This window comes from Mobula birostris, chromosome 6 (genome assembly GCF_030028105.1).
Source record: "Mobula birostris isolate sMobBir1 chromosome 6, sMobBir1.hap1, whole genome shotgun sequence".
Classification (NCBI taxonomy): Eukaryota; Metazoa; Chordata; class Chondrichthyes; order Myliobatiformes; family Myliobatidae; genus Mobula; species Mobula birostris.
In genome coordinates, this window is record NC_092375.1 from 167,357,280 (window position 1) to 168,431,567 (window position 1,074,288).

At 41.1% G+C, this 1,074,288-nt stretch overlaps 6 protein-coding genes, 1 long non-coding RNA gene and 1 other non-coding gene across 20 annotated transcripts; 6 read left to right on the forward strand and 2 right to left on the reverse strand.

Moving 5' to 3' along the window:
* Nucleotides 1-80,162: 80,162 nt before the first annotated feature.
* On the reverse strand, nt 80,163-430,601 carry LOC140199556 (juxtaposed with another zinc finger protein 1-like). Of its 3 annotated transcripts, none has more exons than XR_011886446.1 (6): nt 430,368-430,601; nt 308,832-308,904; nt 272,942-273,138; nt 269,220-269,389; nt 265,911-266,147; nt 80,163-80,455 (listed from the first exon to the last, which is right to left on the reverse strand). XR_011886446.1 is itself a non-coding variant. In XM_072261822.1 (5 exons), exons 1-5 carry the CDS (start codon nt 430,480-430,482, stop codon nt 265,971-265,973), a joined length of 732 nt encoding a protein of 243 aa, XP_072117923.1. In that variant the 5' UTR covers nt 430,483-430,601; the 3' UTR covers nt 265,781-265,970. The 3 variants fall into 3 exon arrangements, 1 of the variants encoding a protein (XP_072117923.1); XR_011886445.1 differs by lacking the exon at nt 80,163-80,455 and adding an exon at nt 89,833-89,914; XM_072261822.1 differs by lacking the exon at nt 80,163-80,455 and having other exon boundaries at nt 265,781-266,147.
* Nucleotides 430,602-438,193: 7,592 nt separating this feature from the next.
* LOC140199557 (ATP synthase F(0) complex subunit C3, mitochondrial-like) lies at nt 438,194-451,629 on the forward strand. The gene is made up of 4 exons (XM_072261823.1): nt 438,194-438,387; nt 440,194-440,271; nt 442,426-442,625; nt 451,384-451,629. Exons 1-4 carry the CDS (start codon nt 438,346-438,348, stop codon nt 451,496-451,498), a joined length of 435 nt encoding a protein of 144 aa, XP_072117924.1. The 5' UTR covers nt 438,194-438,345; the 3' UTR covers nt 451,499-451,629.
* LOC140199558 (uncharacterized) lies at nt 438,200-459,486 on the reverse strand. The gene is made up of 3 exons (XR_011886447.1): nt 459,441-459,486; nt 449,784-449,870; nt 438,200-438,528 (listed from the first exon to the last, which is right to left on the reverse strand). It is a non-coding gene; the product is annotated as an uncharacterized lncRNA (long non-coding RNA).
* A 101-nt stretch (nt 459,487-459,587) lies between these two features.
* On the forward strand, nt 459,588-607,152 carry atf2 (activating transcription factor 2). 7 transcript variants are annotated; one of them, XM_072261826.1, is made up of 15 exons: nt 459,599-459,657; nt 466,114-466,250; nt 467,735-467,774; nt 469,298-469,387; nt 514,193-514,262; nt 514,947-515,043; nt 524,617-524,735; nt 526,456-526,584; nt 555,000-555,175; nt 565,472-565,583; nt 566,672-566,779; nt 582,089-582,238; nt 592,615-592,815; nt 594,743-594,848; nt 604,775-607,151. In XM_072261826.1, the coding sequence occupies exons 5-15, from the start codon at nt 514,215-514,217 to the stop codon at nt 605,008-605,010; spliced, it is 1,482 nt and encodes a 493-aa protein (XP_072117927.1). In that variant the 5' UTR covers nt 459,599-459,657; nt 466,114-466,250; nt 467,735-467,774; nt 469,298-469,387; nt 514,193-514,214; the 3' UTR covers nt 605,011-607,151. The 7 variants fall into 7 exon arrangements, with proteins under 7 accessions (XP_072117929.1, XP_072117931.1, XP_072117925.1 ...); XM_072261830.1 differs by lacking the exons at nt 466,114-466,250; nt 469,298-469,387 and adding an exon at nt 603,707-603,796 and having other exon boundaries at nt 459,593-459,657; nt 604,775-604,863; XM_072261825.1 differs by lacking the exon at nt 469,298-469,387 and having other exon boundaries at nt 604,775-607,150.
* A 121,845-nt stretch (nt 607,153-728,997) lies between these two features.
* Nucleotides 728,998-841,357, forward strand: chn1 (chimerin 1). The gene is made up of 14 exons (XM_072259642.1): nt 728,998-729,236; nt 729,495-729,631; nt 745,839-745,877; nt 753,350-753,405; nt 758,500-758,531; nt 767,247-767,360; nt 784,898-785,186; nt 822,775-822,852; nt 824,587-824,671; nt 827,610-827,783; nt 830,981-831,058; nt 832,919-833,056; nt 838,063-838,168; nt 840,214-841,357. The coding sequence occupies exons 2-14, from the start codon at nt 729,610-729,612 to the stop codon at nt 840,383-840,385; spliced, it is 1,383 nt and encodes a 460-aa protein (XP_072115743.1). The 5' UTR covers nt 728,998-729,236; nt 729,495-729,609; the 3' UTR covers nt 840,386-841,357.
* Nucleotides 841,358-881,833: 40,476 nt separating this feature from the next.
* Nucleotides 881,834-922,048, forward strand: chrna1 (cholinergic receptor, nicotinic, alpha 1 (muscle)). Of its 2 annotated transcripts, none has more exons than XM_072259645.1 (9): nt 881,834-881,906; nt 891,364-891,506; nt 895,842-895,886; nt 896,054-896,163; nt 900,263-900,458; nt 913,850-914,087; nt 916,345-916,568; nt 917,671-917,910; nt 921,571-922,048. In XM_072259645.1, exons 1-9 carry the CDS (start codon nt 881,855-881,857, stop codon nt 921,700-921,702), a joined length of 1,380 nt encoding a protein of 459 aa, XP_072115746.1. In that variant the 5' UTR covers nt 881,834-881,854; the 3' UTR covers nt 921,703-922,048. The 2 variants fall into 2 exon arrangements, with proteins under 2 accessions (XP_072115746.1, XP_072115744.1); XM_072259643.1 differs by lacking the exon at nt 881,834-881,906 and adding an exon at nt 885,647-885,797.
* trnam-cau (transfer RNA methionine (anticodon CAU)) lies at nt 882,470-882,542 on the forward strand. The gene has a single exon. It is a non-coding gene; the product is annotated as a tRNA-Met (tRNA).
* Nucleotides 922,049-924,133: 2,085 nt separating the features above from the next.
* On the forward strand, nt 924,134-1,047,770 carry LOC140199561 (WAS/WASL-interacting protein family member 1-like). 4 transcript variants are annotated; one of them, XM_072261832.1, is made up of 8 exons: nt 924,134-924,412; nt 1,012,051-1,012,143; nt 1,038,400-1,038,529; nt 1,040,000-1,040,176; nt 1,042,030-1,042,848; nt 1,044,844-1,045,047; nt 1,046,230-1,046,343; nt 1,047,453-1,047,770. In XM_072261832.1, exons 2-8 carry the CDS (start codon nt 1,012,093-1,012,095, stop codon nt 1,047,503-1,047,505), a joined length of 1,548 nt encoding a protein of 515 aa, XP_072117933.1. In that variant the 5' UTR covers nt 924,134-924,412; nt 1,012,051-1,012,092; the 3' UTR covers nt 1,047,506-1,047,770. The 4 variants fall into 4 exon arrangements, with proteins under 4 accessions (XP_072117933.1, XP_072117936.1, XP_072117934.1 ...); XM_072261833.1 differs by lacking the exon at nt 924,134-924,412 and adding an exon at nt 947,206-947,290; XM_072261834.1 differs by lacking the exon at nt 924,134-924,412 and adding an exon at nt 947,381-947,587.
* Nucleotides 1,047,771-1,074,288: the final 26,518 nt, after the last annotated feature.

A 1,074,288-nucleotide genomic window follows, 5' to 3' on the forward strand; every position in this document is an offset into this window, starting at 1 on the left:
GGAAGTGGCCGAGGAGATTGCTGAAGGATGTGGTCGAGGACATTGCAGAGGGATGTTTTGGAGTACATGCTGAAGGATGTGGTGGATGAAATTGCAGAAGGATGTGGTGGTGGAGATTGGAGAAGGATGTGGTGGTGGAGATTGCTGAAGGATGTGGTGGTGGAGATTGGAGAAGGATGTGGTGGATGAGATTGCTGAACAACGTGGTGGTGGAGATTGCTGAACGATGTGGTGGTGTAGACTGCAGAAGGATATGGTTGAGTCTGCTGAAGGATGGGGTCAAGGATATTGCAGAGGGATGTTTTGGAGTATATACAGAGGGATGTTTTGGAGTATATGCAGAGGGATGTTTTGGAGTATATGCAGAGGGATGTTTTGTAGTATGTGCAGAAGGATGTGGTGGAGAAGATTACAAAGAGATGTGGTGGAGTTTGCAGAAGGATGTGGTAAAGAAGAGTGCTGTAGGAAGTGGTCGAGGATATTGCTGAAGGATGTGGTTGAGAAGATTGCTGAAGGATGTGGTTGAGGAGATTGCAGAAGGATGTGGTTGAGGACATTGTAGAAAGATGTAATGGATGAGATGGCAGAGGGATGTGGTGGTGGAGATTGCAGAAGGATATGGTGGAGGAGATTGCTGAAGGATGTGGAGGATGAGATTGCTGAAGGATGTGGAGGATGAGATTGCTGAAGGATGTGGTGGATGAGATTGCTGAAGGATGTGGTGGAGGAGATTGCTGAAGGATGTGGTGGAGGAGATTGCTGAAGGATGTGGAGGATGAGATTGCTGAAGGATGTGGAGGATGAGATTGCTGAAGGATGTGGAAGATGAGATTGCTGAAGGATGTGGTGGATGAGATTGCTGAAGGATGTGGTTGAGTGGATTGCAGAGGGTGAGAAACATTGCAGAAGGATGTCATTGAGGCGATTGTAGAAGGATGTAATGGAGGAGATTGCAGAGAGATTTGGTGGAGGAGATTGCAGAGGGACATGGTGAGAAACATTGCAGAAGAATGATGTTGAGGATATTGTAGAAGGATGTAGTGGAAGAGATTGCAGAAGGATGTGTTGGCGGAGAATGGAGAAGGATGTGGTGGATGAGATTGCTGACTGATGTGTTGGTGGAGAATGGAGAAGGATGTGGTGGATGAGATTGCTGACGGATGTGGTGGTGGAGATTACAAATGGATGTGGTGGAGTTTCCGGAGGATGTGGTGGAGGAGATTGCTGAATGTTGTGGTGGAGGAGATTGCTGAATGTTGTGGTCGAGGAGATTGCTAAAGGATGTGGTCAAGGAGATTGCAGAAGGGCGTGGTTGAGGACATTGCTGAAGGATGTTGTCGAGGACATTGCAGAGGGATGTTCTGGAGTATATGCAGAAAGATGTGGTGGAGGAGATTACAAATGGATGTGGTCAAGACTGCAGAGGTACGTGGTGGATGAGATTACTGATGGATGTGGTCGAGGAGATTGCAGAAGGATGTTTTGGAGTATATGCAGAAGGATGTGGTGGAGGAGCTTACAAAGGGATGTGGTGGAGCTTGCATAAGGATGTGGTCATGAAGATTGCAGAGGTACCTGGTGGATGAGATCACTGAAGGATGTTGTGCTGGAGATTGTAGATGGATGTGGTGGTGGAAATTGCAGGAAGATGTGGTGGAGTTTGCAGAAGGACGTGTTCAAAGAGATTGGAGAAGGATGTGGTGGATGAGATTGCTGAAGGATGTGGAGGATGAGATTCCTGAAGGATGCGGTGGATGAGATTGCTGAAGGATGTGGTGGAAGGGATTACAAAGGGATGTGGTGGAGTTTGCAGAAGGATGTGACTGAGGAGATTGCTGAATGATCTGGTCGAGGACATTGCAGAGGGATGTTTTGGAGGATATGCTGAAGGATGTGATGGATGAGGTTGCAGAAGGATTTGGTGGAGATTGCTGAATGATGTGGTAGTGGAGACTGCAGTAGGATATGGTTGAGTCTGCTGAAGGATGGGGTCAAGGACATTGCAGAGGGATTTTCTGGAGTATATGCAGAGAGATGTTTTGGAGTATATGCAGAAGGATGTGGTGGAGAAGATTACAAAGTGATATGGTGGAGTTTGCAGAAGGATGTGGTCAAGAAGAGTGCTGTAGGAAGTGGTCGAGGAGATTGCTGATGTGGTGGAGGAGATTGCTGAAGGATGTGGTGGAGGAGATTGCTGAAAGATGTGGTGAATTGGATTGCTGAAGGATGTGGTGGAGGAGATTGGAGAAGGATGTGGAGGATGAGATTGCTGAAGGATGTGGTGGAGGAGATTGGAGAAGGATGTGGTGGAGGAGATTGCTGAAGGATGTGTGCAAAGGGAGTGCTGAAGGATGTGATCGAGGGGATTGCAGAGGGATGTTCTGGAGTATTTGCAGAAGGATGTGGTGGAGTTTGCAGAAGGATGTGGTGGATGAGATTGCTGAAGGATGTGGATGAGGAGATTGCAGAGGGACATGGTGAGAGAGATTGCAGAAGGATGTGGTGGTGGAGATTGTAGAAGGATGTAGTGGAAGAGACTGCAGAAGGATGTGTTGGTGGAGATTGGAGAAGGATGTGTTGGTTGAGATTGCTGATGGATGTGGTAGTGGAGATTACAAATCGGTGTGGTGGAGTTTCCAGAGGATGTAGTGGAGGGGATTGCTGAAAGATGTGGTGGAGGAGATCGCTGAAGGTTGTGGTCAAGGAGATTGCTAAAGGATGTGGTCAAGGAGATTACAGAAGGATGTGGTTGAGGACATTGCAGAGGGATGTTCTGAAGTATATGCAGAAGGATGTCGTGGAGGAGATTACAAAGGATGAGGTCGAGACTGCAGAGGAATGTGGTGGATGAGATTGCTGAAGGATGTGGTGGAGGAGATTGCAGAGGGATGTTTTGGAGTATTTGCAGAAGGACGTGATGGAGTTTGCAGAAGGACGTGGTCAAAGAGATTGGAGAAGGATGTGGTGGATGAGATTGCTGAAGGATGTAGTGGATGAGATTGCTGAAGGTTGTGGATGAGGAGATTGCAGAGGGACATGGTAAGAGACATTGCAGAAGGATGTTGTTGAGGACATTGTAGAAAGATGTAGTGGAGGAGATTACAGAAGGATGTGTTGGTGGAGATTGGAGAAGGATGTGGTGGATGAGATTGCTGAAGGATGTGGATGAGGAGATTGCTGAAGGATGTGGATGAGGAGATTGCTAAAGGATGTGGTCAAGGAGATTGCAGAAGGATGTGGTTGAGGACATTGCAGAAGGATGTTCTGGAGTATATGCAGAAGGATGTGGAGGATGAGATTGCAGAAGGATGTGGTCAAGATTGCAGAGATACGTGGTGGTTGAGATTGTTGAAGGGTGTGGTGGTGGAGATTGTTGAAGGATGGGGTGGATGAGATTGCTGATGGATGTGGTCGAGGAGATTGCAGAAGGATGTTTTGGAGTATATGCAGAAGGATGTGGTGGAGAAGATTACAAAGGGATATGGTAGAGTTTGCATAAGGATGTGGTCATGAAGATTGCAGAGGTACTTGGTGGATGAGATCACTGAAGGATGTTGTGCTGGAGATTGCAGAAGGACGTGGTGGTGAAAATTGCAGGAAGATGTGGTGGAGATTGCAGAAGGATGTGGTGGATGCGATTGCAGAAGAATGTGGTGGAGGAGATTGCTGAAGGATGTGGTCGAGTGGATTGCTGAAGGATGTGGTCAAGGAAATTGCTGAACGTTGTGGTCGAGGACATTGCAGAGGGATGTTTTGGAGTATTTGCAGAAGGATGTGGTCGAGCAGATTGCTGAAGGATGTGGAGGATGAGATTGCAGAAGGATGTGGTCGAGATTGCAGAGGTACGTGGTGGATGGGATTGCTGAAGGATGTGGTGGAGGAGATTGTAGAAGGATGTGGTGGAGGAGATTGCTGAACAATGGGATGGATGAGATTGCAGAAGGATTTGGTGGAGGAAATTGCTGAACAATGGGGTGGATGAGATTGCAGAAGGACGTGGATGAGATTGCAGAGGATGTGGTGGTGGACATTGCTGAACAATGGGGTGGATGAGATTGCAGAGGATGTGGTGGAAGAGATTGGAGAAGGATGTGGTGGTGGACATTGCTGAAAGATATAGTGGAGGATATTGCTGAAGGACGTGGTGGAGGAGATTGCAGAAGGATGTAGTGGAGGAGATTGCTGAACAATGGGTTGGATGAGATTGCAGAGGGATTTGGTGGAGGAGATTGCAGAAGGACGTGGTGGATGAGATTGCAGAGGATGTGGTGGTGGAAGAGATTGCAGAAGGATGTGGTGGAGGACATTGCAGAAGGATGTGGTGGTGGAGATTGCAGAAGGATATCATCGAGGATGATTGTTGTGCAGGTCTGATGTACTGCTTCAGTTAGCTGATGTGCTGATCCACTACCTAACTGACTGATATTTCGTGACATTCTGGTGGTGCAGATTGTTTCATTGAATGGATGAAGTTTCTAGAAAGCTGAAGGGGTTGTGCCAAGAATATTGATAGCAGCAGAGGAAAACTATTCTCAGCTGGAAGGAGAGCCCTCTGTCATTATATCTGGAGAGCAGAATTTCCACAATTACATTTATGACCATTATTTCACTATTTCTACAGATCACAAACTCCTCAACTCCTTGTTTCATGAAGTGAAGCCAGTGTTTCAAGTGCTTTCCCCACAAGTTCAAAGATGGGTCCTGACAGTGTGTGAATGTACAATTGTTATTGCAGTTAAAACAGTGTAATTCCCTGTGAACACTGGCCTCGGTCATCTTCCAGTACCAGAGGCTGGTGAAGGGGAAGGAATACTACACCAAGTGCTACCAATGGATGAAAGAACGCTCTGCCTGTGAGTACTGTATTACTCAACCATTGGAAAGGAAAATATAGAACATGGAGAAGTATAGCTCAGCATGCAACTTGTACTGACCTATTCTTTGATCAATCTAAACCTTCCCTCTATACAGCCCATAAGCCTGAATTTTTCTTTCATCTATGTGCCAATCTCAGAGTCTCTTAAATGGTCATTTTGTATCAGCCTCTACCATCATCCCCGGAAGTGTGCTCTAGACAGCCACCACTCTCTTGTGTAAAAAATACATATCCCTGACATCTCATAGAAACATAGAAAACCTACAGCACAATACAGGCCCTTCAGCCCACAAAGCTGTGCCAAACACGCCTTCACCTTAGAAATTACCTAGGCTTACACATAGCCCTCTATTTTTCTGAGCTTCATGTACCTGTCTAGGAGTCCCTTAAAAGACCATATCATATCCACCTCCACCACTGTCGCTGGCAGCCCATTCCACGCACTCACCACTCTCTGTGTAAGAAAACTTACCCCTTACACCTCCTCTGTACCTACTTGCAAGTGCCTTAAAACTGTTCCCCTCATGCTAGCCATTTCAGCCCTGGGAAAAAGCCTCTGACTATCCACACGATCAATGCCTCTCATAATCTTATACACCTCTATCAGGTCACCTCTCATCCTCCGTCGCTCCAAGGAAAAAAGTCCGAGTTCACTCAACCTATTCTCATAAGGCATGCTCCCCAATCCAGGCAACATCCTTGTGAATTTCCTCTTGTAAACCTTTCTATGGTTTCCACATCGTTCCTATCCTGAGGCAACCTGAACTGAGCACAGTACTCCATGTGGGGTCTGACCAGGGTCCTATATAGCTGCAACATTACCTCTCGGCTCCTAAACTCAATCCCACGATTGATGAAGACCAATGCACTGTATGCTTTCTTAACCACAGAGTCAACCTGTATGGTAGCTTTGAGTGTCCTATGGACTCGGACCCCAAGATCCCTCTGATCCCCTACACAGCCAAGAGTCTTACCATTAATACAATATTCTGTTATCATATCTGACCTACCAAAATGAACCACCTCACACTTATCTGGGTTGAAATCCTTCTGCCACTTCTCAGCCCGGTTTTGCATCCTATCAATGTCCCGTTGTAACCTCTGACAGCCCGCCACACTATCCACAATACCCCCAACCTTTGTGTCATCAGCAGATTTACTAACCCATCCCTCCACTTCCTCATCCAGGTCATTTATAAAAATTATGAAGAGTAGGGGTCCCAGGACAGATCCCTGAGGCACACCACTGGTCACCGACCTTCATGAAGAATATGACCCGTCTACAACCACTCTTTGCCTTCTGTGGGCAAGCCAGTTCTGGATCCACAAAGCAATGTCCCCTTGGATCCCATGCCTCCTTACTTTCTCAATAAGCCTTGCATGGGGTACCTTGTCAAATGCCTTGCTGAAATCCATATACACTACATCTACTGCTCTACCTTCATCAATGTGTTCAGTCACATCCTCAAAAAATACAATCAGGCTTGTAAGGCATGACCTGCCCTTGACAAAGCCATGCTGGCTATTCCTAATCATATGATGCCTCTCCAAATGTTCATAAATCCTGACTCTCAGGATCTTCTCCATCAACTTACCAACCATTGAAGTAAGACTCACTATTCTATAATTTCCTGGGCTATCTCTACTCCCTTTCTTGAGTAATGGAACAACATCTGCAACCCTCCAATCCTCTAGAACCTCTCCCCTCCCCATTGATGATGCAAAGATCATCACCAGAGGCTCAGTAATCTCCTCACTTGCCTCCCACAGTACATCTGGGGTACATCTTGTCCGGTCCCGGTGACTTATCCAATTTGATGCTTTCCAAAAGCTCCAGCACATCCTCTTTCTTAATATCTACATGCTCAAGCTTTTCAGCCCACTGTAAGTCATCTTTACAATCTTCAAGATCCTTTTCCATAGTGAATACTGAAGCAAAGTACTCATTAAGTACCTCTGCTATCTCCTCCAATTCCATACACACTTTTCCACTGCCACACTTGATTGATCCTATTCTGTCACGTCTTATCCTCTTGCTCTTCACATTCTTGTAGAATGCCTTGGGTTTTTCCTTAATCCTGTCCACCAAGGCCTTCTCATGGCCCCTTCTGGCTCTCCTAATTTCTTTCTTAAGCTCCTTCTTGTTAGCCTTATAATCTTCTAGGTCTCTATCATTACCTAGTTTCTTAAACCTTTCATAAGCTCTTCTTTTCTTCTTGACTAGATTTACAGCAAAGCCTTTGTACACCATGGTTCCTGTACCCTACCATCCTTTCCCTGTCTCATTGGAATGTACCTATGCAGAACTCCACACAAATATCCCCTGAACATTTGCCACATTTCTTCCTTACGTTTCCCTGAGAACATCTGTTCGCAATTTATGCTTCCAAGTTCTTGCCTGATAGCCTCATATTTCCCCTTACTCCAGTTAAATGCTTTCCTAACTTATCTGTTCCTATCCCTCTCCAATGCTATGGTAAAGGAGATAGAATTGAGATCACTATCTCCAAAATGCTCTCCCAGTGAGAGATCTGACACCTGACCAGGTTCATTTCCAATTCCAAATCAAGTACAGCCTCTCCTCTTGTAGGCTTATCTACCTACTGTGTCAAGAAACCTTCTTGAATATACCTAACGAACTCCACCCCATCTAAACCCTTCACTCTAGGGACATGCCAATCGATATTTGGGAAATTAAAATCTCCCACCACAACAACCCTTTCATTATTACACCTTTCCAGAATCTGTCTCCCTATCTGCTCCTCGATGTCCCTGTTACTATTGGGTGGTCTATGAAAAAACACCCAGTAGAGTTACTGACCCCTTCCTATTCCTAACTTCCACCCACAGAGACTCCGTAGACAATCCCTCCATGTCTTCCTCCTTTTCTGCAGTTGTGACACTATCTCTGATCAACAGTGCCACACCTCCACCTCTTTTGCCTCCCTCCCTGTCCTTTCTGAAGCATCTAAAGCCTGGCACTCGAGGTAACCATTCCTATCCCTGAGCCATCCAAGTCTCTGTAATGGCCACAACATCATAGCTCCAAGTATTGATCCATGCTTTAAGCTCATCCACTTTGCTCATAACACTCCTTGCATTAAAATAGACACATCTCAAACCATCGGTCTGAGCACGTCCCTTCTCTATCACCTGCCTATCCTCCCTCTCGCACTGTCTCCAAGCATTCTCTATTTGTGAGACAACTGCCTCTTCCTCCATCTCGTCAGTTTGGTTCCCACCCCCCAGCAATCCTAGTTTAACCTCTCCCCAATTTTTTTTTAAGGCACCTGTTAGTCTTGCGAGACCATGGATCTGCACCTGGAAAGTCTTCACTCTCCAGGGCGCAGGCCTGGGCAAGAATGTATGGAAGACCGGCAGTTGCCCATGCTGCAAGTCTCCCTTCTCCATGACACTGATGTTGTCCAAGGGAAGGGCAAGGGCCGATACAGCTTGGCACCAGTGTCGTCGCAGAGCACTGTGTGGTTAAGTGCCTTGCTCAAGGACACAACACGCTGCCTCGGCTGGGGATCAAACTCACGACCTTCAGATCGCTAGTCCAATGCCTTAACCACTTGGCCACGTGCCCACATAACTCTCCCCGATAGCCTTAGCAAACGTCCCCACCAGGATATTGCTCCCGCTGGGTTTCAAATGCAACCCGTCCTTTTTGTACAGGTCACTCCTGCCCCAAAAGAGGTACCAATGATCCAGAAATCTGTATCCCTGCCCCCTGCTCCAATCCCTCAGCCATGCATTTATCCTCCACCTCACTCTATTCCTATACTCACTGTTGCTTGGCACAAGCAGTAATCCCGAGATGACTACCTTTGTGGTCCTGCTTCTCAACTTCATTCTTAACTCCCTGTAGTCTGCTTTCAGGACCTCCTCCCTTTTCCTGCCTATGTTGTTGGTACCAATATGTACCACAACCTCAGGCTGTTCTCCCTCCCACTTCAGGATATCGTGGATGTGATCAGAAACATCCTGGACCTTGGCACCTGGGAGGCAAACTACCATCCGTGCTTCTTTCCTGCGTCCATAGAATCGCCTGTCTGACCCCCTAACTATAGAATCTCCTATCACTACTGCTTTCCTCTTCCTTTCCCTACCCTTCTGTGCCACAGGGTCAGACTCTGTGCCAGAGGCGCGGCCACTGTTGCTTCCCCCAGGGAGGCCATCCCCCACAACAGTACTCAAGCAGAAGTACTTATTGTCAAGGGGAACAGCCACAGGGGTGCTCTCTAGAGTCTGACTCCTGCCCTTCCCTCCCCTGACTGTTACCCACTTATCTGTCTCCCCAGGCCCAGGTGTGACCACCTGCCTATAGCTCCTCTCTATCATCTCCTCACTTTAAATGACCAGACAAAGGTCATCGAGCTGCATCCCCAGTTTCCCAACACAGTCCCTAAGGAAATGCAGCTTGACACACCTGGTGCAGATGTCGCCGTCCGGGAGGCTGGGAGTCTCCAGGACTTCCCACATCTGACACCAAGCACGGAACACCGGCCTCACACACATTCTTCCTGTCTGTATTCTACACAGGCAACATACCTCGCCTCGACCCATTAGCACCGAAGCTCCATTGAGCCAAAGCCTTTCTACTCTGTCTCCCTCTACTCCAACACCTACTCTCACCTAAACTATCCTCCACTCATCTTAAAAAGATGTCCTCTGGTACTGGCCATTGCAACTGTAGGAGAAAGGCGTTGGCTGCCCACTCTGTCAAACCTCTCATAATCTTAAAGACCCCTATCAAGTCACCTCTCATTCTCCTTCATTTCGCAGGGAACAGATTATGTTCAAAGATTCAAAGAGTAAATACTGTGTTACACTTCAAATGGAGATCAGACACACAAACAGATTTTGCTCAGTAACATTGAATGAATTGGTTGGGAGTGTGGAGGAAGGAAATGTAGTAAGGTAAAATTTATGAGGTAATTAAATGTCTGTCATTGAAACTTATTCTCCTGCAAGCCACAGTGGGCTGTACTTTTTGGGGATAGAAACATAGAAAACCTACAGCACACTACAAGCCCTTCGGCCCTCAATGCTGTGCCAAACATGCACTTACTTAAGAAATTACCTAGGGTTACCCATAGCCCTCTATTTTTCTAAGCTTCATGTACCATCTTGTGACGAACTTTAGCAGAAATCACTTTAGTTATACCCACAAGGAATTTTTTAGCCCATGAATGCAATCAACAGGCTTGTAGATAACTAACCTCCTAAAAGACAGGGCTCAGCCTCCACCATTTCTGCATGTTGAAATGAATACTTGAGACAAGTAACACACACAAGATGCTGGAGGAACTCAGCAGGTCGGGCAGTATCTATGGAAATGAATAAACAGTCAACATTTCAGGCCAAGACCCTTCTTCAGGACAGGTCTTGAGACAGGCAGATTTGTCCCTGGTGGAACATTGTTTCCTCCAGAAGTTCCAGTATTGATGTTCTGTTCCTTAAGACCACAATGTTGTAAAGCCACCTGTGCTCTTCCACCCCTACACATCATTGCAGCACATACAGGTCTCTGTTTCTTGCTCACTGCTCAGTGGAGCCTTAGTTGTAAACTCAGCAGTGTTCTCATGCTTGGTAATTCTGAAGGAGAATTCCGGACATCTGAAAATTCACATTCTACAACCAGTCCCTATCCAAAACAATAAAAAAGGGCCACACAGAACGCTGGGCATAAAAAAAAAGAGATTTATCTTAAACTAGCCGAGAAACCTTTAACGAGTCTACAGGCATGTTCCCAACATTATTCACTGGGTGTGTTCATGTCTCAGGCATGTCTATGCACCAGCTTCTCAAAAGGCTTGACTTCAGACGGGCTTGCTTCTGTTTTATGTGGTGACCAGGATGTCGAATAAGCCACCAGGCAATATTGTTGTGCATGCATTTCCATCTTTTTCGGTTCAAAATAATGACTGAATTTGTGGCACATTTTAAACTCATGAGAAAGGAAAGCTGCATAAAAGCTGCTAATTTGTCTTTATACTCTCTGAAGGCCTATGGACAGAAATGCCCATTGTAATCATTGGATTTTCAACTTGCCATCGCTATTTGGAAAGTCATCAGTTGTTAAAAGGAGCCTGGGTTTAATCCTCACTCATCATCTTAACGCATTTCTAGCCTAAAAAGATGCCAGAGAAGTAAAGTCCTCGGATAAAATATGATATTGCACACAAAACATTGTTTTGTTCTATACATTTATAGCTGTGAGGCTGAAGTGGATTTTGCATAAGTTTAGTGAAGCAGAGAAATAATGGTATCTTGCTCGGGTTGTGCAAAAAGCAGGAGAAACAGAGGGTTTCATATTAGAGGTGCCTTCGATGTAGTTGACATGACGCGTCTAGTCAGACGTAAATAATGACAGACGGAAACTATCATGAGGTCTGTGAAGCATCAATATGCTGCCATCATTTTACTTCTAACCTTGCATTGCAAGCATCTCTCAGCCCTACAGGCTGATAGATAATTTGAAAGCAAAGCCTAATGATGCTGCCCACTGTAACAGCAATCATCCGGATTGGCATCAATTTAGCTGGGTTTAGACGCTGAGCTTTTGAGCCATCATTGACTTTTGACATGCCAGCCTTGCATTATTTTCAAATATATAGTAAGCTTCCAGGAAACTTAACAGATTTGATCTCTGTGAATTTTCTTAGTTTCACTTCACAAGGCAGCATTGTGAGTCTTTTATAATGCATAATAGGACCATTAAGATGATACCACTGAAATATATTATTGAGTGACTTTGCATAAGTGCAGATAGAGAGCATATGCAAAATAGATGAATGATGTATTTCCTTTGGAAAAGGTTTGGACAGTGCGGTGCAGAATGCAGTCCAAATAATTTATTCTACAATTGGAAAAGGTGGGGGGAATTAATTGCATTGTATAAACTGGATATGTTGCCATTTAAATACACAAAACAGTTAGTGAATGATGCAACCTTATCACATGAGTGCTATTTTTTAAAGTCTGTGCAATTACTACATGGTTCAGATTTGAAAGGACTTGCATTTAAGCTTTTACTTATAATGACTAGTATGGAAATTCTGAACAATTTGTATTTTCACAGTGCCTGGCTTTAGAGTATGGTTATTAATAAATATCAAATGGATGCTTAATACAAGCAATTAAGAATGTAATCACACAAAATAATGTAATGAAAGTTAATTGCTACTGCATGAGTAAATAGACAGCAAATTAAAGCAACACGTACCAGAATTATTACATTTATCAACAGAAGCAATTTGACCTGTGCGTCAGACATCACTAGAATTTTTAATTAAATATAACTCAGTCTAATGATGGAGATATATTTTGTGCCTAATGGTTGGAATATACAGGGTCAGGAACAAGTCTGGGTGAGAAAGGAAGCCATGGACAGAATAGCCACCCATCCCCTAGTTTCCTCCCCATATATTAAAAATAGTGGATAAATTCGAATATATATTATAATTGCCATTTAAGGGAATGCATTGGTGCTGCTGCTAATATAATATATTTCGGCTACCATTAATCAATAAACGAATGCTTCATTGTTCTGTACATTTTCGTGGCCTCACTCTCAGTGCAGATATCCGACTCACTGGCAAGATGCATATGAAGTCTCAGTTTATTCATTTTCTTGCTCAAATTAGCCAAACCACTGAATTCCTGCCATTCCTCAATGTAAGTCCATTGTTTTGAGCCTGTGCATATAAGACTGACAGCGAGGTTTTACTACAGCTCTGCCAATAATTTAAAGATATCATGATTAGATCAAAAATAGTATGAAATAACCCTCTTATATATTTCCAATTGACAGCTTACTATTAGCAATGTGACCACAGATGCACACACATCAATTCCAGTGAGGATGAACAGCTCTAATTGGTGCAAGAGAATGCGGAGAAGCTTTTTATTTGTTGGTATTGCAGTCTCTGAGAGACATCACAGACAGCAAATTCATGGATGTGTGAAGGCAACTTTTCTATCTATGATTTTTCGATACTGCTCTTTTCTCCATAACTCTTCATACAAGATGGAGTGTTGCTGATTGTCAGTACAGAAATGGTGTCTGCTTACTGAAGTGGCACAATCTTTAACAGCTGGCTTTGACATTCCTACATAGTGTAGCTTGCCTGGCGCCATTTTTATTGTTATGTCTGTAAGCATTCATCCAGATCTAGGCAGCTCTACTGTGATTTCATTGCTGGGATTAAACTAAGGAAGAATTCATTATCACATGACATATTCATTGCACCTTCCTCCATTTTGTGGCTTTTTTTTCCTGTAGTATTATGAATGCATTAACTCCCGACCCTCTATTTACAGGACACCTGCTAATTTGTTTTGTGTACTGCATCTTCAGCTGCTTTGAATTAGAATACTTTATACAAATAGGGCAGAACTAGTTCGCTTTTTACTGCAGAGAGAAAATGCCTATGTCTTAATTGGTGGTTTCAATTCTAAAAGAGATTGGAATCAAAATTCATACTAGCAGAAGCAGAAAAACTGCACCCCCCCTCCGATTTTCTGTCACCTTCTACAACATTATACGTATATCAGGTTACCTTTCAGTGATGGTTTGTTTGGGAGGCAGATGCCAGGTGATCAAATTGAGTTTGGGCTAATAGATGTGAGGAGAATTCAATCTTCCATGTGAACAGGGCATTAGTTTCTGTGTAAAGAAATGTCACCAGCTCAATAGTATTCTAATAGGATCACTTTTGCATGATAAATGGTGCCATGCACTAGACTGCTTATAATTAAAGTATAAACTTTCACCCCTGTGTCAAGTGTATACATAACCAGAGGACAAGTCACCGAAAAATTTCAATTCCACTTGCTGTGTGTTTAGAAAGCATCCTAGCTTGTGTGCTGCAGGGAGATAATCACGTTTATTCGTTCAAGTCTTAAGTGCAAAGTCACAATGGCTGTTGACTGACCTGTGTCTGATAAACAGGTTGATAAGGCTGGAATGTCACACAGACGGGCAGCACACACTTTGGTTGTAGTAGATGAAATGGGACTTTACACCCAACGCAGAAACTGAATGATTACACAGCGTACCGTTGTACATTTATGGAAACAAACATCTTTGCCTGAAAGTACATAGCCTGCTGCCGTCTATTTATCTTACAATTTGTGCTAAGTAGATACCTCCACTTCTGCACTGGCTTTTCATCCGAAAGCAGCAGGATTGATCTGACACCATAAAAGTTGTCATAAAAGTTCAAGCTCTTTTACAGCTGCCTGAAAGGAACTCCTCTGTTCTTGTTTACATTTTAGGAGAGTAAATCCAAGATGAATCACTTATCAGCAGCTCTCTCTACTCAGCAGAACAGCAATGTTTTAACTTGTGTTTCTGAGGAATCGAACCAGACTGTTCCTCCCCATCAAGAGGAAGTCAAAAACACAGAGGCATCGTAAAGATTCATAAACTTTTGAAAATTACTATAATTCTGTCTTTTTTGACTAGTGCTGAGCTATTTAGTTTTAATCTATTTTCCGGGAGTTTTTTTTTCCAATAGCGTTCTTGAGCACAAGGCTATCATTTGATATATTCAAGGAACCTATTTATTGCTACTACTGCAGTCTCACGTTTCCCTCCTGACTGATTCTCTTCTGAATGAAGTAATTTTGCTTTGGAATTGAATGTACAAAGACAAAAATGTAACGAATGAAAATGCCAGCTTTGCAGCTAAAAGGCATGTGTTCACAGTTTAATTACTGCAGGTCACTAAAGATCACCGCAACATCGCATTAACAGGATGGTAATACCGTTTAAACAAAGGCACTTAAACTGAAAAACCTTTCATCTGGTACCTTAACTTTCAGTTAATAGCTGTATCCAAGGCCACACACGGTGGACAGGAACAATCTGGGTAGTTATACCTAAAGGATACAATAAAGATACATCATAGGCTTCCATTTATGATATTGGCAACTCATTTTAAGCAAAAAAAACAGATTTTCTATACAGATCTGTAGGACATTGTTGGTAGGTCTGAGTTTCTAACACTTAACTCTACTAGAGAAGTAAAATGTGTATTTGAGGATGCATCATGAAGTATGAGATTGCCAAGGTAAGGGCAAGTCTTCCTTTCACTGTACAGGTACGCGTTCAGGATCTGTGACCCTGCGTGACCCCGATTTTGGAAAATTTCCAATGTAATGTCCCTTTAAAATTGAAACTAATCCGAAGAGCTTGTATAGAATAAGCAAGACCTGCTGATGATGCCCAGAAAGTCTATTGACAAGCAAAAAAGAAGTTATGATAATACACTTGACTTTTCATCAGAACCAAAACAAAAAATCAAACAGTCCTTTGATGCAGGTTCTTGACACAAAGTGCTGACAGTCCCTCTGCCTCCACAGATGCTGCCAGATCTGCTGAGTTCCTCCAGCACTTTGTTTTTTGCTCATTTTTTTTTCAGATACTGATTGACAAGTTAAGCAGCTCCTTTGTATTCTAAATTTTCCAACTGTCGATTTTACCCTTTACAACATGTAAATGGATTGTTATAAAATCCTTTGTAAGGGCCATTTTAAAAAAAAGAACAGCTCAAGGTTGTGATTTATATTGTACTCCATTTCAGACTTTTACATAGTGAGGAACAGCAGGAGACATTTTAAAATGAGATCAATCTACATATTCATTTATGACGATTGGGTGAGAAATTGCCATTTAGAATACATTATAAAGAATACATAACACATAAATAAGTGGCAGTTTTGACAAAGGAACTGTTCTATTTAAGACACTTAGAGTTTGAAAAATAAAGAATAATGCAGAGAAGGTCTGGATGTTTATGAAACCACATGCAGTGTGAGCTGAAAGGAACACTAGGCTTAGATACGATAAAGCCAGTGCCAGACATACTAGAATATGACTCTGGCAAGGCGCCAAATGGGAAGGGGATAAATAAATCGAGATGAGGCATATTATATAGCCCTGTCAATTGAGTACAATGAGGAAAAACTTTTGTGTCGGTCTGGGACTGCAATCGGTGTACATAACTGCTTTCTGTAACAATTTAAATCACTCTGATGAAACCATTGTAGGGTAAATAAATGGTAAAATGTAACACTGTGTGAAAGTAGATGTTGATGGAAAATACATTTCACTTTACCATTATTATGATTTGTGTGCTTGGGCCAGTACCAGCTGCACAGGTACATGGGGAACCCTACATGCACTAAGCTAAGGGGCACACCATTGGTTTTTAACTGCATGATTCTTCCTAGGTTTTCAATAAATTACATGCGTTCAATCCTATGACATCCCTCAGGATTCATATTTTATAAGGATGCTCCCAATATAGGTTAGAGAACATTCATTCATAAAACCATTCAAGTAGGATGGAGATTAGGAAAAAGAATTGTGGAGTTGGTTGATAGCTGGAATTAAAGATTATTGAGTGGCCTTGCCTTAAGTGGGTTTATTTTAAACAATACAAGAAGTGGGAGCAAAATGAGGTTGTTTGATCCTATGAGTTATCTCTCTCATTCAGTAAAATTATAGCTGAAAGAATTTTGACCTCAACCACACTTGATCTCTCCCCATATCCCTTTGTCCTTTTATCATTTTTCTGTCTTGAATACCTCTTGAGGAGTCTACCTCCAAAGTTCTTTGAGGTAAAGAATTCCAAAGACTCATGACCCTCTGAAAGAAGAAATTCCTCCTCATCTTTCCCTTAAGTAGGTGACCCCTTGTCTTAGATAGTCCCACAGGAGGAAACTTCCTCTTGTACCACCCTGTTGGCATCCTTCAGAAATGTCACTGTTTAAATAAGATAGTTCGGATATACTCTAACTTTTGTTCAAAGTTCAAATCTCTCACTCCAAGAATGAACTTTGTGAAGCTTCTCTGCACAGTCTCTAATGCAAGCAAATCTTTGCTTAAATATGGAGACCAATTGTGTACACAATTCCTCCTGTTGCAGTTTTGGCTCTGCCTTCTAATGTTACATCAACTTCTTCTACTTTCATGCTTAGTACCCCTTGAAGTAATGGCTTTCCAGATTAATTGGATGAAGGGACTAAATTGATTTTTCTGATTATTTGCTGTACACTATTACAAACATTTTGTTTTCATGTAGAACAATCACATCCATTTTATTCCATTTATAGCCTCACTCTGGTTAAATAATGATTTTCGTTCTCATTCATTCTTCCAAAGTGAATAACCTCACATTTTCCCATATTATACTCCACATGGCCACTCACTTAATTTCTCTAATTCTTTTTCTTACAAATGCTTTGTGTCCATGGCACTGCTTTTGCAGCTTTGTATCATCGCGAAGGTACTCTACATTTGATCCCTCCATCCAAATGGTCAATAGAGTATAAGCAGGTAAGTCCTAGCATCCCACTAGTTACAGACTGCAACTCCAAAATGACCACTTATCCTGACTCTCAGTTTTCTACTAAAATATATTATCCTTGTGCACTCTTAATGCAATTGCTTTGGTGTTAAATGCCTTATGGAAATGCAGACATTACACCTACTGGTTGCCCTTTGTGCACCCTGCTTGTTACATCCTCAAAGAGCTCTAGCAAATTTATCAAACACAATTTCAATTTCATAAACCACGTTTAATTGTCTTAAGGTTTTCCCAATGTCCTGCTATTACCTACCTAATAATATATACCACAGTTTTTGTAATAACAAACAGTATACTAAATGATCTATACATTCCTGCCTTCCAGCTTCCCCTTTACTTGAATAGTGACAATACGTTTGTGATTTTTTCAAACCTCAGATATTCAGAATTTTACATGAAATGTATCCACTATCACTGCCTCCTACTTTTATACAAAATTCTTCCCCAGCAGAATTTCTAATTGTGCAGGAGTAGGTGGAGGAATGTAAAAAATTAGATGATGTGCTTAAATTTTTTTTATGTAAGTATTTAATAGTTGTATGTTTTTCTAAATACAAAAAACACAAAGATACTTCTTACGTATTCCAGTAAAATGCTGATCATGTTGAGTCAATCTTTTATTTCAATAAAGCAGTGTTTCATAGATTACATTGTAATTAGATCCACAGTGCTAATTTGTGATGTGCAGTATTTTTAGAAGTCAGATTATGGCTCGGGTTTTCCTCGTTGGATGTTTCAGAAACTGCCAGCAGACCTTTATCTTGGGAAATGCTTCAGGATGTGGTCCATTGTCTTTCTGATGGTTGAGGTCACATATGGAGGTGGTTTCAGATATCCAGCATTACCACTGATGACCTTTTCTTCCATGGATAATGTGGTATCAGGTGATGCTTGTCTATATTCTGCATGGGATGCCCCTGAACATGATTGTACTTTTATATAATAGGTGATAAACTGTTTCAAGCTTCAAAGTAAAGTAAATTGATTTATTATCAAAGTACACATATGTCAGAATATACAACCCAGAGATTTGTTTTCTACTCAGTAAATCCAAGAAAGATGATAGAATCAATGAAGTACCACACCTAACAGGACAGGCAAACAACCAATGTGCAAAAGACAAAAAACTGTGTGTAATGTTGAATTAGGTTCACGTTTTAACATGCTTAATTAAAAGCTCATATAGAGCATATTTTCTCAATTGTCTTGTGCATCCTTGCCTTAAACATAGGAAGAAGGGAACAAGCTCCTTCCACATGCTACTTTATATATTCCCAAGATATTTGAAACTGGACACCAGGCAGTTATTCAATGGGAAAAGCAGCAGCAGTTTCTAAACTAACCAATCACAATGGAAGCGGCTTTTGACTACCAGAAAAAGGCACACCCCCACAGGAATCTGTGCAATACAAAAGAGAAAAAAACAGAGATAATAATAATAAATAAATAAGCAATAAATATCAAGAACATGAGATGAAAATGAGTCCATAGGTTGCGGGAACCACTTGGTGATGGGGCAAGTGAAGTTATCCCCATTTGGTTCAAGATCCTAATGGTTGAGGAGTAATAATTTGTTTGGCATGTTGTTCCTATCACATTACTCCCTCCATTAGGCCGAAATGGCATGGATTGATGGCTTTGAGTTAACGTGAATTAGCCACAGAGCTAATGCTGTTCAGAGGTCCAGGTTGTTCAGTCTGTTTGCTGATATCTCTGCACCAAGGTCAATGCAACACTATACACAGTCAGTCATCACAGAGTTGAATCACTTTCTGCACTTTAGACCGTTGTCATGGCTGTGTTTATTAGGGTTTTCCCAGTCTGATGTGTAAATTTCCCAGCCATACTAGGACCCAGTAGTTAAATGCTCTACTAGAGCTGTGAGAATACAGGAGTCTTGCACATCTTGATGTGTGCTCTAGGAAAGGGAATACAAGTTTTTATGACCTATTTTCTTATGCTCTTTGTTCCAACAGGTCTATGTAATGTGTCCTAAATTCAGGGAGAGTCAAGGGTTCCTCCAAGGTATATTAGTCCTCCAGAGATGACCTTCAGTTCATGATCAGCAGTGTGACAGTTGATGATCAGGGCACTTGCCTGCTGAGGTTCACAAAGAACTTCCATTGCCTGAAGTGGTCTGAGAGTGTCCTAATATTGCTTAGCTGTTCTCAGTCAAATATCTTGAGGAGGCGGAACAGTAGCATCAGTATTTTCTGGCAGTTTAAACGTTTGTCATTTTATCATGAAAGTCTTCATCTCCCACAGCTTCCTGTGGTGAAGAATTCCAAAGAGCCTTCTGAGAGAAGAAATTCCTCCTTATTTGTATCTTAAATGCATGACCCTGTTTTTTTCTGGGACTGTACCCCTAGTTCTAGACTCCCATCACTTGGAAAAAACATTTTCTCAGCATTCACCATGTCTATCTGTTTCAGAATTGAAAACTCCAATAGTATATAAAGTTACAGCTAATAAACCTACCTTACACATTTAAATACCTTTATTTTACACAGTTTCCCATTGCAAAGAACACAAAGGTGATCATGCAAAAAGAGTCAATAGAATCATATAGCATGGGAACAGACCCACTGGCTCCAAACTCTGGGGGCAAGGAAGGGTGACTGAAGAGAAGGGAGAAAGGCCAAGTTGGGGTAAAGAACATAATGGCAAGCATGGTCGGCATTCATTGATTGAAATGAAGTTCAACAGCCAGGTGTCAATGGAGGCAACGCACACAAAATGCTGGAGGAACTCTGCAGGACAGGCAGCATCTATGGAAAAGAGTAAACAGTCAACTTTTCGGGCCGAGACCCTTAATCAGGGCTGGAAAAACAGACGAGAAGTCAGAGCAAGAAGGTGGGGGGAGGGGAGGAAGAAGTAATCATTGTAATTCTACTTCCATTCCTATTCCACATGTCAGTCCATGACCTTCTCTACTGCCACCATGAGGCCACACTCAGATTGGAGGAGCAACACCTTATATTCCATCCGCGAAGCCTCCAACCTGGAGGCATGAACATCGATTTCTCAAACTTCAGTTAACTGCCCCTCCTCATCAATCCCCCATTCCCATTTCCATCTCTTACCTGCCCACCACCGCCCTATGGTACTCCTCCCCCTTCCTGTCTTCTGTGGTCTTCTACCCTCTCCTATCAGACTGCCCCTTCTTCAACCCTTTATCTCTTTCACCAATCAACTTCCCAGCTCTTTACTTCACCCACTCTCAGTTTCACCCCTCACCTACCACCTTGTACTTCTTCCTCCCCTCCTCTCTCCTTTTCGTTCTGATTTCTCATCTTTTTTCCAGCCTTGATGAAGAGTCTCGACTTGAAATGTCAACTGCTTGCTATTTTCCATAGATGCTGCCCGGCCTGTTGAGTTCCTCCAACATTTTGTGATTGTTGCTTGGATTTCCAGCATCTGCAGATTTTTTTTTTGTATCCATGGAGTTGAGTGGCCAGAATATGGCATCAGGAGGGCCTGTTGGCAGTCACAAATCAATTAATCATAGAGTTGTGCAGCATAAACAGGCCCTTCAGCCCAATACATCCATGCAAACCTTTTGCCCATTGGAGAGTATTAATACTTCAGTAATATTTGAGTCTTATTGTAGATATGTTGTTTGATTAAACATTCTTTGTTGTTTACATCATTTATTACAGGTTATATGTGAAAGTACGTGAATGGCGTAAGTTATTAAGCTACCACATCACATGAACATACCTTGCTAAAGAATAAAAAAGAAGTTTACATGAATCTCCCAGTCCCCTTGTTTTTCCTTCAATTAGTTTTCTATATTGGAGTTGCAAAACATAACAGGGATGATGAAGAATTTTTAAAATGAACTCGAGAAGACTACCTACCTATTGAAGTGCAGCGAGACAATTGAGTTAAAATAAAAAATGCAGCATGTGGTTTCATAACAGTGAGTATCAGTGATAATAATCATAAATAGAAAAACAGCAGAAATGGCTGTCTCTATCAGAAAGATAGATGCATTTGATTGCACAAGAGATAACTGGCGGTTATATACTAAGTGAATTGAGCAGTATTTTGAAGCAAATGTAATAGCCAATGAGAAGCGAGTGCCATTTTGGCTGAGTGCATACTGAATGGAAGAGCATACAATTTGCTTAGAAGTTTGACCGATCCAACCAAAGCAGCAAAATGAACTTTGCCAATATTGTGAAAGTAATGCAGGAATATTTAGAACCTAGACCACTGTTGATTGCAGAACATTTCATAAGCAGAATGAAGAGGAAGGGGAGTCCATTTCAGCATACATGGCTGAATTCAAGAGATTGTCTGAGCAGTGTCAGATGGGCTTAATGATGCAATAAGAAATGGATTTGTTTGTGGAGTCGCAAAAGAAAGCTTTCAAAAACAGCTACTTACTGAAGCACAACTTATATTTAAAAGAGCTGTTGAAATGCCTTGTCCATTCATCCTTCCCCACTGAACTCCCTCCTGGCACTTATCCTTGCAAGTGGAACAAGTGCTAAACCTGCCCCTACACTTCCTCCCTCACTATCACTCAAGGGCCCTAAACAGTCCTTCCAGGTGAGGCAACATTTCACCTGTGAGTCTGTTGGAGTCATCTATTGTATCCAGTGCTCCCAGTGTGGCCTCTTGTATATTGGTGAGACCTGACACACCTACAGTCTCTCCGCCAGAAAAAGTGGGATCTCCCAGTGTCCACTTATTTTAATTCCACTTCCCATTCCCATTCCAACATGTCAGACCATGGCCTCCTCTACTGTCATGATGAGACCACACTCAGGTTGGAGGAGCAACACAATATATTCTGTCTGGATAGCTTCCAACCTGATGGCATAAACATCAATTTCTCAAACTTCCGGTAATGCCCCCCTCCTTCCATCTCTCACCTTGTCTCCTTGCCTGCCCATTGCCTCCCTCTGGTGCTCCTCCCCCTTTTTTTTCTTCCATAGCCTTCTGTCCTCTCCTATTAGTTTCCCCCTTCTCCAGCCCTGTATTTCTTTCACCAATCATCTTCCTAGCTCTTTACTTCACCCTGTCCCCCCCCCCGAGTTTCACTTATCACCTTGTGTTTCTCCATCCCCTCCCCCCACCCTCTAACCCTGACTCCTCATCTCTTTTTCTCCAGTCCTGCCGAAGGGTCTCGGCCCAAAATGCCAACTGTACTTTTTTCCCATCGATGCTGCCTGGCCTGTTGAGTTCCTCCAGCATTTTGTGTGTGTTACTTGGATTTCCAGCATCTACAGATTTTCTGTTGTTTGTGAGCGGTTCAAATCGTTGTATCAATGGAAAAAAAAACACAGAGAGACGCAATTAAGTTACAGTCAGGAATGAAAATGAGCATCAACAAAACTACAACATCTAACAGAAACTGGCCTGGTAACAAATTGTGTTACTGTTGTGGCAGGGGCTCACATACACCAGACCAATGCAGGATTAAAGAAAGCTATGGACCAGGTGGTGCAAGCTTGCCCAGGCACTCACTGTTACCTGGATGACAACATTGTTACTGGTAAGGATGACAAGGTACATCTCCAAAATCTCAAAACAATGCTAAAAACGATTATGAGTTCAGAGCATGATGCAACTAGTGTGAATTCTTTAAACCAAGTATCACTTACTATGGTCACACCATTGACACACAAGATTTGCACAAGTGTGCTGAGAAAATTCAAGCAGTGGTGGATGCCCTAAGGGCAAATGACATGTCACAGTTACATAGAAACGCAGAAAACCTACAGCACAATACTGGCCCTTTGGCCTGCAAAGCTGTGCCGAACATGTCCCTACCTTAAAACTACCTGGGCTTTACCCATAGCCCTCTATTTTTCAATGCTCCATGTAGCCATCCAGGAGTCTCTTAAAAGACCCTATCATTTCCACCTCCACCACCGCCGCCAGCAGCCCATTCCAGCACTCACCACTCTCTGCATAAAAAACTTACCCCTGACACCTCCTCTCTACCTGCTTCCAAGCACCTTAAAACTATGCCCTCTCGTGCTAGCCATTTCAACCCTGGGAAAAAGCTTCTGACTATCCACACCATTAATGGTTCTCGTTACCTTGAACACTTCTATCAGGTCACCTCTCCATCCTCCATTGCTCCAAGGAGAAAAGGCCAAGTTCACTCAACCTATTCTCATAAGGCATGCTCCCCAATCCAGGCAACATCCTTGTAAATCTCCTCTGCACCCTTTCTGTGGCTTCCACATCCTTCCTGTAGTGAGGTGACCAGAATTGAGCACAGTACTGCAAGTGGGGTCTGAGCAGGGTCCTATATAGCTGCAACATTACCTCTCAGGTCCTTTTTGGAATTTGTCAATTACTATAACAGGTTCCTATGAAATCTGGCTAATAAGCTCATTCCCTTTAAGTTATTAATACAGATTGGGAAGAAATGGCAATGGGCAGAGCAGTGTGAGGTTGCTTTCCAAAAGGCAAAGGAAATGGTGACACTGTACATACACATTATGACCACATCATCCAGTGAAGCTTGCCCGAGATGCCTCTCCGAATGGTGAAGGTGTGGTTATGTCGCATGTTATAAGTGATGGAAGTGAACACCTCATAGCCTTTGCATCATGTAATGTTGCCACTGCAGGGAAAAATTATGCACAGACGGACAGAGAGGCCATGAGTCTGGTTTGGGATGTAAAATGTTTCAACCAGTCGTTGTACAGGAGAGAGTTTTTACACTCATTACTGATCATCAACCATTAATGTCCATTTTCAGTACAGAGGAGGGTGGCTCACTAACAGCAACAGAAAGAATGCCAGAGATGGAGGACACATTTACAAGATTAAATTCAAGAGGACATTTAATCATGGAAATGCTGATGAATTGTCCTGTTTTCCCTCAGAAAAGGAAATTCCTGAAAAATTTACAGAAGTGGACGCTCTTCTTGACATATTCTCCCTAACAAAAATTGAAAATCTCCTGTTACGGCACAGATGATCCAAAGGGAAACCAGAAATGACGGCACACTGTCTCAGGTCTGCATGGCCACTCAAAATGGCTGGAATGTGCAGCAGAATCTCCAGTTCCCACATTTTTACCACCACCTTGATGAACCTGCCCTTGATGAAGGTTGTCTTGTGTGGATTCTTAGAGTTGTAACATCCAAGCCACGAGCTAAAGTGTTGAAGGAGCTATATGCCAGTATTCCAAGTGTGGTCAAAATGAGAAATTTGGCAGGAAGCTTTGTCTAGTCTGGTGGCCTTAGGTAGATCAGTAGATTGAGCAGCTTTCCATGCACTGTGTGGGATGCCAGCGTATCCAGAAGATGCCAAGAGCAGTGCCTCTCCATCGCTGGGAGTGGCCTGCATTTCCCTGTGAGAGGATTCATGTGGATTTTGCCAGAGCATTCATAAATACAAATTTATCGTAAGTAGCAGATGCAGCTACAAAGTGACCAAAAGAGTTCCCAAAAGCTCCACTGCAGTCTCACACACTGTTAATGCATTGAGAAGCATCTTCTCAAGGACTGGGTGTTCTAGAACACTTCGTGAGTAACAATGGACCACAATTTGTTGCTGAACAGTTTCAGTTGTTCCTGAAGACGAACCTCTGCACCATACCACCCAGTTACAAATGGCTTGGGGGAAAGGTTTGTCCAGAGTCTATAAATGCAACGTCAGCAGAACACACTACACTAGTACTGAATCAGAAGCTCACCAATTTCCTTCTTCCATATCGCAATGAGGCACAGACCACCAGTAATGCCGTTCTTGGGTTGTCCCTTGCACTCACACTTGGATCTGACAAACACATTATCAGAAGGCGTGTGCAGGGTAAACAACTAAGACAGATCAAGGGATCTTCAAACAAGGAGGTTCAGTGTTTCAGTCCTGGACAACCAGTTGTGGTGAGGGACTACAGAAGTGATCAAAAATGAGTACTTGAAAAGATTAAGGTCTTAATATTTCAGTAATATTGTAGATATATTGTTTGATTAAGCATTCTTTGTTGTTTACATAACTTATTACAGGTTACTAGTCAGGCCGCACTTGGAGTATTGTCAACAGTTTTGGGACCCATATCTCAGAAAGGACATGTTGTCATTGGAGAGAGTCCAGAGGAGGTTCACAAGGATGTTTCCAGGAATGAAGGGGTTAACATAATGGAGTGTTCGGCAGCTTAGTGCCTGTACTCACTGGAATTTAGAAGAATGTGGGGGATCTCATTGAAACCTACCGAATGAAGGGACTAGATAGGGTGGATGGAGAGATGATGTTTTCTGTGGTGGGGGTATCTAGAACTAGAGTGCACAGTCTCAAAATTAAGGGGCAACCCTTTAGAGCAGAGGTAAGGAGGAAATTTTTTAGCCAGAGAATAGGTAATCTGTGGAATGCTCTGTCACAGACTGTGGTGGAGACCAAGTCTGTGGGTATACTTAAGGTGTAAGTTGATAGTTTCCTGATCGGTCAGGGCATCAAAGGATATGGCAAGAAGGCAGGTGTATGGGGTTGAGTGGGATCTGGGATTAGCCATGACAGAGTGGCGGAGCAGACTCGATGGGCTGAATGGCCTAATTCTGCTCCTATGTCTTATGGTCTTTTGGTCTTACAGTATGTAAAACTATGTGAACGGCATGCGTCATTATGCTACTGTGTCATAAGTGCGCACTTCGCTAAAAAGCAAAGACGAAGTTTACAAGCATCTCCTGGTGTTCCCGCCATTTTCTTTCAATGAATTTTGTGTATTTGAGTTACAAAACATAATACCCATCTATGCTTATTTTCATTTGCCTGTATCAGCACTGCATCTGTCTTTGCCATGACTATTTAGTCTGTCTGACTAAATGCTGCATAAATGTAATTAATTCACAGTCACAGGGCATACAGGAGTGAGATACGCCAACTAGTGGAATGGTGCCACAGCAACAGCCTGGCACTCAACATCAGTAAGACGAAAGAGCTGATTGTGGACTTCAGGAAGGGTAAGATGAAGGAACACATATCAAACCTCATAGAGGAATCAGAAGTGGAGAGAGTGAGCAGCTTCAAGTTCCTGGGTGTCAAGACCTCTGCGGATCTAACCTGGTCCCAACATATCGATGTAGTCATAAAGAAGGTAAGACAGCAGCTATACTTCATTAGGAGTTTGAAGTGATTTAGCATGTCAACAAATACACTCAAAAACTTCTATAGTTGTACTGTGGAGAGCATTCTGACAGGCTGCATCACTGTCTGGTTTGGAGGGGCTACTGCACAGGACCGGAAGAAGCTGCAGAAGGTTGTAAATCTAGTCAGCTCCATCTTGGGTACTAGCCTACAAAGTACCCAGGACATCTTTAGGGAGTGGTGTCTCAGAAAGGTAGCGTCCATTATTAAGGACCTCCAGCACCCAGGACATGCCCTTTTCTCACTGTTACCATCAGGTAGGAGATACAGAAGCCTGAAGGCACACACTCAGCGATTCAGGAACAGCTTCTTCCCCTCTGCCATCCGATTCCTAAATGGACATTGAAGATTTTGGACACTACCTCACTTTTTTTAATATGCAGTATTTCTGCTTTTCAACATTTTAAAAAATCTGTTCAATATACATACTGTAATTGATTTACTTGTTTATTTATTATTATGTTTTATTTGTTTTTCTCTCTCTGCTAGATTATGTATTGCATTGAACTGCTGCTGCTAAGCTAACAAATTTCACGTCACATGCTGGTGATAATAAACCTGATCCTGATTCTGATTTCACAATCACCTCTGGAACTGAAAGGGTGGGGGTTGATAGTCATGTTCAACAGCCATAAATGGTTGGGGGACCAGGTGATGTGTGAGAGGCATTAGGCAGTAGGGATCAGTGTAGAGGTGGGAGTTAACAGCCAAGGATCAGCAAGGGAGTGGGGAATAGTGTTGGGGTCGGCTGCAAGGGTTGAGTAAGGAGGTTCCCGGAGAGCAGATGTTGGTCCAACAGTCAGCCCTTAGGCTCTACTCAGGGTGAGGTGTTGTGCAACACAAGGGGAAGGTGAGCTTGGTATAGTACCTCTGCAGTGTTGTTTTCCACAGACTTTATACAACGTTACTGGGATTATCCTGCACATTTCTGTGTCTGCAGCAGACATGGGCCTCACCAGCCACCAGCTTCATTATGAATGGTTTACATTTTCCTGCAGACACATGAATGAGGATGAAAATCCCAGAAACATTGCAACATTTGTGAGGGGGATGGAGGGCTATGGTCCCTGTGCAGGTCAGTGGGACTAGGCTGTTTAAATGGTTCAGCATGGACTGAATGGGCTGACGTTTTCTATGACTCTATGTCTCATTATGCCTAACAAATGATTGGGTGCCACTATACATGCCTGAATTGGCACAACAGGTGCATGGCCATGAGATCTTGGACCTCATGCATCTAAGAATGATGTGATTGATATGCAACTGCTTTTTTGTTCATTGGAATCAAACGACAATGTACACTAAAGTGTAGCAATGCACATTTCAGCTTTCAGATACAAATATTATGATGCACCTTGGGTTATTGTTTTGGTGATATGAGATATGAAAAGTAACCCATATTTCAAAGGAAGGCTGTTCATTTGTTCTTGGGTGTGATAAGCTTTGAGACCTTGACCTCAATAGCTCCTTGTGCAATTGGATCCTTGATTTCCCCACATGTAGACCCCAGTCAGTTTGGATTGGCACAGCATCTCCTCCATAATCTTCATCAGCACAGATGCACCACAGGGCTGTGTGCCTAGCCCCCTGATCTACTCACCTTACACTTAATGACTGTGCGGCTAATACAGTTCCAATGCCATATTCAAGTTTGCTGATGACACCATTGTCATGGGCCAAATCAAAAGTGGTGATGAATCAGCATATAGGAGGGAGACTGAAAATCTGGTCGAGTGGTGCCATAATAACCTTGCGCTCATTGTCAGCAAGACCAAAGAGCTGATTATTGACTTTAGCAGAAGGAAAGCAGAGGTCCATGAGCCAGTCCTCATCAGAAGATGAGGTGGAGAGGGTCAGCAACTTTAAATTCCTTGGTGTTACTATTTCGGAGGACCTATCCTGTACCTAGCACATAAGTGTAACGACGCAGAAAGCACGGCAGTGCTTCTGCTTCCTTACAAGCTTGCAAAGATTCAGCATGACATCTAAACTTCTCTCGATGTGTGGTGGAGAGTATATTGATTGGCTGCATCACAATTTGGTATGGAAACACCAATGCCCTTGAACAGAAAATCCTGCAGAAAGTAGTGGATACGGCCCAGTCCATCACATGTAAAGCACCCCCCCCCCCCACCCACCATTGAGCACATCTACACGAAATGTTGTCGTTGGAAAGCAGCATCCATCATCACAGACCACCACCACACTGGACATGCTCTCTTCACGCCACTGCCATTAGGAAGAAGGAACAGGGGCCTTAGGACCCACACCACCAGCTTCAGGATCAGTTATTATTCCTCAACCATCATCCTCTTGAACCTGTTATGGTTCTTATTCTATGGAATTGTTGAGTATGCCTGCAAGAAATGAATCTCAGGGTTGTATATGGTGACATATATGTACCTTGATAATAAATTCACTTTGAACTTCTGCTTTGTATTTGTTTGGCTCAGTAAGTTTGAAAAATTCTGCCTATATTAATCTATGTTTTGAATAGCACAATTCAATTTATCCAGGCAGATGAGAGGGAAAGACATAAATATATACTGTATGTTGAACAGGTAAGATGATGTTAGTTTGATAGGAGGCTTGCATACAGTATAAGCCTGTAAGTAGTCCAGCTGGGCTGATTGGCCTGTTTCTGTACTGTAAATTCCTGGGTAATTCTATGTACTTTCTTGTAGACATTATAAACTCTGCAATTCCTTTTCACAGACTTGCAACTGAATTCCTCCCCCTTCAGGTTTCATCTATCACCTTGTGTTTCTCCCTCCACTCCCCCCGCATTTTAAAAGAACTCCTCAGCTTCTTTTCTCCAGTCATGCCGAAAGGTCTTGTCCTGCAACTTCGACTATTTAGTCTTTTCCATTGACGCTGCCTGGCCTGCTGAGTTCCTGCAGTATTTTGTGTGTGTTGCTTGGATTTCCAGCATCTGCAGATTTTCTCTTGCTTGTGATTGGATTGCAGCTGAATTAATTACTTTTTACCGGTACAATAATAAGTCGTCATGAGTCACGAACCACAATCACTGTACAAATGACCCTTGCGAAAGTTGTCCAAGCAAGCAGATTAGTTTATTGGTCGCTTGCATATTGAAACACTGAAACATTCAGAGAAATGTGATGTTTTGAGTCAACGACCAACACAGTCTGAGGTTTGTGCTCTGGCAGCCCACGATTCATGCATCCAAGGCCAACATAGCATGGGCACAACTCATTAACCATAACTGTGTGCTTTGGAATGTGGGAGGAAACCGCAGCACCCAAAGGAAGCCCACGAGGCCACAGGCAGAGCACATCAACTCTTTACAGACAGAGGCAAGAGTCAAGCCTCAATGGGTAACCACAGGCGATGTAAAGGAATTATGCTAACCACCACACCATCGTGCCACCCCCACACATTATCATTCTAAGAAAATTATAATATTTATTCTGCCAACAAGCTGGCAACTGCAGTAGGTAAATACAAAGTCTGCATTATTCACTAATTGGGGTTGTACAGGCTCCATTACAGGTCACGGCCAAGAGGATGGAAGCAATTCCAAGGGCCTTAGCAGCACCCACCAGTTTAGAGATTGGTCTAACTTCCAGGTGAGAAGTGCATTTACAAATGAGCTTGTAATTAACAATAAATAAGAGATAGCGTCACTGTTTTTAGATTACTGGAAACTCAGATTCAGTCTTGCTGAGCCTTTGTGGACGTACAATAATTAGAAATGATACACAGTATGAGGTACATTTTGCTGTAATTTGCTTGAACAAGAAACACTGCTTCTGCATGGTATCAGTCATGTGATGCCATATACTGGCAGCTCCTAGATCACCACCATCTTTATTACTTTTCCATCTACCTCACGCTGCCTCTACCCCGCTCAGTCTGTCGCATAATATTAAATCTATATATTACCTCAAATAATAAATGTCTGGCATGGACTTTGAGGTAGTAATTCAATCTTGGGGTTCATCTGACATTCATAAACTGCTCAAGCACAGCATCCTGTCAGCCATTAATTGTCACGGATGTATTAGAGCCCTCCTTTCACTTCGTAGGCAACTTACACCTTCTACAATTTACAAACAAATGAAGAAAATTGCAATATTTAACAACATTTCAAGCATTGCTATTCATTTATTATTTTGAAACTTTACTGACGTCAAGCCTTTTGAATCTGATTCGTAAGAATTTCTTGCACTATCACAATCGATAAAGGTCAGTTCACGCAAAACTTCACATTTTCATTTTTACCTTAATTTATCCAGCAGCCTGCTGACCCTCTGCACATCCTTCCATGGCAAGGAGAATATTCCAGTGTGCTGGCATAGAGACTGTTGGTGTTGCTCCATAGAGAACAGACAGGCTATCTGTTAAAGAGATATAGAAATTCTCTAGTCCCTGGATGGCTTCATTCCTCCTTCCCACAGATGAACCTTACAAAAACTTGTAAAACTCATACTTCAGTGAACCACAAAGAGAACAGTCAGCTAACACAGGTTGTCTCGCTGAAAGTCCAGCAAATGTACTTTAATACCTTTATTAATTATGTTCACACCTATAAACTCTCTGCTATATAAGAATATGTAAAAATATTAATATTTAATTCCCTGAATTGCATTTATTAAGTTGATTGGTCATGGCACAGGATCAAAACTTGCTGTGTGGAGTGATGGGGTGGAGGTGGGGGGTAAACTCTGTGGTGTAGTTCAGACCCAGTCCCATAAATCTTTGTTGTCCTGACGCTGTTCACATTGGATATGAACACGCAAGAGTAACTGGCCACAAAAACATCATCATTGAAAATGAAATGGATATAAAAGGCAACCCGTTCCACTGCCAAAGAAATTGTAAATGCTTTTATAACAAAAGCAGGAGGAAAAGGTAAGAACATTTCTGGGTAAAATTTTAGTATCTTTTAGCTTTGGTTATTTCTTTCACAAACACAACAGGAACTAAAAACTACACCACTTTGGCTTTCCCAGGTACGTTCTAAGATTAGGAACAAGAAAATATCATTTTGTTGCTACACTAGGAGTGGTGATTTTAAAAAAGTTTTAGAAAAGCATAGGGACTGGAATAACAGCTACAGATAGTGTATTACCAGATTTTAAAAAATTATAAAGGAGAACATGCTGATAGAAGCTCCAGGTCAAGTCAGCAGCAATGCATGACGATAATTATCTGTGTTAATAGACTAACCTATCACTGTTATTTCAAATCATTGCACAGCTAAATGTCATTATTAAACACTTCAACACTTCATAAAATGGATCAAGTCTATTAAATTAGCAAATGAGAAAAATCTAGTCCCATGGTTGTATATGATAAACTATTTATTCTGATAGTCTTTGTGGTTAAAACTTGCAACTATTTGTCAATAAAGCAGTAACTGCCTTCAATATCCTCAAATTGCTTCAATGCTGCTATATTTATAGTGACAGCAGAAATACCATTTCTTTTTTAAATAATAGATGCTTTTATGTAAAAAAAAACTGAAAGCCCTAAACATTAAATAGCAATGGTGAAATTGTGTGTTGCTGTTTCATTTAGTAGCCTCCTTTGGCCTGACTAACGCTGTCAGAATCATTTATCACATTAATTTATTTTTGCTCTCAGTGGTAGTCAACAACTGTATCAAAGTGAAAGTATTTCTTGTCAGCATTTAAAATCGTTTCATCCTAGTCATTGAAGTATAGAGATTATAGAAGTTCTACATTTTAGCTGGTGTTTCTGCTACTTACTTGTTCATTAATTAGTAGATTCTGAATTTAGAAAGCAGCCATGTGCCATTGTTTTCAATACTGCTTTGAATCAAGCTGCAGATATTATCTTCAATAAGAGTATCTTTAACATTGTATCTTTTTTTACCTATTGAGGAGCTATTAGGATGCCTGATGCTGGTTGCGAAAGCTGTGGTCTCCATTTCATAAAGGTAGCTTTGTCTGTATCTGAGAGTCTGGCCAGATGATTGTAAAATGGGTAAAACAGCTCCAATACTAGACTGGTACCAATGAGCCCCCTGCTGCCTGCCTTCTAACAGTACAGTATTACAGAGCCATGTTTTCATTGATGCTGGAACAGCTTTCTGTTCTCCATTAGTCATGATCTCTTTGAAATGTGGCTATTGACTTTTATCTTTTACAGTCTTACATTCTATCCACCGAGCTTGATGTACCCCACCTTTTTCTGATTAATGTAAAATGTTTATATTGTGGGCAGGAATTTCTGTGAACTTGCTCTCCTGCAGGTTACAGTAGTTCTATTGTTTAGGTGCATAATGATAATGTTGAAATGAGACTTCAGGCAACTAATGTAGGAGCAACTTTTCTTATTTAATATCAACAAAAGCATCAAGTAATGGGCCAAACTTCTTCATCAGATAAAGCTGTGTACAACTTTGTCTTTGAATCTGTGTGGTCATATATTAACATACTTCAGTGTCAGGTAGAGATTAATAATGCCAGATTGTAAAATTCAGGTAATAAATAGTGCTTTTAAACTGCTTGAGTTATGACTCTTTGAGATAGTAAGATGCACTTCTTTTGACCCAGGCCTAATGGAAAGTTTTCTTGTCGTCCAAACATAAAATTATGTTAAACAGATTATTGTTATCAGGAATGTATTTCGAAGATAAAGTCAAACTGCTGATTAATGAAATGTGATCTTTCATTTTGACTTTCATTGTTCTAGAATTACATCATCATTTCCGGTTGTTTACTTATTAAAAATAATGGCCTGAATGCATTAGTTACTTTACAACTGCGGCAGGAAATTCAAGCGATTTTTCCATTTGAACTTGAAAATAAGAAAGATAATCTGGGTGCATTCATTGCTGAGTTGAAAAATTAGTCAACAAAATATATTCCAGACAGCCATTGGATGCTTCTTACTGTTTGCACATGCTTGAACCAGGTCATCCTTATAAGAAAAATATCTGAACGTGGATTACAGAATACTCTGGAATTTTTCTGCCACCAGTGTAAAATGTTCAATTATGCAACACAATTTACACCATTAAAAGATGATTGGCTGCTAGTTAGGCCGTTCTGAAAATGTTGTGATTTTTTGGCATATTGGAAAAATAAGGTGAAAATAAGAAAAAGAGAAACCTCCCTATTCTTCCATTATATTTACTTACATGTAAAAAAATACGTACAGCTGTTTGTTGTGTCACTTTCTGCACTTAAGAAGAAATTATAAAGCAGTATAATTAATGCAGACTCACACTGAAATGATGCAAAATTCCTACAGGAACACTAAACATTGAGACCAGGTTGTGAAAACAGCAAGAACATCTCTTAATATGTAGTACAGCCTATCATCAACATTTAAAGGTAGCTAGCTACAATATTGATAGGAATAAAATAATAAAGTGATTATCAGGACTGCAATAACATGGGGCAGCTTTGCAATCTAATGGTTAGCGGAACAGTGTAACAGTGCTCGTGACCAGGGCTCAGATTTGCCACTGTCCCTCAGGAGTTTGTATGTTCTCCCTGTGACCATGTGGGTCTCCTTGGGCTGCTCGGGTTTCCTCCCACAGTTCAAAGACATACAGCTCAGTAGGATTATTGATCACCTGTGTGTAATTGAGGCAACATGGACTCGTTGGGCCGGAAGGGTCTGTTACCGCCGTGTGTCTCCAGATAAATAAATACTGTAAATACATTAAAAAAATGTCTTGAGAATTGGCAAATTCTTCAATATCTGTTTGCAGTTTAAGCATATGCATTGCAAAATATATTATTATAACACTTCCAATTTTTCCTGGAGCAGATGCAATCAGCCAATCTCACTAGCCTTCCTTATTCTTGTAGGTGATTTGTCATGTACATAATAGTACAAATGTTATTTAGTTGTGTTCTGAATAGGGGTTATGTGTAGTCTATTTAATATTTCAATAACATTGGAATAACATTGTAAATAATTTGTTTGAATAAGTATTATTTGTTTACATATTCATTATGAGTTATCTGTAAGAAATTTGAGAATGACATGTGTCCTTACATTACTACGTCATGTGTAAGCACCTCACTAAATCAAAACTAAGTAAACAAGACATGTTCCGGTTCCTGTGTTTTTCTTTTGATTCATTTCAGGAGATACAAAACATAGCAATGGTTATGAATTAATTTAAAAATGAACCTGATACGACTACCTACCTGTAGAAGCACAGTGAGACATTTGAGTTCAAAAAAAGTGCATCGTGTTTTTCTTCAGAAAGGGGAGAGAGAGGGGCATTTGAGTTTAAAAAGCGCAATGCATATTTTTTTCTTTGGAAAGAAAGAGAGGTGTAAAACTGTAGAAACTATAAAAACTTGAAACTGTAGAATAGAGTTTGGACTAGTGGCCAATCTGGACATTGGAAGTTTGGAGAGGAGGGTAGGGCTACGGTAGGAAACTTTGTCACATGGTGTGAGCAGAATTATCTGCAGCTTAATGTGAAAAAGACTAAGGAGCTGGTGGTAGACCTGAGGAGAGCTAAGGTACCGGTGACCCCTGTTTCCATCCAAGGGGTCAGTGTGGACATGGTGGAGGATTACAAATACCTGGGGACACGAATTGACAATAAACTGGACTGGTCAAAAAACACTGAGGCTGTCTACAAGAAGGGACAGAGCCGTCCCTATTTCCTGAGGAGACTGAGGTCCTTTAACATCTGCCGGACGATGCTGAGGATGTTCTACAAGTCTGTGGTGACCAGTGCTATCATGTTTGCTGTTGTGTGCTGGGGCAGCAGGCTGAGGGTAGCAGACACCAACAGAATCAACAAACTCATTTGTAAGGCTAGTGATGTTGTGGGGATGGAACTGGACTCTCTGACGGTGGTGTCTGAAAAGAGGATGCTGTCTAAGTTGCATGCCATCTTGGTCAATGTCTCCCATCCACTACATAATGTACTGGGTGAGCACAGGAGTACATTCAGCCAGAGACTCATTCCACCGAGATGCAACACAGAGCGTCATAGGAAGTCATTCCTGCCTGTAGCCATCAAACTTTACAACTCCTCCCTTGGAGGGTCAGACACCCTGAGCCAATAGGCTGGTCCTGGACTTATTTCATAATTCACTGGCATAATTTACATATTACTATTTAACTATTTATGGTTCTATTACTATTTATTATTTATGGTGCAACTGTAACGAAAACCAATTTCCCCCAGGATCAATAAAGTATGACTGTGACTATGACTACTATAGGGACTTCAAGCAGGTCTACTACCTGAGGGTAAAAGGCAGGAGCGTGTTGTCCAACATAATAGAGCTTTAACCAGCAACCAATCAGCATCTGGGATTGGGATTGATAAAGGATGGCAGTGGCAAGTGCAGCAGTCATCACTGCCACGGCCGTCGTCTGAGTGGCCTTAGTCAGAGTGGTGATCTTAAGGCTTTAGCTCTTCAAGACTTCAGTGGAGAGGCTTCACTCAGAGGAAGCAAAGGAAAGAAATGCTCAAGCTTTTTCCTTCTCTTCTTTACATCTGCTGAGCTGGGGATAGTAGGGATGACAGGCAGGAGAGCCGAATGCTCCTCTTGCAGGATGTGGGAGGTCAGGGAGACCTCCGGTGTCCCTGGCCACTACAACTGTAAGAAGTGCATCCAGCTGCAGCTTCTAGCAATGCACTTTAAGGAGCTGGAGCTGGAACTGGATGAACTCCGAGTCATTCGGGAGGCTGAAGGGGTTCAGGATAGAACACTTAGAGAGGTAGTTACACCCAAGGTGCAGGACACAGGAAATTGGTTGACAATCAGGAAGAAGAAAAGGGTTAAGGGGCCAGTGCAGAGTACCCCTGTGGTCATCCGCCCTCAACAACAAGCATACCACTTTGGATACTGTCAGGGGGATGACGTAACAGAGGAAGGTCACAGTGGTTGGGTCTCTGGCACTGAGCCTGCCTCTGTGACTCAGAAGGGAAGGAGGGAGAAGAGGCACGCTGTGGTGATAGGGGATTCATTAGTTAGGGGAATGAACAGGAAGTTCTGTGGGTGAGAACGAGATTCCCAGATGGTTTGTTGCCTCCTGGGTGCCATAGTCTAGGCTATCTCGGATCAAATCCTCAACACTCTTAAGTGGGAGGGTGAACAGCCAGAAGTCGTGGGCCACGTAGGTACCAACGACATTGTTAGGATGAGTGAAGAGGTTTTGCACAGGGAGTTCAGGGAGATAGGTGCTAAGTTAAAGGGCAGGATCTCCAGGGTTGTGATTTCAGGATTGCTACCTGTGCCATGTACTAGTGAGGCCAGAACTAGGATGATTATACAGTTCAATACGAGGCTATGGAGTTGGCGTAGGAGCGAGGGCATAAGACTTTTGGATCATTGGACTCTCTTCCAGGGAAGGTGGGACCTGTACAGAGGAAGCAGTTTGCTCCTGAACTGGAGGGGACTAATATCCTAGTTGGAAGGTTTGTTAATGCTGCACGGTGGGGTGTAAACTAGAGTTGCAGGGGGATGGGAACCAGAGTGCCAGGACAGTTAGTAGAGAGGTTGTGGAGGCAGATGTTGGTCAGACCTCAGTCAAAGTTAGGAATCAAAAGGTTGAGCATGGTGTGACTAGTGTCCTGAGCTGAATGTAACTCAATGCAAGAAGTATCGTAGGAAAGATGGAAAATAGTGCTGAAGATGAGGTAGCTGGTTTACAAACAGAGACAATGGGTAGTGAAGAGAGGCTGTACAGGGCAAAATTGAAGTCAACAGAATGTTGCAACGTAAAAGTCAGGCAAAATTGAAAAGGGTGAATACAGGACTGAAGGTGTGTATTTGAACACATGCAGGATATGGAATAAGGTAGATGAACTTGCAGCACAGTTGCAAGTTGGTATGTATGATGTTGTAGGCATCACTGAATCATAACTGAAAGAAGATTATAACTGGGAGTTTAATGTCTAAGGATACACATTGTATCGAAAGGGTGGGCAGGAAGGCAGAGGGGCAGCATTGCTCTGGTGGTAAAAAAATGAAATCAAATCATTAGAAAGAGGTGACATAAGGTCAGAAAGTGTTGAATCATTGTGGATAGAGCCAAGGAACTGAAAGGGTAAAAAGACCCTGATGGGAGTTATACACAGTACCCCCAAACAGTAGTAAGGATGTGGCCTACAATTTACAATGGGAGATAGAAAATGCATGCCAAAAGGGCAATGTTGCAGTAGTCATGGGGGACTTCAAAATGCAGATAGATTGGGAAAATCAGGTTGGCGCTGGATTCCAGAAGGGGAAATTTCTAGGGTGCCCTTGAGATGGCTTTCTAGGGCAGCTCATGGTGAAGCCCACTAGAGGATCAGCTCTCTGCACTGGGTGTTGTGCAATGAACCAGAATTGATTAGAGAGCTTAAGGCAAAAGAACCCTTAGGGGCATGATCATAATGTGATTGAATTCACCCTGAAACTTCAGAAGGAGAAGCTAAAGTCAGATGTATCAGTACTACAGTGGAGTAAAGGGAATTACAGAGGCACGAGAGAGGAGTTGGCCAGAACTGATTGGAAAAAAACACTGGCAGGGATGACGGCAGAGCAGCAATGGGTTGAACTTCTGGAGACAATTTGGAGGGGAGAGGATATATACATCCCAAAGTGGAAGAAGTATTCTAAAGGAAAGTTCAACTAACTGTGGCTAACAAGAGAAGTCAAAGCCAACATAAAAGCCAAAGAGAGGGCATATAATAGAGCAAAATTTAGTGGGAAGTTAGAGAATTGAGAAGCTTTTAAAAAACAACAGAAGGCAACTAAAAAAGTCACTAAGAAGGTAAAGATGGAATAATAAAGTAAGCTATCGAGTAAAATTAAAGAAGAAACCAAAAGTTTCTTCAGGTCCATAAAGCGTAAAAGAGAGGCAAGAGTGGATATCGGACTGCTGGAAAATGATGCTGGAGAGGTAGTAATGGAGGCAAGGAAATGGCAGGGGATCTGAATAAGTATTTTGCGTTACTCTTCACAGTGGAAGACACTAACAGGATGGTGGAAGTTCCTGGTGTCAGGGGTCATGAAGTGCCTGAAGTTACCATAACTAGAGAGAAGGTTCCTGGGAACCTGGAAGTCTGAAACATAGAAACATAGAAAGCCTACAGCACAATACAGGCCCTTCGGCCTACAAAGTTGTGCCGAACATGTCTCTACCTTAGAAATTGCTAGGCTTACCTATAGCCCTCTATTGTTCTAAGCTCCATATACCTATCCAAAAGTCTCTTAAAAGACCCTATCGTATCCTCCTCCACCACCATTGCCGGCAGCCCATTCCATGCACTCACCACTCTCTGAGTAAAAAACTTACCCCTGACATCTCCTCTGTACCTACTCCCCAGCACCTTAAACCTGTGTCCTCTTGTGGCAACCATTTCAGCCCTGGGAAAAAGCCTCTGACTATCCACAAGATCAATGCCTCTCATCGTCTTATACACCTCTATCAGGTCACCTCTCATCCTCCGTCGCTCCAAGGAGAAAAGGCCGAGTTCACTCAACCTATTCTCATAAGGCATGCTCCCCAATCCAGGCAACATCCTTGTAAATCTCCTCTGCACCCTTTCTATGGCTTCCACATCCTTCCTGTAGTGAGGCGACCAGAACTGAGCACAGTACTCCAAGTGGGGTCTGACCAGGGTCCTATACAGCTGCAACATTACTTCTCCGCTCCTACATTCAATTCCACAATTGATGAAGGCCAATGCACCGTATGCCTTCTAGGTAAATGAAGGTAGATAAGTCACCTGGACCAGATGGTGTACACCCCAGAAGAGGCATTAAGAATAATCTTTCAAGAATCCCTAGATTCTGGAATGGTTCCAGAAGACTGGAAAATTGCAAATGTCATTCCACTCTTCAAGAAGGGAGAGGGACAGAAGGAAGGAAACTATAGGTTAGTTAGTCTGACCTCAGTAGTTGGGAAGATGTTGGAGTCAATTATTAAGGATGAGGTATCAGAGTATTTGGAGGCACATGATAAATAGGCCATAGTCAGCATAGATTCCTCAGGGAAAATCTTGTCTGACAAATCTGTTGGAATTCTTTGAAGAAGTAACAAGCAAGATAGACAACGGAGAATCAGTTGATGTTGTGTGCTTGGATTTTCAGAAGGTGTTTGAAAAGATGCCACACATAAGGCTGTTCGAGAAGCTATGAGCTCGTGGTAGTACAGGAAAGATTCTAGCATGGATAAAACAGTAGTTGATTGGCAGGAGGCAAAGAGTAGGAATAAAGGGAGCCTTTTCTGGCTGGCTGCTGGTGTCCCACAGGGGTCTGTGTTGGGACTGATTCTTTTTACATTATACGTCAACGATTTGGATGAGGCTTTGTTGCAAAGTTTGTATATGATATGAAGATAGGTGGAGGGGAAGGTAGTTTTGAGGAAGTAGAGAGGCTACAGAAGGACTTAGACAGATTATGAGAATGGGCAAAGAAATGGCAGATGGAATATAGTGTTGGGAAGTGCATGGTCATGCACTTTGCTAGAAGAAATGATGGGGTTGACTATTTTCTAAATGGAGAGAAAATACAAAAAGCTGAGGTGCAAAAAGTCTTGGGACCCCTTGCGAAGGATTCTGTAAAGGTTAATTTACAGTTTGAGTCTGTGGTGAGGAAGGGAAACGCAATGTTAGTATTCGTTTCAAGAGGACTAGAATATAAAAGCAAGGATATAACATTGAGACTTTATAAAGCACTGGAGAGGCCTCACTTGGAGCAGCATGAGCAGTTTTGGGCCCAAAACTGGGGCTGAATGATATGTTGAAACTGGAGAGGGTTCAAAGGAATCTCATGAAAATGATTCCAGGATTGAATGGCTTGTAATATGAAGAGCATTCGATGGCTCTGGTCTTGTATTCGCTGGAATTCAGAAGAACGAGGAGTGACCTCATTGAAATCTATCAAATGGCGAAAGGTCTTGATGGAGTGGATGTGGAGAGGATGTTTCGTGTGGTGGGAGAGTCTAAGACCAGTGGACACAACCTCAGAATAGAGGGCCGTCCTTTTAGAGGAGGAATTCCTTTAGCCAGACAGTAGTGAATCTGTGGAATTCTTTGCCACAGGCAGCAGTGGAGGCCAAGCCTTTATGTATGCTTAAAGCAGAGGTTGTTAGATTCTTAATTGGTCAGGGCAGGAAGGGATATGGGGAGAAGGGAGGAGTTTGGGGCTGAAAGGAAAATTGGATAAGCCATGATGAAATGTTGGAGCAGACTCAATGGGTCAAATGGCCTAATTCTGCTCCTATATCTCAAGGTCTTATAGTTTAAAAAAGGCAGAAAACCAATGGGTTGATAAACAATGAGTACCAGGTGATAACAAAAAAATTAAAAAAGCACAGGTGGCTGGCTACATCGAAAAGATAGAAGCAACAGATAACTGGATGATGTATATTGAATGAATTGAGTAGTATTTTGAAGCAAATGAAATAGCCAATGAAAAGCGAGCACCATTCTTACGAAGGGCATTAAGGGGAAAAGCATACAGTTTGCTTGGAAGTTTAACTGCTCCAACAAAACCAGCTGAAATGACCTTTACTGATACTGTGAAAGTACTGCAGGAACACTTAGAGCAGAAACCACTGTTGATTGCAGAAAGCATTGGGTTTCATAAGGTGAATCAAAAGGAACGGGAATGCATTTCAACCTACGTGGCAGACTTGAAGAATTTGTTTGAGCATTGTCAGTTCAGTGATGGACTTAACGATGCACAGAGAGGTCATTTAGTTTGTGGAATCTTATAAGAAAGCATTAAAAATGGTTCCTAAAAGAAGCACAAAACACATTTAAAGGAACATTTGAAATTGTTGTATCAATGGAAACAGCAGACAGATGCAACTGAGTTGCAGTCAAGAATGAAAGTGAACGTGAACGTAATTGCAGTGTCTCAACCCAATTTCCTTCGGGATCAATAAAGTATATCTATCTATCTAAATAGAAGCCTGCCTGTCTGAACAAATGGTGTTACCATTGTGCCAGGGGCTCATATGTACCAGACCAATTGCAGGGATAAAGGTGAAATTCCCCAAAATACAATAAAGTAGGACACATACAAAGAGCATTCAGGCAGCCAAAAATAAATGAACTCCATAGAGAAGAGAAAATGATAGAAAGTCAAATTACAGTTTCAAAAAGAGCACTAATCTGTGTGCCATTGATGAAAACTCTGGTAATGATGAGAGTGACACAGGACTGAGTAGCCTTGAGATTTATAATGTGAAAACTAATAAGAGACAAGCAATATGGCTAACACCAGAAGTGAATGGCATATTAATTAAAATAGAATTGGACACTGGCTTGGCTGTTTCAGTCATTCCATGAAATGAATTTCAATGGCATTTCAAGGACGTTCAGCTGAAACCTACAGATATCCAAGAACTTATACTGGAGAAAAGATAACTCCTGAGGGACTGCCAATTGTAACAGAGAAATACAACAACCAACAAGCCACATTGGGCTTTTATGTGCCAAAACAGGACAGCCAGCATTGTGGGACCATAATTGGCTAAGACAACCGCAACTTGATTGGAGAGATCCACAATTTGCATGCCACATCCCCCGCAATTGAGTCAACTGAAAGTGAATTAAGAAAGGTACTGAAGGATACCACAGCAGTGTTCAAGAATGGCATTGGAAAAATCAAACATATCATAGGTAAAATAGTGTTAAATGAAAATGTCACACCCGAGTTTTACAAAACTGTCCAGTTCCTTATACCACCTGTGATAAAGTAGCCAGTGAGCTAGATCACATGGAGGTTGAAGGAGGTTTTTCCAAGTTTGACTGGAGCCCACAGGCAACACCAGTGGTCCCAGTATCCAAGAAGAATGGGTCTGTCAAGATCTGTGGTGATTTTCAGGTCACCATCAACGCAGTACTGAAAGTAATTCAATACCCTCTGCCCAGGTTAGAGGATATATTTGCAAATATTCCTAGAGGGAAACACTTCAGCAAAGTGGTCTTAGCTGAGGCCTATCTACAGACAGAGATGGAAGAAGAGTACAAAGTGTTTCTCAAAAAGGGTTTTATCACCATAATAGGTTTCTCACAAAGGGTTTTATCACCATAATAGGTTTCTCACAAAGGGTTTTATCACTTGCAGGCGTTGCTCCCCCAGAGATCCGAAGACACACTACAACAAAAATTGAAAAAGGTGAACAGAACTCGGATCCACGGCACCCAATACATCATCATGTGCCAGTTTCCAACCACCTAAAATCGAGGAAAAGCTTTGCTACAGTGCAGGAACTACCGCACGAAACATCCCCCCAAACATACAGGATTGACCTCTGGCAACAAACAGAAGCCAGAACCCCACCAACCAATACAGTGCAAGACCCCCCAGAAATGTTACCAGACGGGGCACTGCTTGACAGACGAAAGTGGTGCACTCTCAACAGAGCGAGAGCGGGAGTTTGTAGGACGGGAGACAATATAGTGAAGTGGGGTTTAAAGACCAGTGAATCCTGTGAGTGTGGCAAAAGGGTGCAGAACATTGAACATGTTCTGTGCAACTGCCCACTCTCACCTGATTTAGCTGACACTGATCTGCTCAACATCAACCAAACAACACTAGAGTGGCTGGCTGTCTGGTGTGACAAGCTATGATGATGGCTATAATAGGTTTTTAGGAGTAGCGTCAACAGCTGCACTCTGGCAGAAAGCTATGGACCGAGTGCCACAAGGCTTCTCAGGCACTCAGTGTTACCTGGATGACATCATTTTTACCAGTGAGGATGACAAGGAACATCTTCAAAATCTCAAGACAGTGTTAAAGAGATTAGAAGATTATGGACAAGGAAAACAATGCAACAAACGTGAGTTCTTTAAACCAAGCATCACTTACTGTGGTTACACCTTTGATGTACAAGAATTGTGCAACTGTGCTGAGAAATTTCAAGCAATGGTGGATGCCCAGCCCAAAGGACATGTCACAGCTGCAGGCCTTTTTAGGGTTTGTCAATTACTGTAACATGTTCCTGCCAAACCTCACTACTATGCTCAATCCTTGAACTCATTACTACAGATCAGAAGAAATGGCAATGAACAATGCGGTGTAAGGTGGCTTTCCAAAAGTCAAAGGAAGTGATGATGTCAGACACTGTACTCACACATTATGATCTACTTTGTCCAGTAAGCTTACCTGTGATACTTTGCCTTGTGGTATAGATGCAGTCATGTCACATATAATGAGTGATGAGAGTATATGCTCCATTGCCTTTGCATTACATTCCATAATTCTATAAGATATAGGAGCAGAAGTAGGTCATTCAGCCCATCAAGTCTGCTCCCCCATTCAATCATGGGCTGATCCAATTCTTCCAGTCATCCCCACTCCCCTGCTTTCAACCCATACCCTTTGATGCCCTGGCTAATCAAGAACCTATCTATCTCTGCCTTAAATACACCAATGTTTGGCCTCCACAGCCACTCGTGGCAACAAATTCCACAGATTTACCACCCTCTGACTAAAGTAACTTCTCTGCATCTCTGTTCTAAATGGACATCCTTTAATCCTGAAGTCGTACCCTCTTGTGCTAGACTCCTCTACTATGGGAAATAACTTTGCCATATCTAATCTGTTCAGGCCTTCTAACATTCGGAATGTTTTTATAAGATTCTCCCTCATTCTCCTGAACTCCAGGGAATACAGCCCAACAGCTGCCAGACATTCCTCATACAGTAACCCTTTCATTCCTGGAATCATTCTTGTGAATCTTCTCTGAACCCTCTCCAATGTCAGTATATCCTTTTTAAAATAAGGAGCCCAAAACTGCACACAATACTCCAAGTGTAGTCTCACGAGTACCTTCTAGAGCCTCAACATCACATCCTCCTCTTATATTCTATACCTCTAGAAATGAAGGCCAACATTGCATTTTCTTTCTTCACCACCAACTCAACCAGGAGGTTAACCTTTGGGGTATCCTGCACAAGAACCCCAAGTTCCACTGCATCTCTGCATTTTGAATTCTCTCCCCATCTAAATAATAGTCTGTCCATTTATTTTTTCCACCAAAGTGCATGACCATACACTTTCCAACATTGTATTTCATTTGCCACTTCTTTGCCCATTCCCCTAAACTATCTAAGTCTCTGCAGGCTCTCTGTTTCCTCAACACTACCCACTCCTCCACCTATCTTTGTATCATCAGCAAATTTAGCCACAAATCCATTAATCCCATAGGCCAAATCATTGACATACATCATAAAAAGCAGCGGTCCCAACACCGACCCCTGTGGAACTCCACTGGTAACCGACAGCCAGCCGGAATAGGATCCTTTTACTCACTCTCTCTGTTTTCTGCCGATTAGCCAATGCTCCACCCATTCTAGTAACCCCCTGTAATTCCATGTGCTTTTATCTTGCTAAGCAGCCTCATGTGCGGCACTTTGTCAAAGGCCTTCTGAAAATCCAGGTATACCACATCTACTACATTTGCTTACTGCTACAGAGAAAAATTACATACAAATTTGAGAGGTATTGAGTCTGTTTTGGGGAGTAAAATGTTTCAATCAGTACCTGTATTGGAGAGAGTCTGCCCTCATTACTGATCATCAACCACTGGTATCAAATCTCAACAGCAGCAGCATGGATACAGAGATGGGCTCTGCTTCTTGGAGGACACAATTACAAAGTTGAATTCAAGAGGACAACTAATCAAGGAAATGCTGATGGACTGTCTCATTTACCCTTGGAAAAGAAATGCCTGAAAATATTACATATGAGGACACTCCTCTTGACTTATTCTCCCTAAATGCAACTCAAAAGTTTCCCTACTACAGCAGAGATGATCTAACAGAATGCCAGAAAAGACCCCACACTGTCTCAGGTCTACATGGCAACCCAAAATGGCTGAAATATACAGCAGAAATCCCAATTGCCCCATTTTTACCAGAGCTGGGATGAACTTGCCCTTGACAGAGATTACCTTAATGGGGATTGAGAGTTGTTGTACCATCCGAGCTGAGAGCTAAAGTGTTGGAGGAGCTACATGCCAGTCATCTAGGCACGGTTAAAATGAAAGCATTGACTCAAAGCTTTGTCTAGTGGCCTGCGATAGATCAGCAGATCGAGCAGCTTGCCATGCACTGTTTGGGATGCCGACATATCCAGAAGATGCCTGAGCAGTGCCTCTCCATTACTGCGAATGGCCTGCATTGTTCTGTGAGAGGATTCTTGTGGATTTTTCTGGACCATTCATAGGCACAAATTTCTTGGTGGTAGTAGATGCAGCTACTAAGTGGCCAGAGGTGTTCCCAATGATTCCCACTACAGCCTCACACACTGTTGTTGTGTTAAGAAGCATCTTCTCAGGGACTGCTGTTCCAGAACACTTAGTCAGTGAGAATGGACCACAGCTTATTGCAGAACAGTTTCAGTCATTCCTGAAAATGAATGGAATAAGACATATTACATCTGCACTGTACCACCCAGCTATAAATGGCTGTGGAAAGGTTTGTTCATATTCTAAAGAACACTCTGCGAGAAATATCAGCAGAACACACTGCACTGACACCGAATCAGAAGCTCACCAATTTCTTTCTTGCATGTTGCAATGCAGCACACTCCAAACTCCACAACTCACCAGCAATATTGTTCCTGGGTCACCCCTTACGCTCGCGCTTGTATCTCCTCAAACCCAATCTCAGAAGGGGTGTGTGGGACAAACAGCTGAGACAAATTGAGGGCTCCTCAAACAAAGAGGTTTGATGTTTCACGGCTGGACAAGTAGTCCTGGCGAGGGACTACAGAGGTGATCAAAAATAGGCACTTGGCAAGACTAAGGACAGAACTGGACCACTCTCCTTCATGGAGGAGATTCCATCTGTTGTCATTTGGAGATGACACATCAATCAGTTAAGGAGAACAGGTCACATACTAGAGAAGAAGGGTGTCCAGAGCTGTCCAACCACTTCCTGCAGTCCAAGGGTCAACTCTGACAACCACCACAGAGGACGCCCCAGAACCTGAGCTTGTTTCACGGTCGCACGTCTCATCTGCTAAGAAGAGTGACCCCTCCTTGTCAGCAAAGCTGTTATCCCACAAGAGTAAGAAATCTCCACAGCAATTAAACCTTTTGACTTGAGGGACAATTTAAAATTTACTATGCTGTAGATGTCCATATAGTAGTAGTCCATATAGTAAATGAGTTGAGATGCATTCTATATTGAGTTGGAGTTTATAGTTAAGCAGGAGGAGTGTTGTGTATTTAATATATCGGTAGTATTTGAGTAATATTATAAATAGATTGTTTTATTAAGCATTCTTTATTTACATAATTTATTATGGGTTATTTGTAAGAAGTATGTGAAAGGCATATATCATTATGTCACCATGTCATATGTGAGTACCTCACTAAAGAAAAACCATAGACAAAACATGATTTCATAACATTACATTTTTTTTACGAAGATCTCTGTCAGAGGAGCTGGCTTATTTGGATTTTGTTTGGATATGTTGATACAAAGCTGATCTTTCAGTTTTCGAAGAAATCTTGCACTAAACATATTGAGAAAAAAAAACTACAGCCCAAGTTCCATTTATGCTGTCAATGAAACTTTGGAAAACATTTGCTAAAAGCCATAGGCTCCTCAGTACACTCTTTCTAAGTAGCCTCCTTGGGGACAGTCAACTTGTTTCCCCTCCAGTTCTGTTGGTTGAGAAGACCAAATTCAACATTGGAGCTGCAGAATTTGCCAGAGGTGGGCCAAGAAGTATTTGCTGGAGTGACCAGCTGGGAAGTTTGTGAGGGGTGCTATTTATGCTGGACTTCTGGCACATGGACAGGAGATTCTCCACACCATTTTAAATGTTGACCCCTGTCACATACGAATGATTGTAGGTTGGGGATTCCCAGGACTGGATAGGGAAATGAGACGTTCTCCACCATCCTGGTGTCTTGGCATTGAGCCCATTATCAGACAGGGGTTATAGAGTGAGGAAGACGGGTAGGGGATCTTTGTTTTGAGTGTGAGGCTCATCCTTTCATCTATTTCAGTGATGAGTTGACAACGTTTTGGAGCTCAGCCTCTAAATGCATGTTTATACATTTATCATCTGCCCGCTGTGGTTCTTATGTGGAGGCGATGTAGGCTGAACATTTGCTCATTAGGCCCGTATGTTAGTTCCAGTGCTTGTAGGGAAGCTTGTTTGACCTGTGATGAATCACTGTGCTTCATGACCATCTGGTTTCTCTAACTAAAATCAACTCACACCAGTCATCAGTGCAAAGGGGCCAATTCTGGAAGCTGTGGGTAAAGCTCTCAACTTGGAAAAAACCCTGGTTCATGTCCCAGAGGGAGACCTCAATGCCAAGATGATAGAAGACGCAATCTTCTGGCAGGAAATTTTTTAGGAGAAGCTAATCTTCTTGAGAAAGTACTTGGAGAACAGTTTTGCCTTACAAATACCCAGATTCTCCAGAGAGGCAAGTGCAGGACCTCTAGCCAACACATCAGTCTTGGCTCTGGTACTCGACAGACTGTATCACCCTCTAAACTGAGTCTGTGCTGGCTCTAATAACAATCCCATTCCGACACATTTCCCTGTAACCTATTCATTACCCACCCACCAGCTCCACCTTGATTCACTGATAAGGAGCCATTTAAAATAACCCATTAACCTACCAACTGCCCATGTTATTTCATCAGCCTGGCTCCGAAACAACACCAACAGCAGAAATGTTGCTGCAAACAAAAAGATCAATGCCAAGACTCAAAGACCCCTGTAAAAATGCTCTTCTTGGACAGCATCCCACAGAAAACCTGATCAGTCAACAGGAACTGTAGAATCTATACAGCCCCGTAGTCCATCTGAGTTAGCATGGGTGATGAGATTCTTGGCTTCTCTACTAGAAACCCTTGAGCACATCTACATGAAATGCTGTTGTAAGAAAGCAGCATCTATTATTATCAGAGATCCCCGCCAGCTAGCTCATGCTGTCTCCTCGCTGCTGCCATCAGGTAGAAGGTACAAGAGCCTCAGGACTCACACCATCAGGTTCAAGAACAGTTTCTACCCTTTAACCATCAGGATCTTGAATATGAGGGGATAACGACACTCAACTTCACTTGTCCCACCACTGAAATGCTCCCACAACCAATGACCTCAATTTCATGGACTCTATCTCATTATTTATTGCTATTTATTTATATGTGAATTTGCACAATTTGTTGTCTTCTGCCCTCTGGCTGATCCTTCACTGATCATGTTATAGTTACTATTCTACAGATTTGCTAAGTACGCCCGCAGGAAAATGAATCGCAAGGTCATATATGATGACATATATGTACTTGGATAATAAAATTTACTTTGAACTTTGAAATCTGAAAACAGCTGAACTGGTTTAGTAGGAATAACCAAGAGATTCAGGATCCTACTAACTGCACACAAAGGCTTTCTTGAATTGAAAGCTCCATCATGCCTCAGAGAAAAAAAATGTCTCTAGAGCTTCTCAAAGATCCAAAGTTCATTTATTATCAAAGAATGTATAAATTATACAACCTTGAGATTTGTTTGCTTACAGGCAGTCACAAAGCAAGGAACCTGAAAGAACCCAATTTAAAAAAATGAAAATGAGACCAACCTCCTGTGCCCACAGAGAAAGAGGAAACAAAACAAAACAAATCATGCAAACAATAGAAGCAAGCAGCAGCAACAGCATTCCAAACTAAACTGAGTGCTTAGATTTAATACCTGGAGCAGCCCAGAGTAGGCCCAAAGCCTTGCTATTCAGTTCATCATATTAGCAGGGCAAATCACTGCAAAGTTCACAGACATGAAGCACAGCAGCTGGGGGCAGTCTCACAGCCTCAACACTGTGGAGAGAAGAGCCCTCAGACTATCTGGGGCTAACATTTAAATTGGTTGAACCTTACACTAGGACCCGGGCCCCAGAGTGGTGAATCACTCCAGACCTAGAACACGCCAGCCAGTGATTCGCTTCAGACCAGACTTTACTGCTGAAGAAGCTGTCCCTGACCTCTCCAAATTGGCTCGGCGCTCAGAGTGATCCAGCCTCTCCCGACTCTCGACACCCAGCATCTCCAGTCTATCGGGGCTGGCATTTAGATTGTCCAAACAGCATATTGTACCTCTCATTATGACCCAGGCCTCGCCACAGTTAATCACTCTGGGCCTTGAACTAGCACCTCCAATTCACTTCGGACCTGGATTTCACTGCCAAAGAAGCTGTTCTCGACCTCTCCAAATTGGCTTGGCGCTTAGAGTGATCTGTCCTCACACCCAGGACAGCTGGACGGGCATCAGAACTCCTCTGTCCCATCCTCTCCCTCTGAATCATCCACTCCGACCAGCACTCCAACTCTACGTGCGTCAATTTTGCAGGGTACCAGCTGGGAACATCCTACGAATTCACTTTGCCTTCACTCGCTTCTTCTTTGTTTGTGGTGATAGTTTACCACAATAAAGTTTTCAATCAAATTCCTTTGCTTTCAAACCACCTGTAAACTGTTGCACATCTTCAGCAGTGCCATCTTAAATTTGTTATTCATTCCTGAAGGTGGAGATCCAACAAAAAGAGTCTATGATCTAAGGACTGGGAAGAATGGAAGAGGTCCAACCACTTACTGATAACCATGACATGTGCAGATTCTTCAATGTTATCAAGCCACAACAAAAAGAGTCAAGAGTCATACCGTAAAAGGGCTGGATGGTTTGGAGTTTGTAAAATGTGTGCAGGATAGTTTTGTCAGCGAAACGTAGAAATACCAACGAGAGAAGGGGCAGTATTGAATCTCCTGTTAGGGAATGAGATAGGTCAGGAGACGGAGGTTTGTGTTGGGGAGCACTTTAGGTCCAGTGATCACAATGCGATTAGTTTCAATATAATTATGGAAAAGGATAGGTCTGGACCCAGGGTTGAGATTTTTGATTGGAGAAAGGCTAACTTTGAGGAGATGCGAAAGGATTTAGAAGGAGTGGATTGGGACAATTTGTTTTATGGGAAGAATGTAATAGAGAAATGGAGGTCATTTAAAGGTGAAATTTTGAGAGTACAGAATCTTTATGTTCCTGTTAGGTTGAAAGGAAAGGTTAAAAGTTTGAGAGAGCCATGGTTTTCAAGGGATTTTGGAAACTTGGTTTGGAAAAAGAGAGAGATCTACAATAAATATAGGCAGCATGGAGTAAATGAGGTGCTCAAGGAATATAAAAAAATGTAAAAAGAATCTTAAGAAAAATTAGAAAAGCTAAAAGAAGATACAAGGTTGCTTTGGCAAGTAAGGTGAAAATAAATCCCAAGGGTTTCTACAGTTATATTAATAGCAAAAGGATAGTGAGGGATAAAACTGGTCCCTTAGAGAATCAGAGTGGACAGCTATGTGTGGAGCCAAAAGAGATGGGGGAGATTCTGAACAATTTCTTTTCTTCGGTGTTCACTAAGGAGAAGGATATTGAATTGTGTAAGATAGGGGAAACAGGTAGGGATGTTATGGAAACTATGATGATTAAAGAAGAGGAAGTACTGGAGCTTTTAAGGAATATAAAAGTGGATAAGTCTCTGGGTCCTGACAGAATATTCCCTAGGACCTTGAAGGAAGTTAGTGTAGAAATAGCAGGGGCTCAGACAGAAATATTTCAAATGTCATTAGAGACAGGGATGGTGCCGGAGGATTGGCGTCTTGCTCATGTTGTTCCATTGTTTAAAAAGGGTTCTAAGAGTAAACCTAGCAATTATTGGCCTGTGAGTTTGACGTCAGTGGTGGGTAAATTGATGGAAAGTATTCTTGGAGATGGTATATATAATTATCTGGATAGACAGAGACTGATTAGGAACAGTCAACATGGATTTGTGCGTGGAAAGTCATGTTTGACAAATCTTATTGAATTTTTTGAAGAGGTTACTAGGAGAGTTGATGTGGGTAAAGTGGTGGATGTTGTCTATATGGACTTCAGTAAGGCCTTTGACAAGGTCCCACATGGAAGGTTGGTTAGGAAGGTTCAGTCGTTAGGTATTAATATTGAAGTAGTAAAATGGATTCAGCAGTGGCTGGATGGGAGACGCCAGAGAGTGGTGGTGGATAACTGTTTGTCAGATTGGAGGTCGGTGACTAGTGGTGTGCCTCAGGGATCTGTATTGAGTCCAATGTTATTTGTCGCATACATTAATGATCTGGATGATGGGGTGGTAAATTGGATGAGTAAGTATGCAGATGATACCAAGATACTAAGGAGTTGTGGATAATGAAGTAGGTTTTCAAAGGTTGCAGAGAGATTTAGGCCAGTTAGAAGAGTGGGCTGAAAGATGGCAGATGGAGTTTAATGCTGATAAGTGTGAGGTGCTACATTTTGGTAGGACTAATCAAAATAGAACATACATGGTAAATGGTAGGGCATTGAAGAATGCAGTAGAACAGAGGGATCTAGGAATAATAGAAAATAGGTGCAGGAGTAGGCCATTCGGCCCTTCGAGCCTGCACCGCCATTTATTATGATCATGGCTGATCATCCAACTCAGAACACCGCCCCAGCCTTCCCTCCATACCCCCTGACCCCCGTAGCCACAAGGGCCATATCTAACTCCCTCTTAAATATAGCCAATGAACTTGTTTCAACTGTTTCCTGTGGCAGAGAATTCCACAGATTCACCACTCTCTGTGTGAAGAAGTTTTTCCTAATCTCAGTCCTAAAAGGCTTCCCCTCTATCCTCAAACTGTGACCCCTCGTTCTGGACTTCCCCAACATCGGGAACAATCTTCCTGCATCTAGCCTGTCCAATCCCTTTAGGATCTTATATGTTTCAATCAGATCCCCCCTCAATCTTCTAAATTCCAACGAGTACAAACCCAGTTCATCCATTCTTTCTTCATATGAAAGTCCTGCCATCCCAGGAATCAATCTGGTGAACCTTCTCTGTACTCCCTCTATGGCAAGGATGTCTTTCCTCAGATTAGGGGACCAAAACTGCACACAATACTCCAGGTGCGGTCTCACCAAGGCCTTGTACAACTGCAGTAGTACCTCCCTGCTCCTGTACTCGAATCCTCTCGCTATAAATGCCAGCATACCATTCGCCTTTTTCACCGCCTGCTGTACCTGCATGCCCACTTTCAATGACTGGTGTATAATGACACCCAGGTCACGTTGCACCTCCCCTTTTCCTAATCGGCCACCATTCAGATAATAATCTGTTTTCCTATTTTTGCCACCAAAGTGGATAACTTCACATTTATCCACATTAAATTGCATCTGCCATGAATTTGCCCACTCACCCAACCTATCCAAGTCACCCTGCATCCTCTTAGCATCCTCCTCACAGCTAACACTGCCACCCAGCTTCGTGTCATCCGCAAACTTGGAGATGCTGCATTTAATTCCCTCATCCAAGTCATTAATATATATTGTAAACAACTGGGGTCCCAGCACTGAGCCTTGCGGTACCCCACTAGTCACCGCCTGCCATTCTGAAAAGGTCCCGTTTATTCCCACTCTTTGCTTCCTGTCTGCTAACCAACTCTCCACCCACACCAATACCTTACCCCCAATACCGTGTGCTTTAAGTTTGCACACTAATCTCCTGTGTGGTACCTTGTCAAAAGCCTTCTGAAAATCCAAATATACCACATCCACTGGTTCTCCCCTATCCACTTTACTAGTTACATCCTCAAAAAATTCTATGAGATTCGTCAGACATGATTTTCCTTTCACAAAACCATGCTGACTTTGTCCGATCATTTCACCACTTTCCAAATGTGCTGTTATCACATCCTTGATAACTGACTCCAGCAGTTTCCCCACCACCAATGTTAGGCTAACCGGTCTATAATTCCCCGGTTTCTCTCTCCCTCCTTTTTTAAAAAGTGGAGTTACATTAGCCACCCTCCAATCCTCAGGAACTAGTCCAGAATCTAACGAGTTTTGAAAAATTATCACTAATGCATCCACTATTTCTTGGGCTACTTCCTTAAGCACCCTGGGATGCAGACCATCTGGCCCTGGGGATTTATCTGCCTTCAATCCCTTCAATTTACCTAACACCACTTCCCTACTAACATGTATTTCGTTCAGTTCCTCCATCTCACTGGACCCTCTGTCCCCTACTATTTCTGGAAGATTATTTATGTCCTCCTTAGTGAAGACAGAACCAAAGTAATTATTCAATTGGTCTGCCATGTCCTTGCTCCCCATAATCAATTCACCTGTTTCTGTCTGCAGGGGACCTACATTTGTCTTTACCAGTCTTTTCCTTTTTACATATCTATAAAAGCTTTTACAGTCCGTTTTTATGTTGCTGCCAGTTTTCTCTCATAATCTTTTTTCCCCTTCCTAATTAAGCCCTTTGTCTTCCTCTGCTGAACTCTGAATTTCTCCCAGTCCTCAGGTGAGCCACTTTCTCTGGCTAATTTGTATGCTGCTTCTTTGGAATTGATACTATCCCTAATTTCTCTTGTCAGCCACGGGTGCACTACCTTCCTTGATTTATTCTTTTGCCAAACAGGGATGAATATTTGTTGCAGTTCATCCATGCAACCTTTAAATGCTTGCCATTGCATATCCACCGTCAATCCTTTAAGTGTCATTTGCCAGTCTATCTTAGCTAATTCACGTCTCATACCTTCAAAGTTACCCCTCTTTAAGTTCAGAACCTTTGTTTCTGAATTAACTATGTCACTCTCCATCTTAATGAAGAATTCCACCATATTATGGTCACTCTTACCCAAGGGGCCTCTCACGACAAGATTGCTAATTAACCCTTCCTCATTGCTCAAAACCCAGTCCAGAATAGCCTGCTCTCTAGTTGGTTCCTCGACATGTTGGTTCAAAAAACCATCCCGCATACATTCCAAGAAATCCTCTTCCTCAGCACCTTTACCAATTTGGTTCACCCAATCTACATGTAGATTGAAGTCACCCATTATAACTGCTGTTCCTTTATTGCACACATTTCTAATGTCCTGTTTAATACCATCTCCCACCTCACTACTACTGTTAGGAGGCCTGTACTCAACTCCCACCAGCGTCTTCTGCCCCTTAGTATTACGCAGCTCTACCCATATCGATTCCACATCTTCCCGGCTTATGTCCTTCCTTTCTATTGCGTTAATCTCTTCTTTAACCAGCAATGCCACCCCACCTCCCCTTCCTTCATGTCTATCCCTCCTGAATATTGAATATCCCTGAACGTTGAGCTCCCATCCCTGGTCACCCTGGAGCCATGTCCCTGTGATCCCAACTATATCATAATCATTAATAACAATCTGCACTTTCAATTCATCCACCTTATTACGAATGCTCCTCGCATTGACACACAAAGCCTTCAGGCGCTCTTTTACAACTCTCTTAGCTCTTATACAATTATGCTGAAAAGTGGCCCTTTTTAATGCTTGCCCTGGATTTGTTGGCCTGCCACTTTTACTTTTCTCCATAGTACTTTTTGTTTCTACCCTCACTTTACACCCCTCTGCCTCTGTGCACTGGTTCCCATCCCCCTGTAGTGAACTAACCTCCTCACGCCTAGCCTCTTTAATTTGATTCCCACCCCCCAACCATTCTAGTTTAAAGTCACCTCAGTAGCCCCCGCTAATCTCCCTGCCAGGATATTGGTCCCCCTAGGATTCAAGTGCAACCCGTCCTTTTTGTACAGGTCACGCCTGCGCCAAAAGAGGTCCCAATGATCCAAAAACTTGAATCCCTGCCCCCTGCTCCAATCCCTCAGCCACGCATTTATCCTCCACCTCATCGCATTCCTACTCTCACTGTCGCGTGGCACAGGCAGTAATCCCGAGATTACTACCTTTGTGGTCCTTTTTCTCAACTCCCTTCCTAGCTCCCTATATTCTCCTTTCAGGACCTCATCCCTTTTCCTACCTATGTCATTGGAACCTATATGTACCACGACCTCTGGCTCCTCACCCTCCCACTTCAGGATATCTTGGACACGATCAGAAATATCCCGGACCCTGGCACCAGGGAGGCAAACTACCATCCGGGTCTCTGGACTGCGTCCACAGAATCGCCTATCTGACCCCCTTACTTTCGAGTCCCCTATCACAACTGCCCTCCTCTTCCTTGCCCTACCCTTCTGAGCTACAGGGCCGGACTCTGTGCCGGAGGCACGGCCACTGTCGCTTCTCCCGGGTAAGCTGTCCCCCCCAACAGTACTCAAACAGGAGTACCTGTTGTTAAGGGGCACAGCCACCGGGGTACTCCCTATTACCTGACCTTTCCCCTTCCTCCTCCTAACCGTGACCCACTTGTCTGCCTCCCGTGGCCCCGGCGTGACCACCTGCCTGCAGCTCCTCTCTATCACCTCCTCACTCTCCCTGACCAGACAAAGGTCATCGAGCTGCAGCTCCAGTTCCGTAATGCGGTCCCTAAGGAGCTGCATCTCGATGCACTTGGCGCAGATGTAGACGTCCGGGAGGCTTGTAGACTCCAGGGCCTCCCACATCCGGCACCGAGAACAGCAAACTGCCCTCACACTCATACTGCCCCTCTCCTCAAATAACAACAGAAAATGAATGCCAAACCTCCCTCGCCTCGCCTGTTTCCGCCTAAGCCCGTTGAGCCGAAGCCCTTAAGTCTTCACTCTGCTCCCGGCTCACTCCGCAGCCCGCAAACTCCGCTGCCCGCTCTATGAGGCTCTGTTCCTTTTAAATCTGCCGCGCTGCACAGCCCGACGTCACACGCCTGCGCAGTCCCGCCTCTCAGAACGCCGTTGGAGAAAAAAAATAACGAAAATTTCAAAAATGTCTTTCTCGGCACTCCCACTCAGACTCTCAGACTCCTTCTTCGAATCATGGTGCATAGTTCCCTGAAGGTGGAATCTCATGTGGATAGGGTGGTGAAGAAAGCTTTTGGTATGCTGGCCTTTATTAATCAGAGCATTGAGTATAGGAGTTGGGATGTAATGTTGAAATTGTATAAGGCATTGGAGAGGTCAAATTTGGAGTATTGTGTACAGTTTTGGTCACCAAATTATAGGAAAGATGTCAACAAAATAGAGAGAGTACAGAGGAGATTTACTAGAATGTTACTTGTGTTTCAGCACCTAAGTTACAGAGAAAGGTTGAACAAGTTGGGTCTTTATTCTTTGGAGCGTAGAAGGTTGAGGGGGGACTTGATAGAGGTATTTAAAATTATGAGGGGGATTGATAGAGTTGACGTGGATAGGCTTTTTCCATTGAGAGTGGGGGAGATTCAAACAAGAGGACATGAGTTGAGAGTTAAAGGGCAAAAGTTTAGGGGTAACATGAGGGGGAACTTCTTTACTCAGAGAGTGGTAGCTGTGTGGAACGAGCTTCCAGCAGAAATGGTTGAGGCAGGTTCGATGTTGTCGTTTAAAGTTAAATTGGACAGCTATATGGACAGGAAAGGAATGGAGGGTTATGTGCTGAGTGCAGGTTGGTCGGACTAGGTGAGAGTAAGCGTTCAGCATGGACTAGTAGGGCCGAGATGGCCTGTTTCCGTGCTGTAATAGTTATATGGTTATAAGAAAGGAGGTGGATTAATCAAGGACAGACTGGCAGTCAGCAGCTGCTGGAGATCTCCACTTACTGCATACTTGAGCAATAGCAGTGCATTTTTCTGGGCCCTCTGTCGCTCCAACAAAGTGCAGTGCATGCTTAGCAGCCACCTGGATAGAGCCTTTGCTTGTGTGCACAATACCATGGTACAGTGGCAAAACAGCAGATTAAACATGCACTCTGTGTATCAGCTAGCTAACATCCTGTTTCTGGCATAGAAGAACTGCTGGCTAATTTTTTCACTAGTTGTAAATTTTTATGTCATCCCTCCCATTGCCTTTCATTAACTAGAAAGTATGTGTAATTCCATTACAATTACTGTTACTCAGTAGCTCTCAATTCAGTTCACTAATAGAATATTGTCAGCATATAATTTTGTCACATATGTATATTTGTTCTGCACCAGTCTGTTCATAATCAGCGTGCACATGCAAGTGTGTATCTCATAAGCTCCATATATTATTTTGGAGTAGCATCGTGTAACTCTGGGGAGCACTAAAATATCTTTCATGCTTTCAGTCAATTAAGAAAATATTATGTTGTAAGAATAAAAACCTATATCATTCTCTAATTCTAGTAAGCATTTCCAAAGGTACAAAAGGAACATGCGGTGATTATGTTGCCTGGATAGTTACACTTTTGTCTTGTACCTTTTGAACGTGATTCCTAAAGCTTTGGACTAGGTCAGGTCATCGTAGAAAGTTAGTGTTTTGAAGTCGGTTACCGCCAGCGAGAAGGAAGAGCTCACTGAGACAGACTTTCAGCGGCCGCTTACTGTTAGATCATTTCAGGAAAGCAGGAGCCTGTGAACTCACATAGTCTTCTTTGAGGCCGATGTTCAGCCCAAGCACATGCATAAAAAACCATGGGAGCACAGTTTTTAAGAGGTCATGGTTTCAGGAAAGGATACATAATATCAAAGATTTTTCCATCTATCAATCTAAGCCGTCAGCATCAGTCATGTAATAACCTAAGAACTCCATTGTTATTTATCATGTGTCAATTTTAATAGAAATGCAAACTTAATTGCCTTTTATTAAACTCTCTAGAAAACTGGAAGATGTTTCAAAATCTTGTATGGCTGTGGTATAATTTTGCATAACTTTGATAATAAATGCACTTTAAATATTTGAATCTGTGCATCTTAAATCATATGCCCATAATCTGTCATTAAACAACAATCCTGCAAACTCAATGGGGCAAATGGCCTAATTCTGCTCTTGTATCTTATGGTCTTTTATTAGTCATGGGCAGTGTAATTTTCAAAGATTATCATTTTCATATAACCATTTTTTGAAGTCATTAACTAAACAAGTTATTTTACTTTAAACAAAGAAACTTGATTTTATGATCTATTTTGCAATCTCATGATATCCCAACATGCTTGACATTATGTTGCCCTTCCTGTTGTAAAGTAGCAGGCAGTGTGGATACTGGATACAGCTAAGCCCCATAAACAGCATGAAATAAGATTGCATAACTTCTTGTACTAATGTTGTTTGAGAAATTTGTTTTTGCCAAATGTAATTTTCCAGCTTTGATGTCCCTGGAGACCAACCAAGAAAGATGCAACTTTGTCTGAAAGATGGCAGCTGTATTGGAGATTGGAGCAGCACACCCTCAATACCGCAACATCAGCCCATGTGGTGCTTTTCCATCTTTGGTTCTTGAGCCCAAAACTCAGTGTCTTGAGGAGAGGGATGCGCCATTCAAATCAGGGTCTTTGGACCATAGAGCTGTACAGCACAGTAAAAGGCCCTGCCTAAATGTCTCTTAAACATATTCCTCGTATCTGACTCCATCACTTCTGGTAACACTTTCTAGATATCAACCACTCTCTGTATAAGTAAAATACATACTCTTAAAATCTTCTTTAATCTCCTCACCTTAAAATAATGCCCTCTTGATTTTGATTCCCCTACCATGGAAAAATATTTTGAATATCTACCCCAAAAATGCTTCTCATAATCTTGTAAATATCCATTAGGTCACCTTCACTCCTTCGCTCCAGGGAATATGAGCCCAGCCTCTCCAATCTCCCCCCAGAACTAAAGTTCTCCATTCCAAGCAACATCCTCTGCGCTCTCTGGTGAAATTGCTGTGTCATAATAGTTGTGCACTTTGGCTTTCCAGCTTCTTCCTTTCATTTCTTGTTATTTGATTAGTGTACTACGGTATTTTGAAGCAATTATCTACTGGTCTCAAGTGGTTAACATTAATGTCTCTAATTCTTTACTGATTGATTTCCTATACTGTATCATCAAACTCAGCAGAAGTTGTTGCTATGACTGTGACTATGTCACTGGAGAAGTTGTAGATATGAAAGTCTTCATTCATCACAACAAACAGACATTCTCTTCGAGGCACTCCCTGTGGAGTCCCACAAACACAAAAGTACATCACAATTTTATACCATTAAGATCAAAGGTAGCTGTAGCAGATTTAATATGATTTCAGTAGTTACAATGATATTGTTTATTTCAATACTTTGGATTGGCAAATGGTCCCTTTGAGGTAGATATTTACACTGGAAGCACATTGTAATTAATAAGACAACTCTTAAGGTTCAAACACCTTTGTTGGAAGAAACTAATTAACATGGATATTCTGAAAACTTTTGATGAAACCAGATGAAATCCATTGTTTCCTGAATTAATTTAGGTCAATTAACACAACCACAATGTTTTAATATTTGGCTGAGGCATATGCAAACAGCTCATGGTCACCATTTTGTAAACCACATCTCTGACAGATAGTATTGTTTATTTGCAAGGGTTTGCTTTTAAATTCAATTTACTGCCTGCAATTTACAATCTGCATTAAGAACTGAAGACTGGTTCTTGTTTGAACTAATATCTGCTATATTCACACAACTCCAGAATACTCCCTAACGTGTGCCATACTTCGATTATCTACTCTCCTCATGATACTATTCTTAATTTACTCCCAATTTTTTTTGTTGGAAAACACAAAACCTGGATGTCACTAGCTAGGCCAGAATTACATAGAAACATAGAAAATAGGTGCAGGAGTAGGTCATTTGGCCCTTCGAGCCTGCACCGCCATTCAGTATGATCATGGCTGATCATCCAACTCAGAACCTTGTACCAGCCTTCCCTCCATACCCCCTGATCCCTTTAGCCACAAGGGCCATATCTAACTCCCTCTTAAGTATAGCCAATGAACTGGCCTCAACTGTTTCCTGTGGCAGAGAATTCCACAGATTCACCACTCTCTGTGTGAAGAATTTTTTCCTCATCTCGGTCCTAAAAGGCTTCCCCTTTATCCTCAAACTGTGACCCCTCGTTCTGGACTTCCCCAACATCGGGAACAATCTTCCCGCATCTAGCCTGTCCAATCCCTTTAGGATTTTATACGTTTCAATAAGATCCCCCCTCAATCTTCTAAATTCCAACGAGTATAAGCCTAGTTGATCCAAGTCTTTCATCATATGAAAGTCCTGCCATCCCAGAAATCAATCTGGTGAACCTTCTTTGTACTCCCTCTATGGCAAGGATGTCTTTCCTCAGATTAGGGGACCAAAACTGCACACAATACTCCAGGTGTGGTCTCACCAAGGCCTTGTACAACTGCAGTAGTAACTCCCTGCTCCTGTACTTGAATCCTCTTGCTATGAATGCCAGCATACCATTCGCCTTTTTCACCGCCTGCTGTACCTGCATGCCCACTTTCAATGACTGGTGTATAATGACACCCAGGTCTCGTTGCACCACCCCTTTTCCTAATCGGCCACCATTCAGATAATAATCTGTTTTCTGTTCTTGCCACCAAAGTGGATAACTTCACATTTATCCACATTAAATTGCATCTGCCATGAATTTGCCCACTCACCTAACCTATCCAAGTAACCCTGCATCCTCTTAGCATCCTCTTCACAGCTGACATTGCCACCCAGTTTCGTGTCATCCACAAACTTGGAGATGCTGCATTTAATTCCTTCTATGAGATTCGTCAGACATGATTTTCCTTTCACAAATCCATGCTGACGTTGTCCAATGATTTCACCGTTTTCCAAATGTGCTGTTATCACATCTTTGATAACTGACTCTAGCATTTTCCCCACCACCGATGTTAGGCTAACCGGTCTATAATTCCTCGGTTTCTCTCTCCCTCCTTTTTTAAAAGCGGGGTTACATTAGCCACCATTGTCTACCCTTAATTGCCTGAACTGAGGAGGTAGCTGAGACTCAAAATACAAGAGATTCTGCAGATGCTTGTGATCTGCAGCGACACACACAAAATGCTAGAGGAACTCAGCAGGTCAGACAGAATCTATGGAGAGAAATGAACAATCAACATTTCAGGCCGAGACTCTTCAATCAACTAGGCCCAAACCATTGTCTGTTTATTCCCTTCCCAGACACTGCCTCACCTGCTGAGTTCCTCCAGCATTTTATATGTGTAGCTGTAACTGAACTTGCTTTCAGGCCAGACCAGTGACAATAACAAATTCTCTTCCCTGTTGGACTCTGGGGAACCAGGTAAATTTTCATGACAGCCCAGTAGTTTCAGCATAACTTCAGGGTTTATTTAGTTACTTGAATTTTGCTACCATAGTAGGATACAAAACCCATTGCTGGATCAATTGTCTAAGCCTCTGGTTGGTAATCCAGCAAATTAATTCACTTAAGACTTAATAGTTAGTCAAAATGTGGCTTTGCTGATTAGAAGAGAACAATAAACTTGTCTTCATTCACAGGGAAAGCATTGAAAGTTTTCACAGAACTTTAAAAGTTGCCCACACCTGGAAATCCAAGTTTCTCTCAACTGTAATTGTGAGTCTTTCCCCTGCATCAATGAGAAAATTAAGCTAACCAGTTCAGAGTCCTTACACTGTGAGACATGGGGATATTCTGCTCAACCTTGGTGAGCCAAGAAGTGAATTTTCCTACTGTAGTTTCATGGAAGTTCAAATTTAATTTTCTCTTTATTTTTAACTCTTTGCTCTTGATATACATGCATCATCATTAGAAGTCTCTGTGGAATTAAGAGTACTGGGCCAGATCTAGGTTATCAGATGACAACACCAGCTTTGGGGAATCACCCATATTCATTGCTTTAAATAGAAGCACGTCGATGACAAACATGCCATGTGGAAATTCCAAATGTACTGATGGGTTTGCTGTATCAAATTTGTCAGAAATTCTCATCTATGAAGTCTAATCAGCGTTCTTCTTTGGCATGAACTTCATAATTCTTTTGTACATAATTATTTGGAACATAATTCTGCAAGAAAAGGTGAATTAAAATATTTTTTAAAAGTTAACTCATTCTAGAACCTAAACTTAGAAATCAGAAATCAGGGACTGAGCTTTTTCAATTGATTTAACTTGGTATGAATCAGTCATTTCTACATGATTGCTATCATCTTCAACAGATTCTCTTTCTAGACTTTGAAATCTATTTCTCACTTCAATTGTAAATTTTTGTCTTAAGTTTTCTTCTTTAATTAATTACAAGTAGTCAAGGGATTGTTCAGGTTTTTGCTTCTTTAGTTTTTTAAGTTTTAATTTTACATGACATACTACTGGGTTATGGTCACTATTACAGTCAGCACCTGGATATGTTTTGCATTGAGTCACTGAGTTTCTAAACCTTTGGTTTATAGTAATAAAGTCAATTTGATTTCTATGGTTATCACCTGGACTTTTCCAGGTCCACAAGTGAATTGGATGGTTTTTAAAGTAGGTATTCATAATGACCTGATTATTCATCTTGCACCATTCTACCCATTTCTCACCTCTTTCATTTCTTTCCCCTAGTCCAAATTTTCCTATGGTATTACCAGCAGCACCCTGTCCTACTTTCGTGTTTAGATCTCCCATGACAATAACAATATCTTGAGATCTGCATCCATTCTTTGCTTGTTCAAGCTCTTCATAGAATTTATCTATATCCTCATTTGTTCCATCTGTTGTTGGTGCATATACCTGTATAATTGCTAAATCAAATGGTTGTCCTCTGAATCTAACAAGGAGCACTCTTTCTGATATTGCCCAATGTCCTAAAACACTTTTTGCCATGTTTTTATCCATAAGAATTCCTACTCCATTAGTATGGGATTTTCCACAAGAATAAATTAGCATTTTATTTCTAATCTGACATGTTCCAGCACCTATCCAACAAACTTTGCTAATTCCCATGATGTTAATCTTTAGTCTTTCCATTTCATTTATCACATTGCTCAATCTTCCTTCTTGATATAGGGTTCTTACATTCCAAGTGGCAATAATTTTCTTTTGCATTATTTGAATTTTATGAGCAGTAGCTTGATGACGTTCGGGGATCCCCTGCTGACCAGAACCAACCCTACTGAGTGAAGCATCTTCAGAATTGGCTTGAAGATCCTCTTGATGCTGTTGTTGTGTAATGCATTTTGTGAGTTTGACCGTGGTTTTCTTAGCAAATAGATTCTAGGAAACCTAGTATCTAACAACGGTGGTTTGCTATTGCCTACCGTTGGGCGAACTAAAGAATGTTGAAGATGATAGGAATCATGTAGAAATGAAATTTAACTCTCTAAAGGATGCCTTGGTAGAATCAGCAAAGTCAGTGATTCCTAAAAAAGAAAAAAGCACTAAGAATAAATGGATGACAGATGAAATCAAAAATCTAATGGAAGAAAGAAGACGGAAGAAAGCAAATCCTATAGAATGTAAGTCTTTAGGTAAAAAAAAGTTAAAAGCTTCTGTCAAAAAGCCAAAGAAGAATGGTTAAACCAGGAATATGAGCAAATAGAAAGAATCCCTATTACTGATCCAAAAAGGTTACATCATCAAATCGAGAATATCACTGGTAAAAAGCTCCTCTGTTCTTCAGGATTTTGTTTGCAAGCAAAGGACAGTACCATTATCATGGAAAAAGATGAGATTATGAACACATGGTCTGAGTATATTCAGGAATTGTTTGAAGACAATCAAGGCAAAAAAACAGAAATTAAGAAAAACATTGAAAGTCCAAGTATTTTAAAATCTGAAGTTCGTAATGCAATATATAAGATGAAGAAAGGAAGGGCAGCAGATCCTGATGAATTAGTAATAGAATAAATTATCGCCCTTGAAGATTATGGAATTGAAGAACTTACTGATTTAATCAGTGACATTTATGAGACTGGAATAATACCAGAAGAGATGAAAAAAATCAGTATTTATCACTCTTCCTAAGAAACCTGGAGCAATAGAATGTGAATTACATAGGACCATAAGTTTAATGAGTCATATCACCAAGATACTTCTAAGAATTTTCATGACAAGAGCTAAAAGTAAGATACAAGCTGAAGCAAGTAAAGAACAATGTGGTTTTGTTTAAGACAGAGGTACAAGAAATGCAATATTGCTGTTAAGGATACTATCAGAACGAGCTATTCAAGAGCAAAAAGATTTGTTTGTTTGTTTTATCGACTACACAAAAGCATTTGATAAAGTGAAGCACAATAAGTTATTTGAAATACTACAGAAAACTCTAGATCTAGATTTGAAAGACCTCCGCCTAATGAGAAATCTGTACTGGGAACAAACTGCCACTGTAAGAATAGATGGAGAAGTAAGTCAGTTTATGAAAATCAGGAGAGGTGTTAGACAAGGGTGTGTTTTCTCCCCTGATTTATTTAATGTGTACAGTGAAACAATATTACAAAAAATAAGAGACATCTTGGGAATCAAGGTTGGTGGTGAAAACATCAATAATTTCAGATATGCAGATGATACTGTGTTAATTGCAAGTATGGAGGAAGAACTACAAAACTTCATTGATATAATTGTTGAAGAAAATGCAAAAATGGGTCTATCTATCAATTGCAAAAAGACAAAACGTATGGTGATATCCAAAAAGAAGGAGAATCCTATCTGCAGGCTGAGAATAAATGGGGAAGACATAAAACAAGTACAGAACTTTTGCTACTTAGGAAGCTGGGTGACATTAGATGGCAGGTGCGACATGGACATCAAAAGAAGAATAGGGATGGCAAAAGACACCTTTACAAGAATGAAGAGTATACTGACCAACACTAAACTAGGCATGACAACCCGCCTCAGAGTACTGAAATGTTACATTTATCCAGTGTATTATGTTATATGGCTCAGAATGTTGGACAATATCTAGTAACATGAGGAAACGAATTGTAGCAGCAGAGATGTGGTTTTTGAGGAGGATACCAAAAATATCATGGATGAAGTGAATATCTAATGAGGATGTCATGAACAGAGCAAACACAAAAAGAGAAGTAATGTATGAGATCATGAAAAGGAAAACGTAACTTCATTGGACATGTGATTAGGAAAGAGGAGTTAGAATGCACAGTAATTATGGGAAAGATTGAAGGGAAGAAAGCAAAAGGAAGACAAAGAAAAATGATGATGGAGACAGCAGCCAGAGAACTGGAAATGAATACCAATGAATTGATCCACTTGACCCGAAACAGGAGTGTGTGGGCCATGGCAGTCAAAGCTCAAACTGGGCATGGCACCTGATGATGATGATGATGATGATGAATCAGTCATGCAGGAAATTGTGAAATTGTGCCAACAGCAGTCTAGGCATTTTGGTTACAGTCTATTTTAGCACCAATGACAATAACCCAATGGGAGACTGACTCCTAATTATCACAATTGGTGTGTAGTGCACATTTCAACTCCTCCCATCATAAATGGAGCTTTAAGTCCCAGACAATGGCTTTGATCGGATTTTCAGAGACACAAGATGGAACTCTCTGTTCAGCAGGGTGCCATAAGGCCAGGTTTTCACCAGTAATCATTGGCAATGGTTGAATCTAGTTGTTCAGTCTGAGGGACTGTCTGTTTGGTAAAATTGCAGCAGGTACCAGTGATGAGATCCAGAAACCACATTGCTTCAGGGTGAAATGATCTCACCCAAACAGATTACTGATCAGTTGGGTTTGCAAGATCTGATCCACCTGATCTAGATCTAACAGTTGTTATGACGAATGAGAGAACAACGGCTGCAGTTTCACTCTTAAAGATCTACACATGAGTCAAAATCAAAGCTCAAAGTAAACTTATTATCAAAGTATGGATATATCACCATATACTACTTGAGATTCATTTTCTTTCGGGCATTTATGGGAAAATAAAGAAATATAATAGAATTTAGGAAAAACTATAAATGTCAAAGATTGACAAACAATGAATGTGCGAAAGAGAAGACAAATCATGGAAATAATAAGAAAGTAGATAAGTAATACTGAGAACATGAGTTGTAGAGTCCTTAGAAGTGAGTCTATATATAGGTTGTGAGTCAGTTTGGTGTTGAGCTGTGTGAAGTTATCCATGCTCATTCAGGAGCCTGATGGTTGTAAGGTCATAACTATTCCTGAACCTGGTGGTATGGAACTTAAGACCTAATTGTAACAGAAAACATGGCCTGAATGTTGGGGATAGGACGGATATTGTGGAAAGAGAGGAGATTGACAGTAAGAAAGTGAGAAGTTCTCGAGCAAGATCATTTCCAAATAACTCATCTAATGTTGTTTTCGGCGAGAACGCATGGTTCTAAGGGAAGAGTCTCATGTCTATTGGATTTCTGTTGTAAATAAATTTACTGAACAGACTAACGAAGCTTAGATTGAGCCGAATGCATTACAGAAGGAATATATTGCACTATTGGGATTTAGTCAAGAATTCTAAAAACTCCAATATGATGTTACCCTAGAACAGGACTTACTGCTGTAGCTGTACCAAAGGTTCAGTGTTGATTACCTTTAATGATGATTGCTTTCTTATTATTTCTGTCTTTGTTACATGTAGGATCAAATGGCAACACAAAAGAGCCTACAGCAGCGACAGACAATGACGTGATAGCCCAGGTTCCATTTGGAAGAGCATGCTAATTCTGGCATGTGCGCACCTTTAAAATGGTCACTACGTTTTTGAGGTAGTGGTGGGGGAACAAGAACAATTGGACTCCAGCAGCACCAAACCTGGGACATTTTCATCCTTGAATTTGTCAAAAAATACAGCTAGTTTCTGGGTGTAAGTTAAATATGAACAAGAAAAGAGATGGGCGAGGTGACATCTCACAATGAAGGAATAGACTACTGAAATATATTCACAACAGTTTCAACCCAGTCAAAATTAATGTTTAGGTTACTCCATCTGTGATATTTTATTAACTGTAGTCATGTTAAAATGATCCTTATATGAGTATTCCAAAATTAGAGAATGGAATCACCTATCCAATTCTTGCTCTGCAATGTTGTAATTCATTAATGGATGAAGATTTGTTGCCCATTCCCAATTGTCCTTGATATACTGATTAATCATCTTCATGGACTGCTGTAGCCCTTGAAATCAATTCAAGTTTAATTGTCATTCAACTATGCACGAATACTCATGGATACAGCCAAACGAAACAGCTTTACTCTGGAGTCAAGGTGTAAAACATAGTCCCAACAGTGACACACAGCACAAACCACACAAATGGTATCACAATCATGCAATAAGGAAGTCTAAAGCTCGCACCAACCATCTATAGTCGACCACAATACAGCTTGCTTTCTGCCAAATGAACACTAGGGGCAGCACCAACTCCAGGCCAACGCCACACCACACCACACCCAGCGATGCCTCTCCCAGGCAACACTGTGACTTGATGCCCAGTCCCCACACACATAGAATATCAGTAAAAAACAACCACATAAAATATGTATCAGGAGACAGGTAGCTGGGTGACTGTCAGGAGAGGGAAGGGGAATAGACAGAATGAGTAGAGCACCCCTGTGGCCTTTCCTACCAATAATAAGTACATCATTTTGGATACTGTTGATGGGAACGACCTACCAGGGACAAGTTGCAGTTGTTGCGTCTCTGGCACCGAGATGGGACCCTCAACTTAGAAGGGAAGGAGGGAAAAGAGGAGAGCAGTAGTGATAGGGGATTCGATAGTTAGGACGACAGATAAGAGGTTCTGTGGAAGGGATTGAGAAGCCCGGTTGGTTTGTTGCCTCCCTGGTGCCAAGGTCCACGATATTTCGGATCGAGTTCTCGGTATTCTCAAGAGGGAGGGTGAGCAGCCAGATGTCGTGGTCCATGTAGGCACCAATGACGTGGGTAGGAAGAGTGAGGAGGTCCTGAAAGGTGAGTTTAGGGAGTTACGCACCAAGTTAAAGGACAGGACCTCCAGGATAGCAATCTCAGGATTGCTACCAGTGCCACGTGCAGGCGGGTTTAGAAATAGTAAGATAGCACAGATCAACATGTGGCTGAAGACATGGTGCAGGAGGGAGGGCTTCAGATTTATAGATATTGGGCAGTTTTCCAGGAAAGGTGGGACATGTTCCGGCAGGATGGTTTACATCTGAACTGGAGGGGGACAAATGTTCTTGCAGGTAGGTTTGCTAGAGAGGCTCCAGTGGATTTAAACTAGATACAAGGGGGGAGGGGAAACCAGAGTATAGGAACAGATGTAGGGGAGAAGGAAGAAAAAGAAAATAGTAAAGTTGTTTGCACCATTGGTGATAAACAGAGAGTAAGAGGTGGAAAATTTCTTAAGTGCATTTATTTTAATGCTAGGAGCATTATGAGAAAGGTGGATGAGCTTAAAGCATGGATTGATACCTGGAAGTATGATGTCGTAGCTATTAGTGAAACATGGTTACAGGAGGGGTGTGATTGGCAACTAAATATTCCTGGATTTAATTGCTTCAGGTGTGATAGAATTGGAGGGACAAGTGGTGTTGTATTGCTTGTCAGAGAAAACATTACAGCGGTGCTCTGGCAGGATAGATTAGAGGGCTCGTCTAGGGAGGCTATTTGGGTGGAATTAAGGAATGGGAAAGGTGTAGTAACGCTTATAGGTGTGTATTATAGACCACCAAATGGGGAGCGAGAATTGGAGAAGCAAATTTATAAGGATATTTGTAGTAAGCACAAGGTTGTGATTGTGGGAGATTTTTAATTTTCCACACATAGACTGCGAAGCCCGTACTGTAAAAGGGCTGGATGGTTTGGAGCTTGTAAAATGTGTGCAGGATAGTTTTTTGCAGCGATACATAGAGGTACCAACTAGAGAAGAGGCAATGTTGGATCTCCTGTTGGGGAATGAGATAGGTCAGGAGACGGAGGTTTGTGTTGGGGAGCACTTTGGGTCCAGTGATCACAATGCTATTAGTTTCAATATAATTATGGATAAGGATAGGTCTGGACCCAGGATTGAGATTTTTGATTGGAGAAAGGCTAACTTTAAGGTGATGCAAAAGGATTTAGGAGTGGATTGGGACAATTTGTTTTATGGGAAGAATGTAATAGAGAAATGGAGGTCATTTAAAGGTGAAATTTTGAGGGTACAGAATCTTTATATTCCTGTTAGGTTGAAAGGAAAGGTTAAAAGTTTGAGAGAGCCATGGTTTTCAAGGGATATTGGAAACTTGGTTTGGAAAAGGAGAGCGATCTATAATAAATATAGGCAGCATGGAGTAAATGAGGTTCTCGAGGAATATAAAGAATCTTAAGAAAGAAATTAGAAAAGCTAAAAGAAGATATGAGGAAGGTAGGTAAGGTGAAAATAAATCCCAAGGGTTTCTACAGTTACATTAATAGCAAAAGGATAGTGAGGGATAAAATTGGTCCCTTAGAGAATCAGAGTGGACAGCTATGTGTGGAGCCAAAAGAGATGGGGGGAAATTCTGAATCATTTCTTTTCTTCGGTATTCACGAAGGAGAAGGATATTGAATTGTGTAAGACAAGGGGAACAGGTAGGGAAGTTATGGAAACTATGATGATTAATGAAGATGAAGTACTGGCGCTTTTAAGGAATATAAAAGTGGATACATCTCCCCGGGTCCTGACAGGATATTCCCTAGGACCTTGAGGGAAGTTAGTGTGGAAATAGCGGGGGCTCTGACAGAAATATTTGAAACGTCATCAGAAACGGGGATGGTGCCGGAGGATTGGCGTATTGCTCATGTTGTTCCATTGTTTAAAAAGGGTTCTAAGAGTAAACCTAGCAATTATCGGCCTGTAAGTTTGATGTCAGTGGTGGGTAAGTTGATGGAAAATATTCTTAGAGATGGTATATATAATTATCTGGATAGACAGGGTCTGATTAGGAACAGTCAACATGGATTTGTGCATGGAAGGTCATGTTTGACAAATCTTATTGAATTTTTTTGAAGAGATTACTAGGAAAGTTGACGAGGGTAAAGCAGTAGATGTTGTCTATATGGACTTCAGTAAGGCCTTTGACAAGGTTCCACATGGAAGGTTAGTTAGGAAGGTTCAATCATTAGGTATTAATATTGAAGTAGTAAAATGGATTCAGCAGTGGCTGGATGGGAGACGCCAGAGAGTAGTGGTGGATAACTGTTTGTCAGATTGGAGGCCGGTGACTAGTGGTGTACCTCAGGGATCCGTACTGGGTTCAATGTTGTTTGTCATATACATTAATGATCTGGATGATGGGGTGGTAAATTGGATGAGTAAGTATGCAGATGATACTAAGATAGGTGGAGTTGTGGATAATGAAGTAGGTTTTCAAAGGTTGCGGAGAGATTTAGGCCAGTTAGAAGAGTGGGCTGAAAGATGGCAGATGGAGCTTAATGCTGACAAATGTGAGGTGCTACATTTTGGTCGGACTAATCAAAATAGAACATACATGGTAAATGGTAGGGCATTGAAGAATGCAGTAGAACAGAGGGATCTAGGAATAATGGTGCATAGTTCCCTGAAGGTGGAATCTCATGTGGATAGGGTGGTGAAGAAAGCTTTTGGTATGCTGGCCTTTATAAATCAGAGCATAGATTATAGGAGTTGGGATGTAATGTTGAAATTGTACAAGGCTTTGGTGAGGCCAGATTTGGAGTATTATGTACAGTTTTGGTCACCGAATTATAGGAAAGATGTCAACAAAATAGAGAGAGTACAGAGGAGATTTACTAGAATGTTACTTGGGTTTCAGCACCTAAGTTACAGAGAAAGGTTGAACAAGTTGGGTCTTTATTCTTTGGAGCGTAGAAAGTTGAGGGGGGACTTGACAGAGGTATTTAAAATTATGAGGGGGATAGATAGAATTGACGTGGATAGGCTTTTTCCATTGAGGGTGGGGGAGATTCAAACAAGAGGACATGAGTTGAGAGTTAAAGGGCAAAAGTTTAGGGGTAACATGAGGGGGAACTTTACTCAGAGAGTGGTAGCTATGTGGAATGAGCTTCCAGCATAAGTGGTTGAAGCAGGTTCGATGTTGTCGTTTAAAGTTAAATTGGACAGCTATATGGACAGGAAAGGAATGGAGGGTTATGTGCTGAGTGCAGGTCGGTGGAACTAGGTGAGGGTAAGAGTTTGGCACGGACTAGAAGGGTCGAGATGGCCTGTTTCTGTGCTGTAATTGTTATATAGTCCAATGAAATCTTCAATCGACCCCAATACAGCTTGTCTTTGCTACAAACGAGGGCATACAGCTTCTCCACCATCAGCCCATGTTCTAATGAAACATTCCAAAAATACTATTGCACAGAATTACCCAGCATTTAGACTCAGAAACGTCATTCATTAGTGTTCCCTTCTGCCTCTATCCTTGCAGGGTGCTGATGAAGGAAACTAAAAAGATTGTTGCAGCAAATTTCACGGAAGATGCACACAACCTTTGGGCTTGTGAATAGGATTACAATCAAACAACGTTATGGTGTGGAGCTCACTGGATCCTGTTGAAGCTGAGCTCACCCTGGGAAATTTTAAATATTTTATCAAGTTCCTGGATTGTGGCAAGTAATGTTGCATAAACCATTTCCAGCCAGTGATAATTGAACAAACATTTAATAGATGTGTCTTCACGAAATTCCCCAGGATAATTCTGAAGATTTTAGCAGAAACGTAAAAGGGAGGGACTGGACATCTATGTACCATGGCTACAAAATCTGTTGCAATGAACGAGGCGAACGCAAACGCAGGACACAGGCACAGAGGTTGAGTTAGGACACAGACACGGGCATGAGCACTGAACGGCAAACAGGAGGGAGTGCAGGAAAGCAGGAGGCAGGCAGAACTTGCCTTGACACGGAGCATAGAAAGGAAAGCGGCAGACGAAACTTTTCTTAGCACGGAGAGACGGAGTTACACAGGTAAACCTCGGTGCTGAAGTAAAACTTAGAAAACTTATCTTGACAAGGAGAGACGGAGTTTCACAGGTAAATCTCGGTACTGCAGCAAAACTTAGAACACACAATCCTAAGCAGCCGGGAAACGTTAATTACCACACTGGCAAAACCACCGATCTGGCAACTAGTGGGTGCAGATCCAGGGTTCTTATGCTGCAGGTCTTGACGAAAATCAGGTGTGCCACCATCAAAGGAAATTAGGGGGAAATGGGGAATTAACAGTCGGAACCGTGGCACAATCAAAGGGAATTAGGAGAAACTGGGGAATTAATGGTCGGGCGCACGTGAGGAAATTTGCAGATGCTGGAAGTTCAAGCAACACACACAAAATGCTGGTGGAATGCAGCAGGCCAGACAGCATCCATAGGAAGGAGCACAGTTGACGTTTCAGGCCGAGATCCTTCATCAGGACTAACTGAGAGAAGAGATGGTAAGAGATTTGAAAGTGGGAAGGGGAGGGGGAGATCCAAAATGATAGGAAAAGACAGGAGGGAGAGGGATAGAGCTAAGAGCTGGAAAGTTGATTGGCAAAAGGGATACAAGGCTGGAGAAGGGAGAGGATCAGTGGGAGGAGAAAGTGCAGTGCACCCCACGTGCGCAGCCCTCCAATGAAAAATGATATCGTACCCGTTTAATAGGGGCCGTGGACAATTCTGATTTGATGGAGAATGGACGTGAAAGCACAGAGGAACATCTGGAGAAATTTCTGAAACGCCCGTTCGCTGCTATCGTTACTGTGCGCTCATCAATCTTCCGGAGGGAAGGCCTCAAAATCCCCAGCTTTGCCTGCTGTTGGCGACCGAGATTGAGGTCAAATCACTCGGATAGAGATGGTGCTCAGTACTCGGTGTCGGAGAGCTGATCAGAGGCTCTAAGTTTTCGGACGACTCAGAGTCGGACTGTGGTCGGGCATGGCAGGGAGAGTTTTTCTTCCTTCTCCCGTCTGTGTGAGATGTGGGATATTTGAGAGACTTTGAACTTTTTACTGTGCTCATGGACTGTTCTTCATCAAGTTATGGTATTGTTGCACTGTTGTAACTATATGTTATAATTATGTGGTTTTGTTAGTTTTTTCAGTGTTGGTCTGTCCTGTGTTTTGTGATATCACACCGGAGGAAATATTGTATCATTTCTTAATGCATGCATTACTAAATGACAGTAAAAAAGGACTGCGTGTCTTCATAATCTAATCATGGGACGGGAGGCCGAGGGAGAAAGAAAAGGGGAGGGGAGCGCCAGAGGAAGAGGGAGAGCAGGCAAGGAGTGATTGTGAGAGGGACAGAGAGAGAAAAAAAGAGAGAAAAACAAGAAAAAAATAATTAATTACTTGATTAATTGATAGATAAATAAGGGATGGGGTAAGAATGGGAGGAGGGGCATTAATGAAAGTTAGCGAAGTCAATGTACATCCCATCAGGTTGGAGGCTACGCAGACGGAATATAAGGTGTTGTTCCTCCAACCTGAGTGTGGCTTCATCTTTACAGTAGAGGAGGCCGTGGATAGACATGTCAGAATGGGAATGGGACGTGGAATTAAAATGTGTGGCCACTGGGAGATCCTGCTTTCTCTGGTGGACATAGCGTAGGTGTTCAGCGAAACGGTCTTCCAGTCTGCGTCGGGTCTCACCAATATATAGAAGGCCACATCGAGAGCACCGGACGCAGTATATCACACCAAATTAACGGTCAGGACTGTGACAAAATCAGGACTGGGTGGTTTATCACCGTTCACAGTGCATACTTGAGGATGGTTTTAAGTATTTTTCATTTGCCATGATTAATGTAGCTTAGACTATGCTAAAAGAAACTCAACACCAGCCACGAGGAATTTTGCAGATGCTGGAAAATTCAAGCAACACGCATCAAAGTTGCTGGTGAACACAGCAGGCCAGGCAGCATCTCTAGGAAGAGGTGCAGTCGACGTTTCGGGCCGAGACCCTTCGTCAGGACTAACTGAAGGAAGAGCTAGTAAGAGATTTGAAAGTGGGAGGGGGAGGGGGAGATCCAAAATGATAGGAGAAGACAGGAGGGGGAGGGATGGAGCCAAGAGCTGGACAGTTGATTGGCAAAAGGGATACAAGAGGATCATGGGACAGGAGGCCCAGGGAGAAGGAAAAGGGGGAGGGGGGGAAAAAACGCAGAGGATGGGCAAGGGGTATAGTGAGAGGGACAGAGGGAGAAAAAGGAGAGAGAGAGAAAGAATGTGTGTATATAAATGAATAACGGATGGGGTACGAGGGGGAGGTGGGGCATTAGCAGAAGTTAGAGAAGTCAATGTTCATGCCATCAGGTTGGAGGCTACCCAAATTCTCCCAATGTGGCCTTCTATATCTTGGCGAGACCCGACACAGACTGGGAGATCGTTTTGCTGAATACCTATGCTCTGTCCGCCAGAGAAAGCAGGATCTCCCAGTGGCCACACATTTTAATTCCACATCCCATTCCCATTCTGACATGTCTATCCACGGCCTCCTCTACTGTAAAGATGAAGCCACACTCGGGGTGGAGGAACAACACCTTATATTCTGTTTGGGTAGCCTCCAACCTGATGGCATGAACATTGACTTCTCTAACTTCTGCTAATGCCCCTCGTACCTTTCTGTTATTTATTTATATACACACATTCTTTCTCTCTCTCTCCTTTTTCTCCTCTGTCCCTCTGACTATACCCCTTGCCCATCCTCTGCATTTTTCCCCCCCTCCCCCTTTTCCTTCTCCCTGGGCCTCCTGTCCCATGATCCTCTCGTATCCCTTTTGCCAATCAATTGTCCAGCTCTTGGCTCCATCCCTCCCCCTCCTGTGTTCTCCTATCATTTTGGATCTCCCCCTCCCCCTCCCACTTTCAAATCTCTTGCTATCTCTTCTTTCAGTTAGTCCTGACGAAGGGTCTCGGCCCGAAACATCGACTGTACCTCTTCCTAGAGATGTTGCCTGGCCTGCTGCGTTCACCAGCAACTTTGGTGTGTGTTACCAACCATAGTAACACACTATAAGCAACTATTCCCTCCATTTGGGAGCAGTATGTACAATCTAATAAATTCACTGCAGGGCCTTCCCTAGCCTTGTTTCAGAGCATTCTGTAATACCTCCTAAACCCATCATCTCTACCGCTTCAAGAAATGCATAGTGGTTCTGTTGAGGAACCATTTCCAAGCTCCCCTTCAGATTACAGATCACCCTGAGAGGTAAATGGATCTCTATTCTTTCACTATCACTGACACAAAATCCTTGGACTCTCTACCGAAGCAGGGTGGGACTGCCTTCTCCACAGGCTGCCAAAGTTCAACAGCAAAGTGGGGCAACATCTCTAACGAAGCAAGCAGCACCAACATCTTATAAATAAGTATGTATTTTGAGGTTAAAATATTTCCTTAAGTAGAGATGATTATGAAACAACAACCTTCATAGTCAAAATAGATTTTTAACATCCATTAATTTATTGGTATGGTGGTAGAGACAAATGTATTGGAGGCTTTTAAGAGATGTTTGGACAGGCACATGGATATAAAGAGGATGGTGGGACGTGGACACGGTGTAGGTGGGAGAGATTAGTGTTTGGCTGTTTTTGATTTGCTTTTTAGCTGGTTTGGCACAACATTGAGGGCCGAATGGCCTGTTCCTGAGCTGGACTTTTCTATGTTCTGTGTTTATTAATACTCAGCCACAAGGGCAAATCTATAGAAATTATTACTTTAAATGAGCTCATAGCAGCTGTGTTCCTCTGGTGTTACACTGACAGTACTAGCCTCATAGCCTGAGAACAGGGAACAGTTATCTTGTCGGTGTGCTCTGGGAAATCTGCCCTATCACTGGCTCTCAGTCCTACCTGGAGGGATGCCAAAGGAAATGCTGGGTGTCTAATTGCTTGCATTATCTCAGGCTAAACGAATCTAAACCTACAAACAGCAAACTGGGAAAAGCTTTCAAACCAGATGTAAGTTCGTTTCTTCAACAGACAGCTGTTATTTCAGCAATTAAGTCAAATGTTCATATCTATGCTGAGTTCTGAATATTTGAATGCAGTCCATTAATCTTCATTGCAGATTTATCTCAGGTTTAATGAATAGTGGAAGTCGGGGTTCTGCTTTAAGAAGAGTGGCCTCTGTAGTTAAAAACTGGGGGTTCAGCCAGATGAATGGGTCAAGATATAAATAAAACTGTGAATGTTATCTTGATTTTCATTTTATATCCTGCTCACTCCCTGTCAGGTAGGAAATTTGGTGTCAGCTATTTAAGAGACACATATTCATTGGTGAAGGAGTTTTTTTTTCTACATAACCCATTTAGAGACATAATGGGGATGACACAAGCTTTGATCTTCTATTTATAGCTGTAAAACATCATTTGGAGAATTCAAACTAGAAAAACAAGTAACTTGGATGTCTTGCCAAGAGGGATTTGTCCTTTTTATCTAGTCAGCGGAGCGTTTTTGATATTTGCATTTCTAAATTACTTAGCTGCCCAAGCATGCTTTATATGTACTGGTTGAAATGTGTCACTGCAACATATGACTGCTGTTCGCTAGCTGCTGCTGGACTTCCTCCAACAAATATGGATTATGCTAAAGTCAGTATTGAATTGAGGAGGATATGTTAATAACTCCCAGATGGGCATCTTTTTTTTGTGCCTGGCAGGAGGGAAATGCAGGCAGTTCATGGCAGATCTAGTGTTTGGCAGGTCCATCATTTCATCATTAAAGGGCAGATTATTACTCACTCAAACATCATTTGCATGACAATTACTTTGCTACCCAAGGCCCCACTGAAAGGATATTGTGGAGAATGTGAAATATGAGTTCTATTCATTCTGCACATTGACAATAAATTAGTCACAACAAGTCACGCATCTTTAATAGTTAAGTATGTGGCAATATCTCATTCAGGGTTTTGATCGGTTGCGGACATTTAAATGTAACCAGCCGGCATTGTCTGCCAAAGCCAACTCAGCAGGGGACAGATCCTAAGACTTTGTTGTTACCATATAAAACTAAATTAGCTTTGTTACATTTGGCTTAGGCTACTAAAATGTTACATCTGGTCAATCTTGCTGTACACTTCCAAAACATGGACTATAACACCAGAACTCCAAAGAAACTTAGAAGCAACAGAAATGTGGTTTCTTAGAAGAATGCTGAAAATATCATATAGAGACAAGGTAACTAATGAGACTGTACTCCAACGTGCCCATACAAAAAGATCTTTAATGAGAACATTAAATGAGAGGAAACTTAAATTCCTGCGCCATGTCATCAGAAAGGGAGAAATAGAATGCCTTACATTACAAGGCCGTATGCCTGGGAAACACGGAAGAGGAAAACAGAGAAGAAAATATATGGACACTGTGAAAGAACTAACAGATCTAAGTGTGCGAGATATCATTGACACTGCGAGGGATTGTTCGATGTGGAGAGCCATGATCGCCCAAGCGTGTAATGCGCAAGGCACATGAAGAAGAAGACGACATTTGTGAACCACACACTGACCTTATTAAGTTCAGGAAAGTATCCAGAATTTTGGAAGAACTGAGTTCTGGAAATCACAGACAGCAAAGGTTCACGACAGTGGAAGTAAACAAGCACTGAATTACATATGTCCAAGGGACTAAACGGGATGGACCAGAATATGGGTCCATAGATCCTAATGTACAGGTAAGCTATGCCCATTGACTGCTATGCAGCCAGCATGCCTGCTTCCTCAGTGCCTTCTCATTAATCATTACCATGGACGGCACTAACACCAGATGTCTCAGCCAAGGGCCAATGGTTTGAATGGTTAGTTGCCATTAGGGGTCATAATGTGAAAAAGTGGACAGGCCTTCTTCCACAGAGAGACTCTCCAGCCATGTACTGGGAGTAGTTACCATGAAGCTCAATGCCAAGAGTCAAGTCCCACCAGACTGTACATAGTGCCACAAGAAATTCAGATCAATTATCTCACCCATGTGTAGTGAGAACATCTTCTATTATTATGTTCTAGGAAATACATCACTTGTCTTAAACAACTGTTCAATATTCTACACCCTGACCAGTCATCGACCAATAATGTCTACCAATCAGCTCCTAAATGAATATGGCGTCCAGCTGAGAGTTTTTCTTCTCTAAATCCTGTGAGATTCTGTGTGTATGTGGCAAACTGCAGTCCCAGAAGAACCAGTATCTGGAGCAACTGTATAGAAGCCTTGAGCAAATCATTCTGTTCCCACAGTATTACTTCTAGTCTACCTTTGCAACTCCAAATGACAGGGAGCAGAATCATAACACCAGCCACAAGTCACCTTTGAGGAACTTACCTGTTGGCAGTGGTTATTTTAAGTCTGGTCCGCCATGCAGTTATAATATACATTTAACCATAATGAGCCCATTATGTTCAAAAATGGAACTCTTAGTATCAATTCAACATTCCTCATCGACTAATGCTACAGTCTACCTAACCTGCATATCTCTGGCCGAACGTCACTACACACCATGAGAACTTAAGCAATATGATGCCATGACACACAGCCTTTCAGAAAGTATTAGATTCTGAACTCTAAATCCAGCAATTGTTATAAGGTTTGACATTGTCCAAAAGTCTTGTCAATGGCTCAGATAATCATATGGATTCTAACAGTCCTGTGACAACTAAATTATATTTAATACCCCATTTTTGCCCTTAGATTTATTTTTTACTGCCTTCCCTCGTGGATAGGGCTTTTCCAAGGAGAATGAAGGGCAACTTTAAGGAGGAGCTATAGTCTTATTAAATAGCAGAGTGTGTTGAAAGGGGCTGAATGGTTCCCTATATTATTAAAAAAATAAACCCACTTGATATCCTAGGAATCTGTAACAATTTATGAGAGCTTTTCAAAGTGCAACATGAATCCTAGGGACAATGCACACTGCAGTACTCTATGGGAGAAGAATGGCTGGGATCCTGCCAAGATACTCACGCCGTAGGAAGCCAGTGACTTTGCCCAGCATTCCAGAGATGGGGACTGGGGGGGGGGAATTATTGGCATAACTTCCCAGTCTAAAACAGGCACTAGGCTGCATCGGTGGCCAGTGCAGGACATCCACGGTGCTGAAAACCATTAAAAGGCAAGTAAGGCTGAAAACATGGTCAGAAATATTTTCTGCCCCTCCCCTCCCTCCAGGACACAGTGATTTCATTCCTTGTCAATATGGTGTCATAAGGGGCATTTCCACCCACATTAACTCCAACCAAATATTTTACATCATGAAGTACAATTGGAAGAGAGTGGGATCTATTAATCAATAATGCTTAATATTATGTGCTGCTGAGCGATCAGTGTACAGCTGCTATGACTAGCCTCAATGATGCCCGTGTGTTGTACAAAACCATAATCCATGCTTACCAGCTCCAAAAACTCCAGTCACTGCCGGGCTTTATGGAGCCTCAACCTCACCAGTATGAGGACAGGGTCCTAAGATGCAGTCATGGTTATAGAGTCATATTGCCAGGCAATAGGTCCTTCAGCCCATCTGCTCCATGCCAACTAAGGTTCCCATTAAAACTAGTGGCATTTGTTCACAATTAGTCCTACCTCTCCAAAACTTTCCTCTCCACGCACCTGCCTCAACTACTTCCTCTGGGAACTCATTCTATATAGGGACAGAGATTGCTCCTCAGGTTCGTCTCCAATCTTTTCCCCCTCACCCTAAACCGGTATCCTCTAGTTCTTGGTTCTCCAGCCCTGAGGGGAAATGAGAAAAATCCTGGTCTTGGAAAGTCCCAGAGCAGATGCTGGAGTTTCCTTGTCCTCAGTTAGCAGAAATCGGGGCAGGTACATCGAAAGTGAGGGGACGTGTTAGCCTGCTGGCCAGCACGAAGGCAAGGTTCACTGGCTCACAAAGATTAGCCACGACACTTATCTCTGAAGGTTGCCTGTTACAGGTGGGGGCCGATGAGCTTTATTTCCAGAGGAGTCCCAGCAACATTGTTAAAATTGCTTCCTGGGCAGAATATATCCGGACCTGTGTAATCCGGTGATTGTGGCAGTCTCCAGCCTGAAATCAAGGATGTTACAGGGTTTGAACCGGTTTAGACCAATCGTGGTAATGTAGCTGTGAGACCTCAGTATAAGTGCATGCAGTGTTTCAGATCCAGTATTTGTAATAGCCTATCAGTGCTAAAGACGGTTAAAATAAATAGCATACTAAAGCAAAAAAGCATGAAGGAGAGACTTTACTTCAGGGACTATTCCGAAATCATTTCTTCAGTGGTGTGGTGATAAAGCAATAGGGCACTCATCTGACATCACTGTGACAGGAGGTTTGAGTTTTGACAGAGGCTGTCGCTTTAACAATGTGTGTGATGAGTTCCATCAGTCCTTCTGTGGCTTCTGGTGGGATTGTATGGTCCTCCTGGGGAAAAACTGACAGGAGCCTGGTTCACCTATATCCATCTTCCGGCAGAGACAAACCTCGGAATGGCCAAATCACTGTGGAACATTGGTGCTGAGGTGGAATCCACAGTTCTGCTCCATGCTTTGCAGCTGTAGGCATCGTGACAGAGGTGAACCACTGGAAAATAATAGAAGCAGATGAAAAAGCAACGCTGTTATCATATGTGATGTTCCACACAGTATAATACGGGTAATACAACCTCATCACAATCCTGCTACTTGATATATAGAAATGTAATGCATGAGGTCTTACGTCATATTATTACCCCAGCTCAGCAAAGCGGCTGACAGCCGTTTCTGACAAGAATATAATATAAAGGGCACACATAAAAACTTTATGTAATTTAACTGGAGAAATTTTAAAAAGCATTTTAAAATGAGGCAAAATCATTAATTCCATTTATCAAAAATGACAACATCTTCACAAATCATTTGAACACTACCATCCTATTTAGTAACATAAATTATGCGATCATGTTTAATTATATCCCTGTAATATATTCATACATATTGAATCTTATATTCTTAGTAAGAAATGTCTTGCTGCAATTATTTGAAAATCGTCTTGTTTATAATGTCTGTATAATTCAATGGGATAAAAGACCTCTAAATAGGTAATTTATTCATGTAGTAACATAAGGTTTCTTTACCATCCCTTGATCAGAATCAGCTTGTCAACCCAATAGGTGACGTGAGATGGGCTGTAGCATTTAGCAGGCTTATAGAAAATTACTGAAGCCAAGCAGAAACAGAAAGCAGTGGTGAGAAGAGGCAGATGCGAGAGAAAAAATAAGTAGGGAAAGCTAATGGCTTCAAAAATATGATCCTTATTTGCAGTGCTGGGAAGAGAGAAGCTCTGCAGGATTTCTTGGATTGAAGGATCACGCCTTTGCCAAGAATCCTGATCGCTGGCTGGCCACTTCAGCAGGATGAATGGTTGGCATCAATTACTAATTGCAGATCCAACCCTCTCCCTTTACAGTGCAAGGGCTCTCTGATCACAGCTTGCTGGAAACTAACACCTGAAAATGATCTGGGAAGCTTTAGAGAAGGCAAAACGCTGTGGGTGGAGAATGAGAGGTGGATGTGGGAAAGAGGGGGAGAGCAGATATCAAGGTTCACAGACTGATGCCAGAATTGGAATAGAGTGGTAGTCTCCATTGCAAGAGATCAGGACACTTTCTAACATGTGCAGGAGGAGACTCCTTGTAGATCACTGCTTAGAGTTAAGCTTAAGGACTCAGATGAGTTGCTAGAAAGCGTTCACTCCATGGTCTCACATTAGTGGACAAAGTTGGCAAACATAACTCCAAATTCCAGATTCAGCCAAAAGCATGACAAGTCTGAGATGTAACTCAATGTGTCTCTGCCACTCACCTTAAAATAATTTCTGTCAACCAGGATTCACATTTGGTTTGTTTAACTCCAGCCTCACATTTACTGCACTGCACGGTCTAAACCCAGTATCTCAGCTTGAGAGCACCTACAGCTCTTTGATCATGCTGACCACACCATCCAAGCACATTCCATGACACTCATTGAAATGCCTCCCTCTCCTACAGGAAAAAGTAGTGCTGAAATGGAGGGAGCTGCAAATAATAACAGGGTCGAGGGTTGGCTGGATGTCCTAAATATTGAGGAAACTGTGCCAGTCACATGGGCCATCAGTTGCTGGGGCTATGCTCAGCAGCAGGGCTGAACGTAAAATAAGAAATCCCCATTCTTCACCTTCCTTCTTCCATTGGCGGAAATGGCCAACACCAGGGGGCATAATTTTAAGTCCTGAAGGAGCCCGAAGCATCGACTGTTTATTCATTTCCATGGATGTTGCCTGACCTGCTGAGTTCCTCCAGCATTTTGTGTGTGTTGCTTTGGATTTCCAGCATCTGTAGACTTTCTCATGTTTATAATCTTAAGGTGATTGGAGGAAAGTATTCAGGGGATGTCAAAGGAGGTAATGTTTATTTACACAGAGTGGTGGGTGCATGCAATGCTCTGTCAGGGGTAGTGGTACGGGCAGGTACACTAGAAGCACTTAAGAACCTCATGGATAATAGAAAAATGTAAAGCTATGTAGGAGGGAAGAGTTAGATTGATCTTAGAGTAGGTTCACAGCATGAGTACATTGTGAGCCAGAGGAGCTGTATTGTACCATAAGACCATAAGACAAAGGAGCAGAAGTCGGCCATTCGGCCCATGGAGTCTGCTCCGCCATTTTATCATGAGCTGATCCATTCTCCCATTTAGTCTCACTCCCCTGCCTTCTCACCATAACCCTTGATGCCCTGGCTACTCAGATACCTATCCATCTCTGCCTTAAATACACCCAATGACTTGGCCTCCACTGCTGCCCATGGCAACAAATTCCATAGATTCACCACCCTCTGGCTAAAAAAATTTCTTCGCATCTCTGTTCTGAATGGACGCCCTTCAATCCTTAAGTCACGCCCTCTCGTACTAGACTCCCCCATCATGGGAAACAATGTACTGTAGTGTTCTAAGTTCTATGAACAGCCCACAGTCTCTCCACACTTACAAGTTGCAACCAGTATAAGCCTGGAGTTCCTACTCTCCACACCATAGACTTACTGTTGCCTCCTCTTCCCTTAACGCAGGAACCATAGCCAGGTGAGGTGAGGCAAGGGCAGCTAAAAACACAGTGCTGATCAAGACTTGTCATCACGAGATTTCACTCTCACAGTCGTCAGCTCACATGTGGATATTGTAGATGGTTTAAAGGTGCAGCCTCCATCAGGCCAGCTGTCAGGACAGGAAAAAGAACAGCACAAGTGCTAGTTGACCGCAAGGAAAGATTGCACATAAGTTCTGACAGAGGGGATAAACACGTCCATTTAGAGTGGGCATACACTATAAAATGCTCCATGCACTGATAAGTCTGCCGGATAGTTTTTGCTCAATGTCAGATGTACATAGGATCCTGATAACAGCCCAGCAAGACATTTTTGTTCAGAGTTTGGAAGCCAGTGTTTTTCATTGTGGAAGAAGTGATCAGTTCCTTTTGTACTCTGAACCAAGGTGGTTTGAAATGGATGGTAAAGCAGAGAAAAACTCACATCGGGAAGTACTGCGATGTCAGACCCACCAATCTTGCTAACTTGCTCACCGTGTAGCTGGTGGCAACATTTATAGCCTCATGATAGTGATGTGTAGCCTCAAATAAGGCATCAAAAATTCTGACATCTGCTCAGATGATTTTTGCTGGACTTGTCCAGACCAGTTCAGGTCGCAGATATTTAGCTTCAACCAGCCAGTGGTTAATTCTATCACATGGTTCTCATTATCTGCATACTGGGTTCATCAGCCACATCCTTGTTTTTATTGTTCAGGGCCCAACACGTGGTTTGTCAAGTGTTCAGCTGTATAGCAAGTAAATGGCACAGCAGAACAGCACAGATTCAAGGCATCATGACTGCTGCAAGGACACCAAACACTGATCTGTTATTTTATTATCCATTACTACACACCAGCTGGACACTGAAGGAGTGGAATTCCTTTTTATCCCACTACAGAGAAGCATTGACATGTGATAGTTGCAAAGTGACTTGCACTCAGGCAATGTCAACCTGGACCATGAAAAAGGGTGTAAACTTTGCCATGCCTTGTGCTCACTTCTCTGCTGGTTTCTAATAATAGAGAATGAAATATACTCACTTCAGAAGATGCATCTTCTTTTTTAATGGAAAATGGCAAATTGCAAGCCAACTACATATCTCCTGTCTCAGCTCAGAAGGAGCTACATATCTATATATATATATAAAAGATCATGGCTTCTGTAACCTTGATGGCCACTGGCATTGCAACCTTAGTCCTGCTCTGAAATGGTGGCAGCAGTAGAGGAAGATTTTAGTGAAATTGAATTTATCAAAGTGTGCACACTTCACAAAGTTTCAGAGATTCAAGAAGGAGAATTAATATCTACATGCTCAAGCTTTTCAGTCCAAATGAAAAGCTTGAGCATGTAGATATTAAGAACGAGGATGTCCTGGAGCCTTTAGAAAGCATCAAGTTGGATAAGTCACCAGGACCGGACGGGATGTACCCCAGGCTACTGCGGGGAGGAGATTGCTGAGCCTCTGGCGATGATCTTTGCATCATCAATGGGGACGGGAGAGGTTCCGGAGGATTGGAGGGTTGCGGATGTTGTTCCATTATACAAGAAAGGGAGTAGAGATAGCCCAGGAAATTATAGACCAGTGAGTCTTACTTCAGTGGTTGATAAGTTGATGGAGAAGATCCCGAGAGGCAGGACTTATGAACATTTGGAGAGCCACAATATAATTAGGAATAGTCAGCATGGCTTTGTCAAAGGCAGGTTGTGCCTTATGAGCTTGATTGAATTTTTTGAGGATGTGACTAAACACATTGATGATGGCAGAGCAGTAGATGTAGTGTATATGGATTTCAGCAAGGCATTTGACAAGGTACCCCATGCGAGGCTTATTGAGAAAGCAAGGAGGCATTGGATCCAGGGGACATTGCTTTGTGAATCCAGAACTAGCTTGCCCACAGAGGGCAAAGAGTGGTTGTAGACGGGTCATATTCTGCATGGAGGTCGGTGACCAATGGTGTGCCTCAGGGATCTGTTCTGAGACCCCTACTGTTTGTGATTTTTATAAATTACCTGGATGAAGAAGTGGAGGGATGGGTTAGTAAATTTTCTGATGACACAAAGGTTGGGGCTGTTGTGGATAGTGTGGAGGGCTGTCAGAGGTTACAGCAGGACATTGACAGGATGCAAAACTGGACTGAGAAGTGGCAGATGTTCAACCTAGATAAGTGTGAGGTGGTTCATTTTGGTAGGTCAATTATGATGGCAGAATATAATATTAATGGTAAGACTCTTGGCAGTGTGGAGGATCAGAGGGATCTTGGGGTCCGAGTCCATAGGACATTCAATGCTGTTGTGCAGGTTGACTCTGTGGTTAAGAAGGCATACAGTGCATTGGCTTTCATCAATCATGGGACTGAGTTTAGGAGCCAAGCAGTAATGTTGCAGCTATATAGAACCCTGGTCAGACCCCACTTGGAGTACTGTGCTCATTTCTGGTCGCCTCACTATAGGAAGGATGTGGAAACCATAGAAACAGTGCAGAGGAGATTTACAAGGATGTTGCCTGGATTGGGGAGCATGCCTTATGAGAATAGGTTGAGTGAACTTGGCCTTTTCTCCTTGGAGTGATGGAGGATGAGAGGTGACCTGATAGAGGTGTATAAGATGATGAGAGGCATTGATCATGTGGATAGTCAGAGGCTTTTTCCCAGGGCTGAAATGGCTAGCACGAGGGGGCACAGTTTTAAGGTGCTTGGAAGTAGGTACAAAAGAGATGTCAGGGGTAAGTTTTTTTTTTTTACGCAGAGAGTGGTGAGTGTGTGGAATGGGCTGCCGGCAACAGTGGTGGAGGCGGATATGATAGGGTCCTTTAAGAGTCTCCAGGACAGGTACATGGAGCTCAGAAAAATAGAGGGCTATGGGTAACCCTGGTAATTTCTAAGGACATGTTCGGCACCGCTTTGTGGGCCGAAGGGCCTGTATTGTGCTGTAGGTTTTCTATGTTTCTATGTTAATATGAGAATTGTCCTTGACAGTCCTGGCAAAGTAGCCTGCTCCTCTCCCTTCCCTGCCCTACAACCATCAGCAGCTGGTCTAAAGTGGCATGTTCTCTGCTCATTTTTGCTGCCATACTGTATCAGAACGGGATACCTTATTAATGAACCATAATGGGAGCAACTTGTTTGTTTTGAAGTTAAGTATTGGAAATGCTAAAAATTCAGAAAAAAAAACAAGAATTCCTTGAATACTCAACAGGCAGCCAGGCAGCGTCAGTAATGAGAAAAGGAACTAATGTTTCAGACTGATGACCTTTCTTTTAATTCCAATGAAAGGTCATTGACTTTAAAGGTAAGCTCTGTTTAAAGGTTCAAGGGTTTATTTATTATCAAATTATGAAAGCAGTGTACAACTCTGAGATTCATCTTCTCCAGATAGCCACGAAACCAAGAAAAAACCATGGAAGTCAGTTCAGTGAGAAACAGCAAACCTACCCCAACTCCTCCCCCGCACAAAAAAGAACAGCAACACGGTCATCAACCCTCCCTCCCCCACATGAAACACAGCAAGAACATTGGCCCCCAAATGCCCCTCTCCCTACACAAAAAAAAACACAAAAAGAACATCGACCACAAACTCCCTTCCCACCCGCACAAAATGCAACAAGTATATTGGCCTCCAAATCTCCCTCTCCCTGCAGAAAGAAACTAACAAAAATATGCTGCAAGAACATCGACCCCCCCCAAATCCCCCTCCCACACACAAAAAAGAGAAAATAATGGGATAAAAATACAGAATATAAAAAACTATAAGTCTGAAAAAAAGTCCACAGTCTACAAACTAAGTCCATATCCAAAAACACAGTAAATTCTGTAACATTAGTAAGAGTTTATTGCGTAAGCTCGGTTTTTAGGTCTGAACATCACCTGTAGGTGCCACATCCAAGAAAGCTCACCAATGCCTCGACTTCGTTAGAAGGCAAAAGAAATGTGGCATGTCTCCGCCAATCCTTACCAATTTTAACCAATGCACCATAGAAAGGATCCTATCTGCTCTGCACATGACCATAAGAAACTGCAGAGGGTCACGGACACCGCTTAGCACAGCTCCGAAATCAGCCTCCCCTCCATGGACTCTATTTCTACCTCTCACTCCCTCAGTAAAGCAACCAGCATAAGCAAAGCCTCCACCCACCCCAGACCTTCTCTCTTCTCCCCTCTCCCATCGGGTAGCACAAAAGCACATAATACTAGGCTCAAGGACAGGTTCTACCTCACTGTTATAAGCAACACTCACAACACGCTGGAGGAACTCAGCAGGTCGGGCAGCATCCGTGGGAACAATGAGTCGACGTTTCGGGCCGGAACCCTTCGTCAGGACTGAAGAGGGAAGGGGCAGAGGCCCTATAAAGAAGGTGGGGGAGGGTGGAAAGGAGAAGGCTGGTAGGTCCAGTTGAAAACCCAGTACTTTGAAAGACAAAGGGGTGGGGGAGGGGAAGCAGGGAGGTGATAGGCAGCAAAACAATGGGTAGTAGAAGGAGGGGGAACCATGAGGGAGGTGCTAGGCAGCTGGGGGAGGGGCAGAGTGAAATAGGGATAGAGGAAGGGAGGGGGAGGGAATTACCGGAAGTTGGAGAATTCTATGTTCATACCAAGGGGCTTGAGACTACCTAACCTAGACGGTATATGAGGTGTTGCTCCTCCAACCTGAGTTTAGCCTCCTCCTCTACTGCCATGATGAAGCTAAACTCAGGTTGGAAGAGCAAAACCTCATATACCATCTAGTTAGTCTCCAGCCCCTTGGTATGAACGTAGAATTCTCCAACTTCCGGTAATTCCCTCCCCCTCCCTTCCCCTATCCCTATTTCACTCTGCCCCCTCCCTCAGCTGCCTATCACCTCCCTCATGGTTCCACCTCCTTCTACTACCCATTGTTTTCCTGCCTATCACCTCCCTGCTTCCCCTCCCCCACCCCTTTGTCTTTCAAATTACTGGTTTTTCAACTGGGCCTACCAGCTTTCTCCTTCCCACCCTCCCCCCAACCTTCTTTATAGGGTCTCTGCCCCTTCCCTCTTCAGTCTGGATGAAGGGTTCATAGAACATAGAAAAGTACAGCACTGTACAGGCCCTTCAGCCCACAATGTTGTGCCGACCCTCAAACCCTGCCTCCCATATAAACCCCACCTTAAATTCCTCCATATACCTGTCTAGTAGTCTCTTAAACTTCACTAGTGTATCTGCCTCTACCACTGACTCAGGCAGTGCATTCCACACACCAACCACTCTCCGAGTAAAAAACCTTCCTCTAATATCCCCCTTGAACTTCCCACCCCTTACCTTAAAGCCACGTTCTCTTGTATTGAGCAGTGGTGCCCTGGGGAAGACGTGCTGGCTATCCACTCTATCTATTCCTCTTATTATCTTGTACACTATCATGTCTCCTCTCATTCTCCTTCTCTCCAAAGAGTAAAGCCCTAGCTCCCTTAATCTCTGATCATAATGCATACTCTCTAAACCAGGCAGCATCCTGGTAAATCTCCTCTGTACCCTTTCCAATGCTTCTACATCCTTCCTATAGTGAGGCAACCAGAACTGGACACAGTACTCCAAGTGTGGCCTAACCAGAGTTTTATAGAGCTGCATCATTTCATCATGACTCTTAAACTTTATCCCTCGACTTATGAAAGCTAACACCCCATAAGCTTTCCTAACTACCCTATCTGGCCCGAAACATTGACTCATCGTTTCCACGGATGCTGCCCGACCTGCTGAGTTCCTCCAGCGTGTTGTGAGTGTTGCTTTGATCCCAGCATCTGCAGATTATTTTGTGTTCACTGTTATAAGACTATTAAATAGGTCCCCAGTATGATAAATTGAACTCTTGACCTCATAATCTAACCCTGTTATGAGCTCTACCTTATTGGTTATCTACACTGCACTTTCTCACTCTCTCTGTAGCAGTAACACTTCATTCTGTATTATTATTGTTTTATCTTGTTCTGCCTCAATGCACTGTGTAATGATTTGATCTGTATGAATAGTATGTAAGAGTGTTGCATGAAGGGTGCAGCTTACATTTGGTATTTTGCACTTCCAAGAGCTCTTGTAGCATCCAAAAAAGATATATGTTGGTGAACAAAAATGTTTCACCCATATCTCAAAAGAAAAGTGTTTCAGGGAGTCAAAGCATCACCAGAAAGGTTAAATGACAGAGTATTCATTCAGTTATTAAAGATATAATTACATTAAAAAGCATAATTATTACATCATGGCTTGATGTGAATAATTTAGTTCTTAAATGTGTAGTGCTTCAACAGAGTACAATTATCACTTTAAAATTATAGAGAAATTAATGGGAATGATTTAGGATTTGTAATAAGATAACAGTTCTTCACTTGGGAATTGCAGGGAAAATATTGCAAGCAAATCCTATTATATATACAATGAAAAACAATAGTATGGAAAATTTTGGCAAACTCGTATCAATCATCCTTTCAATAACTGCAAGTGACTGATAATTTTGTTCTGCTTTTAAATCCATTAAATAATGCAGGCTTCATATTTTAAATATTTAATGAGATTTCTTTTTGAAGAGAAAAAGTTGGAAATTTCAAGATTTTCACCACACCACAGATAGCAATAGTTAATGAGTTTTTACAGTGCCTCAGCATGCCCTGCAACCAACATGCAAAAGAATGTTGTGCCCCACTAAACCAATCTTTTATATTTACCCATTGCTTAATTAACCTTATGATTTTTTTGCCAAATTAATACATGCAGTATGAGTTAAACAGCATACGTTATGAAGCCCCATGGGATATAATTTAATTCTTGCTTTGTTCCACCGTCCCATAACTCACAAACAAAAAAAATTGTTTTGTGAATTATCAGGTCAACCCACTTGTGAGATCTAAATCTTATCCCATGGGTGTTTGTAATATATCCTCTACCATCGCAATGGCCTTCTGTAATTGCTGTGAACTCGCTGTCTGCCATTTGCTGCCAGAGTCTGTAAAATAACAAACAGCAATGAGTAGGTTCAAGGTAGTTACACAAATCTCAAAGTTCAAATAACATAAACTACTTGAGCTCCACTCTCCTGGTTTATGATGTCAACTGGCTCTCTTGATTGTGTAAGTGCTTTTTGACACACAACTAGCCGCCTATTATTGGATATATTGTCGCTCAAGGAGCAGTTTTGTTTCTGCTGTAAGCTGCACAGGTTGTTTTAATGGAATGATTATGTCTGCCCTGGCCAAATTCTCCTGTCCAGACAAAAGCAAACAAACCTAATAAGACAAGCCAAGTTTCATTAGGGCTGCATGGTTCACTGTTACCAGCTTAATGATGCCATAAAGATTTTCTTTTCAAATTTCCGATGGACATTTGTCTCAGTTGTTAGAATAACTAAAACACAAGGTTGTCATTTTAAATACTTAAAGTTAAAGAAAAGTTTATCAAAGTCAGAAATTTGTGAATTTCGGAGATAACCTTTTACTTTTATTGATCAGTTTACCAAATGTCATCTGATAGGTGAGATATAATGGCTGCTCCTAATGTTATTTACAGACAGATGCACAAGCAAAGACAGAGTCATTGTAGCATTGAATCCCACTGAGCTTCAGTTAAAATGACAAGGATCTATATGGAGGTGGCAGATTTTCATGGTTGTTTGATTAACCAAGGGCAGATTAACAAATCACTATTCACATTTGAATGTTTAATATACTTGGACTGTGTCTATAGGGGAAGAAAATCACATCCTTTGAAGGAAATATTGAGCCAGAATTTCTGCTGTACAAATGCAAAGATTATGGAGGCTTATGCCTAAGTATACATTTGGGGAAAGTCTTTTTTCTGTTCTGTATTCACACTGAATTAAGCATTCAGATATTAAGTTCCATGCTTTAAGAAAGAAATTCTCATATTCATTCATAGGTTGATTCCGAATAATTTATTTGCATTCCCAGTAATGAAACGTTTCTATCATTCTGACACTTATCCATATGGGAATAAGAAATACCACAAGTATTTGTACTGCGCGAAGATGATGGCTGATAAACGAACGAAGAGCAAAATATTGCAGATGTAGGAAATCTGGGGAAAAAAAGGAGACGCCAGAAACATTCTGTAGGATGGGATGTATCAGTGGAGAGAAGGGTGGACTCATGTTCCAGTTCAGTGGCCTGGACCTAACATTTCTGGGTGCAGGTTCTTGTGATAATTGAGTGGACAAGGGAGCCTGCAGCTGTATATTGTCCTGGGTTTTAAGGGTAGTGAGATAGAAAAAGTACAGTGCTAGGCATGGAGGGGGATCATAAATTAAAGTCCAGGGGAGGCCGGGGTTCCCAACCTTTTTTATGCCAGGGACCAATACCATTAAGCAAGGGGCCCATGGACCCCTGAGGGGAGGGTTTATTGATTAGGCGTGCTTTGGAGGCAAGCTTGCTGGGTGAGAAGGTAACACTTTTGCACCTCCTGGGATGAATTAAATTCCTCTGATGACTTTCAGCACCTTTTACCTGCTGATAGTTCCTTTTCAATACCATTAGTTAAATAAAATGTAGTTGTAAACATAGAGTCACGCATCCTCTGCCAAAACTACCTGTCTCCTTTTAGCGGGTTTGTCACCACCCCTTCCCAGCTCTCGCAGTTTGTGGGTTAAAGCCAGACGATCTGAATCAGGAAATATGTCCAATAAGTTTCAAAAAATTTCTTTGTGAAAATGCCGGTGAGTAACTATTTACTGAAATACTTGACAGATCCTTATCGGATTGATGTGTTAGGAAAACAGATTTCATCAGCAACCCACATCAGAATGAGAAACTTGAGGTAACAGTAGACAAGGGAAGTTGTAAGCATCCTTGTAACAGCAGGAGGGGATTTTAACTAGCTCACTTGGGGATGACGGATGCTGTATGTCACATAGCACAAAAACAGGCCCTTTGGCCCATCATTTCTACACTAACCTTTTTGCCCATCTACATTTTTCCTCATATTCCTTTTTAAGGATCTGTTTAAATGCCTCTTAAATATAGTAATGTAGTTATCTGATTGCACCTTTTGGCAGTGGGATCCAGCTATCATCTATAGTTAATCTGAAGCAGGGATTATTCCGAATGGCCTATTTTTCATTCTGGTGATCAGTTTTGAATTTTTCTTTCCTATCAGGTTCCCCTGTGTCTCTTCCACTTTCCAAATTGCTGATCACAACCAAATCACATTTACCCCCGCTACTTCATATTAGCTAAGAACCCTGACATCTTGGTGTAGACTTCAGCCACTAGCTTGCTGCATCTGCACTTACTAATCTCAGATAGCTCTGCTTTTTTTTTTTTAGGTGGTTTGTTTCATCCAGGAATTAATATTCATTTCTTTCCCCCACCTTCTTCTTTGCTCAAGATCCATATTCCATGAGCTGAAGAATTTATGTCAGAATTTATTAATTTACCGATACCACACATTTGGCAAAAACAGAGATTTTATTTCAAGGCTTTTTTTCTTGATGAACCTACACACAAAAATCAATGAGCATCACTGGTAAGATAAAGCTCAAAGCCAACCTTTCTTGAGAATGCAATAAGTGCTTAACTCTTCTCGTAACGTGCTTTCCATTGAATAATACTGCATTTTTAATATTGCACGTAGCATACAACATTTATAAGGCATGGATGTTGGGGAGCAACTTTAATACCCACATTATCAGCTACTCACGTTATAAGTGAAACTAACATTTATCTAATTTTGGAAACCTTCCTTTTTAAGATAATGCATCATGATTTTCACCCCACTCAGCCCCTATTCTATGCTCTTTCTGTGTACCACAGGAACAAATTTGCAGCATTGAAATGCCAGTCTTCTCTCAAAACTTAACTGCTCTCTCCACAGTACATCCATTGTTAGAAGGGACTTTCAGAAACAAAGGTGCTGGGAATATTGCTCCCTTGCTGGGATCCTAGATGCATTATTTTTTTACTGAATATGTTATATCAAGGTTGTGCTATATATTATTCAACAAGAATATTATCATGAAGTATGTTGTAGTAAAAGTAATGGAAAGTTACATTAGTTATGTAGCTCATTTCAAACAGATTAGGAAATACAGTATCTACCATTGTGCAAACCTTCAGCACACTGGCTGATCTAACACAATAAAGCTGAGTTTACTTACTCACTTTTTCAGATATACAGTATGTACTCCAGACCACTTACTTAAAATATACATTTTGCGAGTCACGTCTACCTGATTTTCATTCTTTTGCTGTACTTACAGCTTTTGCTGCCATTTAGTTTTACACAGGGATTTAATGTGCTTTTCACTAACGATGTGCCAGGAGAGGAAAATTGGAGGAATGTGGAGCAACATGAAGTGCTAAAGATCCTTAATATGTCAATCGACAAAAAATACACATATAACCATATTGACTGAGCTCACTAAGCACTTACAGAAAAGGAAGGCCATTCTCTGTGTCTGAAACTATCCCTATGCTTGGGTTATTTCTACATCTTAATGCTTTTTACTGATCCTTGGCTTTCTGTCTGTGTCCCTCTACTCAGGGCTCAATACACTGACGATTGTATCATACATCACAAATTAATGCTGAAGATCTTCAGTTGAATATACACATTCACACTGCTTTATAATATATCAAATTGCTGTGTGGTAAGTAACAGAATCTCTATGCCCTTTATTTTCAAGCTGACAAATTCATATAACTGGTAAATGTATAGACATCCATGGACCAAATATTTTCTTAATTAGCCCCCATAATTTTAGTAGACGGCTTGTATAAATCTTGTTTGCGCCTTGCAGACATGACTTCTGAAATAACAACTTCAAATTGTAGAATTCCCTCTAGGATATTCCCAGTGAGAAATCCCAACAATAATTTCTTTTTGGATCACAAGTTCTTATCAACTGTTCATAAATTGGAAAAGCCTGACTGTAATACCTTCAATAGATTTTGGCCAGGTACTGAAACTGGTTCCAAATTATTAAACACATTATTTTACAAAACATGATCTTTCATCGAAAGTGTGAGGAAATTGACTGACATATGCTAGACTGACAATATTCAGTATGCTGAGCAATGAAAACATGAATAATTGGGGAACATATTATGCTTGGATCAGGATAATACATTAAAATGTTATGCCTGCATCAGGAATTTTACATGATGGAATAGCTCGGGTGAATCAGAATTCTGTTCTTCAATCAAAGTTTTGCTGGAAACCAGCTATGCATGTAGCTACACAAAGACTTTAAACTCCACTGTTTTAAGATAAATATGAATTTATTAAAAGAAAAAAAAAGAATCTTTAGACACGATTTGAACTTAGATGCATGAGAAAGCTTTTCTTCGTTCAAGACCAAACCACAGAAATGCTTCCTTTAAATTAAATCTGTATAGAAGCTTGTGCTATTCAAGGCTGATGTAAGTGACCCGCTCTTTAAATAAGTATGTAGCTGTATGTCAGTTGTGCTCCAGTCCCTCTCACAGTGGTCACAGCAGGCATATTATTACTGCCTCTGATTCCAGAAACGAAATGAGCCATGGCAAGAATGCAAGTAGAACATAACCCAAAAACAAGCACATTGTTGTCATGGGACTCAGCCTATAGATTTTAGTCCTTAATCTGTAGTCCTTAAGAAACCACTGTAAAATAAGGACAAAATAATATTGTAGGGTTCTGTATCTAAACCAGAACCTAAATAATTAGAAAGCCAGATTTTCTAATGAGTTAAAGTTTATTTCCATGGTAATAAACAGAATAGAACTACATGATATGGTTACTTACTTAATTAGACTATGCTGGCAGAATTCATCTCAGCAGTAGCAGTTCCCTATTACTTGCCACAGTGCAGTTAAATGGAGACCAAAGGATTGTACTAACCTTCCTTCAACACTTTCCTGTGATGCCACCCAAATCAAACTCAACTTACTGCTGTTTAGACCAGAAGACCATAGGAGCAGAATTAGACCATTCAGCTCATTGAGTCCAGTGCACCATGTGATAATGATTGACTTATTTTCCCTCTCAACCTCTTATAATGGTGCATGGCAAGTAAAACTTGTGCTGCCATGACAAAAAGTTAGACTTTGCCTGTGTATTTGTTTAGTTGTATGTAGCCTAATGGTCTGTAATGACTTTTATTGCTATGTGTTTTGCTTTGTTCTCTCCACCCCTCCCCTTTCTCTGCAACTTAAATTTGTTTGGTAATATTTCTTCAGTTGTTATGAAAGTTCATCAAAATAAACTATTACCTCCATTTTCTCTCTCTCTCCACAGATGGAGCTTGACTTGCTGAGCATTTCTAGTATCTTCTACTTTTATTTTAAGACTAAATGCAATGCTAAATCAGCTGTGCAGAATGCAACACTTTGCACTGGTGTACGAGTTTCTGATTGGTAATCCCTATAAATGTTCATGAGCAATATAGAACAAGGGGCATGAGATAGAATTTGGAGATTAGAAAAGATACGTCGGAAGGTAGGAGCTCAGAAGTTTGCTATTCCTTATAAACAGATACCTCAAGGTCATAGAATGAGAAAATCTTAGTCAGATTCCTCAACTACCTTTTTAGTAAGTGTGTTGATTAGTAGCTGGTGCTCTGTTATTCATTTTGGGAGGCCGAACATCTTTGTCTACATTGCAATCTAGTTACTGCTACCTTGAATTTCTTGACCACCAGGTATTATCGGGCAGCTTTTGGCAACCTTTGCCATATAGACACCACTGGATAATGATCAGTTATCCCAGGTATGTTATCTGCTTCAGATCTATCCTAAAGATACCCAAGCAACAAATGCAGTACAGTTACTAGGGTTGCCAAAGTTGAAAAAAGCAATTCATTCAGCTTTGTGGTAGTCAAAGCAATCCAAATGATTGTGCAGGAAAATCCATAATTCCATTATCTCAGCTTTAAGTTCGAGTATTTCATTGATAATGCAGATAACAATTTTGGAAATGGTAAGGGTGCACCTTGTTAACTGGCTTTAATATAGTTATATACAATTAAGTAACCAATGCCATGGTGCAATCTCAGATGAAAGATGATATGTGGGAGTGAATTACAGAAATAGAGATAGAATGGGAGAAGAACAAGCCTGAGAGCTACATGATAATTAAAGCTGCTGTGACTGAATATTAAACTGTCAGTAAAAGTGAAGAGTGTGACTTTGCTGAACAGATATTAGATTACATACAATTATTTCATTTAAACTGAATGAAAATCAATCTGAGGCTCTGCAATGTATCCAAATGTTACTAAAATGTTATTTACGGGGAAATGCCAATTGTGAAAATCACTGATGTAGTACATTCATTGTTCATACTGTGGAACAGAGACGTTACTGGGCACAGTAATTCTGCTGCCCTTTATCAGTTATTTATGCAGAGTCTGGTTGGAATTTGGAACACACTGCCTGCAGATGTGGTGAACGCAGAATCTATTGTGGCCTTCCAGAGGGAATTGAATGAATATACGGGGATGAAAACTGTGCCAGGCTACGCAGTAAGGATTGGTGTGGGAATTCGATAGATGTACTGGTAGGCTGTTGCTAAAGACATAATGGACCAAATAGTCCTCTGTAAAACAGTCTGCGTTTCTGTGATTCTTCCTGTAATTCCCCCTTCCCCAGCCAAACAATGGTCCATTCCTGATCAGGGAAGCAAGTCAATAATCATTACCCAACCCCAAAGATCGTTACACATTGGCTTTTTCTTGCTTTGTGCAGGTACTTTGAATGTAAAGAGAAACTTTCTGATTCAGTTGATATTTAAGTCACTTCATGTGGGGACCTCTGAATGTGAACTCTTGTTCTACTGCTCCATCATTTCCCATGGACCACTGCTTTCCTCTGTACATTACATTCTAGGCTATTCATTTCAAGTAATACAAATATTATTTGACCATAAGACCATAAGATATAGGAGCAGAAGTAGGCCATTTAGCCCATCAAGTCTGCTCCACTGTTTCATCATGGCTGATCCATTTTCCCTCTCAGCCCCAGTCCCCACATCCCTTCATGTCCTGACTAATCAAGAATCTATCATCTTCTGCCTTAAATATGTGTAAAGACCTGACCTCCATAGCCACCTGTGGCAATGAAATCCACAGATTCACCATTCTCTGGTTAAAGAAATTCCTCCATCTCCATTCTAAAAGGACGCCCCTCTATTCTCAGGCTGTGAGCTCTGGTCTTTGACTCCTCCACCACAGGAAACAGCCTATCCACCTCCACTCTATCAAGGCCTTAATGGGTTATTCAGAATTAATAGAGTAAAGTTTTTAATAAAGTACATAGGGAAGACTTATTCCGTGTACTTCATGCTCTTGGGATGTCTCAATGTATTTCATAGTCAATGAATATTTTTAAAGTGTACTCACTGTTGCTTTATAGGCAATTTGTGCACATCAAGATTTATATAAGTAACAAATGAGATAAATGACTATAGTATTGCTACTAACATTTAGTGTTCAGCATCTGTTGCAGAGCTACTGTAAGTTTTATCACCTTTTGAGACCACAGAGCTCAAAATTCATTGTGTTACTCAGTATAGCTGATGAAATTTAATGCTATTTTTTTCAAATGTTGTTCATGCCATTCCGTTTTGTTTACTAAGAAAGTGAGTATTTCAAATACATTTTCCAACTGTGATATGAATACATTGACATATGGCTAAAATATTTTACCACGTGTTTTCACTGCAGAGTTCCTCTACCACATGTGTTTTCAAGCGTAAGTATAGAGGAAAAAAAATACTCCTGCTGCTGGAACTGATGCCAAACCCCATTCAGTCTGGAAAAGATAATACATGACAAGCCACTAAGAGATACCCGCAGTAGATATGTGGAGTTGAAAATGATACAAATGTTTGTGTGTGTAAGTATTCGCAGCCATGCCCCAGGCAATGTTCGACTGCAACTACTGTCAGTGGTGTGGCCATTGCCAGGAAATCAACAACGCATCATTACTTGCTGTCCTAATCATGATGTCAGAGCATTTTCCTGCCTGTGCATTATTAGTGAATGCTTTTACCCAAAAAAAAGAATCATTCAGCTATTGGGCCTATTTTACTAAAACCTATTGAAGACTGTCTGTCTGCTTTGTGGCTTAATGAACTATACTGAGGCATCACTGGTAGAAAGCTGGTCTATCTTGCATCTCAGATCTGAGCTTGTAGTCTGTATTATCAAAGCAATGCTGTTTTCACCTAGGATGAATAAATCAGCAATTTCTTTTAGTTTATCTTCACAGGATGCTGTTCTGGAATAAGTGAACTTTTGTTGAGATTATGTGGTGTCTTACTTCTTTGCCTTCTTACTTATAAATTATTAATTATCTGTTATGACTGTTTATGTGCTATTTGTAACTACATGTTTAAAGCAGTACATTAAGTAACATGCAGTTTATTAGTTTGAATACTAGCAATCTCATTGAGAAAATATGTATAATACTACAGAAACTTAACTAATAAAGTGGTCACTGAGTGTATATTATGAATGGTAAGGCACTAGGGGACCTAATGGACTAGGAAGACCGAGGAGAACAAGTACATAGTTCATTGTAAGCAGTGTCATAGGTAGACAAGTGTAGTGAAAAAAGCATTCAGCATGCTAGTCCTCATCAGTTAGGACAATGAGTATAGGAGTTCGGACATCACATTGCAGTTGTAGAAGTCATTGGTGAGGCTGTACTTGGAGTACTGTGTACAGGTTTGGTCGCCCTGTTATAGAAAAGATGTGCTTAAACTGAAAAGAGTACAGGAAAGATTTACAAGTTGGCAGAACTAGAGAGCCTGCGTTATAGGGGGTGGTTGACAAATCTAGGTCTTTATCCCTTGGAATATAGGACAATGAGAGGCAATCTCATAGAAACGTTTAAAATTAGGAGAGGCATAGATAAGGTGGATGCTAACAGTGTTTTCCTCAGAGTAGGGGAATCCAAACTATGGGGCGTAGATTTAGAGTGAGAGGGGAAGGAGTTAAGAGTAACCTGAGGGGCAACTTTCTCATACAGAAGGTTATGAGTATATGAATCAGTTGCCAACTGAAGTGGTTAAGACGGGTACAATACTGTAATATCATTTAAGAAACACTTAGATTGATATATGGCTCAGATTTCCAGTTCCAGTTCCAGCCTGGATCAGCTGAAGAACTTGTATTCATGCTGCATTGCTCTATAAGACTCTGTAACTATTGCACTTTCTGAAACCTCCATGATTCCTGTGCACTTTTTATTCTGAATACCCAGTGAAACCAAGAGGACACAAAATAAATGTTGTTCACTGACCAGGCCTGGGGATAAAATTCTGTGTGGCCCCGCCGCTGACTGAACTAACATAGCCTATAAGGAGTTTGTAAGTTCTCCCTGTAAACGAGTGGATTTCCTCCAGGAGCTCCAATTTCCTCCCACACTCCAATAATGTATGGGTTAGTAGGTTAACTCATCATTGTAAATTATCTTGTGATTAGGCTAGTGTTAAACAGGTAGGTTGCCTGAAACTCTAAATCAATAAATAAATATTAAGATTAGTTTAATAAGAAAAATCATAAACATTTGGAACATTTTGAAAAGAATATTGCTCCTATATTTGTTCAGGGCTACAGAGAGTGCTGCAGTGGAGAGAGGTGTAGGTATACTGAGGATGTTACAGTAAGAATCTTAGATATCCTGCTGTTTTTCAAAGGCAAAACATAATTAACCATCTCATATGCTGATACTTCATTGCAGGTTAGCAACATGAAACTTGAAAGATTAGCAACCCGAAACAATGGGACAAGATCTATCCTTCAGATCTATGATGGTATTTGCCGACCAATATGTCCGTACTAGAACGAGGCTGGAGCGTGCTAGTCAAGGGACTTCTGCACCACCTGGCTGTATTCCTCACTGAATCCAATGCTAATTTACTCAGATCTTCTTGCTGTCAGATTGGAAACCTGCCCACAGATCATTTACCAGGTTTCCAGATATTTCCCAGTCACAGAGTAAGACAGGCCGTGCTGACAATCAACAAGCCAGTTACGCTAACCCAGCACTATTTCTCCTCACATTTCTATCACCCCTCACCCTTCACCTGCCCCCAGATTCTAACCGCTCACCTACTGTCCAGGGACGATTTACAATGGCTACCTAATCTACCTTCCCACATGCCTTTGGAATGCAGGAAAAACCAGATCACCTGGAGCAAATTCCTTTGCTGCCAGGGAGAATGTGCAAATTCCACAAAGACAAGATTGAATGCAGGTTTCTGGAGCTGAGTGGCAAGTAATCAATGGGTGAAATAAGCTGCTTGAAGAAAAGTTTCTATACAATTTAGTTATTTTAATTATTTTACTATTTCCATGTTATCTTTTTAAAAAGCAATCTTAATTGATCAAGTTAATTTTTCACAGGTCTTGTAGAATTATGAATGTCAGGGTGAGCCAGGGTGTGGAAGAGGCTTCACCACTGTCGACACTGTTCTTGTCTCTTCAGCCAGTCAGTGACATTGGAAAAGGTCCTACATTGCCCTGCTCCTCATTGGTGTGCTGGAAGTGCCATCGTGGTCTAGAATGCAGATGATCCACACACTCATGGTAATGGAAGGCTTGCCCCATCGCATATGCTGCCTGACTTGCTGCATAAATCTTTAGTGTTCTCACCCGCTCTATTTCAAGACCCTTTCTTATGCTTTACTCTCTCAGATTTCTGCCTCCTTCACCAGGAACTTCAAATCTTAATCTCGCCATATCTCTTACCACAGTAGAGAAAATGCTTTCATTACAGTCACTAATTTATCCCTCTTCGTCGATTTTGGCTGGTCGGCAGTCTTTGGCTAGTTGACCATTCTCTGCACCACCAATAATGATGGTGCAAGTTCAGCCACTTGTTTCCACCCCACTAGCTTTCATTCTCATGCCCACACTAGTATCAATAGCTGATCTTTCTTCTCATTCATTTGCACCAAACAAAAACACTGTATCAGTTTTCACCAGTTCAGTCCTTGTCAGGGCAATGGAGGTCAGTTGCTTTGAATTCTTTGGCATTACCATATCAGAACATCTGTCCTGGTACCAGAATTTAAGCATCATCACCAAGAAGGCACAACAGCACCTCTACTTTCTTAAAAGCTTGGATAGATTTGGCATGTCACCAAACACTTTAACAAGTTTTTATAGATGCACAGTGGAGAATATCATAAATGGTTGCACCACAGTCTGGTATGGAAACACCAATGCCCAGAATGGAGAAGGCTACAGAAAGTGGTGGGCACAGTCCAAATCCATCACAGGCAAAGCCCTCCCTACCATGGAACACACTTACATGGAGCATCCAACATCAAAGACCCTGACTACTCAGGCCGTGCCCCCTTCTCACTACTACCATTGGGCAGGAGGAATGGAAGCCTTAGGTCCCACAACATCAAGTTCAGGAACAGTTATTACCCTACAACCATCAGGCTCCTGAATCGACACAGATAACTCCAACCATCACTACTTTAAACTGATTCTACAACCTGCAGACACACTTTCAAGACTCTTGCTGTCAATATTGTTTTTTATTTGCACAGTGTGTCAACATTTACACATTGGTTGTTTGTCAGTCTTTGTCTATATAGCTTTTCATAACTTCTATTGTCTATTTTTCTTTTTTTCTGTAAATGCCCGCAGGAAAATGAATCTCAAGGGTAAGATTTACATCGTTTGATAATAAACTTATTTGGAACTTTGGACTTTAGTGGCTATACCCGGCTGTACTTCACAGTCACCTATCTTTCATTGCCTTTAAATTTTCACAATATTTCACCAATATCCCCCACTGTATAAGCAGGAATTTCCTCCACTGAAGTACTGAGACTACCAAAGCCATCAAGAATTCTGTTCCCCGGATAATAATTCCATCCCTTTCCCTGGCAACTTTCTGAAACTGAACTGAACTGCTCACTATCTTGATGCACTGAGTACTCAGCTTCATCTCTTGTGCATGTTCAAGATTACCTCTTGCCTCATCCATAACACTGTCAGTCCTTAACTCAGTTCACCTGCAGCTGAAACCCTCATCTGTGACGTTGTTTTACTTTCAAATTTGACCATTCTAAAGTCTCTAACCTTCCACATTTCACTCTCTGTTAGCACAAGATCACTCAAAATTCTACTGGCCATGATATTTGCATCATCCCATTCAACCAACAACATCATGTTTGCTGACATTTACTGGCGCTTGGTTAAACAAATTCTCGCGATTAAAATGTTCCTGGCTTCCTAAATTCTCCATGATCTCATTCCACCTTTTCTCTGTAATTTAACCCTACAACTCTCAGAGATAAACTGTGATTTTTCCACTTAAAAATTCTTGTGCGTTCTGGAATTCATTACTCCACCATTGATTCTTATATTTTTACCATATGTCCCTAAATTCTGGAATTCCTTCCCAAAATATCTCCTCCAATATGATCTATAAAACCTAATCCTGCGAATCAGCCTTCAGTCGCCTGTTGTAATTCGTCATTCTAGATTCTCTTATTATTGGATAACAGTTTTGATGAAGCACTTTTGACAATTTTTACTAGAGCTATGAATTTAAATGCAGATTCAAAAACTATCAAATATATCCAACATTTTCTGGCTTTGTTTTACACTACTTGATAATGCTTCCCAGTGGATCAATGGTATAATTGATGGGTGGACTCCTTGTGAGACAAGAATAAGTAGATGCAAGCTAAAGACTTGATTGATCACTCGGCTGGGAGAGAGGAGATAGGAAGATGGGCAGAGTTGGGAATCAGATTGCAGGTGTTGACGAAGACAAAAGCAGTGGTCTTGTTGGACCTAGAGGAAATATGCCTATTGTTCCTGACCTAATTGTACTATTACTAATTACAGGAACAGAGTGGGATTCTCCCTCCTTGGTTCCTTTAACCTACTGAACTTCCCGATCTCCAGAAAACAATTTTCCACATTTTCTGAAAAAGGAGCCATGTATTTAAATGCTTTTACAATTTAACCAGTCTCCTGGGAGCAGACTGGCTTCCTGCACTCACCCCCTAGTTCCCCCCACTCCCATTTCTGCGAATGCTGGAAGCACAAAGGCAGATTGCTTTTTAGTTAAAATTGCTCCAAAATGTTCAGGTATAAAATAATCCTAAAACCGACCTTCACGGTTTATCAAGTGCATCTGCACACAACGACCCACCACTGGGCCTTTGCACAGAGGACACTGTGCAGTTTATCCCAGCATTAGATTTTTAAGCACAGAATAATTGAATTGTTTGTAAGTGTTGCTAGCAAACAGAAGAAATTTAGCCCCAATGTTTTCTTCAGTTAAAATTCATAGGAGTATTGGCTCCAGTACAAATGCAAGGTTAAATACACAACATACAAATTGAAATACTATTAAAAGGAAATGATGGAATATTGTTTTATGTAGCTAATTAATTTGGAATCAAATATGTTTTTAAGAATTTAGGAAAGCTTTATAGGACTCTTGCTCTATTTTGAACATTTCTGCGGTGACGGTTCCTACTAATGACAATTTCAGTCTACCATGGTGCCCTAGAGCCCTCAAGCAACTGAATTTACCTCTTTTGCTACTGGATAAAAAGCTATACAAAAGCCAACCAATCAGTTATTGATGAAAGAAAACTCAATAATCTTTAGCATGAATTATCTAGCCTCACCGAGAACCCAGTACATTCACAGAAGCTTGCTGAAGGACTGTGAGCACATGGTCAACCTACATATGGTTTAAATGAATATGATTGCAATCATGGTGTGTGGAAATTTCTTAGCTTCTTTATGTAGTAATGTTTGGAAGTATAAATAAAAGTGCAGAAACAGTCACCAAAGTGAGTGATAATGTTAAATGGAATTTGACATAATGGTTTACTCTTACTCACAACCTTCTCTATATGGCACAGAAGTAAACGCTGAGCAGCATCTATGCAAGAAAAAGCAACATAAATGATTATTTGCATAATTGTTCATTTTAAATTCACTGCAAGCAAATTTAAAATATATTCCTAGTGTTGCCAGAGCCTCTCAGTCAAAACTCTTGCTACTAGCTTTAGTGAGATAATTAGTTCTACTTTGCTCATTCAAATCACTTACAATAATTGTTTGAGGTTACAGATCTGTTCCTTTCTCTTTGCTGGTACACCCCATTCAACCCGAATCCAAGCATCATGTTGACATTGCCTCAGTCTACAGTACCACACCACCACAGGGGATCCATATTCAGGCGTCACCGATCGTTGACCTGGCTATTGTTGTTTGTGATACTTACTGGTAAACTTCACAATCAATACAACATCAGCCAGGGAAGCTCTTGGGACTGAAAATCTGATACAGCACACTTAATCTTAGAGCCAGACTGTGCTCCCTGCTCTGCTGCTAAACTGAGTAGTTGGCCTACTTGATGCTGCATTATTGTAGCAGAGGTCAGATGTGAGCTGGTTTGGCAAGCTCTGATGAATGGCTGTTTGCAAAGAGCCACCTCTTTCATCCAACAAGAGACAGTTAATAATGATAGACTATAACAACACACATGAAATTCCTTGTAGCTTGTTTGCAAGAGATTGTTTCATCTGGGACTGATAGAGTACCTCTGGTTAGAGTGTAATGCTCTAACAATTAAATGGCATTTTGCTAAAATAGGCAGACGCTGCAGTGACAGTTTTTGAAGCATAAAATACGTGTAGTGACAGGAATAACAAATTAATTGGGCCTACAAAAGGAGCTTTATAAAGGTGAAGTAAACACACTTGACTGTGTAATTTTTTTCATAAGCAGTTAAAAGTTGATTGCTTCTAAAAATAAGCAGAAGACACAAAACAGTTATAATGGATTTTGACACTCAGGCATTTTGTTGACACGCCTGCATTAGAGAATCATAGATTAGAGAAACTCATGGAAGCATATCAGAGAATCATTTTATATATCTATATCCTTTATGTTGCATAAGCAATTGTGATTTGCTGCCTTGTATTAATATTACATATTAAGGTTTCTAATTTCAAAAGGAGAAATACTAAAGTGAAGAATGTCTAAAATGATTTTGCTTGAAGGGGAATGTCAGAGAGATTTTATTATCCTTAGTACAATATATTCTTAGCCTCAAATATAACAGTTCCTGTAGAATCAAAGAATCTCATTTGTATAAAGGTTATAATTTGGGGTGAAAATAATTATCTTATGTATTGACTGAATCATATAATCATCCTATATTAAATAGATGTATTCATTTGTTAATTGATTATGAAACAGCAAAGGAATTAACTACCATACTCTAAAAATGGAATTTACAGTTTAAAAAATTCACTAAAGAACAAGCATTACTAACATCATTCTTTATCCAGCTGAAGCCTTCTTGCAAAGCACAAGTAATAGCTTATAATAAATAATTTCAGGGACTAGGTGGTGCAGTATGCGAACATTGTCCTTTGTCCTCGGAGAGCTGAGTTCCCAGCTGGAACGAGGATCTCCTCTCTCCGGCAGTTATTAAAGCTGCTATTTAAAATGAATCTGCACATTCCCTGTTCCCTCGCTGCGGTCACAAGCACACAGAACAAAACTGTTTCCACACTTGAAAGTAAGTGACACAAACCCCAGAAATCCCTGCTTTCAGAATAGAAGCTGTGAAAAGTGAAACGCTATTGATGTGGTTCTGATGAAAGGACCCTATCCCAAACATTAACCTGAATTCTCCATTTTCAGAGGCTGACACTGTTACGAGTTTCCTTTATTTTCAACTGTAACTTCAAAATTTCAGCACTTTGATAATTTCTCCCTTTGCCCTCTTGGAGCTAATGGGATATTATCTTTAAACTGGCATACTACTTAATGAAAATTCCCTTTTCTTTGTCAGGAGAAATAGGTCCCCTCACCCCAGTTTCATTGTAATCTGTTGAATCACTTTCACTTTCATCACTGGAACGTCTCTGTCAGCCCCCTTTCTAGTAGTAGACTAACAAAGGAGATACACATTTCACTTCCTACAAGATTTGAAGAACCCAATGTCTGCTTGAGTGGAACAATGGTTATTCAAGTTGACTAAATAGATTTATGTGCCTGATTAGAATAAAGCTTGACTGTGGTTTGCAGATGTCATTCACCACAGTTTTACTGAGTAACAATTGCCTCGAGCATATGATTAACTTGCATTAAATCAGTCATGTGAAAATGTGTAGCATTTTCAGGACATTCTAGATAAACCAGAGTTAAAGTGAATGGAAGCCTTTCTGCATTGCTAGATTGTTGGTGTCCCTGGCAGCAATCAGGCAACAGGAAACACTTCCAGGCCTGGGACTTGTTAACGTTTTGTTGGTGAATGGGAGGTACAAAGTCTGTCACCTGGTCTCAGCCACAAGGATGGAGGAAACTTTTGTGTGGAGATCATCTACAGCTTCATAAAGAGTTAGGAATTACATCAACCTGTTATTAAGTATCATGGGTGGACACCATAAACTAAAGCTAGTAAAGGGGGTATTTCATGCCTCTGACCGAAGTGGCATCTTTTGTCATGAAATTAAAAGCATTTGCACAAGGAGGTATTGAAGTCAAGATCTTGTAGCTTTTTTGTTAGTTTTGAGAGGATGTTAGTCTTAAATGCTGAGCTGTAGTTGATAAAGAGCATCTTGATGTGTGCATCTTTGCTGTCCAGATGTTCCATGGTTGAGTGAAGAGCCAATGAAGTGGCATCTGCTGTGAACCTGTTGTACTGGAGGCCAATTGGAGTGGATCCAAGTCTCTCCTCAGACAGGAGTTGATATTTTTCATCACCAAACTCTTAAATCACTTTATCACAGTGGATGTAGGTGCTACTGGACAATAGTCATTAAAGCAAATTTGCATTTTTTTCTTAGGCACTGGTATAATTGAAGACTGCTTGAAGAAGGTAGGTACCTCAGACGGCCAAAGCAAGGGGTTAAAGATACCAGTGAACACTCCAGCCACACGACCAGCACACTGTTTAGTACTCGGCCAGGTATCCCATCTAGACCAGATGCTTTCCACGGGTTCACCCTCCTGAAGGATGCCCTCACATCAGCCTCTGAGACTGAAGTCACAGGGTCACCGGGGGCTGTGGGAGTTTGTGATGATTCCTTCATGTTCTGATGGTGAAAGTGAGCACAGAGTGCACTGAGCTCATCTGGAAGCAAAGCTTTGTTGTCACCTACTGTATGTCACTTGGTTTCACTTTGTAAGTAAGAGCATGGTGGAATACTCTCCACTTCCCTGTATGAATGCAGGTCCAACACACAATCTTAGCATTGTCAAGTTCAACATTTGCTTGACTGGCATCCCATCTTCACTCAAAACACTCAGTCCCTCCTCCGTCATCAGAACATGGCTCTTATATTTGCCATAGGCAGTTGTGCAGCCAGGCTATCCCAAGAGCACCTCACAAACTGGTGATCTTTATCATCTAAAATAGAAAGGGCTGTTGTTGACTGGGTGGACTTGACCCATTCAAGGATTCCCTCCAAGCTGCATATTGTCCTGACCAGAAGATGACGTAACGGTGCTTCGTGGACACTGGATAGAGATTGTGGAACACTCCACACCACAGCTTTATGGGAGTGACTTCAAAAGAAGGACTGCAGCCTTGAAAAGGATGGTTTACCCTCATTCAGTGTAGTTACAGATGGGTATGAAGTGTCGGCTTTGCCAGTAACACCCACATCTCAAAACCGAATAAAATAATTTATCTTCAGCCAGGTGCTGCCTGTCAGCCTTCAATTTTGTCATCACCACAGAAGCTGTTCGTCTATCAATTCGCTTACTCTGCATAATATCAAGAAACAGTTGTATACTCAGGATATAGAAAAGATTTTCAGCTTTGTTGAAATATTGAAACACATAGCCTTAGAAAATAGTAGTCAGGTAGGCCTTTCAGCCAGCACTTTAGTACCTTGTTTTTGTTCTTGCCTTCTCCCTATATCTCTTTATGCCATAAGTATTAAAAAGTATATTTCATGCTTTCATAATTCCTTACAATGCAACAGGAGACCACTTAACCCATCTGCTCTCTAAGTAGTTGCATCTCCTCAATTATTTTCCAGTAACCTACTCTCACACTTGTCAATAAATATAGAAATCATTTTCCCACCAGCCACCTACACTAGGAGTGTTTTACACCAGCCAATGGACACACCAGCCAGATGTCTTTGTGATGTGGAAGGAAATAGGTTTGCCCAGGGAAAAACCACAAGGTTATAGCAGAACATGTGAACTCCACAGATAAGGAAGAGATACTTCATCTATAGTAGCAGTTCCCAACCTGGAGTTCATGGACCCTTTGCTTAATTTGTCCATGGCATAAAAAAGGTTGGGAACCCCTGACCTAGAGGCTGGAGAACTTGTAGATACCATTTGATTGACTGTTCATGTAAAGTCTCGAAGGCGAAGATGCATAGAACAGGATCTTCGTCATTGACGACAGCTCGGCATTCAATACTATCATCGTCTAAGAAACAAGACCTAGGTCTCAATACTTCCTTGTGCCACGAGATCCTTGATATCCTCAGTCAGTTCAACAAGATCTCCTCTACAACCACCATCAACGCAGGTGCACCACAAGGCTGTGTGCTTAGCCTCCGCTCTACTCGCTTTCCTCTTATGACTGCGAGGCTAAGCACAGCTCCAACACCATATTGAAGTTTGCTGATGTACATCACTGTTGTTGGCCAAATCAACAGTGGTGACGAATCAGCATATAAAAGGGAGATTGAAAATGTAGCCGAGTGGTGCCACAACAACAACCTCTCACTCGTTGTCAGCAGAACCAAAGAGATAACTATTGACTACAGGAGGAAGAAACCGGAGGTCCATGAGCCAGTCCTCATCAGGGAGTCAGAGGGTCAGTAACTTTAAGTTACTTGGTATTATCATTTCAGAGGATTTGTCTTGGATCCAGCAGTTAACTACCATTACAAGGAAGGTATAGCAGCACCCCTCCCATCTTAGAAGTTTGCAAAGATTTATCATGTCATCCAAAACTTTGACAAACTTCAGTAGATGCACGGTAGAGAGTATACTGACTGGCTGCATCACGGCCAGGTACAGAAACACCAATACCATTGAATGGAAAAGCCTACAAAAGCAGTGGCACAGCCCAGTCCATCATGGATAAAGCCCTCCCCACCATTGAGCATATTTAACAGGAATGTTGTCGCAAGAAAGCAGCATCTATCATCAAGGACCCCACAATTCAAGCCATGGTCTCTTCTTGCTGCTGCCGTCACAAAGGAGGTACAGAAGTATCGGGACCCACATCACCAGGTTCAGGAACAGTTATTAATGGCTGATTTATACTTGTGCATACGGGCTACACCAAAGGCCTAATTTATACTTTTGCACAGCCCTACGCCATAGCGAGCATGAGTAGTTGTGTCTGCGTCGCTCTGCAATTCCCCACCAAAACGCTAGTTGGCGGTGGGGTTTCTATGCCAATTCTTCATGGGAGACATGGACGAGGAAATGAACTTCAAATATTTTTGGATGTCAGCAGGTAGATTTGACGATTTGGTTCATCGTCTCCAACCACTTATTTTGCATCAGTGTACAGGCATGGTGAGAAAAGCAACCGGAAATGCATATGAGGAAATGCGATGCTACCAAGCGGACCAATCACAGTTGTTGGGGTCTGTGTCGCTGCGACATGTGAGTTACATTTTTGGGGAGGTGCACGTCACCCTACAGTGTAGGGTACGGCGTACATTTGACGCACAAGTATAAATCAGCCTTAACATTTAACCATCAGGCTGCTGAACCAGAGGGGATAATTTCACCTGGCTTCACTCACCCCAATACTGTACTGTACCCGCAAACTATGGACTCACTTTCGAGGGCTCTTCATCTCGCGTTTTCAATATTTATTGCTTACTTATTTCTTATTATTATTTTATTTGTTTTATTAATTTTTGTATTGCACAGTTTGTTGTCTTTTGCACATTGGTTGTTTGTCCATCTTTGTATTCATTATGAATAGTGCAAGATAATGAATCTCAGGTTAGTATATGGTGACATACAGTATATGTACCTTGATAATAAATTTATATTGAACTTTGAACTTTAACCCGAAAGCAAAGGCAGTGAAGTGTGGACGAATTAGAACTGAGGTAAGTGTACATTTTTTTTTACACTCAGACAATAGCGATTCCATGAAATTTTTACTATAGGAAGCAGTGGTGTCCAGATCCTTTAATTTAGACAGAAGTGGTTCTGCAGGTGGTGCAGTTGTGTTGCAATTTCTCCAAACTGGGATTGATTCGGACCCCAGGATGGGAACCCCTGCTCTAGGTGAAGTAACCTTTCATTATCTTGCTTCTAAATGTCAAATCTCATAATCTGAGTTTGCAACATCCCATTCTGGACTCCCTAGAATTCAGGAATGTGCTTTCTGCATCTGGTCTGTCCAGACCAATTGGAATGCTGTAGATATGCTATCAGATACTTCCACTTTCCTAAATTTCAATGAATTTAGGCCTAATCAGCCCAATCCTGTTATCTTGGTCTGATAAACCACAATTGCATTCCTTTCATTACAAGAATATCCTCACAGAAGGAGACCAAAACTGCACACTAAACTCCAGATGGGATTTCACCAAGGCCCTGAACAGCTGCAGTTAGACATCCTTACTCCTGTATTCAAAAAAATCAATCTGTATTCACCTTGAAGAAATCTCTGCCCAGTTATCATCAGCATATAACCTGCAGCACCAGGGGTCCCAACACACTCAACCACCACTATACAACAATGAGGAATGCCTACCATTCCATGTCTGGACTGCATTTCGGGAAACCTGATCACTTGGCTGTCCTTCTCCTACCTGCATACAGGCAGAGGCTAAAGAGCAAGGCTCCAGTGATTAGGACAACAAAGAGGTGGTCATAGGAGGCAGAAGAGTGGCTACAGGATTGCTTCAAGTTGACGGACCGGGTCTTGTTCAAAAACTCCTCAGAGGATCTGAATGAAAACATCACAGTTGTCACAGAATTCATAAAAAAACAATTATGGACAAGTGTGTCCCCACAAAATCATTCAGAGTCTTCTCCCAACCAAAAGGCCTGGATGAACTATGAGATCTGCAGTCTGCTGAGGGCCAGATCAGTGGCATTCAGGTCTGGTGACCAAGTGAAATACAAGAGCTCCAAGTACAATCTACTGAAAGCCACGTCACATGCGAAGCAGCAATTCCAGACCAAAGCTGAATCTCTGAAGAATGCTCAACAGCTGTGGCAGCGCTTGAATGCTATTACATACATCTTACAAAGTGAAACCAAGTGACATAAGTGGCAAGCTGGTTCGCTCCCAGATGAGCTCAGTGCCTTCTATGCTCACTTTGACCGTCAGAACATGGAGGAACCTTCACAAACTCACACAGCCCCCGTTGACCCTGTGATTTCAGTCTCTGAGGCCAACGTGAGAGCATCCTTCAGGAGGATGAACCCACGAAAAGCATCCAGCCCAAGTGGGGTGCCTGGCCGAGTACTAAAGACCTGTGCTGATCAACTGGCTGGAGTGTTCACCAATATCTTTAACCTGTCACTTCGGCAGTCTGAGTTCCCTGCCTGCTTTGAGCAAGCTTCAATTAGAATGTAGCAACCTGCCTCAGTGACTATTACCCAGTAGCACTTACATCCACTGTGATGAAGTGCTTTAAGAGGTTGGTGATGAAACATATCAACTCCTGCCTGAGGAGAGACTTGGATCCACTCCAATTTGCCTACCAGCACAACAGGTCCACAGCAGATGCCATTTTATTGCTCTTCACTCCAATCTGGAACATCTGGACAGCAAAGATGCATCAGGATGGTCTTTATTGACTACAGCTTGATATTCACTATTATCCACTCAAAACTAATAAATAAGCTTCAAGACCTTATCTTTCATACCTCCTTGGCAATTTGATCCTCGATCACCTCGCTTGCAAACCCCAGTCAGTTTGGATTAGCAACAACATCTCCTCCACAATCTCCATCAGCAAAGGTGCACCACAACGCTGTGTGCTTAGCCTCCTGCTCTACTCGCTTTGCACTTTTTTCGGTGAGGCTAAGCACAGCTCCAATACCGTATAAAATTTTGCTGACAACACCACTGTCGCTGGCTGAATCAAAGGTGGTGATGAAGGGACATAGGAGGGAGATTGAAAATCTGGTTGAGTGGTGCCACAGCAACAACCTCTCACTCAATGTCAGCAAAACCGACGAGCTGATGATTGACTTCAGTATCAGAGGTGGAGAAGATCAGCAACTTTAAATTCCTCAGTATTAACATTTCAGAAGATCTGTCCTGGGCCCAGCATATAAGTGCAAATATGAAGAAAGCACTTCCTTGGAAGTTAGCGAAGATTCTGCACGACATAGAACATAGAACATACAGCATAGAAATCTACAGCACATTACAGGCCCTTCGGCCCACAATGTTGTGCCGACCATGTAACCTACTCTAGAAACTGCCTAGAATTTTCATACCGCCTCGCCCTCTATTTTTGGTAAAGCTTTCAGGAAACAACTATAAGGACTAATGGTTTTGGGGTCAGTCTGTTGTCTGAAAAAGATGCTGCCAGCCTTGAGTACACTTGAACACACAGGCTAGCTAGTGTGGCAATAAGGGCATTGGTTAGAAAGTGAAAAATCTCAATTCCAGACCCTGATTACAGTGCATTGTGTCATGATGGAGATCAGGAGATATCAGGGCATGAGGGTTCTGCGGTTAAAGATCTAGCTATGCACAACAATATTGCATAATGGAGATGTCAAAGGGTCTTTGGGGTGTAAATCGGATGGAACAAGCATGTTGCAAATGGTACCCCTATGGGGATCAAAATGCAAGCAACTGTACCACAGTGAGAGTCAATATACGTGCAAATATACCCCAGTAGACAGCTATACTTGAATAGGTGTCAGAACCTAAGTACATCTAAAGCTTTGGCAAACTTCTGTAGATGTATGGTGGAGAATGGTTGCCTCACACCCTGGTATGGAAACATCAATGGCCTTGGATGGAAACCCTACAAAAAGTAGTGGATATAGCCTCGTCCATCATGGACAAGGCCCTCCCAACCATTGAGTGTATCTACTTGGAGGGCTGTCGCAGGAAAGTAGCATCACTTGATCAAGGACCCCCACCACCCGAGCCATGGTCTCTTCTTGCTGCTCCATCAGGAAGAAGGTACAGGAGCCCCAGAACCCACACCAGCTGCTTCAGGAACCGTTACTACCCCTCAACTATAAGGCCCTTAGGGGATAATTTCACTCAATTTCTCTCACCCCATCACTGAACTGTTCCCACAACCTATGGACTCCCATTCAAGGACTCCTCGTCCCAAATTCTCGATATTTGTTGCTTATTTATATATTTCTGTGTTTATTTGGTACCTGCACAGTTTGTTGTCTTTAGCGCATCAGTGGTTTCTCTGTCCTGTTTGGTGCAGTCTTCATGATTCTATTATGTTCCTTGGATTCACTATAAATGCCCACAAGAAAACAAAGCTCGGGGCTGTATATGGTGACATATACGGTATGTACTTTGATAATAAATTTACTTTGAACTTGAAGTTTGAAAACTTTAACTACTGAAACCTATTGCACTGTTTGCCTTTTTTAACCTGTTTTCTATCCCTGGGTGCTTGCTTCCACCAAGTGGTCCAGAAAGGCTCCTATGTCTCTGTGCACCTCCTTTTTCAATGTTACATTATTAAGATAATTGTCCTTCCAATTTTAGAACAGTAGTAGATAACCTTCGATTTATTCGCATTATACTGCACCTACTATGCATTGTCCTACTAAGCTAACTTAATTAAGTCACACTGGAACCCCTTTACTTCATCTTCACAGCACACATTCCTCTACAGCTTTGTACTGTCTGCAAAATTGGAAACGTTCGATTTAGTTCCCTCATCCAAATCAAAGATTTATACTTTGAATAGCCTGGTATGCGCACTGTTCCATACAACACCCCACTTGTCACTGTCTGCCACCTGGAAAAAGACCCAATTATTCCTGCACTCTGCTGACTATTGCATGGAAGTCTGTGATCTAAAATTAGCTGCTACCCTTGAGATGTTCCAGTGCAGATACAATACTGGCATGGATCCAACAAGGTGGAGAATTTGTTTAATTTTTGCTGCGGTTCAAATCACCCACCCCCCTTTCACAGCCATTAGCACCCTGGCGATCACCAAGTGACCAGAATCCTAACTGGGCCACCTTGTAAATGCGGCAGCCACAAGGACAGATCTGAGGCTGATGTATGGCACCAGGTGAATCAGCTCATCTCCACTAAATCCATGTAATGGAATCCTCTCGACTTGCCTAGATGCATGTTGCTCCGGTGGAATTCAAGATGCTCAATGCCTTCCAGGACAAAGCAGCCCAAGACTGGTACCCAGTTGATGAAGCAGCTGCAGTGTGGATCTGGCAGGGGTAATGAACTGAGTGCACGAGGGGTGATTGACAAGCTCGTGGCCTAAGGTAGAAGGAGATGAGTTATACAGCTCTTGTTACATGCATGTGCAGTTCAACTCTTTGAGTGATTTTGCAGAAAGTTTGAAGGTAATAACTCATCTCCTTCTACCTTAGGCCACGAACTTATCAATCACCCCTGCTGTGGACCGCTTTTGGAGGTCCAAGACACTGACTTCTACAAAGAGGGGATCCATATGCTCCACGACCACTGGACTAAGTGTGTAAATGTAGGTAAAATAAATGTGCTAGGTTTTATAAAATTGACTCCTTCTACCTTAGGCCTCAAACTTATCAATCACCCCTCATAATGCAGCCAAATTTACTGATAAAAGTTGTGTCGCGGTGTGAATTGTGAGGAAGATGAAGGGAGGCTTCAGGAAAATGTAAGCAGATTAAGTGAATGGGTAAAGACATGATAGATGAAATAACATACAGAAAAATATGGAGGTAATCAACATTGGTAATAAAAACGGAAGAACGGAATATTGACTAGGTGGAGAGAGATTAGAAGATGTTGATGCTCAAAGAAATCAGTGTCCTTGTATATAATCTCTGGAAGTTAATGTGCAGGTGAAGTGAACAATTAAGAAGGTAAGCTACTGTATGTTAGTCTTATTGTAAGAATACTGGAGATGTCTTATTGAAATTATACAGGGCTCTGGTGAGACGATTCCTGGAATGTTATATCCAGGTCTGATTTTCCTACCTAAGAATGGATTTGCTTGCAAAAGAGGGCATGCAGTAAAAGTTCATCAGATTGATTCCCGGGATGAGGGATTGCCCTGTGAGGAGAGATGAAGCAATTCTCCAGTGGTTAGAAGAATGAGAAGCAATCTCACCGAAACATATAAGGTTCTTAGGAGCTTGGCAGGATGCATCCAGAATTGCTGTTTTTCTGGGTGGGGTTATTAGAACGAGCAATTATAGTCTTAAACTAAGGAATCAGCCGTCAGTACTGATGAGAGATTACTTTGGTTTGAGGGCAGTGAATATTTGGAGTTCTCTACCCGGGAAGGTTGTGCTAGGTCAGTCACTGAGTATAATCAAAATGGACATCAATAGACATTTAGTTTTTAAGCAAACAAAGGATGTGGGTAAGAATAGGAATATGGCACCAATCAGCCATGGCCTTATTGACTGGTAGAGCAGGAACATGGGATTACTGCCTCTGTTGCACCACTGCAGCTCCAGTCAACCTTCTTGAGCAGCACTTTCCAAGCCTGAGACTACAATCTCGAAGGACAAGGACAGATGGCCAAAGCTACAGATAGCTAATTTCCTTCCAAATCACACATAATCCTGACTTGGAAATACACCAAATTTCTGGAAATCTCCCGAATGGAAGGGTAGAAGTGGCTTCTCTGCACAAACTGCAGTGGGTGAGGTAGCCAACTCATGATTTCCATTTCAAAAGCAGTTTGGAATGGGGAATAAATGCTCTTGGCAGCAAGGTCCACAATACATGATAGATTGATAAAGAAGATATTATACCCTTCATGTCTTTTCCTCAGATACACTAAGCCCAGTTACAAATTTCCAATAGTTCACAAGTTTCCTAAATTATTGCATCCTTTAAACTAAAGCACCAGATGACATTTTCTGTTCCGCGTGAGGAGGGAATTGGTTATAATGAGTATTTCACTTAGCAGCTGTTAAAGTCACTTCATTCACACAAGATGCAGGAAACAAGAAAGTTTAATCTTCAATGTCTTTTAACCCACGAGCCTTTGAAGTAACATTGACAAGCTGATGTACTTGCAACAGGAATAGAGCCATATCAGGTGCTTAAAGTCTTTGGTGTAACAGATTTGGGCTCAGATTTTGTTGAATGGGGCCTCACTCTCACAGCTTTCTTTGTCCAACGTTCACCTGGACTGAATCTATATGGCTTGCATTGTTGGCCCAGCCTGTCCTGGAGCAGAGCCCTGAGGCTCCGTGTGATGCATGGGCCTTAACTGACATTGGCCAGTCTCCATTTGACTCTGCTTTGCTATTTGCAGATCTGTGCACTTGTGTGATTGGTCCTAGGCCCCACTTGAAATTGTTTTGATCAAGTAAATCTAAATACATAAATACAATAATCTGTTTCCAGACCACTTATGCCAAATAGTTCTTTGCTGTCAGCTTTTCTAATAAAGAGCTTAATGCTTTAAGGACATTGTAGGGCATACTTATGTTTTCTTGGGGGACGTCCAGGATACAAAAGAAAGGTACTTGTGTTTTTCATTACCTGCAGGATATCTGCAACCTTGTGGATTATGAGGATTTAGTATAATTGGGTCATGTGGGTGGGCCAGAAGAGCACTTCCCACAACTCCTCTGGCAACTGTTAATGCTGTCTGTCAAAGCTATTGGGTTTTCTTCAGTGTCTGAATTTCTCTCACACACTTAAAAGTTCAAATGAATGACAACTAAAACTGCCAAACATATAGGAATTGAACACATTAAAGCAAATGTATTTTTAATGTATGACTTGCCTTATTGTTTCCTCCCTTCCTTCTAGTGCTATAATCCCCGTGAAAAGAACAGTCTCGCAAAGTCTTCCTGCAGAGTTCAGCAAAGAAATCTCTACAGCAGTTGGCCTATAAGATCAGGTCATCCACATTCGCACGGATGCCCAAAATTTCAGTATAAAACTGCTGGCAAAAAGCATCAAAACCTGGCCCATTGTTTCAAGCATTTATCAGGTTACCTCACAATAGTAAGTTACCAATGTAAAATAAGAACAAGAGAATCCAAAACCTCCATTTGTGAGACCATCACAGAAATGAAGTGTGAATATCAAGTTATAAACCAAACTCTAACCTTCAATAAACATTTTAAATCACCATTTCTGTCTTCCACTTCTTTGCAAAACCAGGGTTGCTCACTCTAAAACACCCACAGACTCACGTTCTTTTTTATCCAAAGTCATTCTTCAGGTAGCAGCCATTGGATAAACCAAGGCTTAGTCTGTTCATCTGGATGAACATTAGAGTTACCAAATACAACTCCAAAAGGTACAAGGATTTTCCAAATGCCCAATTTAGATTCCTCTTGCAACTGAAAGACATTTACTGCTTCTGAGCAACAATGAATACAGCACAAAGTGGATTACGTACCTGTGTGGCTGTGTGGTGAGAAAGGCACAACAGCGCCTCTTTCACCTCAGACGGTTGAAGAAATTATGTGTGGGCCCCCAAATCTTAAAAACTTTCTATAGGGCACAATTGAGAGCATCTTGACTGGCTGCATCACTGCCTGGTATGGGAACTGTACTTCCCTCAATCGCAGGACTCTGTAGAGAGTGATGCGGACAGCCCAGTGCATCTGTAGATGTGAACTCCCCACTACTCAGGACATTTACAAAGACAGGTGTGTAAAAAGGGCCCAAAGGATCACTGGGGACCCAAGTCACCCCAATCACAAACTGTTCCAGCTGCTACCATCTGGGAAACGGTACCGCAGCGTAAAATCCAGGACCAACAGGTTCCGAGGCAGCTTCTTCCACCAGGACATCAGTCTGATTAATTCAAGATGGCACAACTGTATTTCTATATTATATTGACTATCCTGTTGTACATACTGTTTATTTTAAATTACTATAAATTGCACATTGCACATTTAGGTGGAGACGTAACGTAAAGATTTTTACTCCTCATGTAAATGAAGGATGTAAGTAATAAAGCAAATTCAATTCAATTCAATTTTAGGCAATTCACAGACATGAATGGTACCATGGAAATAGTTTTTTTGAATGTAAGCCATCCTGCTGTTTCTCTGGCAACTGTTTCTTGTTGTATTGTAGTCATTCCTGATCGCTAGGTCCAGAAATTGCATTTTGCTTTACAATTTATTATACCTGTTCAATGTAATGTGAGACAAGCTTATAGAAGGAAAGGACACCAACTAATTTATAGGTGTTCCAATTATTCTTGAGTCCATAAGTGTTTTGTTTTGCAGCAGTCTGCTGACCCTGCTGCATGCTCTGTAAACATAAAGTTGTTCTAATTGATATGAGAATATGTATGCACAATTCCATACTTGCTCCAGTGGCATTAAAAATGTAGCTCTATGCAAAGATAGAATGGACAGAGTTTCTTAAATTATGTTCTGCAAGCTCCATTTCAGTAAGCTATGCTTTCTATTGTGCAGTCTATCCTAATTGGAATTAGTTGCATACCCATAAAACTCCTTATACGTATAACCCTTTTCTGTGCAGGGATTGTCTGGTACAGTACTCCAGTGAATTACAAGCATGCATCAAATTCAAAAAGAGAATGTAAACATATTTGTTCTCTTAATTTGATTTTTTAAAGAGGTGTCCCAATGTTGTATTCTGTAACATTTCGAAACTAGTGTAATACGCGGGTTCTGACCTGTTCCCTGGGTTACCACCACCTCACCTCGACCATCAGTCTGCTTTCCCTGCTAAATAACTGAGAAGCTGCGAAACAGCGTAAAGAGGAATGGTTTATGCCAAGAAAATCAAAAATTATAAAACCAAAATTGCAACAAATCAATTATTTTGCCAATAAAATAGCTTTCCATCCCCTGTAATTGATTGCAGGACATACAAAGCTTCAGTAGTGAGATTAGCTATGAGCAGTGTTTAAAGCAGCCTTACTTGAGAGGTGGCATAGGGTTTGAGCAATTCGTAGATGATGCATTTGTTGTTCTTTTCCAGATCAAAGGTCTAAAGCATCATGTCAAAATAAGATACATTGTGAGATCTGTTACTAATTTTTGCTGCTTCAGTACTCTTTGTAAATGAGAACTGAAAATTGTCCCAAAACATCATTTTTTCAACAACGTCTGTCATGACAGCTGCATGATGTGCACTGAGTGCGGCAGATTGGAAGCTGAGAGTTTCATCAATAAATATCATCCTGACCCCCTGCATGTCCTCATGTCAACAGTCAGAGTACTCACACTCCATCATTTCTCTCTCTTTTTTCGTGCCATGCAGAAAATATGGTAAACTCATTATTTCAATATAATTTTAGAGTATCTTAACAAATATCTTCAAATATTATTCAGCACCAATAAAGGGCAGTGAAGACAAATTCACAATCACAGCAATCAACCATTTTACTGTGTAACAAAGTCCTAATAAATCAATCTGGTTTGGAAAGTCGAAACAGTTCATGTGGAACAGATGTGATCTTCTATATGAATTTCAGTGCCTTTCTATTATTTATTGTGAGGTTACAATTACGTTAGCATAATCGTATCTTTAATTTTGTCAATTGTTTCACAAATAATTAGTGGTCAATTAAGCAATTAACTAAAAGTACAGATGATTGTAGTATTTCTGACTTGGATTTCAAGTAAGATACAAATTCATCCTTTTGTCCTTTTGATGGAAAACTCAGGATTGCTATTGTTTCTTGATTTTTGACCAGAATATTACTTCCAAAGTCACACATCTACAAAATCTACATCAAATCAACATGAATATGCAAATCTATGCTAGTTTCTTATTTCTGAGATTTCAGTGGGCCAAACCATCGTCTTCTTCCTCATTTATAGACAATTAAGAATCGATACAAAAACAAATTTCATTAATTTATAAAGGAGAACTTTTATGCCTTCATTTTCATAAAGGCTAAGATGAACAAGTGTCCCTTTCTCCAGATGCTGCCTGGCCTGCTGCGTTCACCAGCAATTTTTGTGTGTGTTGGTTGAAAAAAAAGATAAAACTACTTTGCAAAAGGAACTACTATCTTCCACTGTATGGCAGTTAATATAAGTTGGACATTGCATGACGGTTCTTTTGAGCAGGCTAGCAACAACTGGAGAAATCTCTGAGTTCTCTCTCAGACTGAAAGAATGGTGCAGCAGCAAGTTATCTCTCTAGACTTGCCATTATTATTTCAACACAAAAGGATGAAATTAGCTTTCACAGCAACATAAAATAAGTGATGGTAAATAGTCAGCACTTTTTATAAACTGCCCAATTTTCATTCCAAGTGAAAGTCAATGGAAAATAATATGAAATGTAAATTGAGCTATACATTTCCTATTGCTCATTGTATAAGGCTAATAAATCTCTTGGTGCAGTTAGTGAACAAATACCCTTACAGTTTTTCTGTTAAATTTGTAACGTGGGTGTGATTGACAGAATCACATTCATTGACCTTCAAAAGGTCGCAGTGGATGCACTCTAAAACTGATGCTTTTTTGTGTATAACTGTGTGACCTGCTATTGCACCTTAAAATGCATTAGATTTCAAGACGGTGTGAACTACTTTCATGAACAGGCTGTTAATAAGGAGGTGGGGAGGGCGTGGAGCAGACTAGTTGTGGCTGAAGAGCTTGACAAGGAGGCCCTGTTGCTTTGTAAAGGCTTTGTGAATGAGCCTGGACAAGCTACTGTTTTACAGCCTGCAGGATTACTTGCAATGGTGGGCTGCTGAGGGTGGGATCCTGCAGAAGGAAGTGATGCCTCAGGTCAATCCCTGGCAATTAGGGGAACAAGTGCTTGTTGCTGTGTTTGGGAGGAGGGGGTAGCTGAAAGATTTGGGTCACCAACAGAGCTAGAGGTAGGAGGAGGACTCACAAAGATCTGATAAACATCGAAACATGTGCTCTGCCAGTAGGGTGTTCATATAGTCTTCAATGTTATCGAGTGTTAAGTTGAGTCACAGCAGTAATGGTGGCACAAAGCTGTGAATTTAGAAAGTTGGGGCTTCCCCAGTCAGTTCAATAATTCAACTTGGGATAACAAAAGTTTAAAAATCAGAAGCAGGAAGCAGAGTGTTTACATTTTAACCATTCCCAAGCACAATTCCTTCTGAGCTACAGAGTTAGTACAGGCTTGGAACAGTTTGATTTGGGACTGACAGTTTTATGGCCAGTTGACTTTTTAAACCAAAACTAAGTCATCATTCCTGAACTAGGTAACTGGCAAGACCCAAATCACAATAGCACTATGTGCCACTTTGATCACCTGCACTAAAATGGACTTTGCTTTCTCTTTGTTCTAGTTGTGCTCTTTCTTGTAAAAATAGTGTGTAATTTATATTTGATTGATTTACGTTTTTATTGTGAGTGCTGATTTATGATACCATGTACCTCTGACGCTGCTGCAAGTTAACTTTTTCAATGCACTTGTGCAGGCATGTAACTTAGCATATGACAATAAATTTGGCTTTGATCACCACAATGAGAATTCATGATGTTTTACAAGATGATTTTATATTTCAGTGATCAAAATTAAATTGTTCTTTGGTTTAGTTTTCAGAATTACAAAAGCCACTCTAACTACGGAACTTCTCCCCCTGGAACCATACAGTGGATCATAAATTTGGAGAACATTTAATATAAGAAAGGAAGCCATTAGGCCCATCGTACCCATGCTGGGTTGAAAAGGGAGCAGCCCGACTCAACCCCATCTTCTAGCACAAGTCTTCAATTGATAAGTTCACGGAGCCCCTTCAACATCAGGGCCCCAAGCAGGTACCCCTGGACACCTGCTTGTTAATGCAAATATCTATTCAGCCAATCATGTGGCAGCAACTCAATGCATAAAAGCATACAGACATGGACAAATGTTCAGTGGTTGTTCAGACCAAACATCAGCGTGCTGATGAAATGTGATCTAAGTGACTTTGACCACAGAATAATTGTTGGTGCCAGGTGGGTAATCTAAGTACCACAGAAGCTGCTGATCTCCTGGGATTTTCAAACTCTAGTCTCCAGTGTTTACAGAGAATGGTGCAAAAAAAATCCAAAAAACATCAGGTGACCAACAGTTCTGTGCACAAAATTGCATGGAGAGATCAGAGGAGAATCGGTTTGTACCAGGCCAGACCGGTACAAACTGACAGGGAGGCAACACGTTAGAACAGTGGTGTGCAGAACAGCATCTCTGAATGCACAATATGTTAAATCTTGAAGTGAATGGGCTACAAATGAAGACCACACAGGGTTCCACTCCTGTATCTAATAAAGTGGCCACAGAGTGTATACTTTAAATAACAAAGTGCATGTTATAGAGCAGGAGAAGTGTTTCTTAATATTTCCTGAAGGTGACTGGTAAGGCTAGCCATACTTACAGAACCAATTTGCTCTGCGGACTCCAGCATAAAGTCTTCAGTCACACTACCATGCACAGATCCTTGGCACCTGCACACCCAGAACTCTGTTCATGCCTTTGAAATCTATGCAAAGATTATCCAATTTGAAACAATCAGTAGGCCCCCCTGTAAAACTGTTGAACAACGTATGGTAATTTGGCTCAATTAATCCCATAATAAATCCAATAATTTCATTTCTTGCTTCTATATAACACAGTTGTTGCCCAAGTACTTCAGATTTATATGAAAAGTCCCTATGGCTGTGATGTTGCCGGTTTTTGCCAGGATGTGAATGTTAACAATTTACTTGTCCCAACAAATCCTAAATGAAGGACCTTTGCTCAGTTCAGTTGGAAGCAATAAGTTGGGAGAAGATGTTTATGGCACAGGAAAGCAATTTACTTATGCATATTCAGGGAGGGGAACATGAGTTCTTAATCCTTTGGACTTTATTTCAATGATCCCACTATATTGCCGGGGGATAATACTAAAAATCTTTCTCTCACAATTTATTTACAACCGCATGAAATCAACACTACCCTGTAACAAGAAATTGAAAGAGAACAGAACTCCTTTCTGTTGGCTGCCTACATTATTATCACTTAATGTCAATTCCTTACACTCTACAAGAAGCTTCAAGGACATTTCCTTTCAAAGATTAATTTTATGCATGCTCTATTTAAATTCCCCATTGCTGGTTTTCCAGACCATATATTTTTATTTCCAAGTGGAGTATCTGCCTTACTGCCTCCTCAGTGTCCATGCTCTAGGCCACAAAGGGTTGTGCTCTAATAAGATGCAGATGATCTTCATTTATACTTAGAAAATTCATTTTTATGTATAAAAATGATGCTATAGTATCCCAAGGATATACTTCATTCCATGGACCTCTTTCATGCCTGTTACCTCCACCCGATGCTCATTAAAATCTTAGATCTCACACTTTCCTAAACCTATAATTTTGATACTCTTTCCAGTAAAATGCCATTCTAAATTTAGGTTACACTACTCTGCTTTCAGTATTTTACTTAAGTGATTCAACAGTCTCATGTAATGCTACCTGCACTGACTTCAGATCAAAGGATTTTAACCACCTATTGTAAAATCTAATATACTGACTGAAAATTAAATAGAGCTCTGAAGGACAAAACAATGTTGAATTACTAAAGCAAATTTCATCAGTTTTCATTCTGTCATATCACTTTTGACATCACTGTATTGATTTATGGATTTCCATAACATAAACTGTAACATAACATGAAAGGAAACTTGTGCAACTCACATTAATGGAAGAATTCAGATAAATCAGTGAATCATCTAGGATCAACGGCAGCATCCATTTCTTTGATTAAAAAATGCAAAGCAATTTAAAATTTGTGAGATAGATTGCGTTGTGAGATTTAAGCAGCTTGTTAGACAAAAGAGAAGCAAATAAGAAATGTCAAAACACCTGAAAGCTTTGAATTACATTATTAGAGTACCATAAAGGACCCAGCAACAATTTTGACACATAGAAACAATGGCTCAATATGTCTTTTTTTAGCATCTGAACAACATTAATTCCCACATGAACCTATCTCATTAGAAAGTGACTACATTTGCTCAAACAAGCCAGATGAAAGTGGTCAAGACTGTGATTGAGATGCCCCAAGAGAACAGGTCTGGGACTGAGATCTCCTTGGATCAGACAAATGAAGAGCATCAGTCAGAAAAGTGGAGAAGAGATGAAGATTTCATTTCCTTGTTTTTCTCGAAGGGGCACTGATTCATCAAATCTTGGGACCTTGTAATGCTGTTCTCTGAAGTGATATTAGGCCACAAAGTTAACAGATATGCCTATAATTGCATCTTATTTTCATCCAGACCCCACCCTGCCGCTATCCCACACAGTCCACCAGAGTTGCTATTAATCTGGTCACCAACTTCAATAGCATTGCAGCCTGGGCAGAGTTGCTGGGATTAGAACATGGTTGGAGGGAAGAGGCGGTGATTTTCCCATGAAAATTTCCAGATAAGGGCTAGACAATATATTGCTAGTCTTAGACCATAAGACATAGAAGCAGAATTAGGTCATTTGGCCATTCAAGTCTGCTCCACCATTTGATCATGGCAGATTTACCAGTCTCCACCTTAAATACACCCAATGACCTGGCCTCCGTAGCTTCCACAGATTCCACAGATTCACCACAGTCTAGCTAAAGAAATTCCTTCTCATCTTCACTCTAAATGGACATTCCTCTACTCTGTGGTTGTGCTCTCTAGTCCTAGATTCCCCCATTATAGGAAACATCCTCTCCATATCCACTCTATCGAGGCTTTTCAACATTTGATAGGCTTCAATTCCAGTGAGTACAGCACCTCATGCGATAAGCCTTTCGTTCTTGGAATCATTTTTGTGAACCTCCTTTGAACCCTCTCCAACGTCAGCACATCCTATCTTAGATAAGGGACCCAAAACTGCTTCACAGTACCTCAAGTGAGGCCTCACCAGTGCCTTATAGAGCCCCAGCATTACATCTTTGTTTTTATATTCCAGTCTTCTTGAAATGAATGCTAACATTGCACTTGCCTTCCTCACCATCGACTCAACCTAGAAGATAACCTTTAGGGAATTGTGCATGAGGTCTCCCGAGTCCCCTTACCTCTCTCTTTTGTTTTTATGTTGGCTTTGACTTCCCTCGTAAGCCACAGTTGTGTCATTCTCCCTTTAGAATATTTCTTCTTCGGGATGATTCTAACTTGCACTTTCTGAATTGCTCCCAGAAAGTCCAGGCATTGCTACTCTGCTGTTATCCCTGCTAATCCTTCCAATCAACTTTGGCCAGCTCCTCTCTCATGCCGTTGCAATTCCCTTTACTCCACTGTAATACTGATACATTTGACTTTAGCTTCTCGCTCTCACATTGCAGAATGAATTATATCATATTATGATCATTGTCTCATCAGGGTTCCTTTACCTTAAGCTCCCTAATCAAATCCAGTTCATTACACAACACCTAATCCAGAATAGGCTTCTGTTCATTTTCAAATTTTGATTTTTTTTTAGCCTAAAACAAAAAATAATAACATTCTATTGGGAAAACAAGAACATAGAAATCAAATAAACCTTAATCCTTCATATATTAGAGTAGGGACAGCCTACATCATTGTGGTCTTGTGGTCTTATATCTCTTTATACCCTAGAACAAAGACAGATTTCCATTTTTCCATTTGCTTTTGTGTTGAAAAATCGATGATTAGCAGCTACATCCCATAGAAATACTATGGAAAGCCAGAAGGGGCCATGAGAAGGCCTTGGCAGACAGGATTAAGGAAACCCCTAGGGCATTCTACAAGTATGTGAAAAGCAAGAGGATAAGATGTGAGAGAATAGGATCAATCAAGTGTGACAGTGGAAAAGTGTGATTGGAGCCGGAGGAGATGGCAGAGGTGTGTTTGCGTAATGAATATTTTGTTTCAGTTTTCACTATGGAAAAAGATCTTGGTGATTGTAGGGATGACTTACGGCAGACTGGAAAGCTTGAGCATATAGATATTAAGAAAGGGGATGTGCTGGAGCTTTTGGAAAGCATCAAGTTGGATAAGTACCGGGACCAAACGAGATGTACCCCAGGCTACTGTGGGAGGCGAGGGAGGAGATTGCTGAGCCTCTGGCAATGATCTTTGCATCATCAATAGGGACAGGAAAGGTTCCGGAGGATTGGAGGGTTGTGGATGTTGTTCCCTTATTCAAGAAAGGGAGTAGAGTTAGCCCAGGAAATTATAGACCGGAGAGTCTTACCTCAGTGGTTGATAAGTTGATGGAGAAGATCCTGAGAGGCAAGATTTATGAACATTTGGAGAGGTATAATATTATTAGGAATAGTCAGCATGGCTTTGTCAAAGGTAGGTCGTGCCTTACGAGCCTGACTGAATTTTTTGAGGATGTGACTGAACACATTGATGAAGGTAGAGCAGTAGATGTTGTTTATATGGATTTCAGCAAGGCATTTGACAAGGTACCCCATGCAAGGCTTATTGAGAAAGTAAGGAGGCATGGGATCCAAGGGGACATTGCTTTGTGGATCCAGAATTGGCTTGCCCACAGAAGGCAAAGAGTGGGTGTAGATGGGTCATATTCTGCATGGAGATCGGTGACCAGTGGTGTGCCTCAGGGATCTGTTCTGGGACCCCTTCTCTTTGTGATTTTTATAAATGACCTGGATGAGGAAGTGGAGGGATGGGTTAGTAAATTTGCTGATGACACAAAGGTTGGGGCGTTGTGGATAGTGTGGAGGGCAGTCAGGACATTGATAGGATGCAAAACTGGGCTGAGAAGTGGCAGATGGAGTTCAACACAGATTAGTGTGAGGTGGTTCATTTTGGTAGGTCAAATATGATGACAGAATATAGTATTAATTGTAAGACTCTTGGCAGTGTGGAGGATCAGAGGGATCTTGGGGTCTGAGTCCATAGGACACTCAAAGCTGCTGCGTAGGTTGACTCTGTAGATAAGAAGGCATATGGTTCATTGGCCTTCATCAATCGTGGGGTTGAGTTTAGGAGCCAAGAGGTAATATTGTAGCTATATAGGACCCTGGTCAGACCCCACTTGGAGTACTGTGCTCAGTTCTGGTCACCTCACCATATGAAGGATGTGGAAACCATAGAAAGGGTGCAGAGTAGATTTACAAGGATGTTGCCTGGATTGGGGAGCATGTCTTATGAGAATAGGTTGAGCGAATTTGGCCTTTTCTCCTTTGAGCGACGGAGGATGAGAGGTGACCTGATAGAGATGAATAAGATGATGAGAGGCATTGATCATGTGGATAGTCAGAGGCTTTTTCCCAGGACCGAAATGGCTAGCATGAGAAAGGCACAGTTTTAAGGTGCTTGGAAATAGATACAGAAGAGACGTCAGGGATAAGTTTTTTACACAGATAATGGTAACTGCGTGGAATGGGCTGCCAGTGACAGTGGTGGAGGTGGATACAATAGGGTATTTTAAGAGACTCCAGGACAGGTACATGGAGCTCAGAAAAATAGAGGGCTATGGGTAACCCTAGGTAATTCCTAAGGTACGGACGTGTTTGGCACAGCTTTGTGGGCCGAAGGGCCTGTATTGTGCTGTAGGTTTTCTGTTTCTAAATACTGCTTGGGGCAATTATAGTGAATGTAAAAGGTACAAATCATCAAGAAACTGCAACCCTCTCAACAGTACATAATTAAGAGTTCTTGAAGATAACCCGTGTGAGTAAATCATTCAAATTTATTACGATTTCTTCTTGGGTACAGGTCACATTTTCAAAGATTTGCTTTATGTACATGAAAGACGGTGCTTGTGTTCAGGGCCAAGCCTATAGTAAATGATTAACAACTGTTTCAAATCTCTTCAGACCAAACATATGGTAATAGCACGCAAGTTATCAGGTCAACCCACTTGTAGAATTATGCAGATTTGGAAGGGGAAGACGAGGTGCCAGGTAAAACAGGAATATGAGTCTGAGGTGGACTTGGAAAATAAACTGAAAAACAGGTCAATAGATGAGTAGTGGCAGATTTTCAGTCTGGTCCGTAACACTCAGCAGGAATTTATCCTAATTAGAAAGAAGGATTCAATGAGAAAGAGGCACAATTTGTCGTTAACAAAGAAGGTCACGGACAATGTTAAATTGAAAAGCTGAGCATACAAAATGGCTAGAGCTGATCTTAAGAAAAGTGACTGGGAACTTTTTAAGATACAACAGCAAAAGACTAAAAATCTCATAAGGCAAACAGATTGATTTTGAGAGGAAATTCATGTTAATATTAAAAACAAGCATTAAGAGATTCTAAATAGGAAGAAGGTAACTCGCAGACATGTGGGACCTTGGGAGAACAAGCTCCTATCTAAGCAAGGATCTGGAATTGCCACAATAGGTCTACAGTGGATCAATCTGTATCAGCAATTGACAATCTCATTGACTCTCCATTCGGTCTTGGATCACCTGCACAATAGCAATAGCTACATCAGGCTGTTGCTTATTGATTACAGCTCAGCGTTAAACGCCATTACTCCCTCAGTTCTAATCAGAAAGCTCCAAAACCTGGGCCTCTGTAATTCTCTCTGCAACTGGATCCTTGACTTTCTCATTGGGAGACCAGAGTCAGTGCGGGTTGGAGATGACATCTCCTCCACTGACAATCAACACTGGTGCAACTCGAAGATGCGTGCTTAGCCCACTGCTCTACTCTCTCTACATACATGGTTTTGTGGCTCAGCACAGCCCAAACACCACCTATAGATTTGTTGATGTTACAACTATTGCTGGCGAAATTTCAGATGGTGACAAGGAGGCATATAGGACTGAAGTAGACCAGCTGTCTGAGTGGTGTTGGAACAATAACCTTGCACTCAACATCAGTAAGAACAAGGAATTGATTGCAGACTTCAAGAAGGGAAAGTCAAAGGAATTCACACCAGCAGTGGAAAGGATGAGCAGTTTCAAGTTCCTGGATGTCAACATCTCTGAAGATCTCTCCTGGGCCCAACATATAGATGCAATTACAAAGAAAGCATCGCAGTGGTTATATTTCATTGGGAGTTTGAGGAGACATGGTATGACCAAATACTCTCGCAAATTTCTACAGATGAACAGTGGAGAACATTCCAAGTGGTTGCATCACAATCTAGAATGGAGGGACCACTGCACAGGATCGGAAAAAGTCTGTGGAAAGTTGCAAACTCAGCCAGTTTCATCATGGGCACAAGCCTAGGGCTTCCCTCTTAGCCTCGTGGGCATCTTTAGAAGGCATTTAGAGGTGAAATGGGGACACCTCTTTTTCCTTTATAAGGGAGAGAGAGAGCCTGTGGTATGTCAAATTACCAGGTGAACAAGTAGTCTCTGGGGTACTGCAAGTCTGTGTCTTTATTGATGCTTTGCTGCACACTTGAGTGCTCGGTGGAGGGTGCAGATGCTTTTTTCACTGGTGGGGGAGGGTCATTCCTTGCTGCTGCTTATGTATGGGAGGGGGAAAGCTTGGGGGGCCTTTGGGGTTCTAACATTTAACTGTCATTCATTCTTTGGGGCACTCTTCTGTTTTCGTGGATGTTTGTGAAGAAAAAGAATTTCAGGATGTATATTGTATACATTTCTCTGACATTAAATGTACTTATTGAAAAAGACAACATCTATCATCAAGGACATGCCCTATTCTCATTGCTACCATCAATGATGAGGTACAGGATCCTGAAGACATACACTCAATTTTTAAGGAACATCTTCTTCCCCTCTGCCATCAGCTTTCTGAATGGACAATGAACCAGCTAATGAAAACTACCTCAATATTTTCTTCCCTTTTTTGCCCTCATTTTTGCACTACTTATTTAATTTAATATTTTCAAATATATTTCTTATTTTAATTTCTACTTTATTTATTACTATGTATTGCAATGTACTGCTGCAGCAAAACAACAAATTTTATGATATATGCCAGTGATATTAATCCTGAATCCGACTCTGATTCTCATTCTACAGTAACAACAGGAAACAAAGATAGATTAAATAATTGTTTGCATCAGTCTTCACCATAGAGAGCACAGAAAATATTCCTAAAATGACAGATGGACTAATTTCAAATAACAGAGAGGAACTTGTGAAAATCTCAATTACAAGGGATAAAGTATTAGAGAAACTATAATGTTGTTTTATTTTAGTATTAAAGGTAGCAGTTTAACAATTGGGAAGTTTTGTTGCAGTTGTCCCTGTTCCTAGGAGCCGTCCAAAAGAGGATCACCAGACTAATTCTTGGAATGAACGGGTTGACCTATCAAGAGAGGATGTATATTTTGGGTCTATATTCCTTGGGGTTTAGAAGAATAGAAAGTGACCTTTTGCAAATATGTAAGATTGTAAGGGGACAGAGAGTATAGAATAGATGCTGAGATATTTTCACAAGTAGAAAAGTCACAAATAAGGGAGTAGTAGATACAAGTAGCCAGGGCATGGTCATCTTAATACAGGTGTGCCCAAATTTTTTCTTTCAGAGGATAGTGAATCTCTGGAATATTCTACCACCTGCATGGTGGGGGCCAAGTTACTACATTTATTTAAGGTGGAGGTAGATACACTTTTGAAAGATTTGAAGAATTCACAGCTATGGGGAACTGGCACAGAAGAACAGTTGAAACTAGCATACAGCAATGTCAATCGTATTGACTGATAGGGAGACTTATAAGACCATAAGACATAGGAGAAGAATTAGACCATTTGGCCCATTGAATCTGCTCTGCCATTCCATCATGATTGATTTATTATCCCTCTCAACCCTCTCAATCAACCTCTCATTTAAATGTACCCAATGACGGCCTCCACAGCAATGAATTCCACAGATTCACCACCCTCTGGCTAAATAAATTCTTCCTCACTTCTGTTCGAAATGGACGTACCTTTATTCTGAGATGGTGCCCTGTGGTCCAGTAGGAAATATCTTTTTCACATCCACTCTATCTAGGCCTTTAAATATTCAATAGGTTTCAATGAGATTCCCTGACATTCTTCTAAGCTCCAGCGAATACAGTACCAGAGCTATCAAACACCCCTCGTAAATTAACCCTTTCATTCCACGAATCATTCTTGTAAACTTTCTCTGGACCCTCTCCAATGATTGCACATCTTTTCTTAGATAAGTTGTCCAAAACTGCTCACAATTCTCCAAGTGCAACCTGACCAATGCATTAGCATTATATCCTCTGTATTGGTGAGGCCTGACGTATCCTGAGTGGCTGCATGACTGCCTGGTTCGGAAATTGCACCATCTCAGATCATAAGACCCTACAGCAGATAGTGAGGTCAGCTGAAGGGATCATCAGGGTCTCTCTTCCTGTCATTACAGACATTTACACCACACGCTGCATCCACAAAGCTAAGAGCATTGTGAAGGATCCCACGCACCCCTCATACAAACTCTTCTCCCTCCTGCCATCTAGCAAAAGGTACCGAAGCATTCGGGCTCTCATGACGAGACTATGTAACAGTTTCTTCCCCTAAGCCATCAGACTCCTCAATTCCCAGAGTCTAGTCTGACACCAATCTACACACACACACACACACACACACTCAACTGAACACCACTCCACTCCCTTTGCAATTTTTGCTCATTTCTTTCTCAATTCCTGCTAAAACATTGTTTACATTTACATTTACATCATTTATTATTATATTGTAATTTGTCCTTTACTGTGCCTATTGACTTGTTTATTAATTATTGTACTGTCTTGCACTGTTTTGTGCACTTTATGTAGTCCCGTGTAGGCCTGAAGTCTAATTTAGTTTTGTGTTGTCTCACATAGTCTAGTGTAGTTTTGTGTTGTTTCATTGTAGCACCATGGTCCTGGAGGAACGTTGTTTTGTTTTTACTGTGTACTGTACCAGCAGTTATGGTTGAAATATGCAATAGAAGTGATGACTTGACTTGAAATTGGAGGACCGCTTTATCGAGCACCTCTGCTCCATCTGTAATATGCGGAATTTTCCAGTGGCCGACAATCCTATCCCCATTCCTATTCCAACATGTTGGTTCACGGCCAGCCTCCTCTTTTGCCATGATGAAGACACTCAAGTTGGAGGAGTAACACATCACATTCTCTCTGGGTAACTCCCAACCTGATGGCATGAACATTGATTTCTCCAACTTCTGATATTATTTTTCCTCTTCCTTTCCTTTTCTTCTGTTCCCCACTGTGACCTCTTACCTTATCTCCTCACCTGCCTATTACCTCCCTCTGGTACCCCTCCTCCTTCCCCTTCTCCCATGGTCCACTCTCCTCTCCTATTGAATTCCCTCTTCTCAAGTCCTTTGCCTTTTTCACCTATCACCTCTTGCTTCTCAAGTCATCCCCCCTCCTCCACCCACCTGACTTCACCAATCACCTTCTAGGTCATCCTTCTTCCCCTCCCCAACCACCTTATTCTGGCATTTTGCCCCTTCCTTTTCAGTCCCCATGAAGTGGCCCGAAACATTGACTGTTTATTCATTTCCATTAATGCTGCCTGACCATGAGTTCCTCAGAATACTTCTTCATCTTTGGAATGTACCTATCCTTCCAAATTTCTCCCAGAAATTCCAGTCATGGCTGCTCTGCTGTGATCCCTGCCAGTGTCCCCATCCAGTCAACTTCAGCCAGATCCTCTCTCATGCCTCTGTAATTCCCTTTACCCCACTGCAATACTGATACATCTGACCTTAGCTTTTCCCTCTCAAACTGCAGGGTGAATTCTATCACATTATGATCACTGTTTCCTAGGATTTCCTTTACCTTAAGCTCCTTATATAACACCCTATTCAGAATTGCCTTTCTCCTAGTGGACTCAACCACAAACTGCTATAAAAGGCCATTTCATATTCTAAAAATTCCATCTCTTGGGATCCAGCACAAATCCAGTTTTCCCAATTTACCTGAATGTTGAAGTCTCTTATGACTATCATAACATTGCCCTTTTCACATGCCTTTTGTATCTTCCATATCCTGGCTACCATTCAGAGGCTTGTATAGAACTCCCATCAAGGTCTTTTTACCCTTCCAGTTTCGTAACTCTGCCCACAGGATTCTATATCTTCCAATCCCATGTCACTTCTTTCTAAGGAATTAATTTGATTTTTTACCAACAGAGCCATCCCACCCCATCTACCTACCAGCCCGGCCTTTTGAAACAATGTGTACCCCTGCATGTTAAGCTCCCAATCATGATCTTCTTTCAGCCACAACTCAGTGCTGCTCACAATGTCATTTCTGTCAATCTCTATCTGCACTACAAGATCATCTACCTTATTCCGTACACTGTGTGCATTCAAATATAACACCTTCAGTCCTGTATTCATCACCTTTTTCCGTTTTGTCCCTATGTTATACTTCAACTCATCCCACTGATTGCAATTTTGCCCAATTATCTCCCTGTCCTTTCTGACTGTCTCAGTACAGACTGCATCTGCTTGTATGCCAACTGCCCCATCCTCAGCCCTATCACTCCAGTTCCCATTCCCCTGTTAAATTAGTTTAAACCCTCCCCAACAGCTCTAGGAAACCTGCCCACAAAGATATTGGTCCCACTTGGGTAAAGATCTTATAGACCCTAGCTATATATATATATATATATATATATATAAAAACGTGTAAGAATTTTGCACAGTACTGTATGTCCTAGCCTTATCTTACAAAAGACATAACCTCACAATTATTTGGTATATTCCAATGGCCATTGATCTGCTTGTCTTACAACTGACCAAAATGAACCTGTAGCCCAAGACTACCATTATAAATAAAACAAAAGTTTTGATGTTATCTGCAAACTTTACATCCTAAAGTATATAGGGTTCTAGCACCAATCCCCTTTCAATAACACTGGAGATAGGCATCCAATCACAAAAACAACCCACCAACATAATTCTCTGCCTCCTACTGGCATACCAATATTGGTCCAATTTGCCAAGTTCGTCTGGATCCCGTGGTCTCTTACGTGAGACCTGTCAAGGGCCTTACTGAAGTCCAAATCCTTACTGTAAATTATATTGACTGCACTACCCTCATCAATACACTTTGCTACATCCTTGAAAAAAGATCAGTTCACATTTGTCAGACCGACTCTCTCCAAACAAATCATGCTGACTATCCATGATTAGTCCTTGCCTTTCCCATTAGATTAATTTCCTCGCTCAGTTTTTATTCCAAAAGCATCCTTTGCAACGATGATAGAATAAAATGCCTATTACTACTGTCCTTCTTGAGTAAAAGATACCATATTAGCTCAGCTATGGCCAGCAAAGATATAAAAAGTCACTGTCAGAGCCCCCACCAGTTTCCATCCTTGCTCCCATAGTAGCCTGGGATACACCTTATCAGTCCTGAGGATTTACCCTTCTTTTAAGCTGACTAGGACATCTAATACTTCACTTTTAATAGTATAAGTTGCTAGAATTTCAATGACCCACCCCCCCGAATTCTCCAACTACAAGTCTTCCTCCTTAGTGAATACAAATGAGAATTATTTTAAAACCTCACGTACATCCTCTGACTCTGTGCATGGATGCCCTCACTCCTCCACCATCGCTTTTCAGTCATGTAAGCACCTGGCTTCACCACCAATTCCTTTACTTGTGAGCATGTAGATCCAGAATTAATTTAGATATTACAACCTTAGAAGGCCTGCTCTTTAAACTGTTACCTAGCTTCCTAATTCATGTTGCAAGATCTTATCCCTTTTTATACCCATATTGCTAGTACCACTGTGAATCTCAACGTCTGGCCATTTACACCTCCACCCCACCCCTTAGAATGGCTTGTAACAATTCTGTGATATCATGGACATGGCACCAATGAGGCAATCAACCTATAAATCCTAATACCTTAGTATAAAGAAATTATGACCATTTTGCACTAAAATGGACTTTGTTCTTGTTTTGTTCTAATTATGCTCTTCCTTGTAAGAACTATGTATAATTTATGTTATGTTTTTCTTGGAATTGTTGCTGCAAGTTTTTCATTGCATTTGTGCCTATGACAATAAACTCGACTTTGCCTTTGAATACAGCACCCTAGATTCATGTCTATAGCTACAGATAAGTCTGTCTATTCATGTCTCCTACCATTATGCCCTTGGATTTTTGCTAACCCCCTTGAGTAGCTGAGCCGCCCATGTGACCTGATGCCTGGCTCGACTCCACAGAAATACATTCACTTCCACTACTCTCCAACATGGAAAAGTGTATTAGAGTGAGATGAACTCTGACATTTCCCTGACCTTCCTTTATCTGCTAGGTCCTCACCCATTTCTTCTCTGACCATCTCTCACAGAGCTGTAGTGTGACCCATGTGTGACTCAGACTTGCAGATGCTCTGTTCTGCTTCCAAAGGGGAATCAAGCCTGCCTTTCTGTAAACCCAAACACCACAGGTCTAGTCAGAACCAGCTTTGATCATGAAACAGGATAAAATATCAGCCATGATCTTATTGAATGGCAGGGCAGGCTCGATGGGCCGGATGGCCTACTCCTGCTCCTATTTCTTATGTTCTTATGTTCTCAAATTAAAATGAAACAATAGAACCTTCTTCTCACTCACCAAAGCTTTCTCCAGTGCTATCATATTCTTCCTGTACTGTAGTTACCAGAAATGCATGTAGTACTCAAGCTATCGTCTAATAACTATGTTACAAACTTTGAGCTTGACCTTGGTTCTGCTATCATTTTCTATCCCTCAATCAGTAAAGGCCAGTAAGCCTTCTTAATTACCTTCAGAACACGCCCTGCTCCCTTCACCAATCTGTGAACTAGGACTCCACAATCTCCCAGTTTCTTAATATTGTTCATTACTGAATGTGCATAAAAACAATCACTATTCTCAATAAATGTGGCTTGAGAAAACCTTCAAGAGAATCTATAGCCTTCCTGCCTATATAGAAATGTGATAATATTCCAGGAAATCCAAGCGAACCAAGTTTTCATTCCAATCCCACCATCACTATGGCTGTCATATTTTCAGCAGGATCCACATAATAGGAGACCTGGTCTGCTAAATGAAACAGGTAGACAATTAGACTAGGTAGGCATTGTGTAAGTTAAGAGATAGAGATTAGCTTTATTTGTCATATGTGCATTGAAACATACAGTGAAATGTGTTGTTTGTACCAATGTCCAACACAGTCCGAGGTTTGCGCTGGGTGCAGCCTGCCATAGTTCCGGTACCAACACAACATGTACAAGAATTACTAATTGTAACCTGCAGGTCTCTGGAATGTGGGAGGAAACCTGGAAGAAACCAACACAATCATGAGGAGAACATACAAATTCCTCATAGACAGTGGCGGGAATTGAGCCCGGATTGTTGGCACTGTAACCACTACCAATACCAGCATAGAGTCATGCAAAACTGCAAAAGGTGTGATGGTGTCACCATCATGTCTTTTGAGTATTGCTAACAGCTTCCTCTTGAAAGCATGAGCTTCCCCAAACACAGTGAACTCTGTGCCCCAGGCATGTGGGTCAAAATTTGGCTTTACCACCCATCTAAGTGTTCTGCCACACCCTTCGATCTGATGCACCTGGGTGTACTGAGAGAAAAATTCTGCCAACAATTCTTGAAAATAGAATTTTGCTGATTCTGTGCAGTTTTCAATCTTCAGCGATGATGTCCATCATAATCGTTCATTCATGAACTGGCCCTGGTGAAGGTGCAACTTCAGTTGTGAATTTAGAAAATGTTACAAGACAGTAACTAGAGTATGTTGTACATCATTCAACAGAAGCTATTTTACCACACAATAACCTGCCAATAAAATTCCCTTAAAACCAGAAGATTTGGGACACACTGTGCTTTTGCAAATTATACACATACCATGCATACAACAAAACAAAAAAGATGACAAAAGGCTATTTAAAAATCATCAGAGTTGACGCAACTTAATTTGAAAGAATGTGAATGTATGAATTAGAAGCAGGAGTAGGTCATTCAGACACCTGATTGTTCCTTTTTGCCCCTTGATTCACATTTATTAAGGTGTTGGCTATCATTACTGTATGCTATTAGAGCTCGGAGTGTCGGATTTCAGAGTTTAGTTCCAGCATCCTCTGTAAGGTGTTTGTATGTTCTCCCTGTGACTGCTTGGGTTTCCTCTGGGTGCTCCGGTTTCCTCTCACAGTCCAAAGACCTACCAGTTAGTAGGCTAATTGGTCATTGAAAATTGTCCTATAATGAGGCTAGGGTTAAATTGGGGGTTGTTGGAGGGCACTGGATAGTGCGGCTTTAAGTGCTGGAAGGGCCATGTTGTATCTTAAAATAAGAAAATCAGTTCCACATTTCTGCCTTTTTCCTGTAATCTTGTATCTTTACTCCACCCTCCCCTACTTATCAACAACCTCTCTACCTCTCCTTTATAGATACCCAAAGACTCTGCTTTCAAAACCCTTTCATGAAGAAAGTTCCAAAGACTCATAACCTGACTGAACAAATTTCACTTTCGTTTATCTTAAAAGGACTGCCCCTTATTCTTTAAGTGTGACCCTTTGTTCTATGTTCTACCACTAGGGGAAACATCCCTTCCACATGCATCCTGTCAAGACCATGCAGGGCCTTATATATTTCAATCCTGACACCTTTCACACTTTCTACACTCCAGCGGATACAAGCTTAGCCTCTCCAATGTTTCCTCACGAGACATTGCACCCATTCCAGGTCTCAGTCCAGTAACCCTTCTCTGAAATAATTCCAACACATTAACATCCTTTTTTGTACAAAGAGACTGATACTGCATTGTTTTCCTGAAGTGATATCACCCTTGCCCACTATACTACTGATGAACATAACCTCTCCATCGTTTTTATTCAGTTTCCTTTGTCATATACATTAATATTCCATAGACTTCTCTAGTTACAGCCATCTGGTACGTTGCACATTGTGCACTCAGACTCTCTAATCTCTCTGCATCTCAGTCATATATGTTACAGTGGCCCACATACCATGTGAACATGGCAGTTTAAACCAGGACACAGAGCCTGGATCACAAAATACAAAAGTAACCAATGAAAAAAGCAGATAAAAATAAAACCCCTTCTGTTTTTTTTTAAATCAACTGCTTTGAAAAAGGCACCAACTAGCTGAGAAAACATTAAATATAAATTGGACACCACTAGAAGAAATGAGAAATCAGGGCAACATGTTGCCTAAAGTTCACTCATCAAAAGATTGCATATTTTGAAAAGGGTAAAAGTACCATGAAACCCATCAGGGATGAACAAAGACTATGCACTATAGATTACTTTAATCCCCTGCCAGATATAAAAGGGATAATTACATATTTGTGGTTGAAGCTGTGTGGCGGAAAAATCAATACAACTTTTTTTTTGTATGACACTTCATTAGTGTGAAAAATTTTAAAAGCTGAAAAGAACTGCAATGCAATTAAATGGTTTCATTGCTGTGCTCCCACATATTTAGTATTAGTCGCATATTATTATCTGGTTTACTCGAAAGAGTGACTACCTAATCATTTGAAAGTATTGGTTATTTACCAGTACTTCTTAATGCTTTTTTTTACAGATCATCGCTGAAAGTGATGAGCTACTAATTTTAAAATGTATCTTACATATTAGCGAAATGGTGCTAATTATGACAGTGCCACTTATAAATGAAATGGGAAAATACTTGCCTCATATTAATTTGATGACGGTGTCCTGTTGTTAAATTGACAACCTAGAGACAAAGTGCCTTTTCACTCATTTTTTTCCAAAAGGAGTCAAATTTAAAAAGCGATTTTAAGCAAAATAAAAATGAAAGTTACCATATTGATGTTTCTCTCAGACAATTAAATAAATCTCAATTTTAGGCAAAGTACCTGAGCTGTGAAAATGGGCTCAGCCGCGCCCACAGTTTGGCTGGGTTTGTTCATATTTAATCACAGTTTAAACACAGCTTACAGCATCCAACAAATTATTAAGGACAGAAGACTACTTCATTTGTGCATGGTGGAAGTAGCAGTGCAGACAGATCGTGCAGTGCAGACAGATCGTGCAGTGCAGACAGATCGTGCAGTGCTAATTTGATGCCAATACTTCTAAATTAGAAGTAGTCCAGAGAATGTCATGAGTTATGCACCCACAAGGAACTTGGCACTAGGCAGCTGGGATGACACCGGCACTAACATCATTGCTCTCTGCACTTGAACTGTTTAAAGGAACCGTCAACAATTGTAGGTTTGTTGGTGATGGCTGAAAGAAGATTTACTTGTACAGATATGGTGGTTTGTATATTAGATAACACTGAAGTTGAGAGATTGTGAGCTTCAGACTAAGATCAGTTAGGCTAGGAAGAATGACAAGGATACCTCTATGTTGGAAATGTCGCTCCTCTCTTTAAGAAGGGAAAGAAGCAGAAGAAAGGAAATTATAGGCTAGTTAGCCTGACTTCAGTGGTTGGGAAGATGTTAGAGTCCATTAGTAAGGATGAGGTTTCAGGGTACTTGATGTCAACATGGTTTTCTTATTGGGAAATCTTACCTGGCAAATATGTTGGAATTCTTTGGGGAAATAACAAGCAATATAGTCAAAGGAGAGTCACTGGATGTTGCTTACCTGGATTTTCAGAAGGTCTTTGGTAAGGTGCTTGCTTAACAAGATAGGAGTCCGTGGTATTACAGGAAAGATACTAGCATGGATAGAAGATTGGCTGACTGGCAGGAAGCAAAGAGTGGTAATAAAGAAAGCCTTTTCTGCCAGTGAGTAGAGATGTTCTGCAGGAGTCGGTATTAGGGGCTCTTCATATTATAGGACAATGATTTGACCAAGTGTGCGGATGATACAAAAATAGGTGGAGGGACAGGTTGTGTTGAGGAAGTGGTGAGTCTGTAGAAGGACTGAGACAGATTGGGAGAATGGGCAAAGAAGGGGCAGATGGAATATAGTGTAGGGAAGTGTGTGGCCATGCACTTCGGTAGAAGGAAAAAAGCAGTAGGCTATTTTGTAAACAGGCAGAAAATTCAAAAATCAAAGGTGCAAAGGGACTCAGGAATCCTTATCCAGGATTCCTAAAGATTAATTTGCAGATGGAGTTGATGGTAAGGAAGGCAAATGCAATGTTAGCTGAGAAGTTTTGGGCCCCATATCTAAAAAAAGATGGGTTGGCATTGGAGGGTGTCTAGAGGAGGTTCACAAGAATGATTTCGGGAATCAAAGGATTAACATTAGGAGCTTTTGATGGCTTTGGGCCTATACTTGCTGAAGTTTAGAAGAAGGGGGGGTAATCTCATTGAATCCCATCGAGTTTTGAAAGACCTAGCTAGAGTGGATGCAGGGAGGATGTTTCCAAAAGTGACCAGAGGGCACAGCCTCAGAATAGAGGGTCGCCCATTTAGCACAAAGATGAAGAGCAATTTCTTTAGCCAGCGGGCAGTAAATCTGGGAATTTATTACCACTGATGGCTGTGGAGGCTAAGTCATTGAGTATATTTAAAGTGGAGTCTGATATGTTCTTGATTAGTCAGGTTACAAAGTTTAAGGATAAAAGATAGGACAATGGGGTCGAAAAGGATAATAAATCGGTTTTACAGCGAATGTAAGAAAATTAATCTCAAGGTAGGATATGCTGACAAGTACATAATTTGATAGTAAATTTACTTTGAGCTTTGATAAATGGAATTAGTATAGATGAGTGTGTCACCATAGTGTGGATCATTGAGTCAATCTCTGTTTGGTTCTGTTTCCTCCGGGAGAAAACTATTTGCCTCATATCTGTCGTAAGTGGGTGCCCGCTTGCTTTTAAACAGTGATCCTTAGTTCCAGATTTCGCAGAAAAGGGAACATCCTCTCCACATCCTCCCTGTCAAACTCTTTGGGATTTTTACAGCATTTGCTTCAATTTACCTCAGGGCAATCTCGGACCCTGCTCCAGGATTAGACCATTTTGGACACCTGTCACAGGATTTGAGGATGAGGTTAGTTCTAGTCAAACCTTGATTTGCCCCTCAACCTCAAGACATTTTAGGCCAGCAAGATTACCTTCTGGAATGCATGTGAGAAAATATGCCAAAATTATGCATTACAATGATGCAGGTCCCACTACGTAGTATCAGGCCAGAGTATTAAATCAGTCTGACTAATAGGCTAAGGGATAAGGCAGAGAAAATAACAATGAACCAGAGTTATTCTGACCAGACATGAGTAAATATGTACCAGCAGCATTAAATTGGTAGAAGTAGCACTTTCCTATTCTTATATGTAAATGATATTTGGATATATATAGGGAACAACAATTTGGGAGTTTGTGAATGATGCTGAATTTGCAACGCTGTAATTAGAAAGGAGGTTAGTTGAAGGCTTCAGAAGAACATAGCAAACTGGTGAAATGCATCAACGTGTGGCAGATGCAATTTACTGTGAATAAGAATGCAAGATGCATATTAACAGAAAGAACATGAAGTGGAGTGTTAGTCAACACAGTGTTGTACTAGGACGAGAGTGTACTGTAAGAAATATTTAATAGTGACAACTTGATGAAGCAGTTTAAAAAGCAACACTCACAATACGCTGGAGGAACTCAGCAGGCCAGGCAGCATCCGTGGATACGCTCAGTCACGTTTCGGGCTGGAACCCTTCGTCAGGACTGTAGAGGGAAGGGGCAGAGGCCCTATAAAGAAGGTGGGGGGAGGGTGGGAAGGAGAAGGCTGGTAGGTTCCAGGTGAAAAACCAGAAAGGGGAAAGATAAAGGGGTGGGGGAGGAGAAGCAGGGAGATGATAGGCAGGAAAGGTGAAGAAGGAATAGGGGAAAGCACAATGGGTAGTAGAAGGAGGTGGAACTATGAGGGAGGTGATATGCAGCTGGGGGAGGGGGCAGAGTGAAATAGGGATAGGGGAAGGGAGGGGCAGGGAGAGGGAATTACCAGAAGTTGGAGAATTCTATGTTCATACCAAGGGGCTGGAGACTACCTAGACGGTATATGAGGTGTTGCTCCTCCAACCTGAGTTTAGCCTCCTCCTCTACTGCCATGATGAGGCTAAACTCAGGTTGGAGGAGCAACACCTCATATACCGTCTAGGTAGTCTCCAGCCCCTTGGTATGAACATAGAGTTCTCCAACTCCCGGTAATTCCCTCCCCCTCCCTTCCCCTATCCCTATGTCACTCTGTCCCCTCCCCCAGCTGCCTATCACCTCCCTCATGGTTCCGCCTCCTTCTACTACCCATTGTGCTTTCCTCTATTCTTTCTTCACCTTTCCTGCCTGTCACCTCCCTGCTTCCCCTCCCCCACCCCTTTATCTTTCCCCTTACTGGTTTTTCACCCGGAATCTACCAGCCTTCTCCTTCCCACCCTCCCCCCACCTTCTTTATAGGGCCTCTGCCCCTTCCCTCTACAGTCCTGACGAAGGGTTCCGGCCCGAAACGTTGACTGATCGTTTCCACGTATGCTGCCCGACCTGCTGAGTTCCTCCAGCGTATTGTGAGTGTTGCTTGACCCCAGCATCTGCAGAGTATTTTTAGTTTAAAAAGCATATGGGATACTTGGCTTTGTAAATAAGGGCAATGAATGCAAAACATGGCAGGCATGGTAAACCATTACAAATCCCGTGTTGGGCCTCACCGAGAATAGTTCAGGAGACCACAATTATGAAAGGAGGAGCAGGTACAGCACAGATTTAACAGGCTGATACCTGGATGAGGGAATTCATTTTTGCAGAGAGAATGAACAAATGGGAATATTCTCTCCAGATTAACAGGTCAAAAAGTGGCCTTTAAATGATGCGGGCTCTTGATAAACAGAGTAAAATAAATCCTTTGGGAAATTGAACAATAACCAAAGGATACAGATCTAAAATCACTGACAAATAGGGCTAGCATGGAACTGATTTCATCTCAAAGTTGCTATGCCTGGAATGTGCTACATGAAAAGATGGTGGAATCTAAATCAATAGGAGTTTTCAAAAGACAATTATTAGAACTGGATATCTTTGGCAAAGCCAGCATTTATCTTCCATCTCTAATTGCCCTTAAAAATTGGATATGTCCCTGAAGGGAACTAATTTGCAGATTTATAGAAAAAAGGCTGAGACCAAAGACTAATTGGAACAGTCTTCAAAGAACCAGCATACAGCTAACAGGCCAAATGGCCTACTTCAGTAATGTTAGATTCTGAGTCCAAGTAGAAAGCTGGTATCTGAACTCATTGTAAAAGTCAGTTTTAATAAAGTTTACAGTGCACTTGACAAATATGGCATAAATAGCATGTTACTATCCGATGACATTTAAGGGCTGAACATGCACTCTTTATAGCTGACATTGCAGTAGAGTTTCAAAGATGGATACAAAAAATATCCGTCTTCCTGCTGTGTTTCACCTTTGGTGTTTGGTAATTGAGCTGGTGGCCTGGCTCACTTTAAAGTACGACTCAGTGCTAATGAGAACCATAGTAAAAGGAAGACTTTGTTACAGTCAATCTCTGCCTTACTCTAAAGCTTCCTTTGCAGGCATTTAACTCCACTACAAACTGAAAAGAGAAAGAAAGAAGTTATATTGAAATAATGCTTTTTACATCCTTGGGCTAGCAATGCACTTTACAGTCAATTAATTCTTTCTGTAGTCTAGTCAGAGGAAGATAGGAAGATAGGAACAGGAGTAGGGTATTTAACCCTCCAGCTGTTTTGCCTTTCACAAAGATCATGGATGATCTCTTGCCTAATTCCCCGCACTTTGCTTTATATTACTTAATACTGTTGGTTAAGAAAATATATATCAACCTGGAGTTAAAACTAACAATTGAGCAAGCATTAATTATGATTTGAAGAACAGGATTCCAAACCTCTACCAACCTCCACAAGCAGAAACATTTCCTAATTCCTAGCTCTGAGGGTTAGACCATGAACCCACAATCCAAGAACACCCCTGCCCCTATCAACCCCTAATCAGTGCTAACATAATTTTTCTCTGTACTAGTTCCTTGCTTTCCTTTAACATCTTGAAAACTTTAATCAAGGTTAATGGACCTTGATCTGGGAGGAATCAGTTCTACAGAAGTTTCAAAATCAGGACAGTTTTTTTTTTGATTTCCACCATCCTATGTAAATTTAGGCAACTCTGGAAAGCATCGAACACTTGTAGAATCATGGCTGCTGTCAGTTGAAATCAATCAACGACTAATGATTCATTTAAATAGAGCTGGTAATCTTCCCTTCCTTTCCTGTGTTGTGTGATTAAAGAGAGGCCTTCAGATGGAAAGCGAAGTTGCGGGATAACAGTGGTGGCATCAAATCAGCACTGATGTCACAGTCCAGTAGATTTAACTTGAACAAGCTAATGTGTTCCTTGAGAAGGATGTATGGCAGGGCTCAAGTGACAAATAAAAGCACATGTATCTAACATTATTTTGGAACCAGAACAGCAACTTAAAACTCCAAGATACCCTGCAGATCAGTATACAATGTATTATATCTTCCAGCGGTAGAGTAACAGTGTCAGAATAAAATTTATTATCACAGACATATGTCGTGAAATTTGTTGTTTTGGGACAAAAGGACAGTGCAATCCATTTAAAAAATACTGAAAATTACATCGTCAAGTCAATTTCATGTTTATTTTCATTCTACCATACACATGCTAAATGAAACAATGTTCCTCCAGGCTAAGGTGCACAACACAGTACCTATAACTCACACATATAACACATAAAGGAATACTACCACCAGTAAATTAACAAATAATAAGGTGCATTTATAACACAAGTTAAAACGTAAACAGTATAAAACCACTGGAGCTATATACGTGATGAGATCTGGGTGTGGCAGTAAGTTCAGTAGTCTTACAGCCTGGGGGAAGAAGCTGTTCCCCATCCTAACAGTTCTTGTCCTCATGCTACAGTGCCTCCTGCCTGATGGTAGGGGTTAAAGAGATTGTTGGATGGATGGGAGGGATCATTGACAATGCTTGGGATCCTGTGTGTGCAGTGCTCCTGATAACTAACACTGATGGATGAAAAGAGACCCATCTCAGCAGTCCTTACAATCCATTGTATGGACTTGTGGTCAGATCCCTTGCAATTCTCTTACCAAAGGGTGATGCAGGTGATCAGGTACTCTTGATGGTGCTGTTGTGAAAAGGGTGGGGGCCTCACTTGCCTCAGTCTCCTCTGGAAGTGGAGGCACTGCTGTGTTGTCTTGAACAACGAGGTGGTGTTGCAAGACCAGCTGAGATTGCCCATTATGTGCACTTCCAGAAACTTGGTGCTCCCGACTCTCTCCACAGAGGAGCTGTGTATGTGCCATGAGGAGTGGTCAGTCAGCACCTTCCCAAAGTCCACAATCATCCCTTTGGTCTTGCCAATGTTGACACTCAAGTTGGTGTGCTCGGACCATTCTACCAACTGCCCTACCTCCTCTCTGTACGCCATCTCATTCTTGTTGTTGATGAGGCCAACCACTGTTGTGTCGTCGGTGAACTTGATTGAATTGAACTGTATTGACTTTTTTCTTACATCCTTCATATACATGAGGAGTAAAAATCTTTACATTATGTCTCCGTCTGTATATGCAATATACAGATTATAGTAATTTGTAATAAATATGATGTATGGTATGATATACAACAGAAGTCAATATAGCTTATGTAACACCCTGGTTCCGTTGGCTGCGTAAGTTGAGGGAAGACATCCTCCGGCCCTGCCAAACGTGGGAGATTGAAGTGCAAGCCCCCCAAATCCCCCTGTCTGTGTGGATGCTGCGTGATTTGTTACCCTGTTACAAATCAGTACCATGAAATAACAGACAGTACAATTAAAAGATTTAGCTTTATAAATCTTAATTTGACTAAAGGGTTAGTAAAGAAAAAGCAAAAAAAAAGAAAAGCAGCCATTTTAAATGAAACTGTCTAATGTGCACAAGTTGGAGCTCATGGTTTCCCCTTCGCCGATCCTCCTTCGATCTCCCTAGGCTTCATCGAACCACAGCCCCACTCCTCTGACCTCCTCTCTCCAGTGTCACCTCTCTTCTCCCCTCTCAAAAACCCCAAGCCCAACCTTGGTGCCCCTCACCGAGAAACTTCCCCCAAATTCATTCATCCCCATTGGATGGATTACATTTCTCCTATCTCTTATCTTCAACAGTAACCCAAACAAGCAGCTTACACAAAGAACAGAAAAGCATAACAGAGGGAAAATATGAACCATGTGAACATTACACTTATAAATACAATTGTGTCAGCGAGAATTAATCAGTCTGATGGCCTGGTGGAAGAACTTGTCCCAGAGCTTGTTGGTCCTGGCTTTTATGCTGTGGTACCATTTCCTGGATGGTAGCAGCTGGAACAGTTTGTGGTTGGGGTGATTTGGGTCCCCAATGATCCTTTGGGCCCTTTTATCACACCTGTCACTGTAAATGTCCTGAATAGTGGGAAGTTCACATCTACAGATGCGCTGGGCTGTCCGCACCACTCTCTGCAGAGTCCTGTGATTGAGGGAAGTACAGTTCCCATACCAGGCAGTGATACAGCCAGTTAGGATGCTCTCAAATGTTCCCCTGTAGAAAGTCCTTAAAATCTGGGGACTCATGCCAAACTTCTTCAACCGTCTGAGGTGAAAGAGGCGCTGTTGAGCTTTTTTTCACCACACGGCCAGTATGTACAAACCAAGTGAAATCCTCACTGACGTTTATACCGAGGAACTTGAAGCTGTTCACTCTCTCAACCCCAGACCCATTGATGTCAATAGGGGTTAGCCTGTCTCCATTCCTCCTGTTTAACACCACTGTGCCCCTGTAGGCTGCCTCGTTATTATTTGAGATAAGGCCAATCAATGTAGTGTCATCGGCAAATTTAGTTAGCAGACCAGCGATTTGGTTTGAACTGGATCTAGGAGTACAGGCATGCATTAACAGCAGTGGGCTGAGCATACAGTCCTGTGGAGCACCGGTGCCCAGCGTGATGGAGTTCGAGATGTTTCTGCCCACGCGGACTGACTGTGGCCTTTCTGACAAGAAGTCCAGGATGCAGTTACAGAGAGCGGTATTGAGACCCAACAAGGACATTACATTACAAGAGAAAAACATCAAGAAATATATTTTTAAGAATAGATAGGTAGTGCAATAAAAGGAGCACCATAATGAGGAAGAGGAGAGGAGAAATCTCATTTAAACTAAAATGCAAATATCAATAAGTACTATTACAAACACAAGAAACTCTGCAGATGCTGGAAATCCAGAGTAGCACTTGCAAAATGCTGGAGGAACTCAGAAAGTCAGGTAGCATCGATGGAAAACGGTAAACGGTCAACGTTTTGGGCAGAGACCCTTCTTCAGGACATAGTAAAGTACAGTACCATTGTTCCAAGAAATATCTGCCTCAGAATTCCTAGACACAGTTCCAAAGTAAAGCATCGCCATGCACTTGAAAATTGGCAGGACTCACACCCACTCTGGTTGGTATCTTGGCACCCTTTGAGAAATTTGACCCCTAACTTACAGGCATGATTTTTGTTTGTCTCAGCAAACTTTTCTCCACTGTAGAGTACTCCCAAGTGATGTCAGCAGTACGGCAACACACAAAATTCAGCCGCAGCAGCAGTTTCAAACTCATTGATCTGAACAATAACAATTCTTGATTTCTTACAGAAAAGATCTTTCTGACCTTGTGGAGACACCCTCCCACCATCTGCAGGCAGCTCCCAGGTTCTGTAAGCTTCCACTGTTTGTGGGCCAATGTTTTTGCAAGTCAAAAGTGTCCATTGTCTACAGCTACCCATATTGTATTGCTCTACACACACTGTAATTCTTTCATTTCATTGAATAATCATCCATAATTAAACTAGTGGGATATACACTCATTAACTAATACAATGTAACTTTTATTATAATTATTACTAGCTTGAAAATTGTTTCAAGAATATAAAGGTTCAAAGCTTCAGAGGTTCAAAGGTCAAAGTTAATGTCAGAGAAATGTATACAAAATACATCCTGAAATGCTTTTTCTTCACATAAAGTGGAGAACATGCATAAAGTTGGATTTGTTTAAGTCAAGTCATTTGCACTTTGGGGATATTCATAAAGCAGCAGCACTGTCCTGTGGCTAAAAATAAAGTTGCTTTTACTGAGTTGAAACCCCCGGTTTCCTTGGCTGTGTGAATCTAGGGTAGACAATCTCCAGCCCCGATAAACTCTGAGTTGGATGATCAGCCATGATCATACTGAATGGCAGTGCAGGCTCGAAGGGCCGAATGGCCTACTCCTGCACCTATTTTCTATGTTTCTCTTGAGATTGAGACAGCTCGATCCCACCCCAAACCCATGTTTATGTGGGTGCTGTGTAATTCGCTACCCTGCTGCAAGTTAATGCCATGAAACAACAGACAGGACACTGCATACGATTAAAAGAATTATATTTATGAATCTTAACTAAAGGGTTAGTAAAGAATAACATAAAGAAAAGGGCCCATTCTAATTAAACAGTTAAACGTGCACAAGCTGGAGCTCATCTTGAACTTCTCTCTCACTCACGCACTGGGCTATCGGTCAACATGAAAGCATATACCACCTTCTGAAAGTCACTCACAATCCACTTCGAACAAACAGGTCTCCCACCGGATCGTATGCTATGACCAGTTCTCCCCAGCGTCATCTTATCTTCATCTCCTCTCAAACAAAAGCCCCGGGCCCAACCTTAGCGTTCCTCACCAGAGAAACCTCCCCTTAACCCAACCATCCAAACTGGATGGCACACGTTTCTCCTCATCTCTTACCTTCAACAGCAGACATAGAAAATAGGTGCAAGAGTAGGCCATTCGGCCCTTCAAACCTACACTGCCATTCAGTATGATCATGGCTGATCATCCAACTCAGAACCCTGTACCAGCCTTCCCTCCATACCCCCTGATCCCTTTAGCCACAAGGGCCACATCTAACTCTAACTTAAATATAGCCAATGAACTGGCCTCAACTGTTTCCTGTGGCAGAGAATTCCACAGATTCACCACTCTCTGTGTGAAGAAGTTTTTCCTCATCTCGGTCCTAAAAGGCTTCCCCTTTATCCTCAAACTGTTGACCCCTTGTTCTGGACTTCTCCAACATCGGGAACAATCTTCCTGCATCTAGCCTGTCCAACCCCTTTAGGATTTTATATGTTTCAATAAGATCCCCTCTCAATCTTCTAACTTCCAACAAGTAACCCAAACAGGCATGAAAACAGAACAGACTACTCTTGTAGAACTGCCAAAATGAAATACAGACAGCATAACAGTAAAAATATGAATCAGGGCATTACAGAGGTATTTTCCTTTAAGAAATGGGTGCAGAAATTATCCATGCTGGGCTAACTGCTGGCAGTTATGAGAACTTGCAACAAATCAATACAAAATGGCATACTGAAACTAATGCAGCACAGAATTATCCAGAGAAACCTGACAACACCGCGCTATGAACCCAGCAATTGAAGATATTGATTTTTATAGGATTTTCATGAATGTTGCCCATGTGACCCATAAAGTTGTATGAGTACCAATAGAAAGTAGGGAAGCATTTTCCTGGCTCCAATGAATAGCTTGCTACTGATAGATGTGTTGTTAAAATGCTGGCAACTTGTTTCTTTATTTGGTGATCCACCTCCCTCCCACATGCCTGCATATGAGTGGGTCTTGAACTTCCTGCCCACCTCTTCTCCCATGATAGATTCCAGAATAGATTGTCTGTTTTAGGATTCTGTTGTAAGGCACAAGACTGACTTGGTCTGCCCAATGTAGACAAGGGAGTTCAAATAGGCCTCAGAACTGAGATGCTGGCCAGAAGTAGGCAGCAACAATGTTGGACCTTGGAAGACTTTTTGGAGACAGAAGTGGTGACAACTAACCAGTGCATGGGTAACCCATGGTAGGTAGGTCAGGTCACAGATGCATACTGGAGGTCAGAGACGAGAAACTGCTCATTCTCAATTGAGGGAGTGTGCACACCAGCTCACTGACGTCTTGATGGACATCTTGAACACTTCACTCATCCAGGCTGCTGTTCCCACACGCTTCAAATCAGCCACCACTGTCCTTGTACCAAAAACCCTAGACCTTCAGAACTAAATGACTACCACCCAGTAAGACTGATGCCAATCATCACAAAGTGTTTGGAACGGCTGATATTGGTCCATTTCAAAATCTCCATTCCTGCCACATTGGACACGCGGCAATATGCTTACTGATAGCATCTGGCCCTGACACACCTAGAAAACAAGGACACTATGTCAAAATGTTGTTTCTGGATTTCCGTTCAACATTCAACACTATTGTCCCACAGACCTTGGTGGAGAAGATACTACTTCTCTGTCTAAATAGACCACTGTGCAATTGTTGTTGGACTTCCTAATGACCAGACCTCATATAGTCAGGACACACGACTGCTCCTCCCTCCCCATCATCCTCAACATGGGTGTCTCCAAGGGCTGTGTGCTGAGCCCATTCCTGTCCACTCTGCTCACACATGACTGCATGCCCAAACGCCCGAGCAAGCACATTGTCAAGTTCATCGATGATTCAACAGTGGTGAAGCTCATCACCAACAATGATGAGACAGCCTACACAGAGGAGGAAAAAAATCTGGAGGCAGGGAAACTCACCAGGGAAGAGGACCTTGGCGACTGTGGGGATGACTTACAGCAGACTGAAACACTTGAGCATATAGACATTAAGAAAGAGGATGGGTTGGAACTTTTGAAAAGTATTAAGTTAGATAAGTCACCAGATCTGGACAAGATATACCCCAGGCTACTGTGGGAAGTGAGGGAGTACATCTTTACATCATCAATAGGGACGGGAGAAGTACCGGAGGATTAGACGGTTGCAAATGTTCTTCCCTTGTCCAAGAAAGGGAGTAGCGATAACCCAGAAAATTATAGACCAGTGAGTCTTACTTCAATGGTGGGCAAGTTGTTAGAGAAGATCCTAAGAGGCAGGATTTATGAGCATTTGAAGAGACATAATCTGATTAGGGATAGTCAGCTTGGCTTTGTCAAGGGCAGGTCATGCCTTACGAGCCTGATTGAATTCTTTAAGGATGTAACAAAGCACATTGATGAAGGTAGAGCAGTGGATTTAGTGTATATGGATTTCAGTAAGGCATTTGATAGGGTTGAACGTGCAAGGCTCCTTCAGAAAGTGAGGAGCATGGGATCCAAGGAGCACATTCGCTTTGTGGATCCAGGATTGACTTGCCCACAGAAGGCAAAGGCTGTTGCAGACGGTTTGTATTTTGCATGGAGGTAGGTGACTGGTGTTGTTCTGCGGGGATCTGTTCTGGACCCCACTTCTCTGTGATATTTATAAATGACCTGGATGAAGAAGTAGAAGGACGGGTTAGTAAATTTGCTGATGACACAAAGGTTGGGGCATTGTGGATAGTCTGGAGGGTTGTCAGAGATTACAGCGGGATATCGATAGGATGCAGAACTGGGCTGAGAAGTGGCAGATGGAGTTCAACCCAGATAAATGTGAAGTGGTTCATTTTGGTAAGTCAAGTTTGAAGACAGAATATAGTACCAATGGTGAAACTCTTGGGAATGTGGAGGATCAGAGAGATCTTGGGGTCTGTGTCCATTGGACACTCAAAGCTGCTGCGCAGGTTGACAATGTTGTTAAGAAGGCATATGGTATGTTGGCCTTCATCAGCTGTGGGATTGAGTTCAAGAGCTCTGAGGTAATGTAACAGCTATATAAAACCTTGGTCAGATCCCACTTGGAATTCAGTTCTGGTCACCTCACTACAGGAAGGATGTGGATACTATAGAAACATTCAGAGGAGATTTACAAGGGTGTTGCCTGGATTGGAGAGTGTGCCTTATGAGAATAGGTTGTGTGCCTTTCCTCCTTGGAGCTACAAAGGACAAGAGGTGACCTGATGAGGTGTATAAGATGATGAGAGGCATTGATAGTGTGGATAGCCAGAGGCTTTTTCCCAGGGCTGAAAAGGTTAACACTAGGGGGCATAGTTTTGAGATGCTTGGAAGCAGGTACAGAGGGGATGTCAGAGGCAAGTTTTTCACACAGAGTGGTGGCTGTATGGAACGCACTGCCGGCGACGGTGGTGGAAGTGGATGCAATAGGGTCTTTTAAGAGACTCTTAGATCAGTACATGGAGTTTAGAAAAACAGAGGGCTATGTGGTAGGGTAATTCTAGGCAGATTCTAGAGTAGGTTACATGGTCAGCACAACATTGTGGGCCGAAGGGCCTGTAATATGCTGGAGATTTCTTTGTTCTATGTTCTATGAGGCCTGGTGCTGGGCAAATAACCTCTTCCTTAATGTCAACAAGGCATAGGAAATGGTCATCGACATCAGGAGAACTCGCAGCACTCACACCCCGTTTACATTGGCGGCACAACAGTGCAAACTGCAAGCAAGTTCAAACTCCTGGGAGTACACATCACTCACAACCTCTCATGGTCTCAAAACATATCCTACGGAGTCAAAAAAAAGCTCCTACTTTCTGAGGAGAGCTGGAGTTTGCACTTCCATACTCACATCATTCTAGAGATGTGCAGCAGGGAGCATGCCAACAGGCTGCATCGCCTTTTGGAACGGAAACTGCACTGCAGCAGACAGGAAGGCTCTTCAAAGAGTACCCAAAACTGCCCATTACGTCACTGGAACCAGACTACCCGCCATCAAGGACATATATACAGAAAGGTGACAGAAATGGGCCAGTAGCATCATGAAGGATCCCACCCACTCTGCTCATGGACTGTTTGCCCCACTCGCATCAGCGAGGAGGCTACGTAGCATCCACGCCAGAATCACCAGTCTCAAAAAGAGTTACTTTTCCTAAGCAGCAAGACTGATCAACACTTCCACCCACTAACTTCACCACTACTTTATTATTTCCTGACAAAGGTTTCAATAGGTACATTCAATGTCAGAGAAATGTATACAAAATTCATTCTGAAATGCTTTTCCTTCGCAACCATCCACAAAAACAGAGGAGTGCCCAAAAGATTGAATGACAGTTAAATGTTAGAACCCCAAAGCCCCCCCCTCAGCTACCCCCTCCCACGAGTAAGCAGCAGCAAAGCAACAACCCCCTCCCCCAGTCAGTCACCTTACAGTTTAGTATCACTTTATGGACATAAAATCAATCTACGTATATAAACTATCTTATGTATTTATAATTATTGTGTGCTTAATATTATTATTATTGCATTCCTTTTATTTTATGGGGTTTTTTTGTGCTGCTTTGGATCCGGAGTAACAGTTATTTCGTTCTCCTTACACCTACGTACAGAAAGTGACATTAAATAATCTTGAAGGGATCTCTGCTGCCCAAAAGACATTTAGTTTTGTGCCAGGGTGAGATATTGATCTCCAAACATTTAATCCTCAATCAATCAAAAGGCCGTGCTGCCATACTGAAAGAGAAATAAGAAATGCCCATATTTTCCAAGGATACCCCATGAACTTATTTGCCAGACAGCACAGGGGTAGGTTGACATCCCAGTTCATATATTCAATGCCTCAGCTGATGAAGGTGTGCATGCCACCTGCCTTCTTAACCATCTTGTATACCTGTGTCCCCATTTTTATGGAGCTTTGTACTTGTATCCTCATATCTCTGTTTAACAACACTCACCAGGGATCTTCCATTCACTGTGTATGTCCTGGCCTGGTTTAACTTCCCAAAATGCATCACTTTGCATTTGCCTGAACAAACTTCCATCTGCAATTTCCCAATCTTGCCCATTTGCCCAATGATTTACATCCTGCCTGTAACTTTAAGTTACCTCCTTCACTGTCCACTATATCACCAATTTAAGAGTCACTTAAATATGACTAACCATGCCATCTACACTCTATTGTAGATAGCATGGTTAGTCATTTTTAAGTGACACTTAAACCATTACAGAGAAGCCTGCACTGATCTCTGCGGCATCCCAAGGTCAAAGGCCTCCATTCTCTAAACAACTTTCGCTACCACTCTCTCCTTCTTACCACCAAACTAACTTTGTATCCAGTTGGTTAGTTCACACTGGATCACCTTCTGGACTAGTCCACCATGTAGAATTTAACGAAGGACTTACTAAAGCCTATGTAGATAATGACTACCATGCTACCTTTATCGATTCTCTTCAAAAGATCCCAATCAAATTTGAATGTAATTTCTGATGCAAAACTCCAAGTTGAAAATCTCTAATCACTCTACATTGTATGCATTGCCAGTCCATTTGATAGTCTGAAAAAGCCTTAAAGGAGGAAAATGTCACCTAGCTTATGAAACCAGAAATTTGGCAGTATACCAAGTAGTACATGCTATTCATTCATCAATAACTTTGTCAATTTCAGAATCAGCCCTTCCAAAACTATTCTGGCCAGTAATCCCCTCCTCTCTACCACAAGCACCTCAACACTCCAAAACTTTCTGTTTTCCTCACACTTCAGATTATATCATCTCTGTTGCCTAACATCTAACCAATATGACATCCTATTCATTCAACATCTCTAGAACTATTGACCACAATGATTCCTGATCAAGCACTGCCTTGATTTCAGAATTATCATCTTTGTTCTTACATCCCTTTGTGGCTTTGCCCTCCCAATTTGAATAAAAGTGCCACACAAATAATGCAAGAAGCTGTTGTTGAAAGTTGTAACCAATAATCTACAATAACCAGACTTAAGAAACACAACTAATGATTAAACATTTACCCCCACACCAGGAACACTCTGCAGTGCTATATTCTTCTTCCCCACTGCAAATGGTTATGGTTGGTGACAAGGGTTGTGTCAATTACAGTGGTCAATTTCAACAGGAAGAAGAAAGAGTAAGAAAAGTTCTGAGATAAATGTGGATGATAACGAGGATGAGGACAGATAAAGGCCTCAGAAGTCTGAGACATGAAGGATGCTATCTAACTCTCTATAAAATACTTAGCTAACTAGTTTGCAGTTCTTTAACCAATTTCCCCCGGGATTAATAAAGTATGACTATGACTATATAATGCCTACTGTAAATTTCCAGTTCAGGGACTCAGGTAGAGATCTTGCCTTTGCATGCAGTTTCAATTGCATATCAGTGATTTTACTGAAGAAATATCAAAACAACTAAAACCCCCCTCGTAAAAGCAAAGTGAATTTGAATGAGAGATGTCCTTTACCTCTAACATGGAAAGTGCTAACCTTTTGTTTTCTAGAACTGCAAACAGTACAGGAGTCGAGATAAGCAGAAGTTAAAAGACACAACTGTCAAACAGCCTTACAGCTGAAGCCCTTAATTCGGAAATATGAGCACAAATACCTTTGAGTGCAGATCAGTGCATCAGTGACTGCTTATCACATTATTGTAAGTGCCATCTTTTTGACATGTAATGTGAGGCTCAGCTTGGTCTTGAGAATGGATGCAAATGACCCCATTGTACTATTCCAAAGAAGAGCAAGGAGTTATCCTTACATATATTCCTCAAGCACCATCACTTGTTTTTTTTGTTTTAGGATCATGGTATATACACATTAACTCACACTAACTAGGGCACGCATCTTCTGTTTACATTAAAGCAAAATCTATAATTTAAAAGTAATTCTTTGGCTGCAAACCTGCCTTGAAAGGGCAAGACTTTTCCAGGCTCAGTGCTGGTCCTGTTTAACTGATTAATATAATGGTCCTGCTTGACAACAATTGGTGTGACTTTCCTCTAGCTGGGAGCCCTGGGGGCAACTACTAACAGTCAATTAATTTGGCTTTGCCCACATCCCAAGAATGCATTAATTGATGTTTCGGAATCAGACACCATTGGCCTGCTAAAAGGTACCAGGGTCGGGAGAATCACAAACATGAGAAAATCTGCAGATGCAGGAAATCCAAACAACACACACAAAATGCTGGAGGAACTCAGCAGGCCAGGCAGCATTGATGGAAAAGAGTAAACAGACAATATTTCGGGCTGAGACCCTTCATCAGGACTGGGAGAGGTAATTTAATCAAGTTAGTCACGGCTGATCACGCTCTAGAAATCTCTAGTGAAAATAAACAAAGCTGTATGGTCTGCCTCAGATTGGATGCCTATAGTAGTCGAAGAGTCACTTAGCTTCATTCCATCAGGGAGACAAGACCTGTCATTTCCACAGTCCTATAATAATCCCCATTGAAATTAACAGTCACAGATACTGAACCAACCTGTTACAGATTCCAAGAGACAAATACCTGCTGGGTAGATGCTGGGAAACCTTCAGAGCATCTTCAAAGATACAGTGCCCCATTTCATACATTAAGTTTGGAACTTTTGCATTTGACTAAGGCATGCAAAAATCCCAGCTCTTGCTTCAGTTTAAATAGATAATTCCCAACAGTTCTGTTTGGAACCATCACCATTTCCCAGCAAATTCCAGGCTAATGCATTCAAAAAGACTCTAGTGCAAACTGTAAGCAAAATACAAAATACTGTATTTTTATTCCCCAGCACAGTCAGCCCTACCCCACTGAGCATCAAACATATGTTCTTCAATTAACAATAATTAGTAGATAGATTATTATAAACAACGATCTGATTAGCAGTGGAAACAGTGTTGAAAGGCTACATGTTTGATTATAACTACCTGGCTGGCAGGAACAGATTAGGCAGGTGGCTAAATTGAAGGTTGGACGTATCATTGAAAGAGCTCGAGACAAAGAAAGGTCTGGACCTTTGTGCACAGTACACTGAAAGTAAGTGATGTGACTAATGTAAAAAACATCTTAAGCTAAAGCCAAACAATTCCCTAGTCTGCATTAATGAATTCATTTTAGTTAAACAAAAACAATGATTCCATGCAGGGTTGCCACTACCAATTCTGGTCTGCCAACGTTACGGATAATATCTTAGCATAGAAAAAAGATGCAGAGATAAAACCATACGACCATAGGACATAGGAGCAGAATTAGGCCATTTGGCCCATCAAATCTGCTCCACCATTCAATCATAGCTGATCCTTTTTTCTCTCTCCTCAGCCCCACGTCCCAGCCTTCTCCCCGTAACCTATGATGCCATGTCCAATCAAGAACCTATTGAGCCTTGCCTTAAATACATTCAATAACCCGGCCTCCACAGCTGCCTGTGGTAAAAAATAATTCCACAAATTCACCACCCCTGGCTGAAGAAATTTCTCCGCATCTCTGTTTAAAATGGACACCCCTCTATCCTGAGGCTGTGCCCTCTTCTTCTAGACTACCCCACCATGGGAAACATCCTTTTCACATCTACTTTGTCTAGGCCTTTCAACATTCAAAAGGTTTCAAAGAGATCCCCACTCATCCTTCTGAATTCCAGCGAGTACAGACCTAGAGCCATCAAACATTCCTTGTATGATAACCCCTTCATTCCCGGAATCATCCCTGTGAACCTCCTCTGGACCCTCTCCAATGCCAATGCATCTTTTCTAAGATGAGGAGCCCAAAGCTGTTCACAATACTCAAGGTCAACAGCTATAAGGCCTCAACATCACATCCCTGCTCTTGTATTCTAGACCTCTTGAAATGAATGTTAACATTGCATTTGCCTTCCTCACCACCAACTCAACCTGCAGGTTAACCTTTAGGGTGTTCTGCACAAGAACACCCAAGTCCCTTTGCATCTCAAATTTTTGGATTTGCTCTCCGTTTAGAAAATAGACCACATATTTATTTCTACCACCAAAGTGCATGACAATTTCTAACACTACCTCTTTCAGAACCCTAGGGTGCAGTTCGACTGGTCCAGGTGACTTATGTCTTTCAGCTTTTAGAGCACCTTCTCCCTTGTAATAGTAACTGCACTCACTGCTTTTCCACCACGCCCTTCAACATCTGGCACATTGCTAGTGTCTTCCACAGTGAAGACTGAGGCAAAATACTCACATAGGCTCCAAAATACCTTACTCAAAGAACCAAAGGGCGTTGAGGATCCACAACATCAGGCAGGAGATGAAGCACTGAAGTCCCAATACAAGGAGGCAGGAGAAGAGGAGCGCATTGGCTTGGCCCAGCTGATGTGCATACTACGAAAGAAGATCAGGGTCCTCCGCCGGGCAGAGTGGCATCAGAGGCGGCGTCGTGAAAGGGCCCAAAAACGTGCTGCCTTTATCGCCAACCCCTTTAAGTTCACCAGGGAGTTGCTGGGGAGAAGCGCAGTGGGAAACTGGCCTATTTGCAGGAAGACATAGACCAACATCTGAAGAAGATATATAATGATCCTGAAAGACAGCAGGAGGTGGGAGAGTGCAACATCCTAATAGACCAACCTGAACCGGATGTGCAGTTCGACATGTTAGAGTTGCAACTAAAGGAAGTCAGAGAGGTCATCCGCAAAGCAGGGGCAAGCTCGGCTCCAGGACCAAGCAACACCTCGTACAAAGCGTACAAGAACTGCCCCAAACTCCTGCTGCATCTGTGGAAGATCCTGAGAATCTTCTGGAGAAGGGGGAAGATCCCAGAACAGTGGAGAGTGGCTGAAGGGGTGTGGAGGAAAATGCCACCCAGACAGACCAGTTTCACATCATCTCCCTGCTGTGTGTCGAGGTGAAGATCTTCTTCAGTGCAGTTTCTAACCGGCTGTGCACCTACCTAGTGAAGAACACCTATAGTGATACATCAGTCCAGAAGGGTGGCATTTCAGGGATGCCGGGCTGTCTGGAGCACACCGGTGTGGTGACACAGCTCATCAGGGAGGCCAGAGAGAATATGGGCAACTTGTCAGTGTTGTGGCTCGACCTGGCAAATGCATTTGTCTCCATTCCGCACAAGCTGGTGCAGCTCACACTGACCAATCATCACATCCCCAGCAGAATCAGAGACCTTATCGCTGATTATTACAGTAACTTCAGGATGAGGGTCTCTTCAGGAGCAATTACATCAACCTGGCACAAGGTGGAGGTCGGCATCATCACAGGGTGCACTATCTCAGTGACACTGTTCTCCCTAGCCATGAACATGCTCACTAAGTCTGCTGAACCAGAGTGCAGAGGGCCCAGAATGAGTTCTGCTCAACAGCAACCACCTATCAGGGCATTCATGGATGACCTCACAGTCACCACAGAATCAGTCCCAGGCTGCCGGAGGATTCTGCAAGGGCTCGAAAAACTGGTGGAGTGGGCCCGGATGTGTCTCAAACCTGCCAAATCAAGATCGATGGTGCTGAGGAAAGGGAAGGTGGAGAACAAGTTCCGGTTCAGCATCGCAGGCACAGCCATCCCAACCATCACAAAAAAGCCAGTCAAGAGCTTAGGCAAAGTTTCAGCTCTTTAAGGGACACGACATCGATTCAGGCAACCTGCACCGAGTTGGATGGCTGGCTGAAATCTGTGGGCAAGTCAGGCCTACCTGGGAAGTTTAAAGCCTGGGTGTATCAGCATGGCATTCTTCCCAGAATCCTGTGGCCCCTCCTTGTCTATACAGTTCCGATCTCAACAGTTGAAACCTTAGAGACGAGGGTCAGCAACCACCTCAGGAGATGGCTGGGGCTGCCAAAGAGCCTGAGCAGCATCGCACTCTATGGACACCACAACAAACTGCAACTGCTCTTCAAATCCTTGGAGGAAGAATTCAAGGCAGCAAGAGCCAGAGAAGCGATACAGTATAGGGACTCAAGTGATCCGAAAGTGGCTAGAGCAGGGGTCCAAGTGAGGACTGGCAGGAAGTGGAGGGCAGAGGAAGCTGTTCAGGAGGCAGAGGCGAGGCTGGTGGGAGTGGTCTCACGAGGCTGAGCTGGGCTAGGATCCTTTCCAACTCCCCAAATGGACACCAGAGGGAAGGAAAGGCGTCGTCTAGTTCAGGAGGAGGTGAGAGCAGTAGTGGAGGAGATGAGAGTCTGCAAGTTGGTGGGAATGAAGCAACAGGGAGCTTGGACAAGATGGGAGAATGCGGTTGAGAGGAAAGTGACCTGGGCTGATCTTTGGAAAGCCGAACCACACCGCATCCAGTTTCTCATCCAGGCAGTGCACGATATGCTTCCAAGCCCATCAAACCTGCACGCATGGGGCAAGGCAGAGTCATCTGCGTACCCACTGTACTCTAAGAGAGGAACCCTGGAGCACATCTTCAGCAGCTGCGCAAGGGCACTTGGTGAGGGACGGTATAGGTGGAGGCATGATCAAGTCCTGAAGACCATCACTGAAGTCATCAGCCCAGGAGTTGAGCGGGCGAAGCAGTCCCGACCCTCCAAGAAGACCATTGCCTTTGTCAGAGCTGGGGAGCAACCAATACCTGCCAAAAGAACATCTGCAGGCATCATGACCTCTGCAAGGGACTGGCAGCTGTTGGTGGATCTCGAACGGCAGCTGAAGTTCCCCAACCATATCGCAGCCACCACCCTGCGACCAGACATTGTCCTAGTGTCTGAGTCGACTAAGCAAGTGGTGCTGCTGGAGCTGACAGTCCCATGGGAAGATAGCTTGGAAGACGCCTTTGAAAGGAAGCTCTCCAAGCACGCAGGACTGGTCAGCAACTGTCAGCAGGCTGGATGGAGAGCGAGGTGTCTCCCAGTGGAGGTTGGTTGTAGGGGATTCGTAGCCCATTCCTTAGTTAGGGCCTTCAGCAATTTGGGCATCGAGGGAGAGAGGAAGAGGAAGAGTCACTGGTATGGCAGAGGGGGCCTCAAGATGGCTCAAAAGAGGGGAGCCATGAAGTCATAAGCAGCTAGCCATCTGGACACAAGCTGGGGTCTGATCAGCCCCGGCTGGGTCACCTGGAGGAGGTTGTATGATGTTGAAGGACCCGAAACACCCGATGATTCCAGGAACATCACTGAAGATGTGTCCAGAAGCATCACTAGATGTATGTACACAGCCATCTCCTTGGCCCCCATTATTATCTCCCTGGCCTCATTTTCTAGCAGACCTATATCCACTCTCATCTCTCTTTTATAGTTTACATACTTGAAAAAGCTTTTACTACACACTTTGATATTGTTTGCTAGCTCGGTTTCATATTTCATCTTTTCCCTCCTGATGATTCTTTTAGTTGCTCTCTGTAGGGTTTTAAAAGCTTCCCAATTCTCTTTCTTCCCACTAATTTTTGCTTTGTTGTATGCCCTCTCTCTTGCTTTTACATTTGCTTTGACTTTCCTTGTCAGCCACAGTTGCACTATTTTGTCATTTGAGTATTTCTTTGTTTTTGGAATACATCTATCCTTCACCTTCCTCATTTTTCCTCGTGAAACACCCTGGTTTCCTCAGCTGCACAAGTCTAGGGAAGACAATCTCCGGCCCCACCAAACGTGTGAGACTGAGTCGCAAGCCCACCCGGAACCCCTGTCTGTGTGAATGCTGTGCGATTCACTACCCTGTTATAAAATGAGTGCCACGGAATAACAGGCAGTACATCACATACAATTAAAAGAGTTATCTTTATAATTCATAATTTGACTAAAAGGTTAGTAAAGGAAAGAACAAAAAAAGAAAAGAGCCCATTTTACTGAAACAGTCTAATGTGCACAAGTTAGAGCTTACAGTTTCTGCAGGTCACCAATACTCAATCGACCTCATCCCGGGCTTCATCGAACCATGGTCCCACTCTGGGTCGAATTCTATGACCTCTTCTCTCTGGCGTCTTCTGTCTTCATCTCTCTCGAACCAAAAAACAACTGCTAGCCCAACCTTAGTGTTCCTCACCAGAGAAACCTCCCCCTTCAATTCGACTATCCTAATTGGATGGCACACATTTCTCCTCATCTCTTATCTTCAACAATAACCGAAACATAGGCTAAAAACAAGCAACTCACACAGAACAGCACAAAATGAAATACATACAGCATAACAGTAAAAAATATGAACCAGGGCATTACACTAGACGCTCACACAATTGTCATTCCTTCCAGCATCTTCTTCCAATTTACTTTGGCCAACTCCTCTCTCATACCACTGTAATTTCCTTTACTCCACTGAAATGCTGCTATGTCAGACTTTACTTTCTTCCTATCAAATTTCAAGGTGAACTCAGTCATATTGTGATCACTGTCTCCTAAGGGTTCTTTTACCTTAAGCTCCCTAATTGCCTCTGGTTCATTACATAACACCCAATCCAGTACAGATGATCCCCTAGTAGGCTCAATGACAAACTGCTCTAAAAAGCCATCTCAAAGGCATTCAGTAACCTCACTCTCTTGAGATCCATTTCCAAACTGATTTTCTCAATCAATCTGCATGTTGAAATCTCCCATGACTAACATAACATTGCCCTTTTGAATGCCTTTTCTATTTCCTGTTGTAATCTGTGGTCCACATCCCAGCTACTGTTGGGAGGCCTGTATATAACTGCCATCAGGATCTTTTCACCCTTGCAGTTTCTTAACTCAACCCACAAAGATCCACCATCTTTCGATCCTATATCACATCTTTCTACTGATTTGATGCCATTCTTTACCAGCAGAGCCACGCCACCCTCTCTGCCTACCTTCCTGTCCCTCTGATACAAAGTGTAACCTTGGAGATTTAGCTCTCAACTGCAACCATCCCTCAGTCACGATTCAGTGATGGCCACAACATCATACCCAACTGTAATCGTGCAACAAGATCATCCTTCTTATTTCTTATACTCCGTGCATTGAGATATAACACCTTCAGTACTGTATTTGTTACCCTTTTTGATCCTACGTCCCTAATACACTAACACTCACCCTGCTGGCTGCAATTATGCCCTATCATCTGCATGCCCTTCCTGACAGTCTGACTGCATGCCATCTTTGCTTTTTTACCATACGTCCTATTCTGAGTCATTTCACTCCATTTCCCACCTCCCCCCTGACAAATTAGTTTAAACCCTCCCCAACAGCTCAAACAGACCTGCCCACAAGAATATTGGCTCCCCTTGGGTCCAGGTGCAACCCGTCACTTTTGCACAGGTCATACCACCCCCAGAAGAGATCCCAATGATTGAAGAATCTGAACCTCTGCCCCCTGCACCAACTTCTCAGCCATGCATTAATTTGCCAGATCACCCTGTTTCTACCCTCACTGGTGTGTGGCACAGGCAGCAATCCAGAAATTATTACCCAGGAGGTCTTGCTTCTCAGTTTTCTACCTAGCTCTCTAAATTCTCTTTTCAGGACCTCTTTGCTTTTCCGTCCTATGTCATTGGTATCAATATGTACCAATACATCTGGCTGCTCCTCCTCCCTCTCCAAAATGTTGTGGACGCAATTCGAGACGTCCCTGACCCTGGCACCTGGGAGGCAACATACCATTCAGGTGTCCTGTTCACATCCACAGAATCTCCTGTCTGTTCTACTCACTATTGAGCCCCCTATCACTACCATTCCCCTCGTCTCTCTCTTTCCCTTCTGTACTATGGACCCATGATCAGTGCCAGTAACCCAGTCTTCGTGACATTCCCCTGGGAGGTCATCCCCCACAACAGTATCCAAAATGGCATTAGCTCTGTGCTAATGGCCTATTCACACTTCCATTTCTCCTGACAGTCACCCAGCTACTCGCCCCCTGCAACTTCGGGGTGACTGCCTGTAACTCTGATCAATTATCTCCTTCCTCTCCTGTACAAGCTGAAGGTCATCCAGCCGCTCCAGATCCCTAACACGGATCTAATCAAGTGGTCTGCAGCTCGCAGCAATTCAGAGATCACTAATTGATGTTTACCTGCTCCGGAATGTCAAAGGGGGAATTTTTGGAATTTGTTGTCATAAATGTTCATTCACTGAGTATCTACAGGGATATGACCAAGTTATGTTTGCACATCAAAGAAATCAAAGGATATAATCCAGCAGTAATCAGGCACACAATCAGCAACAAGCTTACTAAAAACTCCAGAAGCATATTTGTGTTTCTACTTTCTACAGTATATCATCTTGTTCTCCATTTAGAACTCACCTGACAAAGTAATCAAGAAAGCAAGCTAAATGATGTTTTTATTTTCCTTTTTGCATGGGGGGGGGCTGATTTGATGTTTTTCTTTCTACAGGTTCTATGGTTTTCTTTATTTTATGGCTGTCTGTGGAGAAGATGAATCTCAGGGTTGTATACTGCATACATACTTTTATAATAAATGCACTTTGAATCTTGGAATTTTCTCATTTAACAGATTGGGAAGGATTTAGAAAACTTAAATTCAAATCATGTAAGAGCAATAGGGTGCTTCTTCATGGAAAACTTTGAATTTCTGGGTTAGACTTTATGTTCGTCTGATGGGCATAGAATATCTGCATCCCTTCCAGAAGGGATATATGTCAGTACCTCCAGTTGAACTCTGTCTTTTTGTGTGTTTTCCCCTAGCTGTCAGTCTGTGGTTTTGTATTGCCATGTGCTCCTGTCCCTGCTCCTGCTCTACTCCAGCCCCTGTATTACTGAGTATTGTGTCTCTCATCTGCTTCTCATAATTACCTGTATTGCTGCCACCTGGGTCTCATTGTGCTCCACCTATCATCTGCCCCTCTGTTTATTGCTCAGTGTATTTCAGTCCTGTGTTTTCAGCCGTTTGTTGCCAGATTGTGCCAGTGAATTTTCCTGAGCCTTTCCAGCATTTGTATCTGTACTCTATCCATCTGAATACCAACTCTGCCTGTTTTCCGATTATGGTTTTTAGATTTCTCTGGATGTTTTGGTCTCTGCCTGAACTTTGACGCTGACTTTGTTTGCACCTCAGGATTGTACTCTGTCCGTCATTGGATCCCTGTTCCAGTGCCCTGACAATATATTGTCACCATATGCAACCCTGAGATTCATTTACTTATGGACATAATCAATAAATGTATAGAATAATAACTATAACAGAATCAGTGAAAGACCGCCCAACCAGGGTATTCAACCAGAGTGCAGAAGACAACAAAATGTGCAGCTACAAGAAGAAAACATAATAATAAATAAATAATAAATATTGAGAACATGAGATGAATATTCCTTGAAAGTGAGTCTATTGGGTGTGGGAACATTTCAGCGATGGAGCAAGTGAAGCTGTCCCCTTTGGTTGAAGAGCCTGATGGCTGAGGGGTAATAACTATTCCCGAACCTGGTGGTCTGAGTGCTGAGGCTCCTGTACCTTCTTCCCGAGGGCAGCAACAAGAAGAGAGCATGTCCTGGATTATGAGGGTCCCTGATGATGGGACAGCGTTTCATGTAGATGTGCTCAATGGTTGGAAGGGCTATAGCCACGATGAACTGGGCTGTATACACTACTTTTTGTAGGATTTTCCATTCAATGGCGTTGGTGTTGCCATACCAGGCTTTGATGCAGCCAGTCAATATACAGCCGTGCATTCTCATAACCTCACTTACGTGCTGGGCCCAGAACAGCTCCTCCGAAATAATAATACCTAGGAATTTAAATTTGTTAACCCTATCCACCTCTGATCCTCTGATGAGGACTGGCTCATGAACCTCTGCTTTCCTTCTGAAGTCTATGATCAGCTCCTCGGACTTGCTGACATTGAGTGAGAGTGTGACACTACTCAGCCAGGTTTTCAATCTCTCTCACAGGAGGGGAGGAGAAGATGGCAGCGCGACGCACTGCGCGCGGCCGCTCTGAAATGATATCGTATTTGTTAAGCAGGGGCCATGCACAATCCTGATTTGATGGAGACAGACATGAGAAGCATGGAGGAACACCTGGAGAAACTTCTGAAATGCCTGCTTCGCTGCCGCTGCTACTGCGCGATCGAGAATCTCCGGAGGGGAAGGCCCCAAATCCTCGGCCTTGCCTATTGCCTGTTGCCAGGGCCGGGGTCAAAGCGCTTGGCAGAAATGGTGCTCAGTGTCAGAGGGCTGGTTGGAGGCTCGAAGTTTTTGGACGGACTCAAGAGTCGGCTGTGGTCGGGTGCTTCCAGGGTGCTGCATCAGCAAATTTGCTACACTGGAAGCTCATAGCAGGGAGAGTTTTTCTTCCTTCTACTGTCTGCGTGAGATGATGGGACTTTTGAAAGACTTTGAGACTTTTTTTTACCGTGCCTGTGGTCTGTTCTTTATCAAATTACTGTATTGCTTTGCACTGTTGTAACTATATGTTATAATTATGTGGTTTTTGTCAGTTTTTTTTAGTCTTGGTTTGTCTTGTGTTTCTGTGATATCATTCTGGAGAAACATTGTATCATTTCTTAATGCATGCATTACTAAATGACAATAAAAGAGGACTGCGTGTCCTCATAATCTAATCTAATCTATGCTAATTCATTACTACCTTTGATTCTGCCTATGACAGTGGGGTCATCAGCAAACTTGAACATGGTTTTGGAGCTGTGCTTAGTCACACAGTCAAGTATAAAGTGACTAGAGCAGGAGCTAAGCACACAGTCTAATCTTTAGGGAATCGTGTTTTAGGACTCCTAAATCCCTTTATGCCTCAGATTTTTGAATTTTCTCACGATTTAGAAAATAGTTTATGCTTTTATTTATTCTACCAAAGTGCATGACCATGCACATCCCGACATTGTATTCCATCTGTCACTTCTTTACCCATTCTCCTAATCTGTCTAAGTCCTGCTTCCTCAACACTACCTACCCCTCCACCTATCTCCATATCATGCACAAACTTGGTCACAAAGCCATCAATTCTATCATCCAGATCATTGACACATAACATAAAAAGAAGCAGTCATTATTGCAAGTTTCCTTGCCTTGTTGCTTCTTTTTAAATGTATTACCTCATAATTCTATGGATTAAACACCATTGCCACTTTTCTATGTAACTTGCCAAACCAGCTGTATCTTCCTGAAATCTATATGTTCTCTTGCCGCCGTTAAATACACAGCCAATTTTTGTATCATCTCTAAACATATTTATTACGTCCCTTATACATAAGTCTAAATCATTTATATATAATACATATAATGTAATAAGCAAGCTGCCAATTCCTACTCAACGTTCCAGACAGAAACGGAGACACGAGAGACCGCAGATGCTGGAATCTCAACCTGCTGAGTCCTCCAGCAGACTGTTGTTGCAGTTGAAAGGAAAGCCCATCAATCATTTTTATTGTCAACGGGGTCAAAGAGGAATTTTCCAGGTATTTTTTCCCTGTATTCTCCCTTTATTTTACTGCTCCCAGGAGATCCCACAATTTGGGGGTGGGTAGGTGGTGACAGAGAGGAAATGTTTAACTATGATGATCTGGTCATGTCTAACCTCCCCTACTGGCAAGCCAAGTTGATCAGGTAATCTTTCTTTTTGAGCAAATTTCACAAGAACTGTGCAAAAAACAGGAGTACATGAACAGCAGAGGTGTCCAAAGTCAGAAAGTATGAGGGTTTGGAAAAATAATCAAAAACACAATTAGGAAGGTGAAGAGGGACTATGAAATTAAATCCCGATGAAACATAAAACAAAATAATAAAATGTTTTACAGACGTATCAGTATAAAAAGGCTCAAATAGTACACAGGACAAAACTACAGATTATGAAAGGGAGATAAAAGGAAATACCAAATTATTATTTTGCTTCAATATCTATCAGAGAGAAAGAACACTGTGTGATCACGTTAAGTGCATTTAATATGGACAAAAGGCAAACTAATAAAACCCAAGCAACACACATCAAAGTTGCTGGTGAACGCAGCAGGCCAAGCAGCATCTGTAGGAAGAGGTGCAGTCGACGTTTCAGGCCGAGACCCTTCGTCAGGACTAACTGAAGGAAGAGTGAGTAAGGGATTTGAAAGTTGGAGGGGGAGGGGGAGATCCAAAATGATAGGAGAAGACAGGAGGAGGAGGGATGGAGCCAAGAGCTGGACAGGTGATAGGCAAAAGGGGATACGAGAGGATCATGGGACAGGAGGTCCGGGAAGAAAGACAAGGAGGGGGGGGACCCAGAGGATGGGCAAGAGGTATATTCAGAGGGACAGAGGGAGAAAAAGGAGAGTGAGAGAAAGAATGTGTGCATAAAAATAAGTAACAGATGGGGTATGAGGGGGAGGTGGGGCCTAGAGAAAGTTAGAGAAGTCGATGTTCATGCCATCAGGTTGGAGGCTACCCAGACGGAATATAAGGTGTTGTTCCTCCAACCTGAGTGTGGCTTCATCTTTACAGTAGAGGAGGCCGTGGATAGACATGTGAGAATGGGAATGGGATGTGGAATTAAAATGTGTGGCCACTGGGAGATCCTGCTTTCTCTGGTGGACAGAGAGTAGATGTTCAGCAAAGCGGTCTCCCAGTCTGCGTAATTCCATCTAGCGGAATTAGTCCTTACTCTTAATAATTTCTCCTTTGGCTCTTCCCACTTCCTCCAAACTAAAGGTGTAGCTATGGGCACCCGTATGGGTCCTAGCTATGCCTGCCTTTTTGTTGGGTTTGTGGAGCAATCTATGTTCTGTGCCTATTCTGGTACCTGTCCCCCACTTTTCCTTCGCTACATCGACGACTGCATTGGCGCTGCTTCCTGCACGCATGCAGAACTCGTTGACTTTATAAACTTTGCCTCCAACTTTCACCCTGCCCTCAAGTTTACCTGGTCCATTTCCGACACCTCCCTCCCCTTTCTAGATCTTTCTGTCTCTGTCTCTGGAGACAGCTTATCCACTGATGTCTACTATAAGCCTACTGACTCTCACAGCTATCTGGACTATTCCTCTTCTCACCCTGTCTCTTGCAAAAACGCCATCCCCTTCTCGCAATTCCTCCGTCTCCGCCGCATCTGCTCTCAGGATGAGGCTTTTCATTCTAGGACGAGGGAGATGTCTTCATTTTTTAAAGAAAGGGGCTTCCCTTCCTCCACTATCAACTTTGCTCTTAAACGCATCTCCCCCATTTCACGTACATCTGCTCTCACTCCATCCTCCCACCACCCCACTAGGAATAGGGTTCCCCTGGTCCTCACCTACCACCCCACCAGCCTCCGGGTCCAACATATTATTCTCCGTAACTTCCGCCACCTCCAACGGGATCCCACCACTAAGCACATCTTTCCCTCCCCCCCCTCTCTCTGCATTCCGCAGGGATCGCTCCCTACACAACTCCCTTGTCCATTCGTCCCCCCCATCCCTCCCCACTGATCTCCCTCCTGGCACTTATCCGTGTAAGCGGAACAAGTGCTACACATGCCCTTACACTTCCTCCCTTACCACCATTCAGGGCCCCAAACAGTCCTTCCAGGTGAGGCAACACTTCACCTGTGAGTCGACTGGGGTGATATACTGCGTCCGGTGCTCCCGATGTGGCCCTTTATATAGTGGCGAGACCCGACGCAGACTGGGAGACCGCTTTGCTGAACATCTACGCTCTGTCCGCCAGAGAAAGCAGGATCTCCCAGTGGCCACACATTTTAATTCCACATTCCATTCCCATTCTGACATGTCTATCCACGGCCTCCTCTACTGTAAAGATGAAGCCACACTCAGGTTGGAGGAACAACACCTTATATTCCGTCTGGGTAGCCTCCAACCTGATGGCATGAACATCGACTTCTCTAACTTCCGCTAGGCCCCACCTCCCCCTCGTACCCCATCTGTTACTTATTTTTATACACACATTCTTTCTCTCACTCTCCTTTTTCTCCCTCTGTCCCTCTGAATATACCTCTTGCCCATCCTCTGGGTCCCCCCCCCCCTTGTCTTTCTTCCCGGACCTCCTGTCCCATGATCCTCTCGTATCCCCTTTTGCCAATCACCTGTCCAGCTCTTGGCTCCATCCCTCCTCCTCCTGTCTTCTCCTATCATTTTGGATCTCCCCCTCCCCCTCCAACTTTCAAATCCCTTACTCACTCTTCCTTCAGTTAGTCCTGACGAAGGGTCTCGGCCTGAAACGTCGACTGCACCTCTTCCTACAGATGCTGCTTGGCCTACTGTGTTCACCAGCAACTTTGATGTGTGTTGCTTGAATTTCCAGTATCTGCAGAATTCCTGTTGTTTTTGCTAATAAAACCCAAAGCAGATCAACTCCCCAGTAAAGATGGATTGCATCCAAGCATTTTTAAAGAAGAAGGGGGAGAAAAGCAGAGATCATAAACACAAGAGATTCTGCAGATGCTGGAAATCCAGAGCAACACTCTCAAAATGCTGGAGGAACTCAGCAGGTCATCTCTGGAGACAAACTGTCTACCGATATCTTTTATAAACCTAATGATTCCCACAGCTATCTTGACTATACCTCTTCCCACCCTGTCTCCTGTAAAAATGCCAGTCCTTTTTCTCAGTTTCTTCGTCTCCACCGCATCTGTTCCCAGAATGAGGCTTTCCTTTCCAGGACATCAGAGATGTTCTCCTTCTTCTAAAGACGGGGCTTCACTTCATTGACCCTCACCCGCATAACCTCCAATTCCTGCACACCCGCGCTCACCCATTTTCCCGCCACCTTAACAGGGATTGAGTTCTTTTTGTCCTCACCTACCACCCCATGAGTCTCTGCATCCAACACATCATTCTCCACAACTACAGCCATCTTCCACGGGACCCTACCACCTAACATATCTTTACCTCCCCTCCACTCTCCACTTTCTACAGGGATCGCTCCCTCTGTAATTCCCTGACCCATTTGGCCCTACCCAATAATATATCTCCTGGCATTTACCCTTATGAGTGGCAGAAGTCTATATCTACCTCCTCCCTCACCTCCATTCAGGGCCCCAAACAGTCCTTCCAGGTGAGGCAACAATTCACCTTTGAATTTTTTTAGGGTAGTCCACTGTATCCAGTGCTCCAGATACAGCTACCTCTACACTGGCGAGACCTGATGTAGATTTGTCAAGCACCTCCACTCCATCTGCAAAAAGCAGGATTTTACAGTGGCCAATCATTCTAGTTCCTATCCCCATACTTGTTCTGACATGTTGGTCTATGGCCTCCTCTTCTGCCACGATGAGGCCACTCTCAGCTTGGAGGAGCAACACCTTATATTCCATTTAGGTAGCCTTGAAATTGATGGCATAAACATCAATATCGCCAAATTCCAGGAAAATGTTTTCTCCTTCCCCCTTCCCTCTTCTTCTATTCCCCACTCTTGTCTCTTACCTCTTCTCCTCACCTGCCTGTCACCTCCCCTTGGTGCCCTTTCTCCTTCCCTTTCTCCCATGGTCCACTCTTCTCTCCTATCAGATTCCTTCTTCTCCAGCCCTTTACCCTTTCCACCTATCACCTCCCAGCTTCTTACTCCACCTATCACCTCCCAGCTTCTTACTCCACCTATCACCTCCCAGCTTCTTACTCATATCCTCTCCCCGACCCACCCGGCTTCATCTATCACCTTCTAGTTTGTCCTTTCTCCTCTCCCCCACCTTCCTATTCCGGCATCTTCCCCTTGTTTTCCAGTCCTGATGAAGGGTCTCAGACTGAAACGCTGAACTTATTCATTTCCATAGATACCACCTGACCTGCCGAGTTCCTCCAGCTTTTTGTGTGTGTTGCTGAAAGGAAGCAGAGGCCTTGGTGCACTAATTCAATAATGTGTTTTAAGAAAGTGTGTCACCAAACAACAGGCAATAGGTAAATATAAGGAAAGGAATAAATCTGAGCAAGAGCCTGCAGATGCATGGGAAAATAAATTGCACTCATCTCCTTTCAAAAGGAGAACATCACTGACTTTGTTAGTACAGCAGTGTATGGCAAACTCTGAGACATCTGTCCCAGTCTAATATTAAGTGAGGACGTCTTACTGAATTGCAGATATCTTATACAGTCTTCCTGGCTGAAGTTCATGCTGAGAATTGTGTCTTAAAAATGCTACCAGCTTGACCTGATCTTCTCGCGCCTTGGCCTGACCTAGGTACCATATACTCTCAGTTATATCCCACGGCAAGAGTAAAAGAGGAAGGAAGACATAGTAAACATTTATAAAATACTAGATTGGCCAAATTGAAAAACAGTGTCCAGCTCTGGATATCACATTTAGCAATGATATGAAGCCTTCAGAAAAAGGGGTCCATACAGAAAGACATTGATGGTCAGACCAAGAGCAAAACGATACAGAATGAAGGTACACACATAAAAGTTGCTGGTGAATGCAGCAGGCCATGCAGCATCTCTAGGAGGAGGTATGGTCGACGTTTCGGGCCAAGACCCTTCGTCAGAATGAAGGTGATTGGCAGAAAGAGTCACATACAAAAACATTTTTACACAATGAAAGATTAGATTCTGGAATGCACTGCAGGAAGATAACTGAGGCAGAACCATTGTGCCTTCCAAAGTGAACTCCAGTGCTTGTTAGGGGGAAAAAATGAACGATTTTTGGGTGTGGGCAGTGGACTGAGTCAGGCTGTATTGCTCTTGTGTATAGCCAGCACACACCTGACAGGCTGAGTGGCCTCTTTATATTTTTTGTGAGTTTGTGAACAAGAAGAGGAACAGTTAGTGGTCACTGATAGTATAGTAGAGAACAAAATTCTAAAGACCCCAAGGAAATACAGAAAAACATTTAATGACTTTTGATCTTGTTACCTCAATTCGAACAATGAGTGTTCAGTCTGTTAGCAACTGAAGTAATACCAAGCAGTAAGGGACCAACTCTTGTAGGTTCAATAAATTTTTCTCATTATAAAAATATAAGAACATAGAAGCAGGAGCAGGAGTAGGCCAATTGGACCCTTGAGTCTGCTCTGGCATTTTTAATAACATCATGGGCGATCTAATCTTGGCCTTGACACCATCTTCCTGCTTTCACTTCATACTCTTGACTCTCTTGTAATTCAAATGTTTATCAACCACTGAATATGTTCAATGACTCCACTTCTGCAGTTTCTGGGGCGAGGAGGAGGTTGGGCAAATTTTTAAAGTAAGACAACTCCTGAGAGAAAAAATTCCTCTTCATCTGTGTTAAAAAGGTGACTTCTTATCCTGAAAGTGTGACGCCCTCCCACTTAGGTGGGCATCCTCTCTGCACTCACTTTGTCAATTCCCTCAGAATCTTATGTTTCAATAGGATTACCTCGCATTCTTCTAAACACCAATCAAAGGCCCAATCTGCTCAACCTCTCTTCATGCATCAAACCCTACATGGTGAACCTTCCCTGCATTGCCTCCAATCCAAGTACATCCTTCTTTAAACATGTGGACTAAAACGTAGTGCAGTACTTCAGATACAGTCACACTATCACCCTCTAAAGCTGTGTCAAAACTCCTCTACTTTTATGGAGATGCAAAAGACAGTGGATGCTGGAATCTGGATTAACAAATAACTTGCTGAAGGAAACTCTGCATTATTCTAGTCAGCAGATCATTACTCTTCTAAAATATATCCTATATGAGCATGCCAACTCTTTATGTTTTGTTCACTGTGGCCCTCAGATCATTTTGCACACTATATAAATAATTATTTTTCCATTCTTCTTTCTAAAGTGAATAACCCTACATTTTCCCACATTATGCTCCATCTGCAAATTTCTTGCCCATTTAATTGATAATTCCATTTCTTCTTGCAGGCTCTTTAATCCTCCTCTCAACTCGCTAACCCACCTATCTTTGCACCATCAGCAAATGTGACCATGGAGCATCTGTTAAGAGGCAAGAGAGGAAGAATAATTATAATTAATCAGACTATTAGTAGGAGCAGCTACTCCCTGACAAACCTGTACTACATGATTCAAGTGCATCAGCGTGTACTCCTGGCATAGAAGCAATCTTACCTAGATGCGGCTGAGTACTCTCCCTGTCATCAGCATTTAATCAAATCATACAAAAGATTGATAAAATATACATGAAAATTCTTGGAAGTGTAATAAGTATTTGCAAGGGGGGTGAAAAGTACCAGATAATGTGGTCTCTAAGGAGATTTTACCTTGTTTTTGAAATATAAACTGTTCTGCACAACAGCAGTGAAATCAAAATAATAAGGATGTAAATATATCAATACTGTGATGTTTGCAGTTCTTTACTTCATCCCTGTGGCATCTATTCAGCCCTCAGTGCACACCCAGATTAAATATTTCATCACTTTCTTTCTCCTGTTTATTGCTGAAGTATGCTGCATTTTCAGCTATTATTTTAATGATTAATAGTGAGAACTGTTTCAGTGGTTACTGCTCCAAGTACAATCAAATTTCTAAGATGATTGATATTTGGACAGTTTACCTCAATGCAGTCATGTTGGGAAAATCTGTAATATTCAATAAACATCAATTTATTGCAAAACAAGTGTAAATGAAGAATTACAACTCAATCTGTTACTGGTATGAGGGATGTATTATACCGAAGTAGTCCACCTACCCCTGTAAAGTGCATGCAAGTTGAACATAAAATATGAACTATAAAAATTCTCACATAACAAGATCAAAATTGGAGACCAACTTTGCAGCAACTGGAACTTAGTGGCACACTGAAAACTTTTGAGCTGTTGTGTGCAATGGATTAGTGAGGGACATAATTAAAGGAACAGCGATGTTAGTGTTATTTATGCTACTTTATTCTCCTTCCACTAGCTCAAGAGGGAAGAGGCTAATTTTTAGTCTAATTTGTGGCATTTCAAATTCCACACAGAGATTTCTTATGCATCTCTTGAGCTCAGTCTTTCTCCTTGCAGCCCTGTTTTTCTTCTTAAGGGACTGCGTCTAAATCCTACCAATTTAGTCTATATGCGCCAGACCAGCAAGTGCTAAGGATTGTTTTGCATAGATTTCATTGAGATACTACTATCATTTGCTTTGCTCTAGTTCTGCTTAATTACATGTTTTGAGCACATTTTGTTTTAAATTTTGTTGTTTTTTTCTTTCATCTGAGCCCATTGAGTTAAAAAAAATTTCCCCTGTCATTTAATTTCCCTGTTTTTTGTGATCTGTAATTGGCCCTGGGTTTCTGACTTTTTGCTAATAAGCAGCTTACTCTCTCTCCCTTTAGGCATAACCCGCACTGCACTCTTTATGTTATGAATTTTACAAGGGATTTTAATAGATGCTTTAGGCTATGCAAACTGTTGTTTAAAAAAAAGAAAAGCTTAATACTCAAGCTTTGACACAGAGGACATGTGAATGTCTGCTTATTATTGAAGTCAAGTCTCAAAAACTTTCATTAAGATTTGCCAGGGCCAAGAGGGGAAACAAAATCAGAACTACATGAAAGAATATTAACCTCATCCTCCATAACAAACTATAATTAGTAAGTACTCCACATTAACTCTCTTCGGACAGAAATGCTCATTATTTTTATACATACATAATAAAACTGCTTATCTAAGGTCAAAGGCCTGGTTGTGGATGAAGAAATGAGGAAGTGTCAGAGCAGGAGAAAATGTGATTTGTATTCTTCATTTTAAGAAAGCTCTAAAATGCTACACAGGGAATGGAAGGAAGTGTTGAATGTGGGTTTCAGGCTGTCAGTAGTCTGACAGCTATGGTAACTACCCTCTAATCCAGCAGGCTCCAGCCATGCTCTCAGCTGACACTGCAAGGGCTGACTGACAGCTGAAGTGCAGGCACTTTTTACAGGCAGAAGTGACATTCAGTCTATTAAAGCTGACAGGCACAAAGGAGAGATTTGCCCTGAAAGGTTGGTAGTGAAGCTTAGTAAAAGGGTTATTGGAGAGGTCATGAAGATGGTGTCAAATTCCAGCTATGATCATAACAATTTTGTTAATCACAGTGGTGGACAATGTTTAAACTGATTGTGCAGAGAGCTGGCTACATTCAGGAAACCACACATTCACTAAGCTTCACTAAGGTTAGTTTTCTCAAGCTACCCCAAAAGACAACATATTAGCCAATATTAATGTTGTTTAACCATTTACTTTAAATGCGTCAAATTTAAGCTCCAAAGCTTCAGTCAGGTTATCCAGTAAGAAAGTTACAAAACTCTGGGATTAAAGCTTAACTTTTGCTAAAATGGTTGATCTCAACATCAGCAGCAACAATGCTGTTGCAGCCAAGGGCATAACTTTGTCAGCTGACCCAGAATTGGTATGGGCAAAGGAAAATCAACCATGAAGTTGAATCTATTGTTTTCTCAATAACTTTCTGGAAGTTCCATGTGGACATTGTACCATCCACAATTTTTGAATAGTCCACTTATATTCAGGGTCAAAGCTGAAAATATCAAAGTCATTTGGCTTCACAGCAACCATACCTGATAATGAGGAGAATATGGTCCAGTGAAGTTGCTATACACTACAGCTCACATGCTGTAAAGCAAAAATAGCAAGTTGATGATTGCACATTATTCAATTCCATTCACATTTTCTCAACAAATTAAGCCATCCATGCCAGCATGCATCAAGACCTAAACGATATTCCGGTATGGGCTGATAAACAGCAAGTGTTATCCATGGCACAAGCAAGTGTAATGACCATCTCCAACAAATGAGGGCCTAGGCATTTAGAAGGCTCCTAGACACATGAGTGTGCAGAGAAGGGACTGATATGGACATCATCTAGACAGAAGGAAGTAGTTGAGTTTGGCATTTAATTAGTTAGGCACAATTTCATGGACAGAAGGTCCTGTTCCCACCACAAACAAGAGAAAATCTGCAGATGCTGGAAATCCGAGCAACAGACCTCAAAATGCTAGAGGAACCCAGCAGGCCAGGCAGCACCTAGAGAAAGAGTACAGCCGACGTTTCAGGCCAAAACCTTGATTGTACTCTTTTCCTAGAAGCTGCCTGGCCTGATGAGATCCTCCAGCATTTGAGTGAGGTCCTGTTCTCATGCTGGACTGTTCTATATTGTATTCTCCAACACTTGATATTTAATAGCATTTTGGGGGTTAAGTGTCTGCCTTAATATGTTGGGAATAAACATTAACGAAAATCTCAACTGCAGCAGACACATGCATAGGTCTACATGAGGAGTTAGTGGTTGGATATAGTGTGGCGGTAACTGATTCACCTCCCGATACCCAAGGCCTTCCCACCATCCACAGAGCACAGTTCAGCAGTATGATGGCATATTCTTTTGCCAAGATGAGTGTAGCATCACAGTTCAAGAACTCAACACCAACCTGGAGAAAGCAGCCTTGCTAGTTGCCACCTCATCAAAGATCACAAATATTAATTTCTTCCACCACCAGAGTGTACCGTCTACAAATGCATTGCGGTTACTTGCCCAGGCTGCTCCAACAACACCCTCAAAACCCATCATCCCTCCATGCATATGAATGCACGACCAATTGCATTTTCCCTTCAACCTGATTTCAGCTGGGGTAGTTAAAGATTAGTAGGAAGTCCTGAGCACAGCAAATTTGAAGTGTACTCTATTCATCAGCATTCATTTAAAAATTTGATTCATTTTTAGCCCAAAATATTCTGTGGAATTACATGACATTTTAGAGTCATAGGGCAAAAGAGTACAGGTACAGGCCCACTGAGTCAATGCCAACCATGGTGCCCACTCAGCTCTCTAAGTTCCTGCACTCAGCCCATATCCCTCTAAGTCTCACCCTACCATGTACCTATCCAGCTGCTTCACCCTAGGCATGATAATGCTGCCCTTCAAGGCTCCTTTAAATTCCACCCCCCCCCCCCACTAAAGCTAAGCACTCTGGTTTTAGACTCCCCCAACCTGGAGAAAATTCTAAAGGGGAAGCATGAGAAGCCAGAAGCTTTGGTACATATTGGTACCAATGACATAGGTAGGAAAAGGGAGGAGGTCCTGAAGAGACAACTTAGGGAGCTAGGTAGAAAGCTGGAAAGCAGGACCACCGGGGTAGTAATCTCTGGATTGCTGCCTGTGCCACGTACCAGTGAAGGTAAGAATAGGATAACATGGCAGATGAATGCATGCCTGAGAGACTGGTGCAGGGGGCAGGGCTTCAGATTTCTGGAACATTGGTAAAAAAAGAGACGGGTTACACCGGAATCCAAGGGGGACTAATATCCTTAAGGGCAAGTTTGCTGGAGCTGTTGGAGTGGATTTAAATTAATTTGGCCGAGGATGGGAACACGAGTGACAGGGCTGACTGTGGGACAGTAGGTATACAAGCAGATGCAGTGTGTAGTGAGACTGTGAGGAAGGACAGGCAGATGATAGAGTAAAACTGGAGTCAGTGGGATGAGAAGCAGAGTAACACAGGGCCAAAATCGAAAAGGGTGGCAAATGCAGGACAGAAGGTGTTATATTTGAATGCACAGAGTATACGGAATACGGTAAATGATCTTGTATTGGAAGGTATGACGTTGTGGGCATCAGTGAGTCGTGGCCAAAAGAAGATAATAGATGGGAGCTTAACATCCAAGGATACACATTGTATTGAAAGGACAGGACAGGCAGGTAGGCAGAGGGGGTGGCAAGGCTCTGTAGGTAAAACATGAAATCAAATACTTAAGAGGTTACATAGGATCAAAAGATCTAAAATCCTTGTGGGTAGACTTAAGAAACAGCAAGGGTAAAAAGACCCTGATGGGAGTTACTTACAGGCTTCATGTGGGGTACAATATATAGCCAGGATGTAAGGTACAAATTGCAACAGAAAATAGAAAAGGCATGTCAATAGGACAATGTTATGATAGTCATGGGAGATTTCAATATGCAGGTAGATTGGGAAAATCAGATTGGTGCTGGATCCCGGAAGAGAGAATCTATAGAATGCCTACAAGATGGCTTTTTAGAGCAGCTTGTGGTTGAGCCCACTCAGGGAAAGGCTACATCCCAGGGTTTTGAAAGAGGTAGCTGAAAAGATTATGGAGGCATTAGTAATAATCTTTCAAGAATCACTAGATTCTACATGGTTCTGGAGGACCGGAAAATTGTAAATTTCACTCCACTCTTCAAGAAGGGAGAGAAGCAGAAGAAAGAAAATTATACGCCATTTAGCCTGATTTCAGTGGTTGGGAAAATGTTGGAGTCGATTGTTAAGAATGAGGTCTCAGGGTACTTGGAGGCACATGATAAAACAGGCCAAAGGGAAAATCTTGCCTGATAAATCTGTTAGAATTCTTTTAGGAAATAACAAGCAAGATAGACAAAGGAGAATCAGTGGATGTTGTGTATTTAGACTTTCAGAAGGCCTTTAACAAGGTGCCACACATTAGGCTGCTTAACAAGATTAAAGCCCATGGTATTACAGAAAGGATTCAAGCATGGATAGAGTTTTGGTTGAGAGGCAACAAGTAGGAATAAAGGGAGTTTTCTCAGGTTGGCTGCTGGTGACTAATGCGATTCTGCAAGAGTTTGTGTTGGCACACTTCTTTTTATATTATATGTCAATGATTTGAATGACAGAATTGATGGCTTTGTGGCCAAGTTTGCGGACGATATGAGAATAGGTGGAGGGGCAGGTGCTGTTGAGGAAGCAAGGAGTTTGCAGAAGGACTTAGACAGATTGGGAGGATGAGTAAAGAAGTGACTGACGGAATACAGAATTGGGAAGTGAATGGTCATGCTCTTTAGTAGAAGGAATAAAAGTGTAGAGTACTTTCTAAACAAGGAGAAATTCAAAAATCCGAGGCACAAAGGGACTTGGGAGTCCTCATGCAGGATTACCTAAACGCTAACTTCCAGGTTGAGTCAGTGGGGAGGAAGGCCAGTGCAATGTTAGCATTCGTTTCGAGAGGACTAGAATATAAAAACAAGGATGTAATGAGCTTTTGAACCACCTGTATGAATTGAAGTCTCGAAGGTGCAGGACAGTTGCAGCTGAATCAAGGCGGTGGAGTCTGGGCCCGAGATTGGGAAATGAGCCAGTGTTTGCAGTGGACTAGGCAGCAATTCCATGTGGCAGAGCTGAGGCAGAGCCCTGACCCGAGGGCAAGCAAAGTCCCAAGGTTTGATTGATTTAAGTGCTGGGCTGACTTGAGGCAGCGGGGCACCAGCCTGGGAGTGTATCGAAGTGGCAGGGCCCAGGTCCAAGAACAAGGTATGACCCAAGGTTTGAGTGATTTAATTGCTAGGCTGAATTAAGGCAGCGAGGCACCAGCCCGAGACCATATTGAAATGTCAGGGTCGGAGAGCAAGGAACAACCCAAGGTGTGGACGATTTAAGCACCGGGCTACTTTGAAAAGGTCAGGATGTTGGGACTGGAGGCAAGGGACAGGCCGGTTCAGTTCACTGCTCTGCGGGGTTTACTCGACTCTGCACTGAACTGAAGCTGTGGCCTGCTCCTGAATCAGCTGCAGTGATGCCTGGCTTTGGGTCTGTGACTCACTTCCATGAACTTCAGTTCTGAATGCTATTTGCTTACTTTAATTGTTTGCATCACTTGTTTTTTTTCAGCATATTGTGTATTTGAAGCTCTTCCTTTTTTAATGGGTTCTATTGGGTTTCTTTGTTTTCAGAATGAGAATCAGGTTTATTATCATTGACATGTGTCGTGAAATTTGTTAGCTGAGCAGCAGCAGTTCAATGCAATAAATGATATTATAGAAAGAAAATAAACAAATAAATAAGTAAATCAATTACAGTAAGCATATATATGTATATTAAATAGATTATAATAGTGCAAAAATAGAAATAATATATTTTTAAAAAGTGAAGTAGTGTTCAAAAGTTCAATGTCTATTTAGGAATCGTATGGCAGAGGGGAAGAAGCGGTTCCTGAATCGCTGAGCGTGTGCCTTCAGGCTTCTGTACCTCCTACCTGAATGTAAAAATGAGAAGTGGGCATGTCCTGGGTGGTGGGAATCCTTAATAATGGATGTCACCTTTCTGAAGCACTGCTCCTTGAAGACATCTTGGATACTACAGAGGCTCAAACCCAATGGACCTGACTAATTTTACAACTTTCTGTAGCTTCTTTCAATCTTGTGCCGTAACCACCATGCTCTTCCACCATACCTCAGAGTGATGCAGCTTGTCAGAATGCTCTCCATGGTATATTTATAGATGTTTTCAAGTGTTTTAAGTGACAAATGAAATCTCTTTAAACTCCTGATGAAATATAGCTACTGTCTTGCCTTCTTTATAGCTGCATCAATATATTGGGACCAGGTTAGATCCTCAAAGATCTTGATACCCAGAAACTTGAAATTGCTCACTCTCTCCACTTCTGATCCCTCCATAAAGATTGGTTCATATTCCCTTCCTGAAGTCCACAATCAGCTCTTTTGTCTTACTGACACTGAGTGCCAGGTTGTTGCTGTGACACCACTCCACCAGTTGGTTTTTCTCGCTCCTGTACGCCCTCTCACCTCCATGAACAATGGTTGTATCATCAGCAAATTTATAGATAGTATTTGAGCTATGGCTAGCTACACAGTCATGTTTTGTGGCTGCTTGTAAGGAAACAAATCTCAAGGTTATATAAAGTACACATACTTTGATAATAAATATACTTTGAACTTTGAACTTTAATGCTGAGGCTTTGTAAGACACTGGTGAGGCCTCAGTTGAAGTATTGTGAGTAGTTTTGGGCCCCTTATCTAAAAAGGATGTATTGTCATTGGAGAGGGTTCAAAGGAGATTCACGAAAATGATTCCAGGAATGAAAGGCTTATCATATGAGGAACATTTGATAACTCTAGGCCTGTACTCACTGGACTTTAGAAGCATGAGGGGGAAATCTCATTGAAGTCTATCGAACGTTGAAAGGCCTAGATAGTATGGATGTAGAGAGGATGTTTCCTATAGTGGGGGAGTCTAGGACCAGAGAGCACAGCCACAGAAAAGAGAGACAACCATTTAGAATGGAGATGAGGAGGATTTTTTTTTACCTAAAGCATTGTGAATCTGTAGAATTCGTTGCCACAGGTGGCTGTGGAGAACAGGTCATTGCATGTATTTAAAGCGGAGGTTGGTAAGTTTTTGGTTAGTCAGGGTGCAAAGGGTTACAGGGAGAAGGCAGGAGAATGGAGTTGAGAAAAAAAAGGGGTCAAATTTGATGAAATGGTGGAGCAGACTCAATGGGCTGAATGGCCTAATTCTGCTCCTATATCTTATGGTCTTATGGAAAAGACTATTACCATCCACCTTTTCTATATATCTCAATTTTAACCATTTCTGTAAGATCGCCCCTCATTCTCCTATATCCCAAGTATTAAAGACCCAGCCTGGCAAACCCTCCCTATAACTCAGGTCCTCGAGTCTTGGCAATATCCTCATAGCCATAGCTCAGACAAAATAAAAACAACTTCATGAGGTGTGAATGCAGAAAGGTTCATTGAATAGAAATTGGATCTTGCCAGGCTTGTTTTACAGGCAACAAATGAGCAATTTTTGGAAGCCAGTGTATATTTCCCAAGGCTATTGGATCTTGAAGCCAATCCTCCACTGAGGAGTAAAGATAAGGTTCCAGCTCCAGTATTAGGTTTATTCCTGCTCTCAATCAAGCAAAATACTCCTACAGAACGGTGTTTTCTAACAATTCCAAAGTGATAAGTAAACCTATCAGTTATGTAAAGGAGATCTTATGATTAGGCACCGGATTGGGCACTTGCTTTGTTACAAGCTCTGAGGAAATGGGCACATAATTAGAGCTGGTTTTTTGAGGAATGCTATTAAATGAATTGGTGGCTAGTCTGGAGAATGCAGCTATAATAATAAGCTTCAGGCATCGGGTTGGAAGGCCTGGAATGCAGCTGAAGGTTAGACATTGCTGATCTGTACCCTCAGGAAGCCCACTCACTAGCTACTGTATAACTTGGATTCTACCAAGACTTTCACTTAGGCAGCTACTAACATAAAACAGGACAGGCAGCACTTACACATTATAGTATTAAGTGTTCTAAGACCTCTGCCTAACATGAACTATTAAAAAGTAAATGCTGTTGTTCAGTAAAATGTAACTATTGAATTGTCACTTTTCAAAGGATGATGATTCTGTAGGTTCAGAGTTCACATTCTGCAGTATTACATTATTCCTAACCAAGTCTTTATGAAATTTACTAAACAGTTCTGATAAAATGTCTTTGGTGTGAAAAGTTAATCCTGCTTCTCTCTCTACGGGTGCTGCCTGACAAGTTGTTTACATATTTTAATATTTTTATTTTCATTATCCAGTATTTATAGTATTTTGTTTATCGACTGAGTTAAGCCAGATAAATATCACTAGAAGTATTAATTGCAACCACTTTATTTTAAGATGCTAACGACAGAGCACAGAGGCCAGATAAGAGATGCCCTTGAACAAATTACTGGCACAAAACAGAGTAATATAATCTTAAACATTCTGCAACTGTTAATGTGCAGTGAAATGGAAAAGGAAAACGTGGTAAATGTGTTATTTTATTTACAGTTGCAAATGTTGAGTGATATTGTAGTGAAGACTGTGACCACTAACAAAAGGTGAGACAATACTAAAAAGTGAATATAAATTATTGAGAGTTTGTGAAGTATTACATAAATACTAATTCAGAACTGAAAACATAGTATTGCACGAAACTGAATGTAACAATCAAGATTAACCACTTTAACCTGAAAAGAGCAGAAGCAAATTACACCTCCAGCTGTGAACAAACAGTCGCAGTTAGAAAATAATGCTGAAACTTCTTTAAAAATATCAACACTGATTGTGTTATTGGATAGTTTTACTGTCATTTGCCTTTACCCAAGTTGTGAGAGGACAACTGAAATCAGCTGAAGCAGCAAAATACTTCCATCTGCTCCTTTACTTACATTCTGATAGCAATACAGCACACAAACAGTCACCAACAATTCTGGCAAATTCCTTGGAGAGTATTCCGACTGTTTGCATCATCACCTGGTATGTAGGGACCAATACAGAGGATTGAAAAATGCTCCAGAAGGTTGTAAACTCAGCCAGGTCCATCTTGAACACTATACTGCCCACCAGTGAGGACATTTTTAAAAGACAATGCCACAAAAAGGCGGCACCCATTATGAAGGACCCTCACCATCCAGGATAATACTACCACCAGGGAGGAGGGCCGGGAGCCTGAAGACACATACTCAATGTTTTAGGAACAGCTTGTCCCCTCCACTGTCAGACTTCTAAATCGTCCATGATCCCAAACTCACTATTTTGCTCTTTCTTGCTCTCTGTCTCTCTCTTTCTCTCTCTCTATATATATATCTCTATCTTCGGCTGTCCATCGAAATCCAATAACGACATCCACTGCATTAACAGTGAGATCTTTGATGACTATACAGCCCTATCCTGGACCCACAAGCTCTATTGCAGGTGGGACATGTATATGCGGTAGTGGTGGCAACCATGGCTGCATTTCTCCTGGCTCTCTTCTGCTGTCTCCTGGTTGTTCTTTCCATCTCCAGAATATGAACCCTGTCCCTACACAGCTGTCGCCAAGCGGTACGGTCAGCAGCAACATCCTCCAGGTCCTCAGGTCTGATCTTGCACTTCCTTCAAGCATTCTTCATCTGATCCTTACAGCACTTCTTCGGCCCTCCAGCTGAGTGTCGACCATGATGTAGCTGGCCGTATAACACTCTGCAGGATAGCCGACATGGGTCATCCTTATCACGTGCCCCAGCCACTGCAGCTGACGCTGGGTGATCATGGCCTCAATACTCCTGCAGTTAGTCTTTACAAGTATTTCAGTGTGAGGCACCCGCTCACGCCAGGTAATTCCCAGGATGTGCTAGAGGCAGCTAATGTGGAAGCGCTCCAAGGACTTGATGTGACGGCTGTAGGTTACCCAAGCTTCACAGCTATAAAGGAGGGTGGTGACACAGACCGCTTGGTATACGGCAACCTTTGTGGAGGGACGTAGGCTCCCGTTCTGAAAGACTCTACGCTGAAATCTCCCAAAGGCAGCTGATGCCTGTTTGATGCAGTTCTGGATGTTGTTGTCAATGCCGCTATCCTCAGAGAGAATGCTCCCCAGATATTTGAAAGATGGCACTACTGACAGCTTTTTATCACCAATGGTGAAGGGCAGGTAGAGTGGGTGGGACACTGGTACTCCATTGGCAAACCACTTCTGTCTTGGTGGTTTTGACAATCAGCCCCATCCTGCTGTACACTCTCACCGCCACAGCAAGGACAGTCTGAAGATCCTCCGGAGTATGGGCCACAAGAGCATAGTCGTCTGCATACTTCAGCTCCAGGACCTGTTCTCTATGGAGTTTGGTGGTTGCGTGGAGCCTCCTGATGTCAAAGAGGTTGCCATCTAATCTGATGTCCACTGCCACACCGCTGCTGCCTTCAATCTCATTGTGGAGAAGCTTGGTAACACACGAGAGGAAGATGTTAAAGAGCACTGGCGCTAGCACACACCCCTGTGCGTACAAGGAAGGGCTCAGACTCTTGTCCTCCTATCATCACCCGAGCAGTCATCCCATCGTGGAACTGGTGGACGATGTCAACAAACTTATTGGGACAGCCAAACCTGAGGAGGACATCCCATAACAGTTCTCTTTGCACAGTGTTGAATGCTTTGGAGAGGTTGACAACGGCCATAAGCAGGTCCTGATGTTGCTCCCGGCACTTTTCCTGAAGCTGCCGGGCTGTGAAGATCATGTCGATCGTACTCCTGTTCTTCCTAAATCCACACTGCGATTCAGGCAGCATTGACTTGGTGATGTTGCTGATGAGTCTCTGAAGCATCACCTTAGCCAGGACCTTTCCAGCAACAGAAAGGAGTGATATGCCCATACTATTGCCGCAGATGGCCTTGTTACCCTTGTTCTTATAAAAGACAATGATGTTTGCATTTCTCCATTGCTGTGGGATGTTCTCATCAGTCCAGGCCTTGGTGATGGACTGGTAGAGGGTGTGCATACACATGTACCCTCCGTTCTTCAGTAACTCAGCAGGGATATTGTCAGTGCCAGGGGACTTGTTGTTCTTAAGGGAATGGACAGCTGATAGAACCTCCTGGAAGGTTGGTGGTAGAATGAGGTCGTGGATAGAAGGAAGTCCAGGCAGTTCGTCCAGGATGGTGGGGTCTGCGTCAGAGTCCTGATTAAGCTGGGCATTAAAATGCTCAGCCCACCTCAGGAGAATGGTATTCTGATTCTTCAGAAATGTTAGACCATCTGCTGTTTTCAGGGGAGTAATGCATCGATTTATTGGGCCATAGATGGTTTTGACAGCATTATAAAAATTATGCATGTCATTATTATCGGCAAAGGACTGGATTTCCTGTGCTTTTTCAGACCACCACTCTTTTGTATGGCCTGTATTGCCTTTTGTACTTTCCTCCGAGCTGCCTGCCAATGCTGCCTGATGCTGGTGGATGAAGGGTTGTCTAGTTGCCCGGTGTACTTTGTGCATGTCCTTAAGCAAGTTACACCTTCTTGCTTACATACATACACACACAACCACACTACTGTAATATAACTAAATATTTGATTGTAATTTGTGGTAATTTAGTATTGCACTGCATTGCTGCTGCAAAACAACAACTTTCACAACATATATCAGAGATAATAAACCTTAGTCCAAACAGGCCCTTCAGCCCAACTCATCCATACAGACCGAGTTGCCCACCTGAGCTGGTCCAATTTGCCTGCATTTGGGTCAAATCTCTCTAATCTTGTACTATCCATCTCTCTGGCTAAATGTTGTTTAAACATTGTAATTGTACCTGCCTCTGCCAGTTACTCTGGTAGCTCATTCCAAAAATTCATCACAATAATGTATTTCAATTTATGAAACTAAGAGATGTTAATTAGAAGAGATGATTTTAAATGTAGTAATCCTGCTATTAAATTTTAAACTGTGATATTATTTTCCTGCCTATAGATTTTGATCCCCACTACAATCTCCAGTCATCAACTGTATTTTTAGAAAAGCAGCTTGGAACTGAATTAGCTGAGACAATAATGAATTTCTAAGCTACAATAAAAATGACACAAGACTGCATTGACAAATAGTCAGGATTAAAACCAATCCTGAAGGAAAAAGTCCTGAAGAAGGGTCTCCGCCCGAAACATCGACTGTTTACTCATTTCCATAGATGCTGCCTGACCTGCTGAGTTCCTCCAGCATCTTGTGTGTGTCACAAAGGAAAGCAGATTAGGTCAAATGATAATGTAAGAAATCAAAAATAAAAAGATCTTGAACTCAACAACAAGAACATCAGAACAGCTCTGGGAGAGTGCAGAGGAAAGTGGCTACATAGTCCACTTGTTTGAAAATGAACATTATGAATAGGTCAGAACTGAAAAGGTGAATAGAGTGAAATTTCTTCAGGTTAGGCATTCCTGGGAGAAAAGTGGCAGCAAATCCAATATGCAAGTGAAAATTGAAAAATTTCATCCTCTGTCTTTGTTTTAGATTCCCGGCATCTCCAATTTTTATTTACTTGTGATTTTACAGCCACTTCCAGCCATCCCTAGCTTGCAGAAGTGTCGTTCTGCTTCCCCTTTCACTTCCAACAAAGCGCCTCTGAAATGTAACGTGGACTCTATTTCTCTTCCAGCAATGTGGCCAGACCTGCTGACTATTTCCAGCATTTTCTGCTTTGCCATACATTAAAGTTCAGCCTGCGCAGCAGCAGTAATCAAATATCTCCGTGTTGGGGCCTTCCAGTTTTACTCTGCACAAATCCAAGAGGCAAACCCCTAATGATTATGGTTTGGGGCCGGGGCAGAAGTGATCAAGACTGACAGTCTACTCTGCACCAGCAGCACTTTGCACTTTCAGGAAATACTCCTGCCAACTCCAGAGAATTACAAATGTGTGCATAGTTTTCTGTCTAGTTTTGAATGCTATCCAACAGCCTTTAAAGGACCACCAGTAAGGCTACACAATATTGAAAAGATCAGTGTTATTTATGCACTCCAAGTTCTGAATAGAGCAAATCTATTCAAGTCTCGAAAGATTTTAAGGATCTTGCTTCAGAAATCTGCGCAGAACACCCGTAAGAACTTCCCACCAGTTATTTTGTGGTCTGATTGCCATGCAGTTTAGTGTTAGTCCTCTGCCCTGCTTTATTTGTTATCACTAATTTAACCCCAAACTTTATCATACTCTGCTGTTCCTCTGGATTCATTAGCTGTGTGGAGAGGGGGAGCTGGCTGCAAGGGCAACAGCTTGCTCCCCATATCGTATTGCCCAGGCTGCATATCACGTAGACAGTTAAGATGCAATATCCATGATCAACCCCAACCAATGGAAGTCCTCAATTTAATCCCATAGATTGCGACAAATTTTCTCTGCAAATGCATCTAGAAAAATCGGTAGTGCTGAACTATGATTACACTGGGCAACAAAGATTTTGGTTCCTGAATACTTCCTGTACCTTATTGAATTTGGGCTGCTGATCATGAAAATCACCATGAATTTTCCCTCTCACATACCATGTTTTTGAAATTGCCTATAATATTTCTTTGAATTCATAATTCAAGTCAGAATAACTGATTCTGGAAGATTAAGGAAGGCATTTTTGTTGGTCCACAAATCTGACAGGTCATGAATGACGAACAATTCAAAGAACTTCTAATGGGACTGGAGAAAATTGCATGGAAAGTATTCAAGTATGTTGTTGAAAACTTTGTTGGCAATTACAGAGCACCAAACTACATGCAGCTGTTTGACAACATGCTTCAAGCATACAAAACCAATAAGTGCAATATATCACTAAATATTATTTTTCTGGATGCTCATTTAGACTTCTTCCCCACAAACCTTGGCACTGTCAGTGACCAGAATGGCAAAAGGTTTCACCAGGACATTCTGGTCATGGAGAAACAGTATCGGGGCAATTGGAATCCATCAATGCTGACTTGTTATTGTTGGACACTTAAGCAAGAAACCTCAGACACTGAGTACAAATGAAAATCATCAACATTTTTGCATAGTTGAACTATTGCAAAGCATCAGCAATGATATGCAATTATAGATGATGCAAGTAGTCTGGATTTATATTTGTGTTCAGCTTCAAGCAGTTTATCATAAATTTAAAAAAATCTCTCAGGAAGCCACTTTCAAAAAAATTGTCATCAAATGTTACTTTAAAAATATCCTAATGAATTTATTCCTAGGATTCAAACTTATCTTCTTACTACTATATTGTCCAAGGGTTTTTTTTTATCACATATCTAACAGGACTCCAAAGCTTCAGATCATTTTTGTGAGAAACTACACATAATAATCTTACTAGTCATATTTTATAGAGTGGCGCATTCTGATCTCAAGGAGCTGGTACATAATAATATTCTGGAAAAGTATAAGATGCTGACATATTAATTGTGCCAAGCAGCAAAAATGTGAGCATTTTTCCGTAAAGGAAAAGCTTACATTGAATCTTAATTTCTTAACATGGTCAACAAAGTTTTAATTCCAGATCTTTGACGAGGTTCCAGGATGTTATCTTTTGCTCACTGAGACTTCCAAGAGAAAGAAAGAAGCATTCTACTTACAAAAGTCAAATCAATGTTTTGGTATAAAATATAAAGCCAGTAGTTTTGTAAGCCACGAAAATACCGTATTGAACTTGATCCATCTTTGACAATTCAGAATGAAAGATTTTGTTCAAAACATCATTTATAAACTTCAACATGTCATAATGCAACGTTGCTATGTCATATATAAAATCATGTTTCACAGGAATACTATATTTTATAAAATAACAGTAAAACACAATGTTATTTTACCCAGTTACAAGATTTTGAAACTACCTTTGTAATTAAAAATATATGAAATCCAACTTTGTTTAAATTTATGGGCAGTTAAAAATTATCTTCAGGAATATTGAAAACATGGTGCCGTCAAAGAAGGGTCATTTACATGATCGCAGGCTTGCAAACTGATAACAAAGACACTGTCTCTATGTTAACACTGCCGATTAGGTCAAGTTTTTACCCTCTGAGCTCTTTTCCTGTAAGTGACGAGTTCTGATGTGAAACAAGCAACATGTCAAAGCAAGTTGAAAGATGTAGGCATTTTATGGCATGTCACAATGACAGGCCAGTGAATATTTGGGCCATTAGGGGCTTATTAGTGAATAAACGACCAGATGGTTCACTGATGCACAGAGATGGACAGAACTGGATGCTACTAATCAGCACTGTCTGTAGTTGGTGTCATATCACATGACACGGTAACCCATGGTTACTGAATAAAAGTTACCATTAGCAAGTCAATTTTTTAATGTGTTCACTGTAAACACTGGACCACAGTTCGATAGACCATTATAAAGGTAATGTATTTATTTGTAAGTATTTATAATAACTTAATTCTAACAAAAGTAATTCCTCCATTGAAGATAGAGCTGTTTTTGAAAATAGATTGTTTTTGTTCATACTTTTAGGTTATGAAAGATGCAGAGATATTAAAACTTCATATGAACCACCAAAGTGGAATTCAAATCAAGGAAATATCTTTTGGCGAGATTAGCAAGTTAAAACAGCTATATCTCAGATTCATTGGATACAAAATTACAATACACAAGGGAATGCCTACAGAAGAATAGAAATTAAGAAGTTTTCTAATATCCCAAAAATACAATTTTTCCATCAATCTGTTGATAAACTTGATAGCATTTCTAAGTTTTAAAAAATCGAGTATTTTATTTTACATACAAGCACTCAGTGATGGATACGTTAATCAGGTATTCAGTTAGTTCTGATAAATGACACAAATAAATGTACACCATTAAAACTGAGATATTATACACAGCTTGGATAATTGTTCAGTTTCTAACCATATTTTTCTGGGGTTAACATCATGAAGTAACATGGATGAAAGTGATTTCTGTTGTAAATTTTGGATTAATTTTAATGTTTACTATTGGACATCATATACAGTACTTCAAAAATAACTCTTAATAAATGTTATAATAGAAATTGATTGGTATTTAGAAATTAAAAAGCACATCCTAATATTTATTTTTGGCAACAGAAATTCTGCTTTCCAAGTAAGACTAATCACTATCAAATAAATTACAGAACACTAAGTAAATTAATGAGCAAAATGGCAAAATTAAGGAATTCCAAAACTTATAGACCTTTACTGAAAGCGATTTCCAACATGTCTCAAGAAGACGACTGATTGAAAACCCTTATACAATTCATTAAAATGAAAACATAGAAATAAACTAGTATTAACAGCAAAGGGATGAATAATATAAAAATGTGTAATGGTGGCATCTTATAATGTGTGCTTGAAATACTGTGTGATTATTACATATCATATGCTAATTGCAGTTCATTAATGTTAAACCTTAATGACACCAGACCCCAGTTAATGGGCTGTAAAGCTTCTGCAGCAATACACAGCAAATAAAAACAAGTTAATGAAGTCAGCCATTGAAACTTCATTACATAACTAAAAAACATGATTTCTTACAGCTGATTTGTGGTCACCACTACAAATACCCCAAAATAATTTCTCCCATGAAAGAATGTCAAACAATACAATTTTAAATTAACATTGACAACTTCATATTTTAAACATTATATGGATGCTTTAGATAATTATGCTTTTAGAGAGATTTGTATAATCAGCATCTCTCCTACATTTAAAATACTGTTCTAAGATGCTTCCATATTATTAGCTTAGCAAAGCTGAAGTATATGGAACTGACAAGAGACAGAAGTATTCAATTGTCTCTGTATTGTTAGCTTTTCAACCCATAACATACAAAAAAACAACTAAAATTTGTTTACCGTTTCTAGTTCTTTTATTTACTTGTGCCAAAGTGATTGGAATTTGCAGCCTGATTGTATTTCCTATTTACTTCCTACTGAGAGTCCGCAAGTCATGACTTCAATATGCTATTAAAAGCGCAGTAAGAATCGATACTTGTCCAGTTTATTATGGTACCACTAAATTTATGTGTCCTTCATCTTGTAGCAAAACAATTCACAATATAGCGGTGGTTTGCTTAGATATATAGTTTGAGTGGTAACCAGATATCAAAATGCCTCTGAATCATTCCTCCCTGTGCAGGTTCTTGACAGTGATATGCCACTATGATTGGCCTGGTGTTCTAATTCCTAAGCTAAACAGGAAGACATTATAGCTTATAAAATGTAAAATGATTGAAAGGAGCCAGTTTGTGTGAGGTGCCCAACTATGTGTTATACATAGAGGACTGCATCTAATGTATGGAAATGAGCTTACAAAGCCCCCATCACAGAAAGAGTGCTCTGACATGTAGGACAAAGCGAAGAGTCTGTATATAAATAAACTAGATATTACAAGAGTTGCAGAAGTTTTGCAAATTACAATTAAATATTTATGTTAATATCTTTTAATTTAATAGGAAAACGAGATTATGTGGCTCATTAATGCATCATAGGATTTTTATTTCATCTGTGGAACAAAAATTGCTGGAAAATCTGGAGGTAGTCTTCAAGCAATATCAGTGGTTATTTATATAACAATGAGAATAAATTTGTTTTTACAGTTCTCTTCTTAAGATAAAGTTGCTATTTTTGATGAATGATCTGTTACACAGAACACATTTGAATAGAAATCAGCTATTCTGCCACCTTGAGCCCACTCTTTCAACTTTTTTTTCTTACCTCAGCTGCATATCCCCAATATAGTTAATTAACATAAAAGTATCAGTATTTGCTATTTATCATTTACAGGTAATTGTCTGTTAATTCTTGAGATCGGGTGTGTCAGAGTATTGGGGTAGGGAAAATGGGCTGAATCTGGCAGGGATTGTTTAAAATTCCAAATTTCAACTAATTCTTCTGTGAAAGGTTCATCCGTTAAATGGCTAGTTTTATGATTTTTTTGGATTATTCCTCCTCAATCCTCAGTCATAACAATCCGGAGGCCAATTAGTAAACGACCTAAGTTTATGTTGTTCATTATAGGTAGGACAAACCTGAACTGGCTAATTACTTGTAACTACTCTCTATTCCCCCTACCTTTCTTCCCCAATCAGTCCATTCTCAATCATCAGGAAAATGATGGAAGGCGTCATTGACAATGCTACAAAGCAGCATTTTTTCACCAGTGATCTGCTTAGGAATGCCCACTTTGCATCTTGCAAAGACTTCTCAGCTTTAGCTTCAGTACAGCCTTGGTCCAAGATTAGAATTGAGAGATGAGAGGAGCGTGCCCTTCATTGAGTGTGGGATCAAGGTGCTAGTATTGCTTAAGTCAATGGAATAATGGGAAAATGCCAATGCAAAAAAGGAAGATAGTTGTGATTAATAGTTGGACGATCACATCTGGTCCCTCAACACTCTCTTTGGTCAAGAAGGCACAGCAGTATCTCTGCTTCCTGAGGTAATTGAGACAAGCAAGACTCCCCCTCCCACCACCCCCACCCACCAGCCTTCCCATTCTAATTAATTTTTTACAGGAGCACCATTGAGGGTGTCCTGGCCAGCAGCATCTCCATCTGGTACAGGAATTGCAAGGCCTCTGACCACAACTCCCTTCAAAGGTTTTGCAGGACTTCTGAGAGGGTTTCTCTTACACCCATCCACCCATCAGAGGTATTTATCCAGAGCAATGCACACGCAGGATTCTTAGCATTGTCAATGCTCCCTCCCATCCATCCAACAATCTTTTTGACCCCCTACCATCAGGCAGGAGGTACCTTAGCTTTAGGGCTAGAACAGTTAGGATGGGATACAGACTAATGAACTCCCTGTCACCGCCCGGGTCTCATCATGTATGAAGCCCCAGTAGCATTATACTGAATACTTTTTAATGTTTCATAAATGCTGCTTATTATATGTTAATTTATTTGTGTTAATATTACTTTATGTGTTGTGTGTGTGAGTTATATGTACTGTACTGTGCACCTCAGTCTGCAGGAACATTGTTTTGTTTGACAGTATACACGTGTATGGTTGAATAACAATAAACTGAATGTGAACTTGCACTTAATCATCTTAATTTGTAGATATTTGACAACAATCCAAAACTTAGGCAAATCATTGAGAAATGCTGCCTGCCTTTCACTACTCTAATTATCTCAATTCTCTAATGAATCAGTTGTAAATTAACAGGTAACCCAAACAACCAACTCCCCTTCATAAACACAAAAGATTCTGCAGATGCTGGAAATCCAGAGTAACACATACAAAATGCTGGAGGAACTCAGCAGGTCTGGCAACATCAATGGAAAGGAATAAACAGTCGATGTTTAGGGCCGAGACCCTTCATCAGGACTGGAAAGGAAAGAAGCAGCCAAATGAGAAGTTGGGAGTAGCTGGAAGGTAATAAGAGAAGCCAGGTGGTTGGGGGAGGGGGATGAAGTGAGAAGCTGGGAGGTGATAGGTGGAAAAGGTAAAGGGCTGAAGAAGAAAGAACATACAACTCCTCTTCAGTTAGGTATTGGGACCCTTCCTCATCTCTGGCATTGTACACCCTGATAGACATCTCCTTCTGCTAAGCCCGTGTTGATCATACCCAATTAAACTCACTCTTTGAAGGTATCTACATCCCAGCGTGCATGGCGTGTTTGATTTTATTTCTCCAGAGCAAATGTGTAAGGGGCACAAGTTATTGCTTTTACAGTTCTGCTTAAGTGCCACCTGTTGAAGTTTTAAGACAAGGAGAGGTGTCACAACATCCTTCTGCTTTTCCTATGATCATTTGCTTCACAGAGTCAGAATGGGAGAATGTTTGTTAGGGAGTATTCTCGAGTTATGTGAATATAGTAGTTATTAATTCAAACAACAACCAGCCTTCCGTTCTCATTGTAAATGTGAATAAGTTCAGGAAGTTTGCAATTAGCCTTCAGGTTTTTTTTTGTAAATTGCAAGCAGTAAATTAAAGTTAACAGTACAAGCTGCTCCACAGACTAAGAGATTGCATATGCAACAGCCAAACGTTAAAACAATAGGGTTTGTATTAATTGGATTACATCAAACCAGGCAACATGGCTAAATTATTTGCACCATTGTGATTTAAGTGCTCGCTGGCATATCAGACGGATGTTGTCAGGTAGCATACCAAACATGGTCACAGGAAAAGGCAATTAATAGTTTTTGTGTGCTTACCATATTTGTGTGCTCAGAGACAGCCCTGACAACATTAATTTTGGGTCTCTGTCATCAAAAGTTTTTTGAATATTTGTGTTAATTAGTTTCTCCCAAAGGCATTTGGACCTTCAGAGATGTCTTATCAATTACAGTGTGCTTCTACTATGTATCTCCAAGGAACCATTTGTCAACCCAAAATATTAAAGGAAACAATGTCATTGTAACTATTGAAATTGTATTTTATCACCTACTGTTACCCTTGATCTTAAGGGTATAAAAATGTGACATGCCTTTGGGTGTGTGAGCCTCTACTGAGAGTGTCTCCAGAATGACGCCTGCTTGTTGTGCTGAATAAAGACTTCAATATCACCAGCTTTAGTGTCTCTCCGGTGACTTTGATCAGTCTCAACACGGTTCACTGCTGGTCACACAATGTTCAACTCTATCCCTGCATGCAGAAAATTAAGATAATATCCAATCTGATAAATAGTAAATACCATTTCCACAATAAAACTGCGAAGCAATTGCAATTTCCAATTGGAGACACAACCTCCTATACATAAGATTCAACGGCATTACAATGGGTATGTCATCCACTATTAAGGATTTGGGCATCATCAGAAACTGAACCAATCACATAAATATTGTGGCTACAGGAACAGGTCTGAGACTGTGCATCCTATGGCATATCACTCTCCCTCTGATATACAGTCGTCCCTCGGTATCTGCAGGGGATTGGTTCCACGACCCCCTGTGGATACCAAAATCCGCGGATGCTCAAGTCCCTTATATAAAATGGCATAGTATTTGCATATAACCTACGCACATCCTCCCGTATACTTTAAATGATCTCTAGATTACTTATAATACCTAATACAATATAAATGCTATGTAAATATTTGTTATACTGTATTGTTTAGATTAGATTAGATTCAACTTTATTGTCATTGTGCCGAGTACAGATACAAAGCCAATGAAATGCAGTTAGCATCTGACCAGAAATGCAAAGAATAGTGTTATTTACAAAATAACTACAAATAAAAAGCAAGTGCTACAGCACACAAATATAAAAGTACTGAGACAGTACAATATGGGTGCAATACTGCTTAGCACTGTGATGTGAGGTTCAGCAGGGTCACAGCCTCAGGGAAAAAGCTCTTTCTGTGCCTGCTGGTGTGGGAGCGGAGGCTCCTGTAGCACCTGCCGGATGGGAGGAGAGTAAAAAGTCCATAGTTAGGGTGAGATGCATCCTTGATAATGCTTTTCGCCCTGCCCAGGCAGCACTTATGGTAGATATTCTCAATGGTGGGCAATTGGGTGCCAATAATCCGCTGGGCAGTTTTCACCACACGCTGAAGTGCTTTGTGGTCCAATATGGGACAATTGCCATACCACACTAAGATGCAGTTGGTGAGTATGCTCTCAATGGTACAGCAGTAAAAGTCCGTCAGTATCCTGGGACAGAGGTGAGCTTTCTTGATGCTCCGCAGGAAATAAAGGCTCTGTGGCGCCTTTTTGATCAGGATGGAGGAGTTCAGGGACCAGGTGAGATCCTTGGAAATGTGGACACCAAGGATTTTGAAGCTTGATACAAGCTCCACTACAGCTCTGTTGATGTAGATGGGGATGTGAGTGTGGCTCCTAGCATGCCTGAAGTCCTCAATGATCTCCTTGGTCTTCTGGGTGTTGAGGACGCAGCCAGGTGCTGGACCTCGTCGCTGTAGGCTGCCTCATTATCCCCTCTAATCACGCCAACTACCATGGTGTCATCTGCGAACTTGATTATGGAGTTAGAACCGTGTACAGGAAAACAGTTATAGGTGAAAAGGAAGTACAGAAGAGGGCTCAGCACACAGCCTTGAGGCACGCCGGTGTTCAGGGTGAGAGTGGAGGAGGAGAGGTTGTCTAACTTAACTGATTGGGGTCTGTTAGTCAGAATGTCCAAGGTCCAATTGCAGAGGGAAGAGCTGATACCAAGCTGGCGAAGTCTGGTGATCAGCTTGGAGGGAATCACAGTATTGAATGCCGAACTAAAGTCAATGAACAGCATTCTGACGTAGGAGTTGGGGCTGTCCAGGTGGGTCAGGGCAGAGTGAAATGCCGTGGAATTGGCATCCTCTGTTGACCAGTTAGTGCCATAGGCAAATTGATGGGGGTCCAGGATAATGGACAGACAGGATTTCAGATGTGATAGAACTATTCTCTCAAAGCACTTTGCAATGATGGGGGTGAGTGCAACTGGATGGAAGTCATTCAGGCCCCTGGCAGTGAAATACTTCGGCACTGGCACGATGGTGGTGATTTTGAAACTTGTGGGGACAACTGCTTGGGCCAGGGACAGATTAAAAATGTCCGTGAAGACCCCGGCCAACTGCCCTGCAGAGACTCTGAGCACACGGCCAGGTATTCCATCCGGACCAGCTGACTTCCGTACATTCACCCTGCTCAGGGTGGCGCAAACATCGGAGGTGGAAAGTGAGAGAGGCAGTTCACCAGGTGGGAGATCCGCTTTGAGGGTGACCTCCTTGTTCTCTCAGTCAAAGCCAGCGTAGAAGTAATTGAGCTCATCAGGGAGGGAAGCAGAGCTGGAAGGGGGCACAGTACTAGGTGGTTTGAAGTCTGTAATGACCTGTATGCCATGCCACATGCGCCGGGGGTCCGAGGAGTTGAAATGCGCCTCGATTCTCTGTTTGTATATGTGTTTAGCCTGAGAGATTCCCCTCCTCAGGTTGGCCCTGGCTAAGCTGTAAGCCCCCCAGTCTCCAGACCTGAATAATGACAAGCAAAAGAAGTCTGAACATGTTCACTACAGACGCAACCCCACAATCCGCGATAGATATTTTCGATCCGCGATTGGTTGAATCCGCAGATGCGGAACCCGTGGATACGGAGGGCCAACTATACATTAACTTTAGTCAGAGGAGCTGAAAGGTGATGTATGATTTAAATTATGCTGACGTATAGAGAGACAGGTGTACACCAGTCACTGAAAGCAAATATAATGCAGATGAAGCAAGCAGTTAAGAGGGCAATTAATATCTTGGCCATCACAATGAGTGCAGGTGCAAATTGAACTTTCTACAATTATACTGAAGCCACACAATGGGTACTTAGTGAGGGTTTGGTCTCCATATCTGAAAAGAATGAACTTGCCAAAGAGGTAGTGAAATGAAGATTCACCAGTCTAATTACAGGAGCAACAAACAGCCAGCGTGCATGGGGTGTTGGTTTTTATTTCTCCAGAGCAAATGTGTAAGGTGCACAAGTTATTGCTTTTACAGTTCTGCTTAAGGGGTTTGTATTTACCAATGTTTAAAGGAAATACAACTTGAACTTATCAAATTATGATGGAGTTAAAAAGACTTAATGAGCAGAGAGTGTTACGCTTGGCTGTGGTGTGAAGAATTAAAGAGTTTAATCTCAGGCTATAGGACAAGAGATTTAGGCCTGAGGGAAAAAAATCCTCTCAAGCAATCTTTCAGGATCAAGGATGACATGATTCCACTGTGGTTTTATGGGAGGCAAATAAGAGAACTGCAGGCTGTGCCAGAGATGGGGCAGGAGGTACACGATGCTGTGGTTGGCTGGGAATTTCCTTCTGTCACCTATGGAGGGCATCTGTGCATCCTCAACATATGTACTCACGATTCTCAATACAGTACTATTCCGAATGTTCCTTCTCCACTCTGAAAATCACGGGACAGGAGCATTCGCAGCATTTCTTCATGAAGGCTTTAAATACATCCTTGATTTTCTATCCTGTGCCTATATGCAATCTTGAGATAGAAAGACTCTTTCAGTAGTCTAATCTTGGGCTTGTGAACAATGAGTCCTACCCATATAGATAACTGAACATAACTAACACCTTAATAGCAGGTGTGTTGGTCTAAAAGAGGATGCTGACAGTGGTTTGCTTATCCTAAGAGTGAACTTGGAGTATTCTGCAGAGATATCCTTTACATATTCCATGTCTCAGAAGTATATAAATGGACATTGCTGCCCAATAGACCATGAACTTTATGCCAGGTCTCATGTCTTGATCATCAAATAGCCATTCCTTCACAACCAAAGTCTGTGTTGGTGCAATGAAGACAATAGTAAATTTGCTTTTTGATGTTTTCCTTCACTAAGAGAGGATGGAAACTTAGAGAATTGGCCACCACAGAGAGCTGTCGAAGACAAAGTACTGAATCTATTTAAGAGGGATTTCAATGCCTTAATGGAAGAGGTGTTCAAGGGCTCATTGGGAGAGAATGAGTATACAGTACTGAGATAGATGATCAGCCAAGTTCTTACTAAATGGTAGACTATGCTCTAAGGGCTGAATGGCCTATTTCTGCTCCTATTTTCTGCGTTTCTCTGAGACAGCAAAGTCTTTTTCACCATCTGCAAGGCACACTCTCCCTTGTCCGAATGGATAGCATGTTCTCCCTTCACTGAATTATGCAGTTTTAATAAAGTTCAAGAATCTTTACACCACTCAGGACAAAGGAACACGACTAGATACACCACACTATGCATTCATTTTCTCCACAGTGACTGCAGTGTGCAGCATGTACAAAATTGCCTATTATACTCCAACAAGCACATCTCAAACTTGAGAGTTCTGCTATCAAGAAGAACAAAGGCAGCAAGTGAACCGAGATGTCATTTTGTACAAGTTTCCCCTCTAGGTTGCATACCATCATCACTTCAAAATATATGTCATTCCTTTATTGTCGAGTCTAAATTCCAGAACTCTTGCTCCAACAGCAGAGTGAAAGTATCTGCAACAGAAGAACTATCAAGGTTTAAGAAAGTACTGTAGATCATCACCATTTCCTATGAGCAATAAATGTAAGTCTTATTGGCAAATCCGGCATCCGATGAAATCATTAATAAAAAAGAAATTCATTTGATGGAATGTGTATTTTTAAGCAGTACAAGACTGACTTTCATCAGTAAAATGACTGCAAAGGAGGATTTGAAATTTAATGCAAGCGTGGTGCATAAAGGAATTATAGATTGCAAACGTCTGTGTACTTGGAGTATTTTTTACACTATACACAAATGGATGGGGTCAGGCAGCATGCAGCACGTAACCATGAAATTTTATATGTGGTTATGTGGTTAACTATTCAACCATGTTTAGGTAGCAGGTCTGAATAGGAGGAAAGCCTGCACTAGGACACCACAGTAGTTAGCGCAACACTATTACAGCTCAGAGTTTGAGTTTGGAGCTCATCTTGGCGTCTTCTGTAAGATGTTTCAATGTCCTCCCTGTGGAATGCATGGGTTTTCTTTGGGTGTTCCGGTTTCCTCCCGCAGTCCAAAGAGCTACAGTTAGTAGGTTAATTGGTCATTGTAAATTGTCCCGTGATTAGGCTAGGGTTAGGCTGGGCAGCACAGCTTGAAGGGCCGGAAGGGCCTATTCCATACTCCAGGCTGTATCTCTAAATTTAAAAAAAGTGCTGTTTAATTACACAATGGTTTGTTAATTAATGATTGGACAATAGTTTATTATATTAAAGTGGGCTAAAAGCCACTTTTGGAAGTCTTAGGAACAAGTTTAAAAGAAAGATAAGCTTAAGAATGAATTTGCACTACTACAAGCTACAGTAATCTTCATGTAGGAGGAGCAGGGCGATAGATGAGACCTACAAGGGGTGATTGATAAGTTCATGACCTAAGGTAGAAGGAGTCAATTTTAGAAAACCTAGCACATTTCTTTTTCCTACATTTACACACTTAGTCCAGCCATCGTGGAGCATACAGATCCCTTCTTTGTAGAAGTTGGCGTCTTGGACCTCCAGAAGTGGTTCACAGCAGGGGTGATTGATATAAGTTTGTGGCTTAAGGTAGAAGGAGATGAGTTATTAACTTCAAACTTTCTGCATTTTCACTCAAAGAGTTGAACTGCACGTGCATGTAACCAGAGCTATATAACTCATCTCCTTCTACCTTAGGCCACGAACTTATTAATCACCCCTGCTGTGGACCACTGCTCTCGTTACATGCACGTGCAGTTCAACTTTTTGAGTGAAAATGCAGAAAGTTTGAAGTTAATAACTCATCTCCTTCTGCCGTAGGCCACAAACTTATCAATCACCCCTGCTGTGGACGACTTCTACAAAGAAGGGATCCGTATGCTCCATGACCACTGGACTAAGTGTGTACATGTAGGAGGGGACTATGTTGAAAAATAAATGTGCTAGGTTTTCTAAAATTGACTCCTTCTACCTTAGGCCACGAACTTATCAATCACACCTCATAGCAAAGGAGACAGGAGAAAGAGGGCAGGTGAATTCTAGCTAGGATGGCCTTCTGAGAAGATTTCCGCTACTTTCAATCTTTAGGCAGAGGGCGGTGAATCTGTGAAATTCATTGTCATAGACAACTGTGGAAGCCAAGTCACTGGGTATATTTAAAGTGGCGGTTGGTAGGTTCTTAATCGGTAAGGGTAGTAAGGGTGTCAAGGGTAACGGAGAGAAGGCAGGAGAATGAGGATGATCATGATCAAATGGTGGAGCAGACTCAATGGGCAGAATGGCATAATACCGGTCCATTATCTTACGGTCTATCTGTTGAAGAGCAAAAGAAATACAATAAATTTATATGTGCTGCCTATTATAGTTACAGTTCCAGCCATGCAAATACTTCACAAGTTGCCTTTCACTTTTACATGCACAATGTTAGTGATACCTTCTACTGACGGCAAAAAAATGAGTAGGCATGAGAACTTGCTGGGATTATGAGCTTCCCTGAAGTTCACTGCATGATAGACAGTGTTCGTGGGGTGTTGTACTCTTAAACAGCTTAATTTAGTCACTCCCTAAATAGGATAGTACTACAAGTAAAAAATTTCATAATTAATGCCAAGTATTCAGAAAGCGCACATGATACTTTTATTCTGATATTATTCATCGCCTTGCCATATTCAGCCACTAAATAGATAGCTCTTTCAGATAATGATTGTTCTTGGGGATCACCATTGAACATAAAATTATGAGTTAGTTGTTCTGACCACAAGACTGAATCAGAAGCTTCAAACGTCCCAGTGAGGGGATCCAGTGGGGTCATTCAACCAGTTCCAAGTCTTGTGCCATGGTTGCAAAAGAATATTATTTACAGGCTCAGTGCTACCATGCAACTTCTCTCAAATGCAAAGATGTTAAACATGTTCTAATTTTATCTCTGTGAATGCAGCCTGAAAGTTAATGAACACTCAGATCTTGATCTGTGGTCCAAAACTGTATGTTTTGTTCAAAATAGGTTTTTCATTTATTATTTAAGAAATTCACCTTCTCCCTACCACACCCACAACAGCAACATCAGAACTCTCTCACACAACTGCTCCTCACCATCATAAGGATGAACAATAATATCTCTTAGCAATAGACAACATGATTCTGAACAAAAGAAACCCAGATCCCCATTGTGGCCTAACTCCCATCTCTCTATTATTGTTCATCTAAGTGTTGTTCAACAGAAACTATGGCAGCCAATTTCAGGCAAATCAACATCCAAGTAATTGCAAGCCCATAAAATTGTTCACTAGATATCATTACTACCTGTCATCCGCATGTCTTTGCTTGGCCTACTGTTTCTAAGTGACCTCCAAATAGTTGCAAGCAGGTTGTTGGATGTTTGCTCACTTGGGGTACCGCAGCCGCAGGTTGCAGGTTGCTATGAAGGGTAATCATAAGCAGGAGCCAGGCCAGTGGCAGAACGTCAGTACGGTGGGATGATGAATGTGCCTTCCGGAGAAATGACAGCACCTTCATGCTCCATGGAGCAGCACAGCTGCCAGAGATACTGGCTCACAGCTCCAAAGACCCAGCAACTTCCATCCTGACCTCCGGTGTGTACTTACCCTCAAGTGCTACAATTTCCTCCTGCACAATGCCCAGGTTGGTAGATTAATTGGCCAGTGTAACTTCACTCTCGTGTGTAAGTGAGTGATAGAATCTTTGGGGGCGGGGGGGCAGTGGTAGGAATGTGATATTAGGTTATGGTGAAAATTAGTAGGGGAACAGGATTGCTCTGAAAGCTAACATAGGCTCATTGGGTTGAGGGGTTAAATATGGAATCGGTAATAAGTTACTCCCTGAGCTAAATACATAAGCAGCCCTAGACATTTATTGGACGTGTTGCTGGCCTAACTGGGATTATTTACAATCACTCTTGAGTTTTCATAGTCTCTGATTGAAACCATTAAAGCACTCAGATATTAGGTGACTGCTGCTTGTGGAATGAATTGTAATGGAACTGTTACATTGTCCATCAGCTCTTGCAAGATGGCTAATTACAAATGCACAAACAGAATTGGTGTCCAGTTTGCCATGGGATGAATCTACTCCAGTCCCTGTCACAGCCCCATGTCATGATGGTACTCGATTCAATCTTTTTTGATATATCACCTATTAGCTTTTTGCCAGACTGATATTGCAACAAATATTCATGCTGCATATTCATGAGCCATCGTCTGTAGGTAGCTTTATAAAACTCCTCAAAGTGAGGTTTCTGTAGAACTCTGCTGCAATTCAACATGTTAATGGGGTCACTAAACCAATTGCAGAACTATTTCCATAATCTTAGGTCATAATTTCTAGGAATGACCTGCAGGGCTACCTGCATCTTTCTGAGCCTGTACCAGAAGTGCTCTCCAATCACTACAGACAAAAAAAAATCTCTCATCTCTTTTCACCTTCTGACCAAGGCCTTCAGTTCAGTGTCAGCAATCCATACAGTCAGAGGTTTTGGGTTCAGCTTCAGATAGAGAATGTTTACTTTCATCTGCTCCAGTCACAATGCTTCTCCTCTTTGAGCGGTATAGGCCTGCTTCAAACACTGCTGGCTGGCTTTAATTGACACAAGCTATTCATGATATTAGGCCCTGCTGAAACAAGCAGCCAATGAACAGTATGGCTGTCTGGATTCGGCAATCATGGGAGTGATCAGGCAACAAGAAACTGGTGTGCTATCTACATTCCCACCGGATATACATGGATCTTCATTTCATTGTGATTCAGGTGTCAGATTTCAGGAGCCAACACAGTTGGTTCCCGTTTACTAACAAGTTAATTAAATTAACATAGAATTTTTTTTTTAACCGTTTCTTTGTGAAAAATATAAAGATTTGCCTTGTACATTCTGTTTCTTTTTAAATACATCAGCACACGTAGGTAAAACAGTGGTCCAATGAGGATTGAGTCAGGATGCTGCTATGAGATCTTGTCACTGTCAGGCTTGGTGTTAGCCCAGACCTCATTGTATTGCACAGGTCATGTTCACGGTATCAATGCTTTCCCTTCCTGTGGTAAGCTATTGTACTTGCAACACTCATCGCATGTCTTTGTCAGCAGGTTGGAGTGTCACTTCCCCAGCACTTGAGCCTGTGATCACAGAGGTATGAAGCAAGCTCCATAACTCTTCGAGAACTGTAATGATATTGACATTCAAATCAAAAAGAAACATGATCTTGATTTATTTAGCAATGTTTGGAAAACACATTTCTATGCATTTTCTTGCTGCAGATTTACAGTGACTTTTACTGCAGTATGTGAACAGAAGGATTGGAATGCTAAGGTTATTCAGAACACATTGGGTTAACTCAATACTAATTATCTGGTTAACCTTTAGAACACTGTTATTCTACCTCTTCAAATGTACCAGTGATCAATGAAAAAGTAGCTTGCTTTAAATGTTAATGCAATGCCATTATTTTGATGCAAGATTAGGAAACATTAATTTATCATATTCTCCAAAGGAAAGAATGTAATTAAGCTTTCTTTAGTACAGAAAGATGAATTCACACCTTGAAGAATTTATATATAGCTCCTATCTGTAATCATTCTTTCAACATAGAAATTGTATCATGAATTATAACAGAAATTGGACTTCAAAAGTAAGGGTTAGACCATTAGACATTTCAGTGCCACAATACCTTTTGAGACGTCTGATTTTTGTTCCTCTTAATTCTTCTAACTTCTTGGTTTATGGGATTATGTTTTTCTTAATCAAAATTTAAGATCCTTTAAATAAATCCATTCATGCAGCAACTGACATGTGAAAATGTCAATAGTTTTAATAACACCCAATGAGAATAGGCTTGGTTCCATTACTATTAGTAATTACATTTATCTTTTCTGAGCGAGTGTGCGGTAAGGGTCTTCATTGTATGACTGTTCCTGAATGTTAAAGGTCGTATGTCAGTTTTATGGGAGTAGAGTACGCTGTGTCTAATGAACTGCTGTTACAATATGTTTTGAATATGAATACATTAATTTTTTAAATGTCTTTCAAATATCCTCATGCATCAGCCTTTTTAACACTGATAATTTGACAGTGGACCCTGGTTCTATCTGAGTGAGCTCATTGGTGCTTACTGCACACCTGCGCCTATCCGTGCATTAAACTTTGATCATAAGGCTCCGCGCAAATGAACTGTCAGATCATTACTGCATTTGATGCAATATAATCTGTCTGGAAATTAGCATCACCCATCCACACAGGAATTTCACAGCACATAGGCCAATGCAGTGTTTGAATATGCATTTGTGGAGATTCATATCCATCCCTGATCTCTAGAGAGTACAAGTTGAGAGCAGATTTGTGAATTAGCATGTCGAGTAGGAAGGGTCCCTTCATTTCAGCTGCTGCATATGCCGTTCCCTCTCGTTCATTATAGTTGCATTTCATCAGCTTTATGATGTCCACATGTCAATTGAGTGCGAGGATTTTGCACACAAAAGAGCCTCAGGGAAAACGACTTCACTGGCTAATCAACTGATTATCATACCTCAAATGGGCTGCAGTATGCTGCTGGAAAATAAAGGCTAGTGAGAATAAAAACTGGAGAACATAGCAGCATCTACACATTAAGACAATACACTAGCAGAAATGAAATGCAGTGATAGCAGAGAGAGACTCTTTTCACTTCACAGACCTTCTGCCTTCTGTTTCATCAGAAATGCCTAACACACAGATGCACTATTTAACAATGCTCTCATTGAAAGTGGGTAAGGTTGCTGAGCTAAGCCCTGAAGAATAAAGGGGAGCAGGTCCCTTGTGAAAGGCAAAAGCTGAACATCGATGCCAGCTTCCATCTGTCATGATAGCCTATCTCTGAACCTTCAATCTGTCAGAAGCTTGCTGCCTTACTGAAGGCTCCAGGAGATTTGGTGCACTAAACACATTTGACAACAGCATTATCGCTGCAAGGAGCCAGGCAAAATGCCATCAATGTGTTAATTGAAGCTAGATGTGTAAACTGTCACTTCTCATCTTTTTTAACACCACCAATGCCAATATAATGCACATAATTTCTGTATGTTATGAACATAGAATTATGTCATGTGTGGTGGTGTGAATTACCCTTATTTGTTGAAAGGTATGCATTTTACTGGTGCAGCATTGCATATTTCAAAAATATTATTAGTTTTATGCTTCTGAGTATTAAAGTGGCTGATTTAGATGCAAGTATGCGCAGGTTGCAAAATCACATTTCCTTCTATAAAATGTGGTTTCAGACTTTGCACATCCTTCTAGGTTTCATATGAAGCTATAAAGTTAGGGCAAACATTCCTCCAAAGCCAGCATTTAATAGTCTCGAATCATTTCGTACATACAAAAGCACAATGCACGAATACCCTCCCCTCCCCTTATTAACCAGGGCTCTGTTATTCACACTCCCACCTAAACGTCAGGAAGGTTGGTGTTCAATACCCTCCCCAACCACTTCGGCAGAAAGATCAATAGGAAGATAATGCAGCTAAATACGTGGCTAAGGAGTTGGTGCAGGAGGGAAGGCTTCATGTTTCTGGACAATTGGGCCTTGTTCCAGGGAAGATGGGACCTGTTCTGACGGGACAGGTTGGACCTGAATTGGAGGGGGACTAACATCCTTGTGGGAAGGTTTGCTAGTGCTGCTCCAGGCGGTGGGGGGGGGGGGTTAAACTAGATTTGCAGGGGGAGGGGAACCAGAACGTTAGAGCAGATAGTGAGGTGGAGGAGGATAAAGGTCACGTGAGAACTGCTAGTGCATGGAGTAAAGCTAGATCTAACATATAGAGAGGCTTTGAGGAAAGAGAAGTAGAATAAATAGTGTAAAGGTAGTAAGGCAGAAGGGCTGAAGTGTGTGTACCTCAACGCAAGAAGCATCAGGAACAAAGGTGATGAACTGAGAGCTTGGATACATACATGGAATTATGATGTAGTGGCCATTACAGAGACTTGGCTGGCACCAGGGTAGGAATGGATTCTCAATATTCCTGGATTTCAGTGCTTTAAAAGGGATAGAGAGGAGGGAAAAGGGGAGGAGGGGTGGCATTACTGGTCAAGGATACTATTACAGCTACAGAAAGGGTGGGTAATGTAGCAGGATCCTCTTTTGAGTCAGTATGGGAGTCAGGAACAGGAAGGTAGCAGTTACTCTGCTGGGAGTATTCTATAGGCCCCCTGGTAGCAGCAGAGATACAGAGGAGCAGATTGGGAGGCAGATTTTGGAAAAGTGCAAAAATAACAGGGTTGTTATCATGGATGAATTAAACTTCCCTAATATTGATTGGCTCCTGATTAGTTCCAATGGTTCAGACGGGGCAGAGTTTGTTAAGTGTGTCCAGGACGGATTCCTGTCACATTATGTTGACAGGCCGACTAGGGGGAATGCCATACTATATCTAGTATTAGGTAATGAACCGGGTCAGGTCACAGATCTCTCAGTGGGTGAGCATCTGGGGGACAGTGACCACCGCTCTCTGGCCTTTAGCATTATCATGGAAAAGGATAGAATCAGAGAGGACAGGAAGATTTTTAATTGGGGAAGGGCAAATTATGAGGCTATAAGGCTAGAACTTGCAGGTGTGAATTTGCAGGGAAATGTACTATGGACATGTGGTCGATGTTTAGAGATCTCTTGCAGGATGTTAGGGATAAATTTGTCCCGGTGAGGAAGATAAAGAATGGTAGGGTGAAGGAACCATGGGTGACAAGTGAGGTGGAAAATCTAGTCAGTTGGAAGAAGGCAGCATACGTGAGGTTTAGGAAGCAAGGATCAGATGGGTCTATTGAGGAATATAGGGTAGCAAGAAAGAAGCTTAAGAAGGCGTTGAGGAGAGCAAGAAGGGGGCATGAGAAGTCCTTGGCGAATAGGGTAAAGGAAAACCTCAAGGCATTCTTCAATTATGTGAAGAACAAAAGGATGACAGGAGTGAAGGTAGGACCAATTAGAAGGTAGGAAGATGTGCCTGAAGGCTGTGGAAGTGAGCAAGGTCCTCAATGAATACTTCTCTTCGGTATTCACCAATGAGAGGGAACTTGATGACAGTGGGGACAATATGAGTGAGGTTGATGTTCTGGAGCATGTTGATATTAAGGCAGAGGGGGTGTTGGAGTTGTTAAAATACATTAGGATGGATAAGTCCGTCCCTGGGGCCTGACGGAATATTCCCCAGGCTGCTCCACGAGGCAAGGGAAGAGATTGCTAAGCCTCTGGATAGTATCTTTATGTCCTCGTTGTCCATGGGAATGGTACCGGAGGATTGGAGGGAGGCGAATGTTGTCCTCTTGTTCAAAAACGGTGGTAGGGATAGTCCGGGTAATTATAGACCAGTGAGCCTTACATCTGTGTTGGGAAAGCTGTTGGAAATGATTCTTAGAGATAGGATCTATGGACATTTAGAGAATCATGGTCTGATCAGGGACAGTCAGCGCGGCTTTGTGAAGGGCAGATCGTGTCTAACAAGCCTGATAGAGTTCTTTGAGGAGGTGACCAGGCATATAGATGAGGGTAGTGCAGTGGATGTGATCTATATGGATTTTAGTAAGGCATTTAACAAGATTCCACATGGTAGGCTTATTCAGAAAGTCAGAAGGCATGGGATCCAGGGAAGTTTGGCCAGGTGGATTCAGAATTGGCTTGCCTGCAGAAGGCAGAGGGTCGTGGTGGAGGGAGTACATTCGGATTGGAGGGTTGTGACTAGTGGTGTCCCACAAGGATAGGTTCTGGGACCTCTATTTTTCATGATTTTTATTAATGACCTGGATGTGGGGGTAGAAGGGTGGGTTGGCAAGTTTGCAGACGACACAAAGGTTGGTGGTGTTGTGGATAGTGTAGAGAATTGCCGAAGATTGCAGAGAGACATTGATAGGATGCAGAAGTGGGCTGAGAAGTGGCAGACGGAGTTCAACCCAGAGAAGTGTGAGGTGGTACACTTTGGAAGGACAAACTCCAAGACAGAGTACAAAGTAAATGGCAAGATACTTGGTAGTGTGGAGGAGCAGAGGGATCTGGGGGTACATGTCCACAGATCCCTGAAAGTTGCCTCACAGGTAGATAGGGTAGTTAAGAAAGCTTATGGGGTGTTAGCTTTCATAAGTCGAGGGATAGAGTTTAAGAGTCGCAGGGTAATGATGCAGCTCTATAAAACTCTGGTGAGGCCACACTTGGAGTACTGTGTCCAGTTCTGGTCACCTCACTATAGGAAGGATGAGGAAGCACTGGAAAGGGTACAGAGGAGATTTACCAGGATGCTGCCTGGTTTAGAGAGTATGCATTATGATCCAAGATTAAGGGAGCTAGGGCTTTACTCTTTGGAGAGAAGGAGGATGAGAGGAGACATGATAGAGGGAAACAAGATATTAAGAGGAATAGATAGAGTGGACAGCCACCGCCTCTTCCCCAGGGCACCACTGCTCAATACAAGAGGACATGGCTTTAAGGTAAGGGGTGGGAAGTTCAAGGGTGATATCAGAGGAAGGTTTTTTACTCAGAGAGTGGTTGGTGCGTGGAATGCACTGCCTGAGTCAGTGGTGGACGCAGATACACTCGTGAAATTTAAGAGACCAGTAGACAGGTATATGGAGGAATTTAAGGTGGGGGATTATATAGGAGGCAGGGTTTAAGGGTCAGCACAATATTGTGGGCCGAAGGGCCTGTACTGTGCTGTACTATTCTGTGTTCTATACGTTCTATGTTTACATTCCAATGCAGTGATGTTGGAGTGTGGCACTACTGAGCATGCTGTATATTAAGTAAGACAATAAAAAAGGCACCCTGCTCCGGGACTGATATACGTGACCCCCAGGCCAGTATTTCTAAAAGAAACTGGAGTGTAATTCTGTGTCCCCACCAATAATTATTCCTAAATTAACTTTTTTAACATGCTTGCTCTACAATCTCACAACTCCTCCATTATTTTGGAGACACAAAAGAATGCAGGTGCTGGAATCATGGAGCAAGAATCAAACTGCAACATTCAGGGTCCTGATGCAGGGTTTTCTCCCAAATCATCAACAATTTATGCGTGCTTTGAAAGGGAGAACAAAATTATAGCTGTGCAGCATCTGGTGACCCAGTGATATCTCAGAGGCCGATGTCAGAACACCTTTTAAGAGGGTGAACTGCAGGCCATTCTGAGGGTCACACACGGAGACAAACATCAAGTGCTGCTGGCAGATCGTCAACTCGGTGAAAGGCATTCTTTGGTCGGCCCGAAACTTGTTGGTTTGCCAGCATGTCAAGATGTCTGTGGAGGAATGCTGCTGGCTGGCACAGTCCAGGCTACAGGAGTACGAGCTGAAGGATGCCCTGAAGGTTGGTGCAGCCACCACAAGGGCTCAGTGGGGAAAGACCACAGTGTAAGGCTATTCTCCTACTGGAGAGGGAGAGGCCAGGTCAGGGGAGGAAGTTACTCAATTATTATTATAGCAGAGTGCCACATGTGTGGCAGTGGTGCTATTGATGTGTATGAGTGCAATAGAACAGTTCCTAGGAGTATGCCAGGTATTGAAGGGTGTGAGGGAAGAGAAGTGAGTGCAGTCACTATTACAAGGGAGAAGGTACTCAAAAATCTGGAAGACCTAAAGGTACATAAGTCCCCCGGACCAGATAAGCAGCATCTTGGGGTTCTGAAAGAGGTAGCGGTAGAAATTGTAGAGGCATTAGTAATGATCTTTCAAGAATCATTGGACTCTGGTATGGTTCTGGAGAAGTAGAAAATTGCAAATGTCACTCCACTCTTTATGAAAGGAGTTAGGCAGCAGATAGCGCATCATAGACCAGTTAGCCTGACCTCAGTGGTTGGGAAAATGTTGGGAGTCAATTGTTAAAGCCGAGGTTATGGAGAAGTTTGCGACACAGGACAAGATAGGACAAAGTCAGCATTGTTTCCTTAAAGGAAAATCTTGCCTGATGAATCTGTTGGAATTCTTTGATGAGATTACAAGTAGGATGGATAAAGGGGATGCAGTGGATGTTGTATATTTGGATTTACAGAAGGCCTTTGACAAGGTGCCACACATGAGGCTGCTTACCAAGTTAAGAGCCCATGGAATTACAGGAAAGTTACTAGCATGGTTGGAGCATTGCCTGATTGGTAGGAGGCAGCAAATGGGAATACAAGGATCCTTTACTGGTTGGCTGCCAGTGACTACTGGTGTTCCGCAGGTGGCAAATGAAATACAATATTGGAAAATGCATGGTCATGTACTTTGGAGGAAGAAATAAGTGTGCAGACTATTTTCTAAATGCGGAGAAAATCCAAAAATCTGAGATGCAAAGGGACTTGGGTGTTCTTGTGCAGAATACCCTAAAGGATAACTTGCAGGTTGAGTTGGTGGTGAGGAAGGTATGTTGGTATTCATTTCATGAGATCTACAAGAGCAGGGATGTGATGCTGAGGCTTTATAAGGCACTGGTGAGGCCTCACCTTGAAAGTATTGAGAACAGTTTTGGGTTACTCATCTAAGAAAAGATGTGCTGGCATTGGAGAGGGTCCAGAGGAGGTTCACAAGGATTATCCCAAGAATGAAATAGTTTTCATACGAGGAACGTTTGACGGCTCTGGATCTGTACTCATTGGAATTTAGAAGGATGACAGAGGGATCCCATTGAAACCTTTCAAATATTGAAATTCCTAGACAGAGTAGATGTGGAAAGGATGTTTCCCATAGTGGGAGAGTCTAGGACAAGAGGGTACAGCCTCAGGATAGAGAGGCGTCCATTTATAGAACACAGAAAACCTACAGCACAATACAGGCCCTTCAGCCCACAATGCTGTGCCGAACATGTACCTAATTTAGAAATTATCTTGGGTTACCCATTGCCCTCTGTTTTCTAAGCTCCATGTAATTATCCAGGAATCTTTTAAGAGACCCTATTGTATCTGCCTCCACCACTGTTGCCTGCAGCCCATTCCACGCACTCACCACTCTCTGCGTAAAAAACTTACCCCTGACATCTCCTCTGTACCTACTTCCAAGCACCTTAAAACTATGCCCTCTTGTGTTAGCCATTTATAACAGAGATGCAAAGAAATTTCTTTAGCCAAAGGGTGGTGAATTTGTGGAATTTGTTACCACAGGCAGATGTGGAGGCCAGGTCATTGGGTGTATTTAAGGTGCAGATTGATAGGTTCTTGAATGGCCAAAACATCAAAGCTTATGGGGAGAAGGCTGGGTAGTGGGGCTGAGGAGGGGAAAAAAACGAATCAACCATGATTGAATGGCGGAGCAGACTCGATGGGCCAAATGGCCTAATTCTGCTCCTATGTCTTATGCTCTTATGGAAAGCATTGACTATAAATTTTAAGAATGAAAATGCATTGAATGGTTTATTATTGTAAATATTTTTTATAATGAATAAATTAATTTGTTTAAAGATTGTTTTAAGAGGGTGAAGCCTCACAAGGCATCAGGCATTGATGGTGTACCTGGTACAGCAATGAAAACCTAATGCACACACTCAACATTTTTTAGGAACAGCTTCTTCCCCTCCACCATCTGCTTTCTAAATGGTCCATAAACCCATAAAATTGATTCAGATTCTGAATTCATTTCCTCATGTTGATGCTACTCAACCACTGAGATCCTCCGACAGATTGTTTGCTGCTTCTACTTTCCTTTGTCTACGTTTATTTGTCTATGCTTTCATTTGTCAACTGCTCTCAGATAATCTTGTTTCCAGTTTACTTCTGTTTATTTCACCCTGTCAGAGACAGTTCCTACCCCCACCCTTCTGTAGCTTAATGGGCTTCTTCTCTCTCCTCCTCAGTTTTGGATTCTTCCTTTGTTTATGAAGGTCAACAGAGACAAAACTACCTTACATTAGTGGTAGGGAAACTATAGGAGAAAGTTCTTAAAGATTCATTCAGATTTGTTAGGGAGTATTCTGGAGTTATGTGAATATAGCAGATATTAATTCAAACAAGAACTTCAATTCTTATTGCAAATTGTAAGCAGTCAATTGAAGTTAGACTGGTCCACAGACTAAGAGATTGTGTATGCTACACATGAAGACATTGGGGTTGTGTTAATTGGCTTGCATCAAACCAGGCAACATGGCTAAGTTATTTGCACTATTGTGACTTAAGTGCAAGCTGGCAAACCAGACTGATGTTGTTTCTTAGCATATCACACACGGTCACAGGGAGAGGCAATCAATAATTTTTTGTGTACTCGGGATATTTGTATTCTCAGAGTCAGCACCAGCAACATCAATTTTGGGAGTATGGCTCTCTGCAGAAGCGTTTAGACTATTTGTGTAAATTACTTTGTGACAAAGGTGTTTGAACAATCTGAGGAAGCAGTATAGTGTACCTCCCGTTGTAGATATGTAATTCAAAGGAAGCATTGCCAACCCAAAATATTGAAGTGAATGATGTCATTGTAAATGTATTGAATCGCCTGCTGTTACTTAAGGGTATAAAAATGAGATGTAAGTTTGGGTTTGTGGGACTCTATTGAGAGTATCTCCGGAATGATGCCCACTTGTTGCGATGAATAAAGAGTTCAATATCACCAGGTTCAGTGTCTCACCAGTGACTTCATTCACAGTCCCAACAGAGTTGGTTTTGCGAAAGTGACAGATGATTAATTAGTGTAGGGCAGTGGATATTATCTACATGGATATGAGCAAAGCACTTGACAAGGTCCCTCATGGTAGGCTAGTCCATGAGATCAGCCAGGGCTTCCCAATTTATGAGTAGAGACATTATGTTGCAGTTATATAAGTGGTTGATTATGTCACATGGGATCCATGGTTTGTTGGTAAACTGGAAACAAAATTGGCTTGGTTATGGAAGATGGGAGGCAGAGATGGAGAGAAATGCAAACAAAATGCTCGAGAACATCAGCAGGGCAGGCATCAGCTAAAGACAGAAATGAACAGTCAGCGTTCAGGCCGAGATCCTTCTTCAGACTAGAAAGGACAAGGGGCAGAAGCCCGAAAAAGAAGATGGGGGGAGGTGAAAGATTAGGTAAGATCACTCATCATTCTCCTGCACACCAGGGAATGAAGATGCAGTCTAGTCAACCTCTCCCTATAACTCAGACCCTCTAATCCAGGCAACATTCTCATAAATCTCTTCTGCACCCTCTGCAGCTTGACAGCGTCTTGTTAAAGGTGACCAAAAGTATACATAATATTCCAAATGCAGTCTCACCAACCACTTACATAAATGCAACATAATGTCTCTACTCATAAATTTGATGCCCCGACTGATGTTGCATTTTGGGAGTTCAAAAGCAAAAGCAAAGTATACAACAAATGACACGAACCTCAGAAGTACCTTAAACCACAGGGATTTGCTTCCAGATAAGCTTGATGCCTTCTATGCTCGTTTTGATCATCAAAACATGATGGAATTATTGCCAACTGCCACCACCCACCCCCCATAGATCCTATGGTTTCAGTCTCTGGGGCTGAAATGCGAGAAGCCTTCAGAAGGGTGAACCCACAAAAAGTGTCTCGCCCAGAACTAAACAACCTGGGCTGAAACGTTCACTGCAATCTTTAACCTCTCGCTTCAGCAGTCTGAGGTACCCACCTGCTTCAAGCAGGCTTCAATTATACCAGTGCCCAAGAAGAGTATGGTGGCCTGCCTCAATGACTATCGCCCAATAGCACTTACGTCCACAGTGATGAAGTGTTTTGAAAGACAGGTGATGAAACATATCAATCCCTGCCTGAGAGGCTCCAATTTACCTACCAGAGCAAATGCCATCTCATTGGCTCTTCACTCAACCCTGGAACATCTGGAAAGCAAAGATGCATACATTAGGATTCATTGACTACAGCTCAGAATTCAATACCATCATTCCCTCAAAACTAATCAATAAGCTCCAAGACCTCGGCCTCCATACATCCTTGTGCAATTGGATCCTCAGTTTCATCACTTGCAGACACAAGTCAGTTTGGATTGGCCATAACATCTCCTCCACGATCTCTATTAGAACAAGTGATCCACAAGGCTATGTGCTTAGCCCCCTGCTCTACTTGCTTTTCACTTATGACTGTGTGGCAATGCCATATTCAAGTTTATTGATGACACCAATGTCGTAGGCCGAATTTAAGCAGGTGAAGAAATTGTACATAGGAGGGAGATTGAAAATATGGCTGTGTGGTGCCATAACAACAACCTTTTACTTCTTAATATCAGCAAGACTAAGGACCTGATTATTGACTTCAGGAGAAGGAAACCAGTGGTCCATGAGCCAGTCCTCATTGAAGGATCAGAGGTGGAGAGGGTCAGCAACTTTAAATTCCTCATGTTATTATTTCAGAGGACCTGTCCTGGGCCCAGCACTTAAGTATGATTACAAAGAAAGTACAGCAGTGCCTCTACTTCCTTCATAGTTTGCGGAGATTTGGCACGACACCTAAAATTCCAACAAATTTCTTTTGATGTGTAGTGGAGAGTATATTGACTGGCTGCATCACTACCTGATATGGAAACACCAATGTCCTTGAATGAAAAATCCTACAAAAATTAGTGGATACAGCCCAGTCCACTAAAGGTAAAGCCCTCTCTACCATTGAGCACATCTACATGAAACGCTGTTGAAGAAAAACAGCATCCATCATCAGGAACCACCTCATGCTCACTTCTCATTGCTTCCATCAGGAAGATGGTACAGGCGCTTCTGGACTCAGACCACTAGGTTCAGGAACAGTTATTACTCTTCAACCATCAGACTCTTGAACCAAAGGGGATAACTTCGCTTGCCCCAACATTACAACCAATGTAATCACTTTCAAGAACTCTTCATCTCATGTTCTCAATATTTGTTACTTATTTATTTATTTGTTTGTTTGTTTGTTTTTGTATTTGCACAGTTTGTTGTCTTCTGCACTCTGACTGATTGCTCAAGTTGGGTGGTCTTTCATTGCCTCTATTATGGATTTATTGAGTATGTTTGCGAAAACGAATCTCAGGGTTGTATACAGTGACATATCTGAACTTCGATAATAAATTTACTCTGACCTTTGAACTTTGCCATAGTCACAAGTACATCTGATTGTACAGATACTGGAAATCCTGAGCAAGACACACAAAATTCTGGTAGAATTCAGTAAATCAGGCAGTATGTATGGAGGGAAATAAACAGTTGCCATTTCCGACCAAGGCTTTTCATCAGAAATTACAGGGCCTGGTGCAGGTAGATCCAATTAGTTCAGATAAGCATCATGGTTGGCATGTTCCTGCAGGGTATTGTTCTATGTTCTTAAGTCTGAAAAAAGGCCCTTAACCTGAAAATCTAACTGTTTCTCTTCCCACAAATGCAGCCTGACCTGCAGAGTATCTTCTGTTATTATTCTCAAACACACAGCATTTTAAGAAACTTAATTAGCTGTAAAGTATCATGAAATATTCTGAAAAGAATGAAATATGCCACATAAATGCAGACTACTTTTCTATCTCATTCTGTGGATGTGATAGCCTATGATATAAAAATAACTTAACATCTACTGCCAACTTAAAGTTTTGATTCCACTCTTTTCTCAGCACAAACTGAATATTGGGGCTGATGACTCTTTCTGGAAAGACTAATGTTGGTAGACAGAAATGATTTTGTGTGTACACTAGGGTGTCAAACATTAAAGTGGATGGATAAACTAAGATATTAAACTATATGTGATCTCAATTCTGGAATCAAAGAATCTTTCTGATAACAGTGTGTGTGTGTGTGTGTGTGTTGCAATAACTGATAAACATCCCAAGGCCATCTACCATGTCTATCCAATTAAGATGCTACATTATTTATTTTAACTATAAAACAAGTTGCTAAAAGACACAGCTAGCATATCCATTTACCTATAGTCATTGATATTAGATTTCATAGTCAATATGATTAGAGCATTTCCATGGTTTTAATTTAGTTTGCAATGCCACTAATATGTGTTGTATGTATTCCTAACAACTAGGAAGCTTCATTTGATTAAGGACAGTGATTATGGTATTGGACAAATATATATATATATATATATATATATATGTATATATATATGCTATGCCAAAGCAGGTGGCATCAAAAAGGATAATTGAAAAAGATTGACACTATTAAGAGCTGATGTAATACTTTCCAATGGTTAACAATATTTATTTTTCTTTGAATTTGCAACATTCCTGTTGTGTGTTCTGTAATGTATCCCATTAGTTGAAATTTGAGCAGATATGGTTGAACAGCGTGTTTTCAGACACTTTGGGCTAAAGTTCAGTGAGATGTATATGCAGAGTGGAGTATGTATTGTATTCACCTGTCAGGTAGACGAAGGCCTGGTGAGAGTGCAGTTGTTTTTCTCTCAGGCAACCTCCCTGCATGAAGGATTACTTTCACTCCAATTTTGGATGGTGGCTGGTTCAATATAATGGCAGAGAAATATGAAACTATAAGTACATGGGATATTAATGGCATGACCTCAAACTGAAAAAAAAATTCTGGAGGAATTCAGCAAGTCAGGCAGCATCTATGGAAATGAATAAACAGTCGACATTTTGGGCCAAGACCCTTCATCAGGACCTTGTATTTCCAGCTTCTGCAGAATTTCTTGTGCTTGAAATATTAATCTGCTTGTCTTTCCATAGCTGCTGCCGGATCCTCTGAGTACTTCCAGCATTTTATATTTTTTTATTTTTTAAAACATGATAAATTATAGGAACACACATCAAAGTTGCTGGTGAACGCAGCAGGCCAGGCAGCATCTCCAGGAAGAGGTGCAGTCGACATTTCAGGCCGAGACCCTTCGTCAGGACTAACTGAAGGAAGCATTATAAATTATAAATAAATTATAGGGTTTAACTTAAATTATGGAATGCACCTATTATCTGACAATTAAAAGTCCATTTACATACTTGTTGCCCCAGTATCAGAAGCATTCCTGTGAGCATACATCCTTCTATTTCAACAAATATAACTCTGTATGCTCCATCTGTTGTTACTTCTCTTGCCAGAAGGATCCCAATGAAGAGAAAAGAATGTTGCCAGAATCTCCTTATGAGATGCAAATATAGTACAGCTATGAAAAGCGCTTTAAAATATTTAATCATTAAAATAATGGCCAGTGGACCAATGGTTGGAAAGTCCACACTCTGATTCCTGGTGAGTTACACCCCCTCCAAAGGCACCAATTTTTTGGCTCAGTGGTAGTACTCCAACTAAGTCAGAAGGTTATGGGCTCAAACCCCACTTGAATGACTCATATACAGTATAGAAATGAACACTGCATGGTTGTAGATGCATTCATTTAAGAGAGGCATTGAATAGGCTATTAATTGGATCTAGCAGATGGATTATAAGGATCTTGGTACTATTTGAAGGAGTCAGGGAGATTCTCTTGATATAAAGGCCAGCATGCATGCCTTATTCCATAGTTATTGTCAACAGGTACCCTTGTCATTAATTGAGGTATTGTTTAGTGCTTCTTGGCTGCCATGACACAGACTTCAAAGATTTTTTTCTGCTTATACAGTGCAATACTGATTGTGCTGGCACCTTTCAAAGTGCTAATCCATTTGTTTTAGTCCAGGATAAAACAGCTGATCTATAGTGTGAAATAACTGAAAACAAACAAAACAAAGGGAGTTGGACAACTGGAAGTTACAATTTTGTCAGAAGGTGATCGACTTATGCAGTAGGACATCCGAAGAGATAGTGAAGATTGATACATTAGTGCTTGAAGAAAGTGATAGATGTCTAGAAAAAGGTACAGCAAATTATTCTGGTAACATTTGTGATGTGACGAGGAACCAGGAGGAGCAATTGGCAGCTCTAAGTCAGTTTAAGGGAAAGAATGAAGGCTTGAGGTCACTTGAAAGGAGTTAAAGTATAAGTATAGAGATAATATCCATCGAAGAATGGAGTCAACCATTACTGCTCCTGAACTACAAACAGAAAGAGAAAGAAAAAACATCTAGAGTCCTCCAGTTCATGAAAAAGCTCAGAAGTAAATATTCCAGCTTTAGAAGCTCAGTACTCTTCCTTGTACTATCTGAACAACTGGATGTTTTCATTCAGCCATTCTGAAAAATATGGAAATAAACTGCCCCAGACATGGAGTGTGTTAATGAGTTTCAAAAAGTGTGCATCTGTACACAGGATTGACTTGTGGATGTCAAATTTCCTTTGTCGTACAATACTGCTAACAGGATTACATTTTTTAAAAAATGTCCATCAGCACTCTCTGTAACAACATCGTCACCCATGCACCAGCAAAGCTCTGTAACTGAGACTCCAAAGAACCCTGAAGCAAAATTTTATCCCCATTACCTAGTTTCAAAATGATGTTATCACCATGGTAAATGGCACTGACTACTTAATGGCAAGCAAAAGCTTGTCATTAAAAGACAATTCTTCTATAATAGCAATGCCAATGGTACTCGCGATTTTTTTTAACATTCCACTTGGGACGCTAATTAGCAAAGTCTTTTGCAAAACTATGTTATAGGCTATGCTGGTGGTATTCATAAACTTTGTCAGTGGTTGGTGCCTTTGCATTTCATTGTCAGCAGCCGGCACACTATTCCTGTTCCTTTTGGCCAAATAATACAAGAAGAGTAGTAATCTTATAGGTGAGCATACTTTAAGGGAATCTACAGGAAGTGCAGGAATTATTCTGGGATAGTTACACTCACAACACGCTGGAGGAACTCAGCAGGTCGGGCAGCATCCGTGGAAAAGATCGGTCGACGTTTCGGGCTGGAACCTAACGTTTGTGCTGATCTTGATGGTTAGATTGTATAATACGTGAATATATTATTTTAGTAGTAATTGGGATTTCAACATTCTTAGGTTATCGTAATTGAGACATCAGACTTCCCCTTGGAGTATGCAAGCTAGTAAGAGATTTCTTTTTAAATAAACTTGATAAAAAGTATGTGTTCAAACATTAAATGAAAAAACTATCAATAACATAGTATATGAGGCTCAAGATCCTATAATACCAAAGACAGCTAATTAAAAAAACTACCTCCTTGCAGCTAACCAGGATATGAAAAAGAATGCTCATCAGTATTTACTGTTTTGCATCAGTATTTACTCAGGAAACTGGCATAGCGTATATGGAAGGAAGGGAAACAAGCAGCAGTGTCATGGAACATATAGGGATTAACGAGGAGGAGGTGCTTGCTGTCTTACAGCAAATAAAGGTAGATAAATCCCCTGGGCCTGACATGATATTTTCCCGGACCTTGAGAGAGACTAGTGTAGAAAATTGCAGCGGCCCTGGCAGAAATATTTAAAATGTCCTTAGCCACGGGTATGGTGCTGGAAGATTGGAGGGTAGCTCATGTTGTTCCGTTGTTTAAAAAAGGCTCCAAAAGTAAACCAGGTAATTACAGGTTAGTGAGCCTGACATCAGTAGTAGGTAAATTATTGGAAGGTGTTCTGAGAGATTGGATATACAAATATTTAGACAGCCAAGGGCTGATTAAGGATAGTCAGCATAGCTTTGTGCGTGGTAGATCATGTTTAACAAATCTTGTAGAGCTTTTCGAGGAGGTTACTAAGAAAGTTGATGAAGGAAAGGCTGTGGATGTTGTCTACATGGACTTTAGTAAGGCCTTTGACAAGGTCCCAGATGGGAGGTTAGTTCAGAAGGTTCAGACAAAGGGTATCCATGGAGAGGTTGTAAACTGGATTCGAAATTGGCTGTGTGGGAGAAGACAGAGAGTGGTAGTGGATGATTGCTTACCACACTGGAGGCCTGTGACTAGTGGATCTGTGCTGGGACCATTGTTGTTTGTTATCTATATCAATGATCTAGATAATAATGTGGTAAATTGGATTTGCTGATGACACTAAGATTGAAGGCATTGTGGACAGCGAGGAAGGCTTTCAAAGCTTGCAGAGGGATCTGGACCAACTAAAGGGGTGGGCCAGAAAGTGGCAGATGGAATTTAATGCAGACAAGTGTGAAGTGTTGCATTTTGGAAGGACAAATCAAGGTCAGACATACACAGTAAATGGTAGGGCACTGAGGAGTGCGGAGGAACAAAGAGATCTGGGAGTTCAGATACATAATTCCCTGAAAGTGGCGTCACAGATAGACAGGGTTGTAAAGAAGGCTTTTGGCATCCTGGCATTCATAAATCAAAGTATTGAGTATAGGAGTTGGGATGTTATGGAGAGGTTGTATAAGACATTGATGAGGCCAAATTTGGACTATTGTGTACAATTCTGGTCACCTAACTATGGGAAGGATATCAGTAAGATTGAAAAAGTGCAGAGAAGATTTACTAGGATGTTGCCGGGTCTTCAGGAGTTGAGATACAGAGAAAGATTGAACAGGTTAGGACTTTATTCCTTGGAGCGTAGAAGAATGAGGGGAGATTTGATAGAGGTTTACAAAATTATGAGGGGTATAGACAGAGTAAATGTGAATAGGCTCTTTCCACTTAGATTAGGAGAGATAAATATGAGAGGACATGGCTTTAGGGTGAAAGGGGAAAGGTTTAGGGGGAACATTAGGGGGAACTTCTTCACTCAGAGAGTGGTGGGAGTGTGGAACGAGCTGCCATCTGACGTGGTAAATGCGGGCTCACTCTTAAATTTTTAAGAATAAATTGGATAGGTACATGGATGGGAGAGGTCTGGAGGGTTATGGACTGGATACAGGTCAATGGGACTAGCAGAATAATGTTTCAGCACAGACTTGAAGGGCCAAATGGCCTGTTTTCTGTGCTGTAGTGTTCAACGGTTCTATGGCTCTATCTGGACAATGCTCCTACTCATATAGAGTTCTGAAAAATTTTTGCTGAGCTCCAGGTGGACCACTTGATTTTTAGGGAAGAGCTTCACGATGTACTGCATATTCTATTCAAAGCAAAACACACAAAATGCTGGAGATAGTAAAGCAAATAACTTTACTGCTTAGAGAAAAATGCCCCCAAAAAAGTACAGAAGCAGGTCAGCAAGTCCATCGCCATTTTAAATCTGCTTCCTCTATATTTCCATCCTCGAAAATCAATACATTCAGAATCAGAATCAGGTTTAATATAAAAACTATAAATTGCAAATAAGTATATATAAAATTAAATTCAATAAGTAGTGCAAAAAGAGAGGAAAAATTAGTGAAGTAGTGTTAATTGGTTCGTGTTTTTGTTGTTCCTTCTCACGCCTTGTGGAGCATTGGGTGGCATTTTTGCCATTTCAGCCATTTCTGGAGCATTTGACTGTGTTTTTAAAAGAGACTGAATTGCTAGCTCAATGCTCAATTCAGCACAGATGGGAAGTGTGCAAGGAGCTGGCCAGATTCAAACTCAGGACTATTTGCCTTGAAGTCTGGTGCCGATGCCACTACACGACCATCTGGCTAATATCCATTATCCATTCAGAAATCTGATGGCGGAGGGGAAGGAGCTGTTCCTGAAATGTTGAGTGTGTGTTTTCTGGTTCGTCTACTTCCTCCTCGATGGTAGCAATGAGGAGAGGGTATGTCCTGGGTGAAGGGGGTCCTTAATGATGGTTGCTGCCTTCTTGAGGCATCTCCTTTTGAAGTCTTCGATGCTGGATAGGCTAGTGCCTGTGATGGAACTGGCTGGGTTTACAACCTTCTGCAGCTTTTTCTGATCCTGTGCAGTGGCCCCTCCATACCAGATGGTGATGCAACCAGTTAGAACGCTCTCCACATTACATCTAAAGAAATTTACAAGTGTCTTTTGTGACATATCAAGTCTCCTTAAACTCCTAATGGAATATAGCTGCTGGTGTGTTTTCTCTGTAATTGCATCAATATGTTGGGCCTAGTATAGATCTTCAGAGATGTTAACACCCAGGAACTTCAAATCACTCACCCTATCTATGGCCTGATCTGTTGATGAGCATTGGTATGTGTTTCCTCGATTTCCCCTTCCTGAAGTCCACAATCAATTCCTTGATCTTATTGACGTTGAGTGCAAGTTTGTTGTGGCAACACCACTCAACCAGCTGACCCATCTCATTCCTGTACGACTCCTCGTTGCCACCTGAAATTCTGCCAAAAATTTCAGTGAGATTGAAATTGAGATTGCATCTGCGGTAGACTTATTGTGGTGATAGTCAAATAGCAGTAGGTCCAGGCCCTTGCTTAGACAGGAGTTGATTCTGTCCATGACCAGCCTCTCAAAGCACTTCATCACTGTAGATGTGAGTGCTGATTCCTAGCCCCAGTAAAAGGAATCATTAAACTGCACTAAATCATATTGTCTGGGAAATCACAGAGAAGTGCAATTTTTAGACAATTTAATGAATTAAAAATTGAACTAAGATTTGGAATCTATCCCAAGTTAACTTTAAAATATGAAATCTGTACACCTTCCTGTATTCCCTTGGGCTTTGGTGTTTATAAAGATGAGGGTGACCTTATTCAAACAGATAAGATGCTAAGGGGGTTTGACAGGGCCAATGCTGGGATATTTACAGTAGCAGGAGTGTCTTGATCAAGGGGGCAGCAATACAAAATAAGGGGCCAATTATTTAAAACTGAACACATAAAACTTTATTCTCACAGAGGATAATGAATCTCTGTAATTCTCTACCCTGGCTGGAGCTGGAAGTTTGATCACTAGAGTATTTGAATTGTAGGTGGATAAATATTTGGTAAATCAAGCAATAGAGGAGTATAAAGAAAAGACACACAAGAGGAGAAGAGGCCAGCATTGATCATATTAAATGCTAGGGCAGGCTTGAAGGGTCTTATGGCCTATTCTTGCTTCTATTTTACTGTGGATTTCCACCTCACCACCATTGAAAAGGCAAACTCAGAGGATAAAACTATTGTTTACAACATGAACATTAAGTGTATTCTGATCAAGTTTTCATCAAGTTGGAGCCAAGTGGAAGTAATAAAAGCTGACATAATATCAATGTTAATCTGTGCTAAAGATAGAAATTGTAAATGCCTTTGTTCTTCTTAGTTGGATTCAGCTTTATAATTTTTTTCTTCTTCAGACTAGATTAATACTTGCTTCCATTCCACTTCTTGGGTTTGAGGTGGCTGATAAATCCACTGTGGGACCTGACAGACTATGCTATTGGTGATACAGGTGTTACATTTTTCAAGAAAGCTTTGAGGACATCATTGAATCCTTTCTTCTGTCCACCTGGTAATCTCCTGTCATCACAAAGCTCAGACCAAAATATTTGACAATAAGGACCTCCCATAAGAGCTGTTGGCCTCAGTTCTGGGGGTATTGGCCCAGGAAAGGACACTGTCATTAGAAGATTTGACATAGGTCAAAATGTCTTGCCTTTTTTTTTGGTTAGCATATTGAACTTGACCTTGACAGTCTGGGATAGAAATGCCTTGGTTTGATCGACTGCTATACAATGGAGTCAAGGACACTGGGCAGTTCTTCAAGATGTTTCTTCCAGATGGCCCTATTGCCTCTCTATCCATGACTAGTTTGCTCTGTTCTTGGCTGTCATAAGGTCTCCCTGCCAAACAGGGTGCTGTTTATGATTAGATCTTGCTCCAAGCAAATTATCAAGACCAACAACCTGTTGGAGTTATTTTTCCCATCCTATTCTCTGCCCATCACAGTTTTGCAGAAGGTTGTGCCTTGTGCATTGAAGTTATCCAGTGATGCTTTCTGAGATCCAGACAATTTTTCCCCCAAGATACTTTACACTTCATTGTCGCCAAACAATTGATACTAGAACGTACGATCATCACAGCGATATTTGATTCTGCGCTTCCCGCTCCCTGGATTACAAATCAATAGTAAATATTAAAAATTTAAATTATAAATCATAAATAGAAAATAGAAAAATGGAAAGTAAGGTAGTGCAAAAAAAAACTGAGGGGCAGGTCTGGATATTTGGAGGATACGACCCAGATCCGGGTCAGGATCTGTTCAGCAGTCTTATCACGGTTGGAAAGAAGCTGTTTCCAAATCTGGCCGTACGAGTCTTCAAGCTCCTGAGCCTTCTCCCGGAGGGAAGAGGGACAAAAAGTGTGTTGGCTGGATGGGTCGTGTCCTTGATTATCCTGGCAGCACTGCTCCAACAGCGTGCGGTGTAAAGTGAGTCCAAGGGTGGAAGATTGGTTTGTGTGATGTGCTGGGCTGTGTTCACGATCTTCTGCAGCTTCTTCCGGTCTTGGACAGGACAACTTCCATACCAGGTTGTGATGCACCCCAGAAGAATGCTTTCTACGGTGCATCTATAAAAATTAGTGAGGGTTTTAGGGGACAGGCCAAATTTCCTTAGCTTCCTCAGGAATTAAAGGCGCTGGTGGGCCTTCTTGGCAGTAGACTCTGCTTGGTTGGACCAAGTCATGTCATTTGTGATATTGACCCCAAGGAACTTAAAGCTTTTGACCTGTTCCACTAGCGCACCATCGGTGTAAATGGGGTCATGCGGTCCGCTACTCCTTCTGAAGTCAACAACCAATTCCTTCATCTTGCTGACATTGAGGGACAGGTTATTGTTTTTGCACCATGCCACCAGGTTCTTAATTTCCTCTCTGTACTCAAACTCATCATTACCCGAGATACAGCCTACAATTGTGGTGTCATCAGCAAACTTATATATTGAGTTTGATGGAAACTTGGCTACACAATCATGGGTGTACAGTGAGTACAGTAGAGAGCTGAGTACACAGCCTTGTGGGGCACCGGTGCTCAGAGTAATTGTAGAGGAGTGATTGTACAATGCAATTTGTGATTTGAGTACAACTTCTTTTTGACCACATTGCAGCTTCAAGGGTTGGGGCATATGTGCTGGTACACTGGTTTTGCATTAGAGTGCATTGGAGAGTCACAAAATATTCATTTATGCCAAATGCAAGACAGTTCATTTTTAACATTAAAAATAAACATCAACAAAGACACCAATTTTGAAGGAAAAGCATTTCAGGATGTATACTGTAGACATTTCTCTGACATTAAATGTACCTTTGAAATCTTTGAAACTTTTTCTAGTTTAACCTTTCAGATGAAAGTTCCATGCTTTTGGAGCTAGCTACCTTCTGACAATCATGTCTCAATCAAAGTGATGTCATCAAAGTACTTAAGTTCCTTAAATTGCACACCAATTATTCAAGGTCAAGCTGCATGGAGTCCCAAGGTGATTGGTGACTAAGCTACTAGAACTATCAGACGGTATACTGAAACTTTCACCAAGGTTTTAATCAGTTAGAATACTGTACAAGCTTGAGAGTCAGCATGACACAATGGGGTAATAGTATGAACGAGCTGTGATGATGTTGACTATGATGGCTGGAGCATGAAAAGAAAGATTTCAGCCCAGGTTTAAGGTGGATGGGTGGGTGACACAAACAAAACGTACTCACAGACACAAATTTACTGCCAGGATATTTTAACTTCAAGTACCCACTTCTACGTTGATGCTTGTCAGCAAGAAGCTAAGTCATAGGGAGTTAAGGATGAATTCAAGAGGGCCTCAGGTGAGTATACCACCACTTTTGCTGATCCAATGGATGAAAACTTTTCACTTAGGAGAGTATTTTTTAATGCTTCTGGAAACTCCTCACTTGGCTAAAGTGCAATTTTAGGCTCATTGATGCCATAAGCCACTATTTACATTAGCTCTCTGAGGGCACTCATCTCATACTTACAGCCACTTCATCTCACTCTTTACTTCAGTAAATACAGCATCGGGGGAATGCTGCAAGAAATAGAGCGACTTAATTTTGAAGCACACCCTGCCCTTTTCCTGAGGAGATCAAGGGTAATAAGTTAAAACTTTCTCACAGGGATTACGTACAATTTTAACGCTAAAGAATCTTGAGATAGAAGGGATTAACCTCGTAAGGTATTAGGGACAGACAAGAGACTGCAAAAAGCTGGCTGAGTTCAGCAGAACAAGCCGCATCTATGGTGAGAAATGTACAGTCAATATTTCAGGGCAAGGGCCTTCATCAGCACTGCAAATAAGGTACTGCATCAGGGAGATTTGTTCAGTGAATTTGGTGGACAAGTTTAAACTTTCTTATTGCAAACATTTACTATTTGTTATCAGGACAGAATATATTGAATAAGAAATTAACATGGCCACTTCAAATAATTAGGGAAAATTAATGGGATGATTTTGTGCTTGTCACTCATTGGCAGCTTCTCAATAACACAGTGGTAGAGACCAATCTGGAAAACGTTGGAAAACAGATGCAAGGACTGCTAATCATGATAACCTTGTGCACCCAAGTAATTAACAGTGTGAAGTCAGTGCGGCACCTCAGGGCTCTATTTTGTGTATAGAAAGCAACAGTTCAATGTGGGCTTCCTTTTCTGAGCAGGTACATTATAAGCCTCAAGATATGACAATGAATTCATTTCAACTGTTTCAGATAACCATCCTTTCCAGTTTTTAACCTCAGAGCTCCACCACTGATTCTAGTTGTAATTTTCCTTTCATCTGCACAATCATCAGACACCCAGTAACACAAAACCTACACTAACTGCATTTTTCACCTCCAATTTTCCTTCACCTCCCCTCAGATTCTACTACTAGCCTATGTACTAACAGCTATGATGCAGCTCACAACTCCAAGAATGTGGATTGAACCTTGATTTGTAGTGTTGTCCATGTGGAGTTTATACCTTCTCTTGGTGACCATGAGTTCCCCTCACACCCCTAAGATGTGCAAGTTAGTAGATGATGCGACTGCTGTAAATTGCCTCCAGAGTGTAGGCATGTTGTTTGTCATTTATATTAAAGATTTGGATGAGAATGCAGAGATAACACCAAAATTGGTGGTAATGTGCACAGTGAAGAAGGTTGTCTCACAGTTTGACAGGATCAAAGAATGGCAGATAGAACTTATTTCAGACAAGTACAATGTGTTGTATCATGGAATGTAAAATCTGGGTAGAACTTGCACAGCAAATGGCAAGGCCCTGTAACATGTTGTAGAACAGAGACCCCTAGAGGTATACATCTCTGAAACTGGTGACACAGGTAGACTGGTTTGTACAGGTGGTGTTTCACATGCTTGCCTTCTACAGTCAGGGAAATGAATTAAAGAGCTGGGATGTAATGTCGCAGCAATAAAAGACATTGGTGAGACTACTTGGAGTATTGTGTGGAGTACTGGTTGCCTAGTTGTAGGAAGGATGCCATGAAAGTGTGCAGGAATGATTCACAAGGATATTACTAGAACTGGAGGATTTGAATTATAAAACTAGTTAGGCTGGGGATTTTTTTCTTTGGAGTGTAAGTGGCTACGGGATAACCTTATAGAGGGATACAAAATCATGAAGTGCATAGATAAGACTGTAATACAGAGGAACAGAATTAGGCAATTTGGCCCATCAAGTCTGCTCCACCATTCCATCATGGCTGATTTATTTTCCCTCTCAAACCCACTCTCCTGTGTTCTCCTGTAACCTTTGACGCTCTCACTAATCAAGTTCCATTGACTTGGACTCCATAGCTGTCTGGCATTGAATTCTACAGATTCACTGCCCTCTGGCTGAAGAAATCCCTCCTTATCTCTAATCTAATGGGACATCCTTCTATTTTGAGGCTGTGCCCTCTGGACCTTGACTCTACCATGATGGAAACATCTCCACATCCACGCTGTCTACCCTTCCAATACTCAGTAGGTTTCAATGAGTTCCCCCTCATTCTTCTAAACTTCACTGAGTACAACCCCAAAGCCATCAAACACTCCTAATATGTCAACCTTTTCATTTCCAGCATCATTTCCGTGACCTCTGGATCCCCTCCAATGCCAGCACATATTTTCTTAGTTAAGGGGCCCAAAACTGCTCCATGTGGTCTGTTCGATACCTTATAAGCCCTCAGAATTACATCCTTGCTTTTATAGTCTAGTTCTCTTGAAATGAATGCTCAAGATGCAGTGCAGAATAGGCATCGAGCCACGCCGCCCAGCAACTCCCAATTTAGCCCTAGCCTAATCATGGGACAATTTACGATGATCAATACATCTTTGGACTGTGGGAGGAAACCAGAGCACCAGAGGGAAACTGAAGCACCAGGAAAAAACCTGCATATTCCATAGGGAGGACGTACAGATAATGTCAGAATTGAACTCCAAACTCCGACTCCCTGGGCTGCAATAGGATCGCACTAACTGTGACACTACCATGGTATACGTTTTAAATGCAATCCAAAACATTGTATTTGCCTTCCTTAATCAATCTGAAAATTAAACTCTAGGGAATCCTGCACTAGGACTCCCAAGTTCCAATTTCTGAATTTGCTTTCTGTTAGAAAATGGTCCATTATTTCTACTGAAGCTCATGACCATACACTTCCTTGCACCTTATTCCATTGGTCACTTCTTTGCCCATTCTCCTAATCTGTCCAAGTCCTTCTACAGACTTCCTGCTTCAACTCTACCTACCCCTTCATCTATCTTTGTGTCATCCACAAATGTGGCCATAAAGCCTTCAATTCTGTTATTAAATATAACATGAAAATTAGTGGACCCAACATCGACCTCTCCGGAACACCACTAGTCACTGACAGACGACCAGAAAAGTCCTCTCTATTACCACTCTTTGCTGTCTACCAGTCAGCCAGTCTCTTGTCCAAGCTAGTATCTTTCCTGTAATATGAACTCTCACCTTGTTTAGCAGCCTCATGTGTAGCACTTGTCAAAGGCCTCCTGAAATTGCAAGTAAACAACATCCACTGACTCTCCCTTATCTGTCCTGTCAGTTTTTCCTCAAAGGACTCCCAACAGATTTGTCAGGCAACATTTCCCCTTAAGAAAACCATCACAAAATGCTGGAGGAACTCAGCAGGTCAGTCAGGCAGCATCTGTGGAAATGAATAAACAGTGAACATTTTGGACCAAGACCCTTTTTTCAGACTGGAAGGAAGGGGGAAGATGCCAGAATAAAAGGTGGGAGGAGGGGAAGGAGGACTAGCTGGAAGGTGGTAGGTGAAGCCAGGAGGTGGGAAAGGTAAAGGGCTGGAGAACAAGGAATCTAATAGGAGAGTGAACCATGGGAGAAATGGAAGGAGTGGCACTAAGGGGAGATGATTGGTAGGTGAGGAGAAGAGATACGAGGCCAGAGTGGGCAATAGGAGAAGAGGGAAGGGGGATGGAAAGGAGAAATTGATGTTCATGCCATCAGGTTGGAGACTACCTAGACGGAGTACAAGGTGTTGCTCCTCCACCCTGAGAAGTCACCATGTCAAAAGAGGAGGCCATGGACTGACATGTTGAAACGGGAACGGGGATAGGTTGTAAAGTGGTTGGCCACCTGGAAGTTATGCTTTTGGCGGATGGAGCGGAGGTGACTTATCTGCATTTTAACTTTCCAAACACCTTCAACTTAGTAACAGTGACCACACTCACTTCTGCCCCTGATATCTCTCAAAGTTCTGGCATGCTGCTAGTGCCTTTCACAGTGAAGACTGACACAAAGTAATTATTCTGGTGATCCACCATTTCCTTGTTCCTCATTACTACCTCTCCAGTGTCATTTTCCAGCTGTCTGGTACTCACTCTCATTTACTCTCTACGTATTGGAAAAAATTATTTAGGTATCTTCTTATATTATTAGCTAGGTTACCTTCATATTTCATCTTTTCTCTTATTGTTGTTTTTTCAGTTGCCTTCTATTGGTTTATAAAAGTTTCTCAATCCTCTAACTTCCCCTAAATTTTGCAATATTGTTTGCCTTCTTTTCTCTCTATGCTGTCTTTGCCTTTTCTTATCAATTGTGGTTGCCTCATTTTCCCTTTAGAATGCTGCCTCTTGTTTGGGATGAAATGATCCTGCACTTTCCAAATTACTCCCAAAAATTCCAGCCATTGCTGCTCTATTGTTCATCACTGCTAGTGTCTGCTTCCAATCTGCTTTGAGCAGCTTCTCTCTTATGCCTCTGTAGCTATCATGAGGTAACTGCAGATAGTCGCTTTCTTTTTCCCAAAATAAAGGAGGCGAGGAGGAGGTGTACAGGAGTGAGATAGATCAGCTGATTTAATGGTGTCGCAACAACAACCTTGCACTCAACGCAAGACCAAGAAATTGATTGTAGATATCACAGGGGGAAAATTGAGGGAAATCATGCCAGTCTTTATTGAGGGATTAACCATGGACAGGGTTAGCAGTTTCAAATTCCTTGGTGTCAACATCTCTGAAAATCTATCCTGGGCCCAGCATATAGATGCAATTACAAAGAAGGCCCGACAGTAGCTATAGTTCATTAGGCGACTGAGAAGCCTTGGTATGTCACCAAAGACACGTACAAATTTCGATAGATGTACCGTGGAAAGCATTCCAACTGGTTGCTTCACCATCTGGTATGGTGGAGCCACTGCATAGGATTGGAAAAAGCCACAGAAAGTTGTAAACTCAGCCAGTTCCACCATGGACACTAGCCTCCCCAGCATCAAGAACACCTACAAAAGCAATGCCTCAAAAAGGTGGCATCCATCACTAAGGACCCCCATCACCTTGGACATGCTCTCTTCTCATTGCTACCATCGTGTAGGAGGTATAGGAGCTTGAAGACACACAGTCAATGTTTCATAAACACCTTCTTCCCCTCCACCATCTGATTTCTGAATGGACAATGAATCTATGAGCACTACCTCACTAATTTTCTTCTTCTTTTTGCACTACATATTTAATATAAATATATATGTTTTTAACTATGTATTGCAATGTTCTGCTGCCACAAAACAACATATTTCACAACATATGCTCATGATATTACACCTTATTCCGATTCTGAGAAGCGTAAAAGAAGAGTGCATAGATTTAAGGTAAGAGGCGAAAAATTTAAAAGGAACCTGATGGACAATGTTTTTCCACAGAGAACAGTTGGTAGATGGAACAAGCTGCCAGATTAAGTAGTAGAGTGGGTAAAATTCCAACATTTTAAAGGCATTTAGACAGGTATCTGGATAAGAAATGTTCAGAGGGAAATGAGCCAAATAGGACTAGCTCAAGGAGCCAACTTGATGAGAAAGGATGAGTTGGGCTGGAGAGCCTGCTTCCATTCTATAGTGTAGCAGTTTACAGTGCCAAATGTAAAATCAATCAGAGTTTGATTCCTGTCTCTATCTGTAAGGAGTTTGAACATTTTCCTTATGACCACGTGGGTTTCCTCCTGATGTTCTGGTTTCCTCCCACATGCCAAAGATGTATGGTTAGAGTTGGTGAGTTGTGGGCATGCTATGCTGGCAGCAGAATTATGACAACAGTTGTGGGCTGCCCCCAGCATAATTCTCGCTGATTTGATTTAGCGCAAATGATGCATTTCACTGTATATTTAAATGTACATGTGACAAACAGCTGCAGAATACCCTCAGTTGGGAGGGTGAGCAGCCTGAGGTTGTGATGCATGTTGACACCAAAGACATAGGCAGAAAGGGGGTGGGGGGGGGGGGGGAAGCAGGTCCTGCTCAGTGAATATAGGGAGTTAGGAAAGAGGCTGAAGAGCAGGACCACCAAGTAGTACTCTCTGGATTATTCCTGGTACCTTGCACTAGTCAGAGAAGGAATAGGATGTTAATACAATAAATGAGTGGCTGAGGAACTGGCGCTGGGGACAGGCTTTCAGATTCTTGGATAATTAGAAACTTTTCTGGGTCAGGGATTACCTGTACAACAGGGACAGATTGCACCTAAACTGGAGAGGAACCGTTATCCTAGTCGGGGGTTCAGTAGTGCTACCTGGTAAGGTTTAAACTAGTTTGGCAGGAGGAAGGGAACGAGAGCACCAGGTCAGAAAGTGGAGAGATGGAGAGGAAGATAGATGTCAGGGCCAGTAAAAACAGGCAGGAGCAAAGTAATAGATACTATGGAATGGATAATTTGAAGTGCGGGTATTTTAATGATAGAAGTATTATGGGGAAAGGTGATGAACTTAGAACGTGGATCAGTACATGGAACTATGATGTTGTGGCCATTGCAGAGATATGGCTGAGAAAGGAACAGGAATCAGTGCTTAATATCTCAGGGTTTCAATGTTTTAGAAAACATAGAGGGAGGTGAAGTGGGGCGGGGTGGGGTTGCACTACTAATCAGGGCCAATATCACAGTTGCTCTCAGAGGGGACATAATGGAGGGCTCATCCACAGAGTCTATCTGGACAGAACTTAAAAATAGGAAGGATACAATCACTCTGATGGGATTGTACTACAGACCCCACCCCCACCAATAGCCACCGGGTGATTGAGGAACACATATGCAGGCAGATTTTAAAAAAAGGTGTAAAAAGCAACAGAGTTGTTGTCATGGAGGACTTCAATTTACCTAATATAAACTGGGACCTACAGTGTGCAAGAGGTTTAGATGGGGCAGGTGCATCCAGGAGTTTCTTAAATGAATGTGTAGATAGTCCAACAAAAGGAGGGGCTTACTGAACCTAATGTTGGATAATGAGCCTGGCCAGGTCACCAACCTTTCAGCAGGTAAACAGTTAGGGAAAAGTGACCACAACTCCTTAAGTTTTAAGATAGCTATGGATAAAAATAAGTATGGACCCTGCAGGAGAGTATTAAATTGGAGCAGGACAAATTTCAAAAGCATTGGGCAGGACCTAGGGAGAATTAATTGGGAACAGCTGTTTTTGGATAAGACCACATCTAGAATATAAAACATAGAAATCTACAGCACATTACAGGCCCTTCATCCCACAATGTTGTGCCAACCATGTAACCTACTCTAGAAACTGCACAGCATTTCCCTACTGCATAGCCCTCTATTTTTTCACATCTGACCTGTGAAGGGTGTTTAAAAACCAAATGCACAGAGTTCAAGCCAGGTATGTTTCTGTAAGAAGGAAGGACAAGCATGGGAAGGTAAGGGAACCTTGGATATCAAGGGAGATGGTGAATTTAATCAAGAAGAAAAATGAAAAAATACGTAAAGCTAAGGAAGCTAGAATCAAACAAAGCCCTTGAAGATTATAAAGAAGCCAGAAAAGAACTCAAGAAGGGAATCAGGAAAGCCAGGAGGGGCTATGAAAAGTCCTTGGCAAGTATGATTAAAGAGACTCCCAAGGCAATCTATGCATACATCAGAAGAAAGAGAACAACTAGGGAGAGGGTGGGAACACTTAAAGATAAAGGGGAAAACATTTGCTTGTATGCAGAGGATGTGGGTGAAGTCTTTAAAGAGTACTTTACATCAATAGGTCGGGCAGCATCCATGGAAATGATGAGTCGACGTCAGAACACGATGAGTCAACGTATTGGGCCGGAATCCTTCGTCAGGACTTCGTTGACTCATTGTTTCCATGGATACTGCCCGACCTGCTGAGTTCCTCCAGCATGTTGTGAGTGTTGCTTTGATCCCAGCATCTGCAGATTATTTTGTGTTTACATCAATATTTACCAAGGACATGGAGGATAGGACGATCAATGCTGAATGTATTCATATGCTATATCAAGGTAAAGGAGAAGGTAGTGTTGGGTCTCTTAATGAGCATTAAGATGGATGAATCCTCAGGGCCTGATGGGATATACCCCAGATTATTATGGTGGGTGTCTGGAATATGCTGCCTGGGGTGGTGATAGAGGCAGAAACATTAGATACTTTTAAGAGAAGTTTAGGTAGGCACATGAATGTGAGAAAAATGGAAGGAAATGGACATTGTGTAGGCAGAAGAGATTAGTTTAGTTAGCCAATTGATTATTAACTTAATTGGTTCGGTACAACATTGTGGGCCGAAGGACCAGTTTCTGTGCTGTACTGTTCTATCTTCTTATGTTCTACTGCCTCCGTTTTACACTATGTGTTTAGTGGTTGGCATGGACTTGGTGACTCTATGGTTCATCAGCAAATTTAACGATCATACCTCTGATGCTTTAGTTAAGTTACTTATATAAATTGCAATAAGCTGAAGACCTAGCATCAATCACTATGGCATATTATTTCTCATTTCTTGCCTTTCAGAAAAAGATTCTTTTATGTTACTGTTTTCAGTTAGCTACCCAATCTAGTTTCCATGTCAAATGTTACTTACTACACCATAAGCTTTTATTTTCTGCAATAACCTTTGTTGCCACATCTTATCTAATATCTTTTGGAAACTGAAGTACAATATAATCACTGGGATTCCTTCATTCACAGTTCTTGTTGCTTCTTCAAAGAACTCCAATAAATTGGTCAAACATTACTTTTCTTTTACAGAGCCATGTAGAATTTGCCTGATTACCTTGATTGTTTCTAAGTGCCCTGTTATAATGTCTTTAATAACAGCTTCTAACATTTTACCTATGACAGATGTTACCCGAACAGGTCTGCACTTTCCTGCTTCTGTCTCTTTCTCTTTTTGAAGGAAAGAGACACATTTACCATTTTCTGATATATTAGAACCTTTGCTAAACCTAAAGCTCTATGAAAAATTAAAACAAATATCAACTATCTCACTAACCATTTCTTTTAAGATCCAAGGATGGATCGTAAAACATTTAGAGCAGAAAGAACAACACACACAAAACACTGAGAGAACTCAGCAGGCCAGGCAGCATCTATGGAAAAAAGTGCAGTTGACGTTTCAGGCCAAAACCCTTCACCCAAAATGTCGACTGTACTTTTTTCCATAGATGCTGCCAGGCCTGCTGAGTTCCTCCAACATTTTGTGTGTGTTGCTCGGATTTCCAGCATCTGCAGACTTTCTCTTGTTTGTAAGAGCAGAAAGAGGCCATTTGGCCCATCAAGTCTGCTCCACCATTCCATCAAGGCTGATTTATTATCCCATACAACTCCATTCTCGTTTTCCCTCCATAACCTTTCACGCCCCAATTAATCAAGAACCTATCAACCTCTGCTTTAAATATACCCAATGACTTGGCCTCCACTGCCATTTGTGGCAATATATTCCACAAAGTCACCACCCTCTGGCTAAAGAAACTCCTTCTTGTCTTGGTTCTAAATGGAAATCCCTCTATTCACCTGCTATAGGGAATATCCTCTGCACATCTACTCTTTATAGGTCTTTCACTATTTGATAAGTTTCAAAGAGATTGCCCTGCATTCTTCTAAATTCCAGTGAGTACAGGCCCAGAGCTAACAAAAGCTCCTCATATATTAACCTTTTCATTACTGAATAATTCTTGTGAACCTCCTCTGGACCCTGTCCAATGCCAGAACATCTTTCCTAACAATTATCAACCAACATCTCTAACAATTTGTTTGGTATCACCTACCTCGTGTTTTTTTAATTTTCCAGAGCTCCTGGGTTCTTCACTCCCTTCCAGTTCCCAATTTACAGCCATTTCTGTGATGTTACTTTTATTTTGATAATTAAAGCAATCAATCAATTAGAGCAGCATTCACTCAAGGAAACAGACAATATTTCATTATGTTCCTGTCCTGTACCTATTTGAAGCAACAATAGGTCATGTATAAAAGGCAAGTCACTTGCTTCTGGATACCCAGCCTCTGGCCTGCTCTTAGAACCACAATCCTCATGTGGTCAGTTAAATGACTTTCTGGTCAGTGGTGAGCAAAAGGATGTTGATGGTGGGGACTCAAGAGATGGTAATGCCATCCAATGGCAAGAATAGTTAAACTCCTTTTGGAGGTGGTCATTGTGTAGCGTGCATGTTATTTGACAGTTAACAGTCCTTGTCTTATTGTTGTCCAAGATTTGCTGCATACAAACACAGACTCTTTCTTTTCCTCAGAAGTTGCAATCATGAGCAAACATTCCCACTTTTGACCTTAGAATGGAATGAAGGTCAGTGATGAATTAATTCAAGATGATTATACCTAGGATATTGCCTTTGGGAGTTCCTGCACTAATATCTGAGGTATGATTGACCTCAAACAACTGGTATCATCTTCCCATGTAACACACAAAATACTGGAGGAACTCAGCAGGCTAGGCAGCATTGATAGAAAAGAGTAAACAGTCAACATTTTGGGCCAAGACACTTCATTAGGACAGATGAAGGGTCTTGGCCCAAAATGTTGACTTGTTGACTGTTTACTCTTTTCCATAGATGCTGCCTGGCCAGCTGAGTTCCTCCAGCATCTTGTGTGTTAATTGGTTTTCCAGCATCTACACGTTTTTTCGTGTTTGTCATCTTCCCATGTGTAAGGTATGATCTGAAAAACTGAATGCTTACCTTTTGATGTCTGCAGACTCCAGTTTTGTCTGGATGCAGTCAAGTGTTGCCTTGATCATAACGAAAATCACCTCAATATCTCTGGAATTCAGTTCTTTGAATTAATACTATTATAAAGATCAGGACCTGTTGGGTCTGGACAAATACAGGCTGTGTAATGGAAAATTAGTTCTGTTTTATAGCTTTATCAGTGAAACTTTTCATCACTCTGCCTAATTGAATTTGTCTGATTTTTGTGGACAAGTTATATTTCAGGGTTGATCATCTGGCTTGATTGTAATGGTAAACTGAGTGTTGTGCTGGTCTTCGAGTTTGCCTACAAAGTACAATGAAACTAACCTGTAGGACAGTTCTCCCAATTTAATCACCAGTCCCTAAATGTTCACGAACAGGACTTAACAAATTCTAATGATTTAGGAGTATTTTTGCTTTGTCCAAATTTCACCTAGGTTAATGTAGGCTGTTTATCCAGTTTCATTCCCACATGATTTTAAAATAATGGTTAATAGATCACCAAGAGTTTTACTAGGCCAATTCAGTTGGGTGGTACTGATATTGAACCAATAGCAATCTTCACACAAATGGTTCTTCTCAATACAACAAATGGCACAAATCACACAATCAATCACATTGTGTCGAAAGTGTAGGCAAACCAAAACCCACAGCATCCAACTACCAGACATAACTGAAATGAAATTCACAGCCACTGTTTCCCATTAAACGGTTACTGGTTTTGATTGCTGCTTTTACACGTCAGTCAATTGTGTTTAATAACTCAGCTTTTAGGAATCAATGGAGACTCTTGAGACAAAATGTAAATTTGTCATATGGTATATATTAAACTCTTATAATCTAATTTATAAATATTTTTGCAGAATTTCACTTCAATGAAAATATTGGAAAATCTAAATTATACTGCATAAAATGCAGATGTCATCAACTTGGAAAGTCACAGAATTTTAATGTATACAAATATTTAAAAAAAACAAAAAGAGGAAACCAATATTTGAAATATGAAATGAATGAGGACATATTAATGATTTTTCCAGTCAGAAGAGAAAGATTAGATGAAGGGAATTTACCAGACCGTGCATCTGCCCACCATTCAAATGCTGAACATTGGATTGCTTTTTAACACTTGTGCAACATTTTCAGTTTTTATCATGTCTTGTAATTATTTTCAATAATACCCTTTAGGGAAGTACATTTTTCATAAACTCATTATCAATCCTTGTGCTCCAAAACTTGCTTGCTTTAATATAAAATATATTGAAAAAGAGGGTAACATGAGACACTTACTACAAATTTTGTTGAATGGAAACATAATGCAATTTAAGCTTCCTATAACATCCTATAGAAAGCAGTTTCTATAAATTATCTAATTATTGATCATGTCGAGCTGACAAGAAATGCAAACCAGCTTACTTGCCAAGAGAAACAACATCATGATTGGGAATAATAAACAACAAAGTTAATATTTAAACTTCACTGTACAAGTTAATAAAAACTATATCTTATCTATTTTTATTCACATGATATTCACAAGTGACTAAGAAATAAAGAAAATTCAGAATAATTGAGGAGCTTGGTAAAATCACTGAGACTCATTTTCTTCTAAATTCATTTTTATTTTTGCAAAATATTTTGTTTGGAGGAGCATTTGGAATAATCCTTGTCTGATTTTTAAATACATATTTGGAGAATTAATCTTAATCATTATAACAAAAATTCCACATACTGAGCACCCTGAGCCCCCTATTGGTAGAATGAAGTAGGTTAGGATTTGTTTACTAAGTCTACATGGAATAACACGGCTATTTTCATCCCCTGTGATATCCAGTTTTGATATTTTACATGATTATAAGTTAATATATACCACAGTTAACGTTAATATGCCTGCAAATGTCGAAATAAGTTTATCCACTAAATAATTAAGAACACAATGGAGCTTTCAGTGTTGGTCACTGCCCTTAATAAATAATTATGGAAAATAAAATTCCCAAGTGCTTCATTGGCAGAAAGGACAAAAAGAAAAAGCAACAAAATACATAGATTATGCTTAAAGCATCGCTTAAGACAGCAAGGCCAAAGGGTTAAGCCAGTAAGCTGCCCACAGCAGCAGGATAACAAATTATCGTATTCACATACAAGATCTACTAATGGTCACCTTCTGCAGCTGCCTAGTGCAACATCGTGAACAAACCTAAAATACCAATGTTGGACTGCAGGTTGTCTCCTAAGTATCATCATTTAATGGAGTCACATTACTGCAAGAAACAATACAAATGAGATAGCTAGTACTTTTTTTGTGAAAACTAGATTTCTGCCCCCACCCCACCACCCCAAAATGAAGATCCAGGAGGCCTGCTTATGCTCCATGCAATGATGATATCCACGTATTTTAATTTTCAGGCCAATAGATTTAAGATTAGCATTGACCTTTCTTAGTAAACTGATTGAAATAAAATCTGTACCACTTGCAACTCGTGAATCAGTTAAGATATAATTGAGTACAAATTAAAAGATACAGAAAGTGTACAGTTTAAACAGTTTCTATGTAAAAGATGACTGGCATGTGCTTGGCTGACAATACCCAATGTGCTGAGAAATGTAAATCTAAGTAACTGGAAAATTTTATACTTGGATAAGGATAGTGCCTTTAAATACTATATTCTGCTTTGTGTGAAAAAATGTTATACAACTAGAGGGACAGGACAATGTCCAAATTAAAAATATGGAAAAATGTATTCCTAACAAATGGAGTATTTAAACTTGGCTACTGGATGTTTTTACTTCTTGAAAGCATTGTGAAAATTTTCTTTCAATGTCCATTTTTGAGGCACTAAACAGACACCTATCTGTAGACAGAAAGCAGATGTTGATTACCATAAATTCTGGTAAAGCCAATAGAAAAAGCATACAATGTCCATGCCAAGCTCTTTACTGTTCAAAGGGTCAAAGTTCTGACTGCATAATTAGTTTGTCCTGAGGCATCTAGTTCATCTACAAATCAGGAAGCCCAGATAGCCATGTGAGAAACCAGACAGTCTTTAAAGACATCTGTGTGGGCTGCATTCAGTGGGTGATATTTTCAAATATACTTACTTGGGTCTGGTGAGATTAGCCACATAATTTTTAAAAATGCAGGCTGCTGCTGCCCATTGCTGCCCCACCCCTTTTAACTTTGCAATCTCGTCACTAGCCTAATAAGCCTCTGTTGGCACTGTACTAAACTCAACTTTCAACTCTCCTTTGCTATCAATCTGTCTATAGCCTAGTTACTCAATCATTATTAGGGCAATACCCTACTTTCATTTGTGTCAAGAGACTCACCATTCAGGGTCCCACATCACTCCATGCTTCCAAACTTGTAGCCCTGTATACCTAAAAGTGTCAACCGATACAGTATGCTATTTGGAAGAACTAGCTTCTGACACAGTTTTGTACTGAGAATGCTCTTATTTTGGCTTGGCTGAGAAGAAGCTATTCACTATTTCCACTACATTTTTTTGGTAGGACAGTACAGTGAAAGGACATGATCTAAAATCAAGTAAGATTTTAACATTTACACAAGAGATTCTGCAGATGCCGGAAATCCAGAACAACACACACAAAACACTGGAGGAACTCAGCAGATCAGGCAGCATCTAAGGAAAAGAACAAACAGTCAACATTTTGGGCCGAGATCCTTCTTCAGATCTGGAAGAGAATGGGGAAGACACCAGAATAAAAAGGTGGGGGGGCGGTGAGGAAGAACGACTAGCTAGTAGATGATAGGTAGAGCCAGGAGGATGGGAAAGGTAAAGGGTTGGAGAAGAAGGAATCTAATAGAAGAGGAAAGTATCCTATGGGAAAAAGGAAAGGGGGGGCACCAGAGGAGGTAATTGGCAGGTAAGGAGAAGAGGTAAGAGGCCAGAGTGGGCAATAGAAGAAGAGGGAAGAGGGAGGGAAAATTTTATTTCACCGGAAGAAATCAATGCTCATGTCATCAGGTTGGAGGCTATCCAGATGGAATATGAGTTGTTGCTCCTCTACCCTAAGAGTGTCCTCATTATGGGAAAAGAGGAAGCCATGGACCAACATGTCAGAACATGAATGGGGGCAGAAATTAAAATGGTTAGCCATGAGGAAATTCTGCTTTTAGCAGATGGAGCAGAAGTGCTCGACTGTGATCTTGAATGGTGAGTCCCTTGGCACAAATGAAATTAAGGTATAGCCCTAATAATGATTGAGTACATTGGGTTTCACAGTGTAGAGGAGGACACATCAGGAGCACCGGATACAGAGGATGATCCCAACAGATTCGCAGGCAAAGTGTTGCCTCACCTGGAAGGACTATTTGAAGCCCTGAATGAAGATAAGGAAGGAGGTAAATGGGCACATGTAGCATCTTGGTTGCTTGCAAAGGTATGTGCCAGGAGAGATATTGCTGAGGAGGGAAGAATGGACAAGGAAATCTAGGACGGAGTGTTCTCTGCAGTAAGTGGAGAGTGAGGGAGAGGTAAAGATATATTTAGTGGGATATCCTGTTGAAGGTGACGGAATTTGCAGAGAATAGTATGTTGAATGCAAAGGCACATGGTATGGTAGGGCAAGAAGACCTCTAATCCTTGTTAAGGTGACGGGAAGACGAGGTAAGCATGGATATCCAGCAAGTGGTGGAGACGTGAGTGAGGGCAGCATCAATAGTGCAGGAAGGAAATCCCATCCTTCAAAGAAAGTGGACACCACTGATGTCCTGGAAAGAAAAACTTCAACCTGGGAGCAGATGAAGCAGAGACAAAGGAACTGTGAAAAGGGAATAGCACTTTTTAATTGGCGACAAGATGCAAAGAGGTAGTCAAGATAGCCATGGGAATTAGTAGGTTTATAAAAGGTATCAGTGGATAGTTTGTCTCCAGAGATGAAGACAGAGGGATTAAGAAAGGGAAGGGAAATGTCATAAATGAACCAAGTGAATTTCAGGACAAGGTGGAAGTTGGAGTCAAAGTTGATGAAATTGATGAGCTCATCATGAGTGCATGAAGCAGCACAATACAGTCGTCAATGTAGCACACGAAGAATTGGGGGGCATTACCAGGGAAGGCTTGTAACATGGACTGTTCTACATTGCTAACGAAAAGGCAGGCATAGCTGGGGCCCATGTGGGTGCCCATGGCTACTCCTTGAGTCTGGAGAAAATGAGGGCGCAGACCAGTTCTGCCAGAACAAGGGCGGTAGTGAAGGGGAACTGGTGGGGTCTTTTGTTGAGGAAGAAGAGCTTAATGGGGGATAGAAGTGTATAGGGACTGGATGTCCATGGTGAAAATGAGGCAGTCAGGGCCAGGGATTTGAAAGTTGCTGAGGAGATCAACAGCATGTGAAGTGTCACGGAAGTAGGTGAGAAGGGACTGAAACAAGGGGGATAGAATGGAGTTAAGTATGCAGACACGAGTTCAGTGGGGCAGGACCAGCCAGAGATAAAGGGCCTACTTGGACATTCAGGTTTGTTGATCTTGGGTAGATGGTTGAAACAAGTAGTGCGGGGTAAGGGAACTATGAGATTGGTGGCAGTGGATGAGAGTTCTCCAGAGCTTAACATTTTCTTTCTTTTCAAATCTTTTTATTGTTATATGATTCAGGAAAAATAACATGAGTACATTGAAGTAACAACACTTACAATGTCTCAAAAAAGACATTATCTTAAAGATTGAAAAAAATTTTGTGATAACAAAAAAAACCTAAGCAGAAAAGTGAGAAAAAAAAGAACCCATTAGGTGTACAACCCCAGAGTCATGCGTCATACAGAAAGCTTCTAAAAATAAACATCAAACCGCCAGCAAGGAAAGAAAATATACTAAAACATTTACAATTAGATTGTGGAAAAATTATATCAATTAACTCAAATGATAATAACGAGCAAATGAGCCCCATCTTTTCTCAAAATCAAATAAAGGTTCAAAGGTTCGACTTCTAATTTTCTCCAAACTAAGACATAGCATCACTTGAGGGAACCATTGTGACAAATCAGTGGGAGCTGATGTATCCTTCCACTTCAACAAAATGGCCCTCCTGGATATCAATGTAACAAATGCAATAACATGTTGGTCAGACACAGAAATACCATGAATATTTTGAGGAATTATTCCAAAAAGCACAGTTAATTTATTAGGTTGTAAATTAATTTTAAGTGCTTTAAAAAATGTTGAAAAAACCGACTTCCAGAACTGTTCCAATATAGAACAAGACCAAAACATATGTGTCAGTGTAGCTATCTCAGTTTTACATCTATCACAATGACTATCAACATTGGAAAAGATTTTAGAAAGTCTCTCCTTTGTCAAATGATAACGATGTACAATTTTAAATTGAATCAATGAATGGCTAGCACAAATTGAAGAAGAGTTAACCAACTTCAAAATCTGCATCCAATCCTCCATCATAAAAGTCAAATTAAGTTCCTTTTCCCAATCCTGTCTAATCTTAGATAAAGGATGCTTATCCTATTGTAATAATAAATTGAAAATTTTTCCAATAGAACCCTTAATCAAAGGATTCATACGCATAATAGTATCTAACAGGTCAGCCTTTAATATGTAAGGAAAATAACTTAAATATTTTCATAAAAAATGTCTAACTTGAAGGTATTGCAGAAAGTGTGAGTATGAAAGAGAATATTTATCAATTAATTGTTCAAAAGACATCAATCTATCTTCTTTAAATAAATCCAAAAAAGAATTAATACCTTTATTTTTCCAAAGTAAAAAAATTGGATCTCTCAAAGAAGGCTTAAAAAAGTAATTTCGGTAAATTAAACTACAAAGGTTAAATTTTTTAAGATCAAAAAAATTGTGGAACTGGAGCCAAATTTGTAAAGAATACCTAACCACAGGATATAGGTTTAAATTAACAACTTTAACTGATTGCATAGGTAAAGGAGCTCCCAATAACGAGGTTAAATAAAACTGTTTTACAACTTTCAGTTCCAGGTCTACCCAAACTTTTCTGTTACAGATTGTTCCTTTAACAATCAAAAATCTACCATTAGAATCTGAGCTTAACATTTTTAATATTCTCTAGATTTAAACATTTAATCATTTAATTCTAAAAAGTACTAACAAGCAAATTTAAATATTTACCAGAGTTTAGATTTTTTAAAAAAATCTAGATATCTTATTAAATTTAATCTTTTTTTATTCCACCACTGGTAATAAATTTTCCATTACCTTTCCAGAAGATAAGACCTTTACAAAAGGCTAAACAATTGGTAGAACAATCTATTCCAACTGGAAAATCAAAACACTGACAATTGCAGAATTACTTAAGAATTTTATTACACATGTAAAAACATTACACAGACAATGTACAATACATTTAAACAGAAGCATCCTTTAAGGCTTTGTGTTTCTAGGTCTCATTTGGCCACACATTACATTTCATTAACAAACTGCATATTTTTGGAAATGAAGTATGTTCTTCATACAGGTAAAACACTGTAATAAGGCTTGACCAAGAAGTTCTGCAAAAAGTTTTACATTACAGTAAAGAAACTGTATCACAACAGAAGAGCAGCGTCCAAACATAAGTTTTTTTTAGCAGCAACAATACAAAGTTATTTCACTCAGTTTGGTCTATACTGAACAATTAACTGTACAAGTGAAACACACTGTTTGGTACATTACAATTACTAACACTGGTATATAAATATCTGCATGCTTCCCTGATTTTTTTTTTATGAATTATCAATGTGCAGTAATAGAAATTTAGCGGGACATTAGCCTGTATTTTTCCTTGCCTAGCATCAAAAAAAACTAAATGCTTCATTTCACAGAAGTAGCTAGTTGTATTAAAATGCCAACATTTAGATTGATTTATGGATATGATATTAAGAGAGCTAGGGCTTTACTCTTTGGAGAGGAGGAGGATGAGAGGAGACATGATGGAGGTGTACAAGATAATAAGAGGAATAGATAGAGTGGATAGCCAGCGTCTCTTCCCCAGGGCACCAATGCTCAATACAAGAGGACATGGCTTTAAGGTAAGGGGTGGGAAGTTCAAGGTGGATATTAGAGGAAGGTTTTTTTTTTACTCAGAGAGTGGTTGGTGCATGGAAAGCACTGCCTGAGTCAGTGGTGGAGGCAGATACACTCGTGAAGTTTAAGAAACTACTAGACAGGTATATGGAGGAATTTGAGGTGGGGGCATATATGGGAGGCAGGGTTTGAGGGTTGGCACAACATTGTGGGCCGAAGGGCCTGTACTGTGCTGTACTGTTCTATGTTCTATGTACTTCAAGATTTCAAAATATTATACAATCCTGTATACTGAACACCTGGAAAGAAAACTAAAGGCTGATAATCAATATCTCTATTTTCTTCCTCTAAAATGCTCAAGGGAGAGACCTAAGCCTAATAGAAATGTTCAGTCTAGTTTACTGGCTGACATGGAAGTAAAAAAATTAAAAATAAAAGACACAAAATTGCAGCTCTAGGTTTGTAAGCACAATTTTCATAAGCACTGCATTGCCCCACTTCATTTTAGATTTTAATTCAGTTAATGCACACACAAAATACTGGAGAAACTCGGCAGGTTAGTCAGGGAAATAAACAGTCAACACTCTGGGTCAAGAACCTTCATAAGGGCTAGAAAAGAAGGGGCAGAAACCAGAATAAGAAGTGGGCAGGTGATAAGTGAAACCGGCTGAAGGAAATGGTGTGTCGATGGGAGAAGAGAGGATAATGTGAGAACACCTGTGGTGATAGATGAAAGAGGTAAAGGGCTGAAGAAAGAATTTGATAGGAGAGGACAGTGGGCCATTGAATAAAGGGAAGGCGTTGAGGAACCAGAGGGAGGTGATGGGGACTTCAGGAGTGCAGAAAAGGGGAAGAGTAAGGATGAGAGGGTCACCAAAGCAGGAAAACAAAAAGGACAGGTGGTGGGGTGAATAGCCAGTAATCATGACCAGAAATTAGAGAAATCGATGTTGTATGCCATCAGGTTGGACACTATTCCAATGGAATATAAGGTGTTGCTCCTACAACCTACATTTGGCCCCGTTGTCGTAGTAGAAAAGGCCATGAACAGACATGTTAGTGTGGGAATGGGAAATCAAATTGAAATGGGTGGCCACCAAGAAATCCTGGCTGTTGCAGACACAGCAAAGGTGCTTCACAAAGCAGTCTCCACCCACACCAGAATGATTGTCCATGGCCTCTGCCACTGCCATGATGAGGCCAACATCTCATATTGGAGGACCAACCTCTCATATTCTGCCTGGATAGTCTCCAACCTGATGGCATGAACATTTGATTTTTCTAACCTCTGGTAACCACTCCCATCTGTTCCTTCCACCCACTTTATGTTTTTGCACATTCTGGTGGCCCTCTCATCCACACACATCCCATTCCCCATAAACTGCCTATCACCTCCCTGTAGTTCCCCACCTCCTTCCCTTTATTCCATGATCCATTGTCATCTCTTTTCAGATCCCCCCTTCTTTAGCCCTTAACCTCTTCCACCTATCACTTCTCAGCTTCTCACGCCATCCTCATTCATTTCCCACTCATCTTGACTCACCCATCACCCGCCGGCTTGTATTCCTTCTCCTCTCTGCTCCTCTTTATTCTGGATTTGGCTCTCTTGTTTTCCAGTCCTGATGAATGATCTCAACTCAAAATGTCAACTACTTACTGGCCTCCATAGATGCTGCCTGACTTGCTGAGTTCATCATTTTGTATGTATTGCTCAAGATTTCTTGCATCTGCAAAATTTCTTTTGTGTCTGATGTTTAGTTGATGTATTTAGATTTAAAATGCACATACCACCTTAGCACCTCTTATAGATATGGTACAAAATACGTGCAATACTGGAAGACAATTGTGCAGTAACATAATGCACGATGAACTCTGTAAAAAATATTTCAAAGGAACTGTCCAAAATGACGGCATTGTGGAACTCTAAGGTTCACATAAATGAACCTGTTAAACAATTTTAAGCAAATTAAAAACCACTTTGCTCAATATATGGTACATAAGTCCTTCCAGACAAAAACTTATGCTAAATGACATTATTACCTGGGAAATAACCATTAAAGTCATTGTAGACATTTCAACACAACATAAAAGCATCTTTTAATTATCTTTAAAGTTAATGATTAATAGAACAATTAAGAAAATAACTGCATAGAGTAGTCACAATCCTTGTCACACAATACAAATTAGAACCAACATCATCAAATTGGGTTTCCTGTTCATTTATTCCATTGAGTTATTGTTGAGTGATCATGTTACTCATGAAATGGATTCTAATTATACCAATGAAGCAAGTCAACACATTTCAAAAGAAAGATATTGGCTGTATAGTATTCGAGATGAAGTATGGAGGACACATGAACGGTGAAACATTCTTTCTTTAACCCCTACTAAGAAACTAGAACTTCTTTTCCAGCACATTCTCACTATAGCACTTCAAACAATATTCCATAGAAAAATCAGGACTGCCATATAACTTAAGTTCCAGACTAGGTTCAGTGGCACCACTACTTGAATCAGAAAATAATGAGTCCAAATCCCACCCCAGAGATTTACTGTATATGCAAAATCCAGGATGATATCTCCTTGAGGTAGTGAGGGAGTGCAATGCTATTAGGGATGCCATTGTTCCCATGTGATTTTAAGTCTAATATACTTTTTTAAACATTTCATGTGACTGTTTAAACAGTGGGGACCTCTCCCCAACATTCTGGTCAATATTTATCTCTCAGCCTATATTGCGTCAGATAAAAATTATCAGGTCAATATAATATCATTTATTCAAGGACCTTTCTATCCTATTTCCAACATAAAAGTAAATATAATTTTTGAAGAGCATGTTATATGATTTGAGGCATCTTTAAATTGTTATATACACCTGATCAATTAATTCCTTCCTTAAATACCTTTCATTATCTGCTTCTATAAATATTTAAAAGGATATCAATGTTGTCACCCAAATTAGATCCTTTCAAACAATAAACATTCATAAGGCGGCATACTGACAGAGCTAGTGGAGTAACTGTCTCTTAATGCCAGAAACAAAGTTCAATCCTAAACCCCCAATAATATATTGTGGAGTTTGCACATTTCTACATGATTTTTCTCCCATTTCCTATTACGCCAATGAAGCAAGTCAACATATTTCTAAAGAAGTGTATTGGCTGTGCACTATTTGACATGATGAGGTGTGGAGAACACATGAAAAGTGTAGCTACGTTCTTTATTTAGCTCCTACTAAGAAACTAAAACATCCTTTCCAACATATCCTCATTATAACACTTCAAAAGAGACTCCATGGGAAATTTTGGCCTGTTGTATAAATTATGTGCCAGACTAGATTCAGCGGCAGCACTCTTACTTCATTCAGAAGGTTATGAATTCAGATCTCACCCCTGGGACTTATATGCATTATCCAGGATGGCAACTCCTGCCACAACCCAAAGGCATGCAGGTTGATAGTTAAATGGCCACTGCAAATTGCCCCCAGTATGAGGGTGAATTATATATTTTGGGAAGAGCCTGATAATGCAGGAAGAATAAAAACAGGATTAATGTAGGATTAGTGTAGATGGTGATTGATGTTGGCCACAAACTTCATGGGGCAAAAGGCTCGATTCCATGTTATATGATTCTCTGACAACATGTAGGAATGTAATAACTATAAAAAGAGGGTTCAAGTGGGGGAACTGAGGTTTTGGTTCTAGAGGCCCTGGCAAACAAGGTGAAGGAGAATTCTGAGGGCTTCTAAAGATATATTATAAACAAAAGGGTAGCAAAGGATAACACTGGTCCTCTTGAAGATTAGCATAGTCATCTGTCTTTATGGTATGCAAATGTGGAAGTTAAATTTATACTCGAATATTACTGTAATTTTATTGATCAATGTAGCAGTTACGGAAATGATAATGCATTTACATTTTCACTTAACGTGTTATTATTTTTGTGGAATTGAGCATGGTAACTTAAATAGTAAAGTAGAATATAGGTGGCATGGTAATACAGCAGTTACAGCTGCTACCTCAAAGCTTCAAGGTCCCAGGTTTGATCCTGACCTTAGGTATTGTCTTTACAAAGTTTACGCATTTTCCACAAAACTATATGGGCTTCCAACAAGTGCTCTGGTTTCCTCCCACATCTCTAACATGTGTTGGAGTGTTAATTCACAAATTCCCCTTTAGTTGTAGGTCAGTCGCAGAAGAATTGAAAACAGGGAGCTTGAGAGCAAGTGTGAAAGAACAAGTAGCAGGGCCAAAGGAAGACTGTGAATGGGACTGATGGAATTGTTCTGCTGGGTCAAATGGCCTCTTTTTATGGTGTGGGTAATAAGCAAATACTTAGCACAGATGGAAATAAATTATAACTTGGAGGCTTGCTCTTTTAGTTGATTGAGTTTCTATTGATATTTTGTGTTTTAATTATTCAGCAGTATTATCATAGACATCATGAGGAAACTTGCTCATGTACTCAACTAAATACACCTGACTTGCTGATCTGTTAATGCAACTGAATAAAGCCAGTCACAGTCAATTGAAAATCTGCTACTGATTACAGATCTGTAAATCTAGTTTCAAGATTATCTGTAATGGAGTAGTTAAAGTGGAGCACACGATACAAGTATTTGAAGAAAACTTAGTTTCAAATTAAAGAAGTCTGAAATGAATAAAATAATTATAAAGCATGAACTACGTAAGTTCTGTGATTTAACAATTAGTACCTGGTATTTCAGTGTACCAGAATCCATTACTGCAATTTCCAGAGACATGATTGGCTTAGTTTACGGGTCTTCTAAAGAAAGATAGGCAAAAGGCAATGTATAAAGAACACAGGCCCCAGAATTAGCCAAAAGAGAGATCTGAGACTGAGAAAAGGCTGGCAGAGAGTTGTTTAAAAAAAAACAAAACTGCAGATGGAAACCTGAAATGAATACAGAAAATGATGGAAAAAACTCAAGAGGGTCAGGCAGCATCTGCTGAAAGAGGCACAGATAAAATGTTGGATCCACAAACCTTTGCCAGAACTGGGAATAAGAGAGAAAGGAGCAATATGTAAAACAAGGGGAGGTCTGTGATAGAGTGAGGTGGCATAATGCTGCCAGTTACTAGAGCATTAACATTAAGTTTCTTGGTATGTGTAATATGCTGCTCATTGTAAGGTTGTGGGATTAGCCAAGTGAGCCAACATGATATAAAGCAGAAAATGAAAAATGCTGGAAAAGCTAAGCAAGTCAGACAGCATCTGTGGAAAGAGAAACAATTAATGTTTCAGACATGAAGCCTTTTATCAGACATGAGAAAGACAGAAATAAAGTTAGCCTCTTTAGCAGCAAAGGTGGAGAAAATGGGTGGATCACAAAGAATTTCTCTGATAAAGTGAAGTCATATGGTACATGAAATCAGATTAAGCTACTGTGGTTGTGTAATTTGTGGTTAATGTGACATATTCTGACATATTGGGAAATGCCAAACAGATGAAAAAGGTTGGCAGACAGAAGCGGCTTTTATATAACAGGAAGAAAGTGCTAAGTGTTCAAAATTTGGAGAGTTTTTGAGTCCAGAAGGCTGCAATGTGCCCAGGTAGATTTGCCATATTGTTCCGCTATCTCTGGGTTCATTAGGTCTCACTGTAATAGTAAACAAGGAGAGAGAACAGAATGAGTGAGGAATGGTGAATTAAGGTGACAGGCAACCAGAAGCACAGGGTCATCCCTGTGAACTTGAGTGCAGGTGCTCTACAAAGTGATCATCCAATTCGTATTTGGTATCTTCAATCTCTCTTTCTCAGATTTGACAAAGGATTTCTGAAATGTTGACTGTTTCTCTTTTGACAGATGCTGCATCACCTTCTGAGTTTTTCCTGGACTACCCTAGGAAGACAGTTAAGTGCCTTTCACCAGCTAATGTATGAAATGATCTAGTCCACTGCAGTAGAAGCCTACTATTAAAGTATCTGCAATATCTGTAACTTAAATACGTAATTTACTCAATAGGATATTTTTCTATAGTTCAGTCAAAAGAAAAATGTAGGTTGGACTCTAACATGCATCCTTTAAGCTCATGCACTGCAGTAACAAAAACGTACAGAAATATCATCTTAACAATTCAATAACAAAATGTTCTTTGAATTACTTATTTTTAAAACATTACTTAACAATAGTTCGCAATTTCATTTCAGAAACCAAACTTAAAATGTATGCTAGGCTACAGAGCCAGCAAATTTAAGGTTTCCCTTTGCTTCAATTAAAATAGCTGTCTTATATCAAGGAGCTCTGAAATGCACTTATGGCATCATCAATAGACACTACTTAACTACATATTTAAAACAGTCGATTTTATGGAATTCTATCCTTTGAAGAATTGCTTCTTACTTCACCACCCCCCCCCCCATACCCACCTACCTACTTTCCACCACCTAATTTCACTTATCATCTGCCAGTTTATACTCCTTCCACTCCCCTCACATTTTTATTCTGGTTTCTTACTCCTTCCTTTCCAGTCCTGATGAAGTGTATCAACCTGAAACGTTGACTGTTTATTCCTCTCCATAGATAATACCTGACTTGCTGAGTTCCCCCAGCATTTATTTTATGTACATTTCTCTTGAAGAATTGATTTGCAATTCCCAAGCTTTGTTGAAAGGTGTAAACCAAATTAACTGTATGCATCAATTCCTAGGAAGACTCCCAAACATTATTGATGATCTTTACTAATTGCACATGGCAACTCTGTTCTTGAGGACACCTACACAACAAGATTTGTCAGGCAGATCTGTGCTTTGGCAACAGTGAAAGACATTTTTGATCAACATATTTTGAACCAGCTAGTTTTCACAAGGAAATGAAGAAAGGGTAAGGTACATCTTAAACAGAGAATCTAAAGAAAAACAAAATATTCATACATAAAATTAACCTAAGTACAAGACATAAACAACCTTTAAACAAACATGATATTCAGATGGGGAAAGAAAATACTATTTCAACTAGTATATTATCTCCACCCCATAGAACTAGATATACAGTATACTTTTTTAGTTGAAAAGATTTAGAAAGCATGAAATCTTAGGAAAAATTCAAAAAAAAACTTTTCCAATTAATTTCAAAGACACAAGAGATTCTGCAAATGCTGGAAATCTTGAGCAAAATATATACAAAATGCTGGAGAAACTCTGCAGGTCAGGCAGCTTCTCTGGAAGGAAATATACAGTCAACATTTTGGGTCAAGACCCTTCATCAGAATTAGAAAAGTAGGGAGCAAAAACCAGAATAAGAAGATAAGGGCAGGGGAGGAATAAAGTTAGCAGGTGACAGATGAGTAGATGGGGGGGGGAGGATGGTGTGAGAAGCTGGTAGGTGATAGCTGGAAGAGGTAAAGGGTTGAAGAAGGAGGATCTGATAGGAGAGGTTGGTGGATCATGGAATTAAGGAAAGAAGGTAGTGAACTAGAACAAAATGACAGGCAGATCATGAGAGCAGTGAGGAGAAAGAAGGGTGAGAGGGTAACGAGAGTAAGGGAAAATAAAAAAGGAGGGGAAAAAAGAGAGGGGAAGGGCTACTGGAGTTAGAGAAATTGCTGTTCATGCCATCAGGTTGGAGGCAACCCAGATGGAAAGGGTGGTCTTGCTTTTCTAACCTGTATTTGGCCTGATCGTAAAAACAGAATGCTGTAACTGTCCCTACACCTCCTCCCTCACCACCATTCAGAGCCCTAAGCAGTCCTTCCAAGTGAGATGACGATTCATTTGCGAGACTGCTGGGAACATTTACTTTATCCAGTGCTCATGGTGCAGCCTCCTCTCCATCAATTGAGGAACCGCCTAATCGAGCACCTTTGCTCTGTCTATCACAACAGCTAGGATCTCCCAGTGGCTACCCATTTCAATTTGACTTCTCAATCCCAAACTAGCATGTCTGTCCATGGCCTCATCCTGCCATGATGAAGTCAAATGCAGGTGGGAAGATTGTATTCCGTTTGGTAGTCTCTAACCTGATAGCATGGTACGAACATCTCCAACTTCCGGTAGCTAGTCCCCTCTGTTCTTTCCAATCCCACTCCTTTTTGTGTTTCATGCCACTTTAGTAGCCCTCTCACCCTTTATCCTCACCCACTCTCGTGAACTGCCAATCACTTCCCTCTGGCTCTCCACCTCCCACCTGTCACCCCTCAGCTTTTCACATCCCCCACCCACACACTTTCCCCCTCACCTGGTCTCACCTACCAGCTCGTACTCTTCCCCCTTCCCTGATCTTCTTATTCTGGCCTCTGCTCCATTCTTTTCCTGTCCTGAAGGGTCTTGGCCCAAAACATCAACTGTTTATTTCCCTCCATAGATGCTGCTTGGCCTGCTAGGTTCCTTTAGCCATTTTGTATGTGTTATTCTGATTAATGTATAGGTTTGTTTTTACTCTAAGTTATGGAATGAATGGTTTTAACACTTCAGGAACTCCTTGTCAACATTAATTGTCAGGTCAAGTTCATCATAATCCGGATGCCAAGTGAAAATGCAGTTCCGGCATCCCTCAAGCACGTCTTGGTTAGTTGCAAGACCAGCCTAACACAAGGCAGATACACCTGGCGACACAACCAAGTGCTGAGGTGTTTGGCAGCTGAACTTGAGTGTAAGAGAGTAACCACCAACGCCAGGCCTCTCAATGCCCAGACAACGGTCCCACAACTACCATCCTTCATCCGGGAAGGAGAGAAACCGGGGGCTAACCCCTTGCCTCATGACTCATGCCCACTGAGTGCAGCCAGGGACTGGGAAATGCGTGTTGATTTAGGCCAGAAACTTACCTTCCCATCTGAAATTGCAACGACCAACCTGCGGCCTGACCTGGTCCTTTGGTCCAACTCCTGTCGGCACATCTTTATCATTGAGCTGACAGTCCCCTGACAGGATGCTGTGGATGAGGCTTATGAACGGAAAAGGCTGCGATACGCCAACCTTGCAGTTGAAGCAGACGAGTGAGGCTGGAACGTAAAAGTGTGCCCAGTTGAGGTGGGGTGCAGGGGCTTTGTAGCCAGTTCCACAGTAAGGCTGCTGAGGGGAAGTTGGAGTCAGCAGGTAGGCCCATAGAAAGGCAATCAAAGCACTTGCTAATGCCGCCGAAATGAGCAGTCACTGGCTGTGGCTTAAAAGAAGGGATGCTGTCTGGGCTGCCCAAGTGACCATCTAGAGACTAACCATGTCACACACACCCAGGTCTGATCATCCTGTAGTGGGCCTGCCTCGGCTGAGGGTGGCTTGTGATAAAAGGTCGAAACACCCAGTGATGTCGAAGTACACAACTGAAGATGTGTCGTAATGGTAGTAACATCATCTAGTGGTCATCTTTAAGAACTACGTCCACTCAAGTTAAGTGCAGTACAGAAACTTTAGGGATTGTAACATCCAGTCCTATTAATCAAACTAAATATCTGGAATAAACCAGTGACCGCTGCGAAAGGGCAGCTGACAACCAGGGAAAGACCTGATGATGGCCTGCAGCAGGATCCATCGCTAGACAACATATTAGATCCACCCATTTATTGCTACGAAAACTTCAAGATGAAGAATACCCCTTGAGTCTGCAAGAGCGGCGGCGCAAGATGACTCACTGACAGACTACACGGTAACAGACCTAGGAATGGAAACAATGACGAAACAGACAACTGGCACGGCATTTGACAGAGCAGCAGCACCAGCAGGACACAAACTACAATGCTGCATCTGTGGCTGGACAAAGAGATCATCAGAGAAGATCCACCAGGGCAGGAAAAAGTGCCTGAGGGAGCTCGGCGAGGGGCCTCGCATTGACCATTACCTTCTAAGAGGTAGATCAAATCAGTCGAGTTAAGCCCACTGGCAGGACAAACACCACAGTCCACAGGGTATCAGCACCCCAGGCAAAGCTCAACCAAGCACAGATCCAAAACGGACATGAGTCCAGAGCCCAACCAGCCACGGCCAGCAGCAGAAAGGAAGATGAAAGGACAGAAGCCCCAAATCTTGTGGCCTAAATCCTGCCAGAAGAATGAGTGGGAGATCATTAACACAGACCTAGTTCATCTTCTAGAAGGACTGAAGGCAAGTGTGGAAAGAAAACTGGAGAAGTGGGGAGACACCATATACAACTATGGGGTAGAGAAATTTGGAGTGAAAAAACAGAGGACACAGAAGGAACCTTCAGTCCAGCCTAAGACTAGGAGACAGCAGAAAATCGAAAGAAGGGTGAAGGAAAGGAGACAGCTGAGGAAACAGTGAAGGAAGTCCACAGAAGGGGAAAGGAAAGGACTCGAGGTATTACAAGCAGAAATAAAGCAGCGCTTGACAAAGCTGTGAAGAGCAGAATGCTTGAGAAAACAACAAAAGAGGAAAGAACGGATGAGGGCAAGCTTTTACAGAGACCCTTACAAGTTCATCAAAAGCCTCTTTGGCAAGGAGAAGAACGGGGTCCCTAGAGTACCTGTGAGGGAACTGGAGGAGCACCTCAGAAAGACCCACTCTGATAACCAGAGGCATGAGCCAGTCACCGTTCCAAATGACATGCCACCAATCCACCCACCTGAGCACCAAATGAACGTAATGCCCCCTACATGGAGGGGGGTGGAAAGTAAAGTTAAACGAGCAAGTCAGCATCAGCTCCAGAGCCCAATGACATTCCATACAGGCTCTATAAGAACACCCCGGCGTTCTGAAATACCTCTGGAATCTAATGAAGGTGGCATGGGGGAAAGGAATTATACCTAAGGCATGGCGAAGAGCAGGAGGGATACTAATTGCCAAAGAGAAGAATTCCTCAATGATCAGTCAGTTCTGCCAGATCAGTCTCCTGAATGTGGAAGGAAAGATCTTCATTGGTGTTGTGACTCTAAGACTCTCAGCCTTTTTGCAGAGCAATAATTTCGTCGACACATCAGTGCAGAAAGCAGGAATACGTGGTTTCCCAGGATGTCTGGAACACGCAAATGTCATTTGGCACCCGACACAAACTGCCAAGAAAGAAAAGAAAGACCTGCATGTGGTCTTCCTCGATCTTGCCAATGCTTTTGGGTCGGTGCCTCACGAGACTCTGTGGACAGCTTTCAGCTTTTTCCAGGTTCCAGAGGGCATCACAAAGCTGGTCAAAGCGTACTTCCAGGATCTGCAGTTCTGTGTCACAACACAAGATAACACCACCACGTGGCAGCACCTTGAGATAGGCATAATGGCGGGTTGGACCATCTCTCCTCGGTATTTATCATGGCAATGGAGCTCATTATCCGAGAATCACAATGGGTGATTGGAGGGCAACGCTTGAATAAAAGGCTGCGACTTCCTCCAATCAGAGTGTACATGGACGACATGACCACAATAACAACAACAAAAGCATGCACCAAACGCCTGCTGGATAAATTCCAGGGAAACATCAAATGGGCACCAATGGAGATCAAACCCATTAAGTCTTGCAGTATCTCCATTGTCAAAGGCCAGCTCACCAACATAATGTTTTGTATCAACGCTGAGCCAATACCAACTGTCCTGGTACAACGCAGACCTTAGAGACACAGAGCAGGTGGAACAACTAAGGCAGGATACAATCAGTGGCCTCAAGTTAATCAACAACACGGCCCTCCCAGGGAGGTTGAAGCTTTGGTGCTTTCAGTTTGGACTGCTGCCCTGACTTATGTGGCCAATTACCATCTATGAGGTCACTATGTCTCATGCAAATCGGCTGGAAAGGCTGGTGAACTCATACGTGAGGAAGTGGCTTGGGCTACCAAGATGCCTTAGCAGCATAGGACTTTACAGGAACGGAGCCCTTTCTCTGCCAATTTCTTGCCTGGTGGAGGAATACAAATGTGCCAAGCAAGGCTGGAAATGACACTCAAAAAATATCGTGACCCAATTGTAAGAGACGTTGCTCCTGCTCTAGTAACAAGGAAGAAATGGACCCCAGCCACAGCAGTACTGGACGCAGAAGCCACCCTCCGACACCGGGACAAAGTGGGCTATGTCTAACCGGCAGAGGAGGCTTTGGCCTTGGAGTGATGAAACCTACCTGACAAAAAGCTACTACAACTGAACGCCAGCACCTGGTGGTGGAGGTGGTGTGCCACCAAGAAGCAGCAACCAGATGTGCCAAAGCAATATCCCAAGCCAAGCAAGGCTGCTGGATGAGGTGGGAGGGTGTTGAGAGGAGGAAAATCACATGGAGTGAGCTGTGGAGCATGGAGTCAAACAGACTGAGCTTCATCATCAGAGCAATATATGATGTCCTGCCCTCTCCTACAAACCTAAATCTTTGGCTGGGAGAGCAGCCTGTCCTCTGTGCGCAGTTCCGGCATCCCTCAAGCACATCTTGGTTAGTTGCAAGACCAGCCTAACACAAGGCAGATACACCTGGCGACACAACCAAGTGCTGAGGTGTTTGGCAGCTGAACTTGAGTGTAAGAGAGTAACCACCAACGCCAGGCCTCTCAATGCCCAGACAACAGTCCCACAACTACCATCCTTCATCCAGGAAGGAGAGAAGCCAGGGGCTAACTCCTTGCCTCATGACTCATGCCCACTGAGTGCAGCCAGGGACTGGGAAATGCGTGTTGATTTAGGCCAGAAACTTACCTTCCCATCTGAAATTGCAATGACCAACCTGCAGCCTGACCTGATCCTTTGGTCCAACTCCTGTCAGCACGTCTTTATCATTGAGCTGACGGTCCCTGGGAGGATGCTGTGGATGAGGCTTACGAATGGAAAAGGCTGCGATATGCTAACCTTGCAGTTGTAGCAGAGGAGCGAGCCTGGAACGTAAAAGTGCATCCAGTTGAGGTGGGGAGCAGGGGCTTTGTAGCCAGTTCCACAGTAAGGCTGCTGAGGGAAGTAGGAGTCAGAGGGCAGGCCCATAGGAAGGCAATCAAAGCACTTGCTAATGCCGCCGAAATGAACAGTCACTGGCTGTGGCTCAAAAGAAGGGATGCTGTCTGGGCTGCCAAGTGACCATCGAGAGACTAACCACGGCACACACACCCAGGTCTGATCAGCCTGTGGTGGGCCTGCCTCGGCTGAGGGTGTCTTGTGATAAAAGGCCAAAACACCCAGTGATGTTGAGGTATACAACTGAAGATGTGTTGTAATGGTAGTAACATCATCTAGTGGTCATCTTTAAGAACTACTTCCACTCAAGTCAAGTGCAGTGCAGAAACTTTACGGATTGTAACATCCAGACCTATTAATCAAATGTCAGTGATCCTTACAGCCACCAAGTTGGATTAATTATAATTTGGCTCAAATTGGTATTAACTGGCAGTTTTGTCCCAAGGACCCACAGCAAAATTGGAACTGCTACTTATCTAATCAAATTTTATTTAGAATGTTTATAGCTTGTATAAGTGCAAGCTTAACTAGACTTAACCCAAATTTCAGACTTGAAATCATGAACTAGACAAGCAAATTACCAAATTAAAGGTATACAAAAGCTATACACAAATGCAATTAAATGTAATTTAACAAGCAATTAAAAATGATGCTGGTATCGATAATATATGGTCATCAAGAACTAAACACATCAATATTACAGTTTTACAACTATAAGAGAGTGTTTCTGGCAGGAAGATATGGATGCATTTGAATTGGGGTTACTTATATTTGGAGTGACCCATTTAGTGCTATTAGAAAATTAAAATTTACACTATAATCACTTTTCAAATGTTTCCAATGCCCAAGTCATTAAAACAATTAATAATTGTTGGTCTAATTAATTTTGAGAAAAGTATGTAATCTTTCCTGGGGGGGGGGTCACAATACATTCTTTTTTGTATTTTAACTTGATATTTCATTGGAAGCACCTCTGTTATTGGCACAAATATCAGTTGTTAAATGAAGCAAGAGTAATCCAATAAGATACAATGGAACTTTGAGATATTAAATTACATCCATGTTCTGTATATTTGTCTCCATACCCACTTTCTTTTCCTACGTGGTTTACGAGTGTGATATGCCATTGAGGCATGCTCTAGATTTTTTAGCACATCTCGGTGATGCCTGCAGTGGGGCATGCATTTAAGCTATTCCTGCCTCAGCACGATGTCAGGATCAACTGTATCACGACAGGTGCCACAGTAGTAAAAATACTTTAGATACTATACAATTGGGTGTAAATGACTGTAGTGTTGTAATGTTTGTTTGGTGGTGATTAACACAACGAAATGAAGTTCATCACATTGGATTGAATCATGTACTTCCAAGGCAACTTTCTGTAATGTTTCCCCTAAATGTAGCTTCAGTATTTATGTTATTCTTTCGAAGTTGCAATGGCTTCTTGCAAAGTTTCAGGAGTGATTTTATCACTCATGGAAATACAATGCCACCTCCATCACACCCAAGTCATTGGTGCCAAAGACTGTTTCATCTTGCTCCTCTAAAATTATACTCAAGCTGACAGAACATGAAAAATGTAGGAATTACATATGCAACGCCCTGGGAAAGGTTTCACGGCAAATGTAATGGTTTCTGTAGCAGCAGTGTGTTTGGGTTATGACTAGGGGGCTTTGGAATGTGCGGCGTCCAATGAGGGGAGTGGTTTTTGCCCGAGTGAGGGATTCGCAGGCTTTTGTTCAGCGGAAGATGGAGAGAAGAGGCCAGAACGGAGAGGTCGTAGATTGCAGGACTGAGTAGACGTGAAGTGGGGTTGGGAGTAGACTACATCCCGGGGAAAATGATGGAGAACGAACGGACAGGAAAGCCGTGAGCTCCAACATGCACATTAGACTGTTTCATTAAAATGGGCCCTTTTCTTTTTGTTTTCGTTACTAATCCTCTAGTCAAATTAAGAATTATAAAACTAAATAATTTAATTGCAGGGGAAAACATCATGCAGCATCCACACAAACGAGATTTCACAAGTTTGGCAGGCTGGAGAATGTCTTTCCCTAGACTAAAGCAGCCCACTGAACCTGCGGGTTACATATACTATTTATATATGCAGTTAATCGTATTAAATGAAAATAAATAACTTAGTGCTGTAGATTCAAAATGATATCTAGATAGTTTATCTCAATTCATGAATGGATGTGTACATTGACATGACAATACAGGGCTGGTATAGTGACGCAACAGTTAAGGTTACTGCCATATAACTCCAGCAACCCGAGTTCAATTCTGCCTTTGTTATGAGGGTTTTCTTCCAGGCACCCCAGTTTCCGCCTACATCCCAGTGTACAGGTAGGTTAATTGATAGCAGAAATTACAGCTTAGTGCAGATGGGTGATAAGAGAGTTGGGGGAGTTGATTGAAGTGCAAGGAAGAATAGCACACAGGAAAATATATGGGGGAATGGGGACAAAGGGAATGCTCTGACAGTGGGCATACACTTTATGAGTTGAATAGTCTCCTTCCTTGTCATAAGGAAATATGAAATCAATTGTGAAATCATTCCACTAAACACTAAGTAACAACCAAGCAAGTAAAACATTTATTTCCCAGCCAAACATAATTTGGCATACTTGTAGTCGGCATTAGGCTAGAAAATTTGTATCTTTTAAATAACAGTACTTTAAATAACGTAATAGTCTAAATACACCACATTGGCAAAGATATTGCAGAAATAAAGGTACAATTTTAATCAATCTTTAAATATCTCAGTGCCATTAAAAAAAAAGTCATTCTTGCAACTAAAGCTGCCATTTATTGTCAAGTCATTTTGCCCTAGATTTGTACCGTTCTGTTTCCCTGAACTGGTGATCTTTGTGTCACAAAAATGCTTTAGCAATACTAGATGAGAAAAATTCAGTTTTAGTTTTTCCTTTATGGTGGTATAACAGTGATTCCCCATTTCAATTTTCTGTTAAAAGTCAACTATGTTGGTATGGCAACACACATCAAAGTTGCTGGTGAACGCAGCAGGCCAGGCAACATCTCTAGGAAGAGGTACAGTCGACGTTTCAGGCCTAGACCCTTCGTCAGGACTAACTGAAAGAAGAGATAGTAAGAGATTTGAAAGTGGGAGGGGGAGGGGGAGATCCAAAATGATAGGAGAAGACATGAGGGAGAGGGATGGAGCCAAGAGCTGGACAGGTGATTGGCAAAGGGGATATGAGAGGATCATGGGACAGGAGGCCCAAGGAGAAAGACGGGGGGGGGGGACCCAGAGGATGGGCAAGGGGTATACTCAGAGGGACAGAGGGAGAAAAAGGAGAGTGAGAGAAAGAATGTGTGTATATAAATGAATAACGGATGGGGTACGAGGGGGAGGTGGGGCATTAGCGGAAGTTTGATAAGTCAGTGTTCATGCCATCAGGTTGGAGGCTACCCAGACGGAATATAAGGTGTTGTTCCTCCAACCTGAGTGTGGCTTCATCTTTACAGTAGAGGAAGCCGTGGATAGACATGTCAGAATGGGAATGGAACAGGGAATTAAAGTGTGTGGCCGCTGGGAGATCCTGCTTTTTCTGGCGGACAGAGCGTAGGTGTTCAGCAAAGCAGTCTCCCAGTCTGCGTTGGGTCTCGCCAATATATAGAAGGCCACACCGGGAGCACCGGACGCAGTATATCACCCCAGCCAACTCACAGGTGAAGTGTTGCCTCACCTGGAAGGACCGTCTGGGGCCCTGAATGGTGGTAAGGGAGGAAGTGTAAGGGCATGTGTCGCACTTGTTCTGCTTACAGGGATAAGTGCCAGTTGGTCCCCCCCATCCCTCCCCACTGATCTCCCTCCTGGCACTTACCCTTGTAAGCGGAACAAGTGCTACACATGCACTTACACTTCCTCCCTTACCACCATTCAGGGCCCCAGACAGTCCTTCCAGGTGAGGCAACACTTCACCTATGAGTCGGCTGGGGTGATATACTGCGTCCGGTGCTCCTGATGTGGCCTTTTATATATTGCCGAGACCCGATGCAGACTGGGAGACCGCTTTGCTGAACACCTACGCTCTGTCCGCCAGAGAAAGCAGGATCTCCCAGTGGCCACACATTTTAATTCCACATCCCATTCCCATTCTGACATGTCTATCCACGGCCTCCTCTACTGTAAAGATGAAGCCACACTCAGGTTGGAGGAAAAACACCTTGTATTGCGTCTGGGTAGCCTCCAACCTGATGGCATGAACATTGACTTCTCAAACTTCCGCTAATGCCCCACCTCCCCCTCATACCCCATCCGTTATTTATTTATATACACACATTCTTTCTCTCACTCTCCTTTTTCTCCCTCTGTCCCTCTGAATATACCTCTTGCCCATCCTCTGGGCCCCCCCCTTTGTCTTTCTTCCCGGACCTCCTGTCCCATGATCCTCTCGTATCCCCTTTTGCCAATCACCTGTCCAGCTCTTGGCTCCATCCCTCCCCCTCCTGTCTTCTCCTATCATTTTGGATCTCCCCTTCCCCCTCCAACTTTCAAATCCCTTATTCACTCTTCCTTCAGTTAGTCCTGACGAAGGGTCTCGGCCTGAAACGTCGACTGCACCTCTTCCTAGAGATGCTGCCTGGCCTGCTGCGTTCACCAGCAACTTTGATGTGTCTGCAGAATTTCTGTTGTTTATGTTGGTATGGGACTGGTTAAAAATGATAGACCTCCTTCCCTAAATGGACATTACGATGATAGAGATTTTATAACAGTCCAACAGCTTTGTCGTATTACCAGATAGCAGTGTGTTCCAGATTTAAACCAAATTCTCAAAACTTTACAATGTCATTTTGACTTCCTTTCTATTATTAGTCCAGACCACTAATTACTCATTAAGCAACATGAAAACTATAAGACAAAACCTCTAGCTTGGAGTAATATTCCTGCCTTAATAAATATTCATTGGTTCTGTTATACTTTCTATTTGATCACAAATGCAGAAGATCAAAGTGAATAAAAACCTTTGAAAATGGCAAAGAGCATTCAAATACTGAAGGAAATAAATCTGGACTAAAACTTATTAGCACTTTTAACTAATAAAGTTTGGCAGTTTCAGCATCAAGCACAATTATTTTAGTCATTTTAAAACTGAAAATGCTCAGTTAAATAGTCCGATGAAAGGTCGTCAAGCTAAACCACTAACTATATTTCTTGACAGACATGTGCAGGCCTGCAATTTCTCCTTGAATTGCAAAAATATAAGACAGCCATCTTGCATTTCATAGATTTTGTCTACTGTTAATTACTGAGCATATATAATGTGACTTGAGAATAATACCTTTTTTCTGAAAAGTGCAATACCAACTATTCTTTCAATGAATTTATTTTGTCGTATTATCATGATTGTGGGACCTGCCATCGTAATTTCTGATGTAACCAAATATCCTGGAGATGAACAGATTTTAATTTCATTATTTTGAAAATCATACTATTTAAATTACATTATCTAAGTCTTTCCATCCCCACAAAAAAACATTTTTAATCACTGTAAAGTGGCATAAAAACTCATACCTTGTGCCATAACCATTAATTTTGTGGTGAGATGAGTACATGAGGAAAGTGAAGCAAATGAACGAGAGAGATGGTGAGAAAGATGAGTGTAGAAAAGACTCTCTAAAGTATATTTCAAAACCAAAGCACAATGCATTTGATTATGGACCTTCCAAATAAAAGGAACCTTTCTGAGAAATAAACAGTGTTTTCAATTCAGAACCTTAATAAGTCATTAAAATTATTTATCTGAATTTTATCATATTGTTCCATGTGATGTTGGTCCTCTGATTGCCTTCGATTTGACCAGTCAGTAAAATGGATAATTGCTTGGGATTAAATGCAACTGGTAAGCAGTTCAGTGGAACAAGAAAACAATACTCAAGATAACTGGTTAATTTAAACATGAATGTCATAAATCTTATTCCTTGTAAATTTTCAAATCTTTGCTATTTAGCAAGTAAACTGGGAATTTAGCTAAGTGCCAATTTGGACAACATTTTATGGTGATTTTGGCAGCTACAAATTTGGAAGTCCTGAAGTTTTCAGCCATCTGTTGCTCAATACATCATAGGCATACTTTCATATTCAGGTACTTCAGGCCACTTCTAATCATTTTATTCTTTGGAGGAGCCAGTTTATTCTGGGACAAGAATTAAAGTTGAAATTTTAATAGGACTAAATTATACAAAACGTATATGGCAAAGATATGTACATTTTTAAAGCTGACAGAATTAATAAGCTTTTTGTTCAACTATAGCGTTTCACCTGACTGCACCTTTTCCCATTTTCAGAATAGACTTTATTAAAGATCTATATTTTCTAAGATAGAAAAATTAATTTTAGCTTAGATTTGAATAATTGATCCCAAGCAAGTTCTTTGCAATAAGAACTTCTCAGTGATTGATGAGGAATCAGAAAATTCTGTCTGTATTGCTATTATATAACAAAGTCATCTCATTATTTAATATTTATGATAGGAGACCTCATTTTTTAAAATATTGTTCACATTCTGATTAAAAATAATAAATTGTTACACATCTACGTTAAAGACCAAGTACAGGTTGCACTTTAAAGAGAGTGAATCTAATACTGTTGTCTCGATCCAGATCAGGGAATTGTAACGAAGTTTGACTTTCTACTTTAGGTAAAGAAGCTGCTGAAGCCAAAATCTATTCAGAGGCTGCTTCAAAACCAGCTTTTGACTGTCTTTTGACCTCTGCTACCCCCTAGCTTTGACAAATGTCAGTAACGTTGTTGGAGCACTTTATGGCGGTTGTGAATACCTTTCCCAGTATAGGAAGAAAGCCAGAAGATAAATATAGTCGCTATTAACTAACACAGAGTCACACTCGTTGCAACCATAAAAGTACTGAATCTAAACTGTTATACTCTTCTCAGTTTGAAAACATGAAATGGGAGAAGGGGCAGCAAATAGACATCTTCTGATCTTTAGGCAGTGATTATTCCATCCAAAATTCTTACTAGTACAAACTGTACATAGTGTTTTCAAACTTGAAGCAGATTGACTCTTCTCAAATACCTCAATGAAATTTCACCATTGATCAAATTTTAGGCACTGACATGTAATATTAATACTTGTAAAATGACATTATACTGAAGAAAACTGGGTGTCCAGCTTTACCAATCTGAAACTGTTAGTCTTTCTTTCTTGAATAAGGAAAAGCAGAACAAAAAAAAGGTTGCCAGGGTCAAGATTAATTATCTAAAATAAAATATGACATTTTCATATTTTCTGAATCACAGACATAATCTTTTAAAACTTTCAAAGTGCTGATACTGCATTATAAAAGCAGAACTAGGTCAGGATTATATTTTAGGCAGGCATCCAATAAGTAACCAAATTGCCATGACTTAACTTGCTGACAACAGAATTTCTTTTAATGCAACAGTACATTATTTAGTTGTAAACAGGCAAACCTTATTTATAAGCATATGGTGCACATGCTGCTTTAACTACACACACACTGATTTAGCACACTAAAGGCCAACACATGTCTCAAGAAATTAAGTATCTTTTAACCTGGGAACAATGCATTTAGTTTTTCTCATCTTTATAAACAACCTAACTAGTGTGGTTGTGGTTAGTTTACTATTTTCATGACAAAAACATGACTTCTATTGTTAGAATTCTAGATCAAGTACTTTCAATCTTAGATTCTGACATTAAATGATTCTATTTAATTCCATTTCAAATTTAAATTTAGAAATTTTTAAATATATTTTTTCTTCAAGATAAAGATTAATTTGGTTTAGGGGAAACTTTGAAACAACTGTCAAGTTCTCATGAATTGATCCAGAGAAATTTTTATTACATGGTAAGAGGATTGCATCCCCCACATGAAAACAAATCTGGCACAGCATTACATTCAATCTAGTGGTATATGACAGAAGGATCGGTTAGGGTGATTCCCCATCAAAATACTCCATAAATGATAATGAAAAATCAAGCTTGCCTTTACTTAGATCCCAGGATTCTAACATCGAGATCTAAAGTATAGCAGCACCTTTTTGTACAACCAATGGCATCTTTAAAAACATTTTGCAATAAAAAAAATAAATTTATTGTATTAGCAATTTTAAGATGTAACCTACAATTGAATGTTGAAGCTCCATAAAGGAATAGAGAAGTGCTTTTAGAAGCAATAATCATTAATTAAAATAGTACCCCTGGAACTCAAAGTTAATATTTAAAATATTGTATCTAATTTGTAGCAGCATTTGATGCCATTATGGGAACACAACTTTGTAACTAAAAAAATGTTTATTTCAGACAGAAACAGTTCATTTAAAAATAAAGAATAAAGAGCAACTTTTTTCAAGATTTGTAACAATTAGTTTTGAGAGAAAATTCAATCTCTTCACTCACCCCTGTTAGCAGAAAACTGAGTATGCAATTAGCAGTTCAGTCAGGTACGGGGGAATTGCCTCACAACTGCATCTTTCTAAGCATATCAACTGACACTGGTGGATGAAAGGTGATGGTGTGGTGACGAAGCCCATGAGCTGTTTTGTAACTTTTCCCACAGCGGCACTTGAAAGGTTTCCGGACACGGGTTTGAGTGCGGTGGCCATTCTTGGCATGGTACTTGATTCCATTGACATTCTAACAGAAGTGAAGAATGATTAAAATTATCTAAAAACATTGTTTAGATATTGCTATAAGTGAAAATTATTTAATATAGTTTGCATAATTACATAGATTTAAGATGAATTTGATTAACATTGCCACTTTGTATTTTTTAATCCATTACCCTTTACACTGAACTAGAGATCATTTAAAAATACCAGCGAGTTAAAATTTAGTCACCTCTTCCACAGTACAAATGCTAGGGTCTCATTAACAAAAAGCATTAAATTATACTCTTGAGTACATTTTAGGCATGAGCATTTGAAACAACTCACTAATTTAATAACATTACCAACTAGAAACATCAAAAAAATCCTATTAATAATTCTACGACAATAAAAATGTCTAAGCTACCCAACTCAGTAGGTATTTTAAATTTTAAAAATACAATAAATAAACCACAAAACCAATTTAACTTAAACCTGTTGGTATAACAAAGTTAATTAGCATTAGCTTTAATACTGTTTTAATTAGCCTGAGACTATGCACCTTTCTATATCTGCACTATCAAGAATGCAAAACTGATACTTGCATTCTTTTCTTTCCATTTCAAAATATCCTCCATCAATTCCCCCATTACAAAATGGAGTAATCATTTTCCAATCTCATAATGAACAGCAAAACCAAGTTTGCAGGAAAAAATGCTAGACACCTTATTAAAGAGGAAACTTATACTGAATTTTGACCTGTTTTATAATGGTTTTCATGTTAAATCAGTTTGGTCTTTTGATTTTCATTCATTATTTTCCTCAACTAAATCTTGTTCTCATTCACCACAGTTATGTTTTGTGTTTAAAATACTTAACAAGCAGTAACCCTGTCAACTCTACCGTACAGGTTTCTGACAGATTTAACTCTAGTTGTGGGTGGGCTAAGCTGTGCCTCCAATTGCCATGGAATACTTGGAATTCTAAGCACCTTTTAACAATTATATTGTCCAGGAACCAGACGAAAGGATTAAGTTTCTCTGCTGTCAAAAAGGCATTCCAATTAACAAATTAATGAAACCTTGTGGTGGTTTTGCTTTCCACCCTCTCACCACCAACCCAGTACACACACACACACACTTTTATAAATAGACAAGAGATTAGTGATTTTGTCACTAGTAACATAAAAAAAGCCATTTCTGTCAAAAAGACAAAATGTCAGAAACCAAATGGTGCAAATTTTAAAAAAAGATCCTAAATATCCAATAATGGATTTCTGAAGTTCGAACTTCAAAAATTAGATCTTTTAATGCAACTAGAAAGTTGCAAAAGTAAATGATTCCTTCACTATGAAAGGACTGCAAAACATACAGAGGAGATACCTAGTAGGAAATATTTAGAGGTGGACTTTGTAGTGGATTCTGCAGCAATTAAGTTTTAAGCATGAGCAAAACACTTTGAGCAGAAATGATATAATTCACTATTGATATTGTTTACCTGAACAGAACATGTTCACAACAATGATACTGAAGCTGCATTCAATACTCCAGAAAACCCCAGGGCTGCTACATTCAAACACAAACCTTCTCAGTTCCAAATGGTTATATTTTCAGTCTTTATCCACATATAAAGTTAAATACGAGTTTGATATTTAATAATAGACATTCTACAATTTAATTTAAGGTAATGATAGTTGTTAGTGGAGCTGACAGAAATTTTGGGACAGAAAAGAAAAAGTGAAAGTACAAAATATGTTAATTTTGATTATAGGATCTGTATGCAAAGAACACATCCGATGTGCAATCTTTTATTAGAGTTGTGTTTTCTTTCCAAAAAGTTGTTTGTTGTCAAAGTAATTAAGAGAAAATATTGGTGTATTCTAATTTTTCAGAAGCAGCACATGACAAAATTTGCTTAATATATTAAATTACATGTTGCTGCTTTATTGAGTAATGTTTTAGAAACAAATACAAACAAATCTAGTTTTGCAGCCAATTGTGTACATTAATATTATTCCCATATTTATTGTAGGCTTTTCTTCATGCCAGAGATATTTTCAATTTGATGTTCATAAAACCAAAATGCACACTAATATTAACAGCACAGAAGTGTGCAGCCGTAGCATTTAGTAATAACTGCCACCACTTGAAAGTCAGCCACCATTACCCATTAAATAAAGAAGAAAAACAACTGAAGCTGTGATCCAAGGAACAGGTTATTAACATGGAAGATATCTAAAGTTAAATTTTAATTTTCAGGGGATCTACCTCACACATTTATATCCATAATGTGGCAACGAATTTGCTAAAATTTAATTCAGCATTCAGACGACAAAAATTTAAATTGAAACTGGGAAAGTTAGATGTTTGAAATATAGCTGTATAATTAATTTCTAACAAATTTATAAGCTTAACAACTGTAGTTTAGTTACACTAGTCTATCAAAATCAACTCTTTAGTTTAATTTAAAAACTCTGTAATTAGACTTAGCACCACTTATCAGCTCGTCATACAGCAAGTTTGCCTTGCATTTTCCCCTACTGATGATCTGGTTTCGGCTTCCATCTAAACCATTACCCTCTATTTGTTGTTCCTTCCACCGTACCAGGCTTTCCAAAGACTATTAATCTGCCAAGTCTGCAAGCTCTTTCAATAATGATGTTTGAGCAATTCGGCTGGATGGCTCTCGTGCATCAGACATGGAGCCAGAAAGATTTCAGAATAACATTGAATAGCTTTGTTATACTGGTAATTAAGACAGGACTGACATTCAAACAGGACCTGGACAGGATGTGGCAAATTACTGTATTCTTTGTGTGAAAAGCTGTTCCCACTATGGTTTGCCTGGCCTCTAGGGAACTCATCATCTTCACTAACAGTCAGAATGGGATTTTGTACCCTCTATTCCCTCTCCAAAACCTCATTCTAATACACATTTATGATTCATAGCAACACTGTGCACAAAAGCTTATTAATTTGTAAACTTTAGAGAGATGAAATCATTGATCTTGTTATCTACTTTTTGTTGTCCAGCAGTGTAAACAGAAAGGCACCACCTTCTGTTCAAGTGCATTTTTATTGACATCTTCAAGGACAGCTTGTTGGCTGGACACAATACATACCTTGTACCTCTTTTTACAGCCAGGTACAGGACAAGCAAACGGCTTCTCGTCGTCCCCATTCAAGCACATTGAGCTTAGAATAGTCTCGGAGCTAATAGCACTTTCTGTTGTCCATGATTCATCACTGTCGGAATCTTCACATTCAATTTCTTCTTCATCTAATTCACTGCCTGAAGTTTCAGTAAAACACACACACACACACGGAAAAGGTTCTTTGTTAAAATGGATCCATATTCAGATGAATTGCTTAAAACAATATTTTGTCCATTTCAACTTTCCCTTTGAAATCATAATAAATAAAAAACATTCATATCAACTTTCCAAATACCTTTAGCGAATGCACTAATGTTTTGAACTGCCAAAGGCATCCTGGGTAATTAGCCATTACAGTCCTGTCACAGAGGGTTCTACAGTCAATACAGGGATAATTTAGGCAATGGTGAATGACAGTGCCATCCAGGCTTTTGGGATGATCAAGGACACATCCAGCTGTACCAGACATCTGTCAGGACCATGAATCATTTCAACTAGCAGCACACTAACCAAGCAACTGAAGCAGGAGAAAAGATTCAACAAGCAGCACATGTGCACATACACACACCCGCATGTGCACACACAAACATATGCGAAAAATATGAGAGTAAATGAGACAAAAAGTAAAAGAACATGAATAAATAACAAATATAGAAATTTCCATTTTTGACTGAAAAAGGAATTTGTCAGAAGCAAAATGTTCAATGAACTTGGTATCTTACTTCACTCTTCACTTGGAAAATCACAAACATGAAATTTTGTAACATTGTTATTTTGTAATAACAGCAAGGTAATCTGCAAATTATGATGCAATCTACACTTTAGATTATATTATCAGATAAATCGGAAGCAAAGAAGTAACATATAAACAAAAACTATCAACATAATTGCTCTATGTAAAAGAATCAATTGAAAATAGAGAAGCAATGCAACCATACACACAAAACACTGAATGAACTCAGCAGGTCAGTCAGCAATGGACTTGCTGAGCTCCTCCAGCATTCTGTCTCTGTTGCTTAAGATTTCCAGCATCTGCAGAATCTCTTGTATAAACAATGGAACCATTCTGATTAGCATTATAATGCAATCTGTGAACCTTATTGTTAAAAACAGTAAAATAACTTAAATTTATGTAGATGGCATTATGGTCCCATTGCCAACCTAGCATACTCTTGTCCTCAACACCAACCAAATATGAACCTGAATCATCATGTTCCATCCTGTAATTGTGCAAAATGTCTGCTACATTTTCCTGCTTCAGCTTTGCATATTCTGACGATACAACATTGATACTCATTATTTTCAGACTCTAAACACTGAAGGAGTGTCAAGAATGTTTCCATCACAATAAGGCTACTGATGGTGAAATTTCAACTACATCAGCAAATTTTGCATTTACATTTTCTGTAAGTGACATGTTTTTCATTGGATGGAGATCATTTTCAAACAACAAGATCATGAGTCTGATGCTTTGTTGCACCTCTTAGCAGCCTATCTAATGACAGTAATTAACAGTTGGCAATTAGCATCCACTTCAGAAGACATTCAAATGTTAATTTGCCTTCTCTAATGTGCAGCACAGCTGTGCAACAAGATACATGCCATGAATTGTACATGAAACTGGGAGCCCAAATATTTCAGCTTGAAGTTGCTTGGCAAAATCTAGCTACTGAGAATGTAAACAAGGCTTCTTTCAACAATCAGAAATTTAAAATAACCATGTACAATCATAATTATGACCATTTTAATAAGGTTATGTTGGTGCTATATTTTCAACTAGAATATTTTATGCAATATAATTTCTAAAACAAAACTGGTTTATTAACAAACTGTTCAATTAAAGATCACATATATTAGTATCAGAAACATCATTGTTTAGAAAATTCAAAACCTACAATAACTTGTGTGAGGCTATGCGTGCAAGTAACTAAAGCTGCAGCATTTGGCATGGTGATCTGATTACAACCTTATTAAACCAGGTCACCTCCAATGCTCACATCTGTCCTGCACAATTCACCTCCCTCTATGCCAACATTATAAGCATAACCTTGTGCTGAATCGAAATGGTCGCTTTAATGATCACATTATATAAAACCAGTTTATTAAGATGTTGCTTTCATTCTTTAGCTGTTGTGATCAATCAAGGAAGGCGCACTGTGATCTATCAAGTATGCAGAGAATCTGAATGCTCTGCACTTTGCTTGGATGGTTAATATCTTGGGCTTATATTACGTTCTTCAACTAACTAGCTACACATTCACAGATGTATTTTTTATACAGGAAGAAAGCCTAAATTTGCATTGATTCTCCTTAAAGCTTATGACTTGCAAGTTTAAAACTAGAATACTGCAGATCAAATAAATGTCAAGCATTTTTCTCAACACTTAACAAAAATGCATCACAAAATAAAAGCTACTGTGACCAATATAACTTGAAGAATCCTAAAGGAATATCTGTCATACACAAGCAATGTATTAGCTGTTAAGTTGTTCTCATAACATTCAGTAAATAGTGGATGAACAAGAGGAAATTATATCTGCGCACATTCAGCAAAAACAAGAAACCTCAATGTGGTCAAACTTCATAATTCCAATTAGTTTAAGAATTATGCCAGAGCAAGTCAAGACCAGCATACTGTGTATAAACTCAATCTCATTGCATTATTGCCATTTTTAAAATATACTGCAACTGAAGTCAATAATCATTTCATTTTTGTCACAGTTTCTTTGGTACTTCCCACTTTATATCTCAATATTCTCCCACTTTCTCCTCGTTATAATTACCTCTCATGTGAAAGTCTTAATCTTAAATCTGTGATCTTTCTGATTTCCACTTCTGTTCCAGCTCCAAACTGCTTGTCCGAATTTCAGCCTGTTATTCAACTAGTTTCAAATCTTAAATTGCCATTCTTTACATTTTCTCCCTAAAGCCTCCCATCTCATCCTCCTTTAAGACCCTCCATAAAATTAATCTTTTGCAAGAGCTGTGTTCTCATCAGTGGAAGACTTAAAAGACCCTTTGTCAGAATTGGGAAGGAGAGAAAATAATCTTGTTAATCTCTCCTTCACAGTTCTTTTGAAAGGCCTTCAGTCCAAAATGTTAACTCTGCTGCTCTTCCCACAGATACAGCCTAAACTGCTGAGTATTTCTCATGTTTATTTTTGATTTCCAGCACTGCAGTTTTGTGTTTGAGTTTCAAGGTTTTGGTCTCCCTGTTCTCATCTCCCATTTAACTGACCTTACCAAAAAAAAATGCAAAAATGTTTTTTTCAAGATTGGAAGTTATAATTGTTATTTCCTCTGCTTTCAGTTCAACTAAAAAAGCCACTATATTTCTATTATTTACTTTGAATTTCCATGTCCCATAATCACTACAGTTCTACCAGTATTCCTGGCTATCACTCACGGAGGGAACGCCCACCTCAAATTATTTCGTTAAACAAATCTACCATCACTTATGGCGAACAGAATTTAGTGGAATCAAAAATATATTCTGCTCTGTATATCTGTATATTCTGGTGAATTTACAGTATTTGTGGGTTCACTATGTCCCACTTAAAAAATATCCTGCATAAACACAATTTAAAATGTATGTAGTACATGTTGTGGCAATTTGCATTCTACAAAATTCTCAAACCAGGCTGTTTGTCATCAAGCTACTGCACAATTTCTTGATTAATTGAACCTACCAGTTGGAGTTCCACTGCAGGCGGAAGATGATGGTGTAACTGGTGGTGTGCCTGGAAACGCTGAGGTCCCATTGCCAGGGTGAGGTGATACAGGCATGCCTCCTCTTCCCACAGGACTAGAAAGAGCCGGTGTTAATTTGGCCTGATGTCTTTTTCTCATTTGTTCCCGCTCACGGCGAGCAGCTTCAGTCATAAACCTGAATAAATTCAGGAATATAAATTGCAATGAGGTTACTGAGCTTGGCGAGCAGATATACATTCAAAGATACTTCCATCCCAATTGTTGCTGGTCACTTCTAATATTCAAATTGAGGTTAAACACAGAGATGTTTCATGGGAGGGAGACAATCTAGCTTTATTCACCTAATTTGTGGATCAGTACATACAAGTCACAAAAAAAAATCGTTCTAAGTACCTTCAATTATTCACAACAATCCTAATGGATAAACAACTATTCATCCTTGAGGACAAAAATTCACAAGTTTTAGCTAACACTGCAGCTTGAATAACTGGATCACAAAAGCAAACATCAAAACTCAATCCTTTTTTGAAGTTTGGCTGAGAATGTTTGCTTCTTTGACAACAGAAATTAATATGTTTTCTGATCCAGTCTGTTTTGATTGGAAGTTTAAACTGTTAGAACCTTGCAAGAGAAAAAAATACTTAAGGGTTTACGCTGAGTTGGCATTTTTGTATTGATTTTATCATACACAGGTATTATGATTTATGGAGCGACCATGTCAGTTTAACAAGCTGAAGGACACACAATATCTCCAACATCATTAAAATTCAAAAGCCTCTCGAGCTAACTTGGTACACACTATAGCTGGACAGCAAGGTCCATGGGCATTGGGAATATTACAATTTCCCTTGGTAAACTTAAAATAAATAAGGATAAAAAATTGCTCTTAGTTTAAAAAGTACAAAGCAGGATGACAATTGTTATTTGTTGAGATCCCTTACCTGTAAGAGCCTTTAAAAACAAAGGAATTTTTATTGCAAAAAGCCATCAATGAAAAAACTAAACAAAAGCCCAATCAGCGATATATTAAACTCCTAAGGGTTGTTGTGAAGAATGGAAAATTTGCAATTAATTTATTCAGCAGTAGCAGTTTAGTAAGGTTGAGTGGCTTGCACAGCGTTACAGGATAAGGATATAACTTTCGACGTAGAGTCACAAAAATGCTTTACCGAGTAAGGATTACCAAGTTCTTTTCTTAAAGTCACCATAATGTTCCACATCGGTTTTTACAATTTTGCTGTTCCACAGTTACAATGAATTGAATTGAATGATCTTTATTGTCATTCTACATAGGTACAATGAAACTCTGTTTGGCTTCCTCTCAGGCAATTAAATAAAGCGGTAGATAAAACAAGACAGTAATAGAAAAACAGTATTAAGTAGATAAGTAGCAGAAAATAAGTTGCAGCAGCACCAGAATTATACCAGAATCCAAAATTATTCATGTTGGATTTTTATTCCAGATTATTTAGTGAACTAAATTTAAATTCCCCAAATGCCATGGTGTGATTTGAATTTATGTTTCTGAATCATTTGTCCAGTCCTGTGAATTATCAGCAAAGCAATTTAATCTGTATAGTGCTTAACTGTCACTGAGTCAAAATTCTGGAATTTTTTGACAATATAGAAATGCCTTTATCAGAATTTCAGTTCATCAAGAAAGTGTCTCACAACAACCTTCTCAAGAGCTATTAAGTTTGGGCATTAAACCCTGACCATGCTAGTTATGTCCACATCCTATCCATAAATTAATAAAATGAGAACAATCTAGTAATACAAGAGGCTCTGCAGATGCTGGAAATCCAGAGCAATACACACAAAATGCTGGAGGAACTCAGCAAGTTGGGCAGTATCTATGGGAAGGAATGAGCAGTCAACATTTCAGGTTGAGGCAATTCCTCAGGACTAGAAAGGAAGGAGAAAGGAGAAAGGAGACAGAACAAGAAGGTGAGTGGTTGGGGAAGGAGTACAAGCTGGCAGGTGATTGGTTAACCAGATGAGGAGGAAGATGGGTGGGTGGGGGAGGAAAGATGAAGTGAGAAGCTGAGTGGCGATAGGTGGAAGATGTTTACAGCTGAAGGAGGAGGGATAGGATAGCCGAGGACAAAGGACCATGGGAGAAAGGGAAGAAGGAAGGGCACCAGAGCAAGGTGTTGGGCAGGTGAGGATAAGAGAAGGGGTAAGAGGGGAGCCAGAATGGGGAATAGAAAAAGAGAGGGAAAGGAGAGAGAAATTACCAGAAATTTGATGTTCAAGCCTTCAGGTTGGAAGCTACCCAGACAGAATATGAGGTGTTACTCCTCCAACCTGAGGATGGCAATATGAGACAGAAGAGGAGGTCATTGACTGACATGTCAGAATGGTAGTGGGAGGTCAAATTAAAATGAGAGGCCACTGGAAATCCCACCTTTTGTGACAGACGGAGCAAAGATGCTAGACAAAATGGTCCCCCAATCTACATCAGGTCACTCAATGTAAAGGAGGCCACACTGGGAGGACCAGATACAATAGATACCCACTGCAGACTCACAGGGTGAAGTGCCACCTCACCTGGAAGCCCTGTTTGAGGCCCTGAATGGTGGTGAGGGAGGAGGTATAGGGGCAAGTATAGCACTTGTCCCAGTTGCAGGGGTAAATGCCAGGAGGGAGACAAGTGGAAAGGGATGAGTGGATAAGGGAGTTGCATTGAGAACGATCTGAGCAAAGAGCAGGAGGAGAAGGGTAGAATGTGTTTGGTGGTAGGATCCTGTTGAATATGCGGAGAATGATGTGCTGGATGCAGAGGCTCTTGGGTTGGTAGCTAAGAACAGGGGAATCTCCATCCCTTTTATGGTGGTGGGAAGATGGGCTAAGGGTGGATATGTGGGAAATGGAGAAGATGCAGGTGAGGGCAGCAACAATGTTAGAGGGAGGGAAAACCAATTCTTTGGAGGAGGAGGACATCTCAGATGTTGTGGAATAGAAAGCCCCATCCTGATAACAGATGCAGCAGAGTCAAAGGAATTGAGAAAAAGAATAGCAGTTTTACAAGCGACAGAGTGGGAAGAGGTATAGTCAAGATAGCTGGGAGAGTTAGCACCTTTATAAAAGATAGTCATAGACAGCCTGTCTCAAAAGATGGAGACAGAGAGATTGAGAAAGGTGAGACAGGTACCAGACATGGGTCAAGTAGATTTGAGAGCAGGGTACAAGGTGGGGGCAATGTTGATAAAATTAACAAGCTCAGTACTAGTGTAGGTAAACAGCACCAATGCAGTCATTGACGTACTGTAGAAAGAAATGGGGAGCCTTAACAGTTTAGGCTTGGTACATGGACTGTGCCACATAGCTGCGAGAAGGCAGGCATAACTGGGGCCCTTCGGTTTGGAGAAAGTGGGACAAGCTGAAAGAGAAGTTGTTGAGGGTAAGAACTAGTTCGCCAGATGATGGAAAGTGATGGTGGAGAGAAACTGGTTAGATCTATTATCCAGAAAGAAGCAGAGAGCTTCAAGACCTTCCTGATGGGGGATAGAAGTGTATAGGGACAGGCCAACCATAGTGAAAAGCAGGTGATCAGAGACAGGAAATTTGAAGTGATTGGAGAGACTGAAAGCATGTGAAGTGTTACAGATGTAGGTGGGAACAAATTGAACCATGTGAGTTGATGAATGTGAACACAGGTTCAGGCAGAAACAATGGGCCGAAGTGGACATTCAAGTCTGTGGATCTTGGGTAAGAGGTAGAAAGAAACAGTGCAGGATAAGGGAACTATAAGCTTGTGGCAAAGGATGGAAGATCAAGTTATTTTTCTACCATCTTGTAAAATTATACTTAGAGGTTCATAATGCTTTTGGATGTATGTGTCAGTGAGAATTAAAAGTGGTCTACTTTGCTTCCAGATTAAACTATCAGATTTTAAAGATGAATATAACATTTGCAAACAAGAATGGCAGAATAGAAACTGTACAGATCGAAAAGGAGGAGGTCCTTGCTGTCTTGAGGAAAATTAAAGTGGATAAATCCCCGGGACCTGACAGGGTGTTCCCTTGGACCTTGAAGGAGACTAGTGTTGAAATTGCAGGGGCCCTGGCTGAAATATTTAAAATGTCGCTGTCTACAGGTGAGGTGCCAGAGGATTGGAGAGTGGCTCATGTTGTTCCGTTGTTTAAAAAAGGATCGAAAAGTAATCCGGGAAATTATAGGCCAGTAAATTTAACGTCGGTAGTAGGTAAGTTATTGGAGGGAGTACTAAGAGACAGAATCTACAAGCATTTGGATAGACTGGGACTTATTAGGGAGACTCAAAATGGCTTTGTGCGTGGTAGGTCATGTTTGACCAATCTATTGGAGTTTTTCGAGAAGGTTACCAGGAAAGTGGATGAAGGGAAGGCAGTGGATATTGTCTACATGGACTTCAGTAAGGCCTTTGACAAGGTCCCGCATGGGAGGTTAGTTAGGAAAATTCAGTCGCTAGGTATACATGGAGAGGTGGTAAATTGGATTAGACATTGGCTTGATGGAAGAAGCCAGAGAGTGGTGGTAGAGAATTGCTTCTCTGAGTGGAGGCCTGTGACTAGTGGTGTGCCACAGGGATCAGTGCTGGGTCCATTGTTATTTGTCATCTATATCAATGATCTGGATGATGATGTGGTAAATTGGATCAGCAAGTTTGCTGATGATACAAAGATTGGAGGTGTAGTAGACAGTGAGGAAGGTTTTCAGAGCCTGCAGAGGGACTTGGACCAGCTGGAAAAATGGGCTAAAAAATGGCAGATGGAGTTTAATACTGACAAGTGTGAGGTATTGCATGTTGGAAGGACAAACCAACGTAGAACATACAGAGTTAATGGTAAGGCACTGAGGAGTGCAGTGGAACAGAGGGATCTGGGAATACAGATACAAAATTCCCTAAAAGTGGCGTCACAGGTAGATAGGGCCGTAAAGAGAGCTTTTGGTACATTGGCCTTTATTAATCAAAGTATTGAGTATAAGAGTTGGAATGTTATGATGAGGTTGTATAAGGCATTGGTGAGGCCGAATCTGGAGTATTGTGTTCAGTTTTGGTCACCAAATTACAGGAAGGATATAAATAAGGTTGAAAGAGTGCAGAGAAGGTTTACAAGGATGTTGCCGGGACTTGAGAAACTTAGTTACAGAGAAAGGTTGAATAGGTTGGGACTTTATTCCCTGGAGCGTAGAAGAATGAGGGGAGATTTGATAGAGGTATATAAAATTATGATGGGTATAGATAGAGTGAATGCAAGCAGGCTTTTTCCACTGAGGCAAGGGGAGAAAAAACCAGAGGACATGGGTTTAGGGTGAGGGGGGAAAAGTTTAAAGGGAACATTGGGGGGGGGCTTCTTCACACAGAGAGTGGTGGGAGTATGGAATGAGCTGCCAGATGAGGTGGTAAATGCGAGTTCTTTTTTTTAACATTTAAGAATAAATTTGACAGATACATGGATGGGAGGTGTATGGAGGGATATGGTCCGTGTGCAGGTCAGTGGGACTAGGCAGAAAATGGTTCGGCACAGCCAAGAAGGGCCAAAAGGCCTGTTTCTGTGCTGTAGTTTCTATGGTTTCTATGGTAATTTGATAAGATTTGGAAATGATAAAAGAATTAATACTGGCAATATCCAGAGGTGATAAGAGAGCTTAAGGTTAAGGAACCCTTAGGGAACAGTGATCACAATATGACCGAGTTCACATTGAAATTTGAGAAGGAAAAATAAAATACAATGTGTCAGTATTTCAGTGGAATAAAGGAAATTATAATGGCATGAGAAGGGAACTGGCCAAAGTTGACTGGAAAGGGACACCAGCAGGAGGAACAAAAGAGCAGCAGTTGATGGGAGTTTCTGTGAAAAATGAGGGAAGTGAAAGACAGATATATTCTAAATAAGAAGAAATTTTCAAAGGGAAGAAGGACACTATCATGGCTGACAAGTGAAGTTAGAGCCAAAGTAAAAGCAAAAGAGAGGGCATACAAGGCAGCCAGAGCTGGTGTGAATACAGAGGATTGGGAAGCTTTTAAAAACTTGCAGAACGAAACTAAGAAGGTCATTAGGAAGGAAAAGATGAATTATGAAAAGAAGCTGGCCACTAATATCAAAGAAGATACTAAAAGCTTTTTTAAGTATATAAAGGGTAAAAGGGAGTCAAGGGTAGATATAGGACCAATACAAAACGAAGCTGAAGATATTGTAATGAGAGATGCAGAGATGGCAGAGGAACTGAACGTGTATTTTACATCAGTCTTCACAGTGCAAGACCTCTGCAGTATAGCAGACATTCAAGAGTGTCAGGGAGGTGAAGTCTGCGCAGTGAAAATTACGACTAAGAAGGTGTTCAGGAAGCTTAATGGTCTGAGGGTGGATAAATCTCCTGGACTTAATGGAATGCACCCTCAAGTTTTGAAGGAAGTAGCTGGAGAGATTGCAGAGGCATTAACGATAATCTTTCAAGAATCGATAGATTCTGACATTGTACCAGATGGCTGGAAAATTGCAAATGTTACTCCGCTATTTAAGAAGGGTGGGAAGCAGCAGAAAGGAAACTACAGACCTGTTAGCCTGACATCAGTGGTTGGGAAGTTGTTGGAATTGATTGCTAGGGATGAGATTACAGAGTACCTGGAGGCACATGACAACATAGGCCAAAGCCAGCATGGTTTCCTGAAAGGAAAATCCTGCCTGACAGATCTACTGCAATTCTTTGAGGAAATCATAAGCAGGATAGACAAAGGAGATACAGTAGACGTGGTGTACTTGGATTTTCAGAAGGCGTTTGACAAGGTGCCGCACATGAGGCAGCTTAGCAAGGTAACAGCCCATGGAATTACAGGGAAGTTACTCGCATGGGTGGAGTATTGGTTGGTCGGCAGAAAATAGAGAGTGGGAATAAAGGGATCCTATTCTGGTTGGCTGCCAGCTACCAGTGGTGTTCCAGAGGGTTCGGTGTTGGGACCACTGCATCTTACGATGTACTTCTATGATCTGGACTACGGTATTAATGGATTTGTGGCTAAATTTGCCGATGATACAAAGATAGGTGGAGGAGCAGGTACTGTTGAGGAAACAGAGAGCCTGCAGAGAGACTTAGATAGTTTAGGGGAATGGGCAAAGAAGTGCCAGATGAAATACAATGTTGGAAAGTATATGGTCATGCACTTTGGTGGAAGAAATAAATGGGCAGACTATTATTGAGATGGGGAGAGAATTCAAAATGCAGAGATGCAAAGGGACTTGGGAGTCCTTGTGCAAGATACCTTAAAGGTTAACCTCCAGGTTGAACAGGTTGTGAAGAAGGTGAATGCAATGTTGGCATTCATTTCCAGAGGTATAGAATATAAGAGCAGGGATGTGATGTTAAGGCTCCATAAAGCACTCGTGAGACTACACTTGGAGTATTGCGTGCAGTTTTGGGCTCCTTATTTTAGAAAGGATATACTGACATTGGAGAGGTTTCGGAGAAGATTTACAAGAATGATTCCAGGAATGAAAGGGTTACCGTATGAGGAACGTCTGGCAGCTCTTGGGCTGTATTCCCTGGAGTTCAGAAGAATGAGGAGGGGCTCTCATAGAAACATTCTGAATGTTAAAAGGCCTGAACAGATTAGAAATAGCGAAGTTATTTCCTATGGTAGGGCATTCTAGGACAAGAAGGCATGACTTCAGGATTGAAAGGGTGTCCTTTTAGAGCTGAGGTGCGGAGAAACTACCTTAGTCAGAGGATGGTAAATCTGTGAAATTTGTTGCCACGAGTGGCTGTGGAGGCCAAGTCATTGGGTGTATTTAAGGCAGAGATAGATTGGTTCTTCATTAGCCAGGGCATCAAAGGGTATGGGGTGAAAGCAGGGGAATGGGGACGACTGGAAAAATTGGTTCAGCCCATGACTGAATGGCGGAGCAGACTCGATGGGCCGAATAGCCAACTTCTGCTCCAATATCTTATGGTCTTATTATCTTCTGGTGACACTACTGGTGAAATCTGACTGGACAGAATGTGGGTGAAGGAGTTTTAGTTGGTTTGATATTGGGCATAGTTTGGAAAACCAAGAAGTCAGCAGTAATGCAGTAAAACTGAAGTTATTAATTCCACAGAAAAAGGTTACAGGAGCAAAGGAGAGGAAGTGAAGAAAGTAAGCAACGCTGTGGCAATTCCATATGCCATCCTGACCACCCTATCAACTTGCTCAGCAACTTTGAGGTATCTATGGCTATGGATCCTAAGGTCCCTCTGTTCTACCACACTGTTACGAATCCTGCAATTAACCCTGTATTCTGCCATCAAGTCCATCCTTCCAAAGTGAATCTCTTCACACTTTATCAGATTGAATTGCATCTGCCACTTATCAGCCCAGCTCTGCATCCTATCAATATCTCTTCTCCACTATCTACAGCACCATTAACCTTCAGGTTTGTTCAGGTTCAGTTTTCTCACTGACCATTCTGTTAAATAAAATGTCATAACTAATATTATCAAAAAGGATGCCAAAGATTAAGATAATTTCCATGGTCACCATTAGATAAATAAATCCAAAGCTGGTCTTGTTCTATTCAAGCTCAACTACTGACAAGCACTTCATTTAGAGAACCTTGAAAACGCTATGTTGTGCAGTGCAGTGGCGCAAGGGAGTTGGAAGCTACTAGTTCTTCCTCCTAAGCAACACGCACAAAATGCTGGAGGAACTCAGCATGCCAGGCAGCATCTGTGGAAAAGAGTAAACAGTCGATGTTTCAAGCGGAGAACCTTCATCAGGACTGGAAAAAAGAGATGGGGAGTCAGAGTAAGGAGGTGGGGGAGGGGAGGAAGAAGTACAAGGTGGTAGGCGATGGGTGAAACTGGGAGAGGAGGAGGGATGAGACTCCAAAAGAGAGTTGCAGTGTAAGTTGCCGCTATGCTTAGCTACTGGCAGAAAATATATACTGTGGTTATTCTCAGTAGCCAGTCAGTTACATTACTTGCAACAGCGTTGGATACAACATTAAAGCTAATAAGCTTCCACCTGTATTTTGCTAATCAACCCACATTTGAATACATAACTGCAAAACTGAAATGTCACAACTAAAGGCATGCTTCTTAGATCCCATTCGCACTAGCATATCCAACAAACAACTGGTAAAAGAGGGCAACATTTATTCCATTACATTCCTTTGTATTGAATTTGCAAAAAAAGGCACCCAGGTATAATTTTAGTAATATAACTTTCTCAACAGATGGAAAATGACTTTGATGCCTAAACTTTAAAGACAAATAATGCTCTAAAAATGTAAACAAATTTCTTTAGATCAAGTTAATTTTTAGAAGTAAAGCTTGAGAATGACAGAAAAATGAGAAAAAGAAGGGAAATAAATGAAAATGGACATTTCGTTTTTAAAAGAACTGTTTTCTTCTACAGCTGCTCATCTTTTAGGCACCGTATTTCCAAAAGAGCAAATTAGCACTGTAAACATTGAAATCAGATCTTTCAAATTTCAACCTATTGCCCGAATTCTCTTCGATCTTGGTTTAATCTCATTTCATCAATAATGTACACTTATTATAGGGTTCTGACAGCAAGCTACTTCTTTTGATAAATTATACATCTCAAACCAGATTTAAAATTTGAAGCCCAAGTGCTAATTATCTATACAGCCCTAGTTAATAACGAGACTTCTTGTTGAGTATCTGATCACAGCATGGGCATCATTTGTCAAGGATGCTCAAGTCTACCTTAGAGACTAGCTACAGCAATTCTCCCATGCCTACCATATGTAAAATTGGGATCTTTGTTTCTATAATAACCTTTTATTAGGGAACTGACATAATGATTAAGTTCACTGAAAACACATAGAATGAATTAGACGATTACCCTTGCTGCTTTAAGCTACTCTGAATTGCAACAAGCCAAAATAATTAATATTGAATTTTAATTTGATGTGTTCCACATTTAAACCCCAATTTGCAAAGTACACCTGGAAAGCTGCCACTGTTCAATTGCAGTTTAAGCTGATGAAAGAAAGGCTCCTGCAGTTTGAAGTGCACAAACATATAAAGCATGATGTTTCCTCTATGGAGAAAATAGTATTGAAAAAGTAATTAAAATACTGACTTTACAATTTTGTCACAACACACACACACACTTTTTAAAAAAAGTCACTGGATTTAAATAAACAGGTTACAGACCATTTTTGAGTATATTTAGCAAAATAAAACCTGTTCCCCTGTAAAACCTGGTCCTGATGAAAGGCCTCAGCCCGAAACGTTGAATGTTTACTCTTTTCCAGAGATACTACCAGGCCAGCATTTTGTGTGGGTTACTTGGATTTCCACTAACTGCAGATTTTGTCATGCTTCTGTCCCCCTATTTACTGGATATGACTGAATTGATGATTTGATTAAATCAGTGTGCCAAATTGTCACAGAGTCGATTTTTGAATGGATAATAAAAACTATCTCACTATTTGCCCCCCCCCTTTTACACTACTTATTTAATGCATATATATTGTAATTTATCATGTTTTTATAATGTATTGCACTGTACTGCTGCAGCAAACAACAAATTTCATGACACAGCCAGTGATATCAAACCTGATTCTAATTCTGCGCTGACCATGACTGAAAGTTATGAAGGCATGCAGCCATTCTCATGAATTCTCAATACACCTGATACATCTGTCACTCCATGCTGCTGCTGGACTCCAAAGTAAAAAAACAGAGAACTTGAGGCCCTCTTCATTTCCATGGGGTTTCTCAACTTGGCAGAAGAGAGACTGTTTCACTGATTTGTAAATATTTTAATATGATTTAATTAAGTTGTGTTTTAATAATGAAATGTATAGTTTTCTAAATAAATATGTAAAGGAACTGTATACAGAAAGGGTTATTTAAGGGCAAAGTTTAGGTCTTTTATGCAATGTGAAGGGATTATTGATTATCTTATTGTAAAAAATCTTTAGGAAAAAGCAAACATAGCCTAAATTTTATCATGAGTTTGAAAAGTGACGTAGTTTAATCGGAAACAAGGCTCTTAAATTTAAACAAGAAAAAACTTATTTTACATGAAAAAGTTGTCTGTTTTTTGTTATCTGCTTCCAAGACCTTGTTATTTTTTTTAGTTATGATATGGTCTTTGCAACTTTGAAGTGAAGCAGCAGCAAAGTTAACCTGAATAGGTAGCTGTGCGATAGAGTCAAAGGCATTCACGTCAAAGACAGTTCAGGAAGTCTTCAATTGTTTCTTCTAACAGGGATGGCTGTCTATTTGACCCTGAAGAGATGTCTCCCCCCACCCCCCTAACCCATTCTTTGCTTTCACTACGGTGGACCCTTTGGTCTTTAGATCATAGAAACATAGAAAACATACAGCACAATACAGGCCCTTCGGCCCACAAATCTGTGCCGAACTTGTCCCTACCTTAGAACTACCTAGGCTTAACCATAGCCCTCTATTTTTCTAAGCTCCATGTAGCCAGCCAGGAGTCTCTTAAAAGACCCTAACGTTTCTGCCTCCACTACCACAACCGCATTCCACACACTCACCACTCTTTGCGTAAAAAATTTACCCCTGACATCTCCTCTGTACCTACTTCCAAGCACCTTAAAACTATGCCCTCTCGTGCTAGCCATTTCAGCCCTGGGAAAAAGCCTCTGACTATCCACATGATCAATGCCTCTCATTATCTTGTTTACACCTCTGTCAGGCCACCTCTGATCCTCCGTCGCTCCAAGGAAAAAAGGCCAAGTTCACTCAACCTATTCTCATAAGGCATGCTCCCCAATCCAGGCAACATCCTTGTAAATCTCCTCTACACCCTTTCTATGCCTTCTACTTCCTTCCTCTAGTGAGGCGAACAGAACTGAGCACAGTACTCCAAGTGGAGTCTGACCAGGGTCCTATATAGCTACATCATTACCTCTCGGATCTTAAACTCAATCCCACGATTGATGAAGGCCAATGCACTGTATGCCTTCTTAACCACAGAGTCAATCTGCGCAGCTGCTTTGAGTGTCCTATGAACTCGGACCCCAAGATCCCTCTGATCCTCCACACTCCCAAGAGTCTTACCATTAATACTATATTCTGCCATCATATTTGACCTAACAAAATGAACCACCTCACACTTAACTGCATTGAACTCCATCTGCCACTTCTCAGCCCAATTTTGCATCCTATCAATGTCTCATTGTAACCTCTGACAGCCCTCCACACTATCCACAACACCTCCAACCTTTGTGTCATCAGCAAATTTACTAACCCATCCTTCCACTTCCTCATCCAGGTCATTTATAAAAATCACAAAGAGTAGGGGTCCCAGAACAGATCCCCGAGGCACATCACTGGTGACCGACCTCCATGCCTTCTGTGGGCAAGTCAGTTCTGGATCCACAAAGCAATGTCCCCTTGGATCCCATGCCTCCTTACTTTCTCAATAAGCTTTGCATGTGGTACCTTATCAAATGCCTTGCTAAAATCCATATACACTACATCTACAGCTCTACCTTCATCAACGTGCTTAGTCACGTATCTACGGCTCTACCTTCATCAACGTGCTTAGTCACGTATCTACTGCTCTACCTTCATCAATGTGCTTAGTCACGTATCTACAGCTCTACCTTCATCAATGAGCTTAGTCACGTATCTACGGCTCTACCTTCATCAATGTGCTTAGTCATAGTTGGCTTTCCTTGCCCTTGAGAAAAGCTATGCCTTATATTTACAATGAATTAGCTCCTGATCATTATCTTAAAATCAGCCTTGGGACTTTACGATAAAAAACATTTTGTGGGTGCAAAATATGGGGGATTTCAGTGCAGTCCATAAACTGTGGACGCCATGCAGCTTCTGCAAGCTGTACAATGACAGATTATCCACAAGCTAGTGGATGAGAACAAATACTTTATTACTTATGTGGGGCTTCTAAGAGCTTTAACTTTATTTTTTTTGCGGTACAATTTTTCTAATGTTTTGAGGGCCAGGTCACTGGATTTATTGTAACAAATTTGGAAGTATTTAATCCAGCAGTCATTGCTACTTATCACAAGTGTGTGATGCAGGCAGCTTCATAGTTTCTTGGTCGGACAATGATACATTCTATCATCTGCCAACACTTGGATCAGGAGGCCATAACACCTTGTGTTTGTCCAACTGATGAAACAGGGTGCTTATTACGACAAAATCATTCTCCAAACATAATGTCAAGAACAGATTCCCACAGGAGTTAGCCTTCCTTGCTAATCCTGCCAAGCCAGCAGAATCTGGTGAAGAAGTCACCCAGGAGGTCCTGTCGTCTGCCTTGGAATGTGCACCAGGAACTTTTCCAAGGTCAATGTACAAGTCCTTCTTGGCCTCCTCTTAGGCTTCTAGGGTTGGAGCGTCAGCACTGATGACCATAATGTATTGTTTTCATGTTAGACTGAGCTCATGGGTCAGGAAGTGTTCAAAAATTCCTCAAGGCAAGTTATTGCACATCACATTGGTAGCACTCACATCAACAGTGATGAAATACTTTGAGAGGTTGCTCATGACTAGACTGAAGTCCTGCCTCAGCAAGGACCTGGACCCATTGCAATTTGTCCATCGTCACAACAGGTCAACGGCAGACACAATCTCAATGGCTCTCCACACAGCTTTAGACCACCTGGACAACACAAACACCTGTGTCAGGATGCTGTTCATCAACTATAGCTCAGCATTTAATACCATCATTCCCACAATCCTGATTGAGAAATTGCAGAAACCAGGCCTCTGTAGCTCCCTCTACAATTGGATCCTCGACTATCATGTTTGCTGTTGTGTGCTGGGGCAGCAGGCTGAGGGTGGCAGACACCAACAGAATCAACAAACTCATTCATAAGGCCAGTGATGTTGTGGGGATGGAACTGGACTCTCTGACGGTGGTGTCTGAAAAGAGGATGCTGTCTAAGTTGCATGCCATCTTGGTCAATGTCTCCCATCCACTACATAATGTACTGGGTGGGCACAGGAGTACATTCAGCCAGAGACTCATTCCACCGAGATGCAGCACTGAGCGTCATAGGAAGTCATTCCGGCCTGTGGCCATCAAACTTTACAACTCCTCCCTTGGAGGGTCAGACACCCTGAGCCAATAGGCTGGTCCTGGACTTATTTCATAATTTACTGGCATAATTTACATATTACTATTTAACTATTTATGGTTCTATTACTATTTATTATGTATGGAGCAACTGTAACAAAAAACAATTTCCCCCGGGATTAATAAAGTATGACTGTGACTATGACTATGACTTCCTAACCGGAAGACGACAATCTGTGCGGATCGGTGATAACACATCCTCCTCACTGATGAGCAACACTGGCGCACCTTAGGGTGTGTGCTTAGCCCACTGCTCTACCCTCTATATACACATGACTGTGTGGCTAGGCATAGCTGAAATACCATCTATAAATTTGCTGATGGTACAACTATTGTTGGTGGAATCTCAGGTGGTGATGGGAGGGCGTACAGGAGTGAGATATGCCAAATAGTGGAATGGTGCCGCAGCAACAACCTGGCATTCAACGTCAGTAAGACGAAAGACCTGATTGTGGACTTCAGGAAGGATAAGACGAAGGAACACATACCAATCCTATAGAGGGATCAGAAGTGGAGAGAGTGAACAGTTTCAAGTTCTTGGGTGTCAAGATCTCTGAGGATCTAGCCTGGTCCCAACATACCAATGTAGTTATAAAGAAGGCAAGACAGCGGCTATACTTCATTAGGAGTTTGAAGAGATTTGGCATGTCAACAAATACACTCAAAAACTTCTATAGTTGTACCATGGAGAATATCCTGACAGGCTGTATCACTGTCTGGTATGGAGGGGCTACTGCACGGGACCGAAAGAAACTGCAGAGGTTTGTAAATCTAGTCAGTTCCATCTTGGGTACTAGTCTACAAAGTACCCAGGATATCTTCAGGGAGTGGTGTCTCAAAAATGCAGCACTCAGGGCATGCTCTTTTCTCACTGTTACCATCAGGTAGGAGATACAGAAGCCTGAAGGCACACACTCAGTGATTCAGGAACAGCTTCTTCCCCTCTGCCACCTGATTCCTAAATGAACATTGAATCCTTGGATACTACCTCACTTTTTTTAATATACAGTATTTCTGTTTTTTTGCATTTTTTTAAAATCTATTCAATATACATATACTGTAATTGATTTACTTGTTTATTTATTATTATTTTATTTTCTCTTCTAGATTATGTATTGCATTGAACTGCTGCTGCTAAGTTAACAAATTTCACGTCACATGCCAGTGATAATAAACCTGATTCTGATATTGAGTAACCAGATTAGCTCATTCTTTGCACTGTTCACTTTGTAAAGGTGTTCCTCTTCCAGTCCGATCCTCTTATACATGGTCTATCCACCGTCTTGTTTCTTGGACAGACATTTTCCTACTTGTTGTGAATTAGCACTATAGCAATGTCAACATTATCTACCCTCTGGCTAAAGAAATTCCTCATCTCTGTTCTAAATGGACGTTCCTCTATTCTGAGGCTGCTTCCTCTGGTCCTAAACTCCTCAGCTATAGGAAATATCCCCTCTACAACCACTCTATCAAGGCCATTCAATCTTTGATAGGCTTCAATGAGATCCCCCCCTTTATCCTTCTGAACTCCAGTGAGTACAGGCCCAGAGCCATCAAACCCTCCTCATATGTTAACCCTTCCATTCCCAGAATCATTCTTGTGAACCTCCTCTGCACCCTCACTAACATTAGAACATCTTGTCTTAGACAAGTGAACAAAAAGTACTCACAATACTCATTAGAATTAATTTAAATCCTACATCCATCCCACAACCTGTGGGAATAAAAATATTTGCGTTATGACTCCGTTGCATACATACATACATATATGTGAATTTAAAAGTCTAATAGTTTGTAGAAAGAAGCTGTCTTGTAGCTTGTTGGTCCTAGCTTTAAAGCTGTGGTACCGTTTGCCAGACGGAAGTAGCTGAAACAGTTTATGGTTGGAGTGACTGGTGCCCCTGATGATCATCCAGGACCTTCTTTCTGCACCTGCTGCTATAAATGTCCTCAATGGGGGGAAGTTCCTATCCAGTGCAGTCTGACGCCAATGCTTTATGAAGCCCCAGCATTACATCCTTGTTTTTATATTCTAGTCCTCTTGAAATTAAAGACATTTCTCTTTCTTACCACTGACTCAGCCTGCAGCTTAACCTTGAGGGAATCCTGCATGAGGAATCCAAAGACGCTTTGCACCTCTGATATTTGAATTATCCCCTCCTTTAGAAAATAGCCTACACCTTTATTCCTTCTATCAAAGTACATGACTCTGGCAGGCTGACCCTGACCTTGCTAAGGTCAGATAGCAACTCTCAGACATTTCTTACTTGTCCCTTAAACAGGGCCCACTAAGAAGCATCAAGTCACTGTCTCCAGCACCATCACTATCCTCATCAACTTTAGAGATCGCCCATCCATTGCCACAAACCTCATAGTTCCTGTACTCATTTCTACCTCTTAACCAAGATCCACAAACGTAACTGTCCTGGTAGGCTCAATGCTTCCGCCTGCTCCTGCCCCACTGAACTTTTGTCTGCATATCTCGACTCCATTTTGTCCCTGTCAGTCCCTTCCTACCTACATCTGTAACACTTCACATGCTCTCCGTCACTTCAATCACTTTCAGTTCCCTGGCTCTAATCATAAACACATGAACTTCTGCGTATGCTGGAAATCCAAAGCAACACAGACAAAATGCTGGAGGAACTTAGCATGTCAGGCAGCATCTATGGAAATGAAGATGCCAGAATGAAAAGGTGGAGGCCAGGGGAAGGAAGATATGCTAGAAGGTTAGAAAGATGGAGAAGAAGGAATCAGATCAGAGAGGAGAATGGATCATAGGATGAAGGGAAGGAGGATACCCAGGGGGAAGTGATAGGCATGTGAGAAGAGTTATAATAGCCCAGAGTGGGGAATAGAAGAGGGGAGGGGGAAGGTAAAATGTTTTTACTGGAAGGAGAAATTGATATTCTTGCCATCAGGTTGGAGGTTACCCAGACAGATTATAAGGTATTGCTCCTCCACCGAGGGTGCCCTCATCTTGGCACAAGAAGATGCCATGGACAGACATGTCAGAAGGGAAACAGGAATGAGAATTAAAATGTTTGGTCACCAGGAAGTTCCGCTTTGGCAGATGGAGCGGAGCTGCTCGACGAAATGGTCCGCCAATTTATGATGAGTCTCACTAATGTAGAGAAGGTCACATTGCGAGAACCAGACACAACAGATGACCCCAGCAGATTCACAGGTGAAATGTTGTCTCCCCTGGAAGTACTGCTTGGGACCCTGAATGGAGGTTAGGGAGGAGGTGAATGGGCAGGTGTAGTACTTAGGCCGCTTGCAGAGATAAGTGCCAGGAGGAAGGTTAGTGGGGAAGGACAAATGAATAAGGAAATCATGGAGGGAGCGATCCCTGTGGAAAGTGGAGAGAGTGGGGATGTAAAGATAAGTTGAGTGGTGGGACATTTACTGATAGTGGAATGCTGACTTTGGCCTACTTTATCATTGACCTTCAAGTACCCCAAAATATTATCCTTAATAATGGGTTCTGACATCTTCCCAACCACTGGAGTCAGATTAACTTGCCTATAATTTCCTTTCTTCTGCATCCCATCATTCTTACAGAGTGGGCACTTGCAATTTTTCAAGCCTCCAAAACCACTTTAAAGTCTGGTGATTCTTGAAAAATCATTACTAATACATCCACAATCTCTACAGCTACCTCTTTTAGATCTCTGGGGTGTAGTCTATCTGGTCCAGTTGACTTATCTACCTTCAGACCTTTCAGCTTACCTTCTCCTTAGTAGTAGCAACTACACTCAACTTCTGCCTCCTGACACACAAATTCTGGCACACTGCTGGTGTCTTCCACAGTGAAGACTGACGCAAAATACTTGTTAAGTTTGTCCGCCATTTCTTTGCTCCCATTACTACTTTTCCAGTGTCATTTTCCAACAGCCTGATATCCACACTTGTCTCTCTTTTACTCTTTATATGTCTGAAAAAAAACTGAGGTATTCTCTTTTATATTATTGGCTAGTTTATCTCCATACCTCATCTTTTTTCTCCTTATGGCTTTCTTGGCTGTCTTCTGTTGCTTTATAAAAGGTTCCCAATCCTCTAACTTCCCACTGATTTTTAATATATTATAATCCCTTTCTTTTGCTTTTATGCATCATTCAGGACTTCTGATTGGGGAACCAAAAGTCCAGGATGAAACATCAGATCCGCAATCTGCTGAGGGCCAGATCAGTGGCATTCAGGTCTAGTAATCAAGTAAAATAGAAGAGATCCAGGTACGATCTCTGGAAAGCCATCTCATGTGTGAAGTGGCAATTCTGGACCAAACTTGAAATACTGAAGAATGCTTGACAGCTGTCGAAAGGCTTGAATGCTATTACATCTTACAAAGTGAAATCAAGTGACATAGGTGACAAGGCTTCGCTCCCATGAGTTCAATATCTCCTATTCTCACTTTGACCATCAAAGCATGAAAAAAACTTTACTAACTCTCACAGCCCCGAAGAACTTGTGATTTCAGTCTGTGAGGCTGACGTGAGAGTATCCTTCAGGAGGGTGAACCCATAGAAAGTATCCCGCCCACATGTGGTACTTGGCTGAGTACAAAAAACCTATGCTGATCAACTGGCTGAAGCATTCATCAATGTCTTTAACCTTTCAGTTCAGCAGTCTGAGGTACCCACCTGTTTCAATCAAGTTTCAATTGTACTGGTGCCTAATATGAAAATAGTGACCTGCCTCAATGACTACTGTCTGGTAGCACTTACAGTACTTCACTGTGATGAAGTGCTTTGAGAGGTTAATGATGAAAATATCAACTTTGTCCTGATGTGTTCCATTAGATGTGCTCCATTTTGCCTAGTGGCACAACAGCTCCACAGTAAATGTAACTTCATTGGCTCTTCACTCAACACGGAAACATCTGGACAGTAAAGGCGCATACTTCATATTGACTAGGCCACAGAATTCAATACTACCATTCCCTCAAAACTAAACAATAAACTTCAAGTCCTTGGCCTCAATACCTCCTTGTTCAATTAGATCGTTGACTTCCTCACTTGTACAGCCCAGTCAATTTGTATTGGCAACATCTCCCTCACAATCTCCATCGACACAAATGCACCACAAAGCTGTGTGCTTAGCCTCCTGCTCTACTCATTTTCCACTGTCACTGGCCAAATCAAAGGTGGTGATGAATCCGCATATAGAAGGGAGATTGAAAATCTGGCTGAGTGGTGCCACAACAACCTTTCACTCCATGTCAGCAAAGAGCAAGGATCTGATGACTGATTTCAGGAGGAGGAAAGCAGAGGTCCATGAACCAGTTCTCATCAGGGGAATCAGAGACAGAGAAGGACAGCAACTTTAAATTCCTCCATGTTATCACTTCAGAGAATCTATCCTGGGCCCAGCATGTAAGTGCCGTTACGAAGTAAGCACAGCAGCATCTCCAACTTTCGGAAAAGTTTACAAAGATTCAGCATGTCATCTAAAAATTTTTAAAACTTCTATAGATTTGTGGTGGAGAACATATTGACTGGCTGCATCATGGCCTGGTATAGAAACACCAATACCCTTGAATGGAAAATCCTATAAAAAAGTAGTGGATACGGCCTAGTCCATTGTGAGTAAAGCCCTCCCCACCACGGAGCACATCTACATGCAGCACTGTTGCAGTAAAGCAACATCCATTATCAAAGCCTCCTACCATCTAGGCCATGCTCTCTTCTTGCTCCTGCCATCACGAAGATGGCACAGAAGCATCAGGACCCACACCACCAGGTTCAGAAACAGTTATCACTCCTGAACCATCAGGCTCTTGAACCAGTGGAATAACTTCACTCAACTTTACTCATCCCATCACTGACTTGTTCCCACATCCTACGGACTCACTTTTAAGGACTGCTTATCTCATGTTCTCAATATTTATTGTTATTTCTTTCATTTTTCTTTTGTATTCGCACAGTCTTTTGCACATTGGTTGTTTGTCCATCCTGCTGGGTGCAGTCTTATTGGTTTTATTATGTTTCTTGGATATACTGTGCATTCCCACAAGAAAATAAATCTTAGGGTTATATATGGTGATATATATTTACATTGATAATAAATTTATTTTGAACTTTATGTTGTTTTTGAGTGCCCTGTTAGCCACAGTTGCATCATTGTCCCTTTAGAATACGTTTTCATCTCCGGGATGTATCTATCCTCCACTTTCTGAATTACTCCCAGAAACTCCAGCCATTGCTATACTGCTATCAACCCTGCTAGTGTTCCTTTCTAATCATTTTTGGCCAGCTCTTCCCTCATGCCCCTTTAATTCCCTTTACTCCACTGTAATACAGTACTAATACATCTGACTTTGGGTCCTCCCTCTCAAAATGAAAGTCAAATTCTGATCATTACCTCCTAAGGGTCCCCTAAAAGAGGTGGCAATAGAGATAGCAAATGCTCTATCATATTCTAAAATTCCACGGAAACCTCAATTGTTCCTGCAGACTAGAGGATAGAAATTATAAGCCCACTATTTTTAAAAAATCAAGGGGGTTAAAAAAGCAGGAAACTACTAACCTGTACTCAAAAATCAATGGTAGAGAAAAGACTGGAATCTATAAAGAAAGATGCAACTACTGAACATCTTGACAAGAATAATAGAAGTGAGCAGAGCTAACATGGATTTGAGAAACATTATCACTAGACTGGTTCTAGGATGGCAGGCTTGTGATTTAAGAGATTGAACAGTTTAGGTCTATGTTTTCTTGTGTTTAAAAGAATGAGAGGATATCTCACTTAAACATACTAAATTCTAAAGGGCTTAACAAGCTGAGTGTAGGGAGTACATTTCCTTTGTAGAGGAGTCTCTGTCTCTCAGAATAAGGAATAGGCCATTTAGAACTGATGTGAGAAAATTCTTCACGCAGATGGCAATGAGTCTTTGTCCTGGAGGGCCATAAGGCTCAGTTATTGAATTCATTCAAAACCAATCAATAGATTCCAAGGTATTACTGAGTCCATAACCCTCCATTTCCCTTACATCTATCTGCCTAACAGTCTTTTAAATAGCCCCCTTTTATCATCTCCTACCACCCACCACTCTCTGTGTAAAAATCCTACCTCTCAGACTTCCCCTAAACTTGCATCTGCTCACTTTAAACCTAAGTCCCCTGGTATTGGCTACTGCCATCCTGGAAAAAAAAGGTGCTGGCTGTCCATTCTTCCTATGCCTCTCAATCTTACACACCATTGTTTGTTGTCCATTGTTTACAGTTACTGTCCTATAGATTTGCTGAGTACACCTGCAGAAAAAGTTGACATGTATGTGGTGACATGTCTGCACTCTGATAATAAATTTTACTTTGAACTTTGAGCCTGAACACCTCCATCAAGTCATTTCTCATTCTGATTCTCCAAAGGGAAAAATCTTAGCTAGCACAATCTATCTTCGTAGGAAAGGCCGAAGATGAAAGCCCTATCTTGATGCAAAGTAGAAAGTGGGCAAATTACAAATGTGGTTCAGGTTTAGAGATAGCAGAGATGAATTAAAGGTAAAGAGTAATGAAGGAAAAACTTTTTAGAAGGAGCATGTGTTGCCTGCTGATTAGCCAATTGCTGCTTTCTCATAGCATTAGAGAATGGTATAACAACTCATAAGGATGTCTTTCAGACCGTTGTGCTCATGCCAGCTTTCTACTTGCATTACATTACATTTACATTATCAAAACATGTATACATTATACAACCATGAGATTTATCTCCATAAAAAAAGGACCAAACACCCAATGTCCCAGAGAAAAAAATACAAATCATGCAAACAATAAATGCAAACAAATAGCATTCTGAACAGAAATCCACAGAGAGTCAGACCTTTAGTTCAACGCAGAGCGGAACAATGAGCTGAACTGGCCAGTTCCTTACTTCGGGCCCGAACACCCTGACCTTTTCAATCTGGCCCAGTGCCTAAATCGTCATCTAAATGTTGGGTTCAGTTACTTCAGTGCAGTCTGTGGCCTGAAACCCGCTGCCTTGATTTGGCCTGTACCCGACCTTTTCAATTCAACCCAGCGTTTAAATCGTCATGCTTGAGCTACTAACTAATTCTACACCCTGGTCTTTTTTCAATAGCCTTTAAAGTTTTTCCTCTCCAGTTACAGTGGCATGCAAAAGTTTGGGCACCCCGGTCATATTTCTGTTACTGTGAATAGTTAAGTGAGTAGAAGATTAGATTAGATGAGATTATGAGGACACTTAGTCCTCATTTATTGTCATTTAGAATTACATGCATTAAAAAATGATACAACGTTCCTCCAGAATGATATCACAGGAAAACACAGGACAAACCAAAACTAAAACTGACAAAACCACATAATTATAACATATAGTTACAACAGTGCAAAGCAATACTATAACGTGATAAAGAGCAGACCATGGGCACAGTAAAAAAAAGTCTCAAAGTCCTGATAGACTCATCATCTCCCTGCCATGAACCTCCAAGCGCCGCCAACTTGCCGGTGCAGCACCATTGGAAGCACCCGACCGCAGTGAACTCTGAGTCCGTCGACCAGCACCCCCCCCCCCCCCCCCGACACAGCCTCTCCAAGCACCATCCTCTACCGAGCACTTCGCCCCGGCCGCCGAGCAACAAGCAAAGCCGAGGACTCAGGGCCTTCTGCGTGGTCCGGAGATTCTGGACCACGCAGTAGCAGCAGCAGCGAAGCAGGCATTTCAGAAGTTTCACCAGATGTTCCTTGGTGCCCTCACGTCTGTTTCCATCAAATCAGGATTGTGCACGGCACCCTACTTAACAAATAACAGACATCACCACCGGAGTGGCCGCTGCGAGCTGCGTCGTGCCGCCATCTTCTCCTCAGATGAACTGATCTCCAAAAGTCATAAAGTTAAAGATGAAACATTCTTTTCAACATTTTAAGCAAGATTAGTGTATTATTTTTGTTTTATACAATTTTAGAGTGAATAAAAGGAACGGAGCACCATATAAAAGTTTGGGTACCCCAGGAGATTTGAGCTCTCAGATAACTTTTACCAAGGTCTCAGACCTTAATTAGCTTGTTAGGGCTATGGCTTGTTCACAGTCATCGTTAGGATTGGCCAGGTAATGCAAATTTCAAAGCTTTATAAATACCCTGACTCCTCAAACCTTGTCCCAACAATCAGCAGCCATGGGCTCCTCTAAGCAGCTGCCTAGCACTCTGAAAATTAAAATAAATGATGCCCACAAAGCAGGGGAAGGCTATAAGAAGATAGCAAAGCGTTTTCAGGTAGCCGTTTCCTCAGTTCGTAATGTAATTAAAAAATGGCAGTTCACAGGAACGGTGGAGGTGAAGTTGAGATCTGGAAGACCAAGAAAACTTTCCGAGAGAACTGTTCATAGGATTGCTAGAAAGGCAAATCAAAACCTCCATTTGACTGCAAAAGACCTTCAGGAAGATTTAGCAGACTCTAGAGTGGTGATGCACTGTTCTACTGTGCAGCGACATCTGCACAAATATGACCTTCATGGAAGAGACATCAGAAGAAAACCTTTCCTACGTCCTCACCACAAACTTCAGTGTCAGAAGTTTGCAAAGGAACGTCTAAACAAGCCTGATGCATTTTGGAAACAAGTCCTGTGGACTGATGAAGTTAACATCGAACTTTTTGGCCGCAATGAACAAAGGTATATTTGTTGAAAAAAGAGTGCAGAATTTCATGAAAAGAACACCTCTCCAACTGTTAAGCACGGGGGTGGATCGATCATGCTTTGGGCTTGCGTTGTAGCCAGTGGCACGGGGAACATTTCACTGGTAGAGGGAAGAATGAATTCAACTAAATACCAGCAAATTCTGGAAGCAAACATCACACCTTCTGTAAAAAAGCTGAAGACGAAAAGAAGATGGCTTTTACAACAGGATAATGATCCTAAACACACCTCAAAATCCACAATGAACCACCTCAAGAGGCGCAAGCTGAAGGTTTTGCCATGGCCCTCACAGTCCCCCGGCCTAAACATCATCAAAAGTCTGTGGATAGACCTCAAAAGAGCAACGCATGCAAGATGGCCCAAGAATCTCACAGAACTAGAAGCCGCTTGCAAGGAAGAACGGGCGAAAATCCCCCAAACAAGAATTGAAAGACTCTTAGCTGGCTACAGAAAGTGTTTACAAGCTGTGATATTTGCCAAAGGGGGTGTTACTAAGTACTGCCATGCAGGGTGCCCAAACCTTTGCTCCGGGCCCTTTTCCTTTTTTGTTATTTTGAAACTGTAAAAGATGGAAATAAAAAAAGTAATCTTGTTTAATTATTAAAGAAATGTGTCATCTTTAACTTTATGCCTTTTGGAAATCAGGTCATCTTTTACTCGCTTAGCTATTCACAGTAACAGAAATTTTCACCAGGGATGCCCAAACTTTTGCATGCCACTGTATGTTTCTCGCTCCACCACATTGCATACATTGCATTCCAGGTTCCAACTTCACGCTGTATAAAAAGTTTTTTCCCTCATGTCACTCTTAATCCTCTTGCTTTTTATTTTATTCCTGTGATCTCCAAACCTTGGATCCTTTTCCCAACAAACACCTCCTAATTTCATATATTTCCAAAAAAATTTCTATTCACTGTAACCCTCTTTTCTATTAATTATCCAAGCTATCAAAGTCCCTTTATAATGCCCCATCTTCAAGTTACTGTTATAAAGTCTTCTTGAAGTTCTTGTACATAATATTGTCTCTGTCACATTAATCAACCTCAAGAAATTCTATCAAATTGGTGAAATATGCTTTGTCCTTAGCAAGTCAGTATTGGTTTGCTTTATTAATTCTTTCCTGGATTACTGCTTTCAAGAGCTTTTTCACCAGATAAGTTAAACCAGTTGGCCTGTAGTTGCAGCGCCTATCCATAGTCTGTTTTTCCAAGTGAAGGAGTAACATTCACCATTCTCCATTTCTCAGGCACAGCCCTAATATTCAAAGTACACTACAAGCTTTTGCCCTGAAATTTCCTCCTATATTTCCCTCGGAATCTCACCTTGCATCCCAGCTGGTACTGGTAACTCCCTAAAGTTGAGCTGAATTTTTAATATCTGTGTACTTCCAGTATTTAACGAAATTGAACATCCAAACCAACTCCTCTATTACTTTATAAGCACCCTCCTTCCTGATGAAGACAGATGCAAAGTGCTCATTTAGTACTTTAACACTACCCTCAGCATCCACGTGCAAGTCCTAACAGAGCTAATCTTCATGTACTATCTTTTTATTATTTATATTCCTTTGGACACATTTGAATTCCACGTTAGAGCTAGTCTTTTCTTATACACTCTTATTTCAGTTTTCACTCATCCTTTGATCAGAATCAGAATCAGGTTTAATATCACTGGCAATTTGTGAAATTTGTTGTTATGTGGCAGTAGTACTTTGTAATACATTATAATAAAATTGAATTATAGTAAATATATATTTAATTTAACTTTTTAATATAAATATAATTAGTGCAAAATAATAGTGAGGTAGTGTTCATGGGTTCAACGTCCACTCATAAATCTGATGGCAGAGGGGAAGAAGCTGTTCCTGAATCGTTGACTGTGTGCCTTCAGTCTCCTGTACCTCCTCCTTGATGGTAATAATAGACAAGGGCATGTCAAATCTTTTATAATTAACCTGGTTCCCTCTGGTATTTACAACCGAACACTTGTTAAAAGTGGCTGTATTTCACTTTATTCTCCTTTCTGTTTTTTTTGTCATCAAAGGAGCTCTTGGTTTGTATGTTCTTCCTTTGATCTTTATGGAAATCTGCTCTACTCTATTTCAAACTATTTCTTCCTTAAAAGATAGTTTTAGTTATCAATCATTGACTTCAATTTACATAGGCCAAAAACACCCTCATACTATTGAAATTGCCTTCTCCCAATTAATTATCTTTACTTGTTCTGTTTTTTTGTAGCCAAATCTAAATCTGATTGTGTCATATCTCTCTTTTAATGGACATGTTGTGCACTTAATCACCTCATTCCCAACAACTAGATCCAGCAATGCAACATCCTTATTAGACCAGCAACCTCTATAGAAAATTACCTGGACATATCTTAGAAGTTCTTCGTCTTCTCTGTCCTGATTACTAACACAATTTATATCACAGTTCTACAGACCCATAGCGGTTTTTTTTTACATATCTCTGCATTTTCACATCTTTACTATTCATTTGTGACTGAAGGAATATACTCATATCTGTGCCACACCTCCTCCTTTATTTCCTGAATACTAAATGTCAAGAATATTTAATATTCAATCCTGCCTTTTAAGGCAAGTTTCTATTATCTCCACCACGTCATATTCCTATCTTATGTGTTTTCACTGTTTGCTCCTATAATTATTATAAAACCTCTTAAAATTCTATGAATATCTCTGGATTTTTAAGTCACTTAAAGGCTGTAAAATAACATTTTCTATTCAACTTGTATCTATAGTTGTAATAATTATTGAGACAGTGATTTCCAAAAACATTCAGTAAGTATAACAATGCTTCCTACTGGCTGCAATATGTAATAATTTATCAACAATGGAATTCTTCTTAAAACTGCAATGTCAGAATTGTTAATTGTCAGAGTCAAATGCTAAGTCACCAAATTCTTGACCACCCTGGAATTACGGTTCACATTTAATAAATACTTTAACTTATGTTTCTTGTTAGAAATTGGTCAAAGCCATTCTGTATGTACTATTAATTATAAAACACAGAACACTGGCCAAGTTACATTTGTGGAGGGAACAGGTGTATGTTTCATGTTAGGACCCTGCATCAATCCTATTCATTATTCTCAGATCCATTTGCCACAGACCTCTTGAGTTAATTTTTTTATTGAAATATTATGCCACACAGAAATTTAACCAAACTCCCAAGAGAATTTAGGTATCAAGATTTTTATATTCACTGAACGTTGTTGAATTGATTCCTTGTCATCCCTGAACAAAATGAAAAAAAGGCAATAAACGCAAAATACTGCAGGAATTCAACAGGGAAGGCATCAACATGCCATCAGGTTGGAGGCTACCCAGACAGAATACAAGGTGTTGCTCCTCCAACCTGAGTGTGGTCTCATCATGACAGTAGAAGAGGCCGTGGACTGACATGTCAGAATGGAAATGGGAAGTAGAATTGAAATGGGTGGCATCCACCAGAAAAAGCTTCTCGAAGTTACGTTAATTCCCCTCCCCTTTCACCATTCCCCATTTCCATTCCCCCCTCTCATCTTATATACCACAATTGTAGGCCGTATCTCGGGTAATGATGAGTTTGAGTACAGAGAGGAAATTAAGAACCTGGTGGCACGGTGTGAAGACAATAACCTATCCCTCAATGTCAGCAAGACGAAGGAATTGGTTGTTGACTTCAGGAGTAGCGGACCGCACGACTCCATTTACATCGGTGGTGCACAAGTGGAACAGGTCAAAACCTTTAAGTTTCTCGGGGTCAATATCACAAATGACCCGACTTGGTCCAACCAAGCAGAGTTCACTGCCAAGAAGGCCCAACAGCCCCTTTACTTCCTGAGAAAGCTAAAGAAATTTGGCCTGTCCCCTAAAACCCTCACTAATTTTTATAGATGCACCATAGAAAGCATTCTTCTAGGGTGCATCACAACCTGGTATGGAAGTTGTCCTGTCCAAGACCAGAAGAAACTGCAGAAGATCGTGAACACAGCCCAGCACATCACACAAACCAATCTTCTGTCCTTAGACTCACTTTACACCGCACACTGTCGGAGCAGTGCTGCCAGGATAATCAAGGACACGACGCACCCAGCCCACACATGTCTCATCCCTCTTCCCTCCAGGAGAAGGCTCAGGAGCTTGAAGACTCGTACGGCTTCTTTCCAACTGCGATAAGACTGCTGAACGGATCCTGACCCGGATCTGGGCTGTATCCTCCAAATATCCGGACCTGCCTCTCAGTTTTTTTGCACTACCTTACTTTCCCTTTTCTATTTTCTATTTATGATTTATAATTTAAATTTTTAATATTTACTATCGATTTGTACTCCAGGGAACGCGAAGCACAGAATCAAATATTGTTGTGATAATTGTACGTTCTAGTATCAATTGTTTGGCGACAATAAAGTATAAAGTATCTCCTTAACTGTCCATTACCTCCCCCTGGTGTTCCTCTCCCTTCCCTTTCTTCCGTGGCCTTCTGTCCTGTCCTATCAGATTCCCTTCTCCAGCCCTTTATCTCTTTCACCAATTGACTTCCAGCTCTTTATTTCACTCCTTCCCCTCTCCCAGTTTCACCTATCATCTATTACTTGTTCCTCCCCTCCCCCCACCTTCTTACTCTGACTTCTCATCTCATTTTCCCAGTAATGATGAAAGGTCTCAGCCCAAAACGTCAACTGTTTACTCTTTTCCATAGGTGCTGCCTGGCCTGCTGAGTTCCTTCAGCATTTTGTGTGTATTGCTTTGTTTTCCAGATTCTGCAGATTTTCTCTTGTCTGTGATCAGAAAAGGCAACTCATAAGGATGTAGATGCTGTTGTAGTTTCTACAGTACTTAAGGATGGACAGCCTGAACCCGTTTGCAGCTCTCAAGTCTAGTATGTGGTTTCTCCTGCAGGTAGGTACCCAATTAGATTTTTACTTGCCCTTCACTTCCAAATCATTCCTCTCATTGCTGGAACTGTCATATCCCACATCTTTCCCAACCAAACGCAAACTGGGCACACCGATTTTCCACCACAGAACCAGCAGAGGAACAATGTTTGTGCATGGTTAAGCCTCAATCCATTGCAAACTGTGCCTGAATTGCAGCATAAACAAGGATGGTCACAGAATATTGCGTGTTTAAAAAACCTTTTAACAATTTCTTGGTCCATATCTTGAACCAGCACATAAGCATTTCCCCAGAGAACTATAATAGCATAAATATTTATTTTATGTGGCAAGGTTTACTTGAGTCAATCCCATGGCAATGAAATGGGTTCATTTCTGCAGTTTCCGGGACCATAAGGCACTAAATATAATAAATGGCCCTGAAAGACTCACAGGTGCAGTGCACCTCACCTGGCACTTCGGAGTCCTGCATGGTGGCTGGAGGGCAGGTATAGGGGTAGGTATAGCACTTGACATGTTTGCAAGGATAAGTGGACAAGGACTTACAAAGAGTTATCCTTATCGAAAGTGAAGGGGGAGGGGAAGGGGAAAGATATGCCAAGTGGTATGATCACACTGGAAATGGCAGAAGTTTTGCAAAATGATATACTAGATATGGAGGCTACTGGGATGGTAGGTAAGAACAAGTGGAACTCTATCCCTGTTATGGCGGCAGGAAGATGTGCTGAAGGTGGATGTGCAGGAAATGGAGGAGATGGGTGAAATCAGCATTGATGGTGGTGGAAGGCAAAACGCCTTTTGTGGGAAAAAGTGGACATCTCAGATGTGCTGAGAACAGTTGCAACAGAGATGTTGGAACTAAGAGAAGGAAATAGCAGTTTTTTAAGAGACATGGTGGGAAGACATATAGTCTTAATAACTGTGAGAGTCAGTGGGTTTGTAAAAGATGCCAGATATGGAGAGACAGAGAGATCAAGAAATGTGAGGGAGGTGTCAGAAATGGACCAAGTAAATCTGAGGGCAGGGTGGAAGCTGCAAGCAAAGCTGCTGAAATTGACAAGCTTAGCATGGGTGCAGAGAAAGAATTAAAAGAACATTACCAGTGTGGACTTGGAACATGGACTGTTCCACATAGCCAACAAAAAGGCAGGCATAGCTAGGGCCTATGTGACTGCCCATGGCTACACCTTGGGTTTGGATAAAGTGAAAGGAGCTGAGAAAGAAATTGTTGAGGATGCAAACCAGCTCCATAAGATGGAGTAAGGTAGTGGTGGAGAGGAACTAATAAGATTTATTGTCTTGAAAGAAGCAGAGATCTTTAAGGCCTTCCTGATGGGGATTAGCAGTACATAGGGACTAGAAGTCCACAGTGAAAATTAAGGTGATTAGAGCCAGGGAACTGAAAGTGACTGAAGTGATAGAGAGCATGTGAAGTGTCATGGATGTAGATAGGAAGGAACTGACCCAAGAGGGATAAAATGGAGTCAAGGTATACAGACAAAAGTTCAGTGGGGCAGAAGCATGCAGAGGCAATGAGCCTACCAGGACAGTTAGGTTTGTGGATCTTGGGTAGGAGGTAGAAATGAGTACAGGAACTATGAGGTTGATGGCAGTGGATGGGAGATCTCTAGAGTTGATGAGATTGATGATGGTGCTGGAGGCAGTAGTCTGATACTTTTTAGTGGGGTCCTGTTTAAGGGGCGAGTAAGAGATATCTGAGAGCTGCCGGCTAGCCTCAGAAAGATTGAGGTCAGACCACCAGACTACAACAGCACCATCCCAATAGCCTATAATTTTGATGCTGAGGTTAGGGTTGCTTGATGAGAGTGGTGGGGCAGTGTATTCAGAGGGGTTGAGATTTGAACAGGAGAGTTGCGTGGTAAAGTCTTGACAGTTGATATCTGGTCAGCAATTAGATATGATAAGTGGGCAGAAGGCCACAGAGGAGTGTCCAAGAAGAAAAATACAGTTGAAGGCAGGGGAAGAGGGTTAATGATGGGGGTGGTGAGTCCCTCCCAAAGAAAAAGGTCCAGAGACTGAGGTGTTGGAAGAATAGCTTGGCGTCGTTGTGGACATGGAATTCATTGTGGTATGGACTCAGTGAGAGAAAGGTAAGGCCTTGTGAGGACATAACTTTCTACTTCAGAGAGGGGAAGATTGGAGGGGATGGTAAAAACATGCCAAGACTTGGAGCTGGGGTCAGAGTTCATAAAAGGGCATTCTCTTCAACTGTCATTGATGCTGTCTTCACCAGAACCTCCATTTATCGCACATCTGCCATTACCCCATCCTCCCACTGTCGCAATGTAAAGGGTTTCCATTCTACTTATCTACTACCCCAACTACCTCCATATCCAGCATATCATTCTCCGGAACTTCTGCCATATCCAATAAGATTCTCCCACTAAGCAAATCTTTCCTTCACCCTCCCTCCCACCCCCCCCCCCATTACTCTGCTTTCTGTAGGGATCACTCTCTATGTGACTTCCTTGTGCACCCTCTGATATCCCTCCTGGCAATTGTCCCTGCAGGTGTGACAGGTGCCACACTTCCCGCTCACTACCTTTTAAGACCACAAACAGCTCTTCCATCTGAGGCAACACCGTCCGAGATTCTGTTGGGGGTCATCTATTATACCCAGTATGGTGAGACCCAATGCAGATTGGGGGACTGCTTCATCCAGCACCTTTATTCTGCCTGCTGCAAGAGGCAGGTTCGCTTGATGGTTATCCATTTCAAATAGATTTCCCATTCTCAAACTGACATGTTCGTCCACAGCCTTTGCTACTGCCACGGTGAAAATAAAGTGATTAGGGCAATGGAACTGAAAAGTGGAGGAGCTACACTTCATACTCCATATTGGTAGCTTCCAACCTGATGGCATGAACATCATTTTCTCTAACCTCTGGTAATTACTCCCCACTCCCCCTTTTTCCATTTACTCTATCACTCCTTCTCACCTGCCCATCATCTTCCTCTGGTTCCCCCCCTCCTTCCTTTATTCCATGGCCACTGTCCTCTTCTATTAGATTCATTCTTCTTTGTCCTTTATCTCTTTTTACTTCATCCCCCTCCCCCACCCACCTTCCCTCTCACTTCATCTTTCCTATCATGTTGTAGCTTGCATTGCACCCCTTCCCTCTACCTTCTTATTCTGGCTTCTGGCCCCATTCTTTCTAGTCCTGATGAAGGGACGTGGCCTGAAACATCGACTGTTTATTCCCCTCCACAGATGCTGCCTATCTTACTGAGTTACTCAAGATTTCCAGCATCTTCAGAATCTGGTGTCTACCTTTCCAGATTTCCCAACTTAATTTTGCTTCAGCTAATCTGCTCATAAAACTCTCATCCATACCTCAGTTACCTTGGGATTTGATATTTTTCTAGCGCTCTTGCAGCTAGTCTCCCTCATCTTACGTGTTGTACCCACAAGATCATGAAAAACTATTGTGCCTGTGTCACAATTCACACTTAGGTACATTTACCCATCACTTAATGACCTAGAGGATCTTCTGTTTTAGCAGCACCTCAGTTTAAAAAATTCTCATCTTTGTTTACAATGCTTTTCAGAATCTCACCACTGAGCATCTCTGTAATCCTTTCAAATCTTTTTAAAAAAGCTCCTGCATCCTTCTAACTCTTGATAACTCCATATATTTTTGCTTCAAAATTTTCAGCACCACCTTCAGTTGCTAAGGTCCTAAGTCTCTATCTCTTTTTCCTCCTTTAACACACCCAAAAAGCTACCTCATCTTTCGTCATCCGTCCTAAGAAAGTTTGTGAACCCTGTATTTTCTCTATTTCTGCATAGATGACCTAAAAATGTGATCAGATCTTCACGCAAGTCCTAAAGCTAGATAAAGGGAATCTAATTAAATAAATAATACATGAAACATTATACTTGCAACACACATCAAAGTTGCTGGTGAACGCAGCAGGCCAGGCAGCATCTCTAGGAAGAGGTACAGTCGACGTTTCAGGCCGAGACCCTTCGTCAGGACTAACTGAAGGAAGAGTTAGTAAGAGATTTGAAAGTGGGAGGGGAAGGGGGAGATCCAAAATGATAGGAGAAGACAGGAGGGGAAGGGATGGAGCCAAGAGCTGGACAGGTTATTGGCAAAGGGGATATGAGAGGATCATGGGACAGGAGGTCCGGGGAGAAAGACAAGGGGGGGGGAACCCAGAGGATGGGCAAGGAGTAAAGTCAGAGGGACAGAGGGAGAAAAAGGAAAGTAAGAGAAAGAATGTGTGTATATAAATAAATAACGGATGGGGTATGAGGGGGAGGTGGGGCATTAGCGGAAGTTGGAGAAGTCGATGTTCATGCCATTATACTTGTTCATTTACTGAGAAAAATGATCCAATATTATATGCATTTATTGGTAAGAGTACATGAACCTTTGCTTTCAGTAACTGGTGTGACCCCCTTGTATAGAAATAACCTCAACCAAACGTTTTCAGTAACTGTTGATCAGTCCTACACATCAGCTTAGAGGAATTTTAAGCCATTCCTCCTTACAAAACTGCTTCAACTAATGGTTGGTTGGCTTCCTTGCATGAATTGCTTGCTTCAGGTCTTTCCACAACATTTCTATAGGATTAAGGTCAGGACTGACTCAGCCATTCCAAAATACAAATTTTCTTCTTTTTAAGCCATTCTGTTGTTGATTTACTCGTCTTTCGGATCATTGTCTTGTTGCATTATCCAACTTCTATTAAGCTTCAGGTGATGGACTGCTACCCTGACATTCTCCTATAAAATGTCTTGATACAATTTTGAATTCATTTCGCTCTCAATGATTGCAAGCTGCCCAGGCTGTGAGGCAGCGAAACAGCCTGAAACCATGATGCTCCTTCCACCATGCTTCACAGCTGGGATGAGGTTTTGGTTTCGGTGTTGGTGTGCAGTTCCCCTTTTCCTTCAAACATAGCAATATGCATTTCTGCCAAAAAGTTCAACTTTTGTCTCATCTATTCACAGAATATTGTCCCAGCAGTGTTGCAGAACATCCAGGTGGCCTTTTGCAAACTTGAGATGTGCAACAATGTTTTTTTTTTGGAGAGCAGTGGTTTCATCTGTGGTGCCCTTCCATGAACACCATTCTTGTTCAGTGTTTTTCTTATAGTGGACACATGACCAGAGACTTTAGCAAGTTCTAGAGATTTCTGCAGGTCTTTTGCTGTTAACCTTTGGCTCTTTTTCACCTCCTTCAGCATTGCACATTTGGCTCTTGGTGTGACCTTTACAGGATGCCTACTCCTAGGGAAAGAAGCAACAGTACCGAGTTTCCTCTATTTGTAGACAATTTTTCTCACTGTGGACTGATGATCACTCAGGTCTTCAGAAAGGCTTTTGTAGCCTTGTCCAGCTTGATGTATCTCTACAATTTTTCTTCCAAGGTCCCCTGAAAGTTTTGATTGAGGCATGGTGCACATAAACAGATCTTTCTTGAGCCGAATAGGCTGTCAGTAACCTGACTTTGTGTGTCTTTTTTTACAGGGCAGGGCAACTCGACAACCCAGACCTCCAATCTCATCTCATTAATTGGAACATCTGACTCCAAATAGCTTTTGTAGAAGGCATTCCCCCAGAGGTTCACCCACTTTTTCCAACAAATACATGTAACATTGAATCATTTTTCGCAAATAAATAAATGAGCAAGTAAAATGTTTTTTGTGTTATTTATTTAATCGGGTTCTCTTTATCTAGTTTTAGGACTTATTTTAGGTTACATTTATGCAGGAATAGAGAAAATTCTACAGGGTTCACAAACTTTCTAGCACCACTGTAGGTCATTAAGTGACTAAGTATAACTTCTTTCAATTTGTTCATGTTAAAAAACTTGTTTTATTTTGTTGTGTTATAGCAATATTTAAATAGAAACTGCTGCTGTTCTTTCTTCCAAGAGAGGTGTATTTTACATTTTCCTTCCACTACATATTTTATATCAAGGACCTGACCTCACCATCTTCTGCTCTGTTTTAGACTTCCAATTTAATTTTGGCACACAACATAAACAGGTGGTAGAGTGGAGATACATCTCTACCAAAGGAGGTGAAAGGCGCTCCTTCCCTCTACTAGCCTTCGAGTCACCCAGGCCAAGGCATAGTGACTGCTTAGCCCCCCAATCAGGATCCTGTAAAGCCATGGGAGCAGGTGGTGGATGGTCGTATGAGCAGTTGGTACATATCACAAGTCCTGGTTAATGGACTACTGATTCAGGCAAACGATCTCTAAAGACTATTGATAAAGGCTGGGGTCACCCATCTTGTAAATACACTGGCTTGAAGGTGGCAATGGCAAACCACTTCTGAAGAAAAAAAATTGCCAAGAACAATCATGGTCATGGGACCACATCATACAACATGCCATATAATGATGACAACATAAAATGGAAATAACATCAGCACTGCAAAGGTATTGCACTTTAACAGAGAAAAAAAATAAATGAAGTACAAGAAATGCTGCAAGTCAACTTTATGAAGTACAATATGAACTATCAGAATTTAAGCATCAGCACAAATCTTTTAAATAAAAGATGAAAATATGCATTATTTATCAAAAAAACTGCTGAATTGAATAGATTATAGCAATATTACACAATTATTTGCATGCCACATAAAAACACGTTTTACTGAGACATTAGATAAACAATATAATTGGCACAGAAGAGGTGATAAGGCCTAAGACAGATCAGCCACGATTATCTTGAATAGTCAGGCAGGGTTGAGGAGCCAAGTGGCCTACTGGTGCTCCTATTTTCATACGTTCTTATTATGTAATGACTAGATTCTTCCTTCCCAAAGCATTTAAAGTACTTAATAACCTGTCTTTAAACAATATGGCAAAAATTCCTGAGAACCCATCACTTACAGGAATTTGATGGTGTTGAACCAGCTGATAATCTTGACCATTGGATGTTATTTGTATTAATACTGCAATACTCTTTTAATTCACTTTTTGGCAGTACTACAATAAATTTTATGAGGGAACCAGGTACATTTCAAAGGAGCACAGGAACCAGGGCCCTGGTGGGTTCAAAAAGGAGCATGGGAAACCAGAGCCACAGAGAATGGCAAATGAGTGAGTTTATGGGAGAGTGAACTAGATGCTGAACAACTGAGATTTGCAAACAGGCAGAGAAGGGAATATTTGAATTCTACTGTACCTTGCAAATGGATTCTGCTGAATAAAAATTCAAAATTAACTTCAAATGATAAAATCCAAAATTTATACCTATTGATATAACTTAGTGCGATATACGATGGCTGCTGTTGCTCTTGCCTTTCCAATACCTTGGGGTCATTTTCTGTTAAAAGAATAAATTAAGAATAATTTATTAATAGAGTCATAGAGTTTTAGAGAACTACAGCACAAAAACAAGCCCTTTGGCCCATCTAGTCCACGTTGAATTATTATTCTGTCCAGACCCATTGACCTGCATCTGGACACTAGCCCTCCATGGCCCTCCCATCCAATCTTCTCTTAAAAGTTGAAATTGAACATGCATTCACCTCTTCCACTGGCAGCTTGTTCCACACTCTCACCACCATCTGATTGAAGAAGTTCCCCTTCATGTTCCCCTTAAACATTTCACCTTTCACCCTTAACCTCTAGTTCACTCAACCTCTGCTTGCTTTTACCCTATCTATACCTCTCAAAATTTTTATACTGCAATTAATTTTTTCTTTATTCTGCTACACTGCAGAGAATAAATCTGTAACCTATTCAACCTCTCCTTATAACTCCTCAAGACCCAGCAACATCCTTGTAAATTTTCTCTGAGCTCTTTCAATTTTATTGATACTATCCTATAGGTAGGTGACCAGAACTGCATAAAAATAATGAGAACTGACCATTTATATTATTTTAAGACTAGCTTACAAACAGTTCATTTAAATTGATGTGTCAGGCAACATTTACAGTATGTAACTGTAGAGAAGGATATCAAGGTTAAAGCACAAATGGAGAAGTGAAGAAGAGAGACAACAAAAAAATCTGTAACTCCATTTTTCTGAAAAAAATACCACAATAAAATTTCAAAGCAAACCTCAAAATACACATTTGTTACAACGAAGCAGGCAGTAGGATCCTTAAAATGTTCCAATCACAATTCTCTAACGCACTTTGGGCAGTGGGGCAGCCCAGATCTTCCACTGGATGAAGGGCACCTTCTACCTGATGAAACTGAGTACAGAGCAAAGAACCACGGGCAGGTAATCTCAGCTCACTTTACTAAGTACTTTGATATGATCAGAAAGAGTGTAGATGGCCATCTCAGGTTCAAGTATCCTCATGCCTGTCAACACCTCTTTCTATACAGGATTGCCTCAGCCTTGCCCTTAATGCTGGTGATCTCCCACAGTCATCAATCAGCACATATTAGGCACCGTTAGTTCACTGATAATATTCTAATAAAGCCTGGCACAGAACATTGTTAGAGTTTTGAGTGAGTTTTATTAGGCTGGAGGCAAGATTGCTCTCCTGCCCATCTGACAGATACTGAAAATGAAATTTTTTAAATTGAAAGAAAAATCCAAAGTGTTTATTTTAAAGAGTTATTGATTATCCATCTCAAATTTGCCCTGAACTATGTGACTTCCAAAGCTATTTCCTCTTAGGAGATCTATTTTCCCTGCAGTGGAGGAGGAAAAGAGGACACATGGTTGAGATACATAAAATTACTATGAGTAAAGATAAGGTAGACTGCAGGAAACCATTTCAGAGGTTGATAAAATTGCACAAAGAGCATAAGACAGTACAGCAGAGGAACAGGCCTTTCAGCTCACTATGCTTACACCGACCATGATCCCAAGCTAACCAATCCCATGTGCCTCAACACAGCCCATGTCCTTCTATTCACTGCCTGTTCACATGTTACTTAATTGCTATGGTATCTGCTTCTACCACTTCCTCTGGCAGTGTATTTCAGGCACTTACCACTCTTTGTTAAAGAAACTTGTCTTGCACATTTCTTTTAAACTTTCCCCTCTCATCTTAATCATATGCCCTCCTGTATTTGATATTTCCACCCTGGGAAAAAAGACGCTGATCATCTATGCCTCAGGTCACACCTCGGTCTCTGACACTCCAGGGAAAACAATCCAAGTTTATCCAACCTCCTTTTACGGCAAAATACACTCCAATCCGGGCAACATCATGACAAATCTGTTATGAACCCTATCCAAAGTCTACATATTCTTCCTACATTATGGCAGTTGGCCAAAGGTTTTATACAGAGGCAACACAATGTTCCATCTTCTTTTCTCAATGCTTTGAGTGGTGAAGGTAAGCATGCCAAATGCCTTTACCATCCTATACAGTATGCCACCTTCAGAGAACTGTGTTGAATTCCACTGTAAATACTTTATGCAAATTATACCCTTGAAAGGATATTAAGTCTTTCAATTGAATCCAAGAGCATCTTTTATTGGGTGTCAATGGCTAAAGGGTGAAGGCAGAAGAATGGGCCCAGCCAAGATTGCACTTTCTGAGGAAGCTTAAACAAGCATCACTCCCCACTAACATCTTAACTACATTCTACAGGGGCGTTGTTGAGAGTGTGCTGACCTTTTCCTTCACAACCTGGTCCTCCAGCTACAGTGCTGTCGACAAAAAAGCCTTGCAGAGGGTGGTTAGGGGAGCAGAGAAGGTTACTGGGGTCTCCCTACCTTCTGTCCAAGACCTCTTTCAGAGTCGGTGCCTCCAGAAGACACGGTACATCATTAAAGACCCCTCACACCCTCTCCATGCACTGTTTGTTCTTCTGCCATCAGGCAAACATTACAGGAGCATCAAAACTAAAACCACAAGGCTACTAAACAGCTTCCTCCCACAGGCAGTCAGACTGCTAAATAGCTGCTCCACCTGACTCTGCTTTGGACACTTTTAACGTGCACTGGACACTTATAACTGATTTTAACTGACATGTGGTTATTGTGTTTTACTATTTATTGTTATGTTTATTATTTAGTGTTGCGTTTCTTATGTTATGATTGCACTGCCCCTGAGAAACGCTGTCTCATTCTGCCCTGCAGAGCTGATGTCCGGTTAGAATGACAATAAAGTTCTTTGAATCTTGAATCTTTGAATCTTGAAATGGGGTTGAGAGGGATAACAAATTAGCTATGAAGAATGGTGGACCAAATGGCCTAATTTTGCTCCTATGTCTTATGATTTTATTTACATGGAAATTATCTAGTGTGGCGACCCACTTTCTACGCAGGTGAACCGGCTCACAAAATGGTGCACACGTCGGCAGAGAGACCAGCCCCAAAATGGCACTGGGCCTTCTTTTTCACCGGCAAGGGGAGAAGGCCCACGCGCAGGCAGAGATTTTTGTAATGCATCTCTGACGTCATTTCCACCCAGAGAGGGCAGGAACGGAACTGCATAAAAGCCAGTGCCAAAAAGTTTGAATAAACTAGTCTCGAGTGCAACTTACAGACTGCATGTCGTTATTTTCTAGCTCTGTGTGTAGCACATCGCTACAATGGTGACCCCCATGGTCCATACGGGATTTGGACCAAAGATGATCGACTCTTCATCTGTTCACACAGTTTCGCTAAAACTGCCAACCTTCTGGACACTGCGACCACGCATGTGGTTTGACCAAGGAGAAGCCCAGTTCCAGATTCGGCAGATATCTTCTGATTCCACACGTTACTATTACATGGTGAGCTCCCTTGACCAGGAGACAGCCGCCCAGGTTGAGGATTTCATACAGTCACCCCCGGAAGAAGGCAAGTATGCAGCATTCAAAGCGCTGCTCATAGGGACATTTGGCCTCTCACGGCGTGAGCGAGGTGCCCACTTGCTGCACCTGGACGGTTTGGGAGACAGGCTGTCATCAGCATTAATGAACGAGATGCTGGCCCTGGCTGAAGGACACAAGCCCTGCCTCATGTTTGAGCAGGCGTTCCTACAGCAACTGCCCGAGGACATACATCTGCTGCTGGCTGACGCAGATTTCAGTGACCCCCGGAAGGTGGTGGCCCAGGCAGAAGTGCTGTGGAAAGCCAAGAGGGAGAGCAGGGCATCTGTCGAACAGATTACCAAGCCACGCACCCAACAGCAAGCCAGACCAGGCCCGGCACTGAAGCGCACACAATCCAGAGGCAGGAGTGAGGAGGCCAATGAACAGTGGTGTTTCTACCATCAGCGGTGGGGCACAGAAGCCCGCCGGTGTCGCCCACCCTGCAAGTTCCCGAGAAACACCAGGACCAGCCGTCACTAATGGCTACGGCAGCTGGCCACCAAGACAGCCTCTTGTACGTCTAGGACAAACAGTCGGGACGCCGCTTCTTGGTCGACACCAGAGCAGAAATCATCGTCTTACCCCCGACGGGGTATGACACCCACAACAGGGAGCCGGGACCCACCCTGAGGGCCGCAAACATCAGCACAATATGGACCTATGGCATCCGCACAGTGCAGCTGCAGTTCGGCGCCAGCCGGTTCACGTGGGACTTCACACTGGCCACCATGGCCCAACCACTCCTCGGGCTGGATTTCTTGCGAGCTCACAGCCTGCTGGTCCACTTGCAAGGGAAAAGACTGGTCCATGCCAAGACTTTCTAGATGTTCTCCCTGGGTGAAGCCAAGTTGCCGGCCCCACAACTGGACTCCATCATGCTGTCTGACAACGAATTCACCAGAATCCTGGCGGACTTTCCATTGGTTCTGGCACTGCAGTTCACGGCAGCCATGCCCAGACACAGAGTACAGCACCACATTCCAATGTAGGGACCACCCCTCCAAGCCCGCACACGAAGGCTCCCCCCGGACAAGCTCCGCCTGGCGAAGGAGGAGTTCAAGAGGATGGAGGAATTGGGGATCGTACGGCAGTCTGACAACCCATGGGCCTCCCCCCTGCACATGGTGCCCAAAGCAGCTGGGGGCTGGAGACCATGCGGCGACTACCGCAGACTGAACGAGGCTACAACTCCAGACCGCTACCCTGTGCCGCACAAACAGGACTTTGCAGCAAACCTGCACGGGGCAAGCATCTTTTCCAAAGTAGACCTCGTCTGGGGATACCATCAAATCCCGGTACGCCCTGAAGACATCCCCAAAACAGCACTCATCACCCCGTTCGGCCTGTTCAAATTCCTCCGAATGCCGTTCGGCCTGAAGAATGCCGCACAGACGTTCCAGCAGCTAATGGATGCGGTGGGACGCGACCTGGACTTTGCGTTCATCTATTTGGACGATATCCTCATAGCCAGCAGTAGTCGTCAGGAGCATCTGTCCCACCTCCGCCAGCTCTACTCCCGCCTGAGTGATTTCGGCCTCACGATCAACCCGGCCAAATGCCAGTTCAGACTCGACACCATCGACTTCCTGGGCCACAAGATTACTAAAGACGGGGCTACACCTCTGCCCGCCAAGGTAGATGCAATCCGCCACTTCACCTGGCCCAACACAGTCAAAGGCCTGCAGGAGTTCCTTGGTATGTTGAACTTCTACCATCGCTTCCTCCCCTCAGCAGCCCATATCATGCGCCCTTTGTTCACCCTGATGTCGGGTAAAGGCAAGGACATTACTTGGGACGAAGAGACCGCAGCCACTTTCGTTAAAGCCAAGGAAGCCTTGGCAGATGCTGCGATGCTGGTGCACCCCAGAACGGACGTTCCAACTGCCCTCACAGTGGACGCATCCAACACAGCAGTCAGTGGGGTGCTGGAGCAACTCATTGAGGGGTGCTGGCAACCCCTGGTGTTCTTCAGCAGGCACCATTGGCCACCCAAACCCAAGTACAGTGCCTTCGACCGGGAGTTGTTGGCACTATATCTGGCAATCCGGCATTTCAGGTACTTCTTAGAAGGCAGGCCATTCACCGCGTTCATGGACCACAAACCGTTGACCTTCGCATTCACGAAGGTGTCCGATCCCTGGTCAGCCTGCCAGCAACGACATCTGTCCTACATCTCCGAGTACACGACGGACATCCAGCATGTCTCGGGAAAGGACAATGTCATGGCGGACGCACTCTCCAGACCCTGTCCCAGGGGGTGGACTATGCAGCACTGGTGGAGGCACAGCAGGCAGACGACAAGATGCCCAGCTACAGGGTTTGCAGCTGCAAGACTTCCACGTAGGCCCAGGTGGGAGGATCCTCCTGTGTGACATGGCTACCGGCCAACCTCGCCCCATCGTCCCGGCAGCGGCAAGTTTTCGACTCCATACACGGCTTGGTGCACCCATCTATCAGGACAACCATCCGGATGGTCTCCAGCAAGTTTGTTGGCATGGACTTCACAAACAAGTCAGCCAATGGGCCAAAACGTGCACGCAGTGCCAAACAGCCAAGGTGCAGTGGCACACCAAAGCTCCGCCGCAGAAGTTCGAACCCACCCGCCGGAGGTTCAACCACATTCATGTGGAAATCGTGGGGCCCTCCCAGTGTCGCGAGGAGCGCGGTACCTCCTAACTATGGTAGACTGGTTCACAAGATGGCCAGAGGCGGTCCCGCTCACCGATACCACCGCCGATTCCTGCGCTCGAGCGCTGATTGCAACCTGGGTAGCACACTTCGGGATACCGGCTCACATTACCTCCGACAGAGGCGCCCAGTTCACCTCCAGCCTGTGGTCGACTGTGGCCAGCCTGTTGGGAACACAGCCACACCACACAACTGCCTACCACCCACAGTCGAACAGACCAGTGGAACGTTTCCACCATCACTTAAAGTCGGCTCTCATGGCCCGCCTGAAAGGGCCTAACTGGGTGGACGAGCTTCCCTGGATTCTGTTTGGAATCTGCACAGCACCCAAAGAGGATCTGCATACCTCGTCGGCCGAGCTGGTGTACGGCGCACCCCTGGTCGTCCCAGGAGAGTTCATATCTTGCCCCAAGGGGGCAAGAGGAAGAACCCACAGCAGTCCTGGACAGACTACATGAAAGGCTCAGCCACCTGGCCCCTGTAGTGACTTCACAGCACAGACAGATCCCGACCTGCGTACTCAAAGACCTGCAGAACTATAAGTTTGTACTTATACGAAGGGGCGCACACCGGGCACCGCTACAGCGGCCGTACGAGGGGCCCTTCAAGGTGATCAGGAACAACGGGTTCACGTACGTTCTGGACATTGGGGGGAAAGAGGAGGTTTTCACGGTGGACCGACTCAAACCGGCCCACGTGGACTTGGCGCAGCCAGTTGAGGTTCAGGCACCGCGGCGCAGAGGCAGACCACCCAAACAGAGACTGATCCAGACTGTGGACATTGCGGGGTGTATCACCGGTTCTGGGAGGGGGGGGTTATGTGGCAACCCACTTTCTACGCAGGTGAACCGGCTCACAAAATGGTGTGCGCATCAGCAGAGAGGCCAGCCCCAAAATGGAGCTGGGCCTTCTTCTTCACCAGTAAGGGGAGAAAGCCCGCACGCAGGAAGAGACTTCTGTAATGCACCTCTGACGTCATTTCCACCCGGAGAGGGCAGGAATGGAACTGCGTAAAAGCCAGTGCCGCGAAGTTTGAATAAACTAGTCTTGAGTGCAACTTACAGACTGCGTGTCATTATTTTCTAGCTCTGTGTGTAGTACATCACTGCACTAGATTGTTTTAATCAGTTTTATCCAGGGCATCAAAGGGTATGGGGAGAAGGCAGGGGAGTGGGGATGACTGGAAGAATTGGATCAGCCCATGATTGAATGGTGGAGCAGATTCGATGGGCCGAATGGCCTACTTCTGCTCCTATATCTTATGGTCTTATCCCTCATTTTCAATACCACAACTTTATTATGTAGCAAAACACTAAACTTTTCAAAATATAGCAGGCATCTAAGTTGAACTTTAAGCACAACTTTTATTTGCTTATAATTAGTGACAGGAGGCAAGTTTAAATGTTCTAACACGCAAGACCTCATAGGAATAAAAACAGAATAAGTCGAAGAAATAGAAGACAAGAAAGCCCTTTGCGATTGACCACATTCAATAACTCTCCATGCCATAAGCACTTAACTGTCGGTCTTTGGTCTTTTACACTGCTTTAACAAAGCTCAGTGAACAATTCAGTGCAAGAAATAGCATCTCATCTTCGAATAAAGACTCTGTGGGAAGCATGCAGAAATTGTTGAGGCTGTAGCAGAGATATTTAAATCATTCTTAGCAACAGGTGAGGTACCAGAGGATTGGAGGATAACCAATGCTGTTCCACTGTGAAAGAAAGGCTCTAAAAATAAACCAGGAAATTATATGCTTGTGAGCCTGACGTCAGTATTAGGAAAGTTATTGGAAGGTATTCTAAAGGACTGGTATATGATTATTTGGATAGACACGGACTGATTAAGGATAGTCAGTATGGCTTGGGGCATGGTTGGTCTTTTCCAACCAATCCTATAGAGTTTTTCGAGGAAATTACTAGGAAACCCGATGAAGGCAAGGTCGTGGATGTTGTCTGCATGGACTTTAGCAAGGCCTTTGATAAAGTCCTGCCTTGGTCAAGAAGGTTCAGTTGCTCGGCATTCAAGACGAGTTAGTAAATTGGATTAGACATTGGTTTTGTGGGAGAAGCAAGAGAGTGGTAATACATGATTGCCTTTTTGACTGGAGGCCTATGACTAGTGGAGTGCTGCAGGGATCGGTGCTGGGTGTGATGTTGTTTATCATCTATATCAACAATCTGGATGATAATGTAGTTAACTGGATCAGTAAATTTGCGGATGATACCTAGATTGGGGGTGTAGTGTACAGCAAAGAATGCCATCATGGCTTGCAGCAGGATTTGAACCAGCTGGAAAAATGGGCTGAAAAATGGCAGATGGCATTTAATGCAGACAAATGTGAGGTGTTGCACTTCAAAGGGAGCAACCAGGGTAGATCTTACACAGTGAACAGCAAAGCACTGAGGAGTGTGGCACAACAAAGGGATCTGGGAATACAGGTCCATAATTCATTGAAAGTGGCATCACAGATAGACAGGGTCATAAAGAAAGCTTTTGGCACATTGACCTTCATTATCGAAGTATTGCGTACAGGCAATGGGATGCTATGTTGCAGTACTGTAAGACATTAGTGAGGACTAATTTGGAATACTGCGTGCAGTTTTGGTCACCTAACCTTGGGAAATATGTAAATAAGATTGAAAGAGTACAGAGAAAATTTACAAAGATGTTGCAGGATCCGGAGGGCCCGAATTATAAGGAAAGACTGAAAGGAGATTTGATAGAGGTATACAAAATTATGGGGAGTGCAGAAAGGGTAAATGCAAGCAGACTCTTTCCACTGAGGTTGGGTGGGACTACAACCAGCTCATGGGTTAAGGGTAAAAGGGGAAAAGTTTAAGGGGAACATGAGGGTGAAACTTCTTCACTCAGAGGGTTGAGAGAGCATGGAACAAACTGTCAGCACAAGTGGTCCATGCAAGCTCAAATTCAACATTTAAGAGAAGTTTGGATAGGTACATGGATGGTAGAGGTATGGAGGGCTATGGTCCCGGTGCAAGTCAATGGGAGTAGACAGTTTAAATGGATCAGTATGGACTAGATGGGCCAAAGTGGTTGTTTCTGTGTTGTACTTTTCTATGACTCCAAGACTTATTGCAGCCCTTAGCACTCATAATCAATTCAACACTTTCAGATAACAAGCAATTCCAGTTTGTGTCAAATTCTGATGAAAGGTCAACTTGCAATTCTAATTCAGTTTTCTGTCTCTTCAAATGGTGACTGACCTGCTGGATATTTCTTGCAAGTGCTATGCTTTTGTACTACAGCTCCTACAATAAAGGCCAATAATATCTCCCCTTCCAAATGCTTGCTGAGTATGTAATGGAGTGTATGGGGTGTCAGGGAGGGGTAGTACCTCTTCTGGGCGGAACATGTCGCGTCATTTTCAAGGCGGTTAGTCCACCTTCGGTCCCCATCTAGCACTCAGTTCTCACCTATGGCTCCTCGTAGCTGTTTAAATGTGACAGCGGCCACACCCCTGGCAATGGCTTCGACAAGCTGGTTAAGCCAGGAGAAGGTAGTCGACGGGTCGCAAACCCTCAGTGAGATAGGGAGATGTCTATCCCAGCATATGAAGACAGACTCCGGCGGATTGAGTGGACGAGACCAATGGAAGGTTCAACAGTCAAGAACGCAGTCTCTGCAAGCGTCGTGGAATATGTAAAGCACGACAAGACACAGAAGACATCCTGGTTATCCACTGCGCCTAGTCCCATCTCCAGCCATCTCGATTCTTGTCTTGCTACTGGATCCAGATGAGAATTAGAAAGAGAGAGTGAGGCTGATGCTGCGTAACTCTACCTCACTTAAATCCAAATCAGGAGCTAGTCTCAACACCATCATAATAGCCCGCTGGTGGCGTAGTGGCATTAGCGCTGGACTTCGGGGCGAGAGGTCCAGAGTTCGAATCCGGCCGCTCCCGTGCACGCTCTCCCATCCATGTTGGGTTGAGCATCGAGCTAGCAACTTGACCTCGTGAAAAGTACTAATGGTGTTGAGGTCTTCATTGAAGACGATGGACAAACCTTAAAAAGTATGAATGCTTTTGCCCTCATGAGCCAATTCACCAAGTTCCCTCTGAATACTAATTTCTGACTCTGTAAAAGCAAAACTGTCATACAGTATTATATTCCTATCTGCTTCTTCATATTAAAAATCAGCATCACAATTTCCTACTTTATTCCCCATCTACCAACTTCTTGCCCTCTCACTTACCCTGCCTAAACACATTTACAGATGTTTTTGCATCTACCTCAAGATTCATTGCCCAAGCTGACTTTCGATCTTTAGCAAAATTAGAAACGGTGCACTCTTTTGTATCCATAATGTTTTTATTTTAAGTAATCATTCAAATGAACAAACATTGAGAAACTAGTATTTGCCAAAAGGTAGAAAGAAACTATATAGATTCAACATCATTTTTTTTTAAATCACAGCTTTCGTAACCCTTTTGTTCTTATTTGGATTTCCATCTGGAAGGACGGTCTTCTTGACCTTATCTTCAAATGCTTTACGTTATGTGTGCAGCATTCAGCTGCATAATTTTGCAGCATTAACATCAATCATTTCCTTCTCTTTTCTATAAATATATAGTTTATGTAAAACTCTTGAAATAAGTTGCTCAATAATCATTCAGGCAGGTTTTTGCGAATGAAGCTCCTTGATATTCCTCTTGATGAAATATTTGCTGATTTCAATCACCTAAGGGACTTCTGTACAGATGAAGTCACTGATATGTGCCCCATTAGTCTCTGTGGATTTCCCCTATCCCACTTTTCACCTCGTTCTTGCCAATTAAGGAGCAGAATTATGTATAATAGTTGGAGTCACTTTTGGTTTTGAGTCCTAGTGTGCTGCAGAACCTTGACAGAAACATACTGGTGAATAATTAGAGTGATTTTTTTCAAAGCCCTGGCAATTCTATCTATCTTCTATTGCCTATTTTTGTTCGAATCTTATCAGTGGACATGCAATGGGCACTGCACTGTGTCTCAGTATACACAATTATATGATTAAAAAAAGTCATCCAATTTTAGATGAAGTAATATGAATGATTAAAACAATATATTTGAAATATCTGGCACAGACTTAATGGGCCAGTAACTTTCCTTCTATGCTATACTATTCTACAGTCCTGTATTCATTGTAAAACATGCAGCTTCCACTGAAAAGTTAATGAAAATTCATTTCAAGAGGACTAGAATATAAAAGCAATGATGTAATACTGAGGCTTTTAAAGGGATTGTTCAGACCACATTTGGAGTATTGTGAACAACACACGCAAAATGCTGGAGAAACTCAGCAAGCCAGGCTGCGTTTATGGAAAAGAGTAAACAGTCGACGTTTCGGGCTTTAGAGTATTGTGTGCAGTTTTGAGCCCATCTGTAAGAAAGGATTTGCTAGCATTGAAGAAGATCCAGAGGTTTACGAGAATGATCCCAGGAATGAAAAGGTTAACGTATAACAAGCTTTAGATGGCTACGGGCCTGTACTTGCTGGAGTTTAGAAGAATGTGGAGGGATCTCATTGAAACCTACCAGAAATTGAAAGGCCTTTCTAAAGTAAACATGGAAAAATTATCTTAAGTATTGGGACAATCAAGAACCCAAGGGCACAGTCTCAGAATAGGATCTCCTGTTAGAAGAGAGAGGTGGGGGTGGATGGGATTCAAGTCAGAGGGTGGGGAATTTGTGGAATTCATTGCCACAGATGACCAAATCACTGGGTCTACTTAAAGTGGAAGTTGATAGGTTCTCAATTAGTAAGCCTGTCAAGGGTTTCTCCCTCAAGAGAACGGGGTTGAGAAGGAAAATAAATCAGCCATGGTTGAATGGCATTGAAGACTCAATGGGCCAAATAGCCCAATTCTGCTCCTATGTCTTATGGAAAAAGGCTCAGTTGAGCACCTAACACTTCCCATTTGATCCCAGCGGCTTCACTGATCCTTTGCAACCCCATAGGCTTAATCAAGCTTGAAGCCTTGCTTTAATAGCCCTCTGATGAAGTGAACCATTCCCCAATATACTAGTAACAACCAGGCCTCGGGCTGTGAAACCCAAGTCCCCACTTCCAAATTACGTTGGTTGTCTTTTGATGAGATCTTCTCAAATGTTTCTAACTGCTTCTGACAATCAAAGATTTATAAACAACAGAAATAACTGTATATAATTAAAAATTTTTAAAGATTAAAAATTATTTACCAGATGTAAAATAATTTAAGCCTGTCCCCTAAAACCCTCACTAATTTTTATAGATGCACCATAGAAAGCATTCTTCTAGGGTGCATCACAACCTGGTATGGAAGTTGTCCTGTCCAAGACCGAAAGAAGCTGCAGAAGATCGTGAACACAGCACAGCACATCACACAAACCAATCTTCTGTCCGTGGACTCACTTTACACCGCACGCTGTCAGAGCAGTGCTGCCAGGATAATCAAGGACACGCCCACCCAGCTAACACACTTTTCGTCCCTCTTCCCTCCGGGAGAAGGTTCAGGAGCTTGAAGACTCATACGGCCAGATTTCGGAACAGCTTCTTTCCAACTGTGATAAGACTGATGAATGGATCCTGACCCAGGTCTGGGCCGTACCCTCCAAATATCCGGACCTGCCTCTCAGTTTTTTTGCACTACCTTACTTCCCATTTTTCTATTTTCTATTTATGATCTATAATTTAAAATTTTAATATTTACTAATTTGAACTATTTTTAATATTTAATATTTGTAATCCAGGGAGTGTGAATCAAATATTACTGTGATGATTGTACATTCTAGTCCCAACTGTTTGGCGACAATAAAGTATAAAGTATTAATTAAAATAAAGAAAAGTAAGTAAATAATCTTACTAAATTATTTTTAGTCAGGTCAGAAACCTCATTCAAAAGAATGGAGCTACACTGGAGAATGCCAACATAAAGCTTGGCAAGGGTATAAAAATGCAGACATTTTTAACCTCTCCCTGCTTCAGTTTGTGATTCCCTCCTACTTTAAGAAGACTACTTTCATCCCAGTATCCAAGAAAAACATGACTAAATGCCTTAACAACTACTGCCCAGTGGCTCTGACATCTACCATCATGAATTGCTATAAGAGGCTGGTTATGGCACAGATTAACTCCAGTCTTCCAGACAAGCTCAACTCACTGCAATTCACCTTGTGTCAAAATAGGTCGACAGCAAACATCTCCCTAGCCCTATACTCATCTCTGGAGCAAATGAACTTCTTTTAAAATTGACTACAGCTCCACCCACAATTCAAAGCTAACTCCTCACCAAACTCCAGACTCTGGAAGTCAATGCATCCCTCTACAACTAGATCCAACAGATCACAATCAGAAAGGAAAGGCTGCAACATCTCCACAACGATTATTCTCAGCATTGATGTAGCACAATGTTATGTCCTAAGCCCCCTACTCTACTTCCTGTAAACTCAACTCCATGGCCAGATTCTGTTCTGACTCCATCTACAAGTTTATAGATAACACCACTGTAGTAGGCTGTATCTCAAGTAATGACGAGTCATCGAGCACAGGAAAGAGATAGAGAGATTAGTGGGATGGTGTCATGATGTCAACTTTTCCCTCAATGTCAGCAAAACAAAAGAGCCAGTCATTGAATTCAGGAAAGGAGTGGTGCATATGATCCTGTCTCAATCCTGTGGAGAATTGTGGACATAGTCCAGCATATCACAGAAACTAACCTCTCCTCCATGGACTGTCCATACTTCTCACTGCCTCAGTAAAGTGAAAGCATAATCAAATGCATAATCAAAGACCCTACCCACCATGGGCATTCTCTCTTCTCCCCTCTCCCATCAGGCAGAAGATACAAAGACGGCTTCTACCCTGCTGTAATAAGACTATTAAATAGGTCTCTAGTACAGGAAGATAGACTCTTGACATTACAATCTACCTGGTAATGATCTTACATTTTATTGCTTACCTGTCCTGCACTTTTGCTAAAGCAGTTACACTTTATTCTATATTAGTATTGCTTTACTTTGTTCTATCTCAATGCACTGTGTAATGACTTGATCTGTATGAGCAGTATGCAAAGACGAGCTTTTCATTGTATCAAAGTTCAAAGTAAATTTATTATCAAAGTAAATACATTTCACCATATACTACTGAGTTTCATTTCCTTGCAAGCATTCACAGTAAATACAAAGAAACATAATAGAATCAATGAAGCCCCACACACGAGATGGACAAACAACCAATGTGCAAAAGGCAACAAACTCTGCAAATACAAAAAAAACAAACAAAATAATAATAATAAATAAATAAGCAATAAACATAGAGACCATGAGATGAGGAGTTCTTGAAAGTGAGTCCATAGGTTGTAGGAACAGTTCAATGTCAGGGTGAGTGAAGCTGAGTGAAGTTATCCCCTCTGGTTCAAGAGCCTAATGGTTGAGGGGTAATAACAGTTCTTGAACCTGGTGGCATGGGTCCAGAGGCTCATGTACCTCCTTCTTGAAGGCAACAGCAAGAAGAGAGCATGTCCTAATGATGGGAGTCCTTGATGATGGATGGCGCTTTTCTGTGACAGTACTCCTTGTATCTGTTGTCAATGGTGGGGAGGGCTTTACCAACTGCTTGTTACAGGCTTCTCCCTTCAAAGGCATTGGTGTTTTCACACCAAGCTGTGATGCAGCCCATTAGTATACTCTCAACTGCTTATCTATGGAAGTTTTTCAAAGCTTTAGATAGCGTGCTGAATCTTTGCAAACTTCTAAGAAAGTAGAGGTGCTAATGTGCCTTCTTTGTAATGGCACATACATGCTGGACACAGGACAGATCCTCTGAGATGATAACACAAGGAATTTGATGTTGCTGACCCTCTCCACATCTGATCCACTGATGAAGACTGTCTCTTGGACCTTCAGTTTCCCCCTCCTGTAATCAATAATCAGGTCTGGTTTTGCCGACATTGGGTGAAAGTTTAAAGCTCTGGCATGACTCAGCCAGATTTTCAATCTCCCTTCTACATGCTGATTTGTCACCACCTATGATTCAGCCAATGACTGTGGTGTCCTCAGCAAACCTAAACATGGCATTACAGCTGTGCTTAGCCTCACAGTCTTAAGCATAAAGTGAGTAGAGCAAGGGGATAATCACACAGGGTGGTGGTGCACCTGTGTCAATCGTGATTGTGAGCTTTACTCAATGAAGAACACCCTGATGTATGGATCTTCACTCTACAAATGTTCCAGAGTTGAGTGAAGAGCCAATGAAATGGCATCTGCTGTTGTGACAGTAGACAAACTGGAGTGGATCCAAGTCACTCAGGCAGAAGTCGGTATATACATCAACAACCTCTTAAAGCACTTCACCACAGGTACACAAGTACTACCGGACATGTGACAATAATAAACCAGTTTACCAGAGAAATAAAAGGACTCTCGAGTAAATGAAAAGGAAGATGTATGATAAGCTGGAGACTTAAGCTGTTTGACACAAAGTGATGATGATGCCAGCTGACAGAGTGTGGTAAAGATCTATCTGTGGGATATACAAATAAAAATCAACAAATTATTTCCTAGAACAGGAAGGATAAACTTAAATGCTGGAAACTTGAATCCAAAGTTGGAATAGCTGATTAACTGAAATTGATGAATTTGATCCAGAGTTCTGAAGGCTATGTGTCAAACTAGTAAATGAGTTGTGCTATTTTAGCCTACGTTGAGCTTCTCCAGGGACAGAACATTAAATAATTGAAGGTTTACAACACACATAGTCATAGTAATACTTTATTGATCCTGGGGGAAATTGGTTTTTGTTACAGTTGCACCATAAATAATAAATAGTAATAGAACCATAAATAGTTAAATAGTAATATGTAAATTATGCCAGTAAATTATGAAGTAAGTCCAGGACCAGCCTATCGGCTCAGGGTGTCTGACCCTCCAAGGGAGGAGTTGTAAAGTTTGATGGCCACAGGCAGGAATGACTTCCTATGATGCTCTGTGCTGCATCTCGGAGGAATGAGTCTCTGGCTGAATGTACTCCTGTGCCCACCCAGTACATTATGTAGTGGATGGGAGACATTGACCAAGATGGCATGCAACTTAGACAGCATCCTCTTTTCAGACACCACCGTCAGAGAGTCCAGTTCCATCCCCACAACCTCACTGGCCTTACGAATGAGTTTGTTGATTCTGTTGGTGTCTCCCACCCTCAGCCTGCTGCCCCAGCACACAACAGCAAACATGATAGCACTGGCCACCACAGACTCGTAGAACATCCTCAGCATCATCCAGCAGATGTTAAGGGACCTCAGTCTCCTCAGGAAATAGAGACGGCTCTGACCCTTCTTATAGACAGCCTCAGTGTTCTTTGACCAGTCCAGTTATTGCAATTCATATCCCCAGGTATTTGTAATCCTCCACCAGTCCACACTGACCCCCTGGATGGAAACAGGGGTCACTGGTACCTTAGCTCTCCTCAGGTCTACCACCAGCTCCTTAGTCTTTTTCACATTAAGCTGCAGATAATTCTGCTCACACCATGTGACAAAGTTTCCTACCGCAGCCCTGTACTCAACCTCATCTCCCTTGCTGATGCATCCAACTATGGCAGATTCATCCGAAAACTTCTGAAGATGACAAGACTCTGTGCAGTAGTTGAAGTTCGGGGTGTGAATGGTGAAGAGAAAGGGAGACAAGACAGTCCCCTGTGGAGCCCCAGTGCTGTTGATCACTCTGTCGGACACACAGCGTTGCAAGCACACGTACTGTGGTCTGCCGGTCAGGTGATCAAGAATCCATGATACCAGGGAAGCATCCACCTGCATCGCTGTCAGCTTCTCCCCCAGCAGAGCAGGGCGGATGGTGTTGAACGTACTGGAGAAGACAAAAAACATGACCCTCACAGTGCTCGCTGGCTTGTCCAGGTGGGCGTAGACACGGTTCAGCAGGTAGATGATGGCATCCTCAACTCCTAGTCGGGGCTGGTAGGCGAACTGGAGGGGATCTAAATGTGGCCTGACCATAGGCCGGAGCAGCTCCAGAAGAAGTCTCTCCAGGGTCTTCATGACGTGGGAGGTCAATGCCACCGGTCTGTAGTCATTGTGGCCGCTGGGGCGCGGCGTCTTCGGCACAGGGACGAGGCAGGACGTCTTCCACAGTACAGGAACCCTCTGGAGCCTCAGGCTCAGACTGAATACATGGCAAAGTACTCCACATAGCTGAGGGGCACAGGCTTTGAGCACCCTGGTACTGACACCATCCGGTCCTGCAGCCTTGCTTGGGTTGAGACGTTTCAGCTGTCTTCTCACCTGTTCAGCCGTGAAGCCCACCGTGGTGGTTTTGTGTGGGGGAGGGGTATAGTCATGAGAGCAGGGTGGGGGACTGTGAGGAGGGGTAGAAGGGGAGAGTGGAATATGTGTTGGTTGGGGGCCGACAACAGATAGCTGATGTGGGGGATGGGCAGGGTCACAATGTCAAATCTGTTAAAGAACAGGTTAAGTTCATTGGGTTATTTGGCCTATTGTGTCCCTGTTGGCTGAAATTCTAATTCCACTACTGCATTCAGCCTCCCTTCAAATACACATTCAAGTGCTTTATAAATATAATAAGAGGTCTACCTTTACCAATCTTTCAGCAGTATGTTCAAAATTTCTTCTGTTCTCTGGTTTTAAAATTAATGCCTCTCATCCTCTCTAATTCTTCTACCAATTACCTTAAACCAACTTTCCTCATTTTCAACCCGTCTGCTAATGGAACTACATCCTTCTGTGTCACTCTTGTCTAGGTTTCCTGGTACTTCATTTGAGTTCTTCCATACCACTCAACATCATCTAATTACTGCATATTCCAATATTTTTTGCACACAAACACAACCAAAGCATTACTCAACAATTCAATGGACTACATCCAATTTACCTGTATCATATTTCTGCCTAACTAACTGGTCCTTCAACATGTTCTTGTTGTTCAAAGAGTTCCTCTCATTGTCAGCCATATGGACAATCATCTTCAAACTTATTTATCATATCTCCTTTTTTAAAGTCCAAATCTTTAATATGCAATACAAAAAGCATAAGCTGAGCTTTGTAGATATCATTAGTGACAGATTTCCAATCACATTAAAAAACCAACCATTAATGTTTGTTTTTTCTTGCCAATTTTGGATCCAATTTGTCACACTCTGGCATCTCAAAGCTCTTGAGCAATTTGTTTTGTAACATATTGTCGATAGCATTGGTAAATTTCACTTAGAGCCCATCAAAAACACTGTTCCCATCGACGATTCTGACCTCCTTAAATTATTCAATTAAATTACTTAGTTAATCTCTTGGTTTTCTGGCACCATGCCTGTAATAAAATAGTCATTGGATTCTCTGCAATTTCCTCCCTGGTTATTTTTGACAACTTGGTATAGATATCAGCTGAGTCTCGTAATTTTTCACTTTCAAAGATGCAAAATCTCTAATACTACTTTTACTAGGCTTAGCCTATTGAATGCACCCTTCTTAACCACAGTAATTGGAATCATCCCCCTCTTTCATGAAAACTACTGCTGTGTACTCACTAAGAACCTTAAGATGGACTATGAAAGCACAGAGGAACATCTGGAAAAATTTCTGAAACGCTCGCTCACTGCTGTCGTTACTGCGCGGACAGGAATCTTTCGGAGGGTAGGCAAAAAATCCCCAGCTTTGCCTGCTGTGGGCGACTGAGATGGAGGTCGAATCGTTCAGACAGAGATGGCGCTCAGTATTCGGTGTCGGAGAGCTGATCAGAGCTCGAAGTTTTCGGATGACTCAGAGTCGGACCGTGGTCGGGTATGGCAGGGAGAGTTTTTCTTCCTTCTCCCGTCTGCATGAGATGTGGGACATTTGAGACTTTGAACTTTTACTGTGCTCATGGACTTCTTCATCAAGTTATGGTATTGTTGCACTGTTGTAACTATATGTTATAATTATGTGGTTTTGCTAGTTTTTTTCAGTCTTGGTCTGTCCTGCGTTTTGTGATATCACACCGGAGGAAATATTGTATCATTTCTTAATGCATGCATTACTAAATGACAATAAAAGAGGACTGTGCGTCTTCATAATCACATCCACATCCTTTGCTTCAGTGCATAGGTTATCTTTATAGTCCCTTATAAGCTCTTTAATTTCAGATTTCCTGCTTCCAGATCTTCAAATGCAATTGACTATCATTTTAGTATTTAAGGAGCACATATTTCAGATAAACAGGGCTCTATTGAAAAGAGCTGAGCTTCTTTATGGATGATGTAATGAAGAACAGGTGTTCCAGTGGAATTCTTAAGAATGGGAAAGAAATTAAGTAAACATTTACAAAATAGGGCAAATCCCTTAAACACCTCTATTTGTGCTAAGTTTTCAAGGTCCCTCCAAAATATCTTAACATCAGCAATTGGCAACTATCATTTCCCCCACTTTATAATCTTGGTGTAAATGAGTGGGATCAGATCCAAATCCTGTATTTATGCATTTCACCTTACTTTGCCACATTTCTCTTTGCCCAATACTAAATGCATTGACATCAATTTTTCCTCATTATCATCCTCAGCATTTTTCCTTTAGATTCAAAAATAATCATACTAAATTTGCTGTGGATCACTAACAGTGTATTCAAGTTTAGTTGTCCTTTCACTGTACATGAATACTAATGAATATAGCCAAACAAGATAAATGTTACTATGCGGTCAAGGTGCGAAGGCAAATTACCAAGAGTCACAAACAGGAGAAAATCTGCAGTTGCTGGAAATCCGAGGAAATGCTGAAGGAACTCAGCAAGCCAGGCTGCATCTATGGAAAAGAGTACAGTCAGTGTTTGCAAAGATGCTGCCTGGCCTGCTGAATTCGATGGGTGTACTACCAAGAGTCACACACTGTAAGCATACAAAAATCACTATCACGTAATGACTCTCCTCCCCCACCCCCCGCGACACCGTTCCTTGATGCCCAGTCCTTGCACAAACCCATATGGAATATCAGTGAAATACAACGACATGGAATATGCATGTAGAAAGTACACGCCTACCCCACCAGCCCACAGATATCATCCGTCGACCAGCCCCAACTTCCACTAGTCGACACCGTGGCTTTGAGGCCGAGTCCTTGCAATTACAAGAACATATAGAATGCTAGTAAAAACACAACCACACAAATATATGTCCAGACCCCCTCAATCATTTTGAAATCTTCAGTCGCCACTATAATGTATAGATCTACTTATTTTGGAGCAATGACACTCCCGCCACACGACGTTTGTTCTGCTGACTGCGAGCATGCTGTTATCAACGCATGCGCATTTCTCGCCATTGCTTCAATGTGAGTACACCAGTTAAAGACATCTCCCGCGTGCTTGCTTTTATTTAATCGATATGTAGTTGTACAACAAAAGACGAATATGAACCTGAATGTCAGAAAATATCCACGAACTGCACCGATAGATACGGAACGAAACAGCGAGTTAAACAACACGAGAAAGCCGACACGGGTAAAAAAAAATGAACGAGTATAGTGCATAGTATAGCGCTTAATTTAAAGTGAAAATAATGTGGCGATGGCTTCAGTCTGGAAAGCTGGAGAATTTGATAGTGCTAATGAAGGCTGGGAGTCATATAGTAAGAGGGTTGAACTGTATTGTAACGCGAACAACGTGGAGAAGCAAAAGAAAGCCCCTACGCTTCTTAGCTTAATGGGCCCAAGAACATAAGTCTCTTACGCAATCCAGCAGCAGTTCGACGAAATTGTTACAATTTTACAAAATCACGTGAACACTAAACCGCCGGCAACTGCTGAGAGATTTAGAATTTGCAAAAGAAACCTGTCAAAAAATGAAAGCCTTTCTTGAATACATTGTAGAACTGCGCAAACTTTCCCAGCACTGTGACTTCAGAGATGGATTTTCTGATGCATTTAGGACAGGCTTGTACGTGGCATGCATAGTCAAAGCACTCAAAAGAGCCTCTATCCGAAAGAGATCTAACCTTAGAGTGGACATTGACCATTGTAATATCGTTAGAGACTGCAGCAAAAGATGCAGCACAACTACAGAAAAAGAGGTTAGAATGTGAAATGCACAAAATGTCTCTGAATGGTGCAAAAAGTCAAAAATGTTATTGATATAGCAAATCCTCCCATGATGCAAATGACTGTTGGTTCAAGGAAAAAATGTTACAGACAAAATCAGAGTGTGCAAGTCAAACAAAAAACCAACCAAAGGGAAAAAACCACAATGAGTGAAGAGTTTCACACACAAGCAAATGCATTAAGTGACCAAATGTAAAACCAACAACACAGTCTGATGAAGGTGAGTTGTCATGCCAAGAATTGCATAGTATTACTGAAGCAGATCACAAAATCATACAGATCACAATAGATGTGTCTGGTGTAAAACTGAAAATGGAATGTGGCCACAGGGTCAGCTTTGTCCATAATTCCAGAGGCTGACTACAACAGACTGTTTTCTAAGATACCATTAGAGAACACCTTAGTAATGCTAAAGACTTACACAAGTGAAAGTGTCTCCCAAACCCAAAATGAAAGTAAATGTGATGTATGGAGGCTGAACACAACAATTAGAGCTTAATGTATGAAAAGTGGAGGGCCAACACTTTCCGGATGTGAACAGTTGAGAAAAATCCAACTAGACTGGCGCTCAATCAAAGCTCTCAGTGTGACTTCAACAGGCAATAGCAGCCCAAATGGTAACACTAACCAGAGACTGGCACAGCTGCCTTATGCTAATGAGGAAGGGATTGGTAAACTCAAAGGCATAAACGCCAGAATTGGACTGGATGAAACAGAAACACCAAGGTTCTATAATGTGTAAACTTGTGCCTTACGCACTAGGTCCTAAAGTGGATGCTGAAAGGCAGAGTTTGGAGGCATCTGGAATTCTCTCCCACCTTGAGAGGAGTGATTGAGCCACTTGCATTGTCCCAGTGATCAAAAAAGGGAAGGCCAGAGCCATTTGCATATGTGGGGATTTCAAAGCGAGCATCAACCCAGTGCTGCGTACTGTGCAGTATCCCCGGTCCCAAATAGAAGGCATTTTTGCATCTTTGGCAGGTGGGAAGAGGTTTTCAGAGCTAGACTTGTCACAATCCTATCTTCACATGGAGATTGAGGAGTCAAGCAGGAAGTTCTTCACAATCAACACTCACAAGGGACTGTTCCAGGAGAATCACCTTGTCCCTCGTCATCACAATAGCTCCAGCAATTTGGCAAAGAGCAATGGACCAAGTGCTCCAAGAAATGCCAGGAACTCAACGTGACCTCGATGACATCGTTGTGACTGGTAAGAATGATGAAGAGCACCTCCAGAACCTTGGTAAATTGCCTACCAGGCTGAGTGAGTATGGTCCATACAGAGAAAGAAATGAGAGTTTTTCAAGAATGAAATTTCATATTGTGGACATGTCACTGACAAGCATGACATACATAAGTCACAAGAGAAGATTGAAGCAGTGCTGCAAGCACCCAAACCAGAAAATGTGTCACAACTCAGGTCATACTTGGGCCTTGTAAACTACTACCACTGGTTTCTCCCAAACATTTCTACAGTGCTGCATCCATTGAAAGCACTGTTACAGGCAGCAGCAAACACAGAAACCCTACAGCACAATACAGGCCATTCGGCCTACAAAGCTGTGCCGAACATGTCCCTATCTTAGAACTACCTAGGCTTTATCCATAGCCCTCTATTATTCTAAGCTCCATGTAGCTATCCACGAGTCTATTAAAAGACCCTATTATTTCCGCCTCCACCACCACCGCTGGCAGCCCATTCCATGCTCTCACCACTCTCTGCATAAAAAAACTTAACCCCAACATCTCCTCTGTACCTACTTCCAAGTACCTTAAAACTATGCCCTTTCGTGCCAGCCAATTCAGCCCTGGGGAAAAGCATCTGACTATCCACACAACAGGAATTCTGCAGATGCTGGAAATTCAAGCAACACACATAAAAGTTGCTGGTGAACGCAGCAGGCCAGGCAGCATCTCTAGGAAGAGGTGCAGTCGACGTTTCAGGCCGAGACCCTTCGTCAGGACTAACTCACTACGTTAGTCCTGACGAAGGGTCTCGGCCTGAAACGTCGACTGCACCTCTTCCTAGAGATGCTGCCTGGCCTGCTGCGTTCACCAGCAACTTTTATGTGTGTTGCTTGACTATCCACACGATTAATGCCTCTCATTATCTTGTACACCTCTATTAAGTCACCTCTCATCACCCATCGCTCCAAGGAGAAAAGGCTGAGTTCACTCAACCTATTCTCATAAGGCATGCTCCCCAATCCAGACAACATCCTTGTAAATCTCCTCTGCACTCTTTCTATGGTTTCCACGTCCTTCCTGTAATGAGGCGACCAGAACTGAGCACAGTACTCCAAGTGGGGTCTGACCAGGGTCCTATATAGCGGCAACATTACCTCTCAGCTCTTAAACTCAATCCCACGATTGATGAAGGCCAATGCACCCTATAACTTCTTAACCACAGAGTCAACCTGGATAGCAGCTGTGAGTGTCCTATGGACTCGGACCCCAAGATCCCTCTGATCCTCCACACCGCCAAGAGTCTTACCATTAATACTATATTCTGTCATCATATTTGACCTACCAAAATGAACCACTTCACACTTATCTGGGTTGAACTCCATCTGCCATTTCTCAGCCCAGTTTTGCATCCTATCAATGTCCCATTGTAACCTCTGACAGCCCCTCCACACTATCCACAACACCCCCAACCTTTGTGTCATCAGCAAATTTACTAACCCATCCCTCCACTTCCTCATCCAGATTATTTATAAAAATCACAAAGAGTAGGGGTCCTAGAACAGATCCCTGAGGTACACCACTGGTCACCGGCCTCCATGCAGAATATGACCCGTCTACAACCACTCTTTGCTTTCTGTGGGCAAGCCAGTTCTGAATCCACAAAGCAATGTCCCCATGCCTCCTTACTTTCTCAATAAGCCTTCTCAAATGCCTTACTAAAATGCATATACACTACATCTACGGCTCTTCCTTCATCAATGTGTTTAGTCACATCCTCAAAAAATTCAATCAGGCTCGTAAGGCACAACCTGCCGTTGATAACGCCATGCTGACTATTCCTAATCATATTATACCTTCTCTAAATGTTCATAAATCCTGCCCCTCAGGATCTTCTCCATCAACTTGCCAACCACTGAAGTAAGACTCACTTGTCGATATTTTCCTGGGATATCCCTACTCCCTTTCTTGAATAAGGGAACAACATCCACAACCCCCAATCCTGCGGAACCTCTCCTGTCCTCATTGATGATGCAGAGATCATTGCCAGAGGCTCAGCAAACTCCTCCCTCGCTTCCCACAGTAGCCTGCGGTACATCCTGTCCGGTTCCAGTGACTTATCCAACTTGATGCTTTCCAAAAGCTCCAGCACATCCTCTTTCTTAATATCTACATTCTCAAGCTTTTCAGTCCAGTGCAAGTCAACCCTACAATTGCCAAGATCTTTTTCCGTAGTGAATACTGAAGCAAAGTATTCATTAAGTACCTCTGCTATTTCCTCCGGTTCCATACACACTTTTCCATTGTCACACTTGTCACACTTTTGCTCTTCACATACTTGTAGAATGCCTTGGGGTTTTCCTTAATCCTGTCCGCCAATGCCTTCTCATGGCTCCTTCTGGCTCTCCTAGTTACATTCTTAAGCTCCTTCCTGCTAGCCTCATAATCTTCTAGATTCATATTATTACCAAATTTTTTGAACCTTTCGTAAGTTCTTCTTCTTGACTAGATTTACAACAGCCTTTATACACCACGGATCTTGTACCGTACCGTACCATCCTTTCCGTGTCTCATTGGAACGTACCTACTCAGAACCCCACGCAAATATCCCCTGAATATTTGCCACATTTCTTCAGTACATTTCCCTGAGAACAACTGTTTCCAATTTATGCTTCCATAAAGGGGGAATGGTGAGAAAAAAGTGCAAGAGCATTCAAGGAAACAAAAGGACTATCAACATCCGATGAACTGCTCACCCATTATGACCCATCCCTGCCCATCAGACTGGTGTGCAATGCGTCCCCCTATGGCATTGGAGCTGTTCTGTCAAACATTATGAAAGATGGATCTAAACATATGATTGCATTTCCTTCAAGATCACTGACGAGTACAGAATGCAACTACGCATAGATCAACCAAGAGGCCCTTAGTCTAATATGGGAAATAAAGAAGTTTCACCACTACCACTACGGACAAAAGATTACGCCAGTGACAGAGAAGTCAACGCCTGACACAGTGGTGCCAAGTAAAGAACTTCTCTCTCAATGTCGAAAAAACGAAGGAGTTGATCGTGGATTACAGGAGGAATGGAGACAGGCTGGCCCCTATTTACGGCAATGGGACTATAATTGAGAAGGTGACCTAGTTTCAAGTTCCTTGGTGTACACATCACTGAGGATCTCACCTGGACTGTATGTACCAGTTGTGTGGTGAAAAAAGCAGTATAGCATCTTTTTCACCTCAGACAGCTAAAGAAGTTCGGCAAAGTCCCCAAATCCTGACATCTGGCAAATGGTACTGCAGCATTAAGGCCAGGACCAACAGGCTACGGGACAGCTTCTTTATCCAGGCCATCAGATTCATCAATACATATTGATCTCATTGCATATCTGACTGTACATACATGTACACAAAACAATTATGTATTCAATCTTAGTGTTTAGGCAATTCCCCCTGCATTTCCCTTCCTTATTGCTTGTACATAGTGATGGAGACACAACATAACGATTTTTATTCCTTCATGTTGTGAGATGAATGTAAGAAATAAAATCCTAATTCTAATCATTACTAGTCCCTGGTGTCCATTTTCAATCCCAGGAAGGGAATTCCAGTGATGATTGCTACCCGGTTACAACATTGGGCACTATTCCTAGGAGCCCACTCTTATGACATAGAGTTCAAGGGTACCAAGCAACATAGCAATGCTGATGGCTTGTCATGTCTTTCATTATTGGCAATTGAAGAAAAGTCTTCATACTGTGATCCTGCAGAAGTGTTCCACACTACATTGGTGGACCAGTTGCCAGAAACAAATTCCAAATTACAAAAGGGAAACAAGGAATGATCTGACATTGTTAAAAGACTATAAAATCACCATGCAAGGAAGCCAGCTCATGGTAACCCTATGTTTCCAGAGTTCTCAGTGAGACGAGACCAACTGTTGGTATGTCACAGAATGCTGATGTGTGGGTTTCGTGTTGTGGTTCCCTCTAAACTGCACACCAGAGTGTTGGAAAATCTGTATGAAGGACACCTGGGTGCAATCAAGATGAAGAGTCTCGCCCAGATTGAAGACTTGGCCAAAAGCTGTTCGGGATGCAAAATAGTTCAAAACGCACCTCTACAGACACTGTTACACCCGTGGGAGTGGCTGTCGTCACCATGGCAAAGAGTACATATTAACTTTGCTGGACCATTCATGGACTCCATGTTTCTGACTGCTGTGGATGCTCATTCAAAGTTGCGGGAGGTTATACTAACCTCCTCAAAGACTGTCTCCACTCTGAGGACTGTCTTCAGCAGAAACGGTTTACAAGAACAAATTGTAGGTGACAACAGACCACAATACACATCAGAAGAATTCCAACTATTCATGAAAAAAAATGGCTTCTGACATTTCAAGTCAGCACCTTACCACGCAGCAAAAAATGGGTTAACTGAAAGGTTTATCCAAACCTTCAAGAAGTCCATTAAAGTGATGGACAAGGAGAACATTTCTCTACAGCACAAGGCGGACAGCTTCCTTTTTGTGTATCGGAATTCTGTTCATGCGATGACAGATCAAGCACCTGCAATATTGTTCATAAACAGGAATCTGAGATCTGGCATAGACCTCCTGAAACCAGATCTACAGAGGGAAGTGCAGAATAAGCAGCTCAGCCAGTTGCCAATTTAAGCAGCAAGGAGATTTGAGATTAAATAGGATCTAGCGCGTGATTATCGAGAAGACAAATAGACACCCAGTAGGATTGCTACAAAAACTGGACCACTGATGTACATATTGGATGTTGGAGATCAGACATGGAGACGTCATGTGGACTGGATACCGGATGCTCAACTGAAGAACATAACTGCATCCAGCAAGACGGACACATTACAGTCACCAGATTTAACTCTCAGTGATGATATCACTGACAGCAATATGACGCAAAAAACAGCAAATGTTGTCTTAGACAAGACACCTGCCAAACCTAATGCCACTCCCCAGGTCCAGAGGCACAACGAGAACGTTATTATTGACAAGACACATGCCAGACCTGATGCCACTCCACAGATCTAGAGCCACTATCCTGAAAGAAACAGAGCACCACCCAAAAGACTGAACCTTTAGAACTGTGAAGTTAGTGAAAGACTGTTATTGTGAAAGCATGTTTATTTGGAATACGGGTTTATAAATGGGAAATTAACTGTTTTGTACATATACAGTTTTATGGTGCATTAATCTAAAGTGGGAGGAAGTGCCACATATGGATCTATTTCTTTTAGAGCAATGACACCCCCCACCCCTGCCCTTAGCACTACATATTGATCTGGTGTCTGCACATGCGCATTGCTCTCTCTTGCTGCAATGTGAATACACCAGTTAAAGCCATCACCCGTGTGCATGCTTTTACTTAATTGATCAGTAATTCTTCACAGACACAACTGCGCTACACCACTTCTGGTAGAGTGCACCAGCTCAGAGACCTTTTCCCCCAGTGGCTCAAAAGCAAGCGACCCCACAGTTTAAGGCCCTGAGTTCATTGAGTGAAGACAAAAAAGAAAACTGCAGTCAGCCACATCAGAATTTGTCTTCTGCCAAGCAAAACTCTAGCAGGGCAGCAACGCTGCACCACAATGCCCCCGGTGAAGTGCCAACAGCTTCGCCCACTCTCTCTGGGCAGCTGCAAACAGACAGCACTGAAACTTCCTGCCCAGTCCTCACTATAACCAAGGTCAGGGAGCTCCCCCCTCCATCCACCCTGCTCTCATCCAATAAATCAGCAAATCAAACTTGCAGTGTACCAGATTAACAGTGTCCAAAGGGATCTTGTGATCACAAGAAAAGCAACCATTACAGCCACTATTTGACTGTAAACCTCCATTGACTCAGGCAGCAGCGTGTTGTGCAACTTCTTCATTATCACTGCCAGTGAACAATTCACTAATGGTGTAGACCCGCAGTACTTTTAAGTTCTTAATATATAGCAGGATCTTGCAAACTTAGACGCATGTTTAAGTAGAACAGTAGAACCTTCTGTTGACCCTGTAGAAGCCACTGTGACCAGTGGCGCCACCAACTTTCTGGATGCACAATTTTTGCATTCTGTAAAGCAGGTGAACAGAAAAGTACACTTATTTTTTTGGGAGCGCATGTTACATACTTTGAAATACAAGCCCTACACAAATGATGAAAAGGCCTTATTAGTATTATTATATGATAATGGATCCTATAAATGCATAATAATGTTTTTCCTGTCTTTCAATTCCCTTTGACCATTTAAAATAAGCATTGTTGGCATGTGGTACACTGCTTTACAAAAGTTGAATTCTTAGAGCAATTGCATAAAGTTTAAAAAGACTTTAATGTTGATATAGTTTTCATGTAGCTCTGCATTATATCTCTTTTATAACTTTGTATCTATCTATACTTTGGCACTATCATTCAGCTCAAATGATCCACATACACTAGAAACAAAGTTGATTATAGAACACCCTTTGCAATGTATCCTGCACATTCACCAGAACAGAAAACATACTCACAAAAACCACCAGATGTTAGTATACCACCTGTGCACAGCTCGTAAGATTTCATGGAGGCAAAGAGTTTTTCCATATCAGCCTTGCATTTCTACACAATAAACTAAAACAAAAATGTTTTCATGAAACATTAGCCATTTGGTGAGGATAACTAGAGAAAAGGACCACTCAAGGATAAAGGAGGGAACTTTGCTTGGATATGGAGGATGTAGGTGAATGAGTATTTTATATCAGTATTTACCAAGGAGAAGGCCATGGAGGATAGGGAGATCAGTGCTGAATATATTCATATGCTCGGGCATTTCCAGGTAAAGGAGAAGGCCGTGTTAGGTCTCTTAAGGAGGATTAAGGTGGATGTCTCCAGGGCCTGATGGAATATACACCATCTTACTGAGAGAGGCAAGGGGAGAATATACACCATCTTACTGGGAGAGGCAAGGGGAGAATATACACCATCTTACTGGGAGAGGCAAGGGGAGTGATTGCAGGGGCTTTGACCAATATGCTTGTGTCCTCTCTAACCACAAGTGAGGTCTCAGAGGACTGGCAAGTACCTAATGTTGTTCCATCATTCAAGAAGGGAACTAGTGAAAATCCTGGGAACTACAGACTGGTGAGTCTCACATCAGTGGTAGGAAAGTTACTGAAGGGAATTCTTAGGGGTAGGATTTATGAGCATTTGGAAAACCATGGCCTAATTAGAGAAAGTCTAATTGGGTTTTGTGCAGGGCACATTGTGTCTCACTAATTTGACATCAAGGGTGACTGATGAAACCATATGGCATGCTTGCCTTTATTAGTTGAGACACTTACTTCAGAAGTCAGGAAGTTATGTTGCAGATCTATAAAAATCTAGTAAGATCGCATCTGGAGTATTGCACACAGATCTGGTTGTACCGTTATGGAAAGGATATTGATGCTTTGGAGTGGATGCAAAGGAGGTTTACCAGGATGTTGCCTGGTTTAGAGGGCACGTGCTATAATGAGAGTTTGGGCAAACTTGCTTTTTTTTTCCCTCTAGAGTGGTGGAAGCTGAGGGGAGTTCTGATAGAGGCTAATAAGATTATGAGAGGCCTAGACAAAGTAGACATAGTCTTTTCCCCAGGGTTGAAATGTCTAATACCAGAGGGCTTGCATTTAAGGTGAGAAGGGATAATTTCAAAGAGATGTGAAGAGCAAGTTTAGTTTTTACACAAAGAGTGGTAGTTGCCTGGAACGTACTGCCTGGGGTAGTGGTAGAGGAAAAATCATTCCACACCGTTCTCTGTAAACTCGCAAGACTGCGGTGCATGAAAATCCCAGGAGATCAGTAGCTTGAGATACTCATACCATCATACCACCCCATCTGGCACCAACAATTATTCCACAGTCAATCATTTAGATCACAATTCTTCTCCATTCTATCATTTGATCTGAACAATTGAACCTTTGACCATCTCTGCATGCTTTTATGCATTGAGTTACTGCCACATGATTGGCTGATTTGATATTTGCATAAATGAGCAGGTATACAGGTGTAATAAATAAAGTGGCCACTGAGTGTATAACTATGCTAGATATTAAAATAACACATAGATGTAGAATCTAGTAAAATAAACTGTCAAAGAATGAGATATAGTGCTCATTTTTAGATTCATGTTTACTTAGATGAATCAATTCCAACTGACTTATCCTCCATTCTAATCTGAATTATTTCTACCTTCTCTTTGGCATTACAATAGAAGATCTCATTAATCATACTACAGAAAAAGCCTGGATCATGATTTGAAGCTGAAATACTAGTGAAGGAAACGAAAGGGATTGCTATTAATAGATGGGATTGAAGTAGAAGGCAACATTAATTGAAGAGCAGTGAAAGGAAAACAGATCACCAGTACTTTTCATGTATAAATGAAATACGGGCATTACTGGTGAAGTCAACATTAATTGCCACACACGTTGTCCTTCAGAAGGCAATGACAACCTGTATTTTTGAGGAGGTATGGTGTACATGGTGAGGCTCACACTAGTTTTAGTCACAGAGTTCCATTGGTTTTCCAGTGATGATAAAGGAGAAAATGCAAAATAACTTAATTGATTGGTGATGGTTCCATGCATTTGCTGACCTGGTGCTTCCAAACGTTAAAGGCCAGTGACTTTGCAATCACTATTGATGAAGCCATGGCATGATGCTGCAGGGCATCATCTGAAAATACGATGGCAGCCTCTGTGCCCGTGCTAGATGGAGATTCTGTTTAACACAATAGGTGGGATTATATTTGAGTTTGTTTTCATTTGAATGGTGTCAAACTTCTTGAGTACAGATTTCACTAAAGTTAACCAAACAACTGAAGAATATTTTATTAGTCATAGTCATACTTTATTGATCCCAGGGGAAATTGGTTTTCGTTACAGTTGCACCATAAATAATAAATAGTAATAGAACCATAAATAAATAGTAATATGTAAATTATGCCAGTAAGCTATGAAATAAGTCCAGGACCAGCATATCAGCTCAGGGTGCCTGACCCTCCAAGGGAGGAGTTGTAAAGTTTGATGGCCACAGGCAGGAATGACTTCCTATGACGCTCTGTGCTGCATCTCGGAGGAATGAGTCTCTGGCTGAATGTACTCCTGTGCCCACCCAGTACATTATGTAGTGGATGGGAGACATTGACCAAGATGGCATGCAACTTGGACAGCATCCTCTTTTCAGACACCACCGTCAGAGAGTCCAGTTCCATCCCCACAACATCACTGGCCTTACGAATAAGTTTGTTGATTCTGTTGGTGTCTGCTACCCTCAGCCTGCTGCCCCAGCACACAACAGCAAACATGATAGCACTGGCCACCACAGACTCGTAGAACATCCTCACATCTGGCAGATGTTAAGGGACCTCAGTCTCCTCAGGAAATAGAGACGGCTCTGACCCTTCTTGTAGACAGCCGCAGTGTTCTTTGACCAGTCCAGTTTATTGCAATTCACATCCCCAGGTATTTGTAATCCTCCACCAGTCCACACTGACCCCCTGGATGGAAACAGGGGTCACCGGTACCTTAGCTCTCCTCAGGTCTACCACCAGCTCCTTAGTCTTTTTCACATTAAGCTGCAGATAATTCTGCTCACACCATGTGACAAAGTTTCCTACCGCAGCCCTGTACTCAACCTCATCTCCCTTGCTGATGCATCCAACTATGGCAGATTCATCTGAAAACTTCTGAAGATGACAAGACTTTGTGCAGTAGTTGAAGTTTGGGGTGTGAATGGTGAAGAGAAAGGGAGACAAGACAGTCCCGTGGAGCCCCAGTGCTGTTGATCACTCTGTCGGACACACAGCATTGCAAGCACACGTACTGTGGTCTGCCAGTCAGGTAATCAAGAATCTATGATACCAGGGAAGCATCCACCTGCATCGCTGTCAGCTTCTCCCCCAGCAGAGCAGGGTGGATGGTGTTGAACGTACTGGAGAAGACAAAAAACATGACCCTCACAGTGCTCGCTGGCTTGTCCAGGTGGGCGTAGACACGGTTCAGCAGGTAGATGATGGCATCCTCAACTCCTAGTCGGGGCTGGTAGGCAAACTGGAGGGGATCTAAGTGTGGCCTGACCATAGGCCGGAGCAGCTCCAGAAGAAGTCTCTCCAGGGTCTTCATGATGTGGGAGGTCAATGCCACCGGTCTGTAGTCATTGAGGCCGCTGGGGCACGATGTCTTCCACAGTAGAGGAACACTCCGGAGCCTCAGGCTCATGTTGAATACATGGCGAAGTACTCCACATAGCTGAGGGGCACAGGCTTTGAGCACCCTGGTACTGACACCATCCGGTCCTGCAGCCTTGCTTGGGTTGAGACGTTTCAGCTGTCTTCTCACCTGTTCAGCTGTGCAGCCCACCGTGGTGGTTTCATGTGGGGGAGGGGTATAGTCATGAGAGCAGGGTGGGGGACTGTGAGAAGGGGTAGGAGGGGAGAGTGGAATATGTGTTGGTTGGGGGGCGACAACAGATGGCTCATGTGGGGGATGGGCAGGGGTCACAATGTCAAATCTGTTAAAGAACAGGTTAAGTTCATTGGCCCTGTCCACACTGCCTTCAGCTCCTCTGTTGCTAGTTTACCGAAACCCAGTGATGGACAACTTGTGCTTATTTTATAGTGGGAAGGTTTTAGGGAATTAGGGGGCGGTCCCTCACTCGCCAAATAACACATCTGATATGATCTAGTAACCACTACATCCCATGGTTAGAAACTTGATTGGACTATTCATTTTTAATTGAAAAGGAATGCCACCAAATACAGATGGTTACTTTCTCTTGCTGGAGCTTGTTGCTGCTTAGTATTGGTGTGACACAAGTGGTGTTGGCTATTGATCATTCATGACTGAATTTCATCCAAGTTTACTTTGTATGGTTATGAAATACTTTCTCATTTGTGATGTCATAAATGGAACTGATCAGTGTGATTATCAGTAAGACATAACTGGAGCTCATTGGACCTGGAATGAATGGACCCTTAGAAAGGCCATACAACTTCCCAGAAAGGCCAACATGATTACCCTGTTTTGTTTTAGGAGTGATTGTAACCACTTCACGTTGAATTCAAGGCCCAACTAGAAAAAGTGAATGGAGAATGAATGAGGCATGAATCAGTAGGGAAATAGGATTCAAATTTTAGTGTTGATGGAGGCAAATTCCAGCTTAAACCCAGCTGAAGTAAGAGTAAAGGAGGAAAGTGGAAATTAAAATCTGGGGAAGTTAGTGTTGCGTAATTGTTCTATGTTACGTGGATAGGATGGAAAATGGAGAAGAAATGCCAGAGAATTGTGCAGCAAGAGATTGAGCACTTATCTTTAATGAAGCAACTGAATATAAATACAGCATCTCAAAATATAGGTGAGAGGAACATTAGGTTTCAATTGGATTCAGAAGAAATAGTGATTCTGTAGAACCGACCATCAAATAGAGGTTTTATTATTGTGATGGTCCAACTGATCCAGTAAAATCTCAAATTATTATATACCATTTGTGGTAGCATAATTGTGAAATTATTGAAAATGGAAATACTGCAACATTATGCCTCTACAGCTACAATATATCTTAGGCTGAACTTATGTCTTCTGTACCACTAGTTTTGTTGGCATGATCATTTACTTCTGAACAGCTGGTAAAATTATACTCAACTCTAGCTCAGTTTTTAAGCCCCAAATAGTTTGCATATCCACTGGTCTTGCATGGATTGGCACATGGAAAGAGCTTCCAGTGTGGATACCCTTATGCACTGAATTCTGAAGGAACTAATAGGAGAAAATTAGATATAACGGAGGGGTAAGTGTTCCCTTGGTGGAGTGCAGGGTCATTGAGTGGTTACAGCACAGGAGAAAATTCAGCACATCAGATCTGTGTCAGTTCTCTACCAGAGCCTAGTCCCAAACTATAACCCTCTTTCCACAGTCTTGCAAATTTTCCTTGAAGGCCACAAAGGAACCTGCCCCACCACATATCCAGGCAGTGCATTCAAGATTCCAACCACATGCTAAAAGATGTTTCATTGTGTCACTATTAATTCAGAATCCTTTTTACCTTTATTTTATACCTGCCGCCTCTAGCCCTCAATCCCTCCATCAGAGGGAACATTCTGCCATTGGTTATCTAGAGAATTCATCATTTTATATTCATCTCCTGAGCCTTCTCTTCTCCAAAGAAAACTGTCCCAGCCTCTCTAAACTTTCCTTCAAAAAAACAGTCCTGAATTCCTTCACATGCTTCTTATAATTACTGACAATACCCCACTTCAGATTGGATCAGTCTTTTACAAAGATTCAACATGCCTTCTCTGCTTTTATTAGCTATTTCTTAACTAATAAAGCCTGGAATTGTGTATGTCAACATGTGTACTATGTTAACATTAACTCTGTACATTAACAATCTACAAGAGGCAACAGAGTGTAGTGTATCTAAGTTTACTGATGATACTAAATTGAGTGGAAAAGCAAATTGTGCTGAAGATACGGAGATCTGCAGAGAGATTATAAATAGGTTAAGTGAGTGGGCAAGGGTCTGGCAGATGGAGTACAATGTTAGTAAATGTGAGGTCATCCGCTTTGGAAGGAAAAATAAGAGATTATCATTTAAATGGTTAAAAAAATGCAACATGCTGCTGTGCAGAGGAACTTGGGAGTGCTTGTGCATGAATCACAAAAGGTTGGTTTGTAGGTGCAGCAGGCTATCAAGAAGGCAAATGGAATGTTGGCCTTCATTGCTAGAGGGATTGAAATTAAAAGCAGGGAGGTTATTCTGCAATGGTGCAGAGTACTGGTGAGGCCACACCTGGAGTACTGCATGCCGTTCTGGTCTCCTTACTTGAGGAAGGATATACTGGCTTTGGAGGCGATGCAGAGGAGCTTCACCAGGTTGATTCCAGAGATCAGAGGTTTAATCTAGGAGGAGAGATTGAGTCACCTGGGACTGTACTCACTGGAATTCAGAAGAAAGAGAGGAGATCTTATAGAAACATATAAAATTATGAAAGGGATAGATAAGATAGAGGCAAGAAAGTTGTTTCCATTGGTAGGTGAGACCAGAACAAGGGGACACAGCCTCAAGATACACAGGAGTAGATTTACGACGGAGATGAGGAGGAACGGCTTTTCCCAGAGAATAGTGAATCTGTGGAATTCTCTGCCCAATGAAGCAGTGGAGGCTACTTCAGTAAATATGTTTAAGACAAAATTGGATAGATTTTTGCATAGTAAGGGAATTAAGGATTATGGAGAATAGGCAGATGGGTGGAGATGAATCCATGGCCAGATTAGCCATGATCTTACTGAATGGTGCAGCAGGCTTGATGGGTGAGATGGCCTACTCCTGCTCCTCTTTCTCATGTTCTTATGTCTTATTAACTGCATTCTTAACCTGCCTTTTCACTTTCAACACATACTTTCAAACTATTTTGCCTGTATATACTGTACTTCCTTCCTACCAAAGTACATCACCTCACTAGAACTCATCTGTTACTTGTCTGCCCATTCAAGTAGCCTATTTATATCCTGCTGTAACCTATCACTAACCCCCCTACAAACTGAAATACTGCCAAGTTCTGAATAATTGGCAAACATCAAGAATGTGGTTTTGTACACAGAAGTCCAGGTCATTAATATAGATTTTAAAATCTCCCCAACACTGGTCCTGGGAACACCACTACTTGCCTTTCTCTTGTCTGATTAATAATGATTTACAGTAATCCTCTGTTGTATTTTACTTAGCCTTCATGTTCTTTTTATACCAGGTTTTGTAACTTTATATACAAACCAGTTACTTGGCAACTTATTTGAAAGACAACTAATACTTTATTAATAATTTTCTGCTAAACAAACACTACAAATGATAGCCTGTAACTTCCCTTTGGACTTGGAGACGAATCAATGTGGCAGAACAAGAGTCAAGGCAAGCAGAGGCAAGGTGGAGTCGGGGCTCATGGAGACAGGCAGAGTCAGGGCAGAGCCCGGGCCGTCCGCAAGAGCGAGGAAACAACCGAAGTTCAGTCGATTTAAGCATTGGGTTGAATTGGAAAGGCTGAATTATGGTGGTGGGGTCCAGTCCCAGAGCATATTGAAGTAACATAACCCAAGGTTTGAACAATTTAAGCACCGAGGCCAGAGGTGAGGGACATTTACTTGGCTCTGCAGTGAACTGAGGCTGTGGCTTTGTGTTTGTGGATGGACTCTCTTTTGTGGACCTCAGTTCTGAATTCTATTTGCTCGCTTTTATTGTTTGCACAATTTGTTGTTTTGTTGTTATTTTCTCTGCATATTGGGTGTTCAACAGTATTTTTAATGGATCAGCTCCTGGGTCCTCAGAAGCTCCATCTTCCTCTCACCCCAACCCTCCCCTCTCCATTGACACCCCCAGCCTCCCCCTCCCCCCTCTGATCCCAGCTCTCATCCGTGCCGGGTCTTTACCATCCCCTCCGACCTTCAACTGTCTGAGGCAGAACGCTCTGTTCTCAGTAAGGGCCTCACCTTTGTCCCCCTTCGCCCACACCTCAGTGAGTTCCGTGTTCGCAATGATGCGGAACTTTTCTTCCACCGTCTCCGAGCCTACTTCTTCGGTAAGGACTCTTCCATCCCCACTGATGACCCCTCCTCCCGTCTTCAACCCTCCTCTTCTTCATGGACACCCCGCTCTGGTCTTCTGCCTGCTCTGGATCTCTTTATCGCTAACTGCCAACGGGACATCAACCGCCTCGACTTCACCGCACCTTGTCCCCATTCCAACATCACTCCTTCGGAACGCTCTGCTCTCCACTCCCTCCACACTAATCCGAACCTTATTATTAAACCCGCCGATAAGGGGAGAGCTGTTGTAGTCTGGCATATTGACCCCTACCTTGTCGAGGCACAGTGACAACTCGCGGATACCTCCTCTTATTTACCCCCCGATCGTGACCCCACTAAGGAGCACCAGGCCATTGTCTCCCACACCGTCACCGACTTTATCCGCTCAGGGGATCTCCCATCCACTGCTACCAACCTTATCGTTCACACACCTCACACCTCCCGTTTCTACCTCCTACCCAAGATCCACAAACCTGCCTGTCCTGGCCGACCTATTGTCTCAGCTTGCTCCTGCCCCACCGAACTCGCTTCTGCATACCTCGATATGGTTTTATCCCCCCTTGTTCAATCCCATCCTACCTATGTTCGTAACACTTCTCACGCTCTTAAACTTCTCGATGATTTTAAGTTCCCTGGCCCCCACCGCTTTATTTTCACCACGGATGTCCAGTCCCTATATACTTCCATCCCCCATCAGGAAGGTCTCAAAGCTCTACGCTTCTTTTTGGATTCCAGACCTAATCAGTTCCCCTCTACCACCACCCTGCTCCGTCTAGCGGAATTAGTCCTTACTCTTAATAATTTCTCCTTTGGCTCCTCTCACTTCCTCCAAACTAAAGGTGTAGCTATGGGCCTGCCTTTTTGTTGGCTTTGTGGAACAATCTATGTTCCGTGCCTATTCTGGTATCTGTCCCCCACTTTTCCTTCGCTACATCAATGACTGCATTGGCGCTGCTTCCTGCACGCATGCAGAGCTCGTTGACTTTATTAACTTTGCCTCCAACTTTCACCCTACCCTCAAGTTTACCTGGTCCATTTCCGACACCTCCCTCCCCTTTCTAGATCTTTCTGTCTCTGGAGACAGTTTATCCACTGATGTCTACTATAAGCCTACTGACTCTCACAGCTATCTGGACTATTCCTCTTCTCACCCTGTCTCTTGCAAAAACGCTATCCCCTTCTTGCAATTCCTCCGTCTCCGCTGCATCTGCTCTCAGGATGAGGCTTTTCATTCTAGGACGAGGGAAATGTCTTCATTTTTTAAAGAAAGGGGCTTCCCTTCCTCCACTATCAACTCTGCTCTTAAACGCATCTCCCCCATTTCACTTACATCTGCTCTCACTCCATCCTCCCGCCACCCCACTAGGAATAGGGTTCCCCTGGTCCTCACCTACCACCCCACCAGCCTCCGGGTCCAACATATTATTCTCCGTAACTTCCGCCACCTCCAATGGGATCCCACCACTAAGCACATCTTTCCCTCTCCCCCCTGCATTTCGCAGGGATCACTCCCTACGCAACTCCCTTGTCCATTCGTCCCCCCCATCCCTCCCCACTGATCTCCCTCCTGGCACTTATCCGTGTAAGCGGAACAAGTGCTACACATGCCCTTACACTTCCTCCCTTACCACCATTCAGGGCCCCAAACAGTCCTTCCAGGTGAGGCAACACTTCACCTGTGAGTCGGCTGGGGTGATATACTGCGTCCGGTGCTCCCAATGTGGCCTTTTATATATTGGCGAGACCCGACGCAGACTGGGAGACCGCTTTGCTGAACACCTACGCTCTGTCTGCCAGAGAAAGCAGGATCTCCCAGCGGCCACACATTTTAATTCCACATCCCATTCCCATTCGGACATGTCTATCCACAGCCTCCTCTACTGTAAAGATGAAGCCACACTCAGGTTGGAGGAACAACACCTTATATTCCGTCTGGGTAGCCTCCAACCTGATGACATGAACATCGACTTCTCTAACTTACGCTAATGCCCCACCTCCCCCTCGTACCCCATCTGTTACTTATTTTTATACACACATTCTTTCTCTCACTCTCCTTTTTCTCCCTCTGTCCCTCTGAATATACCCCTTGCCCATCCTCTGGGTCCCCCCCCCCCGTCTTTCTTCCCGGACCTCCTGTCTCATGATCCTCTCGTATCCCTTTTGCCTATCACCTGTCCAGCTCTTGGCTCTATTCCTCCCCCTCCTGTCTTCTCCTATCATTTTGGATCTCCCCCTCCCCCTCCTACTTTCAAATCCCTTACTCACTCTTCCTTCAGTTAGTCCTGACGAAGGGTCTCGGCCTGAAATATCGACTGTACCTCTTCCTAGAGATGCTGCCTGGCCTGCTGCGTTCACCAGCAACTTTGATGTGTGTTGCTTGAATTTCCAGCATCTGCAGAATTCCTGTTGTTAGTATTTTTAATGGATTCTTTTTGGTTTCTTTGTTTTGTGGCTGCCTGTAAGGCGACAAACCTCAAGTTTGTATAATATATACATAATAAATGGATTTTGAACTTCGAAAGACCATTCATATCACATTGAATTGCAATAGTATTTCTCATGCTCAAGACATGATAAATCAATGGTCAACTCCTTGATATTGAAAATCAATTTGAATTGCCCAAAGGAGGTCAAAATCAGACCTCCAGTTTCTGGGTTAACAAACTTTACAACTTTAATATCAATTTAATATCAAGAACATAAGATAATCTAGCATGCATTAAAAGCAGATCCAGGGTACACACCCAATAGTGAATTTTACGTTTTTTCTTTACATAACTATGTTTTTTTGCTCACTATTTTCAATGTGCTCTGTATTTTTTTCACCTTGGCCCCAGAAGAAAGCTGTTTCATTCAGCTGTATAGTTGAATGATAATTAAAGTGAACTTAATTAGATTTGAATTTAACATAGCCCAGTTAGTATAATACCAACTACAGGCGAAACAAAAATTATGACTTTTCCTTAGACCACTATCACATCATCAACTGGATGAGAAGTATCATGTATAGAAGCGTCATGCACAAATATTACAAATTTTCTCTGGAAAGGTAAATATAGGTAATAAAACCTGATATAAAAAAGTTACAATATAGAATGCACTCTACCCTTGATGTACTAATGGACTGTAAAAAATCGTAAGATGGGAAATCCGATTTTTTATTTTTCAAAGAATATTGTGTAGCACCAAAATGGACATCCAAAGACAGTGCTTAGTCTCCTGACATCTTGCTTCTCCTCATTGCTTAATCAATAACGTATTGTGAAGCTTATATGTTGATATTTAAAGAAGCCACAAATTGGCAACTTCCACTCAACAGTATAAGGTTTAAATTTTAGGACCTGGAATGTTGTACCATATGCACAATGCCAACTCAGACACTTTGCTATCAATATCAATGCACTGAGAGAAACCATGAGCAGTAAACAACCTGTTTAAAAATAAGGCTGAGAGAGCACCTGCTTCTGGAGGAGTAAATTGGAAGAGGAACGCCATTTTCACCAAGGGAGGTTTGCCATCAAGAATGAGGTAGTTCAGCATTTCTGTAACATCCCCCATGGAAATAGCCAACAATGTATAAGAGAACAAAAACAATTCAAATCACACCAAGCAGACACAGTAAAAGATTCATGTGTGTGCTCAAAACTTCCTCAAAGAAATGCAGTATCCTCAGTGACTCTTTAGAAATCCCTGACCCAAAATTGCTCAAAGTGAGAAGGAGCAGTTGGGATGCATCAAGAACCTTGAATCAATGCATCTGGAGAACACTGAGTCAATGACAGGAGCACAACATATCACACTATCAACACATTTGTCATTTTAGGCACCTCCTGCTCATCTGTGGAAGAAAATGAAATTCACATATTGGCCCCACAGCAAAACAAAGATTTGTTTGTTCCTACGAAAATACAACAATGCAGCAAGGTACTCATTTCAGAAATGTAAAAGTCATATTGGATTTGCTAAGGTACCAGATTTGCAAGTTAGCAGGTTCAAGAACAGTTATTACCCCTCAAGGCATAAGGCTCTTGAACCAGAGGCGATAACTTCACTTGCCCCGTCACTGAACTATTCCCACAACCTATGGACTCACTTTCAAGGACTCTTCATCTCAGGTTCTCAATATTTATTGCTTATTTATTTATTACTATATTTTTATTTTTTCTCAGCTCAAGCTGGTAAAACTTGAGGTACAGGCATAGCCAAGCTCACTCGTTTCTCAGTTGCTAGGAACTTTCAGACTATTCTAGTGATGTTTAGTATGTGGCTTTCTGGAGATTTACCCAAATATTGCTGTGTAGACCTAATTGTTTAATTCTACTGTGTAGTGATTTTGGGGTGATACCAGTTGTAGATATAAATTGCTCAAAGTGAGAAGGAGCACACACATGCACATATCTTTTTAATTTCCTTTTCTTCTTTCCTTTTGTATTTACAGTTTGTCATCTTTTGCCACTGGTTGCCCTGTTGGTGCGGTCTTTAATTGATTCTATTATGGTTATTGGATTTAGTGAGTACACCCACAAGAAAAAAAAGCTCAGGGTTGTATAGTATATGGTGACATATGTACTTTGATAATAAATTTACTTTGAACTTTTCTTTTTAAAAACCTTTAAAGACCAGCAGGTGAGAAGAAATTCGGTCCATTGAAGACTTCAGCCAGCTCCCCCATTTTGGAAGGCACAGACCAATCCAACTGAAATTAGGTAGTTAAAAACACTCGTCCGTAGTTACTTCTGCTGATTATTATCAGAAACTAGATGATGGAAATGTTAGAGGATGGCATCTATCTGAATTTGGGACTGTCACTTGCTGAAATTCTCTTTTTTTCCCACAAATCACTGATAACCTTGACAAAAGAACAGAACTATCTATACTTAAAAAAATTCAGTATCTTTACAAGGAAAAGGCAAAATAAACTTTTCCAATTCAAAATCTCCAAGTTAATTTATCTCATGCTGAAGCAATTGTTAAATCCTATAGAGACTCAGACATAGATGAAGATATTTGGGAATGGAGATCGTTAGGAGGTTACATTAGCATAGACGCACCACAAGGCAGTGTGTTTAGCCCCCTGCTCTACTCCGTAAGACAATAAGACAAAGGAACATAATTAAAATATTCAGCCCATCAAATCTGCTCTGCCATTACGTCATAGCTAATTTATTTTCCCTCTCAAGACCATTTTCCTACCTTCTCAGTAATCTTTGATGCTCTATCAAGAACCTATAGACCTCCACTTTAAATACAGTAGATTCTGGTTAATGGAGACCCATCGGGACCAGTACATGTTGGCCCAATTAGCCAGTTTAATGGAAACAGTTAAAAGGTATAAAATGACAAACTACTGTTTAACTGAGTAATAATTTATGTATCTAAATGAAACAGAACAAATTGGAATACTACCAACACCTCTACGGTACTATAAAACTGTCCTAATTTCTAATAGTTATCGATGGAGGAATTCATCTGCTGTGTTCTTATGATTGACTGTAAATGAACAAAATCAGTGCAGATACCTAGTGCACATAATGGACTGCCTTCATACAATGCTTTAGACAATTTGCATCCTCCAAATCTTCATTTTCGTTGTATCATTCAAATTCTTCATAATTCATACTTGAAGTAGTGTAATCATTCCATTTTCACTCCCGGCCATTTTTGGCATCTCCAAGCCTGAATCTTTGAAATTATGATGAGCAAAACAGTTCCGAGTTGTCTTGCTTCTCATTTCTCATCAACTATCAGTGACAAAAATTACTTTTTTTTTTAAAAACACAAACACACACAAATGACACTATTTACAAAAGCAGATCGCTCTAAGCACAGTGTAGTGTCTAACGGCCATGCAAGTACATGACTCACACTCGTTAGAAATTGTTCGGCAACAATCTCCTGCGCAAAATTAAGTGGCTTAGTGTCTCAAATAAATGAAGGGAATCTCAGCTGTTTTCTTTGTTTAGGAGTTGTCCCAAATAAACAGCTGCCCCAATTAACTGGTGGCCCAATTAACCAGAATCCATTACGCACTCAATAAATTGGCTCCACAGATGCCTGTGGCAATGAATTACACATATTCACTACCCTCTGACTAAAATTCTTACTCATCAGTTATAAATGGACATCCCTCTAGCCTGAAGCTGTGCAATCTGGTCCTAGACTCACCCACTATAGAAAACATCTTTCCCACATCCACTCTATCCAGATCTTTCAATACGCAATTGGTTTCAATGAGATCCCCCACCCCATTCTTCTAAACTGCAGCAATACAGGCCTAAAGCCATTAAACACTCCTCATATGTTAACCCTTTCATTCCCAGAATCATTCTCATGAACCTTTCTCCAAGGCCAGCACATCTTTTCTTAGATAAGTCTTCTTGAATACAATAGGGTCTTTTAGGATACAATAGGGTCTTTTAAGAGCCTCTTAGAAAGGTACATGGAGCTTAGAAAAACAGAGGGCCATTCGCTAGGGAAATTCTAGGCAGTTTCTGGAGCAGGTCACATGGTCGGCACAACATTGTGGACCAAAGGGACTATAATGTGTAGTAGATTTCTATGTTCTATAAGGGTCCTAAACTTCTCACAATACTCCAAATGCAGTCTGACCAATGCTTTATAAAGCATCCTTGTTCTTTTATTTTAGTCCTCTCTAAATGAATGCTAACATTGCATTTACCTTCCATACCACCAACTCAACCTACAGGTTAACCTTGAGGGAATCCTGCACTAGGACACCAAGCCCCATTTGACCTCTGATTTCTGTATTTTCTCCCTGTTTAGAAAATAATCTATGCCTTTATTTCTTCTACCAAAGTACATGACCATATGCTTCCCAACACTGCATTCGATCTGCCACTTCTTGGCCCAATTTGTCTCAGTTATTCTGCAGTCTCCCTGCTTCGTCGACACTACTTGCCCCTTCACCTATCTTCGTATAGTCCACAAATTTGGCGACAAAGCCATCAATTCATTCAAACTATTCACATAAAACTTGAAAAGAAGTGGTCCTAACACTCACTCCTGCGGAACACCAATATTAACCGGCAGCCAAACTGCAAAGGCCCCCTTTATTCCCATTCTTTGCCTCCTGCCAGTCAGCCAATATTCTATCCTGCTAGTATCTTTCCTGTAATACTATAGACTCTTATCTTGTTAAGCAGCCTCATGTGTGGCACTTTCTTAAAGACCTGAAAATCCAGGTAAACAACATCCACTGACTCTCCTTTGTCTATTTTACCTGTTATTTCCTCAAAGAATTCCGACATGTTTTTCAGGCAAGATTTTCCCTTTTTGCTTTTACGCTGTCTTTAACTTCCCTTGTTAGCCATGGTTGTGTCATCCTTCCTTTAGAATACTTCTTCGCTTTTGGGATGTATCTATCTTGCACCTTCCAAATTGCCCCCAGAAATTCTAGCCATTGTGTTCAGCCATCAACCTTGCTAGTGCCCTCTTCCAATCAACTTTTGCCAGCTCCCCTCTCATGTGTCTGTAATTCCCTTTGCTTCATTAATACTGATACATCGGAATTTATCTTATCTTCTCCCTCTCAAGCTGCAGGGTGAACTCTAATCATATTATGATCACAGCTTCCTAAGGGCTCCTTTACCTAAAGCTCCCTAATCAAATTCGGTTCATTGCACAACACCCAAACCAGAATTGCCTTTCCGCTAGGGGGATCAACCACGAGCTGCTCTAAAAAGGCATCTTGTAGACTATCTGCAAATTCCCTATCTTGGGATACAGCACAACCTGATTTTCCCAATCTACCTGCATATTGAAATCCCACATTCCTATCATAGCCTTTCCCTTTTTACATCTCTTTTCTATCTCCTGTTACGATTTGTATCCCACAGCCTGGTTGCTATTTCGAGGCCTGTAACTCACCCTTTTACCCTTGCCATTTCTTAACTGTACTCTCAAGCATTCTACATCTTCAGATCCTATGTCATCTAAGGATTTGATTTCTTTTTTTAAAAAAACCAACAGAGCCACCCACCCCACCCCCCAACTACCTGCCTGTCCTTTCGATAAAAGTGGATGTTAAACTCCCAATTATGATCTTCCTTCAGCCACGGATCAGTGATGCCCACAAAGTTGTACCTGCCAATCTGTATTTGTGCTACATCATCAGTCCTATATCCATCACCCTTTTCATTTTACCCCCATGTTACACCTGAACTCATCCCACTGACTACAATTTTTCACTAGCCTGTCCATCACAGTCCCTTTACACACTACATCTACTTGTATACTAACTGCCCCATCCTCAGCTCTATCATTCCAGTTTCAATCCCCCTGTCAAATTAGTTTAAACCCTTTCCAACAGCTCGAGCAAACCTGCCCGCAAGGATATTGGTCCCCCTCAAGTTCAGTGGCAATCTATCCTTTTGTATACATCATACTTTCCCCAGAAGAGATCCCAATCATCCAGAAATCCAAAACCCTGCACTCTTCAATTCCTCAATCACACACTCAATTGTCATATCATCCTATTCTTACCCTCACATGGTACAGACAGCAAACCAGAGATTACTACCCTGGATGTCTTGTTTTTTCAGCTTTCTACCCAACACCTTTTTTTTTTCTCTCTCTCTCACACTCTCTCTCCAGGATCTCCTCCCATTTCCTACCTATGTTGTTGGTACCAAGATGTACTATAACTTCCAGCTGCTCACCCTCCCGCTTTAGAATGTTGTGGACTCAGTTCAAGATATCCCTGACCCTGACACCTGGGAAGCAATAAATCATCCGGGTGTCTCTTTCATGTTTACAGAATCTGCCGTTGGCTCCTCTAATTATGGAATCCCCTATCACTACTACGTTCCTCTTCTCCATTCTTCCCTTCTGTGCTACAGAGCCAGAAACCTACATGCTTTACACTTGAGGCAAAGTACAGTTCCAACGCCTTATTTAAGTTTGCTGATGACAACACTGTTGTGGGCCAAAACAACAGTTTTGAGTAGCCTCTCACTCAATATCAGCAAAACCAAGGAGCTGATTATTGACTGCCAGAGGTCCATGAACCAGCCCTCTTCAGGAGATCAGAGGTGGAGAGAGTCAGCAACTTTAAATTCCTCAGTGTTATCATTTCAGATGATCTGCCCTGTCACTGACACTGGATAGGACACTCTCATTTGCCACCCACATCCAAAAACTCGGAGGGAAAGTTGGATCTCGCAATTCTTTCTTGAAAAAAATTAGCAGGCACAAAATGGGGAGCTAATGCTCACACACCTAGATCAACTGCCCTAGAACTCTACTATGCACCTGCAGAATACTGTGCACCTGTGTGGGCCAGATCAGCCCATGCGAAGAAAATAGACCCATTGTTTAACGAAGCCTGCTGAATAATCACAGGCACACTGCGCCCCACACCCACTAACATCACTTACAAACTTGCAGGCGTTGCTCCCCAGAGATCCGAAGACACACTACAACAAAAATTGAAAAAGGTAAACAGAACTCGGATCCACGGCACCCAATACATCATCATGTGCCAGTTTCCAACCACCTAAAATCGAGGAGAAGCTTTGCTACAGTAGATGAACTACCGCACGGAACATCCCCCCAAACATACAGGATTGGCCTCTGGCAACAAACAGAAGCCAGAACCCCATCAAACAATATAGTGCAAGACCCCCCAGAAATGTTACCAGACGGGGCACTGCTTGACAGACGGAAGTGGTGCACTCTCAACAGAGCGAGAGCGGGAGTTTGTAGGACGGGAGACAATATAGTGAAGTGGGGTTTAAAGACCAGCGAATCCTGTGAGTGTGGCAAAAGGGTGCAGAACATTGAACACGTTCTGCGTAACTGCCCACTCTCACCTGATTTAGCTGACACTGACCTGCTCAACATCAACCAAACAACACTAGAGTGGCTGGCTGTCTGGTGTGACAGGCTATGATGATGATCTGCCCTGGCAGGGAATATAAAAACGTACTGTAAAAGCTTTTAAAGATATGTGAAAAGAAAAAGATTGGTTAAGACAAATGTAGGTCCCTTACAGTCAGAAACAGGTGAATTGATCATGGGGAACAAGGACATGGCAGACCAATTGAATAACTACTTTGGTTCTGTCTTCACCAAGGAGGACATAAATAATCTTCCGGAAATAGTAGGGGACCAAGGGTCTAGTGAGATGGAGGAACTGAGGGAAATACATGTTAGTAGGGAAGTGGTGTTAGGTAAATTGAAGGGATTAAAGGCAGATAAATCCCCAGGGCCAGATGGTCTGCATCCCAGAGTGCTTAAGGAAGTAGCCCAAGAAATAATGGATGCATTATTGATAATTTTTCAAAACTCTTTAGATTCTGGATTAGTTCCTGAGGATTGGAGGGTGGCTAATGTAACCCTGCTTTTTAAAAAAGGAGGGAGAGAGAAACTGGGGAATTATAGACTGGAAAGCCTGACATCGGTGGTGGGGAAAATGCTAGAGTCAGTTATCAAAGATGCGATAACAGCACATTTGGAAAGCGGTGAAATCATCGGACAAAGTCAGCATGGATTTGTGAAAGGAAAATCATGTCTGACGAATCTCATAGAATTTTTTGAAGATGTAACTAGTAGAGTGGATAGGGGAGAACCAGTGGATTTGGATTTTCAAAAGGCTTTTGACAAGGTCCCACACAGGAGATTAGTGTGCAAACTTAAAGCACACGGTATTGGAAGTATGGTATTGATGTGGATAGAGAATTGGTTGGCAGACAGGAAGCAAAGAGTGGGAATAAATGGGACCTTTTCAGAATGGCAGGCAGTGACTAGTGGGGTACTGCAAGGGTCAGTGCTGGGACCCCAGTTATTTACCATAAGACCATAAGACAAAGGAGCAGAAGTCGGCCATTCGGCCCATCAAGTCTGCTCCGCCATTTTATCATGAGCTGATCCATTCTCCCATTTAGTCCCACTCCTCCGCCTTCTCACCATAACCTTTGATGCCCTGGCTACTCAGATACCAATCAATCTCTGCCTTAAATACACCCAATGACTTGGCCTCCACTGCCGTCCGTGGCAACAAATTCCATTGATTCACCACCCTCTGACTAAAAAAATTTCTTTGCATTTCTGTTCTGAATGGGCGCCCTTCAATCCGTAAGTCATGCCCTCTCATACTGGACTCCCACATCATGGGAAACAACTTTGCCACATCCACTCTGTTCATGCCTTTCAACATTCGTTTACAATATATATTAATGACTTAGACGAGGCAATTAAATGCAGCATCTCCAAGTTTGCGGATGACACGAAGCTGGGCAGCAGTGTAAGCTGTGAGGAGGATGCTAAGAGGATGCAGGGTGACTTGGATAGGTTAGGTGAGTGGGCAAATTCATGGCAGATACAATTTAATGTGGATAAATGTGAGGTCATCTATTTTAGTGGCAAGGACAGGAAAACAGATTATTATCTGAATGGTGGCCAATTAGGAAAAGGGGAGGTGCAAAGAGACCTAGGTGTCATTGTACACCAGTCATTGAAAGTGGGCATGCAGGTACAGCGGGCGGTGAAAAAGGCGAATGGTATGCTGGCATTCATAGCAAGAGGATTTGAGTACAGGAGCAGGGAGGTACTACTGCAGTTGTACAAGGCCTTGGTGAGACCACACCTGGAGTATTGTGTGCAGTTTTGGTCCTCTAATCTGAGGAAAGACATTCTTGCCATAGAGGGAGTACAAAGAAGGTTCACCAGATTGATTCCTGGGATGGCAGAAATTTCATATGATGAAAGACTGGATCGACTAGGCTTACACTCTCCGGAATTTAGAAGATTGAGGGGGGATCTGATTGAAAAGTATAAAATTCTAAAGGGATTGGACAGGCTAGATGCAGGAAGATTGTTCCCGATGTTGGGGAAGTCCAGAAAGAGGGGTCACAGTTTGAGGATAAAGGGGAAGCCTTTTAGGACCGAGATTAGGAAAAACTTCTTCACACAGAGAGTAGTGAATCTGTGGAATTCTCTGCCGCAAGAAATAGTTGAGGCCAGTTTATTTGCTATAGTTAAGAGGGAGTTAGATATGGCCCTTGTGGCTAAAGGGATCAGGGGGTATGGAGAGAGGGCAAGGTACAGGGTTCTGAGTTGGATGATCAGCCATGATCATACTGAATGGTGGTGCAAGCTCGAAGGGCTGAAAGGCCTACTCCTGCACCTATTTTCTATGTTTCTATGTCCTGTGTCCAAGCATGTAAGCACCATTACAAAGAAGGCACAGCGTCAACTCTACTTAGAAGTTTGCTCATGTTTGGCATGTCATATAAAACTCTGACACACTTCTAAAGATGTGCAGTGGAAAGCATACTGACTGGTTGCATCACATCCTGGTATAGGAACATCAGTGTCCTTGAACAGAAAAAACTGTTCCATCACAAGTAAAGCCTTGCCCACCACTGAGCACATCTGCAAGGAGTGCTGTCATAGGAAATCAACTACTATCATCAAGGACCCCCACCATCCAGGCCATGCTCTCTTCTTTCTGTTGCCATTAGGAAGGAGTTACAGAAACCCCCAAATCCCATACCACCAAATTCAGGAGCAATATTACCCCTCAACCATTAGGCTCTGGAACCAAAGGGAATTAACTTCACTCACCCCAACACTGAACTAATTCACAACCTATGGACTTATTTTTAAGGACTCTACCACCCATGTTCTTGATATTTAATGTTTATTTAATTTCTTATTATTCATTTCTTTTTGTATTTGCATAGTTTGGTTTTTGCATGTTGGTTGTCTGTTTGTTAGAATCAGAATCAGGTTATCACTGGAACACACATAAAAGTTGCTGGTGAATGCAGCAGGCCAGGCAGCATCTCTAGGAAGAGGTGCAGTCGACGTTTCAGGCCGAGACTCTTCGGACCTGACGAAGGGTCTCGGCCTGAAACGTCGACTGCACCTCTTCCTAGAGATGCTGCCTGGCCTGCTGCGTTCATCAGCAACTTTGATGTGTGTTGCTTGAATTTTCAGCACCTGCAGAATTCCTGTTGTTTGCGTTATTATCACTGGCATGTGTCCTGAAATTTGCTAACTTAGCAGCAGCAGCAGTTCAATGCAATACATAATATAGAAAAAGAATAATAAATAAATAAATTACAGTATATGTATAATGAATAGATTAAAAATCATGCAAAAACATAAGTAATATACATTTAAAAAGTGATGTAGTGTTCACAGGATCAATGTTCATTTAGGAATGAGATGGCAGAGGAAAAGAAGCTGTTCCTGAATCACTAAGTGTGTGCCTTCAGGCTTCTGTACCTCCTACCTGATGGTAACAGTGAGAAAAAGGCAGGCCCTGGGTGCTGGGGGTCATTAATAATGGACACTGCCTTTCTGAAACACCATTCCTTGAAGATGTCCTGGTTACTGTGTAAGCTAGTATCCAAGATGGAGCCGACTAAAATTACAACCCACTGCAGCCTCTTTCGGTCCTGTGCAGTAGGCACCGCATTCCCCTCCCCCCACCCTAATACCAGACAGTGATGTAGCCTGTCAGAACGCTCTCCACGGTACATCTATACAAGATTTTGAGTGTTTTTGTTGACATACCATATCTTTTCAAACACCTAATGAAGTATAGCTGCTGTCTTGCCTTCCTTGTAGCTGCATCGATATGTCAAGACCAGGTTAGGTCCTCAGAGATCTTGACACCCAGAAACTTGAAACTGCTCATTCTCTACACTTCTGATACCTCTATGAGGATTGGTAGGTCTCCGTCAGGTACAGTTTTTCATTAACTCTTTTGTGTTTCTTTCTATTTACTACAAATGCCTACAAGAAAATTAATCTCTCGGTTGTATATGGTAACGTGTGTACTTTGGTAATACATTTACTTTGAACTTTGAGGTTAGAAAATGAAGTATGAGGGGACAGAGGGGGGAGAAAAAAGACAAGATACCATTGACAGCATCTCTTAAACAGTAACTTTATCAATGTCAAATAAGATGGTCACCTTTGCCTATAGTGCCCTCTATTCACACACAGCTGCCTGGAAACATTTATAGACCTTCCTCTAACACTAACTTGTTCCAAATTCACACCAAAACATAGTCACATAGTCAACTATGGCTATTTATATCACTGAAACCAGACCATAGAATGAATTACCACATGTTGGAAAGGAGAAATTGAATTATGTAATGCATAATGCAACAAACATCTTCAAATGTACAAGAGTGCACTGGTGTCTTTCCACCATTGATTAGCTAAGCCATAAAGCAAAGATCAGATTCATACTTCTCTGTGTGAATGTCCTCCTCTAATCTTTCTGAAATTCATAACCCGTGCTTTATAAATATGGATGAACCTTATTCAAAACCTCAAAAGCTTATAAAGTTTTTTGAAATGAGTCCTGCATATTTATTAATTTAAGCAGTAGATCTACACCAATAAAAATAACTTAAACATTTCAGGAACAAGAAAAAGTAGGGAATCTCCCAACGTATAAAAATGTAAAATTCTTCATATGGCCAATTTCTGTAATTTTTAGTTTAGAGAATAGGATTGAACAAAACCCAGACTTCATCTGCTAGAAGTGATTCCATCATAAGTGTTCTAGGGGTGGGAATGAAGTTCAGTAGCACTGGATATATTATTTCCTGTGTGAAAAAGATGGCACATGATTATTATTCATTTTACCCATCATTTGCAGTTTTTGGGAGTCAGGAGAATTGAATGATATTGTTGAAATCTACAATGATAATAGGATTACAGGATGGTAATTGCAGAATCACCTTAAAGCTAATAATTCAATCTAATTAAAAGGACAGACCTGCTATTGAACTCAGTTACAAATCACAAGTAGGATTTATAGTGAAAAATACACTTAGCAATTAGACTACATAATTATAGGCTTAAGTACAGAACAGAGATCAAAGCACTTATCATGAGCAATAAAATTCATATAGTTTTAAAGATTCAAAAGCTTTAGCTTGCGCTTTATTGCACCAGCCATTTGCTGTATACTCATGACAACTGCAAACATGTTTTCCCCGAGGAAGACAAGATTTGAAAATGCAACAGCTGCTCTTTTAGATATCTGCTGCTAAGGACACAAATTGCTACAACATCTAGATCAAATATAATAATATTTGGATTCATTAAGTAATACTATCAATAAACCTTAAAACATGAATTAATGATCTCCCAAGGATGGACAAAGACCAATTAAAGTGCATCAGAGCAATATAATTATTGTTATTTTAATCATTAAAATGGATTCATACTGTACAATTAAAAATTCAGACGTTAGATGTTTTTGATAGCTTGTCTGCATCTTTGTATTTATCATTTTTAACTGCAGTGGTTAGGAAAGTAATGAACTGGCTGCAGCTGTTAATGATTTCTCTTTGGGACATTGCCTGTTTGTAATTACATTTTGTCACCTACAGAGGGTGGTAATCCTTATTAAAGGTCATAGGAGTGATACAGAGATATCTCACAGCAGCCATTATTATACTACAAATTACGGGGAGCAGCAATATAGAAGCTGTCAGACAAGCTTAGTGAGAAATTGTTTGAGGAAATGAACCATTCAGCAATTCATCACAATATAATCTACTGATTCTGAATTGAAACCACAAAACAACATTAATATTCTAACCCATTGATGTTACCTTTGTTTATAGTTTTAGCTGATAAAGGACACTTAAATAACTGCTGTAGCAGGTTGCATAAAATAAGACAAATATATTCTCTATGAAACAAGAATGATACTGAAAATGTTTAATAACTCTACAGTATGAGACATCAATAAAAATTAATTTTACTTAAGCAGAAAGTACATTTAAACAGGGCCCCGTTATTGAATGCCTCCACAGGTAGTTCAGTTCTACTCAATTTAATAAATCATCATGGAATTTAAAAATAAAACTAAAATATAAAATTTCCACTATGCTTTGTCTACAACAAAAGCTTTTGATTATAGTATTGTCAAGAGTTTATTCCACACTGTATTCTCTGTAAGAGCCACCAGCTACAAAACGCAGGTTATTGCAAGAACTCAGTAGGTCAAGCAGCATCTGTGAATGTAAAGTCATAATTGATGTTTTACCTCAAGATTCTGCATCAGTACTGAGGGTTTGAGGGAAATGGACAGTATAAAGAAGTGAGTAAGTTTTGAGACAGAGGCTAGCAGGTAGTAAATGGAATCAGGTGAAGTGGGGTTGATGGCAAATGGAGCCAGGTGGAGGAGGGAAAGGGGGGAGTTTTAAGACAGGGCCTAATAGATATTAGGTGGGAGCAGATATAGGGAAAAACTGGATAGATGGAGCCAGTTGTTAGGGGCAGGGAAAGGGAAGGTAGACACAGAGGTTAGTTGGTGATGTGGAATCAGATAAGGGAAGGATGATGGGCAGATGAAATGAGACGGGGAGTGGTGATAAGAAAGGTAGGCCAAGGAAGATTCAATCCAGATGGATAGACATGTGGCTGATATACAGTTGGAACAAGGTCTACACTTGGTCTCACCAATATACAAGTCTATACTTGGTCTCACCAATGTAGGGGAGGCCACGTTGGCCACGTTAAGAGCACCAACATCCAATAAATTGAGTTTTGAAGGTGCACGTGAATCTCTGCTTCACCTGGAAGAAGCGAATAAGTCTCTGCTAATGATGGTTGTGCAAGGACAAATGTTGCAAGACATGCAGGAAATTAAGGGAATGTGACTGAGGGCCACATCAAGAATGGTAGAGGGTGGCCATGTTTTTTGATAAAGGAGGACATTTCAGAAGTTTTGGAATTGGAAGTATCATTTTGAGAACAAATGTAGTGGAGACAAAGAAACTGGGAGAAAGGAATGGTATCCTAACAAAGACAGGGTGGGAGTATGTGTAGTTGATGTAGCTGTGGCAGTTGTGAGACTTAGAGAAAATATCAGTTGATAATAGAGATGGAGACAAGAGATCTAGGAAAGGTAGAGAAGTGATGGCTGGAAGATGGTAGGAAAAGTGATAAAATTGACGTCCTTTTGAGCCACAGCACCCAGTAATCCCAATTCAATCCTAACCTAATCACAGAAAAATTTACTACGGCCAATTAACCTACCCAGTAAGTATGTCTTCGGGATTTCTTTGGAGATGTCATCATTAGATGAAAGTATATTGATTTATAAAAAAACTGCAGTTCCTAATTCACTAAATTACTACCTTTTCAGAGCAAAACTTAAATAATAGCATAGAAACTGTAAATAATACTTATAAGACCAATAATAGCATGTGTCTAGCAAGAGGATCCTTAGGAATTATACATTATGTTTTTCAAGATGCATTTTATAAAGCTATAAACAATGATACTTCAGTGTACAACATTAATAAATTTTGTGAAAGTATTTTTTAAATATGTTAAGTGTTAGGGATTTCCAGCGAGAGGCTGCTCTCGTATTAGTTTTAGTGGAACTTACGAACATAAGAGATGAAGTCCGAGTGCATTGGATGCAACAAATGCTTTAAAGTGTTTAGTAACTTCAAATAGATCACAAAATCATTTATTCTGCAACATGAAACTGACATGCAATCAGCACCTCTCTTCAGTAACTGGTTAGTCTTTAGAAATTAACCCAGCCTATAGAAAAATCTTATGACAAGAAAATTGTATCTGAATAACAGCTTCTTTTCAACTATCTGATTATTGCTACAAGACAAGAACAAATGCAATAATTAGAAGCACCAACCCAGCACTTTAAAAATGTTTCAAATCCATCTGTAATATGGCTGGTCTTGTACCTCATCCATTTTCCAGCACCGTTTCCATTTCCCTTACCTCACTTAATATCCTGAAATCTATTAACCTCTGTTTTGAATGAACTCAATAACAGACTCTCTACAATCCTCTTAGGTAGAGATTTAGAAAGATCTACCAGTTTTTACCCGACTCAGTTCTAAATGATCCACACCTCATTCTGAAGTAGTGACCCCTGGAACTTAACATCCCCCAAAACCATACTCCCTGCATCAACATTATCAAGCTTATATGAAATTTTAAACACAGGAGACTCTGCAAATGTTGAAAATCCGGAGCAACAAATACAAATGCTGGAGGAACTCAGTAGGTCAGGCAGCATCTATGAAAATAAACAAACAGTCAACATTTCAGGCCGGTCCCCTTCACCAGGACTGGTAAGGAAGGGGGAAGGAAGACACTAGAGTAAAAAGGTGGGGTGGATGGGAAGGAGGACAAGCTAGAAGGTGATAGCTTAAATCAGGTGGGTGGGAAAGGTAAAGGGCTGGAGAAGAAGGAATATGATAAGAGAGGAGAGTGGACAAGATGAGGGGCCGGAGTGGAGAATAGGAGAGAAGAAGAGGGAGGGGGAGGGAAAAGAATAAAGAGAGAGAAAAACAGAAAAAATTACCAGAAGAAGAAATCAGTTTTCATGTCATCAGTGTTCATGACACTCCCTCCAAGGAATACACGATGTTGATCCTCCACCTGATAGTGGCTTCATTGCAGCAAAAGAGAAGGCTATGGACCAACATGTTAGAACGGGAATGGGCAATAGGAATTAAAATAATTAGCCACTGGGAAATTTTGTTCTTGGCGGTTGGAGTGGAGGTCCTCGACAAAGCGGTCCCCCAATTTATGTCAGGTGTCATCCATGTAGTGCAGGCCACATCAGGAGCGCCAGCTACAATAGACAACCCCAGCAGATTGGCAGATGAAGTGTTGCCTCACCTGGAAGGACTGTTTGGGGCCCTGAATGGAGGTGAATGAGCATGTGTAGCACTTGTGCTAATTGCAGGGATACATGCCAGGAGGGAGATTAGTGGGGAGGAATGAATAGACCAGCGATCCCCAACCACCGGGCCGCGGACCAGTACCGGGCCGCAAAGCGTGTGCTACCGGGTCGTGAGGAAACGATATGAGTCAGCTGCACCCTTCAACATTCCCTGTCACGGAATGTTGAACTTGAACATTGGGTTGCCAACTGTCCCGTATTTGCCGGGACATCCCATATTTTGGGCTAAGTTGGTTAGTCCCATACGGGACCGTCCTTGTCCCGTATTTACCCCGCTAAGGTAGAGCGTTCCTATGAAACCTTTCGTGCCAAAATGGCGTGAAGCAAAGTAATTACCATTAATTTATATGGGAAAAATTTTTGAGCATTCCCAGACCCAAAAAATAATCTAACAAATCATACCAAATAACACATAAAACCGAAAATAAATAACACTAACATATAGTAAAAGCAGGAATAATATGATAAATACACAGCCTATATAAAGTAGAAGTAATGTATGTACAGTGTAGTCCGGAAGGTGGAGGCAAAACCGATTTGTGGGGAAAAAAATCGGCACTACACAGGTGCCCGCGCATGGTAGTCTTTCCAGGGATAAAGTATCCCGGGATTTGACTGCTACTTTTGTCCCTTATTTGGGAGTGAGAAAATTGGCAACCCTAACTGTAAAAAAACATGTTAAGGTGAGTTTAACCCTACTTGAACACACCCCCCCCCCCCCGCAGTCTGCCGGTCTGCGAGAATATTGTTAATATTAACCCGGTTTGCGGTGCAAAAAAGGTTGGGGACCCCTGGAGTAGACAAGGGAATCACAGGGGGATCCATCCCTACAGAAAGCAGATATTGGGCTAAATGAAATTTGTAAGTTTCACTGAGATTACCTCTCATTCTGATAGTCTACAGAATGCATGCCTAGTCTCCTCAGTCTCTCCATGTGCAGGTAATCAGTCATCGTAGGAACCAAAACAGAAAATGCTATTAACACGTCAAGCAGCATCTATTCTGTGGAAAGAGTAAGAAAGTTAAGGCCCGAGCTCCTTCATCAGAACTAGAAAAGATTAAAAATCACATTTTTTTTTAAATGTATTTTTTCCGGTTCTGATGAAGGGTCTCCAACTCTGTTTTACTTTCTACAGATGCTAACTGGCCTACTAGGTGTTTACCACATTTTTCCTAAAAAGATTTTTTAAGGATTTTTTTTTCTTTTTGATTTTCATCCCAGGGAATAATGTGTTTAGTTTCTGCTGCACAACCTCTAAGGTAAGTAATTCTTTGTTTTTAAAGATTAGGAGACCAACACAGTATATATTACAAACATCACTCCCAGATATTGCATCCTTTAAAAGCATGAGAAATAGAAGCAGGAACAGGCCACTTTTCCCCTCCAACATTCAATCAGTTTGTAATTGATCTTTACCCCTGCATCACTTTCCTGCACTAATCCCTTATTGCATGATACTTCTGATTTCCAGAAATCCATTAGTCTCTGTGTTAAATGTACTGAGCAATGGCATTTTCACAGCGCCCTTTGACAGAATTCTAAGGATTCACTGCCTTCTGGATTAAGACATTTACTCTCATCTCACCAATCCTTTATTTGAAACTTATGATCCCTAACTTAAGGAAGGAAAACACCATCCTGTATGCCATTTGACTTACTTCTTAAAAACCTACACTGTAATAAAAATATTTGATTTACCTTCACAAATTCATTCTGATATCGGTTGTCATATCCAACATACTTCAAACAAAATTTATGCAATCAGAAATCATTTCTCAAAAGAATACAGTCCACCTCTTGATTCATTACCAAAGTGTTGCATGACAGTATTTAAAAATTATTATTACAGAGAATGGTTGAAAGGATGCTTCATTACAAGTTCACTTTGAAGTAGCAGTCAAAGATATATTTTTCTGAATGAAAAGCTAATTTACATGAATATAGTTTATATTGAAAATGACAATTTTCTCAAAATTTAAAAAGGTTAAGTACTTTCAATATTAAAAGTACAATTCAAGGTTGCACATTAAACTAAGATGTGAAAACGGTTGCATCCCTATTTATAACACCATTTACAAAACGTAACATCTCAAAAATTATGTTAATGATGCCAATCATTATCCAGATAATGACCTAAACTTTGGAATCAAACAAGAACTCTACCTTTTCAGTTGCTGATTGTCAAACCTTTACAGTTATGTAAGTGAACGGGAAAAAGTCATTAAAATCGATTAAGTACAAAATGGTAAAACTGTGTGTCATTGCTTACCAAAAAAGATAAACCAAATAATTTTCCAAGGCACCACAACTTTAAGCTAGTCACCTAATGTAAATTAATTGCACTGTGCAAATATAGGAAAGTAAAAATAAATTAGGAATAAATTTGGTTATTCTTTAATTACAACACTATCAGTCAAATACGGGCAATCTGCATAATTGTTTTTACTGTTTCAAAGCCAGAATGCACATCATTATTTGAAGTTTACAGAAAAAGTGTAGAATACATCAGGTCATACATCTGAAAAATGTGACTGCAGAAAAATATCAGAAGTTGCAAGTTCTGTTTAGTGTTTCAAAATCCAAACAGAATTATTCAGTAACAGTTCCAGTACTTTCCAGGATCTGTTAAACTTTATTTCATTAGTCGCTATTGACATTGTGCAGCTCCAGGACTTAGGAAGACCATATTTTATTAGCCATTTGAACTGAAAAGGAGGTCAAGCCATCAAGGTCAAAGCAGAAAAATTGCAGACATAGTTGGCAATGCTTTTGTGACAAATACAGAAAGAAGCCTCTTAACACAAAGGGATTCAAAGGCAATATGTATTTTAAATATTTATATAAACCAAAAAGCAAAGGCCAAATTTACAAGTCTATTACAACAATGATACATTATTGTAAAAGTCAAACTTATTTTATTAACAAATTTTAAAACATTTGAAAAAAATCTGTTCTAACACATCCTATTAAGGTACTATAATTGATTTTATTGCAAATCTGCATGACCTTGAAGACTATTAAGGAAGCACAAGGCTGTAAAGCAATCACCATGTTGCCATGCCAGTCAACCACACATTTTTGCAGGTGCTCTGCAGAACTGGTTTGAAAAAAATAGAGATTATGAGAAACTGACTAAAGAGTATTTACATAGTTCACTAGTTGTATTTTTGATGTTGTGTTTTAGTAATCTTGGATCATTATGACTGCAGTTTTTGAATTATGAAATTCATATTTTAAGAAAGAAGTCTGTCCAAGGAATTATTTACTATTACAAGTACTGTACAAGCATCTCACACATACTTGAAAGGAGGAACAAATGCTCCACAAGTTCCCTTCTTCAAAGGATGTATCAACATTTGGTCCCTTTGGATAAGTTCATGTACTTCAGACTTGTAATTTTCCAATAGGAGAGGACATTTCCTGCCAGATGAAGCTGATGAAATCTGCAGTTACACGGAGCATGGTGTGTGGTCATGTTTCACGACAGGCTCCTATACTCATGAGTCCAAAAGAATTTCAGAATGTGGGAGGAAGCATTTGAGAGTCAAGGAGCACTAACAAGTAGTTAATCCAAAGCACAGTGCATTTACTCCCCTCCATACTTGTGTAGTTAGTATATACAAAAATACAAAAATTTAGCATGATAAGCTTCTCTAAAAGCATTTCCCTAGGCTTTATTTCCTTATTTATAATTAGTTGAGTGCAATTAATTAATTAATTAACTCACTATTTCCATGCAATTCACACAACTGGTCACTGTCAAATCTGGCACTAACACTACGCAATATAAAAGGAAATCAACAAATATCAATTGCTTTCCAGAAATGTTTTGAACAGTGGTGAAATTCCAATTAGCCCTTCTGTTCTAAAAATAAATTATTCCAGATTTCCAAGAATACATTTTCAAAATCCATATTTTATTTCAGAGCCACAATACAATGCAAGGAACTGAGAAATTTTACCAATTTCCACTTTTTTTTAAACTGGAAACCAATTGGATAAATTCTTGCAGCTGGAGATAAAGTGAGAGTTGTATTTTATCACATCAAATAATACCTAATTATATGATTCCCAAAATTTATTTGATGGAATAATTAAAATCAATTCAGTCCACTCTACCTTACAGAGCTAATACTAAAGTGTTAAATAGAGTACATTATTAAAATGTTGCTTCAAAGTTATTTCAGTTTTTCTCCTTTTTTTTCATAAAACACGGTCATTTTTATTTGAGAAGTGGTAAAACTACAATATAGCAATGGTGACAAGTAGAACTGAAGTCTTTAAAAGCCCAAGAGGAGATACTCCCATAGTTTGAACTTAACAGCTTTCAAAGCTTAACATCAATGAGGTCTCGAAGAGTATAGTTTCCTTGAAATTTCAGAACACTTAATTTTTACCTTCTGTAACACAGTAGCAAGTAACAAACACAACTTTTTCTTTGGGAGGACAGAATGCAATGGGAGCTGGCAGTAATAACTGATATAGCTGAAACTACTACAGTAGCTATGAGAATCACACCATTAACTGCCGTATAAACACAGCTACCATGATGAGATCACACTACTCAGATCACATTGTAATCTTGATTATGCTAATTTCATCCATCCATTCCCTCAAATTTGGCGAGGCAATCGGCTGAATTGAAGAGAATGGGGGGGGGGGGAAATATTTGCAGAGAGTACAGGAACTCACTGCCAAGGAGGGTGGTCAAGGTGGAAACCCTCTTCATATTTACTTGGATTGGCTGGAACCCACATGTTCATATCCTTCAATGTCTATGGAGTTCCCTCCAACTTTATAAAAGCTTTTATTCCTTCTCTAACATCTTGCATAAACTTGAATTCAATTGAATTGACTTCATTACTTACATCCTTCACATACATGAGTAAAAATCTTTACTTTATTTCTCCATCTAAATGTCCAATGTGCAATTTATGGTAATTTGGAATAAATAGCAGGACAATCAATATAGCATAGAATCACAATTGTATCAGTGTGAATTAATCAGCCTGATGGTCTGGTGGAAGAAGCTGTGCCGGAGCCTACTATTGGCCCTGTCTTTAATGCTGTGATACTGTTTCCTGGATGGTAGCAGCTGAAACACTTTGTGGTTGGGGTGATTTGGGTCCCCAATGATCCCTTGGGCCCTTTTTACACACCTGTCACTGTAAATGTCCTGAATAGTGGGAAGTTCACATCTACAGACATGCTGGGCTGTCCGCACCACTCTCTGCAGAGTCCTGTGATTCAGGGAAGTACAGTTCCCATACCAGTCAGTAAAGCAGTCAGTGAGGATGCTCTCAATTATGACCCTGTAGAAAGTCCTTAGGAGTTGGGGACTCATGCCAAACTTCTTCAACCATCTGAGGTGAAAGAGGTGATGTTGTGCTTTTTTCACCACACAGCCGGTATGTACAGACCACGTGAGATTCTTAAACTTAATCCAATGTGGAACATCTTTGGCTGCCAAGGCTTTTTTCTTCATTTCCCCGTTTCAGGTCTGTGACCCTTCATCAAAACTGATTCTTAAACACATATTTATTTCACTTCATTCTATTTTTTTTTTTATAAGAAGCTTCAGATGATCCTCTTAATCATCAAAGTGATGGAAACTGAAGCAACACTGCTATTAAAGTGGTACTTGCTTACCAATAAAATGCCTATTGATGCCCAGTTTGGGTTTCACCACAACAGCTGAGCACCAGACCCTAACAAAGCCTTTGCGCCAAAAAGCCAAATTCTGAAGGCAATACACCCTGGTAAGTCTGAAGTCAGTAGGCATCAAAGGAAAAGAAAACTTTCCAATGGCTAGACTTGCACCTTATACAATATTAAATGGTGTGGTTTGTTGGGACTTCAGACACTTGCCCTGCTACTCCAACAGCACCTCCCAAACCAGTGATATCCACCATCACAAGGCACTATCAATGGCAGTACATTCATAGAAATGCTGTCTCCCTGTGGGTTCTCCTCCTGGGCGTGCTAAAAAAGTTGCACAAGTTTAGACTATGTTTCAGTAGCCTGAAAAGGTCTCTTAACACATGACAAGTTACAGAAAAATCTGGGCCAGATCTTAATGAAATTTTGTTTTGTTTTGAATAGTTGGAATAAAACAAGGAGTCTTAGCCTTCATACCATAAGTATGGTGACATAAACTTCATTTACTCTAGCCGTGTATAGAACCTGGAACACACTGCTCAATTTCAGTGGAAACATCATCTGAACTGCAGCTATTCAGAGCAGAGGCTCACCCCCCATCTTCAAGGGTAATTAGGGATGGGCAATAAATTCTGGATTTGCTGCTGACACTCATTTGTTGGGAAATAATTTAAAAATTCTAATACAGTTTGCAAGTCTTTCATCATGTGTTTAACTGTCTCCTTCTTTGACTCTGTGATAATCCAAGTCTAATTGGAATGCCAGTGAGAAGTCTTAAAACTTTTAACAAGAGGTGTTGCATAAATACACATCATTACACATGAAGCCTTGATCCAATACCATTAAACATTGAAACATGACAACATTCTTGGAGAACAAAAATTCAGCAAGTTTGGTAGCATCTGTGGAAAGAGAAAGTCAATGTTTGAGGTCTGTGACCCTTTTTCAGAACCTATTTTGCTTTCTGCTGTCACCTCAAAGCATTACATACAACTTGCATCCCTATCTGGCTTTAGCCAAGATTACTTTTGCCATGAAACAGTCTGTGGAATTTGAATGTGCCATGTAACACTGGTTTGCCTGACTTTCCCTCATGTTATGTGGGAATAAACCATAATGTGATAAAGGCAGGATAATGAAAGTCAATTAGTATGACCCAAGGTGACTTCTGAAACATTTCAGGATTTTGCCAAAAGTCACACAATGTAAACCAACAAAAACTGTGATCACAGCAAATGATTTTCTGATTGCTGTTGCTGACTGAACTAATTCAAGGTCACATTAGGGAACCATTAAACTACCATCAATCCCTTAATAGAGTGAAAAACAAGAGAGGCTGATCATAACCTGTGTACTTTGTCACTAAGAAAATAAAACATTGCTGCCACAGATGTAAATTCAATATAATATTTTTTCCATCAACTGAAAGCCTAATCAAAATACGTGGTTATTTTAGTCATAATGATCCTGATTTGCCAATAAAAATTAATCTCACAGATTTTAAAAAGTAATTTACAGGATGTTAACAATGATGACAAGGCTACCATTGCTAATTACTCAAGAGGGTCATCTCTGTTTTGAATTACTACATTCATTTTAGTGAATACACTCCACAATGTCATTGGGTAGGGAATTCCAGGATTTAAGTTCAGTGTCAATGAAGAGGGAACTCATGCCTTTCATGCAGTGCACTTTAAGGAGTTAAGAGGTGCGGTTGAGAAGACTTTAATTAATTTTCCATGGAGCATGATGTAGATGTACATTTGAGCTTCAGTGCACAGGTAGGGTGCTTATCAAGCTAGATACTTTTTTCTGTAGAGCTTCTTGCGCTTTATTGGAACAGCCAGATGTGAAGATTATTAAATTACAGTCCTGATGTGCCTTGTAGATGCTTTGAGGAGCCAAGAAGTGTTACTTGGTGAAGGATACCCCATTCATGATGTTTTCTCTTAGACACAGTAAATAGTTAAGCAGTTGGTTCAATTGTGTTTCTAATCAAAGGCAACTCTCAAAACTTTGGTGTTGAAAGTCAAGGGATTAAGGTTAGACTCCTTTTTTGCAAGAAATGGTTATTGCCTAGCACTTATAATGGTTAGGTTACACTTGCCACATAACCATGTTTGGTTGTTAAGAGATCTTGCTTTCAAACTGTGAATAAAATCAAAGTTTATTCCTACTTCTAACCCTATGAGAGAGATAAGGCCATTGATAAAGCTAGGATTCTACCCCGGGGAACTGTACAGCAGTATCTTGTGGCTGAAATGAGACCTACTTACTTTGTGATAGATGGGATTCCAGACAGCTTCCAGATTCCTCCTTAATTTCCATTGAAACAATATCATTTGGGAGGAAAGGTAAACATCTGTTACTAAAACAGTAGTACTTTAATTTTTAGTATCAATTTGTCAGATTAATATATTTTATCAAGACATAAACTAAAACATATCTGAAGGTTATCTCAGGAACCAATCCACTTGGAAACAGAATATTGTAGACAACTTTCACACAGCTCCATCTGCTGGCGACACATAGGTTTAGTCTTAAAAACCAAACAGCTTCATGAGAAAGTCCAACCATAATTCCCATTAGCAATATTGCAGAAAACTTTTAACAAAATATCACAAGAGAAATCAGATCTGTGATTCACTTAGGAGTATGCTGCTGTGCAAGACAAAGTCAATAGCAACAGGAAATAACGGGCTTTCCATTAAATAAATATTTACGTATTTAGCAGCTGCAATACAATTATCAACAAGTGGACACACTAATGCATTAGCTGAAAAGTTTTCACTAAACGAGGCTATGTAGTACAACAGCAATGCCATACAAGCTGATTTAATAACATCATAACTAGGTACATAACTATTACCAGTGCTACTTCTGTTACTGAATCAGCTAGTATGACATTGTTATAATACAGTTGGTGAAAACCTTTTAGCTAAAGAAAGAAAATTAACTGAGAGAAACACTTATGGGTGACATAGTAGTATAATAATTAGTGCAACACTTTGTAGCACCCTGACTGAGAGATCAGAATTTGATTCCTGCTGCTGTCTGTAAAGTGTTTATACACTCTCCCTGTGACCACATGGGTTTCCTCCAGGTGCTCCAGTTTCTTCCCATACACCACAAAGATGTATGGTTAGGGCTAGTGAGTTGTGGGCATGCTATGTTGGTTCTGGAGGCATGGTGACAGTTGCAGGCTACCTTGCATAACCTTCGCTGATTTGCTCTGATGCAGAAACCACATTTCACTGAAGCTTCAATGTACAAAGTTCAAAGTAAATTTATTATCAACGAACATACATGTCACCATATGCAACTCTGAAACTCATTTTCTTGCAGGCATACTTAATATGGAAGTTGTCCTGTCCAAGACCGGAAGAAGCTGCAGAAGATAGTGAACACAGTCCAGCACATCACACGAACCAATCTTCCGTCCTTGGACTCACTTTACACCGCACGCAGTCAGAGCAGTGCTGCCAGGATAATCAAAGACACGACCCACCCAGCCAACACACTTTTCGTCCCTCTTCTCACCAGGAGAAGGCGCAGGAGCTTGAAGACTCATATGGTCAGATTTGGGAACAGCTTCTTTCCAACTGTGATAAGACTGTGTGACGGGATCCTGAATTACCCTTTCATGCTCATTTACCCCTATTAACTGTGCTTTTGAAAAGAGAGAGAGAGAGTTACTTAACATCGATATCTTGTTTTGAAAGAGAGAGAGAGAGACGAAGACTAACTGTTGGACTGTCACTTTAAGGCACGAGGAAGAACTGGCTAACTTTTGGATTTCTGCTGAGTTGGAGACAGCACTGAGCAGCTCGTAAGTTGCTATGGTGACCGAAAGCAGTGTTATTTGATGGACACTTGATGTTATGATTTTTGGCGGCGTGTTGATACCTCTCAAGGACATTCGCCTGCTTGTGATTTTCTTACAGACAGAGAGGAAGGAGGAGTTATTTGAATGACAGCTAGTATCCAGCACAGTGAGATAAATAGGAGGTCAGATGATAGACCTCAGACACATGTTTTGGACACTGAATGAGCATTGTTGTGCCCACAGAAAAAGTGGGTTTTAGAGGATCGATCAGGCAGATCGATCCATCGCTCTTGCAGTGGAAAGGGAAGGGGTTGACTGGTGGGGAGTTGTCCATGTGTCCACCCTCGCCTGGGGGATAGTTCCACCACAGAAAACCGGTCCCTTTTGTTAAAGTCACTGTCAGTGACTTTCAAAGGATTTCGAAGGACAACGAGAAGATTGATGGCGTCAGCTCACCTGAAGACTCAAATTTCTCCCCCCCCCTTTCCCCATCACTACTCAATTCCATACCACGAACTGAACTGAACTTTACTCATCATCATAAGACTGTATCTTTTTAACCCTAGACTTAAAGAAACTTGGTTTTTCATACATATATTTCCACACTTACTGATATTTAGAAACATAGAAAATAGGTGCAGGAGTAGGCCATTCGGCCCTTCTAGCCTGCACTGCCATTCAGTATGATCATGGCTGATCATCCAACTCAGAACCCTGTACCAGCCTTCCCTCCATACCCCCTGATCCCTTTAGCCATAAGGGCCATACCTAACTCCCTCTTAAATATAGTCAATGAACTGGCCTCAACTTACATACTTAATTTATATTTAATTTTTTTTTATATATATATATATATATATATATATATATACACACACACACACACATATATATGAATCATTGCTAACCTGTTTGATTTATCTACATTTATATTACTGTATTGTGTAGTTACTAATAAATATTATTAGTTAATAGCAATACTGGACTCCAAAGTGTTTTCCATCTCTGCTGGTTTTTTATTCCCGTCACGGGGTACGTGACAACTGCTGAACAGATTCTGACCCGGATCTGGGCCGTACCCTCCAAATATACGGACCAGCATCTCGGTTTTTTTTGCACTACCTTACTTTCCCTTTTCTATTTATGATATATAATTTAAATTTCTAATATTTACTATTGATTTGTACTCCAGGGAGCGCGAAGCGCAGAATCAAATATCACTGAGATAATTGTATGCTCTAGTATCAATTGTTTGGCGACAATAAAGTAATAGTAATAATAGAATAATAACCATAATAGAATCAATGGAAAACTGCACCAACTTGAGCATTCAACCAATGTGCAAAAGACAACAAACTGCAAATACAAAGAAAAATAAATAAATAAACAATAAATAGCTAGAACATGAGATGAAGAGTCCTTGAAGGCGACTCCATTGGTTGTAGAAACATGTCAATGATGGGGCAAGTGAAGTTGAGTGAAGTTATCCCCGCTGGTTCAAGAGCCTGTGGCTCCTACACCTTCTTTTTGATGCAGCAGTGAGAAGGGAGCATGTCCTGGGTAGTGAGGGGTCCCTGATGATGGACGCTGCTTTCCAGAGACAATGTTACGTGCAAATGTGCTCAATAGTGGGGAGGGCTTTATCCATGATGGACTGGGCTGCACCCACTATTTTTTGTAGGATTTTCCATTCAAGGGCATTGGTGTTTCCATACTAGGCTATAATGCAGCCAGTCAAAGTTTTAGATGTCATGCCAAATCTTCACAAACCCGAAAAGAAGGAGAGGCGCTGATGGTGCTTTCTTCATAATTGCACTTAAGTGCTGGGCCCAGGGTAAGTCCTCTGAAATAATGACACCGAGTTGCTGACCCTCTGCACCTCTGATGAAGACTGGCTCATCAACCTCTAGTTTCCTCCTCCTCAAGTCAGTAATTAGTTCCATGGTCTTGCTGACATTGAGTAAGAGGTTGTTATTATGGCACCACTCAGCCAGATTTTCCACCTGGCTCCTGTATGCTGATTCCTCACCATTGATTAGACCTATGACAGTGGTGTCATCAGCAAACCTAAATATGGCATTGGAGCTGTGCTTAGCCACACAGTTACAAGTGCAAAGTGAGTAGAGCAGGGGGATAAGCACACTGCCTTGTGGTGCACCTCTGCTGCTGGAGATCGTGGAGGAGATGTTGCCAATCCGAAATGACTGGGTTTGCACATGAGGAAATCAAGGATCCAATTACACAAGGAGGTATAGAGGCCAAGGTCTTAAAGCTTACTGATTAGTTTGGAGGAGATGATAGTATTGAATGCCTGGCTGTATTCAATAAAGAGCATCCTGATATATGCATCGTTGTCATCCAGATATTCCAACGCTGCGTAACAAGCCAATGACATGGCATCTGTTGTGGACTTGTTGCACCGGTAGGCAAATCAGACTGGATCCAAATCGCTTCTCATGCAGGAGTTGATATGCTTCATCATTAACCTCTCAAAACACTTCATCACCGTGGATGTAAATCATTGGATGATAATCTTTGAGGCAGGTTACCACGCTCTTCTTAGGCACCGGTATAATTGAAACCTACTTGAAGCAGGTGGGTACCTCAGACTGCTGAAGTGAGAGGTTAAAGATATTGGTGAACACTCCAGCCAGTTGATCATGTGATAAGTAATTCTAATTTTTTTATCTTTATGCACCAACAGAATCATGAATCAAGTATAAAAATGTGGGACATACTCAAACTGATCTGCCCAAAGGTACTTTTGCATTAAGTATGAAAAAATGTTGTATTAAATTCAGCACTGTTTTTTCGTTCTTGTTGAATTCAGAATTCCTGAAATGGAACCTTCTATGTGCTTCCATATCTAAATTTAGATTTTTTGGCTTCTTAACCAATATTCATTGCAGAATAATACAATAGATAAGACAATAAATTGAAGTTTAAGCCTCTGGAATAGGCAAAGTCAAACTACCAATTAAAAATATACATGACAATATCTCCAAAATAATTTAATCTGATACTTTTATTCCTGACCAGAAGAAAATAAAAGTATCTCCAAAAAGGCTAATTGAAATGTTTTGTCTTGTAAGTATAATAATTTCAGTGTTAATTGAATGACTGAATGCAGAAGATCATTTATCTAACATATAAAGTTGTGCCTTAAATTATTCAAGTTTATACTTTCTGCCATCCTTTAAACTGGTTCAAAATGTAATTTGCCCAGAGGTCAATGGTTTCCACTCCTACAAAGACACCCACTCTCCAGAGTCAAAAACGTGGAACCCACTTTAAAAATTATTAATGCATAGTATGTAGATGTCACTGAACATCCCCATTTAATACCCTTCCTTAAGTGCTCTTGATGTGCTAGTATGCTGCTTTCTGGAACCACAACTACCCCTGTAGGTGAAGATATTCCCACCACACCATAAAATTAGATTATCCAGGATTTTAATATCACCTAAACAAATGATACATCCAAGTCAGATACTGTATGACCCTGTGGGGAACTTGCAGACAATGGCACTCCTGACCCAGTGGGGAACTTGCAGACAATGGCACTCCTATGTATCTGCTGTTCTTTTCTTATTAATTCCATTAAATAAGGTTAGGGACTTGGAAGATACTGTTAAAAAAACCTTTACGACTCTCTGCAACGTATCTTGTAAGTGGTATCTACTGTACTCACCATGCACCAAGTGCTGTTTTAAAATCCATGTATTAGGTGCTGTATATCCTATTAAATTCATGTGAAAGACTTTCATCAGCAGCAGATCAACAATTTTTCACTGAATATAAAGACTTTCTTGTAACTACAATATCTATACACTAGTCCAGTTAAATTTTATATCAATAGTGATCCCAATTGTTGATAGAACTGATGAAAGTAATGCCATTCGAGTTAAAGGGAAGTAGTTTGATAGTCATTATCTCAAATTTATTTGGTCGGGCAGCATCTGTGGAAATGATGAGTCGATGTTTTGGGCGGGAACCCTTCGTCAGGACTAACCCCAGCATCTGCAGAGTATTTTGTGTCTAAAATTTATTTGGCATGACTGTTACATGTCACTTATCAGCTCATGTATGGATGATATTTTCAGTATGGGGCCATATATTATCTGAGGAGATGTAAAAGGAACAGATCATTTCAATCACCAGGACACATCCCTTCTTCAAACACTGATCTAGCAACTAAGCATGGCTGGCAATTGAATCCACCATGAGGGACTCCTGAAGTCACACACTGGATATGAAATGATTGGCCTCCAACAATCACAAACATTTTCCTTTGCTCTAGATGACTCCAACTTCCTTCTTAATTCCCATTAACTTCTCTTTTAGATCAGACCCACATTCAGTGAAGAGCTCATTCTCACCTCACCTCTGGAGTTCATTTTTGGACCAAGGATGCAAGGAAATGTGGAGCCATATGGAACTTTGCTAACAACCTACTTGTTCATTTTAAGCCAAACTCTGCACCTTCCATCACTTCGCTGATGACAGGAATCAATTCAAACAAACTGTATTTATCCTACTCTCAAACAAAGGGCACAACAGGGCAGTCTCCACACAGGCTGTGCTGATAAAACAAAAGGGTTTAGTTCAATGAATAAGATGTTGACATAGCTCTTGGCCTTTGCAATATAAAGCCATTTCAAATACGTTATCAAGCGAATGCCTAAATTATACAACCTTAAGATTTGCTTGCTCATAGGTAGCCACAAAGCAAGAAACCCAAAAGAACTCAATTAAAGAATAAAAATAATAGACCAACACTCGACGTGCAAGAGAAATAAAATAAATACAAGTTATGCAAACAATTGAAAGTGAACAACAGCATTCCAAACAAAAAACGTAATAACAATGCATTTAATCAATTCTAAATATCTGTGTACTGTATTAGCTTCTCAATGGTGAAAATCTGCGGATGATTATTCTTTCAATTCTTCAAAGTGAGGTTGCTGCATACGCTCCAACCTGCCCTTAGGATTCACATACTAAGTTCCCACCTTAATTACAGGAATGCTCATGGATACTCCTCCTCTTGTTTGCTGTTTTAAGTGTCCATCAATTTACACACCTATTTATGTCAGGAACACAGATGGCCAATCTATTCTGCTGCTTGTGGGATTGCTTAATTAATTGTGGAGTCCTGTCTTTGCAAACAGAAAAGCAGAATAAATGCCAGTTAATAAAAAGAGGGGAGAATGTATTTTAAAATGGTCATTACAGAGAGAAACTAAACACAAATATTTTCCACCTTGGAATTATGCTCCTCTGCTGGGAAAGTAAGCTGGTCAACAAAGCTCCTCAACCCAAAATTTTAATTCTGTTTTTCATCCCATAAATATGACCTGACCTGCTAAGTACTTAAGCATTTTTTGCTTCTGGAACTGGATTGTTCCATTTCCACCAGTTCTGCCAAAATAAAGATGGTGATCATCATAACTGAGCGTGTAACACACACAGTGTCGTTAATTAACCAGATCAATTTCACCTGCTGCTATTATTAGCATGACCTCACAAGTGAGGTCCAATCTCAATATAGTAGAAGACTGTATATGATGACAGACCATAAACTTCCAGATCCTGATGGACTACTTCTCCACTGTTGGTAGCCCACAATGCCTCATGCTACATAGTTTTAATTTGCTTGACCTGTCACACAACACATCAGAATCTGTTAAGAAAGCACTGCATCTCCAAATGGTCACTCTTACCAGAGTACATTCTATGTCTTTGCTACTCTCACCACCCCATTCTAAGGCAGAATGCTGATTTAGCAAGCCAGGTTCCCTTGCATATATTTCATCTAATGCCAGAAAAGTTCAGGGGCATAGAATCAACATTGATGGATTCCTGGAACCATTACTAACAATGTATTATTATATTAGCATGTTAAAAAGATCTGTCCTATCACAGAAATATTTATTTATTGAGATACAGTGTGGAGTAGGCCCTTCCGGCCGTTCGAGCTGCACCAGCCAGCAAACCCCGATTTATTCCTAGTATAATCACGAGCCAATTTAAAATGACCAATTAACACATCAACTGGCATGTCTTTGGACTGTGGGAGGAATCAGGAGCACCCCGAGTAAACCCATGCAGTCACGGGGAGAACGTACAAACTCCTGACAGACAGCAGCAGGAATTGAACACAGGTCGCTGGTACCGTAGAGCACTGTGCTAACCAGTACACTACCGTATTATTGTGGATATGACTTCACTAGGCTATTGTTTGACTAGTGTGTGGGACGGCTGAAGTCTCTGATATTCATGAGCATAACTATACATTTTAACTGGCTTGGTTACCTTTGATGTATTTTTGTTGGTTGGGCTTCCTAGTTTATTCTAATATCCTGAAGTAGCTGTATGGTACAACTGAATGGCTTGCTAAACCATTTCATAGGACAGAAAGTTAATCACACTGAGCAGCTCTAGAAAACAGATGGACAAGATCTAATGAAGACAGTAGATTTTACTTTTGTTGTGAAATTAGCTAAGTTTTTACAACAATCTAGTAGCTTCTCGATTTTCATTTTTGATTCAACTTTATATTCCATTTTATTGAAAAGTAGCAATTCCTGTTTTAAAAAACTTTTAAAAGATCGTTCACATCATTTGCAACACAAAAAAAATACTGGAACAACTTAGCAGGTCAGGCAGCACCTATGGAAATGAATAAACAGTCAACATTTCAGGTCGAGACCCGTCTTCATGAAAAACCTCCTTCTCAACTCCTGAAGAAGGGTCTTGGCCCAAAATGTCAACAGTTTATTCATTTCATTAGATGCTGCCTGACCTACTAAGGCTACGTCCACACTACACCAGATAATTTTGAAAACGAAGCTTTTTCTCTTCGTTTTGACCCTCCGTCCACATTGAAATGGCGTTTTCATCCCCCGAAAACGGAGCTTTTCTAAAACACTCTCCAGAGTGTGTAAATTTGAAAACGATTGTTGCGCGTTGTAGTGTAGACAGGGTAAACAGAGATATTTAAAATCGCTGTCATGACAACACCACAACAACACTGCTTTTCCTGCTTCTGCTTGGTACTGAGCAAGCACTGCCAGACGGCTGTTATAACGTGCAGTCGGTGTGAACAGCATGAGAGTTAAATTGTAAAGTGAGCTTTTTTGATTATTTAAAAACGCTGTCATGACGTGCCAGAACAGATGGCGGCAGTGCAGCATTTTATTGTTTTCTTGAACACAACCCCCCCACACAACCTAACAATTTCAGAACAGATGGCAACGAGACTGAAGCCAGAAGAGTTAGAAATGTACTCACCAAATACTTTGACCCATAGCTTACTGAATAAATATACTCACTTTGCCCTGTTTTCTGTCCTTGCCTGTATGAAGGTGGTTTACATATTTATGCAAGTACTTCTCTGACAATAGATGTGTAACGGCCTAATGTTATATTGTATGGAAATACAAGGTAACACTGATACAGACGTGTTTTATACATTTAACAAGGTGCTTTATTAATGCAACAGAGTTAGTCAGTTTTTCAATGTTTGTCGTCGGCCGGGTCATACTGTCCGTGAACTCCCCGTCGGCTGCCTCCATACGCTCCAGTATTTGTTGTTTTTTAGTTTTATGTCCTTCTGCGTGAGAACCAACAGCAATTCCTTTAAATTTTTTCTAGTCTGTAACTGGACAAACACGCACCAAGTATACTGTTTCCTCTTCGCTTGTTTTCTGTGTCCTGCGCATGCCCAGTAGGAGGAGATTCGCCCAAATATCCATTCTATTGTGGACGGAGATATTTTGAAAAATGCTTGGTGTGGACACCTGTCATTTTGAGTTGAAACCAGCGTTTTTTTTTTAAATTTTATTTTTATTTGGATAAGGAATTCACAAATATCATGTACTTTTTTGACACATATAACCTTTTCCATTTTTTTATATGTATAAAACTACAATTATTTATACATTCTTAAGTACACATTGAGATGATATAAAAGGAAAATAAACACTTAAATAGAAAATTATGTACTGTGGTAAATATAACCTATTAGGCTAAGTAATGGAATTAGTTGTTAAGAAAAATGGTAATAATAGTTTCCATATAACCCTTCTGGACCATTTCCACTGGTCCAAAATGTTGTATACAAGCCTATGTATCAACCATTGTAGGTGTTTATATCCTAATTTGTTCATGCTTGCTCCTGCCCGCAGACATAATTATCCAATCCCTATGTACTTATTTACTTAATTTTTTCATTTTTTTATCCCTTTCCCAAATCTTTCCCTTTACTTGTGTTAATTCTCTATTTTCCAAAAGAAAACAAAAAAAAACAAACATTTAGACTAGGGGTGCTTACGTTAGCAATATTACTGTGTTGATGAGAAGAGCAGTATAAGTCATTAGGAGAGTCATCTAAAGTCTGCTCGCATTGGGGTTATATATTCAATCCATTTATTCCAGATTTGATAAAATTTTTCTTTTTGAGTTCTCAGGGAGTAAGTCAACTTTTCCATTTTAAATATTTCCAAGATAATTTCGTACCAATCTTCTAATGTAGGTGGTATTGGATTTAGCCATTTTCTAGTGATTGATTTCTTACTTGCCGCTAAGAGGGCCTGCAGCAACTTTATATCTTCCTTCTGTTCAAGAAACAATACATACCCCAAATAGAGCGTCTCAAAGTTCAGAGGTATCTGGGACCTAAGTACCTTAACTAATGTTCTATGAATACCTTCCCAAAATAGACTTAATTTAGGGCAATCCCAGAAAATATGAAAATGATTTGCCTCCTTGGAGCCGCACCTTCTCCAACACATCACATTTGTATCTTTATATTTTTCCTGATATGGGGTCTTGAAGTATCTTATAATGTTTTTCCAACAATGTTCTCTCCAAGTCAAAGAATTAGTCGAAGACCATTGAAAGTTGCAGATTTTCCCCCAAGCCTCCTCTGAAAGTACCAACCCCGCTTCTTTCTCCCACTTCTCTTTAATATACAGTGTATTTACATTTTTAGCATGGGAGAGTGCATTATATACTCGAGAAACTGATTTACTAGGTATTGAACTGCAAGCCGAATTCAGAATCTTGAAAAATTCTAATTCTACTGTTGATAGGTCTGTATATCTACAACTCTGGTTAACATAGTTTCGTACTTGAAGGTACCTAAAAAAGTCATTATGTTCTAGGCCATGTTTGTCCTGCAGGATTTGGAAACTTTGTAATACTCTTTTATCTATAAATGAGAGGTAGGTTGTAAGACCTTTCTTTATCCATAGCTCAAATCTTTTATCTCCTCTGTTGGGAAGGAATTCGGTATCATATGCACACCATCTAAAGAGTTTTAACATGTTATTAATTCCACATGAATTAACCACCTTCTGCCATACTATTAATGTAAGATTTATCCAACTGTTTTTAAATTTTTCCAACTGGGCCATCAATCCTTTGTCAGCTATTGAGGCCTGTAGAGGAAAACTGTCAACTAATCCAAATTCTATTTCCTTCCATCTAGCCTTATATTCCCTATTACACCAATATAACAGAGGGGTTATTTGTGAGGCATAAAAATAATTTCTCAGGCAAGGAAGAACCATACCTCCTCCTTCCTTCCCTAACTGTAAGGTGTTATATCGAATTCTAGGTTTCTTTCCTTGCCAAATGAAGCGGGAAATCCATTTGTCCCATTCCCTGAATTGATTATCATCCACCTCCACCGGTAAAGTACAGAAAAGATACAATAACCGAGGAAGAATATTCATTTTTATAGTATTTATCCTTGAATTTAAACTTAAAAAGGGGATAAGATTCCATCTATGCATATCTGCTTTTATCTCTGAGATTAATGGCCCATAATTTACCTGTGACAGTGTTGAAAGATCCTTCGGCAGGGTTATTCCTAAATATTTTAATGATTTAGCTTCCCACTTAAGATCGTATGTATCCTGCAATTTTTTGGATGGTGTATAATTTAGGGACATAACCTGCGTTTTCTTTACATTTATTTTATAACCTGATATTTTCCCAAAGTCATCCAACAGTGTAAACAATCCTATAAATGATTTTTCTGGTTCACTCAGATAGACCAAAACATCATCTGCGAATAACGCCACTTTCTGTTCAATCCCTGCCACCTTGATACCTTTTACGATTTCGCTCTGTCTTATTAGTTGGGCAAGCGGTTCAATATATAGCGCAAAAAGGAGAGGAGAAATTGGGCATCCCTGTCTAGTACCTCTCTCTAAAATGAAGGAGTCAGAGGGGTCCCCATTTATCTTAATTCGGGCTGTAGGGCTGTCATATAGAGTCTGAATTACTTTAATAAGCTTTTCTTGAAAGCCGAATCTTCCTAACACTCTGTATAGGAATGCCCAACTGACCAAATCAAAAGCTTTCTCAGTGTCCAATCCTACTACCATTGTCTCTGTCTCGTTCTTATTAACCTGTTCTAATATGTGCAGAGTTCTCCTTATGTTGTCCTGTGTTTGTCTTTGTTGAATAAATCCAGTCTGGTCTAAATGGATTAGGCCAGGTAAAAGCTTTTCCAATCTGCGCGCTAATATAGATGTAAATAGTTTATAATCTAAATTAAGAACACTAATTGGCCGATAATTGCCACATTCTAGTTTATCTTTACCCTCTTTAGGAATAACTGAAATAATTGCTTCTCTCCAGGAAGGTGGAGTTTCTCCTCTCTGCAAGATCCAATTAAAGGTGTTAAGTAGTAATGGGGCTAACTGTGTCTTCAGGGCCTTGTACCACTCTGAGGTAAACCCATCAGAACCCGGGAACTTTCCAGCCTTTAACCTAGAGATGGCCACATTCAGTTCTTTGACAGTCACTGGTTCTAATAAACTTTCATTTTGTAAATCTGTAAGTTTAGGTAGATCTAAAAAATTCAATACACTGTCTATATAGGGCTCATTGAGGGCCCGGGGTTGGGAGTACAGCTCTCGATAATATGTTTCAAAACTCCCTTGAGTTTTCCCTATTGTACTCTCCACAAGCTTTGTCTTTGGATTCTTTATTTTATGAATTGTATTGTCTGCTTGTTGTTTTCATAATTTATATGCTAATAATCTAGCTGATAATCTAGCTCCTACTTCATAATTCTTTTTTCTCAGGTAAAGAAAATTTCTTTGAGTTTCCAACGTATAAATATCGTCAATTTCACTTTGCAATTTCCTAATTTCCTGTTTTCAATTTGAATTACTTTTGTTGCTATCTACAACTTGAAGTTGTTTTAATTTTCCTTGAAGGTCTGCTAATTTTTGTGCATTGATTTTTTTCATCTGAGTGGTAATGGAAATAATTTTCCCTCTCAGTACAGCTTTCAATGTATCCCATAAGATCACTGGTGATGTTTCTCCTGTGTCATTAAGGTCTAGATATTCTTTGATTTCTCCCCTTAATCTCTCCATTACTTTCGGGTCATTGAGTATATGTGAGTTTAGCCTCCATAGTGTTTTCCTCATTTTCCTTTCCAGGATTAGAGACATAGAGACTGAGCTATGATCCGACAGATCAATTGTTGCAATATTACTGTTTTTTATCCTGAGTCTATCTGTATTAAAGATAAAGAAATAGTCTATCCTTGAATAGGCTGAATGAGGGAAAGAGTAATATGTATAATCTTTACTAGTAGGGTGTAATTCCCTCCAAACATCTATAATTCCCAGCTCCTCCATCAATGAATTCACTTTCCGAGTCAGAAGTTTATTCTGAGTAACTATTCTTGAAGAATCTAATATAGGATTTAATCCAATATTAAAATCCCCTCCACAAATTACTACCCCTTGAGAACTGACCATTAGGTCAAAAACGTGTCTATAAAATGACCATTCACAACCTGGAGGAGCATAAACATTCAGCAATGTTATTTCTGTACCTTCTATTCTTCCTGTGATTTTTACGAACCGTCCTTCTTTGTCTCTAGTCTCTGAAATATGTTCATAATTAAGAGTACTTGATATTAAAGTAGCTACCCCTCTTTTGTGACTCAATTTATATGATGAATAAAATACATGCTTAAAGCCCATTCTTTTTAATTTTCCATGTTCAGATTGGCTCATATGTGTTTCCTGGAGGAAAGCAATTTGTGCCCTCTCTTTTTTCAATTTAGACATAATCTTATTTCTTTTAATTGGATTCAAAACCCCATTAACATTATAGGAAATTATTTTTACCAATTCAGTTCGCATTTTTCTCTAGTAGAAAAAAAAACACTCTCCTTTTCTAAGCAAACAGTAAGCAATCCCTTCTCAACAGTAAACCAAGACATATAACCACACCCTAGACATTTTTGAACGTGCAACATTTGAAAATTTTTCCCGACTTCCCACAGTGAGGCCTGAGCACCGACCCGCCTCAGTTCAGAGGGATAACCTCTATCTTCACCCTGTGTTAGAGGGCCCTCAGCAGTTTGAATAATCATAGAGAATTTTCTCCTATTTATGTCTCGACCATATTGCTATCATTCAAGTTATTCCGTCTAGTTCATTTTCAGTTACCAGTTTTCATTTTACCTTTAAGTCCGATTTACTCTTTTCAGTCATTTCTCTTAATTAATCTGTGTTCTCTGTACATTCGCGTCTGAATATTTGCAGCTTTTCCTTGTAGTTTGACACTCTGGTTTGTGTGGAGCGTCCTCGCCGCACTAACTGCCACGACTTCTGCCGAATCCTCTCCAGTAGCAACTCCGGTTGGGTGATAACTTTAATAGGAAGTCCCCGGTCCGCCAGGTCCAATGTTGCCTCCTCCACCGTAGCGTAAGTTTTTGTCCCTTCGTCGTAAAAGACTCTCAGCCGAGCTGGATACAGGGTCTGGAATCTGATGTTGTTTTCCTTCAGGACTCTCCATGTTTCCGTATATTCCTTCCGTCTGGCAAGAATCCCCGGTGCGTAGTCGTGGTCTAAACTGATTTTACAGTTGTTCCACATGAAACCTTTCTTTTGCCATGCCCTTTTAAGCACCTCGTCCTTCGTTCTGTAACTGAGAAATCTGACCAGAATCGATCTGGGCTGGGCGCCTGCTGGAGGCTGTGGTGCCAACGCGCGGTGAGCCCTTTCTATCTGTAGGTCTTTTGCGGCCGGTATATCAAGGATCTCTCTAAGTAACTTCTCCACGAAGGGAATCATCAATCCGGGTTTACCTTCAGTTCCTTCGGGAACTCCGTAAATCCTCACATTTTCCCTTCTCGAGTGGCCTTCTTGATCTATTAGTTTCCACTGGAGCTGGTCTTGCAGCTTCAGCATTTCTGCTATCACCTCCTCTGCGTTTTGTAGCTTCTCTTCAATTCCAACAATCCTCGCTTCGGCTTCATCTATCCGCGAGTTAGTTTTTACTATTTCTCCTTTAATATCTTCCAGCTGTTTGCTGTTATCTTGTCGGAACTCGCGAATCTCTCCGAGAATCAAGGACAGAGTCACCGATTCCCCCTCATTATCTCCGTCCTGGCTTGCCGTGGGGGAGCTAGGCCCGTCGCCTTGCTGCGTCTCTTTATGTTTATCAGCCTTCGGAGCGGACTTTTTAATCTTGTTCTTAGACATCATCCTTGCCCCTTTTATTAATATAGTTATGCAATATTAAGTATTTATCTAAATTCGATTATGGGGCAGTTTATCTTCTTTTTTGTCAAGAGACCTTTTCCTTACGCCGCCATTCCCTTGATGACCCGGAAGTCCCCCCGAAACCAGCGTTTTCAAAATTATCCAGTCTAGTATGGACGTAGCCTGAGTTCCACCAGTATTTTGTAAGTATTGCCCTGGATTTCCAGCATCTGCAGAATCCCTTGTCTTTATTCATAACAATTTATTTTTCTAATTTAGTCTGAAGCTGATTACTGAACTGATAACTATATGGCAATTCAACAATTAAATAGTTTAATTACAACTTCTTTTGTATTGTAAATTTTAAACGATTTTTTAAAATCCTGTTGCTCACAGGTGAAGAAGTGTAAATTTGGTGATAACCACAAGCAGCATTTATAAAATATTATCATGTTACCTCTCAAATAATTCAAGAAATACTTTTTAATGAAAGTTTAACGAATGATGTTGTTTTGCACTGCCCAATTATTTTGCTTCATGGATGTCTTAATGTTTGTGATTAAATAAATAAATTGGCAAGTACAATTGCCAAACTGATCCTAAAAGCTGAGTTACCAAGGAGCAGAAACCTGCTATGAACTAGCATCAAGTATCTCTGGTGCTATAGATAAGAGTTCAATAGGTTTAAATATATAATATCTATACTACTGTACATAATTAAAATTATTGAAGAACAAAATAAACTATCTTTCAATCAAGGTCAATGACACAATTCAAATTAATTTAGTCCCTTAGCTCAGAACATCAGGGCTCTTCCATTGGACTAGGTGCAGAGCTCTGAGGCAGCACAAATGAACTCCAACTGACTGAGATTCCAGTGCTGCATGTATGCACACCAATTCAGAGATGAGATGACCCGTGAAGAGGATCAAGACAGCAGATCTTTACATTTCAGTCTAGTGATGAACTACATGGTACCAAGTTTTTCCTCTTCATCCATTTTGCATAGAGAAACAAGCATTTAGAGAAAAATGTACTTTCATTTACCACTTTTCACTACCTCAGGATACCCAAGTGGGCCTTACAAACAAACTCACTGCTACTATGCAAGAAACATAGTAACTAACCTGTGCACAGCAAAATCTCACAGGCAATACTCCAATAATTTAGCATCTGATTGTTCGGAAGTCCTGACAGTTCAGTATCTGGCTCACCTATTAATGTGGAATGTGTGCCGGGGGTCCATAGTACAAGTGAGGTGTTTCGCCGAAACCAAAATCCAGAAAGTGGGTAGATTCGAAGCTGAATCCTGCATCTGGAGTGCTTTCAGGTTTCCTGCTCTTTCAACTCACTAGGTTAACTGGGAAATTTATTATGCTACTGTGTAGCATTTAAAATGTGAAATAGCAAGTTTGGGTATTATTAGACATAATATTCAAAAGTCAACATTCACTACTGAAGTCCCTGGGGTGCCAGATTGTCAAAGTTTTATTGCCTTAGTTAGTAACTAAGTTATTACAGAGCTTTATTATGACGTTGAGTGCAGAAAAAACAAGGATAATATTCCCAGTGTCCTTCAAAATACGAGGGGTGATTGATAAATTCGTGGCCAAGGGTAAAAGGAGTCAATTTTAGAAAACCTAGCACATTTATTTTTCAACATAGTCCCCTCCTACATTTACACACTTAGTCCAGTGGTCGTGGAGGATACGGATCCCTTTTTTGTAGAAGTCAGCGTCCTGGACCTCCAGTAAGTTGTCCACAGCAGGGGTGATTGATAAGTTTGTGGCCGAAGGTAGAAGGAGATGAGTTAATAATTTCAAACTTTCTGCATAATCACTCAAAGAGTTGAACTGCATGTGCATGTAACAAGAGCTGTATAACTTATCTCCTTCTACCTTCGGCCACAAACTTATCAGTCACCCCTGCTGTGGACCACTTTCTGAAGGTCCAAGATGCCGACTTCTACAAAGAAGGGATCCGTATGCTCCACAACCGCTGGACTAAGTGTGTAAATGTAGAAGGGAACTATGTTGAAAAATAAATGTGCTAGGTTTTCTAAAACTGACTCCTTCTGCCTGAGGCCACGAACTTATCAATCACCCCTCGTAGTGCCATTGGATCGTTTTACTTTCATCTGAGAAAGAAAGCATTCAAAAGTTCTGCTTAATCTTTCATTTGAAAAGCAACACTTCTGATAAGAAAGACCTTGCTCAATAATACACTGGAGAATTGGCCAGATTTTTGCGTTAAGTCTCTGAAATAAGGTTGGAATCCACTAGCTTCCAATTCCAGTTAACAGGTCATTGAGTCATAGTGTCAACCAGCACAGAAACAGATCTTTCAGCTCACTGTTATGTACTCCTCTATACTACCAGCATCCCTTAAATGTTGTAATGTTGTGAGAATACCCACATCCATCACTTTCTCAACAGTGCACTAACATCTCCCAAAACATTCAACCTTGCATTTATCAGGGTTAAGTTTTATCTGCCATTGCCTTCATATTATCACCCTCTATCTTCTATCATCAAGCCAATTTTGGATTGAATTTGCAAATTTGTATTGGATCCCATGATCTCTGGACTTTTGATCCAGAGTTCCATGTGGGGTCTAGCCAAAGGCCTTAGTGAAGTCCATGTGGATTTCATTCATCAATCTGTCCTTATCAATACATATTGTTACTTAGTGGAAAAAAATTGCAATTGAATTAATCAGTTAGGATTTCCCACAAAAAAAAACCCAGGCCGACTCCTTTTGATCAATCCCTACCTTGGTAGATTAATCCTGTATCTCAGATTTTTCACAATAACTTCCCCTGGCATTAGACTTACCAGCCTGTAACCACCAGGCTTATCCCTGCTCCCCTTCTTGAATAAAAATATGACATTTACTGCTCTGCAGCCACATGTTACCTTACCAAGGGCCAGCAAAAAACTTACAAATCTTCTTCGGGGCTCAGTATTCTCCTTTACCTTCCATAGCAGCCTGGCATGCATCTACTACGTCCTCCTTTTTAAAGTTATCTATCCTAGAATATCACTGCCAACCCCCACACCACTGAAATCTGCAGCTACAATGTCTCATCTCTTCGGTGACTACAGATAAGATGTGTTCATTTAAGACTTAAGACTTCATCCAAGTCCTCTGGCTCCAACCACAAATTTCCATACGTTCTCTATTGTGCCCTATTCCACCTTGCTTTTAGTAAACCTTTAAAACACCTTGAGGTTTTCCTTAATCTTTGCCCCTCTGTTTTTAAATATAAAAACCTCTTCTCACCCACACTTTCACATTATATACTCCTTTACAGAAATGTGTTGGCCCAGGACTCTATTTGATATTTTTTTTTACCAGTTCCTGTCTTAGAAACATAGAAAACCTACAGCACAATACAGGCCTTTTGGCCCACAGAGTTGTGCCCAACATGTCCTTACCTTGGAAATTACCAGGCTTACCCATAGCCCTCTATTTTACTAAGCTCCATGTACCTATCTAAAAGTCTCTTAAAAGACCCTATCGTATCCACCCTCACCACCGTTGCCGGCAGTGCATTCCACGCACTTACCACTCTCTGAGTAAAAAACTTACCCCTGACATCTCCTCTGTACCTACTCCCCAGCATCTTAAACCTGTGTCCTTTCGTGGCAACTATTTCAGCCCTGAGAAAAAGCCTCTGACTATCTGTGTCATTGTACACCAGTCATTGAAAGTGGGCATGCAGGTACAGCAGGCGGTGAAAACGGCGAATGGTATGCTGGCATTCATAGCAAGAGGATTCGAGTACAGGAGCAGGGAGGTACTACTGCAGTTGTACAAGGCCTTGGTGAGACCACACCTGGAGTACTGTGTGCAGTTTTCGTCCCCTAATCTGAGGAAAGACATTCTTGCCATAGAGGGAGTACAAAGAAGGTTCACCAGATTGATTCCTGGGATGGAAGGACTTTCATATGATGAAAGACTGGATCGACTAGGCTTATACTCTCCGGAATTTAGAAGATTGAGGGGGGATCTTATTGAAATGTATAAAATTCTAAAGGGATTGGACAGGCTAGATGCAGGAAGATTGTTCCCGATGTTGGGGAAGTCCAGAATGAGGGGTTCACAGTTTGAGGATAAAGGGGAAGCCTTTTAGGACTGAGATGAGGAAAAACTTCTTCACACAGACAGTGGTGAATCTGTGGAATTCTCTGCCACAAGAAACAGTTGAGGCCAGTTCACTAGCTATATTTAAGAGGGAGTTAGATATGGCCCTTGTGGCTAAAGGGATCAGGGGTATGGAGATAAGGCAGGTACAGGGTTCTGAGTTGGACGATCAGCCATGATCATACTGAATGGCGGTGCAGGCTCGAAGGGCCGAATGGCCTACTCCTGCACCTATTTTCTATGTTTCTATCCACACGATCAATGCCTCTCATCATCTTAAACACCTCCATCAGGTCACCTCTCATCCTCCGTTGCTCCAAGGAGAAAAAGCTGAGTTCACTCAACCTATTCTCATAAGGCATGCTCCCCAATCCAGGCAACATCCTTGTAAATCTCCTCTGCACCCTCTCTATGGCTTCCACATCCTTGCTATAGTGAGGAGACCAGAACTGACCACAGTACTCCAATGTGGTCTGACCAGGGTCCTATATAGCTGCAACATTACCTCTCGGCTCCTACATTCAATTCTCATGGTATTCTCAATCTTATGGTATTTAAATTGGCCTTCTCCCCCCCCCCCCCACCCCATTCAAGACAATAATTTCTGGACCACCTCTAGCTGTTACCATAACTACATTGATGGGTTGTGGGGGTGGGGGTGGGGGAAGAATAGGTTCCTGTCAGTGGCCATAATTGAGGGGTTGTTAGTTTTATGAAAATGGTTGTAGAGTTTAAAGTACAGTAATCTCATAGCCAAGGGAGACAATGATGAGGAGAGACATCCAAGAAAGGCAGGTGCAATTTCAAGGCCAGAATGCAAAGGACAACCAAGGAAATAGCAGCTGGTTTGTTTAGGAGAGTAGGGTGGGGTGAGGTGGTGTGGTGGTTGGTGTGGGATGCAGGAGAGGAGTTGTAATGCAGCAGATACAGGATAAATAGCCTTAATGTTGCTGGCAAAGACCAGCCTTAAGCTTCTTACACTTACTGTTGGATTCAAAAAGTAAATTAAAACAAAATAAATTGATAGAGAAGAAAAACTAGAGGCTACTTTGTCCTCTAAAGATATTTCCTGATTAGTAAACTGCTTACAAAAGAATAAATACAAAACCAGCTGTGCTTAATCCGATCTAGACGGCTTTGAAAGTGGAATGCTAAGCCTCTTGTACACCAAATACAAATCAAACACTTACTGTTCAAAACACAAGGATGTGACAATGATCAAGATGGACACCAATAATGGCCTTGTTGGAAAGAGAAAAGGAAAATTTAAATATCCTGCACTTAAAGTAAATGGCGTCATCTGGTTAAGCATTACTAATGGGAATATATTTTTCAGCTAAAACCAATTTGTCATACACATTAGTATTGGAGAAGCAAAATGAAAAATGGCAGCCCAAAACTAACAACAAAAATCAGGAGTTTCAAAGCATTAGACTGAAAGGAACTGCAAATAATTTTTTTTCTTTTTTTCCTTGCGGGGTGTGAATATTTAAACAGAATATAAAAATATTTCACAGACACAGAAATAGTAGACCATATAAACAATGTTGCAAGAGATGAAAATATGAAATTACACCCCATATGACAGATTTCCCAAAATAAGTGACTAAAGCAAAAAATTTATCTAGGTAATTATCTTATTAGAAGCCACAAGCAGCTGGAAATTGTCAATGCGTAAGAGTAAAGCAAATCAAGTCTTGAACATGAACTCTCCATTTGGAAGAGCACATATTAAAAACTTCAAATCTAAACCTGGAAGCATCAACTTTAATTTAATTCATAATCCTAAAGTGCCTCATCATGGAGTATTCTTCCAGGAAAATGATTACATTTTCAATCATGATGTACTTGTATTACATGTGGTTTGGTGCCAAAGTCTATTTTAGAGAACTATTGGTTGGCATTATTAATGTGCAATAGCAAAGATTACTGACACTTGAACAATTACATTTATTAAAGAGCCTCAGGTCCTCACGAATATTAACATCAACTGCACAGAAAACCTGAATTTTAGTAATTTGTAGTATTTGTAGTAATTTAAAAGCTTTTGAAAAAAAAGCTTTAAGTTGTTTTCTCAGTTTTAGTCATAAATCAAATCTCAAACAATTATGTTGGTCTGTTTAACTCAAGAGTTCCACAATGATGCAATAATCTAGAAAATTAACTTGAATGTATATTGCACTTTACGTAACCTCAAGCATATTCCAAAATACATCAACAGCTAATTAATTATTGCTCTTAAACTGAAACACTTGGCAGCCAATTTGAGCTTGTCATCAGCAGTAACTGATTAAAAATGTATTTTATTTCGCAACAAGCATTGGTTAACTTTTTTTTAAAAAAAGCAAAAGAAATGATATAACTCTTCTGCTCCTTTTCAAATAGTATCAAAAAAGCCTTTCTATCCAAAAGGGCCTATTGGGTCTTCCTTAGTACATTTGAAGTATCAGCCACGATAATATAGGTTTATGTCCTAAACTAAGGCTTGAACTAATTGTACACAAGCTCATGGAATTGTGCTGCTCCTAACAAATGATGGCATATTATTTTGCAATCTCATCTTTATGCACATTAGCCTTCTTGGCAAAGATGTCAAACTTTAATGGTGTATTCAAAATCCTCAGTATTCCCAAATTCAGCAATTTCAAAAATACTGAAAAATGGAAATAAGTGGTCTACCCATTCCATAAATTGCAATTAAAATTTTATCCTATGATATAGCAAAATTCTTTAAGGAGTTCTGCTTTCGTAAATGCAGGTACATACCTAATTCCAGAAGAATATCAAAACCAATTTTACTTCTGTTTTATATCAATTATCAATGGCAAGGGAACCAGGTTAAATTAGGCACAACAGCCTGTAGCATGAAATGCCATTCAGCAAGAAAATGTGTATACAAAAAAAACTAAGTTCATTGTTCTATTTCACAAAAGCTATTTGTGAACTTTTTTGTCCAAAGTCAGATACAGGTAGCCTGGAAAGTACAAAGTGACCTTTGTCTTTCCAAATTTTACTTTTGCTTGGATATGTTACTTGAAGCTGGATTGAAAGAGGAATAAAGAATATTTTGATCTTAATTCCCAACAGAAGGTCAGAGTGTGACATATAATGAAATGATTAGCAGTTTACCGGTGGTAGAGAACTAGCATGCCAGAAAGGGGAAAATATGCAACAGATTCAACCATTAGTTTTGTGGAAAGAACTAACCAACTAACAGCATCCTTACTTGCTGACCCTGTGTAAAAAGTATGCGTAGATTGGTGCTCAAGTTCGTTACTTTATTTTAATGTGTTTCAATAAAAATATCTACAAATGTTAAAGATATATTTATCAACTTTTCAAATAATTTCATATTTATAAAAAACTTAAATCTATTTAAATCAATTATCAGAGAGTTGTAAGTAGATGTTCAACCTTCATTTAGAAAGGGCATAGTATTTGTCCATGGAGTGAATGTATAAACATCTCAAAGTATCATTGTAGACCCATCACACCCTGGACATTACCTGTTCCAACTCCTTCCTTCTGGTAGGCACTTTAGATCACTGTATGTGTATGCCAGGATAAATAGGTACAAGAACAGTTTCTTTCTGTATGCCATCAGTCTTATGAACACTTGAATTTTAGTCTATTATAAACCAAGTCCACCTGCACATACACAGGTATACCTCATTGTATATAGTTCATGATTATTTGCACTATTGTTTTGTTTGCTTTTTGATTCTGTACAGCGAGAGCTCAGGGAAACCGGCATCAAATTCCCTGTATGTGTCCACATACTTGGCGATAATAAAGGATTCTGATTCTGTTTCTGAAGTAACGTGCTCAATAAGTCATCCACAGTACAAGCAATCCACACAGTGAGGAAGAGAACTGGTCTAAGACTGAAGGCAAATTTACTTCAAGATCCCAAGCAATCACATAACTAAATCAGACCAATTGAATAATAGAGTCAGAACAAACCACTATATATTGTTGTACTATCATCAACTAAGCATTTGATAGATTTTGGAGGGAAAGAGCCATCCACCGGAAATGAAGAACAATGGACTTTGTAGACTATACTCTAATCAGTGAATGCCATCTTACGTTGAAGCGCTCTGCAAATGATGGGTCTTCCATCACATCCTGGGCCAAGAGTGCAGAACATAAACCAGTACCTCAGCTTTGAATAAATTTGTCCCAGATATATTCCAGTTGGTGCACTGTCCTATTGTTAACCAGTATCAAAAAGCTTACCAGTATTCTGCATGGTTAAATCTTACAATTTTTATCAATTAAAATCCAACATTAATATAGATCCCTAAACTGTAGCTAGATTCCATCAGTCTCTCATAAGCAGATGGAAGAAGATCTCCATTGAAAAAGTGATCATCCACATCACATCAGACAGATAATCTGCCATGTGCAGGCTTAATCTCAAAAGAACAACCACTCTACTGCTTAAGTGTGACATTTCTTTTAACCACATCAAGCAAACATTCAACCTTGGAATAAAAATGTCATAATCACAATTAAATGTCATCATCCATTCTTCAGATCTGAGTACTGCTTACAAAACCAGCATTTGTTGCCTGCCAATCCTAGTTGGCCTGTGAAGATGATGGGGTACCTTAAACTGTGAGAGATGGAATTGAAGAGCTAAAGGATACTTCACAGAGTAGAGAAAATTCTGTTAAGACTTTAGGAATGAAGTCACTTTTAAGAGATTGTTTGAACTGGACTACATCATTAGTGCGCTATCCTGATTTATGGGACAACTTCAACTATTTTTACATTCTCAATATCATGTGAACCTGAAATCTCTGGGTTATTATCCAACCTTTTATATTACTAACAAAAACAGAGAATGTTCGAAGCTCTCAGCAGGTCAGGCAGCATCAGTGGGGAGAGAAACAGAATTCACTTTGTTGGGCAGGCCCCTTCAGTAGAAGGGTAAAAAAGAACAGCAAGTTGCAAGCACAGGGCTTCTATGATAGAGCAGAAATCTCAAGCCAATAATTACTTTAAAACAGGAAGTTGTACAGAAAAGAAAAAATGAAATAAATTGAAACTCAAAAGAAAAACAGGGGCAGTGCTAACCACATTGTTAGATTATATTAAGTCACGACAACTGCAATGTACCCAGATGAAAGATGAGGTTCTTTTCTTGAGTTTGCAATTGGTATTAATGTCGGAGGCTAAGGACAGATCAGATTGGGAGTGGAGAGGCAATTAAAGTAATAGGAATACTTTGTTTCAGTGTTCACCAGGGAGAGGGACTTTGACAAATGTTAGGTCTAATGTGCTAGAGCATGTTGAGGTTATGAAAGATAAGAGTTTTGGAGTTTCTGAAAAACATTAGGATAGATAAGTGTCCGGGGCTGGCCAGAATTTACCCCAAGTGACTTCAGGAAGCAAGAGAAGAGATTGCTGGGGTATTCATGATTATCTTCGTACCTTCCCTGGCTGTAGAAGTAGTATTAAAGGATTGGAAGATGGTAAATGTTGTTCCATTGTTCAAGAAAAGTAATAGGGATATTGGGAATTGGGAATTACCTAGACCAATGAGTCTTATGTCAGAGACAGCAAATTCATGGGGAGGTTTCTTAGGGACAGGATTAATGAGGATTTATGAGCATTTGAAAAAGCATAATCTTATTAGGAATCATCAGCATGGCTTAGTGAGGGGTAGATCATGCCTCACAAGCCTGATTGAGTTATTCAAGGTGACAAATTAAACTGAAAGTAGAATAGTGGATGTGGTGTATATGGATTTTAGGAAGGCATTTAACTCGGTTCCCTCATCCTGAAAGTCATGAGGGATGGGAACCAGGGAAACTTAACTGCATGGATTTGGAACTGCCTTGCCCACAGAAAGCAGAAGGAGCATATTCTGTCTGGAGGTCGGTGAGGTAGTGTAGTCAATATTTCAGTAATATTTAAGCAATATTGCAAACATATTGTTTGGTTAAGCTTTGTTTACATAATTCATTATGAGTTGTATACAAGTACGTGAAAGGCATACAGTATGTCATTACACATCATATTTGTGTGCCTTACTACAGTACAGTAAAACTAAGTAGACAAAACATACCACAGACTCCCGTGTTTTTCTTTTGATTAGCTTCTGAAGTTACAAAACATAACAGTGGTGAAGAGAAAGTTTTAAAGCAAACACAAGACGACAACCTACCTCATGCAGCACAGTACAGTTTTCTCTTTTGGAAGGGGAGAGAGATATTCGAGTAAAATAAAAGCACAGCAAGTGTTTCTCCAAAAGGGGAGAGGGAATTTTTTTTTCTGAAAGGCAGAAAACAGATAAAATTCATGGATTCATAAACAAGGAGTACCAGATGATGATGACGATGATGATAATTAATAAATAAACAAACAAATAGAAGCAGAAATGGCTAGCTACATCGGAAAGATAGACGCTTTCAATTGCACAGCAGATAGCCGGATGAAGTATATTGAATGAATATGGCAGTATTTTGAAGCAAGTGAAACAGCCAATGAAAAGCAAGTGTCAGAGTTACTGAGTACAATAGGTGGAAATGCAAACAGTTTGCTTAGAAGTTTAACTGCTCGAACCAAACCAGCCAAAATGAGCTTTGCTGAAATCATGAATGCAATACAGGAACACTTAGAATCAAAACCATTATTGATTATAGAATATTCTAGGTTTAATAAGTAGAATCAAAAGGAAGGGGGCGCCATTTCAGTTTATGTGGCTGAACTGAAGTAATTGTCCAAGCATTGCAATTCAGTGAAGGGCTTTAATGATGTACTGAGATAGTTCATTTTGTGAAATCTTACAAGAAAGCATTCAAAAATATCTCCTAACAGAAGCACAACTCATTTAAAAGGGCACATAAAATCACAGCATCAATGGAAACAGCAGCTAGAAGCACAATTGAGTTGCAATCAGATATGAAAGTGAGCATGAACGAAATTACAACGTCTAAACAGAGCCCAAGCTGTCTGAACAAATTGCGTTACCATTGCGGCAGGGGCTCACATAGACCAGACCAACACAGGTTTAAAGGTGAAACTTGCAGAAATGCAACAAAGTAGGATACATACAAAGAGCATGTCAGGCAGACAAAAATAAATGGATTGAACAGGGAAGAGAAACAGAAAACTCAAGTTGCACTTTCAAAAAGAGCACTAATTTACTTTCTGTAGATGAGAAGTCTGATGAGAGTTCACAAGACTAGAGAACCTTGAGATTTTCAATGTGAAAGCAAACAGGACACAAGCAATATAACTTACTCATTACACAACAAGAGTTTAAATAGCATTTCAAAAAAAACTGAACCCTGCAAATATCGAACTAAGAAATTATACTGGAGAAAAAGTTAATTCCTGTGGGAATAACATTCACAACTGTGAAATACCACAACCAACAAGCCACATTGGACTTGTATGTGGTAAAAACAGAAGGGCCAGCATTGTGAGGCTGTGATTGGCTGAGACAACTTCAACTTGATTGGAGATTTATCCACTAGTTGCATTGAATTGAAATGAGTTGACTTTATTACTTAATCCTTCATATACATGAGTAAAAATCTTTATGTTACATCTCTGTCTAAATGTGCAATGTGCAATTTATAGTAATTTATAATAAATGGTATGTACAACAGGACAGTCAATATAACATAGAAATATATTTGTGTCAGCATGAATTAATCAGTCTGATGGCCTGGTGAAAAAAGCTGTCCCGGAGCCTGTTAGTACCAGCTTTTATGCTGCAGTACCGTTTCTCGGATGATAGCAGCTGGAGCAGTTTGTGGTTGGGGTGACTCAGGTCCCCAATGATCTTTCGGGCCACCTTTACACATCTGTGTTTGTAAATGTCCTGAATAGTGAGAAGTTCACATCCACAGATGTGCTGGGCTGTCTGTACCATTCTCTGCAGAGTCCTGCGATTGAGGGAAGTACAGTTCCCATACCAGGCAGTGATGCAGCCAGTCAAGATGCTCTCAGTTGTGCCCCTATAGAAAGTTCTTAAGATTTGAGGGCCCATACCAAACTTCTTCAACCGTCTGAGGTGAAAGAGGTGCTGTTGTGCCCTTTTCACCACCAGCCGGTATGTACAGACCACGTGAGATCCTCTGTGATGTTTATGCCGAAGAACTTAGAGCTGTTCACCCTCTCAACCCCAGATCCATTGATGTCATTAGGGGGTAGCCTGTTTCCACTCCTCCTGTAGTCCACAACCAGCTCCTTCGTTTTTGCGACATTGAGGGAGAGGTTGTTTTCTTGGCACCCCTATGTCAGGGTGACGCCTTCTTCTCTGTAGGCTGCCTCATTATTATTTGAGATTAATAAGTGTATTGTCGTCAGCAAATTTAATTAGCAGATTGGAGCTGTGGGTGGCGACACAGTCATGGGTATACAGAGAGTAAAGGAGGGGGCTTGGTTTACAGCCCTGAGAAGCATCTGTGTTGAGGTCAGAGGGGCAGAGGTGAGGGAGCCCACTCTTACCACCTGCGGGTGATCTGACAAGAAGTCCAGAATCTAGCTACACAAGGCAGGGTAAAGGCCGAGGTCTCTGAGCTTCTTGTCAAATCTGGAGGGAATTATGATGTTGAATGCGAAACTGTAGTCCAAGAACAGCATTCTCACATAAGCATCCTTCTTCTCCAGATATGTAAGGATGGTGTATAGAGCTGTGGCTATTGCATCATCTGTCACTCAGTTGTGCCAGTAGGCGAATTGTAAGGGGTCCAATGTGGCGGTAGCATGCTGCAGATGTAGTCCTCGACCAGTCACTCAAAGCTTATTATTGAGGTGAGTGCAACAGGATGCCAGTCGTTCACCACGTTACCTTGGTCTTTTTAGGTACCTGAACAATGGTGGATGTTTTGAAGCAGATGGGCGCTCTACACTGGGAGGGGAGGGGGAGAGGGGGGAGGAGGAGAGAGAAAATGTCTGCAAACACATCTGCCAGTTGTGCCACGTGCACTCTCAGTACCCACCCTGGGATGACGTTGGAGAGGGTACAGAGAAGATTCACTAGAATGATTCCGGGAATGAGAGGGTTAACATATGAGGAACGTTTGTCCGCTCTTGGACTGTATTCCTTGGAGTTTAGAAGAATGAGGGGAGAACTCATAGAAACATTTCGAATGTTAAGAGGCATGGACAGAGTGGATGTGGCAAAGTTGTTTCCCATGATGGGGGAGTCTAGTACAAGAGGGCATGACTTAAGGATTGAAGGGCACCCATTCAGAACAGAAATGCAAAGAAATTTTTTTTAGTCAGAGGGTGGTGAATCTATGGAATTTGTTGCCACGGGCAGCAGTGGAGGCCAAGTCATTGGGTGAATTTGAGGCAGAGATTGATAGGTATCTGAGTAGCCAGAGCATCAAAGGTTATGGTGAGAAGGCGGGGGAGTGGGACTAAATAGGAGAATGCATCAGCTCATGATAAAATGGCGGAGCAGACTCGATGGGCCGAATGGCCTACTTCTGCTCCTTTGTCTTGTCTAACAGGGAGAACCCAAGGGGTTTGATGGCATGATCCAGTATCTCATCTGTCAGCCAGATCTCCACGAACCACAAAACATTACATTCCTTTGTTTCCTGCTGGTAGGAAATTCTGGCTCTCAACTCACACAGCTTACTGTCCAGGGACTGAATGTTAGCCAAGAGTATGCTAGGGAGCAGAGGCCGATTAACATGGCATCTCAACTTGGCCAGGACACCGGCCCTTCTCCCTTGCCTCCGACACCACTTCCGAGGTAGCAGCGGTGTAATAGGTGAGCCTCCCATTGATCACGCAAACAGGCAGCACGTAGTGGGTAAATGCCATCTTCCCAATGTTCAGAAGAGTCAGTCTATCATATCTGAAGTGACTATCAGCGACTTGAACAAGAAATGCGAAGGAAATCGCAGAAATTAACAGTATACTATAAAGTTAGAACTGAGTTCACAACACTGCCACCGTATGCGGCGCTAACTTGAAGTTGCATGTCATATCCCCTGCAAAAGAGTCAACTGAAAGTGAATTAAGAAAGGTACTGGATGATGCCACAGCATGTTCAAGGATGGCAATGGAAAACTCAAACATCAAGGGTAAAATAACATTAAGTGAAAATGCCACACCCAAATTTTACAAAAACCATCTGTTTCCTTATTATCACCTGTGATAAAGTAGCCAGTGAGCTACAGTAGATGGCATGGATGCTGAAGAATACTTTCTATGGTTGAGTGGAGCTGATATGCAACACCAGTTGTCTTAGTAGCCAAGGATGGGTCTGTCAGGATCTGTGAGGATCTTAGGTTCACTATCAAACCAGTAAAGCAAGTAGATCAATACCCTCTGCCCTGGATAGAGGATATCTTTGCAAACCTTTCTGGAGGAAAACACTTCAGCAAATTGAACTTAACTGAGCCCAACCTGCAGATGGAGATGGAAGAAGAGCCCAAAATGTTTCTCAGAATAAACAAACACTCACAAAGGGCTTTATTGTTATAATACTTATTTTGAGTAGCATCTGCACCCGCACTCTGGCAGACAGCATTCATTGTTACATGGATGACATCATTGTTATCAGTGAGGACAACAAGGAACATCTCCAAAACCTCAACACAGTGTTACAAACATTAGAAGATTATGGGCTCAAAGCACAAAGCAACAAGTTGAATTTTTAAACCAAGCATCAGTTACTCTGGTCACACCACTGACTCACAAGAATTACACAAGTGTGCTGAGAAAATTCAAGCAGTGATGGATGCCCAAAGGCCAAAGGATGCGTCATAACTGTGGTCGTTTTTAGATTTGTCAATTACTATAAATGGTTTTCTGCCAAAAATGGCCATTGTGCTCCACCCCTTGAATTCATTACTATAGATAGGGAAGAAATGGCAATGGACAAAGCAGTGTGAGGTGGCTTTCCAAAAGGCAAAGGAGATGGTGACAGCAGACACTGTATTCACACATTATAACTACATTGTCTAGTGAAGCTCGTCTGTGACGCCTCACCTGTTGGTATAGGTGCAGTTATGTCACACGGTATGAGTGATGGCAGTGAACACCCCTTAGCCTTTGCATCATGTTGCCTTACTATTGCAGAGAAAAGTTACACACAGTTTGACAGAGCGACCTTGAGCCTGGTTTGAAGTGTAAAACATTTCAACTAGTACTTGTATTGGGGAAAGTTTACCCTTACTACTCATCATCAACCACTAGGTGTCCATCTTCGATCCAGAGAAGGGTGTTCCACTAACAGCAGCAGCAGGAATGCAGAGATGGGCCCTATTTCTTAGATGACACATTTACCAGAGCAAATTCAAAAAGACAACTAATCATAGAAATTCTGATGAATTGTCCCATTTACCCTTGGAAAAGTAAATACCTGAAATTTTAACAAACGAGGACAACTCCTCTTGACATATTTTTCCCCAAAGAAAATCAAAAGTCTCCCTAATACAGCAGAGATAATCCAAAGGAAAACCAGAAAAGACCCAACACTGTCTCAGGTCTACATGACAACCCAAAATGGCTAGAATGTACAGCAAAAATTCTAGTTTTCCCATTTTTAACCAGTGCCAGAATGAACTAGCCCTTGACTGAGATTGCAGGGATTGAGAGTTGTTGTCCCATCCAAGTTGAGAACTAAAGTGTTGAAAGAGCTACATGCCAGTCATCTAGGTGTGGTCAAAACGAGTGTTGTCTCACTGCTTTGTCTGGTGTCATGGGATGGATCAGCAAGTTGAGCAGCTTACAATGCACTTTGTGGGATGACAACATGCCCAGAAGATGCCAACAGCAGCACTCCTCCATCCCTGGGAATGGCCTGCGATGCCCTCGCAGAGGATTTATGTGGATTTTGCCAGACTATTCATTGGCACAAATCTGTTGTTAGTAGTGGATGCAGCTACAAAGTGGCCAGAAGTGTTCCCAAAAGCCTCCACTGCAGTCTCACACACTGTTGATGCATTGAGAGCCTTTTCTCAAGGACTGGTGTTCCAGAACACTTAATCAGTGACAATGGACCACAGTTTGGAATGGAACAGTTTCAGTCATTCCTAAAAATGAATGGAATAAGACATATTACATCTGTAGCATACCATCCAGTTACAAATGGCTTGGTGGAAAGGTTTGTCCACAATATAAAGAATGCACCGCGAGCAACGTCAGCAGAACACACTAACACTAAATCAGAAGCTCACCATTTCCTTCTTGCATATTGTAATGCAGCACAAGAACTCACCAGCTATGCTTTTCCTGGGTTGTACCTTGCACTCATGCTTGAATCTCCTCAAACCCAATCTCAAAAGGAGTATGCAGGACCATCAGCTGAAACAAATTGAAGATGCCTCAAACAAGGGAGTTTGATGTTTCTCTCCTGGACAAGCAATCCTGGCGAGGGACTACAGAGGTGATCAAAAGTGGGTACTTGGAAAAATTAAGGGCAGAATTGGACCATTCTCCTGTACAGTAGAGATTGCATCTGATGTCATCTGGAGACGACACATCAGTCGAGAGCGGAATCAATTGTTGGGGAAAAAAAGTTGTCCAGAGCTGTCAGGACCACTTCCTGCAATTCCAGAGTCAACTCCTACTGCCACCATGAGGAGGCTCCAGAAGCTGAGATTGTTTCACAGCCACAAGTCTCACCTGTCAGGCAGAGTGACCCCCCCTTGTCAAGAAAGGTGTTACTTCACAAGAGTAAGAAATTCTCCACTGTGATTAAATCTTTACGCTTGAATAGGACAACTTGAATATTACTATGGGTGTCTGCATAAGGTAGTTGGATTATATAGTATATATATGTAAATACAAATTGAGACGCATTGTCTATTGACTGAGAGTTTATAGCTAAGCAGGGAAGAGAGTTGTGTGTTTAATATTTCAGTGATCTTGTGCATATTATTTGATTAAGCATTCCTGTCCATTTAAATAATTCATTACAGGTTTTATGTATAAGTACATGATACGTGTGTATCTCACTTAAAATAACTTGAGGTTAGACCTGCATTTCAGACTCCCTTGTCTTCCTTTCAATTAGTTTTATGTTTTGAAGTTACAAAACATATCCATCCCATGCACCTCCGCATCCAACACATCAATCTCCGCAACTTCCTCATCTTCAACTGGATCCTACCACCAAGTATATCTTTACCACCACATCCACTCTGCTTTCCACAAAGATCACTCCCTCTGTTATTCCCTCGTCCAATTGTCCCTGAAAGCAACAAAAATGCTGCACCTGCCCATTCACCTTCTCCCTCTCCTCTATTCAGGGCCCCAAACAGTCCAGCATGTTGAGGCGAAACTTCACCAGTGAACCTGTTAGGGGTCCACACTGCATTCGGTGCTCCTGATGCAGCCTTCTCTACATTGATGAGACCTGATGTAAATTGGGGAACCGCTTCATCAAGCACCTCCACTCCATCCACAATAAGCGGAAATTCTCACTTGCCAACTATTCTAATTCCTATCCCCATTCCCGTTTCAACATATCAGTACGTGGCCTCCTCCTTCTACTATGAAGAGGCCACTCTCAGGGTGGAGAAGCAACACCAATTATTTCGTCTAGGTATTCTGTCTAACCTGATGGCATGAACATCGATTTCTCCTTCCTGTTAAATAAGTCTTCCCATTTCCTTCTTTTTCTATTCCCCACTCAGACCTCTTACCTCTTCTCCTCCCCTGCCTATCACCTCCACCTGGTTCCCTTCCTCCTCCCCTTTCTCCCATGTTCCTCTCTCCTCTCAGATTTCTCCTTCTCCATCCCTTTGCTTTTTCCACCTATTACCTTCAAGCCTCCTTCTTCATTACCCCTCCCTTTCACCTTCTAGCTTGCCCTCCTTCCCCTCTTCCCACCTTTTTATTCTGGCATCTTCCCCCTTCCTTTCCAGTCCTGAAGAAGGGTCTCAGCCCAAAATGTCAACTGTTTATTTATTTCCAAAGATGCTGCCTGACCTGCTGATATCCTCCAGCATTTTGAGTGTGTTGCTCTGGATTTCCAGCATCTGCAGAATCTCTTCTGTCTTCACATAGTGTTGAAAGCTAAGTGCAACCTGCTGGAAGTATACAGAATCAAGAAAGGCAGAGATAAGATAGATAGTCAAAGTATTTATATTTTATTTACACACACACAAAATGGTGGGAGCCTGAAATGCACTGCCAAGGGAGTTGGTAAAAGCAGAAACAATGGAGATGTTTAAGAGGCATTTAGTCAGAAACATGAACAGGCAGGAATAAAGCAACGCAGACCATGTGCAAGCAAATGGGATTAGTTTAGATTAGCATCATAGCCCCACATAGCAGGCTGAATGGCCTGCTCCAGTTCTGCATTATAGTATGTTCTGACTTCTGTTTTACTAGCTTAATAACACAGGTACATAAAGTGCTGGTCTTATACTGTATCTTCTCAAATTTTAGCCATCATGGGCCAGGGATTCTCAAGAGTCAGTACCGATATTGCATTTCCCTCCACAGAGGGTGCAAGCACTTCCTTGGATCACTTCCTGTGACAGTGCTTGCAACAGAGCAGGGGCTCCCAATCTTTTTTATGCCATGGGCCAATACCATTAAGAAAGGGATCTGTGGACCTCAGGTTGTAAACCCCTGCAATAAAGGGTCTGCTTCAGATGTCTCATGTTGTGCAAGTGACTGATATGATCTAGCCATTAGAGCAGAGCCAGTATAATTATGGTCTCAGTGCTGGTGATCCTAGGTGAATGTGAACCAGCATTGATATCTTTCTAGTGCATTTGGGTGGCTGCTGTGTACATGCTGCACCTCAGAAGCACATAAAACAACAGGGATCACTACTCTTTGGCAAACAACAGGTCTTGTACCAAAAGGAAAGATGTTGACATTCAAAGACCCTTTTGCTCACTCAGTCTATTAAAAAGCTATACTTGTACATTGATAATATTCACCATGCAGTCATCAAATGTTGAATTTTGCTGAGAGGTAGCTCCTGTGAAATAAGGAATGACCCTTGTTTTCCAGGCCTCACCTATGAGCAGTGATTGTCAGAGGATGATGTTGTATCGTGGGGGCCAGATGCTAGAGAAAATCTGTCAACTGATTTTGCCTCTATGCTTCAGTGAATAAGTTGATCAACGCTTGGAGCTTGGCTTCTGAGCATATTCAACTGCAAGCATCAGTTGTATGTTGCTTAGGTAGGCATAAGATTTGCTTTGGAGAACAATCATGTAGGTTGAACAGTTTCCCATCAGGTCTGATGATTAGCTCCAGACTTATGGGAGGCTTGGCAGAGATGAGTGCAACTCTGCAATAAGACTTTGTCTCTACTGACCCACTGGTTAGCCATCATAAAGCAAAGTATTAGATGAGGCTAACTTTTATGAGCAGTCAAATTTGGTGCTCTGCAGTCTTACTCCCTACATTTCTCTTTTGAGTTATCGCACACTCAAGATCACATCTTCTATACATCTAGAGGGATTGAATCTACCATGCAATTTTGGGAGCAGTTCTACAGCTACTGGAGAAGGCAGTTTAGAAGAGCTGTTTTGTATATTTTCTTGTAGTGGACAGCAGGGACATCCCTCAGCATTACATCAGTCAGATTTTTTTCCTTAAAGGTGGTCTCAATTTTGGCATCTCAGAAATGCCTGTCATTTCCTTTATTCCTCCACATAAGGGCAATACAATTGTGGATGAATGACAGATGTACATTGTTAAGATTTAGATATTCAGCAGGATATCTACTGTGTCAGGGCTTTGCTTTTCTTTTTTTAAGCTGGAATATAGCCATTTCAATGTCTCAACAGTCAGGAGTGGTGACAAGGCTGGACTGAGTACACTACTGTGGGATGAGCCAAGGCCACTTATGTCAATGACAGAGTCACTGTTGAGAAAACTTCCAGCAACAGCTAACTGCTTTTCCGTTGCTATTAAGTTCACCTGTTTGCTCTCAATGGACAGAGGTCTTGGATGACAGAGGTCAATGGATTTGTGAAAGGAAAATCATGTCTGACGAACCTCACAGAATTTTTTGAGGGTGTAACTAGTAGAGTGGATAAGGGAGAACCAGTGGATATGGTATATTTGGATTTTCAAAAGGTTTTTGACAAGGTCCCACACAGGAGATTAGTGTGCAAACTTAAAGCACATGGTATTGCGGGTATGGTATTGATGTGGATAGAGAATTGGTAGGCAGACAGGAAGCAAAGAGTAGGAATAAATGGGACCTTATCAGAATAGCAGGCAGTGACTAGTGGGGTACCGCAAGGCTCAGTCCTGTCCGCCTTCGCGGACAGGATTCAGGAAACACCAACGCATTCTACAGGTATGTGAAGAGCAAGAGGATAAGACACGAGAGAATAAGACCAATTAAGTGTGACGGTGGAAAAGTGCGTACGGAACCGGAGGTGATGGCAGAGGTACTTCATGAATACTTTGCTTCAGTATTCACTATGGGAGATAATCTTGGCGATTGTAGGGACAATTTGCAGCGGACTGAAAAGCTTGATCATGTAGATATTAAGGAAGAGGACGTGCTGGAGATTTTGGAAAGCATCAAGTTGCATAAGTCACTGGGACCGGACGGGATGTACCCCAGGCTACTGTGGGAAGCGAGAGAGGAGATTGCTGCATCTCTGGCAATGATCTTTGCATCATCAGTGAGAATGGGAGAAGTTCCGGGGGATTGGAGGGTTGCAGATTTTGTTCCCTTATTCAAGAAAGGGAGCAGAGATAGACCAGGAAATTATAGACCAGTGAGTCTTACTTCAGTGGTTGGTAAGTTGATGGAGAAAATCCTGAGAGGCAGGATTTATAAACATTTGGAGATGCCAATGTACCAAAAGCTCTCTTTACGACCCTATCTACCTGTGACGACACTTTTAGGGAATTTTGTATCTGTATTCCCAGATCCCTCTGTTCCACTGCACTCCTCAGTGCCTTACCATTAACCCTGTATGTTCTACCTTGGTTTGTCCTTCCAACGTGCAATACCTCACACTTGTCAGTATTAAACTCCATCTGCCATTTTTCAGCCCATTTTTCCAGCTGGTCCAAGTCCCTCTGCAGGCTCTGAAAACCTTCCTCACTGTCTACTACACCTCCAATCTTTGTATCATCAGCAAACTTGCTGATCCAATTTACCACATTATCATCCAGATCATTGATATAGATGACAAATAACAATGGACCCAGCACTGATCCCTGTGGCACACCACTAGTCACAGGCCTCCACTCAGAGAAGCAATTCTCTACCACCACTCTCTGGCTTCTTCCATCGAGCCAATGTCTAATCCAATTTACCACCTCTCCATGTATAACTAGCGACTGAATTTTCCTAACTAACCTCCCATGCGGGACCTTGTCAAAGGCCTTACTGAAGTCCATGTAGACAATATCCACTGCCTTCCCTTCATCCACTTTCCTGGTAACCTTCTCGAAAAACTCCAACAGATTGGTCAAACATGACCTACCATGCACAAAGCCATGTTGACTCTCCCTAATAAGCCCCTGTCTATCCAAATGCTTGTAAATTCTGTCTCTTAGTACTCCCTCCAATAACTTACCTACTACTGACGTTAAACTCACCGGCCTATAATTTCCCAGATTACTTTTCGATCCTTTTTTAAACAACGGAACAACATCAGCCACTCTCCAATCCTCTGGCACTTCACCCGTAGACAGCGACATTTTAAATATTTCTGCCAGGGCCCCCGCAATTTCAACACTAGTCTCCTTCAAGGTCCGAGGGAACACTCTGTCAGGTCCTGGGGATTTATCCACTTTAATTTTCCTCAAGACAGCAAGCACCTCCTCCTTTTTAATCTGTACAGTTTCCATGGTCTCACTACTTGATTCCCTCAATTCCATAGATTTCATGCCAGCATCCTTAGTAAATACAGACGCAAAAAACCTATTTAAGATCTCCCCCATTTCCTTTGGTTCCGCACAAAGCCGACCACTCTGATCTTCAAGAGGGCCAATTTTATCCCTTACAATCCTTTTGCTCTTAACATTCTTGTAAAAACTCTTTGGATTATCCTTCATTTTGACTGCCAAGGCAACCTCATGTCTTCTTTTAGCCCTCCTGATTTCTTTCTTAAGTATTTTCTTGCACTTCTTATACTCCTCAAGCATCTGATTTACCCCGTTTCCTATACATTTCATACAACTCCCTCTTCTTCTTTATCAGAGTTGCAATATCCCTTGAGAACCAAGGTTCCTTATTCCTATTCAATTTGCCTTTAATCCTGACAGGAACATACAAATTCTGCACTCTCAAAATTTCCCCTTTGAAGGCTTCCCACCTACCAATCACATCTTTGCCAGAGAACAACCTGTCCCAATCCACGCTTTTTAGATCCTTTCTCATTTCTTCAAATTTGGCCTTCTTCCAGTTCAGAACCTCAACCCGAGGACCAGATCTATCCTTGTCCATGATCAAATTGAAACTAATGGTGTTATGATCACTGGAACCAAAGTGCTCCCCTACACAGACTTCCGTCACTTGCCCTAATTCGTTACCTAACAGGAGATCCAATATTGCATCCCCTCTAGTTGGTCCCTCTATATATTGATTTAGAAAACTTTCCTGAACACATTTTACAAACTCTAAACCATCTAGACCCCTAACAGTATGGGAGTCCCAATCAATGTATGGAAAATTAAAATCCCCTACCACCACAACTTTTTGTTTCCTGCAGTTGCCTGCTATCTCTCTGCAGATTTGCTCTTCCAAGTCTTGTTGACTATTGGGTGGTCTGTAATACAATCCCACTAATGTGGCCATACCTTTCCTGTTTCTCAGCTCCACCCATAAGGACCCAGTAGACAAGCCGTCTAATCTGTCCTGCCTGAGCACTGCTGTAATATTTTCCCTCACAAGCAATGCTACTCCCCCACCTTTCATTCCTCTGCCTCGATCACATCTGAAACATCGGAACCCTGGAATATTAAGCTGCCAGTCTTGCCCCTCCTGTAGCCAAGTTTCACTAATTGCTACAACATCATAATTCCACGTGTCAATCCATGTCCTCAACTCAACTGCCTTCCCCGCAATACTCCTAGCATTGAAATATATACACCTCAGAAGATTTTTACCACCACTCACTTTGTAGCCAGGGCATCAAAGGTTATGGTGAGAAGGCGGGGGAGCGGGACTAAATGGGAGAGTGAATCAGCTCATGATAAAATGGTGGAGCAGACTCGATGGGCCGAATGGCGGGCTTCTGCTCCTTTGTCTTATGGTCTTATAATGATAGAGATCTAGAAAATTATAAGGCTGGCAGGAAGGAGTTTAAGAATGAAATTAGGAGAGACAGAAGGGGCCATGAGAAGCCCTTGGAGTTTTCCTTAATCCTACTTGCCAAGTCATTCTTCAAGTATGTGAACAGCAAGAGGATAAGACATGACAGAATAGGACCAATCAAGTGTGACAGTGGGAAAGTGAGGAGATAACAGAGGTACTTAATTAATACTTTGATTCAGTATTCATTACGGAAAAGGACCTTGGTGAATGTAGGGCTGACATATGGTGGACTGAAAAGCTTGAGCATGTTTGTATATCCGTGCACTCTTAATACTACTGTGACACTGTAATTTCCTTTGGAATCAATAAAGTATCTATCTATCCTGTCCCTCATAATTCTCTCCAGTAAGTCCCCAACTACTAATCTCAAGCTAAACTGTCCATAGTTCCCTGGCTTGTTCTTGCTACTCTTTTTAAACAGCAGATTGACATTAGCCACCTTCCAGTCTTCAGGAACTTCACCAGTGGCTACCAATAAAGCACATCTCTTTGCTAGGACAATTTTTGAACAACTCTCCCATGAAGTCCAAGGATGAAGTTAGTTAGGCAATGATGATTTATCCACCTTAATACACTGTATGGCTTCTCCACTTGTTCCCCTTATTTCTTGACATATTATTATTTTCCATTTAAACCGCTGATTATTAAGGGAACCTACCGTAGTCATCCTTGTGTTCTTAATTTTGCATATAGAGCCCCTTAGGATTTTCTTTAACCTTACCTACGAGATTGATCTCATATACTCTTTTTGCTAGCCTAGATGAGAAGGTCACTATAATCATGGACTTTGTCTGTAAGTATGTTGAGGACTGTGCATCAAATAGCACAATCTGGATAGCACAAAAACAAGAAAATCTGCAGCTGCTCTAAGTCCAAGCAACACACACAAAATGCCGGAGGAACTCAGTAGGTCAGGCAGCATCTATGGGAAGGCAGTAAACCATCATCTATTCAGACCAAGACCCTTCATCAGGAAAACTGGAAACCACAGATGAACCCAGAAATCCACTCCTTTCTAAAGTCTAGGTCTGCAGCATTAAGGGAACCTACCATAGTTATTCTTTTATTCCTAACATAGCACATAGAGCCTCTTAGCAAGTAACCCCTACCTTTACAAGAAATCAAGGTATGATCTCTAATGCTATCAGATAGGCTGAGAGAGTACCAGTACAAACTTGGGTCCCAGACAATTGTGGAAGGGTCGCATGCTATACACAGGCTACAAAACAAAGTCAGACAGCATCATTGACAACAGCAAACCCCGATAAGCTTTACACATAATATGCACATTCTGAACAGAAGGGAATGGGTATGTCACCACCCTCCCCACCAGGCTCCAGTGCAACTAAACCCACAGTCACTGTTGCAGAGGTAAGATCAGCCTTCTAGAGAGTGATTCCACAGAAAGCATCAGGTTTGAATGGTATGTTTGACTGTGTACTTAGATCCTGTGGAGATCAGCAGGCAGGAATATTTGCAGACATTTTTAACCTCCTCCTGCTTCAGCCTATGCTTCGCTCTTGCTTTAAGGCTTCTATCACGCTGCCTTAACGACTACCACCCAATGGCTCCGACATCTACCATCATGAAGAGCTATGAGAGGCTGATCATGGCAAGCATCAACTCTACCCTTTCAGATAACCTCAGCCCACTACAAGTTACCTACTCCCAAAACACATCTGTGGCAGACACCATCTCCTTGGCCTTATACCCATTTCTGGAACATCTGTACAGTAAAAATACCTACAGATATTGTTTATTGACTACAGCACTATATTCAATAGTATAATTCCAAGCAAATTCATCACCAAACTCCAGAGCCTGGGAGTCAACTCAATTGTAGACTTACTGACCAACTGACTGCAATCAGTATGGAAAGGCAGCATCATCTCCACCACAATTACTCTAAACACTATGCTCCACGAGGCTGTGTGCTCAGCCCACTGTTGAACTACCAGTAGACTATGACTGCTTGGGCAGATTCTGCTCTAAGTTTGCAGATAACACTACTGTAGTGGGCTACATCTCAAATAACAATGATCTTTCTCTTAATCTCAGCAAAGTAAAATACCTGGTTATTAATGTTAGGAAGGGGAGTGGTGTACATTCTCTTGTCTGTATCAACAGTGTTGAATTCAAGAGGGTTGAGAACTTCAAGGTTATGACTGAATATTACCAACAGTTTGTCCTGGTTCAACCACGTTGACACTAATACTTCCTCAGGAGGCCAAAGAAATTTGGCATGTCCCCATTAATGTTTACAAATCTTAATCGATGTTATAGATCCTATCTGGAAGCATAAACGCTTGGTATAGCAACTGCTCTGCATGTAACTGCAAGAAACTACAGAGATTGCGGATAGTTCAGCATGTCACATTCTGCGGGCTCTATCTCTACTGGTCGATGCCTCAATAAACAGCGGCATAATCAAAGGCCCCCATCTACCCCAGACATTCTCTCTTCTATCTCCTTTCACTGGGCAGAAGATGCAAAAGCCTGAAAGCATGTACCACCAGGCTCAAGGAAGGCTTTTACCCCAGTCTTGTAAGACCACTGAATGGCTCTTCATACAATAAACTGGACTCTTCACCTCAATCTACGTGGTTATGATCTTGTACCTTGGTTACTTGTAACAGCTACAGAGAAAGGGCAGTGCATGTTATTCGGCTTTGTTTATTTTCCCACTTTGTTCAACCTCAGTGCACAGTGTAATGATTTCATCTGTATGAATAGTATGCAAGACAAGCTTTTCACTGTATCTCAGCATGTTACAAGATATCACAGTATAGATATCAAGAGATTCACTGTTCTTGGTCTCCTAAACCCTCCTCATTTTTTCTTAACCAGAGCTTCAATATTTCACTTTAGCCAAGGCCCCCTGAACTTGCCAGGTTTACCCTGCACCTTAAAAATAATATGCTGTTCCTGGACTTTCCAGACTGCAGAAAATTTATTATGCAGAGGTCATTTATTCTTTTTTTTTTACAAGAAGAAAGCAATCTGATTGAGTTCCTCTATGCAAGCAGCAGCTTTGAAGCCAAAAATGTCTCAGACTTTATAGCAGATCTGACTGGGCTCCACCATTGAACTTCAGGAACAATCCAGTGATCAAGCAGAACTATAAATGTGACAACAAATCCTGAACTTCTCCATTGATAGGAACCATCAACTTCCACCAGTTAGATGTGGCCCTTAAGTTTTAATTGTACTGCTGTGTCTATACAAAAGCTAGACTTTAGGGAAAAGTCATAGGAAAACAAATTGATTTTTGAAATATGATGCTAAAAAAAGATCAATTTTTTGGAAGTGTATAAAAAGGACCAAATGACCTACATTCTTGCTTTTATTTTCTGTATTAACTTCACAAAACCAAACGAAAGAAGGGAGTACAAGCCAAAACAACTTAGACACAGACATCCAAGAGCTGCCTTTCAAAACAAGTTAAGTTTTGAACAGTATTAAGAACAACAGGACCCAAGCAGCTGAGGCATCACAAGAAGAGCAAGATAGAAAGACCAATCAATGGCAAACCAGAGACCAAGTAGATGAACGACAATGAACAAACTAATGAGAACAAACTAATTAAGGAAATGGAGGCAATAGAGGATACGGAATATTTTTTGAAAGAAAATTGATTCTGAAACAACTAATTAGGATTAAAGCTGGGCAAACTATTTAAACACAATGGCATGCAATTTTGGAATTAAGAAAAGGTGGTATGAATCTGATGATAATTTATCAACATTCATTAAGATAGGCCAATCATGTCAAGGAAACAAAAAAAACATCCTACAGAATATCTCTGCTCAAGAAAAAAACTGAAGGTTAAATGAGTTATTTACAATTGTACAAACGTACACGGTGTAAAATTTCTTATCCCATAAAAGTTGGACATTACATTAGAAACCTTATGAAATGTTTTGAATAGAGACAGTATAGGTTCAAGATAGATACAATTTATATCTTCAAAAATTTTATCAAAATGTTACTTCAATACATTGAATTTTCATAAAATATTGATAACATCAGAAAATTCAGTTTTATAGTACCACAAAATGTAGTAGTATGTTCATCCTATCTCAGGATAAATAAGACTCTGACAATGCAGTATCTGGTGCAAACACAAATCCAGTTCAGCAATCGAAATCGTTATTCAAAAATGCAAGCTGAGGATCCAGATTGCAAACCAAGTGTGCAGCCAACGATGGAGTCCCGAGTACGAACTGGGTTTTTATATTGATTAAGACAGATCTAACTGATGAAAACTGCAGGTCATGAGGTACTGTGGGCCATTAGCAACAGCAGCAAAAATACAATCCACCATAATTCAATGAATGGATAAATGCCTACTAGGAGCAGTAAAGGTACACAAAGTGCAAAATGCTGAAACTTCAACAGGATTTGAGACACACAGAAGAAAAAAATACGTCATGCAATAGACAATGACTATACAACCAATAAATCAAATCAAAGTTCTATAGTCCAGTCACATTCAATCATGAATGGTGACAAATGGATAATGAAATGAGGCGGCTTTCAGTTTATACTCATCTTTAATGATTGGGCCCATTATGCAAGCACTAACACAAGGTTGAAGAACTTATAATCATGTTTAGTCAAAACTGCCCAGAGAATGAGCCATTTCAGTATTGAGATCCCAGTCATCAGCCAGATTGACTCATTTCATGTGATATCAAGAAATCATTACAATATTGAAATATTGCAAGAGGTCTCATCTATGTTATTTAAAGATGTGCGCTCCAGAAATAATATCTCAAAACAAATGACCCAGTACAGTATCAAAATGGCATCCACCAACAATATGGAAACAATTATGGTTATAATTGGGTATATCATGTTCCTGAAAGCAAATCAATCCAAAAGACCAGTGTAAAAAAAAAAGTGCTCATGTTTATAATACTACTGGAGAGCAGGGGTGGGTTGTAATTGTGGTCAGGATTGAATATCTCTGCAGATCTGTAGTCTCCCATCCTCCTCTCCAAAATACTGGCCAATTCTGATGCAACTTAGTTTTTTTTCCTCCACATACTTGGCTGTGCTTACCCAGTGTTCTCCTTCATGTTCAAATTTCTAGTGACAGAATTTTTCCCCCTTTTTTTTTTATATACCCAGTAGCACACCTACTCCAGCCAAATTAGCTACCATCTGCAAGCTTTCATCATGCTTTCAGTCAACACGTTGTCATAGACATTGTCTTTGTTGCCTCCAACTCACTTTTCTACATGTTTCACAATTTTTTCTCCAGTTTTTGAGGAAACTTATCTACCCAAGATACTTACGTAATGCCCTGGTAAAGATTTTACTGCTAATGTTATAGGGTATTTCATGTAACAGTTTTTGGTCGAAGCAGTATGTTCTGCTGGTAGTGTTTGGTTTACTATTAAATATGAGTGATGCTTAGAAATGTTGTGTCATCCATTCAGCAAGGTGGAACTAGGAGAAGCTTCTACAGAATGTTAGAGGAGAGGTTTTGTGATGGACACTGAGGTGGGTTGGGGTCTTTTTCAGCGGGAGATGAAGAGAGAAGAAGCTTGAGAGAACAGGTCGTAGGATTCTATGGATGGAGTCCAAGAGGGAGAATTCTACTGGGGATCGGTGAATATGAATTAGTGCTGTGAGTAAATCAGACACATTGGATTGTGGAAGATCTGAGCTCCAGCCTGTGCACATTTGACTGTCTAATTAGAATGTGCCCTTTTTGTTTTTTCTCCCCTTCCTTTAATAACTCTGGTTAAGTTAACATTCATAGATATACTTTCTTTATAATTGTATGCAGTGTACGATCGGTTATTTCTTGCCGACAGGTGATTGCATCGGGCAGTAAATCACACAGTATTCACACAAACCTTGGTTGGGTGGGCAAGACATCCCAACCTCACAGGTTTGGTGGGACCCAAGTCATATCTACCCTCGACGTATGGAGTCTAAGTTTTCTCAATGCCGAGTCCAATGGCTGTTTGCGAGGGGCTAACAAGCCGCATTGCTAGAGATGCCCAGTATAAAGGAGTTTCACTTATTATTACTTTCTCCATATTTGCTCCCCATCTGCTAATTATTTTTATTTCAAGTTTCTAGAATCTGCATTTTTGTTGCTTTTCAACTGTAACAAGATCGATAGTACTAATGGTTACCAGTCTAGATAAGAATAAAATTAGAATGCCAGTACATATTTCTATCAGAATCATGATGGCAGAATTCTTGAAAATGTTCAAAACGCTTTGCTGCTGAATGTATTGGATAAATATTCATACATGAGTAGGTATGCTAGAAGAACTTCAATTTAATAATTCTCAATGCATCTTGGGCTCCAGTTGCAACCAAATTTCCCTGAAATTCATCATAAATTTAAGCATCTTTAAACTAAATTTGATAGTAAACAGAACTGCAAGATTTTTAATTATGAAGATTTTATCTATTTTCTAAGATCTGCATTATGAAAGTTACCACGGGATTTCTAATCCTGCTTTCAACAAATCCAAGAAACATTCTTAATTTCTTATGGAACTATTAGCAGCCAAGCGCAAGTAGACCAATAAATTGATATTTATAGACTGTTGTTTTGACCTATTAGATCACACTAAGTGGTATCATTACATGCCACTTTCAATTAACCACATTACTAGCAAGCAACATTAAATATAGAATTTAATGGAAATATAGCATTTCCAGTCCAATATTATGAGCTAACTAAATGCCAATGATATTTTATAACAATTAATTTACTTATCTTTCAATAATTGTATTTATATATAAATTGTCTCTATTTTCACTCTGATCAAACACAAAGCAAAAATAAACAGCCTCAAACTACAAATTGGATTAACAGCAATGCACTGGCACCCAGTTTAGTGATACTCCTTAATGGGGTGATTACTGTTGTACTTGATCTTCCAGTCCATTACTCACAATTGCACATTGCAATAATGCCATCTACTCAATCAGTGCACTGTGATGTTGTGAACCCAGCACAAGCCACTGTCTTCCTTGCTGCTGCTTTGTCCTACATTTAGTGGTTTTCAACCAAACACAGCAACTTTGAACAGGAGAGAATGCAGGAAGCATTCATTCAGTCAGTCCACAAAGGCACCAGCCACTGATAACCCCAGCACTGCAGCAAGCACTCATCATGCCAGCCGTGGCACAGTCCCTGAGCCATGCATCGCAGGAGTGAGTACAGTAGTTGCACAACTCTGCAAACTAGCCTAACATAAGCCCTCAGCCCCTGTACATTGCCATAGTGCAAGTTATCGTTCTTAATGGCTCCCTTCAACTGAACAGAGTAATGTCATTGCACACATATCTAAGGCCAGCACAAGGATATTCTGTAGCTGATAATAATCACTAGAGAATTCCAGACCTGGTGGATAATACATTTTCCTCAGAATGATGGAAGAGATTTGTTTAAAAAAATGTATCTGTGTTTTTCTCAGGATCTTTTCTATAGTTTTCTAAAATTAATGCACGTGACAGAAAAAATGGCAGATCTCAGTTGCAACTTGCATAATTAACCAGTGCGTGTGCAAACTGTAAATAGAAACACTCACTGAGTTGAGAAGTCCTTTATTATTTTGTCCATATTATTTTCTAATTCCAATGCTATTAGTTTAAAATTCCAGAGTTTACCTTGGTAGACAAAGCCCCACTATTACACACACAAAAAAAACGCTGAAGGAACTCAGTAGGTCAGGCAGCATCTAGGACTGGAGTCCTAATGAGGGGTCTTAGCCCAAAATGGCAACTCTTTATTCCACTCCATAGATGCTGCCTGACCTGCTAAATTCCACCAGCAGTTTGTGAGAGAGACTCTGGATTTCCAGCATCTGCAGAATCTCTTGTGACCCATTATTACAAAGATTTTCCCCTGCAATAAGCGCATCTACATTGCCAAAATCACTTGTTTCTCCATTGTTTGATTCTCTTCACTACACTTCAAGCAATTACAGATCCTACACAAAATGAATTTTTATTTACATAATTAGGCTCTCGATATATTAAGCTACATTAGGGTTTGGAAGATTTATAGCCAATATTTAGTTTGCAGTTCATTCCACAAGCCACATTTTATGAATGAACCATCATGCTTTTCCATTCTTATTAGTGCCTCTTGATTATTGATTTAATTATGTTTTGCATTAACAGCACTCTAATGCGTTTCTCTGTACTCTCTTTCTCTTCACCCCGTCATTCGACCCTTCAATATCCTTTGCTTTAATCATAAATTTACTGGTCTCAGGGCAAGACTTTCCAAGCTACCTTGTATTTTAGACAGTCTTTTTTTCCCTTTTGAAATCTCAAACTGGATTGCAAAAGAACTTTTTAAACATAAGCACACTTTTTTTAAAAATAGATAAAACAGCAACATAAATACGTAATCAATTCATTCCTATAATTGACAAAAAATGCCAATTAATGTCTAGGACAGCTTGTCAGACTCTCTTATTGGGGATGGTCCTTTACCCAGTACTCCTGCAGCAATGTTCTGGGACTTACATAATTGATCTTTAACAACTAAAACATGTTCTCTTTAATTCATGGTAGGATTCAAATATTGCGATCATTGCCCCTTGGTGCCTATTGACATCCAGGGCTCTTGACAATTCGCTGATGTCATGTAGAGTGAAATGAAATTTCAGAAGACTGGCATCTGATGCTGGAGCTCTCAGGGAGAAGCCAAGATGGATTATACCACTTGGCATGCGACTTCACACCTATCTGTATTGAAATTAATTTAGCAATTACATTAACATTTTACAAATTCATATGACCCTACACTTACAATTTTACCTATACCAACCCAAGTCGAGTGATCACTAGTTCTAAAGTTGAATTTCTCATTCTGGAGCCCAAAAATTGAATCAAATTATAACTAGATGGTCTCAGCATTGACCAACCATTTTAGATTATCCATCTGTTCAAAAACTTGACTTTGAACTTACAAAACGATACACAACACAGCACCAATATTTCCCAATCTAACTGCAGGGCTAGCCAAGACTTTGAAGGTGCTGCAGTTAGAAAGACGAAACAGTGCAATACAGTATGAAAGGCATTTAGAAACTAAAATTGCATTGTGAATGAACAATTCAAAGTCTGAACCAAAAACAATAATTAGAAACTTGAGAAAGACTACTTTTAGCAATTATGATTCACCTTATAAAAAAAGTGTCCTTTATAGAAATTTAGCACTTGTCAATTAAAATCTACTGTGCACATTTGTGATCTTCATAACATTCAAAGCTTTCGACTGGCAAGTTAGACAACAAAATGCCACTTTCACAAAGTAGTTAGCAATTACTGTCTGAGACAACAACTTCCAGATTTTAGCGTTTAATTACACAACTTCTCTCATGAACTGGCTGTACAAGTTGTGCATAAATAAAAGTGAGCACCATACACCTCAACATTATTCTGAAAGTAAATTCTTGTTCGAAACTACATACTAAAAAATAAAAATAATCAAATTTTTTTGGATAGAACTGACCCACCAACAAAATCCACCAATATTTACACATTGTTTATCACAAAGTACAGTTTCCATGCAATTAGCCAATTACCATGCAATTACCCCAATTTCAATCAGAAAAATGATGATCCACAATGACATCAAGTAGCACTTACTCTTCCATAACTTACTCACTGATGTTCAGTTTAGTTTTTGCCAGTGCAACTTGGTTCCAGACATCATCACAACCTTAGTCCAAACACAGACCAAAGAGCTGAACTCCCAAGAGTGAGAACGACTGCATTTACCAAGTAAGGCAGAGACAGTAATTGAACACTACATGATGAGCACTTAAGGTAAAATACTTCGTGCAAAGGAAGAATGTTGCTAAAAGGTGAGTCACCAGCCCTAGGACAACACCGCACGAGGAACTCACAAAGTGCTGCAGGAACTCAAGGTCAGGCATTTGGCAACACTGCACAAATTGCTCAGCACTTATTTTTATCCTTAGCTGCCTCAATGGCCTTCTATCAGAGGGTTAGAGCTGTAAATATTCACTGATGATTGAACAGTTCCATTTATACCACTAAATGTCAGGTATATTCAACAAGAGAATTATCCACCTGCACTTGACATTCAGTGTATTACCTTCACAGTCCCTCACTATGAATATTCTGGTGCTCATCACACAAATTAAACAAATAAATCACTTGCCCCCTAACACTCCAAACCCTTTCCACATCTACAAGATACAAACTATGAAAGTGATTGCATACTCTGCACATGCCTCCAACAATTCTCCAGAAACTCAGTTCTATCCAGGACAAAGCCACCTATTCAATCCATACACCACACACCACCTTAAATATTCATTCCTTCCACTAGCACACACAGGGACTATAATACATACTGACAGTTACAAATGGAAGAATATTCAGCTGTAAGGGGAACGCACAGCATTTCTGAAGACACAAATGTGACTCCAGCACGGTATACAAGAAAGGACAGGCAAAAAGGAAGAAGTAGATTGGTGATGCTAACTTGAAGAGATATTTGAAAAATTGAGGAAGGTTATCAGCCTGAAAAAGTGGAATTTGTTGGGGTATAGTAAACAAATACCACAAGAAACATTTGTGGCATTTGTCCACAAACTCTCAACAGTAGCAGTGAGGTTGACACTGTGGAAAGTTAGAGTGTTGAAAAAGTGTACAACTGCAAATATGGGCAACTTTAATTTACATATAGAATAGGCTAACCAAATTATGAGCACTACTACATATTGGAATTCTATCCTACAAAACAGAAGATGTGCAGAGTAAATCAGATGCTTTTCAGGACCAGTACCCTGAAGAACCACTTCGAGTGCAAGCCAGCCTTGATTGGTATTATGTATTGTAAAAGGATTGACAGGTAAAGACAACAAAAAAATTGAGCATAAAAGTAATAACAGTCACGAGAAAGAATTTATAATAGGGAACAAAGCTTTCTCTACTTGAGGTATTGATTACAAGAGTAGACAGTTTGGTCAGACTTCAGTTGGGATATTGCTTGAAGTTCTGGCCACCAGTTTAAGGAGAATATTAAAACTGATAGAGAGGGCATAGAGAACTTGCACAAGGATGTTGCCTGAGATGGACTGTTTCAGTTATGAGGACAGACTAGGTCTGTATTTCATGGAACAGAGGGGATTAAGAAGGAACAAGATGAGGATTATAGACAAGATAAACTACAGAAAACTTCCCAAGAGGAAGAATACGCAAATTTTAAGTAAAGGCCATGAGATTTGGAGGGGATCTGAGGGGTCTTGGAATTTACCGCCCAAGGGAGTGATAGAAACAAGAGTTGCTGGCATCACTGAAAAATCCAAACAAGTATTTGAATTACCTAGACATTGAAGGCTATGCTCCAAGTACTAGAAGATGGGGTTAATACAGATAGGTGTCCACTGGTTAGCATGGATGTTTCAGGTCAAGCAACGGGTTTCCATACTAGATGACTATAAAGAAATAGCATCCCAATTAACAAATACTGTGGGTCAACTGTATCTTCACAAAGAAGGGCACAAATAAAGTTCCAGAAATGCTGGGAACCCAGAATCTGTTTAAAAGAAAAAGCAAGTAGGGAAAAGGCATTAGGAAAATTAATAGGATTGTATGCTGATAAATCCACAAGGCCCATAGTATGTACCTGTCAGTGAATAAAATGCTGGCGTCCATTATTAAAGACAATAATGGAATAGAGAAAGAATAGGGAAATCATGCTTGACAACTTTATTGAATTGTTTTGAAGATGGATTGGAGAGATTTGATGGATATGATGTTTTTGAACTTCTTTCTAAAACAAGAGCCCAGAAAGAGCCAAGTTGTTTAAAAATAAAGTACATGAATCTGGGCCAGTGTGCTACTGTGGGTCATGCCTCGTTACAGTCTGGAAGCAGAAGAAATGTTGGCTCTGTGGAACAATCCATGTTCCAAGCCTATTCTGGTATCTGTCCCCCACTTTTCCTTCGCTACATCGATGACTGCATTGGCGCTGCTTCTTGCACCCATGCTGAGCTCGTTGACTTCATTAACTTTGCCTCCAACTTTCACCCTGCCCTCAAGTTTACCTGGTCCATTTCTGACACCTCCCTCCCCTTTCTAGATCTTTCTGTCTCCATCTCTGGAGACAGCTTATCTACTGATGTCTACTATAAGCCTACTGACTCTCACAGCTATCTGGACTATTCCTCTTCTCACCCTGTCTCTTGCAAAAATGCTACCCCCTTCTCAAAATTCCTCTGTCTCTGTCACATCTGCTCTCAGGATGAGGCTTTTCATTCCAGGACGAAGGAGATGTCTTCCTTTTTTAAAGAAAGGGGCTTCCCTTCCTCCACCATCAACTCTGCTCTCAAATGCATCTCCCCCATTTCAAGCACATCTGCTCTCACTCCATCCTCTCGCCACCCCACTAGGAATAGGGTTCCCCTCGTCCTCACCTACCACCCCACCAGCCTCCGGGTCCAACATATAATTCTCCGTCACTTCCGCCACCTCCAATGGGATCCCACCACTAAGCACATCTTTCCCTCCCGCACCCCCCCCCCCGCTTTCCGCAGGGATCGCTCCCTACGCAACTCCCTTGTTCATTCCTCCCTCCCCCCCAATCTCCCTCCTGGCACTTATCCTTGCAAGCGGAACAAGTGCTACACATGCCCTTACACTTCCTCCCTCACTACCATTCTGGGCCCCAGAGACTCCTTCCAGATGAGGCGACACTTCACCTGTGAGTCAGCTGGGGTGATATACTGCATCCGGTGATCCCGATGCAGCCTTCTATATATTGGCGAGACCCAATGCAGACTGGGAGATCATTTCGCTGAACTGCCAGAGAAAGCAAGATCTCCCAGTGGCCACACATTTTAATTCCACGTCCCATTCCCATTCTGATATGTCTATCCACAGCCTCCTCTACTGTAAAGATGAAGCCACACTCAGGTTGGAGGAACAACACCTTATATTCCGTCTGGGTAGCCTCCAACCTGATGGCGTGAACATTGACTTCTCAAACTTCCACTAATGCCCCACCTCCCCCTTGTACCCCATCCGTTATTTATTTATATACACAAATTCTTTTTCTCTCTCTCTCCCTCTGTCCTTCTCACTATACCCTTTGCCCATCCTCTAGGTTCCCCCCTCCTCCTTTCTTTCTCCCTGGGCCTCCTGTCCCATGATCCTCTCATATCCCTTTTGCCAATCAACTGTCCAGCTCTTGGCTCCATCCCTCCCCCTCCTGTTTTCTCCTATCATTTTGGATCTCCCCCTCCCCCTCCCCCTCCCACTTTCAAATCTCTTCCTAGCTCTTCTCTCAGTTCATCCTGACGAAGGATCTTGGCCCGAAACGTCGACTGTACCTCTTCCTAGAGATGCTGCCTGGCCTGCTGTGTTCACCAGCAACCTTTATGTGTGTTGTTAGAAGAAATAAATAGGTCCTTTCTCTTAATAGTAAACAATGACTAGTGCTTTTTGCAGGATTTAGTTGGACCCCAGCTGTTTCAGTTGAGAAAAGTAAATGTAACATCTTAAGCTTTACAGACAACACAATATGTGAGTGGGAATTTATCTGTGAGGAAACTGCAGGTTTTCAGAGTCATTTGGATGGATTGAGAGAGTGGATAAGTGCATGGCAGATAAAGTACAGTACAATGATGATAATTGTGGGATTATCTACTCCAGGTGGCAAAATTTTGAGGCAGATTATTATTCAAATTGTAATAGATTCGGAGAAAGTAAAGTAGGAGATCCTGGACATACTCATACACCAGTTAACAAAAGCAAACATGATGTGCAGCAGGTGCTTAAAAAGGTAGTAAAATATTGACCTTTATAGTGAGAGAGGCTGAACAAGGATGTCTTGGTGAGAATATTGTGTGCTTCTTTGATCTCCTTGTCTGAGGAAAAATGTTTTGGCAGTAGGGAAGTGCAACAAAGTATCATCAGATTCATTACTGGATTAACAGCGTTAACAGAAGAAATTTTGAAACAACTTGACTCTTGGATACTGGAATTCAGAAAAGCAGGAGGGATTTCATTGAAGCTTATAATACCCTGACAGGACAAACTAGAACTAGATATAAAGTGCCTTGAAAAAGTATTTAGCCCCACAACTATTTTTTCTCATTTTATTTTTTTTTAAAAATGTAAAATATATTGAAGTAGGATTCTTGAGCTAACCTACAAAACATGGTGCATCATGTCAAATCAAAAGAAAAAAAACTAAAACCTGTCAATAAGTTACTAAAATTAAAAAAACAAAATTGTGAGGCAGATAATGTATTCTTCCCTTTTGTAATTACTATACCAACTTTCCTCAGGTGCAATATACTAACTCGCCCAATTTGTTGATGTAGAAAATTGGAGGACCGCCCGTTTTCAATGAAATCATAAAAATAAATATTCCCTTTCTCTGTAAGGTCCAACAGTATGGCAGATTTTCACAAACCAAACCAAAAGGAAGACAAGAGAGCATTCAAGATAAGTCAAGGAAAAGACACTGAACATACTGTACCTCCAAGCACAGTGCAATCCATAGTGAAAAAGTGGAAAAATATGAAACCACATTGCCCAGATCAGGATGCCTCTCTAAACTGAGTCACAAGAGAATGTCTCTTTCAAGATAGTGAATGTTCTGGCTATCTCCAAGGTTCTGTAGTTTCTGGAACTATTTCTGGGGATTGGAGGATAAACCCTATTTAAGAGAGTTTGTGGTAGGAAAATGCTGCAATCTATAACAAATGAAAGTATTGGCAGGATTCAATATCGCAGATCAGGATTTAGGAAAAGAATATCACATTTAACTAATCTGCTGGTGCTCAGTGAAGGCATGACTAGCAGAATAAATAAGGGGAACCAGTAAGTATGGTGCTTTTGGATTTACAGTAGACTTTTAATCAATCTCAATGTTAGAGCACATGAAATTGGGGTAACATACTGAAATAGAATAAGGAAGGGTTTTGAACAGAAAGCAAGAAGTGAGAAAAATTTAAACGCAAACAACAGGAATTCTGCAGGTGCTGGAAATTCAAGCAACACACATTGTTCTCAGGTTAACAGAATGTGATTGATGGGTACAGCAAGGGCTAATGCTGGCACCTCACCTTTGAATTGCTGAAGGTCAACATGGAGGTGAAGAAAGCAATTTAACAGGGAAACAGTATGATAACCATTACTATGAGAGAATTTAAATACAGGAGTAAGAAAGTCTTATTGAAATTGTATAGCGCTTTGGCGAGAACACACCTGGAGTACTGTGTACAATTTTGATCTCCTTACCCGAAAAGAGGATATAGCTGCCACAGAGTGCGGCAAATATTAACTAGACTGCGTCCTGGGATGGAGGATTTGCTGTAAAAGGATAAATTGAACAGACTGACCTGCCTGTGAGAGGAGACCTCATCAAAACTTACAAAATTCTTAAAGGTCTTTACAGATAAGAAGAACGATCTTTCCCCTGATTGAGGATTCTACAATCAGGAAGCACCATTTAGGGCAGGAGTTCCCGAACTTTTTTATGCCATAGACCAATACCATTGAGCAAAGGGTCTGTGGATCCCAGGTTGGGAACTCCTGATTTAGGATACAGAACAGACCATTTAAAACTGAGGTAGTCTCTCAGAAACATTTGAAATTCTCTAACCACAAGTCTTTGTAGGCTTAATCATCATGTTCACTTAAAACATGGATTGATAAACTTCTGGACATGAAGGAAATCAAAGGATATGGGAATAACATTGGAAAATGGCAGTGTAGATGATCAGCCATCTTAAGACTCAAAACTCCGGTAATTTGATAAATTGGTTTATTATTGTCATATGTTCGCGGGACAGAGAAAAATTTGGTTTTGCATGCCAACCATAGAGATCATTTTATCACTTCGAGCTGCCAGCACAAGTGGCAGATGCCATTTCGATTTCAATGCTTAAGAGCAGTTTAGACTGGTACATGGATGGGAGAGATGGACGGCTATGGTCCGGGTGCAGGTTGATGGGACAAGGCAGTTTAAATAGTTCGGTATGAACTGGATGGGCCAAAAGGCCTGTTTCTGTGCTGTAGATTTCTATAACATCGGTGCATCGAGGCAGTAACAGAATGCAGAATGGTGTTACAGTTACTGTTGGGATTCTCAAGGAGGCGCTCATGGAGTGAGGTTGTTTTTGGCTTCGCTCCATTACCATTTTTTTTAAACTTATGATCTCCCTTAATTTATTTTTACCTACACTAGAAGATTTATTCTATACTACTGATTTTTCCTTGAAATGTAACTGAGAAATCTGAAGAAGTGAGCAAAGAAATAAGTACAAGATCTAAAGGGCGTGAACCTATCAGGAAATATCACAATAGTTCATCACAATATAACTGGTCAAGGGCAATTTACCCAGATATTTACAATTCATCATCATTATGTGCCACGTCATATGACGTAGGCGACCACAGTGACCATGAATATTCTTGGCAATTTTTTTTTCCATAGAAATGGTTTACAATTGTTTTCTTCTGGGCAGTGTCATTACAAGACACTTTGCCCCAGCCATTATCAATACTCTTCAGATTGTCTGTCTGGCATCAGTGGTCACATAACCAGGACTTATGAGCAGTCAGTGCATATCACATGACCATGCACCACCTGAAGATCTTTATGCTTGTTCTAGCAATGAGGTATTCTGCCAAGCAACTTGACACAGTCTGCTCAGGGAGTTACTGAACAGAGTTCATCACATTTGTCCCGAACTTCCGGTAACTTGACCATTTTTTCTGAAAAGACCATCCCATCCCACAGCATGAACATAACTCTTAATTTTGAAAGTAGCTCAATAGTGCCACAACAGTGTTCCACACACCGGGGACCTGGATTCAATTCTGTGTCTGGATCTGCGTGCTTTAGTTTCCATGCAGGTCAGTTGGCTAAATGGCCATCCTATATGGTCCTGTGCACAGAATCTGGAAGGAATTGTCAAGGATGTGAGGAGAATAAAAATGTGATTAATTTGGATTACTGTGAATAGATAATTGATGGTCAGTGCTGATTTAGTGGGGTGCATGAATCTAATTTGTTCTCAATTACACCTAAAACTCTGCTCTGGGGCCAAAAGTAGAAAGTAACTAAACATCTCACTATACACAGCAGTTTAACCACCAAGGATATCTGCCCAATGTACCACAGTCACATTCCTTCCCACCTTTAGTAGTATCTACTGGAGGCATTGCTTCATGAAGGCAACATCTATCAAAGCAACACATACAAAATGCTGGAGGATCTCAGCAGGCCAGGCAGCATCTACGGAAAAAGTACAGTCGACGTTTGGCCCAAAACATCAACTGTACTTTTTCCATACTGTACTGTTTCGCTGCCGCTGATACTGTGCGATTCAGAATCTCCTGAGGGGAAGGACCCGAATCCTCAGCTTTGCTTGTTGTTTGGCAGCCGGGGTCAAAGCGCTCGGCAGAGATGGTGCTCGGTGTCGGAGGCTCAAAGTTTTCGGATGGACTCAGAGTTGACTGTGGTCGGGTGCTTCCAGGGTGCTGCATCGGCAAGTTTGCAGCGCTGGAGGTTCATGGCAGGAAGAGTTTTTCTTCCTTCTATCATCTGCGTGAGATTATGGGGCTATCGGGACTTTGAGACTTTTTTTTTACCGTGCCCATGGTCTGTTCTTTATCAAATTACGGTATTGCTTTGCACTGTTGTAACTATATGTTATAATTATGTGGTTTTTGTCAGCTTTAGCCTTGGTCTGTCTTGCGTTTCATAACATAGAATAGTACAGCACAGTACAGGCCCTCCGGCCCACAATGTTGTGCCGACCCTCAAACCCTGCCTCCCATATAAGCCCCCACCTTCTGTGATATCATACCGGAGGAACATTGTATCATTTCTTAATGCATGCATTACTAAATGACAATAAATGAGGACTGAGTGTCCTCATAATCTAATCTATTCTAATCTAAGCTTTATATCTGATTTATGTTGTTCTTGTGAATGCTGCTTATCTGATGCTATGTACCTATGACACTGTTGCAAACAGGCTTTGCATTGGATTTGTCAAAACATGTACTTGTGTATATGACAATGACATCTTTGCTTCATCCTGATAAATGGAGGGGATTGTAGGCGATTCTATATCCATATAACTGAAGTACTCACAAGGAAATCTGCAGATGCTGGAAATTCAAGCAACATGCACAAAATGCTGGTGGAACACAGCAGGCCAGACAGCATCCATAGAAAGAAGCATGGTCGACATTTCGGGCTGAGACCCTTCATCAGGACTCAGGGTATGTGTAACTGAAGTACTTTCTGGTTTGCATAATAAATGCAATGCTATTGTTTATATAAAATAATCGCATTTTCTGGTGAATTAACAAATATCAATTTTGAAAAAAAGATTGTGAAAAATTTTATCCACAAGTAATTGCACCTTCACAAATACAGTTGTTCAGAAATGTAAGAACTTTTGACGAGGCTCTGAAATAAACACCTTCAGTTTTTTTCCTGTAAAAAAAATTATAAAAGGTCACTAAAGACTATCAACTCATTGATGAGTTTTTTTTCCCATTTCAAACTTCATTATAAACATCAAGTTCATCATTTGAAATACGACCAAGGTAAGGATGTCTAAGTATAGAATGTTTAAATAACATTCAACAAGGTGGTCTGCAAGCTCTCAACACATTAAAAACAAGAAGCCTTCTCAAAACAGATTAAAGATTGGTTTGCACCATAACAATCAAACAAAACTTTAGTTGGGATGAAAACAGATTAGGGTCGAACAATATAAATGATTGTGGTGTATTAAGCAAAATGCGTTTCTGTAGTATGAAGATACTTTTATACTATCTTCAAAAAGGACGAGAATCACAATTAACAAAGCAATCACTGCTCAAGTACAACTACATATAAAACATAGAAAAAGGCCAATCACGTGTCAATGTCATACGATGTGCAATGAGCACACTAGCACTTTAAATTAAAGGAAAATTACAACAAATTGGTCTAAACAATTCTCTACGCCCACACCCTCGCTTTTTAAAGCACCGCATCACCTCCTGTTACTGCCCTGCATCAGGTGATACGCTATCATGCTTCAAGATACAGAAAATAAGCAGTTCCCCCCTCTGCAGTTTACTCTCACTTCCCAGCCCTGAGGCCACCCTCAATACTCCCTCCCGTTGCAAGCATACGTTCACAGCTGCGGCTCTTGCCGATGCATTTAAACAGGCATGAGGTGTCGCCAATAACTGGAGTGTGGAGACCCATAACAGCTTCCCGCGAACAGACCAGGCCTCGGCAGCTCGGATCTGACAGCTCAAGTACTGGCTAGGAGTGTCAATCAGCGCCGCTGCCACCTACCTATGTGGATGTCTTCAATGTGCTCGATAAGTTCTGCCAGGGTGTTAAAGGTGAGGCCGCATCCACCGAAATTACAAGTGTTGGAGAAAAAGGAGGCGGCGGCTAACGCTGTCATGATATCCCGCCCCTGGGCGCTCCGCCCTGCACACGCCTACCGCCGCTCGGCTCCGCGGCTGGCAGGCCGACGACCCGGGCGGGCGCGCATACACACACGCCCTTTCCCCGACACCCTCTCACTCCCGCACCTGCATGCTTACAAACACACCGTCCGACCGGTGCGACGCGGCGCCGGCGTCAGGCACTGCCCACCGCCGCCTCCAGTTAACGGAGACGGAGGCGCCGGGCGCCGGTCACGTGACCCGCACAAACTCGTGGCTCCGAACTGCCGAGCGGGAGTACTGGGCGTTGAGGTGCTGTGCTGAGCAACTCGCGGCTGGAGAGTGAGCAAAAGGGGAGAAGACTACTGTGTATATCATCTGGACAACAATAATAAACTCATTCTTTTCCGTTGCATTTTAATGTGATTTTGAAATACAGAAGTGAAACTCTCCCTCCTATGTTTCTTTAAATCTGATTTATAGCTGGGCAGATGTGTGTCCAACCAGCTGAGAACTGAGAATGGTCCCATCCAGTTGGATTTTAGAGGAGAGGTGTTGAAAGAGGGCATTTAAATGCCGTTAAATTACAGCATTCTAAACCACCCAGAACGGAATAAACATAGTTTGCACGGAATTTGTTGGAGTACATCTTTTTGTATAGCTTCTTCCACTTACCTCGAGCGCAAAACGTTTGTATTGGGGGTAACAATGATACAGCACCACAAGGTGAATGGAACAGCTGAAACCCATGTATAATAAACTTGATGATTTCATTCAGTTTCATTTCTCGAGGTAAGGTCGAGTACTGCCCCATCACTGCCACAAACTGATTACAATAAACCTTAAGAAAATACCACGAATGCTAGAGATCCTGGAAATACTCAGTAAGTCAGACAACTATGATGAAAGATCACTGAACTAAAATGTTAACTCCCTTGAGAGATGCTATCTGACCTGCTGAGTATTTCCAGCATTTTATGTTCTTATTTTATACAATGGAATACAGATATCCATCTGAATGCTTTTCACAGGTGTAACACAACTTACTCAAAAATGCAGAAGTTTGTAATTAACTTTTAGTTTCTGTACTTTAACTGCTATGTTTTTTTTCAGAATTCATGGCTTCACTTAAATTAGAAAATGCTCAGATTTACCTTTCTTATGTCAAAAGTGCATGACCTCAAGAATTTCCTGCAGTAAACTCAATTAAATATATTCTTGACCACCCATTAATCCATCAGCATCTCGTTGCAAATTTCATTGCTTCATAACTTATCACTGGTAACAGTTGAAGATACATGACTCTACCCTTTCCTCCAAGTTATTCATAAATCTGGTATTATTATCAGCATTTAGTACAGAAATCCTCATAATAACAACATATCTCCTGCTAGTTTCTGTATATAGCCAAAATTATTTTATAGCATTTCACAGCTAACTAAGTTCCTAATCAAGTTAATTGGTGGTTTCTAATTCCATACATTCAGAAGTTGATAATACATGAGACCACACTTAAAAGTATTGTGCGCAGTTTTGGGGTCCTTATTTTAGAAAGGATATACTGACATTGGAGAGGGTTCAGAGAAGATTCACGAGAATTATTCCAAGAATGAAAGGGTTAACGTCTGCCAGCTCTTGAGTTGTATTCCCTGGAGTTCAGAAGAATGAGGGGGGATCTTACCGAAACATTCTGGATGTTAAGAGGCCTGAACAGATTAGATATGGCAAAGTTATTTCCCATGGTAGGGGGAGTCCAGGACAAGAAGGCATGACTTCAGGATTGAAGGGCGTCCATTTACAACTGAGATGCAGAGAAATTACTCTAGTCAGAGGGTGGTAAATCATTGGAATTTGTTGCCACAAGTGGCAGTGGAGGCCAGGTCATTGGATGTATTTAAGGCAGAGATAGATAGGTTCTTGATTAGCCAGGGCATCAAAGGGTACGGGGAGAAGGCAGGGGAGTGGGGATGACTGGAAGAATTGGATCAGCCAATGATTGAATGGCGGAGCAGACTTGATGGGCCAAATGGCCTATTTCTTATATCTTATGGTCTTATAAATTGTTGAATGTCATGAGAGTCCATGTAAAATAACATAATAATATTTATTTATCTATCACATTAGATTCAAAAAATTGAACAGATTTGGACACAAAATTTATCTTTAAAATCTATGAAAAAATATCATCCTACTACTACTTACTCCTTCCTTCAGGAGACATATATATCCATGCTGTAAAGTACTCGGAAGCAGCAGTACAAAGGCATATACGCAGTGGCCACTTTATTAGGTACACCTGTACATCTGCTCACTAATGCAAATAGCTAATTAACCAATCAAGTGGCAGAATCACAATACATAAAAGCTTGCTGACATGGTCAAGAGGTTCAGTTGTTTATCAGAGCAAATATCAGAATGGAGAAGAAATATGATCTAAGTGGCTTTGTGGAATGATGTAGTGATTTGAGTATCTCAGAAACTGATGGATCTTCTGGAATTGCCATGCACACCATTTTATAGAGTTTACAGAGAATGGTGCGGAAAACAAAAATAAAATCCAGTAAGTGGCAGTTCTGTGGACAAAAATGCCTTTTTAATGAGAGAGGTCAAAGTAGACTGGTCATCCGGGTTCAAGTTGACAGAAAGGTGACAATAACTCAAATAACCATGTGTTACAACAGTGGTGTGCAGAAGGGAATCTCTCAACACTGAGCATGTTGGATCTTGAAGTGGATGGGCTACAGCAGCAGAAGACTAGGAACATACACTCAGTGGCCAGTTTATCTGCTATAGAAGGCACCCAATAAAGTGGACACTGAGGGTATAATGCATTATAGGTGGGTCTGCTTTGGATCATCAGTGCCCAAGCTGGCTGTACTCTCATGTAGTTATGAGACCTGGTCTGTGACAGATAGTAAGGGAATCAGGACAAGTAATAAACATACTGTATTGATCTCAATCCAGGCACTGAGGCTTGCTTGTGATTTCTTATGGGGAAGTCTGTTTGCTCCCACATCACAAGAATATGCCTGTATATTAATTGGTTACAGTAGATTCCCCAATTGTTAAAAAAAATGTTGATGGGCAAGTAAGAGAGATTAGGTTCAGAGCAGTAAGACATGGGAAAATGAGACTGATGGGATTTGCTCTGCTGGGACTTAGCATCAACTATACGGACAATTAGCCTACTTCTGTGTTGCAATAAGCTAGTAAGTATTGTGTTGTTATGCAGTACCAATATGTCAAATGGAAAAAGATTCAAAATGAATCTAGCAACTATAATCTGGGCATCTCAGCAAGAAAAACATAGGAAATTTAATTAATTTATTATTGTCACATGTATCTATATACACCTACATCAGGATGCTGTTCATCATTTAATACCATCATTCCCACAATCCTGATTGAGAAGTTGCAGAACCTGCTGCTCTGTACCTCCCTCTGCAATTGGATCCTCAACTTCCTAACTGGAAGACCACAATCTGTGCGGATTGGTGATAACATATCATCCTCGCAGATGATCAACACTGACGCACCTGAGGGGTGAGTGCTTAGCCCACTGCTCTACTCTCTATATACACATGACCATGTGGCTAGGCATAGCTCAAATAACATCTATAAATTTGCTGATGATACAACCATTGTTGGTAGAATCTCAGGTGGTGGTGAGAGGGCGTACAAGAGTGAGATATGCCAACTAGGGGAACGGTGCCACAGCAACAACCTGGCACTCAATGTCAGTAATACAAAAGAGCTAATTTTGGACTTCCAGAAGGGTAAGATGAAGGAACACATAACCAATCCTCATAGAGGGATCGGAAGTGGAGAGAGTGAGCAGCTTCAAGTTCATGGGTGTCAAGATCTCTGAGGATCTAACCTGGTCTCAATGTAGTTATAAAGAAGGCTAAACGGTGGTTATACTTTATTAGGAGTTTGAAGAAATTTGGCAAGTTAACAAGTACACTCAAAAACTTCTCTAGTTGTACCATGGAGAGCATTCTGACAGGCTGCATCCCTGTCTGGTATGGGGGTGGGGGTTGCTACTGCACAGGACTGAAAGAAACTGCAGAAGGTTGTAAATCTAGTCAGCTCCATCTTGGGCACTAGCCTACAAAGTACTCAGGACATCTTTAGGGAGCAGTGTCTCAGAAAGGCAGCGTCCATTATTAAGTGGTTGAGCCCGGCAGGCTGATAGTAATGTATGCTCTTAGGAACTTAAAAAACTTAACCATCTCAACCTCATCACCATTGATACAGACTGGATAATGTGCACTACCCCCCTTCCTGAAGTCAATGACCTTTGTTTTGCTGGCATTGAAGGAAAGGTTATTATCACCATGTTACAAAGCTCTTTATCTTCTATCTTGTTCCCGTACTCTGACTTGCCATTATTTGATAAGGTGTCATCTGCAAACTTGTAAATGGAGTCAGAGTTATCTATCATTATAACTTGGGCAGTAATTCAACCTTAATTCATTGAGGAGTACATATACCAGGAGCTGCAATAGGAATATCTAAAAATGGTTTGTCAATCTGGAACTATCTTCAGTAGAGAACTTTATGCATGATAAATAGTGAAAGCAATGTACATTGGACAGCACTACGTAATCCCCCAATCAATGAAACTGACCACAGTCCTACCATATGGTCATGAATGGTCCAGTGGGTCAGTGGAATGAGGCAGCTTTAAAACCTACAAGATTATTTGCAATTATATTCATCCAAGTGGTGTTCATCCAAATACCAAGTGATCCATTGTGACTTCTTCCTGGGGACTCTACTCTCACAAATATCAATTTCCCAGGAATATATTTCATCCACGTGGTTTCAAGGAATGGCTAAGATAATTGGTTATAAAGCAAAAGCTAAGCTTCTGATAATATTTGTTTGCAATGTGAAGATGTGTTCCAGCTAATAGACGGAATTCTAGTTAAGCTGCTGAGTACAACTTAATACTGGCATCTATCCAACAATATCTAAAATTACCCAGGTACGGCTGGTGATAAAAAGCGGAACCAATTCCATCGGTTGAATGAGATACCATTGATATATTCTTCAGCACTTTCCAACATTTTCTGTTCACACGATATATGGTAAGTAACCTTTGTGATATTCAATAACAATAGCCATCCCAAATAAGAAAACATCTAATTATCAATCCTTCATATTCAGTGATATTACTATCATGAACTTCAATGTCATCCACCTCATGAGAGCCACAAATGGTCAGAAACCTAATTTGACCAGTCAGATAAATTCAGGGACTCCAAGAGCAAGTCAGAGATTGGTGGCTCACCTCTGATTCATCAAGCTTTTCCATATCTATAAAAATACTTGATGTATGTTTTGGAAATCTCCTCTTGCCTGGTTAAGTGTGGCACTGATGGCACTCAAAAATCTTAATATTACACCAAATAAAAAGGCACCAGTCTTCCATCCTTAATGTTCACCCCCTTCAGTACTATTGCACTTTTACTAAGGCCTCTTCAACTGCATCTCCCAAACCTGAAGGCATCACCCTAACCTGAGCTGCAAGGATATAAAAATACTCATTACATGGAAGAGATGTGGGACTGCTCTACTGGTAGCCATCTTGGATTTGATGAGGCGAATGGCCTCCTACTATGTTTCCATTGTTATTGCGTGAGTGAAGTCACCAGAGAAAATTCCTGGTAGATACAAAGCAGCTTCTTTATTAGACAAAACATGGTACAGCAGGCAACGTATGGAGACGCTTTCAATGGAAAGGTTTCACTGGCCCAACGTAGGGCTCGATACTTTATGTGCCAAACATCAAAGGATAACCCCATATTTACAACTTATGGAAAGTGCTTTCTTTGACCTTCACACCCCCTGATTCACACCCACACCACAGACATCCAAATGAATTTCTATCAGCATTGTTTGAACTGGGATTCACAGCTTTTAGGAACCCAGTGTTAAGAGCTGCACTCCAAATTAAATGCACAATACATTTTCAGATGTGAAGACTGGTAGCCAAAGTCAACTGCTAAATGTATATGCCCTAAACCAGGGGACCCCAACCTTTTTTGCACCGCGGACCGGTTTAATATTGACAATATTCTTGCGGACTGGCCGACAGAGGGTGGGGTGGTGTTCAAGTAGGGTTAAACTCATCTCAAAATGTCTTTTACAGTCAGGGTTGCCAACTTTCTCACTCCCAAATAGGGCACGAAAGTAGCAGTCAAATATGGGACTCTTGTGTTTACCCCGAGAAAGACAACCATGACCATGAAGCCTTGCGCGGGCACATGGGTGCGCATGTGTGTACCTGCCGATTTTTTTCTACAATTTGGTTTGGTTTAATCTTCTCAACTCTGTTAAGTGAAACTACACTGTACATACATTATTTCTACTTTATATAGGCTGTGTATTTATCATATCATTCCTGCTTTACTATATGTTAGTGTTATTTTAGGTTTTATGTGTTATTTGGTATGATTTGGTAGGTTATTTTTTGGGTCTGGGAACGCTGAAAATTTTTTCCCATATAAATTAATGGTAATTGCTTCTTCGCTTTACACAATTTCCGCTTACGAACGGTTTCATAGGGATGCTCTACCTTAGCTGGGGAAATACGGGACAAGAGCAGTCCCATATGGGACAAACCAATTTGGCCCAATATACGGGAACGGGACAGTTGGCAACCCTATGTTCAAATTCAACAGTACGTGACAGGGAATGAGGAAAGGTGCAGCTGACTGATATATTTTCCTCGCAGCCTGGTAGCACATGCTTTGCAGCCCGGTGGTTGGGGACCACTACCCTAAACCCAAAAATCACTCTTAACACCATAATAACCTTCTTCAAAGGTATTCATATCACAAAGACAGGTAAATTTAGAGTTTAAAATTCCACTGGCAGACAAACCACTACGTTGCCAGGACTCACCTCCAGAGCTGGTCAGTGCTCTGAGGCCTTATTCAATATTTATTTGTATTGGCGATGCAAAGTGTAAAGAATGATAACTAAAATCAGATACAAACTGTGATTTTTTTTGACTCACACTAACTCGTTCCTTCAATAAAATAGTTTTGTTTAGTTTCTACAAATTAAGTAAAGTCAGCCCACTGTGCTAGACAAGTCCTTTCAATTTGTTGACAGTTGCAGATGGAAAGAGCTTCACCATATCAGCTCCATTGGAGAATTGAATACGTTCCTTCCGACTTTTAAAAACCTTTCTTAGACCTTTAAGCCTGCTCAATCCTTCCTGCTGCCTGCATTGTCCTTCTAATTCTTTTGGGGGTTTTTTTGCAATCTTTTCCAGTATTTTAACAATAATTGACCTTGTTCCCAACAAGGACTTCCAAAAACGTTTCAGTGAATTTTACAGACGATAACCATTTTGGGAAATTTAACCAGATGTGATAAATCAAAAACATTTATTCACGTTTTTACAAAACTTTTTGAAACCACTTACCCATAAATTTTGATAAATAATATGAAATTCTTTCATATTTAATCTGCAAAAACATATTTTGAATATTTTTTCCACAAAACTACCCACATAGCACAGATTGAACTGAGGAAAACCTTTACATATTTTTTTCAATTCAAACAATTTCTGAATACTGAGTATTTTTTAATGTTATTAAAACTTTAGCATTTGGCCTCCGAATACGGTAGAACCAAGATATGGGACATTACGTCCCGCAGTTGACCTTCGATGGTCTTTGTCCTATCCGGGTGATCGCCGGAGTACATTAACACGCCTGCGCCGCCGTAACAGGAGGCGCACCAAGTAAAAACGAGATTGACTGCCATTTGTGCGGCTAACTTTTGAAAGAAAAACGTAACGTCGAGCGTTACCTACATATCTCGGCTAGTGATCGTCTATCTTTTCGGATTCCGCCATTATCATGTTTGCCTGCTCAAAAGTGTCGTGGTTGGCCGCAGCAGCGGTAAGTGATGATCGAATCGTTGCCCTATCCCTGACCGACTGTCAGTGCCCGTTCCGTCGGCCTTGTACAATACAGTATTTCGATTCGGGAACGCTGCCCCTCGCCTCACCTCTTCGCTCTGAATGAACAATGTTCTCGGGCCTGGGATTTGAATTAGACCTCGATTAGGAATTTGAAACACATTATTCAGTTAATATTGATTAATATTAGTAAGACAGGTTTCCGCATGACCGAGCGTTTGGGGAGGTTAACCATCTTGGCATTAACGAAGTGCCGCGGTAGCTGTAGGTCATTTGGCTTGGGTTTAGTACATTTAACTGGGACTCAACATTTGTCTGTCCTTGTAAGTAATTCGAAAAGTCATGCGAATTTTGTGTGTTTTGCGGTGTGTTAGTGGCTGTCGAACATATACTAGAACCCAAACATTTTACTTTTAATCATAATGAACTGATCGGATCTGCACCTATAAACTTGCAACACCACCTCATGTTTAGTTCCAACACTTAATTTAACAATTCATGCAGGAGTAGGCCATCTAGCTCCTTTTCAGCTCTGCCATTCAATTTGGCACCATTAGCTTGACAAAATGAGCATTTGTTGAATAAAATTTTTTGAAAATATAGAAAACCTACAGCACAATATAGGCCCTTTGGCCCACAAAATTGTGCTGAACATGTCCCTACCTTAGAAATTTCCAGGGTTACCCATTGCCCTCTATTTTTCTAAGCTCCATGTGCCTATCCAAAAGTCTCTTAAAAGACCCTATCGTATCCGTCTCCACCACCGTTGCCGGCAGCCCATTCCACGCACTCACCACTCTTTGCGTTTTAAAAAAACTTACCCCTGATATCTCCTCTGTACCTACTCCCCAGCACCTTAAACCTGTGCCCTCTTGTGGCAGCCATTTCAGCCCTGGGAAAAAGCCTCTGACTATCCACATGATCAATGCCTGTCATAATTTTATACACCTTTATCAGGTCACCTCTCCAAGGAGAAAAGGCAGAGTTCACTCACATAAGGCATGCTCCCCAATCCAGGCAACATCCTTGTAAATCTCTGCACCCTTTCTATGGTTTCCACTTCCTTCCTGTAGTGAGGCAACCAGAACTGAGCACAGTACTCCTAGTGGGGTCCTATATAGCTGCAACATTACCTCTCTGCTCCTAAATTCAATTCCATGATTGCTGAAGGCCAATACACTGTATGCCTTAACCACAGAGTCAACCTGCACAGCTGCTTTGAGCATCCTATGGACTTGGACCCCAAGAACCCTCTGATCCTACACACTGCCAAGAGTCTTACCATTAATACGATATTCTGCCATCATATTTGACCTACCAAAATGAACCACTTCACACTTATCTGGGTTGAACTCCATCTGCCACTTCTCAGCCCAGTTTTGCATCCTATCAATGTCCAGCTGTAACCTCCGACAGCCCTCCACACTATCCACAACACCCCCAACCTTTGTGTCATCCGCAAACTTACAAATCCAGCCCTCCACTTTCTCATCCAGGTCATTTATGAAAATCACAAAGCGTAAGGGTCCCAGAACATATCCCTGAGGCACACCACCGGTCACCGGCCTCCATGCAGAATATGACCTGTCTACAACCACTCTTTGCCTTCTGTGTGCAAGCCAGTTCTAGATCCACAAAGCAATGTCCCCTTGGATCCCGTGCCTCCTTACTTTCTCAAGTAATCTGCATATTAGTTCCAAGAAATGAATACATTGCCTTGCTGAGTCATTTAAAAAATGTTGACAAAGTCATTCAGAGTTTTTTTTGTCTTTTTTTTTCTAACTAGGTTCGCAATGGAGCCGCACCTCTTTCTAGACCACTTTCTGTGTCATTGATGTACAAACCAGTGGGTCAGTCTGGAAAAGTAGGTTAACAAGCTTTATTATTTGTATGATGTTTAGACCTGAATGGTTATGACCTATACTATATTTTTAAAACATCATATACAAAGTCACGAACCTCACTTTTAACCCCCTACTCCCACCCAACTTTCTAGTTTCTCATATCTCAACTAACTGTATCCATTGGTTGCATTATCTGATACTTTATTTATGTGACATTTAACCCGTGAAATGGTTTGAAACTCAAAAGTGCCCTAGTTCTAAGCTGCAGCTCTGAGGCTAAAGCAGACCATAAACAAAGTTGGCCCAAAACTAAGCTATTCATCTCATTTTTTTTCTCTATTCCTGAGCCCATTGCTTCCAATAATGATGCAATCAATGCTATCACACGCTCCTTTCCTATCAGATTCCATCAACAGCAGCTCTCTGCATCCTCCATCTTTGACTTCCCAGCCTCTCAATTTCCACTCTTCCCTTCTCAGTCTGTCTATCATTCTTCCTCACCTGAGTCTACCTACTGCTTGCCATTTCTTGCTCCACTCCACTTTATACTGGCCAACTCTGCTCTACTCTCAGTCCAGGTGAAGGGCCTTGAACCAGAACATTAACTCATCTATTTCCCTCTACAGATGCTGCCTGACCCAATGAGTTCCTCCAGCACTTGCCTGTTATTTGAACCCTCAAACACAACTTTGTTTTCTTTAGATAAAGGTATTTCTTTAGATTAAATTATTCCAGTGCTTTCCTGACTCTTCACTTTTATAAATGAGCTGCTCCAACATTCAATTATCTGCGTCCTAACTCACATGAAGTTTCATTCACCCTTCATCCCTTGTGTTTAGCAACCAATGTGAGTTCCTTGTGTGGCAGCATTGTGATTACTAAAATTTGCAGCTTGGCTTTGCTCCTCTCTATCTCCATAATTTGATTTAGTCCGTAACATCTTTGTGGGCTTCCATTTCAGGTAGATTACCTATCCCAGGGTTTGTTTGCTTTATCATTGGCCACGAACTGTGTTGCTTGGGTCCTAAACCCTTTTGCTTTTTCACAACAATTCTTAAAACCTACCTCTCATGACCAAGGTTTTGTTCATCTGTCAACGATTATTTCATGTAATTGCAGGTAATTCGGTGATGTCCCTTGAAGAGTTTAATATCATTCTGTTTGTATTTGAACAATATCCAGGATTTGATGTGGGTAAATTTGACAGTAGAACTGACATAGTTGAAAATTTCTACCTGGGCATAGGATTTGGGGATAGCAAAGTCAGTTGAACCTGCCAAATCCTACTGAAAAGTCTTATGATTTTTGTCTAAACATCCTGTCCCACTCACAAGATATATCAGAGGTAAAGACACATGTCACAGTTGCATGCCTTTGGGTGTACTCAGCCCTGTTTTCAGACCTGATGAAGTCTCATGGTTTTGTGTAGAACAAAGACAATAAAATCTGATTATTACGATTTACTGTCCTCCCTTGTGTAATAAATCAGGAGTTTTCCATGATTAGTAACACATAGAACAAGATATGAGATTAGCAACTGCATAAAGTGTACTATGGGTAGAAGAGTTTAATACCCATTGTCAAGAGTAGCCAGATAGAAACTCTACTAAGTAAGCTGGCTGACTCTGAACTGATGCAGGATAAACCTACCAGTTGCAGATTAATCTGTCCATGACAAATTTGATAGTGATTTTTGTCCTTGTAGAGACAAAGTCACATTCATACCAAGAACATATTACTTTGCGGAAAACTAAATGCGATGAATTCGGAATGGGTGTCATTTCAATACTGTTCTGATTGGATGCTTAATCTCGGTTTCTTCCTGTGGTCTCCATTACTAGAGAAGACAGTCGTTAGCCAAATTTGTGCAAGTCAAGGTAGAATTAGGCAGATTACAATATCAACGAACCTTGGTAAACTTGAAATCAATTAAGTTTGGGGTCATGTACTTTTCTTTAAGCTAGGTAGGTGTAATTCCTCTGAATAATCTCTGAGGTTCAAATGTCCTTTGTGGATGTTTCAATAACAATTCATGTATTAAAAGTACAGAAATGGTCAGTCATAAATGTGGATATGGATGTGTTACTCCCAACAATACTCAAATAATGTTTTATAACTCAAAGGAAACAATAAACTAAAATTTCTTTAAATGTTTATTTCTGAATAAATTCCAGGAAAACACTGCACTTTTGAGGAGTCAAGGCAAAGATTTATTTATGCAGAAAATTCTCCGAGATTTCCAGACCAGTGCTACAACCCAGGATATTGACACTGCTGCAAAGTTTATTGGTGCTGGAGCGGCCACAGTAGGAGTGGCTGGTTCTGGAGCTGGTATTGGAACAGTTTTTGGTAGCCTAATTATTGGCTATGCCAGGTAATATTAATCAACAAAATGCTCAGGTTCCAGATTATTGTGAAGAAAAATTGCATTATAATGTAAACTATAAGGGTACTATCAACATGCTTTTTTAAACTGATCCTTATGTGTATAACATTAAAATAATGATGTTACAAAGCAGACCACCAAAATACGAGATGTGATTGATAAGTTCGTGGCCTAGGGTAGAAGGAGTCAAATTTAGAAAACCTAGCACATTTATTTTTCAACATAGCTCCCTCCTTCATTTACACACTTAGTCCAGTGGCTGTGGAGCATACGGATCCCTTCTTTGTAGAAGTCAGCATCTTGGACCTCCAGAAAGTGGTCCAACAGCAGGGGTGATCGATAACCTCGTGGCCTAAGGTAGAAGGAGATGAGTTATACAGCTCTCGTTGCATGCACATGCAGTTCAACTATTTGAGTGATTATGCAGAAAGTTTGAAGTTAGTAACTCATCTCTTTCTACCTTAGGCCACGAACTTATCAATCACTCCTTGTACTGTCAATTATATATTCTGAGCTCCAAAATGTTGTTGAAGCTTGGTGCCCACAGGTGGTGGTATATTGCTGATTCAGAATCAAGTTCAATATTACTGGCATATGTCTTTTGTTTTACAGCAGTGGTACATTGCAATACATAACTATAAATTACAGGAAGTACTGTATATAGGAAGAGAGTAAAAAATAGTGAGGAAATTCATAAGTCTGATGGCTAAGCGAAGCTGTTCCTGAATCGTGGTTCTAATGGCTCCTATGCCGCCTCCTTGATAGCAATGAGAAGAGGGCACATCCTGGGTAATGAGGTCATTAATGACGGATGCCACCTTCTTGAGGCATTGCCTTTTGAAGGTGTCCTCGATGCTGGGGAGGCTAGTGCCCATGATGGAGTTGGCTGAGTTTACAACTTTCTGCAGTTTTTTCCAATCCTGTGCAGTGGTTTCTGCACACCTGATGGTGATGTAACTAGCTTGAACGTTCTCCATAGCGCATCTGTAGAAATTTGCAAGTATCTTTGGTGACATACCAATTCTCCTCAAACTCAAAATGAAATATAGCAGCTGTCATGACTTCTTTGTAATTGTATCAATATATTGGGCCCAGTATAGATCTTCAGAGATGTTGAGACCCAGGATCTTGAAATTGCTCACGCTTTCCACTTCTGACCCCTCGATGAGGACTGGTTTGTTTCCCTCAACTTCCCCTTCCTGAATCAATTCGCGGCAGTGGTGTTTTGAGAAGCAGCCAATCAGTGATTGGAATTGATTGGCACGAACAAATTAAAATAAGGCAGGGGCAAGCGGAGTGGCCATTGTTGGAGTGGACAGTGTTAAAGAGTGGGGATTTTGAGGCTTCAATGAGGAGAGGCTTGAGTGAAAAAAGGCAAAAAAGCTGTAGGTAGATTTTTTTCCTCCCCATTTACTAGTTAGTTTTCCTTCTTTATATTTGTACAGTTAGAACTGTAAGGGTCCCGGGAAGATAGTTCAATGCTTCTCTTGCGGGATGTGAGAAGGCAGAGAGACCTCCAGTGTCCCTGATGACTTAACCTGAAAGAAGTGCATCCACCAACAGCTTCTCACACTATATGTTAAGCAGTTGGAGCTGGAAATGGATGAATTCCAGATCGTTTGGGAGGCTGAGGGGGTAATAGATATATGACATATAGAGTGGTACTTACACCCAAGGTGCAGGGTACTGGAGACTGGGTAACAGAAAGGGGAAAGAAGTTAAACAGCCAGTGCAGAGTACCCCTGTGGCCATCCTCCTCAACAATAGGTTGGATACTGTCGGGGGTTGACCTAGCGAAGGGGAGAGAAGAGGCGAGTGTGGTGATAGGGGACTCGTTAAGGGAACAGAAAGGAGGTTCTGTGGATGAAAATGAGATTCCCACATGGTATATTGCCTCCAGGGTGCCAGGGTCTGGAATATCTCTGATCAAGTCCTCCGCATTTTTAAGTGGCAGGATGAGCAGCCAGAGGTCATAGCCCATGTAGGTACTGATGACATGGGTTGGAAGATTGACGAGGTTCTGCAAACTGAGTTCAGGGAGTTGAGTGCCAAGTTAAAAGGCTGGACTTCCAGAGTTGTGATCTCAGGTTTGCTACTGATGCCATGTGCTACTGAGGTTAGAAATAGGAAGAGCGGCCATTGTTGGAGTGGACAGTTGACAAGGCCCTGCGTGGGAGGTTGGTCAAAATGGTTCAGTTGCTCAGCATTCAAGATGAGGTTGGGTGGGACTACAACTAGAGGTCATGGGTTAAGGGTGAAAAGTTCAAGGGGAACATGAGGGGAACTTCTTCACTCAGGATCGCAAAAGTTTGGAATGAGCTACCAGTGAGGTGGTGCGTGCAAGCTCAATTTCAAGATTTAAGTTAAGTTTGGATAGGTATATGGATGGTAGGGGTATGGAGGGTTACGGTTCGTGTGCAGGTCAATTGGATTAGGCAGTTTAAGTGGTTTGGCATGGACAAGATGGGCCAAAGGGGTTGATTCTGTGCTGCACTTTTTATGGCTCTATGACTCTTCACATTTAGTTCCTTGATCTTACTGACATTGAGTGGAAAGTTGTTGCTGCAACACCATTCAAGCAGCTGATCTGTTCTGCTTCCTTGTCACCATTTGAGCTTTGCCTAGCCACACAATTGTGGGTGTAGAGAGGGTAGAGCATTGGGCTGGACATGCATTCTTGAGGAACGCCAGTGTTGACTGTCAGCAAGGAAGAGATGTTACTTCCAATCTGTACAGACTATGGTTGCCCATTATGTCAGTCAAGGATCCATTTGCAGAGGGAGGTACAGATGGCCAATTTTAGAGCTTGTTGATTAGAACTGGGTGTATGATTGTGTTTTAGTCATAGTCATACTTTATTGATCCCGGGGAAATTGGTTTTTTGTTACAGTTGCACCATAAATAATTAAATAGTAATATGTAAATGTTGAGCAGTAGTCAATAATCAGCAGCCTAACATGGGTATTACAATTGTCCAGGTGATGCAAGGCCGAGCGGAGAGCATGTGAGATCCCATCCACTGTAGACCTATTGTGGCAATAGGAAAATTGCAGCGGGTCCAGGGTTCTGCTTCAGCAGTTGATTCTGGCCATGACCAACTCTCAAAACACTTCATCACAGTAGAAGCGAGTGCACTGGGTGATGGTCATTGAGGCAGCTCACCCTGCTCTTCTTGGGTGCTGGTATGATTGTCACCCTTTTGAAGTAGGTGGGAACCTACGACTGCAGCAGTGAGAGATTGAAAATGACCTTGAACACTCTCACCAGTTGGTTGGCACAGGTTTTCAGAGCCCTACCAGGTACACCATTAGGGCCTGACACCTTGTGAGGGTTTATCCTCTTGAAAGCTGTTCTGACATTGGCTTCTGGGATCGAGATCACCAGATGCTGCAGGGACTTGCGCAGGTGTGGTTTTATTCTCCCTTTCAAAGCATGCATAAAATGCATTGAGCTCATCTGGGAGTGAAGCATCATGGCCATTCATGGTTAGGTTTTGCTTTACAGGAAGTAATGGCCTACAAACCCTGCCAGAGCTGACATGCATCTGATTCTGTCTGTAAACTCAATCAGAATTGTTTATTCACCCTTAAAATAGCCTTCCGTAGGTCGTACCTGGACCTCGTAAAGTTCTGGATCACTGGTCTTGAATACCATAGACCAGGAATCTCCTGGTTGATCCACAGATTTTGGTTTGGGTATATCCAGTGTGTTCTTGAAGACACAGACTCATCTACATAGATTTTGATGAAGTCAGTGATAACTGTGGCATATTCTTTCAGATTCCAGTGAATCCCTGAATATCATCCAGACCACTGACTCAAGCAGTCTTGTAAGTGCTTCTCTGTCTCCCTTGAACGTACCTTCTTGGTCCTCAACACTGGTGCTGCCACCTTTAGTCTCTCTCTATACACTGGGAATAGAAGTATAACCAGATGATTGGACTTGCCAAAACATGGGCATGGGATGGCACAGTAAGCATTCTTGTTGGTAGTACAACAATGGTCAGGTGTTATCTCTTCTGGTTCCACAAATGAGATGTTGGTTGTTGTTGTTGTTCAGAGACTTTTTCAAGCTGGCCTGGTTGAAGGCATCAGAGTGCACAGTTTCGTGCCTACTGATTACATTCTCAGCTCCTTCAGTGCCTGCTTGATGTTGGCCTGAGGTGGAATGTACATCGCTTCCGGGATAACGGCAGAAAACATCCTCAGCAGATAAAACGGACGACATTTGACCTCTGATGTCAGGTCACATGAGCAGAACCAAGACAGATTTATGCACCATGATGAGTTAATCATAAAAAATACTCTTCCTCCTCTGCCTTTTAAAAGAATGAGCTGTCCTGTCTTTACAGAAAATGATGAAACCATCAGGCTGCAGCATTGTGTCCAATATGGCGTGGGTAGCCCTGTGAAGAAAAGTACACAGCAATCCCTTAAGTCTGGTGCAGCAATCTTGCTCTGAGGTCTTCAATTTTATTTTCCAGAGACTGTATATTCACCAGCAAGGTAGTTGGGAGTGGAAGTCTAAAGCTTCTGCATTTCACTTGTAGGCTGGCAGGGCATCCCCACTTCCATTTTCTTAAAGGAGAAGTGCACTCGCAACCCATGTCTGCCATCTGAGGTATCGATTTTTGAGTATCATTGGATGTTTTAAACACCTTAAAACGATGCTGCTTACTGAAGTATCCATGGCTGTGACTGGATTTCAGCTGTAGAGGGTCTAAATGGGAATATTTGATGATTCCCATCAAAGCTGCACACAAGTCTCCACTTAATGGCACCATTCTACTGGAAATATTTATTTGAACCACTTTATTTGAATACAGGAGATTGTAACAAATTGCAGTGTTTTTCTTGATGATGTAGGATTTGTTTTAGTGCTATATGTGAATGTAACTTTATAACTGACCCACTTAAAGTAATTTAATATTGAAGTAATGAGAACTAGTATAGTTATGAGCTGGATGTTACCAAGGCATTGTAACTCCTACTAAGATAGTTCAAGTTTATGATTACAAACTTTTTTAAATATAACTAGTATGTCTAGCAGTGAAACGTAATTACATTACTATTGGGATATTTGCTTTGATTACGGGCCCAAGCAATTGGTAAAGCATTGAAATTTTAATCATTAAATTTAAATTTAAATGTGTTACCAGTAATGTAAAGCTGATAAGTAGTTGTGTAGGTAAAAAGTGTAAGGTAAAATTAATAAAAATATATACTGCCTTGCAAAAGTAGTCAACCTTTTGTTCACACAAGAGTATTTTAACCAGGGATTTTGATCAATTTAACTGGGAAAATGTTTTATTTGTGAATCACATACTCCTTTTTTCACAGTCAAGCCCAAAAAAAACACAGGGAAAATTATAAAGCATGAAAGACTAAAAATTTAAAAACTGAATTGTCAGCACTTCGAAAGTATTCATCCCCTTTGCTTGGTGCTTAGTTGAACCACCTCTCGAAGCTATTATAGCCATTAGCTTTGCACAATGTGATGGAACAAGATTCGCCCATTTCTCTTTGCAAAATTGTTCAAGCTTTGCCAGGTTAGTTTGGGAGTGGCAGTGAACAGCAATCTTGAGGTCTTGACAGAGACGTTCAATCAGGTTAAGGTCAGGACTCTGAACTGGGCCACTCAAGGACATCAATTTTCTTCATTTGAAGCAACTCCATGGATAATAGTATCCTTATTCATTTTCTGGTCTTGTGATAATTGTGTTTTTCAGAGCAGTACCTCAAAACATTTTTTTTTATATCAAGTTTTAAGTTCTAGAATTTGCATTGTCAACTTAATTTCACTTTGCTAATAACACTTCAATGTTTAGATTGGGAAGCTGTGCTTCAAATATTTGACATTGAATTTTAACCTATAAACTAAACATACACTCGACTGCAATATTAGTTTTATTCATTGTGAAAAATGCAAATCTTGCATCAAGCTGTTAAATCAAGGACCGAGTCATCTATCTTTTGGTCCAATTAGGCTGTCACTGCTTGAGGAGCAGAATGTTCTTTTTAGAAACTTAAATGTCTTCCTAAGCAAGCACCACTGAAAACTGGCAAATCAATAAACACCTTATGGAATTTTGTGTGAGAAATAACTATTGCAATTGACCATTTAACACTTGCTGCATTATGTTACAAGTATAATACTTTTTAAGAGCGCATTTTTTTTTATTTTGGAAGTTTTTTCTTCACTCCTGATGGTGCTGAAACCTTATTTGGTGATATTTGATTCACTGGCACACTGCAACAAATACTTCATCAACTTCTACACAAGGATATTTGGGTTATGAATCATGACTGACTGCCTTATTTTCCCCTTTCCCTAATACAAATGCCATTTATAGTACTTTTGTATCCCTCCAGCTTAAGTGACTTGTGTAGGGCAGAGTGGGAGAAATAGGAATGCTCTAAGTTCTGGCATAGACTTGATTGGTTGGTTGAATGGTCACTTTTGTTGTCACAAGGAAAATTATGAAAAATATCAAATCCATCATTTCTCTTATTGGTCAATTCATTCTTCACGCATTCTCTCAAAGCATCAACATACAATGGAGCTTACATTTCTTCCACTTTCACAATCTGTCGACTTTTTAAAATTTCAAGTAGGCATCATATAATCTTTATTAGTCTTAGTGATCTTGGATTGTGAAGATAATCACCAAATCCAAGATACAGCACTAATTTGTCAGAACAAGAAGAATAAGGTAAAATATGTAGAAATTAAAGATATGAAAATGATTCGCATATTACTGAAGACCAGTAACATGAAAATAAGGTGATCATTTTCACAGGTTGATTTTACATTGATTCATCTGATGATCTGCCACAGTGACCTCAAAATTCCATCTGACATGTTATATTAATCAATATAAATGTTATTTTAAGAATGCAAAAGCATAATAAATATTTGTAGCATAATTTATTGACCATTAATGGAAAATGTATCTCACTCCTTTAATAAATCAACTGGCGAATGGCAAACACTTTTTTATTAAAGTTTTTTTTTAAAAAGGCTTTATATTATAGGAAGGATGAAGTATTTGAAGGGCAATTGGAGACAACGAGCTGAGAAAGCTATCCTCATTCATCCAAATATATACGTTTGTACTATAAAAGAAGTTGAAATTATTGAGAATACCTTATTTCAATTAACTTTGAAGAAAACTGAATGGAGCTGAATGAAGCCGAATAGTTGCCACCTCCTGATTAACTGCATTGGCATCTTCTGCTGGCATATTAAAAGATTAATGAACTAAAAGTGAAAATCTGAACACCTTTCATCATCTCATTTTTCACACAAATGTACATTTTTCACTTTTCATTCTCTTACTCTCATTCTGACATTAATAGCCACTTTTTCAATCACCTTAAATCCAGTCCTACAGGCCTTCATTCTTGTAAAACCAGTTTCATTTCCAAAATCATTTCCCAATGTTCATGTGCTCCACTCCTCTCCATTTTTTCAGCCTTCATATTCAAATATCAACTCGTTTTCCTCACAGCCCCAAGCAAATTGTTAATTTAGAGGAAAAATCATAGTGTAACTGGGAAAATAATATGATTTGAAACTTGGAATCATCGTATAATAACAGCATGGAATCGGACCCTTCAACCCAGCTCATCCATGGTGTCCATCAAGCTAGTCTCATTTGCCTACTTTTGGCCTATAGCCCTATATATGCTATCCATGTACTTAAATAAATGACTTTCAAATATTACTGTTTCAGCCTCAACCACTTTCTCTGGCAAATCATTCCACACATGCACTGCCGTGGTCCCTTCTAAATCTTTCACCTCCAACCTTAAACCTATGCCTTCTATTTTTAGTTCCACTTCCCTGGGAAAAAGACAATATGCCATTACCTGTTATAAGCCCTTAGTTATTTTATTTTATAAGGTCACTTTTCAATCTCCTATGTACCAAGGAATGAAGTCTGAACCTGTCCAATCTCTCCCTATAACTCAGTGCCTCAAGTCCTGGCAGCATCCTCTTTAATCTTCTCTGCATTCTTTCCAATTTAATAAGGTCTTTCCTATAATAGGGTAACCAAAACTGTACACAATACTCTAAGCACCAACATTCTGTACACTGCAACATAACATCCCATCTCTGAATGCCATGGTTATCAGTGAGCTAAATGTCTTCTTCATAGCCCCGTCTACCTGTAATGTCATGCTAGCAAACCATGAATGTGTATTACATGAAGTCTCTTCTGAAATACTTTTGTAGTGTTACGTTTAACTTCCCTTAAAGAAAATCTAGACATTTTATCTCAAGGTATTTTACACAAAAGCAATTTATTCATGGGAATTTCAAGGTATACGGTCTTTCGGTCACTCCCATTATTGAAATAGCAGCACAGGTAAGACCATCATCTATTTTAATGCAGACACAAGTGAGATAGTCTTGTTTTTTGGGGACTGTTTACTGAAAAAAAAAGTTATTAAGGCTTTGATTCTCAAGCTTTTCCATATCATTTCTTGGGTCTTGGGGCTACATATTTTGTTAATATCATGGTTTTGTACAATTAAATGTATGAAAACAGACTAAGATCATAATAGGATATCTGAATTTGAGACTACTTCTGTCCAACTTTCTGAAATAATATCCTGCCATCTTTTTTATATGATCATTGGCAGCCCAAAATAAATAAACTGTAACTTTGCTATTTTCAGTGTTAAATTCAGATTATTAGATATTAGAATGTTAATAATATTTTTTTTATTTTTTTCTCTAGAAATCCTTCTCTGAAACAGCAGTTGTTCTCGTATGCTATCCTTGGATTTGCGCTATCTGAAGCTATGGGACTCTTCTGTTTAATGGTTGCTTTTCTCATTTTATTTGCTATGTAAAATTATATTGAATGGGAAGAATGGTCTAAATATGTGCAAATGTAATTATTTCATTGGCTGTCATTGATGTTGGGAGTTCATAAAGCATATGCTTCACATCTTTTATCATGTTTCAATAAATCCATATACTAGTAAAACTTTTTTTTTGCCTGAGAGTGCAAGTGCATAACATATTAGATGATTACTATGGATATGTAAAATAAATTTATTTAATGAAGCAACAAACAAGAGGAAATCAGCAGATACTGGAAATCCAAGAAACACACACAAAATGCTGGAGGAACTCAGCAGGCCAAGCAGCATCTATTGAAAAAAGTACAGTCAATGTTTCGGGCCGAGACCCTTCCTGCAGTCCTGCCGAAGGATCTCGGCCCAAAATGTCGATTGTACTTTTTTTTTCCATAGATGCTGCTTGGCCTGCTGAGTTCCTCCAGCATTCTGTGTGCATTATTTAATGAAGCAATTTGAAGGTACAATATTGTTAGTATAGATTTAAAATGAGACTCTGAATTTCTTTGTTTTGAAGAAGTGAGATGCCAGGTGGACTCTAGTGAACTAAGGTGTTAAAACATTTGGAAGGTGAGGCACTTACAAAAGCTCACAGCATGAATGAAGATTGTTAGATCTTAGAGTATAGTATTAGGACCACCATTCTTAAATTTCCACAGTTTTGCATTTAAAAACACAGTGCAAATTATTAATCAGCTTTCAACTTCCTCCTTTGTTTTATCCATAGAGATTGTTATTTTAAGATCTTATGCAAGGGTGGGGGGAGGTAAGGTTTCAACCATCAGAAACTAAATTTAATGCAAAAATCAAGAAGATGTATTTTCCATAAAGATGTTCAAAAATAGCTGTGAGAAAGGAGGAGCATCTTAATAGGGTCTGTGCTCAAGTACCCAAATGTATTGCAAAAGCATTAAGAAGAAATAAAAACTACATGCAGATTGGGTGAACCAAATTGGTAAAGGTGCTGAGGAAGAGGATTTCTTGGAATGTATGCGGGATGGTTTTTTGAACCAACATGTCGAGGAACCAACTAGAGAGCAGGCTATTCTGGACTGGGTTTTGAGCAATGAGGAAGGGTTAATTAGCGATCTTGTCGTGAGAGGCCCCTTGGGTAAGAGTGACCATAATATGGTGGAATTCTTCATTAAGATGGAGAGTGACATAGTTAATTCAGAAACAAAGGTTCTGAACTTAAAGAGGGGTAACTTTGAAGGTATGAGACGTGAATTAGCTAAGATAGACTGGCAAATGACACTTAAAGGATTGACGGTGGATATGCAATGGCAAGCATTTAAAGGTTGCATGGATGAATTACAACAATTGTTCATCCCAGTTTGGCAAAAGAATAAATCAAGGAAGGTAGTGCACCCGTGGCTGACAAGAGAAATTAGGGATAGTATCAATTCCAAAGAAGAAGCATACAAATTAGCCAGAGAAAGTGGCTCACCTGAGGACTGGGAGAAATTCAGAGTTCAGCAGAGGAGGACAAAGGGCTTAATTAGGAAGGGGAAAAAAGATTATGAGAGAAAACTGGCAGGGAACATAAAAATGGACTGTAAAAGCTCTTATAGATATGTAAAAAGGAAAAGACTGGTAAAGACAAATGTAGGTCCCCTGCAGACAGAAACAGGTGAATTGATTATGGGGAGCAAGGACATGGCAGACCAATTGAATAATTACTTTGGTTCTGTCTTCACTAGGGAGGACATAAATAATCTTCCAGAAATAGTAAGGGACAGAGGGTCCAGTGAGATGGAGGAACTGAGCGAAATACATGTTAGTAGGGAAGTGGTGTTAGGTAAATTGAAGGGATTGAAGGCAGATAAATCCCCAGGGCCAGATGGTCTGCATCCCAGGGTGCTTAAGGAAGTAGCCCAAGAAATAGTGGATGCATTAGTGATAATTTTTCAAAACTCGTTAGATTCTGGACTAGTTCCTGAGGATTGGAGGGTGGCTAATGTAACTCCAGTTTTTAAAAAAGGAGGGAGAGAGAAACCGGGGAATTATAGACCAGTTAGCCTAACGTCGGTGGTGGGGAAACTGCTGGAGTCAGTTATCAAGGATGTGATAACAGCACATTTGGAAAGTGGTGAAATGATCGGACAAAGTCAGCATGGATTTGTGAAAGGAAAATCATGTCTGACAAATCTCATAGAATTTTTTGAGGATGTAACTAGTAGAGTGGATAGGGGAGAACCAGTGGATGTGGTATATTTGGATTTTCAGAAGGCTTTTGACAAGGTCCCACACAGGAGATGAGTGTGCAAACTTAAAGCACACGGTATTGGGGGTAAGGTATTGGTGTGGGTGGAGAGTTGGTTAGCAGACAGGAAGCAAGGAGTGGGAATAAACGGGACCTTTTCAGAATGGCAGGCGGTGACTAGTGGGGTACCACAAGGCTCAGTGCTGGGACCCCAGTTGTTTACAATATATATTAATGACTTGGATGAGGGAATTAAATGCAGCATCTCCAAGTTTGCGGATGACACGAAGCTGGGTGGCAGTGTTAGCTGTGAGGAGGATGCTAAGAGGATGCAGGGTGACTTGGATAGGTTGGATGAGTGGGCAAATTCATGGCAGATGCAATTTAATGTGGATAAATGTGAAGTTATCCACTTTGGTGGCAAAAATAGGAAAACAGATTATTATCTGAATGGTGGCCGATTAGGAAAAGGGGAGGTGCAACGAGACCTGGGTGTCATTATACACCAGTCATTGAAAGTGGGCATGCAGGTACAGCAGGCGGTGAAAAAGGCGAATGGTATGCTGGCATTTATAGTGAGAGGATTCAAGTACAGGAGCAGGGAGGTACTACTGCAGTTGTACAAGGCCTTGGTGAGACCACACCTGGAGTATTGTGTGCAGTTTTGGTCCCCTAATCTGAGGAAAGACATCCTTGCCATAGAGGGAGTACAAAGAAGGTTCACCACATTGATTCCTGGGATGGCAGGACTTTCATATGATGAAAGACTGGATGAACTGGGCTTGTACTCTTTGGAATTTAGAAGATTGAGGGGGGATCTGATTGAAACGTATAAGATCCTAAAGGGATTGGAAAGGCTAGATGCAGGAAGATTGTTCCCGATGTTGGGGAAGTCCAGAACGAGGGGCCACGGTTTGAGGATAGAGGGGAAGCCTTTTAGGACCGAGATTAGGAAAAACTACTTCACACAGAGAGTGGTGAATCTGTGGAATTCTCTGCCACAGGAAACAGTTGAGGCCAGTTCATTGGCTATATTTAAGAGGGAGTTAGATATGGCCCTTGTGGCTATGGGGGTCAGGGGGTATGGAGGGAAGGCTGGGGCGGGGTTCTGAGTTGGATGATCAGCCATGATCATAATAAATGGCGGTGCAGGCTCAAAGGGCCGAATGGCCTACTCCTGCACCTATTTTCTATGTTTCTAAAACTGGCAGGGAACATAAAAACGTACTGTAAAAGCTTTTATAGATATGTAAAAAGGAAAAGACTGGTAAAGACAAATGTAGGGCCCCTGCAGACAGAAACAGGTGAATTGATTATGGGGAGCAAGGACATGGCAGACCAATTGAATAATTACTTTGGTTCTGTCTTCACTAAGGAGGACATAAATAATCTTCCAGAAATAGTAGGGGACAGAGGGTCCAGTGAGATGGAGGAACTGAGCGAAATACATGTTAGTGGGGAAGTGGTGTTAGGTAAATTGAAGGGATTGAAGGCAGATAAATCCCCAGGGCCAGATGGTCTGCATCCAAGAGTGCTTAAGGAAGTAGCCCAAGAAATAGTGGATACATTAGTGATAATTTTTCAAAACTCATTAGATTCTGGACTAGTTCCTGAGGATTGGAGGGTGGCTAATGTAACTCCACTTTTTAAAAAAGGAGGGAGAGAGAAACCGGGGAATTATAGACCGGTTAGCCTAACGTCGGTGGGGAAACTGCTGGAGTCAGTTATCAAGGATGTGATAACAGCACATTTGGAAAGCGGTGAAATGATCGGACAAAGTCAGCATGGATTTGTGAAAGGAAAATCATGTCTGACGAATCTCATAGAATTTTTTGAGGATGTAACTAGTAGAGTGGATAGGGGAGAACCAGTGGATGTGGTATATTTGGATTTTCAAAAGGCTTTTGACAAGGTCCCACACAGGAGATTGGTGTGCAAACTTAAAGCACATGGTATTGGGGGTAAGGTATTGGTGTGGGTGGAGAATTGGTTAGCAGACAGGAAGCAAAGAGTGGGAATAAACGGGACCTTTTCAGAACGGCAGGCGGTGACTAGTGGGGTACCGCAAGGCTCAGTGCTGGGACCCCAGTTGTTTACAATATATATTATTGACTTGGATGAGGGAATTAAATGCAGCATCTCCAAGTTTGCGGATGACACGAAGCTGGGTGGCAGTGTTAGCTGTGAGGAGGATGCAGGGTGACTTGGATAGGTTGGATGAGTGGGCAAATTCATGGCAGATGCAATTTAATGTGGATAAATGTGAAGTTGTCCACTTTGGTGGCAAAAATAGGAAAACAGATTATTATCTGAATGGTGGCCGATTAGGAAAAGGGGAGGTGCAACGAGACCTGGGTGTCATTATACACCAGTCATTGAAAGTGGGCATGCAGGTACAGCAGGCGGTGAAAAAGGCGAATGGTATGCTGGCATTTATAGCGAGAGGATTCGAGTACAGGAGCAGGGAGGTACTACTGCAGTTGTACAAGGCCTTGGTGAGACCACACCTGGAGTATTGTGTGCAGTTTTGGTCCCCTAATCTGAGGAAAGACATCCTTGCCATAGAGGGAGTACAAAGAAGGTTCACCAGATTGATTCCTGGGATGGCAGGACTTTTATATGAAGAAAGACTGGATGAACTGGGCTTGTACTGGTTGGAGTTTAGATGATTGAGCGGGGATCTGATTGAAACGTATAAGATCCTAAAGGGATTGGACAGGCTCGATGCAGGAAGATTGTTCCCGATGTTGGGGAAGTCCAGAACGAGGGGCCACAGTTTGAGGATAGAGGGGAAGCCTTTTAGGACTGAGATTAGGAAAAAGTTCTTCACACAGAGAGTGGTGAATCTGTGGAATTCTCTGCCACAGGAAACAGTTGAGGCCAGTTCATTGGCTATATTTAAGAGGGAGTTAGATATGGCCCTTGTGGCTACGGGGGTCAGGGGGTATGGAGGGAAGGCTGGGGCGGGGTTCTGAGTTGGATGATCAGCCATGATCATAATAAATGGCGGTGCAGGCTCGAAGGGCCGAATGGCCCACTTCTGCACCTATTTTCTATGTTTCTATGTTTCTGAACCAAAAAGATGAAGTAATCAGAAGTCACCGGAAATCGATAACATGTCAGATAGATAGAACAAGAGAGCACAGGAACAAACCCTTCAGCTCACAATGCCAATCTAAACTCACTCTATATCCCTCTATTCCTTGCCTGTTCACATATTTGTCTAAATGCTGCTTAAACAATGCTATCATATCTGTTTCTACCACATATCCTGGTAGTGTGTTCTGGACACCTACAATCCTGTTTTGTTTTCAGAAAAAAGCATCATGTCTTCATCACAATTTGCTCTTTTCATCTTAAACCTATGCCTTCTCGTATTTTACATTTTCATCCTGTTAAAAAGACTCACCATCCATCCTACCTCAATTTTACATACTGTAGTTCTATCAGTTTGCCCCTCAGCCTACCTCCAAAGAAAACAATTCAAGTATGTCCATTTTATATCTAATACCTTCTAATCTAAGCAACATCCTGGTGACCCTCTTCTCCCTCTGAAGTAGCTACATCCTTCCTGCAATGTAGCAGCCAGAATTGAACACAGTATTCCAAATAGGTTAGATAGAACTGCAAAGGAAAGCAAGTTGATATCACTTCAAACATGGAGCTGAGTTATAAGGAAAAAAGTTCAAGGAAGTTCCTTTGGCCAAGGGTCAAATTACATTTTGGCTGTCAAAACATAACAAATTTCGGCAGAGTAATGCCTACTCCAACAAATCAATCAGAACAGAGTATAGGAAAATATCTAATTGATTTTAAAAGGTTTCTTTTGGTTTAATGTAACTGGACTAAACCAGTAAACTGAAGTGTGACCGCAAAATTCAGTCTCACGAGAGTGAATATCAAGGGCATGAAGATATCATTTAACTCGGCAGAGGAAGCGAAAGAAGCTCTGAAATCATCGGTGCTGGGAGATATGGAAGGCGGCCCTTGGCAAAATCCATATGCCCCTCGGGAGGAGATGGAACTGCATTAAGAGCTCGGACCAGCCTGTATGCGCAACCTAACAGGCACGGGCAAGTTAACGTCCTAGGTGTGAAGTTTTCTGGTTATTCTTTTATTGGAAAGTCATTCGTTGCACTTTTGTATTTAGTTAATTAGGGGGCCAATTTGTTTCCGACTATTGCAGGTCAGAGTTTTAAGGTAATGGCTCAGTTAACTTGCTACTACAAGGATAACATGGTAAGGTGATAAAAGTCCACCTAGATTTACTTTTTATCTTTTGCTTTCTAAGGTGATACTCAATATACCCAAATGTCATACTTCATAAAGAATGAAGCTGAAAAACAGCAGTTTGTTCTGAATAACTTTAGAACGTTATGTCTCCAGTAGACTTGATTATGTTCCTGGGCACCAGATAAGATGTCACTGGCGCCATCGCTAAGCGACGGTCTATTAAAGCAACAGTTTCTCGCAAGAGTTCTGTTGGGGTCTCGATTGTATTATACTATATTTGTGATGGAAATGGTTTTAATTATATAGGTTAATGGGTTTGTCCAGGTTTTTTTTCTTGCCCCTTTGATATGATTGTCTATGAGAACTGCTTTGCCTTTCTAATTTGTTGGTGCTAGAGGGGGGCGGTTAATGTTAAGTGTCCGACATTGCTAAGTGACACTCACAGATGTTAAGGGGTTGAATGGGGGGGGTGGGAAGGGGGTAACTCAGGGCTCCTCCAGCAACTTACAACAACAGATCCAGGGGAAGATGAGCAATACAGATAAATTAGAAACATCTTCTAAATGATGACTCCCACCTTTCCCTTATGGGAAAAAAAACACACAAAGTCTGACTGCAGCTAAGAAGATTGTAGTCCAGCGTTGGAAACCTCCCCATGATATTTCAAATACTCACTGACTTCGGAGCTTTTTGGACATTTCTTACCTGGAACTTACATCAACTTACAAACAATCTTAATGTGGACAAATTTGATAATCTAACTTAAAAGATCTTTTGTTAAAATAGGAATGCTGTATCTGTGTATGCACTACTATTCAGTTGGTTGGTGGGGGGGGGAGAGGAGTGAAGGGGGGATGGTGATGAAGGTTGGGGGGTGGCTGGGTTAAACAGTCAAAATATAATTGGCAATTGGTTGTATTGAATGTAATTTGTTGGTGTTGCAATAAAAAATTAGTAATTAAAAAAAATTCACTCTCACCTATCAGATAGGATAATGAAGACAAGAGATTGCAGGTGCGTGAATACCGAGTGGGGGAAAACACACTTGTGGAACTCAGTATATCAAGCACCTGGACTGTGTTGCAGGGTCTCGAATCGAAACCCTTGATAGACGCTGCTTGACCAGTTGAGTTCTTCCAAGGAAGAATGTCTTTTGAAATCAGAACACTCCAAAATTCACAACTGCCATCATTTTAAACGCACTTTTCACTTTTCCCACTGAACTGACCCTGCAGACCACTCAACTTCCTGACCCATATGTAAGTTGATCGAAAATTTTATCCCCGTGAGTGCCGATCTCAACTTCCTCTCGTGTGTTATTACTTTTCCCGCATCACACACACAAAAAAAACAATTTTTAACCCCATTAACCTATCCCTCAGCAAGCTGCCTACTCCTGACTTTTGTATCCTCTCCGCCGATGCACTTTCTTGCCAGGTTTCCCACTGAAAATAAGGAGAGAGGCATTTAACGCCGGCACGAAATAGTTTCCATCACCTTCGTGTTGAATTTCCGTCCCCACCTTTGCTTGCCTTAGTTTGATATAATAGGACGGCGTGGGAGTGATACTTGAAGAACAGCAGGAGCGGAGTCTGCGCAGAGACCTCTCCGGCGGCCGCCGCCGTCACGTGATTTTCGTGACGCACGGCGCCGAGCCTCGCGATTTCTGGCCCGATCTCGCACGATTGGTAGTGAGTAGGAATTAGCCCCTGTGGTAAGTTTGTAAACAACGTTAAACGGAGATTGTGATGGCTCGTACTGCTGTCAGAAATGATCGGAGTGCCGTTTATTTTGGGAATTAATTCAGGTGGCGGTTGTGTCGGTGGTGCTCGGGTGTTTTGCGGGTGGGTGTGTTCGCAGACCTTATTCGTTAATATGGCGACGCTCCCCGGCCGTCGTGTCCTGGGGTGGGATCGAGATGCTCTCAACTGCATCGGGTTCGTGATCGAGCTCATTCCATTCCGAGAATCAAGTGTTGCACACAATTTCGAAGTACCCAGCTTTGATCAGCAGGGAGTGACCTTGGTCTGATTTTTGATCGTGGCGGACACGTTTGTATGAGTTGAATGGTCTACGATATTGACAGTCTGGCCTATACCCCATTTCACAACAGGCAGCTAGTACCCCTCTTCAGTATCACTTTACAGCAGCTTACCCAGTGATGTTGTAGCCTTTTAGGTTACATCTAAGTTTATTATCGTACTTAACTGCTCCGCTCAAAACAAAATGATTGCTGGTAACGATATAGCTAGATTGGGTACATGAGAACATAAGTAGGGCCAGTGGTATGTATTTCTTGCTTCATGAAGTGTATTTTTAACGTGGAGGTATTTCATTCTGTAAACTGAATGTTTTATTGCTGGGATTTTTTATAGACTAGATTTAAAGAAGACTAGGGAAAAGGTACATTATGATGCCTAGTGTAGTATCTAAAATTATGTAAATAATAGAAGGAAGCAAATGCAGAGGATTTGTTTTTTAAAAAACCCTTGGATAAACTGCAGAAGAATGGTTATGAAGAGGAAGCAGTGAAATAGAAGAGAAGTAAGGAGCATATGTGAAACTAAGATTAAGCAAGGAAAAGCACTTTGGCACAACAATGAGCAGGTAACATAATACAAAGTAAAGAGTATGTAGGAGAGGTCATAAAAATTCTCTGAACGTTGGAACAATATTGAAGTCTGATATATATGTATATACATGAACTTGGTTTTTGCTTTGAAGAGAAAAGCATGTATGAAAAGAAGTAAATTTGTTGGTGTAACAGTATAGAAACTGCAGTTTAAGTTCTAAGTAGGTAGTGGAATTTAATATTTATGAAAAGACAAGGATAATAGCTTAAGACATCAGGTGCAACAATCCTTTAACTCTAAATTTTAATTACTGGAGATCATGAGGGTTTTGAAGAATTAAAAATATTTTTGCTGCCTTTGAGGAGATCATAATATAACAAAGAGGACTGGTTGCAAGTACTAAATGCAGTATCTAAAGGAAAATATAACGTGTATTTTAACATCTAACTATTGGGTTGGAATAATGAATGGTAGTTTTGAAGGTTTGAAATGGGAGAAAGAACAGCCCAGGAAATCTCTTGCTTTAAAGGATAGGTTAAAGGAGAATTACTTAATAAATCACAAATGGTGATGGAAAGGAAACAGAGGGAGACATAAAATATATTTAGAAAAGAGACCATATAGTGGTGGTACATTTTGAATAGCAAAATGTTAAATTTTGTTAAAAACTCATAGTGATTTACTGATGGATAATTAACCAGAATGCTTGCTTTCATATGACTTTACAGGAGTATACGATACAGCATGTTCATTGAGATCATTGCTGACCCGTAACCCAATTCCATTGGCCTGCATTGAACCTATAACCTTTCCTACTTTTCATTAGCAAACATGAAATAGACTTAGATTTTAAATTAACAATTGACTCAAGTAACATTTGCAGAAGGAAGTTTAAACATTTGTATCACACTTAATATTTTGAAATATTTCCTAATTTCAGTTCTGAAAGGCTTGAATATTTAGATTATGTTCACTGATCCCAACAAAAATTGTTCCTCAATACTCTATCAGTTCCAAGGAATAACCTGAAAACACAAAGTGCTATTTAACCTTCTACGTTCTTCCAAATTCTAATTGTGCTTTAAATTACTGTTTCTTAAATTATTTCAAGCTATAAGCTTAAGAGCTGGCAAAAAAGTATATTAAATACAGGATGTGTGTTTACTGCTGCTATTGAAATCTATATGCTGATTGTTTTGTGCAGCTAAGTGCAGTTAAAATAACCAGTTAAATGCATTTGTTGTGCCAATGATTTTTGACACTTTTGGTATTTGCAACAGTTTGCATCACGTTACTATATTGAATTAAGAATAATCCGAAATAGGAAAAATTCTTAAACTGGGAACGGGATAGGTTAAAGAGAAGGTTGTGTATATCAGGAGACCAGAAACACTGCAGATGCTGGAAATCTGTAATGACACACAAAATGCTAGAGGAACTCAGTGCCTCAGACAGCACCAATGGAGGGAAATGGAGTTGATGTTTTGGGTTGAGGACTCTTCTTTGAACTGGAAAGAAAGTGGAGCCAGTATAAGTGGTTTGGGGGAGAAGATGGGCCAAGTGCTGGTGGTAATAGGTGAATCCAGACAGGAAGGGGAAGATAAGCAGCTGTGGGAGGTAGGAATGAGGTAAGAAGCTTGGAAATGATATGTGGAAATGACAGAGGGCTGAAGAAGATGAAATCCCACAGAAGAGGACAGTGGGTCATCAAATAAAGGGAAGAAGGTGAGGAGAGGAGCTGGCTGGAGTAATGTGTGAGTGATGAGCAGATTGAGAGGGCAGGGAAGGAGAAAGAGAAGGGGTATAAGGGCCTCATTGGAATCACTTTCCATTTCACGCCATCTTCAGTGTCCTTTGTATCCAGGCATAACAGGGATAGAGTTCCCCTTGTCCTCACCTACTGTTTCTCGGGCCTCTGTACCTACATATTATTCTTCACAACTTCTGTTATTTCAAACTCGATCCCATCACCAAGCATATCTTCCTCTTCCTTATCTCCACTTTCTGCAGGCGTACACTCTCTGTGACTCACTTGTCTGCTCATCCCTTCCACTGATTTCTCCCTCCAGGCACATAGCCCTGCAACTGTGTTAAGTGTTACTCCTGCCCCTGCACCTCCTACCTGGCCCCCAATCAGTCCCCTAAATGGTCTTTCCACATTAGACAGTCCTTCACTTGTGAATCCATCAGTAACATTTATTGCATCTGATGCTCCAGTGCAGCCTCCTCTATATCAGTGAGACCAAGCACAGATTGAGGGATGACTTCATCAAGCATCTTTGCCCTGTTTCCACTTCCCATTCCCATACTAATATGACTGATGCAATTTCTTCTACTGCCAAGTTGAGGCCAGATGCAGATTAAGGGAATATCACCTTGTACTCTACCCTGGTAGTCTTCAACCTAGTGGCATAGACATCAATTTCCACCCCCCCCCCCAACCTGTCCCTTCTGTTCCTCCCCCCACCCCAATGTTCCATTGTTTTCCCTTACATCTGCCATATTTACCCAATTTCCCTAGGGATCAATAAAGTATATCTATCTATCTATCTATTTTTAATGTGTTTTTTGCATGTATAAAACTTGTTTCTGTTTTGAGGTGGTACTTTTGAAATTTTGTGACTTTGAGTTCTGTATAGTCCACGTTTAATGGATCCTGCTGGGATTCTTAAATGCAGAAGGTAGTAGTAGATCTGGGATATTTTTCAGATATTTAACTTTTAATGAAAATGAACTTTTTTCATATGTGGTGATAAGGTCAGGGACCTGAATTGTTAACCGTTTCATTCTTCAATGCTGCCTGACTTCTTGAATATTTCTATTATTTTCTGTTTCTATTTCAGAATTCAGCATCTGTTACTTTTGCTTTTTGATTGATTGGTCTGGGCAACAGGAATGCTAGAAAATGTATCTTTTGCTAAAAAATATATGCTTAGTTCTTCTACTTACAGTTGGTGACATTGTTGACCATCGTTTTACCAGCTCCCAAAATTCCTAGTATATAAAGGCCTTGTATATGCAGATCTTGAACAAGCAAGTTTGTAAGAAAGCAAGTTCAGAATAGCCTGAATTCTTTGTGGCAATGGATTCAACAAGGTGCTGGAAGCATTTCTTGGAGATTCTAAGGGATCTAATGTGTGCTGAAAAATATTCCCCACACCATTACACCACCAGCAGTTTGGACGTTGACACAAGGAAGGATTAATCCATGAATTCGTGTTGTTTATGCCAGATTCTGACCCAACTATCTGAATGTTGCAGCAGAAATCAAGTTTCTTCAGACCAGATGATGTTTTTCCAATCTTAATCTATCCGGTTTTGGTGAGCCAGTGCCCGCTGTGTAGCCTCAGTTTCTTGTTCTTAGCTGACAGGAGTGGAACCTGTTATGTCTTCTGCTGCTGTAGTCCATCCACTTCAGAGTTTGATATGTTGTGTGTTCGGAAAAGCTCTTCTGCACACCACCATTGTAATGCATGGTTATTTGGGTTACTGTCACCTTGTCAGCTCAAACTAGTCTTGCCATTCTCCTCTGTCATTTCTTATTGACAAGGTATTTTCTCCCATAGAACTGCTGCTCACTGGATGTTTAAACTTTAGAGACTGTATAAAAATTCTCTGAAGATCGGTAGTTTCTGAGATGCTCAAACTGCCCTGTCTGTCACCAACAACCATTCTGCAGTCAAAGTCACTTAGTTCATATTTCTTCCTCAATCTGATGTTTGGACTGAACAACAACTGAACCTCTTGACCATGTCTGCATGTTTTTATGCATTGAATTAGCACATGATTGGCTGATTAGATATTTACATTAACAAGCAGGTATACAAGTGTGCTTAATAAAGTGGTCATTGAATATATATTAATGTTTTGTTGATAGTGAAATTACAGTGAATTGCAAAGAAATCTTGATCAGTTAGGGAGATAGGCTGAGAAATGGCAAATGCATTGTAGCTGTGTGTGAGGTGATGCACTTAGGATAGTCAAACTAGGAAAGGAATTGTACAGTGAATTGCAGGATACTGTCAAGTATTGTGGAACCAATGGATCAGGGAGTACAGGTGCAGTCTGCTGAAAGTGACTGTACAAGTAAGATGGACAGTCAGAGGTTCTATTCCCAGGGTTTGGAGGGGGTAGGGCAAAGTTAAGGCTCATATACAAGATAAAAGGGGAGAGGTTTAGAAGAGACATAAGAGGCAACTTTACACAGAGGGCAGTGAGTACCTGGAATGGGTTGCCAGAGGAAGCGATCAGAGCGTATACCATTGTAACATTTAAGAGGCATTTGGATAGCTATATGGAGGGGAAGAGGTTAGAGGGCTATGGACTGAACATTATTTGCATAAGTTTGTGAATGCACAGTGTAATTAAAAGCTTACTTACAGCAGCATCATAGGCACATAGCATCATTAAAGCAACATTCACAAGCAAAAACAGAATTAAACATACAGGATGCATATTTTTTTCAAGAAAGAACATAATTACAACAAAAAAAGTCAATTTTAGTACAATATGATCAAAGTGGTCATAGTATTGCTAAGCTGTAAGGTTTAGGGTTTTGCCAGTTGGCTTAAGAACCAAATTGTTGAAGGGATGTAGCTGTTCTTGAACCTGGAGGTGTGGGACTTCAGGGTTCTGTACCTCTTGTTTGATGATAGTTGTGAGAAAATGGCATGGCCCAAATGGTGGGGATATTTACTGATGGATGTTGCCTTCTTGAGGCAGCACCTTCTGTGGAGACTAACCGTTGGTGGGGAAGGATGTTCCTGTAATAGATTGGGCAAGGTTCACTACTCTCTGCAGCTGCTTGTGTTCTGAGCATTTGTATTGCTGTAACACACCATGATGAAACCTGTCAGAATACTCTCAACTGGGTATTTTGTGACAAGTTTAACCTCTGAATAAAGTAAAGATGATGCTCTGCTTTCCTTACAATTGCATCTATGTGCTGAGTCCAGGACAGGTTATTCAGTATGCTATTACTCAGGAATTTAAAGTTGTTGACTATTTCCAAAACTGACTTCCCCCAGTGTAACATGTAAAGGATGACCTGTCGTTCAATTTTACTCCAATAGAGAATATTTCCAATGAGGAATGGAGGATGGGGATTGGTGAGATCAGATACCTGAATGGAACATCCTATTGAAATAGGACTTTGAGAAGATGTTAGTAACCTTAGTGGATGGATTGGACTCTACCATGTGGTTATCTAAAAGATAATAAAGCTGTGCAAATTAAGGATGTTTCAAATCTACATCTTAAATTTTATTGTTATTTGGTATAATTTATGATAAAAAGGAGAATACAATTGGTCTCCATGTATGTTGATATTCACAGCTGAATAACAGCTGGAATGAACGAACAGCGTACTGGAGCTGTGAATCTCAACGAACCAGTGCTTTGAGAGAAATTGGAAAAGGTTAATTATGTTGTCCACTTAATAGCTGGGTCTTGTACTTTTAACATTCTTGAAATCTGCATAATATCCAGTGAGTACAAGAGAATTACAGTTAAGTATATAATTTAGTGTGCGTAAGAAGGTACATACCTTTATAAAATTGTGTACCAAAACATTTATGCATTTCTCTTTTACTCTGTAGGGGTTTTGGAGATGGGGCAAACATGTCACAAATGTTGTTCGATTCTTGGGGAAATTACCTTTCTTGAACAAAGGAATAACCTCCAAACAAAACTGTGGTAAAACAATTTAAAGGACAATCCTGGGAACTATAGACAAGTGAGTCTTACATCAGTGGTGGGCTAAGTATTGGAGAGGGTTCTTAGAGATAGGATTTATGAGTATTTGGAATAGCATAGACCAGTTAGGGATAGTACCAGTTAGGGATAGTCAGTGGAGTTTTCTGAGGGGTAGTACACGCCTCACAAATCTTGACTGACTTCAAGGAAGTGACAAAACAAATTAAAGGTAGAGTGATGGATATCATGTGTCTAGATTTTAGTCATGTGATTGACAAGGTTCCCTAGGTAGACTCATTCAAAAGGGCAAGAGGCATCGGATCCTCAGAAGTATGGTGGCTTGCCCACAGAATGCAGAGGGTGGTAGTAGATGAAGCATATTGTACAATGGCTAATATGTGAGGGAATAATTTTAAGATGATTGGGTGATTGAAGGAAACCATAAGGGCGATGTCAGACATAGGTATTTTACGCTGAGAATGGTGGGTACGTGGAACATACTGCCAAGGTCTGGTAATGGAAAAGAACTGATATACTTAAATTCATAGAATCTTTTCATTATATACCAATAGCAAATACTCAATATTGAGTAGAACAAAAAAAAGTTACAATTTAAGTAATCCTTGGCTCAGGTTGGAAAATGCTTTTGCTAATGATTCTTGCATCAGGATATACCTCCACCAAAGTCCGAATTCTTAGAACATCCAATGTAAAATGAGACAATACTACCTGTTTTGACTTGCATCATGTATCTCATTTTATATCCATTCTAGCTCTAATTTGGAAAACTACTGTGTTAAAATTTAGTTCTTGTGTTGCATTTCTTGACTGTTCAAGTTGTTGATCTGTGTCCAGCACAATCCATGCAGATGCCATTTGCTGTATACAGATAATATGACAGCAATATATATGCTCAGTGATACCCTGTAACAAACAAATCTCATGCCAAAGATCTGTTAGATGATAATATATACAGATTTGTAAATGTGGTGGAAAAGTGGTTTAAATTACTGGACAAGAAGTCTTAGTTTTGAACCATAGATCAGAATCCCACTATACCAGCTGGAGAATTTGAATTTGAATGGTTAAGTAAGTCCTGAAGTGTGGCTGGGGGGAGGCATAAAAACTGTCAACAACAACAGAAAACTACTGATGGTTGTTAAGAGCTGCCTGGTTCACTGGAAAAGAAATTTGTTATCCTTGCCTGTTCTGGTGTATTTGTGATCTAGGCCCACCATTGTGGTTGACTCTTAGTGTCTCTTCATTTCAGAGTAATTAGGGGTGGATAATAAGAACTAGTGATGACTGTATCCCATAAATAAATAAATTAAACAAATATTTAAAGTTCCACAAGTGCATAAAGTGGACTCTTAAGAGTTACGCTTTGTTAAGTTAGCCTTGGTGAATTGCTGAATAACATCAAGACAAGCAAATTACTTCAATGTTTTCAAAACCAGTTTGGAATTGACAGATGCAGCAAAGCATGTCAGTCAAATCACTGAAATATTTCCCATTTTCTTTCAGCTATCATGTTGATTCTTCAACCATCTGGTACTCTATAAAGGTAAAAATATAATATCTAGTATTCACTTAAAAAGACGGGAAGTACTCAGTGAAATCGAACAAATCTGTGAAAGTGTGCAGAACTCCTTTGAAATGTGATGTTTGTCCTGAGAGGGCCATCTTCTTACAGAATTCTAGCCTTAAGCTTTTCTCCAAACTGGAGTGATATTGTTCACCTGGGCCATTATTGTAAATTCTTGCCATTGATTTGTATGTTGTTTGTCTCATCTGGGTATTGAATTTGTGAACTAAATGTGAAATTGTCGGATCTAGAATGAATAGAAAAAAATAGAAATGTTTCTATTTGAAATACTATCATGGAGTGTTCTACGAATGGTAATTGGGTTGAATTTTGAAAATAAAGAATATGGTATGATACTAATTGGGAAATAACATCATGCACACAAAACTTTCAGTAGTAGTGTTTTCCTTTATTCTGCAGGGAAGTACTCACACCCAACCGCATCCGACTCCTACCCTTAGTGGTTAATATTTGTACTATTGCTCCTTTGAAGCCAGGACTGGGTAGAATTTTAAAATTTGTAGAAAGCACTTAATTTTTTTTCCAATAAAGGTGTTAGACTGTTTAGACAGCAGACATAAGCTGTTGGTTCTTAATACACAAAAATATGAAATGATAAATTTTGATAAGAATAACAGTCAACATAATGATCACTTTCAAAATGTTGGAGCACAAGAATTGCGGGAGTTGGGCAGTTGTGCATGGCCTAAGTAATTAATGATTGCATTTCATTGAAAAGGTTTTTTGCCCAAAAAAAGACATGGAATCTTGGACTTTAACATAGAACATAGAATAGTACAGCACAGTACAGGCCCTTCGGCCCACAATGTTGTGCCGACCCTCAAACCCTGCCTCCCATATAAGCCCCCACCTTAAATTCCTCCATATACCTGTCTAGTAGACTCTTAAACTTCACTAGTGTATCTGCCTCCACCACTGAGTCAGGCAGTGCATTCCACGCACCAACCACTCTCTGAGTAAAAAACCTTCCTCTAATATCCCCTTTGAACTTCCCAGCCCTTACCTTAAAGCCATGTCATTAGGGAATGGCAAGGAAAGAAGCAAGGAAAATAAAAATAATCATTAATAAATTATTGGTTGTGAGTTTTTAATTTTATATCATTCTTTTCCTGTCTCTCATAGTTTTTATTTCAGGTTACTCCTTGGCCTCTTGCTGCAGGAGAAAAACTCAGCCCCTCCAATCACTGCCCATGTCATGTATATCATTGGGAAATTTGCCATAAAAGGGAGTGGATTAGGTCTTTATTATTTAAGTTGGCGATTTATATTGTAGGGTGGTTTATATTGATATAAATGCTGAGGCCTCTTTGATAACAACCTGGGTATTTCTGCTTTCCAAGATTATGTTTACTTCTTTTGCCATATTTTGTGAGAAGCATTAAATATAGCCAAAACTTGAGCCTCTCATCTACGTGTGCTTAATATCCAATTCCTTTATTCACTTTGGTAAATCTAATTTAATATTTTGTTGCACACTCTAGGATTTTATAAAAGATGAATGAGATAAATTGGAACCAAAATACATTTACAAGTGGGATGGGTGAACAGAAAGAACGGATGGTTTTTTAGAAGTATGTAAGGATTTTCACTTTCTTAAAGTGCTACAAGTCATTAAAATGTACTCATTATTATAAAAAAAAAGTCAACTAATTTGGGTAAACTAAATTTCCACAAACAAAAGCTAAATGAATGATAAACAGAGTGAACTGAGACTGATAGCAAATCAAATCATGGCCAGAGAGTGACTCAAGAGGAAAAATGTCAGTGATTTGTGGCTTTTTTTGCAGTGGCATTTAGCATAACATACTTCACTGGCTGCATATTTGGATGTAAAAGTTCTTTTTCTGTAGTATCTTCATTTCTTTCGGAAATTCCCTACATTTAGCCCAAGGGAAACAGCAGAGTATGTAGTGCTGTGTCAGGACTTAAATGCATGTGGTATTTATTTTCTAAATTGTTAATATTCTTCCATTATCCCTATGTTTTTGATGCCACTGTATCTGGATTCCTAACCAATCTGAAAGTATACATTTCCATATTAAATGTATGGAAAGATATTGCAATTTAGTATCCCTTGTCTACAAAGTGCATGATAACACTGTCCCCTATCACTGTCCATACCTTGTATATCAGCAAGGAAACTACCTTCTTTAATTCTGCTGCAAAAAAATTGGTTTGCCTATACCACTGGAATTTTAGGTTGTCTCTGATGTGTTTTGTGTTCTGAGCGCAAACAAGAGAAAATCTGTAGATGCTGGAAATCCAAGTAGTGCACACAATGTTGGATGAACTCAGCAGGCTGGGCAGCATCTATGGAAAAGAGTATAGACGACGTTTTGGGCCGAGACCCTTCAAGTCCTGATGAAGGGTCTTGGCCCGAAATGTCGTCTTTACTCTTTTCCATAGATGTTGCCCAGCCTGCTGAGTTCCTCCAGCATTTTGCCTGTGTTGTTTGTGTTCTGAGATCAAGGTTGAGTAATTTCAGAAAGTTCCCAAAGATGCTCCAATCCATTGAAACGTGCTGCTAATTCCTATATCCTGAAAATTTAAAAAACACTCATTGCTGCCCAATGGCGTGCTTTTATTCTTTATATAATTTTTGTCATACCTGGATTCTGAATTTATTTTCTTTAAACTTCTTTGGTCTTCCTTTATTCCTATTGTCTGCTGAAAAAAATTCCAATTTTAGAAGTGCAGTTCCCTTTTTTAAAAAAAGTACAGTCAGCAATTGAATGGGTAACCAGGAAACCTTGCTTTACGTATGACTTACTTGAATCTGTAATTTTTTTTATTGGAAGTGGTTAACAGACTATTATGTTCCTAAAAAGTAATTGTAGATGAAGAAAGAAGGCAGTTAAGAGAGAACTATGTGTGCTAATGGTAGGGTGCCAACCTGAATCCAAAACTAATACCTAGTTTTCTCATAAGAAATAGGAATCTGTTGATCCTTGTTTCTTTACCTATTTACTGGTTATATTTTCAGAGTCTGCTTGTCAGAGGTTTCTGAGGATTCAAATTTTTTTTTTTAATTCTAAAAAATAAAAGATGGCACGAGCTGTAGTCTCCATTGAGGTTGCAGCTCAGACTGTTTTTTTAGAAATTATTTAGGTTCATGGGTTTGGTTTGGGGAACGCGGGAGTTAGGGATCAAGTTAGGGTTTCTGGATATGGGGGAATTAAATGACAGGTTTCAAAGGTCAATGACATGGATGTGGTGGGATATCAGTCCCACAGACCAGTGAGCACAATGGCTGGAATTGCGATGAACTCCAGGATTGGAGTTTCATGTGGCAGGAAGTATGAGGGCCGGTGACCTCCCAGGTATGTGAATCTCAAGTCCGAGGTTCAAGACCTAGTATTTGTGTCCTGTGATCGGCAAGACCGAGCTTGAGACCTAGATTTCGGGTCTTCATCTAGGGTCTTCATTCGTCGTCATCAGAAAGTCCTGGGTCGATACCGAAAGTAGAAGCTTGAAGGTTGATCAAAGGTCCAGTCGTCAAGGTCTGATGGCTAGAGTTCTGAGTCTGTGAATCTCTGCAAGTTCACTGGGGAAGTCGAAGGCTCAATATCTGCAATCTACCAGTTTGCTGAAGGCTGAAGAAGGTGGCCTGTCCTGGGGTTAAAGGATTCTGTATGTGCATGGGCTGGTGGGAGGGAGGAAAGGAACTGGTTTTGCTGTTGCTTTGTCGCTTGGTATGTTCTGTTTAGTTGTGTTCTATGCTGTTCTGCCAAGCATTATGAGCATGCTGTGCTGGCGTCGGAATATGTAGGGACACTTGGTGACTGCACCAGAACATCGTCTATTTCAATGTACATGTGATAAATCAGAATATGAAATGGAGTTAGTTTCCTTAACCTGTCTGTACAGTATAGTCACCTCACCCCAGAAAACAGTCTTGCAAATCCTTATTGCACTCCCTTTAAGGCAAATGCCTCTTTTATGGCAAAAATTGTAAAAATGTACATGGTGCTCCAGATGTAGTCTCACCAAGATACTTTGTGATTGCAGAATAATGACTTTATTCTAAGTTTGAAATAAAGTCAAAACATTTTTGATTTAATAATTACAGTTTATTTTGTAATTTATGTACAATGAATCTATTAGATTAGATAAACATTAGAATGTGTATGTTTTTCATCTGATTTAAAAAAAAATTTTAATAAGTTGGGTAACTTTGGATTCATTTGCATTATGTTCCATTTACCACGTTTATATTCCGTGTCAATCTTTTTGTGTCTTCCTCATTGCCTAAGTGAGATTGTTGTAGTGAAGAGCTAGAATGAGAGTGATGGCCTCGAATATTTAAAATGAAACAGAGATTCTAGATCAGGGGTTCCCAACCTGGGGTCCAGGGACCCCTTGCTTAGTGGTGTTATCCATGGCATAAAAAAGGTTGGGAATCCCTGTTCTAGAGTAAGTTTAAAAATGACAAACAAATAATTGAAACAAAGAAAATGCATAATTGATAATTATATTAATATTATTGCATAATTTCTTTGACAATGTTGTAAAGAATTTTTAAATTTCAAATTTTTATCTTAATGTAGATTTTCAAAGTTGATGATGTTGATGTCCAAATCATAACGTCTACTGCATGTCTTTGGGGAAAGGGGTTGGCAGTTTTCTGTTGATAAGTGGTATCTGATTTAAGCAGCTTGCCAGCTTGTGAAGGAGGGAGGAAAATTATTGTCTCAGTTAATTCAAGGGATGAATAATTCTAATGATAATTTCTTATTTATTCTTGGAACATGTTCATTGGCAAGGCAAGCTAGTAAAGAGTATTCATAAAAGCAGCATGGCTGTCAAAGGTCATCATACCTTCTTACTTCTGAAATTCTGCAAACCATTGTTTAGCCATGGTTGAAATTAAGTCTTGAATCAAATATTACTGGCAAAGCCCAAATTGAGCTTGACTGTCATGTTATTTTCCAGTACTTTGAAAGTAGAGTGGTAATTCTAATACCAACTAGAACACTGTAGATGCTGAAAATCTAAAATAAGAAGAGCAAATACTGAAAATATTAAGCAGGTAATCCAGATGAATGGCTGGGCAAGTAGTGTTAACATTTCACATTATTGATGTTTGATTCTGATTGCAGCAGCAAAATTGATCCAAAATTGTTATACTTGCGTGACTTGCCCAGAGCTCCAGTGATTGCTCTAAAGAGTCAAATTCCCTAATCCGATCCTTTATTAACAATTAGCAAACATACAATTAAGCATTATCTCAGCAGTCATCAAAGATATGGTCTCCGTGGTCCCAAGCTACAAACTGCCATGAAATAAGCAGGAATATGTAATTTATTCTCTTCACTTTTACCACACTCCTACTAATGTGATGACTTCTTCATGTGCCTTGCGTGTTACAGACTTGGGCAATCATGGCTTCCCACATCGAACGATCCCACACAGCGTCAATAATATCTCGCACACTTAGATCTGTTAGTTCTTCCACAGTGTCCATATATTTTCTTCTTTGCCTTCCTCTTCTGTGTTTCCCAGGCATATGGCCTTGTAATGCAAGGCATTCTATTTCTCCCTTTCTGATGACATGGCCCAGGAATTTAAATTTCCTCTCATTTAATGTTCTCATTAAAGATCTTTTTGTATGGGCACGTTGAAGTACTGTCTCATTAGTTACCCTATCTCTATATGATATTTTCTGCATTCTTCTAAGAAACCACTTTTCTGTTGCTTCTAAGTTTCTTTGGAGTTCTGGTATTATAGTCCATGTTTCGGAAGCATACGGCAAGATTGACCAGATGTAACATTTTTGTAGCCTAAGCCTTGTTGTCATAGAAATGTGTCTATTGGTAAAAATGAGTTTCATTTTTTGGAAGTTGGTTTTGGCAATGGCAGTTCCTCTTTTTATTTCTACTTCTAGCATCTTGAGATATAAAGCTACGAAGGTAATTAAAGCTGGTCTTTTGTTCAATCACTTGGTTACTGATGTACAATTGGCAGTTGTGAGTATCCTGTTGTTTTGATATCACCATACATTTGGTTTTTTTAAAGTTGATGGTTAGACCAAAATCTGCACTTGTTTGTACTACCTTGTCTAGGAGGATTTGTAGATCTTCTGTACCACTTGCTATTATGGTGGTATCATCTGCATATCTTATTGTTGATGTTAACACCTCCAATTTTTATCCCATCTAGGTCTTCTATTTCTCTGAGAATCATTTCACTATAGATATTAAATAATTCCGGTGAGGCATTGCATCCCTGTCTAACTCCTCTTTGAATTTTAGTCCAACTGCTTATATTATCATCAATTTTTACCACCACCATTTGATTCCAATATAAATTTTGAAGCAGTTTTAGTCCCTTCCGTCAATGTTTAGTTTAGCGAGAATTTGAAGTAATTTTTCATGTTGCACTTTGTCGAATATGACTCATTACCATAATAAACGCACAGCACATAATACATGGCTCGTAGTACACTGGTTGAAGCCATCAACCTGAAGTGCTAATTCTGTTTCTCTGCATAGATGCTGCCTGATCCACAAAATGCATAGTACATCTTTCAGATATTTGGGGAATTGATTAGGTTGTGTTTATTATTTTCTTTTAAGAACAGAATATTCTATGGTTTCTCATAATGGCATACATATGCTACTTGCAGATTTTGCATATTGGATCTCCAGTGTTAAACCCATGATTTTACTGGGGCCCTCTTTTAATTTCACTTGTAATGAATTGAATTGGCTGAAGCTTGGCAGCTTTGGGAATTTCAGGAGGAGGCTGAGAAGGAGTCCTGCATGGAAATCCCTAAGTACTTCTGCTTTTGTAAATTGTTAGTTGACAGGATGGGAGTTGGCAAGCTACAGAAAGCTTCCTCGGCCTTGTTTCAACTTGAAGCTATGTAACCTCATATTGAGAATCCTCAGGGTCATTTTGCCTGACTTTAGACCACTATAGGCTCCCTCGCCTCTACCCTGGTGTTAGATTAAAATATACCCAGGGCCTGTCATTGAGTATCTGGGACACATCACTGGTTGAATTGTAAACGTAACTTTGCTGGATCAAATAACGACAGCACAAAAAGATCGTTACTTTTCACCCGTTTATTTCTTCGAACTCAGCCGGCGAGTGAACTTGGACCTGACATCAGGGAGAGACCCTTTCTCATCTCCCTGGCAGTTCTGCAAGTTCACTGCCTGATGTCAGAATTGTCAGAAGTTATAAGGCCACCGATACAAAAGACCAATCAGTTTGATAACCATTCCGGTTAAGTCAATGGGTTATTGATACAGAGAACAAATCAGTTTGATAACTAGTTCGGCCAAGTCAATGGACTATTGATACAAAAGTACAATCGATTTGTTAGACACTCCAGCCACCTTAATTAAGGAAAAGAATGTCCTACCTGGTTTGCTGGAGCCACAACTTAATTACAAAGATAAGAACATCTGTCAAATTTGTGCTTTAATTAAGAAGGGAATGTTCTGTCCAATTTCCATCAGGCACTTCCTTTTGTCAAAATCAAAAGGTGTGAAAAGCCCAGAGACATTTATGTGGATCTGGGCAAACTTCAATCATCTTGCTCCAAAGAAGGCAGCTGTGAGACATTATTCAAACACACTGTAGTCACAGACACAGTCAGTACTTAATTCATTGTTTACAGAGATCTGAGAATCCCCCATTCCCTTAAACTTTATCAGAATCAAATTCTGGGAGATCATTGTGTTATATCATTAGTAGTTGAGATAGCCGTCCATGGATATCAGAAATGTGAACTTTGAGCTTAACTGTTTTGCATATTTAACATGGAAGATTTTATTCTTAAAAACAATGAGGAGAGTGCAGGCTGTAGAATGATTATGTTTTAATGTGTTCAATAATGTTATATACTTATCCAAAATGATTGTCAAAGAGACCAGGAGAATACCCTTTAAGTTGATGTGAATCTTAGGTGCTTGGGTTTGTAACTGTAGTGTAACGCTGACAGAGCCATCAAAGTTGCTGCACAACTGTTCGCTTATCTATATACTACTAAAACCCTCATGCTCTGTTTGTCTGTTTGTGACCTCCAATTAGCGCAAACAGTGCATTACAGCGGCACTTTTTTTGGCTAAATCGAATTAAAATGCGCTAACTTACAGAATGCAGGCGAAGTTCAGGGTTATATATTCGTATAAAATTGCTTATTTGCCAAAAATCAACAGACTGGCTTTCACTCGAGACCCAATTGGCCATCATGGAAATCGGGACACGACAGCCTGACGCATGCGCACGACCAGCCTCAGCAGCAACACCTACCGGAGCAAAGGGGCAGGGCAGCTCTATTTCAAGGGGTCACATTCTGCTAATCACTATCAGCATGTGCAGGATTGGGACAGATCTAACTGCCACCCATCAATAACAGATAATTAAATAATCAATAAGAGATACTCGGTCGGCAGGAGGAGAAGATGGCGGCGCAACGCAGCTGGCAGCGGCCACTCTAGTGGTGATGTCTGTTATTTGTCAAGTAGGGTGCCGTGCACAATCCTGATTTGATGGAGACGGACATGAGAGCACGGAGGAACATCTGGTGAAACTTCTGAAACGCCTGCTTCACTGCTGCTGCTACTGTGTGGTCCAGAATCTCCAGAGGAGAGGGCCCCGAGTTCTCGGCTTTGCTTGTTGCTCGGCGGCCGGGGCAGGATCGAAGTGCTCGGCGAAGGATGATGGTCGGAGGCTCGAAGTTTCGGACGGACTCAGAGTCTGCTGCAGTCGGGTGCTTCCAATGGTGCTGCATTGGCAGGTTGGCGGCGCTTGGGGGTTCATGGCGGGGAGAGTTTCTCCCTTCTGCTGCCTGCACGAGATGATGAGTTTATCGGGACTTTAAGACTTCTTTTTACCGTGCCCATGGTCTGCTCTTTATCAAGTTATGGTATTGCTTTGCACTGTTGTAACTATATTTTATAATTAATGATGGGAACTTTTCTTCCGCCGTCTCCGTCTCCGAGCCTACTTCTTCGGCAAGGACTCTTCCACCCCCACCGATGACCCCTTCTCCCGTCTTCAACCCTCCTCTTCTTCATGGACACCCTGCTCTGGTCTTCTGCCTTCTCTGGATCTCTTTATCGCTAACTGCCGACGGGACATCAACTGTCTTGACTTCACCGCACTTTGTCCCCATTCCAACCTCACTCCTTCGGAACGCTCTGCTCTCCACTCCCTCTGCACTAATCCTAACCTTATTATTAAACCCGCCGATAAGGGGGGTGCTGTTGTAGTCTGGTGTACTGACCTCTACCTTGCCGAGGCACAGCGACAACTCGCGGATGCCTCCTCTTATTTACCCCTCGATCGTGACCCCATTAAGGAGCACCAGGCCATTGTCTCCCACACCATCACCGACTTTATCTGCTCAGGGGATCTCCCATCCACTGCTACCAACCTTATAGTTCCCACACCCCGCACTTCCCGTTTCTACCTCCTACCCAAGATCCACAAACCTGCCTGTCCTGGCCGACCTATTGTCTCAGCTTGCTCCTGCCCCACCGAACTCATTTCTGCTTACCTCGACACTGTTTTATCACCCCTTGTTCAATCCCTTCCGACCTATTTTCGTGACACTTCTCACGCTCTTAAACTTTTCGATGATTTTAAGTTCCCTGACCCCCACCGCTTTATTTTCACCATGGATGTCCAGTCCTTATATACTTCCATCCCCCATCAGGAAGGTCTCAAAGCTCTACGCTTCTTTTTGGATTCCAGACCTAATCAGTTCCCCTCTACCACCACTCTGCTCCGTCTAGCGGAATTAGTCCTTACTCTTAATAATTTCTCCTTTGGCTCCTCCCACTTCCTCCAAACTAAAGGTGTAGCTATGGGCACCCGTATGGGTCCTAGCTATGCCTGCCTTTTTGTTGGGTTTGTGGAACAATCTATGTTCCGTGCCTATTCTGGTATCTGTCCCCCACTTTTCCTTCGCTACATCGACGACTGCATTGGCGCTACTTTCTGCACACATGCAGAACTCATTGACTTTATTAACTTTGCCTCCAACTTTCACCCTGCCCTCAAGTTTACCCGGTCCATTTCCGACACCTCCCTCCCCTTTCTAGATCTTTCTGTCTCTGTCTCTGGAGACAGTTTATCCACTGATGTCTACTATAAGCCTACTGACTCTCACAGCTATCTGGACTATTCCTCTTCTCACCCTGTCTCTTGCAAAAACGCCATCCCCTTCTCGCAATTCCTCTGTCTCCGCCGCATCTGCTCTCAGGATGAGGCTTTTCATTCTAGGATGAGGGAGATGTCTTCCTTTTTTAGAGAAAGGGGCTTCCCTTCCTCCACTATCAACTCTGCTCTTAAACGCATCTCCCCCATTTCACGTACATCTGCTCTCACTCCATCCTCCCGCCACCCCACTAGGAATAGGGTTCCCCTGGTTCTCACCTACCACCCCACCAGCCTCCGGGTCCAACATATTATTTTCTGTAACTTCCGCCACCTCCAACGGGATCCCACCACTAAGCACATCTTTCCCTCCCCGCCTCTCTCTGCATTCCGCAGGGATCGCTCCCTACACAACTCCCTTGTCCATTCGTCCCCCCCATCCCTCCCCACTGATCTCCCTCCTGGCACTTATCCGTGTAAGCGGAACAAGTGCTACGCATGCCCTTACACTTCCTCCCTTACCACCATTCAGGGCCCCAAACAGTCCTTCCAGGTGAGGCAACACTTCACCTGTGAGTCGACTGGGGTGATATACTGCGTCCGGTGCTCCCAATGTGGCCTTTTATATATTGGCGAGACCCGACGCGGACTGGGAGACCGCTTTGCTGAACATCTACGCTCTGTCCGCCAGAGAAAGCAGGATCTCCCAGTGGCCACACATTTTAATTCCACATCCCATTCCCATTCTGACATGTCTATCCACGGTCTCCTCTACTGTAAAAATGAAGCCACATTCAGGTTGGAGGAACAACACCTTATATTCCGTCTGGGTAGCCTCCAACCTGATGGCATGAACATCGACTTCTCTAACTTCCGCTAAAGCCCCACCTCCCCCTCATACCCCATCTGTTACTCATTTTTATGCACACATTCTTTCTCTCACTCTCCTTTTTCTCCCTCTGTCCCTCTGAATATACCTCTTGCCCATCCTCTGGGTACCCCCACCTTGTCTTTCTTCCCGGACCTCCTGTCCCATGATCCTCTCGTATCCCTTTTTGCCAATCACCTGTCCAGCTCTTGGCTCTATCCCTCCCCCTCCCCCTCCAACTTTGAAATCCCTTACTCACTCTTCCTTCAGTTAGTCCTGACGAAGGGTCTCGGCCTGAAACGTCGACTGCACCTCTTCCTACAGATGCTGCTTGGCCTGCTGCGTTCACCAGCAACTTTGATATGTGTTGTTTATAATTATCTGGTTTTGTCAGTTTTAGTCTTGGTTTGTCCTGTGTTTTTCTTGTGATATGATTCTGGACGAACGTTGTATCATTTTTTTAATGCATGCATTTCTAAATGACAATAAACAAGGACTGAGTGTCTTCATAATCTAATAATCTAATCTAATAAATCTTATTATAATGACGTACTTCGAGATGCCCATAAAACCCTTTGCTACAGTCAAAGGACAGCAGTGGCTATATCACATCCATTTAGGAGAGTGCCAACCACATCATCAAGAGTAATCAGCATCCTTTGGTGTTAGTGCTTCGTATCTTCTATCCAGCATTTGGGTAGAAAAAAAAGCTCAGCCTAATTATGCCGCGTGGAAAGGGAAGGGGGACATTATGGTCAAGAGATAACACCAAATGTTGTTGGGAAGCGGCAAGGAGAGGGAGAGAACAAGAACCGGATGAGGGGCCGCACAACTCCAGGGTCAAAGAGTCAGGACAAAAAAAGATGAGAGAAGAAGAGACAGAGGAGGAGAGGAATGCACCTCTCCAGGACCAGAGACAAACAACAAACAGCAGAAGAGAGGAAGAGACGGGGGATGAAAGGGCTGCACGTCTCCAGAATGACAAGAACAGGCACAGAAGGAGGAGAGAGGAAGAGACGAAGGAGCTGAGAAATTCACGTCTCCAGGATCAGAGACAAAGAACAAACAGCAGAAGAGTTGAAGAGACAGGGGATGAAAGGGCTGCACGTCTCCAGAATGACAACGAGAGGCACGAGGGGGGCAGATAAACCAGAAATGATGCCATCAAAAGTTTCCTTCATTAAATGAGGAGGAACTATATTTGCTTTGCTACGCATCGTTCTTCTTTAATACTGTAAACTGAGGTTTTCTGCTTCAGTTTCCAAAGCTAAGCGATACCAAAAGCATTCAGGAAAATTTAATGTTCATTCTGGTCACATCAGACTGCACTACCCTTCTCTCAAACGGTGTCCCAACGGGTCACTCCGTTGTCTAATCTATATATTAAGCCTCATTGAGAATTTTAATTTTTTACGGTCTTCAGTTCCTCCACATAACATTCATCCTTTAACATTCTATTAAATATGCTTTCTCCTTCTAAGGGTTGATGTTCTTCCTAAACAGTGGCACCCTGAATGCTTCATTAATTCCTAACCTGTGTTTTATTAAGGTTTAGCTTAATATCCTTGTTTGGGAATTCTAAATCTCTATTTGTAAAGCCAAGTATTCTGTTCACACACACTTGCAAAAATTCTGCAGATTGCCATTGTCTCTGCTATAATTCATTTAAGTATTTTGGGTATGGTTACCTCAATGGACAACCTGTAACTGTCTCCCTTACAGTGGAATTTGAATATTTCCCCCCCCCCCACCCCACCCACCAAGGATAGAAGCTACAGATAGGAATGAATAATTGAATGCCATTTAGGGTTTCTCACAGAGAAACCTGATGGGGCAAAGCACAAAAAATATAATGACTTCATTCAATTATTTCAAAAGCCCTGTACAATCATGTAACTAACCATGACTCAGAATCCAGAGGGGAAATTGAAAGAAATTAAAAACACAAGACCTGACTGAGTGAATATTTAGACTAGCCTTTCTCAAACTTTTTACCCTGGAGAAACCCTTGATTAATTTTCAGGTCTTGGGGAACGCCTGCATAAAAATAGTATTGTATCTACAGCTCACGGTACTTTAGCGTGATCAATAAGTTATAAATATAATAATCTAAAAATAATTATCAATGCTCTTTTGAGTTGAGAATGAATTTTTTAGCAACTTTTCTTGGAAAAAAGGTAGTTAAGCTTAGCTTATCCTCCTTGAAATTAATCTTTCCCTTCCATAAATTTTTAAAAATTCAAAAGGCAAACATAATAAATTTCTGTTAAATAACTAGCTCAAGCTAAAATGGGATTTATTTTTTTCCAAAGGTAGGCTCAGTAGATTTACCTTAAGTAAAGGTTGTCAATTGATTTTAATGAAAATCAACATGAAAATTTTACAACTTGAAAATTCATTGGCAATGTTGAATAGTAGCATTACTAAAAACCATAAGCTAAAGCAACACAGTTTCCCCAAGGTAGACCTTTTGTTTCCAGATAGGAAGACAAAACATTAAATGTGTCTTGGCCTTTGTTTCGGGTAGCTCTGTGCAGCAGAAATAGTTTTCTTGAATTTCACCATCATTTACAAATCTTACATCAACTATAGCACAACATTTACTGATGAAATCAGTTAACTCGTCAACCTGGATAGAGAAGCTGTTGTTTTTTAGTTTATCACACATATCTCTTCAGCATCATGTGATATGTCATCAATATGTTAACTTATCATACTGCTTAAGAGTGAAACCTTTTCAATTTCTTGTACTGCAGCTTGTCCTAGCATTTTACCCATAATAATTTAACATGCCGGCATTATTAGGTTCTCGCCAGCTGTGTGAGGTTTCATTTTCTGGGTAATATGTTCTGCTACTGAATAACTTGTTTCCTGAGTCTTTTTACTGATTGTGACTTTATTTAAAAAAAGCCTTACTCTATTTGTTTTGAGATTTCAATGGCCATTTAAAATAATCAGCGCTTTTACATGTTGTGGCTGGGTTTTGTAGTTAAGTGTCGTTTCAATTTTGCTGGTGCTGATGCTGTTGCTGCATTTGTAAGTTGCATCACCAGTCCCTGTAAAACCCATTGATAAGTAGCTTTCATTGTAAAGATGGACTTTTTTGTGTCCATTGTTGCACTAGTACAGTGAAATGACTCAAAAGATTGTGCCATCAGGCATTGGACCATCAGACACGCCTGTAAAACACTGGTTAATGAAATATAGATAAGATTGGAATAATAAATAACTAAACAAGAAAAGCGCAAGAAATTGAAAACTTCGCAACACAATCCATCTTTTGCAATGTTTACAACAACAGCAAAGCAGCTGAGTCATGGCACGTAAAAATTCCTTCTTTAGAACAAAAATTTTCCTCCAATTTTTACTACACTGGTAGAGTTCCTTTGCTCCCATACGTCATTTGGTGACACGTAAGGAAAAGTTGGAGGAGGTAATTCAGGTTAAAGAGGCTGACGTCACAGCTCAAGTGGGCCAGTCCGGTCAATGCTTGGAAAATGCACTTCTTGCTCCTCATCACCCTACAGTCCTCCCCTCCATGTGATACAGCACTCACCAGTTATCAACCGCCTCCCCTATCTCATGTGAAAAACTGAGAATGGACTCCACCAAGTAAACATGCTCCTACTGCTCACTGCCATTCTGGGCTGAGAAACCTCTAAGGAGATTGCTAACTGGGCTGCTGAATCACTACCCACCATTGCGAGCACTAGCATCACGTGCTGGGCGAAGTGTTTTGATAAAAAAGATTTCTTTTTAAATCACTATCTCTCACAGAACCCTAGTGTTCTGCCCCCTCCCGGTTGAGAAACCCTGATTTAGACCTTGGAGTATTTAGAATGTTAAGCAATTAGCACGTGGCCTAATCTTTGGATATTGACAAATCGCGCACAACCTAACAGGCTCATTAACACAAGCTAAGGATTTCTCCCTTTGCTAGTAATGGATATGTACTAAATAGTGGATATGGCCCAGCCCATCATGGGTAAAGCCCTCCTCGCCATTGAGCACATCTATACAGAATGTTGTTGCTCCATCATAAGGGACCCCACCACCCAGATCATGCTCTCTTCTCACTGCTGCCATCAGGGAGAAGGTACAGGAGTTTGAGAACAGTTATTGCACCTCAAGCATCAGTCTCTTGAGCCAGAGTGAATATAACTTCACTCAAGTTCACGTTCCCCATCACTGAACTGTTCCCACAACCTATGAACTCATTTTCATCTCACATTCTTGATGTTAATTGCTTATTTATTTATTTATTTATTTTGTTTTATTTTTGTATTTGCACAGTTTTATCCTGTTGATATAGTCTTTCATTGCTTCTGTTATGGTTTATTGGATTTATTGAGTGTGCCAGCAAGAAAATGAATCTCAGGATTGTATGTGGTAACATATATGTATGTTGATAATAAATTTACTTTGAACTTTAAACTTTGCTATTACATTGGACCATATAATATTCCTGTATAATTTAATGACTCCTATAGTTTTTAGCTCATACACACCAATCCGGACAGCACTTTCTTTGATATCACCCATAGTACTTAACCATCTAAATGTGGTAAATGATTCCCTGGATACACAAAATAAAACCAATTAAAATTTGGAAATAATGTTAAAATTAAATTTATGTTTACAATAATCAAAAGCAGATATCGTGCCTTTATTGAATAGCCTCTCAAGTTCAATGTAAGATCATTCTAATGCGCAGACCTTGTGTCCAAATTGTTCACCTTTTATCATTACTAACTTCTGTTTAGTTATGAGCATGATTTTGAAAGAGCTGTAGCACCTGTTATGTCACCAGGCTACTGTAAAATTTGTTAACTATCAGGACAATTTTTGCCTTTTTAAAAAATGAATGAATTAGCATCATTTACCATAAATTTTGTGTATTTTATTTATTATTTACTGATATAGCACGGAATAGACCCTTCCAGCCCTTCAAGCTGTGCCACTCCAACAACCCATGACAACCCCAATTTAACCCTAACCTGTTCATAGGATAATTTACAATGAACTATTAACCTACCCAGTACGTCTTTGGACTGTGGGAGGAAATCAGAGAGCCCAGGGAAAACCCATGCATTCCATGGAGATGATGGAATTAAACTCTGAACTCTGCCCTAAGCTGTACTAGCACTCTCTAACTGCTACACCACAGTGGTGTGCATGTCTTTTGATTTATTTTCTGTTTTCCTTGTAGATTAACTAATCACCTGAAGTAAACATATCAGTCAGCTAGATCCAGTTTTCTGATGAAATATTTTTCCTAAAAGGGTGAAATCTGAATTTAAATGTGTGATCTTTTTCCCAGGATTGACTTTCTTATCAACAGCCTCCATTCATTTCAGATGCTATGACATCTTTAACCTTGCTGCCTGCACGGCTAACCTGAATTGTGTTATTCGTCCAGGATTGTTTTTCTTCTGGGACCATTACTTATTAAACCCACTTGCATCTCTCAGTTGAGAGATGTCTGCATTTATTTTCTGCTCCCCTTAAATGAATCAGTTGGCAAAGTTGATTGGAAAGTTTAATTAAACTTGTTCCATTATCTCAAGTTGATGTAGTATATGCATGGATCTAGAAGACAAATATAATGGATTTAACTATATTTGGACAGAAAAATACTTTCATTTTAATATGAATGTAACAAATTCTCTTGCATCCAAATAGTTAGAAATCTTTAACCTGTTGAGTGCCTGGTGCTTTCTCAGGAAGACAATGGAATGAATATTTCAGAACGTTGAAGAATTTTGCATATTTCTATGGTCTAGAGTAGCAGAATGGAACTTCATAATGTTGAAGTCAAACTTTAGCTAATTATGCATTACATTTTAAATAACAGTGGCTTGGACTGTTCTTCAGTGGGGCCCTTCGCTATTATTCCCTGCCTGCATTCCAAGCTCCGATGCATCTGAAAGGCCAGGTCATCTTGAGCCAAGCAGTAGGGTTCTGATATCAACAGAGCTTTGAATGAGGTAACTGGTTATATGGCTGGGTCAGAAAAAGCATAGCCCATGAATTTCCTGTAGAAGCCTTTGACAGCTGACGATGTGGACACTGCTTTGCCATCTGTAAAGGCCAGTATGTTTTCAGTATATCAATGCTTCTGAGATTTAGAAACATTCAAACTACTGCAGATGTAAAAATTTTAATGATTCATCTTCAAAAATAAAATTAAATTCAATGACAAAACATTTCAGAACACATAGATGATTCAATAACATAAAACATTGCACATTTTTTGAGAAAAGGCACTTGCCTTTGATAAAATGCACTCATTAATTTCAGGACTGTTGTATTTACATGGAATCCCAAAGCTTGCTAATGTGTAGAGAAAAATACCAGTAATTCTGTGTCAAATGATCTTCAAAATCCATCAAATTCTATGCTATTGATATATCAGATTTGGAAAAAGTGCATCTCAGTCAATTTGGAAACTGCTTTCAAGTTTCAGGGCTCTGACCTACTGATATCTAGCTGCTGTGAACCATTTATAACTAGTGTTATGAAAGATGGCACATTTACCCACAATGGAATATAATAGATTGTTGTCTTGTAATTAATTACCCCAGCTAAAAATAAATCAAACAGTCAAGAAATACATAAAGGCCACTGTGGACTTATTTTTAAAGTACATATACGTCACCAAGAACAACCTTGAGATTCATTTTTTGCGGACATACCCAATAAATCCAATAACCATAATAGAGTCATTGAGAGACTGCGCCAACAGGGTAGACAACCAGTGTGTAAAAGACAAATGTGCAAATATAAAAAGAAAGAAAGAAAAGAAAGAATGTACTTCCCTCAATTGCAGGACTGCAGAGAGTGGTGCGGACAGCCCAGTGCATCTATTGAATTGAATGATTTTTATTGTCATTATACATAGGTACAATGAAACTCTGTTTGGCTTCCTCTCAGGCAATTAAATAAAGTGGTAGATAAAAACATGACAGTAATAAAAAAATGGTATTAAATAGATAAGTAGCAGAAAATAAGTTGTAGCAGTACCAGAATATCATAGTGATGCACGAAATGCTGTTAGTGCAAGTATTTGAGTCCTTGTGTGTGCATGTGTGTGCTCACAGTTTCAGTCATTGTTCTGTGGGAGTGGTGTGATAAGGCCACAGCTATAATTGTGAATTTGCCACTATTCAGGATACTTACAAAGACAGCTGTATAAAAAGGGCCCAAAGGATCATTGGGGATCCAAGTCATCTCAAGCACAAACTGTTCCAGCTACTACCATCCGGGAAACGGTACCGCAGCGTAAAAGTCAGGACCAACAGGCTTCGGGACAGCTTCTTCCACCAGACCATCAGACTGATTAATTCACGCTGATACTATTGTATGTTCTGTGCTATATTGACTGTCCTATTGTACATACTATTTATTACAAATTACTATACATTGCACATTTAGATGGGGATGTAACGTAAAGATTTACACCTCATGTATGTGAAAGATGCAAGTAATAAAGTCAATTCAATTTGATAAATAAATAAACATCGAGAGTAAGATGAAGAATCATTGAAAGTGAGTCCACAGTTATGGGAGCAGTTCAGTGATGGTGCAAGTGAAGTTGAGTGAAGCTTATGGTTTCACTTTTTTTAATATCAGAGCTGCACATTTTATATGCAAAAAAGATGCCTTCATATTTTCACTTAATGTTGAACAAACACTTGGCCTTTTTCAGAATGAAGTAATGGGTGCAATGTTGTTAAGGTTAACATAGAATGAGGTGGAGGATAAATGCGTGGCTGAGGGATTGGAGCAGGGGGCAGGGACTCAGATTTCTGGATCATTGGGACCTCTTCTGAGGCAAGTGTGACCTGTACAAAAAGGATTGGTTGCATTTGAATCTGAGGGGGACCAATATCCTCTTGGGGAGGTTTGCAAAGGCTATTAGGGAGATTTTAAACTAGAATTGCTTGGGGGTGGGAACTGAACGAAAGTGACGGAGGAAAGGGAGGTTGGTTCACAAATAGAGAAAGCTTGGAGACAGTGAGAAAGGGAGGATAGGCAGGTGATAGAGAAGGAACACATAGGACCGATAGTTTGAGATGTGTCTATATTAATGCGAGGAGTATTTTGAATAAAGTGGATGAGCTTAGAGCATGGATCAGCACTTGGAGCTGTGATGTTGTGGCTATTACAGACACTTAGATGGTGCAGGGGCAGGAATGGCTATTTCAAGTGCCAGGCTTTAGATGTTTCAGAAAGGACAGGGAAGGAGGCAAAAGAGGTGGGGGTGTGGCACTGTTGATCAGAGATAGTGTCACGACTGCAGAAAAGCAGGAAGTCATGGAAGGGTTGTCTGCGGAGTATCTGTGGGTGGAAGTTAGGAATAGGAAGGGGTCAATAACTCTACTGGGTGTTTTTTATAGACTACCCAATAGTGACAGGGACATAGAGCAGCAGGTAGGGAGACAGATTCTGGAAAGGAGTAATAATAACAGGGTTGTTGTGGAGATTTTAATTTCCCAAATATCAATTGGCATCTCCCTAGTGTGAGGGGTTTAGCAGGGGTGGAGTTTGTTAGGTGTGTTCAGGAAGGTTTCTTGACACGATATGTAGATAAGCCTACAAGAGGAGAGGCTGTACTTGATCTGGTATTGGGAAATGAACCTGGTCAGGTGTCAAGTCTCTCAGTGGGAGAGCATTTTGGAAATAGTGAACACTATTCAATCTCCTTTACCATAGCATTGGAGAGGGATAGGAACAGACAAGTTGGGGAATCATTTAATGGGTAAGGGGAAATATGAGGCTATCAGGCAGCAACTTGGAAGCAAAAATTGGGAACAGGTGTTCTCAGGGAAAAGTACGGAAGAAGTGTGGCAAATGTTCAGGGGATATTTGCATGGGGTTCTGCATAGATACGTTCCAATGAGACAGGATGCTAGGGTCCAGGAACCGCGGTGTACAAAGGCTGTTGTAAATCTAGTCCAGAAGAAAAGAAGAGCTTATGAGAGATTCAAAAAGCTAGGTAATGATAGAGATCCTAGAAGATTAAAAGGATAGCAGGAAGGAGTTTAAGAATAAGAAGGCCAGAAGGGCCTTGGCAGACAGGATTAAGGAAAACCCCAAGGCATTCTACAAGTATGTGAATAGCAAGAGGATAAGATGTGAGAGAATAGGACAAATCAAGTGTGACAGTGGGAAAGTGTGTATGGAGCTGGAGGAGATGGCAGAGGTACTTAATGAATACCTTGCTTCAGTATTCACTACGGAAAAGAATCTTGGCAATTGTAGGGATGACTTGCAGCGGACTGGAAAGCTTGAGCATGCAGATATTAAGGAAGAGGATGTGCTGGAGCTTCTGGAAAGCATCAAGTTGGATAAGTCACCGGGACCGGATGGGATGTACCCCGGGCTACTGTGGGAAGCGAGGGGAGGAGATTGCTGAGCCTCTGCGATGATCTTTGCATCATCAATGAAGATGGGAGAAGTTCCGGAGGGTTGCAGATCTTGTTCCCTTATTCAAGAAAGAGAGTAGAGATAGCCCAGTAAATTATAGACCCAGTGAGTCTTACTTTAGTGGTTGATAAGCTGACGGAAAAGATCCTGAGAGGCAGGATTTATGAACATTTGGAGAGGCATAATATGATTAGGATTAGTCAGCATAGCTTTGTCGAAGGCAGGTCATGCCTTACTAGCCTGATCGAATTTTTTTTGAGGATGTGACTAAACACGTTGATGAAAGTAGATCCGTAGATGTAGTGTATATGGATTTTAGCAAGGCATTTGATAAGGTACCGTGTGCAAGGCTTATTGAGAAAGTAAGGAGGCATGGGATCCAAGGGGACATTGCTTTGTGGATCCAGAACTGGCTTGCCTGCAGAAGGCAAAGAGTGGTTTAGACAGGTCATATTCTGCATGGAGGCCTGTGACCAGTGGTGTGCCTCAGGGATCTGTTCTGGGACCCCTACTGTTTGTGATTTTTATAAATGACCTGGATGAGGGATGGGTTAGTAAATTTGCTGATGACACAAATGTTGGGGCTGTTGTGGATAGTATGGAGGGCTGTCAGAGGTTACAGCGGGACATTGATAGGATGCAAAAGTGGGCTGAGGAGTGGCAGATGGAGTTCAACCCAGATCAGTGTGAAGTGATTCATTTTGGTAGGTCAAATATGATGGCAGAATATAGTATTAATGGTAAGACTCTTGGCGGTGTGGAAGATCAGAGGGATCTGGGGGTCCGAGTTCATAGGACGCTCAAAGCAGCTGCACAGGTTGACTCTGTGGTTAAGAAGGCATGTGGTGCATTGGCCTTCATCAATAGTGGGATTGAGTTTAAGATCCGACAGGTAATGATGCAGCTATATAGGACCCTGGTCAGACCCCACTTGGAGTACTGTGCTCAGTTCTGTTCGCCTCACTAGAGGAAGGAAGTAAAAGGCATAGAAAGGTTGCAGAGGAGATTTACAAGGATGTTGCCTGGATTGGGGAGCATGCCTTATGAGAATAGGTTAAGTGAACTCGGCTTTTTGTCCTTGGACTGACAGAGGGTGAAAGGTGACCTGATAGAGGTGTACAAGATAATGAGAGGTATTGATCATATGGATAGTCAGAGGCTTTTTCCCAGGGCTGAAATGGATAGCACGAGAATGCATATTTTTAAGGTGCTTGGAAGTAGGTACAGAGGAGTAAGTTTTTTACGCAGAGAGTGGTGAGTGCGTGGAATGGGCTGCCGGCGGCGATGGTGGAGGCGGAAATGATAGGGTCTTTTAAGAGACTCCTGAATAGATACATGGAGCTTAGAAAAACAGAGGGCTATGGGTAAGCCTAGGTAGTTCTAAGGTAAGGACATGTTCGGCACAGCTTTGTGGTCCGAAGAGCCTTTATTGTGCTGTAGGTTTTCTATGTTTCTGTGTTTTTTTTGGTTTGCTTTGAAGGAGCCTTTACTCTAGTGGTTGCACTCAGGCAAACTTGCTCTGGCAATCACCTGGCAGGCTGTATAAGGAAGCTGAGGAAGGAAGGAAATCTTCCTGTTGCTGTGCAATTATTTAGAATACTGTATTCTTTGGATACCTTGTCTTGGAGTTAGTGCTGTTTATATTCACTAAATTGGCTCCAGAGGTGAGGGCAAAGTTATGAGGTAAAATAGGTAGGATTGAAACATTTAGAAGAGTATGAAGTTTCTCAATGAAGTCATACAAGGTTCTGAGGAAAATTGATGCCGAGAGGTTAGTTCCCTTTACTGGAGAATTGTGAGGCAGGTGAGATGGTCTCAAATTAATGGGTTGACCATTATGGTTGATCATCATCTGATATAAATAATTTTCGGAAGGCCTTTGACAAGGTGCCACATATGAGGCTGCTGAACAAGCTACAAGCCCATGATATTACAGGAAAGATTCTAGCAAGGATAAAGCAGTAGCTGATTGGCAGGAGGCAAATAGTGGGAATAAGGGGAGTCTTTTCTGGTTAGCTAGTGGTGACTAGTGGTGTTCCACAGGGGTCTGTTTTGGGACCAGTTCTTTGTATATTATATGTCGATGAATTGGATGATGGAATTGATGGTTTTGTCGCAAAATCTGCGGATGATATGAAAATAGGTGGAGGGGCAGGTAGTTTTCAGGAAATAGGGAGGCTAAAGGAGGACTTGGACAGATTTGGAGAATAGGCAAAGAAGTGGCAGATGAAATACAGTGTTGGGAAGTGTATGATATGCACTTTGTTAGAAGAAATAAAAGGATTGACTTTTGTAAATGGAGAGAAGATACAAAAATCTAAGGTGCAGGGTGGAGTCCTTCTGCGGGATTCCTTAAAGGTTAAGTTGCAGGTTGAGTGCAGTGAGGAAGGCAAATGCTTTTATATTCTAGTTCTCTTGAAATGAATGCTAACTTTGCAAGAATGTAATGTGGAAACTTTATAAAGCACTAGTGAGGCCTCACTTCGAATATTGTAAACACGAGGAATTCTGCAGATGCTGGAAATTCAAGCAACACACATCAAAGTTGCTGGTGAACACAGCAGGCCAGGCAGCATCTCTAGGAAGAGGTACAGTCAATGTTTCGGGCCAAGATCCTTCGTCAGGACTAACTGAAGGAAGAGCTAGTAAGAGATTTGAAAGTGGGAGGGGGAGGAGGAGATCCAAAATGATAGGAGAAGACAGGAGGGGGAGGGATGGAGCCAAGAGTTGGACAGTTGATTGGCAAAAGGGATATGAGAGGTTCATGGGACAGGAGGCCCAGGGAGAAGGAAAAGGGGGGAGGGGAACCCAAAGGATGGGCAAGGGGTATAGTCAGAGGGACAGAGGGAGAAAAAGGAGAGAGAGAGAGAGAAAGAATGTGTGTGTATATAAATAAATAACCGATGGGGTATGAGGGGGAGGTGAGGCATTAGCAGAAGTTTGAGAAGTCAATGTTCATTCCATCCGGTTGGAGGCTAGCCAGATGGAATATAAGGTATTGTTCCTCCAACCTGAGTGTGGCTTCATCTTTACAGTAGGGGAGGCCGTGGATAGACATAGCAGAATGGGATTGGGATGTGGAATTAAAATATGCGGCCACTGGGAGATCCTGCTTTCTCTGGCGGACAGAGCGTAGGTGTTCAGCAAGATCGTTTGACTTTGGTACTGTGCATAATTAGTTGATTGCGTACACTCAAGACTGAGATTATGTGTGAGCAAATCAAGTTATCTGAGTAATGTGCAGGGAAAATGGATGAAACAAATTTTAGCATGATCATTGTGAATGTTGGAGCCAGCCAACTCCTAATTTTTACAGTAATGGTCCACCAAAATCATGATCGAAGTCAAGGTTTTGTCATATGCATATGTTTATGTATACAGAGGTGTAATGCAAAACTTGCTCTCAGCAGCATCACAAGCACACAACATTTTAGATGCAACGTTCATAAGAGAAACAAATTATCCAATAATGTAATTAGAACAAAAAAAGTCTATTGTACTGCAAAATTGTCGAAGTGGTCATAGTGTCACTATACTGAGTAGTGATTTGGGGTTGTGGGAGTTGAGTCAATTACTTGTTGAAGGGAATTAGCTGTTCTGAACCTCATAATGTGGGATTTCATGCTTTTGTCTCTCCTGCCTGATGGTAGTTGCAACAAAATGGAATGGCTCAGATGGTGAGGATATTTAACAGTTGTGGCCTTCATGAGGCAGCACCTTGCGTCGATACTTCTGAAGATGGGCAGGAATGTACCTGTGATGTATTAACTTTGTCCACTCCTCTTTGCAGCTTCTTGCATCCCTGTGCATTCAGATTACTAACTAGCCAGGACACTTTCAACAGTGCATCTTTAGAACTTTGTCAAAGTACTCAGTGATGTGCTTCCTTGTGATTGTGTCTATGTGCTGGACTTAAGACAGATTAATCAATATGTTAATACTATGGAGTTTAACGATGCTGACCCTCACCGATGTCAATCCACCAATGTAAATTGACTCATTTCTGCCCTCATCTTACTGAAATTAACAATCATTACTTTTGTTTTACTGACTTTTGTTGAATCACAAACAAGAGAACATCTGCAGATGCTGAAATCTGTGTGCGTTGCTTGAGAGGTTGTTGTGGCACCACTCAACCAGGTGTCCTACTTGCTTCTGTATGCTGACTCATCAGCACCTGCTATTCATCTGGCAGTGTCGTCGACAAATTCGTATATGGCCTTGGATCTCTGCTTAACCACACAGTTATGTGTTGTTACATACCCCATAACTGGGTTGCCAAACCAGCAGAAATGGATCACTCAGTTGGAGTCTGGATTACTAGAACTAAGAAAGTTTTATTAAAGAAACAAACAACACAGTACTCTAATCAAAAGGATAATGAATGCAACAGTTCAGCAATGATAAGCATACATGTACACAGAATTAAGATAACAGGATCAATCAAGCTCTATCGTTGTCTAGGGGTAAATGACCAGTTTCAAAGTAACGCAAAGTTCAGTTCAGTTCGCAGTGATCGCTGCCGTGGCGATGGACAGTGGGGGGGGGCAGGAGAGAGAGAGAGCAAAAAACAAATGAATATTCAAGGCTTCCACACACAGACCTCCGCAGTCAGCTTTCGGGCGAGTCCTTTGTGATATCATCTGAGGTCACTGACCGTGACCCCTCCGTTTCCAGACACGATCGTTTCCCTGCGCTGAACCTGGCACCCAGGCAAGGGTGGACACACACCAGGTTCCCGCCGATCGTACCTTTCCACCCTGTGCGTTTATGGCCCGGTACTTCCCACCGACTTGTGAGAGACGCACCGCTTCCAGGGTCTTGTTACCTCGGGTGTCATGTGTGTCCTGCCTTAGCAAACCTGTCCCTTTTTATCCCCCTGCTGGGGTATCGCCTGTCCATCACTTCAAACAGTTCAGGGTTCAAAGGGGGAGCCGCTCTTGACAGCTCTCCTTCCTTCACTAACATCTCCACATGCTGCTCCATTGTTTCCCTTATCTCTCTCTCTCCTGAAGACAGGTGGCAGACCAACTGCTGATTCCACAGGACAGCTAACATCTTAATCTATGTGTATTCTTGTCACAGTGTTTATAGGGTGTAGAGCAGGGGACTAAGTTCTTATTCTTGGGATGCAGCTGTGTGATGTTGAGTGAGGAGATTTTATTAAATTAAATGACTGAGGTCTGTCAATGAGGAGGCTGAGGAGCCAGTTGCAAAGGGAGGTGCAGAGGTTAATCCTAATGGAGGCTCTCAGCCTGAAATGTTGACTATTTATTAACTTCCGTAAATGCTGCCTGACTTGCTGTGTTCCTCCAGTGTTTTGTATATGTTACTGAGGTTCACGTCTTGAAGCTTGATGATAAGTTCGGATGGGTTGGTTATGTTGAATACTGAGCTGTAGTCAATGAATTGCAGCCTGGTGTGTGTTCCTGTTGTCCATTTTGTCTAGAGCTGAGCAAAAACCCAGAGAAATTGCATCTGCAGTTGACCCCTGCTGTAGTGGTAGGCAAAATTAAGTAGATCCATGTCATAACTGAGGTAGGAGTTGAATCACACCGGTAAAATAAATGTTGTTTTGAAGCAGCTAGGGACCTTGCACTGCAGAAGTGAGAGGTTGAATATGCCTAAATAATCCAGCAGTAAATAATCTGCAGATCTTTAGTACTCAACCCCGTATGCCACCTGGACCAGACACCTTTTGTGGGTTCACCCTCTTAAAGGATATGTGGATGTCAACCTCAGTCTGAGATTACAGAGTCATCTGGAGATGTCAGGGTTTGTGTGGATGTGTTATAGTTCTCCCCGTCAAAGATTACATGAAAAGCATTCAGCACAGCTGGAAATGATGGGTCACCTCAATCCCCACCATCACCCTACTGCTTCCAGAACCCTCATCACCAAGATCAAAATGCATGCCTGACCCTGGACCTACTCCTTGTGATTATCTCTGTGACCCTTGGTTCGGCTGGTGGCTTAATCTAGGGGATGATAGCCCCCGGCCCGGTCAAACTTAAGAAATCTTGTTTGGGTGGATGCTGTGCGAGGTGTCCCCGTTACAAATCAGTACCACAAAATAACAAACAGTACACAATACGCGATTGAATGATTGAGCTTTATAATTCTTAATTTGACTGTATGGTTAGTAAAGAAACAAAAAAAGAAAAGGACCCATTCTCATGAAACAATCTAATGCGCAAATATTGAAGCTCACGGTTCGCCCATTTGTTCCCGTCGACCTCCTCCGAGCATAGCTGACCCTTGCTCCTCAGCCCACTCCGTCCAGCGGTCTACCAATTCTCCATTCGCATCCTTTCTCTTCATTGCTCCCCAACAAAAGACTGCGAAATCCCTACTCCCAGACACACAAGAAAGAACAACATCCTGCTCATTGGCTAACATGCCCCGTTATCTCTAGTCATAACCCAAACATTGCTGCTATGGGGAGACCATTACTTTAGCAGTGAAACATTACAGGGAAGCCATTACGTTAGCCTTAGCCAAGAAACATTACAGAGAGCCATTACATTAGAAGTAAAACCTTACAGCATGTTACATCTACAAAAGTTAGATATTACTGGGAGTTCTGAGCAGGTCAAGTAGCTTTAAAAGGTCATGCTTCCAAATATAAGACTATAAGATATAGGAGCAGAATTAGGCCATTTGGCCCATCGAGTCTGCTCTGCTATTTCGTCATGGCTGATTTTCCTCTGAGCCCCAGTCTCCTGCCTTTGCCTTGTATCCCTTAATAATGGACTCCAACATCTTCCCAACCATTGAGGTCAAACTAACTGGCCTATAGTTTCCTTTTTCCTGCCTCTTCCAGAAGGGAGAGAGTGGACTGACATTTGCAATTTAACACTCTTCTAGAACCATTCCAGAATCTAGTGATTCTTGAAAGATCATTATTGATGCCTCCACAATCTCTTCAGCCATCTCTTTCAGAACCGTGGGGTATATAGCATCTAGTCCAGATGACTTAACTACCTTTAGATATTACAATTTCCCAAGAATCTCCTCTCTAGTTATAGTAACTTCACACACTTCATGTTCCCCGACACCTGGAACTTCCACCATACTGCTCGTGCCTTCCACAATGAAGACTGATGCAAATACTTATTCAGTTCATCTGCTATTTCATTGTCCCCCATTATTACCTCTCCAGCATCATTTTCCAATGGTCCAGTATTCACACTTGCCTTTCTTTTACACGTTATGTATCGGAAGAAATATCACTCTACTTCTTCCCACTTGCAAATTCTCCAGCAACTTTTGTATCATGACAATACACGCAAGTAACGCTAGTTTCTGTGTTGTACTTAAATATTTCTTGTAGCTGCATGTTCCTGACCTCGTGAGCTTTTGGTGTGGCAGTTTCTACTGTTTCATTAAGTCATTTCATTTTAAATGAACTAGCGGTTCTTTTGCACTTCATGCTCTTTTGCACTTCATGCTCTTTGCTTCTTTGGAATCTGATATAGTAAATCAGTACAGGTTTCCCCTGCCATCCGAAGGTAGAGTGTTCCTATGAAACGGTTCGTAAGCTGGAATGTCGTAAAGCAATTACCATTTATTTTTATGGGAAAAATTTATGAGCGTTCGCAGACCCAAAAAATAACCTACCAAATCATGCCAAATAACACATAAAACCTAAAATAACAGTAACATATAGTAAAAGCAGGAATGATATAAATACACAGCCTATATAAAGTAGAAGTTCTTTTCTGCAATCATTGCTGCACTGTCTACTGTAGCGAAAATCTCACGCAAGCGCTCTGGGCAGAAACACTTGGCGCAAGCTCTCTCGGCAGAAACACTCTCTCCAGTAACCTTTAAGCTATGAAGCTGCCAAATTGTACCAAATAACACATAAAAATACACAGCCTATATAAAGTAGAAATAATGTATGTACAGTGTAGTATCACGTACCGGAATCGGGAAGACAGCGAGCACACTGATGATGGTGTGTTAGGCTGAGTTGTCGGAGGTTGGGGTGGTGGGACACTGGGGTGTCATCTCATCGTCGTCTGTTTCCATCAGGGCAGGCAGGTCATCTTCTTCTATGTCTGCCTGCCTCGATGTCGAAGGTCGAGGTTCATCGTTTGCTGTGGCTAATGTGGAAGGCTTGAAAAACAACAGTGTGCTTGACTGCTTAGCCTCGCAAATTTTTCTATCATACAGTTCTTTGTAAGCACTCAAACCATCCTGCAAATATGCCCTAAACCTACATACCCTTTCAAAATTAAAGTCGTACTTTTTTGCAATCATTGTTGTCAGTTGCCACGAAAATCTCACGCAGTTGCTTCACGTTCAGTTCCTGGACGACTTCACTTTCACGTTCACTACTGCATTCGGCTTCAATTGTTATCCTTTCCTCTTCCAGTTGCCTCAGCTCTTCATCTATCAGTTCTTGGTCATGGGATACCAAAACCTCTTCAACATCATCTTCGTCAACTTCCACAAGCCAAACTCACTTTGTCCTTGCTTCATTCACCACGATCGAAACGCTTAATTATGTCTAGTTTTACGCTAAGTATAACACACCCTTACGAACTCTTTTAGGCTTTTCCGATACCTTAGAACTCATCTTGCTAATGGATGCGCAAAATGAATCAACATAAAGCACAGATGCTCACAGGCACGTGTTTTAAGCAATGCCAGCTAGAATGCAGTCCGGGGGAGGAACTTAGCTGCTCGGGGCACACGCTACCTTTTTTCGTAACAGTGAAAGCACCTTCTGTTAGCGAAAACAGGTAACTAATGTAGGTCTTTTGTAACAGCGAGGTGTTGTAAAGCGAATGTTCGAAAAGCGGGGGACATCTGTAATTAGATAGTGGTAGTCCTTCGGATTCGAAGAAGACGCGCTGTTGTGCAGTTCATCTGTGAACACGGAGGTGGCTCTGCAGTCCCAGTCTGGAAGCGCAGAGTCTAGCAGAATGGGGGCACTGGAAGTCCGTTGTAATAATTGTGACTGCTCTTCTGTGACGCCGCTCACGGTTTTCCATCAGCTTTTGGCAGTGCCTGTCTTCAAAACTGGTGCAGGCTTCATAGCACAGGGCTCGCCAGTGGGTTCTGTTAGCAGCTGCAGCTTCTAGTTCCCTTGGCTGGGTGTCACAGTGGCGTAGGGTTTCCTTCACAGCATCTTTGTAGCACTTGCGTGGACGATCTTGAGGTCTCTTTCCGATCTCCAGTTCACCATAGAGCAGCTGGCGAGGCATACGGTGGTTGTCCATTCTGATGACGTGTCCCACCCACCGCATCTGGGCTCTGATGATCAGGGAGTCAATGCTGGTGGACTCCGCGTGATCCAAGACCTCCCAAGTTGGAGACACGGTCTTGCCAACGAGTGCCAAGGATGGAGCGGAAGGCGCGCATGTGAAACTTCTCCAGTTGTTTGATGTGTCGTTGGTACAGAGTCCAGGTCTCACATCCATATAGGAGAGAAGGGATGACCACAGCTCTGTAGACTTTCAGCTTTGTGGAGATGCGGACATTGTGTTGATTGAACACTCAGTACGTAGCCTCCCCAGAGCCTGGCTGGCCTTGCTGATCCTGGAGTCAATTTCTTTGTCCAAAGACCCATCATTTGAGATGATGCTTCCCAAGTATTTGAAGCTGTTTACGTTTGTCAGCGGGGTGTCGTCAACTGTGATTTTTGGGATTGGTGTTTGACACAGGCTGGTGAAGTATTTCAGTCTTGTTCAGGCTGATAGTCAGGCCAAAGGGCGTAGCAGCATCTGAGAATTTGTTCAGCATCAACAGTAGATCACTGTCTTTGTGCACCAGGAGCACACAGTCATCAACAAAGAGGGTTTCTTGAATGACTGTACGGAGGCACTTCATCCGTGTGTTCAAGTGGCGAAGGTCAAAGAGAGAGCCGTCCAATTGGTACCTGATGTACACTCCCTCCCTTAGACCTTCGACAGCACGTGACAACATGCAAGTGAAGAATAGATTGAACAGGACTGGGGCTAGTACACAGAACCTGCTTCACCCCATTGGAAATGGCAAATGCAGCTGATGTATCACCGCTGCAAAGGACCTGTCCTGTCATTCCGTTGTGGAGCAGCGCGCGGGCATCCGTAATGTCTTGGGATGATCCAGAGAGCCTCCCTGTTTACAGTGTCAAATGCCTTTGTCAGGTCAATGAAGACAGTAAAGAGGCTTGTTCTGCTTGATGCACTTCTCCTGGACTTGCCTCACAGCAAATATCATGTCTACTGTACTCCGTTCTGGCCGAAAGCCACATTGCGCCTCCGGGAGGTTCCTTTCCGAGACAGTAACAAGTCTGTTCAGGAGAATGCGGGCAAAAATCTTGCCTGCAATGGACAATAGTGAGATACCCCTGTAGTTTCCGCAGTCTGATTTGCTTCCCTTGTTTTTTTAGAGAGCCATGATGAGGGCATCATGGAAGTCGTCAGGCATCTCCTCTGTGATCCAGATGTCTTCCAGGACGTCTTGGAACGCCTGTAAGGCGTTTGGGCCTAATGCTTTGCAGATCTCAGCAAGAATGCCATCCTGCCCTGTTGCTTTATTTGAGTTCATCTGCAAGATCGCTTTCTTGATTTCATCAGTAGAGGGCGGCAGGTCTAGGTCATCCAGGACTGGATGCTGAGGGATCTGCTGTAAGTCATCAGGATCAACTGTGGACAGCCTATTGAGTAGGTTGGAGAAGTGTTCAGCCCAGCGGTTTTTCAGTTCTTCCTGGTCTTTGATCAGGCTTGACCCATCAGATGACAGCAAGGAGGAGCATCCTGAATTCGATTAGATTAGATTATGAGGACACTCAGTCCTCGTTTATTGTCATTTAGAAATGCATGCATTAAAAAATAATATACAATGTGCCTCCAGAAAGATATCACAGAAACACAGGACAAACCAAGACTAAAACTGACAAAACCACATAATTATAACATATAGTTACAACAGTGCAAAGCAATACTGTAATTTGATAAGGAGCAGACCATGGGCACGGTTAAGAAAAAGTTTCAAGTCCCGATAGCCCCGTCATCTCACGTAGACGGTAGAAGGGAGAAACTCCCTGCTATGAACCCCCAAGTGCCACAAACTTGCCGATGCATTGGAAGCACCGGACCACAGCCGACTCTGAGTTCATCCGAAAACTTCAAGCCTCCGACTTCGAGCACCATCTCTGCTGAGCGTTTCAACCTCGCCCAGGCCGCCGAGCAACAAGCAAAGTTGAGGACTCGAGGCCTTCCCCTCCAGAGATTCTGTACCCGGGGCAGCAGAGCTGTCCGGCAGCATCCAGTAGCAGCGGCAGCGAAACAGGCATTTCAGAAGTTTCACCAGATGTTCCTCTGTGCTCTCGCATCTGTCTCCATCAAATCAGGATTGTGCACGGCACCCTACTTGACAGATATCAGATATCATTCACCGGAGTGGCCGCTGAAAGCTGCGTCGCACCGCCATCTTCTCCTCCCTAGAAGGACCATAAACTGACTTTATGGTCCTGAAGAACTCTCTGGTGGCATGCATGTCTGCATAGCGTTCCACCTGCTCGGCCTTTCCCTGCCACCACTCGTCCTGCATTTCTCGCAGTTCTGCCTGTAATTTGGACTGCAGGTGTTTAAACTTGTCTTTCTTTGAGACATGATGGGTCATTCTGCCAGTCTGCATAGGCCTTGTTCTTGGCCTGAATGGCCGCTGATATGGTCTCGTAGTTTTCATCAAACCAGTCTTGATGCACTCGGGTTTTCAGTCCGAGTACAGTTGTTGCAGTCTGCGTGATGACATCTTTGAACGATGCAAAGGGGCTATGTGCAGGTTGAGGACCGATGGAACCAGCCTGTGATCTGTCCAACACTCAGCACCTTGCATGGCCCAGGTGATGGTAACGTCTTGAAGGTCACACTGGCGTACTATGACATAGTCGAGTAGGTGCCAGTGTTTGGACCTGGGATCCATCCAGGTTGTTTTGTACCTGTTTGCAAGTCTGAACATCGTGTTAGTGATGCACAGGTTGTGCTTGGCACACTTGCTCAGAAGCAGCAGGCCGTTACTGTTTAGTTTTCCCACTCTATGTCTCCCAAGGCCTCCGTCCCAGTTGTCGCTGTCCCCATCCTAGCATTGAAATACCCCAAGATAACGAGTTTGTCGCTGGCGGGGATTGACTGAATAGTCTGGTCCAGGTCCTCGTAGAATCTTTCCTTGTCTTCGTCTGGACTCACAAGAGTTGGTGCATAGACACTGACAATGGTGATATCCCAGGACTTGCTGAGAGGAAAGCGGAACTTCATGATGCGTTCATTTATTCCGGTGGATAGAGTAGGGATGTTCTTCAGCAGAACAGTTTTGATTGCAAAACCTGCTCCATGGATCCTGTCATCAGTCTGTGATTTCCCTTTCCAAAAGAACATATATCCACTCACTGCTTCCTGTAATGAACCCTCGTCTGCAAGCCTGGTCTCACTGAGTACAGCGATGTCAACGCGATAACAGTGAAGTTTGGCCGCTATGAGTGCTGTTTGTCTTACAGGCCTTGCCACCTCGTCTCTGTCCAGCAAGGTGCGAACATACCAGGCTCCAAAGATGAGTTTTCTTTGATTTGTTTTTCTTGATACGTGTCAACCACTAAGGAGTTGATCTGCCAGCCACGGTTAGCTAGCCAGATGTTGTGGGCAGGCAATGTTTAGGGTACCTTTTCTAACCCCCTCCCTCATGTGAGGGTGGGCAGTGCTGTCCTAAAAAGGGCTGCCCAGTTTCCCTGGTTGCTGCTGGACATTTCTGCTGCCCCGGGTACAGAGATGAACGATCACTGGTCCAAAGACCGCCTACGTTCAGGTTTGTGACTACAACTGCCCGTGGTCACTCCACCTGTTGCTTTGCCACTCCCCCAGCGCTGCAGGGCTTGACAGGTCGGGTTTGGACTGAGATGGACCGTGCAACAGAAACCTGTGCGTGATGGAGTTTTAAGTGGAACAGCCGTTGCACAGGGGCAATCCCACTCTCTCGGCAGATGAGACCTTGATCCAGTGGCACGGACAACCGTTACAGCTGGAGACCTCTCCTGCTGCAGTGGATGACCAGGACGTCTAAGTGTCTTGCCATGCTCTTAGTGCTCCACGACGACTGCTGGGCTGCCTTCTTGACCATTGGACCATTAATCAGTCTCCTCCGCTCAATCTGCCAGGGCCAGACTTCACACATTGGGATAGACAGATCCCCTACCTCACCGAGGGTCAAAGACCCGTCGGCTACCCTCACCCGGTTTGGCCCATCTGCCGAGACGGTTTACTGGGGGTGTGGCCGCTGCACGTGTTACGGCTACTTGGAGCCACAGGTGAGAGCAGAGTGCCAGGTGGGGACCAAAGGTGGACGAGCTGCCCTGAAAAGGGTACGGCAGGCCCCCCCACCAGAGGTGCTACCCCTTCTTGTACACCCCATACTCCTCAAATCAATAAATACTTCAATAATTACAGGTTTCCCCCGCTATCCGAAGGTAGAGCGTTCCTATGAAACGGTTCGTAAGCTGAAATGTCGTAAAATGAAGAAGCAATTACCATATGGGAAACATTTTTGAGTGTTCCCAGACCCAAAAAATAACCTATAAAATCATGCCAAATAACACATAAAACCTAAAATAACAGTAACATATAGTAAAAGCAGGAACGATATGATAAATACACAGCCTATATAAAGTAGAAATACTTTTCTGCAGCACTGTCTAGCGCAGCGAAAATCTCACGGCAGCACTCTCTGCGGAAGCGCTCTCGGCAGAAATACGGTGCAAGCACTCTCGGCAGAAACACTCTCTCCAGTAACGTTTAAGCTATGAAGCTGCCAAATCATACCAAATAACACATAAAAATACACAGCTTATACAAAGTTGAATTAAGTATGTGCATTGTAGTTTCACTTACCGGAATTGGGAAGACTCCAATAAATTGCAGTTTCGTCACCGTTAAACACCTGCTTATACAAATAACCACCTTCTGTAATTATTTTCTTCAGTTCTGCTGAGAACTTTTCGGCAGCTTTAGTATCAGCTGAAGCACTCTCTCCGGTAAACGTTAAACTATGAAGCTGCCCTCACCTCAGAAACCGATCAAACCACCCATGACTACCTTTAAATTCCACTTTCGCAACACTTCCAGCACCATTGTCCAGTGCTTTCTGTTTCAGCTTATTAAAAAGACTGATTGATTTCTCTTAAGTATAAGAAAACTTAACGGAACACCACGCTTTGTACACCCATCAGTCCACTCAAGCAATAGACTTTCCATTTTATCCATTATTGGATGCTGACTAAGAGAGACCACTTTGCTATGAGCAGAACCAACTGTAACATCGGCAGCTTTCAAAATTCTTTCTCTCTACGTATAAATAATGCGAATGGTGGACGCAGGCAATTTCAACGCGCGGACAATGTCCTTAGTTCACCGCGGTTGAAACGCTTAATTATGTCTAGTTTTACACTAAGTGTAACACCCTTACGAGCTCTTTTAGGCTTTTCCAATACCTTAGAACTCATCTTGCTCACGGATGCACAAAATAAATCGAGATAAAGCACGTGTTTAAGCAATGGCGGCTAGAATGCAGTTCTGGAGGAGGAGCTTGGCTGTTTGGGCACGCGCTGCCTTTTTTCGTAACAGTGAAAACACCTTCTGTTAGCTAATGTAGGTCTTTCGTAACAGTGAGGTGTCGTAAAGCGAACGTTCGGAAAACAGGGGCCACCTGTATTGAACTGAAGATACTGGGGAAGAGGCGGTTGGCTCACAAATAGAGAAAGCTTGGGGACAGTGTGTGAGGGAGGTTAGGCAGGTGATTGAGAAGGGATGTGCTCAGACAGATGGTTTGAAGTGTGTCTATTTTAACGCAAGGAGTATTGTGAATAAAGCAGATGAGCTTAGAGCGTGGATCAGTACTTGGGACTATGATGTGGTGGCTATTACAGAGACTTAGATGGCTCAGGGACAGGAATGATTACTTCAAGTGCCGGTTTTAGATGTTTCAGAAAAGACAGGGAGGGAGGCAAAAGAGGTGGAGGCCTGGCAGTGTCGGTTAGAGATAGTGTCACGGCTGCAGAGAAGGTGGACGTCATGGAGGGATTGTCTTCAGAGTCTCTGTGGGTGGAGGTTAGGAACAGGAAGGGGTCAATAACTTTACTGGGTGTTTTTTATAGGCCGCCCAATAGTAACAGGGATATCGAGGAGCAGACAGGGAAACAAATCCTGGAAAGGTGTAATAATAACAGAGTTGTCGTGATGGGAGATTTTAATTTCCCAAATATCGATTGGCATCTCCCTTGAGCTAGGGGTTTAGATAGGGTGAAGTTTGTTAGGTGTGTTCAGGAAGGTTTCTTGACACAATGTGTAGATAAGCCTATAAGAGGAGAGAGTGTACTTGATTTGGTATTGGGAAATGAACCTGGTCAGGTGTTACATCTCTCAGTGGGAGATTATTTTGGAGATAGTGATCGTAATTCCATAACAGACAAGTTAGAAAAGCGTTTAATTGGAGTAAGGGGAATTATGAGGCTATCAGGCAGGAAATTGGAAGCTTAAGTTGGGAGCAGATGTTCTCAGGGAAAAGTACGGAAGAAATGTGGCAAATGTTCAGGGGATATTTGTGTGGAGTTCTGCATAGGTACGTTCCAATGAGACAGGGAAGTTATGGTAGGGTACAGGAACCGTGGTGTACAAAGGCTGTAATAAATCTAGTCAAGAAGAGAAGAAAAGCTTACAAAAGGTTCAGAGAACTATGTTATGTTAGAGATCTAGAAGATTATAAGGCTAACAGGAAGAAGCTTAAAAAGGAAATTAAGGGAGCCAGAAGCGGCCGTGAGAAGGCCTTGGCAGGGAGGATTAAGGAAAACCCCAAAGCATTCTACAAGTATGTGAAGAGCAAGAGGATAAGATGTGAAAGAATAGGACCTATCAAGTGTGACAGTGGGAAAGTGTGTATGGAACCGGAGGAGATAGCAGAGGTAGTTAATGAATACTTCAGTATTCACTATGGAAAAGGATCTTGGTGATTATAGTTCTGACTTGCAGCAGACTGAAAAGCTGAACACGTAGATATTAAGAAAGAGGATGTGCTGGAGCTTTTTTTCAATATTTTTATTAATTTCTTACATAAAAGAATAGAGTACAGTAGGATATATAATATATATCGATTACAATATATTGAAATCACAGATAAAGTAGAGTTACCCCATGTCCATATAAACTAAATTTAAACAAATTATTGAGAAGAGATAATTTTATTATACAAAAAAATCTAAACCCACTACCAGAAAAAAAAAACACAGCTGTTAGGTTAAAACAAAGAAAAGGAAAAAATCCTTAACACATAGTAAAACATATTATTAGCCAACATCTGTGCTTAATAGCAAATCAAAGATTTTGAAAATAATTCAAAAAAGGTCTCCACAATGTCAAAAAATCTTGTCTAGCTTCAGAAATTGAACAGCAAATCTCTAAATTTAAGCAAGACATAATATCATTTGGAAAGCATCAAGTTGGATAAGTCGCTGGACCGGATGAGATGTACCCCGGGCTACTGTGGGAGGCGAGGGAGGAGATTGCTGAGCCTCTGCCGATGATCTTTGAATCATCAATGGGGATGGGAGAGGTTCCGGAGGATTGGAGGGTTGCAGATGTTGTTCCTTTATTCAAGAAAGAGAGTAGAGATAGCCCAGGAAATTGTAGGCCAGTGAGTCTTACTTCAGTAGTTGGTAAGTTGATGGAGAAGATCCTGAGAGGCAAGATTTATGAACATTTGGAGAGGTATAATATGATTAGGAATAGTCAGCATGGCTTTGTCAAGGGCAGGTCGTGCCTCACGAGCCTGATTGAATTTTTTGAGGATGTGACTAAACACGTTGATGAAGGAAGAGCAGTAGATGTAGCGTATATGGATTTCAGCAAGGCATTTAATAAGGTACCCCATGCAAGGCTTATTGAGAAAGTATGGAGGCATGGGATCCAAGGGGACATTGCTTTGTGGATCCAGAACTGGCTTGCCCACAGAAGGCAAAGAGTGGTTGTAGACGGGTCATATTCTGCATGGAGTTCGGTGACCAGTGATGTGCCTCAGGGATCTGTTCTGGGATCCTTACTCTTTGTGATTTTTATAAATGACCTGGATGAGGAAGAGGAGGGATGGGTTATTAAATTTGCTAATGACACAAAGGTTGGAGGTGTTGTGGATAGTGTGGAGGGCTGTCAAAGGATACAGTGGGACATTGATAGGATGCAAAACTGGGCTGAGAAGTGGCAGATGGAGTTCAACCCAGATAAGTGTGAAGTGGTTCATTTTGGTAGGTCAAATATGATGGCAGAATATAGTATTAATGTTAAGACTCTTGGCAGTGTGGAGGATCATAGGGATCTTGGGGTCCAAGTCCATAAGACACTCAAAGCAGCTGCGCAGGTTGACTCTGTGGTTAAGATGGAATATGGTGTATTGGCCTTCAATCGTGGATTTGAATTTAGGAGCCGAGAGGTAATGTTGCAGCTATATAGGACCCTGGTCAGACTCCACTTGGAGTACTGTACTCAGTTCTGGTCGCCTCACTACAGGAAGGATGTGGAAGCCATAGAAAGGGTGCAGAGGAGATTTACAAGGATGTTGCCTGGATTGGGGAGCATGCCTTATGAAAACAGGTTAAGTGAACTCGGCCTTTTCTCCTTGGAGCGACGGAGGATGAGAGGTGACCTGATAGAGGTGTATAAGATGATGAGAGGCATTGATCGTGTGGATCATCAGAGGCTTTTTCCCAGGGCTGAAATGGTTGCTACAAGAGGACACAGGTTTAAGGTGCTGGAGAGTAGGTACAGAGGAGATGTCAGTGGTGAGTGTGTGGAATGGGCTGCCGGCAACGGTGGTGGAAGTGGATACGATAGGGTCTTTTCAGAAGCTTTTGGATAGGTACATGGAGCTTAGAAAAATAGAGGGCTACGGGTAAGCCTAGTAATTTCTGGGCATATTCAGCACAACTTTGAGGGCAGAATTGTATTGTGCTGTAGGTTTTCTATGTTTCTATGTTTTAATAAAAACAGTATAAATCAGCCAGTTCTGAAATTTGCATACATCACAAACTCCATGTTGTCAACACCATCCACAGCAGAAACTGGAAAAGGAAATGCGATTATGTACGATCATGAAATATATTTAATATACCAATGAGGAAGAGGGTGATACCTTTTGTGTGCAGTGTAGTCATAGTCATACTTTATTGATCCCGGGGGAAATTCCTTTGTGTGCTAGTAGGAAAAGATTTGTGCACATGCACACCTTAGAGGGAATGTTGCTTCCAGCCCAGGCATTCCCCCCCTCCCCCACCCCATCCCTTCTATCAGGCAGAAGATATAAAGGTTGAAAACATACATTACCAGGCTCAATAGTAGCTTCTATCTCACCGTCATAGACTTCTTGTACAATAAAGATGAACTTTTTTTTTAAATTTTATTTTTATTTGGATAAGGAATTCACAAATATCATGTACTTTTTCACACATATAACCTTTTCCATTTTTTATATGTATAAAACTATAATTATTTATACATTCTTAAGTACACATTGAGATGATATAAAAGGAAATTAGACACTTAAATAGATAATTATGTACTGTGGTAATTCTAATCTATTAGGCTAAGTAATGGTATTAGTTGTTAAGAAAAATGGTAATAATAGTTTCCCTATAACTCTTCTGGACCATTTCCACTGGTCCAAAATGTTGTATATAAGCCTATGTAACAACCATTGTAGGTGTTTATATCCTAATTTGTTCATGCTTGCTCCTGCCCGCAGACATAATTATCCAATCCCTATATACTTAATTTTTCCGTTTTTCATCCCTTTCCCAAATCTTTCCCTTTACTTGTGTTAATTCTCTATTTTCCAAAAGAAAACAAAAAAAAAGACATTTAGACTAGGGGTGCTTACGTTAGCAATATTACTGTGTTGATGAGAAGAGCAGTATAAATCATTAGGAGAGTCATCTAAAGTCTGCTCGAATTGGGGTTATATATTCAATCCATTTATTCCAGATTTGATAAAATTTTTCTTTTTGAGTTCTCAGGGAATAAGTCAACTTTTCCATTTTAAATGTTTCCAAGATAATTTCGTGCCAATCTTCTAATGTAGGTGGTATTGGATTTAGCCACTTTCTAGTGATTGATTTCTTACTTGCCGCTAAGAGGGCCTGCAGCAACTTTATATCTTCCTTCTGTTCAAGAAACAATACATGCCCCAAATAGAGCGTCTCAAAGATCAGAGGTATCTGGGACCTAAGTACCTTAACTAATGTTCTATGAATACCTTCCCAATATAGACTTAATTTAGGGCAATCTCAGAAAATATGAAAATGATTTGCCTCCTTGGAGCGGCACCTTCTCCAACACGTCACGTTTGTATCTTTATATTTTTCCTGATATGGGGTCTTGAAATATCTTATAATGTTTTTCCAACAATGTTCTCTCCAAGTCAAAGAATTAGTCGAGGAACATTGAAAGCTGCAGATTTTCCCCCAAGCCTCCTCTGAAAGTACCAACCCCGCTTCTTTCTCCCACTTCTCTTTAATATACAGTGTATTTACATTTTTAGCATGGGAGAGTGCATTATATACTGGAGAAACTGATTTACTAGGTATTGAACTGCAAGCCGAATTCAGAATCTTGAAAAATTCTAATTCTACTGTTGATAGGTCTGTATATCTACAACTCTGGTTAACATAGTTTCGTACTTGAAGGTACCTAAAAAAGTCATTATGTTCTAGGCCATGTTTGTCCTGCAGGATTTGGAAACTTTGTAATACTCTTTTATCTATAAATGAGAGGTAGGTTGTAAGACCTTTCTTTATCCATAACTCAAATCTTTTATCTCCTCTGTTGGGAAGGAATTCGGTATCATATGCACACCATCTAAAGAGTTTTAACATGTTATTAATTCCACATGAATTAACCACCTTCTGCCATACTTTTAATGTAAGATTTATCCAACTATTTTTAAATTTTTCCAGCTGGGCCATCAATAAAGATGAACTCTTTAATCTCTTAATCCAGCGGTCCCCAACCACCGGGCCGCAAAGCATGTGCTACCGGGCCGCGAGGAAACGATATGAGTCAGCTGCGTCTTTCCTCATTCCCTGTCACGCACTGTTGTACTTGAACATAGGGTTGCCAACTGTCCCGTATTGCTGGAACATCCAGTATATTGGGCTAAATTGGTTTTTCCCATACGGGACCGCCCTTGTCCTGTAGTTCCCCCACTAAGGTAGGGCGTTCCTATGAAACCTTTCATGCCGAAATGGCGTAAAGCGCAGAAGCAATTACCATTGATTTATATGGGAAAATATTTTGAGCGTTCCCAGACCCAAAAGATAACCTACCAAATCATTCCAAATAACACGAAACCTAAAATAACACTAACATATTGTAAAAGCAGGAATGATATGATAAATATACAGCCTATATAAAGTAGAAATAATGTATGTACAGTGTAGTCGGGAAGATTTGTGGAAAAAAATTGGCACGTACACGCATGCGCACACAGGTGCCTGCGCAAGGCTTCATGGTCATGGTAGTCTTTCTCGGGGTAAACACTGTCCCGTATTTGACTGCTACTTTTGTCCCTTATTTGGGAGTGAGAAAGTTGGCAACCCTAACTGTAAAAGACATGTTGAGGTGAGTTTAACCCTACTTGAACACCCCCAACCCCGGTCCGCGGTGCAAAAAAGGTTGGGGACCCCTGTCTTAATCTACCTCTTCATGACTCTTGCACCTTATTTGTCTACTGGCAGTGCACTTTCCCTGTAGCTAAAATACTATGTTCTGCATTCTGTTATTGCTTTTCCCTTTGTACTAACTCAATCTACTTATTATCACATGTATCTCAGTACATGTGACATTAAGTATACTGAGGTAGTACATGTACAACAATGAACCGATTCTTCTGATTCTCTTAACCCTTAATATCCAGAGATTTATTTATTTCCATTTTGTATGAAATCAATGATTGACTAAAGTCCTCACAGGCTCCATGATGGAGAATGCCAAATAGTTCACAATCCTCTGTGAAGAAATTTCTCCCCATCACAATCCAAAATTGTTTCCCTCATATTCTGAGAAAGTGATCATTCTAGATTCCACGGCTTAGTCAATCATCCAGTCTGTCAAGACTTGTTGAAAAAATATAAATTTTGTAAGATTCAACAAGATCTTCCCTCATTGTTTAAAGCTCTAGAAAATAGTGTGGACATATTAGCCTTTCAAGAAAAAGATATTGTGAAAAGCACATAATGTCAAAATCTACACTTTCAGAAATAACAACAGCATTTCTGAATGTAATTTTTCAATAAAGGGTTCACATTTACACTGGTGCAATGAAAAAGCCAAGTTTCCTCACTTTTGAACCCATTCCTGGGACCCATAGTCCTGTGCCAAGCTTGCTGTCAACCCCAGAGAGACATTAGAAGGGTTGATTGGTGATAGGAAGAGTGATTGGTGATCCCTGTTTACAGAACATCTGCATTTTATTCTACATTACATAGATGACCTGCCATTCTATCATGTTCATGACAGTTCCTAGGGAAACAAGCCCATTTGTTCCATTCCCACTCTTTATTTCCTGTGCCTTACAGGTTATTTCTGTCTCACATATGCCCCACTTATGGGGTAGTGGGTAGTGGCTCTATATGTCACTACTGCAGGGCGTGACGACCCTGCCTTACACAAGCCCGGGCTCAGCTCGCTCCGGCTGACAGTACCCGGTATGGGCCCCTATCCAGGGTTACGGATCCCACTGCCTTGTGGGTATCTTTGGGAGAAGAAAAGACTAACGAGTAAACCCTACACAAATCCAGAATGGAGCCCCTAAGGCGGTTAGATGACGTATCACGTCACCTTCCGGCAGCTCCTGCTGAAAGCTGATGCCAAATGTACTGCTTCGCATTCCTTTGGACCACATCCGTGAAGCCGAGAGGGGGACCTTGATGTCTGGGCAGCCCAGGATCTCCATATTCGTCGCCCAGGTCTGCACCCCGGACGGGCGCGTCCATTATCTACTTAGACAGACGGAGCCATGATAGACATATGCCCATCGATTCCCCTACACTAAGATGTGAATTGCTGTACTCGTCAAGTTATGAACTCATCTTGTGGATGTGTGTAGAAACCCGAGTACTTGGAAGAAACTCACCTAGTTATGGCGAGAACATACATATTCAATTTTGACAGTACCTGAGGGCAGCATCACACTTGGGGCCCTGGAGTAGTTCAAGTTTAATTGTCATTCAGCCATACTGCCAAATAGAACATTCCTCCAGGGCCAAGGTGTAAAACACAGTACCAACTGTCACACACAGCATGTAGAGCAGAGAAACATACTGTGCAAGTCCCCAAGAGTCCAGGCCCGTAGATTGATCGTGCATGGGATGTTGTCCTGGAGCGCGTTTCTGCAAGAACAGGCACACAGCAGTCCTCATTGTGCACTAGTGTAGCCACAGTCAAATGCATTCCTGTTTGCCTTCCACTGAGCAAACACTGGAGGGTAGCACCAGTATGAAGGGCCAGCCCGCAACCCAGTACTAACTCCAGCTCTCTCCTGCACTGCCTCCGGTGTCTCCTCCCATGGGCAGCTGTAACAGGCAACATGGTGCGCGCAGCAACCGATGCAAAGCAACTTCCCTGTTGGTTTCACTGATGAAGCAGTGAACCGGACTTGCAGTATTCTACTAGTGAGGTGGCAGTATGGCTCCACGACTGTGCTGCTCATCAGATGCACTGAAAATATTTCTTTATAGTTTGCTGCTTGTATAGCACATACTCTGTGCATTCTGATCCCCTGGTGTGTGCTGATATTTTTAGGGGTCCCAAAAGAGTGACTGTAATTTAAGATGTGCTGGGAAGGAAAAGACTTGGGAGACAATTAGGCACATTGGAATTTCAATTCCTTGGTACAGTTGCAAGAGAAAGTTTGTGAACCCTTTGTAATTAGCTGTTTTTCTGAATTAATTACTCATAAAATTTCCAATCTTCATCTGTCACAATAATAGACAAACACAATCTGCCTTAAATTAATAACACAAACAATCGTACTTCTCATCAATACTGAGTACACTGTTTAAACAATCACAGTCTAGGTTCAAAAAAAGTATGTGAACCTCTGGGATAATGCCTTCTACGAAAGCAACTTGGAGCCAGGTGTTCCAATCAATGAGATGAGATTGGAGGTGTGGCTTGTAGAGGTGCCCTGACCTGTAAAAAAAGAGGCACGCAAAGTCAGTTTACTGATAGAGCCTCCTCTGCTCGAGAAAGATCTGTTTATGTGCACCATACCTCAATCAAAACAACTTTCAGAGGACCTTGGAAGAAGAATTATAGAGATGCATGAAGTTGGAAAAGGCTAGAAAAGCATTTCTAAAGACCTGAGTGTTCATCAATCCACAGTAAGAGAAATTGTCTACAAATGGAGGAAACTCGGTACTGTTGCTTCTTTCCCTAGGAGTGGGCATCCTGTAAAGGTCACGCCAAGAGCAGGTCGTGCAATGCTGAAAGAGGTGAAAAAGAGCCAAAGGGTAACAGCAAAAGACCTGCAGAAATCCCTAGAACTTGCTAAAGTCTCTATTCATGGGCCCACTGTAAGAAAACCACTGAATAAGAATAGTGTTCATGGAAGGACACCACAGAGGAACCCACTACTCTCCAAAGAAAAAGAAATTACTACGCGTCTCAAGTTCACAGAAGACCACCTGGATGTTCCACAAAACTTCTGGGGCAATGTTCTCTAGACACGCGAGATAAAAGAGATTTTGTAGAGATGCATACTGCTATGTTTGGAGGGAAAAAGACACTGCATGCCAAAACCAAAACCTGATCCCAACTATGAAGCATGATGAAAGGAACATCATGGTTTGTGGCTATTTTGCTGCCTCAGGGCCCGGACAGCTTGCAATTGTTGAGGGAACAATGGATTCATAATTGTATCAAGACATTTTACAGGAGAATGCCAGGGTAGCAGTCCGTCACCTGAAGCTTAATAAAAGTTCGATGTTGTGACAAGACAATGATCAGAAACATAAGAGTAAATCAACAATAAAATGGTTTTAAAAGAAGGCTATTTAAATTTTGGAAGGCAAACCAGAGTCCAGTTCTTAACCCAATTGAATGATCTAAAGAGGGCTGTTTATGCAAGGTATCCCAGAAATATTGACGAACTGAAACAATTTTGTATGAAGGAATGGTCAAAATTCTTCCTTGCCATTGTGCAAGCCTGATCAGCAGCTACAGGAAACATTTGGTGGAGGCTGTACCAGTTATTAAATACGAGGGTTCACATACTTTTTCCTGGCTAGACTGTGAATGATTAAACAGTGTGTTCAATAAAGACATAAAAAGTACAATTGTTTGTGTGTTATTAGTTTAGGCAGATTGTGTTTGTCAATTATTGTGACTTGGATGAAGATCAGACCACATTTTATGAGTAACTAATGCAGTAAACCAGGTAATTGCAAAGGGTTCACAAACTTTTTCTTGCAACTGTATGTATGAGCTCTTTGAGATTGTCACGTTTGACTAGTCATATTTCATGCACAAATCCAGGGGTAGATCAGCTGTAAAAATTGACCTTGCTAACAAGGCTCACATCCTATAAATGAATATCACATGTTAGTTAGTTTGCATGACAAAGCCAGTAGCCAGTCCAGCTCCATCCTGGCCAAGGACTGGACTTAAATAATGTCTTTGGTAGATTAGATACCTAATTGGATTTGAAAATGCTTGCTCAGCTGTCAAAATCTAGTGTTCACTGTTTTTGAATGAAAGCACCACTTATTCACTCTCGTTAAAAAAACATAACTCACTCTCTTCCCAACATCACCCACCATACTTGAAGACATCACAGCTACTCCTAAGGAGTTAGTATTGTTGTCGTGACAGCTTGTGTGCAATTTTAAAAAATGGGGTGAACTTTTTCACTAAATTACCACTATCGTTAAAGTTATGCATACTCCTAGAATACTTGGTGCATCTAAGGTAAGAGAGGGAGGTGCATGTCCAAGATTGGGAGCCATTGGTTTGGAGCTCTGCTTAGAAAGCTTTAGCCTCGGGTGGTTGGTTAAGTTGAGAGAAGATTAAGAGTGTAGTGGAACTATGGGGATCATAAATGAGAGGATAGGATAAAATGAGATTGGATAGATGCTGGGGTATCAGCAGATCAGATTATTGTAATGCCTGGAGAAACACTCCTGCCCTTCAAATGGCTTAAGAATAATTTCTTTGGAGTCTTTAGTGCTTTGTGCATGGTGCATTTTTTTTTGCCCGATACACAGATAAAATGACATCTGAATCTAGTATATGTCATACAGACCCAAAGTTGCATGGATTAAATAAGAGTTCCACCAGATTCACTTGTGCAGTCAGCTAAAGGCCCGCGAGAAATAGTGATAGAGCAAGAACAGGCAGCTAGTTCATTCTTCATTTCAACGTGACTCCTCTGTTTTTCCATTGAAATCTGAGCCTCATCTCGGGTTTAAAATTCACCTTTCTGGGAGGACTGAAAATTTTTATGGGAAATTCAACTAATATCTTTAACTATTTTAATATATATTACTTTCAAATTAAAATGGGATAAAAATGTGCACTGAATGTAATGCAATGCCAGCAGAATTTTACAAGTTTTATTTAATTGCCTCTTCATAGTTTAATCATGTGCAATTTTCACTCATTGGAGGAAAAATAGATGAATCTAAGGTGCTCTTTTGGTGGGGTGGTGGTGCGGAAAAAGCAATCCTGGAGACGAGGACTTGAGGAATAGTGTATAAAGTATTAATTTTCATTCCTGAATGTTAGTTTTAAATCAGCTGTAGATTATTGAAATTAAGATTTCCTAGTTCTGATCTATTTATTCATTTGATCTGAAACAACAGTAAAGTACCCATTACTTGATGGTAACTAGATTGAGCACCTTTAATGTATTTTTTAAATTATGTGTTTGATTATTGATACAGGTGAAGCGAGGATCTACTGAACATGAGTGATGACAAACCTTTTGTTTGTACTGCTCCTGGTTGTGGTCAGGTAACAGAAACTTTACTCAATTTTGTTTAGTTGTTCAACTATTTTTTTTAAAGTGTATAAAAAGCAATGGAACTATATTTTATTCCTACATACATTGTATGATATTAAATGGAATATTTAGAGATTTTTTTTCATTCTGGTGTAGAACTTTATTAAATATAATTAACAGATTTTTGTTAGCAGAATTAGGGCTGCATCATTGTAGCCCAATCTGCTTACGTGTCGTAACTTTTTTTATACAATTGTATGCATGGTTAAACCAACAGAGCTCACAATTAAGTCAGAAATAAAATCCCGGTCTTTCATGTTTAAGGTTGTTTTGAGTAAAATCCTGAAATTTGACTGGGTTTTTAAAAATATATCTGAATATTACACAATACAGGAAGATGTAACCTTTGAGCACTGTTATCCAATTTTTAATTCACCAAATTTAATTTCATGTACTACCCACACTGTTTAATAGAAAGACCTGCTCGACAATGGCACAGCATGCCTGGAATAAACAAAAGGGAGCATTTCAGCCTCACCTCTGTGTTGTATTTTGTTTCAATGATTTTTCATGGTTTGTGAAACCTCAGTCATGAACATTTTTTTGAAGAAAAATATGAAAGAGAAAACCTGTGGTTGTAGTTATTATTGTTAACTATGAATTGCAAACTTATTTAATTTCAAATGTTATTGCAGCGCTTCACAAATGAAGATCACTTGGCTGTTCACAAGCACAAACATGAGATGACATTAAAGTTTGGTCCAGCACGTAATGACAGTGTCATAGTGGCTGGTTAGTATATATTTCTCTTCTGCTATGTAAAGTAATCCAAACTTCAGAAAGATAATGAAATAGTGATCAAATATTTATTTTAATGAGGATGTTTTCCTATTAAAGATATTACAGTGTATAAAACTTTGGTACAATAAAAGATTTAATGACCAAACAGATCGAAAATCCCATTTTATAGCTTACTGTGTTTAGTTCATTACACACAATAATAAAATGAATTGAATATAAATGCTTTTCTAAATGCTACTGTATTTTCAAAATGTATCCTTCACAAAGATAAAGGAAATTATTGTATCCATGTGAATATGCTTGCACTATCAGTGAATAGTTGATCAAGTAGTCGCCCACATTGACAATAGTGAATTTCCTTTAGTTTTTCTAGTTATCTTATTGTAGTTACTGGGACTGAGACATAGTGGCACACAGGAATATATTCAAATGAATTAATTTGTAATGATTGATTAAATTAAAATATCTGCCTTCTTTTGATACACAGCATATCTAGTTAAAATTGAATTGAATTGACTTTATTACTTACATCCTTCCTATACATGAGTAAAAATTTTTACATCATCTAAATTTGCAATGTGCAATTTATAGTAATTTATAATAAATAGTATGTACAACAGGGCAGTCAGTATAACCTAGAAATACAATTGTGTCAGCATGAGTTAAGTATTCTGATGGCCTGGTGGAAGAAGCTGTCCCGGAGCCTGTTGGTCCTGGCTTTTATGCTGTGGTACAGTTTCCCAGATGGTAGCAGCTGGAACAGTTTGTGGTTGCGGTGATTCAGGTCCCCAGTGATCCTTCGGGCCCCTTTTACACACCTGTCTTTGTAAATGTCCTGAATAGTGGGAAGTTCACAACTACAGATGTGCTGGTCTGTCTACACCACTCTCTGCAGAGTCCTGTGATTGAGGGAAGTACAGTTCCCATACCAGGCAGTGATGCCGCCAGTCAGGACGCTCTCAATTGTGCCCCTGTAGAAAGTTATTAGGATTTGGGGGCCCACACCAAACTTCTTAAACCATCAGTTTTGAAAGAGGCGCTGTAGTGCCTTTTTAACCACACAGCCGGTATGTACAGACCACATGAGATCTTCAGTGATGTGTATGCCGAGGAACTTAAAGCTGTTCACCCTCTCAACCCCAGATCCATTAATGTCAATAGGGGCTAGCTTGTCCCCATTCCTCTTCTGCTCTTAAACACATCTCCCCCATTTCACGTACATCTGCTCTCACTCCATCCTCCCGCCACCCCACTAGGAATAGGGTTCCCCTGGTCCTCACCTACCACCCCACCAGCCTCCGGGTCCAACATATTATTCTCCGTAACTTCCGCCACCTCCAATGGGATCCCACCACTAAGCACATCTTTCCCTCCCCCCTCTCTCTGCATTCCGCAGGGATCGCTCCCTACACAACTCCCTTGTCCATTCGTCCCCCCCATCCCTCCCCACTGATCTCCCTCCTGGCACTTATCCGTGTAAGCGGAACAAGTGCTACACATGCCCTTACACTTCCTCCCTTACCACCATTCAGGGCCCCAAACAGTCCTTCCAGGTGAGGCAACACTTCACCTGTGAGTCGACTGGGGTGATATACTGCGTCCGGTGCTCCCGATGTGGCCTTTTATATATTGGCGAGACCCGACGCAGACTGGGAGACCGCTTTGCTGAACATCTACGCTCTGTCCGCCAGAGAAAGCAGGATCTCCCAGTGGCCACACATTTTAATTCCACATCCCATTCCCATTCTGACATGTCTATCCACGGCCTCCTCTACTGTAAAGATGAAGCCACACTCAGGTTGGAGGAACAACACCTTATATTCCGTCTGGGTAGCCTCCAACCTGATGGCATGAACATCGACTTCTCTAACTTCCGCTAGGCCCCACCTCCCCCTCGTACCCCATCTGTTACTTATTTTTATGCACACATTCTTTCTCTCACTCTCCTTTTTCTCCCTCTGTCCCTCTGAATATACCTCTTGCCCATCCTCTGGGTCCCCCCCCCCCCGTCTTTCTTCCCGGACCTCCCGTCCCATGATCCTCTCGTATCCCCTTTTGCCAATCACCTGTCCAGCTCTTGGCTCCATCCCTCCCCCTCCTGTCTTCTCCTATCATTTTGGATCTCCTCCTCCCCCTCCAACTTTCAAATCCCTTACTCACTCTTCCTTCAGTTAGTCCTGACGAAGGGTCTCGGCCTGAGACGTCGACTGCACCTTTTCCTAGAGATGCTGCCTGGCCTGCTGTGTTCACCAGTAACTTTGATGTGTGTTGCTTGAATTTCCAGCATCTGCAGAATTCCTGTTGTTTGTGGTTTAGAGTGATTGTTTGGGACCGTTTTAAGTTGTTTTTATACTTGAAATGATTTTGATCATAGACACATGAAAGAAGCTGAAAGTTCATTGGGCTGAATCTGAATAATACTGGCAAACTAAGATATTTTTCAGAACTCTTTCGATGGTTTATCAGTATGTGCTAAATCATATGGAACTTCTAGTGCATTATCTTTAACATGCATCTTCCCTTTACCCTTCTCATTGTACAGAAGAATTGTGAGATGTACTTATACAATATTCAATTGAATTAGTACAGAAATGGTCCCTTCAACTCACCAAGTCAGTGTCTGCCATCAATTACCCATTTCCAGCATCCTGCATTAGCGCCTTTTTTTAAAATCCTCATCAACTTCTCCCCCCCACCCCCACTCCACCCTCATCAGATTATACAATCATTTACTTACTAGGAGTAATTTATAGTGTCTGCACGCCTTTGGTTTTGGGAGGAAATCAAAGCACCTGGAAAAAACTCAAGGATAACATGGAAACTGATCTAGCCTAAGCTCCTGTCTTTTTCATTTGTAAGTGTGTCAATGGTGCTTTGTATTCAGCTTTTATGTATTGAGCTTGTATGAGGGGTGGTTGAGGTAGAAGGAGTCAATTTTAGAAAACCTAGCACATTTATTTTTCAACATACTCCCCTCCTACATTTACACACTTAGTCCAGCGGTGGTGGAGCATACGGATCCCTTCTTTGTAAAAGTCAGTGTCTTAGACCTCCAGAAAGTGGTCCACAGCAGGGGTGATTGATAAGTTTGTGGCCTAAGGTAGGAGATGAGTTATACAGCTTTCGTTACATGCACATGCAGGTCAACTCTTTAAGTGATTATGCAGAAAGTTTGAAGTTAATAACATCTCCTTCTACCTTAGGCCCCTGATGAGTTATTAACCTCAAACTTTCTGCATAATCACTCAGAGTTGAACTGCATGTGCATGTAACGAGAGCTGTATAACTTATCTCCTTCTACCTTAGGCCACAAACGTATCAATCACCCATGGGGTGGACACTTTCTGGAGGTTCAAGATCCGTATGCTCCACGGCCGCTGGATTAAGTGTGTAAGTGCAGGAGGGGACTCTGCTGAAAAATAAATGTGCTAGGTTTTCTAAAATTTGACTCCTCCTACCTTAGGCCACGAACTTATCAATCACTTCTCGTATATATTGAACAGAATTTGAGAGTGTCATGAAACCCTAGAATGTGACTATTTGGTCTTTTATACTTGCATCCACTTGATGGATCACTTCCTCTCTTCGCTTTAACCATTTTTCTTTAAATCTTTTAACTATTTGTCCAATTTTCTTTAAATATGCTGTAATCATTGAACCCGCTTATAGTATGAAATGATTCCTGGTTTTAATAAAGATGTGAACTAAACTTCCAAGTTGTCCTACTACCTTTAAAGTTATTTTTTACAAACAACCACAGTATTTGTGTTCCTGCATATACTTTAAAGTGAAATAGGCTTAGTTCTTGTCCTCTTTAATCATCTCACCAGGAAAGTCATAGAGAAGTACAGCACAGAAACTGGTCCTTCAGCCCATCTAGTCCATGCCAAAACCATTTAAACTGCCTACTCCCATCAACCTGCACTGGGACCATAGCTCTTCCTACCTCTACTGTCCATGTACCTATCCAGACTTCTCTTAAATGTTGGAAATCGAGCTTGCATGTACCACTTGTGCTGGCAGCTCATTCCACACTCTCACGACCCTCTGACTGAAGAAGTTTCCCCTCATGTTCCCATTAAACTTCTCACCATTCATCTTTAACCCATGACCTTTGGTTATAGTCCCACCCAACCTCAGTGGGAAAAAGCCTGCTTGCATTTACCCTATCTATACCTCTCAATCTTCTACATTCTAAAGAACACAGTCCTAATCTATTCAATCTGTCCTTATAACTTGGGTCCTCCAGACCCAGCAATATCCTTGTAAATTTTCTCTGTTCTCTTTCAACCTTGTTTACATCTTTCCTGTAGGTAGGTGATCAACACTGCACACAACACTCCAAATTAGGCCTCACCAAATTCTTATACAACTTCAACATGACATCCCATCTCCTGCACTCATTGCATGGACTTATGAAGGCCATTGTGCCTTAATGACCTTATCAACCGGTGGTGCCACTTTCAATCAATTATGGACCTGTATTTCCAGATCTATTTGTTCTACCACACTCCTCAGTGCCCTACCGTTCACTGTGCAAGACCTACTCTGTTTGGTCTTACTGAAGTGCAAAATCTCACACTTGTCTACATTAAATTCCATTTACCATTTTTCAGCTGATGCAGATCCCTCTTCAAGCCTTGATAACCTCCCTCACTGTCCACTACACCCACTATCTTGGTGTTATCCATAAATTTACTGATCCAATTAACCACCTTATCATCCAGATCATTGATACAGATGACAAACAACAAAGGACCTATCACTAGTCACAGACCTCCAGTCAGAGAGGCAACCCTCTACTACCACTCTCTGGCTCTCTCACAAAGCCAATGTCTAATCCGGATTTCTACCTCATTCTGAATGCCAAACACCTGAACCTTCTTAACCAGCCATATATGCGGGGCATTTTCAAATGCCTTACTAAAGTCCATGTAGACAACATTCACTTCATCCACTTTCCTGGTATCTTACTCTGAAATCTCTTTAAGATTGATTAGATACAAAGCCAGGCTGACTTTCCTTAATCAGTCCATGTCCATCCAAATACTTACATCTGGTCCCTTAGAATACCTTCCAAAGAATTCCCACAACTGATGTCAGACTCACCAGCCTATTTCCTGGTTTATATTTGGAGCCTTTTTTAAACAGCAGAAGAATATTGGCTATCCTCCAATCTTGTGTTACCTCCCCCGTTGCTCAGGATAATTTCTGCTAGGACCTAGCAAAATCTGCACTTGCCTCTTGTAGGGTCTGAGGGAACACCTTGTCAGGCCCTTGCGATTTATCCAACCTGATTTGTCTCTGTGTATCAAACACCTCCTCCTCTCTAATCTGTACCGGGTCCATGAAGTTGATGCCGCTTTGACTCATTCCCTCAATTCTGTGTCCGTCTTCTGAGTAAATTCAGATGGAAAGAATTCATTTAAGATCTCCATCTCTTTTGGTTCCACACATGATTACCATTCTGGTTTCCAGAGGACCAATTTTTGTCCCTTGCAATCCTTTTGCTGTTAACATATCTGTAGAATCCCTTAGGATTCTCCTTCAACTTATTTGCCAGAGCAACTTAATGCCTTCTTTAGCCTTCCTGATTTCTTAAGTGTCCTCTTGCATTTCTTATACTCCATAAGCACCTCATTTGTTCCTACTTGCCTATATCTGCTATGCACCTCCTTTTTTCTCTTAACCAGTGCCTTAATACCTCTCGAAAACCAAGGTTTCCTTCACTTGTTATCTTTACCTTTTGAGAAGCACATACAAGCTTTGTACTCTCAAAATCTCATTTTTGGAGGCTTCACGAAGTACACATTTGCCAGAAGACAGTCTGTCCCAATCCACACTTGTCAGATCATTTCTGATGCCATCACAATTGGCCTTTCTCCAATTTAGAATCTCAACCCGTGGACCAGATCTATCTTTTTGCATATTTACTTTGAAACTAATGGCATTGTAGTCATTGGATGCAAAGTGTTCCCCTACAGAAAATTCTGTCACCTGCCCTGTCTCGTTCCCTCATAGCAGATCCAATATTGGATGCTCTCTCATTGGGACTTCCATGTACTGATGAAGGAAACTTTCCTGAGCACATTGACAAACTATATCCCATTTAGTCCTTTCACACTATGGGATCCCCACTAAAAAGGTGAAAAGTTAAAATCACCTACTATAACAACCTCATGTTTTTTGCAACGCTCTACAATCTCCTTACAAATTTGTTCTAAATTCTTCAGACTATTGGCTGATCTGTAATATAGCCCTGTTAATGTGTTCATACCTTTCTTATTTCTTAGTTCCACCCATAACACCTCACTAGCCAGCTTCTTCAGTCTGGCCTGACAAAGCACTGCCGTGGCATTTTCCCTGACTAGGAATGCCACCCCTCTTCTAATCCCTCCATCTAAAACAAGGGAACTCCAGAATATTGAGCTACCAGTTTGCATCTCCTGCAACCAAGTCTCACTAATGACTACAATGTCATAAATCCAGGTGTTGATCCATGCTCAGAGCTCATCCGCCTTTCCTAGGATCCTTCTTGCATTGAAATATACGCAGCTCAGGACACTGGTCGCACCATGCTCAACCTTTTGATTCCTGACTTTGTCTGTGGTCTTGCCAAGATCTGTCGCCACAGCCTGTCCACTATTTGTTCTGGCACTTTGGTTCCCATCCCCCTGCAACTCTAGTTTAAACCCCACCATGCAGCACAAGCAAACCTTCCCACTAGGATATTAGTTCCCCCCCGCCCCCAAAGTTCAGGTGCAAACTGTCCCTTCTGTATAGGCCCAACCTTCCCTGGAAGAGAGCCCAATAATCCAAAAATCTATGCCCTCCCTTCTACACCAACTCCTTAGCCATGTGTTAAACTGTATAACCTTTCTAGTTCTGGCCTTACTGGCACGTGGCATAGGTAGCAATCCTGAGATCACTAACCTGAAGGTCCAGCCCTTTAACTCGGCACCTAACTCCCTGAACTCCATGAGCCTACATGGACCATGACCTCCGCTGTTCACTTTCCCACTTAAGAATGCTGAGGACTCGATTTGAGATATCCCGGACCTTGGCACCTGGGATGCAACATACCATTCAGGAATCATGTCTCACCCACAGAACCTCCGGTCTGTTCCCCTAACGAATCCCCCATCACCACAGCATGCCTCTTGCATGCCAGAGACCTGACTGCTATGACTATCCTCTTTTAGGTCATTTCCATCCCCCTCTCTATCCCCCACCCCCAAACAGTATTCAAAGTAGCATGCAGTACTTTATTCACTTCAGCCTTGTGACTGTAGTTTTCCTAGCTTATTGATGTCCATGTGAAGTCTGTTTTAATACAAATCAATGCATTAGGGGAAGTAGGCCAGTCAAGCTTCATTATAATCTGATTGCACTCACAAATCCACTTTTCTGTCAATGTGAAATAACCCATCATCTCCTAATCATTGATCTTTCTGCATTTGCTTTCAAAAATGCACACTCTGTTCTACCATTCTTTAAGAATGAGTATTCAAAACACTCCTGAGCCTAAGAGATGAGTTGAAAATATGGTTCTTTAATATCACCTGTGTGTGGATTTTGTTCATAGTCTTCCTAATTTTTCTTTTATGCTTTCCTCAGTGACGTATCCAATTTATACCAGATGAATCTAAGGAGCAAAAATCTCTTAATTACCTTCCTTTCTGCAAAACTAATTCCTTTTTTTTTTAAAGAGACAGGGTAAAATCCATAAATATTCATTTAGCATCTGAGCATTCTGATCTGTTTCCACAAGAATTTTATTCCCCTTATTGGCTTCCTTTTGTCTATTCAGTTTATCATTTATGTTTTTATAAAGTGCTAGTGATATATTTTATATAGGCCTACGATCTTTGCCATTCAATTTCCTTTGCTGAATCTGTTTCTAACATTCTAATCCCAACCCCTTCACAAAAAAAATTGCTATTTGCCTATCTGGGTGTTATCTACTTATTAGACCTGCCTGCTAACTTGTGATTCATGCACAAGAACACTTGGATCCCACTGAACTTCATTCATTTGAAGATTGTGTTCATTTGACCACCTTTGTCCTGTCAGAGAAATATTTGCTTAAAAGCCACTCTACTGGATTGATAATACTCAGGAGTAGATGTTTCCTGATGGAAATATTGAACTGGTAGGTTCCTCAGCAGAGCTTCACACTGGAATGTATTTCAGTTGAAAACATTTAGACGCAGTGATCATACTAACATTTTATAATAGGCGAGGAAATAATCAAAACAGAACTAATGTGAGTTCCAAGAGGATCTAGTTCAGCTGGATTTAAATCAAAAATTGATAGACAAAATAATAATAAATGGAGACTTCCAAACAGAAGATAGTGTGAAGGTAGACCATACATATTTCCATTACAGGAAATGGTTGTCAGAAATTATCTGAAATGATTGCAGAGTTTTGAAATGCAGAGGAATCTGGGTGTTCTGGTTTCATAGAAGGCAAGTATGCAGAAAAAGCAATTCTTAGGAAGAACTAACAATGATGCTATTTATGACTTTGTAATGAAAATATAGGGAAGTTATGCTCTATTTATATAGAACACTGGTGTGACCACAGCCTGGAGCCAAGTGTACATTTAAAAAAGGACGTGTATATGTTGGAAATATTTCAGAGGAGGCTTACTACAATAATAACTGGAGTTTAGAAAACTTGAGAGGTGAATTGATAGAGACGTCGAAGACGAGGTGGATGTGCAAAGTTTTTCCTTACAGAGAAGACTCTGAAATAAGCATTTAAATCGGAGCTGAGTCACAAGGTAGATTTTTTCTGAGATTCATAACTTTGGAATTCTGGAAGGGTGGTAGCGTTGAATTTTCAATATTTTTAGCAGAGATAAATAGAAAGTTTAAATAGTGAAAATTTACTGCAGGTAGATGAGATTGCAGAGTTGAGTTTACTCTTTGTTCTTCTTTAATTATTAAATAGAGCGGGATTGAATGTCCCAGTTACCTACTGCATTTAAATCATTTGTTCATATCTCTTACAAGACGCATGGTGACTGACCATTAAGAGCATTTTTTCAACTATTCTTTCATGCAACGTATAGAGGTACTTCTATGTTTTACATTAATACTTCAGAAATAGGTGTCACAAAGCATTCATTTGTTAATATCTTTGCCCATGAAAACTGTTATCTTCTAAAACATAGTCTCTTACTTCATGAAAAGAATTTTAAACTCTAAATCTATTAAGTAATAATTGGTTTGCATTCAAGGTTAGGGGTGGTAAAGAAAATGGCCATTCAAAAGATTAACAAAGTCAAGTAACTACTAGTCTTCCAAGGAAACATTTTATCAATGGAATCTTGTGAACATTGTTATTATGAGCTGCCATATGTCTCGCATTATTTGAGTCATATTTGTTATTTTACTTGTCTTATTTTTTGCATCTAAATTATGGACTCTGAAGAATAGATTATAATGCATTATAAACTGCTACTATATTGCAATAACTAGTATGCAAGTTAATGGAGTTGATTCTAATAAAGTTGATTATAAATGGGCAATAATTTTATCATTTGAAACATTTTAGACCAAACTCCAACTCCAACTCGTTTCCTAAAGAATTGTGAAGAGGTCGGTTTATTTAATGAACTAGCAAGTCCATTTGAAAATGAATTTAAGAAGGCTTCAGAAGATGACATCAAAAAGGTGATAAATATATTTGCATTGTGAAACTTATAATATTAAAACATTTCAAATCTACAATTGATTCTTGTTCTATTAAGTGTTAATGCTCTCTTAATGGGGAGAATATTGGAGAGCAGAGGTATAGCGAGTGGAGCTGCTCCAGAGACCCAGGTTGAATCCCAACTTCCGTTGCTGGAGTTTGTACTTCCTCTCTAAGTATTCGGTGGATTCCTAAGAAACTCACAAAGATGCACAGCTTGGTAGGTTAACTAGCTACTGTAAGTTACTCCGAGAGTGTCATTGACTTGGGACAAGTGTATAGGAATGTAATGAGAATAGGTTGCATGGTAAATCTTTGGGGGGAATAGATTACTTCATGAATCAGTATAGTCCTCCATACCTCCCTTGTGTCCTAAGGAAGTGTGGAAAATGATATTTTATGATAATTTATTGAGATTAGTTTATATTTAAACTACTGGTGTATTAATATGTTAAGTATTACATCTCCTCCTTGTAGTTACCTATCAATAAGTTTTCATTGATGTAGGCTTTATAATTTTTGTAATGACTGGACAAAATTCTCATAGCTGCAATATGGTTAAATATGTACAAATTGTTTAATTAGAAGAATTAAGGAAATTCTGCAATGTATGTTTGAACTACAGGTATTAATTTCTTCATCCGATTGTATCACTTTAATGCTATTATCAAATTCAGACCTAACAATTTCTGCTCTTACTTAAATCTGCAGTATACAAACAACTGAATATTTTAAATGAACTTCATAATTTTGCCCACAAACCCAAAGTGTTTTAGCAATTATGGTCTAATAATTACATTGTGGCTGTTTTTGGCACAATCCTGTTGCAGCATGTGCCACTGCTACTTAATAGCAGAATTAGCAGTTGGCTAGTGAGCTGTGGGTATTCTTCCAGGATCCCCAATGACACTTCTGTTTGCATTGTTATCTGTTTAAAGATCATTGGTTTGGTTGCTGAGTTCCTGAAGAAACTGATTACATGGTACCTGCTATGATCAGTTGTACTCCAGTTAAGTAAAGGCACCTGAAAATGATCTCCATACAGGATATAGTGAACCTGAAGTAAGATCATGAGACATTGGAGTGGAACTAGCTTATCTGGCCCATCAAGTCTGCTCCATCATTTCATCCTGGCTGATCCATTTTTCCCTTCAGCCCCAATCCCCTGTATCCCTTTGTGCCCTGACCAATCAAGAATCTATCAACTTCTGCCTTAAATATTCATACAGATTTGGCTTCCACAACTGCCTGTGACAAAGAATTCCACAGATTTGCCACTCAAGTTGAAGAGATTCCTCCTCATCTCTGTACTAAAAGAATGCCCCTCTATTCTGTGGCTATGTTACATATGTCGTGGAAGGCAAACCTTTGAGAAATGAACGATTCTGGCCATTTAGATCCTTACGCTGAAGTTTTGCAGTTGTTGATCAGGTGCAGCACTGTCAAAAACTACATTTTTTTGCATAAGTGTGCTAATTTGTAAAGGCTTTTTCACAATTATTTTCAACAATGGTGTATACTTAGTACAGTTGACTAGACTCAACAAGTCAAGCATTCTGAGGAATTCTTACTTGTTTCAATGTTGGAGTATTACTAATATAGTTATAACTGAATATGAGATTTGTCAATTCAGTAAAGTTAAATAACTAATTATTGGTGATTTTAGTTTGACTGAAGTTTTACTCTGGTCTAATTTCACAGGTACCATTGGACATGTCACCACTTGCATTACCAGCAGTTCGGACTAAAGTAGAAGAAACACCGACTGTGGAAAGCAGCCATCAGAACAGTCCCCTGCCTCACCCAGAGTCAACTACCAGTGATGAAAAGGTACTCTGTGAGAAATTAGGATTGTTGGTGCATAAAATTTGGGTATCACACAGCCACAAATGGCTTTGCATTTTTAAAATAGCTGCTGCACATTTATGGGAAAAGTTATATAAAATGCCACAATGAAAACGAAAGCAGTATGTACAGTATACATTCAGTAAAAATATAACAATTTCAGTAGATTGTGCCTTTAATCAGCTTGTATTACTGACTTCTCACTAGCACACTAAATAAATAATGCCCACTTAAAAACCTGCTGTGGGTTATACACCATACTAGCACTATTTGATGGGGTTATCCATTAGTCAGTTTCCTTTTTTTTTGTCTGTTTGTTTGGTTTATGCAAGTATTTGGTATATTCCATAGTTGTTTCAAGTTTCTGAAGCAGATGTTCATGGAGGGCAGCCTCATTCGTCCTTGATCCGTGAAGCTTAGCTGCAGAAAACACCATTTAGATGTGTTTCCATCAGTCTGGGTAGGCTAGCTAATGGATGGTGGGCATGGTGTTGCAAGGATGGAATGACCTTAATGTTCCTTGTCAGATAGGTCAAAGAGTTCATGCTCCTTAGATCCACTACCAGTTTCTCATCAGCATTTTTGAGCGATCTTTGTCATGCTAGTGCCTTTCTCTTTCCCTGACAGTAGCATGCTCGTGCTCATCGATCTGCTTTGTGCAGATCATGCCTCCATGCAATCTTCTAAATTGAAGTCAGTAGATGATGTCTGCAATTATGAAGTTCGTTGACCATCTGATTATGTCAAATGGTTCTTGCTTTCTCTCAAATTTCTAGGCTAGTTTGGAAATCTTGGGTATCTGAAGTAAAAAGAGACAAGTATAAGTTATGGTGCAGAGAGTAGGGAAGCTAGGAGATGGAATCTTACACCACCTGTAATTTGTCACTTTGAGTGTAGGTTGAGGGCAAGGTAGTATATGTAGTGGAGGATTATGTATAGCTTGAGGATACTGTAGTCTTTGATTTCAAAACAGTTGCTGACTGTTCTCCTAATGGCATTTATTCCATGAGGATTAAGACATGCTGAAACAGGTATTCCCCTACTGGCCCTGATTATGTTCCATCTTATCCTGCAATAGAGGGAGAGTACATCCAACACACATCAAAGTTGCTGGTGAACACAGCAGGTCAGGCAGCATCTCTAGGAAGAGGTACAGTCGACGTTTCAGGCCGGGACCCTTCGTCAGGACTAACTGAAGGAAGAGCTAATAAGAGATTTGAAAGTGGGAGGGGGAGAGGGAGATCCAAAATGATAGGAGAAGACAGGAGGGGGAGAGATGGAGCCAAGAGCTGGACAGGTGATTGGCAAAAGGGATATGAGAGGATCATGGGACAGGAGGCCCAGGGAGAAGGAAAAAGGGTGGGGGGGGGGGGAACCAGAGGATGGGCAAGGGCTTTAGTCAGAGGGACAGAGGGAGAAAAAGGAAAGTGTGAGAAAGAATGTGTGTATATAAATAAATAATGGGTGGGGTACGAGGGGGAGGTGGGGCATTAGCGTAAGTTTGAGAAGTCAGTGTTCATGCCATCAGGTTGGAGGCTACCCAGACGGAATACAAGGTGTTTTTCCTCCAACCTGAGTGTGGCTTCATCTTTACAGTAGAGGAGGCCGTGGATAGACATATCAGAATGGGAATGGGATGTGGAATTAAAATGTGTGGCCACTGGGAGATCCTGCTTTCTCTGGCGGACAGAGCGTAGGTGTTCAGCAAAGCGGTCTCCCAGTCTGCGTCGGGTCTCGGTAATATATAGAAGGCTACATCGGGAGCACCGGACGCAGTATATCACCCCAGCCAACTCACAGGTGAAGTGTCGACTCACCTGGAAGGACTGTCTGGGGCCCTGAATGGTGGTAAGAGAGGAAGTGTAAGGGCATGTGTAGCACTTGTTCCACTTACAAGGATAAGGATAAGAGTACATCCAAACTATTTGACTGATGTGGCTGTCTTGGTAAATAGGGTGCAAGCTGCATAAGATAGGTTTGAAACTTGCAACATTGCTAAATGTGAAAGTTCAATAATTATCTTAACTTCAGGTGTGGGTCTTGATTGTTACCAGGTGAATGGTCCAATTATGGTGAGTTGAGCAGTGCCTTCTCCAGCAGAGCAGTTAGTAGTATATAATATGTGAAAATGTTTCTCAAAAAGCTTGACCATTTGCAGTCTTCGAACTACTTTCATCATTGGTCCTGCAGATTACTTGTGGTATTGAAGTCCAAAGTTCACTGCCTTTTGAGTGCATGTCTGGGCCTTTTAGCACCATGAAGATGCAGGGTGTCCCTTGTTTTGGACCCCCTTTGCCAAAATGTCCAAAAATCATGTACATGTGTTCTGTCATTTAATTTTCTTAGGTATGATAAATGTGCTATAATCAGATTTGTCTCTCCTTCATTCATTTCCTTTAAGCACTGGAGAGAACCATTCAAGACATTGACTTATTGAGTGTCCAGCAGTTATTATCTGGGTTCCAACTTGATGCTGCATTTAGAACAAAATATTTGTGGTAATCTTTGAACTTTCAAGGGTTATGTTGTTCCCACCAGGTTTGCAATTAACACATTTGAGTTATAATTTGAAACTTTCCAGAGCAAGTGAAGATTAAATTATAGAAAGAAAATTGAAGAGAATATGAGATGTACTACTCATTGAATAGGAAAAGAGTAAATAAAACTGATGGAAGTAAGAGCCTGTGATAGATTCTTCTACAGTTAAATTGCTTTATGAAGTGAATAAATTTATAAAGAAAATAACTGCAATATCTTCATAATTATGACACAACAGACTGCGACAACTTAATTTCCAAATGTATTCTTTTTTCATTAGAACAACCTACATAATTGAGGTCCTTAGGGATAAAATTATGTACTTTACAATGTTGTAGAAATTAGTTGCAGAATAAACAACATATTTGCCACATAGAAATGTCTCAAGAAGGGTTTTTCAGAAGACGTAATTTTGACAGAAACCAGTTCAGAAGAGGGTTTTTTTTTAAATTATTTGAATTAATATTATCTGCTTTATATTGTTGGATTTTCAGTTCAGTGCTTTGGCAGTTGATGTAGGAGGAGGACATTATTCAGAACTAAAACCCTTGAGGCTGTCACTCAGACTCTGATTTATTCTCTCCCACCATCTCCCCCGCCCCATTCTCAGAAGGCTTATTTACCTGAAGACTCCAGATGATATTTACTATTTTTGGAAAGGATGTATTGACGAAAGTTGTTATCAATTTAAACTCCTTGGAACTGATTAGAATACATTGATGACAGCCATTGAGAGTTTTTATTTAAGTATATCTAGCACTTCTTTGAAGGATGAACTTCTCCAAAGATGAGAAGCTTCAGTTGAATCTAGCCTGGTCCAGATGAATGTTTTATATTTCTGTAAAAGACAGCTTACAAAATTTAACTTTTGGTAAGATGGCGACACTGCTGACATTGTGGCCTCTCAGGGGCCAACCAAAGGAGTTCTTTTTCTTTGTAAAATGTGTTTTTTTACGATCGCAAGACAACTCTACTCCAAGAACATTGGCTACTGCAGGGCTACACCCATCAGCTGCTCATTGATCAGAGTAACTGCACTGGTGTTGGCGGAGGGGCCGGCCGAGGTAGTGGAGGAGCAGGTTTGAGTTCAGAGAAGCTGACCTGGCTGCCGACTGTGTTGTTCCCTGCTGCTTGGAAGCATCGTAGTTGATGCAGTATAACCATGGGAGATTATCTTGGACATTTCACTTGCAGTCACAAGACTGTTGGACAGTGATAATGTAAGCCACAGGCCTGTTACCCTTGTCTGGTGGTGGGACAGTGGACATGGGAGCTGTGTAGCCTCAGTTGTAGCGAGAATTAGGCCTTAAGCCTTGGGCTTGCCTGCTGTTGCAGACCAGGTGAGAGATGCTGTAGCGCTATGGCGTGGTTGAGCTTGACTGGGGCCTGGACTCTCATCAGTGCTTCCCTTCTGTGTTCAGGTGATGGAATTGTCGCTCAGGATCTTGGACTATATATGTTTTGTTTTTTTTTAAGTGAATATGCTTCTTTGCGCAATACTTTGAATTGTTACTCACTATATTTCAATGTTTGCTTGCTATTTTGTATGTTTTGCACTTTGGCATCCCAGAGGAACGCTGTCTTGTTCAACTCTATCTATGTATGGTTTGAATGATAATTAAACCTGATTTGATTGATCTGAATTATTACTTATGGATACCATAAGCATGAAATAAAATTGATTATTATAACAACAGCTGATGTTGCACAAAATCAAGATATATCATGGGAGCATTATTAAGTCAAATTTGACACCAAGTCAGTTAAGGCGATATTGCAGCAAATATTCAAAACCCTGGTTTAAGAGGTTAAAGAATCTGAAGGTATTGGGGGGGGAAGAGGAAGGGTAACAAAGTTATTTAGGAAGGGAATTGTTAAGTTTGTGCCTTAGCACCTAGAAAGCTTTGGTGGTGGAGCAATGCAATTATCATCATCATCAGGTGCCATGCCCAGTTTGAGCTTTGACTGCCATGGCCCACACACTCCTGTTTCGGGTCAAGTGGATCAATTCATTGGTATTCATTTCCAGTTCTCTGGCTGCTGTCTCCATCATCATTTGTCTTTGCCTTCGTTTTGCTTTCTTCCCTTCAATCTTTCCCATAATTACCGTGCATTCTAACTCCTTTCCTAATCACATGTCCAGTGAGGTTACGTTGCCTTTTCATGATCTCATACATTATTTCTCTCTTTGTGCTTGCTCTGTTCATGACATCCTTATTAGATATTCGTTTCATCCATGATATTCTTTGCATCTTCCTCAAAGCAATGCAATAAGAAAGTGATTTAAAAAAAACAGATTTGAAAGGGTTTGGATTTAAGGATTCCCTGAGGAGATTAGAATACATAGGAGGATGATTCAATTGAAATGAAAACAACTAAAATAAATTTCAAAACCAGGCTGTAGTTTAATAGAACCCAGTGTAAGTTGGAAGTGAGGGATTGATGGCTCAGCAGGACTTAGTGTGCTGTAAAACAGTGGTCCCCAGCGTCCGGGCTGCAGACCAATACTCGGCCGTGAAGCATACAGGGGTGCAGCGGTAGCCAGGACGTACCCAGCACATCTTTAAGTAAAAAGCCGAAATAAACAAGCTAATTAATTAGGTGCTGCCCGGCCCAGATCAGGGGCGATAAACTTTAAAGAGAGCAACCCCTGTGCAATATTATGAGCCAGAACTTGCTCCCAGCACTGAGGCAAGTGCTGAACTATGTTATGAACATTAGCTTCTCAGATTAGTTGATGTCAGCTTACTGTACAAAATGCTGAATGGCAAGGCCATGAGTAGTGGACACTTTGTGCAATTTAATGCCATCACATGGAATGGTCTGGTGAAACTTAGCCACAAAGTAAGTAGCCAGGGTTTTGTATAATTTAATACTCTTAATATAGGGAGGTATTGGTGAACTCTGCCCACAAAAATCAAAAACACTGTTTTGGCTCAGCTGCACCCCACAGGCTGTACACAGTTATCTGAGCTATCATGGAATATGAATGCATCAGCATCTGTCATTCAGAAGCAATAAAACATATAAAGAAAAAAAACAAAAATTTAAAAATCTCAATAATTAACACAGTTATAAATAACTACAAACATTTGAATTAATGTGATTCAAAATGGTTAATAAGTTAATACTTGCTTTTCTTTGTCAGAACCATTTTCCCCAATTCCAACAAGATTCCCTGGTGTCATTAAAGGAGAATGTAGTCTTTTATTGAATTCCATGAAAGCAGTCAGCAGTTTTGTAAATTATGCATTCATGTGGGGATTCCAATATTCTTGACAATTACGGCAACAATTTATTATGGGACTGTTGGCAATTTCCATCCGCATATCAGGAACTTAATAATGATATTTTAGAACATTTGCTGAATAGGACACCAAATAAAATACATTTCATCCATATCTTGACCAAAAAGAAATTACTCCAAAATGTTTGTTGATTCCTTTCTAAAACCAGTATTTGGATTTTGAAAAGGAAAAAGCAAAAGCTGATTTTTAATTTTTCATATGGAGTTCAATCCCAGTTTAGTTTTTGGAGAATTAAAGGTGTGAACCTGGGATTTTTTTTGTACTCTACTCTCACACAATGTTAAAACAACCAGTGTTTGATAGAGTTGGAAGGTGACTTCATTTACTGAATTGCTACACACCATCTGTTTACCCTATGACCAATCCACATGTAATTCTCAGCTCATATAATGGATGAGTTGGAAGCATCAACCAAAAGTTAGGAAGGCATGCAAATTTCCTTTAGGGAAGAAAATGAACTTTTTATTGTGTTTGGACGTATTTCTGAACTCATTGTTAAGTAGTAATGTGTTGGTGTTTGTGAAAATTTGGTAAATTCTACAGCTAACCTTCTTTCACAAGATGGATTAATTACATCTTAAGTCTTTGGAAAATTTTACTCATTCTGCAGTGAGTTGGATTTAGAAAGATGCCAATCATTGTTATTGAAAAACGAAATTACTAAATACCACTAATTTTAGTAAATGTGTTAGGTCCAAGAATGCAACTTCAGGTTTTGTAATAAGATAGTTTGATGCAGGTGTGTAAATAGTGAAATGTTTACAGATACTGTATTTTACAGCAGGAATACATTCACATGCATCAGTAATGCGTGTATTGTAGAGGGATACCGACCGACATGTACTCTACACATGGGAATGGAAAACATGGATGGGCCAAAGCAAATGGCAAGCATCTACCTGTGTGAAGCTCTATACATACCTCTCAGTTTAAGCTTTAGAAATCACAAACCAACTGTTCTGGCTTTGAATGCCAACTCATTCACTTCTTTACTTAGATTTGTATCACAGATCATCTCTAATGTGGTCTGGTCCAGCAGAACCATAAAGATGAAAGGGCACATGAAGGGGAGAAATCTACTTCAGCTCTACTCCCTTCCTCTCACCTTTTTTTCCCCTCATGTCCTGCCTTGTCCCCAATTTCCAAATCAGCCCCTCAGCTAGAATAGTCATTGGAGGGGTGCTTCTTCTTTTGATGTGTTCTCCAGCAGAATTAAGACAATCTATTTTTCATCTCTTACCCACCATCTCCAATCTTTGTTACTTTGTAATCACTTGCAGCTAGAAAAAAGTTGGTTTTCATACAAGCATATTCAACTAAAATCTGTCAATGAGAACTAAAGGTCCAGACATAAATAAATGAAATGGGACAACAAATGTAAAACCCCACCTGAGTTGCTTCTTGTCTGCATTTCCCTGATCACTTTTATGAGCCCTGGGAAATAAATTCTGTGCAAGAAATTAATAGAGTCAAGTTATATTCCTTCTCACAAAGATAGTAAATATATAAAGAAGTACTTATTCACAATCAAGTTTGGGATATCCCAAATTATGATGAATTGAATTCTTGTCGGCACCTGCCCATGTCTCAGCATGAAAGCACATCAGAATAGGGTTAAGATCCCTTTCAAAAAATTGATTTTTATCACCTATTTTTTTAAAATCTGTTCTCATTGGGTTAAAATTTCTTCCATAGGGATATGAAGAAAATTAAACTATAAAGAGGTGTTAATGGGTGGATAGGAAATACTCGCAAGATGAAGAAAAAATTGATTTAAAAAAAGATGTTTCTAATATACCATGAAATTGAATAGAGATTTGAGCTTTTTCTTGAAAAATACGCAGTAGAAACCAAGTAAGACCAATCCAAGTAACAGATTGAACTTCACCAAATTGCTAATGAATCATTAGGTCTTGTTCAACTTGTGTAGAAATATACATTTGTATGGAAAACATACATTAAAATGCTATAAATGCTTCAACTGCTTTCATGGCAGGTGTAGAATAATGGTCCAGAAATTGATGGAGTAGCTCATATTCTAGTGACAACGATGAATTGTGTTTTCTAATCATCCTTAACATAATTAGTTCAATGCTGCATGTTATTGAAAAGGCAAATTAATAATGTGTCACTATTGCCAGTGTGGCTTCTTGTACCATTGAACATTTGGGTGGGTCAATGGTCAATCTCATCTAATTAAAAAATATTGGTGGAAACAGCAAAGTGACAGGAAACAAGAACAAAAGCAGGCTGTGGGCCAGTCAGCATCTGTGGAGGCAAAAGGTGTAAATCACATTTTAAGTCAAGACCTTGCATCATGACTGAGAGGGAACAGGAGAGATTACCACTATAGCAGTGTGAAGAGGGATGGATTGAACTCAATTTAGATAGAGATAGAGAAAGGAAATTAGATTGGATTAATTTTCCTAGAAAGGAAATGTAAGAACAAGTATTGTACAGATCTTCAACTAATCCAGTCATTGGAGTGGAGCATTGCCAGCTCTCTACATGGGTCAAAGTGTTACAGACTTCTGTGCCTGCATTTTGCAACATGAAAGTCAGAAACAAGCTGGCAGTTAGATGCTAGGCTATCTGACCACCTCTGCCATTCATTCACTGCTGAGTTTAGTTCAGAGCATAATGTTTGTAGCAGAAGGAAGGCATGCATTTCACATCCAGCCCTTCAACTTCATGGCTGGCATATGGGAGTCACTGAGCATATTGAAAAGTTACTGTAGATAAATGTTTTTGTGTATTTACTTGATTTTTAATTTATATTTTGGTATGTTTAATTAAATTCGTTTGAACAATCTGTGTTTTGAACAGTAAATGTCTTTTATCATCACTGAGTTGTTGAAAAATCAGCCAGACCTACAGAACACTGAACTAGGCAGGGCTACACATAGTAACTGTGGCCTCAGGAACAGCACAGGGAGTGACTGAGTAACATGACAAATGGAAGATGAACTGGCTCAATTGCATTTTTAAAAATCTTGAGTATATTGTTATGTTGTGCTAAATACGGTAAATAGTGAATTTCTATATTGCTAGCTTAGTTCATAGTATTGTAATAAAAATCAAAATACTGCAAATGCCAGAAACCTGACAACACAGTGTTGGAAATATTCAACAAGGCAATCTATATCTGGAAAGAAAATCAGTAAATATTTCATTTTGACAACCTTTCATCAGAACTGTGACGATTAAGTACATATTAATTTGCTAGGAAAGTGGTGAAGAAAATGAACATAGGAAAAATCTGTGGTGATAAACTGGAAAACAGGCTGACACAGCAAGATGGTGAATAATTAATGAAAGTTGGGGAGGCCATTTGAAATCAGAATAAAAAGGCTGGAAATACTCATCCGAAATGGTTGGACTTGTATATAAAGTCTAGAAGGCTGTAATCTGCCTATTTGGCAGAAAATTCCATCACTATTGCTGCCATTTTCCACCTTATTTGCACAATTGCACCTCCATGTCTGAATCTTCTGCTTCAACCTCAACTTTTCTTTCTCTAATTCAAAGGATAGGTGAGCAACTGGAATCTGTTCCAAACTCACTGACTTGCTTGCTACTTTGAGCACTTTTCCTCCCATCCTCCTTTCTGTTACAATTCTGTTTCATTTTATGTTTCTCAATTGGATCTGCTTTTTAATCACCAATACCAGTAAATACAATGTGACTTTCCCTTTGCTTGATTGTGGATATCCCTACAACATGATTGATAGTGCCCATGAGTGTTTCTTCCATTTATCACATTTGTGTTCCCGCCCTTGCTTTCAACTCCCAAGAAGTGAGATTGTATTCCCTTTGTCCTCAGTTTAAGGTCCAGTGGTCTTCACATTGAACAGATACCCCTCTGCATTACCCATCATCTGTAAAATAAAATCACACCAGATATACTTTATACTTTATTGTCGCCAGACAATTGGTACTAGAATGTACAATCATCACAGCAATATTTGATTCTGCGCTTCGCATTCCCTGGATTACAAATATTAAAAATAGTTAAAATTAGTAAATATTAAAATTTTAAATTATAAATCATAAATAGAAAATAGAAAAATGGGAAGTAAAGTAGTGCAAAAAAACTGAGAGGCAGGTCCGGATATTTGGAGGGTACGGCCCAGATCCGGCTCAGGATCCGTTCAGCAGTCTTATCACAGTTGGAAAGAAGCTGTTCCCAAATCTGGCCGTATGAGTCTTCAAGCTCCCGAACCTTCTCCTGGAGGGAAGAGGGACGAAAAGTGTGTTGGCTGGGTGGGTCGTGTCCTTGATTATCCTGGCAGCACTGCTCCGACAGTGTGTGAGTAAAGTGAGTCCACGGACGGAAGATTGGTTTGTGTGATGTGCTGCGCTGTGTTCATGATCTTCTGCAGCTTCTTTCGGTCTTGGACAGGACAACTTCCATACCAGGTTGTGATGCACCCTAGAAGAGTGCTTTCTATGGTGCATCTATAAAAATTAGTGAGGGTTTTAGGGGACAGGCCAAACTTCTTTAGTTTTCTCAGGAAGTAAAGGCGCTGGTGGGCCTTCTTGGCAGTGGACTCTGCTTGGTTGGACCAAGTCAGGTCATTTGTGATATTGACCCCGAGGAACTTGAAGCTTTTGACCTGTTCCACTTGCGCACCACTGATGTAAATGAGGTCGTGTGGTCCGCTACTCCTTCTGAAGTCAACAACCAATTCCTTCGTCTTGCTGACGTTGAGGGATAGGTTATTGTCTTCGCACCATGCCACCAGGTTCTTAATTTCCTCTCTGTACTCAAACTCATCATTGCCTGAGATACAGCCTACAATTGTTGTGCCATCAGCAAACTTATATATTGAGTTTGATGGAAACTTGGCTACGCAATCATGGGTGTACAGTGAGTACAGCAGGGGGCTGAGTACACAGCCTTGTGGGGCACCGGTGCTCAGAGTGATTGTAGAGGAGAGCTTGTCCCCTATTTTTACAGCCTGGGTCCTTTCTGTGAGGAAGTTGAAGATCCAGCTGCAGATCTGAGTGCTAAGGCCCAGGTTCTGGAGCTTAGGAATCAGATATATATTAGATATATAATTAGACATATATTCCCTTCTCCTCTCAAGGTTCCAAAGCATCACTCCTTCACAGTTGTTCTGATTCCATCTTTAAGAATTCCCTTTTCCCACCTTTCTGTGCAACTTGTACTTTCACTTCTTTTAAATTTTATTTTTTCCTGCCTTTCATCCTTGAATGGACTTTCCACTTAATGTTTCCAATCAACTTCTCAAAATTATTCTCTGCATCTCAAAATACAAGTGAGATTAACAATGACCAGTTTTGATTTAGGACAATTAAGCTGAAATATTAACTCCAGCTCTTTCTTACTGTGCAGTTGCAGCATGTTTGATTTTGATATCAATTATAAGCCCGAAGAATCAGAATTACGCAATTGGAATCATTTTTTTTCAGGTTCTTAATGATCTGTCTGTGCCTCTGTCATTCTCAAAATTGAAATTGATTTATTTGTATTTTTTCTGTATTTTCACTAGAGCTTAATCCATGCTCTCTTCCTGTGCAATTCATTATACATGCTAATAAGTATCTATATCAGAATAGTTATTTCTATGTAGTTTCACTCTTACAAGACAATTCCATTTGCTTTTTGAGTTCATAGCAATTGGAAACATAGTTTCATTTCAAGTTTGTTATTTTAGAGTACTTCCCTGGCTGCTCAAAGGTTCAGCTGTGTATATATCAGGATAGTTACTGCTTTTTAATTCTCACTCCACTAGTTCAGTAGTTTCTACAGCAGCAAAATATTTCACATTCCACATTGGTCAGCAAGACCAAGGAATTGATTGTAGACTTCAAGAAGGGCGAGTCAGGAGAACATCCAATTGGATTAAATTTATTTATCACATAAGCATCCAAACACAGTGAAATGGACTGTTTCCCTTAACAACCAACATTACTTAAGGATGTGCTGGCAGCAGCCTGCAAGTGTTGCCACACTTTCTGGTGCTAGCGTGGCATGCCCACAATGGTCAGCAGAACAACCCACAGCCAACATGCCATAACAACATAACGAAAACAGTTAAACAAACCTCTTTCCTACTCTCGCACCCACACACACAGCTGGGCCTTCAACTCCAGAACAGGCCACCTTCAACATCCAGCCCTTGGCCCAGGCCCCAGGCACACAGATTCACAGACATCAGCCCTCCAACCTCCAGACTCGCCAACCTAGGGCTTTCCCTGGACTTGCTGACACTGGGCTTTGACGCCAGGATGCATCAGTCATAGGCCTCTGACCTCAGGCCTCCAATCCCGGGACTTCACTGACCTCTGGCCGCCAACCAGAGGACTTGCTGACTTCACGGATCATTGTTCCTTGTTCTCTACATTCTACATTCTCAGGAATAGCTGGCCTCCAGTCTGGGAGTGCTCCATTCTGAATACTGAATACTGGTTCCTTTCCCTAACTCTCCATTTACTTCCCGTGATCCCTCATGCCCCTCACCCCTCTCCCTAAAACCTAACTTGACCTCGAACTTCCTGTGCTGTCCCCAGAAATCACCCCTCTGAACCTAATATCTAAGACTGAGCCACAAATATGGTGGATGTTTGCAACCCGGCACCCTCTTGCCATCGTGTGAGGCGTCAGTGGGGTAAATGGTGAGCAGTTTCAAGTTCCTGGGCATCAGCATCTCAGAGGGATCTATTTTGGGCTCACCGTATTGATGTAATCACAATGGAGGCACACCAGCAGCGATACTTCATTAGAAGTCTAAGAAAATTTGATATATCACCAAAGACTAGTAAATTTCTACAGATTTACTATGGAGAGCATTCTGAGTGGTTGCCTCACCATCTGGTATGGAAGTGCCAATATACAAGACCCTAAGAGGGTTCAGGGTTATAGACTTAGCCAGATCCTTCTTGGGCAAAGGCTTCCCTATCGTTGATGTCATCTTCCAAAGGAGGTGCCTCAAGAAGCCGCATCTGTCATTAAAGATTGTCAGCATCTGGGACATGCTCTCCTCTCAATACTACCATCAGAGAGGAGGTACAGAAGCCTAAAGAGCAATTTTCAATGATTTAGGAACAGTTTCTTCCTCTCTGTCATCAGGTTTATGAATGGTCCTTGAACGCTCCCTTGTTATTCCTTTTTTCTTGCACTATCTTTGTAATTTATAGGTATTTGTCTGTGTCACAAACATATTTCACATCATATGGGTTTCACATGTTAGAATGTTCTTAATTTGCCTGAATGCTGCTGCAGCTCCAATGACACAAGTTTGATTCTGTCCAGGAATCAGCACCCCATCCAAACCAAGTGTGCCTTAACTACAGTGTTAACATCTGCAAAAGGCAGGGTTGTTGAACTCTGCTACTCTTCCACCTCCCAAATACAAGACTTCTACCACCAAGACGGAGCCAGAGCATGGAAGTACCAACATTTCCAAGTGACTATCATCCTGATTTGGAAATGCATTGCTGTTCCTTCACCCACATAATTTAAACTCTATAAGTTAAGATCATGCCATAGAGAAGAACTACCGTGGTTTAAGGAGGTGCTCACCAGCATCTTCCAGTAGCGATTTGGGATGGGGAATAAATGGTAGCATTGCCAGTAACCCCTATATTTAAAAAAAAGAATTAAATAAATCTGTCAAGTGCTCTACTAAGTTTTGAAAACAAACCTGGCTCAAAGCATTATACACTACTGGCATTCCCTTTTGACGTTGTAGCTCTGTTCACAGGAAGCTTTTGCCGTCAAATTATTGTGACCTGTATATCAAATATTTGGGATAATATGCCATTGAGGTTGAACAATAGAGATAAAAGTTCAAAGAAGATTGAAAAGCTTTTGGATTGGGAAGTGAAAGAGGTGGCAAGAAGCTAGTATAATGTAGTAGAAGCTGGTGCTGATTAGCTGCTAACAAGGCAATGATTCAATTTAAAGACCAAGATCAAATGTTTCAATTAAAAATTTTAGTGACTGGAAGCTGCTTTAGGTCAGCGTACGTGAAATCTCAAGTGAACAGTGTCTATGATATTTGCAATAGTGTTAGAAAAACTTGTGCTTACAACCTAAAGAGAAAGTGAGCTAACTTCTGGAATATGATTCAGAATTTTATTTTAAAGATAATTTGTTTTTAACATTGATTTTTGTAAAGGAAATAAGTTTATCATTTAATATCCAAAGTGTAATTCTTTGTTAAAAAATTACTATGAAGCCATTAGAGTAATACTAAGAACCTGTAAATTTTGCTGCTAAGTGAAGTAAGATGCATACTTATTTATTTTTGGTATGCATATATCAATAGCAAGTCCAGTATTTACTGTCCTCAAGATGGTGGTAGGAACCTGGTATCATGAACTACTGCAGTTCTTCCAGTGAAGATACTCCTATTGGGTAGGATCTTACCAGAATTGATTCCAGCACTAGTGAAGGATAAAATGATCTTAACCTACTCGTACTCAAGCTAGAAGGCAGGGGTTCCATTCAAATTCTGAAATAGTCCAGTGCATGTAAGCAGTAACTATGATTTATATTTATTGAATATCAGAAAAAGTATTTTCCAATTATACCTATGCTTTCCTGGCTGATCTATCTTTCACTGTTGTAAGCACAAGCTCATTTAATACTATTGCAAATATCATAGACACTGTTCACTTGGGATTTCACGTACGCTGACCTAAAGCAGCTTCCAGTCACTAAAATTTTTAATTGAAACATTTGATCCTGGACTTCAAATTGAATCATTGCCTTGTCACCAGCTAATCAGCATTAGCTTTCGATATGTTATACTACCTTCTTGCCACCTCTTTCACTTCCCAATCCACAATGTGATCCTGGCATGTCATTTCCTCTGAGCTTTAAAATGCACTTTTTTGCCAAACATTTGCTCCCTGTGCTTTTGCTTAACATTGTATTTACAACTCTACAAAGATGTTAGTAACCAATTTCTATGATTAAAGTTTCAATACAGTAACAGTGATTTTCAAATGTTATATGATTTGTGTTGGTTCAAATCAAGATTTTTTAAAAATTGCAGCAATAGCTGAAGTGTAAGAATATCTTGATCTACACTTCCTCTTCACGTATCACCATCAAAATAATGAACTGGGGCTTCATCTCGTTGCTATTTGAGTGACTTCACTATTTACAAAATAGCATAACAACAGACGAACTATGTTTCAATTTCATGTAAAATGATATTTGTACTGTATAGCTTACATTATAATAAGGGACTACTTTATGTTTTAGTAATACGTCATTGCATGTGCTATTAGGCGTATATTAATCTGTATGTGTGTGTGTCAAGTTCGGACTCTACCAGTAAAGATCCATGAAACTTAGTTCCCTTCTCCAGTGTTTTTATTAATAATATAGTTGTGCAAACAGGCCACATACACAACAGTGTTTATTTCCAAGATCTGATTAAGTGTTGCATTTATATATGGTGAATCATATAAACTTCCAGTGCATTTTATTTAGTTTGCAATAAATAATTTTATACTGAAATTTAAAAGAAGTACTTCAGAGATGGCTCACACAAATCAAGCTTCCAGCCTTCTGGCCACCAATTTATTCCTTAAGTACATAAAAAAGGATGGCATTTTTACTGTTGTTTCTCCAAATATAAATATTTCTGCTATTTCTGCCCTGGTACTGACAGTTCATGCATAATACCAGGTGACCTGTGATGCACATTCATAATTAGAAATGTGCTCAATTATTCAGAAGATACTGCAATATCATTACTGTTATCTTGCTTTGTGTATTTGTATAAATATATTGTACATTTTTTCTTAATCAAGGAAGTGGATTTGTTAAAAATATTTAACCATTACCGTTGAACTGTGTTGAGATTCACTATGATTTCTTCAGAACTTGCATTGTGGTGTTTGATTAATGAAGATCAAAGTCAATTTCTGAACATTGTATGTTCATGCTCGCTTTTTGTGGAAATGTACAGATCTTTCTGCATTGCAGAGCTTTGCTATCTTGTGCCTTTAAGAATTTTGTAAAATTTTCCTCTCAAAATGAACAATTTTATATTTACCCTATGCATGGCCAGATCTTCATCTACTCAGGATATCTGTATCCTTTTGCAGCTACTGTGTTGTACTCTTTTAGATTATACTCTCCTTTCTGCCTTTGTGGTATCACCAAATTTAGTAACCATTATTGCCTTCAGGTAAGGCATTATAGTTTGTATAAACAAAGTTTTTAAAGTTTCGTTGATAATGATCTGGAATTTAAAAAGAAACTAAATTTAATGATTATGACAATGAAGCTGATTGTCATAAAAAATCCATTTGGCACTGTAGCGGCAAAACCAAACCAAACCAAAATAAAACAGTCCAGTAGCCTGTGACATACCCCCAGATTGCTCCAAAAGTCAAATCCTTTATTAGCAATTAGCAAACGTACAACCTTAAGGGATGAAACTGAAGCATACCCAAGTGTAAGCTAAGCATTATTCAGTGGTCAAAAGATATGACCTCCTCCGTTCTCAAGCTACAAACTGCCACGAAATAAGCAAGAACCACGCAACTTATTCCCTTCACTTTTACCACACCTGCCCATTCATGTGACTAGTTACCATAATAAACATAATAAATGCATAGCACAGAATACAAAACAGATATAGAACAGATGCATAGCTCCTAAATTCCAGCCCCCTAATTACAACTACATGCCAACAAGACACACGAGATATGAAATCTCAACATTTACACAAATGGCCTCCTTTGGTAAGCAGACTGTTCTGGATTGTGATCTCCTGACAAGTCAGCTTGCTCCTCTTGACTGCATTCGAATTGCTGCTGCCAAAGCTCATTCAAGCGCAAAATTGAAGTCCCATTTACTGTCAGCTCTGGCTGAGCATAGTCTCTTCAACCACCCCAGTCTCCTTTCAGTGGTCCATCAACAGTCCAACCCAGCATTGTTCTGCTTGCATAGGGTCCATCATCAACACTGTGAATCACTTGTAATCGCTGTAGTGCCTTAGGTCATTCACCTCTACCAGAAGTTCAATTTCCAGCAAATAAATATGCTTCCGGTGAGCCCATCCCTTAAAATCTCTCTGATGAGAATATTCCCTTTGTAGACAGGCATACCTTCCTATGTATACATGTTAAGTAGTTCACAATAGTTTTCACTATCTAAACCAGCCACTTCCGATCCTGAATTGACATAGCTACAACGACCTCTTGACCCATTGTGCATAAGAAAATGTGTGTTCCTTTTCCTGTCAGCTTGAGCTTGTTCATAAGGTTCACTGTGTGGAACACTGCTGTACTTCCTTGATTCAGGAAAGCATAAGTAACCACTGTCTTGTTACTCTTCTTAGACTTCACCTGAACTGGAATTGTAGGAAGTTTTCAATCATGATCACCAACCCCTAGAAGACCATTAGATATCAGGATGATACTGGCTGCTGTGTTTGCTTCACTCATAGCTTGTTTTGAATTTGCACCCTTTTCATCAGCTCCGGGCTCAATTTCAGCCTCACTTTCCATAGTAGTCATTGTAATGGCAAAGCTGCTTCCTTTAGCTTGAGAATGAATTTGTGATCTAGTTTTGTTCACACCTTTACTTACTGCCTGCAAAGTAGCATTGCAATTTTTTTTTTACTAACACTAGGTGTGTAGCAATCTTTACTTGTCTTTCAATAAAATCAACAATGTCCGTGAAAGTAACCTTATGCCTTGTGCCTTTCTTGCAGTTTATAGACCAATGATCTCTATTTTTCTTCCAAGTTTATTGCGCAATTTATTCACAACAATCCTCATATTAGCAGGTGTATCCAACTCACCAACGTTGTGCACGTCTGCCATGCCATTGTAACAGCCTCTAAGAAAAGGACTGTAATCTTGAGGAGCTTTCATGTTTTTTTATATGTTTTGATATGTAGACCACAGCAATTTTGTGCTCATCACCAAAATATTCCTTCAGTAAAGCTTGGGCCATTATATATCCTTTCTCCATGCTACCCAGCTGGTGACTTTTGACAAGCTCTCTAGGGTAACCTCAGTGAACTGTTAGAGAAAATAAAGATGGCCACCACAATTATCTGTCTTACATTCAGTGCTACTCTTGAAAGCCCTCATAAATGAATGGTACTGCAATGGATTGCCTTCGAAGATTTGAAGCTCTCTTTCAGGCAGAGATGCAATGTGTTGTTGTTGCATCACTGTGCTTGTTATTTCCTTTCATGTCCTTATTGCCTCCAGCGTGGCATTTAGACTTCCATCATCTGAAACACAAGTGTCATCGTACCATAAATCGATGTCCTCAGAAGCACCTTGTGCTGTTGGAAATGCATAGGTTCAAAGTGCCTCCTTGGTACAGACTGAGAGTGAACACCTTGAATTACCCCTTGGGGTTCAAACTCATGGTTCACAGACATTTGTTTCTCAAATATGTCCACATTGATATCGAGTATGCTGGATTTTCTCTGTTCCATGTCAACATAGGAACTCTCACCAGAGAACTGCTCTGTGGGTGCACGTTTAGTACCTACAGCACTTGAAGCCCATAGCACTTTAACTCTGGCCATCTTGACTGCAATTTCTTGCTGCATTTTAAGCTGCCTGTTGTTCCTGGCTTCTTCAAAGGTGTTCTTCCCGTTCTTCCTGGTCTCTTCAAACCTGTTCCATTTTTTTCTTCCTGGTGTCTTGTGTATAACTCAGCTAGATCAGGCTCTATTCTAATGCATACCAATGTGGTATCAGACACGCAGGTTACTTTGCTAGCAATAGAACATGTTTCATACAGATTAGAAAATTAGATGCGTCATCATCAGCTTATACATCGTCCTGTAACTCATCACCTTTATACGTAGTCACAGCCTGTTCTTTGGCTTTGTAAGTATTTTTATTTTGTCCAACAAACTGTCCTTCAACTTCGCATGTTTGTTTAATTTCTCTGAGTCTCGGCTTCAAAGTCACTACTTCCAGCTGGAGTCATGTTGTTTTCCAAGTGCGCAAACCAGACAGAACAACGGCAAACTCAGTTCAGCTTTCAGTGATGGAAGCAATTCAAGGCTTCAGCTTTTCAACAGAATCAAGTGGTCTAACTCTTCAGGCAAACACCACTGTACAGCTTTTCAGGCCAACCCCACTGGACACAGCAATGCTGACTCTTCAAAACTGTTTCAAACTGAAACACACATCATGAATCAACTAGAGGTCATTACTCGCCACAAGCTGCTCCAGACTCCGATGCTCCTATATGCACAGACATGGATGAATGTTTGTTTGGTATAACTGTCAAAAACTAATGGTTGACAAAATATAGTGGCAAAACCAAAGCAAAACAATTGCTGCTAGCTTGTGATTGCTATGGAGTTGTTATACTTGCATGATGCACCCCCAGCTCCAATTATTGCAACAGTAGTTGAATCCTTTATTAGCAATTAACAAATATACAATCTTGAAGCGATGAAACTTAAGTATACCCAAGTGTAAGCTAAGCATTGCTGACAGTCAGCAAAAGATACGACTTCCACCAGTCCCAAGCTGCAAACTGCCACAAAATACAAGAATATTTAACTTAGTCCCTTTGCTTTTACTAGACCCCTTACTCATGTGACTAGTTATAATAAACATAACAGACATGCAACACAGAATACAAAGCAGATAGAGAACAGATCGATGGCTCTGTCAAGTACTCTTTTCAAACAAAAAAGCCAGTTAGTCCTTTAGTGTACTCCAGGAGAGGATATCTGTACCTTACCTGGTCTGGACTATATGTGACTCAGGGGTTCTCAAGCTGGGGTGCACAGACCCCTCAGTTATTGATAGGGGTCTTTGGCATAAAATAGGTTGGGAACCCTTGTTCTAAGCCTTTTGCAATTTGATGGCTATTAATCCCATGCAACACACACACAATGCTGGTGGATCGCAGCAGGCCAGGCAGCATCTCATGCAGCAGTTTAGCAATCCACTCAATTTTATCATAACCATTACAAAAAGAATCCAAAGAGACACACAATTCGGTGAAGAAAAATAGGCTTGCAGGAAATTTTAAAAACTGCAGATTTTGGAAATTTAAGTTTTAAATTAGTAGAGCTGTCTCAGAGACATGTCAAGCAACGTCCTCAAAGTCATACTTGAATTATACCTTGCAGGCAACATGCCAGACTCATTCACAGTTCCTGATTATGATCTGTCTCAGTGACACACAATAACATACAGGTGTGATGGCTAAATCCTTAGAGTCCTCAACATTGATTTCAGAACCCATGAAGTCTTATGGGCAAGGCAGTCTCTTCCTGATTATCACCTGATATCCTGATTCATCTGGTGAATCACTGCTCTCCCATGTTGAACATTACTTAGAAGAAACACTGAAAGTAGCAAGGGAACAGAACGGTTTAGTATCATCAACACTGATCAAGCTACCAGATTGGATCTGCAACAAATAGAGGAGCAATCATTGTGATATATGAACCTCCGTAGCTCAGCAGTCTGCCTGTTACAGATGCATTTTCCATCACACCTCTGACTGGAGTGACCAAAGGCTACTCTCCGTCAAGTAGGCTATCCTAAAATGGGTAAGCTCGGTAGCAGAACACATTCTCTCACTCAGTACTACAGTTAATCCAGTGATCAATCTTAGCACAATGAAAGTAAGTGAGCACGCAGGGAGCAGTACTAGTATTACCCAAAAATGGGATGCCAGTCTGGAGAAACTGCTACAGTACATGTGTGTACCAAACATCTTAACAAGTTGCATTAGAGAGACTTAAGTGATCCTGTAAGCATCAATTTAAAGCACAACCTTGATAGCACATCTTGTTGTGAAATAGTGGTTGACAGTTAAACAGCTGATAGGAGGAGGCGGCAAGAGTTTTTCTTTCTCAGTGACTAGGTTCCAGTGAATGTGTGCTAGACAAGTGCTGAAGCATTCAGGGTGTTCAGCTTGAAGTGCTGAATGGATAATTCATCCTAGCTTCCTCCTAATAACTCTGCCCATGCAAGTATGTGTTATAAAGAGATGAGTGAGAGAAATGAATACATTGAGGCTACAAATCTAGATAACTGTACAAGAACCAAACCCAGCTGTATTGCCAGGATGTTCCAGTAATTTTGCATCTACCTGAAAAAGTAGAAAATTGCCTGGGTTACCTGTAAAACAAACCAAGACAAAACTAATGAAACTAATCACTGCCCAAATGGTCTACCCTCAGCCAGCAGGTGTGTTTAGTGGTGCTTAAAAGACAGCACTAATTTTAATAGCCCCCTACTCATTTATTTCACCATGCTGTGGGGCTCATCACAGCCTTGGCCAAAACATTAACCGAGGGGCAGTGTTCTGGAGGTGATAATTGAGTGACTTCCCTTGATAGCAAGGCAGCACTTGACTGATGGTGGCATGAAGGAGACTGAGCATTCAGGGAAAGCATTCTAGTCATTGCTGTTATACCTTGCACAAAGGAACATGGTAATTGGAGATCAATCATCTCAACCCAGTGTATACCTGCAGAATTACCCTAAAGCAGTGTCCTAGGGCTAGCATATTCAGCTGTTTCATCAGTGACCTCTGTCATAAGGTCAGCGATGGGGGTGTTTGCTGATGACTGAACAATCTGCAACTCATCAGCAAGTGAATTGCACGGAGCAAGAAGAAAACCACATTTAGGCATTGGTTGGTAGGTGGCAACTAACATTTGCATCACAGTAGTACCAGGATATTTTGACTCCAAAAAGGAACTTAGATTGAGTGAGAAGACTTGACAACTGGAGTTAAATGTAGGAAAGTATGAGGTCATGCACGTCTGTAAGAATCAAAAGGCAGATTATTACTTAAGTTGAAAGAGACTGCAAATGAGTGAAGTACAGAGAGATTTGTATGCATGAATCACATAAAATTAGCAGACAAATGCAGCAAGTAGTTATGAATCAAATGTGAATATCTGGAATTCTATATCCCATAGAGTTGTGGAAGCTGGATCATTAGGAATACTCAGACTGTGGGGAGACAATGTATTAATAGATCAGGGAATTGAGGTCTCTAGGAATATAACAATAAATTTCATGCCATCTGAAGTATATTGGGCATGACCACATTGAATGACAGGAAAAGCTTAAGGCGCCATTTGTCCTACCCCCTGCTCCTACTTTCTCATGTTCTTGACATTGGCATTACCAACTAGAAAATATCTAATCATCTTCTCTTGATCTGCAGCAGCATTATCCTTTCTATCAATACCCTGACTTTTCAGTTGTAGAAAACTCTTAAGTTGTTTGAAGTCACAAAAATGATAGTTATGAGATTTTGTGACCAATCATCTCAACCCCACAATACCATGGTTTGAGTTTTCCCTTGCAGTATCAGAGACCCACTTCCTTTCAGTTCCTGGCCTTTGTTGTAAGAAGAGGGGATGGCCACTGATGATTGTTGTGTTCAATTTAATTTGCATTTCCTCCAATAACAAAGCACTCTATGCACAAATGCTGGAAGGCTTGAATGGTATTTAGACTTAATAATTAATAAAATTAATAGACAAATTTGTATGATACATGTGCAGGTAATGATATTTTTATGAGGGATTAAATATGCCTCTTTGGCATTTAGTGGTGTTGCTATTGCTGTATCTCCCACTGTCAATGTTCTGAAATTATACTGTCCCTGAGTGAAAATAATGGAGCTCCCACTCTGGTAATACTTTGCCACTTGACACCAGAAATTTAAAAATCCACATTCTCAAACAACAGAGGATAGGTATCAAAATATTGGCCATACAGGCAAGGCAAAAATCCTACAAATGAATAGCAAGAAATAATGAACACAGCATCGTGTATCTATTTGAGGGGAAGCTAGTTTGAGAACTTGGAGAGCAGATAAGGAGTTTGTTACTAAATTGTGTGATTTAGTGAATTAATCAGGATTGTGATATACATATTAAATGGTCACAGCAATATTCAGTCAAATTTTATATTTTGAAAAGATTTTTGGGTGTACAATACTTACTGTCCCAAAGTTATTGAAAACATGTACTATGTTCTACCTGACATGCATGCTTTCCACATGTTTTATTGTATGTTATTTAATGAACTTCCAGTAAATAAATCAATACTTCATGTAGAAAATATGCATTGTACATTTACAGTGCTATTTTCATCAGGTTTGATGAGCTTCTCGTGAAATTTATAGTAATGAGACTGGGATGTGTTTATTGTGTGGTTTTAATGGCTTTAAAATGGATGGACCACAAACCTTGGTTCAGCAAAGCGATGCTATATATCTTTAAATATATGTGAAATGTATATTAAAATTGATCATTGTATCCTATTAACAACTTGAACTCATGGTCTCCATTGACTACTTCAAAATCTGTTCAGTGTTACCATCTATATTAACAGCCTTGCATGGGATGTGCACTAGACATCATGAATTCAAATCCCATTATAAAAAGTCTGAAACTAAATTTAATAAATCTGGTAATTTATGGATCAGCACCAAGAAAAGTTACTCCCACTGAACCTTGATTACTGTAAAAACCCAACTGATTTTCAGATGTCCTTCGGGGAAAGGAATTAGCCACCTTTATCCACTCTGGCCTGCACATACCACTGCTCCCATGATAGTATGTTCTCTGAAATGCTCTTAGAAGATTCAGTCAAGAGATTTGGGGCTGGTGCATAAAAATGGTGCTGAATTGAAAAAGCAGCAATGATGTTACTGAATGGAGAGGCCATTCGCCATTCCTCATAGAGCCATAGAGGGCTAACAGCTCAGAAACAGGCCTTTTGGGCTAACTCTGCTAGAGTAATATCAACCCACACCTGAATCATACCCTCCATACTCCTGTCCATATACTTACCCAAACATCTCTTACATGTTGAAATTAAACTTCTATCCACCACTTCCCTGGCAGCCCCTGCCACACCCACGCAACCCTCTGAATGAAGAAGATCCGCTGTAGATTCCCCTTAAATACTTCACCTTTCATCCTTAACCTATGACTTTGAGTTCCAGTTTCACACAAACTCAGTGGAAAAAAAACCTTGCATTAACCCTATATATAAGCCATTATAATTTTGTATATAATAATTTTGTTTCTATTTCCTAAGTTCTTAATTCACTCAGTAAGCAGCTCAGTTTTTATAATATCCTCTGAACTGGCCTCATAAGCTACTCACTTGTAAACAATTCACATCCTGTCCAGAAAACTATCAACCACATTTCTGTTGGCAATGTTCACATTCTTTGCAACAGGATTATTGTAAATTTTTGATGAAAGATTTTCTTCAGCTGATTCAGCAGCAAAAGTGATCAATAAATAAATGCCAACCTTGATTATCAGATTGCTTCATGGGGAAAAAAATGTTGTTTCCCAATCCCTATCAAATTAAAGCATAAATAAAACTAGCTAATGTAACAGCTGATCATGCGCTTAATACTGATAACATTGCCCATTTAATACTGCTAACATAGCTATGATTCAAATCTTTCTGTATAGGGCCAGCTGCTGCACTTGTGGACTCCTTGCCCCATTCCTCCAAAGTCATTTTTGATGGATTAGGAACTATAGAGGCATGAGGTGGGAACTGACCAAAGTTTGATTGGAAGGCGCACTAGCAGGGATGACGGTAGGGCAGCAATGGCTGGAGGTTTTGGGAGTAATTTGGAAGGCATAGGGGTTGGATCATTTCAAAGAACTAGAAGCATTCTAAAGGGAGGATGAGGCGACCGTAACTGACAAGGGAAGTCAAAGACAGCTTAAAAGCAAAAGAGAGGGCATAAAATATAGCAAAACATAATCGTAAGCTAGATGATTGGAAAGCTTTTAAAAACAAGAAAAAGGCAACTAAAGAAACCATAATAGGAGGAAAGATGAAATATTCAGGTAAACTAGCCAATTATATAAAGAGGATACAAAAGTTTTTATATTTAAAAGAGTAAAACAGAGGCCAAAGTGGATATTGGATCACTGGAAAATGATGCTGAAGAGGTAGTAATACTTAACAAACAAATGGTGGACGAACTACTCAATTATCTTGTGTCAGATTTCACTGGAAGACACCAGCAGACTGTCAAAACTTTGATAGTGTCAGGGCAGAAGACAGTATAGTCATTATTACTAAATAATGAAAGGTATGAAAGAAGATAAGTCACCTGAACCAGATAGACTCCACCCCTGGATTCTGAAGGAGGTGTCTGAAGAGATTGTAGAGGTATTACTGGTGATCTTTTAAGAATAACTTGATTCTGGAATGGTTCTGGAGGACTGGAAAATCACAAATGTCAGTCAACTCTTTAAGAAGTGAGGGAGGCAAAAGACAGGAATTTATAGACCAGTTAGCCTGCCTTCGATGGTTGTCAAGCTGTTAAAGTCCATCATAAAGATGAAGTTTCAAAGCCTTAGAACATCCAAATAGACGGACCTCAGCTTGGTTTCCTTAAGGAGAAATCTTACTTGACAAATCTGTTGGAAGTCTTTGAGGAAATAACAGGGCATAGACAAAAGGACGGTCATCGGATGTTGGTTAGTTGAATTTCCAGAAGGCCTTTGACAGGTGCCGCAAATAAGACTGCTAAACAAGATGGTAGCCCATGATATTACAGGGAAGCTACTAGCATGGACAGAAGGCTGACAGGTAGAAGGCAAAAAGTGGAATAAAGGGGACCTTTTCTGGTTGGCTGTTGGTGACTTGTGGTGTTTGACAGGGGTTGGCAATGGGTCCACTACTTTCAAACTATATGTTAAAGATCTAAGTGATGGAATTCATGGCTTTGTGATGAACTTTGCAAATAATACAGAGATGGGTGGAGGGACAGTTAGTGCTGAGGAAGAAGGGAATCTGCAAGATTTGGACAGATTAGGAGAATGCAGATAAAATACCGTGTAGGGAAGTGTGTGGTCATGCACTTTGGTAGAAGGTATAAAGGCATAGACTACTTTCCAAACAGTCAACAAAGTTAGAAAACGGGAGTATAAAGGGACCTTGGAGTCTTCGTGCAGGATTCCCTAAAGATTAGCTTGCATGTTGAAGTTGCTAGTAAGGAAAGTAATACAATGTTAGCATTCATTTCCAGAGAACTAGAATATAAAAGCAAAGATGTATTGCTGAGGCTTTATAAGGCATTGTTCAGACCACATTCGGAGCATTTTGTGCCCTGTATCCAAGAAAGGATGGGCTAGCATTAGGGTACAGATGAGGTTTACGAGAAAAATCCTGGAATGAAAATTAATATATGAGGAGAGTTTGATGGCTCGGCCTATACTTGCTGGAGTTTAGAAGAATGGGAAGGGGAGGGTGGTGGTTTTTTTATTGAAAGACCTAGCTAGATTTATGTGTTGAGGGTGTTTTCAATAGTGGGAGAGTTTAAAACCAAGGACACAGCCTCAGAATAGAAAGACATCCCTTTAGAACAGAGATGAGGAGGAATTTCTTTAGCCAGGGTGGTGCATCCAAGAAATACATTGCCACAGGTGGCTGTGGAGGCCAAGCCATTGGGTATATTTAAAGGCAACACACATAAAAAATGCTGGTGAACACAGCAGGCCAGGCAGCATCTATAGGAAGAGGTACAGTTGACGTTTCAGACCGAGGCCCTTCATCAGGACCAGCATTTTTTATGTGTGTTGCTTGAATTTCCATCTTCTGCAGATTTCCTCGTGTTTGGGTATATTTAGGTTGCTAGGTCCTTGATTAGTAAAGTTACAGGGAGAAGGCAGGAGAATAGGGTTAACAGGAAAATAAATCCTCATGATCTAATGGCAGAACAGACATAATGCGCTGAATGGCCTAATTTTGATGGTCTTATGGAAAGTCGTCATCGCTTGTAACACTGACCTATGTTTATTCTTCACCTCTAGACTCTGGGGTGGCTGTCAGTAACTAGAACAACAAATTAGTTACGTAGGTAACCTAAAAGAAGTCCACCTACAAAACCCAGAGAGTCTTTAACTGACAGCAAAGCCCCTCCACCAATAAAGAAGATAAGGTTTTTAAATATTTCTGGAATATTGAATGTGTTCGCTCCTACAGACCTCAAATCCCTATTTTAAAAAAGGATCAAAAACTAGATGCTTCTGGCACAAGAATTGAGAACAATGCTGATAAATCTCAGCAAGATCCTGTTCTACCTCTGGGCCTAGACCCAATAAGGAGACCTGGGTCTTGGACAGAATTGCTTGTGAAATCTACAGCTGTAAATGCTAATTCTGTTCCTATTTTAAAGCCATTAATTATGTTTTTATTCTATTTTATAAATTTATTTGCACACATTTATGCAAATTTATGCTATTATACACTGCTGCTCATCATGCAAAAAAATTGCTATTTCAGACTATATCAGTAAAATCCACTTTTAAGTACGTCAGCTTAAGGATGCAAGATGAGATTCAACTATAGCTGATAGAAAGTTAAAGAAAGATTATATTAGTTTAGGAAAGTAAAACTAGAAATTGGCCATGTCCAGATCGGCAGCAAATCCTTTCCTATATAAAAATAAATAATGAAAATTCTGATAAACTTAAACAAAGGTGACATCTACTCTGTCGACATCTCATTGAGAATTTTCATTCCCCTTTACAGTAGCTTCACCTATTCCCATCTCATCCTGAAAACCCACTGAGATCCTGCACATCTTCACTCTTATCCGTGATATTAGTGACTCCATCATTTATGGTCATGCCTTTAGTTGCCTGGCCCTTGCCTTTGGAATCTGTTTCCTCAATTAATTTTCCTTTTTGTCAAAAATGGTCTTTAAAATTTACCTGTAGTCCTATTTGGAGCTTAATGCCTATACTGCTGAGAATGACTTGGTTTGTTATTACAATAAAAGGGCTATCTGTTGAATAAGTTCTTCATATCCGAAAACAAAATGTTAGTACAAGCTTATGTTCAGCTCAAAGGTAATTATGAAAGTTCTTTACTCACAAGTTAAAATGGGCCATGCTGAAAAATAGTGTATTTAAAAAGATCTCATGTTTTTATGAGCAGAGGACCCTCTCACCTTCTCAGAGGATCCCCCTTAAGCACTGAGTGTCTTTATTAGTTTAGAGATCATACAATAAATGGGATTGGGACTATGCAAACAGTCACCAGACCATGGATATTGGTATTGTAACTGTAATTACCCAAATGGAGTGAACAAAAGCATTGGTAAACTGAGCCATGGTCGGTGGAGATTAGAGGGAAAATTTACACTTCACACACCATCCCAACCCACCCTTACAAATCTACAAGAAAACCTTAATTCCCTATCTCCAGTCTCCTCCCCCCCTTCACCTGCCCACCTCCATTCTATGTTACTTCTTTCTCATTCTGCCATATTCCTATTTTTATTCTTAGCCCTCCTCCCCGCCCTTTATCCTGTTCCTTTGTCTCATTCGATACCCTCTTCCTACCAATCACTCCAATGCCCTGCACCCTTTTCTGATATCAATCATCAGGAATTAATGGACCTGAAAACACATTGTGTTACAGAAGATGAAACTTCCCATCCTGTATCAAGCCATTAAAAACAACGCAGAGAGTTGCTAAGATTATTAAATTCAACTCTTTCAGTACTTGTAAATATCTAGTTAATGTCATTTTGGCATTTTGGTACAGGATGTCCCATTACAACAGACAACACAAACTGTATCAACAATTCGTCCAGCATCATTGCAAGTCCCCAATGTGCTCCTTGCAAATTCAGAAACTGGTGCTGTCATACAACAAGCTTTGCCCTCTCCAACCTCTACTTCTGTCATCACACAGGCTCCACCAACAAACAGAAACATAGTGTAAGTATTGAGATGACCTATTTTATTACATTGTTTTAGATGCATAAATAATAGCTTGATAAGACACTGGTAATTGTGACTTCAACATCTGATTGTCCCAAAAATAAAGCAGTCCTAGAATGCTGCTTTTGGTGGAACAAATTTATCAAATGTGGGCCTCACAAATTAAATGAGATTTTAAAAAATGCAAATGTTGAAATTTTGATATGAAAATAGAAACTAGCCAGTTAAAATTAGTAAGTAGAGTGTTTCTTTCTTGTCAGAAAGTTTTGATTTAGTATTCATTGCAGATACATCTGGCCCTTGTAAAGGAATGCTGCATTGCCAGAGGTTTGACATTTTGGGGAATCCTTAATGCACTATTTTCCCTGTTTATTGAAATAGATACAAAACACTATTTAGCACTATTTTCCTAAAGGCAGGCATTGTTTTGGTAACCACCACCAATCTTTAATCTAACATGCCAAACATTGGTTATTCATTTCATTTGTCATTTGTGGGATCTCAATATATTAAATTTAACTACTAGGTTCGTATTGGAATGCACTTTGCAGTTTCAGTGACAGTGAAACTGGAAATATTTGCCATCATTACACCATAGAAATGTCCACCATCTTAGAGTCTCTTCTCATGCTTAGCTTAGAGAAATCACAAAGTTGGTGTCAGTGATTCAACACTCACACACAGACCCATTCCACTATAATCAAAAGGATATCAATTGAAATTAGGAAATTTTTAAGAATATGTGAATTATTTCCATTGTTTGTAATGTTTTGCTACTGAACTCTGTAAGCTTTAAGCCATAATTACTGTTTACCTTGCTGGTCCTACAAAAACTAATTATGTCCATTGCCAATCCTGAACCTACATGTATTAACACTTAATAGATCTTTTATTGTTATTTTTAAATACTTTGATTTTTCTGCACCTAGCTTAAACCTATATGCATGCTCTAATGTTTTAGTATTCTGTAAAATGTCTAAGATAAATGCTAAAAACAAATGCATTTTCCATCCTGGTTCATGGTCTATGAGATTTCTATAGTATGAATGACACCTGCAATGAAAATTATTTTAAAATTCGTTGTGATCTTTTCTCATTCAGCTCAGGATATTTGCATATGCATTTGCAAACAAAGACACCGCATGCGTGATCAAAGAAACAAGAAAACAGTTTATTAGAGCAATCACAAATGCAATACAGTAAGAAAAACAATGACTACATTAGTAGCAGCACAGAAATCAAAATAATACTTATCCACTAAACAAGCAGATCTCTGCAATGTCGTAGAGCGCTACAAATCTGACAATCTTTCACTCAGTCCTCTGTCTCTTTCTTTCTCTCTGTGTCTGTGTCTGTCTGTCTGTCTCTCTTTCTATATATATTTAAATAAATTCTCTCAACGTACTTGTCCCTATCTTCTCCAGCTCTTAGCACCAGCACCAGTCATAACCTAGTTGAAGACAAAGCTGCTCCTTTTTTATACCCTTTAAGATTCCTTCAAAGCATAACATAATTATCATCCTTGTACTTTTCCATCCGTTGGTGATACCAGCTGCACCCCTTTATCTCTTAAGACCTTCAGCCCAGACACACAATATGGGGAAAAGGATACAGCAGGTCTATAAGAAGGAAAACATTCACCACCGGTGTGTCATCATCCAGCATTTGCATTCAAAATAGAGACAAAACATTAGTCAGTTATAGGGAAAGCAGAGCATTACCACATTCCAACCTGATACCATTTTGTCTTCAAACTTTCATTTTATTTTGGCATGTAATAAGGAGGAATCACAATTAACTCTATCACCACTGTTGACCACATAGGTTGCTTTTGCAATGATACTTTAAAGCAACCACAACAATGAAGGAACCTCGTCAAAAGATCTCTATGTCTTTATGAGCAACTTTCTTTGAGATCAGAATCCCTGATCACTAAACAGGTTGCTCATAAAGATAAGGAAAACCTGGCCATGGCTACAATGTTTTAAGCATAAAACATTATTGTGAGATCTATGGTCCTAATAATATTTTAATGGTACTTTAACTGAATTTCTGGATAATGTATATTATGGATATATTATTAGAGTCATAGTGTCATAGAAAAGTACAACACAGAAACAGGCCCTTCAACCCATGTAGTCCATACTGACAACATTTAAACTGCCTACTCCCATCGACCTGCACCGGGACCATATCCCTCCATACTTCTACCATCCATGTACCTTTCCAAACTTGGCTTAAGCATTGAAATTGAGCTTGCATGGACCACTTATGCTGGCAGTTTGTTTCGCATTCCCACAACTTCTGAGTGAAGAAGTTTCCCCTCATACCCTTTTTACCCTTATTCCATGACCTCTGGTTGTAGTCCTACCCATCCTCAGTTGAAAAACCTTATCTATACCCCCTCATAATTTTGGATACCTTTATCAAATCTCCTCTCAATTTTTTACGTTCTAAGGAATAAAGTTCCAACCTATTCAACCTTCCCTTATTACTCAAGTCTCCAGACCCAGTAACATCCTTGTAAATTTTCTCTGTACTCTTTCAACCTTATTTATATCTTTCCTGTAGGTAGGTGACCAAAACTGCACAGAATACTCCAAATTAGACCTCACCAAAGTCTTCTACAACTTCAACGTGACATTCCCATCTCCAATGTGCCAAAAACTTTCTTTACAATTATATCTACCTGTGATGCCACATTCAACAAATTATGGACCTATATATTCGCAGATCCGATTTTTCCTGCTACACTGCTCAATGCCCTAACGTTCACTGTGTAAGACCTACCTTGGCTGGTCCTGTGCAACAGCTCACACTTGTTTGCATTTGTTTCCTCCTTCCATTTTTCCAGCTAGTCCAGATTCTTCTGTAAGCCATGATAGCCTTGCTCGCTGTCCCCAATCTTGGTGCCATCTGCAAATTTGCTGATCCAATTAACCACATTATCATTCAGAAAATTGATATAGATGAGAAATAACGAAGGACCCAGCATCGATCCCTGTAGCACTCCACTAGTCAGAGGCCTCCAGTCAGAGAGGCAAACATCTGCTACCACTCTCTGGCTTTTCCCACAAAGCTAATGTCTAATCCAATTTACTACCTTCATCCAGTTTCTTGGTAACTTCCTCAAAAAACTCTACAAGATTGGTTGGAGAAGACCTACCACACACAAAACCATGCTGACTATCCTTAATTAGTCCATGTCTATCCAAATGCTTATATATCTGGTCCCTTAGAATACTTTCTAATAACTTTCCCACATCTGATGTCAGGCTCACTGGCCTATAACTTCCTGATTTATGTTAAGAGCCTTTTTTTAAAAAAAAGCAGAACAACATTGGCTACCCACCAATCATCTGGTACCTCTCCTGTCGCTAAGGATGATTTAAATATCTCTGTTAGGGCCCTAGCAGATTTTGCACTTGCCTCCCGTAGGGTCTGAGGGAACACCTTGTCGGGCCTTGGGCTTTATCCATCTGCATTTGCTTCAGGATAGCAAACACCTCCTCCTCCGTAATCTGTATAGGGTGCATCATGAAGTTGATGCTACTTTGCCTCACTTCTATAAACTCTGTGTCCATTTGATGAGTGAATGCAGATACAAAAAAAAATTATTTAGGATCTCCCCTTCCCCCCCCCCAATCTCTTTTGGTTCCAGACATGGATTACCATTTTTCTCGTTCAGAGGACCAGTTTTATCCCTTGCAACTATTTTGCTCTGAACATATCTGTAGAATCCTTGGGATTCTCCTTCACCTTGCCTGCTAGGGCAACCTCATGCCTTCTTTTAGCCCTCCTGATTTCTTTCTTATGTGTTCTCTTGCATTTCTTATACTCCATAAGCACCTCATTTGTTCCTACCAACATATAACTGATATGCACCTGTTTTTCCCCTCTTAACTAGGGCCTCAATAGCTGTTGAAAACCAAGGTTCCCTATGCTTATTACTTTTCCTTTTATTCTGACAGGCACATACTAGCTTTGTACTCTCAAAATTTCATTTTTGAACACCTCCCACTTACAAAGTACACCTTTGCCAGAAAGCAGGTTGTCCCAGTCCACACTTGATAGCATCAAAATTGGCCTTTCTCCAATTTAGAATCTCAACCTCAAGACCAGACTTATTTTTTGCATATTTACTTTGAAACTAATGGCATTGTGATCACTAGATGCAAAGTGTTTCCCTACACTACCTTGTGTCACATGTACTGTCATTCCCAAACAGGGAGATCAAATATCACACACTCTACGTATTGGAACTACTACGTACTGATTAAGAAAACATTCCTGAACACATCTTGTCTTTTTACAGTATGGGAGTCCTAGTCAATATGTGGAAAGTTAAAATCCTCTACTATAACAACTTTATGTTTCTTGCAACAGTCTCTGACTTCTCAACAAATTTGTTCTGCTAAATTCCTAGGACTGTTGGGTGGTCTGTAATATAGCCCCATTAACATGATCATACCTTTCTTATTTCTCAGTTCCACCCATAATGCCTCACTAGACAAACTCTCAAGTCTGTCCTGGCTGAGCAGTGCCATGACATTTTCTCTGACTAGTAACACCACCCCTTCTCCTTTAATCCCCCCGTTCTGTCATGTCTAAAACAAATATTCAGCTGCCAGTCCTGCCCCTCCTGCAACTAAGTCTCACTAATGGCTACAATATCATTATTCCAGTTGTTGATCCATGCCCTGAGCTCACCTGCCTTTCCTACGATACTAATTGTATTTGAAATACAGGCAGCTCAGGACACTAGTTGCACTGTGCTCAGCCTTTTGATTTCTGACTTAGTCTGAGGTCTTACTAACATCTGTCTCCACAACCTCTCCACTAACTGTCCTGGCACTCTGGTTCCCATCCCTCTGCAACTCTAGTTTAAACCCTACCATGCAGCATTAACAAACCTTCCTGCTACGATATTTGTCGCCCTCCAGTTCAGGTGCAAACTGTATCTTTTGTACAGGTCACCCTCCCTGGAAGCGAACCCAATGATCCAAAAATCTAATGCCCTTCCTCCTACACTAACTCCTTAGTCACCTGTTAAACTGTATAATCTTCCTATCTCTGGCCTCACTAGCACATGGCACAGGTAACAATCCTGAAATCAGAACCCTGGAGGTTTAACATAGCGCCTAACTCCCTGAACTACCTACGCAGAACCTCGTTGCTCTTCCTACCAATGTCATTGTTACCTACATGGACCACGACCTCTGGCTGTTCACCCTCCCACTTAAGTATGCTGAGGACTCGATCCAAGACCCTGGCACCCGGGAGGCAACATCTAGGAATCTCCTTCTCGTCCACAGAACCTTAACTAACAAATCCACTCACCAGAGCTCACCTCTTCTTCCCCCTTCCCTTTTTCGAATCGCAAAGTCAGGCTCAGTGCCAGAGACCTGAAGGCTGTGACTTTCCTCTGCTAGGTCATTCTCCCCCTGCCCCCACCATATAGTATCGAATGTGCCAAACCTGTTGTTGTGAGGGATGGCTGCAGGGGTACTCTGCACTGGCTCCTTAGCCCCTTTCCTTTTCCTGACTGTCACCTAGTTTCCTCTGTCCTACTCCTTGGGTGTAACTACCTATCTATATGTCCTATCACACCCTCAGCCTCCTGAATGATCTGGAGTTCATCCAGTTCCAGCTCCAACTCCTTAATGCAGATTGTTAGAAGCTGCAGCTGGATGCAGTTGGAGGTGTGGTTGTCAGGGACACCGGAGGTTCTCTGCCTTCCCACCTCCTGCAAGAGGAGCATTCCACTATCCTGCCAAGTATCTCTGAGCAAATGTAAAGAAAGGGCGGAAAAAAAATTACCTACAGCGTTTTTTGGCCTTCTCTGACTGAAGCCTCTTCCGCGCTGAAGTTTCAAAGAGCTAGAGCCTTAAAATGTACACCTTAACTCTATCTACTCCAACGGTGGCCGCTCTGCTTGCCTCCACCTTACTTTAAATTATTCTTGCTAATCAATCCCGAACGATGATTGGCCGCTGCTCAAAGCTCCAAAACTGCCGCGGGTTGCTGCCTTTTCTACTCGATCAGCGAACCTGAGTGAACTATGTTTTCTCAGGCTTCTGATCCCTCTGATCGGCCGCTGCTCAAAGCTCCAAAACTGCCGCGAGTCGCTGCCTTTTCTACTCGATCAGCGAATCTAAGTGAACTATGTTTTCTCAGGCTTCTGATCTCTCTGATCGGCCGCTGCTCAAAGCTCCAAAATAGTCGCGAGACGCTGTTTTTTCTATTCGATCCGTGAACCTAAGTGAACTACGTTAGTAATCCAGAGACATATTTGCATCCTACCACACTAGATAGGGCCTTCATATTCATTTAATTAAATAAATAAATAAATATAGAATTAAAAAACTAATACAGGTTGAGTACCCCTTATACAAAATTTCAAAATCTGTTAATCTCCAAAATCTGGATTTTTTTGGAGCAACAAAGGGAAAATTCCAGAAGGTGCTGGAAGGGTTTCCAGGCAATGTGCAGGTCTCTACATCACAGACAGTTTGAGAAGTGACCTCACATATGGAATGAAGAGAAGTTAATGAAAAATAGAAAAGCGTTGCATAAAGCGAAAAATGAAGATCTCAGTCGTGTATTGAAAGAGTGGATTCGTCAGTGTCAGAGTGAGCGTATGCCACTTAACAGTATGTTGATCATGAAACATGCAAAAATCTATCACAACAAATTGAAAATTGAAGGTAGTTGTGAATATTCATCAGATTGGTTGGAAGAAATTTAAGGAAAGTCATGGCATTAAATTTTTCAAATTTTAAAGATGAAACATCTGCTGATAACGAAGCAGCAGAGAAATTCAATGATGAGTTTCCAAAAATCACTGCTGATGAAAATCTAACACCAGAACATCTACAAAGCTAATTGTTTTTGTATCTTGCAAAAGACCTAAAAAAAAGTAAAATATAAATACAGTGTGCTGTAACCTTTTAATCAAAACATGACATTACAGATGGAGACTGAAAGCCTGCCCTTGTTTGTTTAACAGCTGATTCAGGTATTCTCCCGATACTGCTGTGCTGCTTTTGTTACCCTGCACACATTATATTTTCATTACATTAATGGTATGGAATAATTTTTACTGTTAGGTACATATATGTGATGAACAAGTGTAAGACAAAGACTGCTTACCAGTAGCACATAAATTCAGAGTCAGAAAAGATGGCAATGACAAGCTGTCTCATTATATATTCCAAAATCCAAAACACTTCCAGCCCTAAGCGTTTCAGATTAGGGGGTACTCAATCTGTATCATTAATTGTAACCAGATTGCCCTTAATACCTATCTCATTCATTCATGTCCTTCAAGAAGGGAAACCAGACCTTTACCAAATAGTAAATTTGTCCAGGGTGTTACTGCTGACTGATAGAAATCTGATTGAGTCTCAACTGGTGTCTGAAGTGACATCTCAAGCCACCCAGTTGTACTCAACCAGTTCAATATTAATTAATAATAATTGCATAAAAGCAAATTACTGTTGAAAATTGAAATTCCAAAAAGATTGAATAAGATTTAGCGAGTAATTCTAATGTCATTTTTAACATAAAATCATATACACTGGGTATGCCAAAAACATTGCTACAACCAGCCCCATTGACTCTGAAAAATCCTTCTCATTGGCATTGGGACTGCCCCACAGCCAATCGTAGTAACAAAATGATATTTCAGATTCCTCCATCACCATTCCTGTTTCCATCCTGTCCACCTACAAGACAAAGGTAACTGCAGAACAGTATCATTGAGAGAGGATCTGGGAGTGCTCAACATAGACTATGGATAATCATTGGAATCTCCCAGCATCAGGCCAGACCTGAGAAAGTAAACCCGATGATTACTAACTTCCACCTTCCCTTAACTGATCAATTAGTACTTTTCCATTTTACAGTCACTTGGAAAATCAAAAAACAAAACTGTACTCTGGGTGAGGACATTTGTCCATTGTCAGCAGTTGCTTGGCAGCACCACCTTATATCTGAGCTGGTCAATTTTTGAAGACCATAATCCCAATGTCAAACATTAGAAATCTGATATTTTAGAAAAAAGGAAAGTCTGGAAATATTTCACAGATCAGGTGGCACCTGTGGAAAAATTGTTGTTTGCAAGTTGATGCCATGGTGATGAAACGTCATTGTCCTGAAACAACTTTCTTATTCTGAATGTATGCCCTGTAAGTAAAGACATCTCCATGAGGAAAAACAACTTCTCCTCATCTGCACTGTCAGTCCCCCTCAGAATCTTCCGTTTCAGTGAGATGATTTCTCATTTCTGTACTTCAATAAAAATCAGTGCACATGCTCAACCTTTAAATCAGCCAGTTTATTCAATGAATCAACCTAATATGCTTCTCTCACCTGTCTTCAATACATATAACCTTCCTTAAGTATGAAGGTCAAAACTATATACAGGACTCTAGACAGAAATGCATCAATACCTTGCTTTTCAGGCATGTTCTGTTAACAAAATGCAGGACTAATAAAATCTGACTACCTATGGTATCTGTAGGCTAGCAGCTCCATGATGAAAGGTGCTGTTCATAATTCTTACTCATTATTTTGCAAAAGAAGGCCCCTCAACTATTGTGTCCATGCTAGCTCAGCAGAGCAATCCCATTGGTTTCATTTTTCCTTTTTCCCTGTAGCTCTGCAAGCTATTTTGTCTGTCTTAATCTGCAACTACCCTTTGATTGTTTTACCTACAAAAGAGATAATTTGACAAAAGAGATAAATGACACATTCTCAAAGAACTTTGAGGATACAGTAGGGTCTTTTAAAAGACTCTTGGATAGGTACATGGAGCTTAGAAAAATAGAGAGCTATGGGTAACCCTAGGCAATTTCTAAAGTAAGTACATGTTCAGCACATCATTGTGGGCTGAATGACCTGTATTGTGCTGTAGGTTTTCTATGTTCTTTCTATTTCTAATTTTCTTACTCGTCCTCAGTATGGCATCTTACAAGTCACTCTTCTCTAGCCTGCATTAAAATCATAGTTCAAACATGGATGAAAAAAATCTAAATTTTGGAGGCAAGTGTGTAAATTCCCCAATGGTTGCTCAGGACAGTTTAAGCTTGAGGGGTGCATCAAGGAGGTTTTGTAAAATTGAAAGTAGTGGGAACCGGGGGATAATGTCTCAGGTCAAATTATCTTCAGTTGCTTCATTATTGACTTTCCTTTCACCTCGTGGAAGTGCTTGTCGATTGTCCTAGTGTTCAATTCTTTCCCAAATCCTTAGGTAATGAAACTGCAAATCTAGGGTTGGGCTGATAAGTGGCAATGAATGCTTCAGTAGTACACTTGCCAGACAATAGCTGTCTCCGTTAAAAAGGAGTTCTCTCATCTCCAGGAGATTTCAGTTCTCCCACCACCAAACCCTGGTCACCATTGATCAGAAACTGAAACTGAACCTGTTACAAAATACTGTGGATAGAACAGTTCAGAGACTGGGGACTCTGTAGTCGATAAATCACTTCCTAATACCCCCAAATCTTTCCATCATTTTCAGGGCAAGTCTGATGGAATCTTGTTCATTCGTATGCATGAATGCAGCTGCAACAACATTCAACGCGCTCAGTGTTATCCTAGAAAAAGAATGTATTTTATTGACACTCTATCCACAAACTTAAATATTTATTCCTTCCGCCACCAGTATGCAGTAATCAGTCACCAGTCACACTGCATTACAACATGCTTCTTGAATAGCATCTCTAGAACTTGCAACCTTAACATTTTCCCCCTAGGAGGGCAAGTTTACCTGGAACAAGACAACACCATCACCAGCTTTTACCCCTTTAAGTTCCACTTAGTCCTGCTTTGCAATTTATCCCTAAATTTTCATCATTGTTGAGTGAAAATCCTGGTACTCCCTCCCCATTAATTGCGTGTGAGTAGTTTCAACAGGTAGAATGCTGTGGGTGGTTTGAAGGTGGATATCACCAGCTTCTTGAAGAACATTAGGAACATGAAATAAATAGTTGCTTTTGTTTATTACTGTCCACGCCCCAAGAGAGAACAATAAAGATGTAAACTGTGGTTATTTTAATAATGCTTTTAATTCATTACTGGAAGTAGTACAAGAAGAAGCTAAAGATGTGAGTTGATGTATAATTCTGAATATACGTATATTCAGATACCAATTTTAGATTACGTGAGAGTATAATACTTGTCAGAATTGAAATGCTTTATCTGCAGTTTAAATACATGTATTTTTTGTAATTGTTGCAATGTTTATTAGAAATATAGTTACAGTAATTCTAAAATTTTGCTTATTTTTAGACCAGTATCTGGTTCAGTTCCTCTCTTATTACAGCTACCTAATGGACAAACGATGCCCGTCACTATTCCTGCATCAATCACAAATCCCGTCCGCATTCATACAACAGTTCCCGTAAGTGGACAAAATATATTAGAAGCCTTGTTTTAATCTTCTGTATTTCTGTAATTTATTTCAGGACTTTTAGTTAAGTTTGCTTAATTGAGAGATGTTTTCTGTGCATAATCAGAACTAGCTGTGGTAGCATGTCAGCAAAAGCTATTTAATGTATTACTAATAGTAGGATGTATCAATACTTTTGCTTTTAGATATGTGTGGGTAACAACATCGTTAACATAGAGAAGTGATTCAAGATATCTTTTGAAATACATTAGATCTGAAGAAAAAGCAGGGAAAAGGAGGTTAGAATGAAACGCTTAAGGTTTGTAATAAGGAATATTGGCACTTTAAAAGATGGAGTGAGGAGAGAAACCCAAGGAAAGTTCTAGAATCTTGCATGTAGTATCTAATGAACTACTATAAATGTTGATACGTGGAGAGATACAAAGTATTGGGATTCTGGGCAAATAGTGGGATGTTTTCCAGGCTTCCTGTTCTCCTATACCTCGCACTTAAAATTTAGTTTTTGTGTTTGGTCTCCACATGGCCTCATGATGCTTGTAATCATAACCTTCTAAAATCTTCCTTCCATTGATTTTGGCCTGCTGTTTATTTAATCCTTTCAGACGTCATCCTATCAATGATAGCCGTCTTTCACTTTTCTGAGCTATTTCTTATGAGTTCCTCCCTAAATTTCTTTGCCTCTCCATTTCCTTTTCCTCTTTCCTCATCCCTCATTTGGTTTTAAAACCCGTCTCAATCACCATACACAAACAAGAGAAAATCAGCAGATTCTGGAAATCCAAGCAACACACACAAAATGCTATAGGAACTCAGCAGGTGAGATAGCTTCTATGGAAAAGCAGGGTCTTGGCCTGAAATGTCAACTGTTTATGCTTTTCCTCAGATGCTGCTGGCCTGCTGAGTGATTGTGTGTGTCAATCACCATACTGTAGTTCTCTGCATTGAAATCTCCTACTTTGATGTGATGGCAATTTTATTTTCTGAAGAGGGGGTATTATTACAATAAAGCAATATATAAATGCAAGTTGTTGTTAATGTTTTTTGCCTCTTATTCATATTACTTCATTTTGTCTTGTTAGATTATCAGGCCTGTCACCATGGTGCCTAATATTCCTGGTATTCCAGGTCCTCCAGTCAACAACATTGAACCTCCTTCACCACAACCTCTACAGTCAGAAGCCAAACTGGTAAAGGCAAAAAAATATAACTACCAATATTTTTGATGCTATTTGTATTAATATAAAATACTTTTCCCTGTTCTCAGTATAAAGTCAACATTGCTTTAAAAAAAAAGGAAAAAACCCAGAAAGATTGTAAATTTTAATCAACAACTTTTCTCAATCCTCTCTCTGATAAAATCTCAGCATAAACAGACACTACTTTCTATGGTTGGCTCTGAAATATTTATTGGTCACTTTTAATGATTTTCTGATAGTATTCCAATTATTTTTTAATTTTACCACATTTTCCCCACATCAATTTTCAGGCTGTTAGTGTAGGCATCTGGTGCGAAATTGGTCCCAAACTTGAAAAATGTTGTATTTACTGTAAGCTGAAATTCTGTTTGACAAAAATAGTAGCAGTGAATATTTGTATTTTTTAAATATATATTTCAGTTAAATTTAGTCCAAGGAAGGTACTTTGGTGAATTAATGTCAAAACAACAGAATGCTTATTTGGCCACTTATTCTGCCTGTGTCTTTTCGCAACTTCATGCTTCCAATTTATAGCCATGTCATAGATTTGATATTAAAATTAAAGGCTGTTTGAAAAGGAAAATTGACCAAAGAATAGAAAGCAGAGTGTTGGGGAGAAATTATTTCTTAATTTAAAGTAAAATATTCTGCAGTATTATACAGAAATCTGTGTTATGACCACTGTTCTTTTTATTGTTATTTAACGTACTGTTCTGGGGTATACAGGACATCATTTTTCAGCATCAGAATTAGGTTTATTATCACTGTCTTATATGATGTGAAATATGTTCTTTTGTGACAGCAGAACAGTATAAGAAATCAAATGACTATAAATACTAATAATTAGTGCACAGGAGAAAGGAATTATAAGGTAGTGTTCATGGACTGTTGAGAAATATGAAGAAGTTGTACCTGAATCATTCAGTGTGGTTTTTAGGCGACTGTACCCCCTTGTTAAGTAGCAACGAGATGAGGACGTGTTCAGGATGGTGAGGGCCCTTAATGATGAATGCTACCTTCTTGAGGTGCTGTCTCTTGAAGATGTCCTTGATGGTTGTGTCAGGGATAGAACTGGCTAGGTCTACAACTCTCTGCAGCCTCTTGTAATCGTGTGCACTGGAGCCTCCATGTAGGCTGTGATGTAGCAGTCAGAACGCTCTCCACTATACATCTGTAAAGATTTGTAGAAGTCATTGGTGTGATACCAAATCTCTTCAGGTTTCTAATGAGTAGAGCCTCTGGTGTGACTTCATTGTGATTGCATCAGTGTGTTAGGCCTGGACAAGTTCTCAGAGATATTGACACTCAGAAATTTAAAGCCTTGCACTTTTTCTACTGCTGACACCTTAATGAGGACTGGTGCATGTTCCCTCGACTTCCCCTCCCAAAGTGGACTTGAAAAACGCTTTCAGAGGGGTGCCAAGGATTTGCAGAGGATGTAAAAATAATTATTAAAATAGTATGTCGAGGAACCAACTAGAGAGCAGGCTATTCTAGACTGGGTTTTGAGCAATGAGGAAGGGTTAATTAGCAATCTTGTCGTGAGAGGCCCCTTGGGTAAGAGTGACCATAATATGGTGGAATTCTTCATTAAGATGGAGAGTGACATAGTTAATTCAGAAACAAAGGTTCTGAACTTAAAGAGGGGTAACTTTGAAGGTATGAGACGTGAATTAGCTAAGATAGACTGGCAAATGACATTTAAAGGATTGACAGTGGATATGCAATGGCAAGCATTTAAAGATTGCATGGATGAACTACAACAATTGTTCATCCCAGTTTGGCAAAAGAATAAATCAAGGAAGGTAGTGCACCCGTGGCTGACAAGAGAAATTAGGGATAGTATCAATTCCAAAGAAGAAGCATACAAATTAGCCAGAAAAAGTGGCTCACCTGAGGACTGGGAGAAATTCAGAGTTCAGCAGAGGAGGACAAAGGGCTTAATTAGGAAGGGGAAAAAAGATTATGAGAGAAAACTGGCAGGGAACATAAAAACGGACCGTAAAAGCTTTTATAGATATGTAAAAAGGAAAAGACTGGTAAAGACAAATGTAGGTCCCCTACAGACAGAAACAGGTGAATTGATTATGGGGAGCAAGGACATGGCAGACCAATTGAATAATTACTTTGGTTCTGTCTTCACTAAGGAGGACATAAATAATCTTCCAGAAATAGTAGGGGACAGAGGGTCCAGTGAGATGGAGGAACTGAGCGAAATACATGTTAGTAGGGAAGTGGTGTTAGGTAAATTGAAGGGATTAAAGGCAGATAAATCCCCAGGGCCAGATGGTCTGCATCCCAGAGTGCTTAAGGAAGTAGCCCAAGAAATAGTGGATGCACTAGTGATAATTTTTCAAAACTCTTTAGATTCTGGACTAGTTCCTGAGGATTGGAGGGTGGCTAATGTAACCCCACTTTTTAAAAAAGGAGGGAGAGAGAAACCGGGGAATTATAGACCGGTTAGCCTAACGTCGGTGGTGGGGAAACTGCTGGAGTCAGTTATCAAGGATGTGATAACAGCACATTTGGAAAGCGGTGAAATCATCGGACAAAGACAGGAAGCAAAGAGTGGGAATAAACGGGACCTTTTCAGAATGGCAGGCAGTGACTAGTGGGGTACCGCAAGGCTCAGTGCTGGGAGCCCAGTTGTTTACAATATATAAATGACTTGGATGAGGGAATTAAAAGCAGCATCTCCAAGTTTGCGGATGATACGAAGCTGGGCGGCAGTGTTAGCTGTGAGGAGGATGCTAAGAGGATGCAGGGTGACTTGGATAGGTTGGGTGAGTGGGCAAATTCATGGCAGATGCAATTTAATGTGGATAAATGTGAAGTTATCCACTTTGGTGGCAAAAATAGGAAAACAGATTATTATCTGAATGGTGGCCGATTAGGAAAAGGGATGTGCAACGAGACCTGGGTGTCATTATACACCAGTCATTGAAAGTGGGCATGGAGGTACAGCAGGCGGTGAAAAAGGCGAATGGTATGCTGGCATTTATAGCGAGAGGATTCGAGTACAGGAGCAGGGAGGTACTACTGCAGTTGTACAAGGCCTTGGTGAGACCGCACCTGGAGTATTGTGTGCAGTTTTGGTCCCCTAATCTGAGGAAAGACATCCTTGCCATAGAGGGAGTACAAAGAAGGTTCACCAGATTGATTCCTGGGATGGCAGGACTTTTATATGAAGAAAGACTGGATGAACTAGGCTTGTACTCATTGGAATTTAGAAGATTGAGGGGGGATCTGATTGAAACGTATAAAATCCTAAAGGGATTGGACAGGCTAGATGCAGGAAGATTGTTCCCGATGTTGGGGAAGTCCAGAACGAGGGGTCACGGTTTGAGGATAAAGGTGAAGCCTTTTAGGACTGAGATTAGGAAAAACTTCTTCACACAGAGAGTGGTGAATCTGTGGAATTCTCTGCCACAGGAAACAGTTGAGGCCAGTTCATTGGCTATATTTAAGAGGGAGTTAGATATGGCCCTTGTGGCTAGGGGGATCAGAGGGTATGGAGGGAAGGCTGGTGCAGGGTTCTGAGTTGGATGATCAGCCATGATCATAATAAATGGTGGTGCAGGCTCGAAGGGCCGAATGGCCTACTCTTGCACCTATTTTCTATGTTTCTAGTACCAAAGATAATAGAGATGTTTCTTCTAGAGACTGGAGATCCTAGGATTGTTCTATGTATAGCTGAAAAGGATAAAAGATTTGAAAAAGTTGTTCAGAACCTAGAATAGTTTTAATATAAAAGGAAGGAGGCGTTTTAGTAGCAGAAGGATCAGTATCCACAGATAGGCAAACATGGGATAAGGAAACTTAAACACAAGAAAATCTGCAGATGCTGGAAGTTCAAGCAACACACACAAAATGCTGGTGGAACGCAGCAGGCCAGGCAGCATCTATGGGAAGAAGTACAGTGGACGTTTTGGGTCGAGACTCTTGGTCAGGACTAACGGAAAAAAGAGATAGTAAGGGATTTGAGAGGGGGAGGGGAAGACCCAAAATGATAGGGGAAGACAGGAGGGGGAGGGATGGAGCCAAGAGCTGGGAAGTTGATTGGCAAAAGGGGTACAAGGGTGGAGAAGGGGGAGTATCATGGGACGGACGGCCTTGGAAGAAAGAAAGGGGGAGGAGAGCACCAGAGGAAGATGGAGGACAGGCAAGGAGTATTTATGAGAGGGAAAGAAAGAGGGAAAAAAAGGAGAAAAATATAAAAAAAAATAAATAGGGGTGGGGTAAGAAAGGGAGGAGGGGCATTAACGGAAGTTAGAGAAATCAATGTTCATGCCATCAGGTTGGAGGCTACCCAGACGGAATATAAGGTGTTGTTCCTCCAACCTGAGTGTGGCTTCATCTCGACAGTAGAGGAGGCCATGGTTTGACAAATGGGAATGGGACGTGGAATTAAAATGTGTGGCCACTGGGACATCCTGCTTTCTCTGGCGGACAGAGTGTAGGTGTTCAGCAAAGTGGTCTCCCAATCTGCGTCAGGTCTCATCAATATATAGAAGGCCACACCGGGAGCACCGGACACAGTATATCACACCAGCAGACTCACAGGTGAAGTGTCGCCTCACCTGGATGGACTGTCTGGGGCCCTGAATGGTGGTGAGGGAGGAAGTGCAGGTGTAGTACTTGTTCTGCTTACAAGGATAAGTGCCGGGTGGGAAGGGATGGGGGGAATGAATGGACGAGGGAGTCGCATAGGGAGCGATCCCTGCAGAAAGCAGAAATTTGGGAGGAGGGAAAGACGTGCTTGGTGGTGGGATAAGGAAACTTACTGTTCTTGATAGCTATTTGCTCTGATCTAGAACACCTAGTTTACAGCAGAAAAGTGGCCAAATATTTATTGAGAAAATAATTAAAGGGGCATTGGGATAGAAAAGTGGAATTTTTTTAGTTCTATCAAAAAGATGTCACAGGCTCAATGGGATAAATGGCCTTATTCTGTCCTGTGCTGTTGTGAGCTGCACTTACAGCTAAATTGTCTCTCTTTGTTCAGCAATTTCTTGTTATAGTCACTCTTCCCAAACTTATCCGAAACACACCAGACTGAAGTAAAGCTATTATTTTCTCTCCCACCATTCTTGAAGATAAAATGGTAATGGCATTTCAGCATAATTCCTGAATCAAGAGCTTTGAATGATTATGACTAATCTATCTGCAATTCCTTCATCTGCTTTTGATACCCTGAGGTGAAAATGGTCAGGTCCTAGAGATTTATCTATTTTAAATCCCATTAGTTTCTCCATTATTCTTTTATTACTTATATTGAATCCAGTAAGTTCCTTCACTTGATTTATTTTTAATTTCCTTTCTGTGTCTGCTCTTTTATCCTTTTGTGTACTGTGAAAATGGAAACAAAGTATTCATTTTAAATTCTGCCATCTTGTTTATTAAAATGTCACCGGTCTGTCTTTAACCACAGTGTATATTTTGAGAAATGCTTTTATCAGTCTGGATACTACTTTCAATTTCTTATTTCTTTATGAAATGTTTAATATTTTCTTTGTCTCCTCTTGTTGTTTTCTACATTTCCATATTTCTGTTTCTGACCTCTGAATTACCATTTTTGTAGGCACTTCTTGGGTTTTGCCCAGTATCTTATTTACCATGTTGAACAGGCTCCTTATAGGAAGCTAAGTTTTGAATTTTACAATGCAATAAGCTAGCTGATGAAGCTATTCATTGATGGCAGGTCTGTGCCCAGCAGATATTCAGTTGATTGTGAAGTATTTCCTGTGTCTTGCAGTGCACCTTCACACCACTGCCTCCCAGTGCTGTTGCTTTGTGAGGCAACAAAAACTCTTCTCTTGGTTGTCCTCTGGTGTTGCATGCTGGTTAGCTTATCCTCAGCAAAAATAAATGAAAGAATAAAGATAACTACTTCTCATGATAACTCACACGAAATGCTGGAGGTACCGAACAGGCCAGGCAGCATCTGTGGAAATAAATAAACAGTCAGGCCAAGACTGAGAAGGAAGGGAGAAGCCACCAGAATAAAAAGGTAGGGGGAGTGGAAGGAGGCTAGGTAGAAGGTGATAGGTGAGGCCAGGTGGGTGGGAAAGGTCAAGGGCTGGAGAAGAAAGAATCTGATAGGAGAGGAGAGTAGACAATAGGAGAAAGGGAAGGAGGAGGGGATGGATCAGATTAAAAAGAGCTAAAATGTCAGAGTGGGAAATAGAGGAGGGGGGGTAATTTTTTTACTTGAAGGAGAAATCTGTATTCATGCCATCAGTTTGGAAGCTACCTAGACAGAATATAAGGTATTGTTCCTCCACTCTAAGGGTGGCCTCATCTTGGCACAAGAGGAAGCCATGGACTGACATTTTGGAATGGGAATGGAAATCAGAATTAAAATGTTTTCCCATCGGAAAGTTCCACTTGCGGCGGATGGAGTAGAGGTGTTCGATGAAGCAGGGTCCCAATTTACGATGGAGCTTAACAGTGTAAAGGAGGCCACATCGGGAGCACCCGGCACAATAGACAGTCCCAGCAGATTCACAGGTGAAGTGTTGCCTCACCTGGAAGGACTGTTTGGGGCTCTGAATAGATGTGAGGGAGGAGGTGTGTGGGCAGTTGTAGCACTTAGGCCTGTTGCCATGCTAAGTGCCGTGAGGGAGATTAGTGGGGAGCGACAAATGAATAAGAGAACCGCAGAGGGAGTGATCCCTGCGGAAGGTGTGGGGAGGGTAAGGTAAAGATACAGTGCTTATAAGTATTCACCACCACCCCCTCCCCCCCCCCGGCCAGCAACCCGGTCCAATTGAGATTCTGTGGCTGAACTGGAAAAGACCTGTTCAGTCACAATCCCCATACAATATGATAGAGTTTGAGCAATTTTGTTAAGAAGAATGGTGAAAAGTTGCAGTGTCCAGATGTGCAAAGCTGATAGAGGCCTATCCACACAGACTCAAGGCTATAAGTGATGCCAAAGGTACCTCAACTAAATACTGACTTGAAGGGGTATGTTCTTCTCTATGGAGATCGTGGAAGTTGCGGAAGATGATGTGTTAGATGTAGAGGTTGATGGGATGGTAGGTAAGGACAGGAGGAACTCTTATTACTGTTATGGCATCAAGAATAGAAACCATAGAAAACTACAGCACAGAAACAGGCCTTTTGGCCCTTCTTGGCCGTGCTGAACCATTTTCTGCCTAGTTCCACTGACCTGCACACAGACCATATCCCTCCATACACCTCCCATCCATGTATGTCCAACTTATTCTTAAATGTTAAAAAAGAACCCGCATTTACACCTCATCTGGCAGCTCATTCCATACTCCCACCACTCTCTGTGTGAAGAAGCCCCTGCAATGTTCCCTTTAAACTTTTCCCCCTTCACCCTTAACCCATGTCCTCTGGTTTTTTTTTCCCCTTGCCTCAGTGGAAAAAGCCTGCTTGCATTCACTCTATCTATACCCATCATAATTTTATATACCTCTATCAAATCTCCCCTCATTCTTCTACACTCCAGGGAATAAAGTCCTAACCTTTCCAACCTTTCTCTGTAACTGAGTTTCTCAAGTCCTGGCAACATCCTTGTAAACCTTCTCTGCACTCTTTCAACCTTATTTATATCCTTCCTGTAATTTGGTGACCAAAACTGAACACAATACTCCAGATTCGGCCTCACCAATGCCTTATACAACCTCATCATAACATTCCAGCTCTTATACTCAATACTTTGATTAATAAAGGTCAATGTACCAAAAGCTCTCCTTACGACCCTATCTACCTGTGACACCACTTTTAGGGAATTTTGTATCTGTATTCCCAGATCCCTCTGTTCTACTGCACTCCTCAGTGCCTTACCATTTACCCTGTATGTTCTACCTTGGTTTGTCCTTCCAAAGTGCAATACCTCACACTTGTCTGTATTAAACTCCATCTGCCATTTTTCAGCCCATTTTTCCAGCTGGTCCAAATCCCTCTGCAAGCTTTGAAAACCTTCCTTACTGTCCACTACACCTCCAGTCTTTGTATCATCACCAAGTTTGCTGATCCAGTGTGGGATCAATGCAGATGTTCAGGAAATGGAGGAGATGTGGGTGGGGAATGATATTTCACCCAGGTGTGATTCACCCAGAATGATTATCTTCATAAAGATGGGCTGAACTCAGGGTGAAAATGCACAGTGTTACCACCAGAAGTGTAATTAGGTGATTCTGTGTTGGAGGGGTGATAGCAAAGTTTAGGAAATGTGAAGATTATGGTCCAGTTTATCACAGCAACCATAGAGAGTAATTGGGTTGCTGGCCGAGGAATGGAATTTTTGTATGGCGTAATATAATGTTTCATCCCTGGTTGGCTGCAGGACAACCAATGAGAGGTCAAGGTATATTTTGAGCTGTTACGAAGAAACTGAGTGGCAGTGATTGTTTGGCCAAATTCCTTGGGGTGAACAAGCAGCTGTTTGCTTCATATGCTCACCAGTTTATTGCTCTAGGGAATAAAATATGTATGTATCTCAGTTTCATGTTGAATTTTCCAGGACCTTTGGGATGGGGGGGAGATGAAAGAATAACTCAATTTCTTAGGTGTAATAATACCTAAATATTCCGTTGATAATCTAATTTAAAATCCATCTGTTGCTAGATAGCACCAAAACATGACAAAGTTTGGACAAGGTTATAGGACAACAGATTTGGTATTGTTTGAAAAGAAGATTAATCTGAAGCAGTTTTACAAAAGCCAAAGTCTTGATATAGAATGGGGTTTACAACTGTTGATCATGATACTGTATTAAAAGTTTTTTTCACTTTGAGAGCAAAACAGGTAGCAATAATGTTTACATAGAAAAACAATATTGTATTGCTAGTTTATACAGTATATATTTAGCAATATACATTTAACATTGCATAAATACTTTGTAACAAATGTAGATTTTTAATGATCTTTATTGGGCGATTTAGCATTAGCAGATGTGAGTGACTGTTAAGCTGCCTAGGGAAAAGTTTTGTTATTGTCTTAGATATAGCCAGCTATTGCTTCCCTAGAAGTCTGTGTAAGACTCCTGTGACAAACTGAGGAATTGCTTTGCACACAGTGGGCAGCCAACAGTGTTTGCTGTAGGGTACATTCTAGTGAGAGCTGATGGAGGGCAGCTTGGCAAAGGTTCAAAAACATACATTAAGCAGACTGAGCCCAGTATGGAACCTCATGTTCAGCAGAATTCTTGTGACCTGCTTCCCTGCATGCCGAGCTCATCAGCAAACACCTAATGAGCCTGCTCCAAGGAAACAGACCCTCTCCCAACCTGCTTCATTTACACACATTCTCTGGGGGTGGAGAGCGACTGCTTCAGAAGGACTGATGATGCTGCAAAGACCACAATAATGATAATTAACTTGCTGAATTTAGAAGATTATGCTGTTAATTAGTTGAAAAATAAAGATAAGTAATATAGCAGCAGATGGTAGGCTAAAACCCTAGAGAAGGGGGGTTTATTACACTGATGAGTTTTTATGGCAGATATGAAATATGAATTTGACTTTTCATGAATTGTTTCTGAAGCTTAATATCTTGTTCTGTAAGCTGTCTGCTTAGAGAAGAACTATATACTGAGCATATTCACTTGACAGATAGGTTTGTACCACCAGAAAGAGGTTCATTTTCTAAAGAAAATAGTGGCATTGTCATTTGTGAAGCTTTTTGAGGTAAATTAAAATATGAGAACTATTTCGTTTGGAATGCTTTCTCATTAGTTATGTTTTGACAAGCAGATAAATACAGTGTGTGTTTCACTTCCTAGTAATTTAGTGACTACTATTCCTTTTAATTAGGACACTACAAGTAAAAAAACAAACATAAATGAAATAGGATAATGAGAATATATATTCATCAAAAAATATATTTTGCTTACATTGTTGTTTTGATTACAAAGATGCATAACATCAGTAATTGCAAAATAGTTATTAAGCTATTTTCCCTATACCTTTTTTAAAAAAAAATCAACCCACCTGTACTCCTAAATGAAAACATTATATAATTGCAAAACAATTTAAATATTTTATAGGTTCATTTTGACTTACAAGTAGTTTTCTTTTTAGTTATTGATATTAGTAACCAGTGGTAAATTTTAAATTATTTCCACACCCAAACCTGTTAGTTTTGGATTAATTTTCACAAAATGTTGTAGGGAACTATTCCTCCCCCCACCGACGGATGCTTGTTTTGCTTTCTAATCTCCTTGGGTGATATTTCAAGTTCAGCCTTAACTACTGGTAATGGAGATAATTATAGGATTTGCAGAAGTAATTATGTACATTACTTATGTTTTTAGTATTGTATCAAAGTTGATTTTTAAAAGTTTATTTGGTAGAGCAAGTCAAATATTAATATGAAAGTATTTAATATTTTATCTATACAATATTTAGAAATTGTATTGCACTGTAATTAATTTGACAGGAACATAAAATTTTGAACAAGTCATGGGATTTTTATGAATTTCATTTTCCATTATTCAAATTTGTAATTGTAGAATGATTTTTTTTATAATCCATTGGGAGAGGACGCATGATATTGCTGCTGTCAAAAATGTACAGTGGTATGACAGTAAAGTATTAGTGAGTGTTAGCAGGTGTTCACAGAGATATCCTTGTATTCCTTTTACAGCTTTCAGTTCCTTTAGGAATTGTGCTTCATAAATGAACAAATATGAATAAGTGTAGCCAATGAGGTTGGCAGAGGATGGCAAGAAGATTACAAATCTGACCATCCAGCATCATTGACGACAGTTTATGTGAATGAGAATTTAAACAAAATTGTGTATATTTCTGCATATAGAATTGTAAGCTAATTTGCAATTGCATTTACCCAGTGACAAAACAAGGCAGCTGTAAATTAATCACCATCAACAGGGCAAAACAGGTTCCTATATGAATCAACTGCTGGTTGTATACTACTCTTCCTTTTCCTTTGAAATCAGAAGTTTGGGTACAATGTTAAATAGGTACCACATTCGTTGTTGACATTCTATGTTCTATTGCTGCTTAAGCAGTTTTGCCACATTATTTCTGCAGTGAAAATTTATTTAGTATTAATGAATTATCGAACATGTTAAAATTTTCAGTCATTGACAGTATTACTTGCTGAACGTATTTTGCCTTGCTTTGCAGAAGAATACTTGCAATACATATTTTAAGTAGCATGAGGAAAGAATGTGAAATATATCCTTGCTTAATGAGGATTTTTCATAATAGCATTTAAAATATTATTGAAACGAACAATTCAAAACAGTTTTTATTTTTACTATCAATTTGTACTGCATGTCAGGATACATTACTTCCTTTTAGTCTAATGACAAAATTCTTGATTGGCTGTTCATATTATCAGAATGGGGAAATCCTATGTTGCTTGTGAATCTGATTTGATCCATGAAATTAAAGAATATCATGAAATTGGTAAAATATATTCAGATGAGCAGTTGACAGCTAATACAGCGATAGTGCAGTGAGGCTTACCGAAGACTGTCATCAGATGTAATGATTGCTGCTTCAGCTAGAGCTGATGCTGTACAGCAGTGAAAAACAGAACTATATTGTATATATGAATATAAGTAATTGACTGTTCAGTTGAGTTAAAGCATAAAGTGACTACTTTGATGGCTGTTTAACAATCTTGCATAACAATAATTTGCTGATGAAACTTAAATATTAAAATTAAACTAGTGGTCATATTTGCATAAGGTCAAAGACTTTACAAATCGCTTAGTGTTGCTGCAGAAAAATCAGTCCAAATTGGTGCTTACAGTCAGGATCTGTTGAAGCATGTTTCATCTACATGATAGCTATATTAACTATCAATGATTCATCGGAATAGATTTTACCAATTTCATAGTCATAGTCATACTTTATTGATCCCGGGGGAAATTGGTTTTCCTTACAGTTGCACCATAAATAATAAATAGTAATAGAACCATAAATAGTTAAATAGTAGTATGTAAATTATGCCAGTAAATTATGAACTAAGTCCAGGACCAGCCTATTGGCTCAGGGTGTCCAACCCTCCAAGGGAGTTGTAAAGTTTGATGGCCACAGGCAGGAATGACTTCCTATGACGCTCTGTGCTGCATCTCAGTGGAATGAGTCTCTGGCTGAATGTACTCCTGTGCCCACCCAGTACATTATGTAGAGGATGGGAAACATTGACCAAGATGGCATGCAACTTAGACAGCATCCTCTTTTCAGACACCACTGTAACCAATTTCATGGTTAAAATCAGTTTTTATGTGCAATGCAGAATTTTTTCAATAAGAACATTCAGAAGGCTAGACAGCATCTGCGAAGAGAGAAAAAGTTAATGTAATATGCCAATAACTTGTGTATCAGTGCTGGAAGTTCAACTCTCAATAATCTGTGTAATGGATTAAGATGAAGTTAGCAAGTTACGAGGCGATAACAAAGAGTCTGCAAAAGGTAACACACATCAAAGTTGCTGGTGAACGCAGCAGGCCAAGCAGCATCTATAGGAAGAGGTACAGTCTCGGCCTGAAACGTCGACTGCACCTCTTCCTACAGATGCTGCTTGGCCTGCTGCGTTCACCAGCGACTTTGATGTGTGTTGCTTGAATTTCCAGCATCTGCAGAATTCCTGTAGTCTGCAAAAGGTGATAGGTAGGTTATGTGTTTTGCAGGAAATTGATTCCATGGGGAAATGTGAGATCATCCACTTTGGAAAGGTAAACTAAAATTTAAGTTATGATTTAAGCAGAGACTCAAAGTGTTGCAGTACAATAAGATCTGAAGGTCCTGGTATAGAGAAAATATTTTCACAGAAGTCTTTCTTTTATTTATTTTAAAGCCTGCAAAATAATTTCAAAGAAACTGTCTTGAAGATGATGCTCCTTCAAGGAGCATGATATTGAATGTATAAAATACTCATTGTATATCAGTTATAAAATGCAAAAGATAAATACCTGAATTGGAAAAGAAAATGAATTTTATCTGAAATGATCATCAAATATTATACTTGTTAAAGGTCCTCTCTTCTACCTGAAGAATGCAGCATGATGTGCAGGTATTTGGGAAAGTTAGGGATAAATGTGGTGTTTAGTATGCTTAAAAATTAAACCACATTTGTTTTTTTTCCTGTTCCAGTTGTTGAATGCTGTGAAAATATTGTTATTGACACCCAAAACTTAAAAAACGAGTTTCAGAATAATGTTAGTGGCAAGTGAAGATAGATAAGCAATATCTCCAGATATTGACGATCTTCTTGGAAAAGTTAGATTTTCTTAAGAAAACTTTAAAATGTGCATAATGTGGAAAAGCATTCTAAAGTTAGGCAATTGCATTAAGTTTTCTACCCCATTATACCTGCCGTTTTTTTTGGACTTCAAATTGGCGAAAGAATCTTTTTGTTTAAATACTTGAACAGTCAGCCTCTTAGTTTTATAGAATTGTAAAATAAAAATGCTAATGCCCTTTAGAAAATAATCCTTATCTACTCATGGCTGCAATTAATCTGAAAAGGATTAGTTTAGATGTTTATAAAATTTACACTATTTTATATATAAAAAAGGGATATAGCATAAATAGCTGATTTAATATTTCCATCTTCCTGACAAGGTCCCTTGATTCGGGAACATTTGCTTTGGACTAGAAGTTGCATTTTTCACATTGCTATTTTAGAACTGTGAAAAAGTGATACCAGGGAATTACAGACCAATTAGCCGAATCCCCATTGTCTGAGATCGACTGGAGTTTATAATTAAGGTTAGAGTAACTGAACACCTGAAACTTGTTAGCTGGTCAGAGAAAGCCAGCCTGGATTTTTAAAAAGTATTCATGCCGGGCAACTTTGTTGAATCATTTGAAGAGGTGACTTAAGTAGTAAATAAGAAATATCTTTGAATGATGGCATTCAGTAGTCTCTCAAAAGAGAACTATTCATTAAAGATGGAAGGTGACTGAAAAATCAGAGATTGGGAATTTGAATTTTGAATAGATACTAAAATAGGCAGGTTTTCACTAGATTTTCCAGGTTTGTATTGGAACCTCAATTAATTTACATGATGACTTCTTAGGTTTGTATCTAAATATGTTAATAACATAAAGGAAGGCGATATTGTGAATGATGTAAGAGAAACCATTGATTTACAATGAAATTTTAGTAAATTAAGTAAATAGGCAAAAATGCAGCAAACAGATTTCATTGCAGGTAGTAATGAAGGCACTACATTGGAAATAAGAAGAACAGAACCATGTAGTTTCATAATCTAGAAAATGTTAGAAACATTGGAAATCTAGACACGTTAGGTTCCACAAGAATTAGATTATTAAAATGTCATGGACAGCTACATGAATAATAAAGAAGGCTAACAAATACTTTGTTCTCAGTCAAGAGGACTAGGATAAAAGGGAATAAAAGTTGTGATATATCAATGTAGTCCTTGCTTGATGGTACTTAATGTAACTCTCTGCACCAGGTTTTGAAAGGAGTGGCTTAATGCACAAGAATAATAACATAATAATAACAGATTACACAAACTAGTTTGCATTCCATGCAATTTAAACACCTAAGGGATAACTGAGCAAAATCTTGAAGACATTTGTTCGAATAAATACGATCGAGGAAAACTAGGGCAGGGGATCGTGTTCTAAAAATGCAGAGGTTTTGCAGGATGGGAAACTTGAAGCACTGATGTGAATTTCATGTGTAGAACATTTCAGCTAGTGATGTTAATTGATAAATACCTTTAATTAAAATCTATCAAATTTTAAATTTAACTCAGTTTATTGAGGGCCAAATTGGATTTGGTTATGTATCAGCCATGATTTGACTGAATGGTAGAACAAGCTGAAGGGTCCAGATTTTCTACTAGTGCTCCCATATTTGCCCCAACTTTTTCTGATGAAATTTGCTATCACAGAAGTCATTTTTATCCAAATAGAGTTGACATATTTATATTTATGTCCATTGTCAATGTTACTTTGGGCGAGAAGAAGAACAGTCCATGAAATACTTTTTCCTCCAGTTACATTTAAATTTGATGAACCAGCAGTAATGGATCAGCCTGACTGATAATGGTACTTTATCTGATGCATAAAAATGTTCAGATTCCATTGTGGGTAGATTTTTTTTTAATACCATGTTTAAGTTTCAACAGAGACACTTTTCACCAAAAAAAACTGTATTACTAATAAGGAACTTAAACAGTTTGTACTTTCAGTTTACATTTACAAGTCTGCCCCAGTGTCTGTACTGATACAGATTTCATGTACCTGTATATTCTCTTGAATATTACTTGATACTTTGGCATACCAGTGAAACTGCTGGGTTTTTTTTCTGCAGCGACTGAAGGCAGCTTTAACACAACAGCTTCCTCAGGTTACTAATGGTAACAATGCCATTGGTCAAACAAGTGGGACTGTGAGGATCCAGACAAAGGAAACTCATTCACAGTCACTTCAGCAGGCTGCAACATCCACTACTCAACCAGTGGTATGTAACTTAACAATGATGCATCAAAATGTGAAATGTGAATGTGGCTTATTTGTAACTCTGTATCAAACCAAAAAAGATGCATGTATGTCTATCAAAAAATAATGTTAAAGACATGAATCTTCATATAGGATGTACACATTTTTATCACATTTTATTAAGAAGGATAAGTGCACTGCAGTTAAGATTACTTGCACTTCCAGAAACAGATTTTTTTTAAACAAAGGACAAGTTCATCATAATTGGAGAATATTTGGCCTGCCATGATTTTTTTCCATTCAGAATACCTCTACAGGTCCTGTCATTGTAATATTCATGAGATTCTTAGTGTTTTTATTTACCATACATGCCCGTGAGGGATTGATTTTGAACATATTTATTCGTTGTGCAAAGTCCCATTCTTGATGATTCTTTCACTTACCATATAGTAATTTAAACATGTTGCCATGACTATTCTTGTAGTGATGTTAAAAGCCACTTCTCCAGTGTTTCTATAGCAGTGAGATTTTTAACACTAGCAAGGATGCTCGTGGCTCTTCTCAGGACTGCTGCCAGCTAGAATGTTTCAGTGAACAGAAAGGATGCTGTACTTAAAATGTGATCCAATAAAGTATTCTATAGTTTCACCATCATTCCCATCACTTTTTATACTACTGCTTTGTCTCAAGAATCCAATGTTATGTTCCCTTTCTGATTATTGCTCTTCATTGGAGAATTTGTTGATATACTTATTTCATTGAAACCTTTAGTTTTTTTTAAGTTTACCCTCCTTTAATTAGATTGACACAAAAATGCATTGTGTCCTAATATGTGCAATGGCTTGGCTCTTTTAACTCTTGAGATTTTAGGGATGGGATGATGTTGTGATGATGATGATGATTGTGGTATTAAGTGGATGATTGAAAAGGAGGATAAAAAATGTTGGGGGGTGTGGGGGGGAAGCATTTTTTCATCTTTTCAGGCCTGGACTGCTGTTTTCACTAATGGCAAGTCAGCACACTATTGTGTAAAGCTATGTTTTAAATCACATGAACTTTAGAAAATAACTAATTACCTTTATTATTTAGGGAAAATTGTTCTTAACATTTATATTATTTTTACCTGGTTTACCCGCGATTATTTTAAAATTATATCAGCTTTTCCTCAACCATAATGTCTGAAGATCCCAATTTCATGTTGAGTTCTTCTATGCCATGTAAAGTTTTACAGTTTACTTATTTTTATTTAGAGACCTGGCAAGGTACAATTATATCCATGTGACCAATTAACCCACAAACACATAGATCTTTGGAACGTGGGAGAAAATGGGAGCACACAGAGGAAACCCATGCAGTCACAGGAAGTATAAACTCCTTACAGATAGTGGCAAAATTGAGCCCGAGTCGCTGGTGTTAAGCTAATCACTATGCTAGCATACTGCCTTATTTACATACAACATTCATTAAAGTAGGGTTTATATGTAATATAATTTATAAAAATTTTAATATGAATTTTATATAATCTTAATATAATTTAAATTATATATATGTAATATACAAACGTTTGTAGATTACATATTTTCTTTATCTTCCTTCTGAAAACTATCAGTTCATTTTCCCATTCAATTTCAGATACGATTTTCAATAATCATGATCATAAAAATTAGAAATTTCAGATGAAACCCCCAGTGATGAATTAGGGGGCGGGGAAAATCATATCTATAACTGGTAGTCAATTTAGATCTCTAGTTTTGCTCCTCACAGGTGAAGCTCAGCAGTGAAATTTTATCTGACATTAGTCTTCTCAATCCATTGTCTACATTTTTCTGAACGTTAAGTCTTCAGTTAATCACACTTGTAATATTTGTAGTATTTGCAATGTTGTTATCCTCATACTGAAGTATGGTTATAGTAAGAGGAATTTTCATTGGCAGTTTCTATTAAAAGTGGACAGTAAATTTGTCATGATGTAATTAATTCACCATTGCCGCCTCTTTCCACAATCCAACTACCCATAACGTCACCACAGAGTATGAGATGAATTTCTTGTGCAATCAGCAAATCTGTTGTCCACATTTGTAATGGAAATACTACAGCTGGAATCTAAATTACATCAGAGGTCTACTCCATTTTGTCTAATGTTGCTTTATCTGAACAGTACTTTTCATCTTCTCTCCTGTGTGCAACACTATAGGAGATTAACTATATGGGAGGTTCATTACTGTCCATTTCAAACATTTGGTTTACAGCTGCACTAAGTGTCATTTACCCAAGATCAAATCTGCGCATTTTATTTTTTTAGGTTTTCCTTTTAGTATTGGATCTCTAATTTTAGCAAAAATCCTTCTATGCCTCGTGATATAAAACAGCCTTTGAAAAAAATCCATAGCCATAGCATCTCTTTCTTCAAACATCTCTTAATAAATTTATCAAATGGAGCATGTCTTTTACAAATTCATACTAACTTAGTTAACCCATGTCATTTTGAGAATAAATTTCCAGGTTGTGAATGGTCATTTTATAGACATATTTTTGACCTAATGGTCAGTTCTCAAGGGGTAGTAATTTGTGGAGGGGATTTTAATATTAGATTAAATCCTTTATTAGATTCTTCAAGAATAGTTACTCAGAATAAACCTCTGACTCGGAAAATGAATTCATTGATGGAGGAGTTGGGAATTATAGATGTCTGGAGGAAATTACACCCTACTAGTAAAGATTATACACATTACTCTTTCCCTCATTCAGCCTATTCAAGGATAGACTATTTCTTTATCTTTAATACAGATAGACTCAGGATAAAAAACTGTAATATTGCAACAATTGATCTGTTGGATCATAGCCTAGTCTCTATGTCTCTAATCCTGGGAAGGAAAATGAGGAAAACACTATGGAGGCTAAACTCACATATACTCAATAACCCGAAAGTAATGGAGAGATTAAGGGGAGAAATCAAAGAATATCTAGACCTTAATGACACGGGAGAAACATCACCAGTGATCTTATGGGATACATTGAAAGCTGTACTGAGAGGGAAAATTATTTCCATTACCACTCAGATGAAAAAAATCAATGCACAAAAATTAGCAGACCTTCAAGGAAAATTAAAACAACTTCAAGTTGTAGATAGCAACAAAAGTAATTCAAATCGAAAACAGGAAATTAGGAAATTGCAAAGTGAAATTGACGATATTTATACGTTGGAAACTCAAAAGAAATTTTCTTTACCTGAGACAAAAGAATTATGAAGTAGGAGGTAAATCAGCTAGATTATTAGCATATAAATTACGAAAACAACAAGCAGACAATACAATTCATAAAATAAAGAATCCAAAGACAAAGCTTGTGGAGAGTACAATAGGGAAAATTCAAGAGAGTTTTGAAACATATTATCGAGAGCTGTACTCCCAACCCCGGGCCCCCAATGAGCCCTATATAGACAGTGTATTGAATTTTTTAGACCTACCTAAACTTACAGATTTACAAAATGAAAGTTTATTAGAACCAGTAACTGTCAAAGAACTGAATGTGGCCATCTCTAGGTTAAAGGCTGGAAAGTCCCCGGGTTCAGATGGGTTTACCTCAGAGTGGTACAAGTCCCTGAAAACACAATTAGCCCCATTACTACTTAACACCTTTAATTGGATCTTGCAGAGAGGAGAAACTCCACCTTCCTGGAGAGAAGCGATTATTTCAGTTATTCCTAAAGAGGGTAAAGATAAACTAGAATGTGGCAATTATCGGCCAATTAGTGTTCTTAATTTAGATTACAAACTATTTACATCTATATAAGCGCGCAGATTGGAAAAGCTTTTACCTGGCCTAATCCACTTAGACCAGGCTGGATTTATTCAACAAAGACAAACACAGGACAACATAAGGAGAACCCTGCACATATTAGAACAGGTTAATAAGAACGAGACAGAGACAATGGTAGTAGGATTGGACGCTGAGAAAGCTTTTGATTCGGTTAGTTGGGCATTCCTATACAGAGTATTAGGAAGATTCAGCTTTCAAGAAAAGTTTATTAAAGTAATTCAGACTCTATATGACAGCCCTACAGCCCGAATTAAGATAAATGGGGACCTCTCTGACTCCTTCATCTTAGAGAGAGGCACTAGACAGGGATGCCCAATTTCTCCTCTCCTTTTTGCGCTATATATTGAACTGCTTGCCCAACTAATAAGACAGAGCGAAATCGTAAAAGGTATCAAGGTGGCAGGGATTGAACAGAAAGTGGCGTTATTCGCAGATGATGTTTTGGTCTATCTGAGTGAACCAGAAAAATCATTTATAGGATTGTTTACACTGTTGGATGACTTTGGGAAAATATCAGGTTATAAAATAAATGTAAAGAAAATGCAGGTTATGTCCCTAAATTATACACCATCCAAAAAATTGCAGGATACATACGATCTTAAGTGGGAAGCTAAATCATTAAAATATTTAGGAATAACCCTGCCGAAGGATCTTTCAACACTGTCACAGGTAAATTATGGGCCATTAATCTCAGAGATAAAAGCAGATATGCATAGATGGAATCTTATCCCCTTTTTAAGTTTAAATTCAAGGATAAATACTATAAAAATGAATATTCTTCCTCGGTTATTGTATCTTTTCTGTACTTTACCGGTGGAGGTGGATGATAATCAATTCAGGGAATGGAACAAATGGATTTCCTGCTTCATTTGGCAAGGAAAGAAACCTAGAATTCGATATAACACCTTACAGTTAGGGAAGGAAGGAGGAGGTATGGTTCTTCCTTGCCTGAGAAATTATTTTTATGCCTCACAGATAACCCCTCTGTTATATTGGTGTAATAGGGAATATAAGGCTAGATGAAAGGAAATAGAATTTGGATTAGTTGACAGTTTTCCTCTACAGGCCTCAATAGCTGACAAAGGATTGATGGCCCAGTTGGAAAAATTTAAAAACAGTTGGATAAATCTTACATTAAAAGTATGGCAGAAGGTGGTTAATTCATGTGGAATTAATAACATGTTAAAACTCTTTAGACGGTGTGCATATGATACCGAATTCCTTCCCAACAGAGGAGATAAAAGATTTGAGCTATGGATAAAGAAAGGTCTTACAACCTACCTCTCATTTATAGATAAAAGAGTATTACAAAGTTTCCAAATCCTGCAGGACAAACATGGCCTAGAACATAATGACTTTTTTAGGTACCTTCAAGTACGAAACTATGTTAACCAGAGTTGTAGATATACAGACCTATCAACAGTAGAATTAGAATTTTTCAAGATTCTGAATTCGGCTTGCAGTTCAATACCTAGTAAATCAGTTTCTCCAGTATATAATGCACTCTCCCATGCTAAAAATGTAAATACACTGTATATTAAAGAGAAGTGGGAGAAAGAAGCGGGGTTGGTACTTTCAGAGGAGGCTTGGGGGAAAATCTGCAACTTTCAATGGTCTTCGACTAATTCTTTGACTTGGAGAGAACATTGTTGGAAAAACATTATAAGATATTTCAAGACCCCATATCAGGAAAAATATAAAGATACAAACGTGACGTGTTGGAGAAGGTGCCGCTCCAAGGAGGCAAATCATTTTCATATTTTCTGGGATTGCCCTAAATTAAGTCTATATTGGGAAGGTATTCATAGAACATTAGTTAAGGTACTTAGGTCCCAGATACCTCTGAACTTTGAGACGCTCTATTTGGGGCATGTATTGTTTCTTGAACAGAAGGAAGGTATAAAGTTGCTGCAGGCCCTCTTAGCGGCAAGTAAGAAATCAATCACTAGAAAGTGGCTAAATCCAATACCACCTACATTAGAAGATTGGCACGAAATTATCTTGGAAATATTTAAAATGGAAAAGTTGACTTACTCCCTGAGAATTCAAAAAGAAAAATTTTATCAAATCTGGAATAAATGTATTGAATATATAACCCCAATGCGAGCAGACTTTAGATGACTCTCCTAATGATTTATACTGCTCTTCTCATCAACACAGTAATATTGCTAACGTAAGCACCCCTAGTCTAAATGTCTTTTTTTTTTTTGTTTTCTTTTGGAAAATAGAGAATTAACACAAGTAAAGGAAAAGATTTGGGAAAGGGATAAAAAATGAAAAAATTAAGTAAATAAGTGCATAGGGATTGGATAATTATGTCTGCGGGCAGGAGCAAGCATGAACAAATTAGGATATAAACACCTACACCTACACCTACATAGGCTTACATACAACATTTTGGACCAGTGGAAATGGTCCAGAAGAGTTATATGGAAACTACTATTACCATTTTTCTTAACAACTAATACCATTACTTAGCCTAATAGATTAGAATTACCACAGTACATAATTATCTATTTAGGTGTCTAATTTCCTTTCATATCATCTCAGTGTGTACTTAAGAATGTATAAATATAGTTTTATACATATAAAAAAATGGAAAAGGTTATATGTGTGAAAAAAGTACATGATATTTGTGAATTCCTTATCCAAATAAAAATAAAATTTTAAAAAAAAGAGAATAAATTTCACCTATATAATGGACACCGGAGGGGTAGGCAAAACAAATATTAGTCTGATTAAGGTTATTTATTCATTAACATTACTTAAAAACCCTAATATATTCATAACCTTCATAACCTAGACTTTCTCCATTATTTTTGTATTCAAATATAATTTGAAAGTTTTGGTCGGAGCAGCTGCAAGTACTCTTTCCTAACACTTTTCAACATTCTAGAGCAAATCCAACAATGTTCAGAGCCGCTTATATTTTGAGTGCCATTGACTTTTACTACTGGAATTTCATAGATTGAAGAAGACTAATATGATTTCTCTATGGATGACTTAACCAGTAGGTTTGGGTGGAGTGGGGAAAAGGAAGAAGAGAGAGAAAGGTTTTGTGTTATAATGGTATATGTGCCTTATTTACAGTTTTATAACCTACATGGTGAAAGGATTAAATCCTCTTCCCCAGGTTAATTAAGAAATCTAATTTTGTAAATCCCTAAAATGCTGGGGGGAAAACATGCAAGAAAATGAAACAATAGATTATTTTCTGAAACAAAGAATGAAGTTATTTGCTAAACCACTCTCATTATGACCAACTAAAAGCATAATGTGCTTAAAACCATTTCCTTTATTTCATTAGTACTGTTTTTTATTAACCTTTTTTCAAATTCCTTTTAAGATCTATTCTGGATTTTGCTTCTAGCATTGTATTTGATAGGATGTCTATCTCCCAAAACTATTTTCATGAAAATTCTTTTTTTTTTAAAAAATAAAATCTCTTTATTTACTATATCAGGAAATAACTTTCATTTATACACACTAGTTACATGGTTCTCTTTCCCAGTTCTCTTATAAACCCACTTTTAGTTTTGAATTGCTTCCCCTTAACCTTTTAATATAAAAGTCAGAATTTCTTTAGCCTCTCCTCGTAATATAATTTAAAAACATGCTATAGTTTATAACCCCCAACATGGATCTTTGTTATACAACAATCATTATATTTTACAATTGCCTGATTATAAAATGATACAATGTACATAGATACTATTCTGCTCATTGTCCATTTGCTGAGAAGATAAATAAAACCTGATGTGATTTGAACTCAAGAAAGGAGCTGATGTTGATAAGCTGATTACTGCTAATTATTGTTAAGTTGCCCAATAAAGATGCATGACAAGGCATCCTTTACCACTGAGACAAGAACACGTGCAAAAGATGTTATTAGCGGGATGAGCCCATCCCCTCAGTTTTGCTAACGTCAATTCATTGCATCCGTAAGTTTGAAAGACAGGTTGACTCACACTCCTATGGCTTAAAAGGGTGTTGGAATGAAGGAATTGGTAACAGAGGGACAAGTTTTATTGAAAGAAATTAGATGAAATTGGCCGGTTGGGAATGGCTTCTGGTGATGAGGATCATAAGTAATATGGTAAATCTGGTTTCATTGGTTTTTTCACATACTCAAAGTGCTATATGTCAGTTAGTTGGCCATTGTTAATTGCTTCTTGTTGGTATATGGCAAAAGAATAAAGTTGGTGGAAATATGAGAGAGAAAAGGTTGCTGGGAAATATGAGAGAGAAGTGGATGGGGGAATAAGATGCAGGATATTTAGACTGATGGGCTCGCTCCACGTGGAGCCAGTGTGAACATAGTCTGTATCAAATATGCTAAGGTACTCAAGGTTTTCAGTTGAGTAAACAACAGTATTAAGAAGGAAGGTGTGATAAAGGAATTAGCTCCTGAAGGAAAATCATCAAAGCATTGGGAGGTATTCAGGGAGGATGTAGAGAGGTTCATCTGAATTCTTTTCACGACTGAAGTCGGATCCTGAAAGCTCATAATTGTTTATACCACAAGATGATCCCCTTTGGATCGTAATCATTCCACTCCCATGCCAATCCTTTTAATATTTATAAGTCAATAACATGTAAGTTTATGCTTTTACATTTCTGCTTCTAGTTGAATGATCTTTAATTGATCTTTGCATGGCTTTATTCAGCATCTTCCCACTGTCTAAGATTAATGTACTGTATTTGAACACTAAGTTTCAGCCTCTTTAGTTCATTTAAATTTCTATTCTGTATTTTTGCATGAATCTAATTGAAACATGCTTGCATCATATTTTTAAGTATGATAGGATGAGTATTTTTACTTACATAGCAATAACTAATATTGCTAATACTTTTGGTCTTTTTGTTAACTTAAGAAATAAAATTAAGTTAAAGTCGCCATATATATGCCTTGCCTGTCATTATGCAAGAATAACTTAACCTTAGGGTATTTCGAACTCAAATCCCTTTGTGCCCAGTTACGTGTGAAGTTTAACAGGACTTTTACAGACAAAAACAGAAAATGTACAATTTTGTTTTCCTTTTTTGGCAACAATGAACTATGTTCTAATGCACAGTACAGTGCCATCTAGTGCAAATAAAAAACATTGGAAAGTAGAAGCAGATTAATTATTGTGTGGAGGTCAAAATAAAACCATTTGGATGGAATGGTGTATACTGGATTTGATTAAGTACAGTACTATACTATGAATATTATTATGTCCCCCGCGAGGTAGAAATTAGGTACTGTTAGTTTGATATAACATAGCAACTTTATGTCAAATGTTAAAATTTTCCCTTGACTCCTGTGTTAAATCGAGGTTGTCCTGTGTATTCAACTGTAAACGTAAGAATGTTGAAAAGTTGAGAATCAGAAAACTTGTTTCAGCACTGAACCAGACAACAGTTGACAGTGGCAATGAAAATTACATTGAGTACATGGAAAAACATTGTATTGAAACATGCTATTGTTAGCTGATTTTTCATCTATCATCATAGCTGCTGTGTGAACTACCAGTGATGACAAGAACTCTCTTTTTAACCCATCAAAATTTGTGGGCAGCATGGTAGCATAGCTGTTGGTGCAATTGCTTTACATAACTTGCAGTCATTGATCAGGGTTCGATTCCCATCACTGTCTATAACGTGTTCGTATGTTCTTCCCGTGACCGCATGGGTTTCCTTCCAGGTCCCAAAGACATAAGATTAGGGTTAGTGAGTTGTGGGCATGTTGTGTTGCCGTCAGATGTGTGGTAACTCGTGCAGGTAGCCCCAGCACAATCCTCGAGCTATGCTGGTCATTGACGCAATTCAACACACATGTGACAAATAAAGCTAATCTTGTTCTACCAGAAATTGTCAGTGGGCTGCTCACTTAGGTTCATGTTCCAGACTAGTACTTTCTCATCCAACATCTACATCAATGTATTTTCACTGAGGTTACTACAGTATTCTCGGACGGAAGAACTTGACTAATGTTGTCCGTCTTTATCACTTTCCTGAGGAATACTGAGGAAAAATGCACTCTACCTGAATCCATATGGAATCATAACTCAGCACCTGTGGAGAATAAAACTGATGAAAACTTGTTAAATATACTGGCTGTCTAAAATATAGATTTACAGAATTTATGCTAATCATGACCTTTGCAGTTTCAGAAATAAATGTTAATTTTATCAAGGGACGTATCTGGTCTTTATTGCTCAATTCTATATGAAGTTACCAATTAAGTCATAAACTGTTCCTTGTGTTGATATTTATGAACAGATTTTGCTTCTCAAAGGGGTCATATTTATGTTATAAGTAGCGGAATAAAATAAAATGTTACAACTAAAAAGCAGCTCCTGAAGTAAAGAAAAATTGATTTTCTGAATTCTTCAGCTTTCTAGAAGTTCTGTTTTTAATTATTATACCTGTCAATATCTTTTTCCCTGCAGGGTCCGTGTGAAAACTAATATTGAGAAGTGGATTTTCATTTAAATAAAAAAAAAATGAAAAAGTTGGAAAGTATTTGTTTAAAGAGTCTGATTTTCAAAAACAATGATTTTATAGTAAGCTGAATGAATGGTACTTTGATTATAGGGCTCCCCAGTCCAGCCTACCCATCCAAGCGGTGGTGGTAGAAGGCGGCGAGCAATGAATGAAGATCCAGACGAGAAGAGGCGGAAATTTTTAGAGCGTAACCGAGCAGCTGCTTCAAGATGCAGACAGAAGAGAAAGGTGTGGGTTCAGTCTCTTGAAAAGAAGGCAGAGGATCTCAGTTCAACAAACATACAACTACAGGTAGGCTGTAACATTTATTTCTATTACTGAAATTAACTAGCTCACTATAATATTATCACAATTATAATGTGAATTTCCATTTTCTACTCTTCCCCACTGGCATGTTGCTTTGAAAAGCCAATTTGTTGAACAGGGAATTGATACAAGCCTTAATAACAGTATGATTTCAGTTTCAAATGTTGAACAAATTGTTTGGTGCAAGCTCTCTTTATGTGGAGACTTGTAGGCTCCACTTGAACTGATATTAATGGATTTTCAAAAATGCATTAACATCTCAGTTCTCCTTTGTATCTTAGCCAGAAGCAAAGCCGTTAAGCATGCCACCCATTATGTCTTTTACTGAAAATTGAATGTCAAAAAAATAATTAAACTGTACTTTGTACGGATCCATTAATCAATCTTGAGGTTCTTTTATAATTCCTTAGCTGACATTCAAACACAGATGATTGGTGCAGTAGGTTATAATTAAGTATCATTGCTTTTACATTATTCTAAACTAGTTAAATACGTGTGGAAGGCACTCTTGGACATTGTTACAGTGCAGCATTCAATGGTTTGTGTTGCCTGGTCATTTATGTTTTATCAAGTTGTATGATAGCGATAGCAGCAAGATCTTGGGCTTTTGATTATTTCAATGTTATCATTTAATTGCAAATCCCAGATTCATATTCATTTGAAACTATAATTATCTTTGATCTTGAATAACATCTAATTGTTTAATTGAACTAAACCTAAGTGCTAAGTATCATTGATTCTTTGGTATTATTGGTATTTGAATTTATTCTTCCTTCTCTTTGTTCACATTCTACTTTTACTCCAACACATGTTCTTCGTTTTGCTTTTTTCTGAATGCACCCATATTGCATAATGCAAATGCTTCAGTCACTACCTTTTTTCTTTGGGTTATGTTTGATCCATTACTCCATCTCCTTATTAGAGAGAAAAATGTGGTTTTTTTTTACTACTTAACAAAAGATGCTATTTTTCACACGACATGCAGATGAGCAAAGAACGTAGAGCTTTCATACACATGCTCTTAGTGCCTGTTATGCTCTACTCACTGTGCTAAACACATGATCATTGTAGTAATAGAGAATAGCTGATAGGGATAAAGTAGAACCTTGTATAAAAATTTGTATGTTTCTAAAATTCTTTTTAATATTCTCAAAGGCCAAAGCATGGACCACTAAATAACATTTGGGTAGCAAAGGGCTCGTACATACCTTAGGAAGTCTACTCTTCTGCTAATCTATTTACTATTCCTTTGCATGTAGTTATTGGTCATTCAGGTGGTTAAAACTATACTTTGGCATATGGATTGTGCTACAGTTCAAATTCCCTTCAAACTAAAAAGTGAATTTAAATTTCAGTTAAATACAATGAAGCAAAACCATCAGTTATAACATGGAGCAAAAATCTATGCTGATCATCTTGCATATTTTTCCACTAAATAGTAATTTAATTCAAGCAAAATCCATACCTGTATATTGTATAATTACTATCTATGGTTACTGTTTCTGATCACAGTAGTTGGTTTGAGGCTTGCTGTAGAAGTATGGTGTAAAGATGTGTTTTCTAAATACCGCGCTGTTCAAAGGAGCTCATTAAGAAGATCGTTTCAAATCCTCCTGAATTTGAGATAAACATGGTGGGATTTTGACAGTACAGCTGACTTCATGGTATATTGTAACATTCAGAATAGATTGACTTTAGAATGGTTTGTGCAGGCAAAACCTTTAGACTCCAAATTAGAACAAGTTTCTCTGAGCTAAACTAGGAGACAAACCTGTTTACAATATAACTGCAGTTGAATAATGCCACATTCATCTACTTGGAGAAAGCTGAGAATATTCAAATCTTGCCCCCCTCTTGTGATGCCTGAGGTAGTGCTGATGCTTTTTTGTAAAAGTTTTTCTTTGTTCCTTAGAATGAAGTTACCCTGCTGAGAAATGAAGTGGCTCAGCTGAAGCAGCTACTTCTGGCTCATAAAGATTGCCCTGTAACAGCCATGCAGAAGAAATCTGGCTATCACAGTGAGTAATGTTCCATTACCTATATCCCCAGGCTATTGAAATGAAGCAGCTGAAATGAACCAAGTTGGCAGTTCCAAGGAAGTGTAGTTGGTATTTAAAGTAAAGTATAAGAAATTCCAAAAGGTTATTGTAGTGCATCTATAAATGCATGCCTCTGTAAATATTCATCTGTGTCTTGTAAAGTTTGGATGATGTTCATTTAGTCCACCAGTTATGAAAAAAGTTGCATTTAATTTTATCCTGAGAAATTGTTTTAATTTAACTATAGTTGCTATAAATTCCATTCTTTTTGTTTTCTCCTGTGCATGTTATGCACCAAGACAATCTTTTTAAATATCTGAAATGGCTCAGGATCTGGCTCTTTTTGCATTCCTGTTTTCTAAAATTAAAGTTAGATTGAATGTGTAGGACTAAACTCACTAATTGAATGAAATTGTTCAAGCTTGATCAGTCCATAAAGTTAGAATAAAACGATGCACTTCTTTCAAGATCACCATGGGGATTATACGTTTGTAGATATATTTTCAGTCATACTTCCTCCCATTTTACTTGAGAGACAGTTAAATATAGTAAAAGCTTTAGATTCAATAGTTTTTTTTAAAAAAACTGTACTAAAAGAAGTACTATTACATCTGATTCTGTATCCTGCCTCAAAACATCGACAATTTCTTTACCCATGGATGCAGCTTGATCTTTAAGTTCCTCCAGCAGTTTGTTTTAAACCCCAGAATCCAAGATCTGTAGTCTCTTCTGTCTATGGGTTCCAGGAATTTATATTGCAATGAAGTTTTTCATATTTTTGGATAATTTCAAACAAATATTATTTTGTTTCATGGTTAAGATTTGTTTAAGTTATTAAGAGCAGTATGTATTTCTTCCTTCTTCCCTTATTACTGGTTCATTACTATATTGCTTTGAGCGAGAATGAATTAATGGGGTCACAGAGCTTTTGTTTATGGCCTTTCAAATATGAGTATAGTTGTTGGCCCAGTGTTCCAGCAGACTGGAGTAAAATTTGGTGAGTCCAAACCTTTCCGTAACATTTTTATATGAATTTAGTTCATAATTAAAATTACAAACATGGGTTAAAATGATGTTATCATTAGAAACAACCATGTAGCATTTATCCATTTGATTCATTAGATTCCTTCAGGAAGGGAAGCTGGTTGTCCTTAACTAATCTGACCTTATATGCGCATCATTGCTGTTAGCTCACAGATCACCTCCGTGGGCGTGCTATGTTAGTGCCAGAAGCGTGGTGACATTTGCCCAACACAACCCTAGCTGATTTGATTTGAACCAAATTATGCATTCCATTGTATGTTTCAATATTTTGATGTTGCATGTCACAAATAAGGCTAATCTGTAGTCTTTAATATCCAATGTATCAAACTACTATATTGTTTAGTAAAACAAAACTTTGGTCTAACAATTTGGTTACACTGAAAGATCAAAATTAGACATGACAAAGGGTCCATTGGGCTGTCTTTATGTATAAAGTGCTATGTATGTCTAGAAAAGGCTTTACTCTGCCATGTAGGGATTTGTGACAGAGGTGGAGCAGCTCTCACCTAGACTTTTAACCATCAGCGTAGCATGATCATGTAGAATCATACCCAGAAGACAGGTTTTGATTCTTCTCCATCACCATCTCTGGCCACAGTCTCATCAAAGGGCAGAACAGACCCATCAGGGTATATATGAGTAGCTGGGTTAAAGAGCCCCAGAAAGCCTCAAAATTTACTTTGGCAATGTGGCAAGGAGATTTCATGCAAATGATCACCTACTTCCTATTGGACACCAAGTATAGGAAGTACAAATAGCAAGTGCACAGAACTCGGGCAGGGTAACTTCGAAGTGTGGTAAAGGTAAAATCATCACTAACAGTTTAAGCTCTGTTTCAGGCCTCCTGGTTTGCACCCACCAAGGATCCCACATACCTACCCCAGATTAAGACTGTGACTTGTACTGGACTCACAAATAAGACAAACCTTCTTAGTCTCAACCCTGAACACAATCAGCCAGTCACGGATCCATCTCTGTTTGGCTGCATTGGCTGCTGTGGCCACTGCATAATCCTGTTGAGATCAAGTTCTGTGGCCAAACTAAGGAAATTGTCCAGCCTAACATAGTCATCAGCATTTTGCTAACCTGGTAGATTAAGCACAGGACTAGCAGATCAGAATAAGTTAAGGCATTCATGCAATATTATGAACTATCAGCAGCAATAAAATTTTGTTTCATGATACTAGGGCTCAACATATCCCTCACTCTTTCTTCATCATCAAGGCAGATGGTGAACTTCGTTGCAATGAGCATCACACCAGGAACTGCACCAGAAGCTCCTGAAAATGATTGCCAACTTGATGCAGCTATGAAAAACAAATACTAAACTGAACCAAACAACTCTATGATTGTACCCAGATTGGATCAAAATGCTGGAGTTCTTCCAAGTTCAACCCTAATATAGGACGCAGATATGTAATGAACAGGCTGATCCATAAATATCCTAATCTACATTATGGTGCTGTACAGAAAATGACTGAAATGATATTGGCCATCTTCAGCCAGACAGTACATATTTGATGCTCCTTGCCTCATCCTGATACTCCCACCATCCACAATCAAATGTTTGACCAGTTTCATTCACTGCACATAATATCAGTATCAAGGGGACTGGACATTGTCAACACTGGCTGTACCTATAATTGTTCCAGTGCAGATGGCATATCTGCCTCTATTGAACAATGCGTAAACTTCATCAAACATGCACAGTCTAGAGAAAAATGTGTAAATATAACCTAGCCAATAGACTCATAGAGAAGTATAGCACCAGAACAAGCCGGTTGGCCCATCTAGTCCATGCCAAAACCACTTAAACTGCCTAATCCCACCAATAAAACACTTTTGCATAGTTTCAAATATCAGTGGGGTGATGAAAGGAACTGGCATCAGTGCTATTACATTGGCGTTGACACTAACAAATTACTCACCAGTGATTCCAATATGACTGCAGGACTCCAACCTTCATTTACAGTTTGATTTAAATATAAACAAAAGAGCTTAATTCCAAAGATGAGGTGTGCCTTTTACATTAGGGCAAAATTCAACTAAGTTTCGCACCATGGAGTTTAAGTGGAAGACATTAGGATGTGCACCCTTTAGTGGCTGCAGTTATGCATGGGGAACAGAAAAATATTTGTAGTTGTTGGAGGGCAATCATCTCAGCTTCAGATCTTCAGTCCAAGCATTCTTCCAGGTAACATTCTGGGCTTTACTGCTATAGCTGTTTCATCAATGACTTGCCCTCCATTCTGTTGTCAGTAGTGATTGGTTTGTTGATGAGTGTTCATTTCCATGCACAGTTCCTCTTGTGACAAGGTCATCTATGTTAGGATGTTTAACATAAAGGTCTTGGTTGATAAATGACAGGTAATATTCATACCACACAAAAGCCAACTAGTGGCCTTCTCCAAAAGAGTTCATCTAGCTTTGCTTGACATCGGCGTTATGTGGCATTACTGTAACTGAATCCTGTGCGTTTAGTATGCTGGGAATTTACAATTGATGTGAATCTGAGACAGACTTGCCACATAAATGCCATGGCTGTTGGAACAGGGTAGAGATTTGATATTTTGTGTCATTCTCTTCTGACTTTCCTACGCTCCTCCATCACCTGAACATCTCTGGTGATGTAATATGCTCCAATTGATTAGATGGATGCAGGGCAGTCAGAAAATTTGACACAATTAGTAATGTCCACATATTGATGCAGTTATAAAGAAGGCAAGACAGCAGCAGTATTTCTTTAGGAAATTGAGGAGATTTGGTATGACACAAAAAACACAAATTTCTACAAATGTACCATGGAGAACATTCTAACTGGCTGCGTCACCATCTGGTATGGGGAGCCCACTGCACAGGATCAAAGTTAGCTGCAGAGAGTTGTAAAATAGGCAAGCTCCATCATGGGCACTAGCATCCGTAGTATCCAGGACACCTTCAAGGGGCGATGTCTCAGAAAGGAGGCGTCCATCATTAAGGACCTCCACCACCTAGGACATGCCCTCTTCTCATTGCTACCATCAGGAAGGAGGTACGGAATCCTGAAGGCATGTAATCAATGATTCAGGAACAGCTCCTTCCATCCGATTTCATAATGGACATTGAACCCATGAACACTACCTTGCTACTTTTTTAAATTTCCTATTATTTTCTGCACTACTTATTTAATTTAACCAGATAATATAAATATAGACTTATTTTCAGTTTATTTTTTGCTTTCTGTTACCATGTATTGCATTGTACTGCTGCAGTGAAGTTAACAAATTTCACAGCATATGCCAGTGACAGTAAACCTGTACTGATTCCAATTCTTTCACCACCAGTGTACTTCAACTGCAGTGCAACTTATCTGCAGGATGCAACTGGAGAATGTTTCTTTGCAAGCACCTCCTAACCCATAACCTCCATCAAACAATAATGGACAGCAGGCACATGGAACCATTGCTATCTCTCTTTGACATAGATGCCACCAATCTACAAACCATTTCTCATTTCACGCACAGGTCACCTTCCCCTTATGGACTGCAGGAGTCCAGGTATAAAGGCTAACCATACAACACCATTTTATCAAAGCATCCAAGTGAATAGATAAAAATAATGCTTACCTGTCTGAATGAGTATATAAACTCACACAAATAGTAGCAATCAGATTAACCATTTCTGTATAAACCATATCAATCTGTTATGTAAACTTCATTTTCCACTAATACAGAATTTTGCAGCCATTTTGCACTTTGCAAAGATGAAGTTTTTCATTATCCATTATATGTAAATGTAGCCTAATTTTGTTTTTTTTTAATTAAAAAACATAATAAAATTCAAAACAAACAATTGGAGCATTGAAAGTGCCTTTATTCATTGAAGATTAATTTGAAAAGAAACAAGCTGGCAAAAAAACTATCCATCTCTCTAGATTTTATACACAAATTTTATCAGGTCCGGAGCTTAGTTCAGAGCCCTTTGATCTACAATCAGTTGAGTGGTTTCAGGATTTACAGTATAGCCTGGAGGTATGTTATACAAGAAAACTGCAGACCTTTGCTATTGACAGTGAATGCTATAGAGATTAGTCAGTCATTGCTACAACCTGACAGCTCTGCATGTGTTTTCTTATTGATGCGGATAGAGCCTTACACTGGCATGCATACTGTGCACATATTTTTCCCTAAATATAAACTGTCTTCCTGATGGGCAGCATAATGTTCAGATACCAAGTGCAACAACTGAACTGAGAAAAAATATAAATGTAAAAATATGTATTTTAAAACTTTTAACTATTCGGGTATTTGCCAAAGAACAATAGCAATGTAAAATAATAATACAATAGTCTAAGAAAATATGATGGGACTGGATTTATAGGTTAATTATAAGTGTATATTTGTGTGTTATGTTGTAATCATCTACACTGTGAATAATAACTTCTAAATTATAAAAGGCATATTAGGAAGCCTTGCATATATTTTCTTGACTATTGTAAATTCAAAACTTTCAAATTTTCAATTGGATGTTTGATATATTACTAAACATTATCCAGTAGACATTTTTATTAATCTGCTTTTTGGCTTGCATTAAGCACTTCTGGTTTTCATGAAAATATTAATTTAGTTTGCAAGAGAAGCGTGTCATTAGTTGAATTATGAGTTAGATATGGTATAGGTTTTTAGTTTTAAATCTGGATCCAATTAATTTTCTACAACTGTAGAACAGCTGGTGGCATTTAGACTCTAAACAGTGCTTATTCTCCTGTGTGTGCATCATTAGAATCAGGTACAGTAATCATCCATCGCTGCGAGTAGTTGGCAGTTGAACCTCAGATGAAGAAATCTTTGCTATAAATAAAAAGGTCTTCAGTGTTCCATTCATGTACTGATGGTCTACCATTTAAAAGGGAATTTTCTTATCAAAGCAAATTATCTTTATGAAGAATATAATTTATATATTTGATGCCACAGTCCAGCAAGCACCTATATTATACTGGTAAAATTGATATTCTGAGCAGCCTCTGGTCAATCCATGCACCTCCAGTAGAAGGCCACAAATGTAACCTGCCCATTTCATAATCCAACTGAGAACTAGCTATATGTTTCTTGATATTTTCAGGTGGATTCAAGTACTAAGTTACTGTTCTATTAAAACAGCAAGCTTTACCACTCAGTGCTACTCTGGGGAAAATTTCTGTAATCTCTAAAGAAACAACATAATGTGCCGTGTTGTTACAATTATCATGCATGGTAGTCCTACATTGCGTCGTGATGTGAGGATGCTTTTCTAAAACCACAGGCAGCTGAAAAATTTTTTTGGTAGTAACCAGTTTCACTTTTCACAAAGTACTTAGCTGGAGGGACATAGTGTACTGATCATGATCTTCCATCTTGAAGTAAAATACTATAATGTTTTGATTTTTACATTTAACATTTTGATTATTTGAATTTTTCTAAGAGTTGGTATTTATTGGCTTAGTCAACCTCCTAACCGATAAATAGTCAAGAGGGCTGAGTTTAAACCACTACTGCAGCGAAGGAATACAAAGCAGTTAACTAAATAAATATAGAATAAATAACACCTCAGCTTCCTTATCAACTTTCCACTATTACAAAATCTGATCTCCAACTACTTGGACTCACTTCACATTAATACCAAGAGAAAGCTGAAATAACACCCACAAAATGCTGGAGGAACTCAGCAGATCAGGCAACATCTGTGGAAAAGAGCATACAGTCGATGTTTCTATCTGAGGCCCTTCTTCAGAACTGAGAGGGAAGGGGTGAGATGCCTGAATTAAAAGGTGGAGGGAGGGATAAGAGGCTAGCTGGAAGGTGATAGGTGAAGCTAGGTGAGTGAAAAATGTTAAGGGCTGGAGGAAAAAAAAGAACCTGATAGAAGGAGAGATTTGACAATAGGGTCATGGGAAGGAGGAGGGAACCGAGGGGAAGAAATAGGCAGATGAGCGGTAGAAGGTCAGAGTGGGGAGTGGGGAATGGGGTGGGGGGAAGGATTTTTGTTCACTGGAAGGAGAAATCGATATTCATGCCATCAGGTTGGAGGGTACCCAGATGGAATATGAGGTGTTGCTCTTTCACCCTGAAGGTGGCCTCATCTTGGTACAAGAGGTGGCCATGGATCAACACATCAGAATGGGAGTGGGAATTAAAATGTTTGGCCACTGAGAAGTCCCACTTGTGGCAGATGGTGCAGAAGTGCTCGACACAGTGCTCCCCCAGTTTACGATGGGTCTCACCAATGTAACTGAGGTCATATCGGGGTCACCTGCCACAACAGATTCACAGGTGAAGTGCTGCCTCACCCAGAAGGACTGTTTGAGGCCCTGAATGGAGGTGAGGGTGAAGGTGTATGGGCAGGTGTAGCACTTAGGCCATCTCCGTGGATAAGTGCCTGAAGGGAGATTAATGGAGAGGGACGAATTAATGGACAAGGGAATCGCAGAGGGAGGGAGGTAAAGATATGCTTATTTGTCAGGTCTCTTTGGAGTTGGTGGAAGTTGCAGGGGATAATATGTTGGATGTGGAGGCTGATGGGATAGTAGGCAAGGACAAGAGGGACTCGTCACTGTAATGATGGCCAGAAGATGGGGTGAGTGCAGGGGTGCAGGAAATGGAGGAGATGCGAGTGAGAGCAGCATCAATAGTAGAGCGAGGGAAACCCTGTCCTTTAAAGAAGGAGGACATCTCGGATGTCCTGGATTGGATCCTGAGAACAGATGTGGCAGAGGTGGGGTGGGAAGAAGTATAGTTGAGATAAATATTGGAATCAGTAGTGAGAGCTGAGCACACTTAAAGCAATGGCCTCCAACAATAGTGGCAGCATAGTGCTGAACTCATGCTTCAGAGCAAGGCATGCTTCTAACTCTACCACACAATTACAACACAAGCACCTACCTGCAAAAAAGGAGAATTGCCTTGTATGTCCTGTTCACAACAGGCAGCACAAATTCATCCAATTAATGCCATCTGTCCACCTAATCAATAGTTGTGATGAAAGCGATTGTCTACAATAACCAAACTGCTCTTTTTGAATATGACAGGATCATAGCTCCTGACCTCAGTGCAGTTTTGGGTTAAACATGGATAGAAGGTCTAAATGCCTTAAACATACCAGCATTTGTCCAAGTGTGGCATGAAGGAGAATGCCTCTATTAGCTAGCATCGTACTCAGTACAAATTAAGTCGATCAATCCTTTGTATACCCAGACATTACTGCAAAAGATCATCAAGACTATTCCTGTTGTTTCATCAGTGACCTTCCTTCCATCATAATGTCAGCTAAGATGTTCACCACTGAATGTATAGTATTTCAGCTTTATTTACAACTCTTTAGATGATGATCACAAGCAGAAAAACATGTTTGATATTCAGGCTTGGCAAGTAAACAATATGTAACTTCATTCCAGAAATGTTATTTCTGTAACAAAAGAGTCTTATCATATCAAGAAAATCTACCAAAGCTAGTATTTTAATTACACAATTAACCAAAAATATTACTGCACCAACTGCATAAATATTCTGACTAAAAGTTCCTGTGCTGAGTGACTTTGGTTTAATCCCCAAAGCTTTCCCACATTCATAAAGTAGGAAATGTGATAGAGTATTTTCCACTTGCTTGAAAGAGTGCCACAACAAACCTCAGGAAATATATATTGAATTAAAGTGCAAAGAGGTAGCAAAAGAAAAGAAAACAAAAATACTGAGGTAGTGTTCATGGGTTCATTGGCCATTCAGAAATCTGATGGTGGAGGTGAAGAGGCTGTTCCTGAACTGTTGAATGTGTGTCTTCAGGCTCCTGTACCACCTCCTTGATGGTAGCAATGAGAAGACGGCATACCCTGAGTGATGGGGATCCTTAATGATGGATGCCGCCATTTTGAGGTATCACCTTTTGAAGATATCCTTGATGCTGGGGAGACTAGTGTCCATGATAGAGATTACTTAATTTACAACTTCCTGCAGCTTTTTCCTGAACCTGTTTAGTGCTCCCCACCCCGCACACCAAATAGTGATGCAACTACTTAGAAAGCTCTCCACGGTACATCCATCGAAATTTGTGAGTGTCATTGGTGACATCCCCATCTTCCTCAAAATCCTAATTAAATATAGCTGCTGCTGTGCCTTCCTGTATTAATATTATAATGAACCCACAATAGATCTTCAGAGGTGTTGACACCCAGGAACTTGAAATTGCTCACCCTTTCCACTGCTGATCCCTCGGTGAGGACTGGTGCGTGTTCTCTTGACTCCCCTTACTGAAGTCCGTAATCAGTTCCTTGGTCTTACAGACATTGAGTACAAGGCTATTGTTGCAACACCACTCTACTAGCTGATTTATCTCACTCCTGTACGCTTCCTCATCACCATCTGAAATTGTGCCAACAATAGCTGTGTCATTAGCAAATTTATAGATGGAGTTTGAGCTGTACCTAGCCACACTCTTGAGGGTGTAGAAGAGAGTAGAGCAGTGGGTTAAGCACACATCCTGCGGTGCAACAGTGTTGATCAAAACCTCCCAAACACCATGCGTTGGACAATGAATGCTGGCTTTGCCAACAATATCCACAACTCATGAGTGAATTAAAACATTGGATGACAGTACCTTCTATCAGTGTGAATATTTTAAAGTGTAGTTTTTGCATAACATGATAAATGTTTCATTGAAATTACTTGTTTGGGAATAAAGAGCACATTGACTTGTTGTTAGTAAATGACACAAGTAAGACATGCATTGGTATCTAAAGTTATTTTGACACAGTCTATTTGTCTGCTAAGTAATTACTGTCATACTGTAAAAGTAATTGTTTGTAGCTGTTTAACAATTCTATGTAACAAATTCTGTGGTCTATTTTTCATCAGATGCTGAAAAGGATGAGAGTTCTATAGATAGTCCACTACCCAGCAGCCCACAAACCCACGTCATCCAGCATAGTTCCATCAGCACTTCAAATGGCATAAGTTCAACAGCAATGGCAGAGGCCGTTGCTACATCAGTCCTTACCCAGATGGCAGACCAGAGTTCGGAGATGAACCTACCCGTCCAGTCCCATGTTGCAATTGCTCCTTCATCTCAGTCTCAGCCTTCAGGAAGTTGATTGGATAAGTGTACTAATGAAGTCCACGGATGCTGTCTCAACAGTGACTGTAAAATGGGAATTTGAGAACTGGGAGGACCAAATCTCCAAAGTAATGCTATACTTCAAGTTTAGTTGCTTTTATTAGTTGTATTTCAGAAATGGCTACAGCAGTATAAGCAAGCACTTAACTTCAACCATGAAAACAAACGTTTAGACATTATTCTATTGTCTACAAATGCATTTGGTGTTTTTTTTTGTTTTCTACAACTAAAAGTTCACTTGAGTGTTTTTTTCTGTCTGATTTTATGGCTATGGAATAGGCAGTGAAAGAGTTGTTGAGCAGTGAAATGACTTTTAAAAGGTCACTGTCCTGAGGATGTGGAAGAACGCTGAATTTTTATTTTATATTTTATATCACTATATAGACTCACTTGATCTATACCACTGCTTTTATAAGTCCAAGAAAAGCTGCCTCCAAACTGCAAAAGGTTCCCTTAACATTGGAGTGAGTTAAATTTCCAATATATCTTTGCAGATATTGTTACCACAAAATAAAATTCTCACTTAGTCTGACAAAGCTTATTACCATATAAAGAGTGAATATTCATTACTTATAAATTCTTACACCTGAGCAAGCCCCTGAAGGAATTTTATTTGCAGAACTAACAACACATTTATTCTCTGCCTTTTCTAATTTGCACATTGTGAGGGAATGAAAGGATGTTCATTTTTGTTCGTAGTTTTGTTTTATGTCACTCTTAAAAAGATGTAGCCAGTGCATTTAGTAAACTTTATTTTAACCTTTTGCCTGAAAAACTCAGCAACTATGTTGCATATCATGTTAATGACGATGATGCAGATATCACTGGTCTATAACTTAGACCAATAGTTCTGTGAATGTTGCCTTTAAATGTCATAATGACTTTTGGTGGAATCCTATTTAAAATGATTGTGTATACAAATAATGAATATTGATTATTAACATTCCTTGTGCAATTTGATTGTTACTGATGAGATGGATTGTATATTATCTTTCTCTCATCAAAACTTCTGTGAAATAGTTGATTTTAAATGTGCCATGAATACTGTAGTGACTTCTTGGTTATACTTGGATAAATAGTTTTAAACAGGAGAAGCAAAAACAAATGATGAGAATCTGATGCTCTGATATTGACAATGCAGAAGTAAAGGGAAAAAAGAGGCGATAGAATAATGTATTCAGACAAAGGAACATCACAAGTTCAATGGTGTCTCCATATTTGCTAATTATGGTGCAACAAGGAGTCATGGGTGGCAAAATTATCAGGACCGGGAATGTAACTCATCCAGTGCATCTTTATAATTCTTCTAGTTTATAATTGTGTAATTTACCAGGTTAGAAAGTAGGACATGAGGCAGGTTGTTCAATAGAATTGCTTGGGACCTTAAAAGGGAAACTTCTCAACATATAGTGATAGACTAATACTGTGTGATGAATAACAGTTACACTATTCTACAGAATCCATGTCATAAACTTACTTGTTTTACAGACTGTATCTGTAGACAGAATTTGTGTCTTTATCTTCCTGGTTGCAAGCTTCCATTTCTACAGAGGTAGCTTGAGGTGTACTCTTCCTCTTTGTGCAATTTGCATGAATAAGTTCTCTGAGAGAATAATTTATCTACAAGAACATGTCAATAAACTGTTTTTAAGTGCAGAAAAACAATAACATCTTTATTTCAAAATGCCATTTATATTTCTAAGTGGTTGTTGGAGATATTGGGAGTATGTCCTTTAGTGCTGCCATCTGCCAAAAGATGTTTGAGGAGCAGAATATAACCTTCCATCCTTTGAAATTCAAGCTTTATCATATTGTCACCGTTAAAGCTACAAAATATTTCGGCATTTAAAGCTACATGGATCTGTTTTAATGCTTTTCAATGTTATATAATCAATTTGATTTTAAAATAAATAAATAATTTTCCCATGTTAAAAACGTCCAATATCTATAATATTGATACTCTGCATTCAGAATCAATGTATACTAGTTGTTTAAACTGTTGATAGTAGTTTACATTGCTTGAATGCCACTCCAATACCAAGTGCAGAACTATGTAAATTAATATTTTCTAAAGCAAATTTATTAAAGTTCTTTAAAACTTAATATATTTCCTGAAACTATATTCTGTTTCATGCCATGTTCAACATAAATCACTTTTGTAATCAGTAATATCTGTTCTTAATTCTGACTGTATTTTTTAATAATGAATATAACAAGTTCACTTTGAATTTCAAGACATTAGTGACTAATTAGGTAATGAAACTCATTTTTCCTGACTACAAGATAATATTGTTATGCCATTAATTGCATTTTACTTTTTAAAAAATCCTGAATGCAGTGGTAAGACTTCCACTGTACCTCAACTATTTAAAGAATATAAATTCAATGTATTCATTGTTTTTTAAGAGTACTTTGAATTCATTAGTTAACCACATCTTTCTCCACTATGTATCCTTGCTTGGTTTCAATCTTACCCATAAAATTAGCAGCAGAGTATTTTCAGCAAATACTTCTCTCTCTATCCTCACTCTGTTATCCTTGTTATCAACGTGGATCTGTTCTTTGCCCTCCTAAATGCTGCCTCTGTATAACATTATCTACTTTGTAATAACGCCCATCTCTACCTCTTCACTATCTCCCTCAATTTTTACTGCCTTTGTTACCAGACCCATTCTCAAGGGGGCTAAACAAAGATTGAAATAAAAGTCACTGTTATCAAGTGATGGAATGCATACTCATAACTCCTAGCCTTGCCAAGGGGTTTAGTTTAATCACAATATCAGCATCCTTTATAATCCTACTCGAGGATGCAACAGAGCAATCACCTCCTCCTAATCTGAGCCTATTACCACCCTTCTGCATCACACTCCTACCTCCAGCTCCCTACACTGGTGCTTGTGTTAGCCTTCTCACATTCATGTCTTTGTTAACCACCCAATGTTGGGATCCTTTTGATCAAATTTGATTGTTTTATTACAACTCTCTGAATTTTTTTGGAAAGTATTCAATTCAAAACCTATATAAATTCTGGTAGTTGCTTTGATTACCTTTATTCTTGTCTATTCTTATGCTCTTTTAATATTGGCAGCCGTGTTTTGAAAGTTTTTCCAAAACTCTGGTAGCTGAATAAACTCTTCTTGGGCTTCAAGCCAAGTGCAGGTATCAATTCTAACCAACGTTTTGATGACAGACTCTGTCATCTTCATTGAGAATGATGCCTGGGCATGTCTAGTCTGGTGGTATTTATAACACTCATCACTCCTGATTGGTTGGACCTCATTCTGCCAGGTTTCCACTGTCCCATCTTGTTTACAGTTGAATTCCAGTTCTTACTTAGAGCGAAACCTTCATCTTTGTTAAAATTCTTTTCCTCTAGTTTTATTTCAATGGCTTTCTTCACAAGGCGGTCCCAAAAGCCATTGGCACAGCACAGTAGTTTTGTGCCGTTGAAGTCAGTCCTGTGGCTATTGCGAATGCAATGTTCTGCTACTGCTGATTTCTGTGGGCAACCCAAACAGATACATCTCTTGTTCTCCTTAATGCAGGTTTCCACTGTGCTGGTAGCTGTTGTAATATTAACAACAATCTCATTCGTCCATTATTGCTTTCTCATTTGTTTACTCAGCTCCCAGTTACTAAATATCTCCTGTTTAAATTTTCTTCTTTGTTCTTAAATTTTTTCAGGGTTATATGCAAGCTGTGATTTCCCCATATGGGCTCTTCACCACTAAATCTACTTAATTCTCACTTAGATAGCATTCATCTCTGTCTCTGCTTCACCATCAAGAGCTTTCGTGTAAATTGAGGAGTTGTGGGGGCACTTGGGAGGAAATAGTAAATTGTTCTCAGGACCTGTTTTTCCATATGTCAGAGCAGATGAGTATTATGTAGAAGAAAAATGAGCAACATTTACAGGAAGGGTTAACAGAATTCAAACCACAATTTTTCAGTACTTCATGCAAGATTTTTTCTTTAAACAAGTCCACAGTCATTATGATAACAAAGGAGAGCAAATTAGGTTGACTGACTGTAGATCAATTGTGTGTGAACCTCCATCCGAATAATACCCAGAACTTCCTCTGTAACACTATGACTGAAGATTGCCATTTATGTGTCAAATGCCTATCAAAAGTTGACAATGAGGCAGCAACCCCCACCAAAATTGCTGATATAATTACTATTTTTATATAATGAATGAGAATGCAGAAATACTGATTAACCAGTGGCATTCAGTACGATTTATTAATCATATTTGGTTTTGGATAAATCAAGCTAACACTATAGATTCAATGTTTAGTAACACAATGCCAGAGGCTCAATGGAAAACAATGCATGATTCGGCAATAAGCAGAAACATACACTACAAAAACACTAAACAGATGAAATGTAAAACTCAATGAATGGGTATTATTTAGATTAGAGGAGGGCTGGAAATGATGCATACTTGGTAATGTGTGCACATTCGCATATATTATAAACTTAATCAGGGATATATGAACTATAAATGAACATTTTATTGATACAGGTATTGTAAGAGATGAGGAAGACATAGATAGTTCAGTTGACTATCAACTGAGCATCAGGTAATATAATTTGGGGGAAACAAGAAATGTGAATATACTTGATTTAAAGATGTTGACATTACAGTACCTAAAAATCTGATTCCAAAGCCAAAGTCGAGTTTATTATCATATGCACATGTGATGTATACAGGTACAATGAAAACCTTACTTGCAGAAGCATCATTCACAAGATAAACAAATTACATTTTTTTTTACAAGAAAACACAAGAACAAAATAAGAAGTCAATTCTAGTGCAAACTGATGGAAGTGTTCATAGTGTTGCTAAACTATGTGATCAGGGTTTGGTCGTTAGTTTGAGTGGTTGGAGGATAGTAGCTGTTCTTGAACCTGGTGATGCGGGCCTTAAGGCTTCTGTACCTCCTGCTCGATGACAGCTGCATAAAGATGGCATGGTCTGAGGGGTGATGATCTTTGATAAAAGATATTGCCTTCGTAAGGCAGTGCTTCTTGTAGATATTACCAGTGGTGAGGTGGGTGTGTCTGTGATGTATTGGGCAGGGTTCACTTCTCTGTAGCTCTGTGTTCTTGTGTATTTGACTTGCTTTACCAGACCATGATGCAGTGAGTCAGGATACTTCAATAAATTTTAAAAACTATAATTTTTTATAAAACAGGTTTATAAAGTACAAGTATGAAAAACTGATGGTAATTTATTTCAAAATAATAGTAGATCCATTTTGTATATTAGTTTTGAGAAACCAGTATAAGGAGGCTGTGAAAATCATTTGTGACACATTCACCAGGATGAAGGCCGGAATGAGAACGATTTGGTTACAAGGTCTCAAATACTAACACATTTTCAGCAAGGAAAGGAAGCTTAAAAAAAGATCTGGTAAAACATTTCAAAGTAATGTAAGATTTTGATGAGCATGAAAGATATTTACATTGGTTGTTGAATCAGTAATGAGGAACTATCAATTAAAAATATTCACTAAGGGAATATGTAATTTTTTTTTTACATGGAGAGCCCTTCCAGCACAGTACACTGAGAGTAGCGGACAGAGATAGAGAGACAACTGTGTCTTTCAAAGAAGGCTGAGGGAAGAGACATGGAAGTCAGATTACTCACAAATTTCTCAGCAAAGAACCAGCAAAACTCAGGTGATTTTTTAAAATGTAATTCTTATCAGGACAAACCAATGGTAAGAATCCTGCAATTTTTCCAAAGGGAATCATGGTATTCAGTTGACTTACAGGCAACACAAATCATAGATACATTCTGTTTATCATGTCCACTTCAGTGCTCAAGTCTGCAGCTGAATCTGCTTGAACCTTGTTTTCTACAATTCTAAATTGGTTAATGATTGTCACGTACTGAGGTACAGTGAAAAACTGGTCTTGCATCCTATACAATTAATTACAACAGTGTGTTGTGGTAGTGGTAGTTGTCCATCATGTCCAATGATGCCAGGAAACCTGTGCAGGAGAGATTTTAAAGTGGAAAAGCCATTGCACTAGGGCAGTTCCACTCTTGACCTCGGAAGTTCAGGTTCAGTGGTATGAACAAGCATCACACGTTGGGGTCTTGGTTGCAGTGGATGACATAGAAACATAGAAAACCTACAGCACAATACAGGCCCTTCGGCCCACAAAGTTGTGCCCAACATGTCCCTACCTTAGAAATTAATAGGCTTACCCATAGCCCTTTATTTTTCTAAGCTCCATGTACCCATCCAAAAGTCTCTTAAAAGACCCTATCGTATCCACCTCCACCACCGTTGCCAGCAGCCCATTCCACGCACTCACCACTCTTTGAGTAAAAAAGTTACCCCTGACATCTCCTCTGTACCTACTCCCCAGGACCTTAAACCTGTGTCCTCTTGTGGCAACCATTTCAACCCTGGGAAAAAGCCTCTGACTATCCACACGATCAATGCCTCTCATCATCTTATACACCTCTATCAGGTCTCCTCTCATCCTCCATCACTCCAAGGAGAAAAGGCCGAGTTCACTCAACCTATTCTCATAAGGTATGCTCCCCAGTCCAGGCAACATGGCTCTGCAGCCTGAAGTAATTAACGACACAGTGGTAAGTTGAACTGAACTGAGCTGGATTGAACATTCCTAGACTGTTTCAATGACTCTGTGGTTTGACATCTTATATTCTGTGTTTTTTGCCATTTGCACAATTTGTTCCTTTTTTTGCAAGTTGGGTTGATATTTTCTTTGAACAGGTTCCATCGTGTTTCTTGTGTCTGCAGGGAAAACAATCTCAGGGATTGTATACTGTATATATACTTTGATAATAAATGTACTGGGAACTTTAACTTTTGCTATTCATGTAAAATTTAAAATACTACAATTTGGAAGTTGATGTTGGGAAGAATCAGTTCAAGTCCAATTCACCAGCTTCCATTAGTGTCACTTAGCAATAGTGCACCAATGCATGGATCAACTTACTTTTAAGCAGTGAGGACCACTAGTTTACAAAGTTCTACTTTCCAGAAATCAAAAGACCTCAGATGGTAAAAATACGTAGTAGAACAGAAGATGTTGGAAACACAGGCAGCATCTGTGAAAAGAGAAAGAGTTAATACTTTTGGGTGAAGATATTTGATCAGAACAGGGAAAAAGATGAAAAAAAATTAAGTTGGGGATAGGGATTTGACAGAGGGAATATTTCTGATAAGGTTTCAAAGGTACATCTAATGTCAGAGAAATGTATACAATATACATCCTGAAATGCTTTTTCTTTGCAAACATCCACAAAAACAGAGGAGTGCCCCAAAGAATGAATGTCAGTTAACTGTTAGAACCCCAAAGTCCCCCCCACCAGCTCCCATCCCTCCCGCATATGAGCGGCAGCAAGCAATGATCCCTCCCTCCCCACCTGCAAAAAAAAGCATCGGCACCCACCACCGAGCACTCAAGCACGTGAGCAAAGCAACAGCAAAGACAGACTTGCAGTGCTCCAAAGACTACTTGTTCACCTGGTATTCGACATACCACAGGCTCTCTTACCCCCTAATAAAGGAAAAAGAGATATCTCCGTTTCACAGCGAGAGGGGAGACATAACAAACAACTCGCTGGTTTACAATGTTAAAAGTCTATTGTGTTGCTTTTTCCAAGCTCTGTGCCCAAAGATCTGGGGTCTCTGGGCTCACAGCCTTAGATCTTCCATCTCCCATGACACACTGATCTCCTGCCTGGAAACCGACCTTTGATCTGCCCGTCTCCAGAGCCACGAGATCTCAGCCCTCCAAAGGCGAGCTGAGCTCTTAGGCGGGCCCATGGCGTGCTGAATAATGCCCAGTCATGAAACCCCAAGAGCGGGTACCATTCCCGCAAAGAACTGTAGTCAGCGTGTAACTCCAGTCAGGGTCTTCAAAAGAACCCTGAAAGGGAAAAATAGAGATATTAAAGTTAGAAATAGAGCTGTTTCCGAAGATGCAAGCAAGGGAGTTGCCGTTAGGCGTCATTAATCCTCCTAAGCTCCTCCTTTGTATTTAGGTGCAGTAAGGATTGTCTGTCCTCAGTCTGTCCAAAAGAGGAGGATGAGAGCAAAGATTTAAATTTAATTTTCCACCTTTTTAGTTTAGAACCACCTCAATCCTAATGTGTTTTCCTCTCGCAGAGGAAGGTAATCACTGCTGATCAGTAATACATATCCAACTGCCAACTGAGTTTGAATATGCTATCTTTCCATTCCCCATAACTATATTCCAGCAAGCCAATGTTAAGAGCCTTGGAGACATAGAGTCTTACAGCAGGGAACCAGGACTTCTGCCCAACTTATCCATGTCAATGTATTGCCCAATGAGCTAGTCGTATCTGCCCATAGCCTTCTATGCCTCTTCTATCCATTTACCCATCAAGATGGCTTTAAACATTGCTAATGTGCCTGCCTCAACTACTATTTCTGGTAGCTCAATACGCACCACCCTTTATGTGAAGAAGTTGCACCTGATTTAATAAAATCTGCAGATGCTAGAAATTCAAAGCAACACAAATAAAATGCTGGAGACCCTCGGCAGGCTAAGCAGCATCTGTGGAAAAGAGTTAACAGTCGACATTTTGGGCTGAGGCAATTCGTCAGGGCAGGTGAAAGGTCTCGGCCCGAAACATCAACCGTACTCTTTTTCTATAGATGCTGCCTGGCCTGTTGAGTTCCTCCAGCATTTTCTGTGTGTAGCTGCACCTGAAGTCCCTTTTAAATCTCTTGCCTCTGATCCAAAACCTGTTTGCTGTGATGTAACTTAGTAAGTTTATCCAGTGCTGTGGTACAGTAGGCTGAAAACTATATTATGTTAGGTACTATTAATTAAGGAACACTCCTCTGAGGCACTCTCCTCCCAAGTATTAATTCCCTTTCGGACTTGTGCCTCTGCAGTCTTCTATTTTTGCTTCGTCTTACTGGCAAGATGCACTATTCTGGCAATGGCATTTTGCAAGCTACATGTGTGATGTATTGGCATTTTACCTCAGGGCATTTTCTGATTTTCCACTCTGGTAGACTTAAGCCATCGTCCAGGAGCCTCACTTGGCCTGCCTTGAATTTCAAATCAGTGACTTTGCCTATTGGGGAAGAAAGCTACATCCAATGCTGCAGCTGTACCCATCCATGGTGGAATGGCAAGAAGGGGGAAGGAATATTCTAAGTACTGGATCGAATCCTTGCCTCATTGTTAAAGGGGTTGCCTGTGACAAGTGAAGTTGCCAGAAAACTATCAGAAATTTACACCACAAAAAGAGATGTGGACCACCTGCTCCATTTTGGTTCAAGAATACTCTACAGCCAAATCGTACCAAAGGTTAATGCACATTAAAGTGCCCATCCAAAGCACTTTCTAAATATATTTTTTAAAATTAACTGAAATACCCTTTCAAGTAGTGAGACACAGATTCCTTTCACTCACTGTATGAGAAAATTATTTCCTCACATCCCGGCTAATCCGCCTTTTAATGCAAAGGTGGCATAAAGGGTCTTCAACAAAACATCCGCTGGAGGAACTCAGAAGAGTGAGCATTATCTGTAAGGGGAAAGGAATGGTCACAGTTTCAGGTCAAAAACTCTCCTTTCTGTATATTAACAAAAGATTAAATTGTGAAGAAAGGGGCTAACATGTTGAAATTATACAGCAGGGCACTTGCCGATAAAATGAAATCACTGTTGAGCTTATGAAAGGTTCAAAAAAACTAGGTAATGATAGAGATCTAGAAGATCATAAGGCTAGCAGGAAAGAGTTTAAGAGTGAAATTAGGAGAGCCAGAAGGGGCCTTGAGAAGAACTTGGCAGACAGGATTAAGGAAAACCCCAAGCCATTCTACAAGTATGTGAAAAGCAAGAGGATAAGGCGTCAGAGAACAGGACCAATCAAGTGTGACAGTGGAAAAGTGTGTATGGAACCGGAGGAGATAGCAGAGGTATTTAATGAATACTTTGCTTCAGTATTCACTACGGAAAAGGATCTTAGTACTTTTAGGGATGATTTACAGCGGACTGAAAAGCTTGAGTACATAGATATTAAGGAAGAGGATGTGCTGGAGCTTTTGGAAAGCATCAAGTTGGATAAGACACTGGGACCAGACGTGATGTACCCCAGGCTACTGTGGGAAGTGAGGGAGGAGATTGCTGAGCCTCTGGTGATGATCTTTGCATCATCAATGAGGACAGGAGAGGTTCCGGAGGATTGCAGGGTTGCAGATGTTGTTCCCTTATTCAAAACGAGAGTAGAAATGGCCCAGGAAATTATCGACCAGTGAGTCTTACTTCAGTGGTTGGTAAGTTGATGGAGAAGATACTGAGAGGCAGGATTTATGAACATTTGGAGGCATAATATGATTAGGAATAGTCAGCATGGCTTTGTCAAAGGCAGGTCATGCCTTACCAGCCTGATTGAATTTTTTGAGGATGTGACAAAACACATTCATGAAGATAGAGCAGTAGATGTAGTGAATATGGATTTTAGCAATGCATTTGATAAGGTACCCCATGCAAGGCTTATTGAGAAAGTAAGGAGGCATGGGATCTCAGGGGGCATTGCTTTGTGGATCCAGAACTGGCTTGCCTACAGAAGACAAAGAGTGGTTGTAGACAGGTCATATTCTGCATGGAGTTCGGTGACCAGTGATGTGCCTCAGGGATCTGTTCTGGGACCCCTACTCTTCGTGATTTTTATAAATGACCTGGATGATGAAGTGGAGGGACATGTTAGTAAATTTGCTAATATAGGTTGGTAAATTTGCTGATGACACAAAGGTTGGGGGTGTTGTGGATAGTGTGGAGGGCTGTCTGAGGTTACAGTGGGACATTGATAGGATGCAAAACTAGACTGTGAAGTGGCAGATGGATTTCAACCCAGATAAGTGTGAGGTGGTTCATTTTGGTAGGTCAAATATGATGGTAGAGTATAGTATTAATGGTAAGACTCTTGGCAGTGTGGAGGATCAGAGGGATCTTGGGGTCCGAGTCCATAGGACACTCAAAGCTGCTGCACAGGTTGACTCTGTGGTTAAGAAAGCATACAGTGCATTGGCCTTCATCAATCGTGGGATTGAGTTTAGGAGCCGAGAGGTAATGTTGCAGCTATATAGGACCCTGGTCAGACCCCACTTGGAGTACTGTGCTCAGTTCTGGTCACCTCACTACAGGAAGGATGTGGAAACTATAGAAAGGGTACAGAGGAGACTTACAAGGATGTTGCCTAGATTGGGGAGCATGCCTTATGAGAATAGGTTGAGTGAACTTGGCCTTTTCTCCTTGGAGCGACGGAGGATGAGAGGTGACCTGATAGAGGTGCACAAGATAATGAGAGGCATTGATCGTGTGGATAGTCAGAGGCTTTTTCCCAGGGCTGAAATGGCTTGCACGAGAGGGCACAGTTTTAAGGTGCTTGGAAGCAGGTACAGAGGAGATGTCAGGGGTAAGATTTTTACTCAGAGAGTGGTGAGTGTGTGGAATGGGCTGCCGGCGACAGTGGTGGAGTCGGATACAATAGGATCTTTTAAGAGACTCCTGGATGGATACATGGAGCTTAGAAAAATAGAGGGCTATGGGTAACCCTAGGTTATTTCTAAGGTAAGGATATGTTCGTCACAGCTTTGTGGGCCAAAGGGCCTGTATTGTGCTGTAGGTTTTCTATGTTTCTATGTATTTCTTCATTTTCATATTGTACTAAGACGTACTTGCAACAATGAATTGTAAAACCTAAAACTGAATATTCTGGAATAAATAAGGTTTCAAAATTTGAAGTGAATATTTTTCATCATCTTTCAGAGGGAAATCTAATGTATAAAGGTACATTCCTAAAACTGAAGTCACCAAAATGGACAGAAACTGGTATGTCAATGCAGCTTATACACCTTAAACCCACACCTCGATTATTAATCACTCTGAAAGACTCAGAGCCTCTGATATTTTCTGCCTGAGCAGACCTTGCAATTGTTCTAACTTCAATGAAGCTGTACCCATGATAGGCATTGTTCATAAACAGCTTCCTCCCACAGGCAGTCAGACTGCTAAATAGCTGCTCTACCTGACTCTGCTTTGGACACTTCTAACTTGCACTGGACACTTATAACTGATTTTAACTGACATGTGGCTGTTGTGTTTTACTATTTATTGTTATGTTTATTATTTAGTGTTGCGTTTGTTATGTTATGATTGCACTGCTCCTGGGAAACGCTGTCTCATTCTGCCCTGCTTAGCTGATGTACGGTTAGAATGACAATAAAGTTTTTTGAATCTTGAATCTTTGAATAAAGGCTCCTTCCCTTGTGAATATAGACAGGGTATTCATTTTAAGAATGACTATGACTGTGTGGCAAGGCACAGCTCAAACACTATCTATAAATTTTGCCGACTACATAGCTATTGTTGCCAGAATTTCAGACGCCATCAAGGAGGTGTACAGGAGTGAGGTAGGTCAGCTGGCTGAGTGATATCAAAACATAACAATGTACTCAATGTCAGTAACACCAAGGAATTGAATGTGGACTTAAGGAAGGGGAAGTCAAAAGAACACACATCGTCCTTCACCTAGGGATCTGCAGTGGAAAGGGTGAGCGCAGATCTATCTTGAGACCAACACATTGATGCAATTACAAAGAAGGCACAACAGCAGCTATATTTCTTTGAGAGTTCGAGGAGATCCGTATGTTACCAAGGGCTCGAGCAAATTTCTAAGATGTACCATGGAGAGCATCCTAACTGGTTGTATCACCATCGGGTGTGGAGGGGCCACTGCACAGGATTGGAAAAAAACTACAGAAAATTATATATTCAGCCAGCTCCATCATGAGCACATCTTCTAAAGGTGATATCTCCATCATTAAGGGCCCCCATCACCCAGGATATGCCCTCTTCTCATTGCTATCATCAAGGAGAAGGTACAAGAGCCTAAAGACAGACACTCAATGTTTCAGGAATAGCAAAACACACAGAATGCTGGAGGAACTCAGCAGGTTAGGCAGCATCAATGGATGTAAACAAACAGTCGACGTTCGGGCCAATACCCTTCTTCTGGACTGAAAGGCATGGGGAAGACACCAGAATAAAACTAAAAGTGGTTGGAGGGGAAGGAGGATAGGTAGATGGTGATAGGTGAAGCAAGTCTGGGTGAGTACATGGTCAAAGAGTTGAAGGGCAGAGAGGGAGCGCTGAGAGAGGGTCTCACTGAAGATTTAAACTTCTTCAGGGCAGGCATCACTCAAAAAGACTTTGCAGCAGAGCAGCAAATCATGGCACAAGAAATTCTGCAGATGCTGGAAATCCAGAGCAACACACACAAAATTCTTCCCCTCTGCCATCATATTTCTGAATGGACAATCAACTCATGTACACTACCTCACTATTTTTTTCTCTCAGTGTAATTTATAGATTTTTTTTATTATGCATTGCACTGTACTGCTGCCATAAAACAAATTTCACAACATATTGCATGCTAATGATATTAAACTTGATTCTGATTCAGAACCAAGAACCACAGAGTACCATTTTCAGTCAAACGCAGTAAATGATATGTCGAAAACCACACAGACCCGGACAATGTGCGAGAGGGCAGTGTAAATTGAGTTACATCGCATCACCAGTGACTAAGAATTTTGGGATTTACCTTTGCAATTTATCTGCTGCAACATCTCCACTTGACAAGTTCAGTGATCCATCTTCCAACAGAGAAAGTCAACCCCTACAGCAGGTGTAGGTTTGAGGCTGAGTACAGAATGAGTTATTCCACACTATAACAGCTAATGTGGTTACAATAGGTTGTGCCCATAGTGTAAGGCATCCCAGTTGTGTGAACCTAATAATTTTCTCAGTGACTGTTAATATCTGCTAATTAAATGGAACAGCTTCTAATCTAGAGGTGAGCATTTGAGATTTCCTTTACACACTCTATAACATACAGTATTCTCATTTACTCTAAATTATATATGAAATTCATTTGATGCATTACTTTCTCACAAAAATGGTTGAATACAGCAACTATATCACAGCCTATTTATTTATTGAGATATAACATGGAATTGGCCCTCCTGGCCCTTTGAGCCACACCACACAACAAACCCTGATTTAACCCTGGCCCAATCACAGGACACTTTACAATACTAATTAACCTACCAACCGGTAGGTCTTTGGACTGTGGGAGAAAACCGGAGCACCAGGAGGAAACCCATGTGGACATGGGGAGAAAGTACAAACTCCTACAGACAGTGGCGGGAATTGAACCTGGATCGCTGATACTGTAAAGAGTTGTGCTAATCACTACACAATCATGCCATAGCATCTTAGATTAGATTAGATTCAACTTTATTGTCATTGTGCCAAGTACAAATACAAAGCCAATGAAATGCAGTTAGCATCTGACCAGAAATGCAAAGAATAGTGTTATTTACAAAATAACTGCGAATAAAAAGTAAGTGCTACAGCACACAAATATAAAAGTACTGAGACAGTACAATATGGGTGCAATACTGCTTAGTGCTGTAATGTGAGGTTCAGCAGGGTCACAGCCTCAGGGAAGAAGCTCTTCCTGAGCCTGCTGGTGCAGGAGCGGCGGCTCCTGTAGCACCTACTGGATGGGAGGAGAGTAGAAAGTCCTTAGTTAGGGTAAGATGCATCCTTGATAATGCTTTTCGCCCTGCCCAGGCAGCGTTTATGGTATTTGTTTTCAATGGTGGGCAATTGGGTGCCGATAATCTGCTGGGTAGTTTTCACCACCTGCTGGAGTGCTTTGTGGTCTGATACGGGACAATCGTCATACCACACTGAGATGCAGTTGGTGAGTATGCTCTCAGTGGTACAGCGGTAAAAGTCCGTCAGTACCCTGGGACAGAGGTGAGCTTTCTTGATGCTCCGCAGGAAATAAAGGCGCTGTTGCACCTTTTTGATCAGGGTGGAGGAGCTCAGGGACCAGGTGAGATCCTCAGAAATGTGGACACCAAGGAATTTGAAGCTTGATACACTCTCCACTACAGCTCCGTTGATGTAGATGGGGACATGAGTGTGGCTCCTAGCATGCCTGAAGTCTATAATGATCTCCTTGGTCTTCTGGGTGTTAAGGGCCAGGTTGTTATCGGCACACCACATGGCCAGGTGCTGGACCTCGTCCCTGTAGGCCGTCTTGTCATCCCCTCTGATCAGGCCAACAAGCGTGGTGTCGTCTGTGAACTTGATTATGGAGTTAGAACCATGTACAGGAAAACAGTCATAGGTGAAAAGGGAGTACAGAAGAGGGCTCAGCACACAGCCTTGAGGCACGCCGATGTTCAGGGTGAGAGTGGAGGAGGAGAGGTTGTCTAACTTAACTGATTGGGGTCTGTTAGTCAGAAAGTCCAAGGTCCAATTGCAGAGGGAAGAGCTGATACCAAGCTGGTGAAGTTTGGCGATCAGCTTGGAGGGGATCACAGTATTGAATGCCGAACTAAAATCCATGAACAGCATTCTGACGTCAAGGTTGGGGCTGTCCAGGTGGGTCAGAGCAGAGTGAAGTGCCGTGGAGATGGTGTCCTCTGTTCACCTGTTGGTGTGATAGGCAAATTGATGGGAGTCCAGCGTAGAGGGCAGACAGGATTTCAGATGTGATGGAACCAGTCTCTCAAAGCACTTTGCAATGACGGGGGTGAGTGCAACTGGGCGGAAGTCATTCAGGCCCGTGGCAGTGGAATGCTTCGGCACTGGCACGATGGTGGCAATCTTGAAGCTTGTGGGGACAACTGCCTGGGCCAGGGACAGATTGAAAATGTCCGTGAAGACCCCGGCCAACTGCCCTGCAGAGACTCTGAGCACAGGGCCAGGTGCGCACTTCAAAATATTGCTCTTTCATAGCTTTAAACATTCTTAAATGATTATCAATATTAGTGGTTTGTAGAATACTCTTTCTGTCATTTTTTTATGTTGCCTACCATGCAGGTTATTGACAAGGTGTCACAAAACTGACAATAATGTGTCTAACTGCATGCAAGTATTCCAGTAAAATTATAACAAAGACCAAGAACAAAATAAGATGCTAATATCAAAAAAATTATTTGGCTTTCAGAAAATTAGCAAATTTAATAATGGTGAAGTTTTTTTTTGTATGTCCATGCTAATTTCCCCTTTGTTCAGAGACTTGAATTCCTTAGCCACAGTCATCCATTCACTTTACCACTGAATATCGATGAGTTATTGATGAGGTCTGTTGAAGGAGCATGTGCCCTCCCCTAATGGGTGAGCTAGATAGTGATTACAAGTCCGTGTTCCCTCCTTTAATCCAGGAGCAGCCAGGTTAATTGGTATGACCCCAGTCCTTTACAATGAGATCAGCTAACTTGGTAGAGACTAGGATCAGATTTCAATGTTTCACCTGCTTTTCTCGTGGACCTATTTCTTTCGGGGGCTGAGTGTCTTGAATGTATTTTACTGGTAGGAGCTCTCTACTCATGATTTAAGAAGATGGCAGCTGCAACAGACAGTAGGTTCTACAGTACTAAATTGTAGAACTGAATCATAAACATGTAAGAAATTCTGAAAAATTAAGCACTATGAATAATAAAAACCGAATAGATCTTAACAAATAGAGTTAAGATAGATGTACAAGTTAGAGTAAATAAACTAAAAAGTCAGTATTTTAGAGAAAAATAATGGTAAATTATTAGCCAGGAGTAAAGGGAAACAGGACAGAGAAAGAGAGATGTTGGATCCACTAAAGATACATCTCAATATGTGGGAATAATTGTGCTTGAGAAGGTTTTGGACAATCCTTCAGTGTTCAATGTGGAAAGGAGAAAGGGATCTATTGTAATAGTACCAAATTATTTTTTTAAAAAACACAGTTTCATGGTTAAAAATAAATTATAAATGGCTTACAGAGCCCTGAACAGCAGCAACTCAACAGACTGAGAAAGCATTTCATCATTATAGATTTTACAGTATTTTAAGTTCAGTATTTATTGTTTAATTATTTAAATATACATGAACCCTATTTAGGTACTATTGACAATCAGACACACGTAAAAGTTGTTCAAAGGCCTTTGTGAGCAACAACGGTCCATAAAAAGCCCATCATTAATTTGAAGCTGGGGTGTGTGGAGTCAAAGGGGCTGAAGATACACCACGAGGACCAGGACCTGCCCCTTGACCATGATCTGCCCTTTGACCATGATCTGCTCCTTGGCCATGATCTGCCCCTTGACCATCATCTGCCCCTTGGCCACGATCTGCCCCTTGGCCGGGACCTGAGCCTTGGCTACGATCTGCCCCTTGGCCATGATCTGCCCCTTGACCACGATCTGCTCCTTGGCCACGATCTGCTCTTTGACCACGATCTGCCCTTTGATCACGATCTGCCCCTTGACCATGATCTGCTCTGCATCATGGAAGAATCGTGGAAGAATCCAGGCCATCTGGCCAACTGATTCCTACAAAGGCCACAACGTGTTTGTACAGCAAGGTGAAACTACAGAGATGAGCTTCAGCCACAATCTCGATCAAAAGGAATCCAGCAACAAATTACTGGTTTGAAAGTGAAGACTTCCAAAGTCGTACACTATTCATTACTTCACAAAATTCAGCTTTAAGTGCTATTCCTTTGAATAACTGTTTTGCTTTTATTTATAAATGTTGTGATGCTTTTAATTTTGATTTAAGACAGACAACTCCTTAAAGCTTTAATTCGCAATAAACCATGTAATTGAACCATTCATTTCAAGCAGAAATAGTCAACTTCCCAGCAGAAAAGAAAAGCCATACTTTGTATATCAAAAATGATAAAGTGCATCTGTTATTTATATGCCCCAAATACCACAATCTCTGGGAACAGATGTTCTTGTCTCTTTCACTGAGCATCAGCTCCCATCCCTTGTAAACGAGTTAGGTTGCTAACTTCAAATCATTGTTACGTGAGATTATTGGTGCAGTTGAGTTCATGCCTACAGTAAACAGGGTAACATTAAACGTGCTGAACATAAGTCACTTAAGTTCTTTTCTTCTGTCTACTTTGCTTTAGAATAGAACTAGGAAAGGCAAAACGTAAAACAATATTCTCTTAATGTTCTCTTCTTTCAGAAAGGGTAAAGTCTCCTGTAGAGGACCTCACTGCTTCCTAAATAGTTTCTGTTTTCTGTTTCAGGATTCAAATAATTTCTGTTTTCTGTTCCAGGATTCAAATAATTTTTGTTTGAGAAACTAACTTACACATTTTTAGTTTAAATATTAGTCTGACCATCCAGACATCAGAAGTTTGTGAGGAGGGGATTTCACTCAGGTCCACTGACCGAGTAGAAAAAGGCAGTGGCAGGTTGCGACATCTCATATGAGGTCTGACCAGCAACCAATCAGTGTTTGGGATTGGCTAGCAGGAACAAATCAATGGAAGGCAGGAGCAAGCACAGAGGCCATCGTCACAGCGGTCATAGTCCAAACGGTCAGAGTTAGAGTGGTGAGGCTCTAGCTCTTCGAGGCTTCAGTCAGAGAAGGCAAAAAAAGAGAGAAAATCTCTATGACTCCATATGACACCCTTTTCATTTTCCCTCCAGTTATCATCTCACACTAATTCTCTGCTATCCCTTCTGTAGGCTGGAAGGCACTGCCATAAAGTGTGTGGCACTTTCCCCATGTTCACCGTCTTACCCATTCATCTTTGAGTAAAAATGGATGCTTGCTCAACACAAAATTGAAGAACATATAATCAGAATCTAACAATCTGATTGGATCTTCTTCCCTCTTGTGTTCTATGGTCTTGAAATTTGTTGATTGCTCTTCCGTATTGGCTGGATATGTTAAGCACTCTACTGACCTTCTCCACTCCCAGCTATTTCACTACCATTCGTCCACTACAATCATGGTCCATTTTTCCATTCCACATAAACACCTACTCATATTAACTTTCACTTGGCGATGCCCTGCCCACTCATTTCATAATTTTAAGTTACCCTATTTGATTCTTTTACAAATTGACCAATTGAAAACTGGTTTGAGATGGACCATTTCACCAGTGATAATTACTCACTAGTAGCTTGTCTGCCAGTTACATCCTGCTCTTGATATGTCTCTGCTTTGGTCAAGACATGGGTGTAAAAGAATGGAGAGAAGAGAGAAAATAAACTTGATAGCAGTGCAACATTCAGCCCAGTATGATTCCTCAAGCAAACCACACCTCCACCCTCTCCCCTGGCCTCCCCCCAGGAGCACAAGTCAAATTTACCTCAATAGGGATAAATCACAGGAAGTGCAGAGAGTTGTGGACACAGCTCAGCACACCATGGAAACCAGGCTCCTCTCCAGAGACTTTGTATATACTGCTTACTGCTTCAAAGAGCAGCCAACATAATCAAATACCACACCCACCCCAGACATTCCCATTTCTCCCCTCTTCCATCAGCAAAATGTACAAATGTTTGCAAGAATGTACAACCAGGCTCAAGGACGGCCTCTAACTCTCTATTATTAGACCATTAGATGGATCCTAGCATGAGAAGATGGACTATAGTCCTCACAATCTACTTCATTACAATCGTGTACCTTCACTACACTTTCTCTGTAGCAGTTACACTTTATTCAAAGGTTCAAAGTTTCATTTATTACCAAACCTGAAATTCTTCTTCTCCAGATAGCCACAAAACCAAGAAAGAGATTGGCAGCGGGATCATCAATCCCAAATACCTCCTCCACGCAAAAAAAATGAACCAAAATGGAACAAGCACTTTGACCCCCAAATCCCCTTCACCTGCACACAAATAAAAACAAGAAAGACTAGGCAAAAAAACAGAGAATATAAAAAAACTAAAAGATTGACAAGAAGTCTATAGTCCGAGTGCATATCCAAAGCACAGGAAACCTGGGTAACAGTCTCCAAGCACAGCAGCTGGCCTTTCCCTCTCCATAGCAGAGCGATCACACCAATGATCAAAAGGCAGTCTCCCTTCTCCAGCAGCAGAGCAATCCCACCAGTAATCAAAAGGCAGTCTCCCCTCTTCATAGCAGCAGAGCGATCCCATGAGCGATCAAAAGGCAGTCTCCTCTCTCCGTAGCAGAGTGATCTCATCAGTGATCGAAAGGCAGTCTTCCCTCTCCGTAGCAGAGTGATCTCACCAGCAATCAAAAGGCAGGTTTTCTTCTCTGTAGCAAAGTGATCTCACCAGCAATCAAAAGGCAGTCTCCCCTCTCCAGCAGCAGAGCAATCCCACCAGCGATCAAAAGGCAGTCTCCCCTCTCCAGCAGCAGAGCAATCCCACCAGTGATCAAAAGGCAGTCTCCCGTCTTCATAGCAGAGCGATCCCATGAGCAATCAAAAGGCAGTCTCCTCTCTCCGTAGCAGAATGATCCCACCAGTGATCAAAAGGCAGTCTTCCCTCTCCAGCAGCAGAGCGATCCCATGAGCAATCAAAAGGCAGTCTTCCCTCTCCGTAGCAGAGTGATCTCACCAGTGATCGAAAGGCAGGTTTCCTTCTCCGTAGCAGAGCGATCACATCAGCAATCAAAAGACAGTCTCCCCTCTCCATAGCAGAGCGATCACACCAGTGATCAAAAGGCAGGTTTCCCTCTCCGTAGCAGAGCGCTCACACCAGTGATCGAAAGGCAGTCTCCCCTCTCCGTAGCAGAATGATCTCACCAGCGATCAAAAGGCAGTCTCCCCTTTCCGTAGCAGAGCGATCACACCAGCGACCAAAAGATAGGCAGGGGCACTCACCTTCCACATTCACCCCAATGTTTCAATCTTCTTTGTCACTTTAATCACAGATCAATGCTGCTCCGCGATATCACAGCCAGAATCCCAGAGGGATGACATCCTCTGATGTATCTACTGATTCACCTTTGTTTCTATGAAAGCTGAAGAGTGAAGCAATGAACTGATGATTCTAAAGCTTACAGCTCCAGTCACAAATCTTGCAAAAGGATTGGAAGAATAGAGGGGACCGAAGGAAACATTTTTGCACCTGGAAAATGGTTGGTATCTGAGTGCCTGGTGGAGGCAGCTATTCCCACAACGTTTAAAAACTAACAAGATGAATCTCCAACACATAGAAATCTATGGACTAAGTGATGGTACTGTAAATGGGATTAGGCTGGACAGATACTTGATGGACATAATGGGGCAGGGAGTCTATTTCTATAACTGAGCAGCCTTGACAAGACAATAATATTCACGTTTGGGCTGACAAAAATCAGTCCAACAGCTGGATCAAATTGAAGGGAGTACAATTGTGAAACTGAGATTGTTGCTGGAAGGAAAAGTTAAGGGTTGGTCAGTTACCAGACTCTCTGTTAAAATGCATTATGGAGTCAGAAACGGATAAGTAGAACCACATTGGTCCTTGATTCACTGCATACACTTTGTTAAATAAATGCATGAGCAGATAATTGCCTAACCTATATTTCTGCTCAATAGGGATGGGATGGTGCTTCCTGCTGGCCTCAAAGAAAGGTCTACATGGAGATTTTGGAGGCTCAGTGGCATGGTTAACCAGTTCTTACTGTCCAGAACATGATATGCTGTGTTCAACAATGCCAATTAGATGGAAGAATTAGACCCTAAGACCGTAAGACATTGGAGCTGAATTGGGCTATTCTGCCCATTGAGCGAGCTCTGTTATTCCATCATGGCTGATTTATTATCCCATTCATCCCCATTCTCCTGACTTCTTCCCATAACCTTTGATGTCCTTACCAATCAAAATAGTCATAGTCATACTTTATTGATCGTGGCGGAAATTGGTTTTCGTTACAGTTGCACCATAAATAATAAATAGTAATAAAACCATAAATAGTTAAATAGTAATATGTAAGTTATGCCAGTAAATTATGAAATAAGTCCAGGACCAGCCTATTGGTTCAGGGTGTCTGACCCTCCAAGGGAGGAGTTGTAAAGTCTGATGGCCACAGGCAGGAATGACTTCCTATGACGCTCTGTGCTGCATCTCAGTGGAATAAGTCTCTGGCTGAATGTACTCCTGTGCCCAACCAGTACATTATGTAGTGGATGGGAGACATTGATCAAGATGGCATGCAACTTGGACAGCATCCTCTTTTCAGACAATACCGTCAGAGAGTCCAGTTCCATCCCCACAACATCACTGACCTTACGAATGAGTTTGTTGATTGTGTTGGCGTCTGCTACCCTCAGCCTGCTGCCCCAGCACACAACAGCAAACATGATAGCACTGGCCACCACAGACTCGTAGAACATTCTCAGCATCGTCCAGCAGATGTTAAAGGAGCTCAGTCTCCTCTGGAAATAGAGACGGCTCTGACCCTTCTTGTAGACAGCCTCAGTGTTCTTTGACCAGTCCAGTTTATTGTCAATTCGTATCCTCAGTTATTTGTAATCCTCCACCATGTCCACACTGACCCCTTGGATGGAAACAGGGGTCACCGGTACCTTAGCTCTCCTCAGGTCTACCACCAGCTTCTTAGTCTTTTTCACATTAAGCTGCAGATAATTCTGCTCACACCATGTGACAAAGTTTCCTACCGTAGCCCTGTACTCAGCCTCATCTCCCTTGCTGATGCATCCAACTATGGCAGAGTCATCAGAAAGCTTCTGAAGATGACAAGACTCTGTGCAGTAGTTGAAGTCCGAGGTGTAAATGGTGAAGAAAAAGGGAGACAAGACAGTCCACTGTGGAGTCCCAGTGCTGCTGATCACTCTGTCGGACACACAGTGTTGCAAGCACACGTACTGTGGTCTGCCAGTCAGGTAATCAAGAATCCATGATACCAGGAAAGCATCCACCTGCATTGCTGTCAGCTTCTCCCCCAGCAGAGCAGGGCGGATGGTGTTGAATGCACTGGAGAAGTCAAAAAACATGACCCTCACAGTGCTCGCTGGCTTGTCTAGGTGGGCGTAGACATGGTTCAGCAGGTAGATGATGGCATCCTCAACTCCTAGTCGGGGCTGGTAGGTGAACTGGAGGGGATCTAAGTGTGGCTGGACCATAGGCCAGAGCAGCTCCAGAACAAGTCTCTCCATGGTCTTCATGATGTGGGAGGTCAATGCCACCGGTCTGTAGTCATTGAGGCCGCTGGGGCACAGCGTCTTTGGCGCAGGGACGAGGCAGGTCGTCTTCCACAGCACAGGAACCCTCCGGAGCCTCAGGCTATTAACCTAAAAGACCTATTAACCTCGGCAATGACTTGGTCTCCACAGCTGTCTGTGCAAAGAATTTACAGGTTCATCACCCTCTGGTCAAAGGTATTCCTCTCCATCTTCTAAAGGGACATCCGTCAATTCTGAGGCTGTGTCCTCTGGTCCTAGACTTACCCACTACCAGAAACATCCTCTCCACATCCACTCTATCCAGGCCTTTCAACATTCGATAGGTTTTGGTGAGATCCCCTCCCCCTCACTCTTCTAAACTCCAGTGAGTACAGGCCCAGAGCTATCTCCTACTTATTTCCCATTCTCACTGACAGAAAACCAACCGATCCTTAACAATCAAATGTTTTACACAATAAAGTCTAAAGGATGGAATAAAAACACAAAATTAAAAAAAGATGGTAAAACACCGATAATCCACTGCCTGAATGTTTGGAAATTTGGTAATTTGTCAGTTGGCTCATCAGATGCTGATTCCTGCACTCTCTCTAGCACAGCAAGCCCTTGGCTTCTACGCACCCTTTAAACTTGCCAAATTCACTGGAAAGTTCTACTGTGCCACTGTGTAAATTCCTAAAGTGTATTGAAGCATTAATTGAAGTAATAACCACTGGTTTGGAAAATCTGCCAGTGCAAAGTCCCGAGTACATCAGAGAGATTTCCCATATCCGAATTATGAGAAGCAAACTTAAAAAGTTATATTCTTTTAAGTATTGCACAACTTTAAACTTCTCTGAAAGAACACAAGCTCATACATAAATATAACTTTTTCATTGATAGAATCACATCAGCGCCAAATCTGCCTTGGCAGATTATAAAAATAATAAGCTGACTGTCATTCAACGAGGTTTAAGATTTTCATTTTCTTTTCACAGTGAAAAGCTCAAAGTAAATTTATTATCAAAGTGCACATTTGTCAGCATTTACAACCCTGAGATTCATTTTCCTGCAGGCATACTCAATAAATCTAATAACCGTAATAGAATCAATAAAAGAGCGCACCAACTGGACAGACAACTAGTGTGTTAAAGACAACCAACTGTGCAAGTACAAAAAGAAAGAAATAATAATAGTAATATTTCTTGAAAATGAGTCCATTGGTTGTGGGAGCATTTCAATGATGGGGAAGTGAAGTTGAGTGAAGTTTTCCCTTTTGGTTCAAGAGCTTGATGGTTGAGGGGTAATAACTGTTCCTGAACCTGGTGCTATGGGTCTTGAGGTTCCTGTACATTCTTCCTGATGGCAGGAACAAGAAAGGAGCATGACCTGTGTGGTAAACCATATATGTATGTTGTAACTGGGTTACCTGTCTGGACACGCCCCTCTGCTGACTGCCCCTGTGGCTCCTCCCACAGACCCCTGAATAAAGGCGATTGTGCCATTGCTCCTCCTCTCAGTCCAGGGCAGATACTCAGCATGGACGAGGTCCCATTTTACTGTTAATAAAAGCCTTTCAGTATTTACTCTACTTCTAGTCTTTTGGAGTAATTGATAGTGCATCAGCCTGGGAGGTGGGGTTTCTGATGATGGATGCTAATTTCCTGCAACAACGCTCCATTGAGATGTGCTCAGTGGTGGGGAGGGCTTTACCTGTGATGGACTGGACTGTATCCACTACTTCTTGTAGGATTTTCTGTTCAGGGGTATCAATGCATCAAAACATCAATGTTTGAAATTCATGTTCATGAAAGCAGCCTCTATCAGCTGCTTTCGAATGACGTTATCAAAGGAGTCTGGATGAGATTGTAGTAATCTCGCAGACAATTAAGAGGTCTTGGTGAACAACTGCTGCTGAAGGAGATGGGCATTTATGGTGGTTGATGGGTTATCTGTTAAGAGTTGCTGCTTTGTTTAGAACATGAGCCTGGTAGACAGTGGAGTGGCTCAGGGGTTGCATGTGATATCCATTCACTGACTTGCTTTTGTTACCACATTATTTATGTTCAACTTCAGGCCAATAACACATCCCAGGTTGTGAGCAGTAAGGAACTCTGCCACAGGGCATCATTATAAACTATATCCTGGTTGACGGTGGTTGTTGTCTGGCCCAGAGGTTATTTGTTCCTTATCATCCAATGTTCAGCACCTCCTGCAGGCAGGCATGGGTATTTCATTTTCCCATCGGCTGGGAATGGGATCAAATGTCAGCAAATTCTGACCATACAATGGAAGAAAAGGAAATGATGAAGCAACTGAAGAGGGTGAGTTAAGGACACTTGTTATGGTTGAGATAATCAATATCTAATAACCACCCAATCTTGTTTTGGGGTGGTAATCAATTCAAACATACTACAGCTGGACCATGTCAGGCTGGTTAAGTGCTGCCTTGCTGCTAAGAGAAATCACCTCTGTTATGCTACTACCTCACCTATTTTAGACTCAAGCTGCATGGAGGTATAGGGCCCAGTAGTCTGGGTAAATCCATTCTGAGCATCAGACAGCAACTCATAGGTGTGAAAATTCCATCAACAACACCTTAAACCACTTAACTGATCACTGAGAGCAGACTGTTGGAATGGTAATTAAATAGTTTAAATCTGGCCTACTCTTGTCAATAGCACCCCTGGGTAATTGCACAATTGTAGACATTAGTATTGGACCGGTGCCAAGAACAACTAAACAGGAGCAATGTTGGTCCTGCAGCACAAGCCTTCAACACTACAAAATATTAGGCTATATTATTATTATTTACCTGAAGTTCACAAAGTAAGTGAAGAGCATTAAGCACAATCTTGACTTGTGTGCTTTCAGTGCTGATAAGGCCCAAGCAGTCAGAAGTAGAGTCACTCATTGAAGAATACTTATGTCCCTGACTCGTCCTAGCCATTGTGACATTTATGTAGCTGTCCAATTATGTTTGTGGTGACTGAAGTCCTAGGTTGTTCATGGTGGTGAATTCAGCAAAAGTATTGAATGTCAAGGGAAAGTGCCAATCTATATGCAATTTACATTTTCAAAAAGATGTGTTCATCTGATAGCCTTAGTTTCAATTATGTTTCAGTCATTTTAAATCCATAAAAGATCATAATGCCAGTTTGTGCCCTCACAGTAATTTCATGTAGTCATGATGGTTCTTTATATATCATGGAACTTCTAAAATCTTTGCAACTAATTCTCTATAACACGCCCATCACAATTACAAGTTGTGTAACAATGTGAAAGAGGGGCTCTTGAGAACTCAAACACGAGGAATTCTGCAGATGCTGGAAATTCAAGCAACACACATCAAAGTTGCTGGTGAACGCAGCAGGCCAGGCAGCATCTCTAGGAAGAGGTACAGTCGACGTTTCAGACTGTACGAAGGGTCTTGGCCTGAAACGTCGACTGCACCTCTTCCTAGAGATGCTGCCTGGCCTGCTGCGTTCACCAGCAACTTTGATGTGTGCCTCTTAAGAACTCTATACCTACGATGTGGGAAAAACTTTTTAAGTTACAGTCAGAATGCCCAAGGCAACAATGAATAGTTCTAAGAAGCCATTGACTACAATAGTTTTGTCATCTAGAATAACTATCAGACTAAAAGGATAAAAATGGGAAACAATTTTGTTGAAGAGAAGAGGGAGGGAGGAAGAAACTCAGATTAGGAAGATATAAACTAAAAAGATAATTCCTTTTTGCATCTTGTTCATCTGTTCACCTAAAGGCATGATGATTACAATGAATGGTTTTATTCTCTTGTCTAACCTTTGTAAAACTTCATCAATGTTTATATTGTTGACCTTGAATCATGCTGAGCTGTGTGGATATTTATGGTGCGGTTTCTTCTCTGCAACCTGTGGGTAACCGGATCAAGAATCTGATATTTCACTAATAGTTTAGATCTTTGGGAAGTATTAAAATACCTTTAATTCTAATGAGTTGTCATTGACTGTGTCCTGTCTGTCTGTATCTTGTTTTACGGCGGTTGGCATCCAGCTTAATGGTGCATTACCGCCACCCTCTGCTCCAGAATGTGCACTAGACATACATTCTAAATCCCTTCACCCAATCTCTCTCTCGCACGCGCACACACACACACACCTACACTTCACCCTCCCATCTTTGACCATCCTAGTATCCTATTCCTGTTTATTCATCATATTCTATAAAAAAAACCCTGTACCCTTTAAAAACGCTAAAAATACCTGGACTTGTGCTCTCTCACCCATGCCCAGCAACCCTTTTAATGTGAATTCCTGCATCCCCAACTCCCTTAATTTATTTCTCATCATCTCTCTCTGTATCCCATACTTCCTGCAACTCAGAACTACATGTTCTACTGACTCCTCTTCCTGACATTCCTCACACAATCCTGTCTGGTGTTTCCCTATCATTTTCAATGTTTTGTTTAATGCACAATGCCCCAGCTTTAACCTAGTCCACACAATTTCCTCTCTTCTGTTTCCATTACCTACCCTAGTAACTGCAACACTCTTTTGTATTTGATATAATATTGACTGTGTCCAATTACTACCATTGATTTTGTGTTACACGTCAATTAGAAATATAACTAGTGGCTGTTTCCAATCACCTAATTAGTGTTTTTAAATTCAGAGCCGAGCAAATAACTGCAGGCAGGTTACCTGATCCTATATTAAAACATGAAAATAAATTCACTTTTATATGACAAATCAGAAATATATTAAAAAACAAAAATGTGTAGAAAATAATATTTTGTAGTCATATTAAGAATGAAAGGAAATGATATGGACTAAATATTTTGCTTCAAGGAAAATGATACAAATAGACATCAGGAAGAAGGATATCAGATATTAGGAAGAAAGGAGATCCTAGAGAAATCACTGGGCCCAGATGGATTGTGTCTATGGATTAGGAGGGGCAGGATTATCTCAATATAAAAAATAAAAAGAGAAGGAAACAATGGCAAAGGATTGCCAGAAGCAAAGGGGAGATAGATTGTTTAGCTTTTCGATTATACATGTTGCAGATTCTGTTTAAAATCAAGAAAACAACATCTGGTAGAGGAGTACATAATAAATAATGGCCAGTGTGGATTTTTAAAATATTGACACAATTGACCGCCCTTAGTAGATTCCTTCAAGAAATAAATCTTTAAAAAGTGAATGAAACTGAGGACAAGCTCAGGACAGTTGGTACAAGGGGTCAGGTAGCAAAGTGGATTGAAAGGTAGCTACAAAAGAGAACCCAAGTTCAATTTCAGTTTATTGTCATTCAGCCATACACATGTATACCAGCAAACGAAACAATGTTCCTCCTGAGCAAGGTGCACAACATAACTCACACATAAAAAACACCTGAAGTAATATTACAACAAATGAATTAACAAATAATAAGGTGAATTTAAGATACAATTACAAAGTAAACGGTGTAACACTACTGGTGCTTCATATGTGTTGAGTCCCGAGTGGTGACAGGGAGCTCAGTAGTCTTATGGCCTGGGGGAAGGAGCTGTTTCCCATTCTAACAGTTCTGGTCCTAATGCTCTGGTACCTCCTGCCTGATGGTGGGGAGGGGGTGTGGTTCAAAGAAATGTGAGATAGGTGGGCCAATAGGTAGAGCTTAAGAGAATGTTTACTGTTGTACCAAAAGAGAAAACAGGAACTACTGTTGTTTATCATACAGATCAGTCATTTATTCGGGCCAGGGCCCCTCAGTTAATGGTTAAGGGTAAAAAGGTTGGGAATCCTTGCATTGGAGGTAGGTGGTTAAACTTTGCATATGGGAAAAAGTTGAGCAAAGGTAATACTGCAGCCTTGTGGAGGGTTGTGTGAGACATCATGATCTTATTTCTGCACGTTTTATTCCATGTCCTTACTTTAACAACCAACTTTATTTTTTATATGATTTCTTGTTCTTTATAATTGTTGAAAGTTGATGTTTGTTGTTGCATGCCACACCCTGAGCAGCACACCTCAGCAAATTCCAAATACACGTCAATGTATATGGCAAAGGAAGCTGACCTTTGACTCAGAGGATGGGTGGAATAGCGGAAAATGAAATCGGATAACGCAAACTTTGAGACATTTAGAAGGAAGAATAGGAAGACAACTTACTCTTCTGAGGTGAAGAAAGTAAATGTGGTCCTGACACAAAAACACTCATAAACCAATAAAAAGCAATATCATAATTGCACACTATATACTGAAGTTAAGGAAAAGCTCAGAAGGAATGTTGGACTGATGCTGAATTCTGGTTAGACCATGTTTAAAGTACCATGTAGCATTAAAAAATGGGTGCGATCGTACTGGAGATCCACTGGCCAAACACATTGCCTGCGGTACCTAGCCACCACATCCAGATAAGGTGGATCAAGTGAGCTAACCATGCATTTCTGAGAGTTCTCGCATGAAATGCAATCTTTCAAGTGATAACTGGTTCTTTTATGGCAATATCAATTCCAATGCACTAGAGTGGGCAAAAAATGAGCTGGGCCAGGAGGAGGATATCACCTACAATTCACCACAGGATCACCAGCCTCATCTAGCTGAAAGAAATATCAGAAAAAGTAATTTAAGAATTCTGTTAGAGAGAATTCAATCCTCAAAGAAGATCAAACAATTTGGAACCGTTTCTCCAGTAAACAGACGGGTGAGACTGGTCTTCAAAGTAATAAAGAGAGTGAAGTTCAAGTTCAGTTTATTGTCATTCAACTGTACAGATGTATACTGCCATGTGCAACAATGTTCCTCTCAACCACGGTGCACAACACAGTACATATAATTCACACACGCAACACAGAAAGGAACATTAGCACAAATTATGAAGTGCATTTATGACACAAGTTAAAATGTAAACAGTACAACGCTACTGTTGCTTCAGACATGAGGAAACCTGGGAGGCAGCAGGGAGTTCAGTAATCGTATGACCTGAGGGAAGACACTGTTTCCCATCCTAACAGTTGCTGTCCTAATGCTTCGGTACCACCTGCCTGGTGGTAGGGGGTCAGAGAGATTGCTGGACGGTTGGGACATTGCTAATGGCCCTGTGTAGACAGTGCCCCTGACAAATACCTCTGTTTGATGGAAGAGAAACTGCAGCCCTCACAATCTTTTATAGGGACCTGTGGTCAGATACTTTGCAATTCCCGTACCAGGTGGTGATGCAAATAGTCGGGATGGTGCTCTGAAAAATTGGTTAGAGTGGGGGTGGGGGTAGAATGTGGCAACTCGCTCAACTCAATCACCTCAGGAAGTGGAGACACTGCTGTGCTCTCTTGACCAATGAGGTGGTGTTGAGTACTGGCCTACAAAGTACCCAGGACATCTCCAGGGAACGGTGTCTCAGAAAGGCAGTGTCCATTATTAAAAACCTCCAGCACCCAGGGCACGCCTTTTCTCACTGTTATCATCAGGTAGGAGATACAGAAGCCTGAATGCCCACACTCAGTGATTCAGGCACAGTTTCTTCCCCTCTGCCATCCGATTCCTAAATAGACATTGAACCCTTGGACACTACCTCACTTTTTTTAATATACAGTATTTCTGTTTTTGCATGTTTTTAAAAATCTATTCCATATGTGTAATTGATTTGTTTATTTTTATTATTTTTTTTCCCCTCTGTCTCTCTGCTAGATTATGTATTGCATTGAACTGCTGCTGCTAAGTTAACAAGTTTCACGTCACATGCCGGTGATAATAAACCTGATTCTGATCATCTGTTATATGTGCTCTCAGTAACATGGTACTCCTAAATCTCTCTACAGAAGACCCATTATGTGCAATAAGGAGTTGGTTAGCCTGCACCTTCCTAAAGTCCACAATCATCTCTTTGGTCTTATCCACATTGACTCAAGTTGCGTTCGCACCATTCTACCAGCCCTCTACCTCCTCTTTGTACATTGTCTTGTTGTCGTTGTTAATCAGATCATCCACTGTTGTGTCATTGGAAATCGTCCGTCCTAACTTTTGCACTTCTGAAAACAAGGTGCGTGCAATGTAAAATACCGCAAAGCTGTTCGGAGGAAAATTGGTAGCTGGAGAATGAGAAAGCCCAGTGGCGAGTACTCCACTCCCACTCTCACATGGAAGTTCTTCAGAGATACATTATCGCCCCATAATTAATATTTGTATTATTCACCATGCACCAAGTAAGTGATCTTTTCTATTCTTTTCCACAATTTCAATTTTTCCATTATTTATCTTAAAATATTTTTACCTTTGTAGACTTGTACACTTTGTTTCAGATGCAAGAGCTCACTAACTGGTTTATCTTTTTTCTATACTCTTTGGATGGTAAGAAACTTCACCCCTTTCCCTTGACAACGACGGCTTTGCAGATGCCGTGGCAGGTATCCTGCTGCCTCTAGGAGGCTCCCCCTTCAAAGAGTCCAACTGCAAGCCACTTGAGCAGGTGATCATTAGTCATAGTCTCGGCCTGACCGGCTGTAACCAGATAACGTCTGAGTCCTGCATCAAAGCAACCCCATAAACTTCCCATTTGTCCACAGTGCAAACAGACAAAACCTTTGATGACAGAAAACTCAAGCACCGTTATCAGAATTTTTTTTCGTCTAAGCAATACAAAATGCTGACAGAGCGAATGTTTTAGCTCACCTTTAGATTCCCGTTTTGGCATTACCTGTATGTGTTCTGCTTGATTGTCATGTGACACAGTTTACTGTGGTGTATTCTGACTAATGCTATTCCTCAGGGGTAGAATGTAAACTGCACTTGCGCACAATTTATTTGTAAGATCCGGAAATCACCAGGAACTGCAGCCCCAGTGAAATTAACAGTGAGTCCCAAACGCCGGCTCGAAAAGAGGAAGACACTTATGCAGAAAGACACACACACACAGTGCTGGAGGAACTCAGCAGGTCAGGTAGCATCTATGGAAATTAATTAACAGTAGACGTTTCAGGCCAAGACCCTTCATCAGGGCTGGAAAGGGAGGGGGAGGACACCAGAATAAAAGTGAGGGGAGGGGAAGGAGAACAAACTGGAAGGTGATAGGTGAGGCTAGCTGCGGGGGGGGGGGGTGGAGGGGTGGAGAAGAAGGAATCTAATAGGAGACCAGAGTGGACCATGGGAGAAAGGGAAGAAAGAGGGGCACCAGAGGGGAGGGGAGGAGAAGAGGTAAGAGGCCAGAGTGAGGAATAGAAGGAGGAAGGGGGAGGGAAATTTTTACTTGAAGGAGCAGTCGATGTTCATGTCCTCAGATTGGAGGCTGCCAGGTATTGCTCCTCCACACAGAGAGTGGCCTCATGGTGCTAGGAGTGGAGGCTACGGACTGACATGTCAGAATGGGGATGGGGATTGGAATTGGAATTTAAATGGTTGGTCACTGGGAGTTTCTGCTCCTGCCAGCTGGAACGTAGGTGCTGGACATGTGTGCAGAGATGTCTGCATGTCTTTTTAGTATGGAGTGACTAACTCTCTGAGTTTGAATGCAGATATTATTCTTATTCATTTTATCTACTTTAGATGCTTTAAATATTATTTTGTCAAAGAATCATTAGAATTAATGACATAGAAGGAGAGCATTCAGCCCATCCTGTTGGTGCTAATTTTAAAAGAGCTCACCAGCTTAATCCCATTTTCCAGCACCCAGTCTGTAGTTCTCTGTTCACTATTCTTTAAATGCAAACTCGAGAACTGTTTGACATTGTGGTGTTTGCTGAGCTTGGCATTTAACTTGCAGACATCATCACCAGCTGGCACGACATCCTCAGTATAGTTGTTGGTGTTCCTCTCTGGGAGGGCTTATATAGGCCCCCACCTGCCCATGTTGGCTTGTCTTGGTCCCGATTGGCTACCTCTTCAGTTGACTTTTGAATTCTATTGGCTTGTGTTTCTTTGGCTCTTAGGAGTTCATAGATGGCATCTATTCCGATATGTTTGTTTACAGAGTTATTAGAACCCCTAAGAGCCAAAGAAACATGAGCCAATAGAATTCAAAGGTCAACTGAAGGGGTAGCCAATCAGGACTAAGGCAAGCGAACAGGCGTCTATATAAACATGAGCACTCCCAGAGAGAAACACCAACAACTGCGCACTGAGAATGTCAGCTCAACTGGTGATGAAACGTCTGTGAGCTATTTGTCAAGCTCAGTGAACACCACAACATCAAACACCTCCACCTGTGCTACCAGTATTCACTACCACCCTAAACTTTTTAATTGTGTTTGGAGTTTATGCTTCCAATGCCCCCTCAGTGTCCCTGGGTGAAAATACAATCTTCATCTCCTTCTGCTAATTACCTTAATCTCTGCCTCCTCATTTCTTCTTCAAATGATGCTTTATCAAAATTAAAAATTGATATCAACTCACATAAAAAGATGCTAGGACAGAATTAAGGAGGTCTGCTTTAAAGAACATCCTGAAAGACCAGAGGTCAATAGGAAGTATATCACAATAAATCACTGAGTAGATTGCGTCGAAGGAGAACGTGAGAAAGCGTACAGTGAATAAGACCAGTCTTGAGTAGAAGGTATCTCCTCCAAAATAAATATCTTGTGCCTGACATGGAAATATGTATGAAACATCTGTAAATCTAATTAGCTCCATTCCCGTAGACTCTTCTGTTTATTTAACAGATTATCAGACAGCATGTTCCAGTACTTAAATGGGTTGCACATTTCCTATGTTCCAACACTGATACACTTAACAACCGACCATGAAGCAGTCTGAGATAACCAAAGGACATGGAGAACAACATATGAACCTTCTTTCACAGGAATTCAAGTGCCTTTAAGTTAAAATAGTGAAAGAGCAGCCAAGGAACAGACACATCAATTAGTGATAAGAAGAAACGTTACTGGGAGAAATGCGGGCAGAACATTTTAAGGTAATCGAGAGACAGAAACAGGGAATTAAGGATTGTTACATTTTGGTGCTAATGTTATGCAAATAATATTTGGACAAAAAGAAATCACAGGCCTCATCATGTTTTGAAATAGGTGCTATGGTAAGTGGAGTGGGTTGGTTATAATTTTAATTCTCTTTGGAGCCCTACTTGTAAATGTATTTTCTTGCTTTTATTCACTTTTAGGTTTAATAAATTCTGTAAACTAAATGGTCTCTAGATTTCTCAGAACTGATTTGGAAGTCATGCATTATATTAACTTAATGATAAGCACTTACAGTCTGTCTTTGCAATTTACACCCGCATGCTATGATCCTCCCTAATTTCATTCAAGTATTATGCACATTGGGAAACAGTTTCATCCATTCACTTTTTTTTTGGAAACCTCACTTAAAGTTCCCAAGTCTGGAGTTCAAAAAGAAACACGTTATGTATGGCTGCATTGTTATTTCACTTTTATCCACATTCCTTTCAGCCACTGAGAGTGAGGACAAAAATATCCATCAACAGAGACCAGCATAGAGCATCAGAAATAGACTGTGAGGGAGAGGGAAGGGAAAACATGCAATTTTTAAAAATTGACTCAAGACAGTCAAACTAAAGAGTCAAACTAAGGAATCAAACTGGACGAGGGAAATGTTGCAAATTTGCTTCAAGTTGGAGATAGTCTACTGAGGTAATTTTATCTTTACTCTACAATGCTATTTACAAGCTCAAAGCATCAGAGCTGAACAATTTGATTGTGTGGAATCTTATTGCTTAAAAATGCTTAAGATATCTTCACACAAGCCCAAACAGGAAAGAAACCCAGACAAGAGTACTACGCTGTGCAGTAAATGGCACAAAAAGTCAGGTGCTTTAATGTTGTAAAGTTGTCCTTTAATGATTGACAGAAAGTTAATATTTTTAGCAAAAGAAAGGACTTAATTGTGTTTTCACCATGTTCAGTGTAATCGGAACTTTTTCGTTTCTTGGATGAAGCTGCCATCTGGTGGACATTTTCAGAATTGTAATCAGAAATTTCATGACGCTAAGTACGAACCAGCATTACTGTATTGATATTTTTTTTTGAATGTTGCAGGTGTTCAGATAATTCCAGTGTTATATATGAAGCATTGAACATATTTATGGCATAAATTGTATTGAATTCCGTATGAATGATAAAATTGCTGTGTGAAGAAATATGTAGGCAGATCATTTATTTAGTAAGAATGGGACACCGCCTTGTAAGCACCTGGATCATTTTGGAGATTGTGTAGTGTTGATGCCATGGGAGCTGATGAAAGAAAACAGAAGACATACCTAATGTGGTCTCTGTTTTGCTCAGTGTTGTCAAGACCCGGTTGTCAAGGAAATACCCTGTGGTGGTTACCCCCAGGAAAATGGTGCAATTTAGCCCGCAAGGTTCCAATGTGCTCACTTTACAGGCAATTACATCATTAAGCACAACTGACAAAGGCGACTTGTGACTGCAGCAGTGCAGTTTGACCAGAAAATGTTCTGTTTTGGAAATAAATGTTTTTCTGAGCGTGTCTACATGCTAGTCCACCATGACGTTATTCTACAGTGTCCATCTGCACTTTAGGCCACCAGAACAAATGAGGTGTACTGACTAAGAGACCAGACCTACCTGTTGACCACATAACTGACAACCTATGACTGTGCGAAGGGAGAGAGCATACAATGGAAGCCTGTGGTCACATGCAACACCAAACCTGTTACACATCTTGAAATGTTTTTCCATTGCCTGGAATATTGGGAGCATGTTGTACATTGTTCCCCTTTGGCACCAGCTGGAAAATGAGCAACTGTGTCAGGACAGGAGGAAGTTAGGAGGAAAATTGTTTTCCTCCAAATTGGCTATAAACATCTCATTCAACCATGACAGCAGTAAGTTCAAACTAATTTGTCATTTATGGATGGTTACACACCCTCCTTTTACTTTACCTTACTTACTTTATACTTTATTGTCGCCAAACAGTTGATACTAGAATGTACAATCATCACAGCGATATTTGATTCTGCACTTGCTGCTCCCTGGATTACAAATATTAAATATTAAAAATAGTACAAATCAATAGTAAATATTTAAAATTTAAATTATAAATCATAAATAGAAAATAGAAAAATGGAAAGTAAGGTAGTGCAAAAAACCGAGAGGCAGGTCCGGAAATTTGGGCCCAGATCCGGGTCAGGATCCGTTCAACAGTCTTATCACAGTTGGAAAGAAGCTGTTCCCAAATCTGGCTGTACAAGTCTTCAAGCTCCTGAGCCTTCTCCCAGAGGGAAGAGGGATGAAAAGTGTGTTGGCTGGGTGGGGCGTATCCTTGATTATCCTGGCAGCACTGCTCCGACAGCGTGCGGTGTAAGGTGAGTCCAAGGATGGAAGATTGGTTTGTGTGATGTGCTGGGCTGTGTTCGTGATCTTCTGCAGTTTCTTCCGGTCTTGGACAGGACAACTTCCATTCCATTTTACCCTGTCATTGTAACACCTTACACAGGAAAACAATCCAAAAATGAAAGGCGACTCAAGGGAAATATTCCAAACTGAATTTATGTCAGAACTTGTCAAATGTCCAGCAAGTGTCAACCAACAATGCCTATGCAACCCCTTAGTCCTCCCATCTGTTTTGCTTTTCCCTGCGAGGTACTCCGATGGCAGCACCCTAACTGCTGAACTTCAGTGGAAGAAAGGGCAGCCTACATGGAAGATGGAAAAGAGCAGCCCCACCTCCAAAGTCCTTGGCTTCAGGCCACTCTTTGGATGGAGTGCTGCAAGTCTGGGCCAGCTGGTTCACAAGTGACAGGGGCTCTGACACACTGGCTGTGTGGGATCGTGACAAGTATCATCCTGCGAGAGCACTGCAGAGTCACAGCGCCCAGAGTCACTGATACCCTTGGTGGCTCATTTCTGCCCATTCGGGGGTCGTTGGAGGCGGTGAATAAAAGCTGGTCTTGTTGGTGATGCTCAGAAACTGTATATGAATAAAAAGCATACATGTAATCCATTGAAGGGCTGTTTTTTTTTAGTGCTGAGATCCCTGGCAAACTCGTTTGAATCCTGCTGGACACTAGTTTCCACAGTAACAAAGGCACGAGTCTGAGACCATTGGCAGAAGTCTGAGCATCACCACAGCATGCCAGATATTGGGTGAGTTCAGCCTGCGCTCAGAAGAAGCTGAAGCATGGGTTGTCAGATCCTGCGGTCCAGGAATTTTACATCCTTCAAATGGGAAGTTAAAAAATGAATACGGTGTGGACTTTTGTGGCATAGTTCCTAATATTAATTTCATCAGAAGCTTTGAGGCTCAAAACATCTTTAGCCTGGCTCACACAATGATGAATGGCAGAGCACCAACTGCTTGTTTGCTTTCTTGGTTTATGCCTAATAAAGAGCCTTTGATCTGAAACATGAACTCGGTTTCTCTACCCACAGATGCAGTCTGACCAGCCGAGTCTTGTCATCTTCAGAAGTTTTCTGATGATTCTGCCATAGTTGGATGCATCAGCAAGGGAGATGAGGCTGAGTACAGGGCTACGGTAGGAAACTTTGTCACATGGTGTGAGCAGAATTATCTGCAGCTTAATGTGAAAAAGACTAAGAAGCTGCTGGTAGGCCTGAGGAGAGCTAAGGTACCGGTGACCCCTGTTTTCATCCAAGGGGTCAGTGTGGACTGGTGGAGGATTACAAATACCTGGGGATACGTAATGACAATAAACTGGACTGGTCAAAGAACACTGAGGCTGTCTACAAGAAGGGTCAGAGCCGTCTCTACTTCCTGAGGAGACTGAGGTCCTTTAACATCTGCCGGACGATGCTGAGGATGTTCTACGAGTCTGTGGTGGCCAGTGCTATCATGTTTGCTGTTGTGTGCTGGGGCAGCAGGCTGAGGGTAGCAGACACCAAAAGAATCAACAAACTTATTCGTAAGGCCAGTGATGTTGTGGGGATGGAACTGGACTCTCTGACGGTGGTGTCTGAAAAGAGGATGCTGTCTAAGTTGCATGCCATCTTGGTCAATGTCTCCCATCCACTACATAATGTACTGGGTGGGCACAGGAGTACATTCAGCCAGAGACTCATTCCTCCAAGATGCAGCACAGAGCGTCATAGGAAGTCATTCCTGCCTGTGGCCATCAAACTTTACAACTCCTCCCTTGGAGGGTTAGACACCCTGTGCCGATAGGCTGGTCCTGGATTTATTTCATAATTTACTGGCATAATTTACATATTACTATTTAACTATTTATGGTTCTATTACTATTTCTATTACTATTTATTATTTATGGTGCAAATGTAACGAAAACCAATTTCCCCCTGGGATCAATAAAGTATGACTATGACTATGACTATGAGTATTTCCAGCATTTTCTGTTTCTAGATTTTTCTTTTTGCTTTCTGGATAAAGTTGTACCAGAAAGGATAAATATAACGCTAAGAAAAAAAGAGTAATCAAATGCAGGACAATTTATCCCTCCTTTTGAACTTATTTATTGAGATAGTTGAACAGGAATGTTCTCTATTGGTTTCCCAGTCCGGAATGAATCGGTTTCATGTATCAACAGGCTGCATCTGGCCTCAGCAGCATTGGGCAGGGAAGCTGAAGTCATTCCTCACTTCCATTCACAATTCCATCTTCCCTCTGTGAACATCTATACAGTTATGAGGGCAGTACAGAAAGCATTCCTGTTATACTATTTTGGATAATTCTTTTACAAATATTTTTGCATTTAACTTTCATGCTCTGATCAATTCCATTTCTACATGTATTTCTTACATGTCCAAACTTCAGTTAAGTTCATTAGAAGTACTAAGCACGTTGGCTTTCCCTTGTACCACATAAGTTTCCACCAGATGCTTTGGTTTCCTCCCACATTGAGTTAGTAGGTTAAATGGCTGCTGCGAATGACACAAGTGGGTCATCAGAAAATCAGAGAGTGGTAACGGGCGTGTGAAGGAGAACAGCGCTCTCAAATGTTCAACTGGTCAGGCAGCATCTTTGGAAATGAATAAATAACCAATGTTTTGGGCTGAATAGGTTTCCAAGGAATTGACTTGGGGACTTGGATAGATGGGATTCATGGGATTTGCTTCAGAGTGAGCAAAGACTCCATGGGCCAAAAAACATCTTTCTAAGCTGAAAGGAAGTAAGAGCTGAGATAACCAAATCTCACTTTACATACAGAATGCTGTATTTTAAATTTATACCCTTCAATTTCCATTTCATTGAATAGTGGGAACAGTTCTTCATTGTTTTTTAAATCCTTCATCTTTTACAGCACTTCTATTGAACCTACTTGTGAGAAATTAGTGACACCAATACAAGGTTTTCAGCCAGAATATTGAATAACAGCAGCCTGGTGTTCTCCGCTTTAAAGTAATCTGGCCTATAATTCACCACACATTGTGACCAGTTTTTAATAATAGATTTCCTTTATAAATGCCTTTTGAAAATGCTTATACTGTATATAATATCTATAGCATTTCCTGAATGGTTATGCAATGTTCCTTCTTAAAACTATTAAATATTATTAAATGTTTTACCCAGTACACATATGTGCAATCAGTATTACATGGTTATGTGTTGCTGGGTGTATATTAATTTAGTATTAATGCAATGACTAGGTTTCCTCAGGACTGATGTTAGGTTTGAATTTAGCAAACTGGAGAGAATTGTGAATGAGGATAAATGGACTCTTCAGGCAGTGAGTTTTCAGGTGATGATGAATGACCAGAAGAGAATTAAGAATAGAAAATGTTGAAAAAAATTCAGCAGAATACGGCAGTAACAGAATAATTCTGATGAAGGGTTGAAGGCACAAAATGATGAATGTTTCTCTTTCCACAGATGCTACCCGACCTGCTGAGTCTTCCGTTTTCATTAATTGTTTAGAGATATGTCCACAGAATACCTGAACGTTCTGGTGGCTTCTCTTCGTGTGTCAGGCTGTTTTTCCAATCTCATAAAAATATTTCCTCAAATTCAAACACAATGAAATGCAAGGGTCTGAATGTCCATGGGGAATCAGTTGATGTCCCGTACTGTGCAATGACCTTGCTTCATCTATCCAACCACAATCACAGCATTTTCATGGCATGCAGAGCAGCCTATGATTGGCACTTGTGTCTCTTCCCCAACACCAGCCTTACCGTCAACTTGAATCGGGTACCTAACAAAATCAAAAACATTCCTTATGCTGCTTGTGAACTCAAGGAGGGGAGGAGTTCCATATTTACTCGTTTACGTGTTAACGGTGAGACCTCTGCCCTAGTGCTCCCAAATATGGATGTCGCAGCCTCAGTGACAGATTTGGAACATCACCCGTCTTTATTCCCTTTACCAGGAGACTCGTCACACAGTTCATTGATGGAGCTTAGACCTATCCCGGGATCTGAGACTCCAAAAACTTCAGTGGGAATTTTAAGGCCAGGGATTAGGAGAAAAAGGAGAAGAGAGATTCCAGATCTGCAATTATGCCTGTCTATGTTTTTGGCATAAATTACCAGTTTTTCTTAACTTCATCCAGTTTGAGATGTTATTACATTGTTTCCTTGAATCCAATTTTTTAAAAGTCTCTGAAAATTTCAATGAATAAATATCTATCTCAGCTTTTAGAGTTAGTAAAGTCCAGCTATTCAGTTTAAAGTTCAGTGGTTTATAAATAACCATGGTAGAGTTGTTCATGGACAGCTGCCTGATATGGAGGCTCCAATGCAGAAGTTTGCAAGAGGCTGCAGTGGCTTGTAGATTTAGCCTGCTCCATCAGAGACACAACCCTTCCCACTATTAAGAACAACTTCAAGAGGTGCTGTCCCAAGAAAGCGGCATCCATCATTAAGGACCTTCAACATCCAGGACGTGGCCTCATCTCATCACTACCATCAGGGAGAAGGTACAGGAGCTGGAAGACCCCTTTCAGGAACAGCCTCTTCCCCTCCGTCATCAGTTTTCTGAATGGTACCTCATTATTCATTTTTGCAATATTTATCGATTTTGCAACTTATAATATGCTTATGCATTTGCAATGTACCACTACGGCAAAGCAACAGATTTCACATTATGTTAGACAGTAATAATAAATCTGATTCTGACTCCTGTGCTATTCGGAATGCTTACCTGAAGTTTGCTGATTGGTCTCGACTGTTCTTTCTGTACTTCATTGTACATCCACATCACTTCTTCTGTGAATTAAATCAATTTTGAAAAAAAATCTGAGTTATAAGTCTCAATCCTGACCCCCCTCCACCGTGAACCCAGCTCTAAAAACATCTTCAACGAAGCCCCATCATCAAACACATCTTTACCTCTCCCATTCTCCACCTTCCACACGGAACACTGCTCGTGATTCACTTGTCCGTTCGTCCCTCCCCACCAATCTCCCTCCTGACACTTATTCCTGCAAGCAGCAGAAGTGCTACACCTGCCCATTCACCTCCATTCAGAGCCCAGGCGAAGCAGCTGTAGGGGCCCTTTGTGACTGTGAACAAAGTCACCAAGAGACACTGATGCCGATTGATATAGAGCCTTTATTCAGCAAAACAAGCAGCAAGCATCATATTCGAGACACTCTTGGAAGAGGAGGCCTGCCTGCCACAATATTATCTGACATTTTTATTTGCAAAAGATCAAAGGTAACTGCAGGACAATTCTATAGTTACAATGTACTTACAATGCTTCCTTTGAATTACATATAATTTTCAAACACCTCTATCTTCACACCCACACTCCAGACACCCAAAATGAATGTTTGGGCCACATCCATGCAGATGCAAGCATCTGAGGTCACATGGAGTTTTTCGTTGTTTGCAATCAACCCCAAAATGCAGTTCCAGGAAGACCATTGTTCAGAGCTGCATTTAAAATTCAATCTACAATCCCCATTCAGATCTGAAGACTGGCGGCTGTTGAAATTAGTATTTGCTATATAACCTAACTCCAGAATACACCCTAACATATTTTATCTGGTGCTCTTGATGCAGCCTCCTCTACATTGGTGAGGAGGCAATTTTTCATTGCAATCATCCATGCCATTTGCAAAGTAAGTTCACATTAAGCTTCACACACAAAAGTTGCTGGTGAATGTGGCAGGCCAGGCAGCATCTATAGGAAGAGGTACAGTCGACGTTTTGGGCCGAGACCCTTCATCAGGACCGAAACGCTGACTGTACCTCTTCCTATAGATGCTGCCTGGCCTGCTGTGCTCACCAGCAATTTTTGTGTGTGTTGCTTGAAATTCCATCATCTGCAGATTTCCTCATGTTTACATTAAGCTTAGCTGCATTATCAGAAATATACTCTTTCAAATGAGGCATTAGATAAAGACCTAGTCCACTATGTTGTGGCTTTGGTGGCAATTTAGGATTCAGGTAAAATTAGAAGATCTACCGCATAGTCAATTATGTGTGGAAATAATTTTAAGAAGTTAGGCACTTTCCGTGATAATTACACAAATCAGATCTGCGTACAAAATCATAGGTTCACCAATAACCATGCTGAAAAATATATTACTTAGGTAGGTGAAGCCAATAAAACACCTCACTGCTTTTCATTGCATGTAAGCCTGGCAACAAATGCAGACCATTTTGGGGAACTATGTCAACAGTTCAGAAAAGTTGGCTGTGCATCAGAATGTTGTCAACAAGTACAGAGTCCTTGGAGGGTGGTGACGTCAGACTGGAAAGTGGCGAGTGTATGGTAGGACGGTTTTGGCAGCTTGGGTAGTACAGAGAGTGCGAAGAAACAGTGCTGACAAGTTGAACAGGACACTGGGCATCAGTCAAAGGTGCAGACAATTACAGAGAGTGAAGGGACAGTGCTGACAGATGGGAAGTATGAACGTGTGGTGATGATGCTGAATTGGTTCAGCACACAGCAGAGTATTTGACGAATGTGCTGATTTTTTTGGAAATGAAACTAATATCAGAAAAAGTAATGAGTTAGAGAAGGTTTGCCAGTGTTCAGCGATGGTGCTGATAGGTTAGGACATTAAAGAACTTTGACTGACTTGTGCTAATCGATTGGCAAGAGCAGAGTGGGCGCAGGGAAAATTTCAAATTGAACGTGAATGCAGGGAATAGGTGAATAAGATGACATTGGTGAAAATGTGAGGCAGAACTGTTAATAAATTTCAGCAAAGTACAAGTATAAATTTGAAATGTTGAGAACATTTAAGGACTGGAAAGATTCCAGTCAACAGATATGCAACAGAGTACTGGCAGATGAAGGGATTTCCTTTCAAACAAAATCCAAAAATTGTGAGTCGAAACAAATAGAAATTCTTTCTCAGTTGGGATTTAGCCTTGATTTGTAAATGTTGCAATGAGGGATTGGGGAATTCCAATATAAATACAGATAATTATGAGCATAATAACAAATTATGAAACAAAGATAACAAGTAATTCTATTGGAAAGAGGAAGAAAAAATCAGAACAAGAGGAAGAATATTTTATAAGAAGCATCATAATGAAAATAAAAATGTAAAAAACAAAAAGAATCAGACAAGAGAATCAGGCTACTGTGGGAGGCGAGAGAGGAGATTGTTGAGCCTCTGGCGATGAACTTTGCATCATCAATGAGGACGGGAGAGGTTCTGGAGGATTGGAAGGTTGCAGATGTTGTTCCCTTATTCAAGAAAGGGAGTAGAGATAGCCCAGGAAATTATAGACCAGTGAGTCTAACCTCAGTGGTTGGTAAACTGATGAAAAAGATCTTGAGAGGAAGGATTTGTGAACATTTGGAGAGGCATAATATGATTAGGATCAGTCAGCATGGCTTTGTCAAAGGCAGGTTATGCCTTACCAGCCTGATTGAATTTTTGAGGATGTGACTAAACACGTTAATGAAGGTAGAGCTGTAGATGTGTAGATGTAGTGTATATGGATTTCAGCAAGGCATTTGACAAGGTACCCCATGCAAGGCTTATTGAGAAAGTAAGAAGGCATTGGATCCAAGGGACATTGCTTTGTGGATTGCCTACAGAAGGCAAAGAGTGGTTGTAGACAGGTCATATTCTGCATGGAGGTTGGTGACCAGTGGTGTGCCTCAGGGATCTGTTCTGGGACCCCTACTCTTCGTGATTTTTATAAATGACCTGGATGAGGAAGTGGAGGGATGGGTTAGTAAATTTGCTGATGACACAAAGGTTAGGGGTGTTGTGGATAGTGTGGAGGACTGTCAGAGGTTATAGTGGGACATTGATAGGATGCAAAACTGTGCTGAGAAGTGGCAGGTGGATTTCAACCCAGGTAGGTGTGAGGTGGTTCATTTCGGTAGGTCAAATATGATGGCAGAATATAGTATTAATGTTAAGACTCTTGGCAATGTGGAGGATCAGAGGGATCTTGGGGTCCGAGTCCATAGGACACTCAAAGCTACTGTGCAGGTTGACTCTGTGGTTAAGAAAGCATATAGTGTTTAGGAGCCGAGAGGTAATGTTGCAGCTATATAGGACCCCGGTCAGAGTCCACTTGGAGTACTGTGCTCAGTTCTGGTCACCTCACTACAGGAAGGATGTGGAAACTATAGAAAGGGTGCAGAGGAGATTTACCAGGTTGTTGCCCGGATTGGGGAGCATGCCTTCTGAGAATAGGTTGAGTGAACTCAGTCTTTTCTCCCTGAAGCAACAGAGGATGAGAGGTGACCTGATAGAGATGTTTAAGATGATGAGAGGTATTGATCATGTGGATAGTCAGAGGCTTTTCCCCCAGGGCTGAAATGGCTAACGCGAGAGGGCACAGGTTTAAGGTGCTTAGAAACATAGAAAATAGGTGCAGGAGTAGGCCATTCGGCCCTTCAAGCCTGCACCGCCATTCAGTATGATCATGGCTGATCATCCAACTCAGAACCCTGTACCAGCCTTCCCTCCATACCCCCTGATCCCTTTAGCCACAAGGGCTATATCTAACTCCCTCTTAAATATAGCCAATGAACTGGCCTCAACTGTTTCCTGTGGCAGAGAATTCCACAGATTCACCACTCTCTGTGTGAAGAAGTTTTTCCTAATCTCGGTCCTAAAAGGCTTCCCCTTTATCCTCAATCTGTGACCCCTCGTTCTGGACTTCCCCAACATCGGGAACAATCTTCCTGCATTTAGCCTGTCCAATCCCTTTAGGATTTTATACGTTTCAATCAGATCCCCCCTCAATCTTCTAAATTCCAACGAGTATAAGCCTAGTTCATCCAGTCTTTCATCATATGAAAGTCCTGCCATCCCAGGAATCAATCTGGTGAACCTTCTTTGTACTCCCTCTATGGCAAGGATGTCTTTCCTCAGATTAGGGGACCAAAACTGCACACAATACTCCAGGTGTGGTCTCACCAAGGCCTTGTACAACTGCAGTAGCACCTCCCTGCTCCTGTACTCAAATCCTCTTGCTATAAATGCCAGCATACCATTTGCCTGTTTCACCGCCTGCTGTACCTGCATGCCCACTTTCAATGACTGGTGTATAACGACACCCAGGTCTCATTGCACCTCCCCTTTTCCTAATCGGCCACCATTCAGATAATAATCTGTTTTCCTGTTTTTGCCACCAAAGTGGATAACTTCACGTTTATCCACATTAAATTGCATCTGTCATGAATTTGCCCACTCACCTAACCTATCGAAGTCACCCTGCATCCTCTTAGCATCCTCCTCACAGCTAACACTGCCGCCCAGCTTCATGTCATCCACAAACTTGGAGATGCTACATTTAATTCCCTCATCCAAGTCATTAATATATATTGTAAACAACTGGGGTCCCAGCACTGAGCCTTGCGGTACCCCACTAGTCACTGCCTGCCATTCTGAAAAGGTCCCGTTTATTCCCACTCTTTGCTTCCTGTCTGCTAACCAATTCTCTATCCACATCAATACCTTACCCCCAATACCATGTGCTTTAAGTTTGCACACTAATCTCCTGTGTGGGACCTTGTCAAAAGCCTTTTGAAAATCCAAATATACCACATCCACTGGTTCTACTAGTTACATCCTCAAAAAATTCTATGAGATTCGTCAGACATGATTTTCCTTTCACAAATCCGTGCTGACTTTGTCCGATGATTTCACCGCTTTCCAAATGTGCTGTTATCACATCTTTGATAACTGACTCCAGCAGTTTTCCCACCACCAACGTTAGGCTAACTGGTCTATAATTCCCCGGTTTCTCTCTCCCTCCTTTTTTAAAAAGTGGGGTTACATTAGCCACCCTCCAATCCTCAGGAACTAGTCCAGAATCTAAAGAGTTTTGAAAAATTATCACTAATGCATCCACTATTTCTTGGGCTGCTTCCTTAAGCACTCTGGGATGCAGACCATATGGCCCTGGGGATTTATCTGCCTTTAATCCCTTCAATTTACCTAACACCACTTCCCTACTAACATGTATTTCCCTCAGTTCCTCCATCTCACTGGATCCTCTGTCCCCTACTATTTCCGGAAGATTATTTTTGTTCTCCTTAGTGAAGACAGAACCAAAGTAATTATTCAATTGGTCTGCCATGTCCTTGCTCCCAATAATCAATTCACCTGTTTCTGTCTGTAGGGGACCTACATTTGTCTTAACCAATCTTTTCCTTTTCACATATCTATAAAAGCTTTTACAGTCAGTTTTTATGTGCCCTGCCAGTTTTCTCTCATAATCTTTTTTCCCCTTCCTAATTAAGCCCTTTGTCCTCCTCTGCTGAACTCTGAATTTCTCCCAGTCCTCAGGTGAGCCACTTTTTCTGGCTAATTTGTATGCTTCTTCTTTGGAATTGATACTATCCCTAATTTCCCTTGTCAGCCACGGGGGCACTACCTTCCTTGATTTATTCTTTTGCCAAATTGGGATGAACAATTGTTGTAGTTCATCCATGCGATCTTTAAATGCTTGCCATTGCATATCCACCGTCAACCCTTTAAGTGTCATTTGCCAGTCTATCTTAGTTAATTCACGTCTCATACCTTCAAAGTTACCCTTCTTTAAGTTCAGAACCTTTGTTTCTGAATTAACTATATCACTCTCCATCTTAATGAAGAATTCCACCATATTATGGCCACTCTTACCCAAGGGGCCTCTCACAACAAGATTGCTAATTAACCCTTCCTCATTGCTCAATACCCAGTCTAGAATAGCCTGCTCTCTAGTTGGTTCCTCGACATGTTGGTTCAAAAAACCATCCCGCATACATTCCAAGAAATCCTCTTCCTCAGCACCCTTACCAATTTGGTTCACCCAATCTACATGTAGATTGAAGTCACCCATTATAACTGCTGTTCCTTTATTGCACACATTTCTAATTTCCTGTTTAATACCATCCCCAACCTCACTACTACTGTTAGGTAGCCTGTACACAACTCCCACCAGCGTTTTCTGCCCCTTAGTGTTATGCAGCTCTACCCATATCGATTCCACATCCTTCCGGCTTATGTCCTTCCTTTCTATTGCATTAATCTCCTCTCTAACCAGCAACGCCACCCCACCTCCTTTTCTTTCATGCCTATCCCTCCTGAATATTGAATATTCCTGAATGTTGAGCTCCCATCCTTGGTCACCCTGGAGCCATGTCTCTGTGATCCCAACTATATCATATTCATTAATAACAATCTGCACTTTTAATTCATCCACCTTGTTACGAATGCTCCTTGCATTGACACACAAAGCCTTCAGGCGCGCTTTTACAACTCTCTTAGCCCTTATACAATTATGTTGAAAAGTGGCCCTTTTTGATGCTTGCCCTGGATTTGTCGGCCTGCCACTTTTACTTTTCACCTTACTACTTTTTGCTTCTACCCTCATTTTACACCCCTCTGTCTCACTGCACTGGTTCCCATCCCCCTACTGTGAACTAACCTCCTTTCGCCTAGCCTCTTTCATTTGATTCCCACCCCCCAACCATTCTAGTTTAAAGTCACCTCAGTAGTCTTCACTAATCTCCCTGCCAGGATATTGGTCCCCCTAGGATTCAAGTGTAACCCGTCCTTTTTGTACAGGTCACGCCTGCGCCAAAAGAGGTCCCAATGATCCAAAAACTTGAATCCCTGCCCCCTGCTCCAATCCCTCGGCCATGCATTTATCCTCCACCTCATTGCATTCCTACTCTCACTGTCGCGTGGCACAGGCAGTAATCCCAAGATTACTACCTTTGCGGTCCTTTTTCTCAACTCCCTTCCTAGCTCCCTATGTTCTCCTTACAGGACCTCTTCCCTTTTCCTACCTATGTCATTGGTACCTATATGTACCACGACCTCTGGCTCCTCACCCTCCCACTTCAGGATATCTTGGACACGATCAGAAATATCCCGGACCCTGGCACCAGAGGTACGGAAGGAGGTACAGAGGAGATGTCGGGGTAAGTTTTTTACACAGAGAGTGGTGAGTGTGTGGAATGGGCTGCCAGCAATGGTGGTCGAGGCAGATACGATAGGGTCTTCTAAGAGACTCCCGGATTGGTACGTGGAGCTCAGAAAGATAGAGGGCAATGGGTAACCCTAGGTAATTTCTAAAGTAAGGTCATGTTTGGCACAGCTTTGTGGGCTGAAGGGTCTGTATTGTGCTGTAGGTTTTCTATGTTTCTACGAGAAGTGAGAGAAATAATTGAAGGTACTGAAAATTGATTGTAGCCATTACACTGAGGTATTGCCTTTATCAGGGTTCTCAAGTGGTGGGATCAGTGAAATCTCCTTACATAACTGGTTTACTTTCTAATCAGATTTCATATTTTTTTATTTTTTAAAATTTTGAAATACTCATTGAGCACATTAAAATATCTTTAGTTTTTCAAAACCTGAGAACATTAGATTCTATTGGAAATCCGGCTACAGACTGGCTTGGTAAAATAATTTGTGAATGAGAATAGAGTATAAAAGGATGAAGGTTTAATGTATCAGTTGGATAATTGTGTTGATTGTCCCAGTCAGCACTGCAATAGCTCACTCAGTGGAGAAACAGGATCCTGCACATAAATACACATCGACACTTAAACACATGTTAATGCTGAAGCTGGAGTTGAGGTGAGAGTTGACTCTGACCCTGGCCAGAGTCAACCCACGCAAAGCTGCAGGACCCGATAATATACCAGTTTGAGTTCTGAAAGACTGCGCAGCCCTGCTGACGGATATAATCAACATCACTGTGGAACAATCCATTGTCCCCTCGGTTTTCAAGGTGAAAGCCATTATTCAGGTGCCAAAGTAGGCAACAGTAACCTGCCAAAATGACTATCAACATTAACATCAACCTTTATGAAATGTTTTGAGTGGCTGGTCACGGAACACACTTAGGCCTTTCTCCCAGCTAAACTGGACCCTTTCCAGTTTGCTTGTCACTCAAATTGATCCACTGATAATGCAATAGCCCCTGCCCTGTCCCACCATTGGTCTCAGACTACTGTTTACAGAACTCAGTCCAGTGTTCAACACCAACATACCCCAGAAACTGGTGGGGAAACTGTCCTCACTAAGTCTCAACACCTCCCTCTGCAATTGGATACTGGACTTCCTAACAGTAAAGCCAGTCAGTCCGTGTGGGCAGCATCATCTCTCGACCCATTACACGGAGCACAGGCACTCCCCAAGGCTGTGTGCTCAGCCCGCTGCTGTTCACACTGCTGAAACATGTCTGTGTCACAGGATCCAGCTCAAACCGTGACATCAAGTTTGCGGATGACACAACAGTAGTTGGCCTTATCAAGAACAATGACTAGACGGAGTATAGAGAGGAAGTGGAGCAGCCGGTGGTTTGGTGTGAGAACAATCGAAGCCTGAACATGGAGAAGACAAAGGAAATCATTGTGGACTTCAGGAAGGTGCAGACAAACCATTCCCTCTGCGAATACATGGCTCCTCCATAGAACGAGTTAAATGCATCACGTTCCTGGGAGTTCACATCACAGCTGACCTCACCTGATCCCTTATTATCAACTCATTGAACAAGAAAGCACAGCAGCGCCTTCACTTCCTAAGAAGATTGAGGCAAGCAAGACTCCCACCCTCACCCGCGCCCACCCCCCATCTTAACTGTGTTTTACGGGAGTACTGCTAATAGCATATTGACAAGTTGCATCTCCATCTGGTACGGGAGCAGCCTAAAATTGGACCAGCAGAATCTACAAAGAACTGAGCGAACAGCTGAGAAGATCATAGGGGTCTTCCTACCATCCATCAGGGACATTAATCAGGAAAGTAGGGCCCTTGGTATTATTAAGGATCCTACCCATCCATCCAGCACCGTCTTTGACTATCTATCATCAGGCAGGAGACTATGATGCAGGACACTACGATGCATAAAAACAAGAACGGTCAGGATGAGAAACAGTTTCTTCCCCTGGCCATTAATCTCAACTCCCGGCCGCATCATACACGAAGAGTCACTTGTTAATTTGTTCCACACCTTACAATTGCACTTTAGTTTGTTATTTATGTGTGATTCATCTGTAGATTTTATCCTTGCCTTGATAAGTTATCGTGTGTTATGTGCTTTACACCCTGGTTTGAAGAACTCTTCGCTCATTCCTTTATACATTATATGCATTATGTACATGTATGTAGTTAAATGACAATAAACCTCACTTGTCACTTGTCACGTACAAAAGTCAGAACTTGTCAATCTCACAGGGTAATGACCAGTTATTATCATTCCAACCTGAAGTTCCACATTGCTACTTATGTTTCCATGTGCCTATTGCCAATTTTATTAAAACTTTGTTTGTTACTTTGATGTTGGTTAATATGTTAAAAACAAAACCTGGATGTAGAAAAGAAATATGGAAAAAATAATTAGTAAGTTAAAGAAATCCAATGGGATGGATTAGAGAATTAAATTATGGTTTTTATATGGTGAGGGTAAGAGTTCGGCACGGACTAGAAGGGCCGAGATGGCCTGTTTTCGTGCTGTAATTGTTATATGGTTATAAATTGTTCAAACTTCAAAAAGTTCAAAGTACTTTTATTATCAAAGTATATATATTATATACAACCTCGAGATTTAGTTCCTTACAGACAGCCACAAAAACAAAGAAACCTAATAGAACCCATTAAAACAAATGAAGACCATCAAACACCCAATGTGCAGGGAAAAAAAACAAATTGTGCAAAAAGTAAAGGTAAGTCAATAACATTCAGAACTGAAGTTCATTAAACTGAACTGCTTGGCCAGAGAAAATTAAGCTAAATTAAATGAAGAGTAAAATCAGTTGGGGTGCAGCTACTTGGCCTGGCTCACAAACTTCAACCCATCTGCTTTAATGAAGAAAGATCAAAGTGAAAATTGATGAAGAAAAAAGACGATAAGAAAAGTTTTTAGAAGTAGCTAAGAAGTACAGTCTAACTCCATATGATTCATGATCCCTGTATATTTACTTTTCCTTATGATGACAAAACCATTCAAATATTGTTTCTTCAGTTGTTAAGCAATTTGTGTTCCAATAAGCACGGCTCTGTTTCAGTTTCTGTGGAGTGGGGTTACTCGGTTTCAGAACAAACAGCTGTGTTACTGATTTCCTTCCTGTTTTGATTTTTATTTCTCCAGATAATCTGTGCGGGACTGTGAAGATGAAAGCTTGCAGTAAAGCAAAATAAAATGAAAATCCAGCCAAGCTAAATACCTGGAAATAAAATTAAAGACACCTGCAAAGGACTAAATATTAAGATTATAAACAGAACATTTCAGTTTGAAAAACTCATAGACGTGTGGAAACACGGGCAAAAAATGGCATTGTGCAGAGGATTCATGCCTCTTTGTGACGGTCACAGGGGACTGCAGATGCTGTAATCAGGAACAAAAATCAAGCCGCAGGAGGAACTCGCAAGTCATCAGGTCATGCAGCACCTATGCAGGCAGGGGGAATGTCAACATTTCAGGTGGAGACCCTGCATCGATGCTCTTTCAGTTTGTGAGGAACTGTGGGGGAGTGATGTTTCTCAATCTTGTTGTGCACAAGACATCATCTACTGAGAATCATGGATCTCAGACTTCTGCATGGCCAACTTTCTTATTTCCTTGCATCATGGAAGATCCTTTGGTGTTGATGCTGAATCTCAAAGCAATCTAATCAATTCTATTCCCCCCATTTATTTTCTTGTAACCTTTTCTGTTTCACATGCCCATTAATTCTAGCCCTTTTTTTCTACTACCTACTCATACTGGGAGTGGTTTACAATAATCAAATATCCTTCCATCTGGCACATTTTGAGATGTGGTGGGGGGAAACCTATGTGGCTTGAGGAAGAAGGTGAAAATCCTTGCAGGTAGCACCACCAGTCAAGATCAAAGCTGGATCGTTGGAACTGTGGGCAACAGGATTACCTGCTGTGTCATTGTGACCCTCTTACAAAGCACAACCGAATGTCATTGCCAACGTGGCATGAGAAGCATGAAACTGAAAGCCTAATCTTCCACGGAACTGCTGCTTCAAGAATGGCCATGGATTTCGACCACATTTTGCTGCGGATATTGGGTTGGGGATGTCAGGGGGCACAATGAGACTCTGACCATTGATGAGACATCAAGCTTTCCCGAGGTAGGCATCTGGGACAAGAATTAGAATGATGGGGATCCTCCACACCCACCCAACACTCTGAAGAAGGCAGAAGGCTGAACCTCAAACATCAGAGGCATCTGGTTCATTACAGAAGATTGTCTTTGGTAGTCAACTCCCCGTTCAAAGCTCTGAAAGGACAAACCTATTAAACAGTGTTTCCATGGCTTTCCTCTGCCTATTCTCATAGTCATTTCTCATGCAGCTCCTCAGACATGGATGCTTCTCAATTTGATTAACATTGTCACTGGCCCCTATTTGTCTCAGTGCATAAATACATCAGGTACGGGAACAGCAGAGATATAATTTCCCAGTGGAAGCCCAGGGGCTTTAATCACATTCTAGCAACTCCATGTCATTGTCAAATCCATCACAAATCATGTATAAAACATATACAAATGCAACATGACTTAAATCAATACAAACTTGATTTAAAGCCAATATGGTTTCATTAAACATAAAAAGGAAGGTATTGGAATAAAAGCAAATTCAATCCTTAAAGATCCAGGATATGAGAAAAACCAACTGCACCATTGCAGTTTCACCTTGGGTTATGCTCACTATGGTACTGACCATCCAAACCTACTAGAAAATATACAGTAGAAATAAAATATTCCCATAGTTCCAGGATTTAAGTGGAGCAACAACAAAGGAAGAACGATCTACTCCCAGTTCAGGGAACAGCACAGAACTAGTAGGAGAAGATGGTGATCTTCTTGAAGAAACTGAAACCCTTCTCCTCTCTAGTGACAATGATCATGGATTTGATTGGTGAATTCACACTCAACAGGCTCTTCCTCATCCCCCAATTTTTTTCCCCATTATCCACAAAACACTTATCACTTATCACTTATCACATGCAGTCAATTCAAGCATTCAATAGGCTCAACACTATCCAACCTACCTCAACAAAACACTATACACCGCTCTCAATTTCCCCGCACTTCATCATTACAACATCCTGAAAGCCGTCTGAACCTGCTGTAAAATATATCACAGTACCATATCAAGGCTTCTTCATATCCCACTTCCCAAACCTTTACCACATGATGGAGAGGTGACAGAAGTGCTTTGGAACACATGAAAATTTTTTCCCTAAGTCACACGCAATTATATCATGCTTCCATCTTATCAGTGGGTCAAAATTTCACACAACCTGACAGAAGTCTGGGTGTTGCTCCACTATAAGGACAGGGAAGGTTCAGGAAGGTAGCTCATAGTTCCTTTATCAAGGGAAATCAATCGATAGCCCATGAGGAATGTTACAGCCATGTATCAGCCAGGCTGAGGTGTTGATGGAAAGGGTCTATTATAGACTCACAGAGTAAGCACTGACTCTATAATAACAAATGCTGCGGATATTACCATGAAAGCATTGAAGCAGTTAAGTTTGGAAAGAACTATACCACAGATGGGGAATTCTTAAATGAATGCCAAATGGGATGGGGAATTCAGCGATATTATGAAGGTAGAAGCAGGTATTCTTAATATCAGTGTCTAGTGTTTGGGTAGCACATAAATATGACACAGAAATTTTAAATAGTCTGGATTAGATTGTGATAGGAAATGGAGGGGAAGTTGAAATTAATAGTTAAAATGCAGAGATTGTGACAAAGGTTGAATAAACTGGTATGGTCCTCCCAACGTTTAAGCCAAGAAAAATAAGAACAGATCGTGGCTGACCACAAATTATAAAAGTTTGTTTCTGTCAATCACATCATAATTCTTTTGGCGTTAAACCACAAAACTGAGAATCAGGTGATGCACTGAATACTGAGTAACCACTGACCTGCCTGCATATAATAATAGCTTTAATAATAGCTTCCTGAAAATATTATGTTCTTGTCATTTGATTTACAAATATACTTCATATTTGTTTAAGAAATCTGATCAAACACAGTAATTTTATCCAATTTTAATCCTAAAAATATTAAATTAGCAAATAAAATTTGGTTAATATTGTTAATATTGTCTTTTTTACCTGACTTTATTTTGTAAGTTCTATGTTTCTAAAGGTGCCATTATAAATACACAAAAATAGAAATGCCATGGTCACAACCCAAAATTTAAGCCAACAATAGTAGCAATGCAGCTCTTTAAACTCAACCAGAGGGAATGTAAGCATTGCTGCGGATATGTCTGCTATATTCTTGGAATCCTTCCTCTTCCTCAAGGTTAATGAGTCTATTCTGTTACACAAGTCTTCTTTTCTTTAACAGCTCAGCATTTGCAGTTTATGCCATTAGGTGAACGTGTCAATTTTTTCACCCACTTAATTGTTATTCTTGTGTAGTACACAACATTTTTAGACTAGATTATGCTCCAGCTTGAACTGCCTTCATTGTAAAATTCTGTGCTTTTTATTTGGCAGAAGATGTTTTGTATATTTTTATATAAGTGAAACGTAGGCACTCTCGAGCATTTAGCCTTGTTTGTGGTTTCAAGTAAATTTAACAGCAGCATCTGGATCCCATTTAGGTGTATTAATAACGTCTTTCAGTTCCTACAGTGTGATGCATGGTTGTAGTTCCAGGCTGAGTACATGGAAGATGGTTCCCTTAAGTATTTGCCAATAGGCCCTCTGCTCAAAAAATAAAGTCATGTTAACCTTTGCAACTATAAACGGAAAATGCCTATTGACAAGGTGTGCAAAAAGATTAGCTTTATTTGTCACATGTACATCGAAACACCAAAGCATAAAGTGAAATGAGTCCTTTGTGTCCAATTAAAACAGCGAGAATTGCCCTGGGCATCCCGCAAGTGTCACCTCGTGTCTGGCACCAACATAGCATGCCCATAAATCACTAATCCTAACCGCAGGTCTTTGGAATATGGGAGGAAACCGGAGGACCTGGAGGAAACCCACGTGGCCATGGGGAGAACGTTCAAACTTCTTACAGGCAATGGCAGGAATTGAATTCTGATTGGTGATCACTGGCACTGTAAAGTGATGCTCTAATATTCGCTACCACGCTGTCCCGTGGAAGAATGTATCCTGTGAGCAAACAGGAGGGATTGTTGCGTGTTCCATTCATGTTTCTTGAAGTGTTTTCTCCAGTAACGGGTTGGATCATGCTTCTCTGTGGTGGCTGGCAGTACTGAGGCGAATAGCCACCCATCCTCCCTCTTCTATTTTGCATGACCTTGACCTCTATATCATGGTAGGAAGTACAAATTGCACTGCAGTCACATGTGGAGCATCTGAGTCCAGGGGCACACCATAATAGTTGAGTTTACTCTTTGTTTCTGGTCCCTCACTTTATCTAAAGCAGCCTCACTAATTTGAAAGGGGTCTTTGACCTGCATAAAAAGGGTAAGTAAAGATTAGTGATTCATCTTACCAGTATTAACATCTTAAAATAGTTTGTATCAATTATATCTGTTTTTGTTTAAACTTTTTAACTATGTTAACATTTTTTAACTAAATGATGTTCACGGAAATTAAGATGTACTTGATAAGTTGTTAATCCATCAAGATGGATTGAGAATGGGTTATAAGACACAGATTCTGTTTGTGAGACCCTGCTCCTGAACAGATAACCACAGCACTGAGGACTCAAGTTCGACTTGACCTGCAAAGCTGCGGCCTCAGGAACAGTGCTGTCTACCCCAGGTCTCAACCCCGCTCTCTGCACCAGTTCTACATAGTCCTCAGATCCCTGATCATTCAAAAATTTAGCCATCTTCTATTGAAATCACTCCAGTGATCTAGCCTCCACAACCATCTCGGGTAGACAACTCCACTGAATCACCACCCTCTACAAGAGGAAATTCTTATACATTTCACTTTTAAATGATTGTCCCTTAACTGGTAACTAATTTCAGAATAGGAGCTTGAAGGAACACACTCAATATTTCAGAATGATTGTGTTTTAGCACTGAGCTGTCATCAACAAATAGCAGCCTGGTGTAGGTACTGCTATTATGCAGGTAACCCAAGGCCAGGTAGAGAGCCAATGAGATTACATCCACTGTAGACCTATTGTGGCAACAGGCAAATTGCAATAGGTCCAGGTCCTAGCTTAGGTAGGAGTTGATTCTGGCTATGATCAACCTCCCAATGCACTTCACCACTATAGATGAGAGTGTAACTGGGTTATAGTCATTGACCCAGCTCACCCTGCTCTTCGTGGCCACTGGTATGATTGGCATTGTTTTGAAGCAGGTGGGCATCTCCGACTCCAGCAGTGACAAGTTGAAGGTGTCCTCATACACTCCCACTAGTTAGTTGGCGCAGGTTTTCAGTGCCTTACCAGGTAGGCTATCAGGGCCTGACACCGTGTGAGCATTCACAAGCCCTCTTGTTCAAAACTTTCCCAGTAGTGGAGACTACTCAACCTCTACTTTCACGCCCCTCAAGGCTCTAATATACTTCAACATCTTTCTCAGAAGTCTAAAGAATGCCAGTCTGAATTTTTATGATAAGGCAACCCTCTCATCCCTGGAACTAGCTTAGTGGATCTCCTCTGTAAAATCTCCGGTGCCAGCGTATCTTGTTTTAAATAAGGGGAACAAAATTATACACAGTACTCCTGGTGCAGCTACTGTACAATTGGAACAATACTTGTCTATTCTTCAACTTCAGCATCCTAGCAATAAAGGCCGATATGCTATTTGCCTTCCAAATTACTCGTATCTGAATGTTTCATCACAATTGCGTCTGGATCCCTCTGTACTTAGCTCATCTACAATTTCTTTTTTTTTAGATAGAAGACCTGAAAAAGAGCAGGACCTCAAATGTTCCCATATTAAGTTCCATTTTCAAAGATTTTGCTTGGTCAATCAATCTGTCTTTTTTATAGAATCCATATATCTTCATTGCAACGTCTTTCCACCTACTTTCATGTCATTAGCAACCTTAAATACTTCGCACTCTTTTCCCTTCCTTCAAGTCATTGATGAAGGTAGTCAAGTACTAATCCTTGGGGCACTCCACTAGGTACATTGTTTCAACCGGAAAAAGATGCACGTATTCTGAACCTCTGTGCTCTATGTAATAACTAGTTTTCAATCAATGTAACTCATTTCCCTCAATACGATGAGCTCTTGTGCACCAGCCTTTCATGTGGCACCTAAGGACAGCCTTCTGGAAATCCAAATGCACTGCAGCAACAGGCAGGTCAGGTTTCTATCTACCAACTGTGCTTGGGATATCTTTGAAGAACACGGACAAAGTTGTCTAACATTATTTACCTTTTATGCTGACTTGCTTTGATTGCATTTGGTTTTTCAATTGATTTGCAATTTGCGGAGAAATTACTTTAGTCAGAGGGTGGTAAGTCTGTGGAATTTGTTGCCACAAGCAGCTGTGGAGGCCAAGTCACTGGGTGTATTTAAGGCAGAGATAGATAGGTTCTTGATTAGCCAGGGCACCAAAGGGTATGGGGTGAAGGCAGGGGAGTGGGGATGACTGGAAGAATTGGATCAGCCCATGATTGAATGGTGGACCAGACTCAAAGGGCCAAATGGCCTACTTCTGCTCCTATATCTTTTGGTCTTATGGTCTTATGGTTTTTTGATTATAGACTCCAATGTCTGCCCAGAAACAGATCTAAAGCTAACTTGCCTATAATTTCACGCTTTTCATCTCCCTCCTTTCTGTCACATTTACAGTTTTCCAATCCACTGGTACCCTCCAGGAATTCACTTAGTTTTGGAAAAATTTCATCCAACTGCTCTATTATCATTTAAAAGCATTAGATGCAGGTAAATGAAATGACTGCATTTGTTACCATTGCCTGTAATATCCTCCAATATGGTCACTAATGCAAAATTAGTGACATTTCCCTATTTTCTGTTAGTATTTCTCCACTCTGCTCTCCACTAGTCACACACTTAACCTTAATTACCCTCTTCCTCGTTATTTACCCACTCAAACTGATGTAATTTGTTTTGACATTTCATGCCAGTTTACTCCTATAATCGGTCTTCTTCCTCCTTACTGGCTGTTTATTCTCTGCTGGTGGTTCCTGAGAATTTTCCTCTGCTCTAGCACTAGCTTTTGCTAATTGTATGCTGTGGTTTTTAATTAATTTACTTTCTTTGACCTCCTTTATTAGGCACAGATATTTCAAAGTCCCAAGTACATTCATTAACAATGTACATATGTGTTACCACATACTACCCTGTGATTCTTTGTCTTGCAGGTATTTGCAGAAAAAAAGAAATAGGATAGAATCTATGAAAAAACATACAGAAGCAAAGGCTGACAAACAGCCAATGTGCGAATGAAGAAATAATACTGAGAACATGAGTTTTAAGAATCCTTGAAAGTGAATCTGTAGATTGTGGAATCAATTCAGAGTTAAGGTGAGTGAAGTTATTCATGCAAATTCAGAAACCCGATGATGGTTGGGAAACAACCGTCCCTGAACCTGGTGTTGTGGGTCCTAAGGCTTCTGTACCTCTGGCCCGATGGTAGTTGCGAGAAGAGGGCATGGCCTGGATGGTGGGGTGGGGTGGGGATTCTTGATGAAGGATGCTGCTTTCTGTGGCAGTGCTCTGTATAAATATATGCAAAGGTGGAGAGGGCTTTGCTTGTGATGGACTGGGCTATATACACCATTTGCTTGCCTAACAATTGGTATTTCCATACCAGGCTGTGATGTGACTGGTTGGGATACTCTCCACTGTGCACCTATAGAAATTAGTCAAAGTTTTTGGTGTCATGCCAAATTAATACAAACTTCTAAAAAAGTAGCCTCCATGCTGATGCAAGGACAGATGTTCTGGTATGTTAAAGCCAAGGAATTTAAAGCTACTGACCTTCTCCACCTCTGATTCCCTAGTGAGAACTGGCTGATGCACCTCCAGCTTCCTCCTCCTGTGGTCAATAATCAGCTCTTTGGTTTTGCTGATGTCGAGTGAAAGGTTGTTGTTTGGGCACCACTCAGTCAGATTTTCAGTCTACTTGTTTGATGCTGATTCATCACTACTTTTGATTTGGCCAACAACAGAGGTGTCATCAGCAAACTTAAAAACAGCATTGGAGCTGTACTTAACCACACAATCATAGGGATAGTGAATAAAGCAAATAGCTAAGCACCTGTGCTGATGGTGAATGTGGTGAACGTGTTGTTGCCAATCCATACTAAGTGAGGTCTGCCAGTGAAGATATCGAGCATCCAATTGCACAGTGAGATATTGAAGCCCAGATGTTGGGATCTTGGAGCTTGGTGATGGGGTTCAAGGGGATGATAGTGTTGAATACTGAGCTGTAATCAATGACGTCTGCATCTTCATTGTCCAGATGTTTTAGAGCTGAGTGAAGAGCTAAGGAAATGGCATCTGCTGTTGACCTATTGTAACAGTCGGCAAATTGGAGTGGATCCAGGTCACTCCTCAGGCAGGAGTTGATATGCTCCATGACCAATGTCCCAAAGCAGTTCTGGATGTAAGTGCAATTGACCGATGGTCATTGAGGCAGATTACCATATTCTTCTTGGGCACCAGTATATTTGAAGCCTGCTTGAAGGAGATGGGTATCTCAGACTGCTGAAGTGAGAGGCTGAAGATGTCCATAAACGCTCCAGCCAGTTGATTAGCACAGGTCTTTAGTACTCAGCCCGGTGTGCTCTCTGGTCCAGATGCCTTCTGTGGATACACCCTCCTGAAGAATGCTCTCACATCAGCCTCGGAGACTGAAATCACAGGGTCGTCGGGGGCTGTGGGGATGTGTGAAGTTGCTTCCATGTTCTGTTGGTCAAAGAGAGTATAGAAAGCATTGAGCTCACCTTGGAACCATTTATGTTGCTTGGTTTTGCTTTGTAGGAGGTGATGGCATTTAATCCCTGTCATAGCTGTTCACCATCTTTCTGTGATTGAAGTTTGGTCCGGAATTGCTATTTTGCAGGTAAGATGACCTTCTGGAGGTCAAAGCTGGACCTCTTGTACTTTCTTGGATTGGTTCATCTAGGGATTCTGAATTAGGAAGACTGAATGATTTTTTGGGGTCATCCTCATCCACGATTGTCTTCATAAAGTCACTGACAACCATGGTATATTTATTCAGGTTCTCTGATGAGCCCTTGAATATGAACACTGACTTGAATCAATCCCATAGCCGCTCCCCTGCCTCCTGTGACAACCTCTTTGTTGTCCGTACCTCTGGCCTTGCTCTTTAGTCTCTGCCTTGATGCAGGTAGGAGGAGGGCAGCTAGATGGTCAGATATTCCAAAACGTGGTCTACGGATGGAATATTTGGCATTCTTGATAGCAGTGTAGTAATGGTGGAGTGCTTTGAATCACCTGGTGTTGCTGGTGATGTGCTGATGGTAGTTGGACAGAAATTTCTTCACGCTAACCTAACAGAAATCCCCAGCAAGGATGTGAAAGGACACTTCTTGTTTGTTAATCATGGTACTCAATCTATCTAGTGCTTGTGTGACTGACATCTGTCTTTGGCAGTGTGTAAACCACAGTCAGGATCATGACCAAGAACCCTCCCAGTACGCGGAATGGTTGGCACTTGATCTTTAGATGTTCTGGGTCAGGAGAACAAGACTGAGACAAGTAAATAAGTTCATGCTTAATTATCATTTAACAGTACATGAATATAACCAAACAAATCAGTGTTCCTCCAGGGCCAAAGGGCAAAACACATTACCAACAGCACATAGCACACTGCACAAAGCACAAAGCACAAATAGCAGAAAACATTCAGTCACAAAACAAAAAAAATAATAACAACACATGTCCCTGAGTAACATGGCCTGTAGATAGATGGGAAATTGTCCTTGTCCAGCTTGTTTTTCCTACCGAGTGAACACTGGAGGACATCACGGAGTAAACACCAGAGAGCAGCACCGAATGAACACTGGAGGCCAGCACCAACAGAAGGGTCCATTCCCCGATCCAGTGTGAATTTCTGTGCACCCACAGAGGGCCTCTGCCCCCTCCTACACTACCTCGGCATCTCCTCCTCCAGGTGGCTACAACGGGCTATGTCCAAGTACCAACAGACTTCTATTGAGATTTGAAAAATAGTTACTTCAATATCTGCTCACGTGTTGACTTATTTTTCCAGTCCACATACGATAACTCTAACTTTGTATTTTTCAAATTGTCCTTATTTAAATTGACGGCACTGAATTGGATCCGATGAGTTTGCTCCCAATTCTACCATGTTATGATACTGGTCCCTAGAGGATCCTTAACTACAAGATCACCTATTGATCCTACATAATTACACATGACCAAATCTAAAACAAGGAGTATTACGGCCTCCCCCCACCCTTACAACTTGTTCCACCTGCCCATTATCAACACACACATCCACCTGGATTTCTTCTCACTTGGTTCACCTTCCCTATTTCCTCCCCTTTTCCTATCCCCTGGGGTGTATGGGGTGTCAGAGAGGGGTAGCACCTCTGGCGGGGTAACATGTCGCGTCCTTTTCAAGGCGGTTAGTCCACCTTTGGTCCCCACCTGGCACTCAGCTCTCACCTGTGTCTCCCCATAGCTGTTTGCATGCGACAGCGGCCACACCCCGGGCAACGGCTTCGACAAGCCGGCTAAACCAGGTGAGGGTAGCCGACGGGTCTCAAACCCTCGGTGAGATAGGGAGTTGTCTATCCCAGCATGTGAAGACAGACTCCGGCGGACTGAGCGGACGAGACCAATGGAAGGTCCAACTGTCAAGAAGGCGGTCTCTGCAAGCGTCATGGAATGTGTAGTGCAGGACAAGACACAGAAGATGTCCTGATCATCCACTGCGCCTAGTCCCATCTCCAGCCGTCTCAACTCTGTTTTGCCACTGGATCCAGATGGAAATTGGGAAGAGAGAGTGAGGCTGACGCTGCGCAACTCTCCCTCACTTAAATCCAAATCACGCGCTAGTCTCGACACCATCATAATGGTGTCAAGGTCCCCATCGACGTTGACGATGGACGAACACATTCTATCCCCTCCCCCTTTTCTTCCCCCATCTAGATCCATTTGTATAAATTCCCAATTTCCACTCCCCCACACCCACCTGTTTCCACCTATCAACTATTAGCCTCCTTCTCATCTCTTTATACTGGTTATCTTCCCTCTACACTCTCAGTCCTGATGCAAGGCCTTGACCTGAAATGGTGACTATCCCTTTGCCTCCATAGATGCTGCTTGACCTACTAAGTTCAACCAGAGATTTATTTTTCGCTCCAGGTTCCTGCATCAGCCATCTGTGTCTCAACTGAGTCCCAGTTAGCCTACTCCCAAGTACGGGGAACACATAAAACAAAGAAATTACAGCATAGTATAAACCTTTCGGATCACAACCTTTTAACCTACTCAAAGATCAATCTAACCTATCCCTCTTACTTGGCCCTCTATCTTAGTTTCCATAACTTTTGGTTTGAAAAAACAATTCCTGATGTACTCCAAAAGCTCATCTCCTATGGTACCCTTGTCAGTTTTATTACCAAATGCCTTCAATATTTCCTGTACATACCTTGTCCTACTATAAGGGAAAGATTTAGGGTAGGGCTCATTGTTCTTCTTTTGGAAGCTATTTCTTATTTCCACACAGATCAGTCCTGATCATGATCCACTACACTTACATCATTTCTCACAACAGTACTGATAGAATCCTTGTTCTGTCTATTCCTTGGAGCGGCGAATAACCTGGAATATTGAGTTCCTTTCCAAGTCAGCCTGCAACGCGCTAAGGCTATTAAATCAAATTAATTTGCTTCTGTTTGTACTGTGAACCCATCTATCTTGTAACAAACACTGCACAAATTCAGATAAAGAGTCTCAAGTTTTATAGACGAGAGATTCTGCAGATGCTGGGAATCCAAGCAACATGCACAAAGCAGGCCAGGCAGCATCTCTAGGAAGAGGTGCAGTCGATGTTTCAGGCCGAGACCCTTCGTCAGGACTAACTGAAGGAAGAGTCTTCCTTTCTCGGCCTGAAACGTCGACTGCACCTCTTCCTAGAGATGCTGCCTGGCCTGCTGCGTTCACCAGCAACTTTTATGTGTGTTGCTTGAATTTCCAGCATCTGCAGAATTCCTGTTGTTAACATGCACAAAGTGCTGGAAGAACTCAGCAGGACATGAGCATCTGTGGAGGGGAGTAAACAGTTGACATTTCAGGCCAAGACCCGTCATCAGGACTGGAAAGGAGGTGGGGGGAGAGTCTGGGTTTTGTCTTTTTACTATCATTCCTCTTTCTGCGGGATGCTGTTGCCTATACCTTCTGCTCCTTTCTGTTATGCTTTGCTTTACGTTTATGTCCTCACTTCCCCGCACCACTGCTTTCTCATTTCTATACGATTTATTAAACTTGAACCCCTTATCTATAGCATATTGTTATAGCATATTATAACAATTATAGCATAATTGTTACACAATTTGCTTAAGATACTGGTCATAGCAAATGGAAAAGCTCTCACTTTCTCCATTATTGGTGCTGGTGCCTCCTGAATCAGAGCCTGTTTCTCCCTCACTAATCTTTGAGCCCTGTGTTTACTTCCCTAATCTGATTTACATGTTTGCACGTAGCTCAGATAATAATGTCATTAAACATTTGCTGTTCTGATTTTCAACACTGCCCAGAGCTGCTCATAATCCAATACAGAGTAAAACTTTCTTCCTGGGCTTACCTATGTTGATGGTGATTTCAGGGTCCATGACCCTTTCCACTCCTAGTTCTCTCCAGTCCAGAGGAGAAGTCCTTAACCCTTGCTCCAGGTGAGTTACACACCTTCAGGATTCTCTGCTTTTTCTGCAAACAACAATGTCTGTTCCCATAACGATGTTAACTCCAATGACAACATAAGTTCTCGTTCCTTCCCCACAGCAGCAAGGAAGAGGCAGAGGGAATTATGGGAATAAGTCAGCTTGTTGTGATGCAGTGAGTATTGAAGGCCCCAACACTCCGTTCTCCCTCTGCTGAGCACTAGTTATGGGGTGAAGAGAGGCAATGAATAGCTGCTGAGAGGAAGAATTTGAAGTCAACATAACTATATCTGCAGTATGTCCTTAATATGAGGGTACGGACTTCACCCTACTGCAGACAACATAGTCCAGCTTGCCACCACCCCAGTAGTCAAGAAGACCATGTCCCAACCAACTAATACTCAAGCCTTGGGTGCAGGCAGCATCACCTCTGAAATCTTAAATACTCATCTGTGAAGAGGTTCAGTCACATACTGAAACTGCAGCTTCACCATCCATGTATGGGATGGAGAGGATATTCTAGGGGATATCGATCTTTCAAAAAAGGAGACAATTCCAGTTTTGGTCACTATGTAGGGGTTCTCCTTCTAATCACTTATGAATAATCTGCGTTGCAAAACTTGGGAATTCATTCAATTTCATTTTGTGGAAGTCTGGCCTTTCAAGGGAAGCCTCCAACTTTACCCTGTGCCAATGATCTGATTAAAGCTGATCTCTTCCACCTGTTACAGTTATCAAATGGAAAATGCTATTTCACACAGACTTCACCCTACTGCAAGGCTGAAAATCTCCCCAATGAATCTACTGATGATGAGAGAGCTGAGTAGGAAATTACAATGCACGCTGAAAGCTGCATCATTCACTGTGTAACTGTGAACCTTATTTTACAGAAAGTCAGTAGCCAATTCAGACTATAATTGGATTTCAGCTCTGTATCTAAACTATCCTGTGGAATCTGTTTCCTGGAGTGCAGAAATGCAAGCCAGATGTACGAGTAATCCAAAACAAATCAGATAAGTATTTTCATGAGTTGTCTTGCTCTGAGTCCTGTTACATTGCCACTGAGCTAACAGTATGTGATCTTACTGAGATGACATCTGCTCTGACAGGCTAGTTAACTCTAAGAATAATGTCTAACCCTGCCTATAGCCACCCCCTCAAATCATTGCAAAATTTCCTGCAGATTAGCGTCTCCCTCAGATTGGTGAGTGAATCACTATTCAGTAGGTTGAGGTGAGAAAGAACTAAAAAAACTCGCATTTTTATTATGGCTCTGGTTAGGATATAGCAAAGTGCTTCACAGCTAAAGAAGATTTTTCACAAATGTTGTCACTGTTAAACTGTAGGGAATAGTCATAGTCATAGTCATACTTTATTGATCCCGGGGGAAATTGGTTTTCGTTACAGTTGCACCATAAATAATAAATAGTAATAAAACCATAAATAGTTAAATAGTAATATGTAAATTATGTCAGGAAATAAGTCCAGGACCAGCCTATTGGCTCAGGGTGTCTGACCCTCCAAGGGAGGAGTTGTAAAGTTTGATGGCCACAGGCAGGAATGACTTCCTATGACATTCAGTGTTGCATCTCAGTGGAATGAGTCTCTGGCTGAATGTACTCATGTGCCCAACCAGTACATTATGTAGTGGATGGGAGACATTGTCCAAGATGGCATGCAACTTGGACAGCATCCTCTTTTCAGACACCACCATGAGAGAGTCCAGTTCCATCCCCACAACATCACTGGTCTTACGAATGAGTTTGTTGATTCTGTTGGTGTCTGCTACTCTCAGCCTGCTGCCCCAGCACACAACAGCAAACATGATAGCACTGGCCACCACAGACTCGTAGAACATCCTCACATCTGGCAGATGTTAAAGGACCTCAGTCTCCTCAGGAAATAGAGACGGCTCTGACCCTTCTTGTAGACAGCCTCAGTGTCCTTTGACCAGTCCAGTTTATTGTCAATTCGTATCCCCAGGTATTTGTAACCCTCCACCATGTCCACACTGACCCCCTGGATGGAAACAGGGGTCACCAGTACCTTAGCTCTCCTCAGGCCTACCACCAGCTCCTTAGTCTTTTTCACATTAAGCTGCAGATAATTCTGCTCACACCATGTGACAAAGTTTCCTACCGTAGCCCTGTACTCAACCTCATCTCCCTTGCTGATGCATCCAACTACGGCAGAATGTCGCAGCCAATTTGTGCATGGAAAGTTATCAAAAGACTGCAATGTATCAGGACCTGATAATGGTTTTAGGAGTTTATGGAAGACAGACTGATCAAGTGTTACTCTGCCATAGCCAAAGGAAAATGAAGCACTGAGTCCAGGTATTTCTGACCAAATACTTCCTCTGGAAAGTTGAGTATGGAGATGACAATGTGCCTGAAGTTCTTAGGATCATTTTTTCCCTTATGGTGGATTGTTCAACACCCAACAAACTTTTCAGCTGTCTGGTCAGTGGCAACTGAAAAGAACAGAGTTGATCAGTTTTCAAAGGCAGAAACTCTGGTTAGAAACCGGAGATGGTAAGAAGAAGAATGGAGATCTCAGGTAAGGACAGATGAAAGCGTCTTTGAGAGGAATAAACTCACCTCAGGCTTCCAGTCAGGTACAAGTACCGATTTTAACCGACAATTGATGACAAACTCTGCCATTTTCATGAAGATGGCAGAGTTTGTCATCAAAACGTGGTTACAGTTGTTTTTTGTACCTGGCTGGAAGCCCGAGAAGAGTTTATTTGTCATATACGCTGGGAAATCACCAGATCCTTTGTCCCTGAGAGGCTCATGGAGCTGAGGGGGCAATCGTAATACTTTATTATCTTTTAGGATTTAGAAGTTTCAACAGTCACTTATCACCTAAATGTACTGTATTTTCGCTACCTTAGAATAAATGTACACACATACAGTATATTTAAATATTCATGGAGAGGTATTAAATTGAAGGAAAACTCCAGAGGGCTGGAAAAGTGACAAATTTAATCTGATCTTATCTCTATCACAAGAACATGCTGGTAATTTCACTAATCTATTCCAATTTCAACTACCCTATATTTCCTAATAATTATCTGCCATTAGGCTGACAGAAAACAAACAGCCTCACTATTATACAAAAAAGGTTGAAAAAGTTTGATAATATCACATTACTAAAATATTATTTTGTAGTTTTTTCGCAGCATCCAACAACCCTGTGATCACTGATTTGAAGGCATCATCCTTCAAGAGGGTGAACCTTTGCAAGGCGACAGGCCCTGATGGTGTACCTTGCTGGCTGATGAAAACCAACAGGCTTGAGTGTTTAAAGACATTTTCAGCCTCTCACTGCTATGGTCTGAGGTCTCCACAAGCTTCAAAAGGGCTGCATTAATGTCAGTGAAAGTCTGTGTAGTTATGGGGAGAACGCACAAACAGCAGCGGGAACAACCGGCAGCATTCATATCTGCCATTTAAAGGTGATTTAAAAACCTGACCTGAGGGTGCAATCTCTGCTTTGATAACACGAACTGTAGAATGTTCAGGGAAGTTGCTACCTATGGCAACCATGTTAACATTGAGGAATATGTGGATTCTGTGATCAGCTACATAGAGCAGTGTACTGAGCATATCACCAACAGAAACACATCCGGGTGAGGGTAAATCAGAGGGGTTATTGCAGAGGTCTGTGCCAGGCTGAGGGATCGTGATGCTGCTTTTAGATCGGGAGATGCGACAGCTCTCAGGGAAGCAAGAACTGCGCTTTCCTGCTCCATCAGGAAGGCGAAGTGGGGGCATCCTCAGAGGATTTACAGTCACTTCTTCGATACCAGAAACACGAGGCACAGGTGGCAGGGAATTCAGAGGATTACAGACTACAAGCATGTCAGTGACCAGGATGCTTCATTCCATGACAGGCTGAATGTCTTCTACGCCCAGTTTGATGTGCAGGGCAAAGTGCTGACAAGGAAGGCACCCCACCCCCCAGGGGAACAGACACTCCATCTGGCAGATGCTGAGGTGAGGAAGGCTCTGGCAAGAGTCAACCTGCACAAAGCTGTGGGGCCGATAATATACCAGGTCAGGTTCTGAAAGACTGCACACCCAGCTGATGGAGAAGCTGACAGGTATATTCAACATCTCTCTGGAACAATTCACTGTCCCCTCGGTTTTCAAGGCGGCAACCATCATTCCAGTGACAACAAAGGTGACAGTAACCTGCCTAAATGACTATTGTCTGGTGGCATTAGCATCAACCATTATGAAATGCTTTGAGCAGCTGGTCACGGAGATCATTAAAGCCTTTCTCCTGGCTACGCTGGACCCCTTCCAGTTTGCTTATCGCTCAAATCGATCCACTGAAGATGCAATAGCCTCTGCCCTCCACTCTGTCCTGTGCCACCTGGAAAATGGGGTCTCATATGCCAGAGTGTGGATTTTAGACTTCAGTTCAGTGTTCAGCACCATTATACCCCAGAAGCTGGTGGGGAATCTGTCCTTGTTGGGTCTCAACACCTCCCTTTGTAATTGGATACTGGACTTGTTAACAATAAGGCCACAGTTAGTCCATATGGGCAGCAACATCTCTCGACCCATTACGCGGAGCACTGGTGCTCCCCAAGGCTCTGTGCTCAGCCCGCTGCTGTTCACACTGCTGAAACATGTCAGTGTCACAGGAGCCAGCTCAAACTCTGTCATCAAGTTTGCAGATGGCACAACAGTGGTTGGCCTCATCAAGAAGGATGACGAGACGGAGTATAGAGAGGAAGTGGAGTAGCGGTGGATTGGTGTGAAAAGAACAACCTAAATTTGAAGATGGAGAAGACAAAAGAAATCATTGTGGACTTCAGAAAGGTGCAGACAAACCATCCCTCTGCAAATACATGGCTCCTCTGTAGAGAGAGAGGGAGAGTTAAGTGCACCAAATTCCTGGGAGTTCACATCATAGGTGACCTCACCTGGTCCCTTGATATCACCTCCCTGAACAAGAAAGCACAGCAGTGCCTTCACTTCCTAAGAAGATTGAGGCAAGCAAGGCTCGCATCCCCCATCTTAATTGTGTTTTACAGGAGCACTGTTGAGAACGTCCTGACAAGTTGCTTCTCCATCTGGTACGGGAGCAGTCGAAAATCAGACCAGATGTCCCTACAATGGTCTGTGAGAACAGCTGAGAGGATCGTGAGGGTCTCCCTACCATTCAACAAGGACATTTATCAGGAGCGCTGCATACACAGAGCCTTTAGTATTATTAAGGATCCCACCCATCATCCAGCATCCTCTACCATCAGGCAGGAGACTACGATGCATTAAGAACAAGAACGGTCAGGATGAAAACCAGTTTCTTCCCCCAGGCCATTAGGCTTCTGAACTCCTGCCGCATCTATTCAAAGTGTCACTGGTTAGTCTGTTCCGTACCTTACAATATTTAATATTAATGCACTTTAGTTTGTTACCTATGTGTGATTCATCTGTAGCTTTTATTCTTGTCTTCATAAGTTATCATGTGTTATGTGTGTTATGTGCTTTACACCCTGATTCGAAGAAGCGTTGCCTCGTTCCTACATATATTATATGCATTATGTACATGTATGTAGTTAAATGACAATAAACCGCATTTGACTCACTTGACTTGACCATTATGAAGTGCTTTGAGAGGTGGGTTATGGTTAGGATCAACTCCCACCTGAGCAAAGATCTGGACTAATTGCAATTCACCCAACACTAGAACAGCTCTGTAGTGGATACAATCTCACTGGCTCCCTTCTCTGCTTCGGAGCAACTGGACAGCAGCAAAACATACATCAGGTTGCTGTTGGTCAATTATAGCTAGCCATTCAATACCGTTATCCCATCAGTATTAATCACCAAGCTTCCAAACCCAGGCCTCTGTACCTCCCTCTGCAATGGGATCCTTATTGGGAAACCACAATCAGTGCAGACCAGTAATAACATCTCTTCCTCGCTGACATTCGACAGCGGTGCACCTCAAGGATGTGTGCTTAACCAGCTGCTCTAGTCTCTCTACACACATGCACGTGTGGCTAAGCACAGCTCAAACGTTGTCGAGAAACTCACAGATAACATCTCAGATGGTGACGAGAGGTGTGCACGAGTGAGGGAGATCAGCTGGCTGAGTGGTGTCACAACAACAACCTCACACTCAGCATCAGCAAGTCAAAGGAATTGATTGTGGTCTTCAGGAAGGGAAGTCAGGAGAATACACAGCAGTTCTCATTGAGGGTTATTGGTTCAATTTCCTAAGTGCTTATCTTGGTGGATTAGTCCTGTGTCCAAAACTTTGTTATAATCACAAAGAAGGCACACCAGGCCTTTACTTCATCAGGAGTTTAAGGAGATTTTGTTTACCTCCAAAACTCTTGCAAACTTCTGGATGGTGGAGAGTATTCTGACTGGTTACATCACAGCCTGGTATGAAGCTCACAGAAGGCCGCAAAGGGCTGGAGATTCAGCTACCTCTTTCAGGGTCAGAACCCTTTCCACTGTCAAGGGCATCTCCAAGCAGCGATCTATCACTAAGAACCCTCATCATTCAGGACGTTCTCTTTTCTTATTACTACCATCAGGGAGCAGGGGCACGAGCCCGAGGACACACACTCAGCCGTTCAGAATCAGCTTCACCATTCCTCCACCATCAGATTTCTGAACAATCCAGGAACCTATAAACACTACCTCACTATTCCTTTTCTGCACTATTTATTCTGTAATTTACTATATTGTAAGTTTATGTGTTTGCATTGTACTGCTGCAGCGAAACAGCACAGTTCACATCATGTAAGACAAGTTGTAATAAAATGGAGAGAGAGTAGATGTCAGAGAATGGTTTAGGGCTCATTCAATGCAGGAAAAGTTGTTCATATGCCATCATTATTTGAGTTGCTCTTGCACAGTTTGCCCCCAAATATTGTCAAGTTTCTCTTCATGATCTAGCCCTGACCAGTCTTATCATCTTAACCAGTCATCGTCTTATGTAGACTGGCAAATGACACTTAAAGGGTTGATGGTGGATATGCAATGGCAAGCATTTAAAGATTGCATGGATGAACTACAATTGTTCATCCCAATTTGGCAAAAGAATAAATCAAGGAAGGTGGTGCACCTGTGGCTGACAAGGGAAATTAGGGATAGTATCAATTCCAAAGAAGAAGCATACAAATTAGCCAGAAAAAGTGGCTCACCTGAGGACTGGGAGAAATTCAGAGTCCAGCAGAGGAGGACAAAGGGCTTAATTAGGAAGGGGAAAAAAGATTATGAGAGAAAACTGGCAGGGAACATAAAAACTGACTGTAAAAGCTTTTATAGATATGTGAAAAGAAAAAGATTGGTTAAGACAAATGTAGATCCCCTACGGACAGAAACAGGTGAATTGATTATGGGGAGCAAGGACATGGCAGACCAATTGAATAACTACTTTGGTTCTGTCTTCACTGAGGAGGACATAAATAATCTTCCAGAAATAGTAGGGGTCAGAGGGTCCAGTGAGATGGAGGAACTGAGGGAAATACATGTTAGTAGGGAAGTGGTGTTAGGTAAATTGAAGGGATTAAAGGCAGATAAATCCCCAGGGCCAGATGGTCTGCATCCCAGAGTGCTTAAGGAAGTAGCCCAAGAAATAGTGGATGCATTAGTGATAATTTTTCAAAACTCTTTAGATTCTGGACTAGTTCCTGAGGATTGGAGGGTGGCTAATGTAACCCCACTTTTTAAAAAAGGAGAGAGAGAAACCGGGGAATTATAGACCGGTCAGCCTAACAGCGGTGGTGGGGAAAATGCTAGAGTCAGTTAGCAAAGATGTGATAACAGCACATTTGGAAAGCGGTGAAATCATCAGACAAAGTCAGCATGGATTTGTGAAAGGAAAATCATATCTGACGAATCTCATAGAAGTTTTTGAGGATGTAACTAGTAGAGTGGCTAGGGGAGAACCAGTGGATGTGGTATATTTGGATTTTCAAAAGGCTTTTGACAAGGTTCCACACAGGAGATTAGTGTGCAAACTTAAAGCACATGGTATTGGGGGTAAGGTATTGATGTGGATAGGGAATTGCTTGGCAGACAGGAAACAAAGAGTGGGAATAAACGGGACCTTTTCAGAATGGCAGGCAGTGACTAGTGGGGTACCGCAAGGCTCAGTGCTGGGACCCCAGTTGTTCACAATATATATTAATGACTTAGATGAGGGAATTAAATGCAGTATCTCCAAGTTTGCGGATGACACGAAGCTGGGCGGCAGTGTTAGCTGTGAGGAGGATGCTAAGAGGATGCAGGGTGACTTCGATAGGTTAGGTGAGTGAGCAAATTCATGGCAGATGCAATTTAATGTGGATAAATGTGAGGTTATCCACTTTGGTGGCAAAAACAGGAAAACAGATTATTATCTGAATGGTGGCTGATTAGGAAAAGGGGAGGTGCAACGAAACCCGGGTGTCATTATACACCACTCATTGAAAGTGGGCATGCAGGTACAGCAGGCGGTGAAAAAGGCGAATGGTATGCTGGTCTTCATAGCAAGAGGATTCGAGTACAGGAGCAGGGAGGTACTACTGCAGTTGTACAAGGCCTTGGTGAGACCACACCTGGAGTATTGTGTGCAGTTTTGGTCCCCTAATCTGAGGAAAGACATCCTTGCCATAGAGGGAGTACAAAGAAGGTTCACCAGATTGATTCCTGGGATGGCAGGACTTTCATATGATGAAAGACTGGATGAACTAGGCTTATACTCGTTGGAATTTAGAAGATTGAGGGGGGATCTTATTGAAACGTATAAAATCCTAAAGGGATTGGACAGGCTAAATGCAGGAAGATTGTTCCCGATATTGGGGAAGTCCAGAAGGAGGGGTCACAGTTTGAGGATAAAGGGGAAGACTGAGATTAGGAAAAACTTCTTCACACAGAGAGTGGTGAATCTGTGGAATTCTCTGCCACAGGAAACAGTTGAGGCCAGTTCATTGGCTATATTTAAGAGGGAGTTAGATATGGCCCTTGTGGCTGAAGGGATCAGGGGGTATGGAGGGAAGGCTGGTACAGGGTTCTGAGTTGGATAATCAGCCATGATCATACTGAATGGTGGTGCAGGCTCGAAGGGCTGAATGGCCTACTCCTGCACCTATTTTCTATGTTTCTATGTTTCTATGTAAGCTAAACTCCTCCATCACAGGAAGGGTATTGGACAAGTAGTGGCCATTCAGTATAAAATACCCTCTGTCACAGCATGTCCCTTTCTGAAACACACTGATAATATCTTTGTCTCCTTCAGTTTACATTATTTTTCCTTATATTCATCATCCACTGGTTCTTTGTTAACCAAAACATCTTTATGTGTTTTCTTAAAAAGTTACTGGTTTAATAATTATGGCCATATAAATGCAATTAACTAAAAGGGTTGAACAATCTGTCCTTGACAAAGTTAAGACCGTGTTACCTTTATTGATTTAGAAGTCTTGGATTATGCAGCCACCCATTTCAGCTGCTCTGGTATTAAAGCAAGGTAATTTTGTGTGTGCATCGTTGATAAAGTGGAGGGAGAAGTTAGGATCACAGTTCTGTTGTCCAAGTGTCATCGCTGTAAGGTCAAATAAATAAATGCATGCATTTGGTGATGGTTTCACATGTGTAACATCAGTCTAACACAAATTGTGTTGAATCTCCTGAGGTCATTTAATTAACTTACATTACACATCTTAATATTGTAAGAAATCCAACATTTTATCTCGAATGAGCTGCCTAGGAAGCACAATATCCATGAATCTCTCAGTGTGACTCATAGCTGCATAATAACTCAGATTTACTATACTGTGCTTATATATGTTTAGCAGCAGCCTTGTTCAATAGTATAGTGTATTGAAAATCAGAAAAAAATGTCAGCAACATAAAAGCACTGCAGTCTGAAAATTGCACACAAGCTATTGAATACAAAACAGTCGTGGCTTAATATCATAATGAATTGTATGCAGGTCTACTAGAATGATTCTAACAATTGAAAATAATCACAATTTTCTATCTTGGGATGGTGCCATTGAAGTTTTTCATCAGTGTTAAACTTTGCAACTTTGCACAAAGTAGAAGGGAATGATATTGCTTTTTAGGGAATAAATGGGATCATGCAGATAAAATACAGACCAGAAATGCTAATAAGGAACAATGATTTGCTTCAGTTAGGCATAGTCCAAGGAGCAATAAAACACAATTACTTTTGGAAAGAAACCAAAATGGGTTAGTTCCAAATCATGCAGGAGTTTTTGTTATTAATTTGCACCGATTACAGACCTTTCCAAGTTGCTGAGTTATAATGCTTTCCTGTATGTGATCTAATTAGCAAGCTACAAGTGAATTAATCAATTATACAAATTGTAGAAGATTTATTTTTACTACTCTACAAATTAAAATTCCTTCAAAGTAAAGCTCAAATTTTTGTTTGCTCCACAGAGATTGAATATTTTGGTTGAAGAGAAAAAAAAAGAACTGTTCTATCAAGTGTCAATAAAAATCCCAGGCACCAGTTCAATAATGGGATTTTCTGTTAACGAATTATAAGAATGTTCACACGGCTAATATTTTTCTGTCATTCATAACAGTAGATAGATGCACATTATCAAGAATTCGAGATGGGATAACACCTTATACCTATATTTTTATTTTAATACCCAAAACATTATGTATTTTTACAGCCCTGGAGCTGCTACTAATCAAATAAAAATCACACATCAGCTGCAGATTATGCCACCTCTTTATGTCCCTCACATGAGCAATAGATGCTAACAAGTATTACAGATGTTGCAGGGTACTGCTGACAACTTATTCCAGGAATTCAATTGCCGCATGAATAGACATTATGTTGCAGCTGTAACTAATCTCTGACCCGACTCTATGTGCATGGACCCATACCCACAAACACAACACTAGCTAGTATCTTGTATGCATTGCCAGATTGTCCCTTTTGCCTTTGGTGAAATAAACACTGAGCCGTAATCTAAGTCTGACAGCACTGCCTCCACATACCACCCTATTTAATCTCATAGTCAGCTGCTGAATTTACCACTGAGTCCAGAGCCATTTAGGATTGTCATGCGGACAGCCTAGATGCAGCTTGCTTCCTTTCCATCAACTTTACAACAGCCATGGCTGGTATACAAGAACCAGCTTCAATTACTTGCATGCGATCAGTTGCCTTCCTCAGAATTAATTAGTAAAATTATTTGTATTTTCGTTTATTTCACTGTACGTTTCTGTTTTTAATTAAGAGTCATGAACCATGTCTGTAATAAATTTAATCCTTATTTAATGATTTTAATTTTTCATTTATTTTAATCGATTTCAACAGTTCTTTTTAAAATTGCAAGAGGCCTTTGGCAGCAGTGAGCTATCAATAGCTGTTGAGGTAATCAGAGAGCTTTGGCTCAGCTTCTGGTACTTGAGGTCAACTTGTCGGCTGCAGCCGTCTCCACTTTTTGTGATGGCCATGCAGTGGAAGACTGCGTCAGTGTCCCACACTATGCTGGCTCAGGTACAAGATTAGTTGGAGTACAGTGCAGGCATTCAGTTGGATTCAGAATAAACTAGGGCTGTGATGCAATGAGCAAATAGCTAAATCCGTGAGAGGTTAATCTGAAAGTTTGAGAAAGCCTTTGCAAAGGCAAGACAGCAATGATTTTTTTCTCAGTGAAAGTAAAATCAGCTTTGGTCATCCTATGTATGTGTGGCTTAAAATAGGATCCAAAGGTTGCTGGCAGAAACTCTGTGCTTTTTTACAGGCAGCGCAGTTTAGAGACTCAATGAAATTACTTTACGTGAATTTAACAAGTTATATAAGTCCTACTGAAAACTATAATGCAAACCTTAAACATCATTGCATGCAGGATTGATGGGTTTTAAATAGCAAGCAATAGACTTATCCTCAACAAATTACTTGCAGCAGATACATTTGGCTATGATAGTATTGATAGAAATGATCATTGCACATTGCCTGTGGAGACAGTCTTGTTTATACTAAGGGAATGCTCCATCCTGTTGTATGACACCGTAACTGTAACAAAAAAAAAGTAAATCAATTTTTTTTTATAGGCATCTGTTAGCCTCGGGAGACCATGGATTTGTGCCTTGGAAAGTTTCCAGGGTGCAGACCTGGGCAAGGTTGTATGGAAGACTGGCAGTTGCTCATCCCCTCTCCACGCCACCGATGTTGTCCAAGGGAAGGGCACTTGGGCCAATACAGCTTGGCACCGGTATTGTCACAGAGCAATGTGTGGTTAAGTGCCTTGCTCAAGGACACATCACGCTGCCTCAGCTGAGGCTCGAACTAGCGACCTTCAGATCACTAGACTGGCGCCTTAACCACTGCCTATTACAGTATATGTATATTGAATAGATAAAAATCATGCAAAAACAGAAATAATAGATATTTAAAAAGTGAGGTAGTGTTCATGGATTCAATATCCATTTAGGAATCAGATGGCAGAGGGGAAGAAGCTGTTCCTGAATCACTGAGTGTGTGCCTTCAGGCTTCTGTATTTCCTACCTGATGGTAACAGTGAGAAAAGGGTGTGCCCTGGGTGCTGGGGGTCCTTAATAATAGACGCTGTCTTTCTGAGACACTGTTCCTTGAAGATGTTCTGGGTAATCTACAAGATGGAGTCGACTAAATTTACAACCTTCTGCAACTTTTTTCGGTCCAGTGCAGTAGCCCCCTCATACTAGATAGTGATGCAGCCCACCAGAATGCTCTCCATGTTGAGTGCCAGGTTGCTGCTGCAACGCCACTCCACTAGTTGGCATATCTCACTCCTATAGGCCCTTTCGTCTCCATCTATGATTCTACCAACAATGGTTGTATCATCAGCAAATTTATAGGTGGTATTTGAGCTATGCCTAGCCACACAGTTATTGGTATAGAGAGAGTAGAGCAGTGGGCTGAGCACACACCCCTGAGGTGCACCAGTGTTGATCGTCAGCGAGGAGGAGATATTATCACCAATCTGCACAGGTTGTGGTCTCCTGGTTAGAAAGTCGAGGATCCAATTGCTGAGGGATGTACAGAGGCCCAGGTTCTGTAACTTCTCAATTAGGATAGTGGGAATGATGGTGTCAAATACTGAGCTATAGTCAATGAACAGCATCCTGACATAGATGTTTGTATTGTCCAGGTTGTCTAAGGTCTTGTGAAGGGCCATTGAGATTGTATCTGCTGTGGACCTATTGTGGCGATAGGCAAATTGCAATGGGTCCAGGTCCTTGCTGAGGCAGGAGTTCAGTCTAGTCATGACCAACCTCTCAAAGCATTTCATCACTGTAGAGGTGAGTGCTACCGGGTGATAGTATTAAGGCAGCCCACATTACTCTTCTTAGGCACTGGTATGATTGTTGCCTTTTTTGAAGCAAGTGGGAACTTCTGCCCGTAGCAGTGAGAGGTTGAAAATGTCCTTGAATACTCCTGCCAGTTGGTTGGCACAAGTTTTCAGAGCCTTACCAGGTACTCTTGAGAGGGTTCACCCTCTTTAAAGACAGCTTAACATCAGCCTCCAAGACAGAGATCACAGGGACACTGGGTGCAGCAGAGATCTTCACAGCTGCAGTTATATTCTTCCTTTCATAGAGGGTATAGAAGGTGTTGAGTTCATCTGGTGGTGAAGCATCACTGCTGTTCATGCAATTGGGTTTTGCTTTGTAGGAAATAATGTCTTGCAGACCCTGCCAGAGTTGTACATCTGATGTCGCCTCCAACCTTGTTTGAAATTGTCTCTTCGCCCCTGAAACAGCCCTCTGCAAATCACACCTGGTTTTCTGGTACAGACCTCGGTTGCCAGCCTTGAATGCCACAGATTTAGCCTTCAGCGGATGAAGTGCCTCCTGGTTCATCCACGGTTTTTGGTTTGGGAATGTGCAGCAAGTCTTTGTAGGCACACACTCACCCACACAGGTTTTAATGAAGTTGGTAACAACTGCAGCATACTCATCCAGAGTCGAAGATCAATCCCTGAATTCGGTCCAGACCACCGATTCAAAGCAGTTCTGTAGGTGCTCCTGTGATTTCCTCGTCCATACCTTCTTGGTCCTCACTGTTGGTGCTGCAGTCTTCAGTCCCTGCCTATACTCAGGGAGTAGAAGTACAGCCAGGTGATCAGACTTCCCGAAGTGAGGGCGTGGAATAGCACAGTAGGCATTCTTGATGGTGGTGTAGCAATGGTCCAGTGTGTTGTTTCTTCTGGTACTGCAAGTGACCTGTTGATGGTAGTTGTATAGTGAGTTTTTTCAGACTGGCCTTGTTAAAATCCCCCAAAACGATGGTGAGGTGGTTAGGGTGTGCTGTTTTGTACACGTTGATCCCATTGCTCAGATCATCTAAACCCAACATCATCAGATTTCTGAATGGACAAAGTCCATGAACTCTACCTCACTACTTTTTCCTCTCATTTTGCATTATTTATTGAATTAATTTTTATACGTATGCTTATTGTAACCTAGTTTTTTATTATGTATTGCAATGTACTGCTGCCGCCTAATAACAAATTTCATGACATAAGCCAGTGATACGAAAGCCGATTCTGATTCTCACTGAACCAAGTTCTAGCTTGAATCAGAATCAGGTTTTGTATCACCGGCATACGTCATGAAATTTGTTATTAGGCATCAGCAGTACATTGCAATACATAATTAAAAAAACTGTAAGTTACAATAAGCATACATATAAGAAACAAATTCATTAAGTAGTTTAAAATGAGAGGGGGAAAATAGTGAGGTAAAGTTCGTGGGCTCATTGTCCATTCAGAAATCTGATGATTTAGGGAAAGCAGCAATTCCTGAAACATTGAGTGTGTGTCTTTAGGCTCCTGTACCTCCTCCTTAACGGTAGCAACAAGAAAAGAGCAGGTCCTGGATGATGGGGATCCTTAATGAGGCATCATCTTTTGAAGGTGTCCTCAAAGCAGCGGAGGTTAATGCCCATGAAGAGACTGAATGAGTTTACAACTTCCTGCAGCTTTTTCTGATCCTGTGCAGTGACCCCTCCACACCAGATGGTGATGCAAACAGTTCAAATGCTCTCCACAGTACATCTGTAGAAAGTTGTGAGTGTCTTTGATGCCATACCAATTCTCCTATTGATATATATAGCCACTGTCATGCCTTCGTTGTAATTGCATCAAAATGTTGGGCCCAGGATAGAATCTTCAGAGGCGTTGACACCCAGGAACTTGAAACTGCTCACCCTTTCCACTGCTGATTCCTCACTGAGGACTGGTGTATGTTCTCTCGATTTCCACGATCCACAATCAATTCCTTGGTCTTACCGATGTTAAGTGCAAGGTTGTTGTTGCGACACCACTTAGCCAGCTGATCTATCTCACTCCTGTACACTTCCTCATCATTATCTGAAATTCTGCCATCAAACATTTATAGATGGTGTTTGAGCTGTGCTTAGCCACACAGTTCTGGGTGTAGAGAGAGTAGCTCTGTGGGCTAAGCACGCATCCTTTAGGTGCACCGGTGTTGATTGTCACTGGAGAGAGATGTTATTTCCAATTGCACTGACTACTGTCTCCCGGTGAGGAAGTCAAGGATCCTGTTGCAGAGGGAAGTACAGAGGCCCAGGTTTTACAGCTTGTTGATTATAATTGAGTGCATGATTGTCTTTAACACTGAGCTGTAATCGATAAACAGCAGCCTGATGTAGTTATTGCTGTTGTCCAGGTGATCCAAGGTCGAATGGAGACCCGGTGAGATTTCATCCACTGTAGATCTATTGTGGCAAAAGGCAAATTGCAGTGGGTGTAGGTCCTTGTTCAGGCAGGAGTTGATTTTAGCCATGACCAACCTGTCAAAACTCTTCATCTCAGTAGATGTGAGTGCCACCAGGCGATAGTCATTAAGGCAGCTCGCCCTACTCTTCTTGGGCACTGGTATAATTGTTGCCCCTTTGAACCAAGGGAAACTCCCAGTGCAGTAGTGAGAGATTGAAGACATCCTTGAACACTCCCACCAGTTGATTGGTACAGTTTTTCAGAGCCCTACCAGGTTCACCATTGGGGTTTGATGCCTTATGAAATTTCACCCTTTTAAAAGATGTTCTGATGTCAGCCTCCAAGACAGGGATCACAGGGTCACCAGATGCTGCAGGGATTCACACAGGTGTAGTTTTATTCTCCTCTTCAAAGTGTGCATAAAAAGAATTGAGGTCATCTGGAAGTGAAGCATCACAACCATTCATGATGTTAGGTTTCACTTTGAAGGAAGTAATGACCAGCAAACCCTACCAGAGTTGACTTGCATCTGATTCTGTCCCTAACCTCAATTGAAATTGTTTTTTTCCCTCTTAAAATCACCTTCTGTATGCCATACCTGGGTTTTTTGTATAGTTCTTAATCATTGATTCAGTCTTAGATGCCACAGATCTAGCCCTCCGCTGACTATGAATCGCCTGGTTCATTCACAGCTTCTGGGTTGGGTATGTCCGTATGTTCTTGAAGACACTCACTCACCCATGCAGGTGTACTGTAGATGAAGTTGGTGATAACTGTAGTGTATTCATTCAGACTCAGATATGAATCCCTGAATATTGCCAAGTCCACTGACTCAAAGCAGTCCCATAAGTGCCCCTCCATCTCCTTTGACCATACCTTCTCGGTCCTCACCACTGTTGCTTATGTCTTTAGTTTCTCCCTATATGCTGGGAGTAGAAGTACAGCCAGTAGATTGACTTCCCTAACTGTGGGCGTGGAATGGCACAATATGGTACAACAGCTGTCACATGTGTTGGCTCCTCTGGTTCCACAGGTGATATGTTGATAGTAGTTGTTCAGAGACTTCCTCAATTTGACCTGGTTGCAATCCCCCGCAATGACAGGGAAGTCATCAGGGTGCATATTTCTTTCCTGCAGATTATGTTGTTCAGCTACTCTAGTGCCTGCCTGATATTGGCTTGAGGTGGAATGTACACTGCTACCAGGATGATGGCAGAAAACTCCCTAAGCAGATAAAATGGATGACATTTGACCACTGGATGTTTCAGGTCAGTTGAGGAAGACTGAAACAGAACCACTATGTTTGTGGACCACAATGAGTTAATCATAAAGCATACTCCAGCTCCTCTAACTTTAAAAGACTGAGCTGTCCTACCTTTGCTGAGAATGGTGAAGCCATCAGGCTGCAGCACTGTGGCAGAAAATGCTGGTGTTGCCACGTTTCCATAAAGCAAAGTACACGGTTAACCCTGATGTCTCTCTGGTGCAGCAATCTTACTCTAAGATCTTCACTTTCATTTTCCAGAGACAGTACATTCACCAGCAGGATGGTTGGGAGTGGAAGTCTAAAGCCTTTGCATTTCAATCGCAGATGTAGACCTGCATGACATCCTTGCTTCCATTTTCTGAAAGGGGAATCCCACTCATAACCGAACCCTATTGTCCATGGAATTGAATTGAATTAACTTTATTACTTACATCCTTCATATACATGATGAGTAAAAATCTTTATGTTACATCTGTCGAAATGTGCAACATGCAATTTATAGTAATTTATAATAAATAGTATGTACAACAGGATAGTCAATGTAATATAGAAATACAGTTGTGTCAGCATGAATTAATCAGTCTGATGGCCTGGTGGAAGAATCTGTCCTGGAGCCTGTTGGTCCTGGCTTTTATGCTGTGGTACCATTTCCCGGATAGTAGCAGCTGGAACAGTTTGTGGCTGCGGTGATTCGGGTCCCCAGTGATCCTTCGGGCCCTTTTTACACATCTGTTTTTGTAAATGTCCTGAATAGTGGGAAGTTCACATCTACAAATGTGCTGGGCTGTCCGCACCACTCTCTGCAGAGTCCTGCGATTGAGGGAAATACAGTTCCCATATCAGGCTGTGATGCAGCCAGTCAGGATGCTCTCAATTGTGCCTCTGTAGAAAGTTCTTCAGATCTGGGGGCCCATGCCAAACTTCTTCAACCATCGGAGGTGAAAGAGACGCTGTTGTGCCTTTTTTTTCCCACACAGCTGGTATGTACAGACCATGTGAGATCTTCAGTGATGTGGATGCCAAGGAACTTAAAGCTGCACATCATCTCAACCCCAGATCCATTAATGTCAATAGGGGTTAGCCTGTCTCCATTCCTCCTGTAGTCCACAACCAGCTCCTTTGTGTTTGCAACATTGAGGGAGAGGTTGTTTTCTTCATGCCACTGTGTTTATCGATTTTGAGTATTGATAGATTTTTAAATGACCTAAAATGATGCTGCTGACTGCACATACCCATGGCTGACTGTGGATTTAATCTGTAGTAGTCCTAGATGGGAATATTGGATGATTCCCATCGGAGCTACACGCGAAGAGTCACCATTTAATGGCGCCATCTTACCGTATTTCAGACCCCACTTGGAGTACTGTGCTCAGTTCTAGTCGCCTCACTACAGGAAGGATGTGGAAACCATAGAAAGGGTGCAGAGGAGACTTACAAGGATGTTGCCTGGATTGGGGAGCATGCCTTATGAAGATAGGTTGAGTGAACTCCTTGGAGCGATGAAGGATGAAAGGTGACCTGACAGAGGTGTATAAGATGATGAGAGGCATTGATCGTGTGGACAGTCAGAGGGTTTTTCCCAGGGCTGAAATGGCTGCCACAAGAGGACACAGGTTTAAGGTGCTTGGGAGTAGGTACAGAGGAGATGTCAGGGGTACGTTTTTTACTCAGGGAGTGGTGAGTGTGTGGAATGGGCTGCCGGCAACGGTGGTGGAGGCAGATATGATAGGGTCTTTTAAGAGACTTTTGGATAGGTACATGGAGCTTAGAAAAATAGAAGGCTACGGGTAACCCTAGTAATTTCTAAGGTAGGGACATGTTTGGTACAGCTTTGTGGGCCGAAGGGCCTGTATTGTGCCGTAGGTTTTCTATGTCTCTATGTATTGCAAAAGGAAGTGGCAGCAAGCGTACCTAAACATAAGCTGCCAGCCTGATAAAGCTGTGTCACAGGAATATGTTTGTGTGAAGCAACATCAAAGGTTCATTTTATTATCAAAGTATGCATGCAGAATACAGCTCTGAGATTTGTCTTCTCCAGATAGCCATAAAATACAGAAACCCATAGAAGTAGTTGAAAGAAAGACACCAATCTCTCCTGCACTAAAAGAAAAAGAAACAAAAACTCACAAATCCCAAACCGCCCCCCAACCTCTCTCTCACACAAAAACTAACAGATCACCCAAACCCCGAGCCTGCCAGTCGGCAACAAGAAAGAATGGGCGAAAACATGGAATAAACACAGAACTGAAGGAGGTCAATATGAACACAGTCCAATCCATGAATCTCCGAATTTCAGTAACATCTCTGAGAGCATCAGACCCAGCAGCCCCTCCAGGGGAAGCGACTTGAACCAGCAGCCCCTCCGAGGGAAGTGACACAAACCAGCAGCCCCTCCAAGGGAAGTGACATAAACCAGCAGCCCCTCTGAGTGAAGTGACTCGAACCAGCAGCCCCTCTGAGGGCAGCGGCTTGAACCAGTAGCCTCTTCATGGAACCTTTGAACCTCCGAAGCCCCGGGTGGAGACTCAGGAACACCGCCACACTCAGACGTAGAAGGATTCTTTGTTGCTGTTCCCGTAACAATTTTATTTTGCTAGTCAGGGTTGTTAGTCTTGAGCTGAACCCCAAACCTGGAGGACTGGTGGACCACTCTAAGTCTGTCCTCTACCCTTTGACCTGTTTGGAATGTGTGATCTTACCAAGAACCAAAGCAAAAAATAACAGGGTTGTTATCATGGGTGACTTTAACTTCCCTAATATTGATTGGCACCTGATTAGTTCCAAGAGTTTAGACGGGGCAGAGTTTGTTAACTGTGTCCAGGACGGATTCCTGTCACATTATGTTGACAGGCCGACTAGGTGGAATGCCATACTAGATCTGGTATTAGGTAACAAACCGGGTCAGGTCACAGATCTCTCAGTGGGTGAGTATCGAGGGGACAGTGACCACCGCTCCCTGGCCTTCAGCATTATCATGGAAAAGGACAGAATCAGAAAGGACAGGAAAATTTTTAATTGGGGAAGGGCAAATTATGAGGCTATAAGGCTAGAACTTGCAGGTGTGAATTGGGATGATGTTTTTGCAGGGAAATGTACTATGGACATGTGGTCGATGCTTAGGGATCTGTTGCAGGATATTAGGGATAAATTTGTCCCGGCAAGGAAGATAAAGAATGGTAGGGTGAAGGAACCATGGGTGACAGGTGAGGTGGAAAATCTAGTCAGGTGGAAGAAGGCAGCATACATGAGGTTTAGGAAGCAAGGATCAGATGGGTCTATTGAGGAATATAGGGTAGCAAGAAAGAAGCTTAAGAAGGGGCTGAGAAAAGCAAGAAGGGGGCATGAGAAGGCCTTGGCTAGTAGGGTAAAGGATGGATAAGTCCCCGGGGCCTGACGGAATATTCCCCAGGCTGCTCCACGACACAAGGGAAGAGATTGCTGAGCCTCTGGCTAGGATCTTTATGTCCTCGTTGTCCATGGGAACGGTACCAGAGGATTGGAGGGAGGCAAATGTTGTCCCCTTGTTCAAAAAAGGTAGTAGGGATACTCTGGGTAATTATAGACCAGTGAGCCTTACGTCTGTGGTGGGAAAGCTGTTGGAAAAGATTCTTAGAGATAGGATCTATGGTCATTTAGAGAATCATGGTCTGATCAGGGACAGGCAGCATGGCTTTGTGAAAGGCAGATCGTGTCTAACAAGCCTGATAGATTTTTTTGAGGAGGTGACCAGGCATATAGATGAGGGTAGTGCAGTGGATGCAATCTACATAGATTTTAGTAAGGCATTTGACAAAGTTCCACACGGTAGGCTTATTCAGAAAGTCAGAAGGCATGGGATCCAGGGAGGTTTGGCCAGGTGGATTCAGAATTGGCTTACCTGCAGAAGGCAGAGGGTCGTGTTGGAGGGAGTACATTCAGATTGGAGGGTTGTGACCAGTGGTATCCCACAAGGATCGGTTCTGGGACCTCTACTTTTTTGTGATTTTTATTAATGACCTGGATGTGGGGGAAGAAGTGTGGGTTGGTAAGTTTGCAGATGACACAAAGGTTTGCTGGTGTTGTAGATAGTGTAGAGGATTGGTGAAGATTGCAAAAAGACATTGATAGGATGCAGAAGTGGGCTGAGAAGTGGCAGATGGAGTTCAACCCGGAGAAGTGTGAGGTGGTACACTTTGGAAGGACAAACTCCAAGGCAGAGTACAAAGTAAATGGCAGGATACTTGGTAATGTGGAGGAGCAGAGGGATCTCGGGGTACATGTCCACAGATCCCTGAAAGTTGCCTCACAGGTAGATAGGGTAGTTAAGAAAGCTTATGGAGTGTTAGCTTTCATAAGTCAAGGGATAGAGTTTAAGAGCTGCGATGTAATGATGCAGCTCTATAAAACTCTGGTTAGGCCACACTTGGAGTACTGTGTCCAGTGCTGGTCGCCTCACCATATGAAGGATGTGGAAGCATTGGAAAGGGTACAGAGGAGATTTACCAGGATGCTGCCTGGTTTAGAGAGTATGTATTATGATCAGAGATTAAGGGAGCTAGGGCTTTACTCTTTGGAGAGAAGGAGGATGAGAGGAGACATGATAGAGGTATACAAGATAATAAGAGGAATAGATAGAGTGGATAGCCAGCGCCTCTTCCCCAGGGCACTACTGCTCAATACAAGAGGACATGGCTTTAAGGTAAGGGGTGGGAAGTTCAAGGGGGATATTGGAGGATGGTTTTTTACTCGGAGTGGTTGGTGCGTGGAATGCACTGCCTGAGTCAGTGGTGGAGGAAGATACACTAGTGAAATTTAAGAGACTACTAGACAGGTATATGGAGGAATTTAAGGTGGAGGGTTATATGGGAGGCAGGGTTTGAGGGTCGGCACAACATTGTGGCCGAAGGGCCTGTACTGTGCTGTACTATTCTATGTTCTATGTTCTCTATAAAGTCTTGACTCCAGGCAAGGCTGGGTCATTGAGGCACACAAGCCTCCAAACCATGACAGAGTTGTGGTCCTCTTGGAGGCTACACAGTAGCATGTAAAGGCACAGCTAAATGATCCCACAACCAACAATTTGCAGTAATGTTACATCCAGACTTGAATGGTGACAGGGGAAATTAAATTTCTCCAGGGACTTGAATGATGACAAGAACCAATATGTAAGAGGTAAGGTCTGAACTGCTGATGTGAAGACCCTTTGTCAGTTTTGATAAAATATTCAACATCTGAAACACTGCCCTTGAAACATATTTGCACTCCACCCATTTTACAGGCATGACGCTGAATTGAACCGGCCTTTAACAACTGAAGAGGACTTTCTACTGCTCGCTATTGAAGTTTTATGTCTGGGCCTTCTTTGCATCTGCTATGATGATAAAAAAAATGTGTCTGTAGAGACACAAGGATATCCAAAGGCATGCAAAGCACATTTGGACACCACTTTAAGATTTTCTGCCATTCCTGGGTGGTCTGAAGATTACTGCAATAGTAACTTAACAGTTAACGTTGCTGCAGTAACATCTTTCCAGTAGAAGATGGAAGTTAAGCTGGATGCATTATCTGGGTAAAAAAAAATAGGTTTGCTTCGGCCTTACTTACAGGTGGTCTAGTTATGCATATCCCAGCCTGAGGAAACTGCACTGGAAACCTGTCTCAGGCCAGCTCTCATATTATGTCTTTATGGGGCTTCTTCCTGAACTCGCTCACCACACTGAAAGCAGCTCCCATCCTCCCTCCCAAATAGAACCCTCTCTACCCACTGGTCTATCAACTCAACTGACCACCGTCCTAATCACTCCTACGCAGAAGTCAGAGCTGATTTCCCCTTTCTCACCCATTGACCTTCAATCTGAACCTCTCAACCCACCCACCACTTTGATGACCTGCTCCACTCCCCACCCACTGACCCATCAACACACCATTCCTGCCCCAACATGAACTGCCTATTGACTAAACAGCTGAACCAAACCGAGCACCTCCTCCAATAATTGTTTCCTTCCCCACAGCACCCCATTTCCCACTGTAGATACCCAGCAATCAACCAGCATGACGAAGTGTGCCAAGGAAAGGCCTTTGGTTGTCCATGGTCTGTCTCCAACGTCACGCAACTTGTGTTCCACTGAATTTCCCTGTTGTGATTATTCAATGCACCTAAATAGGTACCTTTCTACCTCTCTGCACATGCATAATAGCAAATGCTTCAGTTGACCTTCATATCTACAGCGCTTGACTTAATTTATGAGTCAATTTTTTAAAACAAAATCAGTGCTTCTGCATTTCAGCTGTTTTTATTGTCTCATGCCATGGAGATTGCTAACTCACTGAGCAGGGATGTGAGATCAATAGTCAGCTTTAGAGGAGCACCTCAGTCTGAAGGCTGCTGCAATTCCACACTATTAAGTTTTAAAAGCAGCATTTTTAGGTACATTCAGAAGCTCTCCATTCCCAGATTAGATCAAACAATAATGAATGTGGTTATCCTATTAACAGGAAACATTGCTGTAACAATATTTCACACATGAATCCAATTAAACAGAGTCAAAGGTTTGGAATTAAATAAAATTGCAGTAAAACAAAAGAAATATTTGAAGATATAAATTAACTTCATGTAAATCCAACCAAAGGGGTTTGTTATTTAATCAGATTGACTTTTCACAATGGAATACTGGTTCTTTTTATCACAGGAAAGCTCTGTAATTAAATCAACAATACCATCTGCTATTTAAATCACAGACGCTAGTTGGACATTACGGTCAAGAAAATCACATTCAGGCATGTCATAGCTGTTATTATTCACAGTTATTCATGCCAAAGAGAAATGCCACTCCTCTAGACAATGCCCAGTTCTATACTTCAAGAAATTATTGACATTCATTAAGAAGGATCGTACAGTATCTGGGAACGAAGGAAGCTCCTGTGGTTCCTATGGAGAATAAAATTTTAGGTGATTCTCTTTCCTGTGAAAAACCTTCATATTGGAGAAATCCAACTAATTTCCATAGTTCTTGTAGCAGAAAAGACAAAAAGCTCATTGCTTCACAGGAAAATATAGCCTGTAAAATTTGACAGCTGTGATTTTGATTATGTTTATTTTTAAACATCGGACCTACACAGGACACTAAAAGCATATATTCTTTGTAATCCGCCTCCTGCAAAGATTTGTAATATTTTCTGTTCTAGAGTTTGTAAGATATGTCTATAAGTAAATGCATCATTTTAAAACTCTCTGCTGCTTACATTTGGCGACATGGAATATTGTGTGATCACTTGAGTTGTGGGTGCTTAAGGTTGTTACAGCCGGGGGTGGTAATGGGGACAAGCTCCCACCGCCTATTAAATGCTCCCAATGATGTACGCCTCAAGTAGCTTCTGGCAACCAAGTCCAGCTCCTGGCCTTCACGTGTGGTTTAGCTACTAAGCCTGGTGAACCGTTTCTACTGACAGGAGAAGGGGCAAAGGGAGGGTTACTGGTGACTTAAAACCAGTCGCTTCAGGCAGATGGGGCTATTAGCCATGGTTGGCAGCTCATCTAGGAGAAGGAAAACTCTGATCTCAAACCTCCGCTGCCTTGCAGCTATACCCACCCATGAGGAAGGTTCACGAGTAAACCCTGAGGGGATAATCCAGAACTGGAGTCCCTAAGGCAGTCCAACGATGAGTTTAATGCTGACTGGAAGCTCCTGTGACACTTCTGGTACCAAACTATCGGTCTCTGATGTCCCTTTGGGCTTATCAGATACATGGAGAGGGGGAGCCTGCGAAATGGGCAACAGCTTGCCCTCCATATCGTACTGCCCTGGCTTGCGTTCTGGGTAGCTAGGATGCAACATCCAAGGTCGACCATGACCAACGGAGGCCTCACTCACTCACTCACTTGAATCAAATATAATGTGCTTCAGAGGGGTTGTGTACTGATGGGTCCTCTGGTGTCTCTACAGGCTGATTCAGGATCCACATATTCCGGTGCCGTGGGGGTATGAGTAAGCGGTGGCCGTGGTTAGTGGTTGGGTCATTTGGTTGAAATTTACCACGCTTCAATCATACTGTATAATTCATTCCTTATCTTGATAGTCAGAATTGGATTCTTTGTGTTTCTTTTGAATGTCCTGAACCTTGTATAAATATCAAAGATAAACTTTTAAGTTTCAAAGTTTTCAAAGGTACATTTAATATCAGAGAAACGTGTGCAATATACATCCTGAAATGCTTTTCCTTCACAAACATCCACAAGAATGAACGACAGTTAGATGTTAGAACCCCAGCGATCCTGCCTCCCATGTGTAAGCGGCAGCAGGCAACAATCCCCCCTCCCCCCACTGGCAAAAAAAAGCACCGGCACCCGCCACTAAGCACTCAAGCATGAGCAAAGCAACAGCAATGACACAGACTTGCAGTGCTCCAAAGACTTCACGTTTCCCCCGGTATTCGCCATACCACAGGCTCTCGCTCTCTCTCTCTCTCTCTCTCTCTCCCCCTAATAAAGGAGAAAGAGATGTCTCCATTTTCACAGCGAGTGGGGAGACATAACAAACAACTTGCTGGTTTATGATGTTAAAAGTCTGATTATGTCGCTTTTTTCGAGCTCTGTGCCCAAAGATCTGGGCACAGAACCGTGGATATTCTGACTCCCCTGACCACACATGGGTCTCCTGCCATGACACTGACCTTCGATCCACCCCAAAACCAGAGCCCCGGGGTCCTAGGCCTCCAAAGCTGAGCCGGATTCTTAGGACAAGCCCTTGGCGTGCCGAACAACAACGACCAGCTATGAAACCCTGAGAGCGGGTCCCATTCCCACAAAGAACCGTAGTCAGCATATAAATCCAGGTCAGGGTCTTCAAAAGAACCCTGAAAGGGAAAAATAAAGATTGTAAAGATAGAAATAGAGCTGTTTCCGAAGATGCAAGCAAAGGAGTTGCCCATTAGTGCCATCATTACTCCGCTCCGCCTCCAGATGTTGACCCCACTTAACAGCTTGTGGCTGTCTGGAACTCAGAAACCTTCAGCAATTATAATATTGTGTCTTATAAGCACCATTTCTCCATGTGACACATTTCAATTTCACCACAAGGAGTTGAAAACCTATAGTTTCACAGATTCTGTACAATAAATTTACACTAAATACCAGCTGTGCTTGTGTATGACTATAAAGCAAAGAACAGCACAGGCCAGACCTCTCAGCCCACAATACCTGTGCCAACCATGATATATATTGAACCTCTTCCCATCTGAACACACATGGCCTGTCTCCCTCCATCATGTGTGCCTCTATAAATGTTGCCATCACATCTGCTTTCACCACCTCCCCTAGCAGAGCAAGATAGGCATCTAACACTCTCTGTGTTAAAAATTTCCCTTGCACATCTCCCTTAAACTTTCCCCCTTTCTATTTAAACTTATGCCCTCTAGTATTTGGCATTTCTATCTTGGAGAAAGATTCTGATTATCTATCCCAACTATGCCTCCTATGATTATATATACATCAGTCAGCCTCTGACGCTCCAGAGAAAATAATCCACGTTTATCCAACATCTCCTAAGAGCTAATGCACTCCAGTTCATACAATATCCTAACGAACCTCCTTTCATCTCTCTCCAAAGCCTGCATGTCCTTCATATAATGTGGTGACCATTGGAATAGACCACACAATATTCAAAAATTGCCTAGCCAGAGCTTTATACAGGGGTAGTATGTCTTCACTGCCCTGACAGTTAATAGCAAGTATGACATTCACCTTCTTTACCACCCTGTCGATTTGTGTTGCCACTTTCAGACAGATATGGACTTGACTCCAAACATCTCCTGTACATCAATGCTCCAAAAGATCACAAGACCATAAAATATAGAAGCAGAACTAGGCCATTCAGCCCATCGAGTCTGTTCTGCTATTCCATCATGGCTGATCCAATATCCCACTCAACCCCATACACCTGCCATATCCTTTGATGCCCTAAACAATCAGGAAGCTATCAACTTTCGCCTTAAATATAGCCACGCACTTGGCCTCCACCACAGTCTGTGGCAGAGCATTCCACAGATTCACTACTCTCTGGTTAAAAAAATTCCTCTTTTCCTCAGTTCTAAAAGGTCACCCCTCAATTTTGAGGGTGTGCCCTCTAGTTCTGGATACTCCCATCACAGGAAACATTCTCTCCACATCCACCTTATCTAGTCATTTCAACATTCTGTAGTTTCATTAAGATCCCCCCACATTCTTCTAAATTCCAGTGAGTACAGGCCCAAAGCTGCCAAACGCTCCTCATATGTTAAACCTTCATTCCTGGAATTATCCTTGTAAAGCTCTACTGGACTCTTTCCAATGACAACGTATCCTTTCTGAGATATGGGGTCCAAAACTGTTAACAATACTCCAAGTGCGACCTGACTAGTGTCTTTTAAAGGCTTGGCATTATCTCCTTGCCTTTATATTCTACTCCCTTTGAAATAAATGCCAACATTGCATTTGCCTTCTTTACCACATATTCAACCTATAAATTAACCTTCTGGTAGTCTTGCATGAGGACTCCTAAGTCCCTCTGCATCTCTGATGATTGAACCTTCTCCCCATTTAGATAATAGTCTGCACAAATACATTTCCCAACACTGCATTTCATCTGCAAGTTTTTTGCCCATTCTTCCAATATGTCTAAGTCCTGTTGCAATCGCTCTGCTTCCTCAGCACTACCTACTTCTCCACCTATCTTCGTATCATCCACAAACTTTGTGACAAAGCCATCAATTCCATTATCAAAATCATTGACAAACAATGTGAAAAGTAGCGGTCCCAATACTGACCCCTGGGAAACACCACTAGTCACTGGCAGCCAACCCGAAAAGGCCTCCGCCATTTACATATACTTTCCCCTGACAGTTAACGTCCCAAATAACAATACCTCACCTTTTTCTGGATTAAGCTCCATTGGCCATTTCTCATTCCACGTTTCCAACTAGTCTATTTCCTGCTGCAGCTTTGACAATCTTCCTCACTGTTCACAACTTTGCAAACTTTCATGTCAACTGCAAATTTACTGATCAGCCTACCAACATTTTAGTCCAAATCATATACATACAGTATATATCTATATATACATATATTCTTGTATGCATGTATAAGTACTGTAGAGAAATGATTTGGACAAAAATGTTAAATTCAGAAAAGTATGAGTTGTTGCTCTTTAGGAGATTAATACTAAATAGCAGGACCCTTTGGAGTATTGATGTACAGGGGAATTTTGGAGTCAAGTCCATATCTCTCTGAAAGTGCAAAACAAGTCAATAGAGTGTTAAAGAAGGTAAATGTCATACTTACTTTTATCATTCAGGGCAGTGAAGTGTGCAAATCATGTCACAGGTATATAAAACTTTGGCTAGGTCACTTTTGAATATTGTGTGGTCTATTCCAACGGTTGAAACTACATGAAGGACATGCAGGCTTTGGCGAGAAATGAAAAGAGGTTCACTGGGGTATAGTATGGATTGGAGGGTGATTGGAGTACATGTCACAAACAACAGAAGTCTTAGCACTAATCCCTGCAGAACATCACTGACCACAGATTTCTGGACAGAACATCAACCTTCTATCGCCAAGCCAATGCTGAATTCAAATACATTGATCCCATTTGTGCTTTAATCTGCTGGATCAGTCTGCAACAAAGAGCTGTGTGGAATGCTTTATTAAAGTTTACGTAGATAATATTCACTGCCTTCTACACATCAGTCATTTTCATCATCTCCTCAAATGCTCAATTGTTCATGACCTCCCCACACAAAGCCCTGCTGACTCTCCCTAATAATCCATGATTTTCAAGACTATGTTAGACTATGTTTAGACTATGTTATATGTACTTACCCTCACTGTGTTAAAGTATTACAATGTGTGAGTGATACAATATTGCAGGACCATTATAGATCAGGAATAGAGTCAAATAACAGTGAGCGAAAGAAATGTTTTCGAAGTATTGCTTATATGTGAGCGTGTAGAATAGAATGATTCTGCCATTATTTACGGTAGGTATCAATTGCTAAGGCACCTGTTCTAAACTGACCACCTACCGAGTGCAATATCATTCAGGAGACATTTTAATTGCTCATATTATCTATGGTTTCTGCAGGCATTACCTGCATCTTTGAAAACTATACTTTTACTACCTCAGGCTGTTATCATTTTATAACTGATTAATGAATATTCTTAGCACTTTGAAGTTGATGATAAGTTGCTTTACTTTTTGGCAAGGATGAAGGGCAACTGTATACTTGTGCGTTTGGTGAATTTTTATATTGTAAAGTTAAACTGATTATCTTGAACAATATTTTCTAAAGTTTTGTTTTCATTTTTTTTAAATGGTCCTATAAAATACATCCGTATTCTGCAAAAGAGCTATGTTCAAAAACACAAACCAGAACTGAAGGCTACTGCAATATTAACTTAACTGTCAATGTTGGTGCAGTAACGTCTTCCTAGTAGAAGATCGAAGTTAAATTTGATGTACTAATGGGGTAGAAAACAAATGTGTAATATAATCATCAAATGGTTCTGCATATTCTTAGATCTGCTATAGAGAAATTAACTCTGGTGACCCCGGTACTTGATCTCAGCACGGGTGGGCTTCCCCAGAAGGTGCAGTTCTGTTTATGATGGACTTCCTCTCCACCACAACAGAAGATCTTGACTATAGAGTAGTGCAAATTTGATGATTGTAAGAAATCGGGCAAAAGCAGGCTTTGTATGCAAATTATTAAAGAACTGCGACAAAGTTGATGGTGCTTCCATCACCTTGCCTAGCCTTTCAGCAGTAGTTCATAAAGTGGACGACAGCCGTAAGACCAGACAAGATGCAAGAAGCATTGTCAAGGTTTTGTCATAATGGCAGGGGCATTGGGAGCAAGGGTGGACCCAAATGCAAGACACATCTTGTGAGGTTTCTTAGATTTAGTTTATTGTTCGATACCAGGAGAGCAAGGCATGAGCAGGAAATAGCGAACTGGACGAGGACTCAGGACTACGACTAGGCTGGGACCAAGGGTCTGGGCTAGGACTCGGAATCAGCTCCCAGAACTACAGGAGACATGAAGAGGTTAGGGTATGGACTCCGGGCCAGACACTGGGCAAGGACCCAGTACCTGGGTCTTGCCTCAGGCTCGGACCCCAGGTACATGGAACCATGGACACATACACAGAACACAGAGTTGGGACCCCTCCATGGGTACAGGACATAGAGCCGGGACTCACACACAGAACAGAGAGCCGGGACCCCTCCTTGAGTACAGGACACAGGGCCGGGACTCATGACGCTCCGTGGGGCAACGGCAAGACAGCCTGACTTACCCCATGGAGGCGAGGACAAGACACGACAAGACATGACGCTCCGCGGGGCAACAGCAAGACAGCCTGACTTACCCCACGGAGGCAAGGACAAGACAAGACAAGGCACGACTCCCCGTGGGGCAACGGCAAGGCGGCCAGACTTACCCCACGGAGGTGAGGACAAAACAAGACAAGACCAACACGAATGAACACCAGACAGTACTTATCTAGCTCCAGTGATGGAACTAGACCAAAGTGCGGGCGGCGGCTGCAGACGAAGGCTAGAGGCGAGAGGGGCAGGGAAGGGATTCAGACAAAGGGGTAGGACAGGAATCACAGACCGCCAGGGCCAGGACTTGACTCAGAACTGGAAGCCGCCAGGGCCAAGACTTGACATGGTACTTGAACGCCGCCAGGGCCAGGACGTGACATGGTACTTGAACGCCGCCAGGGCCAGGACTTGACGTGGTACTTGAACGCCGCCAGGGCCAGGACGTGGACGTGGTACTTGAACGTTGCTGGAGCCAGACATGGACGTGGTACTTGGATGCCGCTGGGGCCAGGACGTGGACGTGGTACTTGAACGCCGCCAGGGCCAGGACGTGGACATGGTACTTGAACGCCGCCGGAGTCAGGACATGGACATGGTACTTGAATGCCGCCGGAGCCAGGATATGGACGTGGTACTTGAATGCCGCCGGAGCCAGGACATGGACATGGTACTTGAACGCCGCCGGAGTCAGGACATGGACATGGTACTTGAATGCCGCCGGAGCCAGGACACGGACGTGGTACTTGAACGCCGCCAGAGCCAGGACGTGGACATGGTATTCGAACGCCGCCAGGGCCAGGACATGGACATGGTACTTAAACGCCGCCGGAGCCAGGACATGGACGTGGTACTTGAACGCCGCCGGAGCCAGGACGTGTACATGGTACTTGAACGCCACCGGAGCCAGGACGTGGACATGGTACTCGAACGCCGCCGGAGCCAGGACGTGGACATGGTACTTGGACGCCGTTGGAGCCAGGACTTGGATGTGGTACTTGGATGCCGCAGGCGCCAGGACGTGATGCTTGGAACCTCCGGGTAGTGCCAAGCTCTGGACTTGGCCCAGGAACAGTAGACAGCAGCTCTTGATTCTCTCCGGTGGGTTAACTGACGGACCCACCTCGATGAGGAAACTTTGCAGGCTCGCTTTGGCGAGGTAACTTGACAGGATTGCTCCGGTGAGGAAAGGCGAATTACCGGCACTCGCTTCGGGCGGAGACGAGGCTTGCTCCGGCCAGATGACATTGGCACGCCGTGACTTTGCAGACGCTCCCGCACCAAACGGCTGAAAGCCGGAGACTATAAACTACCAGTTCAGCCGAGTGTTAATTGCCTCTAATCACCAAAGTCAAGGGACACGGGAAAACAGGGAATCAACGGTCTGGATCGTAACATAAACAAGCTAAATTTTCAAACAAGGTAAATATCTTATTTAGCATCAAAGTTAATATAAATTTAAGAATAATACTGGGTTAATGTACATTATAAAGGAAACTCAAAGTATTCAGTTTATTAGGTGAACCAATTTTTTAGACTCTTCCTTTATGATGTGCATATCCTATTAATATCTAAGCTGTCAACCTTGTCTTTGTGCCAGAACTCTCTCCTCTCAGGTGAAAGGTTGAGGATTAAGCCTTACTCTGCAAACACATAATCAAAGCTAAGATCTTCAGGGCACCAACCCAAAGATATCCAACTGCAGCTGGTTATTTACTCTTCCACTCTATTTGGAAATTGTCTTATTATTTTCCTCTTCCAGAAATCACAAGGGATATTTTTACAATGTGGAGAAGCACAACATATGGGTTATTATTATGATTCTGACTGGACTGCTGATTCTCCTTTGGTCTCTTAACTTCCTCTTTGAATCTCTCTGCACCTCTACCCCACTTGAAGACACTCATTAAATTGTAGAACTTTCAATTGTTCTAATTGAACAATTGGCGGGACCAAGGTGCAAGACACAGTACGTACTATGCTGGAGTCCTGGGTTTTGTGCAATTTTGATCCGGGTAGACTGGCTCTGCGGCCTGGAGATAACATACGACACCATGCTGGGTTGGGTTGCACTCAGCTGGACTGAATATGCCTGGACTCTTTCGATGACTTTGGAACTTCGGTGTTTTGGTTGGAGGGGGAGGGGGAGCAGCCAGATGTCTTAGTACATATTGGTACCAATGACATGGGAAGGATTAACAAAGAGGTAAGATGAAGGAACACATACCAATCCTCATAGAGGGATCAGAAGTGGAGAGAGTGAGCAGTTTCAAGTTCCTGGGTGCCAACATCTCTGATGATCTAACCTGGTCCCAACATATCGATAAAGAAGGCAAGACAGCAGCTATATTTCATTGGGAGTTTGAAGAGATTTGGCATGTCAACAAGTACACTCAAAAACTTTTATAGATGTACCGCAGGGAGCATTCTGACAGGCTTCATCACTGTCTGGTTTGGAGAGGGGGGTAGTGGGGGCTACTGCACAGGACTGAAAGAAGCTGCAGAAGGTTGTAAGTCTAGTCAGTTCCATCTTGGGTACTAGCCTACAAAGTACCCAGGGCATCTTTAGGGAGCAGTGTCTCAGAAAGGCAGCGTCCATTATTAAGGATCTCCAGCACCCAGGACAAGGCCTTTTCTCACTGTTACCATCAGGTAGGAGGTACAGAAGCCTGAAGGCTCACACTCAGTGATTCAGGAACAGCTTCTTCCCCTCTGCCATCCGATTCCTAAATGGACATTGAACCCTTGGACTATCTCACTTTTTTAATAGACAGTATTTCTGTTTTTTTCACGTTTTTTAACCTGTTCAGTATATGTATACTGTAATCGATTTGTTTATTTATTTATTGTTATTTTTTCTCTTCTATATTATGTATTGCATTGAACTGCTGCTGCTAAGTTAACCAATTTCACGTCACATGCCAGTGATAATAAATCTGATTCTGATTCTGAGAGGTTATGACGAGAGAATTCAGAGAGCTTGGCAGAAAGCTGAGAAACAGGACATCCAGGGTAGTAATTTCTGGATTGCTACCTGTGCTAGACAGGGTAGAAACAAGATGATCTGGCAGATAATTGCATGGTTGAGAAGCTGAGAAGAGAGACGAGCGTGGATATAGGACCACTAGAAAATGAGGCCAGAGAAATAATAATGGGGGACCAGGAGATGGCAGATGAACTGAATGAATATTTTGTATCAGTCTTCACTTTGAAAGACATTAGCAGTAGGCCGAGTGGTGAAGGGTGTGAGGGAAGATAAATAAGTTCAGTTGCTATTACAAGGGAGAAGGTCTTCAAAAAGCTGAAAGATGTAAAGTCACCCGGACCAGATGAACTGCACCCTAGGGTTCTGAAAGATGTAGTGTAGAAATTGTGAAGGCATTAGTAATGATCTTTCAAAATCATTGGACACTGGCATGGTTCTGGAAGACTGGAAAATTGCAAATATCATTCCACTCTTTAAGAAAGGAGGGTGGCAACAGAAAGGAAATTATAGACCAGTTAGCCTGACCTCAGTGGTTGGGAAGATGTTGGAGTCAATTGTTAGGGATGAGGTTATGGAGTACTTAGTGATACAGGACAAGAAGGCATGGTTTCCTTGATGGAAAAGCTTGCCTGAAAAACTTGTTGGAATTCTTTGAGGAGATTAGAAGTTGAATAGATAAAGGGGATGTAGTGGATGTTGCATATTTGGATTTTTAGAAGGCCTTTGACAAGGTGCCACACACAAGGCTGCTTACCAAGTTAAGAGCCCATGGTATTACAGGAAAGTTACGGGCATGGTTAAAGGCAGGAAAGCTACTGGCATGATTGGTAGGAGGGAGTGCATGGGAATAAACAGATCCTTCTCTGGTTGGCTGCCAGTGACTAGTGGTGTTTCACAGGGGTCAGTGTTAGGACCACTTCTTTTTAAGCTGTATATCAATAATTTAGATGAAGGAATAGATAACTTTGTTGCCAAGTTTGCAGATGATACAAAGATTGATGGAGGTGCAGATAGAGTTAAGGAAACAAGAAAGCTGAAGAAGGGCTTAGACTGTCACGGTCCCGACCATTAATTCCTACCGTTAATTCCTCGTATTCTCCTAATTCCCTTTAATTGCGGCACACCTGATTCTCATCTAAACCTGCAGCATAAATACCCCGGCTTTGCATCTACTCATCGCCAGATTGTTGTTTCAGCCAGTGTGGTAATTCACGTTCCTGGCTACTTAGGATTGTGTATTCTAAGTTTTACTTCAGTACCGAGGTTTACCTGTGTAACTCTGTCTCTCCGTGTCAAGATAAATATTGCCTACCGCCTGTCTCCTGTTTCCCGTTCAGCTCCAGCAACACTCGGTGTCAAGATAAGTTTTGCCTGCCTCCTGCTTTTCCGTTCACCCTCCTGTATGCCATTCAGCTCCCGCCACGCTCGCACCCTCGTCTGCATCCTAACTCTATCTCTGTGCCAGTGTCCTGCGTTTGGGTTTACCCATTCCTTGCAACAGAACGACCTGGCCCAATATGGACCCAGTGGACACGAACACCATCCAACAAGCCCTCGCCAGCCAGGATTCCCTACTGGGACAGCACGACCAGCTCCTCCGGGAGGTCATGGAGAACCTCCGTTCCCTGTCTGCTCATGTCACACAGATTGGTAACCAGGTGGACTGTGTCTCCACTCATATTACTCAACCCACACCTGGAACCCAGCCGAGCTAGCCTAGTCAGCCCAGAGAGTCTCAGGTATCAGAGCCGGAGTACTATGCTGGAGACCTGAGGAAGTGTCGGGGTTTCCTCCTTCAATGCTCTCTGGTGTTTGAGCAGCAGCCGTCGACCTACTCCACAGATGTCTAAAGTTGCTTATGTCATTGGGCTGTTAAGGGGAAACACATTAGCATAGGCCACAGCAGTTTGGGACAACCAACCTGATATCTGCTCCTCTTTCGCCAGTTTCATTTCGGAGATGAGCAATGTCTTCGATCACCCAGTCCGGGGTAACGACGCCGCTAAGCGCCTACTCACTCCGACAGGGCTCCCGCAGTGTTGCTGAATATTTAGTGGAGTTCTGGACATTAGCAGCCGACTCGGGGTAGAACGATGAGTTGCTCCAGGGGGTATTTCGGGGTGGTCTTAGCGACCTGGTGAAGAACGAGTTGGCGATGAGAGACGATTCCGACAGCCCGGACTCCCTGATCTGCCTGGCCACCAGGTTGGATAATCGCCTCCAGGAGTGCCATAAAGAGAGAACTGGTCGTCCACCACCTTTGAACACCGCTCCTCGTCAGAACAAGCCTCTCTTTCCCTCTCCTGCACCCCGAGTAGCTCCCAGCCCTTCCGCTTCGACCCCCGGGAGAGGAACCCATGGAGCTGGGGCGGTACCGCCTTTCTCCCGCCGAACGTTTCCGGAGAATGAGAGCGGGCGGCTATCCATATTGCGGTCAGTTCGGCCACTTCCTTGCCACCTGTTCCCCTTCGGCCAAAAAGGGTGGACTCACCAGTAGCAGTGGGCACCCTGTTGAGCCAGACAACCTTTCCTTTCCTCCCCCGATCCCGAATGCAGCTTCAAGCCACTCTATGTCATAATCAATAGTCCTTGTCTCTGCTAGCGCTAGTGGACTCCGGCGCAGAGGGAAACTTCCTGGACGAAAAACTAGCCCTCCAAGCCGGTATTTCTTATGAGCCTCTATGTACCCCCCTGGACGTCAAGGCGCTAGACGGAAGATTCCTGGACCGTGTCACGCACTGCACGGAACCCCTGCTTCTCCATCTCTCCGGAAATCATCGAGAACATACAGTTCAACCTGATCTCCTCTCCTCAGGCCCCTTTAGTTCTCGGTCACCCGTGGCTAAGCCGTCATAACCTCCACATCCACTGGTCCACCGGGAAGACAGTCAGCCTGAGTTCCTTCTGTCATTCCTCTCGTCTGCAATCAGACCTTCTCCCCCGGAGCCTCATTACTCACTAGTCGGCTGTAGCCTGCCTGTCCCGTCCAGAAAGCATGCAAGCACAAGGTGGTGAGAAAGGAGCTGAAGAAGGTAATTTTGAAACAACTCAGTCATGTTCTTAGGATAAAGTGCCAGATCTGCGTTGTAATGAGAAATCAGAAGTAAAAGAGATCAAGTCGTCAGCTGTGTTATCCAAGCCTAAGACAGACCATGAAGACTAACAAAGCAGAGACAAGAGTAATAAGCTAAGAAATGTGGCAGTGTATGTGGAGGAGGTGAAAATGACCAGAAGTAATAAAATGCAAGAGTCATAAAACGGAGTATGATCAGTCCAGATTGAAAGTTGACCTGCATATATTGGAAAATGTAAATGCATACATTGTATTTTCTATATTTACTATATATGTATTACAGTATTTACTCAACAGTATTTCAGTATATACTTGAATGCACACATTATATTTTCTATATTTACTATGTAACCACTGCTAGCTGAATAGAGGGTATTCACTATGTAGCCATGACTTTTGACCTAATCACTATTAATTCATGAAGAGAACTAGAATGAAACCAAGTAGAAAGATAACGGTGGTGAGTAAGTTTATGAAATATGTTGTAGTATGTCACAACAAGACTAATTAAGAAATAACTGTGGGTTAGGGATGAGGGGACACCTGGTCTAAAATGTAAACTAGGACATAATTAAATTGGGGAGTAAAACAATAGTGGAAAGTCGAGTGGATATATTGATGATATGTAATCACAGGCCGACTGGATATGATAATATAGCTAAGATAGGAAATTGCTATAAAAAATGCTGTATACAAGCCTCGGGGGGGCAGTCAGCGACTACCTTTCTGATTGTCTCAGCTTTGATTTGCAAATCAAAGTTTAAAACTTCTTGAAGGATTTTCTGTGTCTCCTTGTTTGTGAGAAATGAGAAACCATGACACATACAGATATCAAAAATGAAGAAATTGTAGAAGGGAAAAAAGATGTACAGTGTGAGTTAAAGGAATGGCATTTAGAAGAAGATGAAACAAATAGTACAGAAGAAAAGTCTGAAAATACATTCCCTAGTCAGGTGAGAAATGTGAAAATGATCAGTCTAATAATGAAGGAACTGAGACAGAAAATTCCCAGTTGCATTTTAAAGAAAGCAGACTGGATACTAAGGAAATTGCACACACTTCTCCAGGAAACATGGTGCAAATTGAAAATTTGATAAAATCGGAAGACAAATTAGAGGGGAAATCGGCTGTAATGGATGAACCCGTTGAAGCACAAGAGGAGGAAAGTCCAATACAATTACAAGAAAAGACTACAAAGGTTGTAGGTAAAGCAAGAAACCTGACCAGTGATGTAAGTAGCCAGAATAAACCAACTACTCATGCAGCTAAGAAAGTAAGCAGTCCTGAGCATTTGTCTGTAACTGAGCAAGAAAAGCGTTCACTGACTCCCACAAAAGAGAAACCAACTGATTTAAAGTCGAGGAAAATCTCCAGCATCAGTATTGGTTACAAGATCAAGAAATCAACCATTTCCTGTGATTAAAATAAAAAGGTCAGAAAAGAGATGCAATTCCAGAATGCAAAAGGTGACAACGTAAAACTCCAGCTTCCCAGATCCATGCGCTTTCATTCCACATTCCCCGTCTCTCAACTGAAACCTGTGTCTGTCAGCCCTCTGTGCCCTCCTGCCGATCCACCTCCACCCGACCAGGCAAGCCTGGTGGTTCGCCTGGAGGCCCCCATTTGGGGGGGGGGGGGGGTACTGTCACGGTCCCGGCTGTTAATTCCTCATATTTTCCTAATTCCCTTTAATTGCAACACACCTGATTCTCATCTAAACCTGCAACATAAATGCCCCGGCTTTGCATCCACTCATCGCCAGATTGTTGTTTCAGCCAGTATGGAAATTCACGCTCCTGGCCGCTTTGGATTGTGTTTTCTAAGTTTTACTTCAGTACCGAGGTTTACCTGTGTAACTCTGTCTCTCCATGTCAAGATAAGTATTGCCTGCCGCTTGCCTTTCCATTTGCCGTTCAGCTCCAGCAACACTCCCTGTCAAGATGTGTTGCCTGCCACCTGCTTTTCTGTTCACCCTCCTGTTTGCCATTCAGCTCCCGCCATGCTCACGCCCTCGTCTGCATCCTAACTCTATCTCCATGCCAAGGTCCTGCGTTTGGGTCCACCCGTTCCTTGCAACATAGACAGATTGAGAGAATGGGTAAGAAAGAGGCAAATGAAATAGAATGTTGAAAAATGAATGGTCATGCACTTTGGTAGAAGAAATAAATGTGCAGACTATTTTCTAAACGGAAAAAATCCAAAAATCATAGATGCAAAGGAACTTGGGAGTCCTTGTGCAGAACACGCTAAAGATTAACTTGAAAGTTGAGTCAGTGGTGAGGAAGGCAAATGGAATGTTAGCATTCATCTCAAGAGGTATAGAATATAAGAACAGGGATGTGGTGCTGAGGCTTTATTAGGGACAAGAGAGGCCTCACCTTGAGTAATGTGAACAGTTTTAGGCTACTTATCCAAGGAAAGATGTGCTAGCATTGGAGAGGGTTCAGAGGAGGTTCACAAGGATGATTATGGGAATTGATGGCTCTGGGCCTGTACTCACTGAAGGAGGGATCTCACTGAAACCTTTTGGATGTAGAAAGTCCTAGACAGAGTAAATAAGAAAGTATATTCCTTTGGCTGGGGAGTCCAAGACAAGAGGTCACAGCCTCAGGATAAAGGGCTGTCCATTTAAAAAAGATATGCGGAGAAATTTATTCAGCCAGGAAATGTGGAATTTGGTACCATGGGGCAGCTGTGGAAGCCAGTTTGTTGGGAGTATTTCAGGCAGAGATTGATAGGCTCTTGATTGGCACGGCATCAAAGGTTACGAGGAGTAGTCCAGGGAGTGGGGCAGAGGAGGGGGGAAAAGATCAGTCATGATTGAATGGCAGAGCAGACTCAATGGCCCAAATGGCCTAATTCTGCTATGTCTTATGGTTTTACATTCTGTGTTTTTCACTCATTTCTTTTGCTATTTGCATGATTTGTTCTCTTTTTGTGCATTGGGAGCTTGATGATTTTCCTTGAATGTTTTCCATAATGTTTTTTTGTTCCATGGCTGACTGTTGAAAGACAAATCTCAGGACTGTATACTGCTTGCATATTTTGATCATAAATGTACTTTAAATCTTTTTATATCACATCATCATCATCATTAGGTGCCATGCCCAGTATGAGCTTTGACTGCCATGGCCCACACACTCTTGTTTCAAATCCAGTGGATCAATTAATTGGTATTCATTTCCAGTTCTCTGGCTGCTGTCTCCATCATCATTTGTCTTTGTCTTCCTCTTGCTTTCTTCCCTTCAATCTTTCCCATAATTACCATGCATTCTAACTCCTCTTCCCTAATCACATGTCCAATGAAGTTACGTTGCCTTTTCATGATCTCATACATTATTTCTCCTTTTGTGTTTGCTCTGCTCATGACATCCTCATTAGATATTCATTTTGTCCATGATATTCTTTGCATCCTCCTCAAAAACCATATCTCTGCTGCCACAATTCATTTCCTCACGTTACTAGATATTGTCCAACATTCTGAGCCATATAACATAACTGGGTAAACGTAACATTTCAGTACTCTGAGGTAGGATGTCATGCCTAGTTTAGTATTGCTCAGTATACTCTTCATTCTCGTAAAGGTGTCTTTTGCCATCCCTATTCTTCTTTTGATGTCCAAGTCGCACCTGCCATCTGATATCGCCCAGCTTCCTAGGTAGCAAAAGTTCTGTACTTGTTTTATGTCTTCCCCATTTATTCTCAGCCTGCAGATAGGGTTCTCCTTTTTGGATATCACCATACATTCTGTCTTTTTGCAATTGATAGATAGACCAATTTTTGCACTTTCTTCAACAATTATATCAATTAAGTTTTGTAGTTCTTCCTCTGGACTTGCAATTAACAGTGTCATCTGCATATCTGAAATTATTGATGTTTTCTCTGTCAACTTTGATTCCCAAGATGTCTCTTATTTTTTGTAATATTGTTTCACTGCACACATTAAATAAATCAGGGGAGAAAACACACCCTTGTCTAACACCTCTCTTGATTTTCGTAAACTGACTCACTTCTCTATCTATTCTTACAGTGGCAGTTTGTTCCCAGTACAGACTTCTGATTAGGCGGAGGTCTTTTGAATCTAGATCTAGAGTTTTCTGTAATATTTCAAATAACTTATTGTGCTTCACTTTATCAAATGCTTTTTTGTAGTCGATAAAACAAACATCTTTTTGCACTTGGACAGCTCGTTCTGATAGTATCCTTGGCATCAATATTGTGTTTCTTGTACCTTTGTCTTTCAGAAAATCACATTGTTCTTTGCCTATTTTTATATCACATACACCACAAAAAATATTAACAGATATTAAAAATATTCTGTAGATATGAGTTGACATAAAGTGCATATATGACATATAGTTGAATATACAACAGTCATAAATAATGTGTATTGGGTGGTAACAAGTGTTCAGAAGTCTCACAGCCTGAGGGAAGAAGCTGTTACTCAGCCTAATAGTTGTTATGCTTATACTGTAACCTGAAGTACCTTGTGCCCGACACAGGGACAAAGAGATTGTGTGATGATGGGAGGGTTCCTTGACAATGCTGAGAGATCTGCCAACACAGCAGTTCTGTATGAGGGAGAGAGAAACCTTAATGATTCTCTCAGCAGTCTTCTCATCCTTTGGAGGGTCTTGCAGTCAGATGCTTTGAAGTTCTCATACAGCTGGTCAGGACACTCTTGGTGGTACTCTGGTTAGAATGGGGGTGAGGCCTTGCTTGCCTCCTGAGGAAATGGAGGTACTGCTGTGCTTTCTTGGCCAAAGAGGTGGTGTTGAGGAACCAGATGAGATCATCCGTGATGTGCACTCTAAGAAACTTGGTGCTCCTGATGATCTCCACGGAGGAGCTGTTGATGTGCAGTAGAGAGTGATCAGCCTGCACCTTCCTGATGTCCACAATCATCTCTTTAGTCTTGCCCAAAGTGAGACTCAAGTTGTTTGCACCAGCCCTCAAGCCACTCTGCCTCCTCTCTGTATGCTGACTCATCATTGTTGCTGATGAGGCCAAACACTGTTGTGTCATCAGGGAATTTAATGTGGTTTGTGGTTTGAACTGGATCCAGTGTTACTGTCATACATCAGCAGTGTGAACAGAAGTGAATTGAGCACGCGGCTCTGGGTGGGGGGGGGGGCAGTGGCTCAGCGTTATGGAGCTAGGGATGTTGCTGCCAACACAAACTGCCTGAAGTCTGTCCATTGAAAAGTCCAAGATCAAGTTATTCTCACCTTAAATCCATAAATCGATGCACTCCTGCTTTGATCTGGGAATATGATTCTGACTATTTACCCTATCTACACCTCCTATTATTTTATATACCTCTATCAGGGCATCTCTCAGCCTCCTTAGCTCCAGGGAAACTAGCCCAGCCTATCTAGTCTCTCCCCATAATTAACATGCATCCTAGGGAAATTACTTTGCACTCTCTCCAATGCAACCACATCCTTTCTATATGTGGCAACCAGAACTGCATACAATAACCCAAATGCAACTGTGAACAATGGTCTTCCTGGAGTGGCATTTTGGGGTTGATTGCAAGCAAAGAAACACTCCAAATTGACCTAGGATGCCTGCATATGCATGAATGCAACCCAGAGTCAGTGGGAATTAAACTTCATTTTGGGTGTCTGGAGTGTGAAGAAGGAAGTGCTTGAAACTATATGTAATTCAAAGGAAGCATTGCAGATACACTGTAACTATAGGATTGTCCTGCTGTTACCTTCAATCTTGAGCATCTAAAAATGTCATGTAATATTGGGTCAGGTTAGTCTCTTCTTCCAAGAGTGTCTCGAATATGATGCCTGCTACTCATTTTCCATCTTTATCCACCAGCTTCAGTGTTTTTGTTCACAGTCACAATGATTACCATATTCTTCCTTGAGATTCATTTTCTTGTAGGCATTTACAGGATCAAAAGAAATACTATAGAATCTTATGGAAAAACAAAGGCTGACAAACACCAAAGTCCAAAAGAAGACAAACTGTGCAAAATATTACTGAAAACACGAGCTGTAAAATGTCCTTGGAAGTGAGTCTGTAGATTATAAAGTCAGTTCAGACTAGAAGTGAATTAAGTTGTCCATGCCAGTTCAAGAATCTGATGGTTGCAAGGTAATAACTGTTCCTGAACTTGGTGGTGTGAGTCCTAAGGATTCAGTATCTACCAACATTCAGGTAAGCAATGGAAGTGCTGTGTTGTATATTAACAACTCCCTTTTTTTTTGTATTTCATGGCTATCTGGAGAAGACGAATATCAGGGTTGTATTGTATATGCATACTTTGACAATAAAATGAACTTTTGAAATTATACTAATATAACTTTGAAAGACATGGGATAGACGACACATGGGAAAATGCATCAGTTATGCAGGATATAGAAACTCTGCTACAAACAGTGTATACAATGTTCAGCAGGTGACTAGTTTAAAAAAAGAAAGCTAGAAGAATTAGCTAATGTCACAGAACGTGACTTTGTATCAGTTAGACCATTAAATGAAGTAAAATGGCTGTCAAGACATTTTGCCGTTATTGCTTTAATGAGGAATTACAAAGTTTTGATCCAGTATTCCAAAGAGCAAGTTAATGAATGATCCAATTAACAACTACCGCCTGAAGGTTTTGACCAATCCACGATATTGAACAGCATTATCTGTCCTTAATGATGTTTTAGATCAGCATCTTTGTAAATTTCTTCAGAAAAGCTGTTTGAATACAACTGAAGCACCGCAAAATGCAAAAGCAAAAATTAATGATTTATGGTCACAGTAGCTTGATGATACTGTCATGTCGGCTACCCCGCAGAGTGTTATATGGCCAGCTACATCATGGTCGTCGCTCAGCTGGAAGGCTGAAGAAGCGCTATAAGGATCAGATGAAGAATGCTTGAAGGAAGTGCAAGATCAGACCCGAGGACCTGGAGGAGGTTGCTCCTGACTATACTACTTGGCGACAGTTGTGTAGGGACGGGGTTCATATTCTGGAGATGGAAAGAACAATCAGAAGACAGCAGAAGAGAGCCAGGAGAAGTACAGCCATGGTTGCCACCACTACTACGTATACATGTCCCACCTGCAATAGAGCTTGTGGGTCTAGGATAGGACTGTGTAGTCATCAAAGATTTCACCATTAGAGAGATCCTGATGATACCATTTATTGGAGTTACAAAATGAAAGGTATTCTTGCACCTGATATTCTGAAGTTGATTCATTCAACATGTGTGTAATCACTGATAATAGATTATCTGAAGTTGAGTTAAGAGAACGGCAAGCTTTTGATCCTGGTGCTACTTCAAATGCAACCAATTTTGAATTTGGAAAAGAGAATATTGTACAATTGACAAAAAATACTCAGCTACTAATACAAACTATGACTCAAGCATTGCCTCAAAAATATCACAGCTATACTGTGATTTCAAATTTGTAATTTCTGAGAAAATGAAGCCTGGTTCAACTAAGACGTTCACTAATATGTTGAACTATGCGCTTAGAGGCAAAGAATTAGAAGAACTGTCAATTCTTGTCGACATCGTTGGAACATTTCAAGCGGCTAGTGCTGATGTGAACATGGATTCAATCAAACGTTAATCTAGAAACAGACTAGAAGTGGAGCATTTGAATGATCTAATGAGTACTAGGACATGCCTTTCATCTGGATACAAAGTTAATCTGGACAGTGTTTATAGACAATGGATTTGTAATAAAGACAGATGAGAAAAAGTTTACGAAGCGTGAAATATTTTCTTTATTGTACAATTCATTACACCAATTAATAAATAAAATCAAAAGTATGTGATTTTTCAGTTTTTATTCTAAATATTCATAGTATGCATATTACAAAAAAGAACATTTAAAGTGCTGCGCAATTTTCAGGCTGTGTAAAAATTTCCTGCTCAGAGTAATGGTTGGTTTGCATAGCTGTAAATATAATTAGAGGAAACACTGGAGGCAGATATATTAGGGAGTTTTAAGAAACTCTTAGGCACATGGACGAAAGAAAATTGGAGGGCTCGGTGGGAGGGAGGGTTAGTTTGATCTTGGAGTAAGATTAAAGGTCAACACAAAGGTCATCTGTTCCCAGGATCTCTGGAGTCCTGGAAAGGAAACCAGTATCCTGGGAACAGATGTATCAGCACATTGTTAAAGGTGTATCCCTGCCACTTAAGGCACAGCTCAGGACAGATCTGTTTTGCCACTTAACCTCTGCTAGCTTGCATATTCATGAAGCGATCCCTTAGCACAGTATCAAAATGGTTTTTGGAGTTTGTACTCAGAGGCTTATGTGACACCAGTACTGAATATATTCAAATGGCTTCTACCAGTAGGTATGTGCTACCATTGAAAATATCTAATTCTGTAAATATACCGGACTATATTAAAATTAAGTAGATGTTTATAGCAATTGAAACTGGAGTTATTTATTGTTATCCGTCTGTTGAAGAAGTATAAAAATTTGCGTCAGGAGAATCAACTCCTGCCTAAGCAAGGACATGGACCTGCAGCAATTTGTCTATCGCCCAATAGGTCTACAGTGGAGACCTACATCAGGCTGCTATTTATTGATTACAGTTCAACACCATCATACCCTCAGTACTACTCAACAAGCTCCAGAACTTGGGCCTCTGTCCCTCTCTCTGCAACTGGATCCTTGACATCCTCATCAGAAGATTGGAACTAACATCTCCACCTCGCTGACAATCAACACTGGCGCACCCCAAGCACGCATGCTTAGCCCGCTGCTCTACTCGCTCTACACCCACCACTGTAGGGCTAGGACCAACTCAAATACCATATATAAATTTGACAATGACACAACTTTCATGGCAGAATTTCATATGGTGACGAGGAGGCGTACAGAAGTGAGACAGATTGACTGATCGAGTAGAGTTGCAACAACAATCTTACACCCAACGTCAGTAAGACTGAGGAATTAATTGAGGACTTCAGGATTGGGAAGTTGAGGAATCAGACACCAGTGCTCATCAAGAGAGCTTTTGCATCACTGTCTGGCATGGGGGGTTTGAAAAAGCTGCAGAAAGTTGTAAAGTTGGCCAACTCCATCATGAGCACATCGAGGGTATCTTCAAAGGGCGATATTCCATAAAGGTGGCATCCATCATTAAGGACCCCCATCATCCAGTACAAGCCTCTTTCTCATGGCTATCATCAAGGAGGAGGTACAGGGGCCTGAAGACACATAGCTAACTGTTTTGGAATAGTTTCTTCACCGCCATCAGATTTCTGAATGGATAAATGAACTCGTACACTTCCTCACTTTTTTTGTCTTTTTGCATTACTTATTTAATCTTAGATACATAATTTTCTTATTGTAATTTATATTTTTATTACGTGGTGTGATGTGCTGCTTCACGATGTATGACAGTAATATTAAAGCTGATTCTGATTCTGACTGAGACCCTTTGATTCTCCTGGATATTTGCTGTGTGAATAAAGACTTTCATATTTCCCAGTGACAGCTTCCACGAGGCCCAGTTGAAGTCATTCACAATACCCACCAATGAAGTCACACTGACCGGCCTATAATTTCCTGCATTTGCCCTCTCCCTTCTCAAAGAGTGGAGTGACTTCTGCTATTTTCCATTCCTCAGGAACCATTCCAGAATTTAGTGATTCTTGAAAGCTGATGCCTGCACAATCTCTTTGGCAACCTCTTTCCAGTTTTCTGTAATTCCCTTCCCTCCTTCACCATCCATACTTCCCCAGCTCTCACTCTCATTAAAGGCAGACACTTCATTCACTAGTCCCTTCATATCAGCCTCTAGCACCATTCTATTTGAATTTGAATTGAATTGATTTTATTTCTTACATCCTTCACATACATGAGGAGTAAAAATCTTTACATCTAAATGTGCAATGTGCAAGCAAAGTAATTTGTAATAATTTATAACAAATAGAACAGTCAATGCAACATGCACTTCTATTCTATTTGCACCTTGTTGCTTTTACTAACAAATCATCTTCCCTCAGGATTCCTTTCCTCACATCACATCCACTCCTTAATCAACACCTCCTCGTTCCATTGCTTGTTTTCCCCTGCCATTGGCACTTCTAACACAAGTTATTCTAACACAAAACTCAGTCATGTGTGGTTTTCTAATTGGTAGCTGTTACTCTCTAATCTTGTGGAATGCAGTGGTTGAAACAGGCAACTATTGAGAACAAAATCCCTTTATTTGCTGTTAATTGTAGAAAATACATTTAAAAATGAAAACTGCCTCAAATTCCAGTTTATTAATAGGGAATGTCTAATTTTTCACACATTTTTCTCTGACAATAATGTGATTGTAAGCTGCTGTTTCCAGTTTAATTTTCGTAACTATTTTATTTGTGGTATCTCTCCAAAGACTACATTTATTTGCACTATCAATACTCAAAGGTTTGTAAGGTTACAGCGCCCTCCAGTGAATTTGGGTGGTACTGAGTACTACCATCTGATAAAATTGTTATCACAAGAGATCCTGCAGATGCTGGAAATCCAAAGCAACACACACAAAATGCTGGGGGATCTTAGCAGGTCAGACAGCATCTATGGAAATGAATAAACAATCAACATTTCAGATAAATTACACAAACAACAGGAATTCTGCAGATGCTGGAAATTCAAGCAACACACATAAAAGTTGCTGGTAATTTTGTTCATTAAGCACTGGCATCAGTCTCAGGGCTAAAACAAACTACAACCAAGACCATAAAACCAAAAATGTAAAGTCAAATGAATGATTATACTCATCAAAATGCTTCAAAGTGGCAGTGAGTCAGAGAGGGAGATCTTTGCAGAGCGGAACCTATTTAAAAACAAGTCTCATTGAGAGTGTTTTTTGGAGCCAATAAAAAGAAGTTAGGTGTGAGTGGGGTGACCATTGTGAGAGTGGCCCAATGTTAGAGTGGTCAGGCTTTGGCTCAAGAAGCTTAGGCGAGAAGAGGGGAAGACTCTGGTAAGTATCTTGTAAGTTTTTGTCTTTCTTTGTCTATTAGTACATGGCCAGTGCAGTAAGAAAGGGTCCAGGGTTAGCAGTAGGTACTTCATGTGAGATGTGGGAACTCTGGGAGACCGCCAGTCTCCCTGATAACTACATCTGCCTGGGGTGCATCCAGCTGCAGTTCCTTACAAATCATGTTCGAGAACTGGAGCTGCAGACGAATAACCTTCCACTCATATGGAAGAATGTGGAGATGATAGATAGGAGCTAGAGCAAAGCAGTTGGATGATTGTCAGAAGAGAGAGAAAGGGAATAGGCAGGTAGTGTGGAATGCCTCTTAATAACAATACTTCCTTGGACACTGTTGAGGGGGACAACCTGCCTGGGGAAAGAGGCAGCGACCAGGTCTCTGGCTCTGTGGCTCAGAAGGGAAGTGGGGAGCAGAGGAGTGCAGTAGTGATAGGGATTCCTTTGTTAGAGGTGCAGACAGGAGATCCTGTGGATGTGAAAGAAACACCCAGATGATCTGTTGCCTCTCAGTTGCCAAGGCTAGGGATGTCTCAGATCAGGTCTACGACATTCTAAAGAGGGGCGGTGAGCAGCCAGAAGTCGTGCTACATATTGGTACCAATGACAGAGGTAGTAGGAAAAGGGAGGAGATCCTAAAGAGAGTCCATAGGGAATTAGGTAGAAAGCTGAAAAGTAGGGCATCAAGGGTAGTAATCCCTGGATTGCTGCCTGTGCCACAAACCATTGATGGTATGAATAGGATGAATTGGCAGATGAATGCTGGCTGTGGATTTGGTCCAAAGGGCCAAATTTCAGATTTCTGGATAACTGGGATCTCTTCTAGGGAAGGTACACCATGACCTGTACACCTGAACTTGGTGGAGAGGGGGTTGTGGCAATATCCCTGCGGGCAGGTTTTCAAGAGCTGTTGGGAGGGTTTGAACTAATTGGCAGGGGAATGGGAACCGAAGTGTTAGGGCAGAGGATTTGGCAGTTGGTATCTAAGTAGGTGCAGTGTGTAGTTTAGAAAGGGATAAGAATTTAACTTCTGGTAACATAGGAGAAAATTTGAAAAGGGTGATGAATGCAGCTATATTCAAGTATATGGAATATCACAGCTGAACAGGTGAGAAGACAGCTGAAACGTCTCAACCCAAGCAAGGCTGCAGGACCAGATAGTGTCAGTACCAGGGTGCTCAAAGCCTGTGCCCCTCAGCTATGTGGAGTACTTCACCATGTATTCAACCTGAGCCTGAGGCTCCGGAGGGTTCCTGTACTGTGGAAGACATCCTGCCTCATCCCTGTGCTGAAGACGCCACTCCCCCATGGCCTCAATGACTACAGACCGGTGGCATTGACCTCCCACATCATGAGGACCCTGGAGAGACTTGTTCTGGAGCTGCTCCGGCCTATGGTCAGGCCACACTTAGATCTCCTCCAGTTCGCCTACCAGCTCCGACTAGGAGTTGAGGATGCCATCGTCTTCCTGCTGAACCGTGTCTACGCCCACCTGGACAAGCCAACGAGCACTGTGAAGGTCTTATTTTTTGACTTCTCCAGTGCGTTCAACACCATCCGCCCTGCTCTGCTAGGGGAGAAGCTGACAGCGATGCAGGTGGATGCTTCCCTGGTATCATGGATTCTTGATTACCTGACTGGCAGACCACAGTACGTGTGCTTGCAACACTGTGTGTCCAACAGAGTGATCAGCAGCACTGGGGCTCCACAGGGGACTGTCTTGTCTCCCTTTCTCTTCACCATTTACACCTCGGATTTCAACTACTGCACAGAGTCTTGTCATCTTCAGAAGTTTTCGGATGACTCTGCCATAGTTGGATGCATCAGCAAGGGAGATGAGGCTGAGTACAGGGCTACGGTAGGAAACTTTGTCACATGGTGTGAGCAGAATTATCTGCAGCTTAATGTGAAAAAGACTAAGGAGCTGGTGGTAGACCTGAGGAGAGCTAAGGCACCGGTGACCCCTGTTTCCATCCAGGGGGTCAGTGTGGACATGGTGGATGATTACAACCTGGGGATATGAATTGACAATAAACTGGACTGGTCAAAGAACACTGAGGCTGTCTACAAGAAGGGTCAGAGCCGTCTCTATTCCCTGAGGAGACTGAGGTCCTTTAACATCTGCCGGACGATGCTGAGGATGTTCTACGAGTCTGTGGTGGCCAGTGCTATCATGTTTGCTGTTGTGTGCTGGGGCAGCAGGCTGAGGGTAGCAGACACCAACAGAATCAACAAACTCATTCGTAAGGCCAGTGATGTTATGGGGATGGAACTGGACTCTCTGACAGTGGTGTCTGAAAAGAGGACGCTGTCTAAGTTGCATGCCATCTTGGTCAATGTCTCCCATCCACTACATAATGTGCTGGGTGGGCACAGGAATACATTCAGCCAGAGACTCATTCCACCGAGATGCAACACAGAGCGTCATAGGAAGTCATTCCTGCCTGTGGCCATCAAACTTTATAATTCCTCCCTTGGAGGGTCAGACACCCTGAGCCAATGGGTCTTCCTGGACTTATTTCATAGTTTACTGGCATAATTTACATATTATTATTTAACTATTTATGGTTCTATTACTATTTATTATTTATGGTGCAACTGTAACGAAAACCAATTTCCCCCGGGATCAATAAAGTATGACTATGACTATGACTATGATCTTGTAGCGTAGTTAAAGATTGGTAGGTATGAAGTGGTGGCCATTACTGAGTCGTGACCAAAAGAAGATCGTAGTTAGAAGCTCAACATCCAAGGATACATATTGTATTGAAAGGACAGGCAGGTAGGCAGAGGGAGTGGGGTGGCTCTGTTGGTAAAAAAATGAAATCAAATCCTTAGAATGAGGTGACATAGAATCAGAAGATGTATAATCTTTGTGGGAAGATTTAAGAAACTGCAAGTGTAATACGACCCTGATGGGAGTTATATACAGACCTCAAAAACAGTATCCAGGATGTGGGGTACAGATTACAACGAGGGATAGAAAAGGTATGTAAAAAAGGCAATGTCATGATGGTGATTGCCTGTGTTTTCGATATAAGATGCATCCTCAGCTGTTTAGTAACACTCTGTGCTCAGTTTGCTTCTATTAAAAGCAAGTGGTGTAAATTCAGTACAGCAATTCCAACCATAATAAGCTAAATTTCGAGGAGACACATGAGATCTTATTTCTATTTCCACTGGAGCAGATAAAAACCGTGCAAATTGAATGAAGGCTTCTAAGATTTGATAAGAGTAAATAGGGAAACACTACTTACATTGTTCAAAAGAAAATTGATTTAAAATTGCTGTTGTGAGAGTAGAAGCAAGATTATAATAAATGTATTTAAACAGTGAGTTGAATATGATTAAGTGGGAAATAAATGAATCAGGCTAGCGTGCAAGTTTGTGATTTAGCAGGAAGCGCACAGTAAATAGGCATAACACCATACTCATAACTAGTAATTCAGAATCAGAATCAGGTTTAATATCACTGGCATATATTGTGAAATTTGTTAACTTAGTGACAGCAGTACAATGAAATACACGATAATATAGAGAAAAAAAAGTAAATCAATTACAGTAAATATATATGTGTGTGTGATTAAACAGTTAAATTAAAAATAGTACAAAAATGGGAATAATATAACTGAGGTAGAGTTCATGGGTTCAACATCCCCACGTTCCTGAAGAAACCGTCCTTGGGTGATGGAGGTCCTTAGTGATGGACGCTGCCTTTCTGAGACACCGCTCCTTGAAGATGTTTTGGATACTACAGAGGCTAGTATCCATGATGGAGCTGACTAATTTTTATAACTTTCTGCAGCTTCTTTCAATCCTGTGCAGTAGACCATCCCCTATACCAGACAGTGATGCAGCCTGTCAGAATGCTCTCCACAGCAGATCTGTAGTTTTCAAGTATCTTAGATGACAAACCAAATCTCGAACTCCGAATGAAATATAGCCGCTGACTTGCCTTCCTTATAGCTGCATCAATATGTTGGGTCCAGGTTAGATCCTCAATATCTTGACACCCAGGAACTTGAAATTGCTCACTCTCTCCACTTCTGATCCCTCTATGAGGATTAGTTTGTGTTCCCTCGTCCTACGCTTTCTGAAGTCCACAATCAGCTCTTTGGTTTTACTGATGGTGAGTGCCAGCTTGTTGCTGCAACACCACTCAACTAGCTGATATATCTCACTCTTATATGCTCTCCAGTTCCGTCTGAGATTCTACCAACAATGGTTGTATCATCAGCAAATACATAGATGACATTTGAGCTATGCCTAGCTATACAGTCATAGGCATAGAGAGAGTAGAGCAGTGGGCTAAGCACACATCCCTGAGGTGCGCCAGTGTTGGTCGTAAGCAAAGAGAAGTTATTAATATAAATCCACACAGACTGTGGTCTTCCGGTTAGGAAATTGAGGATCCAATTGCAGAGGGAGATACAGAGGTCCAGGTTCCGTAGCTTATTGATCTGGACTGTAGGAAAGATGGTGTTAAACATTGAGCTATAGTCAACGAACAGCATCCTGACATAGGTGTTTGTATTATCCAGGTAATCTAAGGCTGTGTGAACAGCCATTGAGATTGCATCTGCCATAGACCCATTGAGGCAATAGGCAAATCACAGTGGGTCCAGGTCCTTGCTGAGGCAGGAGTTGATTCTGGCCATAACCAACCTCTCAAAGCATTTCATCACACAGATTTGAGTGCTACTAGGCAATAATTATTAAGGCAGCTCACACTATTTTTCTTGGGCACTGGTATCATTGTTGCCCTTTTGAAGCAGGTGGGAACATCCAACCGTAGCAATGAGAGGTTGAAAATGTCCTTGAATATACCCACCAGTTGGTTGGCACAAGTTCTCAGAGCCTTACCAGGTACTCTATCAGAGCCTGCCGTCTTACGACGTTTCACCCTCCTGAAGACAGCCTGACATCAGCCTCCAAGACAGAAATCACAAGGTCACCTGGTGCAGCTGTAGTAATATTCTCCCTTTCAAAGCAGGCATAGAAGGCATTGAGCTCATCACTGCCATTCATAATATTGGGTTTCGCTTTGCAGGAAGTAATATCCTGCAAACCCTGCCAGAGTGATCTGATATCACTCCCAACCTCGCTTGGAATTGTTTCTTCACTCTTGAAATAACACCTGCAAGTCATGCCTGGTTTTCTTGTACAGGCCTGGATCATTAGACGTGAATGCCACAGATCTAGCCCTCAGCAGATAAAAAACCTGGTTCATCCCCGGCTTTTGGTTTGGGAATTTACAGCAAGTTTCCGTAGGTACACACTCATCTACAAAGGTTTTAATGAGGTTGGTAACAACTGTGCCATACTCATCCAGATTTGAAGATGAATCCCTGAATACTGTCCAGTCCCCCAATTCAAAGCAGTCCTGTAAGCATTTCAGTGCTTCCTTTGTCCATACCTACTGGTGCTGCTGGTCCTCACTTCAGTCTCTGCCGATACTCAGGTGATCAGACTTTTCAAAGTGAGGGCATGGTAGAGCATGGTAGGCACTCACGATCTTAGTGGTCCAGTGCGTTGTTTCCTCTGGTATCAACACACTGGACCACTGAAACCCATTGTCTCATTACCCAGAAATTGTCCCAGTTCTGGGTCACTAGACAATGTATGCATTTGATATAAAGATGAAGATGCTAAAATTCCAAAATAAAATCAGAAATATTCAGTAGGTCAGGCAGCAGAGAGAAACAGGGATAATATTTCAGGTCAAAGACTTTTGCGAACTGGAAAAATGGAAAACATGTTAGTTTTAAGTTGTAGAAAGAGTGGGATAGGGATAAAAAGGATAAAGAGAATATCCCTGATAGGCTCAAGGCAGGGATTTTGCAGTGATGAGTTATTGATATCAGTATTGTCTATTGTATCCGGTGAGGCTTCCTCTGCACTAGTGTGACCCGACATAGACTGGATGACTGCTTTGTCAAGCACCTTTGCTCCATCCGCCACACAAGGCAGGATTTTCCAGCGGCCACCGTTTTAAATCTACCTCCCATTCCCATTCCAGCATGTCGGCCCATGACCTCCTCTACAGCCACGATGAAGCCACTCTCAGGTTGGAAAAGCAATATAATTTATTCAGTGTAAATGACCTCCAACCTGACAGCAAAATTGCCCTAATTTCTGGTAATTTCTCCCTCACCTCTCTCTTCTTCCATTCCCCATTCTTGCAATCCTCTTCTTTTCCTCACCTGTCAATCACCTCTCTCTGGTGCCCCTCCTCCTTCCTTTTCTCCCCAATCCACTTCCCTCTCCTCTCCTTTCACATTCCTTCTTCAGCCCTTTACCTCTTCCATCTATCATCTCCCCACTTCTCCCTTCATGCCACCTCCCTCACTCATCCACCAAAACCCCCCTCACCTGGTTTAACCTATCACTCGCAAGCATACTCCTTCCCTTCCCCCCACTTTCTTATTCTGGCCTCATTCGCCTTCCTTTCCTGTCTTGATGAAGGATCTCGCCTGTACCATCGGCTGTTTCTCTCTCCCTGGATGCCTGGCCTGCTAAGTTCCTTCAGCACTCTGAATGTGTTGCTCTGGACTTCCAGCAGAATACCCTGGTGACAAAGCCACCTGATTGAGAGGTGAATGAGAATTAGGGAGAGAGGCAAGAGGCCACAAAGAAACCAGCAAAAGCTGTGAAATGCAGAACTGTAGGAAATGCCAAGCAAGTCAGGCAATGCTAATGAAGAAAGAAAAGCTGGTCAATATTGCAGATTGAACTACAACAGAAGTGACCGGTTCTGAGAGAGACATAGAAAGCATGGAGCCTGTGAAGCTGTTGATTTCAATGTTGAATCCATGATGCTGGACTCATTACTAAAATCATTAAAGCCCAGTGCAAATGGAAGACGGGTGCTGTTCCTCAAGCTGACATTAGGGTCTCTGTTGTGGAGGAGGCCAGAGACAGGTAAGGTGTAGAATGGGATGCAAGATTAAAGTGACAAGCAACTGGAAGCTCATGGTTGCCCCCTATGGACAGAATGATGTGCTACACAAAGTCCATCTCTGTTTAGTTTTTCCATTAAAGAGGAGAGCACGTTGTGTGCACTGAATGCGGTATGTTAGACCCGAGACTGAGTGACCATCAGGAAGGGGAAAGAGGTTAAACAGCCAGTGCAGATTACCCCTGTACCACCCCCTCAACAACTATATCACTTTGGAAACTGTTGTTGGGGGGGGGGGATGGGGGTGACCTGTCAGAGGAAAGTCACAGCAGTCAGATCTCTGGCACTAAGTCTGACTCTGTGACTCAGAAGGGAAGGGGGAGAAGAGGCAAGCTGTGGTGATAGGGGATTCGTTAGCTTGGTGAACAGAAAGGAAGTTCTCTGGATGAGAACGAGATTCCTGGATGGCATGTAACCTCCTAGGTCCCAGGATCCAGGATATCTTGGATTGAGTCCTCAGCATTCTTAAGTGGGAGGGTGAGCAGCCAGAGGTCATGGTCCATGTAGGTACTAATGAACAGGTAGGATGAATAACAAGGTTCTGCAAAGTGAGTTCAAAGAGTTAGATGCTAAGTTAAAAGACAGGACGTCCGGGGCTACCCGTGACATGTGTCAGTGAAGTTAGAAATAGGAAGATCAGATAGTTTAATGCATGGCTACGGAATTGGCATTGGAGGAAGGGCATCCGATGTTGGGATCATCGGGCTCTCTTCCAGGGAGGTGGGACCTCTACAGAAGAGGTGGTTTGCATCTGAAAAGGAGGGGGACTAAGATAGTAGCAAGAAGGTTTGTGAGTGTTGCACGGGCAGAGTGTTTTAAACTAAAGTTGCAGGGAGATGCAGAGCGCCAAAACAGATGGTAGAGAGGTTGTGGAGACAAATGTCGTTAAGAACTCAGGCAGAACCAGGAATCAAAAGGTTGAGCATGGTGTAACTGATGTTGTGAGTTGCGTATATTTCAATGCAAGAAGTATTTCAGGGAAGGTAGATGAGCTTAGGGCAAGGATCAATACATTTTATGATATTGTCGCCATTAGTGAGACTTGGTTGCAGGAGGAGCAGGATTTGGCAGCTCACTATTCTGGGGTTCTGTTGCTTTAGACGTGACAGAGCGGGAGGCTTTAAAGAGGAAAGGATGCTGTTACTAGACAGGGAAAATGTCACGGCAGTGCTCAGTCAGGACAGACTACAGAACTCCTCTAGTGAGGCGACCACTTTGCATCTAGTGATCATTATGCCATTAGTTTCAAAGTATATATGGAAAAGAATAGGTCTGGTTCACAAGTTGAGCAAAATTGGTGAAATGCAGATTTTAATATTATGAGAAAGGATCTGGCAAGTGTGGATTGGGACAGGCTGTTTTCTGGCAAATGTGTAGTTGGTAAGTGGGAGGACATCAAAAGTAAAATTTTGAGAGTACAAAGCTTGTATTTGCCTTTCAGAATAAACGGTAAAGATAACAAGTTTAGGGGACCTTTGTTTTCAAGAGAAATTTCTGGCTAAGGAAAAAAAAAATGGAGGTACATAGCAGGTATAGGTAGATGGGAACAAATGAAGTATTTATGGAGTACAAGAAATGTAAGAGAACACTTAAGAAAGAAATCGGGAGGCTAAATCAACCTGCCTCATCAAATCAAATGCAACATCAAGTACACGTTAAACAAATGCACGCACAGGCGTCTTTGCTCTGTACAGAATGAAAATCATCCTCGACCTCGAGGGATAGCCACGATGATGACAACATAACTGGAAGCAAGGCATTTGACAAGGTCACACAAGGGTTCATTAGAGAGGTTCAATCGCTTGGCTTTCAAGATGAGGTAATAAGTTGGATTAGACATTGGCTTTGTGGAAAAAGCCAGAGAATGGTAATAGATGGTTGCCTCTCTGACTGGAGGCCTGTGACTTGTGTAGTGCTGCAGGGATCGGTGCTGGGTCCTTTATTGCTTGTCATCCATATCAATGATCTGCATGAGAACGTGGTTAACTGGATCAGCAAATTTGTAGATGACACCAAGATTGGGGGTATAGTAGACAGTGAGGAAGACTATCAGAGCTTGCAGCAGGATCTGGGCCAGCTGGAAAAATGGGCTGAAGAACAGCAGATGTAATTTAATGCAGATGAGTATGAGGTGTTGCACTTTGGTAGGACTAATCAGGGTAGGTCTTACACAGTGAACTGTAGGGCACTGAGGAGTGTGGTAGAACAAATGGATCTGGGAATTTAGCTTCATAATTCATTGAAAGTTGCGGCACAGGTACATAGGGTCATAAAGAAAGCTTTTGGCACATTGGACTTCATAAATCAAAGTATTGAGTACAAGAGATAGAATGTTATGTTGAAGTTGTACAAGATATTGCTGAGGCCTAATTTGGAGTTCCATGTGCAGTTCTGGTCACCTCACTACAGGAAATATGTAAATGATGGTGAAATAGAACAGAGAAAATTTACAAGGATATTGTTGAGATTTGAGGACCTGAGTTATAAGGAAATATTGAATAGGTTAGGACTTTATTCCTTGGAACGTAGGAGATTGAGGGGAGATTTGATGGAGGTATACAAAATTATGAGGGGGATAGATAAGAGTAAATACAAGCAGGCTTTCTTGCACTGAGGTTGGGTGGGATTACAAATAGAGGTCACAGGATAAGGATGAAAGGTGAAAAGTTTAAATGGGAATATGAGGGGAAACTTCTTCAGAGGGTCATAAAGATGTGGAATGAGCTGCCAGCGCAAGTGGTACATGCGTGCTCTATTTCAACGTTTAAGGAAAGTTTGGATAGGTACGTTGATAGGTGGGATATGGAGGGCTATGGGTCCCAGTGCAGGTCAATGGGACTAGGCAGTTTAACTAGTTCAGCATGGACTAGATGGGCTGAAGGGCCTGTTTCTGTTTTGTACTTTTCTAAGACACTATGGAAGTGCAAGTGAATCACTGTTTCACCTGTGAAGATTGCTTGGGTTTGTGAAAAAGATGAGTGTTGCAACACCCATAATTACCTGTGACAATGCTGAAAGAAAGGGGAATGGTTGGTGGATCTGAAAGAGCAGACCAGGGAGTAGCAGAAGGAATGGGTACAAAACAGTATAATATTGAATGTATGTTTGTCCTCCTACCTAAGGAAGAACATTGGAGCCTCCAATGTTCAAAAACAAAAGAGGCTACTGAGGGCTGTGGACTTAGCCATCTGCATAAATGGCATAACCCTCTCCACCATCGAGGGCATCTTCAAGAGTTAGTGCAGCAAGAAGGTGGTGTCCACAACAAAGGCCCCTCACCAACTGGGACTTGCCCTCTTCTCTGCAGAGGAGGTACAGGAGCTGAAGATCCACAATCAACATTTAAGGCACAGCTTTTCTCCATCCACCATCAGATTTCTGAACGGTCCATGAACCCTACCATGTTATTCTTCTTTTGCACATTTTTTAATAACTTTTAGTAATCCTTAAGTACTACCGCAAAACAAAAAAATTATTACATATAACTGTGATAAAAATCTGATGCTGATTCTGACATACTGTAACTTGCAAAAGAGGGACTGCAGAAAAGATTCATGAGAATGATTCCTAGAGTATGGACTTTGTCCTAAAATTAATACCCAGCACTGCTGAGTTTAGAAGGACATGTAGTGATCTCATTGCAACATCTGGGGCCTGACAGAACATAATGTAAACATGACGTTTTTTCCTGACTGTGGTAGCTGGATTCAGGAGTCGCAGTCTTAAAATGAAAGTTTGGCCGTTTAAGATAAAGACACTTCATTCCCCAGAGGGGATGAATCTTTGGAAGTCTCTATCTAAGAGGGCTGTGGAGGCTTTGTTGATAAATGTATCCAAGATACCAGTTAACAGATTTCTGAATATTAAGATCGTTAAGAGAGGTCATAATAATGAGTTACACCTTTGTCATGTAAGTATTGGCCTCTCCAATACTTATGTAATAAAGGTATAATCTATTAATCCATCACTGACAATCAATGTCACCTTCTGAGCTCCACAACATACAAACTCCATACGACACCCAATAACGTTGGTATTATTTTTGTTGCACAGGACCGGATCCAGGATAGCACGTTCCCTTCTAGGTTCACTAACATGCTGTTCAAAAAAGCTATCACGTATGCATTCTATGAAGTCCTCCTCAAGACTTCCTCAACCAACTTGGTTCACCAAATCTATGTGCAATTTAAAGTCCCCACAATAACTGCTGTTCCACTCTTACATGCCTCAGATATTTCTCTGTTTATTGCCTGAGTCACTGTAATGTTATTATTCAGTCGCCCATAGACCACTCCCACCAGTGATGTTTTTTTCCCTTACTATTGCTAATTTCTACCCAGATGGATTCAATATCCTGCTCCTTCGATCTTATATCATCTTTCACTGTTGCCCTGATCTCATCCTTAATTAAGACCACTACCCCACCTCCCTTACCTTCCTGCCTATCCTTCCGTACTACCTGATATCCTTGGATATTTAATTCCCAATCCTCTCCACCCTGTAACTACATTTCTGTAAAGGCCACTAAATCATACCCCTTTGTACTAATTGGTGCCATAAGTTCACCGACCTTGTTACGAATACTACGGGCATTCAGATAAGGTGCCCTTACACTCATTGTGTCTTTAAAATCTAGTAATCTTTGTCTCTTCTGCACTCCACCCTTTTCTCTTTTTTAACTTTTGTTTTTAATTTATCTTTAGCCACTTTTCTCTTTTACTTTATCCATACTTCTCCAATCTGTTGAACCCACCTCTCTGCTATTTAGTTTAAAGCCCTATCCACAACCCGAGTTATGCGATTCACTAGGATCCAGGTCCCGTCATGGTTCAGGAGGAGCCTGTCTCAATGGAACAGCCCCCTCCTTTCCCAATACTGGTGCCTGTTTCCCATGAATTCAAACCCACTTCTCCCACGCCAATCATTGAACTGTATATTTAACTCTCTAATCTTCTTAACCCTGTGCCAATTTGCAAGTGGCTCAGGTAGTAATCCAGAGATTACACCTTTTTGGTTCTGCTTTTCAATTTAGTCCCTAGCTGCTCAAATTCCCTCAGCGGGACCTCTTTCCTCCTTCTACTTATGCAGTTGATACCCATATTGACCTCTACAGGAATAACTTTCCACTTATTTCTAACTGATCACCTGCAGCCTATTTAAACCCAGCTGTCAGCCACAGTCCTTGTTCACTCATCAAACCAGCTCCTGACCTCTAGTTACCTTGTTGCCTGTTGTGTTTAGTATCTGTTCTCTCTTGTTTTGTGGCCCCTTATGGCTTGTTATTTTGCAGTTTATTAGTAAAGTATAATTTATCGTTAAGTCATCTCTGCTGCATTGCTTTGGGTCAAACATTTCCTGGCACTTGTAGTTAATGTTTGGATTCTTTGTCAGTCTTTGAACAGAAGCAATGTTTTATTCATACACTATTTTGCAGAAACCCGTCCACAACATTAAAATTGATCAGAAAGTCGGCTGCTACCTTCAGAGTGGGGCCAGGATGCAAGAGCACCAGGACCCGAGATGGCCGTTCGCTCGGATGTTATTGTTTGCCTGCGCCTGAGAAATGCGCCCGCTGTTCCTCAAGAACGTGCATCGTGGGAGAGCGCATTCGTCCTCGCACGAGACGCGGACGCCCAGCCCTGCCCGGGCAGCGCTGCCGATACGGGCGCGCAGGAACAGTGAGGGTCGGGGACGCGAGAGCTGCGTCTCCCGCTCGGCGAGCTCCCCGGAGAAGTGCGCGCGGAGACAGGTCGCCATGGTTACCGCATTGACGGTCTGCACCAGAGGGGGAAGATGGTCATGTGCTGAGGCAAAATGGCGGCATGGAGAGCGGAGGATGTAGTTTGATCCCATCCCTGGCACTGGTAATTAATCCTTACAACACACTGTACCTTTGGGGTCCACGTTCCACGGATCCCATGTAATATCTTTTTTTTTTTTGCAATTGTATTTTAGAAAGTGATCTTCCATAAAACCGTCATGGATATTTTATTTTATTCTTGCAGACCGGCCTCTAAACTGAATAAAATGTTCTGTTTTTCTGTTTGGTTATTTAGCAAGTTAAGATGGAGTGTTACATATGTAATCCATTGCACATTTAATTCTTTGTCATGTTTTTGAAGAGACGATTAGGGTGTCCTACCCTTAAGCACATGAGGGGTTTGACGGGCATTGGCGTTTATGAGCCACTGACTGGACATTGAGGAGCTGCGAACGGAGAGATTCGGATTCCCAGCAATGATGGCTCTAAGTGTGTTTGGTAAGTTGCACTGACAAACTTGAATACAGAGTTAAATGACTTATCTATTTATCTTCTAACGGAATGAACTGTAATAGCTCCGCCAAACAATCTTACACAATTTTACAGAATTTACGAAAGGTTATTGTTTTATTGCTTAAATTCAAGGGCGTGTGCTCCCAAACATCTGGCATTACATTTTACAATGAAGAGCTCAGTTGACGTTTGCTGATAATATACGTTTGTTTTGTTTAGATTCTGTAGGCTGCGGTCAGAAAACAGCAAATATTTAAATATTCAGTGAACACCTTAGAAATGCGTTATGTAAGTAAATCCTAAACTGGATTTATCTATGGAACTGATATTACCATCCTATTATCTAGACAAGACGAGGTAAACATAGTAGTACAACTGGCACTAAACATAAATAGCACAGTAAGCTATTTTCAATTACTGATACTGATTTTGGAAATGCATTATTAAATTTCTAACACTAAAGAGCTGTATCGTTTGAAAGACTGATCAGAGTGCTACTGTAATCTATAAAGCAAAATACGTAAGAGTGGAATTTGTATTAATTTCACTATCTGTTTAAATCCATTAATTAAATGAAAACAAAGTACTCATCCAGATTAAATGTTGCTAACACAAATAGTTTCCAGCTCCAGACTAGCAGTGAAAAATGTATGTCTGACACTGTTTGTGTTGCCAGAAAATGTCAAATGTTTTCAGTGGTCAGATATTGCTTTTCAGACCAGGTAGTAACACATGATTAATTCAGAAAGCATAGTTCATTATTTTTAGAATTATAAAACATACAATAACAGATGATTTGGTTCTTCTACTTGAGCTGATGGCATATCTATAGCTAGAGCATTCTATGTAATTCTTTACTATTTCTTTTCCTGTATATTTTTGTTTTCACTCATGTTTTAGTTGATATGAATACTGAAATTGATTGTTTCAAATCTCATCTCAAAGAGGACATTTTAGTGCTGTACAAAGACAACCCTGCCCTGGCATATATGTCTTTTTTTTTGTCAGTTTGCAGATAAAGAATGTGCGAGTTACCTAAGCAACAAATTAATTTTAAAAAATCTGGTTACTGTTGCGTTGGAACTTTGGCTAGGCTTCAGATATACTCTACTGCCCATAAAAATGCTGTGGGACATCCTAACGTTGAAAGATTCACTATTGAAATACTTGAATATTTTCAAAGTGATGCTGTTTTTGCTGTATATCCGTGTATGGTAGATATTCTATATTTCTTTATTTCTTGACGGGGGAAAAAAAATCTTTAGTTTTTGGTGCGCTTCTTAGACAGTTCCTAGCCCTTCATATTTAAAAAGTTACTATATTTTATACTATGAATACATTTCAGACTTGGAATATTTTCCTTCGGATAACATCTCAAATAACCTATTATTTCCAATAGTGTTCCAAAGAATCTTATTACGATTATGCTGATTCTACTATCAGTTTATTATTAGAATGACAGATAACATTCTAATTACTATCCGATCAACATCTCATGCAAATTGTTTTGTAAACTTTACTCAAAAATAATACTAGTTTCTATATTTTTGATCACTTTATTTGTATTGTTACCCATATGTGTAGAAATATTTGTAATTGGACTTTACTATTTCTGCTCTTTTTGAAACTTAACTATTTTGGCTACACTTCTATCTTTCCCAAAATGCTTTAGATCTTTCTAACTTCTCACTGTATTTGACACTGATCTGGTGGCCACTCCATCTTCCTCGCCATTCTTGGTTCCACTTAATTGGTATTGTCTTGAAATATTGGTAGTAGTTGTCTGTGTCCCAATTATTTGTATAAATAGGAATAGGAATTATTAGTATAAAACAAAATAGAAAGGCGCAAGATTTAGTATAGTTTTTGAATCCCATAATTCAAGAACCTAAATACAGTCCTTTTGATTTAGTCACCAGTCTGTTTCTTTAGTGACCACTTCAATATTATATAACTTTATTATTGTGATGCCTTATTGAATACCTTCAATATAAAAGAAATAGCCACTACATCTGTGTCAGTTTAGTTTTATCATATTCTTTTAAATCAAGATCTAACAAGGTCTCTTCAAAAATCATAATCTTACATTTCCATGCTGATAGAGGATGACTGATTTGTCACTAATAAGGAGAGTAGCAAAGTTTATTCTAATCTCATTTGCTATCAGTTCCAGTGATTCTATGGTCATTTTTTGATAGCAGTACTTCAGATCTTTGTCTTTGACAATTAGATATTGCACCCATTTAACCATTTAAGTAGTAATGGTTTTAAGAGGGTACCTTCACATGTGAAGTATGCAGCGGACTGGCTGATACTATTTGGAAGTTGTCTACACCTTAAAATGTCATTGCAATACTCTTTGGTAGAGGGTTAGTATCTAATAAAGGTGACACAAACAAAATAATAGGAGTTGAAAATCAATCTCCAAATGCTGGAAATCTAAAATAAAAACCAATTGCTGAAAAGAGAAACAATTAACATTTCTGCTTGAAGACCCTTCATATGGAGAGTGTCCTTTCTAAAACATTAACACTCTTCTACACAGCTTGACCAGCTGGGAGTTGACTGTTTCTGAGAGGATTGCCATATTTCTTCAAGAATGAATGTCCTAAGGTACAATTTACAGCAAATTGGCAAATGCAGTGTTTAATGAAACTTAAGCCATGCAAGTCAATGTCATCATGTGGACTCTCTCACTTAATATCACTATTACCATACTGCGAGAAATTCCACAATGTACATCTTCCATGTGCAGACAAGCAGTATGTCATGCAGGCCAGTGCCTGCTTTCCTAAAATTGCACGAGCTTGAGAGAGTTCCAAAAAAAGTCAGAATGGCAGAGTGTTCCAAAAAAAGAAAATATGAAACGTACGTCACCCCAGACTACACTAAAGTGTACCCCTGCCTAGTAGGGGTCAAAAATAATGACAGTGTTGCTCACTGCACTGTTTGCAACAGTGACTTTTCTATTGCCCATGGTGGGTTAAGACTGTAAAAGACATGTTGAGGTGAGATTAACAGGTGTCATTCATTCATAAGCATAGCTAACGTTATTTAAATTAGCTGGCCAGCTGCTAAGGCACTACTCTATTGCAGACATCCCACCTCTCCTGGAAGTCTCCCGCAAATTGATGGTGCTACCTCCCTGAAATGAGTTTTTGCAGGATGGGATGTCTGTTATATAGTTCAGCACAACATCATGGGTTGAAGGGCCCATTCTGTGCTGCACTGTTCTCTGTTCAATTCACATATTTTAAATTTTTTAGTTACCTCTCCTTTGGTGTCTGATGCCCTTGTGGATCTGCACACCCATACCTTGGTGCTTTAGACTTACTCCGTTTACAACCATTCTGTATACTTATCCTTAACAACAACTCTGTTCTCACTAAGCTTTCCATTTCATTTTAGCAGATACTGCTAAACATTTCTCTGTTCTTTCTCCTTGTGTGCTGGCATTCCTCCATTCCTAACAGTAAAAAAAAGCTTTTTTACTTTTGCAAATTATTGCTGATTTCCAGCCTGCCTTTTCTTCCCATTGTTCCCTTGAACACACAGCTTTTCAAATTTGCATCTGTGTTTTTTTTTAGAACTTTTCAGGGCATCAACATCGAGGATCTATCCTGGGCCCAACATTTCGATGCAGTTACAAGGAAAGCTAAGAGCGGTTTTATTTTATGATGAGTTTCAGGAGATTTGATGTGTAAATACATTCGCAAATTCCTACAGATGTACAGTGCAAAGCATTCTAGCTGACCCTATCACAGTCTGGTGGGAGGGGGTGGTGGTGGACTACTGCAGAGGATTGAAATATGCTGCAGAAAGCTCCATGAGCACTAGCCTCCCCAGCATCCAGGACATCTTCAAGAAACGATGCCTCAAAAAAAAGGCAGCATACAGCATTGAATTGCAGTAGATTCGATTTTGCTTTTTTGACACTGGTCAACAGAAAAAGTCTTCTGTGTCAAAGTGAAAAATTTCTACAAATTGGTCTAAATTTATGACAATTATTAAACAATATTAGATTTCATAGTTACTCACCACCTTCAAATTACTATTTAGTAGATGCACCTTTGGCAGCAATTACAGCCTTGAGTCTGTGTGGATAGCCTCTATTAGCTTTGCACATCTGAACACGGCAATTTTCCCCCCATTCTTTACAAAACTACTCGAACTCTGTCACATTGTATGGGGATCATGAGTGAACAGCTCTTTTTAAGTCCAGTCATAAATTCTCAATTGGATTGCGGTCTGGACTCTGACTTAGCCACTCCAGGACATTAACTTTGTTGTTTTTAATCTTTTTCTGTGTAACTTTGGCTTTATGCTTGAGCTAATTGCCTTGCTGAAAAACAAATCTTCTCCCAAATCACAGTTCTCTTGCAGACTGCATTAGGTTTTCCTCCAGGATTTCCCTGCATTTTGCTGCTACTGTGGGGATGCTTCACTGCAGCAGGCCCTCTACTTTCACAAACCTTCCAGGGCCTGCTGCAGCGAAGCATCCCCACAGCATGATGCAGCCACCACTGTGCTTCATGGTAGGGATGGTGGGCTTTTTTTGATGTGCAGTGTTTGGCTTATGCCAGGCATCGCATTTATTCTGATGACCAAAAAGCTCAATTTTGGTTTAATCAGACCATAGAACTTTCTTCCAGCTGACTTCAGAGTCTCCGATATGCCTTCTGGTGAACTCTAGCTGAGTTTTCATGTAAGATTTTTCAACAGTGGCTTTCTCCTTGCCACTCTCCCATAAAGGTGTGACTGGTGAAGCACCTGGGTAACGGTTGTTGTATGTACAGTCTCCCCCATCTCAATCACTGAAGCTTGTAACTCCTCCAGAGTTTTCATAGGTCTTTTGGTGGCCTTCCTCACTGGAGTCCTCTTCCTACATGATCACTCAGTTTTTAAGGACAGCCTGCTCTAGGCAGATTGACAGCTGTGCCATATTCTTTTCACTTATTAATGATTGACAACTGTTCTCCAAGGGATACTCAGAGACTTGGAAATTCTCTTGTATCCAACTCCTGACTCAGTAACCTTTTCACAGAGTTGCTTGGTGTGTTCATTTGTCTTCAGGGTGTAGTTTTTGCAGGATACTAATTCACCAGCAATTGGACCTTCCAGTTACAGGTGTATCTTTACTATATTCAATTGAAACACCTTGACTGCGCACAGGTGATCTTCATTTAACTAATGAAGTGACTTCTGAAACCAATGATGATTTGGTGTGTCATATTAGGGGTGAATACTGATTATATTGTTTTATATTTGTAATTTGTAGAGACCTGTTTTCACTTTGACATGAAGAAGTCATTTTCTGGTGATCAATGTAAAAAAAAGCCAAATTAAATCCACTGTGATCCGTTGTTGTAAAACAGTGAAACATGAAAACCTCACAATACTAAATAATAAAAATTTACAGATTTTATTATTATGTAGTGCAATGTACTGCCGCATGACAAATTTCACAGCATATGCTGGTGATATTAAATTTGATTCTGTTTCTCATTGATATCCAAACCCCACACACTGACAATATTTAGCTCCACCTCAAAGCTATTTTTCTTTACTACTTCACTGCCACTAAATTGTATGGCTGTTTGTACAATACACATTGCTGAATGTGCAAAAATTTCCCCCAGTAAGATTTAACAATACAAGGAACCAATCTTTAGATCTTGTGTTCCATAATGGAAGTAGTGATCATAGCCTGATAGAACTTCAAATTCAGTTTGAGAATTTGAAACCAGTGTTCTAAACTTTAAAACGCCACTATATTGATGTGAGAACAGAATTGGCTAAAGCAGAGAGGAAAAGTTGATTAAGCAGTAAGTTAGTGGCCACAGTGGCAGTCATTTCAAGAGATAATTGAATTTATTTAAAATCTTAACATCTGTCCCACAACCTGAGGGAGTAAAAATCTTTGCGTTATGACTTGGTCACAATGTACAGATATGTGAATTTATAAGTCTAATGGGTTGTAGAACGGGGCTGTCTCATAGCCTGTTGATCCTGGCTTTACAAATGTGATAATATTGTTTTTAATTGCAAGTGTTAAATAGGTGACTTCATTGGCTGCTTGTTTTACCTGCTCTGCACATTTGCTTTCATTGACTTCCGTGATATCACGGAAATGGTTTTTAGTGCACTCTTTGACAATTAGAATAGATGGCATTTTTCTTCTGTATTGACCATGGTCTGATTTTTTTTTTTTGTAGTTTGAAAATTTAAAGTAAACTGCAGCAGATGAAAATCTGAAATAAAGGAAGTGCTAGACATGCTCAGCAGATTAAGCAGTAACTATGAAGCAGAAATACCCTTTCAAATTAGTGATCCTCCACAACCCTGGATGTGTGAAATGGAAGGACTGTAATAGAAAGTTATGATTGTGTAGTGTAGATGAAGTTATGAATACAAGCTGCAGTGTAGGATAGAGCCCTGGTAAAGCCTGAAATTACTGGGAGCTCTGATGAAGTCTCTTGATTTGAAGTATTGACTTCTCTTTTTCTGCGCACAGATTCTACCTGACCTGTTGAGTATTTCCTGCACCTTAGTTTTATCCTGTTTTTGTTGCTCACTGGCATTTGTGTATTTCTCATTGCTCTTTAACTGTTAAATGTTGCTAATTATACCAGGTTCCCTTTGGTAACTTGTAAAAGAAAATAAATGGATGTATGTACTGTGTCTCCAAAAGTACTGTATCTACAGAAACGGTGTTAACTTCTGTTGGTTTCTTTTGTGTGAATAAACCAAGTAAGGTGAAAGATTCTATCTCTAGTGTAAAATGTCAGACAATTTCTGTTTTTGTTAAAAGCTTTGTGTTTCTTAAATATCCCAAATGATTGAGGTTCCTTTTGAGTCTGAAGAACTGTGTGGCCAGGAATCCTGATGAATGTAATGAATTTGCAATCAAGGCAAGAGTTGTTAGTTTGTGAAAACATCATGAACCTGTTCCCAAAAAATTTAAATGAAAAGTTGTCACATTGAGAGCTTGAGATGAAATTAAGCTGATACAGCCAGCCGTAAAATTAAGTTGTACTCTATAGATCAATGATGTGGCACAAGTTGAAGATGTAATGGGTAAATACAGTTGGATGGTGTGTGGATGAAATTATTAGAGTACAGTGTGAAGCAAGAGGAAGATCAGGACCCAGACGAAGTTTATAAAATTTATAAAAGAAACATCAGAAGATGAACTATCAATTGCAACAGAGACACGTTTGTGAAATTGATTTGCGCAAGTTATGGGAAACCATGTAATCATTACCAGTTTAGCATTCAAGATATGGATAAAGGAGACACAAAGGATTGCAGATGCTGAAATTTCTAGCAAGAAGCAAACTGCTGGAGAACTGTCTGGAGGTAATGGAAACTTCCAAAATAAATAGAAGTTGGGCAACCTGCTATAATATGTCATCCAATTTAATAGAATTACTTATTTAGATATGGAAAAAAAGCTGAGAGTGATTTAAACCTATTCATTGTAGGTTAAAAACTGTTGTTTAAATCTTGTTTATCGCAAAAATTTCGCTCATAATTTACAAGATTTATCTATGAAGAAAATAGTTTCATTTTATTGTGTGGATTTCCTAGGTCTGTCTTTTTGTTGGAAGATTGGTATTGCTTCTCAATTGTATGCATGACTGATTGAAGAATGCAAAATTGATCCATATTACTGAAATATAGAAAACTTAACAAAATTGTTCTTTCTCAAAACTAAGTCATGGCTAGAAACCCAGCCTTTCCAAAATATTTTTCAGTTATTTTTAGCTATGCAGTGGATCTTCTAACTATCTGTACAAAATGAGTTAAAATTATTAAATGATTTTGTTTAGGTGTTTGAATTTGGGTGTTTTATTTAGGTGTTGTTCCTAATTACTGAGAATTTGAATATTTTTAAAAGTTGCCAGTTTATCAATGTAACTTGTTGTTTTAAAGATGAATTACATGGAAGATAGCCATTGGAATTATCTACAAACTTGTTCAAACTTGTAACTTAAATTAAATTTCATTTTTTGATTACTTGCAGCTGGCATTTATTGCTTGCTTTCTGTTACTGTTTGATGGGTACATTGACATTGTCATGTCAATGAATATAACACAATGTAGACAATAGCAATTTTTTTTTAAAAGGCTTTCCCTTGCGAGGCAGTTAAGTTAACTTGTTGCACTGACAGACAGAAAACATTTAGTGAAAATAAACTAAAAGGAGATGTATGATGTCTTTGATAAAAATCATTGAGCGCAGAAGGTAGGAAAGTAGAAACTCAGTTTGTCCTATCACTGCTATTTCTAAAAGACCAGTTACTTCCACCGTCATCCTTAGGTTAGATTAGATTCAACTTTATTGTCATTGTGCCGAGTACAGATACAAAGCCAATGAAATGCAGTTAGCATCTGACCAGAAATGCAAAGAATAGTGTTATTTACAAAATAACTGCAAATAAAAAGTAAGTGGTACAGCACACAAATTAGAAGTACTGAGACAGTACAATATGGGTGCAGTACTGCTTAGCACTGTGATGTAAGGTTCAGCAGGGTCACAGCCTCAGGGAAGAAGCTCTTCCTATACCTGCTGGTGCGGGAGCGGAGGCCCCTGTAGTGCCTACCGGATGGGAGGAGAGTAAAAAGTCCATGGTTAGGGTGAGATGCATCCTTGATAATGCTTTTCGCCCTGCCCAGGCAGCGTTTATGGTAGATGTTCTCAATGGTGGGCACACACGCTGGAGTGCTTTGCAGTCCGATACGGGACAATTGCCATACACACTGAGATGCAGTTGGTGAGTATGCTCTCAATGGTACAGTGGTAAAAATCCGTCAGTATCCTGGGACAGAGGTGAGCTTTCTTGATGCTCCACAGGAAATAAAGGCGCTGTTGCACCTTTTTGATCAGGATGGAGGAGTTCAGGGACCAGGTGAGATCCTCAGAAATGTGGACACCAAGGAATTTGAAGCTTGATACACGCTCCACTACAGCTGCATTGATGTAGATGGGGATGTGAGTGTGGCTCCTAGCATGCCTGAAGTCCACAATGATCTCCTTGGTCTTCTGGGTGTTAAGGGCCAGGTTGTTGTCGGCACACCACGCGGCCAGGTGTTGGACCTCATCCCTGTAGGTTGTCTCGTCATCCCCTCTGATCAGGCATGATCTGATTATTCTTAGTTCTAATGTAGTCACTCCCATTTAGATTATTTAATGGATAGAATGTTTAGGCCATTGTATGGTAGGGAAACCAAGAAGATGAATATTAGAAACACCTGTCACTTTATTTTTGCATAGTTCGTTTTGTACAAAAAACATTTTATTCACTACGCCCCACAACTACTTTGTGACATGCAAAGGTGAAGGTGATAATGCTTTTAGGGATGACAGATATAAATAATTAAATTATATTTTGCTATTTTATGAATAGTTTATAGAGTCAGCTAGCATCGCAAAGCGATGTCCGTGTGCTACACTGTCTCAACAAAATTCTGCATTATCTTGGTAAACTTTAAAGGCGGAGAATAGAGAACTATATCTTCTATGTAAACAAACAGCGTTAGAGATAGTGTTCTAGGACAGCCATGTGTCTTTATGATATGCCCATGTCTGTTTATAGTTAATAGCTTTTCATTAATAATGCTTTAGTGAAGTTTGTACTTCAGAATTATGTGAGTAGCACTAAAATTAATCATTTAAGCATCTTACTTTGTTAAAAATACCGCATATTTTAGATCTGGTTATTGGCTTGTTCAGAGCATCTGCAACCAAAGTCTAAACACTGACCATTCTTATTATTTGCTAGTCCGCACTAACAAGTTGCAATAAAACAAATGTGAACGCATCTGTTACTTAATTTCTTGAATTCAGGAAAATAAAAATGGGGAGGAAAAGGTGCAAAGAAAATTTGTTTATGAATTTTTTTTTGTTTGCTTGCTTTTTGTTGCTGTTTGCCATGATTATACAAGGAGATCTGGTATTGTGTCAAGAAATAAACACACTGTAGACAGCAGCAAATATTGAGAGTTTTCCCTTGCCAGGCAGTTGTTAACTTGTTACACTAATAGGTAGAAGATATTTAGTGAAAATAAATCCAAAGATGTATAATATATTTAATCATAAAATATATTTTCTCAAAATGCAAACCCAAAATATTAATCCATTTCTAGTTAGCAATGGAATTCTGAAGATTTGAACTTTGTAATTAATTAAAAAGCAAAATGATAATCTGTTAGTAAATGACAGAAAAGTGAAATATTAACCGAGTAATATCTCAGAATCATTGAGATTGATACTCAATTTGTTCTATCTCCGCCATTTGTGTGAAGGAGCCTGTTAATCACAATCCCCCCTATCCTTAGCTCTAAGCTAATCAATCCCATTGGAAAGTTATTGTTAGACTGGTTTTGTTAGCCTTTTAAGCCACACATTCAATGAGGACATAAAGGAAGGAATGAAAATAAAGCAGTATAAATGAAGTAAAATGGAGAAATAGGATTTTGTAATTTGATCTATTATATCTCACTTTTGGAGAAACACTTGAGGTATTCCTCAATTTATTGATGTTCAATTTGAGTTTTTGCTACGATACTTGACTTTTTGGACCATGCGTCTGATTCCTGAAGCTATTTTTTCCACAATATTATATGGTATTCCACTCCTCATGTGCAGGAAGGCACTGTATAAACTCGCATAATGCATTTTGCTCAGCCTTTTCAAATAACAAAATTCCATAAAACAAAGCATTTTCCAGGCCATAAATTGATTTTACAAATTGAGGGTGTATTTTTCAGTCACCAACTATGAATATATTGAATGGAGCCCCCCCACCCACCCCCATCTGCCACTACCTGACATTGCAAAGTTGTTTTAAACTGATCTGTTAATATTCATGATGTAGTAGACTCCTATAACGTGACCTTATCTATATTTCCTGCCTCTAGCACTGCTTGATCTCTCAGTCTTCAGACTATCAGTATGACTGCACTAGTTGAACAGTTTTATTTTGTAATTAAACTGTGGGAAAATCAAATTGTCCTCTTCAAAACACTGTTTTTCAAGCATTGCATTGCCTTTTAACATCCTCCCTGCACCTGTCTGAAATTGAGGTATATTGTTCAAAAACTTGTTATCCTTGTCTTTGACAGGAATTTTCAGCCAATGGTTGCTACAGCTTAACTGGCACTAAAATTCATTTATACCTTTGTCACCTCACTATCCCAATAGACACATGCCAGAGTCTGTTGTCTGTGGTTTTACACTCTGTAAACTTGTGATTTTCCATTGTTTGCTGCCTGTTCCCTAACCTGCATGTTCACTATCATTCTGTACCTGCTCACTTATAACACCATTTAAATAACAATTTTTATTTGAAAATCTCATCTTGTATCTTCTTATCTGCTCCTAATCTTAGTAATATCATCTGTTAACATCTTCTCTAATTCCGTTTTTTTTGTTCTCAACTTTAATTCTCCTCCAAGGTTTCCTTTGCTGTCATGGGCTCTGAATCTGTAATCTAACTTCCCTGATTCTTCATGTTTTATTTTATTACTGATATAGAACATAGTACAGCACAGTATAGGCCCTTTGGACCATGATGTTGTGCAGACCTATAGAAACTTACTCACTGATAACTCCAACCTTTCCCTCCTACACAGCCCATAACCCACCGTTATTCTTTCATCCATGTGCCTAAGAGTTTCAAATATCACTAATCTATCAGCCTCACTCACCACCTCAGCAGTGTATTTAAGGGACTTGCCACTCTGTTTTTAAAAAATCCTACTCTGACATCTCCCCTAAACTTCCCAATATTCACCTTAAAAGGATGCCTTCTACCATTGGCCACTACTGCCCTGGGGATAAAGGCACTTACTGTCCTAATATATATATATATATATCTCATAATCTTGTACACCTCTATCATGTCATCTCTCATCCTCCTTCACTCCAAAGAGAAAAGCCCTAACTTATGCAGCCTTTCTTGATAAGACATGTTCTCTAATTGAGAGAGTATCCTTGTAAAATGTACCTCATTGACTAGGCTCTTTGAATGTCTATGTGCCCTGTTTTGTTTGATAGAATTCTTTGACAGTGGAGTATTTCACAACAATAAAAATGCTATGATGAAAACATACATTAACAGAAACATATACAGGCAACTTCCAAAGCACAATGTGAAGTTTGGGATTTGAAGATCAGGAAGTCTGTGGACAGTATATTTACATTTTGTATTTGAGAGCAAAAGGAGAAATTCACAATGATAACAATCTACAACATTTAAAATTTCTGTTTGTTTCAAAATAGTAATTTCTCTTCATATGTCAGCACTTATTTGAGCTGTATATTTCTGAAGCAAGGCTTGTAACAGGTGATCAGATTTTTCCAGAGCATTTTGCTTCATTCTGTCAGTTTACAGAAGAAAAGTTAAAGGAAGGCCAATTGGACTTATTAGCTTGAAAATTGTAATGGAGCAAAGAAACATAGGTGCTGTTAAGAGTTGTGTTAATAACATTAGGTCATCCATTTGAACATTTCTAACTGTGACTTAACTGAGATAGATTGCATATACAGTTTACCATTAAACTTCCAAATGAGTTTAACCTAACTGGGCCTTCACAGAATTTCATGTCACTTGTTGAACTTTGGCATATAGAAAATAACACAGCCTGGCTGACATAATGATATGAAATGCTTGGTTGCTCAGGTGAGGTCGTTATTGTAACTTGTATCAAATTGTATTTATGTTTCACAATGTTGATGATGACTTCCACTGATTCGTGGTTTGAGCTGTGTATTAAATATATTAATAGAAACTATAGAAACTACAGCACAGAAACAGGCCTTTTGGCCCTTCTTGGCTGTGCCGAACCATTTTCTGCCTAGTCCCACTGACCTGCACACGGACCATATCCCTCCATACACCTCCCATCCATGTATCTGTCCAATTTATTCTTAAATGTTAAAAAAAGAACCCGCATTTACCACCTCGTCTGGCAGCTCATTCCATACTCCCACCACTCTCTGTGTGAAGAAGCCCCCCCCAATGTTCCCTTTAAACTTTTCCCCCCTCACCCTAAACCCATGTCCTCTGGTTTTTTTCTCCCCTTGCCTCAGTGGAAAAAGCCTGCTTGCATTCACTCTATCTATACCCATCATAATTTTATATACCTCTATCAAATCTCCCCTCATTCTTCTACGCTCCAGGGAATAAAGTCCCAACCTATTCAACCTTTCTCTGTAACTGAGTTTCTCAAGTCCCGGCAACATCCTTGTAAACCTTCTCTGCACTCTTTCAACCTTATTTATATCCTTCCTGTTCCATATCCCTCTGTTCCACTGCACTCCTCAGTGCCTTACCATTAACCCTGTATGTTCTACCTTGGTTTGTCCTTCCAACGTGCAATACCTCACACTTGTCAGTATTAAACTCCATCTGCCATTTTTTAGCCCATTTTTCTAGCTGGTCCAAGTCCCTCTGCAGGCTCTGAAAACCTTCCTCACTGTCTACTACACCTCCAATCTTTGTATCCTCAGCAAACTTGCTGATCCAATTTACCACATTATCATCCAGATCATTGATATAGATGACAAATAACAACGGACCCAGCACTGATCCCTGTGGCACACCACTAGTCACAGGCCTCCACTCAGAGAAGCAATTCTCTACCACCACTCTCTGGCTTCTTCCATCGAGCCAATGTCTAATCCTATTTACCACCTCTCCATGTATACCTAGCGACTGAATTTTCCTAACTAACCTCCTATGCGGGACCTTGTCAAAGGCCTTACTGAAGTCCATGTAGACAATATCCACTGCCTTCCCTTCATCCACTTTCCTGGTAACCTCCTCGAAAAACTCCAGTAGATTGGTCAAACATGACCTACCACGCACAAAGCCATGTTGACTCGCCCTAATAAGTCCCAGTCTATCCAAATGCTTGTAGATTCTGTCTCTTAGTACTCCCTCCAATAACTTAACTACTACCGACGTTAAACTTACTGGCCTATAATTTCCCGGATTACATTTCGATCCTTTTTTAAACAACGAAAACAACATAAGCCACTCTTCAATCCTCCGGCACCTCACCTGTAGACAGCGACATTTTAAATATTTCAGCCAGGGCCCCTGCAATTTCAACACTAGTCTCCTTCAAGGTCCGAGGGAACACCCTGTCAGGTCCCGGGGATTTATCCACTTTAATTTTCCTCAAGACAGCAATGACCTCCTCCTTTTCGATCTGTACAGTTTCCATGATCTCACTACTTGTTTCCCTTAATTCCACAGACTTCATGCCAGTTTCCTTAGTAAACACAGACGCAAAAAACCTATTTAAGATCTCCCCCATTTCCTTTGGTTCTGCACATAGCCGACCACTCTGATCTTTAAGAGGACCAATTTTATCCCTTACAATCTTTTTGCTCTTAATATACCTGTAAAAGCTCTTTGGATTATCCTTCACTTTGACTGCCAAGGCAACCTCATGTCTTCTTTTAGCCCTCCTGATTTCTTTCTTAAGTATTTTCTTGCACTTCTTATACTCCTCAAGCACCTTATTTACTCCCTGCTTCCTATACACGTCATACAACTCCCTCTTCTTCTTTATCAGAGTTGCAATATCCCTTGAGAACCAAGATTCCTTATTCCTATTCACCTTGCCTTTAATCCTGACAGGAACATACAAATTCTGCACTCTCAAAATTATTAAATAAATTAATACATGGCTCAACTGGGAGTTGGTACATTCCTATTTTGATTCATAATTTGAATTGGACATAATCTAATACTGATTCAGTAAGACGTATGGAAAAAATGGCAGGGACCTTAATGGTGTACAGAGGAAACTTGGATGCAAGTCCATAGCTTGTTGAAAGTGGTGACAGTGGTGGATAGGATAGTGAAAAAGGCACTTGTAATACTTGCCTTCCAAGGCCAAGACATTGAGTATTAAAAAAAAATTGGGACATAATGTTACAGTTGCACAAAATATTGGTTAGACCACAATTGGAGAAGTCCATGCAGCTCTGGTTGCCATGCTACAGGAATGTTGTGATAGCAACAGAGAAAGTGCTGAAGAAATTAATTAAGATGTTGCCTGGAAGGCAGATCTGCAGTTATAAGGATAGATCAGGTAGGCTGAATTAATTCTCACTAGAATATAGGAAGCTGAAGGATGACCTCAGAAGTTTAAAAAAAAATAAGAGGGGAATGGATAGGGTATAGTATTTTTTCCAAGGCAGGAGAGTCGAGAACAAAAGGCATAGGTTTACGATGAGAGGGGAGAAATTTAAAAGTGATCTGATAAATTGATTTATTATTGTCACATGTACCAAGGTACAATGCAAAACATGTCTTGTATACAGTTCATGCAGATCAGTTTATTACAACAGTGCATTGAGGTAGTATGCAGAAAGAAGTGTTACAATTACAGCAAAAGTGCAGGTAGACAATAAGGTGCAATGTAATAATGAGGTAGATTCAGGGTTCAAGTCCATTTCATCATACTAAGGAACCATTCAATATCGTTATAACAGTGGGATAGAAGCTGTCCTTAATCCTCATGTGCTTTCAGGCTTTTGTATCTTCTGCCTGATGGAAGGGGCAAACAGAAAATGTCCACAATAGTTAGTCTGATTATGCTGGCTTCACGCAGTGAAGTGTGGACAGTCCATGGAAGGGAGGCTGGTTTCCAAGATGTGCATTTAATAATACTAACTAAGTTTGATCTGGAAGATTATATTTTTGGAGTATGAAAGTGAAACTATTCAGCTTTGCCTTTGGCTAGTATTTCTATTATTTTTTAATCTACTGCATATAAAAGATCAACTAATAAAATGGGTAAGCTAGCAACCTATAGTGTATTGGTGGAGAATCTTTCAAGAGTCACTGGCTTGCTACCACTAGTCAGGATTTTGGTCCAAAAATTATTTGGTTAAGGGTTTTAAGGAGGTGTTGCTTGTTTGGCTTTGGGTCAAGTATAAACTAGTAATGTTGCCCTACTCTGTAATACGGAACAATTGAATGAACAGCTTCCTGAAACATGCAAGTTGTTTGAAAATTAAACCTACCATACAGAAATATCTCTTCTCCATCATTAATTCAGCTTCTGTATAAAATTAGGAATGATCCCATAGGATAATTTGTCAATAATACTTGTTCAATAAGTTTAATTTCCTTTCTTGTAATTTTTCTTCACCTTTTTTTGTACACAGAAAATGATGAATATAAGCCTCCAGTTTGGAAATCTTACTGTAAGTACAAACTTATTTTGATTAACATTCAAATCAGAAGATTTAAAGTGGACTTGCATATATTGCAAAAGCAAGTTCCTGAAACAACCTTTCCAGTTTTTTGATATCCCTTCCCATATCCCTAGATAAGTAGCTGAATTTTGAGATTGAGGTAGCTTCTCAACAAGTATTCTTTTGCTATCCATGCAACTATGTTTTAGGAAGAATATAGTTTTAGCTACTTTTTAATGATGTTCTTCTAAAGAGAAATTTGCTAAGTTGAAGTCTCTAACTGAAGTACTGTATTGTAGAAGAATCTATTAATTTCCTCATGAATGAAGTGTCTTACAGTACTTTCAATAATTGTATATAGATTATCTGAAGACTTCAGAAATGATAAAGTCTTGGTAGCCCAATAGCTGTAGTGGTACAACACTCGACTTCCAACCAGAAGGTCACGAGTTCAAGTCACAGAGCTGCCTCTCACTGGAACTCACTTGCCTCAGTTGGGTGAGTTCTATGATTTATCAGCTGGGTCTTAAGTGAAGTGCCACAAATTATCAAAGTGTAAAAATATTTGGAAGAAAAATGTGCCAGAATGTTACTACCCCAACTTAAATTATATCCTTTTCAAATTCTTCTCTTCATATGAATCACTGACCATGAGACTGAAAAGATCAAACTTCTTCCCTTTATATTGCTCCCCAAAGAATACTGTTTACCCACATGGTAGAAGATGTTATAGAGTTAATTAATTCATTTATATACGTAAGTCCTGATTCATAGGTGATTCTTCGGCGCAATATGTATTTTTTGGTGATTACAAATTTCTCATTCTCAATTGAGCTGCTGAGTGAAGTCAATTAGTTTGGTACATCCAAATCTGATAGTGGATTGGAAAGGGCAGTCTGATTGAAACACATTATTCTGTCATTTGTTCCAGAACAGCCTAGGTGAAAACAGTCCTCTCAGAGATGAAATGCTTTTGCATGCACAGTTTCTGAGGAGATAATGGATTGTGTAGAGGGAGAGTGTTTAAAAGAATTGAGTGGGGGCATTCAGCACATTTTGTGCACAACAATTCCATAGGAGACATTGGATTATGCATAATTAGGCATTTGGCAAGATCTAATAAAAAGTGAGATTTAAATGGAGTGGCCATTGTGTGAGTGGGCCACTGTTAGAGTGGGAAGTTGAGGCTTCGGTGAGGAGAGAAGTAGGCCGCAGGTAGATTTTTTTAGTTATTTATTCTTTTTCTTATTGCACATTTAGAGCAGTGGGAATGCCAAGCAGCGTAGTAGAATGCTCTTCTTGCGGGATGTGGGAAGGCAGGGAAACCTTTGGTGTCCCTGATGATTACTCCTACGATAAGTGTATCCATCTGCAGCTTCTAACAAACAGTGCTAAGGAGCTAGAGCTGGAACTAGATGAACTCTGGATCATTTGGGAGCCTGAGAAGTTAATATACAGGACGTGCAGGGAGGTAGTTACACCCAAGGTGCAGGACACATTTAACTGGTTGACTGTCAAGTGGGGGAAAGGGGATGGGCAGCCTGTGACGATTCGCCTGAACAATAAGTATACTGCTTTGGATACTGTTGGGTGGATTGAACTAGCAGAGGAAAGCCACGGGGGTCAGGTCTCTGACACTAAGCGTGGCTCTGTGGCTTAGAAAGGAAGGTGAAGAACAGGAGAGCTGTAGTGATAGAGTTCTAAAAGGAGAACGTGCTTCTCAGATGGTTTGTCATTTCCTGGATGCCAGGGTCAGGAACTTCTTGAATAGAATTCACAGCATTCTTAACTTGGAAGGTGAGCAGCCACAGGTTGTGGTCCATGTCGGTACCAACGACATGAGTACTAGGAGTGACGAGGTCCTGCAAAGTGAGTTCAGGCAGTTAGGTGCTAAGTTAAAGGACAGAACTTCCAGGATTGTGCTAGTGAGGTCAGAAATAGGAATACCATATGATTTATCACGTGGTTAAGGAGACTGGTGCAGGAAGGAAGGCTTCAGAGTTTTGGATATTTGGGCTGTCTTCCAGGGAAGATGCCTGTACATAAGGGGTGGTTTTCACCTGAACCAGAACCGGAGTGGGGACTAATTTTCCAATGGGAAGGTTTCTTAGTGCTGCATGGGTGGGGGGGGGGGGGAAGGTGGAGGGTGTGGTGGAGGTGGTGTTAAATTGGAGTTGCAGAGGGATGGGAACCAAAGTGCCAGAACTGATAGTGAAGTGGTTGTGGCGAAGAATGTTGTTAAGCCTACATACAAAGTCAGGAATCAAAAGGATGAGTATGGTAGAACTAATGTTCTGAGCTGCATGTCTTTCAATGCAAGCAGTGTTGTAGGAAAGGTGGATGTATTAGCATGTGGAATTTGAAGCCATTAGCGAGACTTAGTTGCAGGAGGGCCGATTTGGCAGCTCAATATTCCGGGGTTCCGTTGTTTTTGATGTGATAGAGCTGGGAGGATTAGGGGGAGGGGTGGCATTACTAGTCAGGAAAATGTCATAGCAGTGCTCAGACAGGATAGACCTTGTCTAGTGAGGCCTTATGGGTAGGACTGAGGAATCAGAATAAGGAATGTATGACGACACTAATGGAATTGTATTATAGACCACCCAACAGTCTGCAGGAATTAGAGGAGCAAAGTTGTAGAGATAATGCAGACTGTTGCAAGAAACATAAGGTTGTGATAATAGGTGATTTTTAACTTTCCGTATATTGACTGGGACTCCCAAATTGTAAAAGGGCTGGATGGGAAAGAGTTTGTCAAATGGGTTCAGAAAAGATTCCGTAATCAATACGTAGGAGTCCCAACCAGAGAGAAAGGTGTGATACTAGATCTCCAATTAAGAGAATGAGACAGGGCAGGTGACAAAAGTTTGTTTAGGGGAACAATTTTTGCATCTAGTGATTATAAGGAAATTAGTTTCAAGGCAATTATGGAAAAGGATAGATCTGGCCCTTGGGTTGATGTTCTATATTGGAGAAAGACCATTTCTGATGGTATCAGAAAGGATCTGGCAAGTGTGGATTGTGACCGGTTGCTTTCTGGCAATGGTGTACTTGGTAAGTGGGAGGCCTTCAAAAATTGAAATCCTGAGAGCAGCATTTGTATATTTCTGTCAGAATAGAAGTTAAGGATAATAGGTTTAAGGGACTAGTTTTCGAGAGATAAAGGCCCTCGTTAAGAGGTATGTAGTAGGTATAGGCAGGTAGGAACAAATAGGATGCTTATGGAGTATAAGAAATGCAAGAGAACACTTGAGAAGAAAATCAAGAGGGCTGAAAGAAGGCATGAGGTTGCTCTAGCAGATGAGTTGAAGGACAATCCTAATGGTTTCTACTGATATATTAAGAGCAAAAGGATAGCAAGAGATAAAATTAGTCTTCTGGGAGATTAGAGTGCTAATCTTTGCATGGTGCCCAAAAAGATGAAAGAGATCTTAAATGGATTTTTTTTGTATCTCTATTTACTCGGGAGATGGACAAGGTCTATAGAAGTGAGGCAAAACAGCAACGAGGTAATGGACCTTATAGATTATAGTGGAGGATGTTTTGCTGTCATGAGGCAAATTTGGATGAATAAATCCCCAGGGCATGACAAGATGTTTGCTTGGACTCTCTGTGGGAGGCTTGTGCAGACATTGCAGGGGCCCAAGTAGAGGTACTTAAAACATTTAGCCACAGGTAAGCTGCTGGAGGATTAGAGGACAGCTAATGTTGTTCTGTTGTTTAAGAAAGGTTCTAAGAATAAGCCAGGAAAGTGCAGGCTGGTAGGCCTGACATCAATAGTGGGAAAATCATTGGAAGGTATTCTGTAGGATCTTACTTCTGGTAAGATGGTGGCCTCTCAGGGGTCAAGAAAGGTGCTTCCTTCTTTGTAAAATTTGTTTCTACTCCAAGAACTTCAGATACTGCAGGGCTACTCCATTAGTGAGCTGCTCGTTGATCAGAGTAGCTGGACTGGTGTCAGAGAAGGGGCTAATTGGAGCGATGGAGGGGCCGGTTTGAGTTCAGAGAAGCTGACCTGGCTGCAGACCATGTTGCTCCCCACTGCTCGGAAGCATCAGCATTGGTGCAGTATAACTGTGGGAGATGATCTCGGACATTTCACTTGCTATCGCAAGACTCTGTTGGACAGTGATAGTGTAAGTTGCTGCAGGTATGTTACCCTTGTCTGGTGGAGGGACAGTCGACATGGGAGCTGTGCATCCTCAGTTGTAGTGAGGACTAGGCCTCAAGCTTTGGTCTTACATGCTGCTGCAGACAAGATGAGAAGACACAGAAGAATTACAGCGTGGCATCCGAGCTAGGCTGGGGCCTGTCCTCTCCCGTCGGTGCTGCCTTCCTATATTCGAGTACTGGAATGACAGGCTGAATTGCCTGCATCTGTACACTGCTGAGTGACTGTATCATTGATCACTGGACATTGTCGCTCAGGGTCTTGGAATATATATATATGTGTATGTATATATATGCATATGTTTCTTTTGAGTGAATATGCTTCTTTGCTTGCTGTTTTTGATGTTTGCTTGTTATTTTGAATGTTTTGCATCTTGGCCCCAGAGGAAAGCTGTCTCATTCAGCTGTATCTATACATGGCTTGAATGATAATTAAACTTGATTAGATTGACTTTTGTTTGGATATATAAGTATTTGGATAGACAGGGACTGATCAGGGATAGCCAGCATGGCTTTGTGCTTGATAAGTATCTAACCAATCTTATAGAGTTTTTTGAGGAAGTTACCAGGAAGGTAGATGAAGGCAAGGCAGTAGATGTTGTCTACAATGGACTTTAGCAAGGCTTTTGACAAGGTTGTCCCACTTGGTGGCGCAATAATATCAGTGCCAGACTCCAGAGTAAAGGTTCCTGAGTTCAAATCCAAGTCGGGTTGAGAGTCGAGCTAGCAACTCGGCCTCGTAAAAACAAGAATAGCTTGCTACGGAAACACCATCAAAAGACGGTGCCCCAATAACTCCATTGCCGAGTTAAGGGCTATTCTTCTTCTTCTTGACGAGGTTCCGCATGGGAGGTTGGTCAAGAATGTTCAGTCACTTGGCATTGAAGATATAGTAGTAAATTGGATTAGACATTGGTTTCGCGGGAGAAGCCAGACTGGTAGTGGATGTATTTATACTTGCATTTGCACAGTGTGTTGTTCATTCATCCTATTTACAGTTACTGTCCTATAGATTTGCTAAGTTTGCCTACAGGAAAAAGAATCTCAGGGTTGTATGTGGTGACGTGTATGTACTCTGATAATAAATCTTACTTTGAACTTTGGTTGCGTCTCTGACTAGAGGCTTGTGGCTAACGAATGGTGTGCTGCAGCAATTGCTGTTGTCCATTGTTGTCATATATATCAAAGGCCTGGATGATAATGTGGTAAACTAGATCAGCAAATTTTCAGATAATGCCAAAATTAGGGGTGTAGTAGATAGTGATGAAGACTTTCAAAGCTTGCAGTGGAATCTGGACCAGCTAGCTGGAAAAATTGGCTGAAAAATGGCAGATGGAATTTAATATAGCCAAGTGTGAGGTTTTGTACTTTGGGAGGATCGGCCAGGATAGATCTTACATGGTGAGTGGCAGGGCACTGAGAGATCCAAAATTCCTTGAAAGTGACATCATAGTTAGATAGGTTCGTAAAGGAAGCTTTTGACACATTTACGTTCATAAATCAATGTAATGAGTACAAGGGTTGGGATATTATGTTGGAATTGTATAGGACATTAGTGAAGCCTGATTTGAGTCTGATTTTGGTCACCTACCTAGAGGAAAGATGTAAATAAGATTGAAAGAGTGCAGGGAAAAACTACAAGGATGTTGCTGGGACTTAAGGACCTGGTTTGTAGGGAAAGGTTGAATAAGTTAGAACTTAATTCCCTAGAGTGTAGAAGATTAAGAGGAGATTTGATAAAGGTATACAACATTGATGGGTATAAACAGGGTATATACAAGCAGGCTTTTTTCACTGAGGTTGGGTGGGACTACAACTGGAGGTGATGGGGTAAGGGTGAAAGGCGAAATGTTGGAGTGGAACATGAGGGGGAACCTCTTCAATCAGAGGGTGAAGAGAGTGTGGAACAAGCTGCCAGCGCAAGTGGTGGATGCGGGTTCAATTTTAGCATTTAAGAGAGATTTTGGATAAGTACGTGTATGGGAGGGTTATGGAGGTCAATGGTCCAGATGCAGGTTGATGGGACATTAATGGTTCGGCATATACTAGATGGTCCCATTTAGTACATGCCGAAGTACCTGTTTTAATGCTGTAGTGTTCTATGACTCTATAAGGAAAAGCAAAATAAATTTAAATATTTATATTTTTAACAAAAACTGCTACTACATTTTCCAGTGCATTCATCAAAAGTACGGAGTTAAATTGATCTCAACCTTCTGAGCATTGCAGTAACTTTTTTTTAAACTTAGCTTTTAAATCTATTTAGGGCTAAATTGAAATGTATCTAATAATTCCAGTAATGCAACCACATTTTTCTTTTGGTATAATATTTGAATATTTTGTATATATTTTTTATCTTTATTCTAGAGAATTTAATCACCTTTTGCTTTGTGTATTTTTTTTCTAAAACATATTATTAGGGTGAAATTTGTGTTGAGGTCCCATGCAGTTAACCCAAACCTGATTCGATGAAATACACTGTACTGCCCATGGTGGCAATGTTTTGCTTGCAGTCCATTCTGCAGAAAGAGTGTTTTACATTTTGATGCTGATTTAGATATTCCCTGAAATGGAAAAAATACAGAATGCCCTTTCTGAGGCTGAAGCAGGTTTGCAGTCTATTCTTGGCTTCACCACAAGCAGTCAAAATATTATAACTTCAGAAGATACTCAGAAAAGAGATGACTTTGTTCAGTTTCTTATTGGTTAGAAATATGTGAACATTCTGAAGCATGTTTTCTCCTCAGGTAGAACGCCTTTGAAAACATTTTTAGGTCTAAGCTGATGAAGTAAATTTATGAAGTCCTGGAATTAAACTGTTGCCATTTCTGTTTAACAGAAGTTATTGATGTATATTATTCAAACTACTTTCTGAATACCAGAGGAAAACTAGAATGTGCTAAATTTGTCATTTTTCATTTGTTAAATTGTGCTAAATTAGCACTTCAAAAACATTAAAACAAAAATATGATGTTAAGATGGGTGACAGCTACTCTATTTGGAGATTGTGAGCAGTACAGTTAAACAGCTGTACATTCTACCACTTCATTCCAGTAGTGACACCTGCATATAAAAACTCAATAGAATACAAGCTAAAGTGGTAGTAAACAAGACAATAAGCCCTATCAATTTTCACTATAAATTTTGGAAAAAAAATTGCTGTGCTTTTAAGATCAATTGATCCACAGTGTTACCTATATAGGTAATGTTTTATTTTGTCTCCCCTGTTTAAACAATTTATTATCATATTGTGTATCAATTGTGTTCTTAAATTATAATTTAACTTTGGTTTTTCACTTCCCACTTTCCAGTGTATCAGTTACAACAGGAAGCTCCTAATCCAAGGAGGATTACATGCACATGTGAGGTTGGTTCCACGTTGACCATGTTTCTTCAATTTATAGTCAAGTAGATTTATTATTGAGTAGTTACTGTTTTATTTCATTTACCAAAATAATTTCAATCTGTTGTATTTCAAATTTGATAAGAATCTGAACCCATAACTTATTAGATTGCTCTTCTGAGCCTTTGCTCAGGATGAAATACTCCTATATTTAAAAAAATGGATTTGCTATTAAATCAAAATTTATTGAGCAAATTAATGCACAATTCAACAAAAAGACTATCACCAAGGTAGCAATCCCAGAGGAAATGCTGTTGTCAGAAATTTTGTGTCTGCCTTAGTCGTTGATTTCAGTACTGCAGATCCTATTTCCAGTTATGATTAGGAGTTTGCCTTTTATAGTAAAATTTCATGAGATAGTAGTAATAGTGAACTCCTTGACAGATGCAGTGGACATGGTAATCTCACCCATGTCCCTGAGTGCATTTCTACAGTCTTTTGAAAGTTGGTCACTACAAAGTTGGTTGATGCTGATGTAAACCAGTTTGTAAACTTGCAGTTGTTTAGTATGCAAGCGTCGTGGTATTTAAAGTTAATTCTTGCCCCTCCCCCACTTTATTTTAATTCAGAGTAACTATGTGACAGGGGCAATAACTGTCCCACTGACCCTATTAGCAAGCTAGGTGTCACCTTTTAAATCAGTTCTTCCTCTAGTCCTGCTGTATGTACACAATCTGAACTAGAACTTGGCCCCAGTTTGCCTGAGCAGACTGTCTTTTTTTTTAATTAATGAGATTTTTATGTTTGTGGTTATCTCTTAAATAGGATATTCTAGAACAGATCTGTGATCTCTTCTTGTTTTGTGCATTGTACAAATTAAAAGAATGCCTCACCAGAAAAATCTTGGCTTTGTAAAAGGGGCTGTTACTTATTTCTATCTCTACACCCCTTCATGGCCAGGAGGATTTTTTAAACAAATTTTTGCATGAACATTGATAATACTGAGAAGTTTTGCATAAATGTCTAGGAAAGATGTCACTATTCCTTAAGTCAGTACTGTTTTGTGGAGTTTTGGTTCTAGAAAGAAGATGGAAATGAAATTTCAGATTTTTATGGTAGTGGCAGTGAATTTGCCAAAGTTAAGGTAATGTTAGCAGAAGTGATTGCAAGAATGAGAAGAGGGTGTGACCGTAAGTCTGGTGATCTGTAACAGGGAAACCTTTAGGAAGGCTGTAATGTAGCCACAGAATTTGGAAATGGATATTGATAAATGAATATGCAAAAAATTATTGTGATATTACATATGATAACTGATGCAGAAATTATACACCTAAAGCATTATAGTAGCAGGATTGAAAATCAAGAGAACATTTACTCTGAATATTATTTATTTTATTATTTTATTTAAACTTCAAGTTTCAGGCAAATTATTTTAGTCTTTAAATAAGAAGTCCTTTCCAAATAGTTGTTCCAAATATAGTAACGTTCCATTAGTCCAGCATCTGATTCTTTTGAAATCCTGATGGTTCAGTATCTAGCTCAGTTATTAGTATGATTTGTGAGCCTAGTGTCCAGATTGCAAACAAGGTATGTGGCCAGAAGCAAGGCCCTGGAGTGCAGCCAAGGTTAGGATCCAGACTAGCCTGAAGCTCAGTTGGGGTTCAGAGCACCAAGAGTCAAGAATAGGATAGTTTTGCATCCAGATGTGAGTAGAGAGTGTGTATATATTTTCCTCTGTTTGAACTCACAGGGTCACTGAAATGTTTACCGTACAACCGTGTAATATGTAACGTAAAAACTGAAATATAAGTGTTTGGGTATAAATAACAATACATCCATTAGCCCAGAAAACCTGTTAGTCCAGCATGATCAAATTTCCAAGGATACCTGAATAGAGGAGTTTTAATGTAAAACCATTTAATTTACATTTTGAAACTATAGGTACATTTTATAAATTAGTTTTTTACCACAGCTTTTATACAACAAAATAAAAAAAATAAATTTAGTTAAATTTGTCTCAGATTTCTTCACAAAGATTTCTAAATGTTTTTTTTTACACATCCTCAGTATAATTCTTGAATTTAAAATAGGATTACACTCTAATTCCCTAATTGTTTGCTTTTTTAAATTGCAAATTAAAGGTTTCACTCAATCTGAAGACAGTACACGATTAAATAATTATGGAGAAAGAGATACTTAGCTTCATTGACCTTGGACTAAGGAGCAAAAATCACCAAACCTTGTGCTCGTGATTACTTTCAAGTGATCTTAATCGTATGGTATAAAATTGAGAAAGATGTGAACTTGATTTGACTGTGAGGTCTCATATTTAAATACCTTGCTCTCTTGACCTATATATGAAGAGTGACCTGCTGATGTAATGTTATGCAGCTGGCAACATGACTCACAGTCAGCATATTTTGGAAGTTAAGAAAAGAGATTTAGTAAAGCTGTTTTTAGATTATCAGATATTTATTGCAGTGAAATAATATGCTTACACATCACACATACTGAGTACTGTGTACAGTTTTGGTCTCCATATTTTGTGAGGGGTGTGAAGCACTAGAGAGAGTTTAGAGAAGGGCAACAAGACTCATTCCAGGTCTGCAACGTAAGAGCTTTGAAGAAAGATTGAAAGAATTAAATCTTTGTAGCCTAAGTAAACGTAGAGTGAAAGGAGACGTGCTAGAAGTGTTCAAAATCATTAAGTGCATAAGTAAGGTGGATGCCAGCTGCTACTTAAATTAATTCATCAATGAGGACACAGCCATATGTGGGGACTGGTTAAAGGGAGATTTCAGACTAACATCAGGAAGCATTTCTTTACATATTGAGTTGTGGACACATGGAACAAGCTACCCAGTTCAAATCTAAACTTGATAGTTATTTAAACACAATATGTGAATAGGAATTTGGCAAGCTTTGTTGGGCTGAATAGCCTGTTCTTGTCAAAAACTTTCTAATGTTCTAATATTTGAACTAAAATAGTGTAATTTGGAGTTGTACAACATAGAAACAGGCCCTCCACTGTTTTCATACCAACCTTTTTGCTGATATACTGTGTATTTATTCCATTTACCTGCAATAGGTCTGTATCCTTCTACGTCTTGCCTATTTAAGCAGCTGTCTAAATGACTGTTAAACATAGTGATTGTATCTAAATTCCACCACTTTCTCTGGCAGTGAATTCCAGATATCAACCACTGTCTGTGTGAAAACAAAATTTCCCCGTCAAATCCCATTTATAACTCTTTCCTCTCACCTTAAACCTACGTCTTCTTGCTTTTGATACCCCTAATATTGGAAAAGATTTTGACCATTTACCCATCTATACTTGTTATAGTTTTATATACCTCTATCAGCTGCCTTCACTCCAGGGAAACAAGCCCAGCCTATTCAATCTCTCTTCATAGCTAAAATCCTTCAATCTTAATAACATTACAGTGAATCTCTTCTGTAGTACCTCAAAGGCAACCATATTCTTCCATTAGTATAGCAACCAGAACTGCAGATAATACTCTGAGTGTAGTCTGCTCAGTGTTTTGAAAAAGTAATATGATAATATCCCAAATGCTGTATTCCATGTCTCGATCTATGAAGGAAAGCATGTCTTTAAAGCCCTGGAACCATTAACAGTGCTGCTCTTCCATCAGCCAAATTTCTGCGATTTCAGTAACAACATAATTTAAAGTGCTGACCCATGCTCTGAGCTCATCCACCTTCTTGCATTAAAGTGTATGCAGTTAAACCTTACAGCCCTTTCATGCTCCCTAACCTTTCAGTCTACTCTGCCCAGTTTACTGCACATTTCTCCCTACTTGCTGCCTTACTGCTATGCTTCTCTCCACTCTTCTGATATTATGTGTTATAAATGAAGACCACTACATTATGGCCATTTGGTTACAGATATTGCCTTTACAAAATTCTCAAATCATTACCCAGAAATTCATAATAAGTAATAACATTTGTTCTTGTAAAATTTGTGTAGAAAAAGAAAGTAAATCAATGAACACTTCTTTTTAACAACTCACATTTCTTAACATGTGTAGATGTCACATGCTTGCACTATGGAGGATTACAAATCAGATTTCTAAGAACCCTGCACCTATTGCACAAGTTTATACTTGTACCTCAGACATTTCTATGTAATTTAAAAGTTTCGTTTTTGTGCCATGAAGAATTGCATAATTGTGATCTCAAATCTTGTTTGTCAGACTATACGTAAGGGGAATATAAATAATTTTATTTTAAAAAGGCAGCAGATGCAAAATACATTCAATTGTTACAGTTAGTACATGACAGCTTTGAAAAGGTTAGAATATTAAATACTGTTTAAACTGTTAACTTCAAACTCTCAGTAGCTCAAAATGATCTGTGTATTCTGAAGCAGGGGACTTAACACCCACAAGGGTTCTTGTCTTTATTAAATTGGCAGGCATATATTTATTGGCATAGTCAGTCCGGCACTTTGTTTTCATATTTAATTAGGGACGGAAGGGCTTATTCTGCACCACATCTCAATAAATAAATAAATACAGTTTAGCTGTAAGGTATTCCGTTCATGCAGTTACTAATATCTTACAATGAGAGATATACCTTTGAGGATTTTAAGTATTTATTCGGGGGTAGAACTGCTCGGAATTGCTTCACAGACTTCTTAATCTTTTCAGCTTAAAATGTTTCTATATGTTGATAATATTCCAAATTTAAACATTTATGCTGCACTTTTAATCCAGCTAACACCATCTTCTATTTGCTCTTTTTAGAAAACATCCTTTAATTTTATTATGCCAAAAATATTATTTTTGTAAATAATACAAAGACAAGTACCTTAAGGTTCTTAATACTGATGGGATGCCTATGGCCATTGCAGGCTAGATGTTGACTAGCCATAATTTTGGTAAAGACTTCGCCAAAAGCATTAGGGCACATGCCTGAAACAATTTTTTTGTCCTTTGCATGAGCCACAGCTGAGCCAATATTATAGTGAAAGATTGTATTGTGCACAATTGTTAAACGCCAAGCAGAATTCTTATTTCTTTGGTTAATTTTACAATACAGCTTATGCATGCATTATAATGTTTTTTTTAAACAAGTAGACTTCTTTTTCATTTACAGGTGGAAAACAGACCCAAGTACTATGGAAGAGAGTGAGTGCAGGTTTAGTTTTTAATTTGTGTTTCCTAAAACTGTTTAAAATTGTTATAAATGGAATAGCGGAAATAAATCGTCAAATAATAATTTGAATTGAATTTTATAAAAACTGCATTCTTTGTGTTTCTATTTGGGTAGCAAATTTGTAAGGCTTATGGTGCCACTGTGGCTTAGTGTTAGCATTCCTACCTCTGAGGTATAAGGTCAAGTTCCACCCTGAGACTTAAGCACAAAAATCTATACTCTAAATTAGATCTGAGCAAGTGCTGTATTGTCAGAAGTTTCAACCTGCAGATGCATTCTTAAACTGAGACCCCAGGTGAATATAAGTTACCATGGCACAATTGAAGAAGATCAGAAAAGTTAGATCCAGTGTCTCAGACAATACTTGTTCCTCTGGCAACAATACAAAAATTGGTTGTTTAGTCGTTTTTAACCAGTTTAGAGCTTACTGTGTGCAAATTGAATGCCATGATTCCTCAAACACAGCAGTGACTATGCTTTAGAAATACTTTATTGGGGGTTCCAGTGACGCCATCGTTCAGAATGGCAGCTTAAATCAACAGCTCCTCTGGAAAAACACATATTTTGCCCCATTAATAATCCATCAATTATAAGATCTTAGGAAAATATCTGAATTGATAAGGGGGGCAAGAATGGGGATAAAGAATGGAGATAAAAAAAAGCACCACTGCGGAGCCTATGGAAGAGAGAGGTACAGCATGCGGCTCTCCTACATGTGCGCGTGGCGGAGAGGCTGACACTGGGCCTCGTGCAGGCAAAGCAGTAAATGTGATAAGGATTTTGGAAGAGATAAGGGAAGTCCAAAAAGATATAAAGCAGCAACTCAATGATATAAAGTCAGAGCTCGCCAATGTCAATCAGAAAATAGCGGTGGCAGAGACTCGAGAAGATGGAAGATCGCGTGCAAAACGTGGAACAGATTCTAAGTAAGACGATAAAAGTATTAAATCAACAGGAAAGTAAATTGCTTGACCAGGAGGGAAGATCGTGACGGAAAATATCAGGATTTATAATGTTCCCGAAGGAGCGGAGGGATTGTCAATGATGGACTTTGTAGACAAGCTCCTGCAGGAAGCGCTGGGGAGATTCGTCAGACTACGGAGATTGAAATTGAAAGGGTGCACTGTTCGCTTATCCAGCGGCCTCCCGGAGACAGAGAAGGTAAACCGCACTCCATTGTACTTAGATTCCTTCGATTCAAGAGCAAGGCGGAGATTCTACGAAGGGCCTGGGTTAAGAAGAGGGTGTTTTGGAACGGGAAGTTAATATACTTCGATCATGATTACCCCCCGGCAGTCCTACAGAAACGGAAGGAATATTCCGAAGCGAAACAAATATTAAAGCAAGAAAAGATTAAATTCCAAACCCTGTACCCTGCTAAATGAGGGTATTTTACCAAGAAGGGATATGACTATATCAGACGGTGGAAGAGGCGACTACAGACATGAAGAACAGAGGACTGGCCATTACCGTGGTCAAACCAAGGGAAACTCTGGCTGAGCAGTTTTCCCAAACTGCTTGGGAAATAGTAAGACAACCTAGAAAGCAGGGGATAGGAACAGGACGAGAGAAGGATTTTAGGAAGAGACTGTCAGTTCTCCGAGGGCAGCCCTCACCTCCTCCAGAAGAGCCATAAGGTTTGGCTAACTGTAAAAGTGCTGATAAATTAAACGGAAGCAAAAATAGACAGTGATATACCTATCTCGAGAAATACGTGTTATAATGTGGATTTTATATTACTCAATTTTAAAAAAATCATTTATTCATTCCTTTTTTCCAAACCTAAATGAGGATATACACATGGGAGGAATACACAGGGAAATCATTTCTGTGTAATGGACATAGTTTTTTTTTTCACTTACTTTTACAGGTCCTGCAGTGGGGTCCCCCAAACCATAGGTAGGAGGGGCTATCCCCCACAGCTAGACTTTTCTTCTAGCCCAACCCAAGGTCATCTAGAGACCCCAGCCTTGGAACCACACCTTCCTTACCTTTCTTTTTATTATTCACTTGGTTCTGATTTGTTCAGGGAGTAGATCGATTAAGTTATATTCTGCAAATTTCAATGATATACTAACAGATATTATTAGAGAGTAAGACCATATATTTTGGGTATATACCTCAAGAATGGTTGAAAAGAGATAAATATAAATGTTTAATGAATGTACTGCTGGTGGCTGGTAAAAAGACCCTTACTAGGAAATGGTTATCTCAGGAGAGCCCAACTTTAAATGTATGGATGGAAGTTACAATAGCCATTTAGAAAATGGAGAAGATAACAACATCAGTTAGTTATAAGTTGGAACAATTTTATTCATACTGGAAAAAATGGTTTAACTACATAACATCTCATAGGCCTGATTTTATTCTCACAATCAATGAATACGTTAAAAAAAATCACTCCGTACTCTGTACATAGTTTTCTTCTTTTGATTGTTCTTTCTTTCCTCCTCTTTCTATAAGGGTATACTTCAGATAAATATTATGTGGAGATTTGTGACAAATATGATTATATGATATATATGTACAGTATCTGAAATACAACCTATGGAAATGTTTGTTTGACTCAATAAAATAATAAATTACAGAAAAATAAATACTTTATTGGCTGTAAATATTTTGGAACGAACTGAAGCTCTGAAAGGTGATATACAGGGCTAGAAAGTCCAACCCATCATTCTCTAGCTTGCTACTTCAGAGTAAAGGCTGTGATAGGCACTATTTGTGAACCCTCAACAGCTCTAACAAATTCCTAACCAAATCCCATGACTTGTGGAAGTCATGTAACTAGGCTTTGTGCACACTGATGATACCAGCATGAAAGACACATAGCCCTAAAATCTTGTTGTATTGGATGTACTGAATAGATAAACTTATTAAAAAGTGCTGTGTAGGACTGCTTAATTATTATCTTGGGAAGCTCATTATTCTCCAACAGAAAGGCATAATAGTTCCAGATTACATCAGGAATTTTATGGTCCAGAACGCCCATTGTACTCCAGGTATATTTTTCTTCAGCTGATGAGGCCATGATATATACCACTCAACAAATCCTTGAGAATCTAGCAGTTTTCAGGCAAATCGACTGCAATGCTAATCTAGTAGGTGAGCATGGGGGGACAACAACTGGGCCATCACAGACTGATGCCCAATTTAATGTCAACCACTCCCTTCCCCAAACTTTGTCCACCATGCCAGCAAGGCCTGACATAGACAAGTAAATTTAAGTTAGTAAATTAGTTTACTGTTGTCATATATATCAAGGTACAATGGAAAACTGTCTTGACTGCCATCCATACAGAACATTTCATTGCATCAATGCATTGATATAGTGCAAGGGAAAACAATGACATGTTACAGTTACAGAGACAATAAGGTGCAAGGCCTTAGTGAGGTGGATTATGAGGACAAGAGCCAGTTCTGATTGCACTAGGAAACTGTTCAATAGTCTCATAACAGTGGAATAGGTATCATTGAGCCTGGTCGTAGGTTCTTTCAGGCTTTTGTACCTTCAGTCTGATGGGAAGGGGAAGAAAGACTGTCCAGCGTGGCTGGAATCTTTGATTATGCTGGCTGTAAGCAGCATGAAGTATAGACAGTCTGTGGAAGGGAGGCTCCATGGTAAAAGCTAGGGTTAAACAATTCTCAAATGTGATTGAACTTCAACTGCTTCCTCATTTGCAGTGCAGTTGGTGATTGACAGTAAATGATAACATTACCATTGATGTTCTCAAGAGGTTATTTTATTTGTTTGGGATCTTGGAAGCAGAAGACTACAAATGAGCATGTTTTTATCATTGTATCTTTCTGATTCCATGACACTCTTTCATGGGATGTCCCACAGCTAGGGACCTCTATTATGCAATTGTCCAAATATGCTGAAAACTCCAGGCTGAATTGTGCCAGCAAAGGTAGTCCGTTAATGCAAAGATCTCCTCACTCCTGGCATCTTGTTCAAGTGGTTGAAAGCTTGCAGGCATGGTTATGGTTGAACAACTACATTGGTGCAATTTGCTTCCAACCTGAAACGAATTTCTGGCTCAAATGCTTATCTTTTGCTCTTTAAAGACTAGATGATGTAGATCTTGTCCTTCATGTGGACATGTTACTTTGAAGTGCTTGGTCAGTTACGCAGCATTTGCTTCATGTGATGAATACATATGGAAGTCTCTCAGAAACTGATTTTGGGCACAACTAAGCTGCTTTATGTATGGGCAAGATGATCAAGTAATAATGTAATTTAATGCTGTTAACCTATAAGTGATCCACAAATTTTGAAGGTGTTCATGCCTTCATAATCTTATTTAACTTAATTGCTCTGTTTTTGATTTGTGCCATTACCTTGACATTTCAACCTTTGTATTTTGTGTGCAGAGTAATAGGCAATTAGACTCAATCTTAGATTTCATAAAAACTTTGTGCAGGAAATTTCTGGTGAGTTGAATGTATTCAGAGAATTTGTAGTGTTGATTTTTTTTCTTGTATGCCTCTGAATTATAAACGAAAGTCAATGGCATTGTTGTTTTTGCAACTCTTTGTGGAAAGGGAAACACTGATGTTCTGAATGTCATGATTAACTAGGAATGAGTAATCTTATAGATCCGTGCTTTAGAAATAAATTAGTGCTCTGCTTAGTTCTTAGCCAAGTGAAACTTTTTCTTGCTAACAAACAAGAAAATTTATAAAAAAAAGACAATTGTGAAAGTTTACCAGCTAAGAACAACCATGCTGTTCATGTTCTCTCAGCCAGTGAAAATGAATCATATCATTGGTACTTGGCTACTGAGAGTGCAGTATGTAATGACCTGTTTTAACATGTATTCAGTTAATACGTACGTTACTGGGAACGTTACCCTGAATACTAAATGAGAGACTGGTGCAGTAAAACACCTCCTTTTGTTATAAGGCAGAAGAAATCCATTATTTTCAACATGACTTCCCCATAGTAGATCAGTGTGAAAAGTTATCCCAATTACCATTCCTACCATAGTAAAATAGACTTGTTCGTCTCATTTCATCAGTGCCTTGAAATTTCATGGTTTTAGAAAGAGGGCAAGAGCAAGAGATCTTGAAATTCCACAGATCGGGTGTCCCAGTATATACCGATAATGGCATGATTGCCTACCTCTGTTAAATTTTGTTGTATTGACTTAAGATGTGGTTGAGTTAGCATTTCTTCATTTTCACTCACACATCCATTGAAATAACTATTTCCAGTGTTATGTTTACATTGGATCCTATGTGATTTTTTTTTAAGTTAAAAGTTAATTTATTATCAAAGTACATATGTCACCATATACAACCCTGAGATTTATTTTCTTGCGAGCATTCCCAGTGAATACAAGAAACAATAGAATCAATGAAAGGCTGCATCAAGCAGGACAGACCAACAACCAATATGCAAAAGACAACAGTGCAAAAAATAAATAAATAATAAATAACAAATAAGTAATAAATGTGGAGAACAAGAGATGAGTCCTTGAAAGTGGGTCCATAGGTTGTGGCAACAGTGCAGTGATAGGGTGAGTGAAATTGAATGAAGTTATCCCCTCTGATTCAGGACCCTGATGGTTGAGGAGTAATAACTGTTCCTGAACCTGGTGGTGTGGGTCCTGAGGGTCCTGTACCATTTTCCTGATGGTAGCAGAGAGAAGAGAGCATGATCTGGGTAGTGGGGTCCTTGATAATGGATGCTACTTTCCTGCGACGGCGGGCCATGTAGTTGTGCTCAATGGTGGGGAAGGCTTTACCCGTGATGGACAGGGTTGTATATCCACTACTTTCTGTAGGCTTTTCTGTTCAAGGATATTGGTGTTTCCATACCAGATTGATGCAACCAGTCAATATACTCTCCACTGCTCATTATAGAAGATTATCAGTCTTCGATGACGTGCCAAACCTTCGCAAACTTTTTTTTAAAAAAAGTAGAGATGCTGACATGCTTTTTTTTGTAATGGCACTTGCGTGCTAGACCCAGGATATTGCTCTGAAGTGATAACACTGAGAAATTTTAAGTTGCTGACCCTTTCCATCTCTGATCCCTTGCTCATGGACCTTTGGTTTCCTCCTCCTAAAGTCAATAATTAGCTCTTTGGTCTTGCTCACGTTGAGTGAGAGGTTGTTGTGGCACTATTCAGCCAGATTTTCAGTCTCCCTGATTGATCACCACCTTTGATTTAGCTAACAATAATGGAGTCACTGCAAACTTAAATATGGCATTGCAGCTGTGCTTAGCCTTAGTCATAAGAATAAAGCAAGAGATCAGGGGGCAAAGCGCACAGCCTTGTGGTACACCTGTGCTGGTGGTGACTCTGGAGGAGATGTTATTGCCAATCTGAACTGACTGGTGACTGCAAGTGAGGAATTCAGGGATCTAGTTGCATAAGGAGGTATTGAGGCCAAGGATGAAGCTTATTGATTAGTTTGAAGGGACGATAGTATTGAATTCCCTGCTGTAGTCAATGAGGAGCATTCTGATGTATGTATGCATCTTCACTCTCCAGATGTTCAGGGTTGAGTGAAGAGAAAATGAAATAGCATCTGCTGTTGATCTGTTGTGACAGTAGGCAAATTAGAATGGGTTCATGTTGCTGCTCTGACAGGAATTGATGTTCCATCACCCACCTCTCACTTTATCACTGTAGATGTAAGTACTACTGAACGTTAGTCATTGAAGCAAGTTACAATGTTCTTCTTGAGCACCAGTATAATTGAAGCCTGCTTGAAACAGGAGGGTACCTCAGACTTCCAGAATGAGAGGTTAATGAAGGTAGAGCAGTAGAAGTAGTGTATATGGATTTCAGAATGGCATTTGATAAGGTACCCCATGCAAGGCTTATTGAGAAAGTAAGGAGGCTTGGGATCAAAGAGAACCTTACTTTGTGCATCCAGAATTGGCTTGCCCACGGAAGGCAAAGAGTGGTTGTACACAGGTCATATTCTGCATGGAGGTCAGTGACCAGTGGTGTGCCTCAGGGTTCTGTTCTGGGACCCCTTCTCTTCGTGATATTTATAAATGACCTGGATGAGGAAGTGGAGGGATGGTTTAGTAAATTTGCTGACAACACAAAGATTGGGGGTGTTGTGGATAGTGTGGAGGGCTGTCAGAGGTTACAGTGGGACATCAATAGGATGCAAAACTGGGCTGAGAAGTGCCAGATGGAGATCAACCCAGATAAGTGTGAGGTGGTTCATTTTGGTAGGTCAAATATGATGGCAATGTGGAGGATCAGAGGGAGCTTGGGGCCTGCTGTTGCGCAGGTTGACTCTATGGTTAAGAAGGCATAAGGTGCATTGGCTTTCATCAACCGTGGAATTGAGTTTAAGAGCCGAGAGGTAATTGTTACAGCTTTATAGGACCCTGGTCAGACCCCACTTGGAGTACTGTGCTCAGTTCTGGTCACCTCACTACAGGAAGGATGTGGAAACTAGAAAGGGTGCAGAGGAGATTTACACGGATGTTGCCTGGATTGGGGAGCATACCTTATGAGAATAGGTTGAGTGAACTCGGTCTTTTCTCCTTGGAGCTGCAGAGGATGAGAGGTGACATGATAGAGGTGTATAAGATGATGAGAGGGATTGATCATGTGGATAGTCAGAGGCTTTTTCCTCGGGCTGAAATGGCTAGCGCAAGAGGGCACAGTTTTAAGGTGCTTTGAAGTAGGAGATATCAGGGTTAAGTTTTTTACGCAAAGAGTGGTGAGTGCGTGGAATGGGCTGCCAGCGACGGTGGTAGAGGTGGATACGATAGGGTTTTTTAAGAGACTCCAGTATAGCTACATGGAGCTTAGAAAAATAGAGGGCTATGGGTAACCCTAGGTAATTTCTAAAGTAAGTACATGTACGGCATAGAATTGTGGGCCAAAGGGACTGTTTTGTATTGTAGGTTTTCCATGTTTCTTCTAATAAGAGTGCGATAAGACCGCTGAATCCAAGCACCACAAAGAGTTTATCATGAAACACGGACCCCTAGCTCTTGCCTTCCCTGAGTCAGCAGTTTAGTCCATCCTCTGTATTGAGAAGACTTTAGGTCTTACTGATGCATCTGACATGTCTGGAATGAGCCATATCTTTCTGAAACATAACGCAGCAATTCCTCATTTCCCTCCGATACAACAATTTTTCCCTTAGGTTCTCAGTGTTGTTCTCCAGTCACTGTACATTTGCTAAAAAGATACCGGGTAGAGAAAGTTTCATATCTCAGTATTTTAGTCTGGTTTGCAGTCCTTCCCTCCTCCCTCTCTTATGGCCATGGTGGTGCACCTTTGTACCTGCATTCTTGAGAGTTAAGCCCACTGTGTCCTTCAGAAGATTGTGAAATTGCTGGTTTGTTAAGACAGTTCAAAAGTATGGTACTTAAAGGGAAATTACAGGCTACAGTTTGCCGTTAGAATAGCACCATCATCTTTCACTAGCAATATCTTGGAGTTTTAGTCTTACCCCAATTTTAGTGCGGTCATTCTATCTGTCACTTTTCAAATTTATTTTCCCTGTTATTTCTTTAAAAGTGATTCCTCTAATTTGAAATTTTTTACTCCTATAGATGCCTCATAAAAATATAAGATTGTATTTAATTGCTGAAACTGATCTGTATGCAGGAATTATTTTATTACAAAAGAGCCACATAAATTGCAGAATGCTGTAGCTGCAGCATTTTATGACAAAATTTCATTTCTTTTTGCAAATAGGTTTCATGGAATGATTTCACGAGAGGCAACCGATCATCTGCTAAGTGTAGCAGAGGGAAGTTACATTATTCGGGAAAGCCAGCGTCAACCTGGTACCTATACCTTGGCACTGCGGTTAGTGGTAATTTATATATTTAAATCCTCAGTGAAATTTTGAACTACATATGTTACTAGCTAAATTGATAGCTATTCATAAAATAAAATGATAGAGCTAATGTATTAATAGAAAATATTTGAGATTTACATTATGCCTTTATCATTCGATTGTCTTGTACAGTAACATTTCCAAAATCGATTGCATATTTAGCTTTTCCTTGCTCAACTTATGTCATGGTTTCACATTATACTGCTCAGAGAGTTGCTTCTTTCAAACTTGATGATTTTAAACATGCATGACTGTTGACCACAATTAACCTTTTTTTAAAAAAAAGGAAGACATTCCTTTGGACTACATGCTGCTGTGCCTGAAACCTGAGGCAAATCCCTAGTGTCTACAGAGCAGAGAGAAACAGTGATCTCATGTTACGTGAATGAAGTCACAGAGAAAATTACTGGTAGATACCAAGCAGCTTCTTTATTTGACGAAAGTAAAGAAGGCATCATATGGGGATGCTTTCGGTCAAAAGGTCTCACTGGCCCAGTGTGGGGCTCAGTATTTTATGTGCTACGCATCAGAGGACAATTCCATATTTACAAGGTATGGACAATACTTTCTTTGAAACTACACAGAAACTTCATGTCTCCATATTCGCATACACACCATAGACATCCAAATGAATTTTAATCAGTATGGTCTGGTCTAAGATTCACTGCTTTTAGGAACCCATTGTTCAGAGCTGCAGTCCAAATTAAATCCATAGTACATATTCAGATGTGTAGACTGGTAGCCAAAGTCATTTGCTGAATGTAAATGTGCCAAACACAAAAATTGTTCTAACACTCATAACTACACAGTTTGATGTGATAATAACCAAGGCATTGTGTAGGAGCTGTCTGTGAGGACTTTGTACTGGAATATATGATGCAGTTGCTCAGCGCTGAGATGCAGGGTACAACCTGATTGGTACAGTAAGTGGACCATTATTAGGGATTAGCAAGTTCTGGCACTGATGTTGTTGTACACCTCCACCCGTATGTTTAGATCAACTGGAACTGGAGATCTGTGTCGCCAGACAAAATGATGTGGGACATCATTTCCAAAAGAAGTTGCTAATAGAACCACAATCTCTGGACAGTTCATCAGCAAGTGCAGCATCTTCCCTCAGGCAGTGCTGTGCAGCTGAACTGCTCATACTAAACTGCTACTGTGCAGCCTTATTCTTGGTGCCTCTTCACACCCTACTTCATGTGGTGATGTGATCACTTTAATAGTTCCATGTCTGTGGGAGCACCAACAGTGAAGGGCTGAACACTTGGCCAAGTTGCTGGTATCAGAGAAAGGTCAGTAACACCTTTCTCTGTGACCCATTTTAGAATGAATTCCACCTACACTTTTGGTCTTGGGGAAAGTATTCTGATCTTAAAACATAGTTTCAGGATATACACATACACATTCACCACGTGGCTTGGGTTAATTTTTAGGAATACTGAGAACTTTTAATGCTGGAGGAAGATGTGAGTCAGGCAGCATCAGCAAATGGAAATAGTGAATGGTTCACAGCAAGGCCTTTCATCTGGTTAGAAAGATGGAGGGGAGATGGCCAGTATAAAACGGTGAAGGGAGTGGGTGGCACTGTAGCATAGTGGTTAGCACAACTCTTTACAGTACCAGTGGCCCAGATTTAATTCCTCTATTGTCCTCGTGACCGCATTGGTTTCTTCCAGGTGTTCAGTTTCTTACCTTAGTCCAAAGATGTACTAGTTGATAAATTGTCCTGTCATTAGGCGCACGTTAAATTGGGAGTTGTTGGCCAGCACACCTTGAAGGGCCAGAAGGGCCTGTTCCGCGCTGTATCTCAATAGATAAATTAATTAAGCAAAAAAGCAAGAAATGGATCCGGTGAGGAAGGGTGAAAGGCAGATGGAGAAAGGAAGTAAACAAAAGCTGAGATCTGATAGGTGGAGGTAAAAAAGTGCTGCAGATGATGGAATCAGACGAGAAGAATGTGGAGTATGGAATCAAATAAGGGAGGTGGGGTGGGCAGATAGGAGCAAAGGGGGGGAATCATTGGAAAATAAAGAATATAAAGGAGGATAGTAAAAGCTGCTTTAGGTATGTGAAGAGGAAAAAATTAGTTAAGACCAAAGTTGGGCCCTTGAAGACAGAAATGGGTGAATTTATTATGGGGAACAAAGAAATGGCAGATGAGTTGAACAGGTACTTTGGATCTGTCTTCACTAGGGAAGACACAAACAGTCTCCTAGATATAATAGTGGCCAGCAGACGTAGGGTAACAGAGGAACTGAAGGAAATTCACATTAGGCAGAAAATGGTGTTGGATAGACTGATGGGACTGAAGGCTGATAAATCCCCAGGACCTGATGGTCTGCATCCCAGGGTACTTAAGGAGGTGGCTCTAGAAATCGTGGACGCGTTGGTAATCATTTTCCAATGTTCTATAGATTCAGGATCAGTTCCTGTGGATTGGAGGGTAGCTAATGTTATCCCACTTTTTAAGAAAGGAGGGAGAGGGAAAACAGGGAATTATAGACCAGTTAGCCTGACATCAGTGGTGGGGAAGATGCTGGAGTCAATTATAAAAGATGAAATAGCAGCACATTTGGATAGCAGTAACAGGATCGGTCTGAGTCAGCATGGTCTTATGAAGGGGAAAACATGCTTGACTAATCTTCTGGAATTTTTTGAGGATTTAACTATGAAAATGGACAAGGGAGAGCCAGTGGATGTAGTGTACCTGGACTTTCAGAAAGCCTTTGATAAGGTCCCACGTAGGAGATTACTGGGCAAAATTGGAGCACATGGTATTGGGGGTAGGGTACTGACATGGATAGAAAATTGGTTGGCATACAGGAAACAAAGAGTAGGGATTAACGGGCCCTTTTCAGAATGGCAGGCAGTGACTAGTGGGGTACTGCAAGACTCGGTGCTGGGACCGCAGCTATTTACAATGTACATTAATGATTTAGATGAAGAGATTAAAAATAACATTAGCAAATTTACAGATGACACAAAGCTGGGTGGCAGTGTGAAATGTGAGGAGGATGTTATGAGAATGTAGAGTGACATGGACAGGTTGAGTGAGTGGGCAGATGCATGGCAGATGCAGTTTAATGTGGATAAATGTGAGGTCATGCCTGTGGCAAGAACAGGAAGGCAGATTACTATCTGAATGGTGTCAAGTTAGGAAAAGGGGAAGTACAACGAGATCTAGGTGTCCTTGTTCATCAGTCACTGAAAGTAAGCATGCAGGTACAGCATGCAGTGAAGAAAGCTAATGGCATGTTGGCCTTCATAACAAGGGGAGTTGAGTATAGGAGCAAAGAGGTCCTTCTGCAGTTGTACAGGGCCCTGGTGAGATCACACACCTGGAGTATTGTGTACAGTTTTGGCCTCCAAATTTGAGGAAGGACATTCTTGCTATGGAGGGAGTGCAGCACAGGTTCACTGGGTTAATTCCAGGGATGGCGTGAATGTCATATGTTGAAAGATTGGAGCGACTGGGCTTGTGTACACTGGAATTTAGAAGGGTGAGAGGGAATCTGGTTGAAACACATAAGATTATTAAGGGATTGGACATGCTAGAGGCAGGAAACATGTTCCCGATGTTGGGGGAGTCCAGAACCAGAGGCCACAGTTTAAGAATAAGTTGTAGGCCATTTAGAACGGAGTTGAGGAAAAACTTTTTCACCCATAGAGTTGTGGATCTGTGGAATGCTCTGCCTCAGAAGGCAGTGGAGGCCAATTCTCTGGATGCTTTCAAGAAAGAGTTAGATAGAGCTCTTAAAGATAGTGGAGCCAAGGGATATGGGGAGAAGGCAGGAACGGGTTCTGATTGTGGATAATCAGCCGTGATTACAGTGAATGGCGGTGCTGGCTCGAAGGGCCGAATGGCCTACTCCTGCACCTATTGTCTAAAAAGTGTGGATGATATTTCGATGGAGGGTTACAAGAAGAAGCAAGAAGCAGGGTGATGGGATGGATATTGGAGCTGCTGGGTAGATCAGGAGGAATGAGAAAATGGACAAAGTGAATCTGAAATTGGAGAATTCAATGTTCATACTGTTGAATTGTAGACTACCCAAGCAAAATACAAGATTTATGGTTAACCTCACCTTGGCAGTGGTTGAGGCCAAGGATAGTGTTTGTGTTGGAATGGGGAAGAGAATTAAAAAGGCTAGCAACTGTGATCCCCATTAGGTCATGATAGAGTAGTTGCCGAGTCTCCATCTGGTCTCACTAATGTAGAGGAGACCATATTAGGTGCACCGAATGCAATGAACAAGGCCAGAGGAAATAGATTATGAATGTCTGCCTCGTTCGGAAGAACCTTATTAGTCTGGATTTTGGTGAGGAAACAGGTGTGAGGACAGGTGTTACACATTCTGTGGTTACAGGGGGAAAGTATGTGGGTATAGAGGTTAGTGAGGTGTGATGGAGAGAGAGACACCTGCAGGAAATGGGTGAGAAGGGGAAGATGTGTTGGAATTGTGTTGTAGCTAGCAAAGTTGCAAAGAATAACGTGCTGGATGTGTAAGCTGGTGGGCTGAAAGGTGAGAACCAGGGGAACTCTCCCTGTTCTATCTAGGGGGGACTTTGTGAGTAAGGAACTCATCAACAATGCTGGGGGCTGTGTCTCACTTTCTGAGATGGGGGAACATCACATATGCCCTAGAGTCGGAAGGTTTAAATGCTTATGCCATTAGATTGTAGAATTTTATCGCAAGGTACAAACATAATCCATATAGGATCAGAAAATTTTCTAGATGAATCGCTAAGTAATAAAAAAGGGCAGAAGATGTTTGTGATTCTGAGTGTAATTTAGTTAATATTCTAATTTTTGAGGTTAAAACATTGAGTGCATTAATGTCCTAATGTTTAAGATTATGGTGTATAAGATGATGAGAGGCATTGATTGTGTGGATAGTCAGAGGCTTTTTTCCAGGGCTGAAATGGCTAGCATGAGAGGGCACAGTTTTAAGGTGCTTAGAAGTAGATACAGAGGAGATGTCGGGTAAGTTTTTTATGCAGTGAGTAGTGAGCATATGAACTGGGCTGCCGGCGACGATGGTGGAGGAGGATACGATAGGATCTTTTAAGTGACTCCTGGGTAGGTACATGGAGCTTAGAAAAATAGAGGGCCTTTTTCTACTTGGCTCAAACACAAGCTGCTTGTAAAAACTATCTTGTCGGCATTCTACACATTCTCTTTCTTGGGATTCAGCACCAACCTGATTTTCCCAATCTACCTACACATTGAAATCCCCCATGACTAATATCAATATTGCAATTTTTATATTCCTTTTCTATCTCTCATAATTTGTGCCACACATCTTGGCTACTGTTCTAACTGAAGGTGTTGTATCTAAATGCACGTAGTATACAGAATAAGGTAGATGAACTTGCAGCATAGTTGCAGATTGGCAAGTATGATGTTGTAGGCATCACAGAATCATGGCTGAAAGATCATAGCTGGGAGCTTGATGACCAAGAATACACATTGTATTGAAAGAATAGGCAAGAAGGCAAAGGGGGGTGGCATTGATCTATTGGTAAAAAATGAAATCAAATCATTAGAAAGCGGTGACATAGGGTTGGAAAGTGTTGAATCGTTGTGGACAGAGCTCAGGAACTACAAGGGTAAAAAGAACTTGACTGGAGTTGTATATAGACCCCCAAACAGTAAAAAAGATGTTACCTACAAATTACAAGGGGAGGTAGAAAATGCATGCCAAAAGGGAATTGTTACAATAATCATGGGGACTTCAATATGCAGGTAGATTGGGAAAATCAGGTTGGTGTTGGATTACAGGAAGGGGAATTTCTAGAGTGCCTATGAGATGGCTTTTTAGAGCAGTTTGTGGTTGAGCCCACTAGAAGATCAGCTATTCTGGACTGGGTGTTGTGCAATGAACCAGAATTGATTAGAGAACTTAAGGTAAAAGAACCCTTGGAGCAATTCATCATAATATGATCGAATTCACTCTGAAATTTGAGAAAGAGAAGCTAAAGTCAGATGTATCAGTATTACAGTGGAGTAAAGCGAATTACAGGGGTATGAGAGAGGAGTTGGTCAGATTGTTTGGAAAAGAACACTGGCAAGGATGATGGCAGAGCAGCAACAGCTGAAAATTCCGGAAGCAATTCGGAAGGCTCAGGATATAAACATCCCAAAGAGTATTCTAAAGGAAAGGTGACACAACCATGGCTAACAAGAGAAGGAAAAGCCAAAGAGGACATATAATAGAGCAAAAATTAGTGGGAAATTAGAGAATTGGGAAACTTTTTAAAAAAAAAAAAAAAAAACAACAACAGAAGGTATCTAAAAAGTCACTTAGAAGGTAAAGATGGAATATGAAAGTAAGTTAGCCAGTAATATTAAAGAGGATAGCAATAGTTTTTTCAGATACATGAGTGTGAAAGAGAGGAGAGAGTACATTTCAGACCACTGGAAAACTCTGCTGGAGAGGTAGTAATGAGGGATAAGGAAATGGCAGATGACCTAAATTGTGTCAGTATTCACTGTGGAAGACACTAGCAGTTTGGTGGAAGTTCCAGATGTCGGAGTCATGAAGTATATGAAGTTACCATTACTAGAGAAGGTTCTTGGGAAACTGAAAGGTCTGAAGGCAGGTAGGTCACCTGGACCAGATTACATACACCCCAGAGTTCTGAAAGAGGTGTCTGAAGAGATCATGGAGGCATTAGTAATGATCCTTCAAGAATCACTAGATTCTGGAATAGTTCTGGAAGACTGGAAGATTGCAAATGTCACTCCACTCTTCAAGAAGGGAAAGGGAGGCAGAAGAAAGGAAGCTATAGGTCAGTCAGTCTGACCTCAATGGTTGGGAAGATGTTGGAGTCGATCATTAAGGATGGAGTCTCAGGGTACTTGGAGGAACATGATAAAATAGGCCAGAGTCATCATGGTTTCCTAAGGGAAAACCTTGCCTGCCAAATCTTTTGGAGTTCTTTGAAGAAGTAACAAGCAGAATAGACAAAGGAGAATTGGTTGATGTTGTGTACTTGGATTTGCAGAGGGCCTTTCACAAGTTGCCATACAATGAGGCTGCTTAACAAGCTATGAGCCCATGGGTATTACAGGAAAGATTCTAGCATGGGTAAAGCAGTTACTGATTGGCAGAATGCAAAGGGTGGGAATAAAGGGCACTTATTCCTGGTTGACTGCCAGTGACTAGTGGTGTTCCATAGGGGCCTGTGTTAAAACCAATTCTTGGATGATGGAATCAATGACTTTGTTGCAAAGTTTGCAGACAATATAAAGATAGAATGCAGGGCAGGTAGTTTTGAGGAAGTAGAGAGGCTACAGAAGGACAGACAGATTGGGACAAAGGGCAAAGAAATGGCAGATTGAATAGTGTCAGAAGTGTTTGGTCATGCATTTTGCTGGAAGAAATGTAAGGGTTGACTATTTTCTAAATGGAGAGAAAATACAAAAAATGGAGAGGCAAAGGGACTTGGGAATCCTTGTACAGGATTCCCTAAAGGTTAATTTGCAGGTTGAGTCTGGTGAGGAAGACAAATGCAGTGTTAGCATTCATTTCAAGAGGGCTATAAATAGAAACAAGGATGTAATGTTGAGACTTCTGTAAAGCTTTTTCCTCGCAACACATCCACAAGAGCAGAGAAGTGCCCCAAGGAATGAACAACAGTTAAACATGAGAACCCCTAAGACCCCCCCCCGCTCCCCCTCCCACGCATATGCGGCAGCGAGCAACAATTCCCCCCTCCCTCCACCAGCAAAAAAACATACATCGGTACTGTTACCGAACCCAAGCGTGTGCTAAGCAATAGCAAAGACACAGACCAAAGTTACCCCAAAGGCTTCGCATTTCATCCGAAATTCGACAACCCACAGGTTCTCTCTCTCCCTGGCAAGGGAGAGGGAGGTGCCCCCCCATTTTCACAGCGAGCAGGAGACATAACAACAACCCGCTGGTTTACGATGTTAAAAGTCCGTATCATCGCTTTTTTCGAGCTCTGTGTCTGAAGATCGCAAAGACCTTGGGTCTTCAGGCCCACAGCAAAAGATTTTCCAGCCTCCCCGATGACACACAAGTCTCCTGCCATGACACCAACCCTCGATCCACCCGTCTCCAGAGCCCCGAGATCTTAGGCTTCTGAACACGATTGACATTCTCAGGCCAAACCCTTGGTATGTTGAATAGCAGCCAGTCGTGGAACCCCCGAGCACGGGCCCCATTCCTGCAAAGAACCGAAGCCTGCGTGTAACTCCAGGTCAAGGTCTTCAAAAGAACCCTGACAGGGAAAAATAAAGATATTAAAGATAGAAATAGAGCTGTTTCCAAAGATGCAAGCAAAGGACTTGCCATTTGGCGTCATCAACCCTCCTAAACTCCACCTTGTGGAGAAAGACGTTGTTAAGCATGCATACAAGGTCAGGAATCAAAAGGTGGAGCATGCTAGAACTAATATTCTGAGCTGCGTATATTTCAATGTAAGCAGTATTGTGGGAATGGTCAATGAGTTTAGCGCATATATCAGCACATGGAATTAGTTGCAAGAAACATAAGACTGTGCTAGTGGGTGATTTCCACATACTGTAAAAGGTTTAGATGGGGAATGTATGTTCAGGAAAGTTTCCTTTATCAGTACGCAGCAGTCCCAACTGGAGAGAATGTGATACTAGATCTCCTTTTAGGTAATGAGACAGGGCACATGACAGAAGTTTGTATAGGGGAACCATTTTTGCATCCATTGATCATAATGACATTAGTTTCAAGGTAATTGTTGAAAAGGAAAGGTCTACTCCTCGGTTTGAGATTCTAAATTGGAGAAAGGCCAATTTTGATGACATCAGAAAGGATCTGCCAAGTGTGGATTGGGATGGGTTGTTTTCTGGCAAAGGTGTACTTGATAAGTAGGAGGCTTTCAAAAGTGAAATTTTGAGAATATCGAGTTTGTTTGTTCCTGTCAGAATAAAAGGCAAGGATAACTGGTTTAGAGTTATCCTTGGTTTTCGAGAAATATTAAGGCCCTGGTTAAGAAAAAAGGGGTGTATAGCAGGTAAGATACTTCTAAGAATTTTGATGACAAGAGCTAAAAGTAAGATACAAGCTGAAATAGGTAAAGAACAATCTGGTTTTGTGAAAGACAAAGGTATAAGAAATGCGATATTGATGTTAAGGATACTATCAGAACGAGCTATTCAAATGCAAAAAGATTTGTTTGTTTTATCGACTACACAAAAGCATTTGATAAAGTGAAACACAATAAGTTATTCGAAATATTACAGGAAACTCTAGATCTAGATTCGAAAGACCTCCGCCTAATCAGAAATCTGTACTGGGAACAAACTGCCGCTGTAAGAATAGATGGAGAAGTGAGTCAGTTTACAAAAATCAAGAGATGCGTTAGACAAGGGTGTGTTTTCTCCCCTGATTTGTTTAATGTGTACAGTGAAACATATTACATATTAAATATTACATATAAAAAGACATCTTGGGTATCAAAGTTGGTGGTGAAAACATCAATAATTTTAGATATGCGGATGACACTGTGTTAATTGCAAGTACGGAGGAAGAACTACAAAACTTAATTGATCTAATTGTTGAAGAAAGTGCAAAAATGGGTCTATCTATCATTTGCAAAAAGACAGAATGTATGGTGATATCCAAAAAGAAGGAGAATCCTATCTGCAGGCTGAGAATAAACGGGGAAGACATAAAACAAGTACAGAACTTTTGCTACTTAGGAAGCTGTGTGACATCAGATGGCAGGTGTGACATGGACATCAAAAGAAGAATAGGGATGGCAAAAGACATCTTTACGAGAATGAAGAGTATAATGACCAATACAAAACTAGGCATGACAACCCGCCTCAGAGCACTGAAATGTTACATTTATCCAGTTATGTTATATGGCTCAGAATGTTGGACAATATCGAGTAACACGAGGAAACAAACTAGAGCAGCAGAGATGTGGTTTTTGAGGAGTATGCAAAGAATATCATGGACGAAATGAATATCTAATGAGGATGTCATGAACAGAGCAAACACAAAAAGAGAAATAATGTATGAGATCATGAAAAGGCAACATGACTTCATTGGACATGTGATTAGGAAAGAGCAGTTAGAATGCACGGTAATTATGGGAAAGATTGAAGGGAAGAAAGCAAGTGGAAGACAAAGACAAATGATGATAGAGACAGCAGCCAGGGAACTGGAAATAAATACTAATGAATTGAGCCATGTGACCCAGAGCAGGATTGTGTGGGCCATGGCAGTCAAAGCTCAAACTGGGCATGGCACCTGATGATGATGATAGCAGGTATAGGGAGGCAGAAACAAATAAGGTACTTATGGAGCATAAGAAATGCAAGAGAACACAAGGAAGAAATCAGGAGGAAAGAAGACCTGAGGTTGCTTTAGCAGGCAAGGAGAATTACCCTAAGGTTTCTACAGATAAATTAAGAGCAAAAGGATAGCAACAGACTAAATTTGTCCTCTGGAAGATCAGAGTGGTCATCTATGCATGGAGCCAAATGAGATAGGGGAGAACTTATATGGATTTTATTGCATCTGTATTTGCTGGGGAGATGAAGCAATGTAGCAGCAAGGTTGTGGACCCCATACAAATTACAGAGCTGGGGGTGTTTGCTGTCTTGAGACAAATTAGAGTGGATAAATCCCCAGGGCTTGACTATCTGTTCCCTCGAAACCTATGGGAGACTAGTGCAGAAATTGCAGAGGCTCTAGAAGAGATACTTAAAACATCCTTAGCCACAGCTGGTGCTGGAGGATTGAAGGTTAACATGCAGTTTTGTTGTTTAAGAGGCTGTAGGAATAAGCTCGGAAATTAGAAGGCAGTGAGCCTGAAATCAGTAGTGGGAAAGTTATTGAAAGGTATTCTAAGGGACTGGATATACAAGTATGTGGATCAAAATGGACCGATGAGGGATAGTCGGCATGGCTTTGTGTTTGGTAGGTTATGTCTAACCAGTCTTAGAGTTTTTTGAGAAAGTTATCAGGGAAGTTGATGAAGGCAAGGCAGTGGATGTTGTGTACATAGACTTTAACAAGGCCTTTGATGTGGCTCTGCATGGGAGGTTGGTCAAGAAAGTTCAGTCACTTGGCATTCAAGATAAGTTAGTAAATTGGGTTAAACGTTGGCTTCACAGAAGTTGAACCCAGAGAGTGGTTGCAGATGGTTGCATCTCTGTCTGGAGGCCTGTGACCAATATTGTGCTGCAGGGATTGGTGCTGTGTCTGTTATTGTTAGTAATTTATATCCGCGATCTGTGGTAAACTAGATCAGCAAATTTGCAGTTGATACCAAAATTGGGGGTTCAATGTATTTTGAGGAAAACTATCAAAGCTTGCAGCAGGATCTGGACCAGCAGGAAAAATGAATTGAAACATGGCAGATGGAATTTAATAGAGACATGTGAGGTGTTGTGCTTTGAGAGGACCAACAGGGTATGTTTTGCATGGTGAGTGGTAGGACACTGAGGAGTGTGGGAGAACAGAGGGATCTGAAAATACAGATCCATGATTCCTTGAAAGTGGCATCACAGGTGCCTAGGGTTGTAAAGAAAACTTTTGGTACATTAGCCCTCATAAATCAATATATTGAGTACAGGAGTTGGGATGTTATGTTGAAATTGTATAAAACGTTTGTGAGACTTGATTTGAACAAGATGTAAATCCTGCAAGAAAGATGTAAATGTGATTGAAAGAGTACGGAGAAATTTTACAAGGATGTTGCTGGGACTTGAAGATCTGAGTTATAGAGAAAGGTTGAATGTATTAGGATTATATTACCTAAAGCGTACAAGATTGAGGGGAGATTTTATAGAGGCATACAAAATTATCAGCTGTATAGATTGGATATATGCAAGCAGGCTTTTTCCATAGAGGTTGGGTGAGCCTACAACCAGAGGTCATGGGTTAAGGGAGAAAAGTAAATGTTTGAGGGGGAACTTAGTCAATCAGAGGGTGGTGAAAGTGTTGAACAAACTGCCAGTGTAAGTGGTGGACGCAGGATCAATTTCAACATTTAAAAGAAATTTGAATAAAGGGATAAGAGGGCTATGGTCTGCTTGCAGGTCAATGGGACTAAATAGATTAATGGTTCACCACAATCTAGATAGGCTGAAGAGTTTGGTTCTGTGCTGTAGTGCTCTTTGACTTTATGTACCACATTGTCTGTCTGTTCCCCCTCCCACTTTAGAACGCTGAGGACCTGATCCGAGACATCCCAGACCCTGGACCCTGGGAGGCAAGTGCAATTAAACGTGCATTGAATTAGAATAAGGTGAAACAATAACAATGCAGAATAACGAGTATAGGCTGCCAAAAAAGTGCAGGGCAGATAAAGTGCAAGATCATAACAAGGTAGGTTCAGATTCAGTCACAAACAAGAGAAAATCTGCAGATGCTGGAAATCCAAGTAGTACACAAAATGCTGGAGGAACAGCAGGCCAGCCAGCATCTATGGAGAAGAGTATAGTTGACGTTTCGGGCTGAGACCATTCAGATTCAGCTTTATTGATCACATTTACATCAAAATATACAGTGAAATCTGTTGGTTTTGTTTAACAACCAGCTCAACCTGGGCATGTGCTGGGAGCCAATGTTTGTTTCCACACATTCTGGCACCAACATAGCATGCCTGCCCACAATTCTCAGAGGAACAACACAATACAACAACAGCAGCAGCAAAACAAGCCCCTTTCCTCTCTCCCACCTTCCCCTCCACCTATCCACACACATGATCATCCAACTCCAGGACAGGCTACGGCCATCAGGCTTTGACTTTTGGGCCACTGACCAACTATTGGGCTTCTATCTTCATCAACTGGCAGACTAGCCTATGATGCAACCTTGAACTCCAGGCTCGAACTTCAAATATGCCGACTGAAAAGCCTTCTTGCCTCCTGTTTGCATAGACTACTGGTCATTGGCCTTCAAGCATGGAGCAGAGACCTGGACTGCAGATGTTTTTTTGTCACTGGCGTTCAAGCATGGAGAGGAGGCCTGGACAGTAGGTGTCCTTCATAAACACGAGAAATTCTGCAGATGCTGGAATTCCAAAGCAACACACACAAAATGCTGGAGGACCTTCTTCACCAATCTATATCACTGGACTTTGGCACTGATTTAGAGGCCTGACCCCTATCTTCCCCACATATAGTAACTGTTACTAAACCCTAACCTGACCTTCAACTCTTCTCTCTGTCCCCAAAGCCATCTCGAAGAAGTTAAAAGAACTACTAAGTCTGAGCCATGATCCTGAAGGAGACCATGGCTCAGCACCATCTTAATCAAAGAAATTGAGGCCAAGGGTCCATTTTATCACACAAAAGGTCCATTCAAGAGTTTGATATAGTGGAATGAAATGGAGGTAATGGTATACCTTTGAACAACTTGAAACCTTGTTGGCAGAAAAATGATTTAGCCACTCAAGTCCCAGATTTGGTTGGACCACAGTAAACTTATAAGATCTTATTCACTGTTGCTATAATGTATTTATTATTCAAAGGTTTTCTGGAAATGTATAGATCATGCCAGTTTTTTTCTTTTCCATCACAAACTATTCTTAAACCACCTTACAATGCCTTCTGTAATAATGTGTAACAAGTTCATCAATGTTTTTTGGTCACAAGGATTAATGCTCTCTAGTCAGATTTTTTTCCTTCTATTCTTTCCCTTCCTACCAAGCCAGACTTCCCATATGTTACTTGTTATCGTAATCCTGCACTCCACTCTTTGATGAGATTCTCTTCCACCTCCTTTTCTTACCTGTTTTAGCTGATCTTGTCAATAAAATCCAGTTCCTATTCACTTGAAACTATTTCAACCAAGTTCTTAATCTCCCAGTTGCTTCCTGAGCTAAATGTTAGCTGATATTGTTCACAATTTTCCTGCTGTGATACTGCTATTCCCACTTTGAGAACTGTCATTATCACCCACTTCTTTTTAAACCGAAAATACTTAATTGTGGCATTTAACCACTGTTTCCAATCTGTCTCTCTTATCCAGTGAAGAAGGTATCACTGCCCAAATCCATGCCCATCTTTCCTTAGTTCTTTGATTGAACTGTGCTTTTAACTGCCTTAGCATTTAAGCTCTGGATTTTCCTCTCTATTTCTCTCCTTTAAATGTCTGTTAAAACACAACTGTTAACATAGACAATACCAGGTGCCCAAAAGCCCTTTAGGGGCTCAGTTGTCAAAACACATCAATTTTAAGCAATTCTTAACTTATAGAAAGTGCCTTAAGTCATAGCTAAATCATTAATTACTAATATGCTTGTCTAATTAAAAGTGTTATGCATGGATAAGAATGTAAGAAATGTGTTAACTGGCAGTAAATGTCAGATGAAGTGCTATATGTGAGGTCATAAAAACAAACTTATTAATTTTCATTTTAATATGCACGAAAAACTAACAGTAAATCAAAGCACAGCCTTTTATAAATGTTTATCTCATTTCACTATACGGAAAAATAAACTAGCAAAACAGTTTCTGTCTTTAGTTGTATTTTCTTACTGAAGTACAGTATATTAATTTCCAAGAATTAAAGTGTGCTATTATTGTGCCTGCAGATATTTCAGGTTTCAATTGTAAATCCAATTCCAATGATCTTGGTTGAGTTTTTGTGTTGGTTGATGGAAGATAGTGTGCATCATTCTGGTGTCTAATCTCTAAGGGCTTGCACTAAGAGAAAATATTTTGGTTATTTATTAAACTTCGAGACTATTTGGAGGTACTTTAAGTTATTGTACATTATATTGAACAAATATAAGGAACAAGCATGTAATATGAATTTGTTGAGTACATAAGTAATTTTAGAGTGTGGTTAAATTCTTAAAATCTGAAGCTTCGTTTGAATCTCAAATAAGAAGGAACTATTTTACACAGACAAACTTAATTAAAGAAACAAACTTTTGATGTCTGTAACACTAAATTTTTTCCATGTTTTAGGATTTTAATGTTGCAACAGGTCCACAAATACTTATACAATTTACTATTCATATAAGCTTTTGTTTTTCTTTTTGCAGTGTGAACAAATCTCCCTCTATATTTTTATAGGTTAGTATTCTCTGTTGTTCCATGTTTTTCCTTTTTTGAACAACATACTTCGACTGGAAAAGGAACACAGAGTCTGAAATTTCATTATGGTGTGCCAACAGTATTTTGGTCATGGCCCAGTGCTGGAAAGTTAGATCAACATACTAAGTGCCAGAGGAACTCAGTGGGCCAGGCAGCAACTATGAAGGGAAATAGACAGTCACGTTTTGGATCAAGACCTTTCATCAGGGCTGGAAAGAAAGAAGGGGGATGGGCAGTATATTTTAAAAAAAAAGTGGGGAAAAAGTTGGAATAAGAGCTGGCAGGTGATAAGGTGAATTTTAGTGAGGGGGGAATAATAGGCAGATGAGAGAAGAGAGTGGAAATGATGTAGAAAGCTGTGAAGTAATAGATGGAAGTGATAAAGGGCTGAAGAAGATAGAATCTAATAGGAGAGGACAGTTGACCATGGAATAAAGAGATGGGGAGATGAGGGGTTCCAGCGTGAGGAATGAAGGGTTGATGGGCAGATCAAGAGGGTGAGAGAAGGGAAAGAGAAGGTGTGATTAGTCTAATGGGATAAGAGGAAAAGGGTGGGGTTACCAGAAGTTAGAAAAATCAATGTTCATGCCATTGGGTTGGAGACTACCAGGGCAGAATATGTGATGATGTACCTCTAATCTACGTTTAGCTTCAACTGGGCAGTAGAGGAAGCCATCGAAAAAGGCATGTCAGTGTGGGAATGGGATTAAAATGGTTGGCCACTGGGACATCATGGCTGTTACTACTTTCAAGTTTGCTTGACGGTTAGATGTTGTCTGAAGGCATGGGCACTAGAGAATGTTTTGTGGAAGGGAAAGACTTGAGCAGATATTGCATGAAAGGGAAACAGAACAGAGCCATTGGGGAGGGAGGCTGGGTCTAAATATAAATGTCACAGATCAGGATTGGGTGTGGGGGAAGATTCAGGTGTCACCAAGTGTTGAATCAAGGGTCTCCTGTTCACTGAATAAATGGTGAATCATTTAGGAAGGGAAAAAGTAAGAGCAGTGTGTCAAGGGGTAGAATTACAGGTGGATTGATTGTATGATTGGGCTTCTGGTTTTGTGTATTGGAACCTAATACAATTAGTTAACAAATAATTGAAGAGGATCAGGTAAGATTTGTGATCCATGGGAGTCAGGACTGTTGGGTTGGGAGCTTGGGGACATAAAGAAGAGCAAGTAAGTTAATAAATCAGACCTATCTGAACCTGGTTCCAGGAAGCAGAAACAGAGTTGATATTTCAGATCTTTGATTCTTCTGGTTCAGATGAAGGACCGTAGACCTGAAACACTAAACTCTTTTTTTTTTTAAATTCTGGCCTCAGAATCTGTGTGATCTGCTGAATATATTCAGCATTTTCTCTGTAGTCATATTCCAACTGGAAAACATTTTCATATTTATAACACTGAAGAAGCAGTGCTGTGTGATTTGAATTTCTAAGGCATTATATTTCCAAGTTGTCACCAAGATATTCCTAATAATGCATTCGTGGAGGGTAAAAATTAAATGTTCCAAATAATCATCATGGCTTTGAAACTTTCACCCTATCTCTCCATTATTGCTGCCTGACCTGCTGAATTTTTTCAACATTTTATTATTTTATATTTCCAGAATTCACAGTAGTTTCCTTTTGAACAAATATCTGTTTGTTAAAATTTAAAGCAGTCAACTGTTAATATAATTCTGATCACAATGTCTGTATGTGTCAGAGCCATTTAATTGCTCTCTAAGGTTTTTATTTTTTTTAATACTTTTGCTTCGATGTTAGACTGTAAACAGTGAAGAGCTTGAGCTACTCCTAAGTTGTATTAATATTGTTTATTACAAGTACATGCAGAGACATGTAGGACTGGCTTGTAACAATTCATTTTTTTTCCACCAGTTGAGCTGCATCTTATTTCTATTCATCTAATGTGCTCCTCTGCATAGTTGCAAGTTCCCAAGCTTCCATTTGCTCACACTTCATTTCATAGTATTGTTAATTTGAAAATGTCATCTTCTAAAATTCAGCATAAATTAATATTTTAAATTAATTCATTGCATTAATAGTTTATATTATAATTTTTTTAAATCAGTGGTGAAAATACAAACGGTAATAGCTTGTAAGGTTATCAAAGGGTCATATATAGTTTATAATGACATACTAAGATGAAAAGAAAATTCATATCACATTCAATTACAAATTTATATTCTTCATGTCTTCAAGAATAGATATGATTTGCAATCAGGTGAATAGGTACATTGGTGAACTGGTAAACATCACCAATTTCTTTATGTTCGCTCTGAATAATATGCCATCCTGAACTGTATAGTCAAATTGTATAAGTTTGCTACAGAACAGTGCGAAGTAAATGCTTTGGTAGTTTAATATTTACGACAGCGTGAAATTCTGCTAGCTTATTGTGTTCTAAATTTTGTTTTAAACTGTAACAGCTTTGGGACTCAGACCCGAAATTTTCGTCTTTATTATGATGGGAAACACTTTGTGGGAGAGAAACGTTTTGAGTCGATTCATGACCTGGTAACAGACGGTTTGATTACATTGTACATCGAGACAAAAGCAGCAGAATATATAGCCAAAATGACAATTAATCCAATATATGAGCACATTGGCTATACAACTTTAAACCGTGAGCCGACAAGCACAAAATGTCTTCCGGACCTCGGAGATGTTGAAGCAGAACCCCAATCTGCCAAAGAGGATGACACACCAGAGGAAAGGGTAAGGATCAAGTTTGCATTACTACTTTTTCTCCAGACTTTATCTGTACTATTCTGTGATTTTTAGACATGATTGACTTAGTTTGTAATGTAGGGTGAATAATTTAATCATGCTTTAAAGGACTGAACAACCACGTTGAAATATAGCAATATGGGTAATGACTCAGCAATTTGTGTATTTCTACTGTGGAGCACTTCTTTGTCGTGTAGTCCTCATATGGAAGTATTATTTCAATGTACATTGCATTAATTGCATCAGGTTCTGTGCCAAGTAAGGGAAAATGTAAGAAATAGGAAGTGCATGCATTGTTGGATTTAGTGTTTGAAGCTGAACAAATAAAATCGCAAACTTGTATTTGAAATGGACACAAGCAAGTAAAATTTAATTTAATTAGAAATGCATCTTTATCACTTCAATTTATTGAGGGGAGTTCTTTCTGAAGGATAGTATAGATTTTATATCTTTCACGATTGCTGGTCCTTTGATTGTCTGCTTAAATCTGCATTTTCAAAACTCATTTTGCATTTTGGGCAATAACTCTTCAGCTACTAAATATCCACTTTTTGATACCCTAGTACTTATTAAAAGCATATACCTCATCCACTACGACGATTTCTCAATTGAGCTCTCATCTCAGCAGCTTTAAATTTAAGAACAGTAGACCAAAACAAATATCATAGACAACAAATTCCGCCATTTGTTCCTGAAACATTGTAAGGCCCCTGCCCCATTTGCTAAAATTGTACCTTTTTCCAAACAGATTGTGCAATGCAAGAAAAATGTCATTTCTCCAATTGCTCTTTGCCTATTGCAAATCATTATAAATTCTTCACTGTGTCTCTCTGAGATCAATTTGGTATCTACTGTACCCAAGCTATGTGTTACAGACTGAATTTTGCAGACTTATTCTTCTGAAATGCATTTTAATATTTCAAGTGTTGTGAAATTACTAAATTTTCAGGATTAGATATAGATAGATACTTCATTGATCCCAAAGGAAATTAGTGTCACAGTAGCATTGCAAGTGCACAGATAATAAATATTAGAAGAGAAGTAGAAAGAATAAAAAATAAGTTACCACAGACAAAAATACTGAAATTTAAAATCAGTTGAGGTTACTTCCCCCCCCACCCCCCGCAATTCTTATAAGTAGCCAATGGAAGTTTAGTTTTGAAATTCCTTGCTAATTCACATTTTCTGTAAACAGTATTAACTTACAGGAAATTTAATACTTATAGAACTGCTCAATGACATAAATGCACTTTACAAAATAGAAAAGTATGCATCAGTAATTTGTAGTTGCATCAGAATGTTAATTTATTAAGCAAAATTCTTCAGAGTGGAAAAATCTAATGCTAATGGATGGCAATAAAGGTGATGGGACAGTTGATTGGATAATAATTGGTTTTAAAGCGGCACTAGGAAAGATGAAGTAGTGTATTGAAGGATTTCAGGAGATTGTCCAGATGTTGCTCGAAAGTTGCTCGAAAATTGCTCAAGTCTCTGCTCTTGAAGAAATAGAAAGTGAAGAGATTATTACAGGAAGCAAAGTCTGAGAGTGGTGCATTTATTTTTTTTTAAAAGTTGGATGGTTAAGAAAAGACAGGACATGTTGTACTTTCAGGTAATAATGTGGGTTTCTAATTTGGAGGGTTGGCTTTAGGAAACCAATGAAGGATTTTTTTGAGGATGAGGAAGCAGATTAGTTATGGGCACCAAAGCTTTTGATGAAGAGAAAGCATGTTAGAATATTCAGTATTTATGAGAGTGCTCTGTATAATCAGTGAAATGCTAAATTTACTCTGCAAATAAGGGGAACAAAAAAAATCACTTAAATGTCAAGAGTTGCAAATTGTGTGGAGGAGGTTTTAATATTTCAAAGTTCTGTCAGGCATCCAGTTTATACTGTTTAAAATGTAAAGTGTATTAAAAACAAACACATCATATTATTAGGGACTTGTGTAAACCTCAAAGATACAATACAAATATTTTTTCGCAGAAATTTTGGTTAAGCTTAAGTCTAAAAAAAATTCTTTCAGTTTTTAAATTGAACTGTTTGAGTTTAAGATCCAGATTTTACAGCCTAGGAAGCTGAATAGTCTGGGTCAGATTCTTCCACAGCTCTCATCCTTTAACTACAGAATGGGTGACTCAGTCTGTGCTTCTCGCGTGGAATGATTTACCGCTGTGCACTGTTGCAGAGCTCAAATCTGAGAAAATATCACTTTGTTGACATGCATAGAAAACAGTGAATAATTATTACTAGGTTTGGAACTTTCTAACTTTAGATACTGAACAAATAAATGCTTTTTAATTTCACAGATTATAGGTATGTAATGGAATAACATTTCCAATTAGTTGTGATAACATTTTTAAGGATTTCAAAACATTAGTTAATGTATATATAACATCACTAAAAAGAGGAGATGTATTTTCTCTTAAAACTGTAAGCATCTAATAAGGGCAATTATGGAATTGAGGGAATCAAGTAGTGAGACCATGGAAACTGTACAGATTGAAAAGGAGGAGGTGCTTGCTGTCTTGAGGAAAATTAAAGTGGATAAATACCCGGGACCTGACAGGGTGTTCCCTCGGACCTTGAAGGAGACTAGTGTTGAAATTGCGGGGGCCCTGGCAGAAATATTTAAAATGTTGCTGTCTATGGGTGAAGTGCCGGAGGATTGGAGAGTGGCTCATGTTGTTCCGTTCTTTAAAAAAGGATCGAAAAGTAATCCGGGAAATTATAGGCCGGTGAGTTTAACGTCAGTAGTAGGTAAGTTATTGGAAGGAGTACTAAGAGACAGAATCTACAAGCATTTGGATAGACAGGGGTTTATTAGGGAGAGTCAACATGGCTTTGTGTGTGGTAGGTCATGTTTGACCAATCTACTGGAGTTTTTCGAGGAGGTTACCAGGAAAGTGGATGAAGGGAAGGCAGTGGATATTGTCTACATGGACTTCAATAAGGCCTTTGACAAGGTCCCGCATGGGAGGTTAGTTAGGAAAATTCAGTCGCTAGGTATACATGGAGAGGTGGTAAATTGGATTAGACATTGGCTCGATGAAAGAAGCCAGAGAGTGGTGGTAGAGAATTGCTTCTCTGAGTGGAGGCCTGTGACTACTGGTGTGCCACAGGGATCAGTGCTGGGTCCATTGTTATTTGTCATCTATATCAATGATCTGGATGATAATGTGGTAAATTGGATCAGCAAGTTTGCTGATGATACAAAGATTGGAGGTGTAGTAGACAGTGAGGAAGGTTTTCAGAGCCTGCAGAGGGACTTGGACCATCTGGAAAAATGGGCTGAAAAATGGCAGACGGAGTTTAATACTGACAAGTTTGAGGTATTGCACGTTGGAAGGACAAACCAAGGTAGAACATACAGGGTTAATGGTAAGGCACTGAGGAGTGCAGTGGAACAGAGGGATCTGGGAATACAGATACAAAATTCCCTAAAAGTGGCGTCACAGGTAGATAGGGTCGTAAAGAGAGCTTTTGGTACATTGGCCTTTATTAATCGAAGTATTGAGTATAAGAGCTGGAATGTTATGATGAGGTTGTATAAGGCATTGGTGAGGCCGAATCTGGAGTATTGTGTTCAGTTTTGGTCACCAAATTACAGGAAGGATATAAATAAGGTTGAAAGAGTGCAGAGAAGGTTTACAAGGATGTTGCTGGGACTTGAGAAACTCAGTTACAGAGAAAGGTTGAATAGGTTAGGACTTTATTCCCTGGAGCATAGAAGAATGAGGGGAGATTTGATAGAGGTATATAAAATTATGATGGGTATAGATAGAGTGAATGCAAGCAGGCTTTTTCCACTGAGGCAAGGGGAGAAAAAAACCAGAGGACATGGGTTAAGGGTGAGGGGGGAAAAGTTTAAAGGGAACATTAAGGGGGGCTTCTTCACACAAAGAGTGGTGGGAGTATGGAATGAGCTGCCAGACGAGGTGGTAAATGCGGGTTCTTTTTTAACACTTAAGAATAAATTGGACAGATACATGGATGGGAGGTGTATGGAGGGATATGGTCCGTGTGCAGGTCAGTGGGACTAGGCAGAAAATGGTTTGGCACAGCCAAGAAGGGCCAAAAGGCCTGTTTCTGTGCTGTAGTTTCTATGGTTCTATGTCACAATTTTATTGAAGGTCTGATACCAGTGTATTTGTCTGTTCTCTTGGTTGCTGCGCTCATCATTGAGCCCAATGGAGGAGCATTAAGTAAAGGGTCCAGCTGCTCTTTGCATTTTTAACATTGATTTTCTTGCTACTTTTGTTTTGTATCCTGGCTGATATAGATTAAGGGAGGATTAGGCAGTGCTAAGTCCTATTATCCAGTAACTGATGCGGATATTTCTGTGATCCCTTGCTTGGATGATGACATGCACAAACAGGTACCAGTGCCTGAATTAGGGCTGTTACCATGAGGTCTTATGCAATTCTGTTCACTTTGAATGGTATTGGCAATACTTGGAAAAGATAGGTGGCAAGAGTTGCTTAAACATCTTTAAAAGATCTTGCACATCCATGAAAGTCGGTCAGGTTATCTGCTACAGGACTCCAGAATGCAATGCCTCAGGCCTTCTCATTCTATAGAGTTTCCTCCCCTCACTATCTTGAGGTGATTTAATTCTCTCATCCTGTTACTCCAAGAGGGTCCAGCTGTTTATAATTTTTTTGATAGAAGGTGACTGTTTCAATCTAATTTAAGTTTCTTTTGAGAACATTCTTGCATTTTGAAAAGATCAAGATCATTTTCAGTTAATTTTGACACAGTTATGTGTGCTGCCTGCAGTTTCACTAATTTATTGATGACAATTTCATTAATTTATTGATTCATAAGTTTTCCTACTTAATTTATTGATACAGAGTGCTTGATAATCTGTTAATTTATTACACCATAAATGCACCTCACTCAGTCTAAGAATGTATCAACTGTGGGTGGGCTCTTAGTTTCTGACCTTATCTCTTTCCCCTCACCCCCATTGGGCAAAAGATACAAAAGCCTGAAAGCGTGCACTATAAGGCTCAAGGATAGCATCTATCCCTATGCTGTAAGACTATTGAATAGTCCCCTATTATGATAAGAATGTAGTCTTGACCTCATAATCCACCTCGCTATAGCTACTGTAACAACTTTATTCTACATTTTGTGATTGGTTTCCCTTGCGCTATCTAAGTGCACTGATGATAGGAAATTACCTGTATGGATGGCATGAAGGACAAGTTTTTCATTGTGCTTCGGTACATGTGACAATAATAAATCAATTTACCAGTTTAGTAAAGTAATTTGACAGCAAGGAAACATTTTTATATCGCTGATTAAAGTATTTTAGGTTGCTTTTTCCTTTTTAAAACTGATTGCATTAATTGTGTACAATTATAAAATGTTAGATTTTTTGAGCTTGCCTTTTGAGCACTTTGCAACAGTCTTAAAGAAAATAGGTTATTAGAAATTCAAAGGTTCAAAACACTTGCTATAAAAGCAATGCTGGAAATATTCAGCCAATCAGGAGAGTTGGTGGTAAAGTGCAAATGAGTGGGTATATCGATAAAAATGAGTGGGTAATTGGAATAGATTTGCATAACCTGTGGTATGCTCCAGCCTGTATAGGCTTCTGACTTCATGTCTTTATCAGAACGATCAATATTTTTCATAACGTTTTGTGAATTTGTTGATGAAAGCATCTTTCATGCCTTTATCATTCCACATTTAATTATTTGTTCCAACTCATCTGTGCAGCCTCCTGTTTGCCCCTTAAACTGCATTACATCCAAACTTACGCTAACGTATCTAGCTGATTGATGCCACAACATCCTCTTACTCAGTGTCAACAAGACCAACCAGCTGATTTTTGACTTCAGGGGAAGGAATCCAGGGGTTCATGAGCCAATCCACATTGGGAGATCAGAGGTGGAGAGGGTCAGCAACTTTAAATTCCTCGGTGTTATCATTTCAGAGATATCATTGTTATTATTCCATTTTTTCTTTATTTTTGTATTTGCACAATTTGTTGTCTTTTGCACACTGGTTGTCCACCGTGTCAGTGCTGTCTTTCATTGGATTTAATGAGTATGCCCACAAGAAAATTAATCTCAGGATTGTAAATGTACTTTGATAATAAATTTACTTTGAACTTTTATCTCATAATATGGTCCAAAAGCTGAATGTTATATTTTCACTGATATACATTGGCTCCCAGCTACGTACCTAAAGATCATAAGAGACTAGAATAATACAGCAGGCCCTTCAACCAAACTGGCCCATGCTCTGGTCCTCATCTGCACTTACTCCAGCTTGACAATGTCTTTCCAACCACAGGAACACCAAAACGTGTACACAATGCTCCAAATGCAGCCTCAGCAATAATTTATATAGCTGTAACAATGTCCCTAATTCTAAACTCAATGCCCTGACTGAGTTGAGTCTTTTAAAGATAGAGGAGGGGGAGTGTGCTTTATGATTAACTCACTCTGGTGTATAGACATGACAGTTCTGTCTCAATTCTGCTCACCTGACCTGGAACATCTTACAGTCAATTGTCAACCATTTTATCTGCCAAGGGAGTTTTCCACCAGCATCCTAGTAGCGGTGTACATTCTACCTCGAGCTGTTGTCATGCAAGTACTGGAGGAGCTGAGCATCATGATCAGCAGACACAAAACAGCACACCCTGATGCCTTCCATATCATTGCAGGGGATTTCAACCAGGCAGCTTGAAGAAATCTCTGAAAACTACCACCAACATATTACCTGTGGAACCAGAGGTGCCAACATGCCCGACCACCGCTATACAACCATCAAGAACGCTTAATGTGCCATCCAACATCCGCACTTTGGAAAATCTGATCACCTGGCATTACTTCTACTCCTGCCATCTAGGTAGAGACTTAAGACCACAAAATCATTGGTGAGGACCATAAAGGTATGGTCAGGAGAGGTGGAGGATCGCTGACTGGACTGCTTTGAGTCGGTGGGCTAGACAATATTCAGGGATTCATCTTCAAATCTGAACGAATATGCCACAGTTGTCACCAACTTCATCAAGACCTGTGTGGATGAGTATGTGCCTTCGAGAACATATTTGACATACCCAAACTAGGAGATTCATAATCTGCTGAGGGCTAGATCTGTGGCATTTAAGACCAGTGATCCAGAGCTGTACAAGAAGTTCAGGTATGACCTACGGGAGGCTTTTGTTTAAGAGTGAATAAACAATTCCAAATGATGTTAGAGACTGAATCAGAGTGCACATCAGTTCTGGCAGGATTTGCAGGCCATTACTTCCTACAAGGTGAGCCCTAACGTCATGAATGGTTGTGATACTTCACTCTAAGATGAGCTTAACACCTTTTATGCACACTTTGAAAGGGAGAATAAAGCTCCACCTGTGCAAATCCCTGCACCATTTGGTGACCCTATAAGCTCTGACTCAGAGGCCAACATAGAGAACATATTTCATGAGGGTGAACCCTAGAAAGGCGTCACGCCCTGATGCTGTATCGGATGGGGTACTGAAAACCTTTGCCAACCAGTTGGCAGGAATATTCAAGGACATCTTCAGTTCCCCACTGCTGTAGTCAGAGGTTCCTACCTGCTTCAAAAGGACAACAATTATAAGAAGAGTACTGTGAGCTACCTCAGTGACTATCACCCAGTTGCCCTCACGTCTACTGTGATGAAGTGCTTTAAGAGATTGGTCGTAGCTATAATCAACTCCTGCCTAAGCAAGGACCTGTCGTACTGTAATTTGTCTATTGCCACAATAGGTTTATAGCAGATGCAGTCTCACTGGCACTCCACTTGGCCTTGGATCACTCGGACAATAGCAATATTGTTTGCAGCTCTCAGAATTTAATGCCATCATACCCTCAGTACTAATCAACAAGCTCTAAAACCTGGGCCTCTGTCTCTTCCTCTGCAACTGGATCCTTGACTTCCTCTGTGGGAAACCACAGAGAGTGTGGATCAGGAGTAACATAAAGCGTTTAGCATTGACCAGTGACCAATCCGGCCATCGGAAGATTGAGAGGAGGGGATTTCAATCAGGTCCACTGCCTAAGTAGAAAAAGGCAACAGCAAGCAAGTCATGGCGGCGTAGTAGAGCATTGACTAGTGACCAATCCACATTTGTGATTGATTAAGAAGAGCAAATTAAAGGAAGGCAAGAATAAGCACAATGGCCATCGTCTGAGTGGTGATCTTGTGGCTTCAGCAAAGAGAGGCTTCTGTCAGAGAAAACAAAAGAAAGAAAAGCTCACAATTAAGTTTTTTTCCCTTCCCTTATTTATATCTGCTCAGTTGGGACAGTAGAGATGCCAGGTAGGATAGTGGAATGCTCCTCTTGCAGGATATGGGAAGGCAGGGAGATCTCCAGTGTCCCTGATGACTAAAACTGCAAGAAGTGCATCCAGCTGCAGCTTCTGACAATCCACGTTTAAAGAGTGAAAACTGGAACTGGATGAATTCAGGATCATTTGGAAGGCTAAAGGGGTGATAGATAGGACATATAGAGAGGTAGTTACACCCAAGGTGCAAGACACAGGAAACTGAATGACAGTCAGGAAGAGGAAAGGGGTTAAGGAGCCAGTGCAGAGTACCCCTGTGTTCATCCTGTCAAAAACAGGTTCATCACCTTGGATACTTTTGGGGGGGGGGGGGGGGGGGGTGGACCTAACAAAGGGAAGTCAATGGTCAGGAGTCTGGCTCTGTGACTCAGAAGTGAAGTGGGGGAGAAGAGGCACACTGTGGTGATAGAGGATTCGTTAGTTATAGGAAATGGACAGGAGGTTCTGTGGGCGAGAATGAGATTCCCAGATGGTTTGTTGCCTCCTGGGCACCAGGATCTGGGATAACTCGGATCTAGTCCTCAGCATTCTGAAGTGAGAGGGTGAGCAGCCAGAAGTTTTGGTCCATGTAGGTACTAATGATGTGGGTAGGATGAGCAATGAGTTTCTGCATAGGTAGTTCAGAAAATTAGGTGCTAAGTTAAGGAACAGGACCTCCAGGGTTTGGACCTCAGGATTGCTATCCATGCCATATGCTAGTAAGGCCAGAACTAGGAAGATTGTACAATTATATACCTAAAATGTTGGTGTAGGAGGGAGGGCAGAAGAATTTTGGATCATTGGGCTCTCTTCCAGGGAAAGTAGGACCAGTACAGAAGGGATGGTTTGCACCTAAACTGGATGGGGACTAATATCCTAGTGGGAGGGTTTATTAATACTGCATGGTGGAGTTTAAACTAGAATTGCAGGGGGATGGGAACCAGAGTGCCAGGACAGTTAGTGGAGAGGTTGTGGAGGCAGATGATGGTAAGACCTCAGATAAAGTTGGGAATCAAAAGGTTGAGCATGGTGCAATTAGTGTCGTGAGCTGCGTATATTTCAATGCAAGAAGTATTGTAAGAAAAGCTGATGAAGATAAGGTAATACACATAAAAGTTGCTGGTGAACACAGCAGGCCAGGCAGCATCTCTAGGAAGAGGTGCAGTCGACATTTCAGGCCGAGACCCTTCGTCAGGACTTGAAGATAAGGTAGCTGGTTTACAAACAGGCATTGTGTAGTAAGAAGAGGCTGTTGATAGGGCAAAATTGCAATCAACAAGATGAGTTGCAACATAAAAGGTGGACAAATTGAAAAGGTGAGTACAGAACTAAAGGTGTTATATTTAAATCCACACAGTATACAGAATAAGGTAGATAAACTTGTAGCACAGTTGCGGATTGGCATGTATGATGTCGCCGGTATCACTGAATCATGCCTAAAGAAAGATTATAGCTGGGACCTTACACATTGTATCGAAAGGACAGACAGCAAGGCAGAGGGGGAGGTGTTGCTCTGTTGGTAAAAAATGAAATTAAATCTTTAGAAAGTGGTGTCATAGAGTCAGAAGGTGTTGAATCATTGTAGATAGAGCGAAGGAACTGCAAGGGTAAAAAGGCCAGATGGGAGTTGGATACAGACCCCCAAACAATTGTAAGTCAGGAAGGCAAATTAGAATGGGAGATAGAAAATACATGCCAAAAGGGCAATGTTACAAGAGTCATGGGGGATTTCAATATGTAGGTAGATTAGGAAAATCAGGTTGCTACTGGATTCCAAGAGGGATCATTTCTAGAATGCATATGAGATGGCTTTTTAGAGCAGCTCATGATTTAGCCACTAGGGCATCAGCTATTCTGGATTGGGTGATGTGAAATGAACCAGAATTGATCAGAGAGCTTAAGGTGAAAGAACCCTTAGTGGAAAGTGATCATAAGGCAGAGGTTGATAGATTCTTTATTGGTCAGGGCATGAAGGGATAAAGGAAGAAGGCAGAAGATTGGGGCTAAGAGGAAAAATGGATCAACTATAGTGAAATGATGGAGCAGGCTCGATGGGCCAAATGGCCTAACTTTGCTCCTATGTCTTATGGTCTTATAATATGATCTATTTCACCCTGAAATTTGAGAAGGAAAAGCTGAAGTTGGATGTATCAGTATTAAGTGGAGTAAAGGGAATTACAGAGGCATGATAGAGGAGTTGGCCAGATTGATTGGAAAAGAGCACTGGCAGGGATGACGGCAGATAAAGAATGGCTGGAATTTCAAAATTTCAAGTTTAGTGTCAGAGAAATGTATGCGATATACATCCTGAAATGCTTTCTCTTTGCAAAACATTCACGAAAACAGAGAAGTGCCCCAAAGAATGAATGACAGTTAAACATGAGAACCCCAAGTCCCCCTCAGCTCCTCCCTCCCGCACGTTAAGCGGCAGTGAGCAATGCTCCCCCTCCCCCCACCAGCAAAAATAAATGCGCATTGGTACAATCACCGAGCCCAAGCGTGTGCTAAGCAATAGCAAAGACACAGACCAGAGTTACCCCAAAACTTCTCACTTCATCAGAAAGTCGACAACCCTCAGGTTCTCTCTGTCCCTTGCAAGGGAGAGGGAGATGTCCCCCATTTTCACAGCGAGCGGGAGACATAGCAGCAACCTGCTGGTTTACGATGTTAAAAGTCCATTTTGTCACTTTTTTCGAGCTCTGTGTCCGAAGATCGCAAGGACCTCGGGTCTTCGGGCCCACAGCAAAAGATTTTCCGGCCTCCCTGACAACACACGGGTCCCCTGCCATGACACCGACCGTCGATCCGACCGTCTCCAGAGTCCCGAGATCTTAAGGTTTCCAAACAAAATAGAGATTCTCAGGCCAAACCCTTAGCACGTCGAATAGCGGCCAGTCATGGAACCCTGAGAACAGGTGTAACTCCAGGTCAGGGTCTTCAAAAGAACCCTGAAAGGAAAAAGTAAAGATATTAAAGTTAGAAATAGAGCTGTTTCCAAAGATGCAAGCAAAGGAGTCGCTGTTAGGCGCCATCATCACTCCTAAACTCCGCCCAATTTGGAAGGCACAGGATGTATACATCCCAAAGAGGAAGAAATTCTAAAGGAAAGATGACACAACCATGGCTAACAGAAGTTAAAGTCAACATAAAAGGCTAAGGGAAGGCATATAATAGAGCAAATATTAGTGGGAAGTTAGAGGTTTGGGAAGCCTCTAAAAGTCAACAGATGGCAACTTGGAAAAAGTCACTAAAAAGGTAAAGATGGAATGCAAAAGCAAGCTAGCCAATAATATTAAAGAGGACACAAAAAGTTTCTTCAGATATATAAAGTGTAAAAGGGAGGCGAGAGTGGATATCAGACCTCTGGAAAACGATCCTGGGGAGGTAGTAATGAGGGACTTGGAAATGGCAGATGAACTGAATAAGTATTTTGCATCAGTTTTCACTGTGGAAGACATTAACAGTATGGTAGAAATTCCAGGTGTCAGGGGGCATGAAGTGTGTGAAATCACCATAACTAGAGAGAAGGTTCTTGGGAAACTGAAAGGTACGAAGGTAGATGAGTCACCTAGACCAGATGGTGTACACCCCAGAATTCTGAAAGAGGTGGCTGAAGAGATCATGGAGGTATTAGTCATGATCTTTCAAGAATCAATAGATTCTGGACTGGTTCCAGAAGACTGGAAAATTGTAAATGTCACTCCACTCTCAAAGGAGGAAAGCAGCAGAAAGGAAATTGTAGACCAGTTAGCCTGACCTCAGTGGTTGGTGAGATGTTGGAGTTGGTTGCTAAGGATGAGGTTATGGAGTACTTGGTGACACAGGACAAGATAGGACAAAGTCAGCATGGTTTCCTTAAGGGAAGATTGATAGAGGGGCAGGTAGTGTTGAGGAAGCAAGAAGGCTGCAGAAGGACTTAGACAGATTAGGAGAGTGGGAAATGAAATACAATGTCAGAAAATACAATGCAGACTATTTTCTAAATGGGGAGAAAATTGGAAAATCTGAGTTGCAAAGGGGCTTGGGAGTAATTGTGCAGAACACCCCACAGGTTAACTTGCAGGTAGAGTCAGTGGTGAGAAAGGCAAGTGCAATGTTAGCATTCATTTAAGTTAATCAGTTAAGCTAGACAACATCTCCTTCACTCTCATCCTGAACACCAGCGTGCCTCAAGGCTATGTGCTGAGCCCTCTCTGTACTCCCTTTTCACCTATGACTGCGTTCCTGTGCATGGTTCTAACTCCATAATCAAGTTCGCAGATGACACCACGGTGGTTGGCCTGATCAGAGGGGATGACGAGACTGCCTACAGGGCCGAGGTTCAGCACCTGGCTGCATAGTGTGCAGACAACAACCTGGCCCTTAACACCCAGAAGACCAAGGAGATCATTGTGGACTTCAGGCATGCTAGGAGCCACACTCATGTCCCCACCTACATCAACGGAGGCTGTAGTGGAGCGTGTATCAAGCTTCAGATTCCTTGGTGTCCACGTTTCTGAGGATCTCACCTGGTCCCTGAACTCCTCCATCCTGATCAAAAAGGTGCAACAGCGCCTTTATTTCCTGCGGAGCATCAAGAAAACATCTGTGTCCCAGCATACTGTCGGATTTTTACCGCTGTACCATTGAGAGCATACTCACCAACTGCATCTCAGTGTGTATGGCAATTGTCCCATATCAGACCACAAAGCACTCCAGCGTGTGGTGAGAACTGCCCAGCGGATTATCGGCACCCAATTGCCCACCATTGAGAACGTCTACCATAACCGCTGCCTGGGCAGGGCGAAAAGCATTATCAAGGATGCAACTCACCCTAACCATGGACTTTTTACTCTCCTCCCATCCAGTAGGTGCTACAAGAGCCTCCGCTCCCGCACCAGCAGGCACAGGAAGAGCTTCTTCCCTGAGGCTGTGACCTTGCTGAACCTCACATCACAGCACTAAGCAGTATTGCACCCATATTGTACTGTCTCAGTACTTTTTATATTTGTGTGCTGTAGCACTTACTTTTTATTCACAGTTATTTTGTAACTAACACTATTCTTTGCATTTCTGGTTAGATGCTAACTGTATTTCATTGGCTTTGTATCTGTACTTGGCACAATGACAATAAAGTTGAATCTAATCTAATCATTTCAAGAGGTCTGGAATACAAGAGCAGGCATGTGATGCTGAGGCTTTATAAGGCACTGGTGAGGCCTCACCTTGAGTATTGTGAATAGTTCTGGGCTCATCTAAGAAAAGATGTGCTGGCATTGGAGAGGGTCCAGAAGCGGTTCATGAGGATGATTCCAGGAATGAAAGGGTTATCATTTGAGGAACATTTGATAGCTCTGGGTCTGTACTTGTTGGAATTTAGAAGGATGAGGGGGGAAATCTCATGGAAACTTTTTGAATGTTGAAAGGCGTAGTCAGAGTAGATGCAGGAAGAATGTTTCCCATGGTGTGGGAGTCTAGGACAAGAGGGCAGAGCCTCAGGATAGAGGGACATCCATTTAAAACAGATGCAGAGAATTTTCTTTAGCCAGAGGGTGGTGAATTTGTGGAATTTATTATCACAGGCAGCTGTGGAGGCCAGGACATTGTGTGTATTTAAGGAAGGGCTTGATAGGTTCTTGATTGGATGTGGCATCAAAGGTTATGGGGAAAAGGCCGAGGAGTGGGGCAGAGGAGGGAAAAACAGAATCGGCCATAATTGAATGGTGGAGCAGACTCAATGGGCTAGATGGCCTAATTCTACTCCTATGTTTTATGGTCTTTATAGAACTGAAAAAAACTTCTGGTATCCTGCTTTATATTATTGGCTAGTTTGCCCTTGTATTTTATCTTTCTCCTTCTTATAGCTTTTTTAGTTGCTTTTTGTTGGATTTTAAAAGCTTCCCAATCATCCAACTTCCCACTCATTTTTGCTATCTTATATGCCCTTTCCTTGGCTTTTATGCAGTCCTTAACTTCCTTTGTCAGCCACAGTTCCCCACCTCTGCCATTTCTTCCTCTGTGAGACATATCTATCTTGAGCCTTGTGAACTATTCCCAGAAACTTCACTCATCTCTGCACTGCCATCATCTTTGCCAGTGTCCTCCTCCAATCCACCTGGACAAGCTCCACTCTCATGCCTCTGTAATTCCCTTTATTCCATTGCAATACTGATACATGTGCCTTATGCTTTTCCCTCTCAAAATGCAGTATGAATTCAATCATATTATGAGCACTGTCTCCTAAGGGTTCCTTTACATTAAGCTCCCTAATAAGTTCTGGGTTATTACACAACACCCAATCTAAGATGGCCTTTCATTGAGTAGGCTCAAGCTCAAGCTGCTCTAAAAAGCCATCTCGTAGGCACTCAACAAATTCCCTCTCTTCCAAAGTGACACCAACCTGATTTTCCCAATCCCTTACATCTTGAAATCCCCCTTTACAATTGTGTCATTGCCCTTATTACATGCTTTTTCTGGCTTCCTTTGTAATCTGAACCGCACTTCTTGGCTACTATTTGGAGGCTTACATATGTTTCCCATAATGTTTTTTTTACCCTTAACTCTTAACTCCACCCACAAAGATTCAACATTCTCTGATCCTATGTCATCGCTTTCTAAAGATGTAATTCCACCTCTTACCAATGGAGCCACACCTCCGCCTATGCCTTCCTACCTGTCCTTTCGATACAAAGTATATCCTTTGATGTTAGGCTTCCAACTATGGCCTTCTTTCAGCCACTACTTTGATGCCCACAGTGTCATACCAACCAATCTCTAATTGGGCCACAAGTTCGTCCACATTATTCCGAATACTGCACGCATTTAAATACAGCACCTTCAGTCCTGCATTCTTCCCCCTTTTGAATTTTGCCTCTGTGGTACAATTTAACTTTTTGCTCTGTCTGCTTTTGTACCCAATCATTGGCTTGTCCTTCCTTACCTTCATGATACATCCATCATCTACTGTAAACCTGCTGGCTCATTCTCAGCTTTATCATACTGGTTCCCATCCCCCTGCCATGTTAGTTTAAACCACTCCCAACAGCTCCAGTAAATTCCATGTGACTTAACCTTCCAGATCAGTCTGCCATTTAGGACTGTAATCCACATAGACAACATCCACTGCCCTAACTTAATTTATCCTTTGTTCCCTCTTCTGAAAACTTGAAAAGACTCGTCAAACATGACCTCCCTCACACAAAGTCATGCTGCTGATTCCTGATCAAGCCTTGACTATCCAAGTAATATAGGTTTTGTCCCTCATAATTCCTTTCAGTAACATCTTTGCAACTGAAGTCAGGGCCATCAGCCTATAGTTTCCTAGCCTGTTGTTGCTACTCTTTTTTGAAAATTGGAACAACATTAGTCACCCTCCATTTTTCTTGAACTTAGCCAGTGCATAGTGATGAAGCATTTTATCTCTACAAGGATCTCTGCAATTTCTACCCCAGTGTCTGATGAAATCTGGAGATGCACTTCATCAAGTCCTGTGGGATTTGCCGACCCTATTGCACTTCAAGGCAGTAAATACCTCCTTCCTCTTATGTGCATGAGCCAATACATCACTACTTATTACCCACATTTCTTTGGCATCCTTGATATTCTCCTTAAGTAAGCACGAGGAGAAAAAGACATTCAAAATCTCAACAATCTCCTGTGGTTCCACACATCGGTGGCCCTGATGGTCTTTATAGAACCGAGTCTCTCTTTGTCATTCTTTTACTTTTAATATTACTAAAGATTCTTAGCAGTGTGGAGGATCAGAGGGATCTTGGGGTCCGAGTCCATAGGACACTCTAAGCTGCTACGCAGGTTGACTCTGTAGTTAAGAAAGCATACAGTGCATTGGCCTTCATCAATTGTGGGATTGAGTTTAAGAGCCGAGAGGTGATGTTGCAGCTATATAGGACCCTGGTCAGGCCCCATTTGGAGTACTGTCCTCAATTCTGGTTGCCTCACTACAGGAAGGATGTGGAAACCTTCGAAAGGATGCAGGGGAGATTTACAAGGATATTGCCTGGATTGGGGAGCATGCCTTATGAGAATAGGTTGAGTGGACTCAGCCTATTCTCCTTGGAGCAACGGAGGATGAGAGGTGATCTGATAGAAGTGTACAAGGTAATGAGAGGCATTGATCATGTGGATAGTCAGAGGCTTTTTCCCAGGGCTGAAATGGCTAGCATGAGAGGACATAGTTTAAGGTGCTTGGGAGTTGGTACAGAGGAGATGTCAGGGGTGAGTTTTTTACGCAGAGAGTGGTGAGTGCATGGAATGGGCTGCTGGCGGCAGTGGTAGAGGCAGAAATGATAGAGTCTTTTAAGAGACTCCTGGATGGATACATGGAGCTTAGAAAAATAGAGGGCGATGGGTAAGCCTAGGTAGTTCTAAGGTAGGGACATGTTCGGCACAGCTTTGTAGGCCGAAGGGCCTGTATTGTCTATGTTTCTAAGAGCCTCTTGAGATTATCTTCAACCCTGTCTGCCAAATCCATCTCATACTCTCTTGATTTTTCTCTTAAGCTAGATCTTAAACTTTTTATATTTATCAAGGGATTCATAAGGCATAAGAGTAGGATTAGGCTATTTGGCCCATTGAGTCTGCTCCAAAATTCCATTGTGGCTATTTATTTTCCCTCTCCATTCTCCTGCCTACTCTCCATAACCTTTGACGCCCTTAATGGTCAAAGACCTATCAACCTCCACTTGGCAATCTGTTCCTCGGATTTACCACCATCTGACTCAAGAAATTCCTCCTCATCTCCATTCTAAAGGGATGTCCTAGACTACTACTAATGGAAACATTCTGTCCATGTACACTCTACTAGGCCATTCAATATTTGGTACATTTCAATAATATGCCCTCATTCTTCTAAACTCCAATGATTGCAGGCCCAGAGCCGTCAAATGCTCCACATACATTAACTTTTCATTCCTGGGATCATTCTCATAAATCTCCTCTGGACCTTGTCCGTTGCCAGCACATCCATTCATTTGTACTTAGCTGCTTAAGCACGATGTAAACTTCCTTTTTTCTTTCCTTTGCCAGAGTCTCAATCTCTCTAATAAGCCTAGATTCCCCAAACTTGGTACGTCTACCCTTCACCCTAACAGGAAAATCTGGACTCTTGAAACAACACTTTTAAAAGCCTCCCACTTGCCATTGTTCTTTTACCTTTAAATAGAGCCACCCGGTTGATCCCAGCTGGTTTCTACCTAACATGCAGGAGTAGGCCACTCAACCCCTCATGCCTGCCCTGCTACTCAATATAATAATGGCTGATCAGCCCAAAGTCACATCTGTTTTGTGCTAGTTCCCATAGCCCTCAATTCCTTGATCTTTCAAAAAATGTTTATTTTCCGCCTTTGAATACCTCTAATGACCTAGCCTCCATAACTCTTCAAGACAGAGATTTTTGGATAATTCGCCATCCTCTTTGAGAAGAAGTTCTAAGGCATCTCAATTTCAAATGTAATCTTGTAATTGCATCACCTCTTTCACAATTCTCCTTCACTGAAACATCTCAACATTTACCTTGGCATGCCTCTCAGGATTTACTTGTTTCAATATAATCACCCCTCTTGTAAATACTGAAGGATATATAGCTGATTACTTCAGCTGCTTGTGATTGGACAATCCTCTCATTCCAGGATTGTTAGAACTACCTCCAAAGCAACTATAATCTTTCTTAAATAAAAGTCAAAACTGTGCATGGTACCTCAGAACAATTTTTACAATATTTCCTCATTTTTAATTCCAATCCTCTATAATAAAAACCAATATGGCATTTGTCTTCCCAAACACTTTTTGCATCTGCCTGTAATCTTGTATTCATATAGAAGAACACCTTAATCTCTGTACTTCACTCATCCAGTCCTTCTCCATCTAAATAATAGTTTGCATATAGATTCCTCTTACCTAAATGCATAACTTCACATTTTCTAATACATCCATTTGCCAAGTTTTCAACAACTTGTTTAACCTAACTTATTTCCAGTTGAAGAGTCCTGATGTCCTCTCTGCAACAAGTCCTTTCACCTAATTAAATTGTAATCATTAGCTGATACCAGTAACTTATTTCTGCGCCATATCCCTCTGCTAAGTTCTATGCCTTTTACGACCTTGTGTTTTCTTGCCTTTCTTCAACATCGAAGATGAGTTTAATGTCATGGTGCAGGTACGTATATGCACAAGTGCTATGAAACGTCTTGCTGCAGCATCATAGGCATATGGTATCATGTAGGCAGCTTTCTGAAGAACAGCATTAATTAAATTTAAATCATACAGTTTTCACAATTGGAACAAAAAAAAGCAATGTCTGTTATACTGCAACATAGTAATAGTGTTGCTATACTTGGTAGTAATAAGGGTTGTGCTGGTTGTTTCAAGAATTGAATAGCTGAAGGGAAACTGAGAGTTCAGGCTTCTGTATCTCTTGCCCAATGGCGACTCTTTTGATGATGGATATTGCCGCCTTAAGATACCGCCTCATGAGGATAATATGTGAGGGAGGGAGGGGTGTGTTTGTGATGTAATGGGCTAGTCCACTACTCTTTGGCAGCTTAGATTCCTGCACATTCAAATTGCTGCACCAGACTATAAGCAACCAATCAGGATACTTTAAACAGTATATTTGTAGAAGTTTATGTTTGGTGACAACCCAAATCTACTTTACCTTCATTTTGTCACTGGCTACAGTGCTTTTAGATGTGCAAAATTATGTCCCTCAGCCCTCTGCATTTATATTTTCATAATTTCTTTGACCAACCTCTTTATCTTTTCTAATGTCTCCTTTCTAATGCTAAACGCTAAAAAGAGGGCGTTTAGAGATGGAAATAGCGAGGAACTGAGGGCAATACAGAGTGACCTGAAAGCCAGGATCAGGGAGACTAAAGACAGGTACAGGAGGAAGCTTGAGTGGAAACTCCAGCAGAACAACATGAGAGAGGTCTGGAGGGGGATGAGGACCATCACTGGGTTCCGGCAAACTAGCAACAGAGGAGCGGAAGGCAGTGTGGACAGGGCCAATGAACTTAACCTGTTCTTTAACAGATTTGACGTTGTGGCCCCTGCCCATCCCACACATGATCCATCTGTTGTCGGCCCCCAACCAACACATATTCCACTCTCCCCTCCTACCCCTCCTCACAGTCCCCCACCCTGCTCTCATGACTATACCCCGTCCCCACATGAAACCACCACGGTGGGCTTCACAGCTGAACAGGTGAGAAGACAGCTGAAAGGTCTCAACCCAAGCAAGGCTGCAGGACCGGATGGTGTCAGTACCAGGGTGCTCAAAGCCTGTGCCCCTCATGTCAATGTACATGTCAATGTACTTTGACATGTATTCAACCTGAGCCTGAGGCTCCGGTGGGTTCCTGTACTGTGGAAGACGTCCTGCCTCGTCCCTGTGCCGAAGACGCCACTCCCCCGCGGCCTCAATGACTACAGACCGGTGGCATTGACCTCCCACATCATGAAGACCCTGGAGAGACTTGTTCTGGAGCTGCTCCGGCTTATGGTCAGGCCACACTTAGATCTCCTCCAGTTCGCCTACCAGCTCTGACTAGGAGTTGAGGATGCCATCGTCTTCCTGCTGAACCGTGTCTACGCCCACCTGGACAAGCCAGCGAGCACTGTGAGGGTCATGTTTTTTGACTTCTCCAGTGAGTTCAACACCATCTGCCCTGCTGTGCTGGGGGAGAAGCTGACAGTGATGCAGGTGGATGCTTCCCTGGTATCATGGATTCTTGATTACCTGACTGGCAGACCACAGTACGTGTGCTTGCAACACTGTGTGTCCGACAGAGTGATCAGCAGCACTGGGACTCCACAGGGGACTGTCTTGTCTCCCTTTCTCTTCACCCTTTACACCTCGGACTTCAACTACTGCACAGAGTGTTGTCATCTTCAGAAGTTTTCGGATGACTCTGCCATAGTTGGATGCATCAGCAAGGGAGATGAGGCTGAGTACAGGGCTACGGTAGGAAACTTTGTCACATGGTGTGAGCAGAATTATCTGCAGCTTAATGTGAAAAAGACTAAGGAGCTGGTGGTAGACCTGAGGAGAGCTAAGGTACCGGTGACCCCTGTTTCCATCCAGGGGGTCAGTGTTGACATGGTGGAGGATTACAAATACCTGGGGATACGAATTGACAATAAATTGGACTGGTCAAAGAACACTGAGGCTGTCTACAAGAAGGGTCAGAGCCGTCTCTATTTCCTGAGGAGACTGAGGTCCTTTAACATCTGCCGGACAATGCTGAGGATGTTCTACGAGTCTGTGGTGGCCAGTGCTATCATGTTTGCTGTTGTGTGCTGGGGCAGCAGGCTGAGGGTGGCAGACACCAACAGAATCAACAAACTCATTCGTAAGGCCAGTGATGTTGTGGGGATGGAACTGGACTCTCTGACGGTGGTGTCTGAAAAGAGGATGCTGTTCAAGTTGCATGCAATCTTGGTCAATGTCTCCCATCCACTACATAATGTACTGGGTGGGCATAGGAGTACATTCAGCCAGAGACTCATTCCACTGAGATGCAGCACAGAGCGTTATAGGAAGTCATTCCTGCCTGTGGCCATCAAACTTTACAACTCCTCCCTTGGAGTGTCAGACACCCTGAGCCAATAGGCTGGTCCTGGACTTATTTCATAATTTACTGGCATAATTTACATATTACTATTTAACTATTTATGGTTCTATTACTATTTATAATTTATGGAGCAACTGTAACGAAAACCAATTTCCCCCGGGATTAATAAAGTGTGACTATGACTATTCACTGTCCATTGTAATATATGGATCCAATAAGTATGTTGGGCAATTTATTTATAATATATTTTAAGTACATATTAATCGTCAAAATTTAAACCCTGATGCATTAGATACCTGAACTGGAGAAGGCACTGTTCGCCAATTCTAACATCTTTTTTAATAAATGCTGAAGTTTTTTTTTAATACTGAACATAGAAACAGGAAAATAGGAGTGAAGAAAGTCATTTCACCCCTGGAGCCTGCTCTTCCATTTGATGTGATTATGACTGATCCTCTGTCACAATAGCTTGTTCCTGCTCCCTTCACCCCTTGATATACATAAATGACCAAGAAATAGCTCCATATGGGAATGGTTTGCAAATCACTTCTTGTCCTGCTTATGGAAGTTATATGAAGGATGAATCTTTTCAATTGTAAGCATCCCTATTGATGCATTACAAGTTCTCCCAGCCATCAACATGAAACAAGTGCAGTCCTTGCAGGCAGCTCTTAAGTGCCATACTACAATATGAGCAATAGTGTTTAATTTACAAGACAGTATGTGACTAAATGAATGGATGCTGCAGTGATGTAGGAATGAGAGCACAGAAGCATTCTTCTTTGGGTCTCAGAGGGACCAGGACAGGCCAAGAGTGGAACAGTGCCCACAGGAGGCATAGCAAAGAAACGGAAAAGTTTAAGATACTTCAGATAAGGGACGATCAGTGGTGGAAATACATTTATTATTGTTATGAATAACATAAAAATAGTTAATTCAATGGTGCTTTTCACAACTCCAGAATACTCTCTTATATACCCTCCTCTTGGTCCCTGGACAGAAATCTGTCCCAGGAAAGTCACATTTTGAGGAGGACTTTAAGCAGGGCAGCGAAAAAGATCCTTCCCTCGAGATCCCTTTCGCAATTATTAACCTATGTGTACCTACCTATCTACACTACCTAACATCTCAAATTGGCTATTGCACTGACCAGAGATAGCAATCAAACATTCCAGGTATTTGATCACATCCTCCTCACCCCTTCAATCTCTGATAGCTAAAACTATCAATAGTGGCTGTCAGAGTTACTCTGTAGACAGGGTTTTAGCAAGGCAAATTTGTTTCAGGTTCACAGGTGATAGTTCACATTCCATGCCATGACAGAATATTGTCAGGATGATCTTGACAACCAGTCTGTTAGATCAATCTACAGAAGGGTTTGGGGTAGTCTCTATTCTATTAACTACAAGGACCTTGCCCTGGTGGCAGCACCTCCCAAACTGTCCTTTCAATCTCTAGCCCAATCACTGAAAGGGCTTATTTGTGTTCATTCCCCATTTAGTTGGGGTGGCTGCCTTTCAATACTGTGATTTCTCCCTTCTTTCTCAGTCTGCCTTCCCACTGAGGTTGTGAAACTTGGTGTCTCTGCCTTAATTCAAATTCCTTCTCAACTATTTTCCCCAGTTTCTTTTTATTCTGATCTATACAGCTCATCATCTACCTCTAAGAACCAGCCTTCTTTTCCATGTATAATTACTGTCAACTTTACTTACTATTCACTGATGTGCACTCTCTGTCTTCTGCATTTGTGTTTCCACTCTTTCATCTATGGGTCTACTTCCACCAGGTGTGGTCAGATGTGACACAGCAGGCTGGTGTTCATCACTTAGACTCTCTGTAATGACATTGTTAATGAGTGGACCTGATCCCTTGTTCTGTTTGTGAAGGTGACAAGAATAATACCGTTTAACCTGAGTCCAGTGTTTCCACTGGTGTTCCGCACCTGGGGAAGATTTCCTGAGCTAAATCCATGCCACTATGCTGGCAGTACAATCTTTCATTGGGAAAGCCTCTACCTACCAGGTGAAGTGATCCATGATCATCAGACAGTAGCTTTTCCACCTGCTTTTTGGCAGGGGCTCCATGATGCCTATCTGAATGTTTTCCCAGAGCCCCCTTGGCTGTGGCTTTTTTGTCAACTGCACCTTTATGCCCTTACCAGGGTTATGCTGGGCACAAATAATACAACAACGATAGCATTTCTTACCATGTCTGCCAGATGGTCATGATTGTGCTGTGCTTTCCCTAATGCATTATATGCTGTGATATAACTTCAGTAGTATCTGCCTTGTATGTGGTGGGGCTTCCACAGATTTACTATTCATTGCCTCTAAGTGACCTCCTTCATCCTTTGGGGCAATTAGTAGATCATCTGTGTACATATTGTAAGATGGTCGAGCAGAAGGGGGTTAAATTAATCTTTCCCAAAGTCTATGCCATGACCTTATGAAAAATGACTTGGGCTATTGTGGAATACCTGGGAGAATCTTGTCCACATACACTGCTACCCACCCAGAGCGAAGGCAACTTGATCTTGGGACTTGGGTGCTAATGGGGGCCCTAAAATTCAACAGCAGTGTCCAGAACTGAGAAAATTTTACGTTTTAGAGACAGGCCATTCAGAATTGTGTTCTAGAGATAGGCCACAATGGGATGCCGTCTTAGTGTGGTCTTATTGAGGGTAGTCTATTGTTAACAGATATGATCCATCTGATGTCTTTACTGACCATATAGGTGAGTTGGTGGTTCATGAGGTATACCCTAGTTTTTTAAATTATGTCACTATACTTTGAACCACTGTTAGGGCATCAGTTTTTATAAGATACTGCTTATGGGGTTTATGCAGATTCCTCCCCCCTCCCCCCATTTAACTGGGTTTATCTTTACCCATCCACAATCTTGCTTGAGTCCAGCTCATACCTCTGGGAACTGCTGACAAAGTAACCCATAGACACCATCTTGGCTTCAGTCCCTGATGATTGGAGTGGCTGTGGCTATGGCTGTGCTGGCTAGGTTGTGTACTCTTACATGTTCATTCCCCCTGACTTATCCATCTTATTTCTCCCTTTCCAGAGTCTATAACAGCCCCTGCTTCCCTCAGTATGTCTATTCCAAAGATAGTACCATCATTAATTGGACAGACCCAGAAATATTCTGGAAGCTGCACTCCATTGATTTTGAGTATCACTTCTTTCTGCCTTCACTATTCTTCGCCTTTCACCCATAGTATAAATAGCCTCTCCAGTCATTGGGAAGAGTAAGGCATTTATCGATACCGATGCCTCTGTGTTCACTAACATATTGCATTATCAGCTCCCTAACGATGCTGTTGTGTACATCCGTGGGTCGCTAGTGCTGACAATGGGGATCATTGCCAGCTACTTGTCTGACCTCGAGGTTCATTCTATAATCTGGTCAGCAGTCAGACTGGACAATAGAGGGTGCTGTCTATGTATGGGACATAGGTTCTATTGTGGTCTCTACCTTTTTTGGTGGGTGACTCTCATGTCTCCTTCCCATTAGGACACTCTCCAACTATGCTGTCAGAGATGAGTGTGGAGACCACAGCTGTCAGATATTATCACTGCCCTTCAAAGTCTAGTGCGGCAGTCCCTCGGCTAGTGGCCTGGTCAGTGGCAAACGAAGCAAGATCCCTGTGTCTTCACAGCAGCTATGCCTGCGACAGCCACCTTACGATCCCCCTTCCTTCTCTTATGATCAATTTCTCTGACCCATGAAACTATTGTGGAGTACATGGATCCCACCGTTATCCCCAAGTCTAAAACCTCCTGGTGGGCTGAGCTCGGCCTTTCCTTGAGTGTTTTCAGGAAAACTGGATCACCCTTCCCTGGATTGCCCAGCCCCAAATAGCTCTTATAGGCCAGGTATTTTCACTCTGCGTAGTCCATGGAAGGTTCATTGGCCTTCTGACCAACTGGCATTATTGTTCTCCAGATACACTCTCCTCTTCCACGCTGCTGTCTCACTTCTTCCTTAAAGTTTCAATATCTTTCTTCATTCCTGGCATTCCCTCTAGTTGCCCATGATCATACTGTCCCACGTATTTTTCAGGCATTTAGCTTTAAACAATATGTGTATGTCTTTGGGGTGATCATTTCTTCTAACTCATGCCAAAATTCTCATTGCCATATTGAGGCCAGTTCAGATAGAATACTCTGCTTTTCCCCGAGGTTGAAGGGTTTATGAATGGTGGAGATGAGTGTGAGTGGCTGGCTTGGATCATTAGGGTTCTCAGCCTGCCATTGCCATTCTGACTGGGTACTACCTCTCCTGTTTGTGTGTACTTTCCCGCTTGTCAACTCCTTGGTCCAGTGCTTCCCAATTTACTTCATCATAAGTCCACAAGACATAAGAGCAAAATCAGGCCATTCAGCCCATTGAGTCTGCTCCGCCGTTTCATCATGGTTGATCCCAGATCCCACTCAACCCCATACACTTGTCTTCTCGCCAAATCCTTTGATGGCCTGACCAATTAGGAAAGTACCAACTTCTGTTTTAAATATACCCTCAGACTTGTCCTCCGCCACAGTCTGTGGCAGAGCATTCCAGAGATTCACTGCTCTCTGGCTTTAAAAACATTCTTCCTTACCTCTGTTTTAAAAGGACACTCATCAATTTTGAAGCTATACCCTCTAGTTCTGGAAATCCCCACCAGAGAAAGCATCCTCTCCACATCCACCTTATCTAGTCCTTTGAACATTTGGTAGATTTCAATGTGATTTCCCCCCTCCTCTCCACATTCTTCTAAGTTCCAGTAAGTACAGGCCCAACACTGCCAAATGCTACTCGTATGTTAACCCCTTCATTCCTGGAATCATCCTCATGAACCTCCTCTGGACTCTCTTCAATGACAATACATCCTTTCTGAAATATGGGGCCCAAAACTGTTGACAGTACTCCAAGTGTGGCCTGACTAGTGTCTTATAAAGCCTCAGCATTATCTCCTTGCTTTTATATTCTATTCTCCTTGAAATAAATGCCAACATTTCATTTGCCTTCTTTACCACAGACTCAACCTGTAAGTGAACCTTCTGGGAGTCTTGTACAAGGATTACTAAGTCCATCTGCACCTTTGATGTTTGAATTTTCTCCTTTCCTCATCATTTATTCTCAGGGCTGCTGCCCGGTGGGCCACCTCCTGTTGGGTTTTATCACAGTTACCTGTCAGTCTGCCCAGGTTCCTGACTAATTCATTCTTGTATTCTAATTGTTCTGCCTGTTTTCCACCCATGCCTCTCTCTCCGTAAGTGTTCTAACTGTTTCTTCAATCTATATAGCTCTACTTGTACACTGTCTCGCTATTCCTTATATTCATCACTTGCCTTCTGTAGCTCTATATGTACACAATGTGATTATGGGTACTTTGTTCTCTCTGTCAATTATACATGACATAGAATGACAGTGCTTTATCTCCCTTCCTCTGCCAATGTTCCTCTGGGTTCCATCACTCTCCATCACTGCCAATGTTCCTCCGGGCTCCAGATCTTAACCCACCCAGCTTTGTCCATTCCCTGTTCAACCTTCTCAAGTTTATGGAGTATATACTCTGTGAGTTCTCCCCCTCTTCTTAATTGAGCTCATCGCCTGTCTCAGGCATTGATTCTCAGGTTTTTCCCACACACAGTCAGACCACAAACGATTCCCATACTTTTATCTTGTATATCTACCAGTCAGCTTTCCTCCATGTCCTTTGACGCTCTGTGATCCAGTGGTCGTTGACCTAAACAGATCCAAGTATGAGTGCTACTCTTTTTTTAAAAAAAAACTCACTCCCTTAGACTGCTGAAGTCACTTGTCACATGGTGGGTAGTGAATGTATTCCGGACACGCCTCCAAATATTGTGACTGACCAAAGTCACCAGAGAGACACAGAAGCTGGTGATCAGCACAACTAGCAGGCATCATTCTGGAGACATTCTCAGTAGAGGCTCACAAACCCAAAGGTACATCACATTTTAATACCCTAAGTTCAATGGTAACAGTAGATGATTCAATACAATTTCAATATTCAATGACATTGTTTACTTCAATACCTTGGGTTGACAAATGGTTCCTTTGAGATGCATAGTTGAAACACATTGTAATTAATAAGACATCTCTGAAGTCCAAAAACCTTTAGGGGAAACTAATGAACACAAATATTTAAAACCTTACAACAGAGAGTAAAACAACCAAAATTAATGTTGTCAGCATGCTTCTGAGTACACAATATGGTAAGTACACAAAAACTATTGATTGCCCGTGACCATGTTTGATATGCTAAATGACCACATCTGTCTGGTCTGTCAGCTTGCACTCAAATCACAATGGTGCAACTAACTTAACCATGTTGTCCGGTTTGATGCAAACCAATTAACACAACCCAATTTTCTTAATGTTTAGCTCTTGGACATGCAATCTCTTAGTCTGTGCTTTTAACTTCAATTTACTGCTTGCAATTTACAAAATAAAACTGAAGGCTAATTTCAAACTTCTTTAACTTATTTACATTTACAATAAGAACTGAAGCCTTGTTCTTGTTTGAATTAATATCTGCTATATTCACATAACTCCAGAATACTCCATAATATACACCATCCTGGCTAAGAAATACATCACCAAACCTCTGTTTATTTGGTTTAAAATTGGAACTCACAGCACAACAAAAATATGGCAGTAAAGTACCTTTACCAGAAGGACTTCAACTGTTGGAGAAAGAAGTTCTCAAGGTCTGTTAGGTATGGACAATAAATGCTGGTCTTGCAGGCAAGACTCAGATCCCAAAAATGAATATGAAAAATAGCTATTCACTTTCCAAATCTTAATACTTACTATTCATTCACATAGAATTTTTCATTTATTATGCTGAAGAAATTGGGGTTAGCTGGTTTAGTATCAGAATCTCAAGTCAACCATTTAGAACCACAACGAGAAATTACTTCCTTTATGGGGTATAGATCCTGTATTCTGAAGGTCAGAGATGTTCTTTGGGTTTCTTCAAGACTGATAGATGATTGTACAGTAAAAGGCTCAGGATATAGGATCATGTAATAAATTAGATGTTGGACAAAAGTACCCATTCTTTTAATAAATATTAGAGAGAAAAGAGTTCATATTTCTTTGATTTTTATCAGAAACCCTTTACATTTAGTTAATTTGTTCAATGATATAGCATAACAATGTGACCTCTGAAGCTTGCTGCATCACTTAATAAGATTTTAACCTCAACTTTTCTTTGTAAGTACGGGGTAGATGGGTATGTAATTTTTATTTGTAAAAGCATGTGATTTGAAAAATGAAATTACTTAAAGAAAAGTTTATGTATCTTTCAAGTATCTAAATGTAAATGAATCATCCACTTAGTTTTCACAGATACAGTGATGAAGAGTTTTAAGATTGAAATAAGAGGTCCTTACACATTTGGATTTGCTCCATTTCTAGTGTCATTTCTGGGGGAAAAATGATTAATGTGCCTCTAACACATGTCACTTTCAACCCACTCACCATTTGCTCAGACTAGGATTTGCTTTTATGTTTTATTTTCTTTTACTCTCATCTTGTTCCAATGCTTTCATTCTTATAGCAGTATCGATGACAAAGTGTATAAAAGGGTGAAATTTATGTTCCCTCGTCCAGTAGAAACTATGACAGAGAACTATGAAGGGGAGCATGGGACTCATCCAAGCTACCAAATGTAGGTGGTTATGACAGATTTTGAACTTTATGCGGTCCTCCTTTAAATGAGTAGGTCAGGTTCTAATGGAATTATTGGGGGCACTTTTACTGTATTTTTATTTATTTTCAAGATACAGTGCAGTAATAAGCCCTTCTGGTCCAACAAGCCAGTGGTGCCTAATAACACCCATTTGACCAATTAACCTTTTAACACATCTTTGGGATGTGGGAGGAAACCCACACGGTCATGGGGTGTACGTAGACAGAGGCGAGAATAGAACCTGAATCATTGGCTCTTCAACAATATTAGGCTAACAGCATTGCTACCATACCACACCAAAGCCTGAACAATGGTTTTATACTAAACCAAACTCAACCTAGATAGAGAGTAAATGGAAGACTTTTTTTTTAACAGGAATGGCAACAAAGTTGTTCCAAGCCGATAGAATAATCTCTAACTGTGGACACCTGTTAGACTCCCTGCTCTTGAGACTGGTTGCCTCCTGCTTCTGTGTTAATGGCTAGGTCATTTTGGTTATAACATCTGCCTGAAGCAACCAGTGCCCTCTCATTAAAGTCATTTTGGTTATCCCTGCTTGCATTCCACCTTAGCACCTTGACTTGAAATGAAAATACATTTACTAGGCTTAATTATTATTCATTTTTCTTCTGTTAGTCCTAAGTTGAATGTTATAATTGTGATTAATAAAATGATTGGTTTCACTATACAAAAACTCTGGTCAAATTATGCAGTTTGCTCACATGTTGTTGTTAGCGTGCAAGCTTATTAATACTAGCAGTATCCGATGGGTATCTTAAAATCTTACCTTTCATATAATTGTTTACAGATGCTGTGATTAATTCAGCATAATTAATGTGAACTATTTTGACGCATTGCATATTTAAAAGACCAGTTATATAACTGTTTCTTCCAACACATTGAAACATACTGTCTGTGTGCAGTAATAAAACTTCTAATAATTTTGAAGACCTCTATTAAGTCATCACTCAACCATTTCTCAGGAAAAAGAACTCAGTAATTTCATCCTTTCCTGATATGTATACACCACATTACTGACATCACCCTTGGAAAACTTTGTACTCCCTCTACTGTCTTTGTGTCGTTTTTGTAATACGGCAAATACAGAAACTTCTCAAGCAGGCCTCTAAACATTTTATAGCCATAGTAATGAGACATTCATTCTCAATTAATCCTCGCACCACCAATGTTACAAACAGAACCTCAGATCACAGACTTGCTACCTGACAATAACTCGAGAGTCCTCGATACAGACTCAACCAACACCAGAACCATTTAAGCAGATCATCAGTGTGCGAGGAATGCTTTCATTATGAACTGATTTTGAGAACTTCTACAGTTGATCCATGTTGTGTTTCCAGGTGGTGCATCTTATGGTTCAGTATATTTCTTCTGTATCAGGAACCAATGCTTAAAAACCACCTGGGAAGCTAAAATATGGGAGCAGAGGCAATACCAGTAAGCAGTAAGCAGTTCTTTGCATAAAAAATCCCTTTCCTCCCCAGTACACAGAGAAAAAAATCCCTTTCCTCCCCAGTACACAGAGAATCTTGTCTTCCTTAGTCCTCACAACCATTGCCTGATTGCTATCCCACAGTCTAACCTTCTGGAAATTGATCTCAAATAACCATTACTATTTATAACGATACCAAAACTGCAACATAAGGGATCCAAAATTCAATTTCAATTTTCCTGTTTGCTTATGCTGAATGAAAATTGTCGTTAAGCAAATTTAATAAGATATCCTGCCTGTTTTCCTTATCTCATACTAAACCAGCATTGCCATTATCTACGTTGTGGGAAATTACTACAATCTTCCATTCTAGGGGTACCTTGATAATCAAAGGAAATGATCAAAGTTATTTCTGAGCTTGGAACAGAGAACTGAATCCAGTTGGCGAGTTAACACGGACAAATGTGGCCGTGTGGTTGCTTGAGGTGAAAGCAAGCTGTCATGAGGAGGAGGGCAGCTGTCTTTCCTATGAAGCTAAAGTTAGTCACCTGAGACAGTATCTATGGCTCTGCATGAGAACAGAATTCAGGAGTGATTTGGTATTTTTCAAGCCACTTTCAATACTATACTGTACTTCAAGACTTGTTTGTCAATGATCTGACTGCTTTTGAAATTGTAAGTTTCTCAGTCTGGGTACTGTTGTCATGTCTGTGGATCTGGCTATTACTGCTCATTGATTGAATACTTAACACAAGTTACATTGTTTTCCGATATTCTCAACCTTATTCCTAATGCACTTAGCAGTTCTTATTCTAAATCCAGTATTTTTGTTAGTACTTCACTCCTTAAATACCAGGGAAGCAAAAATATGAGAGCAGAGGCAATATCAATGAGCAATGCTGGATTGGGAGCTGTCCCTCCCATTGATGCTGCTCTCCAGTGTTTGCTTGGTGGAGGACAAGCTAAATTGCATTCATCTGCAGGCTTCTAAGGGCTTGTTCTTGCTGACAATATCCATAGACTCAGAAATGAGTTGTATCTTTTTGTGTGACTGTATACTACAGTCCCATGTACTTTATGTGTCTTGTGCTATGGGTATGATTGCTGGTACTGTGTTTTGCACCTTGGCCTGAAGGAACATTGTTTCGTTTGGTTATATTCATGGGAATTTGCATATGGTTAAATGACAGCTAAATTTGTGCTTTAACTTAAACCATTAGTAGTCCAACCATGAAATCTGATACCAGTGGCTTTTACTCTTGGAAACCATACCATAGAAACCATAGAAACTACAGCACAGAAACAGGCCTTTTGGCCCTTCTTGGCTGTGCCAAACCATTTTCTGCCTAGTCTCACTGACCTGCACACGGACCATATCCCTCCATACACCTCCCATCCATGCATCTGTCCAATTTATTCTTAAATGTTAAAAAAAGAACCCGCATTTACCACCTTGTCTGGCAGCTCATTCCATACTCCCACCACTCTCTGTGTGAAGGAGCCCCCCCCTAATGTTCCCTTTAAACTTTTTCCCCCTCACCCTTAACCCATGTCCTCTGGTTTTTTTCTCCCCTTGCCTCAGTGGAAAAAGCCTGCTTGCATTCACTCTATCTATACCCATCATAATTTTATATACCTCTATCAAATCTCCCCTCATTCTTCTATGCTCCAGGGAATAAAGTCCTAACCTATTCAACCTTTCTCTGTAACTGAGTTTCTCAAGTCCCAACAACATCCTTGTAAACCTTCTCTGCACTCTTTCAACCTTATTTATATCCTTCCTGTAATTTGGTGACCAAAACTGAACACAATACTCCAGATTCGGCCTCACCAATGCCTTATACAACCTCATCATAACATTCCAGCTCTTATACTTAATACTTTGATTAATAAAGGCCAATGTACCAAAGGCTCTCTTTACGACCCTATCTACCTGTGACGCCACTTTTAGGGAATTTTGTATCTGTATTCCCATATCCCTCTGTTCCACTGCACTCCTCAGTGCCTTACCATTAACCCTGTATGTTCTACCTTGGTTTGTCCTTCCAACGTGCAATACCTTGTCTGTATTAAACTCCATCTGCCATTTTTCAGCCCATTTTCCCAGCTGGTCCAAGTCCCTCTGCAGGCTCTGAAAACCTTCCTCACTGTCTACTACGCCTCCAATCTTTGTATCATCTGAAAAGTTGCTGATCCAATTTACCACATTATCATCCAGATCATTGATATAGATGATAAATAACAATGGACCCAGCTCAGATCTCTGTGGCACACCAGTAGTCACAGGCCTCCACTCAGAGAAGTAATTCTCTACTACCACTCTTTGGCTTCTTCCATTGAGCCAACGTGTAATCCAATTTACCACCTCTCCATGTGTACCTAGCGACTGAATTTTCCTAACTAACCTCCCATGCGGGACCTTGTCAAAGGCCTTACTGAAGTCCATGTAGGCAATATCCACTGCCTTCCCTTCATCCACTTTCCTGGTAACCTCCTCGAAAAACTCCCAATAGATTGGTCAAACATGACCTACCACGCACAAAGCCATGTTGACTCTCCCTAATAAGTCCCAGTCTATCCAAATGCTTGTAGATTCTGTCTCTTAGTACTCCCTCCAATAACTTACCTACTACCGACGTTAAACTTACTGGCCTATAATTTCCCGGATTACTTTTCGATCCTTTTTTGAACAACGGAACAATATGAGCCACTCTCCAATCCTCCGGCACCTCACCTGTAGACAGCGACATTTTAAATATTTCTGCCAGGGCCCCTGCAATTTCAGCACTAGTCTCCTTCAAGGTCCGAGGGAACACCCTGTCAGATCCTGGGGATTTATCCACTTTAATTTTCCTCAAGATAGCAAGCACCTCCTCCTTTTCGATCTGTACAGTTTCCATGATCTCACTACTTGTTTCCCTTAATTCCATAGATTTCATGCCAGTTTCCTTAGTAAATACAGATGCAAAAAACCTATTTAAGATCTCCCCCATTTCCTTTGGTTCCGCACATTGCCGACCACTCTGATCTTCAAGAGGACCAATTTTATCCCTTACAATCCTTTTGCTCTTAATATACCTGTAAAAGCTCTTTGGATTATCCTTCGCTTTGACTGCCAAGACAACCTCATGTCTTCTTTTAGCCCTCCTGATTTCTTTCTTAAGTATTTTCTTGCACTTCTTATACTCCTTAAGCACCTTATTTACTCCCTGCTCCCCTATACATGTCATACAATTCCCTCTTCTTCTTTATCAGAGTTGCAATATCCCTTGAGAACCAAAGTTCCTTATTCCTATTCACTTTGCCTTTAATCCTGACAGGAACATACAAATTCTGCACTCTAAAAATTTCTCCTTTGAAGGCTTCCCACCTACCGATCACATCCTTGCCAGAGAACGACCTGTCCCAATCCATGCTTTTTAGATCCTTTCTCATTTCTTCAAATTTGGCCTTCTTCCAGTTCAGAACCTCAGCCCTAGGACCAGGTCTGTCCTTGTCCATGATCAAGTTGATACTAATAGTGTTATGATCACTGGAACCAAATTGCTCCCCTACACAGACTTCTGTCACTTGTCCTAACTCGTTTCCTAACAGGAGATCCAATATTGCATCCCCTCTAGTTGGTCCCTCTCTATATTGATTTAGAAAACTTTCCTGAACACATTTTACAAACTCTAAACCATCTAGACCCCTAACAGTATCGGAGTCTCAATCAATATATGGAAAATTAAAATCCCCTACCACCACAACTTTTTGTTTCCTGCAGTTGCCTGCTATCTCTCTGCAGATTTGCTCTTCCAATTCTCGTTGACTGTTGGGTGGTCTGTAATACAATCCCACTAATGTGGCCATACCTTTCCTGTTTCTCAGCTCCACCCATAAGGACTCAGTAGACAAGCCCTCTAATCTGTCCTGCCTGAGCACTGCTGTAATATTTTCCCTAACAAGCAATGCTACTCCCCCACCTTTCATTCCTCTGCCTCGATCACATCTGAAACATCGGAACCCTGGAATATTAAGCTGCCAGTCCTGCCCCTCCTGTAGCCAAGTTTCACTAATTGCTATAACGTCATAATTCCACGTGTCAATCCACGCCCTCAACTCATCCGCCTTCCCCGCAATACTCCTAGCATTGAAATATATACACCTCAGAAGATTTTTACCACCACTCACAACCTTTCTATTAGCGGATTTGCTTGAACTTTTAACATCATTTATTTTCACCCCAGCCACACTGTCAGCTCTGGCACTCTGGTTCCCATCCCCCTGCAAATCTAGTTTAAAGCCTCCCCAATAGCACTAACAAACCTCCCTGAAAGGATATTGGTCCCCCTGTAGTTCAAGTGTAACCCGTCTCTCTTGTACAGGTCCCACCTGCCCCAGAAGAGGTCCCAATTATCCTGAAATCTGAAACCCTGCCCCCTACACCAGTTCCTCAGCCACTTGTTCATCCTCCAGAGCATCCTATTCCTACCCTCACTGGCACGTAGCACAGGTAGCAATCCTGAGATTACCACCCTCGAGGTCCTGCTTTTCAACTTCCTACCAAGCTCTCTGTACTCACTCTCCAGGACCTCCTCACTCTTCCTTGCTATGTCATTGGTACCGATGTGCACCACAACATCTGGCTGATCACCCTCCCACTTCAGAATGTCATACAATCGATCAGAGACATCCTTGACCCTGGCACCCGGGAGGCAACAAATCATCCTGGATTCTCTGTCACGACCACAGAACCTCCTATCTGTGCCTCTAACTAGATCCAGCTCATTTATTCAAGGTGGTCTAGTTCAAAGTTCAAAGTAAATTTATTATCAAAGTGTGTAGACTATCCTGAGATTCATCTTCTTGCAGGTATTCACAGTAGAACAAAAAAATACAATAGAATCAATGAAGAACTACAAACAAAGATTGACAAACAACCAATGTGCAAAAGAAGACAAACTGCAAATACTAATTAATTGAGAAATAATAGATAGAGAGATGAGTTATAGAGTCCTTGAGGGTGAGTCCATAGGTTGATGAATCAGCTAAGTGTTGAGGTGTTTGATATTACTCACACTGTCAGGAGCATGATGGTTGAAGGGTAATAATTTCCTTTACCTGGGGGTGTGGGACCTAAATTGATGGTAATTCCTGTACAAAGTGCACATGGTTCTAATCTCTGATCTTGTCATATCAAATGAAATTGCAACTTCAAGAAAGTAACCCTCTTTTCTTGAGATAATGTCTTGAATGTTTAAGCACCTAAAATGGAAGATGAGCTTATGTATTTTATTTACATATATGAGGGGAGTATTTAGAAATCAGTGACGAATGAAAATAGCTAAATGGAATAATCCTGAAAAGGGAAAAGCAGAGTACAGCGTGGAAAAAGCCTTGGAAATCAACTTGTATCTTACTACCTATCATCACAGCTGTGACCTGCCCCTTGTCTTGATATCTAACCTTTATAGGGGTTGGATATATATGTGCAGACAGGCTGTTTTTTTCCAATGCCTACCTAATGTCCCTGGTGTGTGTAGTCTCCCCTTATAAGAAAAGAGCATGTGAGCCTGTGACAGCATTGAGCTATTTTGAGAATTTTCTTCTTGCAGATGAATAGAGAAAATGTGTGAAAGCTAAAGCCTGAGGTAAAGAGCAACATTTGGAGATTTAGATCTGTGAATAGAGTGAGCAGAAAATTAATTGTAGTGAGTGATTGTAGGAAGGAGAATAGAGGTGTTGAAAATATTTGTTTTTGCAAACCATGGACTGATAGAGTTAGGATTCTTGCTTTGACAACTCTGAGGCTGTCAAGCTATTCTTTCTGGTTTGACATTGTATCCTGGCAGTTAGGCTACAACCATTGACCTTTGTGCACTTTCAACCACCAGTGAAACTGTTGCCTGTAAGACTCTGTATTGTCTCAGGAATTACAAAGTATTTCAGGCAACAGCTCTCGTCTCCATCCTCTTGTCGATTTTCAGAACCAGACCCCTCAGTGCTGCATCAGAAAGCTTGATTACTCATTACGAGCTTTTTCCTAATGCCATCCTTCAAGGATTTTTGTTGGTTCGTCACAGAGCAGCCATCAAGAGGTTCTGGCTTCTTTTAAATGGCACTAATAGCACTATTTAACTTTCATTCCACTATTCATTCCACTATTTTTTATATTTTATATGGCTAGTTTATTGTCATGTCCTCAGTTGCATAACAGATGTTTTAAGACCTCATTAAAACAGATTATAAATAACTTCTGATAGTTGTAGGTGTCATACAAATCAATGGCTTTCTAGAAATAATAAGAAAGCTAAGATCTTGCTCTTAACTCAATTTTAGTTGTAAAGACGAGGCACTTCTGCAATAACTAATCCTATTTCTGGTGAAAAGCTCTTTGAATATTATAGTTTAAACCATTTAATATCTATCCAATTTGAATATATTCATGATTGTGAGAAAAGAAGCTAAATTATGGTTCATTTTATACCTTCCTCCATGAAACAATGATGTAGGATATTAAAGATTTTTTATTTGTAAAATAATGTTTTCAATATTTGTGTGAACAATTTTGTAATTCTCAACATTTCATGAGACTGAATAGGAAAATCTAATTGTGATTCATTTAAGATAGCTATATGGTGTTATATTTTAATGATGTATGAGTCATTCTTACTCATTACTTTCTTTCTGATAGTTGTTTTTTAATCTAATGTGATGAACGCATCAGTCGTGGGAGCAGTGGATCAGTGCCAATGATTTTTATTGGCTGGCTGATTTTTTAATATGACCTGACTAATTCACTGTGGTTACTTCAACGCAACCCCCAACCCCTCCCCCTCAAAATTCTCCCAGTCTCTATTCTTCCAGCCCCCGGACTCCATGAGATTAATGTTGACAAGAGCTTAGTAACCACAGACTGGTTGACAGCAGGATTTAGAGCATTGTTAATTCAGGAAGCCATCAGAACAAATGTGCAGAGAATAATATCCTTAAATGGGTGCTAAATCTGACCCTCAGCTTGAAGATGAATTGTTAACTAGACCAAATGATTTGGGTGTCTTCATCTGACAAAAGAAGAGTATTTTAAATTCTGTGCTAGTTAATTCAATGTATTTAATTGTTCCAAAGAAAATGTCTGATGTAATCTGTTGTAAGGTGAAATAGTGACAGCTCAGCTACTTTGTATGCTTTTTGAAGACTTAGTTTACCACATGCAGAAAGTTATTTGTAACTTAACATTCTGTGGATCACATCATTTTTTGTGTTGAAAAAGTGTGGATTTTTTGGTGTAGCTAGATAAAATCTATCATCAAATTTTCATTCAAGGAAATAATTAATCCAGGTTGTCCCAAAAGATTGCACCATACAACAAAAATGCCATCCAAGCAATCTTGTTCTAGTACAAAATCTTATAAATTCCAAATTTGTGGACCTAAGCAAGAGAACCGTCGTGAAGTTTTAGGAGCAGCTCTAGGATTAAGAATGAGACCCAAAAAAATATTCTCAACTCTTTGGCAACCCCTAAAACAGTTTGCTTATTCACAGCTGTCTTCACTTGTTCGAAGAGCCACACTTAAGGAAAGTGAACGAATTCCCAAATATGAAAAAGTACATAATTTTAAGGTAAGGATGTGAACTTAATATTACGTAAACAGATGTGTAAATTTGATAATTTACTTATTGATGATGATATTCAAGAAGTGTTTGTATTGTAAAATTATCAATAATTTAAGTTCATTTTTTTCTCTATTCCAACTGAACAATTATCAAAATGAATTGCTTTATTAAGACGTTTAAATTGAAATATGCCTGTTAAATTTACAAATTAATTCTGTACTGCATGTTACATAATCCTGGCTCTGGCAATTTTGTCTGATGTTTTTAAATTTGCTATCCATGCATTTCAACATTGAAGAAGATGCACTGAGCCATCTTCTCTCAATCAGATTAAAGGAAATGCACAATTTTAACAGGAAAATCTTCATACTGGCAGTTGTTTGGAAGTGTTGCATCTTCATTTAATACAACAGATCAGTCCTTTTAACATAGCCCAATGAGATGTTCTCAAACATTTGTTGCACATAATTTGCCTCGAGTATATGTTCAGATGTCTTAATTGTTACAAGCAACTGGACTGTATTTTTGCTTTTAATGTTAATGAGGTGATGGGGGTAAAAGATAGCACCACCACAAAGGATTATTCACAATTGTAAAGTCTGTTATTTCTAATGTTTTTACTGGACTCTTGATAATTAGAAAATAATTCCCACGGAGATGTTTCCATGGCAGTTTAATAATTTGCTAATAGACTGCGCAGGCTCATGAAATAATTGTACTATAATTCTAGTTTTTTCCAAATAATAATGAAAAAGTCTAAAACATATTTGCCCTTAAGCAATGATCTTTTAAGCCTCTTTCTAAATATTTATGACTATTACATAAGAAGTTCCAGTTGTATGGGGCAGTTAAAGTGGCAAATATGTCCTAAAGGACTTACTGACTTTAATTGTTAGAAAACATTTGTAAGAGGGGTTAATTCCTTGTGATATCAGTAGCCCCATGTTTTATGGAAAAATAATCCTTAAGCATTGGTTAAACTTGAATTTTTGTTGTCACTTGTTTTTCTAGTGTTTAATTGAATCAGAGAACAGAGTAAATGCTGCTTTGATCAGAACCTGATGGAACATTGTTACATTATTATTTAATATTATGCATGTTGTTTGATCTGGCATTTATGTACAATCACAACATCTCTGCTTTGTCTCAGCAATACCAAAGAAAATTTTGATTATCTATTGGTGTATAGCAATAGTTGCATATCTCTGGTTTGGTTTTGTGTATGTTCAGACCTGAAAATGAAAGTTTCAACCATAAATAAGTTCAGATAAATTTGTTTTAGTATGTCTAGGATTTACTTAATGCACCTGTGATTTAAAAAAATACTTTTGTAATAAGTTCGTTTTCTAGAAATGGCTAACAATAAGATATTACTGTTCCTTTAAATCTAAAAATGCTAATATTGATTGCAGTAATCTGATAGTTGCCATGGTAATATACCTTTTATGTGTAACCAATATATTATATAAAAAAGCTTGATGGTTATGGAATTTTGCATTTTAATGTTTTAATTACTCAAAAGACTGTCAAGTATTGTAAGAATAAAAACTGTATTAAGAGCACCTGGGTCTCAATCACAATTTCTCGACTTTTGAGTGTTGATGGTTTTCGCTCTTAAGTGACCATTATTTTAAGATTTCTCTTCAACTTTGAACAGTTCTGAATCTTAATCAAATAATTAATCTCAAGAATTCTTGGTGCTATCCCATACTGTTTTTTTCTTACTATTACTTTTTACAGGTTCACACATTCCGAGGGCCTCACTGGTGTGAATACTGTGCCAATTTTATGTGGGGCTTGATTGCTCAGGGTGTGAAATGTGCAGGTAATTTTGTCTTTAAAATGTGATTTTAATTTTATTTTTTGAATTGAAAATAATCTATTCCAAATATGTTTACAGACCTTTCATCATAAATTAGTATGTTTAACTGTCAAATTTCTAAGCAATTTCCTAAAATTGCATGTTTTTCTCTGAAATCTTAGTATTAAATGAATAAAGCCAGCAATTGCCCTGTTTTAGAAGGGAAATGTAACTTTCACATTGGTAGTTCATAATGCACTCATTCTGCACATTATGTGACTCCAGTTTCTGTTCCTTAGCAATATAATTTAAAATGTAACTCGCACGATATTTTGCTGAACACAAGACCTGATTGATAGTCATTGCACAGACAGCACAATACAGCAACTTCTGTGCATACAGAAAATACAGAACTGACTGCACTCTTGTGTCTCTGAAAAGGCAAACACAAAAATACAAATTAACTATTATTTTCATAAGGGGTCAATAAGAACATAAAATATAAACATCACAGCACAGGACCATGGCATTGTTCTAAACTAATTAAGCTAATGATTCCTAATTAAGCTAATTGCCTTTGCCTCCACATGATCCATACCTTTCCATTCTCTTACATGTTCAAGTGTCTATCTAAGCACCTCGTAAATACCTCCATTGTACCTGCCGCCACCACAACCACTCCTGGCAGCGTATTCCAGGCATCCACCATTCAATGTAAAACAAACTTGATCCACACATTTCCTTTGAATTTACCCCCTCTCATCTTAAATGCATACCTACTAGTATCAGACATTTCAACCCTGGGGAAAAGATGGTGACTGTCTCTATCAATGCCTCATAATCGTAAAAACTTCTCTCCGGTCTCCCCTCAGCCTCCAAAACTCCAGATCTAGTATTGCACTCTTTGGAGCTGGGACCTATTGTATTGATTAAGGAAACTTGCCTGAGTACAGTTTGACAAACTGTATCTCATCCAGGCCTTTTGTATAGAACGGCATTCTCAGTTACCCTGAAAGTGGCCACACAAACTCATAGGGTGGCAAAGAAGGCATATAGTGTATTTGCTTTTATTAATCAAGGCATTGAGTTTAAGAGTCAGGAAGTTATGTTGCAATTTTATAGAACTCTAGTTATAATATATCTGGGATATTCCAGTCATTTCTGGTTGCCCTATTATAGTAAGGATGTGGAAGCTTTGGAGAGGGTACACAAGAGGGCATTTGCTATATGGAGAGGTTGGACAAACTAGGGTTGTTTTCTCTGATGGGGAGGTCTAATTTGCCGTATTGTATGTAGTTCTGATCACCTACGTACAGAAGAGCTACTGATATCATTGAAAGAGTGCAGAGAAAATATACAAGGATGTTACCAGGACTTGAGTACCTGAGTTATAGAGAAATGTGAATAGGTTAGGACTTAAGAGTGTAGCAGAATGAGGGGAGATTCGATAAAGTATATAAAATTATGAGGGGTATAGTCAGGATAAGTGCAAGCAAGCTTTTTCCACCAAGTTTAGGGAGCCTAGAGCTAGAGGTCATAGATTAAAGGTGGAATGCTTAGGGTGCAGGTCAATGGGACTAGGCAGATTAATAATTTAGCACAGACTAGATGGGCCAAAAAGCCTGTTTCTGTGCTGTAGTGTTCTATGCCTCTGTGTGTTAACAGTCCTGCCATTAATTGTGTCCTTTTCCTTTCCATTTGATCTTCCAAAGTGCAACACCTCACACTTGCCCAGATTAAAATCTACCTGCCATTTCTCCACTGATCTATACATCAATCTATATCCTACTGTATCCTTTGGCAATCTTCTACAGTATCCACTATTCCACTAATCTTGTGTCATCTTCAAACTTACAAACCCACCCATCCACACCTTCAAGTCATTTATGTGTGCAAGAAATAGTAGAAAGCCCGCCACTAATTATGGGACTTAATGGGAACTCCAACTTAATGTGTACATTTGGACTGGGTTAATACTGTAATGGTCCCTTTTTCTTTTTTTTTCTTTTTTCTGTAACTGTTTGATAAAGCTGAAATTTGTAAATAAACTTTCTTTGTAATTGCAGTGTATGATCTATTATTTCTTGCTGACAGCTAATTGCATGGGGGCAGTATTTACACAGTTTTCGCACAGATTGGGGTTTGAGTTGTCGAGACATCCTTTTGGTGGGACCCAGAGCAAACCAACCCTAGATGTACGGAGTTTGAGAAAGGTGGTTTTCTCACTTCTGAGTCCAGTGGCTGTTAGTGAGGGGCTAATGAACCGCGTCCCTAGAGACGCCTGGGAAAAAGGGTTTGTTTCATGGGGATAACAGATAATACTTGAAAATATTTATAGATTTTGGCAATATAGATTCATCATAGATTTTGGCAATGTTTGCATGTTCTCATCAATCACATGTTCTCTTTTAAGTCTTTTATTTATTTTCTTAAAATTGATCGTCCTTTTTTACTATCTTGCCAATCAGTTGAAACAGTCTATAGCTGCTTACAAATCATACTTATTTACATTTTGAAAAGCCTCAATCTGGCAGGAAAGTGGGTTTGAGAGAGATAATATATCAGCCATATGAAATGGCAGAGCACACTCAATGGGCAGAATGGCCTAATTCTGCCCTTATGTTTTATGGTCTGAAAGTAACAGCAAAGACAGTAGGCACACGATCAAAGGGATGGGTACAAAACTACTGCATTTGTTCTCTTCGTGCCCAGCTATCAATAAGTGAAGTAAATGATAAATTGACGATGAGGGCAGCAGTCACGAATTTTCAGTACTTCATTGGGTGATTGCAGAAAAAGGAGGTAATGATTTTTGCTCTAGTCAAAAAGTATTGCAGATGAAAAAGCTACCTTTAGATTGACTCTGAAGTTAAAATATCTCTAGATACAATATAGTTGAGTTAACTTATTTGCGTAGGAGTGATTGCAATTTTAAAATGTCTCTCTTATTCTGCATTCTTAGATTGTGGCTTGAATGTTCACAAACAGTGTTCCAAGATGGTTCCACATGATTGCAAGCCTGATCTGAAACATGTGAAAAAAGTCTATAGCTGTGACCTGACAACACTGGTTAAAGCACATAATTCAAAGAGGCCAATGGTGGTGGATATGTGCATCCGAGAAATTGAAAGCAGAGGTAGGAGCCACGATTCTTGGATGGTTGACAATCACTGATAGTTACAATGTTAATGAAGGTGAAAGATTTGAAACTGCAGTAAAGACACATAGATTATCCTGTACTTACTTCTGTACACGTACATTGATAACAAAGGTGTGCTTAAGGATTCAAAAATGAAATATCATGGATACTAGAAATCTTAAATGAAACTAAAAATGCTGAAAATACTCAACAGGTCAGGTAGCTTCTATGGACAGAGAAACAGTTGAACTTAAAACCAAGCATCATGACCCTAAGAGGTTACTGGAGGATGTATCCAAGGTCCAATCATTTTCAGGTGCTTCATTAGTAATTTACCATCATGAATTCAATAAGAGGAATTTTCACTCATGATTGTCCAATGCCAATTTTTATTTACATCTGTTTACAAAGTAAACCAGTCAATACACACTAGCAATGTTTATGCCATACAAATGCCAGTCAGTAACCACCTCTAGCAAGCAACCATATCTGACTACCTCCCTTTGACATGCAGCTGCATTACTACAGCAGATTTTCCATCAACCAGTTGTGTACGAGTCATTGTTGACCTGGGACAAAACTAGAACAGGTATATAAAAGCTGACCCCAAGGACCAGTCAGAAGTTAGGCATCCTCTGGCAATGCTTCACTTTTTCTTATTCTCTCATGGCCTCCCTCATCCACAAAGTGCAAGTCTGGAGCTTGATAGAATGCTCTCCACAGGTTTGGTTGCATGCAATTCCAGCAATATTCAAGGAGCTCAACACCAGCCATGAGGAGACAGTTCACTTCATTGGCACCCAATCCACCACCATTAGCATTCACCCTACCATCACTTACAGGCATACGTACACTATGTACCATGTACAAAATGCACTGCAATTACTAGCGTATGCTACTTCAATAGCTGTCACACCTGTCACTGTGAGTGTCAAAGGCTGGAAACTACCTTCAGGTTTGCCTTCAAATCACTTTCTGAACTTATCTGGAAGTATACTGCTGTTGCTTCAGAATCTTTAGGACTTAATCCTGGAATCCACTACAGAAGGAACACATTATCAAAATATTCAAGAAAGTGGCTCACTACTATCATTTCAAATACAATTAGGGGAAAAACAAGAAATGCTGGATTTGATGGCATTGCCGTTATCGATTAAAATTTTTAAAATTAAATTTGTCCTTGTCCTTTTCTTACCTCACCCTGCACTGTCTGGCCATAAAGCTGTATATTGTAGTGGAATTCATCCACTGTTGCTGATGACGCATGGTGCCAGATCAGTGAGGTTAAAGTCACAACAATGGTTGAGAGAATCTCGTTGTAACAGAGAAGTAGAATTTAGGATTCAGCCAAAGGTCTGATATATAAAGGTCCCATAAGTTTATGAGGTTACTGAAACCAGTAATGGCTTCAAAACTGGAACAAAGTTTTAAAAAAAATTCTGATTAATCAGTTCCTGACTTCTCTACTTTGTGGCTTCTCTACATTGGTGAGACTCGAGGTAGATTGGGAGACCACTTTGTCAAGCACCTTTGCTTCTTCCGCAAAAAAGCAGAATTTCTCGCTGACCAAGCATTTTAATTCCAAGCCCCTTTCCCATTCCGACATATTGGTCCATGACCTCCTCTACTGCAACGATGAGGCCACTTTCAGGTTGGAGGAGCAACGTCTCATATTCCAACCAGGTAGCCTCCAACATCAATTTCTCCAACATGGTAATTTTTCCCCCTCCACCTTCCCTCTTCAATTCCCCACTCTGTGTCCCCCTTACCTGTACTGTTCTCCTCACCTGCCTCTCATCTCCCCCCGTGCCCCTCCTCCTTTCCTTTCTCCCATGGTTCACCCTCCTCTCCCATTAGATTCCTTCTTCTCCATCCACTTGCGTTTTCCACCCATCACCTCCCAGCTTCTTACTTCATCACCTTCCGCCCTCTCCCCCACCTATCACATTCGGGCTTGAACTCCTTCCCCTCCTCCACCACCTCCCCCCCACCATATTATTCTGGCTTCTTCCCCCTTCCTTTCCAGTCCTGATGAAGAGTCTCAGCCCGAAACATTGACTGATTATTAATTTCCATAGATGTTGCCTGACCTGTTGAGTTCCTCCAGCTTTTTGTGTGATTTCCTGACTTCCTATTGCTGCTGAAGACCTTAAGAAGATGCTGCATATTGAATCGATCATAAAATCTTTAATACACCTCTATCTAGCTTTAATCAAAGACTTCATTCAAGTTTCAAGTATCAGATTGAAAACCAAGGCATGGATGACAAACATCAGAGTTTGTATCTCTTGTCCTCTCCTTTTTGGCAGTTGCATAGCTGTGGGGGGAGGTAAAAGGATTCTTTGAATTTCCAGCAACTGAAGTTTATGCAGTTTAAACTGAGGGTTTTGCCTCTGAAATAAATTTAAATACTTTGAACCTTCTATTCACTGGTAAAAGAATGTTTAAATTTAATGTGGCAGCCTGTTTACAAAGAAGCAAATTGTTTAATGTTTGGAAAATGGTATAGAGATTGAAGGATGTTGAAAGGCCTAGACAGAGTAGGTGTGGAAAGGATGTTTCCCATGTTGGGGGAGTCTAGGACAAGAGGGCACAGCCTCAGGATAGAGGGGTGTCCGTTGAAAACAGAGATGTGGAGAAATTTGTTTAGCCAGAAGTTGGTGAATTTGTGGAATTTGTTACCACAGGCAGCTGTGGAGGCCAAGTCTCCACAGAGTGTATTTAAGGCAGAGATTGATAGGTTCTTGATTGGATATGGCATCAAAGGTTACCAGGAGAAGGTCAGGAGTGGGGCTGAGGAGGGGAAAAAAACGATCAGTCATGACTGAATGGCAGAGTAAACTTGATGGGCCAAATGGCCTAATCCTGCTCTGAAGTCATATGGAATCGTATTGATGCATCTGTGCTCAAAATGCAGTGTCCTGTGAATTACAGCACAGAACACCAGGTTTACATTACTGAACAGCATGGGATTTTACACAATCCAATTGCTTGAATAAGCGATGAATAAAGAAATTGGATTAATATAGTATTAATGTAAATGCGTAGTTGATATTTGCTACAGATTTGATGAGCCAACAGGCCTATTTCCATACTATACTGTGTGTCTCTGTAACTCACTGGTTTCATTTTAGTTTACTAATACAAGCTTTAATTTTCCATGTACATAACCTTAACTGTACTACATTTTTTAGGTTTAATGTCTGAAGGTTTATACAGAGTATCGGGATTTAGTGATCTAATTGAAGATGTCAAGCTGGCATTTGACAGAGGTATGTGCAATTTAATTTTCCACATCAAACATAAGGGTAACATACATTGATATTTACAACAAGCAGATGGACTCTATTATGCTTGACTTTTTTTAGATTAGCACCTTTGAAGATTTCAGACTTTGACTGAGGTCAGTCTAGTCAGAGAAAATGAAAATGAGATATTTTCGTGTCTATCAGCAGATGAAGGTTAAAATAAATCCTATAAGTATATCAGTTCTGCAGCTTCCTAAATTAGTGGAAAAATATCCTATAAATATATCAGTTCTCCAGCTTCCTAAATTAGTGGAAGAACTGCAGAGCCTTGTCATTTAGTAACAGTGTGAATTTAAGTACACAGTGATCAACAACAGCAGCTGGTTGAATAGAGTGGTAAGTCTATTTTTATACTTCATTGGAGACAAAATTTTATTCTTAGTACTTAAGATTTTCTGTTTGTATATCAGTAATATTGCACATATTCTAGAGTCCCTAAACTGAATTTTTGGTAGATATTGAGTCAGAGACAAACTTAATACAATGTGTTAGACTTGCAGGGAAATACAGGACTTCTTTGCTAGACTACTGGCATATACTAACTCGTCACCCCTGTCCTGGAGTTTGTGACTTCATTACATATATGGAAGTCCTTGCTGACTAACACCAGCTAGTGATTTCCTGGCTGTTCTCCAGCTTTGAATTCCACATAAGCTGTAATATCGGAGCATGGTCTTGCTGTAGTACCCTGGTAAATGCATTGGAGAACTTACCACAAAACCTTTTCTACCTGGGCAGGTTAGGCCTGGCACAACAGCAAGCCCATTTATTTACTACTCCTCCCGCCACCATCCCAACGTACACTTCTACTCGTTCCTGTTTTGGTTCTGGTTCCAATTACTATTCACCTCTCCTGTTATGGTTCCTATTGTCACCTCCTTTACTTATCAGATCCCAGCATTGGTAACCTTTGTGTTCTTGCTTATCACTCCTCAACAGCCATCTCCATCTTCACCATAATCACCTTGGATTAATGTCATACCCCTCCTTTTTGCTTAAACCTCAAGCATACTAATATTTTCAATCAAAACCATGCAACTTTAACTGCAAAATTCGGCAATTAAAATAGTAAATCTGTGTAGCTTTATAAAAACATCTTTCATATTTCTGTACATTTTTCCCAAGCCAGACATGACCTTTTCTGCTGTAAACCACTTTATGCTGTATTATAGAAGAAATTACAGTTTACAGTGGTTGCAGGATTGTGCCATTTTGAGTGGCTTGGTGGCCATGTGTTGCTGCTTTTTAAGTTCCATGGACCCATATTCAATCCCGACCTTGTCTGCTGTATGTTATTCAGTGATTATGTGAGTTTCTACCAGGTGACTGGGTTTCTGCCAGCTGGTCTGTTTTCCTCCACATCCGGAAGCTGTATCATTTGGTCACAGTAGATTATCCCTGAGTGTGGATGAGTAACAGGATACTCAGAAAGGGAAGTAATATGTACGTGAGAGAAAATAATATAAATGTTCAGTGTAATAAGGAGAGTGGGAGTGAGACTGATGGGATTGCTGTGTTGGGGGCTGCATGGACCTGATGAGCTAAGTAGCCCCTTCACTGTGTCATAATAAGACTGTGATATTATTCTATCTAAAATATCTGTAATATGATGCTGTTCATGGTGAGATGTGAAGCTTGTAGCTGAAGAAAATTATGATCTTTTAAAATATTGCTTAAGGAGCATTCTACTATGGTCTCTTTGCACAAAGATACTGCATTATGAATCAGAGAACATTTGATCTGTTCTGAACATAATATTAAAATACAATAATGATACTGAATTGAATATTTGTTGATGTTTTTGTTAACTGTTTTGTCTCTTAGATGGTGAGAAAGCAGACATTTCTGTGAATATTTATGAAGATATAAATATTATCACTGGTGCACTTAAACTTTACTTCAGAGATTTGCCTATTCCGCTTATCACATATGATGCATATCCAAAATTTATTGAAGCTGCTCGTGAGTAGTTATTTTATGCATATAAAATATAATTGTGTGTTTTATTGATTTATTGTTTACCAATTTAGTATAAAAGGTTTTTATTGTTCAGTCATCTGTCAATCACAGGAAACACAAAGGGACAGCTAGTAGAACCACAGCCTAACCTAACAGTGCTGGAGATCAGGATTGAATCCTGACCGTGGGTGCTATCTGTGCGATGTTTGTACATTCTTCTTACAACACTTTAAGATTCTTGCAAGTGTTGCAGTTTCTTTGCATATCCAAAAATATGCAGGTTTGTAGGTTAATTGGCCGCTGTAACTTGTCCCTTGTGGATAGGTGAGTGGATCTGATGAGAATGTGAGGAAGTAAAACCTGGGTTAAGGTGGAATTTCTATAAATGGGTAGTTGATGTTCAGCATAGACTGTGAACTAAAGGATTTGTTTCCATGCTGTATCTATCTATAATTATAATGATGAACTGTGGCTTGCAAATTGTTCTTAGTCTATTCGAACAAAAATGATTAATGTCCATGGGAAGTACTTAATTGTTGTTTTAAAGTTCATTTCTTGGTTGTAAAATGTTTCTTTTTTTTCATTAAAGATTTGGTCACAATTTAAATTCATCTCCCCTGCAGTGGCTCGTTATGAGCTTAGAGCAAGCAAACTTTGGTGAAATGATCATGACATAACTTTGTTCCAACATTCATTAATTTTAAACATCTTTATCAAACCTCACAATAATTCCCATCAGTTGCTATGTTGAAGAAGAGTCCTTTTGTGATTTGGAAAGTCTTCCCTCTACTTAGCACAGTTTGCAGCTGGGCTGAGATGAGAGAATTCAGCTGAAACTGATTTCCAGCAAGTGTTTTACTCCATTATATATTGTTCCCCTTTATAAAGAGGTGAAAATTTGTCCCCATGAAATTCCTTTTGCGTGAGATAAATAAGAAAAGAAACTGTTAAAGCAATATAGACATGAGAAAGTCTGCAAATGCTGGAAATCCAGAGCAACACACACAAAATGCTGGAGGAACTCAGCAGGTCGGGCAGCATCTGTGGAAATGAATAAACAGTCAACGTTTTGACAATGGACAATAAACAACAGGTGCAGAAGTGGACCATTCGGCCCTTCGAGCCTGCACCGCCATTCTGAGATCATGGCTGATCATCTACTATCAATACCCGGTTCCTGCCTTGTCCCCATAACCCTTGATTCCTCTATCCATAAGATACCTATCTAGCTCCTTCTTGAAAGCATCCAGAGAATTGGCCTCCACTGCCTTCTGAGGCAGAACGTTCCACACCTCCACAACTCTCTGGGAGAAGAAGTTCCTCCTCAACTCTGTCCTAAATGACCTACCCCTTATTCTTAAACCATGCCCTCTGGTACTGGACTCTCCCAGCATCTGGAACATATTTCCTGCCTCTATTTTGTCCAATCCCTTAATAATCTTATATGTCTCAATCAGATCCCCCCTCAATCTCCTTAATTCCAGCATGTACAAGCCCAGTCTCTCTAACCTCTCTGCGTAAAACAGTCCAGACATCCCAGGAATTAACCTAGTGAACCTACGCTGCACTTCCTCCACAGCCAGGATGTCCTTCCTTAACCCTGGAGACCAAAACTGCACACAATACTCCAGGTGTGGTCTCACCAGGGCCCTGTACAAATGCAAAAGGATTTCCTTGCTCTTGTACTCAATTCCCTTTGTAATACAGGCCAACATTCCATTAGCCTTCTTCACTGCCTGCTGCACTTGCTCATTCACCTTCAGAGACTGATAAACAAGTACTCCTAGATCTCTTTGTATTTCTCCCTTACCTAACTCCACACCGTTCAGATAATAATCTGCCTTCCTGTTCTTGCTCCCAAAGTGGGCTAAGACCCTTTGTCAGGACGGAAAAGAAGGGGGAACATGCCAGGATAAAAAGGTGGGGGGAGGGAATGAGGCCAGCTAGAAGGTGACGGGTGAAACCAGTTGGGTGGAAAGGTCAAGGGCTGGAGAAGGAATCTGACAGAAGAGGAGAGTGAACCATTGGAGAAAGATGAGGAAGAGGGGACCCAGGGGGAAGTAATAGACAGGTGAGAAGAGGTAAAAGTCCAGAGTGGGGAATAGAAGGAGGGTTCTTGTGCTGTGGAAGACGTCCTGCCTCGTCCCTGTGCCGAAGACGCCGCGCCCCAGCGGCCTCAATGACAACAGACCGGTGGCATTGACCTCCCATATCATGAAGACCCTGGAGAGACTTGTTCTGGAGCTGCTCCGGCCTATGGTCAGGCCACACTTAGATCCCCTCCAGTTCGCCTACCAGCCCCGACTAGGAGTTGAGGACGCCATCATCTACCTGCTGAACCGTGTCTACGACCACCTGGACAAGCCAGTGAGCACTGTGAGGGTCATGTTTTTTGGCTTCTCCAGTGCGTTCAACACCATCCGCCCTGCTCTGCTGCGGGAGAAGCTGACAGTGATGCAGGTGGATGCTTCCCTGGTGTCATGCATTCTTGATTACCTGACTGGCAGACCACAGTACGTGTGCTTGCAACATTGTGTGTCCGACAGAGTGATCAGCAGCACTGGGGCTCCACAGGGGACTGTCTTGTCTCCCTTTCTCTTCACCATTTACACTTCGGACTTCACCTACTGCACAGAGTCTTGTCATCTTCAGAAGTTTTCGGATGACTCTGCCATAGTTGGATGCATCAGCAGGGAGATGAGGCTGAGTACAGGGCTATGGTAGGAAACTTTGTCACATGGTGTGAGCAGAATTATCTGCAGCTTAATGTGAAAAAGACTAAGAAGCTGGTGGTAGACCTGAGGAGAGCTAAAGTAGCGGTGACCCCTGTTTCCATCCAGGGGGTCAGTGTGGACATGGTGGAGGATTACAAATACCTGGGGATACGAATTGACAATAAACTGGACTGGTCAAAGAACACTGAGGCTGTCTACAAGAAGGGTCAGAGCCACCTCTATCTCCTGAGGAGACAGAGGTCCTTTAACATCTGCCGGACGCTGAGGATGTTCTACGAGTCTGTGGTGGCCAGTGCTATCATGTTTGCTGTTGTGTGCTGGGGCAGCAGGCTGAGGGTAGCAGACACCAACAGAATCAACAAACCCATTCGTAAGGCCAGTGATGTTGTGGGGATGGAACTGGACTCTCTGACGGTGGTGTCTGAAAAGAGGATGCTGTCCAAGTTGCATGCTATCTTGGACAATGTCTCCCATCCACTACATAATGTACTGGTTGGGCACAGGAGTACATTCAGCCAGAGACTCATTCCACCGAGATGCAACACAGAGCGTCATAGGAAGTCATTCCTGCCTGTGGCCATCAAACTTTACAACTCCTCCCTTGGAGGGTCAGACACCCTGAGCCAATAGGCTGGTCCTGGACTTATTTCCTGCATAAATAATTTACATATTACTATTTAACTATTTATGGTTTTATTACTATTTATGGTGCAACTGTAACGAAAACCAATTTCCCTCGGGATCAATAAAGTGTGACTATGACTATGACTAAGAAGAGAGGCAGGGGAAGGAAAACAATTTTTTTAACAGAAGGAGAAATAGATAACCATGCCATCAGGTTGGAGACTACTAAGATGGAATATAAGTAACACACACAAAATGCTGGTGGAACGCAGCAGGTCAGGCAGCATCTATAGGAAGAGGTACAGTCGACATTTCAGGTCTCGGCCCAAAACGGCAGCTGTACCTCTTCCTATAGATGCTGCCTGACCTGCTGCGTTCCACCAGCATTTTGTATGTATTGCTTGAATTTCCAGCATCTGCAGATTTCCTCCTGTTTAGAATATAAGGTGCTGCTCCTCTACCCTGAGGATGGCCTCTTCTTGGCACAAGAGGAGGCCATGGAATGGCATGTCGGAATGGGAATCAGAATTAAGATGTTTGGCCACCAAGAAGTTCTGCTTTCCGCAGATAGAACGGATGAGCTCGACAAAGCGGTCCCCCAATTTACGACGGGCCTCACCAACGTAGAGGAGGTTGCATCGGGACACAGTAGATGATCCCAGTATTTTTGCAGGTGAAGTGTTGCCTCACCTGGAAGGACTGTTTGGGCACCTGAATGGAGGTGAGGGAAGAGGTGAATGGGCAGGTGTCGCGCTAGACTGCTTGCAGGGTTAAGTGCCAGGAGGGAGATTAGTAGGGAGGGACAAGGAAATCGTGGAGGGGGTGATCCCTGTGGAAAGCGGGGGGTGGGGTAGGTAAAGATATGTTTAGTGGTAGGATCCCTTTGGAGTTGGCAGAAGTTGCGGAAAATGATGTGTTAGGTGCCTAGTCTCATGGGGTAGTAGGTAAGGACCAGAGGAACTCTATCACTGTTAAGGCAGCGGGAAGATGGGGTGAATGTAGATGTTCAGGAAACGGAGGGGATGCAGGTGAGGGCAGCAATGGTGGAAGAAGGAAAACACTGTTCCTTGAGGAAGGAGGACATCTCTGATTTCCTGGAAAGGAAAGCCACTTCCTAGGAACAGATGAGGGGAGGTAAAGGAATTGAGAAAAGGGAATAGCATTTTTACAGGAGATAGTGTGGGAAGAGGTATGGTCAGCATAACTGTGGGGATCGGTAGGTTTATAAAAGATGTTGGTTGATAGTTTGTCTCCAGAGATGGAGACAGAGAGATCAAGAAAGGGGAGGGAGGTGTCAGAAATGGACTAACTGGATGCAAAGTTGATGAAATTGATGAATTCAGCATGAGTGTTTAAAGCAGCATCAATGCAGTCGTCAATATAGCAGAAGAAGATTTGGAGAGTATTAGTAGTGAAGGCTTCGAACATGGACTGTTCTACAGAGTCAACAAAGAAGCAGGCATAGCCTATAAAGCAATAGGCAATATCGCCTAGTTATGAATGAAGTATTTTACATTTAAAATGTGCTTCTTCTCAAGTAACTTTTATTAAATTTCATGATTTCTGCTGATTGAAGAAATCATTTGTGAAATTCTGAAAATGTTTAAATCATTTAAAGTTTGAGTGATTTATATTCTGTTTCTTTTGCAGAGATTCCAGATCCTGATGCACGATTAGAGTCAATTCATGAAGCATTAAAAATGTTGCCACCTGCACACTGTGAAACTCTAAGATACCTTATGGCTCATTTAAAGAAGTAAGGCATAGCTATTGAAGTTTGTTTATATTAGTTATAAAATTCCAAATATTGTATTTGAGCTTGATAGATGTATTCCATTTCTTATCTAAAAATGATAGAAAATGGTTGAAAACTAAATCTACACTAGTTCTATATACATGCCAATATATCTGTTCCCTCCATGCTTCTGGCAGAATGCAAACTAAAAATACTTCCAATCAATCTGTTAGAGGAAGAAAAAAATCAAGGAACCAAATGTCGCTCAACTACATCCCATAATAGTTCAATGAGGAGCAGTGAATGTAATGCATCATGAAACCGTATTAGATGTATCTATTGAACTTAGAATTCATATGTTATTTTCTCATTTACAAGTGCAAAGAATCAACATTGAATAAGCAAAACCATTCTAATTCTGCAGTTTCCAAATATGGATTGATTTCATTAAATCTGTTAAGTTGTGTTATAACAGCATTATGGTTGTTCCTGAAAAGGCAAACAGAGGCCCATATTTATAATCCGGAGACAACAGTTCAGATCCCACCATAGCAGAGAGAGAACATACATTTGTTTACTTCAATAAATCAAAATAAAAAACATGGATTTTTACTCCCATTGAGGATGTCATATTGTCACAAAAACCCACTGAGCTCACCAATGATTTTTACTAATAGAGATGTTTCTTGCTTCTCTATTCTGGCTTGTTTTTTCCTACTGAATCAAAGCAATATGGTTGACTTAATTACCCTTGAAAATGGTCCAGCAACCACATGATGAAACTGCTTCAAATTAAAAGGTTAATAAAATCAGATTTACTGTATATATGCATACATGCCTCTGACAATGATGTTATAAGTGGGTAGCAGAATCCCAAAAATCCATGTGGAAATACAATACAATCTTATAGAACATAGAAAACTTACAGCATAATACAGGCACTTCGGCCCACAAAGCTGTGCCAAACATATCCTTACCTTAAAAATTACCTAGGGTTACCCATAGCCTCTATTTTTCTAATTTTCACTTTAGTAGAGACCTCCACTGTGTTATTTGATATGTCAATAGCGCTAATTGGAAAATAAACACATCTTATCACTCAAAATTAAGCACCGAGCATTTTATATCCTATCAACAGCAGCAAGTTTCTATTAAACCACAATATGTAACATCATCACTTGCCATAAGTCTCACACTATCATGATCAGCACCTGTTCAGTGAGGCGTGTAGAAGAACACCACAGGAGCAGTAGCAAGGAACCTAAAAATACAATACAAATTTGATGAAGCCACTAATAGGGCCTTATGCATGCTAAACAACAAGAGCATGCTGTAAACAAAATTAAGAAATTTAAGTAAGTTACAGCAGAGCAAAGTTGGAATTGGTATATTTTCAAATATACTGAGATTCAGTTAAAAGCTTGCTTGCATACTATTCATACAGATCAAATCATTACACAGTGCATTGAAAGTTTCCATTTCTGTTAATAAGCAACAGGAGAAGGAGATTCCATGAATATCACCATCCTAAATAATAACGGAGGTCAGGGCATACATGCAAAACACCAGACTACCTTGTTTCCAACAACGTGCAACCAGAAATGCTGGATTGATTAAACCGGGGTTCCCAACCTTTTTTTGTGCCATGGAACAATACCATTAAACAAGGGTTCCATGGACCTCAAATTGGGAACCCTTGGATTAAGTTATCTTGGGTTCCTCCCAGGTCCCAGTCCATTCAATGTTGGCTACAATAAGTGCAGCTTTCAAGCTGATACTTTAACTTGTCTAACTTGAACACGTCTGTTGGATGGAGGAGACTGAATGGTCTTCTTTAAAGCTTTGTTCTTGTGCCTCAGGTGTTTATTCTGTTTTAAAACTCACTGATATTTTACTTGTCCTCAATGCTTGATTAGAAAGCCAGTGAAAACAAATATATAGGATTTTGAGTCAAAGCTATAATATATTAATTTACAGTGCTGCTTGATTTGAGTTGTAGCTTTGCTATCTTGCATTTGAGTGAATATTGCAAGCAGTATACTAAAATGGATAGTTGTATCTCGCAGGGTTACTCGACATGAGAAGGACAACCTGATGAATGCAGAGAATCTTGGGATTGTCTTTGGACCAACTCTAATGCGAGCCCCAGAACAGGATCCCATGGCAGCCTTAAATGACATACGTTATCAAAGACAATTAGTAGAGATGCTCATCCAAAATGAAGATGTTTTATTTTGAACTTGTAGAGAGGGCATTTTTAAACAATCACAGGAAAAATGCATTAGATTATTTTATTGTGGTAGTTGTTTCAGTGAGCAGGTCATAATGACAGCAATCCTTTGTACTTTTTTTATTGTAGCTTGGGCATAATTTTGAATACTAAAACTGCTGGATAATACTTGGATTCTATATTGAGAGTTAAATTTATGACTTGCATGATTCGATCCTCATTTTTGTCATCATTTTAAGTGGAGCATCAGGAGTTAGTTTTTTTTAAATAGTATTAAATGAGCTTGCATGTTCGTGGGTTGTGTTTGTGTATTTGTTAAATGATCCAACTACACTTGTAGTAGTTGATAATTCTAGACTAGGAATGACTATAATCACAGGATTTCAGAATATTATATAAAAGCTATTGCAATCAGTGATACTTGCCACTGTATATTTCAGTCCTTTGAACCTTGGTATACTTTGTCATAATTGTGTAAATTTTACTTGTAGATTTCTTCTGAAGCAAATTGTTTTGTATAATATTTCAGTACAACCCATGTGATCAGTATGAAATATCATCAGGTGGTTTCATTTGAAACAAAGATTTAACTTTTATTTTTTACATTTATTTATTAAAATTTACATCACTGTATTTTTATGAACAAAACATAATGGATAAATATTCAGTGATACTCTTTAGCATTTGGTAATATTCCTGAATGGTCACTTAATTGTAATGAGTTCTTAGTCAGTATAAAGTAATAGTCTAAAACCAATATTGTTGGCAGTTGGAAATTATTGAAGAACTTGTCCTTGAATATTAAAAATGCATTTATAACTTACAGGCAAAATCAAGGGCACACCAACTTCTGAGTACAGTGTTAGTCTGAGTGGATGTTTATACATAATATTATCCATTGAATTACATTAAATGTTTAAAATCAGTTTGCAATTTCAGAAGTTTACGTCCTTTTTAAGAACTTATTTGACATAGTCAATTCAAGATGGTATAAGCTCTTTTAAGTAAATGCTTCCTCTTAGAGTAGGCTTTAATGCTTTAGTTACTTTTACTCCACATTCCCTTATGCATTCAGTTTGAATAAGAAATAATATGAATCAACTACATAAACAAGAAAAAGATTTCTTTGAGCTCAGACATGTGACAGAATTGGTAAACGTTCAATAAAATGAAGGGGAGACTATTTGGTAGTATTACAGCTATCATTTGTCAGTATCAATATCATAGAAACCCCTCAAGTAGTCTTTACAGTTTAGTTTGTATTTTAGAATGAAGCAATGCAAAATTACGAATAGGCATTAATGTTTTGAAAGTGGAAAATAGTCACATATTAGCTGAAGGAATCTTGTAAAATGGTCTGAATTTTCCTGAGATACCATAAGGAAGTCCTAAACTCCCTATGTTATTTGGTGATTTCCTGACTGCGCTTCAGCATTAGATTCTTCATCAAGTCAGAACATTCCTTGACTTTAGTCTCCCAGAATTTATAATATAAATAAGTTGAATTTGCATCAGGTTGAACCAGGCACGTATCTTGCAACTCCATTCATTGCAACAGTCATGGATGGCCTCTCAAGAGGGATGTAAGTTTCAGTTAATTACCATTTTTAATCAACTGGGTTTATTTAAATATATTTAATAATTTTCTGGTATTATTAACCTTAATTCTATTTTTGATGAAATTTTTAAAATTTTATTTTATTAATTGCAACAGTTTTTTTTAGTGGTTTGTGTATGTCAGAGACATTCTAATAGATTTGAGCATAAGGTGATTTAAAACCTAAATTATCAAAAGATTTTTTTTTGGTGGGTAAGGCATGCTTATGCTTTATTATTTGCAGTCAGGAGGCCCTGCATTGTCATGAACAAAGTTGCTGCTTAAAGGCCCACATAAGGTAAGTTGGGACCTAACAAACAAGGGTAGGTGAGTGCGCGCTTCTTGCTGCTCCCAGGAAATTCTAGGCTGATTTATATTTCTCGAGGTGCTCGGTTTCAGGCTCAACTGTTTGGTTCAAAGATGTGTGTAACGTTTCTGAAGTATATGCCCAACTGGCAGTTGGATTGTAAAAGCAAACACTGTTTCTATCCCATTAATGGTTAGGATTCATACTTAACATTTTTACATCTGTATCTTCAAAGGGCTTTAATACCTCCCAGGCAATATCTACATAAGCACTCAGAGTTAAGGACATGTTAAACTCTATATGAAATATCTTGCAAGACAAATCAAAGATTAGTTTCAAGTATCCGTTATTGAAGATCAGGGTAGGAAAAATATCTTTATCATTTTTGATTGGCCACAAGAGCAGAATATTGAGCCAGTTGCAGAATTATACTGAAGGAAACTGCAGGTAGAGTAACAACAGTAGTATAACTCCAAAAATAGTTCCAGCAAGACAGTTATACAAGTTGTAACTCTAGAGAGCTATTAGATTTTACTTTTAGTAAATATTTTAGTTATTTTGTTAAATACAAGTTATTTTTCATCAACTAATGATGGAATATACACAGGACTTATTGAGCCAGTGTTGTAACTAGAACTGTTTGTGGTCCATGGTCTGCAACTGCTGATCTTGTGTAATTATTTATAATGGTAAATGATCCTGAACTGTAATAAATAAAGGCAGATGAAGTGTTAATGCATAGTATGTTAACTAATGTTCCTCATGGGACTATTTGAAAACATGCCCCAGTGTAACTTAGAAGTATTTTTAAAAAAACTGATAGCTGAGTGTAAATACCTTTGAATGGTGTATCTTCTGTTGTGCTGTTCAAAGCAAGACTGAAATGGCCTTGAGTTATGTGTAAAATCATATAATGGACAGTGTATACTAGCTAACAGCAAAAGTTTGTTTGTGTTTTGATTACTCTTTCTTAATAGGTATGATTGGACCAGATGTGAAATGTTGCCATTCAAGCTGGATCTCGTCACAATTTATTTATTTTTATGAATTATATTTAATCAAAACAGATCCACGTGTGACACTTGTGCCAGAATATAGATGCAAACTATAGATTTTCAAAGGAATCACTAATGGTAAATAATATCCTGTCTGTAAGGATGGGAATGTTTTGCACTCCAGTGTGCATTGCTGCTGCTCAGTTGAAGCAGTGCATTATTAAGATCAGAAGATCTCATTTACTTCAAATAGGGAAAGCAGGTGCTGAGTATGAGGATAATTGCCCCTGCTAAGGTCAGAAAACTCACCAAGAGTGAGGTAATTTATTTGGTTTAGAAAGAAGCTACTATAACTACAGTAAGTGCTCCTGAAATGTGTAAACAACCAAAACATGTTAAGCTACTTTTGGTTATACAATTGGTGGTGTTGAGGTGAACAGAATTACATAGTTTTATAATAAAGGTATTATAGTTTATAATGCCCAAAATATAATTTGCTGCTAAGCTAAAACTTCATTTGAGTAGCCTGGTTCCATTGAAACATTTAAACTTTTGAACTTTGTGTAAATATTATTTGGTGGTAAATCAGAAAATTTTGCAGATCTGAAAATACCCATCAATTTTGATTGCAGCTGAAAACCAACCAGCATCTGAAAATATTTTTGTCACTGTAAAATAGTGCAATCTGAAGTGTGAAATCTGCATGTGTTGAAGTGCCATCTTTAATATATCAATGGATAGAAATATATATAACAATAACAGTTGTTTGCAATTATATCTGTGAGTTTGTGTTTTCTTTAAGAAGTGAAGTATCATTGTGAACTGCTTGACTGCCAAAATAAATTTGGACTATCACTGAGAAAGGGTGTCCTTGGCTTTAATTGATCTACTTATATGCTATTTTTAAATTATGTTGTCACTTTCAAACTTCAGAAACATCAGCAATAAATGACTACTACTGATCAAGAGTTTCTAATGTTACTGTTAACCATTTATTGTCAATTTAAACAGTCTGCTGCTTTCTCTCAGCCCTTCATCAGATAGTTAAGTACAGAAATCATTGAAGTAAGGTTGAAGAGAGCCTTTGCAGCTTTATTATCTGATCTAAATTGCAGATAGGCATTATATCTATCCTTAGCTATTTTAAGGAGACGAGTTGAAAAGTGTTTTACATTTGAAGCAACAATTTTCATCTCCTTGATGCTGAGCATGTTGGTATGTGATTAATCAGTAAGATTACCGGTTGTTTTTTACTTTTACATTACTTTGAACTTGACTCACATCCACTTCTGTGAGTTTTGAGGCAACTCGTGGGGCTAATCAGGAAACAACAGACATGCCCAAAGAACCAAGGGGTGTGTAGTTTATGATGGGCTTATGTGTGTTCCTAACATTTGAGCTCAAGGTTCTTGGTGCTATTCTGAATGCTCCTTCTCCATCTGAAGTAGTGAAGAGTGAGAGATTCCCAGAAATAAGTCAGAATGTTGCATTTATTTCAAGGTGGCCTTGAGTGCACCCTTGATTTTTTTTTTCACTGTACATTTCTTTCTCTTCCAATGACAATTACATACAACTACAATGCTGGAAAGTTTAATTCAAATCATAAGTCAAAAATTTAAAACAACTAATATTTTACAAGCTTTCTTCTCAGTATTAATTTATTTTGTATATAAATAGATAACAGACTATGAAAGCATATTTTCCATAACCCTCAAACTTATATATATATATTAAGTAGGTAGTGTACAGTCAGTCCCCAGGTTATGACAGGATTCTGCTCCTGAGAAGTGTTTGGCATTCATTGGTTCATAATGAACAGAAAAAAGTGTGTGTGAGAGAAAGAAAACAAATGTGGGAAGCAAGACCACTGATTGAGTGCTAAGCAGTCACAGCTCTGCTTGACTTGACCCAGCCCCATTTTGTTGCACCTTGGGGGTGGGAGTAGGAGGTAATCAGATGGCATTTAGAAATGCCTGCTGTTATCCCGCAGACAATTCCTTCAGTCACAGAACTGCCAACAAGTCTGTCCCCATCCATCCCACCAGTGTCCCAAACAGTCATTTGTGTGTGCAGGCTGTCCATAAGTTGGACATACATAACATGAAGACAACCTGTAATTGCTTTAGTGATATTTCAACAGAGCAAAGTGTACATCCTGGAGGTTGGCCTTTGGTTTACAAAGAGGAGTTAGGGTTACTTCTTTGCCCATTCTCCCTTCTGCAAACTACCTGCTTCCTCAACACTACCTGCCCCTCCAATAAATTTGTATATTCTGCAAACTTGGCCACAAAGCCATCAATTATGTCATCATTTGATATTTAACATGAAAAGAACATAAAAACCTATTTTAACCACGCAGAAGCAAATACCTGTATTTTATTAATTTTATTGAAGGCATAAGTAATAAATTCATTCAGGGCCTAATTTCTGCTTGCATTGTAATCAAACAACAATAAACAAATAACAAAAGTTCTGGATATGCTCGAGCAAGATGAGTAGCAAGTAATGTTTAAATTAGTGAAGTGTAAATGCCTGCGGAGACTGACAAATAGCGCTGGTGCCAGCTTGGGTTGGAAGTGGGGAAAATGACTTGTATTCATAATTTGTCTTTTGAAGACAGAAAAAGATGAATGAGGTAAAGCAGTACTAAAGCTGAGAGGCATACCACGTGGCATTTACTGGGAATCTAAAAAGATAATGGAAATATTCAGAAGCATCTGTGGAGAGGGGGAGTAAATATTGCAAGTTGATGACTTCATGAGAGCTAGTCAGTATTAAGATGAGGTTCTGTTTCTTCAACTTAGTTTGGTCTGTATTGGAGCAATTCAAGCAGTCTTATCAATGAGAAGATTGTTTTATTAGTATTTTTATCATATTTGGAAATAGGTTGACAGAAGAGTTAGAGACCATCAACTGTGAACAGAGTGGACTTGTGTTTAGCCAATCACATTGTCAGACTATGAATGATTGTCCAGGTCCAGAGAGAAGGATAAAACATTAACTTTGGAGACAAGCAGAAATAACCCAGGAATGCTACCTAGATACACCACAAACCAAGCACAAAAACTGTCTTGGGATTTAAGCTTAAGTTGGCAGAGAGGACTGATGTATATAGCACATCAGGAAAACAAATTGTGAAAGGATGTTTCAGTCATGTTTGGTTTTCTGGTCAGAATTGGCATCCTTATGTTGCAGGGCTAAATGGAAGAAATTCTCTCCCCTTTGCAACTCCCTCTCCAAACTCTGTTGAAAACCCTAACAGCATCAGCACCTATCAAACCAGCCTTTGGCTTGGTGTAATCTTCCATGTTTGGGAATGTAGGAAAAGAGAATAAAGATATATATATTCAGTTTATCTTTGACTGTTCTGACACTTTCAAATTTCATGTAATCTACACATATGCTGAAGGTCCAACCAATGGCATTCATCATCATAGCTTGTCACACCAGACAGCCAGCCACTCTAGTACTGTTTGGTTGATGTTGAGCAGGTCAGTGTCAGCTAAATCAGGTGAGAGTGGGCAACTGCACAGAACGTGTTCAATGTTCTGCACCCTTTCTCCACACTCACAGGATTCGCTGGTCTTTAAACCTCACTTCACCATATTGTCTCCCGTCCTACAAACTCCTGCTCTCGCTCTGTTGAGAGTGCACCCCTCCGTCTGTCAAGCAGTGCCCCGTCTGGCAACATTTCTATGGGGTCTTGCACTGTATTGTTTGGTGGGGTTCTGGCTTCTGTTTGTTGCCAGAGGCCAATCCTGTACGTGCGGTAGTTCCTCCACTGTAGCAAAGCTCTTCCTCGATTTTAGGCGGTTGGAAACTGGCACATGATAATGTAGTGGGTGCCGTGGATCCGAGTTCTGTTTACTTTTTTCAATTTTTGTTGTAGTGTGTCTTCGGATCTCTGGGGGAGCAGTACCTGCAAGTCTGTAAATGATGTTAGTGGGTGTGGGTGCAGTGTGCCCGTGATTATTCGGCAGGCTTCGTTAAGCAACAGGTCTATGTTTTTTTGCGTGGGCTGATCTGCCCCACACAAGTGCACAGTATTCTGCAGGTGCATAGCAGAGTGCTAGGGCAGTTGATCTAAGTGTGTGAACATTAGCTCCCCATTTCATGCATGCTAATTTTTTTCAAGAGAAAATTGCGAGAGCCAACTTTCCCTCGGAGTTTTTGGATGTGGGTGGCAAATGAGAGCGTCCGATCCAGTGTCACGCCCAGGTAAATTGGAGTCGGATGGTGTTCGAGCTCCTTCCCACACCAGAAGATCTTGAGTTTCCGAGCTGCTTCTCGATTCCTCAGGTGGAATGCACACACTTGAGTTTTTGATGGATTTGGGTTCAGAGACCATTATTCATAATACTGCTTCATTGCTTCGAGGACTGCTGTAAATCATACTTCAACTTCTTGGAAGGAGTTAGCTTGTGTTGCTATGCATAAGTTGTTTGCATAGGTAAACCCGCGTGTGTTAGGAAGGGTTGGTTGGTCACTTGTGTAAACATTAAATAGTAGAGGTGCCAGGACTGATCCCCGTGGTAGTCCGTTATTTTGTGGACGCCACCTACTCTTAATTCCATTCATTTCTACATAAAATCTACGATCTTCTATGATACAATGGCATTGATCCATGAACACTTTCGTATATCTTTTGTATCTCAACAAACTGGCTACAGATCTTCTCCTAACTGGCCTGACAAGATGTGTTGCCCATGCTTTCATTACTTAGTCTGCTGAGATAATATGCTGAGCCACAACTGCAAATTGAATTTTGCACTATTAACCTATTTCTGCTGATTCTGGGTAATTGGATTTAAGACATCAACAGACATTAGGAAGTTACTGGATCAATGAAAGATGTAAGGCTGAATCGCCTGGACAGATCAAAATGCATCTATTTGGATCCACTCAAAGCTAAGCATTCTGCATTTGCAAACTCTTGGTTGTCAGGGTAATTGCAAGATATTCTGTGTATTAAAAGTATATTTGTCAATATTTTTAAAAGTCGTATATTAGAAGCTTGTGGCATTAAAGGTCTGATATTTCATAGAAAGCCAGGAGAACCAGCAGAACCTCGTGCCTACCCAGTGTATGCCGTGAAATTGGAAGTTTCAGACAGCCGAGAAAGGAAGCTCTGAGGGCCAAGCCAAGCATGGGATGTAGTTGGGGACTATATATTGCACAACAAGAAAGTAGCATATAAAATCTTAATTATTTTAATAGCACCTTATCAAACATATTAAAAATACCTTTTTCATATATCATCAGATCTAGTAAATCATCTGTTTTTATTAAATGAAATGTAAAATCAATGGTTTTCACCTATTCAATACTGACAAGATCACATAATATACTTCTCCTTCAAGATGATAGAGTTGCAGAAGAATCTCGCCATGACTCCAGATACTGTATAACATCCCTATAAGGCCATAGCCATAGGGGCAGAATTAGACTATTCAATCCACCCAGTCTGCTCCGCCATTCCCTCGAGGCTGATTTATTACCCTCTGAACCCTATTCTTCTGCCTTCTCCCTGTAACCTTTGACATCCTGACTAATTGAGAACCCAACAACCTTTCTTTAAGTATACTCAATAACTTGGCCTCTACAGCAGCCTGTGCCAATGAATTCCACAGATTCACCACCTTCTGGCTAAAGAAATTCATCATCATCTGTGCTATAAATGGACAACCTTCATCTTCTGAGGCTGTGCCCTCTAGTCCTAGACTCTGCCATTGTAGGAAACATCCTCTACAATTACCCACTTTTTAAATATCCTCTGTATACACATGACTGTGTGGCTACGCATAGCTCAAGTACCATCTGCAAATTTGCTGATGATACAAGCATTGTTGGTAGAATCTCAGGTGGTGACGAGAGGGCGTACAGGAGTGAGATATGCCAACTAGTGGAATGCTGCCGCAGCAACAACCTGGCACTCAACGTCAGTAAGACCAAACAGTTGATTGTGGACTTCAGGAAGGGTAAGACAAAGGAACACATACCAATCCTCATAGGGGGATCAGAAGTGGAGAGAGTGAGCAGCTTCAAGTTCCTGGGTGTCAAGATCTCTGAGGATCTAACCTGGTTCCAACATATCGATGTAGTCATAAAGAAGGCAAGACAGCAGCTATACTTTATTAGGAGTTTGAAAAGATTTGGCATATCAACAAATACACTCAAAAACTTCTCTAGTTGTACTGTGGAGAGCATTCTGACAGGCTGCATCACTGTCTGGTATGGAGGGGCTACTGCACAGGACTGAAAGAAGCTGCAGAAGGTTGTAAATCTAGTCAGCTCCATCTTGGGCACTAGCCAACAAAGTCCCCAGGACATCTTTAAGGGCACGGTGTCTCAGAAAGGCAGTGTCCATTATTAAGGACCTCCAGCACTCAGGGCATGCCCTTTTCTCAAGGGACACACTTAGCGATTCAGGAACAGCTTCTTCCCCTCTGCCATCTGATTCCTAAATGGACATTGAAGCTTTGGGCACTACCTCACTTTTTTTAAAAACACAGGAAAAAAAAACATAGAAAACCTACGGCACAATACAGGCCCTTCGGCCTGCAAAGCTGTGCCAAACATGTCCTACCTTAGAAATTACCTAGGGTTACCCATAGCCCTCTATTTCCCTAAGCTCCATGTACCTATCCAGGAGTCTCTTAAAAGACCCTGTCGTATCTGCCTCCACCACCATCATTGGCAACCCATACCACGCACTCAACACTCTGCGTAAAAAAACTTACCCCTGACATCTCCTCTGTACCTACTTCCAAGCATCTTAAAACTATGCCCTCTCATGCTAGCCATTTCAGCCCTGGGAAAAAGCCTCTGACTATCCACACAATCAATGCCTCTCATTATCTTGTACACCTCTATCAGGTCACCTCTCATCCTCCATCGCTCCAAGGAGAAAAGGCCGAGTTCACTCAACTTATTCTCATAAGGGATGCTCCCCAGTCCAGGCAACATCCTTGTAAATCTCTGCACCCTTTCTATGGTTTCCACATCCTTCCCGTAGTGAGGTGACCAGAACTGAGCACAGTACTCCAAGTGGGGTCTGACCAGGGTCCTATATAACTCCAACATTACCTCTCAGCTCTTAAAATCAATCTCACGATTGATGAAGGCCGATGCACCGTATGCCTTCTTAACCACAGAATCAACCTGGGTAACACACATCAAAGTTGCTGGTGAACGCAGCAGGCCAGGCAGCATCTGTAGGAAGAGGTGCAGTCGACGTTTGAGTGTCCTATGGACTCAGACCCCAAGATCTCTCTGATCATCCACACTGCCAAGAGTCTTAGCATTAATACTATATTCTGCCATCATATTTGACCTACCAAAATGAACCACCTCACACTTATCTGGGTTGAACTCCATCTGCCAGACACACCCAGAGCTGCTCATGCGATAACCCTTTCATTCCTGCCTGTCTTGGGGTTGGAGGCCTGTGTGTGCGAGGGATTGGTGGATGGGAAAGGGACTTCCTTTCCTTGCTATCTTGTTTTGTTCTGTTGTTGCTGCTGCTTGTGATATTCTGTGTTGTAAATTGCATTGTGTTGTTCTGCTGAACACGGTGGGCATACTATGTTGGTGCCGGAACGTATGGCGACATTTGTAGGCTTCCCCCAGCACATCCTTAGTTGTATTGAATGTTTCACTGTATGTTTCGATGTACATGTGATAAATAAATGGGCTGAAGACTTATCACTCAGTCATGTTGTGCTAGATGCCAGTCTGTGGTGTAATGGCATCTGCACCGGACTTTGAGGCGAGTGATCCTGGGTTCGAATCTGGCTGGCTTCTTGCACGCTTTCCATCTGTGCTGGGTTGAGTGTTAGCCTTGTAGAAAACAGACAAAAATGCTAAAGCAACAGAAAGGTTGCCAGCCAATGTGTCACAGGACATGGAAAGGAACAAGAACAACATGTTGTGCTAAGAGGGAGCTGAAGGGGAGGTTTGGGGAGGTTTAGGGAGGTAATTCTACAGCCAGTTTAAAAGCATAACCTCAAGCGAACTGTTTATCCCTCAAATTGTTGCATGTTCTGCCTGGGGCCCCACAAAGTGGCACAGTAGCATAACAGTTAGTGTAATACTTTACAGCATCAGCCATCACTAAATAGGGTTTAATTCCCAGCACTTTCTGTGAAGAGTTTGCACATTCCTCCTCATGACTATGTGCGTTTTCTCACGCATTTCAGCGATGTACAGGTTAGGTTTAGTAAGTTGAGGGCATGCTATGTTGGCACCCAAAGCAACAGCAACACTTGTGGGCACCTTATTGAACCATGTTGGTCATTGATGCAAACAATGCATTTCACTGTAGGTTTAAATGTACATATGACAAATAAAGCCAACCTTTAATCTTCTGATGTTCAAGGCACTACAAAATTGACAGATGACACCATTATAAATTAACTTGACTTTAAAATTCAGGAGAATCACAACAAACCATTTCACGATTTGCGATGATCCAGGGCAGTTGTCATCTTCCCACAGGATTTTCACACAAAGGTCATCCAGGTATTGTGTATTTTAATATACAGTATTTCTGTTTTTGTATATTTTCAAAAATCTATTCAATATACATAATTGATTTACTTGTTTATTATTGTTTTATTTTATTTATTATTATTTTTTCTCTGTCTGCCAGATTATGTATTGCATTGAACTGCTGCTGCTAAGTTAACAAATTTCACATCACATGCTAGTGATAATAATCCTGATTCTGATTCTGATAGGTTTCAATGTGATCCATCATCATTCCTCTAATCTCCAGCAAGTTCAGGCACAGACCCATCAGACGCTCCTCGCTGTTTCATTTCTGGAACCATTCTCGTGAAACCTCTCCAATGTCAACGCATCCTTTCTTAGGTTAGAGGCACAAAACTGCTCGCAATATTCCAAGTGCAATCTGACCAATGCCTTATAAAGCCTCAACATTACATTTTTGATTTTATATTCTAATCATCTCAAATGAATGCTAACATTGCATTGCTTTCCTTACCACCAATTTAACATGCAAATTAACCTTTAAGGAATCTTGAACAAGGACTCCCAAGTCCCTTTGTACCTCTGATTTTTGAATTTATTCCAAAGTGCATGACTGTCTGTCACTTATTTTCCCGTCCTCAACTCCCTGCTTCCCTGACACTACCTGCCCCTCCACCTACCTTTGTATCATCCACTTGGCCACAAAACCATCAATTCCATCATTTACAGATAACGTGAAAAGAAGCGGTCCCAACACCAACCACTGCAGAACATCACTAGTCACTAGCAGCCAACCAAAAAAAGCCTCCTTTATTCCCACCCTTTGCCTCCTGCCAGTCAGCCAGTCTTCTATCCAAGCTAGTATCTTTCAGGAAATACTGTAGGCTATTATCTCATTTATTTATTTAGAGATATAGTACAGAAAGGCCATTCTGGCCCTTCAAGCTGTGCCACCAGCAACCCACCAGTTGAACCCTAAGCTAATCATGGGACAATTTGCAAAGACCAATTAACCTACAAACTGGTATGTCTCCGGACTGTGGGAGGAAACCACACATTCTATGAGGAAGATGTGTGAACTTCTTATAGAGGATGCAGGGATTGAACTGCAAGTTCCAATGCCAGAACTGCAATAGTGTCTCTGTAGCTGTACACTTCCACGGAGCTCGTGTGCAGCACCTTGTCAAAGGCCCTCTGAAAATCCAAAGAAGCAACATCCACTGACTCTCCATTGTCTATCCTGCCTGTTATTTCCTCAAAGAATTCCAACAGATTTGTCAGGCCTCCTTAAGGAAACCATGCCTATTGGCCTATTTTACCATGTGTCTCCAAATACCCTGAAACCACACCCTTAACAATCAACTCCAACGTCCTTCCAGTCACTGAAATCAGGCTAGCTGACCTATAATTTCCTTTCTTCTGTCCTCCCTTCTTAAAGAGTGGAATGACATTTGCAATTTGCCAGTCCTCTGGAACCATTCCAGAATCTAGTGATTCATGAAAGATCATTACTAACACCTGCACAATCCTTTCATCTACTTCTTTCTGAGGTGTTATCCATCTGGTCCAGGTGACCTATCTACCTTCAGACCTTTCAGCTTCCCAAGCACCTTCTACTTAGTTACAGCAACTACACTCACTTCTGACCTTCAACACTCTAGGATTTCTGGAATACTGCTCACATCTCCCACAGTGAAGATTGATGCAAAATATTTATTCTTTGAACCCCATTACTACCTCTCCAGTGTAATTTTCCAGCAGTCCAATAACCATTCTTGACTCTCTTTCACGCTTTATATATCTGAAAAAATCTTCTGGTATCCTCTCTCATATTATTGGCTAGCTTACATACTTTCTCTCCTTATGGGTTTTTTAGTTGCCTTTGATTGGTTTTTAAAACCTTCCCAATCCTCTAGCTTTCCACTAACTTTTGCTATATTATATGCCCTCTGTTTTCATTTTATGCAGTCTTTGACTTCCTTTGTTAGCCACGGTTGCTCCATCATCCCTTTAGAATACTTCATCGTTGGGATGTACCTATCCTGCACCTTCCAAATTACCCCCAAACACTCCAGCTATTGCTGTGTTCTGCCATCATCCCTGCTAGTGTCGTCTTCCAATCAATTTTGGCCAGCTCCTCTCTCATGCCCCTATACATCTACCTTTAGCTTCTTCCTCTCAAACTGAAGGGTGAATTCTATCATAATCACTGCTTCCTAAGGGTTCCTTTATCATAAGCTCCCTAATCAAATCAGGTTCATTACACAACCCTCAATCCAGAATTGCCCTTCCCCTAGTGGGCTCAACCACAAGCTGCTCTAAAAAGCCATCTCTGAGGCATTCTACAAATTCTCTCTTGGGATCCAGCACCCAACTGATTTTATCAACCTACTTGCATATTGAAATCCCCCATCAATTTCAAAATATTGCCTTTTTTACATGCCTTTTCTATTCCCAATTTTAACTTATATCTCACATCCTAGCTACTGTTCAGAGGTCTGTATATAACTCTCATCAGAGTCTCTTGCAGTTCCTTAACTCTACCCACAAGGATTCTACATCTTCCAATCCTATGCTACCTCTTTCTCAGGATTTGATTTCATTTTTTTTACCAACAGAGCCACTGCATACCTGTCTGACCTTTCGATACAAGGGGTGTATTCTTGGATGTTAACCTCCCAATTATGGTCTTCTTTCAGCCATGACCCTGTGATGCCCACAATGTTAAACCTGCCAATCTCTAACTGTGCTACAAGATCACTTACCTTATTCCCTATAATGTATGCATTCAAATATAACACCCTCTGTCCTGTATTCATCGCCCTTTTCAATTCTGCCCTTCCCATTACACTTCAACTCATCCCACTGACTCCAATTTTGCCCTATCATCTACCTGTCCTTCTTCACAGTCTCACTACACACTTCATCTGCTTGTTTTCCAACTGCCCCATTCTCAGCTCTATCACTCCGATTCCCATCCCCCTGCCAAATTAGTTTAAACCCACTCTAAGAACTCTAGCAAACCTGCCCGCAAGTATATTGGTCCTCCTTGGATTCAGATGTAATCTGTCCTTTTTGTACAGGTCATATGTACCTTCCCCTGAAGAGATTTCAATGATCTAGACATCTGAAACCCTGCCCCCTGCACCAGGTCCTCAGCTACTCATCATCTGTACCATTTTCCTCAGGACCTCTTCCCCCTTTCTACATATATCATTGGTGTCAATGTCCACCACGACTTCTGGCTGCTCACCCTCCCACTTGAGGATATTCTCCAGCTACTCTGAGACATCCTTGACCCTAGCACCTGGGAGGCAACTCGCCATCTGGGCATCTTTTTCGCAGCCACAGAATTTCCTGTCCATTCCCCTAACGTCTGGGTCTTCTATCATAATCACTCATCTGACTTTACTGTTTGCTGCTGAGCCTCAAAACAGGCTTCAGTGCCACTGGCCTGGCTGTTGCTGTCACCCCTTCCAGCAATATCCAAAGGGGTATACTGGTTGCTGAGGGGAATGACCACAAAGGAGGCTTGCACTAACTGTGTACCTCCTGCCCCCAAACTTCTTTTGGTGATCACCCATCTATTATCTGAAGCCTACACTCCGGGTGTGACCACCTCAGTTAAGGACTCATCGAGAGATTTTCAGCCTCCTGGATTGTCTGAGTACATCCAGTCCCTTAACCTTGTTAGTCATGAGCTGAAGTTGGTGCACTTCCTGCAGATGTAGTCTTCAGGGAGTCTGTTAGGTACCCTGCAATCCCATATCTTACAGGAGGAGCATTCCACTGCCTTAACAACCATCCTGCCTACACTTGTTATACTCTTGGCTCTTAAGCTTAAGTTCTGCAACCCAACTAAATAATTCCAGACAACTCAGCATCCTTAGCCTGCACCTGTTCATTCTTGAGCCAGAACTCCCACTCTGACCCTGGTCCACTCCAACAATGGCCACTCCGCTTACATATCACTTCTTTTTCTATTGGCTAAGTTACTAATAACCTAAGCAACCTCCCACTCAGCAGACAAGTTCCAACAGATCCTGGTCGTTTTTTAAGCCTGATGCGTAACGTCCACAAGCAATTGCTTCCGACTCGCCCTGCGATCTCCCGCTTCACAGACAAGTCATTACCGGCCACGACTGCTTTTAAAACCTGACCCGTAAAGTCCACAAGGAACTGTCTCTAAGTCACTCCATGATCTCCCACTCCGCAGACGAGTCCCAACAGGCCCATTTAAAATAAATGAAAATCAAATTGCAGAAGCTGGAAATCCGAACTAAAAGCAGAAAATTTTGGAGACATTCGACAGATCAGGCAGCATTTGTGAACGAAATATTTAACATTTAAGATGAATGACCTTGTCACTTCAGCTTTTTCCATTTTCATTTCAGTGAGATAATCCTCTTTAAAGGAATTAATTAATTAATTTAGTTTCACTGTTTAAATGCCTTTCAGCCCCTTTTCACTGTCCTTCCAATGTGTCCATTTTTCATCTGACTATCTGGACAAAGTGTTGGCAGCCGTAACATTGATCTGCAGAAGGGTCTCTGACTTGAAACATTGCCACTGACCCTCCTCCCATAGATACTGCTTGACCTGTTGAATGTTTCAAGCATCTTCTATCTTTTATTTCAGTTTTACAGGGATGAACATTATCACTAAGGTTATTCAGCAACACCTGTATTTTTTGTCTGGAATACTAATCACAAATGGGAGCTCTCAATATTTTTTGTCACAGTGTTTTTAAAGTGATTATGGAACAGTGAATGCCCAGGATAAACTTGGGATTGATTTTTAAGGGTCCTGTTTGCTCCATCTTGTCCAGTTATTCTATAAATTTAATCAATCTTTAAAAACATATCCTTTCAGTAATAATATATCCAAACTTTGCCCTTCCACCACCACCACATACAATGAGCCCACCACTGCTAATTTTGAAGCTTTTTTTCAGAAATTTTTCCCAAATGATTTTGACAAAATAATGCTCATGTCTAATACCAATGAATAATATGGTTTTGCAATGGTTGGTTTATTTGTCTATTTTGAAAGATAAAACTGAAGCTAAACCCTTAGAAAATCCACATTCACTTAAAATTAGAAAGATTTTATAAATTGTAACAAGGATTAATAATGATTTATCTATTACAGACTTATATAAAATAGATTAAATTAAAATCTTATCACAGATGGTGCCTAATAATTGGTTCATTTGTAGAAATGAAAAGTAAACTTGATTTCATTATGGCTCAATCACTAGTAATTGGTTTTATTGTATTTTCTGACTGCTCTGCAATCAATGAAGTTTATCTGGAACTAGCTGCTATCCCTGGCATTGTTTACCCTATTATGCTCGCAATCATGATGTTTCTATTAATTTCCATGCTGTTGGGTTGTTAACATTTCATGTAAATTAATTAAAATCTAACGTACACATATAGTTATTCTGTGAATAAATATAATTTGGAAGATAAAATTATGTAGTTTAAACTAAAGTTAGTCACCAATAAAATATGCTGAAAATAAATATGTATACAAGAATTACAGTACTATGCAAAAGTCTTAGGCTCCCTAACTCTATATCTATATATAGCTAGGGTGCCTAAGACTTTTGCACAGTACTGTAGTAATTTTAAGAATTGCACTGTACTGCTGCCACTAAAAAAAAGACAAATTTCATGGCATACAGTATATCAGTGATGCCAAACCTAATTCTGATATGGGTCTCTATTGTGGACTGAGAGTGGGAAAGGGGGCAAGGAGAGAGGAATCATGGTTGAGAAAAGGGGAATGGAGAGGGGAGGGAATGGGAAGCACCAAAGAGACATTCTGTAATGATCAATAAACCAATTGTTTGGAATCAAATGACTTTGCCTGGTGTGTCAGGACTGGGCATGTCCGCATCCAAGCCAACTCCTGCCCCTAGCACTCCTTCTCTGCCTCTTGTCCCACGCCCCTCTCACCGCACTCCACCCTCGCCATTCCCAACATCCTTTGCTGCCACCAGATTTACCAACCTGCTGACCGCTCCAATGGTATGTACTGTGCAAAAGTCTTGGGCACCTTATCCATGTGTGTGTATACATATATATAACTAAGACTTTTTGCACAGTTCTGTATATTTAATATAGCTCTCATTAATTACTTGTGTACATCTGTGCAATGTGTAAATTTACCTTTTATCAATGTTAAAATGCTTATATTCTTATAGTGTATTCAGTCCTGATTAAAGGTATTGGCCCAAAATCTCAACTCTTTATTTCCTTTCATAGATGCTGCCTGCCTTGCTGAGTTCATCCACTTCCACTGTGTTGGTCAAGATTTCTAGCACCTGCAGAACCTCTTATGTCTGTGACTATTCTTCTTTCTTTTGAATCCAGAGTAAAAATGTATAGATTATTTTCATCTCCAAGTCTGGAACAACCAACATAGAGCTGACAATGGGAAAAGCATTGAGATGGAGATCAAGCCCAACAAATTTTAGTGCCTGTGCTTGAAATTTGTTACTGCTCATTTTCTACAACAATGTTATCAACCATTATTGTGGTTTCAATTACCTGTGGTAATAATTTTTCAGAATCAGAAGAACCAGAATCAAGTTTATTATTACTGTCTTGTATCCATGAAATATGTTGTTGTTCTGCAGCAGTACAGCGCAAAGACATAAAATCACTATAAATAGTGCAAAAAAAAGAGATTGTTCAGAAACCTGATGGTGAGGGGAAGAAGCTGTTTCTGAATCACAGAGTGTGGGTTTCTGGCTCCTGTACCTCCTCCCAGATTACTTGCAGAATTTGATGAAAATCTGCAGCCAACATTAAAGTTACATCTTCCATGAGTTTATCATCTAATACATTAATCGCGGCTTTTTCAGCCATTGTATTTACGTCCCAGCCAGTAGGATTAGCTTTTTAACTTCTTGCTTTGCAGTTCTCCCTAACGAGAAGAGAGTATGTGCCAGATGGTCAGGTTACTTTATGATGCATGCTAACTTGTCGAAGCATCATTTCTTGAACATGTCCTCGATGGTGGGAAGCGTTGTGCCTGTGATAGAGCTTGCTGAGTGTACAGCCCTCTGCAGCCTCTTGTCATCCTGTGCATTGGAGCCTCATACTAAAATATGATGCAACTACACAGCCTAGTATGCTTTCAGAATGCTCTCCATCATTGATAGGCATCTGTTAGTCTCGCGAAACCATGGATTTGCGCCTTGGAAGGTTTCCAAGGCGCAGGCCTGGGCAACGTTGTATGGAAGACCTGCAGTTGCCCATGCTGGAAGTCTCCCCTCTCCACGCCACCGACGTTGTCCAAGGGAAAGGCATTAGGACCCATACAGCTTGGCATCGGTGTCATCGCAGAGCAATGTGTGGTTAAGTGCCTTGCTCAAGGGCACAACACGCCACCTCAGCCAAGGCTTGAACTAGCGACCTTCAGATCACTAGACGAATGCCTTAACCACTTGGCCACGCTCCACCATACATGTATATAAATTTGTAAGAGTGTTTAGTGATGCACCAAATCTTCTCATACTCCTAATGAAGTAGAACCACTGGCAGTCCTTCTTCGTGATGGCATCAATGTGTTGACACTCAAGAACTTAAAGCTGCTCACCCTTTCCACCACTGACCCCTCAATGAGGACTGGTGTATGTGTTCTCCCAAATTACTCTCCCTGAAGTCCACAATGTATTCCTTGGTCTTGCTGATTTTGAGTGTAGGGCTATTGCGACTTTGCTCCACCACACTCCTCTGAATCCACCACACTTCTCTGTGCCTCCTCCTTGCCTTCTGATTATCAACTGGATTCAAATTCCTAAGTAGCACGATCGGACCTACTTTTAGTTCAAGGTTATGTGCTGACACAGGGTTTAAGAATTCAGCAGGAAAATAAACTGCCTCATCAATGTCTATCGAACGGTCAATAGATCTATATTGTACAGGTTGCTCAGAAAGCTTTGAAGGAGGATCTTTATTCATGCCTTGTGCTGGATATCTTCTTTAGTGCTGAAATTTCTCTTTCATGCAACTACTGGTAACTGAAATAGTGTTGAGTATCTTTTGGGAAAACAGCTTATATAAGAGTTTCAAGTGATATAACAATCTAGCCCAGATTGTCCTAAAATTAAAATTATCCCTTTTGAGCCTTCATGTTAGATTTTCTGCTCTCCGAACCTGAGTAAATCCTAGCTGGATCACCTCTCATTTGCACTCACAGATTGGTTTTCAAATGTAATTATTTAAGATTTTCCCAAATATATGATGCTTTCAAACAGACTCGCAATTCATCTGCTTCGTTATTTGTAGGATTTGTTGAAAATCTGCAGCCAATGTTAAAGTTACATCTCCCGTTAGTTTATCATTGTATGATCTAATATGTTAATCGCTGCTTTTGCAGCCATTGTATATTCATCCCAGCCTGTGGGAGTAGTGTTTTTAACTCCTTGCTTTGCAGTTCCCTGCCCAATTTTATTTGTTGGTGTTGCCACATCTGTCAAATTTAAAGGGGGTTTAAAAGCTGGACGTACAGTTTCTCCACTGTCAAAACTGTCGAAACTATACCTGATGATGTCATGGCCAGAACTTCTTACGATTTATCTTTGAGCTTTAGTCAGAGGTATAAACTTCTCCTGTTCCACTAGAAGCATTCAAAGAGAAAGATTCATTGGTCATTAATCTATAACTGTTTCCCACTAAAGTTAGTTTTTCATCTTGGATTTATTTGTCTATCTGGCTTAAATCATAGCTGGTCTCCCACACAACCTTGGTGTGTCTATTTTCAGTTTCTCTTTGAAGATTATCTGAACTTCAAGGTACACTGGTGAGGCTCACACACATAGTTAGCACCTCAAAAGTAGATCTGAAAAAATTCTCAACAATTTTCAAGGGGAAAATTTTAAATCTGTCATCCTTTGGGCTATCAAAGTTCAAAGTAAAGTCTATTATCAGGGTGCATACATGTCCTACATGCAGTACAAACCTGAGGTTCTTTCTCCTGAGGGCATATTCAGCAAATCTATAGAATAGTGACTGTAAACAGGATCAATGAAAGAACAAGAGCACAGAAGACAACAAACTACTGAAATGCAACTATAAATAAATAGCAATAAATAATGAGAGCATTAAACACCAAGATAAAGAATACTTAAAGTGAGATAATTTGTTGCCGGAACATTTCAATAGATGAGTGTAATTATCCTCTTTTGATCAAGAGCCCAATGGTTGAGGGATAGTAACTGTTCTTGAACCTAGTGGTATGAGACCTGAGACACCTGTGCCTTCTACCTGATAGCAGCAGCAAGAATAGAGCATAGCCTGGGTAGTGAGGATTTTGATGATAGATACTGCTTTCCTACAATAGCGTTTCATGTAGATGTGCTCAATGGTTGGGAAGGCTTTACCTGTTATGTTCTGGGCCCAATCCACTACCTTTTGTAGGATTTTCTGTTCAAAGGCATTGGTGTTCCCATACCAGGCCGTAATGCAGCCAGTCAATACACTCTCCCCTGCACATCAGGTGCCTTCAATGGAAGTTTTAGAAAACCTAAGAGTCCAGTGAACATACCTATTCTAACCCCGTTGTTTCATTACTGAGCTATGGGAAAGGCAGAGACATTCTATTTTGTATATCCTTAGATATTTCAAATTTTTGCGTTTTCAATTGAAAGCAATATGATATAAATATTGTTCTTAAAATTGCGTCTCTTGGGACGTTAAGGAACTCTTGCATTATAGTACTGCTATACTCTGCTGTTCGTATGGCCAGGTGGGAAACTGAACTCACACCTGAGGTGGAACAGACAACAGGGAAACATATGTGTGCTAAGTGCCTATAAAATGGATTGGTTTGGCAAAAGATTAAATGCTTCTTTTAGAACACATAAAATCCCTGGTATCATTATGGAGGATCTGCATGATCTGTGTTCCAAGTTCAACATATTCTCTAACTCTTGGTCTCAAAGATAAAGATCAACATTCTTATAATCAACGTTATTTTTATTTGTACCCATGACATCCTGAAGTGCAGCTAGATCCGAGGAATCATGTACTGGTGTAAACCACCCAGCCACCTCTCTCCTGTGTTGCTTATTTAGGGAAAAAAATTGTGTCCAGGCCCTCACTTACTAATTGCAAGCTAAAATCAGGGGGCCCTGGATGGTGTGTCACTTCTTTCTATCGACCACCTTTGACAAGGGTCTCGTCCCGAAATGTCAACTGTTTAATCTTTTTCATAGATGCTGCCTGGCTTTCTGAGTTCCCCCAGCATCTTGTGTGTTGCTTTGAAAAGGGCAGGTCCTGTTATAAGACCTATATTATATGTTACCTCTGTAAAGATCTGTAGTATTATTAGAATTTCAGCCTTGTTAATCCAGCGGTCCCCAACCACCGGGCTGCAAGGCATGTGCTACCAGGCCATGAGGAAACGATATGATTTGGTGATATGAGTCAGCTGCACCTTTCCTCATTCCCTGTCACGCCCACTGTTGAACCATTATGCATGCGAGGTCACGACCCGTGCGTCATCCATGTCAGTGCGGAAAGGAGATCAACTCCTCGAGCTTGCAAATGACGGCGGGCTGAAGAGTATGTTTGACATAACATCCCTGCCGGCATTCTGGATCAAAGTCAAGGCTAAATATCCTGAGACAGCCACGAAAGCACTGAAAACGTTGTTTCCATTTCCAACATATCTCTGCAATGAACGCAACGAAAACTAAATTGCGGAATAGACTGGACATAAGGAACCCCATTCGAGTATCGCTGTCTCCCATCACCCCTCGATGGGACCGTCTTGTCGCAGGGAAACAAGCCCAGGGCTCCCACTAATTCAGCGATATTGGTGTGTTGCAATGATTTTATATGCTCATACGGGGAAAATATGTGCTGTGTGTTTAATATCCAAACGTTACTTAAAATGTTATGGTGCTATTGACTTATAAGTGACTTAAATAACCATATAACAATTACAGCACGGAAACAGGCCATCTCGGCCCTTCTAGTCCGTCCCGAACGCTACTCTCACCTCGTCCCACCGACCTGCACTCAGCCCATAACCCTCTATTCCTTTCCTGTCCATATACCTATCCAATTTAACTTTAAATTATAATATCGAACCTGCCTCTACCACTTCTACTAGAAGTTCATTCAACACTTACTTCAAGCTCCCCTGATAATTATCACTATATTCATGCGAGGAAAATATGCGCTGTGTGTTTAATATTAAATTCGTTAGATAAACGCTTTTAGAAAAGAAATTGAGTGTATTAGCCACTTATCACCTATATTTCGGTCGTGATTAACACCCCCCTGAACAGAATCGCCAAAAACGATTTGCAGGAAAAAATTGGCAGGTGCATGCGCATGCGCACTGGTGCCCGCGCAAGGCTTCATGGTCATTGTAGTCTTTCTCTGGGTAAACACGAAGGGTCTCGGCCCGAAACGTCAACTGTACCTCTTCCTAGAGATGCTGCCTGGCCTGCTGCGTTCACCAGCAACTTTGATGTGTGTTGCTTGAATTTGCAGCATCTGCAGAATTCCTCGTGTTTACGTATTTGACTGCTACTCTTGTCCGTTGGCAACCCTACGCAGCCCCCCCCACCCTTCGGTCGACCGGTCCGCAAGAATATTGTTGATATTAAACCGGTCCGCAGTGCAAAAAAAGTTGGGGACCCCTGTGTTAATCAATAAGCTGCCTATAAGGACCCTGATGAGCTCGAGCAGTTTGGCCTAATATATTTAAATATTGCCTCACCATACAAATTAATCACCTATCCTTTGATGCGATCGAGTAGGTGGAATGGGCATAATATCCACTGCTTGTATGCTGAATGTAATTGTTAAACAAGTGATCACAATGATTATCACATCAAGAGGATGAGTAAGTAATGGCAATAATGACCCAGCCATTTAAAAGTTTTAACTCCCACTCAGAGGATAATTGTGAAGACTTAGTTACAATGTTTCTAAAGCTAGATTTTTCAACATTAAACCTGCTTCCCCCCTCCGCTTGTGATCGCCAACTTCTATCGTACAAGTAAACCTGCTGTTTGCCAAAATTAAAAGCACTGCTATAAAATTGAACCACAAATTCTGCTTCTGCAATTTTCCAAGACTTATACTGTGGAATGGTCGTTCACGTGTACTGACAACACCAACAAAAGAATCCAATGCCATGACAACAATCCTGTGTTTTGAGTGTCTTACAGGGTTAAACGTAAAATGGTAAAACGTCTGCTATTGGTATAAAGATAATGCACAGCACACGTTGCAAACTGTGTGGGTGGAATTATTGAATTGGGTTGCTGAGGGATGTTAGTGCCCTCAAGATGCACTTCCTGTGTTTTTTTAAGTATGTCTTTTATCTAAAGCAGGCTTCCTTCTAACTGCACAGCTGTTTTTAATAAGAAAGCAAAGCATTACAAGGCCTTCTGCTTTATTGCTTGCTGGGAACAAGATCACAAAAACAGATATTCAAAAAATTGCAAACTTGACTTTTGCAGACCCAAAATGTCATTATCCACTGAATGTTTAATAGAAGTTAATTGTCTTTTTCTTTCAAAACCAACAACAAAGTCAATGTGGCACAATAAATTGTGTGCTCTTAAATAATGGCCGGAGGGACATTTGAGTTCAGGATTTAGTCTGCCCTGCATGGAGCAGACAACTTGTGTAATCCTTTCAAAGGTCTTGATCCAGCTTAAAGAAAAACAAAAATTGCTGGAAGGGCTCATCAGGTCAGACAACATCTACAGAAAAGGAAACAAAGGTAACTTTTCAGAACTGAGTAGATATATTACTAGATGTAGATTGGATTACTTTTTCTCGCTCTTCCCCGTTCTAAAGAAAGATCTCCTGCCTTGAAAGTTAATACATTCTCTCTTTACAAAACTGCTTCCCAGTCTGGTGAGTATTTCCTACATCTTCTGTTTTTATTTCAGATACTTATGGTAACCCTTATGGTGTTTCTTCTTCTTTCCAGAGAGGAAAACCTGCGAAGTAGTGATCATCAACAAGAAGTAAAATAATTCTGTGAAAGCTGACTGGCTTGAAGCATTCATCTTGCTACCCTCCCCACAGATTTAAAGTCACAGTCATAGAAAATTACAGCACAGAAACAATGGTCTTGCCCATACCAAACCATTTAAACTGCTTAGAGCCATCGACCTGCACCCAGACCATAGCCCTCCTTACCCCTCCCATTCATGTACTGTATCTATCCAAACTTCTCCTAAACATTGGAATCAAAATCGCATCCACTTCTTGCACTGGCAGCTCGTACCACTGCTCTCTCCACCCTCTGAGTGAAATTCTCTCTCATGTTCCCCTTAAACATTTCATCTTTCACCCTTAACACATGTCCTCTAGTTTCAGTCTCACCTAATCTCAGTGGAAAAACCCTGCTTGCATTTATCCTACCTATACCCATCATCATTTTGTTTACTTCTATCAAATCTCCCCTCAATCTTCTGCATTCAAGGGAATAAAGTTCAAACCTGTTCAATCTTTCTTTATATCTCAGGTCCTCCAGTCCCAGCAATATCCTTGTAAATTTTCTCTGTACTCTTTCAATCTTATTTATATCTTTCCTGTAGATAGGTGACCAAATCTGCACACAATGCTCCAAATTAGGCCTCACCAATGCCTTATACAACTTCAAAATAACATCTCAACTCCTGTACTCAATACTTTGATCTATGAAGGCTAATGTGCCTAAAGCTTTCTTTATGACCCTATCTACTTGTGACACCACTTTCAATGAATTATGGACCTGTCTTCCTAGATTTCTTTGTTCGACTATATTCCTCAGTGCCCTACCACTCACTGTGTTTGTCTTCTCAAAGTGCAACGTCTCATACTGGTCTGCATTAAATTCCAATTGCCATTTTCCAGCCCATTTTTCCAGCTGGTTCAAATCCTGCTGCACGCTTTGATGTCTTCCTCACTGTCCACTACACCCCAACCTTGGTGTCATCTGCAAATTTGCTGATCCAGTCAACTAGATAATCCTCCAGATCAATGATGTAAATGACAAGCAACAACGGACCCAGCACCGATCCCTGAGGCACTCCAGTAGTCACAGGCCTCCAGTCAGAGAGGCAACCATCTACTACCACTCTCTGGCTTCTCCCACAAAGCCAATGTCCAATCCAATTCACTACCTCATTTTGAATGCCTAGTGGCTGAACCTTCTTGACCAACCTCCCGTGTGGGACCTTGTCAAATATTTGCCAAAGTCCATGTAAACAACATTCACTGCCTTGCTGTCATCAATTATCCTTGTAACTTCCTCAAAAAACTCTCTAAGATTGCTTAAGACATGACCTACCACTCACAAATCCATACTGACTATCCCTAATCAGTCCTGTCTACCCAAATACTCATCTATCCAGTCCTTCAGAATACCCTCCAATAACTTTCACACTGCTGATATCAGGCTCACTGGCCTATAATTTCCCAGTTTATTCTTAAAGCCTTTCTTAAACCTTGGAGCAACATTAGCTATCATCCAGTCCTCTGGTACTTCACCTGTGGCTAAGGATGATTTAAATATCTCTGTTATGGCCCCTGCAACTTCTGCACTTGTCTGCACAGGGTCTGACAGAAAACTTTGTCAGGCCCTGGGATTTGTGTACCCTAATTTGCCTCAGGCCAGCAAGCACCTACTCTTCTGTATTTTCTATAGGGTCCATGACCTTGCTGCTGCTTTGCCTCGCTTCCATAGATTCTGTGTCCATCTCCTGAGTAAATACAGATGCAAAAAAATCCATTTAAGATCTCCCCAATCTCTTTTAGCTCCATGCATAAATTACCACTCTGATCTTTCAAAGGACCAACTTTGTCCTTTGCTATCATTTTGCTGTTATCATATCTGTAGAAGCCCTTAGGATTCTTCTTCATCTCGTCTGCTAGAGTAACTTTATGCCTTCTTTTAGTCTTCCCGACTTCTTAAGTGTTCTCTTGTGTTTCTTATACTCCATAAGCATGCCATTTGTTTCTACCCACCTACACCTGCTGTGCACCTCCCATTTTCTCTTATCCAGGACCTCAATCTCTCTCTAAAACTAAAGTTCCTAAACCTGTTATCCTTGTCTTTTATTCTGACAGGCACATGCAAGCTTTGTACTCTCAAATTTCACTTCTGAAGGCATCCCATTTACCAAGTACACTTTTGCTAGAAAACAGCCTCTCCACTCCACACTTGCCAGACTCTTTCTGATACCATTAAAATTGGCCTTTGTCCAATTTAGAATCTCAACCCAAGGACCAGACCTATGCTTTTCCATAATTACCTTGAAACTAATAGCATTATGCTCACTAGATGCAAAGTTCCCAACACAAACTTCTGTCACCTGCCCTCATTCCCTAATAGGAGATCAAGTATTGCATACTCTTGCATTGGGACTTCTATGTACTGATTAAGAAAACTTTCATGAATGCATTTGACAAACGCTGTCCCATCTAGTCCATTTACAGTATGGAAGCCCCAGTCAATACGTGGAAAGATAAAATCACCTGTTATCACAAGCTTATCTTTCTTGCAACTGTCTGTGATCTCTCTACAAACTTGTTCTCGAGGACTGTTGGGTGGTACATAATACACTGTAGCCCCATTAACATAATCATACCTTTCTTATTCCTCAGTTCCATCCGTAAAGCCTCATTTGAAAATTCTCCAGTCTGTCTTGACTGAGCACTGACGTGACATTTTCCTTGTCTAGTAACGCCACCTCTCCCCTTTAATTCCTCTTGCTCTGTTACATCTAAAACAGCAGAACCCCAGTATATTAAGCTGCCAGTCCTACCCCTTCTGCAACCAAGTCTCACTAATGGCTGCAATATTATAATTCCATGTGTTGAGCCATTCTCTGAGCTCACTTGGCTTTCCTACAATACTTCTTGCTTTGAAATATATGCAATTCGGATCATCAGTCCCAGCAAGCTCACCCTCTTGATTCTTGACTTTGTCTGAGGTCATGACAGCATCTGTCTCCACAACCTCTCCACTATCTGATCTGGCACTCTGGTTCCCATCCCCCCTGTAACCCTCTTTTAATCCCTACCCACTGCCCCCCCACTTTCCTTCACCAACTGAGTATCTCCAACATTTTCTGCTAAGTTCCAGTGACCATTATTTTGCTTTTGTAAGTAAGATATTCTTACTTATTCACTTATGTAAAGCTAGGAAAAGCGGAGCTGGAAGTTTCATGAATTCAGTAATGAAGACCCAAATAAACTAAGCATAATATCAGCTGTTCATCATTAATCTTGTACTATGGTTCTAAATGTGAACCCTAATGCCATTTTCGGAGTGCATCCTGCATATTTGGAATAGCCAGCAATTGCATTTCAAGGAAGGTCATGACCCAAAATACATCCTTACAAAGCTCCATTTATATATATTTTCTCCCCAGTGATTTATGAAGAACTGATATAGAGGAAAATAATGATTGTGAAATAATTCTTTTTGGTAAAAATAATGTATTTATTTACTAATATAAATCTCAACTCTAATAGTGAGGTAGTTTCTGTGGGTCCAAGAACCATTCATAAATCTGATGGCAGAGGGGAAGAAGCTGTTCCTAAAATATTAAGTGTGTGTTTTCAGGCTCATTTACCTCCTCCCAGATGGTAGCTTGGTCCAGATGGTGATGATCCTTGATGCTGCCTTCTTTCAAAGATGTCCTCGATGGTGTGGAGGCTTGTGTCAGTGATGGAACTGGCAGAAACTACAGACTTCGACAACCTCTTTCAATCCTGTGCATTGTTGCCTCCATACCAAGCTGTGATGCAACCAGTTATACTGCTCTCCACAGTACATCTATAGAATTTGCTAGTCTTTGGTGATACACCAAATCTCCTCAAAGTGCTAATGAACTTGGTGACTGACATGTCATCTTCCTGATTGCATCAATACGTTGGGCCCAGGGTAGATCCTCTGAGACACTGATACCCAGGACCTTGAAACTGCTCACCCTTTCCATTGCTGACCCCTCATAGAGGACTTCTATGTGCTCCTCCGACTTACCTTTCCTGCAGTGCATAATCAATATCTTGGTCTTGCTGATGTTGAGTATGAGATTATCATTGCACTCAGCCAACCAATCTATCTTCCTCCTGTATGCCTCTTTGTTGCCATCTGAAATTCCGCCAAAATCTTTGACAATATTACAATATTTACAATATCGTGTGGATAGTCAGAGGCTTTTTCCCAGGGCTGAAATGGTAGCCACAAGAGTACACAGGTTTAGGGTGCTGGGGAGTAGGTACAGAGAAGATGTCAGATGTAAGTTTTTTACGCAGAGAGTGGTGAGTGCGTGGAATGGGCTGCCGGCAACGGTGGTGGAGACGGATACAATAGGGTTTTTTAAGAGACTTTTGGATAGATACATGGAGCATGGAAAAACAGAGGGCCATGGGTAAGCCTAGTAATTTCTAAGGTAGGGACATGTTCGGCACAACTTTGTGGGCCGAAGGGCCTGTATTGTGCTGTATGTTTTCTATGTTTCTATGTTTATATTACACTGACATTTTTAAAATCACTACTTTAGACTATAAGACATAGGAGTAGAATTAGGCCATTTGGCCCATCAAGTCAGTTCTGCCATGGCTGATTACCGTCTTCTCAACTCCATTCTCCTGCCTTGTTCTGGAGCCTAAAGACACACACTCAGTGCTTTAGGAACAGCTTCTTCCCCATCGCCATCAGATTTCTGAATGGACAATGAACCCATGTACACTACCTAACTATTTTGTTTTGCTCTCTTTTTGCACTACTTAGTTAATCTAATTTTTTGGTATATATATTTCTTATTGTAATTTATAGCTTTTTAATGTTTTGCGGTAAATTACAATAAGAAATATATATACAATGGGCCAAATGGCCCAACTCTACTTGCATGTCTTGTGGTTTTTAATATATTGCAATGTACTGCTGCCATAAAAAGACATATTTCACAACATCTGCCAGTGATATTAAACCTGATTATGATTCTGAGTTGTCGACGCATCATGGAAACCATCTCTCTTCCATGGACTCAGTCTACATTTCTCGCTGCCTCAGGAGAGCAGCCAACGTAATAAAACATCTCATCTACCCCAGACATTCCCTCTGCTCCCCTCTACCATCGGGCACAAGACACAAAAGCCTGAAGGCCTATATTACTAGGCTCAAAGATAGCCTTCTATCCACTGTTATAGAAAGAGAAGATATATTATGAAAGTAAACTAGCACAAAATATAAAAACGGATAGTAAAAGTTTTTATAATTATACAAAGCAGAAAAGGGTGGCCAAAGTAAACATAGGTCCCTTGGAGGACAAGAAGGGGGAATTGATATTGGGCAATGAGGAAATGGCTGAGGCTTTGAATGACTATTTTGTGTCAAACTTCACAGTGGAGGACACATCTTACATGTCAAAGAGAGATGTTATGGATGTGATGGGAGGAGAGGACCTTGATACAATAGCTAGCTCTAAAGAGGAGGTGCTGAGCAAACTTGTGGCCGAAAGAGAGACGAGTCCCCTGGTTCTGATGGAATGCATCCCAGGGTACTGAAAGAAATGGCAGAGGCTATAGCTGAGGCTTTGGTGATAATTTACCAAAATTCTCTGGACTCTGGGCAGGTCCCGATAGATTGGAAGCAGGCAAATGTCATGCCACTATTCAAAAAACGATGTAGGCAAAAGACAGGTAACTAAAGGCCAGTTAGTTTAACATCTGTAGTTGGGAAAATGCTGGAAACTATTAAAGAAGAAATAGTGAGGCATCTGGAAAGAAATGGATCCATCAGGCAGACACAGCATGGATTCAGCAAAGGCAGGTCTTGTTTGACAAACTTACTGGAGTTCTTTGAGGATATGACAAGTGCAGTGGATAGAAGGGAACAGATGGACGTTATTTACTTGGATTTCCAGAAAGCATTTGATAAGTTTTTTTTTCCGGTGCTGCCAAAGGGTTTCTGCCCGAAACACCGACTGTACTTCTTTCCATGGGTGCTGCCTGGCCTGCTGAGTTCCTTCAACATTTTGTGTGTTAGCATGGATAACTAATAGAAAGCAGAGAGTTGGGATACATGGTTTTTTTTCTAGTTGGCAATCAATGGTGACCGGTGTGCCGCAGGGGTCAGTGCTGGGCCCGCAACTGTTCACAATATACATTAACGATCTGGAAGAGGGGACTGAGTGTGGTGTATCTAAGTTTGCTGATGACACTAAATTGAGTGGAAAAGCAAATTGTGCGGGGCATACAGAGAGTCCGCTGAAGGATATAGATAAGCTAAGAGAGTGGGCAAGGATCTGGCAGATGGAGGTGCTGGTAAATGTGAGGTCATCCACTTTGGAAGGAAAAATGGAAGATCAGATTATTACTTAAATGGTAAAAAATTGCAGCGTGCTGCTGTGCAGAAAGACTTGGGAGTGCTTGTGCATGAATCACAAAAGGCTGGTTTGCAGGTGCAGCAGGCTGTCAAGAAGGCAAATGAAATGTTGGCCTTCATTGCTAGAGGGATTGAAATCAAAAGCAGGGAGGTTATTCTGCAATGGTGCAGAGTACTGGTGAGGCCACACCTGGAGTACTATGTGCAGTTCTAATCTCCTTACTTGAGGAAGGATATACTGGCTTTGGAGGCAGTGCAGGGGAGGTTCACCAATTTCATTCCGGAGATGAGGGGTTAGACTATGAGGAGAGATTGAGTCACCTGGGACTATACTCGCTGGAATTCAGAAGAATGAGAAGAGATCTTATAGAAACATATAAAATTACAAAGGAGATAGATAAGATAGAGGCAGGAAAGTTGTTTCCACTGGTAGGTGAGACTAGAACTAAGGAACATAGCCTCAAGATTCGGGGGAGTAGATTTAGGACGGAGATGAGGAGGAACTGCTTTTCCTCGAGAGTGGTGAATCTGTGGAATTCTCTGCCCAATGAAACTGGAGGCTACCTCAGTAAATATATTTAAGACAAGATAGGAATTAAGGGTTATGGGGAAAAGGCAAATAGTTGGAAATGAGTCCATGGTCAGATCAGCTATGATCTTATTGAATGGCGGAGCAGGCTTGACAGGCCAGAGGGCCTACTCCTGCACCTTATGTTATAGGACTTTTGATTGGTTCCCCAGCACTACAACATGGACTCTTGACTTCACAATTGACCTTGTTGTGATCTTAGCAGCTTATTGTCTACCTGAACGGCACTTAGTTTCTACTGTGACACTTTATTTCTACTGTGACACTTCATTTGCTCTCTGTTATTGTTTTACCTTGTACTGCTACAATGTATTGTTGTAATCAGTTAAACTGTGATTGGTATGCATGACAAGTTTTTCATTATTCCTTCACACGTGCGACAATAATAATCCAATTGACCAAGTTACCATTGGCTTCAGAAATTTAAATTGGTCTGGAAATCAATAAACTCTCAGTCCAGTACATCACAGGGTCAACTTCCTCTCTGTAATCTTAAATTTATATTTTTTAGCTTTCTAGTTTCATGCAATTTATCAACATCACAAGGGGGATGACTCCCCTCATGATATTCGAGAAGGAGATAAGCAACTTCAGAGGATGAAAGAATTTATTTGGAACATTCATTAAATCAACATCTGGGAAATGCAGTACAGCACAGAAGACCAAGCAAAGGAGAGTAACCCCGTCCCTTCTTTCTGAGACATCCTTACCTAAACTGATCTGAGATATACTACATATCTGATTACAGAGTTCCGGCATTTTGACAACAGCTGCAGCATAATCATCTCACAGAGAGAGTCACTAATTTGCCCTTCTCATCTTCCAGTCCATCAATTTTACCAGTTGTATTTTCTTTTCTCTGGAATGGATCTTGCACATCATCGAAGGCTCTCTTTTTTGTGATGTATTTGAAGTAGTCACTATGGCATTCTGAAGACTGTTCACAGCTCCTGAGGCCAAATGTTAAAGGCAAGAAATGGGATTATAGCAGATCGGTAGCCGGCTTGGCCCTGCTGAGTCCCACTGATTTCGACCCGATGATTCCTTTTCCTTTATAGATAAGACCATAAAACATAGCAGCAGAATTAAGCCAATTGGCCCATCGAGATTGCTCCGCCATTCAATCATGGCTGATCCTTTTATTCTCTATCTCAACCCCAGTTCCCGTCCTTCTCCCTGTAACCATGTCCAATCAAGAACCTATCAATCTCTGCCTTAAATACACCCAACGACCCGGCCTCCACAGCTGCATGTGGCAACAAATTCCACAAATTCACCACCCGTTGGCTAAAGAAATTTCTCCGTATCTCTGTTTTGAAAGGGCGCCCCTCTATCCTGAGGCTGTGCCCTCTTGTCCTAGACTCTCTCACCATGAGAAACATCCTTTCCACATCCTCTCTGTCTAGGCCTTTCAACATTCGAAGGTTTCAATGAGATCCCCCCTCATCCTTCTGAATTCCACTGAGTACAGACCCAGAGCTATCAAACATTGTTTGTATGATAACCCTTTCATTCCTGGAATCATACTCTGAACCTCCTCTGGACCCTCAGATGCCAGCACATCTCTTCCAAGATGAGGAGCCCAGAAGTTCACAATACTCAAGATGAGGCCTCACCAGTGCCTTATAAAGCCTCAGCATCACATCCCTGCTCTTGTATTCTAGACCCCTTGAAATGAATGCTAAAATTGCATTTGCCTTCCTCACTGCTGACTCAACCTGCAAGTTAACCTTTAGGGTGTTCTGCACAAGGACTCCCAACTCCCTTTGCATCTCAGATTTTTGGATTTTCTTCCCGTTTAGAAAATAGTCCGCATATTTATCTCTACTACGTGTGCATGCCCATGCATTTTCCAGCATTGTATTTCATTTGTCACTTTCATGCCCATTCTCCTAATCTGTCGAAGTCCCTCTGCATCCTACCTGTTTCCTCAACACTACCTGCCCCTCCACCAATCTTCGTTTCATCTGTAAACTTGGCAACAAAGCCATTTATTCCATCATTTAAATCATTTATATACAGCATGAAAAGAAGTGGTCCCAACACCAACCCCTGTGAAACACCACTAGTTACTGGCAGCCAAAAGGATCCTTTTATTCCCACTTGCTGCCTCCTACCAATCAGCCAATGCTCTAACCATGCCAGTAACTTTCCTGTAATACCACAGGCTCTTAACTTGGTAAGCAGCCTCATGTGTGGCACCTTGTCAAAGCCCTACTGAAAGTCCAAATATACAACATCCACTGCATCCCTTTTATCTATCCTACTTGTAATCTCCTCAAAGAATTCCAACAGTTTCATCAGGCAGGATTTTCCCTGAAGGAAACCATGCTGACTTTGTACTACCTTGTCCTGTGTCACCAAGTACTCCATCACCTCATCCTTAACAATTGACTCTAACATCTTCCCAAACACGAGGAAATCTGCAGATGCTGGACTTTCAAGCAACACACATCAAAGTTGCTGGTGAACGCAGCAAGCCAGGCAGCATCTCTAGGAAGAGGTACAGTTGACATTTCGGGCTGAGACCCTTCGTCAGGACTAACCGAAAGAAGAGATAGTAAGAGATTTGAAAGTGGGGGGGGGAGGGGGAGATCCAAAATGATAGGAGAAGACAAGAGGGGGAGGGATGAAGCCAAGAGCTGGAAAGTTGATTGGCAAATGGGGTATGAAAGGATCATGGGATGGGAGGCCCAGGGAGAAGGAAAAGGGGAGGGGGGAACCCAGAGGATGGGCAAGGAGTATAGTGAGAGGGACCGAGGGAGAAAATGAGAGAGAAAATAAACAAATATATAAATAGACAAATAAATAAATAAATAAATAAATAAATAAATAAATAAATAACGGATGGGGTATGAAGGGGAGGTGAGGCATTAACGGAAATTAGAGAAGTCAATGTTCATGCCATCAGGTTGGAGGCTACCCAGACGGAATATAAGGTGTTGTTCCTCCAACCTGAGTGTGGCTTCATCTTGACAGTAGAGGAGGCCATGGATAGACATATCAGAATGAGAATGGGACGTGGAATTAAAATGTGTGGCCACTGGGAGATCCTGCTTTCTCTGGCGGACAGAGCGTAGGTGTTCAGCGAAATGGTCTCCCAGCCTGCATCGGGTCTCACCTATATATAGAAGGCCGCATCGGGAACATCAGACGCAGTATATCACCCCAGCCGACTCACAGGTGAAGTGTCGCCTCACCTGGAAGGACTGTCTGGGGCCCTGAATGGTGGTAAGGGAGGAAGTGTAAGGGCAGATGTAGCACTTGTTCCGCTTACAAGGATAAGTGCCGGGAGGGAGATCAGTGGGAAGGGATGGGGGGGACGAATGGACAAGGGAGTCGCGTAGGGAGCAGCCCCTGCGGAAAGCAGAGAGGTGGGGGAGGGAAAGATGTGCTTAGTGGTGGGATCCCGTTGGAGGTGGCACCTCCTCTTTGTACCCCATCTGTTATTTATTTATTTATTATTATATACTTTTTTCTCTCTCTCTCTTTTTCTCCCTCTGTCCCTCTCACTATACTCCTTGCCCATCCTCTGGGTTCCCCCCCCCCCCCTTTTCCTTCTCCCTGGGCCTCCCATCTCATGATCCTTTCATACCCCGTTTGCCAATCAACTTTCCAGCTCTTGGCTTCATCTCTCCCTCTCCTGTCTTCTCCTATCATTTTGGATCTCCCCCTCCCCCTCCCCCTCCCACTTTCAAATCTCTTACTAGCTCTTCTTTCAGTTAGTCCTGATGAAGGGTCTCGGCCCGAAATGTCGAATGTACCTCTTCCTAGAGATGCTGCCTGGCCTACTGAATTCACCATCAACTTTGATGTGTGTTGCTCTAACATCTTCCCAACCACTGAGGTCAGACTAACTGGTCTATTTTCTGCTGCCTTCCTTCTTTCTTAAAGAGTGGAGTGACATTTGCACTCATCTTCCAGTCCTCTGGCACCATCTCAGGGTCCAATGATTTTTGAAAGATCATTTCTAATGTCACCACAATCTCTAGCACTACCTCTTTCAGAACTCTAGGGTGCAGTTCATCTGGTCCAGGTGATTTATGTACCCTTAGGACTTTCAGCTGTTCAGACACCTTCTCCTTTGTAATAGTAACTGCACCTACTTCTCTTCTTTCACACACTACAACAGCTAGCACAGTGTTAGTGTCTTCCACAGTGAAGACTGATACAAAATACTCATTTAGTTTATCAGCCATCTCCTTATCCCTCGTAATTAGTTCTCCTTGCGGTCCTATATCCACTCTCATTTCTCTTTTATTTTTAACATATTTGAAAAAACCTTTACCATCCACTTTGATATTATTTGCTAGCTTGCTTTTATATTTCATCATTTACCTTCTAATGATTTTTTTAGTTGCTCTCTGAAGGTTTCTAAAAACTTCTCAGTCCTCTATCTTCCCACTAATTTTTGCTTTGTTGAATGCCCTGTCTTTTGCTTTTACAATAGCTTTGACTTCCCTTGACAGCCATGGTTGTACTATTTCTTCATTTTTGGAATAAATATGTCCTGCACCTTCCTCATTTTTCACAGAAACGCATGCCACTGCTGCTCTGCTGACATCCCTGCTGTCATGGTCCGGTCCACCGTTCCTTATTCCAGGTTTTCCGGTTTTCCCTTGTTCTGTTGGGTGCTCTAATTGAGGCAGCTGATTCTCATTTTGGGCTGGCTACATAAATAGCTCCTGGGTTCAGCTTCAGTTGCTGAACTCTTCCCTCCCCTTCCCCTTCCTTCTGAAGCCTTGCCTGCTACCTTTGCCTGTGTCCTCGCCTGTAACGCTGTCAGGTTCAACCGCCAGGGCAAGATCGGGGCCTTGCTGTGTCTAGATAAGGAACTGTCCTTTGTTGTTTGGAACTGTCTCTTTGTGTCCTCGCCTTCACTAGGTAGGTCTGGCTGTTTGCCGCTACCTTGAGTGGAGATCTGTCTCTCAGTGTTCTGTGTATGAGTCCCGGTGCTACGCCCTGCTCCCTAGGAGTGGTCCTGACTCTGTGTTGAGCCCCGGCCCCAAGTCCTGTTCCCAAGGAGGGGTCCCAGCTCTGTGTTCCATGTCCCTGTGTCCCTATCTCTCAAGTCCAAGGCTCCATGTTCCCGTGCTCTGGACCAAGGCTCTGTGTTCCTGTCCTCCCCTAGACCAAGGCTCTGTGTTCTGCATTCCTGTTGTCCCAAGTCCAAGGTTCCGAGGTTCCTGTCACCCCAAGTCCAAGGCTTGGCTGTTTCTGAGTACCAAGTCAAGGCTTCATGTTCTCCTCCTGTCCATGTGCCTTGTCCCGTGCTGGAGTTCCCTCGTCCTGTACTGGAGTTCCCTCGTCTTGCTCAGGAGTCTCGTTCTGTCCTGTAGTCTCGCCTAGTTCTGGGGTCCGAGCCCGAGTCAAGACCCAGGTTCTGGGTCCTTGTCCAGTCTCCGGCTCGGAGTTCAAGCCCAGGCTCCTAGTTCTCAGTTCCTTGTCCTGGTCCTGCTTGCCTAGCTAATGTCCTAGCCTGTGTTCTTGTCCCAGTTCTCTAGTCAAGTCCTGTTCCTAGTACTTCAATGTCTGTGTCTTGCATTTGGGTCCGCTCCCAGCGCGCCCCACGTATGACACCTGCCAGCAGCTCCTTCCAATTTACTTTGGCCAACACCTCTCTCATACCACTGTAATCTCCCTTACTCCACTGAAATACTGCTACATCAGACTTTACTTTCTCCCTATCAAATTTCAAGTTGAACTCAATCATATTGTGATCTCTGGTTTCTAAGGGTTCTTTTACCTTAAGCTCCCAAATTGCCTCCAGTTCATTACATAACACCCAATCCAGTATAGCTGATTCCCTAGTAGGCTCAACAACTAGCTGTTGTAATCTGTGGTCCACCTTCCAGCCACTGGTGGGAGGCCTGTATATAAATGCCATCAGGGTCCTTTTACCCTTGCACTTTCTTAATTCAACACCTTTAGATCCTATGTACATCTTTCTACTGATTTGATGCCATTCTTTACAGTAGAGTGACACCACCCCCTTTGCCTACCTTCCTATCCCTCCAATATAATATGTAACCTTGGACGATCAGCTCCCAGCTACAACCATCCTTCAGCCACAATTCAGTGATGGCCACAACATGATACCAGGCAATCTGTAACAGTGCAACGAGATCATCCATCTTATTTCTTATACTATGCACATTTAGATACAACACCTTGAGTACCGCAATTGCTATCCTTTCTGATTCTGCATCCCTAATAATTTGATACTCAGCCTGTTGGCTGCAGCTAAGTCCCATCACCTGCCTGCCCTTCCTGACAGTCTGACTGCACGCTATCTTTGCTTTTTTACCATCCGTCCTATCCTGAGTCCCTTCACTCAGGCTCCTACCCCCCTGCCAAATTAATTTAAACCCTCTTCAACAGCTCTAACAAACCTGCCCATGAGAATATTGGTCCCCCTTGGGTTCAGGTGCAACCTGTCACTTTTGAACAGGTCATACCTCCCCCAGAGAAGATCCCAATGATCCAAGAACCTGAACCCCTGCCCCCTGCACCAGCTTCTCAGCCAGGCATTTATCTGCCAAATCATCCTGTTTCTACCATCACTGACGTGTGGCACAGGCAGCAATCCAGAAATTAGTACCCTGGAGGTCCTGCTTCTCAGCTTTCTGCCTAGATCTCTAAATTCTCTTTTCAGGACCTCTTTGCTTTTCCTTCCTATGTCATTAGCACCAATATGTCCCAAGACATCTGGCTGCTCTCCCTCCCTCTCCAAAATGTTGTGGACGCGATCTGAGACATCCCTGACCCTGGCACCAGGAGGCAACATACCATCCGGGTGTCCCGTTCACATCCACAGAATCTCCTGCTCCCCTCACTATTGAGTTCCCTATCACTACTGCTCCCTTCTTCTCCCTCTTTCCCTTCTGCATCATGGACCCATGCTCAGTGCCTGTAACCCAGTCGCCATGGCATTCCCCTGGGATGTCATCCCCTATAAAGGTATCCAAAGTGGATACTTGTTTTTGAGGGGAATGGCCACAGGGGTGCTCCGCTCTAACTGCCTATTTCCATTTCTCCTGATGGTCACCCAGCCACTCGCCTCCTGCAACTTCGGGGAGACTACTTCCCTGTAGTCAATGATCTCCTCATTCTCCAGTACAAGCCGAATGTCATCCAGTTGCTGCTCCAGATCCCGAACATGGTCTTCAAGGAGCTGCAGCTGGCTGCACCACGCAGATGTAGTTCCCCGGGAGACTCTGGGTTCTTCAACATCCGGCACGAAGAGCACACCACAGCTATTTAAATGGTACAGTAATAGAGAGAAGAAAAACAAAAAGGAAACCTTAACAGTCGCTTTATACAGAGCCGACGCCTCCACCAAGCTGAAGTCTCTTTTGAGCCAAAGCCTGTTGCTTCCACTCTCACCACTGGCCTACTCCAGACATTGGCCACTCCGCTTATCCCTCCTGTACTCTTATTTAGTTCATAGATGCTGCTCAACTCCAGCAGATTATTTGTTGCTCCAGATTCTGGCATCTGCAGTCTCTTGTGATTGACACTGGGCTAGTTATCTTCACTATGCCGTTGGTGGAAAAAAATATCAGGTTCTGTATAAAGAGGTAGCCTTGATCATCACAAATCAATTCCCCATAGCTCTCTCAATCTGAAAGAAATACAGTAGAAGAGCTTTGAGCTGTTTAAGGTATGGAACACAAAAGCAGTTCACAATAACCCCTATACAGCGCCAGATTGTCAAAGTCGAGTTTATTGTCATATGCACAATACACGTGCAATGAAAAACTTAATTTGAAGCAACATGCTCAAAGCAGGCTGTCATGGTCCGGATCGAGGTCCCTTTAAATTTACCTTGTTTATGTTACGATCCGGACCGTTGATTCCCTGTTTTTCCCGTGTCCCTTGACTTTGGTGATTAGAGGCAATTAACACTCGGCTGAACTGGTAGTTTATAGTCTCCAGCTTTCAGCCGTTCAGGCGGGAGCATCTGCAAAGTTACCAAAGGTACGGCGTGCCAATGTCATCTGACTGGAGCAAGCCTAGTCTCTGCCAAAGCGAGTGCCGGTAATTTGCCTTTTCCTCGCCGGAGCAACCCCATCCAGTTACCTCACCAAAGCGAGCCTGCAAAGTTTCCTCACCGAGATGGGTCCGTCAGTTAACCCGCCGGAAAGAATCAAGAACCGCTGTCTACTGTTCCCGGGCCAAGTCAAGAGCTCGCCACTACCCGGAGGCTCCAAGTCAAGTCCTGGCTCCAGCGGCATTCTAGCGCCATGTCAAGTCCTGGCCCTGGCGGCATTCAAGCACCAAGTCAAGTCCTGACCCTGGTGGCATTCAAGCACCAAGTCAAGTCCTGGCCCTGGCGGCATTCTAGCACCAAGTCAAGTCCTGGCCCTGGCGGCATTCAAGCACCAGGTCAAGTCCTGGCCCTGCCGGCATTCTAGCACCAAGTCAAGTCCTGGTCCTGGCGGCATTCAAGCACCAAGTCAAGTCCTGTCCCTGGCGGCATTCTAGCACCAAGTCAAGTCCTGGTCCTGGCGGCATTCAAGCACCAGGTCAAGTCCTGGCCCTGCCGGCATTCTAGCACCAAGTCAAGTCCTGGTCCTGGCGGCATTCAAGCACCAAGTCAAGTCCTGGCCCTGGCGGCATTCAAGCACCAAGTCAAGTCCTGGCCCTGGCAGCTTCCCAGTTTTGAGTCAAGTCCTGGCCCTGGTGGTCTGTGATTCCCGTCCTACCCCCTTGTCTGAATCCTTTCTCTGCCCCTCTCGCCTCTAGCCCTTGTCTGCAGCCCCCGCCTGCACTTTGGTCTAGTTCCATCACCGGAGCTAGATAGGTACTGTCTGGTGTTCATTCGTGTTGGTCTTGTCTTGTCCTCGCCTCCGTGGGGTAAGTCAGGCCGTCTTGCCGTTGCTCCGCGGGGGGTCATGTCTTGTCCGGTCCTCGCCTCCGTGGGGTAAGTCAGGCCGTCTTGCTGTTGCCCCACGGGGGGTCATGTCTTGTCTTGTCTGGTCCTCGCCTCCGTGGGGTAGGTCAGGCCGTCTTGCCATTGCCCCGCGGGGAGTCATGTTCTGTTTTGTCTTGTCCTCGCCTCCGTCAGGTAAATCAGGTCGTCTTGCCGTTGCCCCGCGGAGGGTCATGAGTCTCGGCCCTTTGTGCTGTACCCAAGGAGGGGTCCCGGCTCTCTGTTCTGTGTGTGAGTCCCGGCCCTATGTCCTGTACCCAAGGAGGGGTCCCGGCTCTCTGTTCTGTGTGCGAGTCCCGGTCCTACGTCCTGTACCCAAGGACGGGTCCCGGCTTTGTGTTCTGTGTATGTGTCCATGGTTCCATGTACCTGCTCTCCCGAGACCGAGGTTCTGTGTTCCCATGTTCCTCCTCTCCCCAGCCCATGTCATGTCCTTGCCTGGTTCTGGGGTCCGAGCCCGAGGCAAGACCCAGGTACTGGGTCCTTGTCCAGTCTCTGGCTCGGAATCCATACCCTAGCCTCTTCATGTCTCCTCTAGTTCTGGGATCCGATTCAGAGTCCAAGCCCAGACCCTTGGTCCCAGCCTCGTCGTAGTCCTGAGTCCTTGTCCAGTTCGCTATTTCCTGCTCCTGCCTTGCTCTCCTGGTATCGAACAATAAACTAAAACTAAGTAACCTCACAAGATGCGTCTTGCATTTGGGTCCACCCTTGCTCCCTATGCCCCCGCCTTTGTGACACAGGCATCAGAAAAGTAGCATTCACAAAAAAAAACATAAATGAAACATAAATTACACACTTTTTTTACAAGAAAAAATACACAATAGAACAAGAAAAGTTCATTTGGTGCAAATTGATCAGTGGTCATAGTGTTACTACACCGTAGTATGCATTAGGTTTTGCCAATTAGTTATTAAATCTGGTGGTGCCGGGATTCTGCGCTCCTGCCTGACGATCGCTGCGAGGGAAAAGGCATGAGCCACATGGTGGGAATCTTTGATGATGGATGTCGCCTTATTGAGGCAGCGCCTCCTGTAGATACTACGGGTGGAGGGGAGTGATATGCCCGTAATATAGCGGGCAGAGTCCAATACACTTTTCAGTTTCTCCTGTTCCCGCGCATTCAAACTACGGTACCAGAGCGTGGTGCAACCATTCAGTACACATGTAGAAGTTTCACCAAAAGCATCATCGACATGACCTATGGGCCAAGGGTATTCATCAGAAATGTAAAACAGAAAGAAACAGGTAGAAGAGAAGGTGCGGAGGGCAAGGGGAACTTCTTATTTGTGTAACATGTTGCTAATATCGTAAAGTCAGTTTAAATGTTGTATAGTCAGGCCTGATTACGTACTTAATAAGTATTTTACTTCACGCTGTGGCATTTGTTCACTGAACCAATCTTGCTACCCACTTATGTTGGAAATACTACCGAAACTCTCTTACTAGTCTGCAAAGGAAAGTGTCGACAGTAAGATCAGATGTGCAAGTAATCCCATATCTCCGTTTTATCCTCATGAATGACTGACAACTTTGATAGTAAGATTTGAAACTTGGAAGATCATGTTGCAGCCGCTCGTTTGCGGTGCAGCAGCGGACCGAGGGCCCGGGGCCGTGAGCAAATTATAAAAGGAAAGGCCGGTGGAGGAGAGGCTCTGATCATTAAACCTTTTAGAGGAAATGATGCATTACAGGAAATATCGGTAAATTGACCACTGCCAAGAATAAACTGAAGCAGTTTCTGTTGAAGAACTATAAACCTATGTAGCATTTCAAGTGACATAAGGGTATATCGGGAGCGTTTGGGCAGAGCCTCGTTAGCGCAGTAGGTAGCGCGTCAGTCTCATAATCTGAAGGTCGTGAGTTCGATCCTCACACGGGGCACGATCCTTTTTCTGCTGCACGGTCTTCGGTGTTTTAGAAGAAGATACATGTATTTTGACTTTTATTTTCGCCCAAGCTGGGGCTTTGTTATTTAGATTTTTTTTTCATCGTACCATAATTGTTTCATAGGACCATCACAGTTTAAGCTTGTTACGTGAACTTCTTTGCTTGCGATGTCCTTGCCACAGTGAGGCGATGTGAGTTCGCGCGCCCCGGACTTCTCGCATTTATACATTATTTTAAAATTGCGTGCTTACCGGTAAGGACCAAGCTTCCAATTTTCTTCTCGCCACTACTCTTGTACATCTTCCTGGAAGATGCTTATTTAGTTATCGGCCGGACGGAGAATTCCGCCGCCTCGATAAGGCATCATCCGTCACCAAAGGTCCCCACCGTCTGGTTCATGCCACCTTTTCACGGCTGCCATCGGGCAGGAGAACTTAGGTTCCACGCCAGCAGCTCATGAAGCTAACCGGCAAAATTTACTCACTACTACGGTTTACTACGGCCCACTGTGCACCAAATGAACTTTCCTTGACCTAATTGTGTATTTTTGTGGTAAAAATGTGTATAATTTATGTTTTGTTTTTTTTCTTGTGACATATACTTTTCTGATCCCTGCTTTGGGAATGTTGCGTCAAGCAAGTTTTTCATTGCACCTGGGCATACATGTGCTTCAGTATATGACAATAAACTCAACTTCGACCAAGTGGAGCCTGGTGGGGGGGGGGGCATTGTGAACTGGCTTTGTGTGCTGGACAGAGAGAGTGGTAACAGGCCCGGACAGAGAGTGGGGCAACAGGCCCATATTTTGCCCCATACTAGTGACAATATTACATTCCGCTCTGTTACACTGGAGGCAGAAAACTCTAAGGTGATGAGCTGGAAATTCTCAATAGGTCTGGAAACCTCCAGGGAGGGGGAAATAGAGTTAATCATTTAAGGATAGCATTTGAAAGAGAGGATTCAGAGGCAATTGGTGGACTAAGGAGGGCAGTAAGTTGACAAACAAACTCCACCACCTCCCACTCACCTCCCCCATTTGGCACTATCAAACACACCTCCTCAGACCTCCTTGGATTCCAGTCGCTCCTCAGGTAAGATTCGAAATATTTCATTGCCAACCTCTCAAAGCATTTCATTACAGTGGATGTAAGTGCTACTGGGCAATAGTGATTGAGGCAGGTAACAATATTCTTCTTGGGCACTGGTATAATTGAAGCCTGCTTGAAGCAGGTGGGTACCTTGGATTGCCGAAGCAAGAGGTTAAAGATATCACTAAACACTCCAGCCAGTTGATTAGCACAGATCTTCAGTACTCAGCCTGGTATCCCATCTAGGCCATGCTTTCCTTGGGTTCACCCTCCGAAGAGAATGAAATCTCACCAGCCTCAGAGAATGAAATCGCAGGATCGTTGGGGCTTGTGAGAGTTCGTGAAGGCGCCTCCATATTTTGATGGTCAAAGTGGGCATTAAAGGCATTGAGCTCATCCGGGAGTGAGATTTTGTCACCTATGTTGCTTGGTTTTACTTTGTAGAAAGTGATAGCATTTACACCCCGCCACAGCTGTCAATCCTTCCTTCTGTGAATCAAGTTGGGTCTGGAATTGCCAATTTTCATGTGAGATGGCTTTCTGGAAGTTTTACCTAGACCTTTTATATTTTTATTGGTTGTCAGACTGGAATGACACTCATCTGGCCCTTCGCAAATTGTGGATCCAGGGCTTCTGTTTCAGGGAAGACACTGAGTGATTTTGGGGGTCACACTCATCCATTCCATGCTGATCAGCGTTTTAACCAAAAATGCATTTCTTCACACAAAGGCTGCTCGACCCTTTGAGTTGCAAGCAGTCTCTCATGTCAGGATATTTCCTGTTCTTTACTTCAATTGCAATACTTAAGGTTCCGACCGGCACCTCCTCCCACCACCACCACCAAAATAAATAGGAGTCTAACACAGGAATTTCACTCTTAAATTTTATCCTAGAAATAATAACTATTTCATAGTTTATAGTGTGGCCCCATTGATCTTTCTCGCAACTCTTAGTGAATTCAATATTTCTGTTCCCAGACATCTTGGCTCCTCTATACCATTTATATTCACATTTTCCCCAACTAATATATTTTATTTTTCCAACCCAAATATGACACTTCAGCCTCATCCAAGTTGGAACTAATTTGAGAATTATACAGGCAAGTGGAAAGTCTATTAATGTTTTGCAGTTCATGTTGGAGGTCTTTGGGTATGTTGACAGTCCTTCTCACTTCGGTATAATTTGCAAATTTATAAATTCTATATTCTGAATCGTTGATATAAATAATACACAAAGTAGTCGCAGAACTCATTCTTTTGAACCCCACTTCCCCCAGCTTCTGATGCTTTGTCTTTTGTTCTACATGTACTCTCCAGTATATCACCAAATCTCTTTCCACATCCCTCTGTCAAAACCACTGTACATCTCTTCCCCTACTTAAACATTGCTTCAATATCACAACTGTTGTATTCACCGCCCACTTCATCTTCTTCAGCTGTCCATTGATTTTCGATGTTGACTGAGGCCTGGGCAAAGTTGTATGGAAGACCGGCAGTTGCCCATGCTGCAAGCATCCCCTCTCCACGCTACTGATGTTGTCCAAGGGAAGGGCACTAGGACCCAGTCAGCTTGGCACCGGTGTCATTGCAGAGCATTGTGTTGTTAAGACACAACACACTGCCTTAGCTGAGGCTCGAACTAGCGATCTTCAGATCACTAGAACAACGCCTTAACCACTTGGCCACACGCCACACACTTCAACAACATAAACAGCTGGACCTGGGTAGTAAAGTGGGGACAATGATCCACTTTAATGGAAAGCGGAGGTGATGACCCACCAGGGGTATAAATGCCATCCATTATGCAGATTCTGCTTTAATACTGCTCTTTGTTTCCAGTTCATCCTAAGGCATCTCTTTCATAACTTAGAGCTGTTGGTGTGTTTATTAAACCCACCCCTACTTCCCCAGTTGGCAGCTATCAGCTGTCACTGAGACAGGTGGCGTAAGAGTGGAACAGACAGTCGAAAAGGCAGGAAACCAGCTCACCTCTTCATCAGGAAAGAGCTGCACTCAAAACTTAAGAAGACCTAACAAGTTCGTCTAGTTTAACGGTTGGAAGTGACAGATTTGCTTGAAAAGAAACAACATTGCGAGCAGGAGAATGATTCTGAGCAATGATTGGCATGTAGGGTTGACGGTATTGTTATTTGCATGTGGTGGTAAGTTTATCAAGTCTCTCCTGGCTTTATTCCGCTGCAAAATACAAAATGTTTTAACTGTTTCATTTTTTTTGTTTTATTGTGTTTAATCTGAAAATGTCCAGAGAAGAGTTTGGTGTTTCAGATTGACAGCTGCATGTGCTGCCTGGTTCTATTCATGGATTTCCGCGATAAAAATTTCTGATATCTAAATCGCGAATGAATACTTTTTTTATAATCTGGGAACTTCAAATTATTGTTTCATATCCTCAAGTTTATATGAGGTTCATAGTGTAATGCTCATAATTGTTTTCCACATTTTAGTGAGAGATCATGGTTTGAGAATGGTCAGAATTTCTGCTGAGAGTCTGGAATACTGAATGTTTATCCAAGGTCACTGGATGGGTCTGCCTGGGCAGAGGCATTGATCGACAAATGCAGGATTTATGTTACATAGCGGAAATAGTAGCTCTGTGATAGCAATAGTAATGACTCTGCAATATGATATGTGGCATGTTCGTAGGGCTCAGGATTTTTTAAACAATGAGGCTGAATTAATCAAAGTTTTGATTCATTAAAGCAATCAGTGAATTATTCAAGGTTTGACAAGCCAGTGTGAGCTAATGGAAGTTGCCTTGAAGGTTATATGCTAATATTATACATACTGTCCCTCAAACAGTATATAATTAGGCACTGAAAATCAGTGGGTATAGTTTGGAACTTTGTAGTTAGTTTCTTGAAATTTGATATGCCTTCTGACTAAAGGTTGGACTGCATTTTAAAGATTCATTTATTCAAACACTTTCATGGATATACAGCAGCTGTTTGTGGTTTGGTACATGATGTGTGGAGTAATCCATGCCCTAATTCTTCCTGAGTGTTAAAATAGCAAATGAGTACATACAACTTCTAGAAATCATGAAAGGAAATAGTATTAGGTAATAATAATTGAATACCATATTTACATTAAAATCATATCAGTTTTTATTCCATCAACTGAAATAATAGGAACTTTTTTTTTAAGAAATGTAAAATCTCTTTTCTCAACTCTGTATGTGCTTAAGCTCTATTATATTAGCTAGGAATATAAAATTTTTACTAAACTAACCGTAGTGAATTTGAGAGTTCAAAATCAAACGAGAGTGGATTTCCATCGCTTTCACTCCATTGCACTGAGGCTATGAAGTCTGCCCCGGCTACTGCGTTCCTGCCCACTAACGTGATGAACCAATAAGTAAGTGAGGCTTTGGGCCCACTCTGGGCTGCTCCGGGGCTCAGATCTGGTTCGGAATGCTTTTGTTGTTTGCTGCAATTGTTTGCATGGTTTTTATTTTTTTTTCTTTCTCTTGTTGGCCTTTTATTTTTTATTTTCATTCATTTTTTTCCTTTAATCAGGTTCTCTCAGGTTTCTTGCTTTGCGGCTACCTGTGAGCAAGCAAATCTCAAGGTTGTATAATTTATACATTCTTTGATAATACACGAATCTTGAATCTTGAAATGTAATCAACAACAGAATAAAGTCAAAGGCAAATTGATGAATGATAAAATACAGTAGCTTGTGTTTGCTAAAAAGGAACCTCGTAAATATGATAATAGACATTGGTTGATGTCAAGTCCAGTAATTTTTGGGAGGGTTCTTTTAACAGCTTGCTGAGGACCAGCTTGTAGAAATCCCGAAGTGTTTTCTTGCATGAGTTCCACATTGAACTCTGCTAAACTTCTGTTGAAGTAACAGATGGATATTGTAGAAGTACCGTCCCACCCCACCATTGCACTCAGACCCCTACCAGAAACATTCTGTCCTTATTTCCTGACTTCAGAAATCAGCTATAGATGGTTGATTGTTAATTTCAGCTCATAATTAGTGTGTATTACTCCAACAACACATCTTCAAGTAACCAGTTTTGTAGAAAGGAATGATAGAGAGACAGTGAAGGAGGAGGAGGGAATTGAAGAACTTAAAACCAATGCTAAGGCAATTAAAGGTACCTATGATAAAACCATTAAATTCAGGGATAATCAAAAGATCGGAATTAGGGAAGTGAAAGTATGCCAGCATGTTATAGGGTCAGGGGAGATCACAGAGTTTTAAAGGTGAAGTGTTATTTACTGGGAGATGATGTAAGGCAGCAAGACCAGGGATGATAGGTGAGAACAGGAAGCAAAGTGCTTATTACCCTCAAGATGATGAACGCAAGAGGGAGGGAAGGTACAGTGGCTACAGTCTGCAGAAAGCACTGCTTTTACCAGTCTGGACTAGCACCTCCCCAAAACTTAGAGCTCTTGTCTCTAGAAAGTCAAGAACGTAGGTACACAAAGTAGCATAGTGTTCGAACTTGGAAATAAAACCTTGCCCTTCATTCTTGTCCAGTTTAAATCCTGGAACTCCCTACCCAAAAGCACAGAGGGAACGTGTTCACCAGAAGGGTTTGCCACCATTTTCTCTGGAGCACTTAGGTATGGGCAATAAATTCTAGCCTTACCAGTGATGTTTACATACTGACAAATGAAGACGTCTAAAAAAATGCTGACTGGAAGTAATGCAGGTTTCAGCAGTAGATGGGTCAGGTCATATCTAGGGGAAAAGCAGCTTTGGTGCTGACATGAATATGTATATTGTCCAAAGGTCATTTTGAGGTTAGGTTTGATACCAGCTGTGAACAATTCTGGTTTAATTTTAGACAAAGATGGATCCAGTGGCTACTAGATGTCTGTGGCCATGACCATATATGGTAGTTTTGGTCTTTTCTGCAGTTAGTTGATGGAAAGTTATCCATTTTTTTAAAAAATTGTGAATAGAATGGTCAAAAAATTGGAGGTAACTTAAAGGCTGGTGTTCATAGTTTATAGCTGAAGGCAACACTTCTAGTTCAAAAAAACAGGTAATGATAGAGATCTAGAAGATTATAAGGCTAGCAAGATGGAGTTTAAGAATGAAATTAGGAGAGCCAGAAGGGGCCATCAGAAGGTCTTGGTGGGCAGGATTAATGAAAACCCCAAGGCATTCTACAAGTATCTGAAGAGCAAGAGGATAAGGCGTGAGAGAATAGGACCAATCAAGTGTGACAGTGGAAAAGTGTGTATGGAACCGGAGGAGATAGCAGAGGTACTTAATGAGTACTTTGCTTCAGTATTCACTACGGAAAAGGATCTTGGCAATTGTGGGGATGAGTTGCAGCAGACTGAAAAGCTTGAGCATGCAGATATTAAGGTAGAGGATGTGCTGGAGCTTTTGGAAAGCATTAAGTTGGATAAGTCACCGGGACTGGATGGGATGTACCCCAGGCTACTGTGGGAAGCGAGGGAGGAGATTGGTGAGCCTCTGACAATGATCTTTGCGTCATCAATGAGGATGGGAGAGGTTCTGGAAGATTGGAGGGTTGCAGATGTTGTTCCCTTATTCAAGAAAGGCAGTAGGGATAGGCCAGTGAGTCTTACTTCAGTGATTGGTAAGTTGATGGAGAAGATCCTGAGAGGCAGGATTTATGAACATTTGGAGAGGCATAATATGATTAGTAATAGTCAGCAGGGCTTTGTCAAAGGCAGGTCGTGCCTTACGAGCCTGATTGAATTTTTTGAGGATGTGACTAAACACATTGATGAAGGTAGAGCCGTAGATGTAGTGTATATGGATTTCAGCAAGGCATTTGATAAGGGAGCCCATGCAAGGCTTATTGAGAAAGTAAGGAGTCATGGGATCCAAGGGGATGTTGCTTTGTGGATCCAGAACTGGCTTGCCCACGGAAGGCAAAGAATGGTTGTAAACAGGTCATATTCTGTATGGAGGCCGGTGACCAGTGGTGTGCCTCAGGGATCTGTTCTGGGACCCCTACTCTTTGTGATTTTTATAAAACACTTGGATGAGGAAGTAAAGGGATGGGTTAGTAAATTTGCTGATGACACAAAGGTTGAGGGTGTTATGGATTGTGTGGAGGGCTGTCAGAGGCTACAGCGGGACACTGATAGGATGCAAAAGTGGGCTGAGAAGTGGCAGATGGAGTTCAACCCAGATAAGTGTGAGGTGGTTCATTTTAGTAGGTCAAATACGATGGCAGAATATAGTATTAATGGTAAGACTCTTGGCAGTGTGAAGAATCAGAGGGATCTTGGGGTCCGAGTCCATAGGACACTCAAAGCTGCTGCACGGGTTGGCTCTGTGGTTAAGAAAGCATATGGAGCATTAGCCTTCATCAGTCGTGGGATTGAGTTTAAGAGCCAGGAGGTAATGTTGCAGCTATATAGGACCATTGTCAGACCCCACTTGGAGTACTGTGCTCAATTCCGGTCGCCTCACTACAGGAAGGACGTGGAAACCATAGAAAGGGTGCGGAGGAGATTTACAAAGATGTTGCCTGGATTGGGGAGCGTGCCTTATGAGAATAGTTTGAGTGAACTCGGCCTTTTCTCCTTGGAGTGATGGAGGATGAGAGGTGACCTGATAGAGGTGTACAAGTTATTGAGAGGCATTGATTGTGTGGATAGTCAGAGGCTTTTCCCCAGGGCGGAAATGGCTAGCATGAGAGGGCATAGTTTTAAGGTGCTTGGACTTAGGTACAGAGGAGATGTCAGGGGCAAGTTTTTTACGCAGAGAGTGGTGAGTGCACGGAATGGGCTGCCAGCGATAGTGGTGGAGGCGGATACAATAGGGTCTTTTAAGAGACTCCTGGATGGCTACATGGAGCTTAGAAAAATAGAGGGCTATGGGTAAAGCCTAGGTAGGTCTAAGGTAGGAACATGTTTGGCACAGCTTTGTGGGCTGAAGGGCCTGTATTGTGCTGCAGGTTTTCTATGTTTTTTTTTCCTAACACTGTCAAATACAATTCATTTTTGGGGAAAAAATACATTTTAGACCACAAGATTGTATGAGAAAGTCCATAACTTTCTGAGTATGGATTAGCCACTGAAATAAAATCAGAATGAAAGCTAAGTGTTTTTCCCACTGATGAGGAGATGGACAGAAAGATGTCACTGCAACGGATTCCTTCTTATCAACTGGCAGCCTGTTTATGGCCCTCCGTTTGTAGGGGCCAACCATAGGTGTTGTGTCCTAGCTGTCAAAGTTGATATGCAAGCCAGGGCAGTAGAATATGGAGCACAAGCTATTGCCCATGTACCAAGCTCCCCTTCTCCACATAAGAAACCAATACCGTCAGTCACCAGTGGTGCCACAGGAGTTGGCAGTCAGTGTTGAACTCAACGCAGGACTGCCTTAGCGACTCGTGCTCTGGATTTTTCCTTGGGCCTTTCCCATGAGTGGGTATGGCTGCAAGGCAGCTGAGGTTTGGGAGCAGAGTTTTCCCGCTCCTAGATGGGTCGCCAACTATGGACGATGAGCCCCATCTGCCTGAAGGCAGCCAGTTTAACAACACTGTAAGCTACTACCTTTAACCACGGAATGGTGAATAGTCTAAGGGAGTGGAGAAGAAGAAATAAGGTGGAGATAGACGAGGGAAAATAATAAAATGGTACAATGATAGGAATTTTATAGGGTCAATTTCCACTTGGAAAAGGACATGAAATAGGGTTACCGAGAAACTATGATAAAGGACATCTTCCAGAGTACATCTTTTGTCTTTCCTTTCCTCAGGTCTGGTACTGGCTTCAGAAGATGAAGAACGTTTGGTGGATAATTTATTCAAAAACTATAACAAGGTGATTCGTCCAGTGGAGCATCACAAGCATTTTGTAAATGTCACAGTGGGGCTGCAGCTAATTCAACTCATCAACGTGGTATGAAGCTAAACCACTTCAGATTTCGATTGTGTAAACAACTTTATATCAAAGTATAGCAACTAATCAGGAAAAAGCAATCAAATGATATCGATGTTATACACTTCCATAATTACGTTGGTTTTCAATGCTAAATTTTACAAGTTATGGATTTTCTCTTCAGCTACCAAAGTCTGGAATTTAAGGACGACACAAACACCTTTGAACTCTGGAAAAGGTCACCCAATCATCCAGCACAATTTTGTCTGTAGTGCAAAGTGAATTCTAAATCTTTTTTTTAATCTTTAAAGGAGTAAAGGTTTCTCCTTCATCTCTGCTTGAACAACTCCCTTTGTAAGGATCAGTGTTGGCAGAAGAGAGTTGTTGCCAGGGTTCCTAAGGGTCCTTTAACTGTAAGTTGGTTCTTTCAATGATACATGGGCATCATTGTGTGGACTATTGTTTGGGGACAAGAATCATTCCAAGCTTAACAACAGTGGTAAAAACAATATGCAGAAAAATGATCTGGGACACAGTTGGATGACAATGGTTGTCCCAAAGAGAGAATTGAAAACTTCTGATAATGTCACCCAGGGTTGGCAATTCCTAATTCTTTGCCTAATTTACTTAATATGTTGGAGAGGAAATATATGACATGCAAGAAGCTGAACACACACGGGCATGATGCCAATCCAAAAAAGCTCGCTCTTTATGAGGAGCTGACTATAGAGCCCAGTGGGACAATAAGACCATAAGACATAGTAGCAGAATTAGGCTATTCAGCCCATCGAGTCTGCTCTGCAGTGGTACACTGAGGAGGTACATTCTCCCTACAATGACAATTTATGAGATCAGAGTGCAGTCCTGTACATTGTGCTGAACACTACATAAAACATTTTACTGTTCAGGAATCCTGATGGAGCAAGATTCGGTTCTCTCACTAGTTCAGAAAGTGAGCCGGGGTGCAAAGGTGTGTGGACAGAGATATGGTTCTGGAGCAGGGCCAGAGTCTGGGCTACGTAGGGGCCAAAAATACCAAGGGTCAGAAGTATGGAAAAGTTTACGCCTGGAGCTGGGGTCTGGAGTGCTTGTATATTTCCCATTCCCTTTCAGCTTGTCAGATTCACAGGAATCATTATATTCTGTGTAATATATTATAAAGTCAAATAAACATGTTTCAAGTATTAATCCAATTAGATAGCAAACATTAGTCTGGAAAATTTGCTAGCCTAATGCTTTAAAAGTCCTAGCTCCTAAGTCACAAACTATGACTGATTTTCTTTGTTCCTTGAATAACTTCGGGAATTCTGGATTCTAATTCTGGATTCTATTTCTAGCACCCGGACAATCAGTACCGGTGCCCCCCAGGGATGTGTGCTCTCCCCACTGCTCTTCTCTCTTTACACTAATGATTGCACCTCACAAGATCCATCTGTTAAACTCCTGAAGTTTGCCGACAACACAACTGTCATTGGCCTTATCCAAGACAGTGATGAGTCTGCATACAGATGGGTGGTGGAACGGCTGGCCCTCTGGTGTGGTCAGAGCAACCTGGAGCTAAATACGCTCAAGACTGTGGAGATGACAGTGGACTTCAGGAGGGGCTCCCCAGTACTCCCCCCACTCACTATTATTGTGTCATGCTGTGGAGATCTTCAGGTTTCTGGGTGTCACAATCTCCCAGGACCTGAAGTGGACACCCAACGTGGACACTCTTATAAAAAAGGCTTAGCAGAGGTTGTATTTCCTACGTCAACTCGGGAAGTACAACCTGCCTCAGGAGCTGCTGATTCAATTCTATTCAGGAATAATCCAGTCTGTTCTCTGTTCGTCCATCACTGTCTGGTTTAGATCAGCTACCAAACAAGACAAGAATAGACTCCAAAGAACCATCAGGGCTGTGGAAAGGATTATTGGTGTGAAGCTTCCCTCGATCCAGGACTTATATGCATCTAGAGTCAGGAAGCGAGCAAGCAGCATCATTGTAGACCTATCACACCCTGGACATCATCTGTTCCAACTCATTCCTTCTGGTAGGCGCTTTAGATCACTGTATGCCAGGACAAATAGGTACAAGAACAGTTTCTTTCCGTATGCCATCAGTCTTATGAACACTTGAATTTTAGTCTATTATAAACCAAGTCCACCTGTACATACACAGGTATACCTCACTGTATATAGTTCATGATTATTTGCACTATTGTTTTGTTTGCTTTTTGATTCTGTACAGTGAGAGCTCAGGGAAACTGGCATCAAATTCCCTGTATGTGTCCACATACTTGGCGATAATAAAGGATTCTGATTCTGATTCTGATTCTAAAGAATGAATATATTGTAGAGATGTCCATTAAGTATAAGAATCAGGTATAATATCACCGGCATGTGTTGTGAAATTTGTTGTCTATGCAGCAGCAGTACAATGCGATACATAATAGAGAAAACATGAATTACAGTAAAAAAATATATATATTAAATAGTTAAATTAAATAAGTAATGCAAAAGTAAAAATTTAAAAAGTAGTGATGTGGTGTTCATGGGTTCAATATCCATTCAGAAATCAGATCCATGAACAGGATCCTATTCCTGTCATACAAATTCACTATGTTCGGAGTGTGGGAGCCATTCCTGTTGAAGTATTTATAGCATGGCAGTTATAGGAGAAAACAACACCACTGTTTGCCATCTATTGTCTCTCAATGCTTGAGAAAACCAGGGATCTTTAAAAATAATAAATTTTGCAGACTCCTTGTACTGCAAGAGCACGTAAGACTTAAAGTGGGAAAACAGAGGAGACCAGTTCTGCTTTTCATAGGAATAAAAACATACCTGCACATCAGGCTTTTGTTTTAACTGATATTATGGGAGCTCATTTGTATGTAGGAATACGTATGTAATTGGGAAGTTTGCAGCTTGAGACAGCTGTATTAGGGGCTGCTGACGTGAGCTGTCTCACCTCAGTGCATGTTTACAATGCCTAGCCTCTGTCACAGTTGAAGAGAGATTCTGTTGGTGTCAAGTTTCTATGGAGTAACTGGAACAAGTATCCCATCTCCACTTTGATGATCATGCTTTTCCACTGTGCATCCCTTCATTGAGATTTCCATCCAAATTCTTCAGTTTGGTCGTAATCTCTCTAAGTTCTGCCTCAATCTCCTGACTTCCACTCTTTCCTGCTCCTTCACTGTAATGTTGTTGCAAGAAATGGAAACGTTTTTCTGTGGAGCATCCACTGTGGTGGGAAGAATTCAGCATATGCAGGCAGCCTCATACTCCCGTGGGCAGCCAGGATCTAGTCCAGGCTTGACCATAATAATTACAAAATAGGAAGTACTGTTGTAAAGTCAGTCCCAGCAGCAGTAATTAGTATTCAGACTTTCATGGCTTCGAGTGTAAAACTACGTCAGTTAATCCTTTTGTTGCATTTTCCACTCAACCCTCTAGTTTACCTTCAGGCCGTTTAAAGACTAAGTAAGAACATTGAAAATGTTGGGTTATAAACAGTTGTATCTCAGAGAAGACCTAATCTTTGTTTGGAAAAGTAACTGTTTTGCTTTAGCATTTGAAACAAAGAATTGACAATCATCTCAGTCAATTGAACAGAACCATTTGTATTTCTTAGAAATTTTATGGTATAAAAAATTAGTTTTACTTAATTTTTAAAAAGAAAATATAGCCTGAAAATCATGACCCAGATCTGGGCCGTACCCTCCAAATATCCGGACCTGCATCTCGGTTTTTTTGCACTAACTTACTTTCCATTTTTCTATTTTCTATATATGATTTATAATTTAAATTTTTAATATTTGCTATTGATTTGTAATCCAGGGAGCGGGAAGCGCAGAATCAAATATCACTACGATGATTGTACGTTCTAGTATCAATTGTTTGGTGACAATAAAGTAATAAAGTAAAGTATTTACAATAAGGATACAAAAAGGAAAGTCAGCATTTGATATTATTTAAAATGATCACATCTTTAGATTATTTTTCTTTCATTGTTTCGAAGTGTCCAATAATTTCCCTCAAGGCCCTGACAGATACTTGATTTTAATGCAATGTAAATGATGAGAACATCAACTTTATTTGAAAATATTCCTTTTTTAATTTTTGAAAATAAGAATATTTTTCCTTAAAGAAAAGATTTTACTCCTCATGTATGTGAAAGATGTACGAAATAAAGTCAATTCAATTCATCATTATGCACAGAAATTATTTGTACCAGTTCAGCTTTCAATGTTTATGATTATAGAATGGAAAAAGTACCTGAAATCGATTTTCTTCAGTGCTATTCATAACTTTTCGTGGGATTGTTTTTTTAAGAATAATTTGGCTAAAGTTCTGCTATTGTTCCATTAGGATGAAGTAAACCAAATTGTGGAAACAAATGTGCGCCTAAGGCAGGTAAGTAATTTACATTCCCTCAAGTCTATGCTTTAATGTTAGTAAATACATCTCTGCTAAATGCTGAACTGGATTTGTATTGACTCTTTAAAAAGTAGCCCTTTTTGCTGTGTAACCACAAGAGGTTGGAATTACTGAACTGACATTTATAAGTTATTTCTTTCCAGCAATGGGTTGATGTAAAGCTTCGCTGGAATCCATCTGATTATGGTGGAATTAAAAGGATCAGGGTGCCTTCCTCTGACGTTTGGCGGCCAGATATTGTTCTGTACAACAAGTAAGTAAACTGCAATGTGTCTAAGTATAAACTTGGATTGGAAACCTTGGCATTTTCAAGGTCTTAATCATCTTGATGACTGGCGTTTGAAAGAAAAGATGAGAAGAGAGGAGCAGCAGTAGACAATTTGGTCCTTCAGTTTGGCCATCCAATGAGACAATGTCTGATCTGGTATTCAACTGCAACACCATTTTTCAGCCTAGTCTCTTTTATGCATTACCTTGCAGTCCAAAAATATTAATATCCCAATCTTGAATATTCTCAATCCACAAATCCATACCCCTATAAAAAAAAGAATCCGTTCAATTTTCATTCTTAAGGACTTAACTCTGTATCCTGTTATGGCTTCCCCTAATGTTAGATTCTCAGGGCAGAGGAAATATCCTCACCACATCTATGCTGTCAAGGCCCCTCAGAATGTGATATATTTCATTGCGATCAACTCACATCCCAGGAATCAATCTAGTTAACCTTTACTGTACCATCTTCCAGACAATCAAAAGTTAAAAGGTTCATTTATTATCAAAGCATGTATCCATACACAACTCTGAGACTCATCTTCTCCAGGTAGCGACGAAACAAAGAAAGAACAGGGAAGTCATTCAGAGAGAAACATTAACCGCCCCCCCCCGTACATAAAAGTACGGCATCCTGATCATCAACCCCTCAAAACCCCCTCCCCCCACACAAAACAGAACAGAAACATTGACAACCAACCCCCCCCAAAAACCCTCCCCTGCACAAAAAAACTAACAGAACATCAACCCCAAACACCCTCCCCTTGTACAACAAAATGGAAAAGGAACAGGTGATAAAAACGCAGAATATAAAAACCATAAGTCTGAAAAAGTCCACAGTCCATAAACGCAACAGTCCAATCCATAAACGCAGAACCACAATCCCATCCTACGGTATCACCAACATTCAACAAAAGGGGAGGACACCACATGACGCAGGGAGGCCAACCTGCCTGCCACAGCAAGACTACACAGCGAAAGGCCGCTCACAGACTCCTTGGCAGTGATCAAAAGGCAGGCAGTCGGCGCCGATACTCTCACTCATCTTCTGCATTCGCCTCGATGTTTCAGTCTTCCTCGACACTTTAATCAGCAATTAATGGACACTTTAAATGGTGAGGTGGAGTGAACATCAGATCGCACCCTGTCTCAAAATTTCTTCATATCGAGGCGGTCCAAGTACATGCACGCTTCCCAGAATCTTTTCAAAGGCAGCAAAGCATTGCATCACTCAAAAATGATCTCCAAGCTGTAAATCGCAGGTTCTAAATGTCCCAGAAACACATTTAAGGTGGAAAAACAGATGTTACAGAGGTAAAAAAGCTATTTTCATTTACTATCCGGAATATGTCGACCAAGGGAACGTTGTATGCTGGTGCCATCGCGACCAAGTTTGCTTTTTTAATCATATGCTTTTTTAAAACAAGGAGACCATATTTATGCTTTGTACCCCTGATACCATCTCTTTCAAAGCATGTGCTTCACCAACAAGACCTCCAGACACCTGCACTTGCACTCTGTTTTCTTTAGTTATTTGCATACCTGCTTGGTGACTTTCTTAACCCTCTACAAGACTTTATCTTGTGCAAAAAGAAATCTGCGTGGACCTCCCCTAATAAATGCCTTTTGAAAATCTTAATATATTAAACTGTATCTATTGAGATCCTTTGATCTGTCCGAGTTATGTCCTCAAAGAAGTCGAATAATTTTTTGAACAAAACTTATCTTTCATGTGGATTCTGACTCATTGGGTACCCTTTTCTAAATGGTCTATTATCACTTTGTTAGTAATGGATTTCATCATTTTCTTGGCAATGAAGTTAGACTAACTGACTTGAAGTTCCTTTTATTCTATCTCCGGACATTCTTAGTTGCTGTTTTCTAATCTGTGAACCCATTCTTGAACGAGGGAAATTTGAGAGATAACACTAATGCATCTACCATCCTTGCAGTCATCTTTTTTAGAATGCTAGAATGCAGCACATTAGGCCCTGAGACTTTGTCAACCTTTTGATGTTTGTATTTATTTATTTATTGAGATGCAGTGCAGAACAGGTCCTTCCAGCCTTTGAGCCACACTGACCAGCAACCCCCGATTTAACCCGAGCCTAATCACGGGACAATTTACATTGCCCAAATAACCTACCAACCAGCATGTCTTTGGACTGTGGGAGGAAACTGGAGCACCCGGAGGAAATCCACACACTCACAGGAAGAACATACAAACTCCTACAGCCAGTGGCGGGTATTGAACCTGGGTTGCTGGTGCTGTAATGTGTTGTGCTAACCACTACGCTATGAGGTGATATTAGTTATATTCACTTTCTGTAGGAGTCAAGTCACTCTTTTCTGCCCGCCTGTATTGTATTTTGTGTTGTGCTTATTATTTTGTGTTACAGTAATCTGTCACATGGGTTGGGGTGTGGTAGAAGCAAATGAATATCATCACGTATTCACCCTTTGTGCTGTTAGATTAGTTTAGTTAGAGAGGGGTGAGCCAAGGAATGAGTATTTTTTGTTGACTGCGAACTCTGTTATCACTTATTTGGCTTATTATTATGCTAATTTTGTTCACTCATCTTTGCTAGTTTTGTAATGTACTTATCTTGACTTGGAACGCTGTTATTTGGAAATATGTCACACAGTGCTAATTCCCTCACTCAGTCTCTCAGCAATTTTGGTTCGTTTTTCAAGTATCCATTACACTTTTGTTTGGGCCTGGGTTAAGGATTATTTGTAGAATTCTTTGTAAGCCTTTTCTTTCTGTTTAAAATGATCATTAACTTGTTTTGTTCAGCACCAGTGGGCTTCTCCCGTCGAACCTTTGTTTCTCAATTAAAACTGAGAATCATGAAATATATTTCCATGAATCTCCGAAAGAGCTCATGGACTTTCAATCCAATTCCTTAATCTACTTTAGCCAAATTTATTCTTAATATGGCATTCTCCATTTAAATGTCAATTACATCATATAATGATTACATTTTCCCAGATGATTCTTCACTGAAAAATTACTAGATTTAAGACACTCATCTCCCTGACTAGGCTTACGTTGTATTGTTCCAGAAAATCTTCTCAAATATATTCCTCAAGGTTGTCTTCAATTTGATTTGCCCTTGAATATGAAGATTAATTTTCCCAGCAGTGTTTGGGTTTCATTTCCAAACATTTAAATCAAAGGGAAGTAGGGAATAAAAGAAAGATAAGAAATTGCTGAATTCAGAATGAAAGTTAATTTACTAAGTGTCACTTTGAAAGACCCAGTCTGTCTCCTGTATTATGACTCCTCTGGTCTGTCACTTGATAGGACTGAGATGGTTGTGAAAGTGAGGAAGAGCCTTTTGTTTTGGATCCTACATATTTGAGGGGAAACCTAGCATGAGAGGGATCAGGTGATTTGGGAATACAATTTGGGATGTTCCCCACTAAGATCCCTGTTCCTCCAAGCACTCCTCCTTGCAGTTAACATGTTTCCATACAGAGATGTAGACCCACCTCCAGGATCTTGGTCCTCCCAGCAGGAAGATTCTAAGTTCCCATAACTTGATTCCCCTGCTCCTGCTTATAGTTGATGGCAGACTTTGTCTCCTGGGCAGCTTCACCTTCCAAGCTGAAGCCTCGCTCTGTCTCTGATCCCAAACCTTCTGCTGCAATTGGTCTTGTTACCATGTGACCTCTCACATGTGATCATTTGACAATCTCACTGGATTTGATACTCCGTCATTTATATATTTTTATTAATTAAGAAAATTATTAGCTTTATTTTTTGAGAAGCACAGGCAAAATGGATATACAATGATGAATTGAAAAGCAGATGTAAACCAGCAAAAAATGTTAAATTAAAATAGTAATTTATTAATAAAGTGTTAAAATTGAGAAGACAAATTTAGATTATGTGCTATATTTCCATTTTACTTCATAGTCTGAAAGTAATACAGAATTTAGCAAAAAAACTAATATATCTTCATAAATATCGATTACTATCTAATGAAGCTAGTTTCACGAAGAGCAAGTTAATCCGAATGTCTCTACTTCCCAAAAGCATTATAGTTTTCAGTAATAATTGTTTTGTCTTCTTACAGTGCTGATGGTGATTTTGCGATTGTTCACATGACCAAAGTCCTTTTGGAACATACAGGGAAAATACTCTGGGCACCTCCGGCAATCTTCAAAAGCTATTGTGAAATCATTGTAACACATTTCCCATTTGATCAACAAAACTGTAGCATGAAGCTGGGAATCTGGACGTATGATGGTACAAAAGTTTCCATATCTCCGGTACGTTTAAATTTCAATCAAAAATGTTGTCATTTGCATAATACAAAAATGAAATGTAGTGCCCTCTGTGCAAATGAAGCTTAAAACCTTTCCTTCAGGTATTGAATGTTACTGGGGTGGTTATACGGTGTGTCCTTCACTATTTGTCCAAATGTCTATTCTTTAGGCATGAGTCCAGTATGTGTATTTCAAGAGCAATCCAAATCGATTTCCTTCTAGTATCCATTCATGTGCCCAGTATAAGCTGTCGGATAATCCTCAGGCACAGTTAACACAGTGGGGCCCACAGCAGTTGCAGATCTTCCTAATTTTCTTCCCATGGATGGAAATTTTAGCATGTCATTTTTTGGGGTGCTGGTGGGATTCCCTATTTGTTGTGTCTAACTTAGAAAACCTCCTTCAGTGATAGTTTTAGATTTTTACAAGGGAAAATGGGTGACAGGAGAATGAAAAGAGTACTTAATTTTAAGATACTTCACAAACAAAGCAGTGGAAGTATATAGAAGAGCTGGGGGAACTGAGCAGGGACGGGAGTAGACAAAACCTGTCATCAGGACAGGAAAAGAAGAGGGAAGATTCCAGAATAAGAAGATGGTCCACTCCCTTCTATCAAATTCCTGGTTCTTCCACCCATCACCTCCCGACTCTTACTTCACCCCTTCCCCACCCACCCCATCAGCTCCCTCACCTGTTTTTTCCTGTCATCTGCCAGCGTGTACTCCTTCCCCTTCTATTTGGTAATGACATTCAAGGAAGCCATCAGGTGTCTGCTGGCTCAGAACAATCCTATCAGTCCCATTTCCCTGTGCCCTACTCTCGCATTTGCCCATTAATGGACCTTTGATTTTCCCACCAGCTAGGGATAATTTACAGTTCACCTTGCAACCAATGCATGCGTTCGTGAGATGTAGGAGGCAACTGGAGGAAGCCAATGTGGTCACAGGGAGAATGCCCAAACTCTGCGTAGATTGAAAGTCAGAATTAAATTTAGGTCACTGGAGCTGTGACAAATGGCGAACTACATACATCCCTGCTCTGCCACCTGATTCAAGAGTGTCCTTATTACTACGGGCTATTGTAATTCCATAAAAGTTATCTTCTTGTACTTGGTCCTAACATTACTTCCTTCTTCATTGAAGAATAATCACGATCCAGTTTATAGTTACTCATTTAAATAATGTTTTAAATACCCAAACCATGGTCAGAATCTCTCCAGCAGGTTTTGGACTTCAGTGCACATGCTTTCAAATGCAGAGGTCCCCGACCCACTGATTGATTTCGAACACCTCTATTCCCTGTGTGCATCTCATACAGGATCCCAAAACTTGAGGAGGCAAAGCTCCTCAAGTTGATTTCCCTTATTATCAATTTTCAATTTTCTTATTAGTCAAGGATATTTCAATTATAGTGAGAAATGGTTGACAATTATTAAATGATGCTGAGAGAATTTACATTTATCAAATCTTGGATTTGGGGGTTTGTTGGCTGCAAATCCCGCAGTGTGTTTTAGCAGTGGGGCCATTGAGGCTCTTCAGACACTTAGACCATGAGACCAGAGTCTTGCATACCTTGGACCAGCAAGGTAGACCCTCTATATCTGGTCCTAACAAGTACAAGTGTAGGGAGACTGCAGGCAATGAATCTAGCCAACAGAAATAGGGCAGCAAGACTGGCTCTTCTAGTTACAACTTGTGGATCATACTTTTGACATATCAGAGCTAATTTTCTTATAGGCAATGAAAGAATACTCAAATCTTAGACCAAAAAAAAAACCAAGATCAAATTTGTAAAAGGAAAATCTATGAAACCAAATTGCAGAATCAGTGTTCAAGATTATGAAGGGCATGGACAGGACAGATGGTTGGTAATTTTCCCCCCATTTAATATGTGTCCAAAACTAGGTTTAAGGTAAGGCGTATCATACTTAGATAATATCATATTGAAATCATCTGAGGATGATTTTCTTTTACCCAGAGGGTGCTTGGAATCTTCTGCCTGAGGCAGATACTCTCCATATTTGAGAATTATTTAGGTGAGCAGTCCAATCACCAACACATAGAAGGCTATAGACCTAGTATGATGGGGCCAAAAGAGACTACAGATTCTGGGATCTGGAGCAATGTTCCCTCTATTTTGTAATGATCAGTGGGCGCAAAAATCTTCTGCTCTGCAATTTTTTGCCCAGTGACAACAACATGTCCGCACTGAATTTTATATATAGAGATATTCGTTTTAACAGCTAGCAAAACAGATAAGAAGTTTGATCTCCTCTGGGTCTGATCGTTTTCATTCTCGTTCATCTGCATGCATATGTAGCAGGTGTGTAGCGGATAACGAAGGATTTTCTCGCCGGAACTTTTGCATTCCATCCATATCTGATTTACTTGCTAAATTACACTTTACAAAGTCAAGTTTCCAAATATCACTCCACTTCTTCCCACTTGCAAATTCCCCAGCAACTTTTGCACCGTGACAGTACACACAGGTAATACTAGTTTCTGTATTGTACATAAATATTTGGCGTAGCTGCATGTTCCTGACCTCATGAGCTTGTGGTGTAACAGTTTCTACTGTTTCATTGACCCATTCCATTTTAAATGAACTCACAGTTCTTTTCCCTTTCACGCCCTGTGTTTCTTTGGAATTCGAGATAGTGAATCAATAATTTCTTCAATAAGAACAGTATAAATAAGCCAGTTCTAAAATCTGCAGACAAATCATTGCAAACACCACATTGTCAACATTGCTCGCATTAGAAACCAGAAAAGGAAATGTGATTGTGTATGATTGTGAAATATACTTAACATACCAATGAGGTAGAGGGTGACAATCTTTTGTGGGCAGTTTAAATTCCTTTGTGTGCTAGTAGCAAAAGATGTGTGTGTGCGCACATGCGCACATCTTAGAGGAAACACAAAATAATCTGCAGATGCTGAGTGTCGCCTTAGAGGGAGCATTGATTTCTGGAGCAACACAAAATCTGCTGGAGGAACTCAACAGGGCAATCAGTATTGGTAGGGGGAAAGAAACTTGTCATTTTGGGATGAAACCCTGCATGAATCCTGATACATTGTCAATTTCTTTCTTCCTACCAACGCTGCTTGGCCTGCTGAGTTGTCCCAGCAGAATGTGTGTTGTTATAGACCTGATGCTGGTAAGTGGATTTGATAAATTGGTACTCAATAGTGTGTATGAACATAGTGAGCTGAAGGCCCTGTTTCTGTGCTGTATGACTCTATGACTCCATTACGTTATAACAAGTACATGATATGTTTTGCGTTTGTATTTCTACCGCTACTCTTTGCTCTCTTTACATTACTTGGTGATTTCTGGGATATAAATCAAGGAACAGTCTTTTTTCTCAAGGCAAAATGTTCCCAAAATGTTTTTACTTCCTCAGGTGCAGTTATTTTAAGGGGCCATTTGAAGTGGGCCTATATTTTTTTTAACAAGATTTCACATTTCAGAGAGGAGGTCCTGAAAAAAGAATACAGGGAGTTAGGAAGGAAGCTGAGAAGCTGGAGCTTCAGGATAGTAATCTTGGGATTGCTGCCTGTGCCACACAACAGTGAGGATAGGAATAGAATGAGGTGGCAGATAACTGCGTGCTGAAGAATTGGGGCAGGGGGCAGGGATTCAGATTTCTGGATAATTGAGACCTCTTCTGGGGCAGGTGTGAGCTGTACAAATGGGACGGGTTGCACTTGAATCCGAGGGGGACCAACATTCTTGTGGGCAGGCTTGCTAGAGCTGTTGGGAGTGGTTTAAACTAATAAGGCAGAGGAATAGGAACCAGTATGATAGAGCTGAGGATGACCCAGCAGGTTTACAAGTAGATGATGGATGTAACATGAATGTAAGGAAGGTACAGATGCAGACAGAGCAAAGAGTTAAATTGCACCACGGATGCAAATTCAAAAGGGCAAAGAATGCACCCTCAGTTTTACATTCAAATGCGCATAGCATTCAGAGTGAAGTGGACAAACTCGTGGCACACTTTGAGATTGGTCGGTATGACATTGTGGCATCACTGAATTGTGGCTGAAAGAAGGCCATAGTTAGGAGTTTAACTTCAAAGGATAAATTTTGTATCAAAAGGACAGGCAGAAAGGCATACGCAGTGTGGCTCTGTTGGTAAGAGATGGAATTACATCTTTAGAAAGAGGTGACATAGGGTCAGAGAACATTGAATCTTTGTGGGTGGAGTTAAGAAACAGCAAAGGTGAAAAAAAACATTATGGGAATCATATATAGGCCTCCAGATAGTAGCCAAGATGTGGGGTTGAGATTGCAAAGGGAGCTGGAAAGAGCATGGAATAAGGGTAATGTCATAATTGTAATGGGGGACTTCAATATGTAAGAGGATTGGGAAAATCAGGTTGGTGTGGGATTGCAAGAGAAGGAATTGGTTGAATGCCTATATGATGGCTTTTTAGAGCAGCTTATATTTGAACCTGCTTGGGGAAAGGCTATCTTAGACCGGTATTCTGTAATAACACAGATCTTATTAGAGAGCTTAATGTAAAGGAAACCTCAAGAGACAGTGATCATAATAAGATGGAATTCATACTGCAATTTGAGAGGGAGAAGCATAGTCACATGTATCAGTATCACAATGGAATAATGGGAATTACAGAGGCATGAGAGAGGAGCTTGCCCAGGTGGATTGGAGGAAGATACTGGTGGGGATGACGACAGAGCAGAGATGGCTGAAGTTTCTGGGGATAGTTCACAAGGTGTAGGATAGATATGTCCTACAGAGAAGGAAGTTCTGAAATGGCAGGGGTAGGCAAACATGGCTGACAAGGGAAGTTAAGGACTGCATAAAAGCCAAGGAAAGAGCATATAAGGTAGCAAAAGTGAGTGGGAAGTTGGATGATTGGGAAGCTTTTAAAATCCAATAAAAGGCAATTGAAAAAGTTATAAGAGAAAAGATGAAATATGAGGGCAAACTAGTCAATAATATAAAGCAGCATATTAAAAGTTTTTTCGGTGATATAAAGAATAAAAGGGAGGTGAGAGTTGCTATTAGTCCACTGGAAAATGATGCTGGTGAGGTAATAAGGGGGACAAAGAAATGGCATGTGAACTTAATGGGTACTTTGCATCAGTCTTCTCTGTGGAAGACACTAGCAGTGTGCCAGAGGTCCATGAGTGTCAGGGAACAGGAGTGAGTACCATTGCTATTACAAAGGAAAAAGTGCTAGACAAACTCAAAGGTCTTAAGGTGGAAAAGTCACCTGGACCAGATGGACTACATCCCAGAGTCCTGACAGAGATTGCTGAAGAGATAACGGATACATTGGTCATGATCTTTCAAGAATCACTTGAATTCTGCATGGTCCCAGAGGACTGGAAGATTGCAAATGTCACTCCACTCTTTAAGAAGGAAGAAGGCAAAAGAAAGGAAGTTATAGGCCTGTTAGCTTAAACTCGTGGTTGGGAAAGTGTTGGAGTCTATTATTAAGGATGAGATGATGAAATAAGTCAAAGTCAGCATGTAAAGGGAAATCTTGCCTGACAAATCGAGGGGAGAGAGAGAGCAGGAGAGAGTGAGACAGAGAGAGAGAGAGAGAGAGAGAGAGAGAGAGCAGGAGACAGCAGGAGAGAGAGCGGGAGACAGACAGAGAGGGAGAGAGAGAGAGTGAGACAGCTAGAGACAGAAAGTGAGACCATTTCTTGTTGTGCAGCAGCTGTACAAAGGAAAGACAAAAAATTACTATAAATTAGAAAATAAATAAATTGTGTGAAAAAGTGTTGTAGTTTTCATAGGTTCATGGACCATTCAGAAATATAATGATGGAGGGAAGAAACTCCTCATAATTATTGAGTGTGGGTCCCCAGGCTCCTGTGCCTCCTCTTCAACAGCAGTAATGTGAATAGAGCATGCGCCCTATGGTGAGGGTCTTTAATGATGGATGTGGGCTTCAGAAGGCACCACCTCTTGAAGATGTCCTTAATGATGTTGCCGGGGGGGGGGGGGGGGCGGCGGCGGTTTGTGCTGATGATAAAGCTGGTTGAATCTACAACCCTCTGCAGCCTCTAGTGATCCTGTGCATTGGAATTTCCGTACTGGCCGTGGAGCAAACAGTCAGAATGCTCGCCACTATACATCTCGGGGGGAGGGGGAGCAAGATGGTTGAAATGAACTGAAGAGGAGGAAGTTGTTGAGTTGGGGAAAAGACTGGGAGTAACCTGCATGAGAGAAGATTAGGGTTTTGAGTGAAAATGCATGAAGCCTGGACAAGATTGTTTGTTGCAAGGATAGGCATTGGGAGATGGCTATTGGCGTGGAGTTGCACGTATGATGATCAGAGAGGGGCCTGAAGAGAACATCAGAACTCAGAGGAACAAACAGAAGGTCCATGGAAGGCTGGAGGGAGTGTTAGAAGGCTGTGGAGTGAGATTCAGTAAGATAATAATGGGCTGTTGACAGGTAGAACATTATTAGGTACCAGTATTCAAGTTTCATAACAATTTTAGAATGGAGTGGAGATGGATTGTGGAGGTAAAAACTAGTGTGATCACAAATGTTAGAACAGGAATTTACTGTATCCTGCAAGAATCTTTACTGCCAGACTTTTCTGCAACAGCCCAGATAGTCAATTTTTTTCTGGCTAAGACTTAGATCTGCACTTGAGTTTCACGTAATCATAAATCATGGATGTGTACTTAATTAATTGCACCAATGATATATATTACCCTTTGATTAATGCCATAGTTGTGCCCAACAGCTCCATGTGTGTGTATGTTACATGAAGGAGAAATCATACCGTGATTTTCAGAATTGTGTGAGCTCACATCAAGTACCTGAGCTGAGTTATTATGTCTGATAAGATTCTGTTACATGGTGGACAAAAACATTGCGTTATGCATTGGAAATTCTCATCCATAGGTTTATCCCCCAAGACATAAAAAAGCCTTCAGAACCAACATATATTTTATATTAATAATTATATTGAATAGACTAGATTACTGCAATGCACTTTTACTGGTCTTTCAAAGCAATCTGTTGCCAAACTTCAACTCATTCAGAGGTGCTATACTAAACCAGGATGAGGGAGCATATCTCTCCTGTCCGAACTACTCTGCATTGGCTTCCTGTAACTTTTAGTATTGATTTTAAAGTTCTCTTACTTGTTTTTAAAGCTCTTAATGGTCTGGGAATGGAGTACATCACTGAATCCCTTTCAGTTTGTAATCCTGCTTGAGCTCTCCCGTCTTCTTCTGCTGATCTCTTAAATTCAAATTTAAATAATCTCCCCTAAAACAATAATTGGCAAGTCAGATTTTTTGAACTGCACTCCTGAACTGTGGAATTCAATACCTAAACCTATAAGGGATATAACATACACAAAATTCTTGAGGAACTCAGTAGGTCAAGCAGCATGTGTAGAAATTAATAAATAGTCGACTTTTCAGGCCAAGACCCTTCTTCAGGACGGGAAAAGAAGAGAGGAAGACACTAGAATAATAGAATAAGGGGGAAGGGAAGGAGGACCAGTGAGAAGGTGAATCCAGATGGGTGGGAAAGCTAATGGGCTGGAGAAGAAGCAATCTGATAGAGAGGAGAGTGGACCATGGGAGAAAGGGTGGGGCACCATGGGGAGGTGATAGGTGGGTGAGGGGAAGAGGAGAAGAGGTAAGAGGCCAGAGTGGGGAATGGAAGAAAAGTGAGGGGGGAGGGGAAAATAAAAATGCAGAAAAAATTATTGGAAGGAGAAATCAATGCTCATGCCATCAGATTGGAGGCTACCTGGATGGAATATGAGATGTTGCTCCTCTACCCAGAGAGTGGCCTCATCGTGGCAGAAGAGGAGATCACGGACTGACACGTTGGAACAGGAATAGGGATAGGAATTAAAATGCTTGGCCGCCTGGAAGTTCCGCTTTCGGATACATCGGAGTTGCTTGACAAAGTGGCCCCCCAATTTATGTTGAGTCTCACCAACGTAGAGAAGGCCGCATAAGGGATGCAGATGCAAGTGAAACACCAGTTCAAAACCTATTTATTTAACCTTGCTTTTAACTAACATTTTTTTGTCTTTCATTTTCATGTTTATTTTTTATTTTATTATCATGTTAGCACTTTATCCCAATTTAAGCACTTTGAACTACATGATCTATTATCTATAAACACTGTCCAGATTAATTTCACAACTAGGTGAAAGATACATCTTAATCCTCATTAGATAATCCAAATGCTCCACTTCTAGTCTGTTTCTGGATGAACATTTGATTGAATCCAGGTTCGTGTCACGGCTAGAAGCTTGAAATGTTCCAACAATGTCAACAAGAATTGAAAGTTCTTCAAATTCTACATTTCTAAGCACACAGATGCAAAGGGCTGAACATCAACTGTGTTAGGACAATTCACTGATTCCACAACAAGCATCAGCACTTCTGTAGATTGGCCAATCCCTGAACGGTAATATCTTCATTTGGAATTCTGGTATGAAAATATCAGTAGTCTGATCTGTACAGACAGTACTGTATAACATAATCCATAAGCCTGTTCCTAAGTACTAAGTATTCCCATATTTCTGAATGTTTTACCAATATGTAAAGGTTTCATTGAAAATATTTGACCAAAAAATTATACAATTTCTGTCATAATGCACAACTTAAAGATCTGGGAAACCAGCTGTCAACAAGAAAACTGAAGCTGTCCTGAAGGAGGGTCTTGGCCCAAAATGTTGTCTGTTTATTCATTTCCATAGATGCTGCCTGACCTTCTGAGTTCCTCCAGCATTTTTTGTGCTTTGTCATTGAGAAAACTGTCATAAGCATGATAATGGTGTTTTGGTGCAAGTCAAGTACAATCGGTAGATGCCTCAAATTAGTGATCTCTGCATAGCTTCCCTTGGCCCAGAAAAGGAAAACAGCATAGGGAGGATATACATATATGAACTGATGAATGAGGGACTTACTAGCCTGAAAACTGGGTATGATCAGGAAAGGGGATATGACTTGCATAAATAGAATTATGCCAATCTTGTGAAAGCTCTTGAATCACATGCACTCAAGCAATGGCCCTGGGTTTGGCCTAATGAAGACTCCAGGTTCAAATATTTCATGTGCACAAAGCTCAAGGCACTGCACCAGATGAAACTCCCATGAAGAGTGGGCACCTCCTGCTTTGGAGAGTGGACATTCAACGGGAAGTATTGGAGAGTGATTCAGGGATTTAAGGGTTGTCTGGGAGATTGTCGAGGGTGGGAGAAGGTCAAAGAGTCAGTGAGAGGATCAGAGCTTGGTGGAGACTGGGGTGTTGGAGTGAAGATCATGATATCAGATTAGATTAGATTATGAGGACACGCAGTCCTCTTTTATTGTCATTTAGTAATGCATGCATTAAGAAATGATACAATTTGTTCCTCCAGAATGATATCACAGAAACACAAGACAAACCAAGACTAAAAAAACTGACAAAAACCACATAATTATAACATATAGTTACAACAGTGCAAAGCAATACTGTAACTTGATGAAGAACAGACCATGGCACGGTAAAAAAAAGTCTCAAAGTCTCTCAAAAGTCCCATCATCTCACGCAGACAGTTGAAGGGAGAAACTCTCCCTGCCATGAACTTCCAGCGCCGCAAACTTGCCGATGCTGCATCCTGGAAGTACTGACCACAGTCCGACTCTGAGTCCGTCCAAAAACTTTAAGCCTCCGACCAGCCCTCTGACACCGAGCACCGAGCACCATCTCTGCCGAGCGCTTCGACCCCGGCCCCAGCAACAAGCAATAGGCAAAGCCGAGGATTTGGGGCCTTCCCCTCCAGAGATTCTCGATCGCACGGTAGCAGCGACAGTGAAACAGGCATTTTGGAAGTTTCTCCAGATGTTCCTCCGTGTTTCTCACATCCATCTCCATCAAATCAGGATTGTGCACAGCCCCTATTTAACAAATATGATATCAATTCAAAGCAGCCGCGTGCACTGCGTCGCGCCGCCATCTTCTCCTCCCCTCCTCTTCTGTATAGATTATATTAAATGAATTTTGAATATATTAAGTCATGGTGGGATAATGGAGAGATGATCTTTAGGGGAAATGAGGGGTGTTAGATGATGGGGACGGGATATTCACCATGAGAGAATTGGAGATGAGAGGAAGAGGATATTGGTTACTTTAGGACAACAATGAATTGAATTGACTTTATTTCTTACATCCTTCACATACATGAGAAGTAAAAATCTTTGTTATATCTCTGTCTAAATGTGCAATGTGCGTCATAGTAATTTATAATAAATAGAACAGTGAATGTAACGTAGAAATATACTCTAATCAATCTGATGGCCTGGTGGAAGAATCTGTCCTGGAGACTGTTGGTCCTGGCTTTTATGCTGTGGTACTATTTCCCAGATGGTAATAGCTGGAATAGATTGTGGCTGGGGTGACTCGGGTCCCCAATGATCATTCGAACCCTTTTTTCACACCTGCCTTTGTAAATGTCCTGAATCATGGGAAGTTCACAACTACAGATGCGCTGGGCTATCCATACCACTCTCTGCAGAATCCTGTGATTGAGGGAAGTACAGTTCTCATACCAGGCAGTGATGCAGTCAGTCAGGATGCTCTCCATTGTGCCCCTGTAGAAAGTTCTTAGGATTTGGGGGCCAATACCAAACTTCCTCAACCATCTGAAGTGAAAGAGGCGCTGTTGTGTACAGAGCACATGAGGTCCTCAGTGATGTGGATGCCGAGGAACTTAAAAGCTGTGAATGGCTGTTAATGTTAATGGCAAGGGGTGGAAGTAACCTCTCAGGGAGAAAAGTTAAAGAAGCCACCTAGCTGGAAATACATGGACTCCTTAGACTCGCCAGCAAAACCCAGCTATGAATAGACCCTTTTAAGCAGGGCTCAACCCTCCAGTTAAAACTCCAGTTCAAAGGCCATGCCGTTTGCGGGTTTCCTTCCCGTGGTAGAAGGTTGCGTAAGTGTCATCGAATAAACACTGTATGATGCCACTGCACATGCTCAGTGGCTTGGAACACTAACATGCCATGAAAATGGAAGTACTGAAAACAGGAACGGTTCTTCAAACACATATGTTCAGGCACCCCTGTAATACTGGAGGTGAAATGAATGTCTGTTGTGTTTTGTGCTCTGGCACAAAAACTGTCAAAGCTCACGGAGGACCTCTGGTGGCACAACTGCATTGCAAGAACACAAGCTTTAGAAAATGGACGGAACCATTCAAACTTGCATTAGCAATCACTAATGTTCAGCCCATCCCTGTACAGTATATCTCAAACTTGCACAAGCACGGATTGAAATATGCAAGTGCAAAATGTCCTGAACAGAGGATGCTGTACTTTGGATTTTCTGCTCTGCCAGTACACTCACCACATAGTCACAAGCAGAGGGGTACCGAGAGGGGGGCTGATTGCATCTCACATCTGCCCTTCTGCCTGATGCCAGGTTGGTATTAAAATTGAATGGTGCCACTCACTCTGTGGCCTGGGATAAGTTCTTGAGATAATTTATCACACCTTTTTTTAAATTACAGTACATGCTAGCATTTAACTGTCAGTACACTTAAAATTGGCTCAAAAGCCTTTGAGAGTGACAAACCATTAAAGATGATCAGGACATTCCTGGGCTGGGGCGGCAGTTGCACACCAACTGAGGCCTATGTGGTGCTCTACGCCTTCCCTGTCTGTTAGGTGCGGAAGATCCATTCGCTCAGCCGCCTGCTTCCAGCGAGAAGTAATCACAGGCCATGTTTGACCTAATCCTGCTCCTATGTCTTATGATCTTTTGGTCTAACTGGTTAGGTTCAGGGCATTTTGATCTGTTATGTTAACTATCACAGTGTCCCCCTCTTCCAACACTTCTCTCTTGTCCACACTCATCTCCTCATTTTTTACATACTTGGGATTCTCCTTAGAACTAAGATAAAACACAGGCTATTTTTGTAATGAAAATGTTTAATGTTTTATCAACATTCAAACAAGTCTCTCTGAAGGGTACTTGTTTTATATTTTATACCAAACTTACTTGGAAAAGATACATGTATTTTGTATGAAGCTAACTTAGAGATACATATCACTCTTTGTATGGTACTACTCACCTTTTACATTTTATATCTTAAAAGGTAGTACCTGAGAAGGATTTTAAAGTACAGAAAGATTGCTGCTGTTGCATTGGTTTTGCTGTATATGAAAGATTCCAGTGCTCTAAGTATTATTCTCAGCTACAATGTAACAATTTTCACTAACAAGAATTATTGCTGCATGGTAAAATCTCTAAATGATTATTCTGGATCTGAAAAATACCTACAGTATTTATAGAATTTAGCTTATATTATGCTAATGCTTTATTATATGTACATATGAACATTTTAGTTAAAATGTATGCATTTGATAAACCTAATAATCACAATTTTAATTGTGATCATCTATTATTTTATAGTTAATTATATAACAAAACACTTTGATTTCCTAGCTAATGAAGACCAATGTAATTCAGCACAATACTTCCCTTATAATGTTTGGTCTATAGTCCAAAGCTGTACACACGTCTGGTCTATGATTCAGCTGCAACCTTTCTGTTACGCCACAGAATTATGAAAATCTCTTTGATTTCAGTAATACAAAACAAAGATTGAAACTTACTACCAATTAACGCTAGGTCTGTCATCCAAACAGAAACTGCCCTTTAACAAAATAATCCCTTCTTTGGTCAAGAGACTAATGGATAGATAGGATCAGAGAAATGGATTTATGCCAAATAACAGGTTCGTCTTGCTTCTAATTATATTTACGACATTTTAGTGTAACTTATTGAAAGTGGAAAATGGTTGTAGAAGTTAACCTGAGCACTAAAGTAAAGAAAGTAATAAATATGCAACTGTTAAATAACGTAACAGCTACTGAATATAATACAGTATGGTTGATAAAATATGAACCAAGAAAAATGACTGGCAGGAAGAGACGGTCCAGTTCATTGAGGCTGCTCCAACCAATCATGATGCTTGACACCTCACACCCCTTCCCCTCTTCTTCACACTGAACATCTATATCATCACTCAATGGATCAAAAGCAAAGCTGCAACCCAAGGTTACTTAAGTGGAAATTCCTCTTTGACCTTCACCCTCTTCCAGTAGTCACCTGTCAGATGAACCCTGCTTTATCCAGATGATCATGAGGAACGTCTCTTTTGACCCCCTCAAGCTTCTTTTCTAACTGACTTTTGAACTTATGACCATGGCTTCCTGTATCTAAATTGCAAATCTTTTTTTTAAATCAGAGCTGCATAAGCCAGGGAACAATCCTAGACTTTACCAAACTGTTTAAAAAGGTGCACAAGGAACTGGAGGGTCTATAGCCCTTCTCTAATATAAACTTGGTTGTTGATTACAATGTTCTGATTTGTATTCAGGAAAGTGACCGCCCAGATTTGAGTACCTTCATGGAGAGCGGAGAGTGGGTCATGAAGGATTATCGAGGATGGAAGCACATGGTGTATTATACCTGCTGTCCTGAGACTCCCTACCTGGATATCACCTACCACTTTATCATGCAGCGTATTCCTCTTTATTTTGTTGTGAATGTCATCATTCCTTGTCTCCTCTTTTCCTTCTTAACTGGATTGGTATTTTACTTGCCAACTGATTCAGGTAGGAAAAGAGTATATCAATGTTTTTGACTACATTCTGCAGATATTGCTGGGAAAAACTTATTCCATTCCATTAGAAGTGTAAAATGCAAGCTTGAGATTGTTTCTGTTATGTTTTGTAACTTCAAAACATTGAATTAATTCAAAGGAAACAGGGAGGGTCCAAGAAATATGGGTGTAGCTTCGTCTTTACTTTGTGCAAGGCATACATGCATCACATTGTGGCATGGTGATGAGGGCAATTAACATATTTTTGAATATAACCCATAACTATTTGTTTAAATGAACAAGAATGCTTAATCAACCAATATATGTACAAAATTACTCAAATATTTCTGAAATATTAAATACATGACAATTTCAATTTCTGATTAGTTATGTTCTTTCTCCTTCTTGCTGTAGAGATTTACTGTGTTCTAAATTAGTTTTCACAAGTGTTACAAATCTTTCTCTTTGTCTCTTTCCTGAGCAGTCCATTAGTGATCACCACATTATACACTCAATAGCCACTCTATTAGGTACCTCTTGGCCACTTTATTAGGTACTGTAGAACTTCAAAGTTCCACACTGTACGTTCGGGGCCCGCTTTTCTGCACACCACTGTTGTAACACACGGTTATTTGAGTTGCTGTTTTCTTACTGAGTTATTGAGTGTATGTTCATGGTCTTATGCTGCTGTAGCCCATCCAGTTCAAGGGTCGACGTGTTGTGCTGACCTGCACACGACTGTTGTAACACGTGGTTATTTGAGTTACTATTGCCTTCTTGTCAACTTGAACCAGTCTGGCAATATTCCCCTGAGCTCTCTCATTAACAAGGTGTTTTCATCCACAGAACTGCCACTTACTGGATGACTTTTGTGTTTGTGTGTGTGTGGGGGGGGGGGGGTTGCACCATTCTCTGCAAACTGTAGAGACTGTTGTGCATGAAAATCCCAGGAAATAAGTAGCTTCTGAGAAACTCAAATCTCCCCATCTGGCACCAACAATTATTCCAGGGCCAAAGTCAGTTAGATCACATTTCCTCCCCAGTCTGAGCAACAACTGAACCTCTTGACCATGTCTGCATGCTTCTATGCATTGAGATGATGCCACATGATAGGCCGATTAGATGTTTGCATCAATGAGGAGGTGTACTGGTGTACCTAATAAGGTGGCCACTGATTGCATATTTCAGCATCATTTTAGTAAAATATATTAATTCTCATCTGTCCACTGCTGTTTGTTTTAGTTTCTCCTATTCAGCCATATTTCCCCCAGTTTATAACCATGGCCCGACAACTTCATTCCCACATTCGTCCATGAACTCACCCTCATTCCCATGTATCTCACTTTTGTTCCAATGATTTTACAGATCTCATCCTTACCCTTGTGCTCCTTCATGTACACTTCTTCATTATGTTGCTCCTTCATGTACCTCACCTTCTTCCTAGAGTCTTACGTGTCACCCACTCATTTTCCAGCCCATCTCACATTTGGTCCCTCATTCTTTCCCTGAACTTGTACCTACATCCTCTCTCTCCATACCTCAAATTCACTCTCTCATTCTGCCACGTATTTCATAATCTTTTTCATATCGAGTTTACTCATGAACTTCCTATGTAAGCCTTATAACTGCCAAGTCTTATTTATTTTTTGAGATTTTTCATCTGTAGTCAGTCTTCCTCATTTATTCTGCAGTTATTTGTTTCTTGGTCTTGTTTCAGCTCCTATTTGTTCCATCAATTTGAAAATTCTCCCTAGACTCACTGCAAATAAGTTCACGGTGGGAGATGTCCTCCTTGCTGTTGTTTCACACATTTGTTTAGAATCACAGAGTCTAGAAAACCACAGCACAGAAACCAGCCCTTTGGCCTATCTACGCTATTCAGAACCACTTAAACTGCCTACTCCCATCAACTTGCACTTGGACCATAGCCCTCCATATCCGTCCCATCCATGTACCTATCCAAACTTCTCTTAAATGTTGAAATCAAAATTGTATCCACCACTTCCATGCTCTCACCACCCTCTGAGTGAAGATGTTTCCCCCCATGTTCCCCTTAAACATTTCACCTTTCACCCTTAATCCATGACCTTTAGTTGTAGTCTCACCCAACCTCAATGGAAAAAGACTGCTTATATTTACCCAATCTAAATCCCTCATAATTTTGTATACCTCTAACAAATCTCCCCTTGATCTTCTATGTTCTAGGGAATAAAGTTCTAACCTGTTCAATGTTTTTCACGACTCTGAAAGGATATGTTTTTTTCTTGCAGGTGAGAAGATGACTTTGAGTATTTCAGTTCTGCTGTCTCTGACTGTGTTCCTTCTTGTTATTGTTGAGTTGATCCCTTCAACTTCCAGTGCTGTGCCTTTGATTGGCAAATACATGCTTTTCACAATGATTTTTGTCATCAGTTCAATCATCATTACTGTTATCGTAATTAATACTCACCATCGCTCACCAAGTACACATACTATGCCACAATGGGTACGAAAGGTGAGCCATCTTTTGTGTTCAAAGTATCAGCCAGTTAGAAGTAACACTTAGAACCAGGAAACTGGAGAAAATTGCTCATTTCAGCAATAACCGTGGAGAACCATTTATGAAGTTAGTTTGTTACAAGGCACACAAATAAACAACATTTGGATCAACAATTCATAATATAATTTGAATTTACAACTAAGAAAATTTGAGTTCATTGTTAAACGGGTCAATATTGTAGCTCCAATGATGTGGCCAAGTGCAAGGTCTCCTGGTTTGAGACAGTAAGACTAATCTCACTCTCACTTTGATGATCAGCTCCTCTTTGTAACAGTATAATTATAACAGAAAGCACAGGGAGTGCAGCTCCAACTGCTGTTCTAAATGGCTGTTGTTATTTAAATAGAGACTGTCCTGAGAGTGAATATATTCGATTTGGACTTTTCATTATCAAAGTTATCATCTTCAACCTCCAGCAGTAGTGCTGCACTCTTGCCAATAATCATTCTCCTTTCCTGTCACTGTCTCAGGGTGGATCATGCTGTTTGCAATCTTATTGTCGTTCTTAGGTTGATCTTAACGTTCCTTATTTTCTTCACCACAACTTCATCCTCTGAACTACCATTCTACTCTGTTTCGCCTCATTAACACCGATTTAACATCCAAGCTCGACAGTTCCAATGCTTTCCCGGCTGCCTTTTTATCTTGACTATGACTCCTGACCAGTCCATACTACCTCCTGTTTTCTCTCCGATGCTGAAGTCCTGCTTAGGTATCACCTTTGCTCTTGCTCATAAGCACATTCTGCTTACACAACTTGGATGCCTTCACTTACTTGGTCCCCACTCTCTAAACTCTCAACTTAATCACTTTCCTCTTCTTTTTAAGGTTTCCTTAAAACTTACTTTAAAAACAATCTTTTTGTTTCTTTTTCTAACATACCCTTTTATGGCCTGGTCTCCTTTGTTTTTCATTCAGCCATGTGAGCATTGTAGAATATACTTGCAATGTTCAAGACGTTATATAAATGCAAGTTGTGGAAAAGTTGTTTGTAACAGCATACATTGATTATTGAACATTATTTATACATTTTCTATTATGCAATTCTGTTTTACAGATTTTTATTGATACTATACCCAATGTTATGTTTTTCTCAACAATGAAACGAACAGCTAAGGAGAAGCAAGAAAAAAAGATATTTACTGAGGACATTGATATCTCTGACATTTCTGGAAAGCAAGTGACAGGAAACGTAATTTTCCAAACACCTCTCAGTAAGAACCCAGATGTCAAAAGTGCTATTGAGGGAGTCAAATATATTGCAGAGCACATGAAGTCTGATCAGGAATCAAGCAATGTATGATTTTTTTGTGTTCTTAATATACAGTATATTTAATTCCTGTTTCTAATAGTTGCAAATCTTGATATACATACAGTATATAAAATAGAAAATTATATGCTGTTGAGCCTGACATCACTAATGGGAAAGTTTCTGGAAAATATCTAAGGGACCAGATATATGAATATTTTGATAGACAGGGATTGATTAGGGATAGTCAGCGTGGATATGTGCATGTTAGGTCCTGCCTAACGAATGTTATAGAGCTTTTTGAGGAAGTTAACAGGAAAGTTGATGAAGGCAAGGCAGTGAATGTTGTCTGCATGGACTTCTGCAAGACATTTGACAAGGTCCCGCATGGGAGGTTGGTCAAGAAGGTTCAGTCACTTGGCGTTAAAGATGAGGTAGTAAATTGGATTAGACATTGGCCTTGTGGGAGAAGCCAGATAATGGTAGTAGATTATAAACCATAAGATATAGGAACAGAATTAGGCTATTTGGCCCATCCAGTCTGCTTCTGCATTTCATCATGGTTGATCTGTTTTCCCTCTCAGCCCAAATCTCCTGCCTTATCCCTTCATGCCCTGACTAATCAAGAATCTATCAATCTCTGCCTTAAATATACCCAATGACTTGGCCTCCACAGCCACCTGTGGCAACAAATCCCATAGATTCACCATTCTCTGGCTAAAGGCATTCCTCATCTCTGTTCTAAAAGGCTGCCCCTCTATCCTAAGACTGTATTCTCTGGTCTTAGATTCCCTCATGTAGATGGTTGCCCCTCTGATAGGAGGCCTGTGACTAGTGGAGTGCTGCAGAGATCGGTGCTGGGTCTGTTGATGTTTGTTATCTATGTCAATAATCTGAATGATAACGTGGTTAACCAAACCCACATATTGGTAGATGACACCAAGATTGGGGGTATAGTGGACAGCAAGCAAGACTATCAGAGCTGACAGTGGGATCTGGGCCAGCTGGAATAATGGGTTGCAGAATGGCAGATGGAATTTAATGCAGGCAAGCACAAGGTAGGCAACAAGGGTAGTTCTTACACAGTGAACAGTGAGGCATTGAAGTGTGTGGTAGAACAAAGGGGTCTGGCATTACAGGTCTGTAATTCTTTGAAAGCGGAGGCACAGATAGATGGGATTGTAAAGAAAGCTTTTGGCCTTGTAAATCAAAGTATTGAATCCAGGAGATGGGTTGTTATGCTGAAGTTGTATAAGACATTGGTGTTGCCCAATTTGCAGTAGTGTGTGTAATTCTGGTCACCTTCCGACCTGAAAGATGGAAATAAGATTGAAAGGGTACAGCGAAACTTTACAACGATGTTGTTGGGACTGGAGGATCTGAGTTATAAGGAAAGATTGAATAGGTTAGGACTTTATTCCTTGGAATATAGAAGACTGAGGGGATATTTGATAGAGGCATACAAAATTATGAGGGGTATAGATAAGGTAAATGCAAGCCAGCTTCTTCCACTGATGTTGGGTGGGACTACCACCAGAGGTCATGAGTTAAGGGTGAAACGGGAAACTTCTTCACTCAGAGGATGGTGAGCGTGCGGAACAAGCTGCCAGCATAAGCGTGCAAGCTCGATTTTGATGTTTAAGAGAAGTTTGCATAGGTACATGGATGGCAGGGGCGTGGGAGGCTATGGTCTGGATGCAGGTCAATAGGGGTAAGCAGTTTAAATGGTTTGGCATGGATAAGATGGGCTGAAGGGCCTCTTTCAGTGCTGTACTTTTCTATGACTCCATAGTTCAAAAGTTTTATGATATACTAAGGATATTTCTGCCACGCTACTCAACATCACAAATGACATGCTAAATAATGTAAGCGTTCTTTGCATCGTTTTCAATTTATGTGGAGCCTCTGTGACAACTGACAAGAATATCCTTCTTGAATGTCTTTCATTTATTGTCCATCTGAACAGGACAACACTTTGCGCAAGTTTGATACATGGTTATAGAATTCCTTCCAAGGATTCTTCTTCTCCTCCCTTTCTGTTCTTTATGGAGTTCCTTAGGGACCTATCCTTACAAACATATTATATTCAATTTAAGTGATGCCACGCATTAAATCACTCTGTGATTCAATACCAAGATCCACCTGTAGCTACCACTTCCCTTGACCCCTTCAGTATAAGCATGCTGTAAGAATGACTTCTCATATCTATCATTGTCTATCTTTCACTGAACGCACGTCTTTAACATATTGGAAAATTTAACATATTAGAAAAAAAATAAAAGGGTTATGTGTTTTCTGCCATAGATGTATTTTTTCAGATAAAATGCATCCCTTTTCCTTACTTCTTCAAGATGTGCTTGCAGTCTCTGCATTTGTTTGTGCCTGGGATGAGCAAACAGCATTATGAAGGACCCCACACACCCCTCATACAAACTCTTCTCCCTCCTGCCATCTGGCAAAAGGCACTGGAGTATTCGGGCTCTCACGGCCAGACTATGTAACAGTTTCTTCTCCCAAGCCATCAGACTCCTCAATACCCAGAGCCTGGACTGACACCAACCTACTGCCCTCTACTGTGCCTATTGTCTTGTTTATTATTTATTGTAATGCCTGCACTGTTTTGTGCACCTTATGCAGTCCTGGGTAGGTCTGTAGTCTAGTGTAGTTTTGTGTTGTTTTACGTAGTTCAGTGTAGTATTTGTGTTGTTCATGTAGCACCATGGTCCTGAAAAACATTATCTCGTTTTACCAGCAGTTATGGTCAAAATGACAATAAAAAGTGACTTGACTTCTTACCAATACAGTATCCTCTCCACCACCAAAACTTCCTTCCTCCATCTCCATTAGTATTGCCTATCTTTCTTCAGTCTCAGCCCATCAATTGCTGGAACTGTCAGCTCCGTCTTCACTTCCAGACTCAGTTATTCTAATACTGTCCTGGCTGGTCTCCCGACTTCTACCTATAAACTATGGAAACCCATCTCTCTACAACTGTTATCCGAGCTTGCACTAAGACCCTTACAATATCACTGGTTTTCATTGATTGTGGATACGTACCTGAAGATGTGAAATTTAAAGTTCTCATTTTTCTATTAGACGGTCTGTCACCCACTCCAATGCTATCCCATGGCTTCTCCTCGCCTTAACTCTTTAAATTCCTTCAGTCCTGTAACTCTCCAAGAAACCCAATCTCCCCTAATCCTTACCCATTTTCCTTCATTCCATCATTGGCAATAATATTTTAGACCTCCTTTGGCCCTAAACTTTGGAATTTCCTTCTGAAATGTCTCTACCTGTCATCCACTAACACAGTCTACAAATTTTACTTATGTTCCTTCTGTTCATATACTGCATTGCTCTAAGTTAACAAATTCCACAACACATGCTGGTGATAATAAACCAGATTCCGATTCTAATCATTTCTGGCTCAAAGCTAAGTATTATTTCCTTGTGTGTGAATGTTTTACAATGTTAAAGGTATTCTATAAATTAAAGTCATCATTGTCGATATTTGATGCAAGTTATCCATTAGTAACACTGTATTTTATTCTTTGAAAATTATTGAAAATCAAGGCAGATGATTTTTGCAAAACCAAGTTTAAAGTTTAAGTGATAATTTGGAGAAAGAGGATATAAAATATTCATAAGGGTTTTTAATATGCCTGCAGATGGAAATTAACATCTATTTAATTTTTACTTCATTACTAGGCTGCAGAGGAATGGAAATATGTTGCGATGGTGATTGACCACATTCTGCTGGGTGTCTTCATGTTGGTTTGTATTACTGGCACAGCTAGTGTGTTTGCTAGCCGGCTCATTGAACTCAATCAGCAGGGCTAAGTTATCATGGTGAACAAACAATGCAATGCTGGAATATCGATCCATAGGTTTGGTGTTGCAGTTGTAGTCCGTTCTACAAAATATACTGTTTGCTTTATTTTAGAATGAAATGTACTTAGGGTATTTGAATATGTAAAAGATGTAATTAATAGACAACATATGATCATTAGTGATTCGTGAATAGAAATTATTAAAAAATGCCTGAAACATGTGACGTAGAATAACTTTTTAATACGTTACAAAGAAGCTTTTTTAAAAAAAAGTTCAAGTAATTAGATGGGTAGGCACTTTAAATTTGATAGAGAAATGTGAATTGCTAAGAAAATAAAATATTAACTTAAACAAATACGTCCAAAGATTGTATTGTACATTTAGAACTGTAGTCCTGTTGTATAATTTAAGTGTGTGTTTACAGATCATCAATAAATATTCAGTGTGGTATTACGATAAAATGTTGCAATTCTTAATTTGTTGCAAATACTATGAAGTTATTTGAAACTCAAGTTTAATTTGTCACAAAAAATCAAAACTATATTGTTAAAGGTTTTGCAGGCATTTCTCTAGAAATCTTAATAACATCCCAAGACTTACTTTCTTTGCCATTGTATTAGCTTTCCCAGAAAATGGAAACGGTTAGCCTTGTTTTAATTTAGTAGGAACACTAGTACAATGGCTGTGTTATAATTGCACCATCCAGTTAAAGGTGACCTACTCGACTGGCCTCTCGCTGCTCCCTCCTCCCCCCCCCCCGTTACAGAGGCTAGTTCTGTCTTAAGAGGTTTTTGTATTGTACATGGTGAAAACACACATTAGTTTCTTAGGTACGAGGAAATCTGCAGATGCTGGAATTTCAAGCAACACACATAAAAGTTGCTGGTGAATGCAGCAGGCCAGGCAGCATCTCTAGGAAGAGGTACAGTCGACGTTTCGGGCCAAGACCCTTCATCAGGACTAACTGAAAGAAGAGATAGTAAGAGATTTGAAAGTGGGAGTGGGAGGGTGAGGGGGAGATCCAAAATGATAGGAGAAGACAGGAGGAGGAGGGATGGAGCTAAGAGCTGGAAAGTTGATTGGCAAAAGGGATACAAGGCTGGAGACGGGAGAGGATCATGGGACGGGAGGCCCAGGGAGAAAGAAAGGAGGAGGGGAACATCAGAGGAAGATATAGTGAGAGGGATAGAGGGAGAAAAAAGAGAGAGAAAGAAAGGTGGGAATAAATAAATAAGGGATGGGATAAGAAGGGGAGGAGGAGCATTAACAGAAGTTAGAGAAGTCAATGTTCATGCCATCAGGTTGGAGGCTACCCAGATGGAATACAAGGTGTTGTTCCTCCAACCTGAGTGTGGCTTCATCTTGACAGTAGAGTAGGCTGTGGATAGACATATCAGAATGGGAATGGGACGTGGAATTAAAATGTGTGGCCACTGGGAGATCCTGCTTTCTCTGGTGAACAGAATGTAGGTGTTCAGCGATCACATTCTTTTTCTCTCTCTCCTTTTTCTCCCTCTGTCCCTCTCACTATACCCCTTGCCCATCCTCTGGGTTCCCCCCCTCCCCCTTTTCCTTCTCCCTGGGCCTCCTGACCCATGATCCTCTCATATTCCTTTTGCCAATCACCTGTCCAGCTGTTGGCTTCATCCCTCCCCCACCTGTCTTCTCCTATCATTTTGGATCTCCCCCTCCCACTTTCAAATCTCTTACTAGCTCTTCCTTCAGTTAGTCCTGACAAAGGAACTCGCCCGAAATGTCGACTGTACCTCTTCCTAGAGATGCTGCCTGGCCTGCTGCATTCACAAGCAACTTTGATGCGTGTTGCTTAGTTTCTTAGGTAGCTGTTTGCAAAACCAAATACTTTGAGCTATAATTTCAGGTCAGGGATTACGAATTCATGAGGGTAACAGTTAAGACATTGAGTGGGTATGATGAAGGGGGCCTTTACACCCTGAGTGGAGTGTAGCTGACAGAAAGAGCAGTGGAATGAGTGTCGAGGAGTATTTGAATCCCCTGGGCATGGAAAGGTATGGGCTTAATACAGATGGGTGTCCCACCAGTCAGCATTGACGTGGTGGCTCGAATGGCCTGCTTCCTAGCTCCATGATTATGAATCAGTAACACTGATCAGAGTGATCACCTGCAGCCAGAGTTTGCATTCTCCTTGGCCCCGGCAGAGAAGGGCCGACAACCAGAAATTACTTGCAGGAGAATCGCAGAGCAAACCAGAAGGAAATGTCTCAGCTGGCAGCGTAAAAGGACAGAATGCGACCGGGTTGTTCTGACTAGAAAGGACGAGTATCTCCCTGCCTGTTGCTGCTTGGGAGATTCCGCGTTGTCTGCGGGCCGGTGGCGGGAGCTTCGTTGCAGGGGTCCGGGTCGGCTTGCGGCTCCTGGCTCCGCACACGTACCGCTGCCAGCGGAACACGGGCCGGGAAGGAGGAGCCGGAGTCGGCCGGCTTGCGGCGCTTGCATTGCCCTCCCGTTTATCCTTCCCTGGGTCGCACACTTTAAAGTTGCGTTCCGAACCCACCCACTCATCCAGCTGCAAGCATTACATCACTGACACCGCCAGAGACCCGGATTGACACCAAGGCAGAACTTTAGGCAAATTGCACGGCTCAAGTTTTAATAGAACATGTCTGACCCGTCTGCTAGCCCGAAGGATCGGCCCGAGGCCGCCGAGTAATGCAAAGAGCGGAGAGGCCGCCTGTTGACGGTCAGTAAAAACGGGAGGGAAGGGGAAGGGGAAGGGGGACAGCGGCAGTATTGTCATTGTATTGCACCCAGTCAAGAAGTTTCAGCCTCTTGCCAGATCTATTCTAGGTGTGGCTTTTCATCTGCGTCTACGGAAGTCTCCGGCACCAGATGTAGGCGCACCTCGCACAACCGAAGTTTGTTTTGTCCCCGATCAGGCTCTTTCGGAAGATTTGTGACGTGAGGAAGGCACTGCGCGCTGGGGTGGGAGCCGAAAAATGTACCGACCAGGACTGGAGAAGAAACAGTTGTTGCCGGAGTGTCTTTAATTACGTAGACAGTATCATTTAATAAAAGACCATTGTTAAAGTGATGTTGCAGTCAGAGTTGAAAAACGTGCATTTAGAAAGGGTGTATTTTGAAAAGACGCCGTATGCTCACTTTGCGGTCATTTATTTCGTTACACGGTTCTCCTTTTGTTCCATGTGTTTTATGCTGCTTTTGGACTTTACAGATTGTAAATTTTTACTTTCGAATGTTGGGAGTGGGTAGGCGATACTGGCCTGCCAAGGAATTTAGCATACATACCACTTGAATGCAACGATTCAGTAAATCGTTTCTTCGCCTTTCTCGCCCACCCAGAAACCTATCTTTAAATCGAGACTCTCATTGCTTAAATTGTAACCGACCCCACTTCCCCGCCCATCTTTTTTATATATAAATCAGAAACTAGAGATCACACATTTTAAATTTCTGCCATTACTATAACAGCTGAAGGCCGATGGTAATCTGTACTTGGACGTCGCCTTTTACTTCCACTGGACTACATTTCATCCTGAGCACGTTTAGGAACATTAAAATTTTGCTGAGAATAGGATGTATTGCAGACTATGGATGCGTTTGCCCTTCACGTGAGCACCACTTAAAGGACCCGACTTGTTTGAAACTAATCCAATTTTTGTGAGTTAGCTGACCTTGAGACATTTGGTCTTGTAGACATTTTCTGTTTATTTTTGCAGCTGTGACAGATTATATCTAAAGACTAAAGTTACATGGGTCTGCAGGTTCTTAGTTGACCGATTATTACAAGAAAGCAAATGTTAAACAAAATGCTTTACTGTCTACATTTTTCTATTATCTTGGTATATGTTTCTGCTTTTAGTTTGTCTTGTTATACACAATTGGTACCAGCTGTCTCTCTTGGACTTGGAGGCACAAAGTGGAACCTTCAATTGTTTATCAATAAAAGATCGCCGCTGTGACCTAAAGAACGAATGTGCATGAGAGTAAAAGTAACACTTTCATGTTTAATAAACTAGTTGAATAACTATCCTGCTAAGATGATTCGTGCCTGGTGTGATTTAATAGTACTGCATAAATTAAGCTAGAAATTGGATGCAAAATAAATCTGTTTATTCTGGTTTATTGGCATTTAGTTGGAGGGTGGCTGTATGGTCACAATGTGGATTTGTTTCTCAGAATCACGTCTATTATCACCGGCATGTGTCGTGAAATTTGTTAATTTAGCAGCAGCAGTTCAATGCAATGGCAAATTAGTTGGCTTTGGTGTCTCTGGAGTCAACTTGGTCTCAAAATAATTTTACAGCCTATATTACTTTAGAATGAACTGAGAGTACAGTCTTTATTTTTGAGTGAAAATTCTGGCCTGAATTTGTTTAAACTCTGACTGTAAGTGTCAGAAAACAGGTATTATGAATTTAAATATTATGATTTAAATTCTTTTTAAATCTTGACTAAGTTCTCCAAATTGTAAAATGGCTGTTTTCTAGGCCCATTATTACGATCTAATGTTGGATGAACATCAACTATAAGTAGCAGGAAAAGGGGAGTTTGTGTTGAGTTTTCGTTCTTTGGTAATAATCTCAGTCAGTGATTAACTTTAGAACAGGAATAGGCTAAAGTTGTTCTTATTTATAAAATGGACCATGTCAAACTCTTGGCATCCCTGAGGTAAATCTGTACTGATCATTGCACAATTAATGCTCCTATTCAGTTTGATCCACCTGTTCAGACTCTGGTGATTTTATTACTCTGAATCAATCTGTTGATTTGAGATGAATTCAGCAGATTCATATTTTTGTCTTGTCATCTCTATTCCCCTCAATATTCATTTTTTTGCCAGAACTTGTATTCATTTGGAACTTGATTTCTCATTGCAACGCCAACTCCTATAACAGAAGAAAAGCATTTTTCTGCTTACAGTGTGTTGTTGACTTCACTTCCAGAGTTTCACTCTATTCCATAACCATTCAAACACAGTTGGAGCCATACAAATTCCTGAGTTATTAAGTAGATGACAACCCACAGCAAACAGATTGATCCCCAAAGGACTCTATAGATAAATATTTGCCTGTGGCTGCCCTTGTGTTTCTTCTCCCTCAATTCCATCGCATTAAGGATGTGGAGAATCAACCAATGGTAATTGGAGACATAAATCAGCAAATGTACTCCATTGATTTATATAAATATTGACGATGATATGTGATGTGAATTATGTTACTTGTAATTGTCAAAGTCAGTAGGATGTTGAAATAAATGGGTTCATGTTAAGTGGATAGGACTGTATGGGTCAATGTTATCAACAGCACTGTTGGTGTGGGAATTTACTCAAGTATTCAAAAGCAACATGTGACAGTGACTACATTCTACTGGTTCATGCTAATAACATAGAACAGTACAGTATTGGCCCTTCAGTATATAAACCTTATGTATTCCATGATCAATCTAATTCTTCCTTCCTATGCAGTCCATAACCTTCTATTATTCTTAAAACCATGTGCCTGTATAAATGCCCTCATTGTATCTGCCTCTACCACCACCTCCGGCAGTGCATTGAAGGCACTCTCAAAAACCACCTCTGACATCTCCCTGAAACTATCCTCCACTCACCTTAAGCAGATGTGCTTTTGTATTGGCTACTGCCATTGTAGGGGAAAAAGATGTTGGATGCAGACTCTCTCTATGTTTCTCATAATCTTGTACATCTCTATCAAGTCATCTCTCATCCTTCTTTGCTGCAAAGATAAAAGCCCAAGCTCGCTCAACCTTTGCTCATAAGACATGCTCTCTAATCCAGGCAGGGCCCTGGTAAATCTCCTCTGTATCCTCGCTAAACCTTCTGTATCCTTCCTGTAATGATGCAATCAGAACTGAACACAATACTTCAAATGCACAGGAAGTTGCTCTAAATCTTTGTAGTTCACAGATTAATCCTCGGTTGGTGCTGCATCCAGTTCTGGACATCATATTTTTGTCAATGATATCAAGGGCTTGAATAAAATACTAAGGAACAAAATCAACTGTCCAGCTCTTGGCTCCATCCCTCCCCCTCCTGCCTTCTCCTATCATTTTGGATCTCTTCCCCCCCCCCCCACTTTCAAATCTCTTACTATCTCTTCTTTCAGTTAGTCCTGACGAAGGGTCTCGGCCGGAAACGTCGACTGTACCTCTTCCTAGAGATGCTGCCCAGCCTGCTGCATTCACCAGCAACTTTTATGTGTGTTGCTTGAAAGTCCAGCATCTGTGGATTTCCTCATGTTGTGAAATGTGTATGTTGCCAAAGGTGTGGGACATTTCCAAGTGGAGAGACGAGGGACGTTTGAATTGTGTTCCTTTATGCAGAGTCAATTAAGATGAGATCAAGTAGGAGTATTCAAAGGACTTGATTACATAGATTGGTTGAAACTGTGTAAGTGATAGTGGAGAATTTTTTTACCTAGTTTTTTTTAAACTTAGAATTGCAGCAATCTGAAATCAGCCATAAAGTGAAAGCAGATGGTAATTTTCAAAGAAGAATACTTGAAGAAACATCAGTCGTAAGGAAAGAGCAGGAAAGTGGCATTAGCTGGATTGCTGCTTTTTTTTCTTGAAGACCTGTTTCAGAATGGTGGCTTGATTAGCTTTCCTAGTGCTGTAAGATTTTGTGATGATTCAAGAACTTTCTCTCTGGCTCAAGGTGATTTATGATAAAGTCGAGGAGCTGAAATGGCCAACTTTCTTTCTTTTTATTATAGGCATAATATCTCCCTTGTTTGGATATTCATTGGCCTCACTTCATGGCTAATTTGGGGGGATTACAGCCAAGTTATCACAGGGCTTTACATGCATGTATATGAACTGGGAGTTGGGATAGACCTATTAACTCCTCAAGCCTGTTCTTTCAGTTAATAAGAAATAATATTCACTCCAAATTCTTATCCACCTGCTGTAATCTTCAACTCTTTTGCTTATCAAGTATCTACTTCATACTTAAAAGTATTCGGACTCTGTCTCCCTTTCCAAAGACTCAAGGTTAAAACCTCTTTGATATCTATGCCGATTCAATATCAATATAATTTGCACATATGAAGTTGACTTTTCCAAAATGTATCCAATATATTTATTATTTTAAATTTCTCATCGAAATCACATGAAGACTCTTTTAGGGTAAAGTGAACCTGCAATAATGCAGCAGTACTAAACTAGATGTGTATCTAGTTTTCCTGCAGACATTGGAAATATGGAGCAGCAGAAAGTACTGGAGGGATTCAGCTGCAAATCCCTTCCAGATTTTGACACTGAGCCATATTTTTGATGTTGGCATGATGGTACGACAACTGAATAGTGCACTAACTTGACGTGAAGTAGGTGAACAGTTATATATCACCATTCAAAGACCACTCTTTGAATTGTATCGCACTGCGCCACTGTTAACTTGTTTTGGCAATCTTTCATAATCTAGTTCCCTAATTATGGGTGGTGAATGTCTTAGAAGGTTCTCTTTGCACAGTGGACACTTCCTGCAGCAGTTGTTAAATATTCTCATGTCAAATGTATCCCTTTTTACACACCACTGTCATAAATGACTACTTATCATCTGTATTCACCAAGGAGAAGAACGTAGGAGATAGTAAGTTCAGGGGAGGACATATTGATCATCTGGAACAAGTTAGTATTAAGAAAGTGCAGTTGTTAGACCATGAGATATATGAACAGAATTAGGCCATTCGGCCTGTCAAATCTGCGTCATTCAATCATGTCTGATCCTTTATCCTTTTTAACCCCCTTTTCATGCTTTCTCCTCATAACTTTTGATGTCCTCACTAATCAAGAGCCTATCAACATCCACTTTAATAGAAAAACAATATCAGATCCAGTAAATAGCAGATCTCGATAACAGCAGGGCAATGGGCTGTGAGTTCATTCTAGTAAAAGTCAAACTTGGATCAAGTCAGAGTTTAATTATTAAATGATTACTGCATTGGACCAGACAAATGCAGAATGTAATAGTGATTAGTTGCTCAACAGAACAAGATCTGTGGTGGAATTGATATTAGTATTTTAACCTTTGGCAATTAATAGTTAAAACATCCTTAGCTCAGTTGTTGCTGGGGGGGTGGGGGTCCATGTTACTATTGATTTGGGCGCTAGGAGGTGCACTAGAATGAAAATATGTAGTCTTTCTTCAGCTGTGCTTAGGAAGTGTTTTTGAAGTGGGATCAGCAGGCATTGTTGTGGATTCATATTAATTTACTGAAGTTAGTTCCACTCTTCTGAATGAGTGTTCATTGCACACTTGTATTGACATGATCTTTGTTTATATTCTAGTTTAGTACTGATAAAAAACGGTGAATCGCGTATTTATTTATTGAGATACAGTGCAGAATAAGCTCTTCCAGGCTTTCAAGCTGTGGCGCCTAACGTCCTTCAATTTATCCCTAGTCTGATAACGGGACAATTTACAATGACCAATTAACCTACCAATCACTGTGGGAGGAACCTCATGGGGAGAATGTACAAACCCTTTACAGACAGTGGGAGGAATTGAACCCACATCGCTGTAGTGTAAAGCTTTGTGCTAAGCTACTATGCTGCCGTGTTGTGTTTATTCTGGGTTGTCCATTACCTATTAATTATCGGACTCAAAGGACTCCACCATTATGATTTCCTTCATTAGTCATGAATTTAACATTTAACCTGAAATTGCAGATAAACCAACATTTTGTTTCCCTCTTCCCTGTAAACATTTAGATAGGTTAAGTATAGCAGTAAATTACACGCCAATTAACTTCTAAAATAGAGGCACACTGCTTACATTTTTCGTAACTATACTTGTGGTTCACGGTTATTTACCTGTTTAATGTGGAAATAGACATCCAGCAACTACACAGAATCCATTTTTGACTTTCAGTGATAGCTGCTTTTTAACTTCAAACTTAGAACATTTGTTTGGCTAAGCCTACATTGAGTTCTTTTCTAAAAGTTGTGACCATGACAGCGAAATATGACATTATGAAATACTGTGATTATAGTCTGTCCCATATCAGTTGAGATTCTTTGTGTTTGATTTTGAATCAAAACACCTAATGAATTTTGAGGCCAACTTATTGCTACCTGTGCTTTACAAATGAAAGGTAACGTGAGTTGCACCTTCCACACATGCATACTCATAATTTGATGGGACAGGTATCCAGATATTTTCTTTCTTTATTCTGGTTATTCTTTGTTTGCAACACAATGGTTATACATTGAAAGCAAGGATAACAGCTTTGAAGATGGGAAGAAAAAGTTGAGATAGCTGAGGGGTGTGGAGAGAGAGAGAGAGATGGTGAAATGACTAGGCATGCATTAGTCTCATGAGACCATGGATTTGTGCCTTGTAAGGTTTCCAGGGCACAGGCCTAGGCAAGGTTGTATGGAAGACCAGCAGTTGCCCATGCTGCAAGTCTCCCCTCTCCATGCCACCAATATTGTCCAAGGGAAGGGCATTAGGACCCATACAGCTTGGCACCAATGTCATCGCAGAGCAATGTGTGATTAAGTGCCTTGCTTAAGGACACACACGCTGCCTCAGCCAAGGCTCGAACTAGCAACCTTCAAATCACTAGACAAACACCTTAACCACTTGGCCACGCACCAACACTGTGAAATGACTACTTGTCATCTAATGTTATATAAAGTCAGGAGAATAAGCACAGGTTACCTGGAATAAGTGGTAGTGGGGAAAGAAGTGAGGTGGAAAAAGAAAGAAGCGGAAGATAAGATTATTAAAAGTGGTAGTCTCTGGTGAGAAGGATCACTAAGTCCAACATCTTTTCCACAGCACAGGTAGCCGTTTATTTGTGAGTAATGCTGTATACTCAATACCACATATCTGATGATAAAAACATTCTGTAAATTTAATGAGAGAACAAAGCAAGAGGAATAAAACAGAAGGAAATGCAGAGATGCAAAGATCTATATAACAGCAATGCTGAGGTGGGCAGGCATGAAAATGTAACAACGTAAGTATCCACCTCATTTCCATTCTTAAAATCCTCCATTTGAGTGTCTTTGCTGACATTTCAATATTTAAGTTTATTTATTCTTTTGGGGCAGGTGTGAACTGTACAAAAAGGACAGGTTGCACTTGAATCCCGGGGGACCAATATCCTGGCGGGGAGGTTTGCTAAGGCTACTGGGGAAAGTTTAAACTAGAATTGTTGCGGAGTGGGAACTGAACTGAACAGACCTGGGAAGAGGCGGTTGGCTCACAAATAGGGAAAGCTTGGAGACAGTGCGAGAGGGAGGATAGGCAGGTGATAAAGAAGAGACATGCTCAGACCGAAGGTTTGAGATGCGTCTATTTTAACGCAAAGAGTGTTGTGAACAAAGCGGATGAGCTTAGAGTGTGGATCAGTACTTGGAACTATGATGTGGTGACCATTACAGAGACTTGGATGGCTCAGGGACAGGAATGGTTACTTCAAGTGCCGGGTCTTAGATGTTTCAGAAAGGACGGGGAGGCAGGCAGAAGAGGTGGGGGCGTGGCACTGTTGATCAGAGATAGTGACACGGCTGCAGAAAAGGTGGACGCCATGGAGGGATTGTCTACGGAGTCTCTGTGGGTGAAGGTTCAGAACAGGAAAGAGTCAATAACTTTACTGGGTGTTTTTCACAGGCCGCCCAATAGTAACAGGGATATTGAGGAGCAGATAGGGAAACAGATCCTGGAAAGGTGTAATAATAGCAGAGTTGTCGTGGTGGGAGATTTTAATTTCCCAAATATCGATTGGCATCTCCCTAGAGCAAGTGGTTTAGATGGGGTGGAGTTTGTTAGGTGTTTTCAGGAAGGTTTCTTGACACAATATGTGGATAAGCTTACAAGAGGAGAGGCTGTACTTGATGTGGTATTGGGAAATGAACCTGGTCAGGTGTCAGATCTCTCAGTGGGAGAGCATTTTGGAGATAGTGATCATAATTCTATCTCCTTTACAATAACATTGGAGAGAGATAGGAACAGACAAGTTAGAAAAGGGTTTAATTGGAGTAAGGGGAAATTATGAGGCTATCAGACAGGAAATTGGAAGCTTAAATTGGAAACAGATGTTCTCACGGAAAAGTATGGAAGAAATGTGGCAAATGTTCAGGGGATATTTGTGTGGAGTTCTGCACAGGTACGTTCCAATGAGACAGGGAAGTTATGGTAGGGTACAGGAACTGTGGTGTACAAAGGCTGTAATAAATCTAGTCAAGAAAAGAAAAGCTTACAAAAGGTTCAGAGAGCTAGGTAATGTTAGAGATCTAGAAGATTATAAGGCTAACAGGAAGAAGCTTAAGAAGGAAATTAGGAGAGACAGAAGGGGCCATGAGAAGGCCTTGGCGGGCAGGATTAAGGAAAATCCCAAGGCATTCTACAAGTATGTGAAGAGCAAGAGGATAAGATGTGAAAGAATAGGACCTATCAAGTGTGACAGTGGGAAAGTATGTATGGAACTGGAGGAAAGGTACTTAATGAATACTTCAGTATTCACAATGGAAAAGGATCTTGGTGATTGTAGTGATGACTTGCAGCAGACTGAAAAGCTTGAGCATGTAGATATTAAGAAAGAGGATGTACTGGAGCTTTTGGAAAGCATCGTTGGATAAGTCACCAGGACCAGATGGGATGTACCCCAGGCTACTGTGGGAGGTGAGGGAGGAGATTACTGAGCCTCTGGCGATGATCTTTGCATCATCAATGAGGACAGGAGAGGTTCCGGAGGATTGGCGGGTTGCAGATGTTGTCCCCTTATTCAAGAAAAGGAGTAGAGATAGCCCAGGAAATTATGGACCAGTGAGTCTTACTTCAGTGGTTGGTAAGTTAATGGAGAAGATCCTGAGAGGCAGGATTTATGAACATTTGGAGAGGAATAATATGATTAGGAATAGTCAGCATGGCTTTGTCAAAGGCAGGTCATGCCTTACCAGCCTGATTGAAGTTTTTGAGGATGTGATTAAACACATTGATGAAAGTAGAGCAATAGGTGTAGTGTATATGGATTTCAGCAAGGCATTTGACAAGGTACCCCGTGTAAGGCTTATTGAGAAAGTAAGGAGGCATGGGATCCAAGGGACATTGCTTTGTGGATCCAGAACTGGCTTGCCCACAGAAGGCAAAGACTGGTTGTAGACGGGTCATATTCTGCATGGAGTTCGGTGACCAGTGGAGTGCCTCAGGGATCTGTTCTGGGATCCTTACTCTTCATGATTTTTATAAATGTCCTGGATGAGGAAGTGGAGGGATGGATTAGTAAGTTTGCTGATGATACAAAGGTTGGCGATGTTGTGGATAGTGTGGAGGGCTGTCAGAGCGGGACATTGATAGGATGCAAAACTGGGCTGAGAAGTGGCAGATGAAGTTCAACCCAGCTAAGTGTGAAGTTGTTCATTTTGGTAGGTCAAATATGATGGCAGAATATAGTATTAATGGTGAGACTTGGCAGTGTGGAGGATCAGAGCGATCTGGGGATCCGAGTCCATAGGACGCTCAAAGCTGCAGCACAGGTTGACTCTGTGGTTAAGAAAGCATACAGTGTATTGGCCTTCATCAATCGTGGAATTGAATTTAGGAGCCGAGAGGTAATGTTGCAGCTATATAGGACCCTGGTCAGACCCCACTTGGAGTACTGTGCTCAGTTCTGGTTGCCTAACTACAGAAAGGATGTGGAAGCCATAGAAAGGGTGCAGAGGAGATTTACAAGGATGTTGCCTGGATTGGGGAGCATGCCTTATGAGAATAGGTTGAGTAAACTCGGCCTTTTCTCCTTGGAGTGACGGAGGATGAGAGTTGACCTGACAGAGGTGTATAAGATGACGAGAGGCATTGATCGTGTGGAGAGTCAGAAGCTTTATCCCAGGGCTGAAATGGTTGCCACAAGAGGACACAGGTTTAAGGTGCTGGGGAGTAGGTACAGAGGAGATGTTAGGGGTAAGTTTTTTACTCAGAGATTGGTGAGTGCGTGGAATGGGCTGCTGGCAACGGTGGTGGAGGCGGATACGATAGGGTCTTTTAAGAGACTTTTGGATAGGTACATGGAGCTTAGAAAAATAAAGGGCTATAGGTAAGCCCAGTAATATCTAAGGTAGGGACATGTTCAGCACAACTTTGTGGGCCAAAGGGCATGTATTGTGCTGTAGGTTTTCTATGTTATTCCTATGGCCTTACTTTTCATTGAAGTTTGCTGTCATAATACAGTGATACTTTATTACTGTTTTCTGGAAACTATGGAGGTTGATTTAATCGTTTGCAGATGATTATTCTGCTCTAGCTTTTGTTAGTCTAGTTTTTGGCTTAGGTCACAACTGTTTTCATGTTTACTGGAGATGGTTTTTATGGCTAGAATCATGGTCATTGCCTGTGAACCCACAACACAGCCATTGGATTATGGTAGGAACTGTATTCATCACTTGTTCCGTTCTGGGTTATATCATCATGTGTTCTGTTTGCATTCCAGTCAGTTGTACTGCTGTGGATTGTGTCAAGCTCAACTCCTTCCACTTGCTCTCCAAATATTGCAAAAGCTTGGCCTTAATTTTATGGTTAAATTAAATAGAGATGGCTACTTTAAAAACATCTCTCAGGTTAGAAGTTAGTGGGATCCATTTATTTTTATAACTTAATTATTCAAGGAAAGCCAAATTTCCCAGGAGCCAATTGGTAAGCAACAAGGTTACAGGAATCTTTGAGAAACTAGTGCCATCCCAATGAATTTATCATCCTACCACTTCATTGCCAATACAAATGGCAAGCACCACACACTAGTTCTGCCAAATCATAAATTCCCCCTCTGTCATCTGCTGTCTTCAAAATAGACAGTAATAGGCTACAACAAACTCGGAATGGATCAAATTATAAGCGCATTTATTACTAGCAAGGGAAGATTACCGCCATACATTAAGTTGTCAGTAAATTGCTTAAATCTTGCAGCTCAAAACAGATCACTTTTATGCATTTACAGAGCCCAATAACCAACAACATCTTGTCCTTGAGGTCGTTCCATCCCTTAACTGCATCCTGTTTTATCTCACATTTGTCTTGCATGAGCCCATCTCCCTTGGTCCTTGAGGTTTCTTCCACCCACCCACCCCCCTCCCCCAACAGCTGCATCTTGTTTTTTCTGCTTTAGATCATGCAATGTCCAAACACTTCCAGGCTAACTCACACACTTTTGCAAATTTCTAATCCAGTTACATCAGCAAATTCATGAAGCATTCTGGGATTATACCCGTTCCATTTTGTCACATTACAATTTACAAAGGTTATAAATTGATGAAGACTACAGGGTTACAGACATATTTCCACATCTCTCCAGTGCAATGAAAACTACAAGAGCAATGCTTGTGCTGTTAGACGAGAAATGACTTACTAGAGATGTATTTCTAAGACAGTAAGTTCATGCATACCAGATAAGAAAAGCCAGTGAAGGCTTTCAGAGCTTTCTATAATGCCCTAATGATAAACTTGTGAAGAATTGCAGTTAAACAGACTGTATAATTTAACCATGTATACCATGTCAAAAGCAAAATAGGGTACGTGCTGGGAAGCATATACTGAATAATACTTTTCTGGTGGTTGGTATAAATAAGAGAGAGGTACGTAGCACCCTCTAGAGCAGGCGTTCCTAACCTGAGGTCCACTGACCCTTTGCTTAATGGTATTGGTCCACAGCATAAAAAAGGTTGGGAGCCCCTGCTTTAGAGAAAATCAGCATGCTAAATATATAAAGTTTAGTGATATCTTTCTAAGACGTATGGAATTAGTTCAGTTATTTTTGAATTCCTTCTGGTTAACGAAGCAGTTTCATTCTTAAAACTCAAGTTAGTTTTGGTCTTTTGGCTGAATCTCACTTCCCCATAAGTTACCCTAACAGTTGCTTCTTCTCTCAGATTTCCTTCTGAGTTTCAAGGTACTGCACCTAATCAATTTCCTTTCTCCTTTTCACATCCTGTCTTTCATTTTTACTCTCCATCTGGCAACTTCATATCCCCTTGTAACATCCTGGTTCCTTCCCCATTCCTCCTTCCTAATATTTTGTTCAAGCGCATTATTTTCCCTTAAAGCTCTGGAATCATCCACAACAGCCCTATCCTCTCTTGATGCCCTCCACCAACACACCCATCCACTTCCTGATGCCTTCCACCCCATTCTCCCAAAAGAGACTTGGAATGATTTTCACTAGCCATCATCTGTGCTCCTGTCCTTTAACCATTCCACTTAGATTCATTGAAAATCCGTTTACAGGAGGAAGCTGTTATACCCATTGTGGCTGTGCTGGCTGACGAAGATCTCTCTAACTTAATCCCACCTTCCAGTCTAGCTGTTCAAGTACCTATTTGAGTATTGCTTAAATGAGGTACAATTTCTACTTCAGCCACTATTGATTTAGTAAGTTTTGAACATTTACTTGCATCATCACTTTTGCCTTAGTCTTCTGGTTGATGAAAATGTTTCTGGATATTGGAGGCTGCGTGCAGTTTTCCTGTTTAAGAATCCCCACCCTTTTGCATTCATAAACTGGAATATGCAGAGCAGAAGGGCTGAGTTAAAAGTGTGCTGAAGCTGGAAGGAATATTTGTTAGTCTGCAAACACAAATTGGTAAGGAAAATGAAAACATGTATGTATATTTCCTTTCAAGTTCTAACGACTTCCCAAAGTGCTTTACAGAAAATAAGATGTTTTAAAAATGAGGCTCTCTTATAATACTGAAACTGCAACAGCCAATTTTAACATCTGTTGGTTTTGCAAGCAGCAGAGTAATAATGTGCAGATGTGGATACTTAACATGTGTGCTCATCACTGTCACAAGCTCTTTGAAGCATTCTGAAATCAACTTGACATGTTGCTTTTTTACTGCTTGGAAACCATGATCTGGAAAAGCAAAGGCAGTTTTGGATTTTCATACAAAATAAAGGTGGTCATAACAAATGTGCCCTACCCAATCCAATAGTATTTTTTTAAAAGACCTGCCTTTGGAATTTGCATGAACAGTTTTCTTTTCCAGCCAGAGATGGCAGTGCATTTGATTAGAGATCTGTGTGTTAAATTTTCAGAAAGAACATTGAATTGAACAAATTGCTTTCTTCCCAAGTATTGAAAGGCAGATGCTGGAAATCTGAAATTTAAGGAACAAAGAAATGCTTAGTGGGGCAAGCACCATCTGTGAGAGAAATAATTAACATTGATAGCTGATTACCTTTAATCAGGACGAGGAAAATTACAAATCAGACATGTTTTCAGTTGCAGAGAAGGGGGAGAGATGGAGGGAACAGAATGTGACAGAAGTAGAGACTGAGAGGCGAGAGGATGTAGTGAAGGCTGAGTTGCATTGTGCAACATCTCAGCTGCTGATCTTTTAGTGTGTTGTCTTTGTTTACAAACCTGTAACTTATTTCAAAGCCAATCAGTGCTTGTCTATATCAATAATTCAGTGGAGATAGCTTTAAAGTTGGTTCTCATATCAGTCGTTCTAATATGAACTACGTATGAAAGTAAAACATGGAGAGGGTGGAAATCTAAAAGGAAAGCAGAAAATGCTGGAAAGGGAAAGTTAAGCAGCACTTTGAGAAAGAGAAAGTACAAAGGCTTGACCTGAAATGGTGATAGAAACGTAGAAAGCCTACAGCAGAACAGAGGCCCTTCGGCACACAATGCTGTGTTGAACATGTACTTTATAAATTACTTAGGGTTACCCATAGCCCTCCATTTTTAAGCTCTATGTACCTGTCCAGGAGTCTCTTAAAAGACCCTATCGTATCCGCCGCCAGCAGCCCATTCTATGCACTCATCACTCTCTGCGTAAAAACAATAACAACAACAAACTTACCCCTGACATCTCCTCTGTACCTACTTCCAAGCACCTTAAAACTGTGCCCTCTTGTGCTAGTCACTTCAGCCCTGGGAAAAAGCCTCTGACTATCCACATGATCAATGCATTTCATCATCTTATACACCTCTATCAGGTCACCTGTCATCCTCCGCCGCTCCAAGGAGAAAAGGCCGAATTCAGGATCAAAATCAGAATCAGGTTTATTATCACCAGCATGTGACATGAAATTTGTTAACCAAGCAGCAGCAGTTCAATGCAATACATAATATAGCAGAGAGAAAAATAATAATACATAAAACATAAATAAGTAAATCAATTACATATGTTAAATAGATTATTAAAAATGTACAGTATTTCTGTTTTTGTACATTTTTTTTAAAAAGTGAGGCATCCAAAGCTTCAAAGCCCACTTAGGAATTGGATGGCAGAGGGAAAGAAGCTTTTCCTGAATCACTGAGTGTGTGCCTCCTGATGGTAATAGTGAGAAAAGTGCATGCCCTGGGTGCTGAAGGTCTTTAATAATGGACGCTGCCTTTCTGAGACACCGCTTCCTAAAGATGTCCTGAGTACTTTGTAGGCTAGTACCCAAGATGGAACTGTCTAGATTTACAACCTTCAGCTTCTTTCGGTCCTGTGCAGTAGCCCCTTCATACCAGACAGTATTGCAGCCTGTCAGAATGCTCTCCACAGTACAACTAGAGAAGTTTTTGAGTGTATTTATTGACATGCTAAATCACGTCAAACTCCTAATAATGTATAGCCGCTATCTTGCCTTCTTTATAACTACATCGATTGGTTGAAACCAGGTTAGAGCCTCAGATATCTTGACATCCAGGAACTTGAAGTTGCTCAGTCTCTCCACTTCTGATCCCGCTATGAGGATTGGTATGCGTTCCTTCGTCTTACCCTTCCTGAAGTCCACAATCAGCTCTTTCATCTTACTGACGTTGAGTGCCAGGTTGTTGCTGTAGCGCCATTCCACTAGTTGGCATATCTCACTCCCGTATGCCCTCTCGTCACCACCTGAGATTCTACCAACAATGGTTGTATCGTCAGCAAATTTGTAGATGGTATTTCAACCTATTATCATAAGGCATGCTCCCCAATCCAGGCAACATCCCTGTAGATCTCCTCTGCACCCTTTCTATAGTTTTCACATCCTTCCTGTAGGGCCGTGACCAAAACTGAGCACAATACTCCAAATGGGGTCTGAGCAGGGTCTTATACAGCTGTAACATTACCTCTCAACTCTTGAACTCAATCCCCCAGTTGATGAAGGCCAATGCACCGTATGCCTTCTTAACCACAAGAGTCATCCTGCACAGAGTCAACCTCGGACCCCAAGATCCCTCTGATCTTGCAAACTGCCAAGAATCTTACCATTAATAGTATATTCTGCCATCATATTTGACCTACCAAAATGAACCACCTCACACTTATCTGGGTTGAACTCCATCTGCCACTTCTCAGCCCACTTTTGCATCCTGTTGATGTCCTGCTGTAACCTCTGACAGCCCTCCACACTATCCACAGCACCCCCAACCTTTGTGTCATCAGCAAATTTGCTAACCCATCCCTCCACTTCCTCATCCAGGTCATGTATAAAAATTATGAAGAGTAGGGGGTCCCAGAACAGATCCCTGAGGCACACCACTGGTCTCCGACCTCCATGCAGAATATGACCTGTCTATAACCACTCTTTGCCTTCTGTGGGCAAGCCGATTCTGGATCCACAAAGCAAGGTCCACTTGGATCCCATGCCTCCTTACTTTCTCATTAAGCCTTACATGGGGTACCTTGTCAAATGCCTTGCTGAAATCCATATACACTACACCTACTGCTCTTCCTTCATCAGTGTGTTTAGTCACATCCTCAAAAAATTCAATGTGCTGCCTGGCTATGCCGTGCCCTCTGGCTAAATCCAAAGTTCAAAGATTCAAAGTAAATGTCACCATACACTACCCTGATTACTATCATTTTCTTGTGGGCATTTACAATAAATTCAAAGAAACAATAGAATAAATGAAAAACTGGATATGACAAAGATGAACAAACAACCAGTGTGCAAAAGATAACAAACGGAAGAAAACTAAATAATAATAATAAACAATCAATAAATATCGAGAACACAAAATAATCTGCAGATGCTGGGATCAAAGCAACACTTACAGTACGCTGGAGGAACTCAGCCGGTCGGGCAGCGTCAGTGGAAACGATGAGTTTCTACCCTCCTCCGGTTGGCAGAACTGGTTCTCACACTTAATAACTTCTTTTTTGGCTCTTCCCACTTTCTTCAGACTAAGGGTGTAGCTATGGGAACTCGCATGGGACCCAGCTATGCCTCATAAGCACAAAATACCCTGCAGATGCTGGGGTCAAAGCAACACTCACAACACGCTGGAGGAACTCAGCAGGTCGGGCAGCATCTGTGGAAACGATAAGTCAACGTTTCGGGCTGGAACCCTTCATCAGGACTGAAGAGGGAAGGGGCAGAGGCCCTATAAAGAAGGTGGAGGGAGGGTGGGAAGGAGAAGGCCGGTAGGTTCCAGGTGAAAAACCAGTAAGGGGAAAGATAAAAGGGTGGGGGAGGGGAAGCAGGGAGGTGATAGGCAGGAAAGGTGAAGAAAGAATACGGGAAAACACAATGGGTAGTAGAAGGAGGCGGAACCAAGAGGGAGGTGGTAGGCAGCTGGGGGAGAGGGCAGAGTGACATAGGGATAGGGGAAGGGAGGGGGAGGGAATTACCAGAAGTTGGAGAATTTTATGTTCATACCAAGGGGCTGGAGACTACCTAGACGGTATATGAGGTGTTGCTCCTCCAACCTGAGTTTAGCCTCATCATGGCAGTAGAGGAGGCTATGTATGGACATATCTGAATGGGAGTGGGAAGCAGAGTTGAAGTGGGTGGCTACTGGGAGATCCTCTCTGTTTTGGCGGACGGAGGTGCTCGACGAAGCGGTCCCCCAATCTGCGTCGGGTTTCACCGATGTAGAGGAGGCCGCACTGGGAGCACCGGATGCAATAGATGACCCCAACAGACTTACAAGTGAAGTGTTGCCTCACTTGGAAGTACTGTTTGGGGCCCTGAATGGTGGCAAGAGAGGGGGTGTAGGGACAGGTGTAGCACTTGCGCTTACAGGGATAAGTGCCAGGTGGGAGAGGGACCGATCCCTGCGGAAGGCAGAGAGGGGTGGAGAGTGAAAGATGTGCTTAGTTGTGGGGTCCTGTTGAAGGTGGCAGAAGTTGCGGAGGATAATGTGTTGGATCCAGAGGGTGGTGGGGTGGTAGGTGAGGACAAGGGGAACTCTGTCCCTGTTGTGGTGGCGGAAGGATGGGGTGAGAGCCGAAGTGCGGGAAATGGAGGAGATGCGGGTGAGGGCATCATTGATGACAGCAGAAGGGAAACCACGATCCTTAAAGAAAGCGGACATTTGAGATGTCCTGGAACGGAAAACCTCATCCTCGGAGCAGATGCAGCGGAGACAGAGGAACTGGGAATAGGGAATGGCATTTTTGCATGTGACCTAGTCATCTTCATTTGGCCTTTCCAATCTGGCCTGGTGCTTAAATCGGCCAAACTTCCGATTGTTCCTCGATCTTGGGCTTGGACTTGAGCTTGGGCCGTGCCGCCTCGACTCTGCCTGCATCTGCACACCTCACCTCAGTTCTGCTGCATCGAATCGCCTCCAGGTCCATTTCAGCAATGGCCAAACTTAGCTCATTCTCCAGTCTTGGGCCTCAATTCAGTCCGTAGCTGCCATGCTGCGACCATCTTGCACCTTCAAGACCTTGATTCACACTGCAGAAGTGCCACGTTGTACAGGTGGTTCAAAAGCTTGACTCTGAAAGGGAAGCTACAGGCTATTGAATGCAGTGATTGTTTCTGAGTAAAGTGTGATTCATTCAGTAATTTATAATTTTGTTTGCTGCCAGTAGGTCATCGCTGTTTCACCAGTACCATCTCAAACTGGAAATTCCGGAAATTTTAATGAGTAAAATTAATGTGGGCTCGTGGATCTTTCAAATGTATGATAGACAATTTATTTAAAATTATGTAATTTAAACTTTTTGTATTGGTATACAGAGGGTTGGCTCATGCAATGCAGAAGATAAAGCAAGGAATTAGGAAGCAAAGGGTATAATTCCTTTTATTGCTACAGTATGGCGCGATAAAAGTAAGCAGGTCTGTCTACAATTTTACAAGCTTTAAACTTCATTTCGTAGTTTAAATCATTGCAAGGCTTTCAATGGATGTTTGGAAATAAAAAGATTTAGAAGATTCTTGGTAAATAGATCTCATTCTTTGATTAAGACATGACACTTAAATTAATACACATGGTCAAGGAAACTTCTAGCTAGATTTAAAAAAACACACTAGAAAATGTTTGATATCACCCAGCAAAATTGGAAGATTGCTTCTGAGCTGAAGTTATACTCCCTATGAACACTGAAGTTTTAATTTATTCAGGCAACAAACATAAGTAACTAAAAATAAAATGTCAATGTTCAAAGTCTATAGATATCTCTTTAGGATTGGTGAATATTACAGATGAACATCATTCAGAAGGAAACTAAACCAGGGGAAGGGAAACAAAACAAAACAAAAAGGCATACATCAAATATAAATACGGTGATGTGGATGGACGACAAGAGTCAGTGAAAATGGCAAAATTGATACAAGCAGGGAAGACTGGATGCAAGTGAGCCACAATAGTTAGGTTGGATAGCTCCCAAAAACCCCTATGTGTAATTAGTCTGTGTTGCTGCTTCCACTGTAGGCAGCACATCAAATGTAGGCTGTTTTCTCTGGGTTATGCTAACTTAATTGAGGCCAGCTATGATCATTAGTTCATAACCTTAGCAGTGAGAGCAAATTTTCCTTGAGGGGCTCACCTACACCTACACTGCTCTACTTAAACCAGGAAGCACAATCTTGTGAATGGTTGGTACCTGACACAAACTTGAACTACTTAAAGGTGAAGTGCATTATGTTGCCATAGGTGTTCTGTAACTGAAGTTGACTTTGTACATTTTCAGTGATAGTATTATATAGGAAAAAGAGAAGATTCCTTTTTTTTTCAAGGCATTGATGTAAGAGGTGTCTTTTTACTAAGGTAGACCCTCAAGTGGTGTTCCTGACAGACAGTAAAAGAAGATTGGATTAAATGTTAATTCCTGGATTAGTGTTTGGAGAACCTAGAAGTTGTCCTGCAACAATGAATGATTTTACAGAAGTTTAGGTCAGTGGTGGAACCTTGAAGTAGAATTACACAAAAGCACTTAATACTGTTCATCCACCACATCTTTCTTATTCACTTCCAGCAATTACCATTAGCCAAAATGCTTACCTAACTCCATCAGCACACATTTAGCACATTCATCATCCACATCTTGCAGCTCACAGACATCATGAGCTAAACCACAGATGGCATATTATTCAATTACATGACTGTTGCTGATCTAAACACAATCCAAAGTAGTCATACAGTTGCAGACAGGCACCAGAGCATTGGTCTAAGGGTGGACAAACTGACCCCACAGAAGACATGGAGCTCGTCAGAACTGGATTTACTATTATTTAGTCTGGCAACACAGGTTATTTAAGAAAGAAGCAAGAGAGCAAGCAGGGAATGACTGATCTGTTGGCCTGAAGTCAGGAGCAGGAGAAATGCTAAAATCTTAATTTATAAGATGTAATTACAGAATGCCTTGAGAAGAATAGTACTATATCCCAATGTTTGTACCGTAAGCCTCAGCACTGCTGGATACACCACAAAGTCAGCTTGGATTTATGAAGGGAAAGTGGCATTTCTTAGAGTATGTACCTAGTGGAACAAGTAATGGAGAATTGGTGAATGTTGTGTCCCATGTCCTCGTTTCACTGTTGCCATGCAGCCAGGGGATGAACCTCAGTTCAATGAGGAATGCAGAAGTACGAGCCAGAAGCAGCTGCAGGCATACCTGACAATGGAAGTGCCAGCCTCGTGCTACTGCAGTGCACTGCGCGTATATACATGCAGTAGAGAGCAAAACGATCTCTCCGTGACAGGTCAGAGCAAGGAGTCTGCTGTCCTGCCATGTCAGGGTGGTGGAAAATGAACTGCTGTGAAGTTTCAACACCATGCTGTGACTGTGATACGTAACGTCTACTTCCTAAACATGAGCCCTCTATTGCCAAAGAGGACAAGGGTATTGCTGCCGAGATCACAATGTTGAATATGATTCTGAGATGGGAATACGTTGCTGGCCCTTCACTGTTCACCAGAAGGACTGCAATTCTTTCAAATGACAGCCCACCACTGCCTTCTTGAGGGATGGGCAATAAATATCATCAAAATCTAGATCCCAAAAAGGAATGTGAAGAGATACATCATAGGGACATACTTGGAAGGTTCACGAGGATTCCTGGGATAGCAATATCCCTGTACAGGGGGAGAGTGTGTAGGAAAGACAGGTGACCCAGTTATGCAGTTGTAGAGATCCAGGTTCAGATATAAACTCTGGTGCTCCCTGTGTGGAGTTGGCATGTCCCCTCTTAGACTGTGTGAGTTTGCCTTGGATATTCCAGCTTCTTCCCACATCCCAAGGATGCATGGGAAGAAATTACCCAGAGGGAAAACTTGAAGGGTGTGCTCAAAAGCTTCCTGGGAGAAAGCGACAACATTCCTGCTGACTCCTGAGATTCTTTTGCCCGGTGACTGCCTCACAATGGAGAAAGGTGGCGATGGGAAGTTTTGACCCTGTGCACTCACAGCTTACAGATGTCCTGGGTAAGGAGCACACTGTCTCACAAACTACGCACCTGCCTGTTCAACTGGGCACCTGCTTCTCCACTTGCTGGAGTCAGCAGTTGCTACGTCGGCTTGACCTGTCACCTCGGAAGCCATAAATCCTGAAATGGTGCAAATCATCTTCGGTCCTAAGAAGGAAGAAGTAATTTCTGCATAGATCAGGTGGATGTTGGTAAGGCAAGCTACTACAGGAGCTGCCTGTAAACTTCATTAGTACCAGTATCCTGCTCAACCAATGGCCCTGTGGACAGTTTTATGAAACCAAGTTTTATGCAAGAGTCATTATCTAAAAGATGGTCAAGAAGTTTTTTTTCTCTTTACTCTAGCAGTATTTGCTACTTTAAAAGAATTTAAGGATTGAGATACTATTAGGGAATGGACAGATTTCATTCCTTTTTTCCTAATTACACAGATTAATTTTTATAGTAGAATGGGAACATAACAAAAATGTTTCCTCTTTTTATATTTGCAAACATTGTGTGCATTTTCTGTCCCTTTTTTTAAAAAATAGAACATATAACTTCTTGTTTTGATATTAGGACAATCTAATGTGCTGTACTTATAGTATAGTGATTTTTATATTTGAGAAACATTTTATAAAGTTATTAGTGTTGATTCTGAGGAAAATGAATCATTACTGCTGTTTGCAAGATGAGGGTGTGATTGTTTAAAACAGAGGTGCATTCTTGTAGAGGGTGGTGAAATCTCTACCCTGGAGGGCAGATGATTAGGAATATTTAAAGAGGATTTAAATACATTCTGGAAGGATGTGGGAATTGAGGGCGAAGGGGAAATGGCAAAGAGCAGGTGAGTTCTGAGAGCGATCAGTCATGGTATTGAATGGCAAGATGGGTTCGAGAGGCCATGTGGTCTTCTGTTCCAGTTTTCTTATGTTTGCAGCATTCCTGACATAATTGATAGAAAATATAAATTGATAAACAATAGAATTTAGGGAGCCGATGTGAAAGAAATTCATATTCTTTGAAAATTTCTGCCTATATACGAAAGAATCTGGAATATTCTGATGGACAGCTTCTTCACATGTTTGTAATAGCATGACACTTAATGACTAGAATGTGTTTCCAGTCCAATTATTTGTTTGAATATGTTGATACTTCTGATCACACCGCAGAAAATTACATTCATTTACCCAGATATGTGAATTTTGCAGATGACAGAACATTTTTTAAAAAAACTTGAGGAAATTAAGTAGCTTTCTGCTATGCAGCAAGCTGTCAAAAGGACGTTGGGTGCTTCCTTTTTTGATCAAGGAACTCAGAAAATATGTACTTTTTTTAAAACTTGAAGATTTTTAAAAACTCCTAAGGCATCTTCCAAAAATGTAAATCAACAATTGTACCTCACTCAGCAAAATGTGCATGCAGACTGCAGAGCTTACCCCAATGATGATATTTTGTGTGTTGACAAAGAAAATTCTGCCTGCATTTGCTTTTGAATTACAAATACCTCTGTTGCAAGTGCTGCTGTTTCTACTTTTAAGTTGTGACTTAAAATTAAAATTGGGTTGGAGGAATGCTAGGAGGATGGCTATTTGACTTTCATTAAGTTTGAGGATTTGGAATGGCATATTAAATATAAATTAAGATAAACTGAATAAAATGGCCTGCTTTGAAAAGTGTCAAGGAAAAGGATTTGAAAATATAAATCTTTTTAGTTATATATTAACAGCTAAATTTCAGAAGTTGATGAAACGTTTATGACAGGAGCCTATGAGTAAGTGCAGGAAAGAATTTTAATTTTAGGTCAGAGTTATACTCAGTGTTACGGGTATGATTTTTGAAAGTGGAAAGAAGCCAATAGCATTGTTCCACTGAGTTTAACCACTTCAATGAGTGCACTAATGTCAAATGGGGTGCAGTGAGGAAGTCTGACGTTCTACATACAGCTAACAGGAAGCAAACAGAAAGAAGCTCAGGGAACTGTACAAATTTGAAGCTTTGAAAGAGACAAACGTTTCGAAGGTAAGCAAAGTTAATTTAACCACACAACAGTTAAAAAGATCGTGTCTCTAGATTTCCTAATTCTTAAGTGAATTAGGATTTGTTTAGTTTAACATTCGAAAGGTCTGCAACAGATGAAGCTTTATTCGGGGCACTCTAGTTAAAACCACAAGCAATTTTAGCGGAACTGAAACATGACTGCAGGACAGAAAATTAGAGTGTATAGCAGTAAAACTTGTTATACATTGCACCTAAGTGGCTGTTGAGAGCCAGGTTACAGAACAAACATGGAGCAAAATACGAACACATTTTTATTAGGTAAGTAATTTCTGACTACAAACTCAGTTGTGCGTTGCTATATAAAATTCTAAAAACCCTTGGCATGATTCATTAAGGAAGAGAAATAAAGTATAATTGTAATATTGTTCTGAAGGATGATGCAAAAATAACTTTATGTATTTTGCATTATACATACAACATCTCCGTACAATGCTTAAGGCTGTTTTTCCATTTGATATTCAGCATGAAAGCAGTGCTTTGAGTAATGATTCATTATCACGGGAAGTAAGTTTCCTGCAAGTACTTCATTTTCAGAACACAAAATTTAGATCAATAACACAACAGTATTTTTGAATAAGACTAATTGTTAGGAATACAGATTTGATTGAGGAATGTGTAATGCCTTAATAAATTCTTTTCACCTGAGTATGCTCTGTTTAAATCTTTGAATGTAGATGTATATCTATACTTTCTGAAGTAGCTATTTGCATGTATTTTAAAATGTAGCCATATGCATTTGAAAAATACAAAATCTCTTTCCCTTTTTCTAACATGTTTCATTTGCTAAGTACATATTGAGCAACGGACTCCATATTAACTTGATTTTACACTGTGACACCAATGTGAAGATTTTACACTGATTTTAACTAAATTTTATCCTAAAATCGAGTAATAGTTGCATACTTTGCCCTATAAAATATCACCTTATGTATGGAGACAGTTATAACTACCTCAGCAAATTTTAATGGGGTAAATGGAAACTAAAAATAAAACTTACATGGTGATCTCTTCTCACCTAATTTGAAAACTTAATTTTCAATGGTGGGGGAAAGAAAATTCAAGATTGTTTAGTGTCATTTCCAGTACACAAGGGTAAAGGTTAATTGTTACTCCAGATGTGATGCAGCACAAAAAATACAATGCAATAAAGAATACAATAATTAAAACAATACAGTAAGTAAAAATACACAAGATGACTTGTATGACTGATAGGAAATGATAAAATATTGGTGGTTGGGGGTGTGGAGGGGTGGGTTAGCAGGTGGATGTGTTGATCAGCCTTACTCCTTGGGGAAAGTACTGTGTGGAGTATGGTGATCCTGGCGTGGATGCTATGTAGCCTCCTTCCTGATGGGAGGGGGACGAAAAATCTGTGAGCAGGGTGGATGGGATCCTTCGTGATGTTACTGGCCCTGTTCTGGAATCTTTCTGTCTATAGGTCCATGTTGTTGCCAATGATGCAACAGGCAATATTGACTACCCTGTGTAGACCTTTCCTGTCTGCTGTAGTGCAGTTTCCGTACCGTGCACTGAAGCAGATTGTTGAGATGCTCTGTGCTGCACATCTGAAGAATGATGTGAGTGTAGATGCACATAGTCGACCTCTCTTCAGCCTCCTCAGAAAGTAAAGGCATTGGTGCGATTTCCTGATAGTGTAGAAAGCTCCTTTCTGGGTATGGAGCTTTCTACTTAAAAATAATTATATGTTGGCACAATGGTTTAATATAGTTTTGTGCTCTTAATATGTTCCACTGAACAGGTTTTGCCCCAACCCAAAGAACTGAATAAAGCGGAGTTGAATATTGAAATAGAAATTGAGAATTGGAGTGTGTTGATTTGAGCAAAGTGCCAACAAAAGCTTCAAGCTCAATGTTATGTTCTAAAGATTAGCTGATTTAGCAACTGCACCGAAACATCTGAATCTTAAATTTCCCAAGTTAAACAGGAAATTTTTTTTTCTCTTGTGAAGCCTGAGAAGGCATTGCTAATGGTCAGAAATTCTAACCTCTTAAAGAGGTCTATTTTGCCTATTTTCAAATTATAATCTCCATTTAAATTTGTGTTTAAATAATTAAAAATGTGTTTGTCCTCTTCAGAAACTAAGATCTGTAGATTTATAAATATAGATTACTTGTTATTGGTCAAATGAAATACAGTGTCTTTGTTAATGGATATTCAATTTGAAAGTACATAAGTGTCTAAATTTTGTTGGTACGCTTCCACTTGTGTCTTAATGGCTGAAAGAAAATCATTTTACTTAGTATTGTAAGCTTATGATTTTGTTAAAATATACAGAATTAGTAAAAACTGAGATGTAACTTTTAGCCAACTCTAAACAATTTGCTTCTAGTTTGCTGAATTAAAGTAACCTCTTTAATGCTTACTTAGAACAGTAGTGTGCAGGAATGGTCTTTCAGCCCATCATGTTTAGTCAATCATGATGGCAATCTAAATAATTCCATCCTCCTGCATGTGGTCTATGTCTCCCCATCCCCTTCCAGTTCAGTTCATCTGTTTCTCTGAATGTCTAAAGTGTTGCTACACCTCCTCTGACTGTACGTGCCAGGCACCCATTACTCTGTTACCTTTAAACTAAATTTGCCCCTCAGATCAGCTTTATATCTCCTCTGGTGTTTAACATTTCCCCATGGGCGAAAGACTCTGACTATCTTATTCTATCTGTACCTCTTACGTACTTCTAACTAGATGCCTCTGACACTCCAGAGAAAATAATCCAGATTTGTCCACCCTCTCCTTTAACAGCATCTCTATTCATGCAACATTCTGATGAACCTCCTCTACACCCTCTACAAAGCCTCCAGGTTCTTCCTGAAGGGCAGGGGTTGCTAACATATTTTATGCTCTGGACCAATGCCATTAAGAAAGGGGTCCATAGACCCCAGGTTGGGAACCCCTGCTGTAGGGTGAAAAATGCCACACACAATACTCCAAGAATAGCCTAAGCAAAGTTTTTTTTTTACAGTGCAACCTGACTTGCCAACTATAGTACCCAGTGCCCCTAATTTGCTTCCTTTACCACCTATCCACTTGTGTTTCCACTTTCAGGGATCCCTCAGTACAACAATGCTCCAGAGTGCCCTGTCACTTATGATATAACTTCTTGCATTTGACCTGCTGAAATACAATAACTCTCATTTGTCCATTTAACTTCTTTTAGATTCAATTTGCCTGTACTTTAAAGATGAGGTTCTGCTGATGCTGGTTTTCGAAATCCAGAGTAACGCACACAAAATGCTGGAGCAATGCAGCAGGTCAGGCAGCATCTATGGAGAGGAATAAACAGTTCATGTTTCGGACTGAGACCCTTCATCAGGACTTGTGATGCAGGGTCTCGACCTGGAAAATTGACCATTTATTCATCTCTATAGATACTGCCTGAGCTGTTGAGTTCCTCCAGCATTTTGTCTGAGTTACCTATACTTCACCTCCATTTACTGGTCACCACTACCCTCTGCCTTCTGTGAACAAGCCAATTTTTATTCTTATTCAACTTGGCAATTCACCATCAGTCCCATGTCTTCTGAGTTGATCTGCCATCATGGGCCTTGTGAATTGCTTTTCTAAAGTCCAGGTGTACAATATCCACTGCCCTACCCTCATCAGTCATATTTATTACTCCTCACAAACCTACTGAGCCACAGTGCCGAGTCGTGTCACCCAGCCATCCCCCAGTGTAACCCCAGCCTAGAATTCATACTAACCGGTGGGTCTTTGGACTGTGGGAGGAAACTGGGGCAGCCGGAGGAAACCCATGTGGTCATGGAGAGAACGTACAAACTCCTTGCAGGCAGTGGTGGGAATTGAACCTGGGTCGCCTGTACTGTGAAGCGTTTTGCTAACCACTAGGCTACCGTGCCGCCTGATGTTTGAGTGCTCCTCCCCAGCATGGATTAATGCTGGCTGTCCCTATTATGTCCTGCTTTTCTAAATGCAAGTAAATCCTGTCACCTTGGAGTTGAGAGCAGGAGAGTTTGAGAAGTGTCTTGGGACATCCTCATGAATTTCACTGTACAGGACTGCAAAAGAGGTAGTGAATAGGTGATTGGCTGACTAACTGTTTATCAGCAGCAAATAAGAAGCAGGTTGGGTGAAGTGGAACAGCTATTTTGGGAGCAGGCTTTGTGAGAATGGACCATTGTAGGAGTGGGGAGGCTTTGGGTCAAGAGACTTCAGTCTGAAGAGGCTCAATAAGTTGCCTAGGTGTTTGGAGTGAGAGCAGAAACTTTGTAAAGTCAAGTCTTGTTGATTGGCTAATTAGGGAGCACTCTATCCAATAAAAGGAAGATGAGTTCAAGTGGAACAGCTTTTTTGGCACAGAAATTCTGAGATTGGGGAGTTGAGGCTTTGGTAAAGGGGCACAGGTCAGAAGAGGATTTATTTTTGCTGTTCATCCTTGGTACTTAATTCAGTGTAGGCAGGACAATAGTTAGAGCAGTGGAATCTGCTCCTGCAAGATAGTCCAGGAACCTGGCAGTCTTCCTGATTTATGGGAAGTGCACCTAGCTGTAGCACCTGACAGACCAGGTGAGGGAACTGGAGCAGGGGTGGGTTGAAGTTAGGACTATCTGGAAATCCGAGAAACTCATAGGTGAAAATTTCATTGGGGTGGTTACAGGCTTCAGATAGACAAGCGACCAGCCCGCGAAGTAAGGAGAGTGGACAATCACTGCAAGGTTACCCTGTGCCCATTCCCCTCAGTAACAGGTATGCCCCCTTGGGTACTGTTGAGGGAGATGTTCTTTCAGTGTCTAGCGTTAGTAGTCAGGTATCTGGTACTGCAGCTGGCCCAGAGGGCATTCAGACAGGATGACAGTGATAGGAGACTTGATAGTGGGAAGGGCAGGAGATTCTGGGGGCATAGAGGAGAAGCCAGGGTGGTGTGTTGCTTCCTAGCTGCCAGGGTCAATGATGTGTCTGAACGACTGCAGAAGATTCTCAAGGGGGAGGGGGAACCGCCTGAGGTGATTGCACTCTGTGTTGGTACACATGGTATAAGTAGAATGAGGACTGGGATCTTACAGAATGAGTCTGGTAAGGTAGTGATTCTGGATTACTCCTAGTGCCATGTGCCAGTGAGGTCAGAAATAGAGGGATGTTTCATAAGAGATGAATTGAGAACGAATGAATTTGTAGCTGAGGAGCAGGTGCGGGGCCGTGAACCCTTGGGATCTTCTCTAGGGTAGAGGCAACCTGTACAAGAGGGGTAGTTTGCACTCAAATCAATGAGGGGCCAATATCCTTGCAGGGAAATGTGCTGGATTTAGATGGGGGGATTGTAAATGAGTTTGGCAAAGGGTGGGTCTCTGAGCAGTAGCAAGTAAGTGAGGAGCTATCTGGCCTTTTTTGACAAGAGAGGACATAACAGGAGTACTGAGAAATGGGATTTTTGCAGAATCATTCAGTGAGGCCGTGTATTTAGGACTTCAACTTCAAATTCAAGTTTATTGTCATTTGCCTGTGCATATATGAAACAGCATTCCTCCGGACCATGTATCACAAAAAAACACATAAAACACAATATTATATAATAAATAAGTTAATAAATATAATTCAAATGCCTGTAGTAAAACACAGCACAAGTAAGCAGGAAACTGCTCACTGTCATGATGATGAGAGCTCGTCATTAGTCCCACAGCCTGAGGGAAGAAGCTGTTAGCCAGTCTGGCAGTCCTAGTCCTGATGGTTCTGTATCTCCTTCCTGATAGTAGTGGGTCAAAGGGATTGTGGGATGTGTGGTGGGAATCCTCAATGTGTTGGGCCCTTCATGTACAACACTCCCGGTAAATGTCACAAATGGGGGCAGGGTCTTGCAGCTTCCATACCACAATGATGCAGCCAGACAGGATGCTCTCGAAGGTGCACCTGGAGAAAGTTGCTAGACTGGGAGCGGGCAGCTTTACATGCCTCAATCTGCTCAAAGTGTGGAAGCTGCTGTGCCTTCTTGACTAGTGAGGGGGCTTTGTGGGTCCAGCTTAGATTGTCTGTGATGCACACACCAAGGAACTTTCTGCTCTTCACTCTCCACAGCAGAGCCATTGTCGACTCGTGCCTCCCTGAAGTCCACAATTATCTGTTTTGTCTTGTCCACATGAGACTCAGGTTGTTCCTGAACCATTTGACAAGCCTTTCCACCTCTTCTCTGTATGCTGACTCATCATCACTCACAACACGCTGGAGGGACTCAGCAGGTTGGGCAGCATCCGTGGAAACGATGAGTCGACGTTTCCGGCCGGAACCCTTCGTCAGGACTGAAGAGGGAGGGGGCAGAGGCCCTATAAAGAAGGTGGGGGGAGGGTGGGAAGGTGAAGGCTGGTAGGTTCCAGGTGAAAAACCAGTAAGGGGAAAGATAAAGGGGTGGGGGAGGGGAGGCAGGGAGGGGATAGGCAGGAAAGGTGAAGAAGGAATAGGGGAAACCACAATGAGTAGTAGAAGGAGACGGAACCATGAGGGAGGTGATAGGCAGCTGGGGGAGGGGGTGAGTGAAATAAGGATAGAGGAAGGGAGGGGGAGGGAATTACCAGAAGTTAGAGAATTCTATGTTCATACCAAGGGGCTGGAGACTACCGAGACGGTATATGAGGTGTTGCTGCTCCAACCTGAGCTTAGCCTCATCATGGCAATAGAGGAGGCCATGTATGGACATATCTGAATGGGAATAGGAAGCAGAGTTGAAGTGGGTGGCTACCAGGAGATCCTGTCTGTTGTAGCGGACGGAGTGGAGGTGCTCGACGCAGCGGTCCCCCAATCTGCGTCGGGTTTCACCGATGTAGAGGAGGCCGCACCAGGAGCACCGAGTGCATTAGATGACCCCAACAGACTCACAAGTGAAGTGTTGCCTCACCTGGAAGGACTGTTTGGGTGTATGTTTGTGCATAAACCCGACGCAGATTGGGGGACTGCTTCGTCGAGCACCTCCGCTCCGTCCGCCACAATAGACAGGATCTCCCGGTAGCCTCCACTTTAACTCTGCTTCCCATTCCCATTCAGATATGTCCACACATGGCCTCCTCTACTGCCATGATGAGGCTAAACTCAGACTGGAGGAGCAACACCTCATATACTGTCTAGGTAGTCTCCAGCCCCTTGGTATGAACATAGAATTCTCCAACTTCCGGTAATTCCCTCCCCCTCCCTTCCTCTATCCTTATTTCACTCTGCCCCCTCCCCAGCTGCCTACTACCTCCCTCATGGTTCCGTCTCCTTCTACTACTCATTGTGCTTTCCCCTATTCCTTCTTCACCTTTCCTGCCTATCCCCTCCCTGCTTCCCCTGCCCCACACCTTTATCTTTCCCCTTACTGGTTTTTCACCTGGAAACTACAGCCTTCTTCTTCCTACCCTCCCCCCACCTTCTTTATAGGGCCTCTGCCCCCTCCCTCTTCAGTCCTGACGAAGGGTTCCGGCCCGAAACGTTGACTTATAGTTTCCACGGATGCTGCCCGACCTGCTGAGTTCCTCCAGCGTGTTGTGAGTGTTGCTTTGACCCCAGCATCTGCAGAGTATTTTGTGTGTGCTGACTCATCATTGTTGCTGATGGGGCCAGCCGCTGTAGTGTCTTCAGCGAACTTTATGACGGGGTTTGAGCTCAATCTGGCAGTGCAGCCTTGAGTCAGCAGTGGGCTCTGCATAGAGCCCTGGGGGACACCGGTGCTCAGCGTGATGGAGCTTGAGATGTTGCTGCCAACTCAGACTGACTATGGTCTTTCCATCAAGAAGTCCAAGATCCAGTTACAGAGAGGGATGTTGAGCCCCAACAAGAACAGTATCCACCAGCCTCTGAGGAACGATCGTGTAAAACGCTGAGCTGAAGTTGATGAACAGCAGCCTGGCTTATGAAGCATCATTTTCTAGATGGGACAGGACAGAGTAAAGCGCCAAGGCTATGGCATCTTCAGTGGACCGGTTTGAGTGGAGGGTGAACTGGAAAGGGTCCAATATGGCTGTAAGGTGGGATTTTTATGGTCCATTACCAGCCATGCAAAGCAGTTGATGATTGTTGCAGTCAGTGCGACTAGATGGTAATTGTTTAGGCCAGTAACTGTTGCTCTCCTGGGCACGTGAATGATGGTGGCCATCTTGAAGCCTGCAGGGGGACAGTGGACTGTTCAAGAGAGATATTAAAGATGTCTATTAAAACCTCTATTGGATGGGTTGCACACTCCCTCAGCACCTGACCAGGTATGTTGTCTGGCCCTACTGCTTTGATGGGTTTACCCTGGCTAGGGTTCTCCCCACCTCTGCTGTGGCCAGACAGGGTGCCTGTTCCTCAGGAAGGACACTTAGAAACAAGAAGGGGAGGGTTACTCTCGTAGGGCTGTATTATTGACCTCCGCCCCTAATAGTCAGTCAGAACTTGAGGTGCAGGTGTGTAGATAAATGGCTCATAGTTTTAAGAATGATGATTGTATTAATGAAATTTTAATTTCCCCAGTATTGATTGGGCTACCTATAGTGTTAAGGGCCTGGACAGGGTGGAATTTGCTGAAATGTGCCCAGGAAACTTTCTTGTGTTGATATATAGAGGTTCTTGCTCAGGGAGTGGAATGCTGGATCTCCTTTTAGGGAATGAGGCAGAGCAAGAAAGTGTCGTGGCAGTGAGCGAGCTCTTTGGCTCCCGTGACTGTAGTTATACTTTTTTTCAAGATAGTGATGGAAAAGGAGAGAATAGGTCCACAGGGTAGGGTTTTAAACTGGAGCAGGGCTAATTCTGGGCAGATATTTGCTTCAAAGTTAGCCACTGGTGAAGTTCCCAAGGACTGTAAGATTTCAAAGTTCTGTTGTTTAAGAAGAGTAGCAAGGACAGGACAAGGAACTATAGGCTCATCAACCTGACTTCAGTAGCAGGGAAGTTTCTGGAGAGAATTCTGAATAATGGAATCTGCCGGCAATTGGATACAGTTAGATAGGATGGATTCAGCATGGCTTTGTACATGGGAAGTCCTGCTTGATTAATTTTTTTGTTTATTGAAGAAGTAACCAAAAAGGTGGATGAGGATAGAGCAGTGGATGTTGGCAATTTGGACTCTAGCAAAGGCTATGACAATACCCTGCATGGTTGGTGGGTCTGTAAGGTTGGGTCCCATGGATTCCATGATTAGGAGGATTCAAAAGTGGCTTGGTGGCGGAGTTGGCTAAGGTTGTTTTCTGGACTGGAAGCCTGTGATTAGTGGTGCGCTGGTTTGGGACTCTTGTTACCTGTTATTTATGTGTTTATATTTAATGTGTTTATTATTATTATGTCCCTTTTGTGCTGCATAGGATCCAGAGTAGTAATAATTTTGTCCTCCTTTACACGTGTACTGGAAATAATGTTAAACAATCCTGAATCTTGGCGGCTTGATCAATAAATTTGCAAACGACGAAATTAGGAGGTATTGTTGTAGCGATGGTACAGTGGGATCTTGATCAGTTCAGGAAGGGAGCTGAGGAGTGGTAAATAGATTTCAATACAGAAAAGTGTGAGGTGATGGATTTTGGAAAGACAGGTCAGTGTGGGACTTGTTTCATGAATGGTAAGGCACTAGGGAGTGTAATGGAACAGAGGGACTTAGGAGTACAAGTCCATATGGTAGTTAATTGAAAACAATATCAAAGGTAGACATGGTGGTGAAAAAGCAGTTTAGCACACTGGTGTTCATCAGTCAGAGCATTGAGTACGTGGGTCGGGTTATTATGTTGCTGTTGTACAAGTCATTGGTAAGAGTGTATTTGGAGTACAGTGTATGGTTTTGGTCAACCTGTCATAGGAAAGATGTGGTTAAACTAGAAAGTGTGCAGGAAATATTGACAAGGATGTGCCAGGACTGGAGGGCTGGAGTTGTAGGAAAGAGTTGGCCAGGTGAGGTCTCTATTGCTTGGAATCGGGGCGAAATTATGAAAGGCATGGATAAAGTGGATGATAATGGTCTTTTCCCCAGGGGAAGGGAGGCATAGACCTAGGGTGAGAGGATTAAGGTTTAAAAGGGAGTTGAAGAGCAACTTATTCCACACAGTAGTGACCATATGGTATGAGCTGACAGAAGAAGTGGTTGAGGCAGGTACAACGTTATCATTTAAGGAGAACTTGGAAAATCAGGATATTGGGAAGCTGGATGGTCACCATGGTCAGCATTGACTCATTGTGTTGAAAGGCCTGGATCTATTCTGTTTTGCTTTGTGAACCTCCAATAATTTCTCTACTGACAGTGGGAGAGAAGAGGGAGGCGTGGAGCTGAGAGACAAAGGCAGGTGGGTTATGGTTGGGTGTAAAAGCAGATGGAGCCATTTGGAGGGAGAAAAAGGTGAAGGTGGAAACAGCTGCTGGAAAATGAAAAGTGGGAACATAAGGCATCAGATGAGTGAGGAAGGTGATAAATTGGAGGAGAGGTGAAGGGCAGATGGGTGAGAGGGATCTAGTTACTGAAATGTGTGGGTAGTAAGAGGATATAACCATGGCAGGGAAGGGGATGAACATAGGTAATGGTGGGAGTGGTGCTGGAGGGGTGTATAGGAAAGGGAACAACCCACCCTCTTCCCCCCCACCCCCACCTGTCATTCTTCACCCTTCCATGGTGTAGCTGTCACCTCCTGCCCCTGTCTCACTCCTCTCCTCCCTCCTCTTTTATACTGGCTGCCCCCACTTTGTCCTAATGCATGGTAAACACAAAATAATCTGCAGGTGCTGGGGTCAAAGCAACACTCACAACACGCTGGAGGAACTCAGCAGGTCGAGCAGCATCCGTGGAAAAGATCGGTCGACGTTTCAGGCCTGATGAAGGGTTCTGGCCCGAAACATCAACCGATCTTTTCCACAGATGCTGCCCAACCTGCTGAGTTCCTCCAGCGTGTTGTGAGTGTTCCTGATGCAAGGACTTGATGTGAATAATCAACAGTTGTCCCCTCCCCTCCCCGCAGATTCTTTGTGACACACTGAATTTCTCCAGCATCTTGGGTTTTGCTCCTGATACCAGCATTTGCAGTCTCTTGTGTCTCCTTTCTATAGTTGGTAAAATTATTCAATTATATGAATGGGCTTGGATGAGAAGAATTTCCTGGGGTTTTTGGATGGTGTAGATAAATCTTCCTCAGAGCTGTGTTTTGCTGTGCTCTGTTGTTTCTGATTTGTTCCCACTCTTTCGCGTGGCTCCATCAATCCTTGTGACATCCATCTCATTTCCCTTTCCCTCCACACTTTCTTAGATCTAGTGTTCTATCTATTCCTGACACAATTCACTGTACCGCAGAACGTGTTTGCCCTCATCAATTCCCAGTTCTGAAAAATAAGTTATTGACCTGAAACGTTAATTCTTTTTCTTTCTCCAAAGATCCTGCCTGAACCTTTGAGTACATGGAAGCATACTGTACATAGAAAATCAGAGTGCATCATTAGGCCTTGATAGTCTTCCACGTCTTCCTTGAATGGATGTCCATTCAGTTATCTTCCACCAATAGACCCATTTCCTTGGAGTGGACAATGTTTGTTCTTATTTACTTACTTTTTTAAGATCAAGTATGGACTTCGCTTGGACCCAAGTTAGAGTTCATGAGATAGATAGGACGGATTTTTTTTTTCACATCCTTTAGGACATAATTCTATCTTCTCCTTTAACGGTTTCTGTGGTATGCAATGACTTCATTTGTGCTGTTTTCTGCACTCTCACAGAATGTAAGTTCCATTGCTTTTGATGGCAATTTTCACTTTGTGCACATCCGTCATGGAGTCCATGACTGACTTCCCTTTCTGGATGTCTTCATCTCAAGAAATAGGCTAGCCACAAATATTCATTTCAAGCCGAGAAGCTCCCATGGTTGAGCACACTTCCTCCCGCCCTGCCTTTTGTAGGGACTAACAGTACGGTGCAAAAGCCTTGGGCGCAGATGATATATATAGTTAGGGTGCCTAGGACTTTGGCACGGTACTGGATTTGTCAATGTGGAGCGGAGGGCGAGTTTGTTGATCTGGCAGGAGCAAAAGGTGTTGGGAATGGTGAAGATGGAGCACCACGGGAGGGCAGCGGGGCAAGTGGCAGAGGAGGAGTGCTGGGGTGGGGAGCGGTACGGTTGCCGACATACCCAGCCCTGAGACACCAGGAAGTTCATTTGATTTTGAGCAATTGGTTTACTGATCATTACAGAATGCCTCTCTGGTGCTTCCTGCTCCCTCCCCTCTCCCTTCCCTTCTTCCCAACCATGACTTCCTTCTCCCTGCCCCCTTCCCACTCTCAGTCCGCAACAGAAAACCACATCAGAATCAGATTTATCATCAGTCACATGTCATGAAATTTGTTTTTGTGTGGCAACAGTACAATACAATACATGAAATTACTCCAGAGTGTTGCCAGCATTTTCTGTTTTTATTTCAAACTTCCAATATTTGCTGGTGCTGTTGATTTTTCAAGGATGGAATTCCCTGGACCTTCCGCCTGTCCATCCTCCACATTTGAAGGACCATTCTTGTTATTTTCTTGCAAATGTGGTAGATGCAATACCTGTCCTTTCAACCCTTCACTTCCCACCATCTTTCCAGTTGGAGTAGCAATTTAAGTGTACAGTAATTCTGTCAATGTGATGTACTCTATTTAGTCTTTACAATTTTTTTTTCAGCACTGGAGAGACTAAATGCAGACTGTGTGATCACTTTGTGGAGCTTCTGCATTTAGTCATAGAAAAATACAGCACAGGAGCAGACCCTTCATTCATCCAGTCTGTGCCAAACCATTTAATCTGCCTTCTTCCATTGACCTGCACTGGGATCATAGTCCTCCATACCCCTACCACCCACGTACCCATCTAAACTTCACTTTTAATGTTGAAAACGAGCTCGTGTGCACCATTTGACCTGGCAGGGTCCATGGGTTAATTTTGAGTTTTCTGTCAGAAATTCTTTATGCAACTCCCATTCTGACTTACTCGTTTATGGCATCTTGCATTGTTACAAACCCAGGTCAAGCTTGTACCTCTTCATTTTTCTGGGCACAATATTAAATAATTCTAATTTACTTTCTTTATCGATACGAGAAATGGACATTTTGCTCTAAGTCATCACGTGTGGCATTGACTCTGCTTCTATCCCCTCCCCGTTAGTATAACCTGGCCAACTGTTTGCAAGACATTACAACTTGTCAACCTGTAATCACAACTTATCCCCAAAGCAACACACATAAAATGATGGGGAACTCAGGAGGACAGACAGCATCTACAGAAAAGAGTAAGCAGTCGATGTTTTGGGCCAAGACCTTTCTTCATCCCCATATCATCCACTCGCCTGAACCCATCACCCATAATGACCTATCCATCATCCACCCCCACCTTCCCTGCAATTCATTTTTCTTCCATCCTCTCTGTTTTTGACAAAGGATCCTGGATCTTGGCATTCACATTGTTTTTTGTCCCATAGGGTGTTTGCAGAATTTTCTTTCATGATTTCAGATTGTCAGCATCTACCTTTATTTTCACAGTATTCCAGGTGTGGCTTTGCCAAGGCAATGTATCAGATTAAATTTTTAAAGTTCAATTGTTGGATGCATTTTTCAATGAAGTGAGTTCAAAAACAGCCGTCTAACCCTTCTTTGCAGTTTTTATGTTGGAGTGAATTTCTTAAATTAAGGAAAGCTACCATGTTCTATTTTCCTAAATTATAATCTGAGCAGTTTTGTGTCTTGGTTTTTAAAACCAAAATGGTTTATCTCAAATGATCTGTACATATTAGAACACTGCATCATTTGATAAAGACCATATTTTGCATAAGTTTTAATATGATTGACATTTATAAACTTGCATTACTTTCATTGGTCTCCAATTTGTTAAATATTTTCACTATTTTCAGAGGCTATAGCTCCAGTTATTGCATGATTTTGAATTTTATAGGAACACATAAATTTTATAAATGACTGACTCATTGTAAAATGATGTGGCATGTAGTAGCTTAGCAAGAGTTGGGATAATACATGAAATCTAACGGTAAATCTGCAGGCCAGTGTAAGGAAAACGTTGATGATATTGAAGGGGGTTTTCTTTTTGGAGAAAAGGGAGTTTTGTCTTTTTTCACAAGAATTTACACATTTCTAAACTTTAGTTTCACTCAAAATTTAATGTTTAAATACCTTTATCTAAAACTGTGATACAAAATGGATTTTGATATTACTGTGTACATAGTTTCCTACAGTGCTTTCAAATGGTTTGGTTAATTGAAATATTTTTCTTAATTTTCCTCAGTTTGAACTTTTTTTCTCCAAATTTTCTGAAAGGCTGGTAAGAAATTGTAGAAGTGTAACCTAAGTGAACATCATATTCAGTAATTACCAGGTTTTCTTAGAAATATGGAGGAAGTATATGAAAGAAATATGGCATGTCCATTGGACAACTTTTTGTAGTTTTTGCATTGTTAGTGAGCATTTAACTGCTGATGGCTTGGGAACATAGTGTTTCCTTGAGTTAATTTATTTTAAATATCTTGTAGCGTATTCATAAACAAGTTTTCAAAGTTACTTTTTGAGGTTAAATTAAAGAAAACCTAAATCCCTTCATGCAGGAACTTTATGAGAATCCTCCAAGAAATTCTTGACTTTACATTTTACATTAAATATTTTCATTAAGTGTCATGCTTTGGAGACACTGCAGAGGAGGTTCACCAGATTGATTCCAGAGATGAAGGGGTTAACCTATGAGGAGCGATTGAGTTCATGGGACCATACTCTATGGAATTCAGAAGAATGAGAGGGGATCTTATAGAACCATACAAAATTTTGAAAGGGATAGATAAGATAGAGGTAGGAAAGTTGTTTCCATTGGTAGGTGAGACGAGAACTAGGGGACATTGCCTCATGATTCAGGGGAGAAGATTTAGGACAGAGATCAGGAGAAACTGTTTTTCCCAGAGAGTGGTGAATCTGTGGAATTCTCTGCCCAGGGAAGAAGTTGAGGCTTCTTCACTAAATATATTTAAGATACAGTTAGATAGGTTTTTACATAGTAAGGGAATTAAGGATTATGGGGAAAAGGCAGATAGATGGAGCTGCGTTTACGGACAGATCAGTCATGATCTTTTTGAATGGCAGGGCAGGCTCGATGGGCCGGATGGCCTACTCCTGCTCCTATTTCTTATGTTCTTATGTATTACCTAGTTTTTCCAGTTGTATGTGACTGGTAGAATATTACTGCAACCTGAGAATGGCAGGGAAGATGGATATTGTTCAATAACTCGATTTCCCACACAATGAGGGCCAATTCTTGCCAGTGTGCACTGACTCCCTTTATTTGATAATGTTGATTCTGTTCATTCATTCATTTATGTGTAACATATGGAAAGATAAAGTGACTATATGATTGTTTAATTGAGCAAAAAACATTTGAGTCTGAAGATTACATAAATGTCAGTCAGGGAGGTGAGATAAATTTGCCTCTGTTTGCATTTGACTGCTGCTTCCAGCAAGGGAAAATATGATCCCTAAAGTATAGTTCCAGTTCCTAGTCCCTCAGAGGCTGATTAATCACATTCAGATACATGGTTATGACCCCTGTTGATAAGGAATTGTGGTGAAATCAAAAGCTACGCAGTGATCTAAGGTGGTTATTGCATATTGGCTTCCTTGCAGTCTAAAGAAGTGTGCAGCAGGTATGATGTTGAGGAAATGGGTGTTGGGGTGCAGGGTTCAAATGAGATTTTTCAACACCCTATGCCTAGGAGAAACAAATTGCACAGATTTGTGAAACATTTGATCTGTGCTTCATGTAGGACTACTGAAGCCCCTGAGGAAACACAAGAACAGAGATTTGAATGCTATGTGTGCCTCAGACCAAGACCTTTTAAGAAAAGATGGATGACTTACAAATATAATATTTTTGAAAGAAAAGTCAACTCAGCTGTTCACTATCGTCGTCCTTCAGTATTTTGTTAGATGGATTTATCAGGGACAATCCCCAGAAGTATGTCAGAAACAACCTCCACTACACTGCCGCGTTTTTGTTCTTGTGTTTGTTTATAGTTTATATGGGCCGTCGTTCACAGTACCTGTGCTTCATTAAGTGGAATATGGTGGTGCTTACCTATGATAGTAATGCTTCTGTGGCCTGAGGTAATTTATGAGCTGTTGATTTGAAAAATACTAGACTCATCTGCCCTGTTGATTTTCAGCAGTACCTGAAGATCCAAATCAATGCCCAGGAACAATCCTGCAGGATTACACTTAGAGGAGGCAGCCAGGAAATCTGACATTTCCTTGGCAACGTTTATTGTGCTGGGTTTGGGAGAAAGGAGCTCTGAATTGTTACAAGAGCACTGAGAAACTTTTTTTTAAGCTTGCTGTCTCAGAGGCTGACAGAGGTAGAAAGATTACATTAATAATATTGTGTAGTTGCACATGATAAAGATCTCTTTCTAATGTGGGTTAGTGACCGTATTGACCAAACACCAGAGCTGTGGAAACGTTTCACAGAACAGGGTCCCCAGAAAGTGAAAAAGAGATGGTTCAAGGAAAGGCCTGAGAATACTAAAATTGAAGTATTGGTATAATTATTTGTGATGGCTACTGTTGTTCGTTGAATGTTGGTATTGGTGATAATATGAAAAATAAATTCAATGAAGTGGTTATGAAAACAGCATCCTGAATACAGGCAGTGAAGGACCTTATGACAGTAGACAGATGGTTCACACTTTCTTAGCACATTTTAGCATTAATATAACTACATTTACAAATTATGTGCCTAAAAGAGTTGGTAAGGAGAACCTGGATAATCTCAACTATCCTGTGCTAATATAGATTGAAGAAACTAGCCTTTCACACAAGTTGAAAAGCCTTGGACCTACTGGGATATTGTGTATATAACTCTTGTGTGGCAACCAATACAGCCATGTTGTTGAAATTGGTGTTGTAGGCATAAGGGACTGATATTAATCTGAATCAGTTGAGGAATGGGAGTGGGTAGAATTTAGACAGTAACATCATGCATATACTTTAATAACTTGATAATTGCAGACAGAAGTGAACAAGGATGCTTTCATTGCAGAATGGTAGAAACACTTGTGACTGAAGAAGTCTTTTCCACTCATTGTGCCTATAGTGGCCAAAAATGGACTTTACATGAATTCCACTTCTCACCTCTGAGCTCTCTTCAATTCTGACTCTTCAGGTTTTAATCAAGTAAAATTGTAAATTAGGGTAAAAGATGCCCTTTTGGGGTACTTTGGGCTTGCAAAATATTCTGGAACTCAATTTAATCTTCCAGTAGTCTTTTTTTTGTTTCAAAAAAGCAATGTTTTCTACAGTTCTAGCATGATTGTAGCATCTTATAATCTTTACTTTTGTCAATTAGTGCACGTTTCTAGTCCACTTTAACCTCTCTATCACACTATGTTATCTTCAGATTATACTGATGTAGTGTTTATATTGCGTCAATATCTTTACCAACATAAGGTTTGCGACAGTAGAAACAGGAAGAACTTGCTGAATTTTGAGAAATACTAAGGTAAAGGAAATGATTAATGGAAATGACAAAGTATACCAGTTCAGAAAAATCCCTTAATTTCAGGGGAGATTTTCAGAAACAGCTATGATATCTTATTTTACTCGCTATGAAAGGTTGATGTCAGATACGGGTCAGAACGCGAGTTACTTGAACAATATCTAGTGCTTTGTGAAATTGTTGGAAAAACTAAGTCACTTTGGCATTTGATGGAGAGGCAGAACTGGTGACACTGAGGCTGTGGCGGTGATGGGATAGTTGCAAGTAGACAGGCAAAGGGCTCTTCTTCAGTGTTGAATCTTAAATGTGGCTGCATCTGTGTTTTCACATAAAGGCAAGGTAATTGAAGAGTTGATCTAAAACATTCTTCATTTAAAACATAGATGAACTAAGGACAGTGCTGGAAAACGGGTAATAAGGAAATAGTGACGTTGTGGGACTTTTGGCTGAATACATAGGGAGAAACCAAAATTAGTAACTGTGACAATAAAACAGATTTGAATGTCAGTGTGGCATTAAGTCCTTAATTACACTTGGTTGTCTCCATTGTGCAAGCTGTGAAGTGCGAATTCCCAATACCACATCCCTGAAATGGACACTCTGAACTGCATTGTGGGAAAAGATTACCATGCAAACTGAAGGGTGTGCTTAAAGTTTCCTTGAAAGATGTAACATACTTCTGGACTGATGGGGATCCCTTGCTTTTGAAAGCTTTAAAAAAAACATTTGAGAATCTTGAATCCATGCGTCAGGACTCCAGTAGAAGCCCTGTGTCGATGGCAGAAGGACTGCATTGCATAAACCAACCTCTCAATCTCCCTTTCGTTTACCACCTGCCAAATCTGCAGAAGAGCTTGCAGTTCCCGAACGGATCTTATCAGTCCCTCAAAGCATAGATCTGGAGTGGAAGCAAGTCATTCTCCATCCTGCGGGACTGCTTGAAAAGATGGAAGTTAATGTACAGGAGGAAAAATAATTGTCCTGATTTGTTGTCCTTTGTCATCTTTTTCTCCACCTTTTTCGAAAGAAGCAAAAGCTACAAAGAAATTAATCAAAATAATGCATTTAGTCACTGAACAATAATACCAATCATCTCTTACTTTTTCGTACAGAATGAGGAGAGTTCAAATTTGACTGCAGACTTTGAAAGTTGCAGTGACTCTGAACACAGTTCAATCCCTATATCTCTATGCTAGTTTCCATTGCGTGGTATGGTTAGGGTATTATTGGGTAATAACCAATAACTGATTAGCATTTTAAAGCAGAGGTGGTTTAATTGCAATACAGTATGCATTGGAGGCTAAAGAAGCTGAAGAGGCTACAGAAGAAAGAGGTTAATATGGCCAGGCAGTTCTGCTTGACTGAACCCCTGTTTATCTTCCCTCTTTGGATCCACTCCATTAGCATTTATTGTGGTAAAGGGAAATGACATGAAACTAAATGCATTTTCTTACATCTGTTTCTAAAAACACTTGCAATTGGAATATGCTTGTGTTTGTGGCAGCTCTGTACAGCTTTGTACAGTTTGTTAATATGAAGATTATCAGGCAGTTTGGGGTAAACTATTGAATCAGCTTAATGTAGATCAAGGGATCCGTTTTCAACTATTATTAGAGCCTTGGAGAGCTAATTGAAATACTAATGTACCAGCTTTGTATTCTACCTGACATTGTTGCAACACTTCTTCCTCGCAGACATTGGAAAAACAATTATTTTCCTCCTGTCCAGTGTCTTGATTAGAACCCTTCTCTCAGAGGTAAAAGTGTGCATGTATAGAAGTTTGGGGATTTATCTTTGGTTCTTTTTGTGCGTGACCCCTGTGTTTCATTGTGTAGAGACAATCTGTGCTCTGCCAGATGGTCCTACTCCAGCTTGAGTGGTCATGGGTCAGGAATTGATGCACATCAGGTTGTACACTGTATACCTTCTCTGATTCAATGGAACCATTTGAGCCATTTAAACATTGAGGATGTTACGTGTTTTTTAAATTTGACAAAATCCCTGAAAGAGTAGAGTGTTTGTTTGCGAGGCTGTGGTCAGGCTGGCAGAGGACATAGCCTGCCTACCACTGCTGCTTGATTATGGTCAGAGTGCATCATGAACTTGCAGGTGAGGTTGATGTTCTCTTCCAACACCTTCCTTGTCAATCAAAGGCTATGCTGGTATATTAAAGTCATTGGAGAACTTTGACGTCTGGCTTCGCTGAATGATAAGTGCCGGGATATATAAGTTCATCATGGATTTGAGGTGGATGAGTAACATTTTATAATGGGAGCACTCAGATGGAGCAGCCTTGTACCACAGCTGTAAAAACACCGTCCTTTCATTTATTTTTGTGAAGGAACCATTGATGGCTCGAAGCTAGGCACCCATTTATCCACATAATATCCAGTGGACAGTTTGCTGCCGAACTGTAGATCAATCCCACTTCAAGAGAGCAGATTTTTGGAGGTGAGGTGCGGTATTGTAGTTATGAAGATTGACAAGAGGCAGGTATGGTGACACAGCCCTCTTGAGTGCAATCTGTGATTAAGTTTGCTGTAGGAAGACTCAGACTCTTGTATAGTTATGTTTAATGGTTGCTGCTGCTGTCTATGTCTCAGGCGATATAGGTTTGTGAATATTACCTCCTTGATGGATGGGATCAATATTGGAAGTTGGGGAGGAGCTCTTCAACCACTGGGAAGAAATCACTGAAGAGAGCTTTTAAATAATTTTCCCATATCCCTCTGAATTTACCATAATTGGATAGCTTTCTTGATGATCATGTGGAAGTGTTCCTGACACTTCCTGGTGTGCTGTTTTCTTCCCAGATGAGGTCACCGACTTGTGCTTGCAGTACTTCCTGCTGTGTTTTACTACTTCAGCGATTCCATCTGTTCTGGAGGCCTTGGTCTTTCAACTGCTCATTAGACTTTTTAACCTCTTGCTGGACTGGTATAACACCAAAATTATAGCAGATGTCCTGGTGAAATGGAGTTGAGGACACTTGTGTTAAAGACTTTTTCACTTGGGGAGAAAGTACTGACGGTCTATCTTTGACCTTGCTCCATTAAGCTGTTTTAATATTAGGCTCATTTTGAGCTGATGCTCATCCAGATAATTTTTTTAAAATCTACATATTCCATGGATATTGCCTAATACTGCATCAGTAGTCTTTCAAAGGAATTTAATGTACATAAAAATTAGTGAAGAAATTAAAACAAGCAGTATCATATGATTTCACAAGTAGGCTGAACTGATGTCGCACAACAGTCAAGTTTTTTTATCAGTGTCTTTAACGTCTAATTTATACAGTAGGTTAATTAGTCCATTTGCAAAATGCAAGGAGAAAGTAAGAAGGTAAATATGCAATAAACTTTGCTTTTAATATGGTACTATATAATCTTCCATGGTGGTTACATCCTGATAAGACACTGTCCATTTAGTAAGTAGAAAGTAATAATCTAAGAGAAAAATGTTTTCTTTTTGACATTTCAGAACCATTTCATAAAGCACAGGGGGAAAATAAATAATTGTGCAGATGATGTAAGAAATCTACATATTTTGTTCCCAGAAGTTGACTTTACACAACTCGGGGGGAAAAAATTCTATTACTGAGTAGAGTTGCAGCCCTGTAGAGTACATTTGTTACGTCTACCCCACCAGACCCACAATGATTCATCATTGATTTGTTTTATTGCCCCTCCTTTTCTGCTTTCTCATTTTTTCTGATGTTTACTGTTATCTTTGAGTAATTGGGTAACAATTACCTTTTGAGAAGATTTTCAAATCCACCGAACCATACTATGGGCAGCTCTGAACCCTCACTAACTTCACTGTTATTTATAAGTTAACACCATGTGACAGTAGTTTGCATAACCAAATCCAAATTAAGAAAATAGAGAAGTATAAAGTTATTCAAAATAACAAGCTTCTATTGCAACCATTTATCGTTTATGGCAATCTTTCATGATTTTCGTTCATTTACAGAAACAAAGATCTAGTTTGGGGAATTTACAAAATATACTTTGAAGGGAGAAGCAGAAAGTCAAATAGATTTCAGAAACTAACAAAACATGTTTGGCCTGTGAGACCGCTGTTATGACAAAGTTTATTGGACAACCTTGTCAACAAAATTGGATGGTCTTGTGCATAAGGGCATTGATTTTTGGCTTTGAAAAAATGTAGATTGGCATTCTGTACTTTTCTAGTTGTCTGTATATAATTCCCACTTTACAAATAGACTCTGATGTTTCAGTATGTAGGAGCAGCATTTCACAGATTCAAAGGCAGTTGATAAAACTTTCATTGTACTATCAAAGGTATGGCAAACTGCTATAATTTTGATTTAACTATTTCAGTGCCATCCTTTGACATTTAGTTTGTTACTTAAACTTTACATCTGTCAGAGGATGAAGTTTATAACAAAGAAACAACCGATTCTGGACTTGTATGTTGCACCCTTTTGATCAGTAGACACATTAATGATTTGGAATATGTTCTGTTATATATTGTGTGTCCTTCCTAATATAAGGAAAACTTCATTTGGTTGGATTAGTCATTAGTCAGATTTTGAAGCCAATGTAGATTTAATTTTTAATTGTTCAAACTCAATAGGATTGTAAAATTTCCAACTGGAATGAAGACATTTGTCTCATGATTATAAATGGTTATTGACTTTTTCATTTTCGGAAGTTTTGCACCATTTAGGTCGACTATAATTAATCATGCTGTTTTCGAATTTTGTCCTTTTCCATTTCTCATTGTGGAGTGATCTGAATCATTATTTGCAAGCGCTATCTTTACTCCTGTGATTCAGAAAGGACTTGTTTTTCATGATGTAGTTGTTTCAGTTTTTTTTTTTTTTGAAGAATTTGTCTTTCTAATTCAGAATTGTGTCTAGTTGCACATTTCAGGCCCCACGCACTTCGGAATAATCATCTAACGTGAGCAATTCTGCTCAAAGGAATAAAGGCGTGGACGATTTTCTAAACGGAGAAAATCAAAAGTCTGAGGTGCAAAGGGACTTGCGCATTCTTGTGCAGGACTCTCTGAAGGTTAACTTGCAGGCATGCTGAGGCTGCAAGAATTGTGAACAGTTTTGGGCCCCTTATCTAAGAAAAGATGTACTGGCATTGGAGAGGGCCCAGAGGAGATACGCAAGAATGATTCTGGGAATAAAAGGGTTAATGTATGAGCTGTGTTTAATGGCTCTGGGCCAGTACTTGCTGGAGTTTAGAAGTCTGGTGGGAGGAGAATCCCATTAAAGCCATATCTGACAATGAAGGTGCTCGATAGAGTGGGTGTGGAGAGGATATTTCCTATTGTGGGGAGTCTAGGACCAGAGGGAACAGCCTCAGAATAAAAGGACATTCAAAGTAAATTTATTATCAAAGTACATATGCTTCACATACAACTGAGATTTATTTTCTTGTGGGCATACTCAATAAATCCATAATAGAATAATAGAAACGGTGAAAGACCGCACCAACTGGGAATTCAGCCAGTGTGCAAAAGACAATAAACTGCAAATGCAGAAAGAAATAATAATAATAAATAATTAAGCAATGAATAGTGAGAACATGAGATGAAGAGTTCTTGAAAGTGAGTCCGTAGATTGTGGAAAATTTCATTGATGGGGTAGGTGAAGTTGAATGAAGTTATCCCCTTTGGTTCAAGAGCCTGATGGTTGAGGGGTAATAACTCTTCCTGAACCTGATGTTCATTTAGAACAGAGATGAGGAGGAACTACTTTAGCCAGAGGGTAGTGAATCTGTGAAATTGATTGCCAAAAAGGGCTGTGGAGGCCAAGTCATTAAAACAGAGGATGATAAATTCTTGATCAGTCAAGGCATCAAGGATTACGGGGAGAAGGCAGGAATATAGGGTTAAGAAGGATAATAAATCAGCCATGATGGAATGGTGAAGCACACTCTTCGGGATAAATGGCCAAATTCTGCGCCTATTCCTTATGGTCTGATAATCTCAGGGGATTCCCAATTAAAAAGCATTTTGTTCCTATCTGCAAACTGAAATTTCTGTAAATGAACAATCCCCCCCCCCCCGCCCACCGCCTTGTGTGTAATTCGCAAAAAGTAGATAGCAGACAGGCAACAAAGGCGATGGTTGTTACAGGTTGAGTGCACCTTATCCGAAACCCTCCAAAATCTGAAATTATTCTGAGCACTGACATGACATCACAAATGAAAACTTCCACAAGGTGCCAGAAAGGTTCCCAGGCGATGTGCGGGTTCTATGCACGTCACAGGCAGTTCGGAGAAGTGACCTCACACATGTAATGAACAGGTTAATAAAAACAGAAAAACACTGCATAAAGCAGAAAATGAAGAAATCATATCATGCATTGCAAGAATGGATTCGTCAGTGTCAGAGTGAGCATTCGAAGGTTCAAATTACATTTATTATCAAAGTATGTATGCAGTAGACAACCTTGAGATTCGTCTTTCCACAAACAGCCACAAAACGAAGAAACACCATGGAAACCACTCAAAGATGACATCAAACACCCGATGTGCAAGAAAAAAAGAACAAATCCGACAACTGGCAAAATATGAGTGGAAAAACACAGAAAATAAAACATCAAACCACAAAGTCATTAAAACAATCTAAGAAAGTTCAGTTCAGTTTCGTGCTGAGTAATTCATTGACTGCAGGCTGAAGAGCCAGTCTGCTGCAATCAAAATCGCACAAAACAGCAACAAAAAAGGAGTAGCCAGAAATGCATCATAACGTGAACGACAGAGTCCAAGCCACAAACTGCATGGATTAAACCTTGCCCAAGACCCAGGACTCCAGCAGCATTGAGCAAGAGGGGGACAGAGACTGGTCAAATGCTCTGAACACCCTCTCGCCTTCCACTTTCGTGCTCATTGATTTCAATGCTGTTGTTGATTATAATGTTACTTGATGCTCTAATCGGCAAGATTGGCAAGACATGGAGTTGATGATGGGCTCGCTCCTCAGCACCAGGCTTCTTGAAATCCAGGCCACAGACTCCGCTTGAAAACTCACCAGACTCCCTCGATGACAGCAAAGCGCCAGATTGCTCAATCGACCCAAAAACACATAATCAAAATGCAAGTCACAGGTTCCAATAGTACCAGAATCACATTTGAAAGAAGTAGTAGTAAAAGTAGTAGTTTTGCGAACTGTCGGAAGGATGTCACCTCTGGTCACGGTGCTAGCTGGTGCCATCTTCCGACTACCACTTTAATGGTATGCTGATCGCAAAACAAGCAAAGATCTATAATGACAAACTGAAAATTGAAGGTAATTGTGAATATTCCACAGGATTGTTGTAGAAATTTAAGAAAAGGCACAACATTAAATTTGTAAAGATTTAAAAGTTTTAAAAGACAGATTTTGGTGATCACGAAGCAGCAGAGAAATTCATTGATAAGTTTGGTAAGATCATCGGTAATGAAAATCTAACACCAGAACAAGCGTACAATAATTGTTTTTAGTACCTTATGTAAAACCTCCAAAATAAGTAAAATACAAATACAGTGTACTGGAACCTTATAATCAAAACATGGGATGGGATTGCAGGTGGAGACTGAAAGCCTGCCCTTGTTTGTTGTCGTACAACAGCTGATTCAGGTATTCTCCCAATGCTGCTGTGCCGATTTTGTTACCCTGCACACATTCTATTTTCATGATAGTTATGGTATGTAATAACTTCTACTGGTAAGTACATGTGTGTGATGAAGAAGTGCAAGACAAAGACTTACATACCAGTAGCACATAAATTCAGAGTTGGAAATAATGGTGATCTCAAGCTATCTCATTATACATGAGACATCATGGATACCTGCCTCCATGGTATCCAAGACATCTTCAAGGAGCGGTGAATTAGGAAGGCAACGTCCCTCATTAAGGATCCTCAGCACCCAGGCCATGCCCTCTTCACACTGTTACCATGGGGAAGGAGGTACAGAAGCCTGAAGGTACACACTCAGCGATTCAGGACCCTCTGCCATCTGATTTCTAAAGGGGCAGTGAACCCATGAACACTACCTTTTCTATTTCTGTTATTTTGTACCACTTATTTTAACTTAACTATTTTTATATATATATATATTTAATGTAACCCAGATTTTTCTCTTTATCATGTACTGTATTTCATTATACTGCTGCCATAAAAGTTATTAAATTTCAAGATATTAAATCTGATTCTGATTATAGATTCCAAAGTTTGAAAATATCTGAAACATTTCCAGCCCCAACCATTTCGGATAAGTGATACTCAAAATGTATCAGCGAGTGAACTGTGACAGACATTTGTCTGAATGTAGCTTGGGTGGAGTGATGTGGAGAGCTAATAAAAGAAAGTGTGTGCCAATGAGAGGTGGCAGGGGTTCATAAAAGTTGATCTTATCTGAAGGAGCATTTAGCGAAGGCATTGGCCTTTTGGGGGGGATCTCTGCATTGTTTCATGATGGAGAGATTCGAGTACTGCATTTGGAAGCAGAGTTTGGGAGAATTTGTGTAAAGACTGATTTTTCATAAATCAGGTCTTCCATAACCCAAAGACCCCTGGGTGCTGTATTTATATGTAGGGTTCTCAGTAATATCAACTGTAATGTTAACTGTTAAGGCTAACAAAATGGCTTCTCTATAGTGTTATAACAAAATGGCTTCTCTGTAATGTTAAATGATGAAGTAATGGTTCTCTGTAGCTGCAATGTTTGGGTTAGAACTGCAGATAACGGGGAACTAACCAATGGAAGTCATGTTATTCTATCTGTACGTTGTGGGCTTGACCCGGGGTGCATTACACAGCATCTACGCAAACTTGAGACACAGTTTGGCGGGCAGATGGCAGTTTCCCCTGGACGAATTTGAGTTGATAGAGTCGAGTGTTACATATATATTCTATGTAGAGCCAGTGTAGACCATACCACCCCTCAGTTCTGCTCTGCCATTTACTACATTTCTGGCTAATATTATAACCTCAACTCTGCATTTCCTTCTACATGCAGAGCTCTCTCACCTTCTTGTTTTGTCAGCATATCTCCCCACCATTGAGCATATCTAAACAGAGTGGTGATGCAGGAAAGCAGCATCCATCATCAGTGACCACTACCATCCAGGCCATGCTCTCTGCTTGTTGCTGCCATCAGGAAGGTGGTATAGGAGCCTCAGGACCCACAACACCAGGTTCAGGAACAATTATTACCCCTCAACAATCAGGGTCTTGAACCAGAGGGGATAACTTCACTCACCCCATCACTGCACTATCCCCACAACCTATGGACTCACTTTCAAGGACTCTTCATGTCATGTTCTCTATTGCTCATTTATTTATTATTCATTTTATTTTGTTTCTTCTTGTATTTGCAGAGTTGGTTGTGTTGCAGATTTGGTTGTTTGCCCTGTTGGTTAATTCTGTTATGGTTATTGAATTTATTGAATGCGTGCAAGAAAATGAGTCACGGTTGTATCTGATGACCAATATGTACTTCGATTATAAATTTACTTTGATCTTTGATATCTCTCCACCTTTTTAAAAAAAAAAATTAAGGAAATCCTGCTTCCACTGCCCTTTCAGGAAGAGTGTTCCAAAGGCTTGTAACCCTCAAATGTTTTCCCTCCTTGCTATTAAATCTGTGATCTCTTATTTTGTAAACAATGAGCCCCTAGTTCTAAATTCTGTCAACAGGGGAAATATCCTCTGCATGTCCACCTGCCAAGTCATTTAACAATCTTACACAATTCAATCAAATCCTGTCTCACTCTTCTAAATTCTAGTGATACAAGCCCAGCTTGTCCAATCTTCTCTCATTAGAGAAACTATACTTTAAGGGTATTAGTCTTTAAACTTCTTGAAAATACATTTAACCCATTCACCTACTCTACACAATACTCCAGCTGTAGTTTCACTCATATCTTCTATAATTGAAGCATAATCTCCCTTCCTTCCTCTCAAATCCTCTCTCAATAAATTATGACATTTTGGTAGTTTTCTTAATTACTTGCTGTGACTCTTCACAGATATCAAGTGAAATTGAAGCTAATGGAATGAACCATGTCCTTTTCAAAGGGAAACTGAAATCTTTTTTTTAAACTTGACTTTGTACTTAGCAGGGGGTGGGACTCAAGAGTGTAAAGTCGGTGAGAGACAAGGTTGTGCAACAATCAAAGCACGTAAGCATAGTAATGAGGATGGCCACAGTTACAGTAAAAGAGAAGATAGGACCTCTGCTTTAAATAGTATCCATTGCAATGCACGTAGCTTAACAGGTAAGGCAGAGAAACTGGGTGTGTGTTTCCTCTAGGGACTGGAATGCTGTGATCATAACAGAAGCATGGCTCAGGTAAGGACATGAGTACCAGCTCAATATTCTGGGATACCAGTTCTTTAGGCGTGACGAACGAATGATTATGGTGGAAGGATTATTACCTTTTTGATGAGGAAGGGCATGACAGCAGTGCTTAGAGAGCATATTCTTGGGGGATCATCTTGGGTGGAGTTTGGGAATAAGAAGGAGCTTTAGGAATAAGAACTTGGGCTATATTATAGACCTCCCCCCCCCCCCCCCGCCACCAAAGTAGTCAGCAAGAACTTGAACAGATGTGTCAAGAAATTGCATTTAGTTGTGATAGCAGTAGGGAAGTGCTAGTGGGAGATTTCAACTTTCCCCAGTATCAACAAGGCCATCCAGAGCACAAAGTGTCTGGATGGGGCAGAGTTAGTATCACACAATAGAGGAACATAGTTGGGAAGGAGCAACACAGCACCTCCTCCTTTGGAATGAGGTGGGCCAAGTATCCACAACGGCAGGTGAGGAGCACTTTGGGGCCAGGGAACGTAATCTATCAGTTTTAAGATAGTTATGGAAAAAGATCCAAGTTCAAAGACCTGAACTGGAGCAAAGCCAACTTTGAGGGTATTAGGAGAGATCAAGCTGGGGTTGGCAGGGCAACTCTATTTAAGGGCAAATAAAATAGCAGGCTTAAGAGGGAAATTAGGAGGGCAAGAAGGATATGAGAAGGATTTGGTAGGCAGGGTTAAAGATAATCCCAAGAGTCACTTCAGTTATGTTAACAGAGAGACTAAGTCCTCTTGAAGACCGTCAGGGCCACCTATGTGTGGAGCCGTAGGAGATGGCCAAGATTTTTAATGTCTGTTTCTCGGTCTTTACTGGGAAGAGTATCATGAATGCCAATGAAATGAGGATAATAAGTCGCAAGGTTTGCCATATCATAAGGAAGGAGGTGTTTGGGGCCTTGAGTTGCATTAAGATAGACAAATCCCCAGAGTCTATCCATGTGCACCCCTGGAACTTTGCTTTATTGTTAGCCACTGATCAAGTTCCAAAGGATTTGGAGATTAGCTAGAGTTGTTCCATTTTTCAAGAAGGGTAGCAAGGATAGGCCAGGGAACAACTGGCTGGTGAGCATGACTTGTAGGAAAGTTACTGGAAGAAATTCTGAGGGATAAGATCTACCATCACTTAGATAGTCAGGGTCTGATCAGTAATAGTCAGGAATAATGACTTTGTGTCTGCAAAGTCATCTCTAACAAATCTTTTTTATTTAAGAGGTAACTAAGGGGACAGATGAAAGTAGGGCAGTGAATTTAGACTTAAGGAAGGCCTTTGACAAGCTTCTGTAGAGCAGGTTGATCAGGAAGATTAGGCCACGTGGGATTCAAGGGCGGATCACATGATGGATTCAGAATTAACTCGATGATAGGAAGCAGATGATGGTTGAATGTCAAATCTCCAACTGTAGATCTCTGACTAGTGGAGTATCACAGAAATTAGTGCTGGGACCTCTGTTATTCTTGTAAATGATTTAGATGTAATTGTACATGGCAGGATTAGCAGTTCGACAGAGAAGCAGGTTGCAGTGAATTACAGAGAGATCCTGGTCAGTTATGGAGATAGGACGAGGAACGGCAAATGGTTTGCAACTTAGATAAATGTGAGGTGATGCATTTTGGACAGTCATACCAAGGTGGAACTTGTATAACGAATGGCAGGGCATTGACAAGTGTCATGGAACAGAGGGATAGAGAGTTCACTTAAAAACAGCTACGCAAGTAGACAGAGTGGTGAAAAAGGCTTTTAACGTGCTGGCCTCATTAGTTTGGGCATCAAGTTTAGGATTAGGGGCATTACCTTGCAGTTACGAGTCGGTGGTGAGACTACACTTTAGTATTGTGTACAGTTATAGGGATAGGTTGGATCTGCATTCTTTGGAGTTAGGACACTGAGGGGTGACCTCAGAAGTTGATAAGTTCAAGAGGGTATGGATGAGGTGGACAGTCATCGTCTTTTCCCCAGGTTTGGGAAGTTCAAAACTAGAGATAAGATGAGAGTTGAGAGTTTAAAAAAAAAAGACCTGAGAGGTAATTTCTTTACACAGAGGATAGAGAGTACCTGTAATGAGCTGCCAAAGGAAGTGGCCGAGGTGTGTACGATTACAACACTTAAGAGACGATTGTATAGGTACATGGAGGGGAAGGTCTTCGAGCGTTATGGGCAAAATGCTGGCAACTGGAACTAGCAGGGAGTATACTGTGCTAAGCGTGGACCAGCTGGGCTTAAAGGGCATGTTTTTGTGCTGTATACCTGTAGGGCCACATCACAAAGCATGCCTGTGCTCATTGTTGTGAATTTCAGAGAGCAGGTTGAAAGAAGTTTAATTTTTTTTTCAGTTTGGCTATTGAAACAGAATTTGTATAAACTCATTACAAAAGTTGGAACTGTTCAGTTTATGTATTTAAAATGTAGTCACCAATTCACACATCAATACAAAAATAGGCCAAAGCTTTTGTTTTTAATTGATATTTCCTAATATGTAATTGACATTAGGATAGGTATGGTGTCAGAAGGCATTTTAAACCAATTCTCATAGGAATAGTATGTGATACATTTGGAATATTCATTTTTTTGGTTACCATGCTATAGAAAAGATGCTAAAAAGAATGCAGAGGAGATCTTGGTATGTTGTTGGGGCTCGAGGGATTAAGCTATGGAGAAAAGCTGAGAGAGTTGGGACTTCATTTATTGGAGTATAGGAGAATGAGGGATTTTATCGAGGTGTATAGAATTATGAGAGGTAAAGATAGAGTGAATGCACATAAACAGTTTCCCAGGATTGGGACACTGAGAACAAGTGGGCTAAATTTACATGAGAGATGAGAGATTTTATAGGAACCTGAGGGGCAACCTTTTCACCCAGAGAATTGTCTATACACGGAATGAGCTGCCAGAGGAAGTAATTAAAGCAGGTACAATTAACAACATTTAAAGGTACCCTGACAAATACATGAATTGGAAAGGTTTAGTGCAGGTGTTCCCAACCTGAGCTCCACGGACCCCTTGCTTAATAGCATTGGTCTATGGCATCAAAATGGTTGGGAAGCCCTGGTTTAGTAAGACATGGACCAAGTGTGGGCAGATATGACAAGCTTAGATGGGAACCTAGATATGGACCATTTAGGCAGAAGGGATTGTGAGGACTCTGACTCTAACACTCCTGATGTTAAAAATCTGTATAAAATACAGAAGATACAAAAGAAAAAGCAACAGCAGTAAAGAGAGACAGTTTTTTGACCGACACCAGAGGTTAGCTCCCAGTCCGTTTCTCTTTCCGCATATGCTGCCTGATTAGATAAGTTCCAGCATTGTCTGCTGTTATTTATTTTTCCAACAATATATAGGAAAATTTTGTGAATGCTTTATCATACAGGTCATTCATGTATCACTGTTCACAGTAATAGACCTATCAATCCATATTCCAAAAACATTTGCATTGAATCAAAGTGACATCAATTTTTCTTCCACATGCATTTGATCACAGGAAAGTTGGGCAGAATTGTACTTGCTTTTGGCCCCTCAGCGTAGAATGATTGGAGAGTCCTAAACTGTAGTCCTTACTCACAGTACCTTATCAGAGGCTGCACCAGGCTCGGTGTCTCCCTCAGACATGCCTCTGCACCTTCCAAAGTGCCAGGCTACAGCATGCAGTTGTAGACAGCTCCATGTACAGTACTGGAAGATCAGTGAGCATATCCTTCACTGAGTTGGCGATTTACCAGCAGCAGCTGATATATCCTCTTAGTCTGTAACTGTGGGGAGCCCAGGGAGATAGTGTTATAAAGATCTTCGGGATAAACCTACGATGACCTTTCCATTAACTGTGGATGAGGTGCATAGGGGTTTACAAGAATGGGGGGCGGGGGGGGAGAGATGGAATTATATTGGAAGTACAGAAGGGCAGAAGAGGTTAAGGTTACCCGAAATTGGGAAATTCAGTATTTGTACTCTGGAGTTATTAACTACCTGGGTGGAATTATGAGTTGTTGGTCCTCTACTTTGCAATGGGCTCATGTTGGCAGTTGAGAAAGCTCAGGGTGGACAGGCTGGCATGGGAAGGGAAGCTGAAATAGGTGACCAGGAGCTTAGGAGAGAAAGCAAATGTGCCATGAATTGATTGTCTAGTCTGTGCTTACTCTTGCAAGGAAAGCTATATTGGGGACAGTAAATGAGATTGGAGGAGGTACACATGGCCTGGAAAGGCTGCTTGGGTGCCTGATTGGTGAGGCTTGTTCTGTAACTGGCGATTCATCCTGATCAGATCTGCAGCTTACTGAGCACACAGGTATCTGACAGGCTTGCATTAGTCAGGGATACAATCACTTGATTGGTAGCACAGTCAGAATCAAACTTGGAGTCTCTGTCTTGAATTTTCTTGAGTGTTGTTTCAAGCCCTTTGACCCCCAGCAAGGATGTTATCATTAGAAGTGTGACGTTTCCAGGCACCAGGCTTTCTTGTAGGTGGATGGCATCACTATCATCTGCTTGGATCCAATGTCAGACTGCAGGTTGACTACAACCAGTTCTGACTGATGATTCACAACAGAAGTGAGGCAGTGGTCCTACCAACACTTTGGTCCTTTGTTAGGCAGTGATGCTGAGAATAAATACAAGGAAGTCTGCAGGTGCTGGAAATGCAAAGTAGCACACACAAAATGCTGGAGGAACTCAGAAGATCAGGCAGAATCTACAGAAATGAATGAACAGTCAACATTTCAGGCTGAGACCTTTCTACAGAACTGGAAAAGGAAGGGGGAAGATGTCAGAACAAAAATGTGGGACGATGGGGAAGGAGGACAAGCTAGAAGTTGGTAGATAAAGCCAGGTGGGTGGGGATAAGGTAAAGGGCCAGAGAAGAAGGAATCTGATGGGAGAGGAGAGTGGACCTTGGGAGAAAGGGAAGATGGAAGGGCACTAGGAGGAGGTGACAGGCAGATGAGGAAAAGAGGGCTATAATGGGAAATAGAGGTGAGGAGGAGGGGAAAAGAAAAAAGAAATTGCTGAAAGGGGAATCAGTGTTCATGCTTAGGCTGTGTTTGTTGTAAATGCAAACAGTACATTTCACTATATGTTTTGACATGTGATAAATAAATAGATCTAAATCTGAATTTTCTGTTTGCATTCATTTGAGAGGACTAGAATATAAAAGCGAAGATGTTAATGTTAAGAATTTATAAGGGATTGGTCACAGCACACTTGGAGTATTGTGAGCAGATTTGGGACTCTTATTTAAGAAAAGATGTGCTGGCATAGGAGAGGGTCCAGAGGGCATTCACGAGTATCTTTCCAGGAAAGGAAGCATTAGTGTGTGGCTCTCGTCTTGTGCTCAGTGGAGTTTAGAAGAACGAGAGTGGATCTCATTGAAACCTATCAAATATTGAAAGGCCTAGGTAGAGTGGATGTGGAAAAGATGTTTCCTGTAGTGGGGAAGTCTAGGATCAGAAGGCACAGTGTCAGAAAAGAGGGATAAACCTTAGAGTCAAAGAGTCAGAGAGAGCTACAGGACAGAAACAGCTGCTTCAGCCCACCTAGTCCATGCTGAATCATTTAAATTGGCAACTTCACATTGACCTACAATCAGACCATAGTCCTCCATACCCCTTCCATCCATGTATCTATCCAAAGTTTAAAATCAAAATTGTGCCTGCCACTTATGATGTCGGCTCATTCCATATTCATACCATCGTCTGAGTGAAGAAGTTGCCCCCCGTGTTCACCTTAACTATTTCACCTTTCATCCTTGACCCATGACCCTTAGTCCCACCCAACCTCAGTGGAAAAAACCTGCTTGCGTTTACCCCATCTATACCCCTCATAATTTTTGATACCTCTCAAACTCCGCTCAATCTCTACATTCTTGGAATAACATCCTAAACTATTCAATCTTTCCTTATAACTCAGGTCCTCCAGTCCTAGTAACATCCTTGTAAATTTTCTCTGCACTCTTTCAACCTTATTTACATTCCTGTAGATAGGGTGACCAAAACTGCACACAATGCTCCAAATTCGGCCTCACCAACGTCTTATACAACTTCAACATAACATCTCGACTCCTATACTCAATACATTGATTTATTAAAGCCAATGTGCCAAAAGTTTTCTTTTCAACTCTATCTATCTGCGACACTGCTTTCAATGAGTTATGGGTCTGTTTTCCTCGATCCCTTTGTTCCAGAGCACTCTTCAGTGCTCCACTGTTCACTGTGTTAGGACATCCCTGGCTGGTACTCACAAAGTGCAACACCTTGCAATTGTCTGCATGAAATTCCGTCTGCCATTTTTGAGCCCATTTTTTTCCAGCTGGTCCAGATCCCTCTGCAAGCTTAGACAGTCTTCCTCATTGTCCACTACACCCCCAATCTGGTGACATCTGCATATTTGCTTATCAATTTAACCACATTATTATCCAGATTGTTGATATAGATGACAAACAACAATGAACCCACCCTCACTGGCTTCTTCCACAAAGCCAATGTCTCATCCAATTTTCTATCTCATCTTGAATGGCAAGCAATTGAACCTTCTTGACCAGCCTCCCATGTGGGACCTTGTCAAACGCCTTTCTGAAGTCCATGCAAACAACATCCGCTACTTTGCCTTCATTGGCTTTCCTGGTAACTTCCTCTAAAAAGTCTATAAAAATTGATTAGATATAACCTAGCATGCACAATGCCATGCTGACTAACCCTAGTCAAATATCCGGTCTCTGAGAAGAGTAACTTCCAAAAACTTTTCATCCTCCTGATGTCAGGCTCATCAGCTTACAATTATCTGGTTTATTCTTCGAAACCTTTCTTAAACAATGGAACAACATTAGGTATCCTCCAGTCCTCCGGTATCTCAACTGTCACTGAGGATGATTTAAGTATCTCTGTTGGAGCCCCTGCAATTTCTGCACATGCCTCCCACAAGGTCTGAGAGTATACCTTGCCAGGGCCTGGGGATTTATCCATCCTAATTTACCTCAATACTTTATACTTTATTGTCGCCAAACAATTGGTACTAGAATGTACAATCGTCACAGCGATATTTGATTCTGCGCTTCACACTCCCTGGATTACAAATATTAAATATTATAAATATTAAAAATAGTTAAAATTAGTAAATATTAAAAATTTAAATTATAAACCATAAATAGAAAATAGAAAAATGGGAAGTAAGGTAGTGCAAAAAAACTGAGAGGCAGGTCCGGATATTTGGAGGGTACGGCACAGATCCAGGTCAGGATCCGTTCAGCAGTCTTATCACAGTTGGAAAGAAGCCGTTCCCAAACCTGGCCGTACGAGTCTTCAAGCTCCTGAACCTTCTCCCAGAAAAGTCTGTTGGCTGAGTGGGTCGTGTCCTTGATTATCCTGGCAGCACTATTCCGATGGCGTGCAGTGTAAAGTGAGTCCAAGGACGGAAGATTGGCTTGTGTGATGTGCTGCGCCGTGTTCACGATCTTCTGTAGCTTCTTCTGGTCTTGGACAGGACAACTTCCATACCAGGTTGTGATGCACCCTAGAAGAATGCTTTCTACGGTGCATCTATAAAAATTAGTGAGGGTTTTAGGGGACAGGCCAAATTTCTTTAGTTTTCTCGGGAAGTAAAGGCGCTGGTGGACCTTCTTGGCAGTGAACTCTGCTTGGTTGGACCAAGTCAGGTCATTTGTGATATTGACCCCGAGGAACTTAAAGCTTTTGACCTGTTCCACTTGCGCACCACCGATGTAAATTGGGTCGTGCGGTCCGCTACTCCTTCTGAAGTCAACAACCAATGTAGCAAATACCTCCTCCTCTGTAATCAGTATAGGGTCTATGACCTCACTGCTGTTTTGCCTCACTTTTACAGACTCTGTGTCCATCTCTTAAGTAAATAGCAATGTAAAACAATCCCTTTAAGATCTCCCCATCTGTTTTGGCTCCATGCACGGATTACCCCTTTGATCTTTCAGAAAACCATTTTTGCCCCTTGTAATCCTTTTGCTCTTTACATATCCGTAGAAGTTCTTAAGATTTTCCTTCAACATGTCTGCTAGATCAACCTCATGCCTTCTTTTAGCCCTTCTAATTTTTCTCTAGTGTCCTCTTGCATTTTTTACACTCCCTAAGTACCTCATATGTTCCTACCTTCCTGCACCTGCTATGCACCGTCTTTTTTTTTCTTAACCTGGTCCTCAATATCTCTTGAAGACCGAGTTCCCTAAATGTGTCACCCTTGCCTTTTATTCTTATAGGCACATACAAGCTTTGCACTCTGAAAATTTTATTTTTGAAGGCCTCCCACTTACCAAGTACACCTTTGCCAGAAAGCAGCCTGTCCCAATCCGCACTTGCCAGATCCTTTGTGATACCATCAAAATTGGCCTTTCTCCAATATAGAATCTCACCCCAAACACCAGACCTATCCTTTTCTATAATTATCTTAAAACCTATGGCATTATGATGACTAGATGCAAAAGTGTTCCCCTACACAACTTCTGTCACCTGGCCTGTCTCTCTCCCTAATAGGAGATCAAGTATTGCACACTCTCGCATTGGGACTTCTATGACCTGATTAAGGAAACGCTCCTGAACAGATTTGACAAACTCTATACCATCTGGTCCTTTTACAGTATGGGAATCCCAGTCAATATGTGAAAAATTAAAGTTACCTACTATCACAACCTTGTGTTTCATGCAACAGTCTGCGATCTCTTTAAAAGCATTTCGTAGATACATTTAATGTCAGAGAAATGTATACGATATACATCCTGAAATGCTTTTCCTTCGCAAACATCCACGAAAAGAGAAGTGCCCAAAGAATGAATACTGTTAAAACATTAGAACCCCAAAGCCCCCCCAAACTCCCCCCCCCATGCACAAGCAGCAGCAAGGCAACAACCCCCCCGCCAGCAAAAAGGCATCTGCACCATTCACCGAGCACTCGAGCATACAGCAAAACATCAACAAAGACACAGACTTGCAGTACTCCAAAGACTACTTGTTCACCTGGTATTTGACATACCACAGTCTGTCTGTCTGTCTGTCTGTCTGTCTGTCTCTCTCTCTCTCTCTCTCTCTATCTCTCTCTATCTCTCTCTATCTCTCTTTATCTCTCTTTATCTCTTAATAGGGAGGTGTCCCTGTTTCACAGCAAGAGGTGAGACATAACAAATAACTCGCTGAATTATGACGTTAAAAGTCTGTTGCGTCGCTTTTTCCGAGCTCTGTGCCCAGTGAGTCAGCACCTAAAGGGCACTGCTCTCCAGGCACACAACTCCCGGCACCTAACCAACTTCCCGATGTTCCGTGTTCTCCTGCCATGCTTCAGACAGGGGCACCAGCCTAGAATTGGCCCGTTTCCAGAGCCACAAACATTCAGAGCCCTGAAGGTGCACTAGTCTTCCAGGCCAAGTCCTTGGGATATCAAAAAGCGGCCAGCCGTGAGGCCCTGAGAGTGAGTCCCGTTTCCGCAAAGAAGCAAAGTCCAGGTTATGGTCTTCAAGATAACATTGGAAAAGGAAAAAAAAATCAAAGATAGAAATAAAGCTGATTCTGAAGAAGCTAGCAAAGGAGTCACCGTTTAGTGCCATCTTGACTTTGCTTCCCCTCTAGAAGTCAGTTATTCCTCCAGATCCAGTCATAAAGCCTCACTAGACGAGTTCTTCAGCCTGTCCTGACTGAGCACTGCTGTGACGTTTTACCTGACTAGTAAAGCTGCCCTTTACCCTTTAATCCCTCCTGTTGCATCATTTCTAAAACAATGGAACTCTGGAATATTGAGCTGCCATTCCTGTCCCTCCTGCAGCCAAGTCCCTCTGATGTCTACAATATCATAATCACAAGCATTGATCCATGCTTGAGCCTGTCTGCCTTTCCTATAATCGTACTTGCACTGAAATATACACAACTCAGAACATTAGTTCCACCATGATAAAACTTTTGATTCCTGACGTTGTCTGAGGTCTTAACTACATCTGTCTCCTCAATCACTCTACTACCTGTTATGGCACTCTGGTCCCTATCGACACAGACACCCCCACCCCCCCCCCTTTAGAGGCCACGTGATTGGGTATATTTAAAGCAGAAGCTGCTAGCCCCTTGATTAGTCAGAGCATCAAAGGTTATGGGGGGGGAAGGCAGGAGAATGGGGTGGGAGGGATAATAAATCAATGAAAAGGTGGAGCAAACTCGATGCACCAAATGGACTAATTCTGCTGTGGCAAGATGTTTTTAAACAAGCATGAGGAAAATAATAAATAAAACTGGATTTGCCTTTGCAACAGTAGTTTTAGCTGACTGCTCTAGAGTGTGTCATGACTTTTCAATGTTAGTTGTACGCAAGAATGCCTGTTTCCCAGTCATGTCCTCATTGATCGCATTGAGTCTGTCCTCCCCATACTGGCTTGGTCCAGACTCTAAGAAATGATTGCATTGATCCTCTACAGTCAGAAAGTGAAGCTAGCAAGGCCTTACAGGCATGTAGGCCTCTGCTGTTGTGACCTTACCTTGAATGTCATGACAACCTTTGGTAGGGGATAAACCCAGATTGTAGTTTCAGCTTCCAAAGCTAACAAACTTTTCGGAATGCATATTTTAAGTGTAAATCTTAAAAGGGACTTTAAATACACAATAAAAGACTAAGATATTTATTTTTAAATGTAAATAAGTAAAATGGAGATGTATCTTTATCCCTTGATCTTCAGGTTGGCAGTTTCTACTCAAGTAACTGGTGACTCGGGCTCTGAAATAGGTCATGTAGATAGAGAAGGGCGATGTGCCACTGGGCTCCCCGGGGTGCACGATAGAGCGGTCAAGTTCACTGTTGCATGATTGGCCATAAAACTGCAGTAATCTGCGACTTAGCTGAAAATTAGATTTGCTGACTAGCAAGATGCACTCCAATGAATTTTATCATCTTTGTAACGATGTTGCTGATATCCAGCTTCTTATGCATTGGAATTAAACCTGAATACCTTGGATTCTGTTCTCCTATTCTGAAGGAAAAAATTTAGTAGTATGCGTGTACCGTTACAATAATGTTATTATTAAACGATACATTCTGCAAACTCAAAATTAAGAAACTTTTGTAAGTATTGGTTGAAATATGTATTAGTTGTGTGATAAATAATAGTGGGATTCTTTTCTCACAAATTTATGGTCGGAATTAGCACACAAAAGAACGAAAGACTTCTCACCCCACTGCAGTTTTCCAGATACTGTATTACCATATCAACACATCCATTTTGAATTGATACAAGTCAGATGACTAAACCAGCGGCTCAAACCTCGATGATGAAGGTTTGCTGCCTGTATTTTTATATTTCCTGTTTTATAGGAAACAAAAGCTTGCATCTAAGCAATAGCTCACTCCAATTATAGTATGCCCCAAAATGACTCGGCCACATTATTACTTTAAGTTCAGTCGCTGTTGCAAGGAATTTTAATGCAACAATTAAGATTTCTACCATCATCTGGGATTTTGTTTGAGGTTTAAAAGTTTGTCTGGATATGCTTATCTGAGCAAGCACATGAGATCTTGCTTTAACATCTATATACTGTCATCTACAACGTAGATTGTTGTACTTCATGTAGTTGGATAACAATTCATTGATTGTGAAGTGTTTTGAGATGTTTCAATTTGTTTTCCCCCTTGTGGCAAAATAAAATGCCTTATTGCATTTGCCTTCTGTGGGGTGAGGTTTAGGGTAGTGTGGGGAGAGAGGAGCACACGTCAAAGATTTCTCTTGATGCTTTACTTCTGATGCAATCGACCATATCGATTCCTATTGAAGTTGAAGGAAGGCTGATGAATGAATATTTTGGGACAAGTCATCTGGCGTGACCAAAGTCGTTGATATCTCCTGCAAAGGTGCCACACCCCAGAAGAAAGCTGACACGTGTAAACCTGAGCCTCTAATTAGCAGGCTGTGTATGTACTGATTCAATGCTTAGGTCAATTTTGGATGCTTAATAATATGTCTCATTGACTGCCTACGGAGCTGATCTGAAATGTTCCAAATTATGGCTGTTTGTAGAGGGTTGAGATGTCATTTAAAAGTTTTCTTCCACAGTAGAGTAGGAGATAATGTTGTAGACCCTTAGATGCTGAATGTGCATAGAAGTTGGAGAAGATGCGCAAACAAAATGTAAACCTCAAGTTTCTCAGAAATTTTCTCAGAAGTGGGAGCTTCTCAGAAGCACTTGCAGTAGATATCATGTTTGTTGCATTCTTTTAAATATGTTGTTGTGATACAGACATTCAGCTGGCCTTGCCCACTGCCTTCCTCCACATACTCCACCTGTGGAAGAGTTTGTAGATCCCCTATTGATCTCATTAGCCCCCTCAGAACCCACAGCACCAGAGTGGAAACAAGTTATTCCCAATCCTGAGGAACTACTTAGGGGAAAAGAATTGCCATCCACTTAACTGGATCAGAAATATAGATAGCAGTTAAAACCAATTAAAATATATTATAGCAATTTGCTTTTCAGTTTGGTACCTGTAGTTTCAATATTTTTGACAATGAACTTAAAGGATGTTAAATACAACTTTTTTTTGTACAATGCTGCCTGCTTTAACCAAGTATGACAAGGGGGATGAATCAGATTTATTATCACACATGATGTAAAATTTGTTTTACAGCAGCATAGAGTGCAAAGACAATGTAATTTTTTTTGTAACTTATAGATTTTTGAGGGGAAGGAGATTGTCATCTTTCATATGGAGGAAGAGTCATGATGTTGCAGGAATGAACAAAGTAAATTTCATTCAGTTTGATAAAAAAGGAATAGCTTTGTTGCGCTCAGAGTAAGAGATCTGAGGCAAGAGTTTCCCCGACAGCTGGTTGTGCTGGGAGAGCTCAGAGGGGAGAGTATCACCAAGAACTAATAAGATTATGGGGTAAAAATATCATTTAGCTGCAAACTTGCTGATATCATATATCCAAAAGATGTGAGTGATTGTAATCTGAGATTTCAGATTGGCTGCTGAAAGTCTTAACCTGCTAAAGATCTAGATATTTTGCTTTTGCAGTATAAACGTCTATTGATTATGAAATAGGTGCATTGTGGGATGAGTAGAATGCTGTTCGCTTTAGGTCCAATTTAAGTTTTGCAATGGAACATGCCTTGAAAAACTATCAAACAGAATATACACAAGGTGGGTGTGGAGTGGACAACATCTAGATAGACTTGATCTGTGCCAATGGCTTTAACTTTCACAGGGAGCACACTCAATGGGCTGAATATCCTTATTCTGCTCCTATGCCTGAACTAGAATAATCCTATTTTTAGTAAAATAAGATTCAAGACCCAAAGTCGTCTTCTCTACTAAATACAACTAGGTTGTTTCCTTTCTTTTCCTAGCAATGGCACGCTGGATCTTAATTTAGGAAGCTGGTGTCCATGTTCATCGCATCTTCCTTTTTCCTCTGGACTTGCAGGACACTGGTCTTGATTATCCAGCCAGTCCAAGAGGGCCAAAAAGAATGTGTGCATGACCTTGGTCACTTCCGTAAAGTGAAGGGATTGGTCCAGAGCAAACAAGCATGCATGAAACTCTTTTAAGCCTTTCAATGCCAGAAAAGCCCTGTTCTCAGTCCTAGAACATCCTAGACATAACAACATTATGTCCCTAATGAAGTGACCACCGAGTGTATGATCATGGTCTTCTGCTGTTGTAGCCCATCCACCTCAAAGTTCGATACGTTGTGCTGGTTTGCGCGAGACTGCTGTAATGCATGGTTACTTGAGTTACTCTCACCACCTTGTCAACTTGAACCATTCTGGCCACTCTCCTCTGACCGGTCTCATTAACGAGACATTTTCGCCCACAGAACTGCCGTTCACTGGATTTTTTTTTGTGTCTTGCACCATTCCCTGTAAACCCTGGAGACCTGTTGTGCTTGAAAATTGAATTGAGTTGAATTGAATGATCTTTATTGTCATTCTACATAGGTACCATGAAACTCTGTTTGGCTTCCTGTCAGGTAATTAAATAAAGCAGTAGATAAAAACAAGACAGTAATAGAAAAACAATATTAAATAGGTAAGTAGCAGAAAATAAGTTGCAGCAGCACCAGAATATCACAGTAATGCACAAAGTGCCATTACTGCAAGTATTTGAGTCCTTGTCTGTGCATCTGGAGATCAGTGGTTTCTGAGAGTCTCATACCACTACGTTTGGTGTCAACAATCATTCCACAGACAAAGTCACTGAGGTCACAGTTGTTCCCTATTCTGATGTTTCATCTGAACAACAAACATCAGAATGGGGAACCCCTTGCCCCTGGCTGCATGTTTTTATGCACTGAGTTGCTGCCACATGACTGGCTGATGAGATATTTGTATGTGTTGTTAATAAAGTGGCCACTGAATGTCGAACATAGTCCAGGCCCTTTGACCCACAATGTTGTGCTGACCCTTCAGCCTCTCCAAGATAGATGTTTGGTGTTTCTTGCACATTTTGTAATTCAGAAAGATTTGAAACTACTATATATTTTTAAAAATCATGAATTGATAAGATTTCTAGAAGAATTTCTAAATAATTATAAATGTTATAAAAATACAAGTAATTTAATTTTTAAAGAAGCTGCAACTTGTCTTGCACTTTTCTTCCCTATAATTCTGCAAAATCTTTTTCAAGCAAGTGAGTTTGCAAATCCTGTGCCCGAGCTAACCATTTTGTGGGGTTCAGAGGCAGTGCACACTCAAAATAAATGGTTGATGGGACTCCGTATTCAAGGTGTAATGTCACAAATGGGAGAATATTCCTGGAAAATCCAAGCCAGTAAATTTCTTGTTTACCTGTACATAAGTGGCCTTTACAACAGTCAAGAAGCAGATATTCTGCAGCTTCCAGGTTAACTGGTACAAAATGATTGTTTCCAACCAGGACACCACAATGTAACTGCTAGTACCATTACCACCAGCTGTACTACCAGTACCTAAAACATATCTTCTGAGGTTGCACGGTGGCACTGCTAGTGGAGCTTCTATCTCACGGCTTCACAAGACCGTAAGACACTGGAGCAGAGTTAGGCCATTCAGCCCATCGAGTCTGCTCCACCTTTTTGATCATGGCTGATCCATTTCCCTCTCTACCCTATTCTGCTGCCTTCTCCCCTTAACCTTTCACGCCCCAACTTATCAAGAATCTATCAACCTCTGCATGAAACGCACTCAGTGACCTGGCCTCCACAGCCGCCTGTGGCAATGAATTCCACAGATTCATCACTCTCTAGCTAAAGAAATTTCTCCTCATCTCTGTTCTAAATGGATGTCCCTCTATTCTGAGGCTGTGTCCTCTAGTCCTGGACTCCCATGCGATAGGAAACATCTTCACATCCATTCTCTCTAGGCCTTTCAACATTTTGATCAGTTTCAATGAGATCCTCCTTTATTCTCCTAAATTACAGTGAGTACAGGCCCAGAGCCATCATATGATAAGCCTTTCAATCCCAGAATCATTTTTGTGAAACTTCTTTGAACCCTCTCCAATGTCAGCACTTCCTTTCTTAGATAAGGGGCAACATCATGACCTAGATTCAGCTTTGACATCCAGTGTTGTCTGTGTGAGGTTTGAATGTTCTCCTTGTGGCTATGCACTTCATGATTGGCATTGACTCTATGGGCCAAATAGCCTATTTTCATGCTAGATATAACTTCTTGACCAGTCAATCTGTGGAGAAACTTCATCACTGATAACCTCTGATTCTACTTGTATCACTTTAAAATGGCTCCATTTAATATGAGTATGTATACCGTATACAACCTGAAATTGTTACTCTTCCCAGACATCTGATCATTTTTTCTTTGAACTTATAGCCTTGAATATCAATTGCCTATCATCTTCACTACCTATAATAGTTTAGACAGTTAATTATTGATTGATTTGCTTTCTAAGTAAAATTCGATGTGCTGTACGAAGGGTACTTCTAGAAACTTTGATAAGTGAAAATCGTCAGTGAGGCATTTTGGTAGAGTTTAATCCTCTGCAGAGAAAGTTTAGTTATTCACTACAGGGAAATAGCTTTATAAATTAGAGCCAAGTACTCCAAGGAATTAGTAGTGATTTATAATGGAAATTTGGAAACTGATTATTGGTGAATAAAAGATTTGTATATTTCAGTAAGAAGTTGCAATCAGTTTAAGTGAATTACTTTAGTGAACTCAATTGTTACAAAGAAACAGTTAAGAGGTTGGATGTTGCTGCATCTGCATGAGATGTTAACTTGTGAATTGTGTCATCATTCCAATGTCTGATGTTTTTAAATAAGCTGCACAAGGTATTTTGAAGTGAGATTTTTTTATGTTTAGCTGAACTTGCTGCTTTCTTGTTGCAGAAATGTTGCAAGTCAGGTGATTGGTAGAACACAATTGACAAGAGTGGCTGTGGTAATTCGGGTGCTTTGTTTTTCCTGTTGACCAGTTAAGGAAGAAGCATAGGCCTTAGCAAGAAGTCTATTTTCACAAGTAAGATGATTCTTTGGTCAAAAGAAAAAAAACTGTGATTTCAGCTCCTGATGCCATAAAGCCTGGGACGACTTTTATAACTTCAATCAAATATATTAACAGCATGACTTTTTAAAAAATGTACCCATGTATTCATCTTGTCATAATAACTGATTAACAGATAATTATGTGCTTAGATATGCGCTGATATATCAAGCTAATGCTTTTGGTAAGGTGCAAACCACAACAAAGCCAGTATCAATTGTGAGGTTAATTTAATTTGCAGTAAACTAGGCTTTTTTGCAATTTGACTTGATTTAGCATTTATTCTTTGTGGACTTCAGTCATTTACAGTTGGTCTTGAACATTGGACCTTTAAGATAATTTTTTGTTAAGAGAATTTTATTGACATGCTGGAATTGAGACCCATTTTACATCGATGCAGATGTAAAAGTAGCGTGCTCTGTCTGTTGAACTGTTTCTGTGCTTTATTTTAGGCATCAGCTCTAATTTAGTCATTACTGTGTCCACTGAGGGATTTATTTTGTAACTTAAAGATTTTTTTTCTTTATTACTGAACAGGTTTGTATTAAGTTTCTCAGCAATCTCTGTGCCTTGAATGTATTCGACATGAGATCTGGCCAAAGAAAGATGATTCTGTGTTATTGCAGTAATTGAAATGTCCAGTTTTATTATGTCTGCTAATATAAAAGCAAAGATGTAATGTTGAGACTTTATAACGCACAGGTGAGTGCCTCAGTTGGAGTATTGTGAGCAGTTTTGGGCCCCTCATCTTTGATAGGATGTGCTGACACGGGAGAGGGTTCAAAAGAGGTTCACAAAAATGATTCCAGGATTGAATAGTTTGTCTTATGAAGAGCATTTGATGGCTCTGGGCCTGTTTCACTAGAAGTCAGGAGAATGAAGGGTGACCTCATTGAAACCTATTGAATGATGAAAGGCCTTGACCGAATGGATGTGCAGAGGATGTTTCCTCTGATGGAAGAGTCAAAAGCCAGGAGGACACAGCCTCAGATTAGACGGGTGTTCTTTTAGAATGGAGATGATGAGGAATTTCTTTAGCCAGAGAGTGGTGTATCTGTGGAATCCTTTCAGGCAACTGTGGAGGCCAAGTCTTTAAGTATATTTAAGGTGGAGGTTGATAGATTCTTGTTTGGTCAGGGAATAAAGGAATACGGGGAGGTAGGCAGGAGATTGGGGGTGAGAGGAAAATTGGATCAGCCAAGATGAAATGGCAGAGCAGATTCAATGGGACAAATGGCCTATTTCTGCTCCTATATCTTATGATTTAAAATGATATGAATGTGAATGTGACCAACTTGGTGAGCCTCAGATCTAGATTAAGTGGATGCTACACTTGTGCTAATATATCTTTTGTAAAATAGAATCTGAAACAAAGATTGGTATTGGGTCTTATTCGGTCCCCTGTTGTACAGTGCCATGCGTCAGAGTGTGCATGTGCTCCTAACAGCTACCCTGTCTGAAAATGATGACACCTTATCTGTGACAATCTTTACTTGATGTATGGTTAGAAAACAGGTCCTTTGGTCCACTGTGTTAATGCAAACCATCAGGTTCTTGTCTATTCCAATCACCTCGCCTGTTGCACTATGATTTTTTTTCAAGTGCTCCTCTAAATAATATTTAAAAGTTGTGAGAATACTTGCCTCTTTCACCCTCTCAAGCAGCAAATTACAGTTTTCAGCCATTCTCTGGTGAAACAACTCTTTCTCCAATTCCCTCTAAATCACTGACCCCATAACTTGGGCAAACCTATACTTAATAGTGTTGGCTTCCTCTTCCAGATGGAAACATTATCACTATCTCCCCTGTGTCCCTCATAATTTTATGTATCTCAGTCAGCTTCACCCTCTGCATTCTTGGCTCAAAGGAAAACACTCCCATCCATCCAGGCCTTCCTCGTAGTTGAACATTCCATCCCTTACCACTTCCTCTGCACCCTTTGCTGTGCAATCTCATGCTTCCTTTGTGTGGTGATTAGATACTCACTTGAGCCAGTAAAGTTAGACTATTAATGAAGAGCAGAATTAAATTTCTGAATGGTGAGTCTAGCAATAATGTTTTGATCAGTTAACATTGCTGTTGTTACTCCTGACTTAGGCTTTAGAAAATTTATCTGCTGAAGAATTTAAGTATACAGTGGATTCTGGTTAATTGGGCCTTTGGTTAATCGGGGCAGCTGCTTATTTGGGCCTTTGGTTAATCGGGGCAGCTGCTTATTTGGGCCAACTCTTAACAAATATTAATAAAAAAAATAGCCAGGATTCCATTTGTTTATTTGGGACACTTTACCACTTAATTGGGACAGGAGACTGTTGCCGAACAGTTTTTAACTAGTGTCAGTCACGTGCACATGTGTAGCCATTAGACACTACAACGCGCTTAGAGTGAACAGCTTTTAAATAGCATCATTTGCATGTGTCTGTGTTTAAAAAGCAACAATTTTTGTCACTGATAGTTGGTGAGAAATAAGCAGTAAGACAATTTGGAACTGTTTTGCTCACTGTGGTTTCTAGCATTCAGGCTTGGAGATGCCAGAAACGGTCAGGAGTGAAAATGAAACAATTTCACTGGTTCAACAAGTTAGGAACTACAAAGAATTTAAAGGTATCGATAATCATCTTGAATGTTGCAATGAAAATGAAGATTTGGAGATGCAATCGTCAAAAGGATTGCATGAAGTGCATTATCTGCACAAAGAGTCTACTCTGATTTTGTTTATTTACAGTCAATCAAAAGAACACAGCAGTGTGTGTTAGAAATTCCTTCAGTAACTATAAGGAACTAATACAGTTTCGTAATACTGTTGTACTATTGATAGTGTTCTAATTTGTTCTGTATTTCATTTAAATACATTGTTACTAAGTTAAACAGCAGTATGTCTTTTTTTTAATTCCCCCTTCTATTTCCATGAAACTTCGACAAATTTGGGCACCCTGCGAAAATTCCACCAGTATGTTGATTTTGCTGCCAGAGGTGAAAACACATGAGACCTGGTTTATACCAACATACCAGTTGCCCAATAAAGCAGTCCCTCAACCCCACATTGGACTCTCAAATCATTTATCTGTAACGTTAATTCCAGCATACCAAACCACTCATCAAACTGGTGAAACCAGTTCTAAAGGTGATTAAAAATCTGACTTGAGGGTGCAATCTCTGCTTTGATAACACGAACTGGAGAATGTTCAGGGAGGTTGTTACCTATGGCAACCATGTTAACATTGAGGAACACGTGGATTCTGTGACCAGCGACATAGAGCAGTGTACTGAGGATGTTACCATCAGAAACACGTCCAAGTGAGGGAAATCAGAGGGCTTATTGCAGAGGTCCGTGCCAGACTGAGAGATCGTGATGCTGCTTTTGGATCGGGAGATGTGACAGCTGTCATGGAGGTAAGAACTGTGCTTTCCCACTCCATCAGGAAGGTGAAATGGGAGCATTCTCAGAGACTTTACAGTCACATCTGTGATACCAGAGATTAAGATGCATGTGGCATGGGAATTCAGAGGATTGCAGACTACAAATCTACCTGTGCATCAGTGACCAGGATGCTTCACTCCCTGAGAGCCTGAATGTCTTCTACATCCAGTCTGATGTGCAGTACAAAGTGTTAGCAAGGAAGGCACCCCACCCCCCAGGGGAGCAGACACTCCATCTGGCTGATGCTGAGGTGAGGAAGACTCTGGCAAGAGTCAACCTGCACAAAGCTGTGGGGCCGATAATATACCAGGTTGGGTTCTGAAAGACTGCGCAACCCAACTGACGGAGGTGCTGATGGATATATTAAACATCTTTCTGGAACAATCCATGTCCCCTTGATTTTCAAGGTGGCAACCATCATTCCAGTGCCAAAAATGTGACGGCAACCTACCTAAATGACTATTATCCAGTGGCATTAACATCAACCATTATGAAATGTTTTGAGCAGCTGGACCCTTTCCAGTTCGCTTATCGCTCAAATCGATCCACTGAGGATGCAATAGCCTCTGCCCTCCACTCTGTCCTGTCCCACCTGGAAAATGGGGTCTCGTGCCAGATTGCTGTTTATAGACTGCATTTCAGTGTTCAACACCATCATACCCCAGAAACTGGTGAGGTAACTGTCCTCGCTGGGTCTCAAAATCTTCCTCTGGACCTGGATACTGGACTTCTTAATGGTAAGGCCCCAGTTAGTCCGTATGGGACAAGAGATGCTGCTGCCCATTACGCTGAGCTCTGGCACTCCCCAGGGCTGTCTGCTCAGCCTGCTGCTGTTCACACTGCTGATGCATGACTTTGCCACAGGATGCAGTTCAAACCGTGTCATCAAATTTGCAGATGACACAACCATGGGTGGCCTTATCAAGAACGATGAAGAGACGTTGGTTCGGAGAACCGTTGTCTCGTTTCTATATACATTATATGGTTATATATGTCATACCTGTACGTAGTTAAATGACAATAAACAAATGGGCCAAATGTAATGGTCCCAATTAACTAGAACCTACTGTACTACTGAATAGATCCAAAAATATACAATTTATTATGAATGAAATTGACTTGCAATTAAATAGTGTCTTCTATTGCCAGTCTGGCACGGACCTCTGCAATAAACTGTGGCTTCTGATTTGCAATTAAATTACACCCAAGTGAAGACGGTTTGCGATGCAGGAAACCCAGTAACCAGTTTGCATATGCAAACTATAGTGTAATGATGACTGGCTAAATTATACCTGTTATGTTTAAAGATTGACTATTGTCCAGAACAATGGCAGAAACTCCCATATTGCTCAGTCTTGGTGCAGATGCATTGCACTATGCGTTTCAATGTACACCTGACAAATAAGACTATAAGACTGTAAGATATAGGAGCAGAATTAGGCCATTTGGCCCATTGCGTCTGCTTCAACATTTCATCATGGCTGATCCAATTTTCCTCTCAGCCCCAGTCTCCTGCCTTCTCCCCATATCCCTTCATGCCCTGACTAATCAAGAACCTATCAACCTTTGCCTTAAATATATATAAAGACGTGGCCTCCACAGCTGCCTGTGGCAATGAATTCCACAGGTTCACCACTCTCTGGCTAAAGAAATTTCTACTCATCTCCATTCTAAAAGGACTCCCCTTTATCCTGTGGCTGTGTCCTCTGGCCTTAGACTCTCCCACTGTAGGAAACATCCTCTCCACATCCACTCTACCAAGACCCTTCACATTCGATAGGTTTCAATGAAGTCACCTCTCATTCTTCTGAATTTAAGTGAATACAGGCCCAGAGCTATCAAACACTCTTCATACGACAAGCCATTCAATCCTGGAATCATTTTCATGAACTTCCTTTGAACCCCCTCCAATTTTAGTGCATCCTTTCTAAGATAAGGGGCCCAAACCTGCTCATAATACAATACTCTAAATGAGGCCTCATAAGTGCATTATAAAGATTTAACATTACATCCCTGTTTGTCCTCTTGATATGAATGCTAACATCGCATTTGCCTTACTCAACCTCAAAGTCAACCTGCAAGCTAACCTTTTGGGAATCCTGCACAAGGACTCCCAAGTCCTTTTACGTCTCAGTTTTTTGTATTTTCTCTCCATTTAGAAAATAGTCCAGCCTTTCATTGCTTCTGCCAAAGTGCATGACCAAACACTTACCGACACTGTATTCCATCTGCCATTTCTATGCCCATTCTCCCAATCTGTCAAAGTCCTTCTGTAGCATCTCTACTTCCTCAAAACTACCTGCCTATCTTTCTTCATATTGTCATCAAATTTTGCAACAAAGCCATTAATTCCATCTTCCAAACCATTGACATGTAACATAAAAAGAATCGATCCCGACACGGACCCCGGTGGAGCACCATGTCACTGGCAGCCAACCAGAAAAGGCTCCCTTTATTCCCACTTTTTGCCTCCTGCCAATCAGCAATTGCTATATCCATGCTAGAATCTTTCTTGCAAAACCATGGGCTCATAGCCTATTAAGCAGCCTTGTGTGGCACCTTGTCAAAGGCTTTCTGAAAATCCAAGCACACAAAATCAATCGATTTTCTTTCGTCTGTTCTGCTTGCTACTTCTTCAAAGAATTCCAACAGATTTGGCAGGCAAGGTTTTCTTTTTAGGAAACCATGCTGACTATGGCCTATTTTATCTTGTGCCTCCAAGTACCCTGAGACCTCAACCTTAATAATTGGCTCCCAACATCTTCCCAACCACTAAGGCCTATAGTATCCTTTCTCCTGCCTGTCTCCCTTCTTGAAGAGCAGAGTGACATTTGCAATTTTCCAGTCTTCTGGAACCTTCCCAGAACCTAGTGAGTGATTCTGGAAAGTTCATTACTGATGCCTCCACGATCTCTTCAGCCACCTCTTTTAGAGCTTTGGGGTGTACACCATCTGATCCAGGTGACTTATCTACCTTCAGACCTTTCAGTTTTCCAAGAACCTTCTCACTAGTTATGGTAACTTGATGCACTGACACCTGGAACTTCCACCATTCTGTAGAGTCTTCCACAGTGAAGATTGATACAAAATGCTTATTCAGTTCATCTGCTATTTTATTGTCCCCCATTACTACCTCCCCAGCATCGTTTTCCAGCAGTCCAATATTCATTCTCACCTTTCTTTTGCACTTCATATATCTGAAGAAACTTTTGGTATCTTCTTCAATATTATTGGCTAGCTTACTTTTGTATTCCATCTTTACCTTAATGACTTTTTTAGTTTCCTTCTGTTGGTTTTTAAAAGCTTCCCAATTTTCTAATTTCCCACTGATCTTTGCTCTATTATATGCCTTCTCTTCAGCTTTTATATTGGCTTTGATTTCTGTTGTTGGCCAGGGTTGTGTCATCTTTCCTTCAGAATACTACTTCCTCTTTGGGATGTATATATCCTGTACCTTTGGAACTGCTTCCAGAAATTCCAGCCATTGCTGCTCTGCCGTCATCCCTGCCAGTGTTCTTTTCCAATCAAATCTGGCCAACTCCTCTCTCGTGTCTCTGTAATTCCCTTTTATTCCACTGTAATACTGATACATATGACTTTAGCTTCTCCTTCTCAAATTTCAGGGTGAATTTGATTATATTATGATCACTTTCCCCTAAGGGTTCTTTTACCTTAAGCTCTGTAATCAATTCTGGTTCATTGCACAACACCCAATCCAGAATAGCTGATTCCCCAGTGGGTTCAACCACGAGCTGCTCTGAAAAGCCATTGCTTAGGCACTCTACAAATTTCGCTTCTTGGAATCCAGCGCCAACCTGATTTTCCCAATCTACCTGCCTATTGAAGTCCCCCATGACTCCTGTAACATTGCCCTTTTGGTTTGTATTTTCTATCTCCTGTTGTAATTTGTAGGCAACATCTTTACTACCGTTTGGGGGTCTGCATACAACTCCCATCACAGTCTTTTTAACCTTGCAGTTCCTTAGCTCTAAACACAATGATTCGACACTTTCTGAACCTATGTCCCCTCTTTCTAATGATTCGATTTCATTTTTTTACCACCAGAGCAAATAAACGAATCTTGAAAATAAACTTGAACCTTAACTCCATTTGAGAGCGGATGAGGTCACGTTTTAACATCTTGTTTTATTCATTGGTGTAGCATTTATTCATTATTACTCAAGATATGAAGAAATAGGAGTAGGCCATTTGGCCTCTCAAGTCACTTAGCAATATCATGGCTGGTTTCCTATCTCAGCATTTCCTGTAGTATATCGATTTCCTTTGATTCCTGGAATATATGGAAATCTGTTGAACTCAGAAGGCAATCAACAAATACAATTTTGGAGGGCTTTTATAAAGAGAATTCCAAAGGCTTGCCTTTATCTGAGTAAAAGCATTTTAAGTGCCTTACTACTTGGAACTATGATTTCTGGCTCTAGGTTCCTTTAGTTGGGGGAAATATTGTGCCTACATCTACTCAGTCAGGAATCTAAATATTTTGTATACTATCTAGATCTAATTACTAAACATTTTGGAGTGAATCTGAAGCAATGGAACTACATCTAAGTTGCAACTAACCATAACTAACTGAGCTGATTAGAAATTTATGTCAGTCTCAGAATTAAATGGTTTGTGTAAACAACACTATCTCCCCTGCTTTTACTTTTGACAACTGGATGGAATATCTTTTCATGCACCTTTTGTTGGCTCTGTACAATATACACCATGTTCAAAGTTTATATTCAGAACTCTTCTCCATTGGATAATGCAGCTGATAAAACATTTTCTTACTGGCTTTATTTATTTCTCTGTAACTAAGGGTTTGACTGGTGGCACATCAGGGAGCCTAGACCCATATGGATCCCTGGAGCAGAAAAAATTTGTCTGGTACGCAAATAACTACCTGGTGTGAAAAATTGTTAATCTCTCATTGTGGCTGTCCTTGGTGTCTTCAAGAATACAGAAGGCTGAAAAAGTAATTTCATTCAGTTTATGCTTCACGCTGATAAAGATGGGAGTCACAATTTACTGCATTTTATTTTGTAAAAAAGCTGATGCTTTAGGTAGTAATCTCAGTAGAAGACAGCCCATAAATAAATGATATGCTTGACTAAAAATATCAGTCTTTAGTTAATTGAGTGTTCAACAAGAGTGGTCCATACAAGTGTTTGAATCAGCAAGTGGCTCTTTTAGCAAATACAAACTTGGGCAATATTCAAGGTATGGCAAGAATATGAATTTCAACAGTTTGTAACACTGGTCTTGCAAAACTGATCTCTTTTTTGCAGATATTTAAAATCTTTTGTCTCCTTTCACATATTGAATTGTTGTTTCTTATTCATCTGGTTTTAACTCTCTGTGCTCACTTGTTTAAACCATTTAAATCTTATTTATATCTGTTCAGTAACCTTCTCACTATTGTCCCAACATAACTCCTAACCACCTCATAACCTCGATTAAAACAAGTACCCCTAAGCTGAATTACAGGGATGAGGTGCGAGTGAGTGACATAAGGGTGTCCTGGTAAAACCTGAAGTCTGTGAACATCATTACGTCAGTGGCTGGACTTGTACTTTACAAACTGAAAGACTGGAGTCTTCAAAGTGGTGTACTGAGCCCGATCATTATCAGTGAGCTTCCATCAAGTGGTGAGGATGTTTGTTAAATGCACAATGTTCATTTGCATGTGGAAATCTCAGTAGTGAGTCCTTGTCTGCGTGCAGTGATATTAACACAAACATTCAGGCACAGGTTGTTATGTAACTACCTGCCTTTGGCATTCAATGGCTTTACCTCATTGAGCCTCAGACTGTCAGCATCCTAGTGGGTCACCATTGAGCAGAAGAAACTCATCTCAAGCAGACACACAGATATCAGAGCTACAGTAGCTTTTGAGGCTAGGTATCCTATGGCAAATGACTTGCCTCCTGATAACTCGAGGTCTTTCCACCATCTACAAGGCACATGTGAGGAGTGTGATTGAATATCCTTCTCTTACTTTGATTAGTGAAAGTCCAATAACAAACCAGAAGCTCAGTATCATTGAGGACAAAGTAATGTGCTTGCCTGGCACACTGCCATCCATATTTATCATCAAATGGTTTAAAATGTACAGCAGTTTCTTAGCTCAGTTTTTCCAATGGACTTCCCAAACTAATGATTTCTACCACCAAGACCAACAAAAGCAGCAAGTGATTAGAAAGTAAACTGTTGGGTCTAAAAGCTGAAATTCCTTAATAGCTCTCTCTACTGGGGTAGTATCACCAGAAGAACCGCAGCATCTCAGGAAGCAGATCTACAATATGTACATTTTGGAGCTTCCAGCTGGATCATGGTGCCTCCTTTCCTTATTTATTTACACACTTTCTGTTTACCTTACTATTGAACATTATTCTTTTACATCTTTGTTGAACCAAACTTCATCTCAGATTTGTTCTGGCATCTGCAACATTTATTTATAGTTTCAATTATTTCATAACCTTCGTGCTGAAGAAATGAATTGGCCTACCTCTGAATTCTATCAATGAATAAAATTTACCATTTGAATTAATCTCTTAATTATCCTAAAACTCAGAACAGAATTTTCTGAACACTAAGTTCTTGGATCCTGGCTGTACACGTATATTGTTTTAGTATCAGTTCCATTTTGACAAGCCTGCATCTTATCTCCTCAAAGCCATTACAAGATTAAAAGACAAAGGAGCAGAATTAGGCCATTTGCCCTATCAAGTCTCCGCATTTGATCATGACTGATTCTTGTTCCCCTCTCAACCCCATTCTCCTGCCGCTGCCTTGTAACCTTTGACACCCTTAATAATCAAGGATCTATCAACTTGCACTGCAAAGATACGCAACGATGTGGCCTTCCCAGCCATCTGGGCAATGAATTCAGCAGATTCACCACCCTCTGGCTAAATAACTTTCTCCTCATCTCAGTTCTAAAGGGACTTTCTTTTATTCTGAAACTGTGTCCTCTGGTTCTAGACTCGCCCGCCTTTGGAAACATCCCCTTCACATCTGCTTTATCTAAGCCTTTCAACGTTTGGTAGATTTCAATGGGATCCCCCAACCCCCCCTCCTTCTGAACTCCAGCAAATACAGGCCCAGACCTTTCTCATATGTTAACCCTTTCATTTCTGGTATCATTGTCTTGAACCTCCTCTGGACCCATCCTTTCTTGAATGGTGCCCTAAACCACTCACAAAGCTCCAAGTGTGGTCTGACCAATGCCTTATAAGGCCTTACCTTTACCTTCTTGCTTTTATATTCTAGTCCTTTTAAAATGAATGGCAACATTGCATTTGCCTTCCTTGTAAGCGATTCGACCTGCAAATTAACTATTTGGGAATCCTGCAAGAGGATACCCAAGACCCTTTGCACCTCTGATTTCTGAATTTGCTACCCATTTTTGTAAAAAAAAAGTCTGTCTTTACTCCTTCTACTGAAGTGCATGATCATACACTTCCCTATACAACATTCCCTCACACTTTGCCCACTCTCCTAATCTGTCCAAGTCCTTCTGCAGGTTCCCTGTTTCATCAACAATACCTGCAGAAGGACTTCCATCAGCCGTCATGCAGATCATTTACATATAACATGAAAAGAAGTCACAATACCAATCCCTGCGAACACAACTTATCACCAGCAGCCAACCAGCAAAGGCCATTTTTATTCCCACTCGTTGTCTTCTGCCGGTCAACCAATTTTCTGTCCATGCTGGTATCTTTTCTTTAATGCCATGGGCTGTTTATCTTGTTCAGCAGCCTCATGGATTGCACCTTGTCAAAGGTCTTGTTAGGGTTTAACCAAGCTTCCATACAGAACCTACGAACAAACAAATTATGAATAACGTAGGCCATTTAGTTCATTGAGCCTGCTCTGCCATTTAATGTGATTATAACCTGGACTTTGCTTTCTTGTCCACCCACTGTAGCCTTTTAACCACTTAACAAGAATCCATCTTCTTTTGCCTTGAAAAATATTCAAAGACTTAATTCCGCTGTTCATTAAGAAAGAATTTGCAAAGTCATAACCATGTGTGAAGAGGGAGAGGAAGTGCCCCTCCCACATCCACCCTGTCAAAAACTCCTCAAGATATTTTAGGTTTCAAACTTCTGTATTTCTCTCCATATTTCTTTCCATTTACCTTTTTAGACAAAAGCCAGCATTTTGTTAGCCAATGCTTTTCATTTCTTTTTGAGTATGGTATTTTATTAATATGCATGTCCAAACAGCCTTTGCTCCTCTACAGTCCTCTATCTTAGATTAAGAGAACGCTCAGTCCTCTTTTATTGTCATTTAGAAATGCATACATGCGTTAAGAAATGATACAATGTTTCTCCGGTGTGATATCACAGAAAACAAGACAGACCAAAGACTAACACTGACAAAACCACATAATTATAACATATAGTTACAGCAGTGCAAAGCAATACCATAATTTGATGAAGAACAGTCCATAGGCACAGTAAAAAAAAAAAAGTTTTTTTTTCCTCCTGAGTCGATTGACTCCCGAGTCCCCGATAGCGGCGGCAAAAGGGAGAAACTCCCTGCCATAAACCTCCAGGCACCGTCAACTTGCTGATGCCTTGGAAGCAGCCGACCACAGCCAACCCTGAGTCTATCCGTCCGAAAACTCCGAGCTTCCGACCAGCCCCTCCGATACAGCCTCCGAGCACCATCCTCTGCCGAGCACCTTCGACCTCTCCCCAGCCGCTGAAACATGCAAAGCCGAGGATTTCGAGGTCTTCAGCTCCAGAGATTCCGGTTACCACACAGTAGCAGCGGTAGCAAAGCAGACATTTCAGAAGTTTTCCAGATGTTCCGCTGTGCTCTCACGTCTGTCTCCATCAAATCAGGATTGTGCACGGTCCCCTACTTGATGGATAACAGATATTCATCACCAGAGAGGCTGTGCGTGCTGTCGTCGCACCGCCATCTTCTCCCCATTACAACTTATCTTCCATTATTAGGGAATATTTTGATTTATTTATCTTTTGATCTTTGATTTATCTGTCTTTGAATCACAACTGGATAGGGTCAGCAACTTAAAATTCCTCAGTGCTATTATTTCGGAGGATGTGTCCTGCGCCCAGCACGTAAGTGCATTATGCAGAAAGCACAATAGCACCTCTAATTTCTTAGGAGTTTGCGAAAATTCAGTATGACCTCTAAAACTTTGACAAGATCTGTTGTGCAGAATATATTGACTGGCTGCTTCACAGCCTGGTATGGAATCACCGATGTCCTTGAACGGAAAATGGTACAAAAAGTAGTGGATATGGCCCATTCCATCACGGGTAAAGCCCTCCCCACCGTTCAGCACACCAACATGAAACGCTGTCACAGGAAAGCAGCATCCATCATCCGGAATCCCCACCACCCAGGACATGCTTTCCTCTCTCCTCGCTTCTGCCATCAGTCAGAAGGTACAAGAGCCTCAGGATTCACACCACTGCATTCAGAAACATTTATTAACCCTCAACTATCAGGCTCTTAAACCAACGGGGATAACCTCTCAATTTCACTTGTCCCATCATTGAAATGTTCCCACAACTAATGGACTCACTTTCAAGGATTCTTCATCTCATGTTCTCCATATTTATTGTTTACTGTACTTACTGCCCATTACACCACTGGCATTTAGGGCAGCAATGAATGTCCTCTGTCTCTGACAGTGTTCCTTCATTATGTTAGTAGCTCAGCTTTCATTACTGTCAGTCATGAAAGTCCCAGGTGGAGACCCAGGAATACCGTCATGCATGGATTCTTCATTGCTGTTTCTGTAACAGTTTTGTTTTACCAATCAGGGTTGTTAGCCCTGAGATTTATTGTTTATTATTATTTCTTTCTTTTTGTATTTGCACAGCTTAGTGTGTATTGCACACTGGTTGAAAGCCCAGTTTGGTGTGTTCTTTCATTGATTCTGTTATACTTAATATGCTTTTATGGATTTTTTGCATATATAACCATATAACAATTACAGCATGGAAACAGGCCATCTCGGCCCTTCTAGTCCATGCCAAACTCTTACCCTATCCTATTCCCACTGACCTGCACTCAGCCCATAACCCTCCATTCCTTTCCTGTCCATATATCTATCCAATTTAACTTTAAATGACAACATAGAACCCGCCTCAACCACTTCTGCTGGAAGCTCCTTCCACACAGCTACCACTCTCTGAGTAAAGAAGTTCCCCCTCCTGTTACTCCTAAACTTTTGTCCTCTAATTCTCAACCCATGCCCTCTTGTTTGAATCTTCCCCACTCTCAATGGAAAAAGTCTAACCACGTCAACTCTATCAATCCCCCTCATAATTTTAAACACCTCTATCAAGTCTCCCCTCAACCTTCTACGCTCCAAAGAGTAAAGACCTAACTTGTTCAACCTTTCTCTGTAACTTAGGAGATGAAACCCAGGCAACATTTTAGTAAACCTCCTCTGTACTCTCTCAATTTTATTGACATCTTTCCTGTAATTCGGTGACCAGAACTGTACACAATACTCCAAATTTGGCCTACCAATGCCTTATACAAATTCAACATTATATCCCAACTCCTATACTCAATGCTCTGATTTATAAAGGCCAGCAAACCAAAAGCTTTCTTCACCACCCTATCCACATGAGATTCCATCTTCAGCGAACTATGCACCATTATTCTGAGATCCCTCTGTTCTAAAGCATTCTTTAATTTCCTACCATTTACCATGTATGTCCTATTTTGATTAGTTCTACCAAAATGTAGCACCTCACATTTTTCAGCATTAAACTCCATCTGCCATCTTTCAGCCCACTCTTCTAACTGGCCTAAATCTCTCTGCAAATTTTGAAAACCTACTTCATCATCCACAACACCACCTATCTTAGTATCATCTGCATACTTACTAATCCAATTTACCACCCCATCATCCAGATCATTAATATATATGACAAACAACATTGGACCCAGTACAGATCCTTGAGGCACACCACTACACACCGTCCTCCAATCTGACACACAGTTATCCACCACTACTCTCTGGCGTCTCCCATCTAGCCACTGCTGAATCCATTTTACTACTTAGATGTTAATGCCTAACGATTAAACCTTCCTAACTAACCTTCCGTGTGGAACCTTGCCAAAGGCCTTACTGAAGTCCATATAGACAACATCCACCGTTTTACCCTTGTCAACTTTCTCAGTAACCTCATCAAAAAATTCAATAAGATTTGTCAAACATGACCTTCCACACACAAATCCATGTTGACTGTTCCTAATCAGACCCTGTCTATCCAGATAATTATATATACCATCTCCAAGAATACTTTCCATCAATTTACCCACCACTGACGTCAAACTCACAGACCAATAATTGCCAGGTTTACTCTTAGAACCCTTTTTAAATAATGGAACCACATGAGCAATACGCTAGTCAATTATATGCCTTTAAGAAAATGAATCTCAGGGTTGTAAATGTACTTTGGTAATAAATCTAGTTTGAACTTAGAACTTTTGATATTGAATTTGCTTGCATTATGCTCATCACTTCACTTGCTCCATCCGATAATTTAAATTTGCTTGCTAATTTGGTGAAAATGTTAAATTCTGTGCACTTGCCTCTTCCTTCATTAGGAAGAGACGTGATTTGTCACAGTCCGAGTGTTTTTCCTTATCTTCTTATGCGTTTCCCTGCCTCACTCCCAACCATTTAGCAAGTTACAAGGATTACCTTTGATCTGAGTTGCCCTTTATATACGTATCATAATCCGCTAATTGAATGAGAAGTTGACAAAGACAACATGCAAACAACTAACACATCAAAGTTGCTGGTGAACGCAGCAGGCCAGGCAGCATCTCTAGGAAGAGGTACAGTCGACGTTTCAGGCCGAGACCCTTCGTCAGGACTAACTGAAGGAAGAGTTAGTAAGTGGCTTACTAACTCTTCCTTCAGTTAGTCCTGACGAAGGGTCTCGGCCTGAAATGTCGACTGTACCTCTACCTGATCTGTGGTTTATAAATCCATGTTGACTCTATACATTTCGTATTTGTTCAACTGCTCATTTACCCTGAACATAGTTTTCAGTGGCTTTTTCATAATAAGTCACAACTCTCCCTCTTTCCTTTCCTTACTGGTTTATCCTCTGCATTAAATAATTAATCTACCAGGCCAAACTGTTCAATGTTCATGTTAATATTTAAAGAAATAGTTTGTGCAATCCTGCATGAAGAATGCTGGTTGAAAACATGCATTTTGCGATCTTCATTGTGAAATGAAATTATTGTCCAAAGTTTTTGAATTTTATTTTAAATGATTTTGGAACATTTATTTTCTGATCAACTGAAGAATAAACAAGCAAATCTCAGAACTGGTGTTGGCCAACTTTGTAGACGTAACACAAACAAGAGAAAATCTGCAATTGCAGGAAATCCAAGCAATACACACAAAACGCTGGAGGAACTCAGCAGGCCAGGCAGCATCTATGGAAAAAGGTGCAGTCAATGTTTCAGGCCAAGACCCTTCATCAGGACTGGAGGAAAAAAAAGATGAGTCAGATTAAGAACGGTGTTGGGGGGAGTGGAGGAAGAAACACAAGGTGATAGGTGAAACTAGGGGGAAGGGGTGAAGTAAAGAGCTGGGAAGTTGATTGGTGCAAGAAATCCAGGATTTGAGGGGGAGTCTGATGGGAGAGGACAGAAGGCCGTGGAAGAAAGAAAGGCGGGGGGAGACCAGAGGGAGGTGATGGGCAGGTAAGGTGAGGAGAGAGGGAAAATGGGAATAAGGAATAGTGAGGGGGGTGGTGGGGTGCATTAGCAGAAGTTCAAAAAGCCGATGTTCATGCCATCAGGTTAGAGGTTACCCATACAGAACATGAGGTGTTGCTCCTTCAACAAGTGTGACCTCATCGCGACAGTAGAGAAAGCCATGGTCTAACATGTCAGAAGTGGAGTTAAAACGGGTGGCCACTGGGAGATCCTGCTTTTTCTGGCGGACAGAGCGTAGGCGCTTGGCGAAGCGGTCTCCCAATCTACATTGGGTCTCACCGATATACAGGAGGCCACACCAGAAGCACTGAATACAATAGATGACCCCGACAGACTCGCGGATGAAGTGTTGCCTCACCTGAAAGGACTATTTGGGGCCCTGAATAGTAGTGAGGGAGGAGGTGTAACATTTGTTCTGCTTGTGAGGATAAGTGTCAGGAGGGAGACCCAAGCTGTGTCTACTAATGAAGGAAAAAGTTAAGGGATAGTCATTGCAATTGTGACTAAGTGACAGAGAGATTGTAGATAATAGTGGCAAAGGTCTAAGTTTAACATGGCAAATCTTCTGAAGAGTCTGTCTCCTCTCCTCACACTCAACAGAGCCATTTTATATTTTTCAAACACAAACACAGCAATAACTGATTAGCTACTGTTTAGCTATAATTAACTTAACATTTTAAGTATAGTAGGTAACTTTTGCATGGGCAGAACCACTTTGAGTATTCGTATATTGGTGGTCGGTCTGAGTGATTATGAGCACAAACTTGAGACCCTAAAATGTATTTTGTTTGTTTACAGTCGTGAAGGAAGCTTTGTTGAATATACAAATATATACACACTTTGTAGATTATTAAATGACAAAATAGACATGTCCTAAACTCTGTGTTGTGGCAGGGTTCCACAGTATGTTAATACAGGAAATCTCTGTTTGGTGATGAGATCAGAGAAATCATTAAGGTTTCAATGAATGACAATCAACATATGAGCCTTCACCTATTGTCTTCCCCTGCAGCGTTACAATGCTACAGAATCAGAATGTTAAATTTAGTTAAGACTACTGCTGCTGCCAGTTTGCTTCATAATTATTGTTGCATGGGCAAGTCAATTGTCCATCACCTCCTGCACAATTGAAGACTTCTTTACAATCAGCCATAACTAGCACTACTGAGTGTCTCCCAATCAATCTGTGCCAATTTCACCAATGCTCCGTGTCACTCAAATTTATTTAAATATTCTATCGGAACTTTTGTATTGGCCTGCCTTCTAACAAGATCTTTTTCCATTCATCTGTGGCCTCATTCCAAGCATACGAGCCCGAGCTCTCCATTTCAGTGTGCCATCAGTTTCAAAAGTAAATATTGAAAGCAATAGGTCTGGTCCGCTGGATGAGATTCTAAATTGGAGAAAGGCCCAGTTTTGATGGTGTCAGAAAGGAATTGGCAAGTGTGGATTGGGATAGGTTGTTTTCTGGCAAAAGTGTACGTGGTAAGTGAGAGGCCTTCCAAAGTGAAATTTTGTGAGTGTAAAGCTTGTTCCTGTCAATAAAAAATAAAGACAACAGGAGTAGGGAACCTTGGCTTTCAAGAAACATTGAGGCCCTGGTTAAGGGAAAAAATGGAAGTGCATAGCAAGTGTAGGCTGGTAGGGACAAATGAGGCACTTATGGAGTATAAAAAAATGCGGGAGAACACTTAAGAAAGAAATCAGTAGGGCTAAAAGAAGGCATGAGGTTGCCCGAGCAGACAAGGTGAAGCAGAATCCTCAAGGATTCTACAGATACGTTGAAGCAGAAGGATTGCAAGGAACAAACTTGGTCCTCTGAAAGATCAGAATGTGTGGAGCCAAAAGAGGTGGGCGAGATTTTATTTAATTTTTTTGCATCTGTATTTACTCAGGAGACAGACAGAGTGTATAGAAGTGAGGCAAAGCGGCATTAACTTCATGGAACCTATAGAGATGACAGAGGATGAGGTGTTTGCTGTCCTGAAGCAAATTAGGGTGGATAAATCCCCAGGGCCTGACAAGGTGTTCCTTAGACCCTGTGGGAGGCAAATACAGAAATTGTCAGGACCCTAGCAGAGATATTTAAAACATCTTTAGCGATAGGGGAGGTACCAGAGGATTAGAAGATTGGAGAATAGCCAATGTTGTTCCGCTGTTCAAGGATGGCTCTAAATATAAACCAGGAAGTTGTAGGCCTGTGAGCCTGACATCAGTAGTGAGAAAGTTATTGGAAAGTATTCTAAGGGAGCAGATATTTAAGTATTTGGAAGACATGAACTGATTAAGGATGGTCAGCATGGTTTTGTGTGTTGTGGGTCATGTCTAATCAATCTTAGAGTTTTTCAAGGAGGTTATCGGGAAAGTTGATAAGGACATAGCAGTTGATGTTCTCTACAAGGCATCTGATAAGGTCCCACGTGGGAGGTTAGTCTAGAACGTACAGTTGCTCAGCCTTCAAGATGAGGTAGTAAATTGGATTAGACATTGGCTTTGTGGGAAAAGCCAGAGAGTGGTAGCAGATGGTTGCCTCTCTGACTAGAGGCCTGTGGCTAGTGAGTGCTGCGTCCGTTGTTGTTTGTTATCTACAGTATATAATGATTTGGATGATAATGTGGTTAACTGGATCAGTAAATTTGCGGATGACACTAAAATACGGGGTGTATTAGACAGTGAGGAAGGCTATCATGGTTTGCAGTGGAATGTGGGCCAGCTGAAAAATGGCAGAAGAATTTAATGCAGACAAGTGCAAGATTTTACACTTGGGTAGGACCAACCAGGGTGGGTCTCACACAGTGAATGGTAGGGCACTGAGGGGTGTGTTAGAACAAAGGGAACTGGCAATACAAGTCCATAATTCATTGAAAGTGGCATCACAGGTAGATAGGATCATAAAGAAAGCTTTTGGCACATCAGTCTTCATCAATCAGAATATTGAGTACAGGAGATGGGATGTCATGTTGAAGTTGTATAAGACATTAGTGAGGCCTAATTTGGAGTGTTGTGTGCAGTTTTGGTCACCAACCTACAGGAAAGATGTAAATAAGGTTGGAAGAGTACACAGAATACTAGAGGACCTGAGTTATAAGGAAAGATTGAATAGATGAGGACTTTATTTCTTAGAACGTAGAAGACTGATAAGAGATTTGATAGGGATGTACAAAATTATGAATGGTATAGATAGGGGAAATGCAAGCAGGCTTTTTCCACTGAGGTTGGGTGGGACTACAACTAGAGGTCATGGGTTAAGAGTGAAAGGTGAAAAGTTTAAGGGGAACTTGAGGGGAAATGTCTTCACTCAGCGGGTTGAGAGAGTGTGCAGTGAGCTGCCATCATAAGTAGTGCATGCAAGCTCAATTTCAAAGTTTAAGAGAAGTTTAGATAAGTACATGGATGGTAGGGGTATGGAGGGCTGTGACCCTAGTGTAGGTCAGCGGGAGTAGTCAATTTAAATGGTTCAGCATGGGATAGATGGGCTGAAGGGCCTGTTTCTGTGCTATTATCTGACCATTTAAAAAAAAAACTTTTTCTCAATGTGTGACTTGAAGGGCTGCCACTCTATGACCTAACCAGCATAATTTCTGGCTGATCTGCCATTATGTGTTGTCTACCATTTCAATAATTATTTTGCTTTGGTTTTTTAAAATTTATGTGCCTGCATTTGAATGAGCTACCTTATTATCTGTCATGCTCAGACTTGCATTCCCAACTTGCCATAATTAATTGCGAGCTTCACAGACTGGTTTTAATTTAAGTACTCTTTGTCCTCTGTGATTTTGTCATTTTTAATGCGTCTTGATTTTTTTTTACTATCTTCATTGTCAGTGTCAAGTATGAATCTTCAGTAGGTTATAAATATCTAATGAAATCAGTTATAGAATTCACAAACTTGCAGTTTGTCCATTGATTGTGTCTATAATTTTCTTTAAACACATTGCAACCAGAAAGCAGCCATAGCCTTAAAGCAATGACAGACTGAACATGACAGTCTTTATTCACGTGCAATATTTCATAATGTAATTTTCATTCCTAATTGGATATTAAAGTTGTGTCATTTTCAGTGATACACGGCCAACCCTCAGCATCAAGTTTATGTGTATATGTTAAATCAGACTGTATATTCCAAAGTACACAAGTGGTTGAAGCATTGACTTCCATATTCTTACGTAGAATCAGGAAGTTCTGGAAATACGTTGTGAATCAGACTGCACTTGTAGAAAAAGCAAAATAGAAATATTTGTAATGTTTTAGTCAACTTGTTAAAATGATGTTTCTAACTTTTTGTTTTCTAATCATTCTGTAGGATTTTGAACAGTTATCCCACGTACCTGTTGAATACTGAAAGATGCCTCCTCCTCCTCCTCCCCCAGCGCCCCCTCCTCCAACATTTTCACAGGTAAAAATGACTCAGAGTTGCAAGTTTATTTTGGTTTACGATGATAAGATTGTTCTGTTATTTATTACAAATTACTATAAATTGCACATTTAGACGGAGACATAACGTAAAGATTTTTACTCCTCATGTATGTGAGTGATGTAAGAAGTAAATTCAATTCAATTAAAATGTTATTATATTTATAACAAACATTCTGTTACGTCATAGCCCAAGTCTTTGGAAAGTGGCCTATTAAGATTGCACTTCTATCAGTAAACCTTGTGGTTAATCTTTCCTGTATAGTCGTGGCACTAAGAGCTTCACAAAACCTCCAGAAAGTTATTTGGAAGAGAGACCGTTGTTAAAGTACAGAACTAGCAGATTTGTCCTGAAAGTTTATTCCTTTATGATCTTGTACACATCCCAATCTGACACTGTTTGCCCTCATCTGTCAGTGAAGTTACAGCACTGAAGTCTCTAATCTGCAGAACACTTTGTGTCCTTCTTGCCCTCAGAGATTCTTCTAAGTCAGGGGTTCCCAAACTTTTTTATGCCATGACCAATACCATTAAGCAAGGGATCTGTGGACTCCAGATTGAGAACTCCTCCTCCTCCAAGTTATCATTCCTGTGGAGAAACATAGATCCACCAGTTTAGGGGAGCAAGAAATTGTGATCAGTAGGAAATTCAAATTAAATTGGTTTATTATTGTCACATATACTGAGGTGCATTGAAAAGCATTGTATACCTAGGCGATTCATATAGATTGTTTCTTTAGTACCTAGAGGGTAGTACAAGGGGAAACCAATAATGTAAAATGTTGCATTACAGTTATAAAAAGCATAGTCCAGGCAGACAATGGAGTTCCAGACCATGACAAGGTAGATTGTGAGGTCAAGAGCCAATTTTATCATACATGAGGTCTGTTCATCAGTGGGATAGAAGCTGTACTTGAGCCTGTTGGTATACATTTCAGATTTTTGTATCTTCTGCCCAATGGGAGTTGGAAAAGAGAGAACGGCTGGAGTGGGAGGGGTATTTGATTATGCTGGCTGCCTTACCAAGGCAGCAAGAAGCACAGACAGATCCGTGGAGGGGAGGCCGGTTTTGGTGATGTGCCAAAGTGTCAGTTGATGAAAACAAAAGAAATAGGAGCTAGGAATTAGGCCAACCCGTCCTTTGACAGTGCTCTTTCATTCATTAAGATCATAGCTTATCTTACAACTTGGCCCCGTTTTCTTGCACTGTTTCCATATCTTTTGATTCATTAACATCTGGGAATTATATTGATTCTTTGTTTTAAATTTACACAGTGACTGAGGTTTCGCAGCTCTTTTTGGGGTTGGAAGTTCAGATTAAGATTCTGACAGCACCCTTCCATTCTTGCTTACGTCATAGAAGGAAGCTATTCGATCCTTCATGACTATGCCCGCTCTCAGAGCAACTCCTTACCTATTGCCTGTTAGGGCAGTAATGAAGGTGTTCCACCTATCTATTCTTGACCATCTTGTCTAGTGCCACAGATGTAGTTCAGGGTCCTCATTTCTGCCGCTAAGGTACAGCACCAAGTTATCTTTGGTCTCCCACGTTTCCTCCACCCTTCAGGGGTCCAGTGAAGTACTGTCTAGGTGATGGAGTTGGCCTCTCTTCTCATCACTTGCCTCATCCATCTCCAAAGTTTCCTCATGATGCTTGTGGCCATGTCCTCTTGAAGACACTGAAGGAGCATGGTGTGAAACATAGATAACCTACAGCACAGTGCAGGCCCTTCGGCCCACAAAGCTGTGCCGAACATGTCCCTACTTTAGAAATTTCCAGGGTTACCCATAGCCCTCTATTTTTCTAAGCTCCATGTACCTATCCAAAAGTCTCTTAAAAGACCCTATCGTATTTGCCTCCACCACTGTTGCAGGCAGCCCATTTCACGCACTCACTACTCTGCGTTTTAAAAAAAAACACTTACCCCTGACATCTCCTCTGTACCTACTCCCCAGCACCTTAAACCTGTTCCCTCTTGTGGCAACCATTTCAGCCCTGGGAAAAAGCCTCTGACTATCCACATGATCAATGCCTCTCATTAACTTGTACACTTCTATCAGGTCACCTCTCATCCTCCGTCGCTCCAAGGAGAAAAGGCCGAATTCACTTAACCTGTTTTCACAAGGCATGCTCTCCAATCCAGGCAACATCCTTGTAAATCTCCTCTGCATCCTTTCTATGGCCACATCCTTCCTGTAGTGAGGCGACCAGAACTGAGCACAGTACTCCAAGTGGGGTCCTATATAGCTGCAACATTACCTCTCAGCTCCTAAATTCAATTCTATGATTGATGAAGGCCAATACACCGTATGCCTTCTTAACCACAGAGTCAACCTGTGCAGTAGCTTTGAGTGTCCTATGGACTCAGACCCCAAGATCCCTCTGATCCTCCACACTGCCAAGAGTCTTACCATTAATACTATATTCTGCCATCATATTTGACCTACCAAAATGAACCACTTAACACTTATCTGGGTTGAACTCCATCTGCCACTCCTCAGCCCAGTTTTGCATCCTGTCAATGTCCCGCTGTAACCTCTGACAGCCCTCCACACTATCAACAACACCCCCAACCTTTGTGTCATCAGCAAACTTACTAACCCATCCCTCCACTTCCTCATCCAGGTCATTTATAAAAATCAAGAATAGTAAGGGTCCCAGAACAGATCCCTGAGGCACACCACTGGTCACCAGCCTCCATGCAGAATATGACCCGTCTACAACCACTCTTAGCCTTCTGTGTGCAAGCCAGTTCTGGATCCACAAAGCAATGTCCCCCTTGGATCCAATGCCTCCTTACTTTCTCAATTAGCCTTGATTGGGGTACCTTATCAAATGCCTTGCTAAAATCCATATACACTACATCTACTGCTGTTCCTTCATCATATGGTTAGAAATCTTCCTTGGCCAGAAAGTAGGGAGGACCTTGCCTCCTGTGTGGAATGACGACAGCTTGGCAAGGTCGTTCTCTGTCAGTTGTTTGTGCTAGCTTGTACATTCCAATCAAATTTGGCCTTGGCCTTGGCAGTGTTCAGGGCTTCCTTCATAATGCTAGTAGCTTCCTCTCTGTTTTTACTCTTGTCAACCAATCAAGCCCCAGGTGGAGACTCAGGAGTACCATCACACACAGCTGTAGAAGGATTCTTCCTTACTGTTTCCGTAACAACTGGGTTGTTAGCGTTGTGCTGAACCTCATACCTGGAGGACTCTTAGTCTGGCCTCTACTATTTAACCTGTTTGCATGGGTGACCCTACCAAGAGCCAAAGCACAAGACCCTGACTCTAGCCAATGTAGCTCTCTGGGTCATTGGGGCACACAAGCCTCCAAACCCTTCAACTAGGTTTTGGTGCTCTTGGAGGAGAGCAACTCCATTCTCCCACTCAAAGTCTCTGTGACCTCCAGTCCACATAATCCCATCTGGTTCTCCCCACATGAGGGACAATTGTAAACACAAAATGCTCTACAGATGCTGGGGTCAAAGCAACACTCACAACACGCTGGAGGAACTCAACAGGTCGGGCAGCATCCGTGGAAATGATCAGTCATGTCCATACATGGCCTCCTCTACTGCCATGATGAGGCTAAACTCAGGTTGGAGGAGCAACACCTCATATACCGTCTAGGTAGTTTCCAGCCCCTTGGTATGAACATTGAATTCTCCAACTTCCGGTAATTCCCTCCCCCTCTCTTCCACTATTCCTATTTCACTCTGCCCCCTCCCCAGCTGCCTACTACCTCCCTCATGGTTCCGCCTCCTTCTACTACTCATTGTGTTTTCCCCTATTCCTTCTTCACCTTTCCTGCCTGTCACCTCCCCCACCCCTTTATCTTTCCTCTTACTGGTTTTTCACCTGGAACCTACCAGCCTTCTCCTTCCCACCCTCCCCCCACCTTCTTTATAGGACCTCTGCCCCTTCCCTCTTCAGTCCTGACGAAGGGTTCCAGCCCGAAACGTTGACTTATCGTTTCCACGGATGCTGCCCGACCTGTTGAGTTCCTCCAGCGTGTTGTGAGGGACAATTGTAAAGTAGCCAATTAACCTATCAAGCTTCACTTCTTTGAGAAGTGGGAGGAAACCAGAGTGGTCACACGGGAATGTATACAAACTCCTCACAGACGGTTTGAGAGGTTAAGATCAAACCTCTGTTGTTGGACCTGTGAAGCAACAACTCCAGCGGCTCTGCTACTTAAAGTAGTAGTCCTTAACTGAAGTACTGAGTGACTGTGCCACACAGTCTGCTCTTGAGGTAGTGGTCTTTAACTACAGTAATACTTAACATTTTGCTGATCTCAGCTGCCAAGACTTGTCCCTTATTTTTTTTCCCCCCTCTTAATGAAATTTTCCACAACTTAGAAGCATCTGGCTAGTTTGGAGGTTTAAATTCAACTTGGCTATGCACTGTAATTGTGGTATCCTGATGTGTAGTGCTTTGTAATACAAGAGAAAGATGCAGATTGCTTCACAGAAAATTATGAAATGATTTGCTGTTGAATCATACGAGGGGATATTGAGACAGAAAATAAAAAAATATTAGTTAAAGCAGTAGACTTTAAAAAAGGAACAGATGGATCGAAATTCTGAAAGGTTTGGCGAAGATTGAATTTCAGAACTTTGCGCTTTGGCATCTGGAGATATAAATGTTAACAGTGAAAGTGATTAAAATTGGACAACTCAATATCAGAAAAGCAAAAACATAAATCTCTTTTGGACGTTTATGTGGAGCCGTGTAGAAGAAATTTGCCAGCATAGGTCTTTGGTTACTGGTGAACAGGAAACAATGTGATTTAAGGTCCACTTAAGTTTATACATTGTGAGGATATGAGGTTGTCTGGGAGATAACACAGACAAGGAGGATAATTTCTGCTGCATATCAACTGAACCATGACAGTAATAGACTATAAAACCGTAAGACAATCGTAAGTAGGCCATTTGGCCCATCAAGTCTGCTCTGCCATTCCCTCTCAAATCCATTCGGGTTTGATGTTATTGTTGCTGTTTTTTTAGCAAGGGAGGGGCTTGGGAACTTGATGTTATAGTCTCTTTTTTTTGCGAGGGAAGGGGTTGGGGTTTTGGGTTTTTGATGCCCCCCATGCATTACATGTGGGCAATCTAAGTTTCTCATGCAAGGGAGGGGCTGGGGAGTTGTGGGGTTTGCGAGTTTTGTTTCTTTTTCTTTTTCAAGCCGGGGGGGGTGTTTTTTCTTTCAACAACTCTCATAGTTTGTTCTGTATTTCATGGCTATCTGGAGAAGACGAATATCAGATTTGTATCGTACGTGCATACTTTGACAACAAAATGAACCTTCGAACCTTAAGTAGACATACAGTAGTGGAGGCATTCGGGCAAGGTGATGGTGGGTGTGCGAATCTGACTTCACCCCGTGCATGGCGGGAAGCTGGATTCCATGGTAACGTAGTGGTTAGCATGACGTACCGCGTCGGAATTCAATTCCGGTGTCTTCTGTATGAAACCATGTATGTTCTTCCCATTAACACATGGGTTTTCTCTGTGGTCTCTGGCTTCTTTCCACATTCTAAAGAGATGCTGGTTAGTAGGTAAAATGGTCATAGTAAATCGTCTTGCGTTTAGGCTGGGGTTGGCGGAGTGCTGCTCAGGGGGCCAGAAGACCCTGTTCTGAACTGTATCTCAAAATAAATCAATCCCAAATGGCATGATTTGACCTCCGTTCACAAAGCTGGTGCAGAGAACAACGGGAGCCCGGATTTTGTCAGAGGAATTATAGTGTGGCATAAACCACTTATGATCATTATGATGAATAAGAGAACATTTAGAAGCTGCAAAAGCATAAAAAAAATCATTAAATTGTTTCAAGTACTTGGAGCATGTTTGCTTTTAAGTTTCTTCAGTTCTGACAGAAGATCATTGACCAGAAATGTTACCCTTCGATTCCATTCAAGTTTAATTGTCATTCAACCATACATGAATACTCAAACGAGACAGCATTACTCTGGGGTCAAGATGCAAAATACAGTAGCAACAGCAGAACCCACACTCAGCACACATAAGGGAGAAAGATGCAGCCATTCAATATAAGAGATCAAACTCAAGCCACCCATTGCTGCTGAAATCTGCAGACAACCACAACAGAGTTGGTTTTCTGACAATGGAACGCCTGGGGGGGGAGGGGCACCACTGACTCCAGCCTGGATGCACACCACACCGGCCTAACACCTCTCCCTGGCAACTCTAAACAGGCGACACCATGGCTCGGGCCTAGTCCCCACACATACAGGATGGCAAGCACGTATTAGTAAAATACAATAATGCAAAATATATATGTATATGGTCTAGACCATGGGTCTGTTGTTCTGCTGAGTGAACACTGGGGGTCAACACCAACTCCAGTGGAGTGTGCAGGCTGCGACGCCCCTCTCCTGGTGGCTGTAGACAGGCGACGCCATGGCTTGAGGCCTAGTCCTCCCTCCAGCCGAGGCCAGGTAGCTCCCCCGCCATCCTCCCCTGCACTGCGCCAATAAATCTTGCAGCATTCCACATTAACAGTGTCCAAGAGGGTCTTGTGATCGCAAGAAAAGCGACCGTGACAGTCAGTCGTTTTCAGGTTATAAGCCTTCACGTTGCGCAGCTTCTTCGTCATCTCCACCAGCGAGCAACTCGCTGAAGGGGCAGATCTGCAGTCCTTTAAGTTGTTAATATTCCACCGGATCTTGCAAAAATATTTCCAACAGTTCCTGTGTTTCAAATCTGCTGTTTGAAGGTTTATGGTGGTTGTGAACTGTTTCATCAGAGAGTACAGACATTAGAGCCCACGGGCAAGGCTACCTTTCAGCAAATTCATTTCACTGTTGACTGAGAGAAACATCATTGGTTTATTTAGAAATGAAAATGGCAATGTTGGAAATGCTCAGGCGGTTAAGCAATCAGTGGGGGGGGGTGGAGAGGACAGAGAGCTAATGACCCTTCAACAGAAGCAACTTAATTAGATTTTGGACTGAAAATCAGAATTAAACCCAGTTTGCGTATTAGACAGAAACACTGATGAACTTGAACAATTTTTAAAAACGCATCCCTTCCTGATATCTTTGCATATTTGTAAAAGTTAAATATTTCTAAATCTGAGTTAGTGTGGCTCTTCATACATGCAGGCGGTGTGGGTGGGTGGGGCTGTTGAAAATGGCTAATCGTTTACCTTTGCCACTTTCTAACACTAACCCGGTGTAATTTCACTCCTTTAGTATCTAAGTAACCATTGTAAAACTGAAAATAAGACCCTACTGAAGTTAATATAACATGAAAACACTGCTTTTAAAACCAAAAATAAAACTATGAAACGTTCAGGACTCAAGCTGCTCCGAACAACCGTGCGTGATTGAGTAGTTTGCCTAAATGCCTCAAACAAAAATTTACTTAAGAAAAAGAAAATTATGATATCAAAAAGAATTATTCTATGATATTGCTCTCCTCTTGCATGGGTGATCTTATTCCATCCTAAAACCAGTAAAGGATACTTGCTGGCTGGCCACCACAGACCTTTTGTATTTTGTTTTTTTTAAAATCATATTGTAAATATCAGCAGAAGGTTCACGTGGGAATGGATACTGGGGTGGGGTGGAGGAGGAGCCCTATGTTATTAAGTTTAATGTAAATTGGGGATCAGATTGCATTGTTAATGTACATTTCTGTTGATGTCGCCATCTAGTGGTAGTAACATATAATTGAGAACATTCCTATGTGAAAATGAAAGCTGATGCGCTTAATTAGAACGCAAACAACAGGAATTCTGCAGATGCTGGAAATTCAAGCAACACACATCAAAGTTGCTGGTGAACGCAGCAGGCCAGGCAGCATCTCTAGGAAGAGGTCCTGACGAAGGGTCTCGGCCTGAAACATCAACTGCACCTCTTCCTACAGATGCTGCTTGGCCTGCTGCGTTCACCAGCAACTTTGATGTGTGTTGTGCTTAATTAGAATCTGATTTATTATCACTGTGAAACTGCATTATGAAACTGTGCCAGCAGTACAGTGCAAGGTATAAAAACTACTATGTCACATAAATAAATAAATGAATGGATAGATACGACTAAAAAGGGATAGCAACTTAGTGTTCATGGACCGTTCAGAAATCTGATGGCAGAAGGGAAGAAGCTGTTCCTAGAACACCCAAGTGTAGGTATTCATGTTCCTTTCTGATGGTAGTAATGAGAAGAGGGCATGCCCCGGGAGGTGAGGGTCCTTAATGATGGATGTCACCATCCTTTGAAGATAGCCTTAATGGTGGGGAGGGTGAAGCCTTGCAGATCAGAGCTTGCTTATCAGGCAGTGACGTAGCCAGTCAGAAAGCTCTCCATCGTACATCTGTAGAAACTTTTTAGAGTCTTTAGTGACATAACAAATCACCTCAAACTCCGAATAAAGTATAGTTATTGAATTGACTTTATTTCTTATATTGTTCACATACACGAGGAGTAAAAATCTTTACATCTCTATCTAAATGTGCAAGGTGCACTTTATAGTTATTTGTAATAAATAGTATATACAACAGGACAGTCAATAGAAACACGATTGTATCAGCGTGAGTTCATCAGTCTGATGGCCTGGTGGAAGAAGCTGTCTCAGAGCCTGTTGGTCCTGGCTTTTATGCTGCGGTACCATTTCCCGGATGGTAGCGGCTGGAACAGTTTGTGCTTGGGGTGATGTGGGTCCACAGTAATCCTTCGTGCCCTTTTTACGCATCTGTCGCTGTAAATGTCCTGAATAGTGGGAAGTTGACATCTACAGATGCGCTGGGCTGTCCGCATCACTCTCTGCAGAGTCCTGCGATTGAGGGAGGTACAGTTCCCATACCAGGCAGTGATACAGCCAGTCAAGATGCTGTCAGTTGTGTCCCTGTAGAAAGTCCTTAGGATTTGGGGACTCATGCCAAACTTCTTCAACCATCTGAAGTGAAAGAAGCACTATTGTGCTTTTTTCACCACATAGCCGGTATGTACAGGTCACGTGAGATCCTCGGTGATGTGTATGCCGAGGAACTTAAAGCTGTTGACCCTTTCAACCCCGGATCCATTGATGTCAATAAGGGTTAGCCTGTCTCCATTCCTCCTGTAGTCCACAACCAGCTCCTTTGTTTTTGGCCTCAGTTCTGATCTGCCGTTCAGAGAAATGAGAGTATCTGCAGAAATCTAATTCACTATAATTTTAATCACCAACTTGAATATCTACTTTGATGCCTTTGTGATGGTGAAATTTTAAAATTAATTTTATCAAATCCTTTCCCCATCCTTTCTTCCACCATTAATGCATCAGTGTCCTGTGTAGAAGAAGCATTTTTTTAAAAAATCCACTTGGCATAGTTGCCTTTACTGTCGTTGTTCCCCAAGAACTTGTTTTCCTTGACATTTTTGAATTTGAGCTTCCCTTAAATAGCTTTGAGCAGCATGGTAGTGTAGTGGTTAGCACAATGCTTTACAATGCCAGCACCGGGTTCAATTCCCGCCACTGTCGGTGTAGGGAGTTTGTATGTTGTCCCCATGATGGAGTGGGTTTCCTCCGGGTGCTCTGGTTTCCTCCCACAGTCCAAAGATGTACCAGTCGGTAGGTTAATTGGTGATTGTGAATTGCCCCATGATTAGGGTTAAATCAGGAGTTGCTGGGCAGAGCGATTCGCAGGGCTGGAAGGTCCTATTCTGCAAAGTATCTCAATCAATAAATAAATATTTGCCATTTGTATGAAAATGATCATCATGTTCTATATTCCACCAATATTGAGAAGTTTTTAAAAAAAATACAATACTTGTGCCAAAGTTGAATTCATGTGGGAATATGCCAGGTAAGTGTGTGGAGCAGAATGGTTAACTTTGTAGCAACGCCTTCCAATGTGTTTGATGATTTATATCAAATGATCTGAAAAAAATGTCGGTATTCTTTCTGTAACAATATTCTGTTGTTTTGTTCCTGTTTTAACCACTTCCTATAGCAGCCTTGTGGCAGAGATCTTTTAATGATAGTTCTAAAAAATGCAAGATAATTTTGCATTTGTAAGTGTATATCAGAACGTTACATGTGAATCTCAGTTCGGATTCTGTTTAATTATTAATAGAACAACTTAGAAAGATTTAATTTGTCACTTTTCTTGCTGAAAATTATTCTACCAAAATTCATAAGTCTTTGCTTTTTATCTCTTCAATCAAACATTAACTGGTTCAGCAGTCAGTTGTGGCCAGGAGCGAAAAAAAACCCAAGCTGCTAGGGGAACTGAGCAGGTCAGGTGGCATCTGTGGATGTCGAGGGATGGTGGAAGTTTTGGGTCAAGACCCTGTATCGAGACTGAGTCTGGAGGGGAAATAGCCAGGCGGGCGGTGGGGAGCAATGAGGCAGGTTCTGACATGAAACAGGGTGAGGAGGAGAATGATGGGCAGATGGCGCTGGGAGGGAGGATTTGGGAGGTAGCTGCTGGTCGAGACAGATATAGAGTGGGGGGGGGGGAGGAGAGCAGATGGAGCCCAGTTTGTGGCGGGGGGGGGTGGATAGGGAAGGGTGGAAACAAAGGCTGTAAGTGGACACATGAGGCTACAGACACTGGAATATAAGTAAAGGAGGTGAGATGGAATCAGATGAGGGAGGGATGATGAGCCAGTGGGGAGGGGGGATAGGAGACTCACTAGATTAAGTGTGTGGGTGATAGGCAGATGGAACCAGGTGAAGGAAAGGGAAATGAAACTTGGGGGGGGGGGGGGGACGGCTGGCATTCAATAAACCTGAATGGATCAGAGGGACAAAAGAATTACGGGGGCGGGGAGGCGGGTACTTGAGAGTGGACAAGTCACTGTTGAGACCACATACGTTGTTGACTACCCAGGCAGAATATGAAGCGTTGTTCCCTGGCAGTGGAGAAGGTTGAGGACAGGTGGGTGGGTGTGGGAACAGGGGTTGAAATGGCATGTAACCAGGAGCTTGCTTACTTGTCAAGATTCCAGCATCTGTAGTGCCTAGTGTCTCTCTTTTTATCATCTTCAAGCCTCTGCCCCCATCTGTACCTCCACCCTCCTCTTCACCCAACCTGCTTCCATCAGCCCTCTTTTTTTCTCTCTCGCTCTCTCCTTATCTGTCTCTAGCTATCATCCACCAGCTGCTGTCTCCCAACATTTCGCCCTGTCCCCTCCACCCATCACGCCCATCAGCCCTCTCTTGACTTGGTTCCACCTCTCAGCTCCCAGCCCTGCCTCGCCTCTCACTCTCACCTCTTTTATACTCTACACACACTCGCTGCAACCCAAGAGGCTGCCTATCCCACTGCTTTCGCAGATGCTGCCGAACTGGCTGAGTTTCTCCTGTGGTTTGTTTTATGCTCTAGATCACAGCAACTGTGTCTCCAGTTTTGGCCAGGAGTTGGTGGATTCAGAGTGATTGGGTGCAACTGAATTTCATACGATCGGTTTCTGGAATTCTGCAAGTGACAGCTCACTGCCTTTCTTCCTATCCAGCCCTGCTTCCCACTGCTCCTCCATCCTGTCCATTGCCCTATTTAATACCCAGGTTTATAATATAATTTTTAATTGAGATACAGAGTGGAATCAAGCCACACCACCCTACAATCCCCCAATTTTGCTCTCACCTAATCACTGGAATTTACAATGACAAATTAACCTATCAACTGGTACATCTTTTGAACGGTGGGAAGAAACCCACACGGTAATGGGGAGAACATACAAACTCCTACAGGCAATGACAGGAATTGAACCCTGGTCACTTGTACCCTAAAGCGTTGTGCTAACCTCTGCACTACCGTGCTGCCCCAATCTATCTAGAATGGTGAGGATTATTTCACTAGAGAATCTTGCCTAACTCATTATTTCATGTAATGACTTTCTACAGATGATTAATCACTAACTTGAATGTGTTCTGCTAAAATAGTTTTAAGTGAGAAGAATAAGTACTGTAATGGCATCTTATAATGACTGTGTGTTTGTGCACATGCCCATGATGTTGGCAGCAAGATTAGATGAGTTTGACACATTGGGATCATGGCAAAACACTAAACAAATTAATTGTTTAAAATGGAGAGATCATTGCAAGCTTATTGGGATGAATGGTTGCTTCATTATTGTCTGATATCAAAGTTCCAAATACAGCCACAAAATTAGATGTGTGATAGGTGACAGCAAATTTTGAACAGAGTAGTAGTGGGTATAATTTTGTGTGTTAAATAGAAGGAATTGGGGGAGGAAAAAGTGTATTGAAGAATGAGGATTGGAAATGGATTGAAGGCAATGAGTGGACAGTAAAAGAGTTTTGGATTGTGATTGTGCAAAACAAGAGGGAAATTGAAGATGAGTAGTCAACCAGAAATAGACTGGTAAAAGAGTGGGGTGGAGGGGTGGAGATCAGTGCATTTCTATCAAAGGAGGTGTAAGGTGCTCCTTCCCTCCACTAGCCTGCAAGTCACCCTTGGGCAAGGTGTAGCACCTGCTTAGCAACCCCAATCAGGGTCATACGAAGCCATGGGAGCAGATGGTGGATGGTTGTATGAGCAGCTGGTGCATATCACAGTCTTGGTTATACGACCACTGACTCCAGGCAGACAGTTTTTGAAGAGTATTGATAATGGTTGGAGTTCACCCATCTTGTAAAGACACTACCCAGAAGAATGCAATAGCAAGCCACTTCTGTAGAAAAAATTTGCCGAAAACAATCATAGTCAAAGACCACATCATACGACATGGGACATGATGATGATGGTAAGAAGGTAAATCAGAAGGGGGTAGTTGGAGTGGACATTGAAGACCAAAGTGGCTGTCCTTTGTTCCACAAATACATACCCATGTAGTAGTGTGTTTGCTTTACCCCTCTTGATAAATGTTGAATGCTTCATGGTTTGTCACACGTGAAAGTCATAACGGATGAGATGTCTAGAGTTGTGGTTAACCCCGCTGCAGTTCCTTTAGTTGAATATGGTGCAGATAAGAGGCATTAGTTTGAATAGGAAAGGAGCAGAGTGGAGTTGATATGAGAGGGCAATATGGATGTTAATCATTGCGTCGTAGAACACTACAGCATAAAAAGAAAGACTTTGGCCCACTTGGTCCACGTCGAACTATTATTCTTCCCAGTCCCATCAACCTGCACCTAGTTCATAGCTCTCCAAAATCCTCCCATTTTACCCAAATGTTCTCTCTTGCAAATTTCTCTTAAAGGTTGACATTGAACCCACATCCACCACTTCCACTGGCAGCTCATTCCACACTCTCACCACCCACTGAGTGAAGACGTTCTCCCCTCATGTTCCCCTTGAACATTTCATCTTTCACCTTTAACCCATGGCCTCTATTTCTAGTCTTACCCAACCTCTGGGGAAAAATGCACAAAATCCTCAAAGAACTCAGCAGGTCAGTCAGGCAGCATCTGTGGAAATTAATGAACAGTCGATGTTTCAGGCCAAGACTGGAAAGGGGAAGGGAAGATGCCAGAATGAAAAGCAGTGGGGGGAGGAAAAGAGGACAACCTTGAAGACTATAGATGAAGCCAAGTAGGTGGAAAAGGTCAAGGGCTGGAGAGTAAGGAATCTGATATGAGAGGAGGAGGGACACCATGGGGGAGGTGATAGGCAGCTGAGGAGAAGAGGTAAGGGGCCAGAATGGGGAAGGAGGAGGGAAGAAATATTTTACCGGAAGGAGAAATCAATGTTGATGTCATCAGGTTACCCAGATGGAATATTAGGTGTTGCTCCTTCACCATAGGCCGACATGAATTCGGCTTTTGGTGGGTGAAGTGGAGGTGCTCGACAAAGTGGTCCCTCAATTTATGTTGAGCTTCGCCAGTGTAGAGGGGACCTCATTGGGAGGACTGGATGTAATAGACAACCCCAACAGATTCACAGCTGAAAAGTGCTACCTCGCCTGGAAGGACTGTTTGTGGCTCGGAATGGAGATAAGGGTGAAGGTGACTGGACAGGTCGAGCTTTTCAGTCATTTGTAGGGATATGTGTCGGGAGGGAGAATAGTGGGGAGGGACAAATGGACAAGGGAATCACAAAGTGAATGATCCCTGCAGAAAGTGGAGAGTTGGGGAGGCAAAGATATGTTTGGTGGTAGGCTTCCATTGAAGGTGAATGCATGGGGTGGCCAGTGAGGACAAGAGGTACTGTACTCCTGTTAAGGTGGCTGGAAGATGGGGTGAGCACGGATGTCTGGGAAATGGAGGAGTTGCAGGTGAGGGCAGCATCAATGGTGAAGAAAGGGAAACTCTGTTCTTTGAAGAAAGAGGTCATCCCTGATCCAGAAAGCCTCATCCTTGGAAAATATGTTGCAGAGATGAAGGAACCGAGAAAAGGGAATAACATTCTTACAGGAGGTGGTGCTAAGAGGTATAGATAAGATAGAAAGCCTGCTTGCATTTACCCTATCTGTTCCCCTCGATATTTTGTATCCCTCTATCAAATCTCTCCTCATTCTCCTCCAGCCCAGGAAATAAAGTCCTAACCTATTCAACCTCTCTCTATAACTCGGGCCCTCAAGTATCAGCAACGTCCTTCTACATTTTCTCTGAACTCATTCAATCTTATTTACAACTTTCCTGCAGGTAGATCTCCAGAACTGCACACAATACCTTGTACAACTTCAACATAACATCCCAACTCTTGATCTATGAAAGCCAATGTGCCAAAAGCTCTCTTTACAACCCTATCTACTTGTGGCAATCCTATCTACCTTTCAAGTAGTTGTAGATCTGTATTGCCAAATCCCTCTGTTCTACCCCACTCCTCAATGCTGTCCCATTCACCTGACCTGTCCCCTCATGCCTCTTCTTTTTCATCTTTCCTTTAGTCCTTCAATATTTGTTCTTCCTCCCAATAATTCTGACTGCTGCTGTTCCTCTTTCCTTTCAGCAGTAAAGGTAGTGGTGAATTTCATCACTGAGGTTTGCCTTCACCAGGCTCCTGGGATGTGGGAAGTAGTCCTGGCTTTTTCTGTTCAGTTCTTTAACTCCAGAATATGAAATTAATTCAAAAGAAAACAAGAGGGCTGAGAGATACAAATCTGTTTGTGTTTACTTTAAGCAAGACACACATTTATCTCATAGTAGCGTCATGACGTATGCAATTCACGTATTTTTATATATAACCATAATGAATTAATATAAACAGAGAATGCTTAATGAAACAATATATTTGCAAGATTGCTCAAATATTAAGTAAATAACACTCTCAATAAACCTTCATTGTCAGAGGGCATTGGGGCCAGAATGTGCTAGAAACTATATTATTTTAATGTAAGGTCTATTTAATGTATGATCCATAACGTAATGTATGCTTTAGTTACCTGCATTTAGAAGAATTATCAATTGCACTAAGAAATATATATTAAAAAAATAAATTAAGTACAAAAAGAGCAAAAAAAATAGTGAGGTAGTGTTTATGGGTTCATTGTCCATTTTGAAATCTGATGTCATAAGGAACGAAGAAACATTGAATGTGTGTCTTCAGGCTCTTGTACCTCCTCCTTGATGGTAGCACTGAGAAAAGGGCATGTCCTGAGTAATGAGGGTCCTTAATGATGGATGCTACCTTCTTGAAGCCTCACCTTCTGAAGATGACTTCAGTGTTGGGGAGGCTAGTGTCTTTGATCGAGCTGGCTGTTTTACAACTTTCTGCAGCTCCTGTGCAGTGTTCTCTCCGTACCATGTGGAATCCTCTCCAGAGCACATCTGTAAAAAATTTGAAGTATCATTGGTGACGTACCAAGTCTCCTCAGACTGTTAATGAAATATAGCTGCTGTCGAGCCTTCTTTGTAGCTGCATTGATATGTTGAACCCAGGATAGATCTTCAGAGACGTTGACACCCAGGAACTTGAAACTGCTCACTCTTTCCACTGCTGATCCCTCGATGACAACTGGTGTGTGTTCCCTCGACTTCTCCTTCCTGAAGTCCACAATCAATTCATTGGTCATACTGATGTTACATGCACGGCTGTTGTTGTGACACCACTCCACCAGCTGATCCATTGTGCTCCTTTATGCCTCCTCGTCACCATCTGAAATTCTGCCACCTGGATGACTGAGGATTGGTTTTGGTGTGTAGTTATCATTGGTTAAACGTTTTCACATCAGTTCTGAAAATAAACTCCACTTCTGTAGGAAGTTTGGAGGTTACATACACACTACTGCAAGAGTAACGAGAGAAGTGTGACACCAGTCTTCACTGAGGTTGTAGAGTCACGGTTATCACAGCTTGCACAGCATTGCAGAAAAAGTGCAAGATGAAGATAAATTTGTGTGAAATCATTGATGGGATGAGATGGTGACAAAAGGAATCGGAACATTCAGTGTTTGGTAAACGTGGGCAATGTAAGGAGAAAGATTAATACCCACTGCAAAACAACAGGCAGCTGCAAGAGTTGACCTGACGGGAGGTTGCAATTACTGGCTTGTGATTCAACTAATAACCACAGCTAGACTGATTATGTTCTGATTAATCTTCATCAATATGGATTGCAAAATAGCACTTGATTCCACTTCATCACTGTCCCATTTTATACAGTTGGTCAGCAGCCTCTGGGGTCTGTGGAAAACAGGGATGTAAAATCAGCTGGCCATGCACATTGGTGCAGTCTTGGAAGGGAAATGCGTAGGACACTGAGGAACCGCAGCCTGTTGAATGAGATTTTCCTAGTTTTTGGGGAGGTGGGGAGGTTCACAGAAGGTACTGGGGACAGGATGTGTGTGTGAGTGAGTGAGGATGACTGATGGATAGAGAGCGGCCCAGAAGATGGTGAATGGTGGTGATTGAAAGGATGGAGGAGTGAGAGCAAGAGCTGATTGGAGGAAGTGGAAATCTCATTCTCACCAGCAGAGGGCACTCTATAGCCCTTTACAGGTGCTTTCTGTAGCTCCAGCCTTTATTATTTCTTCTAAGAATGTCCACTGTGACTGGCCTTTAAACATTACTGAGCATAAAACAATTCTCTTTGGACCGTGATGTTATGCCGATTTATATGAACCTACTCACGATCAATCGATCTCTTCCATCCTACACAACCCATAACCCTCCATTGTTCTTTCATCCATGTGCCCATCTCAGAGTCTCTTAAATGTCCCTTTTGTACCAGCCTCTACCACAACCCATGGGAGTGCATCTCGGCACTCTGTGTTTCAAAAAAAAAATCTTCTGCTCTGCCAGCCACTCTCACTTGAGTCGCACGCTTGAGTATTTCCACTCCTGCTCGGCTTAAAACTTGCAGGAAAAGAGCAGCTGAGCTTTCACAAGGTATGTGCTTGCTGCAAAATTCTGGGTTAATTAAAATATCCCAAATAAATGGAGCAGTAGATCATAAGGCTGGCAAAACGGCAGCACTTCTAAATTAACTAGGTAGGTAGAGAATAGATTGCGGGTCAATGGGCCTGGATTCCACTTCTGACTTTTGACTCCCAATCTTGGCCTATCTTCTGTTTGTTCTGCTTCATTTAACCTATTCCTTGTCCTTTACTTCTCATGAAACTTGTTCCAACCTACTGCCCTACCCTTCCCCTGCAAACGATTCTTGCACTCCACAGGCACCCACTGCCACCTTACCAAGTCACTTTCTGAACATTGCCTAATGGCCAACTTTTACTTCCCTCTGCAAATGAAAGACACATAACATGGTTCCCTTCCTTTTCCCTCACAAGCCAGTAATCTTGCTTAAAAGATGAGAACAGTATCCTTGGCCTGGCAGATTGTGGAACTAAGCAGTAAGTGGGAATTGCTGATAGGCCTTCAAATAGTAGTTTTGATTTTGGGCGTAGCATAAATGTTAAAATTAGAGATACAGGATAAGACAGTCATGGGGTCCTCAATGCATATATACTCCGGTCAGTTCAAGTTCAGTTTATTGTCATTCAACTGTACACATGTACATCACTAAACAAAGTGACATTTCTCCAGACCAAGGTGCAAAACAAAAACCAAAAGAGTCTAATTAAATCCACTGTGATTCAATGTTGTAAAACAAAAAAAAATGACAACATCCAAGGGGTGGGGGGGGGAGGTGGATACTTCTTACAGACATTGTAACTCTCACACATAACACACAAGGTAATATTACCACAAATAAATTACTAAATAATAAGGTGCATATACAAGGTAAACAGTGTAAAGCTACTGGCGGTTCACATGTGATGAGATCTGGGTGGTGGCAGGGAGTTCAGTAGTCTTGTAGCCTGGGGGAAGAAGCCACTTCTCATCCAAACAGTTCTTGTCCTAATGCTGTGGTACATCCTGCCTGATGATTTGGGGGGAAGGGTTCAAAGAGATTGTTGGACGGATGGGAGGGTTCACTGACAATTCTGCGTACACAGTGCTCCTGATCAATATCTCTATGGGTGGAAGAGTGACTCTGATAATCCTCTCAGCAGTCCTCACAATCCTTCATAGGGATGCCTTGAAATTCCTGTACCAGACGGTGATGCTGCGAGTCAGGGCACCCTGGTGCTCCTGTGAAAATGGGGTGGGGAGGGGGGAACCTCACTCACTTCAATTTCCTCGGGAAGTGGAGGCGCTGCTATGCTTTATTGACCAAGGAGGTGGTGTCGAGGGACCCGGTGAGATTATCCGTTATGTGCATGCCCAGAGACTTGGTGCACCTAACTCTCTCCATGGAGGAGCCATGTATGTGCAGTGAAGAGTGGTCCTAAATGAGTACTAACATTGTACTCCATCCATCCATCCGTGCGCCAGTCTTTGTGTGTAGTTTTTCATTGATTCTATTGTACTTCTTTGGTCCACTGTGAATGCCTGCAAGAAAGTGAATCTCAGTTAGTATATGGTGATGTGCCATTATATTAGGTACACTGGTGGAACCCATTGTGGTCTTCTGCTGCGGTAGCCCATCCATTTCGAGGTTTGAAGCATTGTGCATTCAGAGAAGCTCTTTTACACCCCGCTGCTGTAACGCATGCTTACGTGAGTTGCTGTCACCTTCTTGTCAGCTTGAACCGGTCTGGCCATTATCCCCCGACCCCTCTCATTAACAAGGTGTTTTCACCCACAGAGCTGCCGCACACTACGATTTGCTTTTTTGCACCATTCTCTGTAAATTCTAGAGATTGCTGTTGTGTGAGAAAATCCCAGGAGATCAGCAGTTCCTGAGATATTCAGATCATCCCATCTGGCACCAACAATTGTTCATGGTCAAGGTGACTCGGATCACATTTATCTCCCATTTTGATGTTTGGTCAGAACAACAGCTAAATCTCTTGACCGCGTCTACATGCTTTTATGCATTGACTTGCAGTCACATGATTGACTGATTAACTTAACTTAAGGCATCCGTTAGTCTTGCGAGACCACGGATCTGTGCCTGGAAAGTTTTCACTCTCCAAGGCGCAGGCCTGGGTAAGGTTGTATGGAAGACCAGCAGTTGCCCATGCTGCAAGTCTCCCCTCTCCATGACACCAATGTTGTCCAAGGAAAGGGCATTAGGACCCATACAGCTTGGCACCAGTGTCATTGCAGAGCAATGCGTGATTAAGTGCCTTGCTCAAGGACACCACTCGTTGCCTCAGCTGGGGCTCGAACTCACAACCTTCAGGTCGCTAGTCCAATGCCTTAACCACTTGCTCACTTCACTGATTAGATACAGTGGATTCTGGTTAATTGGGACACATTGGGACCAGTACATTTTGGCACAATTAAGTGGCTGGAAATAGTTTAAAAGGTATAAAAAAGACAAACTACTGTTTAACTGAGTAACAATTTATATATTTAAATGAAATACAGAACAAATTAAAGCACTAGCAATAGCTCTACAGTATTATAAAAATATATTCATTTGTAATAGTTATGATGGAGGAATTGATTGACTGTAAATGAACAAAATCAGTGCAGATCATTTCATTTTCACTCCTGGCCATTTCTGGCATCTCCAAGCCTGAATGCTTGAAACCATGATGAGCAAAACAGTTCCAAATTGTCTTGCTGCTTATTTCTCGCTGACTCTCAGTGACAAAAATCACTTCTTTTTAAATGCAAACACACGCAGCTGCCTTTATTTAAAAACTGATCACTCTGAGCATGGGGAAATGTCTTAACAGCCACACAAATGCATGTGACTGCCACTAGTTGAAAACTGTTTAGCCACAGTTAGTCTCCTGCCCCAATTAAGCAGCATAGTGTCCCAAAGAAATGAAGGGGAATCCCAGCTTTTTGCTCGACTTAGTAGCTGTTTCCAAAATAACTGGCTGTCCTGATTAACCAATAGCCCAATTAACTGGAATCCACTGTATTTCACTCAGTGCAATTTGAGGATTTGTGGCAGTAGCAGAGTACAAGACACAAATAGAATTACAGTAAGTTACAATTTTAAAAAGTACTGCATGAGGAATCACAAGGTAGCATTCATGGGTTCAAAGTACATTTATTATCAAAGTTTGTATACAATTTACAGCCTTGAAGTTTGTGTTTCCCGCAGAGAGTCACGAAACAAAGAACCATTGGAACCAACCCATTAAAGAAAAATGTCAAACCCCCTCACCCCTGTGCACAAACGGCAACAAAAAAAAGTGAAAACACAGAACATAAAACACAAAATTAAAAGACATATTTCAGTTCAGCTCTGTGCTTCTTATCTGCAGGCTGCCCCGATTTTTAAAAAAAATTACCCAAAAGTAGTTACAGGAAAGGAGTGACCTGAACTAGAACACATCAGAAACCTAAGTTAGAGTGCAAGTCTACAATCCGTGTTAAGTAAACTTTACTCCATCACCATCCACCGATGGGAGAGAGAGAGAGAGACAGACACACACAGAGACAGAGACACACACGCACGAATGGACCTTCCTTCAGGAGCAGCGAGTAAGAGACCGCCACACGCAGACACCACCGGCAGCAGTGACTGAGAGGCTGGTAGATGGCACTGAACACCCGCTTGCCTTCCGCACCCACCTCCCTGATTTCAGTCTGCACCGGCAAGATCATTGGCTCACTCCCTGTCTCCATGGCACATCGACCATTCAGAAATCTGATAGCAGAGTGTAAGAAGCCGTTCCTCAAACAAAAGTGCTGAAAGTAGGTGTTCAGATTCTGGTACTTCCTCCCTGATAGTAAGAATGAGAAGAGGGCATGTCTCAGATGGCGAGAGTCCTTAATGATGGATGCTATCTTCTTGAAGATGTCCTTGATAGTGATGAGGCTTGTACCTGTGATGGCACTGGCTGAGTAATATCAGTTTATCAGATATATGTTCAAAGGGACTTGGGTGTCATTGTACACCAGTTACTGAAGGTTAATCTGCAGCCTTGTTCAATCCTGCATGCCAGGCATAAGACAAAAGAGCAGAATTAGGCCATTGAGCCCATTGAGGTTGGTCCACCATTCCATCATGGCTGATCCTGGATCCCACTCAGCCCCATACATCTGCTTTTGATGCCCTGACCGATCAGGAAATGATCAACTTCCATCCCAACGATACCCCCTGCCTCTGCCGCAGCCTGTAGCAGAGCATTCCACAGATTCGCTACTCCCTGGCTTGAAAAAAAGATGCTCCTTACCTCTGTTCTAAAAGGTTGGCCCTCAATTTTGAGGCTGTGCCCTCTAGTTCTAGATAACCCCACCATAGGAAACATCCTCTCCACATGCACCCTATCTAGTCCTTTCAACATTTGATAGGTTTCAATGAGATCCCCACACATTCTTCTAAATTCCAGTGAGTCCAGGCCCAAAGCTGCCAAATGCTCCTCACATGTTAACCCTTTCATTCCCAGAACCATCCTTATGTACCTCTTCTGCACTCTCTCCAATCCAGGCTGTGATCCAACCAGTCAGCATGCTCTCCACCATTAATCTATAGACATTTATTTGAGAATTTGGTGACATACTAAATTTCCTCAAGCCCCTAATGAAGTATAACTGTTCATGTGCTGCTTGGGGAGATGATGAGGGGGGCACCACAAATCTGATGCAATATCATTTTAATCACTAACATGTATATGCACCATGATACCTATGACTCCTTCATGATTGCTTTGATATGTTGGGCCCAAGATAAATTCTCTAAGATGCCGACACCCAGAAATTTGAAGGTGTTCATCCTTTCCACTGCTGACCTTTCGATGACTTCCACTTCCTGAAGTCCACAATCAATTCCTTGGTCTTGCTGATGTTGAGGTTGACATGCTAGATGGTTGTTGTGCCACCACTCAACCAGCCGATTCACATGGATTTATGAAAGAGGGCTTGTACTTGGCTAACGTTTTGTAGTGTTTAAAGATGTCCCCAGAAGATCAGAATAGGAGATACAAATGGATGTGATTGTATTTGGATTTTAACGAGGTCCCAAACGGGAGGTAGCGGAACAAAGTTAATGTATGTACAACTGGTGGTAATGTGTTGTCTGGATTCAAAGTTGGTTAATCGATAGAAAACGGTAAGAATAGATGGGTTCTCCAATCAGCAGGTCCTGACTACTTGGCACCGCAGGGAGGGGTGCCCAGACCCTACCTATTCACAATCTGTGTCAATAACTTGGCCAAGAGAACCAAATGTCATATTTCCAAGTTTGCTGCAAGAGGTCCTGTGATTAACGAAGGGGATGCACAGAGGATTAAAGGAGATGTGGACAAAGTAAATGAGTGGATACATGGAGAACAAGGGTTAGGGAAAAATAAGAGTGATGTGTATTTTTAACTGGTGAGAGCATGCACAATGTTGATTTTTTTTTCATATTGTGCACTGTACTACTGCACAAAACGGTAAATTTCACAATGTATGTCAGTAATAATATTCCAGATACTGATTATTTAGGTCAGGGGTGCCCAAACTGGGGTCCATGAACCCTTCTGTTAACATTACCCGTGCTTGGGAACCCCTGATTTAGGTTATCATTTTTCACTGTCACATTGGAATATTCACAGTTATATATGACTACCACTAGGCAGAAATACCAACAGAACTGCACAGCAACCTTTAATGCAATCTGATCTGTAAATTACCTTAAATTAATAATATTGATTTATCAGATATATGTTCACAGGGACGTAGGTATCATTGTACACCAGGCACTAAAGGTTAATCTGAAGGTGCAGTAAGCAACTAGGATGGCAACAGTACTCTTGTCTTCATTCCTTCAGGATTTAAGTACAGGAGTTTTTACAGACCTACATCACCTTGCTGAGACCATATCCGCAGTAAAAAGCACAATTTTCTTTCCCTTTCCATAAAAAGAATAGATCAGCAATGGAGCAAATACAGCAAAGGTTCACCTAACTAGTTCCTGGGGTGAGGTGGGTCTGCAATTTCATAAGAGCTTGAATGGACTGGCTCTCTACACTCTGGAATTTAGAATGAGAGATCTCAGTGAAGCATACAAAAATTCTTAGGGTTCGACAGCGTAGAAACAGGGAGGATGTTTCCCTCATCAGCAGTTTGGAGCTAAGGATAATGGTCTGAAAATCAGGGGTACGTCAATTTTAGGACTGAAATGAGGAGAAATGTCTTCACTCAGCAGTGAAATTTTAGAATTCTCTACCCATGGGACTGCAGGGGCTGAGTCATTGCTTACTCTCAAATTGAGATGAATAAACGAAAGATATGAGAATTGTGCAAAAAATGTTGTGTTTAAGGTAAAAGATCAGCCATGATTTAGTTGATAGTATGATAAGTTCAAAGGGATGAATGGCCTCTTCCTGCTCTGATATATATTCTTCAGATGATACCTTGTCATAGAATCATACAGCTGGCCATTTGGCCCAACTTGCCATGCCAACCAAGATTCCCATCTATTCTAGTTCTGTTTGCCCATATTTGCCCTGTATCTCTGTTAACCTTTCCTTCCGTGTACCTGTCCAAGCACCTTTTTAAATGTTGTTAGTGTACCTGCCTCAACCACTTCTCCTGGCAGCTTGTTCCATATACAATGGATTCCAGTTAATTGGACCATCAATTAATCAGGGCAGCTGCCTATTTGGGACAACTTTTAAAGAATAAAAACTAATCAAGAAAATAGCCAGAATTCCCTTCGTTTATTTGGGACATTATGTGGCTTAATTGGAGCAGGAGACTGTTGCCAAACAGTTCCTGATTATTGTCAGGTGCTTTCAGATGTCGTCGTTAGACACTATACTGTGCTTAAAGCAAACAGATTTTAAATAGTCGGTTGTGTGTGCTTGTGTTCAAAAAGCAGTGAGTTTTATCACCGATAGTTGGCAAAAAATAAGCAGTAAAACAACTTGGAACTGTTTAGCACACTGTGGTTTTAAGCATTCAGGCTTGGAGATGCCAGAAACGGCCGGGAGTGAAAATGAAATGATTTCACTACTTCAACAAGTTGGGAACTATGAAGAATTTGAAGGCATTGACAATCATTTTGAATGTTACAATGGAAGTGAAGATTTGGAGGATGCAGTCCATTACCTACACTAAGTGCTGGTGGTGATTTTGTCCTTTTTCAGTCAATCAAAAGAACATGGTAGGGTACACTGGATGAATTCCTCTGTCAATAACTATTAGGAAACTACACACAGTGTACTATAGTAGTATTGTTAGTGTTCTAACTTGTTCTGTTTTTTATTTAAATGGAGTATTTGTTAGTCAGGTAAACAATAGTTAGTCTTTTTTATACCTTTTTAACTATTCCATGAAATGTCAGCTAATTGGTACAGCTGCTTAATTGGGCCAAAATGTGCTGGTCCCATTATGTCCCAATTAGCCAGAATCCACTGTACTGATCACCTGGCTGGAAAGGTTACTCCTCAGGTTCTTAATTAATCTCTCCCCTCTCACTTTATACCTGTGCCCTTTAGTTGCTGACTTCCTAACCCTGGGAAAATGGGAAGTGAGGGAGAAATTTTGAATGCATGCTCATAGAGGGGAAAAATTAATGTTGGGCTTGATGTGTATTCAGACATGCTTGTATATTTAAAAAGACTGAGTAGATGTATACTTAAGATTCTAATGAGCAAGTGGTACTATCAGCATCTAGAGCAGAGTCCCATGAGCAGTTTATAAAATTTTATTGGTATTCAAGACAATAATGACCGGGAATTATTTTATTGGGAAGTGTTAATACGTTTAAGGCTGAAAAATCATTTTGACAATGTACTTGTTTAATTATTCAGAAAGATTTTTAAAGAAACCCATGAACTTCAATGGAGACAGGATAATTTTTAAAAATTGTTCAAGAGCTATTAGGAGTATATTTCTGTCAGTTGCTATGGTAAATTATTGATATGTAACAGCATTTTTGTTTGTAACATTTGCATTGAGTATGAATTGTAAAGGCAATTGCAAAAGCTCAGCTTTCTGGGAGACAAAAGCAGCTTGATTAGGTAATTGTCATCAGGTGAGTAGATTTGAGCTTCCTGTTGAACCTGTTGCAAAAGACACACACTGTTTCGAACCATTTGGTGAAGGGGTGGGCAAGGACCACAAACAATATAGCTGATTATCTCTTCTTTACAATAATGTCGTCTCCTTAACCAAGTAAGATGCACAAATAGAAAAGTGGCATCCACTAAAATTAATACATTGTGATTTAAAACCAATTGTTCCTTTTGAAATCTCCAGGATATCTCAAAGTTCTTTCCAACCAATGTTTAATAGTGAAAATGAAGCTGTCTATTAGTATAGCAGACTACCAAAACTAAATAGAAAATCAGCTTTGCCGATGTTTGGGAGATTAAAAAGTGGTTGGAAGAGCTTTGTCATTTGTCATGGAATTGTTTACTTGAGACAGTAAATAGAGCCTCAGTTTAACATCTCATCCTAAATGAATAGTACTACTTTTCATATGCTTGTTTTTGCAGTGGGAGCTTCTCTATTGATAACACTTTTGCCAATTTCTCTCTCCCTCTTCAATGTCTCCACTTTTATTTGGTACTCTGTCCACAGTTTTAGAACCTGCTCCACTCAACGTTCTTGCACCGATTGGTCTTTGGTATGTCCGATGCCTCTCTTTCCCACCCCATGCAACTTCTCAAGTGGTATTCTCCAAGTAACGCGTTTGAATCGGTCCCTTCAAGTTATTGATCTTCTCTTGCTATCAACCATATGGATTAATACAGATGTATGTAAAGTTCCCTCTGATAGATTATGGAAAGCTTCCTTTTATAATGACTACAAAGTAAGAAAGGTACTTTTTGCATGATGCTTCCCTGGAAGTTCAGTTGGTATCAAGCTTTGATAAACATCGGTATTTAAATTTGAATTACTGCTGGTACATTTTAACATCTATGGTAAGATAGTTTAACAGCAGTAGATATACTTCTTACTTTATTCCCTTGGCAACAATTAGGCATGTACTGAAAAACCCGCCCTGAACAAAAGTCAGCAGGCAGGAAGAGATGCACTTTTGTCAGACATATGCAAGACAAGAAAGCTAAAGAAGGCTGTTACCAATGATAGGAGTGCACCATTGCTTAATGGTAAGTTTGGAAAACTTGACTTTCAGTTGGACAAGTAAGCTTATATTATGTGAAAATTCTACAGATGTTTTAGAAAGTCATACTTTATATCATTAAAAATCCATAACCCTATATGAATGTACTTGAGGTTTATAATCAATCAGTGTAACATGGGAGCCACAATAGTACAGCGGTTAGCATGGCCTATAACAACTCGGGGCGTTCCAGAGTTTGGAGTTCAATTCCAGCACCATCTGTAAGGAATCTGTCTGTCCACCCTGTGGAATGCATGGATTTCTCCTGGGTGCTCTCGTTTCCTCCCATGGTCCAAAGATGTATGAGAAGGTTAATTGGTCATTGTAAATTGTCCCGTCATCAGGGTTGTTGGGGGTTGCAGGGCAGTGTGGCTTGAAGGGCCAGAAGAGCCAACTCCACGCTGTGTTCCTAAATAAATAAAGATATTTCCAGAGAAGCAGTTAAAACTTGCACTTTGTGACCTTCCTTGCATTCCAAAAAATGATAATGAGTTTCAAGAAGGCTGCTTTTTTAACGTATGGCCAGAAATCTCCTTTGCCCAAGCTGTTTTGAGGAAATTTCACTTTCACAAACAATACTTTTTGTTTGGTGTACAAATATAATTCTAACTCGTAATATGGTATGTAAATACAATGATGAGAAAACTGACTTGCTATATATCCAATAGACTAGAGTGATGTACCAGGCCCGCACCTGGACTCACTATGCACAGTCCGCTTGTGCCTGGTCTTATCAGGGTCAGATATATATGACTGACTTTATTGATTTGAGGTACTTGCTTTACTGATGTCAGGGGGCAAGGTCTCAATGGCAATGAGGTTTCACGGACAAAGTCCATTGACACTTGTGGAATACTCTCAAGTTTTGACAGGAGGACAAGGCATGGACAGAACTTTGAACAAAGTTACAGCTGTCAAGGATTTTGATTTTAATCTCTAATGTTCAGAAATATTATGACAACATAAATAATTAAAAGATTTTAAAAATGTACCTTAGAAACAATGAAAGATATTAACTGACCATTGCTTAAAGAAATAGAAGGCAAGAGGGATGATAACTCATCCCCACGAAGATCAATTAAACTTTCTGTCCAATACCAGATAAACCCAATGAGTCCAGTTCCAAGGAGTCTAGTGTCCACTGTTGGTCTTGGATGTATGGAAATCCTAATTTTACTGAAATTTCCATTAAGACCATAAGATACAGGAGCAGAATTTGGCCATTTGGCCCATTGAGCCTGCTTCACCATTTCATCATGACTGATCTATTTCCGTCTGAGCCCCAATCCCCTGCCTTCACGGCCTGACTTAGTGTATAAAAGCTAATGTTTCCAATCCCAGTAGGAATCTTCACAATTCGGGGTACGTAATCAATCAGTGTAATCTCAGAAGTCATAACATTGAGTATATGTAATTTTAATATATTCTTCCACATTTCAAATGTTCTGTTAAACAGCTCCTAAAGGACCCGGTGGTGGTGGTGGTGGTGGTGGTGGTGGAGGAGGAGGAGGAGGAGGAGGAGGAGGAGGAGGAGGAGGAGGAGGAGGTGGAGGTGGAGGTGGACCTGGTTTAGGAGGATTATTTGCTGGTGGAATGCCAAAGCTGAGGTCTGCAGGAGCCAGAGAAAGTTCAGGTGAGTTGTAATTAATTTTAATTGTTATTTTTTTAATGTACTCCTTTTCATACAGTTCAGTTCTCTTAATTGAATTACTCAATTATGGTAAGTAATATAGTTGGTAAAATCTTGCTCTGTACATTTATAAATGCATTTTTTGAGGATTTTTTGTTTTATTTGGAAAGAATACAAACAAACAAAAGAAACAGGAGTAGGATAAACCCATCCAGTGCCTTGGATCTGCTCAAAACATCATAGTTAATCTGACCCTGGCTTCAACTCCATATTCCTGGCTGGTCACTGTTCACAAATCTGCCTATCGTGGCCTCCTAGCTTCCACAGATCTTTTGGGGTAAAGAATCCTGAAGAATCAAGACCCTTTGAGAGATAAAGTCCTTCCCCATCTCAATTTTAAAAGGGCAATCATTCATTCTAAAACTGTAGTATATGCCTAGATCTAGTTTCCTTATGAGAAACTAGATGATGCATTCTTTCAGCATCTGGGTTGTCAATTGTCCTCCAAATGTTGTTAAAATAAGATGACATTTAACTCTCCTAATCTCTGATCCTTCTTAACCTTTTCTCATTAGCTGGCTCTTTTGGCTTCTCCTGGGTATGGTCTAACAGTTGGATCAAGTCTTATCTGCTTTAATATTCCAAACCCCTTTCAATAATAGCCAATATCTCACTGTTCACTTTATCTACTGATTTCCCTTTGTGACCTCTTGTGTCCTTTATGTAACTTGCTTTCCCACCTATCTTTCTGTCAGCTGTCTTGGCCACAATTGCCAACAAGTCCTTGTAACTAGTGTAGATTGCGAATATTTAAAGCCCCAGCACAGACTCCTTGGCCTTTGCTTGCGGATTTGAAATGATCCATTTACACCAACTTTATTTTCTGTTTAATGCTCATGCCAATGTATTACTCTACATGCCCTGAACTCTAAAGCAATAATATTTTCTATGGCACTTTAGGGAGTTACGTTTGTAAATCCAAATACTTGACATGAGCTTTCCTATTTTCCACCCTGATCATAATGACACCCCAATAAATAGTTTAAACATGAATTGCTACATGCCGTAATTGCAAGGTTTGCTGCCCTAAAATGCACCATATTGTTTAACTCTATAGATCGTGACAAATCAAAAATCTTGTATGTTCTTCCAAAGAGCCTGTTAGATGGCTAGTCCGAGTGAATGAGGTCAAATTAAGTGTACCTCTCTGAGGGTCAGCAATGTTTGATGCCCCTTTGAATTGTGTCCAGGCAGTCTGATGTTGAGTGTCCCTTATTGTGTTTGTGGAGTAACAACTTTCCCCCTTGCTGGGCTCTGCCATTTTCACCAGACTTTACAGACATGCCAGTGTCAGACAATTTGAGTTCTTCCTCAGTGAGTCTGTGGCTTGATAACTTGGGGGCTTCCACTCTCACTGTTGTCTTAAATGATGATCTCACTCACTCATATTCTCAGGGAGTCTTGGATTATGACCATCCATGACAGCACAGACTGCAGAAAATTCTTGCCCATTTAACTATTCTTCATTTGTTGCAAAACTATCTCCGCAGAATAAATAATTAGAGCAAAGTTTTGCTTGTTGTCCTTATGCACTTTGTAATTTAAAATCATTCTATTGAGGTGATTTATTTCCAATGAATGTAATTTGTAGAGTGCCGTGCAATGCTGGTTTGCACACAGTTTATGAAAATCTGTTTCAAAAACTTTGGGGAGAAGCGGAAGTAATAAAGTTGTAAGTGCCATTTGACTGGTGAGACCAATGATTTGGCATAGAACAACAAAAAACTTAAAAATTGCTGTTTTTTTAAGATTATTTGGTTTCTGTAAATCCTTAATTTGCCTATTAATGTCTACAGATTCTGGAGGAGGAAGACCACCATTAATGCCTCCAAGTGGAAGATCACCTAGACCATTTGCACCAAGCAGTGGCTCACCAAGGTTGCCTGGGTCAGCATCATTTCCAAGGAATATTGACCCTGAACCACCAAGAAATAGATTCCCTCCATCAAGTCAACCAAAGTTTTCAAGGCCAGATATTGGTTCAAAGTCTGACGCAGGACCACCACCTGTACCAAATGCACCACGGCCAACAGTAACAAATACGCAGAGTAGAGGTCCTCCACCCTTCCCAGGAAATCGGCTGCCAAACACAGGGCCTTCCCTACCAAATCGCAATCAAGGGTCTCCCCGTCAATTCCCTCCAGTTCCTCCACAAAGCAATATAAATAGATCTCACCCAGCTCCCAGCCATGGCAGGTCTGGTGACGATAACTCCTCTCCATCAAATCCTCCAACTCACAATACCAACAGACCTCCGCTGCCCCCTACTCCAGCTCGGATGATGGATGATAGGCCTCCGCCACCTCCCATGATGAACAGACCTTCAATTAACAGGGATGGTCCTCCACTTCCACCACCACAGAGTCAGAAACCACCTGTTCCTCAGACACCCAGACCAACTCCTTCCTTCCAGGCACCACCTCCTCCACCACCTAATCGGCCAGGACCCCCACACAGTCATCCAGCCACTGCGACAGAGGTTGAAGTTCCAAGGCTTCCTCAGAGGAACTTGTCGCTCCATGGCACTTCGTCAGGTTCTTCTGGGCCAAACCGGGGTCCACTTCCTCCCAGTGAAAGACCTCCACCACCTGTAAGAGATCCCCCAAGCAGATCAGGTACGTTCACCATCAATGGTTATCCACTCTTTCCAACAGGCAAAGGTGACGCATAAGACTTGTGATAAAGAAATGCAGTCATCAATTTGCACAACCAAATGCTTTAATAACCACGTAGCCTCATCTTTTACAGCTGGTACTGTAAAGCGTAGTGGTTAGCACAACACTTTACAGTACCAGTGACCCGGGTTCATTTCCTGCCATTGCCTGCAGGGAGTTTGTACGTTCGCCCCAGGACCACATGGATTTCCCCTGGGTGCTCTGGTTACCTGTCATGTTCCAAAGACGTACAGGCTGGTAGGTTAATTGGTCGTTGTAAACTGTCCTGTGATTAGGCTTGGGTTAAACTGGGAGATTGCTGGGCAGTGTGACTTGAAAGGCTGGGAGGACCCATCCTGTGCTGTATCTCAATAAATTAAACAAATCTTATCACTGTGTATCATTGAGTGATGAATATTGTCTGTGAAGGCAAGGGTAACCTTAACAGTCTACTTCAGAATGATGACCTTGGGATCATAAGGTATAAGAGCAGAATTAGGCCCATTTGGTCCGTTAAGAGTGTTCTGCCATTCAATTGTGACTGAATATTTTTTCCAAACCATCTTCCTGCCTTCTCCCTGCAACCCTTAATCCCTTTAATAATGAAGAATCTTTCAATCTCTGCATCCAATGACTTGACCTCCAAAGCACTCTGTGGCAACAAATTCCACAGATTCACCATCCTTTTGCTGAAGAAATTCACCCTCATTATCCCCTCAGAACTAATCAATAAGCTCCAAGACCTTGGCTTCAATGCTTCCTTGTGCAATTGGATCCATGATGTCCTCACTTGTGTAGACCCCAGTCAGTTCAGATTGGCAACAACATCGCCTCCATGATCTCCATCAGCACAGATGCACCACAGGGCTGTGTGCTTAGCCCCCTGCTCTACTCGCTTTACACCTATGACTATATGGCTAAACACAGCTCCACAAGTTTGCTGATGACACCACTGTCGTAGGCCAAATCAAAGGTGGTGATGGATCAGCATATACAGGAGGGAGATTAACAATCTGGCTGAGTGGTGCCGTAACAACCTCTCACTCAATATCAGCAAGACCAAGGAGCTGACTATAGAATTCAGAAGACCTAAGGTCCATGACCCAGTCTTCATCAGAGGATCAGAAGTGGAGAACGTCAGTAACTTCAAATTCCTGGGTGTTACTATTTCAGAGAACCAGCACGTAAACGAAAAGCAAAGAAAGCATAGCAGCACCTCTACTTCTTCCGGAGTCTGCAGAGATTCTGCATGACATGAAAAGCCTTGACAAACTTCGACAGATGTGTAGTGGAGAGTGTACTGACTGGTAGCATCACGGTGTGGTTTGGAACACCAATGCCTTTGAACGGAAGATCCTACAAAAGGTAGTGGATTTGCCCGGTGCACTATGGGTAAAGCCCTCCCAAACATTGAGCACATCTACATGAAACGCTGTTGTAGGAAAGCAGCATCCATCATCAGAGATCCTCACCACCCAGGCCATGCTCTTCTCTCAGTGCTGCCTCAGGACTCACACCACCAGGTTCAGGAACAGCTACTATCCCACAACGATCAGGTTCTTGAACAAAAGGGGATAACCACATTCACTTGCCATCTATTGAGATGTTCCCATACCAATGATCTTGCTTCAAAGGCTCTCAGTCTCACTGTTTATTGCTATTTATTTCTATTTCATTTGCACAGTTTATTGTTGTTTTCTGCACTCTATTTGATCTTTCATTGATCCTGTTATAGTTACTATTCTATAGATTTGCTGAGTATGCCAGCAGGAAAATGAATCACAGGGTTGAATGTGGTGACATGCATGTGCTCTGATACTAAAGTTTACTTGGGCTTTGAATACAGGTAGATTTGTGGTGTTCATTAGAGCAATAGATTTGAATACTATTTTCATTGTTAAGCATATTGTATATTTACTCTCAGTACACTAATATTTTCTGACTCCTGTATAACAGGACCTCTTCCTCCTCCTCCACCACCGGGAGGCAGAAATGGTGGTATCCAGAAAGGGCCACCTCTCCCACAGCCCCCAAGTCGAATGGTCTCAGACAGCCCCAGGGGTGGCTTCAGGCCCCCACTACCACCTGACCGAGGAAGCCCTGTTCCCCCACCAGCAATGAGGAATGGCTTTCAAGAGCCCTCTCAGGCAATGTATGAAGGTAAACAACACTTCTATTTTTCCATCCCCTCATTTTCATTTTATGGAATAAATTGAGTTCGTGCTTCAATGAAGTGGTGTTTAGATGGATCATTGAGTTTACAATTTGATAGATTCAATGTATTTCCATCTTGATCGTTTCAACCACCAGATTCTGTGCTACGCTTTGCCTGATGATATGGTAGAAACCTTGCTCTATAACAAATGGTCAGTTTTAGTCTTGGTTTGTCCTGTGTTTCTTGTGATATCATTCTGGAGGAACATTGTATCATTTTTTAATGCATGCATTTCTAAATGACAATAGGCAAGGACTGAGTGTCCTCATAATCTAATCTAGTCTAGTTGTATGTAAACTCAACTTTTACTCATATAAACTGTCAAATGATATAGTAGATGTTTGGATGGAAATATGGATCAATTAATGGTAGTTTCCAGACATAGCAATATTTATGGAGTTCAATATAAATGTACTGAATTTAGAGGGGAAATGTTAATTTCTCCCTGTATAATTGGCAGCAAGTTTTGGACTTGCAGAAGTTGAGAACAGTTATCCACAACTGATTTTTCCAGCCTGAGAACATCAAGTTTGGGTTTTTCCCCAATTATTTCCAATATCCTGCCCCCTTCTCTGTAAGTATTTATGTTTACATAATACTTTTGTTAAGGTGTCTGCAGTAAAATCCTGTGTCAGTTTGACCCAGCACATTTAGTGCTTCACCATCAACATAAATGGCAGAAGCAGCAAGAAACTAAATCAATTTAGACTTTTTAAAGTGAAAGTCCCTTTGTAGTTTCCAGTGTCCTTGAGTTTTTTAAATGGTTTCAGAGAAGTTTTAATTGATTTTGAATGTATAATACATTCAAGTATGTTTGACAGCTGTGCTTAAATTGGGCGTAGAACTTAGGGGAATGTCTTAGCTGGTTATCCACGTTTTCCCAATTTAGTGAACAGAACTTGTTCTAGCTATCTGTTACCATCTGGAAAATATCTTTGAAAGTGCACGGCCTCACTGTCAGGGATTCAGCTAGCACACCACCACGAGTTGCATCCGTCAGAACTGCTGAGGTAAGCTCTGAGCTCATTTGGAAGACCAAAGCAAGAGCAGGCAGGCTTTCTGATGATTATGAATTCTGACTCATTCTGATGTCCATGATTGTCAATTTGACTGTTTTCTGCCCGCAGATGAATGGGAAGGAAGATTTTCTTTCCATTCCATCTCAGATCTTCCACCACCAGAACCATACGTAAACTTTCCAAAAACTTATCCCAGTAAACAGAGCAAGTCAGAGAGCAGAGGTGAGTAACAAGAATAAAAGTCTGAAACAGTGGAACTAAGAAAACTTTTCATTTGAAACATTTTAAAGTTGAATACGGTTACCCCCAAGATTATTTCTTGCATATTTAATTTCTTTACCATGAGAATTTAACAATTATTAACCCTGCTATACTTCCTGTTTCCATTTCTGGGTGAGGGCCCAGCAGTAAGCATACACTTCTGAAAATAAGCCAAAATACTGCCAAAAGTGGGGGAGGGGAGCGGAGGGTGTAGAAACAAAGTTTTAAATGTACTTCACTATTTAAAACAGCATAAATACCAGAAAGAAGTAATGTTTAGCCCTGTTTCAAAATATACTGAATTTTATTTTGTTGGAAGATAAAGAAATTCAAGTGGGTTCCTTTTGTACTATTTTAAGTATTATTGGTTAGATTTTAGTTGCTTGTGGAAATAGGAATTGAGTTAAAGTTTCTGTTGTTCCTTTAATTAATAACCATTGATGAACAAAATCAGTGTAGACACCCAGTGCAGATAATGTATCGCCTTCATACAATACATTAGAGAATTGCATCTTCCAAATCTTCATTTGCATTGTAACTGTCAAGATGATTGTCAATACCTTAAACCTCTTTGTAGTTTCTAACTTGTTGAAAGAGTGAAATTGTTTCATTTTCACTCCTAGCTATTTTTAGCATATCCAAACTTGAATGCTTTAAACCACGGTGAGAAAAACAGTTCTGAATTGTCCTGCTGCTTATTTTTTGTCAGCTGTCAGTGATTAAACTCACTGATTTTTGAACACAAATATATGCAACTGATGCTATTTAAAAACTTTGCTCAAAGCATGGTGTAAGGTCTAACAGCCATGAAAGTGCTTGTGACTGACACTAGTTTGAAATTATTCACCAGCAATCTCCTTCCACCAATTAAAGGGCATACTGTCCCATATAAACCGAGGCAATCCTAGCTATTTTCTCGATTTAGTGTTTTTTTTCTTGAAGAGTTGTCCCAAATAAGGCAGCTGCCCCGGTTAACAGATGGCCCAATTAACTGGAATTCACAGTATTGTATTTGACTCAAATCGTTATTCTTGAAATCCTGCAATAATCTTGACCTTTTACTGTAACAGATCCATCCCGGAGAGAGCGAGGTGCCCCACCTCTTCCACCTGTACCAAGGTGAAACGGACTGGCTGCTGAAAGTTCTTGGGAAGTGATCCTGTCCTCGTGAGACTACCTTGCACGCTTTCACAGCAGACACCATTTTCCTCTATCAGCTTCAGACATTTCCAGCTATGGAAATGTAGGCTTGCTGGCATTTTGTTTGTGATGCTTATGGCATCTAGAAATTTAAAAAAAAAAGTCTATATGCATTTTGACTGCTTCAGTGTAAAACATGCTAATTTGTTTACATTATTATGGACCAGAATAAATGTATTTTGCAGGAATATTTCTTTAACATAGTTCATTTCAAGGTATATATGGTAATTATCTTTTGGGTGCTCAATGTATAGTACATCCTTTAATAAAAACAGGCACTTTGGCTTTAACCAAATATTCTTGAAGTATTCAAATTTAATTTAACTGAAGGGCAGAATAACATTTTTTAAGCCACATACTACAGGGACTAAATCAAAAGAATTTAACAAACAAAAGATAATAGATACTCTTATTTACAAAAGTCATCTTTTGTACTCCAGATTTCATCACTGTGGTATACATATATAGAGCTCAAAAAGACAAACAAAATTCATGTAGCTGCAATTTTGATTTGATTCCAGGATGATAAATGAGAAATATATGTGCAAATTTTAATTCCACTTCCCATTCCCTTTCCAATCTGTCAATCCATGGCCTCCTTGATTGTCATGATGAGGCCACACCCAGGTTGGAGGACAACACCTTATATTCTGTCTACATAGCGCCCAACCTGATGACATGAACATCAATTTCTCAAACTTCTGGTAATGCTCCCTGTTCACCATTCCCCATCCCCTTTTCCATCTCTCACTTCTTGCCTGCCCATTGTCTCCCTTTCGTGCTCCTCCCCCTTCTCTTTCTTCCATGGCCTTCTGTGCCCACCTATCAGATTCACCCTACTCCAGCCCTGTAGCTCTTTCACCAATCAGCTTCCCAGCTCTTTACTTCATCCCTCCCCCTTCAGGTTTCACCTATCACCTTGTGTTTTTCTCTCTTCCCTTCCTCCACCTTTTAAATCTGCTCCTCAGCTTTTTTTTTCCTCCAGTCCTGCAGAAGGATCTCAGCCTGAAACATCGACTGTACACTTCCATAGATGTTGCCTGGCCTGCTGAGTTCCTCCAGCATTTTGTGTGTGTGGGATGTAAACAGAAGGTCAGGCAACATCTGTGGAGAAGCAGAATAAATGTTTCAGGTTCATGATTTGACATCAGAACCTGCTAAGTATTTGTAGCATCGTGTGTTTTGTTCAAGTTTCCAACAAATACAATCCTTTTGCTTTCTGCTTCTTATTTCTATACTTGATTTATAAATTGTTAACTTTTATTAATGGCCATTAGTATTGGATTTTCCCACAGTGAATAATGTTTTCTGTTTCTATCTGTATGTCCATACCTTATGGTGAATAGAAAGATTTCAACATTAATTACATCCTGGTCAGAATTTCATACAAATTTAATTTGTCTTCTATAGTGATACATTTATATTCCGCTTCTTGCAATATTGGAGAAGTACAAGATCCAAGCTAAAAAGGCCACCACTAATAGTAATATTCATTAGCTTCTGCCTTAACCGATAGACCATTGCCACCAGTCATCCCCTATAAATCACCGGCTTGCAGAAGCAAGCTTCACCTGCCATAAAGCCTATCGGATGCCAGGCAGCACTGATCCTGAATTAGTATGACACAACAGCACCTCTTTCACTTCAGACGGTTGAAGAAGTTTGGTCTGGGCCCCAAAATCCTAAGAACTTTCTACAGGGCACAATTGCAAGTATCCTGACTGGCTGTATCACTGCCTGGTATGGGAACTGTACTTCCCTCAATCGCAGGACTCTGCAGAGAGTGGTGCGGACAGCCCAGCGCATCTGTAGATGTGAACTTCGAACTATTCAGGACATTTACAAAGACAGGTGTGTAAAAAGGGCCCGAGGGATCACTGGGGACCCAAGTCACCCCAACCACAAACTATTCCAGCTGCTACCATCCAGAAAATGGTACCGCAGCTAAAAGCCAGAACCAACAGGCTCTGAGACAGCTTCTTCCACCAGGCCATCAGAATGATTAATTCACGCTGATACAATTGTATTTCTATGCTATATTGACTGTCCTGTTGTACATACTATTTATTACAAATAAATATAAATTGCACATTTAGACAGAGAGGTAACGTAAAGATTTTTACTACTCGTATATGAAGGATATAAGAAATAAGGTCAGGTCAATTCAATTCAAATAAGAGCACTGGAGAGATAACATCACTCTCTTCAAAGTATCTTTCAAATATATTAGCAAGGCAACATCTTCATCATCTGCCAGAACAATGTCCCCAGAACTGACATTCACGTGGCTTAGTTGGACAGGCCATTTCATTCTTATGTTCAACAGCAGACATCTAAAGTAAATGCTCTATTTCAAGATCTGTGGTAACAAGAGATCAGTATTTGACATGGGAAAAGATCCTAAGGATGATCTCAATATCAACATTGAGTAAGGGGAATCTTGAACCAGTCATCATCATTATTATGTGCCGTGTCATATGACTTATGTGGTCCTGGTGACTGTGATTGTTCTTGGCAAATCTTTCCACAGATGTGCTTTGCCATTGCCATCTTCTGAGCAGTGTCTTTACAAGGTGGGTGGCCCCAGCCATTCCCAACACTCTTCAGAGATTGTCTGCTTGGCATCATTTGTGCATAACCAGGATTTGTGATGTGCACCAGCTGCTCAAACGACCATCCACCTGCTACCATGGCTTCACATGACCCATGAGCTTGAGCTTCACATGGTTTCACATAAGTAGGTGCTACATCTTGCCCAAGAGTGACCTGCAGGCTAGCGGAGGGAAGGGGCACCTTATACCTCCTTTTGTAGAGTCGCATCTCCACCCTGCCACCCACTTCTAACCAGTAAATGCTCAAACTGGGGAGGAGCATTCAGGATGCCTTGAGAACCTTGAGTCTGTGCATCGGAATCAAACACAAGCCCAGCAAACACATTGGAAGGAACTCACAACCTCCCAAACAACCCCAGTAATCACCACCAACCCCACCTGTAGCAGAGTTTGCAGGTCCCTTATTAGCCGCATTGGCCACATCAGAACCTACAGAATCAAGTCTTCTTTGATCCAAAGGACCCAAGAAGAAAAAGATATCACTTTCAAAAGACACGCTAAATTTCTGCTTGGTTGCTCACTGTCTGCAGTCACTTGTTGGTTCAACACTAAAACCTTCCCTGCTTCTAGTTCCAAGCTAATGAGCAAGTCCATGACCAAACTTAGGCCCATTGACAATCAAATTTTATGAAAAGAACAAAAGTCAACTAAAATTAAAATAATGCCAGATTACACTTAATTAAATTTTTTAAATTAATTATAATGTTTTAGGGTAATTTTCCACTTTGTTTCAGAATTCTTTCTCCATTCAAGTGAATGGAAACACTAAATGAGCAGAGACTGAACAGGCATCAGTTCAGCTGAAAAGCCACCTTTGAGCGGAAATTTCAAGAAAACTCGTCATCAGTATCGGGTGGTTGTCTTAATCTGCATCCCAAGCGTGAACAGTTAATTTGCAACAGTTGGTCTAATCAACAAATATTCTGGGCTATAAAACATAGAAACATAGAAAACCTACAGCACAATACAGGCCCTTTGGCCCACAAAGCTGTGCTGAACATATCCTTACCTTAGAACTACTAAGGCTTACCCATAGCCCTCTATTTTTCTAAGCTCCATGTATCCATCCATGGGTCTCTTAAAAGACCCTATCATTTCCGCCTCCACCATCATCACCGGCAGCCCATTCCACGCACTCACCACTCTCTGCGTTTTTAAAAAAAAAGTACCCTGACATCTCCTCTGTACCTACTTCCAAGTACCTTAAAACTGTGCCCTCTCATGCTAGCCATTTCAGCCCTGGGAAAAAGCCTCTGACTATCCACATGATCAATGCCTCTCATTATCTTGTACACCTCTATCAGGTCACCTCTTATCCTCCGTTGCTCCAAGGAGAAAAGACTGAGTTCACCCAACCTATTCTCATAAGGCATGCTCCCCAATCCAGGAAACATCCTTGTAAATCTCCTCTGCACCCTTTCTATGGTTTCCACATAGTGAGGCAACCAGAACTGAGCACAGTACTCCAAGTAGGGTGTGACCAGAGTCCTATATAGCTGCAACATTACTTCTTGGCTCTTAAACTTAATCCCACGATTGATGAAGGCCAATGCACCATATACCTTCTTAACCACAGAGTCAACCTGGAGATTATTCAAAACTCTACTTGTATCCTAACTTCTATTCATAACACAGTCTCTTCAGATCAAAAATTATTTACTTTCACTGTAGTTCTGAGGAGTTGAAAATCCCTAACACAAATGATTTGGGTTATTTTCATGTTGGGTGGTTGTTGGATGCATGGTTTTTGTCCAGTGAATGTTCAATTTCATTAGAAACTACGGTCTCTTTCAACCAGGCCAGCTTGAAGAAGTCTTTGATAACTACCACCAACATGTCACCTGTGGAAGCAGAGGAGCCAACACACCTGACCACTGTTATACCAGCAACAGGAACATTTCCTGTGCCATCCCTCATTTGCACTTTGGAAAGTCCAATCACTTGGCTGTACTTATGTCCCAGCGCATGGACCACAGCACCAGTGGTGAGGATCAAGAAGGTACGGTCACAGGAGGTGAAGCTCCACTTACAGAACTGCTTTGGACTGGACAACGTTCAAGGATTCAATTTCAAGTCTGAATGAACATGCCACAGTTGTCACTGACTTCATCACAACCTGTTTGGATGAGCGCAAGTCTTCAAGAACACACCGGGCATACCCAAAATAGAAGCTGTGGTTGAATCAGGAGATTTGTAGTCTGCTGAGGGCTCGATCAGTGGCGTTAAGATGGAGCTGGTGAAGCTGAGCAACTGCTTGCTGGTGACAAATAAAATGAAGAAAACAATGAAACACTTTATTAATCACACTTTTTTTGCAAACTGTAGCTTTCCTGTCAGAGTTGAGCTTTTGAACTGTCTGTACGACCCGGCGGGAATTGAAATCTCGAATATGCAGGGCAGTTGCAGCGTGGCATGTGTGAGCTGAATTGAGGTGGCGGGGTCTGTGCCAGAGAGCGGGAATGAGCCAATGTTTGGCTAGTGTAGACTTGGAGGTAATTCAATTCAGCAAAACCGAGGCGATGGGAGCGGAGGTGATGTGGAGTCCCGACATCAGGGCCTGAGAGTGAGGAAAGACCCAAGGTTTGATTGATTAAAGCACCGAGCCGATTGGAAGAGCTGGGTTCAGGCTGAATTGAGGAATTGGGGCGCTGGCCCTAGAGTGTATTGAAGTGGCAGAGCCCGGGTCCAAGGACAAGGAGTGACCTGAGGTTTGAATGGTTTAAGTGCTGGGCCAGATTGAAAAGGTGAGGAGAAAGGGATGGGCTGGTTCAGTCACTGCTCGACGAGTTTTATTTGACTCGGCTCTGAATTTCAGCTTGTTGCTCCACGAGTTTTCCTCATCTCGGCACTGAACTGTGACTGCGACCTGCAACTATCACAGTGTGGACGAACTTTTGTGAACTTCAGTTCTGAATACGATTTGCTTACTTATATTGTTTGCACATTTTTTTCCTGCACATTGCGTGTTTGAAGGTCTTCTTTTGTTTTAATGGGTTCTCTTGGGTTTCTTTGTTTTGTAGCTGCCTGTAAGGAGACAAATCTGAAAGCTGCATAAAATGTACATACTTTGATTTAAAAAATGTACTTTGAACTTTAAAGACTGGTGATTCAGAACTATATTAGAAGACCTATGGGAGTCTAGCTTAAGAGTGAGAAAACAACTCTGATTGAGGTTCGAGAGAGAATTGCATGCACATCATTTCTGGCAAAGTTTGCAGGCTTTCCACCAGGCTTTGGATCATCTGGACAATAGTAATACTTAAATCAGGCTGCTGTTTATTAACTACAGTTCAGCGATCGACACAATCATACCCTCAGCTCTAATCAGGAAGGTACAAAAACCCAAGCTTCTGTACCTCCCTCTGCAACTGGATCCTTGACTTCCTCACCGGGAGACTGCAGTCTGTGCTAATCACAAATAACATCTCCTTCTCGCTGACAATCAACACAGACACACCTCAAAGATGCGTGCTTAGCCCACTGCTCGACTCTTTCTACACCATTTGCCAATGACACAACTATTGTTGGTAGAGTTCCAGATGGTGACAAGGGGGATACAGGAGCGAGCTGGATCTGATGGTTGAGTGCTGTCGCAGCAAAAAACTTTGCACTCAACAGCAGTAGCAACAAAGGATTGATTGTAGATTTCAAGGAAAGGTAAGTCGAGGGAACACAAAGTCCCCATCAAGGGATCAGAATTGGAAAAGGTGAGCAAAGTTTCTCCCTTCTGCCGCCTGCATGAGTTGATGAGGCTATCGGGACTTAGAGACCTTTTTTTACCGTGCCCATGGTCTGCTGTTTATCAAATTATGGTATTGCTTTGCACTGTTGTAACTATATATTATAATTATGTAGTTTTGTCAGTTTTAGTCTTGGTTTGTCTTGTGTTTCTTTTTTGTGATATCATTCTGGAGGAACGTTGTATCATTTTTTAATGCATTCATTTCTAAATGACATAAACGAGGACTGAGTGTCCTCATAATCTAATCTAATCTAATTGCAAGTTCCTGGCTGTCAACATCTCTGAGGATCTATCCTGCACCAAGCAATGACTAGGAAGTCACCACTGCGGTTATATTTCATTAGGAGTTTGAGGAAAATAGCTATGTCACCAAAGACACTCGCAAATTTCTACAGATGTACCGTGTGAGCATCCTAACTGGTTGTATCACTGTCTGAGTCATGAGAACGTGGAACAAGCTGCCAGAGCAGGTGGTGCTTGCTAGCTCGATTTCAACATTTAAGGGAAGTTTGGACAGGTACGTCGATGGTAGTGGTGTGGAAGGCTATGGTCCAGGTGCAGGTCGATGGAAGTAGGCAGTTAAAATCGTTTGGCGCAGACTAGATGGGCCAAATGGATGTTTATGTGCTGCATATTTCTATGACTTTATGGTCTGGAGGGGCCACTGCACAGGATCATAAGGAGCTGCAGAAAGTTATAAACTCAGCTAGCTCCATCACAAGCACCAGCCTCCCCAGCGTCCAGGAAACCTTCAAAAGGTGCTGCCTCAAGCAGGCGGCATCCATCACTAAGGACCCCCATCACCCACCCAGGACGAGCCCTCTCCTGCTTGCTACCATGGAGGTACTGGAGCCTGAAGACACACTCTCAATGTTTCAGAAACAGCATCTTCCCGTCCACCATCAGGTTTCTGAATGGACAATGAACGCTACCTCAGTATTTTTCCCCTCTTTTTGCACTAATTTATTTTTTGTATATACTTATTGTAATTTGGAGTTTTATTACTAGGTATTGCAATATACTGCTGCCACAAAACAACAAAGTTCATGACATATTCTGGTGATATTAAGCTTGATTCTGATGGTGATACACACACGTTAGAACACAAATGACATTAAATGATTTGGTTACCAAGGCAATCCTATGACATTGCAATATTATTTTTACTTACTGCTCTTTAAACCCTTCGCTGACACATTTTCAAGGAGAAGGGCTGCAAACTGAATAATGTCACATGATCACAAACCAGCGATACTGCACAGCAATAGGTTGATGATAAGTTCAGAATTTCCATGCCCTCCCCACTATAACAAGATCCTTCATTTCATTACAAATTCTCACTTGCTGAATGTAGCCACGGGGGGGGGGGGCCATGATCAAAAAATGTCAGAACCTGGGTAACTATGTACTGATATTGAAATTTCTAACTCTGATTTTCTACTCTAATGATAATTGATGGAGTTGTTGATTACTCATACTTCAAAGAGAAGATTCTCTCCCAAAACGTGGCAGCAAGCACCTCGCCCACTGTTGAGTCCAGCACTCTCAGCACTGCACCCTCTCTGAGCCTGGCAGTGTGGGTGCCACACCATCTCTGAACCTGGCAGTGTGAGTGCCACACCCTCTCTGAACCTGGCAGTGTGAGTGCCACACTCTCTCTGAGCCTGGCGGTGTGAGTACCCTGCCCTCTCTGAGCCTGGCAGTGTGAGTGCCACACCCTCTCTGAGCCTGGCAGTGTGAGTACCCTGCCCTCTCTGAGCCTGGCAGTGTGGGTGCCACACCATCTCTGAACCTGGCAGTGTGAGTGCCACACCCTCTCTGAACCTGGCAGTGTGAGTGCCACACCCTCTCTGAGCCTGGCAGTGTGGGTGCCACACCATCTCTGAACCTGGCAGTGTGAGTGCCACACCCTCTCTGAACCTGGCAGTGTGGGTGCCACACTCTCTCTGATCCTGGCAGTGCGGAGTGCTACACTCTCTCTGAACCTGGCAGTGTGGGTGCCACGCCCTCTCTGAGCTTGGCACTCTCAGCACTGTGCACCCTCTGAACTCGGCACTCTGAGCACCGTGCCCTTTCTGAGCCCGGCGGTGTGTGTACCACACTCTCCGTGAGCCCAGCGGTGTGAGAACCACACCCCCACTGAGCCCAGAGGTCGGTGTACCTCGCCCTCTCTGAGCCTGGCCGTGTTAGCAGCATACTGCCTCTGAGCCCGGAGGGGGCGGGGGGTGTTTGTACTGTGCTCTCCCTGAGCTCAGCACTCTTAAACACGATGCACTCTAAGCCCCGCGCCCTCTCTGAGCTTGGCACTCTCAGCACTGTGCACCCTCTGAGCTCCGCACTCTGAGCACCGTGTCCTTTCTGAGCCCGGAGGTGTGTGTACCACACTCTCCGTGAGCCCAGCGGTGACTGAGCCCAGAGGTGGGTGTACCTCGCCCTCTCTGAGTCTGGCCGTGTTAGTAGCATACCGCCTCTGAGCCCGGTGGGGGGGGGGGGGGGTTTGTGCTGTGCTCTCCCTGAGCTCAGCACTCTTAAACACGATGCACTCTTAGCCCCGCGCCCTCTCTGAACCTGGCCGTGTTACCGTGTTAGCAGCATACCGCCTCTGAGCCCGGAGGTGTGTGTACTGTGCTCTCCCTGAGCTCAACACTCTTAAACACAATGCACTCTTAGCCCCGTGCCCTCCCTGAGCCTGGCACTCTCAGCGTTACTCGGTCTCTGAGGTCGGCACTGTCAGTGCAGCGCTCTCTCTGATCCTGGTGGTGTGAGCGTCTCTCCCTGTCTGAGCCCACGCCGTTGCCACCATGCCCTCCCTGCAATGTATTTATTTACGTTTTTTGAATTTAATCAGATCTGTTTACTTGCTATTAAAAATTTAGCTTGACCAAAATAAGATCCCTTGGAGGGCAACTTGAGCATTCGTTCTGTTAGGTATTTAAATTTAGTATCGTCATTTATAAATAGAAGCTCACTTTTTGGGTTGCTCACTTGCCTTTCCTCTGGCAAATGACAATAGAAGGTGCTGGCACTAGTCAGCTGATCAAGCAGCGCCTGTAGAAAGAAGAAAAAAATAACGTTTTAGGCTAAAATGAACCTCATAGCAGCAACAAGGTGATGTCCAAGTTAATCACATGTAAGTGGAAAGGGAATTTAGGAATGCAAGGTCCACCAACTAAGTCAAAATTTTCAGAGGAAGGGTCAGGTTTTCTAACCCCTCACAAAGATTGTGCTTCCAAAGGCTACGCTGTCCCATCAAGCTGTAACTTCTGTAGTAGCAGCATTCCGGTGGTCTCAGTACCAATGGATCTGACGGTGACCATCACCCATCAAGTTGAAGTTTAATTGTCATTCAATCATACATGACCACTCACAAATACAGCCAAATGAAACACCAACACGAGGAATTCTGCAGATGCTGGACATTCAAGCAACACACATCAAAGTTGCTGGTGAATGCAGCAGGCCAGGCAGCATCTCTAGGAAGAGGTGCAGTCGACGTTTCGGGGCGAGACCCTTCGTCAGGACTAACGGAAGGAAGAGCTAGTAAGAGATTTAAAAGTGGGAGGGGGAGGAGGAGATCCGAAATGATAGGAGAAGACAGGAGGGGGAGGGATGGACACAAGAGCTGGACAGGTGATTGGCAAAAGGGATATGAAAGCATCATGGGACAGGAGGCCCGGGGAGAAGGAAAAAGGGGGAGGGGGGAAAAACCCAGAGGATGGGCAAGGCATATAGTGAGAGGGACAGAGGGAGAAAAAGGAGAGAGAAAAAGAATGTGTGTATATAAATAAATAATGGATGGGGTACAAGGGGGGTGGGGCATTAGCGGAAGTTTGAGAAGTCAATGTTCATGCCATCAGGTTGGAGGCTACCCAGACGGAATATAAGGTGTTGTTCCTCCAACCTGAGTGTGGCTTCATCTTTACAGTAGAGGAGGCCATGGATAGACATGTCAGAATGGGAATGGGACGTGGAATTAAAATATGTGGCCACTAGGGGATCCTGCTTTCTCTGGTGGACAGAGCGTAAATGTTCAGCAAAACAATCTCCCAGTCTGCGTCAGGTCTTGCCAATATATAGAAGGCCACATTGGGAGCACCGGACGCAGTATATCACCCCAGCCAACTCACAGGGGAAGTGTCGCCTCACCTGTAAGGACTGTCTGGGGCCCTGAGTGGTGACAAGGGAGGAAGTGTAAGGGCACATGTAGCACTTGTTCTGCTTACAAGGATAAGTGCCAGGAGGGAGATCCGTGGGGAGAGATGGGAGGGTCGAATGGACAAGGGAGTTGCATAGGGAGCAATCCCTGCGGAAAGCAGGGGGGGGAGGGAAAGATGTGCTTAGTGGTGGGATCCCGTTGGAGGTGGCAGAAATTACGGAGAATAATATGTTGGACCTGGAGGCTGGTGGGGTGGTAGGTGAGGACCAGGGGAACCCTATTCCTAGTGGGGTGGCGGGAGGATGGAGAGAGAGTAAATGTGCGTGAAATGGGGGAGATGCATTTGAGAGCAGAGTTGATGGTGGAGGAAGGGAAGCCCCTTTCTTTAAAAAAGGAGGACATCTCCCTCGTCCTGGAATGAAAAGCCTCATCCTGAGAGCAGATGCGGCAGAGATGGAGGAATTGCGAGAAGGGGGTGGCATTTTTGCAAGAGACAGGGTGAGAAGAGGAATAGACCAGATAACTGTGAGAGTCAGTAGGCTTATAGTAGACATCAGTAGATAAGCTGTCTCCAGAAATAGGTACAGAAAGATCTAGAAAGGGGAGGGAGGTGTTGGAAATGGACCAGGTAAACTTGAGGGCAGGGTGAAAGTTGGAGGCAAAGTTAATAAAGTCAACGAGCTCAGCATGCGTGCAGGAAGCAGCGCCAATGCAGTGGTTGATGTAGCGAAGGAAAAGCGGGGGACAGATACCAGAATAGGTTTGGAACATAGATTGTTCCACAAAGCCAACAAAAAGACAGGCATAGCTAGGACCCATACGGGTGCCCATAGCTACACCTTTAGTTTGGAGGAAGTGGGAGGAGCCAAAGGAGAAATTATTAAGAGTAAGGACTAATTCCGCTAGATGGAGCAGAGTGGTGGTAGAGGGGAACTGATTAGGTCTGGAATCCAAAAAGTAGTGGAGAGCTTTGAGACCTTCCTGATGGGGGATGGAAGTATATAGGGACTGTACATCCATGATGAAAATAAAGCGGTGGGGGCCAAGGAACTTAAAATCATCGAAAAGTTTAAGAGCGTGAGAAGTGCCACAGACATAGGTAGGAAGGGATTGAACAAGGGTGGATAAAACCGTGTCGAGGTATGCAGAAACGAGTTCGGTGGGGCAGGAGCAAGCTGAGACAATAGGTCTGCTAGGACAAGCAGGTTTGTGGATCTTGGGTAGGAGGTAGAAACGGGAAGTGCGGGGTGTGGGAACTATAAGGTTGGTAGCAGTGGATGGGAGATCCCCTGAGTGGATAAAGTTGGTGATGGTGTGGGAAACAATGGCCTGGTGCTCCTTAGTGGGGTCACGATCGAGGGGTAAATAAGAGGAGGTATCCGCGAGTTGTCACTGTGCATAGTAATGAAACACTATTACTCTGGGGCCAAGGTGCAAAACACAGTACCAACAATCACACACAGCACCAGACACATATACTATGTATAAAATAGCAAGCACATATAAAACAGCAGTAAAGTACAGTCACACAAAAAAATGGCGTCCAAGACTCTGAGTCCATAAGTGTTGAAGCAGTCTGTAGTTGAACACAATACGGCTTGTCTTCTGCTGAGTGAACAGGGTGGGGTGGGGGACAGCACCGACATGGTGCCACACTGCCTCCAATGGAGTGCATAAACTCTGACGCCTCTCTCTGGGGTGGCTGTAAACAGGCGATCCTGCGGCTTGAGGCCAAGTCCTCGGTCCGACCAAGTGCACACTGCTCCCCTGCTCTCTGCGCCTGCCGTCTGCCAATAAATCAGTGAATTGGACTTGCGCCACATCCAAATCTTTCAGGTTGCTTGGAATCCCCAGATAACTGACTGAAGGATTAAGGAACTCGACGATCTTTTGGTTTTGGTTTGCTCCAGCTAATTGCACATTATGACCATACCTAATGTGAGGGAGCACATAAATTTCCTTCACTGGGCAGACGTCCATTTTATTGATTCCACCAAAGGTAATCTGAGTACCAGCAATCTTGTGTTAATTTTTGTGTGATTGGTTAGTTGCTATCATTACACAAAAAGAAGTTTATCCAGATTTTTTTGCCAGGTGTATTGAGGGGTGCTTGATGCTTTCATCACGACACCTCAGATCGTTGTATTCCAGAAAGCAAAAAGGTTTGAGAGAATTCCCCTTTAAACACAAGTGCTGCAAAGAAAGGCAGCTGCAGCAATGAATCAGCCACAAGAATAAATATGGCCGTAAACTGTCACGATAAGCTTGAAATACCTTTCAAAATTTGCTGGCAAGAGGATTTGCACTTGGAATATACGAAAGGAATTGGTTTATTATTGTCATGTACTGAGATATCGTGAAACGTTTGGCTTGAATACTGTTCATACAGATCAAATCCTTACAGAACAAGTTAAATGATTAACAATGCAGAATAAAAGGTAACAGCTGCAGAAAAAGTGCAAGACAATATCAAAGCAGATTGTGAAGTCAAAAATCCAACTACCGTATTAGGGAATTATTTACAGTCTTAGAGAGTGGGGCACAAGGTATCCTTGAGTCTGGTGGTACATGCTTTCAAGATTTTGTGTCTTCTGATTGATGGGAGCAGGGAGAAGAGAGAATGACCGGGGTGGGAAGTTCTTTGATTGTGCTGGCTGCTTAACTGAGGCAGCAAGAAGTATAGACAGAGTCCATGATGGCAAGGTGGTTTCCATGATATGCAGAGCTGTGCCCACAATTCTACAGTTTCCAGTGGTCACATGCAGAGCATTTGCCATACCAATCGATGATTTCTACGGTGCATCATCTGATCTGCCTTATGAGAAACTTGGACGAAGATCAAGCAGCAACAGTTAGAACTAAACAGGGAACAACAAACTGGTTCAGGGTTGGGAAAAGAGTATGACAAGGCTGCATACTGTCACCCTACTTACTTAATCTATATGCTGAACACATCATGAGGAATGCTAGTCTAGAGGACTCAAATGTTGGAATCAAAATTGCTGGATGAAATATTAACAATCTCAGATATGCAGATGATACTACTCTAATGGCTGAAAGTGAGGAGGATCTGAGGAAGCTTCTAATCAAAGTGAAAGAAGAAAGTGCAAAAGCTGGCTTGTTGCGCAATATTAAGAAAACCAAGATTATGTCGACCAGCCCTATTAACTCCGTGGTAATTAATGGAAAGGAAGTGGAAGCAGTGATGGATTTTGTCTTCTTCAGTTCAAAGATTTCAATAGATGGTAACTGCAGCCATGAGATTAAACGGCACTTACTCCTGGGGAGGGCAGCAATGGCAAATTAAGATAAAATACTGAAGAGCAGAGACATAACGTTGTGTACGAAGATCCGTATAGACAAGTCTATGATATTTCCAGTCGTGATGTATGGCTGTGAGAGCTGGACTATTAGAAAGGCTGAATACAAAAGAATCGATGCCTTTGAACTTGGATACTGGAGAAAAGTGTTAAGAGTTCGTTGGACAGCAAGAAGATCCAACAGGTCAATACTTGAAGAAATACAGCCAGACTGCTCACTAGGAGGCTTGATTATGAGACTAAAGCTCAATATTTTGGCCACATCATGAGAAGACAGGATTCCTTGGAGGACTCTCATGTGAGGTAAAACAGAAGGTAAAAGAAGGAGAGGATGACAGAGGCTACAATGGATAGATAATATTACTCACACAAGGCGTATGACCTTGGACGATCTTAGAGAGGCAGTTTCCAACAAGAAGGCTCGGTGTGCAGGAGTCCATGAAGTCACAAAGAGTCGGATTCAACTTAACGGCTGAACAACAAAAACAAGGGTTGACAGGTACATGCCAAGTTTCTTTAGCCTCCTGAGGAAGTAGAGGTATTGATGAGTTTTCTTGACCATGATGTCTATGTGGTTTGATCAGAACCAGAGTGCACAGAGGCAACCCACGTGGTTGCAGGGAGAATATGCAAATTTCACACATACAGCCATATTGCACGTTGTCGCCTCTCAGCTTCAGCTCTCTCAGGCACAGGATTCCAAAAATTCACAACAGCAAGGAAATTTCTTCTCTGATCAAATTTTTGCCAGAACCGTAAACAATTACAGAAGGATGACCTCACACAACCCCCTTCCAGTCAGTGTGTTATCAATGATGCATCTAACATGATAACAAAACAAAGTCTAATGAACCATAGTTCCTTATTAACTTTTGATAAGGATCCAGTGCTAATTGATTTTTTCAGTCCTTTATTCTTAATTGATAGCTATGTTTTACCTTCTGGGTCTCATGACTTAGAAAGCCAGTCAGACTTATTGACACCAAGTAGCTTAATGTTATTGCTAAATGGTTTTCCACTGCAAAGAGCAGAGGGTCATGGAGAAAATACACCAAAGAAATAGGCCCTTGGGCCCATTAAGTCCATGTTAATCATGGTGTCCATTCATTTAGTTCCAGTTTCCTGCATTTGTTCCATATCGATCTAAGCCCCACCCCTGCATGTACCAATCCAAGTGCTTCTCAAATGTTACAATAGTACCTGCCTCAACCTCTTCCTTTAGCAGCACTTACGTATACTCACAAGCATCTGCATGATATAAGTTGCCCCTCAGGTCCATTTAAGTATTTCTCCTCTCATCCTAAATCTATGCCCCCCCCCCAGTTTTAGACTCCTTCATGAGGAAAAGACCCCAGCTACAATCCACCTTTATCTATGCCATACATGATATTATAAAGCTCTATAACGTCATCCCTCATTTTCCTATGCCCCAAGGAATAAAGACCCAGCCTGGGCAACCTCTCCTAATAATTCAAGCCATCTAATCCTGGCACATCTTCAATCAAACACTGAAACTGCAGAAAAGTGCTCTAAAGTTATAAGGACCCAAAGCTCATTGAATGTTCTAGTTCTTTATTTTGTAGGTGCATTATCTATAACATTATTTGCAATACAAGCTACAAGTTACTTTCTAGATACAGCTCACTACCTGATTTACAGAAGTGTATAATTTTTAAGGTCACAGAAGTAAATCCAACCCACAAACAGAGTCAATTTACATGGTTAAAGTATTAGGATCCAGGCAAAGTTGTTCCAGTAGCTCTGCAATTCTGTGCAACAGGAAGTAGAGACCAGTTTATCATCTTGGACATAGTGTATTTAGGACACTGTGATTGGTCTCTGCTCATGGTTAAAGAAATGCAGAGAAGGTTTAGGATCTATTCCAACTGCGATGCATGTGTGAATATTGGCATCGGGTAGTGTCGGCCTCAGTTTGCTGAAAAATGCTCAGGCTCATATTATTGATTGCCTCGAGAGTTTCACAATGTGAAAATAAGTTTCATAAATGGATGAATGTGAATTCCAAACACCTTTTAGAATAGGGAATCCCAAAATAGCAAAGAATAATAAAGCAATGGATGAATCACTTTATCAACAATATGTGGAAGAGGTCACTATGACAGTTACAATTCTAAAAAAAAATTGTCATAACAAATAAGAGTGATTTAAAAGTATCAGAGTCCAATCAGGGCTTATTGTTCATAATTAAGTCAGCTCCCTTTTACACATTTCCACACACCGTCATCATAGCCTTGGAAGATGCAGTGAAAATTTACTTATTGAAGTTTTTGGCAGAACACACAGACCAGAAAGCAGGTCACAGTGTAGCACAGCAGAATTTCTAAATATGTGTGTCTGGTGCAATTCTGAAATTAGACATGGAGGTCGAATGGACAATTGTTATGGAATTGGGCCATTGGCACATGTAAGTCCATTCCACCACTGTCTTCATAAAATTAGTGGGTTAAACTGAATCAATGCTTGATCTGCTTCTCCCCCACAAAAGTAAGAAGAGAAAGCAACTGTCAAAACTGTGCTGCCTTTCAGCATGGTGTGGGTCAAATGTCTACTTCATTTAATTACATTGTGATATTGATGGAAATTGCCATTCCTTCTCTGATCAATGATCCATTCTTCCTTCACGTTTAGATATTCTGTGATCTTTGAGAAAGGCTGACACCAAATGTTGACCAGTTGTCTAAAAATTTGGGATTAAGAATTAGAATGTTTCACTGCTATGTGATTGTGTGAATTGGGATAAATTGGTCCAGGAAAAGATGTAGGGTTTTGCTGTTTTTTTTCAAATGGAGGACATTGGGATGGATATGGAGGACCTGGAAGGGAAGTGTTCAGTTTTTTTTAAACTGCCTGGAAGAAAGAGACGAGGTGCGTGATCAGGATAGTGAAAAAACATGAAACCGGGCACAACAGCATTGGCATGCCTCAAAGAAGCTAGGAAAGAGCGTGCAGAGAAAGATAAGTAAGACTGAGGTAAAAGACAAAACATATGTATCATGAGTTCAGAGTCTGTGCCTGATTAACTTACCAAGGGTGTTCCACAATTGACCTTCAGAACTTAAACCAAAGTAACAAAATATTATAACTGCAGAGGCAGAGGAATGATAAAAGAAATGTTCATCTGGGGGCGGGATAGAGTATCCCAGTTGAGGCCATGAGACTACCTTGTATGAAGCCCTTTGGTTGCATTGAATTTTACAAAGTCAAAGCCAATCGGTAAAACTCTTAATCAGGCACGCTTGGGACTTCAGTGGAGTCAGACTGCAGATTTTCATATGTGGTGGATTTTTTGCTTATTAGTACCCTAATGTACTTTTGATTCACTTTTGTTATGAGTTACACAATGGCATAATAAATTTTCCGGTGGTTGGAAAGCTTAAAGAAAGTGCAGGAAATATAATCCAGTGAGTTTCAAGGGAGTGCGCGAAACTCCCATGGAGTTGAAAAGTTTGTGATTCCGAAGGTCATCAAAGATTCCAGGGAGAAGGCAGGAGAATGAGATTGAGGTGGGTAATAAATCAGCCATGATGAAATGGTGGAGCTGACTCGATGGGCTGAATGGCCTAATTCTGCTCCTATGTCTCATGCTCTTATAGATTCATGGAGTTATACTGCACGAAAACTGCCCTTTGGCCCACCTAGTCAATGCTGACCACAATGCGTATTTGAGTTAAACCTATTTGCCTGTGTTTGGCTCATATCGCACTAAATCTCCCCAAATTCATGTACCTGTCCAAATATACTTTAAACATTGTAATTGTGCCTAGTGCTCTACTGACTGCAACAGCAGCTTGCTCCATACACTACCACACTGTGAGAAAAAACATAACTTTCATAGCCCCTTTCGATCTTTTCTCTCTCACCTTAAACCTATGCCTTCAAGTTTTAGACTCCGTAATGCTAGGAAAAAGATTGTGACTATCCTGCCTATGCCCCTCATAATTTTATAAACCTTTATGAGGTCACCCCTCAGTTTCCTACATTCCAGGGGGAAAAAAGTCCCAGCCAAACCAAACTCTGTATCACTCAGGTTCTCCAGTCCTGGTTACATCTTTGTGAACCTCTTCTGCATCCTCTCTAGCCTAATCACACTCTTTTGATAGCATGGTGAACAAAACTGCACACAATACTTGGTGTTCTCTGAACAACATTTTGTACAACTGTAACATGTGTCCAGGTTCCTATACTCAATGCCGCAGTCGATAAAGACAAGCGTGCTGTAGGCCTTCTTCAACACCCTGCCTACTTGTGTTGCCACTTTCAGAGAACAATGTGCTTGTATCCTTTAGGTCTCTCTGTACTCTGTTTAAAGGGAGCACAGGGACTAGGGTCCAGGTGCATTTGAAAAGAAACGAGAGCTTAGTGCCTCAATGAGTTTGAAGGTGTCCTGTAAATGGGGCACCCATGATTTTTCAAGGGTATACAGGAATCAGGGCCCTGGTGAGTACCAAGGGAGCGTTGGAATTGAAGACGGTGTGTAGCTTTGGAGCTTTGGAACTTTGGAACTGGGTCCCAGGAAGCTAAAGGGAACATAGGAAAGGGAGCACAAGAACTGGGGCACAGTGCGTGTTAAAAGAATAGAAATGAGGGCCCCAGTGTGTTAAGAGCAAGAGAACGGAAGCCAATTTAAGATCTCTGGGATCTTCAACAAAGTCAAGTTTGTGGATGATACAAAGATTGGTGGAGGGGCAGGTGGTGTTGAGGAAACAGGTAGCATGCAGAAGGACTTAGATTAGGAGAATGGGCAAGAAAGTGGCAAATGACATATAATGTTGGAAAATGCATGGTCACGTGCTTTGGTAGTAGAAATAAATGTGCGGACTATTTTCTAAATGGGGAGAAAATCCAAAAGTCTGAGATGCAAAGGGACTTGGGAGTCCTTGTGCAGAACACCCGAAAGGTTAACTTGCAGGTTGAGTCGGTGGTGAGGAAGGCGAATGCAATGTTAGCATTCATTTCAAGAGGTCTAGAATATAGGAGCAGGGATGTGATGCTGAGGCTTTATAAGGCACTGGTGAGGCCTCAGCTTGAGTAACGTGAACAGTTTAGCACTCCTCACCTTAGAAGAGATGTGCTGGCATTGGAGAGGATTCAGAGGAGGTTCACAAGGATGATTCCAGGAATGAAAGGGTTATCATATAAGGAACGTTTGATGGCTGTGGGTCTGTACTTGCTGGAATTTAGAAGGATGAGTTGGGATCTCTTTGAAACTTCTGGAAAGTTGGAAGGCCTAGACAGAGTAGACGTGGAAAGGATGTCTAGGACAAGAGGGCACAGCCTCAGGATAGAGGGCTGTCCATTCAAAACAAAGATGCGGAGAAATTTCTTTAGCCTGTGGAGGCCAGGTCATTGGGTGCATTTAAGGCAGAGATTGATAGGTTCTCGACTGGACATGGCATCAAAGGTTATGGGGAGAAGGCCTAGAAGTGGGGTTGAGGAGGAGAAATAAAAAAGGATCAGCCGTGATTGAATGGCAGAGCAGACTCAGTGGGTTGAATGGCCTTTTTCTGCTCCTGTGTCTTATGATATTGAAAAACTCAATTTCTTTTTCAAGATGCTATAACATTATGACACCATAAGAAGCACTGTCCGAGATCTAATTTTGAGAATCTGTGAAGTTATCAGCTAGTGTTAAATAAAACAGCAAAGTGACAATATGAATTTTACACTCACTCATTCAGGATTGCTCGTTAATTCTCAGAACAATACAGTAAGGTGAAACTTGTATGAAGTCCAAGGGAACAATCAAATCTTGATTGGATAAAAGAAATGCATTCTGTGGATTTGCTCTTTCAAAAAAATACCTTAATTGGGGAATCTCAACTGAGCATTGATAAAACCTATCAGTCTAACAACATTTAAATTTGTAATTTTAAAATTAAAATCATAGACAACAATGCAATAATTGGAGAATTTTTAGGACATTTTCAGAGATTCAATTAGTCAAGAATTGTCATCATTTGGTGCCATGTCATATGACATGAGCAATCATAATCTTCCATCTGTCCTTAATCTGAGAAGTAGTGAGAGATTGTTGCCTGTGAGGAAGACCCACTCCCCACACTGCCACCCTCACTCTCCTCCCCAACCATGACTAGGATTGTTCTTGGCAATTTTTTTCTACGAAGTGGCTTGCCTTTGCCTTCTTCTGGACAGTGTCCTTACAAGACAGGTGACCCCAGCTATTACCAATACTCTTCAGGGATTGTCTGCCTGGCATCAGTGGTCGCTTAACCAGGACTTGTGATGTGCACCAAGTTTAATAGGCCGGCACAGTAGCATAGCGGATAGCGCATCGCTTTACAGTTCTGGCGACCCAGGTTCAATTCCCACCGTTACCTTTGAGGAGTTCGTACATTCTCCCTATGACCACATGGGTTTCCTCTGGGTGCTCCAGATTCCACCCACAGTCCACAGACCGACCGTTTGGTAGGTTAATTGGTCATTGTAAATTGTCCCGTGATTAGGCTAGGATTAATTTGGGGGATTACTGGGCAGCATAGCTCAAAGGGCTGGAAGGGCCCACTCCGTGCTGTATCTCAATAAATAAATAAGTATCGAAAAGATGTAATTAAGAATAATTAATTAATTACTCTGTCCTGGGGAATTTTGTTTCCTTGTTTAAATATTATCCATGAACAATATGCTTGATAACCTAACCACCACGTGCAGAGGGAAATACTGTATATATCCCTAAACTCTTTTGAAAGGCAACTTGAAGGCAAAGGTTGGTTTGCAATGAAAACATATGAAACCACTGGAGAGCACCTGTGACTGTGAAAATCTGCTTCAAGGTGAGCAAATCCATGAGTATACATGTTGAAGGTGTGCTAAAGAACAAGTCACAGACAAGCAAGTTTACTTCACTACACAACATGAAGTGGAGAGATCATGGAACACTGCGTACAATGAGCCCTTTGACCCTCAGTGTTGTGTGCCAACCTACAGTATATAAACCTATTCCACAATCATTCTAATCCTTCCCTCCGACTCAGCCTATAACCCTCCATTTTTCTTTACATCCATGTGCCTGTGTAAGAGTCCTTCAAATATCTCCATTGCATCAGCCTCCAACACCATCCCCAAGAGAGGATTCCAGGCACCCACCACTGTGTGGGGGGGAAAAACGTTTGACCTCTCCCCTAAACTTTCCTCCACTCACCTCAACTTGATGTCTTCTGGTATTGACCCTTGCTGCCTTGGGAAAAAGGCACTGCCATTCACTCTATCTATGCCTCTCGTAATCTTGTACTCCTCTAGCAAGTCATCTCTCATCCTCCATCGCTCCAAAGAGAAAAACCCCTAGCTTGCTCAACCTTTCCTCTTAAAACATGTTCTCTAATCCAGGCAGCATTCTTGTAATCCTCTCGGTTCATGTGACTCAGACGAGAGAAATTACTGACTAAATTATTGACACTGTGTAGCACAACATACAGAAAATAACCTTTGAATAATTGAGAAGGAATTAAAGTATAGATGATCAGGAAATAAATGAAGTTGAGAGCTAAACAGATAAACTCAAGACATTCTGCAGATGCTGGAATCTTGAGCAACACATGTAAAATTCTGGAGGAAGTCAGCAAGTCGGGCAGTATCTGTGGTGGAGAATTAACAGTCAATGTTTCAGGCCGAGACCCTTCATCAGGACCCTAATGTCAATATTATTTTGCCATAACTGACCATGGCATATATGTTTAAAAGGACTAAAATCTTCTATGTCCACATGCACAATGAGATGCGTTTTCTTTTTTGTTTGCAAACATTAAATATAATGCTTCAAAGAAACTAAGGAAACAAGCAAAGAATTCAGAAGTAGATGGATAAGTCAAAGGGTTGTTATGAGAACTTATCAGCAAATGTACTGAGGACTGTGTACCAGGGAGATTTATCTGGGTGTTCCCAAATCGGAAGCCATCAATGATTGTGGGATCCTCTCCTGACTGAAAGATCAGACGCAGGGTTCAAATTCAAAGTTCAAAGTACATTTATTATCAAAGTTTGTATTTAAAAAATGGAGACACCTCTTTCTCCCTTATTAGGGGGAGAGAGAGAGAGAGCAAGTGGTATGTCAAATACCAGGTGAAACGCAAAGTCTTTGGTGTACTGCAACTCTGTGTCTTTGTTGTTGCCTCGGTGACGGGTACCGATGGTTTTTTTTGCCGATGGAGGGGAGGGATCGTTGCTCGCTGCCACTTATGCGCGGGAGGGAGGGGAGCTGGGGGTGGAATTTAGGGTTCTAACATTTATCTGTCGTTCATTCTTTGGGGCACTCCTCTTTTCATGAATGGTAGGCCTCAGCACTCTGCCGACAGTAGGCTTCAGCACTGTGCTTATGGCTGAAGGCCACAGCTGCAGAATTAGTTCAGCGCTGATGCACCACAATCAAATCAAATAGTAAAAAAGAAGTAAACAACAAGCACACAATTGCCGAGTCCTCATCTGCAAATCATGTTCAGCACTGAGGTGAGCCTGTCCAGAAGCCCAATGTCTGCTGGCAAAGGAGTTCCGGAACCCGACAGCGTGGTACCTAGGACTCCTGCCCCTCCCGTCCACCGGCAGTAGTGAGAGAGACCAAATACAGGCAGACGACACTGAACACACTTTTATTTTCCACTCTTGTCCTCAACAATTTAACCTTGCTCGATGCTTTAATCAGCACAGAGTAACACAGTGGACCATGGGTTTGTATTCTGCCATTAGGAATCGACACACAATCTCAACCACACTGAATGCGCCTGGCGATCACAGAAGTGCCAGATCATTCAGTTGGCCCAAAAGTACATTCTTACAAGGAAATTACAGGCTACAAACAGAATTAGAAGTGTATCCAGTGCTTTTATAAGCTATCTGTTAGATGTTGCCATTGGTCACTAGCACCAGCTTAATTTTAATGAAATCAAGTAACTCTGACTTCTATAAGAACTCAAGATATGACCTCCGTAAAGCAAGCCAGGATGCCAAGAGACAGTGCCGGTCGAAAATAGAGTCCAGACCAACTGTCAGTTATGGCAGGGCTTACATGCTATAACAGGCTAAAAAACAAAGTCATGAGGCATCATTGACTACAGCAGATCCCTTCCTAATTAACTAAACACATCTATACATGTTTTGAATAGAAGGGATTGGAATGCCACCATTCACAGACATTATTGCAGACATCAGATTAGTCTTCCAGAGAATGAAAGCATCAGGCCCAGATGATGTCTCTGGCTACGTCCTTAAATCTTGCACAGATCGGCTGTCAGGGGTGTCTGCGGACATTTTTAGTCTCTCCTTACTTTTAACATTCCCACCTGCTCTAAAAAGACCACTATCTTCCCAATACCTAAGAAAAATAAGTTAACGCACCTTAATGACTATCACTCAGACCACTCTTTAAGAAGGGAGGGAGGCAAAAGGCAGAAAATTATAGGTCAGTTAGCCTTACTTCAGTGGTTAGGAAGAGGTCAAATTTGGAGTATTGCGTACAGTTTTGCTCACCAAATTATAGGAAAGATGTCAACAAAATAGAGAGAGTACAGAGGAGATTTACTAGAATGTTACCTGGGTTTCATCACCTAAGTTACAGAGAAAGGTTGAACGAGTTGGTCTTTATCTTTGGAATGAAGAAGGATGAGGGGGGACTTGATAGAAGTATTTAAAATTGTGAGGGGGATAGATAGAGTTGACGTGGATAGGCTTTTTCCATTGAGAGTGGGGGAGATTCAAACAAGAGGATATGAGTTGAGAGTTAAAGGGCAAAAGTTTAGAGGTAACATAAGGGGGAACTTCTTTACTCAAGAGAGTGGTAGCTGTGTGGAACAAGCTTCCAGAAGAAGTGGTAGAGGCAGGTTCGATGTTGTCATTTAAAGTTAAATTGGACAGCTATATGGACAGGAAAGGAATAGAGGGTTATGGGCTGAGTGCAGGTTGGTGGGACTAGGTGAGAGTAAGAGTTCGGCACAGACTAGAATGGCCGAGATGGCCTGCTTCCGTGCTGTAATTGTTATATGGTTATGATATGAGGTTATGGAGGCACATGATAAAATAGGTCAAAGTCAGCGTGGTTTCCTTCAGAGGAATCTTGCCTAACAAATTTGTTGGAGTTCTTTGAGGAAATAACAGGCAGGATAGACAAAGGAGAGTCAATGGGTGTTGTTTATTTGGATTTTCAGAAGGCATTTGACAAGGTGCTGTGTATGAGGCTGCTAAACAAGATAAGAGCCCATGGTATGACAGGAAAGGTACCAGCATGGAGAGAAGATTGGCTGATGCAGGAGGCAAAGAGAGGAAATAAAGGGGGCCTTTGGTGGTTGACTGCTAGTTACTAGTGGTGTTCTGTAGGGCTCAGTGTTGGAACCACTCCTTTTCACATTACTGTATATGTCAATGATTTGGGTGACTAAATTGATGGCTTTATGGTCAAATTTGCAGTCCATACAAAGATAGGTGAAGGGGCAGGGAGTCTGCAGAAGGACTTAGACAGATTAGGAGAATGGGAAAAGAAGAGGAAGATGGATTATAGTGTAGGAAAGTGTACGGTAGTGCACTTTGGTAGAAGGCTGCAATGCTGAGTCTTTATAAGGCTTTGGTCAGGCCTCACGTGGAACATTGTGAACAGTTTTGGACCCTATCTAAGAGAGGATATGCTAGCATTGGAGAAGGTTCAGAGGAGGCTTATGAGAACGATTCCGGAAATGTAAGGGTTGTTGTATGAGGAGCATTTGGTATCTCTGGGCCTGAACTCCCTGGAGTTCAAGAGAATGAGGGAGATCTCATTGAAACCTATTGACTATTGAAAGGCCAAGATAGAGTGGATATGGTATAGCCTCAGGATAGAGATGAGGAGAATATCTTTAGCCAGGTGTGTGAAACTGGTTTCGTTGCTACAGACAACTATGAAGGACAAGCCATTGGATATATTTTAAAGCAGAGATTGATAGGTTCTCGATTAGTAAGAGCATCTAAGGTTACAGGGAGAAGGCAGGAGAATGGGGTGGGGGGGGGGTGGGTTGAGAAGGGATAATACTGTAAATCAGCCATGATGGAATGGTGGAGTAGACTTGAGGGGTCAAATGGCCTAATTCTGATCCTATGTCTTATGGCCTTGTGGTCTCTGATATTCACCATCATGACCAGCTTCGAGAGGATGGTCAAGCCGTGCATTAACTGCAGCCTCCCAGACAACTGCAAACCTCTGCACTTTGCCTATCACTGAAACAGGTCCAGAGTGGATGGCATGTCCCTGGCCCTACATTCATCTCTGGAGCATCTGGATGGTAAAGGCAACTACGTTAGACTATTGCTTATTGATTACAGCTCTGCTTTCAATACAATAAATCTGAACAAAATTGTGTCTGCAAATACGTATCAATTAAATAAAAACATGCATGTGGGAGATGGCTTTAACTGGTGTATTTACATTGCAGAGAGAGTGAGAACAATGCGCATGCAACAGATCAATACGTAGTGCTGGGGGGGGGTCATTGCTCTAAAAGAAATAGATCCATACATTACACTTCCTCCCCCTTAGATTAACACAACAAAAAACTGTATATGTTCAATATATGTGTACATATATATTCAATTTTCCTTTTACAAACCATATTCAAATAAACATGCTTTCTCAATAACAGTCTATAAATAACTTAACAGTTTTAAAGGTTCAATTTTTTAGGTGGTGCTCTGTTTCTTTCAGGATAGTGCCTCTGGGCCTGTGGAGAGTCATCAGGTTTGGTAGGGTGCCTTGTCTAAGACAACATTCTCAGTCTCCAGCATCACGTTGCTGTCAGTGACATGATCATCACTGAGAGCTAAGTCCAGTGACTGTAATGTGTCCATCTTGTTGGATGCAGTCGAATCAGGTGTGTTCTTCGGTTGAGACCCAGTATCCAATCCACATGACACCTCCATGTCTGATCTCCAACATCGACTCTGTACGTCAGCGCTCCTGTTGTTGTAGCTGTCCTACCGGGTGTCCACTTGTGTTCTCGGTAATCACACGCTAGGATTTCCTGTCCAACCTCGAAGCTCATTGCTGATTCACTTGGCAACTGGCTAAACTGTTTATTCTGCACTTCCCTCCGTAGATCTGGTGTCAGGAGGTCTATGTGAGATCTCAGATTCCTATTCATGAACAGTATTTCAGGAGTTTGATTTGTCATCACATGAACAGAGTTCCGATACACAAAAAGGAAGTTATCCACCTTGTACACTAGAGAAATGTTCTCCTTGTCCATAGGATTTCTTGAGTGTTGCTGGGTGGTGAGGAGATGACTTGAAATGTCTGATGTCATTTTTCTTCATAAACAGTCGAAATTCTTCTGACATGTATTGTGGCCCGTTGTCACTCACAATTTGTTCTGGTGAGCCATTTGTGATGAAGATAGTCATCAGGGTGGACACAGTCTCTGCTGAGGCGGTTGACTTCATTGGTATAACCTCCGGCCACTTTGAACGAGCATCCACAGCAATCAGGAACATGGAGCAAAGTCAATATGTACTGTTTGCCTTGGTGATGAGGGCCACTCCCAAAGATGTAAAAGTGCCTGTGGGGGTGCATTTTGAACTTTTTAGCATACTGAACAGCTTTTGGCCAAGCCTTCAATCTGTTTATTCCCAGCCACCACATGTAGCTCCGGGTGGACTCTTCATCTTGACTGTACCCAAGTGTCCTTCATGCAGAGTCTCTGACAATCTGGTGTGCAGTTTAGAGGGAACTACAACACGAAATCCACACATCAGCTTTCTTTGACATACCGACAGTTGGTCTCGTCTTGCTGAGAACTCTGGGAACATAAAGTTACCATGAGCTGGCCATCTTTGTACGGTGATTTCATAGACTTGTGACAATGTCGGGTCAATCCTTGTTTTCCTTCG

Bases quoted from the DNA above. Each gene is read 5' to 3' on its own strand.
- LOC140199556 (XM_072261822.1), bottom strand. From the start codon at position 430,482: ATGACAGCGTTAGCCGCCGCCTCCTTTTTCTCCAACACTTGTAATTTC. The intron at 308,905-430,367 runs GTAGGTGGCAGC...TTCTTTTAACAG, and splicing joins CATTGAAGACATCCACATAG to AAAATGACCCCAAGGTATTG. The intron at 266,148-269,219 runs GTATGTATTGTG...CACTTCTGTTAG, and splicing joins GCTGTAAAAAGAGGTACAAG to AATGTCAATGGAATCAAGTA.
- LOC140199557 (XM_072261823.1), top strand. From the start codon at position 438,346: ATGTTTGCCTGCTCAAAAGTGTCGTGGTTGGCCGCAGCAGCG. The intron at 440,272-442,425 runs GTAGGTTAACAA...AATAAATTCCAG, and splicing joins CAGTGGGTCAGTCTGGAAAA to GAAAACACTGCACTTTTGAG. The intron at 442,626-451,383 runs GTAATATTAATC...TTTTTTCTCTAG, and splicing joins CTAATTATTGGCTATGCCAG to AAATCCTTCTCTGAAACAGC.
- atf2 (XM_072261828.1), top strand. From the start codon at position 514,215: ATGAGTGATGACAAACCTTTTGTTTGTACTGCTCCTGGTTGTGGTCAG. The intron at 566,780-582,088 runs GTAAAGGCAAAA...TTTTTTCTGCAG, and splicing joins TACAGTCAGAAGCCAAACTG to CGACTGAAGGCAGCTTTAAC. The intron at 592,816-594,742 runs GTAGGCTGTAAC...TTTGTTCCTTAG, and splicing joins CAACAAACATACAACTACAG to AATGAAGTTACCCTGCTGAG.
- chn1 (XM_072259642.1), top strand. From the start codon at position 729,610: ATGATGGCTCTAAGTGTGTTTG. The intron at 753,406-758,499 runs GTTGGTTCCACG...TTTCATTTACAG, and splicing joins GGATTACATGCACATGTGAG to GTGGAAAACAGACCCAAGTA. The intron at 824,672-827,609 runs GTAATTTTGTCT...CTGCATTCTTAG, and splicing joins TCAGGGTGTGAAATGTGCAG to ATTGTGGCTTGAATGTTCAC.
- chrna1 (XM_072259643.1), top strand. From the start codon at position 885,740: ATGATTCTGAGCAATGATTGGCATGTAGGGTTGACGGTATTGTTATTT. The intron at 891,507-895,841 runs GTATGAAGCTAA...TTGTTCCATTAG, and splicing joins TAATTCAACTCATCAACGTG to GATGAAGTAAACCAAATTGT. The intron at 914,088-916,344 runs GTAGGAAAAGAG...TTTTTCTTGCAG, and splicing joins TTACTTGCCAACTGATTCAG to GTGAGAAGATGACTTTGAGT.
- LOC140199561 (XM_072261832.1), top strand. From the start codon at position 1,012,093: ATGCCTCCTCCTCCTCCTCCCCCAGCGCCCCCTCCTCCAACATTTTCA. The intron at 1,012,144-1,038,399 runs GTAAAAATGACT...GGCAACAATTAG, and splicing joins CTCCTCCAACATTTTCACAG to GCATGTACTGAAAAACCCGC. The intron at 1,038,530-1,039,999 runs GTAAGTTTGGAA...TCTGTTAAACAG, and splicing joins GAGTGCACCATTGCTTAATG to CTCCTAAAGGACCCGGTGGT.